The sequence below is a fragment of the Botryllus schlosseri genome, chromosome 7, assembly GCF_051294905.1.
Source record: "Botryllus schlosseri isolate E-star chromosome 7, Bs_hap1, whole genome shotgun sequence".
In the NCBI taxonomy this organism is placed as follows: domain Eukaryota; kingdom Metazoa; phylum Chordata; class Ascidiacea; order Stolidobranchia; family Styelidae; genus Botryllus; species Botryllus schlosseri.
In genome coordinates, this window is record NC_137242.1 from 1,245,261 (window position 1) to 2,332,925 (window position 1,087,665).

The 1,087,665-nt window shown below is 39.7% G+C and overlaps 48 protein-coding genes and 13 long non-coding RNA genes across 94 annotated transcripts; 40 read left to right on the plus strand and 21 right to left on the minus strand.

Annotated features, from left to right (window-relative positions):
* The first annotated feature begins 2,184 nt into the window (after positions 1 to 2,184).
* On the plus strand, positions 2,185 to 43,250 carry LOC145443073 (ubiquitin carboxyl-terminal hydrolase MINDY-3-like). The gene is made up of 13 exons (XM_080321069.1): positions 2,185 to 2,220; positions 30,917 to 31,094; positions 33,054 to 33,224; positions 33,836 to 33,973; positions 36,254 to 36,314; positions 37,100 to 37,214; positions 37,651 to 37,724; positions 37,812 to 37,891; positions 38,455 to 38,551; positions 39,283 to 39,483; positions 39,714 to 39,801; positions 40,159 to 40,233; positions 42,961 to 43,250. The coding sequence occupies exons 2-13, from the start codon at positions 31,004 to 31,006 to the stop codon at positions 43,108 to 43,110; spliced, it is 1,341 nt and encodes a 446-aa protein (XP_080177195.1). The 5' UTR covers positions 2,185 to 2,220; positions 30,917 to 31,003; the 3' UTR covers positions 43,111 to 43,250.
* On the plus strand, positions 15,683 to 19,169 carry LOC145443069 (uncharacterized). The gene has a single exon (XM_080321066.1). It carries the CDS (start codon positions 15,710 to 15,712, stop codon positions 17,135 to 17,137), a length of 1,428 nt encoding a protein of 475 aa, XP_080177192.1. The 5' UTR covers positions 15,683 to 15,709; the 3' UTR covers positions 17,138 to 19,169.
* LOC145443091 (cytosolic 5'-nucleotidase 3-like) lies at positions 19,108 to 24,390 on the plus strand. Its single transcript, XM_080321088.1, has 3 exons — positions 19,108 to 19,364; positions 20,459 to 20,528; positions 22,318 to 24,390. Exons 1-3 carry the CDS (start codon positions 19,245 to 19,247, stop codon positions 23,013 to 23,015), a joined length of 888 nt encoding a protein of 295 aa, XP_080177214.1. The 5' UTR covers positions 19,108 to 19,244; the 3' UTR covers positions 23,016 to 24,390.
* LOC145443092 (7-methylguanosine phosphate-specific 5'-nucleotidase-like) lies at positions 24,527 to 28,527 on the plus strand. The gene is made up of 3 exons (XM_080321089.1): positions 24,527 to 25,123; positions 25,844 to 25,913; positions 27,323 to 28,527. The coding sequence occupies exons 1-3, from the start codon at positions 25,004 to 25,006 to the stop codon at positions 28,018 to 28,020; spliced, it is 888 nt and encodes a 295-aa protein (XP_080177215.1). The 5' UTR covers positions 24,527 to 25,003; the 3' UTR covers positions 28,021 to 28,527.
* Positions 28,651 to 29,555, minus strand: LOC145443099 (prostamide/prostaglandin F synthase-like). The gene has a single exon (XM_080321102.1). It carries the CDS (start codon positions 29,393 to 29,395, stop codon positions 28,787 to 28,789), a length of 609 nt encoding a protein of 202 aa, XP_080177228.1. The 5' UTR covers positions 29,396 to 29,555; the 3' UTR covers positions 28,651 to 28,786.
* Positions 43,251 to 45,051: 1,801 nt separating the features above from the next.
* On the plus strand, positions 45,052 to 52,136 carry LOC145443082 (uncharacterized). The gene is made up of 9 exons (XM_080321077.1): positions 45,052 to 45,230; positions 45,912 to 46,061; positions 46,118 to 46,218; positions 47,782 to 47,922; positions 48,542 to 48,650; positions 49,055 to 49,196; positions 51,133 to 51,273; positions 51,336 to 51,468; positions 51,900 to 52,136. The coding sequence occupies exons 1-9, from the start codon at positions 45,131 to 45,133 to the stop codon at positions 52,032 to 52,034; spliced, it is 1,152 nt and encodes a 383-aa protein (XP_080177203.1). The 5' UTR covers positions 45,052 to 45,130; the 3' UTR covers positions 52,035 to 52,136.
* Positions 52,137 to 53,835: 1,699 nt separating this feature from the next.
* LOC145443085 (uncharacterized) lies at positions 53,836 to 59,970 on the minus strand. Its single transcript, XM_080321081.1, has 2 exons — positions 56,322 to 59,970; positions 53,836 to 55,571 (listed from the first exon to the last, which is right to left on the minus strand). Exons 1-2 carry the CDS (start codon positions 56,345 to 56,347, stop codon positions 54,599 to 54,601), a joined length of 999 nt encoding a protein of 332 aa, XP_080177207.1. The 5' UTR covers positions 56,348 to 59,970; the 3' UTR covers positions 53,836 to 54,598.
* A 140-nt stretch (positions 59,971 to 60,110) lies between these two features.
* LOC145443109 (uncharacterized) lies at positions 60,111 to 75,962 on the plus strand. Its single transcript, XR_013916285.1, has 3 exons — positions 60,111 to 60,479; positions 74,791 to 74,887; positions 75,811 to 75,962. It is a non-coding gene; the product is annotated as an uncharacterized LOC145443109 (long non-coding RNA).
* Positions 75,963 to 79,714: 3,752 nt separating this feature from the next.
* Positions 79,715 to 93,073, plus strand: LOC145443065 (uncharacterized). The gene is made up of 12 exons (XM_080321062.1): positions 79,715 to 80,274; positions 83,794 to 84,004; positions 84,631 to 84,737; positions 85,200 to 85,269; positions 87,038 to 87,170; positions 87,233 to 87,395; positions 88,886 to 89,054; positions 89,168 to 89,271; positions 89,338 to 89,409; positions 90,336 to 90,491; positions 90,600 to 90,762; positions 91,203 to 93,073. Exons 1-12 carry the CDS (start codon positions 80,179 to 80,181, stop codon positions 91,307 to 91,309), a joined length of 1,551 nt encoding a protein of 516 aa, XP_080177188.1. The 5' UTR covers positions 79,715 to 80,178; the 3' UTR covers positions 91,310 to 93,073.
* Positions 93,074 to 114,546: 21,473 nt separating this feature from the next.
* On the plus strand, positions 114,547 to 131,678 carry LOC145442626 (uncharacterized). The gene is made up of 9 exons (XM_080320590.1): positions 114,547 to 114,702; positions 114,806 to 114,943; positions 115,422 to 115,555; positions 118,951 to 119,082; positions 119,977 to 120,100; positions 121,185 to 121,326; positions 126,611 to 126,748; positions 128,062 to 128,197; positions 131,436 to 131,678. Exons 1-9 carry the CDS (start codon positions 114,606 to 114,608, stop codon positions 131,562 to 131,564), a joined length of 1,170 nt encoding a protein of 389 aa, XP_080176716.1. The 5' UTR covers positions 114,547 to 114,605; the 3' UTR covers positions 131,565 to 131,678.
* Positions 131,679 to 135,601: 3,923 nt separating this feature from the next.
* LOC145443050 (nucleosome-remodeling factor subunit BPTF-like) lies at positions 135,602 to 173,696 on the plus strand. 3 transcript variants are annotated; one of them, XM_080321035.1, is made up of 46 exons: positions 135,602 to 135,869; positions 136,812 to 136,865; positions 137,705 to 137,822; positions 138,323 to 138,422; positions 138,847 to 138,983; positions 139,140 to 139,241; positions 139,398 to 139,466; positions 140,248 to 140,409; positions 141,446 to 141,628; positions 142,086 to 142,252; positions 143,603 to 143,702; positions 143,767 to 143,878; positions 144,320 to 144,792; positions 145,010 to 145,160; positions 145,488 to 145,615; positions 145,678 to 145,737; positions 146,052 to 146,119; positions 146,862 to 147,036; positions 147,571 to 147,705; positions 148,554 to 148,775; positions 148,834 to 148,966; positions 149,705 to 150,143; positions 151,085 to 152,453; positions 153,230 to 153,285; positions 153,530 to 153,627; positions 155,835 to 155,991; positions 156,109 to 156,269; positions 156,428 to 156,584; positions 157,678 to 157,879; positions 159,816 to 159,863; positions 160,260 to 160,299; positions 160,960 to 161,013; positions 161,900 to 161,998; positions 162,791 to 162,830; positions 162,895 to 163,085; positions 163,248 to 163,379; positions 164,553 to 164,745; positions 165,011 to 165,136; positions 165,969 to 166,092; positions 166,151 to 166,264; positions 167,884 to 168,007; positions 168,368 to 168,509; positions 169,300 to 169,473; positions 170,375 to 170,576; positions 171,461 to 171,545; positions 173,093 to 173,696. In XM_080321035.1, the coding sequence occupies exons 1-46, from the start codon at positions 135,718 to 135,720 to the stop codon at positions 173,278 to 173,280; spliced, it is 7,716 nt and encodes a 2,571-aa protein (XP_080177161.1). In that variant the 5' UTR covers positions 135,602 to 135,717; the 3' UTR covers positions 173,281 to 173,696. The 3 variants fall into 3 exon arrangements, with proteins under 3 accessions (XP_080177161.1, XP_080177162.1, XP_080177163.1); XM_080321036.1 differs by having other exon boundaries at positions 135,602 to 135,836; XM_080321037.1 differs by lacking the exon at positions 135,602 to 135,869 and adding an exon at positions 135,900 to 136,225.
* A 29,551-nt stretch (positions 173,697 to 203,247) lies between these two features.
* LOC145443564 (E3 ubiquitin-protein ligase LRSAM1-like) lies at positions 203,248 to 216,242 on the plus strand. The gene is made up of 14 exons (XM_080321508.1): positions 203,248 to 203,737; positions 204,080 to 204,250; positions 205,272 to 205,319; positions 206,681 to 206,790; positions 207,005 to 207,034; positions 207,776 to 207,898; positions 210,096 to 210,183; positions 211,706 to 211,757; positions 211,837 to 211,952; positions 212,891 to 213,078; positions 213,133 to 213,288; positions 214,540 to 214,635; positions 214,907 to 215,005; positions 216,225 to 216,242. Exons 1-12 carry the CDS (start codon positions 203,626 to 203,628, stop codon positions 214,630 to 214,632), a joined length of 1,287 nt encoding a protein of 428 aa, XP_080177634.1. The 5' UTR covers positions 203,248 to 203,625; the 3' UTR covers positions 214,633 to 214,635; positions 214,907 to 215,005; positions 216,225 to 216,242.
* A 23,364-nt stretch (positions 216,243 to 239,606) lies between these two features.
* LOC145443164 (uncharacterized) lies at positions 239,607 to 247,347 on the plus strand. Of its 6 annotated transcripts, XR_013916319.1 has the most exons (6): positions 239,607 to 240,119; positions 241,218 to 241,272; positions 241,954 to 242,652; positions 243,185 to 243,374; positions 243,936 to 244,031; positions 246,185 to 247,347. It is a non-coding gene; the product is annotated as an uncharacterized LOC145443164 (long non-coding RNA). The 6 variants fall into 6 exon arrangements; XR_013916321.1 differs by having other exon boundaries at positions 239,607 to 242,143; positions 242,205 to 242,652; XR_013916320.1 differs by having other exon boundaries at positions 239,607 to 242,143; positions 242,532 to 242,652.
* Positions 247,348 to 254,130: 6,783 nt separating this feature from the next.
* LOC145443439 (fibrinogen-like protein A) lies at positions 254,131 to 255,662 on the plus strand. Its single transcript, XM_080321405.1, has 4 exons — positions 254,131 to 254,417; positions 254,476 to 254,572; positions 254,999 to 255,095; positions 255,356 to 255,662. The coding sequence occupies exons 1-4, from the start codon at positions 254,154 to 254,156 to the stop codon at positions 255,660 to 255,662; spliced, it is 765 nt and encodes a 254-aa protein (XP_080177531.1). The 5' UTR covers positions 254,131 to 254,153.
* Positions 255,663 to 268,087: 12,425 nt separating this feature from the next.
* On the plus strand, positions 268,088 to 423,167 carry LOC145443110 (uncharacterized). The gene is made up of 3 exons (XR_013916286.1): positions 268,088 to 268,098; positions 320,283 to 320,348; positions 422,997 to 423,167. It is a non-coding gene; the product is annotated as an uncharacterized LOC145443110 (long non-coding RNA).
* On the minus strand, positions 274,503 to 276,493 carry LOC145442237 (uncharacterized). The gene is made up of 2 exons (XR_013915989.1): positions 276,037 to 276,493; positions 274,503 to 275,491 (listed from the first exon to the last, which is right to left on the minus strand). It is a non-coding gene; the product is annotated as an uncharacterized LOC145442237 (long non-coding RNA).
* On the minus strand, positions 284,628 to 286,222 carry LOC145443396 (ficolin-2-like). Its single transcript, XM_080321368.1, has 4 exons — positions 285,977 to 286,222; positions 285,808 to 285,904; positions 285,280 to 285,376; positions 284,628 to 284,934 (listed from the first exon to the last, which is right to left on the minus strand). Exons 1-4 carry the CDS (start codon positions 286,220 to 286,222, stop codon positions 284,628 to 284,630), a joined length of 747 nt encoding a protein of 248 aa, XP_080177494.1.
* Positions 292,459 to 298,390, minus strand: LOC145443107 (uncharacterized). Its single transcript, XR_013916284.1, has 4 exons — positions 297,938 to 298,390; positions 296,397 to 296,567; positions 296,255 to 296,334; positions 292,459 to 293,019 (listed from the first exon to the last, which is right to left on the minus strand). It is a non-coding gene; the product is annotated as an uncharacterized LOC145443107 (long non-coding RNA).
* On the plus strand, positions 305,618 to 309,039 carry LOC145443063 (intraflagellar transport protein 81 homolog). The gene has a single exon (XM_080321060.1). The coding sequence runs from the start codon at positions 305,718 to 305,720 to the stop codon at positions 307,692 to 307,694; it is 1,977 nt and encodes a 658-aa protein (XP_080177186.1). The 5' UTR covers positions 305,618 to 305,717; the 3' UTR covers positions 307,695 to 309,039.
* On the plus strand, positions 308,981 to 318,358 carry LOC145443087 (CBY1-interacting BAR domain-containing protein 1-A-like). The gene is made up of 10 exons (XM_080321083.1): positions 308,981 to 309,121; positions 310,170 to 310,302; positions 311,277 to 311,378; positions 311,859 to 311,927; positions 313,383 to 313,484; positions 314,153 to 314,263; positions 314,636 to 314,749; positions 315,287 to 315,377; positions 316,249 to 316,305; positions 316,666 to 318,358. Exons 1-10 carry the CDS (start codon positions 309,075 to 309,077, stop codon positions 316,815 to 316,817), a joined length of 978 nt encoding a protein of 325 aa, XP_080177209.1. The 5' UTR covers positions 308,981 to 309,074; the 3' UTR covers positions 316,818 to 318,358.
* Positions 322,334 to 326,289, minus strand: LOC145443101 (uncharacterized). 2 transcript variants are annotated; one of them, XM_080321104.1, is made up of 5 exons: positions 325,785 to 326,289; positions 325,673 to 325,731; positions 325,407 to 325,610; positions 325,136 to 325,232; positions 322,334 to 323,334 (listed from the first exon to the last, which is right to left on the minus strand). In XM_080321104.1, the coding sequence occupies exons 1-5, from the start codon at positions 325,843 to 325,845 to the stop codon at positions 323,225 to 323,227; spliced, it is 531 nt and encodes a 176-aa protein (XP_080177230.1). In that variant the 5' UTR covers positions 325,846 to 326,289; the 3' UTR covers positions 322,334 to 323,224. The 2 variants fall into 2 exon arrangements, with proteins under 2 accessions (XP_080177230.1, XP_080177231.1); XM_080321105.1 differs by having other exon boundaries at positions 325,419 to 325,610; positions 325,785 to 326,284.
* LOC145443080 (uncharacterized) lies at positions 341,487 to 359,316 on the plus strand. 2 transcript variants are annotated; one of them, XM_080321076.1, is made up of 8 exons: positions 341,487 to 342,073; positions 342,129 to 342,298; positions 342,400 to 342,496; positions 351,278 to 351,377; positions 352,603 to 352,954; positions 353,597 to 353,693; positions 353,836 to 353,935; positions 358,967 to 359,316. In XM_080321076.1, exons 2-8 carry the CDS (start codon positions 342,191 to 342,193, stop codon positions 359,265 to 359,267), a joined length of 1,155 nt encoding a protein of 384 aa, XP_080177202.1. In that variant the 5' UTR covers positions 341,487 to 342,073; positions 342,129 to 342,190; the 3' UTR covers positions 359,268 to 359,316. The 2 variants fall into 2 exon arrangements, with proteins under 2 accessions (XP_080177202.1, XP_080177201.1); XM_080321075.1 differs by having other exon boundaries at positions 341,487 to 342,298.
* Positions 370,523 to 373,458, minus strand: LOC145443151 (uncharacterized). Of its 2 annotated transcripts, XM_080321145.1 has the most exons (4): positions 373,083 to 373,458; positions 372,859 to 373,018; positions 372,691 to 372,797; positions 370,523 to 372,090 (listed from the first exon to the last, which is right to left on the minus strand). In XM_080321145.1, the coding sequence occupies exons 1-4, from the start codon at positions 373,362 to 373,364 to the stop codon at positions 372,016 to 372,018; spliced, it is 624 nt and encodes a 207-aa protein (XP_080177271.1). In that variant the 5' UTR covers positions 373,365 to 373,458; the 3' UTR covers positions 370,523 to 372,015. The 2 variants fall into 2 exon arrangements, with proteins under 2 accessions (XP_080177271.1, XP_080177269.1); XM_080321143.1 differs by having other exon boundaries at positions 370,523 to 372,797.
* LOC145443057 (tyrosine-protein kinase Fer-like) lies at positions 382,868 to 417,407 on the plus strand. Of its 4 annotated transcripts, XM_080321047.1 has the most exons (22): positions 382,871 to 383,260; positions 383,932 to 384,054; positions 384,999 to 385,172; positions 385,407 to 385,506; positions 385,566 to 385,689; positions 387,234 to 387,299; positions 388,697 to 388,834; positions 392,479 to 392,601; positions 393,555 to 393,674; positions 394,470 to 394,496; positions 397,179 to 397,318; positions 398,954 to 399,015; positions 401,279 to 401,353; positions 402,968 to 403,162; positions 403,456 to 403,578; positions 404,422 to 404,526; positions 407,150 to 407,217; positions 407,278 to 407,372; positions 408,386 to 408,509; positions 409,288 to 409,445; positions 411,781 to 411,903; positions 414,234 to 417,407. In XM_080321047.1, exons 1-22 carry the CDS (start codon positions 383,162 to 383,164, stop codon positions 414,368 to 414,370), a joined length of 2,499 nt encoding a protein of 832 aa, XP_080177173.1. In that variant the 5' UTR covers positions 382,871 to 383,161; the 3' UTR covers positions 414,371 to 417,407. The 4 variants fall into 4 exon arrangements, with proteins under 4 accessions (XP_080177176.1, XP_080177173.1, XP_080177174.1 ...); XM_080321050.1 differs by lacking the exon at positions 401,279 to 401,353 and having other exon boundaries at positions 382,868 to 383,260; XM_080321048.1 differs by lacking the exon at positions 394,470 to 394,496 and having other exon boundaries at positions 393,555 to 393,701.
* Positions 419,266 to 422,376, plus strand: LOC145443067 (thiamine transporter 1-like). The gene has a single exon (XM_080321064.1). It carries the CDS (start codon positions 419,853 to 419,855, stop codon positions 421,332 to 421,334), a length of 1,482 nt encoding a protein of 493 aa, XP_080177190.1. The 5' UTR covers positions 419,266 to 419,852; the 3' UTR covers positions 421,335 to 422,376.
* Positions 423,168 to 427,100: 3,933 nt separating the features above from the next.
* On the plus strand, positions 427,101 to 434,426 carry LOC145443058 (uncharacterized). 6 transcript variants are annotated; one of them, XM_080321055.1, is made up of 6 exons: positions 431,479 to 432,772; positions 432,834 to 432,910; positions 432,975 to 433,139; positions 433,317 to 433,432; positions 433,492 to 433,589; positions 433,861 to 434,426. In XM_080321055.1, exons 1-4 carry the CDS (start codon positions 432,584 to 432,586, stop codon positions 433,318 to 433,320), a joined length of 435 nt encoding a protein of 144 aa, XP_080177181.1. In that variant the 5' UTR covers positions 431,479 to 432,583; the 3' UTR covers positions 433,321 to 433,432; positions 433,492 to 433,589; positions 433,861 to 434,426. The 6 variants fall into 6 exon arrangements, with proteins under 6 accessions (XP_080177178.1, XP_080177177.1, XP_080177181.1 ...); XM_080321054.1 differs by having other exon boundaries at positions 433,317 to 433,422; XM_080321056.1 differs by having other exon boundaries at positions 433,317 to 433,414.
* Positions 434,427 to 436,531: 2,105 nt separating this feature from the next.
* Positions 436,532 to 733,280, plus strand: LOC145442247 (roundabout homolog 2-like). Of its 3 annotated transcripts, XM_080320143.1 has the most exons (27): positions 436,532 to 436,547; positions 643,546 to 643,823; positions 660,498 to 660,686; positions 663,158 to 663,292; positions 696,171 to 696,328; positions 699,107 to 699,227; positions 706,111 to 706,246; positions 706,403 to 706,530; positions 707,404 to 707,526; positions 713,658 to 713,828; positions 714,230 to 714,435; positions 715,285 to 715,366; positions 715,630 to 715,798; positions 719,858 to 720,030; positions 720,526 to 720,736; positions 721,539 to 721,654; positions 721,866 to 722,330; positions 723,128 to 723,157; positions 724,356 to 724,560; positions 725,362 to 725,508; positions 725,576 to 725,788; positions 726,479 to 726,649; positions 727,433 to 727,567; positions 729,993 to 730,096; positions 730,361 to 730,467; positions 731,736 to 732,180; positions 732,664 to 733,280. In XM_080320143.1, the coding sequence occupies exons 2-27, from the start codon at positions 643,760 to 643,762 to the stop codon at positions 732,927 to 732,929; spliced, it is 4,470 nt and encodes a 1,489-aa protein (XP_080176269.1). In that variant the 5' UTR covers positions 436,532 to 436,547; positions 643,546 to 643,759; the 3' UTR covers positions 732,930 to 733,280. The 3 variants fall into 3 exon arrangements, with proteins under 3 accessions (XP_080176269.1, XP_080176270.1, XP_080176271.1); XM_080320144.1 differs by lacking the exon at positions 436,532 to 436,547 and having other exon boundaries at positions 640,991 to 643,823; positions 727,436 to 727,567; XM_080320145.1 differs by lacking the exons at positions 436,532 to 436,547; positions 723,128 to 723,157 and having other exon boundaries at positions 640,991 to 643,823.
* Positions 447,122 to 449,207, minus strand: LOC145442271 (uncharacterized). The gene is made up of 2 exons (XM_080320175.1): positions 449,053 to 449,207; positions 447,122 to 448,142 (listed from the first exon to the last, which is right to left on the minus strand). The coding sequence occupies exons 1-2, from the start codon at positions 449,094 to 449,096 to the stop codon at positions 447,425 to 447,427; spliced, it is 762 nt and encodes a 253-aa protein (XP_080176301.1). The 5' UTR covers positions 449,097 to 449,207; the 3' UTR covers positions 447,122 to 447,424.
* On the plus strand, positions 453,130 to 458,576 carry LOC145442251 (tudor domain-containing protein 5-like). The gene has a single exon (XM_080320150.1). The coding sequence runs from the start codon at positions 453,880 to 453,882 to the stop codon at positions 457,465 to 457,467; it is 3,588 nt and encodes a 1,195-aa protein (XP_080176276.1). The 5' UTR covers positions 453,130 to 453,879; the 3' UTR covers positions 457,468 to 458,576.
* On the plus strand, positions 458,606 to 463,045 carry LOC145443440 (thioredoxin, mitochondrial-like). Its single transcript, XM_080321406.1, has 4 exons — positions 458,606 to 458,672; positions 460,682 to 460,835; positions 462,353 to 462,476; positions 462,929 to 463,045. The coding sequence occupies exons 1-4, from the start codon at positions 458,606 to 458,608 to the stop codon at positions 463,043 to 463,045; spliced, it is 462 nt and encodes a 153-aa protein (XP_080177532.1).
* Positions 463,019 to 525,424, minus strand: LOC145442246 (uncharacterized). 2 transcript variants are annotated; one of them, XM_080320141.1, is made up of 42 exons: positions 525,263 to 525,424; positions 524,750 to 524,830; positions 524,356 to 524,448; positions 521,267 to 521,383; positions 520,083 to 520,270; positions 518,578 to 519,018; positions 511,021 to 511,101; positions 510,512 to 510,623; positions 509,074 to 509,256; positions 507,250 to 507,397; positions 503,770 to 503,836; positions 502,522 to 502,634; positions 500,708 to 500,826; positions 499,397 to 499,558; positions 496,865 to 496,963; positions 496,310 to 496,422; positions 496,150 to 496,252; positions 494,912 to 495,041; positions 493,773 to 493,882; positions 491,554 to 491,709; positions 490,618 to 490,805; positions 485,495 to 485,595; positions 484,727 to 484,816; positions 483,195 to 483,278; positions 482,485 to 482,672; positions 480,640 to 480,745; positions 480,255 to 480,343; positions 478,478 to 478,727; positions 477,990 to 478,116; positions 477,608 to 477,665; positions 474,438 to 474,617; positions 474,174 to 474,247; positions 473,058 to 473,135; positions 472,655 to 472,772; positions 471,922 to 472,100; positions 470,830 to 470,938; positions 470,517 to 470,622; positions 470,026 to 470,156; positions 468,848 to 469,005; positions 467,653 to 467,800; positions 464,478 to 464,609; positions 463,019 to 463,200 (listed from the first exon to the last, which is right to left on the minus strand). In XM_080320141.1, the coding sequence occupies exons 2-42, from the start codon at positions 524,828 to 524,830 to the stop codon at positions 463,135 to 463,137; spliced, it is 5,376 nt and encodes a 1,791-aa protein (XP_080176267.1). In that variant the 5' UTR covers positions 525,263 to 525,424; the 3' UTR covers positions 463,019 to 463,134. The 2 variants fall into 2 exon arrangements, with proteins under 2 accessions (XP_080176267.1, XP_080176268.1); XM_080320142.1 differs by lacking the exon at positions 525,263 to 525,424 and adding an exon at positions 524,898 to 525,226.
* LOC145442257 (polycomb protein suz12-A-like) lies at positions 527,692 to 531,966 on the minus strand. The gene has a single exon (XM_080320160.1). It carries the CDS (start codon positions 531,828 to 531,830, stop codon positions 529,476 to 529,478), a length of 2,355 nt encoding a protein of 784 aa, XP_080176286.1. The 5' UTR covers positions 531,831 to 531,966; the 3' UTR covers positions 527,692 to 529,475.
* Positions 533,894 to 541,685, plus strand: LOC145442272 (uncharacterized). Its single transcript, XM_080320176.1, has 5 exons — positions 533,894 to 537,128; positions 538,328 to 538,383; positions 539,090 to 539,148; positions 539,219 to 539,317; positions 540,782 to 541,685. Exons 1-5 carry the CDS (start codon positions 536,826 to 536,828, stop codon positions 540,997 to 540,999), a joined length of 735 nt encoding a protein of 244 aa, XP_080176302.1. The 5' UTR covers positions 533,894 to 536,825; the 3' UTR covers positions 541,000 to 541,685.
* LOC145442276 (deoxycytidylate deaminase-like) lies at positions 545,377 to 554,326 on the plus strand. The gene is made up of 7 exons (XM_080320181.1): positions 545,377 to 545,457; positions 548,983 to 549,130; positions 549,456 to 549,561; positions 550,904 to 551,039; positions 551,669 to 551,785; positions 552,803 to 552,954; positions 553,841 to 554,326. The coding sequence occupies exons 2-7, from the start codon at positions 549,093 to 549,095 to the stop codon at positions 553,865 to 553,867; spliced, it is 576 nt and encodes a 191-aa protein (XP_080176307.1). The 5' UTR covers positions 545,377 to 545,457; positions 548,983 to 549,092; the 3' UTR covers positions 553,868 to 554,326.
* LOC145442250 (uncharacterized) lies at positions 556,556 to 561,378 on the plus strand. Its single transcript, XM_080320149.1, has one exon. It carries the CDS (start codon positions 556,813 to 556,815, stop codon positions 560,437 to 560,439), a length of 3,627 nt encoding a protein of 1,208 aa, XP_080176275.1. The 5' UTR covers positions 556,556 to 556,812; the 3' UTR covers positions 560,440 to 561,378.
* Positions 575,881 to 592,511, plus strand: LOC145442262 (uncharacterized). Of its 2 annotated transcripts, XM_080320167.1 has the most exons (8): positions 575,881 to 576,956; positions 577,278 to 577,463; positions 578,560 to 578,716; positions 581,720 to 581,829; positions 582,036 to 582,131; positions 588,510 to 588,846; positions 589,760 to 589,996; positions 592,025 to 592,511. In XM_080320167.1, the coding sequence occupies exons 2-8, from the start codon at positions 577,329 to 577,331 to the stop codon at positions 592,369 to 592,371; spliced, it is 1,419 nt and encodes a 472-aa protein (XP_080176293.1). In that variant the 5' UTR covers positions 575,881 to 576,956; positions 577,278 to 577,328; the 3' UTR covers positions 592,372 to 592,511. The 2 variants fall into 2 exon arrangements, with proteins under 2 accessions (XP_080176293.1, XP_080176292.1); XM_080320166.1 differs by having other exon boundaries at positions 575,881 to 577,463.
* On the minus strand, positions 578,380 to 588,620 carry LOC145442284 (uncharacterized). The gene is made up of 2 exons (XR_013916007.1): positions 588,480 to 588,620; positions 578,380 to 578,725 (listed from the first exon to the last, which is right to left on the minus strand). It is a non-coding gene; the product is annotated as an uncharacterized LOC145442284 (long non-coding RNA).
* LOC145442279 (uncharacterized) lies at positions 598,194 to 600,501 on the plus strand. Its single transcript, XR_013916001.1, has 3 exons — positions 598,194 to 598,303; positions 598,367 to 598,523; positions 600,341 to 600,501. It is a non-coding gene; the product is annotated as an uncharacterized LOC145442279 (long non-coding RNA).
* LOC145442278 (uncharacterized) lies at positions 605,435 to 609,076 on the plus strand. 2 transcript variants are annotated; one of them, XR_013916000.1, is made up of 3 exons: positions 605,435 to 605,654; positions 605,691 to 605,720; positions 607,388 to 609,076. It is a non-coding gene; the product is annotated as an uncharacterized LOC145442278 (long non-coding RNA). The 2 variants fall into 2 exon arrangements; XR_013915999.1 differs by having other exon boundaries at positions 605,487 to 605,720.
* Positions 614,130 to 616,826, minus strand: LOC145443577 (uncharacterized). The gene is made up of 8 exons (XM_080321525.1): positions 616,697 to 616,826; positions 616,455 to 616,633; positions 616,252 to 616,380; positions 615,828 to 615,971; positions 615,550 to 615,769; positions 615,329 to 615,491; positions 615,019 to 615,258; positions 614,130 to 614,479 (listed from the first exon to the last, which is right to left on the minus strand). Exons 1-8 carry the CDS (start codon positions 616,711 to 616,713, stop codon positions 614,168 to 614,170), a joined length of 1,404 nt encoding a protein of 467 aa, XP_080177651.1. The 5' UTR covers positions 616,714 to 616,826; the 3' UTR covers positions 614,130 to 614,167.
* LOC145442266 (uncharacterized) lies at positions 625,397 to 627,952 on the plus strand. Its single transcript, XM_080320170.1, has 8 exons — positions 625,397 to 625,514; positions 625,576 to 625,754; positions 625,809 to 625,937; positions 626,205 to 626,348; positions 626,409 to 626,628; positions 626,687 to 626,849; positions 626,919 to 627,158; positions 627,583 to 627,952. Exons 1-8 carry the CDS (start codon positions 625,498 to 625,500, stop codon positions 627,895 to 627,897), a joined length of 1,407 nt encoding a protein of 468 aa, XP_080176296.1. The 5' UTR covers positions 625,397 to 625,497; the 3' UTR covers positions 627,898 to 627,952.
* Positions 637,746 to 640,175, plus strand: LOC145442265 (uncharacterized). The gene is made up of 8 exons (XM_080320169.1): positions 637,746 to 637,893; positions 637,957 to 638,138; positions 638,215 to 638,343; positions 638,645 to 638,788; positions 638,854 to 639,073; positions 639,132 to 639,294; positions 639,358 to 639,597; positions 639,816 to 640,175. The coding sequence occupies exons 1-8, from the start codon at positions 637,877 to 637,879 to the stop codon at positions 640,128 to 640,130; spliced, it is 1,410 nt and encodes a 469-aa protein (XP_080176295.1). The 5' UTR covers positions 637,746 to 637,876; the 3' UTR covers positions 640,131 to 640,175.
* Positions 733,281 to 735,395: 2,115 nt separating the features above from the next.
* On the minus strand, positions 735,396 to 743,177 carry LOC145442280 (uncharacterized). Of its 2 annotated transcripts, none has more exons than XR_013916002.1 (3): positions 743,139 to 743,177; positions 739,275 to 739,452; positions 735,396 to 735,522 (listed from the first exon to the last, which is right to left on the minus strand). It is a non-coding gene; the product is annotated as an uncharacterized LOC145442280 (long non-coding RNA). The 2 variants fall into 2 exon arrangements; XR_013916003.1 differs by lacking the exon at positions 743,139 to 743,177 and adding an exon at positions 742,207 to 742,675.
* An 18,291-nt stretch (positions 743,178 to 761,468) lies between these two features.
* Positions 761,469 to 763,363, plus strand: LOC145442285 (uncharacterized). Of its 2 annotated transcripts, XR_013916009.1 has the most exons (3): positions 761,469 to 762,149; positions 762,516 to 762,646; positions 763,154 to 763,363. It is a non-coding gene; the product is annotated as an uncharacterized LOC145442285 (long non-coding RNA). The 2 variants fall into 2 exon arrangements; XR_013916008.1 differs by having other exon boundaries at positions 761,469 to 762,646.
* A 6,263-nt stretch (positions 763,364 to 769,626) lies between these two features.
* Positions 769,627 to 771,990, minus strand: LOC145442438 (uncharacterized). The gene is made up of 2 exons (XR_013916070.1): positions 771,794 to 771,990; positions 769,627 to 769,808 (listed from the first exon to the last, which is right to left on the minus strand). It is a non-coding gene; the product is annotated as an uncharacterized LOC145442438 (long non-coding RNA).
* Positions 771,991 to 780,626: 8,636 nt separating this feature from the next.
* On the plus strand, positions 780,627 to 784,938 carry LOC145442282 (uncharacterized). Its single transcript, XR_013916004.1, has 5 exons — positions 780,627 to 781,558; positions 781,622 to 781,680; positions 782,437 to 782,702; positions 783,524 to 783,738; positions 784,672 to 784,938. It is a non-coding gene; the product is annotated as an uncharacterized LOC145442282 (long non-coding RNA).
* Positions 784,939 to 785,391: 453 nt separating this feature from the next.
* LOC145442281 (fibrinogen-like protein A) lies at positions 785,392 to 787,056 on the plus strand. Its single transcript, XM_080320183.1, has 2 exons — positions 785,392 to 785,948; positions 786,549 to 787,056. Exons 1-2 carry the CDS (start codon positions 785,908 to 785,910, stop codon positions 786,715 to 786,717), a joined length of 210 nt encoding a protein of 69 aa, XP_080176309.1. The 5' UTR covers positions 785,392 to 785,907; the 3' UTR covers positions 786,718 to 787,056.
* A 23,930-nt stretch (positions 787,057 to 810,986) lies between these two features.
* Positions 810,987 to 812,869, minus strand: LOC145442283 (uncharacterized). Its single transcript, XR_013916006.1, has 5 exons — positions 812,482 to 812,869; positions 811,561 to 812,421; positions 811,342 to 811,483; positions 811,159 to 811,276; positions 810,987 to 811,095 (listed from the first exon to the last, which is right to left on the minus strand). It is a non-coding gene; the product is annotated as an uncharacterized LOC145442283 (long non-coding RNA).
* Positions 812,870 to 816,806: 3,937 nt separating this feature from the next.
* LOC145442249 (uncharacterized) lies at positions 816,807 to 824,673 on the minus strand. Of its 3 annotated transcripts, XM_080320146.1 has the most exons (5): positions 821,135 to 824,663; positions 821,039 to 821,071; positions 820,939 to 820,980; positions 820,839 to 820,878; positions 816,807 to 820,774 (listed from the first exon to the last, which is right to left on the minus strand). In XM_080320146.1, the coding sequence occupies exon 5, from the start codon at positions 820,772 to 820,774 to the stop codon at positions 816,932 to 816,934; it is 3,843 nt and encodes a 1,280-aa protein (XP_080176272.1). In that variant the 5' UTR covers positions 820,839 to 820,878; positions 820,939 to 820,980; positions 821,039 to 821,071; positions 821,135 to 824,663; the 3' UTR covers positions 816,807 to 816,931. The 3 variants fall into 3 exon arrangements, with proteins under 3 accessions (XP_080176272.1, XP_080176274.1, XP_080176273.1); XM_080320148.1 differs by having other exon boundaries at positions 816,807 to 820,878; positions 821,135 to 824,673; XM_080320147.1 differs by lacking the exon at positions 821,135 to 824,663 and having other exon boundaries at positions 820,939 to 821,115.
* Positions 824,674 to 834,847: 10,174 nt separating this feature from the next.
* On the plus strand, positions 834,848 to 836,596 carry LOC145443331 (polyprenal reductase-like). The gene has a single exon (XM_080321316.1). It carries the CDS (start codon positions 834,969 to 834,971, stop codon positions 835,872 to 835,874), a length of 906 nt encoding a protein of 301 aa, XP_080177442.1. The 5' UTR covers positions 834,848 to 834,968; the 3' UTR covers positions 835,875 to 836,596.
* Positions 836,597 to 837,332: 736 nt separating this feature from the next.
* Positions 837,333 to 844,190, plus strand: LOC145443304 (tRNA (cytidine(32)/guanosine(34)-2'-O)-methyltransferase-like). The gene is made up of 7 exons (XM_080321288.1): positions 837,333 to 837,569; positions 838,655 to 838,760; positions 839,522 to 839,600; positions 839,657 to 839,709; positions 842,046 to 842,202; positions 843,543 to 843,730; positions 844,008 to 844,190. The coding sequence occupies exons 1-7, from the start codon at positions 837,376 to 837,378 to the stop codon at positions 844,119 to 844,121; spliced, it is 891 nt and encodes a 296-aa protein (XP_080177414.1). The 5' UTR covers positions 837,333 to 837,375; the 3' UTR covers positions 844,122 to 844,190.
* A 4,814-nt stretch (positions 844,191 to 849,004) lies between these two features.
* On the minus strand, positions 849,005 to 894,475 carry LOC145442260 (uncharacterized). The gene is made up of 11 exons (XM_080320164.1): positions 894,232 to 894,475; positions 893,924 to 894,050; positions 892,681 to 892,814; positions 891,611 to 891,804; positions 891,361 to 891,541; positions 875,509 to 875,547; positions 854,151 to 854,314; positions 853,111 to 853,188; positions 852,303 to 852,440; positions 851,441 to 851,560; positions 849,005 to 849,485 (listed from the first exon to the last, which is right to left on the minus strand). The coding sequence occupies exons 1-11, from the start codon at positions 894,381 to 894,383 to the stop codon at positions 849,136 to 849,138; spliced, it is 1,677 nt and encodes a 558-aa protein (XP_080176290.1). The 5' UTR covers positions 894,384 to 894,475; the 3' UTR covers positions 849,005 to 849,135.
* A 121-nt stretch (positions 894,476 to 894,596) lies between these two features.
* Positions 894,597 to 902,068, plus strand: LOC145442270 (uncharacterized). Its single transcript, XM_080320174.1, has 8 exons — positions 894,597 to 894,939; positions 897,392 to 897,439; positions 897,741 to 897,789; positions 898,521 to 898,672; positions 899,510 to 899,620; positions 900,271 to 900,412; positions 901,533 to 901,681; positions 901,820 to 902,068. Exons 1-8 carry the CDS (start codon positions 894,805 to 894,807, stop codon positions 901,946 to 901,948), a joined length of 915 nt encoding a protein of 304 aa, XP_080176300.1. The 5' UTR covers positions 894,597 to 894,804; the 3' UTR covers positions 901,949 to 902,068.
* Positions 902,069 to 904,244: 2,176 nt separating this feature from the next.
* On the minus strand, positions 904,245 to 912,385 carry LOC145442275 (tetratricopeptide repeat protein 36-like). 2 transcript variants are annotated; one of them, XM_080320180.1, is made up of 4 exons: positions 912,139 to 912,375; positions 908,644 to 908,832; positions 906,892 to 907,064; positions 904,245 to 905,556 (listed from the first exon to the last, which is right to left on the minus strand). In XM_080320180.1, the coding sequence occupies exons 1-4, from the start codon at positions 912,242 to 912,244 to the stop codon at positions 905,467 to 905,469; spliced, it is 558 nt and encodes a 185-aa protein (XP_080176306.1). In that variant the 5' UTR covers positions 912,245 to 912,375; the 3' UTR covers positions 904,245 to 905,466. The 2 variants fall into 2 exon arrangements, with proteins under 2 accessions (XP_080176306.1, XP_080176305.1); XM_080320179.1 differs by lacking the exon at positions 904,245 to 905,556 and adding an exon at positions 905,577 to 905,807 and having other exon boundaries at positions 912,139 to 912,385.
* A 10,396-nt stretch (positions 912,386 to 922,781) lies between these two features.
* On the plus strand, positions 922,782 to 937,087 carry LOC145442268 (short-chain dehydrogenase/reductase family 42E member 1-like). Its single transcript, XM_080320172.1, has 11 exons — positions 922,782 to 924,704; positions 926,340 to 926,496; positions 926,561 to 926,656; positions 926,829 to 926,886; positions 928,423 to 928,538; positions 929,516 to 929,591; positions 931,917 to 931,999; positions 932,077 to 932,208; positions 933,584 to 933,787; positions 935,242 to 935,389; positions 935,757 to 937,087. Exons 1-11 carry the CDS (start codon positions 924,613 to 924,615, stop codon positions 935,852 to 935,854), a joined length of 1,260 nt encoding a protein of 419 aa, XP_080176298.1. The 5' UTR covers positions 922,782 to 924,612; the 3' UTR covers positions 935,855 to 937,087.
* A 1,011-nt stretch (positions 937,088 to 938,098) lies between these two features.
* On the minus strand, positions 938,099 to 964,314 carry LOC145442255 (uncharacterized). 4 transcript variants are annotated; one of them, XM_080320157.1, is made up of 19 exons: positions 964,207 to 964,314; positions 963,997 to 964,043; positions 960,233 to 960,362; positions 958,624 to 958,782; positions 956,597 to 956,728; positions 955,892 to 956,011; positions 955,648 to 955,770; positions 954,467 to 954,583; positions 954,086 to 954,208; positions 947,759 to 947,884; positions 947,018 to 947,125; positions 946,123 to 946,239; positions 945,870 to 946,063; positions 944,141 to 944,293; positions 942,964 to 943,177; positions 942,070 to 942,247; positions 941,432 to 941,668; positions 940,640 to 940,817; positions 938,099 to 939,426 (listed from the first exon to the last, which is right to left on the minus strand). In XM_080320157.1, the coding sequence occupies exons 1-19, from the start codon at positions 964,221 to 964,223 to the stop codon at positions 939,302 to 939,304; spliced, it is 2,598 nt and encodes an 865-aa protein (XP_080176283.1). In that variant the 5' UTR covers positions 964,224 to 964,314; the 3' UTR covers positions 938,099 to 939,301. The 4 variants fall into 4 exon arrangements, with proteins under 4 accessions (XP_080176283.1, XP_080176282.1, XP_080176284.1 ...); XM_080320156.1 differs by having other exon boundaries at positions 947,018 to 947,131; XM_080320158.1 differs by having other exon boundaries at positions 947,018 to 947,131; positions 960,233 to 960,358; positions 964,207 to 964,286.
* Positions 964,315 to 966,278: 1,964 nt separating this feature from the next.
* LOC145442258 (uncharacterized) lies at positions 966,279 to 983,165 on the plus strand. 2 transcript variants are annotated; one of them, XM_080320161.1, is made up of 15 exons: positions 966,279 to 966,404; positions 966,517 to 966,566; positions 967,002 to 967,161; positions 967,593 to 967,766; positions 968,369 to 968,461; positions 970,068 to 970,181; positions 970,756 to 970,872; positions 971,928 to 972,047; positions 972,825 to 972,979; positions 973,713 to 973,862; positions 974,777 to 974,981; positions 976,194 to 976,371; positions 977,119 to 977,346; positions 978,199 to 978,379; positions 982,908 to 983,165. In XM_080320161.1, exons 1-15 carry the CDS (start codon positions 966,391 to 966,393, stop codon positions 983,024 to 983,026), a joined length of 2,058 nt encoding a protein of 685 aa, XP_080176287.1. In that variant the 5' UTR covers positions 966,279 to 966,390; the 3' UTR covers positions 983,027 to 983,165. The 2 variants fall into 2 exon arrangements, with proteins under 2 accessions (XP_080176287.1, XP_080176288.1); XM_080320162.1 differs by lacking the exon at positions 971,928 to 972,047.
* A 17,190-nt stretch (positions 983,166 to 1,000,355) lies between these two features.
* On the plus strand, positions 1,000,356 to 1,016,123 carry LOC145443690 (E3 ubiquitin-protein ligase Midline-1-like). Of its 2 annotated transcripts, XM_080321628.1 has the most exons (12): positions 1,000,356 to 1,000,373; positions 1,002,623 to 1,002,938; positions 1,003,850 to 1,003,978; positions 1,004,583 to 1,004,681; positions 1,005,929 to 1,006,086; positions 1,007,127 to 1,007,245; positions 1,007,345 to 1,007,534; positions 1,008,629 to 1,008,765; positions 1,009,389 to 1,009,560; positions 1,013,427 to 1,013,565; positions 1,014,196 to 1,014,292; positions 1,014,944 to 1,016,123. In XM_080321628.1, the coding sequence occupies exons 2-12, from the start codon at positions 1,002,714 to 1,002,716 to the stop codon at positions 1,015,105 to 1,015,107; spliced, it is 1,629 nt and encodes a 542-aa protein (XP_080177754.1). In that variant the 5' UTR covers positions 1,000,356 to 1,000,373; positions 1,002,623 to 1,002,713; the 3' UTR covers positions 1,015,108 to 1,016,123. The 2 variants fall into 2 exon arrangements, with proteins under 2 accessions (XP_080177754.1, XP_080177753.1); XM_080321627.1 differs by lacking the exon at positions 1,000,356 to 1,000,373 and having other exon boundaries at positions 1,002,517 to 1,002,938.
* Positions 1,016,124 to 1,017,221: 1,098 nt separating this feature from the next.
* LOC145443689 (uncharacterized) lies at positions 1,017,222 to 1,034,338 on the minus strand. The gene is made up of 13 exons (XM_080321626.1): positions 1,032,217 to 1,034,338; positions 1,030,079 to 1,030,207; positions 1,028,223 to 1,028,660; positions 1,026,249 to 1,026,411; positions 1,025,867 to 1,026,030; positions 1,024,138 to 1,024,250; positions 1,023,424 to 1,023,557; positions 1,021,756 to 1,021,906; positions 1,020,949 to 1,021,143; positions 1,019,755 to 1,019,868; positions 1,019,538 to 1,019,692; positions 1,019,066 to 1,019,242; positions 1,017,222 to 1,018,531 (listed from the first exon to the last, which is right to left on the minus strand). The coding sequence occupies exons 1-13, from the start codon at positions 1,032,240 to 1,032,242 to the stop codon at positions 1,018,358 to 1,018,360; spliced, it is 2,133 nt and encodes a 710-aa protein (XP_080177752.1). The 5' UTR covers positions 1,032,243 to 1,034,338; the 3' UTR covers positions 1,017,222 to 1,018,357.
* An 8,189-nt stretch (positions 1,034,339 to 1,042,527) lies between these two features.
* On the plus strand, positions 1,042,528 to 1,060,242 carry LOC145443042 (uncharacterized). Its single transcript, XM_080321024.1, has 11 exons — positions 1,042,528 to 1,044,889; positions 1,044,984 to 1,045,144; positions 1,045,348 to 1,045,458; positions 1,047,033 to 1,047,204; positions 1,051,632 to 1,051,769; positions 1,052,704 to 1,052,765; positions 1,053,821 to 1,054,044; positions 1,054,643 to 1,054,830; positions 1,055,821 to 1,055,926; positions 1,056,073 to 1,056,159; positions 1,058,298 to 1,060,242. The coding sequence occupies exons 1-11, from the start codon at positions 1,043,576 to 1,043,578 to the stop codon at positions 1,058,744 to 1,058,746; spliced, it is 3,012 nt and encodes a 1,003-aa protein (XP_080177150.1). The 5' UTR covers positions 1,042,528 to 1,043,575; the 3' UTR covers positions 1,058,747 to 1,060,242.
* A 1,486-nt stretch (positions 1,060,243 to 1,061,728) lies between these two features.
* Positions 1,061,729 to 1,070,058, minus strand: LOC145442252 (uncharacterized). Its single transcript, XM_080320151.1, has 7 exons — positions 1,068,254 to 1,070,058; positions 1,066,265 to 1,066,374; positions 1,065,714 to 1,065,943; positions 1,065,195 to 1,065,430; positions 1,064,668 to 1,064,779; positions 1,064,432 to 1,064,521; positions 1,061,729 to 1,063,075 (listed from the first exon to the last, which is right to left on the minus strand). Exons 1-7 carry the CDS (start codon positions 1,070,009 to 1,070,011, stop codon positions 1,062,354 to 1,062,356), a joined length of 3,258 nt encoding a protein of 1,085 aa, XP_080176277.1. The 5' UTR covers positions 1,070,012 to 1,070,058; the 3' UTR covers positions 1,061,729 to 1,062,353.
* Between the last annotated feature and the right edge of the window lie 17,607 nt (positions 1,070,059 to 1,087,665).

Below are 1,087,665 nucleotides of genomic sequence, written 5' to 3' on the forward strand. Positions count from 1 at the left end.
CCTTGGTAGGTTCTGCACTGTGAACTTTTTCTATATATTCCAATTTTTCACGTCAATATAACATCTTTGGTTGAAATTCTTTGCATCTCAACTTCGCACCCATCTATGCATGGCGCTGGCAGCATAAAAAATCAACACCAAACGGACATGCACCTTGATAATCTCAAAAATGTGACTTGCTATCCTACAAAAGTTTGCTCGAAATATCCACCTTTCCGTTTGGGAATATTTTGTGAGTCTCTGCTGTTGGCTTAACCCGCAATCACACGACATCAAGAGCGAAATACACTACATGTAGGAAGTCAGCGAATGCTGCTCATATCCAAACAATCAATGAATTTGATATCGTTGTCTGATGTAAAAAATCTAGCACGCGTAGTGGATCAATCTTAATTTCATAAGTTTATTGTATCATAAAAACCAAATCCGTGCGATTGGGGTGTTGGCTACTACTGCATAACTTGTTGATGCGCTAATATCGGTAGCAAGTATAGAAACCCGTTTTACACTCTTCTCAATATCAACGTAGCAATACCCAGACGCTGCATACATTGTCCGGTCTGGCCTAAACCTTCAAGGCGTAAGCTTATATTGCCTTGCACGTCCTCGTCGAAATTGTTGGTAAAGCGACGGAAGATATCAATTTTATGGGATTATTATAGCATTTGATTGCCCCAGCATTTGACGACGTTTAGAACGTCAATATGTACATCAGCATCGTGGCATTATGTGGCCCGAGTCGTCGCTAGGTATCGTATGCATTAATATAAGCTAACACTTCACTGAAATGTAGGGTTGGAATTAGACATATGACGTAACGTGACGTCATGAGGTTCACGTTCGCGTTCACACAGAATCTTTCAAAAAGGTTCGTGTTCGCACGAACCTGAACCTTCCAGAGGTTCATACCATCCCTAGTAATTTTGCGAAAGACGTTGGCCAGGTGATGATACTCGCGCAATTTCTCTGAAAGTAGAGATGAAATTCGACTCGAACTAGACGGTAGAATTGGCTAAAACTCGGTTCGATTATGCTTTGGGACAAGCCTCGACTCCTGTACGTGGTTAAAAGTGGAGCACTTGTCTATAATAGAAATATCGGCGTCTTTAATCCGAGAGCTATACGTGTAATTTTGCGAAAGACGTTGACCAGGTGATGATACTCGCGCAATTTCTCTGAAAAGTAGACATGAAATTCGACTCGAACTAGACGGTAGAATTGGCTAAAACTCGGTTCGATTATGCTTTGGGACAAGCCTCGACTCCTGAACGTGGTTAAAAGTGGAGCACTTGTCTATGATAGAAATATCGGCGTCTTTAATCCGAGAGCTATACGTGTAACTTTGCGAAAGACGTTGGCCAGGTGATGATACTCGCGCAATTTCTCTGAAAAGTAGAGATGAAATTCGACTCGAACTAAACGGTAGAATTGGCTAAAACTCGGTTCGATTATGCTTTGGGACAAGCCTCGACTCCTGTACGTGGTTAAAAGTGGAGCACTTGTTTATAATAGAAATATCGGCGTCTTTAATCCGAGATCTATACGTGTAATTTTGCGAAAGACGTTGGCCAGGTGATGATACTCGCGCAATTTCTCTGAAAAGTAGAGATGAAATTCGACTCGAACTAGACGGTAGAATTGGCTAAAACTCGGTTCGGTTATGCTTTGGGACAAGCCTCGACTCCTGAACGTGGTTAAAAGTGGAGCACTTGTATATGATAGAAATATCGGCGTCTTTAATCCGAGAGCTATACGTGTAATTTTGCGAAAGACGTTGGCCAGGTGATGATACTCGCGCAATTTCTCTGAAAAGTAGAGATGAAATTCGACTCGAACTTGACGGTAGACGTCGCTGAAATTCGGTTCCATTATAATTTGGGACAAGTTTCGACTACTGACCGTTTCTGCGTTTTGATGCGGTAGCGATAATTGAAATGGTATCATCGTCTTGCGTATTGTATTTGGTTGAAACGATACTTGCGATAAATCATAGTTGTCTGTTTTGGACACGTTTTCTGCGACAGATCTGCATGAAATTTGGTATGGACAGAGTTTTATATACGTTTTATCATGTGTCAGTGTTCAAATCCGGATACCATATATGGATACGCCATTGTTTCATCAGTATGGTGATACAACCGTTCATGTTATTACATGTCACATTTAGTAGGTACCCTTCGATTTATGTGATAGAATTTTGTGTGATAACTTCACTCTGGTGCGCCGAAACGGGTGTTCGCGTGGGAGAAAGTGCCTCAAGCCATTGAGTCACTCGGCTCCGACGGCTAGACGCCGTAGACGGCTAGATGGTTTTCAGCGTAACCGGAGTGGATCCGGATTCTGAATTTGCTTTGACAGTCGGATTGTAGCAGGATTTTTCTATTGAACGTTCAAATAGCATAGCATTATTTTGGCAGCAGTTTTTTGGATTACCCAGAATTGGAAATTCATAAGACTTTCAAATTGCCGCCTGGAGCCGTATTGGATTCGGATTCCAAAATTTGGGATGGCCAAGAATCAAAATATCTGCAAAATCACGCGAAAGCGGCGTGTGACAAAAGGAAAAACATTCGATCATAGCAACGATGTAAATTGCTATGATTCGATGGTGGCAATTACGGTGACATATCACCCCATAAGAGTAAGACATCAATAAAATTGATAGTAGATAAATTATACCATAAAATGAAACAATAATCGAATTTGATTCCTCACAAATATATTTTCGGCATTTTGACAAAAGTTGTTGGATAAGAAAAAGATGTATTCAAGATACGTTTCCGCACAAGATATGCATAAACACAATTTTGAGATAATTAGGATAACAAAAAGATATCCGAACATGTCCTGAATATATCTCGTGTTTGCTGGGTAGTTCAGGGGTTCTCGGCCCATTCTTGTCCGTGGCCCATTTTCCGGTTTGAAAATATACTGTGGCCCACCTCTTATCTTGGATTAATAATCAGCATGTTCAATGCGTGGTTATCGATGGCGCCGATATGCCTATACTTCTCTAAAGTATGCGCATTTTTCTCTTAATTTACTGATGATATTTAAATGTAGACCTTTTGGTCCATGAAATCGCGCGAAGCGCGACGAAAATTTTCATGTCTGGTAAATATCCTCCAACAAACGACCAACGAAATAATCTTGGGCCCCTTCGAGATCCCGCGATTGTGGGTTTGGGTGCAGCAGCTTCGGCTCTGGTAGATCATGGCTAAAACTCTGTGTAGCCTATATCATGATCGTCCGCTGCTCCATTCGCGTAGCGAAACACAATGATCAAATCCACGCCTCCGCTTTGTGATTGGGATTTTAGTTGCACTATTGTGGGAAATAATATAATCAAACAATTCATTGGTGAATAGGGTACTACAGAGAAGTGGAGAAAGATTTATTTAATATGCATGCTGTACAATGCACATTGTATGTCTTATACCAAACCAACTGAAGTTGCGATACCTCAAGTACACTTCATTCCGAGTTTATTGCACACCCCTTTCAAAGGCGTACGACATATGACCCTGCCGGAATACTTGGTTACGTCAGCATTACCTTCCAGTTGTTAGATAGCCTACTCGAAATTATTTTAGTTGCTGTTAATAGCCGTAGGTTGTCATAGCCAGTGGGAAAAGTCGCCTTTTCTCCCTCCCGTTTTCGACTTGAACATGCTGACTCAGTGACTCCATACGTGCCACTACGCCTCATCAGAGTCGGATGAAAAGCTTAACGTAACCTACGTATAATTAGATAACATGAATATATTTTTGCGATTAACATAACAAATATACCTGATACATTAATTCTCTAATTTTCTAAATAGCTTTGTGGCCCACCTCAAATACTCCTGTGGCCCACCAGTGGGTCATGGCCCACCCTTTGAGAACCCCTGGTCTAGTCCATAGAGAGAAAGAGAGAGAGAGAGAGAGTCTGGCAGTGATGATAGTACAGAAATGTGCATGCACACTGCACAGTATTCGATATTAGATAGGATAATGATCGATAAGACCGTGAAGGTCATCTAGTCTGATCACACCAGCATCAAACAGGTAGGGCCTACACTTGACTCTGAACAGTCTGGCTGTAAACCATACCTGGTTCTCAACGGGAAATAGGCCTCTCGCAAATTAGAAAAATTGTTGATAGAACCTAATTTGGATTGTTTCGCTTCATAACTGCTAAGACTTCACCGACTCACATAATCAGAATGGCCATCTGAGATGAATTAATATTCTACTTTATTGCAAACTCAATTTAGTTGCCAATACCTTACTGATGCAAACATGTTTGTTGTTTAGAGATGTTTTGTTGAGGTTATGTGGAAAAATTGTTTACATAAATCCATTGTCTCCTGAGATATACAAAAACATATAACCACTAGTCCAGAATAAATTCAAGATGAGCTGCTAGACAGAAATGACTAGGCTGGACGTTATATGTTTATTACAAATCTGATTCTCAATTTCGGTGCCGTGTATGATGCGATTATACCCAAAGATGCCACCGGAAGCGTTACGCGTCATTATTAGATTCGCCCCCACCTATCTTTGTATCTTTGTGGGAATGGATTTTCGGTACTCGTTCATATCATATCGAAGATGCGAATATTCAGCACACGACCACGTATTTCAAGAAACGGATCTACAGAATTCGCTTTCAAATAATAAAAGTGCATTAAAAATAAAATATTTGAAATGTGATTTTTTTCGTACCAGAGGCTTGATAGGCCTATATCACATTCTCACGGTGTGTGTTGTGGGTCTACAAGTTCCGTCAAATAATGCCTCCTTGGGAATACATTGAATATAGGCTACTACCCCTATTATTTATGCTGCGGCCCGCGCGGCCTCATCAAAATCTAGGAAATTGGCCCGCAAGCACATTTGAGTTTGAGACCCGCCTGTAATAGTGGAAAGATGTTGGAATCACCTGAAACGTACCAGGAACAAATTTCTTCCGTGAGCAGCACACGATTCTAAGTTAGTATACTTATTTATGGGTAGGGTCACCATATTTCGGAATCAGGAAAGGAGGACAGCTTTACCAAATGATAAAAGTCAATTGAACGAAATTGAAACCCACAGATTTTCATTTATCAACTGGAAATCTTGTTGTGTTGACCAAAAAAAGATCACATCAAATTCATTCGGCTCCAGAATGACCAGCTCGAACGTCCGCGTATGACCTATTTCACGTCATTTATGCCTATTTTAGTGGACCATGTCCATTACCCTAGCTGTAAAAGCTGTAAAGGAGGACGAATTGCCAAAAAGATGACATATCAAGGCGTCCTCGGAGGATATTTTCAATTTCCCGAAAAAAGAGGAGAAATCCTCCTAAAGGAGGACGTATGGTAAACCCTTTATATTTATATATATTTACCTATTAGGCTACTTTGGGAGACAATCGTACTTATTTTTGTAGCAGTTGGGGGACGAAAAAAATAGGGAGACAATTTTGTGTCCCCCTAATTCTTGGCGACATTTTTCCCTCAGTTGTTATCGTCTGTTAAGCAAATCCGTTTGGGACCACGCTCATTAGTCCCTCATTTGCCCCTTACAAAAGAAATCAAGCCATGAAGTAGCAGGAATTTAGAGTTACAATGGCGACATTTTGACCCCTGTATAAACCCCGTATTTTGAAAAGTGGCATTAAGTCGACAACCAATAGGGGGGATTTTCTTCCACTTTTCGCGTGTATAAAATGACACCGCTTTGCATACATGATAGTTTTTGTTTAGGATTCACTCAGTTCGAACCATTCCGGTATATATAGGGATTTTAAGCATTTATACACTGTGTTAAAAAATGACGACACAAAAAATGCTGACCACCATTGTGATGACTCAACATAAGTTCTAGTTGCGATTTTGGTAGACACCGCGGGTAGTACGATTTTAATGTCGACTCCTAATATTTGGGCCCTTATTAGCTCTTAGCAAAGGCGAAATGGCACTACATCATTGTTACATGTTGTTCAACACTCGTGATACACATTGTGAAAAAGAATTACTGCTTTACCTTAATACAGCTCCATCAAATATATGTATTGGTTATAGCATGATAAATATTCTGTAGTATTTCTCGCACCCAATATATTGAGCTGATAGGTCGTTGATTTGCTTGTGTCAAGGCCGCTTGAAGATGCTCTGTCAGTTGCGAGCATAAGGAATATACCTTACGTCAGTTATTCTCAACCTTTTATGTCCTTGCGGACCCCCTTTGGACCGTCTCGAGCCTCCGCGGACACCCGACTTTTATTTCTAATTTAGCTCAAATTATTGTTTCCGCTCAAGCCAGACAATGTACAGTGCGGTACAAAAGATGCATTGCGACATATTGAACAAAGAGGAGAATGATGAAACTACGAAGCGCGGTATTTATTAAGGGTGCCAAATATTATTTCGTGAATGAACAATTAATATACGCTATTTATTTGAAAATTTTTGCATCTTTTTAATTCTGCTCGCACTATACGCGATTTCATGTAGATAAATGTTTTGATTATTAGGCACCCTTCGTATAGGCGAGTTCAATATCGTTTGATTACATACCGCACAGGAAGTCGGACTGAGAGGATACAAAATTTATAGCAATATACACGCAATTATCAATATTTTATAGACCTAATCAATCATTAATTATACAAACATTTTACCAGGTCCACGTGGTCGCATCTAAATGGAGACTGCATAGGTCAAAAGTGCTACATTCGGTCAAAGTGGCGATCACCGAATAGATATAGGATTCTTAATTGTATCAATGTGAGGCGAGATGCTATGTAACAGTCCCTGGATTTATGGCTTTTATACCTATACAAGAATAATATATTGCTCAGAACGCAGTAGTCAAAGCAGATGAATATAAAATGTGACCTAATATGGCCGCGGGTGTAATCATCCCCTCTCCACATCCACAACAATTTCGTTGCTAGAGAGAGGAGAACAGCACCAACTAGCATAATAAATAACAATATATCTCGTAATTTTCGAATTATACGCAAGGTCCAACGGACTATGTGACCCCAAACAGCTTTCCATACTTTCGTAAGTTTGTTTTATTCCATAAATTATTGTAATCACCCTATCATCGTCACCAGAAACACATATCTGAGTCGAAAACGCCTGACATCAATCAAGCGTATACGTTTTACATTAAATTCAACTACGTAGCTCATGTCATCCGCTCATACCATGCAGGAGTGTTGATAGAAAAATCGAGCTGGTTTATTCGTCATCACATACACGGATAAAATGACTCTGCAAAAGCTAACATAAACAAATAATTATGATCAGGCTGAAATGTGGCAACATAGGATTGGAAAGCAGCCAAGTGCAAGTAGTAAATTAGTTGACTTGTTTTTGTCATTTCATAACGTCACAATGCTGAGGCAGGAGAGCGTCAAATCAAACACTTATCAAACATATTATGGTATCAGCTTTAAATACCAGAGGATCGAATTCGCACAATGCGTCGGTTACAACGCTCAGTATAGGCTTACAGCCCACAATTCTACATTGTATACGTTGCACTAACTAATAATTTCCACGAGTACAGATATTTTAGTTTCCCTATTATAAAACACGGTAAGAAGCAGTCAGATTCGGGTATCAATTACGACCCCGTCAGTTCAAGCCAAGGCAAGGCAACATTACATATATTGACTGACTGATGTTGAAGAGATCAGAGCGTATAACGTCATCATCGTTGCTAATTATGGCAGACTAGGGAGTGATATTAACATTTGCGTCTGATTATATGAAGCCTCCGCAGTCCGCATGCACTTATCGGTCACGCATTGAACAGCCGACGGCAAATTCATTGGAGTGAGTTCCCAGCTATCTTGACGTCTCGATTGTTTGTAGTGGCTGAAAAATAATGCAGCGATGTAGTGCCAAATTGGTAACTACATGCACAGTACACTCGCGTTTGGAGATGATACACAACTTCAGTAAATTTCAAAACAAAAATGCAGCATGATAGGTTGCTTCATCAAGATTGAGCTACTGAACGGCGGGCCTATATGCAAAAATTTGGGTGGATTCACAAAAATGATCATAAAATCTGAACCCCGGGACTTGTACCAACGCCTATCGTATCGCCAGATTCTGCGTTTCAATGCTCAACCAACTGAGCTAATTTGACGGCGACTGCGATGGGATATCATAGTTTGATTATCCCGAGTGTTCTCGATTTCTCATCTGAGAAAAGAGAAAACTGGTATTCATTTGGCCGTGACGCCATTTGTAATCCTTATTATGCTATATTGATCGCTTGACCGAATTCTCAGCTGTATCATCTATCGAAAGAGTCCTGAGTGACGTGTTTACCTTATGCAGTTTTCAAGTAATGAACTCAGACGTACATGCGATTTGAGCGTGCGTGTTGCGGTTTGCGTAAGATGACTCACACCGCGTGTCGATTACACAACGCGGCAGCCACTTCACAGTCACTAAGCTATTGTTTTTGTGATCAATGATAACTAATGATAACGAATAAAGTATTGTTATCCATAGCATTAGACATCTAGCAAATCTGCCAATTCGAAAGACAATCATAATACAGGGTATATTGTCTCACATAGGTGACACGCGGGCGTCGTTTCTACGCAGTATAAGTGATGTTTCTTTCATATCAATATGAAAGGCAATACACATCACCACGTGCGATTTATTGGCGTCCTGATCGGCATATATCATTGGCGGGAACAGCTATAGTGTATGACATCCAGCACTTATGATATCGCTGTTTATGGCGCGTTATTATATACACCAGTCAGCTAAATTACGGCAAAGTCTGCGGGCTCATTTGTACGGCCTCACTAGTCACGTTGGCAATTTTTTGCTACGCCAGTGTCCAATAGATTGATAGTAATGAATTCTTTTGAATTGCAGCTATCTTGTACAATTTGCAAGTGCCTAAAAGTCTCATAAAAGCAAATATGTTGCCATGGCGGACGGGCATTTGTGAAAATTCAATCATGCCTGCCGACATCGTTAGCCGCGTAATGTTTTGCCGTATAGAACCTACACTTTTAACAGGTTTTATCATCATAAAATAGCTTATAAATGGCTGGGTACATGTGTGTCGATAGAAGCCATCCACAGCACAGTACTGCAACATCATAAGACCATCATAACGCATTATATCTCCGATTAGGTGAAGCGTGTTCAGGGAAGACTTTGCATGTCTGGTCTTACCGACACGCGCAAAATTCGTTTTTCTGTATTCAACCAGCATTTGAACAGGTTATACGCTGCTCGCGTATATGATATATAGCTTGATGTACGCGTATTGATAAAAATTATCATTACAAAAAGACTGTAACCGTCTATGACCGGTACAACGCCAGATATCTTAGATCAAAGGAGGCGTGTTAGTGAACAATTGCGCCGTCTCACGACCGAGACAATCGTATCAATCAGGCATAGGCCACACACTGGATTTTAAAAAGAATCAATGAAACGAAAATGCAGATGTTATCGTAACTATATGCTCTCTCAAACAGCGTTTAAATACGATTTATCAATATTTAGAAACTATCTAGTTGAACTATTTGAAATTAATCGGGAAACAATATAAAGTTAACGCGGAATATAAAGTTAGCGTGAAATATAACACAACAGAAGAGAAATGCATTCTTTACTCAATACTCACTTTTTGTCATGGAAATGGAGTCGGCGTGGCGATCCATTTTTACACGCTATTTGTACGCAGAATTCAGCAGCTATGTAGAATACTCTTCAATACGCACAACGGATCGTTCGATGAAAACACTGATTGGGAAGTAACTCCATCACGCATGGCATGTTTGCATCTTAAACTTTTCTTATGAGATTCGTGTTTATAGGATTCATGCTAATATACTTGTCATGAAACTTGGGGGCCATGAGCTGCTAATAACATCATCTTCATCATTCTACATCATCTGCTATTAGATCTTCCAAAGTAACGTCCATTTACTATAACCTGCTAAAGTGCTAAAACGCTGAAACTAATCCTTCAATCACTCGGTGACAGCGGACATGAGACCTTACCAGTTGATGGCACGCAATTGGTCGCACGTACGTATACAACACTAAAGTCGTCGACCTAATTCAACTTTGTGAATTGCGCCTATCTCTGTAAGTAAGGCGGCATGTTAAATTTTTTGTGATAAAAGTAGGCTATTCCTAAGCTACTGATCGATCTGTATATTCTGCGAATTCGGTAGCCTTTGGGAGACAAAAACCGACTTTTCGAACGCCAAAACCGGGCCAAACCCGGGTCCCACGCCGTCGAATCGGATATCATCGCGTTCAGTTCGACGAGAGGAAAACGGGGATAACTCTGTCGAACCCCTAGGACCAGCGGTTGTCGATCGGTATTTCGATCTCTGTTCTGATACCGACCGATCGAAAAACCAATTGCGTAACCCGTATTGGCGTACCATCACGGGTTTTTGGAAGAAAACTTTTTTCTACGCGTCCCAGCCCCATTTCCCGGGCATCGTTGGAATCGTAATCGAATTACGCGTCTGCCGGTACCAAATTTATCCGGCTACGATATTCGGTTGGCGAGAAATCAGTGATTAAAAAAACTGTGAAAAAGGTGCTATACACTGTTTTTTGAAGGCCGATCCCGAGTCGGCTGAAAGTCCGATACGATCGTATCGGGTATCGGTCTACGCGGGGCCCGAAGACGAACGCAGCGGTACCTCGTATGGCCCAGTGGTGTGAACGACCGAGACGGAACCTCGGATAGCCCGCCTATGAAAAACGTGAACTTCTCGGATGATCCACCGATCCAGGATAATCCGAGGATTATAATCGAAAAACTCACATAACTCCGCTTCTACTGGTCGGAATTGAGTCAAATTTGTTTTGCATCGTCTTTGAAAACAGCTCAACAATTTCATGGGGTTGGCAGAAAAATTTGATTTTTTTAAAAATTTTACCTAATAAATTAAAAATTCTAATTTGATCTGCGGAGTCCTATGCTTGTTAGAATTGAACCAAATTTGGTGTGCAGTGTTTTTTTAGAGTAAGCTGACAATTTAATAAGTGAATGGCTGGAATCCGGAATTATTTTTTATGACATTTATGATCAGTGCGGGATTTGAAGCACAGGCCTGCAGACATGGGCGGAGCCTGGAGCCTATTAAATCATATTACGTCGCGTGCAATACCTCGGTTACAATGATGATGACCACATCAAGCGCCAAGGTAATCAAGGAGGTTCGCAATTCGAAATGAAGATAGGTTGGGATTGGTTTATACAGGGTTTGACGCTTTGGCCATGTTGATAATTGTAATTATAATTGATCGGGCAGGGTTATTACCCGTAACATTTATGATACCTTACAAAACGCGTATTCAACGTAGTATTGGCGACAAATATAGCTTTAGTTACGAAATTACACATGAAGGAAATCTATCGGTATCAAGGTCAATATTACATGACTTCACTATTTCGAATCTGGTTTTACTGGTGGATGGCTGCATCAACAAACCCACTCTGACTGTTTTAGTATAGATTAGTGAAGATTCATTCGACTCCGAGCCGGTAAATCTAGGTTAATGTGTTTCAACTGCGAATGTATGAACAGTGAACATAGACGATATCAGATCGATGCGATTCATGAAAGCAATTCTCACGCCGCAATATAGCGTACCGCAACAATTTTGGTCGTTATTGTTTGATATTCACGGTGCTCGACTACATTATTCACATTTTACACCATGCCGATGTTTTTTTATGCCATATTTACCTTCATAAGACAACGATTACGCGAATGAGATGCTACGTAGAAGCCGAGATAAACCTTTATTACCTTAGTACAAATTCTGGAGTCGACCTCGGTCGGACCCGAAACCGCAACCAGCTGGTCTTGCGGTTGTGGATTATTCCACTATACGCTATCTCGCCACGCTCTCACTAGCGAGCATGATTGAATGGGAGATCTAGGCGTGTCTATGAATGCGGCGAATGTTCGGTTAGGTTTGCTGGATTTCCCGCTGCGTAGAAGCCGAGGCCAGTCAAATGCAAATTTCGGTCATTTTTGAAATAATAGTATTTACGGTGACCAATTTCGTCACACCGACATGACCAAAAATCGTGTTCCAGTTATGCCTGAAGAGGCAGGGATGTCCCTTAGACTTGTTTTGATCTTGACAAGGGCCTACATCGCCAGTAAATGAAAGAAATTGATGACACATATTAGCTGTAAATTAGTCCACTTCATTGAAATAGACACGTTAAAACGATGGTGAGATAATTTTCCAATAGAGTAGTTTACACACTGAAATTCACGACCACAATAAGCACGCAAAATACGGGTAAATATATTTTTCAAGTGATAGTCAATATCTATATTCTTTATCGGTCCAAGGTGGATTCCTTCACGCTACAATTTGATATTTATGATATTCTATCATTTGCTCTGCAGCACTCCTATAGTACTCTTACAGGCGGATTATAAGACTAATTGGCATCGTGACGGATCTTATTCCTATCAAAAGTCATCGTCCTTTTTTCATGTCATCCTCCACATTCGGTGAATACCATCTAATAACTAATTGTATCCATATATCGTGTTAAATCACCAATGTTTTTTATTACTTTATGACAAGAAGGGGGTTCTGGTGATATTGAAAGACCAGAAAATATCTAATGTGCTTTATAAGCTCAGTGGGTTACCATTTCGTTTCCCTGAAGCTCGCAAAGTTTCCAGCACATACACAGCTCTAGTATCAACGCCTACGTGAAGTACCATAAATGCTTTTTCAACTCATAAATACCATTCATTGGCATAGCCCATTCTCAATTGCAATCGGCATCATTTACGCCCTGGATCAGTCAATGTCAAGTGGCAGAGAAATATTCGAACGCTGAGTTGCTGAGGAATGCAATTGATGTCTCTGTGGATGAGATTTTAGGAATGGCGACTTTGCAATCAGTAAAAACTTCGAATCAAGGCAGAGAGACATCGGTGTGCCCTGCATAACTGGGATTGATTTCATGAAATCTAAATTGGTCCGACAAAAATACATGTTACTATCACTGGAGAAATATATTTACCCGTATTTTACCTGCTTGTCAGCTCATTTCATTTTCGTCGTCCTTAATTTCAAAAAATTATCCCACCACCCTTTAATGGAGTTATTTTAATGAAGTGGACTAATTTCCAGCTAATCCGTAACGATTTGAAGCGGCTTTAACATGACGAGAGTCTGAGATAGGAGGTAGAGACATGTTAAAGTGGTCTTTATTCGAAGGTTTCTGTCTTGCAGCACTAGTAATAATTGATCAAAAAGTGTGCCTTACGTTAAGCCGAAAATTGCTTTATACCTGCTAATACACTCCAAGTCCATGAAACAAGAAGCTTCCGATGGATATTATGGTCGATTATAATAAATGAATATATTTATTATTTTATGGTAACTGAGATCTGCTATCGCAGCAAGGTAGCTATTGAATGTCGTAGTTATTTGCATACTAGCCGTAGAGAACTGGTGATCTAATCTGCAGCATGGCCAACTGTAGCTTCTTATAAAGACACATGTTCCGTATTTTCACAGCAGTTTTCAAACGCAAATATGTGCGTGGTGAAATGGCGTGGTCATTGGTATAATCCACAGCTGCAACACCAATGGGTTGTTGGTTCGAGTCCGGCTGAGGACGACACGAGAATTCCTACCCAAGTGTTGGAGGTTTATCTAGGCTCCTCGTCGTCATGTGATCCGCGTAAGCGGTGATTTATAAAAGCCTAGGAGTGGGCTGTGCTAAAAGCCGGTGAATACGGAATCAAAAAATGAATATAGGCATACTCTAAAACTACCAAATTAGTCAAAACACCATGAATAAAAAACAAACAAACGGCGAATTATATATCGCGATCATCGATATCGTACAAGGATGACGTCGTGGATTTCAAATAGTGACGTCAAAAGTGATTGTCATTGGTAAATGACTCTTTTGACGAAACTGGTTCCCGAACCTTGTCATATAATACGACGTCAATGTCCATCTAAGTTCAGTAACAGCAATGGTCATGGTCTGGTAATTCAAAATGGCGAATTGTCTCCCTAAGTAACAAATGTCCACTAAAGTGGTCTATTAGATATTGCAAAAGTTGGGAAAAATTAGGGCGACCGCAGTTGGAGGACATTTCGTGTATATTCTAAACGCTGCGATATAAACCGCAAATCACCAGTGACAAAGCGCGGAATCGATATTCCAAAACCAATCGAGTTATTTCAAGCCGCCTAGCTTGTCTCCTTCTGTTGGCGATAATTGTCGCCCAACTGCTTCAAAACAGGACTGTCCACCAAAGTAGTCTAATAGGTAAATATATATATATATATATATATGGGGCGCATCATTTTCCTCTACTGTTCGTATCTACTGTGGGGTTCAGATTGCTAAGGGCGTAACATTGAATGGCGCTCAGGGCGAGGAAAATTTCAAGATTATAATTAAAATCTCCCAAATATTCTAACTTTAATTTGCATGTCGACGGCTGCACAAATTTCCTTATACGACCGCAGGTTGGCCACCCCTGGTATAGATGTAATCACAATGCGGCCGTGAATAGCAAAAAGTTTCGACTCCACTGATCTACGACATTTGTCATTCAACTTGGTTGGGATCTAGCCAGATCTGGTTGGATATACTAGCTAGCCTTCAGGATTACCGGACCACGACCTAACATCGACCTCGCCCTCCGCCACATGCCAACTCATTTTGTCGCTTGCGTCTTATATTCTCTGCATTCCTTTATTTCATTCAGTGTGCTTGTGGATGTCTCTTCTTTACTTCGCCTAGGCCAGTGGTTCCCAACCTTTTTCGTCTCGTGCCCTCCTTGGCCGATATTTGAGCTAAAATTACCCCCTCTGTAAAAGTTGCCTGTGACTAAAAAAATGTGCTTTTTAACGCGCAACCATTTGTTGACTGAACAATAAATGGCCAAACATATTCGGATATGTCCGAACTAAAGCGAATGCGGACCGCACTAAACTTTGATGAAGTATAGTCCAATTTGACCTGCTTTTGGCCGGTCGGGTAGCCGCTGACGAAAAATAAATCACCAAGTCCGCTTGCTATGGACTTGAGTTGAATCGATGAATTTGGTACGGTATGTTTTTCACGTTAGCTCATATGTTGGCTTAAAAAGTTAAACAATTTCACCAGCGGCCATGTGCGGAACTCGGCTTGACGTTTTCCTGCTTAGTAGCAATTTGGTCGAGAGGCTGTCGTGGACCCAACGAAATCGTCTCGTGAGCCTCACTTTATCAGGGGGTGTAATATCTACGGAAGGCATTTAAACATACACCTAGCTTAAGCTTTTCAATTGAAATCCGCCAAAGAAACATACAATTGTAAACAACTAATTTCTACGTAACAGTTCTATACCATAAAATTCTAAAAACCTTGTGAACCCAGTGCATCTTCCGATACAATGCCAAAGCCAGATTTCCCCTAAAAAAATTAAGCCAGATTCCCGCCTAAAAATTTCAAAATTCCCCCCTGGTTGGGAACCACTGGCTAGGCCAAGGTGGGTGTCTGATCTTAAAGGCTACTCCAAGTTGTTTCGACACCTTCCTATCTTTTGATTGTATCGCAGTCTTGTGATGTTGTGAAACGATGAAAATATTAATAAACCTGATTGATTGATCTCGCAACCAATCTTATTCAAATTTTATTTATCGCGGTAAATATTCCGTGCTTCAATGCAGATCCACAATGATTTACCTGATCATCGTATTTCTGTTAATTTGCAAAACCAGTTTACAATGATGGAGGAGTCTCGGCGAATTTTCTTGAAAACGTACAGCAAAGAGATTGCCGAAAACGGTGTTCTTGCGCCAAGCAAAAATTGCAGCCCGTTATGGCCACCATGGTCCAATTTAGAATACGAGGCGATGGAGCGCGATACTGCGAAATACTTCTTGTACTACTGTGCGATTAATGCCGCTTGCCGAGAATTCAAAGAGAAAGACTGTGATCTGCCTCTCAACGTACTGGTTATTGGACCAGGTCGCGGCCGGCTCATAGAATACGTGGTTGATTGTATGAAAGAAGTCGAGCTTCAAGGTGCTGTGCATGTCTTGGAGTCGAATCGATCATGTTGCCAGAGAATCAAGGAAAAGTATAAAGATGTTTCAAATGTTCGTGTACACCCGCCAGTTACAATAAGGAGTTTGGCGGAGTTTCAATATTATTTAGAGTCAAATCCTGATTTGAATTCTCTTAAACAGTTGACTGTGGATAAAAGCATTGATATTGTAGTATCTGAATTATTTGGTAGCTTTTCCGATAACGAATTTATGCCCGAGATATTGTCGTTAACGCTCGAATTATTCGGGTCAAAATCTTGTGTATCAATTCCCTCGCATTATTGCAGTTATTTGGTACCTGTTTATTCTTCGATATTAAAGAATTATTTTCGTGACATTGAGTCGAAGAATGAATCTATTTCAAATTTATATGTCCTTGGGCTGCCTAATGATTCAGTCTTGTTGTCTGAGCCACAGCCACTGTGGGAGTGCTCTTGCTGCTCAATTTTGTCCGATAAAGTTTCCGTTATTCAGTTTGATACTGTGCAAAGTGTATTTAAGTGTAATTCTAATTATTTGTTTTGTGAACTTTGCTCGTGTAAATCCACTTGCTCCAGTTCTGTTAACAATATTTTGCAGCATTCAAAAAGTCGATCAGAACCTAGTGTTGTGTTAATTTCCCACCAAAAGCAGTCTCAAGATATTGATACTGCATATCCACGGATTGGCCTGCATGAAATAACAGGCTTTGCAGGTCATTTTACAGCAGTTTTATACGGTAACATAATGATCGATACACGGCCTGTATCCTCAAGAAATACATACTTTTGGGAGAGCGCATTTTTTCCATTGAATCGGTTCACGAGACAAGAGTTTTTTCGCATCTCAAAATCGGGTGATGGTGTTTTTTACGTTAGAATGAGACGAATTTTCGATAAATTGCAATCAAAAGACAATATAAATAATGACATAACTGGTATTTGTGACCCTTGCCGTCCGCTGTACCGTTTACATTACGAGTGGGCGGTCTTATCCAAAAATGATGACATAATTGGAAGTGTTCATAACAGAAATGCAGATGACCATGTCCTGTATTTGTGAGTGGATTTGACTATTGAAATTCTGTCATTCTGGTTCATATATTTTTATAGGCCAGTTCACTTGTCCATACCACTTTATTTTCACTGCTTTTTCTAATATGTTATATTGTGTTACTTATCAATATTTTTGCCTCTTATTTGTATGTTCAAGGCAGGGGGGTAGACAGGGGGGTAGAATTGTAGAACATTCTACCCCCTTTCCAGGCTCGATTCTATCCCGAAAATCCCAAGTCAACGCTATTGCTATAACAACATTTCTTCACGATATCGCCTAATTTCAATTTGCTGCGTGCGACGCTGATTACATGCCTTTTTCTCGTCGATCTCTCGTCTACGGAAGCGCGTTTATGTAAGCGTGAAAGGGGCATTGTTACATTTTTCTCTCGGCGAGGGTAAGCGATCAGCTTAATCCCTTTATTCTGAATGCAGTCGTTCACGCGTTGGTTTTCTCATCACAGTTTATTGTGAACTCTTCATGATCGCAAAAAGCTACCCTGATCTGATCTGATTCGTGCTTTGCCAAACTCAAGCCTGTTCCCCAAAACAGCGTGAAGACACAATACATTCGATTCGCATTTTATTTTTGACGCCATTGTTGTGCATTGTCTTGACCGCAATGACCACGTATACGTCATACTAGATTATGCCTTTCGTGATCGGTATCCCACCGGGACACATTCAGCCTTCAACAGCTTCGCCGACACTTGTTTACGATTCCCTCACTTTGCGAATAAGTCATTATTCACACGCCGGTACAATTAGTATATGCGCCATGCTCGAAGTGAATGGAATTAAAACGCCAGGCAGACATTACTCTTACACGCGAATTGAATCATGTCAAAATTCATGAAGATATAATAGATTCTGCACTGTATAGATTGTTCGTCATGAAATGTTGTTCTTGTATTGTTTCAAGGTCGATTACTAATTTGAATGCAAATGAGATCTCCTGCACTGTCACAGGATGAGCGCGTGAGCATCGTAACATGATCCCCGTGCAAGCTGTTGATTGCTAACTCGCTTTCAGTAATTAGATCCGCCAATTAGTTACGCTTTGAAAAGGGTACGGAATACAGAAGTCGCTATCGCTGAAAGTATGACGCATAGAGGCTCATTCTGCCCCCTTTATTCAGTTCTACTCCCTTTTTATGTCGGGTGGCTACGCCCCTGGTTCTAGGGGTCTCCAACTGAAATGCGCTCATGTGCCAATTTTATAGTTTTTGATGATTCCGCAGCATGAAAAATAGGGCTATTCGAAGTTTTTCAAGTAGACCAGTGGTTCCCAATCTTTTTCGACATATCGCCCCTTTTTCAAGTTCAACACCGATCATCGCCCCCCAAATTTTGTGAACACAAAAATGGGCATACAAACTGTAATCACCGGTGAGTTGACTAAAAAAGAAAAACGTCAACTTCTCGGCTCGATGTCGAATTTTACAATTTTGCAACCAATTTTTTGTGGGTTGACTAAAAAAAAAAAAGGTCATTTCTCCGACTTGACTCCTATATTGCCGTTTTAACGCGTCATCACCCCCTTAGCTATTTTCGCCCCCTTTGTCCATTTTCGCCCCCCCAGACCACCAAATCGCCCACGTTGGGAACCACTGAAGTAGACCTCATTTGACGCGACCTTGCAGACTGACATTCCACACAATCGTGAAAACGTGCTGTACTATCGTAGCAATTTACGCCTGGCACGAAAAAATCACATTTATGATGAAGATCTTAGTAAAATTGTTGTTACCGGTATACTTGCTTACGACACGGGCTGCACAAGATGTTCTCGCGTGTTTGAGAAAATTTTAAATAGCAATGTCTCTTTAACGGTCACTGAAAATTTTCAGTTTTTTTTTTATTCAGTCAGAATTCAAAAAACAGCATATTATGTAGCTATTGGTTTCGAGGGTATGCATTACACATGTCAAAAAAATTGCTAAATTATAATGAAATCAGCCCAATACAAGTCTTTTCGACTCTTCATTTTGTTTGTTATTCATTCAGTTTTACACAATCATTTTGCATCGATTGTACAGTGACTTATACTTTTCTTAGGCCTAGTATAAATAATTGTCCACACCTAACACCTAATATTTCCTGATAAAGCCACAATGCCTGGATTAGTAGATTTGAAGATGATGTTGTCGCAAAGACACGTATTCATGAAAGATCCACAATCAGTCGAACAAAAAATACGCCAACTCATTAGTGACGGCCCTGACAAACTGCAGGTGAGTGAAAAGATTTTGTGATTGTATTGCAGTCTTTGAACGAATTGCGGTTCTTGGTTCATTATTATTTCATTTTGATGTGAATTAGGTGCGAATCTATCTCTAGCCTACCTTATGTGATTCAAATTCATTTTTTGTTCAACTTCGATTTTTTTATGCGATGTTCACTTGGGTTGTTCAAATATAACTTCTTTTTCAAATTCTATGGCTCAAATCCAATCTGTTGAATCATTGTTATTAGAGGATAAAGTTTTGTATTTATTTAATAACAATATAAAAATTCGAATTAGCTACCTATGGGGTTGTTAAGATTTCTAAAAGACGATGTCAATGAATATCAAATTTGGCATAATTCCAAGCAGTATAAGCAATGTTTATTGCAGTGGTGGGGTGCGAAGAAGTGGTCAACTGAATTCTTTTCGCGCTTGGCACGATTTACTTTCAATTCATGCGTGTTTCTCTACATATAGACCTGATTTAATATTTTATAATTCTCTCATCAACGGTCATAACCTTCCATGTCATCAGACAATCTGTTGGGGTTGCTAGCATCCCGGTTAGATTTTGTGATATGACGATAAGGTGGCGCGAAATTTTTCACCATCATCAAGGGGGGTGTGTCTAAAAAAGGTTGAGAACCACTGGTTTATTGAATAGAAAATTTTGGATTTGAAAAAAGTAATTGCAGTTGGAAATTCTTAAATCCTTAATTGTAGAACTAACTACCGTAAATGCTGTTATTTCAAATCCAAAATTGAGCCAAGTTTGGCGTGCAGAGTTTTTTAGGTAGTAACATAACGATTTTATCGGGTAACCAGGAAAATTGCAAGAAAAGGTTATATTCGAACAACCCTAGCTTTCACTCCATACTAGTCACCATGATAGAGACAGTTATATACACTGGTAGAGTGGTAGTATCAGTATTTGCTATCAGCTATATCAGTTATTTGCTATCTTCTACCTTTTCATAATATTTCCTAGTTACTGTACTCTATTTGTATCTTCTACAAAAATTCAAGTTCACTTTGCCAACGATGGATTTATTGAGGAAATAGTTTAGTGTAGGCGATCCGTTTATCAGTTCTGCTCTGCAGGTGGTTAGTGATTTTGACAAGACCATCACAAAATACAGCCATCTTGGAAAGAAAGTCCCGTCAACAAACCGTAAGTGTCGAGCAAACTACGATTGATGGGCATGGGAGCCACGCTACTCCAGGGCTTCCCAAACAGCTTTGCTTGCGATCCACTTTTTATCATCCTAATATTTTTCGAGTCCTCTCGAACAATATCACGCATTGCAGAATAAAAACTGAAGATGACTTTTCAACTGTCAATTTTCGCTTGGTCATGAAAACTAGAATATACTACATTGCTCATCTAATACTAAGGAATACTAGTACATCAAATAAACTGTGCATCAACAACATTGTTAAAAGAAGAGCTTGTTGGAGGTACAGAACTTCAATATACAATTGAATGGTATATTCTTATTAAAATAAACCCGAATATTTTAGGCTGACACTCGCCAGGGGTAATCGTCAGTGGAAAGCTCTCTCTTCGCCCCGGGTTATCGAATTTCATGCCATTAACGTCATATTTTGTGATTCGATTGTTGATACACAATGTTCTTTCCAATTCTCCCCTAGTTGCTGACGAGTGCTGACTTTGATTATTACTGATACGCGATTATGTAATATATACGGTAATCTATTGTATTGAAATTGAACATTCAATAGTTTTAAAGTATATTGTGCCATAGACCGTGTTAAATTGATATACGTATACGGTAATTGATTTATGACTGCAGGAAATGGTTATGCAACCTCCAGTTTGGGGAGCCCTGCCCTACTCTATCAAGCTCGAAGAAATGTTTTCCTAGATATTGGATTGGATAGATAGTTATATAAACCAATCGTTTTGGTCCAGTGCTATGAACATGACACTTTCCCTGGTTTTCTATTGCACACACAGAATCTTGTAGTCTGGTAGAACACGAATTAGATTGAATTAGAAATGAGAACTTTCCAATTTCAAGTACTGTTATTCAGTTTTTGTGAAATTTTGATATCTCGTACATGCTGCATGTAGATTGGAATATGGTGTCTTTGCATTGATTGGTGATATTTCTGTCACTTGTGTAATTCAAATTTAGTTAGATGGTCAAAGTTTGCTATGTGCTACAATAGTTGCTGGTTGATGTCGAGAATTAGTGTAGTCCACCCATTTTACTCTCGATATATTCTATGTTGAAAGTTGCTTAATGAACCGAACACTGAGCGCAGGGCTTCATGCTTCGATAGTCATAAAAAATCGAAACATATCATCTACTAAGCTGCCCATGGCTCATGAAAGACTTGGGCAATTAGATAATTCAAAATACTGATAACCTAATTCTAATCTAATTCCTGGCTTTCGTGAAAATGCTACAGAACTGTATAGTGCGTAAAGAGCCAAGATCAGTGAACAGACATTGCCATTCTCATGCTTACTAGAATAAACTCAAGATTTGATGTGAACTGAACTTGATTTTTCTGATATTTCCAACTAATTTGGAATTGATTTCGATTTCCGAGTAATTGATATTTGAGTAATTCTAATTCTTGTCTAATTTGAAAAAAAACTTTGTAGCTATAATTCTAATTCTGATCTAATTCGGGAAAACTGAAAATTTTCTAGTTGTCCAACTTTGACTAGATAACCTTACCAAAGATCGTATCGCATTTCCGTCGTCAAAGCATCTCGATGGTGCAGGCGAAAAGGAATATCATCTCTCTCTCTCTTGTGTGATAGTACACCTTGGCTAACTGCCGCAACTTGACAACAGCTAATTTCACTATCTTCACGGATCTTTCAAGAACTCATTGTGTATTGGGCTGTGTTACTAGCATAGTTATGTATTTGTTGATTTTGATGTCGTGTTGATACGATTTTAATTTGCCCTGTAATCTTTCAGATATTGTGGAATCTCATTCCTCCATTCCCGATGATATCCGCGACGAATTCGTGAGGATGCAGTCTCGGTATCGTAGCGTCGAACTGGACTCCACCCTGAGCATCGAAGAAAAAATCCCGCACATGATCGACTGGGCTGAAAACGGGGAGGATCTCTTCGTCAAAGCCAAGGTCAACAAGAATGATTTGCCGCAGATGGTCCAAGATTCGCATGTGTTGTTACGTGATGGATTTAATGATCTTGTAAAGAAAATGCATGATTCGCAAGTCCCTTTACTGATTTTTTCTGCTGGAATTGGTGATGTTTTAGAAGAAGTCTTACTCCAACATTCGGAGATCACGCCTGGCATGAAATTTGTTGCTAATTACATGGTGTTTGATAAAAATGGTGATATCGTTGGATTTGAGAGTGACTTTATACACACTTTCAACAAAAATAGAGATTTTGTAACTACCGATCTTGAATGGGTTGAAAATACTCGTAATCGGGGCAATGTCATTCTACTCGGGGACATGATTGGTGATGTCACGATGGCTGACGGTGTGTCGGACCCGAAAACGTCTCTGAAAATCGGCTTCTTGAATTGCAATTATCAGGAACTTCTTGACGTGTATTTAGACAAATTCGATATTGTGCTTGAAAACGACCAAACCATGGATGTAGCCAATTTCATTGTAGACGGGATAATAAATAAGTAATTGCGATTGTGTAACCCCATTAACAGGTTTGTGTGATTTAGTTTAGCACTGTTTCTGCGTTATAGCAGAACTTGATAATTGAAATGTGCGGCGTTTGACCTGTTTAAGTTGTGTAGCAAGGGATTTTGTAGTACTCAAGTGTTTCGTTTGTGATTTCAAGCATTGTGTATAACAATAATGACCCAGTTGTATATTTGCAGTCATCTCATTTACGCTTTACACAGTGAATGAACTCTTCGTATTGCTTGTAGAATTAGTTTTTCGTTCTACATTTCACTTACAATTGCACCCATACGTAACTGTAACTGTGGTTTTGTTTAATATGATGTTACACAGTAAACTGCTGCATTACATACAGGCTACATTTGGCCTTTTCAAAAATTATTATATTATATATTATAGCAATGCTTCTAGGGGTTTGAATTGAGCCAAAATTGGCGTGTGCATCCTGTAGCCAGTAAATTGTGAAAAAGTGCTGTTTGATAAACCCCAACATGCATTTGATGCACATTTCACTTACGATTGCACCCGCTACGAGCATAGGCCTTCTTAACTAACTCTAGTCTTATGTAAATCGTTATGCAGTAAGCTGTCGAATTACACAATTCATACTCATACCTATTTGCTTGATATGCTTGTCATGTTGTACGGAAGTGGATATATCATTCAACTTCCTTATTGAAAGAGTTATTCTTCACTAGCCTACCTAGTATTCGCTAGTGGACTCGTTAATGTAAACTAAATACATGGGCTTTGTTTTATGCATCAAATCCTGTGCTTGAGTCTTGAACGTTGTTGTGTTATGGTCTCTGTTGATACAGCAAGTCGTTTGTCTCAAGCTGACTCCGTTTTGTCATGAATCTTCGAAATATTATACGGTAGGTACTTCAAAGATATTCACTGCCTTTCAGGAGTACTGTCCTGATCGTTCATTTTTTAACATCATATGTTATATTGACACGTGGTGAATTGTGATGCATTACACGGCGAGTGTCAGCCAAAAATATTCGGATTCATTTCAATATGAATGTCCAATTGTATATTGAAGTTCTTTACCTCAGAGAAGCTCTACACATTACTCACATAAAAGTCCATTTGAAAATAATATCTGTATTGGAATTGGTTATATTTGTCAACATAATGACATGTTTAATGACCTTGTATTTTCCAATTAGCATGCAGGTCTCATTTATCGCATGGTACATATTAAAGGGTAATTAAAAGTGATGTTGCTCTGTGCAAATTTACTGTGTCTGTTCCAACAGCTTTCTAGTAAATTATCGTGATAATGTGATGCTGTATTTCACTCTTGATTGTTAGGGTGTTTTCGTTGGTGATTTTACTGTGGGTGTGAAATAAATATCCTACCAACTGGTTGCGTTCTTTGTGTTTTGTAAAATAGACAAGCCTCTCTGTCTGTTTAAGTTAACGCCGTGGCTCAACGTAGAACGTAGCCAATGTTTGCACCCAGCCATAGTGGACTTTCAACGCTTGAAAGAGATTCGCAGGAAGGCTAATATGTGGTAATCAGTTTCACTCGAAGTGATTAGAAAGAAACTTTACGATTAAACATCTTGTTATTAAATAGCCGTGCAGAAATCATATATTCATTGCAATTCTTGTGGTATCTTGACTCGATAGAAGTGGTAATAATATGATACTGTGGTTTTGAGTACGGTATTGAAGACATTTGTGGCACCGTATATCATTCTGCGTTTATCACAATGATGACAATTGACTGAGCAAAGTCTGCATACTTGATACTGACTTATTTTACATTCAAAATTGCTACTTCTACTTGTAATTTAGAGATATACACCATTGTACTTGACTAACTTGAGTATCTCCAATGACTTCTTGTCCATCACTGATTTCCACCGATAATACTTGTGATATGTGAATTTCCATCAACTGTTTTGATTATTCTGACAGATTCAATATTCCCTTATATACATGCATCTTACTGCGGTAGACCTACAATAAAATAAATGGCTCAATCTTTGGAGTTGAAATCTGCATTGTCGCAGAGTCACGTCTTTATGGGGGATGAAGAATTAGTAAAGCAAAAAATCAGCCAGCTTATTGCCGATGGTCCACACAGACTGCAGGTTAGTAGCCTACTCATTGGTGTACTGTCACCTTATTGAGTTCATCTAACGTAGTTTGATCAATATATTCATATTGAAATAAACCTGAATTTTCTCGGCTAACACTCCTCAGGGGCAATTGCCAGCAACTACTAGAGAATTGAAAATAACGTCAACAATCATATCACCAAGTACTAGCACGTACGGTAGTTGAGAACTGACAAAACATCAACAATCGTATCACTAAATATACCTGAATATTTCCTGCTGATACTCATAAGGTATACTCGTCGTCAGCATAGTCTAATTTACTATTTGAGTGACGATTTGGTATTATAAAACTTTTCATTCGGTGCGCACTGCGCATGCCTCCATGGGCCTAGGTCCGGTGGGTGTCTGATTTCAAAGACTACTCCAAGTCGTTTCGACGCCTTCTTATCTTTCATTGTATCACAGCCTTGTGGTGTATTGAAATGGTGAAATTATTAGTAATAAATTGAAATTGAATGTATTCAGGGCTGGGAAGAACATTTGTATCTGTAATTGTGTTATTCAGGCACATAATTTTGTCATAGATACATCACTCAACTTTCATTATATCGCAATGTTGTGGTGCATTGACTTGATAAAAAATTCTAATAACTGATGAGGAGTTTTAAGGAATTATCACATAATAGCATACTCTGATTTCTGATAAATATCCGACAGTCCAAAAAGTAATATGATCACTTCGTTTTCCAGATTATTAGCGACTTTGACAAGACGATCACCAAATACAGCCATCTTGGAAAAAAAATTCCATCGTCTCATCGTAAGTCTTTAGTTCAATGTATCAAATACGTGTGGTAGCCTACTGAAATGAGTATATTGTTAATGTGAGGTCTTCGATATAGCCCAACAGTTTCACAGAAGTGAGTTGAAACTGAGTCTCAACAATATGACTCGGACTCAACCCGTTGCCCCCTCACTTGGACTTGACTCGGTGGTGAATTCAAAATGACTCGGCATGAGTCAAAACTATAAATGTAACATTGACTTGTGACTTGGAACCTTGCGACTTGGTTACAACCCTGGCACATACTGTCTGCTAGTCCAAGTTGTCTGACAATGCCAGTTTTCATCATATAAAGTCCATCTTTATTACTTGGTATAAACCGTTTGCCTAAATATCACAAGCGGTCACTAAGAAAGTAGGCATACCTCAAGTATTTTACAATATTCAAGTACGCAGTTTTCAAAAAAGTATTCTGTTCCATGATACAGGAGCTATTTCTGGCAGTTGTCATGACAATTTCACTCTCTACTAGTAAGCTGTTTTCGTCTAAAACAGTATTCTAAAAGCATATCCACTTGAGTAACTAGTGTAAGTCGGCAAGCAGCAATATTAGAATTTTCATGTAAAACCACCCAAAAGTGCTCAAGAGCATAGGTAGTCAAAGTGGTCATCGACGGCACTCAAGTGGAAGTAGCAATTTACAAGTACGCCAAGTAAAAAGTAAGTATTCTAGGCCTAGTTTTGCCTACAAAACTGAAAATTGTCAAATAGAAGAAGAATAAAATCATAACTTGAGGAAGTAGTGCAAATAGGCAAAATTTACTTCAAGTACCTTGGCAAGTAGAAGTACTTCATGAGTAACCCCTGACCACCTCTGTTCAAGAGATAGTGATTTCTCACTGATATTGTTGTTGTGTTGGTATCAAACCTGAAAACCACTTTTATGTTTTATTCATGCCCAGGTGTTAAAATTTTTTGTCTGTAAAAATAAGGAGTAAAAGCATGGATGTAACCAAGTCACAAGTCAATTTTACTTTTATAGTTTTGAGTTCAGTCTAGTCGACTCATTTTCAATTCATTACAGAGTCAAGTAGCAACCTGTCGAGTCCGAGTCATGGTGCTCACTGTTCATTATCGAGTTTAGGTCAGGTTCAACTATCTTCTGTGAACTCTTGGGATGACATCGAAGGCTTGGCATTCATAATATACTCATTTTCTCACTCTTAACATGTTGATCAAAACAGATAAAATACAGTTTCTGGACCATTTTCAAGTATCGGTCCCGATACAAAAGACCTAATCAAATCATGCAGAATGTCTTGAGTCATATGACTTGGTCTAGTCATTTCCGATTAAGAAAATGACTCAAGTCAAGTCATGACTCGAATCATTACAACCCTGAGTAAACGTTCCACATCTCTACTGATGCTTGTCATGTTATACAGATATTGTCGAATCACATCCTTTGATGCCAGAAGAAATACGCTCTGAACTCGTACAAATGCATCAAAAGTATTACTCCATAGAACTCGACCAAGGTCTCACCAAAGAAGAGAAAATACCGCACATGATCGATTGGGCTCAAAATGGAGCTGATCTTTTTATGAAGGCCAAAGTAAAAAGGTCTCATCTCCCAAAGATGGTTGCTGATTCACATGTTTATGTGCGTGACGGATTTAATGATCTTGTGATTAAATTACGAGGTAGTGGCGTGCCGTTTTTGATATTTTCTGCTGGTGTTGGAGATGTCATTGAAGAAGTATTGAGACAACAAGATGAGATTTGCGATGGTGTAAAATTAGTGGCAAACTACATGAAATTTGATGGTGAGGAACACTTTTCTGGATACAAAGGAGATTTGATACACACTTGTAACAAAAATGGTAGTGTCTTAGAAAACGATCAAGAATGGATTGATGCGACACAAAATCGCAGTAGCGTAATCCTTCTCGGCGATATGGTGGGTGATGTAACAATGGCTGATGGAGTTTTAGATCAGAAAACGTGCCTCAAAATTGGTTTCTTGAATTCTCGTTACGAAGAGCTTTTGAATTCCTATTTGGATCATTTTGATATAGTGCTAGAGAATGATCAAACCATGGACGTTGTTAATGCCATTGTGGATGAAATCTTAAAGTCGTAGAAGCGAAGACTGCCTCTTACAAAACCATTGACTCTACCTGGTACCTGCCTTTGTATTTGTTTGTTTGTTTTGGGGTATTCATGGTGTTTGTCGACTACTATGGTCATTTACACCAGGCCGATATTCTTCTTATTTTCCGTAACTGCCGACTTATAGCACGGCCCACCTCTAGGCTTTTGCAAGACACCGCTGACGCGGATGAGGTGGTGAGGAGGAGCCTAGGTAAACCTCCAACACTTAGATATCGGAACTCGACCTCGGTCGGACTCGAACCCGCACCCATTGGTGTTGCAGCCGCGGATTATACCACTGCGCTATCTCGCCTTTGTATTTGATGGTACATTCTCTAAAGCAGTGGTTCTCAACCAGTGGACCGGTGTCGGTCTGTGGCAAGTTTCCTGACGGTCCGCCAAGTATATTCGAATTTTATACATCTCAATTACAAAATGCAACAAGTTGAACCCTTGTCCATTAAGTAGAGAAATAAAACATCAAATTTTGAAGTGATATATTTGTTTTTCCTGCATGGTGTCGTAATAGAGTTTGTGATCTACTTTTGATGTAGAAACTACAATATTTGGAAAGCAGCAAAGTACAGTATATAGGTTACTCAAAGTCCATAACAGCCTCTTGTGTGGTATTTTATTTATTATGCATTAAAATCTGATATCTCATAAGTGAAAGGACAGCGCTTTGTGGGGTACAGGACACTTCTGAATTTTCAGAACTTCTCGCAACACGTGGTCACCAGAGTAAAACTCTTTGTTCATTTCAAGTCACACGACGGAATTTCAGATTCATCAGTGCTGGTTACTGCTGCATCAATGCCTAAAGTTTTCAGAATAGTTTCATTATCCAGATGGTCCGACGCATCTTTCTGCTTGAAATCTAACAAAACTTCACCGCCCTTCTTTACGATCAGCATTCCACCGGTTTGCATCAAATCTCCGCTGAAATTGCCTTTGATCCCTTCTTTGCTCGCAAGATTTGCCAGTTCACGAGATTTTGCTCCCAAAGCACCGCCCAAAACGTTCAGCATGTTGTATCTTCTGTAATTCATGTCTTTGTAGCTTTTTTTATCAGGGTCGTAGAAGAGTTCACCTGCAAAATGTTTCGCATCGTAGAACTCTTTCGATCCTAATTCTTCAGGTCCAACGCCAACTAGCCTGATATTATTCTCATCTAATTGCGGCTTGATTTTGCTCAATTGTCGAGATAGATATTGACATATCGGGCATCCGAATCGGCGGAGAAAGTAGATTACGACAGTTTGCTCTTCCCACAGTGATTTGATCTTGACGCTTTCGCCGGAAGGTATTCTGGTCAGTAGGTTATCTGCAATCTTCTTGATGAACTTCATGCCATCTGACGCCATGATTTATACGACAAATACTGCGCAGCTGGACGCAGCGAATTTTAGAGCAATATTTCTTGAATTACCTGTACGTACGCCTTCTTATAGGTATAACCGCCCTTGTTATGTAACTAACGTAATTGATTCATTCGGCATTGATTTTGTGATTATGCAACAATGACGCAGCGAAGCGGAAAATAGTAAATACGGCCTCCTAAATACGTCATGGGCATTCTAACCATTCTCCTACCCAATGATATATGTACATATATATATCATTGCTCCTACCCAATCGTGGATATATGATATATGTTTCTTATAATTAATAGGTTAAATATGAACGCATTACATTCAAATCCATAATGACATTCCGTGTTATCTCAAATTTTCTCAGAGTGCACGGTCTCTCAATCATCATTTTACTGTTTATTTTATTAGATCAAAACACCCCAAGATTGCGGTCAGTAGATATTGCTTGTATTTTGTCTTGAATATGGATGCTCGACGACTGGCGGGTATAGCCGGCGAGATGATGTTCCACACTTTTCTATCATCAGCTTTGACACCTTTCACTTGCAAATGAATATAATTTTATTTGTTACACGAGCTTATACTGAGAACCGCTCCATCCTCAGATGTTTTTTCTCGAGTGTTAAAGGCGTTATATTACCATAGCCTTTATAAAGGCTATGATATTACTAACCTACGGTAGGTTAATAACAGCGGTGGTCAGTATATTGAAGTACTTCTATTTTTTGAAGTACTTGAAGTAGATTTTGCCGACTCGCACTACTTTTTAAGTAGTTACGATTTTAGACTACTTCTTCTTCTACTTGACAGTTTTCAGTTTTTTAGGAAAAAATAGGCGTAGAATACCTACTTACTTATTGGTAAATCGCCACTCGTACTTCTACTTGAATATAGAAATTCTGACGCTACTTCTACTTCTACTTGAGTAGCGACGGTGACTACTTTGACCACCTCTGGTTAATAATGCATAGCTAATAAAATGTCGTCTTGCTATCATGATAAAGTAATATTCTTGATCTGCAAGTATTGGGTTGGTTTGGGTTCAATCGCCGTCCGGGTCAGACTAAAGACTTGAAAGTAAAACTGTTGTCTGCAATTTTCATGCTAGGCGCTCAGCATAGAGGACAAAATTAAGGCGGCGCACAGGTGCAGACATGATAACCTTACCAATGGCTGCAACGCATCTCCATCACTGAGCTATATAAACATCTCCATCGTCAAAGCACCTCGATGGAGCATACTAAAAATATCCTGTCTCTTTCTCTCAGCGCACGACTGCCCATCTGAAGGCAGTTGAATCGAATTTCTGTTTGAACTTGACTGAAAATATAATTTAGAATGATGAATCGAATAGTAAACAGTAGTACAACTTGATTGTGATTGTGATTGTGATTGTGTTTATATAGCTCAGTGGATCTGGCAACTTATTATTTACGTGGAAAAAGTTAGTGCTCTCAATGCACATTCACAATGATTCACCTGATCATTGTCTGGCTCGAGAAGCAGATGTGCAAAAAACTTCACAGCGGCGGAAAGATAAAATGGGAAGTTACTTACTGGATTTTGCACTTTTACATTGATAACATACGCTGAAAGGCTATGGATGATACGGATAAAACCAGGAATGATCTCTTGAGCATTGTTTGGGGTGACAAGCACAGTGAAGCAATATTAGAAAGATGGTCTCAAGGTGAGTTTGCCATTCAAAGGCTGTATATATGCGTCTTGCTGATATTTAGGAGAACTCGGTAACACTTTGCCACTATGGAGGGTTTTAGGTGTGCGGATGTAATATTTTCAGATCAAAATCCCGTTCCGGATTTAAGATTCAAATCAAATTTCATTGAATCCAGAATATGTTTTGAGTTTTGAAATGTCAACAAATTTTGAAATTTATTCAAATGTTTTTTACAAATTAAAATTTATGCCCAAAAGCAAATAACTGTGATCATCATACCTTAATTTTATGATACTAACACATTTTGTATGGTTAGATACCGTACATTTAATCGATTGACGTTTTGGACTGCTATTTGGAGTTTTGAACAATATACGTTGCATGTGATAAATATTAGGGGAGAGTGGGTAGGTATGGGCCACCAAATCTTACAAAGCTATAACTTGGCCAAACTTGGTCTAATATTCCTAAATTTCGGTATGTACGATCATTAGTTATATAACTAACTATGACTGGTAGAATTAAGCTAAAATACCCATGTATTTGGAAGTGACATCAAATTTTGTAACAATACATCATTTTTGTAAATAAAAAATAGGCTGCGAGGTATGGGCCGGGGGGTGGTGAGGTATGGGCCGCTGTCTGTATTGAATCAATAAATGCCATTCATATCCTCCAAACCTCAACTCTTGTCACAGTTACCAACAGTTTGTATATACTGATATAAAGCTGGGCTGGAAGTGGACAATTCATATATTTCAATTCCCGTAATGATCGTAAGCCATAACGCATAACGAAACAAGATAACTAAAAATATGTAACGTGACAATCACTATCAAATCATGCTTCTTTCGCCTCAACTACCCCATCAAATCCAAATGTCACAGCTCTATCTCTTATTTAAGTGGGAGTGACAAACCATGATACATATTTAAACATATGATGAGTTGATGACATACTGTGCTAACAAACTTTTCTCTTCTTCATTAAAGACAGTATTGGAAAACGATTTTGAAATCTTTTTCATGTGAGACTCATCCCCTGTTTTTCCATATACCTGTTTAATGTAGCTCTACCAATTTTGTACTGACGGCATGGTTCTCTTTTTGATACCTCCCATGCTTTAACGTTTCATATTGCCAAGCTCAGATCTGATTATGAAAACTGGCCTTTTTATGGGTTTCATGATTGACTTTAAAGTGATTGTATATGGGAGGGATAAGACCAACACCTTCTGAATTCTAGAGATAAATATATTTAATAGGATCAATCAAATATTGATTTCAGGTATATGTTACGCTGTCCCATACCCCAGCCTATTGAGGTATGGGCCGGCCCATACCCCAATCTGCTAAAAGGCCCATACCTCAAACACTCCATCTTGGGGATTCTTACCATAATTTCAAGATCCGAGAGATTGACAAACCATTAAAACTATACTCTATAGATAGCATATTTCTATAGCTTTCACACCATGAATAAGTCTAATCCAAACATGCACATATGTGGATTCAAACCCAAATTCCCTATTTTCAAATAAATTTACTTTAGACCGCAAAAATTATATATCTCTAGCTGAGTCAAAAACTCCGCTGACCTCATGGCTGTGAGTAACATGGGTGAGTCTGGAGCCTTTTTCTAACAATCACACAGCTTGAAAAGCATATGTGATGTCACAGTCACCAGATATGGCAGTGGCCCACACCTCAACAATGGCCCATACCTACCCACTCTCCCCTATAATATACCATTGTATACAGTGTTCATAGCAGTGGTTTGTTCCCAAGTATAGTTCACCACCCAACACTCGAATACGGCTCACGCCATTTCCAAAGTGTTGTGACTTATGAAACTTGAAATTCAACAGTTTGCAACTGCAGTTATGCGGTATAGAGCGTAGAGGTATAGATAGCATTACTGGTAGACTACAAAATGTGCTGTGATTGAAGCTATAATAGACTTGTCTTCCAGGTTTCGAATGGAGTTCGGATGAATGCTGTGCTTTGACTCAACACCAGGGCGGCCCTTGTGCGGTTATTGTACCAGTTCAAGCGTTTTTCATCAAAAATTTATTCTTCAATCCCCCACCGTCAAATGATGAACTGCCAGAAGCTGTCGAGTGTGATTACAAGAATTTACAAGGTGAACCATTTATTGATTTATTGCCCGGACTTGTATAAACTTCGAATCTAGTTACTTGATGGTCAACTGACTACATTTTTTTGACTATTTCTAATTCTAATGGCTGATTTTGGAAAGCGAGTAGTTCTAGGTTTAGTTGCGCATTCAAAAAAATCAGTTGTGTGATGAGTCTAACTACATAGGGGGTGCGATGTACGACATACTATAGTGAGTGAAAATGTTAGAACGTCCAGTGATATATATTCAAACCGGCTACCAGACGTGGCCAAAAATCACGTGAACAATGGCGTATTCTGTGGACTGTGGCTACCACGAAAGTTCACTAAAATAAGGTCAAAGAGTCGTGAAAAATCGGTTTTCAGAGCATCGTCTTAAAAATTGACCCTTTTATAGTCAATTCACCTGCGATCAGAGTTGGGTGAACAAATTTCCTGTTTATAGGCTTCTATAGGTCCTCTTTCTCGGACCCGGAAATTTAAGGAAATTTTGTGTCAAGCTTGATAAGCGGTGGAATGGAATGACCAGTAAAATTAAAAAAGAAGAAGTTATTTTTGAACAACAGTGATGTCCAGGTGCAAGTGTTTGTCAGTAAAAAGTTCCAATTTTTTAAGAATCTGAAAGAAAAGAAGTGTTTCTACGCACATTACGAGAAATGCTTGAACTTTGTTCGTCAAGAGGAGATGGAGAACGTAAAAACTTATATTTGGTAACATTCACAAAGGAAGAAACGCATTCACTGCAGAGCCCAGGTACTAGACTTGTATTGCGCATTTATTTGCTGACTTGTGCAACTAATTACGCTATGCAGACTTGGACACTGGACAGCTAGAAAATTTTTGAAACCTCCAAATTGAATTAGAATTAGACTTACAGCTACACAGTTATTTTCAAATTAGAATTAATGAATTCGCGAAAACTTGCACATTGAATCAAGCTCGTTAATATCATCAAATCATCAATAATTCTTATGAGCATGAGAATAGCAAATGTGTGTACAGTAGGGTTATGACTAGAAAAAAAAAAATTTCGCCTGTAGCAGGAATTGATGCGCATTTTGGTACAAATTAAAAAAATTATAATCATCTTGTTCAAATCGAAAAAAATGTCCCGCACAAACCAACTTCAATTTTTGACATTGGTCCAAATATAGAAAAAATTTACAATTCAAAGGTATTCTTTGCTGCAAATTTAATCTTCATATATATGTCCTTTTGTACTTCTGGTAAAGTTCATCCATCAATTTGACTTCTCTTTCTGTTATTATGTTAGTGCCAGGGACATCTACAACGGAAATATCCGACTTCCAATGGGATTTTAAGGCACTTTGTCGCTGCTGGACATTCGAGCGCAAAAATAGCAGCAGATAATTTTTGGTATACTCTAAAGCCCGATCGATATTGGATTTTTGGTTAGATACCGATAAAACCAATATCTCACACCTTGTCCGAGAACCCCAACACATTCAGCCGATATTCAAAAGAAGTTGGATATACATAGACACATTTTCAAAGCTTCAGAGCATTTACTTGAACATCTTTACAGCCATTGTTGTATTTGAACATGAAATAAACTAGAAAGGCTACATCTGGACCCCTGTCGAGTGTAAGCTTGTGACATATATCAATATTCTCAATCTAGCGGTCAAAGATTATAGTTTTCTGACTTCCTACCGCCATGTTGTGACATCAAGAGAATTGCCGATAATTTTTCAGCTTCAATGGCTGATACCGATAGTTCTGTCAAAGTGTGAAATTGTCCCGATATTATCGGCGAACCGATAAACGGTCGGGCTCCAGTATATTCCATCTATAGACATCTGGTTAGAATACCAGGCTTCCTGACATGCAGTTGCGAGGAATAAGCATGATATCGCAAGAGTTACTCTCCATCTGGGGACTTGGAAGTACGGAATTATAGCCCTTGAGCTCCATATCGCACTGCGTAGAGATGAAAGTTTATGCCATTTGATTGTTGGTGATCTACTATTTTCTCTGAAAGAACGGCATGCTCTGCACAGCACATAGAGAAACTTAAAATCATCCCTCCATCCTCGGTATTCTAATATTTTCATTTGAAATCCTGGCTTGATGGATTGTACCAAGTTGTCGTAGTGTTTTACCATATCATCTCCAAATTTGTAGCTGAGAGTTGGATTTGTTGAGGATGTTGGATTGAAGAACTCTGATATATGCTTTATGAATCGATAATATTATGTTGGCAACCAATGTATTGTGGTTTATGAAAACCCTTGCTCAGCACTGCAATTTGCAGTTTCACAAAAACGCCCCGCCGCCCAGTATCAACAGTTGCTGAGTCACATATAATATGACATTTTCAAATTTTCATTTTTCATTTTCAAATCGGTTTTCTAGACCGCTGAAAATATGTTGAGTTGTTCTACTTTCGCCTTTTCGAACAACCAGTTCGATTTGTGTCAGAGAAATTGAAATTAAACGATCTATACAGTCTACATCTAAAATCGAAATTAATAATTATTTAATAATCATTTAATTTTGACTGTAAGCAAGAAAACGATAGAAATGATTCAATATGAGCGATCAAAATTTACCAAAATACTGTTTTAAATCTTCGCAACTGGAATTGTGTCAGTTAAATTCAAATCAGTCGGTATCGGTATATATATTATATAGTCTGTATCTACGAAAAAAGCCTATCCTTCATACCATGAAAACTGGAAAATTTTTGTGCGGGAGGTTTTTGTTTAACCAGTCTTAACTTTTGGTAATTTTGCAATCAGGACACAAAAGTTCATCGTTTGTGACTACAGGACACACAAAATTTTGATTTTTTTTTCTACATAACCCTAGTGTACAGCAGTCTTGGCTCGTTCCGCACTATACAGCTTTCTTGTAGCATTTACAGGAGAACCAGAAATTCGATAAGAATTGAAATTCGAGCTTAAAAACATTTCACAAATTCGATTAGAATTAGATTACCGGCATTTCGCTGTAATTGTTCTAATTCGACAACTAGAATTATCTAGTTTTATTTTGCCGATAATTTTTCAGAATCTGACATTCACTGTGATGAAGGAAGTTCAAACTATTTTTCTAAACATCCTCGATTCAGGTGAGTAGTAGGCCTACCGAAAATATATTCTTATTCTTGAATTCTTATTGTTATAACAAGGCGCATTTTGTTGACTCGTTATAAAATATATTTGTTACTCATGGCAATAAAGAAGATACTTTAAAGGGGCACCGCACTCTAAAAATGATGTGGTCTCAAATTGAAGGGTAAAACGGAAAAAATTCTAGCCGCAGCCGTTTGCTTCAGAACGCCACCGTAATGGAGCCGCAATGTATTGAAATTTTCACAGGGGCTTCACGCTCCAGCAGTCATACAGAGATCGAACTTTATATCGTTGTCAGCTGATGTTATGAAGGAAATATGTCGTTCAGAATAACTTCAGTCTACCCAATTTCTACATAAATAGTACGATGTTATTTTCACGAAAAGTCATTTTGTTGCTGTTTATCACAAGCCTACAGTTCATATTTGCACAAGACAGATAACGGTCGCACCATAACTGAGCAAAATTTGAACAAAAACTTGAGGGGGTCCGCGGAGGTCAGTCACAGCCAGAAGCCAAAAAGGTTGAGAACCACTGCCCTAGAACTAGAACGACTCAAAAAATCAGTAGGTAGTTGACAATTGACAATTGTATAAGTCTGAGAGTAAGTGGTTATCCATGTAAACTGATGAATTCGGAATTTGAAAGATATCTAATTTTGAATCGATTCATTAATTTGTTACTAGTCGTGATGGATATGTTGTATATATCAGGTCTGTGCTCCAACGATGTATATCAGGCCCCTTATAGATTCAAGAACTGACCGTGATTTCACTTTCAGCGTGATTTCGTGTTCATCGTCTGAGGAAGTGAAGTCGTTGCTTTCCGCCAACTACGAGAAACTGAATGAGAAATTTGGTGTATTGTCGTTTTTATATTCTATTATTTTATCTCGGGTGAGTAGCTTGACGCTGTTCCTTTTCAGGGTGAATTTCGAAACAGTTTTTGTCATAATTTCTAGAGCTGGCCACATTGATTCCAGTACTCGAACCTGACTAGAGTATTAATTCTATTAATTCTTATGATTCGACTTGATTTGTGAGGGGTGGTTTTTCGAGTAGGCCTACTGAATTACACGCTCCTTGCCTAAAAGAGCTCATTTGTCAACGAGAACGATAGTTTTGGTACTTTATTCCACTGTGGTTGGCTGTAGACCTAAATTGGTCGTATCGCAGCATACGAGAAATGTAGTACAAAGTTACGGACATTAGTGGAAATGAAAAAGTGCAATAAAATTAGCATGGTCGAAATAATACAAAAACACATTTATTTGATGTAGAACCAATCTAACTAGTTCAGTGAATCGTGTAGTAATTATTTACTCCATGGCAGGGTATAGGTAATATCCGTGAGGAAATGGACCCTGAAGAAACAAGCCTTATTGATTGCACTCATGGACATGGCAGGTACGTTCAGCAGATAGAATTTAACTTGCTGGGTATTGGGATGATTTGTTATTCATATTTTTACCATCTATGTTATGGTCCAAACAGTCAAAGTCTCATCAACTTGATGATTTGTGGCGAAGCGGTGCCTAACGTGTGGGATGGAGTGAAGCAGGTCTCTGGTTTAGGTGAGTGGGTTTTTATTGACCGTATTTACTTTCTCTACTATGCCGCCAAGTATGCAAACAGCTTCTTGAAGGTAGAGAAATCCAATTTACAATTGAATAATGCATTCATATTGATATTGCAATAAAACCCGAAAATATCAAATATTCTGATTTATTTCCATATGAATTTAGTATTCAACAATGGTGAGTGTGCTGATACCAGAGGTGGTGGAAGTAGTTATCGTTGGTGTACTCAAGTAGTAGAAGCAACTTGAATTTTTCGAGTACAAGTAGAGATATCCAAGTAAGAAGACTTTGGCACTCAAGTATTAGAAGCAACTTAAATTTCTACTCGAGTAGTCTACGAGTAGAAGTAGAGACTTCCAGTAGATAACTAAGTATTCTGGGTCTAGTTTTGCCTAGAAAACGGAAGCTGAGGTAGAATTAGTCTAAAAATACATAACCGCTTGAGGAAGTATTGCAACTTACACCATTGCATTATATTCATTTTGCCAATTCGGGAGACGTTGGCTTTACTGATGAAAGAATCGAATCGCTGATGCGTGACTGTGTCTTTTTTGCAGAATTGCGGGGAATTTCGTGCCAGTGCGATATTGGTTTTTTGACGCTTTTGGAAAAGTTTCGATATTGTTGTGTAGGAAATTTGCTGAAGAGGCCCAAGTGAGTTTCATTATTATGGTATGGTTCCGACCAAATTCGAGTCCGTGGACTGTTGACGCTAGTGCCAGACCTGGACAACCAGATAATTCTTGCTAATTTGTGAACAGGCTCCGAGTCACAAGTCGAGTCATTTTAAATTCACCATCGAGGCAAGTCCGAGTCCAAGTCAGCGAGCAGAGGATCGAGTCCAAGTCATGGTATTATGACTTGAGTCCGAGTCCAAGTCATTGAGTTGAATGCTCATTTTCCAGTTGAAGTCTTGTTAAACCCACTTTTATAACTCTGGTGATATCGAATGACTCGCATTTATAATATACTGATTTTCCTCACTTTTAGCAGTTTCCGGTCGCATTTCCAAGTACCAGTACTAATAGACGAAATCCCAATAGTGTGGTTACTTTACTATTCTTCGAAATTACAATGAAATGTCGGTCTTGGCCGTCTGAGTCTCGAGTCATATGACTTGGTTCGAGTCATGCGCAATGACTCGAGTCCAAGTCGAGTCAACACACAGATTGACTCGAGTCGAGTCATCTCCGTATTTTGAAAAAATGACCCGACGCATTACAACCCTGGAAAACTGTACTGCAATAATTCTAACTCTAATCGAATTTTGGAAAAAGTATTGCTAGGATTCTAATTCTAATCTAATTTGGGAAAAAGAACTGTAGCTATCATTCAAATTCTAATCTAATTAGGAAAAACAGAAAATTATCTAATTGTGATTGCAGGTATCCTCTTTGGATTATCGGTAGCGAAACTCACCTGACGTTATTATTCACGAACGAGACCACACTGGTGGCCAAGGAGTCCCCGTACGAAGTGGCCAGAAAAGTTTTCCAGGAATACGACCCGGAAGACAACGGATTCATCGCCGCCATTCTCCTGCAAGACGTCATGGTGAAATTGGATCTCGTTTCCGAGCCGGAATAGTATGTATCGATACCGATATTTTGGGGTTGCTTTTGTACCGCAAATCATGGGTGCTCAAGTAGAAGTAACATGGTTAGTTTCTTCTGAATTACAGAATAGTGACGATTTTAAGGAGTCCTATTCTGGATCTAGTTTTGCATAAAAAACGTTAACTAAAAATCATAGAATTAGAACTACTGATTATCAAGTGAGATGTTACACTCGCTCGCAATTCTGAATGCGTTGACAGTGTGAAGATAGTTCAAGAGAAATTGGATCCGGAAGATCTCGGAATCATTTTGCAGTCAAAGTTTTTGGAGGAATTTTACGCTAACGAGGTGGGGCTGCCATTTTCGATTATTATTATCCGCTCGGCGGAGTTGAATCACAAATCAAGCTACAATTGTTCGCATCAATAGTATATTTTTATGTTATTTGCTCGCGAGACATCTGGTCGTTAATGAGTGGGCTTGGTTTATGGCGCTGTGATATTTCACGAACACAGAATCATATCGTGATATAGTTATTCAGAGCGCCACTTTTAAAGCTATGGTCGTTGCGGCATGAAGCTCATTTCAGAAGTCTCATTTAAAAAAAAAAGATGTCAACTCGCAAGAGATTGGGGCTGAGTCGTTACAAACCCCTCTACATTTTTCAAATGGTTGAATATGTGACAAGAATTCTCTTTTGATCAGGACAAGAAGTCAACACCCGACTCATTTATCGTTTATCACTACAACGGGCTCATGCAGTCTTCCAGAGACAGCAAGGTAAGCCACAGGGTTGTTTTGACTCGACTTGACTCTAGTCATTTTCTTAAAATACGGAAATGAATCGACTCGAGTCAATCTGTGTGTTGACTCGACTTGGACTCGAGTCATTACGCATGACTCGAACCGCCAAGTCATATGACTCGAGACTCAGACGGCCAAGACCGACATTTCAATGTAATTTCGAAGACTAGTAAAGTAACCACACCATTGGGATTTCGTCTATTAGTACTGGTACTTGAAAATGCGACCAGAAACTGCTAAAAGTGAGGAAAACTTGTATATTATAAATCGAACCATTCGATATTATCATGACTCCGACTCTGACTTGACTCGGTTGTGAATTGCAAATGACTCGACTTGACTCGAGGCAACACTATAAAACTGAGATTGACTTGTGACTCGCAGCCTTGTGACTTGGTTACAACCCTGCCATCCAGACACTTGTAACGTTGTCAGCTATAAGAAATAGATCAATATTGACAGTCTTGTAGTCGAAAATTATAGTTCCGAGTCCCTACTACCATGCTCTGACGTTGAGGAAATTACTGATATATTTTACCTCTAATGTCCGACACCAATATTTCTTTCAAACAATGATATCGATTGAGTCAATATTATTAGCCAACCGATAAACAAAATGTAAAAATTTTTTTTGGATGAACATGTAGGAGTCGTTTCTGGGGTTTTCAAGGTTGCTGATTACGAATATCACGCTAGTTTTGAGTGATTAGCTCTAGTTTAGATGATACTTATACCCCTAAAAATTCCCAAAATTACTGTATTTACCCTGAATATTTCATTTGGTAAGAAGCAAATCGTACCTTTTTCTACTTTTATACTGCGTATAAATAGATAATTGACCATGAAGAACCCTCATATCGTCATCAATGGGGCGGGTTTTTTTTTTACCTAAAAAAAAGAAAATTTTGACCTAAAAAATCCAAATTTTGACTTTTTTTGACATAAAAAAACTGAATTTTGACCAAATTTTGACCTAACGTATGCAAATTCGGTGTTTTCCCACATAATGTTAAAATTGTACCACTTATCTTCATTTCTGGTTGGAACTGACTCTCCTAACGAAGTAGTTTGGCCTGAAAAAGCGTTTTTGGCTTAGAAACAGGCAACTTTTTACATGAAAAAAAAAACAATATTTTAACGAAATCTGGCCCTATCAAGAATTCCAGTGGTTACAATATGTATTATGGTAGAAATAATTAAAATATTTTGTAGTACAACGAGAGATACTTTCCTATATTCTTGGGTAGAAAGTGCACGTCCTTACTAAGAAGCTTGCCAAGGACGTTCAACAGCAGCAGTTGTTGGCTGACAACACTCAGGTTGTGCGTACACTGCTGGTGCTGGTGACACACCGTGTTGCTTCACTCTGTCTTTTCATCAGGCGCTTCTTAATATAAGAATGATGCAATGCACAAGAAGTCTTTCTTCAGTTAGGATATTGCGGTACGTTGACCATAACACCATGTCTACCTATTATTTGTTTTATTTGACCGTTTATGATTCACAATGAGCATACGATTAGCCGTTTACAACGGTATAGGCCTACAAAATAGGCTAACAGCGGTAAAATATCAAATTATAAGTTCACTGACAGTGCAAAATCTACGATACAAACAAAATGCAGACGTCTAAAAATTTTTTGACTTCATGAAAAATTTTGACAAATTTTGACCTAACGTTACAATTTTGACAAAATTTTGACAAATTTTGACATGTCCCTATCAAACGAGAAGTTCAAACCTGGTATCTTTAAGGGGCCTCAAATTCGAATACGGATGAAAAATTCCAATTTCATACCAAGAAAAGGAGCTCAGAGTTTCTTTTAGGATGCAAATATAACTCTTTGGAAGACCACAAGGCACCCAACTACAAACAGTTGGTCAGAAAATTGGCACCTGCATAAGGAAAACTCGGAGCCAACTTGAGCATTAAAGTTCACTATGTGCTCAAGCATTTTAATATATTTCCTGGTCATCTTGTTGATTAAAGGGAATAGCAAGGGGAAAGGTTCCACCAAGACATCAAAGCAACAAGTGACAGATATCAGGGCAGATGATATTTAATATATTATGGCAGACTATAGCTGGAACTTTTCGAGAAACTGCCCTGAATTGCTTATAAGCAAAAATCGTACAAGAAACAATTTTTTTTCACTATAAATTATTACTATTATATTTCAATAGCTTATTTTGAATTTACAGTAGGTAGTTGACATAAAACTGATTGAATTGATGCAACGTTATTTGAGTATCTAGGTAAATACTTATATATATATATGATTGTAGTTTATTTATGCACATGATATCCGAGAAAGTCCCCAACTACGATAAATCGGTTACCCCTAAATATAATGCCGCTGCTGTATTTTGATTTAAAGCAGTCTTCAGTGTGTAAAAATAACAAGTATAATGAATTTTTGAACCTTATAGTACGACTTAGCCGATTTTTTATCTCATACAGCGAAAATATGAGATTTTAGTAGAAATAACCCCATGGGTTATCTCCAAAACTAGAGTCAATTTGAAAAAACTAAGGCCATATTCGGAATCAGTGCCCTTCAAAGCCCGCGACAGTGCCCTTCAAAGCCCGCAAAACCACTCTCGCTTTGTCTGCCCAAAAATATATAGGTCTTCATTAATATTGTTGGGCTCTTGTCATCTGTCGTTAATTTACAAACTGCAAGTTGCATCCGCTTTGTCGCAGGTCGACTTCCACGAAGGCGCGGCCGTGATCGTGGACTGGCAGGACAGCGGGGGCCGGACTTCGGACACGCTCATCGAGAGCTGCCTTCAAATGCGCTGGCCCGGCATCCAGATATCTTGGAAAGACGAAAGAATTCCCTCGTTGAATTGATTCATATTCCTCGAAATGCCTTCGTTTTATCGAGTGTTATGCCGTTTGGAAAATTTACACTTTCATGCGAGATTGTGGCGCTGCCGTTACTGTTTTTCTTTTGCGGTTGTAATACATGTGACGCGAAACGTGATGAGTTATATTCTGAGAGGTTTTTGACTAATTAGGCACTTTCGCGTGGCTACCTGTTATATTGAAACTTATCGGATTTGTATGATTGAATTGCTAATTGCTACAATGATTGAAGTCGGGCAAAGGTTTACAGAAACAAAGTAGGCTACTCTTTACTTTATGCAGTACTAGGGTTACCATATGCCCTCCTTTTTCAGAAAATCGGAAATGCCCTTCGAGGACGCCCAAATACCCTTTGTCAATTCGTCTTCTATAGCTGTGACTGGCACAACTTTAGAAACGCCATAAGTGACGCGAAATATGTAATGCGGACGTTCGAGCGGCTCTTTCGGGAGTGGGGTTGTAAAAATGTAGTCGACAGTCTCAACACGACAGTGTTTCCTGTAAAGATGATCAAATTATCCGTTTTCTCGTGTTATATTATAAATATTGTGATTTGTAAAAGGTGTCCTCTTTTTTTGGATCGCAAAATATGGTAACACTAGAGATTATAACCGCTTCTACTTGACATTTATCCGGTTATGATTTTCTACTACTTAACACTTGTCCTTTTGTAGGCAGAACTAGGCTTAGAGTCGCCTACTTATCAGAGATGAGCATGGATTAGGATTAGGTTTTGAAAAAACAGGATTTGTGAAATCTTGTCGGATTTGCATTGGATTTGGATTATACATTTTTTTCAGAACGGATTAGGATTTGGATTGGATTTACCTATTTTCTGGGAGAATGGCGACAAACCTTATTCAGATCAGTTATTAATGTACTTATGGTTACTAAATTATCTTGAATCAAGTGAATAATTGGTTGTGAAAGAAAATTTTCGAATCCCTCCATTGCATAAATTCGTATTTTTTCTGAATTTCTAGTTGGAATCGGATTAGGATTGGACATGGACTTGAATATGAAAAAGTTATAGATTAAGATTTGGATTTGGATTTGAAGGTTCAGATTTGGATTGGATTAGGACATAGAAATTTCAAATCCGCTCATCTCTGCTACTTATATTTTGACTTCGAATTACCTATGCGTCTTATGGTACATAGTAGATGTGTTTACAATGCTACTTTTACTTAGTTGTAGGCCTACCTGGGATGGCTACTTTCTACTTTGACTACCGATATAAAGAGCGGAGCTAGACAAGTTCCGCCGATTTGATTTTGGTGGTTCATAGAAAGCGTTGCATAGCAGGCCTATATGATTTAAAACGGTCGGTGGTCAACTGGTCATAGCTTGCACTGTTCCAATGAAACGCCCCTTTCACAAAGTTAAAAACACATTCATTTAAAACCGGCACGAGGCTCGGAATTCACCAAATTATAATTAGCGATGCTGTCGAAATTTCCCTCGCGATTGCCTGCAATGATTCACTGCAAACTTGGCCTTCGGGTGTTTTGATGTTGGTCAGGTTGACATGAACAAGTGTTGTGTGCTTCCAACCAAACGGTTGAGTTACAGAAAGCAGACGTCAGCTCGAAAGGTTAGATATACGAATTACGCATAATCAAAACTACCAAATTCCGATTGCCCGATAACGTTGCCTAAATAATGAACATAATATCTGGTGAATCATTTTCACATTTATGCAATGAAAACTTCACCAAAGTCTGAATTGTGCTAGTCGAGATGATGATTGCTGGACGAAGCAGGGCAACACAAGCATACGTCGATAGAAAGTATATCCAGAAGCTAAGTTTATAAGAACTGTATCTTGTCTAGGCATTGCAATTCGCCATCATGTCAGTCTCTGTTATGTAATTTTCAAGTCAAGATACTACAAGACTCACAGTGCAGACTTAGTGAAGTCAATCAATCCATCCCTCACCTTAGTTGCTTATTCGTAAAGGATTGTAGAGTATAGGCTACTGTATTTCTTCCCGATCAGTAAAAGATGAGAATCGAAATTCTCGTCATTCTGGTTGCTAACTTCTGCAAGGCATTTTCGACCGAAGAGGAGTGGATCACCGATGTAGTTCAGCGTTACCCGAGAGGTAACTAAAGAAACATTGTTCAATGTTTATTCTTTCATTCTTGTAGGCCTTCTCGGATTAGGCTACTTAGGCCTACATATCAAAACTTGAGAATATTGAGGCAGCTGCAAAAGACAAGGATTGTTCAGTAGATGCAAATTAGGTTATAACGCCTTATCATTCATTACTTGAATTTTGACGAAGTGTTTGAATACTTTACAAAGTAATCACATCGATCATTGGCGCGTTCTGTATACGACATTAAACCAATCTCTCAAGGAGACTGTAGAGCGAAATGTCGGTCATCTAATTCTAATCTAATTTGTGAAATGTTTCCATGCTCTCATTCTGGTTTTCAGGAAAACACTGCACGAGAACCGTATAGCGTAAAATGAGCTAATCTTGGTGTAGGCCTACAGACATTTACAATTCTCCTGTTTATGAGAATGAGGTCTGGTTTGATGAACTAAACTTGATTTTATTGCATTTCTTTCTAATGCGGAATTGAACTCAATTTTCATGAGTTCAGTAAGTTAAAATTTCGTAGCTATAATTCTAATTCAAATCTAATTTGGCAAAGCAGAAAATTTTCTAGCTGTCCAACTAGCTCCCAGCTGTCTGGTGGAATAGTCAATTAATCACTCCTCTCGGTCTAGCGGTGGGCAAAAGCGGAGCCACTGGGTCAGATTTCGTCTTTTTCAGATTGCCTGTGGGTGGCTTGGTACACGGATCGACGCTGTGTCAGAATCGGCCCGAGCGGAACAAATATATACGGATATAAACGTTACAGACGCATGATACCGGCCCTCAATGGTGGCAAAAACTGCACGGGAGTCAGTGAAGAATATCTACGTAAGCATATCATACTTATTCTCGTATGGCAACTACGACGTAATAAATGTCCGCAGCATGCACTGAAACGGACTATCTGGCAACCAGTCTTCTGACAACGATCGCATCTGCATCCATTAAACTGGAGGCTGGCCACTCAAAGCCACGAGAAGGAAGGGTGAGTGATAGGGCTACATAAAACCAAAATTCAGTCACTACAAAAATAAATAGTGACATCGCCGCACCTCATGGGAATTGTGATGGGAGTCGACCTACATCTAAAGATATTGCATCTAGCTTAAAGACGCATTTACAAAACATCAGAGCGCACTCATTTGATAGGGCTACTTGATAAAATTGTTAGGTTACCTAATTTAAGCCTACACACCAAATTTGGTTCAATTCCAACCTGTAACCGCATTGCTACAGGAGAACAAAGTGTTAGGTTGTCTATAGAAACGATGTTCACCAAATTTGGTTCAATTTCAACCAGTGGAAGCGGAGTTATTGCCGTCGAAAAATTTGGATTATGAATAAAATAGTATCTACGGTGACCAATTCTTTAATTATTTATTATAGTGGTGGTTGGAATTGAACCAAATTTGGTGTGTAGGCTTAAATTAGGTAACCTAACAATTTTATCAAGTAGCCAGTGCGATTTGAGAAAATAAGCCCTATTGGACAATGGACATGAAATAGACTAGAAAAGCTGAATTGGACATCTGTGAGTTCTGAGAAATAGATCGGTATTCCCAGTCCAGAAGTCGCGGATTGTAGTTCTCTGACCGATATTGATAATTCTTTCAGAGCGTGATATCGCATCGATATTATAGGCCAGGAGTGGGCATACCAGCTTCCTGCGCGAGCCGAATATCAAAAATCTTGGTTTTAAAAGAGCCACAACACCAAAACTAAAAATATACAAATTTATTCCATCTCAACGGAATGTATAGGCTATGGAATGAAGTTTATTATTGTGTGGTGATACCAAGGCTGCAAGGTGTTTTAAATCAGGCTGATATAACATCAAAGCAGTTCATATCTTGCAATTATCGCTCAACGACATTTTCTCTGCAGTTATTGCTAGCCTACAATACAAATGGAGTAGACGTGTTCGCCATTCTTAGAACGGATACGATTGCGTCCTGCGCTCGCTAACCGAGATATATTAAGTTCATGGTTGGTTATTATTGATTGATGACCAATTGGCCATGCACCATTGTTGCGGGTGTAACGTTTATGTGAACTCGATTCGACAGTTTTAAATTGCAAAGTTCTAACCCTCTAAGCCACCTATCCCTAAATTTTACTAGTGTTGTAAACCGCATAAGGAGAGAAACACGACGAAAACAATATACGCATATTGATAATACGTAATAGAATGTATCTTTTTATAATCAGGTTGAAATTTTCTAGCAAAATGGCGAAACGCATGTGCATGTGCATTGTGCAATTGTGCATTGTGCAATCATTAATGTCCGCAATCAAAGATTCAAAGAGCCGTATGCGGCTCGCGAGCCGCAGTTTGCCCACCCCTGTTATAGGCGAATTGATAATATACAATCGGTTGGGCTGAAATCGTGATACCAACAGCATTGCTCTCGACTTGATATGATTCGCCCTGAACCCTATATAATGATTGTTTTTCCTTCCTTACGCTCCTGAATGAGAATGACCGCATCTATATGCACTAATTTTGGAGCTTTATCAGTATAATTATCGGGTATTTCGCTGTGTTAAGAAACCGCCACAAGATAGCACCAACGTAACTGCTTGTGTTGACGATCACGTGGACTCGAATGGAAATGTCAGGATGGCGGGAAGGCCGTGCACGCTCGGTTCAAGCAAGACGAGGGTTGACTCTTTGGACTCGCAGTCGCAGGTAACTGAACGCGACAATCACAGCCGGGTTGTCTATAAAGCAAACTAAATACGCCTATAATTACTACTTACCATGCAGCCAAGACTAACAGTCGTCAATTGAACTGAATACCGTACATTCGCCATCTCATATTATCAAGTCTCGGGAGTGTCAGGCCTAGTGCACAATAGGCCAATGGTTCCTGATCTCATTGATTGGTGACACAAATTGATGATTTTAAATATATCACAACATGAGATAATTGAATAGTCTATTCATATTGAAATAAACCCGAATCTTTTCGGCTGACACTCGTCAGGGGTATGCCGGTGACGCCCTATTTGGTGATACAATTGTTGATATGCAATGCTCTTTGCATACTTACTACTGACGTTTACCACTGACTATTTTCAGTCGATATTGTTTGGGTTTGTTTCAATATGAAAGTATTATTTGATGGTAGGCCTATATTGAAGTCCCGTAGCCTGCTTCCAAGGTTTCTTCAGATAGGAGGTAAGTTTTTTCGGTTAACACGGGATACGCATAGAAAACACCTTGGGAAATGCAATTGACACAGTCTATAGCCAAACTGGAGTTAAGTTATGCGTAAAGATAGATAACTGATGTCGACTTATTGCAGGAGGTATCCGCCACGAATGCCAAAGATGTCTTGTTTCTCCTCGACAAGAGTGCGAGCGTTGGTCCGAATTTGTCAAAATTTCTCAGATTGGCGAAAGCCATAACAAACTGTGAGTATTATAATTGCTCAAAAATAACTATTTTCAAATTCTTGCTGTTATTTCATAAGAGTGTTAGGTTGGCTAAGAAACGCTGCACATCCAATTTGGCTTACCAACCAGTAGAAGTGATGCTATTGAAGTTTGAAAATTTAAAAAAAATCAAATTTTACTGGACTCTAATCTAATTTTCATGCTGGTGACGTCATATTTGGTGATACGATTGTTGATATACAATGTTTTTTCCAATTCTCTACTAGTTGCCGACGATTACTCCTATCGAGTGTCAGCCGAAAATATACGTATATATGTCAATATCAATATGTTACTCAATTGTAGACTCTAATAATTTAGTCAAGTCATGTTTCTAGTTGTGGCCAGAGTGTGCGAGACATTAACGATCGACATTTTCGCAGCTTTCTGTGGACCCATCAGCGTAGCCAAGCACTCGACGCGCATTGGAATGATGACGTTCGATCGAACGCAACATCCGCTATTGAACTTCGACCAATACTTTGAAAGGGCGGCGATCATCGATCACGTGGATGCTTACGCCAAGTAAATCTGTTGTTGCGTTAGTATTGTGCAGAGGCGATCAGTAACGAAGTATTTATGCTTCGTCGAAATATACTCAAATAGCCTTGTTTTTTTTCTTTCTTGTTTTTGATATTCATGGTGTTTCGACTACATTGGTAATTTTACACCAGGCTGATATTGTTTTTATTTTTGATTTCGTATTTACCGACTTGTAGCACGGCCCACTTCTAGGCTTTCACAAGACACCGCTAAGACGCGGATCACATGGCGAGGAGGAGCCTAGATAAACCTCCAACACTTAGGTAGGAATTCTGGAGTCGGCCTCAGTAGGAATCGAACTCGCAAACGATTGGTGTTGCACCTGTTGATCACACCACTACGCTATCTCGCCACAGTCAAATAGCCTTCTGAGACACCTCACTCGGCGGATAACATTTGGCTGAATAAAATATTCCGATTAGCGGCTGATCGTAATCTGTGCATCGGAAACCAGCCGATTACTGACGTTTAATCGGTGTTCACGGATTGATCGGCATGTGTGCATTAGGGCTCTTCAAAATTGACTTTTTTTCTCAAATCGTACTGGCTACTTGATAAAATTGTTAGGTTACCAAAATTAAGCCTACACACCAAATTTGGTTCAATTCCAACCAGTAGCCGCATTGCTACAGGAGAAGAAAGTTTCTATATAATATTTAAAAATAAATAACAAAAAATTTGAAAATTTTCTGTTCAACCCATGAAAGTGTTAGGTTGTCTATAGAAACGATGTTCACCAAATTTGGTAACCTTGGCAATGCGGCTTCTGGTTGGAATTGAACCAAATTTGGTGTGTAGGCTTAAAATTGGTAACCTAACAGTTTTATCAAGTAGCCAGTACGATTTGAGAAAAAAAGTCAATTTTGAAGAGTCCTAATGTGCATGTGCAAACCACCCGTAGTCTTTACAATTTAGATTTTGATAAGTCGAAATCAGTTTTGGGACACGGTTGCATCATGCGTTGCCTTTCTGTGTTATCGGCCATGAAACCACATGGAGTAAGCCATTACAGTAATCGCTGCATGTACTTGCGAAGATTGCATCTTCATTGGTCACTTTACGGCAGTCGCGAAGAGGCCTCTTGTAATTAACTCTGTGTGTTTCCCCAACTGTGTGCCGCCACGGATTCTCAAGTGTGTCACGAATCTTTTTGAGTTTTTAGAAAAGAACTGTAAAAAAACCTGAAGATCATAAAAGGCGCTTATGCCCATGCGACAATAAAACCAATTATATCGTAATAAATCAAGGAATATTTCCGCAGAAGAAAGGTTAATTGATTTACGAAAATTCCCCTTTCATTTAAAAAAGGCTGTTTATACAAGCGAAAGCGGGTGAGTCTTGGCTGCCTGCTTCCAAATCCTATTCCATGATCGGTACAAAAGCAATCGAAATGATGTTAACATTTGCATCCTCGTGGCTAAGAAAACACGGCGTTTTGACTGAAATTAAAGCTGATAATGAGAGAACCTGCTTGGAATTAATGATGAAATGTGGTTATGTTTGTCAACACTACAATCGCCTTTCTGTTCTAATGTTCTGTTCATATAAAAAACCTTATCCATCTTTATTGAAGCAACTTTTCACGGCCTAAGTGTGGCGCGAGGGTTTTGTGATTTTTCTAGTGTGCCACACGCGTAAAAAGTTTAGGAATCACTGCTGCCAAAAGTAAGGGAACTGTCGATCAAAACTACTTTTCGAAAATACTGACGTTGGTTGTTTCTATAGAGCATTCATTTTATGCTCGCACTTTACGTAGAAATCGCCAATATTAATTGTGATTGAGCAGACTCCTACTGACTTCACTTCTATACTTCGATACTTGAGTAGCAACGCTTACCATTTTGACCACGTCTCGTACTGTGGAGGCTTAATGGGAACAGCCCGTGCAGTGTCATTACGATTCCAAATATCATTTCAGGTTCAACAAAAAGTCATTAAGAGACAGGACTTGTCTTATCGACGCACTTTCGTATACCCGGGACCAGATGTTCACTCGTAAACGTGGCGCTCGCGTAAACATCCAAGGCGTGGAGAGGTTGGCTGTCCTGATGACCGACGGGTAAGAAACACTCTCACTCATTAGTCTTACGACTGCTCAAACTTTCTTCGACCTATACATAGTTGTGACGATTGCCGAGATCAGGGCGAGCTACCCACAGCTCTCATGCAAATGAGAGAGACTTTGGAAAGGCAAGGAATCTCTCTCATCACTGTGCTCGTGGGCTCGAACCCCACTTGCGTAAAGACGATGAGCGTGAGTTTGTAAACCATCCTTTGCATCGCCGTTACCAGAGCTGGTAAACTACTTAATTCTATTGTCTGATTAGACTAATTCTAATCTAATTTCTGGTTTTCCTGTAAATGATACGGTAGAACTGTATAGTGCGAAACGAACCAAGTTTGGTGTATTGACATTTGACAATGGACTCTGGTTTGATACGAAGTGAACTTGGTTATTGTTGTCCGTCTTTCTTAGTCGGAATGTAATCCAATTTCCAAGATTGCTCGCATTCAGTAATTCCACTTCGAATCTAATTGGGAAATTAACTGTCTAGTTATAATTCTAATTCTGATCGAATTAGGAAATGCTGAACATTTTATATAATTGTCCATTTTTAAGTCTATACTGTATGATAGTCTGGTGCCACATGTAGCCCCCGTCATTGATTCAATATTGCTTTACAGGCTTTGGCTGATGGCAGTCAGTGCTATCAGGTCTTTCGGGCTATGGACTTTGATGAGCTGGACATGGTGAGCCGCGCAGTTGAGCTTAACGAGTGCGTGGACACGTGGATGATTAGCCCAGCCTGCTCTGCCTAATCAGGGCAATGTGCGGGGCGTATTTTATGTTGAGATATTGTGGGGTCAATGGTCGGTTTTGTGAATCCTGTTGTGGCGAAATACACTATACGTTGCAGAAAAGAGATGTATTATTTTCATCGTTTCAAGTCGCTATTGGCCAGGATGTTTCAGCATTATGAGTCTTTCCGTTCTGAAAATACAGTTGATTAGCTATAGTGTACAATGACTATTGGCTATACTCAGTGGGCGGGCTTATTCAGATTTTAACCTGGACTTTATCCGTCTCAGTATTTAGTTAGTTTGCTTTTTTAACAAACAAAATCCATTATCTTTGATTCGCAAACACAAAGTGCAGCGTTTTATTCTTTCTGTTCAGCTCCAGAATAAGAATATGTGACCGCCGCGGTTAGAGCCACAATGTCTCCGGGAGCGGAGAGTCGGTGCATGTTTTCAAACATCAGCTTTTAATAATTAATTTCGCATCTGTACGACCAGTGTTTAACCACGCCCCAAGTGCTTGCTGTATACCCCATAACCACGGCCTTGGACTCGCCTTCACAATTTTAGAACTGGTTGCCCATCCAACAAGTAGCTGCTGAAGAGATTCGGCGTCCTAAACATAGAAGATATGGGGAAACTAGAAATCGCCAAGTTTATGTATCAGTTCCACTGCGGTCGTTGCCCCGAATAATTCAATTACTTCTTTACCTCGGAATGAAAAGCGCACAAGTACAACACACGCGCGTCCACGTCGTCCAAATATCATATGATCGACCGAAAAGATCATCGCTCTATAAAATATGCCGGACCTGATGTGCGGAACAGTATCCCGCCGGCCATCCGACAGTCGACGAGCATGTCCAGTGTCCACATTCAAGTCGAAATACATGCAATTACTATTAAATAAATACAGTCCATTCTCAAGATTACCGGACCACGACTGACATATCGATCTCGCTTCCCATGACATGCCGCCCTATTCTTGTCGCTTTCTTTTTCTATACTGTCTTATTTACTTTCATTCAATGTGCATGCCTCCTCTCTACATAGCCTAGGCCAAGGTGGTTGTCTGATTCCATAGACTACTCAAGTCGCTTCGACATCTTCCTGTCTTTTCATTGTATCGCATTTTTTGTGGTGTATTGAACTGATAAAATTGCTAATAAACCAATGATGATGATGAGATTTGAAGAACTAGCAAGAAATAAATACTTCCGATTCTCTCACTAGCTGGGGCTAACAGACCAATAAATATTAAATACATTATACGCTTATTGCTTTTGCTAATACCGGTTTACCGGACTTGTATATAGTTAAAACGTGTTAAATTCGGATGGCTGTAATATATTTCACAAGGGTTATAACTGGCCGAATGAATTTTTAGACCTTTGCTAACATAGTTGAGTAGCCCTGTTGTAACTGTCTGTAACTATTGGTAAGGATTTTTAATTACGAAAAATCCAAGCGGAACATCTCGGCGATGCATTTAGCCAATTACTGGCTGGAATAAAACATTCGCGCGTGCGTGACGGATTCATTTCCAAGTGATTCGAGGCGATCGAGCAACATCACAAGACGCTCAGTCGCGCATTAAGAATGAAATGTTCGTTTTGCCAACATACCGTGTGCGATGATACTTTCTCACGGCCATGGGACAAGGATATTTTGAAGTAGGCTACAGTACTACTATGCATTTGTCGTTTTAGCAACTAGAAAAAATCAAATATAGATCGATTTGATTCGCGCGTGAATGTTTGATTCCGATTCCTAAAGGCTTTGATTCTGCTCCCCCTCCATATAGCCAATAACACAATTGTACTTATATACTCACCACCGACAACAAAAATATCAAGGCGGAAATTTTTGCGAATTATTGCAGTCGAAAGTTCACGGTAAAGGCATGAAATTTTGCAGGATTCTACATTGTACTAACGCAATCCATAACAATTGAAGTATAGCCTACGTATCCCATGTAGCTGAAAAATATTAAAATGAAACAAGGGAAACAGCACTGAACGAGAATTGCTACGAGATAACGAGAATAAGTAGCTGTTTCAAGCTGCGAACAGTACGCGGGCAGTAGGCTACGTGTGATAGGCCTATATACATAAGTCGCAAAGAAGAGTTATTTATTACTTTCAAATCTTGTATTGCAAGATCGCGACATAGCCGATGTTTCTGAAGTGGCGTGGGGAATATTACGAGTCATGAAGTAAGTTGAAATCAAGTTAAAATGGTTACCGGCCGAACAGTGGAAAGAAAGTTGGAACTTCAACAGTATAATGAGCAATAAAAATAATACAGAAATGTCCAAAAATTAAATACTAGCGAAATAAAAAACAGATGAATTGGAGTTTAAACATATTTAACGAGTTGTCAATTCACAACAACAAAATAATTTTCCAATAGAAGTAAAACCCCATAACTTTAATACGGTAGATACGGTTAATGAGATTCAAGTTTCAGAAGGTCGAAAAAGACATATCCTTCAATTCTAAAGGAATGTCATTCCGATTTTCTTACATAGCTTATGGCTGCCAGTAAAAATGTGGATTGAAAAGTGAATGGCGGAATATAACGACTCAGATTGGGATTGTCTTTATCATGACCGGAGCTGTACTTCCTTCCAGAGACTCTTGTGGCGACAACGTCATTTTATTACCCCTACGGATCGAATCGAAGTGACTGAAATCTGATATTTTCGCCAACCAGTCTAGCGAGCTCACGACAGACATTTTTCTCATTCTGGCACCCTGTTGCGTCCACGGAAATAGCCTAGCTTTCCAATTCGCCGGAGTGAGAATCACACAAACGGGGTTGATCACCAGCTTCAGTAAAAGCAGATTAAGTTGGATATCAAAGTAAAGGCGGGCTGTTATAATCGCAGTTGCTACATCCGTGATAAGACACGTTGCAGCAAAAACGATCATTCGTTTCATCAACGACATATACCTTGGATCATTACTGAGACGCGCGCTACGGTGTTTAAGTAACGGGTACAAAAACATAGCCAAAATCGGGATCTCAACGCTACAAGGCCATATAATTTGTGAAGTAAGAATGAAATCGTGGTAACACTTTGCGTCACACATTTTACCGAGAACTATAACACAATACATGATTAACACCAACAGTATTGAAATTAACATGAAAATGATGAAATACTTACTGACAAATCTCGAGAATTTGTTAGTTAAATGAGACAAGGCTTTATTTTCATAAAGGGCACGCTGTCTGAGCCATAAAACGCTGTATGTTAACTGCAGTGAAATACAGTATAACGAGTATGATACTGCCATGAAAGCCACTCGATTTGAGTCAGATATAACTCCTAAATGTGAATCGATTGCTAACAGCAACAGCAACCCGAAATTCAACGTCACGACGGACAACAACATAATGGCTTCAGTCTTCTCTGTCATGTTGTGCCAACGGCGCCTTTTACGCGTTGAGAAATACGCGCATTGCACGGCAAATATGTAGAACGATGCACAGCTTAGAATATCCTTGAACACGAGCCACGCGGTATGCCGAGATGTGAACATTGACGGTGCTCTGAAAACCGAATTAGAGAAGAATGCATAAAGTTGAACAATCTTAGCGTAAATAGTGTGCATTCACACCCAAACGGTGGTAGACGGAAAAAGAACCTATCTTAGAATTAAATTGCGGTCATAAATCCTACGTGCTTACGCGCACGCACACCTTCCTACGTGGAAGCATATTTTGGATTAAGATGTTGTGTTTGATTTATACCGCGGTATAACTCTGAGGTATAGGTTCGGGTATCGTGTACCACGGGTGTATATTCACACCCATATATCACCGATGGTACATGGGTGGAACTGTCCGTATGGATATATTATCATGCCCTTCACATTTTGCTGCGAAATTTCACTTCTAGTTTCGCTTTCGTTCAAGTGATAGAATTTCACAACACAACACAAAACCTGAGACCACTCGAATTGAGAACTGATATCCTGTAATGGACCTTCTCTCGGTGTCGCCCCGATCGTCTTCCCAGAAGGGAATTTAAATTCTGTCATCAGCTCGGACATCAAAGGATGAAAGTCTCTTGTCCATAAGCAATATTCCCATATGCATGAACATTCTAGTCAGTAAGTTACCCAGCAGTATGGTGAATGGCAGGTCTACAAGCTTTACTGGCTTTACTTGGCCTGCAATGAGCGCCGATGGTGCTTGTTCGTCTCAAGTCTTATTGTAACAGGTACATTAGTTAGGTTACATTAGCCCAGAAATAGCCAGGCATACGAAATCTTTTCAACACCGGAAACAAACACTTACGTTGTGTCATTCCCAGATCCATCCATATTCGTTTATCGGATAAGTTCAGAAATCAGTATGTAGTAATATTATGCACAATTGAATACTGAAAGCATTATACAGTGATGCCAAAGACCGATCACCAGCCCTACCAACCAGCAGTAACGAACGAATGACTTGAGGATTCTTTTGAATTGAATATAAACAAGACCAACAACACGCAATCTCAGACACCATATCGTTGCCATCTCGCAATTGACTGCTCGCGGACAATGTCGAAGGCTCTCATATTTCGAAAATCCAACGTAATCAACGATTTCTCACGGACGAACCTTCGAAAATCATAAGATTGCGTGTTCAGAAGACAATTTGTCGTTCAGATATTAGAATGCTGTGTTCGATTCAACCAGATGTCCTTTTGAATAGTATATTCATATTGAAATGAACACGAATAAGTTGCTTACGATTACGTCTGACGAGTGTCAGCCGAACATATATATTTGATTTGTTTTAATATGAGCACATTTACAGTTGAATCAAGAAAGATAGGTCGTAGATGTTGAAATAAGAATACTAGCGTGTTCAATAAGATTCTCTGCCAAATCAGTGTTAGATGACCCAAGTCATGACTTGACTCGAGTCAGACTCGATTCACCTTTTTTGTATGACTAGACTTCGCAAAAATTACTTGACTTTACTTTGAGTCGACGCTTCAAAAATGCAGATTGACTCGCGACTCGAAGCAAAATTTTCGAGTCAATTTCTAGTCATCCAGTAATCGATGTCGACTAAATCGCTGTATGTTGTATAATCACAAATTGCTAACCAATCACTCAATCAATGATTGTGCGTTTTACCGAGCCTCCAACGTAATACCTCAAATAAATTGATCGCAAATGCAGTGATCGGAGCTTACAGCTTATGTTGTCGTACACTTGCTCACCTTTACCAACCCTCTTGTATGATTTAACTTTATAGCATGCGGTGTCCAACTAAACTAGGGTCGCGGTCCGGATTCAATCCTTTATTAGATAGCTTGCCGGTCGGACAAGTCAAATGATTCCAAAATGTTACCTCCAAATCCTCACCTTTATTTTTCACTGGAATGCTCTCTTACCAAGCCTATCCTATATAGCCCTTGTCAGGAATATAGGAGATTTAACTAAACGGTGACGTTGGAATTTAATTTATCATTTTTCAATCTCCATTCGGATTTATCTGAATGTCGGAGACCTTTTGCGTCAGAAGTAATACAGCGGTATCATTGCCGCGATGCCAGCTCAGCACTCTCGCCGCGCAGCCACTCATTTGCTCCTGAGCTACGCTCTCGTTTCGCCAGACAGCATTGTTGCGTCACTATGCCACTCTCAATAACAATGAAAAATTCGAGGCTGATTGTGGAGGTTCCGGGGCCATGAGCGGAATAAAAGTTATATATTCGTAATCAGTAGAACGGCAGCTTTCGATTGATGCCCGTTTTATCAAATCAAGCCGGTCAATAAAGCCAAATAGAAAGTGCGACGTAGACCAATTTCACTGAGCCGTGAGATTTGCTTGTGTCCACAAAATATTGGACACTATCAACACATACTAACACTGGATTTGAGTAAAATCTGCTGCTAAAATAAGTACAGGCCAACACCGACCTTCACGTAAAATCTGTTATGTAGTATATAAGACGGATCAACACATACTCGATTCGGAAACGAAATTATCACCCTTATCATGGAGTGGTAACTTTGAAAACTGGCACAGTATCAGTTTCAATCACCGAGACATATCCCATGAAATGTTAAGACTCATATCGGGGTGGAGCACCCTCAGAATCGACATAGACCAGGGGTGGGCAAACTACGGCCCGCGGGCCGCATGCGGCCCGCAACACCGTTCTGTGCGGCCCGCGACAGTCTAAAGAAACTTTAAAAAAAATATTGATAAAATACATACTCAATATCGAATTAATGTAGGGACTTAATTAAACTTTTTCTTAGTATATTTCACCGTGATAATTTTAAAGACAATGGTTCCCAAACTGGGATGCACGCCCCCCTTAAGGGGTGTGAAGGCATCTGAAGGGGGCGCGAAGCTGAGCTCAACTGAAAAAAATCTTCACTTCATAATCATTGCTCTGTATTTAGTCTGAATTTCATAGTTAAAAATCTCTTATCCACAGTCGTAAACTTCCATGCCATAAAACTATCCGTTAGGTTTGCTAGCATCCTGGTTGCGTTTCACCATCCTAAAGGGGGGCGTGTCTTAAAAAGTTTGAGAACCACTGTTCTAAGGTAAATACTTCCTATATTAATTTTTATGTTCAATTTCTGGCGCGACAACCCGATCTCAAGGCCCACGCAGTTTGAAAGGTTTCAACTGCTAAACATCACAGAAATCCTGAACGAGATTGACATAATTTGGATCACGAGTGGGATTTCAGATTGGCCACTCCGGTTTTAATTATCTCAGTAATGTGATTATAAAAAACGATTCGCGCGTGTCTTAGGTAGATTCGTTCTCGGTATGCGTAGAATTGGGGTAGCCTATTTATATTTTATCTACACATAGTAGAAGTGTGTTTGAAGCTAACATGATTATGATGCTGTCAGCAATGTGTGTCCTGGAACTGAACCAAAACTGGAATTAGTAAATCTATGAGCATTCTTAAGGTTAATTTGTGTCTCTAAATACATCATTTGTTCATTTTTGTTGCAGATTCCGGAAAACCAAACGCGATGTTCCAGCATTTTCATCACGTCAACAGTGGATATCCGGATATATTATACTGGGCACATTCCAATGAAATCTTGGCAAAGATGGCCACGATCTGAATATTTGGATCTCGTGCCTCCTCACCGAGATGATTTTTTGACATGGAATCATCTATCGCTCTATCGGAAAATCTGCAAGACAATGATACTGAATATTTCTTAACTGATAAATGGCATGAAATGCTTCAGGAGGCCCATTCGTGATGTACCGTTAAGCCATGGTGGTAATTTCTTCACTGCGGTCATGAAACTATTTCTCGGTGAACAAAATATCAGCTGAATTCAACAACTGGGTCTACCGAATGCTTCTTAAATTGATAATGATATGTACCAAACTTCTACCCCCCCCCCCCCCCCCGAGGCTACATTTGAACCTGAAGAGAAGTATCAATGGTGTGTTGATTTCTTGATCAACTTTCATTGAGCGACATAGAAGCTGACAATGCTGCTATCACAATTTCGAGTCCTTACAGGCCGTGCTATCTTTTCGTTATTGGAAATGCTCCATGGTAGGGGTGCATTTAAAACAAACGGTGTTTGAAACACTATGTTTAAAACATGCTTTAAACAGTGTTTTAAACAAAGGCCTTTTGAAAAAAATTCTTTTTAAGTTGTAAAATTATGCCATAACTGTGTAAATACTTTCCAAAATACGTGTTGTATGAGCCTATGGACGATTACCACCCGATATAGCCGACTATGGGATTGCAGGAACCCTCAAAATAGTCGGTTCAACAGCAATAGCACAGATATTTCGTCAAAGGAGCTATATTTACACTATATTTTCAATTGTCAATGTCAATCCAATATGACGTCACTATTGAATATTCTTGACGTCGTGGCTTAAAAAAAGTATGTTTTATACAAGGGCCTGGTTTTAAACATGTTTGTTTTCAATGCAACCCTATACTCCATGGTAATTGTCGATTAACGCGAATTGAAACAGTTGATTTGATCAATCCTATTACCCCCCCCCCCCTTCCCAGCTGCAGGGTTTCCGACAATGGCTTGTAAATAGGTAAAAGATGCTGAGATTATTCGTTATTCACTCTGTTATTTATGGCCTGATGCAGATTATATGATGTGTGGAAATTAAACACATTCATGATTTACTGAAATTCAGAGTTGTCATAGTTTACTTGGTTCGCTATACAGCAGTGTCATACTTTACTAGGTTGGCTATACAGCAGTAAGGTTGTGATAAGGGAAGAATGTCTAGCTTACTCACTAACTATTCCGCAAAAGGTTGAGGATCGTTATTCTAGAAACAGCTGTATCGCTAGCTTGCAGAAAAGTGGATATTTCGAGGCAGATTGCAGGTAACTTTCTGGACCTACTTAGGTAAAGGCCAAAATGAAGTCAGCCATCCCGGAGTTTTATATATCCCTGTGAAAACCCTAGTGAAAACGCGACTGTGAGTTTGTTTTGCAATCTTTCAAAGATAGGCCTACGTCAGTAGTATAGTAGATCGCTCAACCGGTGCCTGGGGTTCTTATGGGCGGGGTGGTGAGCGGCTGGAAAACCGGGGGTGGTGAGCGGCTCTTATTTCTTATGGCGGGGGTGGTGAGCGGCTATTGCGTCTTATGGCGGGGGTGGCGAGCGGCTCTTATTTCTTATGGCGGGGGTCGTGAGCGGCTAGAAAACCGGGGGTGGTGAGCGGCTTTTATGTCTTATGGCGGGGGTCGTGAGCGGCTATTGTGTCTTGTGGTCGAACGGTAACCCTTTTCAGTATAGGGATAGCTCGCACGCGGCTTCGTTGTTGGCATGTCGTACTTCGTGTTGAATATGTATCAAGTAAATAGTCATGTGATTGGTCCTTAGGTAATGTGTATATTCCAAATTACGGCGAGTACGACAATGATATATCGTTATTCTTATGGATGCGGCGATGATTCGTACTTTCAGGCATCTCTCGACCGGTAACCCTTTTCGGTATATGAATCGCTCAACCGGTGCTAGTATAGCCATCTCTCGACCGGTAACCCTTTTCGGTATATGAATCGCTCAACCGGTGTCGCGGTGGTAATTCATACTTTCGGGTATATGCATCTCTCGACCGGTGTTGAATATGTATCAAGTAAATAGTCATGTGAATGAATCTTTGTTAATGTGTATATCGTGAAAACTCGCGGTCGTGACTCGCCTTTTTTGCTATAGGTGATCGCCGTTGTTTCTTATGGGTGCGCTCGCATGTCGCACTTTCAGGTATAGGCATCTCTCGCACATCGCAGACTCGCCATGTGTTCTTATGGGTGCGGCCGTGAATCGCCCTTTCGGTATAGACATCTCTCGCACGTCGTACTTTCGGGTATAGGCATCACTAAACAGGAAATTCACTAATCCGCAGTGCATTGTGCGATTTTGAAAACCAGATGTTGGCGGTTGTATTTTGGACCTGTGTGACCCACTAAATACGTCCGTTTTGGAAATTCGGAGCGCGCACTATCGTATCGATTATTCCACTAATCCAGTCGGTGCTATTACGTTCGGCAGTATTCAGTATTCAGCAGCGTCACGAAAAGCGAGCAACAAATAACCGCGCTCGTAAATTAACACTTCAAAAAGTGTAAAATAGATTGCAAATCCCGCGATCACTAACAAGATAATGTCTCGAACATAACCATTTTTTAGTGACTTGGTGTTAAAGACATACCGATCGCTCACAAGGTAATATTTCCGCAATAAGTTTGTCACAGAGCCGGCGCAGACGGTGATTCGTAAACCAACAATTTGACACTTTCTGGTGGTCGCTATATGTTTTGACACTTCGAACAGTGGCTGACTTTAGTTGCGCGATAAGAATTATGAGAATATTCAATCAATGTATCAATTTGCCAACTCGAAATGAAACTTACTACACAGCTCAAGTTGATTCGTATCTGAATGTGTTAATTCGGTACAATTCTAATTATTTCGAGAAATCTTTTCGTGATCTTTTGATTCGACCGTAACTCGAATATTACTGACACCGACTTTCAGCCACATTGAATTATTCGCACACCAGCGCCGCTGTTTTCACAACTATAACTCTACAAGAATCAAGAATCACAAGTATGTGCATTATACAGTTATTGTCTTTATCAACACGAAATCAAACTCTTAACAAAAACACGCATCTTATCACTCGTCAACTCTATCATGAAAATCCTCGAGTCCTTATCATCAAAAATGTTATAGCGCGGCGTCGGAATCCATTCGTGGGATGTACTAAAGGTAAATCCAAATAATCCAGAATGAAATATTTGGACTTTGACATTGTGTGAATTGAAATATGTTTGACAAACATGACTACCAACTTTCACCCAGTCACATTTCGAGATTATACTTTGAAACAAGTAATGTAACATTACAACTCTATTCACGATCCTGCTTTCCGTTTGTCAAAGAGATATTTTAACATCTTACCATACTCAAAAGAATTATTCACAACATTAACAATTGTTAAAAATCTAGTTTTCACTTACTTGATTATATCACTGCAACTCACAAATTTGAATTAATTCATCCTGGTTGTATTCGTATGATCGGTCTTTTTTATTCAATTGTAAAGGTCGTTACTATTCTGAAGACAAAGTAAGCTATTTACTAATCGACACATAAATGACTTGACATAAACATATTATATTTTGAGTACACGAGATTTGAATGTCTGAACAATAACTGAGAAATAATTTATCACAATAAAATCCGTATATTACAGCGTAAAAGATGTTTGAATGTCAGCAACTCTGTGCGGTCATAGTTACTACCACTAATTTACCCGACCAACTCGTCATGATCATTCCTGAAATCAACACAAATATGACCACTGACTTGAGTTAACCACAAAACAGCATCAAGTTTTAAATCCACTTGTAGCTTACGGATTATTCGAATACTGGTTATGTTTTGTTGTAATTGAGTTAACGGAAATAGTATTACGTCTCGACATCTTACCATCTTACCATATTCAAAGAATCAACCACGAAACATTGTCAAGTAAATCCGTTACCCGACCAACTCAAACAGTATCAATATGAAAAACAACCAAACATACACGAACCCATACAATCACTAAAACCTAAAATCCATAACAAGCTTGGTTGTATTCATATCCCTACGCATCTTTTTTTATTCAACTTGAAAAGTCGTTACTATTCTGTAAGATAAAGGAATTACTACTCGGTATATTTTGTAAGACCAAAAGTAATTACTTCTCAGTGTCGGCGACTTGAGATTAACATAATATGTTTGAGTATACGAGATTTGACAGTCTGATCATCGTAGTTTCTTACAATCGAGCACAGGTGTTATATTCAAAGTTATCATGATGTAAACATAAGGATTGACACATTGATTTGACATATGAGATTTTGTAATAGTTGATCGTTACTTTATTATTAAATTGTTTGCGTTAATTAGACCCGGTGTTGTGGTAAATGTTATGACAGCAACAAACTTTTCAGTACCAATGTTATTAACATATTAAGCTGTAAACTATGTGTGTCTGAAATGTTCTTGATAGGAAAATTACTCCACCTTGGTAAAAATCACTCTGCGTATCGCGGATATCAGAAAATATTTCCAGTAACCAAGACTAAGACTTTGATTATTACAAAAGTAAATTGTGATATGTTTGTTAGATGCATCCAATGAAGTGTCTAGTACCCAACACTCGTAATATCAAAAAAGTACTTGCTACACTGTAATTCACTTAACGTGTTTTGCATTGTTGTTCATTTGTAGTATTGATTGTTTTTGAACCTCCAAATAATAATTCCCGACATGAAACCAAACCGCTGAAAGTCGTTACCATCACAACGAAACAATTTGTACGATGTTTGCCAAATGTATCCTATAGTTAGGTGTACTAGAATCACTGGTCCAACACATACACCGACAATGCAATCGAAATTTTCCCCATTGTCATTCGTCAAAGTAAAGGTCGTCACAATACTCAACCCATAAAAGATCTTACTTGTATGTGATTGAATCCCTAACAATTATCTCACTAAACCGAACTCCAAAGAAATTTCACTCACTCGCCGGATATGAAACAGTGTCGCTTAATCGGTCCATATCGTTTTTCTAAAGGTAAATCATATCCATCCTATAGAAAACAATTTTCACTCAACTTGTAATGAAACCAAGTGGTGGGCCTTCGTTCAATATTTTGTCTGTGTCAAATACTTTGTAATAAACACAATGGAGTGGTTGAGCTTTACATCATCAAGCTGTCATTAATAAATCAAGATTTCGGTAAACTTGTAAATGTATCGTTTAACTAACCGAGTTGTATGCACAGTTTGATATTTTTGTCATTTAGTGATTGCTGAACATACCACTTCGAAATACTGCGTTGATCTCAATCCCCTTTGTCCTGATAATCGAAGTACTTTTTGTTTTGAATTCATAACAATCGGATTTTCTATGACATGATAAATTAGAAGATTTAGAAGATTGGTTGCATATCACTAAAAATAATATACCACACATATTATTACTGTTACTCCATTCATCGGTATTTTTTCCGTTGTCGATTTTCAAACGAGTAAAATTTATTACTTGAGTTGCTCTGCTTACTATATTTAAATGTAAACTCACCCGTCTTTCAACAACAAACAATGTTAAAAAGTATGCAATCAAACACAACAAGTTTTACGATACTAATTATTATCCCACATAACCCATTTCTTACCGAAGACATATGAAATATATTCATGTTACAAGAAAATATTCGCTCATGCTACAAACCTGTACAATGATTGGTGGTGCTTTCAAACTGTTTCGATACCTCAAGAACTTTATCATCTGAATGGTTGTTCATGTATCGTAATAATCAAGTATTTCAACACAGAACTAGTATTAACAGAAACACCAGAGTTGTTTACACAAAAGTTTGTGTGTGTACAGTATGCGAATACCATGTGTAAGTCCAGCACAATTGTGGTATCCATACGAGTTTAGTTAACACAATTTACGACACCGAGGTCGCCTCATCTTTCGTAAGACAACAAACCAAGGCTTCAGGATATGTCCATGTCATAACAATAAATCAGCTACTCCAACAACAGAGTACATACGTTTTCTAGTTACGGTGCTTACATCTTACACACAAATCGACCTACTTTGCAAACGAAAAGCGCTGAGTCATCACAACAATACAACTAAAACATACTATCATACAAATTGGTCGTTATAGTTTACCCACCAACGATACATCGTACAAGTAGCAAGTCTCGAGAATCCAGTTTTTCAAAAAAACGTGAAAGTGTTTCTACACCAAGTCGGTATGTTGACGAAAGCATATATTGTAATATCATGATCGATTTGCATTCGTTGGTCACAAACTGTCACTACTCTAAATAATTATTTTTCACTCAAAGCATACTTATCGCCAATCGTTTTCATCAAGCACGAGTTCAAGAAACCTGCTGCGACATGAATTGTTATTTTTATGTTGTGTAAATAGGTAATAATTAATTTTAGTAACACTATATCAACATCATCGAGTTGTGCGAATAGATTTACATGTGGTCTTGTGGTTTTAATCGAAGTATACAGCACGGTCTAATGTAGAGTCATCTCTATTGTACAACAACTCGGTAATCGAAATGCATTAAAATTTAAACAACGATCTTGGTTCGTCGCACCAAAAATATGTTTACTATCACGATACTCTACACAGGCCGTGTAAATCCTTTTCACACTCGTAATAGTATACCAGCAGCTACCGGCGACAACGTTTAACAATACCAACGACACCAAACATACGATACCTACCCAAGTAAAATTACCATTTTCACCTGGAGGTCGGTCGTAACTCGAGTAGAAATACCATTATCCTTTGGAGATTTATCGTTTACCCAGTGTAACAAACCCCTTTTCCTTTGGTAATCTATTTTTCTCTGGGTAACAAACCTTTTTCACTTGGAAATATATTTTTTCTCTGGTTAACAGACCTTTTTCACTTGCAAATATATTTTTTCTCTGGTTAACAAACCTTTTTCACTTGCAAATATATTTTTTCTCTGGGTAACAAACTTTTTTCACTTGGAAATATATTTTTTTTCCCGGGTAACAAACTTTTTTCACTTGGAAATATATTTTTTCCCTGAGCAACAAACCATTTTCACTTGCAAATATATTTTTTCCTGGGTAACAAACCTTTTTCACTTGGAAATATATTTTTCCCTGGGTTACAAACCTTTTTCACTTGGTGGTCCGTCGTTTACCTTAGTAAAAATATCATTTTCCTTTGGAGATCCGGCGTTTACCCAGGGTAACAATACATTTTCTCTTGGTCATCTAGCTTTTCCCAGAGTAACAAAACCATTTTCATTTTGAAATCTGACAAACACACCTGACAATTTGATATTTTTGTATATTGTTACAACGGATAGCGACAAAATATACACCAACAACAACTCCAATACATTTGTGTAATCGCATATTCACTTGTGCTGATGCAACCCATCAAAATCATCGGTTACCCACATGCAATGTGCTGTTGTACATCGACGTTTATGTTTTTGGAAAATTGGACAATAGGCTTCGATAGTTCTGTGATGTCCGGGTTCGTGCTTTGGATTTTCCAGAGTCAAAATGTCTGAATAAAACACCTCCTTGACGATGTTTGGTATGTGGATAACGGTGTTCGGAAAACGATTGGATTTATGTCACCCATCGCGATAACAAATTCCAGGTCGAGTTCTCCCCCGCATGTTTACTATATTGTGTCTTTATTGGTCATGTATGTCTCGACATTCAGTTTGAAATCGGAAACCCTGATAAAGTATGTAACCGGATCCGGATATCAACTCTGAATCGATAAACCAATGAACAATATTCAAAGTAAACATGTTACATTCCACGAAAAAATACCATCCAGACATACATCGCGCTTGTTTGCCCACAACATATTACGCGTAAATGGAGGTGTGTGACATTGCATGCAATGTGTTGGTATACAAACATCGATCCACAGACATTATCATAGCCGGTAGTTTTGATGTAGATCGAATGTCATCACACCCGATAACAATACCAATAAGCCACATTGCAATGACTCTGAGTCCATCTGAAGCATGACATACAGACACACAATCATGGAACCTTGACATGGTTATTCGCACGACGGTGAAAGTAAACTGTACAACATATACCAATAGAGCGTTCACAGTCAAATATGCGAACCATGCACAATCATATACCCAGATTTTTGTTGGATATGTACAAATCCGATAAATCGATACATTTCTTTCCCTTCGACGTCAATAATACAAGCGTCATTCCAATGCATCGCTCGAATGTGAGGTTCGTCTGGTGTAAAATCCATGTCAAATAACACCAAAGTGTGCCTTCCGTGTTTTATTATTCCCACCGATGCTTCTTGTCTGTGTCGTAACACTATGGTGCGGGGAGTTGAAAAACGGAACATTGTAAAATGGATTGACATTGTCAACTGAATCGACGTCAATAGCCTTGTTGTTATACCGTTTCAAAATGATACCGATCTCTTGTGGCGACGACCGTTTCGAAATATCACCGGACGAACTGGACCCTTACGATGATGTATTTTATGATTGCGTGTGAAATCACGAGGTAGTGTTCTATTGTGGTGTACGATTGCAGTCTTCATTCCACAGAAACACACCTTATTGGATCACAGTATCAGTCCGAGATTTGCAGAATCACTGGTCACGATATTTATCTGGAGTCATTATGTGGGAGTAGTGACATCCATTGATCGTGACTGAAAGACTGATCGCAATCATTTCGAGCACCCGTGATTCGATAGTTCACCTTGGTCAAACGCTGCAGCAGAAAACTTCGGTGTCGACAACACGATGGATATTGACCGATATATCCAATTGGTCTGGGTGGTCTGTCCGGAGATAGGGCCATGACTATCTTGTAATGTTACAACACGATAACACTATCGAGTAAATCAGTGAACGGTGCCGAAATATCGATGTAATAGCGCGGACTCAGAGTCATTGCAATGTGGCTTATTGGTATTGTTATCGGGTGTGATGACATTCGATCTACATCAAAACTACCGGCTATGATAATGTCTGTGGATCGATGTTTGTATACCAACACATTGCATGCAATGTCACACACCTCCATTTACGCGTAATATGTTGTGGGCAAACAAGCGCGATGTATGTCTGGATGGTATTTTTTCGTGGAATGTAACATGTTTACTTTGAATATTGTTCATTGGTTTATCGATTCAGAGTTGATATCCGGATCCGGTTACATACTTTATCAGGGTTTCCGATTTCAAACTGAATGTCGAGACATACATGACCAATAAAGACACAATATAGTAAACATGCGGGGGAGAACTCGACCTGGAATTTGTTATCGCGATGGGTGACATAAATCCAATCGTTTTCCGAACACCGTTATCCACATACCAAACATCGTCAAGGAGGTGTTTTATTCAGACATTTTGACTCTGGAAAATCCAAAGCACGAACCCGGACATCACAGAACTATCGAAGCCTATTGTCCAATTTTCCAAAAACATAAACGTCGATGTACAACAGCACATTGCATGTGGGTAACCGATGATTTTGATGGGTTGCATCAGCACAAGTGAATATGCGATTACACAAATGTATTGGAGTTGTTGTTGGTGTATATTTTGTCGCTATCCGTTGTAACAATATACAAAAATATCAAATTGTCAGGTGTGTTTGTCAGATTTCAAAATGAAAATGGTTTTGTTACTCTGGGAAAAGCTAGATGACCAAGAGAAAATGTATTGTTACCCTGGGTAAACGCCGGATCTCCAAAGGAAAATGATATTTTTACTAAGGTAAACGACGGACCACCAAGTGAAAAAGGTTTGTAACCCAGGGAAAAATATATTTCCAAGTGAAAAAGGTTTGTTACCCAGGAAAAAATATATTTGCAAGTGAAAATGGTTTGTTGCTCAGGGAAAAAATATATTTCCAAGTGAAAAAAGTTTGTTACCCGGGAAAAAAAATATATTTCCAAGTGAAAAAAGTTTGTTACCCAGAGAAAAAATATATTTGCAAGTGAAAAAGGTTTGTTAACCAGAGAAAAAATATATTTGCAAGTGAAAAAGGTCTGTTAACCAGAGAAAAAATATATTTCCAAGTGAAAAAGGTTTGTTACCCAGAGAAAAATAGATTACCAAAGGAAAAGGGGTTTGTTACACTGGGTAAACGATAAATCTCCAAAGGATAATGGTATTTCTACTCGAGTTACGACCGACCTCCAGGTGAAAATGGTAATTTTACTTGGGTAGGTATCGTATGTTTGGTGTCGTTGGTATTGTTAAACGTTGTCGCCGGTAGCTGCTGGTATACTATTACGAGTGTGAAAAGGATTTACACGGCCTGTGTAGAGTATCGTGATAGTAAACATATTTTTGGTGCGACGAACCAAGATCGTTGTTTAAATTTTAATGCATTTCGATTACCGAGTTGTTGTACAATAGAGATGACTCTACATTAGACCGTGCTGTATACTTCGATTAAAACCACAAGACCACATGTAAATCTATTCGCACAACTCGATGATGTTGATATAGTGTTACTAAAATTAATTATTACCTATTTACACAACATAAAAATAACAATTCATGTCGCAGCAGGTTTCTTGAACTCGTGCTTGATGAAAACGATTGGCGATAAGTATGCTTTGAGTGAAAAATAATTATTTAGAGTAGTGACAGTTTGTGACCAACGAATGCAAATCGATCATGATATTACAATATATGCTTTCGTCAACATACCGACTTGGTGTAGAAACACTTTCACGTTTTTTTGAAAAACTGGATTCTCGAGACTTGCTACTTGTACGATGTATCGTTGGTGGGTAAACTATAACGACCAATTTGTATGATAGTATGTTTTAGTTGTATTGTTGTGATGACTCAGCGCTTTTCGTTTGCAAAGTAGGTCGATTTGTGTGTAAGATGTAAGCACCGTAACTAGAAAACGTATGTACTCTGTTGTTGGAGTAGCTGATTTATTGTTATGACATGGACATATCCTGAAGCCTTGGTTTGTTGTCTTACGAAAGATGAGGCGACCTCGGTGTCGTAAATTGTGTTAACTAAACTCGTATGGATACCACAATTGTGCTGGACTTACACATGGTATTCGCATACTGTACACACACAAACTTTTGTGTAAACAACTCTGGTGTTTCTGTTAATACTAGTTCTGTGTTGAAATACTTGATTATTACGATACATGAACAACCATTCAGATGATAAAGTTCTTGAGGTATCGAAACAGTTTGAAAGCACCACCAATCATTGTACAGGTTTGTAGCATGAGCGAATATTTTCTTGTAACATGAATATATTTCATATGTCTTCGGTAAGAAATGGGTTATGTGGGATAATAATTAGTATCGTAAAACTTGTTGTGTTTGATTGCATACTTTTTAACATTGTTTGTTGTTGAAAGACGGGTGAGTTTACATTTAAATATAGTAAGCAGAGCAACTCAAGTAATAAATTTTACTCGTTTGAAAATCGACAACGGAAAAAATACCGATGAATGGAGTAACAGTAATAATATGTGTGGTATATTATTTTTAGTGATATGCAACCAATCTTCTAAATCTTCTAATTTATCATGTCATAGAAAATCCGATTGTTATGAATTCAAAACAAAAAGTACTTCGATTATCAGGACAAAGGGGATTGAGATCAACGCGGTATTTCGAAGTGGTATGTTCAGCAATCACTAAATGACAAAAATATCAAACTGTGCATACAACTCGGTTAGTTAAACGATACATTTACAAGTTTACCGAAATCTTGATTTATTAATGACAGCTTGATGATGTAAAGCTCAACCACTCCATTGTGTTTATTACAAAGTATTTGACACAGACAAAATATTGAACGAAGGCCCACCACTTGGTTTCATTACAAGTTGAGTGAAAATTGTTTTCTATAGGATGGATATGATTTACCTTTAGAAAAACGATATGGACCGATTAAGCGACACTGTTTCATATCCGGCGAGTGAGTGAAATTTCTTTGGAGTTCGGTTTAGTGAGATAATTGTTAGGGATTCAATCACATACAAGTAAGATCTTTTATGGGTTGAGTATTGTGACGACCTTTACTTTGACGAATGACAATGGGGAAAATTTCGATTGCATTGTCGGTGTATGTGTTGGACCAGTGATTCTAGTACACCTAACTATAGGATACATTTGGCAAACATCGTACAAATTGTTTCGTTGTGATGGTAACGACTTTCAGCGGTTTGGTTTCATGTCGGGAATTATTATTTGGAGGTTCAAAAACAATCAATACTACAAATGAACAACAATGCAAAACACGTTAAGTGAATTACAGTGTAGCAAGTACTTTTTTGATATTACGAGTGTTGGGTACTAGACACTTCATTGGATGCATCTAACAAACATATCACAATTTACTTTTGTAATAATCAAAGTCTTAGTCTTGGTTACTGGAAATATTTTCTGATATCCGCGATACGCAGAGTGATTTTTACCAAGGTGGAGTAATTTTCCTATCAAGAACATTTCAGACACACATAGTTTACAGCTTAATATGTTAATAACATTGGTACTGAAAAGTTTGTTGCTGTCATAACATTTACCACAACACCGGGTCTAATTAACGCAAACAATTTAATAATAAAGTAACGATCAACTATTACAAAATCTCATATGTCAAATCAATGTGTCAATCCTTATGTTTACATCATGATAACTTTGAATATAACACCTGTGCTCGATTGTAAGAAACTACGATGATCAGACTGTCAAATCTCGTATACTCAAACATATTATGTTAATCTCAAGTCGCCGACACTGAGAAGTAATTACTTTTGGTCTTACAAAATATACCGAGTAGTAATTCCTTTATCTTACAGAATAGTAACGACTTTTCAAGTTGAATAAAAAAAGATGCGTAGGGATATGAATACAACCAAGCTTGTTATGGATTTTAGGTTTTAGTGATTGTATGGGTTCGTGTATGTTTGGTTGTTTTTCATATTGATACTGTTTGAGTTGGTCGGGTAACGGATTTACTTGACAATGTTTCGTGGTTGATTCTTTGAATATGGTAAGATGGTAAGATGTCGAGACGTAATACTATTTCCGTTAACTCAATTACAACAAAACATAACCAGTATTCGAATAATCCGTAAGCTACAAGTGGATTTAAAACTTGATGCTGTTTTGTGGTTAACTCAAGTCAGTGGTCATATTTGTGTTGATTTCAGGAATGATCATGACGAGTTGGTCGGGTAAATTAGTGGTAGTAACTATGACCGCACAGAGTTGCTGACATTCAAACATCTTTTACGCTGTAATATACGGATTTTATTGTGATAAATTATTTCTCAGTTATTGTTCAGACATTCAAATCTCGTGTACTCAAAATATAATATGTTTATGTCAAGTCATTTATGTGTCGATTAGTAAATAGCTTACTTTGTCTTCAGAATAGTAACGACCTTTACAATTGAATAAAAAAGACCGATCATACGAATACAACCAGGATGAATTAATTCAAATTTGTGAGTTGCAGTGATATAATCAAGTAAGTGAAAACTAGATTTTTAACAATTGTTAATGTTGTGAATAATTCTTTTGAGTATGGTAAGATGTTAAAATATCTCTTTGACAAACGGAAAGCAGGATCGTGAATAGAGTTGTAATGTTACATTACTTGTTTCAAAGTATAATCTCGAAATGTGACTGGGTGAAAGTTGGTAGTCATGTTTGTCAAACATATTTCAATTCACACAATGTCAAAGTCCAAATATTTCATTCTGGATTATTTGGATTTACCTTTAGTACATCCCACGAATGGATTCCGACGCCGCGCTATAACATTTTTGATGATAAGGACTCGAGGATTTTCATGATAGAGTTGACGAGTGATAAGATGCGTGTTTTTGTTAAGAGTTTGATTTCGTGTTGATAAAGACAATAACTGTATAATGCACATACTTGTGATTCTTGATTCTTGTAGAGTTATAGTTGTGAAAACAGCGGCGCTGGTGTGCGAATAATTCAATGTGGCTGAAAGTCGGTGTCAGTAATATTCGAGTTACGGTCGAATCAAAAGATCACGAAAAGATTTCTCGAAATAATTAGAATTGTACCGAATTAACACATTCAGATACGAATCAACTTGAGCTGTGTAGTAAGTTTCATTTCGAGTTGGCAAATTGATACATTGATTGAATATTCTCATAATTCTTATCGCGCAACTAAAGTCAGCCACTGTTCGAAGTGTCAAAACATATAGCGACCACCAGAAAGTGTCAAATTGTTGGTTTACGAATCACCGTCTGCGCCGGCTCTGTGACAAACTTATTGCGGAAATATTACCTTGTGAGCGATCGGTATGTCTTTAACACCAAGTCACTAAAAAATGGTTATGTTCGAGACATTATCTTGTTAGTGATCGCGGGATTTGCAATCTATTTTACACTTTTTGAAGTGTTAATTTACGAGCGCGGTTATTTGTTGCTCGCTTTTCGTGACGCTGCTGAATACTGAATACTGCCGAACGTAATAGCACCGACTGGATTAGTGGAATAATCGATACGATAGTGCGCGCTCCGAATTTCCAAAACGGACGTATTTAGTGGGTCACACAGGTCCAAAATACAACCGCCAACATCTGGTTTTCAAAATCGCACAATGCACTGCGGATTAGTGAATTTCCTGTTTAGTGATGCCTATACCCGAAAGTACGACGTGCGAGAGATGTCTATACCGAAAGGGCGATTCACGGCCGCACCCATAAGAACACATGGCGAGTCTGCGATGTGCGAGAGATGCCTATACCTGAAAGTGCGACATGCGAGCGCACCCATAAGAAACAACGGCGATCACCTATAGCAAAAAAGGCGAGTCACGACCGCGAGTTTTCACGATATACACATTAACAAAGATTCATTCACATGACTATTTACTTGATACATATTCAACACCGGTCGAGAGATGCATATACCCGAAAGTATGAATTACCACCGCGACACCGGTTGAGCGATTCATATACCGAAAAGGGTTACCGGTCGAGAGATGGCTATACTAGCACCGGTTGAGCGATTCATATACCGAAAAGGGTTACCGGTCGAGAGATGCCTGAAAGTACGAATCATCGCCGCATCCATAAGAATAACGATATATCATTGTCGTACTCGCCGTAATTTGGAATATACACATTACCTAAGGACCAATCACATGACTATTTACTTGATACATATTCAACACGAAGTACGACATGCCAACAACGAAGCCGCGTGCGAGCTATCCCTATACTGAAAAGGGTTACCGTTCGACCACAAGACACAATAGCCGCTCACGACCCCCGCCATAAGACATAAAAGCCGCTCACCACCCCCGGTTTTCTAGCCGCTCACGACCCCCGCCATAAGAAATAAGAGCCGCTCGCCACCCCCGCCATAAGACGCAATAGCCGCTCACCACCCCCGCCATAAGAAATAAGAGCCGCTCACCACCCCCGGTTTTCCAGCCGCTCACCACCCCGCCCATAAGAACCCCAGGCACCGGTTGAGCGATCTACTATACTACTTACGTCGTATGTTACGCAAGGAGCAAGCTCGGTTCAAGATGAACAAAATTTCAAAGTAATAAGGTCGAGGCATAAAATCTTGAACCATCGAACCTCGAACTCTGAGAATTTGTGTGATTTGTGAGATTTTTATTGTTTGCCGAATCCTCCGTTGCAGGTTTTCCAGCGAAGAATCAAGGGAGACGTTGATTTCTACCGAAATTGGACCGATTACGTGAAAGGATTCGGGAATCCAGAAGGAGACTTCTGGCTCGGTAGGATGGTTTCGAATTTCGTCCAATCCATTCTCTTATGAATAGTATCAGTAAATATCCTTCTGCAGTGTTGCGTTTTTACTCTATTAGTCTTTATTAAGAACAAGTTGGTGACATTGACACCAAATTTCGAGCAAGCCACAGAGTGCGCTCTCAGTTCATAGTATTTAGGAAAAGTAGACCAAAACGTAGTTTTTGACGCCAGAAAAACGCGATGAGTGCTTTAATACTATTGAACGAAGTTACAACGCCCGCGTTTACAGATATCCATCACAACGCAGCAAAACGACGAAAAAAGGTTGAAATCTGCCAATTTATATCGTTGTTTCGGTCACTGTTTTAGCGGTTTATAACTGTTTTCAATCAACCAATCATCGTATATTTTTTCAATTCGATTGTTTGCGAGAAAAGGTGTTGCTAGAATAATCTATTTTCTTACAGCACTCTTCACGTATAGGCCTGATTATAAAGCATTCGAATGAATTGATTTGGAGCAAACATTCTGTATCATTTGACAGTCCGGCCCCAAAGAAAACGGTGTGAATTCGACACCATTGCTGTAAACGACATCGAGATGCTACCGTCGATTTTACTCTTGCTTTCATTTAGTGCTAGGGTTTTCGATTTCCGGATGAAGATTCACTGAAAAGATGCATAACTCTTACATAACTTCAACTTGTGCTCCATTTAAAAGCTGGAGCCTTAATTTACAAATAGGCCTTACATTACAAGCTGTTTACACTTGATATTGAAGTCGTACCTCCAGTCAAACTGGTCTGACGCATAAACCTACCTATTTATTTGTGATACCTAGCTGTAGAATAAATCAGGTTAAAACCGCCATGGCAGCATGACCACGAAAGCACTCGTTATAGCATTTTCCGCTGGCAAAATAGCTCGATTCGATTTGTTTGTCTCTCCAGGGCTCGAGGAATTGCATGAAATGACAAAGGACGGAAATATGGAATTTGAGATCAACATGATCTGGAAATATGGCGGAACTCACATGGTAACTAAATACAGGCAAGCTTGATTTCGAAATTATGAGAAATTCGCAGCTACTCCTTCGGGTCGTAAGCATACCAGTATTTGCTACCGAAAAGAAGCGGTCCTTTACCGCCATTGATGAAGTGAGGTGTTATAGTAGAGTTGCATTGGACTGAGCCAGCATATTCTTGGTATATAGGGCCTATACTATCCCCGCTATATATCTATATAGAAGTATACGCAGTTTATTTTCTGTTTCGCCACCGTATTTTGAGATCCAATGGGTCCTTTAACATTCAGCAACTTTAGCATCGGCCCCGGATCCGACAACTACACACTGCACGTATCTGGATACTCCGGGAATGCAACCGGAGATTATCTCTCATACAACAACAATGACTAATTCTTAACAAAAGACGCGGATCACGATGGTGTGCCATCGAATTGCGCTTCTAACCGTGAAGGAGGCTGGTGGTATAACCACTACTGGGGCCTCAGCAATCTCAACGGAAACTTCCACCGCAAAACGAGCTACAAGGGAATTTGGTGGTGGAGTGATGGCAGCTTCATAAACCTGCGCTTCTCGGAGATGAAGTTCCGCACAAGATTGTGACTAGGGCTGGGCACAATGATCCGAGTACTCGAATCTGAATCGAGTATTAATTTTACTGATTCGAGTCGAGTAGTAAAAGACGAATTTTCGAGTACTGACATTATACGCTCCTCGCAATTGAAAGTTAATTTACTAACGAGAATTATAGTTTTGATACAATTTTCCACTGAGGAAGCCTTGAAACCTTGATTAGCAGTGTCGCAGCATGCGAGACATAGTACAAAGATGTACGAACGTTACTGGAAATAACGCATTTACGAAGTCGTGATCATCCCACAACATTGTCAAGAAGTGACATGAAGTCGGTATGGTCGAAAAAATACATAAGTATCTTTAATGTGACGGATAACAGGCTGGTGGCATGAAAAGAACATATTTGAACTTTGATATAGTATAACCTGTTTTGATGTCATAATGTGTGATACTCGAATACTCGACTCGACTCGAAGCGTAATACGTGATTCAGAATCGAATCACTCAGGTACTCGATTTAGCCCAGCCCTAATTGTGACAACTAGAGGTTGTTAAAAGTGGAGAGTGGAGAAACAACATGACATTGGCTTCTCGGGGCTAACCTTTTGCGACCACTAGCGCATTAATCGCAACCTGCTTCGAATTTTAATCCATGCATCAAATGCGTCAAATGTAATTGCTGATATACAATGTACTGTACGTGAATGAATTAGATTGAGTTTTCACGCCGGCACTCGTTGCCTTCCTTTCCGCGTAATTCTTAAAGGATATCAGTGAGACTTTCTAAAAATGACAGTCGCCATTGCAATTGGTGTCACAGCATTAAAACCTGTGACTGTTATACTGACAATAGTGGTAATAATAGTAGTCAGTAAAAAAAAGTTTTGAAATGCTTCGAATTTTTATCCATGCGGCAAATGTAATTGTCAGAAAAAAAAAAATTTCCAAGTCGGTAAAAAAAATAAGTATTCCACTTATTCGACTTTTTGACGTGGTATGTATAATTAAATTCGATTCAGTTTTCACACCGGCAGTCGTAACAGCTCAGATTGGCGAGCTTCTGCATCAGAAACAGTTATAGTTATCTCATTAAATTGTTCTTTCTTGCTAGCCGTTGGTTTTGCGGTATAGTACGAACAGGAATAATCAACAAACACCGGTATGCATTCAAGTACTTTTAGAAACTACACACTTTATAGACCTCCATTTTCTACTTCCACTCGTAGTACTGTAGCTGTGACACGTTCTAGAAATACAGACATGACCGGTCCGTAATGCACGGATTGGTACATTCAAACTTTATCATGATAATGACACCATATAGTCACTATGTCGTTTTACTTCAGATACACATTTGCTTAATTGCCATAAAAGTTAAAGTCATAAAAGTCCAAGCCACGGTATACGGTGAAACAAAATGCCATCCATTGGCTATTCCACACGCATTCAGTCAAATCAATGCCGTGTGATGGCATGTGTATTCTTGAAAAAGATAAATAAATCAAAATTGTAACGATTTGTACTCAATGGAACATGGAAGTGATTTCTGAGAACACTCGTGCTCCATCGTATAGCATAACCTGCTAAATATGTGATTGATCCTGTCATTTCAAATAGCATACGAAACGCCAAGAATATAGTACTGCTATAGTAGGCTACCGGTTTATAGGACGCGCTATTTCAGAACTTGTCCTCAATATCCACGCATATTTGTGGAAAGGTCTACCCACGTAACAGCATGGTAGATTTCGTATCGAGCACGACAGATGAAAATTGAGGCGAGATATTACTCATGTTTAGATTCTCGCATGGAAATTCTAATTCACCTTTCTATTAAAATAACATGGCGTGGAAGCTTTACTTGAAAAATCTCCTAACGAGGATTTATAGGATTTATTACTTCGGTCTTCTGATATCTATCACTTGAATTTTACTATCGCATGCGAGTAGGTTCAGCGTGACCTACGACGTCAGCGATTGCTTACGATTTCGCTTCTCGTAACCAGACGGCTCCCAAACAAAGTCGTGTAACAGATGAAATTAGTACTTTCAAACTTTCACGATAGAAATTACAAAGTTACAATTGACCGCGTCGAAGATATAGTTATCCACTAACTACAGAAATAGGCTGTGTACTGTATCGATAAGGACGAAATCTGCTAATGTGCACGATAAAATGTGCATAATGTGCATCATATAATGTCCATAATGTGCATGATAAAATCAATTCAAGCATGTAAAGAATAAAATGAAATCGTTTTCATAAGTATAACTATACTCGTAAGTCTGCAAGCTACGACTTGCTTAACTGTCGTTTTTTAAAGTCCTTCACACCATCCTTTCTCACTGAAGCATTGACCTGATTTTGCTTATGTTATTGTAATGCATGTTCGCAATAATACTGCTATCGCCAATTTTAAAGCTCGATCTTGATGACTATAGAACATGCAAAGCTGAGCGTTGAACACCTACATCATGCTTCCGGAAATTAATGTCAATTTTCAGCATGGAACGGAGCAGTATTATCTTTTCAGAACTGGTAACCTCTGTTAAACAGACCAGAAAACTTCCCCCACTCATTAGCCTGTACTGCGAGAACCTTCGTTTATTTTGGTCACTTTTCTTGTACTTAATGGAGCATGGATCCCTCGTATAGCACTCGGCCACATAATGTCACAGTGCCGAAGTACATATTGACGTTTTAAACGTCGCCAAATGTATCAACTGGGGCAATCAAATGATACGATAATCCCATTATATCAACATCTTCCGTCGCTTTGCCAACAATTTCGACGATGACTTCCAAGGGATTATATTCTTACGCCTTGGTCTAGGCCAGACCAGACAATGTATTCGGCATCTGAATATTGCTACGTTGATATCGAGCAGAGTGTAAAATGGGTTTCCATACGCGCTACCGATATTACACCCCATGCCCATCAACAAGTTATACAGTAGTAGCCAATACCCAAATCGCACGGATTTGGTTTTTATGACACAATAAACTTATGAAATCAAGATTGACCCCGCACGCGTGGTAGATTTTTTACATCAGACACCGATATCAACTTCATTGATTAGTTGAATAAGCACCATTCGCTGACTACCTGTAGTCTATATTTCGCTCTTAATGTTGTTTGATTGCGGATCAAGCTCGAGTCACCTCACGTTCATACCATCCCTACTAGGTATCGTGTACAATACAAGCCATCACTTCACTGAAATGTATTGTTGATATTAACAATATGACATCACGTGACGTCATGAGGTTCACGTTCGCGTTCACACAGAACCTTTCAAAAAGGTTCGCGTTCACACGAATCTGAACCTTCAGAGGTTCACACCATCCCTATTGTTTACCAACTGAATAAAGGTAGCCTACCTCATGTTATGTAGCTAGAAGCTAGTCAAAACGGCAGCTAAACATAACTCTGTCGCCATTGCAGTCTAACACATTCGTTACTGTAGTATTAGCTAATCACGGCATGATTTCATAATAATTCAAAGTCGACTATCTCAAAACCTGTGCCTCAAAATATAGGCCGGTAGCTGAGTAATGAGTATTATGGCTTCAAAACGGGAGTCGTCCGGTCGCAATGGAAAACAATCGCCGATGTCTGTTTTGCAAGAGTCGGTTCCTCGATCTTTCAAGTGTTCTTTTTACCAGATAAGCCCGATTACAGGCCGTGAGGTTCAGTTTATAGCCACATAATCTCATATGCCGTCGTACGGAGGACCTATCGACATACGTGATATATCGCTACATGATTTGCTGTGGGAGAAGTTGAGAGAACACGGAGATGAAACAGCGATAGTAAGCACATTATATACCGCAAAGTCTATTTCTCTTTGGTGGGTGTCGGTAGACCTACATATAATGACTGACTATAATAGGATGACCATGGAGTACCATACAGAGCCTTGGATAAATTTGACAACTAGAAAATTTTCAACTTTTTAAAATTAGATAAGAATTAGAATTATAGATATTCACGGACTAGAATCACAGTTATTGATTTTACAAAAAACTAGGATTGAATTAAATTCCGAATTACAATGAAAAAAAAATATCAAGTCAAATTCAGATCGAATCAGAGCTCGAGCAAGCACGAGAAGGTCAAATGTTTGTACACCGAGCTTGGCTGGTTTCGTGCAACACACTTCTCGTAGCATTTTAAGGAAAACCAGAAATTGGATTAGATTAGAATTAAAATAAGAGCATAAAAACATTTCACAAATTAGATTAGCATTAGATTACATTTAATTATAACTAGTCTAATTAGACATAACAATTATCTGGCAATCGGGTCATGGGTAACGATTAGGCCCCTAGGTGCCGACTTATGAGGCTACGTCGCGACTAGGGCTGGGCAAAATCGAGTACCTGAGTGATTCGATTCTGAATCACGTAATATGCTTCGAGTCGAATCGAGTAATCGAGTATCACTCATTATGACGTCATAACATAATGCAATATGGCAAAGTTCAAATTATGTACCTTCTATGCGACCGCGAAGAATATAATGCCTGTTATCTATCACATTAAAGATACTTTGGTATGTTTTCGACCATACCGATTTCATTGTACTTGGTGACAATGTTGTGGGATGATCATGACTTCGGAAATGTACTATTTCCAGTAACGTTCGTATCTTTGTACGATATGTTTAGTATGGGACAATACGGCCAATCAAGGTTTCAAGGCTTCAACAGTGAAAATTCGTATCAAAAATATAATTCTCGATGATAAATTAATTTTCGGTGGCGAGGAGCGCATAATTTCAGTACTCGAAAAAATCGTATTTTACTACTCGACTCGAATCATTATAATTAATACTCGATTCAGATTCGAGTACTCGAATCATTGTGCCCAGCCCTAGTCGCGACATGTACGGGGTGGCGGCCACCTCGTACAAAATGCTCAAATGCTCAAGTGATTTGTGACGAATAATTATTAGTAATCAGGTGAATCGACGCGACCTCGTTAGAGACGGCGTCGATTTCGAGACGCGCGTGTGCCAGGCGCAAAGCCAGGGGGTTTGGGTTATCGAAATCTCCTTTTAAAACGCGACACCACGTCATTTTGAAACGACTATTCTGACTCTAATATTCAGTTGCAACTAAATAATTGTATTATCAGTGTTCCGCACGGCCGATTTGCGAGAAGAGTGTGTGATGATCTCCCGCTGAGATGGTCGCGAAATTAGGTCATGCATTCCTGTGCGCTCGGCAATCGTCGCTGGCCTGATTTATCGCGTCTCGAACAAGCCTTAGTTTGCTGGCTTAAACAATCGCATCTGCAATAGGCCCAGCTCACACTTTACCATCGCTTGCCTGCACAATGTTATTTGCATTGGACGCTTCGGCCTGGTGTGCACGAAATCGTCGCTGGCACAATCACATCTGCAATAGGCCTGGTGCGAAAGATGACGTTGCTGGCCTAGCTATCGCATCTCGGGCCTAACATGCCTTGGCTCCAATCTCTCGCTGGTTTGGAGACAACGCGGTCGAGTTAACGCTGATTAGTGATTGTTAATATGTGATATTGATTAAAGAGCGACATGGCGAAACTGAATAATATCGAATCGCTGCAAACATACTTTGACGTGCATGATTGATTTCCTCTAATACTTAAACTTAACGATCAGAAGATGTGTATCGAGGCCTGAGTTCTAAAAGACGAGAAAGGTCCGAACCACCTGAAATCGGTGCGGTCAGGTTGCATATTTTGATTTGCGAAAACTATCGGTTAGGCGGCATAATACGTGCGCGTATTTAATTATTCACCAGAGATCAGGGACTCGCTAATTGACAGCACTTCCTTACTTATCATACGCCTAGAATCGTCAACACGAGGAGATTATATGCTCATCATTTAGGCATGTACTTAATCCTACTAAATTGATGCTATATCGGTAAATTTGAAAAAAATCCAAATCGCCCTCATTTTTCAGCTGGCTACTCGCCTAGCATGTGCAGATATGTACGATCCCAGAACTCCTCTCCCGATTAGGCGCCCAAATAGAGGCTATGCTTTTCTAAAATCTACATTATGTGCGCCCATATTTGTTTACAAAACAATTCTTGAGCTAGCTAGCTTTGTGATAGTATTGGTAATCGGAGCGCGAAATTGGACAGTTGGACGCAATTGGACTCTGTATGCCTGCAAATTGGAATTCTTTTCTACGCATATTCGTTTCTCTAAAAAGACTTTGCCAGTGACATTAATCCGGAAATGCAGCATTACAGCTTGAACACCGATATAATGAGAAAACAATTGTCGCGAGGAAAGCCATCCAATACGGTGTCGAACTCAACCCATTCGTGGCGATACCGATTAGAATACATGCTTTCTCGTTTCCCATCATCTATATTTCTTGTTTTCTGCTTGATTCATATTCGTACTCTGGAATGTCGCACAATGCCATTTTCAGTGTTTTACCCGTTAAACGTGTATTAGGCCACGCGCTGTCAAATAATGATGTATCACGAGATTCTGGGTGGCACAGATTCTGAATCTATTCGATTCGTTTAAGAGGGGACCTTCTATATTCCGATAAACTTGATAGCTGGACGTACTGGTATCGAGACCAACAATATGGCATTTTAAACTATTGTACATTTGGTAGACAGTGGATTTCCATTGATAAGATCGCCCGGAAGCTGAATTGATTGTAGCGCATAATCGTTACATTAAATAGGGATAGGACGTTACATTTTTTCCTATATCTATTCACGACATATACGCCGATGTACTCCAAAAATGATTAGCGAAGACGCGAAGGAAAATCGGGAAATGCACCAATGCCGCCATCGCTGTTTTAATCTACATACAATTGCCGCAATGCGAGCTACTTAACGCGAAGTCAGAAACCGCAAGAGACAATTATACGCGATTTCGCGTTTGTAATCATCATTATTGTCTGCTTGAAACCTCGTATTCAAGAGTTGTCGCGTGTTACTAGCGAACTTGGCAGGCCACTGCGTAGTATATTTCGTTATTCACACGGCGAATTGCGCGTGAATACATTAATGCAACTCCGAATTTTCAGTGACGTAAATCCGGATTTTTGTTCGATGCATTTGAACGGGAGCCGTCCATATTCCGTCGGATGGCCTGGTAGCGCAGTTACACTTTTGAATGATCGTACCGTTTTAAGATTCCATTCAATAACTCGACTGCATGGTTTAATATTAATGAGTGCGGGCCCGGTATTAAGACGTCGGACGAACGTTTAGCGCTTTACCAGCGGCATGTAGAGTATACGGGCATGCCTGTGCACGTGCGTGTAGGCGAGCTTCCAACTATTTACAGATTATTTTTGACAAACAGGTCGACATATCTGGTGAGGAAAGGCCCATCACATACTCGGAAATCTTGGATATGTCTAGGAAATGCGCGGCTTACTTGCAATCCGCTGGGATCAAGAAGGGCGATTTCGTCTCCATCTGCTCTTCCAAAGCGATCGAATATACAATCGCCATGATCGGTATCTTAGGAGCTGGAGCGATCGTGGCTCCGTGCAATCCATCTTATCGAAAAAGTAATGTCGATAGCCAGTATTTGTTATATCCGAAAACGTACGAGTGTCGAGTCATTTTCAATTCATCACCGAGTCAAGTCCGAGTCCAAGTCAGCGAGCAGAGGGTCACGTCCTAGTCATGCTAGTAATATGACTCGGGTCCGAGTCCAAGTCATTGTGTTGAATGCTCAGTTTCCAGTTAAAGTCTTGTTAAACCGACTTTTATAACTCTGTTTGGTGATATCGAATGGTTTGCATTTATAATATACTAATTTTCCTCACTTTTAGAAGTTTCTGTTCGCATTTTCAAGTACCAGTACCAATAGACGAAATCCCAATAGTGTGATTACTTTACTATTCTTCGAAATTTTAATGAAATGTCGGTCTTTGCCGTCCCAGTCCCGAGTCTTATGACTTGGTTCGAGTCTTGCGCAATGACTCGAGTCAAGTCGAGTCATCAGAAAATCGTGACTCGAGTCGGACTCGAGTCATTACAACCCTGAAGTACTCCGTCAGTGACAAAATCAGGTTATTGACAATCCACAATCATATCGGCCCAACTTCAAAATGTTATTGAGACTCACATAGGATTAGGAACACATTCTGTCCAAATTGAAATCGTTGCTGAAATTTGTCGTTTATCGCAGACGAAATTCTGCAGCAGTTCACAATTTCCCGCCCAAGAGCAGTATTTGTAGACGAAGAGGCAGTTGTCACCACGGAGTCGGTGAAGACTTCGGCTCCGTTCCTGGAGGTGCGAAAATATCAGAATCAGTTTATAGATAATTTCATCAGATCAAATTACCACAAGATTGCGATACAATTAAACGATAGGAAGATGTCGAAACGACTTGGAGCAGTCTTTGAAATACACCATTCACCCGGGCCTAGGCGATGTTAAAGGCACTGAATGAGAAGTAATAGAAGATAACATAAAAAGACAAGTGATAAAATGAGATGGCATGTCTCGGCAGGCGGGGTCAATTATAGAATTGGTCAGCTTCTGCACTGAGTGTGTATTGACTGAGATATCGAGTAGGTCAAGACCGGCGAGACGGGTGCATGATTTCAAACACCAAGTTGTTTCGACACCTCTCTATCTTTTCATTGTATCGTAACCTTGTTTTGTTTGCAAGAATAAAATTATTATTAAACTGATAATGATAAGAATATCGTGTTCACAGCTCATTCATTTTACGTTTGTGTTGCGTTACAGATGATATTTGTTATCGGCCGAAGCACTTCATACCCGACACTTGATCACATCATAATGAACGGAAACCCCGGTAATGTATTGATGTTGTTATTTGGGTATTAATTAAATTTCGTAAATCTATGATGCTCTGTTTTTCGATGGATGTTCTATCAACTCTGCGACTATGCTCTTACAGTCGCTATATCAGTGGTTCCCAACGTGGGAGATTGGAGGGCAAAAACGTACGGAGGGGGCGATAGAAAAGTCGACCTTTTTTGTTAATTTACCAGCGATCAGAGCTAGCTGTAAAAGTTTCCCGTTTATGTGTACTCTTTCTCGGATCAGAAAATATGGGGAGCGGGGGTAAAGATATGTCGACGACGACGAGACGATGAGCTGAAAATGATGACAGAGCTAGATCTCTATTATGTAGTCTAATGGTCATTTAAACCAGGTAGATTTTCTTTATCGTGATTCCTAATCTGTTGACTTGTAGCACGGGCCAGCTTCTTTCGAGACTTTTTTGTAAGCCCATAGGCTTCTCTTATACTTAAATATAAATTCCAATAATGTGTGTGACTGTCAGATATCTCAATCACGTCACGATGCCCACAGATAGTATGTATTGCAGCAATTAGAGCTTATTGTCTCTGATGATCTGTATAAAAGTACAGCTAACCAATCGTCTTGGTGCTCGGCTATACAATACTTATCTCGAGAAGCTGTTGCCTTGGGTGAAGTTCTTCGTACCAGATATATGCTCAATACAATGGTTTATTCGACGTTGATGCAGTAGTAGCGTATAGAGTCTCAATCATAATAAAGGTAGTCTCTAACACGTGTTACCTACACTTATATAGAAGTCTCGACTCTCGAGTAATCACAACGAGAAGTAGTTTTCTTATTCGAGACATAGCCAAATATCATGGACGAGTGATCACAGCGGAATAGCTGCAGTAGCCTATGTATGTATGTATGTGTAAATGGCTGTCCCAATTCCGTTGTGCGCGAAAGCGTAAATAGGTCACTCTCGAAGCCACAAGCTGTGACGGCACAGTTAGTCTGCGACGCACGTGTTCTCAGAGCCCGCATAAGGAGGTCGGCGCGCTCGCGCTTCAGTCGTAAGATAGACAATTGGCTCCATTTCGCTTCATTAATTCTTCTATTTCTTATTGAACCGCAGTATCATTTGAACCTGGTAAATCTACAAGTTTCTGACCAATAATTACTACTATTTGGCTGTTCTGTGCTATTAAAGAAAGCTCCTTTGATCTGCGTGTGTGATCAGGATTGCAAGAGTATACACAGAGCGGTCATTAGTCAGCCGACTAGTGCGTACAACAGGAACTGTGAGCTGTACCATCGACTCCAATCAAGCACTATACCAGCGTGTCTTGCAACAAGTCGTTGCAGCGACCGCTACAGTATCATCATCATCATCATCATCATCATCATCATCATCGGTTTATTAGCAATTTTATCAGTTCAATACACCACAAAAATGCGATACAATGAAAAGACAGGAAGATGTCGAAGCGACAAGGAGTAGTCTATGGAATCTGACACCCACCTTGGCCTAGGCGATGTAAAGAGTAGGCATGCACACTGAATGAAAGTAAAGAAGATAGTATAGAAAAAGAATGCGACAAGAAATAGGGCGGCATGTCATGGGAAGCGAGATCGATAGGTCAGTTGTGGTCCGGTAATCTTGAGGATGGACTGTATTTATTTAGTAGTAATTGCTTGTATTTCGACTATGTATGCAATGCATGCATGTATGTCTTGTCGCCAATTTTTATGCCAGTGTGTCTTCAAAACAGCCCGAGCAATATTCCCATCTGTCGTTATTATATTAACAGAAGATATGAAGAAAGTTGATGTGGATCCGGAGAACGATCTCGCAATAGTTCCTCACTCAAGCGGAACGACCGGACTCCCGAAATGCGTGATGATGACTCATAGAAATTACGTTTCTATGGTTTCCCGCTTGTTGTACGTCACGTTGGAGATAACTAACCTTCAGATAAATGCGAAACGTTTGATGGTTTATTCAGCTCTGCCTCGGGAAAAGTACCGGAAGTGTTGCTTCACGATCGACCTATTTATCACGCTGGAGGCTTTGCCGTTATTCTTGCGAATCTTGTGGGGAGATGTAAAGTGATTCGGAAAAATGTGTTCGAAATTGACAATGTTCTGATGGATATAGAAAAATATAAAGTGAGTAATGGAACTGTGCATCGTTTCATGTCTACTAGTCTGTTTTAAGCTGTGTCGGACCCTAATTCATTGATTCTCAGAAGGAATATTACACTACCAGTGGTTATATGTCTTTCTGTCTCTTCAGTAAGACAACCTTTTAGTCATAATGCACTTCAGCACATGATCGAAATATTGAGCCTCACTCCAAGCTGTATTTGTGGATTGCAGGTATAACATGATTCGACATCTCGAATTCTAGATCAGTGTTTCTTAAGCTTTTTAGGTAGGGTTACCATATTTTGAGATCCTGACAAAAGGGCACGCTTTACAAATTAAAAAAAATCGATATTATCGGACAACAAAACATGTATTTTGAAAAGCTCTGCAGTAAATTCTGTAGTGTTGACTAAAAAAAGGTTAATATTTCCGTATCGACCTCGAAAGACCCGCTCAAACGTCCCGATTCCACATGTCGTGTCATTTATGACGTTTCTTAGTTGTGCCTGTACATTCGCCTGGCTCTAAAAGCTATTAAGGAGGACGAATTCCCAAAAAGGATGGTATTTGGGAGTCCTTGGAGTACATTTTCGATTTCCCTACTACCCTATTTAAGCGCTCGTATACTCTTTCCTCCTTGAGTTGTCATTAAATGTTTCTCCTACCCGCTATCCAGGAACATCACTTTGTCAGGTCGCACCCAAACGCTGGTGTTATGCCCCTGTAAGGGTTTCAACACATTTTTTGTGGATTTTAGGGGCAGGAGACATTACGTGACTGGATATATCATATCGAAATTATCGTTAGACGTGTTGCACTTTTAGTGGACAAATGCTAATCGCCGCCGATTTTTTTTGCAATGCAGTTTACTTGGTCGCAGCTTCATCGAAAGGTCATTGGTCTTCGTGTGTTCTAGGGCGGAATTTACGGCAGGCATCTGATAGTCCCACACCAGTAGATTTTACACCCCTGAACGAAAGCAATCCAACGGCATCAAGACGCCATTCTCTCATAATGGCGAAAAACCGAGTCTAAACATATTTCAGTAACTTATGTTTTATTTTTGAATATTAGGCCTACCCTACTAGAGATAGCGTAATGGTGATGCGTCCGGCTTCTTGATCAATCGGTAGGTCTTGGGTTCGAACCCCGGCCGGGTCAGACCAAACACTCGAAAACTGGTATCCCCGGCTGTCATGCTAGGCGCTCAGCATCCGCTGATAGCATGGAGGAGGAAAAGAACGTGGGTGCAGACTGGATAAAGGTCGCATCGCATCTCCGTCGTCAAAGCATCTCGATGGTGCGAGCGAAAATGAATATCATCTCTCTCTCTCTCTCTCTCTCTTTCTCTCTGAGCACAATATAGAGTGTTGATTGTAGAAGCCAACCCAAAATGCCATCAGCCCCTATAACTGACATTACAGTGTTAATAAGTGAACATACTCATTGCTGACTGCACTTTGTTGTGAAGAATTGATCATTGATCTTTGACTTACTCAACCATGACTTAGGTAACTATGATCTACTTCGTTCCGTCCACGCTAATGGAAATGGTCAATGCTGAAAACACAGAAAAGTACGATTTGTCATCCCTCAAGAGGTTCTACTGCGGAGGCGCTACAGTTGCGCCGGACGTGATACAGCGTATGATTAAAAAGTACGGAGTGGAATTTACAGCAGGTATCCTTCTTCGCTGCTGCGAGTTATAAGCGTTACGAACTTATATGTATTCTTTCGATGCCTGCAGATCTTTGAACAATACTATACTCTCTTAACATTGGCATCATTTTTAGGGTACGGAATGACTGAATGCCTATCTGTATACCGGAATGTGGTGCCGGAAGATGAAACGAGTGAAATTATACGCGGAAAAATTCAGTTAGGAGTGGAAGTGAAGGTATACGGACTAGTGTAAACGGTTCACTATGGCATGGTGATAATACTCATCATACTTGTATCTGAGATCACTGACGTAAAGACGGGCGAAGAATGTAAGATAGGATCAGTCGGAGAGATTCGGATCAGAAGTGCACAGGTAGCCTCGATGGAATAACAATTTCTAGAGAGAGAGAAAATCTTTATTTGTCGAACGTGCAAATCAATAACATGCACAACAAAAATGCAATCGCGTGCAATGAGGTATACAGTTGTGCCCGCTCAATTCGGACACTGGGTAACCCGGAAAACCGCTCAACTTGGTCAAAATGTCCAAGAACGGAACAAAAGTTAAAATTGCACGTAAAAAACTCCGCTTGATTCGAACAATTTTTCGCCTAATTCGGACGCAGGTGCGCAATTCTCATCGTTAGGTTAAGACACAATAAAGAGTTCTTCGTTTTAACACACCGTGAGTGATTATAGTGAACAATCACGCTCCATGAAGAAACCATCGACAATGGACTCACACGAGGCCCTGCCAGCTTCACAGTCGCTGTTAATTGGGTACAATTATGCGCATATTGTAGAACAGTTTGGTAAATTAATCAGAAAAATAGTGAAATTGTTCACTAAAGCAAACGATGATAAGAGTAAAGACGCAGTTCGACAGTGAGTTACGTTGGCGGAGATATCGTTGAACTCTATGCGTGTGCTACACAGCGCAGTATATACAATATTTTTGAATGGTTTAGTATCGAAAATACGCTACGATACAATTAATATATGAGGGTATAACTAAAGTGCGTTTTATTCGATCCGTGCAAATTACTGCAGCTGTATAGCGCAATTGAAATTAATTTATTACGCAACAGTCCCATATTTTTAATGAGCTGTGTGACCTAACGCACAACCACGAAACGACACTTTATTTTCCGCCTAATTCGGCCAAAAATAGGCGGAATCAAATTGTCCGAATCAAGCGGAGTCGGCTGTGCATATAAACAAGGTATGACGGGAGGCTCGAGTGGTCAAAGTCGAGCCAAACAGGGAATATTGATGATAATGGCTGGAGCCGCATTTCAGGTCATGAAAGGATATCTCAGGAACCCGTCCGCAAACGCAGTCGCTTTTGATGATGGAGGTTGGTTCAAAACGGGAGATCTAGGCTTCGTGGACATACAAAACCGTCTTGCAATAATCGGTCGGATGAAAGAGATCATAAACTACAAAACGATGCAGGTGAAATAGAGTCTTTACGGGGGTATAGGCCTATACACAAAATCAGACATCAGTTAATGTAATTCTGATTTAATCTGTTCTAGTTGTCCAGGTCTGCTTCATTTGCAGGTTTCTCCGGCTGAACTTGAGAGCGTAATCGTCCGCCATGCCAAGGTTGCTGACGTAGGCGTTGTTGGAATACCTGACGCAATCTGCGGGGAAGTCCAGAGAGCGTTGGTTGTACCGAAGGATTCTTCTCTCACGGCTGAAGACATCCACAAAATTGTGAATGGTGAGAAATTCGTCTATGATACAGAATTGGACAGCTTGATGATTGTAGTTGTCTAACTAGACTAATTAGAGCGAAATGTCGATAATCCAATTCTAATTTAATTTGTAAATGTTTTTATGCTCCAATTTTATTTGTCATCTAATTTGTGGTTTTCCTGAACTCTACAGGGGAACTGTATCGTTCGAAACGAGCTAGGTTTGGTGTATGCCTACAGACATTTTCCATTCTCACACTTATATCAGAATGAACTCTGATGTAACATGAATTGAACTTGATGTTGATTGTTATCTTTCTAATTAGGAATTTAATTCAATATCCAAGTATTTGCAAAATCAGCAATTCTAATTCTATTCTAATTTTGAAAAGATGAACATTTTACGGTTGTCCAACTCTGTTCTAATGCCGTATTGAAGGGCTTTCTCCAACTTCATATCTTCCAGAAAACCTAACAGAGTACAAGCATTTGAGGGGTGGCGTTAAATTTGTGAGCTTCATACCCAAGTCGCCAACAGGAAAGATACAACGAGAACTATTGAAGACAATGTGATACTTTCGATTTGATTCTGCACAAGACGAGTTTACGTGCAAAATAATGGTGCCATTGTCACGTTATCAATCGCTATCGATATCATCAATCCGTTTATCTTTTCATAACTACGCCGATTCTGTGACACCCTGTACCGCCGACTTCAAGCACGAGCAACCCATTTAAAGATTGAGTGTGGGCATAGCTGCTGGTAAATTCTTGTTGTGCAATACAGCTAGGGTTGCATTTAAAACAAATGGTTGTTTAAAAAAACTTTGTTTCAAACATGTTTTAAACAGTGTTTCAAACAAAGGCCTTTAATAAAATTTGTGTTTTTTTTTCAATTCGTAAAATTATGCCATAATTGTGTAAATATAACTTTCCAAAAAACATGTTGTATGAGCCTACGGACAATTACCACCCGATATAGCCGACGTATATCGATATGGGATGGTTGGAACTAGAGGTTGACCAATAATTATCGACCTGGTCGATTGTCGAGGCCGATATTTTATATGTAAAAAATTCAAAAATATTGGAAAGTCAATGCTCCGTGTTCTCAATCTCAAGAAATCGACGACGCAAAGGGCGATACGTGATAGATTTACCCTTGCCAGACGAGTTTAACTGCAGGGCGGGCATCAGGGCTTTGGACTTTGGAGCAGCCGTAAATTTAAACTGCTCCAGCTCCGGCTCCGGAGCTTTCTTCTATCATACATTATACCCCCTATCGAAAATGAAAAAAACGCCTAATTTACCCGATTGCCGCGTTTGCGCTCGCATAAAGATCGTCGACGATGAAATGTAGGCACAAAATCATTGTCGCATATTATCGGAGACCTTCGATATCGATGTGGCCAGACGCCGAATAGTCGCGTCCTTGCAAACTGCGCCTAGTAGGCGGTATACAGTAGGCCCGCAATATACTCAAGTAATAATATTATTGACCTAGTTTATTCATAAACTTTGAAAATTTTACCCGCTTGGCGCGGCTAGTGGACCGCGCACTCGTTCGTCAACTGCATGTGCCCCTTTAGCCGAAAAGGTTGGCCATTTCTTGTCTATATAGATTACTAATTTATTCATAGGTTAGTTATCTATAGTAATCTAGAGTCTGTCAACCGTCAGTAACATCCGATGTAGCAACGAAGACATAGGTGCCCCCGTGCCGGCTTGTGACGTCATAATTAATACTTGTCAATGGTCGATAACATCATAGTTGCACTGGAACGCACTTCGCTCTATGCCATTGCTGTGCACAGCATTAAAATTCAGGCCTGCTGTTCAATTATGATAAATCAACAGATGTGGTTGTTGCATATATAATAGAATCTTATGAAATACGTCGGAGCCGGAGCTACTCCTCAAATAACGGGCTCCAGCTCCGGCTCCGGCTTCAGCTGAATTTTATGTAGAGCTCCGGCTCCGGTTCCAGCTCCGGTGAAAATGCACGGCTCCGGGGCTCCGGCTCGGGCTCCAGCTCCGGTTAAAATGCACGGCTCCGGGGCTCCGGCTCCGGGCTCCGGTTCCGGCTCCAAAGCCCTGGCGAGCATGCAGAGAAACTATTCTTACTGCACTGTACAATCTGCCTCTAAGGGACTGGTCTGCAATTCTGTATCACGTTTGGCTGTTTGGGTTATCCCAAATTTCAATGAATGTGCACAATTAAGCAATAATTCTTTATAATTTCAGTTTTCTCGTTTGTTGTTCAGTTTTCTGTGGCTACCTACATGTGCCATCCTGCCTAATATATAATATCCAATATAAAAAAAACACGCAGGCAAAGATCTTTGAGTTCATTTGCAAAGGCTAGGGAGTAAATGTAGCAGAGCTCGACGGCGCAGAATGGATATAAAACCTGTATAAAAACACACACTTATGCAAAGATCTTTGACTTCCGTTCACTCGGAGTCGTCGCCATGATCAGTCTGTTTCGGATCTACAGTACAGGCTAAGGCCAAGTTCTCAGCTGCGGTCACATCAGCCTTTCGAAACCAAATGTAAAGTACTGATTTAAATCCAACGACAAAATGTCACACCTACATCCCTACACATATTCCTATATCTCCTTATACAAGAGCTCACGCGTTGATACATCAGTCTGTTCTGTTCTTTCGTCCTTCCTCTCATTCTTTCCCTCGCTACTGCTGAGATTATTAGTGTGTGTTCATGTAATCAATTGGAGCGATTAAATGCTGCCTTGTACTGAAGAGATTTTTTTTCGTACTATTTACCAAATATCGAGTCGATCCCGCGAAGAAAACCATTACGCCCCGAATGCATGGCAATCGATGTTAATCGTCGAGAGAGAGAGAGAGAGAGAGTCTTTATTTTCATCCAACCAAAATACATAACACACGGCAGTGATGGTGGTACAGAAAATATGCTTGCACAGTATTCGGTATTAGATAGGAATGATCGATAAGACCGTGAAGGTCATCTAGTCTGATCACACCAGCATCAAACAGGTACACTTGACTCTAAGCAGTCTGGCTGTAAAAAAGGTTACAGTAGTTAAAAAATAAAATAGAAGAAAAATTAAACGATGGTAGCAAATGATCAATGAAGCAATGTCTGGGCGAGGTAGGGCAACAGTGTTAGTGTAACGACAAGAGGTGATCAAGTAGGGCTTTTTTGAATCTATTATAAGACAATTCACAGATGTGTGGTGGTAATGCATTCCAGATGATAGGTCCCGAGTAGTCGATAGATCTCTTAGTTAGGTTGCTATTGGGTGGGGGTAAGTAGATATTTCCTTTAGACGAGGATCTCGTGTAGTGGGAGTGGACATTTTTGGCAGGTATGAAAAAGTCATCAAACACAGGAGGCAAACTATTGGAAAAATATTTGTGAATGACTTTTGATACTTCGAAGCGATATAGTTTGTCAACTTGCAAAATTCGGTGCTTACGGTAGTAAGGCGATAGTTTGGTACGTAAAGGTACAGATGAGATCAGCCGTATCGCACGGTTTTGCAGGGTTCGAATTCTGCACAAAAATGTTGTGCATGCACTTCCCCATACTACGATTCCATATTGCAGGTGAGAGTGGAAAAGAGAGAAATAGATGGTTCGTAGTACTGATCTGGAAACCAAAGATTGCAGACGGGTGATGGGTGACGGGTGACGGGTGACGGGCGAATGATGTCCTTTCCAGTATATTCGTTCTCTGAATACCAGAACTCTACCCAACCACGCCACAATATCTTAAGGGGCTTAGGAAGAAAGTATCCAAGAAACATTCTTACAGATCTACAGTCCTACTAGTGTCCTATCCCCATCCCCTTACGACTCTTACGCCTCACGTGCAATTACAGAGAAACGGAACATATCTATAGGGTGTTTAATGATGGCCGCAGACAGTAGATAGTACGTTTCAATTTGCATCGAAATTCCGGTATTTAAATATATTTGCTTCAATTGATGACATAATCAAACGCTGTCCAATTCAAAGCGGCAGAGAAAGGTTGCGAGAAAAGCCGTGAAACGCAGCGCCTATACGACAGAGATGAGCATGGATTAGGATTAGGATTTGAAAAAGCCGGATTTGTGCAATTTTGTCAGATTTGGATTAGAAAATTTTTTCTGAGCGGATTAGGATTTGGATTAGATTTACAGATTTTCTGGGAGATTGATATGTCGTGTGGCGAATGGCGACAAACTTTATTCAGAACAGTTATTATTGTACTTACGGTACACTTCACTGTGGTACACTCGGTGGAAATGAACATGAGAGGTGCGGCCCTGTGCCAAGTTATCTTTCATCAAGATAATTGTTGGTTGTGAAAGAAGAATTTTCAATTCCTGCCTTGCATAAATTAGCATTTTTTGTGAATTTCAAGTTAGAATCGGATAAGGATTGGACGCGGATTTGAATATTCAAAAGTTCTGGATTAGGATTTGGAATAGGATTTCAAGCTTCGGATTTGGATTGGATTAGGACATAGAAATTCCAAATCAGCTCATCTCTGCTATACGAAACGGCAAGAATGTAGAAACTGATGAGGACAAGTCCAAATCATATTGTCTAATAATTTCAAATTTTGATCTTGATATGAGAATCGAGAAATATATTCAACATTTGGATGCCAAGTTATCGGACAGTGCACACGAGATCATTCAGTGGGTTGCAGTATCCGTTTATGTATTGAATCGTACCACATCTCCTCAGTCGCATTGCGTACGATTCATCAAGACTCTTCCATCATTAGCTTGATTCCCTTACTGGAAAGTGTTGCGAATTCGCTTCCTTCTAGTCCGTAACTAGATATCGCTTGATGAATTAGTATCAGAGAAAGCAATGATATGAGTCAAGAGATCAAACTGTCTCTGGTAATGAGTTCTCATCGTACGCTTCATTTTCGAGATTCTCAGTCGGCGATGATCCGTGTTTTACATCACCGGATAGCTTTTCCTTCAATCCTTTGCATGAAGCCCACCACGGAACGAGTCGATCCGTCCAGTCGACTAAAATTAGAGTCACACAAGTCACATTCACGATCATGTTCACCCCGAGATACAGTGAACCGTTTGGCACGTACGTGGACAGTATCGCGCTCACCGAGTCACTAATCACCGCGGCCAGAGTCAGCACTACCATTCGCTTGATCAAATCCACATATTTGTGGTCTGTTACCTCGTTAGTCCGATGGTGCTTTACGAGAGGTAATATCAGCAAACCCAGTAATACCGCGTGGATTGTTAGTGGGGTGAAAGTCAGAGGAATTAACAGGAAATGGTGGCAATTCCACGCGCAATATCCCGATAGTGGGAGCATAAACGCCACAAACCACGATATAATATGCAGGAATGGTATTAAGACTATGAAATATTTACTGACAAATCGCGAAGTGTTGTTGGATAAATGGTGCAAGGCCGGATTATTGTATATATGCCTTTGTCTGAGCCACGTTACTGTGTATGTCAGGCATAATAACACAGTGGAAACGAACATGCCCGCTACATTCACGATTTCTAAGCCCGTAAAATGCGACAGCAGGGGCCAAGATTTGAGACAGTACGCGGATTGAAGCAAGACGACACTTTCTGCCAAAACTGACGCAACTCCAAGCAATGTAGCTTCCAATCTCCCGGATTCTCTGTTTGTTCTTATGCAGCCGTATCTCCGGCAGTAGTACGTCCATTGCACAACCAGTAAGTACGAAGCCGTGCACAACACGAATGGCTGCATCGTTAGGCACACAATTGGATCCATCGGGGGTAATGTATCGTTGTACAAGCTTGAATTGGCCATTGTACAAAGGAGCTGTTTCTGGCACAGGAATAGACTTCTGATAAATAACACCAATTCATATACGAAACCATTGATGAACGTGACCGCGGTTGGGCAACTAGTACCGCTAAAATCCGGCATTGTTGAGAACAGTCGGACCGTAGTGATCATTGTATTGCGGCGCTCCGATTGTTCGAAAAAATACCGATTTTCGTCATTTTAGGGGACCAGATGCCCTGATTGTAATATATATTTTTGGAATCATTGCGACATAGTCGCTCTCGCTCAAGACCCATTAAATTTTGCACACATATTACCATATCTTTTTGCGAAGGTAAGAGACATTGCTAGATTGTTTTATATCTGTCCATCCGTGCAGTCACGTGTTTAGCATCAATCTGAACTAAGTTAGTTGTCTATGGGTAAACCATAGTGTCCTACAATGGTAGACGCAAGCAAAACTCACGGCTCACTGCGAATGGTTTACGTTACACTTTCCATTTGGCTAAAGGCAATTTGACGGTAATTTTTGACCGGCTTGCTGAATGCTGAGCGCAAAATTTCATAAAATTGGTATCAATCGAAAGCTACCGGGGTACTGATAACGATAACATAAATTTTATTATGTTCGTGGTCCTGGAATCCCTCAAAATCAGTATTTCATTTTGCATTGTAGCGGAGTCTGGTATTGTGGCGCAACAATGTCACTTGCTTCCAGACGACATTGCTGTGTAACTATACCAAACTCCATAACAATCATTATTCGAGGCTGATTCATGAATAGGGCTGGGCACTATGATTCGAGCCGAGTAGTAAAATATGATTTTTTCGAGTACTGAAATTATACGCTCCTCGCAACTGAAAGTTGATTTACCAACGAGAATTATAGTTTTGATGCTATTGTCCACTGAGGAAGCCTTGAAACCTTGATTGGCCATGTCGCAACATACGAGACATAGTACTAAGCTTCAAACGTTACTGGAAATAACACATTTGCGAAGTCATGATCATGCGACAACATTGATAGTCAACAAGTGCAATGAAAACGGTATTGTCGAAAAATTATCAAAGTATCTTTAATGCGATGGATAACAGGCATTATGTTCTTTGTAGTGGCATAAAAGGTACATATTTGAACTTTGACATAGTATATTCAGTTGTGACGTCATAATGAAAGATACTCGAATACTCGACTCTACTCGAAGCATAATACGTGATTCAGAATCGAATCACTCAGGTACTCGATTTTGCCCAGCCCTATTTATGAGGGTTCCAAGACCACGACCACAATAGACTATATATTATCGTAATCAGTACTCCGGCAGCTTTCGATTGATACCAATCTTATCAAATTTTACGCTCGGCAAGCCGATCAAAAATTACCGTCAAATTGCCTTTATCCAGATGGAGAGTGTGGCGTAAACTAATCGCAGTTGGCCGTGAGATTTGCTTGTGTTCACACCATTGTAGGACACTATGATTAAACTAAACAAGATCCTCATTGCTGCGCTGGCAACAAAAAAGTAAAAATCATCTTCCCTACGTGGACCTTTCTCAAGGCACCACTGAGATTCACTGGGATTCACACCCTAATCAATTTCTTTTGTAACCTATCTTCTTGTTATGTAAGATGTTGGCAGCTATAAGCTGATATTGTCGTCGACATCCGGAACTTAAAGACTAGTCATCTTGACAATCAGCCGAGGATTACAAAACGGTGGTTCGCAACAGACTGTGACTAAGAACATGAGTCGACTACACCCTTCTTATTGCCGGACTCATAACACTGAAGAGTTGATCTTAATTGCCTGACGCACGACAAAGAACGCATTCTGAGATCACGACCATAATATAGTATACTGATTGCCGATGTCACCGAAAAAAATTATGGAAACGCCAAAATACAACTTTCAGTTGGAGAAAATTCAAAACATGAAAAGTGGAGTAACTTTCCTTCGAAAATGGTTGTAGTAAAAGCCGATTAAAATTCTCCGATTAGTGGTTAGTCGTCATCTGTGCAACGGAAGCAGGTCGATTACTGACGCTTAATCGGCGATCACGAATTGATCAGCATCGGTGTAATTCACCCGAAAACAAAAATATAACTTTAGTAGCAACTCAAGTTTTCATGAAAAGTTTATATGCCTTCATCGGTATTGAAATCTTGATCGAGGCCCTTACCGACACATTCTTAATTTTCATTGCTTTTCCCAATTCCACCGCACCTTTCATGAGTCACGCAGCTGTAATGAGAGCACTGTTCAATGTAGAACGCTCTTATACCTTGTCATACATAGTAGAAATATAGTAACGTACTGTAATGTTCTGGATCAATTGCAATCGTCTTTGTTTGGAACTCATATATATGGATAAGGCCGTATGTCTGATCATTGCGGTCACTAAACAATCAACATTTGTCATATATTTTGATAACCTATATGTTTATCACTTATTCCCAAAAAGCTTGAACATATGTAACGAGCACCTTCAATAGTCGACATAGCGATACGAATAGGATGATGTATATTTTTGTCCTTGATGTTTTGAGGCATATAACCCGACTCATTATATACAATATACATACACACGATCTGTTCTTATGTAGACTATACCATGAGCGCATGATGTAGGCCTACATATGCCGCTGGACGAGGAAGGTGCAGAAATAGCCCCCTCCCCTGCCATGCCATCCTGACCGGGCCTGGTATTGAACCCACGACTAGGGATGGTGTGAACCTGAGGTTCACGTTCGCGTTCTGTGTGTGAAACTCGGAAATTTAGAGGTTCACGTTTACAAACGAACCTTGGTAGGTTCTGCACTGTGAACCTTTTTCATATATTACAATTTTCACTTCATTATAACATCTTTGGTTGAAATTTATTGCATTTCAACTGCGGGCCACTCTATGCATGGCGCTAGCAGCATAAAACAATTAACACTAAACGACCATGCACCTTGAAAATCTCAAAAATTCTACTCGCTTTGATACAAAAGTTTGCTCGAAATATCCAACTTTCCGTTTGTGAATATTTAGTGACTTTCTAATGTGAGCTTGACCCGCAATCACACAAGATCAGAGCGAAATACGCTACATGTACTCAGCGAATGATGCTTCTTCAACAAATCAATGAAATTGATATCGTTGTCTGATGTAAAAAAAAATCTAGCTGGCGCACGGGGTCAATCTTGATTTCATGTGTTTATTGTAGGTCCTATCATAAAAACAAATCCTTGCGATTGGGGTGTAGGCTACTGCTGTAGCCTACAACTTGTTAATGGGGTAATCCGTAATATCGGTAGCAAGTATAGAAACCCATTTACGCTCTGCGTAATATGAACGTAGCAATACTCAGACGCCGAATGCATTGTCTGGTCTGGCCTAGACCGTTAAGTCGTAAGCTTATATTCCCCTGCAACTCCTCGTCGAAATTGTTGGTAAAGCGACGGAAGATATTGATTTAATGGGATTAGTGTATGATTTGATTGCCCCAGTTGACACATTTGGCGACGTTTGTCGACGTTTACATTGTTATAGGCTATCACATCACTGAAATGTAGGGTTGAAATTAGCAATATGACGTCACATGACGTCATGAGGTTCACGTTCGCGTTCGCACAGAACCTTTCAAAAAGGTTCGCGTTCACACGAACCTGAACCTTTCTGAGGTTCACACCATCCCTACCCACGACCTATTTAAGAAGCCGGGCGATCCGCCATTACACTATCTTTTTGACTATCACGTCTAAGTATATTTTTTTGCGTTTTATGACAATCTTAATTACTCATACTGTTTCATTTTAATATTCTATGGCGTGTACATGTTGATCGCTGACAAATCCTGTAGTATCCCCTGATAAATTATAAATGATCACGAGGAATGACAGTCGCAATGTATATATTAGTGTTTTAGTGATGGACTTGGATTATAGTTCAATACAGGCAGTAAAATGTCCCACGATAGGCGATAGGATGTAACGAATCATGCTGTGAAACAAGCTGTTGTGTATGTATAGTCACTTCCGAGGTTTTGTACTTAATCAAAATCGGTAATCAAATGAGGTTAGGTGAGGGTAATGCAAGCAACGACAGCAGCACGGAAATTTGTATGGTGATAGATTCTGTATTTTACATCCATTGCGCACTGTGTGGGGTAGCTTTTTACTTGTTGCTGACTCAGTGGACGTATTGCTACAGGATATCTCACGGATGGAAGAATTCGCACGAAAAGAACGTGACAATTGTCCTGACTGTCATTTCCACAACTATACCGATTACTATGACGATAGAAACTGTTATAATCTACATCTGCCACGGACCTGTTGTGGTGAACGAAATCTTATATTACTGCGCTACAATATTGTACGCGGTTTCCTTAATTCAAATGTACACTGTACTGTGGTTAAGGCAACGAGCTCTGTATTCCTGCCCAGCGTTATTAGATTTGACTAACAAATTTGCACGAAATGTTAGTAAGTATGTGATAGTGGCATTGATCACTATAGGTGCATTACTGGCCCTTTCGATTTGCGTGACTGATTCATTAGGATATTGCGTCGACGAATGCTTTGATCATTTGTATTACTTTGCTTTGCTGGCAGCGCCATGTTTTGCACAACTGGTACTTTTGATTTTATTTTTATTCCCTTTATTGAAGCATCACACTAGTAATCTAGTGACCGAACGCAGGTATATCTACTTAATGAGACGAGTTGCTTTACTTACCGCGATCTGTTTGATAAGTGACATCACGGGTGCTATGATCGAATTTTACTCGATTGAGTTTGTTGCTTTGCAAGCGAATCTGATCGTAAATTTTCTTTGCATAATATTGGCGACTACAAACTGGAAGTCTCGATTACTGCCGTGCGTAAAGTCGTTCCACGAAACGCAGGCAGACCGATACGCCCGGAGTCCTGTAAGAGGATCTTGGACTTGCGACAGCTTGGACACTGCTGATGAGAAGAATGAATCGGGCGGCGAAGCAAGGAAGAAAAGAGAAGTGGTGTCAAAAGATTATCTCGTCTTCTCGGTGTAAATAGCTGTAGTATTGTGATGGGATCACTTACAAATCGTCTCCTGTGGGAGGATCTCAAGCTTGTGACTGCTTGGACACTGCTAACGAGAATAATGAACAGGGCGGCGAAGCAAGGAAGAAAGAAAAGAAGTTGCTTCGAAAGACTATCATGTCTTCTCAGTGTAAATATCAAGTCTCGCGATGGGATCATCCACAAATCGTGTCTTTCATATATTGCTGAAACAGAAATCTGCGTAAAGCACGCAAAGCTCAATTGCATATATATTATCTATCAGTGGTTCAGTATTTCGTTGCTGTCCACATCTGTATAAACATTTACGCAACAGCGATTATACATTTCTTGCAACGAAAGGTCTTCTGATGTTACTTTTTTGGTTCAATTCACCCTTTCGGTAACTGGATATAGGAAATTATTACTGGAATGGTGCATAAATAGGTGTCGGCTTGGAATTATATTTCACTACGTGCTCATTATCATGTGCGTCGGATTATTTAATTGCGTAGGGAGAGCAATTGAAGTCGAGCGCGTTTGATGGGAGGTCGAGGGATGTAGACACGAGACAGCCGCAGACTCTATGTAACCGAATTTAATCATCATTTTAATATTATACCTTATGCTAAGGCTTTAGTGTAGTATAGTACTGGAAGCCATAAGAATAATTATCCGGTTCTGCTATCTGTATATTGAACTTTCTTTGGGTGGATTTATGGGTGGATTGCACGATGCCGACGAATCCGTCATCGCCGATTAAACGTCAGCAAACGGTTGACTGAGGGTTGTGTTTAAAACAAAAATCAATTTAAAACAAACATGTTTGAAACAAGGCCCTTGTTTAAAACATGTTTTTATTGTTTTTCTAAGCCATGACGTCACGCATATTAAATTGTGACGCCGTAATGGATTGATATTCACAATTGAAAATCTATGGTAAATATTGCTCCTTTGTCGAAATAGGCTTCCAACCCCTGTCATATATGGACCAAAAATATCTTTAACCAGGACTACATCGTATTGCAGCATTTTTACGGTCGGCGGTCATCATCATCGGAACATTCATTCCGTACCAATGATCTATAACTAGGTACTATAGCTGTTGAACCGACTATTTCGCGGGTTCCAGCCATCCATATATCGTATACGTCGGCTATATCGGGTGGTAATCGTCCGTAGGCTCATACAGTATGATTTTTGAAAGTTTTTACACAATTAAGGCATATTTATACAACTTGAAAATATAAAAATTCAAAGGCTTTGTTTAAAACACTGTTTAAAACATGCAAACCGTTTGTTTTTAATGCAGCCCTAGCGCCAGCACACTTGGATGGAAATGTTTTCCTGAAAGCTCTGGAGCAACTACGAGTGTACAGTGTACACTGTACAGTTCAGTTCGATGAACTAACGGAAACGCATTTAAGTCATAATTTCAATCGTAATTACTTTCATCAATCTATATATGACGCATACGTGAACATCAGAGAACACGTTTTGCCGATAGAAATACAATTTCACCGGACCGCGGTAAACTTTTCTTAAACGGTCCTCGATGCATTATGCAATAAATCAAATTTATGTCGACATTATGATAATCTTTCGCATGTAGCTGAATTATTTGTTTCGTAGAATCAAAGGTAGATATTTAGTCACGATGTATCTGCTATTATTAGTGGTATAGTCTAGGAAAACATTCTTTTACGTGTAAGTAATAGTTCGCGAGGGTTCAGTTCAGGGAATGTTGGATAAGTGTATTACCTGCAACTATAATGAATAATGAATCAGTGTTTAGAGCAAAGCGTATACATGTTGATTGTTGGCGTATGAAAGGATCCGGACAGATATGGACAACTAGATAATTCTAATTAGACTTATTAAAGGAGAAAGACGGTAATCAAATTCTAATATAATTTGCGATATGTGTCTACGCTCTAATTTTAATTCTAATTTAATTTCTGGTTTTTCTGAAGATGCTACAGAAGCGCAATACGAGCCAACCTAGGCGTACAGACATTAGCCATTCAACTCTGATTCAATATGAAATGAACTTGATTTTTGTTTTATTTATCTTTCTAATGATTACTTTATTTCAAATTCCAATTTTTGCGAATTCATTAATTATGATTGTAATCTAATCTGAAAATTAAACCGTGTAGCTATCATTGTGAGTATAATCTTATTTGGAAAATACTGAAAATTTTCTAGTTTTCCAACTGTAGATCCGTAAGTAAGTTCGAAATATCTGTACTCCCGGGGTCTGAACAGAAGTTTTCCAAATCGTCAGCGTTTGATTTCAAATCTTTCACGTTTTTTGCACATCATTTTCTTTATCCTTAAGTCAAGTTGAGGCAATAAATTATTCACTATTTCCAGCATCGTCCTACGATAAGTACCAGTCAAACCCGGCATACGTTTACGAACAGTTGTTGTATACGGTACATGCAAATAGATTCTGTATTTTATGTCCGTACCGCGCTATGCGGATTGTCGCTATACATTTGCCTGGCCCAATGGATATACTGCTGTCGTTTGCAAGTATGCCGAGAACGAAGAAATACCAAAGAACTACGAATGTCGATCATTGTTGGCAGCGCATCCACAACAGTATTCATTACAATGACAATGGAGACTGGGAGAATTTACATGGAATATTCGATAGTTGATGATATTTTGTCTTATATCAACACTACGTTATACGGACTGTCCATGATGCTAATGTACACAATTATTTGGCTGAGACAACGGACGTTTTATACAAACCCTGCCTTGTTAGAGTTGACAAATAAATGCACGCGCATTTCAAGTAAACTCGTTCTTGTATTTATTATATCGATGGCCGCAATTCTATGCGTCGTACTGTCGTTAGTAGCTGCGGTTGGTGATTGTGACGAAGATTGTTACGGAGGTCTGTATTACGTTACATTACTTGTCGCCCCCTGCTGCGCGCAATCGATACTGTTGATTTTGTTTCTACACCCCCTTTATAAATATCACCGAACGAATATGATAACTGATCCCAGATACGTGACTTTAATGAAGAGAATCGCGATTTTAACAGGCGTATGTTTGATCAGCGATTTGATCAGTGTGTTGATTGAAATGTACGTGATCGATTTTGCGGCTTTGCAGGTGAACCTCATATCGAATCTTGTGTGCATTATTCTCGCCACCACCAACTGGAGGAGTCGATTCTTACCTTGTCGCAAGTCACTGGAATAGAAAATTCTCAGCATAGAAAGTATTTGATAGGGATAACTAGAGCTAGTATAATGTAGTTCTAGATATTCCTATCAAATACTTTCAACTTTGCGTAATGTGTACTGCTATGCTATGCTACTATGCTATACTGTAGTTCTAGATACCCTGATATTTGGGAAGAATTTGAATAGTTTCCACTCGATATAGCAAGCGAGCACACGCTGTCTGTCTCTTCACAATCATGGTTCACTTTCTTCTTTATTGATGCGTTAATAAACTTTTGCACGAAGTACCCAGACTGACTTGACTTTCTGAAATGCAAATTTAATCTGCACAACGTCTGGATATTCTATTTAAGATTTTCGTCATCCGATACAAGAGGTTTAAATCCGAGGATTCTATGTATGGGAAATATGGCAATATAAAGATGTTGTTTGCTGTGATTTTGGGTCAAAGCAATTAACTAACACGTGAAACGTAATCCAATCCAAGCTATATATATATATCATCACGCGTGCATTGACAAGGGGCAATCAACATTCCAACTCATATCCTCAATTGTGGATTGTAGCATTACCTTATCAATATCATGTTCAATGGTGCGGGCTATATCATAACACCCGAAAAGATGTTACTATAACCAGCCAAAGTCTGTGTCTGGCGAGTGGTGACTCTTCTAAAACTGTTTCACTTCACGGTTTCTACACTAGATTATGACAGTCAGCGATAAAGAGGGTTCTACGCAATAAGCAGACTACCATAAATCAAGACATTTTGCCTCCGTGTATATAATGAAATAAAATCACAGCAAGATTCAACTGTGAAACTTCTATTGCACCACACAAGTTCCCTTGAGTGCGCAGCAGATTTGGAGGCTATGTTCCCATTCGAATGCGATGACTGGCCTAGACAGTTGTGTATATCGGGCTGAGGAATTAATTGTAGGCCTGATAATTCCGGTCGAGTAGTGAAAGACGAATTCTTATAGTATGAAATTATACAGCTAATAGTTTGCCTAATTAACAACAACACTCCACGAGAATGACAGCATCGATACTGTTCTCTCATCCTGAAAGCCTTCAAACCCCGATTAGTCGTATCGCATCTTACGAAACATGCATTACAAATCTACGCACGTTACCGGAAACTAATTTTCTGCGAAGATCAACCGAAAAGTAAAATGAAATAATTATGGTGGAAAATATACAAATTATAGAACTTGCAGTAGTTTCTTTGTGGTCGCATAAAAGGCTCATATTTGAACTTTTCGTAATACTGTAATACTCGATTAACTCAGAATTATACAGTGGATATAAAACAAACGTGCCTACTGCCTATACGTGCATACCATCCTGTTCGTCGCTGCGTGTATTACAATGTTATATTGGTTTGGTGTACATGGGTGTATGTATATTCGCACCCGCATATCACAGGTGGTACAGGTGGTACATGGGTGTGGATACACAATTTCTGCTACGAGTGTAACCTAGCCACAGAACATGCGAATACGAGGCATGCATTATACTGAATGAAGAGCGAGAGATGGTAAAAACATTTCAAATTGTTCTCTGAAAATTAACAGCTGAAGTCATACTGATTTGTAATGAATGTTCATTTTACCGTTTTCGTTTTGTGTGAAAATCATAGTTTAATGGGTTTGCTCTTTTAGCGCTTTGTTGATGCATAGCAGTTTGTTCAAAAATAATTATATTTACAATTTTTTGCGGCTATGTGATAGAAAGACGATGTAAAACAGATTTGACGCTATTCCAACCCATAGAAGCGAAGTAATTCGAGTTTTTCAATAACAATTCTGGGATTACCCTCCGTCGATGATATTTTTGCAAATCCAGAATTTTCAACTGCAATAACTACGCTTCCGCCGGTTGGAAGTGAGCAAAAATTGTTAAGCATTGTTATTAATAATTCAATGGGGTTGACAGTAAAATGTAATTTTTTTTGTTATAATAAATTCAAAATTTTCAAACTCCTGTAGCTTCACATCAACTAGTTTGAATTAAACCAAATTTGGTGGGCAACGTTATTTTTTATCCAACCTAACAATTTTATCAAATAGCCGCAAAAATTTGAAAAATAAATTATTTTTGAACAACCCTAATGGTCAATTCTTTTTGTACATCGGTAATGCATCATTTGTATAATTTCAATGATATTTACTGTGAGCAATTTCACGAACTCGTTAAAGGGGACCATTCCTTATTAGCAAAAGTCAAGTGAACAGCATAGTATTCATTAGCCGATTCTTTAAGAATTTGATGTGATGTTTTTGTGTCTGTTCTTGCAACCTTTGCCTGCAACTACTAAGGAAACGTAAAACGTCATCAAACTCAAACGTGTCAATTCTACTTTCGTTGAAATCGTCAGCCAAAGATAACCTCTTTTAAGGTGCTGAAAATACCGTAAGCATAGCTTAAGTAATAGAATGACAAGCACTGAATTTCTGATTTCGATTTGAAGTTCAAATGTACACAACACAATTTAGATATTTAATGCACGATTAATAGATTACCCTTTCGGTCATTCAGTTTTGAAACTCTGATTCACAGTCGTCTTGGCACGCATCGTACCAGCATTTCTTACGAACAGGAGTTCCAGGCCTTGGGCAGTGTAATCAAACTGGTAATAATAATATCGAAAGTGTAATCCTGTAATTACATAAAACTCGAAACTTAGAATATGTTACAAGTTCAGCAGCGTTTCAGTCAGAGGATTATTATCGATAGAACTTTCCGTCTCGTTTTTAGCTTGAAGCCTGCAGCGTCATTACGCGGGTATTTCACTTGTTTACGAAATAACGTTCCATAATTACGATGGGATCATCGTCTATGATGAGAATGATTTCATTGAACTATCGCGCTGCGCGAGAAAAATGCACAAAACCCGAAATTAATCTGTTTTTCATCGAATTGTCGCAGAAACGGCTTTCAGTCTGCCGGTAATAAAACCACGGACTCTGTACGATAACGGAATAGGGATTTGACTGTATTGGCTGTATGACTGTACTGACCTATCATATCTTAGTTATCTGTGACAGTGTGGCACTCTGACTGAGTTAATTGTAGTAGTAATAAACTACTTTCCTCATCAATAGAAACATTTTTGTGACATGGATTTACTAATATAACAATACCTTCGCTGACTGGTGCCGAGATAGCGTATATAGTGGTATAATCCACAGCTACAATACTATTGGGTTGTGGGTTCGAGTCCAACCGAGGTCGACTCCAGAATTCCTGCCTGCGTGTTGGAGTTTATCTAGGCTCCTCCTCGCCATCATACCCGCGTAAGCGGGGGCTTAAAAAAGTATAGAAGTGGGATGTGCTAGAAGTCGGCAGATACGGAATATCGGTATGGTGTAAATAACCACAGTAGTTGATAAGCACCATAAAAATACCACAAACAACAACAAACTTCGGGGACTTCAGTCAGTAATTTTACTTGAAAAACTGTTGATTATTATTTTTATTATTATTACTAGGATATTATAGCTATGTGCGCCACGTTTGTAAGAGTTATTATAAGGGATTTGAATAATGGTTACCATATTTTGGAATCCGGAAAGAAGGATACTTTTTCAAATTCATAAAAGTTAGTTTACTGAAACTAAAAACAGCTGATGTGGAAATATTTACTGGAAATCTAGTTGTGTTGACCCAAAAAACAATTACCCGTTTTTTACGTTATTTTTGTGGTGTTGATTAAAAATTGGTCATCACTATGATTCGACTCCTGACAATGTTCCCTCTAAGCTGCGCACGTGCGCAAATGCGCAGTGCTTACGCCAGGGGTCGCCAACTCAAAATGGGTCGCGAGCCACTTTTCCAAATTCCGAGAGGCCGCGGGCCGCATGACATCAATATCGAGATAAAAGTAGGCAACGCAGATGAACAACCACGTCTGATAACTCTACATTATTAGAATGCTGTGCTCTCTAACATGGGCGTCGGTTATAGCCAGCACAAAAGAAATATTATTTTATTGAACAAACACAAATACAACAAAAAGTATCATGATCATCAATTTCATTATATTTTGAACTATGAGCTGTACACGATATCTGACAAAACTCTGTAGCCGCTAAAACAGGGGCGGCCTACATTTTTGCTATTCACGGCCGCATTTCGATTACTCATGTAGCCTGCGGCCGCATACCGTAGGTTAGTCGTGATAAACTATGCCATCGAGTCCGGAAGTGCTGTCAACTAGCTTGTCCCTGATCTCTCGTGAACAATTGAATACGCGCGCGAATCAGCACGTAGTTCGTAGCTACGGCGACGATTTGCGCAAGTCAAAATGTCCGAGTTGTCATGGAATCTGTTCCATAATGGCACCGATTTCAGGTGATTCAAACCTTTCTCATCTTTTATATCTCAAGCCTTGACACACATCTTCTGATGGTTATGTTTAAGTATTAATGAAAATCAATCACGCATGTACGCACGCACACATTTGCGGACATTCGATGTCATTCATTGCTTCCACGCCATCGAGAGATAGGAGCCAAAGCTTGTATGGGCCCGAGACGCGACAGTTAGGCGATGATATCTTTCCTACCAGGCCTATTGCAGATGCGATTATGTAGGTCAGCGATGATATTGTGGGACAAGGCCAATGCAAATGCGATTGCGCATGTCAGCGATGGTATAGTGCGCAACAGGTCTATTGCAGATGCGCTTCTTCAAGCCAGAGGAACAAGGCTTGTTGTAGACGCGATAAATCAGGCTAGCGACGATTGCGTGGCGTGACATTGTGCACAGACAAATCTCGCTACAATTGTCAAAACGCTTTTCGCTAATTAGCCTCACGCAACACTGATGATACAACTTATGAAATGCAACTGAATGTTAGCGCCAAGATGGTCATTTCAAAAGTACGTGGTTTCGACCCCCGAAACCCCCTGGCTACGCGCCTGATTATATACATCGTACAGTCTCGGTAACACGGACTTGTACATTAAATATAGTGACTTGGCCTATAAATGATACATAATTTCATCTGTACAAAAACATGCAAGTACAACAAGTACATATACTTGAACATGTCATTTATATATTATTAGATATACTCTATAATTGGGTTACCATATTTCGAGATCAGAAAAAGAGGACACTTTTATTACAAAAGCTACGATATTTTCCGGCTCCACTCCCGATAGCCGGTGTAATCGGTTGGAATGAACATTTTTTTGGACAACCCGCCGTTTCCTGTTAAAATTTCCTTAAGTTCGGTCGAAATCCAGTTTTCACGTCTATTATGACATTTTTTAGTTGTATTTGTGCAGTTTTTGTACTCTCAAAGCTCCGGAGCAAATAATTGCGAAAAGGGGGGTTATTTGGGCGTCCTCGGTAGACGTTTTATATTTCTTGAAATAAAAAGACAAATCCTCTTGAAAGAGGACGTATGACATCTCTATAGCCCGTCCCGACGATGCTACAAATTCAACAGCACTATCTAATATCTTAGGGTCAGTGAGAACATTTTTCAAGTTATATGTACAGGAATAGAAATAATCGAAATGCAACATCCCTCTAGTAAATAGAACAAGCAGATACTTGACAGCTCAGTAAATGATCGGTGTGTCATTTTATTACCAGTTTATCGCTTCAATATGCCTCAATCGAGATAGATGTGATATTCTTTTGAGCCTGCACCATCGAGATTCTTTGACGACGGAGTTGCGATACGGCCGTGAGGTCATCTAGTCTGCGCCCCCATTTTTTTTTCTCCTCCATGCTATCCGTGATTGCTGAGCGCCTAGCAGGATAGCTGCAGATACCAATTTTCGAGTCTTTGGTATGATCCGGCCGGGGATCGAAACCACGACCTGCCGATCTAGAAGCCGGACGCATAACCATTTCACTATCTCGCAATAATTGCAGTGCAATGACTTAACGACATCTTGAATACAAGCATTCAAACTCCCACCTTGATTTACAATATAGTAAAAGAGGTAGAAGTATCGCACACAAGTATAAGTAGAGAATGTATAATTGATTAAACATACTCTTATGTAGCGCCAGAACACGAAAAAATGTCACATTCTATAGTGCTGGTCGAATGAATGTGACTCTCCATAACAAAATCAAAGTAAAGAATGACCTTGTTAGTAATTTTCTTTCACCGTAATCCCATTCTAAATCCATCAGACGATACAGGCCCGAACTAGAATTCGGTAAATCTTACAAGCTACCTCTGATATTCGCACAGAAAATAGTAAAAAATGTCACCGGGAAATTCACGTCAAAGCTTTTTCCTCGAAAACGAAATTGCTGATCGCCGGTCAAATCAAAACAAATAACAATTTGGTGGACAAAAAAATTACTGCCTACGGCCGCGTTTCTTCGAAAGTCATGAATACTAGATAAGGCGCAATTTTTTTTATTTCGTAACAAAATCGTTCTGTGGTCGTCGAGGTTAGTGCAAGTCGTATATATCAGGGCTACTCAATGGCAGACCGCGTCCGAATGCGGACCTTTTTAGAGTTGAATTCAGACCTTATTTGCTTGAGTATTTACTTCGTTTTTGTTTTAAATCAAAATTCGCCAATTAGCAGTGCAAATTCTCCCAATATTCAGGTCTATTTACATTTGCGAGTGAGCGTTTTCAGGCATGAACTTAATGAAGAATAGATTTCTCATTTACAAAACCAGCGAAAACCTTCACCACTGCCTTCGACTCGCCCTAATCACTTTAGAACCAAGATTTTAAAAACTTGCTCCTACTAATTCTCCCACTTGCTGTAACTACAAATGCATTTCTCCTATTGTTCTTGCTTAATACTGCTTTATTTTTGTATATAGCTATACTTATAATGTATTACATTTGTATGACTGTCTATATTTCACGAGAGAGCAAATTTTAAACCTTTGCAACTGCACCTACGCTAAAATAGTTCATCATTAGTTGGTTGCTTACAGTTCGCATGTGATGGCATCGTGTCATGGTCTGGCAGTTTTTTTCGACATTGGCAATGCCCTTGATAACTGGCGCAATGATAAAGAATTTCCGGATCCGGACTAGAATCAAACAGTGATTACCCCATGCCGTCCGACCAGTCCTTCATTGTTACAGTAAAACAACTAGGGGAGCAATCCTCTTCTGAAAAACGGCGAGATTATACTTACCGTTAAAAAAGACAGTCAAAATGTTTCCTTGTACAATACATGTTGATGGTTAGATTATATTGAATCTGGATAACTGGAGGATTGAAAAGAGGTTAGGTTTGTTAGAGGTATATCTATTATATCAGATTAAAATTCAACAATTATTTTTAATATACAATTGAATACTATATTCATATTGAAATGAGCCCGAATATTTGGTGATGCTCTCTTAGCGAAAAGAGTGTAATTCACACCCGAAGGGCTGAAAAGGGTGGTAAACGGAAACAGAACCTAACTCAGAATTATATCGCGGTCATAAATCCTACGTGCCTACGTCCGCTACATACCTTCATACGTGCATATGCATAATTTGGATTCAAATGTTGCACTCGATATATACCGGGGGTAGGTCTGTGGTAGGGTTGCCATACGTCTGGAATTTCACTGTTAAAACTGCGTCCGGGAGGAATTTCTAAAATATGTCTAAAAATTTTGAATGCTTGAATGCTTTTCGTAAATCAACGTAAACAATATCATTTCTGGGCAGATTTATGCTACATGCGATTGAGTATCACATATATTGATTTTGATATGGGGACTACCACCCTCGCAAAAACTGCGACCAAAAAATAAATAAAAATAACCTTCATTTACAGAAGTAAGTGTAATTGTAATCGCAATTATAGAAGAACGGTATATATCCCTAGAGTCGGTTCAGGCCGGTTTAGATGCTTTATTCAAACAGAGTGGTTCTAAACCTGGGGGTCGTTTGCTTCTATTCTGGGGTTCGTGAAGATGTTGAACGTAATCAGCTAACAAAATAGGCCATGAGTAAGTCTAGGCAAAGCTGCCTACCTTTTATTAGTAATCTGATTTTCAAATTTTAAGCTGGGCCGTGGAAGGTTTTCAAATTGGAATGGAGTCGCGACCATAAAAGGTTGGAAACCACCGGATGTGCGGTGTTTGTATAGCTCAGTGGTGCGCAGTGTGCACCGGCATTACGCTGATAAATGATATTTTCGGTGTGACATGAACATGACTTAACGATGTACAATTACGCTTCCTGCATTTAAGTAGTCATCATCGTCCACCAGCTCTACCGCTAACTCTGATCACGTGGGCGGAAAGAGGATCAAAATTATATAGTAATATATGGAATAACCAATATCATTGACATAATTCATTCAAATCATTTAACGACCAGATGCATAGAGTAAGCCCCCAGAAGTTGCATCGATTGCCCTACGGTGGGCCCAAAATCTGTGTTTATTTGGGCGGGATGGGGCTGAAAACATGTGGCTTTGGCCCTGGTTACAACCAGTGTTGGGATGACTCGAGTCATGACTTGACTCGAGTCAGACTCGAGTCACCTTTTTCGTATGACTTGACTTGACTCGAGTCATTTTGCTAAAATAACTTGACTTGACTTGACTCGGCGTATCAAAAATGTGGATTGACTCGTGACTCGGAGCAAAATTCACGAGTCAATTTCAAGTCATCAAGTAATCGGTGTTCATAAAAATCACTGTATCGTGCATATGTTCGGATTGTACGCGACACGCTGATGTAACCCGTGAGAGCGACCAATAATTCAATGATCTTGAGTTTTACTGAGCCTCCATTGTTCTCTCACAAATAAATTGGTCGCAAACGAAGTGATGGAAGCTTACAGCTTACGTTGTCGTAAACTAATATAGTAAAGTTATTTAATAGCAAAATGTCTATTTCTGCTCTATGTTCTTACCTTAACCAAACCTCTTGTTTTATTGAGATTGAATTCGAATATAGTTTATATAGCCCTCAATCATTGGCGCAGGCTCGAATTGTATCATATCAATTTGTAAACTGGTAATGTATTGCATCTAATCAATTCGTTTCTCTATTCTCTATTTTGGCTGGTAACTATAAACTGAGGCTATGCAATTACTTGAGTAGTTTAGCAGTTCTACGTATATGTGAGCGATACAGCGCCTTCTTGTGTGTATATTCAACCCTATATTCGTTCATCGCTTGAAAAGTAATGACCATTCAATCTGTGTTTCAGACAGCTAGTAAAATGCAATGACGTAATCATGACTCATACTTCGAAGAAGCAACTTGACTTGAATTGTGACTTGACTGGTGACTTGACTCGACTTGACTTGACTTGACTCGAGTCAAAATGTGCAATGACTCGAAATGACTCGTGACTCGAAGGTAGTGACTTGATCCCAACACTGAAGTGGATCGTGACCACCTCTAGTCGATAGGCAAAGCTTTGCTTGTGTTACGTCATATTGATCGACATTGTGTTCATACCTAATTTTACTTTAAATCCGCTAGGTGGCGTTAAAGAGCGTCCTTAATTTGTCTAACGAAAATTTGGTAACCCTAGTCTGTGGTAGGTTCTGGTTTCATGGGTCATGGTTGTACTTTCACACCAGCATATCGGGGTGGTACACGGGTGGAAATACACAAACTTTTCGCTCAGAGTGTACGATTGTTGATATACATTCCAATTCTCTACGAGTTGCTGAGATCATCCCTGACGAGTGTTAGATGAAAATATTCAGGTTGATTGCAATATGAATGCACTTATGCAATTGTATATTGGAGTTCTGTATCTCCAAGTAGTTCTGATTATTTTTGTTATGAAAGAATGCAAAGTTCAAGACGATGAAAATAATCATCATCGATGTACCAAGAAATAATTCTATATCATCTTAGCAGGATTGATTGTAGCTCGGAGTAGAGCATGGATATTATCTTTATTTTCGCGATGTCTTGCATATTTACATCAGCAAGCGGTTCATGGTGGTTGGGTGGTGGATCAACGACACCATTGAAAAGAGGTAAGTTTCGTCTCTCATATCAACATATCTCATTCATGATGAAAGACAGCTACGATTCCGAATTAAAATACACAGATAACACTGTGCAAGTCTTCCGTTTCAGATTGCATATGGATGCAATATGGCCCCTATGGTCCATGTAAGGATATCAAAGGGACGTTCATGAAGAAGAGAGAAAGAGGGCAAGTAAAGGCCCTAGGCAACGGAGCTCCTTGCGTTGGCCCAGATCACGAATACGCCAGTAAGTAAAGTTGGACAAGTGGAAAGTTTTCAGCTTTTCGTAATTAGATTATGAACTAGATTTATGGCTACACCGTCTTTTCCAAATTAAATTAAACTTAGATACACATATTTTATTAGATTAGAATTAGAATTACTGAACTCATGAAAACTTGGAAATTGAATCAAGTTCCGTTCTTGCAAGCATGAAGATTGCAAATGCCTGTAAAATAAGATTGACTTGTTTCGATCTATATAATAGTTCCGTAGTATTTTCGGAATACCAGAAATTAGATTAGATTTTAAGTATAACATAAAGACCTTTCACAAATTAGATTAGACTAGAATTACATTACCGACACATCGTTCTAATGATCTTAATTCGACAACTAGAATCATGGAGATGTTTAAGTCGGCACACATGTGCCGTGCATGTTACTTTCTTTCCAAAAGTACCCATAATAATACAATCGGTATCATAAATTGTTCCGAAATTTCAGGTTGTACGCCAGCAGAGATCACGGGTTCTACATTTATGGCGACTGTAGGTGCCGCGCTTACGACCGGCGGGGGCGGCTCTTCGTCATCGCGTCGGACACTCAACAATAAATTTCAACCTCCAAAAGCAGCCAAGGTGACTTGGAAAGATATCAGGGTTGTAATCTAATGACCGGAGTCGCAGTTTTTAGTTGACGATTGAAAATGAGACAGTTTATGTATTGACTTGAACAACTTGAGACTTGAATTTGATTTTTCCGTTTCTTTCAAAAGAAATGCGAGATTTCTGTTTGCTAAGCCTATATATATATTCTCTACTGATAAATGACGCAATTCAATGCACTTTGTTTAGACGTATTCTTAATGCTGTCTCGTATTCCTGAACGGGTTGGGAGCTACTTTTAAAGTCCAAAACAGACCATATACTATTCTATATTATGATGACGTGCAGAAAAATATATTCAAAATTTAAAAATCAGTTACAAATTTATGTTTCATATCCTCTATTAATTAACAAGCCTCCAACTTCTTGCATTTTGGAATGAATATATTAAAGGCATCCTTTTTCCAAGTACCGTATTATATTTTTTCTACTCTTACCTAACTGTTACCAGTTTTTTTAGGAAAAATAGGCCTGGAATAGTTACTTAAATTTGAAAATCCGCACTTCTAGTTGTAGACTACTTGAGTAAAAATTTATGACGCAACGTCAACTTGAGTAGCAACGATGGCTACAATTTGATTGCGTCTGCCTGTAAGTTATGACAAATATACCAATATTCCCAGTCCAGCAGTAGCGGACTTTAGCGTTTTAGCGTTCCGACGCGATTTTTAGTCAATAACACACAGTATCGTGAAAATAGGGTAATTGGGGAGTCGAATCAAAGTGGTGACACCTTTCTTTAGTCAACACAGTACTGGTTGGTCGAAAAATCTTCAAAATTACCAGTTTTCTTTTCCGGAAACAGTGTCTCCTTTTTCGGATCTCAAAATATGGTGAACTTACTACTACCACCACAGTGTGATGTCACAGAAATTATCGATTTGTTTCAAGTCTACAGATATGGTTACCATATTCTTGAGATGCGAGAAAGAAGACACTTCAGAAATTAAAAGGAGATATATCTAAGACAGGCGTGGCCAGCCTGTGGCCGTAGAAAGAAATCGGTTCGGCCGTGGATACGTGATTCAATTAGTATGTGTTGGCGGCCGTCGACATGCAAATTTCATTTACGAATTGATTCCTGGTTCCTAGAGAGATTAAATAGATTAGTCCGGACTGAACCGGACATGGACGAAGACAGTTTAACATGCGTATTTGGCATTCAAATAGTTCATTACGATTATGTCCTGGAATGCGCCTGTAGGCTACATGAGTAGTCGAAATGCGGCCGTAAATGGCAAAATAATTGGTCACTTTTGCTCTAAGATATAATTGGTGATCCCTCGTTAGTTCACTAAAAAAAGGTAATTTTTCCGAGTCAACACCTAAAAACCGATTTCCACGTTTAATTCAGGTTGGATTGGTGACCTTTGCTTTTCGTCAACCTTCAATTACAATATATCACATCTTTCAATTTTTTGTGTGTGATATATCCTTTTGGGGTAGTTTCTATGTATTCCCTTAACAATCAACGCGATCAAAAAGGACGAATCGCGAAAAAAAGATGACAATTCGGTTTTCTTGAAAAAGAGCAGAAATATTCACGAGGACATATGGCATCCATACTATAAGTGGGGATATTGTCGGCAAACGATAATGTGCTGCTGATCGCGTTATCTCAATTGTGACCTGAGAATGATGTTGATAAGAGAAAATAAAGATAATGTTATTTTTATGCGTCTTCGGTAATCCGTACATACGTGGTCGTTGGGAGCCAACAGGCCTGATGGAGTCGTATTCTTCAGTGGATATTACGTCATCGTTTTTCAAGTTTCGAAGGCGTCGCTGTAGTCGTCTTTCAGACTTTGCAGTATTGTCGTATTCCGAGACCGGGCCAAGTACGGCGAATTTGAATTTATCATCGAGAATGGTCATCATTTTTGAAACGTAATCTTTCTTGTTTAGAATTACCACGCCTGTACCTTCATCTGGTTTAGTTATGTGGATATCAGGATTGCTTCGCAGAGATTTTATGGCACGAAAGCATTCCTTTGTCATCAGGAAATCTGCTTTGTCGACCGGACATCCACAATACGAATGTGCCAGGTCCGTAAGTCTTGCTTTGAGAGCTGGCACGTCATTGATTGATTTTGCTTCACGATGCTTCAATTGAGCTATTAGAATCTCAAATTCGGCGGAAACCTCCTCACTCTTGACGTTAATTGGTGGAGTGCAGAAATTTAACCCATGCGATAAAGCAAACTTTTCGGTCGAGGACAGTGAGTAATCCGATAAGTTGATGATATTCTTCTCATCGGGGCAAGCGAGACTTCCGAAGCGGTCAATGACTAGCCGGTTCAAATTTCGTTCGTTTTTAGATAAATCAACACCCTCTTTGGTCACGTCAATTGATGCGAGGTATCGGCAAAATCGAACTAGGTCGAAGAATGATAAGAATTGGGCTACCTGTCTTTGCTGAGCGCGCGTTTTTATTCGATGAAATCGGGAAGAAAGAATCTAAGGTGTTAAAACTTCGTCGTGACTGCCGCAAGCAGCAAAGACAGGTAGCCCAATTCTTATCATTCTTCGACCTAGTTCGATTTTGCCGATACCTCGCATCAATTGACGTGACCAAAGAGGGTGTTGATTTATCTAAAAACGAACGAAATTTGAACCGGCTAGTCATTGACCGCTTCGGAAGTCTCGCTTGCCCCGATGAGAAGAATATCATCAACTTATCGGATTACTCACTGTCCTCGACCGAAAAGTTTGCTTTATCGCATGGGTTAAATTTCTGCACTCCACCAATTAACGTCAAGAGTGAGGAGGTTTCCGCCGAATTTGAGATTCTAATAGCTCAATTGAAGCATCGTGAAGCAAAATAAATCAATGACGTGCCAGCTCTCAAAGCAAGACTTACGGACCTGGCACATTCGTATTGTGGATGTCCGGTCGACAAAGCAGATTTCCTGATGACAAAGGAATGCTTTCGTGCCATAAAATCTCTGCGAAGCAATCCTGATATCCACATAACTAAACCAGATGAAGGTACAGGCGTGGTAATTCTAAACAAGAAAGATTACGTTTCAAAAATGATGACCATTCTCGATGATAAATCCAAATTCGCCGTACTTGGCCCGGTCTCGGAATACGACAATACTGCAATGTCTGAAAGACGACTACAGCGACGCCTTCGAAACTTGAAAAACGATGACGTAATATCCACTGAAGAATACGACTCCATCAGGCCTGTTGGCTCCCAACGACCGCGTATGTACGGATTACCGAAGACGCATAAAGACGATGTGCCACTCAGACCGATACTCAGAATGCTATTTTTATAAGACATTGCTCTTTAAAATAAGGAAAGTGTTATAAGAAAGGTATGACAACCATATGCCTATAAGCCAGTTATATGTTTCATTTAGAAATGCATCAATAAAGACGTCACCGATGCAAATGGAAATATCTTGATGTCGGGCAAAAAATGTAGTCAAAGCGCACGAAAACGAAGGGAGGCCTCGGCCTACACCGAATTTGCGGCGAGTCGGACAAAAAGAGTGAGTTTTAGTAACTTTCATACCTTTACGGCAGTAAGTAAAGTGAAATGAATTTGAAACCAGCGATTTATATTATAAGTAGGGCAAATTCTTTTTACAGCCTTCGGCAGCCTTCTAGATACTCGGAATTTATGTAGGATGATGTTTCAAGCTGTTGGTAGGAATTTTATATCGCAACTTTTATCAAATGTTGTGCAAAATGTTGAGGAGCGGCTAAAAACATGCTATAAACTATTTCTAGTATGGTTCTATTCTCTTTGATTTGTATAACAAAGAGTTATGTGATGCATTATCCGCATCTAAATGTTATCTATGGCGCAATGGCTTGCAAGAAGTCCAACTATACCACAGCTTTTGTTCGAACTACATGTAGATAGATCTTTCGATTAATTGTCTGTCATTTCTCATTTCACAGACGCATTTCACGGATGCAAATTTTAAACTGTTAGGTTATGCAACGGCACCTTTCGAGTATATCATAAGTCCTAACCTACTAATTAGAAATAAATTATGAATGCAACTTTTTTTCTGCAACTTTTGTTAAAATTTCTCGCGGTTTTGGTGCAACGAAAACTTGACCTAATTATAGCATGACATTGTTGGAAACAACCCTTGCCTGTGTAGGCCCAGGTCAGCGTTTTATTCCAAAGATTATTCCTAGTCGTTTCGACGTCTCCCTATCTTTTCATTGTATCCTGTACTGTGGTGTTTCAGAAAGGATAAAATTATTAACAGTAAGCTCAAGTCAATATGGATGTTAGGATTTTGGAAATGGTTGCTCCGACTCTATAATCCACTGCACTGGTAGAAATTTCCATATGTTTACGCCTGTCCCTTACAAAATCAGACCGTAGCAGGCAACGATGCATGATATTCGATATTTCTTTTTTTCAGCAAGCGCCACCCGTTTTCAGCACTAAAAATCGCGACGTCCTTTTCCTTCTTGACGAAAGCGGCAGTGTTGGATCGAACAACTTCAAAACAAGAGTCGTCAGACTCGCTAAAGCTGTGGCGGGGTGTGAGTACATTTTTCGACATTCGCTGTTGTTGTTCTTTGTGGTATTCGTGGTGTTTTAGTACTACAATGATCATTTACACCAGGCGATTTTTTTACCTAAAAAATCAAAATTATTACTTTTTTCGACATTAAAAAACTCAATTTTGACCAAATTTTGACCTCACGTATGTAAAATAGGTGTTTTCCCACAAAATCTTAGAATTGTACTATTTATCTTCATTTCTTGTTGAAACTGCCTGTCATTACGAAGTAGTCAGGCCTGAGTTACCTTTTTTGACTTAAAACGTGACAAATTTTTAGATGAAAAACTTTATTTTAACGAAATATGGACCTATGAAGAATTCCAAGAGTTACATCACGAATTATCGGAGAACTAATTAAAATTTGTTGTGATACAACGAAAGATACTTTCCTACATTCTCGGGTAGAAAGTGTCTGTCCTTACTAAGTAGCTTGCCAAGAATGGAGAAAGAACGTTCAACACAAGCAGTTGTTGGCAGACAACAGTGAATTTGTGTGTACACAGTACACGGCTGGTGACACATCGTGTTGCTTCAATCAGACAATTTTGTCTACATCACAGTTTTTCATCATGCGCTTGTTGATATAAAAACCAATGCCCGTATTGCCCACGCTGACTTGCTTCAGTTAGGATATTTCAGCCTACGTTGGGCATAACACCATGCCCACCTATTTGGTTCATTTGGCCGTTTATGATTCACAATGAGCAGACAATGGGCCGTCTACAAAGGTATAGGCCGACAAATTGGGCTACAAGCTGTAAAATGTCAAATGATAAGCTCACCCACAGTGCAAACATCTACGATGCAAACGAAATGCAGGTTGCAAAAACATTTTATCTTTGTGAACAATTTCGACATTTTTTGACCTAACGCCACATGACAAAATTTTGACTTTTTTTTGATATGTCAACAAAAATCGCCCTAATGATAAGGGATGAATATGATTCTTTCACCCGTTCAAAATAATTTGGTGGTTGGCAAAATGGCAAGGATTAGGATTTAGAATAGCTATGACATATCTATAGTTACTAGTCTCAAACCACCCCGCCCCTTCTTTTAAGCTTTCTGTGGGGCCATCAGCATCGGGCAGACCACCACTCGTGTTGGTGTCATGAATTTCGACAGATCTCAATACGCCGAAATCGACTTTGATAAATACTTCTCAAAGGCTCATCTTCTCGCGGGAATGGACTCGGACATAGAGTAAGAATATATCATGTACCATAATAGCTTTTTGGTTAATGAGACGCTCCTTGGAGGTACAGAACTTCAATATACAATTGGCCATGTTGAAACATACCCTAATATTTTCGGCTGACACTCGCCACTTGCTGACGATTATCCAAGACGTGACCAACAGACGTGTGTATGCTTAAATAAAGGAAGAAGGCAGTAAGAGTCAATATCTGCAGAACCGTAACCAATATTACTAGTTTGCCTGGACACTATGATACGACTCAGATATGAATAGAGTATACCAATTGTAATGTTTCGAGTCGAGCAGTGAGAGATTATTTTTACGAGTACTGAATTTATACGATCCTTAATTTATCAACGAAAATGATAGTTTTGATGATATATTCCACTGCGGAAGCCTTAAAACCTTAATTCAGTGGTTCTCAACCGATGTGCCCCGGCACACTAGTGTTCCATTTAGTCTCGCAAGGGTGCCGTGAGCGATTTGTTCAAAATTTTGAAATAACGCGCAAAATAATTCTAGTCATTAGCAAACGATCATTAATAATCTAAATCGAGCTTGATGTGAAGTTTGTACATTTGACAAACCAAAATTGATGTTATGTTCGCAATTAATATCTTTCGCAAATTCACTTAACCCGACATATCCCGCGCCTGGAAGGCTGAATTTAGTTTTGCACAATACGTTGTTAGATCGCAGAGAAGAGCAGACATGGCGGCGCCTGTATGACAATGCAGTTTTCTAATCTTCATTGTCTCCCCAATCAACCAGCGAGAAATGAACTCCTTTGGAAGCGACGTTCTCGTTTACAAACAAACAAACAATCCACATTTCGATTGTTAGGTAGCGTGCCGGCACTTCCTTTAAAATGTAGGCTTGTTGCGCAACGTTGTGTTACCGGTGACGAATATGAGTATTGAGAAGTAAGGTCGATAAAATTATATCAGTTAACAAACTTCCTCGCCTCTGAGGTTATTGTTTAAATCGTTTACCAAAACGTTTGAAGTTTCAACGTGATAGCAACAGTCCAGCTATGTGGTAGCGGAGGTATTGGCTAAAAATTCAAAGCCTCACACGGAAGCGGAGAGAGTTATTCGTCCCGCTTGCACTGGAATTGTAAAAAATGTTTTGGATCAAAACTGCAGATGAATTGAAAACGATTCCCATGTCAAATGATACCATTCGTAGAGGTATTGGGGACATGTCCAGAGATATTAGCATACTTGGTAGATATCTTTGACCACCGAAATAAGACGAATTCCAGTATGCAAGGCGAGAATGAAATCCCTTATCTTCAACAAAAAAATTAGAGCATTGGAAGAGAAATTGATATGGTGGTCACTGCGAGCAGAAGCAGGAACTTGTAGCATGTTCTCCTATTTTTCCGAAACGAATAACATGGAAATCGTATCACTATTTGTTCAGCATCTCAGATCTAAACATGCAAAAATGAACACAAATTTTCCAACACTGGTCACAGAAAACTGTGCATGGGTAAAAAAAAAACATTTTACCGCAGAAAACCCATTTTACTTTAAATCTCAACGAGGAGGAAGAGCTGATTGACATCCGTAATGACAGAAACTTGGAATTATGGTACAATGAGATTACACTCTCAACGAATTTTAGATAAAAATTCAGAAGGAATATCCTTGCGTTGGAGAAAAGGAAATTGTGATTTTACTTCAATTTTCCAAGTCGTATCTGTGCGAGACCGGATTTCCGTTCTGGTCAACATAAAAACCAAATAAAGAGAAAAGTCAGTTGCTGTTGGAAGAGACAATATGCGCTAGAAGTCGAGCGGTAATTTCGCACTGACTTTGTGATGAAATTCAATAAATTGTTTTGTTTTAGCGAGAACTATTCAAGTTAACACAGAAACATTTTGGATTGACTACTGAGGGGGTGACATTAGTCATCGTTACTACTGAAGTGGTTGCTGCTAAGTATTCTAGTGGTTTGCAGGTCTTGTAAGCCAAAAAATTCCAGAATAAGCACGGTGCAGGTGTGCCGCGCACTATTTTTCATATCCAAAGTGCGCCGCGAAGTCAAAAAAGTTGAGAACCACTTCCTTAATTGGTATAGTATCAAACCATACGAAACATGTAGTAAAAAGCCATATACGCATTTTGATAGGAATGACGTATCTGTGAAGTCGTTATCAATCTGTGAAGACGTCATTGTCAAAGAGTGCGATGAAATAGGTATGGTCAAGGGGTCGCCAACTCAAAACGAGTCGCTGGCCACTTTTCATATTCCTTAGAGGCAGCGAGTCGCATGAATTCAAGATCGAGATAGAGCAGGCCACAGTCTCACAACCACGTTTTCAAAACTTTACATCGGTAAAACGCGGTGCTCTTTAACATAGGCAACAGGCATAGTTACCACAAAAGGAATAATAGTTTATTAAAGAGATACAAATACAACAAAAATATCATGATCCTCACTTTCATTCTATCCGAACTATGACCTGCACGCGATACCTGACAGCACTTTTCAGCGAGAGCGACTAAAGAATCGATTGAGGTTAGCTAGACACGGTACATCTCATCGTAAAGCTTGATCTCGCGGGGAAGCCTTAAGTAGTTTTCTGAGCGTCTCGGTCTTGATACTCCCTGGGACATTGCACGTCAAGGTAATATGCCCAGAGGTGGTCAGTAACGAAGTACTTCTACTTTTTGGAAGTACTCAAGTAATTATCCTCTAATTCTGGTAATTACTCGAGTAGATCTGATTTTCTCTACTTCTACATCTACTTCGTAATATTTTGTGACCTACTTACTTACTTTTCACTACTTTAAGTTTTTCAAGTAGTAGTTTAATCCCCAAATGCGAAAGATAGCCTGAGGAATGTTGGGGCTGTTTTCACAAATTACCAACATTTAATATTCATGAAAGTCACGTAAAGCGCAGAAATTTTGTTGCGATTCGCGCACATTAGTTATAGAGTGACAAATATGTTTTCAACAAAGTATCAGTGAATGAAATTTAGGTACCGGATTGCTTGGTTCTGCTCACACCGTATTGTCACCCATATCAATTATTTCATCACAGCAAATATGGCCCACCATAACGTTTGAAACTACCGCTTCGCAATCTAGCAATTTCCTATCATTTCGTAATCTAGCAGCCCATGACGTGTCCTGGTAATCTTGAAACTCTGGCTTTTTTAACGTTCCACCTGTTTTAGCAGATCACCTTTGAAGCTTTGTGTCCACTTTCAATTCCTTTCAGTTCTTTTGTCTGTGGAACATACATATTGAAGCCTAAGAACAAGCGTAGTAATACCTCTATTTTCCGAAAATAAAGCTACACCAAATATATAACTTTTACGATCCACAATATTTGTTATTAACGTATACTAATCGCGCAAAGTGTTGAAACCGTATCCGATACAGCTTCTCCATATTGCTCTTCGCCTAAACTTGGGGCCTTATAATATGGGGTAGGGAGTCATGCCCCGATATTCTCCAAAACGGGGTCTTCTAGTAACTAAAGACCTAGTATCGCATTTTCATATCAATACTATAATTTGCGTCCCATTCTGTGATAGTATGCTTATTCGGTCAAAAATTGATACCTCCTGAGATACATCAATACGAATCAAACTCTCTGCACCTTCCGCATAGCTCAATTTGCAGCTTTTAACAGTCCATGCGAACGAATTGAGACTGTTTTCAAAACTACTTACTTACTTGAGTAGATTTAAAGTCAGTCTACTTGAAGTAGTTTAGGTGGCTTATGGAAGAAGTACTTCTACTCGTACTTGAGTAGCTTTTTTCGTTGACACTTCTACTTCTATTTGAGTAGCTTTCTTGGCTACTTTGACCACCTCTGAATATGCCCATGCAAATGCCCATTCATATCAGCTAATTCTTCATCTATGGAATGCTATTGCCATCGCCGAAGCCATATTAACTAGTGAGGAATAGCGATGCTGGGCAAGTAGAATAGCTTATTCTGAACAAAAAAAAACAATATTTTTGAGCTGCAATCAATATTAGCATTTGAAAATGCTTTCCTAAACGTTCTCCGTAAAGATGAAATCATGTCGCGGGCCGGAGATCACGACCTTGTGGTCGCATGTGGCCCGCGGGACGCGTGTTCGTGACCCCTGGTATTGTCGAACAAATACCATAAAGTATCTTAAGTGTGACATATAGAACGGGCATTATATTCTTCGTGGACGCTTAAATGGTACGCATTGATACTTTCCAAATGAACTTATAATGAGTGACACTCGATTACTCCACTTGGCATCAGAGTTGGATCAATTGTAATTTGTAATTGAGCTGAATGTAATTGATTACATTTTTTCATGTAATTGTCATTGTAATTGTAATTTGATGAAAACTTTGCCTTGCGATTGTTGCTAATTACATCGCTGCGGTTACCAAAGGGCACCTCTCAACCGATCCAATTACATGTTTAACAGTAAATGTAATTGTAATTGTAATTGAAATTGTAATTAACTACATGATTAACAGTAATTGTAATTGTAATTTGATACTTTTAGCATTGAGTAATTGTAATGTAATTGAAACATGCAAGGAAGTAAATGTAATTGTAATTGTAATTGTAGTTGAACTGAATTAATGTTATTGATCCAACTCTGCTTGGCATGAAGCTTGGTTCAGAATCGAATCACTCAGCCTCTCAATTTGGCTCCGCCCTGTTATTACTGTAAATAACTAACCAACTGATTAATCTATATAGTAATTAAGTAATACAACCAGATCTGGACAACTAGAAAATTTTCAGCTTTTCCAAGTTATATTAGAATTAGAATTATAGCCACATGTATTTTTCTAAATTATATTTGAATTAGAATTAAAGCTACACCGTCTTATCCAAATTGAACTAGAATTAGAATTACTGAATTCGTGAAAACTTGGGAATTTAATCAACTGCAGTTCATATCAAAGCAGAGTTAATTCACAGAATCACGGAGAATGGCAAATCTCTGCACAGCAAGTTTGGCTCGTTCCCCTGTAGCATTTTAAGGAAAACCATAAATTAGAGTGGAATTCGAAAAACCTCGATTAGAATTAGAATTATGAATGAAACATTTCAGAAATGAGATTAGAATTAGATTACTGTCCTTTCGCTTTAAACTATCTAAATTAAACCAAAATTATGTATAGTTGCCCAAGTAGTATTAAAATGCAACCAGCATAAGTGATGTATCTTCGTCGCAATGACAAAACTGAACCGTTTGGCGCTTTCCCATGCACTGCGTTTTTGATAGACGCACTCGCGATTGCGTTATTCTTACAAATCTTATTTCAGCTACCATAAACCAACATCAGGAGCGACCTGCCTTATAGACGCTCTCAACTTTGCGAGAACCGACATGTTCCAAGCCGCGCGTGGCGCACGGATCGGAGTGGCCGGCACGGAAAGAATAGCGATCCTTGTGACTGACGGGTAAGGAAAGGAGATTGATTACGGCCGTTAAAAGAAGTCTACGTCTGCAGTTTTCGACTGTGCAATACAGTTGTACTATGAATCAGTGGTTCCCATCCTTTTCGACTCGTCGCCCCCTTACCAACCTCGACGCGAATTTTCGCACCCCATATTTACGGATCCTAAAAAGAGGACATACAATTGGGAAATTAATTCACCTAACTCTGATCGCTGGCGACTTTATACTACAATAAGGCCATTTTCCGAGGTTGTAGGAGCTCCGTTGAGTTGACCTTTTTTTCACGCGTCATATGCAGAATAAGCTTTCTGCACGTGCATTTTTGACCGTGTTAATTAAATATACCTTGCTGGCCGTTTTTACATTTTCGTCCCCTATCGACCAGCAGTCACCCATTTGGTAATTTCGCCCTCTTGTTTCTCAAAATCATCCACCAGGAGGCGATATCACCCACGTTGGGATCGAGCCGCTGCACTAGATCATGAATTTGGATTCCCGCCACTTAAAACATTCGGTGTGCTAAACATAAAGGATACGGAAAGCTATAAATTGACAAATTCATGTATCAGTTTCATCGCGGTCACTGCCGTGTAAAATCCAACGACTCCTTGACCTCGTAATCAGAAGTCCATAAGTATCACACAACACACGCGCGGCCACGTCGTCAACCATAATATGTTCGGCAAGTACAAGGGTAGAACAATCGTTCCATAAAGTGTATACGGTTCCAAAACTGCACTATAGAATTTCAACGCGTCATGTTCAAATTTAAGTCGATCCGCAGCTTCTACCGAATGCATAGGGCCTACTGATGAGCTCTCGAGATTACGGGACCACGGTCTCACATTTCGACCTCGCCTTTCGACGCATGTGCAATCATATTCATCGCTTGTCGTTTTTACATTATCTTCCATTAGTTTTCATTCAGTGTCGGGTAGGCTACAGGTCCCACATTCCTATCTTTTCATTGTATCGTAACCTTGTCGTGTGTTTGATACGCTAAAATTATCAACAATAAACTCAACGCAACAATTACTACTGGGTTTATGTTCAATTTTCAATTATCAATAAAACTATTCAAATCAGAGGTGGAATCGGGCTTTGCATGACTCCACATTTACCTCTGACACAGGCCGAATGTTGATTGAAACCTGCTAGATTTGAGCACGAATATTTCAAATAATCAATTAGAAATCGTATATATTTTATTAGTAAACCTGGTTCAAGCCTGAAACATTTTGTAAGCTCTGGTCCGAAGCCAATAAATCCGACCAGACCTCTGATTCAAATACTGATTATGTCCGCTCTTCTACAGATGCGCAAACTGCAAGACAACCACGCAATTGAAATCGCACCTCGAGACAATCGGACAACAATTCACGGCACAAGGCATTCCAATCATCACATTTTTAGTCACGGGAAATCCTGGATATTGTTTTGACATTATGAAGGTAAAACTTCAGCCCTATTGATTCCGATGAACAAATAATGGGAGCATTTATATATAGTGTGAAATTACATATTGATTGGAATATTTGATCGACGATAACAGGGATATCTAGACTAGATAGATATCTAGACTAGATATATCTAGACTAGATATCTAGATATCTAGATATCTAGACTAGATATCTAGACTAGGATATCTAGACTAGATATCTAGACTAGTCTAGATATCCCTGGACGATAATTATATCGTTTCGGTTCAAAGCGATGACAGTCGCTGTATACTGACTTGTACAAACTATTCTCAACTAGAATTAGGACTAAAGCTACTCTCTTTGCGAAACCCTCAACTCGTACTAGAACTAGAACTACTCTCTTTTCGAAACTCTCAACTGGAACTGGAACTAAAACGTACGCCCCCGCAACTAACTAACAAAGATTCGATTTCGATGCAACTCATTAATTTTCATCTTATGGGAATCGGATCGGTTTTCCACACGAGCATCAGTTAAGGACGGAGCTTCGAGTTTAAAATGGTCAGCTCAGCTCAGTTCTGTTTATTATTGAATACTTGTCCAATCGATACACCACAAGATTGGTGAAGATATCGGCCCCAAAAACCCACCTCCTGGCTTTCCCTCTGAATTTCCTGAATTTCGGCCATTATTGTAATGGGTTACGATTTTATGTAAATATGCCTAGCTATGGATGTAGCTTAGCTCTAGTAGCGTAAGTAAACGTTCCAAGTACGGATATGAACTCGAATGTATGACTAAATCTGAACTCCTAAACTTTCGAATTTTCGTCTTCACCTTAAATGTTCTTATGATAGGGCGTAGCGATAGAACATAGACTTCTCAATTAGCAGGCCTTGGTCTAACTCTCTAGACCAGATCAAGCAATTGTTTGGAAAACTGGTATCTGCATATTGCCCGCTATATGCGTTGGTCTCTAAGGAACAGGCTTAGGCAATTAGAAAATATTCAGCATTCCAAATTAAAATAGAATTAGAATTATAGCAATACAAATTAGACTGGAGTTTGAATTATAGCTACACAGGTTTTCCATATTAAGTTATAAATACTAAGTTCGCGAAAACTTGGAAATAGAATCATGTTCAGTTCATATCAATTCAGAGTTCATGTTAATTCTCATCAGCAAGAGAATGACAAGTGTCTGTACAGTACACCAAGCTTGGCTCGTTTGGCCCTATATACTGTTCTTCTGTAGCAGTTTAGGAAAATCAGAAATTAGACTAGAATTATAATAAGAGCCTAGAAACATTTCACAAATTATATTAGACATAGCACCAAGAAACAATTATTAAGTTGGATTACAATTAGATTACTCGCATGCCGCATTGATTTGTATAATTAGATAATTATAATTATCCAGTTGTCCAAGTCGACTGGAGAATAGCGTAAAGATAGAGATATTGGTGGTTACTCGATAAGGTCCTATGCAGTTTCTTTGCAACTCCATCGTTCAAGTTTACCAGACCATAACCGGACATATCGACTATAGGGATGGTGTGAACGTGAGGTTCACGTTCGCGTTCTGTGTGTGAATCTCAGAAATTTAGAGGTTCACGTTCACAAACGAACCTTGGCAGGTTCTGCACTGTGATATTTTCAAATATATTACAATTTTCACTTCATTATAACATCATTGGTTGAAATTTATAGCATTTTAACTACAGGCCACTCTATGCATGGCGCTGGCACCATGAAAATACACTAAACGAGCATGCACCTTGACAAGCTCAAAAATTTTCCTTGCTTTCTGACAAAAGTTTGCTCGTCATATCCATCTTTCCGTTTGTGAATATTTAGTAACTCTCTTGCTGTGAGCTTGACCCGCAATGGCACAACATCAAAAGCGAGAGAGAGATATGATATTATTTTTGGCCTGCACCATCGAGATACTTTGACAACGGAGTTGCGATACGGCCCCAGGAGGTCATCTAGTCTGCGCCTCCGTTTTTTTCTCGTCCATGCTATCCGTGATTGCTGAGCGCCTAGCAGGATAGCTGCGGATACCAATTTTCGAGTCTTTGGTATGACCCGGCCGGGGATCGAACCCACGACCTACCGCTCGAGAAGCCGGACGCATAACCATTACACATATCTCGCTCGGTGATGCTTATTCAACCAATCAATGGAATTGATGTTGTCTGATGTAAAAAATCTAGCAGATCTACGGTGTCAATCTTGACTCCATATGTTTATTGTATCATATAAACACAACCGATGTTCCCTCTAAGCTGCGCACGTGCGCAAATGCGCAGTGCTGACAGGGTCTCTGCGCACAGAAAATGTAAGTTGCGCACAAAAAATCCGAAGGGATGACCTTTTTTTTAGTCGTTACGCACTGTTGTCCAAGCGTCTGCGCAGTGAGTTGGTGAGTGTGCGCAGACTCGTAAAAAATTAGTGGGAACATTGAACACAACCCGTGCGATTGGGGTGTTGACTACTGCTGTAGCCTATAACTTGTGGGGTTATATCGGTCGCAAGTATAGAAACCTGCTTTACACTCTGATCATGCCGTAGCAACTAGCAACACTCAGACGCCGAATACATTGTCAGGTCTGGCCTAGACCTTTAAGGCATAAGCTTATATTCCCTTGCAAATCCTCGTCGAAATTGTTGGCAAAGCGACGGAAGACATTGATTTTATGGGATTGTTATATCATTTGATTGCCCCAGTTGATACATTTAGCGACGTTTAAATCGTCAATATGTACTTCAGCATAATGGCAATATGTGGCCCCAGTAGTCTCTAGGTATCGTGTACAGCTGTACATAAATATTGGCTATCACTTCACTGAAATTTTGAGTTGGAATTAGCAATATGACGTCACGTGACGTCATGAGGTTCACGTTCGAGTTCACACAGAACCTTTCAAAAGGTTCGCGTTCACACGAACCTGAACCTTTCAGATGTTCACACCATCCCTCATATCGACCTCACCTTCCGTCACTTCGTCGCTTGTCCTTTTGTATTATCTTCTTTTACTTTTCATTAACTGTGCATGACTCCTCTTTGCATACATCGCCTAGGCCTATGTGGGTGTCTGACTTCAAAGACTACTCCAAGTCGTTTCGACACCTTCCTAGCTTTTCATTGTATCGCAGTCTTGTGTTGCTGTTTTGAAATGATGGAATTCTCAGTAAAACTGATTCTACTCTGGTACGGACGCATCACGTTCGTCCTGTAACTGAAACTAATTGCACATCGTTTTAGGGATTATCTGACGGTTCGCAATGCTACCAGCAATTCCACGCGGCAACCTGGACGGATTTTGACAACATTATCCAAAGCATAGAGAACTCGCCCTGTATGGACGCCTGGTATATTGGACCATCGTGCTGATCGGGAATCACTCAATTTTAAAGACATCACTATTTGCAATGTTTTATGTTTGTTGATTTTCTGTTCAAATACGAAAAACTGGATCCCTAGGGCAATATACCGAATGAGATTTAAGGCCTGTTGAATCGGTCTGTTTTATCGTGACGGGTAGGGAAGCTGTGATTCTGATGACGCAGTAGCGCAGAAACTCCGCCGATAAATCTTAATGAACAGGGATATCTAGTGTACCATTCAGGGTCGTGACTCGAGTCATAATATCACGTTGACTCGACTTGACTTGAGTCCATAAAAATGGAATATGTCTAATCTGGACTCGAGTCAATTTGTGTGTGACTCGATTTATACTCCAGTCTTTGCACATGACTTCAACAACTCATATCAGTTGAAAATTTTTATGACTTTTTGAAGTTTCGTATATCAGGACAGATGATTTAAAAATAGGCCGGGAAACTGTCTTTTCTCTGTTTGAATAAACATGTTAAGAGTGGGGAAAACGAGTATATTACGAATCCGAGCTCGACGGGGGTCCGAATTTTTTTCCTGAACTACACTGTTTTTTATTGGAAACCGATCTATGCTAAAATTTTAAATTTCCTCGCGCTGCGCGCGATTTCATGTTAAAAAATATTTTGTTTATTGCATATACCATTCCCCACGAAAAAATACGCACGATTATTAGAAAAGGCCATTTCGGCGTCGGCCATTATCGAGCCACGGGGGACCAAGATATATCAAGTTTTAGGCCATGTAAGATGTAGGCTAACATGCGACTTGGAGAAGTGTGCCAGAACGATCGGAAGCGTGAAAACCTTGGCCGAAAAGGACTGCCCTTTTGCTGACCTAAAACTTCAAAATACATACATATATATGTTTAATTGTCCATAGACGCTAAATGGCTGGCGCCAAATGTTCCCGTCCGAGCAGTCTGAACCCCACAAGACAAATGCCACCCCGCAACGAAAAATTATTTGTCAAAATGAAGAAATTACAATTTGAAATCTTGCTCGTCTTTTAGTATAATTTTTTCTTTAGTACGTTCAGGCGATTTCAAGATATTTTGACAAAGCGAACGGGAGGTAACGAATTAACATCCTGTAACGAAGAGATTATACGAACGGCTCCGACCGATGCTGTTTAATATTTAGTTACGGGCCCTCTATTACGTTTTCCAAGACCTCACTCATCAGGTCTACCGGTAAATCTGATTATGTGAGCAGAGAGAATAAAAATTGATAGCATTATGCAATTTCTGATCACATTGACCGATTCAATCATGAATTATAGAAAACTTTCGCGCTTGGCGCGTTTATGTGACGTGAGCTGCCCTACTAAGCAGTGCAACATATCTAGCAGTTACGTAGCGGAAAAACGTACAGCCCTACGGGTGCCAAAGACCAAAGTTTTTTGTGGGGGCTGTCGAAGTGCAGTTTCGGCCCTTATGACTATCATGTCTTAAAAGTCCCTATTAGCTAAGAAATGAAGGCTTATGAAGTTAATGTTTCATGTGTCCTCAAAACCATCCTCTATCCTTCTGGAGGAATTGTCCTCATTTTTCAATATATCGAAAATGTATTCCGGAAACGCCCAAGTGTCCTGCTTTTTGGCACTTCGTCCCCCTTTATAGCTTGACTGTCAGTCAACATTTTTGTTGTGTAATGTATACGAATAAAGATTCTGTCTCTCTCTCTCTCTCTCTCTCTCTCTCTCTCTCACAGGACAGCATGTACAACTGGAAAACGCGAAATCTGTAATATGGATGATCGAGGGGTAAGACGGGTGTAAGACGGGAATTTTTTTTAGTCAACTCAGGAGAATTTGCTGGAACGGTTTAAGAATTAGCACTTTTCTAGTCCGGTTAGCTAGCTTTTCTGATTTGTAAAAATTGTCCTCGATCCTTTCCGGATCCCGAAGTGCCAAAGTTTGTTTTGCTATGTGAACTGAATTTCGTCAGGGCAGTTACCAAGCAATCATTATTACATAATAGGCCTACTACGGTTTCCATATTTTGAAATAGGGAAAAGAGGACTCTTTTAACAAATCCCAACTGGAAAACTTGTTATTTGCTAACGAAAAAGGTCATCAACTCCCGAATGATCCGCTTTAACGCCCGCATTATACCTATTTCAATCAATCAATCAATCAGGTTTATTAATATTTTCATCGTTTCAAAACATCACAAGACTGCGATACAATGAAAAGATAGGAAGGTGTCGAAACAACTAGGAGTAGCCTGTAATATCAGACACCCACCTTAGCCTAGGCGAAGTAAATAAAAGGCATGCACGCACACTGAATGAAAAGTAATGCAGAGAATATAAGACGTAAGCGACAAAATGAGGTGGCATGTGGCGGAGGGCAAGGTCGATGTTAGGTCGTGGTCCGGTAATCCTGAAGAGTGGCTATAGTATTCATTTAGAAGAAATTGCTTTGCTTTGCTTTAGAAGAAATTGACTTGAATGTGGACATGCTCGACTACTGTCGGATAGCCGGCGAGATGCTGTTCCACAATTGGGGTCCGGCATACTTGATAGAGCAATGCGTTTTCTTGTATTCAGTCCTGATCATATGGTAGTTGTTCTTCGTTGACGCGCGTGTGCTGTACTTGATCGATTTTGTCGCCGAGGTGAAGTAGTCTCTGAAATTTAAGGGACATTGACCGCAATGGAACTGATACATAAACTGGGCAATTTCTAGCTTCCTCATATCTTCTATGTTTAGAACACACCTCATTTATGCCGATTTTCAGTTCACCCTGTCCATTACCCTTACTGTAAAAGCAGAAGGAGGACGGATTGACAAAATGTTGGACATTTAGGCGTCCTTAGAGGACAGCATTTTTAATTTCCTGAAAAAGGAGAACGTATACAATATCCAATGCAATCGGCGGTTCTACTATTATTATTTGCATCGCCTCGCAAGATACACATTGCACGTTCAATGCCATAGCCTACTGAAGACACAATGCGATGTAATATACAGACAGGAGGGTGTCAAAAAGAGCATACTAAGAAGGCAGTGCCTCACCTGCCGTCAGGAATGATTATAGTGAAAACCTTCCCTGATTTATTGGCAATTGACATCTATCGATCAACTGATGTTCATGAATGACCATTTTGACACCTTCCAATCTTCCATTGCATCACAGTCTGGTCGTGGATTGAAATGATGAAAATTGTAGCAATCAATTGAACTGATTTGAATTGAATTGCTATATTGAAATCCTATACTTTCAAAATCATATTCAATTCGAAATTTGGCGCATATCCAAGCCGACTTACTGCCGACATAGCTAGAGCTCCACATGGGCCTGGTTGTCCATCCAACAAGTCGCTGCTGAAGAGTTTCGGTGTTCTAAACATAGAAGATATGCGGAAACTAGAAATCGTCAAGTTTATGTATCAGTTCCGCTGCGGTCGTTGCCCCGAATATTTCAATGACTTCTTTACCTCGGAATCAAAAGCAAACAAGTAAAACACACGCGCGTCCACGTCGTCCAAATATCATATGATCGACCGAAAAAATCATCGCTCCATCAAATATGCCAGACCTGATGTGGAACAGTGTCCCGCTGGTCATCCGACATTCGACGAGCATGTCCTCATTCAATTCGAAATACAAGCATGACTTCAGAATTCCGATACCTAAGTGTTGGAGGTTTACCTAGGATCCTCCTCGCCACCTCATCCGCGTAAGCGGTGTGTTACAGAAAGTCTAGAGGTGGGCCGTGCTATAAGTCGGCAGTTATCCGACAGTCGTCGAGCACATTCAATTCGAAATACAAGCATGACATGACATGATGATGATGACAACAATATCACTTAGTTGCTCCCTCAAGCTTCGAGCGGAATGAATTTGGCAATATGAATACATGGTTTGTTGCCATATTGAAGTTGTATACTTCCAAAAGCCTATTCGATTTGAAATTTGGCGCGAATCCGAGCGGATTTACCACTAACAACAATATAACTGTACCTCAGCTGCACCCTCAAGTGGCAAAATATATCCGATCGACACATTGTTTTTTTCACGTGATGCAAAAAATCGTACTGACTGAGCTTGTGGTAATGGCGGTAGTTGATGACGCAATGATAGTGAAGATTGCCTAGAATCGCTTAATTTACGCAGTTTTGTTGCGATATTCTGCAAATGCGTGATGGAGAAGTTGAAAATGTGGAAAAAGAAAGCGAAAAATGGAGGTGGCGAGTGGGCCAGCGCCTTTTCAGGCGATTCCAAAGTGACAGCGGAATTGAGAAAGCTGACCAACTCTCCGGGGTGGGTTGCTGCAACACAAAAAATACTGTCGAGGTACGCCGTGACGTCATCGTGATGTCATCTGATATTGTTGTTATATGATGTCAGCGCGTCCGTCCATGCGTGTCTCAGGTTGAAATGCACCCAAGAACTCTTAGTTCGGACAAAATTTGATTTTTTGTCCAAATTCAACCTCATCAGTGCGCGTGTTGCAGCCATTAGCGCGAAAAAGAAAAATGGGGCATCCGGTGTATCCACACATCCAACATTGCGTGTGTATCGTGATGCCGGCGGGTGTCCCATCATCATTTCGTTTACCGATCGCGAAGTCTGGTGTCATAAATTAATAAGTAATATTTAATTTTGAAGAGTCTGTTGAGTTGTGAAGACTTGAGGGTTTTATTATTCATGTAAGTTTTTCAGAATATTCATCCCAGCACTGGTTGATTGGTTGTTATATTGGTATATTGATAACTTGTTTAATTAACATACGAATTACTATAATCGCGACCCAGTGATGAAATAAAGTACCCAGATGATATAAATTATTTTCCAAACTGTATGACCATGTCTCTAAACAGTACGAAATTGTAACTGTAGAATAGTGAGAGAGAATTTATTCGGTTCCATGAACATTTAAAATACATAGGTAGATGAGTACAAAGCAAAGTATATATAATTGAATTCAGTACCAGGCTGTAGCGAGGGGATCGGGAGATCATCAAGTCAGCTACAGCCTGAAAGGATGGTTGAAATATGAAACTTGAAACAAAATATACCACGTTTGCAAAGCAAAATATATAATGTGTTCGCAATGTATCAAAACAGATGAAAAACTAAATTCTTATTGATAAATTTAACTCTTAGTTGCAAGGACTAAGAAGCGTATAATTTCAGTATCCGACAAAAATCAGCACAATACTTTACTCGATTCACCCCTAATAATAATACCCAAAATCCAGTATTATCCTAAACAATTGTTTGTTTGCATTTTAGCGGAAAAACTCATGGCAGCAGTGGGTCATCAACACCATCGAATGTATCGGGAAAGTGAGTTGAAGCATTCAATATCAATATATTATGTTTACTTTATATGTTGCTTTCATTGCACTCCTAAAGTCATGATATAGGCTACTGGTGCTAAAGTTCGGACTTGTCAGGTAAATTACCAGTGAATTTGGAGGTTTGGAGTCGAACATTCTTGAAATTTCAATATACTCTTATGATGTATAGCCTATGCTGCTTTAGTTGCATTCCTATAATTTTTGTTTCCTGGTATGGAGGATCAGACCAACTATAGACTATATTGACTTTGACGCTTGTGAGTCCTGACCTGTATATTTCTTGAAATTGTTGGTGAGAATAGCTGATTAGTTAAGACTATGTATTGCATGCAATTGAACGATATATTCGTATTGAAATGTAGAGAATTCAACATTGTATATCGACAAATTATTGTATCACCAAATATGACGTCTCAGTCATGACAATTCCAGTAGTAGGCGAACAGATGACTTTAGAACAATGTAGGCTACTATTTTTAGATTGCAAACAAACTCCACTAAACAGTCCTCTACTGGTTGCTGACGATTGCCACTGACGAGTGTCAGCCGGAAATATTCTGTTTTTTTTCAATAAATCATTCAATTGTATACTAAAGTTCGGCACCTCCAAGAAGCTCTTCACTGTCTTGTGTAGCTGACTAGATGGTTGAATCAACAATATTCCACTCCATCATGCCACACTGTGTAATAGCCTACACTTGCAAACACTTAATTGACTCCATCAATAATAATAAGTCTTGTACCCCCTTTTTGACATATGCTTAGTATGGCTTTTCTGTTTTCTGTAACTTTTAGTTCAACGTGAGCATCACAACCTCTTTGTAGATCAAAAAGGGGCCGTAAGAAAAAGGAAAAGAATAAAAAGGAAGAAAAAAAGAAATTTAAAATGGTTTTGGAAAAAGACGATGACTATGAAATCGATTACGTGTCCCCTGAAGAAGATGTGAGTATTTTCGGGAACGTTTTTCCTAGGGTGTGTGTAATGACTCCGGCCATGACTCGAGTGGGACTCGTCGCACTTAATCGTTGACTTGAGTTGAGTCACATTGTGTATGGACTCGAGACATTCTATATGACTTAATTCAAGTCTCGTGCATGAGGACTAATACTTGATGAGCAAGCCTGGAAACATACTTAATTATCTGCTTGAATATAGGCTACATCTCAAGACTGAGAAAAAAGAGCATTATTATGAATGTGAGGGCTTCGGTATCAATTACTCAAGAGTTTCAAAGATTGAGTTGAACTCTATAATGAACAGCCAACACTATGACTTGAACTCGGACTCGACTCGGTGGTGAATTGAAAATGGATTACTTCACTTGAGTCAAAACTATTAATTAATATTATCTTGTGACTCTGGACATAGCGACTTGGCTATAACCCAGTATTTTTCCGGCTCTTTTCGAAACTTTTTAAGTCAGGTTGTCTATTTCCCTTCAGGAAAACACCGAAGATTCTGAATCCGAATTGAAGCCGCTATCGGAAGTATCTGACGACGAATTGAGTTTGGAAGAGGAAGATGAAGACATGTCTTCAATCGGTGCGTTTTTGGTTTCCATGTAATTAACCCATCTAATATATTATATTCAAACTTCGTCGTTTACTTCAAGATTCAGACATTCAACGAATGTAGTTTCCTGCATTTTTCATCCGCTTTCAGTTAGCACCTTGCTTTATGATTTAGCTAAAAAGGAATGACATGTTTTTTCAACCTTTTGAAAATGTTGCGATTAAGCTTGTATTTGTCTGAATTTCTGGATTCGTGATGGCGGTAGGAATTTTAACTCAAAAGATCGAGATGCATCTTATTGCTGACTGCTGAACCAGTGTTTTTAATAAATTTTCATTTCTTTCTTTCGATATAATGAAGCGGACTTATGAATGGTTTCATGACCCCCCCCTGAAAAAGGCTCGTGGCAGATCGGGAACTGAGACCGTTCTTTCCATGGGCTATTTACTTTCAGACGGCTCAATAGAATACGAAGACGAATATTCCGACTTTGAAATTGACGAGGACGCCCCGCATTTAAACCTTCCCGAATCCAGTCAAGATCTGCTGATCCCAAACAATTTGGTGCTGCCCGCTCTCGAAGTATACGAGGTAGGCCGTGCTATTCATCCTGTAATATTATATCTGGGGTATAATTTCAGAAGGCATACTGGAAAAAATAATCTATCGCTGCTCGAACTGAATTATTAGAAACCTAACTGTATCAAAATTATTGTTTTTATTTTATTGCTGCCTCTGTCTCTACAGACGTTGCGTCATTTTCGATCTCTTCTACGACTTTCCCCGATGCTTTTCGAGGATTTCTGTGCCGCTCTTGTTGATGAGGACACAAATATATTGATAACCGAGGTTTGTTGAGACAATGATATGAATTATGTACTGGTGATCCACAGACGTTTTTTTTAATTCTCTAATACTTGCTGACGATTACCCCTGACGGCAGAAAATATCCGGTTGTATTTCCAAGAGTATGTATATTGTGATTTTTTTGCATATTTCTTGCAGTGTTATACTTCTGTGTTGAAATCGATTGTACGTGAAGAGGACGCCGCCGGAACACAATTTGGCCCGCCGGTGAGTACGGCTTGATACACTGATACAGCGGTTATTAACCGGGGTTCACTGACCCAGGCTCAGGGGTTTGCGGAGGTCGATACACACCCGAAATTATACAGCATAAGCCAAATCATCGCACTCCACCCCGATAGTAATGTATTAGGAGTGTAATGTGGTTTCGTGACTTATCGAAAATATTCGTGTGCTGGCTTGCTGCTTCACCGAGTCAAGGTTAAGAACCTCATGCTGGAAATCACTTTTTTGGGAATCGTGCCGCAGCCTCAACGCTGAAATACTTTTTTTCTCAAATTGTACTAGCTACTTGATAAAATTGTTAGGTTACCTAATTTAAACTTACACAGTAGCCGCATTGCTACAGGAGAAGAAAGTTTCTATTTGTTATATAAAAATTAACAAACAAAAAAATTCAAAATTTTCTCTTCACCCCATGGAAGTGTTAGGTTGTCTATAGGAACGATGTTCACCAACTTTGGTTCAATTCCAACCAGTGGAAGCAGAGTTATTGCCGTCGAAAAATTTGTATTATCAATAAAATAAAGTATTTACGGTGACCAACTCTTTAATTATTTATTATAAGTGTGCCCACCGTTAATACTATTTTATTCAAATCCAAATTTTTCGACAGAAATAACTCCGCTTCCGCTGTTTGAAATTGAACCAAATTTGGTGTGTAGGCTTAAATTAGGTAACTTGACAATGTTATCAAGTAGCCAGTACAATTTGAGAAAAAAAGTCATTTTTGAACACCACTAACGTGCATTGTGCACTGCTGTTACAGGACCAGAAGGACTCCCGGGACTCGGCTCTGAGTTTTCTGGACAACATCACCTGGCCCGAGGTGGTCCGCGCTTATCTCGACAGCACGAGGGAACACGACGCCGTTCTCGAAATTGTTTCCAACCCGAAATTCCCGCGAGTGGGCGCGGAAGAGAAAATATTGGTGAGTTGATACTGTTGATAGAGACGAAGGTAGTGGTTTTGAAAAGATTCGAATGTGGATTATTATGCTGTCGGAGGTTGCTAAATTGTACTGTCGAATTCCTTCAAATTTCGGTTGAAAAGTAGACAGCAGTTTTGGGATTCGTTTGTGTCAATTTAGTTGGTGAAATTTGTTTTGTAGTGCTTCTATCTGAGAGTTTAATTAGCCAAAACCAGGCCGTACTTCCTCCTATCTACCTCTACTTGTGCTCTTTTATACAAATTGGGCAAAGTACTCACTTGGAAATTGAAACTATTGCTCGTAAAATTGATTTTAGAGTATTACTTCCACTGGACAGTGATTTTTGTAGACTGAATTGGGTCAAGAACACTTACTTTTTAACTGAAATCGTGCTCAAGTGAAAATTTGTGGACTACTTCTACTAGAGTACCGGCAATGACTGCTTCTGGAAAAGAGCAGAGCATTTTTAGTTATTAGTGACTAGTGAGCAGGGTTGTAATGACTCGAGTCACAATATTCTGATACTCAACTCGAGGTATTTTCTCAAAATACGGAAATGACTCGACTCGAGTCAATTTGTGTAATGACTTGAGTCCTTGAGCATGACTGGAACCAAGTCATATGACTCGAGACTCAGATGGCAAAGACCGACATTTCATTGTAATTTCGAAGAATAGTAAAGTAACCACATGATTGGTATTTCGTCTATTGGTACTGGTACCTGAAAATGCGACCAGAAACTGGTAAACTATTATTGGATATCACCAAACAGAGTTATAAAAAGTGGGTTTAACGAGACTTTAAATGGAAACTGAGCAGTCAACGCAATGACTTGGACTTGGACTCGGACTCGAGTCATAATATCATGACTCGGACCTGACCCGCAGCTCGCTAACTTGGACTCGGACTTGACTCGGTGGCGAATTGAAAATGACTCGACTTGACTCGAGTCAAAACTATAACAGTGAGATATCGACTTGTGACTCGGAGCCTTGTGACTTGGTTACAACGGTGGGTAAAGTATCGTTGTTTTCAGGTACTGAAGACGTTGACGGACACGTACCTGGCTTCGAATAAAATTCGGGACAAGCTCATGACGGACGGGGTGATCCAATACGACGACCATTGCCGGGCCTGTCACAAGCTTGGCGACCTGCTCTGCTGCGAAACGTGCCCTGCCGTCTACCATCTGGCCTGCTGCGACCCGCCGCTCACCGAGGTGAATTTTTTTTTCTGGTGTACCTTGCAAAAATTGCGATATCAAGCTCCTCGTGTGATGGCTGAATCAGTGTTCCGAGTCGGGGAGCAACGGTTCCAGTCCAAGTCATAGTGTTTACTGTCCGTTATCGAGTTCGAGTCGGGTTCAACCTGCTTTTTTGAAACTCTTGGGTGACATCAAAGACCTCGCATTCATAATATAGGCCTACTCATAAGTCTCGCTCTAAACATGATAACAAGCAGAAAAAAGACAGTTTTTGGGCCTATTTTTCAAGTATCGGTCCTGATATACGAGACTTCAATAACTCATGTAGAATTTTCGTGTCATGTGACTTGATCGATAATGACTCTAGCACAAGTCGTGTCAATATACAAAGTAACTTAAGTCAAGACGAGTCGATCTCCATTTTGAATAAAATTACTCGAGTCGTTACAGCCCTGCTTTTTATATTCCGCAGGTCCCCGACGACGAATGGCAGTGCGAAATCTGCGTCGCCCATAAACTCAACGGCGTCTATAATTGCGAGTTGAAAAAAGAGTTCAAAGGCCAGTATTTGAGACACGACTCGCTGGGCGCGGACCGGCACGGGAGGACTTACTGGTTCATCGCGAGGAGATTGATCGTGTAAGCCTCTTAAATAGCATAGGCTAAATGATTTTAAATAATAATACAAAATAACATTCAATATCGAAATTATTGCTGCGAATGTGATCCAGTTGGTATTTTTAGTTGGCCAAATATGCAAGCCTAGAATTATATTACTGAATAATGTATTGATACTGAAATGAAATCAAGCATTTTTAGCAGGGGTGTAATGGTCAAAATTCGAATAGTCTAATTTTCTTGCGCGCGACATCAAGTTAGGTGTTACCACTGTTGATATACTAAGCTGTAATGAATTCACTAGACCAGTGGTTCTCAGCCTTTTTAACCTCGCGGACCGGTGAACCTTGGAAATCGCACTCAACGCTAATATTAACTACAGAATGTGTATAATATTCAAATCGATGTAATGTTGGAAAAGCTTGTTTTGATGCTGCCTTTTTGATATTAGGTATTTGTATGTGCTGGTCTATTGGAGTTTCTTCGAGTCCCATTAAAGACCATTAATTTGATTGTGATTGGTAGGAACCGTTTTAAAGTGACGTGACTGTGCTGTTTGCAGGGTTGCAATGACTCGAGTCACCATTTTCTGATAATTCGACTTGACTGAAGTGATTTTCTCAAAATATGGAGATGGCTCGAACCAAGTCATATGACTCGAGACACCGACGGCCAAGTCTGACATTTCATTTTAATTTCGAAGAATAGTAAAGTTACCACACTATTGGGATTTTGTCTATTGGTACTGGTACTTGAAAATGCGACCATAAACTGCTAAAAGTGAGGAAAATGACTATATTATAAATGCGAACCATTCGATATCACCACACATAGTCATAAAAAGTGGGTTTAACAAGACTTTAACTGGAAATTGAGCAGTCTACACAATGACTTGGACTCGGTCTCGAGTCATAATACCGTAGCTCGGATTTGACCCTCGGCTTGTTGACTTGGACTCGGACTTGACTCGGTGGTGAATTGAAAATGACTCGAATTGACTCGAGTCAAAACTGTGAAAGTGAGATTGACTTGTGACTCGGAGCCTTGTGACTTGGTTACAACCCTGGCTGTTTTGGTACAGCCTCTAATGTAGTGTCTAGTGTCGCTTAATTGCGCGATTGGAAATTGAACTCCATGCCGAGTTGGAAAGAAATACATGAAAAATCATGTTCAAATCATGTGCATTAAAATTTCTGTAGCATTTTCAGTAAGACCAGAAATTAGATTGGAATGAAAATGAGGGTGCAGAGACATTTTACAAATTGGAATATAATTAGATTCTGCCCCGACTAGTCTAATCACACAACCACAATTATTCAGTTGTCCAGGGCTGATAACAATCATGTCGATATAAATTACTTACCTTCACAGAGAAGGCGCCAGTCAAGTCTGGTATTATTCCACGAAAGAACAGTTTGACCTGGTCAGATCACGGCTCTGTCCCGACAAGTACGAGATTGTCTTGCACGAGGTAAGTCGACCACCTATTTTTTTTAATAAATGAACAATCGTCAAATGTTATCTGCGTTTCCTAGGCGTTGAAGCAGCTCGAAGACGATTTCCAAAAGTTTTCTCAAATCACGTACGACATCACGGAAGGCTCGCTGCCAGACGACGACACGATAATGTACCTGCAGAGCTTGAAAGGTAAGGAATATTTTCGTTGTCTTAACGGCCATTATTTTTTCACCTAAAAAATGAAAATGTTTGACATCGAGTTTTAAAATTCGGAAACTTTTCAGTGACATAATTGTGACGCATGAAGACCTTGGAGTAGTTGCAATTTGCAAAATTTGGAAATATTTTTGAAAATTAAAGTATTTTTAATGAGGAAAATTAAAGGAAATTGAATCATTCCGTTTTAATAACTTGAGTTAAACACCGTTTATTTCAGACATAATTTTGAAATTCTATGTGCAGCGTTTTCTTTTTTTTATGCGTTTATTTTGTGAAAAAAAAATGCGTTTGTAAACAATCTTCGCTGTTTTTTAAAAAGTTGAAAAGTGGTTGCCTTTTTTGTTTGTTTGGAATAATATCACTCCGATTGGCATCAAATCAATAACTTTTGGTTATATTGTCTGTATTCAGATCGTATCAAAAGAGAGGAAGATGAAAAGAGTGAAAAAGAGCGAAGGAAAGCGGCCGAGGAGAAGAAAAAGAGAGAGGAGGAAGAGAAAAAAGAGAAAATCGAGGAAACGGAGTCGCAGAAAACTACTGAAATTAAAGATGATATTTGTCCCGATAAACCGGATATTTTGGAATCGGATAATACCCTAAAATCTGCGCAAAAAACTGAAATTGACTCTTCCAATACCGAAAACGCCAGCAAGAGCCTTGAAGAGAACACCGACAAAAGCCTTGAGGATAAAACCCCAAAAGCGCTCATCACCCCGTGTGCCCCTCCCGCTGTCGTTTCCATGCCGACCCCACTTTCGAATCTGAGCGGCAATCTGAGTAAAGAAAACGTGAAAGTGATCGATGCCCCGGCGAAGATTCAGTGCCCCGTCGTCCCAAAAGCTGTCGTCGCGCCTGCTGGTCCTGGACTGGGGAAAAGTATCCAGGTAGGTTATTTAGAATACAATAAACGTTTGAAACAGACAGCAGAATTCGAAATTGAAAAATCAAAATCAGATCATATTTTTGCGAATTCAATAATTCTGTACTGAAGCTATTATTCTATTCTAATTTACAAAATTTGACAATTTTCTAGTTGTCATGCTGTGGGTTTGAGAGCCGCTCGACCTCGGGGCGCATGTCAACGTTTGGGTCGCGTTTCAGGTTATCAAGCTGGCGACGCCTAATAACCCGCTAAAAGGGGGTTTGGGTTCCCTGGGCTCCCAGCTGAAGACGTTGTTTGTCCTGAACAAGGACGGGACCAAGACGCAAATCACTCTGGGGCCGACAGGGAAGATTGCCCCGCGAACGCCAGGTTTGATTTTAATCAAGTTCCGAGTACGTCCGATTTTGGTCAAGTTCAGGGTATTGCAGTCATGTCTGATATGATATGATAATAATAATAATATAGTAATACTACTGAAATTTTAAAAATTTTCGAGTCATGCGCAATGACTCGAGTAAAATTCGAGTCAATACAAAAATTTAGTCGTTACAACCCTGAATTTCAGTACTGGGAAATATCGTCTCTCACTATGCGACTTGATTCAAATTCAAGCACTCATATCCTTGTGCCCAGCCCTACTCATATACCGGTATTGTAGAGTTTTGGATTTATAACGACAATTGTAAAAATTTTCAGGCCAGCAGTCTACGGCGGGCCGTCAAATCCTAGTTTTGAACTCGGCCAAAGTTGCGCTCCCGAAAGTCACCAGCGATCTCAAAAGAACGGACGGAAATATGTCTGCAACTAAAACCGTCATCAGTCAAGTACGGCACGCTCCCACGTACAATGTTTTATTCAAATCACTACTATTTCTTGTCTGTTACAGAACCAAATTTCTTCAATTAATCCACCACGCAGCAATACAGCTACTCAGTCAATCCACACGGTGAGTACATAACTTCAGAAACAAGAGATTTTTTGCTGCATATTATCTGAAGAAAGTTTGAGGGACAAAGCTTCAGCTACAATTGAATTGAATAGTGTGTTCATATTGTAATGATACCGAATGTTTTGGGCTGACACTCGTCAGGGGTAATCGTCAGTGACTAGTAGAGAATTGGAAAGAACATTGTGTATCAACGATCGTATCACAAAATATAACGTCAGTGGCATTAAAATTTGAATTCGAAAAATATTCAAGTTTATTTCAATAGGAATATACTATACTATTCATCGTGTGCATTATTTATTTGTGGACAGGTCCCGACACCCGCACCCCAACCAGTGAAGCAGTTAACCCACGAGGAAGAGGCGGCCTTACATTTCAAGTGAGTGTGAATTTTGAGTTACCAACCGCGGTGGCATTGCCGCAGCCAGAGGTTTCGCCTGCTTGCGCTACCTGCTCGAATGGATTCAGACTATTTTAAAAGTACTTCAAGGGTTTCCGGTTGTAGTAGTTGCTTTTGCACTTTGTATTTTGTCAGCGTTTTTGACTTACTTCCACTTATAATTATACTTAAGTAGTTTTTAGGCCAAAGTACTTTCATTTTGAAAAGTAAAGAAATTTTTGGATAAGTTTGCATCTCTTTTATGACTAAAATTGTAACTGTACTGCAATAATTATATATTCTGAGGTTGAGATATTGGTCGCTTTACTTTCAACTGCTGAAATATACGACTCCCCACCCCCCTTTCCCCGCCCCTTTTCATAACCCGCCGAGTACTTTACAGACATTTGGATTCATTTACATTCATTTTTAATTGCTACTTCTAGTTGAAATTGATGTAGTTTTGAGCGACAATGTCGACCACTGACACCACGCCTCTGCGTAGTATCTTGGCAATCATACTCCCACTTCAAATTTCAGCCTATTGTTATATCAGTCATTGTATATTTTGAGATAGCAGTCCTGTTAATGTGAGTTTATTAACTTTCAGAAAAGATTTATTCACTTGCATTTTTACTTGAAAGTTTTCTGTTTTGTAGGCATAACTAGGATTGTTGTTTTGAACTGTTGCTTTTATAACATCAAGATGGAACGTGATCGAAACGGGACGCTTTATTTTCAGGCTGGGGGAGGACAAGGGCTTCCGGCAGTACGTGAACCACTACTCGGAGAACACGCTGGCCCTGAACAAGTACCAGCACAAGGAGGAGAGAGATCGCGAACGGTATCTCTCGTACAAGTTCTCTCTCTCGGACGCCGGCGAGTTCAAGTGGATGGGAGAGACGCTCGGCTCGGAGGTGAGGACGTTTATCTGAGATTTGTATTTGCTATGATAACGCCGGTTTACAAATTCCTAAACCATTTGAATTTTTGGTTGCTGAATCTAATTATGAGCTCAATATAATTCTAGATGTCTGATTGGTTTGAACATGGTGCTTACCATCGTTTTCTTCGCATGAAAAACCTCTTGGAGATACATAACTTCAGTATAGAATTGTAAGGAACATTGCAGATCAATGTTCAATGTTCAATGTTCTTTTCAATTCTCTATTAGTTGCTGAAGATTACCGATGCCGAGTGTCAGCTTAAAATATTCAGGTTTATTTCAATATCGATATGTCATTCAATTATATTTATTTAAAATGCAATCAAGTACGGTAATCATGATCAATATATATATATTATCTCAAGAATGTGACTTGATAGTAAAAATAACGCCAGATTCGGATTTGCCGCCCCAAATTTGGTGAAAACGACCCAAACACGACGTGGTACAAAAATTGTGTTGACCAGTGAATATTGATAACGTAACACATGCTTTTTTGTCGCAGTCTGTGATGCTGGAGACTCTGCGCAACACGCTGCTTCACTTGGAGCACCAGATACCGCTCTGCTTCATGCACACCAAGTGGGCCCGGTATCGGAACGCTTGGGGCAAGATTGTGTTGAGCTGTAACACCCCGCAGGTTTGTGTTTTTCGCTTCGTTCCCTGCTCCGTGTGGTATTTTTTCAAATTTCGCTGGCTATCTCACGAAATCGTTCGGTCGCCTTGAAATCGATGCATAAAAATTTGGCAATTCTGATTTGAAAAATTCTTGCTCAGTATTAGCGAACGAGGTGTAATGCTTCTATTGTTTTTTTGGAAAAACTGCTGTGATTTTTTTTCTTCCTATAAAATTTACTTCTTTCAACAGAATTGGTGTCAAATTAATTTGAAATGTATGGATAATTTTAGAGATTGCAACATTTAGTTAAGAAGTACTGGGCAAGAATTTTTCCGCGTAGCTAAGCGATAGATTTTCGCCCCGTGAATACCATTTTTTATTAGTTATCAATAAAGAAAACTGTTAACTAAAAGTGGAAGTAGTCGAAACCTACTGCCTTTTGAAAATTCGAAGCAATTTGTGCTGGGGTTGTAATGACTCGACTTGATTCACGATTGTTTGGTGACTCGACTTGACTCGAGCCAATTTGTGCGTTGACTCGACTTGTACTCGAGTCGTTGTACACGACTTGAGACTAGGATGGCCATGACAGACATTTCATTGTGACGTCGAAGAATGGTGAAGTCACCACATGATTGGTATTCCGTCTATCAGTCCTGATACTTGGAAAATATAGGGCCTGAAACTGTTGGGACTGAGGTAAATCACGATATTATGAATGCGAACCATTCTATGTCTGACGATCATAGTTGAAAAGTATGTTGAACCATATTGAACTTGAAACTGAACAGTGAACACAATGACTCGGACTCGACTCTCTAAACTAGCTGACTCAGTGGTGAATTGAAAATGACTCTACTTCCGCGCAGGCGTTTGCCGCTGCCCTGGGCATACTGGAGATGGCGACGCGCGTTGTCGTGAAACGTTCCATATGGAAGAACTCTCACGGACTGCCCAGGTTGAAGCGCGTCACGACGTCCGAAAAGGAAGACTGGGAAAAGAAGAGAAAACACCGGACCAGGGCCGAGGAGGAGGAAGCCAACCGCAACGCGATCTGGTGCAAATACCCATTTCCCATCAAATGTACATTGGTGAGGCGCGATAGATTGTGCTTTTCACGGTCGTTTTTTACGTTTAAATTTTGTGTAGGTGTGGAAAGTCAGGGGCGAAGAGTACAGGATGACAGGTTACGGGGGATGGATGTGGGTTTCTAACACGAGATGTTCGAAAATATCACCCCCCAAATCAAAACCTTACACAATCATCCACGTCGATCCTAAAGGTAAATTTTCCAGAGCTTCATTTTTTATGTGATTTTGGCCAGAGGTTTCAACCTACCATGCCCGAGTAGTGTGCCACTGAGCTTGCAATGTGGTTTTCAACTTGGGGTCATTTGCCAGAACCTTGACATACATTTGAATAATGTATTTATATTGAAGGCAACCTGGTTTTTTGGTTGGCACTCGTCAGGCAGGTCTAGGGCATATATTAATAACATTTTGTTGGAGGTATAGGACTTCAATATACAGTTAAATGATATAATCGTTTTGGAATGCATTCAAATATTTATTATTGACACAGGGTTATAACCAAGTCCACTTTTTTCAACTCTGCTCGAGTGATATAATGTCTCGCATTCAGTATATAGTACTTTTCCTCGATCTTAGCAGTTTCTGACCCTGTTTTCCAAGTATCATGGCTGATAGACAAAGTACCGATAATGTGGTAACTTAACTATTCTCCGAAGTTACAGTGAAATGTCTGACTTGTCATGCAACGAGTACAAGTACAAGTCGCGTCAATACAAAAATTGATTAGAGTCATTTTACGCATTTGAAAAAATGACTACAGTCGTTACAACCCTGGTGTCAACCAAAAATATTTTGTGTGCTCGTGGCCTGCCTTGCCTGTCTGTGTGTATAGGCTATTGCAAATTTAGTAGATTCCACAGAGCATTTTTAAATCTGAAAATTGGACGCCTACCATAAAACAGATTTGAACCACAAATTTCTTTTTGTAGAAGAAAATGACGCTACCAAGCCCAGATCTACAGAATCGTCTCCACTGAAAAGGCCCGTTTTACCTGGTTTGTCCGATTTCGAGTCCGACTCTGAGAAGTCTTCGTCCACGACCAGCACGGCGACCACCAAGTCTGCCGACCTGACCGAGGAACGCGGGATATTCGATTCGCTGGTTCAGGACGCGTCCGACCAAGCGAAATCGGGCCCTGTGCTGCCCAGCTCGCCAATTCCAGTGACGCCAAACTCGGAGTCTCTCTCGAATGATGTCGTCAAATCTGAACCCATGGAAACGGAAATAACTTTGAGCATAAAAGAAGCGTGCGACGAGATAATAGAGTCTGACGACGTCATTAATATCTCTGAGAATTTGCTGAAACGTACTCCGCTGTACAACAAGAAATGGTCGGCTTCCAAAGTCGATATTCTGCTGGGATGGAGGTGAGCGTTTTTCTCAGGGTTGTAACCGAGCCACAAGTCAATCTCACTTTTGTAGTTTGACTCGAGTCAGGTCGAGTCGTTTTCAATTCATCACCGAGTCAAGTCCAAGTCAGTGAGTAGAGGGTCGAGTCCGAGTCATAATCTTCAGTTCAGTTTTCGCTTTAATCCGGCTCAACCCACTTTATTCAACTCTGATCGAGTGATATAGAATGGCTCGCATTCATAATATCGTAATTTTCGTCAGGCGTAACAGTTTCTGGCCCTATTTTCCAAGTATCAGGACTGATAGACCAAATACCAATCATGTGGTGACTTTACTATTCTTCGAAGCTACAATAAAATGTCTGTCTTGGCCGTCCTAGTATCGAGTCATATGACTTGGTTCGGGTCATGCATAATGACTCGAGTACAAGCTGAGTCAATACACAAATTCACTCAGGTCGAGTCATTTTAAGCATTGGAAAAATTTTGACTCGAATGAAGTCGAGTCACCAAAAAATCGGTACAACCCTGGTTTTTCTTGTTGCTTTCAGGACTGCATTCATTGCAGTAGAATTTGATATCACTGATGCTTTTTTTGTGTGCCCCTTATCAAGAGTTAACGGCACGAATCTTACATTCATATTGAAATAAACCAGGGTATTTTCGGCTGACACTCGTCAGGGGTAATCGTCAGCAACGAGTCGAGAATTGGAAAGAACATTGTATGTCAACGATCGCATCACAAAATATGATGTCACCGGCATGAAATTTCGAAGAAGAGAGTGTTCAATGTACTATTTTTACGTGGTACACGAACTCCTTCGATAGTTTTCTTTCCAATTCTCTACTAGTTTTTGACGACTGCCCCTGACGAGTGTCAGCCAAAATCATTTGTGTTTATTTCATTATGAATATGCTATTCAATATAATTCCCACCTATGACTGTATTATATTGTCAGGATGGTCCAAAGCAAAGAAATTCACAGTATGCAGACTGTTTCTGCCAACGACTCGAAGGCTAACCCTCTCCAGGACAAGATGAAATCCGAAAAATTACCTCCCAAAGAAGCAAACGCAGATAAAACGAACAATAAAACCGCGATTTCAACTACAGGAGATAAGACAATGAACAGAAGTGTTGCTGTGGAGACTGGCCACTCAATTACGGTATCTAATGACTCGTTGAAGCAGAAAGTTGAGTCAAAGTTAGAGATTTCTAAACCGGTGGAAAAGCCAATCTGCAACGGTGTAGAATCCATGGAAACAGACCAAATCAACCCAGAAACGCGGCCCGTTGAAAAATCTCCATCGAATGACGTCAAGAGTGATTTTTCTGTGACGAAAAGCGATTCTTGTCATGTCGACGAGACTGAAGTCGATATTTCGGACTCTTCGATAGCGTCTGACGTCGACAATTGCGACGACAAGCAGACACGATCGACAGAACAGAAAAGCCTCGACAAAACGAGAGACGTTGCTACGACGGACATTGTCGACCAAGAAACGGTTGAAAACGATGAAAAGCCAAAAAAAGTAGAAGCGAAAAAGAACGTTTTTTCTGAGGATGAAAAATTGGTTGAAAATGCGAGCGACGAAAAGCAAGAAAAAGTGGAACCGAAAAAGAAGGATTTTTCCGAGGATGACAAACTGATTGAAAATAAGACCGGAGACGAAGAACAACAGGTTTTAGAACCGAAAAAGAATGATTTGTTCGAAGTTGAAAAAAGTGTTGAAAATGATGATATGGATAAGTCTGTATCAGGTGCTATGACATTGGACAACGATGTCGACGTGGTGTCGACGCCTAAAGACAACATATCAGACACCGTTAATAATACGATCATATCCGGTGACAATTTGTCGGTCAGACTCGTGAAACTGCCCGATATAGAACAAAACGCGAAAGTTTTGACTAGTAGCGATTCTGCGAGCGTTTCCGATATTGTCACGGAAACCACAAAAACTACAATTTCAGACGGCGAAAATTCGATCACCATCGTAAAAACTTGCACTACTGCCGTCACTAAAATGACAACGCTTACCACCACCGTTTCTAGTACCTCCGATAGTGTAATCTCAAATTCCGCGTCTGAATTTGTGAGCGACCGGCCCGAGGTGGTCGTGACCCTGCCCAGGATCGAGTTTAAGCAGGGCAAGGCCACGGTGGCGTCGGTGCAGACGCGAATCAGGGTGTCGCGCATGTCCAAAGCTAGGAGGATATTCTATAAGAGGTCCGCGGACGGTCCGGTGCTCGAGATGCAGAAAGTGTGGAAGCTGAGGAGGTTCAGGAAGACTTCGGCTACTTTGAAGAAGGAAAAAGCGATGAAAGTAGGTTTTTTAGAATTTTTATGAACTATTTTTGTATTCGCTGCACACAATTATTCGGCAAACCCGAGTCTGTATTAAATTGTTAGGTTGTCTAGAAAAACGCTGCACACCAAAAGAACGATGCTTAACAATTTTAGCTGACTTCTTAACGGTAGAAGCGAAATGATCGCAGTCAAAAATTTTGGACCCGCAAAAATAACATGGACCATGGGTAATCCCAGAATTATGAATGAAGAACTTGAATATCTTCGCTTTTATGGGTTGGAGTCGCGTCAAATTTGTTTTGCATTGTTTTTGTAGACAGCTCGACAATTTTATGGGGTAGGCAGTAAAATTTGAGAAAAAAAGTGTGCACTCACATCTACCAGTTGGAATCGCGCCGTTTTTTAGGCAACTTAACAATTTTTTCGCCAGCATCCTTGAAAAAAGTTATTTTTGAACAACCCTACCTGTCACCTCTGTAAACTGAATCCAGTAGCTATCATTATCTCACAAGCAAGTAACACTCTGTGCTGCGCGTTTCTGGTTGTGCCGCACTTTTTTTACGCTTGCGACATCGACTGGGTCTCCTATTCAGCTGCTTTCTTGCGTTTGTGGATTGCAGATTTATCGAGATCGATACATGATTGTAGTTTAGAATTGTTTTTAAAGTTGCAACAAACTAGTGTGTTGATATTTATTTTACTGGAAGACGATTTTTTGAGTAATGAGATAATGTGCTTTCACGCAGAAAGTAAAATTTAACAAATTAATGTATGGTTTTGATACTTTTTCAGTTGCCTCTGCCGTGGAAATTTTCCGTCGGAAAGCAAAAAGCAAAAAGCATTTTCAGGTAGGCCTTTGGAATGTTTCTCAATCTGGCATAGTTGGACAGCTTGAGCATTTTGTGCTGTTATGAATTAGATTAGAATAAGAATTACAGCTACAGTTTTTTTCCGCATCAAATTAGAATGACTGAATTAAGGATAGAAACATTTCGCGAATTAGATTTGTATCAGATTGTCGGCATTTCGCTGTTAATAGAAGATTTTCGTGTCTGTAATCTGGGGTTGTAACGGAATCTTGATATCTCGTAGACTACCGTCGCCTGTCGTGAGGAAGCTTGCTGTCACAGGTGGGCAGTGGGCCTATCGGGCTGGGTTTACGTTCGGCGCGAAATGGTTTTCCGGGCTAGGTAAGATATTTCATATTAATCTTTGTTAGTCTTCTTACCAGGGTTGTAACTAAGTCACAAGGCTCCGAGTCACAGGTGACTCGAGTATGTTGAGTAGGGTTGTCCAAAATTTGGAAAATCTCAAAAAGTCTCCGTGATTGTGTCTCATTCTATAGATTATTGATAAAAAGCAACAATTAGCCTGAAAGAAGCTTACAGGAAAGCCGTTAAGATTTCGGTCAAAGCGTTTGAAAGTAGCTGCTCAAGAATGGGCGTGCCACTGACCATAGAACGGCGAGAAGACTAGTAATCAAATAACCACGGCTCTTGATTAGCTAATCAGCTATGCTTCAATGATCACGGCAGCAGCAGCTTGCTGATCAGGTGTTCACGAAGTCTGCTACCGGCGGGGATTCTGAGTGCGCATTGTTAGTAGTTTGGCAGGTGATGATTTAATATTAATCCAGGACATGTTGAGGTACGAAATACATAATAAACGAACAACACCTGCTTCACAGAAGCTTTTACAGCATGACTGCTTCATTGTGAAGGAAACGGCTGAAGCCTACATGTTGTGTTTTCATCGAGAGAAAGCAAAGGCGCTTATGCAAGTGTTGAGCGAATTCACCGTTTCAGTACGGATCCACCATCAGTGAATACAAATATATAAAGCTTAACAATGACACTATACTTTGTGTGATCTTATTGGATCCAAGTTGTAGTATATAGTGAAGTATTGAAGGTTCTAGGGATCGACTGAATCGGCCGGTTATGCTTGGCAGTTATACTTACAGCAAATTGAATTCACTTATAAGAGTTGTCAAAGTCCTTATTGATCCCGCAGAAAAGAGGTGTAAAGAAAAGCACAGACTATGCTGCATATAGTATCCAGCATAGTTTGGATATCATATCCAGCACAACCTGTGCTTACCTTAACCTCTTTTCTGCAGCATCATTAAGGACTTTGACAACTCTTATAAGTGAATTCAATTTGCTGTAAGTATAACTGCCAAGCATAACCGGCCGATTCAGTCGATCCGTAGAACCTTCAATACTTCACTATATACTACAACTTGGATCCAATTAGATCACACAAAGTATAGTGTCATTGTTAAGCTTTATATATTTGTATTCACTGATGGTGGATCCGTACTGAAACGGTGAATTCGCTCAACACTTGCATAAGCGCCTTTGCTTTCTCTCGATGAAAACACAACATGTAGGCTAGGCTTCAGCCGTTTCCTTCACAATGAAGCAGTCATGCTGTAAAAGCTTCTGTGAAGCAGGTGTTGTTTGTTCATCATGTATTTCGTACCTCAATATGTCCTGAATTAATCTTAAATCATCACCTGCCAAACTAGTATAACAATGCGCACTCAGAATCCCCGCCGGTAGCAGACTTCTTGAACACCTGATCAGCAAGCTGCTGCTGCCGTGGTCATTGAAGCATAGCCGATTAGCTAATCAAGAGCCGTGGTTATTTGATTACTAGTCTTCTCGCCGTTCTATGGTCAGTGGCATGCCCATTCTTGAGCAGCTACTTTCAAACGCTTTGACCGAAATCTTAACGGCTTTTCTGTAAGCTTCTTTCAGGCTAATTGTTGTTTTTTATCAATAATCTATAGAATGAGACACAATCACGGAGACTTTTTGAGATTTTCCAAATTTTGGACAACCCTAATGTTGAGTCGTTTTCAAATCACCACCGAGTCAAGTCCCAAGTCATATTGTTGAGACTCGAGTCAGAGTCCAAGTCATACTGTTCACTGTTTATAAGAGTTTAAATAAGATTCAACTCACTTCCTTGACTTTTGTAGTTTTGACTCGAGTCAAGTTGAGTCATTTTCAATTCAACACCGAGTCAAGTCCTAGTGTTCACTATTCATTAGAATTTAAGCAAGATTCAACTCACTTACTGGACTTTGAATGGTTTTGACTCGAGTCAAGTTGAGTCATTCTCAATTCACCATCGAGTCCAAGTCACAGTGTTCACTGTTCAGTATCGAGTTCAAGTCGGGTTCAACTCACTTCTGTGGCAACATTCATAATATACACGTAACTCAAATATGTCATAGAGAATGTGTCAACTCAATACACAAATTGACTCAGGTCGAGTCAAGTCAACGAAAAATTTAGACTCGGGTCATTATAACATGGATTTCCATATGAATGTATTATTGAATTCCTGATTATTGCCAGGATGTTACCTACCGTGTCTTATTTTTCAGAACAGTTTTGGCTGTACCCGTGCCCGCGGCCTACCTTCAGCCTGACGTGGCGTTACAAATTGCAGAACGTGACGAATTACGCGTCGGTGGCCTTCCTGCTGCGGATCTTTTGGCATTCGATAAAGTGGGACAAGATGACTCTGAAGCCGCAGACCGAGTGAGCTTGTAATTTTGTGCTTGTGTGCTTCGAAATCCAGATTGAATAGTATATTTGTATGGCAATAAACCCGAATATGCCCTAAAATGTCAGTTTTCACCAAATTTCTACTCGCAGCGATGTTGTGCACACCGTGACTACCGATGAGGAAATTATAACGACGGAGCTCCTCAAAAGAAAAGACAATATGGCCACCGGCCTCCATTCTGATTATTTTATTCGTAAAATCACCATGCCCATTCTGGACCCGGAGGAAGAGGCTTTGCGAGCTATCAAACGTAAGAAACATGCAGTGCAAAGTTTCACAAGTTAATGAAATGACATAGCTGTGAAGTTGTGATTGACCCACGAAAAATTTGGATTTTATCAAGTAGCCAGTACGATTTGAGAAAAAAGTCATTTTTGAAAACCCCCAAGGTACGCGTGTTGTTCTCAGCTGCCGCGGGATATACGCCGTCGAGGAAGGGCCTTCGAAACAGGCGCTCTCTCACGCTGAACAACAGACCCAAGAAAGACTCGGAACCCAGGGTGCAGACGATTTGGGTGCCGGAAGAGCAGGTGGAACTCTGGCAGATCCGGCAATTTGATATGATGTGAGTGTCGCTGTTTGATATTTCACAAATCAGATTTTAACTAGAGATATAACCACTTTGAAAACTTGATAATTCTGATCTAATTGATGAAATGTTGCTATTCTGTAATTCTAATTGTAATCTAATTTCTAGTTTCCTGAAGATGCTACAGGACAACTAAATAGTGCGAAACGATTCAACCTTGTTGTACAGAGATTTGCCACTCTCGTGCTTATCAGAATGAACTATTATTTGATATGAAGTGAATTTGATTCAGTATCTAAGCTTCTATGAATTCAGTAATTCTAATTGTAATCTAATTTGAGAAGAACTATGTAGCTCTAATTGTACTGTGTAGCTATAATTCTAATTGTACTATAATTTGGATAAAAGTAAGTGCCACTGATTCCCATTCTAATGTAATTAGGAAAAAAATATGTAGCTGTAATTGTAATCTATATTTGGCAGAACACGTGTAGGTATAATTCCAATTATACTGTAATTTGGGAACAAACTATGTGCCACTGATGCTAATTCTAATGTAATTTGGGAAAAAAGTGTGATTATAATTCTAATTGTAATCTAATTTGGAAAAGCTGAAAATTTTCTGGTTCTCCAACTCTGGTAGTAGGGGTAGACGCAGCATATTTGACTACTTGAAGAAACTTGAAGTACTGCCTGAGTGCCTGGTACTGGTACTGCTGTACCCGCTGTAAAACTATATCGATTAGCTATGATATGGCACCGGTTAACAGGCAAGTAACACTCTGTGCTGCACGTTGCTGATTGTGCCGCACTTTTTTACGCTTGCGACAATGACTCGGTCTTTTATTCAGCTGCTTCCTTGCGTTTGTGGAAAACAGATTTATCAAGATCGATACATGATTTGAAATTGTTTTTACTATGGCCACGGACAATGTGCTCATATTTCTCTGGTGAACGACATATTGGACGGGTCTGTTACCATACCGTATAACAGAACCAAAACACAATGCGCGACCAGAACTTGAACTGCCAAAAAAAGCGGTAGTTAGTTGACAGCCAACTAACTAGATAGGTGGTTTGTACCAGTATGGTGTTATTTGTCATTTTTTGTTTGATGTCTGTTATTCAGGCTCAAGCAGCAAAGCAAGCTCACGCAACACGTAAAGGTTCCGTCGGGACAGACGGGTTCCATTCTTCATAGCGGCGCCAACACATTTATCGCCACCCCGTCCGGTGGGATATTGCCCACGCTGCAAAATCTCAAAACCCCGAAAAGCGAGCACGACAGCCTGGGGTCTGGATTCAGCATTCTCAAATTGCCGTTGAATCAGGTATGCTGTTTTACAACGGATTTTTAAAATCATTATTTAATATTCTTCTGGAGATCCAAGAAACAATTACTTCATATTGTCAATGTGTTTATTGTAAATCGACATTTATTAAAATGCACCAACCAAGGCTGTGTCAACAAAAGGACTTCCTTGCAGAGGTGGTCAGTAACGAAGTACTTATACTTTTTTGAAGTACTCAAGTAGTTTTCCTCTACTTCTGGTACTTACTCAAGTAGATCTGATTTTCGCTACTTCTACTTCTTAATATTTTGTGATCTACTTATTCAGTTTGTCAAGTAGAAGCAGTTCAACCTTTCAATCAGGAAGATAGCCTGAGGAATTTCGGAGCTGTTTTTACGGAGTATCAACATTTAATTTTCATAAAAGTTTAGTAGAGCCCAGATTTTACGTCGCGCTTCGCGCGCAGTGGATAAGGAGTGACCAGTATGATTTCACGAAAGTATCGGTGAATATAATTTAGGTGGAGGGCTGGCGTGGTTGTCGCCCTTCGCCCATATAAAATAATTCATCACATTATATATGGCTCATCATAACGTTTGAAACTGATGTTTCGCAATGTAGCATTTTCTTGTCATATCGTAATTTAGCATGTCCATGTCCATGGCGTGTCCTAATCTGGAAGAGTGAACTATTGACTTTTTTAGTTTTAGAGCTGTTTTAGCATACCACCTTTAAAACTTTCTATACTAAAAACATGAAATACATATTCTGCTTTTAGAAGTAGTATTAATATTTCACTTTCTATTCCCAGTATCATTACTTTGAGTTATAATTAATATCAGTTCTTTTGTCTGGATAACATACATGTTGAAGTATAAAAGCAAGTGCAGTAATGCCTTGAATTTCTGGAAATAAAGCTACACAATATGGCATTTTTACGGTCCACCATATTTTTTCTTAACGTTTAGTAATCACGCAAAGTGTTTACACCGTATCCTATACAAATTCTCCGTATTGCTCTTCGACTAAACTATGGGCCTTATAATATGGGGATGGCGCCATACCATGCTATTTTCCAAAACGTGCTGTTCGATAAAACAGAGGATTAGCATCGCATTTCCTTATCAATACTATCATTTTCATCCCACGAGGTGGACGAATGCTTATGCTATCGAAAATTGGATATCTGCTGCTATGCATCAATATGAATCAAGCTCGTCACCTATCACATAGCTCAATTTGCACTTTTTTATAATCCATTCAATCAGGATCGTTTTCACAACTACTTACTTACTTGAGTACTTTTAAAGTCAGAAGATTCTACTTCTACTTCAAGTAGTTTCAGGTTGCTTATGAAAGAAGTACTTGTACTTGTACTTGAGTAGATTTCTTTGTTGCTACTTCTACTTGAGTAGCTTTCTTGACTACTTTCACCACCTCTGATTCCTTGTACCATCAAAAAATAGTACATTGAACGCTCTCTTATTCAAAATTTCATGCCGGTGATGTCATATTTTGTGATACGATTGTTGATGTACAACGTTCTTGACGATTACCCCTGACGAGTGTCAGCCGAAAATATTCGGGTTCATTTCGATATCAATATATTAATAAATTGTGTATTGAAGCTCTATATCTCCGAGAAGGTCTTGGAATATTTCAGTAATGTTCTGTGTTCCTGTCTTTATAACGGAAGATGTGCTCAACTACTCACAACTGTTTTAAAAGTACTGCACTGTTTGTTTCATGAATTCTGAAGTTCTAAACCCCAAATCACAGTTAAACAATTCGATTATTTTCAGCTTTTCCGAATTAGATTACAATTAAAATTGTAGCTACAATTGTTTTCCAAAATATATTAGAATTACCGATTTCGCTAAAACCTGGAAATAGAATTCAATTTAAGAGGAATACATCAAATCCTTATTCTAAATACGGTGAATTTTACTTTCTGAAAATTATGCTTCCTATTCAGAACACTCAGATGCTTCAAAAATCATTTTCGACGACTTCGACAGCTCAGGTGGGCGGCGTATATTTGCAATATTTTACACTTTGTATCGCAAGTAACACTCTGTGCCGCACATTGTCGGTGGTGCCGCATTTTTTTTACGCTTGCTACAGTAACGCGGTCTCCTATGTTTCTGTTTTTTTTCTGGTTATTGTAGAGATCGGATTTATTAAGATCGTCACATTTTATGAATGAAGCTAGATGTAAGTTTATTTGAGGCCTGTTGCAGGCACGAGAAAGGGGGGGTTTGCATTACGAGTTTGGCTATTATGACGTCATCATTACGATTACTCGTCAATTAATTTCATCAATTTTTAGGATTTTGAAAAGGGGGGTTCCGACCCCCTAAACCCCCCTGGATACGCCACTGCTGTTGGTATCGGTGGGTAAAAAGTTGTTTTGTTTCAGGCTTTCCTCGGAAGTAAAACTGTGATCGGAAGACCTCCAGGTATCTGTGCATTAGACAAGCTTGTAATGACTCGAGTCGAAATTTTTCGTTGGAAAATGACTTGACTCGACTCTATACATTCTATATGACTTACTCAAGTTTCGTATATCTTGGCCAACATATGAAAGATAGGCCCAGAATCTGTTATCTGTTTGAATAAACATGATTATGGTGAGAAAAATGAATATATTATGAATCCGAAACCTTCGATATCACCTTGGAGTTTCATGGCCAAGTGAGTTGAACCTGATTTGGACTCGTGGTGAATTGAATATGACTTGACTCGAGTCAAAACTATAAAATTCAAATTGACTCGAGACCTGGTTACAGCCCTGATGTGATCTCGTTAGTGTTGTTCAAAAATTACTCACTGGCTACTTGATAAAATTGCTAGGTTGGATAAGAAACGCTGCACGCCAGATTTGGTTCAATTCCAACCTGTAGAAGTGAGGCTGTTTGATTTAGAAACCGTTTAATTTGTGAAAGAAATGAAAATGATACTTGGCTACGCAGAGAGATTGTTAAGTTGTCTCAAAATACGGTTCGTGATACAATTAGGCTCGATTCCGACCAATAGAATCAAAGATATCGCATCACAACATTTTGAATTTTGGGAATGTTTTTTAATTAATAAATTTCTCAATGTTTGTTTTGTTGCAGTTCAAAAGTTTATCGTGCAGAGCCCGGGTCAACAATTTTCCGCCTACAAACCAGGTGATTGCTACTTGTTATTTATTAGGATCGCCATGCAACTGGGATACGATATTTGTACTGAATGTGGTTGGGACACGTTATAACGATTTGAGCATTTAATCCGAATTGAGTACCGAAATTAAAAATTCTAGTCGAATAGCGAAAATCAATATTTTCTAGCGTTTGAATTCTACACCCTCTCTTACCAATGAGAGATATTTTATCGACGAGAATCTTCCTCCTGCAGCCTTTGAAAACTCAATCATAGTATTCAATAGATGTATGATTAAATTTTTGTGGAGTAGGGATCGACCTGTAGTATGTCTGAGAGTGATTTGACGTAATCGGTGTATACGGATTTAAGAATTTTTGTTTCTTATTAAGAGGTATAGTTGACATATGTTGCTTTGTAATCGCCAAAATCCTGCAGAGGTGTATATTCGAACTCCTTGAGTATGCCATGTTGTTAAAGGGGCACTGCGCTCTAAAAATGATGTGGTGTCAAATTGAAGGGCAAAACGAAAAAAATTTTTTGGCCGCAGCCGTTTTCTTCAGAACGCCGCCGTAATGGAGCTGCAATGTATTGAAATTTCCACATACACATCACGCTCCAGCAGTCACGCAGAGATCGAACTTTATATAGCTGTCAGCCGATGTTATGAAGGGAATATGTCGTACACGACAGAAATAGAATACTCTAGGCCTGATTTTGACATAAATCTCCTGACTGAACATCTTCCGTTGAACGCGGTATCTAAACCACCTTGACGTGTACCACATATTTCCTTCATAACATCGGCTAACAACTATATAAAGTTCGATGTCTGTGTGACTGCTGGAGCGTGATGTGTTTGTGGAAATTTCAATACATTGCATCGATGACGAGTTTGTTAATTCTTTTCTGTAGGGGATCGTTCCACTGCCGTAATCAGATCTACCGCGTCGTCTGGCACGCAGTACATCGTTCAAGGAGGGAAGCTGGTGAAGCCGTTTTTAATAAAAGCGGGTGAGTTGTGTTGAGGTTCTCATTTCATTATTGCCATCCCTGCATTCGAACCAGGGTTGTATCCAAGTCACAAGTTTCCGAGACCTGCTCTAAATCTATGCTAATGACTTTTTACGTGACTTTCTACAAATCTCATAAATTACGTAATTTAACCGAAAAATTGTTCCAGTGGAAATGGAAGCACAGGCAGCGGGGTTGTTCAAAAATAACTCTTTTTTTCGGATTACGGGGATTTCAGGTTTTATTAAAAAAACGCTGTACAACAAATTTGACTCGATTCAATCCAGCAGAAGCGAAGTTATTTGTGATTTTCATCGAAAAATTAGCTGGGATTTCCCACCGTCAATCATATTTTTGCATATCCACAAGTTTCAACTGCACTCACTCCGCTTCTACTGGTTGAGAGTGAACAAGAATTATCATGCATGTTCTTTTAGGCAACGTAACAATTTCATGGAGTTGACAGTAAAATTTCAAATCAATAAATTCGAAAATTTCAATGGCTTTGAGGTCGCTTCGGCTTGTTGAACTCGAGCCAAATTAGTTGTGCTCTAGGTAACCTAACAATTTCATCAGTGAATCGCCGGAATTCGGAGAAAGAAGTTATTTTTGAACAATCCTAAAAACCCAACCACATGTACAAGTAGTGCAAAAATAATAAAGTTAAGTATTTTGAGGCTGGGAATTGGAATTGGTGGTCACTTCATCCTGACCTTGGCTAATTATGATTCAATTTTTGAAATAGTCAATTAGTAGTTGATTAATCGAATTGATTTTGTGATATTATTGCAGGTTCACAAATGGCGACTTCCGTTTCCCAAGTAGCAAGCAGGTCGGTGTTTAGACGTGCCGATATGTTTACATCGTCTCTTTTCAACATAAATACTGTTTTGAAGGTTTGGCGAGCAAGCGTTCAAGTACACGAGCACGCCCGCGCCGACGCCCGTCAAGACGGCGCCCCCTAAAGTTCAACCCTCGATCAGTCAGACTCAGATTAAGCTGAGCTCGTCGCAATTGAGTCAGCTGCTGAAGGCGGGGTCGGCTGCCCCTGTGAGGGTGACGGTGTCTCTCGGAAATGGCAGGACAGGTTGGTTGAAAAATATTGTGTGTTTGACAAGTGTAGGCTACTGCAGATGTAGACAATGTAGTTTAGCGTTGGTAATTGAGTAGAGTATTAATTATAATTTGTTTGCTACCGCTGATATTCCAATGTTTATTTAGGGTAAAAATGTCCGCTTTTGGTTTGCAGGCACCGGACAAATCCAGCTGATTCCGCCCGGTTCACAAGTCACCCCGACCTCTGGTCAGCAACTAATGCAGGCCAAAGTGGGGGGTGACGTACGAAGGTTCCTGTTCACCCTGATGTCAGAAGCAGCTCCAGGTGAGTCGCGGATATTGAATGACGCCCTTGCTCTGTCTGTTACTTTCTAAAACCCAAAATTTGAGCCCAACCCAAATCTAACCCTAACCGAATCCTAATTTGAGCCCACGGCCTCAAATGGTGCATGCATTTATTTATAACCCCAAACCTTGATCTAATTCTGTCCCAATCTCCGGGCGGGCAACTTCTGCAGTTCGCGGCTCGTATATGGGAAAATGAAGTACTTGGCTGGCTGGAATCCTAAATCGATACATTAAACTGGTATTTATCCACCTATATGATTAATCTAATTTAATTTAAACTTTTAATTTTGAAGCATAGAGACCAAAACACTATTCAATGAATTTATTAACATAATGTAGGCTACCGTACTTAAATAGCTGTTAAAGTCGATCGGACAATTCAGACATCTGTGGTCGATCAAAGTTCACGTTGGACACAAAGAAAACAGAGAACTAAAGAATAATTAACAATTGCTATTATTTGTGCAAGAAAAAAGAATAGCCTACAGTCACTATAATTTGACGTATAGTAAGCAATTAGCGGAGAATTGCGGCAGACTGTGACCATATTATCACGCAAGACCGAAAACTGTCTGCGGGCCGTTCGTTGCGCGCCTCTGGTAAAATGTATTGTACACGAACGAGGGGTTGGATTTTTTAAAATTTATCAAGATATTCAGTTAATTAGGCTTGAGTTCATCCATAAATGCCGGTAATACAAGCCTTCTCGTAGTAAGCAAGTGGTGGGGACTATAACAGACTGGGGCCGCGGGCCACAATTTAATGTACCACCGCGGAAACTGTCCTGCGGGCCGCTTGGAATGACGTCGCAGACCGTATGTTGCCCGTATGTAACCCCAACTTCACAACCCACATGTTCTGTCTCAAATTTCCCGTGCCCAATATTCGCAGCCTCGGTACGATTGTTCAAAGATGATTTTTTCCAAATTTCACTGGCTAGCTGGTAGTTGGTTCACTTAAAAATACTGCACACATAATTTGCCTCAATTTCAACCCATAGAACTGAAGTTATTAGGGTTGAAAATTTTACCCTAATGCTCATAACATAATTCATGAACGCGGTGATCGTTTCATGTGAAACGTGACTTTTTTGGTGCGTTCGATGTTGATTTCTGGCAGGATTTTAACCCGCAATTCATTTTGGTGTTAGCCACTGCCCCGGTCCCCGCGACAAAGCCACCGACACCGGGCGCCTTGTCGACGCCCGCTAACGAGCACAGCCTACGCGCCGCGTCTCTCTCGCAACGCCTGCAGCAGATTCAACGCCAGCAGTTGCTCGGGAAGAGCTTGAGCACGGACATGAAGCGGATGATGACGGACAAGGACCCGCTGTGGGGCAGCAAGTACGTGGGGCTTCGAGATTTTTTGAGGCGATTCAGACGTCCCCGTACTGGAGTATTTTGTGTCTTATAAGCCCAGAGGCATTGTTCCGAGTCACAAGTCAATCATACCTCTGTAGTTTTGACTCGAGTCAAGTCCGCGTACACATCAAGTTGCAAACGGCTGAGTCCGAGTCATAATGTTAAGACTCGAATTCAAGTCATTGTGTTCATTTGACCGTCTACCACGTTTGATTTATTCTCACCATTGCTGAAACTCGTTTTTCAGGCCTCTACTGCCGGACCGGGCCCCTCTGACCTCGCCGGTCTTGTCCCGCTCGTCTATGCCGACCCCAGACTCTGACAAACCCAGGAGGAGGCCCTTGTCGAAGTTGCAACGTGAGGAGGGGCAAAGGTACGTCTGTTGGGGTGGAGTTCAGAGTTGAACAATTTGAAAATTTTCAGCTATCCCAAATTAACTTAGGATTAGACTAGCCACAAGTTTTTTCCAAATTAGAATAGAATTTCAATTATTTTATTCGCAAAGCCTTGGAACTTACTTAAATTCCGAATTATTAAGAAATACAGGAAAATAAATTTTAGTTGATATCATGAGTTTATTTTCTTGAACACGAGAATGGCAAATGTCTGTACCAGGGTTGCAACCAAGTCACACGGCTCCGAGTCACAAGTCAATCTCACTTTTTTAGTTTTCACTCGAGTCAAGTCGAGTCATTTTCAATTTACCGCCGAGTCAAGTCTGAGTCCAAGTCAGCGAGCAGAGGTCCGAGTCATGGTATTATGACTCGAGTCCAAGTCATTATGTTGACTTTTCAGTTTGTGGTTGAAGTATTATTAAACCCACTTTTTATAACTCTGTTTGGTGATATCGAAGGGTTTGCGTTTGTAATATGCTAAATTTCCTCACTTCTTGCAGTTTCTGGTCGCATTTTCAAGTACCAGTACTAATAGATGAAATCCCAACAGCGTGATTACTTTACTATTCTTCGAAATTACAATCAAATGTCGGTCTTGGTCGTCAGAGTATCGAGTCATCTGCAATGAGTCGAGTCATTTCCGTATTCTGAGAAAATGACTCGAGTCAAGTCGAGTCGTCAGAAAATCGGGACTCGAGTCGGACTTGAGTTGAGTCATGACTCAGGTCATTACAACCCTGGATTAGAATTGGAATGAAAGCTACACAGTTTTTCAGAAAAACTTATTAGAAATGCACCCAAAACTTTCAGGCAAACGGTGGTGGCCCAGGTGATGAAGTCCCTCCTGGACCGGATCGACAAGCGGGAGGAGCTCGAAGTGAGGAAGAAAAAGAAAGAGGAGGCCATGATGCGGCAGAGGGAGAGGCAGGAGCAGGTTTGCGCGGATCTCGTGTTTTCGACCTGGCCATCTCACATTTCTTGTGTATATTCAGATCAAGGTGCACAGCCGGCAGACGCAGTTCCTTCACAAGCATCGCGACATTCTCAAGCAGGAGATACTGAAACGGAAAGCCATCGTGGAGAAGTATCTCACTCAAGTAGTCAAGGTATTTAGTACTGTACGTTAATCAGGGTTGTAACCAAGTCACAAGGCTCCGAGTCACAAGTCAATCTCACTTTTATAGTTTTGACTCGAGTCAAGTCCAAGTCATCGAGCAGAGGGTCGAATCCGAGTCATGATATTATGACTCGAGTCCAAGTCATGGTGTTGACCGCTCAGTCTCCAGTTAAAGTCTTGTTAACTCACTTTTTATAACTCTGTTTGGTGTATCAAATACTTAGCATTTATAATATGCTAATTTTCCTCACTTTTAGTAGTTTGTGGTCGCATTTTCAAGTACCAGTACCAATAGACGAAATCCCAAGAGTGTGGTTACTTTACTTCTCTTCGAAATTACAATGAAATGTCGGTCTTGGCCGTCTGAGTCTCGAGTCATATGACCTGGTTCGAGTCATTCACAATGACTCGAGTCCAAGTCGCGTCAAGACACGGATTGACTCGAGTCGAGTCATTTTCGTAATTTCAGAATGACTCGAGTCAAGTCGAGTCATCAGAAAATCGTGACTCGAGTCGGACTCAAGTCGAGTCATGACTCGAGTCATTACAACCCTGACGTTAATGTTGTTCAAAATGATTTTCGGACCTCAAGTCACTGATTAAATTGTTGGGTTGCCTATATAACCGTTGCATACAAAATTTGGATCGATTCCAACTGGTATAGACGTGGGCGCACAGAGGTTTGAAAATTTTGAATTTAATATGAATGAATTTGAAAAAAATTCAAAATTTACTGTCAATCGCATGAAAGTGTTGACTCGTCAAAAAGAATGATGCTTGCCAATTTTTGGTCACTTCCAACCGGTGGAAACCAATTTATGGCAGTTGAAAATTTTAGATTTGCAAAAAGCAGCCTGGACGGTTGGTAATCCCATAATTAGGAATGAAAAACTCAAAAAACTTCGCTAGTACGACTTGGAATTGCGTCGATTTTGTAGACAACATAACAGTTTCATGGTGTTGACGGTGAAATTTGATATTTTTTTCCAATTTTTTTATAACAAATTCAAAACACTCAAACTCCTATGAGTTTGAGTCGAGCCAAATCTGATGCCCGGCGTTTTTCAGGCAACCGTACAATTTCATGAGTTCGACAGCTAAATTTGAATAATTTTTATTCAATAAATTCAAAACTTTTGTCTCTTTTATGGCAATGCTTCTATAGGTTGTAAGCGAGCCAAAATTGTTGTGTAGCGTTTTTTAAGGCAACCCAGTACAATTTGAAAAGGACAAGATATTTTTGAACAGCCCTACTGTGCACTCGAGGGGTTATGGTCTCGACTACCTTTACTTCTATAGTTTCAGGCAGATTTTCGATAGGTTTGTATCACTTTTAGCATTGAATATTTCATAATAAATGTGTGAAATATCGAAGCTATCATTCCCGTAGGTTAATTAGCACTTGATGCCATGAGCGTGCAATTTCAGTGCTCGAATAAAGCATCTCTCACTTGCTGGACTTAATCATTAGAATTAATCCACGATTCCGATTGAAATACTGGAATCATTGTGCCTAACCCTAGTTTTTATAATCGTTATTTGAGTATATATTCACGGCATAACTTCTGCTCGAGTTGTTTGTACGAAAAATATGTTTTTCGTGTTCAGAACGAACTGCAAGAGGACCAGCGGAGGCGTAGAGGCGGGCATTACGCAGCCGCCGCGAAAAAAGCCAGGAAGTCGCACGGAAACGCGGGCGTTGTCAACGGCATCTCGAATAAGAAGTTGCCAGGTGAATCGTCTGTGGTTTTTCGTGTAACCTTATCCGAACTTAGCCCTAACCCATAATGAATGCATTAAAATGCATACCAAGTGTCGATCACCACAATTGATGCTGATATTCAGTGAAATCTTCAGTTTCGAATATATTAATACAATATTTTGCATTGATTTAATAACAAAAATAGTGATTTATATTTCTAATCCTGAATTGACAAGGTGCATATCACAATTGACGCTAATTCAGTTTTTAATATACATGCAATATTTTATACACCTTATTATGATTAATATACATTTCTGATGTCGGATTCACTGTTGACCCGTAGTACGTGAGTTTTCGGCTAGTTCATGCTTCTCTCCTCTGTCGCAGCTAAGAAACAGGCCGTGAAACGGCAACGCGAGCCCTCGCCCGTTCCAGAGTCTAAGAAACAGAAGATGATCAACACCTCGCAGGCCAAGGGCAAGGAAGACGAGCTCTACTGCACTTGCAGGACGCCGTACGATGCCACACGGTTAGTCTCGGATTTAAATTTCAATTCATAAATTCTAATCTTGAACTTTATGGCTTTGGCCTTCAAGCTATTAGAGCGTTTGCATGTACCCCCAATATTTCTGAAGTCTATGACTCAAAAAAGGGTCATCACTTCGGCCCAATCTCTGTTTAGGCTATTTGATGCCTAAAAAAGCTGTCTGTTGCCTGATAAGGTCTTGACATCAAGCTCAAATTTATTTATGCTGTTTCATGCCTTTCGCTTTTATCGTAGGTGGTTGAAGCAGGCGTAACTTACTTGAGTACTTGAAAAATGTAGAAGTACTATGTTGTTGGCCACCTCCGGTTGCGACACATCTGTAATACTAACAAGTGGCCGTGATTGTATCCGTCTTGGCAAGTAACACTCTGTGCTGCGCGTTTTCTGGTTGTGACGCACTTTTTGACGCTTGCAACATCGACTCGGTCTCCTAATCAGCCGCTTTCTTGCATTTGTGGAAAGCAGATTTATCAAGATCGATACACGATTATGATGTTACTTGTGGAATGTTTCCTTGTTCTCATTTTTATTCTAATCCAAGTTCGGTTTTCCTGGAAATGCTACAGGAGAATTACGTGGTACGAAACGTGCAAAGCTTGCTATGCAGACATTTCTCAGTCTCATTTATATGATAATGAACTGTGATTTTGTCGAATTTCCTTCTGATTCTGAATTCAGTCTCCACGTTTCTATGAATGCCGTAATTCTAGTTAATCTAATGTAGGAATGCTGATAATTAAATAATAATAAGTCTGTTTTTGATGTGGTTCAGATTCTACATTGGCTGCGATCTGTGCCTGAACTGGTTCCACGGCTCGTGCGTGGGCATCCCCGAATCGCGCGCCAAGCACATGAGCGAGTGGATCTGCTACGAGTGTCAGAAGGCCAAGGAGGAGCCCGCGCAAGAACTCTACTGCGTTTGCAGGACGCCGTACGACGACTCAAAGTATGTCGTTTTGTCTTGAGTTTGCCTACAATGTAAATTGCTCAGCATAAGTACACTCTAAGTTCATCGAGACCCTGTTTTGTCTGAAAAACTGAAAACTGTCAAATCGAAGTACAAGTGGGCTTACAATCGCAACCACTTGAGTACGTACTACAGACATAGCGGTCCGGGTAAGCAAGGGTATTCGATGCTTAGTTTTAGAAAACTGTGCTATAGCCTAGCGTAAGACTGTTTATATGCAAAGTTCTATTGAAATCTCTACCACTCGCTGACGATCTCCCCTGACGAGTGTCAGCCGAAGATCTTCGCATTTATTTCAATGTGAATATAATTATTCGATAGTTGTGTACTTCAAGAGTCTCTGCAACTACTTGAGTAGATAGCGTGAGTGGGCAAAACCTAGAGCACTCCAAAAAGTAGAAGCGGTCTCAAATCAGGACAAAAATATTCTATTTCGACAAGATAGCGTGATGGTGAAGCGTCCGGCGTTTTGATCGGTAGGTCGTGGGTTCGATTCCCGGCCGGGTCAGACCAGAGACCTGTTTAGTAGCACTGTATCCATGGCTTCCCTGCTTGGCGCTCAGCGTTACCGGGATAGCACGGAGGGGTGGTGCAAGGCTTAGGAAGCCTTGCAAGGCTATATCTCCGCCTTCCTTGTCCATCGGCATATGCACATCGTGCACTCGTGGTATGCATATGCACAGATCGTGTGTATGTATATATCATGAGACGGTGGATATGCCGTAGACACACAAACATACTTTCCTATTCCTAGTTGCTGACGATCACCCTGAAAGGTATTGAAGTTGATTTCAATAGGAATAGACTATACAAATGTATACAATCTCTGTACGTTGGAAAGCCTCTTCCAAATGCAAAATTTGTGTTTTTTTCTGCACAGGTTTTATATCGGGTGCGACATCTGCCAGGACTGGTACCACGGCAGCTGCGTGGGCGTCTCGGAGAAGGACGCCGACGACATCGACTACTACGCGTGTCCCAAGTGCAAGAAGCAGAGCCAGGGCGAGAACGCGATGATGAAAGAGAACAAACTGACCAGAAAGGACATTGCCGAGCTGACCAAAGTCATTAATGCTTTGAGGGTGAGTCTGGTTTAGCTTTGTGTTCTGTGTCCGATTTCATATTGAATCGTGTTTTGTCTCTGTGCAACCAAAGTAGCTTATGTCCATTAAGGCAGTTCAAAAATATCATTTTTTCCTGATTCCGCGGTTGCATCAAGCACTCTGCACACCAAATGTGGCTAGATTCCAACAGATACAGATTTGAATGCGCAGGTGTTTGAAAACTTTGAATTTATTATGAAAAAAATTTGAAAGAAAATTTCAAATTTAGTGTGAACCCCTCGAAATTGTTAGGTTGTCGAAAAAGAATGATGCATGACGAGTTTTGCTCACTTTCAGCCGATAGAGGCGAATTGATTGCAGTTGAGAGTTTTGGATTCGCAAAAATAGCATTGACATTGGGTATTCCCAGAATTATTTATGAAAAACTGGAATCACTTCGCTTCTACGGGTTGGAGTTGGGCAAATTTGTTTTGTATTGTTTTTTATATACAACTCAACCAATTTCATGTGGATGTGGTTCAAGAAAATTTTTTTTAATAAATTAAAAATCTTCGAACTCCTGTACGTTCACATCTACCAGTTGGAATCGAGCCAAGTTGGGTGTGCAGCGTTCTTTTGCTAACAATAATCAATGAATCCCCGGAATCTGGTAAATATGTTATTTTTGAACAACAAAAAAACAATTACTTACATATCTACTTTAATTAAACAACGTTAACCCGAATATTTTCGGATGGCAATCGGCGGAAGCAGGCAGAAGCCGCGTGGGTGCCGTACTCTGAAAAAATACTGACGATTCGTCACACTTCTGAGTGTGAGGTCGCGAATTCATTCTGAAACATGGCCCAGTTTTGTACCTTGAGCTGTACCAATTTTGAACTCTGTCTACGATCTCGTTGCAGGCTCACAAGATGTCGTGGCCATTTCTTCAACCCGTCAGCAAGTTAGAAGTTCCAAACTACCACAAGGTGATCAAGAAACCGATGGGTGAGTCTCGGAAACTTGTTTCTGCATTGTGAAATCGCCGTGGCGGCGAAAGCAAACGACTGAAAAATGACAGCTTTTTAAAACTACATTGGAACAGGGTTGGCACAAGTCAATCTCACTTCTGTAGTTTTGACTCGAGTCATTTTCAATACACGACCAAGTCCAAGTCAGCGAGCAGAGGGTCTAGTCCGAGTCATGGTATAATGACTCGATTCCGAGTCAAAGTCATTGTGTTGACTGCTCAGTTTCCAGTTGAAGTCCTGTCAAACTCCCCTTTTATAACTGTTTTGTGATATCGAATGGTTCGCATTTATAATATACTCATTTTCCTCACTTTTAGCAGTTTCTGGCTGCATCTTTAAGTACCAGGACCAATAGACGAAATCCCAGTAGTGTGGTTACTTTACCAATCTTCGAAATTACATTGAAATGTCGGTCTTGGCCATATGAGTCATATGACTTCGAGTCACGCGCAATGAATCGAGTCAATACACAGATTGACTCGAGTCGAGTCATTTCCGTATTTTGAGAAAATGAGTCAAGTCGAGTCATCAGAAAATCGTGACTCGAGTCATTACAATCCTGGTTCCGAGTCGCAAGTCAATTTGAATTTTGTAGTTTCGACTCGAGTTCACTGTTCATTGTTGATATCACTTGCTGTGAAACTCTTGGGTGATATCCAAGACTCGTAATATGCTAATTTTTGTCACTCTAAACATGTTTATGTTTATGCAAACAAATAAAATTGGGTTTATGCGGCTATTATTCAAGCATCGGTCCTGGACCGGTACACGTGAATGAAATCTAGTGATATAGAACGTCTCGAGTCCTGCGCAATGACTCGAGCACAAGTCGAGTCGATACAGAAATTGACTCAAGTCAAGTTATTTTACATATTTTGGAAAATGACTCGAGTCATGTCCGCCAACAAAAAATCGGGTCGTCACGGCCCTGGATTAGAATTAAAGTGATACCTTCACAGTTTTTGGAAATTATATCAGAATCAGAACGAGTGAATTTGCAAAAAACTTGGAAATTGAACTCCATTTCTAATCCGTAAGAAACACAGCAAAAATCAACATCACTTCATGTCAAATCAAAGTTGACTCTCAGAAGCATGACAAGGGCAAGTGTCTGTACAGTAAGCTTGGCTCGTTTTGCACTATGCGGTTCTCCAACAGGAAGTCCAGAAGTTTAATGAGAAAAGAAAATAGACCTTGAAAACAGTTCACAAATGATACATTTTGCTCTGTTGAATATAATTAGACTCTCACCAGCAAGTAACACTCTGTGCTGCACTTTTCCTGGTTGTGCCGCACTTTTTTACGCTTGCGACATCGACTCGGTCTCCTATTCAGCTGCTTTCTTGCGTTTGTGGATTGCGGATTTATCGAGATCGATACATGACTGCAGTTTAGAATTGTTTTTGTGCGGCCAATTTGCGTGACCCAGTGTGTGGTTTCACAAATTAGATTAGACTATATTATACATTTTGAGTTATCTACTACTGAGTATGTCTGGCTATTACATCGCGAGTCTGTTTCCAGATCTGGGCACGATATTGCAAAAGATGCCTTCGTACACGATGCTGTCTGACATGATGGGCGACGTCTCGTTGATATTCGACAATTGCCGCATGTTCAACGGCGCGGACTCGGCGCTGGCCAAATGCGCCGAGATACTCGAGTCGCTTTTCGTGGGCAAAATGAGACAGTATCGTCAGAACCGGAAATGATCGCGATTCGTGGCGGTGTTCTCCATGCCTGGATTCGACCATTCTGTGATCGTTAAAAGTCATTGCTCTTAACCGTTAAATCTGGTAATGTTCCATAGCACGTCCAAAGAATTGGAATTTAGCTGATTCGCTACTTCAAAAGAGGTTGAAATTGGTCTTTTTGGCCTTTTTTCGCACACGAGTCAGCTTTTAGGCCGTTTTTTCCACTTCATTCAACTTGAGGAGGTACACAATACGGCTGCCCAGTATATTTCTCAAATTGCCGCACTTCTGATATCGGATGTCAAAGTTTGTTGTACGTGTATCACGCCTATTTCTACAAAAGATTTTGTTTTGTTACTTTTTGTGGCGTCAGTGAATTTTTATGAGACTTTACATCATGTTTATGGTTTTTGAATAAATTTTCCGCTTCGGAATGTGTTAGTTTCTATTCGCGAGCACTCACCGAGCAGTGGTTTAGTGTTGTTTTCAAGGATTAGGGCACTTCAATAATAGAGAGGGAAAATGTAGGTGAAGTGTAGATTGAGGATCTATCGGAGACATCCAGAAGTTTGATCCAAAATGATGAAGGCTATTAGTGCCAGGTACTAACGTGCGATCCTCGTGGTTATTCGGCCAACCTGTGTTGGTGCCTCGAGGGTAAAAGAGGCTTTCTCTGCTAATTACGAAATTGCGTCCATTATGTTGAGACATTCGAAGGAATTCAGTTTAAACTGTACAGAATTTCGGCAATTCATAACACCACAAGATTGCGATGGCCGATATGTGGATGCCAGATTATGTGATCGCAACTGGTTTAAAAGTTTAAACAGCCTCCTATCGGTTCATTACATCGCATTGTGTATCGCAAATGCAAATATATAAGCCAACAATTATATTATAAAAGAGGACCGGGTCCTACAATACGCTGTGCCGAGAACGCCAGAAGGCCGACACAAAGCTGGCAGGACCGCATAAAACAACATGCCTCGAGATTTATTAGAAAACGCGCATCACGCAAGGAGAAAAACTCGCCCTTGACTCATCCCCGAAGCTTGATTCAGAACAGGCAAAGGCCATGAATTCTGTCATTAGCAAAGATTTGCTAGATAATTCTGTTTGGGCGAAAAATTATCTACGAGTTAGTTGCTGACGAGTATCAGCCAAAAGTAGTCCGGTTCAATTCAATGATTTGAAGTTCTGTGCTTCCAAGAAGCTCTTCAAAAGAGGACACGCGATGAAAATTAAGTGTCATGTGTCGGTATGCTTTTCTCGCCTATCGGTGACATTTCACCGACACCGTGTAATTTCACTCGTGTGTTTTCTCTAAATTTATCGAATCGCTCAGACAGCGATGAGTAACAAAAGCTTCGCCGTGTGTGATCCAGAGATGCCACTGGGATATTTCGGAAAAACCCAGATGTGGAGGCGAAATAAACCCAGAAAAACCCAGATCCTATTTTTCACTCAAAAGGCACGAGATAGCTGTGAAAGTGGAGCCTGATAGTCGTCGAATACACTCATACAGTCTTTGATATACAGCCTTTGATATTGAATTTACAACAGTTCATAATACACATTTTGCTTGGTTAACACTGCGAATCGCACAAAAATCGTTGTTTTCCTCTCGACACATCGGAATGAAACAATTGGGGCGCAGCGCGAATACTTAATATTGTACCGGTACTAATTATTAGGGATGGTGTGAACCTCTGAAAGGTTCAGGTTGGCGTGAACGCGAACCTTTTTGAAAGGTTCTGTGTGAACGCGAACGTGAACCTCATGACGTCACGTGACGTCATATTGCTAATTCCAAGCCTATCTTTCAATGTAGGGATAGCATATATTAATGTACACGATACCTAGCGACGACTCCGGTCACATAATGCCACAATGCTGAAGTAGGCTACATATTGACGTTTTAAACGTCGCTAAATGTATCAACTGAGGCAATCAAATGATATAATGCTCCCATAGAATGAATATCATCCGCCGCTTTGCCAACAATTTCGAAGAGGACTTGTCAGGGAATATAAGCTTACGCCCTAACGGTCTTGGCCAGACCGGACAATGATAGTCGTCGTCTGAGTATTGCTTCATTGATATGTAAGTGTAAAACGGGTTTTTGTACTTGATACCGATATTAGGCTACTCCACAAGTTATACAGCTGTAGCCAACACCTTGCTCGCACGGATTTAGTTTTAATGATATACAGTAAACATGTGAAGTCAAGATTGACCCCGTACGCCTGATAGATTTGTTACATCAAAAACGATATCAATTTCATTGATTGGTTGAATAAGCATCATTCGCTGACTACATGTATAGGGTATGTCACCCGTGATGTTGTGTGATTGTGGGCCAAGCTTACAGCAGAGAGTCACTAAACAATAAACATTCACGAACGGAAGGGTAGTAAAATCTTTGAGATTGTCAAGGTGCATGCTCGTTTTCTGTTGATTTCTTATGCTGCCAGCCCCATGCATAGACTGGCCCGCAGTTGAAATGCAATAAATTCGAACCAAAGATGTCATAAGGAAGTGAAAATTCTAATATATGAAAAAGGTTCACAGTGCAGAACCTACCAAGGTTCTGTTGTGAACGCGAACCTCTAAATTTCCGAGGTTCACACACAGAACGCGAACGTGAACCTCACGTTCAAACCATCCCTACTAATTATATCATCGCACTGCGAAAGTTCAATGCAATACCATCCATTTACTATTTCTAAGGATGATTTCATGTATTTTCAGCGACCTGAACAGATTGAAAGTGGCTTTCGATTGATTAATCCTACGATGATCACTTTTATTTGGAATAATCACAGACCAGTATAGTGGAAATATATAAATAACTGCCAAATCATGAAATTCAGGGTTTGGGTTCGAATGTGGTGAATGTCCAACTAACTAACTCTCTCTCTCTTTCTCGCTCTGAGTGTCCCTGTCGGAACTATAAATATACTCAGATAACAATAGGATTATATTAGTTGGATCATCACCTGGTCTGTTCATGTGATTGCGCTTGACATACAGTTACATGATATTTATCGATACATGCCGAATTGTTCACCAAGTTCATCAAGTGCCGAGCTCGCAACTGGCAATCGTCCTATATGAACATGACTTTCTGCGATCTGGAAGTTACCATTGAATGAAGCGCCATCGCATCAAGCCGAAGACTCTAATTTTAGTAGTGAAATAGATTATCAGCACTCTGACGTTACAATAACAGCGAAATCCATTAACAATGGCGAACTGAAGTGCGTGCAATTTACGATATTGCAACCATACTAATCCGATAATAAATTTTTGAGCGTATAACTGACCTGGCGAACTGGATGTTGAAAATAAACCCAGATTTCAAGGATAAAAACCCAGAAACCCAGGTGATGCTCAAAAAACCCAGATCTGGGTGGAAAAACCCAGGAGTGGCATCTCTGAACCTGACTCCCTGCCCCCTTTCCTTTTCTACATAAAGACACCGTCATACAAAAAGTTTGTTTATTCCGTTACCAATTTCACAAAATCTGAAGCAATTGAAGATATGATTACAATCATTCACAATTCATATACAAGTAGTTGCATGAATGCAATATGTCCAGTACATGCTTTTCACAGAAAACACCCAGGGGCACGAGAGATCAGATGCACTTTACACGGCTATAAGTATTTGCACTGCATTCAAATGTCGAATTATAATGAACGATTGGGACTTGTCTGTGTCTTCAAGATTGTTCCCTGAACATTGATTGGGGAACATTCCATTGTTCCCTGCATCAACCACAAATATTATGCCTATTGGCCAATTCGCAGGCTTGGCATAAGCATTTTTTCATCGATCGATGACGCTGCATTTGATGTCGCATCGCTCGATGGTGCTGCATTAGATGACGCAAAGTATCTGAAGTTATCTATTATTGTAACAATAATTTAATTATATAGCGGGCACATTTACGTCCTATGCCCACCTCATCGGTTAGCAGCTTGATCTAACAACGACTTGCGATACAAAACGATCCTTGCACCCAAGTAATCAAGTATCCTCTGGCTTACACGGCATCGTTAGTGACTGCGACATGCATCTCATTCGTACATTATTTGTTTCAACCTGGAAGAACGGCACCTAGATGGATATACATACAAATTATATAGGATTGGAAACGTGGCCAAAATCAAATTTGTGGGAACAAAGCCCCACATTTTACCAATATTACAATTAGGTTAGGTTACATCGTTGCCTTTATTCTACATCTACAGCACATCTGCAGTGTGTCAAGTTCAAGAGCTGCTACAGCATATAAATATTCATAGTGTTATGCTAGTGTTAGTGCAGAGGTTGAGTCCCGGTACGTCAACATCTGAAGCTACCGCTCCCAAGTTTGATTCGTTTGTAAAATCGAAGGAGAAATGGGACCAGTATCTGCAACGATTCAACCACCACCTTGCAATTTACGGCATTTCCAACATGGAGAAGAAAAGAGCGTGTTTACTCTCATGGGTTGGACCTGAAACGTACTCGCTCCTACGTAATTTGTTTGGTGCAGCTGATGTTAGTGCGCAAACCTTCGACGCGTTGACTGAGAAGTTGTCTACACACTTCAAGGACTCAATTCATGTTCAAGCTGCCAGGTACGAATTTTACAATTGCAAAATGCAGCCGGGACAATCGTACGCCGATTGGATCGCAACTCTACGCGGAATCTCCAAAGATTGCAACTTCATATGCTCAAGAGATGGCTGTTATCAGAGCTACGTTGATGAGCTAATGCGTGATCTCATCATTAAAGAAACGCCGCACGCGGATGTGAGACGGCATTGTCTGACACAAACCAATCCATCCCTCGACGACGTTCTGAAAGTAGCCGCAACATACGTGAGAACGCTGGAAACTGATAGGGTTATCCAAGGCGAGAGTAGCAGTAAAGACGCTTCCGTCGTCAACAAAATGACGGGAAGTTATCAGAAGGGGAAAAAACCTTCCAAATCCACCCAAGGCAACTTCCCGAAGAGACTGAAATCCTGCAGCCGCTGTTTCATCGATCACCAGAGAAAAGACTGTCAATATCGACATGCAGTATGTCAGAAATGTGGTCGTAAAGGTCATATCAAACCTGTGTGCATGTCTACCAAACCAAGTATCACGCAACAGGTCACATCCGTCAATTTCTGCTCAGTGCCGCTCCTCTCCTTCGACATCGATCAACTATATCGACGCGTAGGAAACCAGCTCTGGATCAACTCCAGCATCAACGGCATTCCGTTGCCGACACAGTGGGACACTGGTGCACCCTCCGCCATGGTGGGATTGACTGGGTACAAAACTTTGGGCTCTCCGAAACTCTCAGCATACCATTGCTCTTTCGTAGCGTAAGGCGACAAGCCACTGAAAGTGAAAGGTATTTGCACTGTAACCGTGCAGGTGGGTTCGGAAGTTCGAGTTGGCTTAAAATTGGTGGTTCTCGACGAACACCGTGGGCAAAACATTTTTGGTCTCGATTGGAGCGATGCTTTCTCCATGACCGCTAAGGGAACTTCTGCTTTGGATGCAATTTCCTCGCAGATGGTCGAATCGCAATCATGTAATACTATTGACATTTCTGATTCGAACGACAAATTGGTATCTTTTCAGTCCAAATTTCCCTCCGTTTTCTCTAATGTATTAGGACGTTGCACCAAGACAAAGGTGACAATTCAATTGAAACCTAATGCCAAGCCCGTATTTAACAAGCCACGTCCTTTGCCTTTCGCAAGGCAAATCGCTGTTCAAACCGAATTGAATAGATTAGTCAATCAAGGTATTCTCGAATCAATCAATTACAGTGATTGGGCAGCACCAATTGTTGCCGTCACTAAATCAAATGGATCAGTACGCATTTGTGGTGACTTCAAAGCATTGAATCAACAGATTCAGATAGATCAACATCCCCTGCCCTCTTTAGATGAAATTCTTCACAAGTTACAGGGTGGTTGCATTTTTACGAAAATTGATCTTGCCGATGCTTATTTTCAGCTAGAATTAGATGATGATGCGAAGAATTTGTGTGTCATCAACACGCAATTCGGTCTATTCCGTTATCGACGCATGTGTTTCGGAGTCGCATCTAGTCCCGCAAATTTTCAACGCTGTATTGATGCCATGATCGCCGGCTTACCCGGTGTTGCTAGTTTTATCGATGACATAATCGTTACTGGCATTGATGAACGCGATCATTTTCGCAACTTAACGCTACTCTTTGAGCGCCTCACCGAATACGGTTTCACCGTCAATTTCGCGAAATGTGAATTTTTCAAAAGTAGTATCGAGTATCTTGGTCACATAATCGACAAAGACGGCAAACGCCCGTCTCACAAATCCGTTGAAGCAATCAAACAGTTGCCTAAACCTCGGGATGTTCGCCAGCTACAGGCATTCCTTGGCAAAGTCAATTATTATCGCGCGTTTATTCCTAATTTTACGAATAAAGCCGCTGCCTTGTACCGTCTTCTTCAAAAAGACGCGAAATTCATTTGGAATGCGGACTGTGACGCAGCTTTTTGCATTCTCAAAAACGCCGTAATCGACGCTACGCAGTTAGCTCATTATGATGTAAACAAGCAGCTCATTTTGTCAACTGATGCTTCTCAATTCGGAATCGGCGCTGTCCTCTCAATCGAGCACAATGGCGAAGAGAGACCGATCGCGCACGCATCGAAAACGCTTTCCGATTCGCAAAAATCCTACTCTCAAATAGAGAAGGAAGCTCTGTCAATCATTTACGGAGTCACTAAATTTCGTCAATTCTTGTATGGTCGAAAATTTACGCTCGTGACGGACCACAAACCGCTTTTAGCTATTTTCTCGCCGGACAAGAAAATTCCCGTGATTACAGCGCAACGCTTACAGCGATGGGCACTAACGCTCATGGCTTACCAATACGATATTCGCTATAAACCGACTAATCAGCACGGAAACGCAGACGGTTTATCTCGCCTACCAAAGGGTCCAGACCCTGAGTTTGACGAACTGGAAATTCGTGAAAACGAGGAGATCGTTCACGCTATTAATATGGCATTCGATGGCTTGCCGATAACTCGCAATGAAATTCGCGACGCGACGCTGAAGGACAAAACCATGAAACTAGTAAAATTATCTGTCACTCATGGTAATTGGAATCCAAAGACGCACATTGATGATTTTTCTTGGTTTTCGACTCGCAAACATTCGCTTTCTCTGCGCGAAGACATAGTCATGTTCAATATTGATGGTTTTCAGCGCGTAGTAATTCCGCAGTCACTTCGCTCGCGAGTCTTATCATTGTTGCACGAAGGACATTGGGGTATCGCGAAAATGAAGCAGATGGCTCGACGTTACATCGCATGGCCTTCCATTAATCGCGACATTGAAAATCTCGTTAAGAGTTGCGACGCTTGCCGTAAGGTAATGAAAGCGCCTGATCGTCAGTATCGCGAATGGCCCAAAACTTCCGAAAGCTTTGATCGAATTCACTTGGATTTCGCAGGTCCAATAAACAATAAAATGTTTCTTGTCATCGTCGATGCGCATTCGAAATATCCTTTCGTTAAAGTAATGAATGTCGGTTCTACCACAACCTCGTGTGTGGTCAACGCTTTGAGGGAAGTCTTATCTATCGAAGGCTTGCCCATAACAATCGTCACGGATGGCGGGCCGCAATTCACATCGAATGAATTCGATACGTTTTGTTCTAATTTGGCAATCAGCCATATCGTATCACCGTCTTTTCACCCTGCCTCTAACGGGGAAGCGGAGCGTTTCGTCCAGACTCTAAAAGCTGGATTGATAAAAAATTGCGACGGGGGAAAAGATCTCAACTTCGCGCTCCAAACACTTCTCGCTACGTACCGATGTGCACCGCACCCGGGCATAGACTGGAAAACGCCTGCCGAGATTTTACATGGTCGGCAGCCGCGCAATTTGTTAAGTTTGTGCTCGCCCTTCGACAAATCGAAACCCGTTACGCCTAGACAATCAGTCACTCATTTCGAGATTGGTTCCTCAGTTTACGCTCGCAGTTACCGAAGCGGACCAAAGTGGGTTGCTGGCGTGGTGACGGAAATACTGGGGCGTGTTGTGTACATTGTAAAAACAGATCATGGGTATTGGAGAAGGCACAAAAACCAACTCCAACCACGCTTGATTTCCACTGGTCAGGATACAGCCACACAGGAAGTTGCTCAGCCTCAACAGTCCCAAGCTGAGCAACCATTGGTTAGGAACAGGGCACAACGTCCTGCAGCTAGTCCTGCTCGAACGTCGGGCAGACGTTATCCGGTTAGAATAAGGAAGCAAACTGATTTCTATCGGCCAACGTAAAGCACCTCGTACCTCCTAACTTACAGGGGAGGACTGTTATGTTCATGCATTTTACGTTGGTATCGTTTGTCTCTTATTTGTGTAGGATTAGTAATTACCGCCAATCATTATTTCCTCGTGTGTTGTGCTTCGTATTTATACCCTGTGTTCTGTTCTCTCGTGGTCTTTCTTTTAACTGAACTCTGGATCGTGTCGCTGCCTTAAAGTCATACTGCTGTATAATATACTGATTCTTATTGCAACCTCGTCGTATTGAGTTATTGTTCAAACACGATCAAGAACATAACACATAGATTCATCGACACAATTCTCATCGTGCAGATGAGTGCAAGCTCCATTGATGTTGAGGATCTCGAACGTCGCATGTAGCCTATTGTATAGCAGTACGATAAGCAAATATGTATATAACCGTATATCGCGGACTCATCATAGACCTGATACAGAAAGGAAGGATTGTATCAGCCTGGCATTATCCAATTCACAGCTATTCAGCTATACCAGTGGTTCTTAACCTTGCCACCAGCGCCCCCCAGGGGGCGCTGGCGATCTTGAAGGGGGGCGGAAACGCTCAGGGGGCGATATGGGGGGCGCTGGAGAAAAATGGCTTCGCAGTAGATGATGTGGTGATAGGACATATCCTTAATGAGTATTCAGAGCAAATTAACACCGAAAACTTCGTTACATATAGCCTTCAAAATACATATAGGTTTAATTGTCCATGGGCGCCTAAATGACTGACACCGAATGTTCCTGTCTTAGCAATCTGAACCCCAGAAGACGAATTCCATCTGGCAGGGAAAAATTATATGTCAGTGAAGAAATACCAATCTGAAATCGTGTGCGTCTTTTATAGTTGAGTACGATTGGGCGATATGGATATTCCTGTTGGGCGATATCCCCGTTGAGCGATTCTATATTTTTTGATATTGCAGACAGGGGGTCACGAAATAACATCATGCAACGATATCATACGAATGGGTTCGCCCGCCCGAATATGTTAATTATTAGTAACGGGCCCAACAGTTTCCAAGAAACCTCACAATGTTCGCTTTTAAGTTTTTATGAGTCTGCGCACACTCAACAACTCACTGCGCTGACCCTTGGGCAACAGTGCGTAACGACTAAAAAATGGTATCAACTCCGGATTTGTGGCGCGCAACGTAGATTTTCTGTGTGCAGAGATCGTGTCAGCACTGCGCACGTGCGCAGGTTAGAGGGAACATTGCACCTCACTCAGCTCTACCGGTAAATGTGTTTACGTGAGCAGAGAGAGGATAAAAATTGATCTCAATTTACATGCAATTCCCGATGATATTGACCAATTCAATCATTAATTATTGAAATTTTTCGCAATTCGCGCGAATAGGCGAGAATAGCTGCCTCAGTAAATGGATGTATAGATACATAATAGGAAATCAGCAAATAGCGGACAGCCTAATGGGGGTCTGGGAGTGAAGTCCCCCGGAAGTTTGGTGTACACCCGATTGGGGCCAATGACCAACGTTTTTTTGGGGGGGGGCTGACGAAGTGCTGTTACGGCCCTCGTAACGAATAATTGTACCTGCGGGCACGCCCGAATATGTTCAATTATTTATTACGTGTCCTTTATTTTCCTATACAACAGCTCACTCAGTGCTACTGGTAAATCTGATTACGAGGGCTGGGATGATAAAAAGTTTATAGCGACTTATAAATGTAATTACCACATATTCACTCATGCATTATGGAAAATTTTGGTACCTAGGGCGACCAGGCCACACAAACTTTGCTGACCATCAAAATCACGATATGAGGTTCGTGGAGGCGAAGCCCTCAGAAGTTCGGTTTATCACGCTATGGGTGCGCAAGGCAGTCGTTTTTAGGGGGGTTAATGAAGTGCTGATACGGCCCTCCCTCTTACTCATTGTCTTTATTACATTCTTTTACAATATGAAGTAGGGGGGGCGCTGGAGCACGATAATTTTTGAAAGGGGGCGCTGGAAGAAAAAAGGTTAAGAACCACTGAGCTATACGAAGAATAACAAACTATGGAATTGTTTGCAACTGTCCTCTATACCGTTGAAAAGACATATCAGATCGGGGAAGCACCGGCCACAGCGAGCTGCGAGTGCGAGCTGCTATGTGGCCGGCCACAGAATGTTATGTGGATTTCACAGCTGTTCTGGAAGTTGAAAGAGTATTTTCCATATATTCTTGGTTCTTTGATGCCCTAATTGTTTCTTTCGGGTACTTTGATTATCGTATTTAGTATTTAAAACAAGAAAACAGGTAAAATGACCGGATATTGACCGATCCAGTATTTCGATGAAACATAGATTATATTCAAGGAGGTATATAGCCGAGTCTACTTAAGCGTAAATCGAAAAAATCTGCAATGAATTAAGACAAATTGCCAGTACAGTATTGTATTATTCATAAACTCATCAGGGCAATCCACGAAAGATTTTAAACTGCCCCTGCCCTACATCCCTAAACTACATGATCAGATATATATGTATCACTTATTCGCATCGCAGACTCATCATAAACGATAAACATAGTTGGAAAATGAAGGACATCATCATCATCATATTGTTTAATCGTAGGTTTGCATATTTACAAAATAAAACAAACTATACAATCGATTGCAACTGCGCAATGCACATTGCACATCTTACGGTTGAAAATCGGTTGAAAATCAATATCAGAATGGGGGAAGCACCGGCCACAGCGAGCTCCGAGCTGTTCTGTGGCCGGCCACAGAATGACATGTGAATTTCACAGCTTTTGGGGAACTTATAGGGATTTTCTGACAGATATCTGGTATATATTGTTTTTTTCAAGTCTATGCAGTTGCATATGATTAGCTGTGACGAGTGTCAGCCGAATATTTAGGTCTATTTCTATAAAAAAAAGATACAAATCAACACTTACCAGTTACCAGTTTTTATGATGTCTTCATCGCTTCTAGCTTTCTATACCATTATTTTCTGTTTCATTTAGCGGATATTCCCCTTTTTAATGCATTCTTTACATCATTTTGTGCGTTTTTAATTGATATATAATAGAGACTATTCCAGATCGTTTCATCTTCTTCCTATCGTTTCATTGTATCGCTATTCGTCCGGTATTTCGGGTGAAAATGCATATAAACTGAGCTAAATTCTCGCTCTTACCTAGTTCTAGTTACTGTACGCCCATAATAGAACATAATTGATCATGCATTTGACCACGATTGGGCCACGGGCGGATTCCAAAATTTCGGGATCCGAATCTTTCCGGATCCGGCTGGCAATTGAAAATTTAGAATCCGAAAAAATCCTGCCTGAACAATGCTAATTAATCAGATTGCTGCAAAAAAATCCGGCTGAAATCCGACCGTCACCCAAGTTCAAAATCCGGATCCAGTCCGGCCAGGTAAAAAATCATTGAAATCCTGCTCCGGCTCCGGCTCCTGAACCGGACTGTGGCCATCTCTGCTTATCATCAATACTAACTTGATATATTGCAGCCGGCCATGAAATTTGGCTATGGCCGGCCATGAAATTTAGTCATGGCCGGCCATGAGAATGAGTTTGACATGGCCGGCCACGGAAATTTCATGGCCGGCCATACTGAAATTTCATGGCCGGCCATGAAAATCACCATGGCCGGCCACAGAATAGCACTTTTCATGTCCGGCCACGGAATATCTGTGGCCAGCCACGAAATTTTCCGTGGCCAGTAAGTGGCCACGGGAATGCTGAAAGTCCGTCTCGAAAATTGGTATCCGCAGCTATCCTGCTAGCCGCTCAGCAATCACGGATAGCATGGAGGAGAAGGGCGCAGACTAGATGACCTCACGGCAGTGGCGGCTCGTGACAATATCGGGTGGTGGGGCAAGGGCTGCGAGCGACTTTTATCAAGATGACGTCACAATGGCGTTTTCCAACGTAAAAAAGTAACTTTAATATGATGGTCACATGAATTTCCCGACAACAGTGATTTTAACGTAGGTGCCGCGAGAGGTTTGCCGGCGAGCCGTGACTTGAAGTGTGGTAACAAATGTTTTATTCATTTTTTTTAATCAAAGGATTATTTTACATAATGTACGTGAACTAAGAATCGTCCCTATGCCACGAATCAATTATCAGGTCATCCTTAGTAGCATGCGTTATGATTTCATGGTAGAGTTAGAGATTACGCAAATCGATAGGCCGTCCGAAAGTGTTTGGTACACGATCCTGGTGTGTTACGACCACTGAGCTGGTGGTTACGAGTTACGACCAGGTGATAGGCAACCAAAGCGGAGGTACACGGCGTACGATTGGATCAATGGACTGGACAATTTCTATCATCATCATCATTGGTTTATTAGCAATTTTATCAGTTCAATACACCACAAAAATGCGATACAATGAAAAGACAGGAATATGTCGAAGCGACAAGGAGTAGTCTTCTAGACCTTTAATTTTCGCTCTAAAGGCAACTGCGTAAACTAGCCTACGTACGGAGCAAAGATTCAATACGATTCATGTTCGCACTTGACTTGACCAGACCAATTCCAATGACTAGAACTCGAGAGATTGCGTAAGCCTAACTGCAAAGGTCAACGACTTCGGACACATACGCAATTGTTATCTCATAGATTGGGCCTGTCATATTGAATCCAGAACTTCAATTTGAATGGTCTTTGAAGAACTAAGGACAGCAGCCTCGGAACTTCGGTCTCGGAACAACATAGTACATTTTGGCCTTGAAACTGGAGATTGTGACGCAACACATACGGCTTACTGTCTGCTGCCAAATCGCCGTTGGGAAATATATTAATCAATAAATACGTGAATGAAAGCCGTAAACGTAGCATACTGTTACATGAAATCATCGAGAAGTAGCATTCGCAATCTCATAACCCATTCCGGCATGGTACACTGTCAAAATCAATACAAACAGACGAACACCGAACTTTGAGTAAAATAGATCGAGGAATAGGCTGATCGAATGATCAGCTGTTAGCCGACATTGAAAATGAAATAGCTATCGCATTTGACAGGGGATTGTAAGCAAATGGTTTGAAGGCCACAATTTCACAGTGAAATGCACATTGGCGAACATAAAATTATGTGAATATTTGAATGCAAACCGAGAATCTTAGTTAGCTGTTTCATGCGATCATCGAGATATACCATTGGAAATATCATCACCGATCTCGTTATGGAACGCAGACTAGATTAGCACAGACAGACACCGGCTTTTCCGTGAGATCCGCAATGATGTAGGTAGGCTAAGTATCAGATCAGCGCGCATCTCTACCATACTCGACCTCGAAAACGAAATAACTGCCTCAATCATTGAGCGTCAACTTTAAGACTTGGCACCACGTTCGATACTAAAATCAAGACATACCGTGCAAAAGCTCATGACAGATCTAGGTATGGAACATCGCTAAAATCAATAGAGACCAATAACGGCTTTTGCGCAAATCTGTTAGCGATAAATGAAGAGTCAGCTCTCACTCGACTTTGGAAACGAAATTACCACCCATATAGTTCAGTGACAAACTTAAAACTTATTACAGCGGTCGATACAAACATTAAGACTTACTGTGCCAAATATCATGACCGATCTCGGTATGGAACATCGTCAAAATCAATGGAGACCAATACCGGCTTTTGAGTAAAATCTGTTTGCTGTAAAATGTACATGATAGATCAGCACACACTGAACTTCGGAAACGAAATTACCACCCTTATCTTTGAGTAGCAAGCCTGAAACCTGGAGCTGTGCTAAATACTACCTTCACGACATATCGTACCAAGTTTCAAGAATTATCATGGTGCGAAACACCGTCAAAATCGACATATACCAGCAAAGGTCGAGTCAACGCATATCACGGTAACCGAGTTCAGATATAGATACGATTGTTACATCCCACCTTAAGGGCGACAGGCATAGTTGCCCCACTTGCTCGGCCATTTTACGAATAGGAGAGAGTAAATCACCGTTTCTTTATTGTGCGCGGCTTTGAGAGAATAGATAGTGAAAGCTTGTTATGAGCGCTACCGGGGCAAGCCCCGGCTAGGCATTCACAAAGCGAAAACACAGAAGAGAATTCGATTTTCGCAGAGACTTCGCTATGTATGGGCATTTGTTAGCGAAAGCACAAGAATAATGCGGGTTTCGCCGTGATCTCGGTATATTCTGATTGCTGTGCGTCTATAAATGGTTAAATTGTTATTGAACAGAATTTTAGGTGGGGCAATGCCCCAATTTCCCTATAGGACGAGCCGCCACTGCCTCACGGCCGTATTGCAACTCCGTCGTCAAAGCATCTCGATGGTGCAGGCGAAAAAAAATATCATATCTCTCTCTCATATATACATAACTAGACTGTAAATCAGTGGTTTCCAACCTTTTTCGACTCATCGCCCCCCGATATTTACTAATTCGAAAAAGAGGACATATATATGTGGGAATTTATTCAATTAACTATGATCGTTGCTGAATTGACTGAAAAATGTCATTTATCGGAGTAGGTCGGTGGTTCCCAACTGGTGGGGAATTCCATGGTTTCTGGTGGGGAATATACGCCTTTGTTTTAACATTACATACAAGGTAGACTACATGTTTACGGAGACACATGTGCAATTGCCGTTACCTGCTCTAGAATATATGTATCGAATATTATATTGCGTGTTGGGAACAAAAACTCATTTTGCAATGGATAACCAAACATGGCGTCACAAACGCATCCAGCACGGCCAGTATGACGTGAAATAACGCTTTTGAATAATTTTTACAATACCTTATATGGTGCAGTTATGGGTAGAGCTGGGCAAAATCGAATACCTCAATGATTCGATTCTGAATTACCTAATGTGCTTCGAATGGAGTATTCCAGTATCACTCATTATGACGTCATAACAGGATGGAAGATGATAAAGTTCAAATATATACATTTCATGGCACGCGAAAGAATAGAATTCTTGTTATCCGTCACATTAAAGATCTTTTGGTATTTTTTCGATCATACCGATTTCATTGCAATTTATAAGCATATTGTGGGATGGTTAGGACTTCGGAAATGTGATATTTCCAGTAACGTAAGTAGCTCAGTACTATATGTTTCCTACGCTGCGATACGGCCTATTTATGTTTCAAGACTTGCACAGTGGAAAATAGTTCCGAAACTATACTTCTCGTCCATAACCAAGCAAACACTCGATTTCCAGTTGACTTCCTGCGGAATAGCCGCAGGACGCCCAGTGTTACTTCCCAGGAGTGGATTTGTTGACAATTAGGAGCCCCTATTCACTTCCTGAGTTGATCCAAAATGACCTACTGTGGACGTGAAGCGACTCCTTATGGAAGCATCAGACCTACTGTGGATGTGACGTGACTCCCTATGGATGTGTCATTTGCCCCCTGTTCTAGTCTTCAGGATTACCACATCAGGACTCCCTTTCGAGACCGCTTCATCATCTGCATGATGACCTCCTTTATGTTCTCCATACCTGGTGCAACTACATGGAATTGAACATCATATAAGCTAACAAACTGTTTATATTGGGTTACTGGAAAACGACAGTTTCAAAATACAAGTACAACATTAACTAATGAACTATTACTAGGTAACCGCAAGCTCAGGCTTACATGTAAAATCGATCAGGAAAGTAAAACACACTATGAAATAAATGTGTCAGTGGGATTTTAAATATAACAGCAAGTTCTAAGTCCATTTTAAATTAACATTACAAACATGTCAATTGAAGTGCATACGAGAAATTAGAAAGAAACGTGTCACAAGAATTTAAAAAAGTACAACTAATACAACTAAAACAGGGAGAAGCATTGAGCAATCATAAGTATTAATTTACATTGCAAACTATAAAACGATGCATCATTTGCATCGCATCATGTTAAGAGCGCGAACGCGTATTTGCAATAAACTTGGTTGCAACAACAGTTTTCTTCTTGGTCTTTGTTTTGCCTGAAACATATACAACAATGTCAGCAAATCATTTGTAGAGCCACTCTGCTGACACAGCACATGAAATTTGCGTCGGAGCTTCAATTTCTATTTCCTCATGCATTAATTGTGATATGTCTTGTGAACCCCTACTTCTACTTGTGCTTGAGTGAAAATTTATGACGATACTACCATGTTTACTTGAGTGCGGAGAGCTTCTGACGATGTGATACGGAGTATGCAACCCATCAATCAAATTAACTTGTGGAAACATCTCAAGTACATACTTTAGTACTTTCAAGAACTTCTACTTTCCCCTAAAATAGTTTCGACAAGCCATGTAAATCACTGCTTGTACCCGAGTAGAAATACATGGCGGTACTCTTACTTCTTAGAGTACTGACGCTACAAATATTTCTACTTGAGTGCTGAAAATGACTACTTTCGAAATCTGTTTAAAAGCATAAAAGCATATCGCAGAACACGGCACATGTGGGACGTAGCTACGCACGATCGTGTGAATGACACATGTATTGTCCCGAAGTACAATAAAATAGGTACTATCTTAAATTTAAAAAACATTCTTCGATGTGATGTAGAGCCGGTATTCATATTCATTTTCTTTGAAGTTGCATACGAGGTAGATATTTCAACTTTTCAATATTCATAAATGTTGTCACATCATATAGAGCAAAGGTTTCAAATTCAAATGTGGTCGCGGGCCAATATCCGGATTTTTGATGACACAGCAAAAATAGGGATCTTCAATGTATAATTATAGAAATTAAACATGGAACGGCAACGACCGATTTTGCAGCTTCGTTCCGCTTCGCCGAGGCTGGAGTGGAGAGTGGTTTTGCGTAAGCGACTGTAGGATTTCTGGCAATCCAAAGGCTATCTTCCCGAGCACAGAAATTATTGAATATGGTCTTGATCGAAAGCCACTGCTGCACCGATTCCGAAAATATAAAGTAAAATAATGATCAGGCACACTGATCCACCTAGAATCCGTCCTCCAAGTTGAAATATCGGCATTGTTCGAACAATCGGAGAGTCGCAACGGGTCATTGTTATGGTCATTGTGTTGCGGTTACCCGATTGTTCTGAACAATGCCGATATTTCAGACTTGGAGGACAGATTGTAGGTGGATCAGTGCCTGATCATTATTCAAATTTATATTTTCGTAATCAGTGCAACAGTAGCTTTCGATCAAGACCATATTCAATAATTTCTGCGCTCGGGAAGATAGCTTTTGGATTGCCAGAAATCCTATAGTCGCTTACGCAAAACAATTCTCCTCTCCAGCCTCTGCGAAGCGGAACGAAGCTGCAAAATCGGTCGTTGCCGTTCCATGTTTAATTTCTATAGTATAATTTCCAAGTAGGCCTTATTTGACGGGAGCTTGCAGACAGGCATGCCACAAACATCTTGAGAATGTAATTTACTATAGTATTATTCACGTTTGACACGAAATAAAATCACATTTTTGAATATTTCATTAAAATTATATTTGTGCTGGACATAATTTGTTAAAATAGTGAGTTATAGAAATAGTGCAATAGGATGCATCATGACATCGTCAAACTCTGGGTTATAATATTGCAGCCAGTGGACCTTTGACGAGCCACAGTTTTCTGCAGAGTATTTTAAAATCTACTGAAGATTGATCTGATATCAGAGCATTTGAGCAGTGTAGCCTATTCCGGGTTTTCATATACCGTAGTCGTGATGAGTAGGCTATTGTTACTGTCCTTGCCGAGGTCAAATTAATTCAGCATTAGATGTTGCCTTCGATTATTATTGGAACATATCAATAACAACTTTAATATAATCATTATTAGCATTGTTTCTTAGCCTTAGCGATCGCACCCTACATGCTACCTATAAGATTTCTCGTAGACCCTGTTCATTTTCAACGCAATTTCTGATGGTATCTATATTAAAATCAGATAGTCAATTAACATAAAATTGCGCATAGCACGAGGACCACAGCATATAGGTTTTAACGAACTATATTGTTCCCTGAAATGAAACCTGATAATACTTTTGTGAGTCGTATAATTTGTCGTGTGAACGTAGATAACGAAATATGAAATCGTACGACGTTGGGTTCATTTCGAGATATACGTGTGTAATACCATGTAGAGACATTGGTGTATACATTCATGATTATTAGCCGGTTCGGAAGTCGATAGACATTCATAAGTACTTCGCTAATTGCGAGAAAAATATACTGCATTTTGAACGTACGTGATATTCAATAAAGTTACAAGTCGGGGAGACGGAAACAAAATATATTCGTCAGTGTGATCCATCGAATACGTGTGCAATAGACAGGCTTCGTGGTACTTCAGCCAACAAGGTCGTGAGGCGTGGTTAACCGGTCCGTCGAATGAAAGAAGAAACACGCAGCGAATTGTACAACGCAACCTTCTGGAGTCAATAATACATCTTGGAGTCAGATATACAATTATACAACTACAAACATTCGCTCTGCGTTAAATAGGTCTAATTCCACAATGCATCTTGTACCCTCTGATGTGATGCTTCGTACCACGAAAGGGTCTACGGGCCCTGGTTAAGAACCCCTGGGATAGAATAAAGCACAAAATCTTCTCGCGGACCGCGAGTTTGAGACCTCTGATATATAGTGATACTAGAATCGAAGCTAAATATTCAATTCAGAATCGAGTAACCCGGGTATATGATTTTGCCCAGCCCCAACAAAAACATGACAAAAAGTACGGAATACCTTCAAAAAATATTGTTTTGAAACTACTCAAGTACATACTTGCGTAGGCCGACTTTTAAAAACGTTTTACTTCATTTTGAAGTGTCTTTTACCAGCCTGGTAAATGGCTAATTGTACATCAGTAGAAATCTAAGGCGTTGCTACAATTTCTACTCCAGTGCAAACAACAATTACTTTGACCACCAACTATGATTAAACGCTAATAAGGCCTACGCAACACGGCAACCAAATCTATTTTTTAAAACTTATTATTTGTGCACTTTTCATAACTTCATTATCTACTTCCATTTCGAGTAGATTTGACCCAACTTCAAAGTTGTTACCTCTAGGTGTGTATAAATTCATAACATTACATCTACACTTCAGTTCAAAAGATGATTACTTTCACAGCCTCTGGTTTCCATGATGTGTATTGTATGTTTTACACCTTCAATAGTTTTTTGACTTTTTCCTGAGGATGACGCAGCACCGATTTTACAGCAACGCTTGTTCCATGTGGCAGTAGTTCTTCCGAACGTTTTCGGTTCCAGTCAACAAGACATTCTTCGTACAGTGTTCTTGACGTTGTTGAACACTATCAATTGAAGACATTGCCGATCTAAATAATCAAAATTATCATAATGTTTGTAGTGAAGCCATTTGTCAAGACGCCAAGCCAGGAATCTAGAATATCCTGTAAAAAAAACACAAAGACAATGAAGTTCAAGCTGGAGTATTCCCACATTCTACTCACTAATGACTAATAAGTAGGGCTGAGCACATTGACCCAGAAACGCCGGCGAATAATCTCGTCAGGGGCCAAAATGTGACTGGTCTTCGTCTCGGTCAGTCGTACACTACTGGCGCAAGAGAGCTGGAAATCGTCTATGCATGCAACCCCAGGTGTCAAAAAAGGGAGAACAGTAAGTAAATGAGCACTACAATCACTACAAATTAACCAATGCTTATCTTTGACACAGTCTTAACATCGATGCGTATTTAATTCTATTCTGGAGTAACACACACCCGAGGTTAGTTTTGAGCTGTCAATATAAACAGTTTGCATTCATATGGTAGTCTCTAATAGACGATGCAAAAGAAGGCCTTTATATCATGGCAATGAAAATTTGTTCAGAAACAGCTTCCCTCGGTTCCAATGAAATGTGACAGCATATGTCCAAACTGGACAATAATTCGCATGATAAGCACACGCGTTCAAGTTAGCAGCGCAGGGTAAACAGATTATTGTTAATAATCTTTTTCAAGTTATCATGATAAGCAGTTTGATTTTTTGGAAAAGCACTAAACCTGCGTCTTTTAATGTTATAGGATCACACCTTCTCCCAGAGTACACGATTTTCATTTACATTGTGTCGACAGTGCTTTTCAACCTGTGTGACGGTTCGCACTTGTGCGAATGAAAAAAATTGCAGTGCGAATGACGAACATGGTGCGAACGCTGCGAATGAAAATCCCGGATGAGTGCGAATGAAAATCATGAATAATAATTGCTTTTCAAATAAACATAATACGGAATTCAAGCGCAGTGTAACTTTAGTTGTTGCGACGCAATTGTAAAAACTTGTTTAACTTACGACGTCGCAGCTCTCACAAGCCGTAGTGAATTGATATTTTCGCACTATAATTATTACGTAACCAAAACCCTGGTTTGGAAGCTGGTGTAGTGACAGACATATAGCAGCCCGTCAGAGGCTGGGAAAATGACGTTAAATTCACTTTCTGCTTACTTTCGCTAAACAATCATCAATACTTCCGTAGTACCTGTTCGATTAGTGCTAGGCACGAGGACAGTAGTAAATATACTATCATTACATACTGCCATTTGCAAGTTACAGTAACGCAAATTTTACATTTTCAGGGGTTAATAAAGTATATACCGCAAAGGGTATAATTTTGGATCGACACTGTGCCAGGAGTATCTGTCTGTTCGGCGAAGCCAGCCGAAAAAAGGGGAGGGTGGTTGAAATAAAGGGACGGGTTCGATTTTTACCGAATTTAGTAATATACAGGCCGTAACAGCACTTCGTCAGCCCCCCACAACGTCGTTCCTGGGCCCCCATATGGTGATAAACCGAACTTCAGTGAGCCAGCGCAAAGCGCGAAAACTTTCGATAATTCATGATAAAATCGGTCAATAAGATCGGGAATTGCATATATATTGCTATCAATGTCTTGTCCTCTCTGCTCACGTAATGAGTTTTACCGATAGAGCGGAGTGAGGTGTCTTTGAAACTCTACAGTCCGTAAATAATGATTGAACATCTTCGGGCGGGCGGGCCCGTTGGTATGACTTTGGTACATGATGTTATTTCGTGACCTCCTGTCTGCTATATAAAAAATATAGAGTCGCTCAAACGTACTAGACTGAAAGATCACACGGTTTCGGATTGGTATTTCTTCAATGGCATGTAATTTTTTCCTGCAGGATGGTATATTTGTCTTGTGTGTTTGTCTCGCTGTGATCGTTCTGGCACACTTCTTGGAGTCGCATGTTTCATGGCCTAAAACGTTATATGTATTTGTGCTTCGTGCCGCGGTAATGGCCAACGCCGATATGCCCATTTCTATAAATCTTGCGTATTTTTTCTTGGGGGAAGAGCACCCAATAATCAAGATATTTGGCGACTTGAAATTGCGCCTATCGCGAAATATTTTTGAAAATATTGCATAAATTGGGTTTGGGGTGCGGCAGTTACGGTCCTGGTAATATAGCATCAATTCATTAGGGTTAAGTACATGCGTAAATAACGATTATACAACATCCTCGTGTTGACGATTATACGTGTATGATAAGCTTGTCGACCAGTCCGAAGGAGCTGTTAATTAGCGACTGCCTGATCTGTCGTGAGCAATTGAATACCCGCGCTTATCACGGCATCGAACAATAAAATACGCGCGCTGACCAATGCGTCTTACGTAGCCCCGGCCAAAGTATGGCAGGCCCAAGACGCGGTAGTTAGGCTAACGATATCTTTCGTATACTAGGCCTATTGCAGATGTGATTGTGCAGGCCAGCGATGATATCGTGCGCACCAAGCCAATGCAGATGCGATTGTGTAGACCAGCGATGATATCGTGCACACACGGCCAATTGCAGATGTGATTATTGATTATTCAAGCCAGCGAAACTAGGCCTGTTGGAGACGCGATAGATCAGGCTAGCAACGATTGCCGAGCGCGCGGCAGTAAATGACCGGATTTCGCAATTATCTCAGCGGAAGATCGTGTCGCTCGTGTCACGTTACATTTGGAGTGCAATGCGCAATGACGAATCTCGCTAATTGGTATCACGCATTTCGTTATTTGGCCGCGCGCAACACTGATAATACGACTTATTGAATTGCAACCGAGTATTAGGGTCTGAAGGGCCATTTCAAAAGGATGGGGTTTCACGTTTAAGGAGGGCGGTTCGCGGGAGAAGGGAGAATAGCACATGTTGAACAATGTCGACACTATTTTTAAACAGAAATGAATTCAAGTACTGGGCGTTCTTCTGAAAACAGATCCCGGGCCGCAAAATATGACATCGCGGGCCTCATGCGACCCGCCGGCCGCGTGTTGGTGACCCCTGCTTTAAGACCTGACCATCCAAGCACTAGTTAACTAGTAGAAGGCGGGTTTTAGTGAAATAGCTGAAATCAAAACGAGCGAAAATAGTAGCATTTTTCATGAGACACTTGATAGCTTAAGATACATAGTAGCCAATTTGTTGCACATCTGAGCAAATAAATGTTGTATTTTCGTCTTCTTTTTGTATATCAATATTCGGTTAGTTGGTGCGAATGAAATTTATTTTACAAAAAAAGTGCGAATGAAGCTCAAAAAGGTTGAAAAGCACTGTGCTACGAAATACGAACTATGTAATGTTTATTGTTTCAAAATTTTATGTTTTACGAAATAGAAGTGTCACAAAATGCAGTGACTGCAAGGCAGATGTATGAAAACGAATGTAATTAGGTTAGGAATTATGATACTAAACACAATCTTTAACCACGCGCGACGCTTAAAGATGATATCTGCTATACCAACTAAAACGGTTACGTCTAGGGATGGTGTGAGCCTCTGAAAGGTTCGTGTCAACGGGAACCTTTTTGAAATGTTATGTGTGAACGCGAGCGTGAACCTCATGACGTCATATGACGTCATATTACTAATTCCAACCCTACATTTCAGTGAAGTGATAGCCTATCTATATTAATGCACAGGTGCACGATACCTAGAGACCAGTGTTGGGATGAATCGAGTCATGACTTGACTCGAGTCAGACTCGAGTCACCTTTTTCGTATGACTTGACTTGACTCGAGTCACTATGCTAAAATGACTTGACTTGACTTCAGTGTTGGGATGACTCGAGTCATGACTTGACTCGAGTCTGACTCGAGTCATCTTTTTCGTATGACTTGACTTGACTCGAGTCACTTTGCTAAAATGACTTGACTTGACTTGACTCGGCGTACCAGAAAAGCGGATTGACTCGTGACTCGGAGCTAAATTCACGAGTCAATTTCAAGTCATCAAGCAATCGATGTCAATAAAATCACTCTGTCTTGCACGTGGTCGGATTGTTCGCGAAACGCTGCTGTAACCTGTCAAAGCGACCATTCATTCAATGATCGTGCGTTTTACTGAAACTTCATTGTTCTCTCACCAATAAATTGACCACAAATGAAGTAATCAAAGCATACAGCTTACGCTGTCGTGAACTAGTATAGTAGTTATAGCAAAATGTATAATTCTGTTCTCTGTTCTTATACCTTAGCTAAACCTCTTGTTTCGTTGAAATTGAATTCGAATATAGTTAATATAGTCATCAACCATTGGCGCAGACTCGAATAGTATCATATCAATTTGTAAATTGGTAATGTATTGCATCTTATTAATTCGTTTCTCTAGTCTCTATTTTGGCTGGAAACTAAATTGAGGCTATGTAATTACTTCCGTGGTTTAGCATTTCTATGTATATATGTGAGCGATATATCGCCTTCTTGCTTGTATATTTAACTCCATATTCGTTCATCGGTTCAGAATCAATGACCACGCAATTTGTATTTCAGACAGCTAGCAAAATGCAATGACGTAATCATGCCTCATACTTCGAAAAGGCAACTTGACTTGAATTGTGACTTGACTCGTGACTTGACTTGACTTGACTCGACTTGACTCGAGTCACCTCCAAAAATCGAGTGACTTGACTTGACTCGAGTCACCTTCGAAAATCGATTGACTTGACTTGACTCGAGTCAAAATGTGCGATGACTCGAAATGACTCGTGACTCGAAGGTAGTGACTTGATCCCAACACTGCTTGACTTGACTCGACGTATCAAAAATGTGGATTGACTTGTGACTCGGAGCAAAATTCACGAGTCAATTTCAAGTCATCAAGTAATCGGTGTCGATAAATATCACTGTATCTTGCATACGTTCGGATTGTTCGCGAAACGCTGATGTAACCCGTGATCGTGCGTTTTACTGAGCCTCCATTGTTCTCTCACAAATAAATTGGCCGCAAACGAAGTGATCGAAGCTTACAGCTTACGTTATCGCAAACTAACATAGTAAAGTAATTTAATAGCAAATGTCCACTTCTGTTTTATGCTCTTACCTTAACCTTAACTCTTGTTTTATTGAAATTCAAGTCGAATATAGTTTACATAGCACTCAACCATTGGCGCAGGCTCGAATTGTATCATATCAATTGGTAAACTGGTAATGTATTGCATCTTATCAAGTCGTTTCTCTATTCTCTATTTTGTCTGGTAACTATAAACTGAGGCTATGCGATCACTTACGTAGTTTAGCAGTTCTACGTATATGTGAGCGCTACAGCACCTTCTAGTGTGTATATTTAACTCTATATTCGTTCATCGCTTGAAAATTGATGACCACAATCTGTGTCTCAGACAGCCAGCAAAATGCAATGACGTAATCATGTCTCATACTTCGAAAAGGCAACTTGACTTGAATTGTGACTTGTCTCATGACTTGACTTGACTTGACTCGACTTGACTCGAGTCACCTTCAAAAATAGAGTGACTTGACTTGACTCGAGTCAAAATGTGCAATTACTCGAAATGACTCGTGACTCGAAGGTAGTGACTTGATCCCAACACTGCTAGAGACTACTCTGGGCACATAATGCCACATAGGTTAAGTAGGTCTACATATTGACGTTTTAAACGTCGCTAAATGTATCAACTGGGAAAATAAAATGATACAATAATCCCATAAAATCTATATGTTCTGTCACTTTGCCAAGAATGTCGACGAGGACTCGCAAGGGAATATAAGCTTACGCCTTAAATGCCTAGGCCAGACCGGACAATGTATTCGGCGTCTGAGTATTGCTACGTTGATATTGATAAGAGTGTAAAACGGATTTCTATATTTGCTACCGATATTACCCCATTAACAAGTTATACAGCAGTAGCCAACACCCTAATCGCACGGATTTGGTTTTTATGAAACAATAAACTTATGAAATCAAGATTGCCACCGTGTGCCTGCTAGATTTTTTACATCAGACAACCAAATCAATTTTAGTGATTGGTTGAATGAGCATCATTCGCTGACTATCTACATGTAGTGTATTTCGCTCTTGATGTTGTGTGATTGCGGGTCAAGCTCCCAGCAGAGAGTCACTAAATATTCGAGCAAACTTTTGTAACAAAGCAAGCAAATTTTTTGAGATAGTCAAGGTGCATGCTCGTTTAGTGTTGATTTGTTTTATGCTGCCAGCGCCGTGCCTATTGTGGCCCGCCGTTGAATTGCAATATATTCGAACCAAAAATGTCATAATGAAGTGAAAATTGTAATGTATGAAAAAGGTTCACAGTGCAGAACCTACCAAGGGTCGTTTGTAAACGTGAACCTCTAAATTTTTGAGGTTCACACACAGAAAGCGAACGTGAACCTCACGTTCGCACCATCCCTAGTTGCGTCCACCTAACCTCCTATGTTTTCAAAAGTCGAAAAGGGTCCTCATTGAAGGAAAATTGAGAACCACAGGTTTTATCGTAGATGATTTGAATAACAATATTTGACCTCTTGCTGTTATTCTCTGACTGTACTGCCACTAACAAGACTCGCAATTTGGTCGATTTATGAAATTGAGCAAAATTCATATCGAAAATATCTGACGTCATAGAGCTATTCTGAGCTCAGAATCTTATTCAGAAACCGAAAATTAGCCTAAATCAACCATCAAAGTGTTTTGCGCAAATTTGTTTTGGAAATTAGTGGACTAGTTTAATCATCGCGCCAACAAGAGCCCCGCGAAAAATATTGCTATCCTTGTTTGATTATCATTATAACGCCGCACGCTCGAATGACAAATTGAAAGCTGCGCCCGAGGCTGGCATGGCTATTGACGGATGTAATGTTCTAATGTTAGTAGTTATTATGATCGGTCGTGAGGTGGCAGGGGCTCTTATGGGTGCGGTCGCATGATAACGCGAAACCGGGGGTGGCATGCTAACCTTTTTGACCCCCCCTCTCGGTCGCATGATAGCGTTACAGAGATAGGGATCGGTCACATGCTAAAGTTTTCGGGTATAGGAAGCGGCGGCATGCTAACGTGAAAACTCGTGGTGGCATGCTAATGTTTTTTGGTATACGTACGCGACATGCTAACGATGATAAATGTGTTTGTCATGTATTCTTACGGGATCTCTGGTGACCCGCCATTGTTTCTTATGGGATCTCTGGTGACTCGCCATGTGTTCTTATGGTTGCGGTCGTGAATCGCCCTTTCGGGTATAGGTATCTCTCGCACGGTGTGGAATATGTATCAGGTATATTGATCACGTGATTGGTCCTTAATTAATGTGTATATCCCAAATTATTTTATATGACCGATTCGAGTTGAGCCCAACGTTTACGGTGAATGCGACTTCAATATATCGTTATTCTTATGGCCGCGGTGGCATGTCGTACTTTCGGGTATAGGTATCTCTCGTGTGGTTTCTTATGGCTGCGGTGGCAAGTCGTACTTTCAGGTATTTAGTTTGCCACAGAGCCGGCGTAGACGGTAATTCGAATATCAACAATAGCCGCGTTCGCAAACTAACACTTCAAAAAGGTGTGAAATAGGTTGCAAATCCTACGATCGCTCATAAGATACCACTTCTGGCATATCGATCTATCGCTCAATACACTACCGAAGTTGAATTGTAATTGAATGCGTAAATTTATCACCTCGACATCAAAATTCGAAAACAACAACTTGATGCTTTATGTTCTCACTCTAATTTCATGATAAGTACAATAAGTGACGAATAACAGATTAGCCACCGGCGAGACTTGAATACCAACAAATTGTCACTTATTTCTATTCTAGCCGTAATCCTTTGTGAAGGTAACGCTTATTCAAAAAAGTGTGAAATAATTTGAAAATCCTACGAATTCTCACAGGATAATGCTTCAGGCATAGCGATCCTCCTGATTCGGTGTTACAGAGATACCGATCGCTCACATGGTAATATTTTGGTAATTAGTCTGTCATAGAACCATCATAGACGGTGATTCGTTTTCACACCTTGAATAGCGAACGACTTTAGTTGTGCGATAAGAATCACGAGACTACTGTGTTAATTTACCAACTCGAAATGAAACGCACTACCCAATTCAAGTTGAATCGTACCCGAATGCATAAATTTATCAACTTGACATCAAAATAATATTATTCAACGTCTGTAAACATGGTTCTGTCTTATATCAATAATAATAAGAATGTTGATCGCTTGGTTGTCGGATTATTCACTCATTGATTTAAAACAAACGCTGAAACGTTCAACTCTAGCATTGTCTATGATTATTTTTGTTACAACTAAGTTTCTGAAAATGTTATCATTATCCCACCCCGAAATTTCACCGTGTTGGAACACACAAGAGAGTCAAACACAAAAACATTCACAAGTGTTAAACCTAATTTTCACTTACTTGATTATATTACTACAACTTGTAAACTTTAATAATTCATCCTGGTGAACACGAATAGTGTTACTCGTTTGTAATATTCACATATTGATCTGAATAATAACAACTCATGAGAACCTACAACTTTATTAACGAACTAGTTATTTTTTACGAAACTGGAAATGCAAACTCTATTCGTCTCGACATCTCAACATCTTACAACACTCGAAAGAGTTAATTACGAAAACACTACCAAGTAAATCCGTTGTAACTCACATAACACAAGAGTATGTATCCAAAAGTAGACAAACGATACTTGGACAACCACCACATCCAACAATATCAGTTGTATTCTCCATATTTCATTATTCTACTGTAAAAGCGATTGATAGTTTTCACGACGCGACAACTACAAATCGATGCTTTCGACTTGAGATTAACATTGAGTGTACGAGATTTGAATATCCGAAAAATATCCGAGAATTAATTTCTCACAGACGTATCCGTATGCTTTAATGTAAGATATCGTGAGGTAAGTAAGTTGTACAGATTGTATTACACTCAACGCTAAAACAAAAGGACTTTTTAGTTGATTGAAATCATATCATGCGTCTTCAACTTGTGTCTTTTCTAGATTGTACGGATCAATTCGTTACGAATGAGTTGCAACCAAAGTTAAGAAATCTTTGTGAAATCTTTGGATGAATATAGCTAACACAATCACGAATCGCTGTTTCAAGTATTTCACAGGTGTGTCGCCTATCTAAAAGTATGCATGCGTTCGATTCCCGTTCCGACTGTCGTGATATTTATGAATTAAGGTGAAGATGAAACACCAGTATCGTTGCTGTCGGAATTCGTGACGATGAATTGAAACATACACGAATTACACAGTGTGAAAATATCGCTTTGGCCGCGTGTTTGAGACCTCTGTTCTAGTGCTAGCAGGTTTGTAGCCAAGTCACAAATCAATCTCACTTTTATAGTTTTGACTCGAGTCTAGTCGAGTCAATTTTAGTTCACCACCGAGTCAAGTCCGAGTCCAAGTCATTGCGTTGACTGCTCAGTTTCGAGTTGAAGTCTTGTTTAAACCACTTTTTATAACTCTGTTCGGTGATATCGAATGGTTCGCATTTATAATATAGGCCTACTAATTTTCCTCACTTTTCACAGTTTCTAGTCGCATTTCCGAGCACCAGTACCAGTAGACGGAATACCAGCAGTGTTGTTTCTTTTCTATTCTTTGAAATTACAATGAAAAGTCGGCCTTGGTCGTCTGAGACTCGAGTCATATGACTTGTGACTCGAGTCCAAATCGAGACAATACACAGATTGACTGAGTTGAGTCCTTTCCGTATTTTGGGTCGAGTCATTATAATCCAGAGTGCTAGCGGCGCATTTTGAAAAGAATTAGTTTCCGGACAACTATGAAAACATGTATCATCGCTTGGCGTTAATGGTGATACTGGTTTTCTGTTGTGTGATGTTGTTGCATCTATTGCTAGTTCAGAGTCATCACAATTCAAAGTGAAGTGTCCCGGTAGGTTTTGGGGCGAAATCCGTCCGATATCAAACTTGCAATGATGTTCACATGGGAAGCTGATACGTTTCCTGTTCAACAATAATTGTTATGGTACTTTTAAATTGGATAGTTAGTTTCGGTCAGGGTTGTAATGACTCGAGTCCTGACTCGACTCGAGTCTGACTCAGACCAAGTCATATGACTCGAGTCTCGGACGGCCAAGACCGACATTTCATTTCAATTTCGAAGAATAGTGAAGTAACCACACTATTGGTATTTCGTCTATTGGTACTGGTACTTGAGAATGCGACTAGAAACCGTTGAAAATTGAGGAAAATTAGTAGGCCTATATATAAATGCAAATCGAATGGTTCACCAGACATAGTTATAAAAAGTCCGTTTAACAAGACTTCAACTAGTAACTGGGCAGTCAACACTATGACTTGAACTCGGACCTACTGGGTGGTGAGTTGAAAATGACTAGACTTGGCTTGAGTCAAAAGTATCAAAGGAAGATTGACTTGTGACTCGGAGCCTTGCGACTTGGTTGCAATCCTGGTTACGGTTTTTAAGTTGGTTTGTTTCCGATTTTTAAAAGTGAGTGGTTCCAGTTTTAGTTCTGGTCGTGCATTTTCAAAGTCCAAGAAGTAAAAGTCTTGTCCAAGACCTACGCTTACACATCCCGTGGCTATGATTAATTTTCATCCCTTACGGTCGTAGGAAACTACTTTATACTAAACAGCTTAGGACTGGTGTTGATAACTTGTCTTGAACTGCAGTTGCTCTAAATCTGTCTAAAATCGATGCATGTCATGAAGATGGAGGATAACTTGAGAACTCAATTAGTCATCGCTTCAGCCGACCCGTATTCAGTAACTACTTTCCAACCACAGTATCAGATTAATGGGACCACATGAGAACCTGGCTTGCTTTTTTTCAGATACTTAATATTGAATACAATGCGCTTACCTCTCTGCCTGAAAGTATCGGGAACCTAGTCAGTCTGCAGACTCTAAACGCCAGGGGTATGTAACTTGTAACAGTACACATGATCTATTTTGTTTTTCTTAAATCAAGCTATGTGGAATACTCCATTCCAGATAAATATTCCTGCAACATTGCGAGTCTCTTTTGAGTGTCCACGTTTTCGAAGTTTTCATGACGCTGTTGACAGGTAATTGTCAGCGTCTAGTAGGCTATTTCCCCTGACGAGTGTCAGCCGAAAAATTTGGGTTTATTTCAATATGGATATACTATTCAATTGTATATTGAAGTTCTGTACCTCCAAGAAGTTCTCTAAATATTTTCTAGACGCGCGTTTTCATTCGCTGATAATTATTCCAATCAATTTCAATTCCTTTTTGCAGACAACAACTTGAATAGCATCCCGGAATCGATCGAAGGCGCCAAAAGTCTTCGAACACTTGATCTCGGAGGAAGCAATAAAATCCGTTACCTCGTCAAATCTTTATGCAAAGTTCGAACGTTAGAAGTTTTAAACCTGCCCAACCCGGCGTTCATGGAATATCCTCCTCCGCGTGAGTACGAGAAAGATTTTGTTGTTGAAGCAGCAATGTAACAAATTGTAACATGCAAAATTGGCATTGCAAACTCGGTAAAACCAAACGACATTTTAATGGCAACCTATAAATCCCTGAATTGCTTGTAACTTTTTTTCTGTACATTTTCAAGACAAAGTTCTATGGAAGTGAGATAGAAACGTGTTGCTTCCGCAGCTTTCAAGCCCAAAACTAGCTTTCTAGCATAAGCGTTTATCAAGATATGGCAAAATTAGCCGTTTTCGGTTCGTTCGGTGAAAATGCACGGCCACTAGAGGGTGCAGGAACCTGAAATTATGATAGAAGTAATTCATTCGAGATTTGGGACCAAATATCGAAGGCACTTTTTGAAATTCAAATTTTTTTTTTCACTCCATCCTATTCGATCACCACTGAGTCAAGTCTGAGTCCGAGTCACGGAGTAGAGTATCGAGTCCGAGTCCAAGGTATTGTGTTGACTGATCAGTTTCTAGTTAATGTCATGAGAAACCCACTTTTTACAACTCTACGCCTTCATAATATACTAATTTTCCTCACCTTTAACAGTTTCTGGTAGCATTTTCAAGTATCAGTGCTGATAGACGAAATAAAAATTATATGAGAACTTTACTATTCTTCGAAGATAAAATGAAATTTCTGTCTTGGTATACCCAGTCTCGAGTCATATGACTTGGTTCGAGTTGTGCGCAAAAACTCTAGTACAAGTCAAGTCGATACGCAAGTTGACTCAAGTCGAGTCATTTTCCATTTTCAAGAAAATGACTCGAGTCAAGTCTAGTCACTATAAAAATCGCGACTCGAGTCGAGTCATGACTCGAGTCATTGCAGCCCCGGGGATTTCATCCCCAAACGTCGCCTCTGGCTACTCCACTGTTAGTTGCGATGACTCTGAGGTACCTAGCAATGTCATGAAAAACAATCGCGCAACAGAACACCAGTACCGTATCACGATTTACACCTAACGACAGCATATCTGTTCAAAATCTATTACCATTCGCAGATATCGCTGAAAAAGGTCTCGAAGAAACGATGCGTTTCATGTGCAAAGGTGAGTCTCGTCGCGACATTCTTTTCCGCGAGATTAGAATTTGCCGTGCGGCGATAATATCGAGTGAATATATTACACTTTTCTGTGGCTAGCTTCTTATCGTAGAGTCTTAGTCCCGTTCAATGCGCGTTTTTTTCCTTGGTAGATCATATGACACCTGTGTACATTATGTCTGTCTGTTGTTCCACTCGCGTTGCGAAACCCAATGATCTAAACCCCGCATCCACTGTGTGATTAGGGTATTAGTTCCACTATTGTCGGGGATAATATAACCGGGCCAGCTTCAAACAATTCTTTTGCGAATGGGATACTACAGAGAAGCAGAGAAATTATTTTTAAGATGCAAGCTGTACAATAGGGTTGTTCAAAAAAAACTTTTTTTTCCAAATCTCACTCGCCTACTGACTAAATCGTCAGGTTGTCCAAGAAAATGATGCACACCAAATTTGACTCAATTCCAACCAGTCAAGGCCGTGCAATCTTGAATTGAAATTTTTAATTTATTATTAAAAATAAAAAAATAAAATTTCTCAAATTTTTCTGTCAACCCCATGAAATCGTTGAGCTGTCTTCAAAGACGATGCAAAACAAATTTGAGTCAATTCCGACTAGTAGAAGCGGAGTAATTCGCGTTTTTCGTGGATAATTGTCGGATTGTCCTTGATCCGGGGATTATCAACGAAAAACTCAAATAGTTCCGCTTCTACTAGTCGGAATTGACTCAAATTTGTTTTGCATCGTCTTTGAAGACAGCTCAACGATTTCATGGGGTTGACAGAAAAATTTGAGAATTTTTATTTTTTTGATTTTTATTAATAACTTAAAAATTTCAATTCAAGATTGCACGGCCTTGACTCGTTGGAATTGAGTCAAATTTGGTGTGCATCATTTTCTTGGACAACCGGACGATTTAGTCATTAGGCGAGTGAGATTTGGAAAAAAAAGTTTTTTTTGAACAACCCTACTGTACAATGTACATAATGTCTTGTACCTATACCAAAGTTGCGATGTCATAACATTCAATCAAATGATACAACCAATTCATGCGAGTCCTACATTATGTACGATGAATTCAAGACGGGATATTTCAAACCGACTTCAAAGATTAATGTGCTGCGCTGATTCCTTAATCCATTACGATTCGTTGCGGTGGTGCCGACTCGAGTCATTACGACCATGATAAAGATAGTCATGTGTTCGCACTAAAGATTTTGAAATGCGCCTTAAGCTAGATGCCTAATCTTTCGGATACCGGCCGTTGATATCGAGGTTTACGATGAAGGTGCTCGTCATAGATTTTCTCGGTATATGATCAGAAATGTAATATCAGTCTGCTTTTATTTCTGACGGCTTTATTTCAGACAATGGGGTTGATTATATCCCCCCATCTCACAATCTGCTGCCAGTACTCGGGAAGCAAAACGCAACAGAGACTGACGGACCCAGCACGTCTGACGTTGAAGCTTTTGAGGTGACTAGACCCGTTCTTTACATTTCAATTGGATCCTTGAGACATGAAACATGGCTGAGTTCTGGCAGAGTTGGCAACTGAAGCTTTACCAAATTACATTATAATTAGAATTACAGCTACACCAATTTAGGATCACTTGATAACTGACCACCTTTACATGATAGTTGTTGATGTAACTGAGAATAGGTGGTCTGAATCTTTTCCTTTTTTTCAGAACTCCATTCTAGCGTATGAAAAGATGAAGGTACGTTAGATCGCTGTGAAGTAATAGTTATGACTAGGGCTGCTTTTTTTGACATTTCAAAAATAGTCAGTATTATTTACCTATTTAAAATTTTTTTGCAACATGCATTTCGTTTGTTTCGTAGATTTTTTGCACTGTCGGTGAACTTTTTATTTGACTTTTACAGCTTGTAGGCCTACCGTTCGAGACGACCCATTGTCTACTCATTGTGAATCATAAAAAACGGTCAAATGAAACAAATAGGTTGACATAGGTGCACGCATAACTTCAGTGTTGCCAGCCAACAACCGCTGCTGTTGAACGTTCTTTCTCCGTTCTTGGCAAGCTAGTTAGTAAGGACAGACACTTTCTACCAAAGAATCTAGGGAAAGTATCTTTCGTTGTACTGCAACAGATTTTAATTATTTCTACCATAATGTAACTACTGGAATTCTTCATAGTTCCAGATTTCGTAGAAATACTAGTTTTTCCATGTAATAATTTGTCAGTTTTGAAGCCAAAAAGTGTTTTCAGGCCAAACTACTTCGTAAGCGCAGACAGTTCGAACCAGAAAAGATAAGTGGTTCAGTTCTAACATTATGTGCGAAAACACCTGATTAACGTACACGACGTAAAAATTTTGTTAAACATAAGTTTTTCAACGTCAAAAAATGTTAAAATTTTGATTTTTTGGGTCAAAATCTACTGTTTTTGGGTCAAAAAAATGTTCCGGTTATGACGTAATAACGACCGTATTCGCAGGACGAGAAAAGAAAACAACAGCTCGAATTGGAAAGGAAACTGGCCGAGTCGCAAATGGAGGACGCGAGACTCGCCGTTGAGTCGTCCGGCAAAAAAGCAAAAGATCTGCAGGAAATTTCAAAGGTTTGATTTTTTTCGAAGGCGCAAATTTGCAGGAAAAAAAATTGTGCAGTGAATTCATATTGTAATGAGCCCGAATGTTATCGGCTGACACTCGTCAAGTGAAATCGTCAACGGCTATTAGATAATTGGAAATGGCATCGTATATCAATAATCGTATCACCAAATATGGCTTTACCAGTATGAAATTTTGAATAATCGGAGCAAAGAGATCGCTTCTGCTAAATGTACTGATTTAGATAGTGTTCTACAACCTTTTTCAGTTCGCAACCCACTTTTCTTCTAGGTTTCATTTTGCCACTCGCATTGCCACAATTAGATAAAACCAAGCGTCGTGTGGATAACAAGTTGCGCTAGATGCCGACAAGTGACTTTCCGCGATAATTCGGCAATACGAGAGCGTCACACATTTACAAGAATTAGTACACGTAAGAAGTAACAGATGACGACCCAAAGGGGTTCTGAGTACCTCTTGTCACGCCAATTTCCTGATGATTAGAAGGACAAATCAGTCGGTATTGCTGCATTTCCCGTTCCGCCTGCGCGAAGCCTTTGCAGGAAGGAAATAATTCCACTTCTCAAGAATACACAATAACACACTGCCAAATTTCGCGCTCCAATCAACATGATTGTCACAAAATAATTGCGGGTACAGGAACGGAACGTGGCTTGCGTCGATTATGGGTGCAAACACAATTTAGAGGAGGAGGAGAAAGTATATTTGCTCGTTTTAATCACGAGAAGATAAAGTGTGAGTTGGAAACTGTATCGGTAAGGAATTCTTCGTCTCTGACCTGGAATAGTTTTGCAACCCACCGTTTGAGAAGTACTGTTTTAGATGTTACACAAAATCCTTCCGATGTCGCAAAATTGGTTTTGATGGAAGTATATTCCAAGGCTCACGAATGAAAGTGTGGATGTCCTCTCCCGACAACGCGAAATCTGTCATAGTTTTGGGGACAGACAGCATTATCCAGCAGATGTTTGCCAATGACAGAATTCATGGCCTTGGCCTGTTTCAGGGAATGAGTCAAGAATACTCTTCCTGATAAATCATCGAAAATGGTTGTTTTATGGGGTCCTGCAAATGTTGTGTTGTTTTTCCCAGGTAGCCACAATCACAGTGGCACTTACACTAGGGCTCTTCAAAAATGACTTTTTTTCTCAAATCCTACTGGCTACTTGATAAAATTGTTAGGTTGCCTAATTTAAGCCTACACACCTAATTTGGTTCAATTCCAACCACTAGCCGCATTGCTACAGGAGAAGAAAGTTTCGATTTATTATATAAAAATAAATAATGAAAAATTTGAAAATTTTCTATTCACCCCATGAAAGTGTAAGGCTGTCTATAGAAACGATGTTCACCAAATTTGGTTCAATTCCAACCAGTGGAAGAGGAGTTATTGCCATCGAAAAATTTTGTATTTGAATAAAATAGTATTTACGGTGACCGGTTCTTTGTTTATTTATTATAGTTGTGCTCACCGTAAATACTATTTTATTGAAATCAAAATTTTTCGACGGCAATAACTCCGCTTCCACTGCTTGGAATTGAACCAAATTTGGTGAACATCGTTTCTATCGACAACCAAACACTTTCATGAGGTGAACAGAAAATTTTCAAATTTTTTGTTATTTAATTTTATATAATAAATATAAACTTTCTTCTCCTGTAGCAATGCGGCTACTGGTTGGAATTGAACCAAATTTGGTGTGTAGGCTTGAATTAGGTAACCTGACAATTTTATCAAGTAGCCAGTAGGATTTGAGAAAAAAGTCATTTTTGAAGAGCCCTAACTTACACATTACTTTGTGGAAGTGCAGTTCTTCCTTCACAGATTTGGCATTGTCGAGAGAGACCGTTCACACTTCCGTTCATGTGCCTTGGAGTCGACAATCAACTTTATGCCAACAGATGGAGTTCGTGTACCATCTAACAACAGAACATTGAGCTGAAGCGATCTCTTCGCCCTGATCATTCATAATTTCATGCCGGTGACGTCAAATTTGGCGATACGATTGTTGATGTACAATGTTGTTTCCAATTCGCTACTAGTTGCTGACGATTACCCCTGACGAGTGTCAGCCGAAAATATGCAGGTTCATTTCAATATGAATATACCATTCAATTGCATATTGAAGTTCTCTTCCTCCAAGAAGCTCTTCCGAAGAAAATTTTTAGTGTCCCACGTTTCAGAAGCAAGAGGAGTTTGACCGAGCGATTTTGAAGCAACAAGAAGAGCAAGATCTCGAACGGGAACGGATGTTGCGCATGCTCGAGTCTGGTGAGTTTCGTTCTCCCAGGCATTGAGGCTTCTTTGCATTGTCAAGTGATGCACTGTACTCAGTAATTGGGTAAAACAAGTCTATAATACTTAACTTTATTTTGGCAAGCCAATTTGAATTGTTACATAATGCGACATCATTTTAGTCAAGCATCATATATTCTTATTTCTCAGTACGGTACCTAATTACTATTGCGTCTTGTCATGGTTGTAACCAAGTCACAAGGCTCCGAGTCACAAGTCAATCTCACTTTGATAGTTTTGACTCGAGTCAAGTCGAGTCATTTTCAATTCACCACCGAGGCAAGTCCGAGTCCAAGTCGGTGAGTAGAGGGTCGAGTCCGAGTCATGGTATTATGACTCGAGTCCGAATCCAAGTCATTGTGTTGACTGCTCAGTAGGGCTGTTCAAAAATAACCTTTTTTCCTGAATCTTGAAGGTTACTTGATTAAATCGTTAGGTTGCCCTAAAAAACGACGCACACCAAATTTGAATTCATTCCAACCAATATTCGCCGATTTCGTAGAGTTTGAAAATTTTGAATTTGCCTAAAAATGCAAAAAAAAAAATTTTTCAAATTTTCCTTCCGACCTTATGAAATTGTTGCGCTGTCTTCAAAAACGATGCAGAACAAATTTGACTCAATTCGAAGCCGTAGAAGTGGAGGATTTTCAGTTTTTCTTTGATAATTCTGGGATTATCCTTGATTGGTGGATTATCTCAGAATTATCATCAAAAAACCTGAATAAGTCAGCTTCTACAGCTTGGAATTGAGTCAAATTTGTTTTCCATCGTTGTTGAAGACAGCGCAACAATTTCATAAGGTTGGAAGAAAAATTTGAAAAAAATTTTTTTTGGCATTTTTAGGCAAATTCAAAATTTTCAAACTCTACGAAATCGGCGAGTATTGGTTGGAATGAATTCAAATTTGGTGTGCGTCGTTTTTTAAGGCAACCTAACGATTCAATCAAGTAACCCGCAAGATTCAGGAAAAAAGGTTATTTTTGAACAGCCCTACTGCTCAGTTTCCAGGTCAAGTCTTGTTAAACCCACTTTTTATAACTCTGTTTGGTGATATCGAATGGTTCGCCTTTTTAAGACTAATTTTCCTCACTTTTAGCTGTTTCTGGTCGCATTTTCAAGTAGGCCTGTCAGTACCAATAGACGAAGCCCCAACAGTGTGGTTACTCTACTATTCTTTGAAATTACAATGAAATGTCGGTCTTGGCCGTCTGAGTCTCGAGTCATATCACTTGGTTCGAGTCATGCGCAATGACTCGAGTCTAAGTCGAGACAATACACAAACTGACTCGTCGAGTCATTTCCATATATTGGGAAAATGACTCGAGTCAAGTCGAGTCGTCAAAAAATCGTGAAACGAGTCATTGCAAGTCATTGCGTCTTGTTGTTGAAAAAGTGGAATTACTTCTTTATTGACCACTCCTGGTTTTAATTAGGCTACTTCATAGCAAACTGTCGCGTCTAGCTGACTTCTATTTATCGACTACATTTTGTGTTACAGCGGAACGTAACGCATCAACTTTGGTCGAGAGGCTGATTGGGATGAGCGAAAAGTGAGCAAACGATTTGATCTATATCACAATATGAATCTGCGTGAAGTGTGGCTGATGCGAATGCCTATTTGTCACGCAGAGAGAGAGATCGCGAGAGGCTTCTGGAGGAGATGGAGATGCGGAGGTTGAAGGAAGAAGAATATTTCAAAGTGACGCAGGACGACCTCGATAACCTGCGGAGGAAAGACACTTTGGGTGAGGGTGAATCATGTTCAGGAAACGGTTGGGTTGGTCGTGTAGTTTTTTTTACCTAAAAAAAAACGGAAGATTTTGACCTAAAAATCGAAATTTTGACATTTTTTTACCTTAAGAAGTGAATTTTAACCAAATTTTGACCTCATGTATGTAAATTAGGTGTTTTTGCACATAATGCTAGAATTATTTATTAGCGATATATATTGTTGCTGAACATAGTTATTCGAATTCTCGCGTTATTGCTGACGATATTCCCCTGACAAGGGTCAGCCGAAAAGCTTCGGGAATAAAATGAATATTTTATTCAAATGCTAGAATTGTACTACTTATTTTCATTTTTTTTTGGAACTGTCTGTATCCTTGCAAAGTAGTTTGACCTGAAAAAACTTTTTTGACTTGAAAACTGACAAATTTTTACGCGATGAAACTTTATTTTAACGAAATCTGGACTTGTGAAGAATTCCAGTAGTTACATCACGCATTATGGTTGAAATGAATAAAATTTGTTGGTACAACGAGAGATATTCTCTTTCATTCTCTGGTAGAAAGTGTCTGTCCTCACTGAGTATCATGTCCAGAATGGAGAAAGAACGTTCAACAGTAGCAGCTGTTGGCTGAAAACACTGAAGTTGTTTGTGCACTGCTGGTGACACACTGTGTTGCTTCATTCTGACAATTTTTCATCATGCACTTCTTGATCTACGAAGCAATGCCCACGCAGTCTTGCTTCAGTTGGGATATTGCGGTACGTTGAGCGTAACACCATGTCAACCTATTTGTTTTATTTGAATGTTTATGATTCACAATGAGCGGACGATAGGCCGTCTACAACGGTAGGCCTATAAAGTAGGCTACAGGCTGTAAAATGTCAAATGATAAGTCGATTTTGACACTTTTTGACATGTCAAATAAAATCGCTTCAATAATAATATTTTCAGCGGCAATGCAGTCCATGTTGGCGGAAAACGAACACTTCGCCGCCAAAGTCCGAGATTATCTGAACGCGCAAGACTCGATCGCGCACCGCGCGCAGCAATCGATGCTCCGGGACGACAGGACTTTGGGCGACAAGATCCGTCAACAGCACGAGTCTCAAAGCAGACTCGTCAGTCAGATTATGCACGAGGTACTGAAATGGTCGATTTTTTTTTATAAATAAAACGCGAGAGATTGTTTTCAGGAGGATTTGCAGCGGCAGGCGTTCCTGGCTCTCCAATTTGAGAGAGACGCGACACATCGGAGAATACAGAAGCAAATTCAAGAGGTTGAACACGCTCTCGCGGAACTGACTCTTGTCGAGTTGAAACGGAATGACTTCAAAGTCGGCAGCGAGCAGGTCGGACAGGCATGGATATATTACATCGTAGACAGCTTGCATTTAAAAAAGATCACAATTTTTCATAATTTTCACGCATATTTCCATAAAAGTGGATATTAGACATCGATAAATCTTTGAAACGCCAGATTTAATCCATATTCGATTGAACAATCTCAAGTTTCTAATATCACTAAATTTCCTCAAAATGCGTCCTATTATGACACAGTATTTAAAAAATCACTCTACCCCATAATTATTCACAGTATTACCCATAATTATCCAGCATATTTCCATAAAATTGGATAAGTAGCGTTTATAAATCTATAAATTCCGCAGTCTATCAATCAGGGTTGTAATGACTCGAGCCATGACTCGACTCGAGTCATTTTCTCCAAATACGGAAATGACTCGACTTGGACTTGAGTCATTGCGCATGACTCGAACAAAGTCATGTGACCTGAGACTCAGACGGCCAAGACCGACATTTTTTTGTAATTTCGAAGAATAGTAAAGTAACCACCCTATTGGGATTTTGTCTATTGGTACTGGTACTTGAAAATGTGACCAGAAACTGCTAAATGTGAGGGAAATTAGTATATTATAAATGCAAACCATTCGACATCACCAAACAGTGTTTTAACAAGTAGATTGAACAAGATTTTAACTGGAAACTAAGTAGTCAACACAATGACTTGGACTCGGACTCGAGTCATAATACCTTGACTCGGACTCGACCCTCTGCTTGCTGACTTGGACTTGGACTTGACTCGGTGTGTCAAAAAAAAACAAGGCTCACAATCGAGACGTGAGCCCAGATTCTCTTTATGGGGCCGAAATCTGGCGGTGAGATATAGGCTAACGAATAAAAATTATAATTTGAGTAAAACACTTATCATTTCGCGTTACATTTTATTCCATCATGCAGTGGGATCAAGTTCAGGTAATTTTCTTACTCTCTTGTCGGGATTGATGGATTTACTAAAACATCAATGTTTGTGTTTGTTTCTTTTGACTTTGACAAAAATTGTGACGTATAATCTATTGAATTGGCTGCGTTTTAGCAAGAATTGACTGTGAAATGGGTCAAAACATGTCTGTCTTGTAGCGTTTCGATGGTTTTCTCGACAATGTTCAACGTTCGTTTGTCTTTGTTGCGTGACAGTGTGAGATGCATCTTAGTCTACTTCTACTTGTAGTACACCCCGTCTGTCTTGAAATGTGCTGAAAGTTTTGCTTATAACTGTGCAAATGAATGATTTTTCGGTGTAGGCGCTCCTGCAGTCAAAAAGAGAAGAGCTGTCGGACCTTTTGATGACGTTTTTGAAAGAGAAGGATTCTCGCGAGGAGATGCTCGAAGACTGACTGGTCAGCGACTAGGTGTTGTACTTGTGTTTTGCTGAAAACTATTGAAACTAAAAATATGCAATTTTGTCTCTTGCCGGCATTAAGTTGCATTCTTTTCGCACGATAGCGATAATTGTGTTATGGGTACATTGAGGAGATTAAAACCTGTGTTAATTCTCATTGTGGCAAGCCTAATCAAAGTTATCGTTACCTCGGTTTCTCGGATAACGCAACACCTGGCATACTTCTGTTCCAAGCACTCTGAAGACACCTTGTACGGTACTTTTTCCAGGTTGAGCTCGAGCAGCAAAGGGAATCGGACCAAATCGATTTCTGGCTAGTCCAGTATCAGAGACTCATGGATTCAAAGCCCGAGAACCTGATTACGCGGGTGAGGGATTTGCAATGGCAATCAAACCTATTTCTTCTACTTCTTGCAAAGCCTGTTATAAAGGAGTGGTTTTCACAGTTTATGATTAGCGCCATGGGCTTGTATTCCAGTTCCGATCAGGGCCGCTGGTTTGACAGATTGCGAGAACACAGCCGTTATTCTAACAATTGGCTAGGAGAGAGAATTATATCTCGAGAAAATGGTGTGGGCATATAATGCACAGATTACACACCTACTGACTCTAAGCACTGTGGTAGCCTTCAATTAGAATGTAGTTGTGACTTTATTGTAATATGTATGCACTGTGCTCATTCAGTTTGCCATTGCATTAATAGTTGAACACTAGGGCTCTTCAAAAATTACTTTTTTTCTCAAATCCTACTGGCTACTTGATAAAATTGTTAGGTTACCTAATTTAAGCCTACACACCAAATTTGGTTCAATTCCAACCACTAGCCGCATTGCTACAGGAGAAGAAAGTTTCGATTTATTATATAAAAATAAATGACAAAAAATTTGAAGATTTTCTGTTCACCCCATGAATGTGTTAGGTTGTCTAGAGAAACGATGTTCACCAAATTTGGTTCAATTTCAACTAGTGGAAGCGGAGTTACAGCCGTCGAAAAATTTTGTATTTGAATAAAATAGTATTTACGGTGATCGATTCTTTGTTTATTTATTATAGTTGTGCTCACCGTAAATACTATTTTATTCAAATCAAAATTTTTCGACGGCAGTAACTCCGCTTCCACTAGTTGAAATTGAACCAAATTTGGTGAACATCGTTTCTATAGACAACCTAACACTTTCATGGGGTGAACAGAAAATTTTCAATTTTTTTGTTATTTATTTTTATATAATAAATATAAACTTTCTTCTCCTGTAGCAATGCGGCTACTGGTTGGAATTGAACCAAATTTTGGGTGTAGGCTTAAATTAGGTAACCTAACAATTTTATCAAGTAGCCAGTGCGATTTGAGAAAAAAAGTCATTTTTGAAGAGCCCTATTGAACACTACTAATTCTGGAATTAGCTCTGATTCATCAAGCGATAAGAACACGAATTTTCAATCAGGATCATGACGCCACTGGCCTACTCAAGACTATTTCGCTGCAGAAATCGAGTGTTTAGTCGTAAAAGCTCCGTGTCACCTAGCAACACGGCCGAATATCCCACGTGGTCATCAATGTTTTTTTATGGACACCAAAATCTTGTGCAGGAAACGCAAATGGAGGTCGAGTTACTGAAGCTGCTTTCGAAGGCCGGCGCGAACGATCACGTTCCCGCGTTTGCCAGGAACAAAGTTTGCTCCATCGCGGATTTGATCGGACTCTCGGACGAAGATTTGAGACGAATCGGGGGTTTTCAGCTTGTGGTTCGGAGAGACATCTTACGGTGAGAGATGTAAACGGGGTAGGGGCAGACTAGTAGAAACTATCGATTTAGTTAGATGGCTGTAAACTAACTAGGCTACTGTAGTAGTAGTCTTAGTTCTAGTTTTTCTCAAATAGCACCGGCTACTTGGTAAAATTGTTAGGTTACCTAATTTAAGCCTACGCATCAAATTTGGTTCAATTCCAACCAGTGGAAGCGGAGTTATTGCCGTCGAAAAATTTTGATTTGAATAAAATAGTATTTACGGTGAGCACAACTATAATAAATAAACAAAGAATCGGTCACCGTAAATACTATTTTATTCAAATCAAGATTTTTCGACGGCAATAACTCCGCTTCCACTGGTTGGAATTGAACCAAATTTGGTGAGCATCGTTTCTAAAGACAGCCTAACACTTTCATGGGGCGAACAGAAAATTTTCAAATTTTTTATTATTTATATTTATATAATAAATAGAAACTTTCTTGTCCTGTTGCAAAACGGTTACTGGCTGGAATTGTACCAAATTTCGTGCGTAGGCTTAAATTAGGTAACATTACTATTTTATCAAGTAGCCAGTGCGATTTGAGAAAAAAAAAGTGATTTTGGAAGAGCCCTAATGTACATACTGTGGCAAATAGTTCCGGTAAAAAGTTAGCTGCATGAAATATCGAAAAAGTTGCAAAAATTTGCATGAAAAGATGTAGAATCGTTGAAAAAAGTTGTAATATAAGATTCTTCCAAACAGCTTAAAACTGAGTACTGCCGGAAGCTGTAAAAAAATGTTACCCTAGTCATTACTACTAACAGTGGCGTAGCCAGGGTGGGGTATTAGGGTTCAAGACCGCTCCCATTTCCAACCCGAAACCCGGTGTTTTCGCTATGGCGATTCAATGAAATATAAATTGACGATTTGCTTCAGAATTGAATATGGTCGGTAGGGCTGCTCAAAAATAACCCTTTTCTCTGCATGCCAGCCATTCGGTGGTTAAATTGCCAGGTTACCCTAAAAAACGTGGTACACCAAATTCGGTTCGATTCTAACAAGTATAATTCTCTGCAGATCCAATTAAGTTTTTAATTTATTAGGGAAAATGCAAAATTTAAAATTTTTCTGTCAACCCCATGAAATCGTTGAGTTGTCTTCAATTACGATGCAAGTCAAATTTGACTCGATTCCAGCAAGTAAAAGCAGAGTTATTTGAGTTTTGCGTTGATAATTCTCGGATTATCCCTTATCGGTTGATAATCCGAGAATTATCAACGTAAAACCCAGATAACTCTGGATCTGGAAAAACACCGCCTGCATTTGAGTAGCGGATCTGACCGCTTCGACCACGTGTGGGCTCTACGTTTCAAAATTGCAATCCTTTTTAAAGGCTAGTTGAAGAAGAAACGGCGAAATGCAAGGAGCAAGAGAGTTGCGCACATCTGCGAGTTTCCAGGCCCCGGTCGAGCCACAGACCGATTACGTTGCACCGGAGGAGGGGCTGAGCGCGGAAAACGAATGCGTCGTTTGCATGGAACAACAGGTTTGCATCGGAATCTGTTTCAATCTAATAAATGAGCAGTGAAATAAATACGGAGCTGGTGTCAAAATGGCTAATCACGAGAGTAGTTAGTATGATCGGTCGTGATTCGCCATTGGTTCTTATGGGTGCGGCGGTGAGGTGCCTGAAAACTCGTGGTGGTGATGGCACCCTTTTACACCCCCTCTCGGCGGTGAGGTGCCATGTGTTCTTATGGATGCGGTGATGATGGCACCCTTTCGGGTATAGGCTGCGGTGGTGAGGTGCCGCGAAAACTCGTGGTGGTGATGACACCCTTTTACACCCCCTCTCGGCGGTGAGGTGCCATGTGTTCTTATGGATGCGGTGATGATGGTACCCTTTCTGGTATAGGCTGCGGCGATGATGTGCCTACGGATTCTTGTGTCGTAGTGAACTAACGTTGTGGGTATAGGCTGCGGTGATGATGTGCCCACGGATTCTTGTGTCGTAGTGAACTAACGTTGTGGATATAGGCCGCGGCGATGATGTGGCTGTCGTGTATTATTACACGGTTTCTACTGATTCGCCATGTGTTCTTATGGGTGCGGTCGTGATGCGCACTTTCAACCATCTCTCGCGCGGTGTTGAATATGTACGAGTCACCAACAATAACCGCACAAACGGAAACGTGGCTTGTTGTGAGGATTAAGCAGCGCGACCTATATTTCGAATGACCTGCGCGCTGAATTATTTCCCGGCCAACCGCGTGCTACTATCGATTATTGCACTAGACCAGTCAGTGTGAAATAGTTTGATCGTAAATTATGATATATGATGTCGTAGTTTAGTCGTGTCAAATGACCGATCGTGTTCTCTTTCCTCGCTATTGATTGCTAGCTGAATAATACTTTCGGCTTATTCGCTGTTTCGCGCCTACAGAATAGTCTGCTGTTCACAGTCGCAACAAGAATCACAAGTATACACATTTACACATTCGTTTATTACTCTGAAATCAAACTCTTCACAAAAACACGTACAATCGTATCATTCACTTTTTTTATCATCGCCAAAATTATCCAAGTATTCCTCGGTTGAAAACCCTTGAGCTCTTTTTATCAAGAATGCGATAGCATGATCTCCACACACATCTGAAGTTTTACTCTGTAACTGTTTCCCAGTCACTGAAAATTCATCCGGCTCCAGGAATTCGATTATCTGAGGTTTTAGTGGTCCGAAGCCTAGCGAATCATGAAAATGAGTATCGTCATCTCTGTATATAGACACCCAGTGAGATCCAGGCAAACTCGATTCGTCGTAATTAATGGTGATAGCGAATTTTCCGCTAGTTGGTTTCTTCGGTAACTGATCTACTGGATAAGTTCGGCGATTCGAATATCGACAATAACCGCGTTCGCATACTAACACTCTAAAAAGGTGTGAAATATTTGTAAAAATCCTACGACCACTCACAAGATAACACATCAGAATAGTCATCTCTCGTGGTTTGGTGTTACAAAGGTAGGAATTATAAGTAATATTTTGGACGACAATGATATATCGTTATTCTTATGGACGCGGCGACATGATAACGTTACAGGTATAGGTTGTGGTGGTGATTCGCCATGTGTTCTTATGCGTGCGCTCGCACGTCGTACTTTCAAGTATAGGTATCTCTCGCATGTCGTATTGGAAACTCGTGTTGGCTCGCTCACGCGGCGAAATTTTAGTAATCAGTTTGTCACAGAACTTGATTTCGCTGGTAAGATTTAACAAGTAACGAATAACAGACCGCGGTAACTTGAATAGCGACAAATTGTCACTTATTTCCGCTCTAACCCTAATCCTCTGTGAAGTGAACGCTTATTCAAAAGGTGTGATATAATTTTAAAATCCAACGACCACTCACCGGATAATGCTTCAGACATATAGCAATCCCTCATACCCGCTCACAGGGTAATATTTCAGTAATAAGTTTGTCACAGAGCCGTCGCAGACGGTGATTCGAAAACCAACAATTTGTCACTCGCCCGCGATCGCTATATGTTTCACGCCTCCAGAATAGTGGCTGACTCTAGTTGCGTGATAAGATCCATGAAAATATTCAATCAATGTGTTAGTTTATCAACTTGAAATGAAACTCACTACACAAATCAAGTCGATTCGTATCTGAATGTTTTAAATCGGTACAACTCTAATCCTTTGACAAATCCCTTAACGCGTTTTTGGTGAATCGAACGTAACCCGAATATTACTGACGCCGACTTTCAGCCGCATCGAATTATTCGCACATTCCGCGTCACTGTTTTCGCACTTATAGAATCAATACCAACTATAACTCTTCAAGAATCAAGAATCACAAGTATGTGCATTACACAGTTATTGTCTTTATTAACTTGAAATCAAACACTTAACAAAAACACACAACTAATCATTTGGCAACTCTAGCATTACCAAAAAATTCCAGTATTGTTGATTGAAAATCCTTGAGTCATTATTATCAAAAATGTTATAGTACCGCATCGGGATCCATTCGCGGGATGTACTAAAGGTAAATCCAAATAATCCACATTCGCGGGATGTACTAAAGGTAAATCCAAATAATCCACATTCGTGGGATGTACTAAAGGTAAATCCAAATAATCCAGAATGAAATATTTGGACTTTGACATAGTGTGAATTGAAATAGGATTGACAAACACGACTACCAACTTTGATCCAGCCACATTTCAAGATCATACTTTGAAACAAGTAATGTAACATTACAACTCTATTCACGATCCCGCTTTCCATTTGTCAAAGAAATATTTTAACATCTTACCATACTCAAAAGAATTATTCACAACATTACCAATTGTTAAAAATCTAGTTTTCACTTACTTGATTATATCACTGCAACTCATAAATTTGAATTAATTCATCCTGGTTGTATTCGTATGCTCGGTCTTTTTTATTCAATTGTAAAGGTTGTTACTATTCTGAAGACAAAGTATTTACTAATCGGTGCATATACGATTTGACTTGGACATATTATATTTTGAGTATACGAGATTTGAATGTCTGAACAATAACTGAGAAATAATTTATCACAATTAAATCCGTAATATTACAGCGTAAAAGATATTGGAATGTCAGCAACTCTGCAAGGTCATAGTTACTACCACTAATTTACCCGACCAACTCGTCATGATCATTCCTGAAATCAACACAAACGTGACCACTGACTTGAGTTAACCACAAAACAGCATCAAGTTTTAAATCCACTTGTAGCTTACGGCTTATTTGAATGCGGGTTATGTTTTGTTGTAATTGAGTGTACGGAAATAGTATTACGTCTCGACATATCACCATGTCGGAATTTGTGGCAGAGAATTGAAACATATGCACTTTACAGAGTGTGAAAATATCACTTTGAGTATCGAGTACCGTTCGAAGCAAGCGATCAATTCTTAATCATTTCAGTAACTCCCCATTGTGTGTGCTAAATGTAAAATATCGCGAGGTTATACACTCTAAGACTTTGATTATTACAAAAGTAAATTGTGATATGTTTGTTAGATGCATCCAATTCAACTAGAAGTGTCTAGTGCCCAACACTCGTAATATCAAAAAAGTACTCGCTACACTGTTATTTGCTAAACGTGTTTTGCATTGTTGTTCATTTGTAGTATTGAATGAAATTGTTCTTGAACCCTCAAATAATAATTCCCGACATGAAACCAAGCCGCTGAAAGTCGTTACCATCACGAAGATACAATGTGTACGATGTTTGTCAAATGTGTCCTACCTGGCCAACAGAAAACAATTTTCACTAGCTTGGTAATGAAACCGAAGTCTCCATTCGATATATTGTTTGCGTCAAATACTTTACAACGAACACATTTGCGTGGTTGAGCTTTACATCATCAGACTGTCATCTGTACATCAAGAATACATCAGACTTGTAACTGGATCGTTTACCTAACCGAGTTGATATTTTTGTCATTTAGTGATTGCTGAACATACCACTTCGAAATACTGCGTTGATCTTAATTTCCATCATCGTGATAAGTGAAGTACATTTGTTTTGAATTCATAACAATAGGCTTTTCTACGACATGATAAATTATTGACAAGTTCTGCTTAGAAGATTGGTTGCATATCACGAAAAATAATATACCACACATATTATTACTGTTACTCCATTCATCGGTATTTTTTCCGTTGTCGATTTTCAAACGAGTAAAATTTATTACTTGAGTTGCTCTGCTTAATGTAAATGTAAACTCGCCCATCTTTCAACAACAAACAATGTTAAAATAGTATACAATCAAACACAACAAGTTTTACGATACTAATTATTATCCCACATAACCCATTTCTTACTGAAGACATATGAAATATATTCATGTTACACGAAAATATTCGCTCATGCTACAAACCTGTACAATGATTGGTGGTGCTTTCAAACTGTTTCGATACCTCAAGAACTTTATTGTCTGAACGGTTGTTCATGTATCGTAATAATCAAGTAGTTAAACATAGAACTGGTATTAACAGAAACACCAGAGTTGTTTACACAAAAGTTTGTATGTGTACAGTATACGAATACCATTTGTAAGTCCAGCACAATTGTGGTATCCATACGAGTTTAGTTAACACAATTTACGACACCGAGGTCGCGTCATCTTTCGTAAGACAACAAACCAAGGCTTCAGGATATGTCCATGTCATAGCAATAAATCAGCTACTCCAACAACAGAGTGCATATGTTTCTAGTTACGGTGCTTACATCTTACACACAAATCAATCTACTTTGCTAACGAAAAGTGGTGAGTCATCATATGGTTGTCCTCACAACTAAAACATACTATCATACAAAATGGTCGTTATAGTTTGCACACCAACGATACATCGTACAAGTAACAAGTCTCGAGAATCCAGTTATTCAAAAAACGTGAAAGTATTTCTATACCAAGTCGTTATGTTGACGAAAGCGTATATTGTAAGATCATGATCGATTTACATTCGTTGGTCACAAAATGTCACTACTCTAAATAATTATTTTTCACTCAAACACAAACGCATACTTGTCACCATTCGTTTTCATCAAGCACGAGTTCAAGAAACTTACTTACTACGATATGAATTTTTATTTTTATGTTGTGTAAATAGGTAATAATTAATTCAAGTAACACTATATCAACATCATCGAGTTGTGCTAATAGATTTACATGTGGTCTTGTGGTTTTCGTCGGGACATACAGCACGAACTAACTGTAGACTCCTCTCTGTTGTACAGCTACTCGGTAATCGAAATGCATTAACATGTAAACAACGATCTTGTTTCGTCACACCAAAAATATGTTCACTGTCGCGATACTCCGCACAAGACGTGCATAGCCTTTTCACACTCGTAATAGTATACCAACGTCAAGCGATAACGTTTAACAACACCAACGACACTAAACCCACGACGTTTACCTATGTAAAATTACCACTTTCACTTGTCAGTCCATCGTTTACCTGACTAAACATATTATTTTCCTTTGGAGATCTGACGTTTACCCAGAGTAAGAAACCATTTTCACTTGTAAATATTTTTTTTTTCCTCGGCTAACAAACCTTTTTTTCACTTGTAAATATTTTTTTTCCTCGGCTAACAAACCTTTTTCACTTGGAAATATATTTTTTCTCTGGTTAACAAACCTTTTTCACTTGGAAATATATTTTTTCTCTGGTTAACAAACCTTTTTCACTTGGAAATATATTTTTTCTCTGGTTAACAAACCTTTTTTACTTGGAAATCTATTTTTTCTCTGGGTAACAAACCTTTTTCACTTGGAAATATATTTTTTCTCTAGGTAACAAACCTTTTTCCCCGGGTAACAAACCTTTTTCCCTGAGCAACAAACCATTTTCACTTGGTGGTCCGTCGTTCACCCGAGTAAAAATATCATTTTCCTTTGGGGATCTGGCGTTTACCCAGTGTAACAATACATCAATACATTTTCTCTTGGTCATCTAGCTTTTCCTAGAGTAACAAAACCATTTTCATTTTGAAATCTGACAAACACACCTGACAATTTGATATTTTTGTATATTGTTACAACGGATAGCGACAAAATATACACCAACAACAACTCCAATACATTTGTGTAATCGCATATTCACTTGTGCTGATGCAACCCATCAAAATCATCGGTTACCCACATGCAATGTGCTGTTGTACATCGACGTTTATGTTTTTGGAAAATTGGACAATAGGCTTCGATAGTTCTGTGATGTCCGGGTTCGTGCTTTGGATTCTCCAGAGTCAAAATGTCTGAATAAAACACCTCCTTGACGATGGTTGGTATGTGGATAACGGTGTTCGGAAAACGGTTGGATTTATGTCACCCATCGCGATAACAATTCCAGGTCGAGTTTTCCCCCGCGTGTTTACTATATTGTGTCTTTATTGGTCATGTATGTCTCGACATTCAGTTTGAAATCGGAAACCCTGATAAAGTATGTAACCGGATCCGGATATCAACTCTGAATCGATAAACCAATGAACAATATTCAAAGTAAACATGTTACACCCTGTGTTTCCACGAAAAATACCATCCATACATACGTCGCGCTTGTTTGCCCACATCAGTATACGCGTAAATGGAGGTGTGTGACATTGCATGCAATGTGTTGGTATACAAACATCGATCCACAGACATTATCATAGCCGGTAGTTTTGATGTAGATCGAATGTCATCACACCCGATAACAATGTCATACCAATAAGCCACATTGCAATGACTCTGAGTCAATCTGAAGCGTGACATACAGACACACAAACATCGAACCGTAACATGGGTTATTCGCACGACGGTGAAAGTGAACTATACAGCATATACCAATAGAGCGTTCACAGTCGAATATGCGAACCACGCACAATCACATACCCTGGTTTTTGTTGGATATGTACGAAACCAATAAATCGATACATTTCTGTTCCTTCTACGTCAATAATACAAGCGTCATTCCAATGCATCGCTCGAATGTAAGGTTCGTCGGGTGTAAAATCCATGTCAAATAACACCAAAGTGTGCTTTCCGTGTTTTATTATTTCCACCGACGCTTCTTGTCTGTGTCGTAACACTATGGTGTGGGGAGTTGAAAAACGGTGGATTGTGAAACGGATTGACATGACCAACAGAATCGACGTCAATAGACTTGTGACGATGTCGTTTCAAAATGATACCGATATGACGAGACCAACCCGATCTCTTGTGGCGACGACCGTTTCGAAATGTGACAGGACGAACTGGACCCTTACGATGATGTGTTTTATGATTGCGTGTGAAATCGCGAGGTAGTGTTCTATTGTGGTGTACGATTGCAGTCTTCATTCCACAGAAACATACCTTATTGGATCACAGTATCAGTCCGAGATTTGCAGAATCACTGTTCACGATATTTATCTGGAGTCGTTATGTGGGAGTAGTGACATCCATGCATCGTGATTTAGTGAAAGACTGATCGCAATCATTTCGAGCACCCGTGATTCGATAGTTCACCTTGGTCAAACGCTGCAGTCTCAGCAGAAAACTTCGGTGTCGACAACACGATGGATATTGACCGATGTATCCAATTGGTCTGGGTGGTCCGTCTACAGATAGGGTCATGACTATCTTGTAATGTTACAACACGATAACACCATCGAATAAATCAGTGAACGGTGTCGAAATATCGATGTAATAGCGCGGATTCAGAGTCATTGCAATGTGGCTTATTGGTATGACATTGTTATCGGGTGTGATGACATTCGATCTACATCAAAACTACCGGCTATGATAATGTCTGTGGATCGATGTTTGTATACCAACACATTGCATGCAATGTCACACACCTCCATTTACGCGTATACTGATGTGGGCAAACAAGCGCGACGTATGTATGGATGGTATTTTTCGTGGAAACACAGGGTGTAACATGTTTACTTTGAATATTGTTCATTGGTTTATCGATTCAGAGTTGATATCCGGATCCGGTTACATACTTTATCAGGGTTTCCGATTTCAAACTGAATGTCGAGACATACATGACCAATAAAGACACAATATAGTAAACACGCGGGGGAAAACTCGACCTGGAATTGTTATCGCGATGGGTGACATAAATCCAACCGTTTTCCGAACACCGTTATCCACATACCAACCATCGTCAAGGAGGTGTTTTATTCAGACATTTTGACTCTGGAGAATCCAAAGCACGAACCCGGACATCACAGAACTATCGAAGCCTATTGTCCAATTTTCCAAAAACATAAACGTCGATGTACAACAGCACATTGCATGTGGGTAACCGATGATTTTGATGGGTTGCATCAGCACAAGTGAATATGCGATTACACAAATGTATTGGAGTTGTTGTTGGTGTATATTTTGTCGCTATCCGTTGTAACAATATACAAAAATATCAAATTGTCAGGTGTGTTTGTCAGATTTCAAAATGAAAATGGTTTTGTTACTCTAGGAAAAGCTAGATGACCAAGAGAAAATGTATTGATGTATTGTTACACTGGGTAAACGCCAGATCCCCAAAGGAAAATGATATTTTTACTCGGGTAAACGACGGACCACCAAGTGAAAATGGTTTGTTGCTCAGGGAAAAAGGTTTGTTACCCGGGGAAAAAGGTTTGTTACCTAGAGAAAAAATATATTTCCAAGTGAAAAAGGTTTGTTACCCAGAGAAAAAATAGATTTCCAAGTAAAAAAGGTTTGTTAACCAGAGAAAAAATATATTTCCAAGTGAAAAAGGTTTGTTAACCAGAGAAAAAATATATTTCCAAGTGAAAAAGGTTTGTTAACCAGAGAAAAAATATATTTCCAAGTGAAAAAGGTTTGTTAGCCGAGGAAAAAAAATATTTACAAGTGAAAAAAAGGTTTGTTAGCCGAGGAAAAAAAAAATATTTACAAGTGAAAATGGTTTCTTACTCTGGGTAAACGTCAGATCTCCAAAGGAAAATAATATGTTTAGTCAGGTAAACGATGGACTGACAAGTGAAAGTGGTAATTTTACATAGGTAAACGTCGTGGGTTTAGTGTCGTTGGTGTTGTTAAACGTTATCGCTTGACGTTGGTATACTATTACGAGTGTGAAAAGGCTATGCACGTCTTGTGCGGAGTATCGCGACAGTGAACATATTTTTGGTGTGACGAAACAAGATCGTTGTTTACATGTTAATGCATTTCGATTACCGAGTAGCTGTACAACAGAGAGGAGTCTACAGTTAGTTCGTGCTGTATGTCCCGACGAAAACCACAAGACCACATGTAAATCTATTAGCACAACTCGATGATGTTGATATAGTGTTACTTGAATTAATTATTACCTATTTACACAACATAAAAATAAAAATTCATATCGTAGTAAGTAAGTTTCTTGAACTCGTGCTTGATGAAAACGAATGGTGACAAGTATGCGTTTGTGTTTGAGTGAAAAATAATTATTTAGAGTAGTGACATTTTGTGACCAACGAATGTAAATCGATCATGATCTTACAATATACGCTTTCGTCAACATAACGACTTGGTATAGAAATACTTTCACGTTTTTTGAATAACTGGATTCTCGAGACTTGTTACTTGTACGATGTATCGTTGGTGTGCAAACTATAACGACCATTTTGTATGATAGTATGTTTTAGTTGTGAGGACAACCATATGATGACTCACCACTTTTCGTTAGCAAAGTAGATTGATTTGTGTGTAAGATGTAAGCACCGTAACTAGAAACATATGCACTCTGTTGTTGGAGTAGCTGATTTATTGCTATGACATGGACATATCCTGAAGCCTTGGTTTGTTGTCTTACGAAAGATGACGCGACCTCGGTGTCGTAAATTGTGTTAACTAAACTCGTATGGATACCACAATTGTGCTGGACTTACAAATGGTATTCGTATACTGTACACATACAAACTTTTGTGTAAACAACTCTGGTGTTTCTGTTAATACCAGTTCTATGTTTAACTACTTGATTATTACGATACATGAACAACCGTTCAGACAATAAAGTTCTTGAGGTATCGAAACAGTTTGAAAGCACCACCAATCATTGTACAGGTTTGTAGCATGAGCGAATATTTTCGTGTAACATGAATATATTTCATATGTCTTCAGTAAGAAATGGGTTATGTGGGATAATAATTAGTATCGTAAAACTTGTTGTGTTTGATTGTATACTATTTTAACATTGTTTGTTGTTGAAAGATGGGCGAGTTTACATTTACATTAAGCAGAGCAACTCAAGTAATAAATTTTACTCGTTTGAAAATCGACAACGGAAAAAATACCGATGAATGGAGTAACAGTAATAATATGTGTGGTATATTATTTTTCGTGATATGCAACCAATCTTCTAAGCAGAACTTGTCAATAATTTATCATGTCGTAGAAAAGCCTATTGTTATGAATTCAAAACAAATGTACTTCACTTATCACGATGATGGAAATTAAGATCAACGCAGTATTTCGAAGTGGTATGTTCAGCAATCACTAAATGACAAAAATATCAACTCGGTTAGGTAAACGATCCAGTTACAAGTCTGATGTATTCTTGATGTACAGATGACAGTCTGATGATGTAAAGCTCAACCACGCAAATGTGTTCGTTGTAAAGTATTTGACGCAAACAATATATCGAATGGAGACTTCGGTTTCATTACCAAGCTAGTGAAAATTGTTTTCTGTTGGCCAGGTAGGACACATTTGACAAACATCGTACACATTGTATCTTCGTGATGGTAACGACTTTCAGCGGCTTGGTTTCATGTCGGGAATTATTATTTGAGGGTTCAAGAACAATTTCATTCAATACTACAAATGAACAACAATGCAAAACACGTTTAGCAAATAACAGTGTAGCGAGTACTTTTTTGATATTACGAGTGTTGGGCACTAGACACTTCTAGTTGAATTGGATGCATCTAACAAACATATCACAATTTACTTTTGTAATAATCAAAGTCTTAGAGTGTATAACCTCGCGATATTTTACATTTAGCACACACAATGGGGAGTTACTGAAATGATTAAGAATTGATCGCTTGCTTCGAACGGTACTCGATACTCAAAGTGATATTTTCACACTCTGTAAAGTGCATATGTTTCAATTCTCTGCCACAAATTCCGACATGGTGATATGTCGAGACGTAATACTATTTCCGTACACTCAATTACAACAAAACATAACCCGCATTCAAATAAGCCGTAAGCTACAAGTGGATTTAAAACTTGATGCTGTTTTGTGGTTAACTCAAGTCAGTGGTCACGTTTGTGTTGATTTCAGGAATGATCATGACGAGTTGGTCGGGTAAATTAGTGGTAGTAACTATGACCTTGCAGAGTTGCTGACATTCCAATATCTTTTACGCTGTAATATTACGGATTTAATTGTGATAAATTATTTCTCAGTTATTGTTCAGACATTCAAATCTCGTATACTCAAAATATAATATGTCCAAGTCAAATCGTATATGCACCGATTAGTAAATACTTTGTCTTCAGAATAGTAACAACCTTTACAATTGAATAAAAAAGACCGAGCATACGAATACAACCAGGATGAATTAATTCAAATTTATGAGTTGCAGTGATATAATCAAGTAAGTGAAAACTAGATTTTTAACAATTGGTAATGTTGTGAATAATTCTTTTGAGTATGGTAAGATGTTAAAATATTTCTTTGACAAATGGAAAGCGGGATCGTGAATAGAGTTGTAATGTTACATTACTTGTTTCAAAGTATGATCTTGAAATGTGGCTGGATCAAAGTTGGTAGTCGTGTTTGTCAATCCTATTTCAATTCACACTATGTCAAAGTCCAAATATTTCATTCTGGATTATTTGGATTTACCTTTAGTACATCCCACGAATGTGGATTATTTGGATTTACCTTTAGTACATCCCGCGAATGTGGATTATTTGGATTTACCTTTAGTACATCCCGCGAATGGATCCCGATGCGGTACTATAACATTTTTGATAATAATGACTCAAGGATTTTCAATCAACAATACTGGAATTTTTTGGTAATGCTAGAGTTGCCAAATGATTAGTTGTGTGTTTTTGTTAAGTGTTTGATTTCAAGTTAATAAAGACAATAACTGTGTAATGCACATACTTGTGATTCTTGATTCTTGAAGAGTTATAGTTGGTATTGATTCTATAAGTGCGAAAACAGTGACGCGGAATGTGCGAATAATTCGATGCGGCTGAAAGTCGGCGTCAGTAATATTCGGGTTACGTTCGATTCACCAAAAACGCGTTAAGGGATTTGTCAAAGGATTAGAGTTGTACCGATTTAAAACATTCAGATACGAATCGACTTGATTTGTGTAGTGAGTTTCATTTCAAGTTGATAAACTAACACATTGATTGAATATTTTCATGGATCTTATCACGCAACTAGAGTCAGCCACTATTCTGGAGGCGTGAAACATATAGCGATCGCGGGCGAGTGACAAATTGTTGGTTTTCGAATCACCGTCTGCGACGGCTCTGTGACAAACTTATTACTGAAATATTACCCTGTGAGCGGGTATGAGGGATTGCTATATGTCTGAAGCATTATCCGGTGAGTGGTCGTTGGATTTTAAAATTATATCACACCTTTTGAATAAGCGTTCACTTCACAGAGGATTAGGGTTAGAGCGGAAATAAGTGACAATTTGTCGCTATTCAAGTTACCGCGGTCTGTTATTCGTTACTTGTTAAATCTTACCAGCGAAATCAAGTTCTGTGACAAACTGATTACTAAAATTTCGCCGCGTGAGCGAGCCAACACGAGTTTCCAATACGACATGCGAGAGATACCTATACTTGAAAGTACGACGTGCGAGCGCACGCATAAGAACACATGGCGAATCACCACCACAACCTATACCTGTAACGTTATCATGTCGCCGCGTCCATAAGAATAACGATATATCATTGTCGTCCAAAATATTACTTATAATTCCTACCTTTGTAACACCAAACCACGAGAGATGACTATTCTGATGTGTTATCTTGTGAGTGGTCGTAGGATTTTTACAAATATTTCACACCTTTTTAGAGTGTTAGTATGCGAACGCGGTTATTGTCGATATTCGAATCGCCGAACTTATCCAGTAGATCAGTTACCGAAGAAACCAACTAGCGGAAAATTCGCTATCACCATTAATTACGACGAATCGAGTTTGCCTGGATCTCACTGGGTGTCTATATACAGAGATGACGATACTCATTTTCATGATTCGCTAGGCTTCGGACCACTAAAACCTCAGATAATCGAATTCCTGGAGCCGGATGAATTTTCAGTGACTGGGAAACAGTTACAGAGTAAAACTTCAGATGTGTGTGGAGATCATGCTATCGCATTCTTGATAAAAAGAGCTCAAGGGTTTTCAACCGAGGAATACTTGGATAATTTTGGCGATGATAAAAAAAGTGAATGATACGATTGTACGTGTTTTTGTGAAGAGTTTGATTTCAGAGTAATAAACGAATGTGTAAATGTGTATACTTGTGATTCTTGTTGCGACTGTGAACAGCAGACTATTCTGTAGGCGCGAAACAGCGAATAAGCCGAAAGTATTATTCAGCTAGCAATCAATAGCGAGGAAAGAGAACACGATCGGTCATTTGACACGACTAAACTACGACATCATATATCATAATTTACGATCAAACTATTTCACACTGACTGGTCTAGTGCAATAATCGATAGTAGCACGCGGTTGGCCGGGAAATAATTCAGCGCGCAGGTCATTCGAAATATAGGTCGCGCTGCTTAATCCTCACAACAAGCCACGTTTCCGTTTGTGCGGTTATTGTTGGTGACTCGTACATATTCAACACCGCGCGAGAGATGGTTGAAAGTGCGCATCACGACCGCACCCATAAGAACACATGGCGAATCAGTAGAAACCGTGTAATAATACACGACAGCCACATCATCGCCGCGGCCTATATCCACAACGTTAGTTCACTACGACACAAGAATCCGTGGGCACATCATCACCGCAGCCTATACCCACAACGTTAGTTCACTACGACACAAGAATCCGTAGGCACATCATCGCCGCAGCCTATACCAGAAAGGGTACCATCATCACCGCATCCATAAGAACACATGGCACCTCACCGCCGAGAGGGGGTGTAAAAGGGTGTCATCACCACCACGAGTTTTCGCGGCACCTCACCACCGCAGCCTATACCCGAAAGGGTGCCATCATCACCGCATCCATAAGAACACATGGCACCTCACCGCCGAGAGGGGGTGTAAAAGGGTGCCATCACCACCACGAGTTTTCAGGCACCTCACCGCCGCACCCATAAGAACCAATGGCGAATCACGACCGATCATACTAACTACTCACGAGCGCAAGTTTTTTTGCAGCTTCTATCTGCTTCCTAGATAGTTAGAATTCATGTATTATGGTGTTTTAAGCTGCTTGGAGGGATTGTATAGTGCAACTTTTGCAACTTTTCTCTATCTTTCATGCCAATTTTTACCGGAACTTTTATCAAATATTGCGTAAAAATGCAAAGGAATGGTTTAAAAACATACTAGAAACAATTTCTAGTATTGTTCTATTCTCCTTATTTGAATAAAAAATAGCTATATGATCGTTTAGCTGCATCTCTCTGTTATCTATGACACAATGACTTGCAAGCAAGAAGCTCAACTATCCCTGCCAATCACGACCGTGCTCGAACAATATGTAAATAGATCACTTTATTAATTCCCTAGTGTAAGTTTGAGGTAGTTTCCCATTTCCCGAAAGCCCATGTGAGACCGCCGAAAATTATATTTTCACTAAGTCACTTTTTTCAAGCTACGGTATTTATTTTGTTAAAGTCTACAAAAGTGAGGGTTTCTAAAATGCCTTGGGTCAAGTAGTGATGTAGTGTTTATCTCACCCCGTTTCTCACGAAAATTTCACTTGTTAAAGTGAAGTAGTTAAACCTCACAAGCAATGGAGTATGTGGTGCAAGTACTTTGAAATAGTAGACGCAACCACACTTGAACCTCCAGATCAGTGGTTCTCAAGCTTTTTGAACCTTTACAAATCAAAATTTACACCAAATTTAATAACGACAAATTTATGCAACCCAAATGTAATATTGGAATCTGCATTGACTGCGGTCTGTTCTATATTAGATATTCAGTACAAGTTTCTGCCAAGGTGAGCTCGCGAAGTCCTGTTAAATACCCTTACGATTGTGGCTGTCCGGTGGCTTTTTAAATAGCCTCTATTTTACTGCAAAATGATCGTTTGATTGCATTTTCGCAATGTAGCGAAATTATCTGGAACATCTTATTAGCCTTGTAACATAACTTCTCCGAAACAAGCTGTCTGCCACTTTTAAACAGTTTCGGAATACATTTGCACCTATGTGACGTACGCCCGAGTAGATGATCATAATCACCCCCTCTATTACGACACCGTGGAGAAAATATGATGTTTCATTTCATCAATTTACGGGCAAGCTTCTTCACAACTTCTTTCATTTTGGAATTGAGATATTTTGCACGTTAACTTGCCAGGGATCAGCGGTCGAGAACCACAGCTCTAGATAATTCCTGTTGTCGAATTAGACTAATGAAACGAAATAACAGTAATCAAATTCGAATCTAATTTGTGCAATGTTTTTATACTCTGAATTAATTTAATGTAATTTCTGGTATTCCTGAAAAAACACTACAGGGTAACTGTATATTGCGGAACGAATTACGCTTAGCGAACAGACATTTGCTGTTCTCGTGCTTATGAGGTTCAACTTTGATTCGATATGGAATGAACTTGATCTCTGTTGAATTTTTTTCTCATTCAGAATTGAATTCGATTTCTTGGATTTTTCGAAATCAGTTATTCTAATTTTGAGATAACTGTGTGGGTACCATTCTAATTTAAATCTATTATAATTTAGACAAGCTGAAAATGTTCCAGATTTCGAACTATAACCACAACCAAATCTCCTTTCCAGAGCAACGTGATCTTCCTGCCGTGCGGCCACGTGTGTTCGTGCAAGGGCTGCAGCGCGAAACTTCAAAAATGCCCGATGTGCCGCTGCGACGTCACGCAGAAGATGCAAATTTTCCGAAATTAGTTGTCATCCATCTCATGCAATATCGGACTTACCCGCCTCTCGATGATTTACGTTTGCTGACGGATTTTTCGAATTCGTGTGCACCATATCTCGAAATGAGTTCCGTCGCCCACACTGCCACTCCAATGCGAGACCATCCATTACTTAACGTTAGACTTTGAAATGACGGTCTGACATTTGAGCATGTGACACTCAGATCTGGTCAAAGCACTCAACATTGCTGCTTAAGTAGAAGTGAAAGTAATGACATGAATTTCTACTCATTTACGAGTAGATATATTTCCAGTGCACAGCTACTCCAAGTAGAAGCAGAAAAGGGAAGGTCTGAGAAATACTCAAATAAGTTGTTTTAAAATATGGATTTGGTCGATGCCCCACACTTCTGTAGTAAATCGAGTGGGTGAATTTCAAAATTTGAGGATTCATCTTCATGACAATGCAAAATGACTACAAATTTTTCGCAATTATCAGAAAAAATATCTGATACAGTAGCTACTATGCACTCTTTATGGTAATTTCACTCACAAAAATAATGTGAACCAGTTCAAACACTTCTTTTTACTTTACAAAGAGTTGTGCGTATAGAGCAAGAAGTTTTGCGTTTAAAGCTATTGTGCAGAAGTATTTTGAAAACAACCACTCAAGTATTAATGAGTAACTAAACCTATTTGTGTGTTCCAAAAAAGTAGAAATACCTTGTTACTGATCACTTCTCGCAACACTTGAGCGTTTTGTGACTGTATAACTCCGAAGCTAACCCTGACTTTGATCCACATCCTCGAGTGTTGCATGCAGCATGTCCGTGGACCGAAATCACGTCACGATCGCAATAGATGAGCATTCCATTCACGGTTTGGTATTATTCGGCACTTAATAAATAGTGATCACTTCATATCTTTCTTTGCCGTTATTTTTATCAATGTATGTCTCGTCGGACGTGTCTTTGGATACGAGTCAGAATAAATTAACACCGAATTGTGTTCGCTATTGCGTGTTGGGGGATGGGATCAAAGATGGTAGCCATTTGATTTGGTCTGATACTAATCACTGGGGAGAATATTTTTAGACTTGTCAAATTATAGCAACAGGGTCATAGAATGGTCGAAATAGTCTATAACTCAAATTATCCACAAGCTTCATTGTCTTGGTATTTGTCTGTGAACCTCGAATTTAACGTTTGCGCGCCTTTTAGCTTTTTACTTTATACTGTTTTAGATGGCACATTGTTAGGATTCATTATAACATCTTTGGTTGAAATTTATTACATTTCAACTGCGGGCCAGTCTATGCATGGCGCTGACAGCATAAAAAAATCATCGTTCAACGAGGATTCACCTTGACAATCTCAAAAAGTTCACTTGCTTTGTTACAAATGTTTGCTGGAATATTGAGCGACTCCCTGCTGTGACCTTGACGCGCAATCACAACATCAAGAACGAAATAAACTACATGTAGGTATGGTCAGCGAATGATGCTTATTCAACCAATCAATGATATTTATATAAAGAATTTGTCGATGTCTGCTAAATATCAACGTAGCAATACTCAGACGTCGAATACATCGTCCTGTCTGGCCTAGACCATTAAGGCGTAAGCTTATATTCCCTTGCAAGCCATCCACTAAATTGTTGGCAAAGCGACGGAGGATATTGATTTTATGGTATTATTATATCATTTGATTGTCCCAGTTGATACATTCGGCGACGTTTAAAACGACGATATGTACTTCAGCACTGTGACATTATGTGACCCGAGTCGTCGCTGTATCGTGTACATTCTTATACAGCAGAGGTTCCCAACCTTTTTCGAATAATCGCCCTCTTCTCAAGCTTGACACAAATTTTCGCCCCCCCCCACCCCCCCCCGATACTTACGGATTGAAAAAAGAGGACATATACGGGAAATTTATTCACCTAACTCTGATCGCTGGTGAGTTGACTAGAACTATGGTACTTTTTCCGAGTAGGTGGTCTGAAAACCGGTTTGCGCGTCCATTTCCTGTTAATTTATGACTAGGGCGATTTTTTACCTAAAAAGGGAAGATTTTTTCATAATATTCACAATTTTTGCATTATTGACCTTAAAAAACTTAGTTTTGACCTCATATAGGTAAATCAGGTGTTTTCCCCGCATAATGTTAGAATTGTACTACTTATCTTCATTTCGTGTTTGATCTGGCTGTCCTTGCGAAGTAGTTTGGCCTGAAAAAAAAAACTTTATTTTAACGAACGATCTGGACCCTTGAAGAATTCCAGTAGTTACATCACGCGTTATGGTATAAATAATTAAAATTTGTTGTAGTTCAACGAAAGACACTTTCCTACATTCTCGGGAAAGTGTCTGTCCTTACTAAGTAGCTTGCCAGGAATGGAGAAAGAACGTTCAAAAAAGGAAGTCGTTGGCTGGCAGCACTGAAGTTGTGCGTACACTGCTTTTGACACACCGTGTTCTTTCATTCTGACAATGTATTCTACATCACAATTTTTCATTGTGCGCTCCTTGATATAAAAACCAATGCCCACACCGTTTTGCTTCAGTTAGGATTGCGGTACGTTCAGCATAACGCCATGTCAACCTCTATTTGCTTCATTTGGTTGTTTATGATTCACAATTAGTAGACAATGTGCCGTTTATAACGGTAGGCTATGACTTCATTGAAATGTAGGCTTAGAATTAGCAATATGGTGAACCTGAACCTTTCGGAAGTTAACACCATCCCTACCTAGGACGCCTACCTTTTTTGTAATAAGCCTCCTTTAAAGCTGTGACTGCAAGGCCACTGGACAGAAGCGCCCTAATTGACACGAAATCTGCGATGTGGATATTCGAGCGCGTCCTACAGGAGTTGGACTTGAAACAAGACCCGTTTTTAGTCAACCTATTTGTCAACCTATTTGTTGTTCGTATTTCGTCCGAAAAATTTTAATCAATAGTTCTCCAGTCCAATAATGATTTATAACAAGTGTCCTCCTTTCCGGAACCAAAAATATCGTAACCCTACACCAGGGGTCGGCAACTTTTTGTATGCAGCGTGCCAAAATTTCAGAAAATATGAAATTATTACCAACTTACGTGCCGAACAAATTTATAATTTTGTCATATTTATCGTTTCAAGCAAGGAATCCCACCAACCGCTTATCAGCACATGGCAACGACATCGGTTACGCCAGTGATTCTTAAATTATAGGTCCCTAACGCACTAGACATCGCCTATCGCTTAAATGTACGTCACGTCTGCACCATTTATTTCTAATCGCGCAATGATCGATCTTCTGTGGTTGCTTTGGTCGGTTCCAAGCCAACTGTCTTCGGTACCATATCCAATCAGTGGCAGGCGACAATCAATGTTGTTACTATATGATATGGCCTGATGAAAAATATGCCCACCAATGTATCAGAAGAGATTCTTGGCGGTACGTAGCTTCAATATACAATTGAATAGTATATTCATATTGAAATGAACCCGAATATTTTATTCCAACTCTCGTCAGGGTTAGGCTTAATGGTCAGCATCTAGTATAGAAATGTAAAGAACATTGTATATCAATAATCGTGTCACAAAATATGACGTCGCCAGCATGAAATTCCGTACAAGAGAACGTTCAATGTACCATTTTTAGATGATTCACGAACTCCTGTTGTTGACGCAGGCTTAGTTGGTGTATTTTGATAAAACTCGTCCCCGTATCATTATATCATGCAGGTCTGTTTGATGTCACATTAAGGTTGGTCTGCAAAGCTCAAAAGTTCGCGGTAGAGCGGTTGAGGTTGTCGTTGCTCCCCATATCGCTTACCCGTACCAAAGGAAACTAAAAGAGAAACTCCTTTCGTGACACGAGCACGATTCCAAATTCGCTTTTCGACGAAGGGACTCATATTTTCCTCGGCGCGGGTCTCATTTGATAAGTCTCGTGGCTGACCGGAGGGTACATATAGCAGCATGTTCTGGTCGGTTTCCCATTGAGGCTCACTAAGTTAGTCAGTTTGATCTGAATAGTTTTACGTACAGATGAGGTATGTAGCCGAGAATATATATATTTCTTAACGCAATCGCCATATACGTACAAAGACTCATTACATAGAGTCGAACATCAGTCTGTCTCTCTGCACGAAAATGACGAGAAATCGTAATGTTAGTCAGGCAAAGCATTAATCATCGCGAATTGGCCCTAAAGAGACATGAAGCTTCTTTTAGATGAGATATTAAAATGCAATGGTGGTTATGTTGCATAGAATATGTGAGAATATAATTGGATATATTTCTGATATATCCAGTTCTTTGCGGATCTCTTTTCAGACTACATATTCGCATATTGGCATATTGGCTTCTCATGATGTAATATTAGATGTGGCAATAAAACATGTTCATGCAGTTCACATTACAGACAAGAATCCGTAAAGTGCGGGATGTTGATTTCCTGTTGAAACAGGGATCGGGCAACGCCCCAATATGAACGCGCCCGCCTTCTTAACGCTCCGAATAAGTCGAAGATATATAGGGCTTACTATATACCATATGGTATAGAACAGGGTGTCAAACATACGGCCCGCCTGCAGACGATTTCATCCGACCCGTGACTAAATTATGGGTTGACTGAAAAATTATTGTACTATCCAGCACATTTGCAGAAAATGCTAAGTTGTTTAGCATGAAATATTCCTGCCGCAAGACAAAAAATGTCGAGCATGGTCATTGCTGATGTTCATAAGTCATATTTTAACCACCAGACTACGGAGTTGTGGTTTCGCTGTAGTTGCCACTCAAAGCGAAGACATTGACAATCAATTTAAAGAAGGCAAAAATTGCACACCGAGTTCCAAGTTTTATGGAAAAATTGAGCAAACAGTAACTATTCGCAGAAGCGGAAACGTCAATGCGAAACCGTTATATACAGTTTATATGGAAAATACAGTTTACATGGAAAATATATTTATCACAAGTATGTAATTCAAACCTCTGTGGTCGCACTGTCATTCCACTTATATAAAATCAAACATCAGTCTGCCTCTCGCTGCACGAAATTGACAAGCAATCGTAATGTTAGTTAGGCAAAGCATTTATCGTCGCGAATTAGCCTTAAGGTGGCATGAAGTTTCTTTTAGATGAAATATTAAAATGCTACAGTGATTATGTTGCAGAAAATATGTGAGAATATAATTGGATATGTTTCTGATATATCCTGTTCTTTACGGCATATTACATGGATTCGCATGATGTAATATTACATGTAGCATTAAAACATGTTCATGCAGTTCACATTACAGACAAGAATCCGTTAATTACGGGATGTTGATTTCCTGTTGAAACGGGGATCGGGAAACGCCCCGATATGTGCGCGCCCCCTTTCTTACACGCTTTATACAACACGAACGGAGCGAAGATAGTCCTTGTGAAATGCGAATAAGTCGGAGACATGCCATATAGTATATGGAATATGCAGGGGTGTCAAACATACGGCCCGTGGGCCACATTCGGCCCGACAGGTGATTTCAGCGGACCCGTAAAGCAATTCTTGGTCAATTGTAAAATTCTTACATTATCCTGCACATTTACCGGAAAAACCATAACATCAGGTCCTCCGTATCATAGCCACTACCCGGTCACTACCCCGAAGAATTTAAATACACTGTAAATCCGCAAGGTCGTATTGAACACTTCATAACACTTTTTTCTGCGTACAGACACACTTTTTGGGCATATAAACGCATTGGGCCATTATCGTCGCAACGCTTCTGCGTATTTCTCCGTTTATATGTAACACTTCGCCAATGCGGCTTATTTTCAAGAAAATTTATACTTTGTAATTTATCGTCAATTTCACATTCGTAAAGTATCGGTGGGATTGGAGATCACATAAAATCATGGTATATGTATAATAATGTTATTCAACTGACCAAACCATCAAGTTTAGGGGTAATATTACAATAAAATATACATATTTCCCTGTGACGCAGAGGGGTCGCCACCTTCGTTACGGTAGAGCGCGCTCGGTTTCAGTTTCAAATTTGAATTGGTGGTTCGTCAGGCTTCAAGCAGAGAGTAGGGTACACTAAAAGACTTGGCAGAATGGATATATTAAAGCAGTTCCTGCTACCTGGTGGCGTAAAGGATCATAACGTCCATGTACTGTAAGGTATGGAAATGCGGTAAATGTTATTGAATATATGTAATGTGAGAATAGTCATAAAATGAACTCGTTTTGCCATTGTGCACAGTAAGGTCGTTTGTTTTAGATGTTTTAGTAGGCTATTGATATCCCTTATTCATATGAATGTTCTTTAGATGTTTTGTAGTATATAATTCGTCTGATCTTATTGCTGGAGGATCGAGCTTCGAATCTGATAATATACCAGGCTGCGACCAGGTTGAAGGTACTGATGGGAAGCTGCTATCGAACTAACTTTTTTGATATATAGATAAAGGGATGTTCTCTCCATCCACACTGAAATAACGCTATGTAGGCGATATTGTGGTCCATTGTGGACAAGTACTGCAATATCAGCAATTGAATACCGGTATGACAGTCATGCAACGGTTTTGATTGTTTTTCAACTGTACAAATTTTACACTGTACTGCTTACTGAAGCGATTTTGTGACATGTCAAAATAGGTCAAAATTTTGTCAAAATTGTACCGTCAGGTCAAAAATTGCCGAAATTGTTTACAAAATCAAAATGTTTTTGGCAAACTTGCATTTCATTTGTATCATAGATGATTGCACCGTTGGTGAACTTATCATTTTATAATTTACATCTTGCAGCCTACTTTATAGTCCTACCGTTGTAGACGGACCATCGTCTGCTAATTGTGAATCATAGACTGTGAAATGAAACAAATGCTCAACGTAGCCTACTGCACTATCCTAACTAACGCAACACTGCGTGAGCATTGTTTCTTCCATTAGAAACCGTATGATGAAAAATTGTGATGTAGTCAACCTTGTCATAATGAGTGAGAGGGCAGTGTACTCACAACTTCAGTGTAGCCGGCCAACAACTGCCGCTGGTGAACGTTCTTTCTTCATTCTTGCCAAGCTACTTAAATAGGACAGACACTTTCTACCCGAAAATGTAGGAAAGTATCTTTCGTTGTACTACACCAAAGTTTTAATTATTTCTACCATAATATGAGATGTAACTAATACTAGAATTCTCCACGGGTCCAGATTTCGATAAAGTAAGGTTTTTTCATGTAAAAATTTGTCAGTTTTCATGCTATAAGATTTTTTCAGGTCAAACTACTTCGGAAGAACAGACAGCTCCATCCAGAAATGAAGATAAGTACCGGTAATACAATTCTAATATTATGTGAGAAACACCTAATTTAAGTACATGGGGTCAAAATTAAGTTTTTCATCATCAAAATATGTGTGAATTTGGATTTTTTAGTCAAATTTCTCTTTTCAAGTCCAAAAAATCGCCCTAATAATAGCACAGCAAAACAAACAATCTTTTCAACAAACCATGGATCAAAAGGGGTAGTATTGGTTTCGCCCAATTTCCAAATTTGACTTTTCTGAGTTTATATTATGATATGGTAACTGAACTAAACTCTATGTCGCAGGTAGTATGTATTGAAATTGGCACCTTTTTGAAATGCATTTGCTGTATGGAATCCTGGTAAGCATCGCGGTGATTTGTAAGTGAACTGGAATATCCGTAGAGAATGAATTTGATTCTGTTGCATTCGGTTATCTTTGTGATGAAGATTTTTATGAGTGTCTGCTGATAAAATTTCACTAAAATTGTTAACAATCCAGGAAGTATACTACCTGTGCCAGAGTAAATTGGTGGTAACGTCATGTGCAACTTTCCATTCCATTACCTAATTATTCTATGAAAGACACCGTTCAGTCATGCACAACTTATTGCAGAAAATAACAATTGTATCCAGTATGATATCTGCGTGATTACTGAGCAGTTCATTTGTATTGCGAATTTTCGCAACAAATATTTTCTTTTCGATAGTCTTGGATTGATCCTCAAATTCGTCCAACTGATGTCTGCTCTTTAAAAAGAGTACCCTGGGTCTACCGTACCTGCGCTATCAGACAATGTTGACAGTGACGTGAGGAGTCGTTCGTAACGGGTTTTGTGCCAGCACAGTCATCTTATGCGATGCAGACCTTCTCAAGAACCCATGGATACATGTGATTATGTAAGCCTATTTATTCAATTTATATATCACCATTGATTATGTAATTTGCTGGTTTTTGCAGTCCTACTTTTCTCACGAACTATCTCGCAGAGTAGCTTACGGACTATTCGATATGAGCTGAAAAAGGCTTCATCTGTGTACACTGTACAGTGTACAGTGAACTGTATACTCTGAACACTGAACAGAGATGTAGTTGAAAGTAATGAGCTCGTGTAACTTGTACTTTAACTATTGCTTACTGAACTATAATGGACTAGGTCAGTGGTTCTCAACCTGGGGGGTTGAGCACCTCTCCTGCGCTTCTGTAACCTATTACCTGTGTGAAATATTTATATTTACTTGTGCATAAAATTTACAATTTTCCTTTGGTATTTATTGTATTTTCTAGGAGCAGCAATTGGATTTGACCAGTACAGAAAAAGAGCCGCCATGGCATGCCACGAATCAGGGACTCATCAAGCCTGGGTTGCGGCTGATGGAAAGAATATGAAAAATGCCCTAAAGTGCAGGTAGTATGTATTGCAAATAGCACTTTTTTGAAATAGATTTGTTGTTTGAAATACTGGTAAGCATCGCCATGTTTCGTAAGTAAACTGGTATATCCTTAGATAATGAATTTGATTCAGCTGCATTCGGTTATTTTTATGAATGTTTGCTGGTAAAATTTCACTAAAAGGATTAACAATCCAGGAAAGTATGGTACTCGGGCTGGAGTAAAATTGGTGTTAAGGTCACATGCAACTTTCCATTACAATAATTAATTGTTCTATGAAAGACACCCTTTTGTCACATACAATACATCCAGTCTGATATCTGCGTAAGTAAATACTGAATGCTGGTAATGTCATATTTTGTGATAATATTGTTGATGTACAACGTTCTTTCGAGTTCTCCACTAGTTGCTGACGATTATACTATATATTATTATATTATATACTATTCAATTTTATATTGAAGTTTTGTACCTCGAAGAAGCTGTTCGAATATTGAATAGTTCCCTTGTATTGAAAATTTTTAAAACAAGTATTTTCTTTTCAACAGTCTTAGATTGATCCTCAAATTCATCCAACTGATGTCGACTCTTCGAAAAGAACCCTGGTTTCACCGTGCCTCTGCTAACAGACAATGTTGATAGTGACGTGAGCAGTCATCTGAACGGATTTTGTACAGGTGCAGTCATCTTTTGTGATACATACTTTTGCCTCAAGAACCCATGGAAACATGTGATTATGTAAGTCTATTTATTCATTTCATATATCAGCATTGATTATGTAATGTGCTGGTTTTTGCAGTCCCAATTTTCTCAAAAACTATCTATATATGCTATATGAGCTGAAGAGAGGCTTGATCTGTGTACATTGAACAGAGGTGTTGTTGAATGTGAAGAGCTGGTGTAACTTGTATTTAAACTACCGCTTACTGAACTATACTTGGAACATCACATGGAGATCATTTCCCATGTCGTGCTAATTCCAATTAATTTTGTTAGTTAAATTTAATCAGGAATGAAGGATTTTGAAAGATTGAGAACAGTTACAATTACCGCAATGAAGGAAAAGTATTCAACACCTTCGATAAGATGTCACAAAGTTTTTGTACTAAAGACAATCAATGTGTCCTTTGTCTGGTATATTTTCTCGTCTCAATTCGAAGCACCTATAAAATCTTGGAATCAAAGTTATATGTAAAGCCTACCGTATGTCAATTATAATAATGGAAAACCGAATCCATAGGGATAACAATTCTACTACATTTATTGTTGGATCTTGTTTGCAATCAATTACATTTTCAGCGAAACGAGGTTGATGAAGTCAACTGTCATCTCAAAGCCAAATTGAGAGACAAACGAATATAATCCAAGACCCAAGCGCATGTCTTATTGAAACAGGTACCGTAATCTTTCTTTTTTGTGGACCATACAAATTTACATAGACCTGCGACGTTCTGCTATAACTGTCATTTTGAGTTACAGTTCTGCATTCTCACTGTTGCCTGTGCGTCTGAATGTCAATGTAAATGTCAAAATGGCCGGATTGAAAAAAACGCAGACCTGATTCAAGATGTTTTTATTAGTCGTTATGCTAATTTTAGTCCTTCCTGTTCAACTCTACAGCAAACGATAGGCCTGGATTGTTCTAAAAGTGAATCAGTTACAGCAATTCAGCTATATAATTCATATATACCTCATAACTGTATGTTTTGTTGAAGATGATGATTTTCATATCACTCGAGACATTGTTGAACTGTTTTATATATTATACATATTGTACAAGCTGCTGTACTCATCTTTGGAATATTCTAGAACTTTGATAGTCAACCTCGAGTCTTCCAGTAAGAGTGATGATAACTCATTTTGAAAGTGTTCCGGTTTCTGGTGTATCTTGGAGTTGATCATATAATAACTCTTGTATATTGGTTTCAAAACTGACTCCACCATGTGCAGTGTCTTAGGCCGCTGGCTGTATGAACAGGTCACTGTAATACACTCTGCTATGTCTGTGAATTGAACTGTCATTGCCTAGTAAAAGTACAGATTCAGAATTTCATCATGTTCGACTTACAGCAGATTGTGGTTTATCATATGTACAAGTAATTGAAGTAATGTTAACAAAAAAAGATCCAAGACTGTTGTTGCTTGCAAGAAGTTGCACAGTGGTGAAACTTTTCTAGGTGGTGATGGTTTTCCTTCTGGTAGACAGATAAAGAGAGTTGTTTGATCACAACTAAAGTGATCAAAGTTGAGCATACCCTCAGTCACTTGTCTTTTAGTTGGGCGTATTCCAGAAGGAAAACCATCAACACCTTGAAAAGTTTCTCCAATATGCAACTTCTTGCAAGCAACAACAGTCTTGGATCTTTTTTTGTTAACATTACTTCAATTACTTGTACATATGATAAACCACAATCTGCTGTAAGTCGAACATGATGAAATTCTGAATATGTACTTTTACTAGGCAATGACAGTTCAATTCACAGACATAGCAGAGTGTATTACAGTGACCTGTTCATACAGCCAGCGGCCTGAACCACTGCACATGGTGGAGTCAGTTTTGAAACCAATATACAAGAGTTATTATATGATCAACTCCAAGATACACCAGAAACCGGAACACTTTCAAAATGAGTTATCATCACTCTTACTGGAAGACTCGAGGTTGACTATCAAAGTTCTAGAATATTCATAAGATGAGTACAGCAGCTTGTACAATATGTATAATATATAAAACAGTTTAACAATGTCTCAAGTGACATGAAAATCATCATCTTCAACAAAACATACAGTTATGAGGTATATATGAATTATATAGCTGAATTGCTGTAACTGATTCACTTTTGGAACAATCCAGGCCTATCGTTTGTTGTAGTGTTGAACAGGAAGATACCCGTTCCACCAAGTTCATGACATTAAGGTTTGTGATGATGTACTATGATGAAAGTTCAATCATTCTCTCTTCCTCATCATAATTGTGCTACGTTCATATAGAAATTAATTGATAGATCCCGCCGAACATGATTTTGTTGTTAAAGCAGCAATGTAACAAATTGTAACATGCAAATTGGCATTGCAAACTTGGTAAAACTAACCAACATTTTTAATGGCGCTATAAAAATCAATAATTTGCTTATAACTTTTTTTCTGTACATTTTTAAGACAAAGTTCTATGGGAGTGAGATAGAAACATGGTGCTTCTGCAGCTTTTAAGCCCAAAACTAGCTTTCTAGCATAAGCGGTTATTGAGATATGGCAAAATCAGCTATTTTCGGCTCGTTCGGTGAAATTGCACGGCCACTAGAGGGTGCAAAAACCTGAAATTATGATAGAAGTGATTCATTTGAGATTTGGGACCAAATATCAAAGGCACTTTTTGAAATTCAAATTTTTCTTTTTTTCACTCCACCCTATTTTACATGTAGGCTATCCGAGCGCCTTTCCTAAGCTTGTGTAACCTGCGTGTGTGAAATCTTTATATTTATTTCTGCATAAAATTTAGAATTTTCATTGACATATTTAAAACTTTAGAATTTATTCACATTTTCAAGGAGCACAACTTGGAGTCGACCAGTAGAAAAGAAACAAACGCCATGGCACGCCACGAATCAGAGATTGACCGAGCCTGGATTGCAGCTGATGGCAAGAATATAAAACTGCTTCAGTGAAAATGGAGTATTCAGAAACATTCTTGACGTTTTGAGCTGCTACGCATTGGATTGTCATACCCTAAAGGAGTGGTTCTCAAACAGGAGAAAGCATTTGAAGCGACGTGAAGCCGCCGTAAACTAAAATCTTTTTCGCACATGCATGCATGGCAGCTTGTAGTTATTTCTCTGTGTATGGTCAGAATTTAATATTTGAATATTCTCTCATCAACAACCATTACCCTCACTGCCATCCAACTATCCTTTGGGACTTCTAGCGTTCTGGTTGCTTTTTTAAATTTTATTATACGACAACAAGGAGTGTGTGAAATGTTTTGCTATCATATGGGAGCGTGTCCAAAAATTTTTAAGAACCACTGCCCTAATGACTTCCATATTTCATATTTTGCAGCAGACTGGTAAATAACAACAAAATCTTTTCTGTAAATCTGCAAAATTTGTATGGACTCAAAGAAACGATTTCTTTGTTATTTAAACAAAAGTGATTGGCATTAAGCTGATATAAATACTTCTAATGCAAGCCCTAGGATATTTTTAGCAGGCCCAATTTCATTAAGAGTGAAAAAATACTTATGGTTGTTTATCGTGGTAGTGGTAGTGATACTGATACATTCATTGTTTGTTTGTTTACAATAAAATTAGAAATTTACAAGCCGTAATTTGAACAGTTTTAAATAAGTTGTAATGATTTGTGTTGATCATGTTTTCCGCTAACGGACGTAACCAATGAATTTGATTCTATGCCCCTGTCACGAAAGTTCAGGATACTAAATGATATTTTGTTATCACTATCCCTAATTCCCTATGCATTCATTTTCATCATTGAGCGATTTGCATGATATTTGTAGTAAGTTTGCTCTTAATCATTTGTGATGTTCGTGATTTCATCGACTCTTCCGGGAACGGTTTCAACTGCTGATCTGAATTTATGAAACCCTGTCACAGCAGCTATTGGAAATTTCAATGTTTGCACGTATTTAATCACCCAGGTTGGGTATTATAAGCGTCATTTATTCATGGATCAATAAAATCTGATTTTACTTTGAGCCCTGCGTTCCGGTGACTAGTCAACCAGCCACTTTGAGACTGAACACTTTTTAGGTAAACACCTTAAATTTGAACACTTCGCAACACTTCTAGGCGTTCAATTTTTGGATCACGTTTCGTGTTCAATATTCCGGGTTGAGCAACACTTCAGAATTTACAGTGTACTTCTTTGCCTCGGTATCAAAAGTGCACAAGTACGACACACGTGCGTCCAAGTCGTTCAACTACCATATTGTTGACAAAAAATATTGTCGCTTTATCAAATATGCCGGACCTACAGTGTGGAACAGTTGCTCGTCGGCTCTCCGACAGTCATCGAACATGTCCACTTTCAAGTCTAAATACAAACAATCTCTATACTGGATCAATACTAGTTACACCCTTAGGTTATCGGACCACGACCTGACATAACGATCTCGCCTTCCGACACGTGCCACGTTTTTGTCACCTTTCCTATTATATTATATTATATTATATTATATTATTTTACTTCTAATTCAGAGTACATGTCTTCTTTTTTACATCACCTATAGGCCAGGTGGGTGTCTGATTTCGAAGACTACTCCAAGTCGATTGACGCCTTCCTCTCATTGTATCGTGGTCTTGTGATGTATTGAAACGATGAAATTGAGTTGTCAACAATTTTCAAGAGGACTTGCGAGGAAATATATGATTACGTGTTAAAGGTTTATTTGTTCGTGGTATTCATGGCGTTTGTCGACCGCTATGGCCATCTACATCAAGCCAATATTGCTTACGTATCCGTCCACTTTTCGGCTTTTCTCATAAGACACCGCTTACGTCGATGAGATGGCTAGAAGGAGCCTATTCCTCCAGCAGGAATTCTGGAGACGACCTCAGTTGGACTCGAACCCACAACCCATTGGTGTTGCAGCTGCGGATTATACCACTACGCTATCTCTCCACCGCTATCTCACCACGCTATCTCTCCACTAGTCTAGGCTAGACTATGACTACATTGATGTTGATCAGAGTGAAAAAACGGTTTCAATAATTGCGGGGAATATTACCTCGAAAACAAGGTTTACAGTAGCCACCACCCCAATCGGACGTATTTGGTTTTTATGACACGATAAGCATCTAAAATCAAGATGGATCCTGTACGCCTGATAGATTTTTGACATTACACAACGATGCATTCTTTATATCAATCTCATTGATGTAAATAATTGATTGGTTGGTTGGTTGGTTGGGCACAATGCACTGAATACCTTCATGTAGTGCAGGGGTGTCAAACATACGACCCGCGGGCCGCATCCGGCACGCGAAGGAATTCTGAGTGGATCGCAAAATTCTGGCATTATTATCCAGCACATTTGCATCAATTGTTGAGATTTTTGCAGTAAATACTTCCCTTAAATATTCCACCAGGATAGCAAATGTTCATAGGCCACATTATAACCACACGACCACGGCGTTGTGGTCTCACTCTACTTACCACTTGGGACAATTCGACGGACTTGTCAACCAATTTCGGCAACGTAAAAAGTACACACTGAGTTCAGAGTTTTATGGCGTTTACAGTGAAATATCTCGTATTCTTCACAACGCATAGCGAACACCATATTACGACTAAAACAAATTGTAGCATCGTCGTTAGCGCCACTATGTTTTACCGGTTCTGAACTATATTCAACCAGACAATCATCGTAGTTTTGCCAATTCCATTGTTCGCGAATAAAATTCTTGCGACTTGCCAGAATAAAACCCTATGATCCGTGCATTATCTATATATGCCTGATACTGAAGTATTCAGGAGAAAAAACGAGGACAGGAGGGAATATGTGGGAATAAGTTCACTGGTCCAGCCAGCGAGCAATTTGAAGGCATGAATCCGACCCGCGACTCAATTTGAGTTTGACACCTCTCATGTAGTGTGTGCCGTTCCTGCTATTGTGTGAGCAGAGAGTCATTAAATATTCATACACGGAAAGTGGAATATTTCGAGCAAACTTTCGGGCTAATATGCTTTGGAAATTGTTGAGTAGTGAGAGGTAATCTTTTCGAGCATTGAAAATATACGCTCCTTGTTACCAGCAGTTGATTCATCCGAGATAATAGCAATTTCAATACTATTTTCCTGTGTCGAAGCCTTGAAACCTCAATTGGCGGAATCGCTGCATACGAAACGGGCCGTACAATGCTACTTACTTTAGTGGGAATGATATGTCTGTGAAGTCGTGACCGACCCACAGCTTTGTCACATAGTGCAATGAAAAAGGTACGGCTGAATAATACTGAAGTATCTTTAATGTAATGTAGAACTGGCATTGTATATTTTGCTATATACCTTTGAACTGTTTGCGTCATTCAACTGTGATATCGTGGTAATAAGTGATAATCGATACTGATACTCGATTAGGCAAAAATCAGTGACGATCTAGGTCATTCATTTGCTATCAGTATTTTCCATACGGATTCCGTGTATAGCTCACGATTTGTTGCATCCATGAAAATTCGAGCATGTTTGGAATTGAGCATCCTGACGTAGCGATAGCGATAAAAATATTACGATTTAAAATTATAATGTAAGTGTGATGATTGAATAATCGAATCCGATAATTCGCGTCAGGTAGTGAGATATTTTTTTCCAGAAATAGAATTATACGCTCTTACTTATTGTGGAACAAATGCTTAAATGGATCGTACATGATTTTAGATGCAGTTCTTTTTGGGAAAATGATAGCTTCTGCAAATCTATTGTTGAAACAACAGTCATTCACTTCTGCCAGAATGATCTTTGGTAGGTGGGCTATTTTTCAGTTGCTTCATCATTGGGTGGATTGCATCATTCGTTGCGCCCATGAGCAATATGAACATGGTGAAAGTAAATCGTAGACGACAGAAAAAAGAAGAGTGTCTATATAAAGGCAAGCTCACAACAGAACTTGTTGGAGAGAGTTCTAGCAACAAGGTCTTTCATTATAATTGAATGCTGATAGAGCCGAGATTTCCTAATACGAGCTTTTCGCATCCGTGGTCGTGCAGAGTAGACCATCAATGTCGCACAAATTACTGCTCAATACGCCATGAAACCATAGATCGTTTATTTTGGCAATTTATATTGATTGATAATAATTTGTTGGCAATTAGTTTTCGGGCATGGACCTTGTTTGGTTGAGAATATAATAATTAACTTCGTAGCATGAATGTACCTTTGGTTCTTTGAGATGCTTTGATATGTGCTCGAGATTGTTTGGGAGATCCCACTACATTGATGTCATAGGGCCCGCGAAGCAATTCTGATTAAATGGGAAAATGCTAGTAATATCCAATTCATTTCCATCGAAAATTCATAATTCATACAGTAACTTTTGCAACCTGTGAAAAGTGTTATCCTTTACTGATCTGAAAATATGTCAGCCTTACGAAAACACCAATGCGATCCCATTGTATGCAAGTTACATATTGCTGAACGAATTTAATGTAAGTATTAGTGGGGGCACTGCTGCATAACTTCTAACTTGAAATTAGTCAGATTTGGTCCATTCCATGTCCATAAAATGTGCGTTTCAAAAGTATGTTAGTCGCGGGAATGGCAATTTCATTAATCTCTCGCGATTTTAGTGTGGCGAGCAGAGATTTTCAAAGTAGTCAGCGTTGCTACTCCAGTAGAAGTAAAAGTAACGCCGTGGATTGCTGCTCAATTAGAAGCACAACTAGCGATTTCCTACGACGCGCAGAACATCAAGTGGAAATAGAAAATGATAGGTATCAGAATCAATCAAGTAGGCCTAAGTAGTTTGTAAAAGTAGATTTGCCTAGCGTTAAAACACATATAGACTGTGATGACATGTTCTACACCAGTGGTTCTCTTCTCAACCGTCGGTCCGCGATGACTTTTCTGCCGGTCCGCCAGGTATTTTAAAATTGTATACCCTAATTTCAAAATGCAAAATATTGAATGCTTGTCAATTGATGAAATAAATTAGATATCAACATTAACATATTCAGAACTTCGTGAGGTAACATTAGGCCTGGAGAACACGTTCGATTTAACTCGAAGTTCAAGCCGTCTCGTTCGACGATATGCGAGCGACAGGCACGAGTTGACTCGCCAAACCACGCAGTTTGCCCGATCATTCGTTTTCGATTGAGTCATCTTGTGAATAACCTCGTATCGCTGTTGCCAGGTATTTTCGTGCGGCCTATTGCATTGATGATACGTCAGGTGGTAGTGGGAATGAGCAATAAAGTAACACGACAAGGTCATTGGTCCAGTGTTGGGATCAAGTCACTATCTTGGAGTCACAAGTCAATTCGAGGCAATGCACATTATGGCTCGAGGTGATACGAGTCAAGTCAAGTCAAGACGAGTCAAGTCACATAGTCATGTCGAAATTTCGAAGTTCGGGACATGATTCAAGCCATTTCATTTTGCGAGGTAATTATACATTCAGTGGAGCTTTGTATGACCCACATATACATAGAACTACTGGGCCACGTTGGTAATTGTCCGCTGAATAGATGACAGAATATGAAATCTCAGAAGTTGAAACAAATTGATATGATCCAATAGAAAATCCCCCTGTTAATCCATACGATACAATTCAAGCCTGTACCAATTGTTGACGATTAATATAAATGTATAAACTAATATATCAGTCTGTTTTAAATTATGCAAGTGGTTTGTTAAGTTTAGTAACTGAGAAGAAACTGCTACAGATAGATTTCTACTAGCGTACGACAACGTAAGCTCTAATCACTGCGTTTCCGGTTATTTTATTTGTGACTTGGCGACGGAGGCTGAGTAAAACCAGGTTGTACAATTGTTGAATGGCTGGTTGCTCGCATATCATATCATCGTGTCAAAAGCATGTACGTACGTACAGGTACAGCGAGTTAGTCGACACCGATTAATTGATGACTTGAAATTGACTCGAAAATATTGCTTTAAGTCGCAAGTAAATCCATATTTTGAGACACCGGGTCAAGTCAAGTCATATTTCTAAGGTGACTCAAGTCAAGTTAAGTCATCTGGAAAAAGTTGACCAGAGTCATGACTAGAGTCTTCCCAACACTGACTTTTTCCGACTCCGGAACGCTTCTTCTTTGGATATTGTCGACGAGTAGAATATTGTTCAAGTAGGCGCAGTCGGTTAATCCGCGGCAGTGGTTCCCAACCTGTGGTACGCGTACCACCAGTGGTACGCGAAGGTCTTCCAGATGGTACGCGTGTAGATTCTGATTTTCTTCGTCCGAAGGGGGTTATTAGTTCAGGTGGAGTTGATTTTGAGTTTTTTGAAGGCCTTCGTCGTCTGTCGTTGGTAGGGGCAATCCCACCAATGACTGCCTACGGGGAAGAGATCTATAGTTGTAAAGCAGGGGGATTTGTACCTAACCATATTCAGTTGCAATATATTTGATCACAAGAATTCCAAATGGATCCACTACAGAAAGTATATACTGTGCCTTGAAATGGGTAGTCCATTTTCTGTTTCGCTGCCTTCGGCAGCTGAACACGGTGGAGACATTTTTGACCGCCTTCAGCGCGCGTAACTTATGTAGGTGGTACTCGAGCACTGCATAAAACCTCGAAATAGTACGTGGGTGGGAAAAGGCTGGGAACCTCTGATCCACGGCATTCATCGCTAAAGATTGAAATCGACTCTCGGCGCTAGCACGTTTATCTGGGCAAAATAATTTCACCTCAATCAGCTGACTAACTACTGTAAATTCATATGAATACTATCATGAACAAAATCTTTAAAATGTCACTCTCTTACGTGCAAAAAACGGTCAGATACTTTCTTTGATTTCAATTCTTGTAGATCCACCGGTCCGCCAAATATTTTTTGAAACCGGTCCACGAGGTGGAAAAGGTTGAGAACCTGTGTTCTAAACTATATCCAGCAGTTACGGTGGTGGCCATTTTACTAGGGCTGGGCAAAATCGAGTACTTGAGTGAGTCGATTCAGAATCACGAATTATGCGTCGAGTCGAGTCGAGTAGAGTATTCGAGTATCACTCATTATGACGTCACAGCAAAATGTAATATGTCAAAGTTCAAATATGTACCTTTTGTGCCACCACAAAGAATATAATGCCTGTTATACGTCACATTAAAGATAATTTGGTATTTTTCGACCTTACCGATTTCATTGAGCTTCGTGACACTGTTGGGAGGATCATGACTACGAAAATGTTTTCCCAGTAACGGTCGTAGCTTTGTACTATATGTTTCTTATGCTGCGATACGGTCAATTATTGTTTCCAGTCTTCCACGGTGGAAAATAGTATCGAAACCACGATTCTCGTTGATAAAATAACTTTCAGTAGCGAGGAGCGTATAATTTCAGTACTTGAAAAAATCGTCTTTTGCTACTCGACTTGAATCATGATAATAATTACTCGATTCAGATTCGAGTAGTCGAATCATTGCGCCCAGCCCTACATTTCACGTGGTTTTATGACGAAAACACACATAACCGCGAACAAAAACTCCTTCCTAATTTTCAAAATGCAAAGTGTATAGACTAGAGCAATCTAAAGTGCATTAAGTGCACATAGTTTTTTTTAAGAAACTGTTCAAATAGAAGCGGAAGTAGTGAGCAAAACTAGATGAGTAAGTAGTGAAGAAGTAGAAGTACATCGTCAGCGACGACCTCTACAGTAGATGTGTTCATGTGTGTAAGATACTAACGTATCAGCCCTCGTATTAAATGGGACTTTTTGACGCATAGGTCGCATCGGCTGCCTTATAACAAGAGCATAGGCTTATACCCTGGTATCTCACCAACACCTTTCTGATCTACTATTTAGCTTCTAACTTCTGCAGTTTTGCATGTTTTGTAACATAAGAGTGGAATTGATGTTTCCCTTGCTGCTCTTTTTGATTGCCTCTAACACGTCACCAACGTGGGCAACAAACTCAAAAACCGGTGATTTCGAAGAAGAGTTTTGCAGCCAGTGCCAGGAATGGTGTGCTGTTGCCATTGTCAGTAGTTGTGATGACGCTGACGCAGCGGGTGTCTTTCAATTTAACATTCCCGTGGTCGGGGTCAAGAATGTGTTCTGTGACGTAGCTAACGATGGTGGAAAGTGGACCGTGAGTTAAATGCGCGAGTTTTGTGCATAAATGAGATTTACTTTTGGTTTTAAAATAGGTTTTTCAGCGAAGGATGAATGGAAACGTAGATTTCTACAGAGGTTGGGATTATTACATGTTTGGATTCGGCGATTTGCGAGGAGACCATTGGTTGGGTATATATATAAGTTGTTATATATAAGTTTTTTGGCCGGTTTTATCACATGAAATGCGACCATCCACACATCATGAGGAGCACGGAAATATTTTTGTGATTGGAATCACGAATCGTCATTAGAACGAGTGTAAATCGAGTTATCGGCACTTATACCTAATAGGCGTGTTTCAATGTCACAAATATTGTTACTGAACAGCACGTCGTCTAGTTGTCTAGTTACAGATAATTTCATAATATCAGACGTCGAACTGAACAATTTTCCCTTGTTTTATGAGGTGCCAAATCCATTGGTTGTGATCTAGCAGATCTACGGTAAAGTGAATAGACTGTGAGTTTAGAGTGAGCACCGTTTGTTCGCCGCGCCCACGTCAAGAACTCCGGCACTCGTTAATTTGTAATAAACTAGTAACCTACATTCCTACAGGTTTGGAAGCAATGCATCAAATGACGAAGGATGGGAATATGGAGTTAGAAATCAAAATGATCACGAAAGCTGGGGTTTATTGGGTTGCTAAATACAGGTGAATTTGAATTGTTGACCGTTAATTCCTGGAAGCATAGTAGCTTATGAATTTCAGTTTTACAAACGGTGATTTAAGACGATCCGGTAGAAAAATTAGTTTTAACGTGAAAACCCAACTACATCATGTGTTTGAAAAAAATGATTATATCCATTCTTTCCATTCTTTATTAATCTGGTTGTTTCTAATAGACGATGCCTTCATATCAGTGGTTCCAAAACCTATTTGGCTTGTGGCATTCTAACCATCTTCCCATCCAGCGACTTCCGCGTCGGCCCAAGATCCGACTTCTACGCGTTGCACGTATCCGGGTTCTTTGGGAATGCAACCGACGGTCTCGCATATCACAACAATCGCCAATTCACAACGAAAGACGCGGACCACGATGTCCTGATAGGAAATTGCGCTTCAAAAAACGAAGGAGCCTGGTGGTATGGCCAATGCGGTGACAGCAATTTGAATGGAAACTTCAACAAGAATGGCCGGCAGGGAATATGGTGGGGGCCAGGCTTTCATGATTCCAGACAACTGCGATTCTCGGAGATGAAGTTTCGGGAAAGATCGTGAAATTGACCTTTGTTGATTGATGTCTGTGACGTCACACTTCAAAAGGATCATGCCTCCCGTGTGAGTGTTACGTCACAGTGACGTTTGAGTGCATCGATCGAATTCCATACCGTCCTCTCGTGGTGTTCGTTTCGTGCCTTCGACGTCGATCTTCACCCAGAATATTTGCCCAATTTGCCTAGCGTCAGTGTTTTAGTTTTAATCAATTTTAGTTCGGTCAAGAGTTTGCTTGTAGAAGATAAAGTGATTGTTTGAACAATTTACCCGTTCACAGATAATTGATGTTAGATTACCGGAATACAGATCTGCTGGTTTCAAAGTTCTTACACATCCTTCACTAGTTACTCTGGTTTCTTTTAGTGCGATGGCTTACTGAACTGTAAATATTGCATATTGGGTCAGGAAAATCGTATATTTTAATAATTTCGGAATGGTTTCATTGTCACACCTGACTTTAATTCGTATTTCCGGAATCAGAGCGACAGTAGCTTTCAATTCAGACCTGTTTTAGTAAATTGTAGCGATCGGATCGCCAGTGATAGGACAACCAATTATGCTGCTTTTAGCCGGCTTAGCTGCAGACTTCTCTTGGTATTCAAGTGCGAGGACGGGAGTCACGCATCTTTACGTAGGTCGGTAAATGATTTTTTCCTGCCCTATTGTGCTTTGAATAACTCGGTCACGGTCAGGTCGGGGTCAGGTCAGGTCAGGTCTCGTCTTTCATACACAAGTGAACAGCAGTCAAATTATAATAAATATCACACATCTTGATACACATAAAACAGTTTAATATCTCGGCATTATTATTGATGATAAACTCTGATGGTCTGACAGTGTTGGTATCAAGTCACTGCTTTCGAGTCACAGGTCATCTAGAGTAGTGCTTTACAACCTGTGTGACCGTTCGCACTTGCGCAAATGAAAGAAATTGAAGTACGAATGACGAAGGTGGTGTGAATGAAAAATCCGGATGAGTGCGAATGAAAATCGAGAATAATTGTTAATTTTTCTGATGTGGAATAGTTGCAACGCAATTGTAAAAACTTGTTTAACTGACGATGCATCGTAGCTCTCACAAGCCGTAGTGAATTAATATTTTCGCACCATAATTATTACGTAACCAAAACCTTGTTTGGAAGCTGGTGTAGTGGCAGACGACAGTATTTCAGCCCGTCTGAGCCTGCAACAGGCTGCTGAAAAAATGACGTCAAATTGACTTTCTGCTTTCTTACGCTAAACAGTCATCATATTTTCGTAATGACGGTTCGATAAGCGCGAGGCACGACGATAGTAGTAAATATCATCATTACAGACTCACATTCCCACGTTACTGTAACGCAAATTTTTACCCTTTCAAGTTTTATTTAAGTATGAACCATCGAGGGTATAATTTTGGGTCGACGCGGTGCCAGAGCTATCTGTTAATATGTATGTAATACTTGAGATCGTTTTTTCATATCCAAGGTCACTGTGGTCGGTACTGTAGCCAATAAGAGAGATACGAAGAAAATATGGCTTTATCACGAGAATTTATGATAAGATTTGTCCGACTGTTTTTTTTATTTTCTGGAAAACACGGTTCAATTCAGGCCTTTGAGACTATTTCATTTCGAGGCCAACGACTTCCGCGACGGGGCACATGAATACGTAAAGTTTTTCCAACATACCGCTGATAAAATGCGGTCCCAGAAACATAAGTGGCGACAAACCCTTGGACAAAAAAAATGGCTGATACTGAATGACCAAACCTTTCAATATGGATATGCTCCGTTGTCTGCATGGAATAGTCCCGTTCTTGTATGATTATATTCTCTATGTGTAACTATCTAAACTCTAAAGTATGCCATACATGTCCGTAAAATCGTAGCATACTACTGTAATACTGAAATGGAATACATTGCCATGGGTGAGGCTCGGGTCGCGAGATGCCACAAAAACTCAGATTTTGGAGGTAGCTGCTTTGCCGATATTAAACTGTTAGCGAGCTCTAATGTGCCTATACTCTTCTTGATCGTTTAGTGGTCATCCAACCATGAAGTTCGATTACTTTGGGGCCATTCCATACACAGACAACCGATGTTCACATCACTTCCTCTTCAAATCTCCTGGAGTTTGGTACACGACAATAGGTTTTGTGTGGGTTGTTGGATATGCTATTGCAAGCGATTCCTAAACTTCGCTCCCGCAGTTAAAATGAGAATCGAGTGTGCGTGTACTTTTAGGTTGACAACTCTTCTAGAGTCTAATACGTCTGTGATATATTTGAATACATCGATCGTGATTGTGTTTGGTAGATTCACGAATCGATATGATGATAATGCTGTTTCTAAAATGTTAGCTTTACAACTCTTTCGTAATTTCGTTACAACTCGTTCGTAATGAATTTTTGAATACAAATCTTAAAAACACGAGTTGAAGACGAATGATTTGTTTGTAATAAACTAAAAAGTACTTTTGTTTTGGTATTGGACTTGCGTTCTGATATTGATAGATGTGTTGGGTAATATGGCCAGTTTTTAAAATCTCGATAATGTTTTTGGTACCTTAAGTCGGGTGATCAATTATAAAATCGCGGTAATGTTTCTTGCGTGTGCACGTTATCATCAAATTAATGCGACTACATTTTACTGAAGGAATTAAAAACACAGGTCTGTGATATGTGAATACGACCGAGATTGATTAATATAGTTTGCAGCTGTAATAATTGCGTATATTACTGAAATCGTGTCTACTTTACTTTGAGTAAGTCGGATTAGGTAGTCAATGTCAATGTGGTAATAACAACGCCCGTGAAGATTTTCTCACATCCCGATTTCTTACATTATAACATGTGGATTCACTTGCGCGAATTGCTATCATTGACTGAGTATTCAAATCTCGTCGTATGCACCGAGTAGTAATTACTTTGTGTTATAGATTAGTAACGACTTTTACAGTTGAATAAAAATTATCGGTCATATGAATACAACCAGGATGAATTATTGTTGGTATTCGAATCGCCGTCTACGACGACTCTGTGGTAAACTAATTACCAAAATATTACATTGCAAGGGATTCCTAGATTTAGCAAACTATACCACACCTTTTCGCTGAAAGTACGACACACCGCCGCGTCCATAAGAAACCATTACGAATCACCGCCGAGTGGGGAGTCTGAAAGTACGAATCACCACCACGAGTTTTCAATACGAATCCACCGCCGCACCCATAAGAACCCCAGGCACCTCCAGAGCGATCATATATACTGCTCATGGTATGGAATAGGAGTTTTCCATACTACATACCCGCCACCAATCGTCCCATACAATTTTCCATACCATGGCAACATTCTTCCATACCATATTTAATACTTTTTCCATACTTTCCCAACCTATCAAGCGATAATCTATTGTTGATATGTTGAAATGTTGCGGCGTTTTTATTCGAAATATTTTTTGAGTAATTATCCATTCAAACGGCCCTGATGCACTAATGATATCTACAGATTCTTTATATCATATGTAGTCCTCAATGTATGTTGCCTAATCATCGAAAACGGAACGCAAACCCGGGATTGTACGGAAATCACAACACAATTTCATGACATGTAACAGAGATGAACGGATTTGACATTTCTATGTCCTAATCCAATCGAAATCCTAAGCTTCAGATCCTAATCCTAAACCTAATCCAGACATTTCATATATTTTATTCCTTATCCTAATCCTAATACGATTCAAACTTGGAATTATATTAAGGAAGCTTACATCTTATGCCTATAATTCTTTAAAAATAAATAAAACGCTTAATGAGTGCCAAAATACATGAAGAAACTTTGATAGGACGAAAAATGTTGTCACCATTCGCCACAGGACACCAAACTTCTAAAAAATTTTAACTTCAATTCTAATCCTAATCAACTCATGAAAAAATTTCAAAACCTAATCCAATCCAAATCCGCCAAAATTTTACAAAGCCGGTTTTCCCAAATCCTAATCCTAATCCATGCTCATCTCTGACATGTAAATCTTGTGTGGTAACGCACTGCTAACATTTACATCATTTACAAAATTACATATACCAGAGGTGATGTGGAATTATAAGATTGATTCCCAACCTTTTTTTCATTGTTCCCCTTCAACCTGAAATTTATATTTCAACCCTTTGAAATTGCTCCCTCCCATAAAATTTGGTAAGACTTTGTTTTGTAAAGACTTGCTATTGGTGACAGTTAAGACCCCGGGATCGAACGGCACACAATGAAATTAATGAGCAGTGTACTGGTAACCGTAAAGGCAGAAAGATAGTTAGGTTTTGAATTATTTCCAAATATAGCGAGGTAGCACTAATTTACATGTGTAAATACCAAATAATGCATGGGCCAGATTAGCTTCCTGCTGTTGACGAACTTATGCGTATGGTAGATATAAGCTGCCAAAAGCTACACTTTCGCACGCTGCTATCAATAGAAAAGAAATATGTCGTTTCATCTGTAACGAGTCTAGGGATACACATTCATATACATAGGAACTTTTATTTTAACGAATCAGGTAATTTAAATTATACAATTTCGCATACGACTGAATAACAACCTATATGCGGAGATCGCGTGTAGCTGTCCAGTCGATCCTCGCTAATTGGAGGCACTGATTATCCAAATTGCTGAGTTGCAAATTAGCAAATAGGCCTAAATATTTCAGATCCGATCGGCATTTTATACAGACTTTTGATAAACGATAATGTAATTATTATTTTACAAGTGAGTCTGTTCCCGACCAGATACCCTCGAATTCCCCACCGGTTAGAAACCACTGCATTAGAATATATCTTAGAATATTAATTTATATCACTACAATAATTTTGGGGCAGCGGATCAAATGTTCATTTTCCCCGCCAATCTGAGTGTCACACATTACATTTATTAGCCAACATCAATGCGTCTATTCTTTTATCAAGCCAACATCAGGGCGCCTATTCTTTTGTCAGAGATAACCAGATTTCATGAGGTTTGATGCGTGTTGAAGGCCGGCATATCGTAACTGTCGCTCCAAGGCAAGCTACATATATTTGAATTACAATGATGAATATGTGAAATAGAGCTTATTTTGATTTTATGAGGTTGGCCCCCTACATTCACGATATTTTTAGTTATAATTTTGCGGATAACCTTCAAAAGACATGTACCCATGTAGAATATGGCACCGTTAACAGTCGTCGATCACTAAATTTCTGCACCCGTCAAAAGAGTTCCGGCTCCAACATTTAAGTGATTTTTAGTTATCATTTTGTGATTAACCAAGGAAATCCCCAATATCGATTCTTTAGTGTAGGGCTGGCATCAAACACAATTCTCATTTTTCTGTTTTGTCTGCAAGTTGATCAAGAAGAAAGTACGGTTCGTTAACGGAAGTAAGTCCGATGGCATAGCCTGAGCATATCTCCTTGACGGGTAATCATTGATTTTTTTCGTTGTACTTCTGAAAAAGTTTGGTTCGTTTAGTTAAATTTTGAGTTAAATTTGGTTCGTTGAGTTTCCAGAGACACGCCAAGCCCTTGGACATGGAGAGACAAACATTTATTATTTTCATTTGTATACTTGCTTTTCAAGTTCAACTTCAACTGACTGAAATTTTACCAAAATCTTTCAGAATACGGAAAGAAAAGAGAGATTTCATGCTCAAATTACAGCTATAAAACACTATAAAATCAATATACGATGCAAATCAAGGTTTTTAAAATCTAAATCGGAGAAGATAGCGATTATGACGGCACAAACCTTGCGCAGCACCTTACGGGTAGCGTACCCAATCACTATAGTATGACTTGTTTTTGAAAATGATCGTGTTCTAAACCTGGCTCTGACCCCTGACCTCATTTTATATTCAGCTTCAAGAGCTATTCCAGGGGTTCTCAACTTCCCCTGTATAACGGGCCGCATTTTAGCAGCAAAAAACGCTGCGGGCCGCAGAACATTATTACCATGTATTTATGGGCTACTATTAAATTTAGGCTACTCTAGCCTATTTACACTAGTCTTATACGGGCATATAGTACATGTTTATGCATTCTAAGGCAATAATGGACAGCGTTCGTAAATTTGCATTAGCTAATTTTTGTGAAAATATGTTTCTTCCAACGGCGCAAGTAATGGAGCGTGGCATGGATTCGTTACCATTTCGGTATATGCACCTTCAAACCAACCCTTTCATCATATAACCGAACTGTCTGTGTCAATGCGTATGCGAGAAGTTTTAAAATTACAGTTGCGTTTTCGTCACTATGAGCTATCTGGGATATGAGAAGTCAAGCGTCCGGAGTGAATTAAAGCTGGTTCCCTCCTCACGTTTGCCCTGCCAGCATTTCCTCTGCAAATATGTCCATTCTGATAACTGCACCCATATAATTAGCTATGTAATGTCTGTGGAGTCGGTGTATTCGTCCAGTGCTAGGAAGCTAAAGTGAGTCTATACTAGGGCGGAGCATGGTCCGAAGGCGGATTGGATATCATGCCGGATTTTTTCAATTTTGGCCGGACCGGATCAGAGCCGGATCAGAATTTTCTCTGATACGGCCGGAGCCGGATCAGCACTTTTTTATACGGCCAGAATCTTTATGGTTAAGCATGACTTTTGTAACTAGATATAACTACCAACCAACCACACGCTAGTAACTGCCAAGAGTGCGAAAATAAACGAGCCATATTTATAAATTCACGGAACCACTGTACCATGTAGGGCGGGATTTCCGGCCGGGCTTTTTCATTTTTGGCTATAGCCGGATTGGAGCCGGAGAAGAGAATTGAAAAACCGGATCGGAGTCAGACCAGAGAATTCGTTGATCCGCTCCACATTAGTCTATACGTGCCAACGTGTTTCAGTACATGCGGTTACGGTTGAATCAGATAACTGTAGCTTCGAACTTAGTCAGGTGATGTTGTTCTTGCTGCTAAGATTCGGACAGTATATTAAAGTTTTATTGAAATCACACCTTCTCCAGCATATTTTTTTGGGTTTAGCGACATACCATAGTGTCCTATATGGTGTCGACACAGGCAAATCTCACGCCTCAGTGAAATTGTATCACGTCACAATTTCCATTTGGCTACAGGCAATTTGACGGTCATTTTTGAACAGCTTGCCAAGCATTAAATTTTGTAAAACGGGTATCAATCGAAAGCTGACTCTGTGCTGATTACGAAAATATAAATTTTATTCCGCTCATGGCCCTGGAACTCCCACAATCAGCCTCGAATTTTTCATTGTTATGGAGATTGGCATTGGGACGCAACATTGCTGTCAGGCGAAACGAGAGAGTAGCTCAAGAGAAAAAGAGCCAGACAGCATTGTTGCGTCCCAATGCCTACTCGAGCTACTTCTTAAGTAGTTATGATTTTAGAGTACTCCTACTTCTACTTGACAGTTTCCAATTTTTAGGCAAAAATAGAGGTAGAATACCTATACGTACTTACTTATACCTGTGAACCGTCACTTCTACTTGAGTAGAAATTCTGACGCTACTTCTACTTCTTCTTGAGTATCGACGGTGACTACTTTAACCAAATCTGGGAATTACCCAGTGTCCAGTGTCAATCAATATGACAAATAGTTTCAACAAAATCAGTCTACAAAGTTTACTTAATAGCCTTAACCACAAAGGATCAAGTTGCGCTTTTAACCGGGAGATGACTGGTTAACAGTAGGCCATTATCATTTGTACCTGTATGATAGTTGTCATCTGTCTGTTCTTTTTTGTGTGTGTGTGTCATTGCTATCAAAATTTCGTTTTCTACTTTTTGAAGTAGGCCGAATAAATGCATCCATACGATTGTCCGATCATAGTAGTTCGTTCATTCATTGGAAAATTCAATTGTATGTATGTACTATATCAACTGCATTGTTTGGCTACTTTAGTGATCGATTTTCTCTTGGTCCTCATTCAGTGTTGTAGCCACGTCCCAACTCACAAGGTTCCGAGTCAAAGGTCAATCCTACTTTTATATTTATGACAAGAGCCAAGTTAAGTCATCAAAATATCACGACTAGAATCATTGTAATTCTGTCATCATTTTCTTCAAAAAGTATAAAATTTTGCTTTTTGAGTTCCCATTGCCACTGTATTCGTGTTACTTTCACACATGAAAATCACATCTTGGATGACACAGTTGTATTTTATAAATGGTTTTGATATTCTACACAATTGCATACATTACAATACAGACCAATACATAACCAATACGGACCCTGGTCTTACGCAATATGTGTTAGTCGGACTGACATGTGCAAGCGGATTGGGGTATTCGCCCCCAAGAAGCTGCGTTTGTATAGATATGAGCCCCCTGGAAGTTTCGCCTAGAGCAGTGGTTCTTAACCTTTTTTTCCTCCAGCGCCCCCTTTCAAAGATTATCGTGCTCCAGCGCCACCCAACCTCATATTGTAAGGAATGTAACAAAGACAATGAGTAAGAGGGAGGGCCGTAACAGCACTTCGTCAACCCCCCTAAAAACTATTGCCTTGCACACCCAAAGCGTGATAAACGAAACTCCTGAGGGCTTCGCCCCTAAGAACCCCGTAGCGTGATTTCGATGGTCAGCAAAGTTTGTGTGGCCTGGTGGCCCTAGGTGCCAAAATTTTCTATAATACATGAATGAATAGGTGGTAATTGCATATATATGTCGCTATAAACTTTATATCCTCTCAGCCCACGTAATCAGATTTACCAGTAGCGCTGAGTGAGCTGTTGTATTGGAAAATAAAGGGCTCGTAATTAATAATTAAACATATTCGGGCGTGTCCGTAGGTACAATTAATTCGTTACCAGGGCCGTAACAGCACTTCGTCAGCCTCCAAATAAACGTTGGTCTTATGCCCCCGTAGGGTGATAAACCAAAATTCCGAGGGGCTTCGCCCCCAGACCCCCCTTCGGCTATCCGCTATTTGCTGATACTGGTCATCTACATTGGGTGTCCATTTACTGAGCCAGCTATTCTCGCCTAGACGCGCGACGCGCGCAAAATTTCAATAATTATTGATTGAATAATTGGTCAATATGATCGGGAACTGCATATATATATAGATATCAATTTTTATCCTCTCTCTGCTCACGTAAACAGATTTACCGGTAGAGCTGAGTGATGTGTGATTGAAAAGTTGGGAACCTATAACAATAAGTATACATCTTCGGGCGTATACCCGTTGGCAGGAACGAAACGACACTTCGTCAGGCCCGCCGAAAAAACTTGGGTCTTGGGCTCCCATATGGTGATAAACCGACCGCTCTCCATAACATTGTTCGCTTTTTCCACGAAATCAGCTGTACTGTTTAGCGAGCCAGTGCGAAGCGCGAAAATCTTCGATAATTCATGATAAAATCGGTCAATAAGATCGGGAATTGCATATATATTGTTATCAATTTCTTGTCCTCTCTGCTCACGTTACCAGACTTACCGGTAGAGCTGAGTGCGGTGCAATGTTCCCTCTTTAAGCTGCGCACGTGCACAGTGCTGAGACGGTCTCTGCGCACAGAAAATCTACGTTGCGCACAACAAATCCGAATTTATGACCTTTTTCAGTCGTTACGCACTGTTGTCTAAGGGTCTGCGCAGTGAGTTTGTGAGTGTGCGCAGACTCGTCAAAACGTAGAGGGAGCATTGTGAGGTGTCTTGAACACTGTAGGGCCCGTAACTAATAATTAGACATAGTCGGGCGGGCGGACCCGTTCGTATGACTTCGTTGCATGACGCTATTTCGTGACCCCCGGTCTGCTATATCAAAAAATATAGAACCGCCCAACGGGGATATATAGTTCTATATATCCCTGTCGCCCAATCATACTAAACTAAAAGACGCATACGATTTCAAATTGGTATTTCTTCACTGGCATATAATTTTTCTCTGCCAGATGGAATTCGTCTTCTGAGGTTCAGATTGCCAAGACAGGAACATTCGGTGCCAGTCATTTAGGCGCCTATGGACAATTAAACCTTTATGTCTTTTGTAGGCTATATATAACGAAGTTTTCGGTGTTAATTCGCTCTGAATACTCATTAAGGATATGTCCCACTACCACATCTTCTACTGCGAAGCCATTTTTCTCCAGCGCCCCCCATACCGCCCCCCTGAGCCCAGCGCCCCCACATCGCCCCCTGAGCGTTTTCGCCCCCTTCAAAATCACCAGCGCCCCTTGGAGGGCGCTGAAGGCAAGGTTAGGAACCACTGGCTTAGAGCATGGGTGGGCAAACTTTTGAGCTCGCGGGCCGCATTCAATATCTGAATCCATTCGCGGGCCGCACTATATAAAATTGGGATTATAAACCAAAACGCAATGTTGGTATTTGATTATATAGTGAGGACAAGGAGATAATTAATATGCCCATTTAAAACCATCCAAACATTGCTTTGATGATATCTTTCACGCGTCAGAAACATACTCTTGTAAAGGTTAACAGATCCCGCAGAAACACATCATTTCGGATTACATTACCAAATCGATTTCCAACTTAAACCGAATCACTGGTGTTGAGAGTAGCGATACCCGATTTTTCGAATATTCATATAGACTTAGTGAACGATCAGTAACGACGCTTATCATAAACATTGTGAATATTAGTAATTCGAGTCATGTCTATCTTGTGATGTTTCAAGTTGCTAAAACCATCGAGTGAATCAGTTAACGGATAGTAATCTCGGTTAAATCTCGATACAATTATTGTGGCCAGTCCCATATTTACCGGTGGATATATCACTCTAATGATATGCGTTGCATACTGTACCGTTCGCTGTATCGAGAGCACCAATGGTGGTTGAGTGAATAACCAAGATAGACAAATATACCCGTTTGTTTGTCTGAATATTACATTGGATCTCCAAGCCTTCCGTCGTCTATGCCACCGATTGAATATACAAAATCGATTTTATTGACCTCGCGATGCAATAACGAAGTCCTGGAGGGTATGATGATGTTGTCTATGGGTCATACCGATGTGTGCATAAACACCCAACATTTGTACACCGACACATTGTATGTAATGTCATAAATCGCATCTACGTGAATACTTGGTGGGGTTGAACAATCGTTAAGTATATTCGATATGTATTGTCATTTTTCACGAAAAAAAAATCAAGGGTTGTGAATCTACATGTTTAATTACATTTGGTCATTGGTTTTGCTTTATCGCTTTGCGTTGAATATCCGGATCCGGTTATGAACTGACCTGTATTGGGTTTGTAATTCCATACTGAATGGGGCGATATGCATTGAGCAAACCGATTACCGCTACATAGCTCCGTACGTATAATCTGTATAGTGTGAGCAAGGAAATTAATCACAAGTAACCTGGAATCGTTAGCACGATGGGTAGCATGCGTTCCCACATTTTCCGAAGATTGTTATTCGTGTATCAACCAGTTAACAAAGTCGGGGGATTACAACTTTAGACGAATTGATTCTGGAAAATCTAAAGCACGAACCCGGACATCGCAGTCATATCGAAATAGCGCATTGTTATTGTGTGTGTATGTGTGTGTGTGGCTAACCGCCGATTTTGATGGGATGCACCATAAAAAGTGAATATGCGATTACACAAATGTATCGGGTCGTTGTTGGTGTATATTTTCCACTATCCGCTGTAAACAATATACAAAAATATCAAATTGTCGGGGTTGGTTGTCTGATTTCTAAACGAAGATGGTATTGTTACCCAGGGGAAAGATAGATTTCCAAGTGAAACGGTATTGGTACTCAGGTAAATGATAGTTTCCCAAACGAAAAAAGGTTTGTTACCCAGAGAAAAATATATTTGCAAGTGAAAATGGTTTGTTGCTTAGGGAAAAATTTATTTCCAAACGAAAAAGGTTTGTTACCCGGGGAAAAATATATTTCCAAGTGAAAAAGGTTTGTTACCCAAGGAAAAAAATAGATTTCCAAAGGAAAAGGGGTTTGTTACTCTAGGAAACGATAGACCCTCAAGTGAAAATGTATTGTTACTCTGAGTAAACGATAAATCCCCAAAGGACAATGGTATTTTTACTCAGGTAACGACTGACCTCCAGGTGAAAATGGTAATTTTACTTGGGTAGGTATCGTATGTTTTGTGTCGTTGGTATTGTTAAACGTTGTCGCCGGTAGCTGTTGGTATACTATTACGAGTGTGAAAATAGTGAACATATTTTTCGTGTGATGAAACAAGATCGCTGTTTAAATGTTAATGAATGTATTTCGATTACCGAGTTGCTGTACAATAGAGATGACTCTACATTAGACCGTGCTGTGTACTTCGATTAAAACCACAAGACCACGTGTAAATCTATTCGGACAACTCCATGATGTTGATATAGTGTTACTAAAATTAATTATTACATATTTACACAACATAAAAATAACAATTCATGTCGTAGTAAGTAAGTTTCTTGAACTCGTGCTTGATGAAAACGAATGGCGACAAGTAGGTTTTTGTGTTTGAGTGAAAAATAATTATTTAGAGTAGTGACATTTTGCGGTCAACGAATACAAATCGATCATGATATTACAATATACGTCTTCGTCAACATAACGACTTGGTGTAGAAATACTTTCACGTTTTTTGAATAACTGGATTCTCGAGACTTGTTACTTGTACGATGTACCATTGGTGTGCAAACTATAACGACCATTTTCTATGATAGTATGTTTTAGTTGTATTGTTGTGAGGACAACCATGTGATGACTCAGCACTTTTCGTTAGCAAAGTAGATTGATTTGTGTGTAAGATGTAAGCACCGTAACTAGAAAACATATGTACTCTGTTGTTGGAATAGCTGATTTATTGCTATGACATGGATATATCCTGAAGCCTTGGTTTGTTGTCTTACGAAAGATGAGGCGACCTCGGTGTCGTAAATTGTGTTAACTAAACTCGGATGGATACCACAATTGGGCTGGACTTACACATGGTATTCGCATACTGTACACATACAAACGTTTGTGCAAACAACTCTGGTGTTTCTGTTAGTACTAGTTCTGTGTTGAACTACTTGATTATTAAGATACATGAACAACCATTCAGACTATAAAGTTCTTGAGGTATCGAAACAGTTTGTAGAGTCAAACCAACCATTCTTTAGTTTCGTAATGTGAGAATATCGAGTAAAGTTGATTACTTTGTGTGATGTAAATATCTTTCGTACTTCTGTAAGAGTTTTGGGGGTCTCATGAAAAAGTAACTAGTTGACAAAAACAAAATATTGAATGAAGGTTCGTCTGTTGTTTTCATAAGTCAAGAGAGTGAAAATTGTTGTTGTTGTTTTTGTTACACTAAATCGAAATAGTGTGAAAGCGTCACCAATCATTGGGTATGTTCGTAGCATGAGCGAATATTTTCGTGTGCCATGAATATATTTCATATACACTTAGTATGAAATGAGATGCGTGGAATAATAATTGGTGTCCAACAAAAGTAAAACTTGTTGTGTTTGCTTGTGTACTTTTTATCCATGTCTGTGTTGTTGAAAGACGGGTGAGTTTACATTTAAATATAGTAAGTGGGACAACTCAAGTAATAAATTTTGCTCGGTTGAAAATCGATTCGTTTGAAAATACCGGTCAATGGAGTAACAGTATCAATATGAGTGGTATATTATTTTTTCGCGAGATGCACCGATCTTCTAAGCATAACTTTTCAAAAATTTATCACGTCATAGAAAAGTTGGTTTTTATGAAATCGAAACAAATGTACTTCGATTATCACGACAAAGGAATTGAGATCAACGCAGTATTTCGAAGTGGTATGTTCTGCAATCGCTAAATATCAAACTGTGCATACAACTCGGTTAGGTAAACGACCCAGTTACAAGTCGGATGTATTCTTGATGTACAGATGGCAGTCTGATGATGTAAAGCTCAACCACTCCAGCGATTCGAAACAATTGTACTTCGATTATTATGATGATGGAAATTACGATCAATGGAGTATTTCGAAGTGACTGTGTATCGTTCGGTATGTTCAACAATCGCTAAATGTCGGTTAATTAAACGATACAAATGACAGCTTGATGATGGTAAAGCTCAACCACTTCAGTGTGTTTATTACAAAGTATTTCCCGCAAACAAAATATCGAATGTCGACCTCGGCTTCATTAACCAAGTGAGTGAAAATTGTTTTCGGTTGGGTGGATATGATTTGTACTTAGAAAAACGACCCACAACGATTAAGCGGCGCTGTTTAATATCCAATCAGTGTGTGAAATTTCTTTGGGGTTTGATTTAGCTAGTTAACTACCGATGATTCAACCACATACAAGTAACGTCTTTTAGTGACAGAGTAATGTGATGGTATTTACTTTGACGAATGACAATGGAAAAATTTCCAATTTCTCTGATCGTGTGCGTTGCGCAAATAGTTCTAGTACGCATTCAGTGAACATCAGACAAATTGACAACGAATTTCAGTAGTTTGGTTAGATGATGACAATTATTCCGGAGGTTCAAATCGATATCACTACTACGAGCAGCAATACAAAGACATTTTCTGTAGATTTCAGTGTAGCACATACTGTGATTTTATTATTGACATGAGTTTGTATTAACCTAGTCTGTTGAATAGGACGCATCGGTAAAGGTATTACAATTGCTTCTGTGCTGATCAAAACCTTGAAGTGTAGATCTATAGACTTCACAATGTTTTTTTTTACGTTTAGCACGTACAATGGTGGGTGTGAAAGGGTTAAATATTGATCACACGATTCGAATGATCCTGGATTAATTTCCTGATCAAAAACTTTCCGCACATGCAAGTCCTCGTTTTACAAATCGATGCGTTAATTACAAATATCCCTGAAAAGTTTGTTGATATCACAATAACCAACACCGGTGTAATTACGTCATGATTCAATAATCAAGTCATGAACGACTATTACAAATCTCGTATGTCAAACTAAAGTATCAATCCTTATGATTACATCATGATAATATTCAATATAACACCTGCGTTCGATTGTAAGGAATGAATTCTCAACTACGTTGGTCAGACATTCAAATATCATATACTCAAAACATATGTTAATCTCAAGTTGCGCGCACCGAGTAGTAATTACTTTTGTCTTACAAAATATATCGAGTAGTAATTACTTTGTCTTGCAAAATAGTAACGACTTTTACAGTTGAAAAACAAAAGACGCGTCGTAGGGATATGAATACAACCGAGCTTGCTATGGATTTTGGATTGTAGTGATTACTGGCGTAGTCTTGTCTACTTTTCATACGGATACTTTTTGTTTTGGTTGGGTGAGTTACAAATGGATTGACTTGCCAAGGTTTTTGTATTTTACTCTTTTGTTGATGGCAAGATGTTGAAATGTCGAGATGTCATAGTGATAGTATTTCTGAAACTATCTTTGGCAAACGGAGAGTCCGATCGCGAATATAGTTGTAATATTTCATGACTTGTTTCAAATCAATATGCGTATAATTTCGAGATGTGACTGGGTGAAAGTTGGAAGTTATGTTTGTCAATCTATTTCAATTCAGACTATGTCGAAGTCGAGATATTTCATTTTGGATTACCCAAATTTACCTTTAGTACATCCCGCGAATGGATTCCGACGCCGCACTATAACATTTTTGATAATAAGGACTCAGGATTTTCAATCAACAATACCTGAATTTTTTGGTAATGCTAGAGTTGACAAATGATTAGTTGCGTGTTTTTGTTAAGAGTTTGATTTCATGTTGATAAAGACGATAACTGTATGATGCACATACTAGTGATTCTTGATTCTTGTAGAGCAGTGGTTCTTAACCTTGCCCACAGCGCCCCCCAGGGGGCGCTGGCGACTTTGAAGGGGGGCGGAAGCGCTCAGGGGGCGATATGGGGGCGCTGGGCTCAGGGGGGCGGTATGGCGGGCGCTGGAGAAAAATGGCTTCGCAGTAGATGATGTGGTGGTAGGCCTTATCCTTAATGAGTATTCAGGGCAAATTAACACCGAAAACTTCTTTACATATAGCGTTCAAAATACATATAGGTTTAATTGTCCATGGGCGCCTAAATGACTGACACCGAATGTTCCTGTCTTGGCAATCTGAACCCCAGAAGACGAATTCCATCTGGCAGGGAACAATTATATGTCAGTGAGGAAATACCAATCTGAAATTGGTGCGTCTTTTAGTTTAGTACGATTGGGCGACAGGGATATTCCCGTTGGGCGATATCCCCGTTGAGCGATTCTATTTATTTTGTTGCTATTGCAGACAGGGGGTCACGAAATAACATCATGCAACGAAGTCATACCAACGGGCTCGTCCGCCCGAACATGTTTGATCATTAGTAAGGGGCCCTACAGTTTTCAAGAAACCTTACAATGTTCGCTTTGAGTTTTGATGAGTCTGCGCACACTCAACAACTCACTGCGCTGACCCTTGGACAACAGTGCGTAACGACTAAAAAATGGTATTAACTCCGGATTTGTTGTGCGCAACGTAGATTTCCTGTGCGCAGAGACCGTGTCAGCACTGCGCACGTGCGCAGCTTAGAGGCAACATTGCACCTCCCTCGGCTCTACCGGTAAATGTGTTTACATGAGCAGAGATAGGATAAAAATTGATCTCAATTGGCATGCAATTCCCGATGATATTGACCAATTTAATCAATAATTAGTGAGATTTTTCGCGTTTCGCGCGACTAGGCGAGCATAGCTGCCTCAGTAAATGGACACCCAATGTAGATACCTAATAGGCTATCAGCCAATAGCGGACAGCCTAATGGAGGTCTGGGAGTGAAGTCCCCAGGAAGTTTGGTTTATCACCCGATGGGGGCCCTGGACCAACGTTTTTTGTTTGGAGGGGAGCTGAAGAAGTGCTGTTACGGCCCTGGTAACGAATAATTGTACCTGCGGACACGCCCGAATATGTTTAATTATTAATTACGTGCCCTTTATTTTCCTATACAACAGCTCACTTGGTGCTGTTGGTAAATCTGATTACGTGGGCTGAGAGGATAAACAGTTTATAGCGAGTTATATATGTAATTATACCACCTTTCCATTCATGCATTATAGAAAATTATGGTACCTAGGGCGACCAGACCACACAAACTTTGCTGACCAGTCACCATCAAAATCACGATATGGGGTTCGTGGGGGCGAAGATCTCAGAGATTCAGTTTATCACGCTATGGGTGCGCAAGGCAATCGATTTTAGCGGGGGTTGACAAAGTGCTATTAAGTCCATCCCTCTTACTCATTGTCTTTATTACATTCCTTACAATATGAAGTTGGGGGGCGCTGGAGCACGATAATTTTTGAAAGGGGGCGCTGGAAGAAAAAAGGTTAAGAACCACTGTTGTAGAGTTATAGTTGGTATTCATTCTATAGGTGTGAAAACAGCGGCGCGGGATGTGCGAATAATTCAATGTGGCTGAAAGTCGGCGTCAGTAATATTCAGGTTACAGTCGAATCAAAAGATAACGAAAAGATTTCTCGAACTAATTAGAATTGTACCGAATTAACACATTCAGATACGAATCAACTTGAGCTGTGTAGTAAGTTTCATTTCAAGTTGACAAATTGACACATGATTTGTATTTTCGCATGATTCTTATCATACAACTAAAGTCAACCGCGTTCCGAAGTGTCAAACATATAGCGACCACCAGAAAGTGTCAAATTGTTGGTTTACGAATCACCGTCTGCGCCGGCTCTGTGACAAACTTATTGCGGAAATATTACCTTGTGAGCGATCGGTATGTCTGTAACACCAAGTCGCTAAAGATGGTTATGTTCGAGACATTATCTTGTCAGCGATCGCAGGGTTTTACAAATATTTCACACATTTTTGAAGTGTTAGTTTGTGAACGCGGTTATTGTTGATATTCGAATCACCGTCTACGCCGGCTCTGCAGTAAACCAATTACCAAAATATTACCTTGGAAGTGATTCCTAGATTTAGCAAACTATTTCGCACTGACTGGCCTAGTGTAATAATCGATAGTAGCACACAGCTGCACGGAAACAATTCAGCGCGCAGGTCATTCGAAATATAGGTCGCATGCGCTGCGTAAATCCTCACAACAAGCCACGTTTCCGTTTTTGCGGTTATTGTTGGTGACTCGTACATATTTAACACCACGCGAGAGATGCCTGAAAGTGCGAATCACGACCGCGCCCATAAGAACACATGGCGAATCACCAACACAACCTATACGCGAAAGCACGACATGCGAAAGTACGACGTGCGAGAGATGCCTATACCGAAAGGGCGATTCACGACCGCACCCATAAGAAACAATGACACAACACCAGAGATCCCGTAAGAATACATGACAGACACATTATCGTCGTTAGCATGTCACCGCACGTATACCTAAAAACATTAGCATGCGACCGATCCCTATCTCCATAACGCTATCATGCGACCGGAGCCTATACCCGAAAGTACGAATCATCGCCGCATCCATAAGAATAACGATATACACATTAACAAAGATTCATTCACATGACTATTTACTTGATACATATTCAACGCCGCGCGAGAGATGCCTGAAAGTACGAATCACCGCCACGCCCATAAGAACACATGGCGAATCACCACAGACCCCGTAAGAATACACGACAGACGAATCACTGCCACAGTCTATACCTGAAATTACGACATGCGAAAGTACGATGTGCGAGAGATGTCTATACCCGAAAGTGCGATATGCCGACGCAACCATAAGAACACATGGCGAATCACCAACACAGCCTATACGCGAAAGTACGACATGCGAAAGTACGATGTGCGAGAGATGCCTATACTTGAAAGTACGATGTGCGAGCGCACCCATAAGAATAGGGTTCCGGTTTGAATCATTTTGCCACTGATTAAAATCGATTTTAATCGAATAATTAAATCAAATCATGATTTTTTTGGTTTTTTTACTCATAATAACAACAAAAACACGAATAAAACAAAATGCGATGAATGACGACACTGTCAATCAAGGTTATGAAGGACAAAGCTTAAACTTTCATAATGTGGGGCTGTGAATCATCACCCACATAGCTGAAAACGTTTAACCTATGTGGTAATGATGGTTCGTTACAATCATTACTGATCTGTTCTAGTAGCAAGGTACATGTTGATTTGTCTCGGGACCATCCTTTATAGTTGCATCTTCATCTTGATTGATGGATTGGTCTCTGCCACGCCAGCAAACTGTTGATCTTCCTGAACTCTTTATCTGCTTTGTTAGTACCATAGTCCATGAAGTGATCTTTCACTCGCAGCATCACTTCAAGATTTGCCTGTGGCAGGCAATCACGACTCTTGTATGCAGTTGCGGCTGCACATGACTGATGCCTCTTACAAGATGCAGCATGTGCAACGGACGAAAGGCGAGTCTTGAAAGCTTTGGAGAACACCGGCATGATCCATCCAGAATGATGCTGGCTGATGAATTAGATATGGTACCGAGATACTCGATTCTGCATCGAAAATTCCTAAAAATCAAGGGAAGATAAGGGACATTCAGTGTGTGTGGAGTATACACAATTATACTCACCAACTTTACAATCATAATCAATCCAATTCATTGTTCGATTATAGGTTACCAGCAGACTAATCATTGCATTTTGGTTCCATCTTTGAAAATAATCATTTTGCCAGGTCTCGAACAGCTCTTTTGCGATTAATGTCCATTGTCCAAGTCAAATCCTCAAACTCGAGGATTTAGAATCCATGAAACTAAATGATGGTCCCCGACATGAGTTGATGCTCTTATAGCTGCATCTTTGACAACATCAGACTTTATCGTCCGCACAAAGAGCAAATAGTCTTTTAATCTCGAGCTTGAGCCACATCCAGCTTGATAAGAGAAGAGCAGCAGAGGTATTGTCCAGAGATGGCTGCAAAAATGCAAGATTTTTAATTCAGACATGCGATTAGTCAAAAAAAGCTTTGAAACCACTGGTCTAAATCTTTTCTTTCTATATGTTTTCTTTCTATATGTTTTGATATAGCTATCATTACTTACAGTTTTCTATGTAATTGGAGCTTGCTTGTTCTGAGCAGAGCATGCATGTTTAAGTCAATAACCAAGTGCCGTATTGTCTCTCTTTTTCTTAAGTAAAAATGAAACGTAAATGGCAATCTTACGAGCTACCATATTTTGGTTAACATATACAAGCGGCATTGCCCAATAGATGTTTGCCAATGGCAAAAGTTATGGCCTTTGATTGCTCAGCATCGAGCTTGGGGGGATGAGTCGAGGGTGAGATTTTCACCGAACGTCATGCGCGTGTTCTGATAAATCTAGGGACATGGTGTTTTACGGTATGCGTTCCTGTTTACGGTACACACAGGTTCGTTTCTATATCAATCCACAACCAGTATTCAAGCAGCTACATAAATATGAATCACACATATTGACATGGTACCGTATCTATCTTACTTGTGTTCAGATCCCACAGCTAGTTGGCCCATCGCTCCAGCCCGCAATAACTGCAAACTGATTTTTGCAATGCTTAGGCATCAGAGATGAGGGAATCTTTCAATAGAGTCTCCGAATTGCGCTTCCTTTTCGGTATCGCACGAGTGCCTCGGAAATAGCAGCAGCATCTCGTAGACAACTAACTATTCACAGTAAAAACATCAACATATTGATTGACTACCGCTCTTTTCTCGCCTGTCTGTCAAATAGCTGAACCATAACGGTGCCGGTGACGAAATACTACGTCCGGTTTATATAAAACGCACATGATTGTCCGATAATAAACCACATTCACGCATCTCGTCAGAAAATTTGAAAAAATCATTAAAATCAAAATGGTGAAATTAAAATCAAAAATCAACGAAAAAAACCTGATTTAAATCACACTGATTTAAATCAGCCTGATTTAAACCAGAACCCTACATAAGAAACAATGGCAAGTCACCAGCGATAGGGGGTCTAAAAGGGTGTGGTCACCAACACGAGTTTCGTGGCAGGTCACGAGCGGGCCCATAAGAGCCAATGGCCGCGTGCGAGCGATCTACTATACTACTGACGATTGCAAAATTTCAAATCTTTGTCCGGTGTACGTACATACTAGATAGGCCCACTGCTCGCCAAGCAGCTACGGTCAAATTGCGTTTAACTAAGCATAAGCATAACAAACATCAACCATAAGTTACTATTTGAAACTAGACAGAGCGGAGATAAATTATACTGCTGCGAGGTAGTGGCGTGTGGAACGTGTTGATAACCTGATATACAGCACGGCGGGTGTTCTTACAATGACACTAATGTACGACGTACGTACATCGAATATCTATTTAGTGTGGATACTTCTTACGCAATGACGCGCAAAGCTAATAGGCTGTTTCTGACGTAATAATGAGCTGTGGCGTTCGAAAATCAGACGTTTGTGCTGTCACGAGCCTGGTATAATATCTCTTCCTTGTTCACGAATGTTCAGTTTATGTCATAGTCCTTGCAAAAATAAAAAGTAATCGTTCTTTCACAGAGAAATCGATTAGATATGGGAAGTAGTCGATTACGATTACAATTACTTCGGAATTGTTTCGAATGTAATCGATTGCGATTACGATTACTTGAAAATGCTGTATTGTCGTAATCGATTACGATTACTAATCGCGATTACCCCATGTCTGGTCTTGGGCGTTTCGAATACAATCCAAATTGTCAACTAAATTGCCTCATGGTTATTTTTTCAATTTTAGGATGCTGCTATATAAGCTAATATCAGGGAATTTCAACCAAATCGACGTCGCATTTAACGGCAGAAGCGTATGCTGCGAAACAGTAAAGGATCGTTATCAAACAGCTCATATTCCAAGGTAATCATTATCATCCAGCTAATTTGCTAATTTCGATGTATAAGACAGGTCAACGTATTCTAATCAAGACACACTCAGACATGTATCTGTGGCGGGGTTGTAACCAAGTCACGAGGCTCCGAGTCAGAAGTCAATCTCACTTATATAGTTTTGACTCAGTCAGGTCGAGTCATTTTCCTTCGACCACCGAGTCAAGTCCGAGTCCAAGTCAGCGAACAGAGGGTCGAGTCCGAGTCATGGTATTATGACTCGAGTCCGAATCCAAGTCATTGTGTTGACTGATCGGTTTCCAGTTTAAATCTTGTTAAATCCACTTTTTATAACTCTGTTTGGTGATATCGAATGGTTCGCATTTATAAATATACTAATTTTCCTCACTGGTCGAATTTTACTATTCTCCAAAATTTCAATGAAATGTTGGTCTTGGCCGTCTGAATCTTGATTAATATGACTTGGTTCGAGTCATGCGCAATGACTCGAGTCCAAGTCAGTCAATACACTGATTGACTCGAGTCGAGTCATTTCCATATTTTGAGAAAATGACTCGAGTCAAGTCGAGTCATCAGAAAATCGTGACTCGAGTCGGACTCGAGTCGAGTCAGTACAACCCTGATCTGTGGTCCCTTTGAATCCATTCTGAAAGTCAATATTGCCTAAAGAGGAAACGTTTCAAACGTGTTTTGAATCAATATTAAATTCATATCAAAGTCCATGCATCTCTCTGTCTGATTTTCTCTCAGCAAGAGCAAGATTATATCACAGGAATTAACCAAGTTCAGGAGTATGCTGCGAAAACTGAAAGACTTGTTATCAAGCCAGCAGGTATTACAACTTTGTTAACGACACCTGATGTCAACTTTCGTAGTCGCATTTATGAGGTAAACCAAAGCAGAGATGGTCAAAGTTACTAGCGTTGCTACTTAAGTCGATGTGGAAATACCGCCGTCAATTTATACTCGACTACAAGTAGATGTAACAGTTCCCAATACAAGTCAAAACTACGTCAAGTGGAAGTAGAATACAAAATGTCGGAAGAATAGTCAAGTATGGTAAGCAGTTTTTCAGAAGTTTCTACTTTGAAAATTGCGATATGAATCTTTGCGACTAATATAAAATTACTAATGGCATATGACACTACTATCACGAAGAATCTTCAAAAATATATTCAGTTATTCCTGATACAGGTGGTGTTGCCAGACTTGGATACTAGATATTCTAGTTGTCTAATTATACTAATTGAAGCTATTCTAATTTGTGAAATGTTTTTATGCTCTAATTCTAATCTAATTTATGAAATCTTTCTATGGTTGAATTTTAATTTTAATCTAATGTTTTCCTGAAAAGGCTACAGGTGAACTGTATAGTGCGAAACGAGCCAAGCTTGCTGTACAGTAGGGGTGTTCAAAAATGACTTTTTATTCTCAAATTCTACTTGCTACTTGATAAAATTGTTAGGTTACCTAATTGAAGGTTGCACACTAAATTTGGTTTGATTCCAACAAGCCACCGCATTGCTACAAGAGCAGAAAGTTTTATTTATTATATAAAAATGAGTCAAAAAAATTCAAAATTTTCTGTTCACCCATGAAATTGTTAGGTTGTCTATAAACGATGCCCACCAAATTTGCCTCAATTCAAACCAGCCGAATCGGAGTTATTGATGTCGAAAAATTTGGATTTGAATAAAATAGCATTTACGGTGGGCACAACTGTAATAAATGATTGAAGAATCGGTCACCGTAAATACTATTTTATTAAAATCCAAAATTTTTCGACGCCAATAACTCCGCTTCCACTGGTTGGAATTGAGCCAAATTGGTTGAGAAATGTCTCTATAGACAACTTAACAATTTAATGGGGTGAACAGAACAGAAAAATTTTAATTTATTTCAATTCTTTTTCATATAATAAATAAAAAACTTTCTTCTCCTGTAGAAATGCGGCTACTGGTTGGAATCGAACCAAATTTGGTGTGCAGGCTTCAATTAGGTAACCTAACAATTTTATCAAATAGTCAGTACGATTTGAGTTTAAATTCATTTCTGAAGACCCCTAGTGCACATATCAGACGACTTAGGAGTTTAGAATCCAATCCAAATTGTCAACTAAACGTTTATACCTCATGGTTATTTTTTCAATTTTAGGATGCTACTATACAATATCATGTCAGGGCATTTCAAACAAGTCGACGTCGCATTGAACCGTAAAACCGTATGCTGCGAAACAGTGATGGATCGTTATCAAACATCACACATTGCAAGGTAATCATTAGCATCCAGCGAATTTGCTAATTTCCATGTATAAGGCAAGTCAAGGTTTTCTAATCAGACCTGTATCAGTGGTCGCTTTGAATCCATTCTGAAATTCAATATTGCCCAACCAGGAAACGCTTCGTGTTTTGAATTAATACCAAGTAGTCAAATTTAAATCAAGTCCATGCATCTCTTTCTCTGATTTTCTTCAAATTTTAGGATGCTGCTTAAAGACTGCATGCTGCAAGAGCAAGGTTATATCACAGGAACTAACCGAGTTTAGGAATAATTATGCTGCAAAAACTGAAAGACACGTTATCAAGCCAGCAGGTATGACAACTTTGTTAACGACACCTGATGTCAACTTTCGTAGTCGCATATATGAGGTAAACCAAAGCAGAGATGGTCAAAGTTACCAGCGTTGCTACTCAAGTTGATGTTGAAATACTCGATTACAAATAGATGCAACAGTTCCCAATACAATTCAAAACTACGTCAAGTGGAAGTAGAATACGAAATGTCGGAAAAATAGACAAGTATGGTAAGCAGTTTTTCGGAGGTTTCTTCTTTGAAAATTGCAATATGAATCTTCACGACTAATATAATGGCATATGACACTACTAACAGAAAGAATCTTCAAAAATATATTCAGTTATTCCTGATACAGGCGGTGTTGCCAGACTTGGACAGCTATAGATATTCTAGTTGTCTAATTATACTAATTGAAGCTATTCTAATTTGTGAAATGTTTCTATGCTCTAATTCCAACTCTAATCGAATGTATGAAATCTTTCTATGGTCTAATTTTAATTCTAATCTAATGTCTGGTTTTCCTGGAAATGCTACAGAAGAACTGTATAGTGCGAAACAAGCCAAGCTTGCTGTACAGTAGGGGTGTTAAAAATGACTTTTTATTCTCAGATTCTACTGGCTACTTGATAACATTGTTGGATTACCGAATTGAAGCCTACCCACCAAATTTAGTTCAATTCCAACCAGTAGCCGCATTGCTACAGGTGAAGAAAGTTTTTTAGTTATTATTTAAAAATGAGTAAAAAAAATTTAAAATTTTCTGTTCACCCATGAAATTGTAAGGTTGTCTATAGAAACGATGCCCACCAAATTTGGCTCAATTCAAACCAGCCGAAGCAGAGTTATTGATGTTGAAAAATTAGGATTTGAATAAAATAGTATTTAAGGTGTGCACAATTGTAATAAATCAGTGGTTCTTAACCTTGCCTCCAGCGTTCCCCAAGGGGCGCTGGCGATTTTTAAGGGGGCGAAAACGCTCAGGGGGCGATATGCTGGGCGCTGGACTCAGGGGGGCAGTATGGGGGGCGCTGGAGAAAATGGCTTCGCAGTAGATGATGTGTGGTAGGACATATCCTTAATGAGTATTCAGAGCAAATTTACACCGAAAACTTCGTTATATATAGCCTACAAAAGACATATAGGTCTAATTGTCCATGGGCGCCTAAATGACTGGCACCGAATGTTCCTGTCTTGGCAATCTGAACCCCATAAGACGAATTCCATCTGGGAGGGAAAAATGATATGCCAGTGAAGAAATACCAATTTGAAATCGTGTGCGTCTTTCAGTTTAGTACGATTGGGCGACAGGGATATCTAAAACTAGATATTCCTGTTGGGCGATATCCTTGTTGGGTGATTCTATATTTTTTGATATAGCAGACAGGAGATCACGAAATAACATCATGCAACGAAGTCATGCCAACGGGTTCGCGCGCCCGAATATGCCTAATTATTAGTTACGGGCCCTACAGTTTCAAGACACCTCACAATGTTCGCTCTAAGTTTTGATGAGTCTGCGCACACTCAACAACTCACTACGCTGATCCTTGGAAAACAGTGCGTAACGACTTAAAAAAGGTCATAACTTCGGATTTGTTGTACGCAACATAGATTTTCTGTGCACAGAGACCGTGTCAGCACTGCGCCCGTGCGCAGCTTAGAGGGAACATTGCACCTCACTCAGCTCTACCGGTAAATCTGGTAACGTGAGCAGAGTGGACAAGAAATTGATGGCAATATATATGCAATTCCCGATCTTACTGAACGATTTTATCATGACTTATCGAAAGTTTTCGCGCTTCGCACTGGCTCGATAAACAGTACAGCTGATTCCGTGGCAAAAGCGAACAACGTGATGGGGGCGGTCGGTTTATCACCCTATGGAAGCCCAAGACCCAAGTTTTTTTGGGGGGGCTGACGAAGTGTCGTTTCGTTCCTGCCAACGGGTATACGCCTGAAGACGTAAAATTATTATTGAGGGGTCCTACCTTTTCAATCACACATCACTCATCTCTACCGGTAAATATGTTCACGTGAGCAGAGAGAGGATAAAAACTGATCTCAATATACATGCAACTCTCGATCATATTGACCAATTCAATCATTAATTAGTGAATTTTTTCGTGCTTCGCCTGTCTAGGCGAGAATAGCTGCCTTAGGAAATGGACACCCAATGTAGATGACTAGTATCAGCAAATAGCGGATAGCCGAAGGGGGGTCTGGGGGCGAAGCCCACCGGAGGTTTGGGGCCCAAGACCAACGTTTTTTATTTGGGGGGAGGGGGGCTGACGAAGTGCTGTTACGACCCTGGAAACAAATTACTTGTTCCTACGGGCACACCCGAATATGTTTAATTATTAAATACGTGCCCTTTATTTTCCCATACAACAGCTCACTCAGCGCTACTGGTAAATCTGATTACGTGGGCTGAGAGGACAAAAAGTTTATAGCGACTTATATGTAATTGCCACCTATTCATTCATGCATTATAGAAAATGTTGGTACCTAGGACGACCAGGCCACACAAACTTTGCTGACCATCGAAATCACGCTACGGGGTTCTTGGGGAGAAGCCCTCAGAAGTTTGGCTTATCACGCTATTGGTGCGCAAGGCAATCGTTTTGGGGGGGGGTTGACGAGGTGCTGTTACGGCCCTCCCTCTTACTCATTTTCTTTATAACATTCCTTACAATATGTGGTTGGGGGGCGCTGGAGCACGATAGTTTTTGAAAGGGGGCGCTGGAGGAAAAAAGGTTGAGAACCACTGTTATAAATGAATAAAGAATCGGTTACCGCCAATACTATTCCATTCAAACCCAAAATTTTGCGACGGCAATACCTCCGCTTCCACTGGTTGGAATTGAGCCAAATCGGTTGAGCATTGTTTCTATAGACAACCTAACAATTTAATGGTGAGAACAGAAAATTTTAAATCTTTTTTTATTCATTTTCATATAATAAATAAAAAACTTTCTTCTCCTGTAGCAATGCGGCTACTGGTTGGAATCGAACCAAATTTGGTGTGCATGCTTCAATTGGGTAACCTAACAATTTTATCAAGTAGCCCGTAGAATTTGAAAGAAAAAGTCATTTTTGAACACCCCTACTGTACAGTGTACAGACATTTGCTATTCTCATGCTCATAAGATGAACTATGATTTGATATTAACGGAGTTTGATTCAACTTTTCGCGATTTCAGTAATTCTAATTCTAATCTAATTTGAAAAAACTGTTGTGTAGAATTATAATTTTAATCTAATTTCAAACTGTGTAGCTATAATTTTTATTCTACTCTAATTCGAAAAAAAATTAGTTGTAATTTAATTCCAATCTAATTTGGAAAAAGGGAATGTTTTCTAGTTGTCCAAGTCTGCCTGTTACATGCGGTTTTCATGAAAACTATCCATAAATTTCCATCTTGTCGATGCCTAATTGCCCACACATACAGTGATCGTGTGTGAATATATTTCATATAGCTGTAAGGGTGGGTAAGTTCACCCTATCGGGCCACAGTCTGTGCTGCAATGCCTTAGCAAGTGAAACATCTGATTTTTTTGTAAGTACATTGTGAAAATATATATACTTCGTAACGGCTTCTATTTTTGTGGTCTTTCGTTAAGTTATCAATCTTCCAGTTTATGCATGTTAGCATATGTGCCTGTTAATTGGGTTGTGAATATGCATTTTGATTTCAGGATGATGCCACAAGTTCCTGCTGAAGATAGTGACTCAACCTTCGCCGTACAAGAGTGTTTTGCGGAAACCTGGAGGAGGCGACTTCCCAATATTACATGGGCAATGTTCTTCGAGCAGTATTTTCAGTGAATTTTTTTCTTCGTCGCTGGGATCTGTTTTTGTTATTTCACGAAATATGTTTCCATTTTATGTTATTATGGTTCAATTGATATCGAATACATGCAATCAAGACTGTTTATTTGCAATAGTGTGCCATTTGGAAGAAGATACAGGATTTCAAGTAGGGTGTATATCTTGAAATTACACCCCTATCAATTATAATGGTTTGGGTGAAATATCCGATGTACACCGCTAGGAATGGGGTGAATTCTGGTCATACACACGCGCGGGTTTACGTAAGTTCTGTTTTCGTATGCCACCTTTTGGGGTGTGTATACCCACTCTTTTCGCTAAGAGTGTACTTGAAGATGCGTAACTCAAGTCCTCGCACTTGAATACCAAGAGAAGTTTACAGCTGAGACGGCTAAAAGCTGCATAATTGGTAGTCCTACAACTGGCGATCCGATCGCTCAAATTTAATAATACCGGTCTGAATCGAAAGCTACTGTAGCGCTGATTCCGAAAATACGAATCAAAGTCAGGTATGGCAATGAAACCACTCCGAATTCATCGATTTCCTTCGAATTTCTTCGATGACTTTGACGTTCAACAGCCCAATGAAAAATATTTACAGTCGAATAAGCCATCGCACCAAGTGAAACCCGGCATTTTTTTACTTACTGAGCACAAGTTACGAACACGAAACGAATACCGCGAGAGGGCGCTATGTAGTTCAATCGATGCATTCAAACGTCTCTGTGACGTCACACCCATATTATCCTCTTACACTTTTATGATCCTTTTGAAGTGTGAGGTCACAGACATTAGTCAACAAAAATAATTTCACGATCTTTTCCTAAACTTCATCTCCGAGAAACGCAGGTGGTTGTCGGGAATCCGCCACCAAAATCCCTTAAAGCCTTCAAGATTGAGCTTTCCATTCAGATTGCTGTGGGCGCAACCGGGTCCATACCACGAGGCTGCTTCGAAGTCAATAGCGCAATTACCCCACACGAACTCATCGTGATTCGCGTCTTTCGTTGAGAATTGTCGATTGTTTTGAATTGAGAGACCATCGCTGGTTGCATTTCCGGAGAATCCGGATACGTGCAGTCTGTAGTTGTCGGATCCGGGTGCGATGCGGAAGTCGCTGGATGGCAAGAACGGTTAAAATTTACCACAGTGACACGTAATTTTGTTCAAAAAGGAAATTTCTGGTGTGAATGTGCTACAACTGTTTTATAATTTTTCTAGTTCGCCACAAGCAAAAAAGGTTTGGGAACCACTGATACAGACGCATCTTCTATCAGATACAACCAGATGAATAAAGAATGGTAAGAATGGATATAAACATTTTTTATCAAACCCATGATATTTTTGGGTTTTCACGTGAACACTAATTTTTCAACAGGATCGTCTTAAATCACCGTTTGTGAGCCTGAATTCCATAAGCTACCCTGCTTCCAATGATTAAAGGTCAACAATTCATATTCACCTGTATTTAGCAATCCAATAAATTCCATCTGTCTTGATCATTTTGATTTGCATCTCCATATTCCCATCCTTCGTCATTTGATGCATTGCTTCCAGACCTGGACGAAAGTAGATTGCTAGTTTATCACAAATTAACAAAGTACCGGAGTTCTTGACGTGGGCGCGGCGAATAGATGGAGCTCACACTAAAATCACTGTCAATTTACTGTACTATAGATCTGCTAGATCACGACCAATGGATTTGGAACGTCTTCGTAACCTCATAAAACAAGGGAAACTTGTTCAATGCGGCAACTGATACTATGTATTATCTGTAACTAGACTACTAGACGCCATGCTGTTCAGTAACAATATTTGTGATATTGAAACAGGCCTATTAGGCATAAGTGTCCATAGCTCGATTAACACTCGTTCTAATTAAGAGTCGTGATACAAATCACGAAAATCGTTCCGTGCTCCTCATGATGTGTAGATGGGCGCAATTCATGAGATAAAACCGACCACAAAACTGATATGTAACAACTCATACCCAACCAATGATCTCCTCGCAAATCGCCAAATCCATTCACGTAATCATTCCAATCTCTGTAGAAATCTACGTTTCCGTTCATCCTTCGTTGAAAAACCTAAGTCAAAACCGAAATAAGTCTCAATTCTTAACATTTCATTTTTCCACAAAGCCCGGGCATTCAACTCACGGTCCACTTTCCACCATCGTCAGCTACGTCACAGAACACATTCTTGAACCCTACCCCGGGAATGTATAAATTGAAGACACCAGCAGAGTCGGGTTCATCACAACTGCTGACAAAGGTATCCCCGCACCATTTCTGGTACTGGCTGCATACCATTTCTTCGAAATCACTGGTTTTTGCGTTTGTTGCCCACATTGGTGGCGTGTTGGAGGCCATCAAAGAGAGCAGCAAGGGAAATATTGATTCCATTCTTATGTTACAAAAGATGCACAACTGCAGAAGTTAGAAGCTAAATAATAGATCTGAAAGGTTATAGCGAGATACCAGGGTATATGCTCCTGTCATAAGGCATCCGATGCGACTTGGAAAAACCTATGAGTCGAAAAGTTTTATTTAATACGAGGGCTGATACGTAAGTATCTTACACACGCGAAGTGCAACGGATTTGTATCATGCAACACATCTACTGTAGATTTTGTGGGTGACGATGTACTTCTACTTCTTTGAATTACTCAAATAGGATTTGCCCACATTCACTACTTACGTAGTTTTGTTATTAGACTACTGATGCTTCTATTTGGACAGATTTTTAGAAATAAATATTTTCCTAATATCCTTTGAATTGCTCTATGCACTTTGCATTTTAAAAATTAGAAAGGTGTTTCGGAAAAAGTTTTATTCGCGGTTATGTGTGTTATCGTCATAAAACTGCGTGCAATGGCCACCACAGTAACTACTGTAGGGTTACCATATTTCAGCAACCTAAATTCCGGACAGTCTTTAGCGCCCACTAGTGGATTTAAAAATGAGGTATGACGTCACACCAGCAAAGCTTTGCTCATAGACCAGAGGTGGTCACGGTCCGGTTCAGGAGTATGTGGCTGTGTGTTGTGTGACCGGGACCGAAAACACATGTCTTTAGCCCCCTCCCGCCAAAATAAACAATGATTTTGAGCCCACACTATAGGGTAATCGATGCAACTTCTGAAGGGGGGTGCTTGCGATATGAATCTGGTTTCTATATGCATCTGGTCGTTAAATTATTTGAATGAATTCTGACATTAATATTGGTCGTACCATATATTACTATATAGATACTACTCTCCGCCCACATGATCAGAGTTAGCGGTAGTGCTGGTGGAGGATGATGAGTTCGAAAATACTGGGAGCGTAATTGCACATCGCTCAGTCATGTTCATGTCCTACCGATAAGATAGTTAATCAGCCTTATGCCGGTGCGCACCACGGAGCTTTATAAACACCCCACACCCAGTGGTTTCCAACCTTTTATGGTCGCGACTCCATCTCCAATTTTAAAATGTTCCGTGGTCCAGATCAAAATTTTACGAGCTGATCATTAAAAGAAGTCAGCACCTTTGCCCATACTTACTCACGGGCTATTTTGGAAGCTGATTAGTGATTACGTTCAACATATTCGCAAACCCCAGAATAAAAGCAAACGACCCCCCGTTCGGAACCACTATCTTTGATAAAGCATTTAAACGGCCTTAACAATCTCTAGGAATATACCGTTCTCCTATAATTGTGATTACAATTTGGCTTATCCCAGTAAATGAAGGTCGTTTTATTTATATTTTATGGCAGTTTTTGCGAGGGTGGTAGTCTCCATAATAAAATCAATTAATGTGATAGTAAATCGCGCGCAGCGCGCAGAAAAATATCACACATCAGCATAAATATTCCCAAACAATATTGTTTTTATGCTGATTTACGAAAAAAAATATGAGCCTACGTCAAAATTCCGGACATTTGGCTTATTTCAGAAATTCCTCCCGGACGCTAGTTTGAACAGTGAAATTCCGGACATGTCCGGGAAATTCCGGACGTATGGCAACGCTAAACTACTGGATATAGTTCAAAACAGTGGTTCTCAACCTTTTCGTCTTCGCAGACCCCTTTCGGACCACCGCGGACCCCCACGAAGTTTTAGTTCAAATTCAGCTCAAGTATCGTGCAATCGTCATCTGCCCTGTGCAAATGATACCTCTAGCCTTAGTGATAAACAGCAACAAAATGACTTTTCTTTAAAATAAGATCATACTATTCATTTAGAAATTGGGTTGACTTTTTTTATTTCAAAGCGAATTCTGCAACTGTATTTCTTGAAAAAAGTGGTTGTGTCTTTATATTCCGCGCCTTCGATTTGACATGAACGAGTGCCAAAAATCCACTTCCACAAATACAGATGGTGGCGCATGTAATAATAACGCGGGGCGCGTCCGACGACACATTTGAGTATGATCGCAACAAATATGGCACCAAAATTGACAAACATTTTTTTAATGAACATATAACGTCAAGCCTGGTCACTTTTATCTAGCTGCTTATCTTGAAGTTATAATGGAAAAAATGGTTATGTATCACAGGAGAAAATGAATTTTTGTAAGCATTTCGAAGTCACCGTGATTGACCTTACTCATCCAACTTTTCTTTCCCACAATCCCCCCGCAAAAAATCTCTAAACAGCAAAATGTTTGTATCAGTAGGCTATTGGCAATTTAGCAAATAAAATGAGTCTGCACATTAAGATATTTCATCTCAGACGACCATTCTGTTGATGTGAGTTTTACTAGTAATGAAGCGAAACTGCCTCGCGATTTTGCGAATGAAAAAAAAATACAATTAAGGTTATAAAATATTTTGAGGCTTCGCGGACCCTCTGAAAATGCTTCGCGGACCCCCGGTTGAGATCCGCTGGTTTAGAACATGTCATCACAGTCTATGTGTATTAAAGCTCGGCACATCTTCTTTTACAAACTACTTACTTGATTGGTTTTGATACCTATCATTTTATATTTCCATTTGAACTTCTGTAGCCTACGTCTGTACGACTACTTTGAGCATCTCTGCTCACCACACTAAAAACGCGAGATATTCAAGAAATTGTTTTTATCGCGACTAACATACTTTTAAAATGCACATTTTATGGACATGGAATAGACCGAATCTGATGACTTTCAAGGCAGAAGTCATGCAGCAGTGCTACCACTGATATTTATATAATATTCTTTGAGCAATATGTAACCTGCATACAATTGGTTCGCATTGGCGTTTTCGTGGTGCTGCCATATTTTTAGATCAGAGGACATTTTTCACAGGTTGCAAAAGTTACCATATGAAATATAAAGGTTCGATGGAAATGTTGGATGTTACTAGCATTTTCTCATTTAATCAGAATTGTTTCGCCGGCGCTATGACATCAATGTTGGGATCTCCCACGCAATCTCGAGACAATATCAAGGCATCGTGAAGAACCAAAGGTACATTCATGCTACAAAGTCTGTTACTATTATTTTCAACCAAACAAGGTCCATGTCCGAAACCTAATTGCACCAGCCCACATATTATTATCAATCAATATAAATTGCTCAAATAAACGATCTAGAGTTCCACAATGCATGACCCCGGATAAGAAAAGCTTGTATTAGAAAATCTCTGCTCTATCAGCACTCAATGATCATTAAAGATGTTGTTGCTAGAACTCTCTCTAACAAGTTCTGTTGTCAGCTTGCCTTTATATAGGCACACTTCTTTTTTCTTTCGTCTACGATGTACTTTTACCATGCTCATGGACGCAACGAATGATGCAATCCACCCAATGACGAAGCAACCGTAAAATACATACCAAGGATCGTGCTGGCAGGAGTGAAGGACTGTTATTTCTTCAATAGTTTTGCAGAAGTTATCATTTTTGCCAAAAGAACTACATCTAAAATCATGTACGACCCATCAGTTCTACGATAAGTAGGAGTGTATAGTTACGTAGCTCGCAAGAATATCCCACCATCCGACTCGAATTATTAGATTCGATTACTCAGTGATCATTATTCCTAAATTAAGCTTTTGAATCGTAATTTTTCATCGCTATCCCTACGTTAGATTGCAAATTACACAATTCCAAACATGGTTGAATTTTCACGGACGCAACAAATTTTTGAGCTATAGGCTACACGGAATATGCCGGACCTGAGGTGTGGAACAGTATCTCATCGGTCATCCGACAGTCAGCAAGCAGGATCACTTCCAAGTTGAAATGCAAGCAATTTCGACTAAATGAATACTAGTTCGCCCTCAAGATTATCGGACCACGACCTGACTTATCGATATCGCCTTACGTGACATGCCACCCCAGTTTTTGTCGCTTGCTTTATCTATGATATATTCAGTAAATTTTCATTCAGTGTGCATGCCTCCTCTTTTCCTCGCCTAGGCCAAGGTGGGTGTCTGATCTTAAAGACTACTACAAGTTGTTTCGACACCTCTCACCTTTTCATTGTATCGCTATTTTTGTGGTGTATTAAACTGATAAAAATTGCGAATAAACTGAGCTGAACTGATATGTACTGTAAAAAATACAATGTGAGTTCTACATTACATTAAAGATACTTCAATATTTTTCAGCCGTACCTGTTTCATTGCACTTTGTGACAAAGCTGTGGATCGGTCACGCCTCCACGGACATACCATTTCTACTAAAGTAAGTAGCATTGTACGCCCCCTTTCGTATGCAGCGATAATGCCAATTGAGGTTAGAAGGCTTCGAAACTGGAAAATATTATTACAAGTGCAATTGTCGTTGATGAATTAACTGCCATCATGGATCGTATATTTTTTCACTACTGGAAAAGATTGCCTCTAGCTCAGGGCCGGCCAACCCGTGGCCCGCGGGCCACATGTGGCCCGCGAGAAGGTTTTGAGTGGCCCGCGAGGTAATTTCCGAAATTTCTAATATCAAAAATGGATTGCACAGATTGCGAAATTGCAAGCCCAACCATAAGTTTGATTAGTTTGGCCGCAACACTTGAGATGTGATGACTAAAAGATCAGTTCCGACGCATTGACAGATCCATCAGGCAGTCACATATTGGTATATCTTCGTACACTATAATAAAGCAGAATAATTTGCGATAGATTTATCAAAAGTAAAAATTTTGTGCAAGCATAGCACAATATGTTGTCACTCGATTCCTTGTATTTAATGTTGTTGCCCTTTTTGTGGAAATGGAAGAACGCCTGGTGTATCAGATTGAGTCCAACTATATTCGCGATTACGGGACAAAGTGTCGTTCAACATATGCGACCTGCGTTTGCGCTCGCAGTAAGATCATTGACTATGGAACCTAGGGACGGAAAGATTGACGCATGTTGGTCGCAGCTTTCGATACCGATATGTCCATGCACCGAATAACCCATTCCTCGCAAACTTAGCCCAACGATATATGACAGGCTCGCAATATAGTCAAGTGACAATATTATTGACCTATGAACTTCAAAAAATTTTCGCGCTTCGCGCGGTTAGTGGCCCGCGCAATATTTCGTCAATCGAATGTGGCCCTTTGGCTTAAAAGGTTGGCCGGCCCTCTAGCTACACACTACTCGACAATTTGTAAATCATATTAGCTCGAAAGTTTGCACGAAATATTTAGTGACTCTCTGCTTACACAATAGCAAAAACGAAACACACTGCATGAAAGTATTCAGCGCATTGTGTATAACCAACCAACCAACCAACCAATCAATCAATCAATCAATCAATCAATCAATTATTTACATCAACGAGATGGATATAAAGAATGCATCGCTGTGTAATGTGAAAAATCTACCAGACGTACGGTATCTATCTATAAAAACCAAATGCGTCGGATTCGGGTGTTGGCTAATGAAATACTTGTTTTCGAGGTAATATTCCTCTCAAATATTGAAACCGTTTTTCCACTCAGATAAATATTGATGTAGCTATAATATAGCCTAGACCTTTAAGGCAGTGGCGAGACAGCGTAGTGGTATAATTCACAGCTGCAACACCAATTGGTTGTGGATTCGAGTCCGACCGAAGTCGACTCCAAAATTCCTAACTAAGTGTTGGAGATTTATCTAGGCTCCTCCTCGCCATCTCATTCGCGTAAGCAGTGGCTTCAAAAAAAGCCGAGAAGTAGGCCGTGCTACTACAAGTCGGCAGATACGCCTGGCCTCCCAGCAAACACTCGATGTCCAGTTGACTTCCGGTGGAATAGCTGGCAGGACATCCGGTTACTTCCGGCCGTTACCTCCCTGGAGTGGGTTTGTCGACAACTAGAGACGTCCTGTCCACTCGCTGAGTACGTCCGCAATGACGTGCTGTGGACTTGGAGAGACTCGTCATGGACGCGGCTGACCTAGCCTGGACGTCACGTGGTTCCCTGTGGACGCGTCCGACGTACTGTGGACCTGAAGCGACTCCTCATGGACACGCCTGACGTCCTCTGGACATGACGTCACTCCCTGTGGACACGCCTGGCGTACTGACGCCATTCCCTATGACACGCCTGACGTCCTGTGGACATGACGTCACTCCCTATGGACACGCCTGACGTACTGTGGACATGACGCCACTCCCTATGGAAGTAGCATTCGCCCCCTTTATCATCTCCACTCCATACCTGGTTCAACGCCTCACGACTAACAACATGGGATACAACATCATATCAGCTCACACACAGCGTATATTGGGTGAGTGGGGAATGAAACTGGCAAAATACAAATACGATATTGGTTATTATCAACGAAACTACAACTATCTAATTTACGAAACACAAAATGTGAAATAAGGCGAGAACTGCTACCACTTAACACAGTCAAGGCTGGAGTAAAAAATCATATTGCGACAAGCAATCACGAAAAAATGTGTCACAGAAGTTTAGCGAACAGCAACTGCTAATACCACTCAAACTAATGACAAATAGTCAAAGTAAAAAAGCAATAATTACATAAAAAAAGGTGTCACAGGAATATAAGACACTGCAACTGTTGGGACAACTCGAAGCTAATGGAACAGTCCATGTGCAAAAGATTGATGAAATGAAAGAATGGTATCGCAGGAATAAAGTAACTGCAACAATTCAAAACGAGCATTACAAAAAGCGTTCAGTAAAAATTCACTCTGCAAGAATTAAATCAATGCACCGTTTGCAGATGTCGAGTGCCTATTCTTTTTCTTCGTCAATCACAAGTGGCTGCACCAAAACGTTTTTTCTCGGCGCTTGTGGCTGAAATATATACAGCAATGTCAGTGAATTCCGTATGTTGCCTATTTCTGCTCGAAGTAGTTATACAACGCCTTGGAAAGTGCTACATATGCTTCACTTCAGATTTACGTTACTTACCGGTACATGTCTGCTTGAGAACTAACTCCTGTTCGACGAAGACCACTTCTCGAGTACTTATCAACTTATATTTCTACTTCCACTTGAAATAATCTTGACATACCTTGAAAATTGCTACTTCTACTTCAGTTGAAATTTATGTTATTTCTACTTCAGCTTAAGTACCAAAAACGACTACTTTTACTTCGGCTACCCATGTTCGGACCATTACATGGTAAAAGAATGAAACATTACAACCCAATCTACCATTTTCAAACAACTCGAGTACCTTTCAACTTCAATTTCAACTTGGAGTAGTTTTAACATACTTCGTAAATCATTACATACTCCAGAATAAATTCCTGTTACTTCTACTTCCACTAGAGTCCCAACGTTGAATACTTTAATTTGTTAAATGCCACTTACGGTTATATGGAAAAATCAAGCGACACCTCGACCAAATTTACGACATCACACTAACGGCTTCCTTGAGGTAGGTTTAACATGTCTTGTAAACCACTACATATACTTCACTAGAAATTATGTATTACTTGAGCAGTACTGACTACTTTTACTTCGACTACCCATGTTGGCAAGAAGCCACATTCCATTACATCAGGGCTGTCAAACATACAGACCGCCCAGCAATTCTGCATAGATTGAACAATGCTTGTTTGATGCAATGCAACGTTTGAAATTTCCGTAAGAAATACTTCCATTAAATAATCCCTCAACACTGCAAATATCGATTGCGGAAAAAATGCATATTGCGTTCCGAGTTCTATGAAAAAATTACCAAAAACAGAAGCACAAACGGCAAAACGGAACTGATACATGCAAGTTACATGGTGAAGACAATAGTTTCACAAAAATATAATTACAATATCTGTTGTCGCACTAGTGCAGGGCTGGCCAACTTTTTCCGCTAAAGGGCCACATTCGAACGCCGAAATATTGCGCGGATACTAGCCGCGCGAAGCGCGAAAAGTTTTCGAAGTTCATAGCTCAATAATATCGTCACTTGACTATATTGCGGGCCTGCAGTATATCGCTGGGCTCAGTTTGCCAGGACTGGACTATTCAGCGCCTGGACATATCAATTTCGAAAGCTTCGACCAACATGCATCAATCATTTTGTGCCTAGGTTTCATAGTCGACGGTCTTTCTGCGAGCGCAAACGCTAGGTCGCATATGTTGAAATACACTTTGTCTCGTAATCGAGAATATAGTTAGACTCAATCTGATACATTAGGCGTTCATTCATTTTCAAAAAGAGGTAACAATATTAAAAGCAAGAAATCGAATGACTAAATGTTGCGCGAAGCGTGTAAAAAATATTTACTTTTCATAAATTTATCGCAAATTATTCTGCTTTGTAGTGTACGAAGATCTACCAAAATGTGACTGGCTCATTGATCTGCCAATGCGTCGGAACTGATATTTTAGTCATCACATCTCAAGTGTTGCGGCCAGACTAATCAAATATTTGGTTGGCCTTGCAAATTCACAATCTGTGCAATTCATTTTTTTTTATAACATTACCAAGTTCGGAAATTACCTCGCGGGCCACTCAAAACCTTCTCGCGTGCCACGGGTTGGCCGGCCCTGCACTAGTGCATCACAGAAGACTCAAATGATCCCTGGCCTTGAGGGAAACCTGAATCACTATTTAAGACGATGAAGAAAATTTCAACGTCCGCGTTTACAGTAACATACTTTGTCTACCTCAACGCATACCCAGGTTTGCCGCAGTGTTCGAGTAAATTATAGGTAGCATAGAAAAATACCGACTTACATCATTGATTTTAACTGTATTTTTCCACCAAATCACCATATTATTGACAATTCCATTGTTTGCGAATATAGGTGCAGCTAGAATAGAACCTATATGATCCGAAATCGCGAAATTTATTCAAAGTTAATGAATGAATTCTGGCAATAATAATGTTGCATATATTGTGGGTCACCTCTGTATACCGCTGGGCTCAATTGACCAGATCTGTGTACCACAGGGCTTAATTGACCAAGACACGTATAATCGAAGATTTCAGTGAACATGTGTCTATCATTTTGCGCAAAGGTTTCATCAACGACTATTTTTCAGCGAGTGCAGGCGCGAAGTCGCATGTGGGACAACAAGTTCTTACATAATTGCGAATATAGTTGAGCTCAATTCCGTAGATTGGGCGCATATTTAATTTTCATGAGAGGGAAACAATACTATAAAAGCTAGAAATCGAGTGACAATAAATCGCGCGAAGAGCTAAGAAAAATATCAAGTCAAATAAATCTGCGACAAAATATTCTACTTTATGTTCATATACGAAAATGTGGATGGCCCCTGGCTACGCCAATGCGTCGGAACTGATATTTTCGTCATCAACATCTCAAAGTTTGCGGTCAGGACAATCAAATTTTCGTTGGTCTTGCAAGCTCACAATATATTACCTGCCTAATTCATTTTTGATATTGCAATTTATTTCGATAATCAACTCGCGGGCCACTGAAAACCTTCTCGCGAGCCACGGGCTGGCTACTCCTGACCGAGATCAAATCTACTCTATGAAACAAATTATAAGATTTCTTTCTAACTCAATTTTCTGCGTGTACTGGAAGCAGCTTTTACATGCCTTATAGATCTCTACATACACTCGATTAGAAATTTGATGCTTTGCTTGGGTTCCAATGCTGATCATCTTCAACATAAAGATACGCGCTAGTCAACATGGATATACGTTGACTGCCTATATTCAGAAATAGTCGCGATTTTGTGGCAAGATGATGGTAAAACCTTGACCAAATTTACTTCTTAAAATTTCTTGAAGACTTATCAACGCAATTTTTTATTACCGCTTGTAGTTTCAACAGAAATTTAGGATATTACTTTCACCTTGACTATACCTATATTCGGAAATCGCCACTTACGATTACACTCTTAATTCCACAATTCAGGCTAATCCACTTCTTGATGCTCGTGCAATTTTCTTAATTTTCTATTTCCACTTGAGCAATCGCTCACTACTGCTACTTGAACTTGAGCAGAAATGTATGATATGATGCTACGACTGATTGAGTACCAACACTAAATTCTTTAACCACCTTCGGTTTTTGCAAATTGTATCGAAGCTATTCATTTTACCATCGTTTGCACTCCAACTTTCTTGCCTGGGCCTGGCGCCACACTTCGCATTGTTGATGAATGGATTTCGCATCCGGTGCCTTAGAATAGATTCTGAACATTGATTTTCGCATATGATAGGTAGGCCTACCATTCAACTTACAGAAAATGATATTATACAGGCACCACTTGTTCCGTGCTCTTTTTTGTCAAGTTGAAGCCCATGATGTATTCAAGTACTTCATTATGTTGACGGTACACTACACACTTTATAATGCATTCTTCGTGCAGTCTGCTTGACGTGGTCATCACCAACGGCGGACATTGCTGATATCTAGGTAAAAAATCAGAATGGTTGTATTCAAGTCATCTGACAGTACGCGAAACAAAAACAAACCGATGCGGGTGCAAGCATGCTGCCTATAGTACATTTACACACTAATCAGTTATCAGGTTACTGTTGGCGAGAATATTGGCTACTGTGAATCACCCAGAATATGATTACGTCATCAATGGTATTTCGATAATTCATTTTGATAGCCGAGATTCGCTGGGCGATAAAGGCCAAACCGCGGCTCTTAGTTGAGGGTTTGATTGCGGCACATGCATTTCCTCAACTTGAAGAGGGAGTCAACATAATCTTATATAATGCCTTCTATCACGTTTAGACAATGTGCTTGTATATCAACATCAGTTGTCACGCCGATTAATGAATTCTGCTGACGTCACAAAGCGATATCATAGTCCAGATGCAGAATAAGGCGCTTGCGCTTTACAATGAACGCAAGCAACCGTGGCATTCGCGCAACAGCGAATATACGGTGTAACTTTAGTCCGGTGTATACCAGGTCTATTTCAGCACATATTGTCGTTCAAAAGTAATTCAGTATCGAATCAGAGCGAAATATATTTCCGCCACGCGAATGAAATTTTTCAATCACACGAGAAATGTGTCTGTCACGCACAACATGTTGTCGAAAACAACCACCGATTCCAGTCTGGGGTGCGGCTATATATACAGGGTGAATTTGGCCACGGCAAGAGCGTATCATGTACTACAAAGGGGCATAGTCATTAATAATGAACTACATAATAATCAATCATGGTATCCTATCAAAGTATAACTTGCACTTGTTCATAATCAATTACTCATATAGGTTGTATATGGGACATACTTTTCAGCAAATGTACTCATTTTATCCGGTTTTTGAAGGAAAAGTCAGCAGAATACTTTTAGCAAGAGTTGTTAATTGGGAATAATCCACAATGGCGGCAATCAGTCTCATGCGCAACCAAACTAGTACAATCCATATAGAGTTAGCCAGTGATCAAGCAATATATAAATGCCTTATTACATAAATTACTATAGTATGACCGCGCAAATACATGAGATATTTTCATCACTATCTTGAGGAACATTAAGTCTACCGACCAGCAAAACATTGCTATTGGAATGAATCAGCAAATAGGTGTTTATGGCGTTTCAATCATACTGCAGCGTGTTCACACTTCACATGCAGTATGGCGTATCTGCATTCCAAGAAATAACGAGGCGTAACAAACAATGAGTGTTCTACCATTTATCGATATTGAACACAAACTATCAACGAAAAAGGAGAAGCTAAATTACGCTCACAAGAAGTGTATACGGTGGTTAAGTCTATTCACGCATCATTCTATATCATTATTAATTAGAACTCTTACCATTTCAAACTGTTTCACTGTTGGAGCGGTTCGGGTAGAGTTTCTGTATCAACAACACTAACAACAGACAGCAAGTCTTCAGCTTTCGCTTCGTACAGCTTCTCAATCTAATCAATGACTAATGACTGTTTTGTCTGCGTCCATTATCTCTAAGAATTAAGAAACTCGGCGCATCAGTCACACAGACATCAACTCAGATTCAAATGCCAGAAGCACGCGCCGTCGCGCTGCACTGAGCAGGTATCACGTGACGGAGAAAGAAGAAGGCTGTCTGGGCCGCGATTGTTGAGATACCGCAGACTTGACGTGTTGTGTGCTACGAATGGTCAATTGGTCCAATGATATATGTCATTGATTGGTCATGGCGTATCATGCTTACTGAATCACGTTGTGATGCCGCCACATGCATCACAATTTCACCTTGATGCTCACATTTGTTCTTGTATTTCACCATATTATGGGATAGTATACATATTCAGAACACGCATTTCGCCATGATGTGCACTGTGCAGTTGTGCAGGTGCACGCCTGGGTCCTGCTATATGCCTCTTTAGGCCTATAGTTCAGCTTATTAACAATTTCATTATATCAATACAAAGCAGGATTGCGATATATTCTATTTAAAAAAAAAAACAGGACAACAATAAATGGCTATATAGCCTATATGTCTTACGATTTCGTCCGCGAGATGTGCATGTGCAATTGTGCATCCCACGTGGGGATGAATAATGATAATATGCCATTTTGAACAGAGAGAGAGAGAGAGTCTTTATTTTGAACAAGCCAGCTGGACTCCATGAAAACGATATCCAAGTAGGGGCATCCTGATGAACTCCCATGTACGTGGCATCCAGGTGACTGACTACCATGACATCCTCTGGAATATTCATTGGTGACGGGAATAGGAAGATTCTAAAAATTTCTTCCACTGGAAGTCACCTGGAGTTACATAACTGGACGTCCAATTTGTGACAAACTGAGCAAGTCCTCAGTAACTAACCTTGGGAGATGGGACGAGTTGGAACAATTGTGGACATACCAGTAAATCCATGGGATATCGGGTGTTTGCTGGGCTGGTGCGAATGAGAAACACCATGACTGCCACAGACAAACAAACAACCCTTCAAGACAAAATCATATATTTCCTTACATGTCCTCGTGAAAATTGTTGACAATTCAATTTCATCATTTCATTACACCACAAGACTGCAAAACAATGAAAGAGAGAAAGGTGTCGAAACGACTTGGAGTAGTATTCGAAATTAGACTCCCACCTGGCCTATAGGCGATGTAAAAAAGAAGGCGTGTACACAGAATTGAAAGTAAAAGAAGATAATAAAATAGGAATTGAGACAAAAAGGTGGCATGTGTCCGAAGGCGAGATCAATATGTCAGGTCGTGGTTCGGTAAAAGTAGAAGTAGAAGTCTAACTAGTATTAATTCAGCAGAGATTGCTTGTATTATGACTTGAATGAATATTGACATGCTCGATGACTGTCGGATAGCTGGCGAGATACTGTTCCACACTGCAGGTCCAGCATATTTGATAGAGCGATAATCTTTTCTGTCAACAATATGGTAGTTGAACGACTTGGACGCGCGTGTATCGTACATATGCACTTCTGATACCGAGGCAAAGAAGCCAATGAAGTTTTCGGGGCAGTGACCGCAGTGGAACTGATACATAAACATGGCAATTTTTAGTCTCCGCTTATCTTTTATGTTTAGAATAACGAATCTTTTGATCATTGATTTGTTGGACACACATTCTGGCCCCTTTGGAGTCCCGGCTATGATACGGAGGACCGGATGTTGTAGTTATTTCTGCAAATGTGCTGGATTATATAGGAATTTTTCAATTAACTATGAATTGCTTCACTGGCTGGCTGACATCGTCTGTCAGGCCGGATGTGGCCCGCGGTCCGTATGTTTGACACCCCTTTTCATGACATATACTATATCAAGGGTCGGCAACCTACGGCCCGCGGGCCGGATCCGGCCCGCCAAGCGAAATCGTCCGGCCCGCGACATAATACTTAGTTATCACAGGAATACGGCCCGCCGCTTCATAATGAGTTTCAATCTGCAGTGCAGCGCTGCATGAAAAAATTCGGCATTGCTACGATATAATAGTAGCCTACATCATATTAGTCTATATTGTTACGCCATAAAACGAAGGTGGTTGAAGTAGGAGATTGAGATAGACTAGACTGGATCAGTGCTTATCAATCGAGTGTATATCTCGCAACCGAAGGTGCTCCATGCTTTTTTAAATGGTTAATCACTCTAACGGGGTGTGACAATAAAGGTGTTCTTCCTTTGCTTCGAAAACGCTTGGAGCATCTCAGACGCAATGACGGAATCTCAAACTATTTAATTATAGATAACTAGCCTCCGTATGTTAGTTAGCCTGCCTATAGTTTGATTTTCCAGAAGGCTTATGTGCCAAGACAAAAAACCTGAATGGTGAAAACTGGTAATATGATTTTTGTCTCATCAACTGAATCAGTTGCGCCAGATATTACTAGAAGCAGATAATCAATAAGAATCAATATGGAGATGTCATGTAGGCCTATATGTCATGTTCGCTCATTTAGTCGAGCAGCTATGCTTACACGAGTGTATGAACTGAGAAATAGAAATAGCAACTTTCCTCGAAAATACAAATATCGCCGACTCATAATCTTGTAATCGAAAATGGGTATCTCATCTTGCTTTTCTGGTACATTTAACGTCACATCTGAACAAATTGAACGTGCAACTTCAGGGGGAAAACAACTACATACATGAGATGTTGAGGCGCATTCAAAACAAATCTGTGACTCTGGAAATGTCAACAGTACAAAGAAAATTATGCTCACTTTCCTATGCTGGAGGAGAGAAAACCTAGTACCAACACTATATTTGTAACTGTGATACGAAATTTAACTACTGAATATTCACCCGTTTTTCCGACATTCCTACTCTACAAAATGAATTCTGACTATTCGCAGTACTCTCTTTAATGTGAACGCCAATACTATTGCCTGGAAATTTCAAATGGGCGTTTCTGAAATGCGATGCAGTTGAATTGAATGACAAATTTCATACAAAGAGCACATCGCTGCATGACGTTGACAATGAGTACGTTCTTTAAATTGGTCTTTATCCCAGCTTGACCAGCAATGCAAAAGAAATTGTATCGACTTTAGGAAGCACGTACGCACGTGAACAATAGTTTTGGACAATGAAATTAACGAAGAGCAAGCTAAGATCACGTATTTCGGACGTCCATTATAAATAGGGTCTGATTCTTGTTTCATCTGACTTGTTACCAGAAGTTGAAAACCTTTCACAAAGAAAGCTGCGTCAATTGTCACAATTATTCTGTGTCGTTGAAGTGTAAATACATGTGTCTTGGGATTGGTATGATTGAGATTGCAGCAATGTAGGATAATATACCGAAGTGAGCATAAAATATAGTACTAAGAAAAAATCCGGCCCGCCAAAAGGTTGTACACCCGAAATTTGGCCCGCGAATAGCAAAAGGTTGCCGACCCCTGTACTATATGATGGTATTTTTTACATGGTATATGTCTCCGACTTATTCGCATTTCACAAGGACTAACTTGGTTCTGTTCGTGTTGTATAAAGCGTGTAAGAAGGCGGGTGCGTACATATTGGGGCGTTGTCCGATCCCCGTTTCAACAGGAAATCAACATCCCGTACTTTACGGATTCTTGTCTGTAATGTAAACTGCGTGAACATGTTTTATTGTCACATGCAATATTACATCAGGCAAAGCCATGCAATATGCCACGACACATTTCTAGTATGAAAAGGAATCCGCAAAGAACAGGATGTATCAGAAACATATCCAATTATATTCTGACATATTCTATGCAACATAATTACCGTAGCATTTCAATATTTCATCTAAAGGAAACTTCGTGCCTCCTTAAAGCTAATTCGCGACGATCAATGCTTTGCCTGACTCACATTACGTTGCTCGTTAATTACGTGCAGAGAGGCAGACTGACTTTGATTTTAAATAAGTGCAAGGACAGTGCCACCACAGATGTTTGAATTATATATTTGTTATAAATATATTTTCCATATAAACTGTATATAACGGTTACGCATTGACGTTTCCGCTTCTGCGAATAGCTACTGTTAGGTCCATTTTTCCATAAAACTTTGAACTCAGTTTGCACTTTTTGCCTTCCCTAAACTTAGTGTCAATGTCACCGCTTTGAGTGGCGTGAAACCACATCGCCGTAGTCCGATGGTTAAATATGACTTATAAACATCAGCAATTGTGGCAGCCGTGCTCTATACTGCCCCTTACGTCAGTTGTAGTATTATCGCATCGTGCTTTCACTTCCTGTTTTGCTTCTGGCCGCTTCGGCGGACGGACGTATAATAAAGTCTTTGCAGCATTGTTTGAATCGTGTGTGATCAACTACAGACGGAGGTCTGTTACACAATGAACATGTTCGACATTTTCAGTCTTGCAGGAGTAATATTTCTGGCAAAAATCTCAACATTTTCTGCAAATGTGCTGGATATTACAATAACTTTTCAATCAGCCCAGAATTTTTTCATGGGTCTAATGAAATCGTTTGGCGGGCAGTATGTTTGACACCCCTGCTCTATGCCATATAGTATACAATAGGCCCTTATATATATCGGACTTATTCGTAGCGTAAGAAGGCGGGCGCGTACATATTGGGGCGTTGCCCGATTCCCGTTTCAACAGGAAATCAACAACCAGTACTTTACGGATTTTTGTCTGTAATGTGAACTGCATGAACATGTTTTATTGCCACATGTAATATTACATCATGCGAAGCCAATATGACACGAGGCATTTGTAGTCTGAAAAGAGATCCGTAAAGAACTGGATATATCAGACATATATCCAATTATATTCTCACATATTCTATGCAACATAACCACCGTAGCATTTTAATATTCATCTAAAAGAAGCTTCATGTCCCTTTAGGGCCAATTCGCGATGAATAATGCTTTGCCTGACTAAAATTACGGTTTCTCGTCATTTTCGTGCAGAGAGACAGGCGATTTTATGTAATGGGTGTTTGTACGCACACTGCGATTGCGTTAAGAAATAGATATATTTACGGCTACATACCTCATTTGTACGTAAAACTATTCAGATCAAGCTATTTAATTGCTTAACCTCGATGGGAAACTAACTAGAACATGCTGCTATACGTACCCTCCGGGGAGTCACGGGACTCTATCTCAGGTATCACGACCGCATGGTACGCCAGTGGTATTTTGGTGGATAGATGGATTGGCAAAATTGATGGGTCTCATAACATGAGTCTCACATGGACCCCAAGTGGGATTTCCAGCCAAGGAGTAGTTTGAATACACCATACTAATCCCACCTACATCCCATTACCTTTATCACTTATGTATCTACTATTTTTAACTCAGGATTAATTTTACTCGTAAAATTTCTGAGATCAAATCATTTGAACTTGTGATTTTTGTCGGTTCCCACATGCGACCCAGTAGTTTTTCCCAATCGATAGGCCTACTTCTTTTATATTTTCCTACAGCAAGGTTTGTTCATCTGTATAGTAAAGTCATATTATAATCGGTTTCCGATTTATTCATTTGCGATGATGGTCGCTGGGACATTTGCAACTTGAATTCCATCACCAGACATTCATTAGTCCTTTCTCCATATGAATTGAATTCGAGGTAGTGGTGACGATAAGCGCCTACTAATCGGGCGCCCTCGGTTCGATTCCCGTGGAGGCTCGTATGGGCTCCTTTGCTACCGCCATCGCCGTTCTTACGGCGACAAAAAAGCCCAGAAAAAGACTCGACGAAAGAAAGCACTCACAAGGAATGGAAAGAACTAGAAAGGGCCATGGCTTCAAAAAAGATCAACATCGAAAGAAACTGCGGCGGCGGCGGGCACTAGGCGGAGGTGGATGTCAATCAAAAGACCGCAACTGTGCGTCATTCGGCATCCTCATATCTGCTCATTACATCGCATTGTGTCTTACCGCATTGTACATTGTGTGTGTCTTGTTCAGCTGAAAATATAACTCAACGGTTACACTCACACAATGATGATGACGGCGACACTCACCCACCGTAAAGGTTATTATATACTCAGATTGCCGTATATATAGGCTTTAGTGGCTAATACAGACGGGTTTTCTCTGAACAGTGTTCAATGAAAAAGTTATATATAGGGAAGGGCTTGTCTGACAACGCCAAAGCACATTTCTACGTCGAGTTCCCGGAACACTGACATGAGCTCTTCCACTGCTTCTGCTATAAGGACCAGGATCTTACTATTATGTTCCCTACCAGCTTAGTGGGTAACCCACATGGTACCCCCCAAAATACCTTTGAAATATGGGGCCAAAAAGGTACGGGACCCGGTTGGTTTCCCCACTTGATAACCACATTTCATCGGATCTTGATACCTTGTGATAACCCAAGTAGTGGTACTACCTGGGATATTATTTCTCTTCAAACTGAAAGTGGATAGAATCGGTATTTTAGACTCCATATATGACAAATAAAGTGTAGATATAGTTGTACTCGATATGTATCATGGCTCTCGTATTCTTTCGCAATGCCTATCCGGGAATTATTGCGAATAAACAGCGAAAATGGCATGTTTATGCATCACACATTTGCAGCATTTTATTGACGCATTGATATTCATATTCTTGGTAGATTATTACTATTCTCCGCTTTACCGTATACATTTACACAATATTTGTCCTCACCGAGCGAGATAGTGTAATGGTTATACATCCGGCTTCTCGATCGGTCGATCGATCGGTAGGTCGTGGGTTCGATCCCCGGCCGGGTCATACCAAAGACTCGAAAATTGCAGTAGGGGTCTCAGCTTTCCCGTGGCCACTTACTGGCCACAGATTTTTTTGTGGCCGGCCACGAATATCTCGTGGCCGGCCATGAAAATGCGTTGTCTCGTGGCCGGCCACAGTGAATTTCATGGCCGGCCATAAAAATTCATCGTGGCCGGCCACGAGTTCATGGCCAGTTCGTGATTTTCGCATATCTAGTTGGATCAAAATCGGCACTTTGCATCCAATTTGACAATAGTCATGTAGATCTTCTTCATTTGCAACGAACTTGCTGGCGGCAAGGTTTGTATAGACGACTTCCACTAGTATCGCACGTACCTAAGTTACATTACCACTTTATTGAGTAGTTTAGGGATGGGTTCAAAATTTGCACAGCTTTACACGTGTTTACCTTCTGTAGAAATGAATTCAATTCCCACTGACTATTGAAAAAGTACTTTGAGGCGGTGCGTTATAAACTAACACCGAAACATACGTCGGATAGATAGATCTAGATAAATATTTGATAGAGTAATGTATGAGCGTACATCTTATAGCTCGGTCAGACAAACGTCTTTACATTAAAACTGGTGTCCACGGAGCTTCCACGCCAGGCGATCAAAGCAATGGGATTGCGTGGAAAGATAAAACCGTGGTGCAGACTCGATAGCCTTGCAGTTTCTTCGCATCTCTATCGCCCAAGCCCATTAGTGACGCAAACGTAGATAACGTGATGTGATCTCCGCAGACTCCGCTTCGCCACATGTAAAATGTAAAGGCTCGCGCCATGCTTGATTAAATAACATCACTGGAGCATGTCGCCGTGTATTGTTTGTTAGCAACAGACGCATTCCTGATCAAAAATTAATTCGTTTTCGTCAGAGCTTCTCACAGTTCTTATTGCTTGAGGTAATAATAATCAAGCCACGCTCGCAAAAATGACGGAAGAAGTGCGAAAAATCGTAGAAATACTCAAAGAGAAACCGTTCCGCCGAGAAACCACAACGATATCGTTTCATTCCCTCGGCCCGGAACAAATCATCCAGCTTACAAACGATGTGCTGGCGCAATTCGACAGCGTACATTCAGGAGATATACGGGAAGAGGCTCCAGACGCTAGAGCCGGTCGATTTTTGACTGCATTGAAGAATCTGAAGTATACTCCACCTTCGAATGATGTATCATCATTTCGCCAGGCTATTGTGTTGGGTGATAAAGATGTATACCGTTCCATATTGTATTACTTGTTGACGAATTTTGAGGCGTTAAAAACTCGTGCGTATCTCGCGAGATTTTTAGTCAAACTTCATTTACCGCCGGAATTCACACAGGACTTGTCTGATACGCAGATGCAAGATGCATGGCAAAATTATCAGGAATTGCAGGAACGTTTTGCAAATTGCCACCGAGACTATGTAGAATTGAAAAAACAAAGCCATGGAACCGGTGAAATTAGAAATGATGTAACTACTATGGAGGAAGAGAAGGAGAATTTAACTAAGCGTGTAGCACGCGTGCGTAATAAAATAGAGACCATTCCGAATAAAGATGAAGTGTTAGCAATCGCGCAGAGTATGCGGAAGGAAAAAGAACGCGCAGAAGACTTGAAATTACGCATTCAACAGCAACGCAGGCAAATGCAGCTTTCCGAACAAAGATTACAGACTTTACGTCAAAGTTTACAGGAAGCCAAACACTCTGGCGCTAATTCCGGCCCCGAGTCTATAATCTCTCGTATGGAAGAGGATAATCGGGTCAACAAGTATTTGATCGAGGAAAAACTCCCGAAAGAGCTGAAAAATCGGAAAAAAATACTGCAAAGCTTGCAGCAAGTCGCTAGAAATCCGGCTGTCACTCAAAATGATCTTGACTTGATAGATTCAGACGTTCAAAAATTGAACGCGCAAATTAACGAACTCGTGGAAAAAAGAATGGTGCGAAATCACCCTACGAAAGACAAATTAACTCTGTACCGACAACAGGCTTCGATTTTGCAGCACAAGAAAGAGACTCTCTCGGAAACGGTTCAAGAAAAGCAAGAAGAACTCAAAAATTTTGAGGAAGAAATGAGGGTAAAACGTCAACATTTCGCTGAAACTGGCGGCGAAGTGTTGAGCGGTGATAATTTTAAAAAATATGTCAGTAAAGTCCGTGTTAAAAATGCGCAATACAAACAATTGCGTACTCAATTATCGGAGTTTAAAGCCGAGCACGGGGTGTTGTCCCGTACGGAGCAAGTGTTGAAACAAAAGCACGAGCATCTCCTCAAAAGTTTGAAAACGAAAGAGACTAAATTTGGAATTACTGGATTTCGCGAGACTCAGGACGAACTGGAAAAAGTGTCTTCGAAAAAAAGCGAATTGGACAACGTGAAACATAAAACTTTAGACGACATGTCAATGTCGGTACAACGCTTAAACGCAGTCATACAAGATAAAAGACAAGAGCTGGCTCCGCAAATTCGCGAATTGCGTCCTTTACGACAGAAAAATCAAGAACTGACCCAAGATTGGGAGGAAAAAAAGAAGCGTTACGACGGTATTTTAGCCGGACTTGAGTCGAACAGATCTCAACTGGAAAAAACAGTCGCCGGATTACGAGAAATCTGTCACGAAAACGAAAGCCGTTATTTCTACCTTAAAAGCATGAATAAAATCATAGAAGTGCAGCTGGACCGCGCCAATAAAGAATTACGGAATTACATGGCTGCGACCGGCGCCGACAAGCAAAAATCTTACCGGGACGTGTACAATAAAAAGATTCAGGAGCAGGAGAATAAAGCAAAGGCTTTGAGAGAACAGCAAAAACGTGTTCGTGAGAATCAAGATCAGAATCAAAGGCAAATGGAAGTTTGGTGTGACTTGGATAAAATACTTCAGTGTAAACTGGAATGCATGAAGGACATGCAAGTGTAGATCTGCTATATTCGTTTGAGTCAACAATGAAATAGTACTGTAATTTTCCACATATAATGCGCAACATTTTCACGATTTTTTGCCCTAAAATCGGGGGGTGCGTATTATACATGGGAACAACACGCTTGAAAAAAATCTCCCTCGATAAAAAACTTGCTGCACGCGCGCGCGGCAATCCTCGCTAATTCATTGCGTCAAAGACAGGCTTGAACAATCGCATAACAACGGGCCATGCGCGCAAGATATAATCGCTTGCGTAATCAGTCGCATCTCTAAAAGACCTGGTGCGCATGACATAACCTTTGGCCTGGGCAATCGCATCTGTAATAGGCCTCTTGCCAAGATGTCGTGTCGCTGGCCTAAACTATCGCGTTGCAGGCTTTGCTGCTATCTACTTTCGTTTAGAGACGATGCCGTTAATTGCATAATGATTGGTGATGGTTATGTCATGATTGTTGAACAGTGACATCGCAAAACAGAACGACATGTCGACATAGTATACTGAAACACAGCTATTCGTGTGCAGGAAACACAGGGTGCGTACTATACATGGGTACAGGCTTTTTCCAAGAATTTGCATGTCATTTTATGGGGGCGTATTATACATGGGGGCGTACTATACTTGGAAAATTATGGTATATATTGATTGCTTGTGTAACAATAGAGTACTATTCATTGATTCCTCGCATAAACGGCACACATTGATTTTTGCACCAGTTTTGACTAAGAAGGGCTTGCATATATAGGCTAATTACAATTCGAAATATCTGCAATTTTCGTGCCGTCTTGTAGTTAAGATTCAGAGAACTATAATGTGTGACTTCTGGACTAGGAATGTTGATCTATTTCTTATAGCTTACATAACAATGGGTGTAAAGCTGCTCAAATAATTTCTAAAAGTTTTGGAAATACACCATTAACTAGATTAACTAGATGTCTTTTGAATTTTGCATCTGATCTATCGATACTGTCCATTTCACAATTCCCTATTTATGTCTTGATGTTTCCTGTTATGATATATTATTTTGTGTAATTTGGTAACTGCTAACATCAAACAGAATGCCTAGTCCATTCCATTATAGGTATTTGCTTGTAAGAGATAATATCAGCGGTTTTCTTGGATGAAATCAATGCTGGAAATACATATGTTATTGATTAAATGTTGTTTGCATCAAATTTACGTTCGATGCAATGTTTAATTCAAATGTATAATTCTGATCGACTGGCGTACGAAATTGGTATGTTTGATTTTGTTACTATTTTCATGTGGAATATGTGTGGTACGTTATTCTGTGTCGTTAGTATCATAGTTGTCTTGATATTTCTGTTGTTATTACTGTTTCCAGGTTAAAATTCGTAAAATTCAAAAATTATATAAAAATGAGTTACTCCAGATCTTCATTGCAAGACCCTCAAGCCCGAGCGAGGTAGCCTACGGCTTATTTCGAATTTCCTTGTCAAGCTCACACAATAGTTCCATACTCATTTACATGCATGGCTGAGCTGAATTGTTTATAAGGCTTCACGTCAAGTATTTAAGTATTGCCCGTCATGAAAATGTGTAAAGTTCAAATAAGTAGGCCTACCATTTATGCTACATTAAATAATATATTGCCAGTTATATGTCACATTGAGCAGAATTTGGTGTTTTTTGATCATGCCTATTTAATTGCACTTTGTGGCAATGCTGTAGTCACTACTTAACTGATATTTGATTTCCGCTAACATGTGCAGTAGCCGTATTGCTACAGGAGAAAAAAATATAAATTTATTATATGAAAATGAATGAACAAAAATTTCAAAAGTTTCTGTTCGCCCCATAAAAGTGTTAGGTTGTCTATAGAAACGATGTTCACCGAATTCGGCTCAATTCCAAACAGTGTAAGCGGAGTTATTGCCGTCGAAAAATTTGGATTTTAATAAAATAGTATTTAGGGTGACCAATTCTTTAATTTATTATTATAGGTGTGCCCACCGTAAAGACTATTTTATTAAAATCCAAATTTTTCGATGGCAATAACTCCGCATCCACTGTTTGGAATTAAGACGAATTTGGTGAACATCGTTTCTATAGACAACCTAACACTTTCATGGGGTGAACAGAAATTTTTGTTCATTTATTTTTATATACGGTAATAAATTAAAACTTTCTTCTCCTGTAGCAATACGGCTACTGGCTGGAATTGAACCAAATTTGGTGTGTAGGCATAAATTAGGTACCCTAACAATTTTATCAAGTAGCCAGTACAATTTGAGAAAAAAAGTCATTTTGAACACCCCTAGTGTGCAGTTTACAGCCTTCTACAGTGGAAAATAGTATCGATACTCTTGTTTCCGTCGATAAATTAGCTCTTGTTGGCAAGGAGCATATATTTTCATGAGAATATCAATGGCTCATGACTCTATCTAAGTGTCTAATTAATATGGTAGCTGTATTCCGCGAATAATACATATCAATAACGATTTCATTTGTAGGGACAGTCAGACGCGATTCATCAAAGAATCTGTGAACAAAGTTGAGAGAAGTTTCTCGGCCATCTGCGGACAGATGGGTTCTATCAACAGAAGACAGGGCAGGCTGCGGGACAAGTTTGACGAGATGGCTAAAGTAAGAAGTCCACGTAGTTTTCATAAACTGAAAAATCATTCACCTGTATATTGATTTTGTGGTTTCATTTGTAAAATGTGGATTGCTTTTCATTGATCTTGTAACGACAATCGTTTCCGATTCGCTGCTCTCGGTTAGATTATATCATGGATATACAATCGATTAATATATTCATATTGAAATGAACCCGAATATGTTCACTGTCGAAGATTTCCACAGACGAGTGTCAGCCCGAAATATTCATGTATATTTCTATATGAATATATCATTCAATTGTTCAAGTTTTGTACCTCCACATTTCAGAAGGAAATTGAAAAATCTTAACTTGATTCCACTTTATCGTGTCCAATCTAGGGTTGTGTAAAAAATGAATTTTTCCTTCGTATTTTGATGGATAATGGATAAAATCGTTAGGTTGGCTAAAAAACAAAAAAACACTACACAACAAATTTGGCTCAATTTCAACCTGTAGAAGCGACGCTATTAGATTTAGAAAATTGTAAATTATTTGAACAAAACATGAAAATTTTTTCAATTTTTACGGTCAACCCCATGAAAGTGTCAAGTTGTATCAAAAGAAACGATGCATGACTAATTTTGTATTTGAAAAAATGTAGTATTTACGGTAGGAAATTCTACTACTCACTGTAAATACTATTACCGGTACCGGTATTTAAAATTTTGAACACCAGTAACTTTGCTTCTACTGGTTGGAATTGAGCAAAATTTGGTGTGTAGCGTTTTTTTTTAGTCAACCTAACAAATTTATTGAATAGCCAGTAAATTTGAAAAAAAGTAAATTTTTAACAACCCTAGTCTCCAAGTTTAATTGCCTAATCAATTGCAATGATCAATATTTTATATTCATGCCAAATCCCGGCATTGTAATCTATGTCTATCTCTGACTATTATCTTGTATGTCGGTGAGTTTTGCACTACAATATATCATTTCTAAATTTGTGTTCAAATTTCAGTATCTGGTCGATCACGCCATCACCGAACAGGGTCCCATGAAAACTACGTTCACAAATTTTGCGGAAAACATCTCGGCCATTCAAGACTACCGACAGGCAATGGTAACTATGCCTAACATCTCTCGTGTCCGACTCGAGTCACGATTTTCTGTTGACTCGAGTCGATCTGTGTGTTGAGTCGACTTGGACTCGAGTGATTGCGCATGACTCGTACCAAGTCACATGACTCGAGACTCAGACGGCTAAGACAGACATTTCAATGTAATTTCGAAGAATAGTCAAGTAACCACACTGTTGGTATTTCGTCTATTGGTACTGTTACTTGAAAATGGGACCAGAAACTGTTAAAATTTAGGTAAATTAGTATATTATACATGCGAACAATTCGATATCACCAAACATAGTTATAAAAAGTGGGTTTTACAAGACTTTAACTGGAAACTGAGCAGTCAACACTATGACTCGGACTTGACTCGAGTCATAATACCATGACTCGTACTCGACCCTCTGCTTGCTGACTTGGACTTGGACTTGACTCGGTGGTGAATTGAAAATGACTCGACTTGACTTTCTGACCTTCAGATTGACCGTCTCGACGCCAGAGTGGTGCAGCCTCTCAGCGCATACAAGACATCGTGCAAACACACTCAGGTGGGCGTCGAATATGTCTTCCGAATTGACGATTGTGTCATTACTAGGGCAAGTGTTCGTTGCACTAAAATCGAGAAAGGTTCTGTTGTATAACCCAACATCTCCCATGCTATCTATTACTGTGCCCTTAAAGGCTGACTGATAGATTTTAATTAGGCCAAGATTTAAAGTTCAATATATTACTAGGAGTGAAAATGACTAGCGGGCCGCGCAAAAATCTCATGTGTGCCGCAGGTTGGCCAATAGGCTTCAACTTTTTTTCCAGATTCCAGGGATCCGCTGATTAAATTGTTGTAAAGTTACCTAAAAATGCCAACTGGTAGATGTGAACGCACAGGAGTTTGAAAATTTTGAATTTAATATAAAAATATTGAATTTTTTTTTTCAAATTTCACTGTCAAACACTTGAAGTTGTCTACAATAACGATGCTTACCAATTTTTGATAACTTCCAACCGGTAAAAGCGAAATGATTGCAGTAGAAAATTCTGGATTCGCAAACATAGCCCTGAATGCATGAAAATTAATGATAAAGTCAAATTCTTGGTTGGAAGTGCGTCAAAATTGTTTTGCGTCGTTTTGGTAGACTACTCACCAATTTCATGGGGTAGACAGTAAAATTTGAAGGAAAAAAATTAATATTTTTATTATAAATTCAAAATTTTCAAACTCCTGTGCGTTCACATCTACCAGTCGGATTCGAGCCAAATTTGGTATGCACAGTTTAGCTACGATATCTTAACAAAACTTGACTTGGAAAGACTAGACACAGCCTGTTTTCGTTTGTACGGGCTTGGTCAAAAACCAATTCATACTTCCACTTCTACATTAGTTCCTACACTGTCTTGCCTGGCTGGGGTTGTTGAACTTGTAGTTTGCAAGTCAACTGTTGCATCATAGATAGCATTGAGATGCAGCTAACCCATCACCTAGTTCATTGTTATGCAAAGAGAATAGAAGCACACTAGAAATAGTTTTTAAGTACGTTTTTTATATCAACCCTTTACAATTTGCACAATACCTGATAAAATTTGCAGTAAAAAATTGAGTAGTATATTCATATTGAATTGAACCCGAATATTTTCAGCTGACACTCGTCAGGGGTAATCGTCAGCAACTAGTAGAGAATTCAAAAGAACATCGCATATCAACAATCCTATCAGAAAATATGACGTCACCAGCATAAAATTTCGAATGAGAGAGCGTTCAATGTACTATTTTCAGTTGGTTCAGGTGTCAGCCGAAAATATTCGGGTTCATTTCAATATGAATATACTATTCAATAGTATATTAAAGTTCTGTATCTCCAAGAAGCTCTTCAAATATTTCAGTAAAAAATTGCATGAAAAATAGAAAAAAAGTTGCAACGTTAAATTCTTAGTATTTAGGAAGTTGCCGGAAGCTGTAAAAAAAGTTTCAAAAACTTGCCCTAGTCATTACTAATGCTTTTCTTCAGAGCGATTTAAATAAGATGATGAAAAGCCGAGGTCGCGAAATGAAGACGCACAGACAGTTGGATCAAGTAAGGAACAAGGCACCGAGTGACACGCAACAAATCGTATCCTTTGTAATTGGAATGATTTATCATCTGTGTGATAATCTCTTCATATTTCTACCACTTTGTCTTTCGTTCCTCTCTCATTTATCAATTTTTAGGTTATATTAGAAATTAATTTCATTGAAAATTTATTGATCTGACTATTTAGGATATTCGATTGAATAGATATTTATATTGAAATAAACCACATATTTTCGGCGGAAATTAGTAGATATTTGGCAAGACCATTGTCTGTCAACATTTGTATCATTAAATATGACATCACCTGCATAAAAAATTCCGGGGGTTTATTTCAATATGAATATATTATTCAATTGTATATTGAAGATCCCTACCTCCAAGAAGCGCTTCTAATTCAGGATTTTGACCTTACATTTGAAAAGCATGAGCCTGTAAATAATTTCTACTACTTCCTTCGTCATCGATTTTGTGTTTTATATTCTCTTTCGAAACAAGCATACTCATAATTGTGGAGTCAGGATAATTTGATCTTAGCGACATTTTTCATTTGTTACATTCCTTGGGCTGATTATGTGATACACCAATGGTCCATACGCCTTCTTTGAATTGATGGTGAGATGACACATATTCTTGAACATTATTAATTTCTGTTTATGTCGCTAATCTGCATCTGTGTTATTGTTTGCCTTAAATAACGTGTTCGTAAGACTCGGGCTGAAACTGAATTGCAGAGAGCCACATTAGAAGTGGAAAGAAGCTCACAATCCTTGGAACAAACCATCGACAGGTTTGAGAACAAGAGAGTCACTGATATTAAGGTGAGTGGGACTTCAGGGTTGTAATGACTCGAGTCATTTTCTTATGCATTGAAAATGATTCGACTTGAGTCGTTGTGAATGACTCAACCAAGTAAAGTATTCAAGTCACGTCTTTCAGTACAGCACCTATACTTGAAAAGTAGGCCTAGAAATTGTTTTTTATCTGTTTGAATTAACATGTTAATAGTCATAAGAATAAGTGTATTGTCGCAGTTAAATCAAAGTAAGCTATGTCCGTTTTTCAAATTTTGAGATCCATTTTAAAAGTTATAGAAAATCAAGCTTTTTGCTAAATTTTTTTCGGCCATATTTTTTCTCATTAAGACAAGAAATATGCCGGTGTTAATTTATTCGTCATTCTTTTATTTTCAGCAAATCTTGAGCGACTACGTTCAGATCGAGATGTTATTCCACGCCAAAGCGTTAGAACGACTAACACTCTGTCACCAGAGCTTACAGAATTTCGACTTGGAGGATCATTTAGCAGTGAGTATCTTATGCCCTCAGAAGTGATCAAATGCATTTTTACTGAAATACAAGTAGAGTACTAGTTTCCAAGATGTATAAAAGTAATAGTTAAAAGGTACCAAAGTAGTTCAATAGTGATAGAAGTACATTGGAATGTGACCTATGAGAGTTATATTTGTCATCCACGATTTCAATATTACAAGATGCATCTTCGCGGCTAACCCGAAATCACTAGTGCAATCATTTTTTGACTAGTCAAAAAAATCAAAATTATCGCGTCACGTCAATTGGCGAAATAATTTACAAAGTGGCTGTCTAAAATAGTAAGTAGGAGAATAGACAGAACCTAGAAGTGGAAGTACATCATTGATAAGTAATTACTGCTTCATTCAGTCCTATTAGTGAGAATTGTTAAAAGTATTTTTCAAATTGAAAATTAAATCGTTAGTGCCTATCTCTGACACATTATTGAGAATCGTATTATCACGTCAAGATTACAATTTTTATAGTAAATGTAAAAGTATTTTGTGTTCTTCATTGATTCATTCTTTGCAGATATTCCGAAACTCGTTACGTCCGAGTCATTTAGAAGAGAGACTCAATCTCGTGCAGCAACAGTCCGCACCTAATTCGCAGAATACGCCAGGTATTTCATAAAAGCAATTTCGATTTTATTACACCGGTCATCACATCGTTTTAGGCAGCCAGAGTAAAGGTGTTTTCTGTGGTTCTGAAAGGCATTGATTTCAAATGTGGCCGCAGTTTTTTTTTTATTTGGCTTTAGTTTTGGAGATAACCTATGATGCTATTTTGACTAAAATCTCATGTTTTAACCTTATGCGCTAGATTAAAAAAAAACAGCTCAGTCGTACTATAAATCCCGGAATTTAATTTTAGCTTTTCAACTTCAAATTTGACGGTTCCATACTCTTTCATCTTAGTAGAATGCTAAATTGGTACAGGGGAAATATCTCTCCTTTGAGAAAAATTACAATTTTTAGGCTTGACAGAATGCACTTTTGACAAACAATAGTATCACACCAGGTCATCAAGTTCAAATTGATTGAATAACCGAGGACGATATTTTTATTTTTTCCAGGGCAATCTAGCAAAATTAATGTCATATTTGTCATCTGGAACCTATAAAAAAAAACAGAAAACACTATCAGATGTTATGCCAAAAAAATATCATTTTGTTGATCAGTGTTAGCAATATTGAGGTATTGTTAGAAAACATTCTTATCCTGCAGATTTACATCAAATTTCTGAACATTATAGCTCAGTAATGATATTTAATCAACTAACTCTCATCAGTAGCGAACGTTAGTTGTTTGTTTTTGTTATTATTACGTCATACAGACAAAATAGTTCTTACATTTCGAATTTGATTCACCCCATCACTAACGTTCGCTACTGATGAGAGTTAGTCGAAAAGCTTTTAGCGAATAAATTAACAATATGAAGTTATTGTTTCGCGTTATTCTGAAGATATTTAATCATGTTGTACTTTTTTACAGCCACCGATATTTATGCAACTCCACAGAAACGAAAGCCTGCCACCGAGAACGGGCAAGGTAATCGAATATTTTCAACTTTCATCATATCAGGGGTGTAATGACTCGAGTTATTTTCTTCAAATTGGAAAATGTCTCGACTCGAGACATTCTATGTGATTTGATTCAAATCTTATGTATCAGGAGCGATAATTGAAAAATAGGCCCAGAAACTTCCTTTTATCTGTTTGTATAACATGTTAAGAGTGAAAAAAATGAATTGAATTCGGTACGGAATTGAAAATGACTCGACTTGACTCGAGTAAAACTATTAAGATAGAATTGACTTGTGACTTGGTTACAACCTTGCTACTTACATTACAAATATTGCTGATTTCAAATTTTTATTTCATATTATATAAATATCATTTCGCACTTCAGGTGAAGACACTTACGAAGAAAACTCTGAAGACGATGAATATTTAGACGACGAGGAGGAAGAAGAAGAGGAAGAACAGGAGGAGAGTGAATATGAGTCAGAGGAGGAATCGGAAGCTCCGGCACCGAGACAATCTCGTACAAGACCGTTTTAACTGGGCTGTTGTTATCAGGGCAGGACATAATGATTTGAGTACTTGATTCTGAGCCGAATATTAATTCTAAAGATTCTAGTTGTGCAGTGAGGGGTGATTTTTTCAAGTAATGAAAATATACGCAACTAAAATTAACTTATCAACGAAAATTGTAGGTTTGATAGTATTTTCCACTGTGGAATCCGAAAATCTCGATTGGTTGTTTCATACGAAACATGTAGTGTAAAGCTACTCACTAGAAATGCTCAAATTTAACTTGTTTTTTCAAATTTTATTGTGAGATTGCCTGTAAAAACGATGCACACCAATTTTGGCTCAGTTTTAACCGATAGAATCATCGCTATTTAAGAAAAAAGTTTTGGATTCATTTAATAAGAATAAATATAAAAAATTTTCAAATTTTGTTAGCTACCCATGAAATTGTTATATTGTCAGAAAAAAACGGGTACAAAATTTTGGATTTGAAAAAAAAAAGTACTTACGTTCGAAAATTCTTCAATTACGTATTATAGATCTACCCAGCGTAAATACTGTGATTAGGAATCTTGAAATTTAAACACCTACAACTTCGCTTCTACTGGTTGGAGTTGTGCGAAATTTGTTGTGCACCTTTTTTCATACAACGTAACAATTTCATGGGGTGGCCGGTAAATTGGAAAAATTTCGATATTTATTTTTGTTGAATATATCCAAAACTTTTTTTTATATATAGCAATGCGTCTAAAAGTAGGGATTGACACATAATTGGTGTACAGTGTTTTTTTTTCGGCAAACTAATACTTAACAAGTAGCCAGTTGAATTTGAGAAAAAAAATGTTATTTGTGAACAGACCAACTACAAATATTCGAATCGAATCACTCTGGTACTGATTTTGCCCAGCCCTGCATGTTACGCGTTATTGGCTTTTGATGCCAGTATTGAACTGTGATAAAAGTGTCATTTGAAATGGGTGCGGCTGCAAATTGCACGAAATTCGCACTTAGTAAACGGTCGTTTTTATCAGTATTTTCTTTCAATTACACCGCATACACTATTTTTTTGTATTTTCATCAGTTATCTGTGAATAGTATAGAGTTTTAATGATATAATTCCTTCTGTTTTCTGTATGCTTTAGATGACAGACTAGCAACGATTTGTACGTTTTTCTTTCATTGAATATACGAAGTTTACTTGCCTCCAGCTAAACCAAAAAATGGGATCACTCTGCTGAATGAAATGAATATTCTTGAGCGTTAATGTGTACACCAACTAATATTTCTTGTGGGCTATCAATTTAAGACAGATATTTGTGTTTCTTGTTGCTGCATTTATCACAGATTGTGAGTAGTCGCGAGAACAACAACTCCACATAATACTTGATTTCCTAAAACTAGGACTCGTTAACGTGGTCATGTGTGCTCTGTTTATAGGTAAAAGCACTTTTTCATTTCCGATAGTACTATTTAAAATATAGCGTCCTTGTATCAAAATGGCGTGTCCTACAATTGCAATGAGTATTCGAATTATATAGTGCAAAATACATTATATGTCTGTAGTTGAAGATGTGCATATTTGAATTCGTTTAGTTTATTTATCAATAATTTTATCCTTTCAAAACACCAAGATTACGATACAACGAAAAGATAGGGAGCTGTGGATCCGACTTGAAGTAGTCTTTGAAATCAGACGGCCACGTTGGCCACAGTGACGATGTAGAGCAGGGGTGTCAAACATACAGCCCGCGAGGCCATTTCATCCGGCCCGCGAGACCATTTCTGGATAATTGAAAAAGACGCATAAATGCTCAGATTGCTCAGTTTTAGCAGTGCTTCGTAATTATCATATAACATTACGAAAGCAATCAGTCAAACGCGTTGCTCTCAATTGTTACGTATGAATGCTGCTAATCAGCAGGAATGAACAGAACAGTACACAGTTGTAAGCAAATTCGAGTGACTGGCATCTGCAGGATGGTAATATGATACGCTTGTTATTGACATCGCATCTCGCTGGTAATAGACACAAGTGACGTCCGAACGAAATTACACTTTGTTAGTTTGCGATCTCTTATCTCAGCGTGGGGCACTGGAGATGATCACGACATAACGATAGTCATAAAAAATGAAAACACCTTTTACTAGACAAGAACGTTTCAGACCACGGAAACTTAATAAAGAAAAAGAGAGCGGGGCCCCGGACCTCGGCTACCTAAATAATACCGACTACAAAAACAGGCAAATCGAAGATGTAGAACAATCTCATTCAACTGACTGCCAGTAAAATGACGTGGACACACTATACGGAAAGCTAGCAGTATCGATGCAAATGTCCACGGAGAATATACTCCCGAAATATAATAAGGAAAAATTCGGAAACATATGGGAAAGTGATCAAGCACTGAACGATTTGCTAGAGAAACTGAAAGACGAGGGACGGAACAATCCAGACTCTCAACGTGCCATAACACTCCTCAGAAAGAAAATTAAAAAAGGAAAAACTTTTTGATGAACAGGCACTGGAAAACTGAAGCAGAAAAAATAAATCTAAATGCGATTAACAGGGAAACCGCAACTCTATTCAAAAATGCTACAGCACACGGCTGTACTCTGGGTAACGGCAATACCACAATTTTCTGCCAGGCGAGTAAACTGGCGGAATTCTTCAAAAACCATTTTGACGAACAAGGAAATGAGAAATCAGATGGGATGCCAAATGATCTGGAAAACATACCAAATGCTTTAAAGTCGATGCAAGAAAATAGCTCCACCATCGATGAAGACCCACCAACACTTGAGGAAATTAAACGAACTATTGAAAAATTGAAGCGTAAGAAATCCAGTTCAGACGTACCACCGAAGATTTTGAGAGCAATGGTGTCATCCAAATTGATCATGGACAAAATGACAGAATTGTTCCAAACGATATGGGAGATTGAAAAATTACCCCAATCATTCGGCCACAGCAAGTTAACTGCCATATGGAAAAACAAAGGAAGCAGAACCGATCCATCAACATATCGCGCTATTCAAGTCGGAAGCGTATTCTGCAAAATTTTGAGAGAGAGAGAGAGAGAGTCTTTATTTTCATCGAACCAAAATACATAACAAACGGCAGTGATGGTGGTACAGAAAATATGCGTTCACAGTATTCGGTATTAGATAGGAATGATCGATAAGACCGTGAAGGTCATCTAGTCTGATCACACCGGCCACCATCAAACAGGTACACTTGACTCTGAACAGTCTGGCTGTAAAAAAATGTTTAGTTAAGAAAGGAAAATAGAAAAAAAATCAAACAATGGTAGCAATGATCAATGAAGCAATGTCTGGGCGAGGTAGGGCAACAGTGTTAGTGTAACGACAAGAGGTGGTCAAGTAGGGCTTTTTTGAATCTATTATAAGGCAATTCACGGATTTGTGGTGGTAATGCATTCCAGATGATAGGTCCCGAGTAGTCGATAGATCTCTTAGTTAGGTTGCTATTAGGTGGGGGTAAGTAGATGTTTCCTTTAGACGAGGATCTCGTGTAATGGGAATGGACATGTTTAGCAGGTATGATACAAATAATTGATACAAATTGATACAAATAATCATATCAAGAATAGAAGAATGGTACTACCAGCAAATTCTCGAATTCCAATGTGGTTTTAGAGAAGGGAAGGGAACCACCGACTGTATATATGTCACGAAGCAGTCACAAATCAGTGCTGAAAAAACTGGGAAACAAACATATGCCTTGTTTGTCGATCTCTCCTCTGCGTTCGATCACGTCAACAAAACCTGGCTAATTCAATCTCTACGAAATCGAATCAATCAGGAAAAGGGGACCAAAATTGTGAACTTACTTTCCTCTCTTTATCAATCCACAACAACCGAACTAAAAGGTAACCCTAACCTAACTTTTTCAACGAAATCTAGAGTTATTATTATTATTATTATTAAAGGTTTTCAGTGGCACTTATCACCTGTTAAGGTCTTGTGTGCCACGGACGCAAATAAGATCAGGAAAAAATCAAGAAAAGGGCACTCAAGAAAATTCAAGAAAAGGGCACTCAGCATGACAACGGCAATCAGATGTATCTACCACTTGATAGAACAAATTCAGCAACAGCGGGCGATAAGGCTGGGTTAGACAACACGTGAAACAAAGTGAAATGGAGATTGAGCCTAGTACACTCGTCGCGCAGAAATCTGCGATAAAATTGATATTCTGGACATACAATAACAAAATGGTACACCGTTTCAGGTACGTGACAACGTTCACAAAGGGGGGACGGAACACAACCGATTTTAAATAGATGACTCTTCAGCTTGCAGTGTCCAGTGCGGAGCCGGAACATGATGGAGTCGAATAGACGATTGGAGAGCATCGGCGCAGGCGCGAGGATCGATTCTCGGAACTGACGGTAGTGCGACCCGGTGTCCGAAGAACGGTATTGTTCTTGCCAGAGGTCAACACACAGGGATCTGATTAAGGCCTTGGCTTCAGGTAGCGAAACTGTCGCTGCATCGGTTGGAGGAGGGCATAACGATGCCGTCCTAGCAAGTTCATCGGCTTGAGTATTACCCGAGATCCCACTGTGTCCTGGGATCCAAGCCAGAGTTACATGGAGGCGCTGATTGGTGATCTGAAGTAAGGATTCGAAAATATTTAGTAAAATAGCGTTGGTGCTGCACGGTAGCTGTGTTCGCGATACATTTGAAATAGATTTGAGGGCACCGAGACAATCTGACAGAATGATATACCGAGAGTGCGATGAGCCATGTTCTGTAATCCACTTCAAGGCATGAAGAATGGCGCTCAATTCGGCGGAATAACTGGAATATGCACTCGGTAACGCTTTGGATAATTGAACGGAGTGGGCGGGAATGAACAGGCCGTAGCCAACACCGTTCTCGGTCTTGGATCCGTCAGTGTACATCGTTAGGAAACCTGCGTATTTTTCAAAAATGAAATCCAGGCTATTAGATAGGATAACTGGTGGCGTGGAGCACTTCGATATAGTCTCGCAAAGTTCGAGATCGACGTTTGGACACGGCGCGGTCCATGGGGCGGGAAGAGAGGTTGGCTTGGTATGCAGTTTAACTGCTCGCAGTGAGGGTATCTGTGCGATTATATTAAATGTTCTGAAGTTGGGGTTTGTTAGATGATAAATCTCGTGCCAAGTTCCTTCTATGAGCTGTTCATGGTACGGAATCATCGATGGCACCGTTTGCAATTTACAACGGAGGTTGAGACATAGCTGGATATGACGAAGACTGAGCGGCATCTCATTACAAGCAGCTTGTAGCGCGCATATAGGTGAGCTTCGCATCGCCCCACAGCAGAGACGTAGTGCACGGTTCTGGATTGTTTGGACTTTCGCAAGGTGACACTTCGGGGCAAAGAAGTATGCTACCATCCCATACTCTGTGACTGTGAGGATGACAAGAGATTTAAATGCAAACGCGAACGGTGAAATTTGATTCCTTATTTTTAAATCATCGGACGGTTCGGGCGAGAATAAACAACGGCACGGCCAAAGATCGATCATCCGTCGCATGCTGTACCGATTTTGAGAATGCATGAAAATATGGACAGGAGAAAAACATGAAAATCAACAATATACCAAAATATTTACAATGGAACAATAATAATAATATTATTGAAATCAACCCGGATAATATCGACTGACTTTCGTCAGAAGGAAGCCGCTGACACTGCGATTATGACAACGACCGTTAGTTGCCGTTAAAGGCATAAGTCATTGTTGACGTCATGTCCGCTTTTCACGATCTTCTGCGAAACTTCATCTCCGAGAAGCGCAGTCGATTGGTGTAAGTCAGCCACCAAATTCCCTTGCCGTCTGTTTTGTGGAAGTTTCCGTTCAGATTGTTTTGGTTACCGCATGCGTCATACCACCAGGCTGCTTCGTAGTGAGAAGCGCAATTCGCATCCGGCCAACGATCGTGATCCGCGTCGTAGGTTGTGAATTGGTCATTGTTGTGATATGAAAAAGCATCTCCGGTTGCATTCCCGGAGTATCCGGATACGTGCAGTCGGTAGTTGTCGGATGCGGGGCCGATGCAGAAGGAACTGGATGTTAAAGGACTCAGGGTTACATTCTCCTTTTTTAGGAAATCGAAAATAAATGTCTGCCTTTTTTCAATTCCTTTTTAGTTTTCACAGCCAGGCGAGCGCATGGGCACAATTAAAAAACGGTCATAAACCCCAACCAGAGCGACTTGAGTGAAAAATGACCTTGTTTTCTATTGGTCAACACAATTGTATTTCAAACTACTTGTATGATAAGTTTTGTGATTTGCGAAAAGTCTCCTATTATGCGGATTTCAAAACACGGGACCCTGACTTCACTATGATGGCCATCATCGGCTTTTATTCCACACATTCATGTTTCAGAATTTGTGCGTGAACGGATGCATCGAAATCAAACTTGCCTGTATTTAGCGCTCCATTGAATTCCCGAACCTTTCTTGATCATGTTGATTTCCAATTCCATATTTCCGTCCTTTGTCATTTCATGCAGTTTGTCGAGCCCTGGAGACAAACGAAACAATTGCTGGTTTTCTATCCAGCTACTTGCCAGAGCGAACTTTTTGCCAATCTCGAAATTTGGTGTCACCGACTTGGTGTCTTTTGTTGTGCTACAACAAATCCTAATTATTTATACCATATTGCGTGTTGTAACTACTGGAATTCTTCATAGGTAGTATTCTAATATTATATGGGAAAACACCTAATTTACATACATGAGGTCAAATTTAGTCAAAATTAAGTTTTTAGGGTCCAAAATTTAAAAATTCTCTTTTTCTAGGTCAAAATCTTTCATTTTTAGATAAAAAAAATCGCCCTAGTCATAACTAAACGGAAAATATACACGCAAACCGGTTTTCAGAGCACCAACCCGGAAAAATGACCTTATTAGTAGTCAATTCACCAGCGATCAGAGTTAGACAGAGGTGGTCAGTAACGAAGTACTTCTACTTTTTGGAAGTACTCAAGTAGTTTTCCTCTACTTCTGGTACTTACTCAAGTAGATCTGATTTCTTCTACTTCGTAATATTTTGTGATCTATACTTACTTTTCGCTATTTTCAGTTTGTCAAGTAGAAGTAGTTTAATCCCTTAATAAGAAAGATAGCCTGGGGAATTTCTGGGCTGTTTTCACGGAGTACCAACATTTATTATTCACAAAAGTCAAGCAAAGCCCAGAAATTTTGTTGCGCTTCGCGCACAGTAGTTATGGAGTGACAAATATGTTTTCACGAAAGTATCAGTAGATATAATTTAAGTACCGGATTGCTAATGGTTCTGCTCACACCGCATTGTCGCCCATAAAAAATATTTCATCACAGATGGCCCACCATAATGTTTGAAACCACCGTTTCGTAATAGCAATTATCTATCCTATCGATATCTAGCAGCCCATGACGTGTCCTGCTAATCTAGAAAATCCTACTTTTTGGAACGTTACACCTGTTTTAGCAGATCACCTTTGAAGCTTTATGGACAAAGGACATGAAATATATTTTCCGCTTTTTAGAGGTGGTATTTATATTTCACTTTCAATTCCAAGTATAATACTGGAAGTATCACACTTTGAGTTCTAATTACTTTCAATTCTTTTGTCTGCTGAACTTCCATGTTGAAGCATAAAAGCAAGTGAAGTAATGCCTCTATTTTCCGAAAATAAAGCTACACTAAATATGAATTTTACTATCCACAATATTTTTTAGTAACGTATAGGCCTATATATCGCGAAAAGTGCTGAAACCTGCTGGGGTAGGGTGCCATGCCATGATATTCTCTAATTGGGGTCTTCTGGTAAACAAAGGGTTAGTATCGCATTTTCATATCAGTACTATAATGTGCATCCCATGATGCGAAAGAATGCTTAACCTGTCGAAAATTGATATCTCCCGAGATGCATCAATACGAATCAGGCTCTCTGCACCTGCCGCATAGCTCAATTTGCACCTTATGGCAGTCCATGCGAACGAATTAAGACTGTTTTCAAAACTACTTACTTACTTGAGTAGATTTAAATTCAGTCAATTCTACTTCTACTTCAAGTAGTTCTAGGTGGCTTATGGAAGAAGTACTTCTACTCGTACTTGAGTAGATTTTTTCGTCGCTACTTCTACCTCTACTTGAGTAGCTTTCTTGGCTATTTTGACCACCTCTGGAGTTAGATGACGAAATTTCCCGTATATATGTTTTCTTTCTTGATCCGTAAATATTGGGGGGCAAAAATTTGTTACGAGCTTGAGAAGGGGGCGATTATTCGAAAAAGGTTGGGAATCACCGTATTAGACGAAATTCGAAACTTTCCTACCTACCGAGCCAGAAATCTCCTTTAAAATTCCCGAAACCTTTCACGTAATCAGTCCAATTTCTGTAGAAATCAACGTCTCCCTTGATTCTTCGCTGGAAAACCTGCAACGGAGAATTCGGCAAACAATAAAAATCTCACAATTATCCGAGTTCGAGGTTCGATGGCTCAAAATTTTTTGCCTCGACCTTATTACTTTGGAATTTTGTTTATCTTGAGCCGAGCCTGTCCTTGCGTTACAAACGATTTATATTTGAAAGATTGCAAAACAGACTCACAGTCGCGTTTACCGTCGGGGTTTCAGTCGGTTTTGCAGTCGGGGTTTCAGTCGGTTTTTCTATAGGTTTTTCAGTCGGATTTTCAGTCGGTTTTTCAGTCGTTTTTTCAGTCGGATTTTCCGATGGTTTTTCAGTCGGTTTTATCTTCTCATCTTTTGCTCGGTCTTCAAGTTCCCTCATTATGCTCGACATCATTTCCGGACCCTGCATGAAACGTACACACAATAAACCGTTCGTCTGTGACGTAAAACTACTTGCATACCAACCCCACAATCTCCTTCGGAGATCCATTTACCGCCGACGTAACTTCTCGAGCAAAATTGAGCTGAAAAAGTAAAATTTCAATCCGATTCGAAATGGAACACAAATTGTTCGTACCTGACGAACGCGAGCAGATCGCGATCACAAACATCAAGAGAATCCAATACTTGAGCGACATTTTCACAACTGAACTTTATAAGATAGATGGTGGTGGGTAGGTTCACAATAAAATGCGACCAACTTCAACTGAGCCACACACCCAAATGTCTATCTCAGTTCCGCGTGCAACAATTTATTACGAACTGTTTTTTCTATACACCATCAACTTTGCATCAATTGCAATATACGTGTGCAATGATCGACGATATGCTTTGTTCCAATGACTGTGATTTCGAGGACGTAAGCTCATCGATATCGTTTATGAAATATTCTGATCGCTTTTATCAGGAAGCTCAGCTGGTGAACCATCAGGTTCTGTTGTTTTGACGCAAACGAGGAAACGTTGACTTTCGAACATACTGGGGTTTGGGCGACATGGAACTTTCCACGACCATAGGCCTTTGGTAATGTTGAATTCATTTTATGCAGTGGCGGATCGTCCCATAGGTCAACCGACATTGCCCCGCCTGCACGACTGTACTTTTACAGTATAATACAATATACAATATACAGAGTACAATATAGAGCGAAATTGCGTCTTGCAAAAGCCGAGGTAGACATTTTCTTGTCTCGGAGATGCTCGTAACTACCTTTGGTTATCCCTTTGCTGATTCATCATTATGATGAATTTTAAGATATGAATGGACACTGGACAGCGTTTGTAAGTTCGCAGTTGTTGACTTTTTTCAATGTAGGCCTACATTATGTCATTTTCCAGTAACGCAAATAACATTGGGCAACAATTTTGAACGTAAAATTTGTTGACTTCGACTTTGCACTTGATTTAGGCTAATTTTGGTATGCTGATTCAAAAAAATGCCGCTGGTTTTCCTCTAACACATGGGTGGGCAAACTACGGCCCGCCACACCGTTTTGTGCGGCCCCCGAAAGGCTCAATAAAGGCTCAAGGCTCAACAACTTGTGATAGTTGCCTTCTTGAAAATACATCTGAAGTTAACCTGCGGATCAATAAACGATTGGCTCCATTGGCTAGCCTCCAAAGAGCGACAGCTACTCGGCAATCAGGAGAAATTGAGTTCGTATAATTTGCTGACTGCTTTTGGATTTGATCTCGAAGCTCGTCGCAGAATACAGAAAACGTTTCTCTGTACATAAGATTACATTTACACAAAACATTATACAGCGATCACACAGATATACTGGGGAAGCAAGTGGCGCAGTTGGTGAAACGCTGCAGTCACAACACCAATGGAGGTGGATACGAATCCCGGTTCGGACCAGCTTCTATATGTCGGAGGTCTAACGCCGACCATGCGGTGTCGTACGAAAGCCCAGGCGCATAAAGTGAAGTCTAGCTAAACGGACAGCCAATGAAGAAGCAGCCTACACCGTATGTAAACAGTGTATAGTGGGAGGGGGGTCTGGGGGGCGAAACCCCCCAGAAGTTAGGTTTCCAACGTTTTGGGGGGGCGCTGACGAAGTGCTGTTACGGCCCTGCTTCTGTGTAGAAATAGGATATGTAGCGCCGGTCGGAACCAGGTTCCGGGTCATCTCGTTAACATTCTGACTCAAGCCACAATCAATTTTTAAAGTGTGAGTCATAGTCATTGCGCTTTGCTGGCTCTTTGAGACACAGATTGAATCGCCGTGTATTACGAGACCAGTGTGGGGATACAGGCATCCCTCACGCATACGCACAACTGCTAATTATATTACTATGTAACTCAGAGGTCTCAAACTCAAATGTGCTCGCGAGCCAATTTCCTACTTTTTGATGGCACCGCGGGCTGCAGCACCAATAATAGGGGAATTCAATGTATTTCAAAGTAGGCCTTATTTGACGGGACCTTGCAGACTGACATTCCACACACATCGTAACAATGTGATTTACTATTGTGAATTCACGCCTGGCACGGTAAAAATAACATTTTTAGATATTTGAATATAATTGTTGCTGTACTTGGCATAGTTTGTAAAAATTATTAGTTGTAGACACTATGCGAGAGTACAAATGCATCAGTACATTGTAAAAGCTATCAACGTTGTAATTTTGCAGCTAGAGGACACTTGACGTGCCGCAATTATAGGTGAAATTTTACAATTTTACAAAGATTGGTCTGATATTTGAACAGATCAATAACAACTTGAATGTAATGATTACTGTGCCATAGTAATGTCCAATCGCCTAAGAATCCATTGTATTACAGCTGTGAAGCGTAGGCTACGACTAATTTATACTCGGCACATTCATTTCGCGATAATACCATTGATAAAGATACCCAAGAGGACACAGCATGTAACCAATTATATATCAGAGGGCAACACAATGTCAATGGTTGCCATACCGACCTGCTTCGATATCTAAATAAGCTACGATACGCAAGCTACGACCTTTTGATATTTTACTATTTTCCGTACCAGTTTGATAGTTGTTGTGTCCAAGTCACGGTGTTCCGCGTCACAAAAGTATTCCTGTGATTGTATCTTTTGACGCGACACAACTCGAGTAATCACCATATTTAATCACCAAGTTCCAAGTTCGAGTAATCCTATACAAAAGGTCGCGCCCAAGTCCAAATCAAGAGTTTCAGTACGAATCAGCAACGAGTCGTGTTTAACCATAATAAACAAGTAATGCCACATATAATAGGTAATCTTCCACTGCGTCGTAACTTATGAAAGTGGTGTAGTAGTACAGTTTGATGAGTATAGTTTCTCGCTTCTGGAGTAATTTGATAGCTAATTTCAAGTTCTCAAATTAAAAATAAGTAGTGAAATATTGTCGAATGCTTCGAAATCCAAAATGCCGTCACGGGCCGCACAAAATGGTCTCTCAGGCCGCGTGTTTGAGACCTCTGATGTAACTGTTGTGTACTTACACTGTACTGTAGGCCTACAGTCTGTCATGATCAGCCGAAACAATATCGAATCCGAAGAGTTGCAACTAAACGTAAACATCCGCGGGATTTAAGCCTGCTGTTGTGCAATAGAAACGCGTAAACTAGATTGGCTCGATTTTAATCATACAAAGAGGAAAACATGGTAATGGGTAAAGATGAGCACTGGGCAATCTGAACACTCCCTAGAAAAGAGATACACATCTTAGCGAACCCCAGAATAAAGACAAACAAACACCTGGTTTAGACCCACTATCTTTTACAAAAGCATTTAAACAGCCTTAACAGACTGTTGGAACATACCGTTCTCCTATAATTGCGATTACATTTGGCTTATCTCAATAAATGTTGGTTATTTTTTTTATATTTTTGATTGCATTTTTGGTAGGGCGTTGGTCCCCATATTTAAATCAATATATGGGGAGCTAAATAGCGCACAGCGCGATGAAATATTTCATGTAGCATAAATCTGCCCAAAAATAATACTGTTTATGTTGACTTACGAAATAATGATGAGCCTACTTCAAGCTTTCAAAACTCCGGATATTTTGGCATGTTTTAGAATTTCCTCCCGAACGCAATTTGCACAGTGAAATTCCGGACAAATTAAGAAATTAGTGGGAAATGCGACATTTTTCGATTTGTCCTACCCCACTATGATGCAACTATTCTATTCGCGCCTGCACTGTATATTTTACCGTAAGTCTCGGTCTATGTCGATTTTAGGGTGTTTTACCTCGAGATTATACTTTTGAAATTTCATACGCTAAGTCGTAATGACTTGAGTCATTTTCTTACGCATGGAAAATGACTCGATTTCAGTCATTGTGAATGACTCAACCAAGTTAAGTATTCAAGTCACGTCTATCGGTACAGCACCGATACTTGAAAAGTAGGCCAAGAAACCTAGAATGAGTATATGGTCGCAGTTAATCAAAGTTAGCTATGTCCGTTTTTCAAATTTTGAGATCCAATTTTAAAAGTTATATAAAATCAAGCTTTTTGAAATTTTTAATTTTTTTCGGCCATATTTTTTTCTTCATTACGACAAGAAATATGCCGGTGTTAAATTATTCGTCATTTTTTATTTTCAGCAACTTGAGCGACTACGTTCAGATCGAGATGTTATTCCACGCCATAGCGTTAAAATGATTAACACTCTGTCACAAGAGCTTACAGAATTTCGACCTGGAGGATCATTTGGCAGTAAGTATCTTGTGTCCTCAGAAGTGATCAAATGCATTCCTAATCAAATACAAGAAAAGTACTAGTTTCCAAGATGTATAAAAGTAGGCCTAATAGTTAAAACGTACCAAAGTGGTTCAATAGTGATATAAGTACATTGGAATGTGACCTATCAGAGTTATATTTGTCATCCACGATTAGCAGATTTAAATATTACAAGATGCATCTTCGCGGCTAACCCGAAATTACTAGAGCAATCATTTTTTGACCAGTCAAAAACGTCAAAATTATCGCGTCACGTATTAATAGGCGAAATTATTTACAAATTTGCAGTCTAAAATACGGTCATTCGGGTAAGTAGGAGAATAAACAAAACCTACCAAGAACTGCTAAAGGTAAAAGTACTTCAGTACCAAGTAATTACTGGTTCATTTAGTCCTATTAGTGAGAATTGTTCAAATTATTGTTCGAATTGAAAAATAAATTTGAAAAATAAATTCATGAAAAACTTAAAATAGTTACAAATATTATTAAAGTAAAACTAATTCGTCACTGCCTACTTTTCTCGTTGAGTTTGACCCGTTATTGAGAATCGTACTACCACATCAACATTACAATTTTTGTAGTAAATGTAAAAGTATTTTGTGTTCTTCGTGGAGTCGTTCGCCATTCTTTGCAGATATTCCGAGACTCGTTACGTCCTAGTCATTTAGAAGAGAGGCTCAATCTCGTGCAACAATAGTCCGCACCTAATTCGCAGAATACGCCAGGTATTTGAAAAAAGCAATTTCGATTTATTACACTGGTCATCACATATGTTTAGGCAGCCAAAGTAAATGTGTTTTCCTTGGTTCTGAAAGGCATTGATTTCAGATATGGCCCCAGATTTTCTTTCCATTTGGCTTTAGTTTTGGAGATAACCTATGATGCTATATTTACTAAAATCTCATGTTTTAACCTCATGCGCTAGATAAAAAACAGTTAAGTCGTACTATAAATCCCGGAAATTCAATTTTAGCTTTTCAACTTCAGATTTGACGATTCCACACTCTTCTTTCATATTGATAGAATGTCCAATTGGTACAGGGGTAAATATCTTTCCTTTTTGAAAAATTACAGAATGGCAGAATGCTCTTTTGACATTCAATGGTATTGCACCAGGTCATCAAGTTCAAATTGATTCAATAACGGAGGACAATATTTTTTTTCAGGGCAATCAGCGGTATAATTGTCTTCTAAACTAGAGTCAATCTAGCAAAACTAAAGTCATATTAGTCATCAGTAGGGCGGTTTTCTTTACCTCAAAAAAGGAAAATTTTGACCAAAAAAATCAAAATTTTGACTAGTTTTGACCTAAACAAACTGAATTTTGACCAAATTTTGACCTAACGTATGCAAATTAGGTGTTTCCCCATATAATGTTAAAATTGCACCACTTATCTTCATTTCTGGTTGAAAATGGCTGTCCTATAACGAAGTATGTTTGACCTGAAAAAACGTTTTTGGCTTAGAAACTTTTTACATGAAAAACCAATATTTTTCCGAAATCTGGCCCTATGGAGAATTCCAGTGGTTACAATACGTATTATGGTAGAAATAATTTAAAAAAATTGTAGTACAACGAGATATGCTTTCCTACATTCTTGGGTAGAAAGTGCATGTCCTTACTAAGAAGCTTGCCAAGGACGTTTAACAGCAGCAGCTGTTGGCTGACAACACTCAAGCTGTGCGTAAACTGCTGGTGACACACCGTGTTGCTTCACTCTGACAATGGTGTCTGCATCACAATTTTTCATCATGCGCTTCTTGATATAAGAATGCTGCAATGCCCAAGAAGCCTTCTTCAGTTAGGATTTTGCGGTACGTTGACCATAACACCACGACCACGTCTACGTATTTGTTTTATTTGACCGTTCATATGATTCACAATGAGCAGACAATTAGCCGTTTACAACGGTAGGCCTATAAAGTAGGCTACAAGCTGTATAATATCAAACGATAAGTTCACCGACAGTGCAAAATCTACAATTCAAACGAAAGGCAGACGTCAAAAATTTTTTGACTTTATGAACAATTTTGACAAATTTTGACCTGGAACCTTTAAAAAATAACAGAAAACACTATCAGATGTTATGCCAAAAAATATTTCTCATTTCATTGACCAGTGTTATATATCCAGTGAGGTATTCTTGGAAAAAATTCTTATCCTGCACATTTACATCAAGTTTCTGATCATTATAGCTCAGTAATGATATTTAATCATGTTGCCCTTCACTACAACCACTGATTTTTATGCAACTCCACAGAAACGGAAGCCTGCCTCCGAGAACGGGCAAGGTAATCGAATATTTTCAACTTTCGTCATATCAGGGGTGTAATGACAGGAGGAGAGTGAATATGAGTCAGAGGAGGAATCAGAATTTCCGGCACCGAGACAATCTCGTACAAGACCGTTTTAACTGTGATGCTGTTACTAGGGCTGGTCATGATGATTCGAGTACTTGATCCTGACTCGAGTGTTAATTCTAGGGAGGTTATTTTTTCGAGTAATGAAAATATACGCTACTAGAGCTAATTTGTCAACGAAAATTGTAGTTTTGATAGTATTTTCTACTGTTGAAGCCAAAAATCGCGTTCTCTTGTTACTAGGGCTGGACATAATGATTTGAGTACTCGAATCTGAATCGAGTATTAAATCTAATGATCCTAGTTGAGTAGTGAGAGATCACTTTTAAGGGTATTGAAATCATGCGCTCCATGCCACTAAGATTTGATCTATCAAAAAAAATTATAGTGTAGATACTATCTTCCACTGTGGAAGCCTTGAAACGCCGATTGGTCGTATCGCAACATACGAAACATGTAGTTTAAACAAATCCAAATTTCGCTGGCTACGTGATAAAATTGTTAGGTTGGCGAAAACGACGCTGCACACTAAATTTAGCTCAATTCCAATCTGTAGAAGCAAAGTTCTTGTAGTAAACATTTTTGAATTTACATAAAAAAATCAATGAAAAAAAATTCAAAATTTCTGCTCACCACATTAAATTGTTAGGTTGTCAGCAGAGACGATGCACACCAAATTTGGCTCAATTCTAACCAGCAGAAACGAAATTATTGCAGTAGAAAAATTTTGGATTTGACTAAAATAGTATTTACGGTGGCTAATTCTGTCGTTATATATAACAGAATGATAGAATTAGAAGTTTTTCTACTGCAATAACTTAGCTTCAAGTGGCTGAAATTGAGTTGAATTTGGTGTGCATCATCTCTACTAACAGCCTAACAATTTTATGGGGTAGATGGAAAAATTTGAAATTATATTTTTTCTATAATAAATCCAAATTTTTCTATTGCAGGAATTTTGCTTCTACCGGTTGGAATTGAGCCAAATTTGGTGTGCAGCGTTGTTTTAGTCAACCTAACTATTTTGTCATGTAGCCAGTGAAATTTGAGGAAAATTTTTTTTTAACAGTCCTGCATGGTCGAAAAAATACCAAATTATCTTTAATACCATATGGAGCTGGCATTATATTCTTTGTGGTCGCTTAAAAAGCTACACATTAGAACTTTCCACACACTCGAATACTCGATTCAGAATCAAAGCACTCTGGTACTGATTTTGCCCAGCCCCACACGTTACGTGTCATTGGCTTTTGATGCCAGTATTGAACTGTGATAAAAGTGTCATTTGGAATAGGTGCGGCTGCAGAATGCACCAAATTCGCACTTAGTAAACGGTCGTTTTTATCAGTATTTCCTTCCAATTACACCGCATACACTATTTTTCGTATTTCATCATCATCATTGGTTTATTAGCAATTTTATCAGTTCAATACACCACAAAAAATGCGATACAATGAATAGACAGGAAGATGTCGAAGCGACTTGGATTTGTCAGTGGAATCGGACACCCACCTTGGCCTAGGCGTAGTAAAGAGGAGGCATGCACACTGAATGAAAGTAAAGAATACAGTATAGAAAAAGGAAGCGACAAGAAATAGGGCGGCATGTCATGGGAAGCGAGATCGATAGGTCAGTCGTGGTCCGGTAATCTTGAGGATGGACTGTATTTATTTAGTAGTAATTGCTTGTATTTCGACTTGAATGTGGACATGCTCGTCGACTGTCGGATGGCCGGCGGGATACTGTTCCACACATCAGGTCCGGCATATTTGATGGAGCGATGATCTTTTCGGTCGATCATATGATATTTGGACGACGTGGACGCGCGGGTGTTGTACTTGTGCGCTTTTGATTCAGAGGTAAAGAAGTCATTGAAATATTCGGGGCAACGACCGCAGTGAAACTGATACATAAACTTGGCGATTTCTAGTTTCCGCATATCTTCTATGTTTAGGACGCCGAATCTCTTCCGCAGCGACTTATTGGATGGGCAGCCAGGCCCCTTTGGGGCCCTAGCTATGATTCGGAGCACTTTATGCTGTAGTTTCTGCAGTGGCTTGAGTGCAGTTTTACTGGCAGCCCCCCAACAGAGGATGCCATAATGTAACTTCGATTGGATTAAGGATTTAAAGAGTATCAGCATCAGTTATCTGTGAATAGTAGGCTATAGAGTTTTAATAATATAATTCCTTCTGTTTTGTGTATGCTTTAGATGACAGACTAGAAACGAATTGTACGTTTTCTTTCAATGAATATACTAAGTTTACTTGCCTCCAGCTAAACCAAAAAAATGGGATCACTCTGCTGAATGAAATGAATATTCTTGAGCGTTTATGTGTACACCAACTCATATTCCTTGGGGGCTCTCAATTCAAGACAGATATTTGTGTTTCTTGTTGCTAAATTTATCACAGATTGTGAGCAGTCGCCAGAACAACAACTCCACAAAATACTTGATTTCCTAAAACTAGGACTCGTTAGCGTGGTCACAGATGTATTCTGATTATAGGTAAAAGCACTTTTTCATTTCCGATGGTACTATTTAAAATAGCGTCCTGGTATCAAAATGGCGTGTCTTACAATTGCAATGAGTATTCGAATTATATAGTGCAAAATAGATTATATGTCTGTAGTTGAAGATGTGCATATTTGAATTCGTTTAGTTTATTTATTAATAATTTTATCCTTTCAAAGCACCGAGATTGCGATACAACGAAAAGATAGGAAGGTGTGGATCCGACTTGGAGTAGTCTTTGAAATCGGACAATCACGTTGGCCTCAGGGGCGATGTAGAGAGTAGCTATGCACACTGCATGGAAAGAAAAGAAGCGACAAAGACGAGATCATTGTTATAATTCTCGTAATCAGTTGTAGCTCGTGAGAACTCAAATTTTTTAAAGCTTTGCATCATCTTTTCGAGACTCTCTGGCCTATTGTTCTCGCCCAGGGAAAGTGATGGCAACATTTATCATTTGCTTTCGTAATGTTGTTTCAAATAATATTATATAAAAAGTCAGACTAATACGTCGCCTCATTCGTCATATAACAATAAGATACGATTTTGGTTCAATTCCAAACAGTAGAAGCAGTGCGATCCTAATTTGAAATTTAGACAATTTTATTTAGGCTAATAGGTATTTACGGTGTCAAATTGCGCTATTACCTAGCATCGTGTCCCGTGATCGGCTGAAGGCTGAAGCAGACTAGGACTAGAAAATTTCCAGCTTTTCCAAATTAGATTAGAATTAGAGCAACGCAGCTTTTTCCAAATTAGATCACGATTAGAATTAGAGCTTCACAACTTTTTCCAAATTATATTAGAATTAGAATTAGAGCTTCACAACTTTTTCCAAATTAGATTAGAATTACTGAATTCGCAAAAACTTGGAAATTGATTGAAATTGTGAATGAGAAATATACACAGCAAAAACGAAGTTCAGTTCGTATAGGATCACAGTGCGTTATCATAAGCAAGAGAATGGTGATAACTAGGGCAAGTTTTTGTTGCAGTCAAATTCGCATTCATTTTTCACAAAAATTGCACTAAAAAGTTGCATTTATGGACAAGAACCTTGAAATTATTAGGGTTTGAGATACTAGAATCGATCCGTATCAAAGGCACTGTAGCAAAACTGAGTGTTGGCGACTTCAATAAAATCAATGGCATGTAGAAAATTACCCAGTGAAAATATAATTTTCGGTGGACTAGCCTGAATGTACGTCAAATCAGAAAGGATCTCAAATTTGAACGACAGTGAAATAATCAAGCGATCTATTTACATAGTACCAAATATTTCCAGTAGTTGCATGAAAAATCGAAAAAACTTGGTAAAATTTGCATGAATAATTGAAAAAAGTTACAAAAAGTTGCGTGAAAAAAATGGAGAAAAGTTGCGATATAAGAATCCACCAAACAGCTAAAAACACCATACCAAATAACTTCTGAGTATTTAGGAAGCTACCGTATGTTGTAAAAGATAGTTGCAAAAGTTGCAAAAATTTGCCTTAGCTATAACGTCAGTACACCAAGCTTGGCTCGTTTTACACTCGCCAGGTGTCACCAAGACGAGGGCCACATGCAGCCGGCGATCTGATTTGTGATTTTGGAAGAACGGGAAGCAAAGCATTTTTAAAACCTGAAATTGATTTTAGTTTCAAATTATTGTTGTTGTTTCAAAATATGATTTTGCCATCACTATTCTGCACCAGCCGAAACGGCTTCGGCGCTGTACTAACGCATGACTATTATTCGTCACAATAAATACTATGATTGTACGGTTTAACTATAGAGAGTAAGTAATGCGATGGCGGCTTGACACTGGGTTTTCCTTCGCACGGATTTTCCGAAGTAGATTCGAAGTAGACTGATAGCTACATAGGTTTTTCAAAATTAAATTCGAATTAGAATGATAGCTAAATAAAGTACACAGGTTTTCCAAATAATATTAGAATTACTGAATTTGCCAAAACTTGGGAATTGAATCATGTGACACTCTAATACTCGATTCAGAATGAAATCGCTCAGGTACTGGATTTTTCACAGCCCTAGTTCTGTCGCCATTTGCGAATATCAAATGTGATCTGCTGGTGAAAAGTATCAGGAAATGCTGTTGAAAGAGAAAGGGGTCGAATGTCTGCAAGAAATGTGCAGAGAACCAAGTTTGGACGAAAACGTCGCGAAACTGGTGCTGCTGATGTTGGACTATATATCAACGATTAGACGCGGGAGCTTCTCGCTGAGATCGAATTCATTTTGTTACGTGTGCAAACTGAAATTTTGGAATAGCTCACTTTATCACATAAACTTTTAACATAGTTATTTGATGATCAACTAACGACTGTTTTGAGTGCTTAAAGTTCTAGTAGCGGAATGTGAAAAGTTCTAGTTCTGGTTCTAGTTTCGCATATTGAGAAGTGAGTAATTCCAGTTCTAGTTACAAGTTTTGAAAAGTGAGTAATTCTAGTCCTAGTTGCGTATTTTGAAAAGTTAGTATACTTCCAATTCAAGTTCTAGTTGTTAGTCTTAAAAAGTAAGTAGCACTATAGTTACGAGTTTCGAAAAGTGAGTGGTTCTAGTTCTATTTGGGATTTTGAAAAGTAAGTGTAGATATAGTTGTAGTTGCGGGATTTGAAAAGCAAGTAGTTCTAGTTCTAGTTGCGGAATTGGAAAAGCGAATTGTTCTAGTTCTAGTTGCGAGTTTTGAAGAGTGAGTAGTTGTAGTCCTATCTAGCTGAGGCTTTTGAAAAGCAAGTAGTTCTAGTTGTAGTTGCGCATTTTCAAATCCCACTATATAGTTGGTTCAATTCCGACTCATTGCTTCAGAACACTGCAAATGGTCAAAGTAGGCATCGTTGAGAGGAGTAGAAGTAGCATCGTAAGCTTATATACAAGTGAAAGTAATGAATTCATTTCATGATCTATATGGAATCTAAATTTTGGCAGAGAGCTCGCTCTTTTATTAATAAGCTCAAAACACAGGAAGCGGTCAAAGTATTGGTCGTTGATGGAGGTATTAGTAATTTCGGTAATTTCTCTACAAAAGTGTGCAGTGTGCTAATTCATATCTCCGCTTTCAAGTCCATTTCTTTGTTTCCTATTATACTACGATCATTTCTAAATATATGCACGTTTCATTTCAGATTTTACAGATCCTGTTGCGGCAGACAAAGTTCAAAATGAAATACTGTCGCTGGGACTGGCTTGACGCTCTGCTGTTTTGTCAATACCTCATTTGCATCTTCCTGTTGTGTTTCATCAGCGTTACTATTTATTGTTGGCAACATATTTTATATTCAACATTAAAAATTACTGACAAGACTCAAAGTCTCAACTCGTCTGCTGCCAGAATGTCAGAAATTATTGAAGCAGACTTGATACAAACTGCAGGATGTCGTGATAAGGAAAATGAACATAACATATAGGCTATACTTCAAACTTCCATAGGCCTACACTCCAAGATTTAATCGTGATGAAGATCTTAGGAATTACAGACCTCTACTAATGATGATTTCTAAATTCAAGATGATTCAGAACCTAGATTAGTTCATCAACACAAGTTGATGATGTCACTTGGGCGCGGGGCCTTGGAACAGAAACCTCAGTATCCTTAAGAATTAAGGCTGCTGCACACTGGCTCTCGCGACACGACAAAACGAGAGAATCGCGCCTGTCTGTGACAAAACCATGCACACCGCGTCGCCAGACTACGCAACAAAGCGTCGGCGAGAGGGCTGCGCAACTCGCCGACAAAGTTGAAAAATTCCAACTTTGTCTCGAGTTGCGGGCTCAATCGCAGTAGAAAATAAGCACGCGCTCTTGTTTCGACGGTGCTGTTGCAATCTTTTCTAATCGTTCAACTTTCAAATTTAACATTCTCGTGTACCAGATGCGTAATTTATCTTGGGATTAACTAAGAGCGCTGTAACAACAAGCCCAGGAAAAGAATGATTCAACCTCAAGTTGATAACTTGAAGACGGATGAACGAAATGAAGATATATTTGATATTTAAATTACTAAATGTTCACAATACAAGATGAATAACAGAGAACATGACCGCTAGCCCGCCAATGCCACTGACATGCTTGACATTACGGAAGTACCGGTAGGCCGAGAAGAGTACGCCTATATATTATAAAGATATCTGATTGATGGACTATGTCAGGGCGTTTCAACGATTACACACCTTCTTGTTTATATTCTTTGTATCTTGGGTACTGTATATTGTGCATCTGCGTCTTGAGTTGAAATAATAAACTTAGTTTTCGAATTTGAGAATATTTAGTGGCATTATGGTGTATTCCTTATCAAAATTCGGAGCATCAGCAAAATGGTGTCAGTACAAATAGAAAACATATATGTGTAGAAAGTATCTTGATATGTTCTTCAATAGTAATAACCAAGAACCAAGACTGTTACGAAACCATTAAGCTGGTACAGAACAGACAGGCCTACGTTACGACTCGGCGTCCCAGTGTGCAGCAGAACGCAACTACCGCGATCGTGAGCGCGACACGATCGGGGAATTACCTGTTTTAGTCGTGTCGCAAAGCCAGTGTGCAGCAGCCTTTAGAGTCAGTTTACTTGAAAATGAAGGTCATGCCTCACCTGCGACAATACAATTCATTATAAACAGCTCATCAGAATTCGTAATAACCGGTATCAATCCAATGCTATTGCCGCACCGATTCCGAAAATCCGGAATTGCATGAATTGTATAGTAACGACGACCAATTCGTAGTGCGGAGCAAATACATTCCCTTACTGATGTATAGCTGTTATGTATTTTCTATCCATCATACCTACCTTATAATGTGTGGTATGTTACAGCTACTTACATAGCCTGCGTTTTCGTCGTTTGTGACCTTTACGGTGTTTTCGACCGCGAGGGTCATTTATATCAGGTCGATATTCCATGTTATGATTCCATGTCTGTTGTAACTTGTAGCACGGCCCACTTCTAGGCGTTTGTAACACGCCGCTTATGCGGATCAGATAGCGTGGAGGAACCTAGATTGCATCATATTGAGCTAGCTGAGGTTCGGACTTCCTTCGCTTCCCGGACTCTGTGTATAAGGAAACCGGAACCAACAGCTCAACAACGCTAACTTCATGTTGTTTGTGCTATGTGGAATGGATATAGTCTGAAAAGAAAAGGGAGACTGCAACACTGCAGCGTCAATGAGTGAACTGAAATTCGGACTTCCTCCGCAGTTTAGCCCTAACCCCACGGCCCACCCCTTTATAGCCATACTGGGCCTGCACAGCGGTTTAATGATCGATGATAGCTAATGATATATATTGAACAATATTTTGGGAATCAGCTCACAAAACAATAGAAATACGAAGCCAACCAACAATTTCATCAGATTTACTTAGGTATGGTTATGCTTCTTAGAAATGTGCAAGGCATAGGTGTCTGGGGGATACTTCCATTTTCGAAATTGCACTCATGTGCAGCCTACCATATAAGCAGTGTATTATACATAGGGCTACACCAAACATTGTCTGAGTTCACTATTTTGGAAATAGTGAGAAATATCAGATTGGGCTGAGAAAGCTGACGTATGAGAGCCAGAAAAATGGCTGCTGGATGTTTGACATCATTTTTTCCGCTGAGAAATACTCGTCCAATGCTGATAATATGTGCCTTTATTTATATGGGTAGCAAATATTCAAAAACTTCATTTCGAAAACGGTCGATATCGGTCTAACGTACGAATAATAGCATGTCGCCAAATTCCTATTTTTTTTCGCAAAAGAATCTTTTTTTTTCGATCTGATGCTTGATCGCGAGAGCTTATTGCAGGACATGGTTCGAAGAATTTCCTACACGATATAAGGAAGCCGTCTTCCTCAAAATGGCAGTCAACGCAGCGAATTGCCATTGCAAACGTTTTGAGAGAGTTGGTTGTGTAGAGCGTATGCAATTGGTGAACAACGCATTTGTTTGTAGGGTTCAGTTGAAGTAGGTCGCATTTTCATCTGCACCCACCTCACTGTAACAAATAAAAGTGAGTTTTGGGAGTTTTTTAGGGTGGAAACGTCCTTCCACCTACTTGGAAAGGTGTAAACCAATTTCCACCGGTAAAATCCACCATGCACGTTGTCTAGTGAATGTCTTGTAAACTTGTTACGTGACTTGACTCATGACTTGACTTGACTCGACTTGACTCGAGTCACCTCCAAGAAACAAGTGACTTGACTTGACTCGAGTCAACTTTGAAAATCGATTGACTTGACTTGACTCGAGTCAGAATATGCAATGACTCGAGATGACTCGTGACTCGAAGGTAGTGACTTGATCCCAACACTGCTAAAAAAACAATAAAAATACAAAGCCAAACAACAATTTCATCAGATTTACTTAGGTATTGTAATGCTTCTTAGAAATGTGCAAGTCGCAACACCTTTATTCGCGAGCAATGGAATAATGGGCAAAAATACGATGATTGTCCGGTTGAATACAGTTAAGAACCGCTGAAACAGTGGCGTTAACGACGATATATATGTTTGCATATAATATGCTTCCTTTGATTTAGTCGAAATCTGGCGTTAGCCCTTCATAAGCGTTCTGAGGAATACAATATATTTAATTGGTAACCAGGAATTTGGTTTATTATTATTAAACCGCGAGTCCGGTTTCTCTCGTGTCTGGGGATCTATTGGGTCGAAAGTAACACAGCAGTGTCACCATAGATATTTATTATATATATTATATATTTGCGCAGCTAATATATTTTCGAAGTAAACTGCATATAACGGTTCCGCATTGGCGTTTTCGCGTCTGTGAATAACTACTTTTGGGTCCATATTTGTATAAAACTCTGAAGTTAGAGTGCACTTTTGGCCTTCTTGAAATTGGATGCAAATGTAACCGACTTGTTACTAGTGGTACCTAGAGTGGAGCCACAGCGCCGTAGTCGGGTAGTTATGGTGGGGAAGTATTTCCTGCAAAAAATCTCAACATCTGTAACAAATATGCAGGAAAATATCAGAATTTTTCAACCTACTCAAAATTGCTTCGCGGGTCGGACACCCCAGGTGTATATGAATTAATCTGCCCATACCCTCATATATCTTATCAAGTTCAGTAGGGTATGCATCGTTAACAAGATTGTGCCGACGAGTTTACATTTAAAAGTTTACAATTTCAAATTTAAACTTTAGACGCGTATAATTAGTATGTAATATAAATCGCACTGTATGTCATCCCTGAACGTGCATGGCCTGGCAGCAATCTTACGTTGATCTGATTGGCAACATGGTTACCCGCTAAACTGAACTTTTGAGTAGAACGGTCTGTAGATCACCGAGAAGGTACAATTTTACAAAATGAGGCACAATTTTTTCAGAATTTGGCAACCGTTAGCATCCAGGGGGAGCTGATTAACTAATTATCTAGTTGCTTTTGAAAATGTCGCTCAAGATGTGGTTGGTTTTGTTATTGGGATTCGTGAATTACCCGCTTGAAATCAGAGCAGAAGATAAGAAGAATACATGTGCTGCTCACGAGAAATTGACTGTGCGTAGGATTTGGAATGTTTCAGATATGAAACTAAATTTGAATTTGAATTCATTCTTCTGCAACTTTAATTGTTTAATTATTGCCGAATTCCGTCGCAGGTTTTCCAGCGAAGAAAATACGGAAACGTGGATTTCTTCAGAAGTTGGGATGATTACGTGAACGGATTCGGGAATCGTGATGGAGATTTCTGGCTCGGTAAGAATGTTGTAATTTGATATCTTCAAATGGTCGGATTTTGTTCATCGTCACTCGGAATCGCCAAAAAACAAACACCCACCACCAAATTCCAACTAGACCTTTTAAGCACCATCTACGACCTAAACCGTTACCTCTGTCACACAAATTCAATTCTGTAGTCCGCAAAGCGCACTCAAAATACACAACACCACAACCACACAAAACCAACATTTTCCAAAGCCCAAATGGACAACATCAAGATAACAGCAAATAGAGATGACATCATTATTAACGTAGCCGATAAGAATCCAGGATTTTGCATGAATACGACGGACTGGTACATACATGAAACCGTACGCCAACACCAGCATGATTTATGCACACCCGTTTCACTGAACTTGGACAACATCTTGGACACAGCACTCAACGATAGGACATCACACAGACAAAATACGAATACTTCGGTAACTTTCTATTCATCGAAGAAACAATAAATATCTATCTTGGCCGTTCAAGTCTCGAGTCATATGATTTGGTCGAGTCGGTTTATTTTCCGTTATTAAGAGAATGACTTGTGAGAGAGAAAGAGAGAGAGTCTTCATTCTCATCCAACCAAAATACATCACAATCGGCAGTGATGGTGGTACAGGAAATATGCGTGCACAGTAGCCTGTTCGGAATTAGAGAGGAAAGATCGATAAGACCATGAAGGGCATCATCATCATTTCGCTTCGTTTGTCTCCAGGCCTTGAGAGATTGCACCAATTGACAAAGGCAGATGACATGTCGTTGGAAATCAACATGAAGACAAAAGATAAGATGAATCATTCGGTGGCTAAATACAAGTAAGCTGTATGCATCAGTTATTACTTGATTTCACGTCATGACTTGGCTGGTTATTTTTGAATTGTTGAAAAAGTAAGAAATTGAGTCGAAACAGCCGCAGCGACGCACCACAACCAACATTATGTTAAACAATGACGTATACGAGCGGTTAATTGTAACAGAGTTTCCCTTTGTGACGCAACAACGCCGTCGTTCCTCACTCGCTCCCAGGCGTCAATGTCACGTCATAAGACCCTTCGGTCAAATGGGAAGAAGAATAAATCCATGAACGGTAATCCGTTGGGTCAGGGTTAGAATTGTCGCGTCACAACAGGAAAGCCCAGCTGCGATTCTTTAGAACAATGCTGACGGTGTCGCGTCACAAACAGACGCCACAATCCCACCATTCTCATTCCCAGCGAGTTTCGCATCGGCCCCGGATCCGACAACTACAGACTGCACGTCGCCGGATTCTCCGGCAATGCGACCTACGACGGACTCCTCTATAGCAGCAACCGACAATTCTCAACGAAAGACGCGGATTACGTTGGTCGGAGGTTGCCGAATGACGCTTCTGGCCGCGAAGGAGGCTGGTGGTACGTCGGCTACAGTAACCTGAACGGGAACTTCAACAAAACAGGCGGCAAGGGAATCTTGTGGTGGGATCGTGACGTCAACCTGTGTTACACGGAGATGAAGGTTTACGAAAGATGCGCTGCACGAGAGACTGTGAGTGGAATTTGAAGTCTATCGGAATGGTGCCTAAAGGGCAGGTTTTTGAAGCTTTTGCTACTTTTTAGGCACTTCTTCGATAGTAGGTAGACATCGAAAAGTGTTCACCATGATCACCAATGAATGTTTTCCATGAACACGAACAAAAATTTATAAACGTCAAAATATATTGTTTTTGCGTTTGGAGAGGGTTAGGGGCAAAGTTGGGTTTAGGGTATCCCAAGATTAGGGTGGGAGGGGGATATTAGGGTTTCAGGAGGGGAATATCAGGGTTGCGGAAGGGGGGATATTAGGGTTGGGGTTAGGGGGATATTAGGGTTGCGGGAGGGAGATATTAGGGTTGTGGGAGGGGGGATATTAGGGTTGCAGGAGGGGGGACATTAAAGTTACGGGAGGGGATATTAGGGTTGTGGGAGGGGGGATATTAGGGTTGCAGGAGGGGGGGACATTAAAGTTACGGGAGGGGATATTAGGGTTGTGGGAGGGGGGATATTAGGGTTGGGGTTAGGGGGTAGTGCGGAGCGGATCGACCAATTCTCTGGTCCGGTTGTTCAATTCTCTGGTCCGGCTCCAATCCGGTCCGGCCCTACTCGGTACGGAGGTTCCGTGAATTGATAAATATGCCTCGTTTATGTTCACACTGGATTGGAGGTTACTTACGTGTGGTTCGTTGGTAGTTATATAGTTATAAAAGTCATGCTTATCCATAAAGATTCTGGCCGGATCAAAAAAGTAGTGATCCGGCTCCGACCGTAACAGAAAAAGTACTGATCCGGCTCCGATCCGGCCAAAATTGTAAAAATCCGGCCGGATATCCAATCCGGCTCCGGTCCATGCTCCGCACTATTAGGGGGATATTAGGGTTGGAGTTAGGGAGATATTAGGGTTGGAGGTGGGTTAGGTTCAACGTTGGGGTTAGATTACCCCTAACCGGGGTTTAACCCACCTTCAATCTCCCTTTCACCCAACCCTAATATCCCCTCTCCCACTGCCCTAATATACCCTAACCCCAACATCCCCCTCCCACAACCCTAATATCCCCCCTCCCGCAACCCTAATACCCCCCTCCCGCAACCCTAATATCCCCCTAACCCCAATATCTCCCTCCCACAACCCTAATATCTCCCTAACCGCAATATCCCCCTCCCACAACCCTAATATCTCCCTCCCGCAACCCTAATATCCCCCTAACCCCAACCCTAATATCCCCGCTCCCACAACCCTAATATCCCCCCTCCCGCAACCCTAATATCCCCCTTCCTAATCTTGGGATACCTAACCCCAACTTTGACCCTAACCCACCTCCAATCCCCCTTTCCTCAAACCTTATTATCCCTCTTTCCCAAACCCTAATATCCCCCCTCCCATAACCCTAATTTGCCCCAAGCCCTAATATCCCTCTTTCCCCAATCCTAATACCCCCCTCCAACCCGACCCTAATATCCGTCTCTCCAAAGACACAAAAAACAACAATCAATTTTGACGTTTATAAATTTTTATTCGTGTTCATGGGAAACATTTATTGGTGATCATGGTGAACACTTTTCGATGTCTACCTACTATCGAAGAAGTGCCCTTTTTTACAGCTTCCGGCAGCTACCTAAATACTCGGAAGAATAACGCGAAACAATAACTTCATGTTGTTAGTTTATTCGCTGAAAGCTTTTCGACTAACTCTCATCAGTAACGAACGTTAGTGTAGAATGCTGTTGTCGGTACTTTAACTTGGAAAATCATCGCTGCTCACCTCATATACCGGTGCCATTGTTTCTTATGGGAGCGTATGCAGTATGGGAGTGCTCGTGGCCTGCCTGTCATGTATTCTTACGCGATCTCTGGTGATTCGTCATGTGTTTATATGGGCGCGTTGGCATGTCGTACATTCGGGTACAGCTATCACTCGACCGGTGTTGAATGTGTATCAAGTATGGTAAATAGTCACGTGCCGATTCGAATATCAACATTAACCCCGTTTATAAACTAACACTTCAAATAGGTGTGAAATAGATTACAAACCCCACGATCACTCACAAGACAACACCAAAGACATCTCTTGCGACTTGTCATTACATACATTCCAATCGCCACAGTGTAACATGTTGATAATTTTCTTACTGTCGATTAACAAGTAACGAATAACAGAACCGTCGCAGACGGTGATTCGAAAACCCAACAATTTGACACTTTCCGGTGATCGCTATATGTTTTCACGCCGCTGGAATACTGGTTGACTTTAGTTGCGTGATACGAATCATGAGAATATCCAATCAATGTGTCAATTTGTCACCTTGAAATGAAACTCACTGCAAATCAAGTTGATTCGTATTTGAATGTTTTAATTCGGTACAACTCTAATCCTTTGAGAAATCCATTTAACATATCTGTTGATTCGACCGTAACCCGAATATTACTGACACCAACTTTCATACACATCGGTTTATTCACACATTCCGCGTTCGTCAGATGTGCTACAGGTAAACTGAGACTAATCAAAAATGAAATATTTTGATTTTGGCATAGTGTGAATTGAAATGTGTTACTACACACAATTGAGTCAATCAATGAAATAGCCCCCGTTGTTGTAAACATTTCCAACTTGACAACCACTTGTGCATACCGCGATCGAGTTGCGACGCGATCAGTTAAATTGGAATATTTCAATGTACTTTGTCGAAACCTTGAACAAGCTATCTGGTTATGTTTTGTTGCAATTCAGTTAACGGAAATAGTATTACGTCTCGACATTTTAACACCTTACCATACTTATAAGAGTCAACAAGGAAAAACCTTGACAAGTAAATCCGTTTGTAACTTACCCAACCATATCACGAAAAATAATATACCACTCGTATTGATACTGCTACTCCATTGATCGGTATTTTCAAACGAGTAAAATTTATTACTTGAGTTGTTCCGCTTACTATATTTAAATGTAAACGCATCCGTCTTTCAACATCACAAAAGACATCGATAAAAAAGTATACAATCAAACGCAACAAATTTTACTTTTTTAGGCTGTGTATGATGATCCCACACAACTCATTTCTTACCAAAGGTATATGGAAGATACCATAAAATATTCGACGTCGCTCGATATTCTTATATTACGATACTACAGAATGGTCGACTACGCTTTCAAACTGTTTAGATATCACGGGAACTTTATTGTCTGAACGGATGTTCATGTATCGTAATAATCTTAAAATTACCGGCTATCGGCTATGATAATGTCTGTGGATCGAAGGCTTATTCCCAGATGTTTGTGTACCGGCACATTGCATGCAATGCCATACACCACGTTTACGTGATTACTTGTGTGGGCAAATTCGGTTGTGTTATATGTTATAACTTATAACATATCATCACTTATATGCCGGCTTTTAGAGTCTGTTAGTTCGGGTTTATTTTAATATCGGTTGAATAACTCTTCGATTGCCCCGTAGCCTCGAACACGGACTCGGAGATTTCTTGAGATTTTTGCAACTTTGCATGTTTGCCGAATTCCGTCGCAGGTTTTCCAGCGAAGAAAATACGGAAACGTGGATTTCTTCAGAGGTTGGGAAGATTATGTGGACGGATTCGGGGATTGTGATGGAGATTACTGGCTCGGTAACAATGTTTTGATTTGATATCTTCAAATGGTCGGATTTTGTTCATCGTCACTCGGGTGCACCGAAAATTTTCGAAAGCTATCACAATAAATAGGCAAGTTTATGCTTCAGAACATGTTGACTGGATGTGCAGTATTGTACAACGTTCATGTCAGTAGTGTTTTGGATCGGTGTGGGGTTCTTATGTCTGGGTGGCGGCTCGTATTGAAAAATGGTGTTGTTTTGTATCATATATAGTAAACAGTCACGCGATTACTGGTTACTTGGCAGCTATACCCCAGATTACTATATATGACCGGTTAGTGGTATTATGAAGCAATTTTGTTACCAGCCCTGAGGCTATTTATGTTCATCGCTCACCGCTAGACTATCGCGATGCTTTTAGCACTATGTATTGATAATAATAACTTGCTTCCGAGAAATAAACAGAGGTGGTCAGTAACGAAGTACTTCTACTTTTTGGAAGTACTCAAGTAGTTTTCCTCTACTTCTGGTACTTACTCAAGTAGATATGATTTTCTCTACTTCTACTTCTACTTCGTAAGATTTTGTGATCTACTTACTTACTTTTCGCTATTTTCAGTTTGTCAAGTAGAAGTAGTTTAATCCCCCAATACGAAAGATAGCCTGAGGAATTTCGGGGCTGTTTTCACGGGGTACCAACATTTAATATTCATAAAAGTTGAGGAAAGCCCAGAAATTTTGTTGCGCCTTGCGCACACTAGTTATGGAGTGACAAACATGGTTTCACGAAAGTATCAGTGAATATTATTTAGATACCGGATTGCTTGGTTCCGCTCACACCGCATTGTCACCCATATCAAATATTTCATCACAGTAAATATGCTGGCCCACCATAACATTTGAAACTACCGTTTCGCATTCTAGCAATTACATATCATATCGTAATCTAGCAGCCCATGACGTGTCTTGCTCGATTATAGGTAGCCGGATTTTCGTTGAATATTAACGATACCCACAAACCGAAAGATCTATTTTTTTCTCTTCACATCTATGATACAGTTATCATCCCAATGACTACGAATAACTTGAGGTTCCACAGGATTAATATCCGAATCAAATAATACGAGAGTATCTTTTCCGGCTTTTAGAACTTGCACTGACACGTCCGGCCTATGTCGCAACACCACAATATGCGGCCATCATACAAAACGATGTATAGTTGTTTTTCATAGTACCATATCTGCGCCGTATTTTCAGTTGGGTATCATTTCACGCTGCTTACCAATTTACAGCTTGCGGTGCAACTGAATTGGCGTTCATACTAATACCTGCATAATTTTTGCATGTCGGGTAATTACATCATCAATAAAACGCCGGCGGCGAGTCATTTAAAGCTTGTTAGTATCTGAGATAATAGGCGCCCGAGCGTAGCATGGAATCGCCAATCATGTTTGTCGTATATTGTAAACTGTATATCATTACAAAGATCAATGGGACCGCGTCTCGAGTAAAAAAGTAAGTATCGAATGTGTAGTTTGTCTGATAACTGAAAACTGTGAAATGGAAGTAGATGAAGTCTGAATAGATAATCACTTGATTAAGTATAGCGCAAGCAGACAAAAACCTATAACTAACTATCGCGGTCATTTACATGGATATCCTCCCTTTTAAAAAATATTTATAAACATTTAAAATTTGTTGCTCGATCGTATCATCGGTCCCCACCCGGTGGGTCCAATGGCACATGACCATGGGACCTCTACGAGTCATACGCTCAAAGCTCAAATTTCTCAACTTGTTTTGTAGTGTATTATAATCTAAGCTCCAGCATGCCAATGAAGAATGTTTCGTCGCCACCTACAAGAATAAAATAGATTATATCAACTCAAATGTCGGGATAAAATCACGTTTTAATTTCCGCCCAAATTCACATAATTGATGCCACATTCATATTACCGGAAAATCGACATTTTGACTTTCAAATATCTCGCATTAGCGATGAAACACCACAGGTAACTATGATTTACAGCCTCTATATACGTAGGCGTGTTTCTGCTGTTAAGTGACTACTTGGTCCAACTATTTTGCTTGATTTGGCTATGTAGGTCCCCTACCCTATAAATATTGCAATTGAATTGAAAATAGTCCACTCGAGGATGGTATTGATTCAAAAAAGATGTGTCAATATATACCCTGATACAAGCCCTATAATTCACATCAAAAATTATTGCGGGTTTGTTAGTCTGGAAGATGATATAGAAAAATGTATATGTCGATCCGAATTTACTTTACACCCCCTAAAACGTAAATCATTTGTCACAGACCCCATAACTCACGCAGGTCAAAGTTTTTTGCATGTGAGGAAAGATTCTGCCAGCATGCCATTGCATACAAAGTCGCGTACTGTAATCATATGATTATCACAGAGAATTTTTCAAGTATTTTCGGTCCCAGTGTTTCATCGGTACCACATCCCCCCTATACTTTTAGTCGTACTTAAAAGTTTCAGTTTTAAATAAAATTCGGAATATAAACTAATCGAACAATTCACGAAGTCCTGATATACGCTAAATCTGAGTTTAAAAAATTATCCATCCTCATGAGTCGAGATCATGTTAATTAACGCATGTTTTCGACAGTATAGGGCAAGCAGGCAAAACTTATGCTTGAGTACTCCGAAATGTACAAGTACTTTACCTTTACACGACGTTTTCTGTAAAATGAATACTAATTTTAATAAGAAATATAAAAAAAAAGCGCGAAAAAATTACATTTTATCTCGGAACGCAGCAAGAAAAATCGTATGAATTTTGTAAAGTAGATAGAAAACTACACTATTCCGATGCACTAAAGACTTTTTACACTCTGGATTTTGTATAGTAGCCTATATAGTAATTTTACATTGCGGAGTATTCAGTAAACTTTAATCCAGTGATCCTCCATCTATTTTCAATCACGATCCTCTTATTAGTCTAAACTAAGTTCCTAGCAAAGTATACTCTGATAAATGTAGGAGTAATTCGATACCCGTGAAATAAATGATAGCACGCAATATGAGCGGCGCTGCGATGTCTGACAAATACTTTGAATTAACGTATATAAGTTGCGATTTCGGACTACATAAAAAGTTTTTTTACTTTTTCTATTCAAAAGTGAAATTCTCGATGTAATTTTGCTATTTTTCATTCGCGATAAGTCATTATGGATTGCGAAAATGCGTTGTAGGATATAGATTTTTTTTAAAGAAATTCCCGATGTATTTTTGTTATTATTATTGCGATACGTCATTCTGCAGCGCGAAAATGCTTCGTAGGATATAGATGAGACTGTCACCACTCATCAAGACTGCTGAATACAGTACATTTCAACATTTTAGCAGCAGTAAATTTCTAGTAAAGTAAAAGAAGTGATGATTTCCGAGTGAGTTAAAAAGTAAGTATTGAAGGTATAGTTTACCAGAAAACCGAAAACTCGGTGGGTAGCGTATGCACCAATACGTACTTGCAGGACCGTAACAGCACTTCGTCAGTCGACTCGACTCATTACAACCCTGATACTATGATGACTAAAATCGTCTACTTCGTGTAGCGGTTTATGGCATTTTGCGTTGAAAAATATTTGATTGAAAACCAACGCATTTTATCATTTCACAACGTTTTGTCTCCAGGGCTTGAGGAATTGCATCAAGCGACAAAGGGAGATGACATGTCGTTGGAAATCAGCATGATGTCGAAAGATGAAAAAGAACATTTCTGGGCTAAATACAGGTAAGCTGTATTTGAATGCATCAATTATTTGATCTCACTTCATGACTAATTGTTTACATTTTGCCAAAATAAGTTTTTTCTTCCCATCAAAATTGTATAGGGTCAAAATTTTTCATTGTTTACAAGTTTACTCATAAAATTTCATCACTTCAAAACATCACAAGACTGCAATGCAGTGAAAGATAGGAAGATACCGATACGACAAGGAGTAGTCTTTGAGATCAGACACCCACACGGGCCTAGGCGATGTAAAGAGGAGGCATGCACACTGAAAGAAAGTGAAAGATGATAACATAAAATGACGAGCGATAAAATCAGGTGGCACATGACGGAAGGCGAGATCGATATGTCAGGTCGTGGTCCGGTAAATGGTGAGGGCTGACTATAGTATTCATTCCGTAGAAATTGCTTGTATTTCGACTTGAATGTGGACATGCTCGACGACTGTCGGGTAGCCCGCGAGACACTGTTCCACACTTCAGGTCCGGCATATTTGATCGAGCGATGTTTTTTTGTCCGCCATATGATAGTTGGACGACGTGGACGCGTGTGTGTCGTATACTTATGTACTTTTGATACCGAGGTAAAGAAGTGGTTCTAAACCGCCGGTCCGAGCCAAGTTTCCTCCCGGTCGTCCGCCAAATAAACTTGAATTTTTATTTCGATTCCAAAATGCAAGTATTTGGACGCTTTTCCAGTAATTAGAGAAATAAAACATCAAATCGTGCATTTCTTTCAACAACAATCAAAATAGTGATCTTAACTGACTTCGCTAGCTTCTCGCAGAAACTTTAATAGAACCAAGTACAAATATATAAGAGCAAAAAGGCACCATTAAATGCTATTTCTAATATTACATTCGAATTGCATGCATTTGTCGCAATTAAATTTAGGGTAAAATTTTAATATTTGAAGGCTCGCCGGTCCGCAACATTGGTTTTGAGGTTTTGCCGGTCCGCTAGGTCAAAAACTTTGAGAACCACTGGTTTACATCACCAAATAGTCGCCCCAGCCATGACTCATGACAGGCCAGAATGCGACATTCAAAACCGCTTCCTCTACACACCGAGGCGGAGCGTAATCCGGGAAAAGTCAGTATTTCTCCCTGAATAGGAGTGCAAGCCGCTTGAGTGAGCAGACCAACAAAATACTTGTCGTGCTTGACTGGTTTGCAAAGACTCCGAACCACTGAGCTATATATACTGACTTCAATTATCATTTTCAGCAACTTCAGCATCGGACATGGATCCGAGAACTACACACTGCACGTATCCGGATACTACGGGAATGCAACATACAATGCTCTCGTATATCATAACAATCGACAATTCTCAACGAAAGACGAAGATCACGACGATCGATCGTCAGATAATTGCGCTTCTCGCCTTGAAGGAGGATGGTGGTATGGCAACTGCAGCACCAGCAATCTGAATGGAAACTTCAACAAAACAGACGAGAAGGGAATTTGGTGGCGGGGGGGTGTTCCTGATCAAGATCTCCGCTCCCGTCACCTCCTAGGCTACTCTGAGATGAAGTTTTACAAACACAAAAGATATGCTGCACAGCAGAAATGGACTGTGAGTAGAACTTTGAATCTTTCAGATATGAAGATCGGTTTAAGATGTACAAAAGTTCGAATCGGGTCGAAGCGACACCAAATTTTGCCCCATAACCTCTGTAACAGCTGTCCCAGCAGGGTGCCAATAATCTTCTCACGCACCCCTGCACCCAACCTCGTTTCTCCCAACCTTAATCTTACTGACAAAGTAGTCTGCGAAGCACATGCTTTGAGAGATCGCCGGGTGTAGCGGGCGTGCTCCACTTCAGTCGCAGTATCATATATAGACAGAAAACAATTAGATTCATTTCACTTTGTTCCTCCTATATTTGTTAATATATTGCAGTATGATTTGATCCTGGTAAATCTACAAGTTTCTGACCATTAATTACTACTATTTAGCTGTTCTGTGCTATAAAAGAAAGCTCCTTGGATCTGCGTGTGTGATCAGGATTGCAAGAGTACTCAGAGCGGTCATTATAGTCAGTCTACTTAGTGCGTACAACGGGAACTGTAGCCGTAGCGTCGACTCCAATCAAGCACTATACCAGCGTGTCTTGCAACAAGTCGTTGCATCGACCGCTACAACCTCGAACGCGGACTCGGAGAAGAGAATCCTTGAGATTTCTGCAACTTTGATTGTTGCCGAATTCCGTTTCAGGTTTTCCAGCGAAGAAAATACGGAAACGTGAGTTTCTACCGAAGTTGGGATGATTACGCGAACGAATTCGGGGATCGTGATGGAGATTTCTGGCTAGGTAGGAAGGTTTTGATTTCAATGTGATTCCTTCAAACGCCAAATAGTAGGATTTTGTTCACCGTAACTCGGTCATTATATGAATAATAAATAACTTGATTTTGTGTCGCGCCTTTTATCATTTCACAACGTTTTGTCTCCAGGGCTCGAGGCATTGCATCTATTGACAAATGGAGATGACATGTCCTTGGAAATCAACATGGTGTCTAAAGGTGAAAAAGACCATTTGTGGGCTAAATACAGGTGAGCTGTATGCGAACGCATTTGATTCGACCGAAGTTCCAATGAGTGCCGATTTATCAAGCGTCGAATCCTGTCTGCTGTAGGCTACTAAATCTGGTAATGCGAACTAGGCAAGCGTTGCGTATCGGTCTTCTATTCTCAAATATAAATAAGCGGTCACGAATTTATGCAATTTTTGGAATTATACCATGATCAGACAATTGATTTTGACTAACTTTTGTGCGCTGAATTCAAAAATGACTTCCGTTTTTCTCTATCACGTCAATTTTTTGAGCTAGGCACCCACCACATTGTCTCATAACTAGGGATGGTGTGAACGCGAGGTTCGCGTTCGCGTTCTGTGTGTGAACCTCGGAAATTTAGAGGTTCGCGTTCACAACAGAACCTTGGTAGGTTCTGCACTGTGAACCTTTTTGGTAAATTGTAATTTGGACTTCACTATAAGATCTTTGATTAAAATATATTGCATTTCAACTGCGGGTCACTCTATGCATGGCGCTGGCAGCATAAAAAATCAACACTAAACGAGCATGCGCCTTGACAACATTAAAAGTTTTAATTGCTTTTTTGTTGCAAAATATTTCTCGAAATATCCATCTTTCCGTTTGTGAATATTTAGTGACTTTCTGCTGTGAACTTGACCCGCAATCACGCAACATCACGAGCGAAATACGTAGTCAGCGAATGATGCTTATTCAACCAATCAATGTCATTGATATCGTTTTCTGATGTAAAAAATCGAGCGGGCGTACGCGGTCAATCTTGACTTCATATCCTTACTGTATCATTGAAACCAAATCCGTGCGATTAAGGTGCTGGCTACTGCTATATAACTTGTTGTTTACGGTATCGGTAGCGGTAGTATAGAAACCCGTTTTACACTCTGCTCAATATCAATGTAGCAATACTCAGACTCCGAACACATTGCCCGGTCTGTCAAAGACCGTTAAGGCGTAAGCTTATATTCCCTGGTAAGTCCTGGTCGAAATTGTTGGCAAAGCGACGGAATGTATTGATTTTATGAGATTATTATATGCCTTCATAACCGCGGTTGATACATTTAGCGACGTTTAAAACGCCAATATGTACTTCAGCCATGTGACATTATGTGGCCCGAGTCTTCGCTAGGTATCGTGTACATTAATATAGGCCAGAGCTCTCAAACTCAAATGTGGTCGCGGGCCAATTTTCCAGTTTTTGACGACGCCGCGGGCCGCAGCATCAATAAGGCTATTCCATGTCATTCCAAGTAGGCCTTAGTTGACGGGATGAAGTTGTGCTATTAAAAGTGAGCTGATACAGCAGACTGACATTCAACACACATCGTAAAAATGTGATTTAGGCTACTCTTGTATCAATTTAGGCCTGGCATGAAAAAATCATCACATTTATAACTATTTTAATAGAAATGTTGTTGTACTTGATATATATTAATTATAAGATATATAGGGGAGATGTGGTACCGATGGATCAAAAATTGCAAAATGATCTCTGGCCCTCAAATCTTCAGCCGAGAATGGCAGATCTTTTGCTGCCTCAACACTTCGATACAAGCTCTACCTATCGCGTACATTTACATGAATATCCGCCCTTTCAAAAAATATTCATAAACGTTTAAAATTTGTTGCTCGAGCGTGTCATCGGTCCCCACCCGGTGGGTCCAACGGCACACGACCATGGTACCTATAAGACATACGCTCCAAAACTCAAATTTGTTAACTTGTTTTGTTGTGTACTATAAGCTAAAAGCTACAGCAAGCCAATGAAGAATGTTTCGTCGGGACCTTCAAGAATAAAATAGATTATATCAACTGAAATATTGGCATAAAATCATGTTTTGATATACGCCTAAACTTACAAAATTAATGCGACATACATAATACCCGCAAATCGTCATTTTGACTTTCAAATAACTCGTAATAGCGATAAAACACCACAGGTACCTATGATTTACAGCCTATACATATGTAGGCGAGTTTCTGTTGGTAAGTGATTAGTTGGCCCATTTATTTTGCTTGATTTGGCTATGGTACCATAGGTCACCCACCCCATAAATATTGTAATTGACTTGAAAATAGTCCACTCGAGGATGGCATTGATTAAAAAAATATGTGCCATTATATACCCTGATATAAACCCTATACTTCACATCAAAAATTATGGCGGGTTTGTTAGTCTGGAAGGTGATATAGAAAAATGCAAATATCGATCCAAATTTACTTTATACCCCCTAAAACGTAAATCATTCGTCACAGACCCCATAACTCACGCAGGTCGAAATTTTTTGCATGTGAGGAAAGATTCTGTCAGCATGTAACTGTAGACAAATTCATGGAGTGTAATCATGGAATTATCATGGAGAATTTTTCAAGTATTTTCGGTCCCAGTGATCCAATCGGTACCACATCTCCCCTACGCCATGTGAGCGGAAAAATATATAATGTTATCATAAAAGCTATCACGTTATAATTTTGCAGCTACTATGAATATTGTGAATTTAACAGATTGATAATAATAGAGATTGATCTGATATCACAGCATTTGGGGTTCAGCAGTGTAGCCCAATCCAGGATTTGGGTATACTCCTGATAAGTGGGTTATTAAGCTCATGGTCAATTACCTTCGAATATAGAGCAGAAAAATAACAATATAAATATAATAATGAATGTGTCATAGGTATAGAAATGTCGAAATGCCGAACAACCCATTGTTGTTACATCTTGGAGCGTACCACTACGGCATTCGTACCTTTAAGTAGCCTAATAACATGATTTAGCGACCCAAGATGTAACGAATAGATTGCCAATGGTTGCCAAAACTACTTGCTTAGTAAGCGAAATACCATGCAGCGACCTTCTGGTCTATTACTATTCCCATGACTCCGTGTCCACTCGGGTCATTTTCATTTAACCATTGAGTCAGCCCGAGTCGGAGTAATTCTAATAAAGGTCGCGTCCAAGTCTAACTCACAAATTTCAGCCACGCATCGTTTAAGCATAGTGCTGTAAACGACTATCGTCTAAGGGTCAGGGTTTATCATCATGAATTGGAAATGTGGCGAAATAGTGAAAATTCTACTGCATGGACGCGGATAGTGAAGTTTAATGAATAGTTCCAGGCTTTCGGAACAATAGAGCGAATTTTCACTTTAAAACTTGAAAAGATATATGTGCCACTTATATATTGTAAAATGATTGAAAATCTAAAATGTCGTCACGGGCCGCACAAAATGATCTGGCGGGCTGCATGCGGCCCGTGGGCCGCGTGTTTGAGACCTTTGATATAGGCTATCACTTCATTGAAGGATAGGGTTGGAATTAGCAATATGACGTCACAAGGTTCACGTTCGTGTTCACACAGAACCTTTCAAAAAGGTTCGCGTTCACACGAACCCGAACCTTTCAGAGGTTCACACCATCCCTAGTCATAACCCATATATTGGCACTATTTTCAATATTTTGTGTTTATTGTATAAAACGTTTCAGAAACCACAAGAAGTCGAAAGTGAATCAATAGACTTCAAATAAACATTTGCACTGCTTTATTTGGTTGATTTAAACTGAAATAGCTTCTACATGACAAATAAAGTGCGAGTTTCAAGGTCCAAATTTACGCTAATAACGTATATTTATGTAGGTTGTCTAGTTTGATACTCGAGCAATAGTCAGCTAACATATGTAAGCTCCAATCTACTCTGGTATCTTAGCCCCATCATCTTAAGATGTTTGGGAACATTTTCTCCTTGTCCATCTCTGACTATGTCAAGGTTTTTAGGAAAATTATTTAGATATTTTAGCTTTTTTGAATGACTGCTGTCCGACATAAACATATGACAGTGACACATGTGTATCAGGGTTACAGTATGTGTATCCTTATTGGCTGACCACTAGAAAACACAATATTTCAAAGCTGACTCGTATGATCCAATCCTGCTCGTTATATTGCAACTATTCAATGTTTCTGTATCATTGATGAAGACTAACTGAGTGTCCAAGTGCAATTGTTACTGCACCTAGGACCAGAGGTGGTCAGTAACGAAGTACTTCAACTTTTTCGAAGTACTCAAGTAGTTTTCCTCTATTTCTGGTACTATGGAGAGAAGGTTGTTTCTCCTGATCGAAAGTGAAACACCTTCTCTACCTTGCCAAGTAATCTTTTCTCACTTCATAAGGGTGTTAAAAGTTCCAAAGATTTCTATTCCAAGTCCCAAAGCTTATATCAGATCAATACGTCGTTTTGATGGACTACTCTTCGTTATGAATCAACTTCGATTTCAAAATCTTCATTATTTGGCCTGCTATCCCTAAGATCTTGTTGTCCTGTCTGGAATTGTCGAGCGTATACGAGTTTCAGGTTACACTGGATAAGCTGAATGGGGCATTGGACCTATAGCTATGGTTAAATTAATGAGAATTTGCATATTTTGGGCATAAGTCGTAGAGCAAAAAGTTGACGTGATAGAAGAAAACCAACGGCATTTTTTGGAATCAGCACGCCAAAATTAGCCTAAATCAAGTGCAAAATCAAAGTCAACAAATTTTTCGTTCAAAATTGTTGCCCAGTGTTATCGAAGTAAATTGGTATTAGCCAACCAACAAATTAATCAATCCAAAACAGAGCAATGAAGAGTTGTCGACGAGTAAAACAAAATACAAACGAAGGGCAGATGAATGAAACTGATTCACTACAAAACATGACTTGTCCAAACAGCATACATTTATGCACAAGTGTGAAAATGAAGCGCAACAGTTCTGAAGGCCACAGGTTCAGAACGACGGGCGTGGTGCCATATCATAACTAGGGCCATAGGCGCCGAGGTTACCGCCAGCCAGAAACGACTTTCCTCCCTAATTTTGACAACGAAGACGGCCAGCTCATAAATTCTCGTCAATGTTTCTAACGCGTGTCAGGTGTCATCATCAAATTAATGTTACGTTTGCGTTAAACATATATTATTGGACTATTTATATTATTTTATTAGGTTATTTCCCACTCGCTTCATTTGTCAACAATTTCGAGCTCGTTTCCCAGGTACTTCCGCATCGGCCCCGGATCCGACAATTACAGATTGTACGTATCCGGATTCTCCGGGAATGTCCGCGACGGACTCCTCTATAGCAGCAACCGACAATTCTCAACGAAAGACGCGGATCACGACGGGAGGTCGTGGGTGGATTGCGCTTCTCGCTACGAAGGAGGCTGGTGGTGCGACTTCAGCGACCGGAGCAACCTGAACGGAAACTTCAACAAAACAGGCGCGAAGGGAATCTGGTGGGTGCATCGTGACGTCGTTCTGTGCTGCTCGGAGATGAAGGTTTACGAAAGAGATTGAAAACGTGCGACATCTGGCGGTTGCTGACAAACAGAAAACCGCGACCGACCGCATTGCATTCTCAATTTTGCGCATTCTCAATTTCACGCCAATTCCTCGCGTGTCGCAGGCTCAGCTCAGACGTGACTGCAACTCCTTTTCGAACCAGCAGACTTTTGATTACGTGATAATAATAAATAAAGTGCGCAGATATTAATTGACCGCGGCTAGTGGAGGCAAAAGCTACGATTAATCCAACAGGTTTATACAAATGCGTCGCACGCAGATTTGTACAAACTAAACATTTAGTTAGTTGATGGTCAGCTACCTAACGATTTCCTGAACAACTAAAAACACGTGTCGTGGTTTTGGGCGAATTGACATGCCGGTGTTCTGTTGAATGATGTTTGCGCAGCCATTGCAGAGCTATCACTGCCAATTAGTGTCGTAGCCAGCGGGTGACTTTTTGGGGTCGGAATTTCTAAAAGACACCAAAATGTATGGGATGTTACAGCTTGGTCAATATCCCGAGCGATGTGTGGCTTATCGATAAAATCGTCCTGTTGTTTTGATAATTACCCTGCCAGGTTTTTCGAATTCTTGCCGATTCAGCCGAATGGATGTGTGCTTATGTCATAATCCCGACATAAATTAATGTTAAATTAAAAGAATTAAAATAAATTAAATGTTATATCGACTTAATTAAGAATATAGAATACGCCCGGGGTCGCCTACCCCTGGCACGCGTGTCAAAAGTGGCGCGCAAGATGATTTCTCATGACACGCTGAATGATTTGATGCGCATTATTATAATCATTTTTCTTGCAGAAAGTCAAGCAAAAGTTTTCAACATGGAAAAATCTCGAAGTTGAATCCGAATTATTTCGTAAATCAACATGAAGTAGGGTCTTTTGGTACAGATTTAATTTTTCTTCAAAATATTCTCCGCACTTCCCACGTATAGTCCATATTTGGCCCGTGGGCTGTAAAATGCCCAGGTCTGCCCTATGCTAATCTACAAGCCTTCGAAGAAACCTTCATTTTCAGTGAGTCACAAAACAAAAGTCTACCACATGTGTGCATACCATACGTGTTGTAATCTGTAGGACTACCAGTAAAGCTACTCCGGCAAACTTGTACAAACTACCCATTTAGTTAGTTGATGGTCAACTAACTAACGGTGTTTTGAGTAGTTGCAGTTGCGGATTTTGAAAATTGAGTAGTTGTAGTTGCACTTTTTGAAAATCCAGTAGTTTGTACAAGTCTGGTCGCACGACAGCAGTTACGGATTTACTGCACTGAATTTTCGTAATTGAATTATTCCACGTCGAAAACAATAAATGCACGATTTTCATCAGCACGGCAATTTATTTCATGCGTATATAGTGCGTACCGTCCCGCAGGTTGAAAAACACTAGATATGAAGTCATTTAATGGAGTTGGTGCGGAATAAGAGGAGCTCCGAATTTAGTACGTTGCGGGGGTTTCAACATCTTTAGACATAGCAAACAGGAGGTGACGAAATAACATCATGTAACGATGTCATTATACCAACGGGTCCGCCCGAAGCTATTTCATTGTCATTTACGGCCATTTTCCAAGAAACTCACTCAGCTCTACTGGTAAATCGGATTACGTGACCAGAGAGAAGATTTAAAAAAAATTGATAGTCATATTGACCGATTCAATAATACGGGGCCCAACACCAACTCCGCAAATTCTCAGGTGTGCGACGAGTCTTTCTGGCATTTTGGAAAAAACACTGCATAATATTGAAGAGAGGCTATGCAGACAACCAGATGCGACTTAAAAGCTGTCTAACTTTTATAGCACTGATGAATAAGCACACGTGTCCATGAAACCAATCATGGCATTGCCGATCAATAAGGTATTCTCCACATTATAATTGGGCTGCTATGTTATCTAGTTGTCCAAGTCTGGTCTGAATGTAAAGTGATGCTTTTTCATGCGTTTTGTTTTGCAATGGGCGTGCGGTAGAGCTCGGATAAGGAGGACATTGCTAATGAATGAAGGAAGTTGATGGCGGTGAGTAGGTGGAAACGAGTCGACTTGTTGAGACGGCTTCGATAAAATACAAATGAAATAAACAGATAAGCAGATGCGACATCACTATTGAGCTGACGAAGACAGCGAGACAGGAAAAATGCGCCTATCAGGGCACAAAATGAGCATTGAGCATCTATAGTGGATCCATTTCGAAATCTTGTAACCATCTAACCAACTATTATAACTATAGGGTTGCATTTGAAACAAATGGTTGTGTTTTAAACAAAGTCCTTTAAAAATGTGTTTTTCCAGTTGTATGTTTATGCCATAATTGTGTAAATACTTTCCAAAAACATATGAGCATACGGACGACGAATATCACCCGATGTAGCCTCATCCGCGTCAGCGGTGTCTTACAAAAGCCTAGAGGTGGGCCGTGCTATAAGTCGGCAGTCACGGAAAATAAGAAGAATATCGGCCTGGTGTAAATGACCATAGTAGTCGACAAACACCATGAATACCCCAAAAACAAACAAACAAACCCGATGTAGCCGACGTATAAGATATGGAATGGTTGGAACCCTCGAAATAGTCGGGTCAACAGCTGTAGTACGCCGACCTTTGAAATGCTGCAAGACGATGTAGTTCTGGTTAAAGATATTTTTGGTCGATAGATGACGGAGGTTGGAGGCCTATCTCGTCAAAGGAGTTAATATATTCACCATACATTTTCAATTGTCAATATCAATCGACTATGACGTCACAATTGAATATACGTGACGTCGAGGCTGGAAAAAAACATCTTTTAGAAAAGGGCCTTGCTACAGTATTTGTTTTAAATTGATTTTTATTTTAAACACAACACACAACCCTCATAGTAACATTAAATAGTAAAATGTTTTATTTGGGTAAGAATTAGGCAGAGGTGGTCAAAGTAGTCAAGAAAGCTACTCAAGTAGAAGTAGTGACGGAAAAATCTACTCAAGTACAAGTAGAAGTACTTCTTCCATAAGCCACTAAAACTAATTGAAGTAGAAGTAGAATTGACTGACTTTAAATCTACTCAAGTAAGTAAGTAGTTTTGAAAACAGTCTTAATTCGTTCGCATGGACCGTCAAAAGCTGCAAATTGAGCTATGTGGAAGATGCAGAGAGCTTGATTCGTATTGATGCATCCCAGCAAGTATCAATTTTCGACAGAATTGGCATTCTTTCACATCATGGGATGCAAATTATAGTATGGATATGAAAATGCGATACTAACCCTTTGTTCCCTAGAATACACTGTTTTAGAGAATATCATGACATGGCGCTCTTACCCCATATTATAAGGCCCCAAGTTTAGGCGTAAAGCAATACGGAGAAGTTGTATCGGATACAGTTTCAACACTTTGCGCGATTAGTATACGTTAATAACAAATATTGCGGATCGTAAAAGTTATGTTTAGTGTAGCTTTATTTTCGGAAAATAGAGGCGCGCATTACTACGCTTGTTTTTATGCTTCATAACATGTATGTTCTGCAGACAAAAGAACTGAAAGTAATTAGAACCCAATATGATACTCGCAATTGAAAGTGAAATACAAATATCACTTCTAAAATGCGGAAAATATGTTTCATGTCCTTTGCCCATAAAATCTTCAAAGGTGATCTGCTAAAACAGGTGTAACCTTTAAAAAAGTCGGATTTTCAAGATTAGCAGGAAACGTCATGAGCTGCCAGATTACGAAATGATAGGTAATTGCTAGATTGCGAAACGGTCGTTTCAAACGTTATAGGGGGCCATATCTACTGTGATTAAATCTTTGATATGGGCGACAATGCGGTGTGAGCGGAACCAAGCAATCCGGCACCTAAATTATATTCCCTGATACTTTCGTGTAAACATATTTGTCACTCCATAACTACTGTGCGCGAAGCACAACAAAATTTCCGGGCTTTGCTCGACTTTTTTGAATATGAAATGTTGGTACTTCGAGAAAACAGCCCCGAAATTCCTCAGGGTATCTTTCGTATTGGGGGATTAAACTACTTCTACTTGACAAACTGAAAATAGCGAAAAGTAAGTAAGTAGATCACAAAATATTACGAAGTAGAAGTAGATAAAATCAGATCTACTTCAGTAAGTAACAGAAGTAGCGGAAAACTACTTGAGTACTTCCAAAAAGTAGAAGTACTTCGTTACTGACCACCTCTGGAATTAGGCCTACAATGCTTTACGATTAGAAGGACGAAGATAGCAGAGTATAACCTAAAGGATTTATCAGACAGTGTAGCTTTATGCTCTACTCATATTGCATGAATGACATGTCTCATATGTTGTGCGACATTTATTCCATGAGATCTGAACTGTGTCCTGATCGAGTGAGTTCTTGACTAGCAGTTCAACAGACGAGCATTGCCTTTTCCAGATATATTGTATGGATAAATCAAACAGTAGGTTTTGTATTACACAAGTCTCATATTCTCAATGAATCCAATATACGATATGCACTTGCTGGTTATATCCCGATGGCGTTGACTTAGTCACGTGATGTGGTAATATTCCATAACGGATAAGAGAGAGAGAGAGAGAGAGCAGGGTACTACACGGTGGAAAAGGTGAATGGAGGTGTTTTGTCCCACCCATGTCGCAAAACTTCAAATTGATGAACAAAGATGAATGATGATTTTACGTATGATATCTGATACTTGGACTTTCCAGACGATCGTGGTAGAGTGGGGATGGAAATTCAATCAGTTTCGATTAGTTTGGTGGCTATTATGACGTTTCCCGCTTAGGGTAGGCGTGTTGCCCCACTCTACCCATCTGCTGTCATAATGCAGGAATATATAGAAGTTGGAGATATATCCACACCCCACAGTGGCTATTACGTATGAGCTAATGATTTCGGATCTCCGGGGGCCGTGCGAGAAATTTTCCGCGGAGAGTCTGTATCCGTGACGTCTGGTCTGAAAGTGAAAACGTCCGTGCCCCTTGTTACTGATCTGTCCCATATATTATAGGGATTTCGCGAGTAAGTTGACCTCATGCGAAGAATTAGTAGACGTGTCTCGTGCGTGTGCAAGTGTGCTGCTGTATCATTCCACACAATAAGATAATACCGATCGTCCGATGTACTAAAGTTGCTATTCGCTTGGTACTATGATGTACATGTACAATGTACAAGTATATACAAACCCTGATATGCGCTTGGTACTCTTTACGGAAAGCACTGCAATAAAATATGTCATGCTGTGTTTCAAGCATAATATTAATAATAGTTGAGATATGTTTTTCATCTGAACAAGTCACACACAATGTGATGTAATTATAGAGCAGGGGGGGCGGGCAACTTCTCCAGTCCGCGGGCCGGATATACGAAAATTAAGTAAATTGCGGGCCGGATTGCTGAATCGATACATTTTTCGCCCATTTATCCACATATACAAGGTGTATATCGTATTTAAGGGGGCACTTCTCTTTAGAAATAATTTTTTGGTGTTTTTTTTTTCTTCATCGATCTAGAACGGAAATTTCACGCTCTTTCCAAATATGTCATTATTTTTATGATATTCCAATTCCTTCTTATCCAAAACTAGTTTCTTTTGGGGACCATTTTATAAAAAAAAAGAATTACAGCCCAATTTTTGCTGCAGTCGTGTTCATTCTAATCCAACATTCGCCTTTGCTGGGGGAAATAGCGCCATCTGGTGAAATCTATGCTGTAGAGCTCGAAATGAGTGTTCTAGTATAGTTCTACCCAGTCTGCCTTCATAAACTTGGCTGCTTCACAGATTCAGTAAGCAGGCGAGTTGAGGCTGTTTTTTTTCATTTATTTTTTGATTTGTTGACTGATAACTGACAATATTGGGTAGTATTTATTGTTTGCTTATAAATAAGTGTTCTAGCATGTCTGCTTTCATATACTTGGCTGCTTCATTGATTCAGTACCAAGGAAATGGTCCAGATGGAGGTTGTGTGTTGTCCTATTTCATCTTTTTTTATTCATTGACTGCTGACTGACAATATTGGGTAGTATGTATTGTTTTTTGATAACTGTCTTGGATTGCTTTTCATTTCTAGCTATCAATATGCCTAGAATGAGTCGATCAAGGAAATTTAGAGTTTTAGAAGAATCTTTGAAATGGAAAGATGCATTGGTGGATTCACCAAAACCCAAAATGAGTCATTCGTTGCGACCATAGGGCAAAGGTGCCTGAAGAAAAGGTACTTATGAACTATGGCAGTAAAACGTGCTGTAGCTATGTCCGTACTGAACTGGAATATTGGATGCAGTGTATACTTGAGTGTTCTTGAAAGCCTAAACTTGCCAGTGAACACGTTCACAAAAATGGAACTGGTTTGAAACGAAAAAAAAGACAGACTGCATCTCGACGCTCTCTCGCTGTGAAAAATTTAAAGAGTTCAAGAGTCCTTAGACACATCAGACTATGTGCCTGGCGGCTATTAATGCTCAGGTTGTGTTATATATGGTTCAATGTGTGATGCAAATCAACTAATGTGGCCATTGATGTCATGATCAGTGTTCATATCCTTGTTTTTCGAAGTTATTGTAGTTTTATTTTTTTAAACGCGTTTTTCTCAAAATATACTTTTTCTGCACAAAAATTGTATCTGCTCGGCACCTGCTTGTCCGATTCATCTGAAATTTTGCACAAATGATGGTTAGGGTACGTATAATAAAATAATGGAGCGTTTTCTCAAAATTTTGTCCATTAAAATTTTTACAGGGGAAAGAATCTTGAAAAAAATGAAAATTTAGGGTTCGCTGACAAAAATTTAATAAATTTTGTTAGAAAACCTTTTTTTGAAAATCCCTCCATTATTTTGTAGATATATACCTGTACTATTACTACAACAATATTTGAAGGAAAATCTTGACAGACTTTTGAGTTTTTAGGATTTTTAATACGCGTGTTCAATATTTTCATATTTTTTTGAGTAAGTGTACCGGTGGGGTACATGCTCATGGTACAACATAAAGACCATATTTGGAAAGGAAATTTCCTGCCCTTTCCAGCAATGTATGAATCATGGGGCTCGCATCTACCTTTAGGAATTTATGACTACAAACGTGAACACCTAAAAAAATCACTTTTAAAGAGAAGTGCCCCCTTAATGAATGTCTTTTAACGACAGCAATGTCACTTCAAAGCCATTTCTCGCCAGTAGTTAGTATGATCGGTCGCGAACTAACGTTTTTTTGCATGGGCTCTTATGGGCGCGGCGGTGAGGTGCCGCGAAAACTCGTGGTGGTGATGGCACCCTTTTACACCCCCTCTCGGCGGTGAGGTGCCATGTGTTCTTATGGATGCGGTGATGATGGCACCCTTTCGGGTATAGGCTGCGGTGGTGAGGTGCCGCGAAAACTCGTGGTGGTGATGGCACCCTTTTACAACCCCTCTCGGCGGTGAGGTACCTATGTGGTGATGATGGTACCCTTTCTGGTATAGGCTGCGGCGATGATGTGCCTACGGATTCTTGTGTCGTAGTGAACTAACGTTGTGGATATAGGCTGCGGTGATGATGTGCCCACGGATTCTTGTGTCGTAGTGAACTAACGTTGTGGATATAGGCCGCGGCGATGATGTGGCTGTCGTGTATTATTACACGGTTTCTACTGATTCACCATGTGTTCTTATGGGTGCGGTCGTGATTCGTACTTTCAGACATCTCACGCGTGGTGTTGAATAGTCACCAACAATATCCGCACAAACGGAAACGCGGCTTGTTGTGAGGATTAAGCAGCGCGACCTATATTTCGAACGACCTGCGTGTGGAATTGTTTCACGGCCAGCCGCGTGCTACTATCGATTACACTAATCCAGTCAGCGCTATTACATTCAGGAGTATTCAGTATTCAGCAGCGACACGAAAAGCAACCAACAAATAACCGCGCTCGTAAATTAACACTTCAAAAAGTGTAAAATAGATTGCAAATCCCGCGATCGCTAACAAGATAATGTCTCGGGTATAGCCATTTTAGTGATTTGGTGTAAAAGAAATACCGATCGCTCACAAGGTAATATTTCGGTAATTAGTTTGTCATAGAGCCGTCGCAGACGGTGATTCGAAAACCAACAATTTGACACTTTCTGGTGGTCGCTATATGTTTTGACACTTCGAACAGCGGCTGACTTTTGTTGCACGATAAGAATTATGAGAATATTCAATCAATGTATCAATTTGTCAACTCGAAATGAAATTCACTACACAAACCGAGTTGATTCGTATTTGAATGTGTTAATTCGGTACAATTCTAATTATTTTGAGAAATCTTTTCGTGATCTTTTGATTCGACCATAACCCGAATATTACTGACGCCGACTTTCAGCTACATCGAATTATTCGCACATTCCACGCCGCTGTTTTCACACTTATAGAATCAATACCAACTATAATTCTACAAGAATCAAGAATCACAAGTATGTGCATTATACAGTTATTGTCTTTATCAACATGAAATCACACTCTTAACAAAAACACGCATCTTATCACTCGTCAACTCTATCATGAAAACCCTCGAACCCGTATTATTAAGAATGTTATAGTACGGTATCGGAATCCGTTCGCGAGATGTACTAAAGGTAAATCCAAATAATCCAGAATGAAATATTTGGACTTGACATAGTGTGAATAGAAATAGGTTTGACAAACATGACTACCAACTTTGATCCAGTCACATTTCAAGATTACACTTTGAAACAATCCTTGAAACTTACAACTCTATTCACGACTGAGTTTTCCGTTTATCAGTTTCAGTAAATACTATCGCGATATTTTAATGTGTTACTACACACAATAGAATCAATCAATGAAATAACACCTGTTGTAAATATTTCTATCTTGACAACCACTTATGCATACCGCGATTGACTTGTGACGCGATGAGTTAAATCGGAATATTTCAATCTATTTGTCGAAACCTTGAACAAACTATCAGGTTATTTTTTGTTGCAATCGAGTGATTCCCATACACAAAAGAGTAAAATACAAAAAACCTTGTCAAGTCAATCCGTTTGTAACTTACCCAACCAAAACAAAAAGTATCCTTACGAAAAGTAGTCAAGACTACGCAAGTAATCACTACAACCAACAAACATATCAAGTTCGGTTTCAGGCATATACCACCAACTCGTCTTATTGGAATGTCAGCAACTCTTTACGGTCATAGTTACAACCACATTATCTAATTTACCCGACCAACTCGTCATGATCATTCCTCAAATCAACACAAACGCGACCACCGACTTGAGTTAACCGCAAAACGGCATCAAGTTTTTAATCCACTTGTAGCTGACAGATTATTCGAATACATCGATGGAGAATATTATTGAACTCGTCGATATTGTTACTTCAACAAATTATCGCTTACGCCGACTGCGAAAGTTAATATCGAATGGTAAGACTTGATCACATATTTGTTGAACACAGACATGACAAAGAACATGATCGGGATTTTATAAACTAGTCATATTACTTTTCAAATCTATCAATATCAGAATACAAGTCATCAAACTTTTTTGTTAAATGTAACATAGCACTTTTGGAATCGGATTGGTTATAGTCGTACAAATTGTATTAAACCCAACATCAAAACAAAAGGACTTTTTTAGTTCATTGAAATCAAATCATTCGTCTTCGACTTGTGCTTTTTTAGATTGCCCGCAACAATTCGTTTCGAGTGAGTTGTAACCAAAGTCGGGATATCTTTGTGTCCACAGATATGGAAGATGAATATAGCTAACACAATCACGAATCGACGTTTCAGAGTATTTCACGGATGTAATAAACTTGTTAGTGTCACCTATCTAAAAGTACGCACGCGTTCGATTTCCATACCGACTGTTTCGATGTTTAGGATTCACTTACAATAACCACGGGTGAGGATTTTACATCAATGTCGTTACTGTCGGAATTCACAACAGAGAATTGAAACATTACACAGGGTGAAAATATCTCTTTGATATCAAAGCACTACACCAAGTACACGATTAATACTCAACTCCGCTCACACTTTCTATAATACATGCTAAATGTAAAATATCACGAGGTCGCACTCTAAGACTTTGATCATTACAAAAGTAAATTGGAATATGTTTGCTAGATGCATTCAAATCAGCTAGAAATGTCTGGTGCACAACAATCGTAATATCAAGGAAGTACTTGCTACACTATAATTCACTAAACGTGTTTTGTATTGTTGTTCATTTGTAGTATTGATTGTTTTTGAACCCTCAAATAATAATTCCCGACATGAAACTAAGCCGCCGAAAGTCGTTACCATCGCAAAGAAACAATTTACACGATGTTTGCCAAATGTATCCTATAGTTAGGTGAACTGGAATTATTTGTAAAACACACTCTGGTAAAGAAATCGAAAAGATATCCTACACCTAAATCTGATAAAACCATTTTGCTCTTTGTGTTCGTCAGTAGTATCCATTTGAATTTTTCCATTTCCTCTCGTCAAAGTAGATGTAATCATAGTCGCTAAAGAAATTACTTGGATGTGTTTGAATTCTAGACATAGTTCTAATTTACTCGACGCAAGACCCAAGAACAACCGTAGTTTACAACCGTGCACACATATCCAAAATATCGCACACTATGCTATTCCTAAAGTACAAACACCCGATACAAAATATTACTTGTTGTGTTGTTGCGGCATCATCTTCACAATATCACCCTCAATACAAATGATGTTTATGTGTAACATGCTATTGATTTGAATCACACCCACCTGACGGAGGAGGATTTACTCAATCTTTACAAAATGGATATTGACCAACATCACATCATCGGATTGTATCTGTTTTGTTGGATATGAGTTATGTTAGTTTAACAGTAAACAAATTTCACCCTCTTGGATTATGAATTCAATGCGTTAGCAGTCATTCAATATTTTGTTTGTGTCAACTAGTTACTTTGTATGTTACTCCACAACTCTTACAAAAGTACGAAGGATGTTAACCCCAGCAAACACATTACGGCAAACGGATATCCGTCGGATAGCTTGTCATTTGGCCCAGATTCGTCATAGTGCCATCCGGTTGCACCGAGAATGTCGAATCTTGGTGTCATCCAGTGCTCGTCCATTTATCATCCTATCAAGTCATTTCTTGGCCACTGTAGGGACAAAGTCTGGTTGAGGCTGTTATCCATATACTATCCACTGATCAACCCTCTGAACACTAGCTAGCTCCTGGACCTACATATTCCCTTATACCACAGGTTAGGCGACGCAGAAATACACTTACACAAGATTGATTTTCAGGCAAAAAGCTTATATTATCAAATTGTCAACAATAAAAAGCAGCAACGAGTAAAATTAGCAGTGGCTGTAAATCACGTCAAAATCAATCACTCACTCAAGTTGAATAGGTACAGTAAAGCTGCAGGTGGACTCAAAAATATCACAAATAGTCGATCAATTATTCAGCCTAAAAATAAGCTGACTACGAAGTATATACACTGGGACGATTACAGAATACCACACATGGGCAAGTGTTGAAAAATTAAAAGTTCGAACTCGAAGCAACCTTGAATTTCGCCATTGAGAATAAAAACAAGACACGCACCGCATTACACATACACAACTATATCAGAAATACCAGAGGTTGGCAAGTTTTGAAAATCCTTATAGGCAATAATAAAAAATGCAACAAAGTAAAGCACAGCATTGAGTCTAAGCAACAACTGTCAATCAATCAAGGTGAAGAAGCATGCACACTTAGAGGATTACAGAATACGACACATATGGGCAAATGTTGAAAAATTATGATAGGTCAAAGCAATTACCTAGAATTCTGCCAATGAGAATAAAAACAAGACACGCACCGCATTACACATGCACATACACAAATGTATCAGAAATACAGAGGTTGGCAAGTTTTGAAAATCAGCATGCAACAAGACATAGTGATACATTAAAAATTGCAGCGAAGTAAAAAAAAGCACAGCATCGATTCAAAGCAACAACTGTCAAATCAAGTTGAAAAAGTACGTTCACAATATGAGAATACCATAGAAATGGGATGGAAACAAAAGTTCAAAAAGTGGCAGGTTGAAGTTCTTCAATGACAGTGAAAATTCATGCACAATAAGGAAATACCTGACGCTGATATTCAAGATGGCAAGTATTGAAGGTGAAGAGGTAATATGAATAGATATACAAAAATAGGATGTTTTACTCAGGTCAATTTGTCGTTCTGACATCCTCTATGTGCAGATCTGTCACACATTGTGCAATGTGCAGTATAAAAAACAGAGCAATTCTACTTAGATTTTGCCAACTTTTACTGCATGTTTTGGTGACTACTTGTAAGGTTTTTGAGACATAACAAGTTAGATAGCCCCAATAACGTAGTGATCGTGAATGCAATCAAGAAATCGCACTATAATTGAGTGCCATTATATATTTTTTCGCGGTGGTGTATCCTGCAATTTTGAAAGCGGCCCCTACCAACTGCAGTAACCTGCAAGTGTGCGACTCCTTCTACTTTTGGACAGTACTCAAGTAGTCAGATTCATCTCCACCTTAACCTGAGCAGCAAAGTTGACTCACTTTCACCCCATTTTTATCGGATATACCGTGTCCTGAGCGGATGAAAATAATAATCATCCGGCATCTTGTAAAAATTTCCACAGGAAGCATTGCACACTTGCAAGCAACAATTTCTTTAGCTGGAAATATCTTCAATCTTTCACACAGGTACAACTTGCAATGAGGTCAAAAGTTGGCATGATGGAAACAACTTTATACAGCATCCTCTTCCTCGTCATCGTCTGGGTAAGGCTGAGACAGGATATGGACTTGTTCTGCATTCTTGTCCTAAAATTAATCAACAAGAAAATCAATACAAGCAAACATGAAACAATCCTTCAGAAATGCTACCAATTCTGAACGACCTGCAAGATTCATTCATTAGACACTGGGCTTCTTGAAAAGAACTTGGAGTAGACACGTTCAAACGATGATGATATACTTTGCAAAGGAACTACTTTTCACACTAAAATTACCGACAACGAAAACGAAATAAACCGACACGCAGGTAAAACACAGGTTACACAATATCTCCATTATCCTTAAGCTCAACATATTCAGGCCAGCAACAAATTTTGCAATCAACTCAGCCAGGGTTGTAACCAAGTCAAAAGGCTCCGAGTTTCAAGTCAATCTCACTTTTATAGTTTCGACTCGAGTCATTTTCAATTTACCACCAAGTCAAGTCCTAGTCCAAGTCAGCGAGCAGAGGGTCGAGTCCGAGTTATGGTAAGTGATAATATGACATACCAGTCACTGAATTGCAACTGAATATTGGCGTCAGAACGGTCACTTCAAAAGGATGGGGTTTTGCGTTACAGAAGGAAAGGGTTTTGACCACTCAAAAGCCATATCTGGATACGCGCGTGCAGACAATATTGTATTTACCTTGGATTGGTGTTTATCGACTTTTGATGGTGCATGGCGCAACACATTTCTGACAGCTTCATCGTAGACCTTCTCCGGAACAGTCGTATGTATATTGCAACAAGCACCTAAACAGAAGGTTGTATTATAAGATCATGATTATAGAGACGACGAACTAGTTCAACCTACGATAAATGATCTTGTATAAACTCAGTTTATACACAGGTTTCTTGCCAGCTTTACCCTTGACAGAGAATTGGGCCCAAACTTTGTCAGTTGCAACTCTATGGAGCATTCTTCTCACAGACTCATTAATAGTAGACCCCTTGAGCGGACCCATGGCTGATACCTGAAAAATAAATAAAAGTTGACATATTTTCATGAAGATGGTTAAATGAATCCTCTTTATTTACCATTTCTCTCTTTTGTGCGACCGTAGTCAAATGGTCGTTGAAGAAGCTTTCAAGTTCTACAACATCATCAAATGGTTCCGGAATGAAATCTTCTATAATCGTTACTTGTGTTCTGTGGTTTTCATTGGATATTCTGGGCTGGTGGGCACACTGTAGTAGCTGCATCAGTAACTTCTCGTTCCTTTTACAAACTTTATACACCAGGTCCAATCGAGTATTGGAGGATCCCACATCCATCTGTGACGAACTGGCGTCTTCGTCTCCAATTAAAGTCGAGCTCATTGGGGTATCTAAACAAATGAATATTTTACTTCAAACAATCAGGTTAATTCAGCGGCTCATTGGATAGATTCATTTCACAAACTAGATTAGAATTAGAAAAAAATATATTTCCAAGTGAAAAAAGGTTTGTTACCCTGGGAAAAAATATATTTCCAAGTGAAAAAAGGTTTGTTACCCTGGGAAAAAATATATTTCCAAGTGAAAAAAGGTTTGTTACCCAGAGAAAAAGTATATTTCCAAGTGAAAAAGGTGTGTTATCCAGGGCAAAAATAGATTTTCAAGTGAAAAGGGGTTTGTTACATTGGAAAAAAATATATTTCCAAGTGAAAAGGGGTTTGTTACATTGGGTAAACGATAAATCTCCAAAGAAAAATGATATTTTACTCAGGTAAACGACGACCCGCCGAGTGAAATGGTTTGTTGCTCAGGGAAAAAATATATTTCCAAGTGAAAATGGTCTGTTGCTCAAGGAAAAAATATATTTCCAAGTAAAAATGGTCTGTTGCTCAAGGAAAAAATATATTTCCAAGCGAAAAAGGTTTGTTACCTGGGGGGGAAAAATATATTTACAAGTGAGAAAGGTTTGTTACCCAGGGAAAAATAGATTTCCAAAGGAAAGGGGGGCTTGTTACTCTTGGAAACCATAGACCCCAAGTGAAAATGTTTTGTTACTCTGATTAAACGATAAATCTCCAAAGAATAATGGTATTTTTACTCAGGTAACGACTGACCTCCAGGTGAAAATGGTAATTTTACTTGGGTAGGTATCGTATGTTTAGTGTCGTTGGTGTTGTTAAACGTAGCTGTCGAGTTGTACAATATACTTGTCGTGAGTCTACAATTACGAAAGGAGAGGATGAAATTGCTATTATGAGTGTCAGAAGGTTGTTGTATGTAGATTTAACAGTAACCCTATCATTCGCATATGACAAACACAATCATGGCCATTAACTAACTTGCTCGGTCTCGATCAATGCAAAAGAGATGATTCGTTTTTTGAAACCGTAGCGAAGACCACATGTAAATCTATGAGATAGACTTCTATCTCCTTACATTCAGTCGCGTCGTGTCCATTTTAATACGGATCCCACATATATGACATGCACACACTAACGCCGTAAACAGAAGTCGATGATTTTGATTAATAAAAATATTTCTTGACTACATCGGAATGTCTATGTTGTAAAAAGTAAATACTTTTATGGTGTTGTGTGTTTAATGAAAGCGATTGGTTACAAGTATGTGTTGGGGAAAGAAAATTTATTTTTCTGTATGTGACGAAATGAAAATAGACTCGTGGTTTTAATTGAATTGTGACTGTGTTGTTTTAATGTAAGTTTCAACAGGTAGACTTGACACTGAACAACAATTCGACCCACAAAACATATTCGTTGTATGATTTGTCACTGGTGTGTAAAGGGTTAGGACTTTTTTGAATGATAATATCTACTAGCTGTTTTGTTGTGAGGGCGATCATGTGATGACTCAGCACTTTTCGTTAGCAAAGTAGATTGATCTATGTGAAAGATGTAAGGACCGTGACTAGAAAACATATGTACTTTGTTGTTGGGGTACTGCTATGGCATTGACATAACCTTCTGGGAGTGAGTATGCTTTTCTTTCACGAAAGTTTACGTGCCACCGTTGTAATAAATTTGTGTTAACTAAACTAGGATGGATACCGCAATTGTGCTGGACTTACACATGGTATTCGCATACTGTACACATACAAACATTTGTGTAAACAACTCTGATGTTTCTGTTCGTACTAGTTCTGTGTTGAACTATTTGATTATTAAGATGCATGAACACCCATTCAGACAATAAAGGTCTTGTGATATCGAAACAGTTTGTAGAGTCTAACCAACCATTCTTTAGTTTCGTAATGCGAGAATATCGAGTAAAGTTAATTACTTAGTGTGATGTTAACATCCTTCGTACTTTTGTAAGAGTTGTGGAGTAACATACAAAGTAACTAGTTGACACAAACAAAATATTGAATGACTGCTAACGCATTGAATTCATAATCCAAGAGGGTGAAATTTGTTTACTGTTAAACTAACATAACTCATATCCAACAAAACAGATACAATCCGATGATGTGATGTTGGTCAATATCCATTTTGTAAAGATTGAGTAAATCCTCCTCCGTCAGGTGGGTGTGATTCAAATCAATAGCATGTTACACATAAACATCATTTGTATTGAGGGTGATATTGTGAAGATGATGCCGCAACAACACAACAAGTAATATTTTGTATCGGGTGTTTGTACTTTAGGAATAGCATAGTGTGCGATATTTTGGATATGTGTGCACGGTTGTAAACTACGGTTGTTCTTGGGTCTTGCGTCGAGTAAATTAGAACTATGTCTAGAATTCAAACACATCCAAGTAATTTCTTTAGCGACTATGATTACATCTACTTTGACGAGAGGAAATGGAAAAATTCAAATGGATACTACTGACGAACACAAAGAGCAAAATGGTTTTATCAGATTTAGGTGTAGGATATCTTTTCGATTTCTTTACCAGAGTGTGTTTTACAAATAATTCCAGTTCACCTAACTATAGGATACATTTGGCAAACATCGTGTAAATTGTTTCTTTGCGATGGTAACGACTTTCGGCGGCTTAGTTTCATGTCGGGAATTATTATTTGAGGGTTCAAAAACAATCAATACTACAAATGAACAACAATACAAAACACGTTTAGTGAATTATAGTGTAGCAAGTACTTCCTTGATATTACGATTGTTGTGCACCAGACATTTCTAGCTGATTTGAATGCATCTAGCAAACATATTCCAATTTACTTTTGTAATGATCAAAGTCTTAGAGTGCGACCTCGTGATATTTTACATTTAGCATGTATTATAGAAAGTGTGAGCGGAGTTGAGTATTAATCGTGTACTTGGTGTAGTGCTTTGATATCAAAGAGATATTTTCACCCTGTGTAATGTTTCAATTCTCTGTTGTGAATTCCGACAGTAACGACATTGATGTAAAATCCTCACCCGTGGTTATTGTAAGTGAATCCTAAACATCGAAACAGTCGGTATGGAAATCGAACGCGTGCGTACTTTTAGATAGGTGACACTAACAAGTTTATTACATCCGTGAAATACTCTGAAACGTCGATTCGTGATTGTGTTAGCTATATTCATCTTCCATATCTGTGGACACAAAGATATCCCGACTTTGGTTACAACTCACTCGAAACGAATTGTTGCGGGCAATCTAAAAAAGCACAAGTCGAAGACGAATGATTTGATTTCAATGAACTAAAAAAGTCCTTTTGTTTTGATGTTGGGTTTAATACAATTTGTACGACTATAACCAATCCGATTCCAAAAGTGCTATGTTACATTTAACAAAAAAGTTTGATGACTTGTATTCTGATATTGATAGATTTGAAAAGTAATATGACTAGTTTATAAAATCCCGATCATGTTCTTTGTCATGTCTGTGTTCAACAAATATGTGATCAAGTCTTACCATTCGATATTAACTTTCGCAGTCGGCGTAAGCGATAATTTGTTGAAGTAACAATATCGACGAGTTCAATAATATTCTCCATCGATGTATTCGAATAATCTGTCAGCTACAAGTGGATTAAAAACTTGATGCCGTTTTGCGGTTAACTCAAGTCGGTGGTCGCGTTTGTGTTGATTTGAGGAATGATCATGACGAGTTGGTCGGGTAAATTAGATAATGTGGTTGTAACTATGACCGTAAAGAGTTGCTGACATTCCAATAAGACGAGTTGGTGGTATATGCCTGAAACCGAACTTGATATGTTTGTTGGTTGTAGTGATTACTTGCGTAGTCTTGACTACTTTTCGTAAGGATACTTTTTGTTTTGGTTGGGTAAGTTACAAACGGATTGACTTGACAAGGTTTTTTGTATTTTACTCTTTTGTGTATGGGAATCACTCGATTGCAACAAAAAATAACCTGATAGTTTGTTCAAGGTTTCGACAAATAGATTGAAATATTCCGATTTAACTCATCGCGTCACAAGTCAATCGCGGTATGCATAAGTGGTTGTCAAGATAGAAATATTTACAACAGGTGTTATTTCATTGATTGATTCTATTGTGTGTAGTAACACATTAAAATATCGCGATAGTATTTACTGAAACTGATAAACGGAAAACTCAGTCGTGAATAGAGTTGTAAGTTTCAAGGATTGTTTCAAAGTGTAATCTTGAAATGTGACTGGATCAAAGTTGGTAGTCATGTTTGTCAAACCTATTTCTATTCACACTATGTCAAGTCCAAATATTTCATTCTGGATTATTTGGATTTACCTTTAGTACATCTCGCGAACGGATTCCGATACCGTACTATAACATTCTTAATAATACGGGTTCGAGGGTTTTCATGATAGAGTTGACGAGTGATAAGATGCGTGTTTTTGTTAAGAGTGTGATTTCATGTTGATAAAGACAATAACTGTATAATGCACATACTTGTGATTCTTGATTCTTGTAGAATTATAGTTGGTATTGATTCTATAAGTGTGAAAACAGCGGCGTGGAATGTGCGAATAATTCGATGTAGCTGAAAGTCGGCGTCAGTAATATTCGGGTTATGGTCGAATCAAAAGATCACGAAAAGATTTCTCAAAATAATTAGAATTGTACCGAATTAACACATTCAAATACGAATCAACTCGGTTTGTGTAGTGAATTTCATTTCGAGTTGACAAATTGATACATTGATTGAATATTCTCATAATTCTTATCGTGCAACAAAAGTCAGCCGCTGTTCGAAGTGTCAAAACATATAGCGACCACCAGAAAGTGTCAAATTGTTGGTTTTCGAATCACCGTCTGCGACGGCTCTATGACAAACTAATTACCGAAATATTACCTTGTGAGCGATCGGTATTTCTTTTACACCAAATCACTAAAATGGCTATACCCGAGACATTATCTTGTTAGCGATCGCGGGATTTGCAATCTATTTTACACTTTTTGAAGTGTTAATTTACGAGCGCGGTTATTTGTTGGTTGCTTTTCGTGTCGCTGCTGAATACTGAATACTCCTGAATGTAATAGCGCTGACTGGATTAGTGTAATCGATAGTAGCACGCGGCTGGCCGTGAAACAATTCCACACGCAGGTCGTTCGAAATATAGGTCGCGCTGCTTAATCCTCACAACAAGCCGCGTTTCCGTTTGTGCGGATATTGTTGGTGACTATTCAACACCACGCGTGAGATGTCTGAAAGTACGAATCACGACCGCACCCATAAGAACACATGGTGAATCAGTAGAAACCGTGTAATAATACACGACAGCCACATCATCGCCGCGGCCTATATCCACAACGTTAGTTCACTACGACACAAGAATCCGTGGGCACATCATCACCGCAGCCTATATCCACAACGTTAGTTCACTACGACACAAGAATCCGTAGGCACATCATCGCCGCAGCCTATACCAGAAAGGGTACCATCATCACCACATAGGTACCTCACCGCCGAGAGGGGTTGTAAAAGGGTGCCATCACCACCACGAGTTTTCGCGGCACCTCACCACCGCAGCCTATACCCGAAAGGGTGCCATCATCACCGCATCCATAAGAACACATGGCACCTCACCGCCGAGAGGGGGTGTAAAAGGGTGCCATCACCACCACGAGTTTTCGCGGCACCTCACCGCCGCGCCCATAAGAGCCCATGCAAAAAAACGTTAGTTCGCGACCGATCATACTAACTACTCTCGCCGATAATGACGAAGACAATGTGGATTGAGCACAACATTGTCATACAGGCGCCGCCATGTCTGCTTCTCTCTGATCAATGAACACTAGGTGCAATCACGAATTAAGATTTCAAGGCGTTCGATAAGCTCGGTACCCCAAATTTACCAAGATATCAATTCATTACGGCTGAGTAGGTGACGAGATAGCGCCGTTGTTCAACTGTGTGGCCTATTTTATCTCAATAAATTCATGCGGACCGCGGCTTCTATGACATTTGAAAAGTGGCCCGTGACCCGTATTGAGTTGGCGACCCTTGGCATAAGTCGTGTCTTACAAAAGCCTAGAAGTGTTCCGTGCTACAAGTTGGCGGCTACGGAATCAAAAATAAGAAATATCGGCCTGGTGTAAATGACCATTGTAGTCGACAAACACCATGATTACCACAAACGATATTAGGGTTGAGTGCATCGCAAATGCCGTTAATGCAAGTCTTCCCGCTTCGACTAACTTACGCGTAAGCTCCACTCTCGCACGCTGCGCAGTGCGCATACAATAATAACATACAGTCACCAAAATTTGACGCAGTAAGCAAGTAGCGGGGAATCTCGGCAGACTGTAGCCGCGGACCACATTATCATATAAGACGGAAAACTGTCAGCGGGCCGGAAGAAATCCCTTCGCGGGCCGGATCCGGCCCGCGGGCCGTATGTTGCCCGCCCCTGTTATAGAGGATGTATAGGATGGAGTGACGACTGAAATGGCCAATTGATATTCATCCGCGACATATTTTGTTGGCGTGATTTTGAAGTAACTATCTTGTTAAAATATATATTTATGGTATTATTGCAGGTAATACTTTTAATATTTGATATTGTAATAGTATTAGTGCATATTCACACAGAAATACTCATAATAATTAAACTGCACTATTTACACTGCACGCAATAATTTTTAACTCCCTTTAGATCGGTCACGCTCCGCTTTGCGTAGTGAACAACCCATTGTTACGAGCACGACTATCTATATCCCATGTGGAATTCAGATGGTGAAAGTTGGAGAAGTTGTTGATAATAGCGCATATTTGTCGATGGGAATGGGTCGGCATATAGGAGGTTGAATAGTTATAAAGGAATGTTATACAAATTGGATGTCTTAAAGGGGCACTGCGATCTAAAAATGATGTGGTCTCAAATTGAAGGTAAAAACGAACAAAAATTTTTGGCCGTGGCTATTTCCTTCAGAACGCCACCGTAATGGAGCTGCAATTTATTGAAATTTCTACAAGACCAGCTGCCGCGGCTGCTTAACCCGTTACATGGCACGATATCTTCACCGTCGCACTTGCTCGACGCGATTAGGCAGTCACGCAGAGAACGAATTTTAGATAGTTGGCAGCCGATGTTATGAAGGAAATGTGTCTAATGCCAATTTTCAGACTTTGAGGGATTTTTTGACGTGGTTCCATTTCCCTGACAAGATTTTAATTTGTATTCTCAGAATCAGTGCGACAGTAGCTCTCGATTAAGACCACTTTCATTAAATTTCACCCCTCGGGTCGCAAGTAGGGCTGGGCACAATGACTCGAGTACTCGAATCTGAATCGAGTATTAATTTTAATGATTCGAGTCGAGTAGTAAAAGACGATTTTTTCGAGTACTGAAATTATACGCTACTCGCAACTGAAAGGTAATTTGCTAACGAGAATTATAGTTTTGGTACTATTTTCCACTGAGGAAGGCCGTGTCGCAGCATACGAGACATAGTACCAAGCTATGAATGTTATTGGAAATAACACATTTTCGAAGTCATGATCATCCCACAACATTGCCAAGAAGTACAATGAAATCGGTATCGTCGAAAAAATACAAAAGTGTCTTTAATGTGACGGATAAATGGCATTATATAGGTTGTAGTGGCATAAAAGGCACATATTTGATCGTTGACACAGTGCATTCTGTTGTGACGTCATAATGAGTGATACTCGAATACTCGACTCGACTCGAAGCGTAATACGTGATTCAGAATCGAATCACTCAGGTACTCGATTTTGCCCAGCCCTAGTCGCAAGTTATAACACCATCAATTATGCTGCTTTTAGATTTCTCAGCGACAAGTGTAACTGCTTGCCGGAGCGTAACGACGGGACTTGCGTATCTATCCGTAGGTTAGTAATCTATAAATATATCCGCCGAATCTGCAATGTGTCTCTGGGTCCAGTCGAACCTATCTTCTTTACTTTCATTCAGTGTGCAACTGTGCATGCCTCCTCTTTACATCGCCTAGGCCAAGGTGGGTGTCCGATTCCATAGACAACTCCTAGTCGCTTCGACATCTTCCTTTCTTTTCATTGTATCGCATTTTTTGTGGTGTATTGAACTGATAAAATTGCTAACAAACCAATGATGATGATGATGATGAAGTATTCAGTCAGATAGCAAGGACTACGTTACTGAACGGCTACAAACGGTGAGTGATTCGATGTTACCAGCATATAGGGTGGCTGGCCCGACGGAGGTATATTATACATGCGAATGGATAGCCATAGCTTAGGTATAGCAAACATGGCCTTGGCCCATCTCTGCATTTGGGCAATGAATGATTTGTGGCAGCAGGATACGGTTCACAAAGCCGGGGCCGGTTTGTTATTACCACGTGACACGTCACAGTTAAATACTCACAAAGCGGAAGACGATATAGCGAATACTGGTACCTGCAAAATACCTTGGCTAGTTAAAGTGTGCAGTTAAGAATAACTTTCTCCGATTTCGGTAGCATATCATTAGCTTGTGACTCGCTTAACGGCTTTGTATACAGCTGAATAATTTATTCGTATTTAAATAAACCCGAGTATTTTCGGTTGACACTCGTCAGGGTGGGTCAGGGGTAATCGTCACTCGTCAGCAAATGCTTTTTTTTGTTTGTCTTATGTTAATCCACCACAAATCCAAATTTATTTGGTTCCAGTCTGTAATCAACACAAATTCTATTATTGTCACTAGCCTTCAGAGTATATTGTTTTTACACATGCAGCATTCATTTTTGTCGCTTGCTTTGATGTTATCTTTTCTTAATCCAGTGTGGATGCCTCTTCTTAACTCTTATTTATACATGCTGTCTCAGGTCAAGGTGTGCGTCTGATTAAAAGAATATACTCCTTGTCGTTCCGGCACCCTCCTATCTTTTCATTATATCACAATTGTGTAGTGTAGCAGTTTGATATGATAAAAATTTTAATAAAATGATTATGAACCCATTGAGAACTACAGATAAATCCTGTCTGCCAGGAAAAATACTTTGCTACTGTCTTACTAATCACCTCTTCATTTAATATATTGAATAACTCATCCGTTAGCTCAATCTGTTACGTTAGTGCTGTTCAAAAATTTTTATTTTCAAAGTCTACTGGCTACTTGATAAAATTGTTAGGTTGCATGAAAAAAAAAGCGCACACCAATTTTAGCTCAACTCCAAGCTGTAGGAGGAAATGCTATAAGATGATGGAGTTTTGGATTTAGCCTATTAAATAAAAAAATTTCAAGTTTTGCTGGCTATCCTGTGGAAGTGTTTCGTTGCCTAAATTTTCATAGGATTTGGCTCCATTCCGTCCAGTGTTAGCGAAGTTATTGCAGTAGAGAATTTTGGATTTGAAATAAATAGTATTTACCATGGCATGTTTTTTTATTATTTATCATTCATAGACCTTCCCTCTAAATACTATTTCTTCAAATCCATAATTTTCTACTGCAATAACACAACTTCCACTGGTTGGAATTGAGCCAAATTTCATAAGCATCGCTTCTCTAGACAACGTAACAATTCCATGGCGTATAGCCACTTCAAAATTTACTGTTTATTTTTTATTTATTAAATCCAAAATGTTTTTCTTTATAGAAATGATTTATAGGTTGGAATTGAGCCAAAATTTGTGTTATGTGTTTTTTTAGGCAACCTGAGCAACTCAGCCACAAAAATTTGAATTTTCTTTTTTTTTTGGTGCAGCCCTGCTGTTTCGTACATGTCATAATAAGCAGTGTTTATATTATAGTTAGATTATCGGAAAGTTGTGAGCACGAGGATTCATCATGGTGAACGATACTTCAAGATTTGATATGTGTCTGTTAGGAAAACCTTCCCATGACGCACTTCTAAAAATGCAGGACCACGAACTGAAATTTCTTGAAGTGAGTATTATAGCCTAAATCATTGCAGGTTGCAGCGTAATCAAGATATAGCCGAAAGAAATCTGAAATCTTGTTTTTTTCCAAGTTTCCAAGCACCCGCAGTTTCGTTCATATGTTGATGTGCTGCATAGTCCGTGCATTCATATTCATTATCATGATCCAAAAGTATTGAATGGCATTTCATGAGCTTTGATTGACGTGAAAATTTTTAGCCTTCCGTTGCGTATTTCATATTGCTTTCTGGTCTATTTGTGGCCTGAAAATCTATGTGATGACGAAAAAAGGTCATTTAACCAGAGTTGGTAATGACTTGAGTCGTAATTCTTTGTTGACTCGACTTGTACTCGAGTCATTGTGATACTTGAAAAATAGGCCCAGAAACTATCTTTTATCTGTTCGAGTAAACATGTTTATACTGAGAAAATGAGTATATTATGATTCCGAGGCCTTCGATATCACCCAAGAGTTTCGCAAAAGTGTGTTGAACCTGACTTTGACTCAATATAATGAACCGTAAACTCTAGGACTTGGACTCAGACTCGAGTCTGAACACGGACTCAACTTGACTCTGGTCAAAACTGTAAAAGTCAAATTGACTTGTGACTCGGAACCTTGTGGCCTGGTTACAACCCTGGATTCAACCATGAATGATGCATATTCGCTTCGTTTAGGTCATTAAAAAGACGATATCTTCTCGGATCAAGTGCGACCGAGAGTATGCACAGAATCTATTGAGCGTCGCAACAACCGGAGGTAAAATCGAGCCTCCGCAATACCAGAGTCCTGTTTACGATGTGAGTATCAAATATAATTATATAGGGAAAGAAAGATTGTATTTTTATGGCTCGATCTAAAATGATTCACTGACTGATTAAGAATCCATGAGTAAATGGATCGATATAAATGTTTCAACTTACAGAAAATATTGTTAGAACAATCTATTGTGTACAGTACACTGGCACTGATTTCACTGGCTACTTGATAAAAAAGTTAGGTTGGTGAAAACAACGCTGCACACCAACTTTGGCTCAATTCCGACCACTAGAAGCGAAGTTCTTGCAGTAGAAAGCTTTGAATTTATTATTAAAAAACAAAAAATAATTTTCAAAATTTTTCTGCCGACCTAATAAAATTGTTAGGCTGTCAGTAGAGATGATGCACACCAAATTTAGCTCAATTGCAACCACTAGAAGCGAAGTTATTGCAGTAGAAAAATTTGGATTATAAGAAAATAGTATTTACGGTGGTTAACTCTTTGATTATTTATTCTAAAATCATGGAATTGGAAATTTTTCTACTGCAATAACTTCGCTTCTGTTGGTTGGAATTGAGATAAAGTTGGTGTGCAGCATTGTTTTCACCAACCTAACAATTTTATCAAGTAGCCAATGAAATCTGAAGAAAATGTTTTTTTTTTTAACAGCCCTACTGTACAATGAGCTAAATTGTGTTTAATAAAAAGTACTTAATGCAATTTTCTACCTTCTTCTTTCAAGATCAATGTTTGACATATTGCATTCATTAAATCTATAGCTATATCTATATCTATATCACTATATGTATAAATTTTTCCTTAAAAATGTAAGCATAACTTAAATGCCTAAACCAGGAGGCTGCAGGGAAAGTCCACTCAAATTAAAATTTCCAAGCATTACATGTAACATAATATGACAGTGTCTCATTATTATTGTCTATCGGAGTGTAGCGTGGCGCGCAGACCATTTGTTTATTTTTCAAGGCATGGCAGGAGATTATACGCAACATAAGCCAGCTGGGGCAGAACATGAAATTCAGCGCGGACAGACTTCAAAATGAACTCATCGAGAAGATCAGCACTCTGATCAAAGATAAGCACGCCATAAAGAAGTCGTATTCGGAAAGAAGGGATCGCCTGGATAATGACTTGATCAAGGTGTGCTGCATCATTACCGTGCCGGACTGTAGTTCTAGTTCTATTTCTAGTCGCGAGTTTTGAAAAGCGAGTAATTCTAATTCCAGTTATGGTTGCGCATTTTGAAAAGTGAGAAATTCTAGTTCTATTGCAAGTTTCGTGAAGTGACTTAGTTTTAGTTACAAGTTTTAAAAATCCAGTGGTTCGTACTAATCTCCTTGCCCCTGTAGAATCACATTTCACGATTTCGATCAGATCATGCTCACGGAACTGGATCGTAAGCACGGACATTATGTGAAATCCGAAAAGGAAGCCAGCACCTCACGGAAAGACTACGACTCGGCCGTCGAGAAGGGTACACAAATCATTGTGAAAGTAGATGCAGTTATCCATACGCTAATGTTTGCTCTCCAGGCAAAGCTCAAGCCATTGACACAAAGCAGGATAAATATAAGAAATGCACCATGAAACTTCATCAGGCCCATAACGAGTATGTGTTGCATCTAACGGAGGCAACGCACCATCAGTACTATTACAGGTCAGTTGTTTGTAGGGCTAAGCACAGAGTCGAGTTGTAATGACTCGAGTCGCGGTGTTTTGTTGACTCGACTTGACTTGAGTCGTTTTCTTGAAAAGGTAAAAATGATTCGTCTCGATTCAAGTCAATTTGTGTATCGACTCGACTTCTACTCGAGTCATATGACTCGACATATTCTAAACGAGTTATTCAAGTTTCGTATATCAGGACCGACAATTAGAAAATAGCTCTAGAAACTGTCTTTCCTCTGTTTGAATAAACATTAGGGGTGTTCAAAAATTGTTTTTTTTCTCAACTTGTACTGGCTACTTGATTAAATTGTTAGGATACCTAATTTAAGCCTACACACCAAATTTGGTTCAATTCCAACTTGTAGCCACATTGCTACAAGAGAAGAAAAGTTTCATTTATTATGTAAAAAATAATGAAAAAAATTTTCAAAATTTTCTGTTCACCCCAATAAAGTGTTAGGTTGTCTATAGAGATTATTGCCGTCGAAAAAATTTGGATTTGAATAAAATAGTATTTACGGTGGCCAATTCTCTAATTATTTATTGTAAATACTATTTTATTCGAAACCAAATTTTTCGACGTCAATATCTTCGCTTCCACTGGTTGGAATTGAGTCAAATTTGCTGAACATCGTTTCTATAGACAACCTAACACTATTGGGGTGAACAGAAAATTTTGAAATTTTTTTTTAACAATTTTTATATAATAAGTAGAAACTTTCTTCTCCTATAGCAATGCGGCTACTGGTAGAAAATGAACCAAATTTGGTAACATTTTTGAACACCCCTAATAAACATGTTTAGAGTGAGATAAATGAGTATAATATATATTATGAATGTGAGACCTTCGATATCACACAAGAGTTTCACAGAAGTAAGTTGAACCTAACTTGAACTGGATACTCAACAGTAAACACAATCACTTGGACTCGGACTCGTCTCGGTGGTGAATTGAAAATGACTCGATTTGACTCTAGTCAAAACTAGAAAAGTAAAATTGACTTGCGACTTGGAACCTTGTGACTTGCTTACAACCCTGGCTGAGCATAAAGATTTTAGTACTCGAATTCAAGAGTTTGTCAAAGTCTATCGGCGTCGGTACTCAAGTAGAAGTAGAAGTAACGCAGTAAATTTCTTCTATAGTAAAAGTAGGGATTTGCAAGTTAGTACAAAAGCAAATATTTTAGGCCTAGTTTTGGCCTAAAAACTGAACCTGTCAAGTAGAAGTAGTCTAGCTCATAACCACTTGAAGTAATGTCTCTGCTCGAATCTGAATCGAGTGTTGATTATAATAATCGGTGTCGATTAGTGAGAGACCAATTTTTTTCGAGTACTGAAATTATACACTCCTTGCCATTTAAGAGTTCATTTATCAATTATAGTTGCGACCGTATTTTCCATTAAAATAAGAATATCGGATTATTTCAAAAATTTGATTAGAATTTAATTACCGGATTTTCGCTCTAATTAGTATAATTTAACAGTTAGAATTATTGTCCAGTACTGGTTATGATGTTCAATTTTGCTTTTCAGGCATACACTTCTTCCGGAACTTTTAAGTAACTTGAGCTATCTGCAGGTCGAATCAGCTGATTCCATGTAAGTACCTCAGTTTAATTTCAAAACGTATCTACTTTGAGCTCCTTGAGATAAAATTTTAGTGAAGTTTTCCGCAATTTAAAATTATGTTCCATCGATTGAATTGTTAAAATCCATCAAGATGACACGAGATATGATTTGAATTTTTTATATACCAATCCGATAGCTATATTATATTCAAAGTCTTTGAATATTGTATTGTCGACGATGTTCTGTTACTGTACCGCACAAATTAGGTAATAGCCTACTGGGCATTGAAACATACATACCATGCATTGTTCTCTTTATGCTGATTTCAAAGCAAACATCTTTGTAAATATTGACGGAAGGGTTGTGACATATTTCTTGTCTCGAATGTGAAAGGACATATTATAGCGATGTAAATATTCCCGCCTGTTATCGCCAATTTTACTGCACAGCATTCTCTCTCAAGATGTGTAATAGTATTTGAGACGCTGCATAATGATAGAAGGCAGAAAATCATTTCGTTGTATTAATTATTATATGCGAACAAACACGTCTATGAACACAGTTGGAAAAGTAAACAGAGTCAGATAAGAATTAACACCCTATCCACACTTATGATTTTTGTTGTTCGTTGGCCTTTATTATTTTTACCGTACTAGATTTAGGCATCTACATTGCACAAACTACTTGATTTTCAAAATGCACAATTAGAACTAGAACTACTGACTTTTCAAAACTCGCAACTAAAACTAAAAGTACTCGCTTTTCAGAATCCAGAACTAGAACTAGAATTACTTGCTCTATAAAACTGGAACCTAAAATCAGAACTACTCGCTTTTCAAAATCCAGAACTAGAATTAGAAGTACTCGCTATACACAATTAGAAACTAGAACTACTCTTGAAAATGCGCAACTAGAATTAGAACAACCCTCTTTTCAAAATTCGCAACTAGTAGCCTACTGGAACTACTCACTTTACAAAATATGCAACTAGAACTAGAACTACTCAATTTACACAGTTCTGGAACTATGACCTTTGAAAATTCTCAACCAACTAACACAACTAACTTCAATTCCGAAGTCAACCATTACTTTTTCTTTTATCGGAATCGGATCGGAGGAAAAAATGGAAAAGTTTCGACCCCAAAACCCACCTGCCCGGCTGCGCCACTATTACTAGTAATGACTCTGAGCTAGCAATGACTGCATACTGCATCGCACAACAGAACACTGGTATCCCGATTCACACCAAATAATGACAAATGTTTTCTAGTTGTTTGGCTTTTAATTTTAATTTTACATGAGCAACTAGAACTAGATCTACTCAAAAACAGTAGTTGCTTGTCCGTCATCTAACTACATTGGTAGTTTGTACAAGAATACGCCTTGAAAAAATTTCGGTGGTTCAAAGTTATTCGTTTCGTTTTTAGGAGGGAAATTTTTCTAGAGTTCATGGCCGGCGTCTCACCATGCACAGACGCGACTGTGTCGTCACACCGAGAGACTGTGGGTCAGATCGAGCAGATCGCCCCTCATTTGGAATATCAGAATTTTGTTTCAATGAAAAAGTAAGTTTGCTGAATTCCTTGTATGCCGTATTATAACTAGACTTGGGAAAAATAACTTTTTTTTAGAATTCTGGGGATTTACTGATTGAATTGTTATGTTGCCTAAAAAAAATGCTGCACGCCAAATTTGACTCGATTCCAACTGGTAGACGTAAAATCGTAAGAGTTTGAAAATTTTGAATGTATTATACCACAAAATTATAAAATTGTTTTTGAATAGTATATTCATATTGAAATGAACCCGAATATTTTCGGCTGACACTCGTTAAGGGAAATCGTCAGCAACTAGTAGAGAATTCGAAAGACCAGCGTATATCAACAATCGTAACACAAAATATGACGTCACCAGCACGAAATATCGAATACGAGTACTATTTTAACAACTCCTTTTGTTGACACGGCCTTGGCTGGTGTATTTTGATAAAAGTCGACTCCAAGGCTCACAAATGAAAGTGTGAACGACCCTTTCCGAGTATGCGAAATCTGTCGTCTCGATAAATTTTTGCAAAGGCGGGATTATCCAACAAGTGTTTGCCAATTGCTGAATTTATGGCCTTTGATTGTTCCGCATCAATCTTGAGCGGATGAGTTAGGGTGAGCTTTTCACCGGGCGTGTTCTAATGAATCTAGGGACATGCTGATTTATGCGTTCCTGCAAGCGCTTTGACGTTCTTCCCACGTAGCCACAATCACAGTGACACTTGAATTCGTAAACTACCGTACATTGCTTTGTTGAAGTGCGGGAAGCACGTCTTTACATGTTGCCGGGAGCAGTTGCGTTGTTGTGAAAATCACGTTGGTCTTCACTGTGTCGTAACACTTATTGACCGCTGAAATCAATTGCTTTTCAAAGCGGGTGGAAATAGGCCCTATCCAAGGTAGATGGAGGTAAACATCTTTGGTTGTTCGTTCTGTAGGCTCTGTTGACTTTTCTGCATTGAATTGCGTTACTTTCCTCTCTATGCCGCAGTTGACGACATGTTTATTACCCGAACATATCATCAACGCTCTATGCACGAGGGTGCCTATGAGGTTGATTTTTCTGCATCTAGGACTAAATGAAATTGTTTTTCAAATTTCACTGTCAACCCATGAAATTGGTTAAGTTGTCTAAAAGAATAATTTTTGCTCACTTCCAACCAGTAGATGCGAAGTTATTGCAGTTGAAAATTTTGGATTCGCAGAAATTCCCTGGAATTTTGAATGAAAAAGTCAAATAACTACAGGTCGGAATTGTGTCAAATTTGAATTGTATCGTTTATGCATACAACTTGACATGGATTTGTTTTTATAATTAATTCAAAATTTCAAACTCGAACTTCAAACAAAATTTGGAGTGCAGCATTTTTGTGGGCAACCTTACAATTTCATTAGTGAATCTCTGGAGTCTGGACAAAAAGTTATTTTTGAGCAACCCTAGTTCGTAGGTTTGTCCTACATTTTTCGTTTACTACGATACGACCAATTGAGGTTTAGAGGCTTTCACAGTGGAAAATAATATTGAAACTATGATATTCATGGATAAATTAACTCTTACCGTCAAAGAGAGCGTATCATTTCATTACTCGAAATATTCATATCACAATACAAGTAAGACTGGATTCAGATTCAAGTGCTTTAATCATTGTGCGCAGCCTGTGGCCTTAATGTTGCATTTATCTAGTCATGTAGCGTTCAAATGAGAAACCTCGCTTTGTATCAACTGCAATCGGGGAAATTCCAATGATTTTATTCCTACATGTAACGGCCTAACATAAACACAGGCTACTCGGTATGTGTCATATGACTCGAGCACTATCTATTGAAGAATGTAGCTTATGCAGCTTCAAACTTATAAGTTTGCAAAAGCCTTCTGGACCATTGGGATAATCCCAAGTGAATCGTACTCATTTTAACCTGATGTGATTCGTGCACAGCCTATACCTAGTGCGGATGAGTATATTGTAGTTACCATACGTCCTCTTTTAAGAGGATTTGTCCTATTTTTTGACTTTTTTTGAAAGTGTCCTTGTGAGTACACCCAAATAACCTCTTTTTTGAGATTTTGTCCTCTTCAATGAGAATTTTGGTTTAATATAGGGCAAAATTTGACTGTGATACAGTAAAATCTGCACTGAAGTAACGCTCCGGCGGCTATTTAGAGAGCTGGGCCGGAAAGTTGACCTTTTTTTCTTTTTTAGTCAACCGACCAAAGAGTGAAAAAAATTTAGAATTTTTTCAGGATTTTCCTCTAGTATCGCAAGCGTGAAAATTTTGAAAAAGTGTCCTCTTTTCAGATTTCCAAAGTATGTTGACCCTAAAGTATATGCTATACAAAGATGTCTTCTTACAACGAAGCCATGAGTGACTGATTTTGAGACTCTCGGACCGCGTGTTCATGGTGAAACGCTCTACCATGATTCGATAGTATCGATCGAATTAGTTGAGCGAAAGCGGTTACTCTTGACTTGTCTGAAAGATGACAATCTCTATCGCAGTGAATAGCGCGTACCTTTTCGCACTAGGTATACGTTGGGGAATCTATAAGGAAGTAACCAAAACGTGTACGTTTTTGCAACAAGGTTATCTTGTCTTCTTGATTATATGCGAGTTCGGTTGCCCGGCTCTGGTCTAGCTTCGTGGCGTAGTTGGTTAGGCGTTGAAATTCTGAATCCAACGATATATTACTTGTTGGTTTCGCATCCCATTGAGGTCGTGTTTTACAGTTTTGAAAAGTGAAGCAAAATTTTTCGGAAAAAAACCGCCGATGTCAGCCAGTCAAATGAAGTTTCGATTTCCTTTAATTTTTTTTTTTAAATACTTTAGTCGTAAGTGTAATTTGGGCTAATTTTGATTACAACATAGGTTTGCCAGTCCGCAAGATCAAAACTGTTGAGAACCACTGGTTTTATGGCTACAAAAGTAAAGTCTACTTTTTGGCCTCACAAGAGATCAAAATGAAGGGCGGAGTCCAAATTCATAAGAATCCTTCATGTAATTCAAATTTCACCTCCGTCACTGTTATTAATGTAAAATGACGGCGTGACGGGGCTGTAACCAAGTCGCAAGGCTCCGAGTCATAAGTCAATTCCACTTTTTTAGTTTTGACTCGAGTCAAATCGAGACATTTTTAATTCACCACCGAGTCCAAGTCAGCGAGCAGAGGGTCGAGTCCGAGTCTTGGTATTATGACTCGAGTCCATGTCATTGCGTTGACTGCTCAGTTTCGAGTTAAAGTCTTGTCAAAACCACGTTTTATAACTCTGTTTGGTGATATCGAATGGTTCGCATTTATAATCAGTAATTTTCCTCACTTTAACGGTTTGTTGCATTTTCAAGTACCAGTGTCAATAGGCGAAATACCAATAGTATGGTTAATTTACTATTTTTCGAAATTACAATGAAATGTCTGTCTTGGCCGTCTTGAGTCTCGAGTCATATGACTTGGTCCGAGTTATGCGCAATGACTCGAGTCCAAGTCGAGTCAACACACAGATTGACTCGAGTCGAGTCATTTCCGTATTTTTAGAAGATGACTCGAGTCACTACAACCCTGCAGCGCAATGAAATTTCTGTTGAAAGTAATCTGTGAGACGGATGTAACTGTTGGTGCCCAATGCCCTCGAGCATATTGTCGCGGTAATGTTTCAATTTGATGTATTCAGGTCAGAGTTGGAATCCGAGGCGCATATCGCGTTCGACGCCAATCTGTTGAAGGGCGAAGCGGAGAGATTGCCTGAGAATCAGTTGCTGCTCAACACGCTAAGCATACAAGGGATCGAGCATTCGTGAGTATTTGCTCTAGGCTCTGTCAATGACGGAGGGATATTTTACAAAAGGTTATTACTTTTGCAAGTTGTAATGAATTTGAACAAGATTTGGAAGCTAGCCTATACGAGAATAAAGACTTTATCAAACTTATTGGTTTTTATTTAAATTTCATTTTTATGTTACGTGATTATTGTTTGCACCTTTATTTCATTTATGTGTTAAAAGGGCACTGCACTCTAAAAATGATGTGTTCTCAAATTGAAGGGCAAACCGAAAGAAAAATTTTGGCCGCAGCCGTTTTCTTCAGAACGCCACCGTAATGGAGCTGCAATGTATTGAAATTTCCAGAGTTGCAGCACGCTCCAGCAGTCACGCAGAGATCGAACTTTATATAGTTGTCAGCCGATGTTAGAAGGAAATATGACTTACAAGCCAAGGTGGTTTAGATACCGCGTTCAGCGGAAGATGTCTGTCCAGTCAGGAGATTTATGTCAAAATTGGGCCGAGTGTATTCTATTTCCTTCATAACATCGGCTGACAACTATAATATAAAGTTCGATCTCTGCGTGACTGCTGGAGCGTGCTGCAACTCTGGAAATTTCAATACATTGCAGCTCCATTACGGTGGCATTCTGAAGAAAACGGCAGCGGCCAAAATTTTTCTTTCGTTTTGCCCTTCAATTTGAGACCACATCATTTTTAGAGTGCAGTGCCCTTTTAAATTAAGAAAAAAATGATATTAATTTGTTTTTGTTTTTTCATTATTTTATTGAATTTCCAATGATTTTAAATTTATTCTGGAGTATTTCTGTTACATCAAAATTATAGGAAATCGATTTTTCAATTTCACATGAATTTCAATAAGATTTTGCAGCTATACGAGAAAGATTTTATTATTTTTTAAATTTATTTTATTTCATTCAAATTATGTCATAATCAAAACTTCGTACAAGCGAATTACTTTTTCCAGTTGCAACGAATTCCAACAGGATTTGGAAGCTATACGAGAATCGCTGGACACGGACCGCAACACCCTCCAAGATCTTCATCGGCAAATAAACGAAATTAGCGATAACGTTGTCAGAATGAGGTCAGAATTTGTTGGTAACATCTTGGTGTTTCAATTCTCTCTTAAAAGTTGGGTCGTATTGAATGCCCAATCTGTGACGCCATTCTGTCTACCCTTGTATCGGTTGAGTGCGGATTTTTGATCGAAAAATGAAAGACAGCCATTTATTCTATTATAAATCTACTCACGTCATTAGTAATTATCTCACAATGGTCTGTGGAATATTATGAGCATGTGACAATTAGGGCTGTTCAAATAAAAATAATTTCAGGAATCTTGCTGGCTAGGTTATTAAATCATTAGGTTGCCTTAAAAAACGATGCACACGACATTTGAATTCTTTCCAACCGGTAATCCCGGATTTCGTACAGTTTGAAAATTTTGAATTTAGTCAAAAATGCAAAAAAAAATTATTTTCAAGTTTTTCTGTCAACCCGTTGCGCTGTCTTCAAAAACGATGCAAAACAAATTTGACTCAATTCCAACCTGTAGAAGCGGGGTTCGGGTCAGGCTTAGTTTTGGGGTAATGACGCTCAAGTGTCAAATTACTAAATTGTCGCATGCTCATAAGTCTTTCACAATCCTTTCCCAATTGTTGTAAATAATTCATTCATAGTTTAAGCAATTTTAAGGTATCGCAATCTGCTGCAATCATGTTGAATTGCGTAACAATAGTTGAATGAATGTATAGGCCTATCGCATATGTTTTCTGGTGCTTGAACCTGTCTGTGTTGTTGGTATGTGTTTTCCGTTTTTAGTTTCTTTTATGCATGTTCTGTGTTTTCGATTGCATGCACATCAACGCCACGGCTTCAGGTCGACCATGTCAGAGTCAGAAATTGGGTAATTATATCTTTTTTAATTTATCATTTCGTTAAAAATGTAAGATAGGCCGGTTAAAGCAAATTTGTTTTATTGCGTATGTATTACAGCTTTGTGATATCCGTTGTGATTCCCATTCTGAAATTAGGGCTCAAGTATTTAATTCCTTGTTGTGATGTGTTTGTGTGTGGCGGCTTTTCGAAATTAAATAAGAATTGGGATTAGATTGCCGTCATTTTATCCTAAGTCAGTCTAAATTGACAACTAGAATTATATAGTCATCCAAGTTTGTTCCTGCTTGCAATTTTGTTGCTATGCGCGTCTTAGTAAAACCCTGAATATACCAATTCCTTGTGGATTTATAAGTTTGTTTGAAATTAAGATTTTTATCTGAATTATGTTATCTTTACGTTAACTTGATTTATTTTACTATCTTGACTCGATTTTTTACATGCATGTCCGAGTTCTAGTTTTAGTTTTGCGGGAATCGTGATACATATTTTCTGTTGAATGATGTTCGTACAACCATTGTTAGCTCGTCACTACTAACAGTGGTGTAGCCAGCGGAGTGGGTGTTCGGTGTCGAAATCTCTCCCATCTCAAACTCTAAACCCCGTTTTTTTGAAATATCGAGTCTATGTCTGATATATCCCGTAAAATGAAAAACTAATGTGTTACGGTACCGAGGAGAATGAAATCCAGTTCAGCCGGTTCTTAACATGTAATGACTTGAGAACCCTTACAGCGGGCAATTATTTTTCTGATAATGAGAAGCAGGAAATATGTTGACGGGCCAAGTAAATGGTGTGCACTATATTCTGAGACGTTTTCATTTTAAAGGACTTTAGTTCTAGTTCTAGTTGCTGGTTTTTAAAAGTAACTAGTTCTAGTTCTAGTATGTAAAGAATGAATGTCACCCTGATTTATCACCGTTAATTTGCTTAACAATACTGCACACTTTTGAGATTCCTGTGATATCAGGCAGGTGAGATACAGTGTGAAGACCTTATGTCTCTGCTTTGTGCAAATATTGAATCACAGTCCGCCTTATGTCGTGGAAGAAACCGGTGTGATTGATGTGACTCTTAAAGCCGGCATCAAATTTCCCAGATGTAAATGATTGAAATAACATGGTGATAGCACCTGGCAGCTGTACCATAATGCAAACGCGGAGCTATACGAAATTTCAATTTCTTCAAATTAATGTTCCATTATATTAATATTAGAAATGAGTTATCACCAAGAGTTGATTTATCAACGAAAATTATTGCTTTGATAGTATTTTCCAATATGGAAGTCTTCAAACCTCGATTGGTCGTAACGGAGCATATGAAACATGTAGGCTACTACAAAGCTATTCGCGTTAGTGGAAATGACACATCTGTTTAGTTGTGATCAACCCATATCATTGTCACAAAGTACGATGAAATCGGCGTAGTCAAAATAATACCAAATTTACTTTAGAAATGGCATTATATACTTGGCGGGCACATAAAAGTGACATAATTAAATATTCCAAATCTTTTATATGGAACTGTTATTAAATCATGAAACAATTTGATGTTGTACACTAGGGATTTTCTAAAATTCTAGAACATCAAGCACCTCACCGATTGATATGCTGCACTGTTAATACGATACCAGGAACAGGAAGTATTATCTATATGTTGACTTGGTTGGTTATTCGACAATAGAAAGTGATAATGTGATGTATATTCCATGTGTGACAGCGCAACTTGTTTCCGTGTGTCATCTTGAATTACACTTTTGCGCCAGTGCATTAGTAAAGTTGAAAAAAGAGTTCTCTACTAGTTGCTGACGATTGCCCCTGACGAGCGTCAGCCGAAAATATACGGGTTTATATCAATACGAATATATTATTCATTTGTATTCTGAAAATCTGTACCTCCAAGAGTTTTTAAAATTACTTGAAGAAATTCCCATTAGTGAAGTTTTGATAACAAAACTGATTTTGTGTGTACAGGAGCAGTATCTTCATATATATCATCTGGTAGCAGTCAGCAGGTTTATTTCAATAGGAATAATCTATACAATCGTATCTTGAAGTTCCTTGCCTCAGTGTCTCTTCAATCTGAAATACAAATTTTTATTTTACTCTGAACTCGACTACTTTTGACTTTTCTGCAACAAGACAATGTCATGAATAGTTGCATAAATCTGTTTCATTCAGATTTCACTGAACGTAGAGTATGCCGATGCCTGCTAGATAAAGTTGTGTGCTCGCATGCGAAGCATTCGTTTACTCAAAAACTTCATTGGTTTTGCTAACATGTCTCTTATATGCAGTAGGGCTGTTTGTAAATACCATTTTTTCAAATTTTATTGGCTACTTGATTAAAGTGTTAGGTGGCCTAACGCTGCACACCAATTTTGGGTCAATTCCGCCTTATAGGCGCATTGATATATAAGAAAAAGATTTGGTTATATTTAAAAAAAATAAATGTAAAATTTTTTCAAATTCTACTGGCTACGCCATGAAATTGTTACGTTGTCTAATGACAAATCATGGCTCACACAGTGGAAAATCGTATCAAACTATAATTCTTGTTGATAATTTAACTCGTAGAATTTCAGATTATCTCTTAACTACTAGGTAACCCTAGGAAACTGCAATCAATTTATATTTACTTAAAATGCTATGCAATCTCCCTGCTTCTTTTGATGTTCCTTCCATTTTTACAGCCTGCTGCACAAAAAGTTGGAGTATACGAATATCAAATTGAAGTTTGTCGAGAATGAGGTCACCGAGAAGAAACTCACGGAACAGCACAATCAGACTGCGGCTTGCATCGCAGCTCTCGGAGATTCTCAACCACCTGCAGGTTGGATTTTTGTGATTGTTTCTATCCGTGATCGGTTTTGTGGTAAAACAACATTTTTTTTCGCTGAAATGTTGTTTGGGTTTTCATATATATGGCAGGGTTGTAATGACTCAAGTCACGATTTTCTGATGACTCAACTAGACTCGAGTCATTTTCGCAAAGTATGGAAATGACTCGACTCGAGTCCATTTTTGTATTGACTCGACTTGGACCCGAGTCATTGCGCATAACTTGAACCAAGTCATATGACTCGAGACTCAGACGGCCAAGTCCGACATTTCATTATAATTTCGAAGAATAGCAAAGTAACCACACTATTGGGATTTCGTTTATTGGTACTGGTGCTTGAAACTTGACCAGAAACTGCTAAAAGTGAGGAAAATTAGTGTATTATAAATGCGAAATATCCGATATCACCAAACAGAGCTCTATAAAAAGTGGGTGTAACTAAAATTCAACTGGAAACTGAGCAGTCAACACAATGACTTGGACTTGTACTCGGACTCGAGTCATAACACCATGACTCGGACTCGAGCCTTTGCTCGCTGACTCGGACTTGACTCGGTGGTGAATTGAAAATGACTCGACTTCACTCAAGTCAAAACTGTTAAAGTGAGATTGACTTGTGACTCGGAGCCTTGTGACTTGGTTACAACCATGATACATGGACAATCAAACTGAATACGGTATAACAGCATGTCAACTAATCGGACTTGGACAACTAGCTAATTACAGTTTTCTAATTATAATTAAATTGGAATGCCGGTAATCTAATTCTAATCTAATTTGTGAAATGTTTCCAAGCTCTCATTTTAATTCTGCTTTCCCTGCAAATGCTACTGGAGAACTGTATAGAGCAAAACGAGCCAAGCCCGCTGCACTTACATTTGTTATTATTGGGCTTATGAGGATGGACTCTGATTTGGCGTTAACGGATTTGATTCAATTCCCAATTGTAGCTATAATTGTAATTCTAGTCTAGCTAGGAACGTTACTGTAGTCCAGGGTTGTAACCAAGTCACAAGGTTCCGAGTCACAAGTCAATCTCACTTTTATAGTTTTGACTCGATTCAAGTTCAGTCATTTTCAATTCACCACCGAGTCAAGTCCAAGTTGGTTAGTAGAGGGTCGAGTCTGAGTCATAGTGTTTTGACTCGAGTCCGAGTCCAAGTCATAATGTTCACTGTTCAGTTTTGATTTCTATCCTTTTCAACCCATTTTCTGAACTATGCTCGAGTGGTATAGAATGGTTCGCATTCATAATATCGTAGTTTTCCTCAGTTCCCAACAAATTCTGGCCCTGTTTTCCAAGTATCAGGACTGATAGATGAAACACCGATCATGTGGTAACTCAACTATTCTCCGAAGCTACAATAAAATGCCTGTCTTGGCCGTCCTAGTCTCGAGTCATACGACTTGGTTCGAGTCATCCACAATGACTCAAATACAAGTCGAGTCAACACACAAATTGAGTCGAGTCATTTTACGCATTTGAAAAAAATGACTCAAGTCAAGTCTTGTAGCGTTTTAAAATGATGAAAATATTTATAAACTGAACTTTAACAAGTGTTTTTATGCTATTAATACATTTTTATCACTATTTATATCTAACTTTTATGATTGTGTTTTCGTTAGGTCTCGATCTGCCGTCGTTGGACTCAATATCGACCGATAATGTCCGCAGTCCAGGGGCCAAGGTGAGCGCCTTAATTCCAGGTTTTAAACAATTTCAGACAGCCAGAAGATTTTCGTCTTTTCCAAATTAGACTAAAATTAGAATTACTGAATTCGCAAAAACTTCATTATTGAATAAAATTCCGAATTGAAAAGAAATTTATATTAGTGACCGTTAACTCTTGATAACAGTTTTGGAAAACTAAAAATCAAAATTTTGACTTGTTTTGACCTAAACAAACTGAATTTTGACCTAACGTATGCAAATTAGGTGTTTTCCACATAATGTTAAAATTGTACCAGTTATTTTCATTTCTGGTTGGAACTGGCTGTGCTAACGAAGTAGTTTGACCTGAAAAAACGTTTTTGTCTTAGAAACGGGCAATATTTTACATGAACAAAACTAATATTTTAACGAAGTCTGGCCCTACGAAGAATTCCAGTAGTCAGACTAGTCACAATACGTATTATCGTAGAAATAATTAAAATTTGTTGTGGTACAACGAGAGATACTTTCCTACATTCTCGGGTAGAAAGTGCATGCCAAGAATGGAGAAAGAACGTTCAACATCAGCATTTGTTGGCTGACAACACTGAAGTTGTGCGTACGCTGCTGGTGACACACCATGTTGCTTCATTCTGACAATGTTGTCTGCATCACAATTTTTCTTCATGCGCTTCTTGATATAAGAACGATGCAATGCCCAAGAAGTGTTGCTTCAGTTGGGATATTGCGGTACGTTGACCATAACACCATGTCAACCTGTTTGTTTTATTTAACCGTTTATGATTTGCAATGAGCAGACAATTGACCGTTTACAACGGTAGGCCTATAAAGTAGGCTACAAGCTGTAAAATATCCAATGATAATTTCACCGACAGTGCAAAATCTACGATACAAACGAAATGCAGACGTCAAAAAAATTTTTACTGTGTGAACAATTTTGACAAATTTTGACCTAGCGCTACAATTTTGACAAAATTTTGACAAGTTAATCATTGGAAATAATACTCAATTCAAATTATCGTGCTCAAATATTGTGGCCAGCCTCACTTAAAAGACTACGCCTTGTAAGACTATTTCTGGTCTCTAGCGGTTTGTCAGAACGTAAACAGGAAGCAACTGACGCATGAGTTAAGGAGGTGACAATCGTTTTTCCCACCGCGGCTATTGTGATCAGAGGTTGTCTGCATTGCTAGTCATGTAGAAGTAGAAGTAACAGATTTAAATTCAATTACAAGTAGCAGTAGCGATTTTAGAGTCATGCGGAGACTACTCGAGCAGACTTGGACAACTAGAAAATTTTCCTCTTTTCCAAATTAGATTAGAATTAAAATTACATCAACAAATTTTCAATTATAAATTAGAATACAATTAGAATTGCATAATTTGCAAACACCTGGATGTTGAATAAAGTTCCGTTAATATCAAATTATAATTCATTCTTATGATAGTGAGAATAGTAAATGTCTACACAGCAGCGAGTTTGGCTTGTTTCGCTCAGTGCAGTTCTTTTATCTAATTCTTTGTCAAGCCCATGAAATTGGTGGGTTGTCTACAAATTTGACGCAATTTCCAACCCTTAGAAGCGAAGTGATTTGAGTTTTTCATTCATAATTCTGGTAATACCCACCGTCCAGCTATTTTTGCGAATGTAAAATTTTCAACTGCAATTAACTGCAAAAATTGGTAAGCATCGTTTAGTCAACTTGACAATTTCATGGGCTTGACGGTAGAATTTGGAAAAACATTCAAATTTTTTAAAAAATAAATTCAAAATTTTTAAACTCCTGTGCGCTCACATCTACCAGTTTGAATCGAGTCAAATTTGGCGTGTAGCGTATTTTTTTTTTGTGCAACCTAACAATGTACGATCAGTGAAATCCCGGAATTTGGTAAAAAGGTTATTTTTGAACAAAAATGGGTCCCGAGGTCGGGCTATCACGCCATCAATAACATAAAAATAGAAAATACTACGGAAAGAATATAAGTTATCACTTTGTTGAAATATTTTTAGGAAAAAGTTTAACCAACTAAATATACCCACAGTCATTTGATTTTAGTACGCATTTTATCAATATTTTTACAACGTTTCGTGAGGTTTTCGCGGGCCGCAGTTTGCCCACCCCCTGGTTTACACAGTAGTTTGTGTCTACACAGTATTATTAACAAATCAATTTTATAGTCTAAATTCCAAGGAACTTTTCGAGTGTTGCTCAGAATCGCGTCGCGGGCCACACAACGCCCTGGTCTGGCCTAAAGTCTGGTTGTTTGCTTGCTTTTAGGGAGGCGGTATCTTCAGCCTAATCAAAAAGGGGGTGAAGTCTTTAAAGGGAGAAACGAAAGAGCAGCAAGGGCCGGTAAGCGCTACGTTCTTGTGACAATTTCGCTCGCAAAATCATACAATTACCCACCGTAAATACAATCCTTTGTAATTCAAATTTTGTATGGACAGTTTTTTCGACAACGTTATTTGTTCATGGAGTGAAAAATGGAATTAAGAGTTACTTTTGAGCAATCTTAATATCGGGGTTATTGGCGGAGGTGCAAATTATCGGCTTAAAAATATGAATACCGCCGCGATACCCTAACCCCAAGCATAGTTGGACACTTATGAAATTTCAACTTTTCCATATTAGATTAGAATTATAGCTACACACTTTTTTCTAAATTAGATTAGAATTAAATTACAGCAACAACGATTTTTTCCAAATTAGAGTCTAATTAGAATTGGAGGTTTAGAGCTACACAGATATTTCGAAATTAGATTCAAATTACGATTGTAGCTACAGTTTTTTTCTAAATTAGATTATAATTAGAATTGGAGCTACACAGTTATTTTCAAATTAGATTAAAATTAGAAATACAGCTACATCCTGTTTTTCCACCCTTTTTTTTCCAAATTAGAGTCGAATTACACTTATGGCTACACAGTTGTTTCCAAATTAGATTAGAATTAGAATTGCAGCAACAAGGTTTTTTTTCAAATAGGAGTAGAATTAGAGCTACACAGTTATTTCGAAATAAGATTAAAATGAGAATTGAAGCTACAGTTTTTTTCTAAATTAGATTATAATTATAATTGGAGCTACGCAGTTATTTCCAAATTAGATTAAAATTAGAATTATAGCTACACATTTTTTTCCAAATTAGAGTGGAATTAGACTTATGGCTACACAGTTGTTTCCAAATTAGATTAGAATTAGAATTGCGGCAACAAGGTTTTTTCAAATAGGAGTAGAACTAAAGCTACACAGATATTTTGAAATTCGATTAAAATTAGAATTGTAGCTGCAGTTTTTTTTTTCCAATTATATTATAATTTGAATTGGAGCTACACAGTTATTTTCAAATTAGATTAAAATTAGAATTATAGCTACACATTTTTTTTTCCAAATTAGAGTGGAATTAGGCTTATGGCTACTACACAGTTGTTCCGAATTTGATTAGAATTAGAATTGACAGCAACAGGTTTTTTTTCACATTAGAGTAGAATTAGAATTGAAGCTATACATTTATTTCGAAATCATTGCAGATTGCAGTATAAAAATTTGGATTTGAATAAAACAGTATTTACCGTGACTAACTCTTTGATTATTATTTATTATAAAATCATGGAATTGGAAATTTTTATACTGCAATAACTTCGCTTCTAGTGGTTGGAATTGAGCCAAATTCGTTGTGCATCATCGCTACTGACAGCCTAACAATTTTATGGGGTTGACAGAAAAATTTTGAAAATTTATTTTTGTGTTTTTTTAATGATAAATTCAAAACTTTCTACTGCAAGAAAATCGCTGCTACTGGTTGGAACTTAGCCAAAGTTGGTGTGCAGCGTTGTTTTCACCAACCTAACAATTTCATCAAGTAGCCAGTGAAATCTGAAGAAAAAGTTTATTTTTGAACAGCCCTAATGTCCATTGTCCAAGTATGACCCAATTATAAATGCTTGCACGGTTGACTTTGTGTCTCAGCTCTTCGACCACAGTAAAGACATCCGCGAGCACGATTGGTATCACGGAGCCATACCGCGAGGAGAAGCCAACAATCTGCTCAAGCAAGACGGAGACTTTGTGATGAGAGAGAGCCAGAACAGCCCCGGAGATTTTGTGCTGTCCGTCAACCATCAGGGCACCCACAAGCATTTCAAGATCAACAGAAATCCTAACGTTAGTAAAACGATTTTAGGGTTGGTTCCGAATTACATTAGAATGTGAATGAAAGCTAACAAAGTTTTGGATTTAATAAAAATAAATATAAATTTTTTCAAATTTTACTGATTGCCTGAACATTTGTGCTTCTCCTGACGGCCTTTTCATTCTCATTCATCATTTTTGAGATTTTTAAAAAAAATTTGGTCAGCTGTAATATGCACAGACCATGTATATGTATATTACAAGTCGGTGAATATGCCGCAAAACATCAAGGGCAAAAATCTCCAACGTCCTGTTCCTATTACTAGGGCCATTACAAATTTGAAGTGGAAGCCTTCAGCACAGTGGTGGAGCTTGTGGAATCGCATTACACCAAAGGCGCCTTTATAACAAGGCAATCTGGATGCATCATCAAAACTCCAGTGTTGAAGGTAATTCATTTCCTTGATCTACGAGTTTTTTGGGTTTCTGGAATGAATTTTTAAAAAGTTACCTGCTTATTATGTCCATTGCTGAGAATGTGTGATTTTTAGAAAATTTACTGAATGTAGTTCATTAATCAAGTACTTTTCACACTTTACCAAAGTAAGTTTTGCCTACTTGCAGTGCATGGTCAAGTGCTTACAATTTTTTTAGACAGTTTTTCAGGAAGTAGAAAGTGGCTCTACGATACATTCAAGTCGCTTTTACGTGTGAAATTGTCATAAGAACCACATGAAATGGCTTCTCTATCACAGTAATTGGATATATTTTCAAATATTCCACCTGATTTGTAGTATCATTTCTCCTTTTACTTTAGTGGCAAAGGCAGATCTGGCAATTTTTCGTGTGGACACTTCAGATTGACCTCCAAAAGTATGCGAATCTTGGACAATGCTACTTTCTTTAGAGTAATTTTTTGGCCTGGCATTCTCTACTTCACTAGAAGTAGTTTCAAACATGTCTCTGAAACCGCTACTTCTACTTGTAATTAAGTAGAAATTTCTTCTATTACTACTTGAGTAGCAACACAGACCAGGGTTGTAACCAAGTCACAAGGTTCTGAGTCACGAGTCAATCGCACTTCTATAGTTTTGACTCGAGTCAAGTTGAGTCATTTTCAATTCACCGCCGAGCCGCATTCGAAAAAATGACTCGAGTGAAGTCGAGTTACCAAAAAATCGCGACACGAGTCGAGTCATTACAACCCTGGCACAGACTAATTTGACCTCTGGTTATGAGTTACGAGACGAGAAACTGTTCTTGTACAAAAATTCCCTCGTCTCAATTTTCAGGATAAATGGTCTCTAAGCCACGCTGACATAGATCTGGGAGACAAAATCGGACAAGGCAATTTCGGGGACGTGTTCAAGGCTATTTACAAGCCGGAAAATATCTATGTGAGTTAACCAAGTATCATTACTTCATATTGAAATGAACTCGAATATTTTCGGCTGATGCTCGTCAGGGGTAATTGTCAGCAACTTTTAGAGAATTTGGAATAATATTGTATATCAATTTTAAGGCCCTCGGTGCAAAAGCGTTCCTCGATTCGACTCTGACTGGCAGACTTGGATGACTAGATAATTTTTTCTCAAATTTTGCTGGCTAACACGTGAAATTGTTCAGTTGTCTATTAAAATCATGCAAAATAAATGCGACCCAGTTCCTGCTCGTAGATGTGAAGTTAGTCGAGATTTTCATTAAAAGTTCATAGATTAATTACAGGGAATACTGTTTTTTCAAATCCAAGATATTCAACTCCAATAACTTCGCTTTTACCGGTTGGAATTGAGCCAAATTTTCTGTGTATCGTTTTATTGAACTACCTCACAATTCCATAGGGTAGACAGCACAATTTGAAGAAAAATAATTTTATTTTTATAATGTACCGTGTTCAAAATTTTCAAACTCTGATAGATTCACATCTGCTAGTCGGAAAAAAAAGTTAATTTTGAACAACCCTATTTTATATGCGTAATCAAGATTGAAAATAAAACTGTTGTAGCACAGTGTGCCTTTAGGTTTAAAGTCGTAATGGATCTTCAAACAAGGTTTCAATTACACTATACGAAAACACTATAGTTGGATATGAAAAATACATACATTTTAATATATTATTCAATAGTATATTGTACTTCTGTACCTCCAAGATACTCTTCAAATATGCTTATTAGGGTTGTCCAAAATTTGGAAAATCTGAAAAAGTCTCCGTGATTGTGTCTCATTCTATAGATTACTGATAAAAAACAATAATTAGCCTGAAAGAAGCTTACAGTAATGCCGTTAAGATTTCGGTCAAAGCGTTTGAAAGTAGCTGCTCAAGAATGGGCGTGCCACCGACCATAGAACGGCGAGAAGACTAGCAATCAAAATACAACGGCTCATGATTGGCTAATCGGCTATGCTCCAATGATCACGGCAGCAGCAGCTTGCTGATTAGGTGTTCAAGAAGTCTGCTACCGGCGGGGATTCTAAGTGCGCGTTGTTAGTATTTTGGCAGGTGATGATTTAAGATTAATTCAGGACATGTTGAGTTACGAAATACATGATGAACAAACAACACCTGCTTCACAGAAGCTTTTACAGCATGACTGCTTTATTGTGAAGGAAACGGCTGAAACCTACATGCCGTGTTTTCATCGAGATAAAGCAAAGGCGCTTATGCAAGTGTTGAGCGAATTCACCGTTTCAGTACGGATCCATCATCAGTGATTACAAATATATAAAGCTCAACAATGACACTATACTTTGTGTGATGTTATTGGGCTAAAGCTGTAGTATATAGGTGACGTTTTGAATGCTCTAGGGATCGGCGGAATCAGCCGGTCATGCTTGGCCCTTATCAGATGCTTACAGCAAATTGAATGCACTTGTAGGCGTTGTTAAAGTCATTAATGATAATGCAGAAAAGAGGTGGTAATGTACGCATACTCGCACTGGCTATGCTGGATATGGTATGCCAAAGTCCTTATTGATCCCGCTGAAAAGAGGTGTGAAGAAAAGCACAGACTATGCTGCATATAGTATCCAGCATAGTTTGGATATCATATCCAGCATTGCCTGTGCTTACCTTACACCTCTTTTCTGCAGCATCATTAAGGACTTTGACAACTCTTATAAGTGAATTCAATTTGCTGTAAGTATAACTGCCAAGCATAACCGGCCGATTCAGTCGATCCCTAGAACCTTCAAAACTTCAGCTATATACTACAACTTGGGTCCAATAGGATCACACTAAGTATAGTGTCTTAGTCAAGCTTTATATTTGTATTCACTGATGATGTATCCCTTCTTAAACGGGGAATTCGTTCACCACTTGCATAAGCGCCTTTGCTTTTCCTCGATGAAAGCACGGCATGTAGGCTACAGCCGCTTTGTTCACAATAAAGCAGTCATGCTGTAAAAGGTTTTGTGAAGCAGGTGTTGTTTGTTCATCATGTATTTCGTAACTCAACATGTCCTGAATTAATCTTAAATCATCACCTGTCAAAATACTAACAATGCGCACTCAGAATCCCCGCCGGTAGCAGACTTTTTGAACACCTAATCAGCAAGCTGCTGCTGCCGTGATCATTGGAGCAGAGCATATTAGCCAATCAAGAGCCGTGGTTATTTGATTACTAGTCTTCTCGCCGTTCTATGGTCGGTGGCACGCCCATTCTTGAGCAGCTACTTTCAAACGCTTTGACCGAAATCTTAACGACTTTCCTGTAAGCTTCTTTCAGGCTAATTGTTGTTTTTCATCAATAATCTATAGAATGAGACACAATCACGGAGACTTTTTAAGATTTTCCAAATTTTGAACAACCCTAATGCTTATGCTTCTTGTTTGACTCCTCGAGTAAAATATGTACCCATCCCAGGTCTAATCTGATATTTGTGAAGCAGGATAAGGCTCTGAGCTGAGTATATGCAATTTTTGAGCTCTTTGGACTAGAGATTGAGCGAATCTCAAATCAAATATTGGATTTGCAAAGTCAGTAACACCTTTGCCGTATTTCAACTGAATTCTGCTCCTAGGTGGCGGTAAAGACATGCAAAGAAAACGTGGATAATAGGACAAGAGATAAATTTTTGATGGAAGCCAGGTACCGTTGCCGGTTCTGCTGCATATTCCTCGGGCCAAATCGAAACACTTCCTTTCACAGAATATTGAAAGGCTACAATCACGTGAACATTGTACGGCTGATTGGTGTGTGCACGGACCAGCAACCTGTTTATATCGTCATGGAACTTGTTCCTGGTTAGTGCGTCCAGATTCCTTGCAGATGAGATGCAATTTTTGTTAGAAATTTCAATATTAAACCAACTGTTGGTACAATGTAGTCCATGTTATACGTTATTTTTTAGCACCGCCTGACGTATATACATAGGGGTGTTCAAAAACTACTTTTTTTCTCGAATTGTACCGGCTACTAGATAAAATTGTTAGGTTACCTAATTTAAGCCTACACACCAAATTTGGTTCAATTCCGGCCAGTAGCCGCATTGCTACAGGAGAAGAAAGTTTATAAAAATTATATAAAAATTGATGAACAAAAATTTCAAAATTTTCTGTTCACCCCATGAAAGTGTTAGGTCATCTATAGAAACGATGTTCACCAAATTTGGTTCAATTCCAACCAGTGGAAGCAGAGTTATTGCCGTCGAAAAATTTGGATTTGAATAAAGTAGTATTTACGGTGGGCCCACATAATAAATAATTAAAGAATTGGTCACCTTAAATAATATTTTATTGATAATTCAAATTTCCAAGATTCCAAGAATTCCAAGAAACTAATTCCAATCAGATCTGATCATCTTGACGTAACCATACCAAGATGAGAATATTTGCTCAAATGTTAAAGAGAGTTTTTGACTCACAAATTTGGCGCAATTCCAACCAGGAGGAGCGAAGTTATTGGAATACAAAATTTTGGATTTGAAAAAAAGAGTATTTACGGTGGCAAATTCTTAAACTATTTATTATAGATCCAACTACTGTAGAGACTTTGATAAGAACGACAATTTTACTTCTACTGTTTGGAATTAGGTCAAATTTGTTTAGCATCGTTTTTGTGAACAACATAAGTAAAATTTGTATCAAATAAATCCAAAATTTTCGACTACAATAGCTTCACTACCACTGGTTGGAATTGAGCCAAAATTGGTGAATATCGTTTTTTTTTAGGTAATCTATCAATTTTATCAAGTAGCCAGGAAGAAAAAGTTATTTTTGAACAGCCCTAATGTACGTACATCGCTCCATTTCTTCAGGAGGTGATCTGGTGAAGTATTTGAAGCAGCAAAAGTCGTCACTTTCGGCGAAGCAGCTCATTAAAATGTGCTCCGATGCTTGTGCGGGTCTTGCTTATTTAGAGGAGAAAAAATGCATACACAGGTGAGCTGCAGTGTGGGTTGAGGCAATGGACGATATTCTCGATGTCGCGCTACCTAGTTGATGTAAATGTGCCCTTCCCCAATTCTCAACGGGGGCGGTCCGTGTGAACTTTTTGGTCGATTTGAGAAATATATTTTATTTTACATACTTTTTAAATATATTTATTTTATTTATTGATCAATTAGTATTATTTTGCTTTTCTTTATTCACAGTAAAACTGGTAGATACACACATAATCTGGGAGCAACCTCTCCCTATGGAAATGGCAAGATTGAAGTAAACTTCTTATATTTGAGTAATACAGTCAAATTGTCATTCCTGTGCAGTAGGCTACATAAAAAGGTCAGATTACATAATTACAGAATTTTTCTATTATTAAAATTGAATATTTACAATCACAAAGTCTAAGAGGTTGAAGTCTTGTCCATGTCCGTTAGGGTTGTTCCAAAACGAGTTTTTTTTTCAGATTTTTGCGGCTATTAGCTAAAATTGTTAGGTTGGCTGAAAAACCGTTGTACACCAAATTTGACTCAATTCAGAAGTGAAGCTATCAGAGTTTGAAAATTTTGAATTTGTTATAAAAAAAAAAACTACCCCGTGGAATTGTCAAGTAGACTAAAAAAACGATACACGGTAATTTGACTCAATTCCAAATAGTAGAAGTGAAGTTATTGGAGTTGAAAATCTTGGATATGAAAAATTTACTGTGGGTAATCCAAGAATTATGAACGAAAAACCGGTATCCCAAGCTTGTTTTGAAACATTTCAATCTTGGCAGAGATGTGGCCGCTCGGAACTGCCTGGTCGCGAACGACGCGACTGTGAAAATCACTGATTTCGGCATGTCACGTGAAGAGGAAGACGGGGTGTACAGCGTTTCGGGGGGCATGAAACAAATCCCAATCAAATGGACGGCCCCAGAGGCTATGAACTATGGTAAGGTCGATTGTAATGTACTTTGTAATCTACTCGGAGGTGGTAAAAGGCAGCATTGTAAAGACTCGAATCAACTCAGTCGTTTTCTTACAAATGGAAAATGACTCGACTTGAGTCACTTTGTGTTTGACTCGACTTGTTCTCGAGTCATTGCACAGACTCGCCCGAATCATATGACTCGAGACAAATCGAATAAACATTTTTACGCGTAGAGATGGTCAAAGCAGGGCGCTTCTGGGTTTTACGGTCATGACAAGCCAGTGTTCCTGCATGTCACCAATAAATGTTTCCTATGAACGTGTCGAAATTTATAAACGTCAAAACAAATTGTTTTTTGCCTTGGGAGAGGCAGATATTAGGGTTGCGGTCGGGAATATTTGGGTTGGAGGTGGGTTAGGGTTATGGTAAGGGTATTTCAAGAATAGGGTTATGGGATATTAGGGTTAAGGTCAAAGTTGGGGTTGGGGTATCCCAAGATTAGGATTGGGAGTAGGTTACCGTAAGATTAGAGTTGGGGTGAGGGACACGATACTCTCAACCATAATATCCATCACGCCTCACCCTAATCTTGGGATACCCTTACCCCAACCTTAACCGTAACCCACCTCCAGCCCTAATATCCCCCCTCCACCCTAATATCTTCCTAATATCACCCTAATATCTTCCTCAAACCTAATATTTCCTCTCCAACACTAATATCCCCCAACCCTAATCTTAGGATACTCATATCCCGACATAAATCCTAACCCACCTCAAACCCTAATATCCATTTCCCCCTACCCAAATCCCAAGGCAAAAAAAGAATTTGTTTTGACGTTTATAGATTTTGATGTGTTCATGGGAAACATTTATTGGTGTCATGTGGGAACACTGGCTTGTCATACTCGTAAAACCATGAAGTGCCCAAAGTAGTCGTTGTTGCTACTAAAAGTAGAAGTAGAAGTAAAGACGTGGATTCACACTTGAGTACACGTGGAAGTTGAAATCGCCAGGTAAGTATTTCATGCCTTGTTTTGACTAAAAACTGAAAACTGTCACGTAGAAGTGTAATAAAATCATCAGAATCACTTGAGGAAGTTGTGAAAGGGGGCAAAACCTACTTGGGTACTCTCATGGAAGCACTTTTAAAAGCAGATTTGCCCGATAGCCACGCATACTTTTGGCTGTTAATCAGTGTTGACTAATTTCGAATCTGTGGGATGTATGTTACCAATAACACTACGCACAGTTTGAATATATTCAAAAATATATATATTCATTCAATGTGACTCAGGCGGGTATTTCAAAGGATTCTCGTGAGAATTTCGCTCATGAAAATGATGCAAACTTATTCCAAAAAGTACTCTGTACTTTTCCAAATTCAAATTGGCAAAGGAAGTAGTTTTACGTGTTAAATTGTTCTAGTTGATAAGAGGCGGCCAGCCCGTGGTCCTCGAGGTCATTTTCGAATTTTTTTAAATTGTCAAGAAATTGAATTGCCTAGGTAATTTATAATTAACTTGCAAGGCCGAGAAAAAATTTGATTATCCTGGTCACGAAATCAGTCCCGAATCATTGGCGTAGCCACCAGACAGGGGCCAGTCGCATTTTTCGTAGATCATCATATATTACCATGAAGTAGAATATTTTTAGGCAGATTTATTAAACTTGAAATATTTCCTCAGGCTCCGCGCGATTTATTGTTACCCGATTTCGTGCTTTTAATATTGGTAGCCTATGCCTAACTTACAGAATTTAGTGTGGCTATATTCGCAGTTATGCGATAACGTGTCGTCCAGTATGCGACTTCACGTTTGCGCTCGCAGAAAGGTCGTATGCGGTGAAACCCTTGGCACATAATGATCGAGTGATCGACGCATGTTGGCCAAAGCCTTTGATATTGATATATCCGTGAGCCGAATAGTCCTGTCCTTGCAAACTCAACCCAGCGGTATACAGAGGCAACAATAATACAATACAAGTAACAATATTACAGACCGAAAAAATTTTCGCGCTGTGCACGAACTTTTCATGACATAGAGCATGGCATAGTTGGCCCCTGCATAGAGTCATAGATGTTATCGGTTTCCGTGTGCAGTAAGATAAGTTTTGTTTTCACGGTTTCCAAATCCGGCTTGTTCCTCTCGGACGACTAAAACAAGGTCATCAACATTCAAGTGGCCCGCGAAATGATCTGAAAATTGCATGGGGCCCTCTGAACAAAAAGTTTGACCCGCCCTGAAGTAGATAGTAGTGGCATAAAAACATGTATGAATGTATTCTCTGTCGTCCACACCCCAGATTCTTGACATTTAGCTAGTTTGATCCCTATTAAAAGTTCCGTTTACATTTGCAGGGCGATACACGAGCTCTTCTGACGTGTGGAGTTACGGGATACTGGTTTGGGAAATCTTTTCTTTCGGGAAGACCCCGTATCCCGGGCTAACCAACAATCATGCCAGGGAAATGGTTGAAAGAGGTGCATTTTCATATGTTCTTTGCAGACTTCTAGAAACTGCTGGATTTCCAAATTGATCATCTAGAGCAGGGGTCACCAACCTTTTTGAAACCAGGAGCTACTTCTTTGGTACTGATTAATGCGACGGGCTACCGGTTACTCCCGTCGTTATCCGTGCTCAGTTGGATTCCTTGACTTGGACATTCAGAGCACGGGGCAGGGTATCCGCCATTTACCAAGAACAGAAACGCTCACTCACCGGGACTCACACCAGCTTCTCCGGGCCCAGTTGCGTTGCCGCACTGCGCGCCGAAGCACCATTCTCCGAGTCGAGACTTGGGAATATTAACTAGATTACCGTTAAGTCTGCATGGGCGAAGACGAGCAACGCCCCGATCGAAAACTGCGTTGGTATGTCTGTGACAGCCCACCCATTCGGGGTGTATGTGTAATGATTGTTAGTTGCTGTGTGATGGTACTGATATTTCTTGGGCCGCCAAGTATCTAGCACCGACTACGTGAAATGGACACTTGCAATGCATGCTTCCTTCTTGTCTGAACTGGCTGCCGTGAGGACGCAGAAATAAAGCTGTCTAATAACTATTGTGCATCTCTTTGCATCGACTATATTAGGAGGTCTTCCACATGTCGACTGACCCATAGTAAACTGCTCCTTATATGAAACCCTTCTCCGCTTCGACTTTCAAATCTCTCATTTGAATATTTGCTACTGCGACCGCGGGCTACTAATTTGGTCCTCGCGGGCACCACGTTGGTGACCCCTGATCTAGAGCTAAAACTCGCAACTGAACCTAGTACTACTCATTTTTCACAATCCAGAACTAGGACTACTCACATTTTAAAAGCCGCAACTAAAACCACTTACTTTTTTAAAACCTACAACTATAATTAAAACTACTTAACGTTTCAAAGTCAAAACTAGAACTACTCACTGTTTTATTAACCTGCAACTAAAACTGCTTACTTTTTAAAACCCGCAAATGGAACTGCCCACGTTTCAAAGTCCGCAATTAGAACTAGAATTACTCACTTTTTAAAACCCAAAACTAGAACTGGAACTACTGGCCTTTCAAAGTCCGCAACTAGAAGTAGAACCATTCAAAATGTCAGTAGTTCGTTGACCATCAAAATTGATTTTTTTTCCTGATTCTGGGGATTCACTGATTAAATGGTTAGGTTGCCCAAAAATAACGTTGCACCGTGCACTTGCATGCCAAATTTTGCTTGATTCCAACTGGTAGATGTCAACGCCCAGGTTTAGATCAGGGGCGGGGGCCAAATGTGGCCCGCGAGAAGGTTTTGAGTGGCCCAGTGAGGTAATTTTCGAAATTATTTATAATATCAAAAAATAAATTAGCCAGGTAATTTATTGTGAACTTGCAAGACCAACCGACAATTTGATTAGCCTGACGGCGAACTTTATGATGTTGACTAAAATATCCGTTCCGCCGCATTGGCGTAGCCAGGGGCCATCCACATTTTTGTAGATCTTCGTATATGAACATAAAGTAGAATTTGTCGTGCCAGATTTATTTGACTTGATATTTTTCTTACCATTTCGCGCGATTTATTGACACTCAATTTCTAGATTTTATAGCATTGTTACCCTATCATCAGAATTAAAATCTACGGGATTGAGCCTAAATATATTCGCAATGATGAGAGAACGTGTTGTCCAACATGTGACGTCGCGTCTGCACTGGCAGAAAGATAGTCATCGATGAAACCTTTGCGCAAAATGATAAACACATGTTCACTTAAATCATCGATATTGGTATGCATAAGCGCCGATTAATCATGTCCTGGCCAAATGAGCCCAGCGGTATACAGAGGCCACCTACAATATATGCAGCTAACATTGTTATTGACCGATTCATTCATTAACTTTGAAAAATTTCGCGCTTTGCGTAGCCAGGACATGTACATAGAGTTTTCATGACATGTTTGTTATCGAATTTGATGCGTGGTAATATATGTCCCGTTTTTACCATTACCTAATTCGGTTCGCTCGCTCGCTCTTATCGAACATTCAAGTGGCCCGCGCAATGGTTTGCAAATCTCATGTGGCCCTTTGGCCGAAAAGGTTGGCCACCCTTGAGGATTATTGAGTTGTGGTTAGGTTTGGGATCCAATCTATATCAGTGTTGATTTCGGGGTTTGGGTAAGTTTTGGGGTTGCGAAACCACATGCCAAAGTGTCGCATGCTGATCTGTCATTTTTCATTATGTCGCATGCTCATATAGAATTATATGGAATTTCACGCCATCACTTCCATTTCGACTTCAGTACCGACGGTGATTACTTTGCCAACCTCTACTCGTATCTGACAGGAGAACGAATGGATAACCCGCAAGGCTGCCCGGACCGAATGTACAGCGACGTGATGCTGCAATGTTGGAGGCACGAGGAAAACTCGCGACCGCATTTTGCCGACATCCTGAAGACTATCAAATCCATCAGGGTTTGAATTGCTACAATTGTGACGAGTGCGTTTTGATGCAGCTTATCGGACTGGTTAGATAATGCTACATGTCGTGAACGTTTCTTATTTATATTGTTCAAAGAGTGTGTGTGTTTGAAGACAGTATATATACAAAGCAGTGCACTGCGACAAATTAACTAATGCTGGACGCAATGATTCGAGTATATAGTATTCTCATGATTTGAGTTGAATAGTGAGACATGATTTTACCAAATACCGAATCATCTTGAATTTGATGTAGAATGGCATTATTTGTGGTCACGTAAAAAGCGCATACTTAATTATCCACATTTTGCAAACTGTTGTGATGTCATGATATGTGATGTTCGAATATTCACCTCTAAGCCTAATGCTCGATTCAGAATCAGATCACTCAGGTACTCCATTATGCCCACCCCCGAAATTAAACAAGTGAGATCAAGCACTCCAGTATGTATCGTAAATAATTCAAATTTTTGCATTGATTTGCGTTAATTAACCCCGCCACGCGGTAGACAAACTAAATGGCATTAAACTATGCATGGTCACGAATTTGATTATAATTGACTATAGGTACTAAACTGTAAATAGAGTGGTCAGTTTCTCATTTACCTGAATGGAAATGAGGTTGTCATTATTATGCACCAGTTTTTCTTACCAAAATTTACTAACGAAACCAATTCTTTGCTTGTTGGAGACTATAAAGTAATACTTGGACCAAAAGGTAGTTCAAAAATAACTTTATTTCACGGATACGGGGGATTCACTGATTACATTGTCAGGTTGCGTAAAAATGTGCTGCACACCAAATTTGGCTCGATTTCAACTGGTAGATATGAGGGACAGGGGTTTGAAAATTTTGAATTTTTTTTGTTCAAATTTCACTGTCAACCCCATAAAATTGTCAAGTCCAAAAGAACGATGCTTACCAATTTTAGCTCATTTCCACCTGGTAGAAGCGGAGTGATTGCACTTGAAAATTTTGGATTCGCAAAAATAGCCTGGACAGCGGGTGATCCCAGAATTATGATTAAAAAACTTAATTTTTCAACATAATTTAAAACATAATTTTTAGCTATTTTTCATTTTATCTTCAATATATGCAGTTATTCTTCAACATCACATATTTTAATCGCATCATGTTATCTTGATAATTCCGTGTTGCACGTTCCGCCTAATAACTGTAACCCTTATCACTGATAAAATCAAGTGCGTGTTATCCACTGATGTTCCAATCTAGCACCTGTAATTAAAACTATGCAGTTATCCAATTTTTCTCTAAACTTCAAAAGTCATTTTTGTCGATAAACCTACTTACCAAGTGACCGTGTAAATTTGTGTTCGAATATACCTTTTGTTATAATAACTAGTCTGACGATTTGTATTTTGATTAGTTTTATGTCTGCTACTACATGAGAACATGAGCTGCTCCTGCACACACAAATCAGTTTTGTGGTCAAACTTTAATGTTGGGAATTGCTTCAAGTAATTTAAAATACTGTTTGAGGTGCAGAACTTCAATTTACAATTGAATAGTATATTGATATTGAAATGAACCCGAATATTTTTGGTTTATTTGGTGGTATATTCAAATAATTTTGTGAACTAATCGATTTTTACTGTAATATCCGCTTCTGCAGTAAAAAAGTCCTTCTAAATAGTCAATATTTTCAATCTCTCTAGTTTAACATCTTCATTAATAATAATCACTAAAAAATGTAATTTTAAATCTTTATGAAACCACACCTGCTCATAGGACAAATATCTATGGTGCACGTACGTGAATTAATGAGAATATTTAGCGTGTCACTTGAAACTACTGTTTGGGGCTAGTTTTCAGTGATTTTGACATCCTCTTATAGTTAAGAAAGCAGTACGTTATTTCTGTTGAATGTTTCAGCACCAAATCATTCTGAGCACTGATTTTTATATCTGTCGTACTTGTACGCCCCTCTTGAACCAATTCCATATAGAGAAATAACTAATTCGTCCATACCTGCGATTCGTAATTTGCACTTTCATGCGGTTATTTACAGTTCCGATTTTCAAAGTTAATTTATCTATCAATCCCACCGATTCTTCATGCGTAATTATTCTGTCCAATTCAAGTTTCTTTGTACTTATGTTTTGAGCTTATTAAAAAAGTGTACGGTGTTTTTATGTTTTTAAGATTCGATGTCAAATCAGCATTATTCACCGCTAATTAGTCCTGCACTGATATTATGGCACATTGTTTTGATTTTTAAGCCCCATAGGTTTTCAAATTTCTGAATATGGAAACAGTTATAGACTTGTTTGGTCATTAACGAATCGCTTATGCTTTTTGAAGTAGTCAAGTAGCATTTTCCTTACTTGCGCTACTCACTCAAGTGATTATGATTTGAGACTACTTCTACTTCACGGATTTCAGTTTTGAGCCTAAACTAGGCCCAGAATAATCAAGTTTTACTCGCTTGGAAATCACTACTCTTACTTGTACCAAGTAGAACTGTGGTTATGATTTGAGACTGCTGCTTTGTATTGACTTGACTTGACTCAGGCCAAGTCGTATGGCTCGAGACTCTGACGGCCAAGGCCGACATTTCATTGTAATTTCGAGGAATAGTAAAGTTATCACACTATTGATATTGATATTTCGTTTATTACACTTGTGGCTTGGAACCACGTGACTTGGTCACAATCACAATCCTGCTTTGACCACATCTGCCTAGACTGAACTGAACCCGTGTAATAAATACAGATAACTTTGCAGGCTCTTTCATTATGTAGGATATAGCACTTTGTATTTTTGTCCTTGGTGTTTTGCGGCATGTACATTATAGCCATGGCTTTTCAGCATTTCAAGTCTAGATCAGTGGTTCTCGATGCTTGCAAATCCTTCGATAATTGATTTTGCGACTCTGACAATGGATAATTTTTGAGGGCCGCTAGTCTAGATAGAGTATCTTTTCAATTATGTATTCGTTTAAATCCTGTAATATTTCCAACATTACCCAGTGCATTTTCCTTATACTTGGCTGTCAATAAAGTTTTGACCACGTCGCGTTTGTAGGCCTAATGCTTGCTCTGCAACTGCTGACAACTGTATTTTATGTAGCAGTTTCGCCAAGTCTTCAAATACGCGTTGGTCAGTTTAGCTGGTTTAAATGGACCGTGTTGACTCGTTGGATTCCAGGTTTTGCGCAAGTATACGATAGTGCATAATCACTAATCAGTTTGAGCAGCTGAACTCAGTTTATTGTTAATAATTTTATGCTTTCAAAAGCACAGCAAGATTGCGTTGCAATGAAAAGTTAAGAAGGTAAATCGAGGTTCGGTAATTTCTAGCGTTTTCTAGCATTCATTCAGTAGAGTAGAAGCTGCTTGTATTTCGACTGGTATGCAGGCATAATACTCGACGATTGTCTGGTGGCAGTTGAGATGTTGTTCCACAGTTGCGCTCCGGCATACTAGATATAGCAATGCGGTAAAAAATGCTGGGAGCCTGTGTATTAGATGGCTTGTCATTTGTACTAGCCCTTCGAATGCTGTTCGCAGCCTGTGCGCCGGTTTGGAGTACAATACTGCGTGTAATTTTTTTACAGGGGCATCGATTCCCCGCGGATTGGCAACCGCTGGCATAGTGGGCTAGTCGAAATGTGGCCATGATTAACAAAGTTTTAAACTGTCTGGCCTAAAGTCTTCGCCTGCTAAATGGGCAATTGGGCATTTGCTGCTATTCGCAACATATATTGCTCATGTCTTTTTTTTGCATTTATCACAGTCCTTAAGCGAAGCAACAACAAATGTGTGTCGATATTTCCTGTCATAAGGTTAAGCCTCGGGCAATAACAATTCGGATATATTAGCTTATACTAATACGAACGAGTTGCACCGAAACTAGGACGCTGCAATGAGGCATCGTCAATATTTTAAGCATCATCTCTCGACAATTATGGGATCGGGGATTGCAAGCTGTGTCGTTAAAGAACAGTGTAGTTGCACGACTTTCAATAAAATACACAAAAAGTGCAACCAATGAAATTGAAGCTGCATGTGTCGAGTGTATAGGCGAGATCGATATGCCCTATCGTGGTCCGGTAATCTCAAAGCGCAGACTAGAATTCATTCAGTAGAACCTAATGGAGAATCAATGGAAAATGCTCCGCGACTGGTCGCACGCGCTTTAGATTCCGGGGTGAAAATGGATATCTATTAATAGGTGTCTATTAGCAGTTCAATAATATCGCATCAAAAATGTCGGAGATTTTGTAAGTCGCGATCAGAATAGGGGTGTGTGGTAGGCGTGTCACCCACATGTCAGTGGTGAATCTATTTAGCATTCTCAAGGTGATAGAGGGAAGATAGGCGCGTTTAGATTCAGTTTATTAACAATTTTATCAGTTCGATACAACGCAAGGTTGCGATACAATGAGAAGATAGGAACGTGTCGAAACGATTTAGCAGTCTTTGAAATCAGACACCCACCTGGGCATAGGCATATCGATCTCGCTTTCCGTCACATGCAACCTTTTTGTCGCTTACCTGATGTATGGAACAGTATCCCGCCGGCCATCCGACAGTCGACGAGCATGTCCACATTCAAGTCGAAATACAAGCAATTACTACTAAATAAATACAGTCCATCCTCAAGATTACCAGACCACGACTGACCTATCGATCTCGCTTCCCATGACATGCCGCCCTGTTTCTTGTCGCATTCTTTTTCTATACTATCTTCTTTACCTTCATTCAGTGTGCATGCCTCCTCTTTACATCGCCTAGGCCAAGGTGGGTGTCAGATTCCATAGACAACCTAGTCGCTTCGACATCTTCCTTTCTTTCATTGTATCGCATTTTTGTGGTGTATTGAACTGATAAAATTGCTAATAAACCAATGATGATGATGATAATATCTGCTGTTACTTTTCATTCAGTGTGCATGGCACCTCTTTACATCGCCTGCATTTCACACTGAATGAAAAGTAACAGCAGATAATACAAAAGGCAAGCGACAAAATGAGGTGACATGTGACGGAAGGCGAGATCGATATGTTAGTTCGTGGTCCGGTAATCTTGAGGGCTGACTAGTATTCATTTAGTGTGTTTCGACTTGAATGTGGACACCGGACATTCTTGACGACTGTCGCATGGCCGGCGATATATGCTGTTCGGCACTTGCGGTCCGGCGTTTTCTCGTATTCCGTTCGAGAAAGTTCAACTGAGTTTATCAATTCAAAACGCCACAAATTTGCGTTAAATGCGCGGCAGACATAGGAGTCAAAGCGACTTCGGCCTGCAAGTAAGGCACTGTAACCTATTTCATGTCCAGCGGGCGCCAATTGGAAAATGTTTTTCAAGCACTGCGTGAACGACTGCACTGGTGCGGTTGCGACCCAAGTTTTCACCCTTCGTTACCCATACTTTGAAAACCGGAAGTTTAATGTTCGCCAAACCCTAACGCATTTCATAGTGTTCTCGAGACAGCATGTTTCATTAGTCTGTATCGATGGCATCTTGCAATGACAACGTATTGTGCAAGCCTATTGTGCTGATCTGCTTGTATGGATTCTTCACATACATCAAGCCTTCTGAGCCATACGTCACCCCGTTCTTAATGGGAGAAGATAAAAACTTGACTGAAGAAGAGGTCGTCAATCAAATCTATCCGGTATGGTCGTATTCATACACTGCCTTTTTGGTCCCGATATTTTTGCTTACTGACTTTCTACGATACAAACCAATCATCATGCTACAAGGAGTTGGATATATCGGTTGTTGGGTTCTGCTGGTAACTGCCACTGGAGTTCCGTTGATGCAATTGATGCAGGTATTTTATGGCTTGGCTACTGCTGCGGAAATTGGCTACTACTCGTACATCTACAGTGTTGTGGATCATGACCAATATCAGAAATCAACTTCGTACGTTCGTACTTCAACTCAACTCGGACTGTTTATCGGATCTGCGATGTCACAAATTCTTGTATCAGTGGCAAATTTGGATTATATTTATCTTAATTATATTTCACTTTTCAATGTGTCAATTGGATTCATACTATCCATATTTTTGCCATTTCCCAAGCGCAGCCTATATTTTTATCGTGACTCCGATAATAATGCGTCTTCAGTTGAGAGAGGAACTGATGATATCCGTCATTCGTCAAAAAACAGCCGCGATTCACGAATATCTGATAATATTACTTCTATCAAAGCATCAGGTAAAGTCCCGGAAGAAGAGATTGTAGAACCACCACTTGAAGATAGCACGATGCCCTTAACATCAAAACCTTCATTGAAAAGTCGTTGGAAAATTGTGCTGATAAACTTATGGAAAGACTTGAAACTATGTTACTCAAACTTGTCTTTATTACGGTGGTCTGTTTGGTGGGCGCTGTCCACTTGTGGATGGGTTCTGGTTGTGAATTACATTCAAAGCTTGTGGGAGGCTATCCGTCCTAGCTACGGCCAAGAAGAGGAAGCCTTTAATGGTGCGGTTGAGGCCACAGCGCAGATTCTCGGCGCAGTGGCTGCATTTGCCGTAGGTTATTTGACCTTGAATTGGTCTCGCTGGGGAGAAATCTTCTTGGGGGTCGGGTCTTTAGCGGAAGCCGTTCTTTTGTTTTTCATGGCTACAACTAGTGAGATATGGGTTTGTTACATTGCTTACGTTGGGTTTATAACTCTGTATAATTTCGTCATTACAATAGCGCAGTTTCAAATTGCTGTCGGTATGTCCACGGAAAGATATGCATTAGTATCTGGCATGAACACTTTTTTAGCTGTGGTTCTGAATTCAATTTTGACGCTGATAATAGTCGACGATGCGGTGCTAGGTCTTGATGTAGCTGACCAGTTTATCATATACAGTGGATATTTTCTCATTGTAGCGATAATTTATTTAGGTCATGGTTGCTATGCTCTTTTCAAATCTCACAGAACAAGGTTAAGTATAGGTGAGGTGGACTATGTAGTATCCGAAGAAGATTCTTAATGGCTCGACGATTTCATTGATCTCGAGTTGGCTGACATGCAAATTTTACTGACTGAAAAATTCAGTGATGCTTGAACATTTTAGAATGACTCACATTTTGCTCCAAATGCATTATGATCAGTGATCAGACTTCTATTTCGTGACTAAACTAGTTAATTTACTGGATTTCGCTTCAGCATTGTTTCCATGCATGTGGTATTTTCGGTTGTGGATATTTTGGGATAAGTCTGTCTCTTTGCCAAACTCTCAATCCAGTTATCCATGCAAAAATTTGTTTCAACTTAGCTCCTTGACAACGCATCTATTTCCTTTGACTCTTCAAATGACTCTCTTTGATCAGTGCATCACAATTTATCATTTACGCTCAAATTATGATCCATCAAGAAAAATTTAGATTGAGAATTCTAATTCAATACATTTTGACAATTTTTCAGTCCTGTGTAATTGAAAGATACGAGTTCTTTCAAATAGAGACCGGCGAATTATAATATTTACCCAACGATCGGCAGTATCGATGCAGTTGATAACCAGAAGGAACATATTGAATGTTTGGACATAGAGTTCAATGAATTGTTTTCATGAAATCTTCCAAATGACAATGAATTGGTATATGCCTATATGGTGTCATGTGACTTGCTCGGTACTAATTCGATGCATGCCATCTTATTTGTAAAAATTATACAATTATGTGCCTTGATGTATCTAATTACTCTTGTAGGTTTTGCACTTCCATGCTGTGTTCATTCGTTGAGTATAGTATTTGTGGCACCTGGCACCATTACAATTCTGTGTCAGTTATTGAGACGCATCTTGCTAATTTGGAGAGCTATTCAGTACCGTAATAAACGTCAGGCACGAATCATCTTGAAGTTTGCCATGTCAGTGCCTTCTCTGCCTGTTTTGTTCACCTCAGATCAGCCTTGGTATTCGACCTACCATACGCTTGTCACATGGATTGATAGTAGCCAGCAATTACTAGATATTATTCCTATAGATCTCTTATACGCCAGTAAGTTGATCATCGAAATACAAAAGCTCTATACTTGTTGCTTCCTTTTTCTCTTCACTGCTACTCCTAAGAAACAGTACACTAGCCTCGAGCCTTGCTCAGCACAGTTATTACCTTTCCAATGAGATTTGGTCGACTTGTTATAAATTCTTACCTAGTTTATATAAGAGAGAGAGAGAGAGTCTTTATTTTCATCGAACCAAAATACATAACAAACGGCAGTGATGGTGGTACAGAAAATATGCGTGCACAGTATTCGGTATTAGATAGGAATGATCGATAAGACCGTGAAGGTCATCTAGTCTGATCACACCAGCATCAAACAGGTACACTTGACTCTGAACAGTCTGGCTGTAAAGAAATGTTTAGTTGAAGGAAAATAGAGAAAAAATAAAACAATGGTGGCAAATGATCAATGAAGCAATGCCTGGGCGAGGTAGGGCAACAGTGTTAGTGTAACGACAAGAGGGGATCAAGTTGGGCTTTTTTGAATCTATTATAAGGCAATTCACGGATATGTGGTGGTAATGCATTCCAGATGATAGGTCCCGAGTAGTCGATAGATCTCTTAGTTAGGTTGCTATTGGGTGGGGGTAAGTAGATGTTTCCTTTAGACGAGGATCTCGTGTAATGGGAATGGATATGTCTAGCAGGTATGAAAAAGTCATCAAACACAGTAGGCAGACTATTGGAAAAATATTTGTGAACAACTTTTGATACTTCGAAGCGATATAGTTCATCAACTCGCAAAATTCGATGCTTACGGTAGTAAGGCGATAAATTGGTACGTAAAGGTACAGATGAGATCAGCCGTATCGCACGGTTACAATGTTAACCTTGTTCAGAACAATGCCAGTGTAGGCCTATTTTTGCATTTCAATGGAGACTGCTATCATGACTTGGTCTAGCAAGCTTTGGACACTGCTAAGTCGTGGCGTATATTTTTTTAGTCTTTGTTTTTATTCAATGTGTATTTATTCTTATCATGTATATTTATACATGTGGATATTTTTTTGAATGCAATTTCGACATTCGATCTTTATTTTCGTGTGTCAACATGCTATTTAAAACTTCTGGGCTGTTCTTCTCACAGAATTTCTGCAGCATAGAAGCCGCATGATTAGATCTACTATTGCTTTCATATTACTACTCAATGACACCTGGAAGATGTTATTGGACGGGAGGACCAACGAAATACAGTTTTATATGACCTCAAAGCGAAGGGGTACGCTGCAGCGATGAGGATCATTTCATATTTTGTTTCTGGTGTTGTACAGTATTTTGAGGATGGAATGCAATAGAGATTTATTGAAGTTCTCAGTTAAACTCTTGAGCAGAAATTTAACAGCATTTTCAAGTGGCTGGTTAGAGCTGTGTTCATCAGGACATACACTGAGCAATGACTAGGTATGTGAATATAGTGTGTGGGGTACTTGTATATATTGTCTGATTTCAAATTGGGGCTCTAAGTATTTATCCCACTATAGATCATGTGTAGCGACCCCGTTACGGCGTTTACCAGTAGCAATAACGGGAACGCGGGTGTGTTACTGGGCTCGCGACCTCGTCTCTTTGCAACTGCCGCCTGCTCAAATGACACTTTCAATCACGGCACAACCGACATCGCCACAAGTCTATGCGGTTATAAGATTATATTAATACGACACAAGAAACTCATAATAACGATGCTCACGGACACATATAACGGAACCCAGACGATCTATACAACTCATATACGATACACACAAGCACACAGGAAACTGTAACAAAACTCCAGACAAGCCTCACGCACACATACCCATCAGCCTAAACCTAGCCCAGCAGAAGCCTTAACATCTACAAGCGAGTACGAACTACCAACGGGGCAACATCACTCCCTAGGTGCTCGTGCAGCACCGTCAGTGACTAGGCCGTGCCCCAGCCAACTATCCGCGCAGAGACTCCGACCGGTACATCCAACTCAAGCCCGCAAATACAAGACCAACTACCTAGTACTTCACGCCCCAACTGCCTAATACCACCACTACTTCACGCTGCTGCTCCCAACTACGAATACTTCACGCTGCAGCCCCCAACTACAAATACTTCACGCTACCAAACGCAGAGACATATTCACTCGCATCCATCCTAAGCCGCGCTCTCAGCCAACTCTCATTCCCTCCTCCACCAACTCAACACGCGATCTCCAGGCTCCAGCCATATCAAATCACGCGAAACAATATTCCAAACGGAAAATACCGAACATTCTGGAAACCTCGGGTTTCCACACATGTTACAATTTGACGAGAATCTTCATCCTAGGATGTTGACCCCTTTCACTCTGTGCCAGGAGTCAAGACTTGGTATGTGAATAGTGTGTGTGGTACTTGTATATATTTTCTGATTTCAAATTGGGGTGCTGAATATTTATTTCACTATGGATCATATGTCACAATTTGACGAGAATCTTCATCCTAAGATGTTGACCCCTTCCGCTGTGTTCCAGGAGTCATGACTTGATATGTGAATAGTGCGTGTAGTACTTGTATATATTGTCGTATTTCCAGAGGTGGTCGAAGTAGTCAAGAAAGCTACTCAAGTAGAAGTAGAAGTAGCGACGAAAAATCTACTCAAGTACGAGTAGAAGTAATTCTTCCATAAGCAACCTAAAACTACCTGAAGTAGAAGTAGAATTTATTGACTTTAAAAGTACTCAAGTAAGTAAGTAGTTGTGAAAACGATCCTAATTCGTTCACATGGATTGTAAAAAGGTGCAAATTGAGCTATGCGAAAGGTGACGACTGACGAGCTTGATTCATATTGATGCATACCAGCAGGTATCCAATTTTCGATAGCATAAGCTTTCGTCCACATCATAGGATGAAAATGATAGTATTATTATGGAAAAGCGATACTTATCCTCTGTTTTCTCGAACAGCACGTTTTAGAAAATAGCATGGTATGGCGCCATCCCCCATATAATAAGGTCCGTAGTTTAGTCGAGGAGCAATACGGAGAAGTTGTATAGGATACGGTGTAAACACTTTGCGCGATTAGTAAACGTTAATAAAATATGATGGACCGTAAAATGCCATATTGTGTATCTTTATTAAAGGCATTACTACTTCAACATTCAACATGTTATCCAGACAAAAGAACTGATATTAATTAGAACTCAAAGTATATGATACTAGGATTGAAATTTGAATATAACTACTATTTATTTCTAAAAGCGGAATATGTATTTCATGTCTTTAGTCAGGAAAGTTCCAAAGGGGGTATGCTTAAACAGCACTATAAAACTAACAAAAAAGTCAGAGTCCACTTTTCCAGGTTAGGACGTCCCATGGACATTGGACATGCTAGATTACGATATGACAGGTAAATGATGGATTGCGAGACATCAGTTTCAAACGATATGATGAGCCATATATACTGTGATGAATTATTTCGTATGGGCGAAGGGCGACAATGTGGTGTGAACGCAGGGATATCTAATTCTGGATATCCCTGTGTGAACGGAATCACGCCAACCCGCTACCTAAATTATATTCATCGATACTTTCGTGAAATCATACTGGTAACTCCGTATCCACTGCGCGCGAAGCACGACGAACATTCTGGGCTTTACTAAACTTTTATGAAAATTAAATGTTGATACTCCGTGAAAACAGCCCCGAAATTCCTCAGGCTATCTTCCTGATTGGAAGATTGAACTACTTCTACTTGACAAACTGAAAATAGCGAAAAGTAAGTAAGTAGATCACAAAATATTACGAAGTAGAATAAGCGAAAATCAGATATACTTGAGTAAGTGCCAGAAGTAGAGGAAAACTACTTGAGTACTTCGAAAAAGTAGAAGTACTTCGTTACTGACCACCTCTGCGTATTTCAAACTGGGTGGTAATAATTTTATTTCACTATTATAGAAAATGTTATTTCTGCTTAATTTAAAGAGAATCTTCATCCTCGGATCTTCGCCCAATCATCGTCTGGCCAGACGTCGAGATTCAGTGTATTAATAGTGTGTTAAATCTTTGTTTTATCTGTTCTGATATCAAAATTTCATTCGCTCATGTTTTAAAGAAGGTAAACTCATTAATTATTGATTGGGCAGCGACCGAAAGTCACCTCTGTGGCCTTACAATTTGAGTGGAGTTTTTCGATTAAGTCAAAGTAAATGTAATTGGTCACGTAGACGTTGAAATTCACTTCGTTTTCCTAATTCATTTTTCTGATTTGGGTGCAGACCAATGCTGTATGTGCTTGCCTATGGCATGTAACCATGTACGCTGGATTTAAGAAAGGTTACAATAAAACGAAGCGATCCAGCAGTCGATACTGGGTCTGTGAATAGGGGGGTGCTGATGTCAATGTTAAGATTCTCCCAAACTGGCATCCTTAAATTGTCATTTCGTGTTAGTTGTAAACCGGCTCAGTTATCCACTTGCATGAAAATACTGTCTATGGCCTTTCAGATATCAGGGTCATGGTCGATATTGCAAAATGGTGATACCATGGATCCATGCTGCTTCGTGCATAGTAGTTTATATATTTGTGAGGGCGAATTTCACCCCGGTCCACTTCAGCCTTGATTACTATTAGCTTACCGCGCAACTATCAAGTTAGCATGGTGGTGGCCAATTGATCACGCAAATATCGCGAATAGCGCACTACAGTGTTTATATAGTTCAGTGGTCCGATCGGTCCGCAGTTCCGCCTGGTCCGCCGTTTACTGGTGCAAGTTCCGCCGTCCGCTAGTTCCGCCGTTTAGAGTTCACCCTCCCTCGCTCTTTGGCGATGCGACGCGCGATCACGATAGCGCCATGGCGGGAATCGAATTCCCGCTGCGGCATATTTTGAAACTTTTTAGGCGAGTAGCGGTGTTGATTGATTGATATTCAGAAATTGGAAGGTACGGTAAATAGTAATAGCGTTAGCATTAAGGTACCCTGTTAGCCAGTTCTCTGATATAAAGTTGAATCTCCTTGACCCCACAGCCAGAGGCAGAATCGTAAGTCGAGGAGATTCATTAGACCACTGATCTGCATACAGCTCGCGCATACAGGTTTAGCAATATGCCCTGTTAGCTAGCTCTTCAGTATACACTTGAAAATCTGCTTAACTATAGTGAATGTAGCGATGCTAATCTGGACAGCTATATAAGTGAGCACTTATAATCGATGTGTCTCGTGGAGGGTAACCCTATAAAAGGAGGGAACGCGGAAACTGCGGAACTCGCGGAAATGGCCCCTAAAAAGCGCCAAAGCGGGAAACCTCGATTCCTAAATCGCTGTAACAGAGGAAAACGCGGAACAGTCGGTCATTGACCTTTATAGATAACAAAGTAGGCACTAAAGCGAGGAAACAGCGGAACACGGGAGAGTCGGTCATTGACATTTGTAGATCTCACAGAAGGAACTCTAATGTCTGAAACCGAAATTGCGGGACACCAATTTTCGTGTGATGCGAATTAAGCCTCATAAATAACAAAGAACTGTCGTAATAGTTGAAAATTGAAATTGAGCTTATGAGGTATCTGATGGTTAAACTTCGGGTCACTTGACCTTGTAAACGCTGAATATGGCCTGGTGGAAAATATCTAGAAAACGCAGAAACTGCGGAACACGGAACACGCTAAATTTCGAGTATAAGGTGAATTAGGTCCCATAAACACCAGAGGACTGTCGTACAAAGTGAAAGCTGAACTTTCAAAGTATCTAAGGGTCAAACATTCGGTCGCACTGACCATTATACATACACGAACAATCTGCCCCCGTGGGAAATAAGATCTCGAAAACTGCGGGAGACTCAAATTCGGAAGAAAACATGAATTTCATTTCACACACAAAGAGTTGTTGCTCGTAGTTGTCAAGAATCACTGGATATACTTGCTGCCGTCAACTTGAACAGTCAAACTGTACCGCTTATGGACTGCCAAATATCCAAAAGTCGGAATTATGAGGATATATTCCGGAACATCTTTAAAATATAGTCATCACCAGCTTTATGCTTGCGAATGTGACTTGCAAACTCGAAAACCGGCAGTTTGCGCTGTGCATGGACGTCCATACCAACAAGTTAACACATTCGACTGTGGCATCCATGTCATTGCCAATGCGTATTGCGTGGCGAATGATTTGCCCTTACCGCTGGGACCTTCTTCAATCGGGAGTTTGCCGCGTCTGGGTAGACGACTTGGCAGTCAATTGGCAGCAGCCTCGTCAGCGGCTGCATTACCAAGTGACTTGCCTGAAACAATACAAGATGCTGTTCCCCAACAATGGCAATTAATAGCAAAAAGGGGTGTGCAATATTCCAATCTTGCCGACTCATTTTCCGAAAACGCCTTACAAAACAAATCGAAATGGGATAACTGTGACAGCACCTTCTGCAGCGGTGGGAAAAGCGTTCCGCCTTTTCGCTGTTTCCTCGTTTTAGTGCCTACTTTCTGATCTATAGAGGTCAATGACCGACTGTTCCACGTTTTCCTCTGTTTCAGCGCTTTAGGAATCGAGATTTTCCGCAGTTTCCGCGTTTTAGGGGCCATTTCCGCAGTTTCCGCGTTACCTCCTTTTAGGGTTACCCTCTCGTGGAGGGTAGTGAATGTGAATTGTGAATGCATGCTGTACATGTACGAATTGTGAACTAGAATGGTTTTCTTTACATCTTGTCTAGAAGTAATTATATTAGTGTGAAGATCTTCGAATAAATGTCCAACGAACAGTCGTGCTGGCTGTGCCCTTTCGTTGGCAGTTCAGATCGGTTAACAAAACATATCCTGAAACGCCACAAGGACCATCCGGGTCTGATTTATACATGCAAGCTCTGTGGAACCAAGTTTCACAATCATCATCAGTTCAAAAATCATCGTCGGAGACGTCATAAGAGTCGAACTGAATCAAATTTGCGTGATATATTCGATGAAGCTACGACTGGAAATAGCTCATCAGAGGTCATGGAATGTGATACAACATCACAGGTCGTTGGAAGTCCTGTCGAGTCTTCACCCATGGCGATAGTATTGCCACAGGCTGCACTTCTACTCAGACTAAAAACCAACCATGAACTATCTGATGCTGGGGCGGAAGATATTTTAGCTTCAAATGCCGCCATGCTAAAGATGACATCAATTAGCATGGCAAGTTTTCCAAATGTCTCCATTGGAGAGACGACTCTTCCCAATCCTGAAATTTTTTCTTGCTTGGAAAGTAAAGAAAACCGGCTAAAGTTCTACCGGGATCATTTCAATTTGGTGGAACCGGAAAAAGTGGTGCTAGGTTTTCGCACTACTAAGAGGAAACATGGTAAAAGTTATCAGATTGTGCAAAAACCAGCCACTGGATACTTTGTGCCTTTCCTGCAACAATTAGCAGAAGTACTGAATGGTACACAAATTGTTCGCATCTCCCCGTATGTTGTCGATCATAGGTTTTCTGTCGTGAAAGATGTTTGGCAGGGTGAATATTTGAAAACGCATGAAGGCATTGTTAGTCATCCTGATTGCCTCTTGTTTTCGCTATATTCTGAGGACTTTGAAGTTGGAACACACCGCAACAAACATAAAATTACTGCTTATTATTGGTCCTTGTTGAATATCCCCAACCACTGCCGGAGCAAACCAGAAAGCATACAATTACTTTGCATTGCAAAATCTGTTGACCTGGAAGAATTTTCTGGACACAATGCTATTTTAAAAGATTTTGCAAATGCGATGAAAATGTTATCGAAAGGCGTGAATCTCACTATTAACGGGTCCAAGCAGGTTATTCACGGTTTCTTGTTGTACTGTACTGCTAACACTACCGCCGTGCAGCAGTTAGCTGGATTCAAAGAAGGCGTTGGCGGGGCTGATAAACCTTGTCGGACTTGCAACGTTCACAAGCAGGAACTTGCTCGTTATGATGCACACGAGACCTGTCAGATTCGCTCGAAAGAGCAGCATGATGAGCAATTGGAAGCCTTGAGATGCTGTGCTACAGATGCTGAACGGTCTGCACTGTCTCAGCAATTTGGGATACATAATGCAACTTTTCTTAGTGATATTCCGCATTTTGATGTCACCAAGGGAGTACTACAGGACCCAAGGCACGTAATTTTAGAAGGTATTCTGAAGACGGAAATGAAGGCATTTTTATTACATCAAATAGATGTTGAGAAATTATCGTTATCCCGTTTGAACCATCAATTACAAAATTTCGAGTACAGCGAGAGCTTGTCAGAAGATAAGCCACAAATAATTGAAAGAAAGCATTTGCACCCAACCTCAATTCTGCCGCAGACTGGCGCGAATATGCTCGTGCTATTGCAGACACTCCCATTCGTAATTGGCCCGTCTATGAATGACAACAATGAACGTTGGATGAATTTGGTTAGGCTGCTTAAAATTGTGCAGCTTTCATTTTCATTCATCAGTTCAGCGACCGGAGCATATGATCTCACTTGCTTGATAGCTATTCACCACGAAGAATTCAAGCGATTGTATCCGAGTTTGTCGTTTACACCCGAAATGCATTACCTTGTGCATCTTCCATATCAATTATTACAATTTGGGCCACTTGGATTTCACTCATGCATGAGATATGCTGCGAAGAACGGGTTTTTCAAACAAAAAAAATGGTTCAATTTCAAAAATTTACCATTGAGTCTAAGTTTTCATCATCAAAACTGGATGTGCCTGAAAATGATTGATGACAAAGGCGTGAGAAAGACCGATTTTTTGAAAGACGAAACCGTTCTTGACGAGAAAACCGATGTACGAGTCGCAGATTATCCAGATCTATTGAGATTTGGCAACTTCCAACCAGATACATACTGTGTTACTGCTAAAAGAGTTTCTCACAAAAATATCGCTTACAAAGTTGGAGATATCCTTGTTAAAAGGTTCAAAGATGATGGCTTACCAGAATTTATTTGTGTTGATGAACTGTTGTATGTAAATAATCAATTATTTTGCAACTACCATAAACTGGATGTTTGTAATTTCAATTTCACGATGAATTCATTTGCAATTACACATTGCGATATCAGCGGGTTGCACTGCATTTCTGGTCATGAATTTCCGTGGCCTCAAATCAGTCATATTATTGATGGCCAGCAGTTTGTAATGACGAGGCATGTTGGGCACGTGTGGTGTTTGTAACGATGTAGATTATCAGTCGTACCTACTGATGTTATGTTTGAAATTGTTTCTTTTCTTTTATCCAATCTTGGTGATAAAGACCTTTGGCAAATATTCAACGTTGGTAATTGGTATGACCTGGTATAGTATGGAAGAAGTTATCAACAAATAAAGGATGAGACCATCCATTCGATGAATCAGCCTCAATTGCTGAGTATGATGCCACCCTGCCGTTATATCCGCCACCCGTCAGTCAATGAGGATTTAGATACCGCCCTGCCTGTAGAGCCGTCGGGATTTAGCATCTCAAGAACACCTATGCTGGTAAGTGCTTGGTATAATTTTGCAATGAATTGAGCTAAACTGTCTGCCTCGGATCAACTGAGTCAGATCTCCTTGTGGATGATATGGTAAATATCCGTATGTTGTAATTTTCCATGCATAATGCGCATAATCTTACCAATTTTTTGTCTTAAAACCGTGGGTGCGCATTATGCATGGGTACAACGAGCCTTGAAAAAATCTCCCTCGAAATAACACTTGAAATCACACCTCTCTTCATGTTTGTTTTCAATTGCGCATCACGTTCAGCCACCGTTCCCAGTAATTTGTATTATCAGTGTTACACGCTGCCAATTAGCACGGTGGTTCCCAACCAGGGGGAATTCCCCCATTACGGGGAATTTTGAAATTTTTAGGGGGGAATCGGGGTTGTACCGGAAAACACACCGGGATAACCTCGCTGGCGCGAACTACCACGTCATATGCCTCGCAGGCTTTGGCTGCTGTCGGCAATGGCTTAGAGAAAATGCCGTTCTAGTGTATAATGATTAGCGATCGTTATGTCATGATTGCTCGAAAGTGACATCACAAAACAGAATGATATCAAATACTAAAGCATAACCATCGCTGTCAATGTGAGAATCTTGTATAATCGGCAATTACGCATGTACTATTTATGTACCGCGAATGCAAGGTCTGTACGATACTTGTTACAGGCTTTTCCGCAGAATTTACATGGTATTTTAAGGGTGCGTATTATACATGGGTCATACTATACATGGAAGATTACGGTAATTCTAGCAGGATACCAACTCATTTCATCAATATTGCAGCCGTCATGTATTGCCAAGCACCTCGATGCTCCGATGCCCTTGCCGGAATTCAGCTTTAAAGTTTGACGAGCGCTCAAGTCACGCACAGCTTATGAACGTTGTGGTGGAGCGGTGTGCCAATCACATCCCCAACAAGTCAGCATATCAAAAGTGTGGGAAGTCACTTGTGGAAAAGTATCCGCGCCTAGGATCTACCTTGCAGCATCCCCTTTGGGTAAAGTAAAACAGTCTCATTGGTCTAAATTCATTTGCACTGGTCTTCTCATTTTTTCTAGCGTAAGATTAACAGGAAATTGTCTCAGAAATTAAGAGCGACTTCTCAAACATCCTCCTGTTTCCGGCTGGTAGTTTCAGGGATGTTTTCAGTGGCACCAAGCCATCTTAAGTAATGTCTCAGTACTAATATTTACTCATTTAGGTGGATTCAATGTAACTGTTGAAGAGGCTTCTCGTCAGCTGCAAAATGAATTTGTCAACACGGATCGCAGAAGGCAGAAAATCGTGTCTCAGCTAACAAAGAAAGGGATTCCTCTAGGTGAAATTCTTCAAACGTTGCCTACACTCTGGGTGATATCAGACTGGTGAGGGCATGTACGTTTTAATATTAGGGCTTGAGTACCTGAGTAATTCAATTCTAAGTAGAGTATTAGGGTACGAGTATTCGAGCATCACTCATTATGGTGTCACATCAGTATGAATCATGTGGGGAGTTCGTTTATGTGTCTTTTATGCAACCTTGCCTGTATTCTGTCTTTAAGGTAAGGGAAGATTTCGGAACTTGATGGTACCAACCACATTTCATTAAATCAGATGGAATTACACAAGAATGATGTATACATTGGATAAGATATTTACGGTAGATGGGTACTTACAAGTATATTGTGATTTGGAATTGATTGATAATAACTTCTCAATTATATTCGATACTTTCAGTCCAGCACGAATGACGAACAGATAAAACTGCAGCAAGTACAATTGGAAGTTTCGGGTGGCAGAATAAGTTCGCAGTATCTGCATTGTCAGTAAAACAGGTACTTGATGAATCCAACTTGCAGTTTAATTCCGATATATGATGTAAAAAACAGAATTAGTGGACATGAATGGGCATATTGCATTGACATTCAATGGCCCAGACTGAGATGCTTGGGAAATTACTTGGGATGCCCACATGATCCAGCTTCACGAGGATATAGTTTTCCAGCCGTGTAGCTAACCCCAATATCAATTCTTTAGTCACTGAAAAATGTTGTCAGGTATCGTGCACAGCATTGTTTGAATTCTTGAAAAATACTTGTATTTCAGGCTCACGATATTGAAACCAGCAACAAAAGATCCCAACCTCCGCATTTGGTTGTCGCAAAGCATGAGAATAAGGAGGTAAAGGGCGGGATTCTGGCCGATGGCCACACAATTTTCGATATGTTGGTCAATATCATGGCAGATGCTTGGGACGTATCGTATGCGAAAGAATTTCATCTTCTGGCTTTCATCCAATATGTCGTAATCGGAGACAAAAATACTCAATATGTGTCCTAGTGTCCACCAGATTACCTGTTTTTTTTCTAAAATTTGAACACATGAACAGTCTGCTCCGGCAGAAGTCTTTTGCTAAGCATGTTTCTCGCTTCGTTTGTTTGTTGCAGTAACACTTGGCTTGGCATGGTGCAAATCCTGTAATTAGTTGATGGAAACAATGCAAACAGAGAACCCGTATCTGAAGTGATTATGCCAACTTGGACTTGGCATGTGGTTTATTTCCATGAACGTTTCACTGTTCATTCGAGGGTGGAACCTTATCTTTTCACTGCATATCAGTTTTATGGTGTTGTGAAATGCTGAAATTCTTAATGATAAACTGATACGTGCAGTGTTTTCTCATTAATTAGGGGTGTAGAACGTGGAAGAGCAGTATTGTACAGTTGCACGACTTGTGACCAATGATCATTGTTATGACCTACAGATAAAGAGATAAGCATGCAAACAAGGATGCATGAATAAAAAGTCACAATCGTAATACAAAAAGACAAGCATCAAAGACGAATCACAGGCGAAATCAGCATATTATGTCTGATTGTATTTTGCCTTTCTCTATTTTTCATACCTATTTTTGCTGCAACTTTTATCAAATATTGCGTCAAAATGTGTAAAGGAGTGATTTAGAAACATGCTATAAACTATTTCTAGTATGGCTTTACTCTCTTTGACTTGCATAACAAAGAGCTATATGATGGGTCATCTGCATCTCACTGTTATCTATGACACAATGGCTTGCAAGCAAGAAGTTCTACTCCTGCCAAACACGACCGTGTCCGAACAATATGTAAATAAATCATCTTATTAATTCCGTCGATTAAATTTGAAATAGTTTCCCATTTCACGAATGCCCAGGCGAGACCGCCGTAAATTTCATTCTCACTCGATCACCTTAGTCAGGCTATTGATTTTGTTAAAGAAACCAAGCAATGCCCTGGGTCAAGTTCGCAGACCTTGCTGGTTTGGGGTGTGTTATTTGATTTTTTTAGGGGGATGGGGTTATCGCTATGCTGTACGTCTTTTTTGGGGAAAATTATGCTCGCATTGCGTAATTTTCTTGTGTACCGGGAAAAATATAATTTCGGCGGACTCGCCAGAATGTCCGTGAAATGGCAAAGTAACAAATTTGACAGCTCTGTAGGAACTAGGTTACACAACGGAACCTTTTTAGTATCTCATACCCTACAAATTTAACAAAAAGTATAAATGCAACTTTTTGTTTTTTCATTCATCATTGGTTTATTAGCAATTTTTATCAGTTCAATACACCACAAAATGCGATGCAATGAAAAGATAGGAAGGTGTCGAAGCGACTTGGAGTAGTCTATGCGATCAGACACCCACCTTGGCCTGGGCGATGTGAAGAGGAGGCATGCACACTGAATGAAAAGTAAAGAAGATAGTATAAGAAAAAGCAAGATACATGAAATGGGGTGGCATGTCACGCGGAAGGCGCGTTCGATAGGTCAGTCGTGGTCCGGTAATCTGTCAAAATTAAAAGCAAATTTCTCGCGATTTTAGTGCAACAAAAACTTGACGTAGTAACTAGGAAAGGAAAGAACGTAGTTTAGTTTTGTCCTTGATGTTTTTGCGGCATATACACCGACTCATGACTCGCTTACACACGATCTGTGCATTAGGGCTCTTCAAAAATGACTTTTTCGAAAAATTTGGATTTGAATAAAATAGTATTTACGGTGACCGATTCTTTGTTTATTTATTGTAGTTGTGCTCACCGTAAATACTATTTTATACTTTCTTCTCCTGTAGCAAAGCGGTTACTGGCTGGAATTGAACCAAATTTTGTGTGTAGGCTTAAATTAGGTAACTAACAAGCGAAGGAAGCGAGTGGCGCAGTTGGTTAATCGCCAGCGTCACGACACCAATAGTAGTGGTTCGAATCCCGGTTCGGACCAACTTCTACGTGTCGGAGGTTTCTCTGGGCTCCTCATCGCCGACCTCACTGCGGTTGCAGTGCATTGAAAAGCCCAGACTGAAAGTGAGCCGTGCTTCAAGTCGGCAGCAAAGACCACGACGGGGACGCATGGTAGTGAGAGAGCATGATGATTGACAGAGAGAAAGAATGACGAAGTCGTCCCCAAGATTACCAAAGTCAAAGAAATGAACATTACCAAAATTACTGTCGTGGTGCACATAGCCTGGAAAAGGCGAGAAGCACCACTGTAAAAATGTCAATAATTATCAATAATAATCAATAATTACACTTGTGAATCACAGCATAATTTCTAAAAAAAAAAAAAAAAAAAAATAACTAACAATTTTATCAAGTAGCCATCCCAGTACGATTTGAGAAAAAAAGTCATTTTTGAAGAGCCCTAATGCACAGATCGTGTGTATGCGAGTCATGAGTCGGTGTATATGCCGCAAAAACATCAAGGACAAAACTAAACTACGTTCTTTCCTTTCCTAGTTACTACGTATTTGGTTGTATTAAGGTAAGCATCGGCTTACTGGACGCTGGCCGATGCGAAACCCTCGCGGTACAACCGATACTTCCAATCACTTGCACACCTGGAAGAGTATGGCCCTTGGCCTTCATATTCCAAACCCGGGATCTGAAACCGCTTGTCGGGGCAGTATCCCAGTCACAAGTATGGTGGCGGCGGGACAAGCCTCCGCAGACGCCCCCAGCCAAGGCCTGCTTGTGACAGCCATTTGCACCTAAAACGCAGAGAAACTGATGAAGGTAAAAAAGTGGCAACAAGAAGCAACCTTAAGGGAGCTCTCGGGTACCTTCTACTCAAGAGTGACCTTTAAAGGCGCTTGTGGCAATAGTCACATGGTGTGATGCCATGCGGCTGCCACAAGCGTAACGGGGTGGTGGTTTACTGCGGTTCCACCAGGTTACCCCTAAAAAAAAAAAAAAAAAAACTTAACAATTTTATCAAGTAGCCAGTACGATTTGAGAAAAAAAGTCATTTTTGAAGAGCCCTACTGTGCATGTGCCGCTGGATAAGGAAGGTTGAAATGTAGCCTTTGTATGGCTTTCTAAGACTCGCACCGCCCCTCCATACTATCCCATTAATGCATGAGCGCCAAGCAGGGAAATCATGGATACCAGGCCTTTGGTACACCAGGCCTTTGGATACCACACGCGCGTCCACGTCGTCCAAATATCATATGATCGACCGAAAAGATCATCGCTCCATCAAATATGCCGGACCTGATATGTGGGACAGTATCCCGCCGGCCATCCGACAGTCGACGAGCATGTCCTTGTCCACATTCAAGTCGAAATACAAGCAATTACTACTAAATAAATACAGTCCATCCTCAAGATTACCGGACCACGACTGACCTATCGATCTCGCTTCCCATGACATGCCGCCCTATTTCTTGTCGCATTCTTTTTCTATACTATCTTCTTTACTTTCATTCAGTGTGCATGCCTCCTCTTTACATCGCCTAGGCCAAGGTGGGTGTCAGATTCCATAGACTACTCCTTGTCGCTTCGACATCTTCCTGTCTTTTCATTGTATCGCATTTTTTGTGGTGTATTGAATTGATAAAATTGCTAATAAACCAATGATGATGATGATGATGGTCTGACCCCGGTATTGGATCCACGACCCACCGATCAAGAAGCCGGACGCTTCACCATTACGCTATCTTGTCCGATTAGGACGCACGAATGTTTTACTTACGCGTTTTAGATTCAGAAGTGAAGATTAGTATCTATTTCTACCATTCTATGTATTAGTATCACAGTCAAATACCATCTTTTTAATCTAAGCTTCAATGATCAAAAATATACCACAGTCCGGTATCGAAGATGGCGCTCGCCGAGATATGTAATGAGGGTGTGTAGGAGGCGGACCACGCACACGTGAGTCTATTTATTCTCAAGGTGATTTGCAGAAAATAGCAAAAGACGTGCTAGGAAGGTCGACTCGACTCGTTTTTGTAAAAATTTGATCTATTCAAAGCTCCGCGAGATTGTGTTAACATTGGAAGAAAAGGAAGGAGTCTAAACGACTTGGCGTGCACCCGTGTAGGTAGTACGAATCATTTGCCGCCCATGATCACACCCGTGTTTGCAGTTTTGCACCATGTTTGTAAATATTTCGTCTTATGATTTCTGTCAACAATGAGCGTATCAAGAACACAGTGTAAAGTTCATTTTGTAGAAATGGGGAACAAATTATTATGACGTGATGTGATAGAAAAGGTATCGGATAAGTCTCGCCATTCTTACAACGTGACGTAGCAGTCACTGTGACTGTGCAGTGTGCACCTGCACGCATTGTAGCATGTATACTGTATAGGTTCAGACATTTCCCTGATTGGAATCTCCGTCCTTTTTTTGAAATAAATCCTGCGTGATAGAAGCTTTTTTCGCGTGACAGAGTCAACTTTGCGGCGTGACAAGCAAGGTTACCGACTTCAAACGAATGTGTTAAGCCAGTGACAGGAGATCAGATGCTAATGATTAGCAACTGGTAAGGTGCAAGTACTTTACCAACAGACAGTAATCAACAGATCCTAGCTTGAGGATTAGGTCAAAACATTATATACCACATACTAACTGGAATATAGCATTTGGGGTGACTGAGAACATTGACTTTTTTTCATTTTTTTTTATTTTTTTTTATTTTTTAAATGAAATCAACGACCCGTGACGGCGTGACCGCGAAATGTCACATTTCTATATCTCGACGTGCATTGCCACATTGGACAGTCAATGTTACTGTTATTCATACATAAACGTATATTTATAATTTTCTAGGGTAAAATTTAGCTTTGGATATTTGGTATGGTTGTGGAAAATTTTTGAAGACATTCTTGAAGGTACAGGATTTCAGTATGCAATTTATTAATATATTCGGGATCATTTAATATTATTATTATATTATTCAATGGTGAAAACAAATTTAGGATTTAGATTTCATAATGATGAAAAACGGTTAATATATTAGAATTTTGTGGGTTGTCCATATTCCTCAAGGTCTGCTCATGTTCTGCCCCCCCTCCCCGACTGTCCGTATTCGAACCAAAAACTCATTAGATGTAATTGACTGAACTTGTTAACATTTTCACCCCGACCACCTCCATACCTATTGCCCCTTGGTATTTTTTGCCACTATTACTCTCAAAATTGCCTTATTGTAGTACTATACTACTATATACAACCGATTTGAAATCTGGTGGATAATAATGCTCTTGTATCATTAATTATATACTTGGCCCCGTATCGTGTATTGAAATGAATAACTCTTCACTATGACGACAATGACGTGTATACCATATGTGTTAAAAATGTGATCAGAATTTTGTTTGCTGAGTGGAAGTACTTATCAAGGACATAGATATAATTGTTGTATTTTGTTTAAAAAAAACAAAATCTTGTGTGTACAGCCTCATCTTGAACCTCGTGCATTTTGTATAGTGTTCCACAGATAGCACATTTCATTAGTTTATATCAATGGCATCTTGCCATGGCAAAGTATTGTTCAAGCCTATCGTGCTGTTATGCTTGTATGGGTTCGTCACGTATATCAAGCCGTCTACACCATACATCACTCCGTTCTTAATGGGCGAACATAAAAATCTGACCGAAGAGGAGGTCGTCAATCAAATCTATCCTGTGTGGTCGTATTCGTACACTGCGTTTTTGGTCCCGATATTTTTGCTGACTGACTTTTTACGATACAAGCCAATCATCATGCTGCAAGGAGTCGGATATATTGGTTGTTGGGTTTTGCTGGTAACTGCTACGTCTGTTCCGTTGATGCAATTGATGCAGGTATTTTATGGCTTGGCTACTGCTGCGGAGATCGGCTACTATTCGTACATATACAGCGTTGTGGATCATGACCAGTATCAAAAGTCAACTTCGTACGTTCGGAGTTCAACTCAACTCGGGCTGTTCCTCGGATCTGCGATGTCACAAGTTCTAGTGTCAGTTGCGAACTTGGATTATTTGTATCTTAATTATATCTCACTCATCAACGTGTCGATTGGATTCGTTATATCCATATTTCTGCCGTATCCAAAACGCAGCCTATATTTTTATCGTGATGATGAGTCTTCAACTGACAGAGTGACTAATGATGTGCGTCATACTTCAAAAACCGACATAAATTTAGAGGAATGTCATAATAACGCCTCCATCCAAGAATCAGGTAAAGTTCCCGAAAATGAACTAGCGGAGACACCATTTCAAGACAGCACAATACCCTTAACATCAAAGCCTTCGGTGAAAAGTCGTTGGAAAATTGTGTTGATAAATTTATGGAAAGACTTGAAGCTATGTTACTCAAACTCATCTTTATTACGCTGGTCAGTGTGGTGGGCGCTGTCCACTTGCGGATGGATTCTGGTTGTGAATTACATTCAGAGTTTATGGGAGGCAATCCGGCCTAGCCTGGGCAATGATGAAGCAGCATTTAACGGGGCAGTCGAGGCCACGGCTCAGATTCTAGGCGCGATGGCTGCTTTTGCCGTGGGTTATTTAACCTTGAATTGGTCTCGCTGGGGAGAAATCTTCTTGGGGGTCGGGTCTTTAGCGGAAGCTGTTCTTTTATTTTTCATGGCCACAACTAGTGAGATATGGGTTTGTTACATTGCTTACGTTGGGTTTATAACGCTTTATAATTTTGTCATTACGATAGCGCAATTTCAAATAGCTGTCGGTATGTCCACAGAACGATATGCGTTAGTATTTGGCATGAACACTTTTCTAGCTGTGGTTCTGAATTCTATTCTTACTTTGATTATAGTTGACGATGCAGTGCTAGGTCTTGATGTAGCTGAGCAGTTTATTATATACAGCGGATATTTTTTCATTGTAGCGATTATTTATTTAGGACATGGTTGCTACGTTATTTTCAAATATCACAGAAGAAGCGTCGAGGAGGATGTAGCTTTTGAAGATTAATTGTAATGCCTTGACAATTTTATTGATTTTGAGTTTGCCATTGTGCCATTTTTTTGACTGAAAAAATCGGTTGGGCGTAGGGCTACCATTTTTATTCTAAGTCATTCCGACTGATGACTCGATATTTCTAATTAGATTCATTGAAGTGAAATGTCGGTAACTTCATTTTAATCTAATTTCTGGTTTTCCTGAAAATGCTACAGAAAAACTTTATAGTTTTAAACGAGCCAAGCTTGGTGTACAGACATTTGCCATTCTCATGCTCGTGAACTCCGATTTTGATATGAACTGATCTTGATTTTTCGTCTGTTTTTGCGAACTCAATAATTTTAATCAAATTTGGAAAATATGATTTGCTATAATTCTAATGTAATTTTGAAGAAAACTGTTCAGCTATAATTCTATTTCTAATCTAATTTGAAAAAAATGGAAAATCTAGCGAGATTTGTAGTGTTTTAAGAATAATGTTGTAACCAGGTAAACGCCAACCTTCTGTAGGACAGAGGTGGTATTTTTGATTTTGTGTATTTTGTTCAAAATTCTGTGTCCATGCCAACTCTCAATCCAGTTCTGCTAAATATTGGTTTGCCTTCATAATCATTTTTGCCACCCATATTCATGCAGAAACTTTTCAACATTGTTCCTCCTTTTGACTTCTCAATGATGCATCTATTTCCTTGCAAACCTCACAATACTTTCTTGAATCCATCAAGTGGAATTTATATTGAACATATTTATTCGATACCGTTCAATTTAATGAATTGTCAGTTTTGGGTAATTTCGAGATTAGGATTTTATTTTTTAAGATCCAATGTTGTCAATTTTTCTGATGCTCCATCATTCGGCAAATAGGAATTTTAGTAGCAAATACTTCATTCTAGTATTTTAAAATAGTCTGGAACTAGGACCCACTGCGGATACCTGAACAGTCATGACGAGATCTAGAATTTGATAATAATTATCAATTTAATTACTCTATAGCCTTGCTTGGGCGTAATTTGGTACTTGGTGCTTTTTATATCAATAACTAGGCCTGCATGTATCATGTAACTTTCTTGAAATAGTAATTTAAAATGCGGTTCATATAACGTTATTTGTGAAAGCCAGACAATTGCGTACTTTGATATTTCTAATTACTCGAATAATTTTCGTACTTTCATGCTATCTTCACGATCCTGTTTCTAGGCTGTCAATTTTTATTTATTTTGAACCCTCATTGAATGAGTTAATGCATTCTTTGGGTCATTTTTGCATAATATTTATTAGCTGTAATCTGCAGGCACCATGACAATTTTGCGTTAGTTATTGAGGTGCATCTAAGTAATTTCGAGAGCTACCGCCTTCAATAATTAGCCATTTTTAAGGCTTGTCATATAAGTACTTTATCCATTGTTTTGTTTTACCTCAAGTCATCGCGGATCTTTTACCTACACAGCTACACTTTTCACAAGAATTGATTGTAGTTAATTAAGGTATTTGAGACCTGACCTAAATCTGTTACACCAATATTCATCTTCAGAAAATTTAAAGTTGTTCGAAATTCAAACTGTTGCTTTCTTGTACTTTTCTTCTTGGAAACGGTACACCAAACTATCTTAGGTTATTACTTATATCTAGGGCATGTTTTTATTGCAGTCAAATCCGTGGAAGGTTGCATTTATTTCTCACAAAAGTTGCATTTATGAACAAGTTCCTTGAAATTATTAGGGTTTGAGATACTCGAATCGATCCGTATCCAAGGCACTGTAGCAAAACTCGGTGTTGGGGACTTCAACAAAATCAATACCCTGAAAAAATTGACCCAGTTGCAACATAAGATTCCTTCAAACAATTTGAAACACCATACTTTTGCGTATTTAGGAAGCTGCCGGAAGCTGTAAAAAAAGTTGCAAAAACTTGCTCAACTTCCAATAGTTGATAAGATTTGTTTAACTTGCTTGAAATCACCATCAAGTTTATAAAACCTTTCAATGTTGAAAGATGCTCTTAACCATGCCAGTGTGTTACTGCGATTCAATAGGCATATTGTAACTGCCTCTTGTGAATTGGTCTAACAATCTTTGAACAATGCTTGCTCGAAATTACCACAAAGTTTATAAAATATTGCAATGATGAATGATGTCCTTAACTGCATTTCAATAGATCAATATTGTGACTGCCTATTGTGATTTTGTTTATCAACCTTTGAACAATTCTAAATCATGGAGGTACGCTTTTATTTCATTTCCGAACCAATTCTATGTGGAATTTTTGAGTGCAATTTCAATATTCAGCCTTTCTTTCCATGTCATAACTTGATATTTAAAAATTTCAGTGTTTTTTCTGCAGAATTTCAGCAGTATAGAAGCCGTGTTCTTGGATTTACTGTAGCTTTCATATTACAACCAAATGCCTTCTGTAAATTAGCGAGGCTACGTGCAATCTACCATGGAGACAAGCAATCAATTATGTAAGATTTTTAAAGATGTTGTCGGAAGTGAGGACCAAGTGAACACAGTTTTATATCACCCCCCTCAAAACGAAAGCACACGCTCGAATGAAGAGGATCATGTCTTATTTTTTCCTGGCGATGTACAGGATTTTGAGCATGAAATGAAAGAAAATCCAACTGCAAAGCCATGGACAGAGTGGAGTTACGAACATACCGTGCAGATTTTGTCCAGCAAATTTAAATGCAGTCATGTGTGGCTTGTGGCCCCATCTAAAAAGATCTACAAAACTTTCTGCGTGTATAAAAACTTTGTGAAAAGTGAATCAATATTTGGTGTGCCAAGTCACGAAGGTGAATACGGAGGTTTGGTGCATCTGAAGAACTTGTTTTTAAACTTATTACGTAAAATGCGCTCCGAGGAATCCACTGATACCAAAATTTGTGTATTATTAATCGGCTTCAGCAAAGGATGTGTAGTTTTGAATCAATTCCTGCACGAAGTCGCGTGGTACACTAAACATTTAGTAGATTCACAAGATTACACAGAAGCGCAAAAGACTGATATAAAAGATTTTATACAGAGTATACATCAATTGTATTGGTTGGACGGTGGACATAGCGGTCAAAAAGACATCTGGGTGCGTAGTCAAGAAATTTTAACTCCTTTAAAACGTGGCTTATGGGCTGATGATTTGAAATTGTATATTCACGTTACACCGTATCAAATGAACGACCCCATTCATCCTTGGAAAAGGGAAGAGGAGGAAGATTTCATAACGGGTTTAGGCCAGCTGCAACTGGATTTTGTGGAAAAATTTCATTTTCGTGATGACTCGGAAACGAATGACGACTCGGAATCAGAGTCTTCTGTGTATGATAAGGAAGATTTTTTGGCAAAGCATTTTATGGTTATCAGAGAATTTTAACTTATGATTACGGTTGGGGTAAATTATGGTTGCCATACTTTTGTGAAGCAAATTCCGGACACTCTTTAGCGCCAACTAGCGGATTCGAACAATGAGGTATAACATATTGTCTGTTAATATGACGTCACACTAGTAAAGCATTGCCCATCGACTGTGTACAGGAATGGAGTGGAACATAGGTCATGAATTGGGCCATCTATAATGTGAGCTCTGGTGATTGCTACTTGCTAGGGTCTGCAATATATGTATTTACGGGCCGGATGAAATCGTCTGGCGGGTCGTGTCTTGCCTGTCCGGATTGTGTTTGACAGCCCTGCTATATTGTTAGGTCGGTGCGGCTATCTGGTTGTGTGTTTTAATCGGGTCCAAAACAACATTTTTTCAGCCCCCTTCCGCCCAAAAAAAACACTGATCTTGGGCCCGCCATAAGGTAGCCTAATCGATGAGACTTCTTGCCTCTTGGGCATGCATCTGGTTGTTAAATTTTATGAATGAATTCTGTCAATTGTATTGATTCTTCCATATATTAGACTACAATAAAACGCACCAGTGGGTTGCACAATTGGTGATTTTCAACCTTTTTTATGGTCGCGACCCCATTTCCAACTTGAAAATGTTCCGTGGCCCAGCTTAAAACTTGATAAGGTGATAACTAAAAAATTTCAGCTTGCCCGAACTTACGGCCTATTCTGGATGCTGATTACGTCCAACATCTTCGCGATCCCCAGATAAAGGCAAAAGACCCCAGGATTTGGAACCACTGTCTGTGACTGAAGCATCCAATCGGCCTTGACCAATTCTAGGAATATACCGTTAGCTTATAATTGCGATTCAGTAAATGATGGTTATTTATATTAATTTTTGATGTTATTTATATTAATTTTTGATTGCATTTTTGCGAGGGCCGTGCCTGGTGCCCATACTGATATCAATATACGTTGCATTTGCATTGCAAAATTTCGAATAGCAGAAATCTGCTTGAAAATAATGTTGTTAGGTTGATTTACAAAAAAATTTTGAGCCTACTTCAAGCCTTCAAAATTCCGGACATTTAGGCATATTTTAGAATTTCGTCCCAGACGCAGTTTTTTCAGTGAAATTCCGGACATGTCCGGGAAATTCCGGACGTATGGCAACCCAAGGGTAAATGGAGTTACTGCGTGATTAGATTAGGCCTAACAGTCTGTGGTCAAAGTAGTCACTCGCTACTCAAGTAGAAGTGACATCATATATTTCTACTCGAGTAGAATTAGCAGTTTACAAGTAGAATAGTAACTACTCTAGGCCTAGTGTTCACAAACTGTCAAGTGGAAGTAGTTTGAAATTATAACTACTTGCGGAAGTAGTGCAACTAGGCAAAATCTACATGGAGTACTTTGTAAAGTAGAAGTACTTCGGTACCGACCACCTTTTCTCTTACGAGTACGGATGATAAATTTCAATCATGTACCTTTTATACAACTGCAGAAAATTGATGCCAGGCCACAATTATGTATTATTTTGACCGTACCGTACCTACTTCGTAAGTCTTTAATAACAGCTCAACAGAAATCTCATTTCTACTAACTTGTATAGCTTCGTACAGCTCATTCTAGATGCTGTGATAAGACCGATAGAGGTTTAAGGTCTCCACGTATGGAAAAACATCAAAACCATACTCCTCCCAAAGGTGAAACCTTTTAATTTCAGTACCACTCGAAAAAATGCTCTATCACTATTCGACCCGGATACTCATTCGGATTCTCATACTCTAATCATTGTGCTCAGCCATACTTACAGTTACAGACACTGTAAAAAAATTTTCTCATTCCATAATTGAATATCTTGTAAATCATATTACAGACAGCAATCATATTTTTGACCTTGGTGCCGGGCTTCAGATGCAAGTAATGAACTGTGCGCAACATTTATGAAATTCCACAATCATATGAATAATATCTCACAACTCCAAACCTATTCAATGTGAAATCATTCGTATTTTGCAACCACGACTGTCACCATGTTGTTACGTTACGTGTGTGTTAGATATATTTTTCAATAAAATGAATTTTCCGATCAGCCTTCGTCTTATAGCAGATAAATTCTTGTCATTGTCAAAGCACTTGTTAATGCTACTTGAGGTGTATACAATATTCCACAGGCGGCTGTGGTAGTTTTGAAACGAAAAGATTTAGTAAGTAGTTTCACAGTATGTTTTGAAATACATCAGTTTGCGGACTTTGTGTCAATGGAAGAATTGTGTTTGCATTTTTAGTGTAGGACTACATGTTGAACTGCTACTGTATTATTTCTTTAATATCTCACTCGTATTCTTATGTCAGACCAGTAACACAATTCACTGAATATTCCAGAAATTTGGGGTAGTCCATGGTTATTGGTTGTAACCAAGTCACATGTCAATTCTACTTTTATAGTTTTGACTCAAGTCATTTTCAATTCACGTCCGAGTCAGGATTCAAGTCTGAGTCACAATGCTAAGTTCACTGTTCATTTTCAAGTTCAAGTCCTGTTCTTACAACTCTGTTTGGGTGATATTGAATGCAGTAGTTTTCTTTGCTTCGCTTTACAGTTTCTGGCCCTATTTTGAAATACCTATTGTGTGACAGCTTTCTATTCTCCGAAGTTACAACGAAATATTGTCCGTCTCTGGTACAAGTCGAGTCACCATAAAATCGTGACTGCAACACTGCGCTAATCTTATTTAAAATAAGTAGTCTGATATCGTTGTCTTCTTTTGGTGAAATTGACGGTAATCATAAAAATCAGCGCGATGAATTTGTTTCTCGGTGCACGAGCGTTTAATGAAACATAATATATAGAATGATAGGCTACATATGCATGCCAATGACAAAGTTGACTACGCCAGGACAAGCTTGTCAAAGCGTAGACTCGCCAACCAATACTGGTCACGTGCTTCAGCTTATTATCATTACACATTACTATAGCTATGTTGTATGCTTGCAAACGTGTTATAAGTCTGCGCGGTGATAACGTTTGGTGTAATTTGTAGCCAGAAATACAGCAAGAATTACAAGCAAATACAGGCAGCTTCTCATCTGGATTTTGATCAAATATAGATCAAGCCTCTCTGATTTTCCTTAGCATGACTCGTAACGAATCTGACGCGAGTCTTATAGGAGTCTTGTCTTCTTTATTCCTGATCGTCGTATCAGCGCCGGCTTCGATTAAAATCTGAGCAATGTCTCGTCTGTCTTCTTCACAAGCTAAATGAAGGGCGGTATTTCCTTGCGAGTCAATACGATTGAAATCAGCGTTATATACGAGTAGAAGTTTAACCATTTTAACGTGGCCTTTTGAAGCTGCTCTGTGTAATGGAGTCGCTGACAGATGATCTCCTACGTCTGTTTCAGCGCTACGAGCAAGTAATCCTTCAGCTACTTCATACCTGTTTCTTGACGCTGCGTAATGTAATGGTGTTTGCCCGGTTGAATTTTTTGCATTTATTTCGGCTCCTCTTGACATTAGAGCAAACGCAATTTCTTCGTTACCGTTTGATGATGCAATATGTAAAGGTGTCCAGCCGCTGTCATCCTTTGCATTGACGTCAGCACCGTTATCAATTAAGAACTCTGCAATATCGCGTTTTCCTGATGACGTAGCCCAGTGTAGCGGGGTGCGATCTGTCTGGTCTTTGATGTTCACAAATTGCGGCTTTTCTGAGATTCGGTATTGCAGCAAAGCGTGCTGGCCCTCGTATGCGAAGTTACACATCTCTTCATTGGACACGCCAGCAGATGTGTTTACTAGTAGGTCTGCCATTGCCTTATCTAAATATCTAAAGAGTGATGCAGGGAAAATTTAATTATTTGCATTGCCTGGTATGGTAGACTCGTACAAACTACCAATTTAGTTAACGGTCAATAAACTACTGGTTTTCGAGTAGTTTTAGTTGTGGTTTTTGAAAAGTGAGTAGTTCCATGTTCTGGTTCCGCATTCAAAAGATCCTGGTTGCCAAACAACTAGAAAATGTGTCGTAGTTCGGCAGACTAGTATAAACTACTATTCTTTTAGTAGTCTTAGTCGCGCATTTGAAAAATTGGATGCGGAACACCTAGAAAACACATGTCGTCTTTTGGCGTGAATCGTGATACCAGTGTTCTGTTGTGCGATGTTCTTGGAGCCATTGCTAGATCAGAGACATTGCTACTAACAGTGGGGTAGCTAGGGGTGGGTTTTGGGGTCGAAACTACTCCCATTTCAAACTGGAAACCATGTCCTTTTGAAAGGCCAATGCAATTCCGATAAAATAAAAATTAATGAGTTGCTTCCTTATTGAATCTAGTTCCAGTTATGTTCAAGTCGGCTGATTACCGTGTGGGTTTTTAAAGGTCGTTAGTTCTAGTTCTGAGTTTTGAAAAGTAAATAGTTCTATAGTTTTAATTGCGAATTACGAAACTCCAGTGTCTGATTCCTTGGCAATAAATAGTAACACACCGGTGGCAGGCCTATACATACATGCCATGCCATATCAAAACATAATAATACACTAGAATTGCAATTTTGGTCTTAATTTCTCGACAGTTGAAAGATACAGTCTCAATTTTCTCTATTTCATTCTTAGTGCTGAATTGAGGTCCTAAAATTGAGATTTTTAAAGGCATATTCAATTGTAACGTTTACTCGGTCTCAATAGTCAGACCAATAAACCATATCCAGTTAGAATCATTCAATCGCGTTTAAATTACCTTCTAATACGACGGACGGTAAACTTGCGAGCTGCCTTCACCATCCTGTCTACTCATACACCATTAACAATAAACTGAACTCGAGTTAACCGCCATAACACTTATTTACATCGATCTGCTTCGAAGGTTTGAGGATTCTGCCTGCCGTCTATGGCGTCATAATTGCTCTTATGAGGCGGTCCAACTATTAGCAAGGTCACCCGCCCCTTACGTCCCCGTATCAATATTTTGGTTTGATACTTGAGTTCTCGTAATATGAAAAGGTCTCAAAATCAATTGACCCTATATTTCGCGGTACTACAAGCTCAGAACGATACAATACAATTGATGACAAAAGGGCATTGTTTTACTACGTAACATTAAATGGCCCGCGCATGTCGACGACCCTCAAACATTCCGCGGTTTATTATTACAAGTGAACTTTTCAAACGGGATATATCAATATTTTAGGCTATTATGAACAGCAACTCAAATTACCATAGCGACCTCGATCGCGTTCTGGTTTCTACGAGTCGTGCTGCAATAAACTTTATGCTGATTTTAATAACGTGACTATGCAGATTTTTAACGTAAACCGGACGCTCACAGAATTTTGATGCCTAGCATTTTTTGTATGTTATCTTTTGCTTACAATATCAAAGCATAGTATTATGGACATAACATCGTCACCCCGAGCTCAAAAGGGGGCCAAGATTACTGCGTAATCATCAAATACAGTATTTTCATGTAGATTTCTTTAATTTGAAATTGAAAGAATTCACGTGGGCCATCCCTGTGCACTATTATCGTATCAATTTACAGCGATGCTACCTTGTAAATTTGCTATGCTATCATTATACAGATGCATTTCCTGCAACAACTAACAATTCGATGCGGCGCAACTCATCCGTGTATGATTGACAAGCCACGCAAATACATGTTATTGAAAACAATGTCAACTTTCTTGCAAACGCACGTGTTGCTATTGCTATATTCGAAGGGGATTTAATGAAGTGGGGTTCTCTACTTCAAACAAGTCATTTAAATGTTGTTGATTGTAGTCTTGTTAGTTAGGATATAGAACGTAGTGCTGATTAGTGATTTGGTTCATTTTCTTGAATGATATCGTTATTAGGGATCATTACGGGTAATCGTAGAAAATGCGGAATCATCATCACTCAAGCCACTGCAGAAACTACAGCACAAAGTACTCCGAATCATAGCTAGGGCCCCAAAGGGACCTGGCTGCCCATCCAATAAGTCGCTGCTGAAGAGATTCGGCGCCCTAAACATAGAAGATATGCGGAAACTAGAAATCGCCAAGTTCATGTATCAGTTTCACTGCGGTCGTTGCCCCGAATATTTCAATGATTTCTTTACCTCAGAATCAAAAGCGCACAAGTACAACACACGCGCGTCCACGTCGTCCAAATATCATATGATCGACCGAAAAGATCATCGCTCCATCAAATATGCCGGACCTGATGTGTGGAACAGTATCCCGCCGGCCATCCGACAGTCGACGAGCATGTCCACATTCAAGTCGAAATACAAGCAATTACTACTAAATAAATACAGTCCATCCTCAAGATTACCGGACCACGACTGACCTATCGATCTCGCTTCCCATGACATGCCGCCCTATTTCTTGTCGCATTCTTTTTCTATACTATCTTCTTTACCTTCATTCAGTGTGCATGCCTCCTCTTTACATCGCCTAGGCCAAGGTGGGTGTCAGATTCCATAGACTACTCCTTGTCGCTTCGACATCTTCCTGTCTTTTCATTGTATCGCATTTTTTGTGGTGTATTGAACTGATAAAATTGCTAATAAACCAATGATGATGATTTGATTGATGATGAAGCGCGTGTGTTGTACTTGTGCGCTTTTGATTCAGAGGTAAAGAAGTCATTGAAATATTCGGGGCAACGACCGCAGTGAAACTGATACATAAACTTGGCGATTTCTAGTTTCCGCATATCTTCTATGTTTAGGACGCCAAATCTCTTCAGCAGCGACTTATTGGATGGGCAGCCAGGCCCTTTTGGAGCCCTAGCTATGATTCGGAGTACTTTATGCTGTAGTTTCTGCAGTGGCTTGAGTGCAGTTTTACTGGCAGCCCCCCAACAGAGGATGCCATAATGTAACTTCGATTGGATTAAGGATTTAAAGAGTATCAGAAGAACCCATGCTGGCATGAAGCGCCCAAGGCTGTAGAACAGGCCGCACTTCGGTGATAATTTAGTTTCTAGGGACTGAATATGACTCTTCCAGGACATGTTCGAGTCCAGTAAAACTCCGAGATATTTGGCATTATCTGTGTTGGAAACGGGCTGACCAGCGATATTAACGGGTTATTCCCTCCTACAACAAACCGACAATGGCGTCAACCATTGAGGTCGCTCACCGAACGCTTTTTGGGTCACTTTCAGTACTCCATTTTTGCAGTACACCTAAAATGTGGACGTGGCTGATTTCGAAGACTGCTCCAAGTTCCAAGTCGTTTCGACACTTTATCTTTCATGATATCGCAGTCTTGTGGTGGGTTGCCAGTAAATTCGGCCACCGGTAAATTCGGCCATGATCTCGGTAAATTAGGCCCTTCCAGAATATTGTTTAAAAATGTATTACCAACCGACCCGTTAACATGAATAAATTACATAATTATACTATTATCAAGTGATTTGGAGGTCAGGGCATGCGTAAATCGCGCAGGCGCAGTCACGGCATGATTAGATCACGAGACGATGCTAGGGGGTAGGGTTACGGATTACCAGAGAACCCGGCCCTTGGAGAACCCGGCCCTACCAACTCGGCCCTCGGAGAACCCGGCCCTCGGGAAATTTTGTATATCAAGCACGCGTGGTCTACTTGTTGTGGTATTCACGGTGTTTTTCGACTACTCTGGACCTCGGTGAATGCGGCCCTCGAACAATTTTGAATTAAAAATGCATTAAATGTGTACCCGACCCTCGGGAGATTTTGTATTCACCGTCAACCCTAATATCCTAACCCTAATATCCCACCCCCGGCAACCCTAACCCTACCCCTAATATCCCACCTCCGGCAACCCTAATATCGTACCCTAACCCTAATATCCCACCTCCGGCAACCCTAATATCCCACCTCCACCAACCCTAACATCCCCCCTCCCCCAACCCTAATATCCCCCCTCCCCCAACCCTAACATCCCACCTCCGGCAACCCTAATATCCCACCTCCACCAACCCTAATATCCCACCTCCCCCAACCCTAGTATCCTACCCGAACCCAATGTCCCACTCCCCGAACCCTAATGTCTCCCCCCCCCCCCTACCCTACCCAACCCTAACACCCCACCTCAACCTACAGTTGCAATAACGAGCAGACCACGCGTGGTTGATATGTGAGCAATAACAATCGTTGGGATATATTTTTCATCTGAACAAGTCACACACAATATACAATGCGATAAGACCCAATGCGATGTCATGAACAGATACGAGGATGTCGAATGTCGCACGTCCGCCGACAGATACGAGGATGTCGAATGTCGCACGTCCGCCCCTCGCCAAGTCAATTCAACAATGAGCCGACCACGCAATCGTGATCACGTGATCTGATCACTCCGTGACTGCGTGACCTACGCATGCCCTGACCTCCTTACAAGACCGACAAATCAGTTGATAATAACATTATTACTTTATTAATTCATATTAATACTTGTGAATACACTTAATTTCAAAATTTCCCGAGGAATTCACAGAGGGCCGGGTTCTCCAAGGGCCGGGTTACGATTAGGATTAGGGCTCGGTAATGTTATTGTAACTGTGGGTTGGGAGAGGGGTATTAAGGTTCGGCAGGGGAATATTAGGTTTGGAGGAGGGTCACCCCAACCGGCAACCGTAACTCAACCCAAATCTCCAACCCTAACCCTAATACCCGTCTCCCCAACACTAATCTTGAAATACCCTTAACCGTAACCCTATTCTCCAACCCAAATATCTCCCCAACACTAATCTTGAAATACCCTTAACCGTAACCCTATTCTCCAACCCAAATATCTCCCCTCCCCCAACCCTAATATCCACCCTGTGACCCTCCCAATCCTAATACCTATCGCCCCAACCCTAATATCCATCAACCCCAACATGGACCCTAACCCACGTCCAACCCTAATGTACCCCCTACCCACCCGCGGCACGTAAAACTTCCCTATTTGAGAATAATAATTCGTATTAAATGCATTTATAATGCAAAATAAATCAAGGGCCGAATCTACCGAGGCCGAATTTACTGAGGGCCGAAGTGACCGACAGCCGAATTTACTGGCAACCTTGTGGTGTATTGAAATGATGAAATTTTTAGCAATAAATTGAAATGGTTATACAATGGTATCAGTAAATATGACGTCACCAATGTGAAATTTGAAATAATTGGGACGAAATTTCGTTTCGGTGACGTTGGTTTTATGTGTGACGATTGTTGATATACAGTGTTCTTTTCATTTCTCTACTAGTTGCTGACGATTACCCTAGACGAGGATCAGCCGAAAATATTCGGGTTTATTTCAGTGTGAATATACTGCTGTATTCAACTGTATATTGAAGTTCTGTACCTCAATGAAGCTCTTCATTATGAATATATATATTATTAAATTGTAGCCTATAGTTCTGCATAATTCTTCATTGTATCGCAATCTTGTGGTGTAATGATCTGATGAAATTGTTAATATTAAACTGAACTGAACGACAGAGTACATTTAATTGAACATAAGATACCATCGTGAAATTACTTTGACATTTGTAATCTTCCTTCAGAGGAAACTTACTTGCTCAGTTTATGGTTGATATCTGACGTAATCCCGTTATGACGGACTTGTCAAGAAAGCGCGAGCTGTGCGTCAAAGTTATTCGCTCGCACTTGATATCGTGCCCGGGCGGATTAACAATACAACAATTGGAACGGGACTACGAAGCTACAGAGAATGAAAAATTGCCTTTTCGAATGTTTGGGTATTCGGATGTGTTATCATTCCTCAAGTCTTTACCGTCTGTGGTACGCATAAATTATCGTGGATATAACACGAGTCAGATCGTGCTACACGGAATCGCCGATGCTTCTTCCAAGCACGTTAAAGACATGGTGGACCATCAAAAGACAAAGCGAAACGCCAGTAGACCACCTAGAATATTTCAAAATCCGCCCCGCCGTCCTGTAACCCGCGCTGCTGTCTCGAAAAAATGGAGCTCTGCAGTCGTAAGCGCTTTCCTTCAAGAAAATATACAACGTGTCGTCAAAAAACTTAAAGCCGGCATGGCTGTGAACCTATTCTGTAATCTATACGAAAAAGAAATCGGATTACCGTTAGACGGTGCAAGACATGGATTTGCTTCCACGATTGAGTTACTCAAAGCTATCCCGCACATTTGCCATCTTGAATATGGCAGGAGGGATTGTACAGGTGTTCACGTGCTGTATGTTAATCCTCCGAGGGTGTTCGCAAAGAATAATACTCCAGTCAGCACTAACACTGTACTGAAACCGAAACAAGTTGCATCTGATACTAACAGCCATGCCATCAGTAATAGCATTGTATCAAAACCGAAACAAGTTGGTTCCGATACATCCGCCGCGAAAATTAATAAGCCAGAGCTTGCTACTAACAACTTGAACTCTTCAGTGAACACTGCTGCTGCTATACGCCCTCCTGTACGTCTCTTAGACTCTACAAACTCTAAAAGCGAGCTAGAGTCTGAGATAATGAAACTTTTGGAGGAACATCCTAAAGGAATCGCTGCTAGCACCATTCCGAGATTGTACCAACAAAAATTCAACAAGTATCTGGACATCAAAAAGTACGGGTATCACAGCATCATCGAGTTCATGTCCAAAATCAATGGAGAGGTAATCATAAACCGTCCTAAGCCTACAAGCGACTGGTTTGTATCGCTGAGTAGCAACAAAAGCGAACTGTCGACGTCTCGCGTGACAAGTTACAGAGACGAAGACGAAATGGCGGTTGTGTTGCTTGAAGTGAGAGAAATCTTGCTCCGTTCGAGCGAAGAAATACTGCTGTCCGACTTGCCTCATATTTACGAGAGAATGTACCATCATCGTATCACAGACGGTGACGAGTGTGCGTTGCTTAATATCATCGTGAAAATCGAGGGAGCTGTAATTAAAGTCAATGCGGGCGGGCGTGTTACCGTGCGTGCAAAGCTTAACGAAGGTCGTACGTCAAACATACCTCCTGATACAATCGGCCCGAATGCTAGTTACAGATATCCAACTCTGCCAACTGTTAACGACCAATACATTGATGTGTATGTGGCAGACGTATCAGACCCAGGGTCTTTTGCAGTTCAAATATACGGGCGTAAGACAACTGGGGCTTTGAATGATTTAATGGATGCCCTGGAAAGGTTTTACTGCTCTGTGCACGACAGCAGGTATGATTTACCAGAAGATATGGCGCGGCCTGGTCAAATTTGTGCGTCTATCTTCGCTGAAGACCTGAATTGGCATCGTGCTATGATTATAAGTGAGTACAATGACGATTACGTTGAGGTTTTGTATGTCGATTATGGGACTACAGCGACTGTGCCGAAAAGTTCATTGAAACTTTTGACTAGTAGTTTCATGACTCTACCAATGCAGATGATCAAAGCCAGGCTGGCGCACATCAAACCGAGAGACTTGAAAAAGTGGAGTTTACAGTCACGCAACCAAATGCTGAGGCTTTGCAGTAATAAGCAACTGATCGCGCAAGTCACAGAGGTTAAAGACGAGGTTTTGTCGATATGCCTTTGCGACACTACTCAACCTGATGTGGACGTGCACATAAACGATACGCTTGTAGAAATGGAACACGCTGTTCTGTTTCCTGATAATTTGAGCAAAAAAGACAGCGAAAATCTGACTGCGTTCTACGAAGCTCAGTTTGAAGCTAACAGCGCCAACGGTGATGCTATTGACATCAACAGTGAGGTATTGGAATTTTTGAGACATAACATCAAACGTCAACCTGAAACCAATGATGCGAAGAGTGTTGATGATGTAACAGCTACATCTGCACCAAAACAAAAAGATACTCCTGTCAGTCCTGTGCCCTGCATTGAACAACCTCCAAATGTGGTGTCCGAAGCAATTCGTTCAGACGCAAAACCTAATACAAGGCCTGTTGTTAGATACATTCAAAGACATCACATTCTACATGGCAGATACACTCTGCATGTTATCAACTACAATGGCATGCCAATGGTCTCGAGCTATGAGATATCTCTGTGGTTCGGTCAGACTTCTGACGTGCTACGGCCGTTTATTTGCATGAAGGGTTTGAACATTGAAGAAAAAGTGATATGTAGGGATGAGAAACATGAGGGTTTGTTTCGTTGTGTGGATGAAAGTCAATTGCCCAGAACTGTTGAAAAAAACGTAATGGCTGATGTCCTGTGCTTATATCAGCTGCGCGACCTGATATCCATCGTGTTTGGACTCGGGCATTTTGAACAAAGTCAGATTATTCAAGATGTGACGAAGATTTTGGACGCATTTGATGCTGATTCTGACTACTGGTACACAGACTCGCCGGAGTGCGGCACGGAAGATCTTGAGACTAAACGCAAAGAATTGCAGGAACAGCGTATAACTTTACTGGAAAAATTGGCTCAAAGATCAGATCCAAGAACTGTTGATGAGATAACGGAGATTGAACAAAGAATTCGGGCCATCACGCTGAAAACACAAGCTACCGACCCGAAAAAAGTTGGTGAAAATGACCAAAAAACCGATAATGCGACAGGAAATTACAAAGGTCCGAAAATGTTTGAGCCTAATAATCCGTTTTTGAAGAATTCAGTACACAAAGTGACCAAAACGAGTGAATTCAATCATTATGAACATGCAGATTTTGACGAGTGTCCCCCCTTAGTTGATACGACAAGGCAGATAGCTACAAAAGTAGCGGAAGTACTGCCATTTAAAAAAGAAAGATTCAATTCGAATGACGAATTGTCAGCAATACCAGGAGCGCAGATGAATACTGACGTGTTGGAATTTATACCTTCTTCGATGGGAAATAATTACACAGGGGCGTCTGGTTCGATCATGGCTTCTCCAGCTCCCAATATCAACGCTAGGCAGACTTTTATGCGTCAAACGATGGCTCAGACTCAGCCACCGTTTATGCAAAACAATGTCTTTGCTAGTCACCGGCCTGCCGTGTTTCTGCAAAATAATCCCAATTTTCAACATTCAAACTCGCAAGGCACGTTTGGAATGATGCCGCAGTCCCTGCAGGCAAATTTAATGCCCATGTCGGGAAATACTGGCCCTCGTCCAGCAGGCATGTACAGAGACGGTCAAGGCCGTGTGTTCATTCCACAAAATATGTTCATGAATCAAGGCATGGGGTTGACCCCTTGCAGGCCTTACTATCCTGGAATGAACTTTTAGAATTGTGTACACAAAATCATGTGAATGATCTTGCCGCTTTTTTATTACAATTGTTATGTGATTGTCTGCATAATATTGGTGGAGGGAATTTTGTTTGAACATGGCGTGCAAATAGTTGCTGTTTTGTGGATATGGTGTTTAGCCCAACAGTTCAAGGTTAAATATGAGATTTCTTTCCAGCGTACTTATTTTATCGAAAAACGGCATGATGATCACAAATCAACAGTTGCCTATGAACATGTCAAAATTTATGGCGCTATGATTGGTGTATGTTAGGTTATGGTACTAACATTAATTACCTTTATCCGCAACTCGAATTATATGATGCCCCCTAACCACACCCTAAACTCCCAATCTTACGATATCTGACCGTAAGCCCCAAGTCTAATATTACGAGACCTCAACTGTAATTTTATGATTCCCAAACCCAAGACTTGGACAACTAGATAATTATAGTTGTCTAGTTACAGTGAAATGCCGTTCATATATTCTAGTCTAATTTGTGAAGTCTCCTTACTCTAATTCTAATATAATTTGTGAAATGTTTTTATGCTTTAATTCTAATCTAATCTAATTTTTGGGTTTTCTGAAAATGAGCAGCTCGGATTTGATATGATTTGAAATTCAATCAGTAATTTGACATATCGGTAGCAATAGTTCCAATTCTGATCTAAGTTTCAAAATTTGTGTAGGTATAATTCTAAGTTTGAAAAAATTCTAATTTTAGTGTAATTTGGAAGATGCGAAATCTTTTGTTAGTTGTCCAAGTCTGCCACAACCTAATCTTACCATACCCTAACCCCAACCTTAAATTTACGATAACCTAAACCAATTATGAAGTCCATAAATTTTGACATGACCATGGGAACACTAATTGGTGATGGCTATGTAGTTTTGGGTAAATAAAAGTACATTAGACCGAGCATTCTTTCAAGTGTCAAATTGGCCACTGTTTTTCTTTTGCATATTCGTAATGTCTTCTTGAGTGGCACTGTGTTGGGAAGCGACTGTTATGCGTCTGTATTAGTTCAATTTTGTTTCTGCCTGTTCCACTGCCTTTCTTTGCATCATGCTGCTTTTATCTATGTTCCACTGTTTCTTTTCAACAGGGAATTCAGTTTAAATAGATTGTATTGAGATGTCTGCGCTACGGGCGAGTGTATTGAGGTTGACGGCGTTGCGGAACATACTGGCGAAAGAAAGAGGTTGGATTTTGTTGCCTTCTCTCATAAGTCATGCCTGAATGGTTTATGCAAAGTCTTAAGGTACCGTAATATGGGTGACATTCAGACGTGCAGAAGCTAGTTGATTTTAAAATTCCGCAACTACAACTAGAACTCCTAATAGTAGTTAATCGACTGTCAACTAGGGTTGTAACCAAGTCACAATGGTTCCGAGTCACAAGTCAATCTCACTTCTAGTTTTGACCCGAGTCATTTTCAATTCACAACCGGGTCAAGTCCAAGTCAATGAGTAGATAGTCGAGTCTGAGTCTTAGTGTTTTGACTCGAGTCCGAGTCATTGTGTTCAGTGTTGAGTTCAAACCGCTTTTTTCCACTCTGCTTGATTGATATAGAATGACTCACATTCATAATATCGTAATTTTCCTCGGCCCTAACAGCTTCTGGCCCTATTTTCCAAGTATCAGGACTGATAGACGAAACAGCAATCATGTGGTCACTTTACTATTCTTTAAATCTACATTGAAATATCTGTCTTGGCCGTCCTAGGCTCGAGTCATATGAGTTGGTTCGAGTCGTGCACAATGACTCGAGAACAAGTCGAGTCAATATACTAATTGACTCGAGTCCTTTTATGCATTCGAAAAAATACCTCTCGAGACACCAAAAAAGCGTGACCCGAGTCATGACCAGAGTTATTTCAACCCTGCTGTCAACTAGATCGGTGGTCTGTAGCCTATCGAACAATAAGTGCCCTAAACCGTCATTCAGAAACAATCTGCATAAATACTAAGGTGCTATTGTAGCAAATTTGATGTTTAACACACGTTTCAAGATTATGATCTTCTTAGCTTGGTCTGGCCACGTCATGGTACTGAGAATGTCTGCTTTGACTCGCCCAGATTTTGCACGAATATGGTGTTATGAACCCTGGTTACCGATCCGGCTTTTTGTGTCAAAATTTTGGCTTGTATTAGAAATAAATGTTCTAAAACAGTGGTTCTTGACCTTTTTGTCCTAGCGGACCCCTTTTGGAACATCGCGACCCACCCACAGATCCCTCAAGTTTTCGTTCAATAATTACTTGCCGTAAACCGAGGTTGGACAATTACGCTTTATATCTTGGAAATGTTAGAGTACAGGGGGGCAAGTTTTGTGTTGTTCCGGGGTTGTGGAGCAAAGATTAGAACTAACTGATCCAAAATCTTCATAGTCATGAATAAGTACTGTATTTTTCGAATTATCCGTGTTCAAAGTTACCCTAGCATGACAACTTCAAATCCAAAATATTTTGCAAACATTTAAAGTCACCTTACTGTCTCTAACTTTTAATTTTTCAAAAAAACCCAACAAAACGTCTCTTAACAGCAATGTGTTTGTATCAGTAGGCTATTGGCAATTAAAATGAGTTACATTACAAATTAGGTTATCAATCATTTTACAAATTTAGAGGACATCCTGAAACTGGTGCACAAAAGACAGGGTTGTAACCAAGTCACAAGGCTCCGAGTCACAAGTCAATTTCACTTTTATAATTTTGACTCGAGTCAAGTCGAGTCATTTTCAATTCACCACCGAGTCAAGTCCGAGTCCAAGTCATTGAGCAGGGGTTCGAGTTCGAGTCATGGTATTACGACTCGAGTCTGAGTTCAAGTCATTGTGTTGACTCCTCAGTTTCCAGTTAAAGTTTTGTTAAACCCACTTTTACAACTTTGTTTGGTGATATCGAATGCTTCGCATTTATAATATACAAATTTTCCACACTTTCGACAGTATCTGGTTGCATTTTCAAGTAACAGTATCAATAGACGAAATCCCAATAGGGTGGTTACTTCACTATTCTTCGAAATTACAGTGAAATGTTGGTCTTGGCCGTCTGAGTCTCGAGTCACATGACTTGAGTCGAGTCATCAGAAAATCGTGACCCGAGTCTGACTCGAGTCATTACAACCCTGGTTTGAGAACCACTGTCCTACAACCTGTGGTAAAACACTATCGATATTTCATAACCGTTTTTATCCTTCTGTGTTTAGTGTCGGCAACCACGTGTCAGCATGCTCGAAATCTTTCCGTATCAACTAGGTGTCAAGGGGAGAAGTCGTTCAATTTTCATGTGCAGGATGAAGATGATTTTAAGAAGCGTGTCATCGAATCGAAAACGCCGGTAGTGGTGGATTTTCATGCCGAGTGAGTGTGTACTTTGTAGTCGACGGGACTACCGAAACTGTGCCGATGCCTGGGGAGCTCAAGTATTCTGTCATAGAGCTCCCAAGTTGTCAAATTAATTAGTTTATTAAGAGGAAATTCCCGGTGATTCAATAAGGTCCATCAAACCACTAGGTGTCGCCAGACTTTAGGTGGTAACCGCCGTTGTCACGTACGCGGTTGCCGTTATCAGAAACCTGTAGGTTACTTTCTCGATTGTGTAAGGGTATTTTATACGAAAATAATGACTACAACATATTCTACGTGGACCGTGAGCTCGCTATAAAATGAACTAAAACTTCGAAAACTTCTGGTGCTGAGCTGGTAGCCGACATTTAGTTGACAATTTCACATTCTCACCTAGTTATCAAATCGACCTTATTTCCTTCCGTAGAAGCTTTCCGAAGTTTTAGTTCATTTTATAGCGAGCTCACGGTCCCCGTAGAATATGTTGTAGTCATTTTTTCCATATAAAATACCCTTACACAATCGAGAAAGTAACCCACAGGTTTCTGAATACGGCAACCGCATACGTTACAAAGGCGGTTGCCACCTAAAGTCTGGCGACACCTAGTGGTTTGATGGACCCTATTATGATCAAATTTGTGAAATGTTTCTTTGCTCTAACTCTGATCCAATTTCCCGTTTTCCTGAGAGCGCTGCAAGAGTACTGTGTGGCGCAAGTTTTGCCATTCTCCTGTTTGTGAGAATCAGGTCTGGTTTGATATGAACTGAACTTATTCGATTTTCCAGTTTTCAAGAATTGAGTAATTCTGATCTTTGAGTCCAATTTGATAATAGGTAGGCCCTATAACTCCAATTCCTGTTGAAATTTTGGATTCGAAAAAATAGCCTGGACGGCGGGTAATCCTAGAATTATGAACAAAAAAGTCAAATACCGTAACTCTGCTTCTACGGGTTGGAATTGCGTCAAATTTGTTTTGCATTGTTTTTGTACACAACTCAACAATTTCATGGGGTTGACAGTGAAATTTGAATTTTTTAAAAATATATAAGAAATTCATAATTTTCAGACTCCTAGGTGTATTCACATTTACGGGTTGGAACCGAGCCAAATTTGGTGTGCAGCATTTTTTTCATGCGGTCTAACAAATTAATCAGTGAATCCCCGGAATACGGAAAAGACCCTGGACCTCAACATTACAGACAATTATAGTTTGAAGATGTAAATCAGTGGTTCCCAACGTGGGCGATTTGGCGGTCTAGGGGGGCGAAAATAGCGAAGGGGGCGATGACGCGTCAAAGCGACTGACCTTTATCATTTTTTTAGTCAACCCACGGAAATTTAGTTACAAAAGTGTCAAAGTCGACATCGAGCCGAAAAGTTGACCCGCCGGTGATTACTGTTTGTATGCCCATTTTTCGGTACACAAATTTTGGGGGGCGTTGAAAAACGGGCGATGGGTCGAAAAAGGTTGGGAACCACTGATGTAAATACTACTTCTAAGTTTTCCAAAATACGTTCGCTTCTTTTCCAGGTGGTGTGGCCCTTGCAAGCAACTCGGACCAAGAATAGAAAAGGCAGTCGACGAGCACGACGGAAAAATCATGCTGGCCAAGGTTGACGTTGACGACTTGTCTCAAATCGCCATGAAATATAAGGTAGGGAAAAGTAGTGCGTTCAAACTTGTACGAATTACTGTATCTTCAAAAAGCGCAACTGGAGCTACTCACTTTTTGAAACTCGCAACTAGAAAAAATACTCAGTGCGACCACAAACAAAATAACGACAGATATCGTGACATAATTTGGTGTTTTGACTATAAAACTCTTCCATAGCGCTTTACGACTTGTGGGTCGATCACGGCATTTTTCGTATGCTGCGTCACGACCAACCGAGGTGACAAGGCTTTTCAGTGTAATATAGTATCTATAATTTTTACAAAAAATCATCTTGGTTCAAATTCAACTTATTGCCATTGTGCCCCATCCATGAAAATATTACATATCCGAGGCCATCGATATCAGCTGATACTGAACTCCTTGATGACCGTAAAATTTTTCTACCCTACGAAACTGAGACCGGTCCGCTGTATATATATATGTACTTTCAGGTGCGCGTCGTGCCTACCGTTATCGGGGTGAAAAAAGGGGAATCTGTGGAGAAATTCGAAGGAAACATCCCGGATGATCAGATGGCCGCGTTTATGAAGAAACTTTTATTAGATTAGCATATATTCATACTGTCTCCAATAGCGCAAACATGATTTTTTAATTCTATTCAAGAAGCACTGACACAGTTTTAACTTCAAAAATCTTGTCAGCAGTCATCGGAGTTGAGAAGATCCAGCGCGAACTGCTGCATTGCTCCTGTCGACACCAATTCCTGGAAAAATAAACATTTCACAAACCTAGGACATTTATTACTAGGGCATTTACTTTCGATAACAGTTACATGATCCGGCAGAGCTTTCAAATTTGTTACCAAGTCTTAACAAAAACCACACACTCTTGGCGACTTCAACAATTTCAAAAGCCTGCCGAATAAGGTGACCAGTGAAAATGTAATTTGTGAAATGGGAAATTATCTCAAATTTAAGCGACAGAATTAATGAAGCGGTCTATTTACAGACACGAGTTAGGGGTAGTTGAATAAACAGTGACATGCAACCAATCCATCATATATATATATATATATATATATATATAGTATATAGCATGTTTTTAAATCACTCCTTCACATTTTTACGCAATATCCAATCAAAGTTGCAGTAAAAATACGTTTGAAAAATAGAGTATAGTTTCACTATACCAGTGGTCGGGAACCTTTTTCGTCTGAGGAGTTAGCCCTATATTTTCCATTTTAACTCCCAATGAGCCATACATGTTATCCAATTGTTACGTCACAATTGAAAATCATGACGTCATGACACATTCAAACTTACTACACTAGATTAATCGTGGATTACACTAGATAAATCGTGGGTGCCACATTTTCTTTGTAAAAACTGGTAGGCTACTAATCATCCTGTGATAGCGCAATCCATCATAAATAGCTCAGAATTTATTTTAATACTTGGTATTGATGTGATTTTATAACTGTAGCACTGATTCCGAAAATCTAAATATTGATCGACTTCTCAATTCAGCGGTAACATAAACGTTACACTATACTCGCCTACATTTTACAGCAGTCCTGGAAAGCTACTTATCAATGAAGAACGTGGATAGCGAAGCGTTGTTTATAATTTGGATTTGTAATTGGAATATCACTTCCATAGCAGTTCATTTCTCGGCGTGCATCAGGAGAACAATGTGTATTTGAAAAATAGATTTTTATATAGGCGACCCCATGCCTGCTATTCTCTTTAATCAACCAACGTATGGTGCAATCCAAGATAAGGGATATTAGTCGCTGGCGCCACATAAACTTAAGTTTGAGGATTTTATAATGGGGTCCGAGCCCTTAACCCTGGATACGCCACTGTCTTGACCCCTCGAAAACATGTTTATGCTGCCTCGATAAAAATTAAAAATATGTCAAAGAGCCATATCCTATACCCAAAAGAGCCATAGGTTCCCGACCACTGCACTATACAATCCCTCCGAACTTAAGGACACTGTAAAAAAAAGTTGCAAAAACTTGTTCTAGTTATTACCAACCTGAGAAGCGAGCTCCGGAGTCAAAACGATCGCGACGTCTTTCTCTCCCATATTCTCTTTCAACGTTTTGTCGTCTAGCGATTGACCAGATGCCGTGTGCTGACTCGCGCTTGCGTTACCGGATTGAACAAACTGGAAAAATAGCCAGAGACGATCAAAGTTGTCGTCGCTCGTGTTCCAGTAGCGCTACCGCCGTGAATTCCTACTCAGTTAAAAGTAGATTTAACCCTTTGCGACCGGCGGTCTAGTATACTAGACCGCGGCTGTTTAACACAGAGGAGTCGGTATTTCATCGAAGATAGCTAGACCTGTATTGGTCATAAACTATTGCGATCGGTTTGTATGGATAGCTCTTATAAATACGCATACATCAGACCATGTATAACCTATTGTTGCAATGTATATCCTGCTTGAAATGCAGATTGAACACGCAAAAACGTTTCCCGCAAAATTGAATTTGTAATGATATTCGCGTGAATGACCGCCTGAAATATAAACCATTGTATCTTCCTTTCTAGACGTCATATAACCAATTACAGTTATCTTCTATGACTTGTTGTTAGTCATACTATTCTATGAAAGTCCTTATATCGAAGATTAGCACGTATAACATGTTTCATATTGACGTGAAAGAAGCATAACTTATTACGTGAAAATCATGGCTGCGTCAGATCACCTGACTCGTTGCGGTTTCAAAAAGATGTACCATTGCTTCAGGCAATAGCAAATTGTACATATGGTTAGCCATTATCCTGGCATATTCATCAATATCCCTATCATGGAGCTTAGTTTTGTATAAGAAAGCCGACACCAGCCCTAACACTGCACGAAAAAGCGTGCGAGTTAGGCTATTTTGGTACCCGAGCCTGTGATAACAACATCATATAGAGGCAGTTATATATCTGTTTTAGATGGCACACGAAGTTACTGTTGGCTTCTATGACTACTGTTGATCATACATGGAACACTAGCCGTGCAGAATACAGTTCAAATTGATGTGAAATGAAGCAATAATGCATCACCTGAAATGACTTCCCGAGCGTATATGGGCACTGGGCAGTGTCGAATAAGGCAATATGTGTAGTTGTGTATACTTACGGATCCCTTGCAGTTGCAGGTTACATATAACAAGCAACTGGGGTTGATAACACTTCAATAGCATGGACAATATGGACATATATACTACAAGCAAAATTGCCAAGGCAGTTACTATGTTATGTAGAGCTGAACGCGCGTTGCCTTCAGCGAGATTACGTAATCGATTACTCATCGGCGGCGGCCGCGTGATTGTGCTCATCATCTCTACCTTTCCAAGATCGTAGCGCTGGGCTATGAAGCGCTATAGTAGCGTGTAATGTCTCGTTGGAACGTAGAGATTCATGCGGAAGGCAATCAGGTGTTCATATACCAAGAGAGGGACTAGGTATGACGTCAGGAGGTATAGAAGAACAAAATTGTATTTTATTTTCAAGAAATCGGGAACATTTTCTCGCTTAACGCTATTCCCTCTGGCGTCTGAGCCGTGAGAGTATCTCAGACCGCTAGGCGGCCACTTCAGGTTTACGGCAATATATTGGGCGTCGATTTAAGCCATATGGATGACATTTTATCGTTTTTATTTGTGAATGCAGTAAAATTTTGGTCAGTAGGCCGGCCGGTTACAAAGGGTTAATGGTGACTCAAGTCATTGCGCAGGACTTGGCCAAGACAGACATTTCATTGTAACTTCGAAGAAATCGTGACATAGACACCATTGTCAGAATGAAGCAACAGGGTGTGTCACGACTCACGAACGTTCTTTCTCCATTCTTGCCAAGCTACTTAGTAAGGACAGACACTTTCTACCCAAGAATGTAGGAAAGTATCTTTCGTTGCACTACAACAAATTTTAATTATTTCTACCATAATACGTGATGTAACTTCATAGGGCGTTCAAATTAACTTTTTTCATGTACAAAATTTGTCAGTTTTTGAGTCAGAAAAGTTTTTTCAGGCTCAACTACTTCGTAAGGACAGATAGTTCGAACCGGAAATGAAGATAAGTAGTGCAATTCTAACATTATGTGGGAAAACACCTAATTTGCATAGGTTTGGTCAAAAAGTGTCAAAATTTTGATTTTTTAGGTCAAGATCTTCTGTTTTTTGGGTAAAAAAAATATCGCCCTAGTTATGAGTATATTATGAATCCGATGCCATCGATTACACCAAAGCGCTTTACAGGAGTGACTTGAACTCCGTACTGATCAGTAAACTCTATGACTTGGTCTCGTACTCGAGGCTTAACACTATGATTCAGACCCGGCCCGGTGCTCCCTGACATGGATTTGACTCGATGACGAATTGAAAATGACTCGAGTCAAAACTATAAAGTCAAATTCACTTGTGACTTGGTTACAGCCCTCGTATGTGCTTCCAAAAATATATCAAGTTACTGTGATACGCCTACTATTTGGCCAGTTGTCATGACAATTGCACTCTGGAAGTGATGCAAACATGACCCTAAACTACTTTCAACCTTGCAATACCCAAAGTATGATATATTAAAGCGTGGGTATTCGGAAAAAGTACTTTGTTACTGACCACCTCCGGACATAAATCCTTCAAATGCCATTACTGCTGTGCAAGGCTGTAATGACTCGAGTCGAGTCACGATTTCCTGATGACTCGACTGGAGTCGTTTTCACAAAAGTCATATGACTCGAGAATCAGAGGGCCAAGACCAACATTTCATTGTAAAGTAACCGCACTATTATGATTTCGTCTATTGGTACTGGTACTTGAAAACGCGGTCAGAAACTGCTAAAACTGAGGAAAATTAGTATATTATAAATGTGAACCATTCGATATCACCAAACAGAGTTTTAAAAGTGGGTTTGACAAGACTTTAACTGAAAACTGAGCAGTCAACACAATGACTTGGACTAGTACTCGAGTCATAATACCTGGACTCGCCTCTGCTCGATGACTTGAACTCGGACTTGACTCGGTGGCGAATTCAAAATGACTCGAGTCAAAACTATAAAAGTGAGATTGACTTGTGACTCGGAGCCTTGTGAACCCTGCTGCTGTGTCCTAAACTATATTTTTGTGCGAATTTAATCGCACAAAAGTACACTGGCAGCATGATCGGCCTAAAATTACAATCCTATTCGAGTAATTCCGATAAAGAACTCACAATCTGCGCAAATGGGGCCAGATTCGCAGGCACGGCGACGTTGACTTCTGACACCCCTCCCTGGTCCCGTAGCACTGATTCCGGCAGAGTTATCGGTTGAATTACCAAATTCGGAGCAGGGCTGGTGGCAGCTGGCCTCGTGTAACTCCTAGAAGAAGATACAATTGGAAATTAGCAATAGAGCTAGTGAGCCAAGGACAATGATTGGAGTACTCGAATCTGAATTGAGTATTAATTGTAATGATTCGTCCAGTGAGGGAAGATTTCTTCGAGTAATTAGACACCACTTTATAGGTATATTATCAACGGTGACTATAGTTTTTTTCCACATGGTAGAAGCCTTGAAATGGCGGTTGGTTGCATCACAACAGGGTTGTTACGACTCGACTCGAGTCACGATATTTTGGTGACTCTAGTCAATTTGTGCATCGACTCGAACCAAACCATACGACTCGAGACTAGGACGGCTAAGACAGACATTTCATTGTAATTTCGAAAAATAGTAAAGTCACCACGTGAGTGGTATTTCGTCTATCAGTCCTGATACTTGGAAAATAGGGCCAGAAACTGTTATTATTTCGAACCATTTTAGTTTTTCAATGGATTTTGAAAGCCAACAAAATTATGTGAAAATAATGAATATTGGACGAAATCAGAGACCTTACTATTCAGGAAGCTGTAAATCAGCAGAAGGCACACAGAGGCTTGCGGTAAAGTGTGGGCAGACAGTAGCTGGCGATTTTTCCCGACATGTCAAAAATATTCAAAATTTTGTCAAGTTGTTTACGAAGCCAAAATTTTTTTACAACATGCATTTCGTTTGTACACAGTTCCAATCTGAAAAGACGACAAGTAGTGCACTTCTAATATTATGTGCGAATGCACCTAATTTACATACAACATTTTGTTAGAATTAAGTTTTTCAAGGTGAAAAAATGTCAAAATTTTGATTTTTCAGGTATAACTCTATCGTCTTTGCGGTAAAAAAAATCGCATTATGAGCTTCAACAATAAGCCACCCACTTATGCAGATATTGGATGTAAACATTTTTTTGCCGACTGAATGTAAAATGTAGAACTGCTCACTTTTGAAAATCCGTAACTAGAACTACTTAAAAAACTAGTAGTTAGTTGACCGTCAACTAAACAGATTGATGGCTTTTAACTTCAGGTTTTGTGACAGCGGCATTATGACCTGATAATGTCTTGCGACGCGGACACAGCTGGGGCGTTGATGGCTTGATGCAGCGAGGCGGGATCGATTTGCAAAGTCAGATTCTCACTGGCAGTACTGGCGCCGCTCATGATTTGAAAATTCTGACCGTTCCATTGTAGCTGTAAAGGCTCGTTGGCCTGAAAAGAACAAACGGTCCAGTTAAGAACCGCGGCATTAACTGCTATATGAGCTTTGAAGAGCTTCTTGGAGGTACAGAACTTCAATATACAATTGAATAGTATATTCATATTAAAATAAACCTGATTAGTTTCGGCTGACACTCGTCAGGGGTAATTGTCAGCAACTAGCAGAGAATTGGAAAAGAGCATTGCATATCAACAATCGTTTCACAAAATATGACGTCTCCAGCATGAAATTTTGAATAATCAGGGCGATGAGAGCGCTTACGCTCAATGTACTATTATTAAATGGCGCACAAACTCAGGGTTGTAATGACTCGACTCGAGTCACGATTTTGTGATGACTCAAGTCATTTTTTCAAAATAAGGAAATGACTCGACCCGTGTCAATCTGTGTATTGACTCTATTTGGACTCAAGTCATTGCGCATGACTCGAAACAAGTCATATGACTCGAGAATCAGATGTCCAAGATCGACGTTTCATTGTAATTTCAAAGAATAGTGAAGTAACCACCCTATTGGGATTTCCTCTATTGGTACTGGTACTTGAACATGGGAACAGAAACTGCTAAAAGTGAGGAAAATTAGTATATTAGAAATGGGAACCATTCGATACCGCTGAACAGAGTTACAAAAAGTGGGTTTAACAAGACTTCAACTGGAAACTGAGCAGTCAACACAATGACTCGGACTCGACCCATGAAAATGACTCGATTTGACTCGAGTCAAAACTATAAAAGTGAGATTGACTTGCAGCTCGGAGCCTTGTGACTTGTTCACAACCCTGCACAAACTCCTGTTCGCACAGACAGACTTCGTTGGCGGATTTTGATAGAAGAAATCTGTCGTCTCGATAAAATTTGGCACAAACGGGATTAACCACCAATTGTTTGCCAATTGCTTGTTCTGAATCAAGCTTCAGGGGATGGGTGAAGGGTGAGCCCCTTGGGGGCCGATGGCCACAGCTGAGAAGCCCTATTCAAAACAGTTGAAATGAAGTGGAAAGAATCAAGTACCTGTAAGATTCCTTCAGGTAAAGTCAGCGTTAAATCCGACACAATAACGTTGCTTTGATCGGCAGCTTGCTGATAAGAAGAAATAGTTTGCGTATCGTCTTTCTTGGACTTTGTATACTTTTTCCTCGGTTCTAAAAATACCCATAACGTGATGTTTATTCACAAAATAGTGTCGCCGAATTGCATCAATATTATAGACTCTTGGAGTTACACAACTTCAATGTCAATATATTATCAAATAGATTACTGAAATAAACCAGAATAATCGACTGATACTCGTCAGACGTAATCGCCAGCAACTAGTAGTAGAGAATTGGTAAGAACATCGTACAATGTACGTCTACAATTGTATCTCCAATTACGATGTCACCGGCATGAAAATTGAATACTCGAAGCAAACAAATGGCATATGCTCAATGTACTATATTTAGATTATACTATATTTTATACACGAGAGTACTACACCATATAATACTATTATATTGTCGTACGCGTATGTGTAGCAATGTGGAATAGCCGATGTCCAGACGTCCGAAACCGCTGTTCGCAGTGCGGACACTTGAATGGTAAACTGCCCGTGTGAAGACGCATATGGACCTGCGATAAGTGAGATAATATTTGAAGAGCTTCTTGGAGGTACATAATATATACACAATTGAACGGTATATCCAAATTAACTATGCTATTCAATTCGATAATATTAAGTGAAAACCTTATAGGTTACATATAGGGATTGGAACATTAGACCGGTTACCAACCGATAATTGTTAGAAAACAAGTCGATATCAGAATAATTTCGCTTACTTTTAAACTGGCCCTGGAAGAATACATGAGATCGCAAATATGACACCGGAATTCCTTCACGCCGAGATGGATCTTTTCATGACTCACCAGACAAGACTTCACAGAAAAACTGAAACGGAATCATTAATAATATCCGTGTCGTTGACTCAAATACTTTCATCGTAGCAGGCCACAAGATTACAAACGACTGAGTTTGAAAGGGCGAAATTCCACTTGTACTTCAGCTATTTTGTACCATATTACAGGTGGGACTGTTCAAATATGACCGTTTTTTTCACAAGTTACTGGCTATTTGTTAAGATTGTTAGGTTGCCAAAAAAAACGATGCACACCAATTTTTGCTCAATTGCAACCTATAGAAGCATTGCTATACAAGAAAAAAGTTTCGGATTTGTTTAATAAAGATAAATATGAGAAATTTTCAAATTTTACTGCCCACCCCGTGGAACAAAAAACGGTTCACAACAAAGTTGGCACAATTCCAACCCGTAGAACCGAAGTTATTGAAGCAGGGTTGTAATGACTCGACTTGAGTCACGATTTTTATGCGTAAGATGACTCGACCAAGTCAATTTTTGTATTGACTTGACTTGTGCTCCAGTAGTAAAGTCGACGCATGATTGGTATTTCGTCTGTCAGTCCTGATACTTAGAAAATAGGGCCAAAAACTGATAGGACTGAGGAAAATTACGATATTATGAATGTAAGCCATTCGCTGGAGTTGAAAAAAGTGGGTGGAACCGGAATTGAACTCAAAACTGAACAGTGACCACACTGACTTGGACTTGACTCGAAGGTGAATTGAAAATGACTCGAATTGGCACGAGTCAAAACTATAAAAGTGAGATTGACTCGTGACTCATAACCTTGGTTACAACTCTGTATTGAAGTACAAAAGTTTGGATTTGGAAAAAATAGTATTTACGGTGGCGAAATTCTATTCATTAAGATCTACCCGCCGTGAATACTACGATTTGAAATCCTAAATTTTGTTTTCTGAATTGCTACTTCTATTTATCTTGAATAGAAATTAACAGCATTACTTCTACAGGAGTAGTGACACCGACCACGTCGGCCCCATCTTCACCCCACCTTTTTCCGCAAGTCTTGCATTTGAACGGCTTCTCTCCCGTGTGAGTCCTGATGTGCCGCACCAGGTCGCAGTTTTTCGAGAAGCTTTTGGGACAGTGCCGGCAGGCGTACTTGTGTCTGGGACCGTTGGTCTCGGGCGCTTTGAACCGGCCGCGTTTCTGCGCCACGGTTTCCACGATCTGAAACAGGAGGCGATAATGGTTTTCCAAATTAGAATTTGAATTACAGGTACACAGTTTTATTTTTAAATTAGTTCATAATTATAATTATTAAATTTGCAAAAAACTTGGAAATTCAACAAAATTTTGAATTAGGAAGAAATTATATCAAATCTGAGTTCATGGAATGGCAAATGTCTGTACCGAAAACTTGGCTCTTTTTACACTACACTGTTCTCCTTTCAGGAAAACAAGAAATCAGATGAGTATCACGGTTGTAAGCAAGTCACAAGGTTCCGAGTCACAAGTCAATCTCACTTTTCTAGTTTTGACTCGAATCAAGTCGAATCATTTACGATTCACCACCAGTCATGCACAATGACTCGAGTAGAAGTCGAGTCAATACCAAATTGACTCGAGTCGAGTCATTTTGCGCGTTAGAAAAATTGACTTGAGTCAAGTCGAGTCAAGCATATAAACATTTCGAACAGTAGATCAGCGACATTTCGTTTCAATTAATCTAATTGCATAACTAGAATTCGTATTTATGATTGGCAGAATATTGAAAGACCAACCCTGTCCTTTTCAGCCACTGCGGAAAGCAGAATTCTCTCGGACACCGTCATGTGAAGGTTTGGGTTCGTTTGAGACAGAATCTTATTCTGGTCTTCCGTGAATCGCACAAACGAAGTTCTGAAACGGCAAAAATGATAAACCCTTCCTGTCACAGCGGTCTTCCGATATTCAATCGACTAATATCTTGATATTGAAATGTACCCGAATATTTTCGGCAGACACTCGTCAGGGGTGATCGTCAGCAACTAGTAGAAAACGGAAAAGAACATTGTATATCAACAATTGTATCATAAAATATGACATAATTTTAGGCATGAATGTTCGAGTTGTACTATTTTTTTACATTATATACACAAACTCTTTCTTTTGGCACATCCTCGGTTTCCTGATAGTCGTAATTACCTGGTTTTCACAGCTGGAGACGTTTTCTGCTTTGCGGATGGAGCATTCAGTTTTTTCTGTGGCACTGATGATACTTCACTGAAACATGAAATTCGTTTCACAATGTGCAAAGCAGGGAACTGGAACCAATAGCTCGTTTGAAAGTGGTGTGTGGCTCTCAGAGAAACAGGCGATTATCAAGTAGCGCTATCAAAATCCGTTTAAACAAACTCTGCACACCAAATTTGGCTCAATTCCAACTGATTGATGTGAACGCACAGGAGTTTGAAAATTTTGAATTTATTACGTAAAAATTTTTTGATAAAATTTCAAATTTTACTGTCAACCCTATGAAATTATCAAGCTGTCTAAAATAATGGTGTATAATAATTTTTTCTCACTTCCAACCTGTAGAAAAGAAGTGATTGCACTTGCAAATTTTGGGTTTGCAAAAATAGCCTGGACAGTGGGCAATCCCAGAACAATGAATGAAAAACTCGACTAACTTCGCTTCTACGGGCTGGAATTGCGTCAAATTTGTTTTGCACAGTTTTTGTGGACAACTTGGCAATTTGATTTCATGCGGTTGACAGTAAAATTTGAAGAAATTTTTATTAATATATTCATAATTCTATATTTTTGCGAATCCAAATATTCAACTGTAATCACTTCGCTTCAAGTGAGCAAAAATTCAATTTTATTTTAATAAATTCAAAACTTTTAATCTCCTGTGCGTTCCCACCTACCAGTTGGAATCAAGCCAGATTTGGTGAGCAGCATTGTTTTAGGCAACCAAATAATTTAATCAGTGAATCCCCGGAATCCGAAAAAAAAGGTTATTTCAGAACAACCCTACTGCACATCAACAACGGTAATAAATGAAGAAAACCCATTCAACATGATTTTCAAACGAAACAAAATGATGATATTAAACATACATTGCCAATCAGTGACTTTGTGACTGTGCATAAGTTGGAGGGGGGGGGGAGGGGCTCGCTTGAACACTGGTAAGAACCAATGGCCTGAATCCTACCAGCCATATTAGACAATGCACTAAACATCAATAATTGTAATCTGTGTTCGCTGTCGATATAATTTAACAAGCCCCATACAATATGAAGCAAGCAAAGTACATACGCAACATCTTGATCGCAGTGATTGAGTCGATGTTCTTCGCACACACTCTTGTCCGTGAATCCGATTCCACATTTCTGGTGAAAAAAAAAATTTCTTATTCGAAATTTTCAAAAATTTTCATACCGAAATTTTTTGAAGAACTCTAATTTTGAAATTTTCAAAAAACGATCATTTTATAATTAAACAAAAATTTTTGATTTCACAATTTTGAGGAAAAAATCATTTTTAAATTCTAAAATTCAAGCCTCTAACACAAAATCAAACCTCGCATTTGTAAACCACGCCCGTTTCCACTTTGTGAAATTCCAAATGGCTACGGTAATGCGCCGCATTCGGGAATCTGTGACAGCACAGATTGCAGAGGTAAGTCAACCCGTGCCGTTTCGACGATATCTTTTTGGCGTGCTCCACAAAGTCGGAGGCGCTGAAAATGGTTTCACATCCCTACGAAAAGATGATGCAATGTTACAATATAGTGTGAAAGAAAATCTTTGATATCGTCTATTCCTTGCCGAATGGTTATGAAAAAATTTCGAGCAGCAAAATCCGAGATCAGTTCCGTCGATAAATATTTTCATCATTTCAAAACCAAGATATTGTCATACAATGATAAGATGGGTGTCGAGAGTCCCTGAGCTGGTCTCATGGGCTTGCTGGGGGTCAAAACATACACCACACTCCAGAGTTGTAATGACTTTGGTGACTCGACTCGAGACCAGGACAGCCAAGACAGACATTTCATTGTAACTTCGAAGAATAGTAAAGTCACCACATTCTTGGTATTTTGTCCATCAGTCTCGATACTTGGAAAGTAGGGCTAAAAACTGTTACGACTGAGGAAAATGACGATATTATGAATCAGGCGCGTAGCCAGAGGGGGGGTTTCGGGGGTCGGAACCCCCCACTTTTGAAACGCGAAACCCCTTCCATTTACGCGAAACCCCTCTCGATGCATTTCAATATTTCGTCGGTCGGTAGCACTAGCTAATTTGTAGCACGCTCTTGCGCAATGATATGACCGATACATATGATGGCCTTTTTCTCGCGTCTTCTCTCGTGTGCACAGTAGACGAGAGAGGGCTTTTTTTTCACGTGCGTGCAAGGGAGACAAGGTCGTTATATCGTATAATGTAGTCACAGTCACAGTGTAGCTACAAGTCGTCGCGTCGCTTTTCCGAACGCGCGTAATCAGTGTTAATAATATCGGATGTATTGCAGTATTCACCTCACTGGCGACGCGTAATTCATAATTGTCGCGTGGTCCGCGATCTCATCAAATCTAGAACTCTATTAGGTCCATGCGTCAACAATTGGATGCTTAATCTCACGCATTCACCGATACACCGCAATGCAACTTTGATCTACAATTTGACGGCTTAATATCAACAAAGAACAAAGAAATAGCAACAGGTTATCTGAAGAACACTGTATTCAAACGGCATTCTTCAATCTACGCCAAAATCCTTTAACACAGCCAGGCCAGGCTTGCGCGCGGCCAATTGGCCGGGCCTATTGCAGATGCGGTTCTTCAAGCCAGTAGAACTAGGCTTGTTAGAGACGTGATAAATCAGGCTAGGAACGATTGCACCCAGCACGGCAAAAACTAACGAGAATCGATCTCGCTGAGATGATTGCGAAATTAAGTCATCGATTGGCGCGAGCTCGGCAATCGTTGCTAGCCTGATTTATCACGTCTCTAACAAGCCTAGTTCTACTGGCTTGAAGAACCGCATCTGCAATAGGCCCGGTGCGAACTATACCATCGCCTGCACAATCGCATCTGCTTGGCCTGTCCCGCACCATATCATCGTTGGCTTACACAACAATCGCATCCGCAATATGCCTGATACGAAAGATATCATCGCTAGCCTAACGATCGCGTCTCAAGCCTAGCATGCTTTGGCTCCTATCTCTCGATGGATTGTATGCGGATTTGCGATTATGATTAAATAATGACATCGCTAAACTGAATGACATGGAATGTCCGCAATCGACCTCAAACATGTACGTGCGACGGTGCGTACATACTTGATTGATTTTCGCTAATACTTGAACATAACCATCGGAAGATGTGTGTCAATGCTTGAGTTATAAAAGATGAGAAAGGTTTGAAATTGAACCACCTGAAATCGGTGCCATTATAGAACAGATTCCATAACAACTCGGACATTTTGACTTGTGCAAATCGTCGCCGAGGTTACGTAATATGCGTTGATATGCGCGTAATACGCGTTGAGAAAGCTCGCGTATTCAATTGTTCGCGAGAGATCAGGGACTCGCTAATTAACAGCACTTCCGGACACGTTGGCAAGCTTATCATACGCGTAAGTTCGTCAATGCGAGGCGATTGTATAATCGTCATTTACGCATTACTTTACCCTAATGAATTGATGCTATAAAAATCGAAACCCCGCCCTCTTCATTTCAAACCCCTCCCATATTTTTCGGCTGGCTACGCGCCTGTTATGAATGCAAGCCATAGTGCACAGTGAATAAAAAGAAACTAAAAAGTGAAATCGCAATAGTTATCATATCAGTCGGCCATTTATTGAAATTTGATTCGATCAAAACGACATGTAGTCTTTCAAACAAACAACAAACTCGGCGTAGAACTTAGTTTTCAGCCACGCAGCAAATGATCAGCTGCAAATCGAAATTCTAATGGCAAGACACATAGTGTTCAGTAAAATGTGCATTGAATTGCAATGAGTAGGCCCTAATGGTCATTAGGGCAAGATTTTGCAGCTTTTGCAACTTTTTTCTACAGCTCCCGGCAGCTTCCTAAATACTCGGAAGTTATGTAGTATGGTGATTCAATCCGTTTGGAGGATTCTTATAATGCAACTTTTCTCCATATATTTTCATGCAAAATTTTGCAAATGTTTTTGATTTTTCATGCAACCAACTTTTCACTGGAAATATTTGGCACTATATGTAAATAGATCGCTCGATTATTCCACTGTCGTTTAAATTTGAGGTCCTTTCTGATTTGAAGTAAATTCAGGTTAGACTGCCGAAAAGTATATTTTCACTGAGTCAATTTTTTCAGGCTATTGATTCTGTTGAAGTCGCCAACACTCAGTTTTGCTACAGTGCCTTGGATACGGAACGGTTCCAGTATCTCATAACCTAATAATTTCAAGGATCCTGTCCATAAATGCACTCTTGTGAAAAATAAATGCAACTTTTTACTGCAACTTTTGTGAAAAAGAAATGCAACTTTCCACGGATTTCACTGCAACAAAAACTTGCCCTAATGATCACATTTACAGCATTTGGTAAAGTTTGTATGCAGAACACACTGAATAGGCTAGGGGGCAAGCATCAAGTCCACGCTGCCATGGTGAAATTTTTAGTGGTCCTAGCGACTTTAGCAGCGAATCATTGCAAAACCCGTGGAATTTGTGATTTTTGCAGGAAAACAAATCGCTTACCGTACACTGATACATGATCTGTTCTCCGTACGGAAGCTCTTTCGCACCGAAATATTTTCTATCAAAAACAAGTTTGTTTAAAACAAGGGACGCGATTTATCAAATAATCAAATATCAAATGAATTTATCAAATAATTAGATTAGAATTATAATCATAGCTATACAGTTTTTCCGAATAAGGTTTGCATTAGAACAGGAAATACAATAAAAACAAGTTCATCTCGTTTCAAATTAGAGTTTATGCTCGTAAGCATGGAAATTTTCTGAAAAATTTAAATTAAATTTGAATTGAAATTACAGAAAATTGAAAGTTGTCCGAAACATAACCTATCAACTACTCGAAGCACTCAAGCGCTTCGTAACTGACGACCTATTAACATACCCTCTTCTCTTTGGTCGTGGGGTCTTTGGAGGCGGATTTTCCAGGATCACTGGGATGTCTGCGGGCATCAAATCGGTTGGGGTGGTCAAAAGATTAATGGGGCGTGCGTACAATTCTTGCTCCACAGCTGAAAACACACAGAATCCTGATAAGATATAACATTTCACGGACACTGTCCATACCAGGGTTGTAACGACTCGATTAATGACTTGACTCGCGATTTTTGGTGACTCGCGTCAATTTTTCAAGTGCGTAAAATGACTCGATTCGAGTCAACGAAGTCATATGACTCGACACTAGGACGGTCAAGACAGACATTTCATTGTAACTTCGAAGAATAGTAAAATCACCACATTGTTGGTATTTTGTCTATCAGTCCTGATACTTTGAAAATGCGGCAAGAAACTGTTAAGTTTGAGGAAAATTACGAAAATATAATACTCGATTCAGATTTAAGTACTCTAATCACAATGCTCAGCCCTACTCACCATTCGTAGAGTCCTCGGCTAAATTAAACTCAAAAAACTGTAATGGATCTTGGCTTGAAACTGAATTCAATAGCAACTGCGGATCAGACACTGGTAGAGATGTCAAATATTGCAGACCGGCTTGAGAAGCGTCTCGACCAATGTCTTGGTTGCTGCCACTTGTCGGAATATTCGTCGTGACTTCTTGTTGTCCTTCCGCAGGCAATGCCTGGCCCAAAATTGAGATGTTCTGCACCATATTCGGGTTGACCTGAATATTTGACGGGACTCCTTAATATACAACATATAGATTACCGTAATTTTCCGAATATAGTACGCACCCTGCATTTGCAGTACATGAATATGAATAGTTGTTTTACTACACGATGTTCTGTTTTGCGATGTCACTGTCAAACAATCGTGACATAACCATCGCTAATCATAATACAATAAACGGCATTGTCTCTAAACAAGAGTAGATAGTAGCCGAAGCCTGCGAGGCCAGCGACGTGATAGTTCAGGCTAGCGACACACGACATCTTGCGCACGAGCCCTATTACAATTACAGATACGATTGCTCAGTCCAACGGTTCTGTCGGGTGCACCAGTCCTGTTGGAGATGCGACTGATTACGCAAACGATTATATCTTGCGCACATGGCCTCTAGTATATGCGATTGTTAAGGCCTGTCGTTGACGCGATTGTTAAAGCCTGTCGTTGACGCGAACGCTTGTAGCAATGAGCGACCTAATTTCGCTCGCATACAAACGGGGCAAACCAACTCAGCAGGAGACCGCGTGCTGTGCGGACACTCTCGTTAATTGGAAACACGCTTCTCTATTTGGCAGCGCATAACACTCTATAATACGAATTGCGGGGCAAAACGGCTAGAGGTGATGCGGGATTGGCAACAAACATGAAGAAAGGTGTGATTTCAAGTTTGTGATCGATGGAGATTTTTTTCAAGGCTTGCTGTACCCATGTATAATACGTACCGCCCAATTTTAGGTCAAAAAATCGGTAAAATTTTGCGCATTATACATGGAAAATTACGGTACTCAATCTAAATATTTCAAATAACATGGTCATTAGGGCTGTTCAAAAAAAACTTTTTCTTCAGATTTCACCGGCTATGTGATAAAATTGTTAGGTTGGTGAAAACAACGCTGCACACCAACTTTGGCTCAATTCCAACCAGTAGAAGGGAGATTCTTGCAGTAGAAAGTTTGAATTTATCATTAAAAACAAAAAATATTTCGAAATTTTTCTGTCAACCCCATAAGATTGTTAGGCTGTCAGTAGAGATGATGCACATCGAATTTGGCTCAATTCCAACCACTAGAAGCGAATATTGCAGTAGAAAAATTTGGATTTGAATAAAATAGTATTTACAGTGACTAACTCCGAAATTATGTATTTTAATATCATACAATCAGAAATTTTTCTCCTGCAATAACTTCGCTTCTAGTGGTTGGAATTGACCCAAAGTTAGTGTGCAGCGTTGTTTTAACCAACCTAACAATTTTATCACAAAGCAAGTGAAATCCGAAGAAAATATTTATTTCAACAGCCTTACTGGTCGCACTGTTTATTTTGTGCGGGTGCCAGCGACCCCGTGGGCCGTAGCAGAGGATGATGGCATTACATCATCTTCATCCGTCTTATTACTAGCTAAATGCAGAACAATTTTCGCTTTATTATTCAGGCATGGTGAAGGGTGAGTGGGTGCTGGTACCTTATTCGTTGTCCAGGGGGCGGAAGCTCGAAAAAGTTTGGGAAAAACTGCTTTAAATCGTACCTGTTCCATGGGGGATTGGTCCGAATTTCCATCTGCATGTTGAAGATTTTGAATGAATGTACCGCCGAGACCTTGCTGCGCTGGCAATTCTAAAGGCAATTTATCGTATATCATGCAACAATGTAGTAATTTACGGAAAAATCCATCTACTCCGACAGCTAGATCATTGTAGTTGTCTATTTCGAATTTGTGAAATGTTTCTACTCCATGATTTCAAGTCTTACCCGACTTTTTGTTCAGAAAACGCGACAGGAGAAATACATAGTGCAAACCGAGCCTAGCTTAAAAGGCGAAAAAGCTGAAGTTTTCAAACTCTGATTCCTAGCCTAGTAAAAATGTCGTGTGCAATTAAAGATAGCAAATCACGGAAAAATTCTAAATTTACCTGAAATGGCGCCTCCTTGATGCAAAGACTGCGTGGTTTGATTTGCGATTGCACTAAACGGAATGTTCATGATGGGATGCGTCTGCTGTGGACTTGAGACGTTCACCTGATGGGAAATATAAATCAATCTTTAAAAGATGCACAGAAGCACCATAATCTGCGGACCGGTTTTTCATTTATAGAGATAGATAGATTTTGAAAAGTGAGAGATTCTACTTGTAGCGGCGGAGTTTGAAAGCTCAATAATTCTAGTTGCAGATTTTGAAAACGGATAAATTTTGGCTCTAGCTGCAGATTTTGGAAAGTCATTAGTTATAGATATAGTTATTGTTGCAAGTTTAGGAACTGTCGCACAGCAGGGTTGTAATGACTCGAGTCAAGATTTCTTGGTGACTCGACTTGACCCGAGTCATTCTTTCGAATGCGTAACATGACTCGACTCGAGTCAGTTTGCGTATTGACTCGACTTGTACTCGAGTCATTGTGCACGACTCGAACCAAGTCATACGACTCGAGAGCTGGGCGGCCAAGGCAGACTTTTCATTGTAACTTCGAAGGATAGTTAAGTCCCCACATTGTTGGCATTTCGTATATCAGTCCTAATACTTGGAAAATAGGGCCAAAAACTGTTAGGACTGAGGAAAATTACGATATTATGAATGCAAGCCATTTTATATCACTTGAGTAGATTTGAAAACAGTGGGTTGAACACCAGATTGAACTCAAAACTGAACAGTGAACACGATGACTCGGACTCGACCCTCTGCTCACCGACTTGGACTCGGACTTGACTCGGTGGTGAATTGAAAATGACTCTACTTGATTCGAGACTCGGAACCTTGTGACTCGGTTACAACTAGAGGTCGACCGATTATCGAGGCCGATATTTAGAGCTTTCCCGACTATCGATATCGGTCTATGAAGACCGATATTGCAGCCGATATTTTATATTTCAAAACAATTCCAAAATTTCGGAAATTCAATGCTCCGTGTTCACAATCTCAAGAAATCGACGACGCAAAAGGACGATATATGACAGGACGAGTTTAGCTGGGTGAGCATGCAGAGAGACTATGCTTCCTGCATTACAATCTACCTTTTCTGGACTGATCTGCAATTCTGATTCATATTTTGCTTTTTGGGTTATCCCAAATTTCATCGAATGTTCACAATTAAGCAATAATTCTTTTCAATTTCAGTTTTCTCGTTTGTTGTTCAGCTTTCTGTGGCATGTACTAGTGCCATCTTGCCTAACGTATAATATTTTTGGTGAAATTGTTCTATGCTCCTTCAATATCGGCCTATGATATCGGTATCGGCCTTGTGAGTCAGCCGATATATTGGTATCGGCCTGTAACAATCAATATCGGTCGACCTCTAGTTACAACCCTGTCACACAGCTGCATAATATATTCATATTGAAATAAAGCCAAACATGTTCGGCTGGCACTTGGTATAATTCTATTTGAGCGGAAAATTATCGAGAGAGGCCGTTCATTTTTGCATTTATGTGGCTTGTTGTAAAGTTTTATAAAAATACGCCAACCTAGTTTGTGCCGATATCTGAAAGTAGTAATTTCACCTTGATCATTCAAATTTTCGTGCCTGTGACGTCATATTTGGTGATTGGATTGTTGATAAACAAAGTTATTCAAAATTCGCTACTAGTTGCTGAAGAGTGGTCTCCGAAAATATTCGGGTTTATTTCAATCTCAATATATTATTCAATTGTATATCGAAGTTTTGTACCTCCACGTGTCTGTTCAAATATGAACTATAATCTACTTCACAAAATCAAATACTAAAGACAGATATTTCAATTATATAAACTGACAGAGCACATACCACCATTGACGCGACTTGTTTCCGATGACCTTTAATGTGTTTGCTGCATGAATCGTATGTTTTGAACGATTTATTACAATATGGACACAGGTACGGCCGGTCGTTGGAATGCTTAGCGGCGTGACGCTTTAGAGAGCCCTTTGTCGAAAATTTACTATGACATACATTGCAGGCAAATTTACTGGTTCCTGTAGATTCAAAACAGCTTATGAATATTAGACATAACTCAACAAATGAATACTATGAACAGGCCTACTTAACGTTACTATTATAAAGGAACATATACAACTAGGTTTGTTGAAAACCAACTTTTTTTCCCGGATTCAATGATTAAATTGTTAGGTTGCCTAAATAAAACACTGCACACCAAATTTGGCTTGATTCCAACCGGTAGATGTGAACGCACAGGAGTTTAAAATTTTTTAATTTAATAAAAATTAATTGAAAAAATTCAAATTTTCTGGTCAACTTTTACTGCCAATTTTTTCCAATTCTCAAAGTCCTGATAAAGCGCAGAGTCACGTTGTCATTTGCATATCGGGAAACATTGTAGCCAAAAACTACAAGAAACTTCAAAAAACTCCAAATTAATCTGGGTTGATATGCCAATAGCCACATGCAGCCCAGGATAGGATTTCAAACGAGCCATTTGTGCGAATAGGCTCAAGAACTGGAAGGGTGAAGAGAAATACGACAAATTATAGGCCTACCTGTATGCATTTTCATATGCGCCTTCAAGTACATTTCAGCCACAAAGCGTTTATCGCAATGACTGCATTTGTGCGGCTTCTCTCCTGAAAGAAATAGGAATTGTTATCGATGCTCGAAAATTGACCGCAAAAGTCTTCAGGCATCAAAACCTGATCGGTCAATTTGAGCCTTTGTTTCACGATAATATACTATACAGGATTGTAATGACTTGAGTCATGACTGGATTTTTTCAAATGCGTAACATGACTCGACACAATTTTTGTATTGACTCGACTTCTACTCGAGCCTTTGTGCATCACTCGGATATTCCAAAGATGAGTACAACAGCTTGTCTAATATGTATAATACATAAAACAGTTTACCAACGTCTCAATTGATATGAAAATCGTCATTTTCAACAAAGTATACAGGTATTAGGTATACAGAAATTATATAGCCGATTTACTGTAACTGATTCACTTTTTGAACAATCTAGGCTGCTACGCCTATTGTTTGTTGTAGATATGTAGAGTTGAACAGGAAGATACCCTTTTCACCAAGTTCATATCATGTAGGTATGTGATGATGTAATATGATGAAAGTTTGTGATGTCAATTCAATCATTCTCTCTACTAATCAAAATTATGCTGGGTTGATCTATAAATCAACTAGTAGGTCCTCCATACAAGATTTTGTTGTTGAAGCAGCAATGTAATTAATTGTAACATGCAAATTGTCATTGCAAACTTGGTAAAACCAGCCGACATTTTATTGGCGGTTTAAAAGTCAATAATTTGCTTGTAACTTTTTTTCTGTACATTTTCAAGACAAAGTTCTATGGAAGTGAGATAGAAACATGTTGCTTCCGCAACTTTTGAGCCCAAAACTAGCTTTCTAGCATAAGCGGGTATCAAGATACGGCAAAATTAGCTATTTTCGGATCTTTCGGTCAAATTGCTCGACCACTAGAGGGTGCAGGAGCCTGAAATTATGATAGAACTAATTCATTCGAGATTTGGGACCAAATATCAAAGGGCACTTTTTGAAATTCAAATTTTTCTATTTTTCACTCCATCCAACATATTACTAATATAGGCCTAGAAAAGTAGAAAACGCACTGATTTGGGCAAAGTAAGCCCTTTTGCGTTTAGCCTGCAGTACATATGAATATTCTTACTTGAATATTAAAGTTTCGGTGTTGTCACAGGCTATACATAACTAAACAACTGAAATGCGTAGTTCTACAGGATTTCGGGGTGATAAAATTTATTTTTTAAACACTTTTGATTTTTCACTCTGATTCTGAATTTGCCATTGCGTTTTCGTAGCAAATCACATTTTGAAGATATCACCGAATTTATATTATCCGTAAACCTGGTGAGCTAGCAAAAAGAAGGCATATTCGGAATCGTCGTCAAAAAACCTTCAAGAATCGACCAATCGCATCCCTGTTTAAAATTTCTGTTTTCCGGTGAATAATTTTTGAGAAATTTCAGAACTTACTAATCAAAAAAATTTCAACTGCCGAACAAAGAAATATGCGATGCCTTACCGGAATGCAGCCTCATGTGTAAATGCAAACTTCGGATGCGCCTGAATGATTTCAGACACAAGCTGCATCTGTGCGGTTTCTCTCCACGAGCTAAACAAGATATTTCTCTTGTTACAATCAGACAAAGGAACATATATATATATATACTATATATACTATATATACAATATATATACACAATCATAGCTATGGCAAAAGAATAACAAGCATTGAAGTTTTGCCAAATATGCTTTGAGAGATGCAAGATAACTAAAGCAAGACTCATGGAGAGGTAAAACTTCAATACACAATTGATTATATATATGTTGAATTAAACCAGAATATTTTCGGCAGGCACTCGTCAGGGGTAATCGTAGGTTTGAAATGACTCGAGTCATGACTCGACAAACGATTTGTTGGTGACTCGACTTGACCAGAGTCATTTTTTCAAATGCGTAAACGAATTCACGGAGTTAACAGTGAATTTGAAAAAAATATTTTCTTTTTTTAATGAATTCTAAATTTACAAACTCCTGTGAGTTCACATCTACCATTTGGGATCGGGCCAAATTTCATGTGCAGCACTTTTTTGCGCAACCCAACAATTTAATCAGTCAATCCCAGGAATCTGGAAAATAAAGTAGCCTACACTGTATAGAAGTTCAGAAAAACTTTTTTCCCAAATTTGTCGGACTAAGCAAAAAATTTGTAAGGCTACCTAAAAAAAATGCTGCACACCAAATTCGGTCAATTCTAACAATAAAACACATCTTCGGTGACGTTTCTTACCAGCATCGTTAGATGGTGATGTCCCGACAAGATTCAAATTTCCGCTTGAAGTTGAAATCATCGGAGGCAGCATCTTAACGTGAGAGTAGTCGGCGGTGGGCCTGATGATAATAGAAAGAGATGTATTATGCATGCGATCAAAATACAATATCTCAATTAGAGCCCGATATTTTCAATCGACATTCAAAAATATAACAGCTACATCGGGGGCGGCCAACCTGTGGCCCGCAGAATAATCCTCGAAATTAGTTATATTATCAAAAAATAAATTACCAAAACCACATGACCAAAATTTGATTACCTTGACCGCGAAATTTGGGATATTGATAACTAAAATATCAGTTCCGACGGATTGACGTAGCTTAGGGGCAGCCACATTTTTCGTAGATCATTTATGACCATAAAGTACAATATTTCAGATATTATCCGAAATCTTCAATACATATAAGTAGGGCAAGTTTTTGCAACTTTTGCAACTTTTTTTCACAGCTTCTGGAAGCTTCGTAAATATTCATAATGTATGTAGTATGGTGTTTTAATCTGTTTGGAGGAGTTTTATGTTGCAACTTTTGTCTAAATTTTTCATGCAACTTTTTTCTGCAACTTTTATCAAGTATTGCGCAAAATATGCTATAAAACTATAAAAAAGACTAAATTATTGGATTTCAAGTGACAATGCGGCCCACCATAGGCGCCGGACGCAGGTATACTGGGTATGTCGTGTTCACCTAGCAATTTTTTCGGGTATGCGGCATACCCACTATTCTGTTAGTCATGAAATTACCTGAACGCTATGGAAATAAAAATGTAACCATGATCGATTGAATAGCGAAGGAAGAAACGGAACAAGCAGACACCATGCAAATTTTAAACTGCTGGAACCTTTCGAGTATCTCATACCCTCATGATTTCAAAAAAATTGTATAAATGCAGCTTCTGCAACTTTTGTTACAATTAAAAAAAATAACTTTCAATACAATATCCATTGTAGAATAATATTTATTAACTCGAAGACTTTTCGGGTGCCTCTTTTCAAGAGTTATCGGCACACTAAAGGGATTTAAACAGATTTAAAAGCAAAACCAAAAAGGCAAAGTATGACGCAACAATCAAAATCACAAACCATGAAATTCGCATTGTACCAATGGCAACAATAACAAACTATGAAGTATACGGACATACGGTACTATAGTAGCAGCGCAATTTGTAAATAAACAATTACACGCACGGAACAACACGCACTAATGAGAAATTTGTAGGTTATAGAGGAAATCTTTTTGTCTGCATAAAATAGGTTTGCTCAACTGAATAATAGTAGACTCCAACACTTTTAAATGAAACACATATTGGTCACAATTGGTCAGCATCTGAGTGAAAACCTTGCCTGTGCACAGCACTATGATGACAATATGTTCACTGTCATTGCGCGTGGTAGGTCTGTGTTTCATTTAAAAGTGTTGGATAGGGTGGAGTGAAAATGACTTTTTTTTTTCAAATCAAAAAAGGCCTTCCTCAATCCTGACAAATGACCTAAAACTTCAATTAAAAGAGACTTCAGGGTGTTGCCCCCATTTTCCAGCCGGCAACCCCCCAATTTCTGCGCGTGGGGGGGTAAAATGGCCCATCTCGGCAACCGCTGGTCGTAGAGTCATGATATATAGCTCAAAATCTGCGGAAGCATCATGTTTCTATCTGTCTTCTGAAGAAAGTTTTCTCTATTGTGAACACAAAATGAGTTATAGCCAAAAAACTATATATACGCACATTTTTGTTGAAATTCAGCATTTATTCTGACGAATTGTGATCTGTCATTAGTTTTTTTTTAAAGTAAAGTAACACAGTGGCAATACCGAATATTGGGCCCATATTACAAATATATTCACAACACAGTCCTTTTAAAATCGGTTCAAAACATCATAATGAAACACTCACATTTAACGACTTTTATTAAAAATGCATTCTTTTGTCAAGTTTTTTCATCAGTTTACGAGACTTAATTTTTCGGCGAATGAGGCCATCTCGTCTTTGATATCCCGAAACTAGTGCTGATGCTTCTGTTACGAGCTTTACATGTCGTTCCACTGTTTGATTGTGGCATAGATGAAACAAAATCAGAGGCTTCTCGCGGCATTCTTCTAACTCTGCATCAGTTAAGTGCTCAATCGTTGGAGGAAGTTGTTGATAAGGTTCAATATCAACCAATTCGTGGTATGCCTTGGCTTTGGGACACAGAATAAACGAATAGGACCCCAGTTCAATTGGTTGGAACTGCTATGACTTTCAATGTCCACAAGTGAATTTTATTCAGCGGCATGTTTTCGAAACGCAAGCACCTTGGTCACACCCTTATTTCGTATGTCTTCATTATCATCTACCAGCATTGCAATCATAATATTTTCGGGGTGTGCGGAATAACCGTTTCTTATCACCACATTCGGAGCAATTTTTCGAACGTTTCGGTCAGAGAAATTCAAAACCTGTTTAATCAAGTTGAAGATGTTTCTGGGTCCATGTGTTATATGTTTGTTTCCCTTGATCTCAAACCAAGTTGGAAAATATACTTCAAAGCAAAAACGAACCAGAATCTCCAGGTTTAAAGGCGGTTCATTAACTGTTACATAATACCGTAAAACTCTGCACTGCATCCTAAAGTTGGCCATCTTCAATGCGCAACCGGTGGTCCAACCTCCAAGTAAGCCAGATCATCATCAGCATTTCCTTGAATAATTGCCCAGCACATTTATAAGCATATAACTGGTCCTTACTTAAGTAACTAACAATTTCCTATGGGAGCTTTTGAAAGGCCATAAGTGGTGGCGAGAGCTTTTTGAATTGAGTAACTGGCCAACAAGATACACTTCCACGTAGTTTTTTTTCAATTGGGTGTGACCAAGGTGCTGGCGATTCGAAAACATGCCGCTGAATAAAATTCACTCCCGGACATTGAGAGTCATAGCGGTTCCAACCAATTGAACTGCGGTCCTGTTCGTTTATTCTGCGTCTCAAAGTTGAACTTGGAAGCAAAGGTATACCACGAGTTGGTTGATATTGAACCTTATATCAACAACTTTCTCCAGCGATTGAGCACTTAACTGATGCAGAGTTAGAAGAATGCCGCGAGAAGCCTCTGATTTTGTTTCATCCATGCCGCAATCAAACAGTGCATGGAACATCATGTAAAGCTCGTAACAGAAGCATCAGGGCACGTTTCGGGATTTCAAAGACGAGATGGCCTCATTCGCCGAAAAATTAAGTCTCGTAAACTGATGAAAAAACTTGACAAAAGAATGCATTTTTAATATAAGACGTTCAATGTGAATGTTTCATTATGATGTTTTGAACCGATTTTAAAAGGACTGTGTTGTGAATATATTTGTAATATGGGCCCAATATTCGGTATTGCCAGTGTGTTACTTTACTTTAAAAAAAAACTAATGACAGATCACAATTCGTCAGAATAAATGCTGAATTTCAACAAAAATGTGCGTATATATAGTTTTTTGGCTATAACTCATTTTGTGTTCACAATAGAGAAAACTTTCTTCAGAAGACAGATAGAAACATGATGCTTCCGCAGATTTTGAGCTATATATCATGACTCTACGACCAGCGGTTGCCGAGATGGGCCATTTTACCCCCCCACGCGCAGAAATTGGGGGGTTGCCGGCTGGAAAATGGGGGGAACACCCTGAAGTCACTTTTTATTGAAGTTTTAGGCCATTTGTCAGGATTGAGGAAGGCCTTTTTTGATTTGAAAAAAAAAAGTCATTTTCACTCCACCCTAGTGTTGGAGTCTATTATTATTCAGTTGAGCAAACCTATTTTATGCAGACAAAAAGATTTCCTCTATAACCTACAAATTTCTCATTAGTGCGTGTTGTTCCGTGCGTGTAATTGTTTATTTACAAATTGCGCTGCTACTATAGTACCGTATGTCCGTATGCTTCATAGTTTGTTATTGTTGCCATTGGTACAATGCGAATTTCATGGTTTGTGATTTTGATTGTTGCGTCATACTTTGCCTTTTTGGTTTTGCTTTTAAATCTGTTTAAATCCCTTTAGTGTGCCGATAACTCTTGAAAAGAGGCACCCGAAAAGTCTTCGAGTTAATAAATATTATTCTACAATGGATATTGTATTGAAAGCTATATTCAAGTTCTGTACCACGAACCAGCTATTTAAAAAAAATAAATGCAACTTTCTCAGGTTTTTAGTGCAACAAAAACTTGCCCTACTTATAACTCCCAGTGCAAAATAATCCTATCCTTGCCAAATGTGCCCAGCGGAATATGCAGAGTAGGGATGGTGTGAACACGAGGTTCACGTTCGCGTTCTGTGTGTGAACCTCAGTAATTTAGAGGTTCACGTTCACGAACGATTTTCAAGTCATTATAACATCTTTGGTTGAAATTCTAATCCAACAATACTCGAATTGAATCATTACAATCATTACTCGATTCATATTCAACTACTACAATCATAGTGCGCAGCCCTAGCTGTGACGTCACGAAAACTGCAGATATTTTACCCTTATAATCACCAGGGTTGTAATGACTCGAGTCGTGACTCAAACTGTTATGGCGACTTGCGTAAAATGACTCGACTCTATTCAACTTCTGTAATGACTCGACTTGAACTCGAGTCATTGTGCGTGACTCGAACCAAGTCATATGACTTGAGACTAGGACAGCCAAGACAGACATTTCATTGTAACTTGAAAGAATGTAAAGTCACCACATGATTGGTATTTCGTCTGCAGTCCTGATACTTGGAAAATAGGCCCTGAAACTGTTAAGAATAAGGAAAATCAGTATATTATGACTGTGAGCCATTCTATACCACTCCAGCAAGAGTGGAAAAAGTGGGCTGAACCAGATTGAACTCAAAACTGAGCACTGAGCAGCGAACACAATGACTTGGACTCGATGGTGAATTGAAAATGACTCGACTTGACTCAAGTCAAAACTATAAACGTGAGATTGACTTGTAACTCAGAACCTTGCGACTTGGTTACAACCCTGATAATTACCTATACTTCTCTCAATGTGTGATATCAACTTGTTATTATCGGCAAACACATCATAGGTCGGGCTAATATCTCGATAATCAAAATCTTTCCGTACTTTTTCCTGATTCTCTTGATTCTCGAATGAAGATTATTGCTTTTGTAATGTAGGCAGACATGATTAGAACGTTGGCCGCTGGTACGAAATCTTTTATCACAGTGTGGGCAAGGAAACGGCTTTGCCCCGGTGTGCAGACGACTGTGTATACGCAGGCTTCCGGCAGTCGTGAATGACCGATGACATGTCTTGAAAGAGAGAAGGTGATTTTACACTTAATCTTTATGAAGGATTGAAAATTGCTGTACAGGCAGACTTGTACAGGGGGGTTCAAAAATGACTTTTTTTCTCAAATTGTACTGGCAACTTGAGAAAATTGTTCGATTACCTAATTTAAGCCTACACACCCAATTTGGTTCAATTCCAACCAGTAGCCGCATTGCTACAGGAGAAGAAAGTTTCTATTTATTATATAAAAAAATTAATTAAAAAAATTTTCAAAATTTTTTGTTCATCCCATGAAAGTGTTAGGTTGTCTATAGAAACGATGTGCAGCCAATTTGACTCAATTCCAACCAGTGGAAGCGGAGTTATAGCCGTCAAAAAATTTGGATTCGAAAAAATAGTATTTACGGTGTGCACGACTATAATAAATAATTAAAGAATTGGCCATCGTGAATACTATTTTATTCAAATCCAAATTTTTTCGACGGCAATAACTCCGCTTCTACCGGTGTCCCTACTGTTGACACTACTTTCAACTTAGAAACAAAGGGCACGCCGCATAATATGGTCCATATTTTGTCTCGGGCCCGCCAACGTATATTTTCTGCTTCACATTTGGCCCGGCAGGAAAAATCATTGAGATAGAAGGTATGAGTGAAGTGGGCTGGACAGGACATTGCACAGTTGATAATTTCGCATTAGCCACACAAATCACCCCCATTGCAAATAAGCCACCAACCACACATGACATTCACCAGAAGAAATTCTTACCAGGCACCGATACGGCTTAATTCCGAGATGGCTTCGTATGTGCGCTGTGAGCGAAGATTTCACCGTGAACGCTTTGCCACATTGCTTGCATTTGAACGGTTTTTCAAGCGTGTGGACGCGAATGTGACGCTTTAAATCGCTAGGCTTTCGGAAGGCCTGGAAAAACACCCTCAAGTTTGCTAGAGAGAAGGAATTGAGAATCTTGCATCTGTTTAGTGTCAGAACTCAAGTATTGCAGGCATAGTTACACATCGATTTTTACTATCAAAAATTGCAAAACAAAAATATTCTAAATTTAAAATGTGGAAAGTGAAACTATTAGAGTTGTTAAGTTTGATTTGAGATTTTTTTAATAATAGTATTCACGGCAGGGTTGTAACCAAATCACAAGGTTCCGAGTAGGGATGGTGTGAACCTCTGAAAGGTTCAGGTTTGTGTGAACGCGAACCTTTTTGAAAGGTTCTGTGTGAACGCGAACCTCATGACGCCACGTGACGTCATATTGCTCATTTCGACCCTGCATTCAAGTGAAGTGATAGCCCTATATTAATGTACAGATTGTACACGATACCTAGCAACGACTCGGGCCACATAATGCCGCAATGCTGAAGTACATATTGACGTTTTAAACTTCGGCAAATGTATCAACTGGGGCAATCAAATGATATAATAATCCCATAGAATCAATATCTTCCGTCGCTTTGCCAACAATTTCGATGAGGACTTGCAAGGGTATGTACGCTTAGGCCGTAACGGTCTAGGTCAGACGGACAATGTATTCGGCGTCTAAGTAATGCTATTGCTACGTTGCTATTGAGCAGAGAGTAAAACTGGTTTCTATGCTTGCTACCGATATTACCCCCATTAACAAGTTATAAAGCAGCAGCCAACACCCCAATTGCACGGATTTGGTTTTTATGATACGATAAACACATGAAATGAAGATGGACCCCGCACGCCTGCTAGATTTTTTACATCAGACAGCGATATCAATTTCATTGATTGGTTGAATAAGCATCATTCGCAGACTTCATGTCCTAAAAGTAGTGTACTTCGCTCTTGATGTTGTGTGATTGCGGGTCAAGCTCACAGCAGAGAGTCATACACTAACATTCACAAACGGAAACCTGGGTATTTGCATCAAACTTTTGTAACTAAGCAAGTAAATTTTTTGAGATTGTCAAGGTGGATGCTAGTTTTAGTGTGAATTGTTTATGCTGCCAGCCCCATGCACAGAGTGGCCCGCAGTTGAAATGCAATAAATTTCAACCAAAGATGTTATAAGGAAGTGAAAATTGTAATTTATGAAAAAGGTTCACAGTGCAGAACCTACCAAGGTTCATTTGTGAACGTGAACCTCTAAATCTCCGAGGTTCACACACAGAACGCGAACGTGAACCTCACGTTCACACCATCTCTAGTTCCGAGTCACAGGTCAATATCACTTTTATAGTTTTGACTCAGCATTTTATAGACTGGCTAATTCATGGACAATTCTTCAGAGCATGCAGTACAGCCCTTGTTAAATTATAACGGAATTCGAATTAACAGAGTATTAGGATTCGAGTCGAGTCCCAGCAGTATGAATGAAAGGGAAATTTCAAACATGCACCTTTCATGCGACCACAAATAATATAAGCCCAGTTCTACATCACATTAAAGATGATATGGTACTTTATTCGACCATGCCTACTTCACTGCATTTTGTGACAATAGCGCTGGGTTGATCACAACTTCACAGACATGTCATTTCCAGTAACGTTCGTAGCTTTTTACTATATGTCTCGTATGCTGTGACACGGTCAATTAAGGTTTCAAGGCTTCCACAGTGGAAAATAATGTTGAAATTATAATTCTTGTTGATAAATTATAATTTCAGTGCTTGGAAAGATAATTTGTCACTACTTTACTCAAATCGTCAGAATTTATACTCAACTTGGATTTGAGTAAATGGTACCTTTATGCCCAAGCCTTAGTAGTAACTGCACTTGATGTTGGCACTTGTGGTCAAAACCACGACGATTTGAAATATTGTACAATCATATTGCTATTGAGATCTAAACAAATTTTAGAATACAATTGAATAATATATTCATATTGACAGAAACCAGAATGTGTTCAGCTGACTCTCGTCAGGGGCAACTGTCGGTTTATAGTGGAAAAAAAACTGTTACGAATGAAGATGACGTAATTTGTTAGAACATTGTAAAGAGCCTTACCTTCTGACAGAACAAACACTCGTGATACCGCAAGCCGTCGATTAATTTTGTTTTCCAGTTCTTGGCTTTTTCGAGTACGCCGCCATCGTTGTAATTCAAGATTTGAGAAGCTGAATATGAAAAATAGAACACTGACCTATAATTCAGTATTGGTGGTTGGACTTGGACAACTACAAAATTTTCATCTTACTTGGGATACTTGGAGATTGAATCGAATTCCGAATTAGGAAGAAATACACATCAATGATCAAGTTCACTTCTATCTAATTTCTGAGGCAAGCTTGGTTTGTTTCGCACTATACAGTTTTCCTATAGTATTTTCAGGAAACCAGACATTAGATTACAATTAAAATCATAGAAACCTTTCACAACTTAAATTAGAATTAGATTAACACCATTTCCCTCTGATCAATTTAATTTGACAACAAGAAGTCTGCAGTAATTACACGAGTCATAAATATTTTGAAATTGACACACACAGATTTGAAAAATTGTCACCAGTTCATTTCAAATTTATAATCAACGACAAACACACAAGAGTGGATTTACTACCTAAAATTTTGCAGCATCGATCACTGGGTCTACAAATTTCACCTTAATATTCAGGTTTGGGTTTTGGCGACTGATTTTGGCTAATACGGGGGCCCTGAATCCGAAAATGGCCTCAGACTTACTCCATCCGTTTTTGAGATATGAAATAACCTTAATTTTTGACCCCCCTCTGTTGTCAAAACATGGAATTCCGATGCAACAAACACCGTTCTACCTGCAATATTCCAGCTTTAATTAGCAAACAAGCATTCTTTATTATATTCACACAAATTTGCGTTGTCTTTATTAAAATTTCATGCCTTGGAATAAAAACATAGGCATGCAAATATTTTGCAGGCTATTGAACTACGAAACGTAAAAGCGAATATTTGTAACATTAATATAACGAAAAATATGCCAGTGCCAGTAAACTACTTCTCATGCTTAGAGAATGAAGTTTTTTGCAAATTCATTAATTCTAACGCTAATTTTGAAAAACACTGTGTAGATATAACCCTAATTCTTTCTAATTCGGAAATGCTCAAGATTTTCTGGTGTCCAACCACGGTTGAGGACCTCTGGAGCAGGTCATGCAAAAATGGATTTACCTTGATTGGCAACAATCGGTTGTTGCAGTAACGCAGTTGACGCTTGATTTGTGGTATCATCAACTTGACCTTGTGCAGGTGTGGTTGACAGCAGTGACATCAAGGCGTCAGATTGGTCTACATGTTGGGTCTAGAAATGAAAATAGATTGGGTTGGGTTCTGAGGATAACTCCAACTATCAGCATTGCTACTAAGTAAAATCAGAAATGGAAGTAGGCTAACATTGTAGAATTAGCAAATGTAAGGTCGGAGACATACCAGATTAAAGAGCTTCTTGTAGGTACAGAACTTCAATATACAATGAATAATATATTCATATTGAAATGAACCCGCATATTTTCGGCTGACACTCGTCAGGGGTAATCGTCAGCAACTAACGAAGAATTGAAGATAATATTGTATATCATCAATCGTATCACAAAACACGACGTCACCGTCATGAAATTACAAATTTTTTTTTCGGATCCCTGGGATTTACCGATTAAATTGTTAGGTTGCCTACAAACACGCTGCACACCAAATTTGGCTCAATTCCAACCAGTACGCCCATGTTACAGATAATTGAAATTGTTAATTTTCTTGAAAAAAATAATTTTTTTTTTTTACAAATTTCACTGTCAACACCATGGAATTGTCAACGATGCATAACAATTTTTGCTCACTTCCAACAAGTAAAAGCGAAATTATGGCACTTGAAAGTTTTGGATTTGAAAAAATAGCATTGAATGGTGGCTGATCCCAGAATTACTGATGAAAAACTCAAATAACTTTGCTCGTACAGGTTGGAATCGCGTCAAATTTCTTATGCATCGTTTTTGTAGACAACTCAACAATTTCATGGGATCGTCAGTAAAATTTAAATTTTTTTTTAATAATTTCAAAAATTTCAATTGGTTCTTTCGCGGCTTCTTTCGGTTACAATTGAGCCAAATTTGGTGTGAAGCCTTGTTTTAGGCAACCCAACAATTTAATCAGTGAATCCCGGGAATCCAGGAAAAAGGGTTATTTTTACAAAACCGTATCGTGCGAGGAAAATTTTCAAGTTAAATTAAAATCTTTCAAAAATTTGAAAGAAAATTTGTAAATTCAAATTTTATATTGACGGCAACCAACACAGGCTAATTGAGTAGACGGCCACACAATTTCGCTTCCACGGCCTCAGGTTGGCCAATGGCCACCCATGCTCTAAACCTCCGCGCAAAAGCCTAGCAACATACTCACTCAACTACTAATTTTACCTGAATCTCAACAGGAATAGTTGTTCCAAATCCCGCAAGTAGACCGTCAGATGATAGCGGAGAACTCGACGGTTGAAATTCAGTCAGAGCGTGTGGCGCATTCCTAATAATATAAAATCGATTACAATCAACAACGCAAGGCGAATATAGAAAAAATCACTTGTCTGTCTCTGTAGAGTTGACGCATTCGTTGATGGCTTGATGTACAATATCCGTGGATAACCTTCGATTATGTAATGGTGGCGCATTGTCCATGTTGCTGGATGCGTTATTCTGAAAACGTGAAAATTCCAAGAGACTCTTCGAGGTACAGAACTTTGATATACCGGTACAATTGAATAGTATATTAATATTCAAATAAACCTGAATATTTTCGGCGGACACTCGTCAGGGGTTAATTGTCAGCGATTAGTAGAATTGATAAATCTGTGTATGTTAGAGTTGTTCCAAATAACTTTTTTCAAGGATTCTAGGGATTCACTGATCAAATTGTTGGGTTTCCTAGAAAACGCTACATACCAAATTTGGCTCTATTCCAACTGGTAGATGTGAAGGCCCCAGAGTTTGAAAATTTTGAATTTATTATAAAAAAAGTTTAAAAACTGTTTTTAAATTTTACTGTCAATTGGTAAGCACCGTTCTTTCACACAACTTAACAATTTCATGGGGTTGACAGTAATATTTCAAAAATAATTTTACTATTAGATAAGCTCACATCATAGACGACGTTGAGAATATTTTCCAATTCTTCATCATGCATAGTTGCTGTTTCGTTCAAAGTACAGTTTTCCGTCGATACAAGCTGAGATCCCGTCTGCAAATGAGTGTTGAAAATAATTTATTATACGATAAGTAGGGCTGAGAACGATGCTTCGAGTAACCGAAACCAAATCGAGCATTAATTGCAATGTTCCGAGTGGAATAGCGAGAATTGGTTTACTCAATTACTGAAATTATACATTCCTTGCAGCAAAGAGTTGATATACGGCATGAAAGAAAATTATAGTTTAAATACTATTTTCCAGGGTTGTAATGACTCGAGTCACGGTTTTCTGATGACTCGAGTCACTTTCTCAAAATACGAAAATGACTCGACTCAAGTCAATCTGTTTATTGACTCGACTTGGACTCGAGTCATTGCGTATGACTCGAACCAAGTCATATGACCGAGACTCAGACAGCCAAGACTGACATTTCGTTGTAATTTCGAAGAATAGTAAAGTAACCACACTATTGGGATTTCGTAAATTGGTACTGGTACTTGAAAATGCGACCAGAAACTGCTGAAAGTGAGGAAATTAGTAAATTATAAATGCGAACCATTCAATATCACCAAACAGAGTTATAAAAAGTGGGTTTAACAAGACTTTAACTAGAAACTGATCAATCAACACAATGACTTGGACTCAGACTCGAGTAATAATACCATGACCAATGACTTGGACTCGACCCTCTGCTCGCTGACTTGAACTTGACTCGGAGGTGAATTGAAAATGACTCTACTTTACTCGAGTCAAAACTATAAAAGTCAGATTGACTTGTGACTCGGAGCCTTGTAACTAGGTTACAACCCTGTGTGAAGGCATGATCAACCCGTAGCATTGTCACAAACTGCAATAAAATAGGTATGGTCAAAAAATACTAATTAGCCTATTTCAAATTCCATGTAGAAATGGCAATATTTTCTATGTGGTCACATAAGAAGTACATATTTGAATTTTCCACATCATTCATACTCATACTCTTAACGCAGCATCATGAGCAGGCCGTGTTATTTTTGGCATTTCAGGAGCCAGATGCCAAAACTGCAAAAAATAAAAATTTGAAAATGCCAAAAATAAGCAATTTTTGGCATATGCCAAAAATAACACGGCTTGCAAAATAGTGTATTTCGTTCATGGTGTTGTGTTAACAGGACCGCGTTACAAGCGAGAAGAGCGTTTGTGAAAGGCAGGTTTCTTAATCTGGGTCCAGCCCACCCATTAGGGGTGAAAGCATGGTGTCCTAAATGGTGTGGGCACAGCGTGATTGAACGGCTGACTGCATTTGGTTTTACGTCATACTTTCCATTTGTCCAAAGGCAATTTTACGACCATTTTTGACTGGCTTGTCGAGCACTAAATTTGATAAAACGGGTATTAACGAGAAGCTGCCGCAGTACTGATTATTAAAATATAAATTATATTCTGCTCATGGAGCTGGAACCCCCAAAATCAACCACGATTTTTACATTGTGATCGAGTTGAACATTGTGACGCAACAAACTGTCTGGCTATTTCTGAGCTGCATAGTCTCGTTTTGCCGGACAGTCTTGTTGCGTCAATGTTCTTAAACAAGCTAACCTTCCCAGGACTCTTCATGCGAGTTGGTAATATTAAAGCCACCTGAAGTGACAAAAGTCCTCCGAAAATCTATCGGTAGACTGAAGGAGAAATGATAGTCGGGCTACTAAATAGAATGTGTTGAGAGACAACACAGGAAACTCCTGGAAAAGGATCGGGAAGAAAATTCTTTCCGCGATGAGATCGATGGCACTGGCGAAGTGGTCTCTTTTCATGATGCATGGAAGCCGGTTCGGCCCTCCAAAGATTTTGAAGCTCTGAAAACCTTTTGTGGATGACTGGCAACATTCTTTCCCTCAACGGCTACTGTTGAAGCCAATATTTCCCAGATTCGCTGGGCGAGAAATGAATTTAGGAGAAACTTAGCTGACCTGAGTTTGGCAGCACTGTTACAGTGCAAACGATTTAAGTCTATTCAACAGCTGTAACAATCAGCTGTTGAGCATGTTTGTTAGGCTTTTCTTCCTTTCTTTTCTTGCTTATTGGCACCAAGTCCGATGGGTACTGCACATTTTGTAGTTTCGTTTGATATTATTAACCTATGAAATCGTTAGGTTTTTTCTTCTTCTTATTGTTTGTTGGCACTGATTATACGTGGATGCTGCACATTTCGTGGTGTCTTTTGACAAACTAGCCCAAATAAAGCGTTTTTGTGACTAATTCGAGGCTGAAACTATCTATTTAGAGGACGATGCCAAAATTGCCAAAAATAAAAATCGAAAAATGCCAAAAATAAGTTATTTTTGGCAGTTTTGGCATATGCCAAAAATAACACGGCCTGATCATGAGTGATTGATACTCGAACTCGACTCAGATATGATTCGAGCACTCAAATGATTATGTCGTGACTATCAACACAAATTCATCAGGTAGATACTTCTGCCCAGCAAACACAAAAATCTTACCAACGACAATTGCTTGTGGTACTTTGTGACGTGTGAATTCAAGCTTCCGAGTTTTTTGAAAACACACGGGCAATATTGGCAAGTGTACTTTTTTTCTTCCGTTTCCGTGACAACATGAACGCGTCTGATGTGTAGATTGAGATTTCCGCGTTGACGGTAACTCTACAAATCAAAATTGAATGATTTATTCGTATTGAAATGAGCCGGAATATTCTCGGCTGACTCTCGTCAGGGGTAATCGTCAGCAACTAGCAGAGAATTGGAAAAACTTTTGTTTATAAACAATCGTAACACAAAATATGATGTTACTGGCACGAAATTTTGAATAACCGGGGTTAAGAGATCGCTTAAGCTCAATGTACCATTTTTAGATAGTAGCCTACACAAATTCCTTTGGTTGGCACAAATAGGTCGGCGTATTTTGATAAAAGATGGCTACAAGGCACACAAATAAACGCGTGAACGGCCTCTCCTGACGACGCGAAATCTGTCGTCTCGATAATTTATCGCGCAGAATCCATCAAATGTTTGCTGATGGCGGAATTCACGGCCTTTGCTCGTTCCGAAGCAAACTTCAGGGGATGAATCAAAGGTGGCCTTTTCTCAGAATGTGATAAGGATGTTCTAATAAGTCTAGGGATATGCTGCTGTATGCGGAAAAGTTGGCCCGTGACTCATCACCTGAATCATGATTCAGAACAGGCAAAGGCCATGAGCTCCGCCATTGTCAAGCATTCCACTTTTCCAACTTAAACTACTAAAAAGCAAGTAGTCTAGCTGAAAAACTGTTCATCCAGAGGTGAAAATAGTCTAAAAACAAATCTGTTTGAGTAGGTGGTGCCAGTATGCAAAACCTGGAGTAGGGCTGTTCAAAAACAAATTTTTTTTTCAAATACTACTGGCTACTTGATAAAATTGTTAGGTTACCTAAAAAGCCGCTGCACACCGATTTGAGCTCTATTCCAACCTATAGAGGCATTGCTACAAGAGAAAAACATTTTTTAGGAAGCGAAGTTATTGATGTTTAAAATGTAGGATTTCAAATAGTAGTTTTTACCGTGGGTGGATAATGAATTTGCCACCGTGAATACTATTTATTCTAAATCCAAAAAATTGTACTCAAATAACTTCGCTTCTATGGGTTGGAATTGAGCCGAATTTGTTGTGCATCGGTTTTTCCAGACAATCTAACACTTTCATAGAGTGGGCAGTAAAATTTGAAAAAAAATTCAATTTATTTTATTAAATCGAAACTTTTTTCTCTAATAGCAATGCCTCCATAGGTTGGAATGACCAACGACTTGAGCAGACCTGCGGACAGTGGGGACACGAAAATTTCTTTTCTCCGCTGTGCAGGGAAGAGTGAAGCTGCAACGCGCTTTTCTGGTTGAATGCTTTTCCGCAGGTTTCGCATTTGTGAGGTTTCTCTCCTGCGGGAAGGAATAGGTTGACTTAGACAGCTGGACAACCCTAGTGCCGTAATTACACTAATTAGAGAAAAAAATGACGGATATCAAATTTAATTTAATTTCTGAAATGTTTCTATGATGTAATCTTGATGCTACAGGAGAAGTATATAGTGCGAAACAAGCCAAGCTTGCTGTACAGCAGGGGCGGGTAACATACGGCCCGCGGGCCGGATCCGACCCGCGACGGGATTTTGTCCGGCCCACGGACAGTAGGGTTGTTCAAAAATAACTTTTTTTTCCAAATCTCACTCGCCTAGTGACTAAATCGTCAGGTTGTCCAAGAAAACGATGCACACCAAATTTGACTCAATTCCAACCAGTAAAAGCCGTGCAATCTTGAATTGAAATTTTTAAATTATTAATAAACATAAAAAGAAAAATTCTCAAATTTTTCTGTCAACCCCATGAAATTGTTGAGTTGTCTTCAAAGACGATGCAAAACAAATTTGAGTCAATTCCGACTAGTAGAAGCGGAGTTATATGAGTTTTTCGTTGATAATTCTCGGATTATCCTTGATCCGGGTATTATCAACGAAAAACTCAAATAGTTCCGCTTCTACTAGTCGGAATTGGCTCAAATTTGTTTTGCATCGTCGAAATTTTTATTTTTTCTATTTTTAATAATAATTTAAAAATTTCAATTCAAGATTGCACGATCTTTACTGGTTGGAATTGAGTCAAATTTGGTGTGCATCGTTTTCTTGGACAACCTGACGATTTAGTCACTAAGCGAGTGAGATTTGGAAGAAAAAGTTTTTTTTTAACAACCCTAGCGGACAGTTTCCCATCTTACATGATAATGTGGCCCACGGCTCCCAGTCTGCCGATATTCCCTACTACTCGCTCACAACGTCAAATTTCATTGACTGTATGTTATTATATACGCGTGTGCCCAGCGTTCGAGAGCGGAGCTTATGAGTAATTTCGTCGGAACGACATGACTTGTAATATCGGAATTTCCGATGTACTCGTCCTAATGTTGTTTATGGTTTGTGGTAATCGTGGTGTTTGTCGACTACAATGGTCATTTACACCAGGCTGATATTTCTTATTTTTGATTCCGTAACCGCCGACTTGTAGTACGGCACACTTCTAGGCTTTTGTAAGACACCGCTTACGCAGATAAGATGGCGAGGACTAGTAAACCTCCAACACTTAGGTAGGAATTCTACAGTCGAATTCGAACCTACAACCCATTGGAATTGTAGCTATTGATTATACCACTACCCCACTACTATCTCACTACCTACTCAACCCTAATGAATTGATATCTTGGAAAATGTGGGGTGCCGAGCTTATCGAACGCCTTGAAATCCTGCACCGTGTATTGATTGATCAGAGAGAACCAGACATGGGGGCGTCTGTACGACAATTGCTGTTCTAAAATGTGTGTATTCGTCATTATTGACGAGAATTGGATTTGGAGTGACATTGCTGTTGCTAAATTACATTCATTAAATACGGTTTATTTCTTGTATATGTGGATAAATGGGCGAATAATGTACCGATTCAGCAATCCGGCCCGCCAAGTATCTAATATTTTTTATATCCGGCCCGCCGACTGGAGAAGTTGCCCGCCCCTGCTGTAAAGGTATTTGTTATTCTCGTGCTAGAGAGAATACACTCTGGTTTGATATAAACTGAACGAACACCTACCGGTGTGTATGAGCAAATGCCGATTCAACTGACTCTTCTTCTGAAACGACTTTCCACATTGGTTACAGCTGTGAGCGCCAACAATTTTGTTTGACACAGAACCTCTGCCTCTTCTGAAAACAGTGGAAAGATTTGTATGAAGAAAAACTGATTCTTAAAAGTTATTGATACATCATACAATTGAATAGTAGGCCTATGTTCATATTGAAATGAACCCGAATATTTTCGGCTGACACTCGTCAGGGGTAATCGTCAGCAACTAGTAGAGAATTCCAAAGAACATTGTATGTCAACAATTGTAGCACAAAATATGACGTCACCAGCATGAAATGTCGAATATGAGAGCATTCAATGTACTTTTTTAGATGGTACAAGAACCCTTGATTGTTCAAGGGTGAGCTTTTCACCGAGCGTGATGTGCGTGTACTAATAAATCTAGGAACATGCTGATTTATGCGTTCCTGCAAACGCTTTGACGTTCTTCCCACATAGCCACGATCCCGGTGGCACTTGAATTTGTAAACTACATAATACATAATGAAGTTAAGGTAGGGTTGTAATGACTAGAGTTCGACTCGAGTCATTAGTCATTTTTTCAAATACATAAAATGACTAGACTTGAGTCAATTTGTGTATTGACTCGACTTGTACTCGCGTCATTGTGCATCACTCGAACCAATTCATATGACTCGAGACTGGGACGTTCAAGACCGATATTTCATTGTAACTTCAAAGAAAAGTAAAGTCACCACATTATCGGTATTTCGTCTATCAGTGCTGCTACTTGGAAAATAGGGCCAGAAACTGTTTAAGACTACGGAAAATTACGATATGATGGACACGAGCCATTCTATATCACTAGAGCAGAGTTGAAAAAAAAGTGGGTTAAAAGGGTTAGAGTCAATACTGAACAGTGAACATAATGACTTGGACTCAGACTAAAGTCAAAACACTACGACTCGGACTCGACCCTCAACTATCCGACTTGGACTCGGATTTGACTTGGTAGTGAATTGTAAATGACTCGACTTGACTCGAATCAGAACTATGAAAGTGAGATTGACTTGCGACTTGGTTACAACCCTGCCTACACATAACATAATACTCAAATACGAATAGTCCACAGACAAAAAGATAGAGTGTTAGCCTACTCTTTAATGTCACAATAATACAAATGAATGATGATTTGCACGACAAAACTTGTCAGGTATAATCGAATCTAAAACGATTAAAATGTAAATCTCAAACCTTTTCGTTAGTGTTGTGGTCGGTGCGGAGACTTCTTGGTACAAAGACGGAGAAGGCGCGTTATTCACTGAAAAACATGAAATTAAAATCAAATCAAATTAACGATTAGAATAGGTAAGGATTTACGATTAACTATACCTATATTTCTCTCCATATTACTGAATCTGAGAATTTTGAAAATTTGAAAAAAATACCGGCCCTGGGTTATAAAGGCTGTTTCCGGCGTCCTTTCAGGTTCAAAATTACTGAATTACGAATTCGCAAAAACTTGGAAATTGAATCAAATTCTGACTTCATCCTCATAAGCATAAGAATGGAAAATGTACACTATACACCAGAGGTCTCAAACACGCGGCCCTCGAGACCATTTTGTGCGGCCCGCGACGGCATTTTGGATTTCGAAGTATTCGACAATATTTAATTACCATTCTTTTTTTTAATTCGATAACTTGAAACTCTCTCTATAGCTATACTCCAGACGCCAGAAAATACTCATCAAATTTCACTAATACATCACTTTCAAAAGTTACGACGCAGTGGCAGATTACCTATTACGTGACATTACTTGTTTACGATGGTTAAACACGACCCGTTGATGATTCGTACTGAAAATTGTGATTTGGACTTGGGCGCGACCTTCTGTAGAATTACTCGAACTCGGACTCAATGAGTGATAAAATAAAAATGACTCGAGTTGAGTCTGTTCAAATATTTGAAGAAAAATCTAACGCTGATCAATAGCCTAGTTATCAGGAGTATACCCGAGACCCGGATTAAGCTATGCTCCAATGCGCTGATATCAGATCAATCTTTGTGAAATTCTAAAATTCTACCTATAATTATGGTCAGGGTTGTAATGACTCGAGTCATGACTCGACTCGAGTCAGACTCGAGTCACGATTTTTTTGTGACTCGACTTGACTCGAGTCATTTTCTTGAAATGGGAAAATGACTCGACTCGACTCGAGTCAATATTTTGATTGACTCGACTTGTACTCGAGTCATTTCGCATGACTCGACTCAAGTCATTGACTCGGCTTATTTTATATGACTTGAAGGTGAAGAAAGTTGCTAATCACAATGGTTAGATCAACGCATGTGACGAATTCTGTCGACATCGCTATTTGTCACCACTGCTTTCGTTGCACTCGTCTGATATCAGATATGCGCCGCCGTAAAAGCAAAAGACAATGGTACATATTAGCAAAGAGCAATGCATTGTACAAAATCCTCCAGTGATGAAGAGGTAATGGATCCTCCGCCATCAAAGTACTCAAGACATTTCAATTATACAAGCAAACAATCGAAGCAAAGTCCAATTAGCGCCAAAGAAATGACTCAGATGGTCAAGTAGCCTACTTGGAAGAGACTGATAAGCTCATGTGTAGATATGAAGGCGATGATTCTTTGCATTTTTGGCCGACTAGAATGGATGAGTATCTAATGCTCTTCAGTGTGGTTCAAAATTGCTTTTCAATTCCTGCATCTAATGCGCCAGAGCAAAGTGTATCCAGGGGATGTGGATTATTCTAAGGCCATGCCGCCTCAACATATATGAGAATCTCCTTTCCACTTTAGTATTTTTTAAGTGTAACTCATTGATTTGATCTGCTGTCTGTGAAAACACACAATACCCTCCGTCCGTTTGACGTTTTGTTCGGTATGTGCATTGTGCACGTGATAATAATGGATGGCTAATATTGTGTGATGTTTGTACAATAGGGCCGATCAAAAATACCTTCTTTTTTATTCTACTGGGTGGCTACTTGATAAAATTGCTACGTTGCATAAAAACAACACAGAATCTGGCCCAATTTGAAAAAGTGTAATCAATGAAATGAGAGGAGAAAATTTTGGATTTGAAAATACATGGAGTATTTTTAGTGAGAAATGATTTCATATAATATAATTACATACTAGCAGTAAGTCGACTATTTTTTCATATCCAAAATATTCCACTCTAATAACTCCGCTTCTTCTAGTTGGAATTGAGCCAAATTTTCTATGAATCATATTTTTACACAATCTAACAATATCATGAGGTAGCCGGCATATTTCGAAAGTCTCTATTCGTAATTAATCCAAAATATTTTCTCTTAGCATTGCTTTCTACTGGTTGGAATTAAGCCAAATTTAAGTTCTTTTAGATAATCTAACAATTTTAAGAAGTAGCCTCTTTTTTGAGATTCTGTCTTCATTTTTGGGAATTTTTGTGGTAAATGTAGGGCAAATTCGACTAAGACAACAGTAAATCAGCACTAAAGTAACGCTCCGGCGACTATTTCGGCAGCTGAGCAGGAAAGTTGACCTTTTTTCTGGTCAACCACCTGATATGATGTGAAAGCAAAACTGTACCTCTACATAAGCGTTTATCTGTTGATTCTTTACCAGCTTGTATCTAGCTAGACGTGAATTCGTTGGTTCTCTATCAGCTAGTATGTAGACGTGAATTCGTTTATTCTCTATAAGCTATTTGTGAGCGGTCGTCGATGTGCTCGTAATAAAAACTGAATGCTTTTATTTGTGAAATATCAGACTGACAAGACAGATATTTGATTTAAAGTTCTAAGATTAGTAACGTTATCGTATTGGCGGCCTGTCTCGTCTATCTGTAGCATCGATATATGAGGCCAGGAACTGCCTGTTATCTGCCTAACTAAATAAACTTGTGCCAAGACTATGATAGGGACAAAATAAGCATGTTTGGCAAGCAAGGAATTCGATATCACCCAAGCAGGATTGAAAACATAAGTTGAACACGACTTCAATACTGTGACTTGGACTCGACTCGAGTCATAACACTATGACTCGGACTTGACCCTTAAAACGGTGACTTGGACTCGGACTCGAGTCGGTGATGAATTGAAAATGACTCGACTCGACTCGAGTCAAAACCACAAAAGTCAGATTGACTCGTGACTCGGAACCATGTGACTTGGTTACAACCCTGATTATGGTACGTCAAATGTCCAGTAGCTGCAAAATTACAACGTGACAGCTTTTACGATATCATGATGCATTTGCACTCTCACATGGTCTCTTAAAACTAATTATTTTGACAAACTATGCCAAGTACAGCAACAATATTATTAAAATATGTTATTTTTTCGTGTCAGGCGTGAATTCACAATACTAAATCACATTTTCACGATGCGTGTGGAATGTCAGTCTGCAAGGTCTCGTCAAATAAGGCCTACTTCGAAATACATTGAATTCCCCTATTATTGGTGCTGCGGCCCGCGGCGCAATCAAAAATGGGAAATTGGCCCGCGAGCACATTTGAGTTTGAGACCTCTGCTATACACTGTACACTGAGCTTGGCTTGTTTCACACTCTACAGTTCTTTTGTTGTTAAAATCAAAAATTTGGTTAAAATTAAAAATGTGAGTATAGAAACATTACACAAATTAGATTAGAATTAGATCACCCCAACTATAATTTATCTCGTATTTCAGGTCTGCTCATAATACGATTGCTCACCATTGTCAGCATGTCCTCCAGTTAAATTGGACTGGACTTTTTGCTGTCTATGCAAATGCCTTGCGACATCTACATTGTGCTCCAAGATGTGTTGCGTTAATGTTTCGTCCATCGTAAACTCATCCCCGCATTCTTTGCAGATGAAATTCTGAATGTGAAGCCATCGTATCATCGTTGAACCAATATAGGAAACCTTACCATCATTTCAACACATTAAGAGATTGAGCAATTAAGATACACAACTTGTCAGAGACGCGGGGATTTGGAATATTCATGTCCTAATCCAATCCAAATTTGAAGCTTGAAATTCTAATCCAAATCCTAATTCATAACTTTTTTATATCCAAATCCGTGTCCAATCCAAATCCAATTCTACCTTGAAATTCAGAAAAAACGCTATTTTATGCAAGGAATTGGAAATTTTTCTTGCACAACCAACAATTCTCTTGATTTAAGATAACTTGACATAGGGCTGCACCTCTCATGTTGATTGGCACCGAGTGTACCGTAGTGTAGTGTACCATAAGTAGGGCTGGGCACAATGATTCGAGTACTCGAATCTGAATCGAGTATTAATTTTAATGATTCGAGTCGAGTAGTAAAAGACGATTTTTTCGAGTACTAAAATCATACGATTATCGCCACTGAATGTTAATTTATCAACAAGAATTATAGTTTGATACTAATTTTCACTGTTGAATTGAAGCGGGGCCTACGTAGGCTCCGATTGAAGCCCTGAAACCTTGATTTCGCGATATCGTAACATAGGAAACGTGTAGTACAAAGCTACGAAGGTTACTGGACGTAGCACATTTCCTAAGTCATGATTATCCCACAACATTGTCATCAATGTGGAATGAAATCGGAATGGCCGAAAAAAAACAAAATATCATTGATGACATGGATATAACAGGCATTATATTCTTTGTGGTGGCATAAACGGTACATATTTGAAGTTTGACGTACTAAATTCTGTTATGACGTCATAATGAGTGATACTCGATTACTCGACTCGAAGCATATTATGTGATTCAGAATCGAATCACTCAGGTACTCGATTTTGCCCAGCCCTAACCATAAGTACATTAATAACTGATTTGAATAAAGTTTGTCGTCATTCGCCACATGACATCAATCTTTCAGAAAATCAGTAAATCCAATTCAAATCCTAATCCGCTCTGAAAAAAATCTCTAATCCAAATCCAAATCCGACAAAATCTCACAAATCCAGTTCTTTCAAATCCTAATCCTAATCCATGCTCATCTCTGAAACTTGGTAAAGTCTGGAAGTAGTTACTGTAGACTAGGCTCTTCAAAACTGACTATTTTTCTCAAATCCTACTGGCTACTTGATAAAATTGTTGGGTTACCTAATTCAAGCCTACACAACAAATTTGGTTCAATTCCAACCAATAGCCGGATTGCTACAGGAAAAGAAAGTTTCTATTTATTATATAAAAATAAATACCAAAAAATATGACAATTTTCTATTCACCCCATGAAATGGTTAGGTTGTCCATAGAAACGATGTTCCCCAAATTTTGTTCAATTCCAAACGGTGGAACCGGAGTTATTGCCGCCGAAAAATTTGGATTTGAATAAAATAGTATTTACGGTGGGCACCACTATAATAGATAATTAAAGAATTGGTCACCGTAAATAGATGCCTAAGCCATTAATCAAGGAGCCCATTTCATTCATGGCATGTCAAATTGTTAAAAGAATGAATAAAGTGTAAATAACTTTGTAATTGAGCTGCCTTGTTAGATTTTCCCAGTTTTCAGGCGAAATGGATTCATTATCGTACGGTAACACAAAACATACCTCTTCCTCAGCATGCATCGAGATGTGCATTTTCAGCCCCGCCAGCCGGCTGAACTCTCTGCTGCACTCGGGACATTGATATTTATCGGCCCGGGTGGGATCTAGTTGTTTGTGCAAGGACTTGTGCAGTTTCAGATTGTGTTCCTTGTTGAAAGTTTCGCTGCATTCTTCGCATTTGTGAGGCTGAAAATGAGGGTCACTGTAATACTCGGTTTGGCATTTTTGGAGGAAATAGCACAATGCCAATCAATGGGAATCCAAAACCATTGTGTTTTGGCACCTGGCCATTATCGTAAATTATATATTTTGAATATAAAAACCAGGATTGTAGTAATTCGACTTCAGTCCGACTTGAGTCACGATATTTTGATGACTCGACTTGACTGGACTTGAGTTAATTTGAGTCTTGACTCGGCTGGTAATCTAGTCATTGTGCAAGACCCGAACCAAGTCATATGACTCGAGACTAGGACGGCCCAGACATACATTTCATTGTAACTTCGCTCAACAGTAAGTCACCACAATATTGGTATTTTGTCCATCAGTCCTGATATTCGAAAAATAGGGCCAGAAACAGGTAGGACTGAGGAATATTACGATATCTTTATTGCAAGTTATTTTATATCACTTGAGCAGAGTTGAAAAAGGTGGGTTAAAACGGATTGAAAACTGAATAGTGAGCATAATGACTTGGACTCGAGTTACGACACTATGACTTGGACTCGACCCTCAACTCACTGACTTGGAATTCACCCGGTGGTGAATTGAAAGTGACTCGACTTGACTCGAGTCAAAACTATATAGTGAGATCGACTTGCGACTTGGCTACAACCATGACACTGGTAACTAAATATATTTTTCAAAACTATACCTATTTTTAGTATAGGCCTACATCTATATATATTGAATAGTATATTGATATTGAAATAAACCCGAATATTTTCGGCTGACACTCGCCAGGAGTAATCGTCAGCAACTAGTAGAGAATTGGAAAGAACATTTTATATCAACAATCGTATCACAAAATATGACGTCACCAGCATGAAAGAGAGAGCGTTCAATGTACTATTTTTCGGTGGTACACGAACTCCTTTTGTTGACAGAGTGTCAGTCGGGTTTATTTCAATATGAATATACTATTCAGTTGTATATTGAAGTTCTATACCTCCCAGAAGCTCTTCATCTATATATATAAATATATAAATGTATGCGACCCACCAAACCCAATTTTTGAAACTACTTGAGGCTATTTGAGTACTTTCACATCCTCATTTCTACTTCTACTCCAAGCAGTTACGACATTTCTTTGAAATAACTAATTCTACATGAGTAGCACTGCGTACTATGTCCACCTCTGTGCAATAACAGCATCAGATGTTAGGCCACTGTGCGTCAAATGAATATTTTTCCGCGAAAGTGTATATTTCATGACTCAAACCTTTTCATTTTTATGGAGCCTGAGATGCTTTCTGTATTGAGTCGGATTTTTCAATAGCTCTTGACAGACCTTACATTTCGAGGGAAAAGTGCCGAGCTTTGGAGTTGCGGTTCTGTGTGAAAAGACGGAAATAAGACCGGCGATAGTCGCTGGATTAGCAGAACATAGTCTATTATCCATAAAATATACTTTAATTGCATCTGCCCACGCAGTGTTCGAACTAGTGTTAATCGAATAGAAAATTTTTTGCTTTACCAGACAAGATTCAAATTAGAATTAGTAAATTTGTAAAATCTTTGAAATTAATTCAAATTATCAAATTAGAAAGAAACACAACATAAATCAAGTTCAATTGCAAATGTCTGCCCATCGAGCTTGGCTCGTTTCGCATGATACAGTTCTCCTGTAGCATTTTCAGTATATACAGAAATCAGATTAGAATCGAAATGCTAAAATAGAAACATCATTATTTATATCTATCTATCACATTTTCCAAGTCAGGTAGATACCTTATCATTTGAGCTTTCCTCTTTTTCGAAGGCTTTTTCGGCCGCGATTGTTCGATTTTCTTTCTCAGACCTTCGTCTTTCCTGAGAATGAAAATAACGAGATCATTCTATAAACTTGGATGAAGCGCGGAAGAAATTTGACGAATTAAAGCATAGAAACATTTCACAAATTAGATTAGAATCAGATCACCGACTTTTCGCTGTAATTAGTCCGTTTAGGATTATCTAGTTGTCCAAGTCTGCCTCGAATTGGAAAATTAGTGAAACATAACTTAAAAACTAACAAAGCAATCTTGCTGAAATTGGGACTCATGTGCTTTGGTGGACTGCATTTAGGGTTGTTCAAAAACAACGTGTTTTTTTTCTGGATTCCAGCGATTCGCTGATTAAATAGTCAGGCAGGGTTGTAACCAAGTCACAAGGCTCCGAGTCGCAAGTCAATCTCACTTTTATAGTTTTGACTCGAGTCAAATCGAGTCATTTTCAATCCACCACCGAGTCAAGTCCGGATCCAAGTCATCGAGCAGAGGGTCGAGTCCGAGTCATGGTATTATGACTCGAGTTCGAGTCCAAGTCATTGTGTTGACTGCTCAGTTTCCAGTTGAAGTCTCGTTAGACCCACCTTTTACAACTCTGCAAGGTGATATCGAATGGTTCGCATTTATAAGATACTAATTTTTCCTCACTTTTAGCAGTTTCGTGTCGCATTTTCAAGCACCAGTACCAATAGACAAAATTCCAATAGTGTGGTTACTTTACTATTCTTTGAAATTACAATGAAATGTCGGTCTTGGCCGTCTGAGTCTCGAGTCATGCGCAATGACTCGAGTCCAAGTTGAGTCAATACACAAATTGACTCGAGTCGAGTCATTTCAGTATTTTGAGAAAATGACTCGAGTCGGACTCAAGTCATTACAACCATGGGCGCCGACTTTTATTTTTTTACAAGGTGGCGAAGTCTTGTGACGTCATAATTGGTCCATATCGATGACGACATCGTCGCACTAAAACGTTCTTTACTACATGCCGCTGGTGTACGTGCAGCGTTGAACCATTCGCGTGACGTTTTAATATCGACCCTGTACTCATTAATATCAAACTATGCAGTCGAGTTATTAAATGGAATCTTGAAACGGTACGAAAGTGTGACTGCGGCTTGCGCTACCAGTCCGTCCGACGGAATTCATCGAACAAATATCAGAATTTACGTCACTGAGAATCTGGAATTACATCAATGTTATTCACGCGCAACGCGTCGTGTGAGTAACGAAATACACTACGCACTGGTCTGCCAAGTAACACACGACAACTCTCGAATATTTCAAGTAGACAGGATGATTACAAACAGGGATATCTCTGATCATAGGCGCCGACTTACGCGGTTACGAGGTGGCGCAGCCACCTCGTGACCATATTTACGAGGTGGCGGCCACCTCGTACAAAATGCTCAAACGCCTGAGTGATTCGTGACCAGTAATTAGTAATCAGGCAAATCGATGCGACCTCGTTAGAGACGTCTTCGATTTTGATACGCGCGTGGGTTGCCAGTGAACCCGTCCCTCGGTGAACCCGTCCCGTGAACCCGTCCCTCGGTGAACCCGTCCCTCGGTGAACCCGGCCCTCGATGAACTCGGCCCTCGGTGAATTCCGCCCTCGGGAAATTTTGAAATTAAGTGTATTAACAAGTATTAATATGAATTATTAAACTAATAATGTTATTATCAACTGATTTGTCGATCTTGTAAGGTGGTGATCACGATTGCGTGGTCGGCTCATTGTTGAATTGACTTGGCGAGGGGCAGACGTGCGACGTTCCACATCCTCGTATCTGTTCATGACATCGCATTGGGTCTTATCGCATTGTATATTGTGTGTGACTTGTTCAGATGAAAAATATATCCCAACGATTGTTATTGCTCACATATCAACCACGCGTGGTCTGCTCGTTATTGCAACTGTAGGTTGAGGTGGGGTGTTAGGGTCGGGTAGGGTAGGGGGGATGGAGACATTAGGGTTCGGGGAGAGGGAGACATTAGGGTTCGGGGAGTGGACATTGGGTTCGGGTAGGATACTAGGGTTGGGGGAGGTGGGTTGTTAGGGTTAGGGTTAGGATATTAGGGTTGCCGGAGGTGGGATATTAGGGTTGCCGGTGAATACAAAATTTCCCGAGGGCCGGGTTCACAGAGGGACGGGTTCACCGAGGGACGGGTTCACGGGACGGGTTCACCGAGGGACGGGTTCACTGGTAATCCGCGCGTGTGCCAGACTCGTCGTCACGGGGGTTTCGGGGGTCGAACTTTCCTATTTGAAACGCAAAACCCCGTCATTTTGAAGTGATCATTCTAACTCTAATACTCAGTTGCAATTCAATAATTGTGTTATCAGTGTTCCGCACGGCTGATTTGCGAGACACGTGTTGTCAATTAGGGAGAAAAGTCTGTGATGATCTCCCGCTGAGATGGTCGCGAAATTAGGTCATTCATTCCGGTGCGCGTGGCTATCGTCGCTAGCCTGATTTATCGCGTATCGAGCTAGCCTGGTTCCGCAGGCTTGAACAATCGCTCTGCAATAGGCCCAGTTCACACTATATCATCGCTTGCCTGCGCAATCGCATCTGCATTGGCGACTTCGGCCTGGTGTGCACGATATCATCGCTGGCCTACACAATAGCATCTGCAATAGGTCTGATGCGAAAGCTATCATTGCTGGCCTAACTATCGCGTCTCGGGCATAACATGCTTTGGCTCCTATCTCTCGCTGGTTTTGAGACAATGCGATCGAGTTTAGGCTAATTAGTGATTGTTTTATGTGATATTGATTAAAAAGAGACATAACATCGAATCGCTGCAAACAGACTTTAACGTGCGTAATTGATTCCCGCTAATACTTGAACGTAACGATCAGATGATGTGTATCATGGCTCGAGTTCTGAAAGACGACTAAGGTTTGAAATCGGTGCCATCAAGTTCAGATTTCCGAAAACTGTCGCCGAGACTGCGTAATACGCGCGCCTATTTAATTGTTCACCAGATATTAGGGACTCGCTAATTGACAGAACTCCCGGACTCTTTGGCAAGCTTATCATACGCCTAAAATCGTCAATACGAACAGATTATATGATCGCCATTTACACATGTACTTAACCCGAATTGAATTGATGTTATATTGGTATATTTGAAAAAAATCCAAGTCCCCCTAATTGTTCGACTGGCTACGCGCCTAGCGTGTACTGAGAAGCACCATCGTAGATCTCCTCTCCCGACTAGGCGCCCAAACAGACGTTCTCCTTTTCTAAAATCTAAATTATGTGCGCCCATATTCGATTACGAACAATTCAGGAGTTTGCTAGCTTCGTAATAGTCTTGGTAATCGGAGCGCGAAATTGGAGGGTGTGTTGGTGTGTGCCTGCAAATTGGAAGTCATTTCTGCGCAGATTCGTTTCTCCAACAAGGCTTTGCCAGTGACATTAATCGCAAAATGCAGAAATACAGCCTAAACACCGACATAATGAGAAAACAATTGTCGCGATGAAAGCTACTCAATACGGTGTCAGAACCCATCCGTGGCGATTCTGATTAGAATACACATTTTCTCATTTGCCATCATCCATATTACTTGTTATCTACTGGATACATTCGCACTCCGAAATTGTCGCACGAAGTCATTTTTCAGTGCTCCTTTCATTATTAATGTACAGTAGGCCGTGCCATGCCATTGTCAAACATTGATGCATCACAAGATTCTGGGTAGCACAATTTCTGATTTTATTCGATTCGTTCAAACAACGATGAACTCGATTGCTGGATGTACATTGTACTCTTATCGAGAACAACAATATCGAATATTAAACTATTAGGCATTAGGTAGACAGCGGATTTCTATAAGATCGCGGCATGCGCCCGGAAGTGGAATTAGTTTTAGCCCAGGGTTGGTCAACCTGCGGCCGTAGAAGCAGATTTGTGCGGCTATCAACACGTAATTTAATTAGTATGTGTTGGCGGCCGTCGACATGCAAATTGAATTTGCGAGTTGACCAATATACTCCCGAAATGCTTCGCGAACATAAATTGGAAATGCACCAATGCCGCCCGAATCGCTGTTTTAACCAGCAAACAATTGCCGCGATGCGAGTTCGTCAACGCAAAGCAAGAAACCGCAATAGACAATTACTGATTGGCAGCGCGATTTCGCGCTTGTAACCATCATTATTGTCTGCTTGAAATATTCGAGAGTTGTCGTGTGTTAGTTGCAAGGCCAGTGCGTGGTGTATTTCGTCACTCAACACGGCGAATTGCACGTGAATAACATTGATGCAACTGCAGATTCTCAGTGACGTGAATTCTGATTTTTGTTCGATGCATTCCGTCGGTAGCGCAGGCCGTACTTACACTTTCGAATGATCGTACCGTTTCAAGATTCCATTTAATATTAGACTGCATGGTTTGATATTAATAAGTGCATGGCCGATATTAAAACGTCACGCGAATGGTTTGACTCTGCACGTACGCCAGCGGCATGTAGTAAAGTACGTATTCGTGCGACGATGACGTCATCGATATGTAACAATTATGACGTCACAAGACTTCGCCACCTCGTAAAAAAATAAAAGTCGGCGCCTATGTCTCTGATTACAAATGCGAAATCGTGCAGCCAATCGGCAATTGGCTCTTGCGGTTTCTTGCTTCGCATTGACCAACTCGCATCGCGGCAATTATTTGCAGATTAAAAGAGCGATTTGGGCGGCATTGGTGCATTTCCCGATTTACGTTCGCGAAGCATTTCGGGAGTACATCGGTCAATTCGTAAATTCAATTTTCATGTCGACGGCTGCCAGCACATACCAATTGAATTACGTGTTGACGGCCGCACAAATGTCCTTGTACGGCCGCAGGTTGGCCACCCCTGGGCTAGAATTAATTCCACTTCCGGCGTATGCCGCGATCTTATCGATAGAAATCCACTGTCTACCTGATACTCGATATTGTTGTTCTCGATACGAGTACATCCAGCAATCAAGTTTACCGGAATGTAGAAGGTTCAAACGAATCGAATAAAATCAGAATTTGTGCCACCCAGAACCTTGTGATTCATCAATATTTGACAATGGCATGGCATGGCCTACTGCACATTAATAATGGAAGGAACACTGAAAATGACTTCGTGCGACAATTTCGGAGTACGAATGTATCAAGCAGACAACAAGAAAGGTAGATATGATGGTAAAGGAGAAAGCGTGTATTCTAATCAGTATCGCCATGAATGGGTTTTGAGTCTGACACCGTATTGAGTAGCTTTCGTAAGACAATTGTTTTCTCATTATATCGGTGTTTAAGCTGTGTTGCTGCATTTCCCGAATAATGTCAGGGCAAAGCCTTGTAAGAGAAACGAATCTGCGCAGAAATGAATTCCAATTTGCAGGCACACACCAACACACCCTCCAATTTCGCGCTCCGATTACCAAGACTATCACGAAGCTAGCTATAGCTCACGAATGGTTTTGTTAACGAATATGGGCGCACATAATTTAGATTTCAGAAAAGCAGAACGCCTATTTGGGCGCCTGATCGGGAGAGGAGATCTAGGATGGTGCTTCTCAGCACACGCTAGGCGCATAGCTAGTCGAAAAATTAGTGGGATTTGGATTTTTTTTACCAATTTACCAATATGGCATCAATTCAATTCGGGTCAAGTACGTGTGTAAATGGCGATCATATAATCTCTTCGTATTGACGAGAGTCGGTGAGTGCTGTCAATTAGCGAGTCCCTGATCTCTGGTGAACAATTAAATACGTGGGCGTACTACTCAGTCTTGGCTTTGGCGACAGTTTTCGCAAATCAAAATGTCCGCGAACTTGGTGGCACCGATTTCAAACCTTTGTCGTCCTCAAGTCATGATACACATCTTCTGATCGTTACGTTCAGGTATTAGCGGGAATCAATTACGCACGTTAAAATCTGTTTGCAGCGATGTCGATGTTATTCAGTTTCGCGATGTCGATTTTTAATCAATATGACATAAAACAATCACTAATTATCGGAAACTCTACCGCATTGTCTCCAAACCAGCAAGAGATAGGAGCCATAGCATGCCATGCCCGAGACGCGATAGTTAGGCCAGTAAGTATATCTTTCACACCAGGCCTATTGCAGATGCTATTAAGGCCAGCGATGATATCGTGCACACCAGGCCAAAGCCGCCAATGCAGATGCGATTGCGTAGGCAAGCGATGATACAGTGTGAACTGGGCCTATTGTAGATGCGATTGTTCAAGCCTGCGGAAACAGGTTTGTTCGAGACGCGATAAATCAGGCTAGCGACGATTGCCACGCGCACGGGAATGAATGACCTAATTTCGCGACCATCTCAGCGGGAGATCATCAGAGACTCTTCTCGTTAATTGGCAACACATTTCTCGCAAATCAGCCGCGCGGAACACTGATAAGACAATTATTGAATTGCAACTGAATCTTGACTTAGAATGATCATGTTTCAAAATGACGGCGTTTCGTGTTTCAAATAGGGAAGTTCGACCCCCGAAACTACCGTAGCTACGCGTCTGGCACACTCGCGTATCGCAATCGAAGACGTCTCTAACGAGATTGCATCGATTTGCCTGATTACTAATTACTGGTCACAAATCACTTGGGCGTTTGTACAAGGTGGCCGCCACCTCGTAACTATGGCCACGAGGTGGCTGCGCCACCTTGGAACCTCGTAAGTCGGCGCCCATGATTACAACCCTGTAGTCGGGTTACCCTAAAAAACGCTGCACGCCAAATTTGGTTCCATTCTAACAAATATAAGCCGCGGGAGAACGAATTTAAATTTATAATTTATTATTATACAAAATTAAAAAATAAGATTTCAAATTTTTCTGTAAACCCCATGAAATTGTTAGTTGTCTTCAAAAACGATGAAATACAAATTTGACTTAATTCCAACTTGCAGCAGCGAAGTTACTTGAGTTTTTCATTATTAATTCTGGGATTACCCACCATCAATGCTATTTTTCCAAATCCAAAAATTACAACTGCAATAACTCCGCTTGTGCGGGTTGGAATTGAGTCAAATTTGAACTGCATCGTTTTTGACAACGAGACAACTAGACAATTTCATTGGGTTTACAGAAAAATTTGTGAATTTTTTAAAATTTTTCATAATAAATTAAAAATTTAGATTGGCTCTGCGATGGCTTAAACTGGTTATACATATATATCGACTTTCAATTAAATAAAAGGGCAAAAGAAAACAGGAAACAAAATAACATCAAGATTAAGCGCCTCCAGGATACTGGTTAGAATTGAACCAAATTTGGTGTACAGCATTTTTTAGAGTAACCTGACAATTTAATCAGTGAATCGCCGGAATCTGGAAAAAGAAATGTTATTTTCGAACAGCCCTACTGGACATCATAACATTGCTGAAGATTTGGTGAGGAATGGCCGAAGTTTTTTTTGCTTTAATCAGGCTTAGGAACTAATTTTCAACAAAACTATTCACGGTAAAATTTTTTCGGCAGAATTTCTAGAGTTTACGGCTAGTTTATCAAGCCCTACTTGTGCTCCACCATGTGGTTCTCCATTTGCTCCAAAGTGGTGGCCTTGAACTTGCAGTACTTGCAAGAATTCGCGACCTCCGTCTGTTGATGCACGGTGCGTTGAAAAAAGGACGGAATAATATCCAGCATGTTGAGTTCCCCGGAAACTACTTCCGACGTTTTTTTGTGACGCCCGTCCGCAGAGAGGTTGTGAAACTTCAACACGCTGGCCGGCATTTTCTGCAACCCCGATATTTTTGCTGGAATCGTGGTTATGGATGATGTTTTTGAAGTTTCCGCCGTGGCTCGGCTGATTGCGGCTTCTACCGACACTGCTGGGTTGATGGTGAGTGCTTGGCTGACAGCTGATGCTTGGCTGACGGTAATTGTCTGGTGTAGGGTTGAAGCATTTTGCGTAGAGATGCTCGCGACGGTGTCTTGGCTGGTTTGAGGTAGGCTACTGCAACGAAAAAGCTTAAATTTGACGTGATATTCTATAAAGCGACTTTTGGAGATACATTACTTCAGTATACAATTGAATAGTATTGAAATAAGCCCATGTATTTAGGCGTAAGTGTCAGCAAGTAGCAGATAGTTGAAGAGAATATCGTATATCAGCAATAGGGTTGTTCAAAAGTAATTTTTTTTCAAATGTTTGCGGCTATGTGCTAACAATGTTGGGTTGGCTAAAGAAACGTTCCACAACAAATTTGGCTCCACTCCAGCCAACAGCTGTGGAACTAGAGGAATTTTGAATTCATTAAATTTTCAAATTTTACAGTCAACCTCATGAAATTATTAAGTTGTCTAAAATAACGATGCTCAACAATTCCAACCGGTTGAAGCGTAGTGATTGCATTTGAAAATTTTGGATTCGCAAAAATATCATGGGCGGTGGGTAATCCCAGAATTATTATCGAAAAACTCAAAAAACTTTGCTTCTAGGGGTTGGACCTGAGTGAAATTTGTTTTGCATCGTTTTTGTAGACAGCTCAACAATTTCATGGGCTTAACAGTAAAATTTAAAAAAAAATCAATTTTTTCATAATAAATTAAAATTTTTCTAAGTCCTGTAGCTTCGCATCTACTGGTTGGAATTGGGCCAAATTTGGTGTGCAGTGCTTTTTTTAGCCAACCTAACAATTTCATCAAATAGCCACAAAAATTCGAAGAAAAAAAGTTATTTTTGAACAACCGTAATCAACATTCATATCGCCAAATATGACATCACCTGCATGAAAAATCGAATAATCGAGGCAAACAGATGGCTTAAGCATAATGTAGGCTACTAATTTTTGATTATACAAATACTCCTTCTATTAGCACAAACTACGTTGGCTTATATTTATAAAAGTCGATTACAAGGCGCAAAAATGAAAGAATGAACGATCTCTGATGACAATGAGTGCCGACGATCACCCCTAACTAGTGTCAGCCCAAAATATTTGGGTTTATTTCAATATTGTTCAATTGTACATTAAAGTTCGGTACTTCCGATAATCTTTCACCAATAAAACCACTGACCTGATATTTCCTGCGACAATATTAGCTCCATTGAAAACAAGTTGTTCCCCACTTTCGGCGCCGATGCACGGAAAGTTCGGCACGATGAGATAATGCTGACCGCCGCTCTCGATGACAGTGACAGCCCCGTCAGATACCGACAATGGCAAAGAAGAAGCAAGCTGGCCCAGCCCAACATCATTTGAAGTCTGAAATTGTTTTCACGTGGATTAATAATTGAACTTAGCAGTACTCAAAAGGAAGTTGCTAGGATGCAGTGCTTCGATATTGAAGTAACCAATTTTATGGATTTAGGATTAAATGATTATTTGGTATTTTTGACCATATCTATTTCACTGCACTCTGTGACAATGCTGTGGGTTGATCACGACTCGACTCGAGTCCGACTTGAGTCACGATATTTTGGTGACTCGTCTTGAGTTATTTTTTTTACATGCGTAAAATGACTCGACTCGGGTAAATTTGTGTATTGAATCGACTTGTACTCGAGTAATTTTGCATGAATCGAACCAAGTCATATGACTCGAGAGTAGGACGGCCATGACAGACATTTCATTGTAACTTGGAACAACAGTAAAGTCACCACATTATGGGTATTTCGTCTATCAGGATTGATACTTGGAAAATAGGGGCAGAGACTGTTAGGACTGAGGAAAATTACGATATTATGAATGCGAGCCGTTCTATATCACTCGAGCAGAGTTGAAAAAAGTAGGTTGAACCGGACTGAACTCAAAACCGAACAGTGAACACTATGACTCGGACTCGACCTTCTACTCACTGACTTGGCCTCGCACTTGACTCGATGGTGAATTTAAAATGACTCGAGTCAAAACTATAAAAGTGAGATTGACAGGTGACTCGGCACCTTGTGACTTGGTTACACGTCTGACAAGGAGTGTATAATTTCAGCACTCAAAAAAATAATCTCTCACCATCCAACTCGCATCATTAGAATTAATACTCGATTCAGATTTGAGTCCTAGAATCGTTGTGCGCAGCCCTACTCATAACGAGTGAACAACAGAAAGTTCTCTTCGAATTTGGATAGCTGCATAATGCTGACATTTGTTCCTAATGAGAATCCGTCAAAAAGCTCAACAATGGATACGTCCGCAGTGAAGAATATTATTGCATATTCATATGGAACTAGTACTGATCCTAAGAAAAAAATAAAACCTTACCGTCACTTGCTTGTCGTGCAGTGACTGCGTACATGTGTAACTTTGCTGCTCGGCTTCGTACGGTTGAGAAACAATTTGATAAAATTGCTGCCCCTCAGCTAACATTCCATCGTTGATCTTAAAAACATGGGAAACATGCTAGTGATGCTGTCAGGGTTGTACTTTGTAATGAGTCGAGTTGTGCTAATTGATGATTCGACTTGAGTCGATCTGTGTGTTGACTCAACTTGGACTCGAGTCATTGCGCATGACTCGTACCAAGTCATACGATTCGAGATTCAAACGGCCAAAACCGACATGCTATTATAATTTCGAAAAATAGTAAAGTAACCACCCTGTTGGGATTTCGTCTATTGGTGCTGGTACTTGAAAATGCGACCAGAAACTGCTAAAAGTGAGGAAAATTAGTATATTATAAATACGAACCATTAGATATCACCAAACAGAGTTATAAAAAGTGGGTTTAGCAAGACTTTTAACTAGAACTCAGACTCGAGTCAAAACACTATGACTTGGACTCAACCCTTTGCTCGGTGACTCGGACTTGACTCGGTGATGAATTGAAAATGACTCGACTTGACTCGAGTCAAAACTATAAAAGTGAGATTGACTTGTGACTCGGTTACAACCCTGCTAGTGACTCAAAACCTTGCGGATATTTACAACGCTGATGCCAATATAAGGAAAGCTTGATACTCTTGGACTAACATCAGTTGACAATATTCACTAGTAGGCGTTGGCTATATTTCAGTTTTACTACATGAAAACGCAGTAAGCCTTAGAAACAAGACATGTCACATTCAGTGTGTAGGCCTATATCTAAAATTACACGGGCTAACGAAGATGTAACAATTATGTTATTTCGTGATTTGAATCTAATCTGATTTGGTGAAACTAGAATTATTGTCTCAACCAGATCCCAAGAAATCAGACCTGGACAACTAGATAATTCTAGTTATCTAATTTCACTAAATTAGAGCGAAATGCCAGTAATCCAATTCTAATCTAGTTTGTGAAATGTTTCCATGCTCTAATTCCAATTCTAATCTAATTTGGAAAAAATTAGTAGCTCTAATTCTAATTCTAATCTAATTTGTCAAATGTTTCTATGCTCTAATTTTAGTTCTAATCTAATTATATATTTTCCTGAAAATGCCTCTTTGTCCGCGGCATTTTGTACCGAGTTAACAAGAATATTCCTCGCGCACAGGGAAATCCAGTGCCAAGGCGCCATCGCATTACTTACATACACCGCACCACCATAGTATTTGTCGTGACGAACAATAGCCATGCTGGAATAGTAGCTTGTAGTATCCGAACAACATTCTAGTTTCGATCACAAACAGTACAGTAGCGAAGAAAAAGAGATAGTTTACACAGGCTTGTTCACTTTCATGCCCTTAATTACATCAAGTAAAACGAGGATGGTGGCTTTAGATCTAACCAAAGAAACTATGTTAGAGAATGAAGTGGAAAGAGATTTCGAAGCAGCGCATGAGATCATGGACTGCGATGTTTTGAGTTAGTGGAAAGGAGAAAATAGTTTTCCTCATCTTAAAGCTGCTGCTTGAGAACTCGTAGACATGACTTCAATATTAGCTTCTTTGCAGCCATGCAATAATGCAATATCGAGACAAAATGACCCACACACAGTTGAGCAACCATGTTTTTAAAGCTTTATGATAGTACAACGCCTTGCTAACTAACATGGGCAATGGCTTGGTTACGACAAAAGGAGTAATATTCTATCAAGTAAGTGCATATAAAACATGAAATATCGTGATCATGGATTTAATTTTATTTTGAACTATAAGCTGCGCACGTTACCTGACCAGGCTTTCAGCGACCAACGAATTGGGGATATGGGGACATCTTGATGCTTTCAGCTGAAAGACTATATCTCATCCTAAAGATGGATCTTGTGGGAAAGCCCTAGGCCGTTTTCTAAGCGTCTCAGTCTTGGCATTGCCTTGGCTATTTTACGTCAAGGCAATATGCTCGTATCAGCTTACTCTCCAACGATGTTTCCCATGGCTGAAACCACTTCAGCTAATGAGTAATAGTGTTTGGCCCAGGCGAATGGATTATTTTGAAACAACTATAATAATTTGATATTTGAAATCAATTTCATCATTTCAAATTGTTTATCGCGTTTTTCCAAAATCACAAATCAGATCGCTGGCCGCATTTGGCCTGCGTGTTAGTGACCCCTGGTATAGTGCAAAATGAGAAAAGCTTGGTGTAGACGTTAATTATTATCATGTTCATGAGAATGCAGTGTGATTTGATGTGGACTGAGCTTGATTTTCGCTGTATTTATTTATAATTCACAATTTCGTTCAATTTTCAATTTTCTGCGAATTTGGAAATTCTAATTCTAATCCGAAAAAAACTGTGTAGCTCTAATTCTAATTCTAATCTAATTTGATAAAATATGTGAAGCTCTAATTCTAATTCCAATCTAATTTGGAAAAATTTAGTCGCTCTAATTCTAATTCTAATCTAATTTGGAAAAATTCGGTAGCTCTAATTCTAATCTAATTTGGAAAATACCATGTAGCTCTAATTCTAATTCTAATCTAATTTAAAAAAGCTAAAAAATTTCTAGTTGTCCAAGTCTGCAAGAAATGTCTTAACAATAAATTTAGAACTTATTCAAAATATCAGAATTACAATACTGTCAAACTTTAGTTGTAATCGGTAGCCTACTGCAAGAATGCAAGTAGTCGAATCACAGGCTTGTTACAATCCAAATTACTGAACTCGAGCTAAATCTTACATTTTAAGATAAAGTGTTTTACAGTCAGAGCTGGACTACTAGAAAATTTTCAGCTTTTCCAAATTAGATAAGAATTAGAACACTTGGAAATTGATGACAAATGCCAGTACTTGTACACCAAGCTTTACTCGATTTGCACTACACACTTCTGTAGCATTTTCAGGAGAACCGGAAGTTTAGAGCATAGAAACATTTCACAAATTACATTAGACTTAGATCATTGGCATTTCGCTCCTAACTCTGTATAAAAATTGCAATATTGAGACTTCAAACATGGAATCAGGCAAGAAGTATAAAATCCCTGTATCACCTGCACAAGAGCAACAGCATGTGATTCATTGGTTTGTTCCTCGCGAAGATTTCTTTGTGCAGTTTCGACATTGAGAGACGTGGGCCCTTTAGCCTGATATATGAAATACAACGGCTAAAGTTACTGGTCAGGCTGTGCAGAAGGATTTGAGTACTTCAATCTTAATCTAGATTTAATTCCAATGACTTGAGTCAAGGAGGGAGAGATGATTAATTGGAGAAATGAAATTTAGATGCTCCTCGACATTCATAGTCAATTTACAAACCAGAATTATAGAAAGAAATACGATCATTCAAGCTGATCGAGGTTATATAAAGCAGAGATCATCGATTCAAGAGCTCAGAGTTGGAAGATTTCCAGGCATAATATCATAGGTCCGACAACTATATCTTACCAAGTCAACATTTGATAAGGCACTGAGAAATATTGGCCCAGAATTGCCTGAAGAAGCTTGGCTTGAATTTTCCATTGACATCTGAAGAGAAATGTGACAGATCAAGCAACACACTGACAAATGAATATGAAAGAAATCGACAGCATACCTAGCCTACATAACAAGAACAGGTTTTGAAAAACAGTTTTGTTATGATGATGTCTGAGCCGGGATCAATCCTTTGCTTTAATTGCATTGTGGCATTATTTTAAACACCGGTACTGCTATGAAGGATAGCGTCCCGTATTGTCAGTGTTTAGCGTGGATTTGCACACAAACATTACGTTGTGTCTTGGGTATCGCATTGTACATTGTATGTCTTGAGCTGATAGGATATGACGGCATCACACACAACACAATTTTTGCAGTCGTGAACGAAAATAACATTTCGGAAATGAGATTGCCGGCGGAAGAATACAGAGTAAGCGAACGGCGGAGTAATGGAGTTAGCTCAAGTGAATTAGAGCAGACTACCTGTGGCTGTCTGTTGCACTCGAATTTGTCTAACTAATCTTGGAAGCTACAAACATCCATTCAGCATTATTGAGAAGACACTCAATCTGTGAAAAGAGATACCCCTATACGTCAATTAACGACACCGATGTAGCAGGTTGCCGAATAATTTTTTTTCCGAACATCACACAGATTTCTTTGCATATCGCCACTACGTGGATACGAATTCGCAATATGATGTGCCGCACGGGGACGTTTATGCGCCGCAAACCAATACATTTCAAAACATCCTTTTGGTAACCACTGACCAGGTTTTCAACATTTTAAACGAAAATCGCACGGAATTATGTTCCGTCGCGTGACTGCAAATAGAATAGTCTCTCTCTAGAACTGCCTCTCTCTCTCCCTCTCTGAGAGAGAGAGAGAGAGTCTTTATTTTCATCGAACCAAAATACATAACAAACGGCAGTGATGGTGGTACAGAAAATATGCGTGCACAGTATTCGGTATTAGATAGGAATGATCGATAAGACCATGAAGGTCATCTAGTCTGATCACACCAGCATCAAACAGGTACACTTGACTCAGAACAGTCTGGCTGTAAGAAATGTTTAGTTAGGAAAGGAAAATAGAAAAAAAAATTAAACAATGGTAGCAAATGATCAATGAAGCAATGTCTGGGCGAGGTAGGGCAACAGTGTTAGTGTAACGACAAGAGGTGATCAAGTAGGGCTTTTTTGAATCTATTATAAGGCAATTCACGGATATGTGATGGTAATGCATTCCAGATGATAGGTCCCGAGTAGTCGATAGATCTCTTAGTTAGGTTGCTATTGGGTTGGGGTAAGTAGACGTTTCCTTTAGACGAAGATCTCGTGTAATGGGAATGGACATGTTTAGCAGGTATGAAAAAGTCATCAAACACACGTTTGGCCAGAGATATATCCATGGGTTAGGCGAAGAAATAATGCTATTTTGCCAGAATATATTCCTGCCATTGGAATCAGTCGATGATATCCGATAGGACTTTGATGATACATACATGTCTTGCTTGCTCCTTACCGTGCGAAATATGGAACGTAAATGCTACATGGTTAATAGCCTATACTCTCGTATTTGTAAGAAGTATATATTCTTTGTTCTAAAATAATATAGAATACACTTTCTAATTTGGAATTGGTTCTACATTCACAATACGTTGATGAAAATATTAATAAACTGATTGACAGATAACAACTAAAATCAGCCTGGACTGGTGTCTGTCTCTGGCGTCGTTCAGTTGGCGAAGAATACACAACACAATACTTGCTCAACCTTCCGGAGTAAGATCACAAGAGAGAGAGAGATCAGATTTATTTTCGCCTGCACCATCGAGATGCTTTGACGATGGAGATGCGATACGACGTTTAAGCATGGTCTGCACCACCGTGTTTTTCTCCTCCATGCTATCCATGGTTATGCGTCCGGCTTCTCGATCGGTAGGTCGTGGGTTCGATCCCCGGCCGGGTCATACCAAACACTCGAAAACTGGTATCCGCAGCTATCGGCTAGGCGCTCAGCAATCACGGATAGCATGGAGGAGAAAAAACGGGGGCGCAGACTAGATGACCTCACGGCCGTATCGCAACTCCGTCGTCAAAGCATCTCGGTGGTGCAGGCGAAAGAGAATATCATATCTCTTTCTCTATGGGTTAATTTCGAGTCACACCAGGGTTAACATACGTACTCTTCTAAGAGGATTTGTCCTTTTTTTCAATAAATTGACAGTGTCTTCTGAGGACGTCTAAATGTCCTCTTTTTACAGAAATCTGTCCTCTTTTTCTTTAAAAATGCGACCCCGACGCAGCAAACGCCAAAGTTTCGTAAAAATTCGGGAGTAGAGTCATAGTGATGATCTTTTTCTAGTCAACACATTGGCGGGTAATTCGGGAGTAGAACCGGAGTGATGACCTTTTTTTCTGTCAACGCAGTACAATTGTTCGAAAAATCTTCACAACTCACCAGTTTTCTTGTCGGATGCTGGAGCTTTTAGAATTTTTGAAAAGTGTCCTCTTTGTAGGATCTCAAAATATCATAACCCTACGTAACACCCTTCTTGTTTTATGGCTCCACTCCATTGCAAAGAATATATTACTTCCTATAGAACTAAGTGTCAGGAATCTTCAGACCAAGCCCTATTATCGATTACAGATAGTCACCGTCAGTACTGAAGTAGAAGTAATGCTACATACTTCTACTCAAGTAGTAGTGAAAAACAAGTATTCTATGCTGTTTTGCCTAAAAAAATGTTCAAGTAGAAGTAGTCTAAAATCATAACCACTTGGGAAAGTAGTGCGAGTAGGCAAAATCTACTTGAAGTACTTTGAAAAGTAGAAGTACATTGCTGCAGACCACCCCTGCTTCCGATTCACAGCATCATAGCTGGTAACCAGCCCAAAAATACACTGACATATCCCAAGAGACAGTAATTTTTATTATCATCAATAAAAATCAAAGCATTGTGATAAACTGCAGGCAGTAAGTCGACAAATAGGGACATGATTGACTTCATCTGCAGGTCGCAAAAAGTTATGTAACAAGATGGCAGTGTGCGCTTAAGGTTATGAGCAGCTTAGACACTAGTTTACATTGACACACAAAAGACGGTCGAAAAAATCCATTAACATACAGGTTTTGTCACCACAAAAGTTTTGAAAGCATATGCACTGCCCGCAACACAGGAAATTGACGGCAGATGAGTTATTTGGCGACGGCAAGCAGATAAGAAATTGCATTGCGAGGGTTTTGAAATCAAAAACAAACATTGTCAAGAACATCAACACAAATCTATTGACAGGACAAATAACAACGACAGATCGACATACATTTACAGTTGGCAATTGAACGACATCTACAAATGGGTAATACATCATCATGTTTAGACCCCAGCCGATAATAATGAGTCGATGTCGCACTTTGCAAGAAATATCAGTATTGACCATTACGGCAAAAATATCAGCAATCTTTGTGGTGTCACATGGTAGTTAAAAGTCAGAGAACAATAATCTGTGACTGGTAATATTGGTATATTTCTTATATCTTACAGAGTTACAGGTGTCCAGATGCAACATGTCTTATTTTATGTGCAAGCATAGCGATGGCCGGAAAGCTGTTCGTATAAATGCTCTGAAGTTTGGGAAATGCGCCCTACGCTAGATGCCGTATCTTTTGAATATGACGGAGTGATTGGTGGACGCGCCATTAATCAGCTCAAAAATCTGACATCGCTAGGGATCTAATTATGATGCTATCAATTACACATATTTACCAGCAATGTCATACAATATCCAATACATACAACGGATATTATTGCAGAACATAGCATATGGCTTTAAAAGGCAAGACAAGAAACAGACAGTGGGGTCTAAAAAGAGGTCCACAAACCAGTTTTAGGGGGTAAGAAATACAACAGTAAGAAACTACAAACCAAGTTATCTTTTGGCAATCACGTGTTGAGTGGGACAGTAACTACCCTGACTGGTAATTAGTTAGCATATTTTAGGCATGGAATAGTCATAATATAGAGTTGAGCTTGATGTGACGACCTTTTCATGATCAGACATCAGTTACCCTAAATTGAGATTGCGCCAGGGAGTGAAAACTAGAGTGATTCAAAAATAACTTTTCTCTTGAAATTTTAGTGGCTATTCCATCAATTGTTATGTCTAAAAAAACGATGCACAACAAACTTGGCTCTACTACAACCAGTAGAAGCACAGTTATAGGAAAATTCTTTAATTATTAATTATACAACTATCCAAACTTTGAGCATCAATAACTTGGCTTCTAGCGGTTGAAATTGAATGAAATTTGCTATAGATAGTTTTTGAGACAACTTAAAAATTTTCTGGTAAAATTTCAAAGATTTACTAACACCAATATCTTCACTTCTACAGGTTGGAATTGCGTCAAATTTAGTGAGAGGCGATTTTTTTACCCAACTCAACAATTTTATCAAATTGCCAGTCTCATTGGAGGAAAAAAAGCTATATTTGAGATACCCTGATGAACACCTTTTTTTAGTCATAGCTTTTCAGTTATTAGATAGCCTGGAAATCGAATTTTTTTTCTAGTCATCGGTTTTTGAAATTTAGGGGTACACACGGCTTCAAGGGGTTTGCAATCAAAAAGTTTAGGAACCCGAACGCAACAACGTACTAATGTAGCAATAGATGATTCCACAGTCAACAATGTCTCACTCATCCGTAATTTCCCCATCGATCAAGCTACGGAGTTTTGTGTAACGCGGTAGTAAGTCCGGCTCGGGGAAATCAGCCGACGGCAAAGTGGGAGTATCTCCGTTGATTCTCTTAGAAATTTTGTAGTCGTTGCTGGCATTGTCAAAATACTGCATCAGCGTCAAGACGTTTGATGTCTTCAGAACTCCGAAATCCACAAGGCAAATAAAGTGAAGAAGCAGGTTCCTTCGCAGAGAACGCCCGACCAAGTGTGTAATATTGTGGTCGATAAACTTTTTACTCTCGTCCTCGATTTGAGAGTCGGAAATGCACGAGTTTCTCATGACATGAAGATTCCAAAGCTTCATCAAAGCTTTTTCTCCTTCGTTAACATCTGTGAATTCATCAATCATTCTTTTGGTGTGTCCAAACAACCAATCTGGCTCTGAGTCTTCATCTTCGGAATCAATATCAAACTCGCACGGTCTTACAGGCAAAGTGGTCAAGCTGTGGAAGTACAATCTGCGATGGCCTGACGACATTTGAGTGGGTTCTAAAGCTTCCAAATCTTCCTTCTCTAAAAGTTCAGCTAATGTACCGTTTGATTCCGACAATGCGCGGGTTGGTTTATACACTAGTACATCGGTGACAGGAATTCTACGTACAGGCCCTCTGCGGCTGAACGCCATTCCCGGCTGGCAGAAAATATTTCTTGGATTACCGGCGTATGAGCCGTCGTAACATTCATTAACAGTGACTACAATCACGGTACCTTTGTTTTGTTGGGAGTAGCGGAACATAAATCTAGGGTGACACAATTTCAAATGTTTCATCAAGCCGTAAAGAGACATGCAATTCAACTGACACCACGGGCATGAGAAGTCGTCTCTGGATTCAGTTTGCTGTTGTGTGTTGTTGTTATACATGAATTGATAAAATACACGGTCTCCAGTGTTGACACCATCATTATTAGTGTTATGGGCTACTAAATTTATGTTTTTTTCGCGTCCAAGCCTGTATTTTCGGTACTCGACTAAGTCTGTGGGGAACAAAGCCCTGTCATCATTGTTGGCGTCTGCGTCAGCCGAATCTTGATTTGATTTCCTGGTGCACCGCTCCGACGAACCAAACTTGGCCGTTTCTTCCTTTTCATCTTCCACTGTTGAATCTGCAAGTGGACCGTAATTTGAGGACTCTACCCATTTTAACGCGAATCTTAACGAAGGGGCCGCGAACGATTCGTAAACTTTGACCTCTTCACCTCCGTTGAATGATTCCCAGATTGCTTTACGTTTGTAATCTACTTGTTCCTGTCCTGGCTTGCTGATTACTAGTTCGTAATCACCGGAATTTGCTTGGCATTGGAAATCTTGATTAAACAGAACTAATTCAACTTCAGCTAAGACTTCATGGTCAGTGTAAGCATTGGGTTTGATGGTAGGCGGCATGTTATATCTGCGATATGAGTGCTTCTTTTCAGGCTCCGACTTGGTATCTTCTTGTTTCGTGCCTTTTTCGCCGTCTTTTGTCTGATTATTAGCGGAACGCGAAGATACATACCTGGATCTACGTTTTCTTGGACCACTTTGTAGATTTTTTAGTGATATTCCAGCAGGGTCATCCTGGTCATCACTGCCTTCCTCATCTTCTATCTTCCTTTTCTTGCATTGATGGTCCGCATCTCCATCCAATTCTTCATCAGAACTGGAAGAATCGCAACTTTCCGATTCAACATTATTGCTTGCGATTTTACGAAGACGAAATTTCAACACTAACGATTTCGTCGATCCATAAACGGAGTCAGAACGTACAAAATCAGATGAAGGAATCACAATGCGTAAGTCTTCGTTGTCAATGTAAGATAAACCTTCGAAATTCGGCTTGGGGTTGACCGGTATTTCAATTACACCGTATGACGTGTCTTTGTATGCATTATCAATGTCTTTCCTTTTATTCAAAATAGTCCGAGCGAGAACCACTTCTACGTCCAATCTCGCAGTCTGTCTACCTCCTTGTAAGAATCTAGAGTCTTTCTTCATCGGGTCTAATACAAGAGAGGAAACTGATATGTGCAAATCATTGTCTTTTTTGTTGTCACTTCTCATGATATTGGCGTCATTGTTGCGCGCTGATGTTAACATGTCGTTGACTGAAAATTTTTCCCTGCGAGCGTTAGTCCGGGAGCATCTTTGAGGCATGTATAGGAGAGTGCGATTCAAGAATGTCGGGGCTAGAATTTGTCTGGCTCGCAAAAACCTGTATATCTGCGTCGGCTTCTCGAAAGTGAGGAGGAATTGTTCATGATCGTGCTGTAAATCTTGGGGGGTTTCGGGTTTTTTCTTGATTTTCTCTGATTTCTTTGATCGCGGCATGTTTCAAACGCACTGTTTAGCTTGCGCAGGGCTTCTTCCTGCTATATATACCAGTCTTTTAAAATTATTTCTTCAGCCTCGCACGCTTTCAGACAAAAGTCAGCGAATGGCGGGAAACTGATACTGTTAAAACTTTCTCGACTGGAATATCAACATCGAAGGCAATAAAAAACAACGGTATCAACAGCGTCTAAGACAGGTCGCCTCCTGATGAGAGAGAGAGAGAGTCTTTGTTTTCATCCAACCAAAATACATAACAAACGGCAGTGATGGTGGTACAGAAATATGCATGCACAGTATTCGGTATTAGATAGGAATGATCGATAAGACCGTGAAGGTAAACTTGACTCTGAACAGTCTGGCTGTAAAAAAATGTTTATTTAAAAAATGAAAATAGAATAAAAATTAAATGATGGTAGCAAATGAACAATGAAGCAATGTCTGGGCGAGGTAGGGCAACAGTGTTATCAGATATGATGATGATATCAGCTGATCAATCATGGATTGCATTTTAGCCGTTTAAAACACCCGCGATTGTTACATAAGAATAAACGAAGACGTATTCAAGGCATAAATATAAAGTAAACGAAACAAATGCACTCGTTAGCCTATAAAGATCGGCACCATCATCCTGTTTTATCATGACTATTTTCATTTCAAGATACTATACTATACTATAGTATGAAGTGAAAGAGAGGATTCAAAGCGAAAAGGCGACGTCATTCGATCAAACTCATACGTTGACCTGGAAATAAGTAGAATTGAAGCAGAAGGAACATGCATACACACTCAATAAGAAACAACCTAGAGAAATATCAGAAATTAGGCAGATTATCATCGTCATTATAATTTTATCGTTGTTCGATGCAATGATATATGGTCGATAGGTTTATTTCAATCCAGGCATGGCTAAAATAACACTGTTCTTGGCCAGGCCATGATTCAAAGCACAATACAAAAAAAAAGGATGGAGTCAAGTCGACTTGATACTTGAAAACATGACTGAATGCGTATTGGTAATATTTTGTATATAATTTTTTCGAATATTATTGAAATTTTCATCCGTTCGGCGCTAAAAATATCATTGGTGTTACACTTTTACCAAAGCAATTTACAACGTAGCTACGTTGTAAATTGCTATGCTTTTACTCTTCTTATTACAACTTTGTTCCCTAGCTCCCGTTGACTCGTGGGCGTCTGTTGTCGAAAGAATCGCGATCAAAATTAATGTTCCTAATCCTAATCCGCCACTCCAGTGCCACTCTGTCAGGAAATAAGAGATCGCGTCAGACAAAGAAATATATTCAAACGTTGCTCAGTCCAGCGGTCTTGAAGGGTTATGAATATGAACATAATATTCTCAAAATTCGGATCTAGTTTTGGACATGGAATTTGAAATGACTCCTATGCAGAAATTCACGATTTGGACTTGGTCACGAGGCCTATAGTGAATTTGAAGTCGGGTTTTGTGGAAATCTGTGTAATGACTTGACGTGTATGGTCGAATCATTGCGCATGATTCGAACCAATTCATAATCATTCAAAAATCGGAAAGCCAAGACAGGCATTTCATTGTAACTTCGAAGAATAGAATAAAATAGTACCGTACGGCAGTGTTGGGATGACTCGAGTCATGTGTCATGACTTGACTCGAGTCACCTTTTTCGTGTGACTTGACTTGACTCGAGTCACTTTGCTAAAATGACTTGACTTGACTTGACTCGGCGCATCAGAAATGTGGATTGACTTGTGACTCGGAGCAAAATTCACGAGTCAATTTCAAGCCATCAAGTAATCGGTGTCGATAAAAATCACTGTATCTTCTGTAAGTTCAGATTGTTCGCGAAACGCTGGTGTAACCCGTGAGAGCAACCAATCATTCAATGACCGTGTGTTTCACTGAGCCTCGATTGTTCTCACATAAATAAAATGACCACAAACGCAGTGATCGAAGCGTACAGGTTACGTTGTCGTAAACTAGTAGTAGTGAAGTATTTTAACAGCATAATATTCATTTCTGTTCTTATACCTTATCCAGACCTTTTGCTTTATTGCAATTAAATTCAAATTTAGTTTATATAATCCTCAACCATTGGCGCAGGCTCGAATTGTATCATATCAATATGTAAATGAGTAATGTATTGCATCTTATCAATTCGTTTCTCAATTTTGGCAGGTAACTATAAACCGAAGCTATGCAACTACTTACGTATAGTCTAACAGTTCTATGTATATGTGAGCGGTACTGCACCTTCTTGCGTGTATAACTCTGTATTCGTTTATCGGTTCAGAATCAATGACCACATCAATCTGTATTTCAGACAGCTAGCAAAATGCGATGACGTAATCATGCCTCATACTTCGAAAAGGCAATTTGACTTGAATTGTGACTTGACTCGTGACTTGACTTGACTTGACTCGACTTGACTCGAGTCACCTCCAAAAATCGAGTGACTTGACTTGACTCGAGTCACTTTCGAAAATCGATTGACTTGACTTGACTCGAGTCAAAATGTGCAATGACTCGTGACTCGAAGGTAGTGACTTGATCCCAACACTGCCGTACGGTACCGCGTAGGCTACCGGTATAAGCTATACCTTTACCAGACCACACCACGTTTGTGTTTTTGTCTAGCAGTGCTTCCTGTTTAAAATAGCGCCAGAATCTGTGGAAAGTGAAGGAAAGTACTATTTTATGAATGTGAAGCATTCAAGATCACCCAAATAGAGTTGTAAAAATGACCAAATGTCCCAAATCACCCGTTTTCTTGTCCACTATTCGGATCTTAAAATATAGTGACCCTATATCAGTGGTGGGCAATTATTTTCCTCCGCGGGCCAAATGAGAATTAGAATATAAGTGGGCGGGACGAGTGAAAAATTTTAGCTATATATTCTACATCGTGTTTTCATTTTATTTCTAAATTACATTGTATTGTTAATAAATGCTGCTCTGTGAATGTGTTGATGTTAGTTAATGAGAAAGTGACGATTAATGGAAAAAATATCCATTTGCCGCCATGATTTAAAACAAGGTTAAACAGGATATATTTTAACTCTCTTTAAACCCCTATCCACGTTCTTCTATTAGGACTCTAAAACTGGTTCTCAAACTTTTTTAGGCACGCCTCCCTTCATGATAGTGAAAGATTTCGCGCCCCCCTTATGAATATCACAAAATATTGAAAAGTGCAACCGGAATGCTAGCAATCCCAATGGATAGTTTGATGGCATAGGAGGTTATGGCTGTTGATTAGAGAATTCTGAAACATCTAAGTCGGGGACAATACACAGGGCAATAACCTTAAGCTAGGTATAAATCGCGCGGAGCACGAAAATAATTTGGAATAAACTTCGGCCTCAATCTGATGCTTTCACGCCCCCGTTTGAGAACCACTGCACCGAAATGTATATGCAATAGTACACAGCGTATTTTCTTGGTCGCTGCTTTCCGAGCAGTTTTCAGCTTAAATAGCTTTAATGTTGAGCGAAGCTTGCAGTTTTTCTGTACTTCGCCCTTCCCTGACCGAGGGTTTCGTGGTTTTGTTAAATGACCAACTTTGTAAACGTATCACGTAACAGTTTGTAACACATATCGTATAATGCGTAATGTGACAATGGCAACGAAAAAGGTTTAAACTAGACAATATGGAAAGAGTGATTTCTTTTGACTTCAATTGCTACTCATGCTTTGCCACATTGCCTTTATTTTGAATCTGGATTACGCATGTGAAGCACGTAAGCAGCGTAATCGTGGCATATTAATGAACAGGCTTCAAGGTAAACGAATTTCCTGTTCAGTTTATACAGCCTATGGTTTTATTCAGTCAAAAACAAGGTTTTATGTTTTAAATTCCAAGCACCCTTTCGTGGGCTGCACAGAATAGCTTCGCGGGCCGCATTTGGCCCGCGGGCCGCACTTTGCCCAGGCCTGCCCTATATAGTTGACCATGCAATAGTCAAAACAGAGACGAGACCATGGCACCGTATATGGAGAATCCTACTAGGCCAGTTCTCTGAACATTCCAAATTTGATCAAACAATCCCGGATGATGTCCAAATAACATCCTCCATGGCGAATATAGAAGGATTCTCCATAAACGGGGATATTCATCTTGTAATTTTGACATCATCCGGGAAGACCGAGATTGTTTGATCGAATATGGAATGTCTCTAGCATTGGCCTAGTTGTCCAATATCGATGTTGAAAAGTGATGCACTCCAAGGATTCTATCCATGCTGCATCCCTATTGGAAGCAATTCTCTATTATACGGGGCTTCTTCATTCTGTAATTCGGATATGACCCGGAATCGTTGTTATCAAATATAAAATGCGTCAGGATTTTCCATAGTGATATAATAATGTCATAAAGTTGCGAGGTAGATTAGTCCTCTTCATCTTTATCGATCATAGTTTTGCCGTTTATGAATTAGACTTACGGTAGGAGTGTAAGTGTAGCGGCCACGCATTTACTTTGAAGTAAGTGTTTACTGGGTTGTGCTCGTGATGCAATATATATCCGCATGAAGTCATAAAATTTCTTTGCGACAAAATTTATCATATAATTATAATCAATTAATGATAACTATGCTAATTATAGAAATCACTTGTGGCTGGATTGTAGCTGCCATGGTCCCTGTTTTGACTAACGCATTGGCCGTTGGTAACTTTGGTGTATTGTAGGCTGGGAATTTGTAGGCCACCCGGCCCCTAGTTGAACAGGATTGAACTCGAAAATGAGCAGTGAACATAATGACTTGGACTCGACACTCGTGCCGTGAAACTGTGACTTGAACTGGAACCTTTGAACCCTGACCTTACTCTGTGGTGGATTGAAAATGACTCGACTTGACTTGAGTCAAAACTATAACAGTATAGAATTGACTTGTCACACGGGACCTCGTGACTTGGTTATAACCTTGGCCATTATATTCCGGAATTCATTGATTTGTATGGGCAGAATTTATTATAAACACACTGTTTGACGGATTGCAATGGATAATAGTTTGGATAACACAGCAACAATGGATAGTTTGGATACTACATCTGCTACGCCAGAACCCGGGAATGTGTTATGGAAAGATTATGAGAAGAACCGAAAATACAATAAGAAATGGGAAATGGAATTCAACTGGGTTAGGAGATTCGAAGAAGGTGTTGACATGGCTTTTTGTAAAGTTTGCAATTGCAAAATTTTGCCGAAAATCAGCAACATAAGAAATCATAATAAAACAAAAAGACATCAGAGGAAAATTTCCTCAGTGTTGGCAGCTGATGTGAACGGAATGGAATTTGACGTAAGTTGGGAATATCTGGTATCTTAGGTATAATTTGCATATCGTATAAATATTATATTGTATACTCGTCGCGGTGGAACCAAAGTAGCTTATGTCCACATTTAAAATTTCGAGATCCCTTTTCAAAGTTATAGAAAATGGAGTTTCTGTAAAATTTTCATTTTTTTCGGTCTTATCTTGACCATGTTTACGTTTAGGTACAGGGATTGGTAATCTTATAGCTGGCGGCCAGAGCGCAAAATTCAATTAAACCGGTTTCAATCGACAGATATTTCCACACTGATTCCGAAAATATAAATTATAATCTGGTCCGGGCACTGGAACCCCCCCCAAATCGCCCTTAAAGTTCGAACTTTCCATTGTTCCGAACAATAGGGGCGCCTGATCTGAATGGTCGATTATCGTCTCGTACTGATTGTGACGCCATTGAGCGTCTTGGGATACACCGAATTCACCATGTGCGATGAGGTGTTTCTGTCTAGACTATGATCATTGACGTTCTGCACTCTCATCAACATTACACACTTCTCGCTTACATAGCTCGATATGCCGAATATAACATTTCAAACGTCCGACATTCGATACCGGATACTGCCCCCCAGTGGGAATAAAATGTCCACCACCACCAATCCAACATTTAATTTAATTAAACATTCACTAATTATTACAATTCCCACGTTTATAATAATTTTTAATGACAAAGTCATCATGGGCTGAATTCACCATGGGCCGAGTGCACTGGTCACCTCACAAGATCTGTCATTTCCACTAACATGCGTAGTTTCGTATTAGGCCTACACGTTTTGCATGCTGGCTGCAATACGACCAATTCATGGTTCCGTTTTGTGGAAACAAAGTACCGAAAGCATAATTTTTATTGATAATAATGTGACTCTTAGTAGAAAGGCGTGTATAATTTCAATTCTCAAAAAATCGTCTCTCACTCCCTGACTCAAATCATTGTGTGCAGACCTAGTTGGAAAAAAGTAAAAACTGATCGAATCATATATATTATATATTCCTTAATGATTCAAACTATGAAACAGCCATGTTTCTTGAAATTTTATGTGACACAACACAAACATGATCGGATGTAGTACGCAAAATGTGGACCATGGAAATTTTCCCAAATACCATACTCAATCAGCAATCACTGTATATATCTGCCGTAATAAAACCATGCTTCATCAATTATCAAGGCGGAAACGTACGGGGACTTGGACTCTACAGTAAACGGAGTAGCTGATGTACTGCAGTAAGTCAAAGTATTTTTTTTATCTTGGCGATGGCACTCTGTATTGATACGTTTCCTAACCTTTGAGTAACTGAGATGCCATTGAGGCCAGGTTTTGACAAAATTCTAGTGGTCTAATTAATGCCAGTAACATAATTTTAATCTAATTTCCAGTTCTTCTGAAAATGCTATAGGAGAACTGTATAGTGTGAAAGGAGCCGAGCTTACTGGACACTGTACAGACATTTCCCATTATCATGTTTATCAGAACGAACTGAACTTTATTCAATCTCAGAGTTTGTAAGAAATTAGTAATTCTAATCTAGTTTGGACGCAAAATATGTAGCTATAATTAAATTTCCGAAGAGCTTCTTGGAGGTACAGAGCTTTAATATACAATTGAATAGTAGGCCTGTATTCATATTGAAATGAACCCGAATATTTTCGGCTGACGCTCGTCAGGGGTAATCGTCAGCAACTATCAAAGAATTGGAAAGAACAATGTATATCAACAATCGTATTACAAAATATGACGTCAATTCTAATTTGGAATAGCGGGAAATTTTCTAGTTATGCAGCTCTGTGAAGTTGACGAGCCACTCTAATCGCTATGTCAAATCGAAGCAAGTACATACTTTGGAGATTTTGTGTATTTCTGTGTGTGAGTCACGTTCCATTAAAATGCGACATTAAGGTTTCAAATTACGGAGCAAGTTGTCTTTTACAGGGCCGCGTCGACCCTGGCATTTGGTCGTGGAAACTCCAAAGCAAACTTGTTGCATAAAGGTAAGGTGGCATAATCTCCAACCTAATGCAGCCTTATTCTTCTGTTTCAAACAGTATTTTCAATTCTTAGGTAATACTGCCCATGGGAGGCGAGGTCCGTACAAAAAGAGACGCCTCAACCTCAGTGGCATTGAAGCAGCATCCAAATTATTCCATCAACCACAGAAAGGTATGTGATTTTCAGTGCTGAGAAGATACGCGAGAGATTCAATTCTGAATTGAGCGTTCTCGTATCGTTTATTAATACGTCATAACTAGGGCGGTTTTTTTTTACCTAAAAAAGGAAAATTTTGACCTAAAAAATCAAAATTTTGACTTTTTTTTACCTAAACAAAACTGAATTTTGACCAAATTTTGACCTGACGTATGCAAATTAGGTGTTTTCCCACATAATGTTAAAATTGTAGGCTACCACTTAATCTTCATTTCTGGTTGGAACTGACTGTCCTAACGAAGTAGTTTGGCCTGAAAAAAACGTTTTTGGCTTAGAAACAGGCAACTTTTTACATGAAAAAAACAATATTTTAACGAATTCTGGCCCTATGAAGAATTCCAGTGGTTACAATATGTATCATGGTAGAATAGAATTAATTAAAAATTTTTGTAGTACAGCAAGAGATACTTTCCTACATTCTTGGGTAGAAAGTGCATGTCCTTACTGAGAAGCTTGCCAAGGACGTTCAACAGCAGCAGTTGTTGACTGACAACACTCAAGTTGTGCGTATACTGCTGGTGACACGCCGTGTTGCTTCATTCTGACAATGTTGTCTACATCACAATTTTTCATCATGCGCTCCTTAATATAAGAATGATGCAATGCCCGAGAAGTCTTGCTTCAGTTGGGATAGTGCGATACGTTGACCATAGCATCATGTCTACCTATTTGTTTTATTTGATCGATTGTGATTTACAACGATCAGACAATTAGCCGTTTACAACGTCTACAAGCTGTAAAATATCAAATGATAAGTTTGCCGACAGTGCAAAATTTATGATACAAACGACATGCAGACGTGAAAAAAATTTCGACTTTATGAAAAATTTTGACAAATTTCAACCTAACGCTACAATTTCGACAAATTTTGACATGTCAGAAAAAACGCCCTAGTCATAACAGTATGGATGACGCGGAAAGTTCAGATATGTAGCCTAACTTTTTGCGGCCACAAAGACTACATTACCAGTTCTACATCACATTAAAGATAATTTTGTATTTTTTCGGCCGTACGTATTTCATAGCACTTAGTGACAATGCAGTGGGTTGATCATGACTTCACAGATATAGCATCTTCACTAAAGTGTGTATTTGGTGAGTATTTGGTTGTATTAAGATCCCAGTCATAAACAAACATATATGTCTACCTATATTTACTAAGCATATCAAAGGATGACTAGGATCTGTGGAGAGAGATAGCATGGTTATCTAGCTTTGTACTACATCTTTCGTTTGCTGCGACACGTCTTTCACTGTGTTGATAAATATATTTTAGTGGCAAGGAGTGTATAGTTTCAGCACTCGAAAAAATCATATCTCACGGCGCGAATCATTAAACTCAATCCCCGATTTGGATTCTAGCATCATTTTGCCCGGCCTCTGATAGCTCAGTGCTGATGAATCCGGTTCCACTTTCAGAGCCGGATTGCGACGAGCTGTTCATGGCAAGCATCACTCTCGAGCTCAAGCAAATCAAGGACATGAGAAAGAGATCAGACGTGAAAATGCAGATCATGAAAATGGTGTCGGAAGCAGTCTACAAAGAGAGAAGAACGGAGGTTCAGATAGAAGTGGAAAGCGAATACATACCGCAAGATCCACATGAACCGGAAGTTATACCGGAAGAACTGTCTTGAACAGTCGATCGTGTGATAACGGGCTATCGATAATACGAAATTGCGTGACGTTCCACGTGATATTGCACACGCAGTTGTGACTTTGAGCTGTTCACATCGACATGGCACAGATAATCCGAGCTGGATGTCCTCAGGGCAACTGCTGATGGATTCTGTTTTAATGCCAGGATAATAAAAGTATTGAAGTTGACAGTTATACTTGTGAGTTGATATTCAATCGTGCACCGTGTAGGCTAAGCATGTTAATGTTAATATCGTTTTAGCAATCATTTGTGGACCTCAGTATTGCTGCATGATATCATTTGTGTTGATGTGAACAAACTACCTTTTAAATGGTATAGTCATATTGAAATTGACTATAATATTTTTTGCTGACACTCGTCAGGGGTAATCGTCAGCAACTAGTAGAGAATTGGAAAGAACATTGTAAATCAACAATCTATCACAAATTATGACTTCACCGACATGAAATGTCGAATGATCTAGACGAAGAGAGTGCTTAAGCTCAATGTACTATTTCTAACTCTTTCTGTAGGCACAGAACTGGTTGGCGTATTTTGATTAAAGTCGACTCGAATTCACCCGAATGAGAGTGCGAACGGCCTCTCCTGACAACACGCAATCAGTCGTCCCGACCATTTTTCGCACAAACAGGATTATCCAACAAAAGTTTGCCAATGGCAGAATTTATGGCCTTAACCTGTTCTGAATCTAGATGAGACAAGGGTGAGCCTTTGACAGAGCGGGGTGCGCACGAATTCCCTGCTAGCTGCTGACGATTACCCCCGACGAGTGTCGGCTGAAAATATTCGGGTTGATTTCATATTGAATATACTATTCAATCGCATTTTGAAGTTCTTCTTTACCTATAAGAAGCTCTTCAGACTGCATTTTGGAGCTCAGCTGTCCTGCGGGCCGAATTTGCTACTATTTAGAGTGCTCGGTCGTCAAAATGCTTTGAATGGAGCCCGATCCATACTGGATTTTCGAACCTTCACCGATAACCCCAATTTATTAAGCCAATGAAAGATTTGGCATCTAGCTAAACTTGTGAGCATATATTTGAACAGCTTTACGGCTATCGCTATGACTCCTTACCATGCTATGACGTCACAAAAATGACTGATATTTTCACCTCGAATTGCCGATAACGATATATCTTTTGAAATGTGATATAGACTCGTTAGTCAACAGTCCAAAAATGAACGGAATGCCATACATGGAACATACGATGCCATTGGGCACTTTTAAAGACATTTTCTTATCGTTGGTGAGCAAGCGTTGTGATCATTGCGCCACGCCATCGTTATTTTGGTCTGAATAAATACTTTTTTGTAAGGAACTTGGGCGGTTGTTTCAAGCGGCTTACTATGCGCACCGAGTAGTCATGTTATGAATAGGTATCGGGATACCTTTTATAGATTTATTTTTCAAGTTTGAATGAATTTCGTCATTGATATTAGTAGTTTCACATATTATCAACTATTTATCCTTTCTCTGCAGGGATGAGCGGATTTGAAATTTCAATGTCCTAATCCAATTCAAATCCGAAGCTGCAAGTCTAATCCAGTACTTTTGTATATCTTAATCCGATATCAACTTACAAAGCCTACATCTTATGCATATAATTTTGTAAAACGCATAATCAGCGTCAAAGTACATGAAGTCTGACGGGACGAAAAACTGCGTCGCCATTCGCCGCAGGATATCAATCTCCCCGAAAATCGGTTAATCCAATCCAAATCCGACAAATTTTCACAAATCCTAATCCATTCTCAATTGCTCATCCCTGTTTCTCAGCCCCTGAAACCAGAATAGAGCCGATGGGGATAGAGGGTGTATTTTCGAAAATTTAGAGCAGGGGTCACCGACACGGGGGCCGCATGCGAAGTCATTTTGGCGTTCCGCGGCCTGATTTGGAACGAGGAACGCTTAGTAATGCATTTTAAAATTCTTGAATTGATTTCTGTTTATAAGTATTGTTTTTGTTGTACAAAATGAGTTGAGCCCAACAACAAATCAATAATCATCTGATTATATTTTCATCTGCCTAACATACAATGCGATGTAATGAACAGGTAGGATGGCGGAATGACCAGTTGCAGTCTCTTGATCTGGCATCAAGTTCGGGCTAATGCCGATGTCACAAGTCTTTTTGGTGTTAATCTTTTATCCGTCAGTCCTATTTTAGTCGCACCAAATTGCTCTTGTCCTTCTTTTCGTTCTTCATCGAAGTGAGAACAGCGGCTTGAACGTGACTTTGAGCCCGGGTCTGGTCAAGTAAAGCCGACGCTCACCAGTACGCTATCTCCCGTATCCCTTACTGGCTGAACCAGTTTCGCCGATAGTAATAGCATTTCATCGAGAAATAATTAGCTGATGTCGATGGGCATATTGCCTTGACATGCAATGGCTAGTCAATGCCAAGACCGACACGTGGTCATGGATTCCCCAAGCTTTACAGGGATATATAGTTTTCGCGAAATACCGTGTCAAGCTAACCATAGTATCGACTCCTTAGTCGCTGAAAATTGTTGTCTGCTATTGTGCGCACTGCGCAGCTATGGGTTCGAAATAAAATGAAAATGATGACGATGATACTTTGCTGTATATGTATTCTATTAATTTGAAGAGCTTCTTGGAGGTACAGAACTTCAATATACAATTGCATAGTATATTCATATCGAAATGAACCCGAATATTTTCGGCGGTCACTCGTCAGGGGTAATCGTCAGTAACTAGTGGAGAATTGGAAAGAACATTGTATATCAACAATCGTATCACAAAATATGACGTCACCAGCATGAAATCTCGATGCTGGGAGTAACTACATACTCAAATGTGTTGGGGCTGCGGGGTGACGTGAGGTACCAGTCGTTTGCAACTGAGGTGAATACGAGGTTGCAATAAGAAGATCCTTGTCCAACAGGGATACTCGACGGGTTGCCGTCAGCGGGCCGAGGAGTGCCGCTGGTGATGCCCGATTGGTAGATCTAGCTAGAATATGGCTGTGGAAGGAGACCCTGAGATGTCATCAGACCTCCTTCGAGTGGGGTGGCAGGACACAGTCGTAACGCAAGTCCAGGCCCACTGCGGGCCTCACCCAGCGCTTAGCAAGCTTCATGAAATCGCAGGTGGCCCAATCGGCATCCACTTCCTGCCCGCGTCCACACTCCGATGACCTCCATATTTCCGGCCGAGCCGACATCGTGACACCTTAATGTATCTTACAAGCGGGGTCACGTTCGTTTCCCCTATCGGGTTTTACTTTAGATCTTATTCTGTTGCCACCAGGGACTAATTCTTCTTCAGACAAGGCTGATAAACTTGCTAATAAACCAATGATGATGATGATGATGAGATGCCATTGCTGGCCCGATATATTTGATACCGCAGCCCATCGTTTTCTGACGTGAATATGGCCAGGTAGGCCTATATAGAAATACTTAATTCGCGCTTTTGTTTGTGTGGATTACTATTTTGAATCCAATTCCCCAGTGGATCTCGATGAAATTTGGTACGAATGGAGGTCAATTGTTGATACATCTTGTGTTGGGGTAAAAGGTCAGCTGCAAAATCGTTTCCGCAGATATTTGAATCCGGATAAGCGTACGGAAACTCGTGATTTCAGTTTCGAAGGGGTAGTTTGGACGCTATCTCCCTGGCGTGCTGGTACCAATTTACCAATAGAACCATGTACAGGTACACTGTCCAGGGTAATAACCAGGGATATATAGAACTATATATCCCTGGTAATAACTAATAAAATGTGAAAACATGATTGTGGTCGCTCGTGTTGTGGCTTTAGGCTCAGGTGGGTGTTTATTTTCGGAGACTGCTAGAAGCAGTGGTGGCCTTACGAACGGGGGGGGGGACTTGGCGAGACTTACTGGGGGCCCCCTATAAGTATCTAGCCGTAACTTATGGGGGGCTCCGCCCCCCAGACCCCCCTTTTCCGCGGTATGGTTTAGCTGCTGGATTCGGCTATGTCTATTATTGCATGTGTCTAAGGATGGACTACATCAAGACTAAGTAATTCTACCGCATGCAGAGACGTGATGATCATCGGGATACGGGACCTTTCTAACAAATGCAGAGATTTGATGATGATTGACACATCCGTACGGAATCATATTCTTGCTTGGTACACGGATTTCCATGTTTATTCGTTATTATCCTTAAAAAAAGCGCATAATACGAATGGGGGGCCCCTTCGACCAGGGGGGCGGGCGACCGCCCACCTCGCCCACCCCAAAAGTCACCACTGACTGGAAGCGATTTCGACTCCTTCCTATATTTCATTGTATCGCAATCTTGTGGTGAACTAATACTGGAATCGATGATCTTAGCGCGCTTGCCGAACATAATACTTTATTTGTCATGGCTGACTTCACTCTGGTCTGGTGCTGAACGTGAATTGTGGTCCGCGGGAAGCTTATAAAACCCGCAACTCATATAGTAATATTCGGGCATCCCTAAAAGACGGAAAAGCGGAAACAGCGGAAACAGCGGAAAACGAACCCTAAAACGCGGAAACAACGGAAACAGCGGAAACAATAAAAAATGCCGATTCCTAAAAGACGGAAAGACGGAGATAGCGGAAAACTTAACCATCGATTAAATAGCGGACTTTGATACTGACATAATCTGCTTGCTGCGGAATCCAAATCAGCGGAAAACGGAGTGTAGCCTGAGCAGCGGAAACAGCGGAAAAGTTAACCATACCAGTTTGAGGCGAATATGACTTTGATACTGACATAATCTGCTGGGTATACGGAATCCAAATAAGCGCAAAACGGAGCGTAGCCGAAGCAGCGGAAAATTTAACCATACCAGTTTGTGGCGAATATGACGGAAAATTGACCATCGATTACATAGCGGGCTTTGATACTGACATAATCGGCTCGCTGCGGAATCTAAATCAGCGGAAAACGGAGTGTAGCCTGAGCAGCGGAAACGGCGGAAAAGTTAACCATACCAGTTTGAGGCGAATATGACGAAAAATTTGACCATCGATTACATAGCGGACTTTGATACTGACATAATCTGCTGGCTACGGAATCCAAATAAGCGGAAAACGGAGTGTAGCCTGAGCAGCGGAAACAGCGGAAAAGTTAACCATACCAGTTTGAGGCGAATATGACTTTGATACTGACATAATCTGCTGGGTATACGGAATCCAAATAAGCGCAAAACGGAGCGTAGCCGAAGCAGCGGAAAATTTAACCATACCAGTTTGTGGCGAATATGACGGAAAATTGACCATCGATTACATAGCGGGCTTTGATACTGACATAATCGGCTTGCTGCGGAATCCAAATCAGCGGAAAACGGAGTGTAGCCTGAGCAGCGGAAACAGCGGAAAAGTTAACCATACCAGTTTGAGGCGAATATGACTTTGATACTGACATAATCTGCTGGGTATACGGAATCCAAATAAGCGCAAAACGGAGCGTAGCCGAAGCAGCGGAAAATTTAACCATACCAGTTTGTGGCGAATATGACGGAAAATTGACCATCGATTACATAGCGGGCTTTGATACTGACATAATCGGCTCGCTGCGGAATCTAAATCAGCGGAAAACGGAGTGTAGCCTGAGCAGCGGAAACGGCGGAAAAGTTAACCATACCAGTTTGAGGCGAATATGACGAAAAATTTGACCATCGATTACATAGCGGACTTTGATACTGACATAATCTGCTGGCTACGGAATCCAAATAAGCGGAAAACGGAGTGTAGCCTGAGCAGCGGAAACAGCGGAAAAGTTAACCATACCAGTTTGAGGCGAATATGACTTTGATACTGACATAATCTGCTGGGTATACGGAATCCAAATAAGCGCAAAACGGAGCGTAGCCGAAGCAGCGGAAAATTTAACCATACCAGTTTGTGGCGAATATGACGGAAAATTGACCATCGATTACATAGCGGGCTTTGATACTGACATAATCGGCTTGCTGCGGAATCCAAATCAGCGGAAAACGGAGTGTAGCCTGAGCAGCGGAAACAGCGGAAAAGTTAACCATACCAGTTTGAGGCGAATATGACGAAAAATTTGACCATCGATTACATAGCGGACTTTGATACTGACATAATCTGCTGGCTACGGAATCCAAATAAGCGCAAAACGGAGCGTAACCAAAGCAGCGGAAAATTTAACCATACCAGTTTGTGGCGAATATGACGGAAAATTTGACCATCGATTACATAGCGGGCTTTGATACTAACATAATCAGCTCGCTGCGGAATCTAAATCAGCGGAAAACGGAGTGTAGCCAAAGCAGCGGAAACAGCGGAAAAGTTAACCATACCAGTTTGAGGCAAATTTGACGGAAGATTGACCATCGATGTGACTGAATTTTTAACATGGATGAAGTGCACAGTGCACACTTGTCGCACCCCTGCCTGTTTATCATAAGCAGAGGTGGTCAAAGTAATCATCGTCGCTACTCAAGTAGAAGTAGAAGTAACACCGGAATTTCCACTCAAGTAGAAGTAGGAGTGGTGGTTCACAAGTAATTAAGTAAGTAGGTTTTCTAGGCTTATTTTTGCCTACAAAACTGAAAACTGTCAAGTAGAGGTAGACGTAGTCTAAAATCATAACTACTTAAAAAGTAGTGTGAGTAGGCAAAATCTACTTCAAGTAATTCAAAAAGTAGAAGTACTTCGTTACTGACCACCTCTGAATTCATAAGTGCCTGAAAAAAGGTGTAATCACTGATAATTCACCCGAAATGCCAATGCTTGGGGTGTGTTTTTGATGGTATGGTGGGGTGTATTAGGCTTATTCACACCGACTGGGATGGGTGCAAATAATAATTCTAGTACTCAAAAGGTGTGATGGCTTGAAATACGCCCTGCGCTATGGAGTAAATTGCAAAAACACACCATTTTCGTTTACAGTGTGTGATGCTGTGAAGCGATGCTGTTTATTTGGTAGAGATTGAATTACACTTTCTAATAGATGCGAAGTTATTGTTATTCATTATTCCAAGTGGACCCAGATAAGCATGTCAGCGAGGTATGAGCAGCGAGGTATTCCACAACAAGCAGATTATGTCAGTATCATTTGCCTCAAACTCGCATGGTTAACTTTTCCGCTGTTTCCGCTGCTTCGGCTACGTTCTGTTTTCCGCTGATTTAGATTCCGCAGCCAGCAGATTATGTCAGTATTAAAGTCCTCTCTTTAATCGATGGTCAATCTTCCGTCAAATTTGCCTCAAACTCGTATGGTTAACTTTTCCACTGTTTCCGCTGCTTCGGCTACGTTCTGTTTTCCGCTGATTGAGATTCCACAACAAGCAGATTATGCCAGTATCAATTGCCTCAAACTCGTATGGCTAACTTTTCCGCTGTTTCCGCTGCTTCGGCTACGTTCTGTTTTCCGCTGATTTAGATTCCGCAGCCAGCAGATTATGTCAGTATTAAAGTCCTCTCTTTAATCGATGGTCAATGTTCCGTCAAATTTGCCTCAAACTCGTATGGTTAACTTTTCCGCTGTTTCCGCTGCTTCGGCTACGTTCTGTTTTCCGCTGATTTAGGTTCCACAACAAGCAGATAATGCCAGCATCATTTGCCTCAAACTCGTATGATTAACTTTTCCGCTGTTTCCGCTGCTTCGGCTACGTTCTGTTTTCCGCTGATTTAGATTCCGCAGCCAGCAGATTATGTCAGTATTAAAGTCTCTCTTTATATTCGATGGTCAATCTTCCGTCAAATTTGCCTCAAACTCGTATGGTTAACTTTTCCGCTGTTTCGGCTACGCTCCGTTTTCGGCTAATTTAGATTCCGCAGCGAACAGATTATGTCAGTATCAAAGTCCGCTATTTAATCGATGGTTAAGTTTTCCGCTCTTTCCGTCTTTTAGGAATCAGCGTTTTTTTATTGTTTCCGCTGTTTCCGTTATTTCCGCGTTTTAGGGTTCGTTTTCCGCAGTTTCCGCTGTTTCCGTTTTTCCGCTTTTCCGTCTTTTAGGGATGCCCGTAATATTCCAGGTTTTTCGCATGGACAATAGTCATTGAGTTGACTTGGAAATAAAGCTACCTTTGCAGAAAGCTTTTTTTCACAACAGCTCTCTTACGGTAGTTCAGATATGGCAGAGAATGGAGATGCCGCTGCAGATCTTGCCAAGTGAGTTTGCCATTTTTCTCACAAAAGTTTTCCTTTTTGAACGAATAATTGGCAAAACCGAGGTCTCTATGAATAATAATATGTATATATGTCAATGTAATAACTGTCTTAGAGACCAGCTGACCTAATGACGTTCAGTAGCAGCAGGCAGCAGCCGTATCTGTATCGCTGGACGCTGGCCACCATTTGGCAAAATAATTTTCTCTTACTCTTATTAGAAATAAACTTATGTCGCTCAGTCTCCCATGACTGAAGACAATTATAGCTAAAAATTTATGTCTGATTTTATTTGCGACCTGTAAAGCTATTTATTTCCCTTTTACAGTGATTCTCACTTGAACGAGAGAAGACAAGACCATATCTCATGGGAGGATTATTTCATGGCTGTGGCTTTCCTCTCTGCTCAACGAAGTAAAGATCCTAGTACTCAGGTTGTTATACTCACGTGAAGGTAGCTAAAATGACTGGCTATCGTCCAGACCGGAATCGGTGGTCGTTTTGTTCAATAAATTTCACTGACAAAAGGATTTGTTGTATAGAATAATTGGGTTTTTCTACGTCATGTTTTCCGTTTTGAGGCAAAACTAGGTCTAGAATACTTACTTGGAAATTCTTACTTTTGCTTGAGTAGAAATTTACGTCTACTTTGACTTGAGTACCAACGATGACTACTTTGACCAATATTGCTCAGGAAAGCTGCAATTGGTTACAAGTAAAATTTTTCAAGTAGGCCTACTGATAAATCATACCATTGGCATTGATACTAAATTATCATAAATACTAGGAGATGCCCAAATCAGGAGACTTTTACAAACTACTGGATTTAAAAAACTACAACTACTGGTACTCACTGTTCAAAACTTGCAACTAGAACTACTCAAAAAGCCAGTAGTTAGTTGACCCTCAATTTTCTAGATCAGTGGTTCTTAACCTTTTTGTCTTGGCGGACCACTTTTGGACTGTCACGAACCCCTGCGGCCCCCTCAAGTTTTCGTCTAAAATTAGCTCAATTAACGTGCAACATCATCTGTCTTGTGCAAATATTAACTGTAGGCTTGTTAGAAACAGCCACAAAATGACTTTTCGTGAAAATAACATCATACTATATGTAGAAATTGGGTATATTTCGAAGCGAATTTTGCAGCTGTATTCATTGTCTTGAAAATGCCGAAAATATTTCCACAAAAATAGGCGCCGATGAATGTAATATTAACACGTAACGCTTCCGGCGACACCTTTTGCTGTGATCGCAACATATATGGCACCAAAATTGAGAAGGAGAGTTGTTATTGAACATGTGCCGTCCAGCCTAGTCAATTCTATCTAGCATCTCATCTTGATGTTATTCTGGAATAGTGTTCATCACAGTAGAAAAAGGATTTCGTGGCCACGTTTCAATCTATTCATTGAGGCGGATTAGGAAAAAAATTCAGAAGTTTCTATATCAAACGACCCCAGCTATACGTCTCTTAACAGTAATATTTCTGTATCAATAGGTTATTGGGAACTTGGCAATTAAAATGAGTTTGCACTGTAGGATATTTTATTTCAGACGACCGTTCTAATGATGTGAGTGCTGAAGTTTTAGCAATTATGAAGCGAAACTGTATCATGCTTTCGCTAATTTAAAAATATTACAAATTAGGTTATCAATCATTTTACAAAAGGGTTTCCCGGACCCCCGGTTGAGAACCACTGTTCTAGATTGATAGTTTTTACAACTCTGCCAATCGGTCCTGATGCTGAACAGATGTGTTTGACCAATTTTTCCAGGTTGGCGCATGTATTGTGAATGACGAGAAGAAAATTGTCGGGATTGGATATAATGGAATGCCGAATGGCTGCGATGATGATCTCTTGCCTTGGAGACGTACCGCGGACGATATCCTAGAGACAAAATATCCTTATGGTATGCTATAAATAGATAATTTGGTATTTCTTCGACCATACCTATTTTAGTGCAATTTTCGACAATCGATGAGCACTGTGGGTTGGTCACAACTTCACAGATATGTAAATTATGTCATTTCCGCTGACATGCGTAGCTTTGTAGTAGGCCTACATTAGGGGTTTTCAAAAATGACCTTTTTTCTCAAATTGTACTGGCTACTTGATAAAATTTTTAAGTTACCTAATTTAAGCCTGCACACCAAATTTGGTTCAATTCCAGCCAGTAGCCGCATTGCTACAGGAGTAGAAAGTTTGTATTTAATATATAAAAATAAATGAACAAAAATTTCAAAATTTTTTGTTCTGAAAGTGTTAGGTTGTCTACAGAAACGATGTTCACCAAATTTGGTTCAATTCCAACCAGTGGAGTTATTGCCGTCGAAAAATTTGGAATATCAATAAAATAGTATTTACGGTGGCCAATTCTTTAATTATTTATCATTGGTGTGCCCACCGTAAATACTATTTTATTCAAATCCAAAGTCGTAACAATTAACAGTCTCGTATCAGCCTAGTCATATTGGACATCCACCTAATTCCTGTAAAGAACCTTTAATATAGTTTTTACATCGAAATGTTCATTTACAGTTTGTCATGCCGAGATGAATGCGATACTGAATAAAAATGCGGCTTCCGTGAAGGGATGTTCGATTTATGTTGCTTTATTTCCTTGCAACGAGTGTTCGAAGCTCATCATTCAGTCTGGTAAGTCGAGTTTGTAAAACAACGAGTTTATACGTCTGGCCTATTGGTACACAACCTTTCCTAACCCGTGGAACACTTAAGCCAATCTGCACACCTTTGTGGAAACCCATATTTCAAGTATCTAATATATTACTATAGAGGACTGGCGCGCAAAATGAAGCGCGAGAAGGAGGAAAAAATGGGGTTGACAGTAAAATTAGAATTTTTTTTTCAAGTTTTCAATAATAAATTCAAAATTTTCGAAGTCCTGTGCATTAACATCTACACCAGTTGGAATCGAGCCAAATTCAGCGTATTTTTTGGCAAACTAACAGTTTGATCAGTGAATCCTTGGAGTAAGGAAAATAAGTTACTTTTAAACAACCCTGATGTGTATTGTCCACTCCAGGCATGACATTGCCATTTCATATTGATGCAGAATAAACTGATTTTCAGGGTTGTAACCAAGTCACGAGGTTCCGAGTCACAAGTCAATTTCACATTTACTGTTTTGACTCGAGTCATTTTCAATTCACCACCGAGTCCAAGTTAGCGAGCAAAGGGTCGAGTCCGAGTCATGGTATTATGACTCGAGTCAAAGTCATTGTGTTGACTGGTCAGTTTCCAGTTAAAGTCTTGCTAAACCCACTTTTTATTACACTGTTTAATGATATCGAATGGTTCGCATTGATTTTTCTCACTTTCAGCAGTTTCTGGTCGCAATTTCAAGTACCAGTACCGTTAGACGAAATCCCGATAGTGTGGTTACTTTACTATACTTCGAAATTGCAGTGAAATGTCGGTCTTGGCTGTCTGAGTCTCGAGTCACATGACTTGGTTCGAGTCATGCGCAATGACTCGAGTCCAAGTCGAGTCAATACACAGATTGAGTCGAGTCGAGTCATTTCCGTATTTTGACAAAATGACTCGAGTCAAATCGAGTCATCAGAATATCGTGACTCGAGTCGAGTCATGACTGCATCATTACAACCCTGCTGATTTTGTAATCAATGTTACGTTGTGTCTTTGCGCATTCAGGCATTGTCAAAGTCATCTACATGTCCGACAAACATCGCGACAAGCCTGGAATGATAGCGTCGCGAAAGCTTCTCGACTTGGCCAACGTGGAATGCGTGAAGCACGAACCGAAACAAAGAAAATTCGTTATTGACTTTGACAGCATGAGACAGGTAGCGAGTCATGTACCGAACAGTTCTGCGATTTTAGTTAATTACGACTGAGTGGAAATATCCTGCAGAGCGCATTTTAAGCAAAAATTCATCTACTGACATAGAATATAAAGTTTCATATATTGTTAGATTTATTAATCAATATATATTTAATTGGATTTTAGATGTTTGATGGGTATTAGGTAATATATATTTTAATATTGTAATTATAGACTTATAATCCAGATTGCATGTAGTTTTCTATGACGTCATCATGTGCGAACTCATAATTGGTTTGGTTACTGATGCAAAGAGTTCGTTTTTGGTGGAATTATTTCACAAATTGCTTTATTTTCTGTTTAAATTATGCTATCTGCACCATAATCATTAATCAAATATGCCAGGATAACCGAGTCGCAAGTCAACTTGACTTCCAGTTTTGACTGAAATCAAGTCGAGTCATTTTAATTTCACCGCTGAGTCAAAGTCAGGGAACAATGGGTCAAGTTTGATTCATAACGTTAAGACTCGAATCCGAGTCCAAGTCATGGTGTTCTCTGTTCAGTATCCAGTGCAAGTCATGTTCAACGCACTTTTGGGGAACTCTCGCGCGATATCGAAGGTCTCGAATTCATAATATGCTCATTTTCCCACTACGAAAATGTTTACTCAAATGGATAAAAGACAGTTTCTGAGCCAAATTTTTTAATTACTGGTCCTGATACACGAGACTTGAATTAGTCTTGTACAATATGTCAACTTCGAGTTTAGTCAAGTCAACGAAAAATTTCGACTCTAGTCATTACAACCCTGCAATAGATGACCTGTTTTATTTTTAGTCTCTTGTTTCGTTTATAACACTTGCTTGCTAACGTATTCTAAGCATGGTTTTATTATCTCCTTTTAGTACCAATCTCCCACTCCCAGCTTATGACGTTACGGATGCCAAGAGTAATGTTGGTGGGTCCATCAATTTCACACTGCCAATGTCAATGAAGAAGTAATTGGGGTTGGTACCCCTTCTCCATCGAAGACAGACTATTTGAAAAGCGATGTCGATTAGTTTTATCCGAGTTTTTTTTAACCAATCATTTTCAATACATTGCATATGCTTCAGATTGCAGTCCTGAGTGCCTTAATCAATCATTGTCGTATGTACCTTGCGAAATCTGCATGTTGTTTTTATTTTGGATTCCGGGTGATGGGTGACCTCGTGTATCGAATTATACTAGTGGTGAGATGGCTGGTCGTATTCTGCTTAGGTTAGCGCATTACCTATGTACCGCACATGGAATTTGAGGCTGAAAAGAGTAGCACGCGTTCGGTTTGAATTTCTTCTCAAGGTGATCTTATATGACTTTAATTGTGTTTAAATACAAAATACGGAAAGCTGTGGAGTTTTTGCTATTGCAGGATAGCTGAGGCAGATGGAAAGAACCAAAAATGCGGGAATATTATCCCGTTCTCTGGTAAGTGCTAAGGTCGTGTCCTAGGAATCACAGATTATGCTTCATGTTGATGGGTGTTTTGCGCACCTCGCTGCAATAGTAGAATGTCGGGCCATCACTTTGAAATTCAGTTACAGAAGTATAGTCCCGTATTGAAGTTACAGGCCGTGGTGTAGCCTAGCCAAAGCTAATCGCAGCCCTAACCTGTTTTTGCTCAGAGGTGGTCAAAGTAGTGATCATTGATGCAGCACCGTAACTGCCGCACCCCAAACCCCCCAATTGGGGGGGGGGCGGGCGAGGTCAAAGGGGCCCCAAATTATTTCGTGAATTAGCATAAATTATAGAGTAATATTTTGAAAATTTAGGCAACTTTTTCAAAAATTTTTCGCGCTTTCAAGCTGCCAAATATCTTGATTTTGGGGTACTCTTCTCCCAAGAAAAAATACACAAGATTTATAGAAATTGGCATATCGGCGTTGGCCATTACCGCGCCACGACGCATCAAGACACAAAGTTTTAGGCCACCTAACATGCGACTCCAAGAAGTGCGCCATAACGATCGGCAGCGAGAAAACCTTCGCCGACAAGGACTGCCCTTATGCTGACCGAAAACTTCGTTATATATACAAAATAGTGTATTTTACAATCTGAACGACAAATGCCATCCCGAAAAGAAAGATTATTATGCCAGTGAAGAAATACCAATTTCAAATCGTGTGCGTCTTTTAGTTTGGTAGCCTACGCTCAAACTGGAGGTCACGAAATAACATCATGTTACGGAGTCGTACCAACGGGCCCTACAGTTTCCAAGACACCTACACACTCAGCTCTACCTGTAAATCTGATTACGTGAGCAGAGAGGACACGAAATTGATAACAATAGCCTATATATGCAATTCCCTATCTTATTGACCGATTTTATCATGAATTATCGAAAATATTCGCGATTCGCGATGGCTCACCAGACAGTTGATGCTCAAGTGGAAGTATAGGTATAATGTCGCACGTTTCTACTCAATAGTAGTGATTTCCAAGCGACACCTGTATACGAGGAAATCTCTGTATGTCGTATATGCATTTGTGCAAGTATACCTACTACTCTTGACCAAGGGCCTGAGTCAACAATAAACAGATCTAACACGGTTCTAGATAGGGCCAGCACCACGCTTGCAGCGCAAACAGTTCCAGATTCGCTCGCCGGAAAAGCTGACACGTCGAAATGGTAAATATCGGGATTGGCAATCGTAATGCTCAAAACGACTTGTCCGAGTAGACTGGTTCCGTAATAATTGCTTTATCCGCCATCGGACGCCGATGAATTCTAGTAGTCACGGATTTGAAAAGTGTTGTCATTGGTGTGCATTAGGGTTGTTAAAAAAACACTTTTTCCCGGATTCCGGGGACTCCCTGATTAAATTGTTAGGTTGCCTTACAAAACGCCGCACACCAAATTTGGCTTGATCCCACGCGCGCGTCCACGTCGTCCAACTACCATATGCCGGTCGACAAAAAGACCATGCTGGCTCTATCAAATATGCCGGACGTTCATTGTGGAACAGTATCCCTCCGGCTATCAGACAGTTACCGAGTCCGCTTGACCAGTGACCACATTCAAGTCGAAATAAAAACAATTTCTACTGAATCAATATTAGTTAATCGTCTAGTTTACCAGATCACGATCACGACCTGACATATCGATCTTGCCTTCCGACACATGCCACCACTTTTTTGTCGCATGTCCTTTTATATTATCTTCTTTACTCACATTCAGTGTACCCTATGTGCGTGCCTCCTTTTTTACATCGCCTAGGCAAGGTGGGGTCTATAATTTCAAAGACTACTCCAAGTCGTTTCGACACCTTCCTATCGTTTCATTATATCGCAGTCTTGTGGTGTTTTGAAATGATGAAATAAATAATAAACTGATGCTGACACTTCCTAGCGAAAAAGCACCGAATCAAAAGTTTGAAACGTAGTTCACGACGACGCGAGAGGACTACAAGAGCGAACAGTTATTTTATAAAGACACTGCGAATCATTTTAAATTCTAGTTTCCAGAAACACTGAGCAGCAAACGCCAATTAGAATTTCTGACTGACGTAGTCTCACAACACTGAAACAAAGATGGCCGGAGGCAATGCGAGGATCCTTCAGGCCTGAATGAGATTTCGGAAACAGGACTGCAGTCATGGGTGTGTTGTGAAATGTAAAACGCTGTGTTTAGCTTTAGACAGTGAAGAATGTTGTGTCGGTAAATCTAGCAGCTTTGGCATACTACTATCAAAGTAACTTTTACCGAAGGTTGACCTTTTGTAGCTGTAAATTTCATTGTACGCTTCAATGTCGCCACGATCCTATTTTTACCAGCAGTATGACGTGCATGGTGAAGAAGGCTTCCTAAAGCACTGCACTATTATTGTAAGGGGGCAATATGAGAATTCTCCTCATATTCGCATTAGCTGGTCAAGTTGTGATACTTGTCAAATCACAGTTATCGACGCCTAACGCATCTGTAGCTGTGACTGCTGCTGTAACAACCCAGGAATCTGTTCCAGAGGAAATTATAGATCAAAGTTTACCGGCGCCTACTAGACTGTCAAGGGTCGCGAGAGGAACGGACTACGTGATTATACGATTCAGAGCCCCGGATGGCTTTCGTTCCGACGAGAGGTACTCACACTTTAGAGTGGTGTATAAAACCGATTTTGGAACACAATCGGTGGAGATAAACAAAACTTCTGTAAACCAAGCTGTCCAAGAAAGAATAGCACGCTTATTGAGTGGGGTTTTATACAGGATAACTGTACAATGTCGAGGTACAAGAGCAGATGGAACAATTCTGCTATCTCGTGAGTCACAATCCATCGAGATTCGAACTGAGCCACCGCCTGTGTCGGACGTAAAGGTAATCTCATTGAATTCCACGATATCACGAATTATTTTGGCGTGGAATGCAGAAAAGACATCCCAAAACGGCACTAGAATCAGCGAATTCGAAATAACTTCTAAAATAACAGATGATTTAACAACTGAAGAACGTGAAAAATATCAAAAACCGGACGTCATCGTTTCGCAGACATCTCAAAATGCGTTCGAGCATAATAACGGGTTCGAAAGAGAACTAGAAATCGAGCCGGGCGCGACCTATGAGTTTATTATAGTCGCAAAATCGAATGGAGTCGATCCAACTGTGAGCAAGTCCACAAAAATCACGAAAATATTCCCATTGCCCGGACCAATCGGGTTGATCAAGATATCTTCAACAGCTGTTTCGATTGCGGTGAAATGGGATACTCTGACCGAAGTCACTGATATTACAGGACACTCCATCGTTTACGCAGAGGGCAGGAATTCTAGGAATATTCAGAACATCACTGTGAACGACATCACCCGGAGTTACAATTTAACCGGTCTTAGTCCCGGTTCTATGTATAGTATCACGATCGTAACTGTAAGAGATGAAATGCCATTCGGAAAAGAGTCGAAACCAACAGTTCTTTTCGCGAGGACAAAACCAAACATTCCGACAGTTTCCATCAACGAATCTGGCACCGACAGTATTTCGATCGAGGTTAGAGGGCAATTTTTCGGGAATGTTACCGCCATCTTCTCAGAAGTTGAACTCTTGGAAGGATACAATGAAAATAGAAATCGCACTGAACATGATATGAACAATAATTTGGTGCTCGTAACAGGATTAACACCAGGCGTTCTGTATAGATTTGACATTATTTTTTCAAGCGGAGAAGGCGAGGACGATGACATTACGTATTCATCAGCTAGTTTAATAGCGCGCACAAAACCTCGCCCTGTAAAAGATTTCTACGGAGCTAGTTCACGAGGGAAAATCCTATTGCGATGGTCGAAACCCGATGAATTAACTGACGAAACAGTGTGGACTTATGAAATCCAGTATCATCCAATCAACAACCCCTCGAATAGGTCTAAAATCGAGATTGGAAACCGCGGTGGTAACACACGGATGGAATATTCATTAGACGACTTATCACCAGCTACTGAGTATACAGTGGTAGTATACACCGTGACTGGTAGAGACGAGGAGAATGATAGAGTAACAAGGAGTATAGCAGCCGGACCTTTGCGAATCTACACACAACCAGAAAGCCCGACTATAACTAAAATGACGCAAGTTACAATCAAAAGAGTCCGGATTGAGTGGCAGCCCGCACCGCAACAAAAGGACGCTGCAAGATTCTATTACTCTCTCAACCTAACTCGAGATCAGTCGAACAGTTCTATTGAATACAGACCTGAAATTCTTTCCTTCAAAATCAACTCAAACGAAACCGAAATCGTAATAGAATTAAGTTACGGAGCACGATACCTCGTAACCCTAACTTGCGTAGTCATGGACAACGATAACCCGTTACATAGCGTTGTCAGTGACAAAAACACACGCTATTTAGAAACATGGTCGCCTTACGATTCTCACCAGTTATTCCCGAGGTTCGTTTGGGAGTTATTAGCTTGTGGCGATATCGGTCGGTTTGGTCCGAATCAAGTAGTGTGTGATTCTGCGTACCGCGGTACTAATTTAGAAGACAGAGTCCGTGTCGTAGACGGTATTCAGTATTGGATAGCACCGATAACGGGACTGTACAGAATCACAGCGTCTGGAGCAGGTTATCCCGGTCCGGCCGGTAAAGGAGCTACTGTGTCTGGATCTTTTAGCATCGCTGAAGGTACCGTGTTAAAAATCGCGGTTGGTCGACAAGGAGATTCAGAGGGGGATGAAACGCAAGGAGGTGCAGGTGGCACGTTTGTTGTGCCGGAAGACAACGAAAATGATCCTTGGTTAGTTGCTGGCGGGGCGGGGTCCGCATTTCAAGGCGCACAACCTTCAGATATAGCCGACGGTCGGCTAAATCACACGGGAGGAGACGCATCATTCGTGACGGAAGATTTTGGAATGGGTGGTGAAGATGAGACTATGTCCCCGGGTCAACCCGGGGCCGGAAACACAGCAGGTGGGGCAGGATACAGGGGTATTTCGAACAGTGTGATTAATCTTGGAAACGATGCTCGTGCAGCTGCTGGTTATTTGCCGTACTACGACGGGGAGGATGTACGGTCTGATATTGTACCTCTGCAGGGAGGTTTATACGTACCCGGAAATGGATATTATTCGTCCGGCGGGTTCGGTGGCGGGGGCAGTGGGTACGGGAGTGGGGCTGGCGGCGGTGGAGGATATACAGGAGGAGGGGGTGGACCCGCTAATGGTTACTCAGGAGGTGGCGGTAGTTACATAAAATTCACGGGCGGTAAAGAGTATGGGGAAGTCGAAAACAAAAAAGCAGGCAGTGTTAAGATCACTTTGATTGGCCTTCCATCGTCAACACCAACGCCTGTCACGCTATACCTAGTAGTAGGATTTCTAGTAGGGCTTGGGGCTACTATTTGCTTCTTAATACTCGTATGTTGCATAAATATGCACTGTCGAAATTGCTGTGTTAAAAAGAAAATGGTTGAAGGTGCGATGCCGCTAGATCGCGTAAGATCACCAGACCCGAACGCGATCGAGAATAGCGTCCACGTTACAGATATATCGCAAAGCATGTCCGGACTTTACGTGAAAGATGTGGACGAGAATGAAAGTCGAAGCTACCGTAAATTCAGTGAAGTCGATACTGAATCACAGTTGGACAGATTAAAACATCGCATCACAGTACCAACTAAAATACTGGAAAGCGATTCCGAAGACTTAGGCGCATGGCGCCCGACTCAGTCTCAAACTGAAGATACAGTGGGACTTGTAAATCAAGCGTATGAGGGTTCGGAAGAAGAATCCAGTCGATCCACAGTGTCTCCGGTGTCTTCGTACAATAGTGGCGTCAACAAAATAGCCGACGACGTGTACGCTTGGGAAATCAGCGAAGTAGACCAATCCAGCGGATCGCGATGCTCGGAAAGCGAAGCAATCGCAGACAGCGAGGGGTCCTCCTTACCTCCACCGCCGCCCCCGCCCCCGGAGGGGGTGAGAAAAAGACCGAAAGCCAAAAAAAGAACGAGGAGTACGCAAAAAACTGAATTTCTATAATGGTTTCTTTTTAATGTGTTCTTTTTATAACAAGTGCGACTGCCATATTTTCAATAAAATGTAGAAGATATTTCGATACAGTAGTGAAGCATTACGCACTAGCGTGTTAATCCAGCGTTGGCACGGTTATTCGCTTCATGCATCCATTAGCAGAGTGGAACATGTGGACAATTTTCATCAATTTTAAAATAAATTCAAGTTAAGTTCGTATCACATCAGAGTTTATTCCGTAAACGTGATATTGATAAATGTCTTCACACCGAGCTTGGCTCGTTTCACGCTATACAGTTTCCCTGTACCATTTTCAGGAAAACCCCGAAGTGGATTAGAATTAAATTAGAGCATGGGTATGTTAAACCCAGTTTGCGTCGCGGGCGGGATTTAATATTCAGATCGCTCGCGGCAAACACCAGTCAAATGATTCCAAAATATTACCTCAAAATCCATGCCCTTGTTTTTAATTCGAATATCGTATTATTACTTACATACACACTAGCTAGATCTTAATTCGCAAATGATAAAATTGGCAGAAATTCGCTGATTGACAGGTTGAATACAGTTATATACCGCTAAAACAGTGGCTCTAACGAAGATATAATGGTCGACATATTTCCATGCTCCCTTTGTTATAGTTGCATGCTGGCGTCAACACTGCGTTTTCGTTTTGAGGAATACAGCAGATTTAACTGTAAACGCGAACTTCAATATTATCAAATCGCGATTCCGGGTTCTCTCGAGGTCGGGGATGTTTTGAGTCATAAGTAATGTAGCAGTCAGACCACAGATATTTGAATTACATTTTGTGTAACTATTATATTCTCCATATGTAACCTGCATATAACGGTTCGCATTTGCCTTTTCCCTCCTATGATGAACTAGTTTTTGGTCAATTGTCCCATAAAATACTGAAATATATATGAACTTTTTGCCTTCTCGTAATTGAATGTCAATGTTAGCTACTTGCACCTGATGGTGACTAGAGGGAAACCACAGCACCGCTGTCGGTTTGTTATATTGCGGCCTATGAACATACACTTCAACTGCTGTCTTGAGCGATTATTTAATGTATTTCTTACTAAAAATCTCAACATTTGTTAAAAATGTGCTGGAAAATACGCACATTTTCAATCTCCTCAGAATTGCTTTCGCGGGCCGGATGAAATCGTCTGACGGAGCGGGTGTAACCGCGTGCCGTATGTTCGACACCCCTGAAATTAGGGCATAGAAACATTTCACAAATTAGATTAGCATTAGATCACCGGCATTTCTCTCTAATTAGTTTACTTAGACAAGTAGAATTATCTATAGTTCTCCAAGTCTGTCCATAAGTGAGCGTCTTTAACATCCAGGCAACGTGAAATGGAGTGTTAGCTGAGTTCCCGTAATGTTCATGTAGACTGGTATTTCCCTGGTTGCTGTTGCACTATTGTTTGGAGTCTTATGGATTTCGTCCCGATTCCTGGATGCACCGTATACTTGTGGACAACATGCCTTGATGGCTCGCATACACATCTATATTGTCAGTGTTGCGTTTCCTGCTTCGCGGCGAACCCGAACGCGCTGTTATGGTGTTCCGCGAGATAAAGCAATCCATGGTCATCATGATTTCAACAATGCTACCTGTAAAGCAGAGTTGGAGTGATTACACGCATCTACCCCCACTGTAACTAATCATTTTTTTTTGCCACACTGCAATACTGTTAGCTCGCGGATTGTTTTTGCCCACCAGCCTACGGAAATTGTCGATCCAAAGTATATTTCGAGATCATGTATAAATGCACGGCCCGGATAGGGCGGGGTCCGCTTATAGTGTACACATGTATATGCCACACACCGCTAGGAGTAATCTTCAGAATCCATTTCGGTTCACGCATTCATAAGATATTACTTTCATTACCGTTATAAAGGCTAAAATGTAGTTGGTAGAGTTACGATCAATGCAACTCTGTGCTACAAAGTCGGGGATGTTGATGGACTCCTATTTTAACAGGGAAGTAATTCCATTTTACTATGAAATAGTAAACATATGAAGGCTCGAAATTATTCGTAATCGCACACAGTAGCCATCATCTCACACCACACGCTCTGATACAAATGGCGAGAACGGGCATTCGGGCAATCAGCCGAACGCAAGCCTGCACTGTTAAGTTATTATGTTAGCATGAACAATGAACATGAACACTTGAACAGTGAAGACATGAAAGTAGGCATACAAAATGAGCAATAAATGTACAAATTGACGTATTGCGGACGCGTACAAAACTGATGGCGCTGTTCCTACAATAATCATGGCTTCTTTGGAACAACACCAGCAATACAGTCGGACGTCCAGTTATAGTATCTCGTGTGTATACGATTGTTTATATACAATGTTCTTCGCAATTCTCTACTAGTTGTTGACGGTTACACCTGACGATGTGTCAGCCGAATATATACCTATTCCGGTTCATCTCAATATGAATATACTATTGAAATGTATATTGAAGTTATGTGCCTCCAAGAAGCTATTTCGAAAGACAAAATTGGGGTCTACATCGATTATACGTTGAAGTCATGTTTCTGTTTATGATTAAATGTGATATTTAAAAATACCTCCCTAAAATTGATACACGTGTATTAGAGGTCGACCGATATTGATTTTCGTAGGCCGATACCGATAGTGGACACACTCACAAGGCCGATATTAATATGGATGGAGCAGACAACCATTTCGCCAAAAATGTAATATATTAGGCAAGATGGCACTTGTACATGCAACAGAAAGCTGAACAACAAACGAAAAAACTGAAATTAAAAAGAATTATTGCTTAATTATGCACATTCATTGAAATTTGGGATAACCCAAAAAGCTGAACGTGATACAGAATTGCAGATCAGTCCAGTAGAGGTAGATTGTAATGCAGGAACAATAGTTTCTCTGCATGCGCAATTGCGCATTCAGTTAAACTCGTCCTGCAAGGGTAAATCTGTCACGCATCGCCCTTTGTGTCGTCGATTTCTTGAGATTGAGAACACGGAGCATTGAATTTCCAATATTTTTGAATTCTTTTTATATATAAAATATCGGACGCGATATCAGCCTTCATAGGCCGATATCGATCATCGGGAAAGTTCTAAATATCGGCCTCGATAATCGGCCATGTCGATAATCGGTCAATCTCCAACGCGTATGTACATTGTCGCTGTACTCTATTGCGGTAACACAACTATACAAAAGGTGATACGATTGTTGATCTTGATTCCAATTTTCAATAGTTGCTGACTATTATTTACCTCTGACTAAGTGTCAGCCGAAGATATTCGGGTTTATATCAATATGAATATAATGATCAAATGTATATTGAAGTTCTGTACGTACTAGAAGTTCTTAAACTATATAAAATATAAACGTAGGAAGTAGGAACTACATGCCAAACGTGAAGTCGCGATATCACGACCTAACGTGCAACCAAAATGGAGGACGGCTGATCCCGAGCGGCCTGGTACGCGGGCAAAAGCTGCAGAACGAAATCGCTGTCGCTTAAAGTGGCGTTTAGGGAATTTCTACTAATACTGTTAGTAACGATCGATGTGTCGGAAAATCTAATCTGACAGGAAGCTAGAGCAGGAGAAAATGAATACAGCGATTTATCTGAAGAATAAGTCCTAGAAAGAGTGTACACGCAAAACCATCGTATTGGTTCGCATCAGTTCCTCGCGATCTAGGAATATATTTGAATATATTTGAAATATATTTGAAATTCAAAACGAATCAATATTTAAAAACGAAACTATTCACTTGATTTGTTATTCTGATCATGTTCGCTAGTCTAACGAAATCACGAGTTTATTTTGACAGAGATTTAATTTAATTTTTGTGCTGGGTGACGAAATTAAACCAGGTTGCGATATTCTAACATTATAGAAGGCGCATGTTGAGCAAATATAATATCTTCAATTTTACAACCACCCTGATATGGTAGAGTGTCTTCGTATGATACACTGTGTATCAGACTTTACAAGTCGGCAAACGGTTTTGGAGATAGCATACGTAGTTCCTAAGTAAAGCTGAATCCTATGCTAGCATATTTCTATAATGAAAATATTTGTCTGCCCACAAAAGAGGCGTGTGAGAGGCATTTTACTACTAAATAGAGTTTGTACTATGAAACCCTATACATTTTCGAAGAAACACACTTCCCATACTGAAATAAAAAGACACAGTAGCAAAGCTATGAATTTAGACACTGCAGTGGCACTCTGGCTACGCGTTCTGTCTAATATCTCCTCGCAAATGCATATTTAAAGTTACTGCTCGCGGGACGCGCTTTATAAGAGTACGCGTGCTTTATGAGATCGCTCATAATTTCATTAGAACCAAGTTAATTTAATAATTAGAATTCCTCAATACGTAAGCGGATCCGAGAATACGTATACCATGAAATGACATTAAGTGTGACTGTTTGTTGGCTTATGAAAAACCACAGAGATTTCAAGTATAGAGAAGACTCTTACATCTACAACATGGAAACCCTCAACGATCATTTATAGGCTATACAGTTGAAATTTGTTTTGGGTATATGTATTATTCTTCAACAACAACTTGTTTTTATGCCCAAAAATCGGCATTCATAGTATCAGATATATGCGCTCTCTACTACTTGGGAATAACTTGTAAAGTTCATAATCAATGACACAAAGCAGTGCTTTCATATAGCTACTTTCTTATAGTCTCAACAAAGATGCACTCTTACGAACCATTAAACAATTGAGTGGTAGCCTATATTCATATTGAAATAAAGCCGAATATTTTCGACTGACTCAACAATTCCATACTAGTTGCTGACGTTAACCCGGATGTGTTTCGGCCGAAAATATTCAGGTTTATTTCAATATGAATGTAGTAATCAATTGTATATTGTAGTTCTGTACCTCCAAGAAGCTCTTCAATCATGAAATAGATCCATATTATGGCAGAAAAAACACACTCGAAACATAATTGAAATGTGTTTGATATTCAGGTTTATTGATATCGTGTTTCCGCTGAATCGACTGTATGTATAACGCCAAAGTCAGTAACGCAATATTCATTATACAGTGACACTGCTTTATAGATATCCTCGGTCGAAGGCCAATGTCATTGACTGATCATATCTGTCATGTAGCAGCTTATATGAGCGTTGATGTGTAATATGAAGCAGGAGTCCTTCCTAAGCTGCTGTAATTAAACCGTGTAATGACATAACACGTACAGTGATTTGTGATGAGCGCTCCCGAGGGGTTAATGTCGTCACTGCGCCCGACGTTGTGGTCGAAGATTCCGAAATGTGTTTCACGCCTAGGCGCGGCCGCTTTGGGGAATAGAATTTTAATTACCTTGTGTTGCGATTTTAGCAGACGCTCGGAATGGGTTATTCGTTTATTCTCTCCTCTGAAACCCTATTTCTAATCGTGTTTGCTTCTAGCGAGCAGCTTATACTAATCGGAATATTGACTTTTGAGTCCGCCATTTTATCGCATGTCAGAACAAACGCGAAAAATACGGGTATTACAATCTTTAATGCAGTGGTCACCAACCTTTTTGAAACCAAGAGTTAATTCGTGGGTACTGATTAATGCGATGGGCTACCAGTTACTCCCACCGTTTATCCGTACACAGTTGGATTGCTTCACTTAGACCAGGGGTTCTCAACTTCCCTGGTATAACGCGCCGCATTTTACCAGCAAAAAACGCTGCGGGCCGCATAACATTATTACCGTGTATATTCGTGACTACTAATTAATCTGGGCTTCCTATTGACCAGTCGTATACGGGCATTTATAGTACAATTTTATGCATTCTAAATTTCTAATGCATTAATGGACTGCGTTCATAAGTTTGCAGTTGCGGTTTCTTGTCAGAATATGTCATATTCCAGCGGCGCAAGTAAATACCTCCATGGAGCCGACGTTGCATTCCTTGCCAAGTCAGTGTGCACTGTGCGTGTGCAGTGTGCACTGTGCACTGTGCACCTTCAAACCCTTCAGCCACAGAACCGAGCTCTGTTTCAATGCGTGAGCGACCAAGTATAAAGTTACGGTGGCTTTTTCGTTATACAGAGGTCATTATCACTTTGAGCTGTTCGTGATATGAGAAGTATGACGTTCGGGGTTATTCTGAGCAAACCAATCAACCCCTTTCCTTTCCTCCCGTGGCTGGAGCCCTTCACCAATAGTTACAGAAGTCAGCTTTGACAACATGATGTTTTTTGATGGTCCCTTTCCCACGTTTGCCCTGTCAGCATTTACTGTGCTTATATGTCCACTCTGATAAAGTACGCTCAGATAATTAGCTATTCAATCTCTGTGGAGTCTGTGGATTCGTCCAATGCTATAGGCAAAAGTAGTCTACGCGGCAACGTGTTTCATAACATGAGAAAAGAGATCGACTGACATTGAAACCACAACTTCGTTAACAGATTTCATGGGTCTAGCGATATTCCAAACAATTTTGAACGATTCGTCCGTAGCGTCGGCGGCAATTTTAACAATGCTTCGAAACATGAATTGCTGGGCTTGACACCTATAGCAAGCAACGCTTATTGTAAGATCAGGCGATATGTATAACTCCAGAAGAAATTGTCGTGGTATCATTTTAAGCTTCTACGCTTCGTTACGATAACTGTACTTCGACAAATATGACACATCGGTTTTTCCATTTATATCTGAGAAAGCAAATTCACTGTTCCACGCAGAGTTACAAACCCAGTTTTCGCCGTTTAATTTACCGTTCCTTGTTCTTGTTTCTGTGCGATGAGTGGAACACTCTTTAAAACTGCACGACGCAGCGGGAGAGTCCAGCCGAATACCGATTCAAAACAACAAGAATCTAAATTCGAACATAACAAGAAATCAAAGAATGAGTAAAATCAAACGAAACAGAGACGGTGCGATAAGAGAGCTAAGTAACAATACCATGTCAGTATAGTGCCAATGAAAGATGTCGCGAGCCGCAAAATACACGTCTGCGGCCCGCGGGTTGAGAGCCCCTGACTTAGACATTCAGAGCACTGGGCCGGGTTCCCGCCCCTTACAAAGATCAGATAACTCTCACTCACCGGGACTCACCGCGTCTCGCGTCGAGCGCCAATGTTCGCGTCGATAATAATCGGCAATATTTATTAACTAGATTCCCGTTAAGCCTCCGCGTGGTCTAAGACGAGCAACGCCACAATCGAAAACTGCGTTCAAATGTTACTTAGGGTCGACTGACCCATGTTCAACTGCTCTTTGTATGAAACCCTTCTCTGCTTCGACTTTCACATTTTTCATTTGAATATATGCTACTGCGACCGCGGGAGACTCATTTGGTTCTCGCGGGCTACTGGTAGCCCGCGGGCACCGCGTTGGTGACCCCTACTTTAATGTAACTATCACTAGAAGTTTCTTTATATCCATAAATATCATGCCTCGGTATATATTTCATATACTAAATTTAGGATGACATATGGTTACCATACGCCCTCCTTTAGGAGGACTTATCCTCCTTTTTCAGGAAATAACTGAAAATGTCCTCATTTTTGGCAATTCGTCCTTCTTTACAGTTGTTACAGCGAGGATAATGGACAGGGTCAACTGAAACCCGGCTAAGATGCGAAATATAGGTAATGTGGACTTTCGAGCGGGTCATTTGGGAGTCGAATCAGAGTGATGACACAACAAGATTTCCAGGAAATATTTCGAAATCAGCTATTTTCAGTTTCGGTAAACTAATTTTTATGATTTTGATTAAGTTTCCTCCTTTCAGGATTCCGACAATAAAGGCTTGTATCTTACTTGAATATGAATGTACTATAGCCAGCAGGTTCGTGACTTACAGATGTGTATATACTTGCATATGCATGCACTGTTTACTGGAGTGTATGTATTTCAGGGTGCTCCCACGTCTACCTAACGATTTTTTAAGATATAATACCTAGATTTTTACTCCTTGGATTTTGTACAGTAGAAAGTCGTTTTTGGATAGCTTCGCATCACTTTTTTGAGTGAAATTGTCATGAAAACTGATAGAACTAGCATCCGTATCAAGGTAACTGACTATATTTTTGACAAATGCACTTATTTACATTATCATCAGTCATTTTGCGTTATGATAGTATGCATCTTTTAATATTGAAAGTATAGCCACCTGTGATTTACTACTAAAAGTAAGTGAAGTGTCGAACAAATCTACTTTTTGAAATTACTTATTTGAGTACTTTTCAAAGCTCTCACTTTCCGCTTATACCTAAAGTATTTTGACATGTTTTGAGAATCGATGTGTGATTGAGTAGAAATTTACGGTATCGCTTCTACTTCTATGCTTGAGCGGCAATCCTGACTACTGACCACCTTATGGCGATTTGTGAACCTCATCATAAATGAATAGGTTATGTGCAGGTTCATTTCAGATATACGTGAAACATGTGCGCTGTAGCCTACTCTTTCGCAAGTATATTTTCAAACGGAATCCAGTGTTAGATATCTAAAATATTCGCAAAGTCGTCCCAAGAGGACAAAGGATTAAATCACCGTCCCGAGGCGAGCGGCTTAATAGGATTTCGAATTCACGTTGAACGACGATTGGTGAGAGAGGATTTAAACTGCATTGAAGCTGGCAGCGAACGGAAACGAAGCAAACACTCTATACTAGAAATTTCCTTTCTCTGGCCTTGAGATTTTTTCGTTGTGATGAAATGCTATTTTACAATATTATGTCTTCCTTCCATTACGTACGCCAGCATTGACTGCTGTTCATTTCTGCCTACGCCATTATTGACCGTGGTGCAAAAGACCAACAGGTGATAAGCTCCATACTAGAGCCCCCCCGATATTGGAATTTTGAGCCGATACCGATAACCCTGATATTCAATAACAATATCATTTAGCTTAACACGTAATTCAAAAAGTTCAGAGCATATATTTGAACAGCTATTGGCATGGTTGTACAATGGGGACATGAAATAAACTAGAAAGGTTAATTGGACCCCCGATGGTAGATACAGGTATTTCTCACAAAGTCTCAAGACTCGATATTTACGGCGAACCGATAACCAGTCGGTTTCTGCTCTAATGTCCTGTCGATATCATTGGATGACCAACTCCTATGGGCGGATATATTACAGCAATGTTTCGATTAGAATATATATTCTGGCTTCTGAAATTCGTCAAATTTCAGGAGCAATTCGATTACGTCAGGTGAACAGGTTGAAAACAAATTCAACTGTGCAAGGATCGATCAGTGTATGGTTGAAAATTAAGTCATAGTGTTGCAGGTTTATCTAGGCTCCTGCTCGCCATCTCCTCGGTGTAAGGGGTGTCTTATAAAAAGACCAGTAATGGACTATTGGGCCGTGCTGCAAGTCGGCAGCTACGGAACAATAATGATGAAAATTAGCAATGGTGTAAATGACGAGGGTAGTCGACAAACACCATGAATACCCCAAACAAACAAACAGTCAAGTACTCGATTTTGCCCAGCGCTGTAACGACATCGATTGCGTGATAATCGTTAAAATGAGGCTGAGCGTACTGGCAGAAACCCGCGCAAAATCCTATTAAACATACCACTCTGCACGCTTTTATCTATTCCTCCAGGGCCACTTAATCTCCAAACTGGCACCTTATGTGACATAAGGCCCCGCCCGGGAAATTAATATTCACCATTTCGCATCAAAATTTATCGCCCATATATCAAGTCACTGAACCGGACGTAGGCAACAGATTTTCGGATTTGCTCAAATTGAATCCACGCATACGCGCGCCGTAACGCGTCGCAATTCTCTCGGCGCATTAATGACGCGTAAACGCCTGCGACTTGACAACGGACGCGCGCAGCATGCTGATCACTGACAGACGGCGGATGAATTAATCTCTCCTGAATATATGCGCCGTCACTTCTGTCACGTGCAAGGCAAGCGTTTCATCGTGGTTATGGTGCTTTAATTTTGTGGAATTTTAAATCGCTTGCTCTTGTATTTGCCAGTTTCAGAATCTGACTCAAACCCATATAGTCATTAGTTCATAATGGCAGCATTCCATAGACTCCGCTCACCGACAAATGCTACTTCAATTCCTCGCTTGGCCTTAAGTCATGTTCTATCGACATTTTCATATTTGTATGCTATAGGCAAGGGTTTCTTTTTGGTTCCTCCTCGCCATCTGATGCGCGAAAGCGGTGTCTTAAAAAACCTAGAGGTGGGCCGTGCTACAAGTCGGCAGATACGGAATCAAAACATGGAATATCGGTCTGGTGTAAGTGACCATTCCGGCATTGTAGTCGAAAAGCAGTATAAGTACCACAAACAACGACTATAAAACTACATCGTATCCTTATTTTGAATTATGGCCTTATTTTGTCTATCTTATCCATCATATAAGATTCTAGGACAAAACAACTATAGTGAATATGCCGTACAAAACCACTGAGTTAAAATCGCCAATCAAGTCATAAATAGCAACAACCTTTCCTTATTTTTGATTTATGTCATCGGGCTTCCTGAATTCTGAGATATGTTCTATTTCCGTGCAACAACTTTTAGGTGTGAATGCACGCTCTTTTCACTGAGTTGTGACGTAGGTCGTAAAGTAATCTGGCCGCAGCATGGCCAGGCTACCGCTATACCCTTTCATTTACGCCTGCGCCCAAGTTAAACTGTGAACCGAGAAGGAAGAAATCCGACAGTGTTTTGACGAAAGTAAGCCCTGCTTCCTATCCGATCCACGCTTTCTTGTCAAAAACAAGACAGCGGAGCGCGTGATCAAAAGCAGGCCAACAGTGGACTATGTATCGCGCTCGTCAGCGACTTGTCAACGAAAAGGCAAGTCGAGAAATTTCGGTACGATTTCGTTTCGCGATAGCGCCATATTTTGTGATAAGATATTATCGAGTTGAATTGTACGTTTGAAACATCAAGCCGACGAGACATGCGTCATTGTTCCCTACGAATTAAAGTACAAACGAAATATTAGCCCAAACATTGCAACAAATATATAACATTTAAAGATTCGCTTGAACTCCAGCATAAAATACGGTTGTTGGTATAAAATGTAAATTGTAGTTGCTGACGATTACCCCTGACGAGTGTCAGCCGAAAATATTCCAGTTTACTTCAATATGAATATCTTACTCGGGGTCAGGATCAGGATCAGGGCGAGAACGGATTTCTTGATTGATTTTCCATTTATGAGCTCAGAACACCAACTTTTTGCAAAATTGAGAATATACGAATGAATTGGCTATCCCAATCGCTGAACAGGAACATAATAAATTTAACTATACATTAGTATTTCGATTCATCATTATCAGTTGGTTTGTTCGTTGATTTTTCTAATGAAAACAATATCTTTCAAAATACCCGATTCACTATGTTGAAATAAAAAGCATGAATAAGATTTGTACAATTGAATAATAAATTCGATATTCATATTGCCACAGAGAATTGGAAATAACATTGGATATCAGCAATAATATCGCCAAATATAACGGATAGTGTATGGATTAGAAATTATCTATTGCCGAGTAACGAGCTGAAATTAGTCGGGTATGATGGGTAAAAATCACACGAAGTTGTACTGCATAATGTTAGCGATAGGATGGAAGCCACACAACACAGATATAGTATTTCTTTGCCAAATCATCACAGGCACACTGGTGGCCCATCTTCAATTCGAGCGCACCTGCCTCTCGTAACCCAATTGCATAATATTCGTAAGATGTCGAATTCCAAAATAGAATCTATTGACGTTTGAATTACGTCACTTGATTGGCGTACGGCGGGGCCAGACTGTAACGAACCGCGCGACCACACAGCGCGGTCTCATGAACACCAAATGTGAGCCTAATTGAATCATATCGCAGCGTGATGGCACACAATTTAGAATGTACCAACTAAACCGCATTCTTCGCTATTGCTGATATCACAACAATGTCACTCCGCCGAGATATATCCACTCGCGATAGCGTATAATGCCCTCTCTCACAGGGCTTCACGCAGCGACTATTCGTGGTATAGTTCACACACCCTACTCGCGAGAGGGAATCCGTTGTCGGGGTTATGCAGGGCGCTAATAATTCCATCATTATTTAATAGCTATCGGTTGGAATATTGAATCCGCACTCTTATCGAAAAGTACGTGCATTCACACAGGTGTACCACCCGTGATACACGGGTGAGAATACACAACCATGGTCCGAGCCAAGGTTGGTGTACAGACAGTTGCCATTCTCATGCTTATGAGAATAAACTCTAATTCGATATGAACTGAACTCGATTCAATTTCAATGTTTTCGCGAATTCAGTAACTCCAATCTGTAAAAAAATGTGTAGCCATAATTATAATTCTAGTTTGATTTGGAAAAGCTGGAAATTTTCTAATTGTCTAACTGTGATCGTTATGACCATACTATACGTGAACCACATATACCCCACGATAGGACACCCCTTTGGTGTCGTTATTTTGAAGATTACATGCATAATATGGTACTTTACGATTGATTTATTAACTATTTGAAGCATTGGAATGTTAGGAATCAAAATTGATTCCACGATAATGTGCTACATTGGGAATGTAAAAAGGCCCGGAACCATAGTGTATTGCAGTCATTCTCAACCGCTGGTCCGTGTCAACGTTCCCGCCAATCGCGAAACATATGACAAGTTTACCACGATTACAAAACAGAAGAATCAAGATGATTAAGACACGGAAATTTAGATTGATTACAAATTTTCGAACGTTTTGTTCTGTATCGTGTTACGAAATAAAGTTCATGGTATGCTTACGACTCGTCGCATGCCACAATGCAGCAGTTGCTGTATCAAAATGTTCAAAAGCATAGCTTATAATAATAGTTTATAAGACCAGTTATACGTGGAAACTAAGAAGAATTTTTAAACCAAATTCATTAAATTTGGACAGTACATTTTAGCGAAATTTCGTAGCAAAATAGAGGCTAAGCAATCAGAAAAAGTTCCAGCTCTTTTAAAAGAACCCAAACAATCAAATCAAGTTAGCGGTATTTTACAGGACATGTTCCTGTCGAAATACAGTAGAATCACGTATAACGCATGTAAACCAAAGAAGGTAGCATCAAATAAAGTCTCAAATATTTTCTTTTGAGTTGCATACTTTTGTCATTTACAATCACACGTTGTGTTACCTTTGATTTGTGAACGTTCACTGGTCCGCATAATTCATGTTGAAATTTTTCAGTTGCCAGGCAGGTTTAGAACTACTGGTCTCTCGTGTAAACATTTAGGAAATGAGTAAAAAGATTCAAGTCTACAAATTCATATCGCGCCGCGCTTCGCCAAGTCGGGTGCAAGAGCGTTCATCGACGCCGTGCCTAACAAAAGGTCCATAACTTCGAAGTGATATTACGCTTGGTCCAGATGTTTTCAATATCAAATGTATCATTCGCGCATAATGTCGAGTTGACGGTTGCTAACTTGGCTGTGGTTATTTACAAAAATACACATTCGCTTCAATGGAAAGTCCGCAATTACTGCTTTTCTTCATCGATAACGCTGATCACTGAACCTATACACGAAATTAACATATTTAATGTGAGTCAGGTGCGCAAAACGGGTGACGAGGAAGGTATAGTTAAAAATATCCGCCGGTCAGGAAGCGGCTCATAAGGGATCCTGAATAATCTGGAATATCAGAGAGTCTGGTCGGTAGGAGGTATTTAATATAGATCGCTCTGCATACGAAGTAAGTGCTGATAAAAACACCAGCATTATTACAGGTATGATAGCATCTATAGACTCTCGGCGGTACAGAGCTTCAATATACAATTGAATGAATGTTTTTTTTATTGAAATAAACCCTACTATTTTCGGCTGACACTATTTGCTATTACGATATTTGATATGCCATGTGTTTTTCAATTCTTTACTATAGTTGCTGACGATTATCCCTGACGAGTGCCAGCCTAAAATATTCGACTTTATTTCAATATGAATATACTATTTCACTGTACGTTGGTAACAAACCACATCTTAAATATACAGGCTTTTAGAAATACAGAACCGCAATGTCGCAACTGATAATATATTCATATTGCCAAATTCATTCCACACGAATCTTTTTGACTGACTCTCATCAGGAGTGAACGGCAGTAACTAAACGACTAAATGAAGTCGAAATACAGAAACCATATTCTAATCGGATTATCTCATAGCCAGCAGTAAAAAGTACCTACATTGTTTGTTATTTCTTGCAAAAAATACGTTGAACAAATCATGAACAGTAGATCGGTATAGGTGACACGGCCGACGCTTTAAATTCATTTAAAAATACAATTTTATTGAAATACGCATAGCACTCGTAAATCACCCAAGACAGGGTAAAAAACAGTGGATTCCTGCAATATAAGTTCGGATGGAGCAATATTAGCTAGAAAAAAATCCTCACCATTCGCATCAAGTGTTCCTTTCTTCTTTCTTTCCAAGCCTTTTCCCGATAATCTTGATTTCCTGCGTATCTTCCAGATGCTGAATAGGCTACCTGTATCCCATTTAGTTTCAGCAAAGTGTTCTTTTGTGGTCTAGGGCTCGCTAGTAAAAGGGCTCACAATTCCACGACTTTATAATAAAATTTCTGGAAATGCTCCCGTTCCATACCTTTGAAGAGGCGTATTACAGTGTCGCCTCTAGCTCGCTAAATCACTTACTATTGAGCGTGGCTATGGCATGGAAAGCGCTTGTGCTACAGCCGATGGCATTTAACTCAATTTGTTACGGCGTCAGGGAATATCGGAAACCCGCGAGGGATGTAGCAAATTTAATTTTCTTGTCCCAACGAGGCTTGACATATTTCCTAATTGGAAATGACAAGCACCGTAACCGGCGATGTTGCATTATGAAACATGAATTGCTATTTGCTTTTCACTTTCAACATGGGAGGGCACAGCTAGGTTTTGACCTGATCTTTGTAAAAACTATCTCATGTCACAATTTCAAGTTATAACTGTCCGTAAAGTGATTATTTTCAAGTTCCAAGCCAATTAATGGCGTGGTCATTGACTATCAGACATGCATTAAACGTACAAAAATGGCTTGCATTGGTCACATATAGTGCTTCAGTATATGATCACTGATCAGGCTACTTAACTGGCGGACCGCAGCCCCAACAAAGACGGACATTTCAAGTGTTGAATATGGACCTTACCTGGCTCAGTATTGTCTTTTTAAAACTTGTCTTTTTATTGTTTTTTTTTTAAACAAAACCAATAATAGAAATAGAAATGAATAAATAAATAAAAATGCCAATTTTTCCAAGCTGGACTAACAGAAAAATATATACATAATTTTGCTGTTACCGCTTTGCCGGATTTTGCAGATAGTTATACTCAATGCTATATATACATATATATATCATTGGTTATACTGCATTCAATTTGATTGAACGCTAATTATTTTACGTGAGTTATAACGGGCCTACAAGCAAATTGCAAACTTTTGTAATTAGAACTTTGCTTGAAATAGTTGAGCAGCAGCCTTTGGCTGTGTATGATTTCATTCACATTCAGACATATATATTGTAAAGTTTCGTATTGATATAAGGATTATTATTGTTGGCTAAGTTTGTAAGTATCAAGCTGCTAGATGTACAGACCATATCGCTCAGCATAGAGAAATAATCATCTCCAAACGTCAAAATGGCGTCTTTCTCGATGCCAGTTTTCGTCGAGAATTTCTTTGCGTTTCGACCCGCTCTCGGTCACCCGAAGAAAAAATATACGGTGAGGGCGTGGATGAAAACAAAAAAAATTTCACTAGAAAACCTTATGAGATTACAACGAAGTAAACCAGTTGAGCGTTGACTTAACTAGATAAGAGCTGGCGAACAATCGTCCGTGCCGAACTAATGAAGTTTGTATGGAGGAAATATTTGAAGGCCAGGGGTGGAAAACATATATAATATCGTCTGCCGAGGAGCGGCGTCGGTGGTAATAAAGTTAAGGAGGATTTTTCAAATTTATTACCGAGGCGAGAGTTGCAGGGAAATTATAGAATTCAATTTACCGTAATCTTACAATTTAATCAAGGGAAAAAAGACTTATTGCATTAGACGCCAGATAAATAGCTTTCCATCGAAACTTTCTGTTTTGCTATTCAATCAAGATTTGGTTTATAATTTCCCCATACAGCATGCGTTACATCACAGAAACTTAGTTTTTACCGACACACAAGTAATTTCATAATCTTCATTCTACCAATACTGTAGCTAAATCTTGAACATGCATATTTGAGATGTTCTCAACATGTAGGCTACTGTTCTGATGATTGCAAACAGTTGGTAAAAATTAAGACCTGGTAGCGGTATATGCTACGTATGTAACGTTGCTGTATTTCGAGCAGATTTTCCTTCATTCGGATAACATTTAAAATTTCAAATAGTTTTAAACAAGCAGTCGCCACAGAAATGAGCATTTTCCAATATATTCTGGCACGTTACAATCGGAAGCATAATTGTTGAACCGGCTGCGAACTCATTCTTAGCGTGAGCCAGATGTAGGTGACTTGTTTCACTATATATCGGAGTGTCATCAGTGATTTAAATGTTTTCATGAAATTTATGAATTCCTGTCGCGCAAATTCGATGTTTCCTGCGGGAGAGCGCATTATACGCCCCGAAAAATTTTGAATTTGCAATTAAAACTTGACTATTGTGGAATGTTGCTTTGTATTCATGTCCTACAATGATCATTGTAAACCAGACCGATAGTCTTCGTTGGGCTGCCGGCTTTTAGGTTTTGTGTAACAAACTGTACTGTCAAGTTTTACGTGTTGATTAAACTTCAAACCACGAACAATGTGTCCATTTCACTAGAGAGCATATCAACATATAATCCATAGCGACCTACAGCATTCCCGATTAACACAATGGACTATCCATACTCACTTGGACCGGGAGCTCCGTACGATAGCGCGGCATGCATGGTGGCTGCAGGCGGCGATAACCAGGGATTCGGAGTCGCATCGCCCTATTCTGAATTCAACTCCTGCGCGCATTCCCAGGTTTGAAAAATATATTCATTCTGAAATGAAACCGCATATTTTCGGCTGACAGATATTGAAGTTCTGTAGGCCTACCAACAGAAGTATCTTTAAATATCTCCAGTTTTGTTCGAAAAAACGACGCAATGTCACTTGCAAACGAATATTGCACTGTCAATCTGTGTTCATCTTCGTAAATCGGTGCACCGATACGATTCGAATGTCGTACTGCTTCATTTTGATAGCCGATCACCAATATATCTTCATTCAAATTCAAAAATATATTTATTAAACCATGATTGGATATTTCAGTCCAGATGAATTCATGTCCATCGTGCAATATTTCATTTATTCTTCGATATATCCGACCGCGTCGAATGTTTATTTGACATGCCTATAGGACAGGGTTGTGGTTATAGCAACCGAACGTATATTTGCAATTCCCTTTTCCGAACCAAAAAAAGTCTGCAGCAAAATCACGTCAATCGTGGGCAACTGAAAATTGTATTGCGATTCTCAAAAGATTTGGTTGTGCGCCATGCCATCAGAAACAGACAATAAGCTGTGACTGAGCGCTGGGAATTGACGTTTTTTCCTGGCGCAGAAGGCCACAGTAGAAAATCGCCACAAATATCTACACCACCCACCGTTGCACCTTGACGTCGTACAACCTTGTGTGTCGAGAATGGGTTGGAACCAAATATGGATGTCGAACTGACCACATAGTTGATGTTCTTGAGTTATTGAAGATATCACAAGCGGATCGCGTTCCACAATGTCTTCAAAAAAGTATCCGAATCAAAGCCGTACGCAACAGCAGCGATTTGATATTTCCTCAATTAAAATTGTACCAAGAAATGATTTGCCTAGTTCACTGTGGTTTCAAGGAACGTAGAAGTCAATCTACGATGGCAAAACAGAGAGTCATAACACCATAGCAGATATCAATACGATGACTATAAAAATTTCGGGTTTATTGTGATATGAATATACTCTCCAATTGTATATTGAAGTTCCGTACATCCAAGAGTATCTTTAACTATAAAATGTGTTGGACAACTAGAGTAACTGTATGCAACACTTCTTTGAAATTGCATCATTTCCATCCTGATTTCAGGTTACTCAAGCCGGATTTCCCGCGTCGGCATACGCCAGCGCGATGCCGATGAGAACGACAAACTTCGGCTCGGCTTGCCACAGTTCCGTGCCGCATGTAGCGGCCGCTGCGGCCTGCAGTCTCGGAGGATTGAGAGAAGGTTCGCCATATTCGCCAGGTATTGATGCTGTGAATTTTGGAATAAAACTTTGTCACTGTTTAGCGCATGTCGGATGTAGTTTTCCCAAACCGTGAAATACATACTTATGATATAGGTATCTGACGGTACTGAACTTGAATATTGCAGTATATAATTTTATTCACTCGTAGTTAATAATTATACCGTTATCAATGTAGTTCATGAAAACGATAATTTTAATATGGGTATTAGGGTTGTCCATAATTTGGAAAATCTCAAAATTTATGCGTATCCATGTCTCATTTTATAGATTATGGATAAAAAACGTCAATGAACCTGCAATAAGCTCACAGTAAAGTCGTTAACATTTGTCTAAATGCGTTTGAAAGTAGCTGCCGTAGAGTGGGCGTGTCAGCGACCATAGAACGACAAGCAGACTAGTATTCACGAAATCACGGCGCTTGATTAGCTAATCTGCTATGCTTCAATGACCACGACGGTGGCGGATTGGCGATCAGCTGGTCAAGGAGTCGGCTAACGGCGGTGATTCTGTAGGTGCATTGTAGGTTGGTCCGCAGATAATGATTTAAGATTAATTCAGAACATGTTGAGTGACGAAATACATGATGAACAAAGAACAGCTGCTTCACAAAAACTTTAAATACATGACTTGATGACTTATTGTGAAGGCAACCGTTGCAGCCTGTATGCCTTATTTTCATCGAGGGAAAGCACAAAAACACGAGAAGAAATATTGCAAAGGCGCTTATGCAAGTGGTGAACGAGCTTCTAGTTTCAGAGGGGATGTACCATGATTGAATACAAATATAAAGCTTTGATATTGACACTACTGTGTCTGATCTCATCTTGTCGTGGTAGCCTATATAATTGAACTCTTAAAAGATGTACGGGCTGGATGAATCAGCCATTTATGCTTGGCACTAGTCACATTCTTGCAGCAGAATGAATCATACCAGCGAGTGCTGTCAAAGTCCTCAATGATGCCCCGGGAAAAGTATAATGGCAAGCATTGACTATGCTGGCAGGGTCAGCAAAAAGACTGTTCGCTTGCATTGTTTAGCATGTCCATAATGAATCTTAGATCATTACCGGCTGCATCACGACTAATGCTTGAATCAAACCAGACATGGACATAAAAAAGAATGTATTGAAGCTGTGCGTTAGTTAAATTTTTTCAGAGTCCCAGCTACCTGGTCGGCCCACATATCTTCTGAGCATACAGGATTGTGTCCAGAATCCATCTCACATGGTGTGCTGCACCAGTTGGGCGATAACTAATATACCTTACATGCACTGCACCCAGAAAAGCAGGACCACTTAGCGTACTCTCAATCATATCAGAGAGGTATTTCTGGGATCTATAAGTTCACAAGCATTCGCTGTTTCACCTCTGTCATGCCTGCAAGAGGGTATTGTTGTTCTGAACCTATCGTTATATAGTTTTAACACTAAAAATCCGATGACCAAGTGTCTCATTTTATTATTTAATCACCAACGTACAATGCGCTTACAGAATCATCATTGCAGTTAGCGTACTTCTTGAACTAGTAGAAGCACATATTCAACAATCCGCCGTGGTCGTGATCATTCAAGCATAGCTGATTAACCAATCAAGAGCTGTGATTTCGTGATTACTAGTGTTCTCGCCGTTCTATGGTCGCTAACACGCCCACTCTATGGCAGCTACTTTCAAACGCATTTAGACAAATGTTAACGACTTTCCTGTGAGCTTATTGCAGGTTCATTGACGTTTTTTATCAATAATCTACAGAATGAGACATGGATACGCATATTCTTTGAGATTTTCCAAATTTTGGACAACCCTAATGGGTATACAAATGCAGTTGAATAATATGTATACATCGAAATAAACCCGACTGACAATCGTCAGGGGTAATCGTCAGCAACACCAGCAGACGAGTGCCATTATTCAATTGTAAACTGAAGAATAGGCTATATTCAAATCATGGGTGTCCGAAAAAATTTAAGTTGATGTGTAAATGTAACTATAAGCAGATACGTCATGGCACATAGCAATTCAATTCTAATACAGCAATCTGAATTGAGGATTAATTGCACTAACAGAGATGTGTATCGTTACATCTGATTTTTTTGTTATTCCGTGTATTGATGTTACGTATTTTGCCATAATTCTTATTTGTCAATTCCGATTCGAGAAAAGTATACTTGGCGTATGGTTTGTTTGTTATCCTGTAAAATGATTGCGCTATTGTCTTTTTCCTATCCGTGATGTTCCTAAAAAGGGTTGCTGGAATACTTGAATCGACATCTATAATCACTAATCACTATACTCGATTTTTGACCGCAAAAAGATATGCCGACATTTATTGCTGAAGTGGCTAAAGATGGCACGTGCTCGTTTTCAATTGAAATGATTAATCGAGAGGATGGTATTCGCTCATGGGATTACGTTGGATTCCAGCAGTTCGCCTATCAGAGAGTAAAACGGAGGTCAACAGGGTCAGGGAATAGTGCGTTGATAGCGTTTCGCTCAAATGCCAGATGCGCTCGCTTTAAAAAAGGGCTTCGTAAAATACTACTTACCATCAGATGGTGCTTTGCCAAAAATATGAGCAATGATATCAGTGTATAAATTTATTCCCCAATACAACATCTTGTCACGAATGTCACCCTAGTTGAGGTGCCAGATTGAGCATGTGAGAGTAAGCACCCAGCGCATCGTTCTGAGCTTTTTCAGCGAGTACTCAGTTTTGAATTTACTACAGTAGGCCTAGTTCTTAAACTTAACTAACATGACGAACCCTTAACGCTAATCTGCAAGAAAGCTACCACATGTCACATTGGTGCACGAAATGCACCAAAAACAGTGTAAAAGAAAAGGGTACACACTATCTCTCCTTATACAAAAAAAAAACTATAATAAATATTTAGTGTCCCTTCTGCTGTATAAGTCGGGTGTGTGTCTTGACCCACTGGGGTTCGTGAGAACCCCGTTTAAGAAACACTTATTTATTGTGAATTTCACAATTATATTTACAGTATCTTACAAATTCTTCTCCGAGACATCGCATCATTCTGCCTTTGGAGGCTTGCACGAGCGTCGTAAACAGCGCAGAATACGGACTACGTTTACGAGTTCACAACTCAAGGTATAGCCTAATCAATTTCAAACTCTCCGGTAGAAATATTATCAACAACCGGGGTAACTAAAAACTCCCTGCCACTCCCGAGGGACTTCACAAAAAACAGCTTGAAGAGCCGCTCATCTCTGGCACAACCAACATAAAAGCGATATCTGCCTAGTTCTCGTAGAATTATTACTGAATAAACCAATGCGGTCTTTGAACTTTTTCAGGAACTGGAAAGAGTGTTTTCGGAAACCCATTATCCCGATATATACACCAGAGAAGAATTAGCTCTGAAGATCGACTTGACTGAAGCCCGAGTTCAGGTTTGTTTCAAATTACTGAACAATTCTAGGACTGGAATTGTTGTTGTTATTATTAGCAGTAAAATAGTGATAGTGGCGCATATCACATCATAGGTATTGTGCGCCAGGTCTTTAATAGTTATTTTAAGGAATTCAAACGAAATAAATATGTAGGCAGGCATATATGCATACCAGACATGGGGTAATCGCGATTAGTAATCGTAATCGATTACGACGATTACATCATTTTGAAGTAATCGTAATCGCAATCGATTACATTCGAAAAAAATCCGAAGTAATCGTAATCGTAATCGACTACTTCCCATATCTAATCGATTTTTTTGTGAAAGAACGATTACTTTTTGTTTGTACAAGGACTATGACATAAACTTAATATTCGTGTACAAGAATGAGATAATATACCACGTTAGCGATAGCACAAACGTCTATTTTCAAACGCCACTGACTCATTATTACGTCAGAAGTATTAGCTCCGCTCGTCATTGCGTAAGAAGTAGGCCTATCCACACATAGTAAACAGACATGCGATGGACAATTTGGATATTGTAGTGTGATTGTAAGAACACCTTCCGTGGTGTATATCAAGTTATCAATACACTACAGAAGCCCCTACCTCGCAGCAGGATATTGATCACCACTCTGCCTATAGTTTCAAATAGTAACTTATGTATTGATGATTGGTTGTTCTTAGTTAAACGCAGTTTACCGTTGCTGCTTGGCGAGCATAGGAGGCCTACGTACGCACGTGCACCTAACGAAGATTCGGAATTTTGTAGTTTATTTGTAATGCTTTGTTGCAGTTTCCGCAACAAAGCATTACAAATAAACAGCTGCTGATATATATCATAACCAAGCCGTGCTTAGCCGTTTCTCGTAACAGCAGCTTGCAGTATATGTCTTAAGTTGAAGGCAGAATTTTTATGTTCACTATATCTTATTCTCATATAACTACTTGAAACGGGCGTCAATCGTTATTTCACAGTTCGTTACTTAGCATTTGAACCTGCCGCAATAACCATCCGCTTATATAGCCTGACATGTTAGCGTGGGTTGTAGCTAGAATCAGCAATTCAGCCAAAACAGCAATTCGTCCCCCTGTCCAACCGTTGGTCAATTTTCAAAACTGAATTCCGTCAATAATATTGGTAATTGCATTATATTACTATTCATTTATGACATCTCTAAGCCCCGAGTGTCAGATTTACCTGTAGAGCTGGGGCACGTAGGCTAATTCATAATCATACCATCAGGTATGTTGTTATAATTACTTTATTGTGTGTTGCAGTGGCGGCTCGTCCTATAGGGCAACTGGGGCATTGCCCCACCTAAAATTCTGTTCAATAACAATTCTTTACCATTTATAGACGCACACCAATCTATATATACCGAAATCACAGCGAAAATCGTATTCTTCTTGTCCTTTCGCTTGTAAATGCCCATATATAGCGAAGTCTCTGCGAAAATCGAATTCTCTTCTGTGTTTTCGCTTTGCGAATGCCTAGCCGGGGCATGCCCCGGTAGCACTCATAACAAGCTTTCACTGTCTATTCTCTCAAAGCCGCGCACAACAAAGAAACGGTGATTTACTCTCTCCTATTCATAAAATTACCGAGCAACCGGGGCACAATAGCTCTGTGCCCCTAAGGTGTGATGTAACAATCGTATCTATAGCTGAACTCGGTTACCGTCATATGCGTTTAGTCGACCTTTGCTGGTATATAGGTCGATTTTGATGGTGTTTCACACCATGAAAACTCTTGAAACTTGGTGTGTCATGTCGTGATGGTGGTATTTAACACTGCCCCAAGTTTCGGGGTTTCTACTTAAAGTTTAGGGTAGTAATTCCGTTTCCGTAGTTGAGTGTGTGCTGATCCGTCATGTATCGCAAACATATTTTACTCAAAAGCCGGTATTGGTATCCATTGATTTTGACGATGTTCAATACTGAGATCGGTTATGACATTTGGCACGGTAAGTCTTAATGTTAGTATCGAACGCTGTGCCAAGTCTCAAGGTTGACACTCAATGATTAGGGCAGTAATTTCGTTATCATGGTCGAGTATGGTAGAGATGTGCTCCGATCTGACACTTTAGCCTACAACGCATTGCGGATCTTACGCAAAAGCCGGTGTATCTGCGGTAACGTTAACTGAGATGATGATATCATTCTCAGTTTGCATTCAAATATTTACTTTGATATTATATTCTCCAATGTCAATTTCACCGTGAAATTGTGGCCTTCAAGCCATTTGCTTACAACCCCCTGTCAAGCGCGATAGCTATTTCGTTTTCGATGGCGGAGAACAGCTGATCACTTGATCAGCCTATTCCTCAGTAAATTTTACGCAAAATTCGGTGTTGGTCTGTTCGCATAAATTTTGTCAGTGTACCATACCGAAAAGGGCTATGAGGCCATTTCCCGATGATGTCATGTAACAGTGTACTAAGTAGGCTTTCATCCACGTATTTATGGGGTAATATATTTTCCAAAGGCGATTTCGCAGCAGACCTATAGACAGTAATAAAGCCGTATGTGTCGTGTTACAGTCTCCAGTTTCAAGGCCAAAATCTCGATCCTATACTGTACCGAGACCGAATTTCCGAGGCTGCTATTCTTAGTTCTTCAGAATGATGTTTTGATTTCAATATGACAGGCCCAATCTCATCATCATTGGTTTATTAGCAATTTTATCAGTTCAATACACCACAAAAAATGCGATACAATGAATAGACAGGAAGATGTCGAAGCGACTTGGATTTGTCAATGGAATCGGACACCCACCTTGGCCTAGGCGTAGTAAAGAGGAGGCATGCACACTGAATGAAAGTAAAGAATACAGTATAGAAAAAGAAAGCGACAAGAGATAGGGCGGCATGTCATGGGAAGCGAGATCGATAGGTCAGTCGTGGTCCGGTAATCTTGAGGATGGACTGTATTTATTTAGTAGTAATTGCTTGTATTTCGACTTGAATGTGGACATGCTCGTCGACTGTCGGATGGCCGGCGGGATACTGTTCCACACATCAGGTCCGGCATATTTGATGGAGCGATGATCTTTTCGGTCGATCATATGATATTTGGACGACGTGGACGCGCGTGTGTTGTACTTGTGCGCTTTTGATTCCGAGGTAAAGAAGTCATTGAAATATTCGGGGCAACGACCGCAGTGAAACTGATACATAAACTTGGCGATTTCTAGTTTCCGCATATCTTCTATGTTTAGGACGCCGAATCTCTTCAGCAGCGACTTATTGGATGAGCAGCCAGGCCCCTTTGGGGCCCTAGCTATGATTCGGAGCACTTTATGCTGTAGTTTCTGCAGTGGCTTGAGTGCAGTTTTACTGGCAGCCCCCCAACAGAGGATGCCATAATGTAACTTCGATTGGATTAAGGATTTAAAGAGTATCAGGAGAACCCATGCTGGCATGAAGCGCATGAATCTATGAGATAACAATTGCGTATCTGTCCGAACTCGTTGACCTTTCCAATTTGGCTTACGCTATCTCTCGAGTTATAGTCATTTCCATTTCTGCAGATAATTAGTCAGGTCTAGTGCGAACATGAACCGTGTTGAATCTTTGTTCCGTACGCCGTTTACGCAGTTACCACACTTCAAGTCACAGCTCACCGGCGGACCTCTCGTGGCACATACGTTAAAATCACTGTTACCGGGAAATTCATGTTACCGTACCATCATTAAGTTACTTGCTTACGTTGGAAAACGCCATTGTGACGTCATCTTGATAAAAAGTCGCTTGCAGCCATTGCCCCACCACCCGATATTGTCACGAGCCGCCACTGGTGTGTTGTTAATTCGCGACCTCCAGTCTGTTGTATAATCAAAAGATATTGTACTCGCCCTAACGTAGCAGACTAAAAGAATATCTTTCGTGAGACGCACACACAAATTGTCATGGCTTTATTCCTTTGTGGATGCGCCAGGTGACATTTGCATTGTGGGCCCAAATTGGAGGGACAGGAGGTATTAGTCACGCCCACCCAGCGCGGCTATTGACAATGGTCGAATACCCTAAGTTTCGGCCAAGGTATTTCTTTGGTATCACATCCCGTGGAGTTGCGTGTTGGCCGAAACTGCATATGTCTTTTGGTGTGTCGTGGGATCGTGGTGCGGTAATGACCGGCTCCGAAATGCCTGTTCCCATAAAATAGCCTATGCATGCTTTTTCTTGAGGGGGAGAGGTATGCATTTCAAACCCAGCTATCTACTGGAGCAGGGGTCACCAACCGTTATGAAACAAAAAGCTACTTCTTGTGTAGTGTGTACTGATTATTGCAACGACCGAAGGGTTACCACTTACTCCCGTCGTTTATCCGTGTTCAGCTGGATTTCTTCACTTAGTATGACTATCAGAGCACTTGACCGGGTTTCCGCCCCTTACCAAGAACAAAAAACGCTCACTCGCTGGGACTCACACCAGCTCCTCCGGGCTCAGTTGCGTTGCTGCAGTGCGCGCCGAAGCGCCGATCTCCGCGTCGAGACTTTGGAATATTAACTATAGATTCCCGTTGAGCCGCCGCGTGGGCGAAGACAAGCAATGCCCCGAGCGACTGCGTTCGTATGTTCCTTGGGGTCGGCCGACCCATGTTCAACTGCTGCTCATATGAAACCAGCTTCAACTTTCAAATCTCTCATTTGGATATTTGCTACAGCGCAGAGGTGTCCCTACGAACGGGGCGGGCCCTGGGCGAGACTTACCGGGGGGGGGGGGCCCTATAAGTCTCTATCCGTAACTAATGGGGGCTCCGCCCCCCAGACCCCCCTTTCGCATCTGTTATTATTATCTATCTTTCACAACGGCAAGGTTTGGCCAGGTGCTGGATTCGGCCATGTCTATTTTTTCATGTGTGCAAGGATAGACTACACCAAAACTTAGTAATTCTACCGCATGCAGAGACGTGATGATTATCGGGATATGGTACTTTTCTAACAAATGCAGAGATTTGATGATGATTGACACATCTGTACGGAATCCTATTCTTGCTTGGTACACGGACTTCCATGTTTATGCGTTATCATCCTTGAAAAAACCGCATAATCCAAATAGGGGGGCCGTTCGACCAGGGGAGTCCTTCGACCAGGGGGGCTCGGGGCGACCGCCCACCTCGCCCACCCCAAAAGCCACCACTGCTACAGCGACCGCGGGCGACTCATTTGGTCCGCGTTGGTGACCCCTGTACTAGAGACATTTGAATCGCAAAGCTCGAAGAACGTTTTCAAGAATTAATTAAATTCTCGAAAATACTCTATAATTTATGTTGGTTTACGAAATACTTTTGAGTCCCCTTCGAGCACGCTCCCCACCCTATTAAGGAATTTGGGGTGCGGCAGGTAAAGACCTGGCAATAATGCAAATCGGTGGATGCGATAAATCATCTATTATAAAGTTGGGCAATTGGTATATTATGACGTAATAAGCAAATGACGCATGATGTATGAAGTGAGTTGATATCTCATTAAGCCTTTTCATCGCAATCCTTGTATTGTCTTCCAATATATCATTTAAGATTATAGTCCTAAGAAGCAAAACAAATGTAATCGTGATTACTTTTGCAATGTAATCGTAATCGTAATCGACTATTGTCTGATTTTGCTGTAATCGTAATCGTAATCGCAATCGCATGATTCCGAAGTAATCGTAATCGCAATCGATTACATTCATAAAGTAATCACCCCATGTCTGATGCATACATAGTTCAGTCTTGGTGATATGGACTTGTACATTGAATATACGGAATTATCCTACATTATACATAAATTTTCGCACTATACAGTTCTCCTGCTGCATTTTCAGGAAAATCAGAAGTTAGACTAGAATTAACATGAGAGCATAGAAACATTTCACAAAATGATAGACGCGTGTTTGCCGAAATCTTCGATATTTATATACCAAAGTGTCGAATAATCCTGTCATAGCCAAATGGGCCCAGCGGTATACATTGGCGACCTGCAATATATGCAAGTAACATTATTATAGACCAATTTCATTCATACATTTTCAAAATTTTTTAGCGCCGCGCTCGGCTATGTGGTGATGACACGCTTCATATCATTATTGTTTTCGATTTTGATGCGTATTAATTTAACTCTTGTTTTCACCGTTACCTAACCTGGTTCGCTTCTGTCGGAAGACTACAAAAAGGCCATCAACATTCAAGTGGCCCACGCAATTATTAGTAAATCTCATGTGGGCCTTCGGCCGAAAAGATTGGCGTCCCCTGGTCTAATTAGACGTCTAGAATTATCTAGCTGTCCAAGTGTCCATGTCTGCACCCAACAGATGTTTTAGCCTGCGGACAGCTAAACATGCCATTAACACGTGACTCACCAGTAAATTTGTGTTTGTCTCTGGCAAAAGGTGTGGTTTCAGAACCGGCGAGCAAAATGGAGGAAGATGGAACGCGCAAAACAGCAACAACTGCAACCGCACATTTCGCAGGACAGCCCAAACTCTTCAGGCTCGGGCGATATCGCGAACGACAACAACAACAACAACCCGTATGACGTAACAGATCGCAGAAGTGTACTCAGCGACGCAGAACCAAAAGGAATTTCCGAAGCTGTTTCTCCGGAGTCGCAAAACATTAAAGACGGCGACGACTGTATCGATGAACCTATCGCTGAAATCGGAATTCCAGTGACACCAAAGGATCAGACGTCCCTTATGAAAGTTGGTCTGTCGCCTAGTACTCCAGGTACGGACATTGTGTAGCTTGTCTGATACAGAGTTCACTCGGGTTCGTGGAGTCTTGGGATCAAGTCACTAGACTTGGACAACTAGATAGCTCTAGATCTAATTAGACTAATTATGGGGAAATGCCGGTAATTTAATTCTAATCTAATTTAGGATGTGTTTCAACGCTCTCATTCTAGTTTTATTCTAATCTCTGGTTTTCTTAAAAATCCTAGAGAACTGTACAGTGCGAAATGAGTAATGACATTTGCCATTCTCATAGTTACGAGGATGAACTCTGATTTGATATATGAGTTCAACCTTATTTTTGTTTTCTTTCTATAATTCAATTAATAATTTTTCCGGGAATTCAGTTGGCCAATTCCAACCATAATCTAAATTGGAAAGATTTTTCTAGTTGTGCTACTCCGAAAGTACAAGTCAAAACATTCTAAAATCTAAAACGTCACTCGAATCAAGTAATTCTAAAAACGCACACGTAATGTCAATACTGAATTTGCGCCGCTAAGGCGGCAGCGCGATTATTTCTACACTCTAAGCCAGTGGTTCTCAAACTTTTTTAGATGCACCCCCCTTTACAACAGTGAACAATTTCTCGCCCCCCCTTATCGTCATATCACAAATTGTAACCAGAATGCAAGTAATCCCAACGGATAGTTTAATGGTATGGAAGGTTACGACTGTTGATGAGAGAAGTCTCAAATATGAAATTAGGACTACAAGCAGAGCAATAGCTAATAGCTATGCATTGAAGTTAAGTCTTTTTCAGTAGACCGTAGCTTCGCGCCCCTTCAGATGTTTTCACTGCTCTGAGCAAACTCTGGAGTTTTCCTTCTCACGACCTTATGCACGTGGATGTATGAAAATCAAAGATCAGACTCGACGTTGTTAATACTACTATGTCATTATTTCAGCAAAAAGAGGCAGCACTCCGGAAAGACCGCAACACAGCTCTTCATCAGTCGCCCCCACGTCGAATCTAGATTGCCACGCAGCCCGTGTAAATTCGAACGATAGCAACTCCAATGTCGCAGAATCTCCGACGAATGCGTGTCTCCAAAGTCACCATTATCACCACGGCTACGATCTCAAACCAACGTCGCAAACAAATCGAGCTGAGCGGATATATGGCGGTAATGCCGAGTCGCAAGGTACACCTTCTGAGTTCTGACAGCATACTGACTTACCATATTTTCGGAACCCAAAAACATGACATTTTTTGCCGGCAAGTAAAACGAAAGTAGAATTGTTAGAAAGTTACAAAAAGATACACGAAACAACATCAAATTCATGGATTCAGTCCATGCATACTTTGCCTATCCCTTAACCTTTGCCAGTAAGGAATGATCATTCAATGATCATTTATAACGAGATCGTGAAGTTACTCCGAAAAAGTAGAAGTACCTCGTTTCTGATCATCTCTGCCTGTCAATGTCTTTCAGGCATTTTCTTCTCCTGCCATAAGTATAACCAAACGCACGAGAAGTATAATTGAGTTCGCCGAACAAAATGAGGTGCCACTAACGCCACAATCGCTACGCATGGATGCAAATACCCTAGGCAGCCATCGAATTCACAATATTAAGTGGTAGGGAATTCTAAAGGAGAATGAAATATTGATATTCGGGGATGACATTGTCAGTTATTGTCATGGGAATAAAGCCATGTATCAATCTAAATAGGGCTGGGGCACAATGATTCAAGTTCTCGAATCTTAATCGAGTGATAGAACTAATGGTCCGAGTCGAGTAGCGATAGACGATTTTCTAGAGTGCTGAAATTATACACCCAATACCACTAAGAGTTAATTTATCAACGAAAATTATAGTCTCGATAGTATTTTCCATTGTGGAAGCCTTGAAACCTCTATTGATCGCATTGCAGCATATACGAAACACGTATAGTACAGGGGCGGGCAACGTCTTCAGTCGGCGGGCCGGATATAGGAAAATTTTGTACTTGGCGGGCCGGATTGCTGAATCGATACATTATTCGCCCATTTATCCACATATACAAGGAATAAATCGTCTTTAATGAATGTATTTTAACGACAACGATAATGGCGAAGACAATGTGGATTTGAGAATAACATTGTCATATACATGCACCGCCATGTCTGCATCTCACTGACCATGATCAATCAACACACGGTGCAATCCCTAATTAAGATTTCAAGGCGTTCGATAGGCCCGGTTACATTAATTATCCAAGATATCAATTCATTAAGGTTGAGTAGGCGACGGGATAGCGTCGTTGTTCAACTGCGTGTGGCCAATCAATCTCGATATTGAATTCATGCGGCCCGCGTCCTCTACGAAATTTGAAAAGTGGCCTGCGATCCGTTTTGAGTTGGCGACCGCTGGCATAAGCGGTGCCTTGCCTAGAAGTGCGCCGTGAAGAAATATCAGCCTGGTGCAAATGGCCATTGTAGTCGACAAAAATCATGATAACCACAGACGGCATTATGGTTGAGTGCATCGTAAATGCCGTATCCGGCCCGCGGGCCGTATGTTGCCCACCCCTGACGTAGTACAATGCTACACACGCTCGCAGAAGTTGTGATCAGCCCACTGCGTTGTCACAAAGTGCAATGAAATAGGCTTAGTCGAAAAAAATAGCTAATTATATTTCATATGATGTAGAACTGGTATTATATTCTTTGTGGTCGCATAAAAGGAACATATTTGAAATTTCTACATCATTCATAATGTTGTGACGGTTGGCAGATCATGAGCAACGAGCATGAACCACAATGAAAAACGACAGATCAGCAATCAGCATGCATAACCTCGGCATGCGGTTTCAAAAACCCAAAACTTACTCTAATCGCCAGCCTAACCCCGAAATCAACCACTATATGTATCCTAACCCCAAATTTAACCCAATCCTCAATCTAAGTCATACTTGGCCCTAACCCCAAATTTTACCCACATGCCCAATTGTCGTATGCTGAAGTGTCGCATGCTATCATGTTGTCTGCTCATATGTCCACGGACCTGTAGTGACGGGTGTCAGAACGGGTGTGATAGCCGAATGCTAGGATAGATTCGAAGCGTATAATGATTGATTCAAAATCACATCACTCAGGTATACTCGATTTTGCCCAGCCCTAGTATCTAAGCCCCATCACCACCCTGAAACCGACTTAGTTTAAAATAAAAGACACTCATACTTTCTAGGATCAAGTCAGGGATATTCGTCTCCGTCTTCCGTATCATGGCTGCTCTCGGGAGGAAACGCAAGCAGTCACAGCACACTGCATGGCGCTCCATTCGTCGACGTCTTGTCAGCATTGACGAGAAACGTTGGATCAACCGCTGCTCTAATGACTTCTTCGCATCATCCCAGCTCTACCAACGGACTGTACTATAACTCGGCTCTACCGAACCGGTATCAAGATTGCGGGAAGGTTCCTCAGATTCCCGATTCGCAAGGGCAAGATATCAGGAATTCGGTGTCTGCTCAGGATTGCAGGACTCGTGCTAATAATGGATCGTCAAGCGACAATATCATCGCATCATTATGAATCCGCTTTAGGATGTAGTTGAGAATATAACCCGACAGATATCCGATTTTCGGACCGATATCGTAAACAAACCCGATGTCTATCACCCTCACCGATAACCCCGATAGATTCAACAAATATCCAAAACAGATATCTTCGCCCAAACATCGCAACATTTAGTTGGACATCTTTGCAGGCTAGGAAGGCTGCATTTGGACATCAGTAAGCAGATATGGTCAGTTATAAGTACTCAAGTAGACATATCTGGTCAGTATCGAAGTACTTCTACTTGGGAAGTATTCGAAGTAGATTTTGCCTACTTGCACTACTTCCACAAGTGGCTATGATATTTGTCTATACTTCTACTTGAAAGGTTTCTGGTTTCAGGCAAAACTAGGCCTAGAATACGTACTTTTTCTTACTTGCATATTGCTGCTTGTACTTCTACCTGAGTACAAAACGACGACAAATTTCCCCACCTCTACCTGTAAGCTATAAGACATAGATTAATATTTCCAGTCTAGCAGTGGCAGGGCACTAGTTGCGAATACAAGATTTCACCTATAATGTTCCGTGGTACGAATGTGAATTTTGTTGTTCCCGGTGAGTGGTTTCAATGCGATCAAATGACTTGTTTCTTACATTTTCTTTAGATCATACGGCTATAGCGTATAAGCAGGCTGAAGTTACTTTGACGTGGGAGGTTGCGATGTACATCTGCTTTTTCGAAGTACTTAAGTAGGTTGTCCCTAGTTGCACTACGTCCTCCGGTGGTTATGACTTCAGACTATTACTTCTACTTGACCGCATTCATTTTTAGGAAAAAACTAGGCCTATAGTACTTCCGTCTTTACTTACATGGAAATCGCTAATTCTACTTGTACTTGAGTAGAAATTTATGACGCTACTTCTACTTCTACTCGAGTACCAACTATGTTTACTTTGAACATCTGTGGACGTAGGTTACATTTTGCGTGTTTTCGGCATCGATGTATATTTTTCTTTCATAAATTTGATATCGTCATGTTCCCACCATATTATGTGCCGTATCGTGTTGTGAACTGTGTGTGATATAATTTCAATTTTTCATCTCCACATTGTTTTGTGGTTTCCGCAACAGCTAACATACGAGGTCGCAGTCCCGATTGTATGTTGGAGTTTCGCCCCGAAGCCGAAGAAATGACGTAGCATTACTCATTCAAAATACTAGACCTGAAATGATATACAGGAGTACCAGCAAAGCCTGATGATGTGACAGTCTGTATTGTGAATTAAAACTCACAAATTAGCGATTTGGGACCGGTTAGCATCTTACAGCCGGTTTGAATCCCTATCGTACACAGAAAGCAGATAATAACTCATACCCGCTTGTTGGCTGTAAGTTCTATTTTCAATGTGCCCAGACAAAACAGCGTAATGGTGGAGCGTCCGGTATCTTGATCGGTAGTCGTGGGTTCTATCCCCGGGTGCATGAGAACAAAGACCTGACTAGAAAAACTTGTATCATATATAGAAAGCCTTAGAAGGCTATATATGCAGTCTGCACCTTCCTTGTCCAGCGGCATATGTACACCGTGCAGTCATGGTATGCATGTGCAATGTGCATTGTGCACAGATCGTATATATATGCCTCAAAAACATCAGGGACAAGAATATACTACATCGTCTTTCTATTAATATATAAATAATTTGCATCATTCAAAACATCACAACACTGCGACAAAGGTGTCGAAATATCCTTGCAGCAGTGTTTGAAACCAAGCACCCACACTTACTGAAGCGATATAAATAAGAGACATGCACAATGGACGGAAATAAATAAGGGATAATATAAAACGACTAGAGATGAAAATGAATGAGGGCTGACCAGTATGGGGTGGCGCAAGCTTATCGATTGTCTCAATTGAGCAAAGACAGCTCTCCATACCCTAGACAGGACCACAAAGCAATGCAGTCTTACAAAAGATTGGCCGAATATTCTTGCATCTTGAGTGTACACTTTCCAATAATATAATTAAAAACGGTCATAACGGCTTTATTTTTAGTGAAGCGGGAACGTGAACTTCGGACTAAAATTTTCCAAAAATATTGCTGTGGGTAATATTAGTTGCTTATCATTCTCAACTTTCATCTCGGTCTATAACATGCGCGGGACCAGACTTTAGCGGTGGAATCGCCTGTACGACCACCGTGCTGTACAGGGATGCCAATGGGATATTTCGGGGGAAAAAGATTTGGAAGCCAAATAAACTCAGAAAAACCCCTATATTTCACTAAAATTCCTACAAAACAGATGTGAAACTCGATCCTGGCAGTCACCAATTACAGTTATACAGTCCTTATATAGTATTTATGCTGTGTAGGCTACTAGTATATAGTACAGGCCTACTATATACATTTTGTTCGAAGAGCTTCTTGGAATGAACTCGAATATCTTCGGCTGACACTCGTCAGGGTAATCGTCAGCAATTAGTATAGAATTGGAAAGAACATTGTACATTTTGCTACATTCTGCAAATCGCACAAAAATATCGTGTTTTCCTCTTGACGCATTGCTATGAAACAATATGTGCGCGGCGTCAGTACTCAAGATTGTATTGATTATATCATCGCGCTGCGAATGTTCGTAACAGTGCCATCTATTCCTTATTTCTGAGGTTGATTTGCGTGTATTTTCAGTGACTTGACCAAATTGAAACAGTGTTGGGATGACTCAAGCCACCTTTTTCGTATGACTTGACTTGACTCGAGTCACTTTGCAAAAATGACTTGACTTGACTTGACTTGACTCGGCCTATCAGAAAAGTGAATTGACTCGTGACTCGGAGCAAAATTTTTTGAGTCAATTTCAAGTCATCAATGTAATCGGTGTCGATAAAAATCACTGTATCTTGCACATGTTCAGATTGTTCGCGAAACGCTGGTGTTACCTGTGAGAGCGACCAATCATTCAATGAGCGTGCGTTTTACTAAGCCTCCGTCGTTCCATCACAAATAAATTGACCATAAACGGAGTGATCGACGCTTACAGCTTACGTTGTCGTAAACTAGTATAGTAAAGGGTTTAGTATCAAAATATTCATCTCTGTTCTATAGACTGCTCATTTTGCTCCGTTCTCCCCTTAACATAAACCTCTTGCTTGATTTCAATAGAATTATAATATATGGTCTGTAAAAGTTTATATTACTCTTCAACCATTGGCGTATAGGCTTGAATTGTATCTCGTGGGTTTGTAACTATAGATTACTAACCTCCGTAAGTTAGTAATCTATAGTGTAACGGCTAGTGCCAGACTTGTAAAAACTACTGGATTTTCAAAAAAGCGCAACTAGAATTAGAACTAGAACTACTCAATTTTTAAAACTAGCAACTACAGCTAAAACTAGAACATCCCGATTTTCAAATACCACAACTATAAAACTAGAAATAGAACTACCCAATTTTCAAAATCCGCAACTACTACTAACTGCTCAATTTTCAAAATCAACAACTAAAACTAGAACTAGAACTAGTCAAAAAACCGTTAGTTAGTTAGTTGACCATCAACTAACTAGAATGAGTAGTTTGTACAAGTCTGCCTAGCTTCACTGGTAGTCCTACAGATTACAACACATATCGTATGCACACATGTGGTAGACTTTTGTTTTGTGCCTCACTGAAAATTACGGGTTCTCCGAAGGCTTGTAGATTAGCGTAGGACAGACCTAGGCATTTTACGGCCCGAGGACCAAATACGGACTATACGTTGGAAGTGCAGAGGAAATTTTGAAGAAAAATAAAATATGTTCCAAAAGACACTTTTTCATGTTGATATACTAAATAATTTGGATTCACCTTCGCGCTTTTTTCATTTTGAAAACTTTCGTTTCACCTTTTGCAAGAAACATGATCATAATAATGCACAAAAAATCATTCAGCGTGCCATGGAAAATCATCTTGCGTGCCAGGGGTAGCCGATCTCCGGCATATTCTATATTCATAAAAAGAAGTGAATAACATGGGTTAATTGATATGGGGATTATGACATAAGCAGCATTCATTCGGCTGAAGCTGCGAGAAGACGAATTCGGAAAACCTGCCAGTGAAATTACCAAAATAAGAGGACAATTTTACCAACAAGCTACACACCGCTCGGGATAGTGACTAAGCTGTAACATCCCATACATTTTGGTGTCTTTTAGAAGGACGTGTCTAGGGGTTGGTGTGATTAAAAAGAGTTAACAATGTTTCTTGTTTACCATTGTTTTGAATAATTACGTGGGATAAATATTATATTTGTACTTTGACTCTAAATTCTTAATTGCCTAATAATAACACATCCACCCAGAAGCTTGTGTCAACCATTGCTTTTAATATATAAATTATTAGAAATACATATACCGCCGAATATAGTGCAAACTTTTGACTTGGCTTATTGTCAACGTTTTTCCTGCCTGTCATTCTCAGAAAATAGTTGCTCATCTGTGGCGTGGGGTTCCCAAGTCAATAAAAGTTTAGAACCGTACGGAACTGGATTTCATTCTCCTAAACAACACATTAATTTCATTTTTATCGGAAATATCAGACATTGAACCGTCATTTCAAAAGAGCAGGGTTCGAATTTGAAATGGGAGATATTCCGACCCCAAAAAGTCACCCGCTGGCTACGCCACTGTTAGCATTGAGCAATGGCTGCACAAACATCATTAAACAGAACACCGGCCTCTCAATTCGCCCAAAATCCCGACACGTGTTTTCTAGTTGTTTGGCAACTACAACTAGAACTAGAACTACTCAATTTTCAAAATCCACCACTACAACTAGAACTATAACTACTCAATTTTCAAAATGCGCAACTACAACTAGAGCTACAACTACTCAATTTTTAGAATCAGCAACTAGAACTAGAACTACTCAAAAAATCGTTAGTTAGTTGACCATCAACCATGCAACTAAATGTTTAGTTTCTACAAGTCTGGCTAGTACATTGCATCATTTCGACTAGTTTCTAATTTCTGAGGTTTCGTATTCTATTCTCTATTTTGGCTGATAACTATGGACTGAGGCTAAAGAGAAGCTTATGCAGTTTAACAGTTCTACGTATGTGTGAGCGATACAACGCCTTTTTGCAGGTATATTTAGCCCTATATTCGTTGGTCGATTTAAAATAAATGACTACTCAATCTGTATTTCAAACAGCTAGTAAAATGCAATGACGTAATCATGCCTCGCACTTCGAAAAGGCAACTTGACTTGAATTGTGACTTGAATCGTGACTTGACTTGACTTGACTCGACTTGACTCGAGTCACCTCCAAAAATCGATTGACTTGACTTGACTCGAGTCAAAATGTGCAATGACTCGAGATGACTTGTGACTCGAAGACAGTGACTTGATCCCAACACTGGGTTCTGCCTCAATCTTACTGACGTTAGTTAAAACTTAACAGACCTGTTAGTTGGATCAGTTTTGACCGTATTGAAAGTTGTATATATTTCAATGATGTCTACAATACACGACATGAAAAATGATTGAAATTTCGAATCAGCGATTCGTGTTTCGCGTAGAACATGTAACGACAAGAAGAGCGAAGGGATATTCCATCACTCCATTGTTACGAAATGCGCCAGCCATTATGGTCCTGACATTGCAGTAATCTCATATGCAAATTTGTTACATTGTGTTATCTCCTACTCAATCTGTGTTTTCTTTGGTTTTGCCCATGCACCCATATTCCTTGCGTAACGCAGAAATCAGTAAGACAATCGGGTGGTGTTAAATCCAATACGCGCGCTGCGTCACCTCTATTTAGCGTGCTTTATGCGTCCGGTTGCGCCTTATTAATATAAACATTGCGATAGTAGGTAAAGCAAGACTCAAAATAAATTATGTAATGCCTGAGAAAATTGAAACACATAATCAGCAAAATCCATGCATCGAACATTCGATGTTGGCTTGCGCCACTGTCGTGAGGTAATTTTCGAATCAAGCGGAAAGTAAACGAACTTTTTACAACAACCATTCGTGTACTTTCAGATGGAAGGTAAATATCTACTCAAAATTTGGCTACTGATTGCTCTGTTTATGCTGAAAAATCAAGAAGTGATGACTGCGAGCAGGCGGCGGAGGAGGGTGCGGATGACGGTTAAACGTACTAGATTCTATTCATCATCGAAATCGGGATGGGACTCGAGTGAGTGTCCGACTTGATTTTAACTATGTCCTCAAATGCTAAGCTAGACAGATAAATATTGTTGGTCACATCACAGTAGGAGGCCTAGCCTATAGAGCGTATCTTGCACATATGCCGCTTATGTCCATTTTCCGTTTGACCCGACCTGTACATAATATCCACTACATGTGATTCTCGTGCTTTATGAATGCCAATGAATGTCAGAAAGTTGTATCACAGGGTGGCCTAAGATTACGCTCAAAGTATAGTTTCATGGGTAACATTATAATTTGGTCGCCATACTTTGAGATCAGAAAAGGAGGATACATTTTACAAGTTACAAAACTTATAGTAGCGGACGAGAAACGGGTAGTTCCGAAATATTTGCGGCTGTTTCAATGAAAACACACGACCCGACACTCGACCCAGGAAAGACCCGTTCCCACGTATCATATAGCTTGGAGTTGACCTTTTTTTGGACATCCTACCGGCGATTTTTTCATTTATTATTAGCACTTCTCCGCTGAAGAACAGCGGATGACCAGATAATGTTTACATTGAATGTTTGAAATTCTTGAATAGGCCTATATGCATTATCTGCATACTATTTCCCGGTCTTTTCTGGTTCAAACAATAAGATAAATGGTGAACAGTTTACAATGATGAATGTCACTACTATAATTATTGAACGCATAGTCAACATCTCCAGTCTGGAAAAGGAATAAATCAGTGGGCACGTTGTCGTCCAAGTCTTTCGCGTCGGTCTCTCCATTTTCAGCAGATCTGGTGTGACAATTGAGCTGTCACAGATTACCATTGGTCTTTCTGAGACGTTCGATGCAGTGTTTTATTTCGGCTTTCATTTACTGGGATTATGCGGATACACATCAGCACCATTACCGGCTTACGATATACACGCCGTTTCGTTATCTAAGTTACGTTACGCCCTTTCTAATGACTGGCGCGTTACACTGTAAAGTAAACGCATAGGAGCATGGTTTGGATACCTACTTCGATGTTAGTCAGAGTGTTGAACTCCGTTAGGTTGTGAAGTTTGTCGAACGACTCGTTCGAGTATTGGAAATTGTAAGTGGAGAAGAGAGTATCGGGATCGTCATAAAATTTGAATTTCCCGCCTTCGTAATCTGGAGACCGTGGAACGCCTGTATAAAATGAGATTAGGTGTTCCTGTGGAGATTTCATGCTCAATTTCTTTCAATTCAGTCGAAATCCAGTTATTACGACATTCTAGTTGTCTTTGTACAGTCGCCTAACTGTCAAGGCTATAAAAAGAGGACGAATTGCGACAAAATAGGACATTCGGGCGTCCTCGGAGGATATTTTACATTTCTGAAAAAATGAGGACCAATCCTCTTAAAAGAGGACATATGGTATCCCTACATTATAAGGAGGTTCACAATATAATGAAACGACGCAATTTGCTGACCTATAATTAATTAAATGTTTTCGCTGCGTGTCCTACTAATTTTCCTAACAGTCTTGCATATTTTAGACTCAAAATACGAATAATACTACTGAACAACATCAAGAATCTATATTGGTTATTTCCAGCCTCTTGGGTCAATATCTGAATTAATATTTATGGTCTGCATGTGTAAGCGGGCACCCACGTTTTCCAGTTCTGTTTCGTTGCTTTTCTGCCGATTTATATCGGCGGAAGCTCTTTCCCACTTAGCAGCGATTAAAAAGTTAGAATTGGAAATTATACCGCGAATGCCGGTAGAAATACTTCGCGAGGATTGGTAAATTGCTTTACCATTTTCCTGGCTTGCCGAGGCTCGGACCCCTGCTGTAACAATGTCTATTTCTTTCCAAAGACTCCGGCTCAGTGTTCCTGGAATGGAGAGATCGGGATATGGCGGAAATGGAAGACTTATTGTTGAGCTCGTGATTCTGAATAATCGTATACCTAGGATTTGATGAATTTCACCGATAAATCGATGTGTCCAATAAAAGAGAAATTTTCATTTTGATGTTATTTGCCGATTGTTATTTTCTCATTCTCGTCTCCATGCAATTTGCATTTATTCCCCATAGGCCACATCTTTAATTTTCATCCGGTTTTATCCCGGTCATATTCGGAAATAGAGCCGAGTATCCAAGCCTTCAACATATTACGCCAGCTGAAGTGGAAGTTCTCAATGGAACGTTATATGCCTGACATGAAGCCTTTTTCCATGTGCCAAAATTTCCCACTATCTTAAATAGTTGTCACATCGCCAGGAGCAGTGAAACCGCGGTTAGCGTACGTATCATGCCTAGGGCTGGGGTTAAAATAAAAATGCATCTGACGTATATAGATATATTTAAAACATGTATCTCGTTTAAAACATGTTCTATGATGTTTTTTTCAGCCATGACCACATAACATATATAAAATAGTATCGAACATTATAATATTTGGTTCATTCGTATGAATATGTAAGAAATAGAATGCTCGAAAGTTTTGCTACACGTTTCAAGAAATAATTTTACTGTCCAATTATTTATTAGAGCCATTTTGACATAACATACTTAGACGGTTTGGTAAAAACGCAGGCGTGCTTTAAAACACGATTTGCTTTAAATGCAACTTTGTCGGATATGTCTTTGAGTGTTTTCAACCTTCAAGCTGTGCCCCTTTTTGACGGCGCGAAGAAATATGTAAGACGACATCGCGGTATTCAACACAACACACGCGCGCTGAGTCACCTCATTTATAGCATGGATTATATACGTCCCGTTGCGTCTTACTAATATAAATATAGTGATAGTAGACAACATAACTACAAGGCCTCAGAAAACCGGAAACATATGCCCAGCCAACTGATTTCCAAGGTAGATAACATCCGATCTTACCATTCGGGAAGGGCATTTTCATCACGGGCTGTATAGAGCTCATTTGCACCACTGAGCTTTTAGATGGCATCAGTGTACCAGGTTGGCGTTTAATTACGACACAGCGTGCGAATACATAAGGTTTCAGAAGATATTTTAGCAATACAAAACAACAGGCCGATTAATGGTCTACTCCAGGGGTGTCAAAAATACGGCCCGCGGGCCACATCCGGCCCGCCACACGGTTTCATCCGACCCGCGAAGCCATTCTGAGTAGATTAAGAAATGCTTGTATTATCCAGCACATTTCTGACAAATGTTGGAATTTTTGGTTGTGATTACTTCCACCAAGCAATCCATCAAGACAGCAAATGTCGGGCATGAATGGGCCACATAACCATCCGACATTGGTTGTAGTTTAACTCTACTCCCCATTAGGAACTAAGTGGGCGACATTAACACTCAATTCCGAGAGAGCAAAATTTCCACACTGGATTTCGAGTTTTATGCCCAAAATGATCGAGAAGTAGTTATTCACAGAAGCGAAAACGGCAGTGCAGACTGTTATATTCAGGTTACATGGAGAATATTATGGCTACACAAAATTATAATTCAAATATCCGTGATCGCAGTGCTGTATAACTTCTGACTCAAAAAGATTCCGGCCTCCACAGAAACTGGTATCACGATTTCATGATAATAGCCTAACAAATCAAATTCCAACGTCCGCGTTTACGGTTAATATCTCTTGTATTCTTTACAACGCATACGCAAAACGCAAGGCTAACGTCAACAACTAAAAAAAGGGAGCACTGAAATATGACAACTTATATCGCCGTTAGAGCTACTGTTTTAGTGATTAATAAATGTGTTCAACCGGTAAATTATCGTATTTTTCCAATTTCGTTTCGTGCGAATAACAGTGTTGCTAGAATAGAACCCCCATGACCCGTAATATAATGAAAGTATCCATGTGAAAAACAAGGCCATGTATTTTCGCGGTGACACTATGGAACCATTTGTTTGGTGCGGCCCGGGAGCGTCCTGAAGGTTTGAATCCGCCCCGCGACGCAAGTTGAGTTTGACACCCCTGGTCTACTCTATAGCTTGTATAATTGGGTGCGGTGATTTCATAATATGAGAGATATCCAGCTGATGGGCATCAGTGATGGGCGGATATTGATTTTTGAGCATCCGAAGCCGACCGTCAGAATCCGAAGAATCCCATCCAACTATCCGACTATATCCGAAAATCTCACCCAAGAATCCAAAAAAACGTGTGGAAAACGCTGTCCCAGAATATCATTTGTACAACTGAGCTGAGATACATATCGTTCTGCACTAGAAGATCACTAATAGTATCAATGTAGCAACGGAATGAGCAAAAGCGAAAATTGGACTTTTGATTAGTGGAAGGTTAACGCAAAGAGACAACGCTACAAATTTGAAGTGCAGAAGCTGTGGTGAAACTCGTTATTTTTAATGTCTCGATATTTTCTCGCCGCATGGGCTAGGCCTACATAGCGGCATCACAAGCTGGTAATAACCATGTGTATATAGGCCTACTTCCAGATGGATGGTAAATGTTTTCCTAAAATTTAGCTACTGGTTGCTCTGGTTGTGCTGGAAAACCAAGAGGGGCTGACTTTATTTGGGAGGAGTAGAAGGCGAACCAGACATTCCAGAACATGAAGGAAAGTTCGAAACTTCAGATGGTGGCGGGGGTAAAGACTAGAGATGGTGTCCGAAGCGGTTGTACCTACGATCTCATTCACATAATATCAATTTTGTTAGTATCATCAAGGTAGATATTGCTGGGCGCATGACAGTATAACGTCGGGAAAGTAGGACACTTTTTTCAAAGCATAAAATTTAATTCACCGAAATTAAAAACAGCTGATATTTGAGTATTCACTGGGAATCTTGTAGTGATGACTAAAAAGGTGGTCATTGTTCCTATTTGACTCCCGAAATACCCGCTTTCGCCTTATGTTATTATCAGTGTTGTCTAATACAAAATGTCATTAAAAGGTTCATTTTCAGATTTGAGTCACGCATAACCCGTGGTCTATCTCTTAGGCCAAAATTTGACGTTTTTAGGCATTTTAGGTGAAAACGAAGAACAAATTGTCAAAAGTTAGGACATTTCTTCAAAAAGGAGGACAAGTCCTTCTAAAGTAGGACGTATGGTAACCCAACTATTAAGTTGAGTGTATCATACACATATTACGCATACGCTGTGCATTTGACTCAACCTAAAGCCTACCTACATCAACTAGATCTCACTCTCGGTTGTGGAACAAGGGGGTCTGACCCTATGGACAATGAGTAAGTATATAGTTTCATAGGCGTCAAAATAAGGGTGACTACAAAGTAATCAAACGACGCAATTTAATGCAATAATATATTAGCTTTGACTCGAGTCAAGTCGAGTCATTTTCAATTCACCACCGAGTCAAGTTCGAGTTCAAGTCATACTGGTTATTACTGTTCAGTGCTCAGTATCAAGCTCAAGTCTTGTTTTTTCTATCTCTGCTTCGGAAAAACGAATAAGTCGTACATACTATACTCATTTGTCTCACTCTTCATCAGAGATGGCCAGTAAAGAAGTACTTTTACTTTCTCCAAGTACTCGAGTAGATTTTTGCCTACTTGGGTTACTTCCTCAAGTGGTTTTAAATATAGACTATTGCTACTTGTTTTATTACGTACTTGAGAATATCTACTTCTACTTGAGTGTGAATTTACGCCGTTACTTCTACTTCTTCTTGAGTGGCCACGATCATTTCTTAGAACAGTCATGACTCGATGAGTCATTATAACCATGGCTTCATGTTGTTCGATAGCAAACTTTTTTGTGTAAGCACATTCTTCCATTGTCTGTTTGAATCGAGCTATACATAATGTCGACCAGATGTTTCTATCGTACTTTATGAGGGTGAATGAATTGCAGGTAGTTGTGACAAAGGCGAGTTTAAAAGTGAGAGAAATGCGTGCTAGATAACAATATAATCGCAAGATCTGTTGCGCTAATCGTGTAAATGTCGTTCTGCGTGAATGCGTACTTTCCTGAGACTCTCTCCTGACCTGAGACTTAAACCACGAATAATACTATACTCAAAGAATAAAATTGAATATTCATATATAGTATATTCATATTGCAATGAACTCGAATATTTTCGGCTGACACTCGTCAGGGGTAATCGTCAGCAACTAGTAGAGAATTGGAAAGAACATTGTATATCAATAATCGTATCACAATATATGACGTCACCAGCATGAAATTTCAAATGAAAGAGCGTTCAATGTACTATTTTAGGTGGTACACGAACTCCTTTTGTTGACAGAGTTTTGGTTAGTGTATTTTGATAAAAGTCGACTCCAGGAGGTCCACTTCTATGCTTTTACAAGACACCACTTGCACGGATGAGATGGCGAGGAGGAGCCTATATAGATCAGTGGTTCCCAACCTTTTTCGACCCATCGCAACCTTTTCAAGCTCAACACCGATCATCGCCCCCCAAATTTTGTGTAGCGAAAAATGAGCATAAAAACTGTAATCACCGGCGGGTTGACTAAAAAAAAAGGTCAACTTTTCGGCTCGATGTCGAATTTGACACTTTTACAACTAAATTTTCGTGAGTTGTCTAAAAAAAGGTCAGCCGTTTGACGCGTCATCGCCCCCCTATCGCCCCTTCGTCATTTTCGCCCTCCTAGACCGCCAAATCGCCCCCTGGGGGGCGATATCGCCCATGTTGGGAACCACTGGTCTAGATAAACCTCCAACACGTAGGTAGGAATTCTGGAGTCGTCGGAATCGAGCACGCAACCCTTTTTTGTCGCAGCTGTGGATAATACCATTACACTATCTCGCCACCTTCTCTGGTTTTGCCCTTCCCTAATCCTTACGTAACACAGAATTCAATAAGAAGGCAATCGGGTGTTAAATCCAAGACGCGCGCTGCGTCAAACCTGTTTAACATACGCTATACGTCCGGTTGCGCCTTATTAACACAAATATAGCGATAATAGAAAAAGCAAGAATTAAAATAAACCATAAGACATGAGAAATTTTAAAACGTATGTTCAGTGAACCGTCTTCTATATGAAGAAGGAAACATTTGGTGTTGGCTTGCGCAACAGTCCTTCTCGAATCATGCGGAAAGTGAATGGGCGTTTTACAAGAACCATGCGTATACTTTCAGATGGACGGTAAATATTTACTCCATATTTGGCTAGTGATTGCTTTGGTTATGCTGGAAAACCAAGAAGGACTGACTGGAGGGCGGAAAAAGTGGATGAGTGGTTGGAAAAGTCAACGAGTCGTTAAAGGCTCAAGATTCCGTCCAGTATCGAAATCGGGGTGGGGTAAAGACTCGGGTGAGTTTCCGTTTATGCGTTTCGACCACAAAGAACAGAATACCAGTTCTACATCACATTAATGATGATATGGTATTTCATTGACAATACCTATTTCATTACACGTTTTGACAATGCCGCGTGTTGATTAGGACTTTCACTAACGTGAACAGTTATATACTACATGTTACGTATGCTGCTGCACGACCAATCGAGGTTCACAGTTGAGCGTAACATTTCATTACTCTATTTAAGACTAGGAAAAATGCGGGCCACATTGAAGAATAAGTAGAGTTTCAGGGGCGGCATTACATGTGGTTTGGAGAATTGGCGATGGTGTGGTAGTATACGCATTACGCATCAATCACTCGGCACTATGCATCCCTCCAGGGTAACCGTGTATTGTTGATGGCCAAAGCCTTACATAAAAGCACCGCGTTTAAGTGGTACTCCAAATATCGCTACACTATAACATAATGCAGAAACACACAAATATTCAATCATTTACTAACTATATAAACGTCTCAATGCAGCCAATTTAAGCCTGACAAATTAATAAACTACACACATCGCGTTAAGGACATGAGGCCGAAGGAAATAAATAAACATCGGAGTCGGAGCATTGAGCGTAGGAAATCACTAAAGTATGACAATCATTGTTACGTTTGAGTGTGGATAACAAGTGGGTTCACAATGGAACAACATAATCTACTGTCCTGATCGAATAATCTTTTTTACCTGCCCTACGCACTTTTTTTTTAAATTTCTTTTTAAGATTCGAGGTACGATCAGTGCTACAAAAGGGAACAACGTTAAAATAGCATTACGAAGATTCATTGGGTATTACTGTTTACTTCCGTGAGTTATAGAGGAGATTGTGGTATTTAATTTCCTTCGTCGTCGGTAGGACTGGGCAAAATCAAGTACCTGAGTGGTTCGATTCTGAGTCGAATATTCTGAATCGAGTCGGTATTCGAGCAGCGCTGGACAACCTATTCCGGTGATAGGTATTTCCTGTGTAGATTTTATGCTAAATTTCCTTCAATTGGGTCGAAATCAAGTTTTTATGACATTTTAGTTGTCTTTGAACAGTCGTCTATCTGTCAAAGTTAGAAAAAGAGGACGAGTTGCGAAAAAATAGGACATTTGGGCGTCATCTGAGGTCATTCTGCATTACTGGAAAAATCAGGGCAATTCCTCTTAAAAAGGTCATATGGTATCCTTACAATATAAGGAGGTCTATACAATATAATGAAACGACGTCATTTGCTGATCTAAATGATCAAATGTTTTCGCTGCGTGTCCTACGAATTTTCTTGATAGTATCTGCACTGAGACTGAGAGTACGAATAATACTGTTGTAGGAAACAACATCAAGAATCTATAATGGTTATTTCTGGTCACTTGTGACGCTATCTGCATTAATTTTGATGGTCTGCATGCGTAAGCGGGCATCCACGTTATCCCGTTTCTGTTCTATGTAGTGCTGCTAATCCACCGACTTATATCCGCGAAAGCTCATTATCACATACCAGCGATTAAAAAGCTACAAACGGAAATTATTCCGCGAATGCCGGTAGTAATACTTATTACTTAGCGAGGGTTGGTCAATTGCTTTTCCTGTTTTTCTTGCATGTTATTGTTGTGGCTCGGACTCCTGCTATAACAATGTCTATTTCATTCCACAGACTTCAAGTCAGTGTTCCTAGAAGGGAGAGATGGGGATTTGGCGGAAATGGAAGACTTATTGTTGAGCTCATAATTCTGAATAATCATATGGCTGGGATTTGATGAATTTCAGAGATAAATCGATGAGTCAAATAAAAAAGAAATTCAGATTTTTATGTTATGCTTCGCTTGATATTTTCTCACTGTCGTCTTCGTGCTATTTGCATTCATTCATTATAGGCAGCATCCTTATTTTATCCGGTTTTATCTTGATCATATTCGTAAATATAGCTGAGTATCCAAGCTCTCAACATATTGTCTCAGCTGAAGTGGAAGTTTTCAATCTAATGTTATACGCCCGAGCTTTTTTCCATGTTCCACAATTTTCCATTCTCTTAAATAGTTTTCGCACCACCCGCAACTGTAAAATCGCGGTCAACGTGCGAATCATAGTGCTGTGGTCAAAAGGAAAATGCATCCGAGTATAGATATTTAAAACATGTATCTCGTTAAAAACATATTTTTAATTTGTTTTTTTAACTTCAAATAATATATTATTTGGTTCATTTGCAGGAATCTGTAAGAAATAGAATTCTCGAAAGTTTTGCTACACGTTTCAAGAAATAATTTAACTGGCCAATTATTCATCGGAGCCATTTTGACATAACCTACTTACTAACCTACTTAGACGGATTGGCCAAACGCAGGTGTCCCTTAAAACGCGATTTGTTTTAGATGCGACTTTATCGATTATGTCTTTGAGTCTTGTCAACCTTCAAACCGTGCCCCCTTTTGACGGCGCGAAGAAGTATGTAAGACAAGGGTGGGCAAATATTTTTCCAGACGGGCCAAATAAGAAGCAAAAAATCTTGACGGGCCTAGCCAAGAGTTTAAACTATATTCCGTGGCGTTTTTTCATTTTTACTTCTAAACAACAGTGAGTTACATTGTTAACAAAAGCTGCTAAGTGGATGTGTTAAATTATGCTATGAGAAAGTGAGGGTTGATTTCCCAAACAAAACTATTTATTCGTTTAGTGTCATTATTCAAAACGATGCGAAACACGAATCATTCTTAACTCATTTATATCACATTAACCCCAGACGCTTAGCTTCTATGGAAACGTCAAAATGTATATCGGATATTACAGAGCTGGTCTAAGTCCAGAACTGTGAGTTGTGTAGCTTTCAGGGGTGGTCAAAGTAGTCAAGAAAGCTAGTCAAGTAGAAGTAGTGAAGAAAAAAATCTACTCAAGTACGAGTAGAAGTACTTTTTCCATAAGCCATCTAAAACTACTCGAAGTAGAAGTAGAATTGATTGACTTTAAATCTACTCAAGTAAGTAAGTAGTTTTGAAAACAGTCTCAATTCGTTCGCATGGACTGTCAAAGCTGCAAATTGAGCCATGCGGAAGGTATACAGAGAGCTTGATTCGTATTGATGCATCCCAGGAGGTATCAATTTTCGACAGAATAAGCATTCATTCGCATCATGGGATGCAAATTATAGTATTGATATGAAAATGCGATACCAACCCTTTGTTTACTAGAAGACCCCGTTTTAGAGAATATCATGGCATGGTGCCCTATACCCCATTATAAGGCCCCAAGTTTAGGCGAAGAGCAATAACGGAGAAGTTGTATCGGATACAGTTTCAACACTTTGCGCAATTATTATACGTTAATAACAAATATTGTGGATCGTAAAATATATATTTGGTGTAGCTTTATTTTCGGAAAATAGAGGCATCACTACACTTGCTTTTATGCTTCAACATATATATTCTGCAGACAAAAGAACTGAAAGTAATTAGAACTGAAATTATGATACTCGGAATTGAAAGTGAAATACGAATACCACTTCTAGAAAGCGGAAAATATGTTTCATGTCTTTTGTCCATAAAGCTTCAGAGGTGATCGGCTAAGACAGGTGTAACGTTAAAAAAAAGCCAGATTTTCCAGATTAGCAGGTCACGTCATGGGCTGCTAGATTACGATATGATAGGTAATTTCTAGATTGCGAAACGGTACTTTCAACCGTTATGGTGGGTCATATTTACTGTGCTGAAATATTTGATGTGGGCGACAATGCGGTGTCAGCGGAACCGAGCTATCCGGAACCTAAATCATATTCACTGATATTTTCGCGAAAACATTTTTGTCACTACATAACTACTGTGCGCGAAGCAAAACAAAATTTCTGGGCTTTACTTGACATTTATGAATTTTAAATGATTGTATACTCCGTGAAAACAGCCCCGAAATTCCTCAGGCTATCTTTCGTATTGGGGGATTAAACTACTTCTACTTGACAAACTGAAAATGGCGAAAAGTAAGTAAGTAAATCAAAAATATTACGGAGTAGAAGTAGAAGTAGAGAAAATCAGATCTACTTGAGTAAGTACCAGAAGTAGAGGAAAACGACTTGAGTACTTCTATAAAGTAGAAGTATACTTCGTTACTGACCACCTCTGGTAGCTTTATAGTTTTGACAGCTACGCTTACAGATGCCTGGAAATCCGCACTTTCTCGGCCTTAACCAGCCAACGAGTGTCTGTATTTCACTGAGTTTTTCTCATAATGTCGATTCAAAATATATCTCTAATCTCTGAACACGGCGACCTGCTCACGACAAACTAAAATGAATGGATTCCCCCTGACTCAAGTAAATAACGATTTAGTGCTCCAAATACATTATCTAAATCTCTGCCTTCTGTCACCACCTCTGTTCATCTTCGTACGGGTGACCGCTACTCACGTTGAATGATTGACTTGTTTTACGGATTATGGATTGGAACCGTATGACATGACAATTTAATTAAAGCAAAACCGAGTAATTCGCAGTGTAACAATGGCAATAAACAAGTTTTGAAGTATCTGCAGGTATGGAAACCGTTACTTTTGACATTAATTGTTACGGCATACTTTGCTATATTTGCATTATGTTGAATTCACACTATACGACATATACGTATAGTATACGTAAATTGTACTGGCTACTTCATAAAATTGTTAGGTTACCTAATTAATTGCTGTAAATCAAATTTGGTTCAATTCCAACCACTAGCCGCATTGTTACAGCAGAAGAAAGTTTTTTTTATTTATTATGTAGAATTAAATGGAAAAATTTCAAAATTTTCTGCTCACCCCGTGAAATTTTTGGATTGTCTATAGAAACGTTGTTCACCAAATTTCGCTCAATTCCAACCAGTGGAAGCAGAGTTATTGACGTCGAAAAATTTGTATTCAAATAGAATAGTATTTACGTGGCCAATCCTTTAACTATTTATTTTAGATGTTCCCACCGTAAATACTATTTATTCAATCTTATGTGGTGAATACAAAATTTTAATTTTTTTATATTTTTCTTAAATAATAAATAAAACACCTTCTTCTCCTATAACAATGCGGCTACTGGTGGAATTGAACCAAATTTGGCTTGCGGCCTTTAATTAGGTAGCGTGACAATTTTATCAAGTAGAAAGTACAATTTGAGAAATAAAGTAATTTTTGAACACCCCTACTATTCACAGATGAACAAGCAGGCTTCAGCGCATTTCCGGTTCAGTTGAAACAGTCTGTGGTCTTAGTTCACAGTTCACACACCTTCTTATATAAAAGTAGGTTTTATCTTCTAAATTTCAGGCTACTCTTCGCGGGCCGGTCAGGATCGCATCGCGGGCCGCACTTTGCCGAGGTCTGATGTAATAAGACAATCCGGTATTCAACACAACACACACGCGCTGAGTCACCTCATCTATAGCATGAATTATATACGTCCCTTGACGCCTTACTAATATAAATATAGCAATAGTAGACGACATAACTACAGTGCCTCAGAAAACCGGAAACATATGCTCAGCCAACCGATTTCTAAGGTAGGGAACATTTTATCTGACCATTCGGGATGGGCACTTTCATCACGGGATGGATGGAGCTCATTTGCACCACTGAGCTTTTAGATGGCATCAGTGTACCAGGTTGGCGTTTGCGACACACCCTGCGTATATATATGGTCCCAAAAGATATTTTAGCAATACAACACAACAGGCTGATTAATGTTCCACTCTAGCTCTTCAACAAAAGGTTTAGTGGGGGAGCTGAATGAGAACGAGAAGGGCTACACGCTATGTGATTTCATCATCTTTGAGATATCCAGCCGCTGACCGCGAATCAGCCCGACATGATGAGTGATTGTGAATCGATCCTTCCGAATCCGAAGAATCCCACCCAAAGATCTTACTATATCCGAATCCAAGAATCCAAAAAAACGCATCAAAACGTTGTCTCGCAATATTTTCAATTGTACAACTGAGCTGAGATACATATAGTTCTGCACTAGGAGATCATTAATAGTATCAATGGAATGAGCAAAAGCGGAAATTGGACTATTAATTTTTGGAAGGCTAACGAAACGAGATAAAGCTACTAATTTGAAGTTTTGAAGCTGTGTTGAAACTCGTTATTTCGAATGTCTCTATATTTTCAACTCGATATTTGCACGAAAGCCGCATGGGCTACATAGCGGCATTAAAAGATTGCAATAACCATGTGTATATAGGCCTAATTCGCAGAAGGGTGGTAAATATTTTCTTAAAATTTGTCTACTGGTTGCTCTGGTTATGCTCGAAAGCCAAGAGGGGCTGACTTCGTTTTGGAGGAGTAGAAGACGAACCGCGACGGCAGGAACGAAAGTAAAGAAATTCAGATGGTGGCGGGGCGAAGACTCGCGTGAGCGCCCCAATCGATTGTAGCTATATGACCTCATTCACTAATTATAATGTTGTAGAATCTTCAAGTTAGACAGGCAGATATTGAACGGCGCGTGACAGTGTAAACTCGGGAAATAAGGACACATGTTTCAAATCACAAAACTTAGTTTACCGAAATCTAAAACGGCTGATATTGAATTATTTACTGGATATCTTGCTGTGTTGACTACAAAAATGGTCGTTTTCCGATTTGACTCCTGAAACACAGCCTTCGCCTTATATTAATATCAGTGTTGACTAAAAATAGGTCAGTTTTCAGAGTTGACTCCCGCGTAACCCGTCATCTATCTTTTAGGCCAGAATTGAACGTCTTTCGTGGTCTCTTTTGGGGATTTTAGGATAAAAAGAAGGACAAAGGGGGACATGTGGGTGGAGGGAGGACATTTCTTTAAAAAAGGGGACAAATCCTTCGAAAGAAGGACGTATATGGTAACACTACTATCATGTTGAGTGTGTCATACACATATTACGCATACATCCATTGTGCATTTGACTCAATCTAAATCATACCTACATCAAATGGATCTCACTCGTTTTTAAAAAGGGGTCCCGAGACTGCGAGCAATGCGCAAGCATATAGGTTCATAGGCGTCGAAATAAGGGTGACTACAACGTAATCAAACGACGCAATTTGATGCGATAATTGATTAGCCTTGACTCGATTCAAGTGCGAGTCCAAGTCATAGGCTACTGGTTAGTACTGTCCAGTGTTCAGTATCGAGTTCAAGTCTTGTTCAACTCCATTTTTATATCTCTGCTTGGTAGAAACGAATAAGTCATATACATAATATACTCATTTGTATCACTCTTAACCAGAGATGACCAGTAAAGAAGTACTTTATTTTCTCCAAGTACTCGCGTAGATTTCTGCCTACTTCTACCCAAAGCTTTTAGCTCAAAGTAGAGCTAGCATACTTGTTTTATTGCGTACTTGAGAATATCTACTTCTACTTGAGTGTGAATTGGTGCCGTTACTTCTACTTCTTCTTGAGTGGCAACGATGACTTCTTAGAAAAGTCATGACTCGATGAGTAATTTTAACCCTGGCTTCATGTTGTTCATGTTTTTTGGGCAAGCACATTCTTCCGTTGTCTGTTTGAATCGACCTATACATAATATCGACTCGATGTGGCTATCGTACTTTATGAGGGTGAATGAATTGCAGGAAGTTGTGACGAAGGCGAGTTTAAAAGTGAGGGAATGCGTGCTGGATCAGTGCTCTTCAACCGGGTGTACCATAATTTTTAAAGGGAGAACCACTCGGATGGGGTGTACCAGATCAGCATTATAATGAACCGATTGGAATCGAGTCAAATTTGTTTTGCATCGGTTTTGAAGACAACTCATGGGGTTGACAAAACAAATTGAAATTATTTTTTTCATAATTCCTAATAAATTAAAATTTTGAAATGGCTCTGCAGCTGCTTATACTTGTAAAATTGAACCAAATTTGGTGTCCTGCTTTTTTTAGAGTGACCGGACAATTTAATCAACGAATGGCTGGAATCCGCGAAAGTTTTAACAACCGTAATGCGCACTGAGGGTAAAAAAATTCGAATTTCATGCTTACGTCCTACGTGAAACGCAAAGATCTCTCGCATCTCTGCACTACACTTGCTGGCGGTAACCTCAGACAGTCAGCCGGAAATCTTCGGTTTTATACTATTCAATAATGAACATTTGACTTTAGCTTTAGATTCAAGAACGCACTAGTTGCTGACGATTACCTCGGGGGCGATTTCTTTTCGACCGTATACACCAGATGCTGACGATAACCTCCCGAACTGGGTCAGCCGAAGTTAGTGAAGACAATCTTCGTCATTGCCCGACGATTAACCACTTTTGCGATCAGTTGCTGTCGATGGACCTTGCCGAGACAATCTTACAGTTACAGACGATTCCTGACCGGTTTTCAGTCTACATTCTGGTTTACTTTTCCAGCCTCTTCCTGATGTGAATTCACGCAGAAGGTCAAAATCCATATAGCTTTGGTGGTTCAGTTTATTGGAAACTAAATGTGCTCATAGAAATCACGAACAACGCGAACGGATGTAAGGAAGCGTTGCTAGCAACAAAAGCAAGAAGAACGCCAACACACAGGCGATTATCAGAGAAACGTCTTTGAACGACGACTCTTCCTTCGATAGTAATTCAGACTCCTCCGGCATTGCACGTGCGATCTGAATCGCGTTCAAAAGCGGCTGCTCCATGCCGTTAATGTTGAGTGTACCTTCTCCTTGGGAGCCGTCCATCACGACAATTGGTCCGAGAACAGACACCGTGATTGTGCTTCGCCTTCGCCGTGCAGAGCCGCAACGCGCGGTACCCGATGAAGGGCATCGCTGTAAGCAATATACATTTGTTGAAGAGTGTTCTGTTCCTGCGTGGTAACGCGAAAGAGTTCATGTCGCTTAAGCTTTCAAACCTCCGAGACTTCAATAAAGAGTATATGGACGCCAAAATAATCTAGATTATAACCAATAGAAACAAAACCTCCTTGCAGGACATACAATTACAAGAGACTTCCATCACGGGGTTCGAATACACGATAAATCTGGTGAGAATCGACAATCATGAAACGGGATTTGAATAGTAAAAGACATCATGGGGCTCGTACAATTGCAAATGAACCAAAGAGTATATGGACGCCAAAATAATTTAGATTATAACCAATAGAAACAAAACCTCCTTGCAGGACATACAATTACAAGAGACTTCCATCACGGGGTTCGAATACACGATAAATCTGGTGGGAATCGACAATCATGAAACGGGATTTGAATAGTAAAAGACATCATGGGGCTCGTACAATTGCAAATGAACCAATCAGGAACAGGATTTGGAATATTATAACTCCTCATCTCTTGTACACTCTCCTTACCTTGAGATCACTAGCTGCGCAGGATTCCAGTTCGGCATGGACGTAAAACTCGTTACAGACAACGCGTGGCGTTTGGAAAGACACGCAGACCACGTCAGAAGCGAAATTCGCGCGTACAATCGATGGTAGACCCGATTCTGCCTCGCAGCCACTGCTCACGATATCCAGTAGGCGCGGACCGTCCGAATCTTGAGAGCACGACAAATACATCTCGGCTATGCCAGTGTTCAACGAACCGGACTAAAAGGAATGGGTGACAGTGAGCGAATTTCGAGTTCAGTATCATGAAGTCTGTTATGTTTGAACTTACGTCAAGCGACATCGTCACATGGATCATCTCACCAACTGTATACAGAGCACCGCCGGTTACTTGATACATCTCAGGGCAAGCGTTCGGGCAGGCTGGTACTTTACAGAGATATATAGACGGGAAGATATCTTTCTTCGAAGTCACCAATCCTGGAATGCTGACCCTGCAAACAGACCAAACGTTTAATAAACGCGAAGCGTTTTGTGACTATCGGCACTTACGTTGGCTGGAGCGAGGTGACCAATTTATACACCCGGTTGTAAGTGCATTGGAACTCGACGGCTGGAATCGGCATGTCGAACACGGCGTTGACGAGATCGCGGTTAAACCATATCTGGTTCGTGAATTGGATGCTATCCCCGTTTTCAAATGACGTGGTATTGCAAGCAGTGAACGGCAGAGGGATCATCACTTGGTAAGCGCCGTTGGTTGGAAATGACACTGAAATGCAGGCAATAGGAGTTTCGTCACGCATTGTCTACTATAATATATCAACTACCTTTGCAAGATGATCTGGAATGCTGGTGCAGGGTTGGAGCAACGGAAATGTAGCTGTTTCCCATTCCCATGTCGTACTCGCTGACAAAGCTTTCGGAAATGCTAACAACTATCCTATCCGGCTCACACCGCAATGATGGCACAGCTATAGAAATGAAGAGAGTCACGCGTTCAGAAATCGGTTTCGCCATTAGATATCTAACCCATGAATAGTTGCACGACTGCACAGTGCACATTCAACCTTTCAAAATGTCAATTTGGTAGTAATTGGGCGGTTCATTACTACCAGATGTCAATTTGGTAGTAATTGGGCGGTTCATCACCAGATTATACCACTTTTCGCTCGGATCACAAGCCATAACATCACCATACCTATCTATACGGTTAGTGGTTACACTGCACCACAAAATATACAATACACTCACGTATCGCACAAGTCTTGCCCAAGTAACCAGCGTCGCTGCGGCAGTAGAAACCGCCGGCGTGTTTACACGATTCGTAGCACAGGCAATCTCCTTTGCAAGGGTTTGGGGTACATACAGACGCACCCGCGCCTAGAAGATGCAATTAGGTGAAACATGAACCGCAATCGCTAGGTTTTGTACAAAAGAGCTTTCAAGGACCATACCGGTACAAACGGAACAGTTGACCCCTCCACATCCGTCTGGACACCGACATTCGTAGTCAGTTTCTGACAGAGCTACGCACTGCCTAAAGTCCCCTAGACAAGGCTTCGAATCACAAATGTCTCCGCTTTGTCGCTCATCCGCGTACACGGCAGCAAACGTGTACCAGATACACAGCAACCTGAATCGTGAAGTACACTACATCAATAAACTCGAAGCAACCAAAGAACTCGCACAAACTTACTTGATGACAGAATTCATCACCGACGAAATTAAATCAACCAAGGACTAAACGAGAATAATGAACGAATAGTACACGCATCGTCGGACACCGATCCTTTATAAGTGACGGTGGAGGATGCTGTAATAATTGGCTGATTATAATCAGCTTGGAATAGAAAATGGCATTCTTGAGAGGCTTGCTGGCGAACAAATACGACGTGAATGATGGCACCATCTTGTCGGATTGGTATTCAAGGACATGGTGATTCGATTATGTTGCCCATTTTACACCAGGTATGGTGTAGCACGACTCACGACTCACGGTCGATTCAATCAAAGTTACAATATTGTGTTCTTTTCCAGGGTGCTGCCAGTAAGAACGCACTTCGGCCACTGCTAACACTACAACATCAGGATCTCCGTATCATTACTAAGGCCTCTGCCCTCTATGTGCGACCAACAATTCTCTACTTAAAAGATTTGGTGTTTTAAACGCGGGATATATCAGGAAGGTATATATAGAATTCTAGAGTCAACCTCGCAACTCATATCGGTGTTGCTGCAGTGAATCGTACCACTATACCATCTTCGAAACAACCATGTAGTAATTGTCTAAGTACTTTTGCTATAATGTATGAATAATTGAATATCTCTCCTTACGGTAAACCGAAAAGCTTCGGTAAATCCCAAAGTTTCGCTAAGTTTCGCTAACCATAGAATATTGGTGCATAAAATGAGTTGCGCATCAACAACAGTGTTTAAAGAACAAAACCATTAATACTACATATTCTCTCTCTAAAACAAATTTACTGCAAATCACTGTGACTCCTGCTGTATGGGTTGGGCGTGTCTCTTGACCTCCACTGAACCCATCAGACTGGCTTAGCGAACCCCTGGCTCACCGCGTGACACCACTGCCGCAATTCAACGAACGTCCTCCGTTTTCCGGTTTTTGAAAATGTCCTCTGAGGACGCCTATAAATGTCCTGCGTTTTGGCAATTCGTCCTCCTTGACAGCTTTTACAGCTAAGATAATGGAGAGATTCGAGTGGAAACGGACACGATGACGCTAAACAGGAAATTCGTGGATCCATCGAAAGTGACGACCTTTTTTTAGTCAACCAATCAAATTTTACAGCAAAAACAGCGAAAACGCCTGTTTTCAGTTTTGATCATATTATACTTTTCTGATTTGGTAAAAGTAAGTTAAGTTATTGCAATGACTGTTTAATACCTCCACATGATTTCTATCTGGTGGGAGGACAGAGATAGAGTGAATTTATTAGATATAAACAATAAATTTAACACATACTTTCACTGAATACTTAAATTTGAATAATATTAATACTAATTATTTGAAAGAAATCCGAATGTTTTCGTGTTTGACAATCTACAGCAGTAAACCTAATTTCATTAATTAACTGTGAATATGAACCAGAATTGATCTTTGGTGTATTTCCTGCTAATTATGGACTCCATGCATTTCCCAAGTTTTTGCAAATTCAGTAATTCGCATTGTAACGTCATTTGGGAAACACTTTGTAGCTATCATTCTAATTCTAATCCAATTTGGAATAGCTAAAAATTTGCTGCTTGTCCAGCTCCGTTTCCAAACATGTGCTTCCCGTATCTACTTTTTTAGTGGACGGGTGACAATCGTCATACATCCGCGAAAGGAAGATATCGGGCTCGTTACTGACATCTTCTGTTGTAGGAACGGCCAACGCGACTCAGGAAGCGGACAACATGCTGATTCTGCCGCAAGTCGCCAACGTTCACAACCGTGTTACGCGAAGAAACAGGTATTTTATGTATTTAAATGAGGGATTCTTCAACCTTTGTCGTCGTGATGCGCCCTTTTGACGTTTACTCAAAATTCGCACACCCTTGCGCGGCCCCTTTATCAATAGCGCGTAACATAGCGTTAGCACGGCTGGACTTCCGATTCACCTGCATGTCACTGGTAATGTTTGGTGTTGACTAAAATAAAGCTCCATATTCTCCCGAAATTAGCAAAGCTCTGACCGTCGCTGGAGTTTTCTATCGCATTTTAATACATTTTCTACAAAAAGAGATAGTGATAGTATATTTTCGATCCACAGGTGGATTATATTTTGTGTGAGGCACAGATTAATCACCACTTACCACACGCCCTCCTTTAGGAGGATTTGTCCTCCTTTCTCATCAAATTGAAAATGACCTCCGAGGACTGCTAAATGTCATCCTTTCTGGCAATTCGTACTACTTTACAGTTTTTACAGCTCGGGCAGAGGCGGGCAACTTTGTAGCCTACGGCCACATTCAAGAGCATAACCGTAATGAACTAACTTGACACAAAGTATGTTACACTGCCAATGTCCATTTCCGGTGAACTCCAGACTATTCTACTTTTTATATCAGCCGATTATACGCATCGAAATCACGAGTAGTAATATTCCGTCATTAATATAGTAGCAGTATACTATAAAATATTTGTACTTTCTCAGCCCATGTGATCAGATGCTCCGGTAGAGTTGATAGAGGGAGTGCTTTCGTAAATTTAGGGCAAGTTATAAATGACAATGAATTTTCGGGCTGGCCAACCGATATTGGTCACTTTGTTGCATGCCGTTATTTCTTGACCCCCCATCAGGATTATCGGTACGAAATATATTGGAATCGCCCAAATGTTCAAGAAACAAATTTCTTTCGTGAGGAGCACACGATTGCGATTCCGATACCGGCTCAGATTGCATAAGGCGCTACTATATTAAAATCGAAAAATGAATTGCATTGAATCACGCAGAGCGGGAAGAAAATTTCAAGATTAATTAAAATCTCCCAAAACTTCGGGAGTGACTTCGTAATTTCATTTTAATAAACTGGACGGAACTGAAATGAAGGAGGACGTATGATAACCCTAATTCAAAGAGAAATGATAGTAAAAAGATCGCTTCTCGTTCTCCCCAAACATTCATAAGGTAATCACGGACCCCCAAATGCCTTCTCACGGACCCCAAGGGGTCGTGGACTCCAGATTGGAAACCACTGGGCCAAGTTGATAGGTCGGATCGTGGCCCGTTAATCTCGAAAGCTAACTAGTGTGTTCATTCCAAGAACCACTGTTGATTCTCATATACCTGTGTGGCTGTGTCCATCATTTGCTATGGGTTGATTTGAATTTTTCTGATGGTAACTAACGAACATTGATCCCAAATTTTAGTAATTTCTTTTAAATAAGGAAATATTTCAAATATATGCTAAATATCTTTTTATATAAAATACTGCAAAGACAGAATAAGTATAATTTTAGGAATCGAAAATTCACGAGTCACGACTCACAAGTGAATCCACATCTCCGAAAGGCCGAATCAAGTCAAGTCATTTTTGCAAACTGACTCGAGTCAAGTCAAGTTATACGAAAAGTTGAGCCGAGTCATCCCGACACTGTTCCAGGGGTGGCTGTATCAGTTGTTGGGAGCTGTCAATAATATCCGCTTTGCAAGCAATACGGTCATTCCGGATGAGTTGATTCGACATCCCCGATTCGAATAATGAAAACGATGCGATTGGATTTCGAATCAATGATTCGTTTCATACGGCGCTACTCCCGAAGATAAGCGAAAACGAGACAGAAGACGCGCGCTGAGTCACCTCATAACATGCACCATACGTTCCGTTGCGCCTTACTAACATAAATACATAGATATAGTGATTAGAACAAGTGTCAACATAGGTACAAGGCCTCTGAAAACCGGAAACATATGCTCATGCTCAGCCAAGCTATTCCCAAAGCAGGGAACATTCTCATCACGTGCCTGACAGAGCTATTGTTTGCACGAATGAGCTCAGCATTGATTAGTATTGCAGGTTGATGTGGATGACCTAACTTGCGAATATGCTAGAAAATATTCTAGAGATATAATAAGCCGATTGGTCTAGCTTGTATGAGTGGGTGCGGTTGGTAAGCTTGTCAGAACAGGGCGAGTTAAATGATGAGAATTATAGACCGCAAACGCATTAGCACAGCATCTACAGCAGGCGTGTCTAACTCAACTGATGTCGCGGGCCGGATTCAAAACTTTAAATAGCTCGCGGTCAAATGATTCCAAAATATTAGCTCAAAATCCATGCCCTTGTTTTTCATTTGAATAGTTTATTATCAAGCCTGTTTGTAAATTGATATATATTACCTTACATTACGGATCCTGTACTCTAGGCCAGTGGTTCTTAACCTTGCCCCCAGCGCCCCCCAAGGGGCGCTGGCGATTTTGAAGGGGGCGAAAACGCTCAGGGGGCGATATGGGGGGCGCTGGAGAAAAATGGCTTCGCAGTAGATGATGTGGTGATAGGACATATTCTTAATGAGTATTCAGAGGAAATTATCACCGAAAACTTCGTTATATAGCTACAGCCTTCAAAATACATGTACGTTTAATCGTCCATGGGCGCCCAAATGACTGGCACCGAATGTTCCTGTCTTGGCAATCTGAACCCCCGAAGACGAATTCCATCTGGCAGGGAAAAATTATATGCCAGTGAAGAAATACCAATTTGAAATCGTGTGCTCCGTGAAAATTGAAACGAAAAATTTTGAATTTTACTGATGGACTTGATGCCACAAAAGTAGTAGGCTGTCGCAAAGACAATGCAGAACAAATACGGCTCAATTTTAACCCATAGAACTAGAAGGATAATATTAAATGATAAAAAATTGAACTTGAACATGGAAAATTATTTCATTAGTGATTGGGTAATTAACGACCGTGAATACGATTTATTTCAACTCAACATTTTCCGTACCAATAACTTCGCTTCTGTTGGTTGGAATTTAGCCAAATTTGATGTGGTGAGTTTTTTTCGGCATCTCAGCAATTTTATCAAGTAGCCAGTAAAATGATTTCGAAAGTCTACCTTTTAACGGCGCTATTGTCCACGGTTGGGATCACCTTGATGTAATAGACCTCATTGTTATGCAGTCAATGTCGCAAGAATCGAGAGATGAGGATTTGTTGGAAACAGAAAACTTCTAGTGGAGCATCTGATTCTTCATAATTATATTCATACACCACCGATCTGATGAATTTCAGAGATAAATCGTGTGTCCAATAAATGAAATATTCTGATTTTAAATCTTGTTATAAGACAGGGGTCAGGAACCTATGGCTCGCGAGCCATATATCGCTCTTTGACAAATTTGTAATTTTATACTTAATTTATCAATATTGCAGCAACTAATATTCATAATGGCCAGAATAATTATTCTCGCGGCAGCATAAACATGTCTTTGAGGGGAAAAAAGACAGTGGGGTATCCGGGGTGAGGGGCTCGTATCCGTATCTCGTATTGTGACGTAACAGTTGATTGAGGGCATCCTCTTTGGGATTTACAATTAAAAATATTGGGCCAATATATGGTTCTTCGGTCGAAAAAGGTTCCCGACCCCTGTTATACGGTATCATACGTCCTCTTTTAGGAGAGTTCGTTCTCCTTTTCGAGAAATCGAAAATATACCCCATTTTTGCAATTCGTCCTCTTCTATAGCCATGACCGCCAGGCGATCGTACAGGCACAACTAAAAAAACGCCATGAATGACTCGAAATCTGAATTTTGAAGACAGTGACGGCAAGGATGACTAAAACAGGACAACCACAGTCTAAGTAACGTTAGAGAGGTTCTTCAGGCAGTCAAGTTGGGAAAATGACCCTTTTTTTGTCTCGTGACAGTTTTCAAATTAACCGTTTCCTCATCGGATATCATAAGTTTTGTGATTTGTAAGAAGTGTCCTCTTTTCCATTTTAAAAATATGGTAACCCAAGTTATTATGTGCATATTTTAGTTTTCTGTATCTAATCTCCGTGGTATCGTTGTTTACGGTCATAAGTATGCCCAGTTCTTTTTATCAGCTATTTTCTTCTGTAAATAGAATTCATTGTAAATATCAGTCAAATCCGAGTGATCCATAGTTTTCGACAATATCTTGAGCGAGAGAGAGAGGGAGAGAGAAAGAGAGAGAAGAGAGAGGGAGAGAGAATCTCTATTTGTCAAATGTCCAAATCACTAACATACATAAAATGTGCAATTGGATGATGAAATGTGATATAAAAATAAGCCACGTATAGACGGAATGCTCGGTATAACAGAGTCTTCAAGGCCTAGCCACCCATGCCAAGAACATCATACTACGGAAGTCGTTATGATTAACTAATAAATAAATACAAACTTACAAAACACACAGCATTATGGAAGAATTAGAATTAATGACTGACTTGTCGCCTACCTACCTGTTATAAACAGAAAGGAAGAGTAGCGCAAAGATAGGCTTAGCGTGCAACAGGGACACGCAAGTCTGCTCGTCGAATTCCAGCAGTGGTGTCACGCGGAGAGTCAGGTGTTCGTTGAGCTGGTGGGTTCGCCGGAGATCAAGACACACGCCGCAGGAGTCTCACCGATTTGCAGAAAATTTGTTTTAGAGAGATAATATGTAGTATTCATGGTTTCGTTCTTTTAGCACTGTTGTTGATGCTCAGTTCATTTTGTACACAAATATTCTATTGTAATGGCTACGCGAAAATTTGGGATTAGCCGAAGGCTTGCAGTTTAGCGTAAGATTTATTCAGACATTATAGGAAAAGTACTTATAAAATGACTACAAGATTGATGGTATAATGGTACGATTCACCGCTACAACATCATTTGGTTGTGAGGTCGACTCCATAATTCTAATTCTACCTACCTCATATCGTCCTTGTTTGAAACACCAAATCTTTTCAGTAGTGAATTGTTGGTCGCACATATAGGCCCTAGCGATGATACCGAGAACCTGGCATTGTAGTGCAGTGGCTCCCAACCTTTTTGGATGTCGGAGCCGCATTTCAAACTTCGGAGTACGTATGGAGCCGCATGTAAACACTCGAGTAGGCTGTTTATAACGATAATTAACGATAAAGGTTACTAGCCTACGTCTGGATCTCACCATCCATCCAGCAGATTGGCGAGTGCTATACATTGAAATAAACTGAAAATGCATATCAATATACTACAACATACTGTTATGTCGTTATGTCATAGCTCTTCATACATACCAGTATATAATGGAAAAGTTTGTGGGGGATTATCCGATGAATAATATTGGACTTATTTCAATTTGTACTTGATAATGAGCCGTTATTTAGATGTTGGTAAAATTGTGTCGAACTTTTCTCTTCACAGAGACGACATGAAGGTCTATGACTAGCAGAACTCATGATATATCCTTGTCTGAAGGGTATTCACTAGGGATGGTGTGAACCTCTGAAAGGTTCAGGTTCGTGTGAACGCGAACCTTTTTGAAAGGTTCTGTGTGAACGCGAACGTGAACCTCATGACGTCACGTGACGTCATATTGCTAATTCCAACCCTACATTTCAGTGAAGTGATTGCGTATATTAATATACACGATACCTAGCTACGACTCGGTCCATATAATGCCACTATGCTGAAGTATACATATTGACGTTTCAAACGTCGCCAAATGTATCAACTGGGGCAATCATATGATACAATAATCTCATAAAATCAATATATTTCGTCGCTTTGCCAACAATTTCAACGAGGACTTGCAAGGGAATATAAGTTTACACCTTAACGGGTCCATTTCCGACCGGACAATGTAGGCTATATTCGGCGTTTGAGTTTTGCCACTTTGATATTGAGCAGAGTGTAAACGGGTTTCTATACTTGCTACCGATGTTACCCCATTAACCAGTTATACAGCAGTAGCCAACACCCCAATCTCACGGATTTGGTTTTTATGGTACAATAAACATATGAAATCAAGATTGTCCCCGTGCGCCTGCTTGGTTTTTTACATCACACAAACGACAGCGATATCAATTTCATCGGTTGGCTGGATAAGCATCATTCGCTGAATATCTATATATGTAGCGCATTTTGCCCTCGATGTTGTGTGATTGCGGGTCATGATCACAGCAGAGAGTCACTAAATATTCGAGCAAACTTTTGTAACAAAGCAAGTAATATTTTTGAGATTGTCAAGGCACATGCTTGTTCAGTGTTGATTTTTTATGCTGGCAACGCCGTGCATATAGTGGCCCACAGTTGAAATGCAATAAATTTCAACCTAAGATGTCATAATGAAGTGAAAATTGTAATATACGGAAAAGGTTCACAGTGCAGAACCTACCAGGGTTCGTTTGTGAACGTGAACCTCTAAATTTGCGAGGTTCACACACAGAACGCGAACGTGAACCTCGCGTTCACACCATCCCTTGTATTCACTATTCATCCACGCGTCTGCAAGAATTCTCTTTCCCGGTTTTTAGAAGCGGCCTTGGACGGCTTCAGACATAACTAGTATTCTAGTATTCGTATACAGAAATTGACTATAACTATTCATAAAAACAAACAACAGCTGTTGCCTATTATATCTTTGTGGCATATTTAGAGGTCAATCAGAGCCGTTTCCAGTGGCCCAAGTGCATTCTTACTGGCAGAACCCAAGAAAAGAATACCACATTGGAACTTTGATTGAAACGATCGTGAGTCTAGCTAAAAGAATCATACAAAGTACACATACCTGGTGTAAAATGGGCAACGTAATCGAATCACCATGAATACCAATCAAACAAGATGGTGCATGCCGACGATAATGCCATCATTCACGCCGTATAGTTGCTCGCCAGCAAGCCTCAAGAATGCCATTTTCTACTACAAGCTGAATATAATCATAGCCAATTATTACAAGAACGTCCACCGTCACTTATAAAGGATCAGTGTACGACGAAGCGCGTACTGTCCGTTCTATCCCTGTTTAGTGCTTGGTTAATTTAATTTCGTCAACGATGAAGTCTGTAATTAAGTACGATTGAGTGAGATCTTTGGTTGCCTAAGAGCTTATAGAGGTGTACTTCACGATTCAGGTTGATGTGTTTCTGGTACACGTTTGCTGCCGTGTCAGCGGACGATCGACAAAGCGGAGACATTTGTGATTCGAAACCTTGTCTAGGCGACTATAGGCAGTGCGTAGCTCTGTCAGAAACTGACTACGAATGCCGGTGTCCAGACGGATGTGGAGGGGTTAACTGTTCCGTTTGTGCCGGTATGGTCCTTGAACGTTCGTTTTGACCTATACAAACCCAATTGCTTCTTCTAGGCGCGGGTGCGTCTGCATGTACCCCGAACCCTTGCAAAGGAGATTGCCTGTGCTACGAATCATGTAAACACGCTGGCGGTTTCTACTGTCGCAGCGACGCTGGTTACTTGGGCAAGACTTGTGCGATACGTGAGTGTCTTGTGTATTTTGCGGTGCAGTGTTATCATAGATAACTAAAACCAGCGAAGGTACGAAACGCATGATCGGTTGGACCTCCTGACATTGGTAGCTTCGTAATCGTTATGTTGTGGCTTGTGATCCGAGCAAAATGTGACGTAATCTAGAAACGAACTTGACAATTGACGTAAAAGTGTGCAGCCAAATTTCGAGCATGCATTTATAGGGTAGTTATCTAATGATGAAACGTGTTTCTGAACACGACACTCCTTCCGATAGCTGTGCCATCACTGCGATGCGAGCCGGATAGGATAGTTGTTAGCGTTTCCGAAAGCTTCGTTAACGAGTACGACATGGGAATGGGAAACAGCTACATTTCCATTGCTCCAAGCCTGCACCAGCATTCCAGAGCATCTTGCGAAGGTAGTGATATATTATAAGCCAGCCAACAACACGTAAAACGCGCATATTGCCTGCATTAAGTGTCATTTCCCACCAACGGCGCTTACCAGCTGATGATCCCTCTGCCATTCACTGCCTGCAACACCACATCTTCCGAGAACGGGGACAGCATCCAATTCACGAACCAGATTTGGTTCAACCGCGATCTAGCCAACGCGGTGTTCGACATGCCGATTCCAGCAGTCGAGTTTCAGTGCACTTACAACCGAATGTATAAATTGGTCACGTCGCTTCAACCAACGTAAGTATCTGTAGTCACAAAGCGCTTCGCGCGTTTTAAACGGTTTGTCTGGTTGCAGGGTCAGCAATCCAGGATTAGTGACTTCAAAGAAAGATATCTTTCCGTCTATATCTCTCTGTAAAGTACCAACCTGCCCGAACGCTTGCCCTGAAATGTACCGAGTGACGGGCGGTGCTCTGTATACGGTCGGTGAGATGATCCATTTGACGATGTCGCTTGACGTAAGTTGAAACAAACGGGCTTCACGATGCAGAACTCGAGATTCGCTCACTTTGACCTCTTCCGTTTAGTCCGGTTCGCTGAACACTGGCATAGCCGAGATGTATCTGTCGTGCTCTCAAGATTCTGACAGTCCGCGCCTGCTGGATATCGTGAGCGGTGGCTGCGAGGCAGAATCGGGTCTACCATCGATTGTACGCACGAACTTCGTTTCTAACGTGGTCTGCGTGTCTTTCCAAACGCCACGCGTGGTCTGTAACGAGTTTTACGTCCATGCCGAACTGGAATCCTGCGCGGCTAGTGATCTCCAGGTAAGGAAAGTGTCAAGAGATGAAGTTTCAATATTTCAAATCGAGTTGCTGATTTTAGAGATTTCAAGTTAGTAATTTCCACCAGATTTCATTTTCCTTCTGTACGAACCCCATAATGGCTGTTTTTAATATTCAAATCCTGTTCCTGACTGGATATTAAAATTGAGTCGAATTGCCACCCCAGATTTTATTTTCTTCCTCATACGCACCCCATGATGGCCCGTAAGTCGAATGCAATTCTTTATGTCCATATTCAAATCAAGTAAAAAGAGTTCTCTATAAAATGTTCTTGGGTATCTGGTTTCTTTGACGGCCATACGCTTTATTGAAGTCTCCGTTAGAACTTTCGAAGCTTCATCTACATAGCGAGTTCTCTCGCGTTACCGCGCAGGAATACTAACTGTCCGGTGTCCATTGTTCGCAGCGATGCCCTTCATCGGGTACCGCACGTTGCGGCTCTGCACGGCGAAGGCGAAGCACAATCGCGGTGTCTGTTATCGGACCAATCGTTGTGATAGATGGCTCCCAAGGAGAAGGTACGCTCAACATTAACGGCATGGAGGAGTCGGTTTTTGACGCTCTTCAGATCGCGCGTGCTCTGTCGGACGAGCCTGAATTACAACCAGAGGAAAAGTCGTCGTTCGAAGACATTTCTCTGTTGATAATCGCCTGTGCATTGGCGTTTATCTTGCTTCTGTTGCTAGCAACGCTTCCTTACATCCGTTCGCGTTGTTCGTGATTTCTATAATGAGCGCATTTATAGTTTTCCAGTAAACTGAACCAAAGCTATGGAATTTGATCTTCATGCGCAATGAATGACATCAGAATGTATTCGGAAGAGGCTATATTAGAAGGTACACTGTAGACCGGAAACTGATCAGGTAACGTCTGCGCGTGAAAAAAGTCCCGGCAAGATAGTTAAGCAACTTGGAGTAGGGTAGAAGAAGCGGTTCATAAACCGCAACTATAGAGCGAAAATGCGTAAGTATGGAACCTGGAAGATTTTTGGCTGACCCTGTTCTCAGGTAATCGTCAGCATCTGGTGTATAGGATCGAAAAAGTAGTCGATGTAATCAACCGACAGCAACTACGGTGTTATAGAATCCAATAATGTACATTACTGCAAAACCCGAAGATTTTCGTCCGACATTGTCAGGGGTAATCGCCAGCAAGTAGACGAAAGATTCGAGAAAGAGCTTTGCGCTACGGCATGAACATGAAATTCGAATATTATCTTTTGCTCTTCATACAGTGCGCATGCCTCTTTTTTGCATCGCCCAGCCCCGGTGAGTGTCTGATTTCGAAGACTACTCGAGTCGTTTCTGCACCATCCTATCTTTCATTGTATCGCATTTTTGTGGTGTATTGAACTGATGTTATGTTTTCAACATAAAATACCATGGGGTTCTGACATCGCATTTAGTAGCTCGTATCGCGACAATTGTTTGCTGAGTGTAACGGCGTTTTGAGTTACTCGTCTGCCGTCCCCTAATCACGCTCGAAAATCCTTATCCTTGAGTAAATGACGATCATGCGCAGAAATGAATTCCAATTCTCATGCATAGTAGCATAGTGCATACACAACACTGTCCAATTTCGCGCCCCGTTAAAAAACTATTACGAAATAACGAGTGTTTGCTCATCCGATTCATAGCAACGATGAGATGGAATTTTTCGGCGCGTGCTCGTCATATCGACATGTGCAACGAAATCACGTCTTTACCTTCTGTCGCATCTCGCGTAATACATAGTGATCATTATTTTTGAATCGTACAATTGGCCAATAGGGTTGTGCTGATGATGAAATTGCGGGTATGCCGAACACCGACAATACTCACAGGCATAGCTAACATACCGACGTTCGGCTCTCGTGTATGAAAATTGAACATCGAACATGTGACTGCTCTACTGTTAAATCGCCAGGAACATAGTTAGTCTTTAAAGGTAGCGCCAAAGAGGCAAAGATTCTAAATTTCACGAAGGCCTGCTGCTGAATTATGTAAAATGAGAAGATATGGTTGTTGCATACACATTAGCATCTTAGGAAATATGTCGGATCCGGAGCTACTCCTCAAATAACTGGCTCCAGCTCCGGCTTCCGCTGAATTTTATGTAGAGCTCCGGCTCCGGCTCCAGCTCCGGTGACAATGCACGTCTCCGGGTCTCCGGTTCCTTGCTCCGGCTCCGGCTCCTAACCCCTGGTCGATATATCAGATCATGGTCCAGTAATCTGGAACTATGACTTTTTTTATTCAAGCTTCAGGGGATGAGCATGTTCTAATAAATTTCCGGACATGCTAATTCGTGCTATTGTTTCTCAAACAGGATGGGCATATGCATCATCGCTAGCTGTCGCTATGTATACTGTAAAATGTGGTTCAGGCAACATACGGTAAATCCCCAGTGTTTATCACCGCTAGTTGTCGCTACGCAGCATATTTAGAGATCCGGACACTTTGGACAAATCGAAATCGCAAAACTTATAAAATAGGACGAGACGGTAATTTCACAAATTTTGATTGTAAATACTATTGTGTTCACTGACGTCAAAATCCATCTTTCGCGACATTCATGGCGTTTTTCAGTTCTGCCTGTACGTACAAGTGTACAATCGCCTGACTGACAAAGCTATGAAGGATTACGAACCGCCAAAAAGAAAGACATTTGGGCGTCCTCGGAGGACATTTTCGATTTCTTGCAAAGGAAGCCTGATCTTTACATCGCCAAGGTTCAGGTGGGTGTCTGATCTCAAACATACTCCAAGTCGTTTCGATACCAACCCTTTTATTGTATCGCAGTCTTGCGATGTTTTGAAATGACGAAATATTTAATATTAAACAGAACTGAACTGTAGGAGGACGTATGGTAACCCTAATTTAAAGAGAAAAATGCATATAAAATAATAGATCTTCGTTTTTCCCAAAAATTCATAAGGTGGTCACGGACCCCAAGGGGTCCGTGAACCTCAGATTGGTAACCATTGGACTAAGTTGATATGCCAGATCGTGACCCGTTGATCTTGAGAGCTGACTGGTGTGTTCATTCCAACAACCACAAATGCGCATATATACCTGTTCCCGTCATTGGCTAGGTTGATTTGAATTTATATGATGGTAGCTCATTAATATTGAGCACAAATTTTATTTCTTTTGATTAGGTCAAGTTAAGTTATATGAAAAGTTGACTCGATTCATCCCAACACTGTTCTAGAGGTGGCTACAAAAGTTGTTGGGAGCTGTCAATCAAATCCGCCTCGCAACCAAGGTGGTCACTCCACTTAAGTTTATTCGACATCCCTGATTCGAGTCATGAAAACGATGCGATTGCATTTCGAATCCAACGATTCGTTTCGTACATACCTACTCCCAACGATAAGCAAAAACGAGAAAGAAAACCCGCATGAGTCACCTCATAACATGCACTATACTTCCCATCGCGTCTTACTAATATAAATATAGAGATATAGGATAAAGAGCAAGTGTCAACATAGCTACAAGGCCTCAGAAAACCGGAAACATATGCTCAGCCAACCGATTTCCAAGGTACAGGGAACATTCGATCTGATGACTCTGAACGAACATTTTCATCACGGACCCGACAGAGCTATTGTTTGCACGACTGAGCTCAGCATTGATTAGTATACCAGGTTAACTTGGATGACTTAGTTTGCGAATATGCTAGAAAATATTGTAGAAATTTAATAAGCCGATTGGCCTAGCTTGTATGAGTGGGTGCGGTTGGTAAGCTTGTCAGCAAAAGGGCGAGTTAAATGATGAAAACTAGACAGAAGGCGCATGAGCATTGAGCACACGGTCTACAGCAGGCCTGTCAAACTCAACTGACGCCGCGGGCCGGATTCAAAACCTTAGATCGCTCGTGGTCGAATGTTTCCACAATATTAGCTCAAAATCCATGCCCCTGTTTTTCGTTTGAATAGTCCATTTATCAAGCCTGTAAGCACAGTAGTATATATTACATTATAATACGGATCATGCACTCTTAGCGATGGTCAGAAAAGGGTGGTAAGGCCTACACGAAATCAGAACCTATAACTCAGAATTATATCGCGGTCATAAACCCTATATACCTGCCTACCTAAAAGCATCATTTGGATTAAAATGTTTTACTCCTTTTACACCACGGCGTAGGTCTAAGGTAAGTTTTTGTTTCGGGTGCAATGAGCGTATATTCACACCCTATATTAGGAGTGGTACACGGGTGGCAATACACTCTTTTTAGCCGAGAGTGTAGGCCGTAGGGGTACTATTCTAGCTGCACCTTCGTTCGTAAACAGTGGAATTGGCAATAATACGAGCATTGGGCGTCAAAATCCAGTTATAAACCAACAATGTCATGGCTACAACGATGATGTAAGGTGACATATTTCTTTTATATAGGCTATTCTTTCTTTCATATCTTGTTTATGTGCGGCCATTACTAGCTAAGAGTCATCACTGCTAACAGTGGCGTATCCAGCGGGTAAATTTTTTGTGGTCGAAATCGCTCCCAATTCAAACTCGAAACCCCGTCCTTTTGAAAAGTCGATAATATGTCCGATACTAATCCGGTTCAGTTACGGGTCCTAGCTTGGGAACCCGTACGACAGAGGTGGGCAATTATTTTTTGGAAAATGAGAAGCAGGAAATATGTTGGGGGATAAGTCAAAGGTTTGCATTATATTCTGCAGTGCATTGATTTTCAAATGTCGTTAGTTCTAGTTTTAGTTCTAGCTGCAGGATTTCAAAAGTGAGTAGCCCTAGTTTTAATTCTAATTGCGAGTTGTAAAATGTGGGAATTTCTATAGTTCTAGTTGCGAGTTTTGAAATGTGAATAGTTATAGTTCTAGTTCTAATCGAGGATTTTGAAAAGTGAGCTTAAGTTCCAGTTTTAAATTTTGAAAAGCGGATAGTTCTAGTTTTCGTTTTAGTTACAAGCGGGGCCTACGATAACTTATCGTAGTTATCGTAGGCCCCGTTGCAAATTTTCGAAAAATTAGTGGTTCTAGTTCTAGTTGCGCTTTTTCAAAATCGAGTAATTTGTACAAGTCTGGTGCAGAACCAAACTGTCCGAATTGAGCGGATGCGACTGCAATATAAAGGCACGTTAGATTTAAAATACTTACATTCAAATCGCTAATTTTTGAGCAGCATCGCCACTCACGTAAGTACAGTAAAACCAAAGTGAGTATACTTCGAAAAAGTAGAGATAGCCTACTTCGTGACTGAACATCTCTGACAATTACCAAGTGTGTACTTTCAGATGGATGGAAAATATTTACTTCAACTTTGGCTACTGATTACTCTGGTTGCGCTGGACAGCCAAGAGGGGCTGACTTGGTGGAGGAGGAGAAGGAGAAGGCGACGGGTCTCTCTCACCAACAAACAATCGAGAATTAGGGGAGTGGGGTGGAGTAAGGACACGAGTGGGTATCAGCATGAGTTATGTTATTATGTTTTTGATTTTGATAGACAGATGACACATTAGTCCAGTGGTTCCTAACCTTTTTCGACTCATCGCCCCCTTTTCAAGCTTAACGCCGATCATCGCCCCCAAGATTTTGTGAACCGAAAAATCGGTATACAATCTGTAATCATCGGCTGGTTGACTAAAAAAAAGGTCAACTTTTCGGCTCGATGTCGGATTTTACACTTTGGCAACTGAATTTCCGTGGGTTGACTGAAAAAAAAGGTCATTTCTCCGACTTATAGTCGTTTTACCGCGTCATCGCCCCCCTATCGCCCCCTTCGCTATTTTCGCCCCCTGTCGCCCCCTTTGTCCATTTTCGCCCCCCTATCGCCCCCTTCGTCATTTTCGCCCCCCTAGGCCGTGATATCGCCCACGCTGGGAACTACTGCATTAGTCTATATTAAGTTGATAGTATCTGTACGTAGCCTATAGTTCGTTATAGCTGCTCAAAAAACAGCTTTTTTAAGTTTCACTGGCGATTTGATTATATTATTAGGTTGACTAAAATACGTTGCTCAGCAAATTTGGCTCAATTCCAACCTCTCGAAGCCTTGCTATTAGAAAGGAATTTTATAATTTATTACATCAAAACGAAAACAAAATAATTCGAATTTTAAATGAAAGCAGTAGGCTGTCGTAAAGACGATGCACAACAAATGTGGCTCAATTTTAACCCACAGAAGGATATAATTGGAGTAAAAATTAGGGATGGTGTGAACGTGAGGTTCACGTTTGCGTTCTGTGTGTGAACCTCAGAAATTAAAAGGTTCACGTTCACAAACGAACCTGGGTAGGTTCTGCACTGTGAACCTTTTCCATATATTACTATTTTCATTTCATTATGACATCTTTGGTTGAAATTAATTGCATTCCAACTGCGTGCCAATCTATCAATGGCGCTGGCAGCTTAAAAAAATCAACACCGAACGAGCATGCACCTTGACAATCACAAAAATTTATTGCTTTGTTACAAAAGTTTGCTCGAAATAACCAGCTCTCAGTTTGTGAATATTTAGTGACTCTCTGTGAGCTTGGCCCACAATCACACAACATCAAGAGCAAAATACACTGCGTGAGACCCAACGATGCTTATTCAACCAATCAATGAAACTGATATCGTTGTCTGATGTAAAAGATCTAGCAGGCGTAATGGATCAATCTTGATTTCTTACGTTTATTGTATCATAAAAACCAAATCCGTGCGATTGGGATGTTGGCTACTGCTGTAAGGCGTAAACTTATATACCCTTGCAAGTCGTTGTCGAAATTGTAGGCAAAGCCACGGAAGATATTGATTTTATGAGATTATTATTTACCAATTGATACATTCGGCGATGCTTACAACGTCAATAAGTACTTCAGCACTGTAGCATTATGTGACCCAAGTCGTCGCTAGGTATCGCGTACAGCAGTATAGGCCATCACTTCACTGAAATATAGGGTTGAAATTAGCAATATGACGTCACGTGACGTCATGAGGCTCATGTTCGCGTCCACTCTGAACCTTTCAAAAAGGGTCGCTTTCACACGAACCTGAACCTTTCAGAGATTCACATCAGCCCTAGTAAAAATAATTGAACTTGAAAATGGGAAATTCTTTCATTATTAATTATAGAATAAGCGACCGTGAATAAGATCTTTTTCAAATCGACATTTTTAACGCCAATAAGTTCGCTTTTTTGGTTGGGATTGAGCCAAGTTTGATGTGGTGCCGATTTTTTCAGCAACTCAATAATTTTATCAAGTAGCCAGTAAAATAAGTAAAGAAAGCCACTTTCTAACAGCGCTATTGTCCACGATTGGGATCACCTTGATGTAATAGGCCTCTTGTTATGCAGACTCAAAGTCAATGCCGCAAGAATCGAGAGATGAGGATTTATTGGAAACAGAAGACTACTAGCGGAGCATCTGATTCTTCATAATTTTATTCATACACCACGGATTTGATGAATTTCAGAGATGAATCGTGTATCCAATAAACGAAATATTCTGATTTTAAATCTTGTTATATACGGTATCATACGTCCTCCTTTAGGAGGATTCGTCCTCCTTTTCAAGAAATCGAAAATGTCCTCCGAGGACGCCCAAATAATGTCCCCTTTTTGCAATTCGTCCTCCTGTATAGCTTTGACGATCCAGGCGATCGTACAGGCACAACTCAAAAACGACATGAATGACGAGAATCATCATAATCATCATAATCATCATTGGTTTATTAGCAATTTTATCAGTTCAATACACCACAAAAAATGCGACACAATGAATAGACAGGAAGATGTCGAAGCGACTTGGATTTGTCTATGGAATCAGACACCCACCTTGGCCTAGACGATGTAAAAATGAGGCATGCACACTGAATGAAAGCAAAGAAGACAGCATAGAAAAAGAAAGCGACAAGAATAGGGCGGCATGTCATGGGAAGCGAGATCGATAGGTCAGTCGTGGTCGGGTAATCTTGAGGATGGACTGTATTTATTTAATAGTAATTGCTTGTATTTCGACTTGAATGTGGACATGCTCGTCGACTGTGGAATGGCCGGCGGGATACTGTTCCACACATCAGGTCCGGCATATTTTATAGAGCGATGATCTTTTCGGTCGATCATATGATATTTGGACGACGTGGACGCGCGTGTGTTGTACTTGTGCGCTTTTGATTCCGAGGTAAAGAAGTCATTGAAATGTTCAAGGCAACGACCCGACGGCAGTGACGGCAAGGTTGACTGAAAAAGGTCGCCCACCACCTAAATTACGTTTAGAGTGGTTCGTCAGGGAGTCGAGTTGGAAAAATGACCCCTTTCTTAGTCAAGACAACAGTATTTCCCGTGAAAGGTTACAATATTAACCGTTTTCTCGTCCGATATTATAAGTTTTGTGATTTATAAGAAATGTCCTCTTTTCCGTATTTCAAAATATGGAACCCTAAGTTTTGTGATTTGTCAAAAGAGTCCTTTTTCCGGATCCCGAAATATGGTAACCGTAGTTATTATGTGCATTTGTGCATATTTTCATTTCCTCTTCCTCGTCTCCGTGGTATCGTTATATACGGCCATAACTATTGTGTAGTTCTTTTTATCAGATGTTTTGTTCTGTTCGTATTTGTAAATAGAGTTCATTGTAAATATCAGACAAATACGAGTGATCTAGTTTTCGACAATAAATAGGGTGTGAAAGCTATCAAGGTCTGAAGTTTTCAACGTTTTGCGCCAATAATAATAGCTTGAGAGAGGGGGGGGGGAGAGAGAGAGAATATTTATTTGTCAACTGTGCAAATCAAGAACATACATAAAAAATGCAATTGGGTGATGAAATGCGATATAGAGATAAGCGAAGTATAGACGGAATGCTCGGTATAACAGTGTCTTCAAAGCCTAGCCACCCATGCTAAGAACATCTTACTGCGGAAGCCGTTATGCTCAAAGCGTTTGATGAAAATACAAACGTACAAAACACACTGCATCATGGAAGAATTAAAAATTAATGACTGACTTGTCGCCTACCTACCTTATATAAACATAAAGGAAGCATAACCCAAAGATAGGCTTACCATGCAACAGGGACAGGGACACGCCACTGGGCTGGGCAAAATCGAGAACCTGAGTGATTCGATTCTGAATCACGTATTACGCTTCGAGTCGAGTATCACTCATTATGGCGTCACAACAGAATGTACATAGTCAGAGTTCAAATATGTAGCTTTTATGCCACCACAAAGAATGTAATGCCTGTTATCCGCCACATTAAAGATACTTTGGTAACGTTTCGACCATACCGATTTCATTGCACTTTTTGACAATGTTGTGGGATGATCATGACTTCGGGAATGTGTTATTTCCAGCAACGTTCGTATAGCTTTGTACTATGTCTCGCATGCTGCGGCACGGCTAATCAAGGTTTCAAGGCTTCCTCAGTAGAAAGTAGGATCGAAAGTATAACTCTCGTTAGTAAATTAACTTTCAGTTGCGAGGAGCGTATTAATTCAGTACCCGAAAAAAATCGTCTTTCACTACTCGAATCGAATCATTACAATCAATACTCCATTCCGATTCGAGTACTCGAATCATTGTGCCCAGCCCTACACGCCAGTCTGTTTCAGGGTTTGAGTCAGGGGCTCGCTGAGCCAGTCTGATGGGTTCACCGGAGGTCTAGACATAATCCCGACCCATACAGCAGGAGTCACAGTGACCTGCAGTAAATTTGTTTTAGTGAGAAAATATGTAGTATTATTGGTTTCGTTCTTTTAACACCGTTGTTGATGTACAGTTCATTTTGTACACCAATATTCTATTGTAATGCGCAGTATATGATTTCTGTATAGTGGATCCAGTTGCAATTCTTGTGGTTAAATATATTAAAACGGAATTTGGTTAGGTAAAAATCCCAATGCTTTACGACTAAAGATCTCTTCTCCGTAGGCCATTATTGGTGGGATTGCCCTTACCCACGACGACGACCTTACCACCACAACGACGACCTTACCACCATCACAAGGACGACGGCTTCAAAAAACTTAAAATCCACCCCACCTGAACTAATAACTCCCGTCGGTCGAAAAAAAACAGAATCTACTCGCGTACCACCTGGAATAACTTCGCGTACCACTTGTCGAAAAAAACAGAATCTACTCGGGTACCACCTGGACGACCTTCGCGTACTACTAGTGGTACGCGTACCACCGGTTGGGAACCACTGGTATAGAGGTACGATTCACCGCTACAACGCCAATATGGGTTGCGAGGTCGGCTCCAGAATTTACATATACCTTCCTCATATCTTCCGTGTTTAAAACACCAAATCTTTTCATTAGTGAATTGTTAGTCGCACAGAGAGGCCTTAGCAATGATACGGAGATCCTGATGTTTTAGTGTTTGCAGTGGCCGAAGTGCATTCTTAGTGGCAGCACCCTAGAAAAGAACACCATATTGAAACTTTGATTGAAACGACCGTGAGTCGTGCTAAAAGAATCATAAAAGTACCCATACCTGGTGTAAAATGGGCAACATAATCGAATCACCATGTACTTAAATACCAATCCGACAAGATTGTGCCACCGATGATGCCATCATTCACGTCGTATAGTAGCTCGCCAGCAAGCAAGCCTCAAGAATGCAGTTTTCTTTTACAAGCTGATTATAATCAGTCAATTATTAGAACATCGTCCGCCGTCACTTATAAAGGATCGGTGTCCGACGGAGCGCGTACAGTTCGTTAGATATCCCTATTAGTGTTTGGTTAATTTAAGTTCTTCGACGATGAAGTCTGTCATTAAGTAAGATTGTGTGAGCTATTTGATTGCTTAAAGTTTATTGAAGTAGTGTACTTAACGATTCAGGTTGCTGCTGTGTTTCTGGTACACGTTTGCTGCCGTGTCCGCGAATGAGAGACAAAGCGGAGACGTTTGTGATTCGAAGCCTTGTCTGGGGGACTTTAGGCAGTGCGTAGCTCTGTCAGAAACTGACTACGAATGTCGGTGTCCAGACGGATGTGGAGGGGTTAATTGTTCCGTTTGTGCCGGTATGGTCCTTGACCGCAATTTACGTACAAAACCTAGCGTTTGCTGTTTTAAGTTTCACGCAATTGCTTCTTTTAGGCGCGGGAGCGTCTGCATGTACCCCGAACCCTTGCAAAGGAGATTGCCTGTGCTACGAATCATGTAAACACGCTGGCGGTTTCTACTGTCGCAGCGACGCTGGTTACTTGGGCAAGACTTGTGCGATACGTGAGTGTATGGTATATTGTAACCACTAACCATATAGATAACTAAACAAGCATAGATGCGAATCACGTGATTGCACGGTTGGGCAACCCGATGTTGGTAGCTTCGTTAACAGGTATGGTAATTTTATTGCTTGCGATCCGGGCGACGTTTCAAAAGGTAAATGTGCATTGTGCACCTTTCTATAGGTGAAATATGTGCATTGTGCACCTTTCTATAGGTGAAATATGTGCATTGTGCACCTTTCTATAGATGAAATATCTAATGGCGAAACCCGTTTCTGAACACGAGTTCATTTCGACAGCTGTGCCATCGTTACGATGCGAGCCGGATAGGATTGTTGTTAGCATTTCCGAAAGCTTTGTCAACGAGTACGACATGGGAATGGGAAACAGCTACATTTCCATTGCCCCAAGCCTGCACCAGCATTCCAGAGCGTCTTGCAAAGGTAGTTGAGATTATAGAAGCCTATGACGCGTAACTAAACCTAAACTCCCATTGTCTGCGTTACAGTGTCATTTCCAACCAACGGCGCTTACCAGGTGATGATCCCTCTGCCGTTCACTGCTTGCAACACCACGTCCTCTGAAAATGGGGACAGCATCCAATTCACGAACCAGATATGGTTCAACCGCGATCTTGTTAACGCCGTGTTCGACATGCCGATTCCAGCCGTGGAGTTCCAATGCACTTACAACCGAGTGTATAAATTGGTCACCTCGCTTCAACCAACGCAAGTACCGATAGTTACAAAACGCTTCGCGTGTATTAAACGTTCGGTCTGTTTGCAGGGTCAGCAATCCAGGATTGGTGACGTCAAAGAAAGATATCTTCCCGTCTATATATCTCTGTAAAGTACCAAGCTGCCCGAACGCTTGCCCTGAGATGTATCAAGTAACCGGCGGTGCTCTGTATACAGTCGGTGAGATGATCCATGTGACAATGTCGCTTGATGTAAGTTTTAAGCATAACGGACTTTTCACGATACTGAACTCGAGATTCTCTCGCATCTCTTAGTCTGGTTCGTTGAACACTGGCATAGCCGAGATGTATTTGTCGTGCTCTCAAGATTCTGCCAGTCCGCGCCTACTGGATATCGTGAGCAGTGGCTGCGAGGCAGAATCGGGTCTGCCATCGATTGTGCGCACGAACTTCGCTTCTAACGTGGTCTGCGTGTCTTTCCAAACGCCACGCGTTGTCTGTAACGAGTTCTTCGTCCATGCCGAGCTGGTGTCCTGCGCTGCCAGTGATCTCCAGGTAGGTAGGTAGTGTATAAGAGAGGAAGTCTCAATATTCTAAATGCTGTCCTGATTGGTGGATCAAATTGAAATTTTCCTGGTGTACGAGCCACATAATGTCTTGGTTTTGATATTCAAATCCTGTACATGATTGTCGATTCCTACATTTCATTTTTACTCTGCATACGAACCCTATGATGGAAGTCTTATGTAATTTGAACTGTCCATTGCTTACAGCAATGCCCTTCATCGGGTACCTCACGTTGCGGCTCTGCACGGCGAAGGCGAAGCATAATGACGGTGTCTGTTATCGGGCCAATCGTCGTGATAGATGGCTCCCAAGGAGAAGGTACGCTCAACATTGACGGCATGGAGGAGTCGCTTTTAGACGCGATTCAGATCGCGCGTGCAATGCCGGAAAAGGGTGAATTACTATCAGAGGAAGAGTCGTCGTTTAAAGATGTTTCTCTGTTGATAATCGCCTGCGTGTTGGCGTTTTTCTTGCTTTTGTTGCTAGCGACGCTTCCTTACATCCGCTCGCGTTGTTCGTGATTTATACGAGCGCACTTGTGTTTCCAATAAATTTAACCAAAGCTAGCTATCGAATTTTACCTTTTATACGTGAGCAATGAATCGAATCAGGATGTATTCGGAAAAGAGGCTGGAAGGTAGATCAGAACGAACTGGCCAGGGGTCGACGATGTAGTTAGTCAGGGGTCGACGATGTAGTGAAGAAGTCCCAGCAAAGTAACTGACAGCAACTTAGTGTATATAGGATCGAAAAAAGCGGTTCATCGTAAGCAACTAGATCGAAAATCGACATTTGTCGTGAAGTATTGAGCCTGGAAAGAGTCTTGGCTGGCACTGCTCGGAGTTGATCATCAGCATCTGGTGTATAGGATCAAAAATGAGTCTATGAAGAGGTAATCAATCGACAGCAACTGGTGCATTATAGAATCTAAAAACAACACCGTCGTAAAGATTCGAGAAAGAGATTTGCTCTTCATCACGTAAGACGTCATGAACATGAAATTTGAGTATTATCTTCTACTTTTCATTCACTGCGCATGCCTCCTTTTTACATCGCCTAGCCCAGGTGGGTGCCTGATTTCGAAGACTACTCCAAGTCGTTTCTGCAGTTCCCTATCTTTCATTGTATCGCAGCCTTGTGGTGTTTTGAAATATTTAAAATATCAAACCGATACTGTTGCGGTCGTGGTATTGTTTTGCGAACAGGTTGAGCATATGCATCATCGCTAGCTGTCGCTATGTATACAGTAAAATAGGGTTCAGGTAACGAACGTTAAATCATCATTCATGTGTTCATCGCCGCTAGCTGTCGCTACGCACAAGACTGGTGCTTACAGTAAAAAGGTTTATTTCACGTAGCGTGTATCTAGGAAAAGGTAGTGCCAACTACTGGACTTCAGAGTCAGAATAGTGCATTCACGACGCTGAATGATTTGCTCGCAGGGCAGATCGAAGTTATGGTGCCAGTGAGGTCAAGATGTTGATGTTCACAGGGATAGTAAAATACATTAATTGATTGCTGATTGGAGCGTTGTTCTATCATTGAATATAATCCCGCGGTCTCACGCAAAAGATGTGACTAGCGCATATCAAAATCCGTGTCTCAACTTGCGTACCGAAATGCGATTTCGCGTTTCGCCGCGTCCGTGAAATTTTGGTGCAATGTCGCATATAACTAATTGCGTTCGCACAGCATAGCATAATCATGTGCCGTACAAGTCTCAAATATTAACATTTGTTTTGGTTCATTGAAAGTACATTTGTATTGTGAGGCTTTTGGGGTAGGACAATTCTATACCAAAAGGAATGGCAGTGTCTTCACCTCGTGGAGCTATGAATTGTATCGAACGTCCTTTAGTCACTTTGCTAGGCTACCAGGGAGTAATGTAACTGATATATGTTCTTCGTATCTCCGTTGGTGATAGTTCTTTCAAATCTGAGGTTTTTCGTACACCTCCTCACTGACATTGCAGTTACATCGGACATTGCGAGGCTGGTACATTTGATGAGTGTTTTGGTGATAGAATTGCTATTACAGTATAGCGACGGTGCTTTTAACGGCTCGTAGAACGGGTTGATTTGAAATTTGTGAATTAACGGCCGGGGTACGGATTTGAGTCGCCATCAAATGAATGAACTTTGTGCCAAAGAGCTTGCCTTGAAATCTTTCCGGAGTTTCCGGTTTTATCTTTCAAGTGTAAGCCTGAAGTGGCGACTAACAATGCAGTGTCGGGAAAATGTATAGGACTAAGTTCGATTGAAGTTATAGCGGATAGTATCGGGCTGATTTTTTAATCATCAACTCACGACATGGTGCCGTTTTTCTCATCGCGAAATACGACTTCACACCTACCCCTTTTCCTGTGATGACATATAGATATGTAGACATTAATTAGGTAAGTCTCAGTTCGAAAATCGCTTGGGAACGAAATAAACTGATTTTGCGACCAACAAAACTACATAAAACCTTGCGTGACCTACAATATCTATTTGTATTAGGGAGTCTTGTGTCACAGTCAACTATATTTTACGGCGAGCATTTATCATTAAAAGTTTGTTTACATCCATAAGCGGTGCCCTGAATTTCAACCCGACGACGCATAATTTAGATCCCCGGAGAAGGTTTTCATGTGTCGCGGTTATTAAAGATTTAGCAAACATGAACTTCTGTAGCATGGCCTCTATCGTAATTCAGAACGCCGAGAAAATGAGTAAAAAGATACCGAGCTAGGCGATCTCATAAGCGGCGGCGATATTGATTTACGTACCGGCGTTTGCATTGTTCAGTAAAAGCGTACGCGAAAGGACTAGTTAGTAATCGCAACAGTTTGTTGTTCTGTAGGTATAGTTTAACACGAGACAACCGCACGCTGACCTTGATATATCTGTGCATACAATCAAGTTATCAAATCGCAAAAGACAATAGTATCCAAACGGACTGAGTAAAATAAATACCGGGCGAGGCTACCAATGATAGGATAGAAAAATAGTGGATGGTTTAGGAATAGTCATCATGTGTACAAGTACATCACACACACTAGCTTCTGTAGCCTTGTTACTGCTGTCTTTTGATGAAAGACAATTTGACCTTTAACCACAACTACTAGCACCAGCTTCTTGTTTCATTCTTGCCTTCACATAGAGACAGGTTTATTTTGAGAACCACAGCTAAACCATGGTTATTTGCTGGTAACCCGCACTGTGTTTTCAGTATGACCACGAAAAATTGACTCTCCCCGCGCCATATTTCCAATATAGCAGTTAATTTGGGTGCATCGATTTTGGCCGCGACCTGCTTGATACGATGCGCTGCAAGGTCAACACCAGCCCCGGGGATTTCTAGTCGATCAGATGTTCTCGCTAATCGGTTACGGATTATTAGGCAGGCGGGCGGGGTATCGAACTCTCGTGCGGTGCAAATAATACTGTATATTAGGATTTGTCTGCTGGCAGACTGAAGCTCACCTGATAGTTCAATCATTCGGGCTACTGTTGCTGTTGATTAAGAGAAGGGCTATGATTTACGATAGTGACTGTTAAAGTTAATGATAAGCGCAGGTCTACGAAGTACATATTTATATTCAGTTCTACGACAGACTTGGACCATTGAGTATGCCTACAATGTAATGTGGTGTAGTTGGTATGAAAATGTTACATTAAGCATATCCAGCATCAAGCCACGATTTTAGAGCAATGATGCATGAGCCATAGCTACTGTCGGTATGATTTGCCGCCTTCTCTAAATGAGCGCGAACAATGGTCGTATTTGCTTAGTCTAAAGTTGTCATCTCTGCCTGCAATACATGTTGATCGTCGAATGTCGATATCCATCGCCCATTGATTTCGCAGCGGTGTGTGTGATTGGAAATGTGTTATTTTATAGCGGCAGTTAATGTCGTTACTAGCTTACTGTTAAATCCCTCTTTGGTGTTGGCAGTTAGCACCGAAAGGCCGTAATATAGAACAAGTTCAATCGTCACTGTGACATGCGATTAGATATGACAAGCGTCGAGACTGCATGATACCGCACGCGCGCCACAAGTTGGAAAACTCAGCTGCAAAGAAACTGTATGGAAATCGGACTTTGATTACTCTGTGCTGCTACAGAAGGATTGAATATTCACCTCAAAGTAGGACTCTGCCCTCGGAATATGGAGGCTATATCGAAAGCGTACATTATTGTAACGACTGCCCTCATGATAACCAACGTACAAGGTAAGAAACTGCGATGTATACCAGCTTGACTGAAGCCTAGATCATTGAAAAGTACGGTAGAATATCTCGCCACAAAACAGTTCAAATTTTGTAATTAATGCGTGTGTGATACATGGCATTTGCAGGCGGCCGACAGGGTTAGAAAGATGTCGATGTCGACTTTGTGATAAGTCGCTCTACTGTAGAGTGTAGAATTTAGAAGCGCGTTCAGTACCTAACTGAGTCCATAAAGCAGTTTCTTATCGGGAGTATAAAGGCGGTCGATATTGCGAGATTTCTATCGACGCATATGGCAACACGGCGAAAACTATAGTTGAGGCTGGTTATACATTTACCATTCCTTAACCCTAAATTATTCTAACAAGACTATAAGGTCAATGCGGCAGTTGGTAATGGGTTTAATCAATGCTTCATTTGTCAAGGCTACTATGTCCGTGTGGCATTAATGATCTGTTCGCCCGCATATCCAGAAGCAATGTGGCTCGCTTCGATAATAATTAATATGATGTGATTTGACGTGTTCTGGGTTTCGTTGAGGGTGAGAGGCGCCTCCGCAGGTTGCATCATTTCCCGAATCATGGTCTCGTAATCTGTTCGTACAGAAGGTGACGGTATCAAAAACGGAAATACCAGATCGTCGTTAAGTGATTTAACGACCTTTCGCGGAATGAAAGCGAGAAAAATTGTTTCCGCGCGAAAAAGGACCTTCCAAATTAGAGTAGTCCGTCGCCGGATAGGTGTTAGAATCCTGGGAAGTCACGATAAGAGAAAGGCATTATCCCAATTTGCGAAGACATAATGCCCAGGAATCCGCCCAGTGATTAGCGATCCCTGTTTATATAAGCGATTTACGCATCCAACCCGGTCGCTAGTCGGTAGTTATCTCGCGGAGAGCAAATTGCTTTGAAAACGTCCCAAACGATCTCAATAGCACCGCGCTAAAGTTGCAGCAACCCGCTGGGCGTCTGAAGATGACTGGTTCGTGACCAAGCCGTAATTCGTAAGCTCATAATTTGACTTTATCGCACGTTTCTTTGCGCTTCAGATTAGCGCTAAGCGTCAGATGTGGATTTGCAGTAAAATAGTGCGAAATTCTCGATTCTTGAATTGTCACGTATCGCGATCGTAAATACTGTATGCTACTAATACCCTCGTGCAATATCGCGCCTTGATCATAGCCATATTTCTACTAGTGATACGATTGTTGATAGACGATGGTATTTTCAATTCTCTACTAGTTGCTGACGATTACCCCTGCTGAGTGTCAGCCGAAAATATTTGGATTCATTTCAATATGAATATACTATTCAATGTTGTACTGAAGTTCTGTACCTCCAAGATTCTCACCAGAATATTTATTTAGCAACTCGTTGCATGCATTGACAATATCAATGTCGTGAATGTATTCTCCAATCAATAGAATTTGTATGGACTGGGCATTCACGGCGGGACTTCATACGAATTCCTATTTCTTCCTTAGCTTTATTGACTTGGTATTCAAAAACATTACCTGCATGCCACGAAATACATTCATGATACGTTGGGAGAAAAACAGTTTTGTCTGTAAGTAAAGCTCGTCTCATGGTTGCATTCAAGACTTCTTCTTCCTGACGGTGTTTGCTTATAACAGACAAACGAGGAAGATGAAAACACATAAAAACCGGCGACATTGCCTGGCGCGCATCAACGGCCGGAATAAATCAGAAATATGGAACGTGACTTCTCGCTATTTAAACTCGTAACTATAATTCTTCTCAAATATTCGCTATGCGCGACAGAGCTGTCTAGTTAGTTTTTAATTATTTCGTGGAACCAACGCTGAAAGTCACTCAGTCAGCTGAGTTATAACAGACCGCACGACAACCGCCGAACATATTCTATATGGTATAGGTAGTTGGTTACCATTCGGTCTTTCCATTGAGCGTGTAGTGTTGGGAGTCGAATTATTTCCATATGTGGATTCTGGACAGAATTTACAGTTCACATGAGAAATACAGGCAGGCAACGACTATAAGTCGCATCGCCAGCAGACTATTTTGTGAACTGTCCCCGCGAATTTGTGTTCCCCTCATTTATAATTCATGACGCCCGGCCTCTGTACATCAGGATTGCAATTTTGTAGTAATAATTTTGGAAAAAGGCACTTTCCGTCAGATGCGTTTATGCGAATCCGGAGCAAAAGCCTCCATTAACGTTGCGTGTAATTAAATAAGAACTCGATAATGCTGGCGAGTGTGTAGATGGTATGCGTGTTGCGGGAACTAGGCATTCGGTCAACTTCATAAAATAGAATGGTGTTATGTAGATAAAAGCAGTGTTTATAGTGATGGGACTGGATTATTCATGATAAAAGTCGACTTTGGCATGCGAATAGAACTCGGAAAACTGTGATATCTCAATGATTTGCAAATCGAATTCGATATATCGGCTAAAAAACGTTGCATACCAAATTTGGCTCGATTCCAACTGGTAGATGTCAAGGTACAGGACTTCGAATATTTTGAATTTATTATAAAATATTATATATTTTTATTTATTTATTGTCTACCCTATAGTCTAAAAAAACGGTGAAAAACAAAGTTGACGCAATTCCAGCCTATAGAAGCGAAGTTATTTGAGTTTTTCATTCATATTTCTGGGATTACCCACCGTCAATGCTATTTTTTCAAATCCCGAATTTCCAAATGCAATAACTTCGCTCTAGTGGTTGAAAGTGAGAAAACATGTCAATCATCGTTCTCTTGGACAACTTAACAATTTCATGGGGTTGACATTAAAGTTTAAAAAATTATTTCAAATTTTTCATATTGAATTTCAAACATTCAAATTTCTGTACCTTGATGACATCTAGCTGTTGGAATTGAGCGAAATTTGATGCGCAACGTTCATTTTTTAGCCAACCTAACAATTTAATCATTGAATCCCCGGAATCCGGAAAAACGTAATGGCCAATATGTCCCATAATTTCGTACTTAGTTGCTTATCCATTAGCGTCTAACAGCGGGCTAAAATCCGCAAAATTCACGTCTTGTACCTTTGGCGGTTCTCTTCACGAACTCGTGCCTTTGAAGTGTGGGTCTGTGCGGGCGTTATTAAAATCTGCGTGCCTATAAAGCTACGCCACTGTTAAGTCTCTGAAACGATATGGAGTGATTTCAAAGTGTTTCCGAAGTCATACTAGGATAAAAGAAATAAATACGCATTGATCCGAGGAGTTGTGATTGCCCATTATCCTCGGTAATCTCGCTTTGCTTGAATAAAGGATAAGTTGCCATGAAATATGAATAGCCGTGGAACATGATTTCAGTGAGATGAACAATAAATAGCTTTTTTTCGCGGTAAGATTACACCCAGTCGACCAACGCGATCTTCTATACGTTATCCGCTTTGCTGTGAACCATATGGGGTTGTTTATAAAAGCATTCGATATCTAGGGTTGATTTTGGCGCAAGTTCGGGCTTGCTAAGTAACGTCAATGCGTGTTATCTTTCTCGAGCGGCTATACGCAGATAAGGGAAGACTCTTCAATTAAATCGACCAACTTGATCACAATCTCCGGCTGTCAGGCTCTCAAGTGCCCTTACCAACCCCAGGAATGCTCCGAGAGTTTTTAATACAGTTGGATATACGATAATCGCGTTTTTATTTACTCGTGGTACACGTCTTAAACACACACTACAAGTGAATTAAAAATATTTCCGAGTACGCCGGTATCTCGGGGCACGCCCGTTCTCTGTATTTACAGGCTGGTATTAATTCAAACTTGCGCGGGACGGTTGCTGCTATTTGGGATTATAAGTAATATCGTCTGTAGTATAATGGTGTAGTAAATACAGCCCCACCAGTATCGAAAAAAAGCGATAACTAGAAGTCTGGAACCTTCACAAATAACCCCCATATGTTTAACCGATATTCAAAAGACATGACAAATGACATCTAGCTTACGGCGCATTTCCAAAACTTCATGGCATATATTTGTATAGCTCTACACTCTACAGTCGTCGATATGCTAGGGCATGAATTACCTAGAAAATCTGCATCTGGACGCCTGTAATTTATAAGAAATAAATTAATATTTTCAGTCAGGCAGTGCCAGATTGTAGTTCTGTAACTCCCTACCACCGCGTTGTGGCGTGACGAAAATAGCCATAATGTTTGTTTACATCTAATGGCCGATATTTCGATATTTCTTGCAAATTGTGATTGATATCGAATCGATGGCGAACTGATTATCATAATCGGTGTCGGAGTGTAATGATGATGTCATAAATTTGAATAGTGCTGAAATGTAATTGTAAATATTTCATATTCGAGTGCAAGTAGATGTAGGTTTTAGTTTCGTGTGCCACGGGTGTATATTTATATATATATATGGTGAGGTGGTACACGGGTGGAAATACACTCTCTCTTCGGTAAGAGTGTGATGTGCGCCAAGTGCGTGATATACCTCTTCAGAAGTATCATGCTTTGCCCGGTTTGTTTCAAAATCGTATTTGAGCCGTGTGGGGTTTTCAAGATATTTTCTTAACACCCTCGGTCTTGAGGTAGAGGCCGTCGGTCGTACGTTTACGTCAACATGCGTGCGGACTGCGGATATTGCGACCTACCTTGCTCGCTCTCTCGTCTATTGATCGTGTGATTTATCGTTTTCCCGATAGTGGTCGATCGGCGGTCGTGTTCGCCTTCAGCATGCAATCAGTTATCGCCACTTTACGTACGCTATCAAACGCACAACGAAAAAGACAGCTAAAAACAATCTCGTACTACCTTAGTTATTTGACACCAACATTTCCATTACGGATAAGAAGATCGATTGTAGACGGCTAAGTTACTGTGCGGTAGGTCTTTAAAACAGCGAAGCTAATCATTTTGCAGAATCAAAACTCGACCTTAAAAATTGAAAAAAATAGACTACTCCAACCGATAGGTTAAATCGCAGGGGCTTTGTTTTTGTTAATAGAATAAAATATGTTTCGAAATGTCGCGATATATTACCATTTGATCATTTGGGTTTTTGGGATTGCACTTCGGAATCTGGTCTAGGCATAAGACTTCTACAAACTATACTGTATTCTTAAAATGTGCAACCAAAACTCTAATTAGAATTATTCAACTTTTCAGAACTCGCAACTAGAACTACTCCATTTACAAAAACCGTAACTAGAACTACTGGAAAATGAGTAATTAGTCAACTAGCTGGATTGGTAGTTTGTACAAGTCTGGCGGGTGTTCGGTAATTGGATAAAGTATGTCTTGTTCGTGAATATTGTGTCATAGTGTGTCGATTATCACGTGATCGTTCGTGTTTTGGGGATTCTAGTTTGGAGTCCTTGAGAGGAGGTAATTCTGGCAAAGGCTAAAATTGTTTTAGAAACTCATTTTATGCGAAGGCTGAGGTAGACTTTGGCGACAAGATTAAGCTAAATTGTCTTACTTAACTAATTACAGATCAATGTATAGGTAAGCTAATGTTTCTATGTTCTCATTTTAAATTCTGTTGTGATTTTCCTGAAAATGCTACATAGGGGAACTGTACAGTGCGAAACGGGCTAAGCTTGGTGTACAGACATTTGACATTGTGATGCTTATGAGTGAGAATTCTGATTTGACAAGAACTGAACTTCATTCAATTTTCTTGTATTCGCGAATTCATTAATTATGTATATGTCTAATCTAATTAGGAAAAAAAATATGTAGCTATAATTTTGATTTTAATCTAATTTGGAAAATGTATATTGTATAGCTATGATATAATTCGGAAAAGTTGAAAATATTCCAGTGTTCTAACTCTCGCTGTTTTCAGTCGTTGCAAGATGTTCACTAGGGGGATTCAAAAATGACTTTTTTGCTCAAATTGTACTGGCTACTTGATAAAATTGTTAGAATGCCAAATTTAAGCCTACACACCAAATTTGGTTCAATTCCCGCCAGTAGCCGCATTGCTACAGGAGAAGAAAGTTTCCATTTATTATAATAAAAAATTAATAAACTTAAATTTCAAAATTTTCTGTTCCCCCCATGAAAGTGTTGGGTTGTCTATGAAAACGATGTTCACCAAATTTGGTTCAATTCCAACCCGTGGAAGCGGAGTTATTGCCGTCTAAAAATTTGGATTACCAATAAAATAGTATTTACGGTGACCAATTCTTTAATTATTTATTATAGTTGTGCCCACCGTAAATACTATATTACTCAAATCCAAATTTTTCGACAGCAATAACTACGCTTCCACCGGTTGGAATTGAACCAAATTTGGTGTGTAGGCTTAAATTTGGCATTCTAACAATTTTATCAAGTAGCCAGTACAATTTGAGAAAAAAAGTCATTTTTGAATACCCAAAATGTTCACTGTTCAGTGTCCCTTGTCCATTCATTATTGCGTCTTAGCATTAGCGTTACAACGATTTAACAACCGTCATTCATTGACAGAGCGGTATCATCCGTATTGCCAGTATTGGTTCTTGAACGATACGACCCTTCCCCGAACTATGGAAAATTCGTCAGCTTCATATTACATGCATATACTCCGTGGAAATGTCGGATTAATTACTTTCAGAATCGTATAATCTCGAAGTACTCGAGGAAGAGCATTTCTTGTATTAATAATTCAGTTCCAATTGCAATTTTCGCACCATATGTTGAACTAAGCCTTGTCCATTTTCTCGCTAACAAATATTGCAGCTACCAAATCGACGTCTTTAACCTCTGGAGAGAAGTCCCCAAATCGATTACGTTGTCCCAGTACGGTCGGATAGCCTAGAAGCAAACAAGGAGTCTAAACGACTAGGAGTAGCCCTTCAATCAAACACACATAATGTGGCGAAGAACATGCAAATAAGTGGCATGTATAACACTGAATTAAAAGTGACATAAGATGACATACAAAGTATCAAAATGAACTGGCATGTGTATGTAGGTGAAATAGATCTGTATGTCAGATGTCAGCTAATTTCGATTGTGGATTTGTATTCAATAGGTCCTATATGCAAAACATATCCTTAAATTGTTACCTTTACCCGTAAATCGACGTGGACATGCTGAGTCCAGACTCGAACTCAACGCAAAGTCAATTGATGAACCATTTTCCGTGAACATAATTAGGCTAATTAGAGCAACGCATGTAATGTAATTCTAATCTAGTTTGTTAAGGGTATTTTTACGCTTTAATAATATAATTTCTGGTTTACCTGAAAATGCTACAGCTACAGCAGAACTGTATACATAATGCGAAACGAGCCAATCTCGGTGCACACACATACATTTGTCATTCTTATGATTATGAGAGGGAATTTTGATTTGATATGAAACGCACTTGATTTTTTTTGTATTTCTTCGTAATCCGGAAATTGACGGAAATTGGTTCAATTTTCAAGCTTCTGCCAATTAGGTAATTCTAATTATAATCTATTTCGGAAAAGCTGAAAATATTCTTGTTGTTTAACAATGATCCCGTGAATCACGGCATCAGAGTGATGAGTTAGATTCAGCATTGGAACTCAAAATTTTGCGACATTCAGTTCTTTAGTCTAAATCTCATCATTTTGTTCCGTCGCCAGCGACATCTGCTTCCGCCGCGGTTTGCCAAATGCGAGTGGCGCACGCCTATGTCACAGCGCGTTACGAGGCTAATTTGGTCGAGTCCAAATTCTGCGCGTGCTTGGCCCCGTTTCGATTCCGTCATTATGTCATTTTCCTCAAATTTTACGGTTCGGAACGGGATGAACGGGCGGTGATTTGGCCGCGCTAATTGCCGTCGCGGTCACGCAGGTTTGCAAATTGTCGGGTATACTGCGTTGTTTAGACGGGCCGTAAAACGGCACGCGTTGCGCTGAGGAGATTTGGCGTCATGCGAAATACGATACGAGGGTTACCACTGGATTCGCCACTTGTTGATTTCGTCATTAGAAATGCATCGCTAATATTATTATTGTTGAGTTACACAATTCTATACTAGTTGCTGACGATTGCCACTGACGAGAAAACTTGGACAACTACATAATTCTAGAAAATTATAGTTTTCTAATTGGAATAGTTAGTAGTTAAAACGAAATGCCGGTAATTCAATTCTAATCTAAATTGTGAAGTGTTTCTTTTCTCTAATTTTAAACCTTATTTAATTTCTGCTTTTCCTGAAAAGGCTATACCGAGAGCTGTATAGTGCCAAACGAACCGAGCTTGCTGTACACTAGACATTTGCCATTGTCACGCTTATTAGAATGACCTCTGGTTTGATATGAGTTATTCAGAATTCAGTGATTCTAATTCTAATGTAATTTGGAAAAAGCTGTGTAGGAGTGTAGCTGTAGTTTAATCTAATTTGAAAAAAGACTGTGTACAAGTACAGATGTAACTATAATTCTAATTCTAATCTAATGAAAATAAACGTATAGCTATAATTTAATTCCAATATAATTCAGAAACGCTGAACCTATTCTTCGCGTCCAACTCTGGATGTAGGGAGTACCGAAATTACACGCACCTTTCGTTAACAATTATATCATCAACGAGATGTGCGCTGACAACGGGATGAGCCTCGATGCATCAATGTCATCTTGCTCACGGCAGCGATTTGTCTGCTCATGAAACAGTTGACCGCGTCTCCATGAAAAGGTCGATGACGGATTGGCTCCTAGTAACACTAAACGGTGCACAAAAGAAACAGTTTTAAACAGTGTTTTAAAAAAATACCCTTTAAAATTTGTTTTTCAGTAGATGTATAATTTCGAAAAAACATTAAAAAACATATATCATGATCATACAGACGATTTTCACCCGATATAGTCATCCTAAATACAATATTGTATGGTTAGAACTCTCGGTTTCACAGTTATGGAACGTAGATACGGATGATTGTCATATGACTCGAGACTAGGACGGCTAAGACAGACATTTCATTGTAACTTCGGAGAATAGTCAAGTCATCACATTATTGTTATTTCGTCAATCAGTCCGGATACTTGGAAATGGAGCCAGAAACTGTTAGGACTGAGGAAAAGTACTATATTATGAATGCGAGCCATTCTATATCACTCGAGCAAGTTAAAAAAAAGTGGGCTGAACCCGATTGAACTGAAAACTGATCAGTGAACATAATATAATAACTTGACTCGGGAGTGAATTGAAAATAAGTCGACTCGACTCGAGTCAAAACTATAAAAGTGAGATTATTGACTTGTGACTCGGAACCCTGTGACTTGATTAGACCCTGAGTGAAACTGTCGTAATAACTGCAGAAGAGCACCTGCATTACCGTAACTGAATTGTCCGAATATATTTTCGTAAATTACAACAATTTGTAATGTCTTTCGTCAAATCAAAAGTAGTGGTTTCCGATCAACTGCTAGCATTACGCGAACCCCTCAACCATATGTACTTTTTGAAACTACTTGAGAACATCCAGACCTTCTACTTGAAGTGGATTTAGCATGTCTTCGAGATCGTTACTTCTACCTGAGCACCAAAGATCGCTATATTGACCACCTCTTGATATTATTATTTATGAATAGAGCTTACATTGCTATTTGCACTGAACCGTGAAATTCGACAGAACATTTAAGTGCCACGAAACGCGAAACCTCTTTTAAAACAATATATTATAATCATCGCCGCATTCTGCGGTAAGAGATAAAAGAAGACGAATACCGTTTAATCACTTAATTACGCAGCGCACCCTAAACCAATTCCGCATGCAATTTGTTATCGTCTGCCATGCCACAGTGTGCCGAAAGCTAAATGCTTTACGGTACTGAAATGTCTATCCTTGTCAATTTGATGGAGGAAGTAATCCATAAGACACGATATTGTAAAGAACCAAGTTGTGCGTCCGAATGTTTATTACAGATGTATCGAAACATGTCTTAGAACTTCAGTACAAGATTGAATGGTATATTCCTGTTGCAATAAACATGACGTTTTTCGGCTGACACTCGTCAGGCGTATTCGTCAGCAACTAGTGCGATGTTCTTTTCAATTTTACTATTTACAATGGAGTCATATTTTGATATCTAAATGAACCGGAAAATATATATGAATATTCTATATAGGTTCTGTATACCTACAAGTACAAGAAACTCTTGAAATCCTCTCTAGTTGCTGACGACAACCCCTGACGAGTAATGAGTTACGATGTTTCACGCCATTTCGAATGTAAATGAGTCTATTTTGTTTTTTATCCACATTCGTTCTGGTTCGACCCAATTTTCCGGCGCGGTTCCTAGAACCATTTCCTATAGTCCCGGCCTTTATCGCTGAGAACTCTTTTTCAGAATGTGATTTATCTGTTGAATAAGCTAAAATTAGCGGAGTATTTTAAATTACGTGGGTTGATTGGGTTCTGTCGTTGGTTCGAGATGACAGAGTGACTCGTGACATTTCCTGTCTCCATAGCTTGTCACGGTTAATTCGCACTAGCCTTGCTCACATTACCTGACATGGAACGGTATGACTGTGGTTTTCGAGGTTTGGGGATAATTCGAATCAAACTAGTCAAACGATCCGAATCGTCCTGCATAATTTCACACACCGAAGTATTCTGATATACTAACTCTGTTACGCCTTCATTGTATAACCGGGGCGACAATTACAGTGGTATAATTAGACCAATTAGTGCGAAATGCCGGTCATCTAAGTTGTGTGAAATGTTTCTATGTTCTGACTTTAATTCTAGTCTAAATTCCGGTTATTTCTGAAAATGTGACGGGAAAACTGCATAGTGCGAAACGAAACCAAGCTCTGCGTACAGACATTTGTAATTTTAATACAGTATTGATATGAACTGAACTTGCTGTTGTATTTCATTTGCAAATTCAGTAATTCATATCTAATTTGTAAAAAAAACTGCAGCTATATTTCTAATTCTAATCTAATATGAAATGCTGAAAATTTAGTAGTTGTCCAGCTCTGACCCCAGAGGTTCGCGAGGGTTTGTTGACTATTTTAATAAATAAATCCAAAACTATTTTCTTGTATAGCAATGCCTCTATAGGTTGGAATTGAGCCTTAATTGGGGTGCAGCGTTTTTTGGCAACTTGACAATTTTATCAAGTAGCCAGTACAATTTAAGAATGAAGTTAATTTTGAAAAGCCCGAATGTACAGCATTCAATGTATAGAGTAGCTTGCTCGCTATAATAGTAGGTCAACGCGTATCTGAGCTACGCTAAGACATAACAATTCCCTATTCCTGTTCAAGTTTGTGTTCAATGTGACGTTGCTTTTCAAAAGATAGCCAATAGGGCATACTTTCGACCGATAACAGTCATATACAAGACGGGGTACTTGAAATAACTGAAAATATGAGTCGCCGGCGCTCTCGACTTTTCGCTCCCATATCCGCTGCCAGTTTCCTTGTGCTTTTTTGCCAAAGCGAACAAACATCGCTATCGTCCGAGTCAGGGTTATAATACGGTTTTAATCCGAATTTGAAAAGTGCTCCGTTATCTCAACGCACGGAAAACGGCAAACAAGCACATATTTGCCGCAGTTCTTACGAATAACGGTTTTTCGATAAGAGCTGACCGCCAGCAAAACACTTGAAGATAAAACGCTTACAAATATACATTGAATGCCTGTCGTGAAATACACTCACGGCGATACATTTCACGCGGCAACAATTTTAATTGTTGACACAGGTTACAATCTGTGAATGGCCAGCGTGTCGCAAGTCTGATTTTGGATTTATATACCAAGCTAAGAGGTAGATACCCAACCGACCCCACAGCGTGACGAGCTGTACAGTGCTAAACCGAGTCAAGCTCGGGGAACAGACATATGTCATACCATTGCTTATGGGAATGAAATCTGGTCTGCTATGAATTGCACTTAATTTTTGGTGTATCTCTTTTAAATTAGGAATTCAATTCAATTTCCAGGATTTTGCGAATTCTGTAATTCTAATTATAATCCAATTTCGAAAAGTTGAAAATTTCCTAGTTTTCTGCCTCTTGCTTGATAACTTCAAGGCGAAACAAAGACCCGTGCTATGAGTTATCCCGTTTTTTTGCTAATTCAGTAATTCAAATTTTGATCTAATTTAGAAAAACGGTGTGTAGAAATAATTGTAATTCAAATCAAATTTGACAAAAAAGGAAATTTTCTCGTTATCAAACTATGTATGATCCATATGTTGACCATATTGGCAGATTCTACAGCTTTTGTACAGAAATCGTTATGACGATATACAACTATACAGTATGCAATATACATATATCAGGTGGAGGAGTGACTTAAACCCGTGTTGAAGTTTGTGACTGTCTGTGTCTTGGCATATAAATGTTTTGCTGTAATCTGTGCAGGGCGGGACATTAATCCTGTAAGATATTGTCACGGTATGTTCACCACAGCAGCATATCATCTCAAATATCGGATCTTCATCTTTCTTTTACAAAATTTCCTCTCCGCATTAGATGAATTGAATTCGATGCCATCAATTCTGTTATTTTTTGTCGCACGACACATCTCGAAGCGTGTATTGTGTTATATTGTTGAAAACCGGACATGCCGCGCCAGGTGTGAAAAGACATGGGCTGTGAAAGTGAATGGTACAGTAGAACGGGGACTATTAATTATCATACCTCTGTCCGCGGCTGTTTTCAGCGCTCTACTAAACCCACACTTGTGAATAATGTGCATAATTTTTTCTATGGTCATACCTTCATGTTTGATATGTGTGCATGTGTAGGGGCATGGTGCAATGTAATATGCTTGGATGTTTAGAACTTCAATATACTATTAAATAGTATATTCGTATTAAAATGAACCCGAATACTCTTGGCTGACATTCGTCAGGGGTGAGCGTCAGCAACTAGTACAGAATTGGAAATAACATTGTGTATCAACAATCGAGATGATTTGGAGATGCGATTGTTGATAGACTACGTTCTTTCCAATTCTCTACTAGTTGGGTTTATTCCAATATGAATACGTTATTCAACTGCATATTTCATATGATTGTAATTAACTATGTATGGTTCAATTTAAAAAATACCTATTAGACATTAATTTGATAAATCCACGAATCAGCGTGTTGAGGTTTGCAATCTAAAATATCAAATAAATAATTTTGTTCAAGTTATCAAAATAATCATGTAATTTATCGGTACGCGTTATGTATCTGGTAGAATATTAGGAATTGCAGCAATTTTTCTGGCATGACATATTTTGACTGACCCGATCCCCTGGCTACTTCAAAGGCACTTCTGTTGTCGCGCATAGGCGCGATATCCTTTTTCTTGTGTGTTTGTACAAAGTGTGTACATGTCGCGTCCCTAAATTACACAGCGCGCTAGACGCCGCGAAGTCAAGCGCCCGATGACTCAGATCGCTGTGAATGTATCCTGTAGCTAATCTTCACGAAAACTGTGTTATTTAGCGAGGAAGGCGGCGTGTTTGGAAAACGACAAAACTCCGTATACATCCACTTACTTATGTTGGAAGGAAGCGTTAAATTACACCAATCTTTCACAAGACCAACCCGTAACCTTGGCGCTAAACTTGGTATTCTAAGTCACGTGTTGAATACGGTTGAGCGGACGCGCGGATATGACTACCGGTACCTCTTCTCGTTTCCTCTGAGAAAGAAAATAGCGCCGTTTAGGTATATTATTGGGGTAACATTGGAAACTGCGGAAAACGATATTTAGTAAATGTTTCCATCCGTCTGACATCATTTTTATTTCGTGAATGATTCACACTGCCCGTTTAGGGTATTAATTTTGAGTGTACGGACTTCTGTTTGACTCGGTCGGAATAAAATTAGATTCACTGCATTCGCAAAAACTTGGAAATTGAATTAAATTCATGATTCGATAAAAATCAAAAATCAAGCTCAGTTCATATCAAATCAGCGCTGTCCATCGGCATCATATCCACACGAATACGGTATTATAGATTGCATAAAGAGGTATAAGAGGGCTTTTCACATCGGTAATCACGAGGAATCATACATCATCAATCATTCCGCACTATTCTGGTTTTAATATCACAGTGTCAGCCCCATTATCAGAATAAAATTCCTCAGAACACATACGCTGCTAGTTCCCACAAGGCACTTCGCAGGGTGATTGTACGCTCAACATTCCGGATATTACATGGCGTTAGCCGAGAAATGGCCATTGGTCATTCTGAGCGCTAATGCGAAACAAATGCATTGACCACGCGCTGACCTGGCGAGGCACCGTACAGAATGTCTAATGCGAAGTGTCGGGTTACACTGATGGGTGCAAATATTCTCGGAGGCATTGCGCGCTGATTGATAGGACATTCTGAAAGCGTACACCCGAAACCGTTTAAGATAGATACATTCCACGGGGTTGGGTGCAATGGGGTTATCATTACAACGTATATGGGGTGGCACACCGGTTACAGTTATATATAATTCAAGGATCAATTTCAACGATACCTTAACGTATCTTATTCCCTTATATCGCAATATGTCGCGTTGTTCTACTATATATTTGATATAATTAGGTGTGATTACACCATTTATTTTATTACACTGAGCTTAAGCGCTCGCTTCGCCCCGATTATTCGAAATTTCATGCCGGTGGGCGGTGACGTCATATTTTGTGGTACGATTGTTGGTATACAATGTTCTTTCAAAATTCTCTACTGGTTGCCGACTATTAACCCTCACGAGTGTCAGCCGAAAATATTAGGGTTTACATCAATTCAATATGAATATATTATTCAATGGTATATTGGAGTTCTCTTCCGTCAAGAAGCTTTTAAAATAAAGCATTCATAAAAGACAACAGAACTGTATTTTGCGAAGCCAATCAGCACCTTCATCCATAGTTGATAAAATTTTCAGCTTTTCAAAATCAGATTAGAATTAGAGGTATAGCTACGGTTTTTTCAAATTGGATTAGAATTAGAATTACTGAATTTGCGAAAACCTGGGCTCGTTTCGCACAATACAGTTCTCTTGTAGCGCTTTCAGGTAAACCAGAAATTACATTAGATTTAAAATTAAGATCAGAGAAACATTTCACCAATTACACTCGGATAAAATTATGGTATTTCGCTCTAATCAAGAAATTCAGACAACTAGAAATATCTAGTTGTATAAGTCCGCTTCTATCACTTAAACTATTCGTTGTCATCTTTCGAAAGTATTTCCCGCAGAGCCAAACAATAGACGAAACGTCAAAGAACTCGTATGCTACATGTTATCGACACATTTTAATCACGATATTTCGTATTGTTCAAAAATACCGAAGATATAATCCACGAGTCGTGTAAAGTGGATGTTGGCACAACGATTCTGTGTATTGTTTGAAGTCTTGTTAGCGAAATAGGAACAGTGGACAATTCCGCCATTAAAACGGGGGGTTTGAAACCGTTAGAATAGTCTTGTATCAACACGGAATACAGTCTTATCCAAGTAAGTTGATTCAGTGCCGCTTTGAGTGAATGCGCCCGAAATGATTGCTTCCAAGCGCCGCCGTAGGCCTCCAATCTAGAACAATTTTCGAGTCATTTCAGATAACCATCTCCGATGACGATTCAGGTGTAATTTCTATTGACTAACATTTTTGTCGGCGTCCGGTTTGTTGCTCGACCGTTCAATGTCATATATTTAATGAAGTCTAGATCTGCGGTGGGCGGACCTTCTGAAATTTATGAAATTGACAATAATCTATCGACAATATATCTTTGATGTACACCTCAAAGACGCGCTTCTCGCCGTTTTCGAACAATTTGAGATTGATGATTTATAGAGCAATAATCTCAATGGTTTCTGTAGACTGAAATATTGCTCGCATCCTTTCTCGTTGAAAATGCGGGTTACAAATATAGTATTTCCGTAATGTGAATTGTTCGCATTTTCATGGGTTTGAACTATACACTTTGTGACACGTGATGCATTTGATATAGGTTTTCCCCTATCTTAGACTTGGTAATTGATTCCAGCATGATGCCGTTTTGTTTTCTAGACAATTGAATAATATATTCATATTGAAATAAACCCATATGTTTTCGGTTGACACTCGTCAGGGGTAATTGTCAGCAACTAGTAGAGAATCGGAAAGAACATTGTAATGTTTTATATTAATGCCTCACGTTTGGCATTTTTTGGGGATATCCTTACAACATAGAATGCTGAGAAGTATAAGATAACACAACCAAACCCACGGCCCATCGCAAAATCAGTTGTCTCTGCCAGAATGGAACTGGAATATTTTAGGTTATTATTAGAATCATAACATCAGTTTTTATTTACAAATTATATTAGAATTAGAATTACCGAATTCATAAATTACGAGTTAGAACAAAATACAACTATAATTTTCCGCTTTTCGAAATTATGTTGGAATCAAATTAGATTAAAATTGGAATTATAGCTACACAGATTTTTTAAAAATTTAACTAGCATTACAATTACAGCTTCACAGTTTTCAAATTGGATTAGAATTAGAATTACTGAATTCGCGAAAACTTGGAAATGGAATCAGTTCGTATGAAATCATAAGCGCGAGATTGGCAAATGTCTGTACGCCAAGCTTGACTTGTTTCACACTGTGCAGTGTGCAGCTCTGTAGCGTTATCAGGAAACTATAAATCTGATAAGAATTAAAATTAGGACATAGTAACATTTCACGTTATATTAGTTGACCAATCATAGTCTCTGCGTGTTCAATTCAACTTGACTAACGCTATGTGTGTTTCGTTTTAGTTTTATGCAGTCCTGACGCGGGGGCGAGCGGCGGCAAAAACAGCCAGGCTGTTAAGCCCGTGATTACGCGACAGCCGCAAACCATGGTCGTGGAACGATCGAAAACCGCCAGGCTAGAGTGCGTAGCAGAAGGATATCCGAATCCGCGAATATCCTGGTACAAGGACGGGAAGCCGCTCACAGAGAAAGGTGAGGCTGATTTTTTAACACCTCCTCATATGTTTAACAGGGGTGTTCAAAAATTACTTTTTCTCTCAAATTCTACTGGCTACTTGACAAATTTGTTAAGTTGCCTAATTGAGCCTGCATACCAAATTTGGTTAAATTTCAACCAGTAGCCGCATTGTTACAGGAGATGAAAGTTTTTTATTTAATATATAATAAAGAATAAAACAAAAATTCAAAATTTTCTGTTAACCCCATGAAATTTTTAGGTTGTCTATAGAAACGATGCTCACCAAATTTGGCTAAATTCCAACCACAGGAAGCGCAGTTATTGCCGTCGAAAATGTTTGGATTTGAATAAAATAGTATTTACGGTGATCAATTCTTGTTTATTTATTATATTGGTGCCCACCGTAAATACTATTTTATTCAAATCCAAATTTTTCGACATCAATAACTCCGCTTCCACTAGTTCAGTGGTTCCCAACCTGGGGGGCGCGCCCCCCTTGAAGGGGGGAGCGTGGGAGCATCTGAAGGGGGCGCGATGAAGCGCGATTTACCTTCAATTCACGCGTGTTTCTCTATTATAGACCGAATTTCATATTTTTTTTTCTTCTCTCATCAACAGTCATAACCTTCCATGCCATCAAACAATCTGTTGCGGTTGCTAGCATCCCGGTTGGATTTTGTGATATGACGATAAGGGGGCGCGAAATATTTCACTATCATAAAGGGGGGCGTGTCTAAAAAAAGGTTGGGAACCACTGCACTGGTTGGAATTGAGCCAAATTTGGTGAACATCGTTTCTATAGACAACCGAACAATTTCATGGGGCAAACAGAGAATTTGAAATTTATTTATTCATTTTTTTATAGTAAATAAATAACTGTCTTCTCCTGTAGCAATGCGGCTACTGGTTTAAATTGAACCAAATTTGGTGTGCAGGCTTCAATTAAGTAACCTAACAATATTATCAAGTAGCCAGGCGAATTTGAGAGAAAAAGTCATTTTTGAACACCCCTAATGTTTAATAGTGTGTGATGTGTTGTCGTGTTGGGTGTTAGTTACATCGCTAGTACAGCTTCAACACGGTTCAGTGGGTCACTAGAGAACCAGAGGTACCTCGGGCTACTCAAGTAGAAGTAACGTAAATTTCTACTTCGATCAGAAGTGAAAACAGTCGAAAAATGTAATTACTTGAGTACGTAGTACTTGAGCAGTACTCGAGTGCTCTGAAAAGTGGAAGTACATCGTCAACCATCGCATCTGTTATCTAGGAGTGCGAAATAGGTTGTTTTGATTAAAAACGGTACCGGATACAACTCGTAGTCGTTTCGCATCAGTGATATTTTGTGATACGATTGTTGATATACAATATTCCTTCTTATTCTCCACGAGTTGCTGACGATTACCTCTCATGAGTATCAGCCGAAAATATTCTGGGTCATTTCAATACAAATAGACTATTCAATTATATATTAAAGTTCTTTACCTACAAGAAGCTCTTGGAGTTAGATCAATGACGACCCGATACGATTATCTCTGCCTCTTATCCGGCATATGGAGTTTGAACCACGGTCATGATATCCTCATTCGGCATCACAATAGTTACATAATTGGTTTGAACCGATAGTTTACGAATTCCTATGCACTCACAGCGAAATCGTGCTTATTTACGATCCTTATCTCGACGAAATTTTTCTTGCATCAACACAAACCACGACGCATTACATCATGTTCAATATTTGCCCAAATGTAGACGCGTCTCCAGACGACTGTATTTGTGCCCGAGGTCTCTGCAGTTAAAACATAATCGCATTGTGTGTGGAATACGGTCGTGAGAACGGATGCATAGTATTTGATGGATTCGCGGCCCCTTACGTATGGTACAATAAAGCGTATAGTCCTCTGAGTTTAATATACAATTGAATTATATATTCGTGCTGAAATAAACCCTAACCCTACACTCGTCAGGGGTAATCGTCTGCAACTAGTGCAGAAATGAAAAGAACTCGATATGCAGCGATTGACCCCATATTACTCAAATATTGGAAAGGGTCATGTACTGGTTTGCAGTATAGAGGGTGATGCCAAGATTTTGTAAAATACCTCGACCGAGTACTCAAACTTTTTCTGAGTACTCAAGGTAATTTTGCAGACAAATTGGATTGAAATTAGAATTGATGAATTCGCCAAAACTTTAAAATTGAATCGAATGCAGTGCATTGTTCATACCAAATCAGAGTTCATTATCATAAGCACGGGAATGGCAAATGCCTGTACAGTGTAAACTGGCCTTGGCTCGTTTCGCACGATACAATTCTCCTGAAGCATTTACAGGAAAATTACAAAATAGATTATATTTAAAATGAGGGCATAAAACGTTTCACAAATTAGATTTGAATTGGTTTACATGCATTTCACTCAAATTAATCTAATTAGAGAACTGGAATTATCTAGTAGATTGTAACACTCGACTTATTCGTATCTTCCAGGCAAAGTTCACATCATACTGACGGGCGAGCTGATATTCTACGCTGTGGGCCGAAGCGACCAAGGCACGTACCAGTGCGTGGCCAAGAACTCTGTCGGGGAAGTCAGAAGCAGAAACGCCACCCTTACGGTTGCCTGTGAGTTTGTTAGTTTACGGATGGTTTACGGTCGAATATTGTTGCTATTCGTATGTTGAGTTGCCGAGGATACATTTCAGACATTGCAGAGGCGAACAGTTATACAGTGGTTCTGATTTTCAGAATAATCAAGTAGATTTTACATACATCACATACTCAAGTGTGTGTGTTTGTAGACTACTTCCCCTTTTATTTAACACCTTTTAGGGCAAAACTGCTTACTTCTGTAAAATTTGTAAAGTAGGTTGGGGTATGCTTACGTCACATTTATGTGTGAAATAATCGTAATATCTGGGCTAAATAGCCCGCGTATCGCGGTAATTGAATTTATTTTTAAAAATTTCACCTATTTGTAGTGCGATTATAGCCATTTGCCGTGTAAATGAATCACTAATTCGACTTGAAGTAGCTACACACGATTCGGAAATTGTAATTGAGTATAAAGTTGTGACGTCACCAATTTACGACGAGCACTCTGCCGGCATGAGACTAATTCAATACGGTAATATCTTCAAGATCTGCATTTATATAGCTGTAGCGCATCCAATTTTGTGACTTGGCCTTGATATTTCGCATATTCCGTGCCGTGCCTTACCTATTTGACGCGGGTGCGCATTTCCGTCGCCGCGTATAGCATCAGCATAAATATTTCACGAGGCAAATCGATATTCGCTGGTTTTCACATGTGACCGTCTCCTTGTCATACGCGGCTAATAAGGCTTACTATTCATTACGGAGGCCTGGGCTTCGTTATTGACCGCGCGCGCCAAGGCCGTAATTACGCTATTGATTTATGTCAACATCGATGAGGTGCAGAGATGGTTATGTGCGTATTGAAACAGCGATGCCCTTTATTGACTGTAGCGTGCCTAATATGATTTATATTGCTGGGGCTCGCTGATGTATCGCTGGTGTTTGTGCGATCGATACGTTGTCATCATCTGTTTTTCCTACGCTGTCACTTCCGATGGGAATATTGTGGTGTGCTAGATGGATATGATATGTTTCCTCGGTCCAGATGTCGACAACTAAGAAAATTTTCAGCTTTCCCAAACTATAATTATAGTATAGCCGCACACTTTTCTTAATTAGACTGGAGTTTGAATGACAACTACAACCACCTAATTTGATTCGAATTAGAATTTTAGCTACTAGCTACACACTTTTATTTCCAAATTAGCCTAGAATTAGAATTATAGATACACTCCAACACACCTTTTCCCAAAATTAGACTAGAACTAGAATTGTAGCTTCACACTTTTTCCGAGTTGACTAGAATTAGAATAAGAGCTACACAGTTTTTTTCCAAATTTGATTGAAATTAGAATTCTATTTCTTTATTTTATGAACGATAATTGTGGCTGTGATACTTTAATTTGACTATGGAGGCCTGGAAACCTCAGTACTAGGTAGCGTAACATTCAATACATACACCAGAAAGCTACACAACGCTCATGAAAACGACATTTCTGTGGCACACTAGTCATCGAAGTAATTTATATAAAGAAAGACGAGAGCTTCTTGGGAGGTACGGAACTTAATATACAATTGAATAGTACGTTGATATTGAAATGAAGCCGAATATTTTCGGCAGACACTCGTGAAGGGTAATCGTCAGCAACTAGTAGAGAATTGGAAAGTACATTGTATATCAACAAATCAAATAGAAAATAAATAACATATAGAAAGTACGTATTTACATACTTGAAGTCCTTCTAACCGCTATGACTTCATAATGAGTGGTATACTCGAACTGGACGCTTCGTACTCGACTCTGGATCGAATCGCTCAAGTACTCAATTTTGCCAAGATCTTGGTATGTTATATCCGGTGTTATATCATCAGTATACAATGCAAAAATACGATATCATGGCCCGTGCCGAATGAAGGGTAGCCAACCTATAAGAACGCCATATGGACATAATTGTATCTTCAATAACTTAAAATTGCAACCCACGCAATGTAGATCACGTCATGGGTACACAATCTTTTCTTCGCGGGTTATTCAAATGTAAACGTTTCTCCTTCTGGTTACTAACAGCGATATTTGCACAAAGATTTAGATCCCAACCCGACACGAGACGATCCTCTTTTCACATGGCCGTATCGTAATAGTCAGGTGGTATCTCTATATGATGTGAATATTCCAGTATCAACGCTATCGCGGTAGATTATGTCTCCTCACCTAGTGTGCAATGATTCATCAATTTTTCCTCAAGGAGTGTCCTTTAGTAGAAATTGAGTTTACATTATATTTACTGCAATCAAGGTACGATGATATAGTCCGCATATTCTTGTATAATATATAGTGCATTTACTTTTCAATACCGGGCACTTATGGAGCTTGATTCTACGCGTCTTCTCACGCTTTACTCATTCCGCCCGGGACTTATTTTATCTCTCTATCACGGAAGCTACTAATTCCTATCTAAACACTCCCGCGCGCAGTATTCACGAAACTCCATATCTATATTTTATACATCAGTCAATGCTCGGGCCGTACAATACCTCTCATTACGCAACCTCAAGGTTCGATATTAGGCTTATTAAGGCTTTATTATGACTGTGTTTCTCCAGATGTCCAACCTCGCGACATGTGTGGCGTATGGTTATTACATGATGTGTGTGACAGGTGGGAATATCGTGTGACTCGGGATTAAATCGTGCTTGCGTCGTGTAGTTTTATGAGGACGATGTTATAATGTTTCATCAGTTCGATCCGGATTGAAATATTGTGAAATAAAAAAGCGTTGGAGTCTTTTGCACGCAAATATGTTACGACAAAAAGTGCTGCAATTAGAATTAGAAATACAGCGTAGAAACATTTCCCAAGTTAAATTAGAATTGGACTACCGCCATTTCGCCCTACGTCCTAATTAGTCTAATTATACACCTAGAATTATGTAGTTGGTGTGGTGTGAGATCTCGATGCGATTCCATTCATTCTTAGCGTGTAATCTCAATGTAGCTTATCCGGACAAGCACACAACCTTAATCTCATTAGCTAATAAATGAGCGATGATTTATGAGCACGCCACAATGTTGCTGTAACAAGATCGCATAATTATGTGTGAAATTATTACATGCTACTCTGTTAGCCTGTTTGGATCGCCTGGCAATGAAAGATGCTAATGTTTTAGCAGCTGGATATCCTGCAGTGTAGTGCAGTTAATCAGGCTACACACAATTAGAAATGGACCAGGACACGAAGTAAACCGTTTGCACGCCCTGGAAATGTACTCCCGTTTAAGTAACAGTCAAAGCTGTTTAAACATACTCTTGAGAATCCGTTGACCTTGATCAGTGTGTGTCTTTCTCACAGCTTTCCTAGGAATGTTGCTTAAAATGATAGTGCATAATGTTCAGACTCCTAGTTGTGTTTATCCAAGTGGTTATCTAAGCACGAGACATAGCGTTGATAGATTAAGGCGTGGAGCGGATGAAAACGCAATCCGGACGCAATCATTAGATTGAATAATTTCATGTCGACATAGGCAACACATACGTTCTTAATTAAGTAAAGGTACGTTGGCCTATGTCAGGCCAAGTCATAGTACAGTAGATTTATGCTTGAGTCGACCAACGCTATACCTGTATACGATCTCGTAAATAAAATGACTGGAGCGCCATTCGGGAGTATTATAACATCAATAGCAATGTTTGATGTTATTTCGACTCTAATTAAAGGATCATAAACCTTTATGTCGACAATTTCTGGCTGGCTTTTACTGAAATAATTTAATGCGGGCGTCTATAATTTGCCACGAACGTGTCAAACAGCGAAACGTAATGCTATTCTTTTCCGAGATAATTTGCCGCCTTATGAAGCTTAATAACTGGTTATACTATGTAGCTAGTTCCAGAAATTCGTCGCATAGTCGACTGTATTGTAAGTTTTTGACGAACATTGGAGTTTGACGAACATTGGAGTATTTGGTTTTAATAAGGTACTAGTCATAAAGAATCCCATATGCTTACCTTGATTTATCAAGCATATCAATGGGTGACTAGCATACGATTGTTGATGTACAATGTTCTTGTCGATTCTCTACTAGTTGCTGACGATTATCCCTGCCGAATATATTCAGGCATATTCCAATACGAATATACTTTTCCCGGTATCTGTTATTTCATGCGAAATTTATCTTTTTGTTATTGCGGTTACGGTATCAACGCGCAAAATCTTGTAACATTGGTAATCCCTCTCTAATGTGGCAAGTTCTTTATTTGGCCAGGTCGAGTCTTAAGTAACGCGTTACTTTTGAAGGATCGGTTTACAATAAACAAGAACAGTGCTTCCTTTAAATGGGGAATGTGGTTTTAGAAAGTTGTTGACAGATCGCGGTGTTATGTGTCAACAGCGATGTTTGGTTTTTGAAAATCAGAGGATCGTTACGTATATGTAACTTGAATGTGAAATTCATATTTATATATTCGACTGGCATTCATCAGGGTTAATCGTCAGCAATCAGTAGAGAATTGGAAATAATATTGTATATCAACAAACAATCGTATCATCGAATATGTGTGTTCGATTTTCCGAGTTATAATAATCTGAATATGTTTTGCTTGTAATGAAATACGAAAGGTCAGCGAGGTTCGTTAAAAGATCGATGAGTCAGGTTGTAAAATATCATCATTAATTATTCGCGGTTGATGAGGTTTAATTACGGCGGGTCGTTAAGCTTGTGTGGTTAGCTTAGGCGCGAGTTGTTTGTTGATGCATGGGTCGATACACGAGCAGCACTTGACCTGGAACTTGTGGCACGATTCACACTTGATAGGTTAACAATGTATGTGTCGTAGAAAAGTGCGAAGGTCAGTATCTCGGGCCAGGGTTGTAACAAAGTCACAAGGTTCCGAGTCACAAGTCGATCTCACTTTTATACTTTTGACTCGAGTCAAGTCGAGTCATTTTTATTTCACCACGGAGTCAAGTCCGAGTCAAGTAGGTGAATAGAGGGTCGAATCCAAGTCATAGTGTTGTGACTCGAGTCCGAGTCCAAGTCAATGTGTTCACTATTCAGTTTTGAGTTCAGTCCGGTTCTCGAAACCCAATTTTTTCAACTCTGATCGCGTGATATAGCAAGGCTCGTATAAGTCGTATTCATAATATCTTAATTTACCTCAGTCCTAACAGTTTCTGGCCCTATTTTCCGAGTATCAGGACTGATAAACCAAATGACAATCATGTGTTGACTTTACTATTCCACGAAGTTACAATGAAATGTCTGTTTTGGCCATCCTAGTCTAGAGTCATATCACTTGGTTCGAGTCACGTACAATGACTCGAGTACTAGTCGAGTCAATACACAAATTGACTCACGTCGAGTTATTTTACGCATTTGAAAAAATGACTCGAGTCAAGTCAAGTCTCTAAAAACTCGTGACTTGAGTCATTACAACCCTTTAATTCACACTTTATTCAGACTAGAGTATTCGAATCACTGTGCCCAGCCATATTATACTTACTGACTTGAATAAACCATGATGAACAGGGATAGATCTTATGTTGGCTGCGTTATAGGGCCCCTGTTCAAATATTCCCAGATTGCTGCATATAATTTGAATTTGTAATTTAAAACCCTAGTTTCCTGTCGATCAATGGCATCGACAAGGCCTAAATCAAGACCATCTGTCGGCGTGTCCTAAGACGGATTACTCTTTCCTATTCCTGCGCAAATGTAATACGCTGGAAATGAGCTGTTAGCCTATTGTGAATTAGCGTACGGGGAAGGTGATTGAAATCAATACGGAAGCCGATAGCTTGGATCTCTTGTGATAAGCGGTAAAACCGCTTAGCTCTGTAGATGTGATGTAAATTTTCAAACTTGATGCATATTACTTTTTCTTCTACTTCTACTTGAAACTTGGTTAGGCTATGATCTTAAACTACTTCTACTTAACAGTTTTTGGGCGAAATATAATAGATGCTTACTATTTATTGATACTTGATTATACATTTATGACGCTACTTATATACTTACCAACAACGATGGCTATTTCAACTACTTGTGATGTAAGCTATAATATAGATCAATATCCCCAATTTAATAGCAAATCATAGTTTTCTATCTACTACCATGTTATGATTTCACGAATATTGTCGATACTTTTTACATGCAACGACCGATACCTATATTTCTCTCAAAATGTGTTATAGACTCGATATTGTCGGCGAACGGCTCTATTCTGTGCTAGGCTCTAGCAATGTAACGCACAGCGAAGGAACACCATTATAGACGTTTTGGATGGCGGCGTTCCAGTTCTGCTACACGAGATTACACTGTCTTTCCGCGCTCATTTGTCATTCAGGACACGCCTCGGCATTGAACTCGCCCAATTCATATTCACATGCATTTTTAATACGCATGCACACGATGTCAGAGAATGATTGACAGCGTACATGGGATATGGGTATATCGATTTTTCAAAGTGCGAGATTCCTTGCCATGGCTGACGCAATCTCTCGGGACTTTGGCAGTGAAATAACGAAGATATATACCTATGCGTAAATACATACGGTACAGCTTTGGTACAGATGGTTATGTGTATATCACTGTCATAACCAGGATGGTTTACAGTTGATTTGATGCAATTTAATAGTATATTGATATTGATATTAGGCTTACCATACGTCCTCTTTTAAGAGGATTTGTCCTCTTTTTTGACTTTTTTGAAAGTGTCCTCGGAGGACGCCCTTTTGTCCTCTTTTTTGAGATTTTGTCCTCTTTTTTAGGATTTAGAGCAGATTTAGAGCAAATTGCGAGTGATATGCCAAATAATAGCACAGAAATGAAGCTCCGACGGTTGAAAAACGGTGATTTTAGCTCTGAGCGAAAAGATGACCTTTTTTTTTTTTTTTTTTTTTTTTAGTCAACCACCTAGCGATGTGGAGTAAATAACGTTATTTTGAGATCTGAGCGGAAGAGATGACCTTTTTTTTTTTTTTTTTTTTAGTCAACCGATCACAAAGTGGGTAAAATTAACCGATTTTTGAGAATTTCACTCCGGTTTTACAAGTTGCAAATTTCTGAAAAAGTGTCCTCTTTTTTGATTTCCAAAATATGGTAAGCCTAATTGATATGAGCCCGAATATTTTCGGCTGACACTCGTCAGGGGTAATCGTCAGCAACTAGTCGATTTTATATGAATTCGCATTTGAATTTTTTCACCAGCAGCGAAAATCGTGTCTTGTTTCTAAACCGGTGGTTTTTAATCTTTACTTATCTGGCGAGGGCGAACCCATACTTTAATTCTAATTGTCTAATTAAACTTATTAGAGCGAAACGCCGGTAATCCAATTATGATCTAATATTCGAAATGTATGCAAAAACCAAATCTGCCACATCACATCAACAACGGTGTTAAAAGAACCAAATCAGGAAAACATGATTTCCATTGAAAACAAAAAAATGATAATGAATATGCTCTGCAAACCGGCGTGAATTCTGATGTATGAGTCGTGTGTTGTGCCTTCACCTTCAATGAACCCATGAGCTCTGGGGTTGGTTAAGAATTTCCAAAAAGACATGACCAGGCTACATTACAGCACACCGCAAACTTCGGGTCGCGTTAAATTCAAGTCAATTACCCATCAATATTATGTGTTTCGTGGTCACAGGCACAAGAGGTACATTTTTCATGCCCGATTACTTCACTATAGTAATTTATACGCCAGCGCAGAACCTTCGTGAATTGTTTACGATTGGAAATCGCCAAGCATCATACTTATAACTTAAGACACTCCCAACATTAGTATTCGATATTCAGGAAAACTATAAAGCAAGTTGTAAGGGATAATTAATAGCAAGCAACTTAAATGGGAACGTAACCTACATTCCTTACTCTGGATATCTTGAATTACGGTATGGCTGGGCCGTACAAAGTCTATATTTGCTCGTGTAAGCAAACTGAAAAGAGGCGGGACATTAAATGACAATTATGTACCATTTTAAAATCAACAAAGAGAAATTGCGATTCCAAACTCTCGGCAAACAACGTATGATCAATAGCCAGTGGATTGATAGCCGCCGTGTGTGGGGCTCGCTGTAAATGCGTCTGGCGATGTCTAAACTTACCCGTAATCAAACATTTCGAAATCTTGTCGTTAGGATAGTTTGAAGTTTTGAGATTCGATCACAGCACGATACATGCTACGTACATGAAGATATTATACGCAATAGGCACGGAAATGGTGCGCTTATATTGACTTTACCGCTGCTTGTGTGCGGACTTGGACATCTAGAAAAAGTTCAGCCGATATTCGTAGGCCCCGGTTCAGCTCTTCTAAATTATAGCTATACATGTTCTTCCAAATTAGATTCGAATTAGAATCTTAGCTATACACAGTTGTCACAAATTTGCCTAAACTTAGAATTATAGCTACACGGGTTTATCCAAATTAAATTACAATTAGAATTACTGAATTCGCGACAACTTGGACATTGAATCATGTTCAACTCGTATCAAATTAAAGATAATCTCACAAGCACGAGGATGACAAATGTTTGTCAAGATAACTTGGCTCGTTTCGCGCTATACAGTTCTGTAGCATTTCCCGCAAATTCAGATACTATATTATGATTAAATTGAGAGCGTGGAAACATTTCACAAATTAATTAGAATTTTAATTCGACCAAAGAAAATTTAACAAATTAGATTACCGGCATTTCGTTATAATTACTCTAGTTAGGCAACTAGAAATATCTAGCTCTCCAAGTCTGTTGTGTGTAACCTCTGAACAAGCCTATGTAGTTGCATGTGGCCGTATAGTTGATCTTATGTACAATGCAATATTTAATCCAAGATCACAAAGTAATTCATGTTTCAAATCACATTTGAGAATTTCTGATGCTAAATTTTTTTAGCGAAATATCTTCGATTGGATCTGGTCGCTGGTTTTAATCTTCGCCCGTCACAGCACGTATATAGTCGTTAACCGATCATTATAAGCCATTTATTTGCGATTTGAAACATTAGCAAAACCAGATTATCCGAATCTGTTTACTACCAAGGACTTATTACGGACTTGGTAAATAACAGGTCAGATTTCGAATTTCCGTTTGCCATGTTCTGTTAGCTTTGAATGATCGGTCTTCTCAAATGAGAACACATTTCATATCGTAAGATCGTAAGAGACACTTCAAAAATGCAGTAATATTAAAGGAAACGCTTCTTGGAGGTACAGAACGTTACTGTACAATTGAATAGTACATTGCTATCAAAATAAATTCGGTTTTTGATATATAATGTTCCTTCGAATTCTCTAGCTGTTGCTGACGATCACCCCCCCCCCCCCACCCCCGATGAGTGTCAGACGAAAATATTCGGGTCGATTTCAATCTGAATATAATATGTAATTGTATATTAAAGCTCTGTACCTACAACAAGCATTTAAATCTCAGTTTTTACCGCATGAATGAAGCATTACCTACACCATGAAATTATTCGTTTTTAGTCAAGTTAACGACTTATTGTGACTGTTGCTCTTGTTCTAATTAGCTGACAAGGAATTAAAAGCTTTTTAATAGAATTTTCCGGAAATAAATCCTCCCCCGGAACAAACATTCATCCACCAGCAGTTATTAGACAATAAAACAACTTTCCCGCTTCTATCGCGCGGCTCTTTATCGAAAGTAATTGGAAACAGCGGCCCATTGAAAATTTAAGTGGGTACTAGACACCCAATACCGAGCGGTTAACCCATTACTGGTGAAAGCTGACACGCGATTCGTGTAAAGTTTCGTCTGCAATGCCGCGAAGCCTAAATATACATTAGCGCGCAATTGATAGTCGTTCGATATAGGAATTACAATTTAATTCACCCACAAATGGATTACATTGAGGTCGTGTGTGTTGGGAGATATACATTTCACATTTAGGTTGAAACACAAGCCTATTGTTTGATATTTGGTAGTGTTAATTCACAATATTAACACTGCAGCCTGGCCGATTATTATTATAGTCGATAATGTCGAGTCGATATCGCACTTTGAAACAAATATCGGTATCGTCTACGGCTATTACGGGTAGAAAATATCGAAAATTTTGGTGACGTCACAGCATGGTGGTGGGGAGTAGAAATAGTATATTGCTTGTAGTTTACAGCAATAAGTGGTCAAAGTGGCTATGGCCAACGTGTTGGATTTCTTTTTTATCGGAAGTCGGAGAAACGTCGACCAATTTCCACCAAATTGTAACCAAAGTGAGGATATCCACCAAAGCACCTTGTATCCAAATTTCAGAAAGATTGCTTCATTGAAAGATAGAGGTGTATGACTGATTTTCTTTTTCAAACGGCAGCCTATAGCCCCTTAAATTTCCGACTAGGTCCGGTTCTAATCGGTAGTCACGTTACGCATCATTAAAAAGCGGTTACTACAGATTACCAACATTTCAAAACTCACCACCGAATGTAGTCGGGGCAAATTATCGATTGCTCATCGAGAACGCTGCGAAATTTCTCATATCAATCAAAGTTTTGTAGACCAACTCTTCAAGTGATCGACCAGAAAGAGTTAAACGCGGACCGCAAAGTTAGTTTATTGTTTACCGCGAGGACTAGCTCGTAGTTTGAATGAAAACGGTACATTATTTGTTTTTCGGCCTCACGATCGGGTCAGCATAATAACGAGGCGTAGAGTTACAAACCCGCCGGAATCGATCTGCCCCGCTAGAAAGCGCCAATTCAACGTTTTTTGATGGAATTATCGAATTACTCAGTGTGAATTATATGCCTAACCGAGACCGCGTGTGTAACGGCTTGCATCGCTAAATCACGGGTCCTGACCAATTATATTGAATTAATATAGTAATAATATAAATATAATAATAATCGTTCACAATGTGGTAGTATACGAATCGTGGAACTATGATATCGGCTGTTAGACTTGAAATATTGATCTATTTACTATAGTTTAGTGGTGTCCAGATGCTGGTTGTATTATGTATTTCTCTTTCTTACACTGTCTTCCCACATTAGATTAGAAGTAGGATTATAGCTACACACTTCATTCCCAAATGCCTTTGCAGCAAGCTTGCTCGTTTCGCACAATACAATTCTCCTGTATCATAATCGGGGAAAGTAGAAATTAGATTAGAGTCTGAATTAGAGCATTGAAACATCACAAATTTCCTTACAATTGGATTGCTGGAATTTCGCACTAATTATAGGAAAACTAGGTCTGCTTGGTGTTGCAACAGGCTCTTGCTAGACTCGTCTCATAGCGGTGCATAATAGTCGGTTTTCGGGTATGTTAGGAACTCGTATATTACCGTGATATATTTCGCATCAAAATACTTCATTCCCGCCCTGATGAATGCCGAATATGTCTTGAGGTTCACAAATCATCCACTATATTTCAACACTTCGTTTTAAATCTTGTCGAGAAAAAACGCCGGTGAATTTGGCGACTTTGCTTAGATAGCTGAAGCTGTTTCCTGTTGTTAACGCCTGTCATGAGCTTAGATTTAAGGTCACGATCGCCATTTCCTTTGGCGACGAGGGAATGTTTGAAGTTTCGCTTCGAGAAGGCGGATATTTTGGAAATACGCTGAGCGGAATAAGCCTCTGTAAAGAAAACGTGATTTCCAAAGCGTCGGAAAAGGACGGTCACCCAGAAGGACAGAAATTACTGTCTAAAACTCGTGTGAATGTTTTGGAAGTATACGTGTCACGAAACCAGTTTTATACCGCGTTTTCGTGTTAAAAGGCTGGTTCTTAACCTGGCACACGCACGATTCGTACGGTAAAAGCAACCCTCATTTGCATTAAATAATATTTTTTCTGTGTGTACGTGAATGTCTAGTTTTAATGGTTTTTGTATTTCTAATCTGTTCTTATTGGGAAATCAACGCTGATTCGCAGTGAATTCCATCGCACTTTCTATGGTTTGTATGAAAATCATGTTGTAACAGGGTTTAACCAAGTCGCAAGGCTCCGAGTCACAAGTCAATCTCACTTTTATAGTTTTGACTCGAGTCAAGTCAAGTCATTTTAAATGCACCACCGAGTCAAGTCCGAGTCCAAGTCAGCGAGCAGAGGGCCGAGTCCGAGTCATGGTATTATGACTCGAGTCCAAGTCATTATGTTGACTGCTCAGTTTTTAGTTAAAGTCTTGTTAAACCCACTTTTATAACTCTGTTTGGGATATCGAATGGTTCGCATTTATAATATACTAATTTTCCTCACTTTTAGTAGTTTCTGATCGCATTTTTAAGTACCAGTACCAATAGGCGATATCCCAATAGTGCGGTTATACTTTACTATTCTTCGAAATTACAATGAAATGTCGGTATTGGCCATCTGAGTCTCGAGTCCTATGACTTGGTTCGAGTCATGCGCAATGTCCCGAGTCCAAGTCGAGTCATTTCCGTATTTTGAGAAAATCACTCGAGTCAGGTCGAGTCATCAGCAAATCGCGACTCGAGTCGGACTCGAGTCGAGTCATTACAACCCAGTGTTATAATGGTTTTGTTCTTGTAACACGGTTTGTTATGCACCAGCATTCTTCTATAGTAATGCATTAGCTGTGAGTAATGAGGTGGGTCTTTGTCATTGCGAGTATATAGGCGGAAATTCGGGGTTAGCCGGGATGCTGTGGTATATCAGACACAGCAGACTCGAAAACTCTTCAACTATTTACCCGGCACTTGTACGATCGTCAACAGGCCTACTATCTCCCACCAAATCCTGGTCGTTACGTAGAAATTTTGTGAACGAGAGTGCTTTTCCGCCCACTACAAGTTTCAATGATGCGCAATTGAAACGTCTCGACGCACGTTGCGCGTTGTGTTGTTTCCTGCGCGTTAGATACACTCCAGAATTGGTCGACTACAGTATATATTCCGATTTTCCAGATTGAATTAAAATTAGAAACACTGAATTCCCAAAAAACTAGGATAAAATAACGTATCACAAAAATCAAGTTCATATAAAATCAGATTTATTCTCATAAACATGAGATATATAACGAAAAATGTCTCCACGTCAAGCTTTGGCTTGTTTCGCGCTATACAGATCTAATACCGCAATCTCAGGAAATGCGGAAATTAAATTATATTAGAATTATGTCGTTAAATGTGAATTCGGAATTATCTAGTCTCATACCCACGGAGAGAATTCGTCCACCGCGAAAGCAGTCTTAAATTACAATCGGTCTCGCGAAACTGTAATAAAATGAGCATCTTCGCATCCGGTTCAAACAGCAACCTTTCCGAAACGGATGGCTTTTCAGCAGAAGTTTGTCTGTGCGACTCTAATGCGGTTGTCTACATTACGGAACCTACGCTTTTATGCAGCATTCAAATTTACGCCCCTGTGACCGGGTCGTGGTATTACGAAACGATCTTACACTATTAAATTCTACGTGTGAGGTGGAGCCTATATACCGCTGCAAACCGCACAACGCAATGACCCTGGCAACAGATCTTTACGAGTTACCCCAGTTTACTATAATTAGACCGAATTCGAATCTAATTTTTGAATTGTTTCTTTGCTCTGATAGTAATTCCAATGTGATTTCGTGAAATGTTTAATTTGGAAAACACGGTGTGGCGCCGCTATAATTCTAATTCCTATCTAGTTTGGAAAGCGGAAAATTTTCCAGCCTTACAAGTCTAGGTGTAAACAACAATGGTTCAAGGTTACAAAAAATTAGTTTGAATTTGAAATGAAGGTATTATCGTTTGTGCTGCCATGCGCTGATAAACTCCGGACATAACCGGGTATCCGGGTTTCCACTGCCCACTACGCTCTAACACTGTAGCCGCTAGGTATGTTATTGTTTTTATCAAATGTGACAAGTACAATGCAACAAAGCCAAGGTGTTTACTCTGTTTTGGACGGATTAATTATTTTAAATCTTAATCTGTCACGCTTTGCGAACGATTACTGGATTATGGCCGGGCTGCGAACATTATACGTAGCCTCCAAAGTCGAATTACGGGCTCTAAGAATCAGATTATGGGACGGACCGACGCTTAATCCGGTCTCGGGCTCAGCGTAAAGCCGCCCTTTCGTAGCGCTAATGGAAATGCGCAATAAACATCAACAACTACTCTGTAGTGATGATTTAAGAATTTTCCCACTACATGAGGTTCTATATTTATCGCGTTTGGTGGACTTTGAACAACTAGCTCTAGCAGACTTGGAAATTTCGAAAATTTCTAGCTTTTCCAAATTAGATTAGCATCAGACTTACAGCAACACATTTCTTTCCAAATTAGACTAGAATTAAAAGTATAGCTACAGTTTTTCTTCAAATTAAATATATTTCAGGATTATAGCTAAGCATTATTTCCAAACTGGATTACAATAAAATTAAGGAATTCGCGAAAACTTGGACATTGAATGAAGTTTTGTTCATATAAAATCAAGAGTCCATTCTCAATGGCCAATGTCTGTACAGTGTACGTACACTGTACAGCATGCTTGGCTCGTTCCCCACTATACAGTTCTCCTGCAGCATTTGCAGGGTAAACTGAAATTAGATTGCAATTAAAATGAGAGAATAGAAACATTTCACAAATTAGATTTGAATTATATTATCTGCATAATCTCTAATTGGTCTGAATTAGACACCGAGAATTATCTAGTTGTCCACGTCTGAGCACCAAGCTTGCTGCACAGACATTGCCATGGTAATGCTTACGAAAATGAACTCGAGTTTGATAATCAACTGAATTTAATTAAATTTCCAAGTTTTCGCCAATTTAGTATTATAATTCTTATCTAATTTGTACCATAATGCTTTTTAGCTACAATTCTAATTCTAGTCTCGTTTGGAAAATGTGTTGCTATAATTCTAATTCTAATTTAGTTAGAAATAGCCCTCCGATTTATCGCGTTTCGTGGTTGTAAAATTGTAGTCGATATTACTCGCTTTTTAAATAAAAAATCGCGGTACTTTCACGCTGCGAGAATAATATGTTTATTTATTTCTCTTGTGAAATGTCACATAACTCACAGGTTATTATTTGTGTTACGTCACGGATAATTTAGTTTTATCGCTTCCCCGATTTCAAAGTCATCCGGAGTTGTTACTTCGTAAAATGATTTAATACCTCGCAGAGTTGAACGAGTTATAAAATCGAAACAATTTCCTTCAACGATTTTCTGTCGGTCATAGATCTTGGGAATAGTTACGAGTCTAGTTCGTGCGGTTAATTACATGTAATACCTTTGAATCATGCCGTACTTACGGTATGTCTTCTCGAACAGGATTTGATGATTTGTGTGATCATAACGTATATGCTAATGTCTGATTTGGCGAGCTTTGTCCAATCGCATTACCGAGGTCTCCGTGTGAATTCGGATAGCACCTTGTAATTATGGCCGGGAAATCGTAGGTGGTCTGCCTCGATTTAATCCGTCGTAAATGCGCATCGCTCGTTAGAACGGCTTGGAGGTATATTTGTTCGAATGGGTATGTTTATTTTTGTAGCTTTGCAATCTTGGAGTCCTGTGGCAAATTCCTATTTGCGGCAAACGCGATTTGATAGTAACTGTAGTTCGTAAAAACTTGGCGTGGAACGTTACCAGCGAAATCTGCAAAGCATATGGGAATGGTTTCACGATGGGCATAAAAATACATTTTCGTCATAAATATGTGTCGTGTCGAGATATTAAAATTCGGGGATACGATTGTTGATGTGCAGTGTTCTTTCCAATTATCTACCAGATACTGACGATTATACATACCCCTGACTAGTGACAGCCTAAAATATTCGAGTCCATTTCAATATGAATATTCTATTCGAACTTTATCGAAACGATGGACGGAAGGTAAAAGATTCGAAAAATCGTTAAATCTTACCGTCTGTTGTTTTCATTTTAGCGTCCGATTGAATAGATTTTCTAAAATATACGATTTGTTTTTAATATACCATTGTTGATATACAATTTTATTTTCAATACTCTATCAGTTGTGGACGATCACCCCTTATGATTGTCAGTCAAAAATATTTGGGTTCATTTCAATATGAATATACGGTCCTATATAGGGAATAAAATAGGGTTACCATACGTCCTCTTTTTCAGGTTTTTGAAATGGTCCTCCGAGGACGCCTAAATGTCTCCTTTTTGAGATTTTGTCCTCTTTTTTGAGAATTTTGGTTAGATATAGGGCAAAATTCGACTGATATTACAGTGAATCAGCGCTCCAGTAACGTTCCGGCGACTATATCGTGAGCTGAGCCGGAAAGTTGACCTTTTTTTAGCCAACCCAGTGATAATGTGAAAGAAACTCTTATCAGGCTGAATTGCTGGCCATGCGTTAATGTGCCCCGCGAACAGTGCGAGTTGCTATATTGCACAGCTGATGCCTTATTCGTTTAAGATTATCGCATTGGAAATGGAATTCTTGACCGCGAATTTGCTTGAGAACAGGCCTACGGAGTTTTGAGTAATGGCGCATAATGGCCGTTTTATATCTGGTGTTCGTGGTCGGTGGTAATTTATGGGGTGTTTTTTGTCGCCGGTGCAGCACAGCGTGCTCATGTATCGTCAGATGTACCGTCACGGACAATAAAGTGTGAACCAGACTGGCACAATTATATAGTTCCAGATTGACATTCAATAATGTGTAGCTTTAATTCTAATTCTAGTCTAATTCGGAAAATAATGTGTAGCGGGGCCTAAGGTGCCCCGTGCGTAGTTATAATTCTAATTTCAATCTAATTTGGAACAAAACTAGCTATAAGTCGTATTTTCATCTATTTTCATCAATTTTCTTCAGTCAGTCTAATTTGGGGAAACTATGTAGCTATGATTCCAATTATAATCTAATTCGGAAATAATGTGTAGCTTTAATTCTAATTCTAGGCTAATTCAGAAAATAATGTGTAGCGCGGTCTACGGTGCCCCGTGTGTAGTTATAATTCGAATTTTCATCTAATTTGGAATAAAAATTGTAGCTACAATTCTAATTGTAATTTCATTTAGAGAAAACTGTGCCAATGATTCTAATTTCAATCTAATTAGGAAGAAACTGTGTAGCTATCATTCTAATCCTAGTCTAATTTGGAAAAAGTATTATGTAGCTAGTAAGCTAGGGTTCCAATTCCAATTCAATTTCGAATTTCCCATTAATTCGGTAATTCTAATTGTAATTAAATTTGGAAAAGTTGAAAATTCTCTAGGTGTTCAATTCTGCTTGGCGAGTCCGATATCAAGACTGCGAATCATCGCAATAGACAATAAACCGATTTCTTATTGCCATTGATCGACTGGCGCCCTGTGCTACGTATATCTGGTATCGGGGCCCTAATGGTTTACATTCCACACTTTAATATCTCTGAATCGGCGCTGCGCGTGTAGCAATTTTGTTATATTACCGACTAATTCTTTAACGGAACGCCTCTAGATATGAAACCGACTCGGTTTGACATCCTCCATATCGAATCGACGTAATAAAGGCAACGTGCCGCGATCTCACCGCTAAACGGTCAATTTATGTAGGTCATTCCTTAATAGTAAAACTGTTGGAGGTACAAAACTTCAGTATCAAATTAAATAATCCATTCATATGGACATATGCCCGATTATTTTCGGCAGACACTCGTTAAGGGTAATCGTCTACCGCTACTAGTTGCTTGACGAGTGTCAGCCGAAAATATTCGAGTTTATTTCAATATTAACATATTATTCAATTGTATGTTGAAGTTCGGTACCTCCAAAGATATCTCAGTAAAATTTTAGTTTTCAATGTTTATTGCTGGTCAATAATAGTAAAATTGTTCTTAATTCAAGTTCAAGGTATCTTATCCATTCCGCATTCCTGGTGGAATTTATCTCGTTTGGGGACAGCTTAACTATTTCAGGTCCCGCTTGGCGGCCAAATCAAAGCCTATAATCAAGTTTCACGACCGTTCTCGCCAGTCCAAGTATTTAGCGGTCGACATTCTCCAGATGTCCGCTTTGGATGTTAATTCAATCTTTACCGCGCTGAAAAATATATATTTTCGTAATATTGGAAATTCCGGGGTTTAATCAGATTCGTCAATATCGCGCGTATTTTGTTTGCTGTTCGCGCAGTAGAGTGTCTCGATTTAAATTTTTACACGTAACAGCTTTTGCCTAAACTGGCGAACCGACTTTGGGTAGGAAATCGCGGAATTGACGCGATTAGAGAGATTTTAATCTTGGAAAATCGGTTTCTTCGAGTGTCAAGTTACTCTCTAATCCCGACTACGTCACGGCCCGTTCCCCGTGGCCCCTAAATAAAAGCGGTTAAGGTCTATTAGTGACGGTTTGGTGTCACATTTAGTGGATTATCAAATATATATCTGCGTTTGGCGGGGTATTTATACGAAGAGTTTTGCAGTGTCTGAATTTCGAGGCTCTGGACAGATTTGGTTAACTAGATAATTGTATTTGTGTAATTAGACTAATTAGAGCGAATTGCGGGTAATCTAATTAGCGAAATGTTACTGTACTCTTTTTTAATTCAAATCTAATTTCTGGTTAACACTGTAGCTATAGTTCTACTTGTAATTTAATTTGGAAATGCATTAAAATCTACTATTTGTTCAATTCTGTTGAAGGATGCTGGTTTATATGTACGCACCTAGTCGGTTTGGTTCATTTAGCGCAGTTCAGACTTCCCGACATCGTGATGCCAGACTATCTTTAGTTGATGTAGCCACTAGCCAGACGCAGACATCTCGGTACGTTTTAATGGTTGTGTCCATCTCGATACGCCGGAGATACCAGATTTAAGATTTAACCTTCAATACGAATTCGCCGATATCTAATACCATTATACGGAACTATGTTCACTGTTCAGCGTGTTGGGTTGGATGACCTTTCCAATGTCCTATGTAGGATGCGATAAAATCTGTAAAAAATAGTCAAAACGTACTATTTGCGTTGTATCTTAATGGAATTTATTGATTGGACGTATGAAATACAGTCATCCAGCTTGAGTAGCAATAAGCATCGTGACTTACAAAGCAAACAGTGAAAATGCGGTGATGTAATTAATCTTTGTAGCGGTGTAGGTACTATAAAGGTCTTCAAATATTTTTGGCATTTACACTGCGGATGTTTTAATAAGAAATCCCGTTTCCTAGATGGTATCTATTCTTCAGCAGATAGACCGTCGGCGCCCGGGAATACACTCTGGGTTTCGATAAAAATCAATTCGCCATTTCACGAGTGCTTCGTATGAGTGGGATAGGTTTCATGTATATCTATTTAATGTAGATGTCTGATACGTTTTAGTTGAGCTAACGATGCTTGTCATAATAGACGTGTCTGTGTTGCATAGAAGCGGCTAATGAACTACACTGGGTAGGCCTATCCGTACATATTATAGAGAAATTCCGATAATGTAGTTCCAATCTCATTTTTGAAATTTGTATTTCCAAGTTTTCGAGAATTCAGCGATTCTAATTCTAATCTAATATGGAAAATAATTTGCAGCTATAATCCTAATTCCAATCTAATTCGGAAAAGCCAAGTGGTTACAATTGTAATTCTAATCTAATTTACTAAACGATGTGTAGCTAAAATCCTCACTTCCAATCTAATTTGGAAAAACCGTGTAGTTATAATTTCAATCCTACTCTAATTTGGAAGAAAAACTTGAAGTACAATTCTAATTCTAATGCAATTCTGAAGTGCTTATTACTTTCCAGTAGACGAACTCTGATACCAGTTGCAATTTTATTCGAACTTCTCCAATTTTTTGCTGATATTAGCTAAGTGTGAGTATGTGTAATTAATTAATTAATAAATAAAATAACATTTTCAAACGACCCGAGTGACAGCGGAACAGTGTGATAAAGCCGATTCAAGCTCATCAATGTATATCGTCAGTGTAGGGTGTATTGATAGTCATTGTACTGTGGTGTCCATCCATATATGTTTATATTTATGTTTTCATATATTAGTTTGCCCTGAACGTATTTTGAAGACTCTTGGAGGTACACAACTTCAATATACAATTGAACAATATTCATTCATATAGAAATAAACCCGAATATTTTCGGCTGACACTCGTCAAGGGGTATAATCGTCAGCCGATTGTATATCAACAATCGTATCACCAAATATGAACGTTTTCTGTTTCCTGTACACGTGTATGCGATCCCCCTGACGCACAAAGTTTCAAATCACGGGAGACGAGCATTACTGCTGACTTTTAGGATGTTATAATATCTTTGCTTCCCATTCGAGTGTACCGCACCTATTATATCTTATGGGCTCTCCCTGTTTTACAAACGTAAAAACGGGAATAAAAACGCTACGCAGAGCACTAGCGTACATTTTTAAAAAATATTTCAAGTCTGGAATGTAAACCCATCGCAAACAATCAATTTTCTCGGTTACAATTCGTCTTTAGTGCCGCCCCTTGCCCTTATTGTGTAGATAAGACGACACGGCACTACACGCCCGTCTCGTGTTACCCTACAGATATAATCCCACCTCACAATTCACACCTGGTTTGCAACACAAGTAATATTACAGCAATTTCACCTCGAAACAGCTGGGACATGTCAATGTCCCACAACAAAAAAGCGATTTCTTTACAAAGCAATTGGAATTGCGATATGGCTTTGAAAGTGATGCGAGATTTTTAGCACCTCTCGCCATTCAATGGCGCTACAATAAGAGAGGAAATTATGTTACGACGTGAAAGAATTTCGGTAGCAATATCCCGCGAAAGCAATAGATATGTTGATAGCCCTTTATGGACGGAACACGATTTTGCGGGTTTGGCACAATGGGGGCGGATTATATACCTTGCGACCGTGAACGCAAAATTACCGACACGTCTATGGGAACCTACCGTTCCCATTGACTCACGACAAGATATGTATATGGTGACACCTGCGTTTAATAATTGCGGTAGCGCTAGGCTTCCATTCCATGTATTTTCCAATCCGGTATCAAATTTACGTGTTTTCGCTAATTCTACAGATATTAGACTTGAAAATCTAGATAATAATAGTTTCCTAATCATGCTAATTACAGCGAATCCAATTCTAGCCTAATTTGGCAAAAAAAAACCCTGTGTAGCTGTAATTTCAAGTCGATTCTAATTTGGAAACGCTAAAATTTTTCGAGTCCGGTTATCAGATATACTTGCCCTACATTATTTCTAGCTTTGTATTCTCGACAATTACGTCATCTAGATTGTGTGATGTCACAAAACATTACGTTTGTGGTAATGACTCCTATGATCTCGTGAAGCACTGTACTCAATTGTAAATATAGCTTGGCAGAGTTTTTAGAGCGCTATCATTCCGTGTGGTCTTTTTGCGCGTTTACACGCGAGATTACCAATTCATAATAACAAAGGCGCTTCATATTCGCCACTTTTCGGATACGACTCTGACCCACTTTTCGGAGGGTGGTTGGATTATGTAGTTCTACCTAATGCCTTACTCGCTATAGCGTCACTATTACACTGTCTGCGCCGAGTCTCGTGGAATAGATTTATATGTATCTGTGGATTTGATCTTTTTCGTTATTATTGTGAGTCAGGAATGGAGTGGAGGAGATTTCCAAAAACTACCATTCTGTGCTATTATTAGAATTAGATCCTTACCTATGTCGGATTTTTTGAACCAATACTGATAAAACATTAGTACCGGCACTGATAACCCCGATGTATTCAGCCGATAATGGCATCTAGATTAGATTAAGCTGCATTTCTAAAACTTCAGCATTTGTGTAAACAGATTGCTGTGAATGCTATACTTATGCATGAAACCGGTAGTGCGTTTTCAATCATGGCATGCGCACAGTTGAAGGCACCATACTTACATAATCAAATCACTGCGGACAACATGTTTACAGTTATGAATCAATTTCCGTTTTCCGCCGAGCAGGAATCAAATTTAATCTTGTACTGCCTTGAAGTGTTGCGTTCAATGCCAGTTCTCAAAACCGCACGACCCGTGTAACATCCATCTTCCTCAAAGCGCATAACTTTTGATCCCTTGCCAGGGCTAATAGGCACTTCCCGAGGGAATATCTCTGCAGTGAGAGATGAAAGGTCTCGTAAATTAATATTGTTCATCGCAGTCCTGTGCTTTTAACGGGTTTCGCGGTTCTTCGCACTTGGACATTTGGAGCGACTTGTTTCTAGAGATAGCAGCTGCGATTGTGACGTGATATGTACGTCATCAATAGGGTCGAGGAGATTATTGGAGTGTGTTAAGGTGTTTACAATTACGCCTCTCATATAACTGATCAAATCCCGTGCTTATGGCGACAGATAAGATGAAATGGATTACATCTCCAGAAAGTTTTTTCCCTGCAAAACTCACACCGACATTTGCGCGGTTTACTAGTATTCAAAATGTCTTGTGTGGAGTATAATGACTAGGGCAAGTTTTTGTTGCAGTAAAATCCGTGGAAGGATGCATTTATTTTCACAAAAGTTGCACTAAAAATTTGCAATTATGAACAAGTTCATTGAAATTATTACGGTATGAGATACTCGAATCGTTCCACATCCAAGGCACTGTAGCCAAACTCAATGTTGGCGACTTCAACAAAATCAATAGCCTCAAAAAAGGACCCAGTAGAAAATATAATTTTTGGCGGTCCAGCCTGAATGTGCGTCAAACTAAAAATGACATCAATTTAAACGACAGTGAAATACTCACGCGATCTGTTTACATATAGTGCCAAGCATTTTCAGTAAAAAGGTGGTTGCATGAAAAATCGAAAAAACCTGCAAAAACAGTTGCATGAAAAATCGAAAAAGTTGCAAAAAGGTGCATGAAAAATGTTGCAAAAGTTGCAGCATGAGATTTCTCCATACAGCTTAAAACACCACACTACATAACTTCTGAGTATTTAGGAAGCTGCCGGAAGCTGTAGCAGAAGTTGCAAAAACTTGCCCGAGTGATGACTCCTCTTCCGACTGTAACTAAAATACAGATGCACATTCTGCTAATATCTTCAATTCTTCATACTGCAATATCTGAGAAATTTCGGATTGCAATATTGCTATAATTTGGTGTCTAAAATTGCTCAATTGCTGACGATTTCTAATAATGAATGCCATAGTATATCATCAAGTTCAACGATCTGTACCACGAAAAGTCACAATAACGTAGAGTTGGCAGGGTCGCGAGAGTTCAGGTAGCGACGGGTCAGCGCGTAGGTAGTTTCCGTAAACATACACCTCGTTGTCCGGGGGATCTGTCTCTTGTCGCCGGGCGCTCTACATCCGCAATTAACGCAACATGCCCAGATCCGGGTACGAATCTCGACTAATCCCATGATCCGAATGATAAATACTGGAAATTGTGATGGAACGAATGAATCACGGTATCGCCCAAATAGCGACGATTAGAATACGCTAGTTTGTCGTACGTGTGCCGAGGAATTCGCAGCGACACCGGTATGGTCGACCAGCTATAAATTATGTGACAGTGGCCGGTTAGCCTGTAATGTGTACTCTTATGATTGTGCGGCTTCCTTGATTTACCGATCTTCAATATACAATCGAATAGTATATTCATATTGAAATGAACCCGGATATTTTCGACTGACGCTCGTCAGGGGTAATCGTCAGCAACACGTACATTTGAAATTCCAAATTGTCAAAAGTATATATTGTTGCCTAAAAATTGCTCAATTAAACGTAGAAATATGCTTAGACCATTGTCGCTTGAGCAGATAAAACCTACTTGAGTAGGCTCAAATAAAGTTGTGGTAGTGGTGTTACGAACAGTTGAAATACAAAGTTTGCCATTGCTAATACACATTGCTAATACACCTATGTTATAGTTATAGCTTCGTAACATCGTATAACGCTACAGACCTGATAATTCTAGATGTATAAATAGGCTAATTAGGCCGAAACACTGGTAATTTACTAATTTAATTCTAATCTAATTTCTGGTTTTCCCGCAAATGCTACAGGGGAACTGTACAGTGCGAAACGAGCCAAGCTTGTTGTACATACATTTGCAATTATCGAGCTTATAAGAATGAAAATGAATTCAATTTCAAATTTCAGAGAATTCAGTTGTTCCAATTCTAATGGAAAATGTGACAATTATTTAGTTCCTCAACTCTGAATGCCACTGATCGTAGATCAGAAACTGATAAACGGTCGTTAAGTGACAGGAAATCGAGATTTCATATTTCCTCTGTCCGTGTGTTAGCGGGGGTCGTAAATTTGTTATTCAATATGTTTGACCGGGCGATGTTGAGAGCGACCCACTTTTATCTGTTCGCTTTTCAGAAGTTATGAAATCAGACCGTGAGCAAATATGACTCGCACGCCTGTTTATACGAATGTACATATTTTTATGGCCGTCCCTGAGTCACGCGCGCGCCTGTAACTTACACGAGACCGACATGTAACGTCTAATGATATCTTTTCAACGCTGTAATATACAAGGCCGCATCCTGGATGTGTAAAATTCTTTGTCTGCAGGTCGCGTGCCGTAAAATATTCGATTGCTCGAATTTTTATTGTCGGTGACATCATATTTAGGTGATACAATTGTTGATATACAATGTTCTTTCCAATTATTTACTGGTTGCTGACGATTACCCCTGGCGAGTGTCAGCTGAAAATATCCTGGATACTTCGATATGAATCTATCATGCAAAATATTCGTAAAAGCCCGTTTTTCTGATGGAGATCAACACATCAACCAAGTACTGTTTTTTTAGTAGTACCAGTACTAGTTGCGGATTTGAAAAGTGAGTTACTCAAGTTCTAGTAGCGTATTTTGAAAAGTGAGTGTGGTGATTGTTGTGATTGTATAAGTGCTGATTACTGTAATTAAATTTACTTCGCTCTGTTCATTCCTTTCGTACCTCAGTTGCTTATGTCTGTGTTGTTCCGTGAAGTTGATTGCAGCCGAATCTCAGTTAATAAAAACCAAGAAAGCTGTCAAGCAGTTTCGTCTTCGTGTACGTACGCTTTCCTAGTACTGGTTGCGGATTCGAAAAGTGACTAATTCTAGTTCTAGTTGCGTATTCTGAAAAGTGAGTAGTTTTAGTTCTAATTGCGAATTTTGAAAAGTAAGTAGTTCTAGTTCCAGTTTTGAATTTTTAGAAGTGAGTAATTCTAGTTCTAGTTCTAGTTGCAACTTTTGAAAAGTGAGTAGTTTTAGTTCCAGTTGCGAATTTTCAAAAGTGAGTAGTTTTAGTCCTAGTTGCGACTTTTGAAAATTGAGTGGTTTCAGTTCTTGTTCTAGTTGCGACTTCTGGAAAGTGAGTAGTTGTACTTCTAGGTGCCAATTTTGAAAATCCAATGCCAAGTCTGGTGGAAGGCAACTATTGGTTGCTTCGAAATTGGGTCTACAGTTGGTTGTATTTTGGTTAGTTTAGTATTTTTGAAGATGATTAGTTGTAGTTCTAGTTCTAGTTGCGAGTTTTGAATATCCAGTAGTGTGCACAAGCCTGCTTGCTTGACCATTGACCTACACACGAATTCAACACTAGTATCCGAGCCCGGTTATCTTTACGGGTAGACGAGATAAACAAATCGGGGCGGACGTAATGGCAACTGCCGTGACATTACCGATTCGTCATGACGCTCGTCAAATACTCGGGAGCCATACCCGCGCACTTTGACCCTCATAGGTACTGAGAATGGCGTGAGTAATTCGCTACATGTGAAAGTGTAATCAAGGCACCACGAAATAGGAGATCGCTTTTCCTTGAGAAGCCAACCGTGAGGAATGCGCGGTAAGGTTGTTCAAACGCAGCACAAGGGATTCGGCTCAATTCTAACCAGTAGAAGCGAAGTTATTGGAGTAAAAAATGTTGGATTTGATATAAATACTATTTACGGTGGCAAATTCTTTAATTATTTATTACACATCTAACCATCGCAAATGATTTGAAATCCTAGATTTTGAACATAAATAACCTCGCTTCTACGTCTTATAATTGGGCCAAATTTGTTGTGTGTCGTTTTTTCGGACAACCTAACAATGTAATGGGGTAGCCAGTAAAATTTGAAAAAAAAAACGAATTAAATTTATTTGTATTAAATAATTCCAAACTTTTTTCTTACATAGCAACACTTCTATAGGCTGCAACTGAGTCAGAATTGGCTGGCTGCGTTTTCTTAGGTAACCCAACAATTTTATCAAGTAGCCAGTAAAAGTTATTTAGCCTGTATGTATTTGGTCATATTTAGGTGATAATATTGTTGATATATAATATTCTTTTCGATTATTTATTATGTTGCTGACGATTACCCCCGACGAGTGTTAGCCGAATATATTCGGGGTTATTTCAATATCGATATATTCTTTAATTGTTCTGTACGTCTAGGAAGCTCTTCAAAAAATGCCACGCCTTATTCGCGGAGTCCTTTAGTTCAAATGCATCGTTCATTCCGTCGAAAACTGCGCATCATTCCAATGTCCCTTTTCAAGTTGTCGTGTACCGGCCGCATATTTCCGCGAAAATCTCGTATTTGATATGTCATCATAACTCAAGCCATGAACAACGCGCGGATTGTCCCCGCGCTGTGTTGAAACGTCGCTCGATCAAATCACAGCACCCTGATTTTCTCTTCAAAGATCTCCTACGTGCCTGGTAGGAATACGGCGCGCATGAAAGATACATAATTTGACACGGGCCGAGGATTCTTTGTTTAAATGCGGCGTTCTATTCAAAACGTAATATATTGCTTTGGTGACACGATTCGGTTGACTTAGGAGAAAAATTTGACAAGTGTATGTGATTATAGCTTGACTGATATAGGGTGTCTTTACACAGCCGTATTCCGCAAATACCGATGTCCCACGAGGAGAATCAGGCAAAACCTTTGACACTTGCTGTGGCTGTGACCAAACTTTTTTCACTTGTTCTTATAGCAGACAATGATGGAATACGTTATAGCACATTATTTAGCGATTATTCATAAATATTTGGAAGTAATCCTTATTAATGATATGTCGTTGTATACGTGGTAACTGGTAACCATACTGCTTTGTGGGCAGTTGTGTGCAGATTATCATACTTTGAAATGTAGCATTAAATAACACGCCGGAAAATATAGAAACAAATTCGTGAGAAGATCCGCTATAAATTATTTTTAGAATCGCTTCAAGAAGAATAATCTAGAATGTTATAGTCGGCCAACTAGAAAGTTTTCGGCTTTCCAAGGTAGATGAGAATTTGAATGGTACCTGTACATGTACATTAGGGGTGTTGAAAAATGACTTTTTTCTCAAACTGTACTGGCTACTTGATAAAATGGTTGGTTACCACCACCTGATTTGAGCCTACACACCAAATTTGGTTCAATTTCAACCAGTAGCCGCATTGCTAAAGAAGAACATAGTTTCTGTTTATTATATAAGAAATTTTATAAAAAAAATTCAAAATTTTCTGTTCACCCTATGAAAGTGTTAGGTTGTCTGTAGATACGATGTTCACCAAATTTGGCTCAATCTCAACCAGTGGGTTATTGCCGTCGAAAAATTCGGCTTAGAACAAAATAGTATTTACGGTCGGCACCACAACTATAATAAATAATGAAAGAATTGGCCACCTTAATACTATCTTATTCAAAGCCAAAACTTTCGACGGCAATAACTCCGCTTCCACTGGTTGGAATTGGGCCAAATTTGGTGAACATCGTTTCCACAGACAACCTAACAATTTCAAGGGGTGAACAGAAATTTTTTATTTTTTATTTTATTTTTTCTATATCAAATAGAAACTTTCGTCTCCTGTAGCAATGCGGATACAGGATGGAATTTAACCAAAATTGGTGTGTAGGCCTAAATTAGGTAACCTGATAAATTTGAGAAAAAAGTCATTTTTGAACACCCCTATTGTGCAGTGCAGCTGTATTTATACTTTGTAGGCCTATTTGAGGTGTACAAGTTGCTTTAGTATGGACACGCTTATGACAGTTGCATCGGGCCATCTCGTTCATGTATTATTCATATCGTTTTGATGTACGTCAAGTTTCTTGGAATTAGATGCCTTATACTGTGACAGCACGCCAGACGGTGGCTATTATCGCGCGCCAATTCCAGGACGCTGGATTAGATATTAGTTGCGTATCTCCCCAAAGCGTATTTCGTTCCATCGGTGAAAATTTCACGGCGTTTGGGAAGACAATAGACATACATCAGACTTGTACAACTAGACAATTTTCAGTTTTCTCGAATCAGACTATAATTTCCATTACATTTGAATAGTTTTTTACCAAGTTCGACTAGAATTGGAATTATATCTACACGGTTTTCATCAAATTAGTTCAGAATTAGAATTATAACTATTTTTTTCCAAATCAGATTCAATTGGCATTATAGTTACCCAGTTTCGCTAATAGATGAGAATTACAATTATAGCTACACATATTTTTCAAATTAGATTGGAAATACAATAACAGCTACCCATTTTTCTACAAATAAGATTGGAATAATAGCTACAAAGTTTTTTCGATTTCCAAAATACTATTAGAAATAATGAATGCACCATGCACGTAAACTTGGACATCGAATGAAGCTCACTTCATAGCAAACCGTAGCTCATTCTTATAAGCACGCGAATGGCAAATGTCTGTACGGCAAGCAACATTTTCGGGAAAACCAGACTTTTGGTTAGAAATAAAATTGGAGCATAGAATCTCTTTATTTCGTTCTAATTCGTCTAATTAAAGTGATTATACAACTATCCAGCTGTCCAATTCTGCCACATAGCTTTTGATGATATATTGCGTGTTGATCGCACCAATTTGCAAATTTGTTATTTATCGCTCGCTTATGAGAAAATGCAGTTTATGTGAAGCCCTATATTTACACTTGAACCATAGCAAATATAATTAAAGCTGGCATCACAAACAGCTTATAATGGAATTTACCTTCCGGTAAATTATACCTACCAACGTCGAGGCTGACGATTTTCAGATTCAAAATGGCGATTTGGTTGTCTGTATAACACAATAATCTTTGATATCGTGATACGCCGCCATTTCCAATCTATTACGCGTCCGGGTTATGCGTTATAGTCTTCGCAATGGTGCACAGTTCCAAGGCTTATTATGGAAAGGTGTTAGAATCTTGTAACGATTTCGAATAGTATATTCATATTGAAATTAACGCGAAAATATATTATTCAATTGTATAATGAAGTACTGTATTTTCAAGAAGCTCTTCAAGTATGTGAATGTGTTATATATTTTTTATATTTATGAGCCCCACTTGACACGATATCTTGCTGAATCTTGCTTGAGAAACCAGTAAGTAATTCTAGTAAGATAATTGAAAATATGTGTAGATATAATCGTAATCATAATCTAATTTGGAAAATATAAATATTTCGTAGTTTAGGGTCCTCAAAAGTTATAGGCCAGTCAAGTAATTTCACGAATATGATATCAACCGAAATACAGACTTTATGTACAGCAGCTGACTAACGCCAAGATAACTTAATAGCGCGGAAATTGAGTTTAGCATAACGACATTGGAAATGGACATTATTTGGGTTTTATGGATAGTATTTCATTTAATTTTTCCGTTTCGTAGTGAATAAATATCGTTAAAAAGGCGTGATTCATAATTCTGCGTATTGAGTTACGTACGGCATCCTACCTTTTGCGAGGAAGTCACAAAAAATGAGCTTTTTAACAAATGATGCGGCCGCTTCAAAGGAGATTGTCTCGAAGTTATCAAACGAAATTGCGATATGACTTAACGCGAAAGAGGATTACGCGCGCATAATTGGTGTGACGTGGAGCTGTATTCGTACAGTGGTGTATAATGTGCAGTAGCTGAATTGAGCAACCGTACCGGGTCGGGATTTTTCAATCGGCTGTGCAGGACATTAGTGTTGATCGTATTAGAGAAGAGTATGCTGCGTGGGGCTTCATTCATTTTTAGTGAGATTCTTGGAGCTGCAGCACTTCAATATAAAATTGAATAATAAATTCATATTGAAATGAACCTGAATATTTTTGGCTGATACCGGTCAGGGGAAATCGTCAGCAACTAGTTGAGAATTTAAAAAAAACGTATAATATACAATGTATATCATCAATCGTATACAATGTTATTTCCGATTTCCTGTTACTTCAGTGTGTATCGGTGTATAAAAATATTGTCAATACATGGATGAAAATCGGTAATTACCTGGTCTCAATTAAAAACAAAAGGGTGATTGATTTTTTACAATTTTCAGAGGGGGCCGCAGTGCGAAAAGTAAGGGAAACCCTTATTAAACGCGCTGTCTGATTCGTACAGCCCCCGTGAGCCATTAACAGGCCATGATATTTTTATAAGCTATTCGATACGCGAATTTTTCAACTAACCCCTTGTCGTTTACGCGTGCTATCCTGGACTGGATCAAAGTTGATTGCGTTTGGTGTAAGTATCGTTGGTAGGCCCAACTGCAGACTAATCCTCGCGGGGAGAACGGGTTAATGGAGTTCGCGAAGTCATATTCATTTCGGTCGCTGTATAAGGACCGTTTTGACTTGTGAAGGCGTTACACAGAAGGATAAGAAACACTCGACATCGTGTAGTGACCAGATATCAATGCCACTCAAGTGCGGCTATAGACTTTCAAGTACTGTTCGGGCGACAGATACTACACGGCACTGTGCCCGCGACCATACACTTCACAAACAATATACTCTCAGTACGCATTTTTTAGTCGGTCAGTCACGTTATATATGTCATATATTACTGGAAACGTGTCTAGTATTGTACACTAGGGCTGTTCAGAAGGAAATCTGGATTTATTTAATGAATATATAGATATAAAAATCTACCCCCTGAAATTGTTAAAATAAAAATCAATTAAAAACAAACATATTTAAAACAAGGCCCTCATTTAGATCATGTTATTTATTGTTATTTATTGTTTTTTTTTAATCATGACGTCACGAATATTCGACTGTGGCGTCATAATGGACTGACAATTGAAAATGTAGGGTACATATCGCTCCTTTGACGGATGTACTATAACTGTTGAACCGAATATTTTGAGGGTTCCAACCGTCCCGTATCGATACACGTCGGCTAAATAGGGTGGCAATTGTCCGTAGGCTCATACAACATGTTTTTTGGAAAGTATTTACACAATTATGGCATAATTTTACAATTTTTTTCAAAGGGTTTTAAGCAGAGTGTTTTAAAACACCGTTTGTTTTAAATGCAACGCTAGTTAGGTTGTCTGACAAAATCGATGCATAGCAAATTTCATTGATATCATCAATTATGAAATTTATTCAATCGCTGTATATTACATACACATACAGTCTGTAAATCGTAAAACTTCAGTTCGTAGTTCAAATCAAATCACATCCGTCTTCAACTTGCTAAGGATACAAGGCTGAGGATAAAGTGGAGTCCCTCGCGACTAAACAAAACATGCCTTCTAGCTGTACTTGCATCGAGTGCGAGCTTGTCTTGCTTTGTGCATAAATCTGTGAATTGAGGGTGTAAGCCATCTGCTGAATTCTAGTCCGACGTACAAATCCCTGTACGCTCATCACAAAAGAGCATTGTAAACACGAACCATCCATCACTGGCTTTTCTACTTAGTAATATGAGGCTGCACTAACGCGATTTGAAAAAAGTTTGGAATAAACATGAAGATCTGGTCAATGTAGTAAGCGTTGTTACTCGGGAAAACAAATAAAAGTAACAGTTTCGACGTGACTCAATTACAAGTAGAAGTAGTGATTTCAAAAAGATCTCGAAACGACTTCAAGTGGGAATGGAAAATAAGGGTTGGAATAGCGTCAGTCTGGTTTTGCATCGTTTTTGTAGTCAACTCGACAATTTTCGAACTTATGTGCGTTCACAACTACCAGTAGAATCGAGCCTAATTTGGTGTGCAGCGTTTTTAGACAACCTAACAATTTAGTCAGTCAAACACTGGAATCCGGCACAGCAACTATCGCATGTCAAATGCGTCCGCTGTTGCAGTGTTGGATGGAATGCATACGCCCGAATTCGAACTGAGATCTCAGGTTGCTCAAATTCCTGTAGTTGATCCGACTCAGACTCGCAGTCTTGCTCGTGTTTATTATTTTCGCGAGATTCCGTTTACGGCGCGCTGTTTACGCGTGGGAATTCGTGACGGAAAATATCAGCGCGGTATAGCTAACACTCTGGGGTCTCAGAAAAGATCTCATGAATAAGCTTTGGTTTTCTATTGTAAACTTAAGCGTATACCATATCGATTGATTTTGATGTAAATATTAATAAATGTCATCACTCTATGTATATGGGATTTGGAAATTTCCCTAATGCGTGACTTGATGTTTTTAAGAATAATACTATACTATCAGGTGTATGGGTGTTTCGGAGGGTTGTAACCAAGTCACAAGGTTCCGAGTCGCCAGTCAATCTGACTTTTTTAGTTTAGACTCGAGTCATTTTCAATTCACCACCTAGTAAAATCAGCGAGTAGAGGGTCGAGTCTGAGTCATTGTGTTCACTGTCCGGTTTTGAGTACAATCCGGTTTCACCCACTTTTTCAACTCGGCCCGAGTGATATAGAATGGCTCGCATTCATAATATCATGGTTTTCTTCAGCCCTATCAATTTCTGGCCCTATTTTCCAAGTATCAGGACTGATAGACGAAATACCAATCATGTGGTGACTTTACTATTCTTCGAAGTTACAATGAAAGGTCTGTCTTGGCCGCCCTAGTCTCGTGTCATATGTCTTGGTTCGAGTCATATACAATGACTCGAATACAAGCCGACTAAATACACAGTCCAAGTCGAATCACCAAGAAATCGCGACGCGAGTCGTTACCATATAGTGATACTGTATGGTTCACATCGTGCAGATCAGAATATACTACCACTGCTATATTTAGTACCCTTGTATCGCCTACTCTCTGTATTTATCACACAATGTAGGGTACACTTCCGTTCTTAATCAAGTGTTGTTGACATTTGGCAGATATTAAAGACGAATTTCGAAGACGACCCTACGACAGAGCCGTTTCGGTCGGAGATAACGTGAAGCTAGAGTGCGAAAGTCCCAGAGGGGTTCCAAAGCCGACTGTATATTGGAAAAAGGACGACACGAAATTTAAACCGGACGGAGAAAGGACACGGGTCAGTTTTTTATAGCTTAGTTACTGTTTGTGATGTGGAACGACATCGTATCTAACTGAATTCGGCCACTAGACCAATTTGACATTTTTGCGGCCCAAAATGTAACCGTGCGAGTGTCCATGTTGGATAATTCTCAGATTTGTACTAACCGCCAATTTAGCTGGTTAACGGTCAACCGACCCCTGTTTTTTGAGTAGTTGTAGTTCTAGTTGCGGATCTTGAAAAGTGAGCAGTTCTAGTTCTGGCTTATTGGAAATAGTAATTCGTGGTGAAGTTATCTCGGAAATGGATCTGTAGTTGTGTTTTAGTTGGTTTGTTGCAGATTTTCAAATGTGGTTCGTGCTATTCCTAGTTCTAGTTTCTTTTCGGTAAGGCGAAGCAATGAATGTATCTCTGTCGCGCTAATTCGACTTCTATTCTAGTTCATTTCCAATACAGTAATAGGTATCGAGGGTTTTTCGGGATTGAATCTAGACAATTGTGTTTTAGATCCCTTAGTTGCGGATTTCCAAATGTAGTTAGTGCTATTTCTAGATCTAATTGCGAGTTTTGATTATGTATTAGTTCTAGTTCTAGCTCATTTGCAGTTTAGTATTTCGTGCCGAAGTTATTTCGGAATTGGATTTAGTTGGTTGCATTTTAGTTTGTTAGTTGCGGATTTTTAATAGTCGCTGTATTTCTAGTTCTAGTTGCGAGTTTTGAAAAGTGAGTAGTTGTAGTTGTAGTTCTAATTGCGCATTTATGAAATCCAGTATGGTCTGACAATGCACGTAGTGTGCCGTTTCAATACCCGAATAAATCATCTCTTATAACTCGACTCTAATCATCAGTATTATTACTCGCCCAGCCTGAGCGCTAACGCCGTAAGCGGAGAGCATCTTGGAGGCACACAGCTTCAATATACAATTGAATAATATATTCACATTGAAATAAACCCGAATATTTCCGACACTATAGCAGACTACTACACGCTTGCGCGTCAATATTAATTCAGTTGTAACCTGGTACACACAGATGGTAAATCTTGGTCGCCAGTTAACAAATGTCGTTTTGCCCTCTACTTTGCCTAATCTCCGGCAGACGGTAACCGCGCGCCCGTTGATGGAGTGGGATATTCAATCGCTCCGATGCCGTAGTAAATATGCGTTGGGATTATGAATGAGGAAGATTTCCAATCCTTGCATTGTAAATAGCCGGTGTTTTATGCCTGATGCGATTGCTGATATGCAATGTCCTTTTCAATTCACTACTAGTTGCTCACGATCATACTTAGACATTGGACAACTATAAAATTTTCATCTTTTGCAAATTAGATTGAAATTAGAATTATCGCTACACAGTTTCTTTTTCAAATTAGAATAAAATTTACGATTGTAGCTATAATGTTTTCCGGATAACATGAAAATTAGAATTTCAGCTACTCTTTTTTTTCCAAATTAATTTAAAATTAGAGGTATAGCTCCACAATTTTTCCAAAATAGATTTGAATTAGAATTATATCTACACTTATTTTTACCAAATTAGAATAAAATTAGAATTATAGCTGCACAATTTTTCCAAAATAGATTAGAATTAGATTGTATCTACACTTTAGAATTATAGCTTTTTCATATTAGAATAAAGTTACAATTGTAGCTATAATGTTTTCCGAATAACATGAAAATTCGAATTTCATCTATACTTTTTTCCGAATTAATTTAAAATTACAGGTGTAGCTACACAATTTTTCCAAAATAGATTAGAATTAGAATTATATCTACACTTTTTTTTGCCAAATTAGATTAAAATTAGATATAGCTGCAGTTTTTTCCGAAGTAGATTATAATTATAATTATAGCTACTGTTTTTTTTCGAAATTAAATAAAAATTAGAATTATAACCATTTTTCCAAATGATATTAGAATTACAATCATGGCGACATTTTTTTTCAAATTACGTGACAATAAGAAGTTTCGCTACACATTTTTTCCGAGTTAAATTAAAATTACAGCTACAGTTTTTTCCAAATTAGATTACCATTGAAATGCCAGCTACACAGCTTTCCAAATTAGATTTGAATTAGAATTATAGCTACACAGTTGTTTACAAACTAGATCTAAATTAGAAAGGCAGAATTCGCCAAAACTTGGACACCGATTCAGGCTCCGTTCATATCAAATCAGAGATCATCCTCATAAAACCCTTGTAATCGTCAGCTGAATATGTTCTGGTTTATTTGAATCCGAATTTATTATTCAATTGTATACTTAATTTCTGCACCTCCGTGAATTTCTTCGTATACCGGTTCCTTAACAACGCGTTTGCTACGATGGTTGTGTTCGATATTGCTGATCGCCCGCATCTAGCATTAAAATAGCTGACCTTTTTTTTTAGTCAACCGATGGAAATTTAGTTACAAAAGTGTGTAAAATTAGGCTCTGAGTCGTAAAGTTGACCTTTTTTTTTGGGGGGGGGGGGGCGATGATCGGTGTTGAGCTTGAAAAGGTGGCGATGAGTCGAAAAAGGTTGGGAACCACTGATTTATATCATTCCATTAACACAGATGCGCCTGCTATTACAGTCCTATTACCGCGTCTGACAATAGCATTCCATGTGGGATTTGTATGTTAAACACGATATTTCTTCGGGTTGAGACGATTTTTTCGTGGAAGTTATCCTAATGATGTGTCTACTTATGGGATATGCCGCGATTTGGGGTTTATTGCAGTGAATGAAGTTGTTCCGCTTGTCGGCAGGAACGGAGGATATTTAAACCTGTTCATTACTTTGCGTCTTTAGATCGAAAAAGGAGATTTAATAATATCCAGCGCCTCGCGGACTGATACTGGAAGTTATTCCTGTGTGGCTACGAACATGGCCGGGACCAGAGAGTCGCTTCAAGCTATCCTATCAGTACATGGTAAGAGATAGCTCGCTTTTTACAATTAGTTGGTTGTCAATCCTGGAGGAAGAAATGTCAAAACTACTTCGAGCAGAAGTAGAGAAGAGTCGCTACTCGAGTAAAAGTAGAAGAAATGCCGTACATATTTGCTCAATTTACAAATCCAAAATTTATTTTACAAAATCCAATGTTTATAGATTTGCCTAAAAACTGAAAAGTAGAAGTGGAAGTAATTGGATATCAATTTCACTCATAAAAGTGAAACAACTAAATCCAAAAACTACTATCTACTTTTGAAAGTTCATATTTTACTGTCAACCGCGTGGAATTGTGGAGTTGTCTGCGAAAACGATGCAAAACAAATTTGACGCAATTGCCACCCGTATTGTTTGAGTTTTTTATTCATAGTTCCGGGATTACCCACCGTCAATGCTATTTTCGCAAATCCAAATACTTTCGACTGCTCTTAGTTTGCTTCTACCGGTTAGAAGTAAGTGAATCCCTGGAATCCGGGAAAAAATTTGAACACAACCTTACTGACCATTGACCGCCTCTGCTAAACCCAATGACCTCTATCAGCGGCAATCTTCCATCGCTGTGTGTGATTATGTATAATGTGCTAATGTATTTACTATACACCTACCAACAATACTAGTTTACCCCTGTGTAAACGCGTCTGAGTGCGACTCGAGGCATATATGTCCGCTAGGAATGTCCTTGTAGGTTACGTGCGTTGTAAAAGGTTGGCGCGGAAAGACAAACAACCCCCTCTCAATGAAAAAGAGACTCGCCAAACATTTATTATATATCACAAATCGATTCGGGGAAGATTTTTGCACGGTACGGGTCGCGTGAAAAGAATGGGCGCTTAGGACCCTTTGGCTGCATTACAGTTGTAGTTTTACGCGTCACCTTGAGCGTGACGCGTTATACAAACAAGTAATTTATCCCCACGCGAGATTGTTTGTTCCAAAATATCAGCGGCGCTGTTTCTGCGCGTATTTCAGAAATTAAGCGGAAATAGCCTCTAATTTTTCTATAAAACTTGAAATATGTACATCTCATGCCCCGACTAACAATATAACGCCAATTCTACAACACATTGATGATTATTTGGTATTTTGTCGACCGTGTTTTATTGCGTTTAGTGTTAATTTATTGTGTGTTGATTACGTCTTCACAGATATGGTATATACACTAAGGTGCGTGGCTTTGCAAACGACCATGTTCGCAACTAAAACTAGAACTAGAACTACCCAAACTCGCAACCGGAACTAGAGCTGCTTAATTTTCAAAACTAGCTACTAGAACTTGAACTAAAACTATACCCACTTTTCAAAACTCGCAACTACAACTAAAAGTAAAACTACTCCATTTTCAAAATCCGTAACAAGAACTAGACCGAAAACTAAGCAATTTTTTTGAGTCTCCTCTCTAATTATCGTATTTGTAAGCTGGTCTGTCGGTGAAATGGTAAGATTTAAGCTATGGTGCACGTGCGATTTTCTCTCTTAATTTAATGTAACTTATCTCTTGGTCTAAATTAGAATGTCAAAAAATAGTACATTGAGTTTAAGCCTTGATGCTGGCCATATTTCTACCAGAATAAACTGGAATATTGATGATACGATTGTTAATATGCAATGTTCTTTCCAATTCTCTGCTAGTTTCTGACGATTACAACTGGACATATTCGAATTTATTTCAATATCAATATACTATTTATATGTATATTGAAGTTCTATACCTACGAGAAGCTCTACTAGTAAACTATTTATGTTTTTTGCTCATGTAAAGTGAACTTCTTCATTACAGACTTATAAATCCAGCTTAATCGCTGCTTTGACCTTGATTTACACCTTCAAAAAACTCGGCCTAGTTAGGATATCACCCTGTCGTATTAAATCATTCCCAGTAATCGAGTGTATCGCCGGGTTAAACCACAGGCGTAGAAGTCAAGATGAGATTGAAATTTACAAATCGCGCGGAACCACTATGTAAACAGACCTCTTCTCGTGTATCTACGGAATTAATGCCGCAAAACAGATTTCGTTATGAGAAATCATTGTTACGCATGTCTGACATAATAAAGTAGCGTTTTCTTTCTTTTGAAGTCCGTAAAACAAGTACTCTGCTATGACTTGATTGGTGTGCGTAATGTTACGTCACAATCCACACAGTTTTTGATTATTTAACGGAAATAAATGGGTCAGTCTTCTCGGCGCTTACGATCGGGATTGTTTACAGTTTCATCGAAATATTCCGTAAAACTCACATTCATAAAAATGTAACGTTTGATTTACGTTATTTGTGGTATTCTCGTAATCTCTGATTTTAATTGGTTCCGCCTTGTACTGTTGTTCGTTGGTTCTCGTATTTGATCAAAATTCCGGTCTCGGGTATGTACGACGGTTGGGCCTTACCTATTTACTGTACGTGATGCCTGCATAGTGCGTATCATGGGCACTAGTTTCATATTGATTGATGCCTCGTGGATATCGTACGTATATACGCAGCATTCAACACTGTCCAAATTCCAGTTCTGAAATTTAAACCCATGCCTCAATAACTGACAGCATGTGTATTTGCTTCGCCTTACAACCGATTTGATCTATCAAGCAGTCTTGTACGAATATAGGAAGTTCTCATGTTTGCCAAATTACATTAGAATTAGAGTTACAATTACAACTACACAGTTTTTGTCCGGATATGGTTAGAATTAGAATTGCCGAGTTCGCGAAAACTTGGAAATGGTATTGAATTCTTATTCGGGAAAAATATATCGCATGTTTCGCATTAAACACCGATTTGAGCTATCAATCACAGTTGAACAACTCGAAAGTTCTCGACTTTTCGAAATTAGATTCGAATAAAAACGGTAGCTACAGCATTTCCGAATTAGATTAGAATTAGAATTGCTAAATTCTGAAAAACATATGTAATATAAATTGTTTTTAAATGATACCTCAATTCTCGATTATCACTAACGAGTGTCGGCAGAAATATTCGAGATTATTTCAATATGAGTATGTTGTTAGCGCGGGCGTACGGCATTACCTTGTTCCGTGTGTAATTTGTGTATTTCTATTTAATTACTGCTCGGTGTAATGATCATTATTAGTCGCGTTTTTTTCTTCATATATTCATTGGTAGACCTGGTTTTGTTGGTTACTTTGCTGTAAGGACGGTTGAAGATTTGCGGTCAAGCATTGTTATAAATCCTACGTTTCCTCTACCCTTGCCTAATTTGTGTCATTATATATTCAATCATTGTAGTAAAGGGTTGTGTTTGATTTATACCGGCGTTACCGACCGTCAAGATTAGACAGGCTTCTGCGCCTATAGTCGCCACACGATCATTTCGCGTGCCGCACAGAAACATATGTTTTTCAAATGTGTATTGGAGCTCTCTACCTTCAAGAAGCTCTTTAATTCCAAATTACAAAGAAATACAACAAAAATCAACAGCTTGAAGTTCATTCTCGTAGGCACGAGAATGGCAAATGTCTGTGCAGCAAGCTTGGCTCGTTTCGCACTCTTACAGTTCTCCTGTAGCATTCTCAAGAAAACCGGAAATTATCGGCATTTCGTTTAAATTTGTCCAATAAGACAACTCTAATTATGTAGTGTTCTTAGTCTGGTTGAAGCACACACTAGCTTACACGGTACGCATCACTATCTGCTTTGCAGACGGTAAAAGACTCCCATTTTCACAGCATTGAAAATCACCAGTCACCCACTTGTCGCGGCCACATCCAGATATAGATATCGTTTCAGCTTGAATATGTAAGACTTTTCTCAAATCTGCGATATAGGTCGCGGATACTTCTGTTGTGTTAGTCTGCGATTGTGTAAGTGCCGTGAAAATACGGTGCAGCGTTTAACAAGTGATGTTCCTAGTAATTTCTCCGTTATTTTGCCATAAACTGGCGTCCAAAAGCACCCAAAAGCATTCATAATCGGATACATTACTGGCGAAAAATGACATGGTGCGCTAATGAGAACTTCCGAGTTCAGTTTAGTAATAATTTCACCGTTTCAAATCACGACAAGACTGCGATACAATGAAAAGATAAGGAAATAGTTGAACAAAGTGGAGTAGTATTTTAATCAAAACCTTCATTGGCCTAGAAAATGTAACTAAGAGGGGTGTTTACTAAATTGAATGCTCTATATGTCTATGTCATTAATGTTTACATCTTGTTTATACCGGGAGTGCCTCTTGAGTATTGGTATTGAGTAGAAGTAGACGCAATGTTATAATCTTTTACGTAAACACACGTAGAACTAGCTATTTCAATGAAACTAAAACTAGTGCTGTTCAATTTGCAAATTCGCAACTAAAACTAGAACTAGAACAGCAACTACTCACTTTTCAAAACCAGCAACTAAAACGAGGCACACTTTTCAAAACTCGCAACTAGAGCTAGAAATAGAACTACTCACTTTTCCAAATTAGCAACTAGATCTAGAAATAGAACTACTCACTTTGCAAATTTCTTAACTAGAACTAGAACTAGAACTGCTGACTTTCCAAATTTCGTAACTAGAGTTGCCGACTTACCATAACTAGCAACTAAAACTAGAACTACTCACTTTTCAATACTAGCAACTAGAGCTAAAAATAGAACTACTCACTTTTCAAATTTTTTAACTAGAACTAGAACTACTGACTTATCAAAACTAGCAACTAGAACTAGAAGTACTCTTTTGTCAAATGTCGTAACTAGAACTAGAATTAGAACTACTCACTTTTCAAAACTAGCAGCTAGAGCTAGAAATAGAACTACTCACTTTTCAAATGTCGTAACTAGAATTAGAACTACTCACTTTTCAAATGTACACAACTAGAACTAAAACTACTCACTTTTCAAAATCCACAATTAGAACTAGAGCTAGAACTACTCACTTTTCAAATGTCGTAACTAGAACTAAAGCTACTCACTTTTCGAAATTCGCAACTAGTGCTAGAAATAGAACTACTCACTTTTCAAATGTCCGCAACTAGAACTAAAACGATTCACTTTTCAAAATCCACAATTAGAACTAGAGCTAGAACTACTGACTTTTCAAAACTCGAAACTACAACTACAACTACTAAAATCAGTAATTGATAGTCAACGACACTAGATTGGGAGTTTGTACAAGTTCGGGATCGGGCGACATACTTTTCCTAGCTTTTAGACGCCTTTATACAGCCATCATGACGTCATAACGATGATAAACCGCGCGGATTAGTTGATTCATTCCAGCCCCGCAGGTGTCGTCAGACTTTAAGACCTTCGGCCGTGTCGTAATAGCGGGATTTCCGTGAGTCACTCTTGGCGATATATCACAGCGCGTTGAAAACGCATAATCGTTAGCGCGGAGATTTTGCGTTTAGCTTTAAATGGGATTCTTCTGATAATTTAATCCTGTAATACGCGGGGAGAATGCCAGGGCGCCGGGTACGGGCGTTGGGAATATGTCTAGCTGTAGAGTGGCTATCTATCTTCGAATGTGTGATGGCCGTGTCTAGTTATGGTGGCTGTGATGTGCGATTTACGCCGATTATGACGCATGTGGGCTAGGGGTGTTCAAAAATAACTTTTTTTTCCTGATTCCAGCCATTCACTGATTAAATTGTCAGGTTGCCACAACAAAGGCTGCACACCAAATTTGGTTCAATTCGAACATGTCTAAGCGTCCGCAGAGCCAATTAATATTTTTAATTTACTACGTGAGATTAAAAAAAAAAAAATTTCAAATTTTTCTCTCAACCCCATGAAAATGTTGAGATGTCTTCAAAGACCATGCAAATGAAATTTGAGTCAATTCCAACCAGTAGAAACGGAGTTATTTGAGTTTTTCGTTGATAATTCTCAGATTATCCACCAATCAAGGATAATTGGAGAATTATCAACGAAAAACTCCAATAACTCCACTTCTACTGGTCCGAATTGAGTCAAATTTTATTTGCATCGTCTCTGAAGACAGCTCAACAATTTCATGGGATTGACAGAAAAATTTGAAAAATTTTTTTTTCAATTTCCCTGTATAAATTAAAAATTTTAATTGGATCCGCGGAGCCCTATACTTGTTAGAATTGAACCAAATTTGGTGTGCAGCGTTTTTTAAGGTAACCTGACGATTTAATCACTGAATGGCTGGAATCCGGAAAAAAAAGTTATTTTTGAACAGCCCTAATGTGGGCTAGTTTTTAGCGAGCTATTGCAAGATTTCCATGTATTACGAGGTTCAAATCATAATTATATCGATTAGCTGATAATATCGCCTACAGTCCAAAAATAACATTTTCCGGACTCACTGACTAAATTGATAGGAAGCCAAAAAAACGCTGCACACCAAATTTATCTCGATTCTATCTGGTAGATGTGAACGCGCAGGAGTTTGAAAATTTTGAATTTATTACGGAAAATTAAAAAAAAAACAAATCAAATTTAACTGTCAACCCCATGAAATTGTCAAGATGCCTAAAAAAAAAACGATGCTTACCAATTTTTGCTCGATTCCAACCGGTAGAAAGGAAGTTATTACATTTTAAAATTCTGGATTCGCAAAATTAGCTTGGACGGCGGGTAATCCCAGAATTATGAATGAAAAACTAGACAAGTTTGCTTCTTCGGTTAGGAATTGCGTCAAGTTTGTTTTGTATCGTTTTTGCGGATAACTCAACAACTCAAAACTAAATTTTTACACTCATATGCGTTCACATTTACCTGTTGGAACCGAGCCAAATTTGGTGAGCTTCGATTTCTCCTGGCAACCAAACAATTTAATGAGTGAATTCGCGGAATTCGGAAAAAGGCATTTTCGAACAACCCTGCTGAACATCTCTTCAACTCTCCCATGTTCGTTTTTCTTTATTTTATCTGACCCAGCCTATTTTTTCGGATTTTAGTGGCTCCGGTGTTTACGGTAAGGCCTAAAGACCAGGAAGTGCAAGTCGGAGATGACGTGGAGCTGACGTGTCAGGCTAGCGGGGACCCTACCCCCAGGATCAGTTGGGACAAGGTAGACGGAAGTAGAAGCTCCAGGTATGTGGGAGAGATTTGACTTCAAATCTGTGTGCTTATCATGTGTGTAAGGGCGCCGGATACAATTAATTATAATGATCCGAATGAATACCGGGTTTATTTAAATATGAATATATTATTCAAAACATTTTTTCTGATCTTTAAACTTACGTTCAGAGCCGTCCTGTTATCGAATCACAATCTCCGGATATCCGGAATTCAAACCGAAGACGCTGGGGAATATCTATGCAAGGCAAACAATGTCGTTAAAACGATTAAATCATCGGCCACCATCACAGTCGACGGTGAGTAAGACAGAGTTACAGAATAACTGTACAGAAAATTGTAAGTTAGAATCGTAACTACACACGCTTTTCCAAATTAGGTTATAGTTAGAATTCTGGCTTTACAGTATTGTCCGAATTAGATTCGAATAAGTATATACAATTCGACACCGTAAGCCCCGCTACGCAGTTTTTTCTTCAAATTAGATATAAATTAGAATTATAGCTACACAGTTAGTTTGTTTTTCAACTTGGATTAGAATTATAACTTTACTTTAGTTGAATAGAATTAGAGGTATAGCTTTGCAGTTTAGTCCGAATTAGATTATAATTGTAATTTTAGCCACAGTTTTTTTTTCAAATTTGAGTAGAACTAGAATTCTCGCTTTACAGTATTGCCCGAATTAGATTCGAAAAAAAATTATGGCTACACAGTTTTTTCAAATTATATTATAATTAGATTTATAGCCGCGGTTTATTTCTTCACATTAGATTAGAACTATATCTGTGTAGTCCGAATTAGATTGGAATTGTAATTTTAGCAACTGTTTTTTTCGAGTTTGAGTAGTTTTGTCCAAATTACATTGGAATTGGAATTGCAGCTCTACAGTTTTTTCCTAATTAAGTTCCAATTTGAATTACTCAGATATTGACTTAAATTCAGGATTGTAAAGAATTCAAGAAAAATTCAGTTCAGTTCGTGGCATTTTCAGGAACACCAAAAATTGATTAGGATTGAAATGAGATCATAGAGAAGCATTTCACAAATTAGATTGGAATTACCGGTGGATGACCTACATTTCGCTAATTAGTCTAAACAACTATAATTATCTAGCCGCCCAAGTCTTGCGTATTGCTCGTATGACGTAGTAGTTAAACCTTTCTTCGTCACAGAGCCTCACTCAACTCCTTTCATCACGCCGCCGAAAGACGTGACCGCCAGAATCGGGGAAACCGTGAAGATCCCTTGCGTGGTTGGGGGCAGCCCGAGACCAAACATTGTGTGGAGGCACAAAGGTAATGTTTGCTGTACTGTTGTTCTATCAGAGGGAGGGCCGCTCAAAAATAACTTTGGTCAAATTTGACTGGCTACTTGATAAAATTGTTAGGTAACCTAAGAAAACGATGCACACCAACTTCGGCTCTATTACAACCTATAGTGGCATTGCTATAAAAGAAATAAGTATTGGATATATTCAATGAAAGAAAATAAATATATTTTTAAATTTTACTGGCAACTCTATGAAATAGTGCGGTTGTACGAAAAAAAACGATGCACAATAATTTTTGCTGAATTTCAACCAGTACAAGCAACGTTATTGGACTATAAGAAATTTTGGTGCAATTCCAACCTATAAAGGCGTTGGCACAAGAGAAAAAAGTTTTCGAATTTTATTGGCTACCCCATGAAATTGTTAGGTTGTCCGTAAAAATGATGCACAAACAGATTCGACTCAATTCCAACCAGTACTTGCAAAATTATTGGAGTACAAAATTTTGTATTTTGAAAAAATTATTTACGGTGACTTGACTTCTTTTATTATTTATTATAGGGCTACCCACCGTAAATGCTATGATATGAAATGTCAAAGTTTGAACATCAATAACTTCGTTTCTACTGGTTCTAATTGAGTTAAATTCGTTTTTCAACTATTGGGGGTGCGCGTTTGCGTATCTCATCGCCACTTTATTGCCTGCCCAGTGCCCGGTGGGTGTTATGTTAAAAGCGACCTCGCCCGTGGATTTCGCGTCGCAGACTTTTAATCTGCACGAGACGGATGTTCCGCTGGCGTAGGAAGTGGACGACAATGTCGTCGCTTGTAGGTTCAAGTGCCACCGTCGATTCTGTGCCGTTTTGAAGTCTTAATTCGTGGCCTTTAAGGTAATCCCGTCAGAGGGCATTGGCAGTGAATGCGGCTTCGAGACGGCTGTTTTCCCAATGGCTTACTTATAAGTTATAATTCTGTTATCTAAGCGAAGAATTGCAATTCATGTGCATATATTGATTATTACGCTTTCAATCATACAAGGTATATGTCCGTTTTGGGGTGTAACGTGCTTATTCCACGTTCAGAACTAAACATTTGGACAACTACAGAACATTTTCATCTTTTCCATATTATATTAGAGTTTGGATGATAGCTACATATTTTTCCGCGGTTCCTTAGAATTTGAATTACTGAGGGCTGTCTGAAATCGTGTACCCAGAATGTCCAATTTGAAAATCCCAAGTCTCATCAAACTAGGTTAGTATTGGAATTAACGAATTCACAAAAACTTGGAAGCAAAAAGCCATGCACTAAAATACAGTTCATCTCACATAACATCATATTTATTCTAATAAGCATGACTGCGAATATAGCAGCACATATTTTTAAACAGATTCGATTAAATTAGAATTACAGACATCGCAGAAACTTCGTAATTGAATGAAATTTCGAATTTAAAAGAAATGCCGAATATCATGTTCAGTTCGTATCGAATCATAGTTCGTTCTCGTAAACACGAGGATGGCAAACGTCTGTGCAGTAAGCTTGCCTCGTTTCGTGTTATACAGTTCGCCCATTTCGCTTTAATTAGTGACCATATAAGACCTGCCTATTTTGCGGTGTGACATACATACTGCGTATTGAATGCAATGATATTTGTGATTTAACATTAATGGTCTTAGTCAGTGGGCTGGGTCTCGCGTGTTCAACGTACAGTGCGTTGCAATAACCGCGTGGGAAAGTTTTATGATTCGGAACTTGATCTAAGACCGCTACTTGATTTGCCGGGCAGACATCAGAAATAAGACATCTGCTTCACTTTAAGCTATCTCGTTACGGCTTTATCGGCGGCTCCGTCGTCGGCCGCGATAAGCTTGTACGGCGGACCTTTGCGGGCGAAATTATGGGTAAATTGATCAAGTTGAGCCATTGCTATAGCGATAAGAGATCGGCTTATAGTTGAAACTTTGCTGTGGAAATATGAGGATGCTGTCGTGTCTAGAAATTAGCAACATTCAAGTCAAAATAAAGCATTGTCAACGTAATCATCGTTTGTATTCAGGTAGGCGTAGCGCAGCAATTTCTTCTTACTTGAAAGTCCAAGGTTCTGTGGCGATTTGACGGTAAATAGTCCTAGTTTTGCCTTAAAAACTGAAAATTGCTGCGTAGAAGTATCAATATTTTGTAAAAATTGTAGCGTCAGCTCAAAAAATTGTCAAAATTGATTACAAAGTCAAAAATTCTTTGCAACCTGCATTTCGTTTGTATCGTAGATGCTTGCAATGTCGGTGAACTTATCGTTTGACATTTTACAGCTTGTAGCCTACCTTATTCTACCATAATACGTGATGCAACTACTCGAATTCTTTATAGGTCCAGATTTCGTTGCAATATTGTTTGTTTTTTTATGTAAAAATCTGTCAGTTTTCAAGTCAACAAAAGTTTTCAGGCCAAACTACTTCGTAAGGAGCAGACAGTTCCAACCAAAAGTGAAGATAAGTAGCACAATTCTAACAGTACGTGCGAAAACACGTAATTTATGTACATGAGGCTAGAATTTTGTCAAAATTCTGATTTTTAGGGCGGAATCTTCAGTTTTTGAGTCAAAAAATCGCTGTACTGATAACTGTTTAGTAGTAGTAGCCTAGAATCGTAAACCCTTCATTAAGCGGTTCAAGTAATCGAAATCCTAATCATTGTGATTAATTAATTTGAAATAGTAGAATTGCATCGTTACTGAGCCTCCTACACTGCCCGTGTTACTAATCATCATACACGCGCCAGTATATAGTAAGTGACGTTTAGGGACTATATATTCTACACGAAAAACACATCTTTGATGTGGTTCCATCTTGATGTGGCTTGTCTTGTAGCTAGAAAATTCGACTTTAATTCGTGTTTATTACGTCGGCGTATACAAATCAAAACGCTTATACCTGTAATCCGGATAAATTCTGACATTTACACGATTTTGTAAAATAGTCTGTAAGTATCGCAAAGCCTTTATTCAAGAAGCCATAACGCGGTATATTATTTGCCGAAATATAATCGTTATTATGAAGCGGTCGCCCACTCGAAATTATCTTTTAATTGCACCTTGCTTCATGGCGGGCAGTCTTTGCGGAAACCGAATGCACGCCAATTACGGGATACAATTAGTCGCTGGTTATTGTGCGCGGAACTTGATGGCATGTACTTTTCAAGTATTCTGAGCATTGATTGTGTGCGAGCTTTTGAGTTGGAGTTGTCTGCTGTAATTAGCGCAGGGCTATCGATGGTTGGTCGGTCGTTAGTTGGTCTGTTTTCGATTTTCGGACACTCGATTCACATGGTAATTGGTTCGTATTCCAACGATCGGTTTGGCTTCTGTGCAGTCATAAGGAACAGACTTTTACAAGCTACTGGATTTTCAGAAAGCGCAACTAGAACTGGAACTACTAAGTTTTTAAAACTCACAACTAGAACTAGAACTACCAAATTTTCAAAATCCTCAAGTACAACAAGAACTACCCAGTTTCAAAATCCGCAACTAGCTCTAGAACTACCCAATTTTCAATATCCAGAAGTGAAACTACCCAATTTTCAAAATTTGAAACTAGAAATAGAACTAGAACTACCCAATTTTCGAAATTTAGAACTACAAATAGAACTACCCAATTTCCAAAATTAGAAACTAGAAATAGAACTAGAACTGTAGAACTACCTAATTTTCAAAATCCGCACCTAGAAATAGAACTAGAACTACCCAATTTTCACAATCCAGAAGTAAAACTACCCAATTTTCAAAATTCGCAACTACAAATAGAACCAGAACTACCCAATTTTCAAAATTTGAAACTAGAAATAGAACTAGAACTACCCAATTTTCAAAATTTGAAACTAGAAATAGAACTAGAACTACCCAATTTCCAAAATCCGCCACTAGAAATAGAACTAGAACTACCCAATTATCAAAATCCTCAAGCACAACAAGAACTAACCAGTTTCAAAATTCGCAACTAGTTCTAGAACTACCCAATTTTCAAAATCCAGAACTAGAACCTAAACTACCCAGTTTTGAAAATTCGCAACTAGAAATAGAACTGGAACTGTAGAACTACCTAATTTTCAAAGTCCGCAACATAACTAAAACCACCCAATTTTCAAAATCCGCAACTAGAACTGGAACTAGAATTACCCAATTTTCAAAATCCGTAACGAGAACTAAAACTATAATAACTTTTCAAAGCCCGCAATTGGAACTAGAACTACTAAAAAACCGGTAGTTAGTTGACCATCAACTCAAGGTATACTAGTTCTGTTTAACGGGCTGCGCACAATGAGCCGAGTATTAAATTCGAATGATCTCAGTTACATGTAGCAAGAGTTGATTTATTTACGAAAATTATAGTTTAGATACTATTTTCCACGTGTGGAAGACCGTAAGCTTGGATTGGTCGTATAGAAGCATACGAAACATTTAGTACAAAGTAATGACATATCAGTCGTAATCGAGACTAATAGGCGTCGACTCTTATGCATTATATGACTAGAATTCCCCATGTCGGTTATGTATACAGTCGTTGCAGAACGCTGCAATCTACAGAAGGTTTCCCGCGCAATACAATTGCCGAGCACGAGCAACTTTTTCTATGTTGCTGCAGGACTTACTCGTGGGATAATACCCGTCGGTTTTCGGTGTATAATTACTCGTAGTGGTATCAAATTGTGCTGAGGATAACGGCCCATTGTACGCCGGCCCTCACATATTCACGGAGTGTATAGCGCACCACGTGATGTGTAGCACTTTCGCGTGAAACGACCACCGTAATCACACTATTTTTGTTAATGCCCGGTGTCCTGTTACCGTTTCTTTACAAGTGTTGATTGGTAGGTAAACGGACTATGGTTTGAACCCGGTATATTTTCGATAGCGCGGTGTTTTATGGCCCCGTTGGTGGTTATTTGCGGGCTGCGTATGCGAAAGGGTGTTTATTTTGTTGGAATGGTCCCGTTTGACTGCTATTTAGCGCTGTCCTGAATACGGGTGGGGTTTGTATAGCTCGCTAACCTTAATGATGTATGCTGGCACCGTTATTAAATTTACTGCTAAAATAAGGGTATCTGTATGCATCTGCAGATGTGGTCATGAGGGCTGTTTAACAATGACCTTTTCTTTCTAACTTAAATGGGCACTATATAATAGTGCTAGGTTACCTAAAAAAAACGCTACGCACCGATTTTTGGTCAATTCCAACCTGCAAACGCATTGCTATATAAGAAATAAGTTTTGGATTTATATAATAAAGATAAATATAAATTTTTTCAAATTTAACTGGCTACCCCATGAAATTGTTATGTCTTAAAAACGTTGGACAACAAATTTTACGCAATTCCAACCTGTAAAAGCGATTGATGTTCAAAATTTGAGATTTGAAATCATAGTATTTACGGTGGGCAGATCTATAATAATAAATAATAATTAAAGAACTTGCCACCGTCAATACTATATTTTTCAAATCCAAAATTTTGTTGTCCAATCACTTCGCTTCTATTGGTTGGAATTGAGTCAAATTTGATGCGCATCGTGTTTTCAGTCTTCATAACAATTTCATGGGGTAGTCAGTAAACTATGAAAGAAATTTATATTTATTTATTTTTATTAAATAAACCCAAAACTTTTTGCTCTTATAGCAATGCCTCTATTTTTTGTAATTGAGCCAAAATTGATGTGCATCGTTTCTTTTAGGTAACCTAACAATCTTATCAAGTAGCCAGTGAAATTTGAAAAGAAGGGTATTTTGGAACACCCCAACCAAATATATTTTCGAATATCGCGCCAATTTTCAGCGACATTAGTCAGTTTGCGGGAGTATCGAAGACTTACATTTTGCAGTTTCGAAAAAAGAACGCGACCCCGCGACCAAATCTACTTTTTTAACTGCTTGAGTACTTTCTATAATTCAATGTCATACTTATACCTGAAAAGCAATGTTGAATACTTTGGCCCGTTTTGGATATATGCCAATGCTTTAAGGGCGATACCAAAGATTTTACGAAGTAAATTATAGAAGAGATTCATGTAGGTACAGAACTGCAATATACAACAATATTCGGGTTCATCTCAATATGAATACACTATTGCATTGTAAACTAACCTAAATACCATTTCTGTTTCAGAATCCAACATGCTAAGCGGGACACGTTACAAGGACGGACATATCTCGGTCAAAGCCGACGGAGAACTGACCATATACAACGCGCGTTTCGGCGACCAAGGAAAATATACGTGCCAGGCATTCATGCCAAACGGGCCGTCTGTGCAGGGCGACGCTCAAGTCACGGTGCTCTGTAAGTGCGAGTATTCAGTAGGGCTATTCAAGAGATAACTAATAGTTCAAACCTTCCTGGATACTTGTTAAATTGGAAGGTTGCCAAAAAACGCTGCACACCAATTTTAGCGCAATTCAAACTGGTAGAAGCACTGCTATATAAGAAAAAATTTCGGATTTATGTAACAAAAATATATATAAAAAAATCTCACATTTCACCCCATGGACTTGATAGCTGCCTGAAAATAAAACGATGTACGACAAATTTAACTCCATTCCAACCGGTAGAAGCAAAGTTATCGATGTTCAAAATTAGGATTTCAAATCATAGTATTTACGGTGGATAGATATATAATAAATAATTTAAGAATTTGACGATCTTTGGGTGTAAACTAGGTGTCTGTCATTTCTTGTTTCTAGCCCGGGACAACACTATCAACCCTCCCGTGATTACGCAAGGCCCCTGGAATCAAACTGTGGCCATCGGAAGCAGCCTTGAATTGAAATGCGCCTCTGCGGCCGTACCTGTGCCCGAATTCACGTGGACTAAAGACGATAACGATATCGAACCCGGCAGCCGATTTTCGATCGCCAGCTCTGGTACCGTTACGATTTCGAATGTTCAGGTGAGCTGCTCTCTAGCGGCAGCTAGAGATGGATCGCTAAAACATTTCCAGATTTTCAATATTAGATTAGAATTGTAGCTACACAGATTTTTCCAAATAACATTCAAATTGGGATGAGAACTCGCAAAAACTTTGCAATCGAATCAAAATTCCTAATTGGGGAAAAATACAACAAAAATTCAGCTCATATCAAATCAGAAATATGCTCATAAGCTTGAGAATGGCTGTTCAGAAATAACTTTTTTCCCGTATTCCAGTCATTCACTGATTGAATGGTCATGTTAACCTAAATTTGGCTCAATTCTAACAAGTACAAGACTGCGCAGATCCAATTAACATTCTCAATTTATTAGGAAAAAAATCAAATATCTCAGTCAACCCCGTGAAATTGTTGAGTTGTCTTCTAAGGCGATGCAAAACAAATTTGACTCAATTCCAACTAGTAGAAGAGGAGTTATTTGAGTTTTTTGTTGACAATTTTCGAATTATCCTTGATTGGTGGATGGTCAATTATCAAAAATTATCAAAAAAAATTATTTCTACTGCCCTGCTCTACAGCAAGCTTGGCTCGTTGCGCACTATACTGAAGCTCATTTCATACAAAACCAGCTTTATTTTCATAATTGCGAGAATTGAAAATGTCTGCACACATACATTGTCTCTTTTGCACTATACCGTTACACTGTAGCATTTTCAGGAAATTGTGATATTGGACTAAAATTATAATAATAGCATTGAAATATTTCACAACTTAGATTAGAATCACATTATCGACATTGCGCTGTAATTAGTCAAATTACACAACTAGAATTGTTCAGTTATGATTTATGAATGGCACCCACTGTTCAGAATGGAGACGCCGGGAAGTACACGTGCATCGCTACCACGGATTACGGCTGGAGCAATTGGCAGTTTTGGATTAAAGTTTCCCGTAAGTATCACGGAGATTTTGTCAATTCTGAACAATGACATACTGCAATAATGATACTAATAATTAGCTCGTATCGCCGTTGTGCATAAGGGATTTACGGACGCCTTATTATTCACAATATCTATCGAAATCGATGTCATATTTTCCCTGAAGATACAGGCTGAGCCGAAATCATATTCAATGGCTTCCGTTGACATCTGCAATAAGAAGTGTAATCGATCATGTATCAATCTTTGGTAATTATTGCGAATATTTCTTGACAGCGCAACGGTCGCCTTCTTTAACCGAAAAAGTGAACTCCCGCGATCTACCCCCTACACCGTCCGTGCCTACGTTTGTAAATTCGACATCGTCCACAATCACGCTGAGTTGGAAGCCAGGGCCCAAGGCCGGGACTTCGCCCGTTATGGGATACATCCTGGAATATCACTGGTATGAATTAGTTGTAACTATAATCTGTGGTATAAGACATTGATAGACACGATAAGAGTATCGCAGCTATAGCGGACATACTGTGTGTGTATGACAAGGAATATTCGCAACCGGTTACATGTTGTTATCTCGTGGCTAGCGTGTTACCTCCCGCTGAATACCGCAGATAGGGCGCGCTGAAATGTATTCCGGGAAAGTATTACTGGTTGGGAGAAAAGTGTTGACGTTAGATAGATTCATGTCCGGCTCAAAAGTTCTTTATGTCCAGATTTGTACAACTAGATAATTCGAGTTGTATAATTCGATGAATTAGAGAGATATGCCAGTAATTGTAATCTACTTCTGCATTTGTCATTCTCGTGCTTATGAAAATCAATGAATTTTATTTTTGTTGCATTCCTTTCTGAATTCGGGATTTTTTTCAGTTCCATTCCTTAATTCTAATTAAAATTGAACTTGTGTAGCTGTAATTCTAATTCTAATCTAATTTGGAAAAAATGTACAGCTATAATTCGAATTGTAGTAGAATTTAGAAAAAAACAACTGTGTATAGCAATAATTCTAATTATGATCTAATTTCGAAATACAGTGTAGCTATAATTCTAATCTAATTTGGGTAAAACGGTGTAGCTATAACTCTAATTAATTCTAATCTAGTTTGGAAAAGCTTAACATTTTCTTTTTCGACTCGGATTCAAACCAGTCGGCATTTTCGCATGAACAAATATAGCTCTAATTTTAATTTTAACGTAGAAAAACAGTGTAGATGTGTAGCTATAATTCTAATTGTAATCTAATTTTGAAAAAATGTGTAGCTATTAATTCTAATTCTAATCTAATTTGGAAAAATGTGTAGCTATACTTCGAATTGTAGTAGAATTTAGAAAAAACAACTGTGTATTGCAATAATTCTAATTCTGATCTAATTTCGAAATACAGTGTAGCTATAATTCTAATCCAATTCGGGCAAACGTTGTAGCTATAACTCGAGCGCTAATCTCGTCCGGAAAAGCTTCACGTTTTCTCGTTCGGCTTGGATTCAACCCAATCGGCATTTTCGCAGAAACAAATTTAGACACACTGATTCTTATACAATTGAATGGTATATTCAAACTGAAATGAACCCGACTGTTATCGGCTGACACTCGTCAAGGGTAATCGTCAGCAATTTGCAGAAAATTGGGAAGAACGTTGTGTATCAACAATCGCATCATCAAATTGAAGTTCAGGATATCCAGAAACTCTTCCAATTCTTATTAACAACCCATTACGCTATGGTGAATATCTGGTAAATGCAGTATGCCTATTTTGCAGCTATGTATCTACAGTGTTTGGTTGCTTAGATCTGCCGTAAGACGTAAAACCGTTACGTTGTTTACGCGTTGAGGGGCGTCGCTACGCGTTGGCGTAGACACTTGAATATCCATGTACTGTTTAAGAGATCATACCAACGCCTGCCGATAGCGTCCTGCAATGCATATTTGCTCACGTACTCGAGGTGATGATAATTCTGTTGAAGTATCAGCGCTGCCGGGAACAAATTGCCAAAGAATGCGACTCTATGTCGCTTAATGGAGTTTGAGAAGCAGTTCATTCGCTTGCGTCGCATTCCAGGAGGTCAACGATCGCTTGTTACCAGAGCTGCTGGAGGGCTGTAGAATTACAGCTTTTCCAAATTACATTAGAATTATGGTAAATTAGAATTGTAGAATGACGGAGTTCAAAATTTTGGATTTGAAATAATAGTATTACGGTGGGTGGTTCTACAATTGATATGATTAGGGAAGTTCCCGAAATCTAAAATTGTGAATTCCATTAACTTCGCTTCTACTGACTGGAATTGGGTCAAATTTTTTGTGCATTGTTGTTTAGACAAATTAACAATTTCATGGGGTTGACAGAAAAATTTGATTATTTCAATATATATAAATTTTTCTAACTCATATAGTCTTGCCTCTGCATGTTTGTTTTGGGCCAAATTTGGCGTGAAGCTTTTTTTATCCAGCCTCGCAATTTTATCGAAAAACCTGTAAAATTTGTCACAAGTGTCACTAATCAGATTAAAATTAAATTACCGTGATTTCGTTCTAATTAGTCTGCTAGAATTATCCAGTCCGAATCCCACGCGTAATTCGTAACCGAAATTCGTTTCGGGAGATGAAATAACCTTACTATTTGCCAAGCTGTCGTGTCTAAAATACCCGGCTTTATCAGCGATATTATATTCCAAGATTTCATGTTTGTCGGATTAATTTGCGATGCGGGGCTAGTCGTTAATAAATCACGATGTTCGAGTCATTAATCACGAACGCTGCGATGTTCCAAGAGGCCGGCGACGCTTGTCGGTCGACAGAAGTATTACCTAGCTACCGAAAAATTCGGATTTAATCAAAGTTACGTTGCTTGATTGGAATATATTTCAATGTTTACGATGTTGAGAAGGCTAAAGGTTCACGGAGCGGTGATATACGCGATTTTTGGTCGTAATTAGGGCTAACTTCTTGTCACTAACAGCGAATTTATCAACGAGAATTATAGTTCCGATACTATTTTCCACCGTGGAAAGGTTTGGTCGAAAAAAGACTAAATAATCTTTAATGTCATGTAGAACTGGCGTTATATTCTCTGCGGTCGCTTTGCGAATTTTGGAATTTTTTTGTAAAAAAGATTTTTTTCCAAAGAATGTCGAGGTAAAAAAAAGCCTATTATCCTGAAATTTTTGGTAATGAGAGTCTACAAAGAGCACCCGGAAAAATTTGACTGATAAATTTTTCGAGAAAATGCTTCGCAAAAAATTTGTTTGAAAAATCATAAAATCCAATGAGAGTCAAAAAAATTCTACCTTTTTTCACCGAATTTTTACCAAAGTTAGAATGTCCGGTGTTCACAAAAGCACATCGACTCCAAATTCCGATAACATTGCTTCGTTAGTTTCAATATTGTGGGTGTAAGACCGGTTTCCCGATTCGAGGGGTTTCCTAGCCCCTTAAAAAATACATATTTTATGTTAAAATGAGTAATCCGAGCGGTATATAATTCACAATGAAATATGTGTCGCTAGAATGTCATCTGCCTATACGATAATACCCTTATCGCAATCGGAAGCAGCCCGAATGACGTAAAGGGCGTAGATAATCGTGACTACTATCTGAGCAATTGGAAACCGGCGAATTTTAATCCCTACAAATCCACAGTTGTCATTCAGTATAGTAGACAAGATAGTGTTCCTAAATGTCGTAAAGATTGTCTCTGATAAGTGCTAGTGACATCATATAGAGATGTTCAGGTTTTATGGGTAATTAGGAAAGAACTGTGTGACTATATTTCTAATTTTAGTCTAGTTTGCTAAAAATGTGTAGGGCCTACCGATAATGCTGATTGAATCTACTTTGAAAAAAAAAAACTGTGTAGCTATAATTTTATTTATAATTATATTTATTAAAACTGAAAATTATCTAATCGTCCAACTCTGCTTCTAGGTACCAAATTGTGCTTTTACTCTCTTAAAATGCGTGAAAATGAGACAAATACACAAATTCCTGTGGATATATATTCCGGGGTTGGGGTGTTGTGGGATCAGTTTTCGTTCAACACCCCTAAAATTCCAAAAACGCGGCACCGGTGCCTACGGTGATACGCTATATTCAAGACACTATACACCACTTCGATATATCTCCATAACTCCTCTAGCTATAATTCAAATTCCAATTTATTTTAATAAAGCTGAAAATTATCTAATGTCCAATTCTGCTTCCAGATATAGCAGATTGTTGTTTCACACCCTTCAAATGGGAAAAAATGGGTCAAAACACCAATTACTATGGAGATGTATCCAATGGCCTGGTTATTGTGGGTTAATTTCGTGTACCCCCCTAAAATAACCTGAAATGGGGTAGGAACACTACATTGAACCCGCTGTACACCGCGATATATCTCTTAAAGTGTATTAGAATCATTTACACCCGACGCTATGGTGGAAATCTGTTGAACACACCCATTCTATACCCATACATTTGCAGTGTGGTGTAGATCTGGTAAACCTCAGTTATTCTTTTACAGCCTGGAAGACAAGGTGTCCACGTGGACCAGAGTCCTGGCAGAGCTGATTCGGCAAACCGTTTATACCGTTACGAATTTGGGGGAGTCCACGAACTGCGTTTTCATAGTGAGGTCACAAAACGAACGGGGTTCCAGCCTACCCAGTAAAGTGTCCGATCCTTATTCTACCAAAGGTAATTGTTAATTTAATTAGTTTTAACATGCCTTTAAAATTACTACTTCTACTTGAAATTGAGTGGAAATTTGCGACCTAATTTCTACCTTTATTTGAACTTCAATATACAATTGATTAGTATATTAGGGTTGTTAGAATAACTTTTTTCCTTGGATTCTGGGTGTTCACTCATTAAATTGCTAGGTGGCCTAAAAAAAAATCGGCACACTAAGTTTCGCGCGATTTCAACCAGCAAAAGCCGACGCAGAGCTAATTGAAATTTTTGAATTTAATATAAAAAATAAATAATATTTTTTCAAATTTTACTGTCAACGTCATAAAATTGTTAGGTTTCCCTAAAGCACGATGCTCACCTACATTTTTGCGCGATTCCAACTAGTAGAAGCGAAGTGATTGCAGTTGAAATTTGTATACAGTCTTCTACCCTTCTATACTTCTATACAGTCCTACCTGAGAGACAAAGCTTTATACGAAACTTTAAACACCTTTGCAGCCACGTCATCGGATGTCGAACTGGAGGAAAAGTTATCTCAGATTTCCATCCAAGTGACAAAAGTGCAGGCGTCCAGCTCCGGGAAATCCACAGTCATCCATTGGGAGCCGCCCATAGACTGCAGCGTTATAGACGGATATAGAATCTACGCGCAGGCCGTGTCTATTTCCAGTCAAAACCCGATCGTGGACACGGCGGATTGTTTTGGGAAGTGAGTTTAAAATTTCCATCTACGTTTTGACATAATGAGTCGAATTCTAGGTTTGGTCGTGCATGTGGCATGAGTTTGTCGAGTGTTGAGATGGTACGCTCCCTCCCACTAAGAGTTGATTTCTCAATGAGAATTATAGTTTCGATAGTATATTCAACTGTGGAAGACTATAAACCTCAATTGGTCGTGTCAATCCAAGGCATTGTCACGAAGTGTAATGGAACAGTGGTCGAAAAGAACCCCGATTATCCCTCATCTGCTACATAAGTTGCATTATATACTTTGTGGTCGCGTAAAAGGGACATATTTCAACTTTCCACGTCATTCTGTTCGTAATGAGTTATATTAGGGCAAGTTTCTGCAACTTTTGCAACTTTATTTACAGCTCCGGCAGCTTCCTAAATACTCAGAAGTTATGCGGTATGGTGTTTTAAGCTGTTTGGAGGAATCTTGTATTGCGACTTTTAGCAACTTTTCTCCGTTTTTTCCATGCATCTTTTTAACTGTTTTCGATTTGTCACGCAATCTTTTGCAACTTTTTTCGATTTTTCATGCAACTAACATTTTACTGAAAATATTTTACTCCAGCCAAAACTTGCCCTAGATAATCTAATAATCAATTCATAATCGTAACACTCAGGCGCTTGCTTTTGCCCTGCCATACGACGATACGAAAACAGATACGAAAATACAGGGCTGCATGAACTAATAGACACTGCCGCGACACAATGGACATCGCTTTGTTCGATGTATAAGCCATCTTCACCAGACCTCTTATACGCGGTTTCATTCCGTATTGCAGTAGCAAAGAATTGGAACTGAAGTCTAGAGTCTACTACGAAATCCGCGTTCGTCCTTACAAAGCAAACGTAGAGGGCAGATTCAGCCCGATCGTCCTCGCTTACCCGCCGTCTGGAGGTAAATTCACCACGATTCCAAGAGATTCATGCCAATCATTTATTATATCTATCATGCCGTAATCTAACTATATAGAGGTGATCAGTAGGGCTCTATTTTGTCATATCTGCTGATACGATTGTTAATATACTATTCAATCCAAATTTGTGGCAATACTTTTACTTTTAGTAGAAACCCGACTACTTTTTGACCAGTTTTGTCTAATATTCAGACGTGGACCTGGAACGCCTCGCTCTCAACGCTGACGTAAAGCCGTCTGCAGACTCTTCGAAGTACACCGTCACTTTTTCGTGGAACCCGCCCCCTAACATCCTACCGGAATATATCTCGCACTACACGATACGCTGTTACGACGTCAGCGACTCCAAGGACGCTTATGACATTACCAAAAGACTGAACAGCTCCAATACAGCGTTAATACTAAAGGAGTTACCGGGCGATAGGAGTTATTCTGCGTATATTACCTTTTCGACTACTCTCGGAGAAGGAATACAAAGCGATGTTGTCGATTTTTCGACGTCTGCCGCCTCTGACGCAGGCGGTATGAACGATATCTTCAAGAATCCGGCGATTTTGGCGGGGACTGCGGCCTGCGTGCTGCTGATTATTGGAATTATAGTGGGCGTGCTTGTGTATAGGAGGTATAAGAAGAATAAAAAAGGTCGCGGTTTACATGGTAAGTTGTTTAGTAGCGGGATGGTCGGTGGATATATATGATCGGGGTTGTTCACAATTAACGTTTTTACCGGATTCCTGAGATGCACTGATTAGTATGTTAGGTTGCCTAATATAACGTTAATTCGGCCCGATTCCAACTGATTGAAAATTGTGAATTTATTTACTGTCGATGGCAACCCCATGAAATGGTTGATTTGTCTACAAAAACGATGCTTAACAAATTTGGCTCAATTCCAACTAGTAGATGTGAACGCGCAGGAGTTTTGACTGAATAAATTTTGAATTTATTATTATAGAAAAATGGAAATAATTTGAAATTTTACTGTCAACCCCTTGAAATGGTTGAGTGGTTGAGTCGTCTACAAAAACGATGCTTAACAAATTTGACGCAATTACAATCTGTAGAAGCGAAGTGATTTGAGTTTTTCATTCATAATTCTGGGATAACCCAACGTCCTGTCTATATTTTTCGAATTTTTTAACTGCAATCACTTCGCTTCTACCGGTCGGAAGTGAGCGAAAATTGGTAAGCATCGCTCTTTTTGACAACTTGACAATTTATCTGGGGTCGGGTTATGTTTGGGGCTATAATGTCATATGCTATAGTGTCGCATGTCCTGCTGTCGTTTTTCATTATGTCGCATGCTCAAAGTTTGCCATAGCGGTGCTAGTTTCGCGCCCATACTTCATACGACAATCATTCATTGTTATGCAGCTATGCATCATTATCATTCCATACCCTGCCTTCTCGGTAACTCTTCTTTTGTTCTTGTTTTCGATTGGCTCGCGCTACAGTTCGATCGCTCAGCTTTACAAAGCAATCAGGTACACGCAATTTGTAGATTGATTTGCTCGCTCTGCATGCGCTCTGCCACTACGCTTGACTTTCTCTGTACTGACTAACTCGATTCTTTTACTTCTGCGTTACTGAGGTGTGATTGATCGCGCATGACTTGTACTAACAACCATAGTGAGTTACTAACTCCTGTTTTTAGCGGTTCCAGTTGTAGTTGCGGATTTTGAAAAGGGATTAGTTCTACTTCTAGTGAAATATGAAAAGTTACTAGCTCTACTTCTAGTTACGGATTTCAAAAAGGGAATAGTTGTAGTTCTAGTTGCGAAAATTGACTCGTTCTAGTTCTAGTTCTAGTTGCAGATTTTGAAAAGTTCTACTTCTAGTGAAATACGAAAAGTTACTAGCTCTACTTCTAGTTACGGATTTCAAAAACTAAGTAGCTGTAGTTCTAGTTTCGAGTGTCGAAAAGTGACTCGTTCTAGTTCTAGTTCTAGTTTCGAGTTTTGAAAAGTGAGTGGTTCTAGTTCTAGCTGGGATTTTTTTTAAGGTGGTTGGTTCTAGTTCTGTTTAATGGTTTTTGAAGGTCGGCAGTTCTAGTCGAAGGTCGTTAGTTCTGGTTTTTGTTCTAGTTGAGGATTATTGGCGGTCTGTAGTTCTAGTTCTATTTGAGGGTTTTTGAAGGTCGGCAGTTCTATTTGAGGGTCGTTAGGTCTTGTTGTTATTCTAGTTGAAGGATTTGAATGTCGTTTTTTCTAGTTCTAGTTCTAGTCGAGGGTTTATAAAGGTCGCTAGGTATAGTTTTTGTTCTAGTTGAGGTTTCTTGACGGTCTTTAGTTCTAGTTCTAGTTGAGGGTTTTTGAAGGTCACTACTATAGTTCTAGGTTCTAGTTGCTAATTTTGAGGAGAGATTAGTTCTAGTTCTAGATACGCAATCTGAAATTCCAGTAGTTCGTACAAGCCTGCTAACGCGCTCCTGCTTTATTTGAGTACTCACGGCATGATCATATAACTGCTTGGTTTTTGTACTGCACTTGTTGCCGTTCCAGCCTTCTCCGCTTATCTTGTAGTCTCCTGTTGATTATTCCGACATCAAAACTGAACCTTGTGGTTCCTATTCGGCCCCAGCTTCCACATGAAACCTTACTATTTCGAGTCTAATGTCCAGACCGACACACACTCTGATGTTTACACACTAGGCGTCCTCTGAACGCCCTGCTTTTATTTCAGCCCGCAGCATCCAAATCGACCAATTCGTGGGTACCCAATACGCGAAAGGGTTCACCATGAACTTCGCTGGCAGCGGGGGTAATAATAACTACAGCGACGGGACGGGTAGCAGCGCCGGGCGCTCGAACGGGGGAAAAATCTACGTGCCAGGAATGGCGAATACTTCTGTGACGACGAGAAATACGACAGTTTCTATGAATAACAGGTGCGCGTTTGATTTTCGACAGTGTTCTGCGTTAAATGTCAGTGTTTCATTCAGAATTAGATCCAAATTAAAATGATAGCTTCACAGTTTTTTTCCAAATTCGATTAGAATTAGAATCAGAAGTCCGCAAAAACTATGAAAGTGAATTAAAATAGTAATCAGAAAAAACACAGCAGAAATGTAGCTCGGTTCATAGCAAATCGTAGTTCAATATCATTACCGCGAGAATGGCAAATGTCTATACAGCAAGCTTGTCTCGTTTCGTCCTATACAGTTCGCCTGTAGCATTTTCAGGAAATCCACAAATTGGGTCAGAATTAATATTAAGCATAGAAACATTTGACAAGTTAGATTCGAATTATATAACCGCAAATTCGCTACAATTAGTCTCACTAGAATTTTTCGTGTTCCAGAGGGGGGTCTATCCAAGGAAAGGTTGGGGTAATCGAAATTCCCCCATCTGTGAAGGAATTTAGAGGGAAAAAGAGGTGCGAACCCGAATTTTGTCATATTTGTAGGGTGGGAATCGAAATTTGATCCTATTTGGAGGAATTAAGAGGGTGAAAACAGGGAGGAATCGTCATTCCACCTTTTATATATAAATAATCACATTTCCATGATATATGGTGGAATTTACATATAGGAATCGAAATACCACCACCGGTTCTACAGGACAAGGAAATATACGGTCAATGATGTGGTGTAGTAATCTCGAACTTTTATGTGAAATTACAACTACTAATTTTGTATCAGAAAATTCGATATTTCCGTAGCTTATAGCATGTTCTCTATCCATTCCAGCAATGGTAACGTTGGAACGACCATTTCTCCGAAAGTAGGCGACATGCGGTCCGCCCAGAGACAGCACGGGTCTTTTTCTTACGTCACAGACCAACTCACGAACATGTCGAGCATGCAGCCGCAATTTTCCTCGCCCAATGTCGAGAGGTAACGCAGACAAGAGTGTTAATTCCATAAAGTGCCGTATTTCCTAAGATTGTAAATCGATTTTCAGAGCTCAAACGCAAGCTGGCATTCACGACCCGTACCATTACCACCGCGGTATTTCGGAAGCTGCCACGATCCCAGCGGACGAATACGCGCCTCATAGCGACCTGATCGATATGACCACACCCACGCGCGATGAAAGATACATGGACAGAGACAGGGACTTGCCCCCGCCGCCCCCAAGCCCGCCTATGTCCCATAAAACTTCTTTCAGCGACCGGTAAGTGTGATGACTGCTTAAACCCCGGGGTGTTTGACAATTATAATATTTTCAGCTTTTTAGAATTAGAACAAGAATTACTGAAATCACTTCTTAAAATTTCTGATTCATAAATTCATAAACACGAGTATGGAAAATGTCTGTACAACAAGCTCCTGTAGCATTTTTATAAAAACCAAAGTTAGGATATAATTCAAATGTAGAAACATTTCACAAATTAGATTATGTATTTTGCTGTAATCATCCAGGTATTCCTGGGATATACGTCCATAAGAATCTATGTATTCGCCCGTTTACACCCATCGGAATGGATGTGAAATCACGTTTTATACCGGAAATTGCTGCATATATGTGCTCGGCATCCTGTACAATGATGGAAATATCTGAAATACACGATTTTCGTTTGCAGAACAGGCTGTGAAATAAGTCTTCGAGATGTAGATGGTGCAGGGTGTGGAATGAAACTTTGGAATGTTTATTGTTCAATATACAATCGAATAGTATATTCATATTGAAATAAACCCGAGAGTTTTCGGCCGACAGCCGTGATCAACTAGTAGAGAATTAAAAAGAAACTATAAATATCATCAATGGAGCAGAATTCTTGAGCTCAACGTACTATTTTTAGATAAACACATTCAAACGTATGTTAGAGCTCTAGCTTTGTGAAATGAGACTTTGAAATTTCAGGACGAGTCGCAGCCACGGCAGCAGCCGGGCCAGCGCCGACCACGGTTCGAGTCATTCCGGTAAAGGTCGAAGGTCGCGCGAGAGAAATCGCACTTTTCACCCCGTAGAACACGCCCCGACTGACACGGACACGGGGATAGACAGCCCCCAACAAACACCGTCTCCTCCGAGGTAGGCAAAACCGTCAATGGTTACTGTGTGGATGTTCGCTGTGATTCATGCCATACTGTAAGTCTTTGTATTGCGTTGTCACAATACGAATGTTAATAGACTCTTTGAAATGTCTACTATAAACTAGGCCCGGGCCGGGATACTTCTTTACTTAATTCGAAATCGGTACCGCGAATTACCGGGTTTTCCCCGGATTCCTGGATTTCACTGATTAAATAGTTTGATTGCCTAAAAAAGCTGCACAACATATTTTGCTCAATACCAACCAGTACAGGTCGACGCAGAGTCGATTAAAATTTTTGAATTTATTTTCGAACTTTTAAAATATCTTTTAAATTTTATTTTCAACCCCACGAAGTTGTTGAGTCGTCTAGAAGAACGATGCATAACCATTTTTGCTCACTTCCCACCGGTAGAAGTGATTGAATCAGTAAATTTTGAGTTTACAAAAATATGATCGACGGTGGGTAATCTCAGAATTATGAACGTAAAACTCGAATAACTTGACTTCTTCTGGGTTGGAATTGCGTTTAATTTGTTTTGCATCGTTTTTGTGCACAACACAGCATATGCGGCGGTGCTTCTTTAATTTTTAATATTATTTTTCCGTGTTTAACCCTTTTTATTTGATGTTGGATAAACATGATAACCGTTTACTTCACTGTGCCCTTGGGGATATTGCGTCGTTATTTTGGTCTCATTTGTGTGATCTGCCTCGCACGAAAGCGCGTTAAAGTTGTTATATCTCTTTGGTTGAATACTGACTATTTCAATTTGCTCCAGCAGACCGGGAGATCCCAGAAGCGCGCACCATCCGTCCAGCCTGCCCTTGCGAACGCGCCTACCCCATTATTCATACGCACCTCAAAGCACTTCACGAATTCGTAACGACGCAATCGCGGCCGAATATGCCAGAAAGTATGTGTATTGTATTCCATCCGCGGATTGATTAACGGTGCCACACTTGTCATACATGTATATTCAGTGATAGGCTTATATTATGTACTATTGTACTATTGTAATGCAATCCACACCCAATAATACTATTAGCATTGAAATGATAGTAACGAACTTGTTTTGTATTATATTGCTAATGTGGCGTCCAGAGTTAAAATTAGAACTATACCTACGCCAATTGTTTAATTAGACTAGACAAGTTTTTCCACATTAGATTAGAATTAGAACTATACCTGCTCAGTTTTTTTTATTTAGACTCGAATTGAAATTATAGCCACTCAAGTTTCTCCAAATTAGATTAGAATTAGAACTTTACTTGCTCAGTTTTTTCAATTATACTAGAATAAAATTATATCTACTAATGTTTCTCCAAATTAGATTAGAATTAGAACTTTACTTGCTCAGTTTTTTCAATTATACTAGAATAAAATTATATCTACTAATGTTTTTCCAAATTAGATTAGAATTAGAACTATACGTACTCAGTTTTTTTCAACTATACTAAAATTGAAATTATAGCTTGCTAGGGATGGTGTGAACGCGAGGTTCACGTTCGCGTTCTGTGTGTGAACCTCAGATATTTAGAGGTTCGCGTTCACAAACGAACCTTGGTAGGTTCTGCACTGTGAACCTTTTTCATATATTACAATTTTCACTTCATTATAGCATCTTTGGTTGAAATTTATTGCATTTCAACAGCGGGCCCGGTATATGCATGACGCTGGCACCATAAAAATCAACACTAAACGAGCATGCACCTTGAGAATCTCAAACATTTTACTTGCTTTGTTACAATTGTTTGCTCGAAATATCCAGCTTTCCGTTTGCGAATATTTAGTGACTCATCCCTGCTGTGAGCCTGACCCACAATCCAACAACATCAAGAGCGAAACACTACATGTAGGTAGTCAGCGAATGACTCTTGTCCAACCAATCAATGAAATTAATATCGTTGTCTGATGTAAAAAATCTAGCAGGCGTACGGGGTCAATCTCGATTTCATATGTTTATTGTATCATAAAAACCAACTCCGTGGATTGGGGTCTTGGCTACTGCTGTATAACTTGTTAAAGGGGTAACATCGGTAGCAAGTAGGGAAACCCGTTTTACACTCTGCTCAATATCAACTTAGCAATACTCGGGACGCCGAATACATTGTCTGGCCTGACCTTGACCGTTAAGGCGTAAGCTTATATTCCCTTGCATGTTCTCGTCGAAATTGTGGCAAAGCGACGCAAGATATTGATTTTCTGGGATGATTATATCAATTGAATGCCCCAGTTGATACATCTGTAGACGTTTAAAACATCAATAGGTATTTCAGCATTGTGGCATTATGTGGCCCGAATCGTCACTAGGTATTGCAAGGCTATCACTTCACTGAAATGTAGGGTTGGAATTAGCAATATGACGTCACGAGGTTCACGTTCGCGTTCACACAGAACCTTTCAAAAAGGTTCGCGTTCACACGAACCCGAACCTTTCAGAGGTTCACACCATCCCTAATAGCTACACAATTGTTTCCAAATAAGATTAGAATTAGAACTATACGTACTCAGTTTTTTTTATGTAGAATCGAATTAAAATTATAGCTACCGTACACAAGTTTTTCCAAATTAGATTAGAATTAGAACTATACTTGATCAGTTTTTTCAACTATACTAGAATTAAAATTAGAGCTATACTTACTCAGTTTCTTTTATTATTTAGACTCGAATTAAAATTGTAGCTACCGTAGACAAGTTTTTCCAAATTAGATTAGAATTAGAACTATGCTTGGTCAGTTTTTTCTACTATACAAGAATTAAAATTATAGCTACACTCTACACAAGTGTTACCAAATCAGATTAGAATTAGAACTGTGCCTACTCAGTTTTATTTTTTAATTAGACTAGAATTAGAATTACAGCGACACAAGTTTTTCCAAATTAGATTAGAATTATAATTTTAGCAATACGGATTTTTCGAAATTAGGTTGGTGGAATTAGAATTGGAATTGTTGAAGTCTCGATCTCGAAACCTTGGAAATTGAATCACGGTCGGTTCATACCAAAGCACATTTGATTCTCATAAGTTCGAGAATGGCAAAGTCTATATAACAAGCCTGTCTCGTTTCGCGCTTTACACTGTTCACCTGTAGCATTTTCAGGGATACCAAGGATTTGGTTTGAAATTTGAGTACATAAACATTTCACACAAATTCGATTAGAGTTAGACTGACGTCATTTCGCTCTAACTAGACTAGAATTATCAAATTATCTAATTGCGTTTATCTAGTGTTGTATCTGAATTGTACAATTTATACCGTGCCTTTCTTGTAGTATAGTCGACTTATATTTATTTTTACTTGTGTGACAAACAAAATGAATCCTGGCCGTCTGTTTAGTGTCGCCTCGAATTACGGATATTACGGAGCGCACGAAAGCGAATCCGATTTTGACGGGAGTCAACGTACTAATTATGTCGAAGGAGTTCGAAATAGCGTTACAGGTAAGAGTCGGTTTGAAACTTTGCTGATGATACGGCTGTTTTATTTTTTGAAGAGTTTTTCTTGGAGTTACAGAACTTCAATATACAGTTAAAATATATAGTATATTGATATTGAAATGAACCCGAATATTTTCGGCTTACACTCGTCAGGGGTAATCGTCAGCAACTATAGTATAGAGAATTTGAAACGTGATTGTGTATCAACAATCGTATGTCTTTTCTCGTGTTTTACGTAATTTCTGAATTGCGAATTTTGTTTTTCAGCCTCTTCAGTATCGATGATGAACGCGTACGATTCCGAATCGAACTGTTCCGAGCGTTCGCCGTCGCCCGCGTCGTCTGAAGGTTCTCTCTTGGAATCCGTTTCTCAGGTTTGTTGCGTTTCGGAATATCACAAAAAAATGATTTTATGTCGCCACGCACAAAAATCTTGATATCCACCGTAGCGTAAGGTGAAAATCAGGTTAACCGCATTGTTTGACACTGTATTTCGCTTTCAAGCTCATTGTAGTGGGTGCGATTATGAAATTTTATTCCGGGAAGTAATCATGGCGTGGGTTTCACCTTGCGCTATGGCGGGAATATGCTAAGCACACCTATTTTACGCCCATCTATTTGCAGTTTTAATGCAGGCTTCTATAAATACATACATACGGGTGGCGACTGACTCTGAAGGCCTAACGGCCCCTCGTCGTCTCCCAGTCTATACCGCAATTTGTTTCGTATACTTCTTTATTTATTGATGTGACGAATAAAAGACTATCTATCTATCTATAAGTGTATTTGTCCAATTAGTCTGATTTCAGCGAAAAGCAGGTAATCTAATTGTAATCTAATTTGTGAAATGTTTCCACGCTCTGACTAATTCTAATCAGGTTTTCCTGAAATTGTTCCAGGAAAACTGTATGGTGCGAAACGAGCCAAGCTTGCTGCACTGTGTACACTGTTCACTTGCTGCTCATAAAAAAAAAACTTTTCCTTCAGATTTCACTGGCTACTTGATAAAATTGTTGTGTCAATTATAAAAAAAAACGGTGCACACCAACTTTAACTCAATTCCAACCAGTAGAAGCGAGATTCTTGCTGTAGAAAGTTTTGAATTTATCATTGAAATAAAAATAAAATTTCAAATTTTTTCTGTCAACCCTATGAAATTGTTAGACTGTCGGTAGAGATGATGCACACCAAATTTGGCTCAATTCCAACCACCAGAAGCGAAGTTATTACGGTAGAAAAATTTTGATTCAAATAAAATAGTATTTAGGGTGACCAATTCTTTAATCATTAATATAAAATCATGGAATTCGAAATTTTTCTACTGCAAAAACTTCGCTTCTAGTGGTTGGAATTGAGCCGAAGTTGATGTGCAGCTTTTTTTGAACAAGCCTAACAATTTTAATAAGTAGCCAGTGAAATCGGAAGGAAAAGTTTTTTTTTGAACAGCCCTAATGTACATGTACTGTACAGACATATTTGATATGAAGTAGACTCGATTTTGTTGTGTTTCTTTCAGATCCGCAATTTCACTCAATTTCCAAGTGTTTGCTAAAACAATAATACCATTTCTAATCAAATTTTGAAAAACTGAAAATGTTCTAAGAGTCACTGATATGAAAAGAAAACACTTAACTTTTCACAGGTCGGGGTGAATCCGAACTCGCTTGCTCCCGCGATCAACCCGTACGTCCCGGTGCCAAGCGGGTACCCAAATAATGATTCCATACCAAAACACCGCCACCCTAAACCAAAACTTCCCAAGCGGCAATGCACATTCCCACACTACGACCGCCCCGACATCGACAGGCCTAAAGCAGGCGAACCATTTCTAAGCCGGGTCAACAGCGGGAGCAGCTCAGGCTCGGCCAGTTCTTTCCACCAAAACACGGCCGACAGCGGGATGAGCGCGGGCGTGGGCTCTTGCGGACACAACAGCTTGAACAGCAACAGCAGCGGCAGCGGGACGAAAAAACACGCGCCCCGCGCGGTCCATAACGGCGAGGAGCACCGCGGCGACGCGAGGCAATCGGCGTCGAGGGGGGTTTCTAAAACGGGGGGCAAGAGCCCGCAGAGAAAAAAGTCAAAAGGTGAGAATATCGTGAAAGTTGGATGTTTTTCGAATTATTCTGTCCCGTTTTAGCCGGTTTGTCCATTAAAAAGTATAAGTTACGCTATTTCGCGTATTTTCGTTCGCAAAAGTGGTCTGAAAAATTCTTTAATTATTACTTATTACAAATCTGCCCACCGTAAATACTATGATTTGAACTCTCAAATTTTGAACATCAATAACTTCTCTTCTACTGGTGGGGATGGAGCCAAATTCGTTGTGCATTGCTTTTTCAGACAACGTAACAATTGCATGTAAAACAGGTAGCCAGTAATGATTGAAAACTTTTATCTATAGTTTTATGAAACAAATTCAAAACTTTTTTCTTGTGTAGCAACGCTTCTATAGGTTGGAGCTGATCCAAAATCGGTATGTGGCGTTTTTTAGGCGTTTTTTTTATTTTATCAAGTAGAGCCTGTAAAATTTAAAAAAAACGCCCTAATAGCAGCCTCAATCGTTTTAGATTCCTCCACTTCGATACCAAACAGAGACGGCTCGACTTATATCGACTACGAGACGGAAGCCGACACCGAATCCAACCCTTTGACGCAGGAATATTGCACTAACGAGCAAGATCTCGAACATAACGACGAAAGTCGAACTGCGTTTCTAGCCGCAAAGTCCGTGTTTTCGACCAACCCGCAGAAAAACGTGCGCGCACGTTTTCCAGAGTTATCGGACGTGCCGGAAGTGTCGACGTCTGATTTCTACAGCGATCGCAGCCAATGAATTTTCAGGTTTAGTCGCTACAAAGACACTGTGCTCGTGGATGCTTCAATACAGCGCGACTGTTGATTAATGCGTGATGTTTCTCGGCGAAGAACACGCATGTCGACTGCTCACAACACTAGGGTTGTTCAAAAGGACCCCTTTCCTCAAATCGTAATGTCTTTTCGATAAAATTGTTGGGTCACGTCGATTCAAACCTGTAGGATTTAGGCTGCCTAACAGTTTTATCGAAATAGCCGGTAAACTTGGAAGAAAAAGGCATTTCTTACAAACACTACCCAGAAACACGATTAGTTCCGGACTGAATTTGGAGCCGACAACTTAAACCGATAACTATAGCACCTTCACCGATATTCAGAGGAGATAAAATCTAGCTTTAAGGCGCATTCTTAAAACTTGGTAGCATTTATTTGAGAAGCTTTACAGCCATGGACATCAACTAGAATGGCTGCATCTACACACATGTAAATTGGAGGGAATAGATCCCTATTCCAAGTCTAGCAGTGTCAGATAATAGTTCAATGTATCGCTGCTACCATGTTGTGAAGTCACGATAATAGCCGATGTTGTTTACCTTTAAAACCGATACCGCTGTTATCGAATCGATATGATCGGCTAACCGATAAAATCGGTCGGTTCAGTCCGAATCTGTATCGCTTCTAAACTAAATGGTGCACTTGATGCGTATTCAACTGTTCATGAATTTCCGATAATCATGCGTCGACAAGTTTTTGTGTTCACAAAATACGATGCTCTGCGACTACCTTGCAAATTTATTTCGTCTATTATTATTGTATTGTTGCTTTTCTTTTGGCGGTATTTTGCAGCAAAAAAGCGTATCGTTGGCGTGCATTGCTGTCGTGGTTGATGTTTAGTAATCTTTTTCAAACTTATATGTTATTCAATGTTTGTGTGACGAATTCGATTCGTAAGAAGCACACCAAAAATTTCAAACCGCTAGCTAATAACTGTGCTAGAGAATACGTACGTGAACGCTACCCTAAAATCGTGTGTTTCACCAGTTTTCGCCATAACGTAGGGTGTAACGCAGTAAATATAACTTTCAAGCGTAAAACCGCCCTTTTACACCCTTCCTATAAGTGAAAATGAGTGAAATACACCAATTCTAAGAATAAATACCATAGGGGTGTTATAGTTGGTTCTTGTTAGCATTTCAGGTTAACCAAAAATTAGATTAGAAACATATCACAAATTGCATTAGAATTTAATTGCCGGCATTTCGTACTAATAAGCCTGATTAGACAATAGACAACTAGAATTATATGGTTTTTTAAGTCTGTAAATCTCCATAACTATTTGTGTATTCGACTCATTTTCACCCATTCAAAGGGTGTGAAAGCACGATTTGCTCCCGGAAAGTGATAATTACCTGAGGTACACCCCACTATACAGTGGAAATCTGATATATACACCTATTTTCCACCAATGAATTCACAGTGCACGATCAGAACGACTGCCAGCATTACTTTGGCGACAATTTTTCCGCGTGTATTTTTTCGTCATTTTGGAATGTCTTGTTCTTTCACCTGCGGTCGATTAAGCACAACTTTTTACCGTTTGTATTTTCCGTTACAGCCGTTCATTGCCACGTAACTCAAGTCTTCAATTTGCGCTCACGGGGGTTTGTGACGTTGTTAAGTTTGAATTTCGGGACAAAATCACGCGTCCACGTTCTATTCATTGATGTTAGGTCATGTTCTTTGTTATGGCATTACTGCTTTGCGGGTCCGGACACAATGATTCCAGTAGTAATGACACCTATACATTAAGATTTTGTATCGCGAGTTGAAGTGCGCACGCGTTTTTCATGATTACTTTACTTTTTCGTAATTCTCTTCTATATTCAAGTCATTCCTCTTATTTAAAACAGCAATATGATGTCGCGAGTCGCGTACCATCGTACGATTGTTCTGAAGCTACTATTTTTTGTGTCGATATTGATTTGTTGCTACTATGATCGTTACTTTACCGCGCTATACACTTCGCGGAGATGGTATCCCCGAATAAAACTTATTTCACGAGTGTGGCGTCTGCGTATAAGTATATTTGCTGCCTGAAGAGCTTCTTGGGGCAAACTTTTGTTACAAAGCAAGAAACATTTTTGAGATTGGCGCGAAGTTGAATTGCGACGAATTTCAACCAAAGATGTTATCATGATGTGAAGATTTGGAATGCATGTCAAGATTCACGGTGCAGAACCTACCAGGGTTCGTTTGTGAACGTGAACTTCTAAATTTCTGAGGTTCACACACAGAACGAGAACGCTCGCACCGTCCCTCTGCAATGAACTCTATTAAGGAATACGGTCATGACAAAACAGGATGAAACAATCAGTGGGATATACTGTCTATGAGCACATAGACGAGGATGAGGAGATGAAAATCGGCAGGTGATAATAAAATTCGAAACCAGGATATTTATTTTATCGGACCAGAAATATCCCTGTATTGGACACATCTAAATTCATCTCTTAATTCGTCAAATCTCGGGTGTATGATTACGAAGAATCAGGCGCCGTAGAAGTCTTCGTTTTCCGCCAAGACCTCATCTCTCGATTCGTGTAACATGGACTCTGCGGAAAAAAGACAAATTGTACAGCAATGTGATCCGACGTGCAATGGACATGGACATATATTAAATATGCACAATATATTCTTAACTTAATATATTATACCGGGGGTGACAAGCATACGGCCCACCACTCTTGCGAATAAAGGTGTTGCTAGAACAGTGGATCTCAAACTGGGGTGGGCGTGAAAGCATCTGAAGGGGTCGCAGAGCCAATTGAAATATTTGAATTTATTAAAAAAATAGAATGGATTTTTGTAGAAATTGTACTGTCCAGTGTCAACCCCATGAAATTATTAAAGTTGCCTAAAAGAACGGCGCATAACGATTTTTGCTCACTTCCAAACGACAAAAGCGAGGATTGCAGTTGAAACTTGTGATATGCAAAAATAGTATTGAAGGTGGTGTAATCCCAGAATTATTGATGAAAAACTCAACAAGTTCATAGGGTTGGCAGTGAAATTTGAATTCAAAAATTCCGATTAGCTGTGCCGCGACTTCGGCTGGTTGGAATCGAGCCAAATTTGGTGTGAAGCCTTTTTTTAGGCAACTTAACAATGTAATCAGTGAATCCCCGGAGTCCGGTGGTGCGGGGCAGGTCCACGAATTCCCTAGTTCAACTCCGATCCTGCTTTTTAAATAGGGAATCCGGATCTGATCCAACTCCAGCCGTATCAGAGATAAAAGTATGAATACGGCTCCGGCCAAAAACAGAAAAATTCTGGTCAATATCCAACCCCTAGCTAGTAGCTACTAGTACTCCGGCCGTTTCAGCAAAAGTCTGAATTTCAAAAAAGTTCGGAGGATATCCAGTCCATGTATACCAGTGGTCCCCAACCTTTTTCCACCCACGTACCATTTCGAGGTTTTATGGAGTGCTGGCGTACCACCTACATAAGTTATGTGCTCCGAAGGCGGTCAAAAATGTTTCCACCGTGTCTGTTGAGCTGCCGCAGGAAGCGAAACAGAGAATAAACCGACCATTTTAAGGCGCAGTATATGACTTCTGTAGTGGATCCATTTGGAATTCTTCTGGTTAAATGTATTAGAACGGAATTTGGTTACGTAGGAATCCCAATGGTTTACGACTAGATCTCTTCCCCGTAGGCCGTCATTGGTGGGATTGCCCCTACCCACGACGACGACCTTACCACGATGATGACGGCTCAAAATCAACCCCGCCTGAACTAATAACTCCCTTCGGTCGAAAAAAATAACAGAATCTACTCGCGTACCACCTGGAAGATCTTCGCGTACCCCTAGAGCAGGGGTCGGCAACCTTTTGGTAGTCACGGGCCAAATTTCGAGTGCACAACTTTTTCGCGGGCCGGAACTTTTCATAATATTATATTTTATGCTCACTTCGGTATATTATCCTACATTGCTGCAATCTCGATCATACCAATAACAAAACACATTTATTTACACTTCAACAACGCAGAATAAATGTGACAATTGGCGCAGCTTGCTTTGTGAAAGGTTTTCAACTTCTGGTAACAAGTCAGATGAAGCAAGAATCTGACCATATTTTAAATGGACGTCCGAAATAGTGATCTTAGCTTGCTCTTCGTGAATTTCATTGTTGAAAACTATTGTTTACATGCGTACGTGCTACCAAAAATCGATGCTATTTCTTTTGCATTGTTGGTCAAGCTGGGATAAAGACCAATTTCAAGAACGTACTCTTTGTAAAGTCAGGCTGCGATATGCTCTTTGTAGGAAATTTGTCATTCAATTCAACTGGATCGCATTTCAAAACGGCTCATTTGAAATTTTCAGGCAATGTTATTGGCGTCCATAATAAACGGAGTACTGAATAGTCGGAATTTATTTTGTAGAAAAGGAATTTAGGAAAAGCGGGTGAATATTCAGTAATTAGATTTCGCATCACAGTTACAAATGTAGTGCTGGTACTAGGTTTTCTCTCCTCCAGTATAGGAACGTGAGCATAATTTCTTTGTATTGTTGACATTCCCAGGGTCGCAGATTTGTTTCGAATGCGCCTCAACATCTCATGTATTCAGCTGTTTTCCCCCGAAGTTGCAAATTCAATTTGTTCAGATGTGACGTTAAATGTACAAAGAAAGCAAGATTAGATAACCATTTTCGATTACAAGATTATGAGTCGGCGATATTTATATTTTCGAGGAGAGTTGCATTTTCATTTCTCAGTTCGTACACTCGTGCAAGCATAGCTGCTCGACTTAATGCGCCAACACAGCAGATATACAGGACATCGCCATATTGATTCTCTGCTTCTAATATTATCTGACGTAAATGTTGGTGATTCAGTTTGTGAGACCAAATCATATAAACATTTTTTATCATTGTGGCCAAAACACTAATGAGGTTTGTTGTCTTGGCGCACAATGCCTTCTTGTGAATTTAACTATAAATAACTAGCCTACGGATGCTAGTTATCTATAATTAAACAGTGTAAGTTTGAGATTTTGTCATTGCGTCTGAGATGTTCCAAGCGTTTTTGGCGGGGGGCATAGCGTATAGTGGTGACGATAAGCGCCTACCAATCTGGCGGCCCGGCTCGATTCTCGTCGGACGTTTATCTGGGCTCCTCTTCCCCCGCCGTCGTCGTTCTTACGACGACAAAAAAAGCCCAGAAAAAGACCCGAGAGAAGAAAGAAAGCACTCACTAGATATGGAAAGAACTAGTAGAAAGAGCCGCGGCTTCAACAAGATCAGCATCGAAAAGAACTGTGACATCGGGCACTCGTAGGCCGAGGTGGATGTTAGAATGATAGGATCGCAACTGCGTGTCGTTCGACATCCTCCTATCTGTTCATGACATCGCATTGCGTCTCATCGCATTGTACATTGTGTATGACTTGTTCAGATGAAAAATATAACTCAACGATTGATGGATTGATTGATTCCAGCAAGCAGAGGAAGGACACCTTTATTGTCGCACCCCATCAGAGTGGAAAACCCTTTAAAAAGTATGGTACACCTTCGGTTGCGAGATACACCCGATTGATAAGTAGCCTACTGATGTAGTCTACTCTACAGACAATCTCCATCACCTACTTCAACCACCTTCGTTTTATGGCGTAACAATAGACTAATACCACGTAGGCTACTTATATCGTAGCAATGCCGCATTCTTTCCAAGCAGTGCTGCACTGCAGATTGAAACTCATTATGAGACGGCGGGCCGTATTCTTATGATAACTAATTATGATGTCGCGGGCCGGACGATTTCGCTTGGCGGGCCGGATCCGGCCCGCGGGCCGTAGGTTGCCGATCCTTGCCCTAGAGGTACGCGTACCCCAATTTGGGAATCACTGATGTATACTGTACAGTGTACATGCCCCCAGCTCTATGGTCCAAGCCCCAAGCGATCAAAAGGTTTGAATCAGGCCCGCGACCCAATTTGAGTTGTACACCCCTATGCAGAGCTGTACACCATGATTCGAGTGCTCCAATCTGAAACGAATATTACCTCTAATGATTCGAGCCGAATAGTGAGATTTGGTTTTTTCAAGTACTGAACTGATACAATCCTTGGCACTAAGAGTTAATTTATCAACGAGAATAATAGTTTCGAGAATATTTTCCACTATGAATATGGGATCATTGAAACCTCGATTCCGAATCGAATCACTCGGCTACTCAATTCTGCTCGGCCCCAATAGGTTATACGGTGATGTGTCCAGCAATATCGACTTGCCTAACATGAGGATTCTACGAAAATTTATTTTGCTGAATAATTTCATTGTAACAAACTCTTCGGACACTCACTCGAGCCTTTACCCCACCGTATCGATATATGTCTTGTCTTCATTGTTTTGGAAGGGTATTTTTTCGGAAGATGCGATCCTAGCGTTCTTCTTCTCCAAGACGACGTGACCCCACCTTGGTTTTCCAGCATAACCAGAGCAACCAGTAACCAAATCTGCAGAAAATATTTACCATCCATCTGAAAGTATAGGGCTGTTCAAAAATTACTTTTCTTTTGAATTTCACTGGCTACTTCAAAAAAATTTTAGGTTACCTAATAAAACGCTGTACAGCAATTTTGACTCAATCCCTACCGATAGTGGCATTGCTATGAGAGAAAAAGGTTTTGGATTTATTTAATAAAAAGAAATATAAAATTCGTTCTAATTTTACTGGCTACCCCATGAAATTGTTAGGTTGTCTGAAAAAAACGATGCACCACAAATTTGGCTCAATTCGAATCAGTAGAAACGCAGTTGTTGATGTTAAAAATTTGAGATTTCAAATCATAGTATATTTATGGTGGGTAGACGCATAATAAATAATAAGTAAGGGGACTAGCAAGTCGAAATATTGAAAAAAAAATCAAAATTTTCAATTTTTTTCTTGGTGTGAAATCTTAACATTGTACATATGCTTTTACCTGATCGCCTTATCTTACCCAAAACATTTTAAATTTTCAATTATACTCGGCACCCGATTAGTATTTTTTATTACTGGTAAAATGTGCATTACCGTCTTTCTCCATTGTAAAATTTTAATATACAGCTTCATGAAAAATCAAAAATTTGTATGACATATATGTCGTATAATATTCACTTGTGGGTTATTGAAAATCTAACATAGAGACCTATGCTATGAGTCGTTGGGCCTATGTCTACTCTGTTCTGAATTACAGAACTTCACAGCAAACTTTTTGAAAAATAACCTGAAATTTCAAATTTCAAAATTTCAAAATGTAATTTCTCCGAGATGGACTGCACATATTCCTTCAAATTTTAGCATAGCATAAGACTGTGCTAGTACGTCCCAATGAAGGGATAAAAAGGAACAACACAATTATGAGATTTGATGTTAGGCGCATCGGTGCATTTTCGACTGTCAAATCCAAATTACGCAAAGCGAAACTACAATTTTCGATATCTTTGACTATATAGAGCAGTGGTTATCAACCTTTTTGACCTCGCGGCACCCTGTGAAAATGAAAAATAGTTCGCGACACAGTTGGCTCTTAACTTTTTTTTCTTACGGCACCTGAAAACTACCAGAATACTCTGCATCACCCACATTCGTTCAGAGGGGGTTTCTGCCGAAGTATACTTCTACCTTTTCGGAGCATTCAAGTAGGATTTGATCAGCTGCAAAGAAGACGGTATCTTCAATATCTGCAGACATATCACAAATACGTCTACGAATGGTATCAGTTGACACGGGAATCATTTTCAATTCTTCCGAAGCTTTAGTCCCAAAGATTATTTCACAATTCTAGTGCAAGCCTAAGAATAACCTTCTCCGCTTCCTTGTGAGGATTTGAATTGTTAGCTATATTACCTCAGCGTCCACACGACTAGCCTGCTGCGATCTCGTTGAAACTTTGGTCTGCGCTTATATACCATATTTCAAACGATTTGTGCGACAATAAAATCTGCCTACTACCGCATCGTCGATGTAATTACCCATAGCATCGAACAGGCCAAGCACGATCGCCACAAACGAATTCGGAGGCTTAGAGGCGTACACAAGGATTCCAAACGCATTTCCACGCAGATCGTGTAGCACGCGTGAGGATAGCAATACCGCAATATTTTTACTGGTAGGGGCAGCCACCCGCAGTTCAATAATAGTTCCTACAAACCGGGAAGATAACCACATGCGCGGGAAATTTGTTAATTGATGTAATTAGATCAACGTTACCTCTCAATTCTCAAATTCGTCGCCGGTAACATAACGTTGCGCTCCGAGCCCACATTTTAACGGCATTGCCGACACGCTGCATAACAATCACAGCATGGATGTCTATTATTTGTAATTCGAATTTGTAAACGTGAACAGCACTTCCAAAGGAATTCATTTCTCGTTAGTGATTAGGAAGACGATGAGGATTTGAAAACTGCATTGTCATAGAAGCCCCGCCATGTCTGCACTTCTCTGCGTTCAATCAACGCAGCGTGCAAAACTGAATTCAAACTTCATGGCAGCTATATATGTCGGGCAAAGCGAATTCGTGGGGGATGTTAATTGCGGACATGCAGCAATTTTGATGTTTGCACAAACTTCACATCGAGCCCGTTTTCTTTACTATTGATCGTTTGCTATAGACTAGAATTATTTAGCGCATAATTTGAAAAATTTCGAATAAATCTCTTGCTGCACACTTGCGAGACGTAAATTGCACACTAGTGTGGCGCGGCACACCGGCTGAGAACCACCGGTATAGAGCATAGCTACACCTAGCAGCTGTTAAAATTTCATGGGGGTAGCTATCCCCAAGAGAGCACTGTTGACTTGATAGTCCCCTTGAAGAATTTGCCAACGTAAATAAAAAAAATTTATACTCCAATAACTTTGTTCGTACTGGTTGGAATTGAGCCAAATTTGTTGTGCGTCGTTTTTTAGGACAACCTTACAATTGCAGGGAAAGCCAGTAAAATTTGAAAAAGAAATACATATTTTTATGAAATAAATCCAAAACTTTTTTCTATTATAGCAATGCCTCTATTGATTGCAATTGCATCAAAATTGGTGCTCATCGTTTTTTAGGTAACCTAACAATTCTATCATGTAGCCAGTACAATCTGAAAAAAGTCATTTTTGAACAGCCCGAATATACACATGATTATTGCCAGCTTTTAGTGACGGTATGTAGGCCTATACCCCACGTAGCTTTCGGACAAAAAAGTGAGTTAAATATACGGAGACATTCTAAATAACAAGTTTCAAAGCAGCAAGTTACCGTTATGTATGAGCTGGTCTTGGGATATTCTGAATGACTTGCTATTTATAACACCTGTGCTTCGAATTTGCTGTTTTGACACTCGCTATTTCGAACGGGCGTCAGCCTACGTTTATACTATTGGAATTGGAGCGAACAACTATACCAATCTTCATTTTGCACCATGTAGTTTCAAAGAAAAAAAATCAGCTCTATGCTATCTGCAAATAGTCTGAAATAAATAAATGCCTAACACTTGGCGGCAGATGATATAGTAGTAGCAGTCTGGCACTTGGCAGTCATGTGAGGCAGTGTTGAAAAGCTAGAAAATTTTCAACTTTTCGAAATTAGATTAGAATTAGAATTATAGAGCACAGTTTTTTTCCCAAATTAAATTCTTAATTTGAAAAAATTAGAACATAAAGACATTTCACGAATTAGATTAGAATTAGAATGAGAAGGCATATTGTTGGGGATGCATTTTTGATCAAGATATATGCATGAGCTATAGTATGGCCGTATATGCAATCTTCGGGGACGCACAAAGAAAAATCTCTTAACATAATTGCACATTGCAACTCTATTGCACATCATCAACGTATTATATCTCAAGGGATACCACTTAATAAACGAAATGAATGTGGATTTCGTATGCTCATTTGCTGGATATCTCCCGGATTGTTGAATCATGTTCCGTTTAGTCTTTCACGTTATCTTCCAATTCACCCGACCACACCATTTGCTGAACAGCTTACCGACCGCGCCACATTATACAAGCTACATCGCACTGATCGGTCTATTATATTCCTAAAAAATCTTTTAGGAAATGCGTAAACTGTGTTGCAAACGTCAACCTGAGTTCGATGGCGTGAAAGCTCAGAAAGTGCAACTAAGCTCTATTCAGCCCACGAGGAAAATGTTGGTTTCGAATGGGAGGATCGAATGTTCTCCACCTTGGAAATCGGTTGGCGGAGCATTTGTTTCCTGTTTGCTGAGGCCTTGTAGCTATGTTGACAATTGTTTTACCTACTGTCGCTACATTTGACATTAGTAATACGCAACCGGTTTTCTGAGGCCTTGTAGCTATGTTGGCACTTGTTCTATTTCTCATCGCTGTATTCATATTAGTAAGACAGAAACTGGAAGTATAGTGTATGCTATGAGGTGACTCAGAGCGCGCGTGCTGTATTGAATGCCGGATTGTTTTCTTTCCGTTCTTTTCTTATCGCTCATATCGAGTAGGTATGGGCAAAACAAATCACTGTTTCAAAATCGAATCGAATCGTTTTCATGCCTTATTATTGGAATCAAGAATATTGAATCATATTAACTGAAATAACCACATTGTCTGCAAAGCGGTTTTCATTGACAGCAACAGTAATAACCACCACTGCACTTCAGCGACCAGACCTTCACCTAAATGGCGGGCATAGCATGTGAAAAAGTAATCACAGATGATTGTTAAGGCACACTCCTCTGTATCTAGGGTTGTATTTAGAACAAAGTTCAATTTAAAACAAACATGTTTAAAACATGGCCTTGTTTAAAACATGTTTTTTATTGTTGTTATTTTTTAAAGTTTTTTGTTAGCCGTGACGTCACGAATATTTACCTGTGACGTCACATTAGATTGGTATTGACAATCGAAAATATATGGCTCCTTTGACGAAAAAGCCTTCGGACCCTATCATAAACGGACCAAAAAGATCTGTAACCAGGACTACATCGTTATGCAGCATTTTCACGGTCGGCGTTCACCGTCATCAAAACACCTATTTCGTACCAATGATTTATATCTTCGTGCTATCACTGTTCGACCGACGACGATTTCGAGGGTTGCAAATATTCCATATAGCAGGGCTCGACAACCTTTCGCATGCACCACGCCAAAATGTCAAAAATATCAAAATAGTTACAACTCGCGTGCCAAACATTTTAAATTTTGTCATTTTTAACGTTTCAAGCAAGGAATCCCACCAACCGTTTAATTGCTGCTGGTAACGGCATCAGTTATTACGCCGATTCATCTTAAAGTATTGGTTGCGAAGCATATATATTTTAGTCGCTATACCGCCCCAGACCTAAGCGAAGCATTAGACGTTCTAGTCGCGCTGTGATCGCTGTGGTCGCTTTGGTCGTTTCCAAGTCCGCTATATTCGGTACCATAGTCAATATGTGACAGGCACATCAATGCTGTTACAATGATACGGCACTGATGAAAAATGTGCCCAACCCAATATCATACAAGTCGGTTTGATGTCACTTTAGGGTTGGGCCGGCACTATATTTGTCTGCAAAGCTCAAAAGTTCGGTCAATGTCGTTGTTACAGATATATTGGAATCGCTTACACGTATCAGACGAAACTAAAATAATATCTCATTGCGTGACACGAACGCGATTCCAAATTTGTATTTAGACTCGGGGCTAATTACATTCCTCGACGGGTCTCATTTGACACGGGGGGCACACGCTGGACCCATTAACTATTCGTCACCTGGACAGTTGACATATCAATGTCGAGCGTTTTGGCCAACATGCGGCGGTACAGCGCACATGCAGCGCACACTCCGCATGGTGTAGCATGTAATGCCTAGGTCGTGTCTCCTAGCGTGAAAAGGCCCAGCGCCGAAATGCCGGTTCATGTACTGGTGGCGCGGCTGCACTAAAGCTTCTCAACGGTTTAATGCGATATTCGGTTGACCTTCTTTTTCATAATTGCGCGGAAATATTTTCTTTATGTTGATTTACGAAACAATTTCGGGTCGCCTACGAGCGTTGCTCATTTACAAAACTTCCGTTTCACTTTTTGCAAAAACATGGTTATAATATGTGGTCCATTAGCCTAGCTGTCAAAGTTCTAAAGGCGGGTGAATTGCCAAAAAGGAGATCATTCAGGCGTTTTAGGAAAACATTTTCGATTTCCTGAAAAAAGCCCATTTTTTAAATATCATGCCTTTCGTCATGATATCGGGTATGATCCGCGGCTCATCAACTATATGGAGCGAATTTGGGAAAATATAGAAGTGGAGATAGGCAAAGTAGCCGTCGTTGGTACTACTTCTACTTCTACTTGACAATTTTAGTTTTTTATGCGAAACGAGGCCTGGCAAAATACTTTCTTTTTTACTTGAAAATCGTTCTTCTACTAGTGGCGAGATATCGTAGTAATATAATCCACGGTTGCAACACCAATGGGTTGCGGGTTCGAGTCCGACCGAGGTCGACTCCAGTATTCCTGCCTAAAAGTTAGAGTTTATCTATAAGCTCCTCCTCGCCATCTCGTCCGCGTGTGCGGTGTTTTACAAAAAGCCTAGAAGTGGACCGTGGTACAAGTCGGCAAATACGGAATCAAATATCAGCAATATCGGCCTGGTCTTAATGACCATAGTAGTCGACAAACGCCATGAATACCACAAACAAAGTTCTACTGGACAGTAACATAGGCCAGGGATATATTGACTCGGGTCACGATTTTTTGGTTACTCGACTTGACTTGAGTCAGTTTTTCAAATGCGTAAAATGACTCGACTTGTACTTGAGTCATTGTGCAGGACTCGAACAACTCACATGACTCGAGACTAGGACGGCCAAGACAAACGTTTCATAGTAACTTCGAAGACTACTAAAGTCACCACATAATTTTTATATCCTCTGCAGTCCTGGTATTAGGAAACAGGGACAGAAACTGTTAGAACTGACGAAAATGACGATGTTATGAATGCGAGACATTCTATATCACTCGAGCAGAGTTTGAAAAAGCTGATTGAAACGGATTGAACTCAAAACTCAACAGTGAACATAATGACTCGGACTCGATCCTCTACTTACTGATTCGATGGTGAATTGAAAATGACTCGAGTCAAAACTATAAAAGTGAGATTGACTTGTGACTTGGACTCGATCCTCTACTTACTGATTCGATGGTGAATTGAAAATGACTCGAGTCAAAACTATAAAAGTGAGATTGACTTGTGACTTGGTTATAACCAGGGTTGCCATACCGTCCTTATTTCTAAGATTTGTCCTTATTTTCAAAGGCCAGGTCTTAGAAAACTCAACTGTCCTTATTTTTAAGAAACGTCCTTATTTTCGACTTGCGTCCTTATTTTGTCTTATTTTCAACAACTACACAACTGCGATCGTTTTCCTCTGCTAATTATGTTGCATAATATTCTAAAATAATGATTTTGCGTCGAGATTTTATGACATCACAAATGCAAAGAACTCCCGGCGTGTACACACCACAGGATTTGAGTGGTGAGATCATAGTGTCCTAAACGGTGTGGACACAGCGAGATTGGACGGCTCACTCCCTGGGTTTACATCATACTTTATATTTGGCAGAAGGCAATTTTACGGCCCGCTAGCTTTAATAAAATGGGTAATAATGGAAAGCTGGTACTCTATGCTACTGATTACGAAAATAGCAATTTTACTCTGTTCGTGGCCCAAGAACCCCAGAAACCATCCTCAAATTTTCCATTGTGACACAACAATTCTGTCTGACAAAACGAGAGTGCAGCTCAAGAGAAACAGCCTGACAGCATGGTTTCGTCAAAGAGATAAACTCCATCGCAATGCTAAATTTGAGGCTGAATTTTTTGGGTGGGGTGTCCGGGGGCCATGAGCAGAATGGCATTTTTATTTTCGTAATCAGCACAGCTTTCCATTGATAACCACTTTAATAAATTTATCGCTGAGCATGACTGTCAAAATGGACGTAAGATTAAAATGACAGTCAAATCCCAGCTACCAGTAAAGGTAAACCTAGACCTCAGCCGTCGTGAGATTCATGAAGCACTTTCTAATAACAAGTAGTGACTGGAGCAGATGCTGGTTTCTGGCAAAAAAGTATTCCAATCAAAGTAACAATATGGTATCATCTATTGGGAGAAGCAACTGCTAAAACCACAGCATCAGGTTCTCCGTAAGTAGTATAGTAGATCGGTCGCACATCGCCATGGGGTTCTTATGGGTGCGGTCGCATGCGGCTTGGAAAACTCGTGGTGGCATGCGGCTTTTATGTCTTATGGGTGCGGTCGCATGCGGCTATTGGTTCTTATGGGTGCGGTGGCATGCGGCTCTTATGTCTTATGGCGGGGGGTCGCAAGCGGCTGAGAAAACCGGGGGTGGCATGTGGCTATTTCGTCTTATGGCGGGGGTGGCATGCGGCTATTACGTCTTATGGGATGCGGTGGCATGCGGCTATTGTGTCTTGTGGTCGCACGGTAACCCTTTTCAGCATAGACAGCGGTCGCACGCGGCTTCGTTGTTGGCATGTCGTACTTCGTGTTGAATGTGTATCAAGTAAATAGTCATGTGAATGAACCTTTGTTAATGTGTATATCGTCATGTATTCTTACGCGATCTCTGGTGATTCACCATGTGTTCTTATGGGTGCGGTCGTGATTCGTACTTTCAGGCGTCTCTCGCGCGGTGTTGAATATGTACGAGTCACCAACAATAACCGCACAAACGGAAACGTGGCTTGCAAGAGGATTAAGCAGTGCGTGCGACCTATATTTCGAATGACCTGCGCGCTGAATTGTTTCACGGCCAACCGCGGTGGTCGTGACTCGCCTTTTTTACTATAGGTGGTGACGGTGATTCGCCTGTCGTGTATTCTTACGGGATCTGTGGTGACTCGCCATGTGTTCTTATGGGCGCGGTCGCATGCGGCTATTGCGTCTTATGGCGGGGGTGGTGAGCGGCTATTGATGCTAACACGAAACCCGGGGCGGCGAGCGGCACTTATTTCTTACGGCGGCGGGTCTTATTTCTTATGGGTGCGGTCGTGATTCGTACTTTCGGTATAGACTGCAGGCGACATGTCGTACTTTCAGCAAAAAAGGTGTGAAATAGTTTGCCAAGTCTAGGAATCACTTGCAAGGTAATATTTTGGTAATTAGTTTACCGCAGAGCCGGCGTAGACGGTGATCCGAATATCAACAATAACAACGCTCACGAATTAACACTTCAAATAGCTGCGAAATAGTTTGCAAAACCCCCGCGATCGCTGACAAGATAATGTCTCGGTCATAACCATCTTTCACGACTTGGTGTCATAACCATACCGATCGCTCACGCGGTGAAATTTTAGTAATCAGTTTGTCACAGAACTTGATATCGCTGGTAAGATTTAACAAGTAACGAATAACAGACCGCGGTAACTTGAATAGCGACAAATTGTCACTTATTTCCGCTCTAACCCTAATCCTTTGTGAAGTGAACGCTTATTCAAAAGGGTGTGATATAATTTTAAAATCCAACGACCACTCACCGGATAATACTTCAGACATAGCAATCCCTCATACCCGCCCACAAGGTAATATTTCGGTAATTAGTTTGTCACAGAACCGTCGCAGGCGGTGATTGGAAAACCGACAATTTGTCACTCGCCCGCGATCGCTATATGTTTCACGCCTCCAGAATAGTGGCTGACTTTAGTTGCGTGATAAGATCCATGAAAATATTCAATCAATGTGTTAGTTTATCAACTTGAAATGAAACTCACTACACAAATCAAGTCGATTCGTATCTGAATGTTTTAAATCGGTACAACTCTAATCCTTTGACAAATCCCTTAACGCGTTTTTTGTTGAATCGAACGTAACCCGAATATTACTGACGCCGACTTTCAGCCGCATCGAATTATTCGCACATTCCGCGCCTCTGTTTTCACACTTATAGAATCAATACCAACTATAACTCTACAAGAATCAAGAATCACAAGTATGTGCATTACACAGTTATTGTCTTTATTAACTTGAAATCAAACACTTAACAAAAACACGCAACTAATCATTTGGCAACTCTAGCATCACCAAAAAATTCCAGTATTGTTGATTGAAAATCCTTGAGTCATTATTATCAAAAATGTTATAGTACCGCATCGGGATCCATTCGCGGGATGTACTAAAGGTAAATCCAAATAATCCACATTCGCGGGATGTACTAAAGGTAAATCCAAATAATCCACATTCGCGGGATGTACTAAAGGTAAATCCAAATAATCCAGAATGAAATATTTGGACTTTGACATAGTGTGAATTGAAATAGGATTGACAAACACGACTACCAACTTTGATCCAGCCACATTTCAAGATCATACTTTGAAACAAGTAATGTAACATTACAACTCTATTCACGATCCCGCTTTCCATTTGTCAAAGAGATATTTTAACATCTTACCATACTCAAAAGAATTATTCACAACATTAACAATTGTTAAAAATCTAGTTTTCACTTACTTGATTATATCACTGCAACTCATAAATTTGAATTAATTCATCCTGGTTGTATTCGTATGCTCGGTCTTTTTTATTCAATTGTAAAGGTTGTTACTATTCTGAAGACAAAGTATTTACAAATCGGTGCATATACGATTTGACTTGGACATACTATATTTTGAGTATACGAGATTTGAATGTCTGAACAATAACTGAGAAATAATTTATCACAATTAAATCCGTAATATTACAGCGTAAAAGATATTGGAATGTCAGCAACTCTGTAAGGTCATAGTTACTACCACTAATTTACCCGACCAACTCGTCATGATCATTCCTGAAATCAACACAAACGTGACCACTGACTTGAGTTAACCACAAAACAGCATCAAGTTTTAAATCCACTTGTAGCTTACGGCTTATTTGAATGCGGGTTATGTTTTGTTGTAATTGAGTGTACGGAAATAGTATTACGTCTCGACATATCACCATGTCGGAATTTGTGACAGAGAATTGAAACATATGCACTTTACAGAGTGTGAAAATATCACTTTGAGTATCGAGTACCGTTCGAAGCTAGCGATCAATTCTTAATCATTTCAGTAACTCCCCATTGTGTGTGCTAAATGTAAAATATCGCGAGGTTATACACTCTAAGACTTTGATCATTACAAAAGTATATTGTGATATGTTTGTTAGATGCATCCAATTCAACTAGAAGTGTCTAGTGCCCAACACTCGTAATATCAAAAAAGTACTTGCTACACTGTTATTTGCTACGTGTTATGCATTGTTGTTCATTTGTAGTATTGAATGAAATTGTTCTTGAACCCTCAAATAATAATTCCCGACATGAAACCAAGCCGCTGAAAGTCGTTACCATCACGAAGATACAATGTGTACGATGTTTGTCAAATGTGTCCTACCTGGCCAACAGAAAACAATTTTCACTAGCTTGGTAATGAAACCGAAGTCTCCATTCGATATATTGTTTGCGTCAAATACTTTACAACGAACACATTTGCGTGGTTGAGCTTTACATCATCAGACTGTCATCTGTACATCAAGTTTACATCCGACTTGTAACCGGATCGTTTACCTAACCGAGTTGTATGCACAGTTTGATATTTTTGTCATTTAGTGATTGCTGAACATACCACTTCGAAATACTGCGTTGATCTTAATTTCCATCATCGTGATAAGTGAAGTACATTTGTTTTGAATTCATAACAATAGGCTTTTCTACGACATGATAAATTATTGACAAGTTCTGCTTAGAAGATTGGTTGCATATCACGAAAAATAATATACCACACATATTATTACTGTTACTCCATTCATCGGTATTTTTTCCGTTGTCGATTTTCAAACGAGTAAAATTTATTACTTGAGTTGCTCTGCTTACTATATTTAAATGTAAACTCGCCCGTCTTTCAACAATAAACAATGTTAAAAAAGTATGCAATCATACACAACAAGTTTTACGATACTAATTATTATCCCACATAACCCATTTCTTACCGAAGACATATGAAATATATTCATGTTACACGAAAATATTCGCTCATGCTACAAACCTGTACAATGATTGGTGGTGCTTTCAAACTGTTTCGATACCTCAAGAACTTTATTGTCTGAACGGTTGTTCATGTATCGTAATAATCAAGTAGTTCAACATAGAACTAGTATTAACAGAAACACCAGAGTTGTTTACACAAAAGTTTGTATGTGTACAGTATACGAATACCATTTGTAAGTCCAGCACAATTGTGGTATCCATACGAGTTTAGTTAACACAATTTACAACACCGAGGTCGCGTCATCTTTCGTAAGACAACAAACCAAGGCTTCAGGATATGTCCATGTCATAGCAATAAATCAGCTACTCCAACAACAGAGTGCATATGTTTCTAGTTACGGCGCTTACATCTTACACACAAATCAATCTACTTTGCTAACGAAAAGTGGTGAGTCATCATATGGTTGTCCTCACAACTAAAACATACTATCATACAAAATGGTCGTTATAGTTTGCACACCAACGGTACATCGTACAAGTAACAAGTCTCGAGAATCCAGTTATTCAAAAAACGTGAAAGTATTTCTACACCAAGTCGTTATGTTGACGAAAGCGTATATTGTAATATCATGATCGATTTGCATTCGTTGGTCACAAACTGTCACTACTCTAAATAATTCTTTTTCACTCAAACACAAACGCATACTTGTCACCATTCGTTTTCATCAAGCACGAGTTCAAGAAACTTACTTACTACGATATGAATTTTTATTTTTATGTTGTGTAAATAGGTAATAATTAATTCAAGTAACACTATATCTACATCATCGAGTTGTGCTAATAGATTTACATGTGGTCTTGTGGTTTTCGTCGGGACATACAGCACGAACTAACTGTAGACTCCTCTCTGTTGTACAGCTACTCGGTAATCGACATGCATTAACATGTAAACAACGATCTTGTTTCGTCACACCAAACATATGTTCACTGTCGCGATACTCCGCACAAGACGTGCATAGCCTTTTCACACTCGTAATAGTATACCAACGTCAAGCGATAACGTTTAACAACACCAACGACACTAAACCCACGACGTTTACCTATGTAAAATTACCACTTTCACTTGTCAGTCCATCGTTTACCTGAATAAACATATTATTTTCCTTTGGAGATCTGACGTTTACCCAGAGTAAGAAACCATTTTCACTTGTAAATATTTTTTTCCTCGGCTAACAAACCTTTTTTCACTTGGAAATATATTTTTTTCTCTGGGTAACAAACCTTTTTCACTTGGAAATATATTTTTTCTCTGGGCAACAAACCTTTTTCCCTGAGCAACAAACCATTTTCACTTGGTGGTCCGTCGTTTACCCGAGTAAAAATATCATTTTCTTTTGGAGATCCGGCGTTTACCCCGTGTAACAATACATTTTCACTTGGAAAAATACTTTTACCTAGAGTAACTAATCATTTTCTCCTGGGTAACAAACCCTTTTCCCTTGGAAATATATTTTTTCCCTGGGTACTAGACCATTTTCGTTTGGAAATATATTTTTTTCTCTGAGTAACAACGCCATTTTCTCTTGGAGATGTGATGTTTACCTAAGTAAAAATATAATTTTCGTTTTGAAATCTGACAACCACACGCATCAATTTGGTATTTGTTGTATTGGCGACAGTTTGAAATTGATTACAACGAACAGTGACGAAAATATAAACCGACAACCGGTTTCAGAGTATACCCGCATCGATCGCATCGCATCTATATCATCGGTTAACCACATGAAATAACAGCATACCATTGTATATCGAAATGTATGTTTTGGAAATCGACGGATATTGTATGTCCTGGTGTGTGTGTGTCTGTGTGTGTGTGTGTGTCCCGGTTCGTGCTTTAGCCTCCCACAGAGTCAATATGTTGAAATTAGCAACCTCCACGACTTTGGTAACTGCTTGGTACACGGATAATGGTTGAATTTAGGTTCTCGTCGTGCTAACAGTTCCGGACTACTTGTGAGTTTTCTCACACATGTTTACTATATTGTGTCACTCTTTATTGGTCAATACATATCCCACCGTTCAGTTTGAAATCGGAAACCCGAGAAAGTATTAACCGGATCCGGATATCAACTCTGAATCGACACACCAATGAACAATATTCAAACATGTTACACCCCGTGTTTCCATGAAAATAACAAGACATTACACATCCAGTATACTTCACGATTGTTCATAGATACCAAGTATTCGCGTAAACGAGATGTGTGACATTACATACATCATGGATAACATCATGGCCGGCATTACAAGCATCATGGATGACAAATTCATGTTCTCAAATCTCATACATGCACCGACTCTGTACATTCAATATGGGGGTAGATGACTTGGAGACAGAAAAACACACATATTTGACCGTAACATGGTCTTAGTATGAACCGACATGCATCCAACTTGTGGAAAAATGTGTCGCACACTATTTCACCGAGATTACAACCCTTTCCCTGATATTCGTTGGTGCTATCGATACGGTGAACAGCACGTTATGTATAGCGATATCTTCACAGTCAAATACGCGAACCATGCACAACCATATATCCCGACTTTCGTTGAATATTCACGACACCAACAAATCTGTACATCTCCTTTCCCTCGACATCAATGATAGAATCCTCATCCCAATGCGCAGTACGAATGGTGGGTTCATCGGGTGTAAAATCCAGATCAAATGACACCATGGTCTGCTTTCTCATTTTCAATATTTCCACCGCCGCGTCTTGTCTGTGTCTTAGCACTACCATGGGAGGATGGCGAAATCTGTGGGTGGTAAAACGGATGGACATGATATTCTTCGATATGATCAACTGAAACCACGGATGTGGTGGGTTAGAGTCTTGTGGTGATGGTCCGTTTCGAAATGTAAGCGGATGAACTAGACCAAAAGTTTCGAAGATGCGTTTTATAATTGCTCTAGGTGTGAAGTAGACATCGCACTCTTGCGGGGGAACAACACGAAGTCAGTGCGACACATTTTTCCACAAGTTGGATGCATGTCGGTTCATACTAAGACCATGTTACGGTCAAATATGTGTGTTTTTCTGTCTCCAAGTCATCTACCCCCATATTGAATGTACAGAGTCGGTGCATGTATGAGATTTGAGAACATGAATTTGTCATCCATGATGCTTGTAATGCCGGCCATGATGTTATCCATGATGTATGTAATGTCACACATCTCGTTTACGCGAATACTTGGTATCTATGAACAATCGTGAAGTATACTGGATGTCTAATGTCTTGTTATTTTCATGGAAACACGGGGTGTAACATGTTTGAATATTGTTCATTGGTGTGTCGATTCAGAGTTGATATCCGGATCCGGTTAATACTTTCTCGGGTTTCCGATTTCAAACTGAACGGTGGGATATGTATTGACCAATAAAGAGTGACACAATATAGTAAACATGTGTGAGAGAACTCACAAGTAGTCCGGAACTGTTAGCACGACGAGAACCTAAATTCAACCATTATCCGTGTACCAAGCAGTTACCAAAGTCGTGGAGGTTGCTAATTTCAACATATTGACTCTGTGGGAGGCTAAAGAACGAACCGGGACACACACACACACACAGACACACACACACCAGGACATACAATATCCGTCGATTTCCAAAACATACATTTCGATATACAATGGTATGCTGTTATTTCATGTGGTTAACCGATGATATAGATGCGATGCGATCGATGCGGGTATACTCTGAAACCGGTTATCGGTTTATATTTTTCGTCACTGTTCGTTGTAATCAATTTCAAACTGTCGCCAATACAACAAATACCAAATTGATGCGTGTGGTTGTCAGATTTCAAAACGAAAATGATATTTTTACTTAGGTAAACATCACATCTCCAAGAGAAAATGGCGTTGTTACTCAGAGAAAAAATATATTTCCAAACGAAAATGGTTTAGTACCCAGGGAAAAAATATATCTCCAAGGGAAAAGGGTTTGTTACCCAGGAGAAAATGATTAGTTACTCTAGGTAAAAGTATTTCTCCAAGTGAAAATGTATTGTTACACGGGGTAAACGCCGGATCTCCAAAAGAAAATTATATTTTTTACTCGGGTAAACGACGGACCACCAAGTGAAAATGGTTTGTTGCTCAGGGAAAAAGGTTTGTTGCCCAGAGAAAAAATATATTTCCAAGTGAAAAAGGTTTGTTAACCAGAGAAAAAATATATTTCCAAGTGAAAAAGGTTTGTTAACCAGAGAAAAAATATATTTCCAAGTGGAAAAGGTTTGTTAACCAGAGAAAAAATATATTTCCAAGTGAAAAAGGTTTGTTACCCAGAGAAAAAATATATTTCCAAGTGAAAAAAGGTTTGTTAGCCGAGGAAAAAAAATATTTACAAGTGAAAATGGTTTCTTACTCTGGGTAAACGGCAGATCTCCAAAGGAAAATAATATGTTTAGTCAGGTAAACGATGGACTGACAAGTGAAAGTGGTAATTTTACATAGGTAAACGTCGTGGGTTTAGTGTCGTTGGTGTTGTTAAACGTTATCGCTTGACGTTGGTATACTATTACGAGTGTGAAAAGGCTATGCACGTCTTGTGCGGAGTATCGCGACAGTGAACATATGTTTGGTGTGACGAAACAAGATCGTTGTTTACATGTTAATGCATGTCGATTACCGAGTAGCTGTACAACAGAGAGGAGTCTACAGTTAGTTCGTGCTGTATGTCCCGACGAAAACCACAAGACCACATGTAAATCTATTAGCACAACTCGATGATGTTGATATAGTGTTACTTGAATTAATTATTACCTATTTACACAACATAAAAATAAAAATTCATATCGTAGTAAGTAAGTTTCTTGAACTCGTGCTTGATGAAAACGAATGGTGACAAGTATGCGTTTGTGTTTGAGTGAAAAAGAATTATTTAGAGTAGTGACAGTTTGTGACCAACGAATGCAAATCGATCATGATATTACAATATACGCTTTCGTCAACATAACGACTTGGTGTAGAAATACTTTCACGTTTTTTGAATAACTGGATTCTCGAGACTTGTTACTTGTACGATGTACCGTTGGTGTGCAAACTATAACGACCATTTTGTATGATAGTATGTTTTAGTTGTGAGGACAACCATATGATGACTCACCACTTTTCGTTAGCAGAGTAGATTGATTTGTGTGTAAGATGTAAGCGCCGTAACTAGAAACATATGCACTCTGTTGTTGGAGTAGCTGATTTATCGCTATGACATGGACATATCCTGACGCCTTGGTTTGTTGTCTTACGAAAGATGACGCGACCTCGGTGTTGTAAATTGTGTTAACTAAACTCGTATGGATACCACAATTGTGCTGGACTTACAAATGGTATTCGTATACTGTACACATACAAACTTTTGTGTAAACAACTCTGGTGTTTCTGTTAATACTAGTTCTATGTTGAACTACTTGATTATTACGATACATGAACAACCGTTCAGACAATAAAGTTCTTGAGGTATCGAAACAGTTTGAAAGCACCACCAATCATTGTACAGGTTTGTAGCATGAGCGAATATTTTCGTGTAACATGAATATATTTCATATGTCTTCGGTAAGAAATGGGTTATGTGGGATAATAATTAGTATCGTAAAACTTGTTGTGTTTGATTGCATACTTTTTTAACATTGTTTGTTGTTGAAAGACGGGCGAGTTTACATTTAAATATAGTAAGCAGAGCAACTCAAGTAATAAATTTTACTCGTTTGAAAATCGACAACGGAAAAAATACCGATGAATGGAGTAACAGTAATAATATGTGTGGTATATTATTTTTCGTGATATGCAACCAATCTTCTAAGCAGAACTTGTCAATAATTTATCATGTCGTAGAAAAGCCTATTGTTATGAATTCAAAACAAATGTACTTCACTTATCACGATGATGGAAATTAAGATCAACGCAGTATTTCGAAGTGGTATGTTCAGCAATCACTAAATGATAAAAATATCAAACTGTGCATACAACTCGGTTAGGTAAACGATCCGGTTACAAGTCGGATGTATTCTTGATGTACAGATGACAGTCTGATGATGTAAAGCTCAACCACGCAAATGTGTTCGTTGTAAAGTATTTGACGCAAACAATATATCGAATGGCGACTTCGGTTTCATTACCAAGCTAGTGAAAATTGTTTTCTGTTGGCCAGGTAGGACACATTTGACAAACATCGTACACATTGTATCTTCGTGATGGTAACGACTTTCAGCGGCTTGGTTTCATGTCGGGAATTATTATTTGAGGGTTCAAGAACAATTTCATTCAATACTACAAATGAACAACAATGCATAACACGTAGCAAATAACAGTGTAGCAAGTACTTTTTTGATATTACGAGTGTTGGGCACTAGACACTTCTAGTTGAATTGGATGCATCTAACAAACATATCACAATATACTTTTGTAATGATCAAAGTCTTAGAGTGTATAACCTCGCGATATTTTACATTTAGCACACACAATGGGGAGTTACTGAAATGATTAAGAATCGATCGCTAGCTTCGAACGGTACTCGATACTCAAAGTGATATTTTCACACTCTGTAAAGTGCATATGTTTCAATTCTCTGTCACAAATTCCGACATGGTGATATGTCGAGACGTAATACTATTTCCGTACACTCAATTACAACAAAACATAACCCGCATTCAAATAAGCCGTAAGCTACAAGTGGATTTAAAACTTGATGCTGTTTTGTGGTTAACTCAAGTCAGTGGTCACGTTTGTGTTGATTTCAGGAATGATCATGACGAGTTGGTCGGGTAAATTAGTGGTAGTAACTATGACCTTACAGAGTTGCTGACATTCCAATATCTTTTACGCTGTAATATTACGGATATAATTGTGATAAATTATTTCTCAGTTATTGTTCAGACATTCAAATCTCGTATACTCAAAATATAGTATGTCCAAGTCAAATCGTATATGCACCGATTTGTAAATACTTTGTCTTCAGAATAGTAACAACCTTTACAATTGAATAAAAAAGACCGAGCATACGAATACAACCAGGATGAATTAATTCAAATTTATGAGTTGCAGTGATATAATCAAGTAAGTGAAAACTAGATTTTTAACAATTGTTAATGTTGTGAATAATTCTTTTGAGTATGGTAAGATGTTAAAATATCTCTTTGACAAATGGAAAGCGGGATCGTGAATAGAGTTGTAATGTTACATTACTTGTTTCAAAGTATGATCTTGAAATGTGGCTGGATCAAAGTTGGTAGTCGTGTTTGTCAATCCTATTTCAATTCACACTATGTCAAAGTCCAAATATTTCATTCTGGATTATTTGGATTTACCTTTAGTACATCCCGCGAATGTGGATTATTTGGATTTACCTTTAGTACATCCCGCGAATGTGGATTATTTGGATTTACCTTTAGTACATCCCGCGAATGGATCCCGATGCGGTACTATAACATTTTTGATAATAATGACTCAAGGATTTTCAATCAACAATACTGGAATTTTTTGGTGATGCTAGAGTTGCCAAATGATTAGTTGCGTGTTTTTGTTAAGTGTTTGATTTCAAGTTAATAAAGACAATAACTGTGTAATGCACATACTTGTGATTCTTGATTCTTGTAGAGTTATAGTTGGTATTGATTCTATAAGTGTGAAAACAGCGACGCGGAATGTGCGAATAATTCGATGTGGCTGAAAGTCGGCGTCAGTAATATTCGGTTACGTTCGATTCAACAAAAACGCGTTAAGGGATTTGTCAAAGGATTAGAGTTGTACCGGTTTAAAACATTCAGATACGAATCGACTTGATTTGTGTAGTGAGTTTCATTTCAAGTTGATAAACTAACACATTGATTGAATATTTTCATGGATCTTATCACGCAACTAGAGTCAGCCACTATTCTGGAGGCGTGAAACATATAGCGATCGCGGGCGAGTGACAAATTGTTGGTTTTCGAATCACCGTCTGCGACGGCTCTGTGACAAACTTATTACTGAAATATTACCTTGTGAGCGGGTATGAGGGATTGCTATATGTCTGAAGCATTATCCGGTGAGTGGTCGTTGGATTTTAAAATTATATCACACCCTTTTGAATAAGCGTTCACTTCACAGAGGATTAGGGTTAGAGCGGAAATAAGTGACAATTTGTCGCTATTCAAGTTACCGCGGTCTGTTATTCGTTACTTGTTAAATCTTACCAGCGAAATCAAGTTCTGTGACAAACTGATTACTAAAATTTCACCGCGTGAGCGAGCCAACACGAGTTTCCAATACGACATGCGAGAGATACCTATACTTGAAAGTACGACGTGCGAGCGCACCCATAAGAACACATGGCACATCACCACCACAGCCCATACCTGTAACGTTATCATGTCGCCGCGTCCATAAGAATAACGATATATCATTGTCGTCCAAAATATTACTTATAATTCCTACCTTTGTAACACCAAACCACGAGAGATGACTATTCTGATGTGTTATCTTGTGAGTGGTCGTAGGATTTTTACAAATATTTCACACCTTTTTAGAGTGTTAGTATGCGAACGCGGTTATTGTTGATATTCGAATCACCGAGATGACGATACTCATTTTCATGATTCACTAGGTTTCGGACCACTAAAACCTCAGATAATCGAATTCCTGGAGCCGGATGAATTTTCAGTGACTGGGAAACAGCTACAGAGTAAAACTTCAGATGTGTGTGGAGATCATGCTATCGCATTCTTGATAAAAAGAGCTCAAGGGTTTTCAACCGAGGAATACTTGGATAATTTTGGTGATGATAAAAAAGTGAATGATACGATTGTACGTGTTTTTGTGAAGAGTTTGATTTCAGAGTAATAAACGAATGTGCAAATGTATATACTTGTGATTCTTGTTGCGCCTGTGAACAGCAGACTATTTTGTAGGCGCGAAACAGCGAAGGTGTGAATAATCCGATCTGAAAGTATTATTCAGGTAGCAATCAATAGCGAGGAAAGAGAACACGATCGGTCATTTGACACGACTAAACTACGACATCATATATCATAATTTACGATCAAACTATTTCACACTGACTGGTCTAGTGTAATAATCGATAGTAGCACACAGCTGGACGGGAAATAATTCAGCGCGCAGGTCATTCGGAATATAGGTCGCACGCACTGCTTAATCCTCTTGCAAGCCACGTTTCCGTTCGCGCGGTTATTGTTGGTGACTATTCAACACCACGCGAGAGATGGTTCAAAGTGCGAATCACGACCGCACCCATAAGAACACATGGCGACTCATCACAGAGCCCGTAAGAATACATGACAGACACATTTATCATCGTTAGCATGTCACCGCACCCATAAGACACAGTGGTACCGTGCGACCGCAGCCTATAGTTATAAGGGTCACCATACCACCACGAGTTTCACGGTACCATACCACCCCCGGTTTCACGACACCATGCCGCCGCAGCCTATACCCGAAAAGGTAACCATGCCACCGCAGCCATAAGACACAATGGCACCATGCCACCCCCCGCCATAAGACATAAGGGTCACCATGCCACCCCCGGTTTCTCGGCACCATGCCGCCGCAGCCTATACCCGAAAAGGTAACCATGCCACCCCCGCCATAAGACACAATAGCCGCATGCCACCCCCGCCATAAGACATAAGGGTCACCATGCCACCCCCGGTTTCTCGGCACCATGCCACCCCGCCCATAAGAGCCCCTGCCACATCACGAGCGATCTACTACACTACTTCCGTATCATAGCCAGTGCCCCAAAGGGACCGAGATATGTATCAAGCAAATCACTGCTCAAAATATTCGGTGTTCTAAATATAAAAGATATGCGGAAACTAGAAATAACCAAGTTTATGTATCAGTACCATTGCCCCCGAAAACTTCAATAAATTCTTCACCTCGGTATCAAATATGCACGACACACGCGCGTCCACGTCGTCCAACTACCATATGGTAGACAAAAAAGATCATCGCTCTATCAAATATGCCGGACACAACTTGTAGAACAATATCTCGCCGGCTATCCGCAGTCATCGAGCATGTCCTGTCCACATTCAAGTCGAAATACAATGAATTTATATTGAATAAATCCTAGCAAGCCCTCACTGAAAAAAATCTGGTAGATTTACTGGGAAATCTCTGTAAATTTTGCAACGAATTACCAGTCGCAGCCAATAACTGTGAGCAGCTTGTAATTTTACATTTTGATATGTAATATTACCTTAATTTAGCTGTAAAGTCAAGGTACCAGAATTTCTCCGCAAAATTACTGGCAGTTACTCGTTCCTGCAGTTTATCAGGTTATTGGCAAAATTGATTAGCTTGAAAATCGCTGCGGCCAATGTTATACGTGGAACTGAATGTTACTGATATAATTTTAGTGGTGCGATTTGACCTGATTCAACCACGTTCGCGAGACTGGGGTCTATCATACGGAAATTGTTGGCCCTAGCAGTATACCAATTTCAGGAAAGTACATACTAGGGTAAAAGACAATCGTAGCTAATGTGGTACACCATAGCCACTATATTATATTATAAGGCTATGGCTATACGGCCGGTCTCGATGGTTACCACGGATAGGACTGATAAGTTAAAATATCAGTTTAGGATGTATAATATTGTTCGGGAAACTAGAAATATCAGCACCGCTTGCTCAGTTGACCATTTGTTAATGGCGGACATGGCGATCTGTCATAGGCTACAGTAGGTTAGGGTTACGCGTTACTGCTTTTCTGAGATTCGTAGTAAACAACCAACGCGCAACTGTGACATCACAAGCAGCGTCTGGTAAGTAAGTACAGTAAGTAGTGAACATCACGTCGAATATATATCAATTTATACGAGATTAGATGGAAAGGAAAGGGACTATATGTAATGACAAATGTTTCTGTATGAAAAAATACGACCTAAAATCAAACATTATAACGTGGCCAGTAAATATTATTGGTTGCATGTCAGTGGATGAATACCACTCATTTTGAAATCGTTCGAGTGTCGAATCGTCGTCTGGCTATTATTGAGATTTGAGCAAAGGGTGGAGCGCCAATATGGAATCGGTGTTTCGCTAAACGTACCGGGATTCCAACCCGGGCGGAGCGAAGCTCGTTGTGCTTGAAGAAAGTGGATCGTTGAAGATTCCTAGGAATGCTGAATGGGATACGCATCGTAAAAGGTAAAGTACTACATAGTATTTGTTACCGTGAATATCTACGACTGTGCACACCACCGGGATGACTTTGATTTCATTCGCCGCATTCTCTGTTCTATTTTTGGATATTAGTCGACTTACACAGTGACCTGTGACACCACATACTCTGCCACAGAGGAGTTGAAACTGTTGGCTTGTTCATGTAATTTTCGGGCCATAGCATAGAGATGTTTCCATCCACTGCTGGATTTGTTTGGCACACATGCCACCTCAAATGAGGAACCTTTTGCTTCAATACATTAGATCAGTGGTTCTCAACCTGGGGGGCGCGAGAATTTGACTAAGTTTGTCTGAATTCTGACTTAACATGTGTTTCACAACCATTTTCAGAAGGCGATTGTTGACGAAGAAACTTATTTCGTATTCAAGAAAGCTCGGCAAATTCAAACTCCAGCAGTCGCACTCAACTTCATTTGAGCAAATTTTTTATGTTCTTTGAAGATTTAGAGCAATTCCCACGTGTAAGTCATTCATTACTTCATAGATTTGGCAGAAGCCTAACGCTCAGTGCGCTGGGTAGCTGTTGGTAATAGCTGGCGAACTGCACTGCTTTAAACAGACTTAGATGCGATATAGGTTGATATGCGGCGGCTATGCCCCGGAATGCGGCCTTAGGCTACCTAAGTAATTGAAATGTGACCGTGATTAGCAAAAAGGTTGCCTATCTCTGTATTAGATGGTGTGCTCTTTTTGACGTGACGATAAGTGCAGGGGGGCGCAAACTTTTTGGCTATCGCCGAGGGTGGCGCATGTCCAAAAAGGTTGAGAACCGCTGCATTAGATAAAGTAAGTCATGAATCTCTGCTATATCATTAAAAGGCGGAGCCGTCATCACACAATGTACCAGTACCGGTACTTCAAAAATTGTTATATTTTTGTTAGCCTATTTGTCTTAGTAGTTATTGTAATGTCATGTCTAGGTTAGGAACTTTGCTTAATATAGCGACTTACGCATGAGTTCTTTTTAGTGGAACTGCAAGATACTAGTCACACAGAAGGAATGAAGGCGAGAAAAAGGAACAATTGGAAGTTTATCCGGCGGTGGAATTAATTCACCTTTTCTTGGGACCACTTGTGCTATATTTGCATTCCTCCTAAAGAAGAATTAGACTTCCAGCAGCAATACTTTTTCATCCTGAATCATGAATGAATATACAGTTGTCCCAATGTCGTTTTAAGAGCTGTATTTTGGCATTGCGTTGCTTTGGGATAGGTATGGATGTACGTGAATTTAGAAGCTGGCATGTAATCTGATTTACAAAGGACAGCATGTAGGGTTGTAGGTACTAGGTGGGCGGTAAAATTACAGTCTCGCTGGTAAATGTACAGGAGAGAATGTAGATTGAATATACCAGAGGTGACTGTAATATTACAGTCTGGCGTGTAAAGCTAGATTACCGGACGGGTGTAAGTTGAATTTACATTGAGTGACGGTAATGTTATATTACTGCCAAATGGCTGGCCACCCTGCTTCCAGACATTTCGCGGTAAATCGAGGTAAATTTTTTTTTGTGTGCTCTAGTTTACCGGATCACGAGCATCAGCTCGATCTCGCCATCCGACACTTGCCACTTTTTTGTCTCCCGTCCTTTTATATTATCTTCTTCTACTTTTCATTCAGTGTGCATGCCTCCTTTTTACATCGCCTAGGCCAGGTGGGAGTCTGATTTCGAAGTCTACTCCAAATCGTTTTGAAACCTTTCTATCTTTCATTGTATCGCAGTCTCGTGGTGAATTAAAATGACGAAATTATTATAGCAATAAGAGGAATTGCATGTGATATGCCGAAGCTCGTATAAATACAAACGAAGTATGAACAAAAACGATTTTTAATGCTAATCTAATTTTTCGACCGTCCTTATTTTTGGGTCCATGTCGATGGCAACCCTGGTTATAACCCTGCCTAAATCAAGGTTACTCAACTATTTATAGTAAAGATCCATATGCAAAAGTTTGAATTCCTCTTATATCCGTTAGGAATATCACCGATCCTTTTCGGTTGGCCATACCTGCGGTGGTGGCTAAAATACGGTTAACTCTCCCGCTTGTCTGCCGCGTCCGCACAATCTACTCATGAATAATGCGTATCCAGACCTTTTGATGTTGATTAACCTTATGCTTGGGTGGTGACTAAAATTTATAGGTCAACCCACCAGCATGTCTACCATAGATACGAATAATTTACGTATGGTCGCTAAAACAAGGTCAACCAATTGAGTATCCCTGATCTAATGAATTAAATTGGTATCGTTTAAAATAGTGGTTCCCAACCTTTTTCGACTGATCGCCGCCTTATCAATCTCGACACAAATTTTCGCCCCCTCCACATATTTACGGATCCGAAAGAGAGGACTTATAATCGGGATATTCATTCACCTAACTCTGATCGCTGATAAATTAACTAAAAAAATGCCATTTTTCGAGGTGGTAGGTGCTCGGGGAACCGGTTTCCGCGCCTTCTTTCCGTTGAGTTGACCTTGTTTCGCGTTACATGCAGAATATGCCATCTTCACGTGCATTTTTTGACCGTGTTAATTAAATATACATTATATAAAGCAACCCATATTATATAACGTTCATGCGAGGTTGCGGTAAACAGTATCATCATTTACGATGCGATGAAGAAATATTCTGAAGATTTAATTTTGTAGCTCTCAAATATAAAAATATTTTGTTCATCATTTTAACCAAAAAGCTTCAAAGCGTCTCTAATGTACAAAGGACTCTCACTCTTAAAAGTCGTACAATGCCTCTTTCTTCGATTTCGACATGCTGTTCGCTGCAGGACAGAATATACCTAGAGTGCGAAAATTTTGTGGAAAATAACCCGAGCTAGCGTGACGCGAGTATTTTAACGGGGAATTTCCGATCTAAACGTAAGCGCAATTAATTTTACATGAATTATAAAAAAAATTGCATACATGGAAACATGATGCAAACATTGTCGCCATATATTTCTCGCGTAGTGCGACGAAAACTTTCGAGATTTGACAGGTTTTGTCGAATGTTAGTTTGCAATCAGAACTCGGGGATTTATATAACTGTTCTTCTACTATAGAATCATATGTCCCTACTGCGAGGCCATTATACTTCAGCGCCCCCGATATCGCCCCCTGAGCGTTTCCACCCCCTTCAAAATCCAAATCGCCCCTTGCGGGGGCGTTGGCGACCAGGTTAAGAAAGGCTGGTTTAGGACAGGGATCGGAAACCCTTTGTGACAAAGGAGTCATAATTTACCCTATATTTGCTATTGTCGATGCCATTTCACTGTGACGTCACAATTAAAGATTCGTGACGCCATGGCTGATAAAAACTATAAAAAACGTGTTTCAAACCTGTTTGTTTCAACTATATTTTTGTTTTAAATGCAACCCTAATTACAGTGATTTGTATATCATCGTCCTCCGTTTCGTCTTTTTTAGAGAAAACAGTATCGATCAATCTCTTGTTCAGTTCTTACATAATGCGGCCTTTGATATTTTTTTGAGACGATGCCCTTAACTATTTTTTCCGAGGTTGTATAATAATGGCGTAATTGTGTGAATCCTTTCGTCAAAACATGTATAGTACGACCCTACGGACGATTTGCATTCGATATAGAAAACGTAATATGGAATATGAAATGGTTGGTTATAGGCCTACCTCGAAATCGTCGTCGGGTCAACAGTTAGCACGTGATATAGATCATTGCTAAAGGAATGGGTGTTCTGATGATGATGGCCGCCGACCGTATACAAATGCTGCATCGGTAAAGATATTTTTGTCCGTTCATGGCAGGATTCGGAAGCCTTTTTCGTGAAAGGAGCAATATTTAGCCTACTCTATATTTTCAATTGGCAATGCTAATCTGCTGTGTCGTCGCAATTAGAGATTCGTGACGTCGTGACTAGAAACAAAACAAAAAACAATAAAAAAAACATGTTTTACACAGGGCCATGTTTTAAACATGTCTGTTTTGAATTTATTTTTGTTTTCAATGCAACCCTATAGCCCGGTATGCAACCGGATGGTTTCCGTTCAAGTTTCTCTTCAAGCACTGCGTAACTAATGAATGCTAAAACTACGAGCCTATGTGCGCATAAGTAGGCTATACTAAAAGACATGGCGGGTAGCTAACGACCAGACTTGGACCACTAGATTATTCTAGTTTTTAATGAGACTAATTAGAGCGAACTCCAAGTAATCGAATTCTAGTCTATTTTCTATGCTCCAATTCTAATTTTAATCTAATTTGTGAAATTTTTTCATGCTCCCGTTTTAATTCTAATCTAATTTCTGGAATTCCTGCAAATGCTACAGGGTAATTGTATAGTGCGAAAGGTTCCAAGCTTGCTGTACGTGTGTACACTGTACAGACGTTCGCTATTCTCGTGCTGATAAGAATGGAATACGATTTGCTATGAATTACTTGATTTGAAAAAAAAATGCAGCTAAAATTATAACAGTGTTGGGATGACTCGATTCATGACTTGACTCGAGTCAGACTCGAGTCACTTTGCAAAAATGACTTGACTTGACTCGGCGATTATCACCCGATCTTATGTATGTTCGGGTTGTTCGCGATTCGCTTGTGTCACTTGTGAGAGCGACCTTCACTGATTGTACGTTCCACTGATCTTCCATTGTTACGTACATCACAAATATATTGACCGCAAACGAAACGATCATAGCTCACGATGTCGTAGTAGTAGTAGTAGATTATTTTAATAGCAACGTATCTTTGTTTCATAGAAGGCTCAGAGCTTACATTGTGCAGTGCTCACCTTTACCAACACTCTTGTATGATTTAAATCCAACGAATATAGTTTATGCGTTTCTATTCTTGCGGATGTGTAGATGGTTAGTGTATTGTACCATATCAATTTGTTCAACTTCTCGAGGCTTCGTATTCGATCCTCAATATTGACTGATAATAACAGACTGTAGCATGTAGCTATGCAGTTACCGTAATTTTCCGAATATAGTGCGCCCTCATGTATAATACGCACCCTTAAAATGACGTGTATATTCTGGGGGAAAGCCTGTATCCATGTATAGTACGCACCCTGCATTCCCAGTACATGAGTACATGAATGGTTGCGGTTTAGTATTCGATGTTGTTCTGTTTTGCGATGTCACTGTCGAACAATCATGACATGATGATCGCTAATCACAATACAATTAACAGCATTGTCTCTAAACAAGAGTAGATAGTAGCCAAAGCCTGCGAGGTCGGCGACGCGATAGCTCAGGCTAGCGACACACGACATCTTGCGCACGAGGCCTATTACAATTACAGATGCGATTGCTCAGTCCAACGGTTACGTCGGGCGCACCAGTCCTGTTGGAGATGCGACTGATTACACAAGCGATTATATCTTGCGCACATGGCCTCTTGTGTATGCGATTGTTAAGGCCTGTCGTTGACGCGATGAATCAACAAGGATTGCCGCGCACGCTTGTCGCTTGTAGCAATCAGCGACCTAATTTCGCTGGCGTACAAACGGCAAGTCAACTCAGCAAGAGATCGTGCTTTGCAGACGACACTCGTTAATTAGAAACACTCTTTTCGTTGGCAACAGGCTTCTCTATTTGGCAGCGCGTTACACTCTATAATACGAATTACAATGCCCGATGGCAAGAGGTGATGCGCGATTTAAACAAGCATGAAGGAAGGTGTGATTTCAAGTTTTTGACTGAGCGATTTTTTTTTCAAGGCTTGCTGCACCCATGTATAATACGCACCCCCCTATTTTAGGGCAAAAAATCGGTAAAATTTTGCGCATTATACATGGAAAATTACGGTACTCGCGTATTTTATTATCTCTACGTGTGCGTGAGCTATATCAGTGGTTCTCAACCTTTTTCACCTCGCGTACCGGTAAAATTTAAAAAAAAATCTCTGTCGGACCGGTGAACTTTCAAAATTGAAATGAAGCCAAAATAGTATGCAACCGTTTTTTGCATTATATGGTGCTAGAGAGTGACATTTAGAGGGTTTTGATCGTATTTAATTATATTCATGATTGCATCTATGTGCTTTTATGGTAGTGAGTCTGCCAAGTCGAGGTAAAATTGCCCTGTTCAGATAAACGTGCTTCCGCCGAGAGTCATTTACAGTCTTTCGCGCCGAAGGCCGTGGATTTAACCGACCACGCCAACTCTAGTAATATTCTTCTCTTTGACAATATCGAGAGAAGAAACGTGTCGGAGTCAAACCAAGCACCTTGTCAAGCTACCTTGCTCATTGTCCACTGCCACCAGACGCAGGCTACTCTGACAACTACGAATGCAATGCTTGCCGCAAGAAAACACATTACAGCAGCTATACCGGCCATCTGCAAATCCGGGCCGAAAAAACACTTCGTCAGCCCACCCCCGAAAACATTGGTATTGGGACCCCCACAGGCCGATAAGCCAAACTTCCGGAGGCTTCGCCCCCAGACCCTACAGTTGGGTGGATGTTTTCACCTGTACTTGTGAGCACATCGATTCTACTCAGCGCAAGCAGAGAGTTCACGTAGCTTAATCGCGCCAATAGCGAAAATTTTCGATCATTCATGACTGAAGCGGTTTTCGCGCGGCCGAATTGTTGGCCCAATTGTTGGCTCATGTTAAACTAAACTTCATTATGTGTTGGCACGTCATGGCACGGTAATGGCTGACGCCGAAATGCATATAAATCATGCGTATTTCTCGGAGAAGAGCACCTAATCAGCAAGACATTTAGGGACACTAAATCGTGCAAAGCGCGAAAGGAAATTGAAAAATGTTGGAAAAAGTTTCAAATTTGATGTTTCATTTATTTTATCAATGGACAAGCCTTCGACATTGCATCTTGAAATTAAAGTATAAAATTGTAATATACTTGGCGGACCGGCAGGAATGTCGTTGCGGACCGGCGGCTGAGCTATATACAACACCTTTTCGCACGTATATTTAAGTTTATATTCGTTATTTGATTCAGGATAAATGGCCGATAAATCTGTCATTCACCCAGTTAGCCAACTGTAATGACTTTGCATCATCACTCATACTTCGAAAATTCAATTTGACTTGAATCGTGACTTGACTCGTGACTTGACATGACTTGACTCGACTTGACTCGAGTCACCTCCAAAAAACGAGTGACTTGACTTGACTCGAGTCACCTTTGAAAATCGATTGACTTGACTTGACCCGAGTCAAAATGTGCAATGACTCGAGATGACTCGTGACTCGAAGGCAGTGACTTGATCCCAACACTGAATTATAATTCTAGTCTAATTTCAAAAATTACTGTATAGCTCTAATTCTAATTATAATCTAATTTGGAAAAAGCTGTGTAGCTCTAATTCTATTTCTAATCTAATTTGGAAACAACTGTGTAACTCTAATTCCAATCTAATTTGGAGAAGCTGAAAATTTTCTAGTTGTCAAAGTCTGGATGACGTTCTGAAAACCGACATATATATTAACAAAATTCAAAATCAGAACATTTATTCTATTAGAGCAGAAATATCCCCGTATATTGAACACATCAGACTTTATCTCTGAAATTCGTCAAATCTCGAATGTATGATCACGCGAAGAATCAGACGCTGTAGAAGTCTTCGGTTTCCGCCAAAACCTCATCTCTCAATTCCTCTAACTTGGGCTTTGAGTCTGCGGAAAAAAGTCACATGTGGCAGCCAAGCGATTCAATATACAAACCATGTTCAATGGACGTATGAGCAAGATGTACCAGATAATAGAATAGGTTAGACCAGAGATGAAAAGCAGACGGCCCAACACTCTTTTACTGCGAATAAAGGTGTTGCTGGACCAGTGGCTCTCATACTGGGGGCTTGAAAGCATCTGAAGGGGCGCGGAGCTGCTGTCAACTGAAAAAATATTTCGCGCTCCGTCCGATTTACCCCCAATTAATGGTTATTGCTGTGTGTATAGTCCCAATTTCGTATTGGAGAATTCTCTCATCAACAGTCATAACTAGGGCAAGTTTTTGTTGCAGTCAAATCATGGACAAGTTGCACTTATTAGTCACAAAAGTTAAAGAAAAAAGTTGCATTTAATTTTCACAAAAGTTGCACTAAAAAGCTGCATTTATGGACAAGTTCATTTAAATGATTACCGTATGAGGTATACTCGAATCGTTCCGTATCCAAGGCACTGTAGGAAAACTCAATGTTGGCGACTTCAACAAAATCAATAGCCTGAAAAAGTGACGCAGTGAAAATATAATTACCGACGCTCTGGCGTGGATGTACGTGAAATCAGAAAGGACCTCAAATTGAAACGACAGTGACATAGTGCCAAATATTTCCAGTAAAAAGTTAGTTGCTTAAGATATCGAAAAAACTTGCAAAAAGTAGCATGTAAAATCGAAAAAGTTACAAAAACTTGCAATACAAGATTCCTCCAAACAGTTTGAAACACCATACTCAATAACTTCTGGATATTTTAGTTGTAAAAAAAAGTTGCAAAAGTTGCAGAAACTTGCCCTAGTCATAACCTTCCATGCCATCAAACTATCGGTTGGGATTGCTAGCATTCTGGTCGCATTTTGTGATGTTTGAGAACCACTGTTATAGAAGATAGCCCCAACGAACGTAATATATAGTGTGCATATAGCCTTGGTAAATGAAGCATAATAAGATTTGAAATTTATATTCTGGAATCATCCGACTAGTCCGGTATATAGTGCAGGACAGATAGACAAATTCCCTAGTGCGACTCCGATCCTGTTTTTTTAAAAGGGGAATCCGGCTCCGATGCAACTGCAGCCGAGACAAAAGTATGAATCCGTCTCCACCCAAAAAGTAAAAAATTCCGACCAATATCTGTGGTATTGTGATGTGCGTCATGTGAACCATTGCACAAAGCAGTGCCTGGCGTCGGTCTTTGGTCCTGTTCGAGAGAAGCTTGGGAGCTGTGGGGAGTGTGGGCGTGCTGTGTCAGCTGTTATTGTTGTCGTTGTTTTTTACTTTTGATTAAATACATCTTCAATTACAATATCCATCAAGGATACAGTAAATCAGCAATGAAGTAACGCTCCAGTGGCTATTTCGGGAGCTGAGCCGGAAAGCTGACCTTTTTTTTGTCAACAAACCAGAGGTGGTCAAATTATTCACCGTCGCTACTCAAGTAGAAGTAGAAGTAACGCCGGAATTTATACTCAAGTAGGAGTAGGAGTGGCAGTTCACAAGTCAGTAAGTAGATATTTTACGCCCATGTTTGCCTAAAAAACTGAAAACTGTCAATTAGAAGTAGAAGTAGTCTAAAATCATAACTACTTAATAGGTAGTGCGAGTAGGCAAAATCTACTTCAAGTACTTCAAAAAGTAAAAGTACTTCGTTACTGTCCACCTCTGCAACCAACCGATAATGTGAAAGAAAAATGGCATTTCGGTAGTTGAGCCGGAAAGTTGACTTTTTGTAGTCGAACAACCGAAAACTTACTATTTTTTTAGGATTTCCATCCAGTATTCAGAGTCTGAAAATTTTCAAAAAAACGTCCTCTTATCAGATTTCCAAAATATGGTAACGTTACTGTCATGTGTCCAGCAATATCGACCTACCGGACTTGAGGATTCTAACGAAATATTAATTCCCTGAATAAGATCATAGTAACAAACTTTTCGGACACTCACTCGCGTCTTTACCCGACCACCATCTCGATCTCGCTCTCTTCACTCTCGTCTTTGGTTGGGGAGGGGATGTTCTCGTAAGATGCGATCCTCGCCTTCTGCTCCTCCAAGACAAAGTGATCCCACCTTGGTTTTCCAGCATAATTAGAACAACCAATAGCCAAATTTGCAGAAAATATTTACCATCCATCTGAGAGTATATATACACTAGGGTTGTTCAAAAATAGCATTTTTTTTTCAAATAATACTGGCTACTTGATAAAATTGTTAGATTGCCTAATAAAACGCTGCACAGCAATTTTCACTCAATTCCAATCCAACCTATAATGGTCATTGGTCATGCTATAAGAGAATAAAGTTTTGAATTTATTTGATAAAAATAAATATAAATTTTGTTCAAATTTTATTGGCTACCTCATGAAATTGTTAGATCGTCTGAAAAAACGATGCACAACAAATTTGTCTCAATTCCAGCCAATAGAAACGCAGTTATTATTGTTCAAAACTTGAGATTTCATATCATAGTATTTACGGTGGGTAGACAAATAATAAATAATTGAAGAATTTGCCACCGTAAATACTATATTTTGCAAATTCAAAATTTTGTATTGCAATAACTTTGCTCGAATGTATAATTGGAATTGGTGCGAACAATTATACCAATGTTAATTTTTTACCATGTCATTTCAATAAAATCAACTGTATGCTTTTTGTAGATAGTCTGAAATAACGGAATGCTTTATTACTCCGCGGCATATGATACTGGTAGCAGTCTGGCACTTGGCAGGCATGTGAGGCAGGGTCGGGCAACTAGAAAATTTCTATCTTTATGAAGTTCTATTAAAATTAAAATTAGAGAACACAGTTTTTTCAAATTAGAATAAAAACAATTTGAGCATAAAGACATTTCACAAATTAGACTAGAATTAAAATAAGAAGGCATATTGGTGGGGGTGCATTTTTTTTAATCAAGATATATGCATGAGCTATGAATTTAGTAGGGCCGTATGCAATCTTCACGGACGCAGAAGGAAAAATTCCCAACATAATACCACATTGCAACTTGATTGCACATCATCATTGTATTATATCTCGAGGTATGCCACCTAACAAACGAAATAGATGTGGATGTCGTATGCTCATCAGCTGGATATCTCCCGGACTATCAAATCACGTCGCGTTTAGCTCTTCTCGATCTCATTCAATTCACCCGACTACACCATTTGCTGAGCAGCTTACTGACCACGCCCAAATATACAAGCTATAGGCCCTTGATCGGTAAATTATAATCCTACAAAATCTCATAGTAAAGGCGCAAGCTTTGTCGCAAACGTCAACCTGGATTCGATAACAGTCTAAGCTCAGACGTGCAACTGAGCTCTATTCAGCCCACGAGGAAAAAGTTGGTTTCGAATGGTATAATCGAATGTTCCCTACCTTGGAAATCGTTTGCCGGAGCATATGCTTCCTGTTTTCAGTGGCCTTGTAGCTATATGTTGGCACTTGTTCAAGTAACCACCGCTATATTCGTATTAGCAAGGCGCAACGGAACGCATAGTGCACTCTATTAGGTGACTCAACGCGCGCGTGCTGTGTTGAATACCGGAACGTCTTTTTTCTGCTTTTTGCTTATCGTCAGGAGAGCTTCTTGGAGGTACAGAACTTCAATATACAATTGAATAGTATATTGATATTGAAAGGAACCCGAATATTTTCGGCTGACACTCGTCAGGGGTAATCGTCAGCAACTAGTAGAGAATTGGAAAGAACATTGTAGCCTATATCAACAATCGTATCACAAAATATGACGTCACCAGCATCAAATCTCAAATGAGAGAGCGTTCAATGTACTATTTTCAGGTGGTACACGAACTCGTTTTGTTGACAGAGTTTTGGCTGGTGTATTTTGATAAAAGTCGACTCCAAGGCACTCAAATGGAAGTCTGAACGGCCCCTCCCATCGACGCGAAATCTGTCGTCTCGATAATTATTCGCACAAATCGGATTATCTAACAGATGTTTGCCGATGGCAGAATTAATGGCCTTCGATCGATGCGTTCCTGCAGACGTTTTGACGTTCTTCCCACGTAGCCACAATCACATTTGTTGAAGTGCAGTGTTGAAGGGAGCAGTTGTGTTGTCGTAAAAATCACATTGGTTTTGACTGTGTCGTAACACTTACTTAGCGCAGGAATCCATTGTTTTTCAAACCGGGTGGAAATCGGGCCAATCCAAGGTAGATGGATATAAACATCCTTTATTGTTCGTCGATGGGCTCTGTTGATTTTTCTGCGTTGAATTGCGTTAAATTCCTCTCTATGCTGAGGCTGATGACGTGTTCAGGGTAACTATTATCAAGCAAGATTTTTCGGATGTTGTCAAGTTCTAAGCTCAGTTTGTTACCCGAACATCAACGGTCTATGCACGAGGTTGCCTATGAGTCAGGAGTAGGAATGGGCAAAAGAATCACTCGTTCGAAATCGCATCGTTTTCACGCCCCGTGATTGGAATGAAGAATATCGACTCAAATCAACTGAAACAGCCACATTTTCTGCAAAGTGGTCTTCATTGACAACAACATTTATAAACACCACCGGACTTCAACGAATAGACCTTCACCTAAATGGCGGGCATAGCATGTAAAAAAGTAATCACTGATGATTTAATTGTTCAAAGCAACGCCTCAGTATCTACTAGTAGGCCATGGGTTACTAATAACCATACGTCATCCTTTAAGAGGATTTGTCCTCCTGAAATCGAAAATGTCTTTCGACGACGCCCAAATGTCCTCCTTTTTGGCATTTCGTCCTCCTTTATAGGTAGGAGAGTCGGGTGATGTGGAACAACTTAACAATACTGATCCAATGGTGGAGCGAAGACCGCGCCTGCGCAGTACGCTGCCTTCTAAAAAATAAAAAGAACGTTTGCCCTGACGGAGGTGGTAAATTTCAAGAAAATGCGATCATAATGTCGAAAAATTATATTATCAGCTGAACGAAAATGCTGGGAGGATTTCTGTGATTCGGTAAGTCAGAAAACAAGCTCATCTAGGAGTTGGAAAGCATTTGCAGCCATGTCCAGTTCCACGTCACACAATGCAAAACTCCGTTACAATACAAAATTCCAGGCTAATTTTGAGGGTTCCAGGCCCATGATCAGAATAAAAGTTTTATTTTTGTAATGAATGACGCGGTAGCTTTCGATTGATACCAATTTTATCAAATTTCGCGTCGTCGAAGCCGGTGAAACATGGCCGTAAAATTGCCTTAGGCCAAATGAAAAGTGTGACGTAAACCAATCGCAGTGATCCGTGAGAGTTGCCTGTTTCCACGCCATTTGGGGACACGATGGTACAACCCTGAAGGCATAAAAACTGACAACCGTGATGTAGAAGCGGAATAAATCACTTGAGTATGTAGTACAAGCATATAGGTAAGATTTACTTGAATACTTCGAAACAGTAGAAGCTCTTCTTTACTGACCTCAGACAATGACCACAGCCTTCGGAAGTAAGATTTTTCGGAAGACACGATATCTTATCTAAAGCATTGCTGCTCATGTGCAAAAGTTTTAATTCTTCTTATATCCGTTAGGTGCCCACCAATCTATTTTGCTTGGCCATACCTGTGGTGATGTTAATGGTGACGATGTTAACTCTTCCGCCTATCTTCCAATTCCGGGTCATTTCCTCGTGGGTAATGGGTATCTCCGACCTTTTGACGTTGATTTACCTTGTGTTTGTGGTGGTGTCTCATAATACTGGTCAACTCACCCGCCCGTTTACCAGATCCGAATAGTTCACGTATAGACACTAAAGCAGATAAACTCTGGGGTCCGGATCCAACACTTCCAAGATCAGCCAATTGAACATCCCTGATCTAAAGAATTATATCTGTATTGATGGAAACATAATTGAGGGCAGAAAATCAACTCTATATTACAGCTAGGGTTGCATTTAAAACAAATGGTGTTTTAAAACGCTTTGTTTAAAACAGTGGTTATTAACCTTTTTTTCTCCAACGCCCCCTTTCAAAAATTGCCGGGGTCCGGCGCCCCGATATTTCAAGTATTGTACTAAAAGAGCAATGGGTAATTGGTCGAAACCCGGTTTCGCGTTGTGACTTCACTATTTGACCACTCGACTAATCACCGGTATAATTGTAAATAACCCGAGCTATCAGTATAAGTAACAGTTTATTAATATTGTCATCACCACAAAACTGCGATACAATGCAAATATAGGAAGGTGTCGAAACGACTTGGAGTAGGTAGCGTAGCGGGAGTGTTATAACTGGGAATTGGCAATCCAAAAGTATACGTCAAATTCATTTACATGAATTGAAATGAACCTCTGTAATCGTAGAAACATGGCCGACGGATATTTCGCGATGAGCACAACGAGAAACGTTGTGATTTGTCAGATTTTGCCGAATATTAGTTTCCAATGAGAACTCATGGACATATAGAACTCTTGCTCAACTATATAATCATATATCGTTACTACACCATCTACTGCTTGGCCATTTATCTTCAGCGTCCCCATACCGCCCCCTGAGCCCCCCCCCCATTTGGCCCCCTTCAAAATCCAAATCGCCCCCTGGGGAGCACTTGGGACAAGGTTAAGAACCACTGGTTTAAAACATGTTTTAGACAGTATTTTAAAATAATGCCATTTTAAAAAGAACGAAATTGTTTTTTTTTTTCTTGAAAAGTTGTATAATTATGCCGTATGTATAAGTATACAATTAATATGAGCTCACGCGGACGATTTGCTCCTGACAGAGTCGACGTCGGTTCTAGCATTTACAGCGCGTAGTAAACAATTTCAACTAGTAGATATAGATCATTGGTACGGAATGGACGTTCTGTTGATGATGAACCGTTGACCGTAAATATGTTGCATGACGATATAGATATTGTTGGTCCGTTTAGAACATGGTTCGTAAGCCTTTTCTGACAAATTAGCTATAAGTCACCCTGTATTTTCAATTGTCGATGTCATTTCATTGTGACGTAACAATTAAAGATTCATGCAGTTGTGACTGATAAAAAACAACAAAAAACGTGTTTCAAATAAAGGCCATGTTTTAAACATGTTTGTTTTAAAGTTTTTGTTTTAAATGCAACCCTAATTACAGCGCTCGGTATATCATCGTCCTGCATTTCCTATTTTTTCGAGAAAACAGTATCGATCAGCATTCATGATGAGTTACACATTGGCGGAAATGACGTGAATCGAAAGTTTCATGAAGCTTTGTCAAATAGAAGGTACGAATACATGATGGTATGAGAAGCCTGTTCATCTGGTAGAATACGAATCATATGGACGCTTGTGCGTGTATGCGATTAAAATCGGTTGATGAGCGAGATGCGGAACGAAAATCAAAAGAAATCGATAGACAGCTGCAGAAGCTTGCTGCAAAGGCAAGGAAAACAGTTCGTATTCTTCTGGTAGGTTCTAAGAAATATCCAAGAGACAGAATAATGAATGCATTCGATTCGTGGCGGATCTGCGATAGTCTCACAGAAAACGAAAGAAAATATTTCACAAGAGATGTAATTGATAAGACAGTGTACGCAGTTACACAAATTGTGACAGCCATGGAGTGCAATGGTGAACAGTATCAAGAAAACGAAAGGGCTGTGGACGCCAAAGACTTGAAATCGATACACTACGGATCAACCGACTGCACGGCTGAAGAGATTGTTATCATTTTGGAGCGTCTTTGGAATGATGCTGGTTTGCAAAGATTTGTCGAAGCCTCACGATTTCGCTACCGCCTCGGGTCAGTCTATTATTACCTTGCGAATATTGACCGTATTACTCAGCCTGACTTTATACCTACAGATAAAGATTTGCTGTGGACAAAGACGCGTCCGTTTGGAATTGATGAAACAGATTTTGAACTGGACGTAATTAAATGCAATCTCATCAACGTGGGTAGTTTGCAGGGTTTCTGGAGGCAGCATATGCATTATTTGTCGGACGCCTGCGCGATTATGTTCACAGTGTCTTTACTGGGATACGATCAAATACACGACGGATGCGAAGATTACACTCGTATGATGCAAGACCTAGACGAATTTCGCAGTCTTTGCTCTTTTTTCGCCGAAACTCCAATACTTTTGATTTTCACTGATAACTGTTTATTTGGGGAACAAGTATTGATTTCTCCGCTCACTGATTGGTTTTCCGATTATGAAGGTGGCCACGACTACTTCTATGCTAGAGAATATATCCTGAATCGATTTAAAGCCTTGCATCATGGTGAGAGCAAGATATACACCCATTTTACTAACCACCCCGATCTATTACTTTTTGGGTTCGTCCAAGACAGTGTCTTTGATATCACTGGTCTACGCGAAATTTCAGGTTGGCATTTTGACAACTGATTTTGGCTAATTTTGGGGCGCTGAATCCGAAAATGACCTCAGATTTTCTCCATCACATCACGTTTTTGAGATATGAAATACCCCTAATTTTAAAAAAAATCAATTTTGACCCCCTCTATTGTCAGACCAAGGAATTCTGATGCAATAAACACTGTTTTACCTGCAATAATCTAGCTTTAATTAGCAAACAAGCATTCTATATTAGATTCACACAAATAATGCTTCCTCTTTAATAAAATTTTATGCCCTGGAATAAAAAATAGGCATGCAAAAGAGCAGCCATAATAAAATCAAAAGCTACATTATGCTGACGAACACGTCGATAGGAAAGTAAGAAGGTATTATCTCAATTATAGCCTAGAGTTCACACAATATGCACATTGCACAAGCACAAGCACATACATTCCAATGGAGTGCAGAAATTAGACAGGGACTTGGGCAGAGCGTGTGCAGAAACAGTCAAAAAAGAGCTTTCGTAAAATATGAACTCTTCACCTATAAGCTGTAAAATGCTCTTTTGAGGGACTTTGTTTTACGAGCAGCATCTGGAATTTCTCTTTTCCAATTCAAGCAATAGTCGGCTATCATATGAAAATCCAGGTACGGGTGGCGACTGTGTCCTTGTCCTTGCTCGTACCGGATTTTCACTGATGTGAGAAATGAATGAATCTATAAATCCCACTGACCTTGATAACGTTGCCTCCATAAGTTTAATATCTTGGCGTTCACACTCTTCTTCACTAACTTTCCCAAGGTGTTCTGGAAACTCATTCGTATGGTCCTTCAGATTGTTAACTTAAATGCTATCCTGCATCTCAAATCTTCAAAACTAAGCAGTAGCTCCCTTAAATATATTTATAATTTTCTGCTTTTCCATTTCCTAAAAACCAGCACCGAAAGCATTCCAAGCTCTAGCCTCGAATGGCAACATTGATTATATACAATATTTCAATCCTTTAACGATTGCCTAATTTGTGGTCCATTGAAAATCCCATTTCTTTTTTTCTCTTCACTGAAACCGAAAAATGCATAACATACATCCTTAAAACACTCCCCTTCACGATCCAAATCATTTACATATTGCTTCATGAGACCAAGTTTGATGTGAAGAGGAGGCAAGAGGATCTTTTTGATATGAACAAACTGTTCACGTATAATTTTTTTATCTCCAGGCGTCAAGGTGAGTCTTGGAGGCCTCTCGCATTTGTTCCAGTGCTGATCCTTAGCCCTGCTGTCCCAGTAGCATAGGAAACATTGGTGTTCGGTATAGCTACTAAGTTGCCCATGCAAAAAGTTCACCATTTTCAAATGTAGATAGATGAGTCAGCCATGGTCATGGTACTTCAACTTTTCGATAACGGTTTTGATGATCTGATACTATTTTTTCATTGTTCATTGCGATAAAAAGTCACGCTTGTACCAGCTTTTGGAGTTGCTCTTTTCCATGCCTATTTTTTTATTCCAAGGCATGAAATTTTAATAAAGACATCGCAAATTTGCTTGAATATAATATAGAATGCTTGTTTGCTAATTAAAGCTGGATTATTGCAGATAAAACAGTGTTTATTGCATCAGAATCCCTTGTTTAAAGAACAGAGGGTGTAAAAAATTGATATTTTTTAAAGAAAAATTAGGGATATTTCATATTTCAAGAACCTGATGTGATAGAAAAAATCTAATGCCATTTTCGGATTCAGCGCCCAAAAATTAGCCAAAATCAGTTGTAAAAATCCAAACCTGAAAAAAAGTTGAAATTTGTAGACCAGTGTATTTTATTGCAGCGCAATTTACAGGCCCTCCCTCCCATTGACAAACGACATGAGCGTAGTTAGGCCTACCATAGATTTACGCCTCGAAATATGTTTCCATACGTTTGGAAGTCTGTCCACAGTCCGGTACTTAATCGGGTATGGTTTGTATGTATAAGGGGTTTTATGGTGCCCGACTACTAAGGTCTTGTGCACCAGGTCCGAGGGAGCTAATAGTTAAATCAAATACGTCTACACAATACAACAAATTCTATGACCGGATTAACCATACGCGGATCAGTCAACAGACAGTCGAAGTTAAAGCTTACACTGCTTCGGGTATGGTTTCTGCTGACGCCTTTGCGTTCGTATTGTGTATTTGCGCTTGTATACCGACTTTTCAGCAGGTCTGATACAAGTTTGTGAAGCTTGTTGTACCAAATCTCCCGCTTCGCCCTTCGCGCAGTCCATTTATCAGCGAGATTAGATAGTTTTGATACTGTCTTCCACCGCGCAAGACTGTAAACCGCGATTGGTCATACCGCAACATACGAAGCATGTAGTAAAAGGACATACGTTAGTGAAAATGTATCTAAGTCGCATCATTCCACATCATCGTCACAATGCGCAATGAAATAGGTATGTTGAAATGATTCCAGATTATCTCTAATTATGATATAGAGCTGGCAATAAAGCTGGCAATATATCTTCTTTGTGGTCACTTAAATGGTACATATTTCAATTTTGATATCATTCAAACTGTTTTGACGCTGTGAAAATGATGCCCGAGAATACTAGATGACATCGAGTTTCGATTTTCATTATTTCTATTTTTTGGTGATTCTCTTTTATATTCAAGTCATTCCCCTTATTTAAGGCAGCAATAGGATGTCGCGAGTCGCTTACCGTCGTACGATTGTTCCGAAGTCACTATTTTTGTGTCGATATTGATATGTTGCTTTATCGTTCCTTTTCCGTTCTATACGACCAGCAGGAATGATACTTTCGAATAAAATTATTTCACGAGTCGAGTCTTTACTTTCGAGCGATTTATAGTTTGAAGAGACCGTTGGAAGGTCCAGAATTTCAATTTACAATTCAATGAATATGTTGCTATTGAAATAAACCCGAATATTTTAAGATGACACTCGTCAGGGGTGATCGTCAGCAACTAGTAGAGAATTCAAATAAATGTTGTGTAAATGTGAAATTACGTTCCATGATATGTCGCCAGAATGATGTAGACCCCAAGGCATAGTGAAACGTTTGTATATACAGTCATACACCCCTTTTCCACCCATCTATTTACAATGTAGGCTACCGTGACTCACAGTTCATTGCGCAATATCAAGTCACTCTTCCTCATTGAAATGCGGTCAGATTCAAATCAAGCAGTGAAGGTAGGCTATATGAGCTGCTTTAGTTATATGGGGTGACGGAAGGAGGAAGCTGTCAACCAAATGACCATAACTAACTGTCAGTCGGGATATATGAGTTGCACGCTAGCATGATATAAGTTTTTGAAATTTTCCGCTTCGCCATTCGCGGATTTGTGCAAGCATGACTCTCAAAAAACGGAATGAAATCGTTCCATTGAGTTTGGTGGTGATCTGCTCTCTATCGTCGGGTAGGTCTGCGGTGTGATCACGCGATTAACTGCATCACACAATGATATGATTCTCATTAACAGCCCGACTATGTGTAAAACGCTTCGTAGGAGGAAAATGGACCACGATGGGAGACTGTGGCGTAAGTAGTACATCGTAATAGGTCTTGGCAAGATCCAGCACCAGGGCGATTCGATTCTGAATCGAGTATTAAGCCTCGGGTTAAGTCCGTGGTTCTCAACGTGTGCGATACCGCCCTCCAGTGGGTGACTTGAGAAACAAGAAGGCGAAAATACCAGAGGGCGACAGGGGGCGAAAATGTTGGAACGCCCAGTGAGATATATTTAATTAACACTGCCAAAAATGCACGCGAAAAAGGGTCAACTCAACGGAAAGTCTAGACGCGGAAACTGGTTTTCCGAGCACTTGCCACCTCGAAAAAATGGCCTTTTTTAGTCAACCGACAAGCGATCAGATTTAGTAGAATAAATTTTCCCGTCTATATGTCCTCTTTTTCTCATACCTAAATATTGGGAGAGAGCATGGCCATGGGGAGAGATGATTTGTGGGGAAAGATGATTTGGTATTATTTCGACAATACCTATTCGATTGCACTTTGTGACAACGCTATGGTCACTGTATTCACAGGTAGGCTATGCTATTTCCAGTAACATGCGCGGCTTTGTACTACATGTCTCGCATGATGTGATACGACCAACCGAAGTTTACGGTCTTCCACAGTGGAAAATAGTATCGATACTGTACTTTTCGTTGATGAATTAACTCTTGTGGCACGGACCCTATTATTTCGGTACTTGAAAATATCATATATCACTATACTATATAGTTAGCAATTAGCGTGAATTCGCCGCAAAAAATGATGTTTGAATTCTGTTAGGCTCCAAAGAACCTGACACAGACGACGAAGGACCTTCATCGCATAAGCATAGGAGGGGATCTAGCTTGAATTTAAAATCCATTTCTCGCTTGTTCCAGTAAGATTTTTTGGTATACACTATAGCTCTCAGAAGCTGTAGCAACGACTCACTAGGATCAACTCCCAAGATTGCAAACAGAACAAGCGGTGTTCTCGAAATAGACATACCGAGCGTTGGAGAGGCGAAGGTCTACTGCGACATGGTAACCGATGGCGGGGGATGGATTGTGAGCGAATCTTGAAAATTACGGTGTAGAATCATTTTTGTCGAGCCGACAGCTGGCGATAAATAAATATTTTAAATACGAAGTTCGTGGTAGCATACCAGGACACCTAAACAATTCTAGTTGTCCAACTATACTATATTTTGAGCGACATGTCGTTAATCTAATCCTAATCTATTATTTGTAAAATGTTTATATGCTGCCATTTTAATTCTAGCCTGATTTCTGTTTTCCTGGAACTGCTGCCGGAGAACTGTGTAATGTGAAACGAGCCAAGCTTGGTGTACATTAGGGCTCTTCAAAAATGACTCTTTTTCTCAAATCGTACTGGCTACTTGATAAAATTGCTAGGTTACTCACAAAATTTCGTTCAATTCCAGCCAGTAACCGCTTTGCTACAGGAGAAGAAAGTTTCTATTTATTATATAAAAATGAATGATAAAAAATTTGAAAATTTTCTGTTCACCCCATGAAAGTGTTAGGCTGTCTATAGAAACGATGCTCACCAAATTTGGTTCAATTCCAACCAGTGGAAGCGGAGTTATTGCTGTCGAAAAATTTTGATTTGAATAAAATAGTATTTACGGTGAGCACAACTATAATAAATAAACAAAGAATCGGTCACCGTAAATACTATTTTATTCAAATCAAAATTTTACTATAGTCCAATTGCACTGGTTGGAACTTTCACGCCTATGTCTTAACCTAGTTTAAAATTCAGTTGAAGCGTATGTACATTTCGAAGACGTGGCGATATAGAACTTCAATAATGCATTGACGTACCGTCATGGTCTACAGCTGTATCATTAAGTTTTCCGTAACAGGTTTTTCAACGACGGTCAGGCGGATCCGAGAATTTTAACCGCAATTGGACCGACTACGTCACAGGCTTTGGCAACGCGACCAGGGAATTGTGGCTGGTGATCATCATATTTTTCGTTACCAAATTACCTTCCTAACATATTTTATTCATTACAATTGGGGATGACGAAGAATTCTGCATTGCTACTCAATTAGAACTAAAATTAATCGGATGAACGTGTAGGCATCAGTGTTGGGATCAAGTCACTACCTTCGAGTCACGAGTCATTTCGAGTCATTGCACATTTTGACTCGAGTCAATTCAAGTCAATCGGTTTTCGAAGGTGACTCGAGTTAAGTCAAGTCACTCGATTTTTGGAGGTGACTCGAGTCAAGTCGAGTCAAGTCAAGTCAAGTCACGAGTCAAGTCAGAATTCAAGTCAAGTGGCCTTTTCGTAGTGTGAGGCATGATTACGTCATTACATTTTACTATCTGCCTTAAATACAGATTGAGCGGTCATTGATTCAGAACCGATGAACGAATACAGAGTTGAATATACACCAAAGAAGGCGCTGTATCGATCACATATATGTAGCCTCAGTTTATAGATACCAGCCAAAATAGAGAATAGAGAAAAGAATTGATAAGATGCAATACATTACCCTTTACCCATTTACATATTGAAATGATACAATTCGAGCCTGCGCCAATGGTTAAGGAGTATACAAACTATATTCGAATTCAAAATCAATAAAACAAGTGGTTTGGTTAAGGTGAGAACAGAGAACAGAAATATATAATTTTCTATTATATTACTTCACTACTTCACTTCGTTTGTGGTCTATTTATTTGTGGGAGAACAATGGAGGTTCAGTAAAACGCACGATCATTAAATGATTGGTCGCTCTCACGGGCTACATCAGTGTTTCGCGAACAATCCGAACATATGCAAGATACAGTGATTTTTATCCACACCGACTAATTGATGACTTGAAATTGACTCGTGAATTTTGCTCCGAGTCACGAGTCAATCCACATTTTTGATAGACCGAGTCAAGTCAAGTCAAGTCATTTTAGCAAAGTGACTCGAGTCAAGTCAAGTCATACGAAAAAGGTGACTCGAGTCTGACTCGAGTCAAGTCATGACTCGAGTCATCCCAACACTGGTAGGCCTATACACAATTACAAGGTATAGTAGCGATTTCCAAGACTTGTCCAAATTACTCAAGTTGAAGCAGAGAATAAAAGGATTGAGAAGTATTTAAGGAAGTAACCAACTTCAAAAAGTATATTTGGTCGAGACGGTGAATACTTCTACCACTTAATCAGTTTAGAAATACCAAGATACATCTTCGAGACCCGTGCAAACTGGCTAATTACATTATAATTATGTTATACTTCCGAAAATATACTCAGGAACCATGACACTGAGCAGACTTGCACTACTAGATAATTCTAGTTCTATAATTAGACTTATTAGATCGAAATACCTGTAATCTAATTCTAATTTAAGTTCGGAAACGTTTCTTTACTCTAATTGTAATTCTAATCGAATTTGTGAAATGTTTTATGCCCTCATTGTAATTCTAATTTAATTTCTGGTTTTCCTGAAATCGATACAGGAGAACAGCGTAGCGCGGAACGAGCCAAGCTTGCTGTACACTGTGCGCAGACATTTGCCAGCCTCGTGCTTGTGAGAATGACCTCTTGTTTGATATGAACTGAACTTGATTCGATTTCCAATTTTTCGAGAATTTAGTAATTCTACTTGTAATCTAATTTGGAAAAAGCTGTATTTCGTGTAATTGAAATTCTAGTCCAATTTGAGAAAAACTCTATAATTCTAATACTGATCTAATTTAGAAAAGCGAAATTTTTTTTATAGTTGTTCAACTCGATTTCACCCGTTCGAGTCCGACCGAGGTCGACTTCAGAATTTCTATACCTAAGTGTTGGAGGTTTATCTAGGCTCCTCCTCGCCACCTCATCCGCATGAGCGGTGTCTTACAAAAAGCCTAGAAGTGGGCCGTGCTATAAGTCGGCAGTTACGGAATAAAATCAAGAATATCGGCCTGGTGTAAATGACCATAGCAGTTAACAAACACCGTGAATACCACAAACAAACAAACCCGTACAAGCGACGAGCACTTATTTTACAACTAATTTAATTTCTACAAAATAACGTAGCACAGCCTGAAAAACTGTTGTGTAGAAGTGGACGTACCGTAAAAAATACACTACAGGAAATAGTGCAGTTACGCAAAACCTACCCGCCTATACCTATATATTTCCATTATTTCGTAAAATGAGATATATTTACTTTTGCTGACGACCTCTTTTCACTATACAGGACTCGAGTACATCCACAGGCTGACGGCGAACGGAGACCAGGAATTGAGAATCGATATGGTTGATAGTGATGGGAATCATTTGAATGCGAAATACACGTGACTACCCTCTTAGCAAAAAGTGTGATGCACAAAAAAAGAACCCAACTAAGAATTACATCGAGGCTATGAATTTTATGTTTCTAAGCGCATACCTTGCTTAGTAGCGATTAACAAGTAAAAAAGAAGCCTAAATACTGAAAACTGAAGTGAGAAAGTAGTTCGAGTAGGTAAAATCTACTTGAAATACTTCGAAATGTAAAAGTATACCTCGTTACTTTCAGTGTCCACCTATAAAAATCATTAATTTTTATTTAAATATAATTTGAAAAAAAAACTGTAATACTAGCTCATTTTTCTGGCTGTCAACACGTTTATTTAAACAGGTAAAGACAGTTTCTGGGCTTATTTTTCAAATATCGGTTCTGATATACGAGACTTGAGTAAGTGATATGGAATGAGTCGAGTGATATGACTCAGTGGAGTCATGCGCAATGACTCGAGTCGAGTCAATTTTCATTTTTAAGAAAGTGACTCGAGTCAAGTGTGGTCAACGAAAAATTGCGACTCGAATTTAATTACGACTCCAGTCATTACAACGGGACAATTCTACTCAAATTTGGAACAATTGCAAAAGCATGTTCTATCTTCCATCTCCAGGTTATTCAAGATTGGACCTAGCACCGACAAATACAGACTGTACTTGGCGGGGTATTCGGGAAACGCTACGGACGCATTCGCTCTTTCCGCCCCTGACTCAAAACAAGGCTCGCTAAACGGTCAGCAATTTTCCACGCCAGACGCGGACCACGATCAACGGGCTAGCTGAAATTGCGCAAAAGATAGGAAAGTTGGTTGGTGGTACAACCGCTGTGGCTTCACCGACCTTAACCGCGGGGAAGGAAGCATGAGATGGTACAACCAATCCGCTGGTGCTTGGATATTGCTCAGTTTCAGCGAAATGAAGATTCGTACAATGACATCGACATAGTTAAAATAAAACTATACGCTACAAATATAAACTACTGTACAGCAATATAATTGAGATTGTGAAGATTCACAAGCTGTCCGATGTCTAGATGGAATTCTACAGGGTTTACACCTGATTATATAGCTATGACAGCAACGTATAGATCGCGAAGACGCAATGCCCTCTATACGGGTCACCTATATCCAGGGTTGCCATACCGTCCTTATTTCTAAGATCTGTCCTTAATTTTAATGGCCACGTCTTAGAAAACTCAACTGTCCTTATTTCTAAGAAATGTCCTTCTTTTCGACTAGCGTCCTTATTTTGTCTTATTTTCAACAACTACAGAACTTCGATCGTTTTCCTCTGGTATCTGTGTTGCATGATATTCTAAAATTATGCTTTTGCGTCGAGATTTAATAACATCATAAATGAAAGGATCTCCCGTGGCGTAGCCTACACACCACAGGAAGTGGTGAGATAGCTAGGGCAGCGAGTGGTATAATAGTTTTGGCTGTACCAAGCTATCGCAGCGGACGCCTGTGGAGGCCATTGAAAAGACCGCTATTTAAACTCACATTGATACCCAAAACATAAGAAGTATGTCATAATGATTAATTCGAGCCAGTCGATAAATAAATTTTTCACAAGTCGAAAAGCGCCAACGACCACAGACTACAAGGCACACTGAAAAAAAAAATTACCTCGATTTACCGCGAAATGTCTGGAAGCAGGGTGGCCAGCCACTTGGCAGTAATATAACATTACCGTCACTTAATGTAAATTCAACTTACAACCGTCCGGTAATCTAACTTTACATGCCAGACTGTAATGTTACAGTCACCTCTGGTATATTCAATCTACATTTTCTTCTGTGTATATTTACCACCGAGACTGTAATTTTACCGCCTTACCTACCTACAACAACCCTACATGCTGTCCTTGTAAATCAGATTACATGCCAGCTTGTAAATTCACGTCTCAGCCTACATCCATACCTATCCCAAAGCAACGCAATGACAAAATACCGCAAAAGTTTCTTCACGCTCTCAAGACGACATTTGGACAACTGTATATTCATTCATGATTCACGATGAAAAAGTATTGCTGCTGGAGGTATAATTCTTGTTTAGGAGGCATGCAAATATAGCACGAGTGGTCCCAAGAAAAGGTGAATTAATTCCAACGCCGGATAAACTTCCAATTGTTTCTTTTTCTCGTCTTCATTCCTTCTGTGTGACTAGTATCTTGCAGTTCCACTAAAAATAATTCAGCGTAAGTCGCTATACTAAGTCAAGTTGCTAACCTAGACATGACTTATAAAGACTAAGACAAATAGGCTAACAAAAATATAACAAGTTTTGAAGTACCGGTACTGGTACATTGTGAGTTGACGACTCCTCATTTCACATGATATAGCAGAGATTCATGACTTAAATGATCAATGTATTGAAAGAAAAGGTGCCTCATTTGATGCGGCATGTGAGCCAAACATATCGAGCAGTGGATGAAAACATATCTATAAGCTATGACCCGATAAATGTCAATAACAAGCTAACAGTTTCAACTACACCGCGGCAGAGTATGTGGTGTCGCAGGAGTAGTTATGTAGATCGGTCGCGAACTAGCGTTGGTTCTTATGGGCGGGGTGGCGATTCGCCTGGAAACCCGGGGTGGCGATTCGCCTTTTTAGACCCCCCTCTGGGCCGCGATTCGCCATGTGTTCTTATGGGTGCGGTCGTGATTCGCCTTTTTTGCTATAGGTCGCGGTCGTGATTCGCCGTGAAAACCCGGGGTGGTGACTCGCCTTTTTTGCTATAGGCGGTGGCGGCGATTCGCCTGTCGTGTATTCTTACGGGTTCTGTGGTGATTCACCGTGTGTTCTTATGGGCGCGGTCGTGATTCGCACTTTCGGCCATCTCTCGCGTGGTGTTGAATAGTCACCAACAATAACCGCACAAACGGAAACGTGGCTTGTAAGAGGATTTACGCAGTGCGTGCGATCTATATTTCGAATGACCTGCGTGCGGAATTGTTTCACGGCCAACCGCGCACTATCGTATCGATTATTACACTAATCCAGTCAGCACTATTACATTCAGGAGTATTCAGTATTAAGCAGTGACACAAAAAGCAACCAGCAAATAACCACACTCGTAAATTAACACTTCAAAAAGTGTAAAATAGATTGCAAATCCCGCGATCGCTAACAAGATAATGTCTCGGGCATAACCATTTTAGTGACTTGGTGTTAAAGACATACCGATCGCTCACAAGGTAATATTTCGGTACTTAGTTTGTCACAGAGCCGTCGCAGACGGTGATTCGAAAACCAACAATTTGACACTTTCTGAAGGTCGCTATATGTTTTGACACTTCGAACAGTGGCTGACTTTAGTTGCGCGATAAGAATTATGAGAATATTCAACCAATGTATCAATTTGCCAACTCGAAATGAAACTTACTGCACAAACCAAGTTGATTCGTATCTGGATGTGTTAATTCGGTACAATTCTAATTATTTTGAGAAATCTTTTCGTGATCTTTTGATTCGACCATAACCCGAATATTACTGACGCCGACTTTCAGCCACATCGAATTATTCGCACATTCCACGCCGCTGTTTTCACACTTATAGAATCAATACCAACTATAATTCTACAAGAATCAATAATCACAAGTATGTGCATTATACAGTTATTGTCTTTATCAACACGAAATCAAACTCTTAACAAAAACACGCATCTTATCCCTCGTCAACTCTATCATGAAAAGCCTCGAGTCCTTATTATCAAAAATGTTATAGCGCGGTGTCGGAATCCATTCACGGGATGTACTAAAGGTAAATCCAGATAATCCAAAATGAAATATTTGGACTTTGACATAATCTGAATTGAAATATATTGACAAACATGACTACCAACTTTGATCCAGTCACATTTCAAGATCATACTTTGAAACAATCCTTGAAACTTACAACTCTATTCACGATCCTGCTTTCCGTTTGTCAAAGAGATATTTCAACATCGTACCATACTCAAAAGAATTATTCACAACATTAACAATCGTTAAAAATCTAGTTTCACTTACTTGATTATATCACTACAACTCATAAATTTGAAATAATTCATCCTGGTTGTACTCGTATGATCGGTCTTTTTTTATTCGATTGTAAAGGTCGTTACTATTCTGAAGACAAAGTATTTACTAATCGGTGCATATACGATTTGACTTGAACATATTATATTTTGAGTATACGAGATTTGAATGTCTGAACAATAACTGACTAATAATTTATCACAATTAAATCCGTATATTACAGCGTAAAAGATATTTGAATGTCAGCAACTCTGTAAGGTCATAGTTACTACCACATTACCTAATTTACCCGACCAACTCGTCATGATCATTCCTGAAATCAACACAAACATGACTACTGACTTGAGTTAACCACAAAACAGCATCAAGTTTTAAATCCACTTGTAGCTTACGGATTATTTGAATGTTGGTTATGTTTCGTTGTAATTGAGTGTATGGAAATAGTATTACGTCTCGACATCTTACCATCTTACGGTATTCAAAGAGTCAATCACAAAGACATTGTCAAGTAAATCCGTTTGTAACTTACCCGACCAACTCAAACAGTATCAGTATGAAAAACAGCCAAGCATACACGAGTCCTTACAATCACTAAAACCTAAAATCCACAACGAGTTCGGTTGCACTCATATACCGCCAACTCTTATTTTTTTGTTCAACTGTAAAAGCAATTACTACTTGGTATACTCTGTAACATAAAGTAATTACTTCTCAGTGTCGGCGACTTGAGATTAACATAATATGTTTGAGTATACGAGACTTGAAAGTCCGACCAACGTAGTTGAGAACTCATTTCTTACAATCGAACGATGGTGTTATATTCAAAGTTATCATGCTGTGAACATAAGGATTGACACATTGATTTGACATATGAGATTTTGTAATAGTTGATCATTACTTTATTATTGAATTATTTGCGTTAATTAGACCCGGCGTTGTGGTAAATGTTATGACAGCAACAAACTTTTCAGTACCAATGTTATTAACATATTAAGCTGTAAAACTATGTGTGTCTGAAATGTTCTTGATAGGAAAATTACTCCACCTTGGTAAAAATCACTCTGCGTATCGCGGATATCAGAAAATATTTTCAGTAACCAAGACTAAAAATGAAACGACAATATCGGTATTATTACATTCAACAATCAGTACAATTATTAAAATCTATCGTTTGCGATAAACAACACTAAAGATGTAATAATTCCAGTATTCATACATTAAACCTCCGATACAAAATGCTTTATTATCCCGATTCCCAACGGGTAATTGAAACGACTAAGTGTAGAATCAGTATATCACAGTATCGTTACTATTGAATCCAACGATTTATTGTCGGAATTTGTGACAGAGAATTGAAACATATGCACTTTACAGAGTGTGAAAATATCACTTTGAGTATCGAGTACCGTTCGAAGCTAGCGATCAATTCTTAATCATTTCAGTAACTCCCCCATTGTGCGTGCTAAATGTAAAATATCGCGAGGTTATACACTCTAAGACTTTGATCATTACAAAAGTAAATTGTGATATGTTTGTTAGATGCATCCAATTCAGTTAGAAATGTCTGATGCACAACAATCGTAATATCAAAAAAGTACTGGCTACACTGTTATTTGCTAAACGTGTTTTGCATTGTTGTTCATTTGTAGTATTGATTGAAATTGTTCTTGAACCCTCAAATAATAATTCCTGACATGAAACTAAGCCGCCGAAAGTCGTTACCATCACAAAGAAACAATTTGCACGATGTTTACCAAATGTGTCCTATAGTTAGGTGTACTGGAATTATTTGTAAAACACACACACACACACACACACGATCAGAGAAATTGGAAATTTTTCCGTTGTCATTCGCTAAAGTAAATGTCATCACAATACTCTGTCACTAAAAGACGTTACATGGACGTGCTTGAATTCTAGACATAGTTCTGATTTACCCAACACAAGACCCAAGGACAACCCTAGTTTCACCCAAACACAGATATCCAAAATATCACACACTTCGCTATTCCTAAAGCACAAACACCCGATACAAAATAATACTTATTGTGTTGTTGCGGCATCATCACTCAACAATATCACCCTCAATACAAATGATGTTTATGTGTAACATGCTATTGATTTGAACCACACCCACCTGACGGAAGAGGATTTACTCAATCTTTACAAAATGGATATTGACCAACATCACATCACCGGATTGTATCTGTTTCGCTGGATACGAGTTATGTTAGTTTAACAGTAAACAGATTTCACCCTCTTGGATTATGAACTCAATGCGTTAGCAGTCATTCAATATTTTGTTTGTGTCAACTAGTTACTTGGTATGTTACTCCACAACTCTTACAAAAGTACGAAGGATATTAACATCACACTAAGTAATTAACTTTACTCGATATTCTCGCATTACGAAACTAAAGAATGGTTGGTTAGACTCTACAAACTGTTTCGATATCACAAGACCTTTATTGTCTGAATGGGTGTTCATGTGTCTTAAGAACCAAATAGTTCAACACAGCACTAGTACCAACAGAAACATCAGAGTTGTTCACACAAAAGTTTGTATGCGTGCAGTATGCGAATACCATGTGTAAGTCCAGCACAATTGCGGTATCCATCCGGGTTTAGTTAACACAATTTACGACACCGAGGTCACCTCATCTTTCGTAAGACAACAAACCAACCAAGGTTTCAGGATATGTCCATGTCATAGCAATAAATCAGCTACTCCAACAACAGAGTACATATGTTTTCTAGTTACGGTGCTTACATCTTACACACAAATCAATCTACTTTGCTAACAAAAAGTGCTGGGTCATCAAGTGATTGCCCTAGCAACAAAACAGCTAAACGTACTATCATACAAAATGGCCGTTATAGTCACCAACGGTACATGGTACAAGTAACAAGTCTCGAGAATCCAGTTATTGAAAAACATGAAAGTGTTTCTCCTGCGCCAAGTCGTTATGTTGACGAAAGCGTATATTGTAGTATCATGATCGATTTGCATTCGTTGGTCACAAAATGTCACTACTCTAAATAATTATTTTTCACTCAAACACAAACGCATACTTGTCACCAATCGTTTTCATCAAGCACGAGTTCAAGAAACCTGTTACGACATGAATTCCGATTTAGTTTTACAAATATTTTATAATTGTTTTTAGTAACACTATATCAATGTCATCAAGTTGAGTGTTTACGATATTGGTGTGTAGGTGTGTGTCATACTTGGGGGATCCGTATTACAATTGACTCGAATTAACTAAATGTAAGAAGGGTTGAAATGTTTCGAATCGATTCATAAGTGGTCTTCGTTGTGGTTTTCGTCGGACATACAGCACGAACTAACTGTATACTCCTCCCTGTTGTACAGCTACTCGGTAATGGAAATGCATTAACATGTAAACAACGATCTTGTTTCGTCACACCAAAAATATGTTCACTGTCGCGATACTCCGCACAAGACGTGCATAGCCTTTTCACACTCGTAATAGTATACCAACGTCAAGCGATAACGTTTAACAAGACCAACGACACTGAACCCACGACGTTTACCTATGTAAAATTACCACTTTCACTTTCCAGTCCATCGTTTACCTGACTAAACCTATTATTTTCCTTGGAGATCTGACGTTTACCCAAAGTAAGAAACCATTTTCACTTGTAAATATATTTTTTCCTCGGCTAACAAACCTTTTTTCACTTGGAAATATATTTTTTTCCTGAGCAACAAACCTTTTTCACTTGGAAATATATTTTTTCTCTGGGTAACAAACCTTTTTCACTTGGAAATATATTTTTTCTCTGGTTAACAAACCTTTTTCACTTGGAAATATATTTTTTCTCTGGGTAACAAACCTTTTTCACTTGGAAATATATTTTTAATCCGGGTAACAAACCTTTTTCGCTTGGAAAGATATTTTTCCCTGAGCAACAAACCATTTTCACTCGGTGGTCCGTCGTTTACCTTGGTAAAAATATCATTTTCCTTTGGAGATCCGGCGTTTACCCAGTGTAACAATACATTTTCACTTGGAAAAATACTTTTACCTAGAGTAACTAATCATTTTCTCCTTGGTAACAAACCCTTTTCATCTGGAAACTATCATTTACCTGAGTACCAATACCGTTTTTCACTTGGAAATCTATCTTTCCCTGAGTAACAATATCATTTTCGTTTTGAAAACTGACAACCACACCAGAAAATTTGATATTTTTGTATATTGTTACAACGGACAGTGACAAAATATACACCAACAACGACTCCGATACATTTGTCTAATCAAATATTCACTTGCTCTGATGCATCCCATCAAAATCATTGGTTACTCACATACAATAACAATGAGCTGTTGTAAATCGACATGTGTGTTTTCGGAATTGGCGAATAAAGGGGTTTCCGATATGTCCGCGATGTCCGGGTTCGTGCTTTGGATATTCCAGAGTCAAAATGTCTGGATAAAACACCTCCTCGACTTTGGTAACTGGTTGATACACGGATAATGGTATTCGGAAAACGGATGAATTTATGTTCCCCATCGCGCTAACAACTCCGGGTTACTTGCGAGTTTCCTCAGGTCTGTTTACTATATTGTGTCTTTACTGATCAATACATGTCGCTCCAGTCAGCTGAAACCGGATCACTAATATGAGAAAGTGTGTGGGGGCCTGATCCGGATATTCGCTCATGAACCAACGACCAATATTCAAGTAAACATGTTACAGACCGTGTTTTGTCTCCATGAAAAATACCAATGCATACACCATCACATACAAGTAACGACACGATTGTTCACAAGTATTCGCGTAAACGAGGTGTACATACAATGTGTCGGTGTACAAACATCATGGAAAACAAATTCATGTTCTCAAGTCTCATCATGCGACGACTCTGTACATTCAATGTGGGCATAGATGACTTGGAGACAGGTAAGCAGCCATATTTAGACGTAACATGGTCTTAGTATGAACCGACCTCCACCCAACTTGTGAAAAATCAATCTCACACGAGTACAACCCTTTCACGGGTTCACACCTTGATTTTGTAAGATTGTTCGGATTCTTAGGCAGACTTGTATCATGATCCAGACTTCGATATAATCGGGTTGTGTAACTCGCTCAATCCCTCCGTGTAATGTTCGTCCTAATCTGCGAACTTTTTTGCTGAGACTGCAGTGTTTCACCTGGCATAATGTATTTGGCGATCACCCTCGTTATCAGTCTTTCACGCGATGAATATGTCAGATGTCGCTACTCCCACACAACGACTACAGATAAACATCGTGAGCAGTGACTCCGGATTGAAATCGTAAACAGGGACTCTGTGTGAGTTGAAGTCTTATTTCGTGTTAATCACACCGCAAGAGGGTGCTATCTCGTAATTCTACAGGTCAACATAAACCGCGAATGGAAACTTTTGGTCTAGTTCAGGCCTGGGCAAAGTGCGGCCCGCGGGCCAAATGCGACCCGCCGAGCGATTCTGTGCGGCCCGCGAAAGGCTGTTTGAAATTTAAAATATCAAACCTACTTTTTAATGTTGCTGCGTGGACTAAAACCATACGATGTATTAACTGGACCGGAAATTCGTTTACCATCAAGCCTGTTCATGAACATACCGTGATTACGCAGCCTATTCGTACCTCACATGCCTAATCCAGATTAAAACTAAAGTCAATGTAGCAAGTTATGCCATTAGAATTAAAGTCACAAGAAGTCACCAAACCTTCTTTGGTTCCATTGTCACATTATGCATTACACGGTCTGTGTTTCAAATTGTTACGTGATGTGTTTCCAAATCCATAATTCATGAAACAAGTGAATCATTCCCCATGATTTCTATGAATATATCACTACCAATAAAGGATGTCAAAAAAAAATAAAGCCGAAGGTTGAAATTCAAAGATGGTTAATAACTGCAACCTTCGCTAATCAACAAGGCCATTTCGGCAAGCTGCACACTTCTCAGAAACCAGCTACCAAGACAATAAGCTATATATTTTCCTTGGGACCGTAACTCCCGTAACTCAAACCCATCAATTGCGTGGCGAGCTCGACGGGCGCCCAAAATTTTTTCATGAGTGAACATAAATTATAGGGTATTTTTTTTGAAAATTTATGCAACTTCATTCAATGGTTTTTGGAATGGGCATTTCGGCGTTAGTCATTACCGCGCCACGACGCACCGAAATAAATGAACTTTAGGCCAACACAGGATTCCGAGAAGGCACTGCAATTGCAACTGCTGATCAAATTAACTAAGTAAAGAGATAAAGCTCGACAGCGAGAAAACCTTGGCCGAAAAGGACTGCCATTATGTTGACCGAAAACTTCAAAGTCCCGTTGTCCATAGGCATTATTTGCCAGTGAAGAAATACCAATCGGGAATCGCGGTCGTCTTTTTAGTTTGGTAAGCTTCGGCGATTTCAATATCTTTTCACATAACAGACGGGAGGTCACGAAATAACAACATGTAAAGAAGTAATTATACATACCAACGGGCCCTCCCGAATATTTCCAAGACAGTACCTCATTAGGCTCTAGCGGTAAAACTGAGTAGGCCACTATGTGGGCTTAGAGAGGTTAAAAAATATAGCAATATACTTGCGATACCCAATATTAATGACCGATTGAATCATGAATCATGAAAAAATTCCGCGCTTCGTGCGATTAGGGCACACACGTTGCTAATCAGTGTATACAAGACATTTCGTGCATCGTGCATCTCGATGGGGGCTGGTATTGATAGAAAAACGCGGATAGGGGTTTAAAGAGAGTTCGAAATGTATCATGTTTAACATTGTTCAAAATATGACGGCAAATAGATAGTTTTTGGGTAATTAATCGTCACTTTGTCATTCCTCAATATCAACACATCCACTGAGCACGAATTTAGAAATAAAATCAAGACGCAGGATATTCTAAAATTCCTGACTCGGCCCGCCAACAAATTTCTGCTTCTCATTTGGCCCGCGGAGAAAAATAATTGCCCTCCCCTGGTCTAGTTGATCCAGCTACCTATTGAAACGTTGTACCCACACAGACCATTGAGAAAACGTTATCTCTACCTGACCATATACACGAACATGGAAGGACTACGCGTAACTGTCCATAGATTCCTCTGGCCTCACACCGTTGTTTTACGACACAGACAAGACGCAGCGGTGGAAATATTGAAAATAAAAAACGATACCTTGGTGACATTTGATTTGGATTTTACACCTGATGAACCATACACTCGATTGGTACATTGGGACGACAACTCTATCGTCGAGGTCGAGGGAAAAGAAATTTACAGATTTGTTGGGGTTGTGAATATTCGGCGAAAATCGGGATGCATGATAGTATATGGTTCGCATATTTGACTGAGAATATATCGGTATGCATAGTGCGCTGTCCATTGTATCATGCCGTGTGTCATCTATGCCCACATTGAATGTACAGAGTCGTCGCATGATGAGACTTGAGAACATGAATTTGTTTTCCATGATGTTTGTACACCGACACATTGTATGTACACCTCGTTTACGCGAATACTTGTGAACAATCGTGTCGTTACTTGTATGTGATGGTGTATGCATTGGTATTTTTCATGGAGACAAAACACGGTCTGTAACATGTTTACTTGAATATTGGTCGTTGGTTCATGAGCGAATATCCGGATCAGGCCCCCACACACTTTCTCATATTAGTGATCCGGTTTCAGCTGACTGGAGCGACATGTATTGATCAGTAAAGACACAATATAGTAAACAGACCTGAGGAAACTCGCAAGTAACCCGGAGTTGTTAGCGCGATGGGGAACATAAATTCATCCGTTTTCCGAATACCATTATCCGTGTATCAACCAGTTACCAAAGTCGAGGAGGTGTTTTATCCAGACATTTTGACTCTGGAATATCCAAAGCACGAACCCGGACATCGCGGACATATCGGAAACCCCTTTATTCGCCAATTCCGAAAACACACATGTCGATTTACAACAGCTCATTGTTATTGTATGTGAGTAACCAATGATTTTGATGGGATGCATCAGAGCAAGTGAATATTTGATTAGACAAATGTATCGGAGTCGTTGTTGGTGTATATTTTGTCACTGTCCGTTGTAACAATATACAAAAATATCAAATTTTCTGGTGTGGTTGTCAGTTTTCAAAACGAAAATGATATTGTTACTCAGGGAAAGATAGATTTCCAAGTGAAAAACGGTATTGGTACTCAGGTAAATGATAGTTTCCAGATGAAAAGGGTTTGTTACCAAGGAGAAAATGATTAGTTACTCTAGGTAAAAGTATTTTTCCAAGTGAAAATGTATTGTTACACTGGGTAAACGCCGGATCTCCAAAGGAAAATGATATTTTTACCAAGGTAAACGACGGACCACCGAGTGAAAATGGTTTGTTGCTCAGGGAAAAATATCTTTCCAAGCGAAAAAGGTTTGTTACCCGGATTAAAAATATATTTCCAAGTGAAAAAGGTTTGTTACCCAGAGAAAAAATATATTTCCAAGTGAAAAAGGTTTGTTAACCAGAGAAAAAATATATTTCCAAGTGAAAAAGGTTTGTTACCCAGAGAAAAAATATATTTCCAAGTGAAAAAGGTTTGTTGCTCAGGAAAAAAATATATTTCCAAGTGAAAAAAGGTTTGTTAGCCGAGGAAAAAATATATTTACAAGTGAAAATGGTTTCTTACTTTGGGTAAACGTCAGATCTCCAAGGAAAATAATAGGTTTAGTCAGGTAAACGATGGACTGGCAAGTGAAAGTGGTAATTTTACATAGGTAAACGTCGTGGGTTCAGTGTCGTTGGTCTTGTTAAACGTTATCGCTTGACGTTGGTATACTATTACGAGTGTGAAAAGGCTATGCACGTCTTGTGCGGAGTATCGCGACAGTGAACATATTTTTGGTGTGACGAAACAAGATCGTTGTTTACATGTTAATGCATTTCCATTACCGAGTAGCTGTACAACAGGGAGGAGTATACAGTTAGTTCGTGCTGTATGTCCGACGAAAACCACAACGAAGACCACTTATGAATCGATTCGAAACATTTCAACCCTTCTTACATTTAGTTAATTCGAGTCAATTGTAATACGGATCCCCCAAGTATGACACACACCTACACACCAATATCGTAAACACTCAACTTGATGACATTGATATAGTGTTACTAAAAACAATTATAAAATATTTGTAAAACTAAATCGGAATTCATGTCGTAACAGGTTTCTTGAACTCGTGCTTGATGAAAACGATTGGTGACAAGTATGCGTTTGTGTTTGAGTGAAAAATAATTATTTAGAGTAGTGACATTTTGTGACCAACGAATGCAAATCGATCATGATACTACAATATACGCTTTCGTCAACATAACGACTTGGCGCAGGAGAAACACTTTCATGTTTTTCAATAACTGGATTCTCGAGACTTGTTACTTGTACCATGTACCGTTGGTGACTATAACGGCCATTTTGTATGATAGTACGTTTAGCTGTTTTGTTGCTAGGGCAATCACTTGATGACCCAGCACTTTTTGTTAGCAAAGTAGATTGATTTGTGTGTAAGATGTAAGCACCGTAACTAGAAAACATATGTACTCTGTTGTTGGAGTAGCTGATTTATTGCTATGACATGGACATATCCTGAAACCTTGGTTGGTTTGTTGTCTTACGAAAGATGAGGTGACCTCGGTGTCGTAAATTGTGTTAACTAAACCCGGATGGATACCGCAATTGTGCTGGACTTACACATGGTATTCGCATACTGCACGCATACAAACTTTTGTGTGAACAACTCTGATGTTTCTGTTGGTACTAGTGCTGTGTTGAACTATTTGGTTCTTAAGACACATGAACACCCATTCAGACAATAAAGGTCTTGTGATATCGAAACAGTTTGTAGAGTCTAACCAACCATTCTTTAGTTTCGTAATGCGAGAATATCGAGTAAAGTTAATTACTTAGTGTGATGTTAATATCCTTCGTACTTTTGTAAGAGTTGTGGAGTAACATACCAAGTAACTAGTTGACACAAACAAAATATTGAATGACTGCTAACGCATTGAGTTCATAATCCAAGAGGGTGAAATCTGTTTACTGTTAAACTAACATAACTCGTATCCAGCGAAACAGATACAATCCGGTGATGTGATGTTGGTCAATATCCATTTTGTAAAGATTGAGTAAATCCTCTTCCGTCAGGTGGGTGTGGTTCAAATCAATAGCATGTTACACATAAACATCATTTGTATTGAGGGTGATATTGTTGAGTGATGATGCCGCAACAACACAATAAGTATTATTTTGTATCGGGTGTTTGTGCTTTAGGAATAGCGAAGTGTGTGATATTTTGGATATCTGTGTTTGGGTGAAACTAGGGTTGTCCTTGGGTCTTGTGTTGGGTAAATCAGAACTATGTCTAGAATTCAAGCACGTCCATGTAACGTCTTTTAGTGACAGAGTATTGTGATGACATTTACTTTAGCGAATGACAACGGAAAAATTTCCAATTTCTCTGATCGTGTGTGTGTGTGTGTGTGTGTTTTACAAATAATTCCAGTACACCTAACTATAGGACACATTTGGTAAACATCGTGCAAATTGTTTCTTTGTGATGGTAACGACTTTCGGCGGCTTAGTTTCATGTCAGGAATTATTATTTGAGGGTTCAAGAACAATTTCAATCAATACTACAAATGAACAACAATGCAAAACACGTTTAGCAAATAACAGTGTAGCCAGTACTTTTTTGATATTACGATTGTTGTGCATCAGACATTTCTAACTGAATTGGATGCATCTAACAAACATATCACAATTTACTTTTGTAATGATCAAAGTCTTAGAGTGTATAACCTCGCGATATTTTACATTTAGCACGCACAATGGGGGAGTTACTGAAATGATTAAGAATTGATCGCTAGCTTCGAACGGTACTCGATACTCAAAGTGATATTTTCACACTCTGTAAAGTGCATATGTTTCAATTCTCTGTCACAAATTCCGACAATAAATCGTTGGATTCAATAGTAACGATACTGTGATATACTGATTCTACACTTAGTCGTTTCAATTACCCGTTGGGAATCGGGATAATAAAGCATTTTGTATCGGAGGTTTAATGTATGAATACTGGAATTATTACATCTTTAGTGTTGTTTATCGCAAACGATAGATTTTAATAATTGTACTGATTGTTGAATGTAATAATACCGATATTGTCGTTTCATTTTTAGTCTTGGTTACTGAAAATATTTTCTGATATCCGCGATACGCAGAGTGATTTTTACCAAGGTGGAGTAATTTTCCTATCAAGAACATTTCAGACACACATAGTTTTACAGCTTAATATGTTAATAACATTGGTACTGAAAAGTTTGTTGCTGTCATAACATTTACCACAACGCCGGGTCTAATTAACGCAAATAATTCAATAATAAAGTAATGATCAACTATTACAAAATCTCATATGTCAAATCAATGTGTCAATCCTTATGTTCACAGCATGATAACTTTGAATATAACACCATCGTTCGATTGTAAGAAATGAGTTCTCAACTACGTTGGTCGGACTTTCAAGTCTCGTATACTCAAACATATTATGTTAATCTCAAGTCGCCGACACTGAGAAGTAATTACTTTATGTTACAGAGTATACCAAGTAGTAATTGCTTTTACAGTTGAACAAAAAAATAAGAGTTGGCGGTATATGAGTGCAACCGAACTCGTTGTGGATTTTAGGTTTTAGTGATTGTAAGGACTCGTGTATGCTTGGCTGTTTTTCATACTGATACTGTTTGAGTTGGTCGGGTAAGTTACAAACGGATTTACTTGACAATGTCTTTGTGATTGACTCTTTGAATACCGTAAGATGGTAAGATGTCGAGACGTAATACTATTTCCATACACTCAATTACAACGAAACATAACCAACATTCAAATAATCCGTAAGCTACAAGTGGATTTAAAACTTGATGCTGTTTTGTGGTTAACTCAAGTCAGTAGTCATGTTTGTGTTGATTTCAGGAATGATCATGACGAGTTGGTCGGGTAAATTAGGTAATGTGGTAGTAACTATGACCTTACAGAGTTGCTGACATTCAAATATCTTTTACGCTGTAATATACGGATTTAATTGTGATAAATTATTAGTCAGTTATTGTTCAGACATTCAAATCTCGTATACTCAAAATATAATATGTTCAAGTCAAATCGTATATGCACCGATTAGTAAATACTTTGTCTTCAGAATAGTAACGACCTTTACAATCGAATAAAAAAAGACCGATCATACGAGTACAACCAGGATGAATTATTTCAAATTTATGAGTTGTAGTGATATAATCAAGTAAGTGAAACTAGATTTTTAACGATTGTTAATGTTGTGAATAATTCTTTTGAGTATGGTACGATGTTGAAATATCTCTTTGACAAACGGAAAGCAGGATCGTGAATAGAGTTGTAAGTTTCAAGGATTGTTTCAAAGTATGATCTTGAAATGTGACTGGATCAAAGTTGGTAGTCATGTTTGTCAATATATTTCAATTCAGATTATGTCAAAGTCCAAATATTTCATTTTGGATTATCTGGATTTACCTTTAGTACATCCCGTGAATGGATTCCGACACCGCGCTATAACATTTTTGATAATAAGGACTCGAGGCTTTTCATGATAGAGTTGACGAGGGATAAGATGCGTGTTTTTGTTAAGAGTTTGATTTCGTGTTGATAAAGACAATAACTGTATAATGCACATACTTGTGATTATTGATTCTTGTAGAATTATAGTTGGTATTGATTCTATAAGTGTGAAAACAGCGGCGTGGAATGTGCGAATAATTCGATGTGGCTGAAAGTCGGCGTCAGTAATATTCGGGTTATGGTCGAATCAAAAGATCACGAAAAGATTTCTCAAAATAATTAGAATTGTACCGAATTAACACATCCAGATACGAATCAACTTGGTTTGTGCAGTAAGTTTCATTTCGAGTTGGCAAATTGATACATTGGTTGAATATTCTCATAATTCTTATCGCGCAACTAAAGTCAGCCACTGTTCGAAGTGTCAAAACATATAGCGACCTTCAGAAAGTGTCAAATTGTTGGTTTTCGAATCACCGTCTGCGACGGCTCTGTGACAAACTAAGTACCGAAATATTACCTTGTGAGCGATCGGTATGTCTTTAACACCAAGTCACTAAAATGGTTATGCCCGAGACATTATCTTGTTAGCGATCGCGGGATTTGCAATCTATTTTACACTTTTTGAAGTGTTAATTTACGAGTGTGGTTATTTGCTGGTTGCTTTTTGTGTCACTGCTTAATACTGAATACTCCTGAATGTAATAGTGCTGACTGGATTAGTGTAATAATCGATACGATAGTGCGCGGTTGGCCGTGAAACAATTCCGCACGCAGGTCATTCGAAATATAGATCGCACGCACTGCGTAAATCCTCTTACAAGCCACGTTTCCGTTTGTGCGGTTATTGTTGGTGACTATTCAACACCACGCGAGAGATGGCCGAAAGTGCGAATCACGACCGCGCCCATAAGAACACACGGTGAATCACCACAGAACCCGTAAGAATACACGACAGGCGAATCGCCGCCACCGCCTATAGCAAAAAAGGCGAGTCACCACCCCGGGTTTTCACGGCGAATCACGACCGCGACCTATAGCAAAAAAGGCGAATCACGACCGCACCCATAAGAACACATGGCGAATCGCGGCCCAGAGGGGGGTCTAAAAAGGCGAATCGCCACCCCGGGTTTCCAGGCGAATCGCCACCCCGCCCATAAGAACCAACGCTAGTTCGCGACCGATCTACATAACTACTCGCAGGTCATTATACAAGTCGACTAATATCCCAAAATAGAACTGAGAATGGGAGTAGTATAGTCGATCGGTCGTGAGCGGCTAATTTTTTGCATTGGTTCTTATGGGTGCGGCGGTGAGGTGCCGCGAAAACTCGTGGTGGTGATGGCACCCTTTTACACCCCCTCTCGGCGGTGAGGTGCCATGTGTTCTTATGGATGCGGTGATGATGGCACCCTTTCGGGTATAGGCTGCGGCGGTGAGGTGCCGCGAAAACTCGTGGTGGTGATGGCACCCTTTCAGACCCCCTCTCGGCGGTGAGGTGCCATGTGTTCTTATGGATGCGGTGATGATGACACCCTTTCGGGTATAGGCCGCGGTCGTGATTCGCCGTGAAAACTCGTGGTCGTGACTCGCCTTTTTTGCTATAGGCGGTGGCGGCGATTCGCCTGTCGTGTATTCTTACGGGATCTGTGGTGATTCGCCATGTGTTCTTATGGGTGCGGCGGTGAGGTGCCGCGAAAACTCGTGGTGGTGATGGCACCCTTTTACACCCCCTCTCGGCGGTGAGGTGCCATGTGTTCTTATGGATGCGGTGATGATGGCACCCTTTCGGGTATAGGCTGCGGCGGTGAGGTGCCGCGAAAACTCGTGGTGGTGATGGCACCCTTTCAGACCCCCTCTCGGCGGTGAGGTGCCATGTGTTCTTATGGATGCGGTGATGATGACACCCTTTCGGGTATAGGCCGCGGTCGTGATTCGCCGTGAAAACTCGTGGTCGTGACTCGCCTTTTTTGCTATAGGCGGTGGCGGCGATTCGCCTGTCGTGTATTCTTACGGGATCTGTGGTGATTCGCCATGTGTTCTTATGGGTGCGGTCGTGATGCGCACTTTCAACCATCTCTCGCGTGGTGTTGAATAGTCACCAACAATATCCGCACAAACGGAAACGTGGCTTGCAAGAGGATTAAGCAGTGCGACCTATATTCCGAATGACCTGCGCACTGAATTGTTTCACGGCCAACCGCGTGCTACTATCGATTATTGCACTAGCACGAGTGAAATAGTTTGATCGTAAATTATGATATATGATGTCGTAGTTTAGTCGTGTCAAATGACCGATCGTGTTCTCTTTCCTCGCTATTGATTGCTAGCTGAATAATACTTTCGGTTTATTCGCTGTTTCGCACCTACAGAATAGTCTGCTGTTCACAGTCGCAACAAGAATCACAAGTATACACATTTACACATTCGTTTATTACTCCGAAATCAAACTCTTCACAAAAACACGTACAATCGTATCATTCACTTTTTTATCATCGCCAAAATTATCCAAGTATTCCTCGGTTGAAAACCCTTGAGCTCTTTTTATCAAGAATGCAATAGCATGATCTCCACACACATCCGAAGTTTTACTCTGTAACTGTTTGCCAGTCACGGAAAATTCATCCGGATCCAGGAATTCGATTATCTGAGGTTTTAGTGGTCTGAAACCCAGTGAATCATGAAAATGAGTATCCTCATCTCTGTATATAGAAACCCAGTGAGACCCGGGCAAACTCGACTCGTCGTAATTAATGGTGATAGCGAATTTCCCGCTAATTGGTTTCTTTGGTAACTGGTCTACTGGATAAGTTCCTAGATATAGACTTTGTGTGTCAGGGTGGTTATAGAGGATATCATTGATCTCAGACGTATTCATATTTCGACGACTTGTCTTTTTTGATTCAGCTGTAGAAGATGTTGAAACTCCTTCAAACATAACAAGGTTACGGAGGTTGGTAAAGGCTTCGATGTAGTTAAAACCAGATGCACAGTTCCTGTCTTATGAAGTTGATAACAGCCCAAACTATTATCGGGCGTCAAATCAAACACAAAAAGAGTGTACCCATTGACATAATCTTTGCGAGAAATATTTAAAGGTGCCTCGGATTCCCAGCGACCTGTCTGAGAGAATAGTGTCATATAACCTTCGAGTCCGCCATGTTTATCAAAATCGAAATGAAATTCACGTCCGTTAATTTGACGCCCATCCACACTTAACGAAAGATTTTGAACATCAAAGTGTTTAAAGTTGAATGGATTTTTTGCTCGAACACCGTTAAATGTCGTGGTCTCGACTAAACCAATTACGATCTTCTTTGGCATGGTACCGCTAACTAACTCTCTATCAATTTTCGACAAGCCCGCCGCGAATGTATGAGTCGACATTTGTAAGCGTATCCAGGGATACTTTGCAGTATTCTTCTGTAGTACAGACTTGTGTGCTAAGCTTACACTTTCAGCGATCTTCATCTGTTTGACATACACTTCCATTTCGAGTAAAACAATTTGTACATCCTCCGCATCACCGAGCAGACAGAAATTATCTTCGTTACGTGTAAACTTCAATTTCATGTCGACATTATCCAGCATACATCTAGACTGTTCAAAAAGACCCATTCGAATTTTTCCGATCAACTCTAGCGGGGTGCTGTTTTTGGTAAGGTCTTTTCGTTTAACATATCCAGTATTCGCTGCACCAAGAACATCCATAGAGCCAGCGACATCTTTATAAAAACCTTGTCCTTGCACAAAACTCTCCGAGGCGCCGTGAGTATCATTCAACAACCGGGAGATATAAGCTTTGTAGGCATGACAATTATCCGAATTTGTGATAACCTCATTTGAAATAGTTACATCGATTTGTTTGAAAAGAGAATCCATCATGTTATTAACAAGACCCACTTGTGTATCGTTTGCTAAATCAGTTCCATCGCGTTTAGTGAGCTTCAAACGTAATCTCAAGAACGTGTTTTGTAGATCCATATATCGATCCGTCCTTGGTAATTGTACTTCCATGACATTACCTAAACTATGGGGTTTGACGACGACATATTGCGATTCCTCAATACTGGTTTGTGTGTGGGGTATACTAAATATGTTTAACCCCGAGTTATGACATTCTCTGGAACCCGCGTGCATCAACATTGTTCTTAGTCGAATATATCCTGTTGTTTACGACGACGTTTGGATGAAGTGTTCTTTGACTTTGTTTTTTTCCTTTTTATAGCTTTTGGGGTTAAAATTTTATCAATCACTCGACCGCCAGCTTGTTTACTTCTCTTGACAACACTAGACTTGATCGAGTTACCCCGTAATAGATCTCTCGCTATTTCACCTCCAGTCCGTAACAATTGACCACCGGCGTATTTCGCAATAGGTGTCACTAAACGACCGAGTGATTTAAACAAACTCCCGATACCGGATCCGGCTTGAACTCCACCACTAAAATATCCATAACCATCGCCTGTCTGGTTATAATGACGATGGACAGAATGATGATCACACGTGAAAACAACTTTCATAATCGCTTCCTAATGTTAAATGTAGCTTGCAATGAACGACTTATTATATTTATAGGTTCCCCAAACCCATCCCTGAGGTAAAGACATACAGAATCTACGACATCTTTTGAAACAGGGAAATAATACGGATTTGTCGCTACCCAATTATGCGTGACATCACCAGGTGTCAGTGGTATAACTCGTAATAAACGCGCTAACGTATCTCCAAGTAAGTGAGGGTGAATAATATCACAATACACAAACAAATATTGCCCAATCGCCGGTTCGGTTAAAGTGAAATCGATCTCCATGAGGGCTAATTCGCAATATCTCGTCGGGATGTTGTTGATGGTGAGTAGTCTGTGTTCAAAATCAGCACCAAGCATAGAGGTGGTTAACGTCAATATTTTCATCGCGCGTGAAGTGTCAATGTGGTCTCTATATCATGTACTAACTGACCGTATTGGTCCCTGATGGTGATTTTTATATCGCGGATGTGGTTAATCGACACTGGGAAATAAAACGGTTTTTCATATACAACTTCTTGTCTCATACACGTCTCGTTATTTACTTGGATCACACGAAGCAATTGACTCATGTAATCACCCACCGGATGATGTCGTAGTACATTCATATACACAAAAAGATATCTGAGGTGGGGTTGAGTTGGTTTAGGTTTGATCGACGTGACATTACATAGTGGTGTCGACACTTGATCAACTACACTGAAATAATTCATGAATATATCCGTGGGATGGAGTGTGATACGTTTCGAGTAACGAATTCGGAAAAGTTCATCGTTGATTCTTTCGGTGAAACAGTGTTTGAAACTGTCAGATAATATTCTTCGCGTCAACTCGAGGTTGTTTGCATAATTCCCAAGTGGTGTTAGGTACGCTTCTACTATTCGATCTTTCTCATTATGTAGCTCCCAGAGTGCTTGATCACGATTGATTATAATTCGATCAAGAGATTCACTGACAAAACTCATATCCATCAACGCAAGCTCATTACAAATAATTTCATTCGGTAACACCACCGAGAATTCACCTTGGGTGCCAGACAACGTGATGTAACTCATATTGAATCAACAGCTCTACGACGGAAGCGTAGGGTTACTGTCACTGGTGCTTTTCGAAATTTAATAGGGTTGTCAGCTGCATCACGTAGATAAATTCGTATCGTTCTAAAATTGTTTCTCGCTAAAGCAAAGAAGTATGGTTTTGGGAATATGTTGATTTGGTTTTCATTCGGTTTAGCGGTTACAGTAACCACCCGTAAAAGTTGTTGCAGTTTGTTACCATGTGGTCTTGGTTGTATCAGATCGCAATACACATAAACCTTATCAATCCGTTCCAACTTTATCGCAGGTGTAAATATAAATTCTACCACTCCGCGGCGACGAGATACAACGCGTCTAAATGTTATTATGTCCAACACAGAACCAAGCGGTATCAGTCCGTAAGGTTCGGGTGAATCATGTGTGGTACGGGGTATGTGTTTGGCGCTAGAGTCTGCGGTATCAGTATTTATGGATGCAGCTCGCTTGTGTCTTTTTTTACTCGTGACTAATCTTCTGAATGTGATTCTAAAGTCTCCGAATCCTTGTAAAATGAAAATGCCCCCCATGTAATATTTCTCGTACGATTCTAACATTTCACCGATGTTGTAATACGAGCCTTCGGGAATATAATACCGTTCGGTGTATCCATTTGCATCGACAAATCCAAAACCTATACTTTTCGCTGTCACTTCAATTCGCGGTTGAAAATCATTGGGGAAGGTCAGCTCACATAATCCCAGCTCATGGCGACTCATTTCTAATTCTTTGTAAAGTTCCGTTTGAAAATCTGTGCTAGTATTCGGAAATTTATCCAAACTCGCATTCGAAGGTAGAGTCAACAACATTTTATTGTTTCTTTCAACATATACGATGAGGTGATGGATTCGGTAATAAATACCCAAGTGAAGAAGACAGTAGCGTTAAATATATCTCACGATCCACCCCGACAGAAATTTGATATAATGAAAACACGATTACACACACTAACATACAAATCTGTACAATAAACACAATCTGGTTTTTCAGACTGTTCGAGACTTGACCCATGCGAGATGAGGCGGAATCAGAATCCATAATTAGGTTGAACAACATTTTCGGTGTCTATTTATACAAATCCGAGACCCAAGAATTAAATTTAGACGGATAACCCAACCATTTTACAAGATATTGCGTTTTCTTTCCTTTCCTGCGAGTAGACAGGATTTTTTCGATATTGTAAATATTATTATTTTTAGTAATTGGTTGTAATTCTTCACGCTGAAAGCGACCGTCTATAACTTCACCGTGGTAGTCTTTCAATTGATAAGTAGGAGGGTCACCTTTACGACATTGAGATACGAAAAAGATTTCTTCGGTCCAACTCGCCAAGGCACTTTTTACAAAATTACCACGTGATTTCGAAATCCTGACCGGTGTGCCGATAGTTAGTTTGGGTTTTTTAGGGGTCATGTCACCGTATAACCTATGGAAAATTTGTTCTTGATTTGAATAATCAACATCCGCTGGAGGACACCCTATAGCAACGTGAAAAGTAGTGTTATACCCACTGAGCTATATAAACACTGGAGTGCGCTACTCGCGATATTTACGTTGTCACTAGAAACAGTTGCATTGTGGGGGATAGGCTGGACGATTTAGTACAGGGGCTTATGGAAAAACGTCCAGTTTTAAAATATATTTGATTCGTATTGGGTTTGTAGTATTTTATACGAATGGAGCTTTGAATGAATAATAATCGTAACATTCAGGATTTGTTTCAGCCCAATATCTCGTGTTTATATCTGTGTATTTCGACATGTCGAAGATATAAGTGGTTTCGATTGTTCGTGGTAAAATAAGGTTGTCTATGTGTCATCGTATGTATTTTTTTGTGGTTATATTCCTGATGTAGATTGCTTTACTCGTTGTATCCAGCATATTTTACGTGTACAGAAATAACCAAGCTGTCAAAAGATGTATAATGCCAGTTCAGTTATCTTTCAGATATATGTATCTATAGGAAGTAAAAGCATCTACAATTGCCAGCTTGAAGTTATTATCGGAGCGTGCCTCAGAATTACCTATCCTGGATTCAAAATCTTCATACTGCAATGGAGCTGATGTGAATGCTGTAACTGCCAGCTACGTGGTGGCTGTGAATATTGCTGATGGAGAAAATTCAGCATCATGGGACATATCAAAAGGCACTGCTGAAATCAATTGAATGCCATTGTGGTTATTCTACGTATTTATTGGTTCAGCGTATTTAAATAAATCCAAAAAAGAGAAAGTAAAGATATGTCTGCTATGTGTAGCGATGGGGTAGTGATTTCTGTAGAAGTGACTGAATGAGTTCATTGAATGAGAGAAACAAGAAATGCATGGGTCCTTATTCAGATGTAGCTAGAATTGCCCAATTCACAGTGAAATTGAGGCTATGTTGGTTACAGCAATCTGTGCACTGTGGGAGTTCATAATAAATATTAATTTTATCGAATCAATACGGCACAAGATACAATCTAAATGCCGTACATGTATTTGATCATAATTACACCTATAGCTACCCATATACGTGTGTACATGAAGCTTGGCTCGTTTTGCACTTTCATGAAACCAGAAATTAGATTAGATTCAAAACTAACTGGAGATGAGAACATTTCAACTCAGTTTTTCTGCCCACGATACTTGCCTACCCTACTAGATGAAGCACTCGAACCTGGCTTTAGATCAGCCATTTCTGTGGTCACACACAATAACGCCCTGTACTGTCTCGTCACACGAAATACCGCGCTGTACTGTCTCGTACAAAAATGCTGAACTTTCGTTTTCATAAACACCAGCTTCGGTTATGAGAAACGAATTTTTCTATTGAAATAACAACATAAAAAAATAAAAACAAATAAATTAATTAATTGTGATCGACTTTACGTCGCCTTCGGCGTAATTAACGGTGATCTGAAAGTCAAATGTGGGATAAGTTAGGGCTTAATATCTGCGAACGAGGTATAATAAACGAACCGATTCTGATCTTAGTTCCAATTTAATGGAATTTCTTCTCTTCTTACGCAGCACAGGCACAGTCACATTGAAGGCCACCCCACTGCGAGGCCTACGGCGACGACGTCGTTTTGGGGCACTGTTCAAGATAAATGAACTAACATATGAGAAATTGTTCACTTGAAGACACATTGATCGACATACCTTGATGTCACGACAACGTTTTTATACCAAAACGCGTATAAAATAGTAAAGAAAGTGTGTTAGCCGGTGTCTTCTACGGGTTTGAAGTATGTGTTGGCTAGACTTGCTCATCCTTGCTCCCTTCTTTGTTTTTTCTTATTATCTGTGAAGATACCAAAAACGGTTAGAACAGAATTAAAATAATGAAAATTCTACGGCATACGAAGAAAGTGGCCTCACCTCATTCAGTGGGTTAGCCGGTGTCTTCCGTGGGTTTGAAGTAAGAGTTGGGTATGTAAATATTCTCTCTGGCGACGCAGGGTTGGCTTTACAGCTTAACGATGGTCGATTCCAGAACCTTTGAATGGAAAAGAAAACAGCCAGGAGCAAGTATGGAATAAAGCGATAGTTACATCTGTGTACAAGAGCACATATCATATAAATTATATATTCACAGTTTACCGCTAAAGGTATTGGACACTGAATGCAGCCTAATGATAAAAGGATGACAGATGTAACAAAATTGTTATCCATCTTCTCAACGACAACATCGGGAAGCGGTAACGAATTGTCATTTTCTTTTTCAACGGAAGGGTGAAGGTAATTCAACAAATGAATCACCTTGAGCCTCATTATTGAACATATGGCAAAGGTGTCAATCGCCGTAACAGAACCAGCTTAATGAAATAACATTAATGCCCAATCTGTGCTAGTAGAGAATATATTTTAATGGAAGCCTATAAAATACGCATGATCGAAAAAAACCAAAATATGTTCTATAGATAGAACCAACTCTTGGAATTGTTTCAAACATAAAGATTTGAGCTTTCCACATAATTTATATTATCATGACATTACGACTCTAGAGACACAACTATAAGCCCTAGTAATGACCAGAGGTGGTCAGTTAAGAAGTACTTCTACCTAAAGTAGGTTTTGATCACTTGCGCTAATTCTTCAAGTTTTTAAACTACCTCTGCTTGAGTAGAATCAATAAATACGATGGCCATGGAGCGAACTCACCGGCTTCAGGAATCCTCACATCCAAGTTGCGGTACGTCGATCCGACCATTGATTGTGTAGCATGTTCAAATTGCGACTCTTTTAATTACAAAAATATCAAATAAAACCGCTGAGGGTTACTGAACCACAATAACTTACAAAGCCGTATGCGGATGAAAGGATCGTTCCTTTTTCTTCGCGTGTGCGCCATGTCCTTACTCCTTCAGTGTAGATGCACTACTGTGTAGCAACCACGCCAGTCGACTTGGCCGATTTGAATCGGCCGCCTGAATTTCCTTTCCTATACATCGGTCCTGAATGGATTGCTCAATTGCTTGTCGTATGGGAGAAAGTCGTTCCACAATGTTATGATATGAGCTGCCACCGCTTCACTCAAACAGTAAGTACAATCTCTGTGAGTTAGCAGGCAGTCGGCCAACGCTGAAACCTTTTCATATCTGGGAACGTTATTCGATCCCACAGAGCCGTCGACTCTGGTTTGAATATCATAGCGTCAGGTTCAGAAGATCCTCTAGCACAGCGGTTGACTCACTCGTCGGTTGTTCGAAGCCTGAAATTTGTGAATTTTATGTTAACTAGGGCTAAAATCAAGGTATAGTAATTGGAACTCAAACTTCATAAATATATAGTCACTGTCTAGTGTCTACCGTACCTTTGGCCTCATATATTTTGGAAAATTCAGAAATCTTGTCGGCACCGCATTCGTCCTTAAACGAATTCTCCCGCCAACACGGTAAATATCACTTTCTGAAAAATGATCAGAGCAGATGACCGACGATCTTGCTGGCTCCCAGTCTTTTCTTCTAATACATTCTATCCATCTTTCTTTCAGGGAATCATTGGTAGGAAAGCTGCGTTGTAGAGAACATTGTATCAGTTCGCAAGTAGGCTAATTCTATGATACAAAGCACACCAAATTGACCATTCTTTGTTATGAACGATGATAAAAGTAGCAGGAACATATGTGGAATTATCTTGTTTGATTTAGATATATATATCTGTTACTTTCTACCCCAGAAGGATAAACTATTAGGTAACCTTTTAAATCTAAAGCCAAAGGTAAACCTAAAAAAAACATCTTACGAGACAAATCGAACGTCTCGCACGCACAAAGCTATAATGAACTCGATCACGGAATTAGCAATTTGAACTTTAGTGTGAGCATCTGGCACCAGAAATATAGAATTATTACTCAACTATGCTGGACAAAACCGTGTGGCCCTAAATTATACCTTTCCTTCTAGTCCTACCTCCAACCTTCACGACAATTTTAAGCAAGGATTGAGTACTAAGCTAGTTATTGGCTGAACTGCCCATACAGAATACAAACAGTGACCTGGCTGGTCATGCTATTACAGGTATACTGATGAACTGACATGGTGCTGAGACTGCTGATATAGTCTGCTCTGATCATACCAACATCCATATACTTTTGACAAAATGTTCTGGTATAATGACACTTCAACATGGCCTATTCATTAATGCTGTGGCTTATCTGGACATTGATTGACTGTGATGGTCAGGAGACATTAATAATAGAAACTGATTCTTCAAAGATAGTCTTGCTGCCCTGCATATTCTGCCATTCACTCACCGGTGAAATGTTCTTGGATGCCGACGCTTTACCAAAGACTCTTCATCGCTACTACCATCGCTATTACTTCTCATATATGACTCCGTGGATATCTTTTTCTGCCTTTTACTGCACCCATAGGCGCAACAAACACTACCACCAAAACGAGATGTCTTCGACATGTCGAAATACACAGATAACACAGATATAAACACGAGATATTGGGCTGAAACAAATCCTGAATGTTACGATGATTATTCATTCAAAGCTCCATTCGTATAAAATACTACAAACCCAATACGAATCAAATATATTTTAAAACTGGACGTTTTTCCATAAGCGCCTGTACTAAGTCGTCCAGCCTATCCCCCACAATGCAACTGTAACATGGTGACAACGCAAATTTGCTTAGTCGGAGATGGCAGTAGTTCGGGGCTTGGTTATACCCCCGGCATATCTCAGACAGGACACTGACATAATTCAAAGTCTTATTATGCGTGAAATAACGGTATAACACTTGCTTCACAGTACGAATAACACGCTCGCATATCGATGCTTTCAGTTCACTATTTGTATGAAAATGTCGCACATTGTTCTCTTTTAAGAAAGTCTGAAACGCGCGATTAGTAAACTCAGAACCTTGATCACTTTGAATAACATGAGGTATACGATCCTTAAATATTTCCTTGAATCCGCGAATAATACCTTGCGAGGTTTTGTTTTTGAGTGGATACAGATATAAAAATCGGCTGAAACAATCAATCGTCACCAACACATATTTAAAATTATCGTTTTCTTTTGAAAGATTTTGCATATGCATGAGATCGGTTTGATACTGAACACCGAGACCGGACGTAATCACTCTAGGTCTCTTAAATTTCTTTCGATAGGGAAAATGTTTTGTGTACGCGTCCTTGCTCGAAAGAAACTCCTTGACTTTGGCTCTATTCCGCCCTCTAGAGAATACGTATGCACCGCGATAACTACCGGGTAGCCCTGGCGTGAAATACTTAGTATGGCTCCCATCCGTATCGTCTCGGGGTCTTGGGTGTACGATCGCTTTTCGTCGGGGCATGCTGAGTCTTTACTTTGCTTCGTTGGCTACTCGGCGATGGTATAGGAATCCTTGATGGTTCACCCTTGATCAGGCGTCGCAGTGCATCCAACTCACTAGCCGAAAATAGATTCCTTTGTTCTGATATATCGATTTTCATCGGTTGATTCAGTGTGTCGTGTTTTGTTTGATAACGATTTAGTGCGTCGTTATATAAGGCTAATTTTCGTTCTTGGGGTATGTTCATCTGTAATATGTCGCTCATACATTTGTCGATATCCAAATTCAATTTCTGAACGTCAGCTCCGTTGATCGGGCTCGGATTTATGAAGATTTTTTTAAAAGAAGTCATTTTTTGAAAAGATTACCGAGTAAACCAGTGACGACGGGTAGGATGCTTGATAATAGAGTCATAAACATACCCCCATGCTGGTTAACCATACGTTTCTTATGTCGAATAGGGATGTCTTTCCTGACAAGTCGACGTAAACTACATTTATGAGCTGATAGTCGCTTTCTTTTATACTTTGAAAGAGGGATGTTACCGTTTAAAATGTTCTTTGTACAATCGCATATACACTCGATCAATTCTCTGCTGGCTCCCGATATAATTTGCTTGCGTATCTCGGGTTTACTTTTATGTAGGAACTCTAGTGTGGGTATATGCCGCCGTGTCCGAGCTGGTACCTTGGTCATTTTGAGTTTAAAGTCATCTCCGCGCCTGGCTATTTATACCAGCGGGCTATAAACCACCATGGTTTCACCAGGAAATATATTGGTCATAACTCGTCGATTTTCAGGTGCTTCTTGCGTGAGATCAAGGAATAAATAACTATGAGGTTGCCTAGCAGCGTCACGATAAGCCTCTGTTAAAAATCTAGAGTTTGGGTACATTTGTCGACCAAGAAAACTGATCTGCTGTTGGTCGCGTGGATTCTTGAAAATCACCATATACGAGCTTGAAAGACTCAAGTCACGTGCTCCTTTACCCTTGTGATACAGGTTCTGCGTGATATAGCAAATTGATTTGGCTGAATGATGTGAAAATCTTGTAAAGTAGTCTGCAATTTTTGCTGTCTCAGTCATGAAATCATCCACTATAATCAAGGTGTCTTCAGAGCAAACCTTCAACTCTTCTAAAATATCTAGACCGGCGTGGAATTCTACATTATGCATCGTATTGAAAACCTCATGATAATTATTGTAACAATATACGACCCTGGATACACTTGGTTCAATCATGGATGTGGCATGCCTAATCAGCTTTGCAACAAAAGTAGTCTTTCCACTTCTTGAAGGACCACTCACAATACACGCGAATGGGTGGATCAATTCCATCATTTGTTGTTTATTGAAAACTCGATAAAGTGTGTGTGTTTATATATCAACAAGGTTGGGAATATCCACTGTTGTAGTCGTCATGTTCTAGTGGAATATATATAAACCCAGTAGAGTTCGATTCAGCAATTTTCCACGGGTTATGAAATCTTCATCTGTTCCTCATCGTCAGTGGAAGTTGTAGTGTTACGAACGCTTCAGGTCGTCAAGCAGCTGACCCCAATCTGTAAAATAATAAATCACATAAGAGGATTCGTAATACGTTCATAGCGCTTTAAAATCTAACAGTGTTACTATACCAAACTATAGACCTTACCACGGATCACAAGTTCTAGTTGTCTGCTTTGTACCAACCGGGTATCATCGACGTTGGGAGTTGTTTGGTAGAACCAAGAATCATGAAATGTGGTAATTCCCGGTCCAAGGTAATCATCTCTACATGTAAACCATTAACATCTAACGACATGACAGACTTTAGATAGGTAATAGTGTTATCCATCTGGAAAACAAATGATACGTTACCACACACAAGTAAATCAAACATATAAACAAGTAATAAACAAGTGAATCAAAATAAAATCAAACACACACAGAATATACAAATAAAATACAATAACACACAATTACACGTTTAATGGTAGGGTTGACACACCATCCTCAAGCACTCGACGTTTGGCGTAGAAATAGGAAAATGTTTTACGCTGTTGTTTGTACGTATAGACACCTCCATCTCTGCACCGAAACCCCTTGTTCACTCCCCCGACAGATTCTTTAGACGTCAAGACACCCAGAAAAGTTTCGAAATCGACTGGGTTGGATTTCTGGAGACCTTTGGAAGCCAATTTTTTCTTTGGACCATCGCAAAAGTAATTTTTGGATTGGAGACCGCAGAAAGATGTACCACCTTCATACTCCACTTTCATCAAACCCGGTTGACGAAGGTAATACGCATACGTGTCTTTGCAACACTGCCTCGAGCGATCAAAAGAAACCGGATCATCCAAAAACTCAGTTCGGTGCTCATCACAAAAATAGCGTGGAAACCAGTTCTCGTATTCAAGATAAAATTCATCCCTTTTCTCGGGGATAAGAATATCATCGAATGAGGCTGAATGCGAAAGATAGAGGGAGTCTGTGTCCATCATTAATAGCATGAAGCACTCGTCACGGAAATATTTACACAAACAGTCATAAAAAAACGAGAGCATCTTGAGCTTAGCATTGTTATACACCCAGAATCCCACTTGAATACAGTTACCCCACTTGATCGTTTTAAGTCGCTTCGTTATTTCAAATAGATCGGTGTTCAATTCGTCACATTTCACAAAAAAACGATCCTTCACATTGACACCCAATTCGCTTTTATCACAGTAGGAGGTTCGTTTGAATTTACGTGGGTTCATCAAGACGCGGCCATAGCTGCTATTTCCGGCTAATTTTTGTGTCAGGGCAATGATCTCTAGGCTAGGGTCGCGGTCCCCAGCTCGTCGACAGTCTGAGACATTTTTCGCAAAGTTGTCAAAACAGGTCTTTTTTGTGAATTCGACCGCCTCATGAATTTTGGATATAATCAATCCGTGTTCTACATACCACTTGATCAAGTCAGAGGTCAACAAGATTTTCTTGCCCCAGTATGAAGCAACTAACATGCGCGTGGGTTTGGGGAGCAATTTACGATCAATGGCAAACTGTTTCATGTGACCTGACAAATGATCGCGAGACACCATCGTGTTTTTGAATATCGGACATAGTTCAACAAACTTCCTTTGCAAATGTTTTGGCGTAAAAATATCGACTGATAAACATCCGAAGAATGTACCGGTCATTACCATCTCCATCAGTTTATGCGCGGTGACAGATTTGGTTCGAGTCAATTGCGGTTGAATTCCGTTAAGATATCGCTCAATATCAGGATTTTCCTGCTTCTCCGTGCGCCAGTCACATTCCCATTTACATATGACTTGGTAATTGAGGCTTTTGTAATAATCATGAACGCGTTTAGTTCGTTCTCGCCGTTCCAAGTCATCACAGCCAAATCTGCATTGATGCGCGTGAAAATGACATCCAAGAAAAGACAAGATTACCCCTTGACCAGCTGAATTACGATAGAACCCATCAGCCGGATAATTACGAGCTCCTACACGGATTTCAGGTCCATTAAAAGCATGGTGGACATGTACATTGTGGGTATACGAATACCAGTTTAACCATTGAACTGCTGTCTCCCCCCATTTCGGTGCAGTCTTTATAGGTTTGAATTTAGTACACTCGGCATCAAGTGGTTGCCAATGTACCGGGAAACCAGTTGGACTAGGTTCACTCAAAGCAAAAAGGTATAACGAATTGCTGTCCAGCCCTGTTACATGTTGGGTAATCTGAGCATTTTCCTTATAAAAAAATTCTTTGATTCGAGTTTCACCCTGCTTTTGATATCGATGAAAAATGACTGACGGTCCACCCACTAAATTATCTCTGAATAGCGAAACCAGATTCTGGTGTTTATCATTGAACAAGGTGAAATCACGTGGAATGCTATTGAAAAGATGTCTTGATACAACCCCAGGTAGGGAGACAGCTTCCTTGAATATATCCACACTGAATTGACTTTTGAAAGATTGAAATTGTTTTTCCAACCCCTCAATGAAGTAGTGAGTGTCGATGGCATTGTACCATTTGAGATAATCACGTAAAGTGGTCATTTTGTTATCGTTCCAAACCTTCAGACAGTTTTCATATTCAGCTGTGGATATATTACGACCTTTTAGCGAACTGTAAAACTCGTCGTGGCTAGGTAGACTCGGATAATCTAACTTTTCCAAACTAGTCAGAAACTCGTACGGAAAATGACCCTTAGCGGCGCTACATTTGAAGGCTTTCAAATAAGCATCGTACGAGAACCCGGGTGCCAAGTAATTCACAATATCCAAAAATTTAAGTCTGTTGGTTGTCAAAGAGAGGAAGTTGTTACCCCGTTTCAATACACTCAGATTTTCGTCAACGAGTAAACCCATCAAGTACTCTTTGAGACAGTTCAAGTCATACCGACCACCATTGAACGACAAAACAGGGATTTGTTTTAAATATCGCGTAAACTCCTCCTGTAAACGTTCAAGTGGTATTTTTTTCTCGGAAGGATCGAGTGCTTTCATTTCGGCAATTTTAGTTTCGAGCATGTCCAAGTAGTGTTGATATTCCGTCCGTAACAACCTAAATGACTCACTTTGAATATCATGAAAATGATCAACCATTTCCGCACACAAGTCGTTTGGGTCACCGTTCGAGACAATTACATACGGTTCCAAGAACCCTTCCACATTAGAAGATATGCTAACAGAAATGGGAATATGTTTGCACTCCCATGAAGTTTTGGAGGAATCTGGAATATCACACTTCTCAAACATACTCTCGATATCAAACGCGATACGGTATTTGAAATAACGAAGCTGGTGAGGAACAAACACCCCTTCTAAATCAAGTTTTTCAAAGATGTTCAGAGGAGGTGTATACACGCCACCCGGAAACACTTCAATAGGTTCTGTTGTACATTTGTGTCTGGTCAATTCATACTGCTCATAAAAAAATCTTTCGCAAACATCGCATTGATAACTCTCTGCGTAACGGAATATATCAGTAATAAGACAGAAATGGTTGTTTTCTAAATGTAAGTACACAGGTTTCGCTTCAAATGTACTACGACGGAGCGCGATAGCTTTACCCTCAGTTTTTGTGTACACAACTATGGCCACATTAAACAAGTCCTCGATATCGTCCAGCATATCAAGAGTTACACCAGATTCTACATTGATACCATACACCGAAGTAAATTGTTGAGCCAATGCTTTTGTATCTTTTCCTAGTGAGTGCGCGATACAGCGAAAAGCACACAGATTGTCATTGTGTCTCGTACCGTTTTTTCGACGCAACATTGTCATGATGCATTTTGATTTTGTAAGCCATGTCGGTAGTTTAATACCAGCACAACCAATCAACACGCCATCGGTAGGATATACATAAAACTGTACATTGGTCAGACAGACCGGCAGTGACTTTGTGTTTGGTCGAGAATTTCGTAATAAATCGAGCGCCGTTTCCAACCTTATAGACTCAACAAATTCATTGAATTTAGCTAGTGTTGAAATCGCCGCCGGTGTTTCTAATACACTATCAACATTCGCCGATGCATGAAAATAACGAAATCTCAAAGTCTCGATGTGGTACAAAATAAATGCATACGCGAAATTGATTTTGAAACGAGTCGACTCTGAGAAAAATATAGCTTGTATATCGCGGAAAACATCCGCTAGCTCCCGACCGATGACTCGAATATTATACACGCGCCGACTCTGATTCACTACATACGATTTTATCGCTTGCCAGTTCTGATTTACAACTTCTTGGCGTTCGTCGCCGATCTCTGGCGGCGCATTCGGTTCTTCGCGAACACGATTTCTCCGTCGTCGACTCATCTGTAAAATTAATAACACGCGGTCAAATTCAACACTTTGGGAACATTAAACTAGTCTTACTTACAATCTAGTTTCTTCGCCGGTGTCTTCCCGGATTCTTTATGCTTAATAAAACAACAAATCATACTATGTCCGCTAACGTAGTGATGCAGCAGATAACTTACCAGTAGACTCGGCGTTCAACTTGAACCTTGAGCTTGCTCTGTCTGTTCAACAACAAAATCATTACATCATGTTCACTAGTTCGGAACAGTAATAACTCACCGTTTCAATTCTTTAATTCCACGCTTGTTTTGTCTGATGGATAAACGAATAACATATTACGTTCATAAATCAAAGTAATCATACTGAATAACTTACTAATTAACTCCTTATCCAACAATCCGCAGTTGAATATACCCAGACAGTAAGCCACGTTGTTCGCCGCTCGACACCCGGAGAGAAAGACCTAAACCGCTGATTCGAGATTACAAGAGCACCAGCACCACTGGTGGTTGTGCTTTCAGAAGCTATTGTTTATTTATGGCTCTAATGTAAAATCTGAAACGGAAAACAGAAATTGAGAATAGACACTCACAACAATGAAAATCATTCAGCACAAATTATACTTCAATTTCGTTCTAATTTCTAGAAGTCGATGCAAGTACTCATCGGTTGCGGTATTTAATTCAGGTTGAATCTCATCAAGACTCCAACGCTGACCCTTGACAGTAAGCAATCGTTTGATGTCAGCCATGAGCTTTGTGACAGTCAAATTTTTTTTCTCCGTCAACGAATCAACATAACATAGTATTGGACCTAAATGCGGCTTAACAACGTCAATAGTCTGGAGGTAGGTGACCATCTTGTCAACTGTGTATTGACATAACTTTTCTTCCTGCTTCTTTTTTCCCTTCACGTCGTCGCGAAAATCATCGTCACTCGCGCTTTTAGATTTCACAGGTTTCTTACCAACCTTCTGTCTGGGTTCGGTACGATTCAAATTTTTCGATTTCCCATTACGAAGCTGTTTAGCCGGTGGTATGCCCGCCGTTGTCGATATGGTTCTTTTTCGAGCTGGCTTGCCGGTTGATACAGATTTAGGAGTATCAGTTACCGATAGCGACCCCGCGGGGCGCGGTATCGTCATCCCAGAAGTCGACGGTTTCTCGGGATTCGGTAATTCGTTGCTAACGGCTGTCTCGTCGGTCGGTACACACGGCATCGTCACCAAGTTCGTGAGATCGTTAATCGCGCTTTCTCTAGTTAGTTGACCCGACTTCAGCCACGCCTGGTGCGCTATATCTGTATAGTTTGACTGCATTTCGATCGTTGTCGTAAGGTCGCGTTCTGCGGATTCAACTCTTAAATCCGGCGTCATCAGATCACCAGGATTAATCGCATCAAAGATATCTGCGTTCTCTTCAAATTGCGATTCGAATACATTTGGTTCATAACCAAATTTATCAAGATTATCTATCTGAGCCTCGGCCATTGTACAATAATTAATCTAACTGCTCCAACCAACGTTTATGTCTGCGCCAGCGAAGTATAACAATCTGATCGTGGTGTTGGCTATTTATAGATTTAATTCGATAGTAGCACGCGGTTGGATGGAAAATAATTCGGCGCGCAGGTCATTCGAAATATAGACCACACGCACACTGCGTAATCCTCAGAACCGATTGTGTTTCCGACTTTCAGAACCGGACGTATTTAGTGTGTCACAGATCAAAACGTCGCTACAGATATCTGATTTTTCAAAATCGCACAGCGCACTGCGCTTTAGTGAATTTCCTGTTTAGCGAAACGGGCGATTTTATTGTGTCACACATGTCAAACGCACCCGCCAACATCTGTTTTTTCGAAATCTGAGCGGTGTATTTCACCATTTTAACACATTGTGGTGTCATTCTCATGGTTTACTTTTTCAGTTGATAGTTATATATACTCGTTATGGCAACTAGCGCGATTATTGAGAATTACCTTCTCTACTATCATAACTTGACAACCCCCACATTGAGCGAAACGGAAAAATTCATCCACAGAGTACTAGATTTCTATGTACATGGACAAAGCGTGAGCCGTGTTCGAAAGTGTGATTTTACCGCATTGGTTAACTCGATTCGATCATACGGCATCGACTGGAACGGGGTTTTTAGTGTCATAAGCATTGCGGCGATGAAAAGTGACATACGTACCCTAGCGGCGTACAGAGATTTAGCAACAGACATCTTGAATACTCACTACAGTACATTGATAATTGACTGGGTAAGAAGAAAATTCATTCGTGTCGTTTGTCACTTGTGAACGGCGTCCTTTCTTACAGAACTCCTGTAAAGTTTATTTCAATCCAAGTCTATTCACGCGGGTCATCAGGATTATACAAAGACTGTTAACTCACTCAATACCACGTGCCTAATTCTATAAATATCGACGGGTTTGTTGATGACTCCCACTTTATCAAACGATATGGCATCGAACAGCGTCAACACTATGCAAGTCGGAGCAACTTCAAATTTTCACGTCGGCGTCAAATTCGTCTCATCACCCAAAAGAGGTGGCGTTAGCCAATATCTCAAAGGTATATTCATCGACGGTAATAACGAAGAGATATCTTTCACGTGTTTCAATCGTGAATTGTTCGGGGTCATTGAGAAAGCGTTCTCCAAACGGAAAAAACTCATGGTCAAATCCGGTTGGGTCCAAATTGACAAGTTTACTGGAAAACCTGCTGTATTACTTGGTCGGGCTTCGTCAGTAACTCTGCATGGAAAATCGAGACATACGACTGAAGAATACCCATTATTGACCTGTGAATCGGTATACGGAAATAAAGATGAATACGTCTCGATCGCCGCTACTTGTGTTTCTCGAGAGGAAAAGATGGTCAATTCTGGTGCCGGAAAGGAGTTGAAATTATACAGTTTTACATTAAAAGACGATACCGGAGAGGTGGTTTTGGATCAATGGAACAAAGCCTCGCTCGTACCCGGGAAGAAATATCAGCTCACTCGTGTTAAAAACTGTGTCGGGAGTTTGAAAATCGATCAGTTAACTAGACTTGTCGAATTGAAAGAATAGTTTGCATATTTGTATACCACAATACAATATTTCACGTAAAATGTATGACCTATGTGTTTCGACAACTGGGTTAGCGCGGTGTTGTTCTACTGATCGAGGTGTGAAAATTGTGCTATCGCGATGAAGTTGCGACTGTGAACAGCAGACTATTCTGTAGGTGCGAAACAGCGAATAAACCGAAAGTATTATTCAGCTAGCAATCAATAGCGAGGAAAGAGAACACGATCGGTCATTTGACACGACTAAACTACGACATCATATATCATAATTTACGATCAAACTATTTCACTCGTGCTAGTGCAATAATCGATAGTAGCACCCGGTTGGCCGTGAAACAATTCAGTGCGCAGGTCATTCGGAATATAGGTCGCACTGCTTAATCCTCTTGCAAGCCACGTTTCCGTTTGTGCGGATATTGTTGGTGACTATTCAACACCACGCGAGAGATGGTTGAAAGTGCGCATCACGACCGCACCCATAAGAACACATGGCGAATCACCACAGATCCCGTAAGAATACACGACAGGCGAATCGCCGCCACCGCCTATAGCAAAAAAGGCGAGTCACGACCACGAGTTTTCACGGCGAATCACGACCGCGGCCTATACCCGAAAGGGTGTCATCATCACCGCATCCATAAGAACACATGGCACCTCACCGCCGAGAGGGGGTCTGAAAGGGTGCCATCACCACCACGAGTTTTCGCGGCACCTCACCGCCGCAGCCTATACCCGAAAGGGTGCCATCATCACCGCATCCATAAGAACACATGGCACCTCACCGCCGAGAGGGGGTGTAAAAGGGTGCCATCACCACCACGAGTTTTCGCGGCACCTCACCGCCGCACCCATAAGAACCAATGCAAAAAATTAGCCGCTCACGACCGATCGACTATACTACTAATGGGGCGACTGAAATATTTAAATCATGAAACCAAAGTCATCCGGGTGGTGTGCACAGTCGTAGATATTCACGGTAACTAATACTATACAGTAGGCTACTGTACCTTTTACGATGCGCATCCCATTCATCAGTCCTGAGAATCTTCAACGAAAGTCTCTACTTTCTTCAATCACAAGTCACAAGCTTCGCACCGTCAGCCTTTGCATGCCCAAAGCTCAATATTAATGGCCGACCAGTCGGCTACTCGGCTCGACACGCAGACGACTTTGAAATAAGTGATATTCATCCGCTCACATATGCCACCAATAATATTTACTGTCCACGTTATAATGTTCAATCCAGGTTGGTTTTTCATACAGAAACATCTATCAACACCTATAGTCCCTTTCTTTTGCATCTAATTTCGTATATATTGATATATATATTGCTCCACGTGTGGTTCCCTACTTACTTACCTAACCGGACGCTATTTGTGATGTCACAGTTGACTGTTGGTTGTTTACTATGAATCTCAGAAAAACCTGCAACGCGCAACCTAAGGTGACCTATTATAGGTCGCCTTGTCCGCCATTAAGAAATGGTCAACTGAGCCTGCTGCTGTGCTGATATTTCTAGTTTCAGGAATAAGATTATATATCCTAAACTGATTTTTGTAACTCATTAGCCCTGTCTGTTACAACAAATCTAGCCGCCGAGACCGACCGTGTAGCCATAGCCTTATAATATAATGTATATGGTATAACTACATTGTCAGCTGCTTCTTGCACCCAACTATGCGCTATACCGAAATTGGTACTAGGGTCAACCAGTTCCGTGTGACCTAATCCTGTCTCGCGAACGAGGTTGAATCAGGTCAAATTGCAACGAGAATGATATCACAGTGACATGCACTTCCACGTATCCACTGGTTGCTGGGGCTTGGAAGCTAATCAATTTTGCTAATAGCTTGGTAAAATGCCGTAGCGAGTAACTGTCAGTAACCTTGCGAAGAAATTCTGGTAACTTGATTTAGCAGCTAAATTAATGTAATATTACATATCAAAATGTAAAATGACAAACTACACGCTGCTATTAGCTGCGACCGGTAATTCGTTGTAAAATTTACAGAAATTTCTTTGTAAATCTACCAGATTTTTTTGTGTGCAGCTGCTGCTGAGGGTACCCGGGAATTCCATACTGTCGGCACCAGCAATCATTCCTCTACAACGATTGCACATCGTTTTATTCCCCGCAAAGAAGTTTGCAAATAAGTTTGCGTCGGGCTGGACCAAGACTAAAAGCATTGTTACTGGAGTTCTTGCTCCATACGCTCGAAAAAGGATTTTGTCTAAATTTGGTGTAGGCCTACATCCTTTTGCCATTTTGGTTGACGCCTCAATTTGAATGAGGTGAATAAGTTTGGTTTAGTACCCTACCACCCCAGGCCAATTTTCCTTTTTTTTTGGGGGGGGGGAGGGGGGCGACAGAGTGCTGTTTCGGCCCTGAGTAAAGAGAAACCTATATAGACCTGAGATGTCGTGAGAACCGCGAAGTACTTTCTAGTAGCAAGGAGTTGCTGGAGCAGGTTGTTTCTTGCGAAAAGTATGGAATGTGATATGCCACAGCTCGTATAAATACAAAGTATGTACAAAAATGCCTTTTGATGCTAATTTAATTCTTCGACTGTCCTTATTTTTGGGTCCATATCGATGGCAACCCTGCCTGTATCTTTAGTATCACTTGTAAATTGTCAGGCAGATGGGCCAGTGTGCAACAATTTGTGATAATACAGTGTCCAGTTCCTTTGTAGTAAGCAATATCACTTGTAAAATGTCAGGCAAAGATGCCAGTGTACGACGATTAGTGATAAAACAGTGTCCAAGTCTTCCGTCGTATGTAGCTACCTTTCAGACGTAGCTCACACACAGCTTTAATTCCGTCGTATGTTTACCTTTCAGGCGTAACTCATACAGCTTTGAACCAGTAATTATTACTAATTAGTATCCAATTAAGCCAATCAATCTTAATATAACCAAATACTCCAATCCGACTGACTTGATGATACCTAGCTTCAGTGATGTTCATGACAATGCATTTGCTACGATTGAACTATCCAAATTAACCGATTTACATGAAGCCAAGAGTATATTCGGTTTTACTGAATCGTGGTCCCGTAAATATAGAGTTCTCATTATCTTCATTTCCTTGGAGCGATGTTGGGTTTGGTCTGAAATTTTATGTATATTATAATATACTCGAAGTATCGGTATCATTGAAAACCATTTATGTTGAAATGTATTGTTCGGAGATCGTTTACGGATGCATGTCCAATTGTCCACTGCACAGCGTACATCCGTATAAATATAATTACCGACGGAAATAAATCAACTAATCGCAGGCTCTATCAGTATCAGTATCGGTTTATTAATATTTTCATCACTTCAAAACACCACAAAAGTGCGATACAATGAAAAACCAAAAAACTCCCTCTGACAGGGCATACAATTGCGTTAGCGTTATCTCTCTCAATAGATCATGGTTTTTCGGGATCTGGACCCAATCCTGTTCGATAAAATGAAGTCCTGATCCAATCCGGATCCTGTTTCCGTCTCAAATGTCAAAATCCGGATCCAACGGTGTCCTGCACAAGGTTGAGTATCTATTTGCCCCTGTCGTCGAACATTTTCAAATTACACCCCGGTAATGCATTGGCGGTCGCTATTAGGGATTTCCGGAGGTGGTCAAAGTAACCAAGAAAGCTACTCAAGTAGAAGTAGCGACGCAAAAATCTACTCAATTACGAGTAAAAGTACTTCTTCCATAGGCAACCTAAAACTACTTGAAGTAGAAGTAGAATTGACTGATTTTATATCTACTCAAGTAAGTAAGTAGTTGTGAAAATGATCGTAATTCGTTCACATGGAATGTCAAAAGGTGCAAAAGGTGCCTAGGTTGATTCATATTGAAGCATACCAGGAGGTATCCAATTTTCGACAGCATAAGCTTTCGTCTGCATCATGGGATGAAAATGATAGTATTGAAATGGAAATGCGATACTAATCCTCTGTTTACTCCAACAGCACGTTTTAGAAAATATTATGGTATGGCGCCCTCCCCCATATTATGAGGCTCGTAGTTTAGTCGAAGAGCAATACGGAGTTTTATAGGATACGGTGTAAACACATTGCGCGATTAGTACATGTAAATCAAAAATATGGTGGATCGTAAAAATGCCATATTGTGTAGCTTTATTTCCGGAAATTAAAGGCATTACTTCACTTGCTTTTACGCTTCAACATGTATGTTATCCAGACAAAAGAACTGAAAATAATTAGAACTCAAAGTATATGATACTGGGAATTGAAAGTGAAATATAATTACTACTTCTAAAAGCGGAACATGCATTTCATGTCTTTAGTCCAGAAAGTTTGGAAGGTTGGTATGCTTAAACAGCTCTGAAGCTGAAAAAAGTCAGAGTTCATTTTTCCAGATTAGGACACGCCATGGATTGCTAGATTACAATATGATCATCATCATCATCATTGGCTTATTAGCAATTTTATCAGTTCAATACACCACAAAAATGCGATACAATGAAAAGACAGGAAGATGTCGAAGCGACAAGGAGTAGTCTATGGAATCTGACACCCACCTTGGCCTAGGCGATGTAAAGAGGAGGCATGCACACTGAATGAAAGTAAAGAAGATAGTATAGAAAAAGAATGCGACAAGAAATAGGGCAGCATGTCATGGGAAGCGAGATCGATAGGTCAGTCGTGGTCCGGTAATCTTGAGGAGGACTGATTAGTAAATGCTAGATTGCGAAACATCAGTTTCAAACGTTATGATGAGCCATATTGTGATGAAATCTTTCATATGGGCGAAGGACGACAATGAGGTTTGAACGGAACCACGAAATCCCGCTACCGAAATTATATTCATCGATATTTTCATGAAATCATACTGGTCACTCCGTAACCACTGCACGCAAAGCGCGACGAAAATTCCGTGCTTTATTAATCAACTTTTATGAAAATTAAATGCTGATAAGTCCGTCAAAACAGCCCCGAAATTCCTCAGGCTATCTTCCTCATTTAAGGATTAAACTACTTCTACTTGACAAACTGAAAATAGCGAAAAATAAGTAAGTAGATCACAAAGAAGTAGCCCCTGGTCTATATAGATTTCTAATTTACCCGTAGGTTAGTTATCTATAGTAATCTAGAGTCTGTCAGAGCTGTCAGTAACATCGGATGCAGCAACGAATACATAGGTGCCGTCGTAACGGCTTGTGACGACATCATGAACACTTGTCAATTGTCGAAACATCATAGTTGCACTAGAACGCACTTTACTATTACTCCGTGCCATGGCTGTGTACAGCATTAAACTTCTGATGCGGCGTTTCAACACTGGCACTGTACTCGTTAACATTAAGCCATACAGCTCAATTCAATTTTTATATGTGCGATTATTATTCAACTGTAACTGTAGTAAGAGCAATATGGACGGATGTAACGACGTGATCAATAGAAATTCGATTTGTACCAAATGGCCAATGGTTTGACGTTCGATATTGGTGCACTCGTTACCAGTCCATACGGTTTCGATCATGTTTATCTGAATATAATATTTCCCTGTTGAAATAAATCCAATAATCGAATTAAACACTGTGCCATGCACATTGCGCCATGCCAATTGCGCCATGCCCATAACGAATTAAAGTATGCAGTATGCACATTGCACACTGCCTATTTACAAGTCACAGTGCGCGATAATCCGGGAATACTAGAGTATCAAGCAGACATCAAGAATGAATTAACGAAACGGATGATTACAAATTGAAAATCGCGTATCAAATCTGTAATTTTTCTCCAACATAAAATACGATGGGGTTTTGGGCTACTCTTATCTCATCCCCTATTTACGCTCGAGAATCCTTACTGGAGTGAATGACGATGATGCGCAGTAATGAATTCCAATTAGCATGCATAATTGCATACTCAATAACACTGTCCAATTTCGCGGCCCGATAAAAGAACTATCACAAAAGAACGAGTATATTTGCTCATCCGATTCATAGCAACGATAGGATGGAATTTCTCGGTTCGTGCTCGTCATATCGACATGTGCAACGAAATCACGTTTTTATCCTCTCTCCCATTCCGCGTAATACATAGTGATCATTATTTTCGAACCGTACACAATTGGCCAACAAGGTTGTGCTGATGATGAAATTGCGGGTATGCCGAATACCCACAATATTCACATGCATATTTCGCATACCGATAGGTTCGGCACTCATGTATGAAAATTGAACATTGAACATATGACTGCTCTGCTGTTAAATGCCCAGGAACATGGTTAGTCGCAAAAGGTAGCGCCAAAGTGGAAAATATTCTTAATTTCGCGAAGGCCTGCTGTTGAATTATGTGAACTCAGCAGATATGGTTGTTGCATATATAATAGCATCTTATGAAATACGTCGGAGCCGGAGCTACCCCTCAAATAACTGGCTCCAGCTCCGGCTCCGGCTGAATTTTATGTAGAGCTCCGGCTCCGGCTCCAGCTCCGGTAAAAATGCACGGCTCCGGGCTCCGGCTCCGGGCTCCGGCTCCAGCTCCAAAGCCCTGCTTCTTAGTACTTGGATAAGATAAATTTGTAATAGCGAGATTTAAACTTATGATAAGGAAGAGTACGGTAGATAGTTGGTACGTTGTTCCAAAATTTCACACCTATGAGATAGGGAATTTCTTGACAGTCTAGATGAATTCAATTTAACAAATAGGGACTGATTCTGTGAGAATCTTGTGTTATAATGGTGAATTGAATTGGGGCATTGAAAAAAGGTGTCGAAATAGTCAGGTAATGTTCTTTCATTATATTGTTTCATGATTTTTACAATTTCAAACTCATTAGTAATGTGATTAGGAGATAGGAGTCAGAGATCAGTTCGGTTTATTAGCAATTTTTATCAGTTCAATACAGCACAAAAATGCGATACAATGAAAAGATAGGAAGGAAGGTGTCGAAACGACATGCAGTAGTCTTAGGAATCAGACACCCACCTTGGCCTAGGCGAGGTAAAGAGGAGACATGCACACTCAATTAAAAGTAAAAGAATATAGTATAGAAAAACCAAGCTACAAAAAATGGGGTGGCATGTCATGGAAGGCGAGATCGATAGGTCAGGTCGAGGTCCGGTAATCTTGAGGACGGACTAGTATCCAGAGCAGTGGTGGCCCTAGGATTGGGGGGGGCCCTGGGCGAAACTTCCAGGGGGGGCCCCATATATCTATAAACGTAGCTCCAGGGGGGGCCCCAGACCCCCCTCCCCTCTCCGTACAACTATTATATTTGCGTCTACAGATTCCATGATACTATGTGGTATGTTGCTGTGTCATTCAAGTTCAAGATGTGATTCTCATGCGTGAAGGCAATCAAAAATACAGTGGCAATAGACACTAAAAAAGAAAAAGTTCATAATTTTTCAAGGAAACGATGGCAGGATTCCAATGACTCGACTCGGCTCAGATCAAAATATAAAAGTAGAATTGATATTTGACTCGGTTACAACCCTGAATGAGGACCAAGAGCTTATCGATCACTAAGGTGACCAAACAATGAAGTTTATAGAACGCATCCATAGAATTGAAACTTCCAATGAATGAAGAAACTGCTGTGACCGGACAATTGAATTGATGCATTTAGTTCTTCAAAAAAGTAGAAATTAAAATGATGATAGCAAATATGACACCAAAAGTAAAAAAGAACAACTAAATGGAAACTATCATACGGGTACAAAATGATATTGGCTTGGTGTAAACTTACCGAAGCAGTCGAGACATTATGATTCATGAATACTCAAAACAACAACAACAACAACAACAATGACTTCCCTTCTTTGACAAGATAACTCAACCAAGAGGAGTTTATGGTCATCAAGAATTATTACCGGATCACTCAACAAGGATTAACTCATGGACTATATTTGTACAGTGAAAGAAAAATGATTTATTCCTAACAGCTAACACAGCAAAAGTACCTACAGAAAAGAACAAATACCGGTATATTACAAATCACCACTTGTCCCAGAAGTTACCTAACCAAGACAGCTGCATGTTTATGGTAAATTTTACAATGAATGCTTGCAATGGTACCGGTCATAAAACAGCTTAGCCAGACAACCTCGTCTAAACGCCTAAAGATAGAATAGAAGAAGCTCTTGAACCTGACAATAAAATGAGGTAAGGGGTCAGAACTAGGCTAATTATAATTTCCAAAATCAAGTCATACACAGCGTCAAATTCAAATTTTGTTGACGCAACACTGTCAACACGAAAATCTCGAACGCTAGTTTTAAGAGGAACTAAACATTCAAATCGACTACTTCTGCCTACAACATACATTGCTGTCACAACTTAAAAATTATATATTCAATAAAAACTCATTTTTCAGCATTCTTATATTAGCTTCCATACGATGACTAGGCTAGTGATGAAAATTTTCAAGTTGACAGAAATGAGATGGATACTCCAATGATTTTCATTAGCAATGACTTTAAACTTGAGTGCCGTACACAAAAAAGGTAAATTGTAACTTCAAGAATGATAGTTCAACTTCTACAAGATAGCTCATGTACAGACCTACCAAAAATTCTATCAATTTTATGATTGAATGAGCCGGAAAAGCTTGTTTTTTATCATGCGCTGGCTTGAAAAGCTGGATATTGAATTTAAAAACTTGAAATTGTGATGTAGGCTACTCGGATATATTTCAAAATCACTTGATCCAAATTTCTGTCAAAAATAAAAACTGTAATCAACCATCAATTTGTTTTAGGGCAACTGACATGGAGTTAGCCTATTACTGAAAATGATTGAGATGCACCAGTCACTGAAAATATATACTTCCTGTATACACTGTAGTAGTTTCTTGTCAATGTTATTGTAATTTTAAAGTACTGAGAAAGAGGTGTTGAATATTATTCAAAAATATCATGGCAGTGATAATCATTCACGAATATTTTTTACGTTAGCTGATGCGATCGCGTCTCTCACACAAATCACCAATTTGATGATCGACAGCCGTTTACGGTACCATATTTTACATGGGTACATATATTTACACGGTTATTCGCAAAATGATAACCAAAAATTGCGTAAATGTAGGAGGGGCATCCCGCATAAATCGAAGTAAGCTCGCATGCACAACGCGTGCAGAAATTTAATGATCGACAACTGTTTACAGTACCATATTCTATATGGGTAGGCCTGCATATATTTTCAGTCATTTCCAGAATGATAACCAAAAATCGCGTAAATGTAGGAGACCCCCTTATAAAATCGAAGTAAGCTTGCACGCAGAACGCGTGCAGAAATTTAATTATCGACAACTGTTTACAGTACCATAATCAACATGGGTTGGCCTGCATGTATTTTCAGTCATTTGCAAAATGATAACCAAAAATCGCGTAAATGTAGAAGCCCCCCTTATAAAATCAAAGTAAGCTCTTTCACCGCGCACAGAAATTTGATGATCGACAACTGTTTACGGTACCATATTCTACATGGGTAGGCCTGCATGTATTTTCACAATTATTCACAAAATGATAACCAAAAATCGCATAAACGTAGGAGGGCCTTCCCTCATAAAATCAAAGTAAGCTCTTTTACTGCGCGCAGAAATTTGATGATCGACAATTGTTTACGGTACCATATTTTACATGGGTACATATATTTTCACGGTTATTCGCAAAATGATAACCAAAAATCGCATAAATGTAGGAGGGCCTTCCCTCACAAAATCAAAGTAAGCTCTTTTAACGCGCGCAGAAATTTGATGATCGACAACTGTTTACGGTAACATATTTTACAATGGTACATATATTTTCACGGTTATTCGCAAAATTATAACCAAAAATTGCGTAAATGTAGGAGGGGCCCCCCTCATAAATCGAAGTAAGCTCTTTTACCGCGTGCAGAAATTTAATTATCGACAACTGTTTACAGTACCATATTCAACATGGGTTGGCCTGCATGTATTTTCAGTCATTTGCAAAATGATAACCAAAAATCGCGTAAATGTAGAAGCCCCCCCTTATAAAATCAAAGTAAGCTCTTTTACCGCGCACAGAAATTTGATGATCGACAACTGTTTACGGTACGATATTCTACATGGGTAGGCCTGCATGTATTTTCATGGTTATTCGCAAAATGATAACCAAAAATCATATAAATGTAGGAGGGCCTTCCCTCATAAAATCAAAGTAAGCTCTTTTAACACGCGCAGAAATTTGATGATCGACAACTGTTTACGGGACCATATTCTACATGGGTGAATGGATTTTCACGGTTATTCGAAAAAGGATAACTAAAAAAATCAGAATTATGATTGACCCCTTTTTACAGTACTGTACCGTATTTTTCAGGGATACAAGGATTTCCACGATTATTTAGAAAATGGTAATAGTTGAAAAAAAGCGCATAAACCGGACAAATAGTTGGTAAAAAGCACGTAAACCGGAGAAATAGTTGGGAAAAAGCGCGTAAACCGAGGAGGGGGGGCCCCTCGAAAGCGCGTAAATCAACCAGGGGGGGCCCTGGGCGACCGCCCACCTCGCCCACCCCAAAAGCCACCACTGATCCAGAGACAGGCTCCGGAATTGCTACTTTAAAACTGACCGAATCTTGAGTTGCACATCGAAAGACGCAATATGAAAATGCATAGAATTGAGTGTCTGAGTGACGATTTGGAATGTAACGATAGTCGGAAATGGAGTCGCATATGAATTTGAACGTCTCCCCGCGTCCCCAGGCCTTACTCGACCTGATAAATATCAACTCCGACGATCTCTGGTCAGAAGATGGCGCACGCGCTTTGTTAGTGCTTGGGAAATCCCCGTGACATGCTCCGTGGCTCTGCATTGCATTTCAAGCGTTTGCAGATTTGGACGAGAAAATTTTCAGTTTTCCATATTATATTAGAATTAGATGTATAGCTGTACATAAGTTTTCGAATTGAATTATATTAATACTGGAATTACTGAATTCGCAGAAACTTGAAAATTGAATTCAACAACGTCCTAGAAAGAAATAAGCCTACCCCGAAATACCTTTCAAGTTCACCAAGCTTGACTGCAATTTTTTAGAGTTTATCTTACCCTGACAACTATTCTAAATTCAATTGTAATTGCAGCAATTCTTACGCTTACTACGCAGTACCAGTATCATAGAATACCACAATCACAATGGTTGCTGGCTTCCTTGACCCGTGTCAAGCTCTGAAATTGCTTTGGAAATTCTTGATATTTATCCTCGCATTTCTTCATCTGCTAAATTTATTGAAAATGAAAGAGAATAAGGCTGTCAAGATTTTTGATCGACTCATGAGATACGGTAAACTCAGCAAGGAACTGGAAACTAAATCTCCGATTTCAAGAAATTTTTACTTTCCAAAACGTTACTTCACTCATTTTTATTTGGTATCGTCAATATGGAGTGGAATTGTGATGTGTGCCACGTTCTTATATATATACTCTGATTTTATTCATGGCGATTTCATGCTTTTTAATTCATCGTCCATCAAAGAAACGCATATTTGCAAACTCTCTCTAAGCATTGGTCTAGTGATGATATTTTTTCAAGGCGTTAGGCGATTCTACGAATGCGTTTATGTCTGTAAATTTTCTGCGGATGGGTCCATTAATGTTCTCCACTACTTTTTAGGGATCTTCTTTTATGTAGCCGACCCCATTACCATGATAGTAGGTGTTGGTGATATGAAAAATGCAGAAATTGGTGATCTCAAATATTTCCATGTTTTAGGAGCTTTCCTGTTTGTCACAGGCTCATATTATCAACATAAATATGCACGCATTTTGTCAAAATTGCGGAAATCAGAACACGATACACGATATATTATCCCACACGGAGATCTGTTTGATTACGTTTCATGTCCGCATTATTTTATGGAGATTATTATTTATTTGGGTGTGTTGGTTGCGTTAGGCTTTCGGCATGTAGCGTTTTGGCATGTTTTCGCCTTTGTTTTTGTAATTCATGTAAACATGGCTTCCATGTCTCATAAATGGTACTGCACCAAGTTTGAAACGTATCCAAAATTTAGGAAGGCACTGATACCGTTTGTGTATTGATTTTTATATGTTTTATGGTACACTGTTCTTTCTCGTCCGAAACAACTTGAACATCAACTCAATCAGGGTTAGGCTATCCAAGAACATGTCAAAATTTATGTGTTATTGCAGGGTTGCAATGACTCGAGTCACAATTTTACTTGACTCGACCCGAGTCATATTCTTGAGAATGAAAAATTACTCGACTCACTTTGTGTATTGACTCAACTTGTGCTCGAGTCATTGTGCATGACTCACATGAAACATTCTATATGTGTGATTCAAGTCTCGTGTATCAGGACTGATACTTTGAAATTAGACCCATAAACTGTATTTTATCTTTCGGATAAACATGATAGTGGGAGAAAAATGGTATTATGAATCCGAGGCCTTTGATATCACCCTTTTGGAAAAGTTTTTTTGTGAAGGTTATTTGAGCCTGACTTGAACTTATAATGAACAGTAAACACTGTTTCTTGGACTCAGACTCGAGTCTTAATACTTGACTCGGACTCGACCTGTTGCTGCCTGAATCGGACTTGACTCGGTGGTGAATTGAAATTGACTTGACTTGACTCGAGTCAAAACTATAAAACTAAAATTTACTTGTGACTCGGAACCTTGTGACTTGGTTATAGCCCTGATTTTAAGATTCGGATACCGGTATCGTAAATTTGAGTCTGGGTAGTCTAAAGTTAGGTTGGGGTATCTTAATATTAGGATTGAGAGTCAGGGTAAGATGCTGAGTTAGGGTGAGTTGCTGAGTTCAACAATTATAAGGTTTTCAGGCTTTTTCGAAATTTGAGTAGAATTAAAATTATAGCAATACATTTTTTTTCTAATTAGACTACAATTATAATTCTAGCTGTAGAACTATAGCAACTTCAGTTTTTCCAAATTTGAATAGATTTACTGAATTCGCAAAAACTTGGAAATTTAATCAAATTCAGTTCGTATCAAATCAGTGTTGATTATCATATGTACGAGAAAGACAATTGTCTGAACACCGAGCTTGTCTCGTTTCGCACCATACAGTTCTCCTGTAACATTTTCAGGAAAACCAGAAGTTAGATTAGTATTCAAATTAGATGGTATAAACATTTCACAGATTAGATTACCAGCATTTCTCTCTAATTAGTATAATTAGACTACTAGAAATATCTAGTTGTCCAAGTCTACTGTAAACACCATAAATTTTAACATGTTCACCAGGAACCCTGATTGATGATTTTCATACTTTCCGGAGAAAAAGGTGCGCTAGACCAAGTGTTTTATACAATATATCTGTGCTCTGAAAATTTACTTGCTTCAAGGCATGCAATCTTAATCTATGTTTTATTGATTTAATCAAAATGAGTGCATCATCATGGGTAATCATCAGCCGAAAATATTCGGATTTACTTCAATATGAATATATTGTTCAATGATATGTTGAAGTCCTGTACAACCACGACTCTCTTCAAAATGAGGTGTGCGCCTATTATTTTTCAAATTTTCAACAGATTTTAGTTATTTGTTGAACATGGGGCGTACCAGCAAGGACAAGAGAGATATTTACTATCGCCTTGCTAAAGAAGGTGGTTGGCGGGCTAGAAGTGCATTCAAACTCCTCCATCTTGACGAAGAATTCAAATTCTTGAATAGTGATGTTCAGAGAGTGGTTGATCTCTGTGCCGCGCCAGGAAGCTGGAGTCAAGTCTTGACAAGAAAATTAAGGTGAACTTGGATAGATTCCGTGACATAGTCTCAAATTAAGGATGGATCAGATATTGTCCTAATTTACGAAGACACCTTTACTATCAGATACTGAAAACTGGCTGGTTATTGTGTGTTGATAGACCCTGGACCGGCCCAATTGTAACGTGTATACGAGGAGTTATTTGACTTGACAATTTTGGATACTAATTTCACTGAGAACTCAATGAAATTGTTAGGTTCCCTAAAAAAATGGCTCAGTTCCAACCTAAGCGAAGTTACTAGAGTCGAAAACTTTTAAGTTGATAATAAGTTTTGAAATTTCCATTCAGGGTCATTTCAAGTCTAGTGATCCAGAAAAACGCCAATATGTACCGTATCATATGAACAAAATCATGGGGTCAAAGGTAAAACTAAGAAACCCCATGTGTCAAAATAGGGGAAATTTAAGTATTAGGTAGGATAAGAGCCTGGTGCTGTGGCGTTGTCTTAGAAAAGGTCATCTTTCCACTGCTACTCCCAAAAGACCCGCTCAAACATCCACATTACAGATATTTATGGCCTTTTTAAGTTGTGCCTGTCCGGTGGCATGGCTGTCAAAGCTATAACGGAAGGCAAATACCAGAAAACGAGGACATTTGGGCGTATATATGGTAACCCTCTATGTAAATGACCATGTGCGAAAGTGTCACCCTCAAAATAAAGCAAATTTAAATTAAATGTGTACTGTGACCTCTGAGCCATCACATAGGCCTAACTAGCAATTTTTGTACAGTCATATCTTCGGTTCTAGTTGACCGATTTCGATATAACTTGGTTTTATAAAATAAGAAAAAAAGGTTTGTGAGCATACCAATTTTCATGAAAATCCGAGGTGGGGGGTCACATGGCATGGATAGACTGACGTGGACTGGCTTTTTATATCTATGCCGTAAATTTGTCGCTAAGTATCTCTGAACGATAAGTAATGCTCTTGATCTATAAGCTATGATTGCCCGGAATCAAGAGATATCGCCATGTATGAAATGAATCTAAATATATCATATGTGTCCAACATTTTAATTGGAAATAAAATACTCGGGTCATAGTCGCAACGCACATTTCAGGGGGCCCACTGGTCAAGAGAATGAAAACGTCAAGATCGTCGCGGTGGACTTGCAAGCCATGGCTCCTTTACCGGGAGTAACTCAAATCCAAGGAGATATCACAAAGGTTGCATTTTTGTACGATATCTAATATTCGGTATAACAGTTCTTTTCCATAAGAATAATTTGCCATGAATTCATCGACATGCTTTGTACCCAAGTTATGGTTACAGCTGTTTTCAGACCTGAGCTCTGGTCACAATAAAAGTTCAACCAAACAGTTCTGGGATGCCTCTGTGATATTCTCTCCATGTAAAAACGGCCACAACGGTGTTCACAAAATTATAGACCGCTCTGAAGGTTTAATAATAATCTGACCTGGCTCATTATGCAGACATGGACAACTAAGATAATTCTAGTTGACTAATTAAAACGAAATGATGGTAATGTAATTTTAATCTGATTTGAGGTATATTTCAATGCTTTGATTTTAATCTAATTTCTGGTTTTCCGGAAAATGCTACAGCAGAAGTGTACAGTGCGTAACTGCGTAACGAGCCGTGCTTGGTGTACAGACATTTTTGCCATGCTAATGAGAAGGAATTCTAATTAGATATGAACCGATTATGAACTAAATATGAGCTTGATTTTTGTTGCATCTTTTTCCAATTCAGAAAATAATTTGATTTTCAAGTTTTTGCAAATTCAGTCATTGTAATTTAATTTGGAAAAACTTTGGTACCGGTAGCTATAATATTCATTCTAATCTAATTTGGAACAGCTGAAAATTTTCTATTTGTCCAACTCTGTCATTATGTAGCCCGGAATCAGTTTATAGAAACTAGTGGCTGGTTATTTGAGGATTGAGGATCTTTTCATGAATTACAGACTTCAACGGCCGAAAGCATTGTGGAGCATTTCAAAGGCGAACCCGCCGATTTAGTGGTATGTGACGGTGCCCCTGACGGTAAGAATTGGCGAGACAAATATTTGGCATACGATCAAACTGTGAATATCTTGTAGTTACCGGATTGCATGACATCGATGAATACATACAAGCCCAACTGTTGCTTGCTGTGAGTTTACGTTTCTCTGAGCTTTGATAAACATATGGTGATACCTAGGGACCAGGGTCATGATGACTCAACTTGTAGTTTTTTGTTGACTCGATTTGACTTGAGTCAGTTTCTTGAAAAGGAAAATTTATTTATTGACTCGACTTGTACTCGAGTCATTGCATATGACATATTCAAGTCTTGTATATCGGGACCGATTAATAAAAAATAGACCCAGAAACTGTCTTCTTTCTCTTTGAATGAACATGTTTAGAGAAAAATAAGCATAGTGAACGCGAAATATATCAATGATATAGGAACTTGGGTGAGTAACGTTAGTCAGCAAAAATTTCATGCTGGTGAGGTCATATTTTGTGACACAATTGTTGACATACAATGTTCTTTCCAATTCTGTACTAGTTGCTTACGATTACCCCTGATGAGTGTCAGCCGAAAATAACCGGGTTCATTTTAATATGAATAATTGAATATACTATACAATTGTATATTGAAGTTCTGTACGCTCTTCAAAATCTAATTGAGTAACGTACCAGGGTCGTAACTAGAGCCCGACCGATTATCGGCTCGCCGATAATATCGAGTCGATATCACGCTTGGAGAGAAATATCGGTATCGGCCGTTGAAGGTAAAAAAATATCGGCCATTTTCGTGACGTCACAACATGGTGGCAGGGAGTCAGAGAAGTCGATAGAAGACGTGAGGACGGTAAACTATAAAAAATAAATGGCCATGCTGCTCATAGTGCATACTCCATACAGGCAGTAGGCGTGCCTATCTGAAAAATATAATGGATTACTAACCACCGTTATGCCCCACTGACTTTGTGGGAATCCCCCTGCAGTAATCGATCACCAAAGACAGAGAGCAGCTGGGTGGATTGGATAGTTGTCTGCAGAAGATTTCAATCAGTAAGAGAAATGAGAACATCAATCATGCTGGACTGACCCTTGTGATGATAGAGAAAAGCGTCGGTTCGGTACCAACAGAGCTACCAGTAATGTATGAAGTCGTCTGACTGAGGCCTTCGGGGTCACCATGATAGGAAATATGCGAGCATAGAGGGCAAGAAAATCAAGCAAACGTGGAGTAAAGCCAATAATTGATACGAAAATTTTTAATTCCATGATGACATAGGCCAATTCTGACAAAAGAGCGTAAAATATTGATCAAATGATTGTTTGAATGCTGGTCATGGTCAAGGCCCAAGGGGGACGGGTGGAGCAGTTGCAGACGTGGACAATTTCAGTTGATTTGCACATTCTCTTCATCTATTTGTTAACGATGTGCTGAAGGCTCCAGGTGCACTGCCAGAAGAATATCAATAATAATATCAATATTTGGTGAAACCATTGAAGGAAAGATCCCCTGCAAGGTAGCGGTGGAACCGAAATGAAGAAAGATTTCCAATTTTTGCTGTGCCACTAACTATGGTACCAAGTGAAACACTGCTCACTATGTTTAGTACTTTATACATCATTTATGGAAGACCACAGAAGTTCATTCCTTGGAGAAGGAGCCGAGAAATTGTGCTTCATGAACTGTAATCTGCAACTGCTGGATTGGTGCTTTTGATATATTTTTATAGCCCCTAGATCATTTATTTCATGTTCAAGCATATCAATGGCTGTAAAGTTGTTGAAATAAATGCTCTGAGTTGTTAAAATTTGGCCTTGAGCTAGATTCCATATCTTTTGAATATCGGCTGAATATATCGGGGTTATCGGTGGAGGTACTGGATATCGGTCTTATCGGTATCGGCTCAGAAATCCAATATCGGTTGGGCTCTAGTCGTAACCAAGTCACCAGGTCCAGATTCACAAGTTAATTCTAGTTTTATAGTTTTGACTCTGGTCATTTTCAATTTAAAACCAATTCTAAGTCACTGTGCAAGGGGTCAAGTCCGAGTCAAAGTGTTGAGATTCGAGTCCAATTCAATTTGTTCACTGCTCACTTTGGAGTTCAAGATCTGTCCAACCCACTCTGTTTGGGTGATATCGAATGCCGCGCATCCATAATAAAGTTATATCCCTCACTTTTTACAGATTCTGACTCTATTTTACAAGTAGCATTTTAGTACTGATAGATGAAATATCATTAATGTGATACCTTTACCATTCTTCGTAGTTACAACAAAATGCCTGACTTTGCAGTCTCGAGTCAAGTCATTTTCCATATTAAGGAAAATAACTCGAGTCAAGTCGAGTCACCAAAAAAATCGCGACTCGAGTCTAGTCATTACAATCCTGTTGAGTGTCCCAAAAAAATTTACGTTGCCACTGACCTCTGATTGTGCGTACGCATTCAATTGAACATTGTTCTTTTTTGAACAATTACAGGCATTGAATATAACGACGCATGTTCTGAAAAAAGGCGGAACTTTCATCGCCAAGATTTTTCGTGGAAAAGACGTATCACTTCTGTTTGCGCAACTGAAGATATTTTTTAAGGAAGTAACTTGCGCCAAGCCAATAAGCAGCAGAAATTCCAGTATTGGTGAGTGCTTCATTTCTGTCGTACGGGTACTGCAAGTTTAAAATAGTTTGAGGATAAGAATCACGGCCAAATGCTAGGGCCAGGATAGAAATTTGGGAGGAGTACATGTAGGTCCTTTGTAACAGGGGACATCATATGACAATGTCAAAAATTGGGGGTCTTTGGTCCTCCCTGGCTGCGCCTATACTGCAGTGGTTTTCAACTTTTTTTTATTCGGGGGCCCCCTTGTGAGGTCACGTCCCGTCATAACCCCCAAATTAAGTTGAGTTCGAATGTCGCTCATTTATTGTGCAACCGTAATCTGTCTGGTGTCATGTCCCTAGATTTATTAGAACACGTGCATCACGCTCGGTGAAAAACTTACCCTTGACTCATCCCCTCAGGCTTGATGGTGAGCGTTCAAAGGCCATGAATTCTGCCATTGGCAAACGTCTGTTGGATAATCCCGCTTGTGCGAAAAAGTACCGAGACGACAGATTTCGCGTCGTTGAGAGGGGCCGTGCGCACTTACATTAGTGTGCCTTGGAGTCGACTTTTATCAAAATACACCAACCAAGGCTGTCTCAACAAAAGAAGTTTGGTCACCTTCTAGAAATAGTACATTGATCGCTCTCTTATTCGAAATTCCATGCATGTGACGTCATATTTTGTGATACGATTGTTGATATACAATATTCTTTCCAATTTTCTACTAGTTGCTGACGGTTACCCCTGACGTGTGTCAGCCGAAAATATTCGGGTTCATTTCAATATCGATATACTATTCAATCGTAGATTGAAGAAGTTATGTACCTCCAAGAAGCTCTTCAAATATATATGCTACAGCAGCAAAATGTTGTCTGGATAAAAAACATCAAACTATTTATGTAGAAATTGGTTAGAGTTTTATTATTTCAAAGCTAATTCTGTTACTGCGTTTTTAGACATATATGTGCTGGTGTCTTGAAAACTCGCGCTTTCGATTTGATATGAACGAGTGGTTGTAAAAGTTTTTGTAGACAACTCAACAATTTCATGCGGTTGACATTAAAATTTGAAATTTTTTCTACAATAAATTCAAAATTTTGAAACTCTGGCGCGTTCAGCCGATCACATCTACCAGTTGGAATCGAGCCAGATTTGGTGTGCAGCGTTTTTTCAGGCAACCTAAAAATGTAATCGGTGAATCCCCGGAATCTGCAAAAAAAGTTATTTTTTTACATACTTACTAGACCATTTCATGCTAGGCAAATGTTTCTCATTATGAGACGCACACTGAATAAGTCGGACTGAGCTAGTCAGGTGATGAAGTCACGATCCCACTGATGCAGCATTCTGAAAGCAACCAATTTCGATTTCAGAGGCTTTCATGGTCTGTCAAAACTACTCTCCGCCAGACGGGTTCGTGCCTACGATGGCAAACCCTCTGTTGAATTGCGACTATGACGCGTACACCAATCAACCCGAAGGTCCAAACAGGGTCATAGTTCCGTTCATTGCATGTGGGGATCTCAGCGGATTTGATTCTGACAAGACCTACCCACTCCAGGTAACCTAGCGCTTCGGACTTCGGTGTCTTATCAGAAGATTTCACCGCGATAGTGGAATCAGAGTAACTCGTGTACAATGTGTACATTTTTCAAATTTAGAGAAATCAATATTTTGTAAATTCTCTAATTAATAATACTTTTCAGAGCTTCTTGTACTTCCATTTGTTACTACCATAGTACCAACTTTGATGCATATAATTGAAACAGTTTCAGCATAAATTTTCATGCATGTGCTTACGAGACTTACTAAATACGAATGCGTCGGTTTCCATGCAGCTTGAAGATGGTAAAGAATACGTCTACCATCGCCCTACACAAGAACCGATCGATCCGCCGTACAAAGAAGCGTGTCGTTTGAAAGCTGAAAATATGCTGGCCAAGGAGAGTTGACAGGGAATGAATTATAATTTTTATATGATCTTTTTTTAGTCCCTAATAAAATGTCTACGAGAAGATGAATAGGGAGGCAGGTTGTGTTCACTCGTTAGGTATCGTTGAATCAGAACGATCCAGGAACACCTCGGCCAAGTTATTAACGCTATCAGTATAGTTCCCTCATTTCATCATCATTGGGTTATTAGCAATTTTATCATTTCAGTACACCACAAAATGCGATACAATGAATAGATAGGAAGGTGTCGAAGCGACTTGGAGTAGTCTACGGAATCAGACACCCACCTCGGCCTAGGCGATGTAAAGAGGAGGCATGCACACTGAATGAAAAGAAAGAAGGTAGAATAGAAAAAAGCAAGCGACAAAAATAGGATGTCATGGAAGGCGAGATCGATGGGCCAGTCGTGGTCCGGTAATCTTGAGGATGCACTAGCATTAATTTAGTAGTAATTGCTTGTATTTCGACTAGAATGCGGACAATGGACATGCTCGTCAACTGTCGGATGGCCGGCGGGATACTGTTCCACAGATCAGGTCCGGCATAGTTGATGGAGCGATGATCTTTTCGGTCGATCATATGATATTTAGACGACATGGACGCGCGTGTGTTTTACATTTTATACGGTAATGCAACAACTCTCCAAAGCAGACAGTAAGGTTCCGCCGAGTTACAATTGCCTTCCACTGAACGTAAAATCCACCGCCAATGACGCGAGAAAATAGGGTTCGGCTCTCGGCAGTACCACGTTTTCGAAGCGTCGGAGGCTTATCGGGGCTCATCCCTGTGTCGTTCATTCTTACTTCTTATTAAGTCCAGAAGAGACCCGATTAGGGACATTTTCAAGGAAGCGAAAGGAAGGTGTGAGGAAAAGCGTCGAAATAATGCTGTTACATCGGGCACTAGGCTAAAGTGGATTTTGGCTGATTGTAAGACCGTAATTCGTCGCTTTTGAACATCCTCCCATCTGTTCGTTACACGTGACATTGCGTCTCGTGTATTGCATTGTACATTGTGTGTGTTGAGCTGATGGAAATATATATAAGCTTACGATTATAAAAATTTGTCCAATTCCTGCCCATTAAGCAGTCAGGACACATCGTAACATGTCCCTGTAGTCCTACGTGCAAAATGCTTCGTACCGGTGCAGAAACGTAGGCTACCCGTGACAGTGACTGCGTAGTGCGTAGCCGAGCTCCTACATGAAAATACTTCCCTATCCCAGCGTGCACTACATATTGCAAATATCCACCTCTTTACATGCTATAGAGCAGCGATCTGTGACAAGTTTCCTGCCGGTCCGCCGAATATATTAGAATTTTCTATCTCAATTTCAAAATGCAAGAATAAGTTGGAGGCTAGTCGATTGGAAACATCAAATTTTAAATTGATTTCGAAATTTGTAACGTATTTTTCTGCGCGGTGTCGTAATATATATATTTCATGGTCTGCATTGGTCTTAGCGATCATCACAATTCTGCAAGTATTGTAGGAAGCGTAGTGGTGACGATAAGCGCCTGCTGACCGGGCGGCCCGGGTTCGACGGAGGCTATTCTGGGCCGATGCTCTTACGGCGACAAAAAAGGCCAGAAGAAGGCCCGATGAAAGAGGGCACTTACGAGGAATGTAAAGAGCAACAAAGACCGCGGAATAGAGACAAACGTCGAAGAAAGAACAGTGAAATCGGGTACTATAGGCCGAGGTGGATCCCAGTTTAAGGGACTGCAACTGCAACCGCAGCTTCGGGATGCTCCTGTCTACCAAGCGAGGTATTGTAATAGTGATGCGTCCGGCTTCTCGATCAGTAGGTCATGGGTTATTCGATCCCCCGTCGGGTCATACCAAAAACCCAGGGTTGTAACCAAGCAGGGTTGTAACCAAGTCACATGGTTCCGAGTCACGAGTCAATCATACTTTTGTGGTTTTGACTCGAGTCGAGTCGAGTCATTTTCAATTCATCACAGACTCGAGTCCGAGTCCAAGTCACCGTTTAAAGGGTCAAGTCCGAGTCATGGTGTTATGACTCGAGTCGAGTCCAAGTCACAGTATTGAAGTCATGTTCAACTCATGTTTTCTATCCTGCCTGGGTGATATCGAATTCCCTGTTTGCGAAACATGCTCATTTTGTCAATATCAGAGTCTTGGCACGTGTTTATTTAGGCAGATAACGGACAGGTCCTGGCCTCATTTACCGATGCTAAAGATAACTTTACTAATCTTAGAACTTAAAATCAAATATCTCTCTTGTCAGTCTGATACATCACCAATACAAGCATTCAGTTTTTATTATGAACACATGGACGATAGCTCGCGAATAGCTGATAGAGAACCAACGAATTCACGTCTACATACTATCTGATAGAGAACCAACAAATTCACGTCAAGATACTAGTTGATAGATAATCAATAAATGCATGTTTATGTAGAGGTATTTACAACAGGCCAGCATGCTGTAAAAGCGTGCATGCAACTATGTGCATTGTGCAGTGACAACAGAACAGATACCTTTTGATTATACTAAAGGTTTTCCCAATTGCTTTACAGACTACATCGCAGTTACAGCATTGGAGAAATAATTGTACAATGGGGCTGTTCAAAAACATTTTTTCAAATTTTCCGGCTACTTCTTAAAATTGCTAGAATGCCTAAAAAATCAAATTTGGCTCAATTCCAACCAGTAGAAAGCAATGCTATGAAAGAAAATTTTAGACTAATTACAAATAGAGATTTTCGAATTTTACCGGCTATTTTATGATATTGTTACATTGTGTAAAAATATGATTCTTAGCAAATTTGACTCAATTCCAACTAGAAAAAGTGAAGTTATTAGAGTAGAATGTTTTGGATATGAAAAATAGTTGGCTTACTACTATGTAATTATATTATATGAAAGAATTTCTCACTAAAATACTCCATTTATTTTCAAATCCAAAATATTCTCCTCTCATTCCAATGATTCCATTTTTTTCAAATTAAGCCAGATTCAGTGTTCCTTTTATGCAACTTAACAATTTTATCATGTAACCACCCAGTAAAATAAAAAAGAAGTTATTTTAGAACAGGCATATTGTACAAACATCACACAACATTAGCCATTCATTATTACTCACGTGCACAATGCACATACCTAACAAAACGTCAAATGGACGAGGGGCATTGTGTGTTTTCACAGACAGCAGATCAAATGAATGAGTTACACCTCAAAAATACTAATGTGGAAAGGAGATCCTCAAATATGTTAAAGCGGCATGGCCGTAGAATGAATACACATCTACTGAATACACGTTCCACTAGTGCACTAGATGCAGGAATTGATAAGCATTTTTGAACCACACTGAAGAGCATTGAATACTCATTCTTTCTAGTCGCCCAAAAATGCAAAGAATCATCGCCTTCAAGTCTACACATAAGCTTATCAGTCTCTTCACCATCTGAGTCATTTCATTGGCTCTAATTGAACTTTGATTCAATTATTTGCTTGCATAATTGAAAAGTCTTGAGTACTTTAATTGCGGTGGATCTATTACCTCTTCATCACTTGACGATTTTGTACAATGCATTGCTACTATGTATCATTTTCTGTTGTTTTTACGTCGGCATATCTGATATCAGACAAGTGCAACGAAAGCAGTGGTGACAAATAGCAATGTCGGAAGAATTCGTCGGATGCGTTGATCTAGCCATTATGATTCGCAAATTTCTTCATCTTCAAGTCATATAAAATAAGCCGAGTCAATGACTTGGGTCGAGTCATGCGTAATGACTCGAGTACAAGTCGAGTCAATCCAAATATTGACTCGAGTCGAGTCGAGTCATTTTCCCATTTCAAGAAAATGACTCGAGTCAAGTCGAGTCATAAAAAAATCGTGACTCGAGTCTGACTCGAGTCGAGTCATGACTCGAGTCATTACAACCCTGTAACCAAGTCAGAAGACCTCGAGTCACAAGTCAATCTCACTTTTATAGTTTTGACTCGAGTCATTTTCAATTCACCACTGAGTCAAGTCCGAGTCCAAGTCAGTGAGCAGAGGGCCGAGTCCAAGTCATGGTATTATGACTCGAGTCGAGTCCAAGTCATCGTGCTGACTGCTCAGTTTCCAGTTAAAGTCTTGTTAAAACCACATTTTATAACTCTGTTTGATGATATCGAATGGTTCGCACTAGTAAGATACTAATTTTCCTCACTTTTAGCAGTTTCTGGTTGCATTTTAAAGTACCAGTAGCAATAGACGAATTCCCAACCGTGTGGTTACTTCACTATTCTTCGAAATTACAATGAAATGTTGATCTTGGCCGTCTGAGTCTCGAGTCATATGATTTGGTTCGAGTCATGCGCAATGACTCGAGTCCAAGTCGAGTCAATACACAGATTGACTCGAGTCGAGTCATTTCCGTATTTTGAGAAAATGACTCGAGTCAAGTCGAGTCATCAGAAAATCGTGACTCGAGTCGGACTCGAGTCGAGTCATGACAACCCTGCAAAAACCCGAAAATTGGTACCCGCAGCTATATCCTGCTAGGCTCAGCAACCACGGATAGCACGGAGGAGAAAAACGGGGGTGCAGGCTCCGCCGCCAAAGCATCGCGATGGTTCATTACATCGCATTGATGTACATTCTGTCTCTGAAGATTATATTATATTATCTAACACACGGTATTTCCAATCAGCGTTGCCTCATTACGCGTATTCTCGCCTGATTTTATCAGTTTTGCGATTTTTAAAAGGTGTCCTCTTTCCCGGACCTCAAAATATGGTAGCCCCACATTAAGGCGAGTTTCCAATATTCACAATTTAGTTGTATACAGTTTTCGTAATTGCAATTAAACTTCCAGAAAATGGCTGGCTGGCTGGCTGACTAACTAAGTGACTATATGCACACCATTTCGAGCCGGACCACTTGTATTCAAGAGAGGAAAAAAACGACAGTAAAATCGGACAGCATGCAAACGCGTAGCTACGCGATGTCACAAACGTCACTATTGAAATCGATATATATATCTGAATGCAACGCTTCATCTCAAATCCGTCTCCGACGAGAGCGGCTCCGGGCAGCTTTCCGGATATCCGGCTCCGGGCAACAACTGTTCGCTCTCTTTCGTCTCTATCACGTCGTTTCCGTCGTCCGCGACGCCTTTGAAAACGAAAGCTTCACCGCAATCGCTGGTTTGTTCGGAAAGGTAAGACCGCAGTATGGCGTCGGGATCTTCTATCACGTCGCTGTCGCTGACTTCGCCGGCGTCGTCCGAGTTCGAGGCCGGCGGTTCGTTCATTTCTTTGAATTCGATCCCGGCGAAAACGTCTTCGATGGGTTCGTTCATTTCCAGTCTGGAAACTCGCCTTTCTACGAGGCGGCGGCCCGCGGCTGAAAATGGGGAGGTTACGTGATCGTAGAAACTAGAAATTTTCAGATTTTTCAGATCACATTATAGAATTAAAATGACTGAATTCGCAAAAATTCGATTGAGATACGAACTAGAACAAGTTCATTTCATAAGAAGCCAGAGGTGATTCTCATAACCACGAGAAAGGCAAATGCCTGCACACCGGTATTGGCTCGTTTCGCACTATATAGTTTTCCTGTAGCATTGTCAGCAAGTTCAGAAACTGGAATAGAATAAAAATGAGGGTATAGAAAGATTTCGAAAATTAAATTAGAATTAGATGACAGGCATTTCGCACCAACAGTCCAATTCAATGGTACTCAACGCGGGCGATTTTGAGAAACAAAGGGACGATATGGCGCTAAAATGTTGGAATGTCCAACGATATATAATAAATTAACACGGCCAAAATGCACGCGAAGGCGGCTTATTCTGCGTAGCACGCGAAAGTTGACTTATTAAAGGTCAACCCTACGGAAAGCAGTCGCGGAAACCGGTTTTCCGAAGACCGTCTCGAAATAATGACTTGTTTTTTAATCAATTCAGAGTTAGGTTAACAAATTTCCAGTTTATATGTCCTTTCTTTCGGATCCGTAAATATGGGGGCGAAAATTTGTGTGGAGCTTTTGATAAGAAGTCGAAAAAGAAAAAGATTGGGACCGCCACAGAATTATATAATTTGAATAATCTACTCAGCCACCAATCAAGCTTTATGCTATGAACGTACTTACACTGGAAGTTTTCTTTTACAGATATTCTTGTAACCCAGCGGTTCTCAACCGGGGGTCCGCGGACCCCTGGGGGTCCGCGAAGCATTTTCAGGGGGTCCGCGAAGCCTCAAAATATTTGAGAACCTAATGACTATTTTTTTTAATTCGGAAAATCACGAGGCAGAGACGCTTCATTACTAGTAAAACTTCAGAGCTCACATCGACAGAATGGCCTTCTGAGACGAAATATCCTACAGTGCAGACTCATTTTAATACCTAAATTGCCAATAGCCAACTGATACAAACATTTTGATGTTTGGAGATGTTTTGTTGGGGATTGTGGGGAAAAAAAATTGGAGGAGTAAGGTCAATCACGGTGACTTCGAAATGTTTACAAAAATCCGTTTTCTTCTGTACTACATAACCATTTTTTCCATAATAACTTCAAGATAAGCTCGTAGATAAAAATAACCAGGCTTGTTTATCAATTTGTTGCGATCGTGCCCAAATGTGTCGTCGGAAGCGTCCCGCGTTATTATTACATTCGCCACCATCTATATTTGTGGTAATGGATTTTTGGCACTCGTTCACGTCAAATCGAAGGCGCGGATTTTCAAGACACGACCACTTATTTCAATAAATGCAGTTGCGGAATTAGCTTTCAAATGATAGAAGTCAACCCAATTTTTACTTGAATAGTATGGTCTTATTTTTTAAGAAAAGTCATTTTGATGATGTTTATTGTCACGTGGGTTTATTGTATGTGTTATGATGATGATTCCCTGTAGAGTAGTAAGGTATTACGTCATTTCTTGGCTATGTGTATGACTATGTCACTCGTGTTTGACCACTTTTTCTCGTATCTCATCTCTGGTTGATGGCAGAAGGGATGCCATAATAAATGTACAGCATGAAGCATTTATCACTAAGGCTACAGGTATCATTTGCACAAGACAGATGACGTTTGCACGATAATTGAGCTAAATTTATACTAAAACTTCGTGGGGGTACGCGGGGCTCCGTGACGGTCCCAAAGGGTTCCGCGAAGATAAAAAGGTTGAGAACCACTGTTGTAACCAAATAGAGTTGCACGACATTATAGCCATGCTCAACTATCATCAACGAATAACATTACTCAGATTATGTTATACGATATATTATATACTGCGACTATACTATCTCTGTTCAAAACAGCCAATCTTCGTTAGAAATACATGTCAGCTTACGAGGTCGACTTGAATCCTCAGAGCAGGGAGCGTCTTCGAACGAAGATGTTTTTCGCTTCGTCTTGGCCGCGAAGAGGCCGACTCGAAAAAACGTTTTCAAAGACTTCCTTCTGCGTGCAGCTGAAGAAAGATCGGTTATAAAATCGAATGCTACATTCTTGTTAAAATAAACCCGAACATTTTCGGCTGACACTTGTCAGGGGTAATCGTCAGCAACTCGTGAAGAATTGGAAAGAACAATGTATATGGATATACCACTGTTGATAATACAATGTCATATACAATACCTTTTGGATATACAGTTGTTGATATACAATACCTTTTGGATATACAGTTGTTGATATACAATACCTTTTGGATATACAGTTGTTGAAATACAATGTTCTTTTCAATTCTTCACTATAGTTGATGACGATTACTCCTGACCAGTCTACTAACAATTAGAAAATTCTCACATTTTCCAAATTGAACTAGAATTAGAAATATTGCCTTAACGCGCTTTCATCCTAATCAGATTACAATTAACAGAGTCTCAAAAACTTGGAAATTGAAATACATTTCGAATAGGAAAGAAATACAACAAAAAAAAGTCCAAATCAGAGTTTATTCTGAAAAGCACGAGAATGGCAAATGTCCGCGCACCGTTTACAGCAAAAACAGAAATTATATTGCAATAAATTAGAGCATATATAAACGGATCAAAAATTACATTAAAACTAGATTAACACCTCCTGCTGTTCTTATCAGTCTAATACACAACTAGAATTACCCAGTTCTTGAAGTCGGATCGAAACACCATAAATATACCAATACAACAAGCTTAAGAGATGAAGATGGGAGAATTCCCAGTATTGAAACTCACCGCTCGGGGCCGGCACCGGTTCTTCCGAAGTGGCGCTGTACGCAGCGCTAGTCGAGCCTGTAGCTGCGTAGCGATTTTCCACCACCTCGGACATTTTCTTGCTAGGCCCGAACCGGGTTTCCACGCCTTCGACCTCGCCTGCGTACAGATCGATTCCGCATTATGGGTCAGATCAGATAATTTTAAATCCGCGCATCTTTACAAAACGGGGCGGATTAGCGAAGCTGATCTTGCCCGCGTGAGAAGATAAAGATCACGACAGGATAATGCTTTCGCACGTGCACAGATAAAGCATGATAAGGACTATAATCATGAACGAGAACAAAATATGATATTTCGGACGTGCTCGATATCATGATAAGATAATTTCTACAGCTGGTCACGACGATTCGAGGACTGTAATGATTCGAGACGCGTATAGTGAATGATGACTTTTTCGAGTGATGAGTCGATACGCTCTTTGCCAATAAGAGTAATTTTATCAACGAGAATTAGTTTCGATACTATTCTCCGCTGTGGGAGGCTGTAAACCTGGGTTAGTTGTATCACAGCATTCAAAACATGCGGTACAAAGCAACACACGTTACTGGAAATGACATTATTGTGAAGTCATGAGCAACTCGCAGCATTGTCACAAAGTGCAATGAAATAGGTATGGTCGACAAAAAATACCAAATCATCGTCAATGTGACGTAGAACTGGCTTGATATCGATTGTGGTCGCATAAAAGCTACATAATTGAAATTTCCACATCAATCATATTGCTGTAACATGATAATGAGTGATTCCACAGTGAAAAGGCGGTTACTTTGAGATTGACTCGACGGAGACAGAGGTATCGAATCCCCGATGCTAACTTCGATTCCCGTCTGGTATTCGCTTTCTCCTGAAAAGAATATAGATATCACCTATACGCAAATAGTAAAATCAAATGTAATGTGCAAATAAGACTAATTTCGCGCAGTAAAGCAAATAGATTAAGTTCTTATTGCTGACAGTCTTTCAACGTATCTGTTTCACACGATCTGGTTACAGGCAGAGGTCGGATTCGTCATCTTTGGTACTCAAGTAGAGGTAACTCAGTAGCTTAATATACTCATTAACGAGTAGAAGTAGCGATTTCAAAGATAACGCCTATATGAGACAACACATTATTTGACAACACCTAACGACAACACCAAACATCTTTTCAGGTGTTTAGTTGTTTTTACACGTAACGCGTTCTATTTGGTGTTGTCACCAATGGAAAATAATTTAAATTGAAACTTCACCTAGAAGTAGAAAATGAAAGGCCCGAAAAGTAGGTCCTACTCCATAAGAAAGTTTTGAAAAAGTAGATTTTGTCAGTAACCAAGAACTTTTTCTTTTTCGGAGTAACCAAGTGGATTTCGCATACCTACGTGCGGTACTTTCTCCAGTGGCTATGATTGTGAAATAAGTTCACTTAACAGTTTTTTCGGTAAAATCGCCCATTTTTCCAACTTGGGATTTTGAAAAGCGGAAATTAGTTTTGGGATAAATTTGCATCCATTTTATGGCCGATTGTCAATGAACTGGACAACTAGAAAATTTTCATATTTTAAAAAGTATATTATAATTACAATCACAGCAAAACATGTTTTTCCGAATTATAGATTAGTAAATGTCTGTAAAAGAAGCAAGCTTCGCTCGTTTCGCACTATACAGCTCTACGACAGCATTTTCAGGAAAATCAGAAATTATAGATTAAAACTATATTAACGATATTTCGCTCTAATTGATCTAATTATGCAACTAAAATTAGCTAGCCAAACCGATTCGCGCGCATACAATATTACACACATCTTATTAAACTATACCAGAACTCACTGTATGTCGATGTTGATGATTTCGAATTTGCGACTCGAGCCGACGGGCTTGGCTTCCTCGTCGGAGAACGATTCTTGGTTGGAGATCTTTTTCGCGTTGGAGAAACTTTCACAGGCTCGCCCTTCTCTTCCGCCTGGTTTTCCCTAATTAACTGTTCGCTTACGCTGGTAAAAAGCAAATAGATATTAAAAATTCCGTTGAGATATTCATCGATGGATGTAAACAATACAGAGCTATTTATTGTGGTCATGATTGCGTGAAAACTGCAAGTATGGAACTATGCAAAAAATTTTCATACCATACTTTCACATTCCCATATTCCATACCGAAATATATCTCCATATACCAAACCATACATTCATGCCATACCATACCATAGCATGCCCTGGTTTAGATACGTGTATTTTTTGCTTTCCAGAATTGATTTTGGTCCCAAATTACGGACACGCAGTGGTTCACACATCATCGGTATTCTTTGGAATGCCGCATTTCATTGCGAACTTGGATTTTGCGTCGTGAAATATTTTAGATTTACCGCCAACAAATCAAATATTAGTGAAATAAGTTTGAAACGATTCACAATGATCAGTCATTTTTTCAAGGTCTCTCACACGATTTAGGCTTTTTAAAATTGCTGTGATGCTAAAAGAATTTTGACTGATTTTTTATTTCTAACGAGCGAATGTCTGCGGATATTAGCGGCTGCGATGACTGTTATTTCGTTATTTGGGACTACTTCGACTATACTGATATGAGAAAGTACGTTTTCTGCATTTTGGCTTAGATCTAGTCAACAAATTTGTACTCAATTTACCGGCTTCATCAGACTCATTTTTCTCAAGTTGCTAAATGTATCAATCGTTTATTTTAAAAAAAAGTAGATTTTGATGAGATGGCTTCGATCATAAACTACGGTACAAGTCTGACATTACTGAAATTACAAACATGTCCTACTCCGCTGTAGTTCATCAAGCTAAATACTAAATACTGAGCATTCCATGATGGTACGCCTCCCGTATACTATCTGACTCCATCGTCTCTATACGGCCGCGCAGAAAATGCGACCAACCATCAATCAGCCAAACTTCTCGTAAAAAGATCTAGGCCGCCCGTAAACGCATTACGACTGTCATGAAAAAGGCTTAGCAAGTCCCGAGACTCGTTAGCCATCAATAATGCCGAGTCGCTTAGGCACGCAATTGCGAGGAAGTAGGACGCTGTTTAACGACCACAGTGATATGATGCCTCTTTTGACATTATGATAGTTACTGATGTCTGTGATATGGCGGGTTAATTGCGAGTGAAACGCAGCAATTATCGCGACGGCTGGAATTCGTAAATTCCTAAATTGACAGCGCGCAATTTTAATCAACGCCGATCCAATTTCGTCAATCACTAACGCTGGGGTCGGAAACCTATGGCTTGCTGGAATAAATATTCTTTTTGTTGCTGAGACAAGTCATTATACGTGGCCAAACAGTGACATGTACTGGGGATTTAGGAGCTCATAAATCCCTTCTGCAAATTTTGCTTATAATCATATTTGCTGCAGATAATCGCTCATTGGCGGTCCGATATAATATATTTCCCTATAATAAGGCAAATACGGTAACGTTAGGTTATTTAGGGTTATACAGCGGACAAATCTAATCCGATGACTTCAATACGAAATCAGCAAATTGGCAAACACGAAGTTGCGGTCAATATAGCATCCAATATCGTAATTCGCTGTACCTAATATTGCACCCTTGGAATCTTGGATTGCACAATGCGCTGACTAATCAGAGACAAAATCAGACATGGCGACGCTTGTATGAAAGGCAGTTTATGAATCCACTCGACATCGTCTTTCTGATCATCAGCGCGAAACGAACTCCTCGAGAGTGACATTTCCAATTATAAATTCAAATTACAAACATAACCAGTTTATTAGGTAGGTATAGCGTGCTCGCACTGCCGTTTAAGTCTACGCTTGTTGTGCGACGTTATGTTACCGCCGAAGAAAACTGAAAAGTAATATTAACCAAATGATATCAGTTTACAATATTCTCCATTGCTGCAATTATTGTCCCGGTTTGGAGGAACTAATTGAATACTACGCCTACATCAATTGAGGGATGAATCCCTTAGCGGCTTAGCGCATGCTATACACATATCCCTTGTAAAGCCGCTTAACTTGAAAAAGTGTGTTAATCAGGATGAAACAGTAGATTTACACGTTTACTGTTGCCCGCAGTTGTTAAAATGGACATCTTAATTGTTGTAAGTTTCTAAAACTATCAGATGACTATCCCGAAAATTAAACTAAAAATGTGAAGATCGCAATTAAAGGTTGCTAAGCTAAATTCTCCCATGCTCAAACTTTGTGCAAACGGCTTGATTATATATAGTACGGGCGTTATAACACCACATAAGTGGCGATTTCCATGTAGCGAATTACGATTTCGTGACGTCCCGAATTTTCAATTGTGACGTAACAGTCAATTGAAATCATTGCATGGCTCTTTCAGAATTACAATTGAAAACATTGGGTCAATATGGCTCTTTTGACGAAAATTATTCCCGACCACTGATATAAGGGCTGTGCGCAGTGGTTCGAGCACTCAAATCTGAATCGTGTATTAATTCAAATGATTAGAGTCGTGAGATATGGTATTTTTGAGTATTGAAATTATATTGCCAGTGGAAGAGTTAATTTATCAACGAGAATTATAGTTCGATACTACCGCTACCGTTAAATCGTATTTATATTGGCTGACTCATGGGTGGGCAATTATTTTTTCCGTCGGGACTCAAATTATATTTCTTTAAACGGGGAGACATGCTATAGGTGCTTATCACGGTACATAAATAAACCAGATTTAAAAGTAAACGCATTTCTGGTACAATTTATACCAGTGGCGGCTCGTCCCATAGGGCAACTGGGGCATTGCCCCACCTAAAATTCTGTTCAATAACAATTTAACCATTTATAGACGCACAGCAATCAATATATACCGAGATCACAGCGAAACCCGCGTTCTTCCTGTGCTTTAGCTTGCAAATGCCCATACATAGCGAAGTCTCTGCGAAAATCGAATTCTCTTCTGTGTTTTCGCTTTGTGAATGCCTAGTCGGGACTTGCCCCGGTAGCACTCATAACAAGCTTTCACTATCTATTCTCTCAAAGCCGCGCACAATAAAGAAACGGTGATTTATTCTCTCCTATTCGTAAAACGGCCGAGCAAGTGGGGCAACTATGCCTGGTTGCCCCTAAGGTGTGATGTAACGATCGTATCTATATCTGAACTCGGTTACCCTAATATGCGTTGAGTCGACCTTTGCTGGTATAGGTCGATTTTGACGGTGTTTCGCACCATGATAATTCTTGAAACTTGGTACGATATGTCGTGAAGGTAGTATTTAGCACTGCTCCAAGTTTCAGGCTTGCTACTCAAAGATAAGGGTGGTAATTTCGTTTCCGAAGTTCAGTGTGTGCTGATCTATCATGTACATTGTACAGCAAACAGATTTTACTCAAAAGCCGGTATTGGTCTCCATTGATTTTGACGATGTTCCATACCGAGATCGGTCATGATATTTGGCACAGTAAGTCTTAATGTTAGTATCGACCGCTGTAATAAGTTTTAAGTTTGTCACTGAACTATGTCGGTGGGAATTTCGTTTCCAATGTCGAGTGAGAGCTGACCCTTCATTTATCGCTAACAGATTTACGCAAAAGCCGTTATTGGTCTCTATTGATTTTAACGATGTTTCGTACCTAGATCTGTCATGAGCTTTTGCACGGTATATCTTGATTTTAGTATCGAACGCGGTGCCAAGTCTTAAAGTTGGCACTCAATGATTGAGGCAGTTATTTCGTTTTCGAAGTCGAGTATGGTAGAGATGCGCGCTGATCTGATACTTAGCCTACCTACATCATTGCGGATCTCAAGCAAAAGCTGGTGTCTGTCTGTGCCAAATCTAGTGTGCGTTCCATAACGAGATCGGTGATGATATTTCCAATGGTATATCTCAATGATCGCATGAAACAGCTAACTAAGATTCTCGGTTTGCATTCAAATATTCACATAATTTTATGTTCGCCAATGTCCATTTCAGTGTGAAATTGTGGCCTTCAAACCATTTGCTTACAATCCCCTGTCAAACGCGATAGCCATTTCATTTTCGATGTCGGCTAATAGCTGATCATTCGATCAGCCTATTCCTCGACCTATTTTACTCAAAGTTCGGTGTTCGTCTGTTTGTATTGATTTTGACAGTGTACCATGCCGGAATGGGTTATGAGATTGCGAATGCTACTTCTCGATGATTTCATGTAACATTAATATATTTTCCAACGGCGATTTCGCAGCAGACTTATAGACAGTAAGCCGTATGTGTTGTGTCACACTCTCCAGTTTCAAGGCCAAAATGTACTATGTTGTTCCGAGACCGAAGTTCCGAGGCTGCTGTCCCGAGGCTGCTTCCCTTAGTTCTTCAAAGACCATTCATGATGATTTGGATTCAATATGAAAGGCCCAATCTAGAAGATAACAATTGCGTATATGTCCGAACTCGTTGACCTTTGCAGTTAGGCTTACGCAATCTCTCGAGTTCTAGTCATTGGAATTAGTCTGGTCAAGTCAAGTGCGAACATGAATCGTATTGAATCTTTGCTCCGTACGTAGTTTACGCAGCTGCCTTTAGAGCGAAAATTAAAGGTCTAGAAATTGTCCAGTCCATTGATCCAATCGTACGCCGGGTACCTCCGCTTTGGTTGCCTATCACCTGGTCGTCACCAGCTCAGTGGTCGTAAGCTCGTAACACACCAGGATCGTGTATGAAACACTTTCGGACGGGCTTAGAAAAATTAGGGCCTATCGATTTGCGTAATCTCTAACTCTACCATGAAATCATAACGCATGCTACTAAGGATGACCTGATAATTGATTCGTGGCATTTTGTAAAATAATCCTTTGATTAAAAAAAAATGAATAAAACATTTGATACCACACTTCAAGTCACGGCTCACCGGCAAACCTCTCGCGGCACCTACGTTAAAATCACTGTTGTCGGGAAATTCATGTGACCATCATAAAGTTACTTTTTTACGCTGGAAAACGCCATTATGACGTCATGTTGATAAAAGTCGCTCGCAGCCCTTGCCCCACCACCCGATATTGTCACGAGCCGCCACTGATTTATACAGCTTATAGTTTTAGTCCACGCATGAGCATGAATGAATAGCTTTTATGGTCTAAATTTCAAGGAACATTTCGCGGGCCGCACAATGACCAGATCTGGAGCAACAGACCATCAATCTTATTTTTTCAATTCATTTTCGATTGATTTCCATTATCCATTGTTTATTATTTTTCTACATTTGTCTTTATGAAAAGATTCTTGGAGGTACATAACTTCAGTATACAAATGAATAATATATTATAATATATATTATATTTGTATTTTTGTTAGTTAACCCAAAGTCTGAGTACAACGACTTCCGTAGTAAGATGCTCCTGACATATAGTTGGCTCCGCTTTATTGACTTTGTTATAGCGTGCTTCCCGCCTACACATTTAGCTTACATGTAGATCACATTTTACGCAGTTGCATGCTTGTTATGCATGCTATGTTCATGGTTGACAGAAATAAAGACTATCTACATCTGGTCTATAGCGCTGTATGCATCAGCATGTACTTTGTACAACGAAGTTCATAAAAATGCACTACCTCAGATTGTAGTAGTATATTGGCGCGGAGACTGATGTATTTCATATGTAGTCCCATTATGAAATAGTGCAGATAGCCAACACCCAATTTTAACGCAACATAATCAGTGACTTTGCCTATTCAGATTTCAAACGGCCAAGAAGATAGTCATAAAGGCGCCACACATACGCAAATCCACATTGGTAAAAAAGGATCAATGGAACGGGCTTAAGATTGCAGCAAAACGCATTGCCACAGGGTTACAAATAAATGAAAAAACTACTGTTGAATTATTCCACGGAGAAGACTTGGATGAAAAATTTCGTAATTTGAAATTAGATTGAAATTAGAATTATACCTGTACACCAGCAAGTTTTTCAAATTTCATAATTTGAAATTAGATTGAAATTAGAATTATACCTGTATACCAGCAAGTTTTTAATTGCAGCGGAGAAACATTTGAAAAATTAGATTGGAATTAGATTACATGCATTTAGCTATAATTAGAGAAAGAATTAATCTAGATGTCCAAGTCTGCTATACGGAGCCCATTTGGGGAATAACGTTGTTTACTGTGGTGCGAATTCTCAGTATAGAGTCGAGTTTGTTGTTACTGGGAATCTAGCTATAGGCAGGGAGTATATCAACACGGATTTATTGATTTCCAGGTGATGAAATTTTTACGAAAAATGGATCGGCATTATGTGCAAACGGCGGGAGCGCGCGTGTTCTTTGTGCTCGAACAATGCAAATTCGTTGGGGAAAATCGATAGCATCAGATGCGCGTATCTTTTGAATCAAGAGGAATCGGGTGTGGGAGTAATACCTAGTAAACCCAAAAGACTATGTGCACGGGTCACCAACACGCGGTCCGCTTGGTCATAATTTGCGGCCCGCCACCTGATCTCAGATTTCGGAAGAGCACTTTAATAAAGCATGTTGAAATGCTGAAATGGATTTCAGTTTCAAAATATGGTTGCTGTTGCTCAAAATAACGTATTCTCATGTCGCCAACATCACCAATCCTCACTATAGCTGAAGCGGCTTCGGCGATGGCAACATCGAGGTGTACAATGGCCCATAGACACTGCCAAGACCGAGATGCTTCGAATACGCCTAAGGGCTTCGCCATAAGATCACGCTTTACGGGGAGATAGTGCAGTCTCCCGCTAGCCCCAATATCGGTTCCTTAATCGCTAAAAAGCGTTGTCAGATATTGCGCGCAGCTCATAGTCTTTAATAAAATGAAAGTAATGATCGTGATATTTTTGCCGTATTTGTATTTCTTTTATAAAATAATACCTTTTTTGTGGTAAGTATGACAGTCGCGTTGTACTGAAGTAAAGTTTTGAAACGTGGTTGCCAAACTGTGTGGTCTATTTTGTCCGGAATTGAATTCTTTCGGCCCGCGGCCTATACGAAATTTGAAAAGTGATCCCCGACCCGTTTTGAGTCGGCGACTCCTGCTATATAGCATCATCGTTTAGGGGGGTAGACATACGGACATTGGAACTAGGGCTCGACCGGACGACCGATATTGAATTTTTGAGCCGATACCGATAAAACCGATCACTAGCGCCGTTACCGATACATTCAAAATATATTAAAAGTACATGGCATTTAGCTTAATGCGGATTTCTGAAAATTCGTAGCATTTATTTGAACACCCTTACAGCCATTGATATGCTTGGGCATGAAATAAACCAGAACGACGCATGCATTGCATATGCAAGCTATAAGTTTTATCTACTTGTACTGAGCGTAAATTTACGATACTTCTCCTACTTCTATTTGAGTAGCAAAAATAAGTCCCTCTAACCATATCGTGACGTCACCAAAATAGCCGATAATCTTTTACCTCAATGGCCGATACCGCTATTTCATGGATGATATCGACTTGATATCATCGACGATCTGATATAATCGGTCTGTTTCTTATTGAAACCACGAATTAGAACCCATTGTTCGGGCTGATTCGTTACCAGTGGGCTTGGCGCAATGATACTCGAATCTGAATCGAGCACGAATTCTATAATGATTCAATTCGAATCGTGAGATGAAATGGCGCGCTTCATCAACGAGAATAATAGTTTCGATAATATATTTCACAGATTCGTCATATCGCAGCTTACGAAACATGTCCTAGAAAGCTACGCATACCATATATCCAATTCAATCCGTCGTAGCATAGACGAAACTTACTTGAAACAGTGTATATTTACTCGTGTAAATAGTAAACAAACACAACCTCTCGTAACTCCAGCATAAAATGTAGTTTCAGATCTCAAAACTGTACAAGTCATTATAGTCTCGACGCGTATCACTACTAACAAGCACGCCTTCAAACAGGATATCCAGAGAGACGCTCGTAATAACTGCAATGTAATCAGCAGTATAAGCTGACCCAGGATGTGTTCTGGTTAGCAAACGAGCGCTGCCCTTCTCATTGAGAGTTCACAAACGCGTCCAACTCCATACATAATAGATACCGGAAATAGAGACGCAGGCATTTCGTCGAAATACACGCGCAGTACTCTATGACTGTGTATATAACATGCAATACGCAGGCTTTTGATGCATATGTGAGTTCAATAATGCGTGTAGAGATACATCCATGTTGATTTGATTCAGCCGCGCATCTGTGTTTCTCATTACGACCAGAGCGGTTATACATATGGCTGGAGTATTAATATTAATGATTCGGGTCGAGCGGTGGAAGATATCTTCCGGTTACTGATACCATTGAAATACCGGCTCAGTTACCAGAGATTGATATCTTCACAGCAATCAAATGAACAAAACTTAGCCTTTAAATTAGCTACAAAACGCTACATCATGAAATCTGCATTTTAACGGTTGGACGTCTAAAAACACTCGGAACATGGTGCAACAGAGTAAAATTAAAATCACTCATAATTAGGGCAATTTTTTGCAGCTTTTGCAACTTTTTTTTTACAGCTTCCGGCAGCTGCCTAAATACTCGTAAGATATGTAGAATGCTGTTTTAAGCTGTTTGAAGGAATCTTATAGTGCAACTTTTTGCAACTTTTGCCCATTTTATTAATGCTACTTTTTGCAACATTTTGCAACTTTCTCGATATTTCACTAAAGTATTTTCGATTTTGGTGAAATACACGGCCAAATTCGACTGAAACACCGTAAATCAGCACCGAAGTAACGCTTTTACGGGTATTTCGGGAGCTGAGCCGGAAAATTGACCTTTTTTTGTCAATCTGGGAAGTTGACTTTTTTTTTAGTCAACCGAGCAAAATTTCAAAAGTAAATGCAACTTTCCACGGATTTAACTGCAACAAAAACCTGCCCTACTCATAATTTAATCAATTCCAGTTGAATAATCTGACAAATTAAAGCGAAATGCTGGTAATTTAATTCTAATCTAATATATGAAATGTTTTCATGCTCTAATATTAATTCTAACATAATTTATGGTTTTGCTGAAAATGCTACAGAAGAAATGTATGGTGCGAAACGAACTAAGGTCTGTGTACAGACATTAGCCATTCTTATGCTGATTAGAATGAACTAGGGTTTAATATGAGCTGAATTTAATTTTGTTATATTTCTCTGCCCGTAATTCATTCAATTTCAAAGTTTTTGAAAATTCAGTCATTCTAATTCTAATCAATTTTGGTAAAAATCCGTGTAGCGAGAATTATAATCCCTTTCTAATTCGGAAGTGCTGAAACTTTTCTATTAACTCTGGATTAGACCAAAGACACTGACGAACCAGCACATAATCTTAACCCCAACGTCCTTGAATACCTCTACTAGTACACATTCCTAGTCATTCGTTCCAGACTACAAAACCATGTCCTACTGTTTGACTTTATAAGCAGACTGGCTCGTAAAATAATGCCAAGAACCGAAACCTAAATACATTCACATTATACAGGGCTGTCAAATCAGAATATTTGAAAATGGTTTGAGTCGGATAATAGGCGATAAGCCAACCGATTATAAGACACGACAATCATCGCAGTGGGGCAGACGATAATGATGCAGATTATAGTGTCAAACGATTGGTAAATATGCTGATTATTGTAATAACTCCAAATCGTAGGCATCTTTGATAATAATTCTTGCCAGCATCATAAAGAAAATCACCTAGGCCACGCGAATAGGGCTGGGCGAAATCGAGTACTGAGTGATTCGATTCTGATTCGAGTATTCGAATATATACATTAAATTTTCATCAAGGCAATGGAACCACCTCGAATAGCCCTCAAAGTGTGAAAATCGCCACTGTTCTAAACAATCGCAACGACGCAGCACAATGACCATAACATAACGGTCCTTGCGTGGTTGCGATTGTTCAGAACAATGCCGATTTTCAGACTCCGAGGCGTATTTCGAGGGGGTTCCATTGCCCGGTCAGTCAGTTTTAATAATATTTTCATCATTTCAACACACCGCAAAACTGCGATACCATGAAAAGATAGGAAAGGTGTCGAAACAACTAGGAGTAGTCTTTAAGGTCCAGGGTTGTAATGACTCGAGTCATGACTCGACTTGAGTCCGACTCGAGTCACGATTTTCTGATGACTCGACTTGACTCGAGTCAGTTTCTCAGAATATGGAAATGACTCGACTCGAGTCAATCTGTGCATTGACTCGACTTGGACTCGAGTCATTGCGCATGACTCGAACCAAGTCATTGACTCGAGACTCAGACGGCCAAGACCGACATTTCATTGTAATTTCGAAGCCAACACACACTTGGGATTTCGTCTGTTGGTACGAGTACTTTAACATGCGACCAGAAACTGCTAAAAGTGAGAAAAATTAGTATATCATAAATGCGAGCCATTCGATATCACCAAACAGAGTTATAAAACGTGGGTTTTACCAAGACTTCAACTGGAAACTGAGCAGTCAATATACAATGACTTGGACTCGGACTCGAGTCATAATACCATGACTCGTAATACTCGATCCTCTGCTCGCTGACCTGGACTCGGACTTGACTCGGTAGTGCATTGAAAATGACTCGACTTGACTCGAGCCAAAAGTGTAATAGCGAGATTGACTTGTGACTCGGAGCCTTGTGACTTGGTTACAAGCCTGTTAAGATCAGACACCCACCTCGGCCCGCTAGGCGAAGTAAAGAAGAAGCATGTACACTGAATGAATCACCCAATATCACTCAATATCACGTCACAAAAGTATGAATGATGTACAAAGTTCAAATACGCACTTTTTATGCAACCACAAGCAACATAATACTAGCTTTACACCCTGTTAAAGACGATTTGGTCTTTTTGTCCATACCTATGTGACAATACTGTGAATTCCTCACGACTTCACAGGCATGTTATTACCCCCAACCCTTTCTGGGTTGTAACCAAGTCACAAGGTTCCGAGTCACAAGTCCAAATCACTTGTACAGTTTGGACTCGAGCGAAGTCGAGTCATTTTCAATTCACAACCGAGTCAAGTCCGAGTCCAAATCAGTGGGTAGAGGTTCGAGTCCGAGCCATAGTGTTGCGACTCGAGTCCAAGTCATAGTGTTCACTGTTCAGTTTTGAGTTCAATCCGGTTCAACCCTTTTTTTAAACTCTGTTCGAGTCATACATAATGGTTCGCATTCACAATATCGTGAGGGAAGCGAGTGGCGCAGTTGGTTAAACACTGCGGTCACGACACCAATGGTTGCTGGTTCGAGTCTCGGATCTTCTATGTTTCTATGTGTCGGAGGTTTATCTGGGCGCCGACCCCGCTGTAAATACAGAGAAAGAGAGAGCCGAACTCCTGAAAGATGGCATTAATAGACTAGGTTGGGGGCGCATGAAAATCGAGAGAGACTGATGGTGGAAGGGCGCGTGCATGGAAGTCGTCCGTAATATGACGAAAAAGACCGTAAAAAGACAGTTGACATTACTGAAATTGATGTAGGCTACTGGGCGCAAGTGACGTGGCGGGCAACATACGGCCCGCGAGCCGGATCCCACCCGCGACGGCATTTTGTCCGGCCCGCGGACAGCTTCCCGTTTAACATGATAATGTGGCCCGCGGCCACACTCTGCCGAGATTTCCACTACTACTTGCTGAAACATTAAATTTTAGTGACTGTATGTTATTTTATCAGTGTGTGTGCACTGCGCAGCGTGCAAGAGTGGAGCTTACAGGAAAGTTCGTCAAAGCGAGAAGACTTGCATTTTCAGTATTTACTATGTACTCATTTTTTTTTTCGGTAACCTCGGTTAGGCCAATGGTATACCCTGGACCGAAGGGACCGCAGCCTACCTCCACAGGTAATAAGGCAGCTTGATCGATGGACCAAGTGCCTCGTTTCGTGTTCCCTTAAAGGGTCATAGGTATTGGTTCGTAGAACCTCTACCTTTTAACCTCAGGCCTTGTTTCGTGCCTTCGGAGTTCTGTTCCTGTTTCCAGTCATCCATTTTCGTGCATGAGGAACCGCAGTACCCGGAGAAAACCTCTGCCTAGGACGTGGTAGAACAGTTCAAGCACTTCGGACCCGGTTGCTCATTCACTCTCGCAACCACTTCAGCCAGTCAGTCATCACTTGGCCGGGTCGTGCTCTAGTGCCTGAAGCTGCTGGGTATGCCGACTCTCACTCGACTCCCCACAGTGCATCAAGGCGAGACTTGCGGATAGCTTGGCGGAAGGCCTGTCTGCGGCAAAACCCTCCAACTGCTCCTCCACAGCCTCTTGTTTTGAGCTGGCAAGACTTTCGGCTTGCCACATTTGAAACTCATCCTCCAGTAAACAACCCTGCGGTGAGTTCGGGAATATGAAGGCCGGAGCCATACTCTTCCCAGGTACAATTCAGTGATTGGAGTATTCGATTCTCAAAAAGGCAGCCTCATGGTGTTTGTCGACTACACTGTTCATTTACTCCAGGCCGATATTTCTAATTTCTGATTCCGTAACCGCCAACTGCTGGTAGCACGACACACGTCCAGGCTTTTGTGAGACACCGCCTAATAATTATGCTGATGAGATGGCGGGAAGGAGCTTAGATAAAGCTCCAACGCTTAGGTAGGAATTCTGGAGTCGGACTCAACCCACAAAACATTAGTTTTGTAGCTATGGATTATACCACTACGCTATCTCGCCACCTACTGAATTGACACCTTCGTAAATTTGGGGTACCAGGCTTGTCGGACGCCTTAAAATCTTAATTTAGGATTCCACCTTGTTTTGATTTATCAGAGAGATTCAAACATGGCGATTCGTGTATGACAGTGGTTCTCAAGCTGGCGGACGAGAAAGCATCCGAAGGGGGGCGCAAAGTCACAGTTAACTAAAAAAAATGGCGCTCGACGCGATTTACCTCCAGCTCATGGTAATTACTCTGTCTATTGTCCATATTTCTATCCGTTGGGATAACTAGCTTTCTGATTTATCTCTTCAATATTTTCTGATATCACGATAAGGGGGCGCGGAATTTTTCACTATAAAAAAGGGAGGCGTGCTTAAAAAAGTTTGAGAACCACTGCTGTATGACAATGCGGCTCTAAGACCCACATTGTATTCGTCATTATCGGCGAGAAATTGCTTTGAAATGACATTGCTGTCGTTGAAATACATTCTTTGAATACGATTTATTCCTAGCATATGTGGATAAATTGGCGAATAGTCTATCAATTCAACAATCCGGCCCGCCAAGTACTTAATTTTCCTACATCCGGCCCACCGACTGGAGAAGTTGCCCGCCCCTGTTATAGGCGATAAGCGCCAATGTTGTGCGAATAAAAACAAAACAATATCGTGATTTTCCTCAGTACCGACGGTTTCCGGCCCTATTTTCCAAGTATCAGGACTGATAGACGAAATACAAACAATGTGGAGACTTTACTATTCTTCGAAGTTACAATGATATGTCTGTCTTGGCTGTCCTGGTCTCGAGACACATGATTTGATTCTTCGAGTAATGCACAATCATGCCTTGAATCATTACAATTAATGCTACATCCACAATCGAGTATACAAATCATTATGCTTGGCCCGACTATCAATGTATATTGTACAGTATAGCTTGCATTGCTTCATCGATTGGTACAAGATCAAGGCCAGACAAGCAATACAATTAGCAGAATCGTCTTGCGATTCTTAATCGAGCAAACTCGGGTAGCATATAGTCCAATCGATTCCTCATTCGAAGATAGCAACATAAATAACTTCAGGCGGACTGACATCGCTCGGGAATCGGTTTCCAACCGATGTGAGCACAAATATTTTTGCACGGTTGATTACTTTTCATATTTTTCATGTTCTGTAGTTCCACTTGAAGTAGATTTAACATTTCTTTTATATTGCTACCGATACTTCTACTTTAAATTGAGCCGAAATTTACTGCGTTACTTCCGATTCTAATTTAGTGGCAACTCTGACTACGTTGATTACCCTAACACTAACCCCTATCCTAACCCTTACCCTAACCCTAACACTATACTCTTAGACAATCTTCATACACTCCAGAATTTATTCCGTTTATAGAATATAGATGCTTTCCGCTTCTCTGTCCTATAATACTGGCATCCCTTATGTTTTATCAGAATTTACAGGAAGGCAGACAAAAAAAGGAGAAAATCGATGACTCAAATATTTGTGTCCCGTTATTTTAGGACAGTTCCACGCGAAAACAAATACGCGATCCGCGCGACGCGAGGTAATAACACTACAATGTAAACTGTAAGCGTGAGACGCACCGAAGAATTGTATTCATACTTTCCAGCGTGAAGGGTGATTCAAGAGAAATTGATTTCGTCATCAATCATATTCGTATGGTATATAGTTGGGAGATATGAATTGCCTGATCAGTATTGCAAAATATTTTTATATTATATTTGCAGATTAACTAGCTCCATATGTAATCATTTGATTCCTTAAATCATGAAGAGGTTCGAGATTTCAAAGACCACTGCAAGTCGTTTCTACAGCTTCCTATCATTTCAATGTGTCGCAAATTCTGATCGTATGAATTCAGTTATAAACTGAAAACTGATTATATGAGATTCTAGAATTCTGAAGATTCTGAAATTAAAATCTCCAAATATTTCACGACATGCTGCATATATCACGGTGTCTCTGAAGAACGGTGTAGACCCCCGCGAAAATACCCAATGAAAGCCAGCAATCTTTAGAAATCATGATTCCACTTTGCGATTATAACAGCGAGATTCATGCCATTGTATACATCATATTTTAGCGTATTACTATTATGTCTCAAAAGTTAATGGGATATCCAGCAGCCAGTATCAGATCTCACCCGAAAACGACCTCAAAAAATTCAAGACGATCGTTTGACAGTATATGTCAAGTTTCAAATCAACTCAAAGATAAGCAAAATACTTCAACCGTAATACATTGCCTGCAAAAGGCATCAACCGAATATGCAATTTTGTACATTAAAACGAATGGATGGGCTATTTGCGAGCGATTGCGGCGCTTGGGAATATAATTTACCGAAAATTCATTTTGCGGCCATACCAAATCCTTTTTGAAGCGACTCAGCGCGCTGACTAGGGATTACTTAAATCTCGACGTAACTCAATCATATTACTTAGGCAAAAAGCAAAAAGCCAGGGCTGACAGAATATAATTGCGTGACTTGTAGGGTTGTTCAAAACCAACTATTTTCTCAAATTTTTGTCGCTATTAGCTAAAGTTGTTAGTTTGGTTAAAAAATGTTGCCCACCAGTTTTGGTAGAAGTGAAGCAACTTGGGTTTAAAAGTTTTGAATTTAATAAAAAAATTCTTTTTCAAATTTTACAGGCTAATCCATGAAATTGTTAAGTTGCTACAATAACTACGCAAAACAAAGTTGAAATAATTCCATCCATTCGAAGTGAAGTGATTCGAGTTTTTCATTGATAGGTCGCTGCTGCTTCGCTGCTACCAGTTGAAATTGAGCCGAATTAGCTGTGTATCGTTCTATGGAACAACTCGACAGTTCCATCGGGTGGACAGTAAAATTTGCAATTTTTTTTAGAAAGATTTTATATTAAATTTGAAATTTTCAAACTATGATAGCTTAACCTCTACTCATTGGAATTGAGCCAAATTTGGTGTGCAACGTTATTTTAGTCGACCTAACAATTTTAGCCGCAAACATTTGGGAAAAAATAGTATTTTTGAAACACCCCAAGACTATAGTCTCACACGACAGACATGTATTAACCAAATTCTGATCAGTATGCTCTGAAAGTCGCATCCGACTTCAAATTGACAATAAACTATGTCATGTAACTAGCTTTTGATAATAAAAACAATTTATAGAAGGCTGATTGTCGTGCCTGGATTGAAAACTAACTGAAGATATGGTCACAGTTACTGTTATGAGATCATGACTTGCGGACAACACCAGCTACATCAAGCTACTCCATACCAGGTATATATGTTAGATTAGTATCAATGATTATTACATACGCGATTTCTTCCACAATGCGTCGCAGAACTATACATTATTCCGTAATTATACATAACATAATAATCTTGATAAACCAAAGACATAAATATACAATGTTCTAGCCAATTCTCTGCCAGTTTCTGACCATTACCCCTGACGAGTGTCAGCCGAAAACTTCCACGTTCATTTCAGTATGAATATACTATTCCATTGCATATTGAAGTTCTGTACCCCCTAGAAGTTCTTCAGATGCAGCTATACTGTTTTACCATACCATATACACACTAAACCATATTTTGCAGAACACAGAAATAGTATTCATATGATCAATGTGGAATTACTGCAACATAGCAATTGTAAAATGTCCCTTATATAGGACATAGCTTTTGGGCCGTAGACGCGACCCTGAATGCCGCTAATCTCCAAAGGATTACACATATATACTAGCGACCCAACTGCTACATATCGCCTGGCTCTGAAGCAGTTATTCGTATAGTATATCTAATCGATTATTGCTAATAACCATGAAAACAAACGACCCCATACGGTCGATATACCTCTTTTCCTACAATGTAAACGAACTCGTCATTATAACGACACACCCTTCCGTAAAATAGGCGTGTGGCCGTCAATAATATTTCCGGACGCCTGCTCTCCATAGAATATAGACTGAGCGAAATATCTAGTCAGATAAATAGAGATTACATCATATATGCAGGCCTGTTTTTCGGAACTGATTTTTGGATTGTTTATCGATAATAAGCTATACCTTATCGTCAGGTCTATATGGCATTCCCTAGTGAGCGTAATGTGATTTGGGATCCAACGGTTCGTTATTCTGCATGATAAATAGATCTATTAACCGACCAAGACAGCTTGGTGCTGAGACAATAACAAATAACACCTCTATGCCGCATAAATACAGCAGTACTCGCAAGAGGCAGTGTTCATTTTTTATCACTAAAAGGTTAATTTGCAGAATGCATCGGGTGTTTTTACGTTGAAAATTGCCGCGAATATGGAATTTGTATAAAGGAGCAATTTATTTTCAAAGGCTCAAATGTTACTTGGGTAAATGCAACGTAAAAGTGAGTCATTGCTGTTAACAAGGATGCACTCTTTAGCGAATAGGGTGTGTAGTCACACCCATAGGGTGGTACACGAAAACTTGAACATTTTGTACACAAACTAACTTAAGTTTTAGACTTTGAAAATGAATGAAAACGAAGTGATTCGAGTTTTTCAATAATAATTCTTGGAATACCCACAGTAAATACTATTTTTGTTCAAATCCAAGATTTTCAACTACGATCCCTTCGCTTCTACCGGTTGGAATTGAGCGAAATTTGCTGCCTATCGTTTTTTGGACTACTCTACTATTCCATGGGATAGACAATAAAATTAGAAAAAAATTTTTTTCATTTGTTATAAAAAATTCCAAATAGCTTCTATTCTAGTAGCCGAAATTGAGTCAAAATTAGCGCGCAGAGTTTTATTTTAGCTAATCTAGCAAGTTTAGCTAATTGCCGCTAAAATCTGAAAATAACACTGTACGTGTACAGTGACTGTGTATTCAACAAATCGACCTATGGCATCATATTTTCACGCGCAGACAGAAATATTGCTTCGTAATCCTTTATCTCACGATAGCATACGGACGGCGGCGGCGCGGGTGATTCAAACATGCCCCCGCAAAGCTAGATTAACCAATACTGATCACTGCTTTATTTGGCCAAGTCAACCCGTATATCAATATTGAACGGCCGCTTGATTCGGTATCGCATCTGTTTTCAGGAACTATGCAAACACTTGTCTGTCTGGGCGGTTCCAGTCATATGATATATTAAATCATATAGATACTTTTGCTTTTGCAGTGAATTTTAGGGGATTAGATTAACTAACATTTGTGTGAGTGGTATGGCTGCTCCATTATATCAGGATAGCAGACCGAGTAGGGTTATTCAGAAATACCTTTTTTTTTCAAATTTTCGCGGCTACTTGATCAATTTGGCTAAAAAAACGATTCACACCAAATTTGGCTCAATACCAACTAGCAGATTTGAAACTATTAAAGTTTTAAAATTTTGAATTTATCATGAAAATTTTTTGCTGCCCATGTAATTGTTGAGTTGTCTAGAAAAACGACGCAACAGAAATTTGATTTGACGCAATTGAAATTCGTAGAAACGATGTGATTCGAGTTTTTCTTTAATAATTCTGGGAATACCCACCGCAATTTTTTTCGAATCCAAAATAATTTTCAACAGCTATAACTTCGTTTCTACCGGTTGCAATGGATCAAAAATTGGCATGCACCGTTATTTTAGACAACTTAACAATTTCATGGGGTTGACAGTAAAATTTGAAAATATATTTTCAAATATTTTTATAATAAATTCAAAATTTTCAAAATCTATAGCTTCACATCTACTATTTGAAACTGAGCCAAACTTGGTGCGCCACGTTTTTTGGCCAAACTAGAACATTTTTATCAAATAGCCGCAAAAATTTAAAAAAAAATCGAACAACCTCTGATTTTTGTTACATCTATGTTCACTTTCCACTCGAGTCAGGTGCTGTTGATAATCAAGATCATCTGTTCTTCAATTACAATTACGGCCATGCTGGTAGCAGATTGATGGTCTGCATTTATATATAATAAGTCTCGATACGTCGACATCTAGCCTCTTTCTGCATTGAGAGTGAACAGGGTGTACTCAGTTCAAGTGAGGTGGATAGTTTGAATAAACTTTAAAAACTGATTTCAGGATTCTCATTTTTCACAAATGAAGGTTATATTTCTAATTCTACCCCTGTGAACTCAACAGATCGATAAATCTTGTTATCATATACGCAATTGAGTGAACGAAGCCCAGGTTTACGAAAAGAATATTAACTTAAACCACGATGATGCATTGCTCCATTGGGTGCTACAATTTTCTCTCGGGTATACGAAGAGTAAATATATTTTACAGGAAATATAAAGTCAATTCATTTGGACCGCTATGTAGTGTTGCATTTAAAGCAAAAAAATGTTTTTTTTAAGCTGTAAAATTATGCCATAATTGTGTCAATACTGTACAAAAAACATGTTGTATGAACCTACGGACATTTACCACCCGATGTAGCCGACGTATATCGATATGGGATGGTTGGAACCCTCAAAATGGTCGGTTCAACAGCATACATTTCGTCAGAGGAGCTATTTTTACCCTATATTTTCAATTGTTAATGTCAATCCACTATAACGTCACAATTGAATATTCGTGACGTCATGGCTTTAAAAAACAATAAAAAAATGTTTTAAAGTAGGACATTGTTTTAAACATGTTCGTTTTCAATTTATTTTTGTTTTAAATGCAACCCTAGCGCTATGTAATGCATATGCTGCAATGCTTCCCTAGTATGAGTATAGCACGCTATCAAGTGTCATATCGAAGCAATGACATCAAGTAGATCTTTTTTGCAGTCTATACACAGTACACTACACAGTTCACACGCAAAGACTACGTACGATTCGTCACATAGGTGCAATAAGATCCAAAGTGCACATACGGCCTAACGCGTTTCGTACGCATTACCATTACAACTACACCTGGATTTAAACTTCGATTGTTGAATAACTTATTTACAATTGAATAAAATATTCATATCGAAATGAAACCTAATATATTGTACTCGGATGAGACTCGTCAGGGGTAATCGTCAGCAACTAGTAAAGGATTTGTAAGAACATTGTATATCTACTACAGTTGCTGACGATTACCCCTGACGAGTGTCAGCCGAAAATATTGGGGTATCTTTCAATACGAATATATCACAGAATTGTATATTGAAGTTCTGTACCTTCAAGAAGCTATTTTAAGAATTAAGCTTTCAAAAATGCGTTCGTAACAACGTATATGGACTCGAAGACTTTTCGCATGCCTCTTATCAAGAGTTACCAGTACGTGAAATTAAATAAAACTAAACCAATTGGTGAAATAAATGGCGGGTCGACAAACGAGCTTATGCAGACTTGGACAACTAGACTATAGACTAATTAGAGCGTATTGTCGGTAATTTAATTTTAATCTAACTTGTGAAATGTTCCTATGCCCCAGTTTTAATTCTATTATAAGTTCTGGTTTTGCAGTAGATGTTCCAGGAGAACTGCATAGTGCGAAATGGGCCAAGCTTGCTGTACAGATATTTGCTATTCTTATGCTCACGGAAAGGAGCTCTGATTTGATACGAACTGAACTTGATTCAGCGTCTAAGTTTTCGCCAATTCAGTAATTCTAATCCGAATCTAATTTGGAAAAACCGGTGTAGCTATATTTCTAATTTTATTCGAATCTGAAAAACTATGTATCCATAATTCTAACTCTAATCTAATTTAGAAAAGCCGAACATTTTCAAGTTGTCCGAGTCTGTTCTTATAGACGACATTTGAAAAGTCATACAGTTAGAAAGATCAACCTAGTATAGGCTACATAGCACACCGCTAACTTGTCGCTAAGCTATATTACCTCATGCTGATGGAATCATGCGCAGACAGCAGATGTATAGAATTTCTAAAGCAACGAATGGTATTCATGCATTTACTCATGCGCATATAAACTCTGGGTATCGATTGAATACAGAGCGCATTTCCAGCACAATGTGCGATTGCGCCGTGTATATATACTTAGTTATATCTGCTGAGAGAATATTCATTTCCTCGTGCGCTATCCTGTATTCTGCGCTTCGTTTTATGTCCACTTTGTCCTGGCTGCGTACAAACTGCGACCAGAATTAGCCTTCCCTACGAAATCCATTAAAATCAAAGCAAACTACCATGCGTGTATGCGTCACGTCCGGATGTGAATAGGTTCGGTGCAAGGCACATTTCCGACCCGCAAGAATGCATCGCGAATCCGTGAATATCAACACAAGCGGAAATGAATTGAAAGGTTGGAAATTGCATGTGTAGTTCGTATGCAGTTTTTTTATGGAACACATATTGATATAAATACAGCCAACTTCGCTTAATTCGGACAGTTAGCTGTGTTGTACAGTATTTTTACTGTATTACTGTGTAACACACACATATAATATTAAAATGATACTTTTTGATATCCCACCAGAGGACGATTTGAAATGAGGTTTATACATATGCATTTGTACTTTTGAGAGTTGAAAAATGTAAGATATTCCAAGAATATTCACATTAGGCTGTTATCGAAACAATTCTGACAAAGCTTATATTTTATAGCAGTTATCTAGAGATAAAACGCACTGCTCACTCACCTCCGACCCTGAGGTTCTGTCCTTGGATGGATCGTCAATCTGCAACAAAAAAGAATACTCTTGAAGTTGCTGCAAAATTCATCGCCGGTCTTTACCAGGGTTGTAATGGCTTGAGTCATGCATGACTCGAATTGTCTTGTGTCAATTTGTGTATTGACTCGACTTGTACTCGAGTCATTGCGCATGGCTCGTCCAAGTCATATGACTCGACACATATACTTGATTGAAGTTTCGTGTATTTCAGTTAAGGTTGCATTTAAAACAAAAATAAACTTAAAACAAATAGGTTTAAAACATGGCCCTCGTTTAAAACATGTTTTTATTGTTTGTTTTTCAGCAATGGCGTCACGACTATGCAATTGTGACGTAACCGTGAATTGACATTGACAATTGAAAATATAGGGTAAATATAGCTCCTCTGACGAAATAGGCTTCCTACCCCTGTCATATACCGACCAAAATATCTTCAACCAGGACTATACATCGTCATGCAGCATTTTCACGGTCGGCGGTCATCATCATCAAAATATTCATTCCGTACCAATGGTATATATCTACGTACTAGAGCTGTGGAACCGACTGTTTTTCGGGTTCTAACCATCCCATATCGTATAGGTCGGCTATATCGGGTGGTAATCGTCCGTAGGCTCATACAACATGTTTTTTGGAAAGTATTTACACAATTACGGCATAATTATACAACCTAAAAAACACATTTTTAAAAGCCTTTGCTTAAATCACTGTTTAAAACATGTTTTAAACAAAGTCTTTCAAACAACCATTTGTTTTAAATGCAACCCTAGATCAGTACTGATAATTGTAAAAGATTCTCAGAAAACGTCTTTTATCTGCTTGAATAAACATGTTAAGAGTGAGAAAATGTGTATATTAAGAATGCGAGGACTTCGATATCACCCAAGAGTTTCACAGAAATGATTTGAACCAGAATTGAACTCGATAATCAACAGTGCACGTGCACACAGCCGGTAAGCCATTTTATTGAAATCTTCATCGGATCAAAACACCACAATATTGCGATATAATGAAAAGACAGGGGGGTGTCCGAACCACTTGGAGCAGTCTATCAGACCCCCACCTTGACATGCAGCATGTAAATAAGGAGCATGTACACTGGAAGAAAAGTATTAAAGATGACACAAAAGGAAAAGCGATAAAAATTAGCATTTGGTTGGTGATAGCACTCATCTCACTAAAAGTCGTAGTTACAGGCTTGCGAGTCGTGACACGAAGACAAATGAGATGTTTTATTTAAATAAATGAAAAATCGATACAGTTATACACAGCAAGGAAGGGAATTCGTGGCGCGAGCACGCTCATAATAAGTGGCAAACAAACGACCAATATGAGTATTACGTAAATTCAGGAAGAAAATGCTAGTATAATTGAATAATACGCATATTGAAATAAACCCGAATATTTTCGGCTGACACTCGCCAGGGGTAATCGTCAACAACTAGTATTTGGAAAGAGCATTGTAAATTTACTGCTAGATGCTGGCGATTACCGATGACGAGTGTCAGCCGAAAATATTCACGTTTATTTCAATATGAATATATCATTCAATTTTATATTGAATTTCTTTACCTCCAAGAAGCTCTTCCAAAATTATGATTTATAAAACAGCTCTACACAGACGTGACAGACCCCAGCCAACAACTACTAGGCCTTTGTGTTTACGGACGTGAATTCGTGTTGAGGCAATGCAGACTATACACTATTTATTCGTCGAGGGATATCTTCATATATGTCATGGACGTCTATACCCACGCGAGACTAGATAGTTACGGAATATTAAATTAGTATGCAGTTCGTACTGATATCGACCGATCGATGATATCGGTGTTTTGGCACCGATTTCAGAGATATCGGTATCGATCTAAATCCCTATCGGTCTACGGACTCGTTAATATCATCTTATGCTTTAAAAACTCGCATTTTCAAACCGATTCGATGAAATTTTTACTTATTTTCTCAATTTCGGCATTGGCCATCGGTCTTTCGTTTTTGAACTCGAAATGCCCTCCATATCAAGACATATTAACTTTACCAGCCTTAAATTTTAGTATCAGACCACCACTATACTGTATAATGTTCTGTGCGACGTGACGACATGTATACGCGTTATTTTGGGGGTTGCGGTCTCGCCGAGCCCTCGGGAAAACAAAGATCTTTCCTCGCTTAAAATCAATATCGCCTATGTCGAATCAGTTTTGGAGATGATACAAGCAATTCCCAGGCGATGACCAAAATAGAAATAATAACTGAAATGCCATTTTTGTGAGATTGCAGTCTGCAAATTGCACAGCCTATTAACGTTGATTTCTGACAGACTGAATCGAATATATGCCAGAAAAAAATGTAACTTCAAATCGAGTTCTCGGAATGGTGGTTTCTATCGTTTTAATTATCAATACTAGGGATGGTGTGAACGTGAGGTTCACGTTCGCGTTGTGTGTGTGTATCAGACATGGGGTAATCGCGATTAGTAATCGTAATCGATTACGACGATTACAGCATTTTCAAGTAATCGTAATCGCAATCGATTACATTCGAAAAAATCCCGAAGTAATCGTAATCGTAATCGACTACTTCCTATATTTAATCGATTTCTTTGTGAAAGAACGATTACTTTCTATTTGTACAAGGACTGTGACATAAACTGAACACTCGTGAACGAGGAAGAGATATTATACCAGTTATTGAGAGCACAAACGTCTGATTTTCAAATGCCACTGCTCATTATTACGTCAGAGGTTGGCCTTTAGCTTTGCTCGTCTTTGCGTAGGAAGTATCCACACATAGTAAATAGATATTCGATGTACATTTGTGTCATTGTAAGAAAACCCACGGTGCTGTAGCTGTATATCGGTTTATCAATACATTTCAGACGCCACTACCTCGCATCAGGATAATTGATCATAATCACCTCTCTGCCTAAGTTAAAATAGCAACTTTTGTATTGATGTTTGGTTATGCTCAGTTAAACCATACAATGTAATAGTTCTAATTCTATAGTTAAATGCAGTTTCACCGTTGCTGTCTGGCGAGCAGTAGGCCTTTGGTACGAACGTACAGCAGACAAAGTTAAAATTCTGTACTCGTCAAATAAAACATTACGATTCCCACAACGAAGCATTAAAATCAACAGCTGCTGATATATATCACTGGGCCGTTGTTTTGCCGTTTCTAGTAATGGCAGCTTACATTACATTATCTGCATAAAGTTGAAGGCGGAATTTTATGTTCACTTTCTGTTATTCTCATAATATTCTACCCAAAACAGGTCGCTATTTCACAATTCTTTACTGAACATTTGGACATGCCGCCATAGCCATCGGCTTATATACCATGTTAGCGTGGGTTGTAGCTAGAATCAGGATCAAAACAACAAAAGCGTCCCCCAACCAAACTTTGGTCTTGGGACCCCATAGGGTAGTCAATTTTGAAGTTGAAGATTTAATTTCGTCAATAATATTGGTAATTGCATTATATTGCATTTCTAATCCTATCTCAGCGCCCGATGGTCAGATTTACCTAAAGAGCGGGGGGGGGGGGATTAATTCATAGTTATTACATCTGGTGTCTTGCAATAATTACTTTATTGTATGTTGTTAATTCGTAACCTCCTGTCTGTTATATAACCAAAAGATATTGATTGTAGAGGCCCAAACAGCAGACTAAAAGAAAACTTGCGTGGGACGCACACACAAATTGTCACGTCTAATGCTCTGTGGGTGCCCGGGTGGCATTTGCATCGTGGGCTCGGATTTGAAGGAATGGACTATTAGTCACGCCCACCCAGCGCGGCTATTAACAATGGACACATACCCTAAGTTTTGGCCAATGTCTTTCTTTAATAGCACACTTCGTGGAGTCTCATGTTGGCCGAAACTGCATATGTCTTTTGATGTGTCGAGGAGCGGTATTGACTGGCACCTAAATGCCTATTACTATGAATTATGCATGCTATATTTCTTGAGGGGGAGACGTATGCATTTCGAAATCAAGCTATCTAGAGACATTTAAATCGCAAAGCTCAAAGAGAATTTTCAAGTTTATGAAATCTCTCGAAAATGCCCTATAATTTACGTTGGTTTGCAAAATACTTTTGAGTCCCCTCCAACCACGCTCCCCACCCTATTGGGGAATTGGGCGGGGGCGGCAGTTATGGACCTGGCAAGAATGCAAATCATTGGGTGCGATAAACCGTCCTCTATAAAATGGGCAAAGGGTACATTATGACGTAACAAGGAAACGTCCCATCTTTTTTAAAGACAGTTGTTATATCATTGGGCCTTTTCAGCGCAAAACATGTATTGTCCTCCAATATAACTACTACGATGCAAAATAAATGTAATCGTGAGTAATCGTGATTACTTTTCCAATGTAATCGTAATCGTAATCGACTACTTCCCGATTTTGCTGTAATCGTAATCGCAATCGTAATCGCGTGATTCAGAAGTAATCGTAATCGCAATCGATTACATTCATGTAGTAATCACCCCATGTCTGGTGTGTATGTGTGTGTGTATGAACCTCTGCAATTCGGAGGTTCGCGTTCGTAGACGAACCTTGGTTCCGCACGGTGGACCTTTTTCCTAAATTACATGTTTGGTGGAAATTATTTGCATCTCAACTTCGGACCACTCTCCGCATGCGGCAGCATGGTGAGATATTCAGGTAAGAAATTCAGATATTCAATATTCACCTTTTCGTTTGTGATTATTTAGTGACTCTCTGCTGTGAGCTTTACCAACAGTCACATCACAACAAGAACGAAATACACTACATGCAGGTAGGCTTCAGCTAATTGTGCTTAATCAATCATTAAATAAATTATTGACATCAAAAAAATTGATACTGTTGAAAAATCGACGGAAGATATCGTTTATATTGAATTATCATATCGTTTGATTGTTCCAGTTGATACATTTGTCGATGCTTAAAAAGTAAGCTGTTACTTCAGTATTGCTGCATAACAAGGCTTGGGTCGTCACTAGGTAACGTGTAGGCTACATTAATATATTACTTAACGGAAATGTAGGGTTGGAATTAGCAATATGACGTCACGTGACGCCATAGGTTCACGTTCGTGTTCACATAGAACCTTTCAAACCGATTCACGTTCACACGAACCGGAAACTTTCAGGGTTTCACACCATCCCTAATCGTTAGCTATGAGAGCAGCAGGATGGATAGTAATTACTCCCTTTGAAACTGACAAATTTCAGTTTTCAATCGAGCAATGATATATGGCACTGAATAGAACCATCACAAGATGTCATATTTATAATCATCATTTATTGAAAGAAAGGGCCGTCTCTCACAAACTCGACTGGCTGGAAAATATTGGCAGCAACTCATATCATTTTAAAGAAAAAGCTTAATCGATAATTCATTTTCATATATGTTATTGCTAAAAAGTCGTGGTTTCTGCTATGTTAGGGTAGTTGGTTAGTCGCCACCGCTACGATACCAATAGTGTCTGATCCGAGTCTATATAGAGACTATAGCGCGTTGTATAAAAATCCCAGCCCGTGACGTCATCGCCCTATACACCTCACCCAGTCATTGCTGCTGTCATTTGTCGGGCGATTATTTTTTGACATGTTAAAAAAGTCAAATTAAAAAAAAAATTGTAGTAGCGTGAGGTCAAAAAGTTGTCAAAACTGTTTACAAAGTCAAAATTAATCTTTGTCCATTTCTGCCAAGTCACTTCTTAAAGACAGAACGTCGTACCATTTTCGTTATATCGCAATCTTGTGGTTCTTTTGAATCGTTAGAATTTCAATAAATGGGATTGGCTGCATCAGAAAATGCAGAAAATTATCTCTAGTTGTACTGCAATAAATTTCGGATTTTCACACAATATCGCGTAACGTGATTACTTGAGTTCTTCATAAGTCAAAATGTCTGTCAAAAAAGTTTTTTTTTTAATTTTTCTAAATTAAATTTTTTATTTTAGGTCAAAAAATAATCACCCTAATCATTAGCTACAATCATCTCGTTTTCTTGCTCTATTAACTAATATAGGTTACAGCCAGATCATACAGCAAGAGTGTACTTGATTGTCATCAGACTGTTAGTGGACCCCCGATGTCGTATTGATCATTTCAATCAGATATATACTCGGATACTGTTCACACTCTTAGTGAAAATAGTGTGTGTTCGTACCCAAAGAGTGGTACACGGAAGCAGCACCCAACTCAGAATAATACCGAGGTCATAAAATATAGACTCTCTCCCCCAGACCCGTCTGGGGACGCGCACAAGGGACAGCGTCTTAGAACAGATTTCATTCACAACATATCTGCGCGGCGCGAAGACCCAAACAAGAATCGCTGATTGTTGATGCGTTTAGTGGAAGTGATTGATTGTGATGGATCGCCAAGGTGCTGTTCAATAAATAATGGGATAACGCGATAGTTAATAGCGGGTTGAAGAGCCGTGCTACAAGCGAATATCGATACTTCGCAAGCCACGAATGAATTATTCAAGGACAGAAAATGATTGACGATATTTCTCGGCGGGTATTCTATGTGTCAGCATCTGTATATTGCGCGAGTCACAAAGTAGCCTATACATCCTTAGATGCTACTTGAGATGCAGCAGGACAATGGTATTGATCCCTTTGGTTACCGATATGGTGGTTACCCGTTATAGCGCCCTCTAAGCGATAATTTGAGTTAGAATCAACTCTTCAACAGTTATCTTGGACGGCTCTACCCGTGACTGATTGTGATTACCCGTGAGTGGCATCATTTGCAAAATTCAATCACGTATACTGGTGTCGATATGTTGTCGCTGCGGAGTCAAAGTTCGCGTTATCATATTTTGAGATCTGACAAAGATGACACATTTTACAAATAACAATCTCAGAATCGGACTAGAAAACGGGTAATTTGATAATTTATACTCGGGGATATCTAGATATACCTGTTTTTACTGGGAATACTATTGTATTGTCGGAACACAGTTTTTTCGGGTCATTAATGCCATTTTTAGTTATGCGTGTGTATTCGCCAAACCGTCGCTATAAAGGAGAACGAATTGCCAAATATGGAGGACATTTGATCGTCCTCGTTGGACTTTTCCGATTTCTTGGAAAATGAGAACAAATCCTCCTAAAGGGAACGTATGATAACCCTAATCAAAGTATAGCTTGTCTATTTTACACATTTTAGGGAAAATTAACTTCATTCAAAGTTTTCATTTTCCTTCGGTGATATCTTGCCCACGGTTAAAATTGAAACAATGTGACATAAACATGACCAATATATGGCCGAAAAACATTAAAATTGTACCGACATTCGATTTTCCATCTATTTGAAAAAAGAATGCTACGATATGGAATAACGTCTGCGAACGTAAATAATTTACGTTTTTATGAGTTCAGAAAATCAATGTTTTGATTCTCTGCTCTTGGGACACCGCTAAATTGTATTTGCAAAAATCTTATTATATTTTTTTTAGTCAACACAAAAATTTTCAAATCGCCCGTTTTCTAGTCCGGTAACCGAACTATTGTGATTTGTAAAAAGTGCCCTCTTTTCCGGATCACAAAATATGGTAACCCTAAATATATTCATTGATCAATATATTTTCCGTGATGCGCCGTGGCTTGCTTTTTGTTTCCGACATTTGCATGTTTGAAATCTAATGTCAATTTTTGAGGGTAACGACTTGGGTACTATGACGGTCTGAGCTTGGGTGGCTTTGATGACCCTGTTGTATATAGCTGCACTTCTATACCTGGTTTTTCATATCGTTTTATCATAGTCAATTGCATTTTTGTAATAAATGTTATTGATTTGCAGTATTGATTAATAAAGATTCTCTCTCCCTCATACAATTTACAGCTGACTTGCAAACACCAGCAGCGGAGATAACCCACTGACCTCGTCAGTATTGAGCTAGTCAAGTTTACTGTATTGTAAAAGAGAAATCATTATACTTACTGTTGCGGGCGCTCTTCTGCAATAGAACAGAGCTCGCGGCTCAGATTCCGTCGGATATCAGTGTCATTTATGGCAAAACTCCCGCGTTCAATCCGCCCCGCTTGCGAGAAATCTACCATGCTAACCATGTTCTGAGGCGAGGTCATAATCTGCGGTTGGACGCCTATAGCGCTAGGCTGGTATGACGCCGAATCTTCGGGTGAACTGCAGCGTGCGATGCCTGCACTTTCCAGACAGTATGCATCTACCTTTTTCCTATACTGACTCGCTACAGCGTACGAGTCTGAGCATCCGCTAGTTGATGATAAAGATCTGAGGGATTTATCGGTGTGTTCGTGTTCCATTCTTAGTTTCCTCCGGCTAAAAGCTTTGTGGTATATTTCCGAGTGTTCAGTCGATATTGACTCCGCTGTCCGGGGATTCGCAGTCTTGGTCTTCGGGCGTGAAGCTCAAATTCGTGACTCCGCTTTTCCGGCTTGATTTGAATGAATGTGATTTTGATACCGCACCAACGCGACTCGACATCGTTGACATGCGGTGATCGGATATTGAGTGCGCGTTTTGGTTTTTTCTGGATAAGAGAGCCACCTCCATCGCATAGACACGGCACCCTAGACTTTTATTTATAGGTAGCTGTACCAATAGGCAAGATTTGTAGTAAGAAATGAGATACCAAAAGACTAGAAAATATTTTAGTATGTCCAATTAACAATTTAATTGTAACTACGCAGTTTTTTCCAAATGAGATTAGAATTACAGAATTCACAAAATCTCTGAAATTGAATTAAATTCCGTGTAAGACAAAGCAAACCCGTATGCCCTGAATAATGAATTCCCTATTCTATACCCTGGCATATTCTTGCATGACATGATGTGTTTGAATCATATTTTGAAGATTTATCTCATACCACCATAGCTACTGCCTTACATGCTGAATTGAACACGCTATCCAAGTCAGGATAAGCAGTAATGGGATCGTGTGAACGTGAGGTTCACGTTCGCGCTCTGTCAGTGAACCTCCGAAATTTAGAGGTTCACGTTCACAAACGAGCCTTGGTAGGTTCTGCACCGTGAACCTTTTTCATATATTACAATTTTTCACGTAATTATAAGATCTTCCGTTGACATTTATTGCATTTCATCGGCGGGCAACAACGCTGGCAGCATAAAAAATCAACACTAGCCAAGCATGCACCTTGAAAATCTCAAAAATTTTACTTGTTTTGTTACAAAAGTTTGCTCGAAATATCCAGCTTTCCGTTTGTGAATATTTAGTGACTCTTTGCTGTGAGCTTGACCCGCAATCACACAACATCAAGGGCGAAATACGCTACTTTGTATAGGTATTAGGTAGTCAGCGAATGGCGCTTATTCAATTAACCAATGAAATCGATATCGTTGTCTAGCGTAAAAAATCTAGCAGGCGTATACGGTGTCCATCTTGATTTGATGTTTATCGTATCATAAAAACCAAATCCGTGCGATTGGGGTGATGGCTACTGCTGTTTAACTTGTTTATGAGGTAATACCGGTAGCAAGGACAGAAACCCCTTTACACTCTGCTCAATATCAAGGTATAGCAATACTGAGACGCGGAATATATTGTCCGGTCAGGTCTATAGACCGTTAAGGCGTACGGTTATATTCCCTTGCAAGTCTTCGTCGAAATTGTTGGCAAGCGATTGAAGATATTGATTTTACGGGATTATTATATCATTTGATTGTCCCAGTTGATACATTTGGTGACGTTTAAAACGTCAGTGTGTACTTCAGCATTGTGGCACAATGTGGCCCGAGTCGTCACTAGCTATCGTGTCTGTACATTAATATATCACTTCACTGAAATGTAGGGTTGGCATCAGCTAAATGACGTCACTTGACGTGATGAGGTTCACGTTCGCGTTCACACGAACCTGAACCTTTCATAGGTTCACACCATCCCTAAGCAGTATATACCGTATCCTCCTGATTACCGGGAAAGATATCATTCCGGCAAATCACACCTCATTTTCTTATGGTAGTTCATCCAGCCTGTTCTAAACCTGAGCAACTGGAATCGGAATCCCAACCTTAACCTCGCCGAGTAGCTTATCGGGTCGGATCAGCTGATTTCGCGAGATTCCGCGTGTCCAGGAAAATGAGTCTGTGCACGAATCTACGTCACGATGAGTGGGAAATGCGTACGAGACGCAAAAAGCTTGACGAGTGAACACACTTCCTTTTGACAGAATAAGGGTAGTCGATGTGTTAAAATAAACCTAAACCAACGGCACGTGAACAGTGGAGATACTCTTGTAGGTGCAGAAGTGCGGTATACACATTGTATGCAATGTATATGGGTAACTGCGACGGGTTTGACACAGTAGTGATTCCTGGCACCTGACATAATTTCCATTTATACTCAATATATTTCGTGTTTTTTTCGAGTACTGAAACGATACGCTCCACTAACAGTTAATTTATCAACGAAAATTATAATTTCGATGGTATTTTCCCCTGTGGCAGCACGGAAACCTCGATTGGTCGTATTGCAGCATACGAAACATGCATTACAAAGCCACGCACTTGTCGTGGTCGAAAATATACCGATTTAGCTTTCATGTGACGCAAAACCACCATAATATTCTTTATCGCAGCATAAAAAGTACATATTCGAACTTTCTGCGTCATAATGAATGATACTCGAATATTCGACTCGACTCGAAGCGGAACACATGATTCGGATTCGAATCGCTCATGTATTCGGTTTTGCCCAGCCCTGATAATGACTATACTACTAAAGGCCTGGTTCTCTTCCTACCTAATTCTCTCTAATGTTCAGTTCGTCACTTGCGTTTATTCACGCAATACCCGCGCAATTTACGCAAACATTCTGGACTGCAACATCGAGGGTGATATGACGAATAAAACGTCCACCTGCGCATGCAGACTATCAATTATAGATGGATTTTGCAATCGTGGAAATTCCGCGTATCATTGAATGCGGTGACGTGCAATGTATGACGAATTAAGCGATCAGGTAAGATAGAGTTAGGTTCAATGAAACACTTTTTCGTAAAATAGAAAATAACTGGGATTAACGAGTGTATTGGTCCAGATTATAATCACCTTTGAGAAATTAAGTATTCATAATTTAAAAATATATTCATATTGGAGGTTATCGTCAGCAACTAGTAGAGAATTGGAAAGAACATTATATATCAACAATCGTATCACGAAATATTAAAATTAGTCTGTCGCACCCCTGACGAGTGTCAATCGAAAATATTCGGGTTGAGTTTATTATGAATATAATATTCAATTGTATATTGAAGTTCCGCACCTCCAAACGTCTATTCATAATTTAATTCGCGTGAAATGTGGAAATTAGCCTGGATGAGACTTAACGCTCAACACACGCCGGTTGAATAGGCCTTGAGTTGCCATAAGGAATTGTATCTTGGTCATAATCTCTAATATAGTCGCCGGCTCGAACTCAAATCGGTACGCATGGACGCATAATTTTACGCTGCTTTCAAAAAACCCAACGAGCTCAGATATCGCCATTTGGAATCTTCAAAGTTTTTAAAATTTACATCATAGGTACCCTATGTTAAGTTGCCGTAAGGAATTGTTTGGTCATAACGTCTACAACAGTCGCGGGATCGAGCTCAAATTGGTACGTATGGACGCAGAATTATACGCTGCTTTCAAAAATACGCGACATGTCAATCAGCGAGCTCAGATATCGACATTTGGAATTTTCAAAGTTTTTAAAATTCACATCCGAGACACCCTATGTTAATCACTGCTGGGGTTTAATTCTACACGAGCAACTATTCCCGATATGCCCCGTATCCGATCGGACTGTGTTCTGGCTACCTTATCCTGTGTCAACCCGTGTATACATAGTTAGTTACGACATCGTGAATCATTATTAGAAATGGTCTTTCGAGCTCAGATAGCTAGTTTCGGCCTAAATTTAGATTTAAAGATGCCTCAAAATAGATATGCGATAATTTTAAATATGTACTGTGTACGTACATGAAGTGACAGTAACATATGCTAACATCCTACTCCCATGTATGGATTTGTATTCTGTACAATATACAGCAGCGGTTCCTAAACTTAGCGCTGCGGAGACATTGAAAAGTTGTTGCGTTTTTCACGGTCTCCTATTTTGAGTGTTGAGTAATTATGAGAATGCAAACCGAGTTCAAAGAGGCTCCTTTCTTTCGTGTATAATGTGTTGGGTTTTCCTTTTATTGAGTAATAGAACCTCAAATATTGCCGTCATAAATGAGTTAAAATATAGGCTTACACATTCTCTTGGAAAATGACACATTCCGTGGTGTTTTTTTATCGAGCTAGCTTATTTCCGTAGTATTTTTAGAAAATTAGGACAATTGCATTAATAGTAACATGTCATGACTTGTATTAAAAATCTACACTATAAAGCATTCAATTCGTTTAGTGATAAGGCCCCGTCTGGGTATCAATCTGCAGACAGTACGGTTCTTTGTGTAAAATCGCTTTTTCGGCGGTAACTCAATAAATTGACATGCCGTGATTCGTATTTCAATGTCAATTATTGCGTCGCAGATGTTTAAGCGTGGAAAATCAACATCACATTGTTTACATTAATCTATTTCAGTGTTGTGAATTTAGGAACACAGGATTTGGAATATATTATTTAAAGAGCTTCTTGGAAGTACAGAACTTCAATATACAATTGAATATTGTATTCATGTTGAAATGAACCCAAACATTTCCGGCTGACACTCGTCAGGGGTAATCGTCAGCAACTAGTAGAGAATTGGAAAGAACATTGTGTATCAACAATCGTATCCCAAAATATGACGTCACCGGCATCCTCCTCGCCACCTCATCCGCGTCAGCGGTGTCTTACAAAAAGCCTAGAGGTGGGCCGTGCTATAAGTCGGCAGTTACGGAAAATAAGAAGAATATCGGCCTGGTGTAAATTACCATAGTAGTCGACAAACACCATGAATACCCCAAACAAACCAAACCAAACGTCACCGGCATGAGATTTCGAATAATAATACTATTCGATTATATATTATTCAATTGTATATTGAAGTTCTGTACCTCCAAGCAGCTCTTCTGGTGCCATTTTCTATGTAGGCCTATCTCGTTAACCATCGTTAATCAATTCCTTGTCGATTAGTCCCCGTAAGGAATGTGTGTCTGAGTATGTACTTTGTAGGTGGAGCGGATAAAAGCCACAAAATAATTATCATTGTATTTGCCTAGGATTGATTCGTCATGATTTGCTCTGAATCATCACAACGTTTACGCGCATCTTATGCGCGAACGCGCAAGGATATCCATTATCCAATCATTAGCAAAAGGAGCAAAACAATTATTATGCTTCAGAACTGACAGAACAATATTCTGTTTGATGCACCTGCTACTGTAGTGCTGCTGTCATGATACTCAGGAATTATGCTTTAGTGGATGAATTATTCATTAAGTCAACGTTTCGCACGAGACCAATAACCGCAATAATATGTGTCATACTCACGAATACTCGAATACGAGTCCAGTATTAATTATACCTGGGCAAAATCGATTATATACCAGAGTGATTCGATTCTGAATGGGGTATTAGGCTTCGAGATAATTCAAGCTTTCGAATATTACTCATTTGGACGCCATAAGACTATCAGGGTTACCATATCAATTCGTCCCAGTTTCTTGATCGGTAGGTCGTGGGTTCGATCCCCGGCCGGGTCAGACCAAAGACCTGATTATAGCAACACTGGTATGGATGACGTACTCGCTTGGCGCTCAGCATTACCGGGATAGCATGGAAGGGTGGTGCGAGACTTAGAAAACCATACAAGGCTATCTGTGCACCTTCCTTGTCCAGCGGCATATGCACATCATGCACTCGTGGCATGCATAATGCATATGCAATATGCATAGATCGTGTGTATGTATATCACGAGTCGGTGTATACTGTATATGCCTTAAAAATCATCCGGGGCAGAAATACATAGCGTCCTTATCTTTCCATACGTCCCCCTTTAGGAGGATTTGTCCTGCTTTTTCAAAAAATTTAAAATGCTCTTCGAGTACACCCAAATGTCCTTTTTTTTCGCAATTCATCCTCCTTTATAGCTTTGACCGCCAGGCGGTTATACAGGCAGAACTGAAATACGCCATAAATGGCGCAAAATCTGGATTTGACGTCAGTGAGGGCAGAGATGACTTAAGATAACCTCAGAGTAGGCCTTTCGGGCGTCGATTCGGAGAAATGAACTAGCAAGGCCAACCGAAAATTTGATGTGAAATGTGGAACATTAGTGACTAAAATATCAGTTTCGACGCGTTGGTGTATAGCCAGCAGGGACCAGCCACATTTTTCGTAGATCCTCATATATAACCATATGAAGTAGAATATTTTGATTTTTTCTTTTAGTATATTGTGACCCCCCTACTGAAAATAAGAATAAAAATACGCCCAATTTACCGATTGGGTCTTACTTTATTCGCAATTATGGGAGAATGTGTCGTCCAGCACGCTACCACGCCTCTGGACTCGCAGAAAAATTGTCAGCGATGAAACACATAAGCACGAAGCGACGGACGCACATTCGCCGAAATCTTCGATGTTGATATGTCGAAGCGCCGATTAATCCTGTTCTTGCCAAATTAGCCCAGCAGTATACAGATGCGACCCGCAATATATGCAAGTAACATTATTTTTGAACGAATTCCTTTATTAACTTTGAAAAAATTTAGCGCTTCGGTCGTGGTTGCGCGCAGAGTTTTCGTGTCATAATTATTATCGATTTTGATGTGCAGTAATATAAGTCTTGTTTTCACGGCTACCTAATCCGGTTCGCTCCTTTCGGATGACTGAAAAATAGTCGTTAACAAACTAGTGGCCCGCGAAATGATTCGTAAATCTCATGCGGCCCTTTGGCCGAAAAGGTTGGCCCTCCCTGCCCTAGAGAGTATGGATGATAAGGAATGCACTATTTCAATGTTGTGTGTTGATAACAACTTCACAGAAACGTCATTTCAGCTAAAGTGCGTAGCTTTGTATTACATGTTTCGTATGCGGTGTTATCACTAATAAAATTTACAAGGCTGCCGAAAATAACTCTTAGTGAAAAGGGGGAATAGTTTCGGCAAAGTTTTTGCTGCGACTTGGATTCGAATTAGAATTATAGCTACAAAGTTTGGTCCGGATTATATTAGAATTAGAATTATAGCTACAAGGTTTGGTCTTAATTAGATTAGAATTAGAATTATAGCTACAAAGTTTGGTCCGATTTAGACTAGAATTAGAATTATAGCTACAAAGTTTGGTACGATTTAGATTAGAATTAGAATTATAGCTACAAGGTTTGGTTCGAATTAGATTAGAATTAGAATTATAGCTACAAAGTTTGGTCCGAATTAGATTAGAATTAGAATTATAGCTACAAAGTTTGGTCCGAATTAGATTAGAATTAGAATTATAGCTACAAAGTTTGGTCCGATTTAGATTAGAATTAGAATTATAGCTACAAAGTTTGGTCCGACTTAGATTAGAATTACAATTATTGAATTCGCAAAAACTTGAAAATTGAAATTCATCACGAATTAGAAATAAATACAACGAAAACCAAGTTCTTTGACATCAAATTAGTATTTAGTGTTTTTTTTAGAATGACAACTGTCTGTACACCAAGTTTGACTCGATTCGCACTACACAGTTCGCCTGTAGAATTTTCAGGAAAACCAGAAATTAGATACAGTAATAAAACGAGACCGTAGAAATATTTCACAGATTAGATTACGGACAGTCCTCTCGTATTAGTCTCATTAGCTGGGATAATCTTGTTATGCAAGTCTGCACTCGATAAGAGAGAACACCTACCTACATGCGTGTCGCCTCTGCCATTTGCCAAAAGTATCGAGGGTTGTGTGTAAAGCATCGTCGTTCAACCTAGGTCGCAGTTGCTCAATCATTGCGCACCATGTAACAAACGGATCTTCATTCGCCCTGGGCATATCGAGCATTTGATATTCTTTCAACTGCCCGTGTTGATTTGCGATGCCTGTGACGTAACGTCGCTATTCATAAGCGAGTCATTCGAGTCTAGCGTCGTATATAGCAAAGAACAGACCTATCACTCTCATGTTTGCGTGGGATATGGTGATTTGTATGTAATTGAGAGGGATCAAGGTGTGTAGTTCTAGCGTGATTCCAGCTGGAACGATGCAATCCTTGTCTATGCGGTATGTTCTGTATAGCTTGGACAAAATCATCCAGTTCTTTGTGATTGCGATGCTACGGATATCGCGTAAAGCCACTTTTTTCCTGAATATAGTTACGTGATTACAGGAAATTTACTTAAAATCTATGACGGCCTATAGTCAGAATGGTAAAGAAATGAATTATTACACAGTATTAGGGTTATCATACGTCCTCCTTCAGGAGGATTTGTCCTGATTTTTCAAGAAATCGACAATGTCGTCCAAAATCGCCCAAATGTCCCCCATGTTTACATTTCGTCCTCCATTATTGCTTTGACAGCCAGGCGATTGTACAGTGTACACGCAAAACTAAAAACGCCATAAATGACGCGAAATCTGGAGGATTAAAAAAAAAGGTCAAACACAACCTATATTACGTTAAAACGGGTATTTCGGGAGTTGACTTATAAAAATTAATCCACACAAAAGTATACATCGTTAAAACTCTCAAATGAATCGTTCTCTCGCTCGATATGATAATATTTTGTGATTTGTAAAAATTGTCCACTTTTCCGGATCTCAAAATATTGCAACCAGTATACGAATAAATGATATGTTCATATTGGAATCTATCGTCGGGTAATAGTCAGCTGAAATATTCGGGTTTATCTCAATATGAATATATTTTTCAATAATAAACTGAACTTACGTACCTCAAAGATTATATTCAAATATTATTCAGAAAAAAATTTCAGAAATTTCGCACATTCCAAACAAAATCCGCCTTACAGCTTTTATCACTCAAGTGGCTACGATTTTAGATTACTTCTACTTCACGGTTTTCAGATTTTAGGAAAAACTGGGCCTAAAATACTTACTTTTTTACTTACTTGAAAATCACTACTTCTACTTCTACTTGAGTACAAACGATGACGACTTTCACCGACTCTGTTCACTATTGCTACTCCGTTACAACAAAATTTGTAAATATCGAAAATACCTTTTCTTGATCAAACGTTTCACAACCTCCTGATCAGTTCCAGCGTTCGATTTGGGGTTGAACGGGATAAAATCGCCCTCGGCGAGTACTTTCCATTTTTTGAATAGGGAATATTCGCCGAATGATAGGAGACACTGAAATAAAGAATGCAAAAACGCGTAACCTTATTTAAATTACAGAAAAAACGCTGAATTATTGACTGGAATTGTGTCTGAATATACTATATGCTTTGTCAAGGGTAAAAAAGCGTTTTCCACCATTGACATACTGGCAATGTCAGACTTGTAGAAACTACCAATTTAGTTAGTTGACAGTCTACTAACTACCGGTTTTGGAGTAGTTCTAGTTCTAGTTGCGGATTTTGAAAAGGGAGTAATTCTAGTTCCAGTTGTAGTTGCGGATTCTAATTCTAGTTTTACAAGTGAGTAGTCCTGGTTCAAGTTGCGGATTTTGGAAAGTGAGATAATCTATTTCTAATTCTAGTGGCAAGTTTTAAAAGTGAGTAGTTCCAGTTCAAGTTGCGGACTTTGAAAGTTGCATAGTTCTAGTTCTAGTAGCGAATTTTTAAAAATCCAGTAGTTTTTACAAGTCTGCGTAGTGGTGATGCTACAAACAAAATTTCGACCACTGAACCGGACATTTTAATTCGTTGTTATTTGGAGAGGTACCGTAATATCAAATAAAAACGCAGTAACTTTGAAATCATATCTGGGAGTAGGCTTTTACAAGCATACAGAATATCGATATCGCAACAAACAATATATTGACATTGTCAAATTTATTCCACACGAAGTTTTTCGATTGACTCTCAAATTCATATATAATACCATATGAATATATGAACAATACATAATGCATTCGAGCAATGTGACACATTGTTTGTTGCGATACTTACAAATAAAACAAATTTTTGCAATGCCTTATTGAAATCGAGGCGTTCCGTAGGCCTGCAATATATCGTAACTATATACCAACTACACATATATTTTAAGCTTATTAAAATACATCGATTGTGGGCGGTAGAGGTTCACGATAGGCTACTTAGTCATGGAATATTGTTTGTGTTATTCATGGTATTTTCCTACTATACCGGGTTGACATTCTTTATTTTGATTCCGTATCTGCCGACTAGCACGGTCCACTTCTAGGATTTTATAAGACACCATAGTTAATGATATATGAAGTCCAATGGCATAGAATCCAAGCGATGGAAGTCAGCAAACTGCCACTACTCAGGCCCCACCTGAACCTTCTTTCTGAATGATGCAACTTCTGATTCGTACACATTCCCTTTATTGATTTTACGGCATCTACCTTCTTTGGTTTCGTCACTTCGAGTGCAACTGACAGCTTCTACAGGTTTTGAAAGGCTGAAATCAAAGACAAGTCTGCATGAGACTATGTACCGTAACATAATGTAGGGCGTAGGCCTACGTAGAAATGCAAAATATCGCATAAAGACTTCAGCACTCATTCTGGACAATGTTTGCAGTTTGATGCATGGAAAGGGTTTTTTATTCGATTCTCGACTTGTATGAACGTTCGGCTTACCGCTTAGTCTCATTTTTGAGCCACAAATCTACTTTTTCACAGGCCCTTTCTCTTTTCGATTGGAAATAATCCATCTCAGAGCCGGACGAACTGGAAGTGAAGTCCAACGGTATTGGAAAACGTTGGTGACGATAAACTCGTTGATGAGGCATCGCTGAGACTAATATTTACCTCACGGAAGGCTTAATTATGTCAGCAGCCTACAATATATAGCAGCCTATGATATCTGCTGTAGTGTATAGTATCATTGATTCCAGGCTAGGTATCCATGTTTACCTCATTATCGTTACGGGATGCGTCACAGTCGAATTGATTATTGCCTATCGATTGGATCAAGCGTGACGAAATTAATTACAAATGGAGGACTACAAAGCGAGATAAACTGGTACTGGGTATTGCCTGTGAATTTTCTAAGGTTCAAGATCAATAGATCAGCGAGATGCTCGATCAATTCTATAAACGCGAACAACTTGTCGATGGAAAGCTGTTAGGGTTTCGGAATTGTTTCGTAGAACGGTTGCCTAGCTACCGGATTTGTAGGAAAGCAAAATTTAGGGATTTTCAGTCAGTTGCATGAGTGAAGTTTTCGGGGATTTCCGGATACGTGAACTCTATCAATATTTAAACAAAATGACGAAGGGACTGCGCAGAAAGGGCATAAAAAGCATACTTTGCTGTAGGAATGCTCGCGATAACAGCGATGATGAAGTGAGTCCCCGTAATATTCAAGTTATCTATAGATACTAGCGTACCCTGCGCTGGGCAGGTCTGTAGAATTTTATTTCGAATATGACAGTATCATTCATAGTAATCAGTATCGTAGCGTAGGCCTGCCCATCAGTTGTCGATTTCGAGAGAAAGGCATAATCCTATGTTATGCATGCCTCTTACACTGCCTAAAGGCCCAGGTTTGGTTTGATGTCTGATTTCAAAGACAACTTCAAGTCGTTTCGACACCCCTTCTTATCTTTTCACTGTATCGCAATCTTGTGGTGTATTGATCTCATGACATTATGAATAAAACTGATGGTACTATGGTACTCCGTTTGATACCGACTGATATTAAATTAATTCGGCCGTATGTCTCTTACTCTTGGCTATCGAACAACTTGTACACCACGCAAAAGCAATTATATGGTCTTTACGAAGATTTGGCAATTTAGGTACGGTGTATGACATATGTGGAACATATGTATGACATATGTGGAACGTATCAACCCTTTTTGCGGTCATATACAATTATACATACGTTCATTCGAGCATTATGACGTGTTGGTAGACTAAATGCCTGTTCCTTCGCCGGTGGCATCAATTAGGGGTCGCCAACTCAAAAAAGGGTCGTTGGCAGTGACGTGCGGTCCAATGAGGCAGGTGAGGCAGTGCCGCACCTGTCGTCTGGGTGAGTAAGTGAAAATCGTGAAAACCCTCGATGAGTCGATGATTTATTGATGTTTTACATCGATGTTCATAAATAACTAAATTTGAACATTTTTATCACCCAACATCATCAATCTGCATGATTATTAATCAAAAATACAGCGCCAAACGTAAGGTGAGGCACAGGTGAGGCACGAGCGGGTCGTGCCTCACCTGCGACAATGCAATTCAACATAAATAGCTCGGAATTCATAATAACTGGTTTCAATCAACGGCTATCGTCATACTGATTCCGAAAATCCAAATATTAAGCACCAGAACCCCCTCAAAATCGTCAATGAAGGTGAAATTCGGCTTTATTACAGACAATGCCATCGCAGAGAAACAATGGCCAGGTGAGGCACAAACGAATCTGCCTCATGCACTATTCGCTAACAATTGGACAATCGAAGCGCAGTGAAACGCGCTATTGATTCCGGAATCCAACAGTCTTGTAGCTAGGAATTATATAGTAGCGACGGCCAATACGCAGTGCGGAGCCAATACATTCCTTTACTTATGTAGCTGTTATATATTTTCCATCCATAGCTACGTTAAATTGTGGTATGTGATAGCTCCTTGCATCAGCCACATTGTCGTTGTTTGTGTCCTCTATGCTGTGTTCGACTGCAATACATATAACCCCTAATTGTGGTATGTGATAGCTATACTTACATAGCCTGCGTTGTCGTTGTTTGGTCAGTGGTGCCACTCCTAGTTATTTTACACTAGATCTAGTGTATTTCTACATGGCCTAGTACACTTTCCTTCGAAATTCGGCAAATCTAGTGTTTTTTTTTACCGAAAAAATTTGTATCTGAAGATGCTATTTTCATGTGCTTCGAATAATTTATACCGGTAATTGAAGAGATAGTAATTACTATCCGTCTAAACTTGCCCATTTAGCACAATAGCGACCAGTCCTACATGTATTGTAAAATATGGAATTGCAACGGTTATTAGTGTGTGCATCAACAGCCATGAACCTCACCGCACGCCACTGGTCGTGGGCCACTTTTCATTATGTGGAGGCCACGGGCCGCAAGAAAGCAATGTTGAGCGAAAATAATCCACGCAGTTGAGCAACAACGTTTTGAAAACTTTACGTGACACACGTTAGAAACCACGTTTCTAAAACATGTCAACGCTGTGCTCTCTAACACGGGCGACTGAATAGTTGCAACAAAATAAGTCATATTTTATTAAAGAAATACAAATATATCACAAAATATCATGATCAGCAATTTCATTTTATTTTGAACTATGAGCTGCGCACGATGCCTAACAACACTTTTCAGCGACAGGAATCGCTATTGGGGCTAGCGAGACACGGTACCAGCTGAAAGACTATCTCGTCGTAAAACTTGATCTTGTGAGAAAGCCCTAGAAGTCGTTGTCTAAGCGTGTCGGCCTTGGCAGTGTCTGGGCCCTTGCATATCATCAATTTCAGCATGGCAAAGTGCTTTACTTAGCGTACTTCTCAAATCTCAAATCAGATCGCGGGCCGCAAAATATGACCGAGCTGGCCGCGTGTTGGTGACCCCTGAATTAAGCTATAGGCTAACTAAGCTCTTTGTTATCGCAGGCATGCAATTCAAGAGGCGCCACCCCATTAATATTTGCGTTTTCCGCAAAAAAATTATCAGGGCTATACATGATGTGTGCATTGTGCAGGCGAATCGACAAATCGTAAATATATGTTAGAAATAATAGGTTGAATGAAAATTACCTTTCAATTTTCCAGAATTCCCCGCAAATTCAGCCCGTTGCGTTGATCGACAGGGTAATCGAAGTGAGTATCGCATTGATTGAGTGTTGCATCTTTATGGATACTATTTACCAGTAACTATTTCAGTGACATTCGAAGATTTTTCAACATACTTTGTAGATGCGTTTAGAAACTTGAGAAACTTTTCCAGTGCGTCTTGCCTTACTGCATTGAGGAGTTAATTCTTCAAACAAGGCAGCATTGATAAATGTAGCTAGTGAACGGACTTAAAAGCTATACACGATTTCTGTACAGCGGCACAATTGAACTATAAAATCAGATTTTCAATCAAACATTCCAAACGGCAACGCCTTTCTTTTCATAGGATGAAGAAACTGAAAGCCCATTCGTCAGCACCGGAAATGCAGCATTAGGTTGGTGTTATACAATCGATGTTTAGTAATATGCAGGGTTGTAACCGAGTCACAAGACTCCGAGTCACAAGACTCCGAGTCACAAGTCAATCTCAGTTTTATAGTTTTGACTCGAGTCAAGTCGAGTCATTTTCACTTCACCACCGAGTCAAGTCCGAGTCCAAGTCACCGAGCAGAGGTTCGAGTCCGAGTCATGGTATTATGACTCGAGTCGAGTCCAAGTCATTATGTTGACTTCCCAGTTTACAGTTAAAGGCTTGTTAAATCCACTTTTTATGACTCTGTTTGGTGATATCGAATGGTTCGCATCTATAATATACTAATTTTCGTCATTTTTAGCAGTTTCTGGACGTGTTTTCAAGTACCAGTACCAATAGACGAAATCCCAATAGTGTGATTACTGTACTATTCCTCGAAATTACAATGAAACGTCGGTCTTGGCCGTCTGAGTCTCGAGTCATATGACTTGGTTCGAGTCATACACAATGACTCGAGTCCAAGTCGAGTCAATACACCAATTGACTCGAGTCGAGTCGAGTCATTTCCGTATTTTGAGAAAATGACTCGAGTCAAGTCGAGTCATCTGAAAAACGTGACTCGAGTCGGACTCGAGTCGAGTCATGACTCGAGTCATTACAACCCTGGTAATATGTATAAACAACCCTACTGGTCAACAGTTCCACCACTTCCATTAGTCCAGACAATTCCAGTTACGATAACCTCCATTTTAGCGTCGCCCGACAGTCTCAAAACACGCTCGCAAGACACGCCAGAGACAGAATACACGGGCCTCCACAGAGGCGACGCCGCCCAAGCGGTAAACGCTCAAAGCCCTGCCAAAGTCGTTCATTTCGCAATATGCCACGAGCAACCTCTCGTCAAGGTGCGCATTCTGTTATGCAGATTTAGACCACTAGAAAATTTTCAGCTTTCCAATCAGATTATAATTAGAATTATAGCTAGTTTTTTTTCAAATTAGATTACAATTAGAATTAGCTACCTAGTTTCAAATTTCTGAAATTAGACTAGAAGTAGAAGTATAGATACAGTTTTTTTTTTCAAATTAGATTAGAATTAGAATTATCTATAGTTTGTCCAAATTTGATTAGCTGCAATTAGCCAAACAGTTTTTTTTTATCCAAATCAGATTAGAATTAGAATTATTTCTACAGTTTAATTACATTAGAATTGGAATTAGCAACACAGCTTTTATCCAAATTAGATTAGAATTAGAATTGCAGGTACTGTTTTTTTCATTGATTAAAATTGGAATTAGCTTCACAGTTTATCTACAAATGAGAATGGAATTAAAATCATATCTACAGTCTTTTTCCAAATTAGGTTACAATTAAAATTAGCTACACAGTTTTTATACAAATTAGATTAGAATTGGAATTATAGCTACATTTTTTTCCAAAATTGATTACAATTGGAATTAGCTTCACAGTTTATTTACAATCATAATAGAATTAAATTCATATCTAGTCTCTTTCCAGATTAGGTTAGAATTAGAATTGGAGACACAGTTTTATTTTCCAAACTAGATTAGAATTCGAATTAAAGCTAGTTTTATTCCAGCGTAGACACATTTCGCAAATTAGATTAGAATTATATTAGCGGCAAATTTGACAAGTTATTAAATTATCCTGTTGTCCGAATCTGCTGTCATGCTGTGCGATGCATCCCTATCAATCACTCATTCGACATTTCTACTTCGTAGGACACCCGCGATAACTACAGGCACACGCCGCTTAAAGTTAAGACGAAGTCGACATTACTACGGGAGGAGTGTTTCTTCATGAAAAGCAAAGATGATGAAGAATACGTTAAGGTGAGCAAGGGTTACGTGGTCGTTTTCAATACCAAGATTCTTATTTACTTGACAGTGGTGAACAAAGTAGCCTGTGTTTCTACTCAAGTAGAAGTAATGCCGTAACTTTCTATCGAATTTCAAATTTGACTTGATTTCAACTGGCAGACGTGAAAGTACGTGGATTGGAAAATTTTGACATTATTGTACAAAAATTACGGTAAACAAATTTTCAAATTTTATTGTCAACCCCATGAAATTGTTAAGTTGTCTAAAAGAACGATTTTTCCAAATATATTACTCACTTCCAGCCGGTAAATGCGAAGCTATTGCAGTTGAAAATTTTGTATTCGCAAAAATAGCGTGGACGGGGATTGGTATTCTCAGAATTATGAATAAAAAGTCAAATAATTTCGCTTATACTCGTTAGAATTGCGTCAAATTTGTTTTCCATCGTTTTTGTGGACAACTCAATAATTTCATGGGGTTGACAGTAAAATTTGAGATTTTTTTCGAAACTTTTTTTATGATAAATTAAACATTTTCAAAGTCCTGTGCGTTGGCATCTACTAATAGGAATAGAGTCCGTGTTGGAAGTACACAAAACATATTGTCCACTACGAAAAAGCGAAAGTATACTTCGTTATCGAGAGCCTTTATGCGCTGAACAGGTTCCGATGTCCTCATTTAAAACCTTCGTGAGCGAATACGTGAAGGAAATCGTCGACTCTGCCGTGGAGTCCATCGCCGATGAAGACAACCGGTCCATCGGGCTGTCTGACGTCACACTGGAGGTTTTGTCGCTAGGCTCGGGTGAGTCGACAGTTGACTTAGGAAACCTAATCAATCTAGTGACTAATTACACTGGAATGCTGGTAAGCTAATTCGATTCTGATTTGTGAAATGTTTTTTTTTTTTGGTCTAATTTGAATTCTCATCTAATTTCTGACCCGGAGTACAGGCATTTGCCATTCGCATGCTTATGGGGATGAATTCTGATTTCATATAAAGTGAGCTTGGTTTTTGTTGTATTTTTTTACAAGTTTACAAGTTTTTGCGAATTCAGTAATGCTAATTCTAATCTAATTTGGGTAAAAACTGTGTGGCTGTAATTCAAATTGTAATCTAATTTTGGTTTTCCTGAAAATGATACGGAAGAACTGCATAGTATATCGCGAAACGAGCCAGGCGTGGTGTGCAGACATTTGCCAATATCATGTTTATGAGAACAAGGTATGGTTCGATATGAACTGAGCTTGATTTTTGTTGTGTTTCTTTTTAGTTGGGAATTTATTTCAATTTTTTTAGTTTTTCGCGAATTCAGGATTTTAATTCGAATTTAATTTGGATAAGATGGTAATTTCACAGCCATTCAACTCTGATATAGTGACAAGTTGATAAGTTTCAGTGTTTTTGAATCACAATATTACCCGATTTCATTTCACTTATGCAAATCTGATTTGATATGATCTGAACTTGATTTTTGATGAATTTCTTTCTAATTCGATTTCCAAATTTTTTGCGATCTCAGTTTCGCTCTAATGCTAATCTAATTTGGGTCAAAATTGTGTAGCTGTAATTCAAATTCGAATCTAATTTCTGGTTGTCCTCAAAATGCCACAGGAGAACTGTATCGTGCAAAACGAACCAGGCTCGGCGTACAGACATTTGCCATTCGCAGTATCAGTATAAGTTTATTAATATTTTCATCATTTCGAAACACCACGAAATTGCGATACAATGAAAGGTGTCGAAACGACTTGGAGTAGTCTTAGAGGTCAGACACCCATCTTGGCCTAGGCGAAGTAGAGAAGAGCCATGCGCACTGCGTACTTTACGAGAATGAAATCTTATTTGATATCAAAGTCAACTTGAAAATACTGTATAGCCACCATTCTAGTTGAAAAGGCTGAAAAGTCGTGAATGTTTTCAGAGTGTGAATCGACAGAGGAAGAGGTCATCAGTGAGATGGTCGATGGCATTCTGGCCCGAGTCACGGGATTGACAGATGATGAATACGGAGAACTGCCTTCGCCTCGGGAAAGCAGATCGACTGATTCCAATGCCACCTCTGTAGGCACGGTTAGTACTATGTGGTTTTCAGCCTTTACTAACCTGACGAATCCGCAAGATTTTAGCGAAGACCAGATTTTCGCCGAGCCGTATTTGATCTTTGATTTCGTCAGCCATTTTTTGCTGACAACTTGTCCCGAACTTTAGGTAGAAAGTCAGGCCGCTTCTCTGGAATGGGACGGATACGAACCTCTGCTGTTGCGAGAAGACCCTTCGTCAACCGATATTTCGATAAGATATCAAGAACAGGAAGTCTCGTCTGGGATGGATGTGTAGTGTTTTGACGCTTTTTCAATTTTTACGCATTCTCGGTCACTCCTGGAGTGGTGACTTTGAGGGCGGACTTCACGTATATTTATATTGTGTTCGGCATAAACTTTGATATGGTTCGCCTTTTACAGTCGTATATCTGATTGAAAATGGGAAAGAAGCAGGGTGTCTATAATTGCGCCTGTAAGTAAGCGGTTTTTATTATATTGCCATCCGCTCAAGATTGAAAACACATAAAGATACAGTGAAGGAGCCTAAACAAACCTCAGACACTTGGGAACGTGCTACTTCGAATTCAAACATGGCTCGCATGCACCGATGGCTGTGGATTCACACAACTAATTGTATAATATATTCATGTTGAAATAAATACAAATCTTTGCAGCTAACACTCGTCACCAACTAGCAGAGAATTGAAAGTTGCTGGCGATTACCCTTGCCGTGTGTCAGCCGAAAATATTCGGGTGCGTTTCATCATGAATATATTATACAATTATATATTGAAGTTCTTTGCGTCCAAGAGTCTTTAATAAGTCTTAACTCCCACGAATTGAGTGGCAGTTTGCGGTCCTTTCACAGCGAAAAGTGACGGCTTTGCGGTTGGCTAATAATAGCACAGTTGTGCGATGAGTTAGTTGGCACTGCTCCCTTGCAACGAAACGATTCATTTCGGTTTCCATTCCATCGAACGGAGAGCGTAATTTTCAAACTTTCTTGAGCTTCGTCTCAACATCATTATAGACCTACATGCAATATTCAAACAAAATCAGAGGGTCCGCTAGTTTGGCTTGAGATATAGCCAACAAAGTGTAAAGCGATGATTATAAAGCATCACTGACCACTCCGTTGATGTTCCGATGAACTTACGACATTCTCACGTTGAATCTGTAGGACAGTGGCTCTCAACCATTTTGACATCGTGACACCTTCAGAAAGGGAAAATAGTTCTCGGCACCCTCCTTACGATTTCCGTGAGTGCAAGGGTTGTGCAGTAAATAATGGCTATTTCTCTCAGCTGAACATCAATATCAACGTGCCTCGACGATGCCCTTTTTCGCTATACGTCGACGGTTACCTTTCAACCTCATCTTCTGCCGGCACCCCTCGACTAGGGTGAATATTTGATTTATCAGTCGTTTAATTTGCTTCCAAATAGTCAACAGAACTTTGGGTGTTAGGTGAGCTATATTTGGGAATGAGTGTTACGATTCCTCCATTCTTTACTTATAACCCGAATCCCCCGTATATATCTGAACCTGGAATATTATGGAGGACTATTAAAAGACCCTCTCCGTACATTAGTCGCTGAGGTAAGAAATATTTTCAATATTCACATAGGCCTACAATGGATGGAATATTCTGACACCAGTCTCTTTCTCACTAATCAGTAGGGCAATTTTTTTTTGACATGTCAAAAAAAGTCAAAATTAGGTCAAAATTGTAGCGTTAGGTCAAAATTTGTCAAAATTGTTTACAAAGTCAAGCATTTTTTGACCTCTGCATTTCGTTTGTATCGTAGATTTTGTGCTGTCGGTGAACTTATCATTTGATATTTTACAGCTTGTAGCCTACTTTATAGGCCTACCGTTGTGAACGGACCATCGTCTGCTCATTGTGAATCATAAATGGTCAAATGAAACAAATGGTGACATGGTTTTATGGTCAACGTACCGCAATATCCTAGCTGAAGCAAGACTGCTTGGACATTGCATGGTTCTTATATCAAGAAGCGCAAGCTGAAAAATTGTGATATAGACAACATTGTCAGAATGAAGCAACACGGTTTGTCACCAGCAGTGTGCACACAACTTGAGTGTTGTCAGCCAACAAATGCTGCTGTTGAACGTTCTTTCTTCGTTCTTGGCAAGCTACGTAGTAAGGACAGACACTTTCTACCCGAGAATGTAGGAAAGGATCTTTCGTTGTACTACAACAAATTTTAATTATTTCCACCAGAATACGTAATGTAACTACTGGAATTCTTCATAGGGCCAGATTTCGTTAAAATATTAGTTTTTCATGTAAAAATCTGTCAGTTTTCGAGCCAAAAACGTTTTTTCAGGCCAATCTACTTTGTAAGGACAGACAGTTCCAACCAGAAATGAAGATAAGTAGTACAATTTTAACATTATATGCGAAAACACCTAATTTGCATACGTGAGGTCAAAATTTGGTCAAATTTCAGTTTTTTTAGGTCAAAAAAGGTCAAAATTTATATTTTTTAGGTCAAAATCTTCCGTTTTTTAGGTCAAAAAAAAATTGCCCTACTAATCAGTAATCGCTCACAAAGAAAACGATGGCATTCACCAAGTGATTCTCTTAAAACGTAAGCAATATTCGGATGTTAAAGAAATGAAGGCCGAGTAACCGTCATGGTAAAGTTCGCGGAACTGTGTGACATGTATAAATGTATATACTCAACGATAAGATCGACCGGAATATGAGCTTTGCGTAGGTGCTGCTAAACAATAGCCCACCAGAAAAATGACATGCCGGTAAAATTGGGATATAAAATGGTACCTGCGCCATAAGAATGATTTAGGCAGGACAGGTGCAACACTGTATCACAAAACATGAAAGGGTACAATGTACTGTACATTATTGGGCCCGTGAAACATGAGCTGCTAAAAAATGATTTTAGAAAAATACAGAGCAAAGAAAACAAGGTCTTTGAAAGAAACTATGTGATTTGGTGGGGATTCTTGGAACATGGAAGTAATCACGTAGCAAGAGAAGCATTCTTGTCACTTGCGACAAAATCAAGGTAGCTGATTCTTTCCGTCGCGAAAGTCCTTATACACTCGTTAGGCTGTGCGACACAAAATTGCAGAATTTGAAAACAAGGAAATTTTTCTTCATTCATTACAGTTAAAATTATTGCTACAGTTTATTCCAAATTAGATTTTATCAAAAATTACTCAATTTATTTTTAAAAACTTGGAATCTGTCCTAAGATTGATAGGGGGCGATGAGTCGAAAAAGATTGGTTACCACTGCTCTATACGGTTGTCCTGCAACATTTGCAATTAACCAGAAATTAGATTAGACTTAAAATGAGATCATAGAAACATTTCATAAATTAGATTAGAATTGGTTTACCGGCAGGGCCAAAACAGTACTTCATAACCCCCACGGCCCACACACACAAAGAAAATGCTCCTGGGCCCCTTATTTAGTGTGATAAACCAACCAGCATTATCCAGGTGCCAAGTCTCCACAACTGTCTTTCAGACTTGGTAATAACGTGTGTCGGTGATGAAATATCCAGAAAACACAACCTTTTCATGACAGCAAGCAACTTCAAAGAAACCAATTCAATTGAAAATATCCAAGATGCTAATACATTCAAATTGAATAATATGAAATTATTGAGGTGATAAGTTGAGTGAATAAGATATAATATCAACTGTGTGTGAATGCAGTGGACAAACCTTCGCAAAATCAGAAGGATGTCACAGAAATTGGTCAGTCCTTTTAACACTGTGTATCGATTTAACCTGTTCCCGAGGGTTGCATAAGCACTGTTATTCTTTAGCTGAATCCCCATGTAGTCGGGACATAGCTTCACCCAGCATCTGACTGCACAATGCAGCATATGGGTTTGCCTGAACGACCTGCAAATACAAATGGCGACCAAAATGATACTGAGTGTTGGTGTAGGATATCATCACATACCATAAAGAACAGAATGCCAGTTTTACATCACAATGAAGATAAATTGGTATTTTTTTCGACCATGCCTATTGCATTGCAATTTGCGACAATGTTGCGGGTTGATCGCGATGTCATTTCCACAAACATGCATAGTAGGGCTGTTCAAAAATAACTTCTTCTTACCGGCTGCTTGATAATATTGTTGAGTTACCTAAAACAACGATACACACCAATTTTGGTTCAATTCTAATTAGTGGATGCCAAGTTATTATAGCATAAATTTTGGATTTATTTAGTAAGAAGAAAGATAAAAAAAATCCAATTTAAATGGCTATCCTACCCCATGAAATAGTTGGGTTGTCTGAAAAACTATGCGAAACAAATTTGGCTCAATTTCAACCGGTTCAAGCGAAGTTATTGGAGTACAAAATTTTGGATTTGGAAAAATAGTATTTACGGTGGCATTTTCTTTCATTATTTATCACAGATCTACCCACCGTAAATACTGTAATTTGAAAGCCTAAATTTTGAACAACAATAACTTGGCTTCTACGGGTTTGAGTAGAACCAAATTTGATGTGCATCGTTTTTTTCGGAAAACATAGCAATTTCATGGGGTAACCGACAAAAATTTTTAAAATCAAATACTTTTGCAACTTTTTTACAGCTTGCGGCAGCTTTCTGCGAACTCAGAAGTTATGTAGTATGGTGTTTTAAGCAGTTTGAAGGATTGTTATGTTTCAACTTCTTGCAACTTTTCTCAACTTTTTCGGTTTTTCATGACAGTTTTTTCGATTTTTCGTTCAACCAACTTTTTGCTACAAATATTTGGCACTATATGTAAGTAGATCGCTCGATTATTTCACTGTCGTTTAAATTTGAGGTCCTTTCTGATCTGACATACATATTCAGGCTGGACCACCGAAAATTATATTTTCACAGGGTCAATTTTTTCAGGCTATTGATTTTGTTGAAGTTGTGCTACAGTGCCTTGCATACGGACTGATTTGAGTATCTCATATCCAAATAATTTCAGTGCAACTTTTGTGAAAAATAAATGCAACTTTCCACAGATTTGACTGCAACAAAAACTTGCCCCAGTAATTATATCAAGAAGCCAGTGAAATTTGAAAAAAACAGTAATTTTTGAAGGCTTCCACAGTGGTAAATATACTATCGCAAATATAAAGTCTCGTTGATAAATTAGTTAAGGAGGGTATAATTTCAGTAATTGTAAAAACCATCTCTACTACTCGACTGGAACCATTGTGCCCGACCCCAATTATAACACACACCTGCTGTTTTGCAAACTCATTTCCGAGGGCCGCCGCTTTCCTGAAATCGTCCAGCGACTTATCCTCCTCACCATCCAACTTTCGCAAAAGAGCCCTCTGCACAAACGCGAGTGATGCTGTGCGTCCACTGGCGTTTGATAACAGTATCGCTTTTTCAAGATCGTCATATGCCTCTGCAGACAGGGTGTTTATTCAAATTTTACAGGCTACTTGATGAAATTGTTACTTATTAGGATGTCTATTAATTTTGGCTCAATTCCAACCTATAGAAGCATTGCTATATAAGAACAAAGTTTTGGATTGATTCTATAAAAATATATATAAAAGTTTGACCACCTCACGAAATTGTTGGGCTATCTGAAAAAAACGGTGCACCACAAATTTGTCTCAATTCCAATTGTAGTAGGAAATTTTGGATTTGAAAGGAATAGTATTTACGGGGGCAAATCCTTTCATTATTTATTATAGATCTACCCACCGTAAATACAACGATCTGAAATCCTAAATTTTGAACATCAATAACTCTGCTTCTACGGGTCGGAATGGAGCCAAATTTGTTGTGTATCATTTTTTTCAGATAACATAACAATTTTATCATGTAGCCGGTAAAATTTGAAAAAAAATTAATTTAGAACTTGAACGTTCAACTGATTTCTGTGAAACTCTTTGGTTTCAAAATACACTCGTTTTTCAACATGTTTCTTCAAACAGATAAACACACTTTCTGGGCCTGTTTTTCAATACTGTCGGTCCTGACATGAGAAAATTGAATATTTCATTTAGAATTTGTCGAGTCATGCACAAGGACTTGAGTACAAGTCGAGTCAATACACAAATTGACTCGAGTCTTAAGCACGGAAAATGGCTCGAGTCAACGAAAAATTGTGACTCGAGTCATTACAGCCCTGGTCATTAACTATTTTATGTTAATCGCGAAGATTCATTTACCCTATCCCCTGATTGAATTATTATTAGACAAACATTCCATATTTCACTATCTAAATAGGCCTAGATCTAAAATTGTAACATGTATTAAGCCAGTGGTTCCCAACCAGGCGGGAATTTTGAAATTTTTAGGGGGGAATCTGGCATTGGCATTGTATCCGAAGATACACTGCCCGGTTCACAAGGTTTTTAGATTTTTATGGGTATAGAACTATTAAGTAGAAATTAGTTCTTTACAATTGTATGTTTCTTTGGCGGATTTCAAGCTAGGTGTATGTTTCAATGCCTTCCGTAGATATTACACCCCCTGATAAAGTGAGGCTCACGAGACGATTTCGTTGGGTCCAGGACAACCTCTCGACCAAATTGCTATTAAGCAGGAAAACGTCAAGCCGAATTCAGCACAAGGCCGCTAGTGAAATTGTTTAACTTTTTAAGCCAACATATGAGCTAACGTGAAAAACATACCGTAGGCCTACCAAATTCATCGTTTCAACTCAAGTCCATAGCATGCGGACTTGGTGATTTATTCCTCGTCAGCGGCTACTTGACCGGTCAAAAACAGGTCAAATTTGACTGTACTTTACCAAAGTATAGTGCGGTCCGCATTCGCCATAGTTCGGACATATCTGAATATGTTTGGCCATTATTTGCTCAGTCAACAAATGGTTGCGCGTTAAAAAGCACATTTTTTTGTCACAGGCAACTTTTTCATAGGGGGGGGGGGATTTTAGCTCAAATATCGGCCAAGGGGGGCACGAGACGAAAAAAGGTTGGGAACCACTGTATCAAGCAATAAACTAGTACCTTGATTGAGCCCTTTCATTCTTCTAGCTTGGGCACGATTGTTATATCCGGCGGCATACTCTGGCAGTAAGTCAATGGCCTGATTGAAGCAAATCAAAGCGTCATCCATGCGATTGGCTTCCGCGTGCTTCACGCCTTTCAACTCCAAATTCTTTACTTGTTCCAGAAGTTCGGGATTGAATTTAGATTCTAAAATACAACATCGACTTGGATCAAATTGCGATAAAACAGGCTTGTAAAAACTCGAGTCATGACATGACTCGACTCAATTCGTGTATTAACCAGTGTTGGGATGACTCGAGTCACCTTTTTCGTACGACTTGACTTGACTCGAGTCACTTTGCTAAAATCACTTGACTTGACTTGACTTGGCGTATCAGAAAAAAGGTAACTTGACTTGAATTGTGACTTGACTCGTGACTTGACTTGACTTGACTCGACTTGACTCGAGTCACCTTCAAAAATTGAGTGACTTGACTTGACTCGAGTCACCTTCGAAAATCGATTGACTTGACTTGACTCGAGTCAAAATGTGCAACGACTCGAAATGACTCGTGACTCGAAGGTAGCGACTTGATCCCAACACTGGTATTAACTCGACTTGGGCTCGAGTCATTGTGCATGACTCGGACCAAGTCATTTGACTCCAGACTACGGCGGTCATGACGGACATTTCATTGTAACTTCGAAGAATAGCACAGTAAGTCACCACATTATTGGTATTTCGTCTATCAGTACAAATACTTGGAAAATAGGGCCAGAAACTGTTAGGGCTGAGCAAAATTACGATATTATGAATGCGAGCCATTCTATATCACTCGAGCAGAGTTGAAAAAATTGATTGAACTCAAAACTGAACAGTGAACATAATGACTTGGCCTCGAGTCACAACCCTACGACTCGGACTGGACCCTCTACTCACTGACTTGGACTTGACTCGGTGGCGAATGGAAAATGACTCGACTTGACTCGAGTCAAAGCTAAGTGAAATTTACTTGCGACTCGAAACCTCGTGACTTAGTTACAACCCTGCTATAAAAATGTCGAAATTGGAAACTTTGGTGCAATTGCTAGTCAATACCTCTTGATTCAAGGTATTAGTAATCATAAAGATCAAGGCATATAAAATAGGCTACATATTGCTTCTCGTTCACATATAGGCCTACTCTGCAACAACATTTCGGCTGAATGGTAGAATCACTGTAAATACCATTTTTTAAATTCAAAACTTTATACTGCAATAACATCGCTTCTATTAGTCGGAATTCAGCAAAGTTTTTATGCATTGCGTTTTAAGACAATCTAACAATTTCATGGGCTAGCCACTAGCAAGTAAAATTTGAAAAAAATTACCAGTAATTATTAAACCAAAAATTTGCTACTCAAATACCTACACTTCTACGGGCTGGAATTAAGCCAAGTTTGATGTGCAGCATTTTTTAGGCAACCTAACAACTGCATGGGCCAGAACCATAACATTGCTAGTAGACTACTTTATATTTCCCAATAATGAAAGTTTTGATTCACAGATTCTGAAAAAATCACTAACTAACCTGTGTGTGTCAATCAAACATTCAGAGAAACTACAAAGCACACAACAGACATATACTACAATTTCGGCATTTCACATAATAATTCATTTAGGCATTTCACATAAGAATTCGCTCTTCCATGTTGAAGAGTTAGGCACTATCTTATACAAGGAAATAGAAACTGTAGCAGTATTAACATCATTATCTAATCGCTTTGCAATTACTACAGGACCTGATGGGCCGTGAGAATTAAAACCAATTTGGCAGGGGTTGAGCTAAAAATGTATAACTTCCAGTCTAGAGTAAGCAATATGAACGACTTCTAGAGTGCTGCTACAGCCCTACAGGCTTTAGATGACTTGATGATCTCTGGATCCCTTCGCTACCCCAGACTGGAATCAGTGGTTGTTTTCGTCGATAAGTTGCGCGTGACAGAAGGGTTTCTTCCATAGAATATTTAAAGAATTAAATGAAAAGTTGCGCGTGACGTTTGCCACCAATTCCACTCTGGGCTACAGCCTGGTTCTAAATCAAATCACATTCTGCTTTGTATTCATGCATGGCCCTGTGGATATACGCAGTTCACGCAGATCATGCAGGTCTCACGCAGGTCTCACTCTGCATCTTCTCTGGGTATCTCAGGTATTATGTCTGGAGTGTATTTGGGGTGTGTTCAAGTTTGTCTAATAATCAGGTATGACGCAGGTGTCACTCAGGTATCATGTTTGGGTGTGTCTGCGGTGTGTTCATGTCTTGAGTTTATTTGTCGCCGATTTTTACCGATAGTGGTTGCTTCCAACATTTGGAACGCAGATCCAGATCGGCGAAAGTTCATCTGTGATCCTTGATGAGGGAGCGAAAAAGAAGCGAATGTGAAGAACGGGATTTCGTATCTCAATTCTCAAACACATCAAGTTGAACGCTTGTCCATTAATTAAAGAAATAACACCTCAATGTCGTCCTAGTCAATTCATGGTCTACTTTGGACGTACGTCACAAAGATGCAAATTTTCGGACAGATAATATGGAGCTTGGGCAGCTGTTCTCAGATTAGTTGATATCAATATTGATGTAGAGGAATATTTGGCTACTATATAATTTATTTGCTGTTCAACAATATAATTGTGGGGCGAGATAGCGCAGTGGTATAACCGCGGATTCAATACCAATGGGTGCGGGTTCGAGTCCGTCCAAGGTCGACCACAGAATTCCGAGACCTTAGTTGCTGGAGGTTTACCTGCGCGATACCTGATTACTAAATCAACTTGAACACACCCCGAAAACACTCTAGACTCAATACCTGAGCACCAGAACAACGTGGGAGAGTGGCAGGTGCTCCTCTGACGGCTTGCCGGGTGCCTTGCTTACTGCTCACAATGCTCCTCATGAATTGGCGCCCCGTGCTCACCTGACAGGGAGGCTCTTGCTCACTGCTCACTGCTTGCCTTACCCACGCTATTCTCTCTATAGTTTTTCTTGAAGATCACTCTCGACAAAAAGTGATAGGGAGGATTTACCTGCGAGTAAATCACTATTGTGCGGGTGGCCTATGTATTTCTTATTGGCAATGGTGATTTTCTCGCAGGAAAATCCTCGGTGTCTCACAGGGAACGAGATTGTCTCACAGCAGAATCACCTGTGTCGAGATAGTCTCACAGCAAAATCGTCAGTGTCTCACAGGTAACGAGATTGTCTCACACCAAAATCGCCTGTGCTCACAGAGGAATCTTCAATGCTCCCCTGATATATCAGGCAAAACGTACCGAGATTCCAATCAGGCCTGTGTGAACTGCGTATATCCACAGGGCCGCTATGTAGTTTTCATGGGACCGAATAAATTTTCCCTCTCTCATATCACATATGATACCAGGATGATATTTTTCTGTACTGCCTACATATTGCAATCTTTAAGTTGCAAATCTTCAAAATTCAACATAAAAAGACTGAAAACACGGTAGCCTACCGTCGTCTACAGGTTGAACGGCTTCTTCGATCTCTCCGACGGGCAAATTCGGATTGAATACAACCTTCAGCACCTGCTTGTCGTTGATCGAAATTTCGTCCGCCATTTCATAAAGGCACAGGCTACTACTTTCAAATCTATATCGCCACTTATTTTCTTGTAGGAATCATGAACTTCGACACAGAAAAGTGACGTTTACACCAAAGTCACTTACTTCGCTCATAGGACACAGTCACGGTTGAGTAACTTCGAAAAATAACACAACAGTACTTCGAAAAAGTGATGTAACTGTTGTTTTCAGAGATGAGCGGCTTTGGAATTTCTATGTCCTAATCTAATCCAAATCCGAAGCTTCGAATCAAAATCCTCATCCGTTCGGAAGAAAACTCCAATCCTAATCCGACAAAATTTTACAATTCCAGTTTTTTCAAATCCTAATCCCAATCCATGATCAATGCTCATTTCTCATTCCTGGTTGTTGTATAGCACAGTGGTTGTAGACGAGACATGACTAAAAATTCTAATCACAACCGATTCAAATCGGACTGCACTATCCACGCTCGAATCGATAGTAATCACTAAGCAGCTTTTGCAACTTTTTTACAGCTTACCCCAGATTCCTAAAGACTCAGAGGCTATGTAGTATGGTGTTTGAAGCTGTTTGAAGGAATCTTATAATGCAAACGTTATCGATTTTCCATGCAACTAATTTTTTCTGGAAATATTTGGCACTAGATCCAAATAGATCGCTTGATTATTTCACCGTTGTTCAAATTTGAAGTCCTTTCTGATTTGACCTACATTCAGGCTAGACCACCGAAAATTATATTTTCACTAAGTCAATTTTTTCAGGCTATCAATTTTGTTTGACTCGTCAAAACTTAATTTTGCTACGGTGCCTTGGATACGGATTGATTCGAGTATCTCATACCCTAATAATTTCAAGGAACTTGTCAATAAATGCAACTGTCCGTGGATTAGACTGCTACAAAAACTTCCCCTAGTAATCACTATTTATGTTTTAGCGCGCGATAAGGTAGCGCAAGTCAAGTGACTTGGTTATATGAAGCCATTAATCAAACCCACTATACAAAATGAGAACAAATTACCCGAGGTTTGATTCTTGCTGTACATTTACTTCAAATAATATGATTTGATGCGATGTCGGGCATTGATACTAATAATTAGCGGTAGGCTGAAGTGGATATGGTAGAAGGTGATGAATAGACCGAGCATGGTCGTTTCGATATCCTGAATTCCTCATGTCTGTTCTTTACATCCTGTACTGCTATGCAGTGTTGGGATGGCTCTAGTCATGACTTGACTCGAGTCGGCTTTTTCGTATGACTTGACTTGACTCGAGTCACTTTGCAAAAACGAATTGACTTGACTCGGCGCTTCAGAAATGTGGATTGACTCGTGACTCGTAGCAAACTTTACGAGTCAATTTCAAGTCATCAATAAGTAATTGGTGTCGATTTTATCACTGTATCATGTGTATGTTCGGATTAAACGCGATACGCCGGTGACACTTTTGAGAGCAACTAGTCATTCACTGATTGTACGTTTCACTGGTCCTCCCTTGTTACATCACAAATAAATTGGCCACAAACGAAATGATCACCGCTTACATCGTCGTAGTAGTAGTAGTAGCCTAGTAGCTTAATAGCAAAGCAACGTGTCTCTGTTTCGTAGACGGCTCAGTGCTTACATTGCGCAGTATTCACCTTTATGAAACCTCTGGTATGATTTAAATCGAATGATTATAACCATGTGTTTATATTTTCACGGATCTGTGAATGGGTAGTTTGTTCAATGATATAAATATTATATCATTGGTTTGTTGTACCATATCGATTTGTTTAAACTTCTCGAGGCTTTGTATTCGATCATCTATATTGGTATTGGCTGATAATAACAAACTGTAGCATGTTACTATATACTGTTACTCACGTATTTTATTAGCAGTTCTACGTGTGCGTGTGCGATACAACGCATTTGTTCATGCAGATTTAACTTTTCTTTATTTGATTCCAGATAAATGGCTAATTAATCTGTCTTTCTCACAGCTGGCAAAATGTTATACCCTTGAATCATCAGTCGTACTTCGAAAATTCAATTTGACTTGATTTGTGACTTGACTCGTGACTTGACTTGACTCGACTCACCTCCAAAAATCGAGTGACTTGACTTGACTCGAGTCACCTTCGAAAATCGATTGACTTGACTTGACTTGACTCGAGTCAAAATCTGCAATGACTCGAGATGACTCGTGACTCGAAGGTAGTGACTTGATCCCAGCACTGCTGCTATGTCGGATGTATTCCACATTGTTATTCTGGAGCGGATAAAAACAACAGTATCGCTGATTGTTGAAGTCGGGCATGTAGCTACTCGTGTTTTCATGCCACGATTTCGTCAAGTAATTTGGAGAGAAACCAACTAATACAAGGAACGCGCACATATGGAAAAAGAGCAAGCGAACAACCGAGTATTAAGCCGAGGTGAATGCCAGATTAAATAAACCGTAGTTGGTTGTTTCCGCACCTGCCTATCTGTACATTACATCGCATTGCATCATTAGCCTATACACGGCGAGAGCAGTGAGATCTTGACCCCCAACAAGTCTACGTCATTTTATGGGAAAATTTGCACAAGGACATTTTCATGTTATGCCATACTTTTACGAAACCTTGAGTCACGATACATTAAAAGCAATGAGCCTAACGTTCATCACTCCTGTCCTACCATATCGTTGGGTTTGCTCTAATATTGCTCCAATGAATATAATTACGGTGTATTGTTTTATGCGCAATATATTGGATCAAATCAAATAAATAATTAATTTGATTATCTGTAAATGAACGCCATAGTTGTTAACGTATTTTACAAAGCCATGAATAATTCACGATAGATATATATATCCCTGTATAAAGATCACATCCTTTTTTTCCTAAACAAGACGAGTCAACAAATATTTCATAGCTCGCGGACATAAGTTGCATTCGACAAGATAGTAGTAACCCAATAAGTCGATCGGAAATGGTTGAAATTTTAGCTGTACCTCTCTCGTTGTACCATTCAATGATTGAATATAGTATGGTATTGCCATTTCCTGGTATTGTGAATGGATTAATTAGAATTTGTTCGCGATTTTGCTGGAATAAGATCGGTATTTGAGCGTAGACCACAGTTCAAAAGAATTCTTTTCGTACGAAATGCAATAGAGTTACTAAATCAATGCTCACAGTCTCGATAGTATAAGTGAAGTAAGGTTTATGTGCTTGATCGATAGACTTCGCCAAGTCAAGGGCACTCCCTTACTGCCTTTGAGTCGCGACTTTGTGCTGTTTTATACTGAGGTGTTTGAAAAGGTTTGAAGAGGTGAAGAGTCTAGCTCAGATATCACCCATTTGCAGAATTTGACAGCATATAACGACATGCCTGTCACACGCAATACACCAGGTTATCTAGCAATTTGGCATCTGCCGGATAGCCCAAGTTTATTTATATCATGGGCGGACAACATCTGGCCCGTGACGGGATTTTGAGAGACCCGCAGAGAGTTACTACTCTAAAAGTGAAATTGTAATGTGAAAGTATTGACCAATTTTATGCGTCACAGAATGAATCCAATTTGCCAACCAGAGAAAGATGGGCATGAAATGAAACTACTTGCTCTGTTCGGATCTGCGTACATTCGCGAGCAAACGTTTTTGACCATGAACATTAACAAGACAAGGCTGCGTTTCAACATAATTCATGGCAGTGAAAGTTAAAATTTGAAAATAAATTCAAATTTTCAAAGTCGTGCGTTCGAGCCAAATATGGTGTGCAGCGTTTCTTTATGCAACCTAACAATTTAACAGTGAATCCCTGGAATCCAAAAAAAACGTAATTTTTGATCAACTCTTATAGCAATGAAATGAAAAGTTGATTGTATCTAGAATCAGTAAATTCGTGTGGACGTCTGCGCTAGGGATGGTGTGAACGTGAGGTTAACGTTCGCCTTCTGTGTGTGAACCTCGGAAATTTAGAGGTTCACGTTCACAAACGAACCTTGATAGGTTCTGCACTGTAAACCTTTTTCACATATTACAATTTTCACTTAATTATAACATCTTTGGTTGAAATTTATTGCATTTCAACAGCGGGTGACTCTATGCGTGGCGCTGGCAACACAAAAAAAATCAAACACTAGACGAGCATGCATCTTGACAATGAACAAAATTTTGCTTGCTTTGTTTCAAAAGTTTGGTCGAATATTTAGTGACTCTGCACTGAGCTTGACCCGCAATCAATCACACAACATCAAGAGCGGAATGCACTACATGTAGGTAGTTAGCGAATGATGCTTATTCAACCAATATTGAAATTGATACCGTTGTTTGATGTAAAAATAAATCTAGCAGACGTACGGGGTCAATCTTGACTTCATATGTTTATTGTATAATGAAAACCAAAACCGTGCGATTGGCGTGTTGGCTACTATACTGTCTAACTTGTTGATGGGTTGATATCGGTAGCAAGTCTAGAAAACCGTTTTACAATCTGCACAATATCAACGTAACAAAACTCTCACGTCGAATACATGTCCGGTCTGGCCTAGACCGTAAGCTTATATTTCCTTGCAAGTCCTCGCACATATTGTTGGCAAAGCGACGGAAGATATTGATTATATTGATTATATATATCATATGACTGACCCAGTTGATACATTTGGCGACGTTTAAAATGTTAATATGTACTTCAGCATTGTGACATTGTGTGGTCCTAGTAGTCGCTAGATATCGTGTACATTAATATAGGCCAGTGGTTCCCAACGTGGGCAATATCACCCCCCCAGGGGGCGATTTGGCGGCCTAGGGGGGCGAAAATGACGAAGGGGCGATAGGGGGGCGAAAATGGACAAAGGGGGCGAAAATAGCGAAGGGGACGATAGGGGGGCGATGACGCGTTAAAACGGCCATATTGGAGTCGAGTCGTCGGAAAGCCCCCCTTTTTTTTTAGTCAACCCGCGGAAATTTAGTTGCAAAAGTGTAAAATTCGACATCGAGCCGAAAAGTTGACCTTTTTTTTTTTTAGTCATCCCACCGATGATTACAGATTGTATACCGATTTTTCGCTTCGCAAAATCTGGGGGGCGATGATCGGCGTTTAGCTTGAAAAGGGGGCGATGAGTCGAAAAAGGTTGGGAACCACTGATATAGGCTATCACTTCACTGAAATGTAGGGTTGGAACTTGGGACCTGCAATATGACGTCATGAGGTTCACGCTCGCGTTCACACAGAACCTTTCAAAAAGGTTCGCGTTAACACGAACCTGAACCTTTCGGAGGTTCACACCATCCCTAGTCTGCGCTATAGTTTCTTGACTCTGTCTAATCCTCATACAAATGTAAATTTCTTTTATCACATCTTTGTAATTACCACCAAACCATACCATGATACGTACTTACTATACTTACCATGAGATGGAAGTGGTCTTAATTGTAGTAATTGCGTTGAAGTACCGCATAGCCTACAGCTGAATCTGTGTCCCCCATTGACCGGGCGTAACTCCCTTTGAACTGAAGTAACTCCGTTCCGGTATCATTATCTAAAATACAATCACGCCGTTATGAATGACATATAGTCTCTGTGAGACTATAGTAACTTGGCTTATCGAAATTGAACTATCGATTTCAGTCGAATATGTCACTGTCAATTTAACTGCTTCATTGATTATTGACGGGAATTTGGGAATGATGTTACATAATATCCAGTGCAGCCTGACAAAATCAATGTTTTCGGACAGGTGGCAATTACAAGGCGGTGTTATGGCGCATATGGTTGGAATCGAGGGTTCCGATGCCCTGTGGAAATATGCTACTCATTTTGCAGGCAGCAGCAACCAGATTGGGTTAGAACTAGAATGAGAGCTACACAGTTTATTACAAATTAGATTAGAATTAGAGTTACTGAATTCGCAAAAACTTGGAAATTGAATGACATTCCGAATGAGAAAGAAATATAGCAAAATTCAAGTTCAGTTCACTCTCATAAGCATGATAATGGTTAACATATGCACACCAAGTTTGGCTCATTTCGCACTATACAGTTCTCTTACATGACTGAAAACTCTTTCCGATGGAGCTCATGTTGCAATCATGTCCGTGTGTTCCCGAGCAGCAGCCTTGAGATGCTGAAAACGATTTTCTCTTTTCCAGAAACTATAACAAAACATCGTATTCCATGCTCTCGCGCTCTGCTACGAAATATCTTTGCACTTAATCTTCTAGTATATTTGCTTTGGTTAAATCTGAAGCGATCCTTACTCTATTTTCTTGATGTATTTGAGGGAATGAAAGTGAACAAGCCTGTGTTAACCATCTGATGCTGTTCTGTTTGTGATCGAAACTACAAGGTTGTCCGCAGACTACAAGCTACTGTGCCAGCATGGGTATTATTCGCCACAATAACCACTATATCGGGTTACCATATTCTGGAATCCGGAAAGAAGGGTACTTTTTAAAAATCTCGAAAGTTAGTTTACCGGAATTGAAAACAGCTGATTTTGAAATCTTCTCTGGAAATCTTGTGCTGACTAGAAAAAAGGTCGTCACTGTGACTCGACTCTCGCATTACCCCCTTTTTACGTTACTTTTGTGGTGTTGACTAAGAAAGGCCCCCCTTCGACTCAAAGTCCTAATTGCCCGCGTATTTACGTTACTTTTGTGGTGCTGACAATAAAAATTTGACAAATGCCATCACTCTGATTCGAGTCCCGTATGACCCACTCAAACGTCCGCATTACCTATTTCGCGTCGTTTATGCCGATTGAGTTGAGCCTGTTCATTAGCCTAGCTGTAAAAGCTGTAAAGGAGGACGAATTGCCGAAAAGGATGACATTTAGGCGTCCTCGGATGGCATTTTCGATTTCCTGAAGCAGGGATATCTAGATATCCCTGTCCCGAAGAAGGAGCACAAATCCTTCTACAGCAGTGGTTCTCAACCTGGGGGCGTGAAAGCATTGAAGGGGGCGCGAAGAAGCAGTCAACTGAAATTTTTTCCCGCTCTGCTCGATATACCTCCAGTTCACGCGCGTTTCTCTATATATAGACCGAATTTCATATTTTTGATTCACTCATCAACACTCATAACCTTCCATGCCATCAAACAATCTGTTGAGGTTGTTAGCATCCCGTTGGGATTTTGCGATATGACGATAAGGGGGGCGCGAAATTTTTCACCGTAAAAAAAGGAGGCGTGTCTAAAAAAAGGTTGGACCACTGAGGACCACTGTTCTAAAGGATGGCATATGGTAACCCTACTACAGTGTCTACGGTGTCTCTACGGTGTACTGTAAGCAATGCGATGGATGCTTTGCTCTGGATCTCACGGTGGGAGAGCGATATTCTTGTTAACTTGCCGCGAAATGTGGCGGACAAAGAGGTATTATCAGGAAAACAATAGGCTACATTAGATTTGGATTAAAATTAGAGTAGGCTGTAGAAACATTTAACCAATTAGATTAGAATTATATTACAGGCATTTCGCTCCATTTTAGACAACTAGAAATATCTATAGACAGCTATGGTTGTCTAAGTCTGGTTGAATGATTGGTTTTTCCGATTATGTTTACAAGCACTTCATGAAACTATATTCGACTGGTTCCCAGCGATTTTCATGGTGTGGATATTCAGACCGAAATTGGCCTTTGAGGTTTGAGGCAATCGCCCTTAAGATGTGAAATTCCCCGGATTGGTGACCTCTGGCCTAATTAATATAGCACATAATGTAATCAATCGATCAATCTATTGTATTTCCGCACTGGAACTCGTAACGGTGATAAAGAATCTGATGAATTATCCTATACTCACCCAGTGCTTCCGGCCTAGAGCCACGAGCTAAAGCTGAATTATCATATTAAATTTTTATAGTACCATGCCATACTATTCCAGCGGGTCCTAACGTGAAGAGCTTTCCAAATCTCTTGTTCTAACAGCGTCACATACTTATGTCCCCGGTAATCGCGAATCAGCCGTGAATATAGCAATAGCCAGCTCAGCAGACACATGACGAGCAGATCGCAACCGTTGGCAATGTTATGAACTTGAGGTCGAGTTTTTCAGTGATATCAATGTCGAATAGTGTCGCAGTCTCGAAAAAATATGATGCGACAATAGAACTCTAGGTAACCTCTGTAGAGTTGTGAATTTCTGGCGGTTATCAGAAGCATACTTCAACTGCAACAGCGATAAATTTCATTATGTAGTTAGGTAGTAGGATAATCTGATTGATTTTGAACCGGGTGCACGCTTCCTAGGCGGCGTACGCCAATATTCAGGCGTCCTGTAAAGATACTGTTGTAGGCTATATATCGCAGTGTATAGGCCCTAATCAGCGTATACGGTTGGTGCATTTGGAAGGATGTTACTCATGACAATGCCATTGGTGGACCGAAATAACCTGTTATTATTATCTTATAATATCTCGTTGATTACATGTAAATGCCATCCAGGATTAGTTTTCGCAGAAAAGGACTCATTATTCGCGCAGTATTGATGCGCTTCTCGTAAAATCAGGAAGAATGTGGACCGACGGGACCACAATATCATTGGTAGTTTCATCAGCAATAACTCATTCTGCCACTGCGCCGAAAAAGGCCGTGGTTTCGTTCTTTTTAGGATTGGCTTGTTGTCGACTTATACCACGGTCCACTTGCGGGCTAGCTTTTTGTAAGACGCTGTGTACAATGTACATGTGCTGTGCAAACTAATAAATGATTTACTGTTCACGATGCGACTTTTCATCACAAGACTAATGCTCTATTTCATGTGAATTAGAATTAATCCTTAAATATGCCGTGGATATATCTATTATTCACGAGCTTACCTTCTGTGTGTGTATATCCCCGTACTTTCGTTGTATACTAGCAGACTAGATTATTGCCGACTTTCCTTTCATAAGCGTGTTGCTAAATTAGTACTTTGCCATCGTTACTCCTTTTGGAAATAGAGAAGTCATGTCATACATAGTGTATTGCATACCGGTAGCCTGCTTCACTACCGTAAGCCAGTGATAGGCTTACTCACTATATGCCGGTAGCAATGTGCCGGCAGATCACGAGTGCATTCGCAGATCGAGAGGTAACAAGGGCTGTTGGCGAGTGGTTCTGGTATAATACATCGCTATACGTGACTACCGAGGCTCGGTTTGACCATGGTTTTCAGTCAGCAACCCAGCTTAATGGTCAAGGCAGACTTGGACACCTAAATAATTCTAGACTACCAATTAGAGCGAAATCCACACTGTAAAAAATAAAGGTGGATTTTGGGGTGGATATGAGGTGGAATTTGTGAAATGTTTTCATACTCCAATTTCAATTCTAATCTAATCGCTGGTTTCCCTGAAATGCTGCAGGAGAACTATATAGTGCGAAACGAGCCAAACATGCTGTACAGACATTTGACATTCTCGTGCTGACGAGGATCAACTTTGATTTGATATGAAGTGAACTTAATTCAATTTAGTGGATATCACGAATTCAGTAATTCCAAATCTAATCTAACTTGCTAAAAAGAAATGTGTAGCTATAATTCTAATTCTAGTCTAATTTGGAAAACAATGTGAAGCTACAATTCTAATTCAAATCCAATTTCTTTACAAAAATCTATGTAGCTATAATTCTAATTCTAGTATAATTTGGAAAAGACTGAGTAGCTACAATTCTAATTCAAATTGTAATTGTAATCTAATATGTAAAGAACTGTGTATCTCAAATTCTTATTCTAGTCTAACTTGGAAAAGACTGAGTAGCTACAATTCTAATTCAAATCCTATTTGTAAAAAAAAACGATGTAGCTATAATTCTAATCCTTATGTAATTTGGGAAAGACTGTTAAGCCTTAATTCTAATTGTAATCTAGTTTGCTGTGTAGCTCAATAATCTAATCATAGTCTAGTTTGGAAAAGACAGTTTAGCTGTAATTCTAATTCAAATCAGACTTGCAGACATCTACGTAGCTATAATTCTAATTCTAGCGTGATTGGGAAAATACTGCGTAGATATAATTGTAATTCAAATCTAATTTCAAAAAAAAAACTATCACTGAGAACGTATATCGACGTAGCCTCGACATAAAAAAATTGAAAATGCATCGCAAGCTGTATATATCAGTATATATCACTCTTAGCAAAGAGCGTGTATTCACACCGAAAAGGGTGGTACAAGAAAACAGAACCCAACTCAGACTTATATTGCGGTCATAAATCCCCCGTGCCTCCCTACATCCCTGTGCCCCTACGTGCAACGGTCATACAATAATTGCGATTATGATTTTATACTCGATTTATACAGAAGAATAAGTCTGAGGCAGTACTGCTTTCGTGTGGCATAGGTGTATCCCCACACCCGTATATTAGGGGTGGTGCACGGGTGAAAATACGCAATCTTCTCGCTAAGACTTTTGAGCTCAAGCAGAAACAGAAAGAGCAAAGCATCATTCCGCATCTCCGCCCTAGGACTATGGAATATAACCAATTAAGACTATATTCCGATTCGATCATTCATTTACCATTGGCATTCAACAATTAATATCACCCTTAGTCAATTGATGCTTGATCCGGCGGTAGGAAATGAGCGATCATCCTGGTACCAATAATTATAACCTGCAGTTACATTCGCTACTGAAATTACAGAGTATTACGATTGATGAGACAGCGCGTGTTTCTTCATTGAACTGTGGATACCATAAATGATCGGCTTTTATTATTGATTAATTGTCTGGCACAGTAGTTGGCGAAGATGCGGGTATATATCGTCCAGTATGCAATCATATCACAGCGTGATCGCTGCGCTAGATTCTAAGGAATAGTGCCGTTAAAGCGAACAGGAGATTAAGTTATAAAGCTCATTACTGTGACGTTAGAGCAGGCATGAATCGGATTAAGCTTTTCGCATAATCTAGGATTGATAATAATCAACAAATATTCAATATGGTTTATGGGACTGCGTATGATGTTACAGGCTTCATTTACTTGAATATATATACTGGAATTAGACGAGTTTCTTGGAGGTACAGAGGTTTAATATACAATTGAATAATATATAGGTATTGAAATGAAACCGAATATTTTCGTCAGGGGTAATCGACAGCAGCTAGTAGTCAATTGGTAATAACATTGTATATCAATAATCCGTAATGAATTTATTTGCTTTGTTGTATTTCAAGATATACACATAGTTTGGTTTAACTGTATATGAGGAATTCTACAAACGTTGAATTGTAGTTTCTGCCCTGCAGTTAGTTGAAGTGATTGTTGTATAACGAGTTATAGTATAGAAATTATACACGCTCCTTGCAACTACGACTTAATTTAACCATGAGAACTATAGTTTTGATACTATTTTCCTCTGTGCAAGCCTTGAGACCTCAATTGACCGTATCGCAGCATACGAAACAGCCGTACTATACGCACGTTAGTGAAAATGACATATCCGTGAAGTCGTGATGAACTCACAGCATTTCACATAGTGCAATGAAATAATCTTTAATCATGTTAAGTAGTACTGGCATTGTACTCTTTGTGGTTGCATAAAAGGTAATATATTTGGTCTTTCATCATAATCCATATTCCATACTGCCATGATATCGTAATCAGTAGGACGATTCTATCTGACATGTCAAAATAAGTCAAAATTTTGTCAAAATTGTAGCGTTAGGTCAAAAAATTGTCAAAATTGTTGACAAAGTCGAAGAATTTTTGCAGCCTGCTGCTGTTGAACGTTATTTCTCCATTCTTGCCAAGCTACTTGGCAAGGACGCACATTTTCTATCCGAGATTGTAGGAAAGTATCTTTCGTTGTAAAGGAACAAATTTCAGTTGTTTCTAGCATAATGTGGGATGTAACTACAGGAATTCTTCATGGGTCCAGATTTCGTTAAAATAAAGTTTTTTCATGTAAAAACCTGTTGGTTTTTATGTCAAAAAAGTTTTTTTCAGGCCGAACTACTTCGTAAGGACAGGCGGATCGAACCAGAAATGGAGATAAGTAGTACAATTCTCACATTATGTGTGAAAACACCGAATTTTGCATACGTGAGGTCAAAATTTTGTCAAAATTGAGTTTTCTAAGGTCAAAAGATGTCAAAATTTTGATTTTTTAGGCCCAAATCTTCCTATTTTTAGTTATAGAAAATCTCTATAGTAATGAGTTATAAACGAACACTCGATTCAAATCCGAATCACTCAGGTATACTCGATTGCAACCAGCCTAATACAGTCGAAAAACCATGAATATTTAGCAAGCAAGCTTTTCCGCACAAAGTAAATCCGTGCCTCTTGCATCATGCATGAAGTCCTATAGCGCGTATCAGCATTTTCTGTCACTGAACAGCATCTAATGAACGACGCTCTTTGACTGTGATTGACGGCTAAACACTTCACTTTTGGAACAGTAATAGATAACCCGTGTAGTTGCGGGCAGCTATGTCGAGAGAGGCTGTGCTAGAACGTTTAAACATACGCCTGGACGAGGTGCCTGCGAAATTGGTCTTCAAAAAGGGAACGAACGGACACAGGTATAGCATGCTATTATGCTATTAAGTGCGGTCAGCGCGTTAATACTACAGTTCTCATTTGCGCTACCTTATGCTGCCTTGAAATATTAAAATGAGTAACCACGGTTTATTTTGACGACTCGACTTAACTTACTCAATTTTCAAAACTCGCTACTAGAACTGGAACCATACCTATTTTCAAAATTAGCAACTCGAACTAAAAATAAGAACTACTCATTTTTGAAAATTAGCACCTAGAACAGTGGTTCTTAACATGGGCGTAATTACTCCCAAAGGGGTAATTTACCAATTTTCGGGGGGTAATTCAAATTGACATAATTCTTATAAACTTATACCGCTGCACTGAAATCTTTTCAAACGTAAATATGAATGTAGGCTTACTTATATTTTAGCCAGCTTGTAGGCTATATATTCCGTTTCACTCAACACACCATGTCTGCTGTGATATCATAGTAATCAGAACCAATAGTGATTATGAATAGCAGAGTCGAATATAGTTTAGTATAGTGCTAGGTAAGTCCAATTTATTTTGTAGTAGTGCGGATCATATATTGTTACGCATGCTGGAAAATTGAAAGTTTTACACCTATAATGCAATAAAACTATCGTATAGAAATATAGTTATTAGTGTTGAAAAGTGTAGTGATCTAGTCTAGTCAGAAAAATTAAGTCTGACATCATCAAAATGCCTCCGAAGAAACGAGGGGAAGATATTGGAACCTTTTGGGTTCGCCTTCCAAATGAATAACCTTCTTCGTCGAATCTTTGTCATAATGGCATTGAACTGTCTGATTGAATTTCCTTCAACTTGTTGCTGTGAAATAGGATTTTCTGCAATGGTATCGATCAAAACGAAGTATCAAAATAAGTTTGCGATTTCCAATTGCATGAGATGCTGTCTATTATCCTCCCCTTTTCCTAGATGTGACCATTGGATAACTAAAAACCACCATCAGCCTACCCACTGACTTGATATTTTTAAAAGGCATTTCAGTTTACATTATGGCGTCACTATGAGTGAAGGCTGTAATTTGCTATTTTTTTGAAAAGGGGGAATTGCATCCGGTCATTTTCTTCTTGGGGTAACGGTATGAAAAAGGTTAAGAACCACTGACCTAGAACTAGAACTAAAAATACTCAATTTTCAGAACTCGCAGCTAGACCCGAAACTATACTTTTTTTTAATTCGCAGCTAGAACAAGAATTGGAACTACCTATTTTTTTTTAAATCAGCAACTATCCAAAACTAGAACTACTCATTTTTCAAAACTCGCCACTAGAACTAGAACTACTATTTTTTTTTCAAAATTAGCAACTAGCTAGAACTGCTCATTTTTTAAAATTTGCAACTAGCTAGAACTAGAGTTAGAACTACTAATTTTTCAAAATTCGCAACCAGAACTAGAACTAAAGCTACTCATTTTTCAAAACTAGAACTAGATCTACTCATTTTTCAAAACTAGCAACTACAACTAGAACTAGAACTAATTATTTTCAACTAGATCGAAATTATCTAGTTTTGCAACTTCTGCAGTTATTGTTCTGCCAATTCATTATATGACCTGTTATATTAGTCAACAATATTGTAGTGCCAATGCCAATACTTCATAGAAAAGGAAAACTATCCCTTTTCAGTCGAATTCTGCGTTTTCTCGTCACCGGTGGATGCGGGTACTTTGGTTATGAACTCGCTACTGCCATTCACGAGTTGGGCGGCCACGTGACTCTGTTCGACCTGCAAATTCCATCTAAAATCGAGAAAAGTTTGACTAAATCGCTTGTGTTTGTCAAGGTAGGTACTCAATAACATTTCAGTATCGAGCATGTCTTCAAGGACATATTATTGTTGCTGCAAGGGCGATGTTTGCGACTACGAAGCATTATTAGAAGCATGCAAGCGAGTCGACTGTGTTTTTCATGTCGCTTCGTTTGGGATGACCGGGAAAGATCAGGTATAGAATACGCGGTTGACTGGTATCCAGAGTTACTGTATAAAACTTTCAGCTTCCAAAATTGAATTATATTAACACATTTAAAATTAAAAGGATTAGATTATAATAAGAATTACTTAACACGCGAAAATTTGGATAATGAATTAATCAATCCGCTGTTTGAATTTTACAGCTTGACAGGTGGAAAACTTACGACGTTAACGTTGTCGGAACGGAAAACGTTATAAAGGGTGAGTCACGCTTTGAAATCAGCCGCATTTGTGAAATGACATCGAGAAAGCGGAGCTCGCGTCGGATAGCGTGGCTCTGACTGGAAATTTGGTGGATATCGCGATTCGAAAATACTCAAAATATCCCCCCGTCCTTACTGGGGCTGGAAAAAATCGAATATCTGAGTGAATCGATTCTGAATCACGTATTATGCTTTGGGTCCAGTCGAGTGTTCGAGTATCGTTCATTGTGACGCAATACCAGTATGCAAGATGTTAAAGTTCAAATATGTACCTTTTATGCGTCAACAAAGAATATGAAGCCCGTTCTTCATCGCATTGAAGATACTTTGGTAACCATACCGATTTCTTTACACTTTGTCACTGTGATGTGGGTTGATCATGACTTCAGAAACATGTTATTCTATTTTCAGTAAACATCGTAGATTTGTACTATCTGTTTCGCATGCTGCGATGTGGTCATTGGCCAATCAAGGGTTTGAAGGCTTCCACAGTGTAAAATAGTATCGCAACTCAGTGTTTAGATCAAGTCACAACTCGAGTCATCTTGAGTCCTTGCACATTTTGACTCGAGTCAAGTCAAGTCAATCGATTTTCGAAGGTGACTCGAGTCAAGTCAAGTCACTCGATTTTTTAAGATGACTCGAGTCAAGTCGAGTCAAGTCAAGTCAAGTCATTTTCGAATTTTCGAAGTATGAGTGATGATGCAAAGACATTACAGTTTGGTAACAGGGTGAAAGACAGATTAAATGGCCATATAGTTTTAATCAAATAACGAATATAAAGTTAAATATACATCCAAAAAGGCGTTGTATCGCTCAAGCACATTTGAAGCTGCTAGTAAATGCGTGAGTAAATGCGTATAGCTACATGCTACAGTCTGTTAATATCAACCAAAATGGAGGACCGAATACGAAGCCTTGAGAAGTTGAAGCAAATTGATATGGTACAGTGCACTACCCATCTACACATCCGCGAGAATATATAAACGCATGATCTATGTTCGTTCGATTTAGATTATGCAAGAGAGTTGGTAAAGCTGAGGACTGCGTAATGTAAGCAGAAATAAAAATACGTTTCTATTTGATTCATCTTTTACTAAGACAACGTATGCTGTGATCGTTTCGTTTGCGGTCAATTTACAATCATTGAATGACTGGTTGCCCTCACAAGTGACATTGGCGTATCGCAAACAACCCGAACATACACAAGATACAGTGATTTAATCGACACCGTTTACTTGATGACTTGAAATTGACTCGTAAATTTTGCTAAGAGTCACGAGCCAATTGACATTTTTGAAGCGCCGAGTCAAGTCAAGTCAAGTCATTTTTGCAAACTGACTCGAGTCAAGTAAAGTCAAGTCATACGAAAAAGATGACTCGAGTTTGACTCGAGACAAGTCATGACTCGAGTCATCCCAACACTGTCGCAACTACGATTCTCGTTCATAAGTTATCTTTGCCGTATATTCAAATAAACCCCGACGTATAGGGAAGGATTCATAGTAGATTCACCGCAAATTCTCGTCCACAGCTTGCCAAGAGTCTGCAGTGTCGAAACTTATTTACACCAGCTCCTACAACGTCGTGTTCGGACTGTCGCCAATCATAAACGGCGATGAAACAGTGCCTTACGCTGCCCCATCGGAGGTAAGTACACTCTTAGCCAGGGCCCAGGGGTGGTCAACCTTATGCTATATTCACGGCCGCATTTCGATTACTTATGTAGCTCACGGTTGCATTCCAGGACATAGCCGTAATGCGTCTGGACCAATGTCAAACTGTCCATGTCCATTTCCGGAGAACTCCGGACCAATCTACCTTTTCATGTCCGCTTAATATACTCACCGAAATCGAGAGTGGTTGTATTAGTAATAGTTGTTACTGAGATCCGTCGTAGTCGCGCCATGCGCGAGAATTTTTCCAGACTGAATTTCGTCACTTTAATATTAGTGGTTTCACATATTACTATCAAATATTCATCGTTTCTCAGCCCATGTGATCAGATTGACCCGTAGAGTTGATGGAGGGATATTTTCGAAAATTTAGGGCAAGTTATAAATGATGCATCTTCGGGTAGGACAATTGTTGTTAGTCATGCCATTAGTTGCAGGCTGTTATTTCTTGACCTCCCATCAGGATTGCCGGTATAGTGGAAAGGTTTTGGAATCGCCCAAACGTACACCGGAAACAAATTTCTTTCGTGATGAGCACACGATTCTAAGTTGGTATTTCTATATGGGGCGCATCTTTTTCTCTGTTGTTCCCATCTGCACTGTGGGGCTCAGATTGCAAAGAGCGCTACTGTCGTAAAATCAAAATAGATAGTTGCATTGAATCGCGCATCGCGCGAAGAAAATATCAAGATTAATTAAAATGAACTCGAACATTCGGGAGTCAAATTAAATTTGCATGTTGATAGCCGCCATCGCTTACAAATTGAATTACGTGTCGGCCGCGCAAATTTCCTGCTACGGCCGCATGTTTGCCACCCCTGCTTTAGAGCTTTAACAAATAGTGTACTGGGCAAATAATTCGGTATAGCCATTTGATCCCGGGGTTTTCTTGGAAGCAAGTTCGCTATTGGCTATGTTCCATTGCACGAGTACACGGAAAATGTTTTGCAGATGTTCGACTACTATTCACGCTCAAAGCAAGAGGCTGATAAACTCATCTTGGCCGCGAATGGTACAGAGATAGCCGGTAAGGCCTACAAGAGAGCGGATGCATGATTTTCCACGTGTGGAACAATAGCTTCCCTATACCAGAGTGGTATCTTTAAGATATGTGCTTGATCTTGTTTGGTGATACGACTGTTGATAGACAAAGCTTATCTTTTGAAATGTCTTCCAGTTACTGGCGATTAACGCTGATGAGTGTTAGTCGAAACTATTCGGAGTGATTTGAATATATTGTGATATACAGTATTATTAGATTATTATATATATTATTGTATTAAAGAAATTACTGATATTTCCAAACATGATTTTTTTTCCATTCTTTCGAACTATAGTTCGAATCAGACTTGGATAACTAGATAATTCTTGCTAATTAGTAGGTTTAGTAGGTAATTAGTGCGTTTATGGTTCTTTAGAATCGTTAGGGTGTGAGATACTCGAAAGGTGCCGTTGTGTAACCCAACAGTTTAAGCTTTGCGGGATATCTGCTTGTTTCGTTTTTTGTTCGTCTCTGTTCAACCGATCATGGATACACTTGATGTTCTTAGGTTTCAATCCTGCATGGCAGCATTTCGCTATCAGCTCCTGCATTTCCTATTTCTCGCTTGCAAGCCTTTGCGTCGCATAGATCACATTGGGATGCGGCTCAACCACCGCATAGCTATTTGTTACGCAAATCAAAGAGAGAAATAGTTTTATAGCATGTTTTTAAAATTACTTCTTACATTTTGCGCAATTCTTGATAAACGTTGCACTAAGAACTTGCATGAGCATGATAAAATAGAAAAAGTTGCAAAAAGTTGCACTATTAAATTCCTCCAAACAGCTTAAAACATCATGCTAGATATATTTTGAGTATTTAGGAAGCTGCCGGAATCTGTGAAAAATTTGCAAAACCTGCAAAAATTTGCCCTACCAATTAGACCAGTAGTTCTTAACCTTTTTTTCTCCAGCGCTCCATTTTAAAAATTGTCTGGGTCTGGCGCCCCCTACTTTAAGGACTGTAGTAAAAAACAATGGGTTAGTGGTCGAATCCCGGTATCAGGTTGGGACTTCACTATTAGACCACTCGGCTAATTAACGATGTAATTGTATGTGCTATATTTTCGAAATCAAATCCAGTTTGTTTCAACAACCATCGGGTAAGGCCCACTGGCTCATAGCATTTGGTTCGATATCGATGTAGCGTACACATCCCGAATTCTCCTCTGCGATTGGCGGCAGTACGGGGAAGTTATTTGTAATGGGTGTTGTTTTATTGCTTTGTGTGACTACTAAATCAACTGAGAATTTGGTAGAGATTTGCTCATATTAAATTTAGTATTGCATGAAGCAGTATTATCCTTTATGATACGATAAAGAAATATTCGGACGATTTAATTTTGTAGCTCTCAAACACAAGTATATTTAGTTAATCATTTTGGCCAAAAAGCATCGAAACATCTTCAATGTGCAAAGGGCATCACTATCAAAAGTTGTACAGTACAGCGCCTTTTCGATTTCGACACGCAGTGCGCTGCAGGATACCATACCCAGAGCGATCAGTATAGGTATCAGTTTTTAAATATTTTCATCAATTCAAAACACACAATGAAAAGATAGGAAGGAGTCAAATTCATTTTACATGAATTAAAATAAACCACTGCATTCATGGAAACGTCGTTGGTGGATGTTTCGCGATGAGCGCAACGAGAAGCGCTGTGATTTGACAGATTTTGTCGATATATATTAGTTTGCAATGAGAATTCTGGGATATATAGAACTATTGTTCTACGATAAAATCATACGTCCTTACTACACCTTCTACTGCGGGTCCATTTTTCTTTAGCGCCCCCATACCGCCCCCCTGAGCCCAGCGCCCGACATTTCGCCCCTGAGCGTTTCCGCCCCCTTTAAAATCCAAATCGCCCCGTGGGGGCGCTGGAGACAAGGTTAAGAACCACTGAATTAGACTAATTAGACTAATTCTTATTCTAATTCTAATCTAATTTGCAAAATGTTTCCATGCTCTCATTCTAAATCCAACCTAATTTCTGGCTTTCCTGTAAATGTTACAGGATAGCTGCGTAGTGCGAAACGAGGCAATCTTGCTGTACAGACATTTTGCTATTCTCATGCCCGTAAGAATTGACCATCATGATTTGATATTACCGAAACTTGATTCGATGTCCAAGTTTTCGCGAATGCAGTAATTCTAATTCTAATCTAATGTGAGAAATTGTGTAGCTATAATTGTAATTTTAATCTAATTAAAAAAAAAACTTTGTATTTGTAAGTCGAATCCTTTTCTAGTTTTTGGAATCTGGTTCGAATCAGATGACCATCTAATTGTGAACTTGTTTCCTTGTAGGCGGCAGGCTGTTGCGCACTTGCTGCCTGCGCTCAGCTGGAATATATGGACCGCAAGAACGTAAGCACATTCATCGAGTCGCGGTAAGATCATTAATTATTGCACGATATAAATCAAAATTATAAAGTCGATTAAATATAGCTTTATCTTCGCGCGACAGGGATTCATCAGAAAGGGCATTGTGATTTTTCAAGTCGGCAACGCGCGCTTGGATTGGACGCACGTGAACAATTTGACGCAGGCTCATCTCCTTGCACTGCCAGCGCTGTCTGAAGCTACAGGAAGGATCGCTGTAAGCAGACTTTGACATCTGGATCATTTTCAGCCTTTGCAAATTACATTAGAACGATTATAGCTACACAATTACTTCCCAATTAGATTAGAATCACAATTATAGCTACGCAATTATTTCAAATTAGATTAGAATTGTTATTGAAGCTACGAATGATTTTTCCAAATTATACTTTGTTACAATTATACCTGCAGAATTATTTCGAAATTAGATTAGAATTAGAATTGCAGCTACAAATTTGTTCTCCAAATTATACCAGAATTACAATTATAGCTACACAATTATTTCCAAGTTAGATTAGAATTAGAATTGCAGCTACAAAGTATTTTTTTCCGAATCATACTAGAATTACAATTAGAGCTATAACACGATTATTTACCAAACAACTAGAATTACAATTATAACTACACGATTATTTCCAAATTAGATTAGAATTATAATTGCAGCTACAAATCATTTTTCCAAATTATACTTTGCTACAATTATAATTACAGAACTATTTTCAAATTAGATTAGAATTAATATTGTAGCTACAATTTTATTTTCTCCAGATTATACTAGAATACAATTATAGCTACACAATTATCTCCAAGTTAGATTATAATTATAATTGCAGCTACAAAGTTTTAATTCCAAGCTATACTCGAATTACAATTATAGCTACACAATTACTTCCAAATTAGATTAGAACTATAATTGCAGCTACAAGTTTTTTTTTTCAAATTATACTGGAATTACAAATATAGCCACACAGCTTTCTTTTCGGGTTATAATAAAATTACAATTATAGCTACCCAATTTTTATTTCCAAATTAGATTATAATCAGAATGAGAATTGGAATTGGAATTCTATAGTTGTCTAATTTGACTAATTACAGCGAAATGATGGTAATTTAATTCTTATCAAATTGTGAAATGTTTCTTTGCTCTAATTGTAATTCTAATCTAGTATATGATTTATAAGAAAATGCCATTGGAGAACTGTATAGTGCGAAACGAGCCAAGCTTGTCATTTGTCACTCTCGTGCTTATGAGCTTGAGTATACACGGTATTCATACGTTTCTGCAGCGGAGCGAACATAGTTAGTACCCTGTCCGCCCCTCATTAAAATCGCTAGTAAAATCTATAGTTGTACTGCAATAAATTTGGAATCTTCATACAATATTGGGTACCTTAACTACATCAGTTCTCCTAACTCCAAATTTTACCAAAAATAATTTAAATCTCAAAGTGTCAAAAATTTTAGAGCTACATTTTTCGTTTTTAGATCAAAAAATAATCACACTACTTGTAATTATAATGATGCACCATATCAATTGCAAGTACTTGTGCAGAAAACTCATATTTGTATACCTCTCTTTATATTTTATTTAGGCTGGTAAAGCTTACTTCATATCGGATGGAAATCCAATAAAAACCTACGATTTCCTGAAGCCTTTATTCTACGGCCTTGGAAAGACCGTGCCACGGTATAGTCTGCCGATGACTGTGATATATTACATCGGGTTTTTGATGGAACTGATTTTCTGGCTCCTGAGACCCGTAATTCTTTGCGAACCTCTTCTCACTAGAACCGAGGTAAGAATGATTGTATGCATATTTCCTCCTAATGTAAATTTAGCTTGACTGCACGATGTTTCTGATACCATTGAATACTGTATTCGAAATGAAGTAAACACAAATATTTTCGCTTCCACCGGTTGTATTGAAAGTGAGCAAGAATTGTTAGGCATGGTTCTTTTAGACAACTTGACAATTTCTTGGTGTTGACAATAAAATTTGAAATAAAGTCGTTATTTTTTTAATAATAAATTAACAAGTTTCAAATTCCTGTGCCTCCACGAGGCAAATTTGGTGTGTAGTGTTTGTTAGGTAACCTAACAATTCAATTAATGAATCCCCGGAACCCAGGAAAAGTTATTCTTGAACAGCTTCCATAGTAAATGAAATATATGAGCCTACACCTACATCAGGGGTGTCAAACATACGGCCGGCGAAGCAATTCTGAGTAGATTGTAAAATGCCTGTGTTATCCAGCACATTGCTAACAAATCTTGAAATCTTATAGTAAGAAATACTTCCCGCAAGGCAGCAAATGTCAAGATCATCGGCCACATTATGATCAATTGATCATTTTACAGCGGTAGTCACGATCAGGAACAAATTGGTGACGCTGACTTTCAATTCCGTGACACTGAGTTCAGATTTTTATGGAAAAATGAATCAAAAAGTAATTAATCAGAAAAGCGAAAAAGCCAAAGCGAAACTGTTATATGCAGGTCGCATGGATAATATAATAAACAAAAAGTACAGTTAAAATACATTCGGTCGCACTACTGTGTCACTTTTGACTCAAAATGCCAAAGATAGACATAGAAACGCTAATCGCGATTTAATAATAAAGGATCAAATTCTAATGTCCGCGTTGACAGTTGAATCTGTTGTATTCCTCACAGCGTGTACGCAGAGTTAATGCCAGATTAGGACTAAAGCAAAGGAAGCATAGACACTTGCCAACTTATTCCGTCGTTAGAGTCAGTATTTTAGCGATTAATAAATTAATTCAGCCGAAAAATCTTAAAATATTTTCCAAAATTCCGTTGTTTGCTAATAGAGGTGTTGCTAGAATATAACCCTGTGATCCGTAGGATAGGATTGATGATAAAGTATTCAAGGGAAAAGCAAGGGTGTAGATTTTGTGGTAGCATGTTGGGACCATTTGACTGGTCCGGCCCGCGGGCGATTTGAAGGTTTGAATCCGGCTCGCGAAGCCAGTTGAGTTTGACACCCCTGACCTACATGATCCCAACCAACTGCAACCAAATTTATAAACGATATCTGTAATTGTTAAATGCAGGGTGTTATCAGACCAGTTCACCCTTCCCAGAGTCATATCGATTACACTCCCTCCTACGCCGTTAAGTTTATGTTGTTATTGTTTCATGTGTCAATGTTATTTTCTTCACGGTTGGACGAATCAATCAATTTTTCTCTCTCTTCCTATACACCTATATGGAACCGTTGTATTTCAGGTTTTGAAGATGAATGTTTCGCATTATCAAAATCAACGCTTGGCAATGAAGGAACTCGGGTACAGACCGTTCCAGTATGAGTTTTCTGATGTCGTGAAGCTTTATATTAAAGAAACCTATCCGGATTTGAGCCAAAAATATGCTGTTGGTAAGTACATAATTACGTTTTTATGTTAATCTATGCCGTAACGATCTGATATTATGATTATATATACGCATTTTAGCATATGTACTTTATCGTGTGTCGATGTATCTCATAGCAACCTGCTTGATGAAAAACTGTATAACTAAAGTAATATAATTTCTGGTTTACTGGACATGCTACTTTATAGTGCGAAACGAGCCAAGCTTGCTGTACAGACAATTGCTATATTCTTGTGCTCACCAATTCAGAAATTCTAATTCTAATCTAATTTAAAAAAAAACAGAGTAGCTATATAGTTCTAATTTCAGTCTAATTTGCTTTAATAACGTATTCTTGTTTACTCCCCTGTTTACACACGCTTTTGTTCCAGACAAAGAGCCCAAGAAAGTCGCAAGCCATTCCGCGTTCGGTCGCTTCGCGCTTTACATTCTGTTGTTGTGTTTGCTGCATGTATTAGTGACGATGTAGGTAGAACGTAGAAGTTGGACTCGAGGAAAGTTACGTGAAGCTCATTCTTAGATGACAATTAGCAAGTTATGATGTCTTGCTAAAAGACTGAACTGCTGGTGATATTGCGAATGCTTTGAATTCCTATGACAGTCGTGTCTAAGTTCTTAATTGAAGTGGTATTGAAACTGAAGAATTTAATATGCATACATATTACCAACATTACTACTCGACAGGATTATTGTCAAGACTGTTAATGATATAATATGTGACCCGTAAGTGTTTGCTTAACATAGCACAGCCCTTTTGTATTAGAGTTGTGAGTTGTTTATAAAAACCTTTATTCCGGATTATAAGGATTCCTTTATTAAACTGGCAGGTTGCCTAAAAAACGCTGCACATCAAATTTGGGTCGATTCCAATTGATAGATGTTAAAAAAATGTTTTGTATCGATTACAGAAAAATTTCAATTTTACTTTCAACCCCATAAAATTGTCGAGTTGTCTGCAAAAACGATACAAAGCAAATTAGACAACTTTACAATTTCATGGGATTGACAGTAATAGTTGAACCTTTTTTTTTTTCAATAAATTCAAAATTTTCAAACTCGTGTGCGTTCACACCTACAAGTGGGAATCGAGCCAAATTTGGTGTGCAGAGTTTTTTAGGCCACCTAGCAATGTAATCAATGAATCCCCCGGAGTTCGATAAAATGTTATTCCTGAATAGCCCCTGTGTGCATTAATGCGAGGAGCAATTGCATTACAGTAACCTATTGAAAAGCAGATGACGATCCTTGGCGAGATAACCTGTCCAAATGACCATCTTGCAAGGTGCGATGGATACTGTACGTTTTACAGATAAAGTCTACGTCCAGTTGTTGGAGTTACACAATGACTAAACTGATGCCGCATAGTTACGGCCATGACGTATCTCGTGTGTCTAACGTAGAGATGTATTTCAAGATCTATTTCATGTGAACATCTGCCAGGCCCGTGGAAGACTGTATTACAATACTATTTTTGAAGGTAGATTATTGAATGGAACTGTTGGGGCGGGAACGATGTTTTCACGTATTTCTAAGGGATGGAACATGTCATACGCCGGTAATGAAGGTGATACATATCTTTCCGCCCCTTTACCACCTGAAATATCCACTCATATGCGTCGATGTTCTACCCATATGTTCAGTTATCGCTTTTTATGACGGAATGCCATGTATTCTTGAGAAAATGAACATCAAGTACATATCATGGCAGTGTACGTTTTATAGTCGATGCGAATAGCCAGATACGAATCAGTTTCCTGACAAATCAGCGATATTAGGAGCTATTATGTTAACAGTCGGTTGATACGGTGTTTGGTACACATTCAAGCTACAAATGATTCAATGAAATATACCAACATAATTTCGCCAGGGTCGAATGCAGACTCGGGCAATTCTAGTGGTCTATTTAATGCGAAAAGACTGTAATCTAATTTTAATCTAATTTGAGAAATGTTTCTATTCTCTTCTTTTAATCCAATTCCTGGCTTTCCTGGAGAATTACGCGACAACTGTGCAGCCCGAATGATTATAAAATGAACTCCCATTTGATACGAAATAAACGTCTTTATTGAACTCGTTTCTTTCCAATTACCAGCCCAAGTTTTTTCGAATTCAGTAATTCTAATTCTAATCTGTTTTGAACGAACTGATAAATTCCAAACAAAAAGCTACAAGTCTAATTCTAACCTAATTTGGCACAAAAACTAGCAATAATTTTATTCTAATGTGGAAAAACGGTATAGGCATAATTCTAACACTAATCCATTTCGAAAAAAAAACTTTTAGCTAATTCTAACTCTGATCTAATCTGGCGAAAACCTAGTCGTCATTATATTACAATACTGAAAAACTGTATATAGCTGCAATTCGATAGTCTAAGTTGAAAAAAATGTAATCTAATTCTAGTCTAATTTGAAAAAAAATTCTAGCTGCAAACCTAATCTAATTTAGAAAAATGTGTAAATATAGTTCTAATTCTATAGTATAATTTGGAAAAATGGTATAGATATAATTCTAATCTAATTTGAAAGAACGTAGATACAATTCTAATCTAATCTAATCATAATTTCCCAACTCTGTTTCAATACGTGTAGCTGGACAGCATAGGTTTCCAAACCGGACTTGTAAAACTACCAAATTCGCATCCCAAAAACGATTCATGTCTTCAGCCTGAATCAACATACTATGCGTAATACATATTAACACAGACACCGTGTATATTCAGAAAAAATCGTTTATTTCAAACAATAACAGCGGGTATATCACCTCGCATACATTCGATCAATAGTCGGACGATTCCGCTAACGCACACAGTGTACTAAAAGCAAAGTAGCTATAAACGAACCGAGCTGCAAAGTAAAACGTTCTATATCTAACGCCGGCACACTAAACCTCGCATTAGGCAAAAAACTGATACCGCGATTCAACGGTCAACCAAAGGAAATATCGTACCCCTGCATATAGGGTCGTTCGAAAATAACTTTCTCTCCATATGCCGGCTGATTTACCGACTAAATTGCAAGGCTCCTATAAAAACGCAGCACGCCAAATTTGGCACACGAGTTTGAAGATTTCGAATTTATAAAAAGATCATTCAAATTTTACTGCCAACCCCATGAAATAGTTAAAAGGACCATGCTTACCAATTTTTGTTCACTTCCAACCGGTAGAAGCGAATTTATTGCAGTTTAAATTTTGGATTTGAAAATATAGCATTGTCGGTGGGTATTCAAAGAATTATGAAGGAGAAACTGACAACTTCGCTTCTACGGGTTGGAATTGAGTGAAATTTGCTTCGCATGGCTTTTATAAACACTTTCATGAGGTTCACGGTGAAATTTGAAAAAGTATGAATTTTTATAACAACAAATTTTCAAACCTCTACGGGTTCACGTCCACCCGTTAGAATCGAGCCAAATTCGGTGAGCAGCGTCTTTAGGCAGACTAACAATTTAATCAGAGATTTCCCGGTATCCGAAAAATGTTATTTTCGATCAACCCTGCCGTGCACATAATAGGGTAAGGCAAATATGAAACTAAGCAATTGAGGCGATCACATTCACACAACATACTAATATAGTCGATTACATTTTGACTAATAACTAATAGATTGCAATGTTGCAAATTATGGAATAGTACACTTAAGGATATCTTATGGAAAGATGACAAGCTCTGCAACATGAGGAAATGAAATAGAAAGATCGCAAGTTCAGCGTATCTGCATGGTTATAATTTATCTGCAAAACGAGGCAATGAAAGAATATCATCGAAGAAACTTGTCTCAATTTATGAAGCATACGCACTGCGAATTGCCAGTTGAGGGCAGAAATAACAACGTCACAGGGAAAGGTGAATGATGGCAGTGTACGAAATATATTCATTGACTAGTCTGTTTTTTGTTAGTCATAATTTGTGCGACTCAAGATCTGTTGTTTGTAGTACTGTACCAAAGCAGTGTCCCGAATAATCCGGCGATGAGGCAAACCAAACCGACTAGGGTGATTTGCAGGATGAGATCCGCGAATTCCGAGCGCGTCGGATTGACTGCAATGAACAATTCACATTTTAGGACACCAGGTATAAAATTTGGTCAGAATTTCACAAATTCAGGCTCGGTGGGGTAGGCCTATATGCAGTAATCCATCCGGCTGCAAACAACAGCAGACCTTGACAACTAGATTATCCCAATTGTTTAATTGGTTAATTAGGGCGAAATGTCGATAATCTAATTCTAATATAATTTGAGGTGTTCCTGAAAACGCAAACGGAAAACTGTATGGTGCGAAACGAACCAAGCTCGGGGAACAGACATTTGTCATTCTCGTGCTTGTGAGTACAAATTCTTGATTTGATACGAACCGAGTTTGATTGATTTTTGTTGGTATTCCTAATTAAAATGGTAGACATTAATTAGGAATACCAAGTTTTTGCGAATTCACTAATTGTAATATAGACGCGAAGATATAGGAGTTAGACTATGTCGAATTTGGTAAAATATTTTATTATTTTATTCTGCATGGTTTGTTTCTCACCTTAAAGCATTTCCAGGAAAAGCAGAAATTAGATTAGAATTGGAGCATAGAAACATTCTACAAATTTAAGTTACAATTAGATTTCCGGCATTTCACCCTAATTAATCGAATCTGACAATTGGAAATAACGAATTGTCCATGCCTAGCTGCATATTCACAGGGTTGTAACCGTAACCGAGTCACAAGTTAATCTCACTTTTACAGCTTAAACTAGAGTCAAGTTTAGTCATTGTCAATTCACCACCGAGTCAAGTCAGCGAGCAGAGGGTCGAGTCCGAGTCAGTTGACTAGAGTCCGAGTCCAAGTTGACTGTTCAGGTGAGGTAAAGTCTTGTTAAATCAACTTTTTACAACTCTGCTAGGAGATATCGAATGCTTCGCATTCATAATTATACAAATTTACTTCACTTTCAACAGTTTCTGGTCGCATGTTCAAGTACCAGTATTAATAGCCGACATATCAATGGTGTGGTAACTTCACTATTCTTCGAAATTACGATGAAAAGTCGTTCTCGGCCGTCTCAAGTCATATGACTTGGCCTGAGTCATGCGAGATGACCCGAGTACAAGTCGAGTCAATACACAGATTGGCTCAAGTCCAGTCATTTTCCGTATTCGTGAGAAAAATGACTCGGGTCAAGTCGAGTCAATAAAAAATCGCAACTCGAGTCATTACAACCCATGGATCTATTGATGTCTACTATCTTGCAAAGAATTTCCACTCACCTGTAGGCTGAACTGGTGAATCGTCGATCTCGGACCGATTTACAGGATATAATGTCCTGGAGATTCCGGTGTTACCTTTGATGACTATCACAGGACCTGCGACTTGAGAAGTCACTTTCGGGTGCGCGATGCTTCGTCGATTCCTCCCTTTACATGCGTTGTACTTTACATCGCAGTCCTGATCGGATATGGAAATATCAGCGTTTAGTGGTTTAAAAACAGAATCAGAACGATAGCTATTATACACTTTATTTCAAATAAAAGTGCGAAATTGAATTAAATGAGAATTATAAAGAAAACAGCAAAAATCCAGGTTATCCTTGTGTCTAATCAGAGTTAATCATATTAAGCATGGGAATGGAAAATGTAGCCCATGCATAGCATATAGTTCTGTAGTATTTTAGTAAAACGGGAAATTCAGCCTCTCAACAACTATATTTGAAGGCAACTGTAGGGTTACCATCTTTTGAGACCTGAAAAAGAAGACAGTTTTACAAGTTACAATAGCGAACCAGAAAACGGGTCATTCGGAGATTTTTACGGCTAATGTTATCGGGTAGACTAAAGAAACGTCGTTTTTCCGACCCTGACTCTCGAAAGAACTGTTCTCACGCATAATCGCTTGGCGATGACCTTTTATTGTCAAACTACCGGCGATAGGCGTCTACTGTGTAAATTTCCTTCAGTTTCTGTCTTTGTACGTACAGTCACCCAACTCTCAAAAAGCTATGAAATGAGGACGAAATGCGAAAAAATGAGCACATGTGGTATCCCTAGCATATTACTAAATACCTCTGTACAAGATTGCAGCTTCGCGTGTATGTACAACGCGCTACATCCCGGAAGAAAGGGCAGAGGAAACGAGGCACAAATTCCGTTCCGCGCCGGTCGAATCTCGGTAGGATTATATCGCGACGAATTCGTGGGCAGACATCCGGAGACGAGAAGATGTACCGGAGACTCCGATACGGCTTCGGACGGGTCGGCGGCGCAAGACAGGAACATGTCCCAGACTCGGAGCGTGATACCCTGAACGAAAATGTTACATTCATGAAACCGAATCTTTCAAAAATTCCAGCCTGCATTAACCAATGATTAATACTTGCATAATGCATCTTTAAGGTTCTCAAAAACTGAATTAAAAAAAATACTGGATTATCCATAAACTGTTAGATTAGATTAGAATTAGTATGACAGAATTCGTGAAAACTTGGTCCCTGAAACAAGTTCACTTTATAAGCAAGAGAATGGCAAATGTCTGTAAACCAAGCTTGACTCGTTTCTAGCTATATAGAGTTCTCCCAAAGCATTTCACGCAAAGTGGCTGGGAGTACCGACATTTCTCTTTAATTAGTCTGGCCTAATTAAACTAGTAATATCTCGTTTCTCAAGTCCGACTTATAGACCAACGCAGCGGAATTCTCTGATACCGTAATCTCGGGCGATATCCGTAGATGCAGGGTTTCTCCGACAGTATACACGGCTCCTCTGGTAAGCGAGTAAGCAGGCGGACACGCCAACGGACACGAATCTCCCGATTTGCAGATTTCCATGATGGCGGACGCCGGACTGACACCCGTTGCAGTCACGCGTCTCGCAGTCTCAAACCTGGCAAAATACCGCGCGTTTCAATTGAAAGACAGACCGCGACGAATGGGCGAAACCACCCGCATACTGTAGGTCAAACTATTTCACAAATTTGATTGGAAATAGAATTACTGAATTCCCAACAGCTTGGAGATTGAATTGGAATTCTGAATTTGAATCAAACACGGTTCATTTTAAATCCGATAAGCTTCGCGTTTGCCGGGTGGTATTGCGTCAATTTTTATTTCGAATTACCCTGTCGACCCCATGAAATTGTTAAGTTTTCTGAAAGAACGAGGCTTACCAATTTTTGCCCACTTCCAACCAGTAGAAGCAAAGTTATCTAAGTTAAAAATTTTGGATTCACAAAAATAGCCGAGACTGGGGTTAATCCAAGAATTTTGAATGAAAAACTCGTATAACTTCGCTTCTACGGATTGGAATTGCGTCAAATTTGTTTTGCATCGTTTTTCAAGACGATTTAACAATTTCATGGGGTTGACAGTAAAATTTGACAATTTTTATAATAATAAATTCAAAATTGGTAAAGTCCTGTGCGTTCACATCTACCAGTTGGAATCAAGCGAAATTTGGTGTGCAGCGTTTTAAGCAACCTAACGATTTAATCAGTGAATCCCAGGATTCCGGAAAAAAGGTTACTTCAACCTCAAATTGAGTACCGACGATGGCAAGTCTGACGAACTCTGAACAAGACACGGTAACCAATATCAACTGACCTAGGCGACAGCGAAGTAATCACGTTATAATTCGTGTCATAGATACAGGCGAACTGTACCACGGGGATTGGCATCTCCGCTTTCCCTCCAGCGACCAACTTGTTCATCCATATCGTGTTCATGACAGATGTGCCGCCATCTTTCATGGTAGATGTCACAGTGCCGCACTTGTTGAAGGGCAGAAGAAGGGAGAAGTCGAAATACGTCCCCGTGTCTAGGATAAACAGAGGTGGTAAAAGTGTAGTTGGGAAACTATAATTTTTTTTAGCTTTTCCAAATTAGACTTAAGTCATGATAATATCTACTGTTTTTTTCAAAATTAGATTAGTATTAGAATTAATGCTACATTTTTTTACAAATCATATCAGAATTAGAATGATAGCTATAGTTTTAACAAATCAGATTAGAATTAGAATTATAGCTACAGTTTTTAAAAAATTATAGATTAAAATTAGAATAGCTACATTTTTTACAAATTAGATTAATAGTACAATAATTGATACAGTTTTTACAAATTAGAATTATAGCTTAGCTACGCACCTTTTTTTAATAAATTGGACCACGATAAGAATGATAGCAACATTTTTTACGAATTAGATTAGAATTAAAATCATAGCCACAGTTTTTTCTCGAATTGGATTAATATTAGAATGATATCTACAGGTTTTTTTTTTAAATTAGATTCGTATTAGAATTATAGCCATAGTTTTTTTCACAAATTAGAGTATAATTGGAATTACAGCTACATTTTTATTAATTTGGCGATTTGACTTGGATTGGTAGATAGATAGATTTGGTAGAATTATAGAATGTAAACAAGTGTCGTCGCATGATATTTACAACAGTCGGTTGTTTCTACTTTCAAAATGGGGCCAAACCCCGACCGTATCGGATTTTGAGCCGGTACCGGTAAAACCCATAACTGTAGGCCTTCACTGTTGACGCCGATATATTGAGCCGACATGGTATCCAGCTTAAGGCACGCGTCCAAAATTTTCGGATCATTCATTAGAACAGCTTCAACATCATGCTATGCTTTGATATTAAATCACCCAGAAAGACCGCATGTAACGACTTGGTATCATATGAAATACATCAATATTCTCAGTCTAAAGTTTTTACCATAGTAATGAACGATACGGATTCTGACAATCTCGCAGTCTCCGCAGACACTTACGTACGGCCGGACACCAGTCCTCGGTCGGATTGATAGAAGACGAATTGGACATGAATACTTCGAAATTGGGCCTGCTGATTCCGTATTCGTCCGCGATTCTAGAGTCGACGCGTACGCGAATCACCGTAGATCCGCAGGTCACGTTGGGAGCAGCTGGAATGAATACATACTTGAAGTTTTGAATATGCAAAATTCTCGGTCTTTGGCGATCTCGAAGATAAGAGTCCTTGTTTAAAGACTTGTATGGGATGGATACCGAATGGTCGAGATTACTGCACCTCAAATATGCTTGTAACGGGTGAATAACGGCAAGTCACGTGTTGGTGGTTTCCCTGCACATGTTTCGCTGCTGCGCTGTGTTCAAGAAACGTACAGTAGTGTCAGGTCAGGAGGGTTATTTTCATTTCGTTATATTCTTTCATTTCAGAGCGAGCTAAGTATTGTTCACCGTTTCAATAAATGTTATTGTAAATGTTATATAAATAGTCTAATGACTATCTCCTTGGACCAAAGAGCGACGTGTTAGCACCAGGCTTATAACAATGTAGCAGTATACAGCCGACTACCGTCAGATAAAGTAACTGTTTAAATGCTAACCCTAACCCTGATCCTAGCCCTAGCCCGAGTCAGCAGTCATACGGCCAGTCCATAGACCTACCTTGGCCTACACGTGTTACAGACCTACCTAGGCCTACACGTGTTACAGACCTACCTAGGCCTACACGTGTTACATATGTAGTGTGCAAACTCAGCATGTATTGCATGTCTCACGAGTCTGCAAGTAGGCCTATACAGTAGGGACGGTGTGAACGGGAGGTTCACGTTCGCGTTCTGTGTGTGAACCTCAGAAATTAAGAGGTTCACGTTCACAAACGAACCCTGGTAGGTTCTGCACTGTGAACCTTTTTCATTTATTGCAATTTTTCACGTCATCATGACATCGTTGGTTGACATTCTTTGCATTTCAACTGCTGTCCACTCTATGCACGGCGGTGGCAGCGCAAAAATCTACACTCAACGAGTATGCACTCTGTCCATCTCAAAAATTTTACTTGCTTTGTTTCAAAAGTTTGTTCGAAATATCTGGTTTCCTGTAGGTGAATATTTAGTGACTCTCTGCCTTGAGCTTGGCCGCAATCGCACAACATCAAAAGCGAATACGCTGCATGTAAGTAATCAGTGAATGATGCTTATTCAAACAATCAATGAAATTGATATTATTCATATAAAGAATGCACCGTTGTCTAATGTAAAAGATCTAGCAGGCGTACGAGTTCCATCTTGATTTGATATGTTTATTGTATCATAAAAATAAATCCGTGCGATTGGGGTGTTGGCTACTGTATAACTTGTTAATGGGTAATCAAGAATAAAAAGTAAAGAAAGTCGTTTTGCACTCTGCTCAATATCTATGTTGCAATAGTCAGACGACGAATGCATTGCCCGGTCTGGCCCAGACCGTTAAAGCGTAAGCTTATATTCCCTGGCAAGTCAGCATGTTCTACTACTACTTCAGCATTGTGGCATAATGTAGCCTGAGTCGTCACTAACGTGTGCATTATACTGTATCACTATACTAAAATGTAGGGTTGGCATGAGCAATATGACGTCACGTGACGTCATGAGGTTCACGTTCGCGTTCACGCAGATCCTTTTAAAAAGGTTCGCGTTCACACGAACCTGAACCTTTCAGAGGTTCACACCATCCCTATACACTATACAGACTTACGCAAGCTGCAGTTTCTCCCAAGCTGTCCGTCAGAACCCAAACACACGTATCCGTTCTCGTGCCGACAGGACGCTTGACAGCGACACCCGCCTATACACGGATTTGGCTTGCATACTGAAGTTTCACGGTTAATATCTGAATCACAATAAGCACCCGTCCAACCGACACTGCACAGACACGTGAACCAAGGCGGGCTGTAGATTATATAATGCAAATTTCATTTCTTTCCCCACCGAGTCGCTTAGGATCGTACCTCGCTGAATTTTCGACGCAAGTGCCTCCATTCAAACAGAGGTTGGTTGAACACGGTCCCAATTCGCAATTCGGCCCCGTGTAGTTACGAGCACACGCGCATGTATGATCCCCTGTTCTGTAATAATGATTAGTCGGCATTCTAACACCCGGAGACGTTCGAAACAAGTCGAGCTGCTGGAATATATAGCTTATTCAATAGCAGGCCCATCAGATACGAATTCAGAAGACATTGACGAATTGCATCATTTTCGAACTTGTCACATCGACAGAAGACAGAATAAGACAGAATAACTATGTTAGGACTGCTCCCACTGCCCACGAAATTACTGACTTTCCACAATCTAGATTCTAGATTTGATAAATAAAAATGAAATATTTCCAAATTTAACTGGCTACTTGAAAAAAATGAACTTTTTAGGTTGTCCAAATAGCGCTGGACAACAAATTTGTCTCGTTCGAGCCGGTGGAAGGGAAGTGATTGCAGTAGCGAATCTTGAATTTGAAAAAGAGTATAATTTACGGTGGGTAGTTCTGTAAGTGTAACCAGTAATAAAATAAGCGAAGTTCTACTGCAATAATGTCGCTTCCACTGGTTCGAAATGTGCCAAATTTTATTTACATTTTTACAGTATTATTTATTTAAAAAATCCAAAACCTTTCTTTCCGCCTTTTTAGGCAACCTAACCATTTTCGTAGGTAGCCAGTGAAATTGAAAACCAAAAATTATTTTTGGAGAACCCTACTGACCATCTCTGATGAAACTTGATTCAGAGTTGCCGTTATCTGTCGCTCGAGTTTTACTATAGTAAGGTGTCCAATTAATCCCTTTGAAGTCCGTGGCTATCTACTATATAGACGTTAGTATCTCACAAGGCAAACATTATATAACTCACCCAGGCACAGCGCGACAGACACCCCCGTTGCGACATGGATTCGGGTTGCATTCATGATACTGACATAGCTCGCCACTGAAGCCTTTGCGGCATGAACACGCAAAGGACCTGAAACTGAAACCGGAATTAGAATTGACATATATTTGCACTTCCGTTATATGTTGAACAATTTCAAAATGTCAAACTGGAATTAAAACCAGAACTGATCATACCGACCTTTAATATCCGTAACTAACTAACTGTAACTTGGCTAACTAATTTCATTTCTAAAGGAAATCATTTTTCCTTTTATCGGAATCGGATCGGCTTTCCAGATTAACATCAGTTCAACAAAATTACAGAAGAATCGAGCATAAAGAACTAAGACAGAACGGGGTTTAGACGTTGAAACGGGAGGGGCATAAACCCCCAAATCCTACCCGCTGGCTACACCACTGTGTTAGCAGTGACGACTGCGAGCAAGCAATATAGCTGTGAGAGCACCGCCATCACGATTCGTCGAGTGTTTTCCAGCTTGCGAACATATTTTTTAAACGCGAGAGTAGAACTACTGCCTTTTCAAAATCCGCAACTACAGCAACAATAACAGTAGTTATTTGATCGCTGATACTAGATTGGTGATGTGTATAAGTATGATCAATAGATATGCTAGGTAGGGTTATTCTTTGTGCAGACAATATTTCGAGAAATTAAAGGATGTAGCACACATTAAAGATGAATGTCGGAAAAAAAATTATTCACCCAAAAGTGCTGTTGCATATTCCGAGATACATGCACGGATTTGGAGAACACGGATCCCGGAACTGACATCTGCCGCCCCGATAACCCGCTGCACATGCACAGCGCACTGAACTCGAATTTCGCGGCCTTCAAATAGATACATTGAACTCAATTCGTAGAACTGTATTCATCACCCAACAGAAAACAGTCGCTTTGATTGATATTAACACCAGGGTTGAGGAAATCGAGTACACCTGAGCGATTTGCTATAGCCTAGGCGTCGAGTCTGGAATATTCAAGTTTAATTCACGAGATCATAACAATATCAATGATGCGGAAGTTCAAAATGTACCTTTTATGCTACTAGGAAGAATACAATGCCTGTTCCACATTACATGAAAAATAGTGTATTTTCAACCATACGTATTTCAATACACTTTAGAACAATGCAGTGGGTTTCTCGCTACTTCATATACATGTCATTTCCACTAACGTGCGTAGCAGGGTTGTTCAAAAATGAATTTTTCTTCGTAGATTCCTGGGATCCACTGGTTGAATTGTAAGGTTGCATAACAAATCGCTGCACACCATACTTCGCTCGATTCCAACTAGTACATGTGAATTTACAGGAGTTTGAAAAATTTTGAATTTATATCTGTGTGAATATCTCTTGCTGCTATCACTCTCTCTCTAATAGTTTCCTTAAACGCATGAGCGATCTCGTCTTCTTGTTGTTGTGATTGCGCGACGTGTGTGCATGTATGTATTAGCACCCACGTCTTGTGAGTTATTGGAGTAATAGGTATTAGGCTAGTCGATGCAACTGTTCTTTTGTATTTCAGTTTGATCATTTATTACGGTATTTAACCTATGAATAAATGCAAAGTTGCACATGATCAAACTTAATACGGATTAACAATGCCGAAGCTTTCTTGCCCAATCCAAGACTGCGAGTATGAGACTGAATCCGAAGACGCGGCCGGCGCCGCCGCACAGCTCAGAATCCATGCTACAATCCACACAACAGGTCATCCTGTCTCGCGTTCGAGACCCCCTGTCATGGAACGACCCATCATTTCGCGTGGCTCCACTGCCGAGGAATGGCAAATATTCCTCAGAAAATGGGACGATTTTAAAAAAGGGACCGAGATACCCGACAATCTGATCAAGAGCCACCTTTGGCAATGCTGTGAGATAACTTTATCGAATGACCTCTTCAAGCAAGTCGGTGACTTCAATCAGGTCAGTGAAGGTGATATGCTGAAAGCTATTGAATCTCTAGCAGTTGTCAAAATCGCCACAAGCATGCGCACCGTTGCTCTATTTTCGGCCCAGCAGGATCAAGGGAAATCCTTTAGTGCATTTCTGGCCGAAGTTAAATCGTCCGCAAGAATTTGCTCATTCCAAATGACTTGTACCAAGCATGACTGCACCCAAGTCAACGACTTTTCTGATAGAATTGTTAAGCATATTGTCATCGCCGGCCTGGCTGATGATGAGGTTCAGCGGCAAGTCCTTGGTGTTGCAAATCTCGATGCAAAATCGCTAGACGAAACTGTCCAGATTATTGAAAACAAGGAACTGGCGCTCCGTGCCACCTCCTTCCAGACGAGAAATCAGCATGACTCTAGCGTCGCAGCCAGCAGTTTAACTGGCACGCCTTCGCCCGATCTCTCTCAAGTCGTCAAATGTAGCAAATGTGGCAATGTCATGAAGAAGTATAAATTCTTGCACGGGAAGTTTGGTAAGCCGAGGTTGCGCGAGTTTAAACAATGTCTAGCCTGCTGGAGAAAAAGCAAACAATCGGAGACGCCTAGTACTGGCACCGCTTCTAGTATCGATATCGCTTCAGTATCAAACCGTACCAATAACACTGTCGCATCTCGTGCTTCGGAAGTCATATTGGACCACCACATATTCGATGGCACGTACGGTTGGTTGCTGAAAGACTGCAAGGCACAACCGACCATTGATCTTTTGGTCTCAACCCGGCAAGCCGATTATGCCCAGTTCAATATCCAGCGTCCCAAAATATCGCCCAAGAAGATAAAAGCGATATCAGACACTGGTGCACAATCATCCTTGATGGGATTGAAACTGTTTCGAGCATGCGGCTTCAAAGACCAGCATCTCATCCCGGTGAAGAAACGCTTGGTTGCAGCTAATGATGAGTGTATCCACATCCTGGGCGCTGTGTTTCTGCGACTTTCGGGTGCGGCAGTTTCTGGTGATGTCATAGAAACCGCTGAGATGGTATACATTACGGACTCTACGAAACTCTTCTACCTTAGTCGAGATGCCATGCAGAAGTTGGGCATCATTGGGCCCGATTTTCCTCAAATTGGGGCAGCCGCACTCCACGCGACACGAGAGTCAACCCTTGAGGGTAACCCGCATCAAACATGTAGCTGCCCACGGAGGTCCACGCCTCCTCCACGCCCCCAGCAACTGCCATTCCAGCCTTGTGCGGAGAATGTTGATAAAATGAAGCAGTGGCTAATTGAGAGGTATGCATCATCCACATTCAACAAGTGCAAACACAGCCCACTACCAACCATGACTGGGCCCCCTATTTCCATTCATATCGATCCGTCAGCGACACCGACTGCAGTCCACACACCGGCTCCCATTCCACTTCATTGGAAAGAGGAAATTGAGAAGCAGTTGGAGGCGGACGTAAAATTAGGGGTGATTGAAAAAGTGGAGCCGAACACGCCAACGACCTGGTGTCATAGGGCCATATGGGTGCGCAAGGCAGATGGCAGCCCGAGGAGAGTTGTTGACTTCCAATCGCTGAACCGCTTCTGCTCTCGAGAAACACACCATGTTGTGGCTCCTTTCAAACAAGCACGCTCGATACCTCCAAACACTTACAGGTCTGTCACGGATGCCTGGAATGGTTACCATTCCGTGCCCGTGCGTGAAGAGGATAGACACCTTCTGACATTCATCACTGAGTTCGGGAGATATCGGTATAGAGTGGCCCCGCAGGGATACCTGGCCAGTGGCGACGGGTACGCATACCGCTACGACAGCATCATTGCTGACACGCCACGCAAAACAAAGTGCGTGGACGACACGGTCCTCTGGGACGATGACCTTGCCACGCACTGGTGGAGAATGATTGACTATCTAGAATTAATGGGCCGTGAAGGTATCATCTTAAACGCCTCCAAGTTCCAGTTCTGCCGCAGACATATCGAGTTCGCCGGCTTCGAAATTACTGCTGAGAATGTTCGCCCTCTGCCCAAATATTTAGAGGCAATACAGTGCTTCCCACGGCCAACAAAAATAGCAGATATACGTGCATGGTTTGGGCTGGTCAACCAGGTATCCCATTATGGCCGGCTTTCTACCATTATGGCACCATTCAAACCGTTACTAAGCCCGAAAACTCCATTTTGCTGGACTACCGAACTTGATGATGCATTCGCGCACTCCAAGCTGGAGCTCATCAACGCTATCAAAGATGGAGTACGGATCTTTGACCCCACTAGAAGAACGTGCCTGACCCCGGACTGGTCAAGGTCTGGCATTGGCTACTGGTTGCGACAAAAGCACTGCAAATGCGTTTCCTTGACTCCCGACTGTTGCGACCATGGGTGGAAAATCACTCTCGCTGGCTCAAGGTTCCTTCGATCCGCCGAACAACGTTATTGTTCTGTAGAGGGCGAGGCGCTTGGAATCGCATGGGCATTGGAAGATACGAAGTTCTTCACCCTAGGATGTGACGATCTCATCATCTGCACTGACCACAAACCTTTGGTAAAAATCTTTGGGGACCGCTCCCTTGATGAAATTACCAACACAAGGATTTTTTCGTCTGAAGCAGCGCACATTGTCATGGCGCTTCCGTGTCGTCCATGTTCCTGGCAAGCTCATTCCTGCGTCTGATGCATTTTCCAGGCACCCTGCTCCCTTGACTCCAGTGGAGGACATGCCATTGGACCACTGCGACAGTATAGTAGCTGCCCATGAGGACACCAATCTGATTGAAATCAGCATCGTGGCCGCCTCCCGAGCATCATTGAATGCCATCGAAGTTGTCTCCTGGGACGACGTAAAGCGTAGTACCGCATACGATCCTATCCTCAGTGAGTTGAAAAATCACATCATCTCAGGATTCCCAGACAAATCGGACAAACTGCCTTTTCAACTACAATCATATTGGCGGTACCGCGACAACCTTTCGATCGTAGATGATGTTGTCATGTATAATGACCGGATCGTCGTTCCCCCGCCGCTGCGAGGGGTTATTTGTGAAATCTTACACTCGGCACACCAAGGGACTGCTGCCATGTCACAGAGGGCACAGGCCACAGTATTTTGGCCTGGGATGACTGAGTGTATAGCACGTACACGAGCACGTTGTGACAACTGCAGTAAAATGGCACCGAGTCAAGCATACATGCCTCCGGCCGAGCCATTCATACCGACCTACCCTTTCCAAGCTGTTGCTGCTGATTATTGCACCGCCGCAGGCCACCACTATTTAGTCGTTGTTGACCGCTTCAGCAACTGGCCAGCGATATTCCATGTGAAGCATGGTGGGCAAACGTCTGGAGCCCTCGGACTCCAAGATGCATTACGAAGTTACTTCGGCACGTTTGGAGTGGCCGAAGAACTTAGCAGTGACGGGGGACCCGAATTTGCTGCGCACAGCACTCGGGAATTTCTTCGAAAATGGGGGGTGCGCCACAGGCTCTCGTCGGCTTACCACTCCCGGTCAAATGGCCGTGCAGAGGCCGCGGTGAAATCGATGAAACGACTCCTTCTCGGCAACATTTCGCAGGGTGGCAGCATTCGGACCGATGCAATTACTCGGGCGTTGCTACAGTTTCGCAATTGCCCCGACCCCGCGAACGGACTCTCTCCTGCAGAAATAGTATTTGGCAGGACTTTGAAAGACGCGCTGCCGATCAAAGCATGGGTCCCAGTTTTCACCCAGCGCAATATAAGGCCATTATGGAGAAACCTCTGGCGGAGTCGCGAGCACACGTTGCGTACCAGATTTGCGAAGCAGCTGGAATCTCTGTCGTTGAACACTAAGCCATTATCACCGCTTCTTGAAGGTGATGTCTGTCGCATTCAAAACCAAAACGGTCGTTACCCCCTTCGATGGGACAGAACCGGCACTGTGGTTCAGTGCCGGGACCATGACCAGTACCTCGTGAAAGTGGACGGTTCCGGCAGATTGACGCTGCGTAACAGGAAATTTCTGCGCAAGATTGAGCCGTACTTCTCGAACCAGAAGCACCAATCTCTTCAGCCAACGGTCTCGTCTCCCGGCACAGCTACGCCTCCTCAAGTCGTTTCGCCACCCGCTCGAAATGGGCAGTCAAATGAAGTAGACCCTGGCGTGCTGCGATCCGCCGAATCGAGTGCAGGAGATCATCTACCAGTTGAAGTACCGATCGACGACACTAGTGTTGCAGCACCGCCTAATGAGAGACGCCAGCGCTCTGGCAGAAATGTTACTCCTCCAGTATGGCACAAGGACTATGTTATTGGGGCACAAATTTTATGTTGATTCCCGCTGTCGCCATTGGAGTATTTGGTTGAACGTTCTCTATACGCGGTATTTTGAACTCCTCACTCAATGCACGTTGATTTCGTTAGGAGTTGGGGGGGATGTGTGAATATCTCTTGCTGCTATCACTCTCTCTCTAATAGTTTCCTTAAACGCATGAGCGATCTCGTCTTCTTGTTGTTGTGATTGCGCGACGTGTGTGCATGTATGTATTAGCACCCACGTCTTGTGAGTTATTGGAGTAATAGGTATTAGGCTAGTCGATGCAACTGTTCTTTTGTATTTCAGTTTGATCATTTATTACGGTATTTAACCTATGAATAAATGCAAAGTTGCACAATATCAAAAATATATCGAAGTTTTTTCTTCTTCAAGTTTTACTGTCAACCTCATTGAATAGTCAAGTATTAAAGAACGATGCTTAGCAATATTTGCACAATTCCGACCGGTAAAGGTGAAGTTATCGCAGTTAGAAATTTCGCTTCGCAAAAATAGCCTGGACGGTGGGTAGTCCCAGAATTATGAATGAAAAAGTCAAATTCAAAATTTTCAAACTCTCGTTCACACCTACCAGTTGGAATAGAGTCAAATTAAATGTGCAGCGTTTTTTAGCCAACCTAACAATGTAATCAGTGAATCCCCGAATTTCGGAAAGTTAATTTTGAATAACCCTAGTGCGTAGGCTACATATGTATTACATGTTTCGTATATGCTGCGTCACGACCAATCGATGCTTCAGTGGAAATAATATCGACTATCATTTTGTTTGATAAATTAACTCTTACTGGATATTACCGTATCGTTTAACCCCTACTTACCCAGAAACAGAATAACAGGTCCCTCCATTTCTGCACGTATTCGGAAGGCACGGAATGGTGTCTTTTGTCTCGCAATTTGCTCCACGAAACATATTTGGACACTTACATCTGTATTCGTTCGACCTGCAATAGGAAAGTCAGTACACAACCCGTTTTAATGTTCAGTACATACAGTAGATAACTTTTTTAATATATCATATCAATGGCTGCAAAGCTTTCGATATAAATACACTGGAGTTTTGTAAATGCCAGTGCTATGTGTGCTGTATTTTCCGAATATCGGTGGAATACATCGGCGTTGCCGATTTTATCGGTATCGGCTCGAAAATACGATATCGGTCAGGATTTCACACGCCGTGCTTGATAATTGAAAACACTCACCCCAAACCCGAGTGACATCTTCCGCCGTTTTTACAAGGATTGGGGTCGCAGGGATTCCGAGTTTCGCATTTTCTGCCGCTATACCCGGGCGGGCAGTTGCAAATAGTGAAACCAGCTCTGTCGTAAAGAAAGTTTTATGGAGTTTCGTGCACGAGACGACAGGAGGCTACATGGCGACGCAAATTAGTGTCGTTCATCAAAAATAACATATTTTAAAGTTTTACTGGTTACCGATAAAAAAACGCCCGAGATCAAATTTGGCTTAATTGTGCAAGCGAAGACATTGGAGTAGGATAGGTCAAATTCAAATTCAAAATTTACTTCCGTTTCTATACGGGTTTCGATTTAGTCAAATATGTTATGGATCGTTTGTTTAGACAACGTAGCGATTTCATGGCGTTGTCAGTAAAATTTGAAAAAATATTTGTTCAACAATACGAAATAATTCATGGTTAATTAATATAATGTATCCTTATAAGGTCGTGTCACATGTCATGTATCAATCCACGAAACAAGGGTTTAAATCTAAGCGGCATTCGTTTTTTTTTTACTTTATGGTGAGGTACACCCACCTACTCACGGCCTATGTCGGAAAGCTTACTCGACCGCGCCATGCGCGCTCGTCTCGTCTATGTATGATGCTGTTGACACATATCACTTCCGGTCACTTGTAATTTTCTGAGGCGGCAAACCTACTGTTCAATCGGTTTCCATGCTTCCGATACTTCAATCTTAATACTATAATAGCCAGACACCAACCCCAAGAAGGTGACGATTAATAATGATGCTTCGACTGATCTGACACCTTGTTTGCCGGGTTAGCATTCCTCGAATGTGGTTCTTCTATTTTGATCAATGAAACTCGTATATTCAGAAATGAGCCGGCGATCAATCAATTGACATTATTTTAATAGCCAATTATATTTAGTTATCGTCTTCCTTACCCCAGAAAATAGGCAGACAACCCCAGTGGCGTCGCGACCCCTAGAGTGGGAACCCCTGTTCTACAGGTTGGAAGAGATCCAAATTTGATACGTGGCGTTTGTTTTAGGCAACCTAAAAATTTCCTCAACTAACTAGTGAAATGGAAAAATTTTCGTAGAATCGACTGGGTATATCTAAAAGTGGAATTGATTTGTTATTGTGAAGCCGAACACTGATTAACAGGCTAAACAGCTTACTCGAGAAAAGCAATGCAGGTTCCTCCGTTTTTGCAGGAGTTTGGAATGCAGAGATCAGTGGTAACGGATGAATTGCATAGTTTCCCGGTGAAGCCGTGTTCACAAATGCAGTCGAATTCGCCTCTGAATAAATGAATCTTAAAATTCTAATACATGCTCTGAACTTATCAAGTTGATTTACCATACTGGCAAGTCGCCGTAGTGCTAATACTAACAAAGTTCAAGCATTTGAAATAGGCAATACCTTATATTCAAACACGACCCGCCGTTTTGGCATGGGTGACTGTGGCAGGGGGTAGGAACTTCAATTTCGCATTGATCCCCCGTGTATCCAGCTTGACAGTAGCATGTCGAATATCCTTCCCTATATACAAGGCAAAATAAAACTTCTAAAAGAATGTCATGATATCAATGTTGCCATATTCATACACGGTCATTTGGGGTTGTTCAGAAGTAATTGTGTCCTGGATTCCATGGATTCACTCCATTAAATTGTGAAGTTGCCTTAAAAACGCTGCACACCAAATCCGGCTCTATTCTAATTGGTAGATGTAAAAGCACGGGAGTTTGAAAAATGTACACATCTAGACAATGTCATAGGCTCGACAGAAAAATTTGAATATTTTCAATTTTTTTTTAAATGGATCTAATTTTTTTACTTTTATGTTTCCGCTCCTACTGCTTCGAAATGAGTCAAATTAGATATGCAGCGTATTATTTAGGCAAACTAACGCTCTTATCAAATAGCCAGTGAAATTTGAACAACTCAAATCGCGTGGCCTGGCAAGATTTATTACTCTATTTTAGAGTGGCCAAGCATTTTGATATGGTGGGTCTGACAAAAATTGGCCACGAACGTAGTCACCAAACTACGTACAGTCGTCAAGCATACAGGGAATAGATATATCCATCGCGCAATACGTATGAATAATAAAGTGTATTCACATACCCGGTTCGATAGCACGAGCCATTATGAAGACAAGGGGTCAATTCACTACAGCCAAACGGAAGATCTCCGTCGTAGCATTCTTCTTGCGTTGAACCTTCCGGACACGTACATCGATAGCCGATGTATGTAGAGCTGCGAAATAATTAGCCTTGTACAATGTGAATAGAATATAGATAGGGCTCCTGCAGCCTAGGGATAGAGAGTCATTATTTGTCGCCCTGCAAATCAATAGAAGACATTACAAAAATGCAATTGAGTGAAATATAATATAAAACATTTTGACTCGAGTCAAGTCAATCGATTTTCGAAGGTGACTCGAGTCAAGTCAAGTCACTCGATTTTTGGAGGTGACTCGAGTCAAGTCGAGTCAAGTCAAGTCACGAGTCAAGTCACAATTCAAGTCAAGTTGCCTTTTCGAAGTATGAGGCATGATTACGTCATTGCATTTTGCTAGCTGTCTGAAATACAAATACAATGGTCATTGATTTTGAACCGATGAACGAATATAGAGGTAAATACACGCAAGAAAGCGCTGTATCGCTCACATATGCGTAGATCTGCTGAACTACGTAAGTAATTGCATAGCTTCCGTTTATAGTTACCAGCCAAAATATAGAATAGAGAATCGAATTGATAAGATGCAATACTTTAGCCATTTACATATTGATATGATACAATTCGAGCCTGCGCCAATGGTTGAGAACTATATAACCTATATTCATTTCAATAAAACAAGAGGTGTGGTTAAGGTAAGAACAGAGAACAGAAATATACATTTTGCTGTTAACTTACTTTACTATACTAGTTTAGGACAACTTAAGCGGTAAGCTTCGATCACTTCGTTTGCGGTCAATCTATTTGAGAGATAACAATGGAGGCTCAGTTTGTTTGGGGTATTCATGGTGTTTGTCGACTGCTATGGTCATTTTACACCAGGACGATATTATTCTTATTTCTCCGGAACTGCCGACTTATAGCACGGCCCAACTCTAGGCTTTTTGTAAGACACCGCTGACGCGGACGAGGTGGCGAGGAGGAGTCTAGGTAAACCTACAACACTTAGGTATCGGAATTCGGAAGTCGACCTCGGTCGGACTCGAACCCGCACCCATTGGTGTTGCAGCCGCGGATTATACCACTGCTCTATTTCGCCACATTGGAGGCTCAGTTAAACACAAGATCATTGATGATTGGTCGCTCTTGCGGGTTACACCAGCGTTTCGCGAACAATCCGAACATATGCTAGACACAGTGATTTTTATCGTCACCGATTGACTTGAAATTGACTCGTGAATTTTGCTCCGAGTCACGAGTCAATCCACATTTCTGATACGCCGAGTCAAGTCAAGTCAAGTCATTTGAGCAAAGTGACTCGAGTCAAGTCAAGTCATTCGAAAAAGGTGACTCGAGTCATCCCAACACTGGAACCAGGGGCGGGCAACTTCTCCAGTCAGCGGGCCGGATATAGGGAAACAAGTCTTCGGCGGGCCGGATTCCTAAATCGATGCAGTAATCGTGTATATATCCACCTACATACAAGTTTTACCTGCACCTATACCTATAATACTTCATACACCTATAAATAGTACATAGTGTGAATAGTTGAAATCATTGAGGTCAAAAACAGTATTTAATGCATTTATTAACGTGATATACTTCAATAGCTGTTGAAGTCAACAAGCTCTGTGGTTGATCAAAGTTGTCAACAAGTTCTTTGAACTCAGACGTAGACAAGGATTGGAAGGCAGCTTTCGGCTGTTCATTTTAATGGCCGAAAATGTTTCCTCGCAAATGTAGGTAGAACCGAACAGAACAAGTGATTTCATAGCCAACTTTCTCATACCGCGGGCCGCATTACCATGCAAGACCGGGAACTCTCTGCTGGCCGCTTAAAATCCCTTCGCGGGCCGTATGTTGCCCGCCTCTGACGCAAACTAATGTAACCGTGAGGATTGAGATTACGGAAAATCAATGGCCCCCTGATTTCTTTTCCCGCGAAACGTGGTATATATTCAAGATGAGCTTACTTTTTCAAAGGTGAGCAGACGCGTCCTTCCAGACATGGATTGGATTCGCAAAAGGAAAATTCGCCACCGGTGAAATCATTCGTATGGTTCGTCGAAGATGCGTTCGAACATGCAGGCCCGGAAAGTCCTTCCTTGCATTTGCACTCCGTTACGATAGTGCTGTGAAATATACGCGTTTACATTTCGACTCGTATCATCCAGTTGGAAAAGAACCCGAATATTTTCGGCTGACACTCGTCAGGGGTAATCATCAGGCATATGCAATTGTGAACGTCATAGTGGATTGACATTGAAAATATAGGGTAAATATAGCTCCTTTGAAGAAATATCCATGTACTATGTGTTGAACCGACTATTTTGATGTTTCCAACCATTCCATATCGTATACGTCGGCTATATCGGGTGGTAATGGTCTGTAGGCTCACACATCATCTTATTTTGGAAAGTATTTACACATTTATGGCATGATTTTGCAACTTGAAAAAAAATAAAAATGCCTTTATTTGAAACACTGTTAAAACATGTAAACACTCTTAAAAAACATGTTCAAGTGCTTAAAACAACCACTTGTTGCAAACGCAACCCTAAATATCATACTATTCATGTAGAAATTGGGAAGACTTTTGTATTTCAAAGCGAATTCTGTAGCTGCATTTCTGGTAACACGCGGCGGTAATACGCTTATGGATGTCAAAACCCCGATAAAACATCTCTCAACAGCAATATGTTTGTAAAAGTGAGCTAGTGCTAATTTGACAACTAAAATGAGTTTGCAGAGTAGAATTTTTCATTTCGCGGCCATTCTGTTTATGTGAGCGAAAGTGCTTCGTGATTTCTCCAATTTAAAAAATACAAGTTCGTTTATGAACCATTTTGTATATATGGAGGTTTCGCGTACCCCCAGTTGAAAACCACTTCACTATGCAGTTACCCTGTAGCATTTTCAGCAAACCCAGATAATAGAATAGAATCAGAATCATGGATACAGTTTTAGAATTATAATTTTTTTAGAATTACTGAATTGGAAAAAACTTTAAAATTGAAAAAAAAAAGAATTAATTTACGAATTAGAAAGCAATACCTCAGTTAATATCAAATTAAGAGTGGATTCTCATGAACATGAAAATGGAAAAAGTCTGTACTGTTTCGCGCTATACCGGACTCCAGTAGAATTTTCATGAAACTATAGAGAATTCTAGCTTTTCTAAATTAAATTAGAATTATGGCTGAAGTTATTTTTTCAAACAAGATTAGAAACAAAATTTTACTTATACAGCTTTTCCCGAATCAGATTATATTTGCAATTCATTCAGAGTTCATAAGCACGAGGCACGAGAATGTCAAATGTCTGTACTGGACTGCTCACCGGTCGTGAATCGTTTACACTAAACATTGCCCCTGTACTATTTTCTGGAAAACCAGAAATTAGACAAATTTGAAATTATGGGGCATAGAAACATTTCGCAAGGTTCCGAAAATATGGGGGGGGGGCGAAAATTTGCGTCGAGCTCGATAACGAGGCGAGGAGTCGAAAAAGGCCGGGTAACACTGATCTAATCCATATCTGCTATGCAGTGAACACTGTATTCTATCCTCTACTAGAATTCACCCGGATCTATTGAAAGCGATCTGTTCTTCTTTGAGTCCACAGGCGATGCTGCGCCGTTCTGCATCGGGCAAAGGTTCTGCGTCCATGTCTTCCATAAGAAACGGTGTGTTCACGATATTTTCTGCCCTGCCTTCAGGTGCACAGGTTAAGATTCATAATGTAACTGCTTGGAATACAAGCAGACATAATGAAGGGTATTTACACACTATACAGAAACCAGCCACATTTGGGACGGGGAAGTGTACCAGTACCGGTACGGTTTGGCATATCACCGGTGTATATTCAGACCCGTAACTTAGGTGGGAATACACTCTTTTCGTTGAGTGTATATAGTGTATATAATGTTTACAAACGCCTTTAGAGTCATGTGATAGCAAACCGCGTTGTAATCAATTGCAGAGGGTAACGAGCATCCGATTGTGCTACAGTTGGCCACATTAACCCTATAGTTCCGTTTAGGTAACACTAATTGTCACCACTTTAAGAGGTAGATGATTTAGTTATAACTTTTCGTGGAATTGGATAGTATATATGGATGTACTATTCAATTGTGTACCAGTTCTGTAACTACAAGAAAACTCACAGTAACAATACCCTACAGTAGGCTATGGTGCATTCTCACTAAACTAACTTTTGGTTCATATCAGGGTTGTAATGACTCGAGTCATGACTCGACTCGAGTCAGACTCGAGTCACGATTTTTTTATGACTCGACTTGACTCGAGTCATTTTCTTGAAATGGGAAAATGACTCGACTCGACTCGAGTCAATATTTGGATTGACTCGACTTGTACTCGAGTCATTACGCATGACTCGACCCAAGTCATTGACTCGGCTTATTTTATATGACTTGAAGATGAAGAAATTTGCGAATCATAATGGCTAGATCAACGCATCCGACGAATTCTGCCGACATCGCTATTTGTCACCACTGCTTTCGTTGCACTTGTCTGATATATCAGATATGCCGCCGTAAAAACAACAGAAAATGATACATAGTAGCAATGCATTGTACAAAATCGTCCAGTGATGAAGAGGTAATAGATCCTCCGCAATTAAAGTACTCAAGACTTTTCAAGTATACAAGCAAACAATTGAATCAAAGTTCAATTAGAGCCAATGAAATGACTGAGATGGTGAAGAGACTAATAAGCTATGTGTAGATTTGAAGGCGATGATTCTTTGCATTTTTGGGCGACTAGAAAGAATGAGTATTCAATGCTCTTCAGTGTGGTTCAAAAATGCTTGTCAATTCCTGCATCTAGTGCACTAGTGGAACGTGTATTCAGTAGATGTGGATTCATTCTACGGCCATGCCGCTTTAACATATTTGAGGATCTCCTTTCCACATTAGTATTTTTGAGGTGTAACTCATTGATTTGATCTGCTGTCTGTGAAAACACACAATGCCCTTCGTCCATTTGACGTTTTGTTAGGTAGGGGAGATGTGGTACCGATGGATCAAAAATTGCAAAATGATCTCTGGCTCTCAAATCTTCAGCCGAGAATGTCAGATCTTTTGCTGTCTCAACACTTCGATACAAGCTCTACCTATCGCGACCTTCTACTTGAATATCCACCTATTCCAAAAATATTCATAAACGTTTGAAATTTGTTGCTCGAACGTGTCATCGGTCCCCACCCGGTGGGTCCGAAGGCACACAACCATGGGACCTATGAGACATACGCTCAAAAACTCAAATTAGTGAACATGTTTTGTTGTGTACTATAAGCTAAGCTACAGCAAGCCAATGAAGAATGTTTCGTCGCGACCTTCAAGAATAAAATAGATTATATCAACTAAAATGTTGGCATAAAATCGTGTTTTGATTTACGCCTAAACTTACAAAATTAATGTCACATACATATTACCCGCAAATCGACATTTTGACTTTCAAATACCTCGTAATAGCGATAATACACCACAGGTAACTAGGATTTACAGCCTATATATATGTAGGCAAGTTTCTGTTGTTGAGTGATTAGTTGGCCCATCTATTTTGCTTGATTTGGCTATGATACCATAGGTCCCCCACCCCACAAATATTGTAATTGACTTGAAAATAGTCAACTCGAGGATGGTATTGATTCGAAAAATATGTGCCAATATATACCCTGATACAAGCCCTAAACTTCACATCAAAAATTATGGCGGGTTTGTTAGTCTGAAAGGTGATATAGAAAAATGAAAATGTCGGTTCAAATTTACTTTACACCCCCTAAAACGTAAATCATTCGTCACAGAGCCCATAACTCACGCAGGTCGAATTTTTTTACATGTGAGGAAAGATTCTGTAAGCATGCAATTGTAGACAAATTCACGGAGTGTAATCATAGAATTATCATGGAAAATTTTTCAAGTATTTTCGGTCCCAGTGATCCATCGGTACCACATCTCCCCTATGTGCATTGTGCACGTGAGTAATAATGAATGGCTAATGTTGCGTGATGTTTGTACAATATGGCTGTTCTAAAATAACTTCTTTTTTATTTTACTGGGTGGTTACATGATAAAATTGTTATGTTGCATAAAAGGAACACTGAATCTGGCTTAATTTGAAAAAAGTGGAATCAATGATCTGAGAGGAGAATATTCTGGATTTGAAAATAAATGGAGTATTTTAGTGAGAAATTCTTTCATATAATATAATTACATAATAGTAGTAAGCCGACTATTTTTTCATATCCAAAACATTCTACTCTAATAACTTCACTTTTTCTGAGTGGAATTGAGTCAAATTTGCTATGAATCATATTTCTACACAATGTAACAATATCATGAGATAGCCGGTAAAATTCGAAAATCACTATTTGTTATTAGTCTAAAATTTTCTTCCGTAGCATTGCTTTCTACTGGTTAGAATTGAGCCAAATTTGATTTTTAGGCAATCTAGCAATTTTAAGAAGTAGCCAGAAAATTTGAAAAAATGTTTTTGAACAGCCCCATTGTACAATTATTTCTCCAATGCTGTAACTGCGATGTAGTCGGTAATGCAATTGGGAAAACCTTTAGTGTAATCAAAAGGTATCTGTTCTGTTGTCACTGCACAATGCACATAGTTGCATGCACGCTTTTACAGCATGCTGGCCTGTTGTAAATACCTCTACATAAACATGCATATGCATATATTGATTCTCTATCAACTAGTATCTTGACGTGAATTTGTTGTTTCTCTATCAGATAGTATGTAGACGTGAATTCGTTGGTTCTCTATCAGCTATTCGTGAGCTATCGTCGATGTGTTCATAATAAAAACTGAATGCTGGTATTGGTGATGTATCAGACTGACATGAGAGATATTTGATTTGAAGTTCTAAGATTAGTAAAGTTATCTTTGGCATCGGTAAATGAGGCCAGGACCTGTCCGTTATCTGCCTAAATAAACACGTGCCAAGACTCTGATAGGGACAAAATCAGCATGTTTCGCAAACAGGGAATTCGATATCACCCAAGCAGGATTGAAAACATGAGTTGAACATGACTTCAATACTGTGACTTGGACTCGACTCGAGTCATAACACCATGACTCGGACTTGACCCTTTAAACGGTGACTTGGACTCGGACTCGAGTCTGTGATGAATTGAAAATGACTCGACTCGACTCGAGTCAAAACCACAAAAGTATGATTGACTCGTGACTCGGAACCATGTGACTTGGTTACAACCCTGGTTCATATGGAAGTGAATTGTGAATATATATCGGGAAACATGCTATATAAGCCCGCCAAATTGCAAAGATCATTCTCCAAACAAAAATACTCACCGAAGTCAGCCACAAGAATGTATCCAACAATGGAAATCACCGATACTCTGAAATCGAAGGGTCAGATGTCTCATCAGCCTGTGGCTTCGCCACTAAATCGATATTCCACTTCATGAATACACCAGAATACGCACATTACAAACGAACCGCATCACTGCATATCTTCAGCCCACAGAATCCTATACATTAATAGGGAAAATGAAAACTTACCTCACCACACCTTCCATGTTCGATATATTTTCACTAAAAGTAACCCTACCCTAAACGCAGTGCAGCGATGCAGTTATGGAGATTGGCCGCGATGAAATGGAGTCGACCGCCGATATATTAGACCGCAGACACTGATTACTTGGTCATTATTACTCTTGGAAAGAGCTTCGCTGCGTTCAGGTGATTTCCTGGAATGCCAGCATGCGAATAGAAACTGTGAATTCGCAATTGGTCCTCTTTTCATAGCTTTGATAGTTGGCAACTGTGCTAAGACCACTAAAAATGTATAATAGATGTGAAAACTGGATTTCTACAGAATTTAGGGCAATTTAGCATGAAATTTACTCAGGGAAAATGACCCTTTTTTTAGTGAACCCAATAACATTAGCCGTAAAATATTCCCAACTACCCGTTTTCCGTCCGCTATTATACCGTTTTTGCAACTCGTAAAAAGTGTCCTCTTTTTCGATCTCAAAATATGTTCTCATATATATATACATCAACCGAGCCCTTCGCACTTGAAAAATAAGATTATAAGTGGCGAACTAAAAGCTTAATGCGACTTTTCAATTAATTCCGAGCATATATACTACAGTCCGGCCATGCTACATGGAAACGCACATAATCGCCCTCGAAGAAGAAAAAGCGACGTTGTTCAGAGCAGGGCATAGTGTGGCAAGGCATGGAAAGTGATATATCCATGCTCCATAGCATTAGGGTTACCATATTTCTGTGACCCGAATTCCCGACACTCTTTAGCGCCCACTATTGGATTTCAAAATGAGATATGAGCACATCGTCTGTCAGTATGACGTCACACTAGCAAAGCTTTGCTCATATACCAGAGGTGGTCCGGTTCAGGAGTATGGCTGTGTCTTGTGTAACCGGGACCGAAACCACAGTTTTTCAGTCCCTTCCCGCCCAAATAAACAATGATTTTGAGTCCACCAATGCCATAGGGTAATCGATGCAACTTCTGGAGGAGGGGGCTTGCTATATGAATCTGGTTTCTATATGTTAAATGCTAAATGCTAAATTTTTTGAATGAATTCTGTCAATAGTATTGGTTGTTCCATATATTACAATATCGTTGCTACTCTCCGCCCACATGATCAGAGTTAGCGGTAGAGGTGGTGGAGGATGATGAGTTCGAAAATACAAGGAGCGTAATTGCACATCGTTAACTCATGTTCATGTCCCACCAATAAGATAGTTTATCTGCCTTATGCCGGTGCGCACTACGGAGCTTTTTAAGCACCCCACATTCAGGGGTTTCTAGCCTTTTATGGTCGCGACTCTATCTCCATTCTCCAATTTGAAAATGTTCCGTGGCCCAGATCAAAATTTGACGAGCTGATTACTAAAAGAAATCAGCACCTTTGCCCAGATATTTTGGAAGCTGATTACGTTCAACATCTTCGCGAACCCTAGAATAAAGGAAAACGACTCCTCGTTTGGAACCACTATCATTGATTAAAGCATTTAAACGGCCTTAACGATCTCTAGGAATATACCGTTCCCCTATAATTGCGATTACAATTAGGCTTACCCCAGTAAATGAAGGTTGTTTTAATTTATATTTTATTTCAGATTTTGCGAGGGTGGTAGTCCCTATATTAAAATCAATAAACGTGATGGTGAATCGCGCGCAGCGCGAAGAAAAATATTATGCAGCTTAAATATTACTAAAAATAATGTTTTTATGTTGATTTACGAAAAAATTATGAGCCTACGTCAAGTCTTCAAAATTCCGGACATTTGGCATATTTTAGAAATTCCTTCCGGACGCAAGTTTGAACAGTGAAATTCCGGACATGTCTGGGAAATTCCGGACGTATGACAACCCTAGCATAGCTGCCTCGCTCGTTCCATACCATACTTATAGTTTTACACACCATAGCAACAATCTTTCAGACCAATATCTTTTTGACGATTTGCATCCTCACATACTAAGCAGTTAGCTGTAGGTACTCATATACAAATCCCATCACATCCATGATAACAGAGCGTAAACCCGACTTCAAGATTACAGAATCGTTTAGGGAACTCTAGAATGTGATCACAACTAATTATTACCGTATGTCTTCGCAAAGTAGGTCCACTTCAACGGACCAGAGACGCCATTCCCCGTTGATTTCTTGTGTTACGCAGTACGCGTTGTTTGCTACGTTGAAATAAGTTGAAATGATCGTCGTAAGGTGAGTGTCTCGTAAATCTTACGCTATTTAGTGATATCTTCAAATCTCTTCATTGTATCGCAGTCATCGTATCGTGTTAGTTTTAGCGACAAGAGTGTGTTTGTTATTTCAGATCGTTGCTGTTCTTCGTCTTCTGTTGCGCTTACTTCGCAAGAAACGTTTGTGAGTGTTCATTGATTCAGTCACCATAATGTCTTACAATTTATCGCTTGCCATTTCATGTTATCTTGTATTAGTTTGCATTCAGTGTGCACCGTGCAGTGCATGCTTCTTATTTACATCGTCTATAGGGCTGTGGTTGTTTATCAGTGCCCCGGAAACCCTAGGGTTTCATGGGCCAGTCTCAGGGGCTCCATGCAGACAGATTTGTACAACTCGATACCCAACTACTACAATTGCCCTGTTGTCTAATTGCACTTATTATAGCGAAATGGCGGTAATCTAATTCTAATCCAATTTTTTAAATGTTTTATGCTCCAATTCTAATTCTAATCTTGTTTGCGATTTTCCTGTAAATTCTAATTCCAGTCTGAACAAAGCTGTACGTTTTTCTAATTGCCCATCTTTCGGTATTAAAGAGGTCGCTTGTCGTTGCAGCTTGCATCGCACGGGCTCCTGGATCACAACACGTTAACGTGACCGTTGTTGGTGAAGCCAAATCTCCTCCGGGTGTTACAGAACCTTTCAAGTCATCGTGCCGAGACGAATTGTGCGAGCAGGACGAATTTTGCCACGAGGAAGTTGACCCAGAATCTGGGTAGATAGTTATAGTTTTTTTTTCAATTCGGATTATACTGCCGCAAAAGTTGAGCAGAGGTATAGGTCTGTGCGCAATGATTCGCGTGCCCCAATCTGGATGGAGAAACCATTTTAATGTTTAGAGTCGAGTTGTTGGAGAATAGTTTTTTAGTTCTGAAATTACAAAAAATTGCGATGTTTTGTATTGTGTGAATATCATGTGTAGTAGTTCTGTATTTTCAACACCGTGTTGATGGATAGTTCATTTGTGAACCAGCAATCTACAGTAATGTATTAGATTGAATGAATTGTGGCGGATTTTTGAACTAAAACTTACGGGTCCGCGAAGACGAAGATTGAGAAACGCTGGTATATATTATAATTCCAATTCCTAATCCAATTGGAAACCGCTGAAAATTTCTTAGTCGGGTACAGTACTAATCTTTTCAGCGCCAAATTGGCAGTGTGCAAATGCAAGGAATTCGGCACCGGATGTGATCGTGAAACGGTCCGGGACATCGACGTGTCCATCAATGTTTCTTCCTTTGAGAATTTGTCGAAGCGGCAGATGGTCCGACCTTGCTCCATCAACTGCAGCGATTTCGAGGAATGTCTGACCATCATGTGGGTTGGCTGATTACCAGGGCTGTTCCGAATTTTCTTCTCAACTTTGACTGCTGGCTACTTGATAAAATTGTTAGGATGGCTATAACAAACGCTGCACACCAGTTTAGCTCAATTCTGACCTATAAAAGCACTTCTATCGGAGAAGAAAGTTTGTGGGCTTATCAAATAAAAAGAAGTATGATTGTTATCCCACAGAATTATTACGTCGTCTAGAAAAACGATGTATATAAAATCTGGCTCAATTCCGACCTATGGAAGCGGAGTTGTTGCGGTCGAAAATTTTGGGATTGTGCAACTAGTATTTACAGTGGGTAGGTCGAGAATGAATATACAAATGATTTTCCACCGTAAATACTATTTTTTCAACCTAAAAACTCAATGGGGGAGCCGGTAACATTGCAATTGTGCAATAAATTCAAAACTTTTTTCTCTTCCAGATATGCATGCATAGGTTGGAATTGAGTTGAAAGTTGATGTGGGGCGCTTCTCAGGCAACCGAACAATTTTTTTTCAAGTAGGCGGTCAAATTTGGAATATATACTCTTTTTGAACAGTCTCCTTGTACGTATAACACCTAACGATTATTTTTTTTGTATCAGGGGTTACGATATCTGTTTCGCGAGAAGGATATGTGACAAGGAGTCGAAACCATGCCACAACGGAGGCAATTGTGTAGACATTAGCAATCGGGAGTAAGTGATACTCTCTGGGTCATTTATCTGTTCTAATGTAATATCTGGTCCGAAAATGCCCCAGGAGAACTGGGTAGTGCAGGGGCGGGCAACTTCTCCAGTCGGCGGGCCGTATATATTAAAATTAGGTACTTGGCGGGCCGGATTGCTGAATTGATACATTATCCGCCCATTTATTCACATATACAAGGAATAAATCGTATTTAATGAATTTATTTTAGCGACAGCAGTGTAACTTTAAGCTATTTCTCGCCAATAATGACGAAGACAATGTGGATTTGAGAACAGCATTGTCGTACAGGCACCACTGCTGCTTATTTCTGATCAATTAACAGACTGTGCAAACCCTAATGAGGATTTCCAGGGCATTCGATAATCCCGGTGATGCCCCAATATCAATTCATTAGGGTCTAGTAGGTGACGAGATAGCGTTGTTGTTCAGCTGTGTGGCCTATTTTATCTCGATATGGCATTTATGCGGCCCGCGGCCTCGGAATTTGAAAGCGGCCCGCGACCCGGTTTGAGTTGGCGACCCCTGGCACAAGTGATGTCTTACAAAAGGCTAGAAGTGTGGCGTGCTACAAGTCTATACGGTTACGGAATCAAAAATAAGAAATATCGGCGTGGTGTAAATGGCCGTTGTAGTCGACAAGCACCATGATTACCATCAATGACATTACGGTTGAGTACATCGTAAATGCCGATAATGAAAGTCTTCTCGCTTCGTCGAACTTACGCGTAAGCTCGTCCCTTGCTCGCTGCGCATACATATGTATAATACAGTCACTAAAATTTGATGCATGTAAGAAGATAGTGGGGAATCTCGGAAGACTGGGGCCGCGGGCCACATTATCATGTGATACGGAAAAATGTCCACGGGCCGGACAAAATCCCTTCGCGGGCCGTATGTTGCCCGCCCCTGGTGTATACAGTGCGAAACGAGTCAAGCTTGGTGTCAGACGTTTGCTATGAGGATCACTCCGTTTTGATACGAACTTGGTTTCGATGTATTTCTTTCCAATTTTGAAATGCGATTACAATTCAAAGTTATTGCGAATTCAGAAATTTGCAATTCTAATGGAATTTTGAAAATAACTTTGGTATTATTCTAAGCTACGGGAAAACTGCGTAGTGCAAAACGAATCAATATTGCGGTACAGCAAATCGGACGTTTGTCATTCTCATAATTGCGAGGATGAACTTTGATTTGATATGAACTGAATTTGATTTTTAGTTCTTTCCAGTCCGTGATTCAATTCAATGTCCAGGCTCTAGCGAAGTCAGTAATTGTGACTTCAATCTGATTAGGAATAAAGCTAACTATAATTCTATTCTAATTCAATTGTGAAAACACTGTAGCAGTAATTCGGCGGCAAGTTCTAAACTAATTTGGAACACAGAGCAGCTCTGAGTTTTATTTAATTCAAATCTAATTTGGAAAATACTGTAGCTTCGATTCTAATTCTAAATTTGGAACACACTGTAGCCATAATTCTAACTGTAATTCTAATATAGTTTGAAAACAAAATTGTCGCTGTAACTTTAAATCCCAATCCCGAATTGCGAATACTTGGAAATTTTCTATTTCTCCAACACTGCTTCTCAGGTCCAGATGCGCTTGCCCGCCTAACTTCGACGGCGACCTATGCGAGATTGACATGACCGTGTGCGACGAGACGCGTCCCTGCAAGAACGGTGGTGAATGTCAAGTGATCAACATGTAAGCGAACGTATACGCAAATACTCAAAACTACTTCGGGTGGTAGACAATCTACGAATTTCTTATGTATGCCGGAAAAGTTTAGAGAAAAAAAAATTTAATTATTTTTATTAAATTCAAAATTTCCAAACTATGATGCAGAATATGCGTTGGCACGCCGTGTCAAAAATTTGAGCCAAATTTTTTGTGCAGCGGATTTTAGGCTACCGAACAATTTGAGCTGTTGATCACCGGAATCCAAAATAATGATTTATTTTCTAACAACCCTATTATACAAACTGTATTATACAGCATACGATTTTAGTCCACGGAATAACATCCAAAAGTAGGTTTTATGTTCTGTCGAAGTAAATTTTCGTGGCCGCTCAAAATCGCATCGCAGGCCGTATGTGACTCGCGGTCTACACGTTGCCCTGGTCTGCTCCAACAGCTTCACTTGTAGCCGTTGTAATTGATCCAAATTTGGCGTGAAACTTTTTTTAACCAATTTAACAATTTTTGCTAATAAGCCTCTAAAATCTGAAAAAAAGTTACTTCCTGAAAAGCCCTAACATATATCTACTCGGGTTTTCAGGAATTCGATATGCAACTGTAGAGACGGATACATCCAGCCGAGATGCGAGAAAGTCAAAGAGAATTATTGCGAAACCAGCAATCCGTGTAAGGCCGGGACCTGCCATAACGGTACCAGGTGGTGAAAAATTTGACTGCAGTATCTTTTCCGTTAGTCTACAAAAGTGTAGATTGTACAGCTGTTGCAGACTCTTGAATATTCTAGTTGACCAATTAGACTGATTAAAGAGAAATTCCTGTAATCTGACTCTAATTTGAGTTGTGAAATCTCTTTGCTCTAATTCAAATCTAATTTGTAAAACACTTTCTATAATTCTTATCTAATTTGTGAAACACTTTCTTCGCTCCAATTCCAATCTAATTTGTAAAGCACTTTCTTTGCTCTAATTCTAATTCTAATCTAATTTGGTAAACCGCTTCTTTGCTCTGATTCTAATTCTTATCTAATTTTGAAACACTTTCTCTCCTCTAATTCTAATCTAATTTGTGAAACACTTACTTTTCTCTAATTCTAATTCTAATCTAATTTTTGAAACACTTTCTCCACTCTAATTCCAATCTAATTTGAGAAATGTTTCTATGCTAATCCCAATTCACTCAATTTCTGGTTATCATGTCCATCAGTGGTTCCCGAACTTTTTCAGACACGCCCCTCTTTACGATAGGGAAATATTTCGTGCCCCCTTGCCGCCATATCAGAAAATGCTACCAGAATGTTGACAAATTGAGAGAATGATGAAATATAAAATTCGGACTATATACGGAGCAATCAATAACTGAGAATTAGAGGTGAATCGCGTGGGGCGCGAAAAATCCTCAATTTTGACCGAATCTTCGCGCCCCCCTTCAGATGGTTTCACTACAGGATAACTACAGTGCGAAACGAGGCAAGCAGGGTTTGATAATAATATAGAACTACAATTCCACAGTCGTATTTAAAAAAAATGTATCGTTTTGTCACAATTTTATCGAATATCCAGTAAATTTGGATGAGCTTCCTGGAAGTATAAAACTTCGGTATACAGTTGTAAAGTATATCCATATTGAAACGTAGGCTACTCGAATATTTTTGGCTGAAGCTCGTCAGGGGCTATTTTCAACAACTAGCAGAGAATTGGAAGTTATTTTGTTAGGCATGTATTATTATTGCAGAACACTCTTAATTATTTACAGCTGGGAGACTCTTCACTGCGAATGCCCTCCCGGGTTGACGGGTCCCCGATGCGAAGTCAAAATCAATCCGTGCGTGAACGCCACGTGCGGCGAAGGTCGAATATGCGTCCCAAGACGGATGTAAGTGAACTAATTCATATGTTCGAATATCAAACGAGCCAAATCGGCAAGGGGGTACACTGTTTGTTAAGAAAGTTGATCAACCTCAAGACTAACACCGCGGTATACATAGAGTTACCATGTTTTGGAAAGGGGACACATTCTCAAAATTTTCAGATCTGCAATACCGGCGGAAAATCCTAAAAAAAAATTGCACTGTATGGTCAGTTGACTAAAAGGTCAACTTTCTGGCTCAGCTCCCAAAGTACAGTTTTTCTTTCACGTTATCAGTTGGTTGAGTGAGAAAAAAGGTCAACTTTCGGTTCAGCTCCCAAAATAGCCGTTGGAGCGTTACTCCAGTGATGATTTACTGTATCTTGGTCGAATTTTGCGTTATATTTAGTCAAAATTCTCAGTACAAAATCCCAAAAGAGGACATTTGGGCGTCCTCCGAGGACACTTTGAAAGAAGTCGAAATAAAGGACAAATCCTCCTGAAGGAGGGCGTATGGTAACCCTAGGTATAGATCAAACACAACAACATATTAATCCGAATGATGCTTGCACGTCGAGTCGGAAAATGTCCTTTTTCAGCCAAGCTATCAATATTACCATTAAAATTGCCACATCTCAGTCGCTAATAAATGCTATTTCATCTCGGATCTCCGAATATGGTAACCTATGGCGTAAGAGACTTCAATAAGTCCTAAAATGTGCCTAGTCATTGCACCAATTAACTCGAGTTATAAATAAACTCTGGTTATATACTCGTCTAATTTGATGGTGGATACCGTTTCAGCGCCAATGCTAGCACATACGACTGCATCTATGCGACGAATCCCTGCCAGCCAAATCCGTGTAAAGGAGACTGCCAATGCAAGGCTTCCTGTAAACACGAAAACGGTCATGTCTGCCTTGGGACCAGTGGACTGTTGGGAAGGAATTGTGACATACGTAAGTCGAAGTAGCAATGTTAATGTTCTGTTTGTGTGAAAAGCCGATACGATTCCAATAGAATAGACATTTTTAAGTTGCCAGTGTTTTAGTAGTCGGTGGCGAATTTTTAATGCTCCAGTATAGTTTGTTAACATGTTGAAATTAACTGCAATTGCCGAAACTAGCAGAACCTCAATCACAACTAGGGCTGGGAAAGATTTGAAGGCAAACTGATGAGATTCTAAATCGCGTATTAGGCTTCTTCTAGTCTAGTATTCTCGAGTAAAGTTCGCGATAACGAGATAGCTGTGTGTGAGCAAGATGTGGGCTCGTAATATAGGTGCATGTGAAAGATGTGGGAAGTTCTTATATGTTCTTTCAACGAGACCATAGACGATAATAATGCTAGCAGTTCAACATCTAAGGATAATTAATGAATTTTCGACCACGCCTGTTTCGCTGCACGCAAGTTGATCACGATTTCCCACGTATGTCATTTCACGTAGCTTTGCACTACGCGTTTCGTGTGCTGCGATGCAACGTATCGATGTCCAGAGGTTTCCACAGTGGCAAATACTACCGACACGATAATTCTCGTTGATAAATTATCTCTTAGCGGCATGGACAGTATAACTTCAGTACTTGGAAGAATCCTATCTCGCTACTCGTCTCAAATCACTAGAATTGATATTCGTTTAAATTATAGTGCTCGAATCCCGATGCACTGGCTTACTAACTTTACATGTTTCAGCTGCACCCGAGATAATATGTGGAGCTGATGTCATATCTGTCGACGTGGATTCTCGGCTGGTGGATGAATACAGCTCAGGAAATTCCGATTTTTCTATGTTCATGGCACATTCTCATTCTATGTCCTCCTCCGATATGTGCCCGGCCGTAGGTAAGTGACAAGGACTCTAACGTGCGCAAGTACAACATGGAAAGTGTATTAAGTGTCTGGCCAAAATTGGACAAAATTATCGATTCTCCTGTGAATGCTACAGAGCTTTCAAGTGCGAAACGAGACAAGTTTTATGTGATATTTGCCATTCTCGTGCTCATCAGACTGAACTCTGATTTCTCATGAGCTGAACACGATTTTATGGTTTCTTTCAAATCTGTAATATGATTCGAATTCCAAGTTTTTGCGAATTCAGTCAGTAATTCTAAGCTAATTTGAAAATAACTGGTGTTACCTCTTATTCCACACTATAATTAGGAAAAGAAGTTTTGTCGCTGTAATTAAAATTATAGTCTGATTTGGAAATAGCTGAAACTATAAGTCAAATTCTACTCTATAATTTAGAAAAAAATTACAGCTATAAATATAATTCGAATCTAATTTGGAAATAACTGAAGCTATAACTACATTCTACTCTATAAAATTTGGATAGAAAATACTTCGTAGCTGTAATTCTAATTCTGAGCTAATTTGAAAAATCACTGTAGTTATAACTCTTATTCCGCTCTATATAATTTAGCGAAAAAGCTTTTATCTATAATTCTAATTTTATTCTAATTTGAAATAACTGAAGCTATAACTTACTCTATAATTTAGAATAAAAATTTGTAGTTATGAATATATTTTTTTGTAATATGGAATATGGAACTAGCTGAAGCTATGACTCTGATTCTACTCTATAATTTGGAAAAAAAACTTCGTAGATATAATTCTAATTCTAATTCCAAGCTAATTTGGAAAGGGCTGAAGCTATAACTCTACTCTATAATTTGGATAGAAAATACTTTGTAGCTGTAATTCTAATTCTAATTTAATTTTGAAAAGCTGGAAATTTTCTTTACCCTTGCTTCTAGACAACGGCACCCATCACAAATTTCTGGTTCCCTTGCCTTTCACGAAATGTGGCGTGGCTGTAAGTCAAAGCGGCGGCAGCACGATGGTGTCTGGACGGATATGGCTGAACAAGATAGTTGGATCCGCGGAAATGGCGATCCCGGTCGTGCACTTTGTATGCGAGTACCAGAGGCAGTACAGGATCGTGACTTCGCTCGTGCCAGCGTGAGCATATACTGGATTGACTAGTGAATAATATATTCATGTTGAAATGAACCCGAATATTTTCGGCCGACCCTCGTCGGGGGTAATCGTCGGCAACTAGTAAAGCAATATATAAATATTGTATATCAACAATCGTATTAAAAAATATCTGACGTCGGCGGTATGAAATTGGCGATATGACTGTTGGCATACAGTGTTCTTCCATATACGCACGTATTTGAAAAACGCGCGCATCACTCTCGCTGAAAAGCTGGCTTTTGACTAGTCCCTGAAACTTGATATCTAGAATAACAGGCAATGGCCATGCATTCTGCCATCGGCAAACATTTGTTGGGTAGTTCTATTTGTGTGGATAAATGACAGACCATACATTACGTGCCGTCGGGAGACACCGTTCGCACTTTCATTTGTGTTCCTTGGAAGCGACTTTGGGCAAAGCAAACCAACTAAGTGTATGCTACATTTGAGTCCGTGTACGATCTAAATAGTAGATTGAGCGTTAAGCGATCTCTTGCACCGATTATTCGAAATTACATGCCGGTGACGTCGTACCATATGATCAGGACGAAATAAAAAAACACATTGCTCTATCAAGTATGCCGGAGCCCAATTGAGGAACAGCATCTAGCTGGGTATCCGACAGTCGAGCATGTCCGCATTCCAGTCGGAATGCAAGCAATTACTTAAAAATTAATACTAGTCGGCCTAGAGTATTACCGGACCACGACCTAACATCGATCTCGCCTTCCGCCACATGCCACCTCCTTTTGTCGCTTGCCTTTTATATTCTCAGCTTGTCTTTTCATTCAGTGTGCATTCCTCTTCTTTACTTCGCCTAGGCCAAGGAGGGTGTCTGATTTCAAAGGCGACTCTATCGTTTCGGCACCTTCCTATCTTCATTGTGTCACAGTTTTTTGGTGTTATGAAATTATAAAAATATTGAACTGATGCATGCTGATACTAATCAATGTGACAGTACTATTCGATTGTATATCGAAGTTCTGTAACTCCAAGAAGCTCTTGAAATCCTGTAATGGCTGTAATTTTGAAGGTAGCATGAAATTGGAAATTGAAAGAATTACATGTCCCGGTCCAAATCCGCCTTCAAAATAATCGTAAATCCATATTCAATCCAAATCCGGAATAAATCACAACACCTTTTTTACCAAATCCATGGTGTTATCCGACAGTGAACCCGTTTCACATTCTTAGGACTGATACAGTGCCTACAGTGACACGGCGTGGAGTAAGGCTAGGGGTCGGTTTGATAGACGTCTGCAAGTCGGGCTCTTACTGCCCTGGCGATTGTCCGGACCAGTTCTCTCTCAACGATGGGGCCGTGTATACTGTCAACGAAAAGATGCATTTGAGAGTGTTACCACGGACGCAGGCAAGTTACGACAGAACTAGATAATTCTAGTTGCCCAATTAGAGCGAATTTGATAGGAATATAATTCTAATATGATTTGTCAAATATTTATTCGCTCGAATTGAAATTGTGATCTAATTACCGGTTTTCCTGAAAATGCTGCAGGAGAACGCTGTAGTGCGGAGCAACCAAGGTTGCTGCACAGGTGTTTGCTAATCTCGTGCTTTCGAGAATGAACTCTGGTTTGATATGAATCCAAAACTTGATTCCATTTCAAAAGTTTTCGCGAGTTCTGTAATTCTAATTCTAATATAATTTGGTAGAAAATGTACGTGTTTACTTGATGTGTGTATAGGGTTTGGTCGAGTATATCGTGCCATGAACCCTTGATGGTCACGTAGAGTAATGCAGTTAATGCTGAGCAGCTTAGTAGTTTTAAAATGGCCATTTCCAAGACATTCCAAACCTTCGTCAAGTAGATGTAAGACCTGGAGGAAAGTTCGAAAAGTACTTCGATAGCACTTGGATACCTACTTTTCTTTACAGCTAGGCCTACTTGTTTGACGATTTTCACCTTCTCAGGCAAACCTGGGCCGTGAATCCTTTTTACTTGGAAATCGCTACTCCTAATTCCACTTGAGTAGAAATTGAGATCGTTGCTTCTACTTCTGAATGAGTGCAGACGATGATTACTTTGACCGACTGTTAAAGTAGCACGGGAAACGTAAATCATTCATATTAAATCTAACGCTAAGATTTTGTACTTAGTTATCGGCTATTCGCCTCGTCCGACTTTTTCTATCTTGCTCCAACGAATCAACTCGGCCTTCCGCCTTGGAACTGATCTCTGACGGCTGCTACACGAAAGCGTCCAGTCGGTACCTGTCCACGACGGCTGCCAGCTCCGGGGGCGGGGTTTGCCTGTCGTTCAGAGTCCCGCATTTGACAGCGTGCGACAAATTCTACATCCACGCCACGCTGGAAGACTGCTTTTTGGTAATTTAAATCTTCACAGTTTGACAGCGGTCGTTCCCCAAGTGGGAAATATATCCCCTGTGACGGTTTTAAGAGACTACGGGCGTAAATACCGAAAGGGCGACGTTAGGGGTCGAAAATTTTATGCAAGTCCGGTTTCTTGTCAATTTTATTGAATCAACACTCTTGATTTCTTGGCGAATTCGTTTTATAATCCATGGCTGTTGGGTGTTGATAGTAAAGCTGCTCAGTGTTCTACTATTCAGAGCCTGCGAATATGAAAAAAATCGTGAAAATTTGCTTCATAACAATCAAAAGAGCATAGATTTGAATTCTCTGAACTTCTAATATATTATCGTGTAATACGAAGTTGGGCGAAAAAACTCGGGGCGTCTGCTCTTGATATTCCGTAAATCTGCGGATTTTGGGAATCTGTAAGCTTTGAATTCTTGAATCTGAATACTCCGGTCTATATTCAGTGAATTTGCGATTTTCTAATTCTGAAAACTGAAATCTGAAAGCTCTGGTCGTGATATTTCGTAAGTCTGCCGTTCATTGGAAACCTGCGAACTCTGTAACCTGAAATCTGACTACTGTGGGCTTGATTTGATATTCCGTGATTTCGCGATTTTGAAATTTTACAAACTGAAATTTGTAAACAATGGGCCTGGTATTTCGCGAATCTGCGGGTTTGGGAAATCTGAATTCTCGGGCATCTGTTGAAATACGAATCTCCGGTCCCGATATCCCGAAATTCCGTGGAATTGGACCGACTCGTAACGTGGCGTGCAGTCCTCGCAAACCATCATGTACCGTTGATTATGCCTATATTATACCCTTTCCAACCGTTTTATGAAGGATATCGCTTTTCAGAACTGCGACGCCCCATACCGTCGTTGCGGGGCGAGAAAGAAGCGTAGCAGCTTAGACTCCGTTTCCGGGCATGTGTTCGGCCCCATATTTGTTCTCGATATCAGAGACGGCATTCTGCATGAGATATCGTATTCTGATGAAGATGACACTTCGAAACTGCAAGAGGATCCCGTAATACAAGGTTTGTGGGAATGTATGATCCGGTTTCGCTGTCGGGAGGTTTTCAAAGTAGCGATCCTTTGTGCCGGTGTGAAAGTATAAGTGACGAGCACAAGTGCAAGTAGTAGGAGTAGCGATTTTTAAGTTAGGAAAAAAGGTGTTTTAGGACTACTTTTGCCTAAAAACTGGACACTTTTACCTAGAACAGTGGTTCCCAACCTTTTTGGATGTCGTAGCCACATTTCAAAGGTATGGAGCCGCATGAAAACACTTCCGAGTAGGCTATTTGTAACGAAAATTTAAAGCCTACCTCTGGATCTCACCATTCAGGTAATTCAAAAACATGCACATAGACTTCTATAGATTCTATATCGGTTATTTTAGCATTGAGTAGACTCGGATTGGCGAGTGCTATACCTTGAAATGAACTGGAAATTCATGTTACTATTATTACAACCAGTACTATCATTACTACATACTATACGTCATGTGATGATAGCTCTTCAGCCTTCATAGTCCAGCGCATGATGCACAAGTTTGCGGGATTATTTGCTCAGTAATATTGTACTTATTGCGATTTATACTTGATTATGAGCCTTTATTTTGATGTTAGTAGAATTGTGTCGAAATCTACTCTTCACGAGGACGATGTAAAGCAGTGGTTCCCAACCTTTTTCGGTGGCAGGGCCAAATTTAGAATTTCAGAGTACGGTCGGGGCCGCTCGAATACCAGGGCAATGAAAAGAACCCAAAATAGTTACCAAAATATGAAAATTCGCATTGTTTCGATCATTCGCTTGACGCCATTAGCCATTGTGTTGCCGCGCTCCCGTTATTCAGAACAATCAACCTTTGCTGGCTATTTCGGAGTAGTTTTATTGCCCTGGCGAGATTTCAATTTGTATTTTTGGAATCAATGCGACACCTCCATTCGATAAACACCGTCATATCAAATTATTCGGACGCTGGGGTCGCGAGCTATAAGACTACCAATTATGCTGTTTTTTGCCGGCTAAGCAGTACGCATCTCGGCGCATTTAATCGTGAGTCACTTGTTGCACATCTATCCGTAAATTAGTTATCAATACCAAAAGCCGTAACAGCACTTCGTCAGCCCCCCCTGAAACGTTGCTATTGGCCCCCTCAGGCTAGATGGCTGTTTACCGCTATACATCATCTAAATCGGGTGTCCGTTTTAGGCAGCATCTCTCGACTAATTGCGCCAAGCGCGAAAAATTTCTATAAGTCATGGTTGAATCGGTCAATATAATCGAGAATTGAGAACATATTGGTATCAATTTGTATCCTCTCTCTCCTCACGTAATCAGATTGACCGGTTGAGCTGAGTGAGGTGTATTTGAAAAGGTAGGACCACTCAATAATAATTAAACATGTTCGGGCATATACCCGTTGGAAGGAACGAAACAGCGCTTCGTCAGGCCCCTCAAAACACCTAGGTCTTGAGCTCCCATAAGGTGATAAACCGACCCCCGTCCCGCTGTTCGCTTCTGCCACGAAATCAGGATCCCCGTTTAGTGAGCCAGCGTGGAGCGCGAAAATTTTCGATAATTCAGGTCAATAAGATCGGGAATTGCATATATATTGCTATCAATTACTTGCAGAGGTGGTCAAAGTAGTCAAGAAAGCTACTCAAGTAGAAGTAGAAGTAGTGACGAAAAAATCTACTCAAGTACGAGTAGAAGTACTTCTTCCAGAAGCAACCTAAAACTACTTGAAGTAGAAGTAGAATTGACTGACTTTAAAAGTACTCAAGTAAGTAAGTAGTTGTGAAAACGATCCTAATTCGTTCACATTGATTGTAAAAAGGTGCAAATTGAGCTATGCGATAGGTGACGAGCTTGATTCAAATTGATGCATACCAACAGGTATCCAATTTTCGATAGCATAAGCATTCATCAACATCATGATAGTATTGATATGGAAATGCGATACTAATCCTCTGTTTTCTCGAATAGCACGTTTTAGAAAATACCATGGTACGGCGCCATCCCCCATATTATAATGCCCATAGTTTAGTCGAAGAGCAATACGGAGAAGTTCCATATGATACGGTGAAAACACTTTGCGCGATTAGTAAACGTTAATAAAAAATATGGTGGACCGTAAAAATGCCATATTGTGTAGCTTTATTTCCAGAAATTAAAGGCATTACTACGCTTGCTTTTATACTTCAACATGTATGTTATCCAGACAAAAGAACTGATATTAATTATAACGCAAAGTATATGATACTGGGAATTAAAAGTGAAATATAAATACTACTTCTAAAAGTGGAGCATGTATTTCCAGCCTTTAGTCCAGAAAGTTTCAAATGTGGTATGCTCAAACAGTTCTAAAACTAAAAAAAGTCAGAGTCCACGTTTCCAGATTAGGACACGCCAGGGACATGCTAGATTACGATATGACAAGTAAATGCTAGATAGCGAAACATCAGTTTCAAACGTTATGATGTGCCATACGTACTGTGATGAATTGTATTTCATATGGGCGAAGGGCGACAATGTGGTGTAAACGGAACCACGCCAACCCGCGACCTAAATTATATTCACCGATACTTGCGTGAAATCATACTAGCGACCCCGTATCCACTGCGCGCGAAGCGCGACGAAAATTCTTGGCTTTACTCAACTTTTGTGAAAATTAAATGTTGATACTCCGTGAATACAGCCCCGAAATGTCTCAGGATATCTTCCTGATTGGAAGATTAAACTACTTCTACTTGACAAACTGAAAATAGCGAAAAGTAAGTAAGTAGATCACAAAATATTACGAAGTAGAAGTAGAAGTAGCGAAAATCGGATCTACTTGAGTAAGTACTAGAAGTAGAGGAAAACTACTTGAGTACTTCGAAAAAGTAGAAGTACTTCGTTACTGACCACCTCTGATTACTTGTCCTCTCTGCTCACGTATTAGATTTACCGGTAGAGCTGAGTGAGGTGTCTTGGAAACTGTAGGGCCCGTAAATAATAATTTAACATATTCGGAAGGGCGGGCCCGTTGGTACGACTTCGTTACATGGTGTTATTTCGTGACCTCCAGTCAGCTATATCAAAAAATATAGAATCGCCCAAACGTACTAAACTAAAAGATGCACACGATTTCAAATTGATAGTTCTTCACTGGCATATAATTCTTCCCTGCGGGATGGTAGCCTATTTGTCTCGTGAAGTTCAGATTGCCAAGACAGGAATATTCGGCACCGCAGTCATTTAGGCGCCTATGGTCAATTATACCTATATGTATTTTGTATATACATAACGAAGTTTCCAGTCAGGGTAAGGGCAGTCCTTTTCGGCCAAGGTTTTCTCGCTGTCGATCGTTCTGGCACACTTCTTGGCGTCGCATGTAATATGGCCTGAAACTTAAAATGTCTTCGTGCGTCGTGACGCGGTAATGGCCAACGCCGATATGTCCACTTCTATAAATCTTGCGTATTTTATCTTGGTGGAAGAGTATCCAATAATGAAGTTACTTGGAAACTTGAAATAGCGCGCAGCGCGAAAGAATTTTGAAAAAGTTGCATAAAAGTTCATGAAATATACTGTATAATTAATGTTAATTCATTAAATAATTTTAGGCCCTCTTTGAGCTCGTTCCCCCCAATTGGGGGACTTCGGGGGTGCGGCAGTTATGGTCCTGTCAATACGGCTCGTTCAACTGGAAAGTTAGGGCATATTGCATTGAAACAGCAGTGACGTAATCTTAGCAGTCTACTCTCAACTTTCTTGCAACCCTATAATTGAAAACTCCAGACTCCAAGCCAAGCAAGAGTATTTTATAAATATATTTTTTTTCATACATCGATTTCTCAATATTTTTGTGGGGGCCGCAGAAAGGCTAGCTGGGGGCCGCATGCGGCCCGCGGGGCCGCGGTTGGGAATCACTGATGTAAAGGTCTCTGAACAGCAGAACTCGAGATATATCCTTGTCCGATGGGTATCCATCCATGCGTTTGATGGTAGTCTGCAAGAATTCGCTCTCCCGGTGTTCAGAACCGGCCTTGGACTGCTTTAGAACTAACAAATATCCCACATTTGCATTCATAATACATAATTTAGAATAACTACTCATAGAACCAAACAACAACTGTGGTCTACTATATTTTCGTGGCATATTTACAGGTCAATCAGAGCCGCGAGAAGGCTACTTTGGAGCCGAGGTTGGGAATCACTGATCTAGAAGTAGAAGTAGTCTAAAATCATTGCCACTTGACAAAGTAGTACAAGTAGGCAAGCAGTATTTCGCATAAAATCGAAGTACTCTGTTATTGGCCGCCTATGGACGCTTTTCCACCGCGCGTCTAATGCACAAGTGAAAGTGAGAGGTTTCCTGCATACTTGTGCAAACTTTATTTTCGAAATGCGCCGCTCGCATCTGGAACCAGAACTAATCCTTCACATATCCATTAACCAGAACTAGGAACTGAATATTTTCGAAATCCGTAGCTAGAAGTCGCGACCTTCGTCAATTTGTACAAATCAGGTTCACCATCATACCGGCGAGGTGTGTACATTCCGTGTTCTTTTTAGATGATTCACAACGACTTGCAACTTCCATCTTCGTCATCTTCATACTTGTTGTGGTTATCGTCGCTACTTCACTAGCCGGCCGCTCATCATCACGGCGTTGTTTCAAAGTGTTTAAATGACCATCGGGAGTCCTGGTTTTGGATTTCGTTCCGTGGTTTACTTGTGTTCTGTATTTGTGTTCTGACTTTTATTAGGTAACGGATTGACTCGTTAGAAGGAATACAACAGACATTTCAGCGCGTGCTTGAAATTATCACAGTGTCGATTTGACGATTGTACATTTCGATATGGGTGTTTGTAGCGTAATTCTGATACCCATAACTGTCTTGTCTTGCCTTGCGCAGCGAAGGTTGGGGCGTTGTAGAGACTCTAGTATTGAGTTTGTTGTAGATAATTTTGACCACGTTTGCGACGCAAAGAAGTTCTCTGAACCGGTGGCTCCCAAACGGGGTCGACTCCATAATTCCTACGTGGGTGTTGGTTTATCTAGGCTCCTCCTCGCCATCTCGTCCGTGTAGGCGGGTGTATTATAAAAGCATATAACAAGAACCGTGCCACATAACAAGGACCATGCCACAAGTTGTTGGCAGCTACGAATTTGAAATCAAGAGAATTGGCGTGGTGCAAATGAACGTTGACCATAGAAGTCGACAAACACCACGAATACCACACTCACACAACAAACAAAGGTACTTGTGTGTAGGGTTGCATTAAAGCTAAAATCAATCAAAAGCAAACATGTTTTAAGGCCCTAATTTAAAACGTGCTTATTATTAATATTTTGTGCTTTGTTTTTTTTTTGAAGCCATGACCTCACAAATATTCAATTGTGACGTTGTAGTGGGTTCATATTGACAATTGCAAATATAGGGTGGATATAGCTTCTTCAACGAGATATCTGTACTATTTACGTTCGACCGACTATTTTTAGGGTTCCAACCGTCCGATATCGATATATACTCCGCTATATATCGGGTGGTACTTGTCCGTAAGCTCGTACAACATGTTATTTCAAGTATTTCCACGATTATGGCATAATTTTATAACTTGTTTCAAAAAAACGTTTAAAACACTGCATGGAACATGTTTTAAACAGTGTTCAAAACACCGTTTGTTTTGAATGCAACCCTACTTGTGAGTCTGGAATCGCGCTATATTGTTAACACGATATCTTGTTAAAGCTAGGCTGTTCACTCATTCATAACTTGTTTCCCCTGAGCCAGTTTCAAGATACTTGCACAAGTACACAATCTTACGCGTACCGTATAACGTCTGTAGGCTACGCAATGCGGTAGGTTATGTATGTGCACATTGTGCAGTGAAGTTGCTTCGGAAGAATATCTCAACGTCCTCTGCAGCTGTAGCCGGGGTGGTATACACCGGTGTAAATTCACATTCTTTTCGCTAAAAGCTGCACCAAAGAATTGAGTCTTGAAAATCATGTCCAGAAAACTGGGTGCAAAGAAGCGGCTTTGTTCAAACTACAAACAATTCCACTGTTTCATATTTTATAAGTCCTTCTTGATAAGAAACATCCTTACCAAGTGTAGGTCGGAAATCGACACCGTATTGACCGTGCCTCACCCCGTGCTCATGTCGCCATGTATCTATGCACGCGACATGTGTTTACCTGATATTTATCGGATTCTAGCGACAAAGAAGCAGCTCATACCAGGGATCAAAGATGGACAACTAGAAAGTTTTCAGTTTTTCCAAATTAGGTTGTAATTAGAAGTTTAATTACTTATTTTCTATTTCTAAATTTGACTAGAATTACAATTATGGCCACCCAGATTTTCCAAATTAGACTAGAGTTAGAGCTATAGCTACAGAGCTATTTTTTTCTAATCAGACTAAAATTAAAATTATAGCTGCGTAGTTTTTCAAAATTAGTCCAGAATTACAATCACACCTACAGGTATTCTCAAAATTATATAGATCAGAATTAGAATTATAGCTACGCAGTTTTTCAAAATTACACCGGAATTGGAATTATAGCTACACAGGTGTTTTTTTAACTAAAATTATAGCTGCGCAGTTTTTCGAAATTATACCAGACTTATAACTATAACAGCTGCACATTTTTTCCAAATCAATTCATAATTAGAATGACTGAATTCGTGAAAACTTGAATATTGAATCAAGTTTGGTTCGTATCAAATCAGAGTTCATCCTGATAAGCACGAGAAAAGAAAATGCCTGTACGCCAAACTTGGCTTGGCATTATACAGTTCTCCTGTAGAATTCCAGGAAAATCAGTAATTAGATTAGAATTAAAATTACAGTAATCGTATCAATAATTATCATAATTGTCATGTTGGAGATGCGATTGTTGATATACATTATTCCTTCCGATTCTCTACTAGTTGCTGACGAATACCCCTGACGAGTGTCAACCGAGCACATTCGGATTCATTACAATATGAACATACTATTCAATTGTATATTGAAGCTCCTACTTGTATGAAGCTATTTCAAGAGACTTATGGCGGAGAAAATTTCACAAGTTTGTAACCGGACCTTTGCTAACTTAGTCGAGTAATCCACGACTGAAGGATCACATTTAACCAGGACCGTAACTGCCGCACCCCAAGCCCCCAATTGGGGGGGGGGCGAGCTCGAAGGGGGCCCAAAATTATTTCGTGAATTAGCATAAATTTGAAATTATTTTTTTGAAAATGTATGCAACTTTTTCAAAATTTTTTTGCGCTACGCCCGAAAACCAGTTTCCGAATATCCTGATTATTGGGTACTCTTTCACAAAGAAAAAATACGCAAGATTTATAGAAAATGGCATATCAACGTTGGCCATTACCGCGCCACGACGCACCAAGACATATAAAGTTTTAGGCCATGTAACAATCGACTTCAAGAAGTGTGCCAGAACGATCGGCAGCGAGTAAACCTGGGTCGAGAAGGATTGCCCTTACGCTGACCGAAGACTTCGTTATGTATATACAAAATGCATATAGGTTTAATTTTTCATAGGCGCCTAAATGACTGACGCGGATTGTTCCTGTCTTGGCAATCTGAACCTCACAAGACAAATACCATCCCGCAGGGAAGAATTATATGCCAGTGAAGAAATACCAATTTGAAATCGTGTGCGTCTTTTAGTTTAGTACGTTTGGGCGATTCTATATATTTTGATATAGCAGACTGGAGGTCTCGAAATAACATCATATAACGAAGTCATACCAACGGGTCCGCCCGTCCGAACATGTTTAATTATTATTTACCGGCCCTACAGTTTCCAAGACACACCTCACTCAGCTCTACCGGTAAATCTTATTACGTGAGCAGAGAGGAGAAGAAATTGATAGCAATATATATGCAATTCCCGATCTTATTGACCTATTTTATTTTGAATTATCGAAAATTTTCGCGCTTCGCGCTAGCTCACTCACTAAACAGTACTGCTAATTTCGTTGCAAAAGCGAACAACGTGACGGGGGTCGGTTTATCATCCTATTGAGGGTCCAAGCCCCAAGTTTTTTTGGGGCCTAACGAAGTGCTGTTTCGTTCCTGTCAACGGGTATACGCCCAAAGATTTGTAATTATTTTTGAGTGGTCCTACCTTTTCCAACACCTCACTCGGCTCTACCGGTAAATCTGATTACGTAAGCAGAGAGAGGATAAAGTTGATAACAATATTTATGCAATTCCAGATTATATTGACCAATTCAATCATGAATTATGTAAATTTTTCGCGCTTCGCGCGTTCAGGCGAGAAAAGCTGACTACGGACACCAAATGAGGATGATAAATATCGGTAAATAGTATTTATCCTGGTGGGTCTGGGGGGCGAAGCCCCCCAGTAGTTAGGTTTATCACCCTGTGGGGGGCTGACGAAGTGCTGTTACGGCCCTGCATTTCACTCGTAGACGTATCAATTGAAATACTGCTATGCAAAAACGTGCAAATTAGATCTTCAATACGCGGGTGGAAGCCGCATAAAATTGAAATTATTCAATGTTCGGTGAAGGCATAGCATGAATAATTAAGAAGCGTAATTTTTTAAGATGCTCATCCGTTACCGCAAAGGTGCTGTACCCGCTATGCGGGATAATACGCCAATGCGATTCGACGGCGTGTGCGCAGTACGGGAATTTACACTACAGGAGATACCAAATTTAGTACAGACTGCATTTCGAGAGATATGTTTCCTACAGTATATGATATTTCGTCAAATAAATGTTCCAGGATATCTGCTAAATTCATACGTGTGAATAGCGGCACGTAAATAGGTCTTCTCTCATTCGAGTGATTCGATTCTGCATCGAATATTAAGCTTTGGGTCGAGTTGAGTGTTGCTCATTTTTGTCATTACAGTATGAATGATGAAGAATATTGAAATATGTACCTTTTATGTGACCACGAATGATATAAAGCCAGGTCTACACCACAATATAGAATATATGGTCTATTTTTAGATTGGGAGTAGCCAACCGGTATCCGTAGAAGGAAATTTGTGCGGTTGTCCATATTTAATTAGTATCAGTTGGTGACCAATTGAATTTACGAATTGACTCCAGAATTATTGAAAACTATGCAGCTATAATTCTAATTCTAGTCTAATTTGAAAAAAACTGTGCAGCTATAATTCCAATTCTCAACTAATTAGGAAAAAAAGTATGTTGATATAATTATAATTCTATTCTAAATTATAAAAACTGTGCAGCTCTAATTCCAATTCTCAACTAATTTGGAAAAAAATTTGTAGCCATAATTCTAATTCTAATCTGATTTGGAAAAAATGTGTAGCTATAATTTTAATTCTAATCTAATTTGAAAAAAAAACTGCGCCGTTATAATTAAAATTCTAGTTTAATTTGAAAAAGGCTGTGCAGCTATAATTCTAATTCACATCTAATTTTTTAAAAGCTGTAAATATTCTAGTTCTTCAGCTCTGGTGCATCATTTGGTGGTACGAGGCTTAATAGATAAGAGTGTACTAGACATGCATTTTCGTCTATGCCTTTGATAGAAACAATCTAGTATTGTTTTCAGATTATTCCTAATGGCTATCTTCATCGAATAACGTAATTAACAGACGTAATAGTGTTTTGGTGTGTATCGATTTGAGTCAACGAATGAAACGACCCGTTCTTTATAAACCTCACATCGGAATAAGACACATATTAGTCTATTTAAAATCGATCGAATGTAATAAAACGGAATTTCGGTGTTTAATGACATCATATATTGTTTTCATCGCAATCGTGTTGTTTTAATCCCATTTTAAACCATGTCAATCTCATTTCACTCGTGTCGAATCGATAATCACGGTTTGTTGCGGAATTCTCTGTCGCAGCAGTCTTGGTGCAGGGTACATTTGTACAAAGGATGTTTGCGAGATTGCAAGTTTATTTGCTTTAACGCGTGTTATTCTCCGGTGATATACAGTTTAGGTTCAACTTTAGAATTTATCGTTGTGTATGTATATATATGATTGCTGTGATATGTGTATAGCACGTACTTTGAAATGACGAAAGGGCGTTTGTAAGCGACTTTGGGTTAGCATCATAAACTAGCAAGAGCTTCTTGGAGATACAGAACTTCAATATACGATTGAGTAGTGTATTATGATTACCCCTGACGAGTGTCAGCCGAAAATATTGGGGTTTATATCAATATGAATATACTGTTCGACTGTATAATAAACCTCGACTTAGCTATCATATGTAAGGTATGTTGAATGGTAGGGAGTGAAACAGGTATGATCGAGTCCTAAAGCGTAAATTTAATTAGCTATGTAGATAATAATTCCAGTGGAGTAGGGAATATCGTATACCGATTTTCCAATGATCATTACTTATTTACACTTGTGTTATCAGTTTGGGTGCTGTAGTAGGCCTCTTTATAAAGAAAACCAAATCCAGCATCGTTGATTTGCAAAAATAAGTGCCCAATAATGCCAATTCTCCCACTAGCCGTGACAAACACAACAATATGGATCTGGACCTTTGCTGATAATAGTTGAGAAGACATGGTGTATGCTGAAGTGCAGGCAGATATTCATAGTGTCCAGATCAGAGGGAGCTCAGACTTGATTTTAAGGGCGCATTCACAGTTGACACTTGTTCACACTTACTTAATTAATATTTATTCATCCTGCGTATTCCGCTACGTCACTGTACGCAGGGCCGTAACAGCACTTCGTCAGTCCCCACCCCCCCCCCGCCAAAAAAAAACGTTGGTCTTGGGCCCCCATAGGATGATAAACCGAACTTATGGGGGTCTTCGCCCCCCAGACCCCCCTTTGGCTGTCCGCTCTTTTTCGCTACTTCTCATCTACATTGGGGCTTCGTATACTGAGTCAGATATTCTTGCCTGGACGCGCGAAGCGCGAAAAATGTCAATAATATATGATTGAATCGGGCAATATGATCGAGAATTGCATATATATTGCTATCAATTTTTATCCTCAGCTCTCTGCTCACGTATTCAGATTTACCGGTAGAGCTGATTGAGGTGTGTTTGAAAAGGTAGGACCTCTCAATAAACATCTTCGGGCGTATACCTGTTGGCTGGTACGAAACAGCACTTCGTCAGGCCCCCCAAAAATACTTGGGTCTTGGGCTCCCATAGGGTGATAAACTGACCCCCATCACGTTCGCTTTTGCCACGAAGTTAGCTGTACTGTTTAGTGAGCCAGCGATAATTCATGATACAATCGGTCAATAAGATCGGGAATTGCATATATATTGCTATCAATTTCTTGTCTTCTCTGCTCACGTTATCAGATTTACCATCAGAGCTGAGTGAGGTGTCTTGGAAACTGTAGGGCCCGTAAATAATAATTAAACATCATCGGGCGGGCGGACCCGTTGGTATAACTTCGTTACATGATGTTATTTCGTGACCTTCTGTCTGCTATATCAAAAAATATAGAATCGCCCAAACGTACTAAACTAAAAGACGCACACGATTTCAAATTGGTATTTCTTCACTGGGATGTAATTTTTTCCTGCTGGATGGTATTCGTCTTCTGAGGTTCAGATTGCCAAAACAGGAACATTCAGCACAGTCATTTAGGCGCCTATCGACAATTAAACCTATATGTATTTTGTATCGAAGTCTTCGGTCAGCGTAAGGGCAGTCCTTTTCGGCCAAGGTTTTCGCGCTGCCGATCGTTCTGGCACACTTCTTGGAGTCGCATGTAATATGTCCTAAATCGTTATATGTCTTGGTGAATCGTGGCGCGGTAATGGCCAACGGCGTTATGTCCATTTCTACCAATCTTGCGTGTTTTTTCCTGGGGGAAGAGTACCAAATATTAAAGATAATTTGCAACACGATATCGCGCGTAGCGCGAAAAGTTTTTGAAAAAGTTGCGTAAATTTTCAAAAAATATAATTTATGCTAATTCACGAAATAATTTTTGTCCCCCTTCGAGCTCGGGTCCCCCCAATGAGGTTGGGGGAGGGGGTGCGGCAGTTACGGTCCTGACTGTACGTTGCTGTATACGCGCGCGGTTGGAATTTCGCAGGTATACTGTACGATTTTGTAGCTTACAGTTGCAGGCTAATTACGCCCGCACAATGTATTCCGTAATTACTTGCATCGAGAACGAACTGAACAATCTGGAATGCGCTCCTACGTTCGTTATGAATCTAACCGAATCCAACACAGGACATACTGTTTCATTGTTAGAAATATATCTTGAAATTCTGCCGGTACAGCTTACCATACATTATTGCGCGGCGCAATGCGCATAACCAGTATACAATTTTGTATAATAGCGTATATTGATTGGTTTTAGTGACATGAAAACATAGAAAACCGTTTCATGGACTATCTCCATGTGTATCCGAATGGTAACTTTAACGCTACGAATTTGTACAATACCTCCGTTTGATTTTCGTCACAAGTCACGGTATCAATGACATCGTCTGTCCCGCATCATTACTTTTGTTGTGTCGGGAAATTCTTTACAATTTCAGCTGATGACAGATATTTTTAGAAATATAAATATAGCGATTGCCGCGAATATAAGCTGGTATGTAGCTTCGTATTTCAGCAAAGCAGTTATCGCTGTGTTACGACTAATGACCGGAAGACACCGAAGTATCTATTAGTATTCATCAGAGGACAACTTGAAAATGTGCAGTTTTTTCCAATTTACATTAGAATAAAATTATTGCCACAGTTGTTTTTTAAATTAGATTAGAATTATAGCTACAGTTTTTTTTTAGATTAGAATTAGAATGATAGCGACACAGTGTTTTCCGAACTAGATTAGAATTAAAATTATAACTACACAGCTTTTCCGAATTACAATAGAATTAGAATGATGGCTACACAGTATTTCCGAAATAGACTAGAATTGCAATGGTGTCTACACAGCTTTCCAAATTAGATCAGAATTAGAATTATAGCTACACCGAGTGTTTTCCAAATTAGATTAGAATTAGAATCACTGCGTTCAGAAAGCTTGGCAATTGCATCAACTTCAGTTCGTATCAAATTAGACTTAATTCTTATAACCACGAGAATGAAAAATGTCTGTACAGTGTACAGTAAGTACCTGTTAGCAAACATATCTTGCAATACTTTTTATACATGGTAGACTTATTCTCTATAGATACCATCCCTATAGATACCTGAAGGACCGGTGTGGCAGTATACCGTGGATTATGGCGATGATTGATTTAGCAGTTTATGACCCTTTTGTGGGGATGATTCCTTCGCTACCTATTGTAAAATCTGACTCGCGGTGAGGTTATAAATAGATTTTTATGGAGGCTTAGTACAGGTCGATCGTTGCCATAACGACACCTACGTAAGCTGATTTAATTCGGACAATCTCGGCGCTGGCTACCTTGTCGGATTTTATTCAACGGAGGATGTCAAACGTGCTATTATATTCCGAAACGCAGGTTAGCAAAAGGGAACAATGTCCACGGGCTATCAATAGAACGCGGCATTCGATATTGGAAACGCGCGTCTTGAGCAATCGGCAGCTAAACGATAATACCCGAGCCTGGAAACAGCTACTTATTTGCACAAATGGACATTTATTTCGAGCCGTGATCAGATCTTGCCGGGCGTGTGTTGGGCGTGTGCTGTTTGAGATAATCTGTTTCGGATTCCAATCAACAGGTAATAATGATTAATATTCTTCAGCGAGCCCGCAAAACGAGATTAAAACGAATTTGAATGAAGTAACTCTCTGCGATGTGACAAGTTAGGCTCCATCTATCAGTACTATATCGAAAGAGGGCAGGACGTAATTCGCATCTAGTTTATTTAGTATCAGACTATTCTAGCACACAGCGCAGCCCAGTAGCACAAGCTCACAATTCTACGCTCTGCGCTATGGGTTAGCAACTGACTATTTTTCGCGTGGACATAAGACATCTTATACAGGCTGAGCCAGAATTGCATAATTTGGATTACAATGTTGCACTTGATTTATCCCACGATATGAGCCTTAGCTCGGCTCTGAGTTCGTGTGACATGGGTGTTGTATATTCATACCATGCAGTATACCATGGGAGGTACACGGTTGGAAATACACATTCTTTGCGCTAAGATAAAACCTCCTGCTATGTGTACCAGGTTCTGTTCTGTTCCAGTTCACTTCGTATGCTAAGCTCGTCACCTTCGTTTTCTGGGCTAACCATTTAAAAAGTCTTCAATGGCCGCCTTTGTGACGATATCATATATAATTAATTTATTACTGCTCAAGATGCTCTCTGATATCCGAGTCATTATAGGAGCTTCGAAATGCCCAGAACTGGCGGGAATGTGGTGATGAAGGAGCAGTGAAGAATATGAATTGCTAGGTTAAGATTGTGGTTGGCTGAATTCTTTTGAATATTCGAAACGTAGAATCAACAATCATATCTTGTGAGTTTATTCTGCACTTCTTACTATGCTTTAAGGGATTGCCAACAGCAAACTTATGTCTCGTGGAAACTGTAACTGTACCGACTACTTAAAACTCACTCAACCTGTGTTGGAAAATTAGCAGCGTAGCATTATCAAAAATTCAGCCAGCGCACAGCTACGGCATGGCGTACACGTACAGCTATGGCATGAATCGAGCTTCAAATCGAGTCGAGTTCGTGAGTATCGCTATTTATGACTTCAAAACAGTATCAAGGATGTGAAAATTTCAACTATGCACCCTTTATCCGACCACGAAGAATATATTTCAAGTTCTACATCACATTAAAGAGGTATCTTTTTTTCGACCACACCTTTATTTCATTCCACTTTGTGACAATACCGTGGATTAATCACGGCTTCGCAGGTATGACATTTCCAGTAACGTGCGTGGCATTGTACTGTATGATTCGTATGCTGTTTTACGAACACAGGTTTACAGCCTTCCGAAATAGGATCGAAACTGTAATTATCGTTGATAAATTAATTCTTAGTGGCGAGGAGCGTTTAATTTCAGTCCTCAAAAATATCTTACGCACAGCTCAGATCAATTATTAAGAAACAAATCATGTTTTTAATATTGTTCATTAAGATTTTTTGATTATTATGCTTTAATATAGCCTAACAAATCAAACATTTGTACGCTCGCCCGATCACTTGTGATCATTAAGCTGACATTACCGACGATATTGGCTGTGCGATCATAACGTAATTGGATTGCGTTGCCACGCATTATTATTCGCACGACCGTTAATGAGGGCTGCGTTGACAACGAAATATTGCTTCGTCTCTAGGCAGCCGATCACGAGTGATTAGATCACTGATCAACTGATTATATTAACAGAATCCATAGTGTATGGTGTACCGGTAGCAGCATACTAGTTCTTAAATTAGGTACAGAAGTGATGTCAGCTGCAGGAAGTGGATTTTGACTGCTGAAATATACATTAATATGTCTCTATATACTTGATGACAGCGGGGAATGTTTAAATTTCCGCGCGATTGAGTTTAATGTACCTTTGGGACATCGTGTGATTTCGGTTACTGCTTCTCTGACTCGATATTACCCTCGCTTGCCCTGGCGTCGAATAAATGCAATTTGCGTGTTGAATGGTTCTTTTCATCATTTTGATTCTCTCTCGAACGGTTGGATATTTTCTTATCTCGTGATATATGCGGCCTTTTGATGAATATTGTGTGTTGCTGGGCATATACTCTATAGAATCTATGAACAGAAAATGTAAATTTTATATAGGGCTACCATACGTCCTCCTTTAGGAGGATTTGTCCTCGGGTTATTAAAATTGTCCTCCGGGGATGCCTAAACGTACTCCTTTTTAGCAATTCGTCCTCCTTTACAGCTTTTAGAGCTAAGATGATGAATAGATTCGAGTGACAATGGGCACAAATGACGTTAAGCAAGAAATTCGTGGTTCGAACGTAAGCGACGACCTTTTTTTAATCAACCAACGGAAAATGTGAAAGAAAAACTGTATTTCGGGAGTCGAGCCGGAAAGTTGACCTTCCTTTTAGTCAACCAACCACAATCCTGTGGTAAATTTACCATTTTCCGGATTTTACTCCAGTATTGTAAGTCTGAAAATTTTGAAAAAGTGTCCGCCTTTCCCGATCCTGATATATGGTAACCCTACTTTTATACGACCATAAGCGAATTAATGCCATTTCCGCACAACATAGAGATAATTTGGTGTTTTTCGTCCATTTAATGGCACTTTGTGACAATGCTGTGCGTTAGGGTTGCTCCAAAATAATTTTTTTCCCGGATTCCGGGGATTCACTGATTAAATTGTTAGGTTGCCTAACAAATGGCTGCACACCAAATTTGGCTCAATTCCAACCGGCAGAAGCCGCGGCAAAGCCAATTGAAATGTTTGACTTTATTTTGTAAAAGTGATTTTTTTTTAAATTCTACTGTCGACCTCATGAAATTGTTAAGTTGTGTACGAGAACGACGCAAAAGAAATTTGACGGAATTCCAACCGGTATAGAAGCGAAGTTATTTGAGCTTTTCACCAATAATTCTGGGATTACCCACCATTCAATGCTATTTTTGCAAATCCAAAACTTTCAACTGCAATAACGTCGCTTCTATACTGGTTGCAAGTGAGCAAATGCATCGTTATTTTAGGTAACTTCACAATTTCATGGGGTTGACAGTGTCAGTACTGTGCTAATCATGACTTCACAGATACGCCATTTCCACAGTGGAAAATGGTATCGAAACTATAATTTCCGTTAACAAATTAACAAATAGCGTATATTTTCAGTGTTCGATAAAATCGTGTCTCAATACTCGAATCATTACAATTAACACTCAATTAAGATATGAGTACTCGAATTATTTCGCCCTTCCCTAATACAAGCAGTGGCATTAATATATCCGTCCATCATAAACACTATATATGCAAATATATTGAAACCGACTTGACAGCAAGTTCATGTCTTGCCAAAGTGATACGAGCCTAGTACGAAATGCCCCCGGGACAGACCGAAATCACATAAACTTGAAACGCAGCCGCGTGTATGAATGTCAATTGAATTTGGCGAAAGAATCGATGCGCTGCATCGATTGAAATGAATTGTTGGCTAAATTTTGAAACATGTATATTTATATGAATGATATCTCTCAGATTTTTATTAGCTCACGGAAATAAAATGTGGTTATGTGACTCGTTTGTGTGTGTACGTTATCTGCTATGTGTGTAGAATCTGCATATAGACTAGGTTTTTGAATATGCACGTAAAGATTCTATCTTAGTATTGTTATTGTTAGCATGTCTTGCATAATCCCTAGTGCCGTAATGGCGAATGGCACCAGTCAAACAACGTCTGTATTTATCGGAACGAGTGACTGATTGTGCAAATGTACAACTGCGCACAATGATCCGAGAACTCGAATCTGTATCGAGTATTAATTTTAATGGTTCGAGTTAAGTAGTAGTGCAAGCAGGCAAATCTTGAGTGCTCCGAAAAAGTACAAACTTCGTTATCTACCACATCTTCTCGTATTGCATCGACGATTTCATTACTCTTTAACCCAGGGGTTCCCAAAGTAGGGTTCGCGACCACAATGTTTACCTATACTCTGGGGTTGCGGAGACTGAAGTTGAATGTAAATACCAATGACTATTACAAAAATGCCATTTTAACGCATGCTATCGGAGGCTCATTTGTGAACATTTTAGTTCATTTTTCAAAATAGAAGAAAAGCGACCTCGGACGAATGTGAACCAGGCAAACAAGGTATCAAGGTTGGCCAAAGCGTCATGTTAAAGCTCCACAACGTAAGGTTGGAGTATGTCCATCCCCGTGAAGATTAAAGTGTCGGGAGCCTGGAAATGAATAGGATGGTAATTCTTCCTTCCAGGAAAACTACAAGCGACCGGTAGTGTTATGTCTCAACAGTATAATACATATACAGTATACACAGACGCAGACGCTCGTCGCGGCCGAATAACGTATAGGTCGTTACCTCGGGTGACGCAGAATTACACTGGGCATATGGGCAGTTCTTGATTACTTCGATTGGATATTGATAAAAATCAGCTCAAAATACCTATACGTTGTTATAGTCGACAGCTTCCGACATAGGCCGTGAGTAGGTTTAGGCGAAGATGCCATTTTTTTAGTAATCAGCACGCCAAATTGAGAGGTGGGGTCGCGGGACATTTTTAACTCGAAATCCGGAGTCGCGACCATAAAAAGATAGGGAACCCCGGCTTGACCCATACAGGTCATTGCAAACTATGTCACATTCCCCCCCCCCCCACGTCCATATTACGAATACTAAAATGCGATGCAAAAATTGGCAAGAAACAAATTGTTATGAGGTGACATAACTACGAAAGCGTCAACGAAAAAGTCACGCTAGTTCAAGATCGATTCGTTGCTAAATGAGGTGTTGGAACCGTCATTCAATATAATATTGAAGGTCGCAACAGAAAATCAATACCGAAATCTGTATATCGGTGTGCGGCATTTTGCTGCGCTAGGGATTAGTATTGATTTTCGGAGCAGCTACGCGTCGTAGGCTGTATGCTGAAGGGTTGATGAAAAGTTGATATTTAGTTAGTGTTAGGGTTATAGTTAAGGTTAGGGTAAGGATAAAGGTAAGGGTTAGTGTTAGGGGTCGTTGAGAGTATATCGAGTCATATCTTCAGGGTTGCCAACCATCCTTATTTCTCAGATTTGTTCTTATTTTGAGGGGCAATGTTTGATAAAACTATACATTGTCCTTATGATTTGTTTTGATTTTGAACTCATTTTCGGTAAGTTTGCCGTTATTTTCGGCAAGGATTCCGAATATACCGCTTGTTTCGTCACCAGTCAAAAACATTGTATATCAGCAATCGTACAGTGGTTGTTAATGTTGATATACAATGTTATTTTAAACTCTATACTAGTTACTGGCGATTACCCCTGACGAGTACCTGCCGAAAATAGTCAGGTTTTTTTTAAATACGGACATACTATGCCATTGCACACTGAATTTCTGCATTGCCATGATATATTTACGCAAGAAGGCAGTTATCCTTTCTCCGCACCGCCATCTATTTTTAAGTTCGTCGAAACACGGTGTATTTACGATTTACACGGCCATTCTTTTTCGAAGTAGCTATTAGCCCGTTCCCTAAGGATAGAATCCGGTCCCAAATGATTCCGTTAAAAAAAAAGAACAAAGGACTTGGGAATAAATATTGACGAGACATTACAGCGTTTACTGCACCGCAAATGTTGGGTTTGTGAAGTCTTCCATCCCAAATATTTTCAAGTTTCGTTTGCTGTGACATGTATGGATGTATATAGCAGATATGATGCGATCGTTGCAGACTTGTACAAAGTAGCACTGTAGTTAGTTGACGGTCAACTAACTACTGTATTTTTAAGTAGTTCATGTTCTACTTTTTGTTGCGGATCTTAAAACGAGAATATTTCTAGTTTTAGTTCTAGCTGTGAGTTTTCAAAGTTGAGTAGTTCTAGTTCTAACTCTAGTTGCGAATTTTGAAAATTGAGTAGTTCTAGTTCTAACTCTAGATGCGAATTTTGAAAAGAGAGTAATTCTAGTTCTAATTCTAGTTCTAGTTGCGGATTTTCAAAAGGGGGTAGTTCTAGTTTTAGCTCTAGGTGCGGATTTTGAAATGTGATAAGTTCTAGTTCTAGTTCTAGTTTCGGATTTTCAAAAGTGAGCAGTTCTAGTTCTAGTTCTACTTCTAGTTGCGTATTTTCCAAAGCGAGTATATTTGTAGTTCCAGTTCTAGTTACGAATTTTCAAAAGAGAGGAGTTACAGTTATAGTTGCAATTTTCTTAAATTAAGTAGTCGGTATAGAAGTCTGGACGGTTGATTTTCATTTGGTCTTTTTAAATGCAAGAAGTACATCATGTGACATCAACAGATATCGTTCATTATGGACTGTCGGCCCGCATAGAAGTAACAATACAGCAGTCATCAGAAGTTAAAACCAACGCCATAGATTCCTACACAATTACCAGTACAACTATCGACTCCGTGATATGTCAAAACTACTTCAAGTAGTTGCGGAATAAAAGGCCCGAAAAGCTCTAAAGGCAAGTAGTTTCAAAAAGTTGAATTTGTGGCGGGGTCGCGGACTTTTACCAGTTAATCTGAGGCGGTTGTTATCGAAATTACAAAATGCATCTGACACTAACACAAATTGTAAAATGACGCTACAAATGGATGGAATCTTCGAAACTTTTCCACTTAACACTGACAAAGGGACTATTTCACGCGGTTGTGGGACAATCTCACCCATAAAAGCGATCCAAACTTCTATCCCAAATCTAATTTATTTAGACAACTTAACGATTTCATGGTATATCCAGTAAAATTTGAAAAGAATATATTGTTAAATATTTTTATAAAATATTCAAAATTTTCAATCTACAATAGCTTTGCGATTACCTGTTGGAATTGATTAAAACTTGGTGTGCATCGTTTTGTAGTCAACCTGACGATTTAATCAGCTAGCAAGCAAGATTTGGAAGGATTATGTTTTTTAACATCCCTAGAGTGCCGTTATAAATATATCCGTTCTCCATGTGTTCCGTTCCCGAGAGTATCGCATATGAAAAATAGTATCACAGGCATAAATCGAGTTGAGATATCATCCGCATACCGTGGATTCCATTCTTGCGTCGTTATCGTTATTCTTTATGCGTCTGTAGTGACCTGGAAAATCACAACCGCATATCTGAAGTTTCCAACTTATCAGCTAACCAAGATAGTGATCGATCGATACACTAATGGACATCGCGCTTACATATTGACACTGCGGGTCGATGCGCTATACCCGAGTTTGAACTCTCAACATTCGTATTGTCGTTGAGTGTGAGGTATCACGGGCACTGTTAGGTTCAACTGTTGGTGCATGGCATTCGAAATCAGTTATTCAAATTGACTGATTGGTACAAATCACCTATATATCTTGCATTGTGAGAAGTTGTGTGTGGTGTAGTACTGCTTTGTGGCAGTCATACTGAGTTCCGTGTAAAGAAACATTTTTCAAGATCCTCTTGGAGGTACGAAACTTCAATAGACAGTCGAGCAACTTATTCTTATTGAAAGAAACACGAATATTTTCGTCAGGGGTAACCAAGATGCCATGTTAATCGCTTCTGTTTATTATATATCTACGCCTAAATGGGTGGGGCAAGAGGTAAGCTAGTTGTAGATAGCCTACATGGCGTGGTATAGACGTCGTTAGCACGACATCGCCTTTAGACGACTATCATCGTGAGGTCACTAACAATTACCTAACAGTAATCGCGAGCAAAAGGTCAACTTTACACCGAATATAACTTAGAATTTCGACATTCTGACGTCATTTATGTATGTCCACATCAATAAAAGTTCGTGACATCGTTTCAATGCTGAGATTTTCTCTCCCTCCCAAATTTTAGTAGCGCTACGCCCATCGGCTGGTCGTGTCTTGGAAACATAGGTATTAATGTGTTATGGGCTACAGCTCATTTATATGCCAATATTTTGTACAAACATCCTCAACGAGGGGGGTCGCCTTGTGGTGAATACAATATTTTAAATATAGGACATCAGTCGTTGAGTATTTCAACGTTTTGACACAAAAATTAATATCACTAAATATCTATTTTTAGATACAAACAACAATGTACATTTCCAATTAATCACGAGAGTATACCCTTCATGTTGTCTTGAGCATCCTCGTAAATACAGCCACAAAGGAGTACAAATGAACCTCGCAGACAATCCCATCGAAAGATGTCGTCAAAGAAAATTGAATTGGTTGTATCTTCAAAGCTCGTGTTGCACTGATGATATACAATTGTACGTGTACTGTACTCTGTACTTGTCTTGAGAAAGGCTACACGAAAGCGTATTGATATTAACGAGAAATTCTCCTGAGATCAAATTACGATTGATGTCATTTCGTCAGAGCGATTTGTACAATCGCTTTGTCCGTATATCTGGTTATGTTTTCGTTGGAGATACTCCCTATTTAGTTGGGCATGTGGTGTCCGAGGTTTTACATCGGAAAATGCCTATCACAACAAAGGTAAGATTAGGAAAGAGCGTGAAAGAGAATTGACAGCAATCTTACTATACTAAATCTATAACAGAGATGTATTTTCACTCGTAATGCCAGGGTATTTATCGTACAGATCTATAAATGAATGGATTTGAGTCAAATGCTTTGCGACGTTTAGTTATCTCGCGCGCTGTGGCTGAAACAAAATAGTTTGCCCAAGATGAAAGGAAATCTAAGAATGTGTAAAGCCTGTCAATATGGTTTTGATATCCGAAAAAGAGGGCAAGTCGAAAAAGTTATTATAGCGGACGAGAAAACGGATGATTTGGAGATTTTTACGGATAATGTTATTGGCTTCAAGTCTTTCATTTTTGAGTGTCCTTGGATGGCCATTCTCTTTTCTTAAGAAAAAGCACTGGAATGTTTGACTTGACTAGAAAAGCTATATACACTCCACTACGCCTTTTTCAGACACCGGATAACCCGGACAACTGCATTGTTCGGTCAAAATACTAAGGAACGGAACAAAAGTAAAAAACTATGGTGAATTTGGACAATTCTCCACCTAATCCGGACAGGCTCGCAATACCAATCGTTAGGTTATGGTACAATAAACAGTACTTCGTTCGTTTTAACACATGATGAGCGATTACAGTGAAACAATGACGATCCATGTAGAAAAATTGACAATGAGCTCATACAAGGTCGTTCCAGTTTCATAGTCGCTTTTAATTAAGGACAATAGCGTGCATTTTGTGCAACAAATTGGTTCGGAAAAGATTGGCAGAAAAAGGGAAGTTGCTCGCTAAAGTAAACGAAGAAATAGTTAAAGACACTTACTTGGTAGTTCGGCAGTTGATTCCGTTGCTGGGGTTATCAAAAGGTACTATTTGAACCCAATGATCGTGTGCTACACAGCAATTTATGTATACAGTATTTATTGAATGGTTTGGTATCGGAAATACAGAATTGTATCATACAGCTCACCTGAAGGTATAACTAATGAACGTTTTATGCGATCTGTGCCATATCGCAGCTGCGATTTTTTTTTTTGAATGGGTTGTGTCAGTGTGCATTTACGTACGACAATGAAGCTAACAATTGATTTTCCGCTTAACTGGGACATACCCGTTTCTCCGCCTAACTCGGCCCTAAGTCGACTATGTTCGAAATTTATCAAAACCAATCGAGTATAAAGTTATATTCGATTTTGTGTAGCCTTAACCAACTCATATACCGCACACAATTGTTTAGATAGCCATATGAAGCTTTGCTGTTCCGCAAACATTATGGCTGTGTTCCGTAGGCTTATCAATAGTTTGTGTAAATATTGACCTGTTCGGTTCGCGAAGATGGATGGACATTATACGTATTTGAGCTTAGCTTAAACTTAATTGAAGGGCAAGGTGTTGAAATCGACAGACGTCTTGTGTCATACAATGGCATTATTGTTGTTACAGAACATTGACTTTGATTCATGAGTTGCTATGATATGTTCTCTCAACGCACACAGTAGGTACAGTTGATAGTAGTAATAAATGCAAGGTAATGAAGGATTGCTGTAGGTGGTTATAGTATAGAAATTAAACATGGAACGGCAACGACCGATTTTGCAGCTTCGTTCCGCTTCGCCGAGGCTGGAATGGAGAATTGTTTTGCGTAAGCGACTGTAGGATTTCTGGCAATCCAAAAGCTATCTTCCCGAGCGCCGAAATTATTGAATCTGGTCTTGATCGAAAGCTACTGTTTCACCGATTCCGAAAATATAAATCGAAATAATGATCAGGCACTGATCCACCTACAATCCCCCTCCAAGTCTGAAATATCGGCATTGTTCGAACAATCGGAGAGTCGCAACGGGTCCTTGTTATGGCCATTGTGTTGCGGTTACCCGATTGTTCTGAACAATGCCGATATTTCAGACTTGGAGGACAGATTCTAGGTGGATCAGTGCCTGATCAATATTCTAATTTATATTTTTGGAATCGGTGCAACAGTAGCTTTCGATCAAGACCAGATTCAATAATTTCTGCGCTCGGGAAGATAGCATTTGGGTTGCCAGAAATCCTACAGTCGCTTACGCAAAACAATTCACCACTCCAGCCTCAGCGAAGCGGAACGAAGCTGCAAAATCGGTCGTTGCCGTTCCATGTTTAATTTCTATAGTTATAGTGTTAGGTCATTCCACGGTTGCTGTTATGGCTATTCGTTCGTTATGGTTAGGGTTAGGAATAGGGTCTTTGGGATTGGCACTTGCTTATTCTGAATTATTTCAGTTCCTAGTAAAACTCCAACTTTGATAAGGCTATACTATTTGCTGGTGGTTCCGCTTGCTGACATGAATATGGCAACCGATATCGAGTAGCCATGGCAACGACAACGATGACTTCACCGGCAAAACTTGACACCAGCTCCGGACGAGGTTCGGCTAGATTCCAAACCGCCAGAGCCGAAGTCGCGTCCGGTTCCGGGTTTTATCAACTCGTTCCGGATCCAACGACTCCCGACACGCGGTCTCCGAGTCCTCGCCCATCGCCAAGAGCTATTAGACGACTGTCCAACATGACTGAATCCACAGACGCCGAAGATATTGTGAGTACACCTTATATGACAAAGCGATGGCATAACGGCCATCGCTCGTAATACTGTTTGGGCGACCGGGCATATGACAGCCGTCAAATGATATTGTGGTACATTACTACTGTCTGAATCAGGTGCTGTTGTTCTTCTTTTGGTATTAATGGTGTTTCGACTATACTTTGGTCATTGTAGACCAGGCCGATATTCTTTTATACGAATACTGCCGACTTGTAGCACGGTGCACTTTGGCTCTCGGCTTTTGTAATACAACTATTAACCTTTTTTAACGCGGACCCGTGACCGCGAAATTTCATAAACTAATGACCTAGAAAAGGTCATCTCTTTAGCCCAGCAATCGTAAAGAATTGATTACCATTACATTAACCCTTCATGGAACTCTTAAGGATACTCTGCGGCTGGTCAAGGAGTCCACATTGTCCATAGGTCTTTAAACAAAAACCTATTCTATGTATATTTTTCTGCCACGCCTGCTCCAGTTGGTGTAAATGAGCCAAATACACCATTTCATATACAGATATATCATATATTCTGATTGTTTTAGCTTTCGTGTGCCACCCCAAAGAAGGCACAAAGGTGATACGTGTAAACTGAGCAGACGTGACCCCTGGGATGAATATCCATATGAAATGGTGCATTTGGGTCATTCATGTACTAAAAAAGTCCGCCAAATTGATTTGCAGCCCTCTCTAGGCAATATTCACGCAAATATCCATTACATACTCGACCGACGTTATCAAACGTCCGGTCAAACTCACCTAAAGTAAGACATTCTGGGTAAACTCTATAGCCTACTTGTGATTTTGTAGGCTATATATAGTACATATCTTCTACGGGAAATTGATAAAGCAGACTTTCGCGTGATGTCCACAAATTTCGTCGCTAACCTATCGACAATTCCGTAGGATTTCTTCCTCAAAGTCGTGAGTGAATTTCGAGCTTACGTCTCCGAAAAGATCGAGGAACTGCAGGATCAACACCAAACGAACGAAAACCGTCTCGAAGAAATACAGCGTATTCTCAAAGAATCGGAGGTATAATTTTTAGCTCACTTTTCTGCAGCGACGCGCGATATCTCTTTAAAATCGCGATAGACAAATGACCGGTCTAATGACACCGAAAATTGGTATTTAAAAGTCGCTTTTTACCACCAAAGCAAATCTGCGTTTGGCATCGTTACGCGGTGACATATTTTTCACACCGAAATCATTCGATATTTCGGCTCATTAGTAATTCAAATTTATTGATTCGCACTCTATCGTAAGGTCGCGATTAACATCATGTAATCCGATTCTGGCAGGGGCAGACGTTCGGTTCCAGGTTTCAACATCGCCATCTGAGTAAACACTCTCATTCGGGGATCAATAATATTTGTGTTTCGCACGTAGGCCCTTGTGAGAATGCGATAATTTATACCTGGGAAATGTCGGTTGATTATTGCAAAAATCCATCCCCAGGGTCGATCACAACTTCAAAGATATGTGATTTCCACAAAAGTGCGTATCTTCGTATATGCTGCTGTGTATATACATAGCTTGATAGGTTTGTAATTTTGCTATTTGCAATAAATCTCTATAACCATTCCCATTTCGATGACTTGTCTTAGATTATGTTGCAAATACTTCTCTTACCTTACAGGAAACGTGGACAACAACCGAAATAGGAATCTCGAAAGAAATCAATTCATTGGTATCGCTGTTACAGAAGCAACAAGGAATCTACGTCGAGCAAATCAAGGCAAGCTAACATCATCCGAATAATTGGACAAGTGGAAAATTTTGAGATTTCCCAAAGTAGATTAATATTAGAGTTATAGCTACAGTTTTTTTTTACAAATTAGACTAGAATTAGAATTATATCTACACTGTTTTTTCGAACTAGAATAGAATTAGAATTATAGCCGCGAAGTTTTCCAAAATTAGACTTGAACTAGAGGTATAGCTGTATAGCGTTTTCCAATTAGTTCTGAATTAGAATTAATGAATTCGTGAAAACAATTTTTTTAAATTAGATTAGAATTGGAGTTACTGATTAGTAGGGCAAGTTTTAGCAACTTATGCACCTTTACAGCTTCCGGCAGCTTCCTAAATACTCGTAGGATATGTAGAATGCTGTTTCAAGCTGTTTGAAGGAATCTTATTGTGCAAATTTTTGCAACTTTTGTCCATTTTTTCATGCAACTTTTTGCAACATTTTGCAACTTTTTTGATTTTTCATGAAAGTATTTTTGATTTTGGTGATACACACGGTCAAATTCGACTGAAATACCGTAAATCAGCACTGAAGTAACGCTCTTGCGGTTATTTCGGGAGCTGAGCCGGAAAGTTGACCTTTTTTTTTAGTCAATCAATAGAGAATGCGGATGGAAAACTGTATTTCGGGAGTGGAACTGGGAAGTTGACCTTTTTTATTAGTCAACCGAACAATATGTGGTCTGTTAGTGCAACTTTTGTGAAAATATAAATGCAACTTTTGTCAAGAATAAATGCAACTTTCCACGGATTTAACTGCAACAAAAACTTGTCCTACTGATTAGTCGAAAACTTGGACAATGGAATCAAGCTCAGTTCGTATCAAATCAGAGTTCATTATCATGAGCATAAGAATAGCACGTCTATACAGCATGCTTGGCTCGCTTCGCACTGTACAGTTCTCACGTATCATTTTCATGAAAACCAGACATCAAATTTATAACTTAAATGAGTGAATAGAAACATTTCACATATTAGATTATGATGAGATTACCGACAATTCGCTATAATTAATCTCATCGGACAACTAAAGTATTATCACGATGTGCAAGTCTGACCAACAACTGTAACTGTACCCTGCGAGGTTTTCGAACGTGTTTTACTCTCAATAGCTTCTTGGAGGTACATACCTTCAATATACAATGGAATAGTATATTCATATTGAAATAAACATGTATATTTTTGCTGAAACCCTTCACGGGTAATCGTCATCCAATGTATCACTCTCTGCAGAAACAGCGCTCAAGAGAGACCGACGTATTGCGTACGAAAATGGACGTGTGCCGCAGGAATATGAAAATCATATCGGGCGTTTTGGGATTCGCCAAACGGATCGCCAGCGAGAAAGATGAATCGTTACGGCAACATACTTTAAAAGAGCTAAAGCAAAGGTTCGCGAAAAATCTCGTTTACGGGGCTAGGCAAAATCGAGTTGCACAAGTGAATCGAGTAAAGTATTTGAGCGCCACTCATTACAGTGTAAAGTTGAAATATGTACCCTTCATACAAAAACAAAGAAAAGAATGCCAGTTCGAAATTCTATTAAAGATTTTGGCGCTTCTTCGATACACGCCCCATAACAAACCATTGCTAACCATGAAACCAATGAACGTTTCCCATGAACATCACACCAAAATTTATAAACGTCAAAATGATGACAGACATTTGGGATGGGAGCGAGGGAAATTAGGGTAGGGGTTTACGGATATGATCTGTCATACCGCAACTGTAATATCCCTAATATCGGTACCCCAACCCGAATCACAATAAATTCTCGTATGGGTTCATGGGAACATTAGCTGGTTTCATGGGCGGCGCGGGCTTGATATGGGCAGAGGTGGTCAAAGTACTCACCCTTGCTACTCAAGTAGAAGTAAAAGTAACGCAGGAATTTTTACTCAGGTAGAAGTAGGAGTGGTGGTTCATAAGTAAGTAAGTAAGTAAGTAAGTAAGTAGGTATTCTTCGCCTACCTTTGCCTAAAAAACTTAAGACTATCAAGTAGAAGTAGAAGTAGTCTAAAATCATAACTACTTAATAAGCGGTGTGAATAGGCAAAAAGTTGAAGTACTTCGTTACTGACCACCTCTGGTTATGGGGTGTAAATCACAGGATTGCCTAGATCTTTTGGTATTTTTCGACCGACCATACCTATTTCATTGCACTTTATGGCAATGCTGTTTTTTTTTTTACTGCAACCTTTTACTAAACATGTTCCCAGTGCTGGGGCACGACCAATCGAGATTTCAAGGCTTCCAATATGGGAAGATAATGTCGAAACTATAATTCGTGGTAATAAATTAAACTTATTCATATCAATTCATACTCGATCTGGACTCGAGAACTGGAATCATTGTGCCCATCCTTTGTAGTAGCGCGTGTACATCATTATACATATGCCATACGTATAATTGTATACTATATGTCGCTCAGGTTTACGTCGGCGAGCGAGCGGGATGTTCCAAACATCACGGACCATCACGATGGCGGCCGCGGGCTCAGTCAGAGCACGCTAAACGACATTCGGACATTGCTCGAAGAATCGATATCCGGTGAGTTGGTATATCCTCTCTCATTTGGATGATATCAAGATTGTACAATATACTATAATAGTAATCAATATATAAAATATATGATTTGTGCATATACAGGAGCAACAAAGTCATTCGCCCTTCCTGCTACTTCTAAAGCTAACAATAGTCCACCCACCATTACGGCCCAATCGTCGCCGGATGACGTTACGAAGAATTCAATCATAGTTCGGTGGGTAGACGGCGGACTCTCCGACGGCGTGATGTACGAACTGGAATGGAAGTATGCAACTGAACTTTTACCGAAGAGGTTTGTCTGATTTATCTTGTTAACACACTGGAAAAAAACTAATGTTATGTTTACCACCAAACAATTGCTTCCTGCAACGCGCGAAGATGTTCTTCCTGCTTCTCAATAAAGCAATACAGTCTATGATTTCATGTGCCACTGTGATTGTCGGTACGTGGGAACAACTCAGCGCTTGCAGGAACGCATCAAACAACATGTTCCGAGCGTTATTAGATCGCGCACATTGGACTCTCGCGAAGATGCAGCCGTAACTGATCTGCGATTACTAGAACGTAATCAGGCCATGGCTATGAACTCTGCCACTGGCAAGCATTTGGCTGAGAATGCAGCTTGCGCTAAAAACTATCGCGATGAAATATTCTCGATATTAGGGAGAGGCCGCACTCATTTCCATCTGTCTGCACTGGAATCGACTCGTATTAAAATCCACCGGCCGCGCTTGTGTCAGCAGAAGGAATTTTCAGTCAATCTAAAAATTCCTTCTGCTGCACTCGCGGTTTGCCTGTATTTCATGTTGTTTGTTTCTATGACGTCATAATTGGTTGTATGCAATTTAGCTAGATGCATGTTTTTGAAATTCTCCATTTGCTGACGATTGCCCTTGAAGAGTATCAGCTCGAAAAGCTTCGGGTTTTAATATATTTCTGCCATGAATATGTTATTAAAATGTATGTAAAAAAACTGTACACGCTGTACAATATTATTTCATATTATCTACTACTTGCTGTCGATTACCCGTGACGATTCAGTTTAACACCCCTGTAAGCTGGTGTGAGTGAACCAAACACACCCACGCACTCTATATCCCTCGTGGAGAATAGTTGTATTTATAAGATTTCCCCCATAGTGTGTGGCGTTAATTAGGAAAACTTTCTGGTACTAAATTATGGTTTCTCTCCATTCCAATGGTGACAATGAATCAAATACACCAATTCTTACAGAGATGTGACTTCTATACTAGGGTGTTAATACACGATTTTCCTTTATAGAGTGTAGGTTCTCGTACCACCTTTTGCGGTGTAAATGCACACTCTTTTTCTAAGGGTGTTCTTTGTTAAGTCCTACGTGCTTACGGGGGATGATTTACATTGTAGCATACGCGATATCCAGGACACCCAGTATGTCTTAAACGACCTCAATTCGAATTGCGAAATCACTGTGCGAGTCAGACGATGCCTGTCTGAAGCCTGTTCGGAGTTCAGCGCTCTGGCGTTCTTCAGGACAAAACCGCGTAAGTTTCTAATTTCACGTAAATGTCATGTATTTGGAGAGCTAGATAATTCAAGCTGTCAAATTGGACTAATTAGACCGAAATGCCGGTAATTTAATTCTAATCAAGTTTGCGAAATATTTCTACACTCTGATTTTATTTCTAATCTAGTTTCTACTTTTCCTAAACATGCTCCGGGAGAACTGTATGGTGCAAAACGAGCCAAGCTCGACATTGTGATAATGATCACTGATGCGATATGAGCTGAACTGCAAAGTTGTAACCAATTAATTCATCCTAATGCTAATCTAATTTGGAAAAATCTGTGCAGTTATAATTTTAATTCAGATCTAATTCGGAAAAGCCGAACGTTTTCTGGTCGTCCGACACTGTGTGCTAACGGTTGGATAGATTACGCCGCGTAGGCTAACTATAACTGTTTCCTACGGATTCAGGATTTTATTGGATTTCCAAGTTGCCGTGAATTCGGTAATTCTAGATTTATCTCATTTGGAGCAATTGTGTGGCTATAATCTAATTTAGAAAAGCTTGAATCTTCTATAGTTTTTCAACAACACTACGCTGGACGGATTGATAAAAAACCATCACGATTACATATTTGAATGTCACATTATTTAACACAGAGCCGGCGAAGTTCCATCTCGATTCAGACACGGCCCACGCGAAGCTGCAACTATCGCCGGACTTGTTCAGCGTTCACTATCCCGGGGAGTCGAAGAACCCGGTTCAGAAATCTCCGTCGCGGTTCACGTTCGCTTTGAACGTGCTCGGCAACATATCATTTTTTACAGGAAGGTGAGGCTGTTGAGTATGTTTACTTGAATACAAGGCTCGTAGGGGTTTTGTTCTAGCAAGTCGCGACACCTTTATTCGTGAACAATGAAACTGGCAAAAATACGATGATTAACCGTATGAATACAGTTCAGAACCGATAAAACAATGGCGCTAACGACGATATAAGTCGGCATATTTCTACACTCCCTTTGGCCTACTACTAATATGGCGTTAGCCCAGCGTATACGCAGTGTGGAATACAAGATATTTAATTGTAAACGAGGGTGTTGAAATTTGGATTATTGTCATTAAATCGAAAGTGGGGTTTCTCTTAAGTCTGGGTACCTACTGGGTGGGAAGTGGTATAGCAATGCTATCATAGAGATATTTGAATTATATATTTGTGTAACTAATATATTTTCCATGTAAACTGCATATAACGAATTCACTTTTGCGTTTTCATTTCTGTGAATAACTATTTGTTGGTCCATTTTTCCGAGTTGTCCTTAACAGATCTCAAAATATGGTAATAATAATAAGAAGAAGAAGAATATAATAATTTATAGAGCGCCGAATATGACAATATGTCATTACTACACTAGGGCGCTATACATAAAAGGCCATAAATATAAAAGTAAACGATATGTATAAAAGACGGCCTGCATAGTTGTAGGGCGGAATGGTAACCCTAAAACAGGTGCCATTTTCAAAAATATAGTCAGTTACCGTGACACCATGACTTTTTAGTCCGTTGTAATGATTATTTCACTCATAAAGGCGCCGATAACTCATCTCAATCTACTTTCTATACTTTGTCTGTTAAGAGTGCATGTTGGTCTCCGTTTGATATGTCTCGGCCAGACATGGGGTGATTACTTTATGAATGTAATCGATTGCGATTACGATTACTTATGAATCACGCGATTACGATTACGATTACGATTACAGCAAAATCCGGAAGTAGTCGATTACGATTACGATTACATTGTAAAAGTAATCATGATTACTCACGATTACATATATTTTGCTTCTTAGAACTAATCTTAGAAGATATATTGAAGACAATATAAGGATTGCGATGAAAATACATAATGAGATGATAAATTGCTTTATAAATGTACGTCATTTGCTTGTTACGTCATAATGTACCAGTGCCAAACTTTATAGAGGATGATTTATCGCACCCAACGAGGTGCGTTCTTGCCTGGTTCGTATAACTTCCGCACCCCAAACTCAATGAAGTGGGAAGCGAGCTCGAAGGGAGCTCAAAAGTTTTTTGTAGATCAACATCAATGTTATTTTCGAGAGGTTTAATAATATTTTCGAGAGGTTTAATTAACTTTAAAATTTTCTTCGAGCTTCGTGATTTAATGTCTCTAGATAGCTCGATTTTGAAGTACATACTTCTCTCCCATAGAAATGCACGCATAATTTATAGGAATGGGCATTTCGGTCGCGGTCATTACCGCATAACGACACACCGAAAGACATACGCAGTTTCGGCCAATATGCGACTTCATAAAGTGTGCTACCAAAGAAAGACCTCGGCCGAAACATTGGGTATGTGTCCATTATCAATAACAATGCTGGGAGGGCGTGACGAATAGTCATATCCTTCCAAACTCAGCCCCACTGTACAAATGCCACCCCAGGAACCCACAAAGGAATGAAGGCGTGACAATTTGGGTGTGCGTCTCACGAAAGTTTTTCTTCTAGTCTGCTTCGTTTGGGCGACTATACAATATCTTCTAATTTTATAACAGACGGGAGGTCACGAATTAACAAACATACAATAAAGTAATTATAACAACATATCAGATGCTATAATTATGAATTACGTGCCCCAGCTATACCGGTTAATCGGACCATCTGTGCTGAGAGAGGAATAAAAATGAATAGTAACATAAATCAATTACTAATATTATTGACGGAATTCAGTCATCAACTTGAAATTTGACCACCCTACGGGGTAGTAAGTAGGGCTGGGAACAATGATTCGAGTACTCGAATCAGAATCGAGTATTTATTTTACTGATTCGAGTCGAGTAGCAAAAGACGATTTTTTCAAGTACTGAAATTATACGCTCCTCGCTACTGTAAGTTATTTTATCAACGAGAATTATGGTTTCGATACTATTTCCACTGTGGAAGCCTTGAAACCTTGATTGGCCGTATCGCAGTATACGAGACATACAGTACAAAGCTACGACCGTTACTGGAAAACATTTCCGAAGCCATGATTATCGCACAACATTGTCACAAAGTGCAATGAAACCGGTATGGTCGCAGGAATACCAAGGTATCTTAAATGTGACGGATAACAGGCATTATATTCTTTGTGGCGGCACAAAAGGTACATATTTGACCTTTGACATATTATATGTTGTTGTGACGTCATAATGAGTGATGCTCGAATACTCTACTCGACACGAAGCATAATACGTGATTCAGAACCGAATCACTCAGGCACTCGATTTTGCCCAGCCCTAGTTGTAAGACCAACGTTTGGAGTGGGAGGACAAATTGCTGTTTTGGTCCTGATCCCACGCTAACATGGTGTATAAGCGGATTGCGCTGGCGGCAGGTCCAAATGTTGAGTAAAATATTACGAAGTAACGATTGGCGCTCGTTCCAAGTAGAGTCATAAGAGAATAAGATAAAATGAACATAAAATTCTGCCTTCCGCGTAATACGGATATGGCTTGTTGCTGTTACGAGAAACGGCAAAGAACGGCTCGGTTATGATATATAGCAGCAGTTGTTGATTTGTATTGCTTCGTTGTGGAAATCCTAATGTTTCATTTAACGAGTAGGCCTACAAAATTCCAAATCTTTGTCCTTTGCACGTATGTATACGTACATATGCCTACTGCTCGCCAAGCATCAACGGTCAAACTGCGTTTAACTTAGGGTTACCATACGTCCTCTTTTAAGAGGATTTGTCCTCTTTTTTGACTTTTTTGAAAGTGTCCTCGGAGGACGCCCTTTTGTCCTCTTTTTTGAGATTTTTTCCTCTTTTTTGAAAAATTTAGAGCAAATTTTGAGTGTTATGCCGTAAATAAGCACAGAAGTGACGCTCCGGCGGGTATTTCGGAGTGAAAAACGGTGGTTTTAGAGGTCTGGGCGGAAAGATGACCATTTTTTATTTTTTTTTTTTTAGTCAACCGATCCCAAAGTGGGAAAAATTCACCGGTTTTTGAGAATTCTTCTCCGGTTTTGCAAGTCTCAAATTTCTGAAAAAGTGTCCTCTTTTTAGATTTCCAAAATATGGTAAGCCTAGTTTAACTAAGCATCATCAAACATCAATAGCCAAGTTACTATTTGAAACTAGGCAAAGTGGTGATTATTATCCAGTTGTGACGTAGTGGCGTTTCGAGGGTATTGATAACCAGATATGCAGCATGTCGGATGTTCTTAATCACACTACAATGTAGCCTACATCCAATATCTATTTACCATGTGCGGATACTTCTTACGCAATGACGAGCAAAGATAATACTTCTGACGTAATAATGTGCAGTGGCGTTTGAAAATGAAACGTTTGTGCTATAACTAACCTCAACCTGGTATAATATCGCTTCCTTGTTCAGGACAGTTCACAGTGTTCAGTTTATGTCATAGTCCTTGCACAAATAAAAAGTAATCGTTCTTTCACAAAGAAATCGATTAGATATGGGAAGTAGTCGATTACGATTACGATTACTCTGGAATTTTTTCGAATGTAATCGATTGCGATTACGATTACTTCAAAATGCTGTAATCGTCGTAATCGATTACGATTACTAATCGCGATTACCCCATGTCTGGTCTCGGCATGTCCCGATTTCCGGATTCGGAAGCCTCAGTTTGATTTGGCATTTGAATATCCATTGATCGTTGTGTTTCAGACACTATTGGGAGATTTTGGTGAACACGGACGGCTGGGCGGTAGGTGTGGCGTATCGCAACGTACCAAGAAATAGTTGGCTTGGGAGCAACACGTCCTCTTGGATTCTCCATTACAACCCCTCTAAGAGGGAATATAAGGTAAGAAATTTCTGTGTCTGAATTAAGAGCATTGGATTGTAAGCTTTGTTGAAAGGCGACATAAATTTGCATTCATCAAACATAAATTCGCAACACCGGTTGCTGTTATTTGTGAGTCAGTAAAATTTATATTAGAAGCCCATCAGTTCTTATTATTTCCAAATTTCTAATCGGTTTGGAGGACGTTGCCAGACTGTGTGCTCCGTATCAGAATTGAAGTCGGCCCTCAACGACTATCACAAATTTTCCGCTTTTCCGCATTATATTAGAAGTCGAATTATAGCTACACAGTTATTTCCAAGTTATAGATTAAAATGATAATTACTGAATTTCGAAATAGAAATAAAAAACATCAAAAATCAAGTTCAATTCATTTTCATACGCACGAGAATGACAATTTTCTGTACAACAAGCTTGGCTCGTTTCGCGCTATGCAGCTCTCCCATAGCATCTTCAACAAAACTTGGCATTGCATTAAAATTAAAATTAGAGCATGGAAACATTTCACAAATTAGATTGGAAGCAGATGACCAGCATTTCGCTCTAGTTAGTTTGATTAGACAGTTAGAATTATCGATTTGTCCAGCAAGTCTGGTCTTCAGTACTCTAGTATTAATCTCACATCTCCAGGCGAGACACGGGGGCGAATTTGTGGATATCAAAGTCCGGCGACCAAGCCGAACTGAAGACATCCGAAGAGTTGGAATTTTTGTTGATTACGAGCAAGGTCGGTAGAGTCCTACAGATCTTTCAATGTGTACCATAAACGTATATGCATAGATGCTGTTGGATTTCAAATCTACGCTTTAAGCGAAAAGGTATGCCCGCAGGGAGTTCCTAACCTGAAAGTGAAAGTCTAATCTAAAAGTATTGACGAATTTTATGCGTCACAGAACGAATCGAAGTTTGCAAACCTAAAGATGGTCATAAAACTACGTATTCTGTTCTGGTCTACATGCATTTGCGAGCAAACATTTCCGTTCATGCGTTCCAATATAACTGATGTCCACGTGCAGTCTTTTCTAAGGGTTTCTACATCCGACATGCAGTCACAGTTCCGCGAACTGTTGACAACTTTGATCGACCACAGATGTCTGATTTACCTCAACAGCTATTGAAGCACATTAGGTTAACAAATTCATTAAATATTGTTTTTGGTCTCTATGCTTCAATCTTAAAGTTTACTTTACATACGATATATTTCTTGTATATGTGGATCAATACGCCATTGATGTATCGATTCTGTAATCCGCCCCCACAAGTATTTCATTTTCCCGAAGAAGCTGCCCGCCCCTGTTCTTCTGGACAGTCTTTCCAGCTGGTTATAAAACAATGCTAATTTACAACTTCGTCAATGTGCGTTTCTACCTTTTACTAGGTATTGTTAGCTTCGTGGACTGCCGCCATATGGACGTGCTGCACACGTACCGCACGAACGGCTTCGAACAACCGATAGCCGCAGCGGTGAACCCGTTCTATCACGGCGGAGTGCTGACGATGATCACCGGACTCGATATACCGGACATAAACTTCGGAATTTAACTCAACTGTAGCTAATCGAGACATGGATGCAATCACGTGGTGAACTTTAATCATACTAAGAAAATTTTACACTATACGCCTGTACATAAGTTTTCCAGCCAAGTCACCGTATTGAGATTCGAGGTTTGATTTTATGAATGATGTTACATTGGTGAGAAAGATCTCTGTCGATATCAAAATACAACTGAATTATATATTCATATCGAAATCAACCCGAATATATGTTTCAATTGTATATTAAAATTCTGTACCCCAAAATATCAGAGCAGTTTAGCCGCAATGCATTGTGTTATTCGGTATGGACGCACTTGTTTCACAGTTGTATAACGAAACTACAGACTTGCTACTTGATTCGACAGATTTCTGATCATTATTGGTACAGGTTTTAAAATTGGAAGACTCTTGGATGCATAGAACTTCAATATGCAATTGAATAATATATTCATATTGAAATAAACCCGAATATTTGCGACTGATAGCTGTCATGGGCAATCGTACAATTCTTTAGTAGTTGCTGACGATTTCCCCTGCCGATTGTCAATATTATAGCAATATGAATATATTATTCAATGTCTTAAAATCTTACTGGCATAACTTGATGTGGTTTTTTTTTTGTGATTTGGACGGAAGCTCTGTCAATTCTTATATCGCCCGTGAAGGCGTGAAGCAAAGCAACCAGAATGTCGGACTATATAGTACGAGCAAGCGATTATGTGGGCATACCACTTATATACCAGTATATGTCATATCTGCAAAAGTACTGTAGGCCTATGCTATAATGAATGTAACACCACTTCGCTTAATCTACACTTTCTCTTTACCAATCATTTATTGAGGCTGGTGTCTTTACGATTAATACACTCTGCTTTCCCTATTTTGCAGTCACATATTTTCGTACGATTTTCCTGTTTGAACTTTCTGCGTTTTATTTATTATTGCGTGCGAGATTGTCGATAGCCGGTCGTGATTGTAGGGAATTCTACATATACTGAAGATAATACATATTTGCAAGCGTTTGTTTTTTCGATTTGTCTCCGGTACAGAATATTGTGAAGTAGGCCTACCCGTGTGTATCCACAGGTGCCACTGGTCAGAATTAGAAGGTTGTGAAGAGAACTGCCCTTCTCGATAGCTGGGTAGTACTGCGAGCATTTCATGGTGATGGTTATGTAGGCATTAGCTCGAGTAGACATATTAACTGAATCATATTAGTGGAATATTCTTCTTATATGTATATCAAGAGCAATTTGCACACCAGAAGAGTGAAGGATAATATCACATCACAATTCCAACTTTGAAATAGTATTCCAGACTGGCCTTGGCAAGTGAATGGGAATAGGACGTTGTATATTTTGTCCGCTGTGTTTTTGCGGCATATTCACCGACTCATGATACTCACATACACACGATCCGTGCATCTGCATACTAGTGCGTAGCGGATCGACAAAGTCACTGGTCCTACTCCCATCCTGATTTTCAAAACTCTGGTCCGACTCCTAAGTCAGATTCCAGAAAGGACCGTGACCCGGTCCGAAAAACTCCGATAATAATCATCTACTCACAGGATGGTATTAAATTTTGATTTAAACAATGCAAACAGGAAATTAAAAACACAAAGATCAAACCCAAACCTTATCCGAAGTAATTATGCCAACTTTGACTTAGCATGTGGTTTATTTCCATGGACGTTTCACTTAAACTATTGATTCGAGGGTGGAAGGGGGTAAGGCTGTCATATTCTTAGTAAAAATTATTGATCCGCTTCGATCCGAGTCCGGCTAAAAATGAGAAAATGCGGCCGGATATCCAATCCGGCCCCGGTCCATGCTCCGCCCTACTGCATACCATGAGTCCATGATGTACGTTCATATGGCGCTGGGCGGGGAAGGGGCAGATATAGCCTTGTGAGGATTTCCAAGTCTCGCACAACTCCTCCATGCTATCCCGCTAATGCTGAGAGACAATCAGGGAAGCCATGGATATCAGTGTTACTAACCAGGTCTTTGGTCTGAACCCACCACCTGCCGATCAAGAAGCTGGACTCTTCACCTTTACGCTTCTCCGGATTCAAAGCTAACGCAGTCTGTACAGTGTACACGCAAAGGCAAGCAGGCTTGGGTCAATATATGATATATTTTACCGATATAACACAGAAGAAGTGCAATTAGGAGTCCGGAATTTGGCGATGATATATATTCCACAGAAATAACGCAGTATAATGAGGGCAATTGTTGCGCAAAAACACTGTTAAAAACTTCATGACATCGATTTGGCAAAGTGTGCGGGAATTCTTGAAATTCACGGTCACGTTGCGAGAAAAACAACAAATCATCGCTCCTCAAATTTTCAGTAAATTCCATGACAAAGAGAGACTCGACAGATTACAACGGTGTTCTGTTTTCGACGGAGTAGAGATGGATTGATTCGAATTGGAATAACTGAATTAGCAAAATCTTGGAAATTTAATCAAGTTCCGAACTAGAAAGAAACACAACAATATTCAATTTCAGTTCATATCAAATTATAGAGTTCACTCCTATAAGCACGAGGATGGCAAATGTCTGTACAGCAAGCTTGGCTCGTTTCTCAGGTAACATTTTCAGGGAAATCAGAAATTAGATTAGAACAAAAGTGAGAGCGTAGAAACATTTCGTAAATTAGAATAAAATTAGAATTCGAACAAGTAAACATTCAGCAAATTAGATTACAATTATAGGTTACCGGCTTTTCACTCTAATTATCAGAAGTGCTCAAAGTAGTCACCGTCTCAAGTAGGAGTAGGAGTACCGATTTACAAGTAAGTAAAAAGTAAGCGTTCTGGGTTTAGTTTTGCTTTAAAGACTGAAAACTGAAGCAGAAGTTAGCCGTCAATCATAGCCACGTGAGGAAATGGAGCGATTAGGCAGAATCTACTTAAAGTAATTCGTAAAATAGAAGTAGGCTACATCGCTCCTGACAACCTCTGCTAATTAGTCTGATTAGACCAGAATTGTAAAGTTGTCCAAGTCTGCTGTTGAGACGGATTTATATTCAGAATGAAAGCCGAGCATACAATACTGTAGCTTTTCAATCGGAATCGAAATTGTAACTTTGCAATAAAGACAACCCTTGCTAAGTTGAGCAATAACAGACTCACTGTCAAACGTTAAGTCTTGATAACAGTAAATACGAAATGGCAGCCATGTTTTCCGCTGTGGTTACCGCGCTGTAACGTCACGTGCTGTAACGTCACGTGTCGTTACGCTTGAGTTCATCCGAACGAGATTGGTTGCGGCAGTTTTGGCACTCGACTTACCCTGGCGATTTTCATCATTCCCGTTAGTCTGTTTTCTTTGTTGGCTTGTCGGTGCATATCCAATTCTGCGTCCTTTCCTTCCACGAGCTCTCGCAGTCTCGCGTTTTCTCGCATCAGCCTCTTCACGCGCTACGAACAGAATGTTGTTTTTATGTACAATTGAACATCAAAAATGAAAACTTGAAAATGCAAATAATCTGCACAAAAAAAAGAATTATGTTACACATTATAAATATCCAATTTCTAATCTATTTTGTAGCGCTTTGTGACCATTGTGAAGTTCCATCACAACTTGTTCAAATGTCGATTTATGAATATTCGCAGCCTCATGCAATATGATGTTCGATGCTGACCCTCGGATACGACTAACCAAGGTTTCGAGGTCTTTTGTCGGTAAATATAACTTAACGTGCGATAGCATATCTCGTTATTCGATTAAAACGACTCTCACTAATCGACTCGATACTCAACTAGGATTCGATTAAACCCGAATCTTTGTGCCCATCCTTAATCATGAATACCTCCCCGCAGTGCTCTTGCAACATTAGGTTGTTAAATCATTTTTATTCCTTCAAAATAATGCTCTGCTACTCGGATGATTACAGCAAATTCAGTTAAACGAATACCGACTATGTCTGATTGCTTCCGAGCGTCTAAACTAACCTGTAGCAGGTGATCGTTCGTTTGACTGATCTCTTGGGCTTTCGACTCGACCCTCATCTCCATCGACTTCATTTCTTTTTGCGCCCGGTGCACGTAACTCTGACTGGAGTTGAGATCCCGCGTTTTTTCCCGAAGATCTTTCTTCAGGGTCACGATCAAACGCTGAAGCTTTTGAATCTGAGAGTTCGATCATGTCAGATGGTGTTAGTCGAAGATTTGGCGAAATAGTCTCGAGGCGGTTCAACTGTTGCGATGTCAAACTGTTTATGTTCAACTATGCATTTACCACGATACCGGAATACAAAAACATACACATGACATTGATATTTAATTAAAACCTACGTATTTGAATGAGCATTGAGCGTTAAACTTTCTAAACCACCTACGTTGCTCTTTGAACAACCCTAGTATAGATAGCCAATGTTAGCAGCGCTATAACACGAATACAATACATTACAATGCATTGCTATACCTGATCGAGAAGAACTCCGACAAGTTCCTCATTTTCCGGCTTCGTGAGCTTCGTCAATGTCTCTCTCGCTAACCGGACTCGTCTCTCGAATTTCGCTTCGTCCGGATCCGTTTGAGGAAGCAGAGACTCGTCTTTGGCCACTGTCGGTGGCTCAACTATATGATGAGGTCACGATAATCAAAATTTACGCGGGTTTAGATTGCTTCGATTTGTTTACATTTGGGAAACAATAGAGGCTCCTCTTCTTCTTCCTCTTCCAGGATGGCTGGCTCGTCGCTTTGCCGCATCTGGCTCTGGTTTCGCCTCTGGCTTCTGGGAGTCTTTATTTCACCTGCAATCAACGAGAATCAATTCGTTATCAAGAAAAAAAGTGCATAGTGAAAGTAGTTGACCGTAAGTTGTAGTTCAGTGGTTCTCAACCGGGGGTCCGCGAAACCTTTATATTTGCAGCATGATTGATAACCAAATTTGTAATTTTGTAAGCTAGGGAAATCATAAGGCAGTTTCGTTTAAGAATTCCTAAAGTTTTTCCCTAATTTGTACAAAAGGGTTTGAAACATCACCACAGATTACATTTTCTCCGATGATATATATATAACCACTTAATCACTATTGTATAAGAATTTCAAGATGAGCTGCTGGATAAAAGTGATCAGGGTGGACGTGATATGTTCAATAAAAATCACTTTAATAATTTTGGTGCCAAATATATTGTGATCGTACCCAATGGTGTCGTGGGAAGCGTACTGCGTTATTGTTCAATTTGCCTCCAACCATTCTTGTGGAAATAAATTTTCGACTCGCGTTCATATCAAATCTTACACGCAGATTTTAAAGACACCAATACGTATTTCAAGAAATGCAACTGCGGAATCCGCTTCGAAATTGTAAAAGTATTCGAAATTTCATGCTGGTGACGTCATATAGAATGTTCTTTCGAATTCTCTATTATTTACTGGCGATTACCCCTGACGAGTATCAGCAGAAAATATTCAGGTTCATTTCAATATGAAGATACTATTCAATTGCCTATAGCAGTTCTGTACCTCCAATAGCTCTTCAAAAATTTCTATAGTGTGATGTTAGTTTTACGAAAAGTCAAATTGTTGCTGCTACCACTAGCCGACAGTTAATATTTGAACAAGACAGATGACGATTGGACGATAACTGAGCTAAAGTTGAACTAAAACTTATTTGGGAGTACGCCGCGGTCGGTGACGGTCCAAAAATGGTTCGCGAAGACAAAAGAATTGGTAATCACTGTTGTAGTTGGTTGTGGTGGTTTTGACGTGTCGCAGACGCCGCTACTTCTGCGTGAGTACGCTACCATGCAGTGGTGACTACTTTGGTGTCTTCTTGGCTACCAGCAAACTATATAGTCCACAATATTTGAAAACAAGTTGCTACATACTATGCTGCGCCATGGACGTGTGCGGCAGCCTTTGCTGCTCCTTCTGTTTCTGCGTCAGAGGCGGCAAGCTCGGGCCAGCCGGGGCTGTTCTGGCGCTTCGTGCGCCCCGCAATTCAGGCTCTTGATTTTGGGATTTCCGATGCTCTTTCTCTTGAAGGTAACCCATGCTTTGCGTGTATTTTAGACCGTCGGAACCTGTTGATGTTCAAACATTTGGTCCATAAGTTGTAGCAAGGACTATTGAAGATTAACTTTTTTCCCGATTCCGGGGATTCATTGACTAAATTTTTAGGTTGCTCGAAGAAAAACTGAACACCAAATTTGGCTCAATTCCAGTAGAAGCCTACGCAGAGCCAATTGAAATTTTCTAAATTATTATTTAAAAAAATTGAAAAAAAGTTTTATAATGTTTTGCCAATCCCATGAAATTGTTCCGTTGACTGCGAAAACGATGCAAAACAAGTTTGAGGCAATTCCATCCCGATAAGCGAAGTTAACAGAATTTTTCATTGTTAATTCTTGGATTAACATCAATACTATTTTTGCAAATCCAAAACTTTCAACTGCAATAACTTCGCTTCTACTGGTTGGAAGTGAGAAAAAAATTTTGCATCGTTCTTTTGGACAACTTAACATTTCATGGGGTTGACAGTAAAATTTTAAAATAGTTTTTTAATATTTTAGAATAAATTATAAACTTTAAATTGGCTCTGCGTTGGCTTCAAATGGTTGGAATTCGTTTTCTGACCCATTTAAAAACTCGTCTAGGTTCAGATCTCGACAGATACTGGAATATCAGCCACTCACCGGTAATCTGCACCCCCTTTACTCCTAGTGACATCAAAACCGGGTGGTTTTTCCTCGCCCCGTGCACAATTTTTTTAGTCGCACTGCTTGGAATTTGCATCACTGTAACGTAACCCTCTCCGTTCGACGTGAGCTTCGCTACGTATGTAATCTAAAATAGAGTCGGAAAGTATCAATCTTATTACAATATGTCTTGACTAGCATTTAGTTTTGTACATATATATTACCTCTTATATTCATACTTAACTCAATAAACGTTAAGTTAAAAGCAACAGGGTGAAGCGATTGCATATATTTTTTCACCAGTTGGAATCAAGTCAAATTCCTTTTACATCGTATTTGCAGACAATGTATCAATTTCATGTAGTAACCAGTAAAATTTGAAGAAAAAAATTAAATATTTTATAATGAATTTTTGTAACTCTTATTTTTGAACTACCCTTATATAAGTGGTTTTCAGCCAGGATTCGGCGAGCTATTTGCAAGGGGTTCCCGAAACCTCTAAATATGCAAAGTGATTGATAACTAATTTGTACTATTTTAAATTAGGAAAATCTAGAGGTAGTTTCACTTCGTAACTGCTAAAATGTCAGTACTCGCATCAAAAGAATGACTGTCTGAAATGAATTATTTTACGGTGCAAATTCATTTTAATTGCCAAATTGCCAATAGATTACTGCTACAAACATATTTCTGTTTAAAGAGGTTCTGTTGGGGTTTGTGGGCAAAATATATAAGTTGGAATAGTAAGGTCAATGATGATGACTTTGAAATGTTTGTAAAATATTTTGGATCAGAAGTTTGTCCCAATAAGCGGATTGAAACCTCGCCACGGAATCCATTTTCTCGTCACTATTCCGGAATAACTTCAAGATGAGATGCTGGATAGAAATGAATAGGCTGGACGTGATATGTTCATTAAAATTAATGGTCATTTTGTTGCTGACTATCAATAGCCTACAGTTAAAGGGGCACTGCACTCTAAAAATGATGTGGTCTCAAATTGACGGGCAAAACGAAAAAAAATTAGCCGCAGCCATTTTCTTCAGAACGCCACCATAATGGAGCTGCAATTATTTGAAATTTCCACAAGGGTTTCACGCTCCAGCAGTCACGCAGAGATAGAACTTTAACTAGTTGTCAGCCGATGTTTTGAAGGAAGTATGTCGTACACACCAAGGTGGTTTAGATATCGCGTTGAACGGAAGATGTCCAGTCTGGAGATTCATGTCAAAGTCGGGCCTAGCGTATCCTATTTCTTTAGGACAGAAATAGATCGTGTCTTATTCTTATGTATAAAACATTGTTTATGTATAAAACATTGTTAGACATTATATATTTCTGTTTTGCCCTTCAATTTGAAACCACATCATTTTTAGAGTGCAGTGCCCCTTTATTATTTGCACAAGACAGATATCGGTTGCACGATAATTGAGCCAAATATGAACTAAAACTTGAGGGGGTCCGCGGGGTCCGTGACTGTCCAAAAGGGTTCCCCGAAGACAAAATGGCTGAGAACCACTGCCTCATATACATATACATATATACATATTTTTGTATTTTCAGATTGATATGTATACAAAAATTGAAATTAACGTGTATGGTTTAGTCTTTTTCTTTCAGGCAATGTCATATTGTTTTATCCATATTTACATTAGCTTCACGCACCTGTGTGTAGTGCACTCCCAGCCATCTCGATAAATCCTTTTTCATGCAAGACAGACGCTCACGCATGAAACTGTATACGTCGCCGTGATGAGAAAAACTGATTGTTGTGTAAGCGCCTGTTGCATCTTCAGAACCTAGAGTCACAAAGGTCAACAATTTATACGCTATACCAGCATAGATATATGAAAAGACGCCGTTTGATAGTGGACTTGAACAACTCGATAATCCTAGTTGGACTAATTAGGTTAGGTAGGCTAATTAGAGCGGAATGCATGCAATCGAATTCTAATATGATTTGTATGCTCTAATTTTAATACAATCAAATTTCTGGTGTTCCTGAAAATGTTATAGCAGAACTGTATAGTGCGAAACGAGCCAAGCTTGCTGTACAGATATTTGCCATTCTCGTGCATATGACAATGAACTATGGTTTGACATGAATGGAACTTGATTTTTGTTCTGTTTTTACGAATTCAGTAATTCTAATTCTAGTCTATATTGAAAAAATAACTGGATTGCTAAAATATTATTTAAAAATTTCCTAGTAGTCCAAGTCTAATTGGTAGGCCATGATATGTTGACACCGACCCTGTCGATCATTAGATCTCAGTTACCCTCACTGTAGTCACCATTAATGCTGATCAAACTTGATTTTATTGTAATATTATAGGCGAAATACCATGAACACCGTGATACGTTATCCGTAATACATACCTTGTAGAAGATTATGCAGAGTCGCTATAATAGTCGTGACGTCACGCTCGGACGATCCAGTCATGATGCTGTAGTCGACAGCGGTTTTATATTTTGATATATCCGAAGAAAATCTACAACGCAGAAGTGGTCAAAGTCTTAGTCAGAATTGCTACCCAGGCAGAAGTGAATCTACTATCTATAGAACTACTCTATATATAGGTAAAAAATTAATGGTATGAAAAGTACGTACGGAATACCCTTTTATAGCTTATATTAGGCGAGTTGACCAAAAATAGGTCATTTTGCAGGCCGTGCCCTCGAAATACCCGTCTCTCGCTAATTCGGCCCATATTTCGCGTAACTCGTGGTCATTTTTGGTATTATAACCTAAAATGAAGGACAGATTGCCAAAAAGGAGGAGGACAGCGAGGACCAGATGAGTAGCCCGCGAGCCTGTTCTAAAATAGATCGAATAGCAGCATTTACCAGTGAGCTTTATATATATATATACAGATTGATTGATACAGTATTGTCAGTTGACTGTAGTTCGTAGAATATAGATATTTTTGCGATTTTGGTGTCTAATACCTTCTATTACCCCACTTGAGCTTAGCTCACACATAAATCAATATCCAATGGCGCAGACTGCGTGCCATTAAAACTTGAAACTTCTTCATGGGACATACGATTTTTCTCTACGGCTCGCAGGTGTTCGGCAAGAGAAAAATCCAATTGAGTACTTTTATGTCACCATAAAGTGCGCCTTCTAAGATTAGCATTCTACAGGATGTAGCCTGACTGAGTATACTCAGAGCGGCAACTTCGAAGTTGTAAGCCACTTCGATCTAAAGCTTTGTTTCTTAGATTCAGGCATATTATATACATGGCATGCGACATGACCTTATAACGAAGCATCTTATTTATCCATACATTTGTGCCGTTCTACGCACTCCACACAGATCCTTGACCGACATGCCGTAATATCATCAGCTTACAGTTACACGACTTCATCAGTTAACTTTAATTTAGAGACCTCTTCTGGTCAGTGATCGGTATCAATCAAAATCTAGCATCGGTTTATAACATCTAAAATCGTAATATATTTAGGAATATTGCAGTTGCTGAAACTTTTTTTCAGTGCATATTAAACTCATTTAAGTTCAAGAAAATCAGTTGTCACAGACGGCTTCGCGCCCCTTCAGGTGTTTTCACGCCCCCTCGCACCCCCAAGTTTGAGAACCACGGGTCAAGTTAGATACCAGAATACAGTGCACTAGTTGATAGCATGCAATGTCAGGCGTCCCACTGACTGATATATAAACAGATAACATGATGTCCAGTCTAAAGTGGGACGGGACATGTTGACTGTTGTTGCGTAATTTGTACAAGCAGGGCTGTAACTTGGGTGCAAAAAGGTTGGTGACCCCTGAAGCAGAGGCTATGTACGACTTCCACTTCTACTTAATAGTTTTTTTTTACTTTTGCAGTTTTGGGGTTTGTTTGTATCAGTTTTGTGAGTGGAATTATCATATCAACTGACGGCATCACTATCCAGTGTATGATGGCAAGTATTAAATAAAACCTAACTTGCGTATCACTTCTGCTGCTATGAATGCACGTATCCGAAAAACCTCATCACAGAATGTGATGAACCGATTACTTTTAGGTAAAACCATCTGGAAATTGCCAAGAGAAGCATGTCGTATTTCCCGAAGAAGAAATCGCAACTCAAATCGTGATAACTTACTGTTCATAGAGGCCGATTTTATGGAGTAAATATTCTAACAGGTCGATATCCATTCTGTTTATTTTCCAAAGCAACGACAGCTCGTCCAAAACACTCTGAAAATTGGTCATGTCTTCGATCAGCTCACGAGGTATGTGCGAAGCCATTCCCACTGCAACCTTGACCTGGACATGAAATTCGACAGACTGTCAAAAGAGTTGTATTGTCCTTTGCCTTGGCAGACCTGGACAACTATATAATTTTAGTTTCTAATTGGACTAACCAGAGCGAAATAATGGTATTTTTAATTCTAATCTAATTTGGAGGAAAACTGTGCAGTTGTAATTCAAATTATAATCTAATTTGAAAAAGACAATATGACCTAACCATCCACAAGCCATACCTCCAGCATTTGCTTGAACGTGAGATGAGCCGTTTCTTTTCCGATAACGTCAAAAAGCTCTCTCAGGGCGGACGTTCCGGACGGCGACTCGATTATTTTGCTGTCATTCGCTCGTTTCGATCCTTTCTTGTCTTTTATTCGAACTCTCTTCGCTTGCTGATCTCTGCGGTACGGTATCACAAAGTATCCCACTGTTATATTGTGAATATGCACTGCACATGTAGCCCATATGAAATGCAGGACTTGGACATCTAGCGTGCAATAGGCTACGTTGTTACTCGCATAAAACACGGTGATTGGCTAATCAATTAGTGCATAATATGGCATACGCTTAACCGAGAAGCCGCTCATTTGCAAAACAACTCTCAGAGTAGCCAACAGTGGCAAATGATAGTAGCCTAAATAAAGTCGATTTCACTTGAGTGACAATTTTGGTGATGGTCATTTTATCGACCAATAATTCAAGGCGGATTTTATTTTAGTAGCAATGCCGTTGACGGTGATTTAAGAGGAACAGATAATACAAGTTCAGGTAAATCGATGATGGCATATGTTTAAGGTTAGGTGAAGTGATACACTCGATTGATTAGGATCAGGGTTAGGGTTATTGCTAGGCAGACCTGGGCGTTGTGCGGCACGCGAAAAGTTATTTGGAATTTAGAGTATAAAATCTATCTAAAATCTACAATGTTAATGTGTGGACAAAAACTACCGCATAAACTGATCCGGAAAAGCTTTTACTTTGAAGTCTATAGTTTTTTTATGTCCCGATACTTCGTAACCTACGCAGTTAAATTATATTTACTGGAAATCTTGTTGTGTTGACCAAAAAAAGTCATCATTGCGCCTCGACTCCCGTATTACCCACCTTTTAAAGTACTTTAAAAAATTACTTCACATTTTGCCGCCCATGGCGCAGAGCCATAAGCGTCAAGTGGCTGCTACGTCACTAAACCTACGTATGTCGAGTAATCCAGGTTCAAAATAAAGCCAATACAGAATATTATGCCGTAACAATTAAGTTACAAGTCACTGTTCCCATATTCCAGCTCACGTCTTGTCTGTGCTTTAAACTGTTCCGTAATACGCTTCCAAATCCTAATTCGTAAACTAATGCTCTCCGAGCACGTGAATAGCGGTCATCCTCACTCACAAACGATATTATGCCAACCAATAAAAGATGCGGCTGAAGGCCGACATTTCAACAAGATTTGCAGCACAACATATTAGTTTACTGAGGTCAGCCGTTAACCGGTCTTTTTAGTTTTATGGCGAGTACCGAGCAGGTCTCCGTGTTTGAGGAATATAATTTGAGTGGGCATTACGCAGAAAATCACCCAGTAAATATATACAGTCGGCTGATGCGGACCTGATAGCGAAGCTTGGAAAATAGCAACGCTATTTTACCAAGCAACACAAAGCTAGGGGTGCAGCCTAATATTAACGCATCCACTTAGCAACATGTGTTAACAATTCAATGTAACTCACCGCTTTCTATTTGGATATAAAACTGAACGCCGCCGAACATAGTCTAAACTTTTCACTCGGCCCGCCAACGTATTTTCTGCTCAACAGTTGGCCAGCCGGGAAAAATAATTGCTCATGCTCACCCTGTGCTATGGGATGAAGTCGATTGATTGAAATCGAACGTGGCAAGGACTCGATCAAAACAACTTTATCTCTAAAATGAGCTGTCGTTTACGATAGAAGCGGCACTTCTTTATGTGTCACTCAAAAAATACAATACCGTAACTCAAATGTAACTTGGTTGATCACTTAACATGTTCTTGGAGGGCATCACTTCAATATAAAATTGAAATTATTCATATTGAAATAAACCCGAATATTTCCGGCTGACACTCGTCGAGGGTAACTGTCGGCAACTTATAGTGAAGAACTGGAAGGGAAATTTAATCGCATCGTCGTATAATATAATCGATATAATATATACGTTACTGCGTTCTGCGCTCACACCTTTTCCCCATTGTTGGAGCTGTGGCCGGCACCTCGTGGATTGTGTTCCGTACGATCTGACGCCCTCTCGGTACTGCGGTCGCGAATTGTCTTTTGTACGGCTTCAAAGGGCTATCGGCGGTTCCCCTCAAAGGCGTCACCAGCGTGATAGCTGTATTAGCCGGGGTGAAAATGGGACGTTTTGAAATTTCAAAATCCTTAGTCGAATTGAAAGGAGTAAAAGTTTCGTTCCTCGTGGTGATTAGAGGTTCTACTTTCGGAGCCGAGTATGCAGTCTCCGGTTTATTGTGACCTCTTGACCTCAGTAGCCTGCTGACGCTATTTCTTCCATCGCGCTTGGATTGAGCTCGACCGTCTGATGCATTCACGATGCTTACTCCAGATATGTTGCTTCCAGATGGGCCGAGAGCAGAATGGTATGGACTCTTTACGCTCGCCCTGATGATAAACGGGAAATTCAATACAAATATTTGAATTCAGTGGTTCTCAACCGGGGTTCGCTGTGCCAATCGGAAACTCTTAGCGAAAATAGAATATGCATGCACAGTTTATAACTCAAAATTATACCACGGTATAATTCAAACACAAAATTCCAATCCAAATGATGCTTGACAAATTACAATAAGCACAGATAGGGTACACTAAGGAACGTAGGCGCGGAGGGTTTATAACAATGCTGTACAGGTACACCTAGGGTTGTATTTGAAACAAACGGTGTTTTAAAACACTTTGTTTGAAACATGTTTAAAACAGTGTTTTAAACAAACGCGTTTTTAAAAAATGTGTTTTGTTCAAAAGTTGTATAATTATGCCATAATTATGTGAATACGTCCGTAAACGTAATGTGTTCCTGCCTGCGGACGATTTGCACCCAAAATAGTCGACGTATACGATGTGGGGTGACTAGGACCCTCGAAATCAGCGTTTCAGCAGATATAGATCATTGGTACGGAATTGGGGTTCTGATGTTGATGACCACCGACTGTAAAAATGCTACATAACGATATAGTCCTGGTTAACGAAATTTTTGGTCTGTTCATGACAGTGGTCGGAAGCCCTTTCCGTCGAAGGAGCCATACTTATGCTATATATTCAATTGTCAATACCATCCACTGTGACGTCACAATTAAATATTCGTGACATCATGGTCCCTTGTTTTAAACATGTTTGTTTTAAATTGATTATTGTTTTAAATGCAACCCAAGGTACACAATGAATCAATCAGAACTCTATCTTTCGCTAATTAATCAAAAGAACAAAGCCATCGATTGTAGATGAACAGAGAAAGAAAAACACCGATTGAAAATGACATAATTGCCTCAAACCGTGAGTTAATTAAATTGAAACAGGAAATGCTGTTCAAGGGTTCGGTCGGTAACAAATCCGGTGAAATATTTCATCGAAACCCCGAAAACGCGGCTTCTGAATTCTGGTGTAGATTCTGTTCATCTCCCCCCTTTAGGGTGTGAATTGAATACACGCTCTTTTTGATAATAGGTTATGTTTTCGTGTCCCACCTTTATGGTATGAATACAACCTTCGGTAAGACTACGGGCGTTCACTGGAGGTCAACACACACACACACACACACACACGACTCCTACAGTAACATATCAAACTGATTTGCAGTAAATATTGAGTATTTTATCAGCATTTTGCTTTCTGTAATGTTCATGTTTCAATTGTTTTGTTGTTGTCGCACAGTTTATTTTATGAGCCAAAACTCTGTAGCAATGCATTAGGTGTGTAGTATGGTAGATTCTCGTTTTTGTTGCTAGGCGAAATTCGGGGTTCGGCGAAGGCTTGCATATTTGCGGAAGGGTGATCCGAGCCAGGGAACTGCTATCATGCTTTACCTCGTTGATGATTCTGCTCTTGATGTTCTGCCTCTGTTGCTTCCCAAGCGTACCAGTGATTCTCCTGACTTTCTCTGCTTTGCGGAACTCGGAGTCGGCGTTTGAATTACACTGTCGCCCAAATCGATCCTAAATGCAACAATACACAGCAATGAATTTCATACACATAAAACGGTACCTGTGATTTAGTGAGCAATACCGTTTACAATTACCCAGCCCGGTTTTCGTGCAACGATATTGTCATACGCCTTTGGCTATAGGTAATACAGGACGGGAAGGTGATTTGTGAGCGTTAGAGGAGTATATAAACGGACATCAGGTCTTATGACTCATGTACGATTTTATAAACTTGATCCTACACCGTATTTATATTGAAGATTCTTGGCAACCCGAATGCTGATTTAGAGCATTTGAGACCATAACATCACCTTCATATGCAAAGTCAGTAGTCAATAGGGCAGTGGTCGGGAACCTTTTTTGCCCGAAGAGCCATATTGGCCCTACTTTTTCCATCTCAACTCCCAAAGAGCCATATATGTCAATCACCTGTTACGTCACAATTGGAAATTCGTGACGTCATGGTAGCACTAATTCGAACTCACTACATCGAATTCCTCGTGTGCGCCACATTTTCTCAGTAGAAGCTGGTATTTATTGTTCGAATATAAAGCTCGAAACGAGAGGTAAGACGCAGACGGGCCAAGCCTCCACCAAGGATAAGGCAATTCCTTGTATAAATAGCTTAGAATTTATTATAACTGATATTAAGCGAATGTAACTGTCACACTGATTCCAAAAATCTGGGGTGGAGATAATAAAGTCAGCTGATCTGGGAGAATGCTAATCATGTGATTAAAAATTGCTAATTGGGACGCATCTCAGGCGGAGATAATAAAGTTAGCTGATCCGGAATATTGCCAATCGTGTGATCAAATACTGCTAATCGCGACTCATCAAGTTGGAAAGGTTACGCTCGATGGTTAGTCGAGGTGTCCCGAGTTTTAAATCAAGTGGCGTTATCTGCTGCATCATAATGCGAAAACGCGTTAAAGGCCACCAGTTGTCAATTTGTTGAATGAAACAGCAGCGTGATGATAGCGAAACTGCCACTGTAATATGTCGAATTATCGTCATCGCGAAATGAAGGTCGTGTCAAATTCGTTCGGTACAGCTAAGAAATGGATTATAGAATATTGGTATCGCTCTGCAATGGCGGGTACATAATTACTTATAATTAGTGAAGCTATTACCTAGGAGACCATCGGCACTGTCATTATCAGAAATATTTGTGCGTAGGAATGGGACGCAGTTTTTATAGATAACAAGTTATCTATAGTTTGTTCTGTTTCGATAAATCAAGAGATTAAGACTAACTTTAAGCGCTGCGATCAACCGGTTTCCTTAATCCTGGGTTGATAAATCCTGACGAAGCGATAATCGATTTTTATGTCTAATCCAACTTTATTATCTCCGCCCTAAATACTTATCGACTTCACCATTCTCAAATTATTCGACGGTAACATAACGTTGCGCTACATGCATAAATTTTATACTATACAGAACGTGGAGAAAACGGAACGTGGATAGCTATGGCGTTGTTTGTAATTCGAGTTTGTAATTGTGAGTTTCACACCCACAACAGTTCATTTCGCGCCGTAGATAAGGAAGACAATTTGTATTTGAAAACTGGGTTTTGAAATGGGCGGCGCCATATCTGCTGTGCTCTTCGAGTCAACGTATCGCACAATTCATGATTTCGACTCGGATACATCGCCAGGAGGTTTGAGTCAGTAGCCATTTCGATGGCGTGGGTTCGAATCCCATCGCTGCCACCACGCCAGGATACAGAGCATGTACTACCTGTTGCACCACGAAACGATGTCGCCACACGATAAACGTTTATTACAGAAGAGACATCTTAACAGCACGAGTATAGTCGTTATGTCAGGCAACTAAATAAACGGCGCAATCAGAGAACTAATCATTAGCGTGCCAATTAACAGGTGCCGGGATTCGGCTCCAGTATATTACAAACAATACTAGCGCATGGAATTTGCGAGTGATATTGGCCGCTGGCGTGACAGTAACTCAAATTTGATGATTTTGAAGACACCCACTACCTTTGCAGCATGTCTTACCTTAACTCCAGTTTCTTGGTAGTCATGTTTTTCGATTCCCAAAGTTTATTTCACAGCATATTTTACGACTGTAATTTCTATAAGTGGTCAATCAACCTATAGTGGTTGTAAAATGCGTTTTTGTAGCAACGATTTGGAGAGGTCCGCTATCATTACATAATTGCTGCAAGGTACGCGCGGACTAGAGTTAACTGCACCCTTGCATACTTACTTATTAAACTTACTTATTAAACCAGTCAGTATATGCTTGTTGTACTATAATGTACACAAATTGGGATAAATAATGCATATTGGACATCAGTAATCCTGCATAGACTGCTTCTCTTTTGATTGAGTAATCACCCCATATTTACCAAGATTTGGAGATATTTGCTATGATGTGGCCTATGCACTTGACAGCCTTCTCATTCTCGATATTTCCATGATACACTATTCTCAACGGCATATAATTATACTCGTTATCAGAGCATCCTGCGTTTTCATTTCAGACGACATCTTGATAATAGCCGGCTGTAATAGCAATAGCATTCCTCCTCTCGCGCAGAAACTTGTAATACCATTTAGACACAGTGTTAGTTATTGTCTTTTAACTCAAGTCATACATAGGTATAGTCCTTTATGACGCGTGTGTATATTTGCTCTTTGGGATTGCTCAGCTCTTGAAAAACCTTGACATGATGTTTGTTTAACCAGTATTCGGAAGATAAATGGAGACGAATGTCTGTCACGGCACTTTTCAAAACGTGCACCCCGTAACCCTGCGGTTTCTCAGACGTCATGGTAACGAGATGAACCGTACTAATAAAATATACGAAGTGTGGTGTTAACATCGAATTGGAAGATGACTTGAGGATACAATACTCAGAGTAACAATCACAGTATTCCTAAACCGTTTCAAACGCTGCCAGCAATTAAACACGGATGGGCACTGGGCAGCGTGCCATGGCCCCAGCTGCTATCAACATTCCTCAAGCCTCCACGCTGATTGTGAGAGGTTGAATATCCGTTTTACGATCCTGGACCCAGAAATATACCATCGTGAATACGAGGTCAAAGATGGGTAGACAAGTGTTTGGAAATTGCATGGTGATTCCACTGATATGCAATACGATATCAAGACATCCGTTTTGTATCGGTAGTTAAGTTTTCAATTTAACAAAGACACGCACTGGTTTGTCTCGACGCCCGGGAATAATAACTTACGAAATGAGGACTAGCGAGAGATGTTATCACATATAATCATCTTTTAGTTAACTGTAGATTGTCGGGAACATAGAAAAAACTGGGTTATAAAAACTGCGCACGTTTGGTGTAACGCTCGGAACTGTACAATACGACACGAAAATCTTAACTGCAGATCCTCGGGAACATAGAGAAAACTGCGTGGCAAAAACTTTCTACACCCAAAAATCACTATATTTGCCAATATCTCTTAAACGGCTTTAACCACAACTATGCCAATGCGCGTGTTTGATGTAACTCTTGGAGTATACAATCTGATACCAGAATCCTAACTTGGTCAACTATAAATAGAGTCAGGAACTAACTGTTTGGAAAAGGCAAACGTACCATAGCGCAAATCCCTCGCATTATCACCTTGAACTACATTGCCTGAGAGTTGCTCGACCCATCATTGCAGCTGTCTATTATAAAGTTCAATATGCGACCTTTCGCTACATTATCTGGCATTTTAGGCTCTGTCTCAGTATGGCAAAAGTTTTTAATGTTTAAATTCTGCGACAGCATCATGTAATCGAGGAGGGCGGAGCAAACTATAGAAACCATTGTATCGAGGGTAAGAAAACAATTTTCTTTTGTTCGCCAATAGTAAGTAGCTCCCAGACGCTATTATGTTTTAATAAAGGCAAGACAGATGCCTTTGAAAACGCTATAATACAGTGAAAATGGACCGACCTAAGTGTTTTAATCACATAATAAATCTAATATCAATAAGCAATTATGTATTCATAACACTCGGCTTACTACGCGTAAACTTTATTACTGTTGCATACTCAAAGCGGAAGCACCGAGTGCGAAAACACACTCGCTTTCGCTAAGACTGTACAGCAGGGGTGTCAAACATACGGCCCGCGGGCCGCATCCGGGCCGCCAAGCCATTTCATCCGACCCGCGGACAAATTCTGTTTTGACTGATATATATTTATGTCATCCATCACATTTGTAACAAATGTTGAGATTTTTGTAAAAATTTCTTTCCATAAATAATCCCTCAAGACAGCAAATGTAAAGCATGTCCATAGGCCACATTATTACCACTCGACTGTTGTGTTGTGGTTTTTTTCTAGTTACCACTCGGAAAAAGTCAGTGACTTTATCACCCAATTTCAAGAAGGCATTACGTTTAAAGTCTTGCGGAAAATGAAACAAAAAACGTAATTATTCACAGAAACAAAAACGCCAATAAGAAACCGTTATACGCGGTTTACATGTAGAATATAGTGGCTATAGAAAAATGCAATGCAAATATCCGTGGTTGCATTGTCGCGTCACTTCTTACTCAAAAGGTGCCCGGCCTCCAGACAAACCCGAATCGCTATTGCTCGCGAATAAAGGTGTTGCTACTTGCTAGAATAAAACCCCTATGATCCGTGGTACAACGCAAATATACTATTATACGTATATACTTCATAATAAAGTATTCAAGTGAAAAGATGGGGCATGGTTTTGGGATCAGTTGACTGGTGCGGCCCGTGAGCGATTTGAAGATTATAATCCGGCCCGCGGCGCAATTTGAGTTTGACACCCCTACTGAACAGTGTACAATGTACAAAATTGTACCACTCTGAATTCGTGTTATCCTGCGATTTCCATTTACGATTTCTGAGTCTTGATTGTATTTTCTTATCGAGACAAAATTTGGAATCTCGTTCTTGTATGCCAATGACTATGGCGCAATTCTTTGTACGCAGTTTTCGACCGTGGCGTAAAAGACCAAAAGCGTGGTAATAGGGCGATGTTTTTGACATGTCAAAATAAGTCAAAATTTTGTCAAAATTGTAGCGTCAAGTCAAATAATTGTCAAAATTGTTCAGAAATTCAAAAAAAATTTGCCGCCTGCATTTCGTTTGTATCGTAAATGTATGTACTGAACTGATCATTTGACATTTTACAGCTTTTAGCCTACTTTATAGGCCTACCGTTGTAGACGGCCCATTATCTGCTCATTGCGACTATTAAACGGCCAAATGAAACAAATACATTGACATTGTGTTATGCTGAACGTACCGCAATATCCTAACTGAAGCAAGACTGCTTGGGCATTTGTTTTTATATCAAGAAGCGCATGATGAAAAATTGTGATGTAGACAACATTGTCAGAGTGGAGCAACACGGTGTCACCAGCAGTATACGCACAACTACAGTGTTGCCAGCCAACAACTGCTACTGTTGAACGTTCTTTCTCCATTCTTGGCAAGCTACTTAGTAAGGACTTTCTACCCGGGAATGCAGGAAAGTATCTGTCGTTGTACTACAACAGATTTTAATTATTTCTACCATAATGCGTGATGTAACTACTGAAATTCTTCATAGGTCCAGATTTTGTTGAAATAATGTTTTTTCATGTAAAAATTTGTCAGTTTTTCATAATTGGCATAACGACCGCTCCCGGTTTGAGATCTAATTCATACGAATTGAGGCTTTTTTAGCATTGAACAAGGTTGTTCAATCTCACCTTCAGTTACCCTTGAGTTCTTCACTTGATTTATATCCAATTCCAGCAATGTCGAAGCTTCTAATTAGTATGGTTAAAGTAACTTGGATACAAACTAAAATAGGCGTTTAGATAGTTAATGACAATGAAACTCAATGTAGCTGATGTGATAACTAAGAGATATCTAAGTTATATTAAACTAGGTATTTTGAGATCCTACAAAGAGGACACTTTTTAAAAACTCTGAAAGCTGTAATACCGGAAAAGAAAATTGTTGATTTTAAAAGTTTTCAACCAATTGTTACCTGTGTTGAGTTAAAAAAAGGTCATCACTTCGACTCGACCTACGTTTTACCCGATTTTTTACGAAAGTCTGACGTTCGCTGCGTCGAGGTCGAGTGGTGTTTTAATACTATCCCTAAATAAACGCGGTTAGCGGCATTGTTAGGATGAGCTTTTGAAAGGATTCTATATGCGGCATAGTCTTCTACAGATATAAACGGTTCTATATTTGCAAATCCAGTTCCAGTTCTGATATTCAAATGTAAAGTCCAGAATTCTTTTCATATCATGGCCAAATCCGTATTCGCGGTAATGTCTGAAATTTTATTCCAATGCCGCATGAAAATTCATGTCCAAGTCCTAGTTCGAATCCAGTTTCAAAAAGTTTTCTTTGAGGTAGGCCTACATAACTTAAATAGTATATTCATATTGATATAAACCCCAACATTTTCGGCTGACACTGGTCAGGGGTAATCGTCAGCAACTAGTAGAGAATTGGAAAAAGCATTGCATATCAATAGTCGATGTTCTCTCCAATTCTCTACTAGTTGCTGACGATTACCCCTGACCAGTGTCAGCCGAAAATGTTCATGTTTATTTCAAACTGAATATATTATTCAATTGTATATTCGAAAAGGTCGTGAATCCTATAGTTTAAATACTACCAAAGCCGTCAATTCTGACTTTAACTACAAATCAAATTCCACGCTCATTACTCATCTAACAATCATAGCAACGCATATAATTGTTATAGAATACTCCGGAAATCTCTATTAAAATCATCACACAGATCACAATTCACTGTCACCCGACCAGGCCTAGTTAGGCTAACGAGAACGAAATGTCATTATCTAATTCTAATCTATTTTCCTAAAAGTTTCTTTGCTCTAATTCTAATTCGAATGTAATTTGTGAAATGTTTCCAAGCTCTAATTCTAAATCTAATCGAATTTTCGGTTTTCCTGAAAATGTCACAAGATTACTGTACATTTGTCAGTATTGTGCTTATGGGAATGATCTGTCATTTCATGCGAACTGAACTTCATTCAATTTCCAAGCGTTCACGGATATAGCAATTCTAATTCTAATCTAATTGGAAAAGCCTGTGTAGCTATAAATCTAATTTTAGTGTAATTTGGAAAAACTGTTCAGCGATCACCGTTACCCGAACCCTGAATATTATAATAGCCAACTGATTGCCAATTTTTACCTGAATACCTTCACACACTATCCCGTCTACAGCATGCTATACCAACGGCGACTTTGCTCTATAAGAGCAACCATAGGGACGCCGTGAAAAACGACACTATAAACCCCGCCTACAAGCATTCATAACGGGGGTTGTGATTTCAAAAAATTCGATCCGTTTATTATGTTCACAGCAAACAGTAACTCTATTAATCCGCATAGGCTCTTAAGCCCTTTTATCGGGCGTTACATCTTTCTGATAACAGAAATTGTAGCGACGTGCCGAAACAAAACAAAACCCCGGCCCTTTGTTGCGGTTATGACAACTTGTAAGTTTTGTCCTCGGATTGTGAGTGCGAATGTTGTAGATGTTGGTTTTCAGTGACGCAAAATGTTGGAAATGTGACGCATGTCATGTTCATGGCGCGTGGCTTTGTATATCATTTGCATTTGAATAGTTTCAACTTTAACATCTTACCAAATTGTTACTTTTCAATACAGGGCTGATAGATTCTACCCGAGCCGGGTATTATAGGATTCGACTCGACTCATGATGATCACACAACATTATGAATGATGTGGAAAATGTAGTACAAACCTATACGCACGTTAGTGGCGATGACATATCTGTGGAGTCGTGACCAACCCGCAACATTGACACAAGTGCAATGTAATAGGTATGGTCGAAACCATACCAGATTATCTTTAACGTGGTGTAGAACTGGCGTTATATTCTCCGTGGTCGCAAAAAGGTAGATATCTGAAATTTACACAGCATTCATGCATACTCCGAACTTGACGCGATTCCTAATATACTCGTTTCAGAATCGAAACACTGGGGTACTCGATTTTGCCCACACCCATAATATTCAGTTGCGTGACATCCAACGATTCTTACGACAGAGCACGCGTGGCGCCTTTGTTTAACAACAATATTCATTGTTTGGTAAACACGACGCATGCTTTATCGTATGGCGATCCCACTGCTGAATTTAATATCGCAGAGAACTGGCAATGTAGGAGATTGTAATGTATATCTGAATTTTCTTGTGTCGTGTGATTGATAACATCGTGTGAAAGATCAAACAAATCATGACACGGAGAAAATAGGACAGAGTGTAAAAATAAGTTTGTGCAGCCTCAATTATAATTTAGAAAACCCCAACTTAACGAGATGAAGCAATGGGTATCATTGTGCTTTATCTGTCAAGATTCGCTCAAAGCTGGTATCTTGAAACTTCATTACGAAACCAAACACCAAAACTTTTCCACGAGTTACCCAACGAACACACATTTACGGAGTAATAAGATCAACGCTCCTCACTGATTTGACGTCATATCGGCCTGATTTCAAACACCTTGCACCCAGGAAGAGACGCACCGCATTACCACCGAACAATAAATTTCATTCGATAATCGACATTTTATTGCGACGTAAAAAAATCGTATTTTTGAATTTTTGTGTTGTGGCTTTTTAAACTCGGATTTTTGTTATGCGGCTCGCGAATGAAACAGATCTGTCCACCCCTGCTAAAAAATTAGTGTGTAAGCTATTCCTGCCGAACTTCATATGCTGTATAAATTTCAGCATTTCACAATAATTGGGTGGGGGTGAATTGGGCTGTTAGCACGGAAAAGCCTGCCTCGTCGAGGGACGCTGGGAAATTCTAAGGCATGATTTACAAAGTGTTCCGAGGTCTCTAAGCACCTGCATATTTCTGATTATTCGGAAAATTGCACGGACCATTTGTTTGATACTAATACAGCGCCAAGCTTTTCAAAATTCCGATCTTATATATAGCAAATTCAAACTCATCAAGTAAAAAGAACAGGTTCCGTATGTAGGATAGTCCTCTGCTAGTATTAAGACACCACTCAAGCGGATTAGATGGAGATGAGAAGCCTAGATAAACCCCAAACACTTAGGTAGGATTTCTGAAGTCGACCAGACTCAAACCCGCAACACACTGGTATTGCAATGATTCTCAAAAAGTAGTTCACAGCCCCCTACGGAGATTTCGCGACGATTTCTACGCAGGGGCCTTGATTAGGTGTTGGAAATATATTTTGTTTATATGCGACTAATCCCCACTTAAATCCTTTTGTATTGTTCACCATATTTGTGACGGTTCAGCTACACTGAACTTTGAACATTATACCAGAAATGCGCTATTGACCATCAAGGCCTCTTCCTATGTAAATTTAGTTAAAATGGTCGTTTCAGTGAATATATATATATATCTTCGAAGTTAACCCACAAAATCTAAAGCCCCCAATTGATATCATGCGTTCACACACAAGTAATTATAAGTACTGCATTCCAGGAAATTGGTCGTAAAATCAATTACGTTGAACTCCGCCCGTTAATGTCAATGCTCGTGCGGGTGCGTTAACTTGGCCTCACACTTCATTACTTTCACTTTATTTTATTATTTCATTTATTTTATTACTTTCATTTACACGGTAACGATATGAATGCAGCCTCATATTTTAAGGACGGCAGTAAAAACAATGCATAAGAGTTCCATGTTTGGTTGGTCATTTCGGGTTGAGACTGCACTATTGGAATTTGGAAATAGCTTGAATCGCGCCGATGACCACTCCACTATTATATGGTTACCATATGTTGGAGCCGGGAAAGGAGGACGCTTTTTCAAAATTCTCAAACTCAGAATACCGGTCGAAAATCCTGAAAAAGTTGTAAATTTCTACCACTTCGTAGTTGGTTGACTAAAGAAAAAAGTTCATCTTTCTCGCTCATTGCCCAAAATACAGTTTTTTCCATCACATTGACGGGTGCGCGGGTTGATTTTTTTTAAAAGTCAACTTTCGCTCAGCTCCCGAAATACCCGCCGCAGCGTCACTTCGGTGCTGATTTACGGCATCTCAGTCGAATTTTGCTATAAATTTGACCAAAATTCCTGAAAAGAGGACAAAATCTCAAAAAGAAGGAGGACATTTAGACGTCCTCGGAGGACATTTTCAAAAACCCGAAAAAGGACGACAAATCCTCCTAAAGGAGGACGTATGGTAACGCTATTAACGCTATAACAAGTGTATGTGCTACATTAGGGATGAAATCAAGATTGTTATAACAACTAACAGGTACGGGCTCATACCATCTGGTTCGAGCCCACTGTATATATCCCGAATTCACCTTTGCGATTAGCAATACGGGGACGCTAATTGCTTTCTCTGACTAGTAAATTAACAGAAATAGTGGTGGAGATCTTTGCTCAAATTGAATTTAGTGCTGCACCCAGTCATTAACTTTAACAGGAATGTATTCAAAAAAGCAACCCATGTTATATAACGTCCGTGTAAGGTTGCGGGTCACATCACTAAACAGTATCGCGATGAAGAAATTTTCTTAAAATCCTAATTTTGTATAGCTCTCGACTACGGATATATTTATCAAATCATTCTGACCAAAATGCTTCAGAGCATCTTTAATGTACAAAGGGCTCTCACTCACAAAAGTGGTACAGTGCCTCTTTCTTCGATTTCGACACGCTGTGCGCTGCGGCATAGAATTATACCCAGTTCGAAATATTTTGTGGGTAATAACCTGAGCTAGCTAGTGAATGGGATTAGCTAAGGATAGAAATCCCCTTCACAACTAGCAGAGTGTACCTTGCACATACTAATGTAGCAATGAACAATTTAACAATGTATACAGTAGGCCTATACATCCACCATCGAAATACACTTAACGATTTGTTTGAACGCAACCAATCGGTAACTTCAATCATTAATTTCCGATTGCTTGACACCGCAATTGCTGCAATTCAATCATAATATTCCGTGTATACAGCAGTGTTGGCATATTCGAGTCACCTTTTTCGTATGACTTGACTTGACGTTTCAGAAATGCGGATTGACTCGTGACTCGAAGCAAAATTGACGAGTCAATTTCAAGTCATCAAGTAACCGATGTCGACTAAATCGCTGTATCTTGTAAAAGTCCTGATTGTTAACGATACACTATTTTGACCTGAGAGAGCAACCAGTCACTCAATGATTGTGCGTTTTACTGAGCTTCCATTGTTATATCACAAATAAATTGATCGCAGACGCAGTGATCGGAGCTAACAGGTGACGTTGTCGTAAACTAGTAGTGAAGTAATACACTATATATTGCTCACAGTGCCCAGTGCTCACTTTAACCAACCCCTTTTGTATGATTTAAATCGAATGAATATCGCTCATGCGTTCATAATTAGGCTATATATCATGGATATGTAGGTGGGTAGGATATTGCTCCATAACATTTTTCAACCTTATGAGATTTCGTATTATATCTTGTATTTTTGCTGACTGGGGCTATAGGCTACTGCTACTAGCGCAGTTTAGCAGTGCAGCTACTTTTTGTGTGTATAATCAATATTCTTTATTCGTTCATCAATTCAGAATAAATGAGCATTCCATCTAGATTTAAAACAACAAAATGCAATGACTTTGAATGATGTCTCGTACTTTGAAAATTCAATTTTACTTGACTTGATTTGACTCGAGCCCCCTCCAAAAATCACGTGACTTGACTTGACTTGACTCGAGATGACTTGTGACTCGAAGGTAGTGACTTGATCCCAACACTGGTTTACAGTAGGACCATACCGGCAACAACAAGTCGTGTTGTCTTTTATATTGCTGTGTCAATTTCCAATTTTTACTGGCACCAGCACGAATGCGACAGAAACGACATGCCAGTTTTTCTCTTTTATATACGGTCGGATTCACTTTACCAGTACATCGATCTGATCTCTGGACAAAGTAAGAGAATAATATATATATACTGTACATAATATATGGTGCAGTCGTGAATTACGCAGATGCTTTCAAATCCAGGCCAATTCGAAAACCGTACGTCGGGCGATTTCTGAATCTTCGCTGGTCAAACGAAAGTAGACTGATATTGTACAATACCGTGATACATCTCTCACATGACCGTAATACCCGCACCTGTGAATCCGCCCTGATGCTGATCACCAGCAGTTCGATAAAGCCTTTGTCTTCTCAGTCAACCTATAGTGTCAAGCTAGCAATTAACCCAGGCTGTCGATTAGCTAATTGCCCACGTCGTGTCGTTCAATAGATCAACCCAGCATGAGTTCGAAAGCAGGACGGATGCTAGCCTATCTTCCTGCCCGCGAAAAGAAGTCGATAACAAGACGTTTAGTGAGGGTTTAGAAAGGTGAAAAGTGAAAGGGTTGAGCTTGGGAGAATATCATATTATTTGCTGATAAGTCGTGTGGACTGAGGTTCAATATAGGCAGTATTTACATCCTACTGCACGCGAACTGTGTAATATCATTGCATAATGTTGGACGGGTAACCTATACGATGAGTGATACCATAGGGCTAATCTATATAATTTCAGGGCCCGTACTATTTTGTGGATTGTAGATGAGTGTTCTAAAAAGTCGATATGGACGAGAGATGATGATAAATACTAGTATAGCCTACTATAGATTAGGTGCGTCTGATCAGGGCAGCGATATAAGGTAGGCAAATCAGGCTTTCAAGAAAGGGATAGGCGTGAATCTGGCTGGGTAACGAAATTGCGCTTCTGCAGCAGAATGGTCCTGCAAGGGCGCTCAAAAATGACCAAATGTTCTATTTTTTCGCATTTCATGTTAGTTGCTTATACTTCTAAGAAGACTTTTTGGCGAGACGTAGGCCTAGTTATTTCAAAAAAAATCGGTAACCATAAAACACGCTGAATTTCTGGTTTAAAAAAGACTTTACAACAAATTGCCCTACCAGCCCTACCTTCTTCATTGTAGATAATAATTATTCGTCGTTCTCTGTATCATGTGGGCCTCTTTACATGCGAGGATCTGTCACAGTTTTTCTGGCGCAAAACAGATCCATATCAGTTTCGAGCATCTTGACGGTTGTATCTATTTCGTGTAAAACAATTTCACGAATCCGTTAAAAATGATCATTCCTCATTAACAAAAAGTAAGGTAACCGCAAAGTATTTATGGGCTGAATCTGAAATATAAATTTAATTTGTTATTTTTTGTCTGTTTTTGCAACTTTTTCTTTGCCAACTTTTGCCTGCAATTACTAAGGAAATGTAAAATACCATCAAACTGAAACGTGCCAATTCTGACTTCGTTTCAATTGCCGGCAAAAAATGTCCTCTTTTTGTGTGCTGAAAATATTGTAGGCCTACTCAGTATTATTATTATTGGCGAGTTTGCTAGCACTATGACGGTGGAAGGGGTGGCTTGTGACGCTCCTGTGCAATATCGAATCAATCAGTTGCAATCGACGAGTAGCGAATTTCAAGTAATGTACGGAAGATACCAGAATGTTGACTGCAGATACAGACCATATCAGCGGCCGGTACAGCCATTCCAAAAACATAATGACTACAGCCAGCCATTGCAGCAAATGTATTCGTCCAGTTTTTTGGGGTTTCCAATGACGCCTTCGTTACGAAACGTATCAATTCACCAAACGCCGTTGCGTGGTGGAATATCAAACGATCCATATGCAACATCAAGACAGACCGATTCATTCGCAACATCGAACCAGAATTGTCGGCCTAATCTGCCGTTGAGTGGAACACGTTGCACTTCAGCAATCATGCAACCAGTAGGTATGGAAATTTCTCGACATAGCCCACCATCTCCGATGATTCCAACTAGTACACCGCAAAGAAGGCAGTTTGCGCCTATACAGCAGCAATCGTTAACAAACAGACAGCGCTATAACAACAGTTCTGTGTTGCAACAGAGTTGTTATGGCAACAAGACTGCATCGCAACATATGGCTCTTGGGAATCAGTTCAAGTTATCCCAAGAAACGCGATTTCAAGGCGATATAACCCATAATGTCACAGATCCATTGCAGCAACCACGAAAGACATTCTGTCAATTTTCATCTGATGTCCAACTACCTGTTAATGAATTCGATGGCAATTTAAACATGCCACAAAATAGTATGGAGCAGTGTGCTTACCAGACTCTGCCAACAGGGAGACATGCACAGTATCTCGTATCAAACTCCAATCCTGTGCATGTGCATGAAGCACCCAACACGTTCAAAATGCTGCAGACGCCCTCAAGACCACAAAATGACGCCACTGTTTTGAGTCAAATTCAGCCGCAATCGCCACAAACAACGGCCGTCATGCAATTTCCTGACAATCAATGCAACATTGACCTCGGTAATCAACAGCACGGTATGCATAAGGAGTTGAGTGGATTGATACAGCAATCATCGAGTGCAATTAGAAATAACAAGCTGCAGTCCACTTCGACATCTTTGTATCATGTTGGTATGCAGCACCGAATCAAGAAAATCAATCGGTCTGCGTCAACCTACTCGCAATGTTCCAAAATGAGACAGCCAAGTTCCAAGTCGAATATGAGCCGATATATCACAAACGCTAATATAGTATTACAGGAAAACCAACAGGTTATAGTTCCAGCAATATCGACAGTTCCACATTTCTCAGATCCGTTCCCGGATGATGATACTTCGGTGAAACCGTGTCATCCTGCGCTAGTACGGGAGGTAAGTCCAGGTTTACAATTTACTCTTGTTCGGTTCGGTTCTAACATAATTCGGAAAAGCTGAATATTTTCAAGTCGTCTGACTTTATTGACAGGCGAGAGCTATGTCTCAAAGGCCTTCCGGGGTTCGCGATACTATCACTCAGAGAAAATACGACACCACATTTGACGGAATCACGGTGAAGTTAAGAAATATCGAACTGTGGAAGCAATTTGCAAACGTCACGATGGAGATGATGATTAGCCCTGGTGGGAGGTAAATGAGTTTTCGCTATAGCAAAGTTACAATACTAGATACTTTTCGTAAGGGGTGTAAAACACAATTTGAACCTGAAAGTACCGTTTGCCTGATTACACCCCACGCTAGGATGGAAATCTCGTCAATACGCCTGTTTTTGCACACATGGATTTGCAGCGCGCCCAACCAAGGATAACGAACACAAATTCCATTTTTTGCAGGCGAATGTTTCCGACGTTGGACTTTGAGATCAGCGGCCTAAATCCGAACAGCACCTATGTGGTTTTCCTTGATTTTATCCTCCATGATAACGTTCCTCTAAAATACAATACGTGAGTATTACGCTTGTTCAAAAATGACTTTATTTTGTCAAATTTTACTGGGCATTCGATAAAATATTAGGTTGGCTGAAAAAAACGCTGTACACCAGGTTTGGTTCAATTCAAACCCGCAGAAGCGAGGCTACTACAGTTACAAAAGTAATCTCAAATTTCAAATTTGACTGTGAACACCATGAAATTGTTAGGTTGTCTGATAACACGATGCGTATCAACTTTGGCTCAATTTCCACCAGTTGCAGTTCTCTTACTGGAATACAAAATTCTGGATTTTGGGAATTATCTTTCAAGGGAACTACCCACCGTAAATACTATTATTTCAAAACCAAAATTTTGAACACCAATATAACTTTACTTCCGACGTTTGGAATTGAGTGATATTTAGTATGCTTCGTTACCAATTTCAAGACATAGTCAGTAATATTTGGAAAAAAGCATTTTCCATTGTTTAAATAAATTGATATTTTCTCACTTTAAATTTCTTTGGTGTGCATCGTTTTTATAGCCAACCTAACAATTTTATCAAATAAGCACTAAAATTTGAAGGAAAGGGTTATTTTTAAACAGCCCTAGTGAGAATTCACAAGGCTAAAGCTAAAGCAAACGCAAAATTCGGTTTTATTCCGAACGACATATCTTCTGGTGACGTTACAGTTACGTGGTCAAGTCGCCGGCACAAATCTATATATCGAAGCCACACTTGACCAACTAGATAATTAAAGTTGTCAAATTATGCTAATTTACGAAAGAAATAGCCGGTAATCTAATTTAATTTGTGAAATGTTTCTTCGCTCTAATTCTCATCGTGACCAAACTTGAGAAATGTTTTTATGCTATAATTTGAAATCTAATTTGATTTTTTTTATGAAAATGATACGGGAGAATTGTAATAGTGCGAAGCGAGCCAAGCTTGCTGTTTCCAAGTTTTCGCGAATTCAGTAATTATAATTCTGGTCTAATGTGGAAAAATTCGTGCAGCAATACTTCTCATTCTAATCTATTTTGGAAAAAGACTGCGGCTATAATTCTATTTCTAGTCTTATATGGAATTAAATGGGTAGCTATAATTGTAATTATAATGTAATTTGGAAAAAATACGGCGAGGCTATAATTTTAATTGTAGTCTTATTTGGAATTAAATGCAGCTATAATTTCGATTCTAATCTAATTGGAAAAATCTGTGTAGCTATACAATTCTAATTCTAATCCAATTTGCAAAAATTGTGTAGCCATAATTCTAATCCTAATCTAATTTGGAAAAAACTACGTAGCTATAATTTTAATTCTAATTCAAACTAATTTGCAAAATTTATGTAGCTGTAATCCTAATTCTATTCTAATTTGGAAATAAATGTGAAGCTGTAATTTAATTCTAATATAATCTGGAAAATCTGAAATTTTTTTATAGTTGTCCTATTCTGGAGGTAGGGTTAAAACCAACTATAATATATAGTGCAAGCACGAAAATTCACAATATTACTCGCAAAAGGTAGAATCACTTCATGACTGACGGCATTTGCGTTTTGTACACACTCTTTTCCCCCTTGATTCCTCTCTCGCGCATCCAGCAAAACCAAAAAGTGGTATCGGATTACCTCGCGCGAAATCGAAGGCGACGAAGCAGACCGCCTGGTGTGTCCGCACCCGCTATCTCCTGCTCGCGGTGAAGTATGGAACAGACGCGGAGTGAGCTTCTCTCTTACAAAGCTGAGTAATCACATCAACGACGAAAGGGGTGTTGTGAGTATTATTAGCCTTGATCGATACGAATAGGTCGAACAGTTTGTACACTCACATCACGTACTACACTCTAGCGAAATGAGTGCGTATTTCCACCCGTGTACCACCACTGATATACGGGTGTAAATACACATCCATGGCACACGAAATTAGAACCTACCTCAGATTTATACCTTGCACCCCGGGGTTCCCAAACATTTTATGGTCACCACCCCAAATTTCTATTAGAAAATGTCTCGCGACCCCATCTCTCAATTTGCCGTGCTGATTAGTGTACGTGTTTATTTACTTGATTATTACGTGGATGTGTCCTGTGTAATGTGGATGTATTATAATGTTAACAGATAGCACTACCGGTTGCTTGCCATTTTTGCGGAAGGAAATATAGGAAATAACGTAGGATTTACAACCGCGAGATACGTCCGAGTTGGTTTCGTGCAACAACTTTTTGTTTGTGCATACACAATCTTTTCGCTAAGCGTGCACAGCACTGCACACGACCTATACCACCACAGCAATTGCATTTCGACTGCTGATTATCAGCAACCTATCGCGGCCGAGACGGGCGTTTCATCGCAAGTGCGATTTTTTAACCTTAAAACGGAAGATTTTCACCTAAAAGAATCGAAATTTGACATTTTTTCCTTAAAACACTCAATTTTGACGAAATTTTGACTTCATGTATGTAAATTAGGTGTTTTCGCACATAATGTTAGAATTGTACTACTTATCTTCAATTCTGATTGGAACTGTTTTTGACTTGAAAACTGGCTGAATTTTACATAAAAAAAACTTTATTTTAACGAAATCTGGACCTATTAAGAATTCCAATAGTTACATCACGCATTGTGGTAGAAAGAATTAAAATTTGTTGAAGTACAACGAAAGGTAACTTTCCTATATTCTCGGTAGAAAGTGTCTGTCGTTACTAAGCACCTTGCGGAGAATGAAGAAAGAACGTTCAACAGCAGCAGTAGTTGGCTGGCAACACTGAAGTTGTGCGTATATACCAGTGGTTCCCAACGTGGGCGATATCGCCCCCCAGGGGGCGATTTGTCGGTCCAGGGGGGCGAAAATAGCCAAGGGGGCGATAGGGGGGCGAAAACGGACGAAGGGGGCGATGGCGCGTTGAAATGGCTATATTGGCGTTAATTACCGTAACTGCCACACCCAAACCCCCAATTGGGATGGGGGGCCCGAGCTCGAAGGGAGCCCACAATTTTTTCGTGATTTAACATTAATTATAGAGTATTATTTTGGAAATTTAGGCAACTTTTTCAAAACAATTTTGCGCTGCGCGCCATTTCGTGGTCACATATTTCTTGCTTATTAGATACCCTTCCTCCAAGAAATAATACGCATGAGTTATAGAAATGGGCATCTCGGCGTCAGCCATTATTACACCATGACGTACCAAGACATATGAAGTTTCAGGCCATGTAACATGCGACTCCGAGAAGTGTGCCAGACCGAGAAAACCTAGGCGGAAAAGGACTGTCTTTATGCTGACCGACTTCTTTATATATACGACATACACATATATTTAATTGTCCATAGGCGCCTAAATGGCTGGCGCCAAATGTTCCTGTCCTGGCAATCAGAACCCCACAAAATAATGCCATCTCGCAAAGAAAAATTAATTGCCAGAGCAGAAATACCAATACGAAATCGTGTGCGTTTTTTAGTTTAGTACGTATTATGGGCGATTTGAATATCTTTTGACATATCAGACAGGCCCCGAAATGTCATTACGTAACGAATTCATTATACCCACGGGTCCGCCCGAATATGTTCAATTATTATTTACGGGCCCTTCATTTTCCAAGACACCTCACTCAGCTTTACCGGTAAATCTGAATACATGAGCAGAGAGAGGATAAAAATTGACAGCAATATATATGCAATTCCCGATCATATTGACCGATTCAATCATGAATGATAAAAAATTGTCGCGCGTGGCGCGAATTAAGCCGACTAACTAAAGAGTCCATTAATTTGTGCTGAGAAGTAGCGGTAAAGAGGTATCAGGGGAGTTTGGTCTGAGGGATGCAGAAGTTTGCTTCATCGCCCTATGGAGGAGAACTGACGAAGTGCTGTTACGGTCCTTTTGGAATCAAGTCGGAGAAATCACCGTTTTTGTTACTCACCAAAATTTAGCTGGAAAAGTGTAATTTCGAGGTCGAGCCGAAAAGCTGACCTTTTTTCTTAGTCAACTCGCTCAGTCTGTATGCCCATTTTTCGGTTCCCAATATTTGGGGGGCGATTCTCGGTGTGGAGTTGGAAAAGGGGGCGATGAGTCGAAAAAGGTTGGGAACCACTGGTATATACAGTGCTGGTGACACACCGTGTTGCTTCATTCTGAAAATGTTGTGTACATCAGTGGTTCTCAACCTTTTTCACCTCACGGACCGGTCAAATTTCAAAAAATGTCTGGCGGACCGGTGAACTTTCAAAATTGAAATGAAGCCAAAATGTAGAGTATGCAACCGTTTTTTGCAATTATATGGTGCTAGAGAGTGAAATTTAGAGGGTTTTGATCGTATTTAATTATTATTCATGATGGCATCCGTGTGATTTTATGGTAGTGAGTCTGCCGGGTCGAGGTAAAATTGCCTTGTCCAGATAAACGTGATACCGCCGAGAGACCTTTATACAGTCTTTCGCGCCGAACGCCGTGGGCTTAACCGACCATGTCAATCTAATAATATTCTTCTCTTTGACAATATCGAGAGAAGAATCGTATCGGAGTCGAACCAAGCACCTTTTCGTGCTACATTGCTCATTGCCCACTGCCACCAGAAACAGGCTACTCTGGCAACTACCTATACGAATACAATGCGTGCCGCAAGAAAACACATTACAGCAGCTATACCGGCCATCCGCAAATCCGGGCCGAAAAAGCACTTCGTCAGCCCAACCCAAAAATGCTGGTCTTGGGGCGCCCACAGGGCGATAAGTCAAACTTCCGAGGTCTTCACCCCCAGACCCTACAGTTGGTTGGATGTTTTGACCTGTACTTGTGAGCACATCCATTATACTCAGCGTAAGTAGAGAGCTTACGTAGCTTAATCGCGCCAATAGCGAAAATTTTCGATTATTCATGAGTGAAGCGGTTTTCTCGCGGCCGAATTTTTGGCCCACTATTCGGAGTCCCATGTTAACCTATGCTTCATTATGCGTTGGTACGTCGTGGCGTGGTAATGGCTGACGCCGAAATACCTATAAATCATTCTGTATTTCTTAGAGAACGGCGCCTAATAGGCTAAGTAAGACATTTAGGGATATTAAATCGTGCAAAGAGCGAAAAGAAATTGAAAAATGTTAGAAAAAGTTTCAAATATGCTATGATTTATGATTTATGTTCATTTGCGAAATAATTTTGAGCCCTATTCAAGCTCGGCCCCTCTCCAATTGGGCGGTTTCGGGTGCCCCGTTACGGTGCTGTACAAAATGAATGAATTCAATGATCAAATTGTGCTGTTTAGCGATGGGTCGGCTCGTATCTGTTCTGTGTACTTGTCACTTGCTTATCGTCAAATGACACGTCTTGAACTTTGAGTCAAATCGAACATGTTTCCAGCCCTAATGTTACCTCACGAAGTTATGAATCAGTTTAAAATTTGATAATTTATTTATTTTATTAAGGAACAAGCCTTCAACATGGCATCTTGAAATTAAAGTATAAAATTCTGATATGCCTGGCGGACCGGCAGGAATGTCGTCGCAGACCGGCACCGGTCCGCGGACCGGCGGTTGAGAACCACTGGTCTACATCACAATTTTTCATCATGCCCTTCTTGATATAAGATATGATAGGGTTACCATATTTTGGAATCGGGAAAGGAGGTCACTGTTTCTAAAAAAAAGAATCAGACTTACATTACTGGAGTAAAATCCGGAAAAGATGTTCAATTTACCACGAAATTAAGGCTGGTTTACTAAAATAAAAACCCAAGATATAAGAACCAATGCCACGCAGTAGGCATATTGCTTCAGTTAGGATATTGCGGTACGTTCAGTGTAACACCATGTCAACCTATTTGTTTCCATTTGACCGTTTATCATTCACAATGAGCAGACAATGTGCCGTCTACAACGGTAAGCCTATAATGTGGGCTACAAGCTGTAAAATGGCAAGAGATAAGTTGACCGACAGTGCAAACATCTGAGATGCAAACGAAATACAGGCATAGCAAATATATTGACTTTGTAAACAATTTGACAATTTCTTAACATAACGCTACAATTTTGACAAAATTTTGACTTTTTTGAAGTGTCAAAAATTCGCCCTAATCACAAATGATATGTAGGTGGTGAATGTATGTCTTGACCTTCAGCTAACCCCCTGAGACTAACTCACGGAGCCCCTGTTGTTCAATGCAACACCGGGCAAGAAGCATAGCACTAAAACATCTTATTCTCGGCAGTACGCGCTAAAGTCTCAACACTTATACCAACCGCGCATTCTGCTCACGGAAGCGCGTCCGAACGACGTTCCATATCTTCGCATCTTCTCTTTCGGAGCAAATCAATTCGTCACTGTGACTCAGTATCGGGATCCTGAGGTGAGTCAGAAAGTAGAGCCAAGTATACTATGGTGTGATCAGAGATGGATTGTTCATCAAGTCATAATTAGGACTACGCGCAATGATTCGAGTACTTTATCTGAATCGCGTATTAATTGTAAGAGTTGCCACCAAGAGTTGATGCATCAACGGGAATGATTGTGGAAGGCTGTATCGCAGCATACGAAGCATGTACCATAAAGCTACACAGGGCTGTTCAGAAATAACACTTTTCCGAATTTTCCGATTCACTGATCATATTGTTAGGTTGCCTAAAAACGCTGTACGTGTACACCAGATTTGGCTCAATTCTAACCAGTATACGTATAAAAAAAAATTGAAAAAAATAATTCATATGTTACTGTCAACCCCATGAAATTGTCAAGCTGTCTACAAAAACGATGCAAAACAAATTTGACGGAATTCCAACCCGCATTTATAATAAATTAAAAAATTTCAATTGACTTTGTGTCCGCGTATACTGGTTGGAATTGAGCCAAATTTGGTGAACAGCGTTTTTTTTTTAGGCAACCTAATAATCTAATCAGCGAATCCTCGAGATCCAGAAAGAAAGTTCTTTTTAAACAGCCCCACTACACCTGTTAGTGGAAATAACATATCTGTGAAGTCGTGATAAACTCGCGGCATTGATACACAGTGCAATGAATAGGTGTGGTCGAAAAACACCATAGCTAATATTTAATGTGATGTAGAACCAGCATTGTTTTCTGTGTGGTTGCGTAAAAGGTACACATATTTGAACTTTTCACATCGTTCATAGTGTTGAAACGTTATATTGATGCCAGAATACTAGTAATCGCCATAAGCCCACTCAAAACTCAGCTCTGAATCATTTTGAAACATCGTGGTCTCTTCTTACCTATTATGTATCGAAACTTGTTTTCTGACGATATTTCCTATATCGATATTTTAGGTTTCGAAATTGAAAATCAAGCTCAACCCTTGCGCGAGAAATATGCCGGAACTTGTGAAAAGGTAGGTTCTGCTGTTGTTAGCTATAATTCTAAATCTAATATAATTTGTAAAATACAGTGAACAGCTATAAATCTGATTGTAATCTAATTCAGGAAAAAAAGTGCAAGTACAATTCTAATTGTGGTCTAATTTGGAAAGGAAACTCCGTAGCTACAGTTCTAATTCTAGACTAATTCAGGAAATACTGTGTATAGCTATAATTCTGATCGAACTTGGTAAAAACTGTGCAGCTGTAATTCTAATTCTTATCTAATTTGAAAATTACTTTGTAGCTTCAATTCTAAATCTAATCTAAATTGAAAAAAAAAACTGTGTAGCTATAATTCTAATTCTAATCTAATTTGGAAATTAATGTGTAGCTACAAATCTAAATCTAATTTAATTTTTTTTTAAATGTGTATCTACGTTTATAGTTATAATATAATTTGGAAAGACCTTGTGTAGCTGCAATTCTAATTCTATTCTAACTTGGAAAATACTGCGTATAGCTATTATTCAAAATCTAATCTAATTAGGGAAAAACTGTACAACTATAATTCCACTTTTTGTCTGATTTGGAAAGTACTGTACATAGCTACAAATATAGTTATAATCTAATATGGAAAAAAACGTGTAGCTATAGTTCTAATTCTAGGCTAATTTGATAGTAAAAACTGTGTAGCTATATTTCTAATGCTCTTCTAATTTGGAAATTACTGCGTAGCTACTATTCTTAATCTAATCTAAATTGAAAAAAACTGTGTAGCTGTAATTCTAATTCTTGTCTAATTTGGAAAGCACTGTTTATAGCTATCATTCAAAATTTAATCTAATTAGGGAAAAACTGTATAGCTATAATTCTAATTCTAATCTAATTTGGTGAATACGGTGTAGTTGAATTATAATTCTAATCTAATTTGGAATATCTATGTAGCTACAATTCTAAATCTAGTCTGATTTCGAAAAGCAGAAATTTTTTTAGTTTTACAACTTTGCTTTGTACCATATCGCCTGCCCTCACCATGTCGATGCCGTCCTACAACTTCATTCTCTTTCATCACATTCTCTCACTTTAGAGCCAAGCGAGAGAACATCCAGAAGATCGCCTCCGAAATGGAGACGGAGATAGCTTACGCGGAAGGTCCGATTTCCTCTTTGCAAGAAGACGTTTTCGACCAGATCGGCTATACCGGGAGCGAAGCGCCGGACGTATTTCACAGCAAGGAATTGGAGGACGCAAGGAAAGCCATTCGGAGCTACTTGAAATCGGCGAGGAAAATGTTGGAAACGCGTACAAAAAGTAATTTGAGCTCATGCACAATGTAATCTTGTAAATATATGTACAATTTCCTAATGTACCGTTGTACAAACGATATTTGACATCCCCTGGGCCTATAGGAGCTATATACGTATTAGGATTATTCAAAAATACCTTTTTTCATATTTCTGCGGCTATTTCATAGAATTGTTAGATTGACTGAACAAAACGTTGCGCACCAAATTTGGCTCATTACAACCAGAGTTTGAAAATGTTGAAAAAAATTGTTAAGGTGTCCACAAAAACGATGCAAAACAAATTTGACTCAATTCCAACCCGTAGAAGCGAAATTATTTGAGTTTTACAATAATAATTCTGGGATTGCCCACCGTCAATGCTAATTTTGTAAATCTAAAACTTTCAATTGCAATAACTTCGCTTCTACCGGTTGGAATTTAGCCAAATTTGCTATGCAGTATTTGCCAAAATAACGATTTCATGAAATAGCCGCAGATATTAGCCGCGAAATAGACCTGGCGGACAATACTAATAGCCTTGCTCGGTATCATATTGGAGAATGCTTTTCGCTATTTCTTTTATGGTATTTATGGTCTTGATGACTTCAATTCATTATTCGCAGAAAAGTCTACCAACGAAAGCAGCTTCATCCGTCGTAACCACAGTTCAATATCGCCTCCGAGTAACACCACGCAAGCATGTATCGTGCGTAGCTCGCCAGAGGCCAATACAATTCATTATGCCACAGTGCAAACACCTATTCAACGTCAAAAACACGGAAAGGGGGCGCAAGTTACCGGAACCTGTGCGGTGAGTGATGTTTCAAAAGTGCCACTCGCTTTGTATTTCTGATGTATCCGAATAACATAATATATACCAACGGTTCTCAACCTTTTTGACCTCGCTTACAGGTAAAATTTCAAAACCAATGTTGCGGAGGGGGGAACCTTCAAAATTTAAAATAAACCCTAAAATACACAAATGTATGCAACCCACAGGAACCTTCCCATGGACCGGTGGTTGAGAACCACTGATCTATACAGTCGATTAATTAGGACGGTAACCGCATATCAATAAATCTGCTCAGCGAGGAATATGAAATAAAAAAGATTAGATGCATTCCATGAAATATCGCATGTAATATCAATTATGATATATGCCACGACCCATGATCATCCGGGTCTGTCTCGGTAATTGGTGACTTATTTATTAGACATATGCAATTGAATAGTATATGTTTACATTGAAATAAACTGGAATGGTTTCGGCTGACACTCGTCAGGGGTCAGCAACTATAGTAGAGAATTGTAAAAAGATTGTATATCAACTAATCGTATCACAAAATATGACGTCAACGGCATGATATACAATGTTTTTTTTTTTAACTTTCTACGAGTCCCTGACGATTACCTCTGACGAGTTCCAAGCGAAAATATTCGGGTTTTTCACTATGAATATTCAGTTTGATAATCAAGTGCTGTACTTCTAAGAGTATCTTCATATTCATAAATTTTGTTCTGCTGTCCTTCTTATTTTAAGACATATACGGCCATGCATATTCATCGCGTTTACGTGTGATACCACAAGACTAGTCAGGTCGGCGACTAGCCCGATGGCTATAGTGAGAGTTTGGGAGGTTGTATGCGTGTTACGGTCGCATCGGTCTACCTCAGTCTCCAAGTGGTTTACTGAATTACTGCCCCGAGTTTCTGCTTCTCCGGAATTCTTGGAGTGACAATACGGTTTTAGCAAGCCAATGCTGTGCAGATTCTGTCTGGAGTAATTTATTTCTTCTTTCAGACCAACTCGAATGAGGTCGTCGCAAGTCAAGGTTATCCACCTAACATAACTGCACCGCCGAGCGGCGCCCTGCCATTTAACCCAGAAAAGCACGTCCGAGGCGAAGGTATATTCTTTTTATTAGTGAAATTTTGACACAGTACCTGTCGTACTACCGGTACATCAGTCTCGGCCATTTAAGGTCATTCCGTATATGATACTTTTCAGATATAATTAATCTATGATGAACGGTAATAAACGTTCTGTGTTCAGGAAAGAAAGCCAACGTGCCAACGTTTTTCAAGTGCAATTATTACAAAGAGCAAGTGGCTAAACAGTTGAAGCAGGACTCGAGACGAGGTAAATTATAATTGTTATCTGAGCCGTATATCAAGGATGTGACTAGAGCTGCATTTGATAACATTTTTTCGCGTCATTGGTCACGATGAGCCCAAGTCATTGTGTTCGATGTTCAGTTTCGAGCTCAAGTCATGTTCTTTGTTCAACCCACTTGTTCACAACTCTGGTTTGGGTGATATCGAATGCCTCACAATCATAATATGGTAATTTCCCTAACTCTTGACTGTTTCTGGCCCTATTTTCAAGTACCAGTACTGATAGACCAGGGGCGGGCAACTTCTCCAGTTGGCGAGCTGGATATAGGAAAATTAAGTACTTGGCGGGCCAGATTGCTGAATCGACACATTATTCGCCCATTTATCCACACATACAAGCAATAAATAGAAATTAATGAATGTATTTCAACGACAATAGGGTTACCATACGTCCTCTTTTTTGACTTTTTTGAAACTGTCCTCGGTGGACGCCCTAATGTCCGCTTTGAGAACTTTGGTTAAATATATGGCAAAATGCGACTTAGATACAGTAAGTAGGCTCTGGAGTAACCCTCCGGCGGCTATTTCGGGAGCTGAGCCGGAAACCTGACTTTTGTTTAGTCAACTACCGGATAATGTGAAAGAAAAACTGTAATTCAAGGTTTGAGCCGGAAAGTTGACCTTTTTAATAGTCAACCGAACACGAAGTGGGAAAAATTTACCATTTTTTCAGGATTTTCCTCCGGTATGGCAGGTACCCCAAATTTACCAAGATATCAATTCATTAGGGTTGGGTAGTTGCATGGCGAGATAGCGTAGTGGTGTAATCCACAGCTACAACAACGATGGGTTGCGAGTTCGAGTCCGATCGAGGTCGACTCCAGAATTCCTACCTAAATGTTGGAGGTTTATCTAGGCTCCTCCTCGCCATCTTATCTGTGTAAGCGGTTTCTTAAAAAAGCCTGGAAGTGGGCCGTGCTACAAGAAAGCCTAGAAGTGGGTCGTGCTACAAGTAGGCGTTAACGGAATCAAAAATAAGAAGAATATCGGCCTGGTGTAAATGACCATTGTAGCCGACAAACAACGTGATTACCACAAACAACATTAGTGTTGAGTAGATCGTCAATGCCGATAATGCAAGTCTTCTCGCTTCGACGAACTTACGCGTAAGCTCCACTCTCGCACGCTGCGAACACGTATATAATATCATACAGTCACTAAAATTTTACGCAGTGGGCAAGTAGTGGGGAATATCGGCTGCAGGCCACGTTATAATGTAAGATGGGAAATGTCCGCGGGCCGGACAAAATTCCGTCGCTGGCCGTATGTTGCCCACCCCTGTGATAGACGAAGTACCTATAACGTGGTAACTTCACTATTCTTCGACGTCGCAATGCAAACCTTTATTGGTTGTTCTCACGGTCGCCCTCGACAGTATTGTAAAAACGGCCATTTCATATATACCTTTTTTAAAATGTTGTATGATTATGTAGTAATTCTGTAAATACTTTCCAAAACATGTGATGCGAGCTGACGGACGCTTGCACCCCATATAGTCGACGTATACGACATGCATAATTAGAACCCTCGAAATCGTCGTCGGTTCAACAGTTACAGGATAGCGCATTGATATAGATCATTGGTACGGAATGGATGTTCTGATGATGATAGCGGACCGTAATAATGCTGCATGACCATGTAGTAGGCCTACTGGTTGAAGATATTATTAGTCCGTTCATGACAAGGGTAGGAACCCTAATTCTTTCAAGGAGCCATATTTACTCTACATTTTCTATGGTCAATGTATATCCACTGTGACGTTACAATTAATTATTCGTGACGCCATGGCCAAAAAACAACAATAATAAACATGTTTTAAGCAAGGGCTATGTTTAGCACTTGTTTGTTTTTAATGGATTATTGCTTCAAATGCAACCCTATTCGTCCTAGTCTTGAGTCATAGGACTTGCTCAAGTCATGCGCAATAAATCTAAGTCGATTCAATACACAAAACTGACTCAAGTCGAGTCGAGTCATTTTCATCATTTTATAACATGACTCGAGTCAAGGAGTCGTCAAAAAATCGCGACTCGAGTCATTAAAACCCTGGTAGTATGGCAGACTATAGATTACTTTGACCAACTCTGGAAATATTGTTTTCAGAAACGTCGACCAACTTACCCGTTGTATACGTTCCCAACACATGTCAAAAGACGCAAACCGAATGTATTCAAGAGAAGAGTCATTGCCAGAACCAATCCTGCATAGTCGAGAAAGATGAGTCCGACGCGACGGATCTATCTGAGATTTTTCCCGACCGAAATGTACACGACACAGTCAAATCCCAATCCCTCCGTGTACCAGAGCACCCTCAAGATGTTCCGGACTTGTCAGAGATATCGTTCTTTTCCGAGTTACTGCCAGATCGCGGAATGCTGGAAGAGCTAAATTCCGAAGATATTTGGCCAACTGATGGACAGCCCAACTTGGGTCTGATGACTAACGCGAACACGGTGATAAATATTGATGAAATATTGGGTGTCGAGAATCACTATCCGCCTAGCAATGGTTCTACCACTTCCACCAACTCAAACGCAGAGTTGATTCGGTAATAGTATGGTTCGGGACTAAGGATAATCACGTCTGTATGAACTGTATTCGGGAATGTACACTGGGGCTGTTCAAAAATTTTTTTTTTCATATTTTGCTGCCTACGTCATGGAATTGTTAGATTGTCTGAGAAAAATCTGCAAAACGATTTGGCCTGATTCCAACCAGTAGGAGCGAAATTATTGACGTTAAAAAAATTTTTGATTTGGAATGAATAGTATTTACGGTGGCAAAACCTTCAATTATTTATTAGATCTACCAACCGTATACTATGATTTGATCTCCTATATTTTAAACATCAATAACTTCGCTTCTCACTGGTTGGAATTGAGCCTAATTCATTTTGCATCATTTTTTTCAGAGAATCCAACAATTTCCTGCGGTAGCCAGTAAAATTTGAAAAAATTTTATATCGTTTTTTATAAAAATAAATTCATAACTTTTTTCACTTGTAGCAATGCCAATTTAGGTTGGAATTGACCCAAAAATTGATGTGCAACGATTTTTAGGCAACCTAACAATTCAATCAGTTAATCCTAGGAATTCGTAAAATATTTATTTTTGAACAACCCTAATGTACAGTATAGTATACCGGCGATGTTGTGCAGCACGACAATACTTAACGCATTCGTAGTCATTCACACTGTGAACACATGGGTGGAAATAGGTGTAACATCATATTTACACTATAGCGTGGGATGTAAATCAGGTGACAAGCCCTTCCAGTTATCAAACTGAACTATAATACCCTTTCTAATCGGTGGAAATGAGTCAAATGCACCCAGGTTGTAGTAGACTGTGTTTACGTGTACCAACTTTTGGGATTTCTTGGGGTGCTACACGAAATCATAACCTACTACACCCCTGGGTTGTATCACCATAAATATTGGTGTATTTAACTCGTTTTCACCAATCGGAGAAGTGTGAAAATGACGTTTACCTGATTTCCATCATGCGCTAGGGTGGAAGCACTCGGTTTTCCTTTACAATGGACAGTTCATATTCGGTATCGAAATACCTGTCTTCATAGGGTGTATTTTTCTGTTGAATGGACACAAGATGTATTCACGTCGGTTTAAGTTTTCTACGCTATTTTATGGTTGCCATACATTTGAGCATGGAACACACTGAAATACCACGCTTGAGCCTGTATACGACACTGTGACATGTGACTTCATTAACCCAAAACCAACCCTAATCCTCAATTCAACTATAACCCTCGTGCTCAGGTGTAGCATGCTATTATGTTACCTGCTCATATGTGAAAGCATCCGATTTTATACTTTCTTAAAAATATGAAACGCTGTTGTTGCATTTTAAGTGAAGTTCTCCTAGACGACCAAGTCTAGGATGTATCAACTATTTAAATTCGTACCTTTTTATTGAAACTACTGTATAGATCTGCTTTTACCTTTCTCGCGAATTTCTTCAAAATCTCGGCGTATGCTGGGGATTTGGAAATGAATAAAATTTGTTGACGGGAATCCGTTAGAGAGTTCGGGTGATTGTCTGCGTTTGATATAGATTTAGCAATGCGACATGAAGTAAGGTGACTGAATGCACCCGGTTTTGGTTAATTATGCTCTCCGTCCAAACAACAAGAACATTTTCATCAAATGATTCCCAAAGATATCAAACTTGAGGTTACTTTCGACAACCATTGCCAAAATACATATATTTAAACTAGGGGACTTTAACAGCCTTTTATGCAGTGGTATACTTTCAGCCACATGTTAGAGCAGACCTGGGCGTAGTGCGGCCCGCGAAGAGTTCCTTGGGAATTAGACTATGAAGTATATATATTACTGTTCACGTGTGGACAAAAACTACTGTCGAAACTGATCCGGAAATGCGTTTACTTAAACCGTGATTACGTAACGTAGGTACGTCGTTATAGCAAATGATGCCGTAACAATCAAAGTTACAGGTCACTAAGGTCAAATCTTGTTTGTTGCCAGATCTGTGCTTCAAACAGTTATGTCATACATTTCCAAATCCTAATTCGTAAAATAATGCAGTCAGTGCACCTGATTAGCGGTCATCCCCAGTCCTAACACCCAAACCATGTTGTGCCAAGCAGTGGTGGCCCTACGAACGGTCGGGGGGCTGGGCGAGACTTACCGGGGGGCCCTCTATAAGCATCTAACCGTGACTTCTGGGGGGCTCCGCCCCCAGACCCCCCTTTCGCATCTGTTATTATTATCTATCTTTCACCACGGTAAGGTTCGGTCAGGTGCTGGATTCGGCCATGTCTATTATTGCATGTGTGCAATGATAGACTACATCAAAACTAAGTAATTCTACCGCATGCAGAGACATGATGATGATTCACACGTCTGTACGGAATCATATTCTTGCTGGGTACACGGATTTCCATGTTTATTCGTTAGTATCCTTGAAAAAAGCGCATCATCCAAATAGGGGGGCATTTCGACCAGGGGGGGCCGGGCGACCGCCCGCTCGCCCACCCCAAAAGCCACCACTGGTGCCAAGCAATGAAAGATCTACTGAAGGCCAATATTTCCACAATATTTGGAGCACTACATATTTGAACCCGTCTTTTTAGTTTATGGTGAGTACCGAGCAGGTCTCCGTGTTTAAGTAATATAATTTGAGTCGGCATGTTGAGAAAAACCGTGCAGCGAACACATACTCGGCTGTTGCGGACCGGCTAGCGGCAGCAAGGCTATTTTACGAAGCCACACAGATCGGAGCCTAGTATTAACATATCCACTGAGCAACATGTGATAGCATTCACTTCTTTCAACTTAGAAATAAAACTGGACGCCGCAGAACATAGTCTAGACTTTTGTCTCGGCTCACCAACGTATTTTCTGCTTCGCATTTGCCCCGCCGAGAAAAATAATTTCCTACCCCTGTGTTAGAGTTTTACCTAGACTTCTCACACACTTCTAATACAGTATAAATATGCGGTATTACTTCTGTGCTTGACCAACGTGGCCTATCAATCAATCAACAACAGCTGAAAATCACACGGATTACGTGAACTTTATTTTATTATAAAAGAATGCCATCAAACAACCACAATTTCTGAGATCACGGAAAATGGGAACCAACGTGAGGTGAGGCACCAAGCATCATCACGAGGAAATTGCACCTAGCGTGGTATAGCAGACAGATTTGACTTGTCTGGGGCTGGGCATAATGAATTGTAATGGTTCGAGTTGACAGTGAGAGACGACAGTATTGAAACAATACGCCTATTTCCACTAAGAGTTGTATTATAGAATGTTTACATTCTATAGTTGTATAATCAACGGGAATTAACATTTCAGTAAGCCTTGAAACCTCAATCGGTCATAAAACAGCATCCAAGACATGTGGCACAAGGTTAAGTGATATTTATGTGAAGTAGGTCTACTGATCCACCGATGTCATTGTACCAAAATCAAATGAAAGTCGAAAAATACCAAATGATCTGTCTATACCTTTGTAGTCGTATAAAACTAGTACATACATGAACTTTCCATATCATCCACACTCATACGGATGACACTCAACTCGACACGGAGCCTAATACTGGATTTGAAATGGAATCACTTCAGTACTTAATTTAGCCATGCCCGACTCGAGTCTTTTATACGTAGATTAGCTACTTCCGCAGCGTACCAGGGTTCCAGTTTCAGTGCCACAGCCCGCAGTGTCGATTGCGTCATTCTTTTCGAAGCAAAGAGAATCGTACAAGTCCCAGTAGACATCTGCTATTTCAGTCACAAGACACTCCAAATCTTCAGACTTGTTGCAATTGCCTTTAAATCCGGATGTGTCCGGATAGCGGTTGATATTTGTACTCGTTTCTCTGACGTCAACGCTCGAACTGATTTTATCCGATAGCCCACGCACGAATGATTCGATTTCTTTCTCCCACCGGTATATTTCCGGATTTCGGAAACTCCGGCTGCTTTGTGTAGCTTGTGGCTCATTGGTACGGCCTACTTGAAGGTGATCGCAGACGTTGATGTCAGCAAAGAGGTCAATCGTGGGTTTGAGTAGGGAAAGATCACCTTCTCCGACGATCACAGGACTATGCTCTGTTTTTTTCTTCTCTACGTGGTCACTAGCACGTTCTAGGCTATTGGCGGTATCGTTTGGAATACGATGGGCCTCAAGTTGGGTGAAATCAGTATTTGCCTTTAGACTGACCCCGACGGTGTCCGATTGCGTCTGAATTTCGTTGCCTTCGTGCGCCTCTCCGGTTAATACATGTGTACTTTCTGCCAAATTTTCGGACTTCGACACCGATTGCTTGCTTGGAACTTGCGGGCTGCGCTCTTTCGGAACATATACGATCGGCAGCTTTTTCTTATCATCTGAATAAACATATACAGTATTATTAACATGTGATTTGCTTATATATGTTGGATATGGTCAGAGGTGATCAGAACAGGAACGAATTCTGTTAGGAAAACTACTTTTACACTTTATATTATAAGGTCTTCACACTTTCAGCAAGTGATTATATATGTTGAATATAGTCAGAGGTGGCCGGTAAGGTTGTTCAGATATAACTCATTTTTCCGGATTCCGGAGATTCGCTGATTAAATTGTGCCTAAAAGAACGATGCATGACAATTTTTGCTCACTTCCAGCCGGTAGAAGCGAAGTTATTGCAGTTGAAAGTTTTAGATTGGCGAACTAGGAGTGATTGTGGGTAAGCCCAGAATTATAGATGAAAAACTGAAATAACTTCGCTTCTACGCGTGGGAATTGCCTCAAATTTCTTTTGCATCGTCATTGTAGGCAACTCAACGATTTCATGGGGTTGACAGTAGAATTTGAAAAAATAATAATAAATTCAGAAATTTCAATTGGATCTGCCGCGGCTTCGGCAGGTTGGAATTGAGTCAAATTTGGTGTACTGCCTTTTTTCGGCAATCTAACAATGTAATCAGCGAATCCCAGAATTCGGAAAAAAGATTATTTTATAACAACCGAACTTTTACTTTTTTCGGATTGCTCAAGTCGATTTTACCTACTTGCAATATTTACTTCAGTCGTTATGTGTTCAGACTACTAGTATTTCTCTTCAACGGTTTTTAGGCAAAACTACGTACTTTTTCATTTTGTTTTTTATGTCCGTCACACTTTTAAGGCATTCGTTTTATACTCCCACTATAGTACTAGTTCTCGCATGTCTCGCTACTTCTACTTGTGATGGAGTTGAATTTACGGCATTACTTCAGTACTACAGTATACCAATTCTGACTACTTTGAGCCCCTGTATATATATAATCCAGCAAGCCTTCTTTGCTCACGACCGAGTAAATCTATCAATTATTAGATAAGTATATTTGATTAAATGCCGATATTGCAACTACTTTATTGTTGTTGGAAAGTACTGTATAATCTGCTCTATTGACTCATTTCTGCACTGCAGTCTCGAAACTGTAATATTTATAGCTAGTGTATCCTTGTTGAAATTTTTTTCTCTGCTTTTCTTGTAGTTTTGTATATATATTGTCATTTGTTACGTACCATTGATTGGAATGTGTGTACTCCTACAGGTGGCGACTGTGTACTAAGGCCTTGCGGCCCCTCGTCGTCATCCAGGTCCATACCGGATTTTCACTGGTGTGATAAATAAAAATGATTGATTGATTGATTGATGATATTATACGACTGAGACATATAATGATTATGACTATCACTGATTATCGAATGCTCACTTTGAAGTTTCAGGTGTTTCTGCATCTTTTGGGCGACTTGTTCTTTATATAAGTTGCACTTGAAGAATGTCGGCACCTCGTCATTCAGTCCTGAAGAGTAAAATAAATGTTCAACTTATCCATGCCGCCTGTTCGACTTAATAAATGTAAAATGTATAAAATGTATGACTTACAAATACCTATTTCTGAATGTAGGCCTATCAAATATGGTACTACTACTTTGTATCGTAATCTACCTCCATCTTGATTCTTCTTCACCGTCTCTGGATCGAACGGCAGCGTGGTACTTAGTGGAGGCGTTACGTTAGGTGGATTGCATTGGTCTGCTTTCGGCCAATCCTTTTTGCTCTGAAAACATGATAATTTGTGAGGCTCATAATAAAGTCATAAATGGATTGGAACAGTAGCTTTTGTACACTCCTATATTCTCAGATAGCTCTATGGCAACACCAGTGTACTAAGAAACCCCGTGTGTCCGGTCAGCATTGCAGTTAATGGCTTGTTTGGTGCCTTCTAACTCGATTAGTCGATATTCCATGGCAGTGACATTACATTATATTTGGTGATAAAATTGTGGATATACATACAGTATTATTTCCAATTCTAAAGTAGTTACTGACGATTAGGTTACCTCTGACGAGTGTCAGCCGAAAATACTTGGGTTTTATTTCAAAATGAATATATTATTCAATTGCTTATTGAAGTTATATACCTACAAGAGTCGATTCAAACTAAATCAAGTAATCTAGAATCAATAACTCACAACAGGATTTTCGTTCGAGGTTGACGGGTTCTTACTTCTTCGACGTCGCGCTGGTCGTTTACCGCCATCTGCCGGGAAATGATGAATTGTTCTAGCGGAGTGATCAACCGATGGGCTCCGGTTGTTGTTAAGAACTTTTCCAGATAATTGTTGAAACTCTTGAACGGTGTGTGGGAGTTGAATCGTCAGTGTATTTGGCTTGACTGAAACTGCTCCGGGGTCTCCATTCAAATTCCCTGCAAAGTTTGAACACTCAATGGTCTGGCAACGTGCAAAAATATATATGAATATACCACCGAATGTAAACATTTACATTAGATAATGAGAGGGAGATAGAAAAAGGGAGAGTCTTTATTTTTTCATCGAACCAAAACTCATAATAATGAATACGGTACGGACGGTTAGATGGTATCATGGATCCTACGTGATAAAGCAAAGTACTAAATGCAGGAATGGAATGGCGTGTGTCATCGGATATATTACTACCACTGGCTATCTCAATATCATGAATTTACATACCGTTTTGTAAGATTGTCGGCGAGTCTCTCTCCAAAAACCTTTGTACTCTGTCCAGGTCAGCTTTGCACACTGGATTAGGTGCTTGACGTATCACGGCTTCGGAGAATCCACCGTTCATAGATTCGTTGGCACGAAGAGCGTTTTCTTCATAAGGAGAGCCCCGATTCGCTTCGCCGACAATGCGTTGTTCCGCTTGCGTGTATATGTTCAAATCGGCGATATTCGATGTGCTGAATGAAAAATAAATCAATGAATATTTCGCGCCAAAATATATTTTAAAGCAGATAAAGGTCACGGAAACGTGATGGTTTGTGTAGCACAGAATTTCCATCAAAATAAAATAAAAAAAAAACAATCATAATTGTACACCGAGTTAGCAATGAAAGAGCAATATGGCAGTGAAATCTGAAACTACGGTAGACTATAATGCAGTCTGCAGTCAATAGCTTTAATAGACAGAAATTGAAGTTACACCAAGTTCAGAATCTCTCAATTAATATCGGGTTATCGTTACGCTCCTCGGTCTAATATGCGAGTTTACGTTGTATTACCTATTCTGGCGGTCTCCAGCTTTCGGCTCCGGGTGAGATAGCGTGATTTCCGTACTCTGGGTACTTGTTTTGATATCCAGATACGGGATTTGCGCTGGAACACTTGTAATCTATGAAACAGTGGCAAATATATATTACATACCGTTGACGACTGTGTTCTACCGGATTTTAATTGGTGCGACAAAAAAATGAAACGCTATATTCTATCATACCGGTTACCGCCGGTGGCTGCTATGCGCGATTGCATCTTTTTATGACGCATGAATGGCCTTGTGCGCTTTGCGCGTCTGGTTTTCCTGAAACGTCGCTTATTCTAAGCAAGGAGCTTTGTGCTTGTGTGTTACCTGTGGTCGTATTGTTTTTCGTAAGTCTTACGTTGTTGTTTGGCTAATATCTATAACTAACTCTTTGTATGTATTAAGAATTTGATAATCCGGTAGCGATTGGATCGTTTTTTTTTTGTCGCTGTGAATTTGCGTCCGAGCTAAAAGCTATTTCCGTCAGAGGTGGTCAGTAACGAAGTACTTCTACTTTTTCGAAGTACTCAATTAGTTTCCCTCTACTTCTGGTACTTACTCAAGTAGATCTGATTTTCGCAACTTCTACTTCATATTTTTTTGTGATCTACTTACTTACTTTTCGCTATTTTCAGTTTGTCAAGAAGAAGTAGTTTAACCCTTTAATCAGGAAGATAGTCTGAGGAATTTTGGGGCTGTTTTGATGGAGTATCAACATTTAATTTTCATAAAAGTTGAGTAAAACCCAGAATTTTCGTCGCGCTTCGCGCTCAGTGGATACGGAGTAGCCAGTATGATTTCACGAAAGTATCGGTGAATATAATTTGGGTAGCGGGTTGGCGTGGTTCCGTTCACACCGCATTGTCGCCCTTTGCCCATATGGAATATTTCACCACAGTATATATGGCCCATCATAACGTTTGAAACTGATGTTTCGCAATCTAGCATTTACTTATCATATCGTAATCTAGCAGTCCATGGCGTGTCATAATCTGGAAAAGTGAACTCTGACTTTTTTAGTTTTAGAGCTGTTTTAGCATACCACCTTTGAAACTTTCTGTCTTTAGACATGAAATACATATTCCGCTTTTAGAAGTAGTATTTACATTTCACTTTCAATTCCCAGTATCATATACTTTGATCTCTAATAATATCAGTTCTTTTGGCTCGATAACATACATGTTGAAGTATAAAAGCAAGTGCAGTAATGCCTTTAATTTCCGGAAATAAAGCAACACAATATGGCATTTTCACGATCCACCATATTTTTTATTCACGTTTAATAATCTCGCAAAGTGCTCACACCGCATCCTATAAAACTTCTCCTTATTGCTCTTCGACTACACGACGGGCCTTATAATATGGGGGAGGGCGTCATACCATGATATTTTCTAAAACGGGCTGTTCGATTAAACAGAGGATTAGTATCGCATTTCCATATCAATACTATCATTTTTATCCCATGATGCGGACGAATGCTTTTGCTGTCGAAAATTGAATACCTCCTGGTATACATCTTATGAATCAAGCTCGGCACCTTTCGCATTGCTCAATTTGCACCTTTTGACTATTCATGTGAACGAATTACGATCGTTTTCACAACTACTTACTTACTTGAGTAGATTTAAAGTCAGTCGATTCTACTTCAAGTAGTTTTAGGTTGCTTATGGAAAAAGTACTTCTACTCGTACTTGATTACATTTTTTTTTCGTCGCTACTTCTACTTCTACTTGAGTAGCTTTCTTGACTACTTTGACCACCTCTGATTTCCATCAAGGAGCCGCGCGTTTGATTTACAATGCAGCTTGAACAAAGATGTGGTCATATATCCATTATCACCTCACGATGCTTGTATTACAGCGCCATTCGATTACTATCGCTCATTTTGCCTTATTAAAACTGCACTTTATCTGTTACTCGAGTTTACAGTACGGTACTGACTAACACAGTTGGGAACAAGCAAATTACCGACCTGATTCAGCATATTCTGTGAAATTTCGCGCGGATGCTGCTGATGTGGATGGGCCATCGCAGAAGAATTGGATTGGATATACGCCTGTCCTGAAGCCATGACTTGGCTGCCTGCATGTGCCGTGTGTGGAGCGTTTCCTTGCGCTGGTGTTCTACGATATTGATATTGCGACGTCTGTGCGATTTGACCGTTGTTTTGCATGAAAGTATCCAACTGGCTGTCCATTGATTGGACGCCTCCTCCGTTGGTGATGCCACGATTGTAGTTTGGTGATGGCGCTGAATAGCTTCTCATTCCGGCCCGAGAATTTCGATACACTGGTGCTGGACTAGCTTGGTGCTGTTGCTCTTGATTCATGGCTTGCGTTAGTGGGGATGTAGCCAAATATCGGGATGTATTTTGACCAAGTATCTGCTCCTGAGGCAAACTCCATCTGCGCTGCATGATTCGTCTAGGGTTCGCTGAGGTTTGCATTTCGTTTCCTTGTATTCTCTGTTCCTGAGTGTATCGCATTTGCTCGCTGCGCTGTTGATACGCAGTGTTGTTTAAAGGTCGCACTTGCTGTTGCTGCGGAATTTGTCCACGATAAACAGGAGATGTTACAGACATCGGATACGTCATCAAAGGGTGAGACCTCCTGGTGCGGCTGACTGGCATTTTGCGCTGAACTTGCGTTTCCGTTGAGTAACGCAATTGATTCGGATCGATGTTTTGCACCTGCATTTGTGCCTGCGTTGACGTTGACCCAGGAAGGATGTATGAGAGTTGGTTTTGGGGCTGTGCAGGAGTCTGCAGTAACGTGCTCAGCTCGTTTTGAATGTAGTATCTTTGAGGGGCTTGTCGCTTTTGTAAGTCTAGTCGCAGCTTTGTGTCTCCAGAAAGATGCCGTTGAATGTTGGCTGTGGTAGGCTGTCCGTCGTAATTTGCCGAAGTGTTTATGTTCATGTGAGACAGAGGTACCGACTGGCTTCTTCCTGCTACACTCGCTTGGTTCACCATCGAAGCGGATTGTTGACAAGAAGGGTCGTTCAAGTGCTGGATTTTCCTGGAATGGTCGATCTGAACCCTCGTGTTGGGTATATATTGCATTTGCTTAAGCATTTGCTGAGAAGATACCTCCATACCGCCATTCGGGTGATGCCCAGGCACTTGAAGTCGCACTGGTTGCATGCGGTTTACTTGCAAAGGCTGAGTTTGGCTTGATCGATGCATCGCAGCATGTTGCATTCCCTGCGACGAATTCACTGCCTGGTGCCGCGGGATATTGGCTCCGTTGATTGGAGCTCTGGTGTTACTCGCATGGCATTGTTGAGGATGAGCCGATTTGAAATTGCCACATTGACCCGTCGGAACGGACGCTGTATATCCTTGTAAGTGATGCTTTGGATTTAGCATTTCATGTGGACGCATCCCATTCTGCCTCACAACTACTGAAGGTAAGCTGTTCACAGCTATATTCGTACCGTTCATCTGACACGATTGAATCTGGTTCTGAAGTATTGCTTGATTCGAATGAACTGCAGACGAATACGTGTGAGTATTCCCATTTAATTGTCCATTTTGAACAGTAGGCTGCATACTCGAAACGCCTCGAGTCGATTGAACCTGCCGGACGTGCTGTACAGGCAGTTGGTAGGGATTGAATCTCCTGTTGGCTTGCTGATGGTGGGCGCTCACGGGAATACCCGTTTTTCCCGACATCTGCTGCATAGGCTGTTGTGGACGGTCGCCCCCGCCTGGCCACTCATTTATAACCATAAATGTATATTACAAAAACTATTTCGAGTTGCTGTATGCGCGAACTAAAAGCTGCGATCGGATTAATACAGGTATAAGTAAGATGTGACTCTTGGATGTGCGAAATTTCAATATGGGCCTATACAATTGAATAATATACTCATATTGAAATAAACCTGAATTTTTGCGGCTGACACTCGGCATGGGTTATTGTCAGCAGCTATATAGTAGTTCTCTCCAATTTTAGTTGCTGACGATTACCCCTGACGAGTGTCAGCCGAAGATATTTGGGTTTATCTCAATATGAACATATCTATCTGCCTACCTAAACTGTATACTAAACTCTACTACGTGAGGCCATCGTTTTACGGTTTGCACTTTTGCAGGCGATCATACAACGCTAAATGACTGCTTTTCTATGAAGAGAATCACACATTCGTAATCAGTACCTTCCGTTCACGTTAGCCCTTACACCGACCCACCAATAAATCGCTCTGTACTACTCTGATAATAGCAATTGCCTGTCGCGCCATAACATTACAAATTGCTCGGGAAACCATGCAAAACATGCAGCACAAATCGGTTGACAAAACTCATCGAAAATCCCACTCAGCCCTTCGCACCCTTGGGATGCAGATCCTCTAATTACGAAATTATTTATGAACAATAGCCTGGTGTCATTTATGCCTTTTTCTCGCAGACAGCGCAGGACGGAAGCTTGTCGCCCGCTTTTGCGTTCGCACTGCACTTTGTTTGAACGGCGGGAACCTATCGGCTTAGGTATAATTGCTTAATTAACCGGCTCTATTGAACGCAGGTGTCATCTCTGCATGACAATCGGGGTATCCAGCCGACGCGATATAGCAATTGATAATGGCGAATCAAACCGCGAATCTACCGATTAGGATTCCTGATAGACAAACGCTGAGAAGCTTTTGTTCTAATGTGAGGGGTTTGCATTGTTTCCATTATCACAATGCCGACACCATGCTGTCGCACGTTGATTTGTCCGTGGCCTTGTGATGGCGCGGTAATCCTTCGCCCGTGTGAACTCTAACCTGAATAGAAATATCGTTGTTAACATAAATGCCTATGGAGTCGCATAGTTGATCCTAAATAGCATATATCCTAAACGTAAATCTTCAAGATTATAGGGGTAATCATGTTATATTGGTTTAGCTAATTGTGACATTAAAATATCTCACAACACTAACGAAAATCCTGTATGCCTATTTCGCTGATTTTCACCACAACCTACGGATCAAAAAGACCTAAAAACGCACAGAAGGTAACAGAAATTACTACAAAGCTACCATGCGGTAGAAGATCAGCTATTAAGTCACATTTCTATTTCATTATGATAAAACATGACCCGTTGATGATTCGTGACTGAAAATTGTGATTTGGTTTGGTGCGACCTTCTCGTAAAATTACTCGATTTTGAATTGACGGGGTGATTAAATAAAAATGACTCGAGTTGAGTCGGGTCAAACGTTAAAATCAGAAAAGGACTTGCGACTCGGAACGGTACGCACGCAACAATCTATGAAACTGCCATGGGGAATATCAATATATCAAAAGGTCGTAGCTTACGTTGCGTAGCGTATATAGCTATCTAATCAGGTCAGTATGGCAACGATTGGCATTCTGTGACCCCCGTGACGTAGTTGGTTGCCTGCTGGGTATTGTTTGTTCTCTTTATACATGTTATTATCGGTGGCGAGTAAGGTAGTAGTACGCTCTACAGTTGTAAAACCAATGAATTCTACGCCGATTGGACATTTCTATTCCAGGGGTTCTTAACCAGGTTCCGCAGACCCCAAGGGGGTACGAAGCACCACATCAGGGTGTACGAGATGCATTCTGGAATTAGGCCTATATGCTGTGGAACATTTTCCTGATCAGTTTATTCAACTGGAAAATAGTATTCGCGCTACCCGAGATTTAATATGAATGGGCTTTCTGATTATAATATAGGCACCATCAGAAATTGTGTTGAAAATGGACAGGGGCTACGAGAAATCTCATTGGAAGCACAATGGGTACGATCGCTTAAAAGGTTGAAAAGCCATGCTAGTACTATGGCTCAATAATGACTATATTTAAGTTGTTATTGATATGTTCCAATAATAATCGAAGACAAAATCTAACGCTGATTTAATTTGACTTTGGCAATGAAAGTAACAATAGCCTATACTTATCACGACTATATCAAAACCAGCGAACGACTATATCAAAACACCTCTCCAACACTCTGATATCAGATCAATCCTCAGTATATTTTAAAATATTCTTCATAAAATTCTGACACGTGCTGCAATATTATAACCCGACAGTTTTACGATGTCATGATGCATCCTTTCGCATGATGTCGATAACTCATTTAAAAAAATTATGCCCGGCACAAAAACAATTTAATTCAAATATTTGAAAATGTGATTTTTCCATGTCAAGCGTGAATAATACAATAGTAAATTACATTTCCCCGATGTCTGTCTGAAAGGTCCCGTCAAATAAGGCATACCTGGAAATTATAAATTGAATATCCTTATTGTTGATGCTGCGGCCAGCGGCATCATCAAAAACTAGAAAATTGGCCCGCAAGCACATTTGAGTTTGAGATCTCTGCCTTACGCTATTACATATTTAAACATAATGAGTTACTCCCAAATCACAATAATTCTTTTAAAGTTCTGAATTATTATTTATCTTCAATTTGGTCTAGAATTGGTTTTGGTCTTGTGGCCAATTGGCATTTGTTCAGCCAAAATGATTCAGTTTGCAATGCGAAGCTTAAATCTACGGTGATAATTCTATAGATGGAACGTACTGTTACTTTTCGGAAATGTTCGCGTCAGTGGATAACCTATGGCAAAGTTTGCTTTTGAACGGGAGAACGGGTCATTTTATCGTCGAAGCATTGTCGATGTCTGATGGTTCTGCCAACACGCGGTGCTTATTTAAGCTACGATTTTGCGGGGTCGTTATTTTAAGTCCGGATCCTTTGGAAGCGCAATTCGCGGAGTCGCAGGTTGGGCAAAACCTAGTAGGCTATCTCTCTGTATACAGTTGCGTCTAATGGTCCCGCACTCTTCGAATGCAAACTCTAACAAACACTTCATTCTCACGCTCTATCCTATAGCAGAATCCTGTTGGAGGATTCGGCGAGAGCACAAGTATTATCTTTAACATCCAGGTTATATCTACATCGCTATGCATGTTTCTTATTAGGACTAATTGGCAAGTTGGATACAGTTGGCGGTTTTTTCTACTCGGATTAGCGAGGACTTTTGGAAATAATTGTGTAATATCCTATTTCTTATATCGGGATTACGTTATATCCATTTGCGCCTTGTCCGCAGCAAGACGCGCGTCGGCTCTGTGGTGCAGTCTAAACCGTCGAACGGAGCGAATAGTAGAATTTAATAGCCCTAAGAAAATCATAACTTCATTAATTTTGTACTGCAGTAGACGTGATCACTATATCAAACACCAGGACCAAACGCTTCGTATACGCAGAAACTTGTACCAAAATCATTTTTATTTGACAAAATATACCAGCAAATAGCAACGAGAAATCGTACAAGTCGAACAAAAATGTACTATTACGCGTTTTTGGAATTTGTATTCAACATCCCTATCAAACTCGGCGACAATTTCACTGTCAGAGCTAAGTAGTAGACTCTAGAACAGTATGTATTTCGAGGCACCGGATTCGCAACTGTACGACTATAGAATGTAAACATGTTTACATTATATAGTACGACGCATCTTCGCAGACCTCTTCGAAAGAAATTTGATATGCCGACTTTTCCATATGTTGAGATGCACAGGAACTGCGGGCACAATCGGACTCATCATAAATCTTCTGTAATCTCTCCCGTTCACGCAGATAGCTCGATGAAAGCTTTCCCATCACGCCTTTGAAACTTCTCGAGATTGGGAACTAAGCTGATAAATTAGTGCGTCCTGCGGTTCAGTTCCAGCGACTTCGCGATCCAATCCAGTCGAACGAATTCGTTGGTTGAGGTTGACTTGATCCCTTCGTCCCTTACGCCTGCAAGAATTGGCCCGCGTTGGTTGAATCAACATCCCCCACTCGTTCCAACCTGCGATAATGTCATCCGTCTCCTTCAGAGTTGGACAGTTTCCTGGGACCGGTACAGGTTCCGAAGGCAGTCTTTCCGGTGTATTTGGTGGAACTTGCAAATTTTGCGAACTATAACTGTAAGAATTGGCCCGCGTTGGTCGAATCAACATCCCCCGCTCGTTCCAACCTGCGATAATCTCATCCGTCTCCTTCAGAGTTGGACAGTTTCCTGGGACCGGTACAGGTTCCAAAGGCAGTCTATCCGGTGTATTTGGTGGAACTTGTAAATTTTGCGAACTATAACTGCAGTCTCCTTCTTGGCATAGAAGCCTGCGTTCCGCACTGTATGGATCCTTCGCCAAAATAGATTTATTTGAACCCATGCCTGTGGAACTGTCGGATCCGTATCTCTCTTACAATACGTTCAGAATAAATATGCTCTTTCAGTTGAGGCGACTTTTATACCGCGTTTCGGGACTCTACACAGGTGCGCTTCTTGGTGCTATCTTCGGAAGCGCAGACTTCCCGCTGACCTTGCCGCCATTTTCTAATCAAATCGCTTCGCAATTCCAATCATATCAATTCCTGATGATAATAATGTCTGGGAATCGTATAGCATATGATTAAGTTTGCGGAAGCGCGATAAACTCTATCGTATGTTGTTGATTCGCCTTGCCTCTTATGCCTTAACTGATAACGCTCTTCAGCAGTGGGTTCTCAACCGGGGGTCCGGGGACCCCTATGGGTCCGCGAAGCATTTTCAGGGGATCTGCGAATGATTTGATGTAATCTAATTTGTAATTTTCTAAATTAGGAAAATCACGAGGTGGTTTCGCTTCATAACTATTAAAACTTTTGGACTCACAACAGCAGAATGGCCGTCTGACATGAAATATCCTATACTGTGCAAACTCATTTCCATTGCCAAATTGCGAATAGCCTACTGATACAATCGTATTTCTGTTTAGGGGTTTGTGAAAAAAATAAAAAGTTGGACTTGAAGTTGTCAGTCTTAGCATATTAGGGAAAACTCAAATGAAATAGAAGTTTCTGAAGTTTTATTCCTTATCTGTCCCGCTAAAGGGATTGAAACCTCGCCACGAAACACATGTTCTCCAGTGATATATATAGCGACCATTCCAGAATTACTTCATGGTGAGCTGTTGGATAGTAATGACTAGGTTGGACGTGATATGTTCATTAGAAAATCTGTTTCTCAATTTTGGTGCCATGTATGTTCCTAGCGATCATACCAAAAGGTATCGTCGGAAGCGTTACGCGTTATCATTCCATTGACCCCCACCAATCTTTGAGGAGATAGATTTTCGGCACTCGCTGTATCTATTCCAAAGCACCAATTTTCATGTCACTACCACGTTTTTCAAGAAAGGCAGCCGTTGAATTCGTTTTGAAATAATAAAAGTCTGCCCAATTTGATCAATGATGTTGTTTTCAAGAAGGTCATTTTGTTGCTGTTTGTCACTAGCCTACATTTACTAGTTATACAAGAGAGATGACGGTTGCACGATAATTATTGACTTATAGAGCTAAACGTAAATCTTGAGGGGTCCGTGACGGCTCAAAAGGACTCCGCGAAGACAAAAGGTTGAGAACCACTGCTCTACAGGTTACGCCAAGGTGAGTGTCTGATTAGAAGACAATGCCAAGTCGTTTCGGCACACTCCTATCTTTTCATTATATCGCAATCTTGAGGTGTTTTGAATTGATGAAAATTTTAATAAAATGATAATGATGAAACGCCCTCACCCTCATTTCCATTTATCAGAGAATGAAACCAAATTTTAGTGATAGTATGGATACCAAGTATTTCCGTTTCGCCATAACCCACGTACCTCAAAGTTAATACACTAGTTTAATGTTAAATATATAATTTCCATCTTGCATTAGCTCTCAGCGGGCTATGAGAATACTATCCATGTTTAGTCTGTTTCACTCGGCAGTTCGGCTTCTATGAATCAACCGCGATCCGTGTGAAATATATTAGTCTATATGTCTAAGTTTGCTTAGGTATATGGCCTCACGCCGCGAATCATCGGAGGGGACTATTGTGCAACTGCGCATGGCGTATGGGAGTCGGTATTTTCGAAGCTTTAAAATACGGTCCTGTGCGGTTATTGCTCGATTATGAATGTAATCCATAGGTATTGCATATACCTGCTCCATGATCATTAACCGGTCCCGTGTGGGAAGCAGTGATGAGTGGATGGTGCTTTTCGAGACTCAGAATCCCTCCGACAACTTTAGTGTCTGAGGAAAACTCCCTCCGACTCCGGAAAGCTCAATCCCAGACTCCGAGATACTCCGATGAATCTCGTCAAGTTTCCGAAACATAATTAACTACAGACAATGCTCAACGAAAATGCCTTGCTAGATCACTAGGTTGAGATAGATCGTGGCCAATCATACCATTTTAACCATATCATTAGAGTGGCAAGCATGGTACACTTGGTAATGTGTTTTACTAAATAAATGTGATAATACGGTTGGCCTTATAGTATAGATAACTAACCTACGGATTGATGCACATCACGTGATTCACGGTCGAGTGATGCTGCAGTCGCAGATTTGTCGTCGCTTCATAGCATGAAACTGCAACGTAATTGTTAATCCCATAGATGACGACGCGCGCGCTCAAATTTAATAAAGTTGATCCTATTTGAAAGCTACAGTCGCGCTGATTCTGATAATATACATCAAAATCAGGGCAATGGAACCCCCTCGAAATACCCCTCAAAGTCTGAAAATCGGAATTGTTCTAAACAATCGCAACGACGCAGCACAATGACCATAACAATGGTCCTTATCTGTAGTAAACTCCGACTCCGCTCCGACTGTCAAAAAATCGGCAAAACTCTGCTCCGAATCCACTCCGACTCCGCTCCGATGCTCATCACTGGTGGGAATACCACTTCGGATCAATCATTCACATTATCTTATAGGGTTTAATAGGGACCTACGACACTAAGTATCATAGGTCTTTGTGCATGTGCATGTGCAAGCCTAGCCATTTTCCGGGCTTGGAATCTCTACTACTAAAGGCCTGTGCTCGCCGGAGGCTGGGATTAAAAGTGATAGCCGCTAATGCAATTTGAACCCCGGCCTCCAGTTAGCGCAGTCGTCTTGAATTGGGGTCCGCTTGGCAATGTTGAAATACACCAGCAAGAAACTACCAATGTATATTATCGTTTTTTAGTCATCGGGTAGCATTTCAGACATCAAATGGCCCAAATCGAGATGGGGCCACAAAGTGATGACGTTTTGTTTACCGCGCCCACAGAACTTGAAGGGTTCCGCGGTCAAAAAGTTCAAGAACCCGTACACATTAGTGCGGAGCGGATCGACGAATTCACTGCATGGTCCGGCTCCGATCCGGTTTGCCAATTCTCTGGTCCGGCTCCGATCCGGCTCCGGCCGTATCAGGAAAAAGTACTGATCCGGCTCCGGCCGAGAATGAAAAAGTCCTGCCGAAAGTCCGGCCCAACACGGTACGGTGGTTCCGGGAATTTAAAAATATGGCTCGTTTATTTTCGCACTTGCTTGGCGGTTACTTGCGTGTTGTTGGTTGGTAGTTATTTAGTTATTAACGTCATGATAATCCATAAAGATTCTGGCCTTATCAAAACAGTACTCATCCGGCTCAGGCCGTATCAGAAAAAGTACTGATCCGACTCCAATCCGGTCCGGCCAAAATTGAAAAAATCCGGCCGGATATCCAATCCGACTCCAGTCCATGCTCCGCACCAGTACACATACCGGTAGTAATGTGCTGGTGCTAATGTACGCTGATATGACGCATAAGGCTTCAATGCGCGAAGCGTAGCTCTAATCTCTTTTGTTTGTTTTTTTCGCAGTGATAATAATAATATCCTCTGAGCTACATACTGCAGCTGTCTCTGCTCCCTAAACGCTTGAATGCCAAGTCAGTAGCTGGTGTGCGTGAGGCATATATCTTAAATTTCCATGCGTGGTATTTCAGCTGTTCTAGCGCAGTAAGTGCAACGGGCTCCCGACGGCGCTGTAGAGCAATGCAAAATCTCAGTCAGACGTTTCAAATGACCAGGAGTAGCGGTAGCGAGTATGTTGGTTCGGACAGTTGCGTAGCATTGATTTTCAATACAATAAATCTACCATAGTCTATACTAAAATTTAATATCATCAACATCAGATGTGTATTCCAGACACCAATTGAATGATATCATAACCGGTATACAGGTAATCATAAACGAAGGCGATTGCGACTTGCGAGCCAAAATGCGAGGTTAAATTGGAATTTGAAAAATCTGAATTAATGATAGTACACACCACACCATGCCGACATGTGTACTTGGAGAGAAAGATACTGTGGATCTTTCTTTCAATCACGTGAAAAATTCGTCACTCTGAAACTGCACATAATTGGTCGAAATTTAGAGCAACACTGGTTATACTCCGTAGAGTGTGCATTGTGCAAGGATACTCAAATGTGTTCAACACTGCGTAACCCAAAACTTGCATCTCAACAATCCGTAATAACCTGTTAACCTTACCGAGCGAATACTTGCGCCCCGTGAAAATCATATCGTACAGACGTGTAGTTCGCATCGCCGTGGTAGTACGATGGACCTAAACGTGGACACCACGCGAAAATTAACTGTGCTAACATGACCTTAATTTACATTGTATACGAATTGAATAATATATTGAAGTTATGTACCTTCGAGAAGTTCTTCAAGTTTAGATAACGGAACGGAATGTACCAAGCTGTGATTGTGACTTGCTGTAGTATCAATGTCGTGACGAAATTTCCTGAGCCCGTGCGGTTTCATATCGGCACACCTTGACTCGGGTAAAATGTGCAGTACACCCGCATTGTAAACGGACCCGCCCTTCACATGGCAGCCGCGGAAATACATAACTCGAAATCATGATGCGCGGACCGCGGAATTTTGAGTGCGGACAGCAATTATCTTGGTACGGAATCGCACGAATTTCCGCCGCTGTCTCTTGAAGTTAGAGTCGGTCATGCGTCTTATTTCGATAGTGTCGTCAAGCTTTCTTAGTAATATAAATGTACTTGTTACTCTATCCAAGCGCAATGCCGCTGAACACGGAATATCGTTATTGTGGTTTATCGGCGTGCAAAATCATGGCGCCAGAGTTGTGGTATCCCACCTCTTCAGCGTGCAGTATAAATCTGACCTTGTTTCCTATACTGACAAGTTACGTAAAGGAAATATCATGTGTTACAAAGTTCGATTTCCGGATTTAAACAACACCAATGCTTTAGGGAGCACTAGAGGCACGGCATCATCAATGTTCTAGGTTACATTCGTATTGGGTGCTCGGTTTGAAGTAATGGGAAATAAATTCTTGGTATTCCCAAAATAAAACGAATGGTCGAGCTTGACAATGCATGCTGTAATATCTAATAATAGCCTAGTATCCAATTAGAAAGTTCTTATAGCCTATCGCTTGTGCTATATCACGGAATTGATGAATGAGACGGCGTCTGATATGCAATCAAAATGGCGGACGAATCACGACTACAATTGCAGGCACACTTCATTCGCGCTAGTCCAATCAAACAAATCCTACTTATCCTACTTGAAAGTGTTTTATTATTGAAATTATCACTCAATTATCCCCCTCTAAACCAACAAATTAAGCTCTAAACTCACTTCGTTATCGAAAACCCCAGTTATGCTAACATCAGCTGATGCGGTGCGCTGAGCAGCGGAGCGGAACGAAAGTGGAGTAGGAAGCATCAAATGTCAGATTGCGCAACATAGTGGCAGTACTAAGCCCTTTGGAAGTATCCCCAACGTCCAAAGCAGGGGGGGTAGTGTGCTTCTCGGCAACTGAAGCCTTTTGCACCATGCCTGTTTATTTATGTAACTAAATGTCCCTAGTGGTCAATTTTTGTCGCCCATAGGGTACCACCTAGCTACCTACCATCGAAAATCATCATTTTCAAAGCTGTACTTGGCATGCTAATCTAGGTTCTGTGAGTCAACCCATCCGTGTGAGTTCAGTACATGGAATTTTAGGCTGTATTGGTCAGCCCCATGTATCTTTTCATTGCCGAATTCAATGCCTTTTGTAAATGTAGGCACCTCTGCTCTCCATGGTTTTGACGAAAAACTGTTATACCAATACACGAAACTGCTGTTTCGATAGGATGATGAATTAATTTAATTGAGAAAATTACTGTTAGTGGTTATCGCTTTTGATATAGGTACTCCAAACCTCCCCTTTGCTTGATTTCAATGTCTTTTAGTTGGAATTCGTGTCTTTGTGTGCGAAGTTGTTGTAAATGCGAACCAGATTGCGTTAAATGTTTCTCAGACAGACTTCGTGTGTCTTTGGGTGCGAAAGTTGAATGGTTCTTAGACAGACTTCAAGAATAGAACCTGAACCTGAGCTTTTGCAAAGTAGGAAATATTTGGGCGCTGGGTTACAGCATCGCCTCGTTTTTTATCAATTTCATCCAATTTGTGCTGATACAAGATAAACAAAAAAGGTTACTGCTATTAATATCTGGTACAGGTTTTCAAATTGATGATACAAGCTATTTCACCGGATATGTAAGCTAAGAAATTGACGTTTCATAAAAATGTGATGATCTCCATAAATGGTCGATTTGACCACACTGCCCTATATAGCCTACTTCCCCGGTCTTATACTGAGAAGACTCCTCCAATAATAGGAATATGGCCCTATATTATACACAACAGTGTGCATTGTGCAGTGCATGTTTCTCAGAGTGAATTATAAGCGACACTTTGTCCTAATTAAAACTGAAAACTGACTCAGTGTTGAATGAAAATCCGAACTCGGCAAGCTCTGTCCAATATCTGAAAGCATTCTTGCTCGATGCGCCCAAGGCTCCCCGTATTTCTGGAGTATAAGTCTTTCGAAATACTCAGATTGTTGCGGATTCATTTCGTTGTATGTTTACACTAGGGTCACCATACGTCCTCTTTTAAGAGGATTTGTCCTCTCTTTTAACTTTATCCAAAGTGTACTCGGAGGACGCTCAAGTGTCCTCTTTTTCGAGAATTTGTCCTCTTATTTGAGAATTTTGGTTAAATATAGGTTAAAATTCTACTGAGATAAAGTAAATCAGCACTGAAGTAACGCTCAGACGGCTATTTCGGGAGCCGAGCCGGATAATTGACCTTTTTTTTTAGTCAACCGACCACAAAGTCGGGAAAGATTTACATTTTTTCAGGATTTTACTCCGGTATTGTAAGTTTTGAAAATTTTGACAAAGTTTCCTCTTTTCGGATTTCCAACTATGGTAACGCTAGTTTACACTAAAGTTTAGTAATAGTTTAATAGCAAAATATCATTCAGCACCCTTATATTGTAGGACTAGCTAACAAAATTCAACGGTACAAAGTTGCTAATTTCACACAGGAATATGTCAGCTTCGTTTATCCAGCCCGGAATAATACAATCTTTGCTTTGCTAATAACTTGACTGGTTTATAGATGTACGCAAGCCGCAATCTATGGAATCCTAATTTACCCTTGAAGATTCTGTCCTCCAGATCAGTGGTAGGCAACCTGTAGTTAGTATACTTTCTCGAGTTAAGAGAAGGTCCAGAATTACAGTGGTCAAGATCACTGTTGGGCATCAGAATTCAAGTTAATCACTTACAGTGTTACTCCTTTAGTGTGATCCTTTAATGACCTTGTACTGAATAAAGTTGCAATAAACTTTCAATGTTGATCATTCGTGTTTTATTAACACTGTTACACGGAAAGAAGATATTTTCAAACTGGTCCGCAGGGCCATAAAGATTGCCGACCCTTGCTCCAGATCATCTATCACGATCTACTATGGTGATTTTGTAAGTTGTCAGTTGAGAATATGCAATAGCCGACAACCACCTCTTGAAATTAACTGTAATTATCAAATTCCTGTGGCGCCCCCACTTAAGATGTCGATAGCGCACAGGATGAGACCATACTTGCATAAGTTACGAGGATAATTTGAATTAATGAGAGATGATAAAGTTTGTATGTGGTAACGCCCGATCCAGGAATCCCTACATTTCCAGTGTTTCTAAATATAGAAAGTGCTCGGCCACAGCTCGACTTAATAACGAATTGGATGGATCTGCCAATTGCCTATTTCTGCAAACGTAATGAAATCGCTGACAACGCGTAACTTTGCACAGTCGGCAAATCTAGCCAAGCTTTGAAGGCCTGACCCCGTTTCGTTGATCAAAACCGCACGATCAATCGTGGACTTCAGGTCACGCTCACCTAGTTTTTATGCTTTGTCGTCATTGATTCCCTCTCTTCCTACGTACGCCATCACCACACCCCCTTCATAGGTCACGTATGCATTGCCAGTACTGAGGACCGCGTCCAGGCATTCACCCAGTAAAACTGTGTATTCATGCACGTGGTAATAAGTGGACACAATGATACGAATATACTCGAATCTTTCGAATACTTGAATCATTGCCACCAAAAGTTAACTTATCAAGGGAGATTTTAGTTTCGAGAGTATTTTCAACTGTGGAAGCCTTGGGACCTCAATTGGCCGTATCGCAGCATACGTAACATGTAGCACGCGTCATACTGAATGATAGTCGACGGTACTGGAATCCTAATTCTCGATTCAGGTTTTCAAGTTAGCAGTGTGTGTTTCGATCGAATGAGGAACACCATTTTCGGTCACAAAATATACAGATGTTTGATGGGCATGTGATGATGATTGATAATTTTACTCATTTGATCTACGAGGATTTTGAAAGATAACTATCGTGTGTTAGATCAGTAGGCTACTTCCCAACCAATGTGTCGCGAAGCTATTTCAGGTGCGGGTCGCGAAGATTTTCTCAATTTCACAGTTTCCTATTCAATATGCCAAGCACCTTATGTTCTCACGATTAGACGAGCAAATACACGTCCTCATCCTATAAATTGAATAGTTTCTGAGACCATAATAGCCGCAGGTCACGTGTCCCTGGTCACAATAATTAATGAACCAGATTTTCGGGACTGTCATGTTGATTGAAGCGCGAAATTGGACAGTTTGTTATTATGTATGCCTGAAAATTGGAATGAATTCCTCCCTCCAAAGGCTTTGCGACCGTTGGTTGAGAATGCAGCAATCCATTCCGATTTGATGTCACAATGAACCAGCAATTGCCGCGACGCGTGCAGGCTCGTGCAAGTGTTGTAGGTTTATGTAGATTCCTCCTCCTCCTCATCTGATCCACGTATATGGTGTCATAAATAAGTCTAGAAGTGGGCCGCGAAACTACCGAATCAAATTAAAGAATATCGGCCTGGTGTAAATGATCATCGCGGTCGAAAAACACCATGAATACCATGAAACAACAACAGCGGCACACTGTGAGTTGAATTATACGTTTTCGTTAGTTGTCATATCTCATGGCGGATCGCACAATGTCATTTGGATGGAAAGTGGGTCGAGAACGGAAAAAGATTGCGAGGCACTGTGTTAGATGATACATTTGCAATTGCATATCTCCATTGATTGACATGCTTAACGAACGAGGTGGCCTGTTTTCGTGGTCGCAAAGATACGTAGCGTGACGCAACATCCGGACACAAGCTGAAACGTAGCCAGAATGTTTAATTGGCTTATTCCGATAAATTTCAAGGTCATATACGCAAGACTTGCATGTTCAGAAATTACCTCGAAATATTGCAGTTTCAGGCGGAAAGAGTACATTTGCAAGATTAGAGGTCGGGATGATTTGCAATATTGCTGAATTATAGCGTAGAATTATGAGATAGCAGAGATTGATTTATCTGACGTGTTGTGCGTGAAGCAAAATATCCAGCGGAAATCAAAGACTTGATTCGTTACGAATTGTTGCGTCACTATACTATACGTGCGCCACCATTGGTGCGGTCCGTTTTCGCCATTCCATACATGATGTAACTTAAAATGTTGGTACTATTCTACAAATAAGGCTTGAAATGTCACATATATTGGTTTATGTAAGTGAGAAAAAATATAGTGTTGCATTTTGGTCTCACTCAAACTGATCCGTAGAGTTCCAGCAGAGATATATAGAAGTGCTATATAAGCTTATTCCCGAGTCTCAGTAACAACTATAATTTTTGTTGTCTAATTGCAATAATTAGAGCGAAATGTCAGTAATCTAATCGAACTTGTGAAATGTTTTCGCGCTCTCATTTTAATTTTAACCATATTTCTGGTTTTCATGTAAATGCTGCAGGAGAACCGTATGGTGCTGCGAAAAGATTCGAGCTTGCTGTACAGACATTTGCCGTTCCCGTGCTCATGAGGATAAACTATAATTTGATTTGAAATGAACTTGATTCGATGTCCACATTTTCGCGAATTCAGTATTTCTGATCACAATGTAATTTGGAAAAACGGTGTAGCCGTAATTCTAACTCTACAATAATTTGGAACAGTGTGTAGATCTAATTCTAATCTAATTGTCCAAGCCTGCTCAGTATAAAGATGTTGTATGGGAGTGCAAATTGAAAAAAAAGTAAGTTTGCGGACCTATATAGTTACGTGATTGGAATTGTGATATATATTTTGAGGTAATAGCTACTAAATTTTTCAATCCTTCCATGCTATAATTCTAACTCATGTTAATCCTGTGAAAATTTCGAGCGGAAATCCTAATTCAAACTGCATTTGCTTCTCGTATGATATTAGATGGAATGCTGCCGAGTACATATCTTCGTGTTGCGGAATTCCCAGAATGAAAACATGAGCGGTGTCGTTCTCACATATGTGCTGGAGCAAATCAAATATTTTAGAGAGCAGTTCCATCTCGTGGTCAATGTAAAAGTTGCACACCACCGCGTTGAATGCAATCAGACGGAATGAATATTATTATTATTGGATGGTACGGTGGAACATCGTCCGCCATATTGCTGATCCAGTGAATTATCTTGAATATATCAAGTTACTTGACCTCCATTCCATTGTACGTGGTTTTCCAAATGATTGGGGCTGCGCGCAATGAATTTTCAGTTTCGAATGTTTGACAGTAATCGCGTCATCATGTTCGCAGTTAATATTCTCGGACAAAAAGATACTTCATCCATTAGAAAGCGTTTTACACGAAAGAAGACGTTGGTTATCACACGATATGAAAAATGCAAACCAAACAATACAAAATTTGCGTCTGTATGCGGTGGCGTAACTACAATATTCGTGCTGCAGATTCACGCTGATAAGACTTTTTAAGCGGAACTGCATTGCGGCCGCTTTCATAGATAACCCTACGCGGTTTCCGCCTGTTTTAAACGCATTGTTGCCTCGGCACAGTGTTTCGCTGCGTTACAAACAATAACACAACACCGCATGATTTTGAAAGATAATGAAATTGCATTTTATGGCCCTCCGTCACGTTTCAATTTCGGAAAGAGTTGAAGCTAATCATGCAATCCTCAGATCATCTGCAGAAAATTTAGCAGCAATTCCTAACTGCGTATAAAGCGTTTGCTAATACGAGGAACACTCCGATGAAGGCTTAATTGTTATCATATGTAAGGATAGATTTTGTTTATAGTATCAATTCACCCTTGCTTATATAATATGGTAGCGAATATGGCTAAGAGTGTAGCCTACTATCCTGGAACATTGGCATGGGCATTATAACTCTATCGCAGGGGTGGGCAAACTACGGCCCGCGGGCCGCATGCGGCCCGCAACACCGTTCTGTGCGGCCCGCGAGAGTCTCAAGAAACTTATTAAAAATATTGATGAAATGCGTACTAAAAATCGAATTAATGCAGTGACTTGATTAAACTTTTTCTAGGTATATTTCACCATGATAATTCTAAGGCAGTGGGTCTCAACCTGGGGGACGCGTGCCCCTTTGGGTCATGAAAGCATCTGAAGGGGATCGCAAAGCTGAACTCAACTAAAAAATTTTCGCGCTTCGCGCGATTTGCTTCCAATTCATAATTATTGCTCTGTATTTAGTAGCAATTTCATATTTTAAAATCTCCCATCAATAGTCGTAACCTCCCATGCTACCAAACTATCCGTTAGGTTTGTTATAGCATCCTGGTTGCGTTTTGTGATATGACGATAAGGGGGGAGGGGGGGGGTTATACACATATAGTAGAAGCGTGTTTGAAGCTAACATGGTTATGATGCTGTCAGCATTGTGTCTCCTGGAACTGAACCCAAAGCAGAATTAGTAAATCTATGAACAGATCACTGCTCACAAATTTAAATTTCAATCCTGTTCTAAGAATCAGGACAACAGACTTTTATCTCTATAGATTTGACAAATTGGTTATTGAGGTCGACCAGCCTATGAAATCTCGCTATTGTTCCTGGCGCGTGTGCGATATCATCATAGCAATGTTTGGTTTGTTTCAAATATAAGCATTATCTCCATGTCCTCACTATATAATCAAATGCCAGCAATTGCGTTTTGGTTTATATATGATCCCAATTTTATATAGTGCGGCCCGCAAAGGGATTCAGATGTTGAATGCGGCCCGCGAGCTCAAAAGTTTGCCCACCCCTGCTCTATCGTATTATGGACACCATTCCTCCTGAGTTCTATTGTCCTGCTTTTTAATTATCGTTCCTATATGCTCTCGTATTTGGGGACACGGGTGGGATATTTTGTATTTACGAACTTTGTGAAGGTGTTAGATGTCAAGTCACGGCAAGTTTATGTGTTCTTTTGGGGCGTTCTATAGTTACTTTTGTGTTTGGTACAGGGTTGTAACCAAGTCCCAAGGCTCCGAGTCACAAGTCAATCTCACTTTTATAGTTTTGACTCGAGTCAAGTTGAGTCATTTTCCATTCGCCACCGAGTCAAGTCCGAGTCCAAGTCATCGAGAAGAGGTTCGAGTCCGAGTCATAGGATAATGACTCGAGTCCGAGTCCAAGTCATTGTGTTGACTGCCAAGTTTCCAGTTAAGTCTTGTTGAACCCACTGTTATAACTCTGTTTGGTGATATCGAATGGTTTGCATTCTATTATATGCTAATTTTCCTCACTTTTAATAGTTTCTGGTCGCATTTTCAAGTACCAGTACCAATAGACGATGCCCCAATAAGGTGGTTACTTTACTATATTCTTCGAAATTACAATGAAATGTCAGTCTTGGCCGTCTGAGTCTCGAGTCATATGACTTGGTTCGAGTCATGCGGAATGACTCGAGTTCAAGTCGAGTCAATACACATATTGACTCGGGTCGAGTCGAGTCATTCCCGCATTTTGAGAAAATGACTTGAGTCAAGTCGAGTCATCAGAAAATCGTGACTCGAGTCATGACTCGAGTCATTACAACCCTGGTTTGGTAACTGTCACCTTCATTTGGTACATCTGGTCAAAATATATCTGTAAATTACCGAATTCCACAGAAGTGTGTGCTGTGCTGAAGGCTATTGGGTCAGGGTTGACATTTGTAGGCAAAGTCGCATAGTTCATGTGGAGAAATATCAGGACTAGGGGGCATATAAAATCGGTATACTTTACATGCGAACACGTACTACTCCTACTATTGTGTATTTATTGTTGGATTTCCTGACTGGTAAATTAACGAAATGCATGGGCAGCTCGCGATTCCTGTCTTTTCGGC

Coding starts and splice junctions, on each gene's coding strand:
- LOC145443069 (XM_080321066.1), top strand. CDS start 15,710: ATGCAGATCCACAATGATTTACCTGATCATCGTATTTCTGTTAATTTG.
- LOC145443091 (XM_080321088.1), top strand. CDS start 19,245: ATGCCTGGATTAGTAGATTTGAAGATGATGTTGTCGCAAAGACACGTA. Junction 19,365..20,458: donor ACGGCCCTGACAAACTGCAG/GTGAGTGAAAAG, acceptor TCTGCTCTGCAG/GTGGTTAGTGATTTTGACAA. Junction 20,529..22,317: donor GAAAGTCCCGTCAACAAACC/GTAAGTGTCGAG, acceptor GTAATCTTTCAG/ATATTGTGGAATCTCATTCC.
- LOC145443092 (XM_080321089.1), top strand. CDS start 25,004: ATGGCTCAATCTTTGGAGTTGAAATCTGCATTGTCGCAGAGTCACGTC. Junction 25,124..25,843: donor ATGGTCCACACAGACTGCAG/GTTAGTAGCCTA, acceptor TTCGTTTTCCAG/ATTATTAGCGACTTTGACAA. Junction 25,914..27,322: donor AAAAATTCCATCGTCTCATC/GTAAGTCTTTAG, acceptor CATGTTATACAG/ATATTGTCGAATCACATCCT.
- LOC145443099 (XM_080321102.1), bottom strand. CDS start 29,395: ATGGCGTCAGATGGCATGAAGTTCATCAAGAAGATTGCAGATAACCTA.
- LOC145443073 (XM_080321069.1), top strand. CDS start 31,004: ATGGATGATACGGATAAAACCAGGAATGATCTCTTGAGCATTGTTTGG. Junction 37,725..37,811: donor TGCACTCATGGACATGGCAG/GTACGTTCAGCA, acceptor TGGTCCAAACAG/TCAAAGTCTCATCAACTTGA. Junction 40,234..42,960: donor AGTCTTCCAGAGACAGCAAG/GTAAGCCACAGG, acceptor GCTTTGTCGCAG/GTCGACTTCCACGAAGGCGC.
- LOC145443082 (XM_080321077.1), top strand. CDS start 45,131: ATGAGAATCGAAATTCTCGTCATTCTGGTTGCTAACTTCTGCAAGGCA. Junction 46,062..46,117: donor AGTCAGTGAAGAATATCTAC/GTAAGCATATCA, acceptor AAATGTCCGCAG/CATGCACTGAAACGGACTAT. Junction 51,274..51,335: donor GCTGTCCTGATGACCGACGG/GTAAGAAACACT, acceptor ACCTATACATAG/TTGTGACGATTGCCGAGATC.
- LOC145443085 (XM_080321081.1), bottom strand. CDS start 56,347: ATGGATGGATCTGGGAATGACACAAC. Junction 55,572..56,321: donor GGATCTGGGAATGACACAAC/GTAAGTGTTTGT, acceptor TTCGGTTTTCAG/AGCACCGTCAATGTTCACAT.
- LOC145443065 (XM_080321062.1), top strand. CDS start 80,179: ATGCCGTCGTACGGAGGACCTATCGACATACGTGATATATCGCTACAT. Junction 84,738..85,199: donor CTTCGGCTCCGTTCCTGGAG/GTGCGAAAATAT, acceptor GTTGCGTTACAG/ATGATATTTGTTATCGGCCG. Junction 89,055..89,167: donor CGGAGTGGAATTTACAGCAG/GTATCCTTCTTC, acceptor CATCATTTTTAG/GGTACGGAATGACTGAATGC.
- LOC145442626 (XM_080320590.1), top strand. CDS start 114,606: ATGGATATTATCTTTATTTTCGCGATGTCTTGCATATTTACATCAGCA. Junction 120,101..121,184: donor CGCTAAAGCTGTGGCGGGGT/GTGAGTACATTT, acceptor CCTTCTTTTAAG/CTTTCTGTGGGGCCATCAGC. Junction 121,327..126,610: donor GGAATGGACTCGGACATAGA/GTAAGAATATAT, acceptor ATCTTATTTCAG/CTACCATAAACCAACATCAG.
- LOC145443050 (XM_080321035.1), top strand. CDS start 135,718: ATGGAGAAGTTGAAAATGTGGAAAAAGAAAGCGAAAAATGGAGGTGGC. Junction 143,879..144,319: donor GTACCTGCAGAGCTTGAAAG/GTAAGGAATATT, acceptor GTCTGTATTCAG/ATCGTATCAAAAGAGAGGAA. Junction 156,270..156,427: donor GGCTTTGCGAGCTATCAAAC/GTAAGAAACATG, acceptor TGTTGTTCTCAG/CTGCCGCGGGATATACGCCG.
- LOC145443564 (XM_080321508.1), top strand. CDS start 203,626: ATGAGAACCTGGCTTGCTTTTTTTCAGATACTTAATATTGAATACAAT. Junction 204,251..205,271: donor CATGGAATATCCTCCTCCGC/GTGAGTACGAGA, acceptor TACCATTCGCAG/ATATCGCTGAAAAAGGTCTC. Junction 213,289..214,539: donor TCAAAGTCGGCAGCGAGCAG/GTCGGACAGGCA, acceptor TTTTCGGTGTAG/GCGCTCCTGCAGTCAAAAAG.
- LOC145443439 (XM_080321405.1), top strand. CDS start 254,154: ATGTTTTGTAACATAAGAGTGGAATTGATGTTTCCCTTGCTGCTCTTT. Junction 254,418..254,475: donor ACGATGGTGGAAAGTGGACC/GTGAGTTAAATG, acceptor GTTTTAAAATAG/GTTTTTCAGCGAAGGATGAA. Junction 255,096..255,355: donor TATTGGGTTGCTAAATACAG/GTGAATTTGAAT, acceptor CTTCCCATCCAG/CGACTTCCGCGTCGGCCCAA.
- LOC145443396 (XM_080321368.1), bottom strand. CDS start 286,222: ATGGAATCAATATTTCCCTTGCTGCTCTCTTTGATGGCCTCCAACACG. Junction 285,377..285,807: donor GCGAGGAGATCATTGGTTGG/GTATGAGTTGTT, acceptor ACTTTCGTCCAG/GTCTGGAAGCAATGCATCAA. Junction 284,935..285,279: donor TATTGGATTGCTAAATACAG/GTGAATATGAAT, acceptor CTTGCCATCCAG/CGACTTCCGCATCGCACCCG.
- LOC145443063 (XM_080321060.1), top strand. CDS start 305,718: ATGACGGAAGAAGTGCGAAAAATCGTAGAAATACTCAAAGAGAAACCG.
- LOC145443087 (XM_080321083.1), top strand. CDS start 309,075: ATGAGTTACTCCAGATCTTCATTGCAAGACCCTCAAGCCCGAGCGAG. Junction 311,379..311,858: donor AAGACTACCGACAGGCAATG/GTAACTATGCCT, acceptor TCTGACCTTCAG/ATTGACCGTCTCGACGCCAG. Junction 315,378..316,248: donor TAATTCGCAGAATACGCCAG/GTATTTCATAAA, acceptor ACTTTTTTACAG/CCACCGATATTTATGCAACT.
- LOC145443101 (XM_080321104.1), bottom strand. CDS start 325,845: ATGTCGCTCAAGTATTGGATTCTCTTGATGTTTGTGATCGCGATCTGC. Junction 325,233..325,406: donor CCCCGACGGTAAACGCGACT/GTGAGTCTGTTT, acceptor TCTCCGTTGCAG/GTTTTCCAGCGAAGAATCAA. Junction 323,335..325,135: donor TAAAGGAGATTTCTGGCTCG/GTAGGTAGGAAA, acceptor GTTTGTCTCCAG/GGCTCGACAAACTGCATGAA.
- LOC145443080 (XM_080321075.1), top strand. CDS start 342,191: ATGTCGCTCAAGATGTGGTTGGTTTTGTTATTGGGATTCGTGAATTAC. Junction 352,955..353,596: donor CTGCACAGCAGAAATGGACT/GTGAGTAGAACT, acceptor ATTCCGTTTCAG/GTTTTCCAGCGAAGAAAATA. Junction 353,936..358,966: donor CATTTGTGGGCTAAATACAG/GTGAGCTGTATG, acceptor CTCGTTTCCCAG/GTACTTCCGCATCGGCCCCG.
- LOC145443151 (XM_080321143.1), bottom strand. CDS start 373,364: ATGAGCTCGACTTTAATTGGAGACGAAGACGCCAGTTCGTCACAGATG. Junction 373,019..373,082: donor TCGCACAAAAGAGAGAAATG/GTAAATAAAGAG, acceptor TTTATTTTTCAG/GTATCAGCCATGGGTCCGCT. Junction 372,798..372,858: donor TTTATACAAGATCATTTATC/GTAGGTTGAACT, acceptor CCTTCTGTTTAG/GTGCTTGTTGCAATATACAT.
- LOC145443057 (XM_080321048.1), top strand. CDS start 383,162: ATGGTGAACGATACTTCAAGATTTGATATGTGTCTGTTAGGAAAACCT. Junction 399,016..401,278: donor TCCGCAGTCCAGGGGCCAAG/GTGAGCGCCTTA, acceptor GCTTGCTTTTAG/GGAGGCGGTATCTTCAGCCT. Junction 407,218..407,277: donor AAATTTTTGATGGAAGCCAG/GTACCGTTGCCG, acceptor TTCCTTTCACAG/AATATTGAAAGGCTACAATC.
- LOC145443067 (XM_080321064.1), top strand. CDS start 419,853: ATGGCATCTTGCAATGACAACGTATTGTGCAAGCCTATTGTGCTGATC.
- LOC145443058 (XM_080321051.1), top strand. CDS start 429,035: ATGTCCAACGAACAGTCGTGCTGGCTGTGCCCTTTCGTTGGCAGTTCA.
- LOC145442271 (XM_080320175.1), bottom strand. CDS start 449,096: ATGGTGAAGGCAGCTCGCAAGTTTACCGTCCGTCGTATTAGAAG. Junction 448,143..449,052: donor ACCGTCCGTCGTATTAGAAG/GTAATTTAAACG, acceptor ATCACTCTTTAG/ATATTTAGATAAGGCAATGG.
- LOC145442251 (XM_080320150.1), top strand. CDS start 453,880: ATGACGGACTTGTCAAGAAAGCGCGAGCTGTGCGTCAAAGTTATTCGC.
- LOC145443440 (XM_080321406.1), top strand. CDS start 458,606: ATGTCTGCGCTACGGGCGAGTGTATTGAGGTTGACGGCGTTGCGGAAC. Junction 460,836..462,352: donor GTGGTGGATTTTCATGCCGA/GTGAGTGTGTAC, acceptor CTTCTTTTCCAG/GTGGTGTGGCCCTTGCAAGC. Junction 462,477..462,928: donor AAATCGCCATGAAATATAAG/GTAGGGAAAAGT, acceptor ATGTACTTTCAG/GTGCGCGTCGTGCCTACCGT.
- LOC145442246 (XM_080320141.1), bottom strand. CDS start 524,830: ATGTCAATGGAAAATTCAAGCCAAGCTTCTTCAGGCAATTCTGGGCCA. Junction 519,019..520,082: donor ATTGTCGCAGGAAATATCAG/GTCAGTGGTTTT, acceptor TTTTCGTTGCAG/TAGCCTACCTCAAACCAGCC. Junction 474,248..474,437: donor GCGTGGTTTACAAATGCGAG/GTTTGATTTTGT, acceptor TTTTTTCACCAG/AAATGTGGAATCGGATTCAC.
- LOC145442257 (XM_080320160.1), bottom strand. CDS start 531,830: ATGCCGCGATCAAAGAAATCAGAGAAAATCAAGAAAAAACCCGAAACC.
- LOC145442272 (XM_080320176.1), top strand. CDS start 536,826: ATGGATAATAGTTTGGATAACACAGCAACAATGGATAGTTTGGATACT. Junction 537,129..538,327: donor TGAACGGAATGGAATTTGAC/GTAAGTTGGGAA, acceptor TCAATTATCAAG/GCGGAAACGTACGGGGACTT. Junction 539,149..539,218: donor AGCAAACTTGTTGCATAAAG/GTAAGGTGGCAT, acceptor TTCAATTCTTAG/GTAATACTGCCCATGGGAGG.
- LOC145442276 (XM_080320181.1), top strand. CDS start 549,093: ATGGCAGAGAATGGAGATGCCGCTGCAGATCTTGCCAA. Junction 551,040..551,668: donor AGAGACAAAATATCCTTATG/GTATGCTATAAA, acceptor GTTCATTTACAG/TTTGTCATGCCGAGATGAAT. Junction 552,955..553,840: donor ACTTTGACAGCATGAGACAG/GTAGCGAGTCAT, acceptor ATCTCCTTTTAG/TACCAATCTCCCACTCCCAG.
- LOC145442250 (XM_080320149.1), top strand. CDS start 556,813: ATGAGAATTCTCCTCATATTCGCATTAGCTGGTCAAGTTGTGATACTT.
- LOC145442262 (XM_080320166.1), top strand. CDS start 577,329: ATGGACTATCCATACTCACTTGGACCGGGAGCTCCGTACGATAGCGCG. Junction 577,464..578,559: donor ACTCCTGCGCGCATTCCCAG/GTTTGAAAAATA, acceptor TCCTGATTTCAG/GTTACTCAAGCCGGATTTCC. Junction 589,997..592,024: donor CGGTAATGCCGAGTCGCAAG/GTACACCTTCTG, acceptor CATACTTTCTAG/GATCAAGTCAGGGATATTCG.
- LOC145443577 (XM_080321525.1), bottom strand. Junction 615,492..615,549: donor GTCACCTCGCTCCAGCCAAC/GTAAGTGCCGAT, acceptor GTCTGTTTGCAG/GGTCAGCATTCCAGGATTGG. Junction 614,480..615,018: donor GCGCAGCTAGTGATCTCAAG/GTAAGGAGAGTG, acceptor TATTGCTTACAG/CGATGCCCTTCATCGGGTAC.
- LOC145442266 (XM_080320170.1), top strand. Junction 626,349..626,408: donor TTCCAGAGCATCTTGCGAAG/GTAGTGATATAT, acceptor GCCTGCATTAAG/TGTCATTTCCCACCAACGGC. Junction 626,850..626,918: donor ATTTGACGATGTCGCTTGAC/GTAAGTTGAAAC, acceptor TCTTCCGTTTAG/TCCGGTTCGCTGAACACTGG.
- LOC145442265 (XM_080320169.1), top strand. Junction 638,139..638,214: donor TAATTGTTCCGTTTGTGCCG/GTATGGTCCTTG, acceptor TGCTTCTTTTAG/GCGCGGGAGCGTCTGCATGT. Junction 639,295..639,357: donor ATGTGACAATGTCGCTTGAT/GTAAGTTTTAAG, acceptor CGCATCTCTTAG/TCTGGTTCGTTGAACACTGG.
- LOC145442247 (XM_080320143.1), top strand. CDS start 643,760: ATGGAGGCTATATCGAAAGCGTACATTATTGTAACGACTGCCCTCATG. Junction 715,799..719,857: donor TACATCCTGGAATATCACTG/GTATGAATTAGT, acceptor ATTCTTTTACAG/CCTGGAAGACAAGGTGTCCA. Junction 730,097..730,360: donor AGTTCGAAATAGCGTTACAG/GTAAGAGTCGGT, acceptor TTTGTTTTTCAG/CCTCTTCAGTATCGATGATG.
- LOC145442281 (XM_080320183.1), top strand. CDS start 785,908: ATGGTTGATAGTGATGGGAATCATTTGAATGCGAAATACAC. Junction 785,949..786,548: donor CATTTGAATGCGAAATACAC/GTGACTACCCTC, acceptor TTCCATCTCCAG/GTTATTCAAGATTGGACCTA.
- LOC145442249 (XM_080320146.1), bottom strand. CDS start 820,774: ATGAGTCGACGACGGAGAAATCGTGTTCGCGAAGAACCGAATGCGCCG.
- LOC145443331 (XM_080321316.1), top strand. CDS start 834,969: ATGGTTGCTGGCTTCCTTGACCCGTGTCAAGCTCTGAAATTGCTTTGG.
- LOC145443304 (XM_080321288.1), top strand. CDS start 837,376: ATGGGGCGTACCAGCAAGGACAAGAGAGATATTTACTATCGCCTTGCT. Junction 842,203..843,542: donor CAGCAGAAATTCCAGTATTG/GTGAGTGCTTCA, acceptor TTTCGATTTCAG/AGGCTTTCATGGTCTGTCAA. Junction 843,731..844,007: donor ACAAGACCTACCCACTCCAG/GTAACCTAGCGC, acceptor GTTTCCATGCAG/CTTGAAGATGGTAAAGAATA.
- LOC145442260 (XM_080320164.1), bottom strand. CDS start 894,383: ATGCCTCATCAACGAGTTTATCGTCACCAACGTTTTCCAATACCGTTG. Junction 851,561..852,302: donor ACCGGTGCCGGCCCCGAGCG/GTGAGTTTCAAT, acceptor ATCTTTCTTCAG/CTGCACGCAGAAGGAAGTCT. Junction 849,486..851,440: donor TGAGGATTCAAGTCGACCTC/GTAAGCTGACAT, acceptor CCCCATTTTCAG/CCGCGGGCCGCCGCCTCGTA.
- LOC145442270 (XM_080320174.1), top strand. CDS start 894,805: ATGAGTGAAGTTTTCGGGGATTTCCGGATACGTGAACTCTATCAATAT. Junction 894,940..897,391: donor GCGATAACAGCGATGATGAA/GTGAGTCCCCGT, acceptor TCAATTTTCCAG/AATTCCCCGCAAATTCAGCC. Junction 897,440..897,740: donor TGATCGACAGGGTAATCGAA/GTGAGTATCGCA, acceptor TTCTTTTCATAG/GATGAAGAAACTGAAAGCCC.
- LOC145442275 (XM_080320179.1), bottom strand. CDS start 912,244: ATGGCGGACGAAATTTCGATCAACGACAAGCAGGTGCTGAAGGTTGTA. Junction 908,833..912,138: donor CGTTCAACCTGTAGACGACG/GTAGGCTACCGT, acceptor GTTGTATTTTAG/AATCTAAATTCAATCCCGAA. Junction 907,065..908,643: donor AATGAAAGGGCTCAATCAAG/GTACTAGTTTAT, acceptor CCCTGTCTGCAG/AGGCATATGACGATCTTGAA.
- LOC145442268 (XM_080320172.1), top strand. CDS start 924,613: ATGTCGAGAGAGGCTGTGCTAGAACGTTTAAACATACGCCTGGACGAG. Junction 928,539..929,515: donor CTTACGCTGCCCCATCGGAG/GTAAGTACACTC, acceptor AATGTTTTGCAG/ATGTTCGACTACTATTCACG. Junction 929,592..931,916: donor GAATGGTACAGAGATAGCCG/GTAAGGCCTACA, acceptor GTTTCCTTGTAG/GCGGCAGGCTGTTGCGCACT.
- LOC145442255 (XM_080320156.1), bottom strand. Junction 954,209..954,466: donor AGATGTCACTCGGGTTTGGG/GTGAGTGTTTTC, acceptor TTCCTATTGCAG/GTCGAACGAATACAGATGTA. Junction 939,427..940,639: donor TTCACCAGTTCAGCCTACAG/GTGAGTGGAAAT, acceptor TGTTCATTGCAG/TCAATCCGACGCGCTCGGAA.
- LOC145442258 (XM_080320161.1), top strand. Junction 967,767..968,368: donor GAGGAATGTCTGACCATCAT/GTGGGTTGGCTG, acceptor TTTTTGTATCAG/GGGTTACGATATCTGTTTCG. Junction 970,873..971,927: donor ACCTGCCATAACGGTACCAG/GTGGTGAAAAAT, acceptor AATTATTTACAG/CTGGGAGACTCTTCACTGCG.
- LOC145443690 (XM_080321628.1), top strand. CDS start 1,002,714: ATGGCAACGACAACGATGACTTCACCGGCAAAACTTGACACCAGCTCC. Junction 1,009,561..1,013,426: donor ATATCATTTTTTACAGGAAG/GTGAGGCTGTTG, acceptor GTTGTGTTTCAG/ACACTATTGGGAGATTTTGG. Junction 1,013,566..1,014,195: donor CCTCTAAGAGGGAATATAAG/GTAAGAAATTTC, acceptor TCACATCTCCAG/GCGAGACACGGGGGCGAATT.
- LOC145443689 (XM_080321626.1), bottom strand. CDS start 1,032,242: ATGACTACCAAGAAACTGGAGTTAAG. Junction 1,021,907..1,023,423: donor TGGGAGTGCACTACACACAG/GTGCGTGAAGCT, acceptor ACTCTATTTTAG/ATTACATACGTAGCGAAGCT. Junction 1,019,693..1,019,754: donor GCCTCTATTGTTTCCCAAAT/GTAAACAAATCG, acceptor CTCATCATATAG/TTGAGCCACCGACAGTGGCC.
- LOC145443042 (XM_080321024.1), top strand. CDS start 1,043,576: ATGACGGTGGAAGGGGTGGCTTGTGACGCTCCTGTGCAATATCGAATC. Junction 1,052,766..1,053,820: donor ATGCCGGAACTTGTGAAAAG/GTAGGTTCTGCT, acceptor CTCTCACTTTAG/AGCCAAGCGAGAGAACATCC. Junction 1,056,160..1,058,297: donor GAAGCAGGACTCGAGACGAG/GTAAATTATAAT, acceptor TATTGTTTTCAG/AAACGTCGACCAACTTACCC.
- LOC145442252 (XM_080320151.1), bottom strand. CDS start 1,070,011: ATGGTTATAAATGAGTGGCCAGGCGGGGGCGACCGTCCACAACAGCCT. Junction 1,066,375..1,068,253: donor CACAGAATATGCTGAATCAG/GTCGGTAATTTG, acceptor ACTGTTTCATAG/ATTACAAGTGTTCCAGCGCA. Junction 1,065,431..1,065,713: donor GCCGACAATCTTACAAAACG/GTATGTAAATTC, acceptor CAAACTTTGCAG/GGAATTTGAATGGAGACCCC.